Raw genomic sequence first — 906,880 nt, 5'->3', positions numbered from 1 at the left:
TGTGTTGTCACTGAACAAAATTAATGCTAATCTGGGAGTAGTGTACATTCTTTTTAGGGAAATGGTGAGGAAATCAAGGCACCATGTTCTTTGGGGAAAACTGAATCAGATTTGGTATGTTCCCATTGCTCCTTGACAAGACCTCCCGTCTCCCGCTATAGTCTCCAAAGTCTGGTGAAGCCTCAGATACTGAAGCTTGCAAGATCCAAGAAGAAATGGAAGGAAGGAAATGTCTCCTTCTACATGAAGGAATGTTGATACTCAAGGGAGGTGGATGGGAACTGGACTAGGATATTGAAAGAGGATGGTTGAAGAGAGATTGAAAGAGACAGAGGTAGACACCTGAGATAGATACTCTTTTTACAAAGGCCTAAAACTGTCAGAGCCTCCCCATAACTAAATCAGATAAAGTCATAGCTCCTAAACATTCAATAATGTTAAATGCTACCCGATGAAAGAATTGCTTGTACTGTGTGTTTTAATTATATAATCTAGTAGTATGATATGAAAATAGTAGGAATAAAGTTTTATATAGAGAATATAAAATATTAAAAACCCCAACTTTTAAAAAATGAAATGAAGAACTGCATATTTTCAAAGCTGGCAAGCTGAATGAATTATACGTTGAGTAACTGCACTGAGTTGTGTTAGTTTAGTTGGTAAATAAAAATATCTGCAGGCTTTATCAATCCTATGGCATGATGGTTAGTTTTATGTGTCAATTTGGCTATGTTATAAAACCCATTTATTCAATCAAACACTTATCTACATGTTGCTATGAAGGTATTTTGTAGTTGTGATTAGCATTTACAATCAGTTGACTTCAAGTAAAAGTATCCTTTATAATCTGAACAAACTTCACATAAAGGCCCTAAGCAAAGGCCTTAGAAGTAAAACTGAGATTTCCCTGAGAAACAAGAAATTCTTTCTGTGGACTGCATTATCGGCTCCTGCCCAGGAGTTTCCAGCCTGTTGAACTACCCCTACAATTTCAGACCTACCAAGCAATCCCCTATAATAGTGTAAGGCAATTCTTTGTAATATATCTCTTAATAAATATATATATATCAGACTGGTTATGTCACTCCAGTATAACCCTAACTGATATATATGGTAAATGGCTTAATTGTGTGATATTTATAATATATAAGGCCTTACAGAATGTATCTCTTTTATAAAATGAGAATTTCTTATCTCTTTTGTGATCCATGTGTGTTACCATATCCAAGTTATATTTTGAGCACTTACTTGGGATCTTCATGTTCTGATGAGGCACCAGAATTGAGTCATGCCCTAGACCAAGTCAGAACTTCACTCTCACATGGAGTACTAAGTCGCTGGAATTGTGTACATAAAACAGCACAAGTGAATCTAGCACCACCAGTAATTGTATTCTACATATCATGATTAGACTGAAAGAGATGCTGTAGAAAAGTTGAAACTTCAGTACTAGAAGTCTTATTTTGGGGAAGGGGGTTGTTTTGATATTTCAAACAGTCATTCTAAAAAATGTTATGTAAGGTTTACACATTAATTCACTATTTCCTTTAGGAGATAGCAGAGGCTGGTTAACTGTAAGAACAGTGGGTCTCTGGGTATATATATCCCAATTTCAAAACTTATTACAAAGTTACAGCAGTCAAAACAGTGTGGTACTGGTATATGACAGACTTACAGATCAAAAGGAATAGAGTTAAGAGTCCAGAAATAAACCCTCACATTTATCATCAATTGTTTTTTGGCAAAGGTGACAAGACATTTAAAGGGGAAAGAATAGTCTTTCAATTAAAGGTGCTGGAATAACTGGATATGCACATGCAAAAGAGTGAAGGTGGATTCCTATCTCTCATCATAGATAGAGAAAATTAACTTAAAATGGATCATAGACTTAAATGTATGAGCTAAAAGTGTAACACTTGTAGAAGCATAGGTGTAAATCTTCATGACCTTGGATTAAGTAGTGGTTTCTTAGATATGACATCAAAAGCATAATCAGCAAAAGAAAAAATAATAAATTGGACATTGTGAAAACGTAAAACTTTTATACTTCAAAGGATACTATCAAGAAAGTGAAAAGACAGCCTATATAACTGGAGAAAAATTTTTCAAATCACGTATCTGATAAGGGACTTATATCTAAAATATATTAAGAACTATTACAACTCAATAATAAAAAAGACAACCCAATTAAAATTGGGCAAAGGATCCAAATAGACATTTCTTTAAAGAAAATATGCAAACAGCCACATCATTAGCAATCAAGGAAATGCAAATCAAAAGCCTAATAAGATATCACCTTCACCCACAACTATTGGGATGATATACAAGTATACAAGTATTGGTGAGAATGTGAAGAAATTGGAACCCTTATACATTACTGAAAGAAACATCAAATGTTGCAGCAACTTTGGAAACAGTGGACAGTTCTCAAAAGATTAAACAAGAGTCACCATATGAACAAGCAATTTCACTGTCCCCATTTTATGTCCCCATAAAACCTTGTACATGTATGTTCATAGCAGCATAATTCATAATAGAAAAAAGGCTCCAATATCCATCAAATAATAAATGGATAAATAAAACAGTGTATATCCATACAATATATTATTTAGCCATAAAAAGAAACCAAGTACTGATACATGCTACAGCACAGATGAACTTTGAAAATACCAGACTAAGTGAAAGAAGCCAGTAATAAAGAATCACATATTATATGACTTTATTTATATGAAATTTCAAACCTATAGACAAATCCATAAAGATAGGAAATAGAGTAGTAATTACCTATGGGTGAGGTGTTGGAGAGTGAATGTTTAATGGGTACAGGGTTTCTTTTGGAGGTGATGGAATGTCCTAAAATTTAAAGTGATACTTGTAAAATTTTGGGAACATACTAAAAACTATGGGATTGTACACCCTAAATGGGCGAACCCTATGTTATGTGAATTACATTTAATAAGGCCATTATTAAAAAGTGAGAGTACACTGGAAAATATGAAAATGGTACATCAATTATGGTTTCAGAAAATGATTGCATTAATCCTTTTCTTCAAAATTATGTTCAAAGACTTTCAAGGCAAAAAAGAGGGCATAATACCAGTTTGAAAAAGACATATGCACCCCTATGTTTATCGCAGCACTATTTACAATAGCCAAGAAATGGAAGCAACCTAAGTGTCCATCAGTAGATGAATGGATAAAAAAGATGTGGTACATATACACCGTGGAATATTATTCAGCCATAGAAGAAAACAAATTGTACCATTTGCAACAACATGGATAGAGCTAGAGGGTATTATGCTCAGTGAAATAAGTCAGGTGGAGAAAGACAAGTACCAAATGATTTCACTCATATGTGGAGTATAAGAACAAAGAAAAAACTGAAGGAACAAAACAGCAGCAGAATCACAGAACCAAAGAATGGACTAACAGTTACCAAAGGGGAAGGGACTGGAGAGGATGGGTGGGAAAGGAGGGATAAGGAGGGGGCTAGAAAGGGGACATTACGATTAGCATGTATGTGGGGGGGCATGGGGAGGGCTGTGCAACACAGAGAAGACAAGTAGTGATTCTACAGCATCTTACTACGCTGTTGGACAGTGACTGTAATGGGGTTTGTTGGGGGGGACTTGGTGATGGGGGGCGTCTAGTAAACATAATGTTCCTCATGTAAGTGTAGATTAATGATACCAAAATAAAAAAAATTTTTAAAAAGAGGGCATAATAATTGTGTAATAGAAATAATTCCTGAATAATAATAATAACAAAGCCTTAATGTAAAATGACACTGGACCAAAGAAACAGACTAAATAAGATTAAACACACTTTTTCTGACATGCTTTCACAGATATAACATCACCATGTGTTAAAGAATGTTAGTCCTTTCTTGTCCTTAAAAATAATTAAAGAGTTTTTTGTGTGTGCCAAGTAAATGTCTCCAATTGATATTCTGAGACCCAAATATTTCAAAGTATATAAGGCAAAATTTTGTCATTTGGATTGGGGGTGTGGCTATATTGGTAGGCATTAAATGCTGCATTAGCCTAATTTGGACCAAATACTCTGCAGAATAAGGCAACTCATAGTTTCTTGGTTGAGATTACTATCTGAAGGGCCCATTGCGGGAAAAAAAGGAGCCAGCCTGTGGCAAACCACTGGGAGATATTTAAACAAAGAAACAATCTCCTTAAGATTAATTTGGGTGCAGATAGGTAGAGAACCCTTTAACCAACAGTTGGAGATGAATACTTTTGCATATTCTGTATAAGTCATCCAAGCAGCAATTTCTCAGGCTTGAAACTTTATTGTTTTTGCTTTGTTTTCCCCTGTAAGATGACATGATGCTGTTGCACTGCAAATATTGGAATTCTGAGGCAAAATCTCCACCAGATGGGAGTCAAAAAAGACTTGGAAAGCTGACAGCCTCCTTTCACACATGGCTTTGGCCATGTCCTACAAATGCTTATAGATGGCAGAAGAGCTTGCAATTTGGAGTGCAATGGGCCATGTTCCTATAGGATATTCAGGCAGGATGGGATTAAACATCAGTCAACCACACAATCCAGTAAGCACAGGTTCCTAGAGGAGAGCCAGGTCGGGCTCCAGCAGTGTAGGAAGAGTTGGTCACACTCACCCTACTCCATGACAAACAGGATATTTGGACAGAGAGTCTGATGCAAGTCCCCAGTCTGCAGGGCAACAGCATTGGCCCTGGGCATGGGTACCTGCTGAGTATAGTGAACAAGAGGATTCATGCTCATATGTCAGGAACTGTCACCAACCCAGACACAAGAGCTGGAGGAGGGGGGATATGGTCACTCTTTCATAAAATAAAAATGTAATTTAACTCTGCTAATGTTGCACAGAAGCAGCCATAGGTAATACATAAGTAATGTGTGCCAATAAAACTTTATTTATAAAGAAAGAAGGTGGGTCCACTGACTATACTTTGGCTCACTGACTATAGTTTGCTGACCCCTGCCATAGAACAACTAATATCCCAGCATTAGGTGTGAACTCCCACAATCAGTTGATAGGCAAACCTGAGGAGAAAGGTTTAATAGGAATAAATTGTATGAAAATGGAGGTGGAGAGGAAAAGCTGCCTAGGTAGAGTGGGCAGCAGATGAATGGGAGGTGAGGTTGGAGAGATAGGCTTCAGATTAGGCAAAAGCTTGTGCACCAAGGGAAAGAATTTATATAATAATTTGGGGTAGGAAGGCATTAGGGTTTGTAGGCATGTAAAACTTTAAATAAGCTTACATTTCAAAAGATCATTCTAGTTATTGGGTGAAAAAGAAGATGCGCTAGGCTGGAAAAAGGCCCTCAAAGGATATGCACGTCAAATCCTTGGAACCTGTGAACATTACCTTATTTTGAAAAAAGGATCTTGGCAGATGCAACTAAAGTAATTATGTTGAGATGAGGGGATAATTCTGTTATTATCCAGGTGGATCCTAAGTTCTAATGACAAGTGTTCTTGTAAGAGAAAGGCAGAAAGAGATTTGAGACAGAAGAGGAAAAGACAGATGCACAGACAAGGTGATGTGAAGATAGAAGTAGAGACTGGAGTGGTATAGACAAGCCAAGGAACACCCAGGAATACCAGCAACCACCAGAAGGTAGAAGAATCAAGGACTGAATTCATCTTCCAGAGCCTCAAAAGGGAACATTGCTCTGCTGATATCTTGATTTCAGATTTCTGGCCTCCAGAACTCTGAGAGAATACATTTCTGTTGTTTAAAGCCACCTTCTTGTGATAACTTATTAAAGCAGCCTCAGGAAACTAATACAGGGGGTAAGGAAAGAAGTAAGGAGACCCTTTAGGAACCTTCTGCAATAATCCAGATGATAGATGGTAATGGTTTGGTCTAGGATGATGGTAGTGAACAGGGAGATAGGTTGTCAGAATAGAGATCTGTTTCAAATTAGGACTTGGAGTAGATTGGATATGAGTTGATGAGGACTGGGTTTCTGGCTTGAGAAAACTCAATGATGCTAATCCAGTTACTGAGACAGGGAAGAAGCAAGTGTGGAGCACAGTTTTGGGCATATTGTGTTTGAGATGCTAGAGAATCAGAGGAAATGCAGAACAAATGATTAGAGATACAGGAGAAAGGTATGGGCTAGAGATAAAAACTGGATAGTCCTTGGTATTTAAACTGGTGGCATTACCTTGGGGAAAATTGGTGAGATAACCTGGGGGAAAGTATAGAGAAAGAAGAGGGCCCTGGATCTAGCCATGAAGAACACCAATGTTTAAAGCCAGATAGATCCAGCAATTGCACCTGTACCCAAAATAATTAAGAAATAGCCAAATGGTGGGAACATCCAACTGTCCATTGATGGATGAATGGATAAAGAAAATGTGGTATAAATAAATAAATAAATAAATAAATAAATAAATAAATAAATAAATAAATATATACATATATATATATACAACAAAATATTATTCAGCCTCAAAAAGAAAGCAATGCTCTACATCATTAATCATCAGGGGAATGCAAATTAAAACTACAATGAGTTATCACCTCACACCAGTTAGAATGGCCACTATCCAAAAGACAAGAAATAACAGATGCTGGTGACGATGTGGAGAAATAGGAACCCTTCTATACTGTTGGTGGGACTGCAAATTGGTGCAACCGTTGTGAAAAGCAGTATAGAGGTTCCTCAAAAAACTAAAAACAGAAATACTATTTGACCCAGTAATTCCACTCCTAGGAATTTACCCAAAGAAAACAAAATTCCTGATTCAAAAAGATAGATGCATCCCTATTATTTACTGGCACACTGTTTGCAATAGACAAGATATGGAAGCAACTTAAGTGTCCATCAATAGATGAATAGATAAAGATGTCATACATATACACAATGGAATATTATTCATCCATAAAAAGAAAACAAATCTTGCCATTTGCAACAACACGGATGGACATAAAACAACAGCATTATGCTCAGGGAAATAAGCCAGGCAGGGAAAGGCAAATACCATATGATTTCATTTATTTGTGGAATATAAAAACAAAGCAAAACAGAAGGAACAAAACAGCATTAGACTCATAGACACTGAGAAGTGACTAGTGGTTAACAAGGGGGAGGGGAGGGGAACTGTTGAACCACTGTGATGCACATTTGATAAATAAAAAAAAGAGGAAAGAAAGCAATGCTTTTTAAACATTATTTCAACATACTATGTGCTACAACATGAATGAACATTATGCTAAGTGAAGTAAGCCAAACACAAAGGACAAATACTGTATGGCTCCATTCATATGAGATACTTACAGGAGTAAAATTTTTAGAGACAGAAGGTATTTTCCAGGGCCTGGGAATAAGGGAACAATGTGGAGCTGTCACTTGTTTGGTACTGAGTTTCACTTTAGAAAGATGAGAAAAGTTCTGGAGATGGTTGCACAACAATGTGAAAGCCACTGTACTATAAACACTTAAAAATGATTAAAATGGCAAATTTCAAGTTATGTATATTACCACATTCAAAGAAAGTAATACATGCTCACTATGAAGAATTAAATCAACAAAGAAGTATACAAAGTAAAATATAGAAGTCCTTCTCCACAATCATCCTCTGCATGGCCTTCAACACACTTATGTGTATAAGATACCTGGTATCACACTGTCCCTGAACATGCACACTAGGTGATTATTTCCATAGTTCTAGCAGTGGAATTGATGGATCAGCGGTATAAACTTTTCCATCTTGGTCATATGTTGAAATGATAAGTCATTATTTTATTTTAAGCCATGGTATACAATGAAAGGTAAGGATGCAGTGAAAATAGGTCCTTTTATTGTGGTGACAGCTAATTGGTACAACTTAAAGAAATAAATTTTTCAACATATGTCAAGAGACTTAAAAACATTCAAACCTTTTACCTTATAGCAATTCTACTCTAGGAGTCTCTATTCCAAGGAAATAAATAAATTAAAAGTAACATTTAGCATTGTTTACAGTATCCAAAATTTAGGTATGACTTAAATATCCTTCAATAGGGTCATGAAAAAAAATTATGACCATCTTACTGGAATACTGTACTATCATTAAAAATGATGGTTATGAAGACTGTAATAAGATGGAAATATGTATAATTACAATGATATAAAAAGAAACAGCAACAAAATTATTTCAATGGTTATGGTAAAGTACTGGGACTAATGTGGCTTTTCTTTGTCATTACGCAGTATGCTTTGTAGAAAAAATCTTATTTGTGTAAAAATTGGAAAATAGATAGAAATTATCAAAGGAAAAAAAGCCTGGTGAAAGAAGCTTCTTCATGAAAATAGACATGTTGATGCTAAACTTCATATGGAAAAATAAACATGCAAGAATAGCCAGGAAAACACTGGAAAAGCTGAAGGGATGGGTAAGCTCTACAAAGAGTAAACACACTATAAAGCCTTTCTATTGAATACACTGTGTGTACTACTGCATGAACAAATGGACAAGCCAAAGACTAGAAAATCCAGAAATAAACATAAAGAACTTCGGTATATGATAAAAGTGGCATCTCAAATCATGGGGCAAAGATAGACTTTTTCACAAAGGTGCTTGGGAAAACTGGTTACTCATTTTGTGAGGAAAGAGTTAAAATAACAGGTCTGGTTGCTTTTTCCTTCCTGTTTTCAAGGGAACCTAAAAACTTTCAGAATGTTTTTTGGGAATACAGCCCTCAGAATGTATTTTTTAATGTCAGTGAATGATCATTTTGCTTTGTACACCTGGAGCAATGGACCATGCTGCCCCAGCTTGTCAGACTGCTCTGTACAATTATCAAGATTGCACACACCTGGTTTCATTGTTGGGTCCTGAGTTTGGGTTGCCATGGCTGGCTGTGTAGCAGGATATGCCTCCCATATGATCAGTTCCAGCCTCCCCACCCCACCAAAGACTCAGATCCTAAAAATCAAAGAGGATTCCCTGGGCCAAGACATGCCACATATGTATCTCTTGTTTGATGCTAGAGAGAAAGCATGTACTGTGTGGTCCTGGGTGGGAAATATGCAGAAACCTGTGTTTGGCCTCTCTCAACCCTGCCAATGTCCATCTTTTTTCCTGCTGCTTTTGCTCTGTATCATTTGCTGTAACAAACCTTAGCCTTGAGTATAACCTACAAGTGAGTTTTATGGGTACTTTCAGCGAACTGTCAAACTCAAGGAGGTTGTGAAACTTCTGAAACACTTTTGGAAATGATAAAGTTACATCCATTCCTCACACCAACACAAGGTTCAGTCCCAAACTGATTAGAGACTATACAACTAATTGGAAACTATACAGGCTCCAGAGGAAAACATGAGTGAATTCTTCATTAACTTGGGTGAAAGGAAAGGCTTTTTATGATTCAAAATCCAGTATTAAAATAAATATTGGTAAGTTTGACTTCATTAAAAAAATAAACAAATTTCTGCATGGCCCCAAAATTATAAACAGTATCAAAAGATAATGGACAAACTAGAAGAAAACATTTACATATCTCAGATAAAGAACTAGTATGTCAAATAGATTTAAAAAACTGAAAAATTAGAGGAAAATGATAAAACATACCCTCCCAAAGTAATATAGAAACAGCTCTGAAATATGAAAAGATGTTCAAACTCTCTAATGAGAAAATATAAATTGACACTGAGATACTGGGTCTGGTCAAGATAATAAGCATTTCATTCTGTGTTTACCAATAAATACAGGTCAAAACTGACAGAATGCTTGGACAGCTAGCTATATGAAGACTCTAGAATGCAAATGGTAATAGGCAGGCTGAGGAAGAAAACTAGAACTCAAAGTACCACTGAGGCACCACTGCATTTCCTATTTTGTTTTTCTGCTGGTTATCTCCTGTCCTGGACCCAAACATAAGCTGAAACCCAGAACTGTTCACTAGATGTGGACAGACAGAATTCCAAAAGAAATCCTCTATTATCGTCTGAAAGGCAGGAAAGAGAAGGAAATCCAAAATTTCCTTTCTTTGTGTTTTTTACATTCTCTCCCATAACAGTCTGCAGGCAAATCCATAGTGGGAAAGGAGGGGATGACACTGGAGGCCAGGCAGGTACTTAAAACTCTGAAAGGAGAACTCTGATCCAAGAGCAAGGGGGGGTCCCTACTGCTGTTTTCATTGTACATCCTCTTGCTTCTTGGCCCCAAGGCATTTGCAGTTGCAGGGAGTTCATAGCAGAGCAAGGATACTAAAGCCCACTCCTTTTTCTAGCTCAAGGACCAGAAAGGGAAGAGTTGAGGAGATTAAGGAGATCAATAAAATGGTTCAATACAGTTGGGTACGAACTCTGGTCTCATCTTCAATGCGCATATACATGGATCTTAGCCTAACCAATGTCCCACAGGTTTTGAGAACTGTGATGCAAAGTATAGCACTGCCCAGCAATTTGCTTGATTTGATTAAGGGTATTTACAAAAACCCCACAGTAACATCATACTTAATAGAAAAAAATGAAGTGTTTTCTCCCAAGGACAAATCAAACATGTCTACTTTCATCACACCAATCATATTCAATACCATATTGCAAATCCCAGCTGGTGCAATAAGGCAAGAAAAATTTTAAAAAAAACATGTAGATTGGAAAGGATATAATATAATAAAACTGTCTGTGACATAATTGGTCTCTGCTCTCCTCCTCCATTTCCTGGCATACAACTCCTAAAACCCTTGGAATCTCTGATTTAATAAGTGTCTTTTTGAATATCAGTGAAATGACTAGTGGTGGAGGACTCCTGGATAGCCTTAGGATGGGGTCTGGATGCCCAGGGACCCAACCATGTGATTATAGGATTAGAATTTTCAGCCCCATTCCCTATTATGAGTTTAAACTTAGGAACTAAACAAGATGCTAAATTCATAATGGTGGCTGGTTGCCCCATCACATTCAGTGCTAGAGATGGCACCAAAACTGATAATTTGTAGAAACTGTGCAAAACCTGAGGCTATATCTGTATGCATATGTGTGCATGTGTGTTGGCAAGCAGGGAGTGATAGGGCCCAGTGACACTACAGGCTTTCCTTCTTTTGGTGAATCCCTCACCTTTTTCCAATGCTGGGCTTCAGTCTGTCCCTCTAGATATACGTATCAGCCAAGGTCACTGATACCTTCAGGGACATCCAAGTTCATGGAGAAAAGTTATGAAATGTGGAAGGAGGTGCAGCTCCTATTAAAGCAAGAAAATGAATTTAGACTAGAGGACAGATTGAATGTATGAGATAGAAAGATAGTTTAAAGTAAAAAAAAAACATATCCTCAAAGAGGAAAGAGTTCATATTGGTTCAATCAGGGTCTCTCAACTTTGGCACTACTGACATTTTGGGCCAGGTAATTCTTTGCTGTGGCAGAGGTGGGGCTATTCTGTGCATTGTAGGAAGTTTACTAGCATCTCTGGCTTCTACCCACTGGATTTCAGTAGCTCTCCCCTGAGTTGTGACTAACAAAAGTGTCTCCAGACATTGTCAAATGTCCCTGGTAGGTGGAGATGGGGGGGACAGAATCATCTAACTAGGCTGAAGGAATAATAAATCATGAAGAATCAATTCAAAATACAGGCATACCTCAGAGTTATTGCAAGCTAGGTTCCAGACTACCACAAGAAAGTGAATATTACAATAAAGCAAGTCAAATGAATTTTACAGTTTCCCAGTGCATATGAAAAATTAGGATTATACTACACTGTAGTCTATTAAGTATGCAACAGTATTATGTCTAAAAAGGCAAGGTATACACTTTAATTAAAAAACTCGATTGCTAACCATCATCTGAGTTTTCAGCAAACTAGTATTTTTGCTGGTAGAGGGTCTTGCCTCAATGCTGATGGCTGCTGCTGATCACCCTGATTACTGAAGTGGTTACTGAAGGTTGGGGTGGCTGTGGCAGTTTCTTACAATAAGACAACAATGACTTTTTTTCTGCTGCAACAATTGACTTTTCCTTTCACAAATGATTTATCTGTAGCATGTGATGCTGTCTGATAGCATTTTATCCACAGAACTTCTTTCAAAATTGGAGCCAGTCCTCTCAAACCCTGCTACTGCTTAATCATTAAGTTACATAATATTCTAAATCCTTTGTTGTCACTTTAACAATCTTAATAATATCTCCACCAGAAGTAGATTTCATCTCAAGAAACCACCTTCTTTGCTCATCCATTAGCAACAACTTCTTCTCCATTTAAGTTTTATCATGATATTGCAGCAACTGAGTCACATCTTCAGGCTTCACTTCTAATTCTCATTCTCTTGTTATTTCCACCACATTTACAGTTACTTCCTCTATTGATGTGTTGAACACCTCAGAGTCATCCATGAGGGGTGGAATCAAAACTCCAGTTAATGGTGGTATTTTGACCTCTTCCCAGGAATCATGAATGTTCTTAATGATATATGGGGAGTCCTTTCCAGATTTTCAATTAACTTTGCCCAGATCCATCAGAGGAATCACTATCTATGGTACCTGTAGTCTTATGAGATGTATTTCTTAAATAATAGGATTTGAAAATCGAAACAATTTCTTGATCCGTGGGCTGCAGATGGATATTGTGTTAGCAGGCATGAAAACAACATTGATCTCATTGTGTATCTCTACCAGAGCTCTTAGGTGACCAGGTGTGTTGTCAATGAGCAGTAATATTTTGAAAGGCCTCAACAGTGGGCTTAAAATATTCAGTAAACCATATTGTGAAAGATGTGCTGTCATCCAGGCTTTGTTCCATTTACAGAACACAGGGAGAGCAGATGTGGCATAATTCTTAAGGGCCCTAGGATTTTTAGAATAGTAAATGAGCATTGGCTTCACTTTAAAGCCATAGCTGCACTAGCCTCTAGCAAGAGAGCCAGCCTGTCCTTTGAAGCTTTGAAGCCAGGCTGACTTCTCTTCTCTAGCTATCAAAGTCCTAGATAGCATTTTTTTCCCTAATAGAAGGCTACTTCATCTACATTGAAGATTGTTTAGTGTAGCCATTTTTATTAATTCTCTTGGCTAGATCTTTTGAGTAAGTTGCTGCATCACCTTGTACTTTGATGTTACAGGGACAGTTTCTTTCCCTAAAGCTCATGAACCTCCACTAGCTTCAAACTTTTCTTCTGCAGCTTCCTCATCTGTTTCGGCCTTCATAGAAATATAGAGTTACAGTCTTGCTCTGGATTAGGCCTAGCTTAAGGGACTGTTGTGTCCAGTTTGATTTTCTATCCAGACCACTAAAACTTTCTCCATGTCAGCAATAAGGCTATTTTGCTTTCTTATCACCCATATGTTTACTGGAATAGCACTTTTCATTGCCTTCAAGAATTTTTCCTTTGCATTCACTCCTTGGCTGTGTGACACAAAAGCATAGCTTTTGGCCTATCTTGGCTTCCTCAACAAGCTTAATCACTTCTAGCTTTTTATTTAAAGTGGGAGATGTGTGACTATTCCTTTCACTTGAACACTTAGAGGCCACTATAGGATTATTATAGGCCTAATTTCAATATTGTTGTATCTCAGGAAATAGGGAAGTCCAAGGAGAGGGAGAAAGACTGGGAACAGCTTGTTGGTGGACCAGTCAGAACACACACAACATTTATCAATTAAATTTGCCATCTTTCACGGGTGTGGTTTGTGGTGCTCCAAAACAATTACAAGTAACATCAAAGGTCACTGATCACAGATCATGCTAAGAAATATAATAATGAAAAAATTTTAAGTATTTTGAGAATTAACAAAATGTGACACAGAGACATGAAGTGAGAAAATGTTGTTGGAAAACAGCAGTGATAGAGTTTCTCAATGCGGGTTGCCACAAACCTTCAATTTGTAAAAAATGCAATAACTGAAAAGAGCAATAAAGCTAAGTGCAACAAAATGAAGCATGTCTGTACTATGGAAAATGTAATGGTTGAAGTAAATGACTCAATAAATGGTTATGTAGCAATATGGATCTAGGCCAAGAATGAATTACTGCACTGAAAAATCAGGCAGAGGAACTCTTCTAGAAGGTATCAGGGATGGGTAAAACAGGAAAACATGAAAGGCAACATACCTAGAGACAGAAGTATACATATTAATATCTACATCACAAGACTATAAGAAGAGGAGGAACAACAGAGAGGAGGAAGTATTCGTAGGTTTAATGCTTGCTAAATTAACAGAATTCCAGAACACTGAGAAAGAAACATCCAGAGAGAAAGAGCAGCTCTCCTATGAAAGAACAAGACAGATTGATTCTAGACTTCTTAAAGCATCCGGAGAATAAAGTAGGAGGAGAATGGGGGTAAAAATCAGAAAAGGGAAAAGAAGCCAAAATTAAAAGTAGGCCTTGCAGGTTTTCAATAAACTTATCTCTATTGTGGTGTGACAGAAAAACAGCACTACTTGGAGTAAGTAACTAACCTTGGCTGAAGTCCAAAATTAGGTTGAAGTTGGACCTTAAGAGACAAAGCCATGTGAGAGGTAGACCCAGGCAAAAGGAGAGGAGGTGGCTATACTTTTTTGAGTCCCAGTATTGGGGCTCCAGTTGTACAGCTGGATCCAGTTCCAGGATGTGATCTGAGAGACTAATATATGCATCAGAATGTTAATTTACTATTCATAATTAAGTAAAACATCTTTCCTAGGCATAGTAAACACACCTGGGCTTGTTATTCATGGCATCTCTCATTGTAAGTGCTCAATTAATTACCAATTGTCAAATTTTAATTAGCAAATACCAAATCAGAAAACTTAGTCAAATGATCCTAAGAAAAAGAATGAATTTTCCCCATCTTGTAAGTGTGTACCATCAGATTCAGATTCTCTCTCTCTCTCGGCCAATACTGTAAATGCTGATTCTTGTTCTTCTCCATCACTCCCCACCCAACCATGTTCTATAGTTTTATTTTAGATATCCAATTACATTAGTCATATTTCAGTATTCAGATCATCCTGAACATCAAGATTGGACTTTCTTATCAAACATTTACAGAACAGCTTTTAAAGGTGAAATAAAAATAACCAACAGCTATTTATTATATGTTAGGTATCATATATACATTACCTCATTTAATCCTTACACAACTCTATGAAGTAGGTACTATTATTATTCCTATTTTAGAAGTGGGGTAACTGAGGTAAGAGTGAGTTAAGTAACTTGCTCCGGGTCATTCAGTTGGTAAGCAAGGTTTAAGGAAGCCAGGAGGACCTCAAAATCAACAACCTGAGTAACTGCTTGATCTTCCCACTGTCCAAGGCTCACTTTCCTTGTCTGCACTAATCTCACAGAGTTGTGAGATTCAAATGAGATAGAATACGCGGTAGGGTTTTACAATTTATCATGTATATTGCAAAACGGTGCATACTATTTTAAAATATACAATTAAAATGCAGTTTATTTATAATAATACATAACATAGCATGAACATAAAATGTGCAAATTTCACTATCACAAAATTCAAGTACTTAAAAACTTTATTGAAATATAGCATATATGCTGTTAAAGTTCACAAGCTTAAGCGCACAGCTTAATTTTTACAAAACTAAAATTTGCAAAAAAAGAAGGTACCCATCACCCAGATCAAAATATAAAACATTACCAGTATCTCAGAAGACTCCCTGTTGGCAATGGTAAATGCTTTTTAATTAACGACCTGGATTCGAATCTTAACACTTCCACTTTCTTCTTGTATGACTTTGGCAAGTTATTTAACCTCTTTGGATCTCGGCTGAGCCATCTGTAAAGTAAGGATAATAGTATCTTCCTTGTAAGATTGTTGAATTAAAGGAGGTCATGTAATGTAAAACGCCTATCACAGCGCCTGATAGAGCTGGTCTGAAATAAACGGTAATTATTGTCAGGCAAAAGCGAGAGGAGGTCACCGACTGCCACTTCCTGCCTTTCTGTCATTTTCGAAAGTTGCTCTCGCTCGTATTCCCTTTCTCCTTTTTAGCCCCGCCTACTACCGTAAATTGGCTTCCAGAGCTGTCGTAAAACCGTCCTCCCCTCCCTCCATGCGGTGAAAAGGCAGTTACGCTTGACGGCACGAGGTGGCTCAGCCGCAAGATGGCGGCGCTGGCGGAGGAGCAGACGGAGGTGGCGGTCAAGTTAGAGCCTGAGGGACCGCCGACGCTGATACCTCCGCAGGCGGGGGACGGCGCTGGCGAGGGTGGCGGCGGCACTACCAACAACGGCCCCAACGGCAGCGGCGGGAACGTTAAGGCGGCGTCGTCGGCTGGCGGGGATGGTGGGACCCCCAAACCCTCGGTGGCTGTCTCAGCCGTTGCCCCAGCGGGGGCGGCCCCGGTGCCCGCCGCTGCTCCGGAGGCAGGTGCTCCCCACGACCGACAGACTTTGCTGGCCGTGCTGCAATTCCTACGGCAAAGTAACCTTCGCGAAGCCGAAGAGGTGCTGCGCCGTGAGGCCCGGCTACTGGAGGAGGCAGTGGCGGGCTCCGGAGTCCCCGGAGAGGTGGACGGCGCCGGCGCTGAGGCAGCTAGCACGCTGCTTAGCCGGGTCACAGCCTCGGCCCCCGGCCCTGCGGCCCCCGACCCTCCCGGTGCCGGCGCGTCTGGGGCCGCCGCTGTCTCGGGCTTAGCGACAGGTCCTGCGGCTCCAGGGAAAGGTGAGCCGCGGGGTCCTGGGGAGGCAGGGCCGGCTCGAAGGGGAGCAAGCCGGGAAGGCTATGGCTGGCTGGCCTGTACCTCTGCGGGCTTGTTTTGAATTTCCTGGGCCCGCCTCTAGGGCCACATGCCCGCCCCTTTCTCTAGTGCGCCGGCTGCGCAGTCAAACCCTCTCGGAGCTGTCAGTTCCAGTGAGAGGCTGAGGAGAGCTGTTGAGCTGAGGGATGTACGGGGAAGGTGGGCGCGGAGAGGCGGGGACTTTTAAGCTTTTGGCCCCTTTCCTTTTTTGGGGGCTTTGGGCAGGTCTTCCTAACACTAACAATATGTCTACAGTTCTGTAATAGCTTACTCTAAGTACTGTAAATACTTAATGTTATCCTAATTCTCACAGTTCCACTGTGAAGAAGGCATAACCTCTATTTTAGAGATGAGAAAACAAACTGAGAAAGGCCAAGTGACTAGCTTTGGACCACACAGCAAAGGAGTGATGGAACATAATGTAGCCAGCATTTCTCACAATATAGGCTAACAGCCACTACATGTTAAATCTTTAGGGAGTGCACATTCCTGAGCATCACTTCAGACTTAGTGAATCAGACCCTGTAGAGGTGGTGTCTGGGAATTTGCATTTTGAATAAATGCTGCCAAGGGGTATTGGTAAATGACAAAGTTTGAGATCATTCTTTTAGGAATAGGCATTGGACAGACCTGGATTCAGATTCTGCCTCTGTTGCTTTTACTTGTGTGATGCTGATTAAGTTATTCTTCCTAAGGTTGAGTTTTTCTCTCTATTAAATAGGTCATTGAGAGGCTCAGGTATAATATATGTAAAATGCCTGGCACTGATAAATTTATGCCTAGGTATTGATTCCTGCCATCTGAGACCTGCTTCCTACTCCTTTTTCCCAGCAACTGTTGTCACAAAGTTCATGCAATTAAAATCATACAATATGAGGTCTCAACAGTAATCATGAGCTGACAATAAATGTTATTGAATTATGCAGTATAGTATTAACTTATGCAGTGTAGAGATTCTAGCCAAATAAATTTGTTTTTATGAGACCTATTCTTCGCAGCGCTTCCAAAAGTGAAGTATGAATACATAGCATCGTAGCCCACAAGTAGAAATGTGTGGAAGTATGTTCAAGAGGAATATTTTCTGAATGGTGAATTTTGTGAATGAACTAGAAGGTGGATGAATTATGTTGTTGGTCATTTTGCTGTAATCTCTCACCTCTTCAGAAACGTCACCTATTTTTTAGATCGTAACTCAGAAACCAGTGAGGAGGAAAAGAGGCCATCAGAGTGACCAAAGGAACTACTATCATTTGTGCAGTAAAGAGCGTAACAGTATAATTGCAGATTAAAAATTTCCAGTAGTGCAAGTATGGTTAGATTGACAGGTATTATCATTGTTTGGTATTGTGTATTCAAATAACTACTCATGTTTTCTGCCTTGAAATGGTGGTTATGGAAATAATCTTTTGGAAATATAAATAGGATACATGAGTTATCTTTTGGAAATATAAATAAGGCAAGTCTTTCCCACCCTTAAAATGTGTACATTTTATAAGGACTGATAGATGTGCACATATGAGGGTAATACAGGAAAGGATGTATTACAGGAAAGTTATAAAGTACTTAGGTAGCTCAAGAGAGGTGGGAATGTTTCCAGGGCATGGCTTGGGGGTGGCAGATGCCATTTGTACTGAGCCTTGAGAGAAGATTAATATAGTTGTTTGATTTGCATATACTGTGTTTTTTTCTTATTAAAGTATCCTTGATATACAAACTTATGATGGTTTCACATATACAATACAGTGGTTCAACATTCACCCATATTATCAAGACCTCATCTCCTCCATTGTACTCATTATCAACGTAGTAAGATGTTATAGAGTCATTAATAGTACTCTCCGTGCTGTGCTAACATCCCAGTGATCTACCTATATTGTGAATGCGAATTATAGTGCCCTTGATCCTCCTCTCACCCCCATCCACCCTCTCTAGCCCCTCCCCTTTGGTAGCCACTAGTCCCTTCTCGGTGTCTATGAGTCTACTGCTATTTTGTACCTTTTGTTTTGCTTTGTTTTTATATTCCATAAATGAGTGAAATCATTTGGTTGCATGTACCACGTTTTATAAAATTTGTCTTTAAAATAAGGTAGCCCCAGGAAAAATATTGAATCTTTTTGTTATTGATTTGAAAATTTTAAGATATGGATAAGCTGAAGGAGTGATTGAAATCCCATTGAAAGATCATATGATTTGTTGGGGAAAAGAGTTTGAGAGGGAAGGGAGAGACATCTGGAAACAGTTCACCTCTGGACCTTAGCAAAACAGCCTTAGTCACTTGGTGTATGTCAGGTCATTTTCTTGAAAGTTGTTTTTTGTTTTCTAAGCAGTTGGAAATGTAGCTGTGGAAGACCAGCCAGATGTCAGTGCTGTGCTGTCAGCCTACAGCCAACAAGGAGACCCAACAATGTATGAAGAATACTATAGTGGACTGAAACACTTCATTGAATGTTCCTTGGACTGCCATAGGGCAGAATTATCTCAACTCTTTTATCCTCTCTTTGTACACATGTACTTGGAACTAGTCTACAATCAACATGAGAATGAAGCAAAATCATTCTTTGAGAAGTATGTGAATTTTTATATATATTATATATATGGTGTCTGTGTATATGTATATATATATATATATACACATATATATATAATGTGTATTCTCATCTATAACCACACAAATGTAAAATTGCAATTCAAAAAGTACTTTATGAAGGAGACCTATCTGGTGCTATGAGAACCTAAAAAGGGGGTTTGATCTAGTTGGAGAAGTCAGGGAAGGCTTTCAGAGGCAGTGATGCTTGTGGTAAGATTTAAAGATTGGGTAGGAGTTAACTAGAAGAGAAGAGGGAAAAACATGGTACATACAGAAATGAAAAAAAGTCGGTGTGGCTGGAGCAGAGTATGGAGTGGAGTAGGTAAACATGAAGCTGGGCAGTTGGTTGGGCTGGAACAGACAGGTTCTTGAGCCATGTTGAGGGTCTTTGGTTATCCTAAGAGCAGTAAGAAGTTGTACTAAGTAGAATTAGGTTTGGCTTAGATTTGCTGTAAACTCAAATAATAACAGTATAACTAAAAGTTAGGATTAAATTAGACTGGGAGTGACTGAAAACCCAAACAATCAAGGCTTAAATATGATAAAAGTTTATTTCTCTCTCTCATGAAGGTAGGCAGTCCAGGACTGGTATGGAGTCCTTCATGAGCAAGGGCCTAGACTCTCTTGATCTTGTTGCTCTACCATCCCTGTCATGCAACTTCCACCTGTGGTGCAGGATGGCTCTCCAGTTCTAAGCAGGCATATCAGTATTACAGTCATCAGGGAGGGCACATATCCTTCCTGGAAGTTGCATACACCTCTTTTTTTTTTTTAATGTCTTTAGTCAATGGCCCCACCTGCCTATAAGAGAAGTAGGAAATATGGTCTTTACCTAAGTGCTTAGCTAATACTCAAGTGTTCCACTGGAGAAAGAAAGAAAAAATGGATATTTGGGGACAGTGAGCCATCTCTGCTACAGAAGTCATTGACAGAACATGTCATTGTTAGAGTTGTGTTTTGAAAAGACCTTTATGCAGTGGGGAAAACTGGTAGTTGAGGACAAAGAGTGAGTATAAATTGACCAGTTCTATGGTTAAAGTGGTTCTCTACTGAGGATAATAATATTCTTCCTTCCCTTGGGCTATTTGAAAATGTGTGGAGGTGTTTTTGATAGTCATAATTACTAGGGTGGAGGAGCAGGTAGCTTAGGGATACCAAATGTTCTAGTATGTGCAGGTTGTCCCAATTAGCAAAGAATTGTTCTGCCCCAAGTACCAGTAGCATCCCTGTTAAGGAACACTGGACTAGGGTGTGGTAGAGTTGGTGAGGGGAAATAGACATGTTGGTGAGGCATGTGGTGATGGATTGGATATGGAGGTGAGGGAGATGAAGGCATCGTTGGTAACTCCTAGGTTTCTGGCTTCCCTGGTTCAGTGCCCTTCACTGAGATGGATAACCCTGGAAGACAACCTGGTTTGTCAGATTGTGAAACAATCTTGAGTTTAGATTTGAATATGCCTCTGACTCATTTAAGTGATGTCAGGTTGACAGGGAGATATATAAGGCTCTGGAGCTCTTGAAGAGAGGTAGGGACTAAAGCCATAAATTTGAGTTTTGAGCAATACTGATGGATATGGATGAGATTTTCTAGTGGAGGGTGTGAAATAACTCAATGAGAGGGCTGGATCTGAGCCTTGAGGAACTCCAGATTTTTTTAAAATTTTATTTTGGTATCATTAATCTACAATTACATGAAGGACATTATGTTTACTAGGTTCCCCCCTTCACCAAGTCCCCCCCACATACCCATTCACAGTCACTGTCCATCAACATAGTAAGATGCTGTAAAATCACTACTTGTCTTCTCTGTGTTTCACAGCCCTCCCTCCCCGTGCCTCCCCCACACTATACATGTTAATCGTAATGCCCCCTTTCTTTTTCCCCACCCTTATCCCTCCCTTCCCACCCGTCCTCCCCAGTCTCTTTCCCTTTGGTAACTGTTAGTCCATTCTTGGGTTCTGTGCTTCTGCTGCTGTTTTGTTCCTTCAGTTTTCTTTTGTTCTTTTACTCCACATATAAGTGAAATCATTTGGTACTTGTCTTTCTCTGCCTGGCTTATTTCACTGAGCATAATACCCTCTAGCTTCATCCATGTTGTTGCAAATGGTAGGATCTGTTTTTTTATAGCTGAGTAATATTCCATTGTGTATATGTACCACATTTTCTTTATCCATTCATCTACTGATGGACATTTAGGTTGCTTCCATATCTTGGCTATTGTAAATAGTGCAGCGATAAACATAGGGGTGCATTCTTATTATAAATTCCTAGAAGTGAGGAACTCCAGATTTTAAGTAAAAGAGACATAAAAAGAATAGAAGAAATGGCCAAGTAAAGGCATATAAAAGAAGAGCCCAGAGAAAACTGGGAGAGTTTAAAAAGCCAAAGAAAAGGAGTCTTTAAGAAGGAGGCAGTGCTTGGCAGTTGGAATGGGAGCTCTTTAGTACAAGCAATATAGACCTAGAAGTAGGACTTGTCAGATAACACAGGTAGTGTAAAGTGCAGTGATAGAACTTAAGACTCCTGGCTTCTATGCCACTCTATCATTCATTATTCTGTGATGCCTAATAGGAGCTCAGTGTTTTTGAAAAAAAATTAAGAAAGGCTGATGATGAGAGAACTTCTATTCTAAGCTAATTTTTCTTACAGTATTATCATCGAAAAACCTCTTCCTCTTCCAGTCTCATGGTATCGTCTTCTCCTCACAGAGGAGCTGGACTGTCAGAGGAAACTGTCGCTTTGTTACCGACAGTCTCGGTCCTTGCCCAGACCCCATGCTCAGATGAGGTTATAGGCAATGACTGATACAAACACCGGGAGGCTGGGATTTCTAATATCCAAATCTTAGACAGAAACCCTTAGTTCATGTTTTGATGAGTCATAATAGGGTAACACAGGCAACAGTTTAGGAATCTGTTGACTATGTGTCTGTCAGAGCTATAGCCCTAATATCTTTTATTTAGTCATGTTTTCTAAATGCTTTTGATTGTTTGCCGCTCTTAGTAAATGCCAAATGTATGATCTTTAAATTTACTTTATTAGGAAAATTAAGATTTGTAGAAAAAAAGTACATTCAAATTTATTGTCACCAATGCTGAAAATGTTAATTGGTTTTGGTAATTAATGGTGAGCAAATGGAGGTGCTCATTCTTTGATGCCAACTTTTGTTTGTTCTTTAGTAATATTATTAAAATACTTATGTTTAATAAATAGGTCATTAAGAATATAAGAAATCATTAAAAATTTTATGGGAATGCCATGTATTGATTGTTGTTAAGAGGCTGAGTGATAGGTACATTGAGTTCATTATCCTAGTTCCTACATTTGTATATGTTTGAAATTTTCATAAAAAGTTTTTAAAGGTGAGTTTTGAGAGAACATAAAATTTAGTAAAGCAAAAATTCTAACATTTTCAAATGTCTACCAATGGTGGCATTCAAAAGAGGCTCTACCAGTAATGGATATCTTATCTTTCATTCACTTATGGTATTTATTTCAATTTCTCTTAAATATTTATGATACATTTCACTAGAGAATTAAATTATTCATTTTTAGGATGAATTCAGAAACTGATTCGTAATCATTTTGAAATGAGTTATTTCTGATCCTACAGCTTAGTCCAGGATTTTTCAGACTACAACGTTGAAAATATTCTGGGATGTTTTTAAATATATGGGGGAGAGCGGATCCCTTAATGATTACATTGAAAAATGACTTTTTAAAATCACTGAAACAGGTTCCATGGAGATCAGGAATGTTATTACCAGGATGACCTACGAGTATTATCTAGTCTTACCAAAAAGGAACACATGAAAGGGAATGAGACCATGTTGGATTTTCGAACAAGTAAATTTGTTCTGCGTATTTCCCGTGACTCGTACCAACTCTTGAAGAGGCATCTTCAGGAGAAACAGAACAATCAGATATGGAACATAGTTCAGGAGCACCTCTACATTGACATCTTTGATGGGATGCCGCGTAGTAAGCAACAGATAGATGCGATGGTGGGAAGTTTGGCAGGAGAGGCTAAACGAGAGGCAAACAAATCAAAGGTATGGGAATAAACCTAAGAACTATGTAATGCAGATTATGAAAATTGTAGCATTTCCATCTACATAATTTACACATTTTCCTTATAGCTAGTTTGGGAATATTTTTACACTGTATACTAAATTTCATGTTCTAAGGATGATGTATGTATTAGTGAGAATTTGGGAATGGTTGCATTTAACAGAACCCTGACTACAGTGGCTGAAACAAGTGTGGGGTTTTTCTCATACAATGAATTTCAGAGGGAGGCCTTCCTGGGCTGGCATGAAGGCTCCACCATATCATCAAGGAGCCTGGCTCCTTCTAGTTTATGCTCCACCATCGTTAGAATGGAGCTTTCTTTGTGCTCACAGATGCCTGTTGCAGCTCCAGCATTCCTGAAAGGCAAAGGGGGAGGATGAATCCCAGCTGACTCTCCCCTTTTATCAGGAAAACAGCATTTTTTCCTAAAACCCTACCCAGTGGGCCATTCCTAGCTGCAGGGGCGCCTGGGAACAGAAATTATTCAACTGAGCATATTGCTACTCCAACAAAATCAGGGTTCTGTTAGTAAGAAAGGAGGGGAGATTGGCTATTGGGTAGACAAGTGCAGAATCTGCTTCAGGGTATATTACTGTATTGTAATTGTGATTCATCCTATCAAGATATGAAAGGATTTATTAATGAACAAAAAAAAACTTTAAAAATGTTGACTCTTTTGACTTGTAGGTATTTTTTGGTTTATTAAAAGAGCCAGAAATTGAGGTGCCTTTGGATGATGAGGATGAAGAAGGAGAAAATGAAGAAGGAAAACCTAAAAAGAAGAAACCTAAAAAAGATAGTATTGGATCCAAAAGCAAAAAACAAGATCCCAATGCTCCACCTCAAAACAGGTGAGGAAAAAAACCTCAGGACCATGTGTGGATATGTAAGACATTATGTTATATAGAGTTTAGGTTTCTTAACAGAGTAATTTCTGGTCTGTTTCTCTTTCTCAGAATCCCTCTTCCTGAGTTGAAAGATTCAGATAAGTTGGATAAGATAATGAATATGAAAGAAACCACCAAACGAGTGCGCCTTGGGCCAGACTGTTTACCCTCCATTTGTTTCTATACATTCCTCAATGCTTACCAGGTAGGTAAAATAATTGAGCAGTTTCTGCTTGGAGTCATATAAAATGGTGACTTACTATTAAAATAAACTAATGTGTTAACTAAAGTGGAGTTTTCTTATATAAACTCTTGATATAAATGTAGCTTAAAGTCAGTAGTTAGGAAAGGAGAATTGGATGCTGCTCGGAATAGATGGAAGGTAATGTTTAAAAGACCCTTAGTAACCAGAATCTTGTTTATACATGCCCCTCATTTCATTGATCAAATTCTGCTAACCTTTGAAGGGGAGGAGGAAACTATAGTTTATCTCTGTGAAACTTGGTTTAAGTACTTATATAAACTCAATATTTTTTATTGAGAATTCTGCATGTCTTTATAGATTCTCTAATAGGCTGCTGAGGACATTATTTAGTAAAGTGAAAAATGGTTAACGTTTGTGTTATGTTGTGCACTCCAAATCTGAAGGTCAAAAAAGGGGTTAATGATGACATGTTCTCAAAGTAAGTGCTTTCAAATAGTGGGTTTCATGGGAGGATGAAACCTCAAAAGATGTTTTATAAGAGAAAAATAGCTATCATTATGTATTTTTAAAGATGTGATTATAATTTTTTTCCCCCTAAAACAGTATTGTTTAGTACAAAGCTTTTATTTTTTATTCAGGGCCTCACTGCAGTGGATGTCACTGATGATTCTAGTTTGATTGCTGGAGGTTTTGCAGATTCTACTGTCAGAGTGTGGTCTGTAACACCCAAAAAGCTTCGTAGTGTTAAACAAGCAGCAGGTAACTGAGGTGATCTGTTAGGATGTAAACTTGTCATTAGTTTATACCAATCTTGATTCCATGGATTATATACAGGAGATTGTGATCTTGGTGGAATTTCACTTGATTTTTTTCCCCCACATGCTAATTCCCAAAAGTGAAAAGTGCATTGAAATGGCAATCAGGAAACTGGGGAACTAGACTGGCTTAATTTTTCTGGGCCTCAGATTTCTCATCTGCAGAATGAGAGGATTAGGCTAGAAAATTTCTTAATGTTAAAAATCTAGCATTTTATGATTGCTTGTAAATTTTTAAAAACCTTTAAATAATGGGAGAGTGCTTTCTGTTTTAGCCATAAAAATAGCTAAAATAGAACTAATAGGGTCAGGATTTCATTTTAAATAAAGTTTCTTACTAAATGTGTTGTTTAAATAAGACAATACATTTTCAGTAATTTATTATTTCCATAGTTCTCATTTCCATGAAACATTGTGGTACACTGGGTGAATTTGAGTTCTAGCCCTTCTTCCAACATTGAGTAGCTGTGTGCTTTCTGGCAAATTATTAACTGTTTTGAACCTCAGTTTCCTCTCCTGTACTCTGGGATAGTATCACCTGATTTAGAGGCATTAGAACAGTGGTTGGTATGGAGGAGGAACTGTTCAGATGTTAGTTCTTCTGATGTGTGATGTAATTGTCTTAAAATGTTCTAATGAATGTACTTTTAAAAATCAGTATTTCTGGACTATTTTAGATCTTAGCCTTATAGACAAAGAATCAGATGATGTCTTAGAAAGAATCATGGATGAGAAAACAGCAAGTGAGTTGAAGATTTTGTATGGTCACAGTGGGCCTGTCTATGGAGCCAGCTTCAGTCCAGATAGGTAAAATACAGACAATAAAAATTAAACACTGCTGTATTATGTTGAGATTATGTAAAAGTTAACACTGTAAGCATGCAAATGTTAGAATTCTGTTATAAAAATAAAATAGTTTCTTATCATTCAGATCTTTTAGAATCTTGCCATTTGCTAATTCATCTTGGGGTACTGATGTACAAGATAGTAACCTAATGTATACCCAAATTTATAAAATCAAGATGTACAACCTCCAGATTTGCTGGTTTAAAAACTACTTTTAGTAGTAACCCCCCCAAAATGTTGAATTGCTTCTTTGGGTTCTTGCCACGGGTTTTGTGGCTACTGGTGTCTTCCAACTCCAAATTCACAACAGACTCCTGATATTAAAGGCATATTAGCTATCATTTGAAGGTTTTTATATATAATCAAAAGAATGAAGAGGATACTTAAAAAGGGAATTTGAAACCCACAAATCAGTATTTGCCTGTTTTCATGATCTCTAGCATTCTGTAGAAATGGCAGTGGGAGCGAATTTTGTATTCATAATACTATTTGTATCGTATTTGGATTGATAATAGCTTTCAATCCATCAAGGTTTTCATCTTTATGAAACTTGGAGGTTTTTTTATTGTTTGATAGGGTTTAGCCAAATGATGCATTTTTACTTGAGGGAAACTTATTTCAGTGACTCTTAATACTTTCTGAGTAGTTCAGTTTTTGTGTTTATTCCTGAAAAACGTAGAGTATTATTTCTACATCTAAAGTGTTGGTTTTTTTTGTCAGAAAGACTTTTAAAAAATTCTTACATGATTCATACAGGATAGGAAAATAGTATCTCCATTTTAAAGTTAAAAGTTTAGTTTTAAGTGACATGCCACATTTCTTAGCTTTTCTCAATTGTCCTTATTTTTTGTCTATGCATTTTGTCATTACATCTTGTATAATTAAAAAATAATCGATTTTTTTCCCTTACTAGATATATTTTTTAAAATACTTAACCTCCCAGTAGGTGTTGGGTGTCACAGCTAACATTAGTTTGGTTAGTACTTTGAACTTTTGTTATGTACTGTGAATATCATGTATAAATTTAGATGTAGCATGTCATATTAGCTATATTTAATATATTCAAATGTACAGAGAAACTGGACAGTTAACTGTTAAGTTATTCTAGGAATCAAATATATTACCTTCTCTTCTTTCAGGAACTACCTGCTTTCCTCGTCAGAAGATGGAACTGTTAGATTGTGGAGTCTTCAAACATTTACTTGCTTGGTGGGATATAAAGGACACAACTATCCAGTATGGGACACACAGTTTTCTCCATATGGATATTATTTTGTGTCAGGGGGCCATGACCGAGTAGCTCGGTAAGAACATTGTGATCTTACAACTAGATCTATTCAGAAACAGAATGGTTTCTTTTTGGGAATTAAACTCCAGCCAAACTCATTTTTACTTCTTTATTCAGGATCAACTTTTTGAGTGTGTCAGCATTTATAGCTCATTTGAAAATGAATTTGGGACAAGAGTATTACTATGTCTGTATTTATGTCTAATCCAAGATTAAGAGGCTCCCCCAACATTTCCCTTTTACAAGTTAGCTTACTAACATGCTACCCCAACCCCTGCCTGCCAGATGCAAAACCTTGTCTTACATTTCCACTGTACTTTAGTTTTCCTGTCATCTCTTAAAAGTTCAAGATGAGGTAGTTCAGGTTAGAAACTAATTTTATGGTGCCAAAACTAGGGAAAAATACTATTCTACGGGTCAAACCAGGAAATGGGGTAGAAGTTGGGATGGTACGAGACCTAAAGAATTATAAAATTGGGAAATTTTTGTATCAGATCAACTTGGTATTTCTTAAGAATTTTTTTTAGTTTTTCATTCCACCTTCTTTCCCTTAGGTAACTAGTGAAGGGGGACCCATTTGGAACTAACATTTCACATGGACATTTCTATATTTTGGATAGAAATTTGGTATTTCCTAGGAAAGTACTATCATCTTTTGCTTTCAATACATTTTTTCAAAGGCTTTGGGCTACAGACCATTATCAGCCTTTAAGGATATTTGCTGGCCATCTTGCTGATGTGAATTGTACCAAATTCCATCCAAATTCTAATTATGTTGCTACGGGCTCTGCGGATAGAACTGTGAGGCTCTGGGATGTCCTGAATGGCAACTGTGTAAGGATCTTCACTGGACACAAGGTATTTTACACCTTCATTATTCCAGCACACAAGGTTACTTTTGAGATAAAAATGTTAAAAAAATTTACCAGGGATACATTTTGTTCATACCCCTAACCTTTAAAATTCTAGTTTTGTCTTATTTTTAACCCTACTTTTGATTCTTTTTGTGGACTTCTTTTTTAGGGACCAATTCATTCCTTGACATTTTCTCCCAATGGGAGATTCCTGGCTACAGGAGCAACAGATGGCAGAGTACTCCTTTGGGATATTGGACATGGCTTGATGGTTGGAGAATTAAAAGGCCACACTGATACAGTCTGTTCACTTAGGTTTAGTAGGGATGGTGAAATTTTGGCATCAGGTAAATGACAAATGGCTTTGTGGTAAAGGGTAAATGGTATGTTAAAAGGAAATTCTAAGTACTGACAATTGCCAACACTAAGTTGTTTTACATTTTGCTTCTCTTGTTATGACTCCTGAATATCACCCTACATGTGTATTAACTCCTCAGGTTAACCTACTTCTTGAAATGCCCTTTTAGAAAGAATAGTTATTAATCAAATTTAGATTCTTTTTTTCACCAGAAATATAAATACAAAAAGTGTACTTAACAGAATGTCAGAATCTAAATATGGTGGATTCTAGTAAATGGTTTCCTTTTCCTTTCCCTTAGGTTCAATGGACAATACAGTTCGGTTATGGGACGCTGTCAAAGCATTTGAAGATTTAGAGACTGATGACTTTACTACAGCCACTGGGCATATAAATTTACCTGAGAATTCACAGGAGTTATTGTTGGGAACATATATGACCAAATCAACACCAGTTGTACACCTCCATTTTACACGAAGAAATTTGGTTCTAGCTGCAGGAGCTTATAGTCCACAATAAACCATCGGTATTAAAGACCTTTTGGAAGCTACTGTTTGAAAAAGGGAGACTAAAAGCAAATACCTCAGTGATTAATATTTAAGCTACAAAGAATGTTTTGTCTAGATGGATCTGGAGTATGCTGCTTGGAAAATCTGAATAGGACAGTTCCACGTTTCTATAGCAACCACATTTAACTAATTTCCGTTAGTTGAATAAGAGGTTATTATGTTCATGGAGGGGACATTTATGGTGCTTTGGATTGTGTGGAAACTATGCATTTTCTGTTCAAATGCTATTTTAATTTATTATGTTTAGAAAAAGAACTGATTTTGATCATCCTGCTTCAAGATTCAAATTGAGTAATACCATCTTGAATTTTAGCTGAAGAAGTCTATGAGCATGTATATTGTTGCTGTAAAAATGTAGTTACTGTATGGCACTCAAGTGCTATGTTAAATGATCTAACATTGTGGCTTGGCCCATGATTAGTGGAGTGTACCTAATTGGGTAGGGTGAACTACAGTTCCTTTCCAAGAACTAGATGAAGTACAAGCACCCACTGACATTTGAATTTAAAGCTATTGGATTTTGAGTGCATCTAAACACTCTAGGTGAAGAAATTCATCCTCCATGTTCTACTTCAGCTAAAATGACTACCTACAACCTAGTACACTTGAAGTCAAGACAGACATTTCAGTTGCTTACCTCCAGTACTGAGCCTTGCTTTCAGAAACTAATAAGATTTAGACCAAGTCACTGCCAGTTTTTGCCTTTGTTGCATTTTGTACAGTTTTTATATTTTTGATATCTTGTAAATAAAGACAAACAGCTTTTCCAGATTCATAATTTATTGTACAAATTGAGTATCACATTTTATGAGTTGACATTAGCTTCTCTAGGCCTGGGAACTTTAACAGAGGAGGTATAGTTCGGAATCCTATAAACAAAGTAAAAATAGTTTAGACACAAATGTGTTCTACTCAATGAGTAGACACTCAGTAATTACTAGTGCAGGATTATCCATAAACCCCCTGAAACTGAATGCAAATTCAGATTCTCAGAGGTAACCCCCAAATTTAAGGTGTCTTTCAGCTTAATACAATCTAACACCACAACTTTAACAAAAGAGGTGTGAACAATTGTTATGAGCCTAAATGTATACTATTGGAAAAGCCTAGTATATAAAGTAATATTTTAAGCAGCAGAAAATATGTATGTTATTATCTGAGACAATTTCTTCATTTATAATGGGGATACTGCCACCTTCACAAAGTTAGGAGGTACCTAATATGGAAAATTAGGCAGAATACTACCTCTGCTGGGTGTAAGCCACAGACCACTATATTCTGGGATCTGAAGTTCTCTAAGGGCAATAGTTTTGAGATTGGAAAAGCTCTTAAAAGCAGAGGCAAAATTTTCTATGTAGAGAGCTACGTTAAAGACCTGGGTTTTAGGTTTTCTGCACATCATCTACTGGCAATACAGCAAGTGTTTATTCACAGGCATATGGGGCTTGGGGGGGAACAAAATGAAGTCTATGGGGATTTAAGGAAGAGACAGAATTGCTTATTTAAAATTATAAGATATATTTGCAACTGATTTAAAAGGTTGGTTAGTAATTACATAAAGAGCTTATACGAGAAATTAAAGTCTTCACAAAGAGAAAGGCCCAACTGTTAAATGAGAAAAGTACATGAAAGGATTAAGAAAAATACAAACAGTAAACAATTGGAAAAAACGCACAACTTCATCAGTTATTTTTACTCATTAAATTAACAGAAATCAAAAACCGATACTCAACATTGGCTGGGACAAAAGAGACACCCTCTTACAAAGCTGGGTGTTCCACAACGCTTGGGGTAAGCACTTTAGCCTAAAACAATTATAGGTATAGACAACATTTCATGATCAAAAGCATTCATTTTGATGTTATATAAAAAAATTCTAATACACAATCTCCTGTAAAATATATATCTATGAGCACTCATGCATTCATTCAATAATAGGGAATGTAACTTGTTAAAAAGACAAAATTATTGACACTGGAAACCAAACAAAAAAAGCTAAATCAAAATGATAACAAAAATTGCCAGGACAAAGGGATATGGGCAGTATTTTCCTCTTTTTTTTCTTGCATGTAATTTTGCACGATGGCAACAATTTACTCTTGGGGGGAAAACCCCAACATCAAAATGGCCAAGTTGTAAACTTTTAAATGTCAACTCCTTACCATTTATGTTGCTTTCACCGCTGGAGTTTTTTTAGACCTTAACTTGAAGTATAAGACCAACAAGGCAATGCCTCCATATGTGGCCAGTACACACTGAAAATAAAGGAAAAAGTAAACAAGTCTCACTGCCACCTATATTGTTCTAAAATATAACTGGTTAAAGGTCTCATTAATACTTACATTCATTCTACCTGTGAGAGTGTAAGAGTTGAAATATTTTTTGATACCAGTGAATTGGAATTGGGCATCAGCTTCTGGACCTGCCATGATTTCAATCTTAAAAAAGAAGCAACAATAAACAATAAATTGGTTTGGATGCAATTAAAAGAGTTATTTTTAGTTTAAAAACTTGAATTATTGCACATACTGCCAATTTTTATGTGTGTCTTGCTCAACAGCAGTAGCAAAGTTGGGAAAAACCTTGTTGAAAGAAACTTCTGGAAGGACTTTACTTTAGTTGCTATTATACAACACTCTAGAATATGTCAAATTGCATAAAAAGAGAACAGTGGTTTCTAAGTCCACCTTTTGATCCAATGATACTTGATAATTTTCATTACTGGTTCTTTCTATACCATGATATACCATGTATGGATTAATCGGTTTTAAGATTAAAGTTGGAGCTTGGATACTTCTTAAAGTTTCTCAGAGGGTAACCACCAACCAAACAGCACAACGAGCAACCCCTCCTTTCACAACTGTTTACTAAATGGAGTTGATGTAAATTAGCTATTGGTGGTAGTGGGGAAGCTAGAATCCTTAACTAGTTACACCAAAATAGATACATTTATAAATAAGTAATGAAACCAAAAAATCTTGGAAAACATGGGCAAATACTTTAATCATCTTCAAGAATGGAAAATAGGGCCAAAAACAAAAAGATAACCTCGTGATCAAAGAAATTACAACGAGGTCAACATCTCAACATCAGACTAGCAAACATAGCAGCAGTTTAAAAATGTGAGAAAATAAGCATTCCCTCAGTGGTCTGGAGTGTTAACTGGTACAACATTCCTAAAGTTCAATTTTGTTGTATGTATCAAATTATAAAATTAGTGTACCATTTAGTTAGTTCATTTGTTCTACAGAAATTCATCCTTATAGAAATATTACAATGTGGATACATGTTACATAGTTCAAGGATGGTGACTGAAATACTGCTTATAAAAGTAAAAAACTGGGAAAATTCCAAGTCCATTTACAGGAAACATGAGTTTCCATGGGAGGAAATACAGTGTGTGTGGAGCTTTATGGACATGGAAAGAAGTGCCCATGTAGTGGTAAATATATTTTCTAATCCTATTTCTGTACACTAGTTAGCTCATCAACAGTTCTAAAAGTTTGGTCCTCGGACCATCAGCACTGTAAGAAGCTTGTCAGAAATACAAATTCTCAGGCCCTACCTCAGGCCTACTAAATCAGAAACTGGGGCATGGCAATCTTGTTTTAATATGCCCTTAAGGTGTTTCCGATATACATTAAAGTTTGAAAAACACTGCAGTAACAGATACATATTTTTATATAGAAAAAAACTTTGACAAAATACACAAGCAGACTTTTAAGAGGAGTTCTATCTATTGTACCTATATTTTACAAAGGCCATTTCTTTCTTTTACAATAAAGAAAAGGCACATTAAAAGGTCACCAGAAACACCTGAAAATTCGTATGTATGACCGCCTATAAATAAAAAACAGAAAAAGCACATTAAAAGGTCACCAGAAACACTTGAAAATTCGTATGTATGACCGCCTATCTACCACGACCGACGCCACGCCGAGTCGATTGACAACATAGACGAGCCGGTCGAGGTCCGGTCGAGATTGGTAGGCAGTGGAAGTGATTCAGCTGGCTCTTGATGAAATGGAAGAGGGAGAGATCAGTGAGGAAGTTGTTGCTATGGAAACCGGCACTCCCCCATTCACCATTCAAAAGTCTTCAGAGGCATTCATCAGCACAGAATTGGCAATGAAAATTTGGACAAATGACCTTAATTCTGAAGTGGTTCAAAAAGGATCTTGGAACAATGATGGAAATCCAAACTTACTCGGGGCTGTGGCCTGTCCAGTCCATGTAGGAAAATCTCCATTAAAAGAAATCTTTATGATGTAGCTTTTATATTAACTGTCTCATTTTACTAAACTTAAGGGAATACATTTACCCCCATTCATCTCACGATACATATTTGGTTTCTTACAGTATCAAGTAGGTTTCCAGGAGGAACCCTAGAGAAAGCAATGACCCAACTTTTCAAATTATTTACTGATAACTCCACTTGTGTCTGACAAAAATTTTTGGGAAGCTGTGGTATCCAACTGAAACAATATTAAGGTGCTTAAAATTTCGCTCTCCTTTATACAGAACGGAAGGACGGCTAATGTTTGTGTTATTTCAGAGGACTAATTCTGACTGCAGGGAGGGCATAGCATATAGTATAGTAAGTGAAATTTGGTCTGCGTCTTGAAGACTCTTGAGAGGCTGAGATGGAGGGAGAAGAGGGGAGTGGGATGTTGCTGGTGAGACAAACAATGGAGCAAAGCTTGGAAATCCTTGGGACTGCTCCCTTCAGCAAACTACGGATTACTTAGGAGCAAAGATCAGGAACCCTTGTTCTGAAGCACCCTTTAATATTTGAACTAAAACTTTATTTCCTTTTGAGTCATAGTTTGGAAAGATATTAAAGAGAAAATTACCTAAGAGTAACATTTGTACTAATTACTAAATGGTGTAGCCTGTGGAAAGTCTAGGTGAGGGGGTCTTCGCTTTTGTTTTTAACTAAGCAGCGAACTACTATTAAATTAATCCTTTCAAGCCTCTCTTCACTTCTGAAATGGGCATTTCATAAAATGCCCAAAGTGACCAACTGCTCTCGCTTTCTCTGATACTGTTTTCTTGTCTGACTGGACACCTACCTGGAACGGTGAGATCACGAGGTAAAGGAGGCAAAGAAGAGTGCCTCTCAGGGTACCAGAAGCAGCCTCTTGTACTTCAAGGAGTTTACAGCTCTCTGTTCTGGCTATCTCCTCGAAAAGGCCTTCCAGTTGATCCAGCACAGACTGAAATCTAACGCGTTTACCGCGCGGGACTGCCTAAATCATCCTCGCTTTGACAAAGGCTGCAGCGCAGCTCTAAAGGAGACCTGGCTGGCTAGCTTTCTAAGCACAGCACAATGGAAACAAACTGCTATGGGTATACAGAAAAAAAGGGGTTAATTCGGCTAGCGATGGAGTCAGAGCCCGAGTTCTCGCCCAATATTACGTCACTGGGTGACCTTGGGGGACTCCGCCGCGGGCCTCATTTTTCTCCACTGAATTACATAATCCACGGGCGTCCGGGAACTATGGAAGGCTCTGGGAACGCTGCTCCGCTTCGCTCTGAGGCTTCCCAGCCGAGTCCGACCGCTCGCACCAGGCCCTCGTCATTTCTTAATTTCTTTTCCATTCTCCACTGCTATCGCCCCCAAAAGCAAAGATCTCACGGTGTTCCCGTACCAGGAGTGGTCGGATTCCATGCCGGTCAGAGCCTAGCTCCCCTTAACACCTACCTTTAAGAAAGCACGAATTCGGCAGATGGTGTCCTTCAACGTACGCAACCAACCCCTCGGCCCAGCCGGAAGTAGCCACCTCCCCCGCACGCGTTCCACCCTCCAGAGCGTTCAACTTCTGCGTCGATTGGCTGTGGCTCGAAGTCCCGCCCTTTCGCTTCCTTTCCCTGAATCCCCCGCCCTTGCCTAATGAGAAGCGGCTTAGTAACGGAAGTAGGGCATTGAGCCCGCCTACACTTCCGGAAAGGGAGAGTTAGTTTGCAGGCGTGCTGATCTCCGCGTGTGTGGTTACCGTGGCGCGGGCTCCGAGGTAGCGAGGTGGTGGCGTCTTAGGCTGGTGAGTGAGGGCAAAGGCGAGAAGGGAGGAAATCTCGTGGCTTCCAAAACTGCCCCAGAGCGAGGTCCTTCAGGTCGCTGCCGTGCGCCCTCCGTGCTGAGTGAGTGGTTCAGCCATCGCAGCCCGGCCCAGAAGCCGGCTCTGCTTTGAGGAGCCCCCGTTAACCTCAGGCTCTGCCCCAGGAAGTGGCTTCGCCCCTTGCTTTGCCGCTGGTTCACTTTACTCTGTGAACCTTCAGTTTCCCCTCGTCTGAAACGAGATTAAGGATCAAATCCCAGCAAATTTACCCTATTTCTACGAAACGTGCACCCATTCCTGATCGCAAATCCAAGGTTCTCTCGGTTGTCACCTCTTTAACAGTCTCAAGTCTTTCCAGATTTTTACTCCTATCAGAGCCAACTACTTCTGTGTTCCGTTTGCACTTATATCTGGTTCTCTTGTCAGGCAGTTGAATCCTACCCGGTTTAGATTCCTAAAGTTCCCACTCACCTTGTCCAGTTTATAGCCTGTATTGTTTTTCTTGTGTACTGTTCTCTCTTTTCACTTATTTAAGGCTCTGACTTACCACAATGAACATTAAGTTACTCATATGTAATTCAAGATCTTCCGCACAAAAGCCCAATCTGTCTTTTAAAACGTACTTCTAATTATTATGCTTTATTCTCTCTGTAGTCTAGTTTAACAGTTCTTCAAAGAAAGGAAACAACAAGCTTTTGAGCAATTGTTTGATGATAGATTTCTGGTGCTTATTGAAATAATTGGCTTTTCCTGTTTGGATGTCTTTCCTCACAGTCCTTTTTTCACTGCCCATCTATCAAAATTCTACTCATCTTTTAACATTCAACTCAAAAGCATCTTCTTTATGAAACTGGCTTCCTTTACTGAAGCCTCATCACTTCTCTCTCCTTGTAGATAGTTTATAATTTAATTTGTATTTTAAACTATTTGCATAATTGTTCTATCTTTGTAAAAGTGCCCATGTTCTTTGAAGGTAGGAGGATATGTATTTGTGTATCCTGACTTAACTGTAGTGGTTTATGATATTTACTAGATTGAATCCATAACTTCTTTTCCTGGAGGAAAATGTGTTGGCTTGTGGTTTTGAAGTGGAGACCTTTGGAAAGATAAATTATGGATTATCTGGAGCCTGGTGTCAAATCATTTATTTCTTCATCCTGAATGCTGTCTAGTACATCTGTGCTAGAAGGCTCACTGTCTTGCCTATTGATCACAGCCTTTAGGAAATCTGACATGAAGGCTATATCTCACCATTACTCTGCCTTGTTTTTAGGAGTTCCAAATATGGCAACCGTGGAAGAAAGCTTCCCCAGAGGGGGTACAAGAAAGACCCACAAATCAGAGAAAGTATTCCAGCAACCAGTTGAACAAGACAACTTATTTAGCGTAAGTGATGTGCTTGTTTGGCAAGACTCACTGAACACTTTGTCTCTAGTGTTCTTTTGAAGAATGAGCCTTGTTTGAGAATGTGTTATTTTCTAAATTTGTTTCTCTCTGAAGTCCACTTTTGTAAATTGAACTTGATACAGAGCCCATATCACCCTGAGGCTGTATCTTTTGAAGCCTGGCATTTAGTATTTGAGTTTGCTATGCTATTCCTTATTTGGAACTTCGTGCCACATTGATTAAGGTTGGAGAGAAAGCAGTTGAATCATTGCATTTTTGAATGGGGTATAGCAATCAGAATTTGCATTAGAATTACCAGTCTTCACCTGATAATGCTTCAAATGAAACTAACATTTAAATGTATGGCCTTGTGTCTGTTTTATGTAATCTTTACAACTACTATGAAGTAGAGATCACCATTCCATGAGGAACAAAGGCTTAGTGAGGTGCAATTCAGCTGAAACTTCATACATAGCTTGTTATGGTGGAGTTGGGAATTTAACTCTGGTTTCTGTGACTCCATCTTCCATTTTCACACATTGTTCAAAATTGCTTCTCATACTGGGGAACCCTAGAGTCCAGCCCCACTCAAAAGAGGGGAAAACAGGAGAGAGAGGGCATTTGCAAATATGTTGGAGGCTCAGACCTTGAGCAAAGGGAGGATTGGTGGCAGAATGGCAGAGTTGGGATTGAAGCGGGAATTACAGGAACAATTGGGAGTAGGTGGAGTGGAAGAATAAGCAAGGTGACAGATGGCATGAAATTGGAGGGAAAGGGCAGGATTGCTTCTTTTCATTCCTTTGGATCTTTTTTCCCCTCTTTAGATTTCTACTGAGGAGGGAGCCACCAAAAGAAAAAAGAGCCAGAAAGGGCCAGCAAAAACAAAAAAATTGAAAACTGAAAAGAGAGAAAGCTGCAAGTCTGTAAGAGAGAAGTTCGAACTCCTTAGTATTGAGGTTTGTTAAAAGTTTGGTTTTGTTTTAAACAAACGATCTGGGTTGCCTAAGTTCATATGTGTTCTTCCTTCTCTCCTTCCTTTTTCCCTTCATTGCTTTTACATATATGTGTTTGCGTCCATAGAGATTTTTGCTGTTTGTGCTCGGAATTGAGCACTTTTTCCTTCGATTTTTAACCAGTGTCAGGGATAGTGTGTTTTTTTCCCGTGAGTCCATCTGCCTGCTTGTGTCCTCGCGGAACTTATGTTTTAGTAGATTCAGAGGTTAGAACTGGAAATAACTTTAACAGTCATTCTGATTCTGCCCTTTCATTTCATAGCTGTGGAAACTCTCTCAGAAGTTAAGAAGTCTTATTATGTTCCTTACCTTTTTAGATTTTAATTCTGATATACATTAATTGTAAAACAGAAAAAGTCAAATGATTCTGAAGGAAAAGATTCAGATTCATCCTGTAGAAGTATTCTGTGTGTTCTGTATGATACTCAAAAAAAGCAGTGGTTTAGCTTGACAACATTAAAAAACTAAGAAATTTCACATGAAGTGGTGATTTCTGGCCTCTTGTAAAAATCTGAGAGTGCTCACAACACAACTCGTATTCCCTCATGTTTGTGGTCACATGGAGCTGAAGTGGTTGTGCCCCTTTGACTTAGCATGCCCGCTCTAGACTGCCATGGCCCCACTGGTTGCTTCCTGCATTTCGTTGCCTGCCAGGCATTTGAGTTTAGGTTGTTTGGAATCAAATGAAAGGTGAAAGGTGGAATAAAATGAAAAGTGAAAGCCCTCCAGTACCCTAGTGCTCTTCACACTGTTGTTATTATTGAGACCTTTTTTGTGCTCAGCGGGTTGATGTTTGAACAATGTACTGACATCTACAAATATGTATTTCCTGTAGCTTTTATATGCCAGAGTTGGGATTAGAAGCCAGACCCCCTAACCTTCCCCATCACTGAGTCCTTACCCTATTGTACACACTTCACTTTTTCTCTTCTAGTCCCTATGTGAGGGGATGCGGATTTTGGGTTGTGTGAAAGAGGTAAATGAGCTGGAATTGGTGATTAGTCTCCCCAATGGCCTCAAGGGGTTTGTGCAAGTGACTGAAATCTGTGATGCTTATACCAAAAAGCTGAATGAGCAGGTGGCACAAGAAGAACCTTCCAAGGTAAGGGAAACCCGGTGAAATCTATAATTGGAAATAAATGGTACACAAACAGATGTAAAATTTCAATTTCATTAGGTGCAAAGAAGTCAAGGTACAAGTGCCATGAGAGTTTATAAGGAGGATTTTTTTTTTTTAAGTAAGCATCAATATAAGTCAGTCAAAATTGACTTAGCCCAGGGAGCCTGGAAGACTTCCCTGAGGAAGGGATGCTTGAGCTGAGATCTGAAGGATGAGGGTGTTATGGATGAAGGAATGGAGTTGAAGCAGTAGAAACGTAATATGTAGCAGAGAGGTGGCGAGTATGACTAGAGCAGAGAAAGCAAAGGAGAGTAGTGTGGGATGGGGCTGGAGAGTTGGGTGGAGGCCATACCATGTTAAGGATTGGTTTTTAATTCTAGAACCAGTGGAAGCCCTTGAAGCATTCTGCCTGGGGAGTGTGACATGTAGACAGCATAGAGAATAGGTGGAAGAGGAATGTGTAGTTGCCTAGAGACCAGTTAGGGGGCTCCTACAGTAGTCTAGGCTTTGAGATTGATGGCAGTTTGCATTCAAGATTTAGTGAGGACTGAGGAGGGAGAGTCAATGCCTGGGGGTGGTGAGGCAGAGAGAGGTGTTGGGGATGAGTCCTAGGTTTCTCTTGTGTATGACTTGACAGCCATGCCATCTCGAGACAGGAAACCCTGAAAGGGAACCTGGACTGGGAGAGATGATTATGATTTTAATTTTTGTTATGTTGACTTTGAGGTCTGAGGATGAGACTGGGCCCCCGAGCCAGGCCTGGGCAGAGGATTCTTGGTTCAGGGAAAGGGTGTTTATCAGATGTTTTTCATCTGTATGCAGGACCTGGTCTGCTTGCCTGAACTCTTCTCACCTGGGATGCTGGTGAGATGTGTGGTGATCAGTCTGTGCATCACAGAGGGGGGCAAAAAGAGTGTTAAGCTATCTCTGAACCCCAAAAATGTCAATGAAGTGCTGAGTGCTGAGGCCCTGAAGCCTGGCATGGTAAGTATATGGAAAGAGAAGCAGACAACGTGCCTTCTCCCTGCCCTGCCTCCTGGGGAGTGTACAGCCCGCCTTTAAGTTATACACACAGGGATGGGTCTTTTCCCCGGGGAAGGTCTCAAGGGTGCTTTGGGTACTTAAATTGAAGGCTTGAGCCTAATCACGTTACCTTGGAAGGGAGAAAGGGAAAGCAAATCCCTTGATTCATTGATGGCCAAAAAAAATAAAGAGCTTCCAAGGAGTCTTAGCAAGGGTGAGAAGTTCCTCAAGAGCCTTACCTATCAAGACTTCTTCAAGACTAAGTCTTTTTCAAAGGCCACTGGCATCTGTGGAGCATACTTGAGGGCTGCTCTCTGAGATCAAAAGACTGGGTAGGTAGGGCATTAGTTTATCTGCTGCAACAATAGATAGCCCACTATTGAATCTCCCAGTTTGTCTTGCCAATGGGTTTCAGCCCTGGCCAAGTTCACTATGGATTCAATGAGACCAAAGAAATGACAGTAGAACATTCTTGGGGTGAAAGGGTTATACCCAACTTTATTCCCACGGTGGCAGGTCAGTCACTAGAATCCCGTCCATCTAGAGCAAGTCTGCATGCAGCAAGTCTGTCTCTGCCTCTGGGCCTCTCTAACCCCCCAGCCATCCTCGGTGCTGCCACCACTCCAGCCTCTGCTCTGCTCTCCTGCAGCCTTTCAGGTGTGCCACTGTGTTGTGCAGAGCACTGGGCGGAGCTGTTCATATAGAGTCAATAACAACGTATTGCCCCCATGTGTGTAGTGAGCTAGCCGACTAGGGCCAGGTGAGAATCCTGGCCACAGGAACCTTCACTTTATCCACACAGTCCTATGGAGACTCAGGAGAAATTAGTTCTAGCTCAAAGCCTCCAAGTCTGGTAGACAGAAAACACACTCATATAAACTATATTCATCTAAGTGCTCTTGTAATTAAAAGGAGGGAGATTGATATGATATTGTAACGTTTGGTGGGCAGTAGTAGAGTTCAGAACAGGCCCTGAAAATTGGGTGGTATGGGAAATCAAAGTAAGCCAGGTTGCAGGAAATTGACAAGTGTTGAGAGCCTTTTGACAAGTGCTGTTTTAGACATTTTATCTGTAGGAACTGTCACAGTGAGCTCTCCCTCTTGTACATTTGGGAAAATGGACTCAGAAAGGTTTGTGATTTGCCAAAGACCAAATAGCTAGCCAGACTTGGATGCCACACTGTTTGCCATGAAATGTAAAGGAGATTGCCAATTTTTTTTTTTAATGTCTTGGAAGTGCTTTGAAAAGACACAGTGACTGTGAGGGGTAGTTCTGGATTCTCGTTAGTCCTGGTGCTGGGAATAACCTTTCAGGGCCATCTGGTTTATCCCTCTTTATATAATATAAAAGTCTTTGCTATCTTTTGGAAGTTCTCTAGGGGAGAAACTCTTCTCTTATCATTCCACTCTTCAACCGTGTGTAACACTCCTCACTGTCTGGAATCCATAAGATCTTTCAAGCCCTCAGAGAATGGAAGCTGATGTCTTTCCCTTTTCTATCCTCTGGTGGGATTGAGGTTTAAAGTTAAAAGTGGTGTTGGGGGCTGTAGGACTATCATTGTGTCGAGATTGAGAGACTCTCCCAGCAGAGAATGTCCCAGCAGGGACATTCATGTTTGGTAGTGGATGTTGTGTGTCCTAGTACCTTTGACTTTTCAACCCTGGGGGAATGTTTCTCTTCCAGCTGCTCACAGGCACTGTGTCCAGCTTGGAAGACCATGGCTACCTAGTGGACATTGGTGTTGGTGGGGCCAGAGCCTTTCTGCCACTGCAGAAAGCCCAGGAATATATCCAGCAGAAGAACAAAGGTGAGGTGCCAGTACATTGTAGTGAGGTGGTACATGTGGGGATTGTATTTGAATGCCACTTGGGTGAGTAAAATGACAGAATGGTGGTCCCTGATGGCTTTGCTAATATCAGCAGTGTAACCTGATAAAAATATGAAGATGTGTGAAGGGTCAGGTAGTGCCAGGGTCTCGTTAAGATCTGATGAACCAGTTTCACTTTTTCTCACCTAGAAGATTGCACTGAAATTTGGGCCTCCAGGGCCCCTGAACCAGCACTCTCCTGCCTCATTGGGATTTTCAGATTTTTGTGTGGTAGCTGATTGTAGATCAGTTAGGGTGACTTCTTTCTCTTCCTGTAGCTGGTCCCTTAGAGATTTGGAATGTGGGTAGTAGTACATGGTAACTAGTCAGGTAGGCCATGGATTTTTTTCTGGCATAGGCTGAACTCAAGTTAAGGTCCTTCTCACAGAGGTCTTTTTCCTTTTTGGGGCTGGGACTGGGGCTTGCAGGTGCTAAACTGAAGGTGGGGCAATACCTGAACTGCATCATTGAAGAGGTGAAAGGCAGCGGAGGAGTTGTTAGGCTGTCTATTGGTCATTCAGAAGTTTCTACTGCCATTGCTGCTGAGGAGCAAAAGTGGACCCTTAATAACTTGCTGCCAGGGCTGGTGGTCAAAGCCCAAGTTCAGAAGGTAAGCCATTGATTGTTACTACTATTCCTTAAAATAAAGATAATTTTTTTTAAAATAGTGCATGCACACTTGTCTAAAATTGGGCTGTCCAGTAGGTTGCCACTAGTCACACATGGCTGTTACATACTTGAAATGTAGCCAGTGCTACTGCTGAAATAATACTTTGTATGTATTGAGTGAAATAATATTCATTAAACTAAGTTTCACTTGTTTCTTGGTAGTTTTTAAAATGTGACTGCTAGAAAACTTAAAATTATGTATGTGACTTGCATTATATCTCCATTTGATAGTGCAGATCAAAAAGGTCAAATGGTATTAGGAGGCTTACAATAAAGAATTATCTCATCCTTAACCCCCATTTTTAACTCTCTCAGTTTATTTTTTTTAATTTACCTCCATATTTCTAAGTAGTAAACTCCTAATGGTATCTTTGATTTATCAGCTTTAGGGATTGAGTTTTAACTTCTTAATCTAGGTAGATGAAAATTCGGCTCTCTTAATTTTCCTTTTCCTTCCTCCAACCTCCTAACAGAGATACATTAAATTCTCCTGGGAGAGTCTCTCAACTTTAATGTTGCACTCTCTATTGAAATTCTGCTTTGACTGAGTATTATGAGTGGGGTGCAAAAAACTATGTGGTTGGATGGGACTTGGTGACTGTTGACTATCAGTGTCAAGAGCTAGCAGACTTTTCTTTGGGCAACCTCCAAATGTCACTATTACAAGACTTCTCTGGCATGTTAGAATTCTCTAGGAAGGATCTTCTGATCTCCCAGGAGAGTATAAACCTGGCTGCCTGAGAGCTAGGTGACAGAAGGGGACTAGATCACTCCATATCTATGTTTATTTGATATTCAGAATTTTTCTTAGTCCACATTTTGAGGGTTTGCACTCTTCCTGTGTTTTGAGCCTGGTATAGTTTTCCCAAAGAATAACTCTCATTTTCTGTGGAGGTGAGAGAAGGGTAGACACTGTCATTTGAGGAGAAGACCTGGGGATCTTACTTAGTTTCCCTGATGTCAGTCACCAACCTCATTGTGCTTTTTTGAGGTGCTTGTGTCCTATAATTCCTTAGCTTTTGGGGGGCTCTAGGGTGAATTGGCTTGCTCATGCTCAGTATTTATCTTTTGCAAGCATTTGGGTTTTATGTTTTTAGTCTGGGAAGATCACTAAGTTAGCAACAATTTGTTCTAGTTCAGTCTAGCAGTTCCCCCAAGGATCCATGTACACAGTGACCTACATCTGATTGGAAAATCCCGAAGGTAGGAGGATTGATACCCACCCTCTCGGGCCAAAAGGGAGGTGAGCTTACTGAATAAAGACAAAGCCAGTGGTAGGAGTTGTCCTGCGACTTAATCTTATAAGGTGATTGATAAGGATTAGCTGGGAGAGGAGAAACACACAGTTACTATGGAATTGTGGCATTGTGTTAGTATGAACAGTATGTTTCGCGTTAACGGTTCCTTCAGAGAGCTGTTTTTCCTAACTTGTTACTTCTAGGTGACTCCACTTGGCCTTACATTAAACTTCCTCTCATTCTTCACTGGCCTGGTTGACTTTATGCACCTGGATCCCAAGAAAGCTGGAACTTATTTCCCTAATCAAGCGGTAAGAAATATCACACCTGTATTTTCTTGATTTGAACTGTGTCACAGTCAACTGTCTAGTGTTACAGCTAAGCCATGGGCAAGTCCTAGGACTGTGTGTCACAGTGTCAGAGAGCCAGTGGGGAGAGTGAAAGGTGTTTTGAAAGGACCACAAGAATCTACCAGTACTTATTTCTGTGAACTGAGATTAAAAAGAAGCCTGTGGAGAAGAAGGCAACTTACAGATTTTATTTCATACTCTTTCATATAGTTTGACTTTTTTTTGACAGTGAATCTTTTGTTTTTGTAATTTAAAGTGTTTTCCAAGAGTATGTCACATAAGAGAACAAGATACATGCTGAAATAGAAATAATGCAGTTTAAAAAGTACTATGAATAGAATAGGTCCAATTTGGAAAAGAGTTTTAAATAGAGTACACCTGGTTAAAATACTGGACATTTATGTAGCCAGGGGTTGATAGTGATTAACTCAGTGATTTTGAATTTTCTATACAAAGAACATCAGTATTTGGGAAGAAAATCCCAAGATGTTATTCAGAAATTGTTTTAGTCCTAAAATGATATCTTCCTTTTTTTTTTTAAATAGTAATGCACGTTATTGGATGTTATAGAGGCTTTTTTTCTTTTAAGAGTAAAAATAGATTTTCTCACCACCTAGTGATGATATTGTTAACTTTTTGGTGGACCTTTTTTTTGATAATTTTCCTCATCGTTGTATTTGGATACAGTATTTGTGTCATATTTGTGTCATATTATATGCTATAACTAGGATCAGAGCAGGCCTTTTTTGGTGTGTTTCAGATGAGCCTCTGGTACAGAAATGCTAATGAATGGCTTCTGTTGCATAGGAACTGTTAGCCTTGTGGTGTAGAGAGGACCCTGGTATATGGTTTCCTGGCCTTGAATAAGCATTATTTTCTTGGACATAGTTCCTCTGGTACATTTTGTTTGAATATTCCATGTGCTGCTTGATTTCATAAGCTGTTTTACTGCTGATAGTAAACTGACCTGTCAATACACAGTCTGACCTCTGAAAGTCTGATTCCGGGTCCCTTCTCTCCTGTGCACCTCCTCCTGCTCATTATGCCCTTTCCCCATCTAGGTAAGGGCCTGTGTCCTCTGTGTCCATCCTCGGACCAGAGCCGTGCGGCTGAGCCTACACCCCATCTTCCTGCAGCCTGGGCGCCCACTCACCCGGCTGTCTAGCCAGCACCTGGGAGCTGTGCTGGACGATGTTCCTGTTCAGAGCTTTTTCAGCAAGGCTGGGGCCATCTTCAGGCTGAAGGACGGGACTCTAGCCTATGCCCGGGTAAGGAGGCTCTCGGTTTCATCAGCATCTTATCACTAGAAGGACTTTTGGGACACATGGGTCCTTTTCTGCTTCCTTCATCCCTTGGTATTAGTCTTCTATTTTTGAATATCCCTAAGTGTGGTAGATTATATGCAGAGGGAGTAGAACAATGTTTGTTATATTAGAACGCCTTGGAATTAATTTGCCTTATTTGATACCTGGTTGATGGTAGGTGAAAGAATGAGTTAGGATCTGCACCAGGGCTTGGTAATAGTTTATTTAAAGGGCCAGGTAGTAAATATTTAAGGCTTGTGGTCCATACTATTTCTGCCCTAACTACTCATTTCTATTGTTATAGCCTGAAAGAAACCATACACAGTATGTAAATAAAAGGGTATGGCTGTGTTCCAATAAAATTTTTATTTACAAAAGTAGGCACTGACTTGTGAGCTGTAGTTTACTGACCCATGATCTAAGCTATTCTTCTCTGACATTATAGAGATTCTGTGAGAGTAAAGAGCAATTTTTTAGTTAGAGGAATGATTTCATCACGTGCTCAGAGGACTTTTTATGGTGGGTGGTAAACATGTTTAGTCATCTTGGTGTGCTTTAACGTCTCCTTGCCTCAGATCTATTGTTTCTGACTTGTCCTTAATCACTTGGTACTTTGTAGCTCAGCCATCTCTCCAATTCTAAGAATGCCTTCAATCCTGAGACCTTTAAACCAGGGAACACTCACAAGTGTAGGATCATCGACTACAGCCAAATGGATGGACTGGCTTTGCTCTCTCTGCGGGCGTAAGTCTGTTTTAATGTGTGGGAGTGGAGAGGTGTGTGCCTATACAAATGCACACCGCAGTTTTCTCCTGGCCTTGCTTCTGGGGGTGGCCTTCTTGCCAATGTGATTTTGGTAGCTCTGCATTTTAGTTAGCCTTTGACATAGTTTATTGAATCTTGTATTTTCTTTTCTAGGTCTATTATTGAAGCTCAGTACTTTAGATACCATGATATCCAACCTGGGGCATTGGTAAAGGTAAGACCTCAAGCATATAATTGGATCCTCCCCCACCTTCAGACATTCAGCAGTTCACATTGTTAGCTGTCAGCTCGTTCTCATGTGAACACTTTTAAAGTCATGTTCCTTACCTCAGCCTTTTGGCTGGAATTTCTTTTCCTTTCCTTGGATAACTTGTATTTAATTTCAAAATAAAGACTTAGTATTACCACCCAACTACACAGAGGCAGTAGATCATAAATTGTGGGATTTGATGGTGTTTATTAGACCAGGTCAAAAGTTAATTCTATAGTTGCTGAGTACCTGGGATATTAGTAAGAAGTCAGTTGCAGTTGCTTCTCCTGTCCAATTAATAAGCTCCATTTAGCAGATCCCTTTTATATATAGAGTTCACTTCTCAGGAGACATAGTCCTCTCTTTTAGAGAGTGTACTTACAAGGCAGATGGGAAGAACATGCTCACACAAAATAAATAAACCTGACTGCATCCAGATCAATGTGGGGTGTGTTTAGCCATACGAGATCTGGAATAATAGGCACAGTTAGCCCAGAAAGCTGGACTTTGAAAGAGAGATGTGACAAACTTTGTTGTAAGAAGTGGAGGAATCTTGAGGTACCATGGCATCTTTTCTTTTGACTCTTTAGAGCACAGTGCTGACCATAAAGCCATATGGGATGCTGGTGAAGGTGGCTGAGCAGATCAGGGGCCTTGTACCTTCCGTGCACCTGGCTGACATCCTGATGAAGAATCCAGAGAAGAAGTACCATATAGGGGATGAGGTCCAGTGCCGGGTGAGGCTCCTGAAAGGTTTCTGTTGGGGTTTGGGCTAGATGGGAAGAGCAGTGGTTTCTCAGCTGAAGGCCTTTTCCCACAAATGAGCATGTAATGTCTACAGTACTGTGCCTGGCATTGGAAAGAGAAAAGTGGGTCCCTGCCCTTGAGAGTTGTGTAGTATTCTTGAGAGTTACAGTACCTATGTGATCTTTTGCTGCACGGGTTGGTACAGGCTATACGCTAATGTCATATCTCAGAGGGGAGGGGAGGGTGGTCTGGGCAGCAAGAACCATCAATGATATCAGTAGCAACTGCTGTATAACATGTATCCTGTGCCAGTTGCTATGTTAGGCACGTGACATGCATTAATTCTTTCAATCTTTAACAACCCTCCAAGTTAGTACTGTGAGCCTCATTTTGCAGGTGGGGAAATTAAAGCTTGGGAAAGCTAAGCATCTTGCCCAAATACACACAAGTAATAAGTAGTAAAAACAGTTTTCAAATTCAGTTCTGTATGACAATACAGATTCCTGGTAAGAGGTGGGATTTGAACTAGAAAGGATGGATAGGATTTGGGAGGTTGAGGGAGGAGCAGGGGTGCTTCAGGCACAGAAATAGCCCAAACAAAACTGCCAAAACTTGAGCAGTTTATAACAAAGGCTTGAACCCTAAGAGAAACTTCACAAGAGTTATTAAGATTAAATGTGGTAATACACAGTGCTTAGCGTAAGGCCTGGTGTGGCAGGCACAATGTTAGATTTTCTTAGATTCATTTAATTTCATTGTTGAGTCAACTTAAGTATTGATTATCTACTGATGCAAAATTATAAGACGTGGGGTCAGGAGGTTAGAAATAGAGGAATTTCTTGGCCCTCAAGGAGATAACTTGAAGGATGAGAGAGAGAGATTGTTGATTTCTCAGTCTTAGTTTATAGCTAATGCACAACAGTACTGAGGTGGAAAATTGCTTGAGTCATTCATTCTGTTAGACAAGATACAAGTGATCTGGGAGGGAGCTAAGGCTGTGTTGAAGGAGCTGACACAGGACTCTGGAGGTGCACAAAGACCATGAATATGGCTGTAGGTCTAGGAGGGAATGCATGTGAGGAAATACATCTGAAATAGCAATGAAGGCTTCTTGGATTGTCATCCAGCAGGAAACAGGGAGGAACTGTGGGTGAGATTATTCTCAGAGGGAAAAAGATAGGTTCTTAAGGACCAACCGAGGCCTTTGAGTTCAGGGGGTTGCAGAGACCAGTTCAATAGCTCTCTTGATGATGGCCAGTATCCTCCCCTAGGTTTTACTTTGTGACCCTGAGGCCAAGAAGCTGATGATGACCCTAAAGAAAACACTGGTTGAGTCCAAACTACCTGCCATTACCTGCTATGCCGATGCCAAGCCTGGTCTGCAGACACATGGCTTCATCTTCAGGGTCAAGGACTGTGGCTGCATTGTGAAGTTCTACAATGATGTGCAGGGACTGGTGCCCAAGCATGAGCTCAGTGCCGAGTATGTCCCTGACCCGGAGAGGGTCTTTTACACTGGCCAGGTAACCCTTTCTATGGACAGGCTCTACCCTTGGTGGCCCATGAACACAGATTTGAAAGAGTAATAGGGGGCTACTTGTTAAGGGGTAAGGAAGAGAGCATGTGGGACAGTGGGCCTGAGCCAGCCGTGTGGAGATGAGGAACAGAACTGAGAAAAGCCCTGAAGGGGGTTCAGTGGAAGCTGGCAAACTCATGCACCTCATACATCCCCGCTGGCGAACCTGGAGAAATTAGTCTTTACCTGGAATACTCTGGTGTCCCTCATTTTTATCAGAAGTTGTTCTGAGGCCACAGTCACCACAAGGGGTCAGTGCTATAAAACTAGTGAAGTCTGTATCTGTTGAGAAACAAATGAAAAAACATAATTTTTAAAAAACTTGGGGTACCAAAAAATGTATTCATGTCTTCCTTTGACCCAGAAGGCTGACTCGTGGGGTTCTGTGTAGCTTTCAGTACATTCTTTTTACTACCTTCTGATGTGATCCTGGTTTTTGGTGGGTCTCCCAAGGCCTCTGCAGGGCTCATGGAGGGCAGTTCCCTCCAGGGCTGCAGGGAGCAGTTGGCCAAGCTGGTGTGGTTTCTTACCAGGTGGTGAAGGTTGCAGTGCTGAACTGTGAGCCTTCCAAAGAGAGGATGCTCTTGTCCTTCAAGCTGTTGAGTGACCCAAAAAGAGAGCTTATGGGACACAGTCAGAAGAAGAGAAGAGCCATTAACGTTGGGCAGGTACTTGTACTTCTCCAGACAAGTTGTGTTACTGGTGGCAGAGAGCAGGGAGCCCCTGACACGTAGTGCTGCAGGGGAAAGCTGGGGATAGCTAGATGAGAGTCCCCGGATCGAGGGAAATGAGGCTCTTGAGAGAGGACCTTGTGTTCTTCCCTGGGCATCAGAGCCAACACAGGCTCCCCGGGAAAGGACAGTTCTGTCAGGGAGTGGCTCTTCAGCAGTGTGATGCTGCCTGCCTTCCTCCCTGGTCCCTAGGGCCAGCCTGTGAGACTCTTTCCCCTGAGACCCAGCAGGGGAACTGGGAGAGGAGTAATGTGAGCACTGGAGCGGTCCTTGTGTCCGCATGCGGCATGCCTTCCAGGTCTCTGGGGAGGTGGGCTGGGGTGCGGAAGAAGGCTGCTCCTCTCATCTTGACCCCTCAGTGATCTCTGGTGCTGCAATTTGTGCCTCTCATCCCTACCTGACCCAGACAAAGTTGCTCTCTTCTCAACACCAGTGCTCTTCTTTGTCCTTCTCTTGCCTGGGAAGTTGGTGGATGTGAAGGTTTCAGAGAAGACCCGAGATGGGCTGGCGGTGGCCGTGCTGCCCCACAACATCCCTGCTTTCCTCCCTACGCCTCACTTGTCGGACCACGTTGCCCACGGCCCGCTGCTGTACCACTGGCTCCAGGCTGGCGATAGCCTTCACAGAGTCCTGTGTCTGAGCCAGAGCGAGGGGCGTGTTGTATCCTTACTGGTATCTGAAGAGCCATGGGCCCTTGCAGGGGAAACAGTCACGCTCTGCTCTTAGTTGGAAACTCCATGGAAAAAAGTTGGCTATTTGACTTCAGAAATGCTTGACTTCAAAAACCAGACCAGTGACAAGCATGCACTTCCCATTTATTCCCCTGGTGGAAAGTAAGAGTGGAATTGAAGTCCTGCCAACAGATGCAGGTGGTCAGGGCAGAGTGGGAGTGCAGGGTACTGGGGAGGGAGTAGTGTGGCCTGCCAGCCCAGTGGGATATTCCTAGTAGCACATCCAGCCTTCTTGAGGTACATGAGTTGGAATGATTAACATGGTAGCTGCTTCCCCCCTGCCCCGGTCCTTGGAGATATGGAGCTTAGAATATTCCTTTTGGTCTTGGTGTGGATGCTGTGAAGGTGGAAACTGCTGCTTTTCTCACAGAACAAAATCTCCTTTGGGTGAAGATAGGCAGAAGACATGAAATCGGGTTGGTTAGAATGAAAATTGTAGAGGATCGTGTTATGGCTGATCCACCTGTCAATCCATCTGGTAAACCGCAGGGATGAGCTGTTCCCTTTTTGGTCCCCTCCCAGTATCTGGAGGTGAATTAATAAGGAAATGAGTAAAACATTGGTTCTCAAACTTCAGTGCACATCGGAATCACCTGGAAGGCTCGTTCAGGCACAGCCCACTGGGCCCCACCCAAGTTTCTGACTTAGCACGTCTCAGATGGTCCTAGGATTTGCGTTTCTGACAAGTTGCAGGTGACACTCCTGCTGCTGTTCTGTACGCTTAGAGAATCACTAGTAGAGGGTGTGGAATGGAGAAAGAAGGTGGGGAAGTGGACATTCCATCTACCCTTCTGCAACATTCCTTGATGAAGTGCTTCCAGTTCCTTTGCAGGAAGCCAGCTTTGGTCTCCACAGTGGAGGGTGGCCAGGATCCCAAGAGCTTCTCAGAAATCCATCCTGGAATGCTGCTCATTGGCTTTGTGAAGAGTATCAAGGACTATGGTGTGTTTGTGCAGTTCCCCTCAGGTCTTAGTGGACTGGCCCCCAAAGCGGTAAGTTCAGCTCCATGCATGAGGACGTGTGAGGAGAGGCAACAGTCATCGAAGCCAAGGGCGAGAAGGAGCAGGACACTTGGAAGATTTTTAGGGGCCAGATAAAAAGGCAGATGGGTGAGGAGGAGTGGAGCTTGGATTCAGTCCATGCACCTTTTGCCCATCCATGTGTCCTGCCTCAGGGCTGTGTCCCCCTGGAGGAAGGGGTACCTTTTCTACCTCATACCACAGCACTTGACAATACCCTTGAAATTACTCTCACTGCCCCCAGTACCCCCCAGCTCATTGCATCATAAACTTTTCAGACTGGGAAGAATCCTAGCAATCCCACAGTTGAACCCGCCTCATGCCTGCTGTATAAACTGAGACCCAGAGCAGGGAAGAGTTTGACCAAAATCGTAAGACAGTGGTGAGAAAATGGCTCCTAGTGCATTTCTGCTGCACGTAATTCATAAATACTTATTCCATAGGTTTGTTTGGCCTGGACAAGTCTTATTTGCTTCTCCTGCCAGAACAGTTTTAAAAATGGGAACAGAGGAGAGGGCCTTGGAAACATGCATAGTCAGGGGTAGAGTGTTGCCATGTGGTGTTGGACATGGATGGCTCAGTGTCCTTCTGACTTGCCAGTGATGTGCTTCCTGGGCAGCCAGAGTCTCTCCTGTTTTGTGGAAGGGAAGTAGAGCCATGGTGAGGGAGGGCTGAGGGGAACTTGCTGTGTCCCATCTCCTCTCTCCCACACCCCTTTCTGGTGTGTTAAGAGGACTGTCTTAACAGGGGCTTCTTTCCCTCTGTTTTCTGCCCACTCTTCCCTTTAGATCATTAGTGACAAGTTTGTGACCTGCACAAGTGACCACTTTGTCGAGGGGCAGACAGTGGTTGCAAAGGTGACCAGTGTGGACGAGGAGAAGCAGCGCATGCTGCTGTCGTTGCGGCTGTCAGATTGCGCCCTGGGGGACCTGGCCACCACCAGCCTCTTCCTCCTGAGCCAGTGCCTGGAGGAGCGGCAGGGCGTGCGCAGCCTCATGAACAGCCGAGGTGGGGGCGGTGGGGCAGAGGAGGAGGGGCAGGGGTGGGCAGTGTGTGTTGTAAGTTAATGCCTATCTGTTGTCAGGCTTCCCAGATACTAAAAAAAATTGGTAAACTTTTTTAATGGGAATATGACCAACATAAAGTGCCCTAGTCATTTAGGGTGCAGCTCAGTAAATGTTTGTAAAATGGACACCCCTTTTTAACTACCAGCCAGATTCAGATAAAGATCATTACCAACATCCTGGAAGTACCCCCTTGTGCTCCCACCCAGTCCAGAGTCAAAATTTCCTTTAGTTCTAGGGCTTCAGGTTTGCTTTTATTGTGGCACCAGTCACCTCTTCTTTTTTGTTCTTTTATTTAACAAACGTACAGTGTATAATAAAATGGAACAGGGACCTGCTAGGACACTTCATGTGGGGTTAGTATTCTGACCTTCCTAAGCTTTCAGCCATTATGTAGGATTGTTGGAACCCTAATGGGATTTGGGCCTAAGAGCTTGAGAGAGTAGGTTCCCAACATAAAGAATGAAAATTCATAAAACAAAGAAAAGTGTGCATTTCTGGTATTTTGTTGGCTATTTTCTTGAATTACAGCCAGGTGGATTAGCAAGAGGCATAGATTTTTCTACCTCTAGGATACCAGCTATCTCATGGGTATCAGGCATTTTTAGCAAACTTGATTTGCTCTTCACAGTTGTTGCAGCTCACCGCTGCCTGTGTGGCAGTGCATTTCCAAAGGAAAAGAATGGTATTATTTCATCTTGTTAAACCTTGTTTCCTTTGGATCTCTGGCAGACTCTGTGTTGATCCAGACGCTGGCTAAGATGACCCCAGGGATGGTCCTTGACCTGCAGGTGCAGGAGGTGTTGGAAGATGGCTCTGTGGTGTTCAGTGAGGGCCCAGTGCCTGGCCTGGTCCTGAGAGCCAGCAAATACCATCATGCGGGTGAGTGTTTCTGTCTCGCCCATCATCGTTGGTGGGGGTGACCCTTTGCCCCATTGTTTCTTCTGGATAGAGAATTTCCAAATACATAGGGTAGATGAGTTGATTCACACAAGTCTTTGGCATGCCTATCTTGTGTGAATGTAAATCAAGACAACTGGGAGCCTACTAAGAAGATTTAGGTATTAATTATTTTATTACAACTGTTTAAATGGAGATTTTTATGTATCAGGTTGTATAAGTCAAGGCACACTTGAACTTGAATTATGGGGACTAGGCCCTTGGTTTCCCCAGCCCATATATACCCAGGACACATGTCCTCTTGTCTTTTTGTGCCTAATGGCTTGCAAGGGTGCTGTCTCCCTTCCTCATGCTCTCAGATGGTGATCACACCATGTTTGGTTCTGCACTGCAGGACAGGAGGTGCAATCTGGACAGAAAAAGAAGGCTGTAATCTTAAATGTCGATATGTTGAAGTTGGAGGTACATGTTTCCCTCTGCCACGATCTGGTGAACAGAAAAGCTAAAAAGGTAAGCTTGCTGATGACTTCCATTCCCATGGTCTTAAAGGCATTATGTGCACCCTCAACCCCCTCACTTCCCTGGTGGGTTATAATGCAAATGCCAGTAGACAGGGATCATATGCCTGCATTTGTCCGGTTCATTCCCAGTTTATACCCCTCATCCTGGTGTGATAATAATAGCACTGACTTTCATTCTGGTTCATGTGATAGGTTATATGGTCACCCTGTCTTTAGGGCCAGGCAGGTAATGTAAATGATGGAGTGAGCCAGATAGGTTAGGAGTGGTAGCTATAGGGTTCTGATGGATTGCAGAGTGCATGCCCTGCCCACAAATACCCTGTTCCATCTGGTATTTGCCAGCAAGGAACATCACGTCATCTCCATGTGTAGTGGAGAAGCTGGGACGAGGGAGTGAAGGCTTGTTTGTTACAGCTCAGACTAGCCTTGGGTCCTCTGGACTCAGAGGGTTTCTCCAGCCCCCACCCTGCCCAGTGGGCAATGAGAGTGAGTACTTGTGCTCTATAAAAAGCGGACATGATGGGTTTTTCTTTTCCAGCTGAAGAAAGGCAGTGAACACCAGGCTATTGTGCAGTACTTGGAGGAGTCCTTTGCCGTCGCCTCCTTGGTTGAGACTGGCCACCTGGTGGCTTTTTCTCTGACCTCTCACCTTAATGACACCTTCCGCTTTGACTCGGAGAAGTTACAGGTGGGGCAGGGTGTCTTCCTAACCCTCCAGACCACAGAACCAGGAGTGACTGGTCTTCTTTTGGCTGTTGAGGGGCCAGCTGGTAAGAGGACCATGAGAATGAGCCAGAAGGACTCTGAAACAGTTGATGAAGATGAGGAAGTGGATCCAGTTGTGGCTGTAGGGACTGTAAAGAAACACAACCTGTCCATTGGAGACACGGTCACAGGGACTGTCAAGTCCATTAAGCCCACCCATGTCGTTGTGACCCTGGAAGATGGCATCATTGGCTGTATCCATGCCTCCCATATTCTAGATGATGTTCCTGTGGGCACATCTCCTACTGCCAAGCTGAAAGTTGGGAAGACAGTCACTGCCCGAGTGATCGGTGGGCGAGACATGAAGACATTCAAGTATGGAGGTTTGGGGGAGTGGGCTGGCCTTAAGGGGAGATCATTGTAATTGTGGGAGAAGCAGTGGGAACTGAGGCAGGTTCCAAAAAGTTGCACATAAGTCAGCTTTTCATTTAGTTAACAAAAACATTCAGTAAAGAATCCCTTTGTATATCTTTTTTTTTTCTAATGGCTTATAGTATAGTGGTTAAGAGCATTGGTTAGAGTCAGACCTGGGTTTGAATTCCAGATTTGTCACTTAGAATTATGTGGCCATAGGTTGAGCAGTTACTTAACTCTCTGAGTTTTATTTTCCTAATTTATAGAGAGAGTGATGGCAGTAACTAGTAGGGCCATTGTGAAGGTTGAGAGAATATCTAGTATGTCATATGACTTGGCAGGTAGGTTTTCTGACCCATAATTACTGCTCTAGTATACATCACAGTTACTGTAATTGATCCTCCACTGCATGCTTTAAATATAGTCATTTACTTTAAATCTAGTTGCAGTATGTTACTGTATCAGAAATCCTTGCCATAATAAGAAAAGCAAAAAAAGAATTCAAAGTCTGGTTAATAATTTGCATATTAACTTCAGTAACTCTGGGATCTTAGTAAGCCATTTCTTCTGTCTAGACCTCCCCTCCTTATTCAAATGAATGAGTTGGAGTATATAGTCTGTGAGAAAAATAATTTTAAGGGTTTAATACACAATCCTAAAAGATCAGGTGAGCCAGCTCTTTGCCACCTACTCCAGAGGATGAGAGTGAGTGGAAACCCTCAGGCTACCCATCACCCATGGGTGATAGGGCAGTGGAGCAGGTGGTTTGTTTAGTTTGGTTTGGTGGGGAGTAGAGAGAAGTTCTGATCTCCAGATTATGGGTCACAGAGAATAAGAGAAATGATTTGACCTTATTTTTTTCTCCAGGTTTCTCCCAATAAGTCACCCTAGATTTATTCGAACCATTCCGGAGCTGAGTGTTCGGCCGAGGTGAGGGGAACTCCAGTAGCATGGTCCCATGGAGAGAGCACTGGGCTTTGGGGTCAGGACTCAGTTCTCCTCTTGATTCAGCCAGTGTTGTGACTTACTTTGCCTCTCTCTGTGCAGGTTGTCTTTCTCTAGTAGAGATATTTGTCTCGCTCTCTAGGGCTAGTTAGAGGGATTGTATGAAAATGAATGTAAAAACTGTATTCAGGGTTTAAGTATCAATGTAAAGGGGAATTACAGTTGTTGGTGGGTATGTAACAAAAAGAAACATTTTTGTTCCCAACCCAATTTTCTAGAACTCAGTAGTTCCCCAAGTAATTACCTAACATGTAGCCAAGAATTCTTGTTCTTTGAGTGAAGGCTTCTAGTTTGGTGACTGGAATTTGAGGTCATCCTCTAGCAGTTTCCACAGAAGGATGTTCCATGAAGGATTCTGGGTGGAGGCGAACTAGTAGTTACATGTAGTGACGAATCTAATTTGTCTGAGATTGTTTTTTCAGAGGATTTTAAGTGGGCCTGTCTGCTTCCGCTTCCTCCATAAACATCTAGCTTCTTCTCAAAACTGGTAGGCCATAAGTGAGTGAAGCTACGCACACATGACTGAGACTGGCTGTACAGAGTCAGCCCTGGAATCCATCCAGGTTGTAAGTCTTGAGTACCTGAGGGTGCTATGGAAGGGCTTTTTAAATAACTTTTGGAAAGTAAAGTGTGGTCAGTGTCCTGAAGGGGTCAGAATAGAAGTGTAATATTTTGAAGAAGGCTTGTGCTTGAAATAGGGAAATATTCCTGCGACATTGTGTTCCAGATGCTAACAACACATGTGGATCTTCAAAGTAAGCCCTTTCGTTCCAGAATGAACGTCAGATGCATACATTCCCATCTGTTTACTCTGTGGTTTCCTTAGTTTTGTAGATTTTTATTGTGTCCTCCATTAGTCTTTGTTGTGAAAGCAGAGAGACCTCACCTTGTTAGTCATCATAGTCTGCAGTATCTTCACCTTTGAGGTGTGATGTCGTGTCTAATTAAGGGTGAGTTTATTCAAACTAAGGGAAGATATCTTAAATTAGTGAATACTGAAAGGGACGGGTCTGAATTTTGTGAGTAGATCCACTATGATCTGAAATGGTTGTTGACCCTCAGAGTGTTAGACCCTCTAATTAACAGGTACTACTGTTCGTGGTCTACTGTCCTGTCTCAGAACCCTGTGGTCTGAGCCAGAGTTGTGGTACCTGGCTGTAGCAGCATGAGCCATGCCAGGAAAGGAGTGCATGTATTGAGGAGGTGGGGGATGGAGAGTTATAATGACAGACAGATGGACAGATAAACTCCAGCATACCTTCCATCTCCTCTGTACATCTGTGTTGTGTCGTTACTTTCTTTAATCAAAGCCCCTGAGAAGCATAATATGAACATAACAATGGTGGTATTGCCATATTTCTCTAATGCTTATGTTTTAAAATGCATATATTGAAGTCAGGAGGAAAAACATTTATTTAATTGATGTTGCTTATTTATTGAGGAAGTGTAGTCATTTTTATTCCCCACTTATATATGGGGATCTTGTGCACAAAAAGAAGGCCATCTGTACTGGAGCTGAGTTTAGGATTGTAGAGTTCACTCAAGCTGGATGAGAGGCTTCCTTCTAGGTTACTCTTTTGGAAGGGCAGGAGTGAAGAGAGCAGAGCTGGTCAAGTCTTAAAATACAGCTCTGAATTCCTGCTAGTTAGTTAGTTTCTCTTAGTAATTATTCACCTGTGACCATCTTTCTTTTTTTGTGGTTATTCTTGTTAGAGAAGCACTATACATATACATTTCCTTTTTTTATCCATTCATGGACATTTGGGTTGCTTCCATATTTTGGCTTCTGTGACTAATACTGCAGTGAACATGTATCTCTTTGAGATCCTGTTTTCAGTTCTTCTGGATGTGTACCCAGAAGTGACAGTGCTGGATCATATGGTAGTTATACTTTTAATATTTTGAGGAACTTCCACAGTTTTCCATAGCAGTTGTACCATCTTACAGTCCTACCAATAGTTTATGAAGAAGGGTTTCCTTTTTTCCATACCTTACCAATGCCTGTTGTGTGTTTTTTTAGTTGTTGTTTATAATGGCCATCCTTACAGATGTGAGGTGGTATCTCACTGTGGTTTTGGTTTGTATTTCTCTGATGATTAGCTTGTTGGCCATTTGTACATCTTTGGAGAAATATCTTTTCGAGTCCTATTTTTAAATTGGGTTATTTGTTTTTTTGTTACTGAGTTAGCCTAATCTCTCTTTGTAACAGTCATATTGTATTAAGGCCACACTGATGACTTTGTTTTAGGTTACTTAGCTATTTAAATTTCCTATTTCCAAATACAGTCACGTTCTGAGGTACTGAGAGTTAGTCCTTCAGCTTATGAATTTGGTGGGAGAAGGCACAGTTCATTCCATAACAGGCATTCCAGTGTCAGCTATAGAGTGGATATATTTTTTCATCCTAATTATGTGAGCATTATAGATAATGTATATAAATAAATGTTCCATACCTTAATTATACACATAGATAGACACATACACATATACAAACACACACACATAAATATGCATCCATAAAAATTATTTTGTGTAGTTTGCAAATTTTACTTAAATGATGTGCTGTGTGTAATATTTCACTTGTTTTTTTCACTCAAAATTTTGTTTCTGAGATCTGTTTTTGTGCCTTTAGTTAAAATTCTAATCCGTCCTGTGAATGTGCCAAACTATGTATATTTTCAAACTGATGAAGGACATTTAAGATTGTTTCCAATTTTTCTCTATTATAATTAATGTCACAAAGAATATCCTAGAACTTGTTCCATTGCTCATCTGTGCAAGGATGTCTCAAGGGTGGAATTACTGTGTCATAGGATATATGCATTTTCACCTTTACTAGTATATGAAGGTTACTGTTTTTCTATATTTATCAATACTTGCTATATTATATGTTACAATTTTACCAGTATTACTTGTACCATTTTACTGATGTTTTGTTTTTTGTTTTGTTTTGTTTTAGAAATGATTTTAATTGGAGAGCTGGGCTGGGTTGGAAGGGTGGGAGTTCTCTGATTCCTTTTAAGTGATCTGTGGACTGTTAACTTTCAAACTGCATCCCTTGTTGCTTTTCTGAGAAAGAAAAGAGAATCAAGAATGCAATAATGGCAAGGTAGCATAGGGGACAGAATTCTGCATTTTTGAATCAGAGCCCTGACTCTAGCTTCTGGTTCAGTAGCATAAAATGAGTTTAATAATATCTATGCTGCCTAAATCACTTATGAGATGGTTGTCACATTCAGCAAGAGATTGTGAAAACAGTTCTGCAAAATGTAAAGCAATAGCTAAAGTATTATGAAAGAAGAAAAACACTTTTGTTTCCTAAATTTGTAAAAATTATAGTAGGCTACCTACTTAGAGCTTGTTCATATCAAGGTGAGCAAAATGGAAAAGATGAGCTCTCTCATGCAGGTACTGTGAACATTCCCCTTCAAGGAGAGAAATGGGGGGTGTGGGAGGTATGTATGAATTAGGGGGATCCTGTATAATTAGTCTAGAGCCACTCGGGAGAGGGTTTCAAGTGAGAAGCCTTCTCCAGAGGTTGGTTTACTCTTTTCATTGCCTTTCTGTAAACAGTGAGCTGGAAAAGGAGAGCCACACTGCTCTCAACACTCAGTCTGTCAGCCCCTTGGAGAAGATTAAAGAGTACCAGGCTGGCCAGACTGTGACTTGCTTTTTGAAGAAGGTAAGTAGTGCATGTCACCATGTGATGCCAGCCTTCTTTCAGAAGAAAAGGAGAAGCTGGAGACAAAAACCATTAGAACTAGGCATTTGATTCTGTGTTTACCACCATGCTAGTCTGTGGGAGATAAAATATGGCTCCTGGTGTAATTAAGGAGCTAAAATTGTGGCTTATAAAACAATGAGCAAGCAGGTTACAATTCAACATGTTTATAGGTTAATTGTACAAAGTAGAAAAACATAGAGCAAGATTAAAATAAGTGTAGTACTAAAATAAATTCCTTTTCATGAAACTCATGTGCAGTGCAAAACAATATGTAATTCAGTGCCAGGTTATGTGTTCTAACCCCAAGTGAATCAGAACTTCAAAAAAGGGAAGAGATTAGTGAGAACTGTACTGGTTGGAATGTATCAGAGAGAAAGGTGGTATGGGCTTGACCTTGAGGGCTAACTCCTCTTTGCTGCTCCAGATTCGTCTTCTAGGTGTATCTGAACATGTCACAGATGCTTGATCCTTTCAGTTCCCTGTTGTCTATAGGTAGGGTTCATAAACTCCAGATGCTGTAGAGTGGTGCTGAAGGCTCTTCATAATCTGTCCTTATGTTCATGTATAGGTCACTTAGTGTTAGTTCTCCTGTATATTCCCGTAGTGTATTGCACTTCCACTGCTTTAGTTATTTCATACTTGTTTGACTTACTCTTTGTAGAGTGTAAATTCCTTGGAGGCAGGACCTGCCTTTTATTTATTTCTGTGTGCTGTGTGCATAGTGGCTACTTGATAATAAATGTTTTGTTGAAGTGACTTGAAAGTTGGGGTGTTTTCTAGAACAGGACACTGTAAACAATGAAGGCTCAAAGTCCCAATTGATTTAGAAATCATATGTTGGCCACTGGAGATGATTAACCATTACTGGGCATAGCTGAGCTTGGAGGAGGCTACAGAGGTCAATGGGGCGTGTCCTACTGCTTGAGGATGTCTCTCAGTTCATTTTTGCCTCTTAATCAGCTGAGGCACCAGGAGGTGTACATGTTCTGCTAGGCTAAAAAGTCTCTGAGCAGGACTCAGAGTGAAGCCTGTGAGAAGTGGTGGCTGGGCCAGGGGCAGTGGGATGTAGGGGGTAGATTACTGTCCCTTGGAAAAATTTGGATTAGGGCCCTTTCAGCCCTGTGATTTTAGGAGAGTCTGTGTTTTAATATAGAGAAGAGATGCTTATTTTTGCCCCATTCCATTTCTGCTGTCTTTTTCCTCCCCCAGTACAACGTGGTTAAGAAATGGCTTGAGGTGGAGATTGCTCCAGACATCCGAGGGAGAATTCCCTTGTTGCTCACTTCTCTTAGCTTCAAGGTCAGTATGTTAGAGATCCCTGGAGAGGAAACCCAGGCTCCCTAAGCTTGACTCAGCATCTGGTGTGTGCTCACAGTGTGTACAAGGAACTGTGCTTATTCTGGGATTGGCTGGGGAGGTAACTTGCTGTGGAGATTAAATGCTGTGATTTTGGATAAATGACAGACGTTTCTCGAAACAGAGAAATTTTCTTGTTTTCTAGGTTCTGAAACATCCAGATAAGAAGTTCCAGATTGGCCAGGCCCTGAAGGCCACTGTGGTTGGCCCAGATTCTTCCAAGGCCTTCTTGTGTCTCTCACTCATAGGTGTGGTGAAGGGGTGGGGTAGAAAAGAATAGGAAGGGGCCTTCGGTTACATCCCAGGTTGAAGGCTGCCTTCTATATTGGAGTCCTCAGGGACCCTACTGTGGGTGGTGCCTTCTTGGAACAGTTTTTCTCTAGGGGCTTTATTCTTTGTTTGGCCTGTGTCACTCTGTCTAAGTCACCTTTCCATGAATAGTTGGCTTTCCCACGTGTCTTAGAAAGGGTAGTCCATCACATAGCCCTGGGATTCTTGACTGCATGGTGTGATAATCTGGGTCTTTGTCGTCATCTGGCCCACTCAGCCTAGACATCCCGAGTTGGGCAGCCTCTACCTTCTCCAGCCTGTGGTTGGCCAGCATTCCAGGTTCTTCGATCATTTCCTCTGCCAAATCAGGGTCATTCTTTTACCAGGTCCTCACAAGCTGGAGAAAGGGGAAGTAGCCATGGGCCGAGTGGTGAAGGTGACTCCCAAGAAGGGGCTGACTGTCTCCTTCCCATTTGGGAAGATAGGAAGAGTCAGTATATTTCACGTGAGTGACTCTTACTCGGAGACACCCCTGGAAGACTTCACCCCCCAGAAGGTGGTCAGGTAAGCCAAGGTTTTTTCCTTTCTAGCCATCTGTGGGATTGGTAGATTTTTTTTTAAACTAGTACATGATTTTACACCCCAAAAAAAACACCTAGTATAAAATAGTAAATGAAAATGTCTATTGCTTCTCTCTTTCTCTAGCGCTTTTTGTATTAATATATTTTGGTCTCTATCTTTGAAGACTTGCACACATATATAGGCATAATCTGTATAGAATTTTATTTTATATACTGTTCTGCAACTTCCTTTTTTCTCACAGCAGTTTATCATAGGCTTTTTCTATGCTAATATATATAAATCTGCCTTGTTCTTTTACCTTGTTTTTAATACCTTTTTTGTATTCCATTGTGGTTGTTTTTCTTCATAATTTATTTAAACAATTCTCTGTTTATGGATAATGTTGAAGTGGGTATCTTTGCACATATGTGTGGATGCTAGTACAAGTCTATCTGTGAAATGAATTTCTAGCATTAAAATTGATAGATCAAACAATGTTGCACATTCTTGCCAAAGTGCTGTTTAAAAGGACTGTGCTGATTTATATTCCCATTAACAATAAAGATGACTGCATTTCTCACACCCCTACTGACCCTGGATGCTGATTTTTTTTAGTCAGCCATTGAATAGGCAAAAATTGCATTTTAATTTACATTTCTCTAGGGGTCATTATTTCCTTTCTTGACTATTTACAATTTGTTCTGTGCTTATCCAAGTTGCTTGCTCATTTTTATACTGAAGCAGTCTTTTTTCTTTTTTAAATTAAAAAAAAAACCCTGATTTGTAGGTATTTTCTATGAAAATGATAGTAACCTTTTGCAGCTGGGGGATTGCTTTATTTATGAATTATTTCAGATGCACACAAATGAGCCTACCATCAGAGTTTTAAAACCATTTTATATCCTGAGTAAACAAGCATTGAAGACGCAGACTTCAGCTTGGTACAATACAGACTTCTGAGAATCAGAGTTAGCGAGCCATGGAGCAGACACTTTCAGGAGGCAGACACTGGAAGGTGGTAAATGTACTTTCTTGCCTCAAATGTCCCAGCCACCAGCACCTGTCTCAGTTCTCAACCACTTACCAGACTAAATAGCACAAAAATATCCAGGGCCTGGGAGAAGAAAAGGACTGACTCAGAGAGAAATCCAGGTTTATCTCTGCTTTGTCTCTTGAGGCTTACAAAATGTAGGTGTGATTTTTAGGAAAGCATCTTTTTAAAATACATTTTATTATAGCCAAACCTGTGAGTAGCATTCATTGTCTAAAAGTAGACAATCCCTCCGGGTCCTTCCTTATTTTAAGGGCTATGATGCTGGGTTATAAAAGGCAAACACCTGTCCTGGGAAAAATTTGGACTATTGCTGTGATCCTTTCTACTGCTTAGATTCTCTACTTTGAAGCTATAACTTCAGGCTACTAAGTGCTGTTTCAGATGACATAAGTTTGGAAACTTAACCAAAGAGTCAACCCTGCTTTCCCTTCTAAAAGCCTCCCCTGCTCAGGCCTCACTGATCTGCTGCCTCTGAACAGCTGCTGTGAGTCTGCAGGAGCACTTAGGTCATCACTTGGTCACCGTTTCCTGTGGTTTGTTCCCTGACATCACACATTCCTGGGACCCGACACAGGGCTGGTCTCATCTCCCAAGTCAGCCCCTCCCACCCCATGGCTCTTTCTCTGTGTCTTCCAGAGGGCTTCCCTGTCTCCTCCTATTTTCTTCTCCAAGCACCTTTCTTGGGTAAGAAGAATAAATAGTGTTAATTTTACTTGACAGACTAGTAAACTGAGGCCCAGAGAGGTTACTTGTCCAGAGTCTCTCAGCAGGATTTCTGCAGAATGGAGAAGAGAGCCCAGGCCTCATGTCTCCTTGCTCTGTCCTGCTGGTCAGGTCAGCCCTGTGGAGAAGAAGCTGAAAAAGCATAATTTCCTTGTCTTTTGCTCTCTTTCCAGGTGTTATGTTCTGTCCACTGCAGGCCATGCACTGGCTCTGTCGCTGCGGTCATCCAGGTGGGTGTCTGTTTTGTTGGGACAAGAAGAGGGGAGAACCCTCTCAGAGGACTAAGGAGAGGCTACATGGATCTTTGGGAGAGACATAGAACTTAGGGCTTCCTACCGTTTCCGTCTGCTTGTTCACTTTATACCCTGCCCCATTTTTTTATCTAGAAAAGCTGAGGACATACTGATTGCCAGAACTGTCTGCTCAGGCTCTTGTTTCCTTTGGAAAGGTTCAAACATCCAAATGTGGTCAAGATTACCAGATGGTGATTCTGGTGAAGGGAGATGATTTAGCTCCCAGGGTTCCATAGTAGGGATGTGATGAAGTGGACTGGCCTGAGGTCAGCTTGCTCCATGGTTAGAAATGGATGTCTTTAAGGCCAGGACTTTGGGTTTGACCTCCCCCAACTTGGTTAGCCTCTCCCTACTTCTGCATAGCCAACTCACAGACACATGTCCCCAGCTGACCGGACCTCAGGAGAGGGTGGGGCTGGGCTCTGTAGGTTGTAGCCTACTGATGGGTCCAGAGTGGTACTCTTAACAAAGTTTGATAATCGCAGGTGAGTTGGGGGCGAGAGTAGGGAAAGGGGTTTAGAGGTATATGTACATAAGCCTTTTATTTCTTTAGGACAAACCCAAAGACAAAAAGCAAAATTACAGATCCCGAGATTAACTCTGTCCAGGACATTCAGGAAGGGCAGCTCCTGAGAGGCTATGTGACATCGGTCCAGACACATGGTGTTCTTTTCAGGTGAGTGAGATGGACCCTGGGGACTGTGGGTCAAACTCGGGTGCCCTCCTTGGGCCTGTCCTGGTCTGCGGTCGGCCGCATCCCTCAGTCAGCTTCTCTGAAGGAAATATGAATGAAGGAAAGTCAGTGAGTTCTCCCTGGGTTTTTTAATTCCAGTATGTTTTATACTTTAAAAAAGTTTTAAATTATTCTTATTTGGTGTTTTGGACAAAGAATGTAGCAGGTCCAATTTAGGTTTAAACACATTTGGATTTTCTTTGATTTAGTGTTTGATCATGGTTTCTAAATGCTCTGTGAAACCATAGTGTTCACCATCACCAGGTGCTGCAGCCTTGCCTTCGCTGTTATTATGTCTCCACATTTTTGTATTGTCGTAGCAAGTTTGTGATTTATACATTGTGGTGCTCTGTTGTGGAGAGGAAAATACCTTCATCTTCATTATACTGAATAATTCTTCCCAGTTTACAAGGTCCTCTTTATCCTTTTGAATGCTAGGAACTTATATCTAATATCTATCATAAATCCTCATCACAACTTGGGTCCCTGGGAAAGTAGAGGCCTAGGCTTGGGTGGGACTCTGTTGTTTTCATGACCACAGGACCTTTGTCTCTCTCTCTCTCCTCTCAGCCTTGGTCCCTCAGTGGTGGGTTTGGTCCAATACCCGCATGTCTCCCAGTACAGCCCGTCCAAGAAAGCCCTTTATAACAGATATCTCCCTGAAGGGAAGCTGCTCACAGCCAAGGTCCTAAGGTAGGTGCCTTCTCCCACCCACTGCCACACCCCCACCTCTTTCTTTGGGTTGCTTAGGAGGAGGTATGATAAACTTGTAACATAACAGGGTTGGTAGTGGTGGGAGCAGTGTTCAGATGAACAAAGCCCCTTTGTTTGGAGCCTTCTTCCTTGAGTCTCCCAACCTTTGTTCCTAAAAGCAGATGTGGAGACTTTTCTCTTCATAGGCACCTGTTTTGGGGGATGGAGGAGGGAGAGATCTCAGCTGCCTCCTGTATTTTACTACTCAGCACGGTAAAATGTGCGTATCATTGCTAAGAATACCTAGTGGATTCCAAGGCAGGTGCGGCAAAGCCCAGAAAACTGGGCTGATCAGGAGAGGAAGGCCTGGTCTGCTTGTTGTTCCCAGTATGTTCTGTTGTCCTCATTGTTCACCCTCCCTCTCTCCCTGTTGTAGCCTGAACCACCGGAAGAAGCTGGTCAATCTGTCATTCCTCTCTTGTGACACTGGGAAGCCGGATGTGTTTCCTGCCTCCCTAGGGCTGCCGCTTCTAAAGCAAGAGGAGAGGAAAACAGAGGCAGAGGAGAGAGACCACCAAGAAGCAGAGGAGAAGGAGAAGAAGAACCAGAAAAGGAAAGAGAAGAGGAGCCAGAAGGGGCAGGAAGAGACACAGCTGCCCAGCAAGGAGATGCCTAAGCCCCAGAAACTACACCCAAAGAAGCAGGGCAAGCGGCCGCGCCTGGAGTCTGGAAGCGAACAGGTAGGTCACAGGGATGATGGCCTCCCCTCATGTGAAAAGGAAAGTGTTTCAAAACCCAGCCGGGCAGCTCCTCACCTTCTCACCTTCTCTTGGACTGAGAGCAGCATGGGTGTGGAGGCTGGGCCCTGGGTGGTGCTGGGAGGGGCAGAGAGAGGGCCTTGCCCTGGTCCTGCCGACGGCGCCTCAGCGTGAAGGGTGGTGTGGCATTTTTCCCACCTGTTGGTCAGGAAAGAGTGAACAAGAAGAAAAAGAAAGCTGCCCCATCAGAGGAGGATGACAGTGGTGTTGAAGTGTATTATCGGGAAGGAGAAGAGGAGATAGAAGAGATGAGTGTGCCGTCCAAGGTGAGGGGCAGCATCAAAGGTGGGAGAAGAGGCTGCTGGCGGGGGAAGGCCTCGGTCTCCTGCCTGAGGGCTAGGCTGTCTTCGGCGCCACCCTCTTCTCTCTGCTTTCCTGTAAACTGACAAGGTAGGGCTGCTAGTTTCCTCAGTGGATCGTCAGCTCCCTGGGGACAGGGACCCTGCTTTACCCGTAGAGTGGGCTGCATAAAATAAATTCTCCTCAATGGTTATGGGTGGAGCTAAATTAAACTAGTGGGCTGAGCAGATGAAGAGGAGGCTCAGCCTTCCTGAGCCTGCATCCCCTCTGAAAATGAGGCAGCACTGCTTGAACTGAGGACAGGGTATGGAAGGCATTCGCGGACACCCCTGCCGTCCTTAGAACCCTCGTCATATCTCTCTGTTCTAGCTCTGCTATTATTTTATACATGTATGTGTATTAGCTAAATGAATTTACTTGCAAAGAAAGCTTATATGTCACCACTGTACAGTTTCTCCAGTGGCCTGGGGCCTAGTGGGGTCTAGCCTGGCCCTGGGAGGAGAGGAAAGGTCTCTGGGCATGGTTGGAGTTACTTCTCCAGGTGGGATAGGGAAACCAGAGCCAAGTGCTTTCCTGTAATCCTCCAGGAGAAGCGGACCAGGCCAGCAGAAGTGCCCCGGCTGCAGCTGTCTTCTGGCTTCTTTTGGGATGTGGGGCTAGACTCCCTGACCCCAGCCCTGCCACCTCGAGGAGAGAGCTCAGACAGCGAGGAGGACGAGAAGCCACAGCAGTCCACGGTGCCGTATTTTGCAGCATTTTGTCCTTTTTGCAGGGACCCCTTGGTGCCACTCTCCTGTGCCAGGTGTCAGCCCTAGCCCTTGTGGGGGGGGGGGGGGCGGGGGACAGTCTCAGGCCAAGGAGTATTTATAGAGCCTGTGGACTGCCCTGCCAACTTGTGGCTTCCACCAGACCTCCCCAGGGACTGAGGAGCAGATTTCTCACTTATTTCTCTGCCTTCCTGAGTAGAAGAAGAAAAGCAAGAAGGAAAGGGAGTTGGAGAAGCAGAAGGCAGAGAAAGAGCTCTCCCGCATTGAGGAGGCACTGATGGATCCCCATCGACAGCCAGAGTCAGCAGATGATTTTGACCGACTCGTGCTGAGCTCCCCCAACAGCTCCATCCTGTGGCTGCAATACATGGCCTTCCACCTGCAGGCCACAGAGATCGAGAAGGCCCGGGCTGTGGCCGAGAGGGCTCTCAAGACCATTTCCTTCAGGTCTCAGCTTTGCCCACCTGGTTAGCAGGGAGGCCCAGGTCTCTGGGTCACAGGGTTTGCTGCCTGCGGGTCTCTTCCTCTCAGCAGGCTGGCAGCACTTCGGCTCATGGGTTCTCATGCCAGGCGTTCTCTCATAGATGTGCCACCTGTGAAATAGGTCTGCTCATGTATATTTTATAAAGTTGTGTTCACTGAAACAGCTAAGGGTAACATTTATAAGAGTCCCTATAATTAGGTGCCCCACATGGAGCAGAAGTAAAATAGGGAAAATAACTGTCCACATACCTGGGTAGATTTGGTGGGCTTCCTTAGGGAGGGGAGGCAGAAACCAAGGGAGCCCTCTGCCTGGCACTCAGGGGTCAGGGTTCCTGCTTCTCTGTGAACTGCAGTGGGGACAGGGCCTCTCAGTATCTGCACTTGGAGGTGGGAATTGAGGACATAGATGGGTCTTGGGGAGGGAGAATAGTTCCTGTCAGCATCCCTGGGTGGTGGTTGGGGGCTTGGGCTGAGATGATGGAGCTCATGTGCTGACTGCTCTCTCTGCAGAGAGGAGCAGGAGAAGCTCAACGTGTGGGTGGCACTGCTAAACCTAGAAAACATGTATGGCTGTCAGGAGTCACTAGCCAAGGTCTTTGAGCGGGCTGTGCAGTACAATGAGCCTCTCAAGGTCTTTCTCCATCTTGCTGACATCTACACCAAGTCAGAGAAATTCCAGGTAGGAGTCTGGGCCAGCTGGCCCACTACCATGGGGTCCTCAGCTGTATAGAAACTAACTCTTGGGAGTCACAGAGGCAGCAGGGAGGAACCCTGCATTCTGGGTCCAGTCTTGCCCTGGGCTTGCAGTGTGACATCTGAACCCTAACTTGCTCATCTTCCAAGTGCGAGAAGTCATTACCCTGGCCTCTGCTTTAGGAATGTGGGGTGAAGATGAGGGAAGTGACAGGACAGCGGGCCCTGTATATTCCTGGGGATGCTGATGGGCATTGTAGACAGAAGGTGACACCCAGCCCCTTTTGTGTGTCTCCAGTTGCCCCCTGTCATGCCTCATTCTGCCTCCTAGTCTCAGGACCTCCTTATGGGCATAGGATTAGTAACGTTAGGCCTCCGCTTGTGCTCTCCTCTCTGAGCCCCGCCACTCCCCTCAGGTATCTAGAGCTGGGCGTCCTGTAATGACTGAGTCTGAACCCATCTGGGTTCTCGCGCAGCTGCCCGTCTGTTGTTCACCCTGTCCATAGCGTGCCTTGTCTTTCCCACAGGAAGCTGGTGAACTCTACAACCGGATGCTGAAGCGTTTCAGGCAGGAGAAAGCTGTCTGGATAAAATACGGCGCCTTTCTTTTGCGGAGGGGCCAGGCTGGGGCCAGTCACCGTGTGATGCAGCGAGCCCTAGAATGCCTGCCTAATAAAGAGCGTGAGGGCTCCTTCCCACCTACCAACCCAGTTCCCAAACACGTCAGGCTCTCTGACACCTGGGCGTAGGGTGGGGAAATGTCTTTTCATCTGAGGGTGGTATTAGAAAAGCCTGTGGAGGGTAATCGCCAGCTCTCTACTGATTGTGTTCATGAACTTAATTCATTTTGCATTTCAAAGGTTAAACTCCAAAGACAAAGGAACCAAAAAACACTAATTCTGTTGCCCCTGGGCATCCCACCCCCTTTCTGGTCCTAGAGAGTAGGATGCTGCTGTGGGAGTCACAGATCAGTGTCCCTCTGTGTACTTGACCCTAAACCCACCACTGCTTCCCTCTTGTTATCACCTAGGTCTTGGAGCCCAAGGGCGGGGAACCAGGAGTCACTCTGTCACTGTAGCACACTGGATTGGGGTTGGGGGGCGGGGGGGAGTCTGTCTGCTTTCTGTGTGTGAGCTGCCTTCTCCCTGCAGACATGGATGTGATCTCCAAGTTTGCCCAGCTTGAGTTCCAGCTGGGGGATGCGGAACGAGCCAAAGCCATTTTCGAGACCACTCTGAGCATCTACCCAAATCGCACAGATGTCTGGTCGGTCTACATCGACATGACCATCAAGCATGGCAGCCAGAAGGAAGCCCGGTGAGAGGGGAAGGAGACTGCAGCTGAATTTCCCTGTGGGAGGTCAGGGGCATTGGCCAAGTAGAGGAGTTTTAGGCTGCCAGCAGCTCCCAGCATCCCAAGTTCTCCTACTCTGGAAAAACAGCTTTGACATGATGTGCCAGGGCTTGTGACATTCACTTTTTCACTTTATTTTTCTGCCTCAGAGGCCAGCCTCAGGTCTGTCTGGAACCTTGGGTGGGAGGAAGGGTAGCCCTGGCCTGGGCCTGAGGAAACTTAGGTTTTCCTCATAATTAACACTGTGCCTGGCTCTAATCATAGAGAATGTTCCCCACAAGGCAGGGGAGGATCAGCGATGGGTAGACTGAGGTCCAGAAAGAACTAGTGCCACACTCAAGGTTTCCTCACAGATCTAGACCTCGGACCTCTGTGCGTGTCCCCCCTGAGCAGCTTGGTCCTGATTGCCTGTATGACTTTGGGCCAGTAAGCCTTTTAACATCTCTGGGTGTCTGCTCATCTAGAAAGGTGGTCGGTCCCTCTTTCCCCAGGGCCACTGGTGGAAGCTTAAAATGCTAATAGAGATAAGCCGTGGGCTTGCCAGATCACAGGACCCTAGCTCCAGGGCCTGCGAGCAGTGGGTGAGGCTAGCCGGAAATCCCATGGCCGGGGCAGTGCCACTCTGTTTTTCCTCACAGGGACGTCTTCGAGCGGGTCATTCACCTGAGCCTGGCCCCCAAGCGAATGAAATTCTTCTTCAAGCGCTACCTGGACTATGAGAAGCAGCACGGCACCGAGAAGGACGTGCAAGCCGTAAAGAAGAAGGCCCTGGAATACGTGGAAGCTAAGGGCTCTGTGTTGGAAGACTAGTGGTGGGCTGGCTCTGATAGCCGCGCTTAGTGGGCCAGCCTGTGGGGCCTCGGCAACTGCCCGGTGCCTGAGGACTTTTTTAAGTGCTGCTTTTTCTGCAGCTCCCTTGGGGAAATCCTGTCATGATAAGAAAGAGTTTGAGATTTATAATTCCTTTGTGCTTATGTTAGTACCAATTTATTTCAGTTTTTTCCTTTTCTGAGGCTGCTCAGTGCTTGCAGGCTGTTGGACTCCCCAGGAAGCTGAGGGTCTTTCCTTGATGGGAGTTCCTTGGGAAGCAGGAATGGAAGAGCTGCCTCTTAATGGTCAGGGGTCCCTCTTGGCTCTGGCAGGCTCTTGGTCACAGAAAGGGTCCATAGGGTCCAGGGAGTGGTCCCTTTCCCTAGCTGTCAGAGTCTGAGCGTTCCCTCATCTTCAGCTCAGCTGGTAGCTTGTGCCTTTTTGTGGAGGACAGGAGGACAGAGGTAGAGCCCAGGAAGGAAAATCGGGGGAGCTGAGTGCCTGAGAGGAAAGCTGCAGATAATGGCTTAAATCACCTGGTGGGGTCTCCTCCCAGTCAGACACCCAGCCTCTCTGAATGGGATGACTCATTGGTGAAATGGGGTTAGAAAGTCCTTCCTGAAGGCTTGCCATAGATCAAGTGCAAGCGCATATGTTGTGTGCTGACCAGGGCCCGGCAGGGAGGAGCATCTGTGAGAACCTGCTTTGGGGAGAGCCACGCGGCCTCTCTGTGTCTCCTTGTAGCTCTGGGGAGAGATGAGTTTTTGGAGGCCAGCACAGACCCGGCTAGTTGTTGAAGCCTGTTCCTTTTTGGCTTGGGCTTGAGGGAATTAAGAGTTTTCTTTGGCAGAGCTATAAATATCCTGCGAGCTGGCGTCCTTTTGGTGGGAAATGACTGAGTGGTATGCCAGGAAGCAGGATGGGGACAAGGGAGAGCATCACAGGCTTTAGAGGTGGTGGAGGTTATCAGGCAAGGGCAGGCAGATGGGCAGGGAGGCAGAGCTGGGCCTAGCCTGGTTCTAGGTTGTAAAAGCCAGCCTGCCTTGCTCACTGCAAGATTTTCCGACCTGTGAAATTTAAACTGAGCGTCCCTCTGAAAAAGCCCAGGCTCCGTCTGTTCCCAAGATCAAATCAGATAACTGAGTCTAATTGCCAAGAGATCATCAGCCCCCAGAGTCTTCCCGTGTGTGAACACCTGGGCCTCCCTGCCCCGCTGCCTGCCCTTTCATCCATTTTAATCTTGCCAAGAGTGTCTTTGTCCCCTTCCTCTCACAGGGGATGGGATTTGGGCCTGTCCACATGACCACTAGCCTGCTGACAGGGCCCAGTAATCATGCAGACACCAAGCTAGTCTTTTATATTAGTAAAATCTTTATAAAAAATGTAAGTACATAAAATAAAGTTAGAAACATATATTGGAGGGCAGCTTCCCAGCTGAGCACTGCCAAGTGAGGTGTCCACATGCAGTTCACACACAAATTAACTGCACAATATCCTATACTAATGGGTTTTCTTGTCATCTGGCTCTACTGGCCAGGGCTTCCCAGCCTTGGATTCCCACTAGTAAAAGGTCATTCATATTACAGTTAATTAAGGACCAGTTCTGGGAAAGGGTCTTTTCTCTAAAGCTGTTGACCAAGTGGCTGGTGTCAACAGTGGAGGGGTTTCTTCAGGTCTGAGAACTTTCCAGTCAGAGCTGACCACATGTCTACCAGCTTTCTCTTCCACATCCCAGGTTACTTTCTGTTCCTTACTCTTGACCTGTTTCCCTAAAAAGCTATGGGTAAAAGAAAAAATCCCCTTCTGATGCAGATACAAGTAGGAAGAGGGGTTCAGTTTGGGACCAAGGACTGTCATTAGCAAAGAGTGTGGGAACAGGACCCTTAGGAGGTGAGCAGGGCCATCTCCACATTGTCTGGGGCCATGCCGTTGCCCGCCAGACCCTGGGCCCACTTGTGCAGGCGGCTATAGAGTGGAAGGCCCTGGTTCTCGCGGTACAAATAGACGCCAGTGATGGCGTTCCACTGTGGTCTCGGCTGTGTGCCTTCTACTTGGAACTTGGCAGCCAGCTCCTCATCATCCTTGCTGAGCACCACAAAGCCAAAGAAGCGGCGCACGTTGTTGGCAGCCAGCACCCGTGAATGCACCTCGGCCGTGCGCTGGAAGAGCTGGTCCTCGTTGGTGCGGTACTGCGCCCAGTAGGCCTCCTGGCGGTAGCTGAGTGGTGAGCAGTAATGCTTGAGGCACTTGGTCAGGAACACCAGGATGGCTACCACACCAATGAGCAGCCACCCAAAGAGCTGGGCAGAGAAGGGGTAGGGTTGAGGAGGGGCAAGGAGCTATCTGACTGCCCCCTGCCCCAGGAAGAAATGGGAGCTGGTCCGGGGGTGGGTACGTGAGCCTCAGAGCCCCACGGGAGCTGGCCGTCACCTCCTGGGCCACAGACGCTGCTCCTGTAAGTGAAGCAGGCCCTCACGGCTGTGGTTCCACCTTTGTCCTCACTCCCTTGAACTCACACTTCCTCTCATCTTGGACTCTGCCTCCAGCATTTTCTGCCATTCCTTCAGCCCCGAAGTCCCCACTCCACATCTCAGCCCATCAAAATCCAGCTCAAACTGCCAGCCTCAACCCAGATGCCACCTCTGGAAGCCTTAAAAGGCTCCTCTGGGAGCAATCTTGCCTCCCTGTGTGCCCCGTAGCCTGGTTCCTCTTACATGACCACTCCTTGCCTCGTTTTGTAATCTCCCATGTGCTCATCTCATGCTTGCTTGGGTGGGAGCCTACTGAGGGTGAGGATTGTCAGTCACCTCACCTTTGTGTCCCTATTTGATCCTGCCCAGAGATGTGTGGGCATTTGAGCATTGTCAGTAGATTTTATTTTTCTGTCTACCATCTTCCACCTCCTTTGGCGCTGTCTCCAGCCCTGCTTCTCTGCTACTTGTGTTTCTTAGGTATCCGAAAGGAGACTTTTAGAAATTTTTGTGCTGCTTGTCTCACCCCATTTCTGTAAGTTAACACTTCCAGCTCAGTTTTCTGGTTCTGCCCAGGTCTCTGCCTTTCGCCTTTCTCGGCTGAACAGCCTCTGCTTCAGAACTAAGCCAAAGCTGAAGCCAGGATCCAGGCAGCGGCTGCCGTTTCCTGATTTGACACCCCTTGTGGCTCACGGGACTCCCCTATCAGCAGCACTTAAGGCTGACTCTGCTGGGGCCTTTCTCAGGAGGGGAACTGCTCATCCCCAGAGGCAGCCACACTCCACTATCAATTTACAGCTGACAGTAAATGTTTCATAAACTTGAAGGGTTTTGTGCTCAATCAGATAGGAGTAAAGAGCTTAACCTGTGACTGGTATCAAGGCTCAGTGTGGGCCAAAAAGACATTTCTTTAATGTTTAAAATGATCTCTTTGGGGCTGGAATTGACCCTTGCCCCACTAACCCATGGGTTATCTATCTCTGATACCTGACTGATAATCTAGTGCTTTCCTGGAAACCTTAGCCCCTGAGAATCAACTCCCAACTTCATCTCTTAACGCTGGGCCAACCTAACAACCACCAGCCACCACCTGGGAAGAAAGGAGAGGGAGGTTGCTTTTGCATAGCCTTACCTGGGACTCATACTTGAGCCTGCGGCTCACCTCCTCCCGGAAGCCTGACAGGTTGGCAGGGCCCTCTCCACAAGGGAACCTGGCCAGGATTTCTGTGGCATGGGTTGGTGGGAAGCCCTCTTCCCCAGCCGTAAGTGAGGAGGGGTCCACAAACTCACTGAGAGCACAGACATAGGCCTCACCACGGAGTAGGGAGATGACAGACCAGGTGACGGGGGCCACGGCCGCACGGCCCAGGATGGAGCTTAGAAGGAGGAAGTTGGCAGCAGCTGAGCAGTTCTTGGTCCTCCGGTACTGGCACTCAGCGACCAGGTTCCAGGTGTGGTTGTTGAGGATGACACCAATGAGGAAGAGTGCCAGGGCGGGCACGCCGATGGCTGTCAGCCCATATAGGTAGTTACGGGCTGGCGAGCAGGGGCAGTGGAAAGCCACCACAGAGAACAGCTCCTGGCTGCCCACTGTGCCCAGTGCCACCAGCCCATTGAAAATCATTACGTCCTTGCTCTTGAAGAACAGTGAGAGGAAGCGGAAGTTCTCTGCGATCAGGGCTGCCATGATGACAAACCGGCCAGGCCCAACTGCAGGGACGGCGGCAGCAGAGACTGGACTGGATGGATCTTGGTGCAACTAGGAAGGAGTGCAGGCTGGTGGGCACCTGAAGGCAGGGCACGGGCTTGCCATTTTATCTGCTACAGTGGCTGGCTTGGTATTTCCTGTGGAATAGTAGATGACTAATAAATGTTTGCCTCTGAAAGTAGATTGAAGAAATCTTGGATGACCAGGCTACTGAGAAGGAGACTCTGGGAGCCTAGGGTCCTGGGGGGAATGATAGCAGGCACCGCTCCCGAGCTCCTGGATGTGCGAGGCACCGTATGTCCCTCATTGCCCATCATGATTCTCATTGAGCTGTCATATCCCCAGTATATAGAGAGAAGGTGGAGGCTTCCTGAGGGTGAGTGGCTTGTCAGGGTCACGTATAAGTGGCATAGCTGACATTCAGTAAGGTCTGCCTGCCTCAGACAAGTTCTGCTTACTACCACAAGCTTCCCTTGAGGGAGGCACTGGAGTGGCCTTGGGGCCTGGGATGGCTTTCCTTCGGGAGTGCTGCTGTGCTTAGGGACCTAGGACTATTTGGAGGTTGTGTCCTCAAGGCTCTAGCCTTTGGGTGTAAAAACGGGTATCCTGGTGGATAAGGGACTTGGCCTTGGCCCTGTGCTGTGGGGGGAGGTGTGGAGGGAGGGGCCTCCAGTCAGTGGTGAGCCTGGTGCAGCATCCCTGGAGTTCATAAACACCTCACTTCGGAGGCCTCAGGCTCTGGACTGGTTTAGGAGATCCTGGCTCAGCATACTAAATGACTTTTCTCTGGGCCTCAGTGTGCTCATCTGTGAAAAGAGAATGAATATTCTGGGCCTTGCTCTCAGGGATGCTGGAGGGAAGAAAGGATAAACAGTGTCTGATAATTGTCCTCTGTGTGAAGCCCAGCGTCTCTCACCCTGCCAAGTCCAGGGCAGCTCCCAAAGTGGGGCAGGGTTGTGGGGGGAGATGATTCTCCTTCCTGCAAAGATCAGGAAACTGAGGCCTACAGATAATGAAGTGCCTTGCTTGATGCCATTGAAATCTGGAGGTGTCCAGGCAGGACTTTTGAGCATGACCTAAGGAGGCTTGGGAAGCTGACATGGGTGGGTTGGCTAAGTGAATCCTCCATTTTGTTGGTCTGTTGACCCTGCTCTCTCCCCGCCCATGAGAGCCCTGGTGACCTTCTCCACCATTCCCCCCTCCTTATTCAGCAGCCTACCCACAACCCTGTTCCACTCAGGTCCCAGGTCCCAGGGGCTGCCCGACCTGCCAGCGACAGGAAGCCTTGAAGAAGGTTTAAGACTCAGCCGTGCCCACCAACCCCTCCCCAGTCTGCTCTGCCTTGGGCCTCAGCAGCACTGGCAGCCCGTCAAGAAGTGGCCCTAGCCTCAGGCTCCAGCCACGTTCTGCCCCAACTCCCATCACAGGCTCCACCCCCATAAGCCAAGCAGGACAGGCCAGGGTGTGGCCCCACGTCCTCCCCATCTCAGGGATGAAAAACCAAAGTCTGCAGCCCAGAAGAAGCCAGAGAGTAGAGGGATGCAGTGCACAGCAAACAAACATGGGGAGACCTGCCGTATTTCCTTCTGTGCCTCCTCTCTACCCCACCAGCCCTCCGGTCTTGGGCCAGGGTTGCCAATGGGCGCCACACGGCATGCAGGAGGAGGAGGGATCTGACTCTTCCCCCAACTCACAGCCCAGGGCTCTGGTCTCACCCTGGGGAAAAAGAGTTTGTACTATTGCTGGCAATAGGTGTGTTAAAGGCAGCCCCCTCTCCCTCCCCTGCTTGGCTTCAAGGCTCCTAATGAGCTCCCCAAGGGAGCCTGGATCCAAAGTGTGGTATGATAACTAAACACTGGTGTGTGGTGAGCAGAGGAGGGACCAGGCCATCTGAGACTACTGTCCCTGTCCCCCAGGCCAGGGAGGGGTCCCACCCAGGCCTCCGTGGGACCTCCCAAACAACAGGACAAGGGACAGGCAGATGGGGGAGAGGGTGGGGCTGGCAGGGCCCAGAGTGAGGAGCCTCAGTTAGAGGCCCCGCTCCCCAGAACAGTCCCTCTGGGCAGCCTCAGAGCAGCCCTGCCATATGCTGTCACTGGCACACCCAAAGGAGGGGCCCTTCCTTACCTGGGGCCAGCTGCAGGCACCACTGGCCTTGGCCTCTGAGTGGCTGGGGCTGAGTCCCCGGGTGTGGGACTCTAGGGCCGGCTGCCCAGTAGGGCAGCTGCTCTGCCCGAAGTGTTGCAGGTAGCTCTGGGGTCTCCCTCTGCTTTTCTTCTCTGCAGGAGGGACTTGAGACCAGCAGGCGCTGGGGCTGGTTGTGTCTTCAGAAAAGTTTAACTCCAGAAAAGAAAAGGAAACAGTGGGATAAAACGCATGCGCCAGCTAGTGGAAAAACAGCCCTGGGGCCTCAGGCCAAGGAGGGCGGGTGGGAGGGAGGTGCAAGAGGAGAGGAAGTTGGGCGCCAGTTCAGCAGCAGCTTGGCAAGCTCCCGGCCCAGCCTGCCTTCCTGAGCAGAGCTGTCTGCCCATCGGCCTGATGGTGCTCCACACTAGTGGGCCCAGTTCAGGGGCCAGGTGGGGGGGCCTTCCAGGAAGTCTGGCCTGGGGCTGCCCTCCAGGCTAGTTTCTAGAGTACCTCCCATACTTGAACCCCACCAGACAAGAGCTGCTGGAATGAAACCCCAGCAGGGTTAGATTGGTACCATCAAACTGATGCTGACCCCTGGCAGGATACATAAGCCCAGGCTCTGCCACCCTCTGAGCCATCCTGCCCCTGACTGGGCGAACCTTCCTCCTGCCTGCTCTTCTATTCAGCCTTAAGCTAACTCACCAGGTATGCTTCAGATCTCAGGAGGGCTGACAAGTGAATTCTGGAGTGTAGGATTCTCTGAGGCCCCGTGGGCAGAGCTCTGAGTGGTGGCGTAGAAACTACAGTGAGGCAGGGTACTGAGGAAAGCCCTTTGTAACAACCAGAGATGCCCAGGCTATCCCAGAAAGGGATCTCAAGGGAGAAGCAGAGCCCTCATGAATGAGACTCATGCCCTTCTAAAAAAGGCTCCAGAGAGTTCCCTCTCCCCTTCCACATGTGGGAGCACTGCAAGAAGATGGCTGCCTGTGAACCAGGGAGAGGGCCTTCAGAACACAACCATGCGGCACACCACCATCCGGGACTTCCAGCCTCCAGAACTTTGAGAAATGAGTTTCTGTTTTTATAAGTCACCCAGTCTATGGTATTTTGTTATAGCAACTCAAACACACTAAGGCAGGTCTTTTATGTGCAGTGCTAAATAAATGTGCATTCTAGCTTGACAGTTGGTGAGTGACCTCTATGGTGACCACATACCCTGGCTTCTCCTGAGTGGACCTAGTTTCTGCATCTTGTCACTGCAGGTGTGTCACACCAGGTGATGTGTCGTGTTCTTAGGGCCCACCTAAGCCCACTCAGCTTCACTCAGGAGACTGGCTACACTCAGAGAACTCCAGAATTCCCGCCTCTGAGATGGCTGGACACCCTCCCACTCTGAGACTTGAGCATAAGGATATGGGGGTCCTAAAAATCACAGACAAGAATGGATGCTGGGCCAAGGACATCATAGAACCTGAGAGGAGTTAGTGAACCAGGGATGAAGTGGCCTGGGAAGGGGCTGGGCAGTTGGGAGCTTGTCCTCTCCCCAGATAAGTCCTGAACCTTTCTGACTAATCCTGCTCATGGCCCTGCTGCCTCAGGGCCATCCAGCGCAGTGACACAGCTAGAGGAGTGAGGTCCATTTCCAGTGCCAAGGTTTCTGCCTCCTGGTCAGGCGAATATCTGGGCATGCGGGTCTGCTCCAGGAATTGACTGCCCAACTCCTGCAGCCTTCATTTTTCCATCTGGTTTGGGAGGCAAGAGGGGCGGTGGTCTCAGACCTGTTCCTGCCTCCTCACTTGGCGTGGCTCACACTTTGCTGAAGTAGGTGGCCACCTCCTTGCGTGGAGGCCAGGGCTTGCCCCCAGCCCAACCATTGCCCATTAGTGGCTTCTCCTGGCCCAGCCTCAGGGGTGGCTTGCATTTATGCCAGCTTGTGAGCAGCCTATTCATGGCACCTTGATCAGTGATGCCTCGCAGCTTCTCCCGCTCCTCCTCAGCACCACCGGCAGTAGCTGGGGCAGCTAAACCAGCAGGGGCTGTGGCTAGTGCCCCGCGGGTGTGACCCAGCTCCAGGTCATGGTTCATGGCCTCGAAGAACTGCTGGATACAGACCTTGGCGAAAGCCTTAGCATGCTCTGTGCATGTTTCATCAAAGAGCTTGCGCTCGATGTCAATATAGTGGGACCAGTACTTGCTTTTCAGGAAGGCAGCCTGTGTGAAGCACGGCCGCACAGAGCGCACGACGAATGCCAGCAGTGTGGTCAGCAGAATGAAGGACCAGCCCAGGGCCTGCAGGAGAGAGAAGAGAGAGCCCGGCACTGCCCAAACCTCCCAAAGTCCTCTCTATGTCAGGGCCATTAGGGAAGAAAGCTCTTAGTGGGAAAGTGACTTCACCTCTTGTTCTCTATTTCCTCTTCTGTAAAATGGGTGTGAATATACCCATCTGATGGAAATGAGATCATGTGGGTAAGACACCTCACATATAGGCCTGGCACCCAATACACAGGAGTCAACTGGGAAGACCTTGGGATTAGGCTGCCTGGGTTTGAATTCTGTCTCTACTACTTAACTAGTTGACCAGGAACAAGATGTCTGACCTTTGTGTACTTCAGTTTCCCCACCTATAAGATGGGGCTATTGATAGTATATGTCTCATAGGGTTCTTGTGAGGACTAGAAGTAATAATAAATTTAGCACAGCACCTGGTACATAGTTAGGGCTCAGTAACTGTTAGCCACTATTATTGTGACAGTAGGCCCTTGCTAACTATGCCTCTTCCTTCAGGAAACTTCCTTGACCTCCCAGGGCCATAGGACCCCTCCTCCTCAGAGCCGAGCCCTCAGGGATCACAGAGACAAATTGGACAAGCACTCTAACTCCGAGCTGAAGAGCGTTGGACTCTGGGGTGCTAGTTCTGTTCTGCCAACAACTCACTGGGGGAAGGGGGCCAGTTGCTCCCCTGGGCTGTTTGACCAACTCAGGATGGAGTAGGTGGGGCAGACACAAATGCCTACCGAGGGGGTTGGTGAGTAGGGCAGAGCAGACCTCCAGGGCACAGCTGCAGAGCACGTTCTCTGTCAGGGGTTGGGAGCGACATCCCCTATGCTGCCCCAGGAGGGCCAAATGTGAGCCCTGACTGCGTAGATCTCCTGATGTTTCCAGTAAAGCTGGAAATCTGATTTTTTATGAAAATCTCTAGTTTTTAGATGATGCCAACTAATTCTAAAATTGAATTTTGAATTCAACCTCTGAAAAGCATATGAAACATGTCTATAAGCCAGCCAGGCAGCCTGTCCTCTTGGGGGCTTATTTGTTTACAATGCAATGGTTTAAAGGTCAGGTGATTGGACAGCTGCCCCAGACCTTCAGGCCTGGGATGATGGCACAAGTGCCCACAGGAGAGGAGGTGCAGGTGTGGGAGGGAAGCAGACTTTGGATTTTACACTCAGTGTGAGATTCCCGTGGGCATTTGGTGGTGATGCCGGCCCCACAGGACAGAGTCCTGGGCTGGATAGGGAAGCTGGGTTATCTGGACTTGCCAGGGCAGAGTGTACATGTTTCCCTAGCCCTTGCAGGGCGGGCCCAGCTCCCTGCCTCCTCCCTGGCAGCCTCAGCCCACAGGCTATGAGGGTATGCTGCCTGGGCCTTCCTCCCCACACTGCACTGATGGCATGGGAGGCCTGAGAGGCTCAGAGGGGTGAAGGTCCAGAAAGAGAGTGGCACACATGCGAGCAGGCTGGGGAGGACCCAAACTCTGGATTTCCCGGGCAATGGGCCCTCCAACCCTGCCTTCAGGCCATGTCCCAACAGTGCACCCCCCTCCCCCAAGCCCTCCCTTCCAGGAGCACCTAGACCCTCAGCTCCCACTCTCTGAGCACCGAGTGCCAGCTAGGGGCATTTGCCAGGGAAATGCACCCAAATGGCCCAGCCACCCACCAGCCTTAACAGTGCCCTGGTTTGGAAGAGGCCAAGGATGTAAACTGCCCAGGCTTCCAAGCTGGAGCTCGATGGAGGGTGTGGGCCTGGTCGAGACATCGGCTCTGCTCTGGGGACCTCAGGGCAGGGCACAGACCTCTGGACTGAGGTAGCCATAATACTTTCCCCAGGTGGCACTGCTCTGAGAAAAGCCCCTGCCTCAGTTGGGAAAATATGCCCCTTACCCACAGAGCTCTGTGTCAGTGGGGAGACCCAGCCCAGCCAGGGGAACCCCAATCTATTTGGGAAACATGACTGTGCTCTGAGGAAGGCCCATTTTGAAAGGTGGGGGATTGGGCCCTTCCAGAAGGACCCCAGCCTGTGAGGGGAGTCCCAGCCCAAGGCCGTCTGGCCCCCTCACCTGGGAGATGCAGCGCAGGTAACGCACGGCCACCTCACGGGCCAGCAGCCAGTCACCATCATAGATCTCTGGGCAGGGCACCCGGGCCAGCAGGCGGGTGAGCTCGGGCAGAGGTAGACCGGGCACCAGGCTGCCATTGCCCAGCACGGTTACGGGCACAGCGGTGCAGAAGGCACAGAGGAAGCACTTGCCGTCGAGCAGCGTGACGGCCACCCAGACGATAGGTGCGATGAGGGCGCGCTGAGCCATGGAGCAGAACATGTAGCGCAGCACAGCAGGGTCCTTGGCCCGGCGGCCCAGCGGCCGCTTCCACTCTTCTGCCAGCATGGACACGTTGTTGTTCAGGACCAGGCCAAGCAGAAAGAGCACCAGGGGTGGTGCCAGCAGGATGCCAGCACTGTAGGCCGCGTTGTAGCCCGGCAGGCAGGGGCAGTTGAAGTCGAAGGCTGAGTACACCTGGGCGCTGGCCAGCGCCATGATGCCACAGATGCCATTCATGAAGGACTCCTGGTTGGACTGCAGGAACTGGAAGATCATCCGGAACTTGTCCATTGTGCTCTCGCGGGGCCTGGTGGCCTACTCCCACCTCACCACTGTCTTAATGATGGCGCCCCTCTGGCCCATTCTGCCTCCTGGGTGCCCACTTCATGGCTGAGGCAGGCAGAGCTCAGGCTGGTGGCTGAGGTCACTCTCTTTGAGGAACCTTCTAGTCAGGTGCTGGCTGAGAGGCTGCAGGTTGGCCAATACTGTGGGTACAGCCTGGGTGCTGCCCCTCCCTGGCTTCTGTCTCTCCACGGCTGCCTCTGGCGCTGGGAAACCACAAGGGCTGCACCTGGCAGGGACCCATTCTCTGTGGATGTGGGAAGGGGAGGGAAGGGAGGCTCAGAGACAGGCTGGGAAGACAGGACTCTGGCAGGACTGGAGTTTGGGAGAATCCAGGGCTGCTGCAGAGGCCTGAGTTTCTGAACCTTGTTCCCTAGGCTCCTAGAACCATGTCAGCCTCCTCCTGCCCTTCCCACTGGTTCTTTCCTCCATGCTGTATCAGGGTCCAAGAGAACTCCTCTGCCAGCTCAGGGACGGTAGAATGGTCCTGCTGTCCTGAGGTGATCGTGGTAGTGCTGGGACGGTGCTGCTGGGGGTCCAGGTGATGGGTGCTGATGGCAGTGGTAGGGATGGTGCTGATGGCAGTAGTGATAATGGTGGTGGTGACACTGCTCACAGCAGGGATGGCACAGGTGGAGGTAGTGCTAAAGTGGCATGGCAAGAGCAAAAAGCCCTAAATTTGATTTGATCTGAGAGGTTGCAAGGACCCTCCCTGCGGGGCAGGGAGCTGTGGCCTTTGCCCATAATGCAAGTGCTATGTGTCTGGTCTGCTGTGTCTCTCTCGGTGTGTGTGTGTTTGTGGACTTTGGATGACAAATCCTTTCTTGCCTCCAACTCCTACTTCCACTCCCCCAGATCAAAAAAAGAGGGGTGGGGCAGTGGGGTTTCATACCTGGAGCTCAGGTGTCGAGAGAGGAAGCTGGCCGGAGGCCCTCCAACAGCATACCAAAGTGGGGAGGAGGTTTCCTGCCCCCATATCAGCTCTCCCAGAAGAGCAGGTCCGATCAGATGGCTCCCATCAGATGGCTCCTGTCTGGGCCAGAGGGTGGGGCTGGGGCTGCAGCGGAGCAAGAGCCCGTGGGGCCTTCAGATATGTGTGTCCCTGTGTGTGCCCACGTTGAGCTCGTCGTGGTTTGCGGCCTCAATGTCTGTGCATCTGCATGTGTACGTGTAACCATGTGGGTGCTCTTTGTTTCTGGTGTCCCTGTATAATGGACAAGAACCGGCACTGATGGGGCTTCTGTTGGGTCAGGCCCTATGCCAGGGCTCTACATGCATCACCTCATGTAACCCTCATACAACAATGTGGGACAGGTGCTACTGTCTCCATTTTACAGAGGTGGCGGCTGAGGCCCAGAGGGGTTAAGTTACGCAGCTTGCAAGTGGAGGAGTGGGATTTGAACCCAGGCTAGGTGGGGGTTGGTAGGTGGACAAAGGGCAGGGAAGTATTTTTTGGCTTTTCTCCTCCAGCTGAATCAGGTTCTCCTGTTGCACTAGCCTGGGTGGAAATGCTAGTGTGTCACAGGTAGGATACAGGTGGGGAAAGATATTGCTCCCCTTAGTCCTCAGGCTGAGTCTGGGTAGCTGGAGTGTCTAGGCTGGCAGCCCCTGGCAGATCCTTTTTGGGGGTTCCAGAGGGGGGCATCTACAGGTGTAGAGCAGGATGAGGGAGATCAGCCAAGTCTGTCCATCCCTCGGACATCTATGGCAGCACTGATGGGCATGGTTGACAAGGGTTCTGAGCTGCTGGCAGAGCCTGGCACATAGCTCCCAGTGGAGTTGGGGACATGGGGGTGCAGAAGCCCAGGAACTCAGGAGGAGTGTGCTCCAGGAACTGCCCGGGTGGGTCTCTGTCTTCTAGTGGACATGGCTCCCTGTTCGTAGCTGACGTCCCCTTGCAGTGGTACCCGAGCTGGTCGCAGGGTGCATGCTCTAACCACGCATGAACTCTGCAAATTCTAACTTCAACATTATTTAAAAATACTTGATATAAAATAGTTTCCTTGGATGCTAAATCCATTATTCCTATTATCACAAGAATTTTGGTTGCAGTTATTGAAAGCAAACAATGAGTGGTAGAGTCTTTACATACCATTCGAACTGTTGTAAATCTTTGAATGGCTGTAAAATGAGTTTTAAATGTATCCCCTACTTGGGTCAAGACTTTTGTTAACAAATACTGAAGAGGTCACCACTAAAGAATCTTGAGGGGTGGGAGTTGAGCAAAATGGATGAAGGGTCTCAGAAGGTACAAACTTTCAGTTATAAAATAAATAAGTCATGGGGATATAATGTACCGCATGGTGACGCTAGTTAATAATACCATATTCTATATTTAAAAGTTGCTAAGAGAGTAGATCTAAAAGTTCTCATCACAAGAAAAAATTTTAAACTATTTGATGTGATGGACGTTAACTAGATTTATTACAGTGATCATTTCACAATATATGCATATGTTGAGCCATTATGTCGTGCACCTGAAAGTAATGTAATGGTGCACTCAATTATATCTCAATTTTTTGAAAAAAGAGCCCTGAGTAGGAATTGCCTGAGGCGATTTCATGCAAAAACTCTGAGGTTCAAAAGTTGCACTTCTGGAAGCAAGCTCAAAGTTCTCATTTTAAGCAGTCTGGGAGATTTCATTTGTATGTTTTATACCAATTAAGTATTTAATATCTTTCCTAACACTTTGTACAAATCTTTCTTATCATAATTACATAAGACAGAGAAGTAATAGTTGTTCTCCACCAAGCTCTCTACTCTATACTGACATCTCCAGATCTCCTCAGCTTTCCCCAGGGTCATGTACCAATAATATCAATGTCTTGATCCACCAGGATGTGAAGAAGGTTAGCAACTTCTGCCCTTAAAGACTAGGGGTCAGGTTTAGGCGCCTGTGAGGGAGAAGGTCGGGGTGACCTCCTGAGCTCCAGCTGAGACCAGAGCTGTGTCAGTGACCACAAAGGCGCCCGAGGCTGTGTGGGGGAGTCTCTTTAGCCATTGCCCCTTTACTTGAACTGTATCCCTCCTGGAATGTCAACTGCCCATACTCTGTCCCAAGCCCACCTCAAGGCCCTACCCATTCACTTATTGTTTCTTTCACTGAACAGTCAAGCTTTTTTCTTAGCGAGAAACCATGTCACAGAGTGATTGAGAGCAACCTAACTGATGACCTGGGCTCAAGTGTCAACCCTGCCACACACCAGCGAGGGACCCTGGGAAAGCAATTTAACCTCCAAGTGCCACAGTCTTCTCATCTATGAAATGGGCAGCCACCTCTCCCTCTCTGCCTCTGACGCTTCTGCCTCCCTCTTAAAGAACACCTGTGATTACATGGGGCCCACCCCACTAATCCAGGGTAGTCTCCCCATTTTAAGATTTTTAATATGATCACATCAGCAAAGTCCCTCTTGTAGGTAGCACATTCGTGGGTTCCAGAGATTAGGAGGTGGGCCTTGGGAGCCCTTTATTCACTCTAGTACAGTAGGGGTCTTTGGGAGTGCATTAGGAGTGCTTCGTGTCTTCTCCACTTCTCCCCTATAATTTTAGGAGCATGAGTGGGTGTAAATGGCCAGCAGGATGTCACAACCCTGCTCGAACTCTTTCATCATTGGCTGCACACTCGCCAACAGCCACCACTGTGGGAAGTGCACCGGCCTCTTCACGTGCTGCCCTCAGGAGAGTTGTCCTGGCACCCACCCCCATGCTGGTGAGCCCCTTCCAGCTTGGAGCGTCATGGAAAGTAGCATGCAAAGGGGGCCTTTGGGGACCAGGTGCTGTACCTTTAGGAAAATGCCCAATTTGCGTAGGAGAGCATGAGTGTGTGGTGCTTGAGTGGGCACTGTCCTCAACTAGCAGCTGAGGGAGCACCGCAGGAACAGGGCAGTAGAGGCAGGAGCCACCAGTGTGATGTGGCAGCTGTGTTATCACAGTATGAAGATATAGTACCATTCTTTTCTGCACTGGCCAAACTGTAATGGCGGTTGTATATTGTGGCAAACAATGGTAGTGCTCACCAAATATTCCATGCGTTTCCTAGCAATTCCCAGCCCCTGTTCCGGGCCAGGTGGAGACATACTGTTGAGTTCTGGCATAGAACCCTGCCTGCAACCTCTTGCTACTGTCCCTGCTCTTTATCTTCCCTGTCTCTTGGAGCCTTGACACCAGTTTAGCAGTTGCCTCGGTGCCCCCTCCCCATTGTCAGCACTCATTTCCACATTCTGAAGGCTGCTCACAGCACACACGAGGCATTTGGCCAACAGCAAGCTGGTGGTGCTGGGTGACAGTGGTGGACAGGTAGTAAACACTCCACTTGCTCTCCTCCGGGGAGCAACTTCCACATAAACTACCTGTACTCGCTTCCCTGTCTCAGGATCTGGGGAGCACCCGGTATCTGGATGGTGGCCTCCCAAGATGGGGGAGCTTCTGTCAGCTGGGTCCCCAAGTGACCAGACCTCCCCCATCCCCTTCCCCATTTTACCTATCTCAGACTTTGCCTGAGTGAGAAATAGAATTCGTTGTGCTAAGGAATAGACATTTTGGTTTTATTTTGACTGCGTTTATTTTTACATCCCATTCCAACCTGACTAATACAGGTGGTCAGCCCCATGCACAACAATTTTAAGCTGGACACTGACAAACAAGAGCACCCAGAGTCCATTCAACCTCCTAAATGCCTCTAACGCTGCTCTCCATCTCCGCCCTAATCCAGGTTCCACCAGCAACTGCCTGCCTTCTGCAGTCCACACCCACCCCCATCAAGCTACTTCCAGGCGGTGGACCGTGTGATCTTTTAAAAGTGGGCATTTGATTAAATTACTACACACTTAATCTACTTCAGTGGCTGAAGTCCAATATTCTTCACAGGGCCTCTATGGCTGCTGGAGAGCTGGCCCTGGGGCCACAGTCCTCCCAGTGTTTACTCCCCAGCTCACTTGCCTGCTTTCAGCTTCTCAAACAGGCTAACCCCCTTCGCATCCCAGAACCTTTGCACATGCTTTGCACATTCCTAGAATGCTTCTCCCCTTGCCTTCATCTGAGCAAAACCTGTTCATCCTTAAGCTCTTGGCTTAATGGTCCTTCTTTAGAGAAGTTCCTGAGCCCTCAACTTAGAGAGTCCTGCTGACGGAGGCTTTCATGGCCCCTGAGGATCATATTCCCTTCACAGCACTGATTAGAGTTTTATGGCCTGTTTTGGAGGGGCTGTTTATTTACTCTCCGGGGCTCTCCCTGGACCATAAAGGCTGAAGGTCCGCATGTGTTGGGCTCGCACTCTGTTTCCGAGTGCTCAGCACAGTATGCCTGGTTTAGTAGATGCTCGGTGAATAAGTGCAGAATGAATGAATACACCAGTAAGGAAACAAAGGAAAGAAGTAAGCCTTGGGCCAAGAGAAATTTGTAAGGGGGCAGGAATTCAGACACAAGTAGAAGACAGCCCTCGCCACTCTGGCCCTGGGCTTGCTTCCAGGGTTGGCGCTGTGAGCAGGGAGGGGACAGCAGTTCCTCCTTTATGTGAAAGGCTGGGGGTGAGGGAGGCAGGTAGGAAGGGGCACGTTCAAGACTCATTGTTGGCAAACTAATGTCACCTCTGCTCTGCTACCATTTGCCACCCTGACTGTCTCCCATTGCTCTTCTCTAGACCTCAGAGACACTCTGCCCACCGCACAGCCCCCGTACACTCCCCCTGTCAGAGCTGATCAAGCAGCACGGACACTTCATTTCATTTGGTCTCCAAGGGCTGGGCAGAGCTGGGTGTGCAGCAGAGAGATCCCTCACCTTAATATGAGACCCTGGAAGTGGAAGCATGTTAGTGTGGATGTGATTCCTCTACTCCCATCGTACTTTTGGGGTCCTGGTACTCTCCCCCATACAGAGATGCTGAGGGTCCCTCCCATATCAATATCCTAAATCTGGGCAGGCTCCAAACCTCCCACCCTTCCTTTATAACCCTGGTTGGAGCAGTGCCAGGATCCTACAGAAATCCACCCACCTGCTTCACTGGGACCCCCTCCCTGGGCAAGCAGGCTCCTGCCCTGGGCAATTACCAATGACCGATGCTTTTCTCTCAGTCCTCCCCCTCTGGGCTCTCTCTGAGGCTCTGGATTTATTGCTTATCCTTCCCCCATCTTGAAATTCACTCCCCCTGACATTCTTCTGGACTCCTCACCTCTGTGATTGTTCCTCTTTCTCTCATTTGCTGCCCCTTCTTTCTCCTCTAAAACTCTAGTGGTCTTAGTCCTTCCTCTTCTCTCTTAAGCATCTCTCTCTGGCTGCCCTGTCCATTCCTGTAGCTTAGGTATCACTGCCATGTGGGTGAGTCCCAAGTATAGTCCTTCCTTCTGATCTTGCCTGCAAGTGCTGGCCTCAGGTCTCCAGCTACCTGCAGGATAAAGTCAAAGTACTGAACTCAACCCTCCGGGCTCCCACCATCTTCCCCTTCCAGTGCAGAACTGCAGCTGCCGAGGTGGTGTGCAATGGGGGCTTACACAGCCAAAGCCACACTTCCACTTCTGGGCACACTTTCTGCCTTGCCCAGCCGGCCACTGTGTGTCTTAGAAGAGAAGCCCTCTGTTCAGGGTGTGGTCAGAAGTGCTATCACATAGAGTTGCCTGAGGCTTGGGGAGTGAATTTGGGCATCTGCTCTCCTGGGATGGGGGATCTTTTGAAGCAAGTGCAAGCCTCCCAGCTGTGTCCCTCACTCCCAGGTGGGAGGCATGTCCAGACATTTCTCTCTTACTGGATGAGGGCAAATGGTGATGTGGATGGACAATGGCAAATAGGTTTTGGGGTTTGAAACCACATCATCTGGAGACTGAAGAGGGTAGGGATGTTTTCGAGGGCTTTCAGGGGCTGAGGATAAAGAGAATGTGTCACTGTATGTGGGGCTCAGGGAGCGTTTCTTGGTGGGACTCATTAGAAGTGTCCTTAGCTAAGGTCCTTTGCTTGTGTCCAGCTGGACCACACACCCCTCCATTTGGTTGGTTGTTCACTGGCTTATGTCCCGTCTCCCTTCCAAACTGGAAGCTCCCTTAAGATAGGACTCTGTCCTGCTCTCTGGCACACTAGGCATTCCATCAGTGTTTGTTGACTGAATACATGAAACATACGGTACCCCTTTCCCAACTCTTTGCCTTTGTTTTTGCTGTTTCCTCCCTTTGGGTACTCTGTTCCCCTCCCCCAGTCTCTCTCTGCACTAGTAAAACCTGCAACCTGCAAGACCCATTCAAATGAAGCCTTCCGGATCCCCTGGCTTACAGTCATAGTTCTCCATGTTCAGTCTCTGTGCCTCACAGCTTGCCTCTATCATATCACTTATACTTTTCACTTTGGATTGTAATTATTTCTGTCCCCAGCTCTGTCCCTCTATTAACAGTGAGCTCCTTGAGGGCAGGGCTTATAGCTGTGTGTTCTCTCTTCCCTATTCCCTGGCAGCAGGGGCTCAATAAGCACTCAATATAAGAAGGTAGGAGGATTGACTGAAAATCATGGATTGTCAGTGGCTTTTTACTGGTCCAGATGCTCCTTCCTTGCAGCTCAGAGTGGGACCTCTGAGCCTCCTTTCCCTTGGCTGGGGCTCACCTGTGTTGACTGGGCCATTGCCAAGGCTCCCTTCCTCTCTCCCTCCCAGTCCCTGCTAAGACTTTGCTTAAATTTTGCCCCACCCTGGTGCCATCTCAAACATTTGCATGGCCTGACCACAGCAGTGTAGCTCAGCTGCACAGATTGTCTGATTCTACAAGGTCCCTTGGCACAAGCCCAGGAGAGCAGAGATTGCCTGATCTGGAGGGGGCTGGGCTCCAGGGGATGTTCTGGGGCTGCTGCATTGCCCTGCCCTGGGGACCAGGAAAGCATGAGGTGGACCCATACAGACCCAAAGAGCGTGGTCTGCATGTCTGTGGTCACCATCTGTGCTGAATGAGGCACTAGCAGGATGTGTATATATGTGTGAGTGTGTGAGTGTGTGTGCCCACATGTGCAAGTGGTGAGTGAGTCATCAGGGAGGAGCAGAGGCCCAGAGGAGCTCACAGACTAGATCTTCCCTAATCCTTCCTGTATGAGTAACAGTTTCTCCAGCAAAATTTAACCCTGGTGTTTTCAATAGTTTTCACCCTGAGCCAGACCCCATACCCACATGGCCCAGAGGGTTTTTTGTTTTTTTTTTTTTAAATTTTTATTAAGGTATTGTTGATATACACTTTTATGAAAGTTTCACATGAAAAAACAATGTGGTTACTACATCTACCCATATTATCAAGTCCCCACCCATATCCCACTGCAGTCACTGTCTATCAGTGCAGTAAGATGCCACAGATTCACTATTTGCCTTCTCTATGCTACACTGTTTTGCCCTTGATCCCCCACACCATGTGTACTAAACATAATACCCCTCAATCCCCTTCCTCCTCCCTCCCCACCCACCCTCCCACACCCCTCCCCTTTGGTAACTAGTTCCTTCTTGGAGTCTGAGTCTGCTGCTATTTTGTTCCTTCAGTTTTGCTTCATTGTTATACTCAGCCCAGAGGTTTTTAAACCCTGGAGTTTAGTGAATCACTTGGGGTGCTTGTTCAGCCTGGTCTAGGTACCCCCTACACTCATTTGCAGATCTGGTCCACAAAACATACACCTTGGGAAATCCTCACTAGGAAGCCAGCCTCGTCCTGAAGGCAGTGGGCAGACACCCCTGGGAATGCCGGGAAAGGAAGCAGCCTTAGAAAGAGGTCCTGAGCTCAGGGGTCAGGGTGCAGGGGGTGGGGAAGGTGGTGAGTGGAGAGGTGTGGAAGGAAGCACCTGCTAGCTGGAGGTGAGCAGAAAGCTGGGCTGAGAATGGAGATGCATGTCGATGGAGGCTGCTCCAGGCAGGGCTGCTCAGCCTTGACTGGCTAGAAGCAGAACCCTACGACTTGGGAGGATGGAAGCTGGAAGGGTCAGTCCCCTTGCCATTCAAAAACAGAAAAATCCCCTTGACAGGAAAATGAAAAGCCACTCACCGCAGTGAATGACTGCTTCCAAGAGGGACTCAACAAGCAGAGCTTGCCAGAGCTCACTCAGAGAGCCTTGGCCGGAGCTGCGGGAAACCCAACCAGAGTGCAGGAAACAAGTACACAAACTGTTTAGAGGGCAGACTAAGTAGCAGTTTAGAGCAGCCTCTAGAGCCAGACCTCGTGGGATCAAATTCCAGCTCAAATGGGTGATGGCAGGCAACTTATCCTCCCTATGACTCAGTTTTCTCCTCTAAAAAATGGGGCTCATAATCATCCTCCTTCATTAGATTATCATGAGATTATCTTATGAGATTCATCATGACATTAAATTATTAAATCTCATGACAAGATTAAATTACCAGGATTAAATGAATTACACATTAGAATAATGCCTGACACATAGTAAGCACCATATAAACATGTGTTATTATTGTTGCTGTTTTTATTATTTCAAACATTTAGAATCTGGACATCTAGGACCCAGAACCCATGGCAGATCTATTTAGACTCTGCAACTCAAAGTTTAGTCCACTGATCAGATACATCAGGATCACCTGCGGTTTTGTTCCATATACAGTCTCCAACCCCATCCTGAATGCAGGAAATCAGAACCTGTGTTTAACAAGAGCCCAGGTGAGTGCTCAGTACATTAAAGTTTGTAAACTTTTTTTTAGGGCACACAGGAGACCATGCCTAGAAACTAGGTCAGAGACAGGGCTATTTTGGGGAAGGAGGACAACAAGGGTTAGGCTACTCAGCCTTGGGGTCCCCACAGCCTGGAAAGCCCCCAGGCTCTTGTCAGCACGGGCATTTCACATGGGGATGCTGCTGGGGTCTTTATACATCAGTGTGCTGGGAAGGCTTGGTGCCCACAGCCACAGAGGGGGCACGGTAGCTGAGACCACGCCCCCAGAGCCCAGGGGATGCCACGAGGTCAAGTGGTGGTTTGCTGGAGTACCAGGTGCTCAGGAGATGGTCCACCTGTTCCCGGCTGGAGACTGCACGCAGGTGAGCCTTTCCACCTTCTAGGCCCTCGGGGAGCTCAGGCATTTCAGGGCACTCAGAGTTCCTGCTGGCAGTGTCCCCGCGGAGTCCCCAAGCCCGCATCTCGCTCTGCATGCTGGTGAAGAAGTGCAGCACGCAGCGGTGAGCGAAGTCCCGCGCATGTTCACAGCATGTCTCGTCAAAGAGCTTCTGCTCCAGGTCCACATAGTTGCTCCAGTATCTGCGCTGCAGGAAGACTGTCTGGTCGAAGCAGGGCCTCAGGCAGCGGGCCAGGAAGGCCACCACGATGAGCAGCAGGGTGATACTCCAGCCAATGGCCTGCAAGGTGGGGGCAAAAAGTTGAATGTGGGTGGGTGCTGTACAGTGTGGCAAGGGTGTTCCAAAGTCTCTCCCTTTACTTATCCCTCCCAGCCTCCCTCAAATCTACCCTCCCATGTAGTCATCCATCCTCCCACTGCCTCCATCCATTCTCCTGTCCATTCAGTCTCATTTTTGTATCCACTCATCTATCCAACTATTTCCCCATCCATTCAGCCTCTTACCTGACTGTATCTACCATTTCCTATCCAGCCATCCTCTCAACCACCCTTTCTCCCATTTGTCTATCCAACCACCCATACTCTGAACCTTCCTTTGGAAGGAAATCAGAATATGCCACCCCAATATATGCCTCCTTGGGGGACATGGCCCAGGCTGGGGATCTGGGAGTGGTGGCAGTGGAATCTGGAATCTGGGCCGAGGGAGGGCTGAGCCTTGCCCCCAGGATAATGGGGCTGGTACCCAGTGGGGAGCCAGCCATCCAGGAAGACCTGCCTCTTAGGGAGGTGACCAAGAGCTTTTGGAGTAATGACACTTCAGGCCCCTGCCCCACCTCTTACAAGTGGTGTGATGTTAGCCTTGTGAAGTGAACTCTCAGGGCCTTGGTTTCCCCATCTCCAAAATGGGATGATAACAATTACAATCACTTCATAGGGTTGTTCTGAGAATTAAATGAAGTAATGCATATGAAATGCTTAACCCAGTGCTTGACATAAATGCTCAACAAATGGTAATCAGTATTCTTCTTGAGGGGTGGGGATCAGGACAGAGTAGCATATGTCTGGTGTTTCCTGCCACCCAGCCTCCTGGGGATGGGCCTGGCTGACTCCCGGAGGGCGTGGGCCCTGGTGCCTGCTCTGGGGTGAGTCTGTTGATGGGAAAGTGCCCACTTCCTAAGGGCCAACTCTGGCCTAAACATGGATCATGCTCCTGATTCCCCCAGGGACCACCTGCTCCTTGGCTGTGACTCCAGAAGTGGAAAGTGGCCTCAGGAGACCATTTTTACCTCCTCAGCCCATGCCCCTTGGAACCAGTGCAGGTCATTTTCCAGGCCTGGGAGAGGACCACCGGGATTACCTGTGACAGGCACCGCAGGTAGCGAGACACCGCCTTTCGAGCGGGACTGTCCCTGACCAGCTCATCCTCTTTGCAGGGCACCTTGGCCAAGAAGAGCTGCACCTGGCTGGGGGTCATGTTGGCAAAGTACAGAAACTTCTCAGGATCCACGGAGCTGCTGAAGGCACACACGAAGCACTTCCCATCCAGGAGAGCCAGCAGGAGCCAGACAAGGGGGGCAGCCAGTGCTCTCTGCAGCGCAGAAGAGCACATATACCTGGGGCAGAGGAAGGTCGGGGTCACAAAGGGCAGCTGGAGTTCAGCTGCAGCAGGAAGTCTACAGGGCAGATACAAGGCTGGACTTACGGGAGGGGGTGGGGAGAGGAGGCCTGGGGAACTGGGAGTCTTGCTGCTCTAGGCCTTGTAGCAGACTCCGTCGGTGGCCTGCCCAGGCCAGAGGCAGCAATCGTGTGTAGCTCTCATCCACAGGGAGCGCCTCTGAGCTCAGCCATCTGTGTGGCTCTGCCTGAGGACTTTGGAGGAATCTGTGCTTCCAGAGGGGTAGGCTGGAAGCACTGGAGAGTTAACACTCCCAAACCAGCCTCCCACCCCAAAGGGACAGGTCCTGGTGGATAAATGCCCCAGCTTGCTAGACCCTCAGCAGGACAACTCTGAGGCGTGTTATGCCTGCTTTGTCAGAGGGTCCCCAGGACTGAGTGTGGTCGCCCACCCGTTATCACGTTCTTCGCACAGCCTGCTTTTGGAGGGAGCCTCAATGAACACAGCCATGCCCCATTTCCTCCCAGAGGCAGCACCGCACATGTGTGCCCCCACCTCGGGAAGCCCACCCTCTGACTGTCCCCCAAGCGCCTCTCCTGACCTACTCTGTCCCTCTAGTGGCCTGGATTGGGTGTTGGTCACAGGACAGGAGCCTGTGGAGCTGCTCTCTGGACCCCAGAGGCAAAGGCAAAGGGCACATCCAGGGCATGGGACCCTTCCTGCATGGCTGAATCACGGGGAGGATGGGACCCTGTGAAGCACAAAACAGAGGCTGCTTGTGCACAGGATGCAGATGTTGTTTTTAAACTTGGATTTTTGCAAAATGTTAAATGTTGTATGCTGTGTACATGGCCTATCCAGAGATGAATTGTAAATACATTGCAGGCAGGGCTTCAATTTCTATGTGTGAAGGTGCAATGCGGTTAGAGGGTGAAATTGAGGACTTGCTATGAAGTTACATTACATACTCTTGAGAGCACCTCAATTGTCCATATCTAAGAATAGGGAAGGGGAGGAGATCATGAGTAAGCTAAAACCCACCAAATCCCTCCTGTCACTGCTCACAGATCTAGAGTATTTGGATATTTTGTCCAAAACACTAAGGATAGCATTCTAGCTCAGGTTGGAAGTTGGCCTGCGTTAGAATCTGAGACATGCCTCTACCCAGCTGTGGGAGCTCAGCCAAGTCACTTAACCTCTCTGTGCCTCAGGTCCTCATCCTTAAAAATCCTGCTCCAATCCAGGAGCCAATTTAGGGCCAAGGCAAGAGCTCAGTGGGCAGGCACACGGGGCACTTGGCACAGAGCTCAGCACAGAGAGTTGGTGCTCATTGTTGGCTAGGGGGCATTATGAACTTGCCAAATTCTCCCAGCTGATTTTGATATAGGGTACCGACCAGGTATGAGGCCCTAAGGACACAGCAGCCAACAGGTGAGGTTCTCGCCCTCGAGGAGCTTACAGGAGAGGGGATGCCGCCTTTAAGCCAATCTGCCTCCCACTACGCACAAAAACTGGCTCTGCAAGTCAGGGGATGGCCTTCATGCATGTGGTTAGGTATAGTCTATGGCCAGTGTCATAGATGTGACCTGGAGAAATCTTGGTAATCTCGTATCATTCATGTGTCTCCAGCACTGGCTGCGGAAAGGTGACAAATGACAGGATCAGCTGTATCTGTTTCCAGAGTGGAAACTGGCAGACGGGGCCCTGTGAGCTTATGTCGCCTCATTGGGGGAGGACAGGGGCACACCTGGGTAGTGCCTTTGGGGTGGGGAGGAGCCCTGACAGTGCCCATGTGGTCTTTGGGGTTCGGGGTGCGCCTGGCAGTGCCCATGCAGGTGGGGAGCCCCTCAGGGAGCCCACAGGGAGCGGGGTGGTGTGGGGCCCCACCTGATGATGCCTGGGTCTTTCCTCCGGTGCCCTGCAGGCCGGTGCCACTCCTCAACCATCACCACTGACTGCCGGTTGGCAAGGAGGCCACAGAGGAACAGGGCAAGCGGGGGTGTGAGCAGCAGGCCCAGGCCATAGAGGGCATTGTAGTGCGCCAGGCATGGGCAGTTGAAGTCGAAGGAGGAGTACAGCTTGACGGTGACCACGGCCAGCAGCAGGCAGATGCCATTCATCACTGACTCTGAGCTGGACCGGAAGTGCTGGAAGAGCATGTGGAATTTCTCCATGGCCCTGGCCTGAGTGGGTGGGCAGCCAGCTGTAGGGGGTGGAGGGCAGGAGGCTCCCAGGAGGGTCTTCTCTTCCAAGGGCCTGAGAGGACAAGGAAGAGGCAGTGTGCAGCCCCCAGCCTCCTGGGGCCCAGCCACAGCAGTAAGGCAGAGGCAAGCTCTTTCCACAAAGGCTCCCTGTCAGCCCTTGTTGTCCCCCAAGGCCACTCCCCTCCTTTCTTGGGGAATGAGTCACTACTCAGTGACCAGCCAGCCCAAAGCACCTCTAGGCAAATGGGCCCCACCCTGTCACTACATTCTTCCCAGTCATTCCCTCCTCTCTTCAGGGTTTGGATATTGAGGCCTGACAGCTGGTGGGGTGTCGCACTGGGGGACAGGCACATTCTGGGTGTGGTGAGGCAAAAATGCTGATGGAGCCAGTTATGTTTTCTGGTCTTGGTCAAAAACATGACCTGACTCAGCTGAGCCCTGGAGATTTTGTGTTGGCTTTGCTGATGAGAGGAACCAGGAGGGGCCTCCCTGAAGGATTCCTGGAAGAGAAGACCCTTGTGGAGCATTTAAACCTTGCTTCAGTAATTGTGGGTGATGGGGGTTGTGGAAGGGGCGGGCTTTCCAGGCAGGGGCAAAGGCACAGAGTGGAGAGGCAGCCTGGTGTGGGCCAGTTGTTTGGGGTTGCTGGAATGCAGTATCAGACAGGGTGGGGGGACTGGGATTAGGGACCGAGGGGTCAGTGGGTGCCTGCAACCCTGTCCTCTATTTTATTCCACGGCCTCAGGTCTGGCTGCTCGCTAGCCCAGGTCTTCCGACAGCACAGCTCCCGCCACACCACTCCTCTGCTCAGGTGTGACAGGGGCTCCTGCCGCAGCCTTAGAGTGGCATTCAAAGCTCTCCTAACTGTACTCAGCTGTGTCTTTGCACCCACAAGCTTTGCTGACACCATCCTCCCCACTGAAAGCCCTTGCTCCTTCCTCCCACCTGCTCTTCAAGTGGCAGCTCAAATGCGACCCTGTCACCAAGCCACCACTGGTAACCTCAGCTCTGTGGGAGCCTCTGCCTCCCCTTTAGCTCTTGGAAAGCCTGTCTCGGTGTATTAATGTTTCTCAGGTGGGGATGGAGCCACAGCTCTGGCAGGGAACTGGACCTGCCTTTTTGTTCCCTGCAGCATATGGGGTGGGGCTAAGCACACAGCAAATGTTTGACGTTGATGCTCAGACCTCCTTTATCTCATCTCTAGCTCTGTCCTCTCTGTCTACCTCCTGACCTTTCCTGCCTCTCTGTCTGCTGTTAGGAGGCAACTAAGTGGAATGTAGGTGCTGCCCTTAATTTCTCTCTCTCATTCTGTCCCCTTCTCTAACTCTACAGATGTATGTGTGTCATTCTCTGTGCCCTGCAATGTGTGTTTCTGAGTCTTTCTGTGTATCTATCTCTGTCCTTCTCTCTGTGTTGCTGTCTCTTGTTGTCTTTCTATCTTTCCCTCCTCCTCACTGGCTGCCACCCCATACCACCCTGCCTTACAGGCTCCAGCTCAGACACTGGCAGCCTAGGGGAGGGGAGTGCAGGCTACCACAGGAGCCCGCAGGTCTGTGGGGCCCAGGACTAGCAGTCCTTGGGCCTGGCGCAGGTGCTGCGGGTAAGGCACCCAGGCCCCAAGTGCTGGGCTCTTCTGCAGTCTCCACCCCTCTGGCTCCGGAACTCTCAGGGCCGCTGTTGAGATTAGGAAAACTTCCCAGCCTGGTCCCACCACCGCTACTCCATCCAGCTTGGACCAGTGGGCATCCTGGGCTCCAAGTGAGGGCCTTAGTTAAATTCATGTATCATCACTGCTGTCCCTTCCTCAGACCCGGGGTCCTGTGCTCATGAAGGTGGCTGCTCCCCAGCCCACCAGAGCACGTGAGGTAAGAGCCCTTCTCAGCCCTGCCCACGGAGGCGCTGCTCTAGCCTCCCACCCCCAGGGAGCTTGCCTGGACCGGGCAGCTGCTCTGACCCCCTTCATTTCCACATTCTTAAATAACTTTTAGAAAAAGGAATTATCTCCATTTTTTTCTGATTAAACACACCTTTTTGACAAATCTGAAAATAAAGAACATGAAAATGTCCCCATCACGGCAGCCCGCAGAGAGCCTCCCGGGGTGTCTCTATGTGGGTGTGTGTCCTTCCAGGCGTTTTGCAGGGCCCACGCACACAGGCCCAGGCTGGCTGGCCTGGCATCACTTGGCAGAGTCATTACCCACGCTCGGTAACCACTGGGTGCTGCCGCATCCCCGAGAGCAGCAGGGTTGCTTTGAGCATGGCTCAGACAGCCATGGGACTTCCCGTAGGAGACACACGTCTGCTCTTCATGACATGGGTCACTCACTGAGTCACGGTTTTAACTTCTCTGAAGATGACAGCCCAGCCATTTGAGGGACCCCTGGTTCCTGCAGAGTAAATGTGTGTGGGTTACTTAGGTATTTTAAGTCCAACCATTCCAAATATATCCTGTAATTCTCACAATTGCAGTGCGCACCTCTGATGAGGTAACAACAGACAGAAACCTGGGTCTTATTTTTTAAAACTTTACGATAATATTTATAAACATTTACAAAGTAGGTATCATTTGTAAGTTATGCATTAGCTGGGGTCTTAGGAGACAGGAGTGCCTGTGTGAGGGGAGCAGGGAGGGAGCCGGAGAAGGTGGGCGAGCCATCAGAGGCAATGGTGTGTGTGACTGAGTATAAGAGAGCATGGGCCATTTGGGAGAAGCCCTTCAAGCCCTCTCATGCTCCTGGGCTCCTAAGGTAGCAGACAACCACCACCACCATATTCTTCATGTGGGGTGCATGACCTGAGAGGCTGATGTGTGTCTGAGGTCACACAGCCTGGTGGGGACTGAGCCAGGAAGGCAGCTGGGATCCTCCTTCTCTGCCCTCAGCCTTAGTCACCTGCTGGGCTGCAGACCAGAAAGACAACTGTCCTGGCCCCAGGCCATGCTTTTGGACTGAACCCTAGGGTTGCATCAAGAGTAGGGAGGGTAGAAGGCTGGGCTGGGAGGGCCTGAGCACCCCTCTTTCCCCTTCCATTCTCAGGGAGGAGAGAGTGGCTCAAGGGTTCCAGCCCCTTGTAAACTAGGGAGTCTCCAGAAAAGAACAGTGCTCTGGGAGAACACTGTGGGAACCAAGCCAGGGTCTCTCCCAGGCCAACCTGCTCATGGCCTCGGAGAGGTGGGAGGGAGCTCCCAGGGCGGCCTGCAGGCCCTGGCCCATCTAGGTATGTACCGAAAAGAACTCAAGCCAAGCAAAAGGCCGAAGGAAGCCCACACAGCTGACAGGGATATTATCTCTCAGGTCGAGGGGGTGGCTTTTCACATTTAAAATATTCTGTAGTTTCTAAATGGTCTACTTTTATAGTAAAGATTTCAACAATTTTCCAATAAGAATCACAAACTATTTTTACTGGAAAAACTCAAAGGGATTAAGGAACAAGATAAAAAGGGGAAGGGGATCACTTTTGTGGCCTGGAGCTCAGACTTGCTGAATCAGGAAAGGCAGAAATAGATGGAGATATTGGAGGGGAAAAGACTTATTTTACTCACGTGTGTGGAAAGATATTCAGCTGTAGGTCTGCTATATGATAGAGCCTTTGCCAGATTTTCTCAATCCCCTACCTCACCCAGGGGTATGCTCTTCTAGATCTTTTAATTCTGGGAAAAAAAACTTTAAATTCACATTTTCACTTTAATGATGACTTAAATCTTTTCAGCAGTTTTAAATGTGTTAACTTCTAATCGGAGTCTCTTTATAGAATAAGTCTTTGGTTTCTTTTTTTTTTCTTGGATTGGGGCCTTGCTGATAATTCTGGAGGGTCTTTTAGAATTCTTTTCTTTGAAAGGAATCCAGATATTCCTTAATATTGGCTTTATCATTCTTGGGGGTCCTGCCTTTGAGAGGGCTCTTTAGGTCTGGTGCCCGTAGTGGAGAAACTCAATGACCAGATGTGTGTGTGTGTGTGTGTGTGTGTGTGTGTGTGTGTGTGTCTTCAGAAATGCAGGTGTAGTTGTTTCTTCTTTCTGTACAGCGAGTGCACTCTCCCCTGAGGTTTCTCTTTCTCTTCTTTTTCTTTCAAAAGGAAGATGTTGGTTGGATGCATGTCCCCCTTCCCTCTGAGGAGTGGAAGACTGTTGTCCCCTGTGTCCAGCAGAGCAGCAGCACCCTCTCTGTCTCTGAGAGACTGATGTTGCTCTGCTCCGATGACAGAGGTCTCTGAGGGATCCTGGTGATGGCCTTTCTGGTCTGTCTCTGGCAGACCTGGGGGAAAGCACTGTGGCACTTACGTGGGCTTCACTCTGGGGATTAAACAGAGCCATGTGGCCCCTAAGGGACTGGAAATCCCTAAAGGATGAAAATGAAAGGGGGGAGCTCTCTGACAAATGGCATTGCCACAACTGGCTAACCATTTGGGAAAATCTTAAACTGAATCCCATAAAAATTAAATCATAGAATTTTCCAAGAAAATGTAGGTGAAGTTATTCATAATCAGAAGCTAGGGAAGGACTTTAGGAACAGAGCACAGAATTCAGTAGTTATGAAGAAGATGGTTAGAGTAGATCTCAGCTTCTGTGGGCAAATACCAATAACCAAAATAAAAATAACAAACTGAGAAAAGCACTTGCCACACAAAGGCCTGTTTTCCTCAATTAGCAGAAGGAACATATAAATCAATAAAAAAGATGAACAATCCTATGGAAAAAATAAGCAAAGGATGTGAACAAGTGATTCAGAGAAACAGGAAGACAAGTGACAAAAAATCCTGCGAAGACCCTAATCCTCATACATAATTAAATACAATCTAAACAACCATTTTTTAAAAATTAAGGTATCATTCATATATAATCTTATGAAGGTTTCACATGAGCAACATTGTGGTTTCAATATTCACCCATATTATCAAATCCTCCCAGCACCCCGTTGCAGTCACTGTCTATCAGGGTAAACAACCATTTTTAAACTTACCAAGTTGCTGGAAACTAAAATAACACCCAATGTTGATGAGGACTCAGAGAAACGGCCACTCTTATACACTGATGGTTAGAATACAAATTTGTAATAGTGTTTTTCTAAGACAATTTGCCAACATATTTAAAGCAAAAACTGAAATACAAATGCCTTTTGACCTAACAATTACCTAGGTCTGAATTTGTTCTGTCAATAGAGTTATAGAAGTAGCTAAAATAAATGAAAAAGAGTGTTCATTATAGCTTTGTTTTAATGGCAGTAAGATTGGAAATAACCTGAATTTCATCAACAGGGGACTGTTTAAGTCAATTATGGCACAGCCATAAAATGGAATCTATGGAGCCATTAAAATAATGAAGCAAATATACGTGTGTTAATATGAAAAGACCTCTGATAGATTCTGGATTGTGGTAAGTTAAAATAAAAGCACAGTTTAGTATATTGTGCATAGTGTAATCCCTTCTAAGTAAAATGATGTAATATGCAAAAATTTGGTAATGTGTATATACTTTTTGCTGGAAGGATACATAGGAAATGTGGAATGTGGACAGTTACTACCACTGTGTGGTTGGGGAGGGAGGACTTTTATTCTTTCCATTTTCTACCTTTCTGTGTTGTTTGACTCTTCAAACAGTGTGTACATATGAATTTTATTTTCGAAAGATCAACAAGAGGTTATCTGGGCAGTAGGTTTATGGTTTAAATTCCCACATGTAAATAAACATTACTTTTTAAAAATAAGATTAAAATACATTACTGATACAAAATAAAATAAGCAAATTCAAACCTTAACATTCTTCCACACTTACATTTCTGGTCTTCATTCCAATGTAGAACAATTTCCTGGTCTCAAAACATATCTAACTCATTTTCTCAGAAGAATGAACAGGTAAGCCTGGTTTTATAATATTATTTTCACTTTTTTTTAACATGGACAACAAGCTATAAACATGCATTTTTCTGACTAAACTGAAATGAAGTTGTTTCCAGACCCTACTGAGGGGGTGGTTGGTTTTCTAGAGTGGAGACCTTGCCAGGGGTGTCATTGGACACTAACTAGATGTTGAACCAAATGCAAAACCTTGAGGGCAAAAACAAGCGGGTTGCTCTGGGTGGAGGGGGCATCCATTTGCTGGATTTTCTGAGATTCAATTTTGCTCCATAAATAAAAAAGTCAGTGTCACTCCAGGGTTCCCCTTCTCCCTGTTGCCTGTGTACGCAAATTCATGAGCCTCTGAGACTGCCCATTGTGGCCAAGTGGATAGTGGAGTTGTTTGTGGGGGAGGGCTGGGCTGTGAGCCTCAAGGCCCAGCTCTGAGGACATTCAGGTGCTGAGACAGCCAATCTGTTGGTGGCCACCCATCCTCAAGCTCTGGCCATATAGACACAGATGTTCACTAGGCATCTGCCGAGTGCCAGGTGCTGTGCTGGTGACCGGCATCTCCATGTGCCCACCTCAGGTACCAGGTGAGCCAGTGGGGCATCTCAGTGTGAACTGGAACACTCTGAAGTGACCTGGCTTAAGTTTGGGGAGATTCTCCTTCCGTCCTGGAGAGAGTCTCTGTTGGTGTGTTTGATCTTTGGTCTAACCACCGTGATGAGGTTGAAAGATCAGGATGGAAGATGAGAAAGTGGCCCCAGTGAAGCAAATATACCCGGAGGGTTGTATCCCAGTGGCTAAAGAATATAGAGCTAATTTCCTCACTGATACATTTTCTTTACAACAAAGTAGTTAATGGAAGCTGTAAGAATCTATATTACCCCCTCAAAAGCTCTTTTTGTCTTGAAAGGAAAAGAGCAACCTGTAAACATTTTAGCGTTTTAATTGACTTGAAGTATACTCCTTTCCCCCTAAAAGCATGAAACTTGGCCAGTGACAAAGGGGATTCTAATGGAGTTCTAGCTCTACCTAGTGGTAACCAGGGAGAGAAATGGGTGGGAAGGAAGGGAAGGGGAGTGGGGAGCGCCTGTGAGATGCCCAGGGTTGCTCACTCTGCTGAGAGAAAACTTTCCATAAGCTGCTCTCACTGGGAAGAAAGCCCCTCCCCACCCCGCACTGAGGCACCTTTGGGTGAAAGTTAAAACAAGCGAGTGACTCTGGGGCCTCTCAGGAAAGGCGGACAGAAGAGATAAGTTACTCTGCCAGCGTAACTGGGGAAATGTCTGTTTCAATTCTGGTCTAGGGATGAAGGGCGTTTCAGTGATTGAAGGCTATGGGCTTATTGGAGATATACTTCTGGACTCCTATTTTTCTTTCAACTTTTCCACTGAAGGGTTTAAAATTTTCAGGGTTCATGTTTATCATACTTTTCCTTTATGATTCTCTGGTCTTTGTAACATTCATTCTTAGAAAAACTTTCCTGCCCAATAAAGGTGCTTTAAAAAATCTGTGAGAGAATAAGGGTACTGGGTATGGCCACCACTTTGAGCATTTTTCTTTGATTTCAGTTTGGGGATTTTAACTCTATTTGTGTTCATTTGTGGCTTTGTGCTCCCTGGCTAACTTCCGGGGTGCTGAGTCAAGGCCGTGGGATTCCGGAGGGTCTCTCAGGTAGGAGGGTGCTGGTTCGGGAGCTCGCTGAGGACACGTCCCGGACAGTGGGTGCCTTTCTCAGGCTGGGCACTCGAGGATCCCATCGGTAGGGATTTGGGCTCAGGTTATCGGAGGGCTGTACTTCAGTGCCTCACTTGTCAGTTTCTAGGCAAGTGTGTTAGCTTCCCTAACGCTTGGGGGTTTCATTTGTAAAATGTGAACAATGATGATAATAAAATAATAATAATAATAACAACTATATCTACCTCAAAGGGTTGTTACCAGGCTTAAGTGAGTTAATACAGGTGATGTGCTTAGACAAGGCCTGGTACATGTGACTAGGTGTTCCATAAATATCACCTGTCAGTATTACTGAGCAAGTGGCCCTGGAATGGTTCAAGGGATGCTAGACTGTTTTGAAGTGATGACACAAGTTTCCTAGACAGGGATCCTCATGGTCCTCTTTCTGGTGTTGGGCACTTTCCTTTCTTCTTCTCAAGGACTTCTAACCATCTTTTGATTAAATCTTGGGAATGCTTGGCCTCATGCCTGGATTTTATCCATGGGCATTATAGGCCCAGTACTTAGGGCTATGGGTTTCCTAATGGTCTGCTTAAGACTAGACAAAACATTACTGGCTCCAAATTATGATGGGAAAATTTAAAAATCAAAATTAATAAATGTTTACTTGCCTAACAAATGTAATATTGTGTCAACTTCATTAATTGTTATAGACTACTCATAAAGATTTCATTATGTATAAAGACAATTGTAGGTTTTTCTCACTTGGCAAGAAATCCAACACATGCATAACTGATTAGAAATAAAACCACTTGTAAATTCAATGAATTCCTTGTAGTCCAATGATTCCAAAAACCAAATTTATAAAAATCTTTTCAAAATATGTAAGGCAGGAAAATTATGTTTAATGTAGGATGTAGTATACTTTAGTATGTTTAACCTGACAGGGTTGGGCTCCAAAAATAAGAGTTTGGGGATCTATGAATATCTTACAATTGGTCCTAGACCTATGGGCTGCCTCCCAGAGGGCAATTCTGTGCGTGGAGCAGAGGAAGGGGCCAGGGCTCCCCCTCCCTGCCCAGCTACCTCCTGCCCTAGCGTCCAGCATGATTAGCCCTGCTTGGGTGGCAGCCTGCACGGGCCTGGCCCCTTGTGCTGTCCAGCTTTCCTCGGGAAAGCCTGCAGGCATTCTTTAAACAGCATCCCCTCAACTGGAGTGTTTGTCCATATGGAGCAGTTGCCCAAAGTGTGATTAGTTAATGACATGCATCAGTTTCTACTGAACCAGAATCTCTTCAAGTGAGGCCTGAGAATCTGTGCTTTTTAACCACCCTCCCTGTGTCTCCCTGTAGATGATTCTGATGAAGGCTAAGTCTGAGAATCGTTAGTCTAGAGTGTGTGTGCATCCTAGGAGGAGGGAAAGATGATCCTTTTTAAAATACAGACTTTATGTTTTAAAGCAGTTTATGGTAAAACTGTGTGAAAGTTAGATTTCCAATATACCCGCTGCCCCCCCCCACCCATGTATAATGTCCTACATTATTACCATTGCCCACCAGCGTGGTACATTTGTTACAATCGATGAACCTTATCGACACATCCCTATCACCCATGGTCCACAGTTTGCATCAGGGTTTGCCCTTGGTGTTGTACATTCTATGGGTTTGGACAGATGTGTAATGTCATGTATCCACCATTATGATATCATATGGAGTAGTTTCACTGTCCTAAGAATGCTTTGTGCTCTACCTATTCATCCTTCTCTCCCCACAATCTCTGGCAACCACTGATCTTTTTATTGTTTCCGTAGTTCTGCTTTTTCCAGAAAGTCATTTGATGGAAATCATATACTAAGTAGCCTTTTAAGATTGATTTCTTTCACTTAGTAATGGGCCCTTAAGGCTCTTCCATGGCTTTGCATGGCTTGATAGCTCATTTCATTTTAGTGTCAAATAATACTCCATTGACTGGATGCTACTAAAGGACATCTTGGCTGCTTCCAAGTTTTGGCAGTTATGAAAATAGCTGCTACACAGATTCATGTGCAGGTTTTGTATGGGCATAAGTTTTCAACTCCTTTGGGTAAATACCAAGGACCGTGACTGCTGGATCATATGGTAAGAGAATGTTTAGTAGGGTAAGAAACACCAAACTGTCTTCCAAAGTGGCTGTACTCTTTTGTATTTCTACCAGCAGTGAATGAGAGTTCCTATTACTCCTTATCCTCTCCAGCATTTAGTGTTGTCAGTGTTCTGGATTTTGGCCATGCTAATTATTTGTATGGTATCTTATTGTTGCTTTCATTTGTATTTCCCTGATGGCATAACATAAGATATGGAACATTCTTTTGTATGCTTATTTGGTTTCTGTTTATCTTTTTAGCTGAGGTGTGTCTAATAAGGTCTTTGGCTCATTTTAAAAAATCAGGTTTTCTTATTGTTGAGTTTTAAGAGTTCTTTGTACATTTTTGATAACAGTCTTTTATCAGGTAAGTCTTTCGCAAGTATTTTCTCCCAGTCTGTGGTTTGTCTTTCTATTCTCTTGATAGTGTCATTCACAGAGCAGAAAAAGTTAATTTTAATGAAGTGAGTAAAGCTTATCAAAATTTTTTTATGGTTCATGGCCTTTGGTGTTATATCTAAAAAGTCATCACCAAACTGAAGGCCGTCTAGGTTTTCTCTTATATTATCTTCTGAGAATCTTATCGTTTTGCATTTTACATTTAGGTCTATGATACATTTTGAGTTAATTTTTGTGAAGGGTGTAAAGCCCATGTCTAGATTCATTTTTTTGCATGTGAATGTCTAGTTGTTCATGTATGATTTGATGAGAAGACTGTTTGCCCTGTTGTATTGCCTTTGCTCTTTTGTCAAAGATCAGTTGAATATATAAGTTGACTATAAATAAGCCCAGTGGGTTTTTTCTGGGGTCCCTATTCTGTTCCATTGATCTACTTGTCTGTTCTTTCACTGTCTGATTAGTGTAGCTTTATAGTAAATCTTGAAGTTGGGTAGTGTCATTCCTCTAACTTTGTTCTTCCCCTTCAATATTGTGCTGGTTATCCTGGATCTTTTGCGTCCCCCTACACACTTCAGAATTGTTTTGTTGATATTCCCAGAATAACTTGTTGGGATTTTGATTGGGATGCATTAACTCCATAGATCAAGTTGGGAAAAACTGACATCTTGACTATTTGAGACCTGTTGTGTGTCTGGCTCTAAATCTAGCCCTGACAGGTGGGAAACTGGAGGATCCAAAAGCACTGGACCGGCTCACCCATGGTGCTGACAAGGAAGCTGCACTGTGCACGGTGCCAGGAGAACAGGTAGAGTTCAGTACCTGGTCACTTGGGGCAGAGTGATGCTGAATTCCAAAGCACCTGGGGACAAGGCAGTACGGTGCCCACTGCCTGCTAAGATGGGCAGCACAGACTCCTCTCCTTCAGAGGGAAGGCCTGGCCTCAGGGAAGAACTCTGCGGAAAAGGTACTGTGGAAGAGAGAACAGGCCACATGGGCTGGTCTGAGCAAGGCTCTCTGGTTGACTGAGTGGCTGTATTGATAGGTTATATATTGCCTAATTTGTTAATTGATTCACTAAATAAATGTTTATTGAGTATCTACTATATATGAGGCAGTCAGGGATCTTCCTGAATGCTTTAGCATAGTACAGCCATTCCCTGCAGTTCAGGCAGGACAACCCTGTATAAGTTTTCTGATGGTCTGATAACCATAGGCTGGTACTTGGGGATGATGGCGGGGGGTGGCCTATATCCTAGCTAGGGATGGTGTGGCTGTTTCCTATTTTAAGGTTAGATTCTCAATAGGAGGGAGGTGTCATAGTGTTGACAAGGGTGGTATAAAGTTTAGGGGAGTCCAGCTTGGCTTAGCTGAACCCCACTCTTGCCTGCCTGGTAGGAGGCCATCCCTGTGGCTGGTTCTGGGCTCAGCCTCCACGGGCTCAGGGGAAGAAGAAGGGAGACTCTCAGTCAAGTCTTTTATTATTTTGTCACCATGGAGACTCTTCAAGACTTGAACCGATCTGAGAACTGTGGGGAATGAGAAACAAGGGAAACAGAGAGGTGAACCATCAGGAGGAAACAGAGCAAGGAACAAAAAAAAAAGAAGAGAGACGGTTAGGAGAGAAAGTGATGAGGGTGGAGAGGAGAGAAGAAGGGCAGGAAAATGCGAGAATGACAAAAGGAGAGAAGAGGAGAGAGAGAGAAAGAGAGAAGCCAGCCAGTGAGGGAGAGAGAAGGGGAGAGTAGGGGGCCAGAGCTGCTTTTGAAGGAGCCCAGTTCTGCCCAAGGTCCCCCCTGGGACCTTCCCTCTCCTGTGCGCTGGTGCGAGCACTCATAGCACCCACATAAACACACACAAGGGCACACATGTACTCATCAAACATGTATGCACTGACACCCACCCCCCTGGGCACTACCTGCAGAATTTACACTGCTGGGGAGGCAGGGTTGCCATGGTGACAGGTGCTGGAGCACCAACTGAAGGGTATTAATAGCTTCCATTGAAGCCATCAAAACGGTGACTTCATCGAGCCCCAGTTTCCTTAGCAGGTTCCTTCCACCTCCTCCCTTCCAGGAGGGAACTGGGAAGGGCCCTCAGAGCCACACAGGCCACTTTCCTGCCTCCTGGCAGCCACCTTGGTGAAAGATGGCTCAAAAGCCTCAGGGATTCTGTCCATCACCCATAGGGGAGGTGGGTGCTGAAATTCTATGATCTTCTGAGCTGGGTCTAATGATAGCCACTACGACAAGAGGATTTCTGAGGCCTAGGACCCCTCAGAGGGCCACTCGCAGCTTCTCTGAGTCCCTGCTGTCATACCCACCTCCTTTAGGTCCCTGCCTGGCTAGAATCTTGCACCCAGCTGACAGTGGTGGCCCCTCCCACAGTACTGAACTCACTGGGAGGGCTAAAGCCAGCCTAGGGAGGTGGCCAGGGAGCAGAATTTCAGAGACACTCACAGGCTCGAGCAAGTGCAGGGCTGCCACTATGTGACCCCAAGGGCCACTGCCTTCGTAGGTTCTGCACTGGGGGTGCCTTGCTCACCTCATCCTAAGACTGGCTCAGTTGTTATTGCCACTATCTCCTCGACCCTCCTGGGTCAGGGGGAGTTTCTGACCTGCCTTCAGTTCCCTGCCTTGGTCCCTACTGCCTCTTGCCCTCCTGAGGGGCTTCCTGGGATGGGCTGCCCTGAGCTGCAGAGCCTGCTGCCACCTCTGGTCTCCTCAGGTGGCTCTCATCTCTGGCCCTCACTTCCCTCCTTTCCTTTGACCTCCTCCATCTCTCCTGTTTTGACCACAGCCTCAGGTTTAGACCATGTGGAGTCTGTGACATCCCTGCTGTCCTCTCATGAACATGCCCTGACTCATGAACAAGCCCCTCCTCCTTGAGGAAGCGAGTGGTAGGCTCTAGGAAGGGCCCAGGCCGCCCCTTGCCCAGCCACAGTCTGCAAATCCCACCAAGAGCCTTGCACTTTACACATCTCCAGGGGACTTAGTCTCATCTATGCAGAGCCTGCAGATTTGTTTGATGCCGGCAGCAGCGCACAGTGACCAAATTGCTGTAGGCTTCAGCGGGCGGGTGAGTAGGAGTGCATGTGAGACAGTGTGTGCACTTGTGTAGAACTGAGTGTGTGAGCATGTAGAGGTGTGTGTGCAAATGTGTGAGTGTGCTGCCATTCAGAGCCCATGGATTTCTGATGCATGAGTCATTGGTTGGGAGTGAGTCTTGGGAAGATACGCCGATAAATACGACAGCACCCTGACATCCACATCTACTCTGCAGCTGGCTGGGTGTGTGATTCTGGCCATCTAAGAGGTTGGAGGCAGGACTGGGGGCTGTCTTCCCTCCAGACCCCAGGGAGCATCTGTCACAGATATTTCTAGCTCGCCTGGAGTCCCAGACATTTTAGGATGTGATGCCTGCAGTCGGGTGGGGGTGGGCAGCAGGGAAGGGAAACAAGGAGAGTTCAGAGGCTCTGCTCCCAGGGATCTTAGGGGAGTTCTTCTGCTGCTAGGCAGGGAGATTCACCCATTTTTTGAAATATTTTTTCAAGTATTTTTTGATAGTCTGTCACGTGACAGGCACCATTCTGGCACTTGGGGACATCATGGTGAATGGAGTTGACCTGCTCTCTCTTCTCACAATGCTTGCATTCTAGTAGGCCACAAACAATGGGGAAGGCTACTTTTAAACTAACTCCAGAAAATAAAACAGAATAATGATATGGAAGTGGCCAGTTCATTTGGGATGGTTAGGAGGGGTCTGGAGGTGACACGCTGAATCATGCCTGAAAAATGAGGAGCTATCACATGGAGACTTGAGGGAAGAACCCCCATTAGAGGATGGGTGCTATGCCTGTTGCCAGCCCGCATCCTTGCTGGATTCTGGATCAGAACTGCTGAAAGCATTCAGGTAGTTGGAAGTGACACAGAGGAGCTGAAAGACAGATACTCTCTGGGGGACCTCGGCTCATCTTCCACCCATGACACACTGGGAGAAGGAGATGCCCCATGTCCAGGTAGGAGGACATCCCTTCTCTTTCCTGTATGCCTCTTGGTAGCAGTGCTGAGCTGCAAGAGTCATGAGAACAGGCAACTTGCTGAAGGCCCCTTCCTCTAGGAAGCCTTCTTTGACTGATACAGGCCACAGAGGTCCCCTCCCCCCACCTCTTACAGCTGACAGAAGTACTCAGTTCAGAGCTGGTGGTTCTTTGGTGGTTCCTCCCGGAGAACTGTTTCCCCAGCTTGGCCAGAGACCTAATGTCCTAGCCCAGCTGTATTCATCCAATGTTCTGAGCTGTTGCCCCAGCGCCCCTTCAGACATGACTGAGAGCCGAGAGTCAAACATTGGGGTCCTAATCTCACTTCACTTTTTCAATCATCCATTCATTCATTTAGTTGTTGTTACTTTTTTTTAATCTTGAGCTTTTGCTAGGTGACAGGCCCTGTACTCGGTGCTAGGGGAATTGTAGATTAGAGCTACCTCGACAGGCGCTTGGCACCCTGGGAGCTCAACGTTCTTGCTCTACTGTTTTTCTTGTTTTCATATCAAGTTTTACTGTCCGTGAGAGAAATGGCCCAAACCTTGGAGACCCAGTCTCTGTTGGATATTTTACCCTACCTGGGCACGGCACCCCTCGCGGGGCGGCGAACTTGTGGCAGCCGGGGACGCGGCGCGCTCCGGGACCACATCTGGCTGAGCGCGCGCGCGTGTCTCTAAGACGCTCATTCACCAGCGCAGCTGTCACCATAACAACCGGAGCGAGGGAATCCTGGCGACGGCTTGGGGCTGGGGGCCAGGGGCGGCGGTCGCGCGGCGCCGGGAGAGACCAACCACCGCGGGCGCGCCCAGCACTGCCCGCGCTCCCCGGAGCTCCGCTCCATGCAGACCCGCGGGCGGGAGGGTGCCACGCACGTCGCCGCAGCAGCCGTCCCCGCGGGCGGGGACAGAGCCTGCCGCCGAGCCGCGGAGCCTCCGGGCAGGGCGAGCCGCTGAATCCTGACTCTATGGCCCCGGGAGAGCGCGCCGGAGCCACCGTGCCGCCCACCACCAGCCGGAACCCCAGCGCCAGCCGGAGGAAGGAGGGGGCCCCGGGCGCCGCGGGTCCCCGCCCAGGGGCCCAGTCTTGGCCCCCGCGCTCGCCTCGGGGAATGGCAGGCAGGTAGACGGCTCGCGCAAGGACCCCCGCGGCGGACAGGCCCCGCCGAAGACCGCGGAGCCCAGAGAGAGGGAGGAGAGGAGCCGCCCGCCTGCCCCCGGCCGCAGCCCCACCAGGGCCCTCCCCCGGCGGCGCGCGCCCACGCGCGCACACACTTGCACGCTGTACCTCGGCTCCTGCCCAGCGTCGCCTGACCCCCGCGAGTGCCGAAGCCCCTGGGGCCAGATGCCATGGGGAACAACTTCTCCAGTATCCCCTCTCTGCCCCGAGGAAACCCGAGCCGGGCGCCGCGGGGCCACCTGCAAAACGTCAAAGGTAAGGCTCTGCTGGGGCTGGCGCAGCTGGAGTCCTGGGGTGCAGGTGGAGAGGGGCAGGGAGAGGTGGAGAGGTGTGGTTGGGGAGGAAGGGCAGGTGCCACCTGTTGTGCGTATTTGGAGACTGGAGATGCTTATCTGTCCAGGGAGGTGGGCTACGGGTGGGCGGCTGCAGACGGTGATGATGAAAACCTGGAGGATGGCGTTTTGTGGGGTCTGCGCAGTTCTCCCTGCCAGCCCTGGGAACGTCACTGGAGTCCCCTCGGGCCATGATGCTATGTCGGTGTGCAGGGGTGAGCAAGGGCAGTTGTCGAGTGGATAGGGGAGTGTGGCAGATGTTCTGGCCGGCCGGCTGTGCTTCTCAAGGAAGACATCACAGTCTCCTTTTTTATCTGCCCAGGGCTTCAGAGGTCATGCTGGAAGCACTAGTTGCATTTCCAATTGGAGGGTCTTAAAGATCCGGGACTGACTGACAGCAGCCTGGAAGAAGGGGCCAGAGCTGTTGGCTTCTGGAGTCCTCTGCAGCTGTTGACTTCTTGCACCCATTGAATTAGCTCGATTTCTGGTTCTCCCAAAGGCCAGATGTCCAGTCAGAACCCTAGAACGGAAATGCTGGGAGCCTTGAAACATGTGGACATATACCAGGAAGGTCTTTGCCTTCTAAGCCTAGACCCACCCAGCCCCCTCAGGGAGCCCCTAGGCCCAGTTCTCTGCCCTGCAGCTTCCAGTGCTGTCTCTGACCTTTGCAAGATACAGCTGGGTCCTTCCAGGCCCTCAGACTCTACTGATTTTCTTCAGGAAACTGCTGTTTGATCACCCTCAGAACCAGCTAGCACTTGTCCTGGACATTCTGATGACTAAGAGTTAGGAAGAGAAGCCCTTGGTCTTTCACAAAGAGTGACCCACTTCTTCAGCCCCCCAGGTTATGAGAAGCATGATAGTGATGCCCTCTGATAAAGCACTGAAGTTTACAAAGAACTTTCACAAACTGCTCTGGGTAGTCAGAAGAACTAATCATACCCATTTTACAATTGAGGAGGACCAATGCCTGTTTCAGTTTCCTAAAGCCAGTGAGAGGCAGAGTTAGGCTGTGGACCTATATCTTTTGACTTGGAATTCTGTCCTCTCTTTTGCTGGACAGTTAACCTTCGAGACTGGGGGAGAGAGATGGGACCACTGTCCTATGTTCTAACTCCAACCCTTTCAGAACTTCAGCTCTCGCTTGGCTCAGGAAAACCAATGGGTTTGTTGTGTCTTTCTGGAACTTAATATGGTGGTACATGTCAAGACCTTTTAAAATATCATATTCATTGGCCTTGTGATTCCATCAGGAGGAGGTGATCCTAAGGAAACAGAGATGCAGGCAAATACTTATGCGCTAGGCTAGGATGTTCATGGCAGTGCTATTTATACTAGGAAGCAACCTGAATGCCCTGTAATCATGGTGTATCTTCTTGGTAGATTATTATGTGATCTTTGTAATTGTGTTTTTAAAGAATATTTGATGACTTGGGAAAATGCTTACACAGTGACAGTTGAAAAAAGCAGGATACAAAGTTGTATAGACCGTAACATCCCAATTTTGTTAAAAAAAAAAAAATCAGCCCTGGAAAGAAAGTTTCCAGAAGGATAAAAATGGTTTCCTCTGCATAATGGAGTCACATGAGATTTGTTCTTTTCATTTTCATATTTTGCTCTTTTCTAAAATGTCTACAAAAAGCAAGCATTATTTTTTATAATCAGATATAAACTGTATTAGCATGTATAAAAACTGTTTCTGAGTGCTGGAAGCAGATTCCTAATGATGGAGGAACCTGGGGACATCATCCAGCTCAATGTCCTTCCTTACAAGTGAGAAGAATTAGGTAAAGGGATAATGATTTGCCAACTCAGTGGGTCAATCAAGGGAACATGGCAAAGCCAGACTCAGGCCTTGAAAAGCAGGGGTTAGCTGGGGGTCAGTGAGTTGACATAGTAGCTAATGCTCACAAGCTGCCCTGAGGAAATGCTGCTCCGCCCTTGACCCCGAGAAGCCCAGAGAAAGCCTCTGTAATAGAACTTATTTTTACCTAAAGTTTGGGATTGTGGAGATTTGGGGTCTCTGTGACTGGAGTCTTTGGAAGGGTGGAGTGGGCAGGAGAGGGTCTGAGCAGCTCCTACCTCCCTGACCCGACCCTAGCCTCCTCTTCGGCCTGACTCCTCAGCTGTCTGGCCTGGGAAACCCCTCTTATGCTGCCTCCCTGGTTCGTAAAGATCAGTTCTTCTTCTGTGGGAGTAAATGGTGAGAAATTCTACCCCCCAGTAGTCTCCCTCCCCTTGCTCATCTCCCTTCAGGCTTGATTTACCAGAGTCCACTCTCTGCTGCTCCTACCTATACGCCTACTGGAGACGGCCATGAGAATTTTGATTCTGCTCCTCCCAAGCCTGACATGAAGCATCAGAGCATGCTCATGAAGGCCACCTATGGGTGCCTGCTGTCCCTCTTCCAAGGTCCACTGATCCTCATCCTCAACCTGACTTCTCCCCACCCTAAAAAGCCATTAGCTTTATTCTGTGATTGTTTTAGTGTTCACTCCAAATTCCTTCCTAGTCAGCACTGACCTAGGAGTCTTTTCTGATATGTCAGGGGTCATCCAGAATTCCATTCCAATTGTATTGGTGTTGACCTTGATACTGGCCGTGATTCTAACACTGTCTACCCAGAGTTCTGCTGGGATTGCTTTTGTACTCACCTAGAATTCATCTCTAATTCTTATTAGTGTCCATCCATACATTTTCTTGGGGGGAGAACTCTCAATTTTTTTCTCTCTTTCTATAATTGCAGTCTCTATTGATTTCTCACCATTTTAATTAAAACAACTGGCAAAGAGCCTGGCATAATAGGGACTCTGGGACTAATTGGAGATCTAAGATTGGTCTCTCTGTCAGGCTGACATGAAATGAGGCTCTTGTATCACCTACTGGGTGTTAGAATGGTGGTTCTTCCTGGAGACAAACTGACTTTACTTCTGGCTGGTGATTCCTCCTGGGATCTGAACCATGATGGTCTAGGAGTTCCAAGGGAGAGAACCAAGGTACAGCTCTGGTCTTAGGACCAACAGCTATAAGAAGCTACCATGTACCTTGCTCAGAGGTGAGGGCTTCTGACATCTCTGTACATTCACAGGCTAAAGGTTTGCTTGAAAAGGCAAAGCTGAGGGAGGGAATGTCATCAAGAGCTTGGTTGGACCACTGAAATCCCAGATGTATGTGGGCAGAGGTCAGAAGTGGGGGATCAGGGAAGAATTTGAGCTGGACATGAAGGGAACTGCAGACATTGGATAGATGGCAAGGGGTGCAGTGGTAATCATAAGGTTGGGGGCAGGGTGGGAGGGTAAGGGACATATAGCAAAGGCTTGTAGGTGGGAATGAGTAAGTGTGTGCATGTATTCTGAGTGCCAGGCATCTGGTGACTGGGGCAGGGGGTTTATGCTTCATGGAGACAGATACAGAATAATCTTCCTCCTTCCCCAGCTCTTTCTGAGGGCCTGCTTGCTCGGTGCTCAGGGTTGAGGGAAAGGTAATTAGGAAAACCTTTGCGGGGGCCTACTTAACTCCAGAGGTCACCCGTGGATGGGGATTGGATGGGCCACTTCCCTTTTTTTGTTTATTGTAGTAAAATTCACATAACATAAAATTCACCATTTTAGCATTTTAAACTGTACAATTCAGTGGTATATAGTACATTCACAATGTTGTGCAACCACATCTCTGTCTAGTTCCGGAACATTTACATCACCCCAAAAGGACAGTCTGTACCCATTAAGCAGTCATTCCCCATTACACCTCCTCTGAATCCTGGGCCCAGAATGCTAGGAAATGGCAGAACTGGAATTTCTACCCACGACCCCAAAGCCCAGGAGGGAGAAAATTGGTCTTGGGGAACTTCTGCAGATTGGTGCTTTCTTTTCCCTGACCCTTTGGGGTGGCATGTGCCCACCTCCAAGATATGCACTTTGAGGGCCAGGCATTGGCTATAAATCACAGGGCCCAAGATGAAGGCAGGATGGGCACGAGCAGTAACAAGAGGAAGAGAGGGAAGGAAGTGGGGTAGGAGCTGGGCACTGCCTGGGGATGCCAGGGATGCCTCTACCCCAGTTTGCCAGCTGCTGGGGCCTATTTCCTATTGGTCTGTGCCTCTCTCATTCCTGGTCCTGCACACCCAGGGGCCAGAGGCTAAGGGGCTGCTTCTCACTGAGCTGGTTGCTTTGGCAACCCTGGGCAGGATGCAAATAGTCTCCTTGGTAATGCCTGGGAAGGCCGCCTGTAGGGATGGAGGGAAGGGGACTGGCCAGTGGTCAGGCCTGGTGGCACAGGCAGAGCCAGGCGGGCTGCTAGGACTGCAGGCCCATGGGGAGGGTCAGGCTTATGGGACAGCTGGGGCTGCCTGTTGGTCATTCCCCAGCAAGCCAGAGTCCAGAAGCCCTGAGGACCTGGGGGCCTGTCTGGCGTGACCAGAGACACTAATGGGCCAGCCCAGGAAGTAGGAGGAGGTGGGGGTGGGAAGGGGGGAGAATATAGCTTCTGGATGACAGATCCAGCTACAGGGTTTATTAGAAGATTCTTATCAGAGGTTTACCAGGGTCCTGCTGCTTCAGGAAATGAGCAGGTGCTGACGTTTGGGGGCTGGGTGGAGAGAGAGCTCACAGGCAGGTGGAAGCTTTGGCTTTCTCTGTGCTCCACCTGAACTTCTGGGCGTAGGCTGGGCTCTCCCGTGGGCTCAGGAACTGAAGTTCTCCCAGAGTGAGAATTGGGGTTCCAGAGATGCTCTGATGAGGAGGGCTCATTCTGTTGTTTAACAAATACATACTAAGCATCAACGAGGGGCTGGACATTCTCCTAGATGTGAGGATACAGTGGCACAGAAAAGCAAACGAGGGCTGACTGCCATGGAGCTTCCCCCCCAGTGGGGAAGGCAGATGGGAACAAAAATAACAAATGAACAGATGAATGACAAATGAACAAAAATGACTCTCAGTATGATAATAACTGCAAACAGGCTGTGTGCTAGAGCCTGTGCTAAGCTCTTTACGCCTATTATCACATTTAATCTTTAAAACAACTATGTGAAGCAAGTATCACTATTAACCCCATTTCTGGATGGATAAAGTGAGGCTTAGAGAGGTTAAGAAACTTGCCCAAGGTTACACGGCTGGTATGAGGTGGAGGTGGGATCCTAGCCAAGATCCTTCTGATTTTGGATCTACCACTGTCTTTTTAAAAACAAACACACAAGCAAAGAACTTTTCTATTGAGAAGTTTTAAATTAACAGAATTATTGCAAAATACTACAGAGAGTTTCCATGTACTCCATACCTAGTTTCCCACATTATTAACATCTTACCTTAGTATGGAATATTTATGATAATTAATAAAACATATAATACATCATTACTAGCTAATGTCTATACTTTATCCAGATTTCCTCACTTTTCACTAATGCTAATGTTTTTTTCTATAGCAAGATCCCATCTGGGATACCATGTTGTATATTTAGTTACCACATTATATATTTAGTTGTCACTTTTTCTTAGGCTCCTTTTAGTTGTGACAATTTCTTACACTTCCCTTGTGTTTGATGACTTGACAGTTTTGAGGATAACTGGTTAGGTATTTTGTAGACTGTCCCTTTGGTGGGATTTTCTGAGTTTCTCATGATCAGATTGTTGTACAGGTTTTGGAGAGAAAGACCAAAGAGATAAAGTGCCATTTTCATCATATTGGACCAATGGTGCGTGTAATCAACATGACTTAGCACTGTTGGTGTTGACCTTGATCCTTTGCCTGAGGTCATGCTTATCAGGTTTCTTAACTGCAAAGTTAAAGTTAGACTTTTCTCCCCTCTCCATATTGCACTCCTTGGAAGAAAGTCTCTATGAGCAGCCTGCACTTAGGAAGTGAGGTTATTTATTATTATTATTAATTGCTCTGTCAACTATTTCTTTAGTGACTTACCCAAGCAGTTACATTGGGACAAGGGCTATGAAAGAGAAGACTTAGGGAGCTATAAAGGGGAACTTGACCTGGTCTAGGGGATCTGGGAAAGTCTTTCTAGGGAAGTGATCTGTAAGTGAGCAGGGGTTGGCTTCATATTCCTAGAAGGGGTGCTTCTGGCATGTTGGGTATAGAACTGTTCATTTAGCATCCCTGACCCCTGACTATTAAATGCCACTGGCCACCTTAAATGTCATTGTGACAGTACAAAAAATAGCTCTCCCATATTTTTTCAAATCACCACAGAAGGGGCAGTACCACTCCCAGTTGAGAGCACTGAGCTGTGTGTGGAGGGCAGCAGTGAAGGGTGGCCCTGGTAGGGGGCCTAGCCTAAGCTGTGTGGTTGAGGACAAGCTTAGGGTTAACCGTTCTCTGCGGCTGCTGAGTCTGGAGGGGCTGAGTCCAGGCTAATGTCATCCCAGCCCTCCAGGCCAAGGAACTTGCAGCAGAAAATCATTATGTGGCTGCTCCCCTGCCCTTCTGTCCATGGAATTAAATTGCTGGTCACAAAGGCCGGTGTGTGAGGGTGGGGCAAGAGGAGGAGAGAGGACCCTTCTTAGAGTGAAGGGAGAGAGGGAGGGATAGGTCTGCTGGTTTACCCGGATGGCCTCCTTTGCCTCTGTTGCCCCCAGAATGCCATCTGGCTGCTCCAGAGTTGGGGTGGGGACAGAAAGAGAGAACATTGCCAGGGAAGGTGCTCTCTTTGATTAGGGTGGTGGCAGTTCCATACGCTCCTGCTTTCACCTTTATCTTCATCCCTGGGCTTGCCCCAGCCTCTTTCTGGCATTTGATGAAAGGCTGATCTTCTCTGGAGTGTGTGTGTCCAAGTGGGGGTGTCCAGCTGTCCCTGAGAGTGAGGGGAGGAGGCATTTTGCCCTGGTCAGAGTAGAGTGAACTGCAAGGATGCTTCAGCTGATTCATTTCATGTGTTGGTGCTCACCTGCACTGGGCATGGTGCTGGGTATGAAGAACTAAGAGGTGAGCACTGGGCAGCGTGTCTGCTTTTGAGGTGCTCATGGCCCTGCCTCATCCAATTCAGACATTAGTCTGCACAGGCAGAAGTAGCCTGAAGTCCTCCTTCTTGTCTGCTTTCTTTTCCTTTTCTTTCTCTGATCTTCTACCAAATGCTCCTTTGAACACATTCTTGCTGAGGGAGAGGACCAGAGGGGGTTAGGCATGTGCATGGGTCCCACTGGAAGGGCTGGCGGCCACTGATTTCAAACATCAGAACCCAGATACACTATAAAGATCATTTTGTCCTACCTCCTTTCTCAGCCCAGGTCTAGGTTCTGAGACCCAGAGAAGGGAAGTGACTTGGCCAAGATCATACAGCAGGTTGGTCTGGGTGGTAATGAGGTCTCAAGACTCTGACCTTACAGGATAATGATGGTCTTAGGAACTGGCAGGAGTTAACTCCAGAGGGACCTGAGGGGCACAAATGCGTGTCCTAACTGTGATGTATGCTGTCCTGAGGTAAACTATTGAAGGGTTTTAAACAGAGGCGTGACAAGATACTTAGATGTCTTAGAAAGTTCTGGAGTAAGAGAGAGGCAGGGGAGGAGCCAGGCAGGAGGCTGCAGCGGTCCTCCAGGGGAGGAGAGGCATATGGCCGGCCACGGGCAGTAAGGCAAGGGGATTGATCTGAGAGACCCCTTAGAAGGTCAGCTTGTGGGGCTGGTGGGGAAGGAGATGCAGAGGAGTGCCTGTGCTCTCTGAGGATTCTGACTTGTGCGGCAGTGGCCAGTGAGGCACCAAGTGCCTTGGCTTGGAAGAACTTGGATACACTGGGAGGGTGGGCCTCTTGGGGGATTTGGGGTGTGCATGCTCACATGTGGGTGTTCCCTGTGTCCACCCAAGGCCTTGAGGTCTTAGAGTCAGGAGGAGAGACAGGTGAGTGGGAAAGGGCAGGGCTGGCCATGAGCTCTTGGCTCTATCCCTACTCTCAGGACACCATCAATAATTCATGTCCCTTCTACCTGCCACAGGTGGCTCATGTGTGGGCAGAGGCAGGGCCTAGGCACCTGTGGTGTGTTGTGCATCTGGCTTCCACTGGCCCCTGAGCCAGGAGCCTTCTGTCCTGACCTGGCCAGGCTTTCCCAGGGGAATTCTCCCTCCCTGGGGGTGCTATTTCGCCCAGTTTATGCACACACACACACAAACCACATAGGGTGGCCATAAATCAGCCAGGACAGGCCAAGGTTGCTCTGGTTTTCCCAGAGTTGAGATCAAAGCCCCAGAATCTCACCCTGGGGTTCAGTTCTTATTAAATTATTAAGCTGTCAAGGGAAGGAAAAGCAGGAGGGACTGGATGGATGGCCATATAGTAAACAGAATGCGGAAAAATGGGCTGAGAAATGAAGCACAGGCGGGAAAGGGGAAGAGAGGAGAAGAAAAAAGCTGTTAATCCCAGCGCCTGGTCTTGGAGACTTTTCACAGGCTGTATCCCTTGCATTTGAGTAGCACTTAAGCTGTCCCCTCCTGCTTTCTCTTCCAGGATCTCATTTGATTCCCAGGACAAGGTAGCCTCCCTATAAAAAAGGAGAAACTGAGGCCCAGATTGTCATGGGATTATGAGAGTCCTGTTGGAGGCTCTTTCTGGGCCTCTGCAAGGGGCCTCTGAATCAACATTAGGTTGAAGCCCATTCCTGTCCCTCACTCTCAGGATACAGACCAGAATGAGCGGAGCCCCATCCTGTCCCAGCAGGACAGCCAGGACCTCTTCCTGACTTTGATCCCCCTGGACTGTCCTCTAGCTTCCAGGGACAAAGGCAGAGCTTGGGCCCAATGGAGTTCCCATCTCTGCCCGAGCAACAGATTATAACCCTGGCCCCCAACTCCAGTAGTTTCTAGGAAATCCCTTCTCTCCCAGCCCCCAGCTTTATTGTGGTATAATTGACAAACACAAGTGTAATGTATTTATATTGTACAATGTAATGATTTAATATACATATATAATGAAATGATTCCCACAGTCAGGTTAACTGACACATCTCTCACCTCACATAGTTACTTTTTTTGTGTGGGAATGCTTAAGATCTGCTCTCTTAACAAATGTCAGTTATACAACATGGTATAATTCACTATAATCACCATGCTGTATATTAGATCCTCAGAACTTATCTATCTTATAACTGAAACTTTGTACTCTTTGACCAACCTCTCCCTATTTCCCTTACCTTTAGCCCTTGGCAACCACCATTATACTCTCTGTTTTTATGAGTTCAACTTCTTCTTTTTTAAGATTCTATATATACATGATACCATACAATCTTTGTCTTTCTCAGTCTTTTCTCTGACATTCTCTGGTATGCCCTCCAGGTTCATCCATGGTGTCGCAAATGGCAAGATTTCCTTCTTTTTATGGCTGAATAATATTCCATTGATGAATAAAACTCTACTCATCTGTCATCAACAGACAGGTTATTTCTGTTTTAGCTATTGTGAATAATGCTGCAATGAACATGGGGGTGCAGATATCTCTTCAAGACAGTGATTTCATTTCCTTTGGATATATACCCAGACCAGAACTATATTCCCAGGAGTATTTTTTGAGGAACCTCCATACTGTTTTCCATAGTGACTGCACCTTGTATGTTCCCATCAACAGTGTACGAGATTCCCTGTTCACACCTAGTCATGTTATCTCTTGTCTTTTACATAAGACATCCTAACAGGTGTGAAGTGATCTCTCTTGTGGTTTTGATTTGCATTTCCCTAATGCTAAGTGATATTTGACCACCTATTGAGTTGTAAGAGTTCCATATATATTTTAGATGTTAATACCTTATCAGATGTATGGTTTCCATAGGTTTCCTTTGCTGTGTAGAATCTTTTTAGATTGATGCAGTCTCACTTATTTTTTTCTCTTGTTGCCTGTGTTTTGGGGATCATATCCAAAAAGACATTGTCAAGACCAATGTCAAGCTTTTTCCCTATGTTTTCTTCTAGAAGTTTTATAGTTTCAAGTCTTATGTTTAGGTATTTAATCCATTTTGAATTGATGTTTGTATATGGTGTGAGATAAGGGGTCAGTTTATTTCTTTTGTATGTGGATTTCCAGTTTGCCCAACACCATTTATTGAAGAGAGTATGCTTTCCCCACTGTGTACTCTTGGCACCTTTGTTGAATATTAATTGCCCAGAATATGCATGGGTTTATTTACATTGATCTATATGGATTTTTAATGCCAGTGCCATACTGTTTTGATTACTACATCTTTGTAATATAGTTTGAACTCAGGACGTATGATGCCTCCTGCTTTGCTCTTCTTGCTCAATATTACCTTAGTTATTCAGGGTCTGCTGTTATTCCATACAAATTTTGAGATTGTTGTATTTTTCATTTTTGTGAAAAATTCCATTGGAATTTTGATAGGGGTTGCATTGAATCTGTGAATTGCTTTGGGTGGTATGGACACATTAACATTAATTATTAGAATCTATGAACACAAGATATCTTTGTATTTACTTGTATTTTCTTAATTTCCTGTCATCAAAGTTTTATAGTTTTCAGTATACAGATCTTTTACCTCATTGGTTAAATTTATTCCTAAGGATTTTCTTTATTCTTTTTAATGCTATTGTAAATTGGTTTGTTTTCTTCATTTCTTTTTTGGATAGTTTGTTGTTAGCATATAAAAACACAACTGATTTTTGTACCTTAGTTTTGTATCTTACAACTTTATTGAATTCATTTACCAATTCTAATAGTTTTTTGATGGAATCTTTAGAGTTTTCAACATATAAGATCATGTTATCTGCAAACAGAAAATTTTACTTCTTCCTTTCTGGTTTGGATGCCTTTATTTCTCTTTTTTGCCTAAATGCTCTGACTAGGACTTCCAATACTATTTTGAATCAAAGTGACAAGAATGGGAATCCTTATCATTTCTTATCAGGACTTATCAGATGTAGCCTTTCTCATGTTGAGGTACTTCGAATCTATACATACTTTGTTGAGAGTGTTTATCATGAAAGAATGTTGAATTTTGTCAAATGTTTTTATGCATATGATTTTTTATCCTTCATTTTATTCATATAGTATATCACACTTAGTGATTTGCATATGTTGAACCATCCTTGCTTTCCAGGTATAAGTCCCACTCAATCATGTTGTATGAGCCTTATTAATGTGCTGTTTAATTTGGTTTGCTAATATTTTGTTGAGGATTTTTGCATCTATGCTTATCAGGGATAACAGCCTGTAATTTTTTTTCCAGTAGTGTTCTGTCTGACCTTGCTACCAGGGTAATGCTGGCCTCATAAAATGAGTTTGGAATGCATTCTTTTTGTTTTTTGGGATGAGTTTGAGAAGGATTGGTATTAATTCTTCTTTAAATGTTTGATAAAATTCAACAGTGAAGCCATCTGGTCCTGGAGTTTTCTTTGTTGGAAGATTAAGGATACTTTACCCAGGGATGCTGTCCTTGGGTGTGGAAGGAGAGATACAGACATTCTCATAGAAACAAAAGATGAAGGAGTTTATAACCAGTAAACTTGCCTTATAAGAAATGCTAAAGGAGTTCTTCAAGCTGAAAAGAAAAGACGTGAACTAGTAATATAAAAATATTTGAGTGTGTAAAACTCTCTGGTAAATGTAAATATAAGGTCAAATTCAGGATACTTTAACATTGAAATAGTGATATGTAAATCACTTATAACTCTGCTATAAAGGTTAAAAGACAAAATAATTAAAAATGGTTATAACTACAATAATTGATAGTGGATATATAATATGAAATATGTAAATTGTGAGATCAAAAACATAAAATGTTGGGGGTGTGTAAAAGTGTTGGGCTTTTGTATGTGAACAAAATTAAGTTGTTTTCAGCTTAAAACAGACTGTTGTAACTATGTTTTATGTAAACCTCCTGGTAACCAGAAAGCAAAAATAAATAGTAGATACACAAAAGATAAAGAGAAAGGAATCAAAGCATACCACTGTGGAAAATCACCAAATCACACAGGAAGGCAGGAAGAAAGGAAGAAAGGATCTACAAAATACTCAGAAGATAATTATTAAAATGGCAATAATAAGTTCTTACCCATCAATAATTACTTAGAATATAGTCTAAAGTCTCCTGTCAAAGGACACAGAGTGGCTGAATGGATTTAAAAAACCCAACAAACTACCCAACTGTAAAAGACTTCAGTTTTAAGGACACACATAAGCTGAGAGTGAAGGGATGGAAGAAGATGTTCCAGGACACCCAGACCTTGGTGTGGAGCTGAGTGGATGGAAGGATAGGTGGGATGAGGCTGTGAGTGACCCAAATGCTACTCATACAGAACTTTCTGCATCAGAGTACAGCCCTCCTGGAAATGGGGCTCTGGTTGCATGAGATTCTGCTGGTTCATTCACTGAAAAATGTGAAAGAAACTGTTTTAGGGAGTTTGGTTTTCCTTTTCTGTTCTCCATGATTGAGTTGTGTTAAAGAAATAAAATATAAAAAAGGTATGGATCAGCTACTGAGGAGAGAGTTTTCCAGGATTCAAGGCTTGTTCTGAAGGTGGGGTTTTACTGCCTATGGTAAGGTTCAGTTCCAAGGGCACAAGGTTCTGTTTTGTGGTGAAGGTGCCATTTCTACAGGCAAGATTCTAGCTTGGTACTAAGATGCCTGTCTTGGGGGCCTGAGTTCCATGCTGACATGAGGGCTCCATTCCGGGATGGGCATTTTCACTTCAGGGTTCAGGATTCGTGACTGCAGGTGAGCTTTGAGTCTTGGGGCCAAGAATCCATGTTGGGGCTCCATATTCTAGGATTGGGTTGAGGTTTCCTTTTTGGGCTTGGAGTTTGATTATCAGATTGAAGATCTTGTGCACTGGGAGGAAGGAAGACCTAGAACCCCCTTTTACTTCCAGAGAAGATTTTCTGAGACCACCATCAGCGGAATGGGCCAGTAGACTGGAGCTGGTGATCAGGAGAGCCAGGTTCCAACCCTTGCCTGGATGTGAGACTGAGAATAAATCACTTGTAAGTTCTAGGTCTCTGGCTAAAAGCTCAGCTAGGCAGTGGTGTTGACTTGGAAAGCATCATCCAAGCTTGCTTGATCTTCTCAAAATGACAGTAATGGTGGTCTCATAGGCCCCAGCAGCCATTGCTCAGTGAGTCAGATTCATGATGACAGCACTCAAGTTACCCTGGGCACTGCCAGCTCGGCCCAATTAGTGCCAATTGAATCTTAACTTGTGCTGAGGGGCCCCTGGAGGATGGAGCACACGTTGAGTGCAATTTGTTAAATCTGCGTCCCTGGGGCTTGGCGTGTGGCTCTGGTGGTGGGAGCTGGGTTGGGTTGGGCCAACAGCTTGCCTTGCTAGTGGGCCAGCTCTCACACAGCCCAGGTGGTGGGTACAGATGTGCCGTAAACCGTGCTCTGAAGGGGCCTGGCTCTCTCCCTCATGCTCTGTGGAGGGGTGTCTGTGAGCCTGGCCGGCACCCAGCTGGGAAACAGCTGCTTCTATATAGGGCCACTGCCCTACTCTCCTCTCCTGTATCTTTCCTTCATTTCTCCAATGTGCATCTCCTTCTCAGAGAGCCAGAGTTGCTGGGAAGAAAAAGTCCCGTTACATTTATCCTGGGCCTTCAGCTTCATGAGGCCTCATGCCTCTTGCCTTCTGGATCTTGCTTCAGATCTCCTGGAGGTTGCCGAGGCAGGTGGTCTGGCCCTATTTCCTGGGGAAGCAAGATGAGGTCTAGCTGGGTGGACATTTCCAGGGCACCCTCAATGTCGCCTATACCCAGGGTCACACAGCTGGCCAGTGGGCCTTGAATGGGGGCCCTGCCCCCATACACCCCTGGTGTAAATAGGTTTTCCTGTCTGACAGGGCCTCCTCTTTTCTGCCCAAATGGGGGATAGCAGTGAACGGTGCAGAGCTGTCAGGGTGAAGCTGGGTTAGGAGTTGCCAGCTCAGGAGCAATTTCTCTAATGTTCCTGTAGAACTTCTCCTATGAACCCTTTGCCTGGGGCCCGGGAAACTCAGGCATCTGAGAAGACGGAGGAGTTTTCTCCACCACCAAGTCTGTCTCAGGGATGTTGAGGTGGCTCTGTCTGGGTCTGCAGGAACGCCTCACACCCACTCTCTGGGCCTGGCCAAGGTACATCAGAGGCTGAGAGGTGTGTGGGCCCCACTGGGCTTTGGAAACCCAACCCAGACATTGAACTCTGGGGTGGTCCAGTGGCCTCTGAGGCTCCCCAAGGGCACCTGGGGGGACCTGGGCCAGGCAGCTGCGCATGGGGTGTGAGGGGGAGGAGGGAAGGCAGGCAGGGGATGGTGCATAGTGGTTGAGGTACAGGTTCTGGAGTTGGACTTCATGTTTGCTGCCTGTACCCCTTGGGGCAAGAGGCTTACTTTTCCACCCTCTTACTCCTTATTGGAGAGAATGCTTGACTAGTACCAACTGCATAATACATACGGGTGTCATCATGGGCTCAACTTGCCCACCCTGCCTAGGTTAGATGGACCCTGCACCCTCTCCCGCTGCTGTGCTGTGCTCCCTTCAAAGCGCCGATCACCCCGGAGTCAGGGCCTGTCTACTCCCCTCTCAGATGGGGGCTGTGATGTGTCCATGCACGGCGGTGAGAGCGCAGGGGCAAAGCACTCCAAAGGGGAGGGCCCGTGGGGGAGGGCCGGTGGTGGGCCCTTCAGGGCTAGGCTGGAAGGCAGGTCCATCTGGAGGGGGCCTGTGTGGGGAAACAGGAAGGCAGTCCTGCTTCAGGCATCTCCAGTTTTGTAAATAAATAAATTATTATCTCAGGTTTGTGGTGTCCACACTGCAGGAGGCAGGCTGGGCAGCTGGCAGCAAGGTGCTTTATTGCCCAGGGAGCGATGGGGCCCCTTCCCTCCCCTTTTCCCTCCATCCTGGGCTCCTGGTCGTGGCAGGTGGGGTGCATATAAGAAGGAGTCCCTGAGGTCTGGTCGTTTTCACTGGCTGTGTCACTCCTTTCCTGCACCTCTCTCTCCCTGCCCCCCGCCCCCCAGCCTCCCCTTTACATTCTCAGTTCTGTAGACACAATGGATGCCCGCCCCCTCTCCACCCAGGTCTCATGCCCCTTGGTGCCTGTGGAGACCTTTCTCCCTCCCCAGTGACTTTTCTTCCACCTCCCACCTCCGTGAGTCTGGCACAACCCCTCCCCCCACCCCTGCCCCAGGTCTGCTCAGCCTCTTGAGGGGCTTCAGGGGAGCACGCATCTCTCCCTGGCCCCCTCTTTCACCCCATGCTCCAGAGACAGTCATTTTTTTCATCTTTAGTGCTTAATACTGAGAATGTGAAGGTCTGTTTAGTCTTGTCCAGCTAACATAAACTAGCCAGAACTGGCCATGGCGGGGGGACTTTGCTGTAAGTTCCCTTATTTGGAATGAAATTCATTGTTTTTCACTGGGAGGCAGTGGGGGCTTTGGGGAGGTCCCGCTGGGCCCCCTCTCTGAGGTGTGGCCTGAGCAGTCCCTCCAGAGTCACCAAGGTGTCTGTGGAGCAGAGGCTGGCCCTAGAACACCAGTGTATGCAGTGCTGCAGGGAAGGAGAGGGCCTGCGGTTGTGTTGTCCAACGCTGTTCTTTCGCAGGGCAGAAACTGAAGCTTGGAGAGAAGTGACTGGCCCAGGTGCAGGACAAGATGAAGCAGACACATATCTAGAATGCAGGGCTCCTGGCTCCTGGCTTCCAGACCTCTGTCTGTGCCAGGGCACCTGGGGTGTGGATGCAGGTGGGGGTGGGGAGCAGGGTGGGCTGGGGTAGGCCAGTGATGAATTAATTGGCTGGATGTGGCCTGTGGTCTTGGAATCTTCCAAGGCTTCTTAGAAGCCTCTAAACTCAGAGGCCTGGGGCAGTGAGCTGAGGGGAGAGGGTTTGAGAGGGGGAAGCGGGGAAAGGGCTGAGTGGTGCAAGGGAAGGGAGAGGCGGCTGAGGGTTCCAGGAGGTTGGGGTTCTGCTGCTCTGCTGCCTTAGCTGTGACTTTGGGCTCTCAAGGATCCCCTGGCTTCCCCACCTGTCAAAAGGCTCAGGCTTTTTTTGTGCATCTCCTAGGCTGTGGCTTGGATGGACCCAGGTTACAGAGCATCTTACCTGTGACAGGCTGTAGGAACCAGCTCACCAGGCAGGTTACCCTGTGCCCTGCCGCTGTGCCCAGGTTTCCCCCTCCTTGTAAAAAGGAGTGTGGACTCTTTATGAGTTCTCTGCAAAGGATGGGCTTAGAGGCAGAACTTGGATTCTAGTCTTGACTCTGATGCTGATTAGCTGGGCTGCTAATTAGGGGCAGAGTTTTCAAACCTCAGGTTCTAGAGGGAGCAGTGAGTCTTTGCAAAAACGATGGAAACTCATGTATCCAAAATGTCTTACCTGAGTGCCCAGTAAGCAGAGTGGGGAGGGGGCAGGAAACAAGCAGGCTGGCCCCAGCTCACCCAGGCCAGCTTTGGAGCAACCTGCTCCCATTGCTCTCTCCCAGGCCCCTACTCACAAAATAGCAAGTGCGTGTTTAGATATTCTTTCTAGAGGAGGTTCCCCATTTAACATCCTTTAAAAATACCTTCTCATTCATTCCCTTATTCTTTTCACAGAGAACACACAGCTGGGATGTAGGAAGCTGTAACTGACCAGTGTATGAATTTCTGAGACTAGAAAAGGAAGAGAAATGTTAGAAAGTACAAGCCTGAGAAATCCTATCCAGAAGGCCTCTGGTACTGGGGAAATTAGGGCAGAAGACATTGCGTTGTTTGCTATGAACATTCCATTCACTGCTCTTGAGCGGTGATGCTAGTACGGGGATCCAAGGCTGTTTATAAAGGTACATTAAACATCTGCTTCTACACGGTTAGTGAGGCACTCATTTACAAAAGATCATCTCATTGCCAGGAGCGAATCGCCCCCTAGAGAAACATTAAACTCAGAATTAAAAGTGAAAGGAGATGATGTATGGACCAAGGTCCACGTAGGCCCTGCGAAACTGGGCAGTGGGAACCACTGAAGGTTTTAGAGTTGTTTTTTGTGTAGATCTGTCTAGCTGTTAGGAGACGTGCTTGGCAGTACTGGTAAGTGAATGGTGTGGGTGGTAAGGGAGAAGGAAGAATCCAAGACCAGGTTTCCAGGTGGCTGGGAGGATGGTGATTCCATCAGGACCCCAGGCAGGAGAGGAGAAAGGTCAGGGAGGATGGTGAGTTGAGTTTGGGGATGTGTCAGAGGAGCCCTGAGGCCTTCTGGGGGAGACCACTGGGTCAGCAGCTTGAAGCTCAGGGGAGAGGTCGTGACTGCAACCTGTTGTCACTTAAACCTCAAGGAATGAAGGATCCCAGGATGGACAGAATGAAACCATGACGTTGTAGTTGGGGGAGTACACGGAGAACCGAGAAAGGGCAGGGGGCCAGAGAAGCCCAGGCTGGCCATGGGAGTAGAGTTAAGAGTTTGTGATACGGCCTCGTGCAGTGGTTCTCAGACTTTAATGGGCCTATGAATTGCCTGGAAGTTATAAAAGTGCAGGTTCCTGGGGACCATCTCCAGATAATCTGGATTAGTAAATCTGGGCCTAGGTTCCTGGGATCTGCCTTTTTAAACAATCTCAGGTGAGACTGATGTGTGGGATCCACGGACCATCCATCATGAACAGTCAGATCTGGGTTCAAATCTTGATCTTGGGTCTTGACCTTGGTTTCTTTATCAGTATGTAGCCATACTAGTGACCACCCACAGGGCCATTATGTGGATTAAATGAGATCATAGCTGTAGGTCATGTGGCTCAGGACCTGGTCCATAATAATTCAGTAAACAGTAGACTTTTCTTGTTTATTATTAGATGTGTGAAGATGGTGAGCAATGGGACAGGGCAGGCTGAGGAGCACAAAAAGGGTCAGCCCAAGGGCAGTACTCCCTTGCTCAATTCTGGCCCTTGGCTGAGCTGGCCCCAGATTTCAATCCACATCTCATCTGAGGTGGTAGGACTGGGGGCTTCTGACTTATCTAATCAAGTCCACAAAAACTCATAAATCAAATCAAGACTCAACCCACTACTTCTCAGGGAGAAATTTATTGTCAGATGGCCTGGACGGGGGTCTTGGTACCTTCTCCCCTGCAGGAAGCTACTCCAGGGCTGGGTGGGCCTGGCATCCGGCAGGGAGTTAGGGGCACAACCTGAGGATTTATGCCCTCGGGCTCTGAACCCTGCCCAGTCTCTTGGCCAACATGGGAACACCTGCTTCTTGGATCCAACACTTGGGCCAGCCGGGCCGGCCTCATCTCCCTGGCCATGCCTCCGTGGGCCTCACCAGGGTTCATCTTAGTGACGCACCCTTTCCCCTGATTCTTTGGCATCCATTTTCTTTAGATTTGCTGACACATCCAGGCAGGTCTCCTTTAAGACTCCCCCAGGTCTGGGGCTGCTTGGTCTCTTGAGGGTAACTTTGTGTGCTCTGATCTGCGACCAGTAGATTTTATAGACTGAAATTCAGGAAAAGCTTATTGCCCAGTGCCGTAGGGGCACCTCATTACAGCCCCTCCCCACTTACTGCACACATAGGGTTTCAAGAAGAAGGGAGTGGGTTAAGTCAGCGATAGCACCTCCATACACAGGAATACTTTGCAGTTTTTAATACTATGCGGTACTGTAATTAAAAAAAAGTCTACTATATTGTTAAGAGAAAAAAAAGCAAATCACGTGATATGCACAATGTGATAGTATACTATTTGCATTTAGAGTATTACTTTAATAGTTTCTGCCTTCTCCCTCTCTCCTGCCCCTCCCTCCCTTCCAATTAATATTTATTCAGGGCCTACTATGAGCCAGGCACTCTTCTAGACACTAGGATAAAGTAAGGAACAAATTCCATATCTCATGCAGAAATTCTTATGAGGAAACACAGACCAAAAAAAAAAAAAAAAAAGGTGGCATATGGGGCGTCAGATGGTGATAAATGTGCTATGGAGAGAAATCATGGGGTGTGGCAGGAAAAGGGATTATGGGTTGGGAGTCTGGGGTTGTTAACATTTTAAAATAGGTTTGCCAGAGAAAGCCTGAAGGCATTTGAAAATGACCAGAAGGTGAGGGGGTGGGGGATGCAGATATTTAGAACAACTATTCTGTGATCTCATACCTTGGTATCTACCTGTGTATCTGTTAGTCACCCACTCGTACAGATTTTGTTGATGCAAACGCAGACCTGAGTGGATGCTGAGTGGATGTCCCCCGAGCTGTCACCAGTGGCTGCCTCCGGGGAATAAGCTAAGGATGGAGTGGTGTGGGGGGATGGGATGCTTTCATTCTTTATTCCATACTCATTGGTACTGTTTTGTTTATTTTAAAATAATAAGCATGTATAGCTTTTATATTTAAAACTCTAAAAAAACATGAGCTTTTATATCTCTGCCCCTCCCAAAAGAAAGGGTGGTCGGCAGTCAACTCCCTGCCTTGACAAGCTGTAGTGAGGAATGAATGAGATACGTGGTGTGTATGTCATGGCCCGTGGTTGTGTCTGGTGCTTAATAAAAGTTATCCGTTTTCTTCTCTTAATTCTTCCTGTCAGTGCCTTGGGCAGGGCTAGGATGTATCCAAAGGCGGATAATCACAACAGGTGGAATTCAAACAAATCCTGGACTCACTGGCTTCTGGGAGCCCCTGGGAGTCAGTGCCAGGGCTCTATCACTCATGCCTCTGGGGGCTGGTTGGGTCTGATCCCTTCCACAGAGATTAAGGAACCCTCTAAGAAATTATCTAAAAGACCCCCAAATCCTCCTCGAACCTGTGTGTGGTTTTGTACTCCCAGCCTCAGACATCACACTGCATCTTCCTCCTCATTCTTGTCACCAATTTAAACTCTGCCACCATCACCAGTAACAGATGTTTTCAAAGCAGTTTATTGCCTAAGTTATTGCAAGAGTAATATATACTTTGACCAGCATCTCCCTATTTCCCCCACGCTCAGATCCTGGCAACCACCATCCTACTCTCTGCTTTTATGAGTTTGACTTTTCAGAGTTTATATGTAAATCAATCATGCAGGATCTGTCTTTCTCTGTCTGGCTTATTTTACTTAGCATAAGGTCCCCCAGGTTCATCTCTGTTGTCCCAAATGGCAGGCATTCCTTCCTTTTAAAAGCTTTTAAATGTGGTTTTTAAATGTGCTTTTTAAAATGTGATATATATACCACATTTTCTTTATTCATTTGTCTGTAGACAGTCACTTAGGTTATTTCTATATCCTGGCTATTGTGAATAATGCTGCGATAGACATGGGAATGCACATATCTCTTCATGCTAGTGATTTTATTTCCTTTGGATATGCACTTAGCCCTTGAACAAAAAGGGTTTGAACTGTGTGGGTCCACTTATATATGGATTTTTTAAATAAATATTTTGGAAAAAGTTTTGGTGATTGTTGACAATTAAAAAAACATTTTCTTTGCTCTAGCTTACTTTATTATAAGAATAGAGTATATAATACATATAACATACAATCTGTGTTAACCAACCGTTCATGTTATCAAGTGACTTCTACTTGCTATTAGTAGTTAAGTTTTGTGGGAGTCAAAAGTTGTAGGCAGATTTTCTCCTGGGTGGGTGGGTTGGTGCCCCTAGCCCCCTGCACTGTTGAAGAGTCAACTGTATACTCAGAGGTGAGATTACAGGATCATATGGTATTTCTACTTTTAATTTTTTGAGGAACCTCCATACTATTTTCTATAGTGGCTGCACCAATTTATATTCCCACCAACAGTGTACAAGGGTTCCTTTTTCTCCACATCCACACCAACACTTGTTATTTCTTGTCTTTAATAATGGCCATCTCACTGGTGTGAGGTGATACCTCATTGTGGTTTTAATTTGCATTTCCTTGATGATTAGTTATGATTCATGTACCTATTGGCCATCTTTGTCTTCTTTGGAAAATGTCTACTCAGGTCCTTTGTTCATTTAAAAAATTCACGATCTTTGCTTTTGAGTTGTTTGAGTTCCTTATATATTTTGGATATTAACTCCTTATCAGTTGTATGGTTTGCAGATATTTTCTCCCATTTTGTATGTAGGTTGCCCTTCACTCTGATAGCTTGCTTACTTTGCTGTGCAGAAGTCTTTTAGTTTGATGCAATACCACTTGCCTATTTTTCCTTTAGTTCTCTGTGCTTTTGGGATCATATCCAAAAAGTAATCATCAAAACCAATATCAAGGCTTCCCCTTATGTTTTATTTATTGATTTATTTTTTTCTTCTATTAGTAAGGTATCATTGATATACAATCTTATGAAGATTTCACATGAGCAACACTGTGGTCACTACCTTCACCCATATTATCAAGTCCTGCCCCCCCCACCCCACTGCAGTCAGTGTCCATCAGCATAGCAGATGCCGCAGAGTCACTGCTTGTCTTCTCTGTGCTACACTGTCTTCCCTGTGACCCCCCCCCCACACCATGAGTGCCCATCATAATGCCCCTCAATCCCCTTCTCCCTCCCTCCCCACCTCTTCTCCCCTCTTCCCCTCCCCAATGCCTCCCCTTTGGAAACCACTAGTCCATTCTTGGAGTCTGTGAGTCTGCTGCTGTTTTGTTCCTTCTGTTTTTTTTGCTTTGTTGCTATATTCCACAAATGAGGGAAATCATTTGTTACTTGTTTTTCTCTGCCTGGCTTATTTCACTGAGCATAATACCCTCCAGCTCCATCCATGTTGTTGCAAACGGTAGGATTTGTTTTTTCCTTATGGTTGAATAGTATTCCATTGTGTATATGTACCACATCTTCTTTATCCATTCATCTACTGATGGACACTTAGGTTGCTTCCATTTCTTGGCTATTGTAAATAGTGCTGTGATAAACATAGGGGTGCATATGTGCTTTTCAAACTGGGCTCCTGTATTCTTAGGGCAAATTCCTAGGAGTGGAATTCCTGGGTCAAATAGTATTTCTATTTTTAGTTTTTTGGGGAACCTCCATATTGCTTTCCACAATGGTTGAACTAATTTACATTCCCACCAACAGTGTAGGAGGGTTCTTCTTTCTCCACATCCTCACCAGCATTTGTTGTTCCTAGTCTTTTCGATGTTGGCCATCCTAACTGGTGTGAGGTGATATCTTATTGTGGTTTTAATTTGCATTTCCCAGATAATTAGCAATGTGGAGCATCTTTTCATGTGCCTGTTGGCAATCTGAATTTCTTCTTCGAGAAGTGTCTGTTCAGATCCTCTACCCATTTTTAAATAGGTTTATTTGCTTTTGGGTGTTGAGGAGTGTGAGTTCTTTATATATTTTGGATGTTAACCCCTTATTGGATATGTCATTTACAAATATATTCTCCCACACTGTAGGATGCCTTTTTGTTCTACTGATGGTGTCCTTTGCTGTACAGAAGCTTTTTAGTTTGATGTAGTCCCACTTGTTCATTTTTGCTTTGTTTCCCTTGCCCGAGGAGATGTGTTTAGAAAAAAGTTGCTTGTGTTTACATTCAAGAGATTATTGCCTATGTTTTCTTCTAAGAGTTTTATGGTTTCATGACTTACATTCAGGTCTTTGATCCATTTTGGGTTTACTTTTGTGTATGGAGTTAGACAATCCAGTTTCATTCTCTTAAATGTAGCTGTCCAGTTTTGTCTACACCAGTTGTTGAAGAGGCTGTCATTTCCCCATTGTATATCCATGGCTCCTTTTTGTATATTAATTGACCATATATGCTTGGGTTTATATCTGGGCTCTCTTTTCTGTTCCATTGATCTATGGGTCTGTTCTTGTGCCAGTACCAAATTGACTTGATTACTGTGGCTTTGTAGTAGAGCTTGAAGTAGGGGAGTGTAATCCCCCCAGCTTTATTCTTCCTTCTCAGGACTGCTTTGGCTATTCGGGGTCTTTTGTGGTTCCATATGAATTTTAGAAGTATTTGTTCTAGTTCATTGAAGAATGCTGTTGGTATTTTGATTGCACTGAATCTATAGATTGCTTTAGGCAGGATGGGCGTTTTGACAATATTTATTCTTCTATCCACGAGCATGGGATGTGTTTCCATTTATTATATGTTCTTTAATTTCTCTCATGAGTGTCTTGTAGTTTTCACGGTATAGGTATTTTACCTCTTTGGTTAGGTTTATTCCTAGGAATTTTTCTTTTTGATGCCATTGTAAATGGAGTTGTTTTCTTGATTTCTCTTTCTGCTAGTTCATCATTAGTATATAGGAATGCAACAGATTTCTGTGTATTAATTTTGTATCCTGCAATTTTGCTGAATTCAGTTATTAGTTCTAGTAGTTTTGGTGTGGTTTTTTAGGGTTTTCTATGTACACTATCATGTCATGTGCAAATAATGACAGTTTAACTTCTTCCCAACCAGTCTGGATGCCTTTTATTTCTTTGTGTTGTGTGATTGCCATGGCTAGGACCTCCAGAACTATGTTGAATAAAAGTGGGGAGAGTGGGCATCCTTGTCTTGTTCCCAACCTTAGAGGAAAGGCTTTCAGCTTCTTGCTGTTAAGTATAATGTTGGCTGTGGGTTTGTCATATATGGCCTTTATTATGTTGAGGTAATTGCCCTCTGTACCCATTTTGTTGAGAGTTTTTTATCATGAATGGATTTTGAATTTTGTCAAATGCTTTTCAACATCTATGGAGATGATCATGATTTTTGTCTTTTTTGTTGATGTGGTGTATGATGTTGATGGATTTTCAAATGTTGTATCATCCTTGCATCCCTGGAATAAATCCTACTTGATTATGATGATGTTTTTGATGTATTTTTTAATTCAGTTTGCTAATATTTTATTGAGTGTTTTTAAATCTATGTTCATCGGGGATATTTGTCTGTAATTTTCTTTTTTTGTGGTGTCCTTTCCTGGTTTTGGTATTAGAGTGATGCTAGCCTCATAGAATGAGTTTGGAAGTATTCCCTTCTCTTCTACATTTTGGAAAACTTTAAGGAGGATGGGTATTAGGTCTTCACTGGATGTTTGGTAAAATTCAGCAGTGAAGCCATCTGGTTCAGGCATTTTGTTTTTAGACAGTTTTTTGATTACTGATTCAATTTCATTACTGGTAATTGGTCTGTTCAGATTTTCTGTTTCTTTCTGGGCCAGTCTTAGAAGGTTGTATTTTCTTAGAAAGTTGTCCATTTCTTCTAGGTTATCCAATTTGTTAGCATATAATTTTTCATAGTATTCTCTAATAATTCTTTGTATTTCTGTGGTGTCTGTAGTGATTTTTCTTACTCATTTCTGATTCTGTTTATGTGTATAGACTGTCTTGTTTTCTTGATAAGTCTGGCTAGGGGTTTGTTTATTTTTGTTTATTTCTCAAAAAACCAGCACCTAGTTTCATTGATTCTTTCTGTTGTTTTATTCTTCTCAATTTTATTTACTTCTGCTCTAATCTTTATTATGTCCCTCCTTCTACTGACTTTGGGCCTCATTTGTTCTTCTTTTCTAGTTTCATTAGTTATGAGCTTAGACTGCTCACTTGGGATTGTTCTTTCTTTAGGTAAGCCTGTATTGCAATATACTTCCCTCTTAGCATGGCCTTCACGACATCCCACAGATTTTGTGGTTCTGTTACTGTTTTCATTTGTCTCCATTTATTGCTTGATCTCTGTTTTAATTTGGTCATTGATCCATTGATTATTTAGGAGCTTGTTAAGCCTCCATGTGTTTGTGGGCTTTTTTGTTTTCTTTGCATAATTTATCTCTAGTTTCATACCTTTGTGGTCTGAGAAGCTGGTCGGTACAATTTCAATCCTTCTTTATTTACTGAGGCTCTTTTTGTGGCCTAGTATGTGATCTATTCTGGAAAATGTTCCATGTGCACTTGAGAAAAATGTGTATCCTGCTGCTTTTGGCTGGAATGTTCTGTAGATGTCTGTTAAGTCCATCTGTTCTAATGTGTTGTTCAGTGCCTCTGTCTCCTTATTTATTTTCTGTCTGGTTGATCTGTCCTTTGGAGTGAGTGGTGTGTTGAAGTCTCCTAAAATGAATGCATTGCATTCTATTTCCCCCTTCAATTCTGTTAGTATTTGTTTCATGTATATAGGTGCTCCTATGTTGGGTGCATAGATACTTATAATCGTTATATCCTCTTGTTGGACTGACCCCTTTATCGTTATGTCATGTCCTTCTTTCTCTCTTGTTTTTTCTTTGTTTTGAAGTTTATTTTGTCTTAAACAAGTACTGCTGCTCCTGTTTTTTTCTCCCTATTATTTGCATGAAATATCTTTTTCCATCCCTTCACTTTTAGTATGTGTATGTCTTTGGGTTTTACATGAATCTCTTGTAGACAACATATAGACGGGTCTTGTTTTTTTTTTATCTATTCAAAGACTCTATGTGTTTTGATTGGTGCATTCATCCCATTTACATTTAGGGTGATTATTGATAGAGATGTACTTATTGCCATTGCAAGCTTTAGAGTCATGGTTACCAAAGGTCCAAGGATAGCTTCTTTACTATCTAATAGTCTAACTTAACTCACTTAGTATGCTATTTCAAACACAGTCTAAAGGTTGTTTTTTTCCCCTCCCTTTCCTTTCTCCTGCACTCTTTATATATTAGGTGTCATATTCTGTACTCTTTGTATATTCCTTGACTGACTTAGTGGGTAGTTGATTTAATTTTGCATTTGCTTAATAATTAATTGGTCTGCTTCCTTTACTGTGGTTTTGTTTTCTCTGGTGACAGCTATTTAGCCTTAGGAGCACTTCCTTCCATCTATAGCAGTCTCTCCAAAATACACTGTAGAGATGGTTTATGGGAGGTAAATTCCCTCAACTTTTGCTTATCTGGAAATTGTTTAATCCCTGCTTCAAATTTGAATGATAATCTTGTCGGGTATAGTATAATTGGTTCGAGGCCCTTCTGCTTCATTGCATTAAATATACCATGCCACTTCCTTCTGGCATCTAAGGTTTCTGCTGAGAAGTCTGATGATAGCCTGACAGGTTTTCCTTTGTATGTGGTCTATTTTCTCTCTCTGGCTGCTTTTAATATTCTGTCCTTGTTCTTGATCTTTGCCATTTTAATAATTATAAGTCTTGGTGTTGTTCTCCTTGGGTCCCTTTTATTGGGAGATCTGTGTAGTTCCATGGCCTGAGAGACTATTTCCTTCCCCAGATTGGAGTATTTTTCAGTAACTATTTCCTCAAAGACACTTTCTATCCCTCCCTTTCTCTCTCTTCTTCTTCTTCTGGTATCCCTATCATGGAATATTTTTCTGTTTGGATTGGTCACATAGTTTTCTTAATATTCCCTAGAGATCCTTTTTTCCTCTCTGTGCCTCAACTTCTTTGTATTCCTGTTTTCTATTGTCTATTTCTTTTATCATCTCCTCTACCTCATCTAATCTGTTTTTAAATCCCTCCATTGTATGTTTCATTTCAAATACTGTATTTTTCAAAGTTTCTGTCTCTTTCTTGAAGTCCTCCCTGAGGTCTTGAATATTTTTCTGTAGTTCTGTGAGCATCCTTATGATTTTTATTTTGAAATATTTGTCACAAAGATTGGGGTATCAGTTTCACTTAGCCCTCTTTCTGGTGTTTGTGGGATTTTGGTTTGTGCCATTTCTTTTGCCATTTCATATTTGCATTGATTACTCTGGAATAATAACTTTGTGCAGGCAGCACCCTCTCTCAGGCCAGAAGCCCTACTCTATGGAGCTTCCCAGCACCTGGAGTGATGGCCAGGGTCGCATGTGAGCAGCACCAGTGCCTGTTGGAAGGAAAGAGCTCTTTCCTTCTTCCTGGCCACAGTCCCTGCCTCAACTGCTAGGGCCAGTGGATGAAGTGTGCAGGGAGGAGCCTCTTCATTATGCCCCTGTAGCTGCTATAGGTGGAGCCACCCTCTGGCTGGCTTGGTGTAATGGCAGGGGCAGCAGGTTTGTGAACTGGAGCAGGCTAGGTAGAAGTAGCAACAGTCTGCATGTCATGGTGATAGTCCTTGGCATGAGTTGCCAGCCAGGGAGATGGAGTGTCTGAAGCTCCTGAAAATTCCCCATCTCCTGGGTTAGTGTGCTGGGATAGACTTTTCTGCCTGTCCTTTCTCCTGAGCTGCAATCTCTTTGTAATCCTTGCCCCTTTAGCAGTCCTTTCACTGTGTGGGAGTCTTTCAAAGTACCCTCCTTTCTTTTGTCCTGGAGCAGCCGGTTGTGGGTACCTGTTCTCCATAAGCAGCTGGAGTCTCAGTCTCTCTGAGTATTCTGCCTGTCTGCTTCCTAACCCCACTAATCTCCAGAGCACCATGTAATGTGAGTTCATGGTACTGGAGCAGATCTCCAGGGCTGGGTGTTCAGCAGTCCTAGGTTTCTATCCCTCCCCTTCTCTTCCCACCAGTGAGCTGGGTTGGGGAGGGGCAGCTTTCCTGCCAGATTGCTGCTTTTCTACTTTGCCCTTTTCCATGAGGTCTTCTCTTTGCCCCAGATGTAGGCAGTCTGTTGCAGTTTTCTTTCTGGTTGCTCTTTCAGGATTCATTGTTTTTGCTGTATATTCATATTATATGTGGTTTTGGGAGGAAGTTTCTCTCTCACTTCTCACACTGCCATCTTTAAACCTCTCTAGGACAGCTACCTGAGGGCTCAGGGCAGCCTCCCCTTGTGTTTTTATTACTTTTATAGTTTCATGTCTTATATCTAGATCTTTAATCCATTCTGAGTTGATTTTTATATATGAAATGAAATAGGGGTCCAGTTTCATAATTCTCTATATGGATATCCAGTTTTCCCATACCATTTATTGAGGAGACTAACCTTTCCCCATTGTGTTCTTGGAGTCCTTAAATGCTTGGATTTATCTGTGGGCTCTCTATTCTATTTCATTGGTCTACATGTATGTTTTTATGCCGTACCATACTATTTTGATTACTGTAGCTTTGTTCTAGTTTGCAGTCAGGAATTTTGATGCCCCCAGCTTTGCTCTTCTTGCTCAAGATTACTTTGGCTTTTGGGATTTTTTGTGATACCATATAAATTTTAGAATTTTTTTCTGTGAAAAATGCCATAGGGATTGCATTGAATCTGTAGGTTGCTTGGAGTAGTATAGTCATTTTAACAATATTAACTCTTCCAGTCCATGAATATGAAATATCTTTACATTTATTGATGTCATCTTCAATTTCTTTCATAATTTTATAGTTTTCTAAGTACAAATTTTCACCTTCTTGGGTAAATTTATCCCTGGGTATTTAATTCCTTTTGCTGCCATTGTAAATAGGATTGTTTTCTTAATTTCTTTTTTGGATACTATTTTGATGTTGTCTTGCCTACATATAATTTGACAGTGTTTTTGGAGGGACCCAGTCTATAGTGATAAAATACACATAACATAAAGTTTACATCTGAACCATTTTTAGATGTACAGTTTAGTGGCATTAACTAGACTTAGACTTACATTATTTTGCCACCATCATCACCATCCATCTCCAGAAATATTTTCACTTTCTCAAACTGAAATTCTGTATACATTAAACAATAACTCCTCATTCCCCCTGCCTTCAGCCTCTGGCAATCACCATTCCACTTTCTGTCTTTATGGATTTGACTATTCCAGGTAGCTCATATGTGTGGAATCATATAATATTTGTCCTTTTGTGACTGGCTTATTTCTCTGAGTATAATGTCCTCAAGGTTCATCCATGTTGTAGCATGTGTCAGAATTTCCTTCCTTTTAAAAGCTGAATAATATTCCATTGAATATATACACATTTTATTTATCTATTCATCTGTTGATGGACACTAGCATTGTTTCTATCTTTTGGCTATTGTGAATAATGCTGCCATGAACATAGGTGTACAAATGTCTGTTCAGACACTGCTTTCAGTTCAAATTTTGTATATGTACCCAGAAGTGGAATTGTTAGATCATATGGTAGTTCAATTTTTAATTTTTTTGAGAATTGATTCAACTTGGTTTCTACAGGAACAACAATTTGTTTTCTCTACCCCCTCCTCTCACACCCATTTTATTTAATGCATTTAAAAAAGCAGCTTTATTGAAGTATAATTAGTATGCAACATACTGCACATATTTATAATGTACAATTTTATGTGTCTTGACAAACATGTCTATCTGTGAAACCATCAGCACCATCAAGTTAATGAACATCTCCATCACCCTCGGAAGTTGCCTTGTGCCTTCAGTAATCCCTCTCTTCCACTCCTCCCTGCCCCACCAAGTCCCAAATACTAAAGTAACTGCTGATTGCTTTCTGGCACTATAGATTAGTTTGCATTTTTAAGGAGTTCTATATATAAATGGGATCATACAAAATGTACCGTCTTCTGGCTTCTTCTACTCAGTAGACTTATTTTGAAATTCACTCATGTTGTGGTGTGTATTAATAGTTCATTCTGTTTTGTCTCAGTGGTATTCCATGGTATGGATGTACAGTTTGTTAGTTCACCTGTTGATGGATGTTAGGGTTGTTTTCAGTTTTATGCTATTACAAATAAAGTAGCTAAGAATGTTTTTATACAAATCTATGTATAGACATGTATTTCCTTTACTCTTGGATAAATACCTAGAAGTGGAATGGCTGGATCATATAGTAGATGTATGTTTAACTTAAAAGAAACTGCCAAACTGTTTTCTAAAATGGTTGTAACCATTTATATTATCACCATGTATTTCATATGAGAGTTCTAATTTCTCCACATTCTCACCAACACTTGATATGATCAGTCATTCTAATTTTGGCCATTCTAATAGGTGCGTAGTGGTATCTCATCAGGGTTTTGATTTGTACTTCCCTAATAACTATCGAAATGACTAATAACTAATGGCCACTTTTTTCATGTGCTTATTTGCTATCTTATATCTACTTTGGTGAAGTATGTATTGAATTTTTTGCCCATTTCCCCCAGCTTTATTATTGAGATATAATTGACACAACATTGTGTATGTTTAAGGTGCACAATATGTTGATTTGATACATTTATATATTGCAGAATGATTACCACCATAGTATTACCTATCAACTCCACCTTATCACATAATTAGCATTTTTGTGTGTGTGTTGAGAATGTTTAAGATCTACTTAGCAAAGGTCAAATGTATGATACAGTATTATTAGTTATAAACACCATGCTGTACATTAGATCCCCAAACATGTTAATCTTATAACTGGAACTTTGTACCCTTTGACAAATATTTCGTCATTTCCCCCATCTCTCAACCATTGGTAACTATGATTCTAGTCTGTTTATTTGAATCTGACTTCTTTAGATTCCACATATAAGTGATACCATATAGTATTTGTCTTTCTCTTTCTGACTTATTTCACTTGGCGTAATGACCTCAAGGTTCATTCAACTTGTCACAAATGGCAGGATTTCCTTCTTTCTCATTCGTCCATTATATTTTATTTGGCTGTTTGCTTTCTTATTTTTGAATGTTGAGAGTTCTTTACATATTGTGGATTCTTTATTAGATATGTACTTTGCAATGATCTGCAAAGCCCAGTCTGTGTCTTGTCTTTTCATTCTCTTAAAAGAGACTTTTGATACTTTTTATATAATATTTAAATAAATTACATAGTTTTCTGGCCTATCAACCTGTCCACTGGACAACACAACTTCTCATGTTGAGCATACATTTCAGCTGGAGGCAGCAGAAGGGTGTGCAGGTATACCAGGATACCCCCCTAGTTTTGAAGAGTCTACGTGCTGTGAGCATCATTCATAATGTTTCCTAGAGGGGATGGAGCTCATCATTATGGCTGAGGACCTATTTTTATTTGAGTAGGCAATGTGTCTAATGCAAAGACTACATGGTCCAGCTTCCCTTGAAGCTTGGTGTAGCTGGGTAACTGCATTCAATGAAATGTAAATTACATTCCATTAAATGTAAATTACATTCAATGAAATGTAAAGTAGAATTGCCAGGTGGACTTTGAATAAGGTCCCTTTAAAGAGGAGCAGATTGCTGGTATAGTTCCTTTAATTTTGGTTTTCCGTATTTGTCCTGCTTCCTGCCTGGAATGTGCACAAGGTGGCTGGAGCTTCAGCAGCTACCTTGGACCATGAATCAGCCTTGAAGTGTCATGTGAAATGGTGGAGTAGAAAGATTAAAAAAAAAAATACCTGGGTCCCTGATGACTATGGAGCTACCACCCTAGCCTTGGACTGCCTACCCACAGACATCTATGTGAGAGAAAACACCTTGTGTGTTTAAAAATCCATGTTACTTTTGGATTTTGTTCCAAGCAACCAAATACAATTCCTAAAGTAATTTAGTTAATATGGCAATGGGTCAAAGGGAAGTTGGATCTACTGCATATAAGTTTCTGTCCTTGAGATCATACTGTTACAATATTTTTTATGCCTGCTTTTCATACTTAATCACTACTACTCTTTATCACAACCATTGTGACTTTTATTATCCTCCTCTCTATATTGTCATAATTGTGAATAATTATCATTTTCATTATCATAAGAGTCACTGAAAAGATTCACTTCTTGTTAATGGAGGATTGTTTGTGTGTAAAATGTATTTATCTTGTTAAATATTCCATGGGGGAGTAAATAAAGGAAAGGGAGGCTGAGGGAGGCTTTGTCACTGAGGAACATCTGTGGAAATGGGTGGAGCTGGTCCTCAGGTCAAGGGCAGCGTCACTGTTCATTGGGCCATGCCAACCGTTTCTGCCCTGCAAACAGCCAGCATTGCCTCCACATGGGGCAAGCTTCCAGGGATGTATGTGAAACAACAAGGATGGATTTCAGTCTTCGGCCAGGGTAGGCTGGTGGGGCAGGTCAGAGTTGGCAGTACCTGCAAAGAAAGGCAGAGGAAATTAAACATGATGGTATACGAAACAAGAAAGAGTTGAAAGTTCTTGAGGAGGGGAGTAGCATGGTTTGCGCAAGGTTTGGTGATAGGTTGGGAGGTATTCAAAGGTGGGTAGGCCATTCATGAGGTTGTTGTAGTGGTCCAGGCATGAAGTGGTGAAGGTTATGTGTTAGGTCATGTATTAAGCAGTTAAGCAGATATCAAAAGAAGATTTAACATGAATAAAAAAAATCAGAGGAAATGCCTCTGTAAGAAAAAACCGGGGAGAAGCAGGGAGAGGCTGGGTGAGCCATCAGACCCCAGCGCAAGTATTCCCATGAGGGAAGGAGAGGGGGAAGGAAGTTTAGTGGCAGCATTTTGGACTGCAGTGAATTCTAAGGAATGTTCAGCAAGGTCTTAGAGTATACTCAAGCCCAAGCCAGGGCCTTTGGTCAGAGGCGTCCCATGGCCCCTAGGAGTGGGCCTGCCTTAGTGTCCCTGACATCAGCTGGGAGCAACTGTGGGAACCGTGGCTGGAAGCAGACACTGGGGTGGATTCCAGAGCTGGAGCCCTCAGTTTCTGTGGTGGGAGATCTAAGAGGGGATAACCGGGGTGGGAGAATGAGAAAGGTGGCTGCGGCTGGCTCACGGCTGTCACTGCAAGTAGCAATGCTGACCTGCACAGGTGGATTCAGGGTTGGGGGAATCAGGGCTCTATGATGAGGTTCTTTCCGTCCCTTTGCTCTGCTCCATGGGCTGGCTCCTGTGGACTGGCAGCATCACGGCCATGGCAGTCCCAGGAATCATGGGCAGGGACACACTGTCTAGAGGGAGAAGAGCAGCCCCTCTCTAGTGCTTCTTCTTAGGGAACAAGGAAAGCTTTCTCAGAGGGTTTTGCAGATTTCCCACTGTCCCTCATTGACCAGATGTGGGTCACATGGCCATTCTTGACCCAGTCAGTGGCAAGGGGAATGGAACCATTGTGATTGGTTTACACCAGTGGATTGCAGTCCTGGCTGCACATTAGAACCACTGGGGAGCTTTTAGAAACACCTATGCCTGGGCCCCCCTCTGAGTTTCTGTATGAGTTGGCCGGGAGTGGAGGACCAGGCATCAGTGGTTTTATAACTTCCTAACTTAGGTGATGCTAATATAAAGCTAAAGTTGAGAACCACAGTCAGCTTGGAGTAGAGCAGGTGCTGGGGAGTCAGCTGCAATCACTTACTTACTAGTTTGTGTGGTTTGGGTGAGTCAGTTAATCAATTTGAGCTTTAGTTTCCTTATTTGTAAAATGGGGGCTGGCCAGAGTCACTTCGGGCTGTTATTGGGAAGACTGAATAACTCCTAGATGTTGTAGACTTTGCAAACTAATAAGTCATGACACCTGAGGGATGGCTGCTCATCATCCTTCAGTTTGGAGGAAAAATTCCACTCCTGTGCTGCCAGGAGCAGCCAGGGTAGATTTCTCCTGAGCACGGCTTTCTGCCATTAAAATAAAAAGCAAAAAGAGAAGGAAAATGACAGACTGGGAAGCCACAGGCAATTGCAGTGGGCTTTTTTCTTCTTGGAAGGCGTAGGTTTGAATGTGCTGCTATAAATGGTTTTCGCAAACGAGCTGGAGGGGCTCATCACCCTGCTGCCTTAATCCGGGAGAGGCTGGGAGGGAAGCAGGCACAGAGTTTGCAGCATCTCCTCTTTGCAGGTCCGCAGTGGGGGGCTTGGGGCTGGCGGGTAGTGTCCTGCTGCCTTCAGGGAAGATGGGCAGATATGGCTCTGGTTCCTCAGTGTTCCAGGACACACCTGGCTGCTTGGTTCGTGGCTGTTTCTATCTGAGTGAGCACTGGCTGGTGCTGCCAAGAGTACTGAGGGAGGCCCCCGCAGGGAGCGGGAGGTCACAGCCAGGCAGTTTGTTACCTTCCGGTACCACTGGGTCCACAGTGACCTGGGGCATCGTGGCTGGGAGGGTGACCTCGGGGGGCTGCGCTCTGGAGCCTGGAGAAGGGGCAGATGGGGCCAAGTAAAGACCACCCACTACCAGCCCGAGACTTCTTCATCCTTCCTCCTCCTCCTCTTCTCCTTCTTTTCTTGCTTCCTTCATAAAACATATGAACACTACTCAGCGTCCACTATGTTAGGTACTGGGGACTCAGAGCTAAAAAGACATCTATCTGCCCACAGTCGCTCCCAGTATGGGAAGGGGACCCAACAGAGCTGTGGCTGCACAAAGGGCCAGACATGCCTTGGAGAAGGAAGGGCTAGTCTGCCCTGGGACATCGGGGTGACCTCAGGAAAGAGCCCTCTGAGCTGAGAGATGAAGGTGAGGTAGGAGTTTTTCAGTGACTAGTGAGGTGGGGGGCATTCTAGGTAGAGAAACTGTTCACAGAGCCGTGGACATGTGTGGGCAGCCACGTCCTAATGCACACATGGTTTGTGTGCATGGAGTGTAGGTCCTCGGTATGGGGGAAGTCACAGGAAGTAAGGTCAGACACATGGTCTGGGCCCAGGTTACAGAGGACCTGAAATCTCCCAAAGGAGGGTCTATTACCTGCTGTGGGCTTTGAGCTGGGCAGTGGCACAGCCAGATTAGTCAGGCAGAAGGGTCAGCCTGGCAGGCCTGAGGAAGGGGGATGGGAGGCCACAGGCAACTGGAAGAACTGTTCACATTGGGAAGATGCTGGTGGCCTGAACTTTGGGAGTACAGGGGATCGATTATAGGACACGGTAACTGCGCAGATGGGGGAACCCAGGCTGTCACCAGACTTCTGGCCTGGAGAGTAGAACTCGAGGGTGAGCCAGGTAAGCTTCGGTAAAGTACCCATGTTGCGTGGGGTCATGAAGAGGACTGAGAAGCAGTGATACCCAGCTAGGAGCACACTGGCCCATCCTTGGTTTTCCCACAGACATTGGTGGAAAGGCGGGAGAGGCAGGGGCTGCTTCAGACAGTGCAGGAATTGCTGATTGCCTCCCCTGAAATGAGGTCCCTCCCACATGCCCATTCAGGGAACTCCCGGTTCAGAGCTAAAGACATGGGAGCTCAATGTCTCCACTTTACAATTGTGAAAACTGGCCCACAGAGGGGACTGACGTGCCCTAGGTCACAGAGTGAATTACAGAGATGGTATCATGCCTAGTAAAAATAGACCACCAGACAAAGGCTAATGTAGCCCACCTCCCTTAATTGGCTGTGAGAAAAATTGCTCTCCCCTGGGCAGGAGAAGTGGGTTTGGCTGAGCAGGGTTGAAGTTGTGAGGGATGGGGCATTGTTGTAGGGAGGGTAGGGGGCGCCTTGGGAGTAATCCCGGCTCCTGCTTGCCTAGCAGGGTGCCCAACACAGCAGCTGAGTTAACCCACATCCTAGAGCCCTTATTCCCACCAGGAGGGCGGATCATATGCAGACATTAACAGGGGCCACTTGCCTGAGTCTCCCCAGACCCAGGAAGTCTTTGCAAGCCTTCACAAGCCTTGGTCCACTTGAACCATGAGCCACAGGACCTGCCTGAGACCCAGGAGTTCTGACTCCCAGAGGGCAAAGGGGACTCCCTCTCTCCTCTAAACTCCGATGCTGGAGAGTCTACCTTGGGCGTTGCTGGGGTCTCTGCGGGCTTGCCTGAAGCTGGGCTGCAGCAGCTGGAGGGAGGCAGGAAGAAAGTAATCCTGAGGGGCGTGGCGTCTTGGGGGGGAGGAGCCTAGATATGTTCCCGGAGAGAGGAAGGGAAGGTGGGAGCAAGGGAAGAACCTGCGAACTTGGAGAGGGGGCAGTCGCAGGGAGGAAAGTGGGCTTTCTGTCATTGCCTTCAGCCTGGGTTCTGACCTTCTTGGGCTATCCTTTGGCAGGCAGACCACAGTCCCAAGCGCTGCCTTTGGTCAGCCGTATCTGAGCTCTGACTCCAGAGGAAGGGGCTGCCAGCACGGAGCCAGCTGTGTGCTCATGGTCCGCAGGCCTTCAGGGACTAAGAGCCCGTGTTTGTGAGGCTTCCTGATGATGCAATGTGACATTGTCTGGGGTTGGGGTCAGGGACTCAGCCTGGGCCCAGGACTGGAGGTGCAGTGGCAGGGTCTAGAATTCCTTCAGGGGCTCAGTGGGCATGAAAGCCATTGGCCTCCCCTGAGAGGTCCTGAATAGACCCCACCAGTCACAGGTGCCTCTGTGCAGGGCCTTGCCCTTACTCTGCAGCCAGCATGGCCAGTGACCGCTGTGCTGCAGGTCATGGCACCTGGGTGGCAGGCACAGAGCTGGCATAGGTCAGTGGCTGGACCTCAGCTTGGTCACTCTGGCTCTGTGGGAGCAGAGGCTCCTGTGTCAGAGCCAGGCTGAGCCCCCTGCTCCTGAAAAGGATGTGGAGTCCCCCTTTTTGTTTTTCAGAGCATTTTCAAGTTTGTGCCTCAGGGCTCATGAGAGCTGGCACCCATTTGTGTGAATCTCCTCTTCCCCTTTGGACATGAGTATGGGATAAAGCTCTGGCTCCTGGAGCTCAGAGTCCCCTCTGACCCCCCATTAGGGAGGGGGCCCAGACCCTGGCCGGGGTGAGGCCTGTGGGTGGGTGCTTGTATGTATGTCAGGGACCCAGACAGAGCTGGATGATGACTGTGGAGGCCCACAGGCAAAGTCCAGAGCCCACTAATATTGAGATCAGCGATTTTTACATTTGTGCCTGTGCTGAGCTTGGGCTCCTCAGAAGGTGGCCTTCCTCAGGACAGCACTGAGTATAGACAAAGCCCTGGAGCCTGGACTCCTGACTCTGCGATCTGGGTTCTGAACAGGCTCTGGCATCTTCTAGTCTTGGCAATTCATTTCCATTTCCTTGAGACTCTGTTTTTTTCATGTATTAAGAGGGATGAGCATCTGCTCCGTGGTGCCTAATGGGGTGCTTTTGCAAATACAGTAAGATTTTGTTGAAAATGTTCTGTGGTTTTTAAGAGCTGGGTGGTTATTCCGAGAGGCCACCTGGCAGAGAGGCAAACTCCTGGACTCTGATATCTGCTAGAACAGCTGGTAGAGCAGCTCCCGGCAGAGGTCCCTCTCTCGGTTTGGGGATTCTAAGAACTCAGCCCCACTCTCCTCACCCCCTGGGACTCACACCTCAGCCTCTCTGAAAGGCTTCCCACATACCAGCACTACCCCTGCACCATGATCTGGTCTGGGCCCTCTGTGGTCACCAGTCCAGTCTCCACCAAAGGTTATACCCATGACCATTGGCTTGGCCAGTGTCCACTGCCCACCCTCCTGGGAGGTATACCACACAGAGCCTAAGAGCACAGGCTGCCCTGAAGTCAGGTCCCAACTCTGCCATTTCCCACTCCATGTCACAGTTTCTCATCTGTAATGTGGGGCGATGCCAGGGCCTCTGTATACAATTCAGGACTGTAAGTGTCTCACCAGCAGTCTCCCACGGACATGGTACATTCTGTGCGTCCCACCCTGTTCTGAGCACACTGAGTACGCAGACTCATTGCATCCTCAGGTACACCTATGAGGTAGGCACTATAGTCATCAACCCATATGCAGAAGAGAAAATAGACACCCACTAGGGGCTAGAACCAGCATTTGAACCCAGGCCGTCCTACTCCAGAACCTGCCCTTAGCGGCCGCCCACAGAGCACCTAATGTGGATCTGCCCTGAGGAGTGCTTAGTGTTGTTGGATCCTGGGGGTCTGGCTGCCAGTGGCCCTCCGGGAATGCCCAGCCCCAGGGCCTGGCCCGTGGGTTCCGCTGCCAGCTCTCTCACACCTGCTAATGGCCCATGTCTGAGCCTGAGGGTTGGGGTGAGGGGCTCCAGCAATGGGCAGGAGGCAGGGCCAGGGCCAGGACACAGGGGCAGAGGTGAGGACCAAGGCAGGCTGTCCTGGGTTCTGCCACCCCTCGGTAAGCTGGACCTGGGAGGGGCAGCAGCAAGAGAGGGTCCGAGGGGCAGGCTCCTGAGGATGGGGGTGCAGGGGGGCCTCCCAGCCTGCAGGTGGCTTCAGCTGGCAGACTCCTGAGGATGAGGGTACAGGGGGGCCTCCCAGCCTGTAGGTGGCTTCAGCTGGCCACGGGCTGGGTACCACAAGGGGTGACTGTGTGTGTGTGAGAGAGAGAGAGAGAGAGAGAAAGAGAGAGAGAGAGGGAGAGAGAGAGAGGGAGAGGGAGAGATGGAGAGAGAAGAGGGAGAGAGGGAAAGGGTCAAGTGGGGGAGGGTGGTCTCTGCCTGTAGAGGAGGGATTTAACCTTCTGCTGTCAGCTGCCAGCGTTTCTCATAATCCGGGCAGAATCCAGGCAGGCGCAGCAGGATCAGTCCAGTGTGTTTATGCCTCTCAGGTGCACGAGGCTCATGTCTTGCTCCAGCATGTGTCCTGTCCACTGTGTCACCTTGGATCTCCTCCGCTTTCTGGCTCTGCTTCCCCGTAAATGTCTCATTGTCCACCCATCCTCATTCTCCTTGGCAAGGTTATAAGTTAAGGAGCATCTTATGAATTCAGAGCCTGGTAATTTATCACTTGTGGTCACTGGACAAGGCTGGCTTCAAGTTTAAAATTCATTCTGGTTCAATCTGCTGACTTAGAAGAACTTACACACTCTGAAATGGCATTTGCATAAGGCGGGCACTCTGAAATGGCATTTGCATAAGGTGAGCAGGCAGTAATTCAAGTGAAGCTGAGAACAGGGATGGTGCAGGGTAAGTGGTGCTGAGTGAGTGCTACTAGCCTGTCATTTTCCATTAAGGCGGTCCTCCCTCACTTCTGCCTGTCCTAACATTTATACTTAGTGCTGTACCTGGATCAGGGATCTTAAGTCACTCCCCTGAGGTTGGGTCAGGGACCTTAGCCCTTCCCGATTCCACCTAGATTCCTGAGTTCTCTGGGTCTCCGAACAGCAGCCTTTACAGCAGTCGTTCCTATTACCTGGTGGGCCAACCATGGGCCTCAGCGATTCCGTCGCTTGCCCAGTCACATGGCGGTAAAGCTTGCCTGTCTGACCTGAAGACAGGAGCTCCCACCCTCCACCGGGGTGGAGTGGACACATCACCCACCCTTCCTGGCTGGTGACTTAGATCTTATCAGCAGCAAATGTTTGCTTCCCGTCAGGGGCTCTGTGGGTGTGGGGGCCATCTGGAACACTCTGTCCTGGGGTATGAAACCTGGTTTCTTCCTTGTTCTGTTCTTTCTGCCTTGCAGGGACGGTGACCCCTCTGTCTGGTCAGGAGGCCCTGAGGCCCTTACTGGGGAGCAGGAGTAGGTGTGTTTGTGTCTTGGAGGGTCTGAGAAAGGCTGTTGGGTGCTGGGCCTGGAGCCTGGGAGGGGCACCCACTCAGGGCTGTTTTCTCAGATTGCCTTTCAGTTTGGCCCCGCCTCTGCACCTGTTGTGTTCCCATCATCCTGGGCGGCTGGCAGCTGTCACTGTGGGGCACCTGTCCCTGCCCCAGAGGACGCCCTCTGGGTTCCCTGGCTCCAGTTTCTCTGCAGCATGTAGCTCACTCTCTCCATCTCTGTCTGTCTCTGTGTGGCTTTGTCCTCATCTCTGTGTGCACCGTGCTTTCTTCTTCTCTCATCCTGGTTCTGGATGTGGGTGAAAGCTTTAGGGTGGGGTTCCCTGCTTCCCATTCTCCAGTGCCAGGCCTACTCTGATAGCAGAGGGAGAATGGCCCTGGCAGGTCAGTTTAAGCCTCAAATGCCAGATGACTCATCAGCTCAATCAAATTATCCCTTGTTCTTGATGAAAAAGACACTATAGCAACCGGGAGCTGCCTTCCAGCTCCTCCCCAGCAGGGCCTCCTCTGCTCTCTGGCCTCTCTTTGTGAATCTCTCCAGATACCAGTCCCCTCTGCTCACCTCACAAAGAGAAATTATCCCCTCTCCTTGTCCAGTCTTATCTCCATGCCTTCCCGTGTGCTGACCTATGTGTCATGTTAAGATATTAGACCTGAGTTCAAGTCCTCCTTATCATCCACCCACTATGTGGCCATGGGAAAGTCTGCAAATTATGAGACCTCCTTTGCTGTGTCTGTGAAATGGGCACATTACTTCTTGGCCTGCCTAAAGGACCTCAGGCTCTCTTGAGGCTCCTCCCCACTCAGAGATCTTGAATTTTGTAATTCTGAAGGTTTTTACTGTCTGGTGAACTTGTCCCATGTTTTGCTCTGCAGTTGCTGGGTCTGCCCTAGACTTTAAATTCTGAGAGAGCTAGCTCAGCCTAGGGATGCAGGCGCTGGCCTTGGGGGACATGGATGAGAAAGGACTTGGTAAGGGGAGGGCTGAGCTGGGTAGCCCACCATGGAAACCACAAAGGCACCCAAGAGGGAAGAGGAGCGAGTGGAAAGGGGGTTCCCGGGACAGGGCGATGGCAGGGAGACAAGGAGGGCTCTGGTGGTGGGGACGGTTTGGAGAGAAGAGTTTGTTCAGAGAGCCCAGGGGGTAGAGGTTCCCTCAGTGGGGCCAGAAGGCAGATGCAGCTTGGGGGGCAACCAGAATGGGACGGGGTTCTTTCTGAAGCCTGGCAGGATATCTGTTGGGTAGATTGCTCCCCACGTGCACATCCAGCCCTGACTTCTGCCTGTGCTTTGAGGTGGCACAGCCCCCTGCCAGGTCACAGATGCGTCTGTCTACCTTGTACAAGCTTTCCAGGGTGGGCCCTCCTGTTAATGGACAGGACATCTAGTCTTGTCTCTCTGGCCTTCATTTAAGCTCCTCCCCTAGATGTTATCCTCTGTCCTCTGGAAAATTCCTAGCTCTGCTTCCACATAGAACCCTTCTGGTTCCTTAAGGAGAAAGTCTATGATACCCTTGTCTTCTCTTCCTTAAGCAGGTAGAGCCCTGCCCCTGCCCTTTCCTAGATAGAGCATGAGTTTTGATATGGGCAAGTCTGGGTTTGAGTTCTAACTTGTCTTGCCTTTGGTGTAATTTCTTGGAGCCTCGGTTTTATAGCCTGCAAGATGGGGATGATTATAATCCTTTAGGGATGTCGTGGGGATGAGGTGAGATCATGTATGGGAAACACGGCACCCTGCCTAGCACATAGGATGTGGTCAGTAAATGGTAGCATTTATAACCTCTTCTGTAAATTTGCCAATTGAGTCTCCATTCCTCTTTCACATCCCCTTTCCATCCTTTCTGGCTGTAGCATAGAACACTGAAATAAATCAACTATAACCACAGAAACCTCATTCCTTGATCCAGTATGGCCTCTGCTTGGCTTCTGAAGGGCGGGGAGTCGGGCCTTGCTCAGCAGTGGGTTGCTAGTGGTCATGGTGAGTGCTTGATTAGTGAATGGAGGATGGAGGTCAGTGGTTCTCTTGCCCCTTTTAGTAACAGGATCCTTTTAGTAACAGAATCCTGTAATAGGAATGTTATAGGATGCCCCAGGGAACAAAACAGAAGGGGTGTAGCACTGGCGGCTGCATCATCTGTGGAGGCCTGGCCACAGCTCTGAGGAGGTAGTAGAGACACCCTCAGACCCAGGACATCACCACTTCCTATTTAAATAGGGGAAGTAGAATGTAGGAAACAGGACCCAAGGCTGCTGGGCAACCCCTCAAGAGAGTGTTGCTGTGAAGGCCCAGGGGCCGCCCAGCCCACCCCCAACTAATTACCTAATTTTCAAGGGGCTAGAGAGAGGGGCTACAGTGCCCATTTGAGGGACTGTAGGTATGCTGAGCCCTCACACCCCCTGCTTGGTTACTTTCCCTGAGTCCTGTTTCCAGATAATGATGTGAATTCAGTTCTGTTTGTGAGCTATTTCCAAAGTGCCTGCTCTTTGCAGGCATGATGCAGGGCCTGAGGGGGAGTGCAGGTGAGCCAGGTGTGCCCCATGCTGCTGGATGCAGCCACTATCTCCCCTGGTGCCTTTTTGCCCTTTCCCATGCATTCTCCTCACCAGATGGCAGAGTGACCTTTTAGAAATGCAGGTCTGGTCTTGTTGCCTTCCTGCAGAAACTTGTCAGGGTTTCCCTATTGCTCTGAAAAAAAGGCCAGATTATTCACCCTGCTCTTTGAAGCCCCCCTGGTGTGTCCCCAGACCACCATGGATTTCTACTAGAAAACTTCCCCAGGCTCCTCCTGCTGTCCATGCTGCAGCCATACCAACCTTGGTTCTTGAATGTGCAGGGCTCCCTTCAGCCACAGGGCCTTTGCACATGTTGTGCTCACCCTCTGGAGCACTCCCTCCTAACCTACCTCCACAACGTGTGGACGTATCTATTTATACTTCCATTGCTTTTCAGGAAAGCCTGCCCTGAGCCCTCCAGAACCTTGCTCCTTTCTTTCAGAACACTTTTGTAGGATTCTGATTATATGTTCCTTAGTGAGACTACTTGATAAATGTCTATTTCCCTCTGGACTGTAAGCCCACAAGAGCCAGGGCCTGTCTATTGTTGATCACCATTGCACCCCCAGCTTAGTGTCTGGCACCTAGTAAGTAGATACTCAATAAACATTGGTCAAGTTGAATTGTTGAGGTGTACCCAGGAGAAGCCAGAGCAAGCAGATAAGGCCACAGTTAGGCCATGGCTGTCTCTGTGTAGGACAGAGTAAGATGAGGGTCTGGGAGAGGCATAGTCTGGGCTCACAGGAGAGAAGAGCTCCAGAAAGGGGAACTCACTGTGTACCTGGGGCCCTAAGGAGGCTTTCCAGAAGAGGTGTTCCCAGGGCTCGGTGGGTGGGAAGCCCAGGCTGGCCGTGTGGGAGGGGCTGGGAGGGAGAGGCCCAGGCAGGCGCATCAACAAGCAGGCAGGTTAAGGGGTGTTGACTCTGCTGTTGCAGGAACAGCCTCCAGAGCCCCCTCTTTTTTGCCTCGATTTCCTTATTTGTGAAAGGTGCTGGGGTCATCTCTTGAGGATTGGACAAGTTAATGTGTGTAATGTGCTTAGGACTGCCTGGCACACAGTCAGGCCTTGTGTGTGCTGTTATGCTTATTTATCTCACAAAAGCAGTTTGGGTTATTTCCTCTCTGTCAGACTTTGACTCAGCCTCCCTCCCCACTCCAGAGGAACTATGTGTGTGTGCGTGTGTATACATGTGGCTAGACATTATCACCAGCAAAGGGGCAGCCTTGTGTGGAATCAGGTGTTGCAGCTTCTCCAGGGAGAAGTCTCAGGCCTGCCTCTGGTCTGCGAGGAGCATTGGCATGCTGGGCTTATGGGCCTTTCACCCAGGTCCTGCGTAGCCCTCTGACTGATGACCTAGGTCAGCCTGAATGCCCCTCCCCCAGAGCCATGCAAGGTGCTGGCAGCAGTAAGGTCCTGAAGTAAGGTCTCAGGGCTGAACACAGCCCCTCATGGTGCCCAGGCCTCTCAGTTCCATCTGACATGGGGCACCTCTGCCTGTTCCATGGCTCTTCCCTAGCCCCACCTTTCTACCCATTGGCCTTCCCTCCCCACCCAGATCTTTCTCTGGGAACCCAGATCCCTGACCTGAGGACAGCGGCTGAGGGCCAGGCTGGGGCCCAGGAGGAGGGAGCTGTCCTGTTCTCCTGGGAGAGGCCCCTATCTTGCAGAGAGCCTGCAAAGGGTGATGGACTGTGAGGCTGTCCGTAGACCCAGGCTTAAGTCTTGACTTTGCCCGTGACCTGCTGGACAACTGCAGGCAAGTTTCTGAGCCTTTCAGAGCCTCGACTTTCTTTCCTGTGAAATGGACATAACGGTGATCCCTGCCACCTGGAATATAAATCAGAGAGACTGTGCAGTGCCAGTGTGCAATGAGCACTCAATGCACAGCAGCCACTATTTTGGTGATGACTTGAGCTCCTGGCATGCTTGCTGAGCTGGAGGGGCCTGCCTTCTGCCACCTCTGCCTTTTCTGCCTGCATCTTTCCCTCTCCCCTGAGTATGGGGTGCCAGGTTTTGCACCTCAAGATTTCTCCAGGACTGCATGAGTGTGTGGGAATGTGCATGTGTGAAGCATGTACATTGCGAGGTGGTATGGAATGGTGTGAGTGAGTGTGTCTGTGGGCAGAAGGCAGCTAAGTGTGCATGCTTGTGGTAAACGCTCATGAGTATGTATGACACTGTGTTTGTGCATGTACATGTGACTTGGTGTAGTCACATAGTATGGTCTGTATATATTGGTTGTGATTGTATATGCTTGAGAGCAAAGGGACGATTTGTTATGGGGGTAAAAGCATGGACCCTGGTTTGCATCCCAGCCCTGCCACTTCCTAGGTCAGTAACCTTTCTTTGTCTCAGCTTTGTCATCTGTAAGATAATACTAACAATGGCACCTTTTGATAACACAGTAATATGGACCTCTCCATCCAGCCCATGATGACTGAAGGAGTTCATACTCCAAAGCACTTGTGGTAGAGCCTGTGTTAGCTGTTTGTTATTCAGCTCTCCTAGCCAGACTGCCAGCCCCATGAGGGCAGGGCAGACGTCTGTGCTGCTCCCACGGCATACTTATCACCTTGTCCAGTGTCTGCATGTAGAAGGTACATATGGCATGTGAGTGACTGTAGGGGGTTGTGTGTGTGTGTGTACCAGTGAGGAGGTGTGTGATGGAGAATGTGCATATGTGTGTGTATGTGTGTGTGTGTGTGTGTATCTGCTCTGGTTGGGGCATCTCCAGTGCTCTCTGGAGCTCGGCTATTTCAGGAAGCCTCCAGTCTCCTCCTCCTTATGTAAATAAACATGACAGATCCCATTGCCTGTACCAGCGCGGAGGTGGGGGAGGCTCTGAGAGTGGGTGGGAGCCGGAAGGCAGTGGTGAGCAAGGCCAGAGGGGTGTGCATGTGTGTATGTGTGCGGGTGTGTGTATGCGTGTGTGGCTGGCCTCACAGGCAGTCAGCTGTGCTGGGGAGAGAGCCAGGGAGGGGCAGGCTCAGCCCTGCCATGCCGGCTGCTGGCCGCGGGGGAGGAGGAGCGGCAGGAGGAGAGGAGCTGGCGGCCAGGGTGTGACGAGGCCAGCCGGCCAAACGGAGGTGGCCGTGCCGCCTGCTGCCTGAGATGGGGGGACAGATCACCCGGAGCACCTTCCACGGTAAGGCCCCCAGCTGATGCCTGGGGGGCCGCCCAGCCCCAGTCTGGGGACCACCTGGGGGGCTGGGGCCAGGGGCCCTGGGGCTGAGGGCATGGTCATTCCCCTGCCTCTGCACTCCTTGGAGGGCTCTGGGGCTGTGGGGGGGTGGTGCCTTTGGGTGGTGGGCACTGAGGCAGAGGAAAGCAAGGGGGTGCTGGGAAAAGCAGGAAGATGGGGGCTTTCCCTGGCAGCTGGTGGAGGGTAGGCAGCTGAGTCTCCACAAAGTCTCCGTGTCGTCTTACCTCCCCAGGGTGCTGACCAGCCCCCAAGTGGGAGGTGAGGTCCCAGGTGTCTCTACCCCCATCTCCTAGAACTGAGGCAAATGACAGTTAGGCAGCTGGGGGGACCTGTCTGGATCCTGGGATGCAGGCCATGGAGGTCAGCACTGTGTTCCCTGATGGAGCTGTGGGGAGCTGTGTGGGCACATGTGTGTGTGCACTAGTGGGCACCGGAGGTGTCTGTGGATGTGTACCTCTGCTGGCTCGTGCCTAAGCACATGGGTGTGCAAATCACAGCCCCCACATTGCCTGACTTGGGTTCTCAAAGCGTGTGCTCTGCTGGGGATGCCGACAAACTTCTGACCCTGAGGTTCACACCCACGGTCGGACAGACTGATGGGCAGGTAGGTGACAGGGTGGAAGGGAGGACCTCCGGCTGGCTCCCTACTCCCAGGACTCCGGCTTTACCTGACTGCCGTCACCTCATCTGCCTGGGCTGCATGCTGTAGTCTTGGGAGGAACATGACTGATGTGGGAGACCCAGAAGGGGAAGACACAGCCAGTGGGAGCTGGGGGTCTTATACAAATGGGCTAGCACCAGAGCAGCGGGGGCAGACCTTGGGGAGTTCCTGCCACACTCGCCTGGGTGTAGGGCTGCCCCTGCCTCAGACAGGGCATCAGAAGGGGCAGCTTCCATGTGCTGAGGGCAGTGGGCTCTGAGGAGCCTGGGAGAGGCCCAGGGAGGAAAGGTGATGGCAGGAGCAGGTGGGAGGCTGTGGCTGTGACCCGTGACCAGGGGGCTTGCCCCTTCCAGGCTCTGGACTTTGAGACAATAATTTCTAATTAAAAAAGAAAAAGGCAGGGAAGGAGACATGGGAATAGCAAATCATTGGCTCTCTTAAAAGGAAATGAATTTCATCCTGGGCTTGGAGGGCTAAAGTGACAGATGGAAGGCCCTAGAAGACACATAATCCGGAGCATGCCAGGGGCAGTGCCAGTGGCCTGGGCCTTGGCTTGAGACTCGGACTGGGCTGACCTGGGCCTGTCCCTGCCCATCTGTGGGGTGGGGGCTCTTCTCAGGGCTCATTGGCCCCAGCGGGGCCTGTTGGCAGAGGGTCTGGAGCCGACTGGCATTTTCCACTGGAGTCAGACTTGAGCAAGCCCATGGCTTGGGAGGGACAGAGGCCCTCAGGCCAGGCTCAGGACAGCACACTGTTCCCCAGCTTCCTTGGAGCACAGGCTGCAGAGGGGAGTGAGGACCCCGAGAACCCCTGGGAGGGCATCAGCCTTAAAGAACTCATGCTTTGGGGTAGACATGCATTATAGTGAGGGCGGGTGTCTTCCTGAGCCTCGGTTTCTCATCTGTTAATGGGCTAATAATAGTACCTTCCTCATAGGATTGTTGTGAGGATTACATGAGACAATGCGAGTAGGACTCAAGTGGGGAAAACCAAAGCCCTTGGAAAGGTCTTCTGAGGCTAGGGTCGCATTCCCTCCCTCTTCCTCTGGGACAGGCCGATGGTCTGGGGCGTGTTGAGAACTCCAGGAGGCTGGGTGGCCGTAGGCGAGTGCTAATCAAAGGCCTCAACCCCCTGGCCAGGACCACCATCCTCAGGCTGGGCACCCACTGCACTGGCCCCAGCCCCTGCTCAGTCTACCTTCAAACACAGTAGGAGTTGGGGCTGTGGAGAGGGGTGCTTGCCTGTACCGGCTACCCCTGAGCCAGAGCCCACACATGCATGTCCTCACCACGGCCATACCGTTCACCTCCTGGGAGGTGAGGGGGGCAGTGGGGGATGCAGAGGGTTGCTCCTCCCTAGGGATGCCCTCCGCCCTCAGTCTGACTCCTGAAGACAGTTACATAGCTTGATTGTATTTTCACTCTGGGCCTTGGGATTTTGGTTTGGTTCAAGCTGAAGATTTTGGATTGCTGGGTGACAGAGGTAACGGGGAGTTGACAGAGAGGACTGCAGACTGTGTGTGGGGGGGGGTTTATCTAGTCATGCGTCTGTGGATTTGTTTTGGCTGTCTGTGTTTTTGGTATCTGCAGAATGTGCATCTGTGTTTGGGGCCTCTCTGTGTGTGTGCCTATCTGTGTAATACTGAACGGATTCTGTGCTGTGTCTGTGTTCCCATGTGTGAGCAGCCGCATTTGTGGTGCTCTCTACGTATGACGTGTCCTTGTTATCCTGCTGATGTCAGTGTTTGTGCATGAGCCATGTGTGTGTGTGTGTGTGTGTGTGTGTGTTAGGGCTGGTGGTAAGGAGTTGGGCTCCTTTGGGACCAGTCTGGCAGGGGACCCATGGGAGAAATGAATTTCCATTTGGAAATGGTTTCGGCAGTTACATGCTTGATCTCTCTCATCAGGCAGATTTTCAGAGCTGCTCCCAGTCTTGAGGGCAAGATCGGGGGCTGGGGAGAGCACAGAGGGAGGCAGCAGGGATCCTGGGGGGCCTCCTTCAACATTCTCCCCTCCAGGGCAAGGATGGGTCTGTTGCTGCGGGGCTGATGTGCAGACGACACACAAATATGCGCCCAGACATACAAGTCACTTCCAGGTTGGTCTCTGGGTCAGCCAAACCTAGAATGCTGGGATGCAGAGACCTGAGAGACTGGTTGCCTCTCTATCCTTTCCCAGACGGGGGACGCTGTGGCCCAGAAAGGGAACTGGCTAACTGAGGTCACGCAGCTAGCAGCTCAGAGGGGAAGCCAGGCCTTGTTTTTCTTCTGCAGCTGACTTCCACTTCTTCTCTTCAGGTTCCTTAATTCTCAGACAGACAGCAGGGAAAGCTCATCAAGTGGCCCCGTGAGATTAGCCCAGAGGAGCCATCTGTCTCCTGGCGGCAGCTCTGGAGGCTTAGGCTGAGGGGAGCTTGCAGGTGTGGAGTAGTCTCATCATCTCCGTAGTCTCTTAGCCCAGCACCTTAGTGGGCACCCAGTAGGTGCTTGGCCACTGAGTAAGAGGGAGAAGTATGGGGTACGGGCCCAGGGCTGCTGGACACATGGCAGTCGGGGCTGCAGGTGGCCCCGAGGGGCAGGCGGGGTGGAGCTGTCAGAGAGAGCCAGGGCAATGAGGTCAGACGAGGTTGGAGAGGAAGGGCAGTGGGGCAGGGGTTCTTGGTGAGAGTTCAATGCTGCTCCACTCTTACTTGTTGTGTAAATCTAGGCCAGTCCCTTCATTGGAGTCTGGGTCTCAACATCCATGTCTGTACATAGTGAATGGAAAGGTTAACCCACAAGGTTGAAGAATGATTCCATGAGCTAATAGGCGAAAGGGTGGCACATCTGGTGTATAGTACGCACTCTAAACTGATGCGCTCCTGTGCACGTTTCCCTGGGGGCTCCTGCATGCCTGTGTGTGCCTACACACACAAGCACCTGGCTGCCTCCAAGGACTGAGGTTGCATCTTTGGCTTCCTCCAGCCCCTGTGGGCCCCCAGGACAGAATGTACCCTTGGCACTGAGTCCACCAGTAGGCACCCCCACTGGCCGTGAGGGTGGATTTGTGTAAGGGGAACTAAGGGTAGTGGTCTACATGGTGTGTGGATATATGTGACTAAGCCACACTCCCCCTCATTCTCTCAGGCCAGGCCTGGGGGCTTTAGGAAAGCAATGGGAAGGCAGACAGGGAGCTGAACCCAGAACAGTTATCTGGAATCCCCTTCTGGACTCTTAGGGTGGGGTAGGGGTGGTGAGGGGGGATGGCCCCCTCCTGGCAGTGAGGACAGTGGGAGGCACAGCTGTATACACCTCTGCTGCTGGGAAGTCGGAGGTTGGGGTGTCCCAAAGTGACTGAGAACAGGAGGTTCAGTGTGGAGATTAACTGGCTATAAATGTGCCGATCCTTCCCACTCCCTGCCACACATCTTCACCCACCTTGTCACCATGAACTCATTCAGTTGTCCGGAGAGCAGCAGAACTTGCTGTACACATGCATGGCCAGGCTCTCCGGGGAAGATGGAGGGGTGCTAACGTGGCATTTGGGCTTAATTCTTTGGAGGAATCAGAGTCGAGAAAGGGTGCATCAGTGCTGGATACTCTGTTAGGAATATATGAGGTCCCTGGAGGTCCACAGCAGGGCCCCTACTCTGGACTGGGTCAGAGAGACTTCTGGGAGAAACTGGACTTTAAAACCAAGGTCTAAAGAGAATGACAAGTATATAGGAAGGAAGAAGGAAGGAAAGGTTCCCAGCAGAGAAATGGCTTGGGCCAAGACTGGAGGCAAGAGGCAGGTGAAGGAGGTAGCTCCCTTTAAGGAACCCAGAGAAGTTCATAGGTGCCCAGTTTTATCATCATCTCTCTCACTCGAGCCCCACCCCTCCCACCTGCTCTCTCAGCCTGTGGGCTGGCTCCCAGAGTCCCTTTCCCAGAGAGGGTTCTGTTCAATGAATGCATATAAGCTAGTCCAAATCAGGACCACCCTGGCAGTCCAGGATTAGTGTGTTTGGGATAAATTAAAACAGAAGCATCTGGTCTGTCACTGGGCTGCAAGGCCCTGATCATTTCCTATGGTGGTGGTGGTTGCTTTTATAAGAAAAAATAAGACCTTATGTCAGGTACAGGTGTTAAAGTCTGCAAAATTATTTCACATGCATGAGATATTTCGTATCTCTTTGGGGCATCATAAGAACCTGAAGAGGTAGACAGGGCAGCTCTGCTGACCCCGTTTTACAGAGAAAGAAATCAAGGTCCAGAGAGGTAAAGCAACTTGTCCAAAGTCACAGAGCAAGTCTGTGGTGTGGCCAGAGTTTGAACCCCAGGCTTCTTGCTTCCTGCTCATGCTTTCTGTCCCACCCTATAGACCAGAAAGTGGGATAAGTGTCCCTCTTAGGAGATGCAAATGATCAGGCAAGAGCAAAGCAATGGGTTCATAACAAGGCAATCCTGTCCGCAGTGGGATTCAGCTGGGCTTTGAAAGATGGGGGGTTTGGAGAGGAGAAATGAGGGACAAGGGAATGGCTTGAGCAAAGGTGTAGAGAGCACAGATTGACATCAATAGTAGTAATTATTGTTATATAATTTATAATACATTTATATAGTATATAATATAATGTACATATTCTATTACATAATTAACAGTGACACCATATTTTATGACATTACATATAGTGTTATATAATTAATTAGAATTATCATATATAACATTATTATAGCAACCACTCACTGGGTAAGCTTTACATTCACCATCATCTCATTTAATCCTCACAAGAATCCCACGAGGAAGGTCTATGGTAACTCCCATTTTACAGATGAGAAGAGTGAGGCTCCCAGAGGTCTTACAGTTAATGACAGAGCTGCTGGGTTTGGAGGCAGCATGCCTGGGTCCAATCTGGGCCCTTTACTCTGGCTGGGTGGCCTTGACTTCATTTCTGAGGACGTGTGTCATAGTGGCATTGGGGTCCTAATGAAGATGCTGACTGTTAAGTCACATAGAGATGGGTAATTGTGGGGTTTTCTCCCCCCTTTTCTCTCATTGGCAGCCCAGCTCAGTCCAGCCTAGGCATCCGGGGCTCTGCCAGGATGGTTCTGGGCAGAGAGTGGCACACGGTGGGGAGGTCACTCTGTTGGCTACACTGTGTCTGTTACATTGTGCTTCTCCCGGGATCCTGCCAAGAGGCTGGGAGGCAGGAATGTGGTCTGAGCTGGCTGAGGGTCGCCCAGAGGGCTGGCCAGTCTTGTGTCTGGCAGCTCATAAATGCCCGGGAGGAATGGGCTGTGGGGAGGAGTTTCCATTGGGTCAGCAGCAGCCTCCCCTGAGAGGGTTGCCCCACTGTGGTTTCCGAGGAGCTTGTAAACCTGTCACTAAGGGGGCCTCCCTGGGAGCTCTGCTGGGAACCAGATGCTGAGGCTGGGCTCCTTCCAGGGCCACTGGCCACTGGGGAAGCAGTGGTGCAGGGCACAGGTCAGGCATCTTCGAGGCCCTTCGCTGTGGTGGCACCCTCTCCAAGCAGCCCTTCCCCACTACACCTGCCATCTTGGACTCATGGGGAAAATGAACTCTAGGGTTAGACACTGAGTAGGGAGGGTAAAGCACTGGACATGGCATTGCAAGACCAGGGCTCAAGTCTCAGCTCTGCCACTTAATTGCCGTGTGATCTCAAGCAAGTTGGTTAACTAGTCTAAATCGCAACTCACTCATCCACAGAATGGGGACCTTAAGGGTCATAGTGTATGTCAAAGGGCAGGGACGGAGCACTTGTGGATGGTATAGGGAAGAAGATCTGCCCAGCTGCCCCTCTGGCCCTTGGTGTCAGAGCTGTGCTCAGGGTTAATTCTCATTTTGCTTTCTTTCCTTCCTCCCCCAGATAATAAAGCCAGTTGAGATGGAGGAGGGAGATAGCAGAAGCAGGGACAGCAGGGGGTGGGTGGTGGGCATTCTGGTCAGGGCTGCCATGCTGGGCACCTCTGAAGGCACCATTTCTAGCGCAGTCCATGAGAATAGCACCTTCCTGGAGGCATTCAGGGCAGAGCTGACGTGGCTGTATGTAGCTGTGCTCTGGCCCTTGTTCAAAGAGAAGTGGTGAGGCCTGGGCTAGGGCCATGGCAGCAGTGAGGACAGGAGGGGTCAGAGCACAGTGATGTTTATTTCTGAGGTGGGATGGGTGGGTTGGATGTGGGATGCTCAGAGGCTGCTGGGAACATGGTGGGGCTAGTGGGTTAGGGTTAGGAGTTCAGCTGGAGCCTGCCAAGCAGCAAGTGACCACAGTCCATTGGCAAGAGATGCCCAGCAGGCCAGAGAGGGTCTCCGCAGTGTCCCTACCGGGGTGGCTTAGTGGGCATTGATTGCACGATGAGAAGGGCTGAGGACAGTTCCAGGGACAGTCCCTGCACCTGTCTTGACGGCCTCAGGGATGATCCTGTGTGGACGAGGGCAGACATGGGGCTTTGCAGGTGCAGCCATCTGCGAAGGTGCTTGCAGTGGTCGAAGTGCTCTCCACATACCCGTGGGGGCAGGCAACAGCACCCCCACTTCAAAGAGGTGGAAGGAACTGAAGGCTGGGAGGGCAGGCCCAAGCAGGCTGCAGGGGCTCCTGTTCGATGGTCCCAATCCCAGGTGCTGCCTGTAGTGGGGAGGCGGGGGCTGTGGTCAGAGTCCAGCCTCCTTTTCTTCCATCTTAATGAAGCCGTGGCTTATTAGCTATTGTTGCTTTTGAGGTATAATTTATAGATGATAAAATTTATCCTTCATAAGTGTATAGTGTGGTGAATTGTGACAAATGTGTAAGTTGTGTAACCACTGCCACAATTAAGGCACAGAACATTTCTGTCACCATGAAAACTCCCCTTGTTCTCTGGGTCTTCCTCTTCCCCAAACTGTGACGCACACTGATCTCTCTAGCTCTGGGGTCTGGCGTTTTCCAGAGTGTCCTACAAATGGAATCAGACTGCGTATAGCCTCTGTCTGGCTTAGACCATGTAGTGGGCTTTTGAGGTTCCTCCTTGTCGTATCATAGCTCCGTTCACTCTTATCGCGGCATAGAATGTCTTGTGTGGCTGTACCTCGTTCCATCTGTCCATTCACCAGCTGAAGGACATTTGGGTGGTTTCCAGTTTGGGGTTATTATGAGTAAAGCTGTCATGTGTTTGTGTAGAGGTCGTTGTGCGGGTGTGTTTTCATTTCTCTCGGGTGAGTGGGATTGCTGGGTTGTATGGTAGGTATTTATAGGACACTGCCAAGCCGATTTCCACATTGGCTGCACTGTTTGCACCCTGGCAGCCATGTAGGAGGGCAATGTATGAAAACAAGGTTTGCATTTCTGTGTTCTGGCAGTATACACATGTATATGGTCAAAGCAACATAACAGAATGCTGGGAATCCCCCAATGTGCTACAGAAGGTGATTGTACATGGTACATGAACACTTTGCCCTCTGTTTTACTAGTTATGACCATATTTTAATGACTAAAAAATGTATTCAGCATACCAAACCCATGCTTTCTTGGATAATGATGCTGAGTGGCCAAGACACAGACCCTGCAGTCATTTGCCCAAGTCTGGCTCCTAGTGGCTCTTCCTGCTGGCTTTGTGACCTTGGGCAAGCCACTCAGGCTCTTTGAGGCTCACCTTTGGCACCAATAAAATGGGCTAGCAATGTCCCTTCCTACTTCCTGAGTTTGCTATGCAGGTGAAACTGAGAAGTGTATGAAAAACTCCCAGTTCAGAGCCAGGCACATGTTAGTGCTTGATAAATGGCTGCCTTTATTATTAGATGTGCATAGCCCTTGTGTGATGTGTATTTTATGTGTACTCTTTTGTACATCCACGTGTGCATGAATACATGCATATGTGCACAGTACATATGTAAATGTGTGATTCTTGGCCTAAGGGAAAAGGGAAAGGGTAAATCTCTCTATTGTTTGTCTCCTAGAGTCCGGACCACCTTCATGCGCTCACAGGTGTATATGTGTGTTCATGAGCATGTCTGGGTGTACACTGTGTCCCCAGGGACTAGAGTTCCCCTGTCCTGCCTTCTCCATCTGTTCTGCTGTCAGCCAGTGTGGGTGGGCCTATGCTGCCCTTGGTCCCCCAAGAATTTTACCCTCCCTGTAGAAGGGAGGACCTGGGGAGTGGTCCTTTCAGGGCCGGGGTCTCTGGTTTCTGGGTCTGCACCATATTTGCCCAGTGTTTTCTAGTCAGTAGGCTTTTTTTTTTTAACTGGCTTATTGCCCTCAACATTATTATTTTTAAATCTGTCTGTGTTGCTGCTCATATCAATAGTTCATTCTCTTTTTACTGCTCAGTAGTATTCTATGGTTTAGATGTACCACAATTTGGTGTCCATTCATCCAGAGGCATTTTTTCCCTTTATGTTTTACATATGTATTACATTTCTACATATGTATATATCCCTAAACAATGTGTAACTTTACCTTTTGCCAGCAGATATTTTTTGAAAGCAACAGTCAAGCCATGTCTGAGGCTGGCCTGAGCCTAATGGGCACCTGTAGGCAGTGCCATGCTTGTTCTTCACCCCAGTCATCCCTGTCCCTGGAATGATCTTCCCTGCTCTGCACTATCCAGGGGCCTCAGCTTCTTCCAGGTAGACAGTGGGTCCTGCCAACAATCCTCTCTAGCGGGTCTCCACTGAGCAATTCCAGCCCTCCCTGCTTGGTGGGTTTCAAAGCCATTGAGCACTGTCCATTGATTCGTCTTCTCTCCTTAGTGAGAGCAAGGCGAGCTCTCCTTGTGCCACCCCCACCTCTTACACGCAGGGCGTCTGGCTTGTGCTGGACTGTGGATGCTGGTGTCTGGGGCCTTCTGGGCAGGAGGAAGCAAAGATGCAAAGTGATGCAAAGTGATGCAAACCAACGCAAACACGGCCTGGACTGAAGTCGGGGCCTTCCTGGCTCTGGCTGTGGAGGTTCCTCCCTCCCTGTCTTTCTCCCCTTCCTGGAAGCACCCACCACTCCCCTTTAGAGAGCAGGAGGCCTCTGGGAAGCCTGATGCTGATGGAGCTTTCTGCATTATTAAATTCCTGCCTTGGAAGGACCAAAATTTGAAACATCCCAGAAGGCTTCTGTCACATTCTGTGGCTTTCTACTTCCCCTATCCTCCATGTCTCTTCTTTCAAGATGATGGGACGGGCGGGGGCTGTCCTTCCTGATGGATGGGACACAGATCTTGGGGAAGAAGGAATGCCTCCCCTCTCTTGCCTACAGCTGCCACGTCGGCGCATGAATATTGCTGTTACTGCTAATATATATCTTAGAGCCACAGGTTCAGAGGCTGTTGTGCCCGAGAGCGGAGGTGACATCCCCAGGGTCACACTGGCGGTTAGTGACAGACACAAGCCACCAGACACCTCACCCATGTTCTTTTGCTCCCTGCCCTTTCTCCTGGACACCAGACTCTGCTGTTTGTAAAGTGCTTTCTCCTGGACCATGCCCTGCTCCCTACGCCGTAGTCCTCGGAGGTGTGGTAGGGTTGTCTGCAGAAGAAAGTGCTATGGCTCCCTGGCCAGGGGCTCTGGAGGCAGACCTGAGTTCCGTCAGGAAGCGTGGGTGGAGGGGCCCGCACGTCCAAGATGTTGCAGGCACGGGCAGCGTAAAGCAGGAAGGCGGCCTGAGGTGAAGGGAGGTGGCCTGGGGCTGCCGCTGCCGAGGCTGTCCCACCCTCCTCCCTGGCCTCCGGGGCACAGGCCCATGAGCACATGCCACGGCAGCCCAGCTGTGCCAGCCCGGCTCCTCTGCCCTCCTCCAGGAGGCCTGCCTGAGGAGTGACCTGCCTGTACATCCTGCTGGCCCTTGTCACTGCCTGCCATTTGATTTCTGACTGTGTCTTATCTCCCTTCCTAGACTGTTGTCTTCTTGAGGACAGGATCCATGTATGTTTCATGTCTCTATCTACAAGGGCCAGGACAGGGCTTGGTATTCAGCAGATACACAGTGAATATTTGTTGAATAAAATATACGAGGTGATACTGAGTGACAGTGTATGGTGGATGTTGGTAGTAAATGCTGATTTATCACATGGTAGATGGTGGAAGTAGATGGGGTAAATACTAGTGATTAGCAGATGGTCATGTGGTGGTGGTGGGAGGTGACAAGTGAAGCATGATGGTGGATGGTGGTAGATAAATGGTGGTGGTGGTGAAGTGGGAAGTGGCAATAGATGGTAGCAGGAGAAGGATGGTGGCAAACGGTGGCAGTAGTGGCGGGTTGCCGTGAAGGTGGAAATATGGGGCGGTGGGCAACTTCTCTTATGCCCCAGCCCTGCCCTTCCCTAGGGGCCCCTGGTCCAGCTCTCGGACTGGCACATTCTCTGACACTGTGGCTTGTTCCTTTGCAGACTCCATTGGGGGCCCCTTCCCTGTCACCTCTCACCGATGCCACCACAAGCAGAAGCACTGTTCGCAGGGCAGCGCCGGCGGGGGTCTCCCGGCTACGCCGCTGCTCTTCCACCCGCACACCAAGGGCTCCCAGATCCTCATGGACCTCAGCCACAAGGCCGTCAAGAGGCAGGCCAGCTTCTGCAACGCCATCACCTTCAGTAACCGCCCGGTCCTCCTCTATGAGCAAGTCAGGCTGAAGGTGGGGCCTCCCTCCTGCTCCCTTTCGCTGTGCCCCCGCCTCTGGCTTCCTCATTCTGGCCATTACGACACCCTGCCCCTTCTCCTTCCTCTGCCACTCCCGCTCTTCTCGTCCCTCCTCATCCTTGTCCCTCTTCCTTGCTCCTTTCTCAGCCTCCCTGTGTGACAAACGAGGAGTGGGGGAGGGGTGGCCTGGGGGGCCCGGCCCCGGGGAGGGAGAGGACCTGGCTGCCCGTGAGAGCCGGCCTGTGGGTGGTCTGCAGAGAGGGCACACTCCTGTCCCCACGGGCTCTCTGCCAGGGGTGGGGGGGGGCCGGGCTGGGCTGGGGGCTGTCTCTGAGGCCCACCCCCTGCCGCCCAGATCACCACGAAGCAGTGCTGCTGGAGCGGGGCGCTGCGGCTGGGCTTCACGAGCAAGGACCCGTCCCGCATCCACCCCGGCTCGCTGCCCAAGTACGCCTGCCCTGACCTGGTGGCCCAGAGCGGCTTCTGGGCCAAGGCCCTGCCAGAAGAGTTCGCCAATGAGGGCAACGTCATCTCCTTCTGGGTGGACAAGAAGGGGCGCGTGTTCCACCGCATCAACGACTCGGCTGCCATGCTCTTCTTCAATGGGGTCCGCACGGCTGACCCGCTCTGGGCCCTCGTGGACGTCTATGGCCTCACTCGGGGCGTCCAGCTGCTCGGTGAGTGCCCACTCTCTCTGGCCCTTTGGGTGCAGGGTGCGCCTCCAGGTGCTGTTGTCTGACACTGCTCAGTCCCACCAGGTGTGGGGACCGCTCCCCCACCAGTAGCAGCCCCAGGGCCAGGTGGGCCTGGGCACAGCTTGGGGAGCCTCTGTATAGACTGCAGAACGCTTTCTTCCTCTGGGCCCACGGCTGTGGCAGGTGGAGCCTGGCTGAGATTTCTGCCCTCTCTGGCCCCTCCGGTTGTGCCTTTGAGCAGTGCATAGCCTTCATGATCATAAACAGCAGCCTTGAAGACTCCACCCCCAAGAGAGAATGAATATTAATTATCATAACCATAGTTTAGAGAACTCTCACGCTGTGCCAGACACCTCATAACAACCCTGGGAGGCCCACTCCATTACTGCGCCCAGGGAGGCAAGATGCGCGCTCAGGGAAGTTGAGTCACTGGCCCCGTAAGGCACAGCTGGTGGGGGGGCACAGCCAGCACCCAGTCCCAGTGAGCCTGCTCTGCAGCCCCCTGGGAGGTCCAGCCCCACCATAGTGCTGTTTGCAGGGATGTGGGAATGGGGTAAGAGGGGAGAGCAGAGGCATCAGTGGGCCGAGCCTTTCAGGCTGCTCCTGGGTAGCCAGCAAGAGGTAAGGCTGCTTCAGGGGAGTGAGGGGGCAGCCATCCCATGGCAGTGAAGAGGGGCCCCAGAAGGCAGAAAGGAAGCTCAGGAAGCTCCCCCTGGCGCTGTGAAGGTGCCAGGCTTCCTGGCAAGGGCACATATAGATCTAAAATCCCAGAGCTGGAAGGGGCCTCCTAGAGTCTCAGACTTCCTAGGGCGACACAGTGAGTTGGTGGCTGAGCTGGGGCTAGAATCCAGGTCTCCTGACTCCCTGGCCAGGATCCCTCCCACTTTGCTGCCCTTGTAACATGTGCAAGCAAGTGTATGTGAGCATACATATGTAGACTCTGGGTACAAATCAGCCCATTGGCAAATTGGCCATGTCTCCAGGCAAAGCCTGCATGAACCTCAGCTTCCCTACCTGTAAAATGGGTTGCTTGGAAGATTAAATTAAGTTAAGGAGGCTGTGAGTAATGTGCCCAGCACAGTCCTGGGTATCAAATCGATGCTCAAGCAGTGCTTCTTCCCTTCTCCTATCCCTGCCCCCACCTCCCTGAAAGAAAAATGCCTGGAGGTGGTTGAGAAACTCTTTTTCTTTTTTTCTGACTTCAGAAACTAGAAACTAGGAACAATGAAGCTGTTCTTTACAAAACACCTTTTTTTGACAGTGTAAGTGAAAACAAAGAAATGAGTAATGGTCAGAGCCTTTCTGTTTGTTGAGTTCCAAGTATCAGCAGGCTGTTTTTGTTAATTAATAGTTTGGGAACTTTCTGTTTTTCAACTCCATAAAAGTGTTTCTAGGCATTCATGAGGACATGTTAAGGCTCTTCTGGGTGTCAGCAAGCAAAGGAAGGAGCCCAGGCTGCCCGAAGACAATCTGCTTTCCGTTCCCTCTGAAACGGGTGTGCCTGCAGGGCCTCTATCTTCCTGAGGCAGAAAGGGCAGTGGCTTGGCTCCTGGGCTAAAGAGTCAGACGGATCCAGCTGGGCCCCTGGCCTCATATGTGCTAGCTGTGGGATCCGTTTCCTCATCTGTGAAATGGGGATAATAATAGCCGTTCTCAGCATCCTTTTGAAGGCTCAGAGAGCTGATTTATATGAAGCAGCTTACACACAGTAGGTATTCAGTGACAGTTATCTCCACTTATCCTGGAGAGTTGATGCTTAATCCAAGGTTCAAGTGAATACCTCTGGCAGCTCTGATAGCTTCAGGGCCCCACACTTCAAGGCATTAGGGTCCCAAGTTTGAATCTATGCTTCAGCCTGGACACCTTTGTCTGAGCTTCAGTTTCCTCATCTATAATGTGGTTGTGAATACTATGACTTAGCCCAGGGTTTGGCCACATGATGGGAGAGAGAAGAATGTTTCAGCTATTGAGAAAGTCACAGTCTTGTTGGAGGAAAATGGTAAAGGAAGTGGTGGCAACATTTCTGCTTTTCCCTAAGCAAAGCATGCCCTTCCCCACAGTCCCCAAAGATCAGAATCCCACTTAGGCTTCCAGGCCCAGCTCAAAGGCCACCTCCTCCCTGAAGCCTTCTGGGACTGAGCTCTCTCCATCATCCCTTGTGTTCCACCATACACACCTGCTTGTCTCTCAGCATGAAGCATTAGCTGAGCCTTGGTCCGTCCATATATCTGTTTCCACACAAGATGGGGAGGGCTTTGAGGGAAGAGTCCATGCCTTGCCTAGTCAAGTTTCTCTTTGGGGTGGATGTGTGTGGAAGACACTGAGGAATATTTGTGGGGTGGGTAGGGAAGAGTGGTGGGATGGATGGATGACTTTTTAGATGAAGGGATGTGGGTGGGGGACTGAGGTAGACCCAGCCCTGCTCATAGACAGCCCCAGGCTCATGGAGAAACTGGGATGACAAGGCCAACAGTTCAAACACAATCAGGGCATAACCCAAGAGAAGACAGTAAATTGTTTAATACTGTGGTCATAGGATCCCTTCCATCTGCTGAGATGGTTTCCATTCAGTTATCTCATTTAATGCTTCAGGGGCTGGCCCCAGAGGGAGTGTTTTTTATCCCCATTTGGCAGGGAGAAAATTGAGGCCCATGGAAGGCCTGGCTTGCTGTGGAGGGATGCGGCAGAGCTGGAACTTGAACTGGGTGTTCTGATGCCAAAAGCATTATCTTCCCTGTTATCTTCCAGAGCAGGTTTAAGCATGAAGGGAGGCTGAGGTCAGTGAGGAGGATGGAGTCCAGGAAGGCTTCTTGAAGGAGGGGCTTAGTCTGGGCCCACAAATTCCAGGAAGGTGTGGGGGATGGGTGGTGGGGATGAAGAGGACATGTCAGGTGAAATAGGGCTTCTAAACCTGAGGGACGGAGGGAAGGGCCTGGAGAGTAATCTGAAAGGCCCCACCCTAGGGCAGAGCTCAGGCAGCCCAGCCCAGCCCCATTCCCCCTCTTTGACTATAAATGGGTTTTCACACACTATTTTCAGTGTATTTGGATTTCCCAGCAGGCACCTCTCTGTACACCCGATAAGGCTAAGGCCCCAGCTGATTCCTGTCCCAGCTGTAAATCACCATAATCCCTGAGCATTTTCAAACACTGATATGGCCTCTAAATTAAATTAGCAGATTAAAATCTCTCTCTCTATTTTGTTCTTCCTAAATTGATATTTTTTTGTTAAAAAAATAAAGAGGGAGGCATCCTAGGTATCTACGGAGGTAGACATGTTGCTCTAACCCCTCATTCAGAGCCCCTGCCCTCTGGGATATACCCACTGCCCTAGATAGTCTCAGGGTTAAGTTCCTTCTCTCTCCTCTTTTCCTCCCCACTTCCCATCTCCCTCTCCCATGACCCAGATCCCTCCAGTGACTCGGGCTTTCCCTGGTCCCCCTCCTGGGCTGCTATCTTGGATGAATTTCTGAAGAAGTCACTGTCTTGGTGGCTCTGAAGATGGGCTTGTCTTTCCTGGAATGACTGTTCCCCAAACCAGTGTCTCATCTTTAGGGACTTCCTGCCAGGCCTGCCCTTCTCCTAAGTCGGAACCTATGGCCAAAAACCTCCAACCCCATCTGGCTCATATCTGCTCTTCAGATCAGAGACATTCTGGGGTACCTGCACTTAGTAGGTAATGCATGTTAGGCCACCGATGGGTTAACCAACTCCCCACCCCACCCCCCAGTGGCAGCCAGGCTGATGTCTCTCCCTGACTGTTACTTCCAGTCAGGTGCCCCATCCCCACCCACCCCCACTGCCCTAACCATAACTCAGGCCCATGGGTGCCCATATTATGGCTCCAGTGAAAGGAAAAGAGGGGATGCGAGCTCAACAGTCCAAGCACGTTTATTGCTACACCTGAGAGGGACCCCTCTGTTCTGGCCAGCAGAACAAAGGTGTCTCTTACAGGCTAAGTGGCTTTTTATGGCCAGGGTTTTTTGGCAGACTTTTTGAGGGGAGGGGTCAGGGGAAAAAAAGGTGGGCTTGCGGCTTGCTGACGTGTCCTCTGGGGAATGCTTGCTTGTAGCCTAGGTAAGGTGACACCTAGGTGTCTCTGAGATGGTGGGTAGGCTTATTAAAAAAGGCAGTACTCCTGTCCGGATTCTATCATTCCTGGCTCTAAAGGGGTATAGGAAAACGGGTTGCCATTCTTTTCTTGGCTACTTGCTGCTGAGAGGGGGTAATGAAGGAAGTTTTCTGATATTTTGAAGCAGGAAGGCCGTTTGGAGGTGTTGTTGAGTAGTTGCCTGGGAGATGGCCGCCATTTGATCCTATAAAAATCTTTGGAATAGGTTACTTAAGCAGGGGAGGAAAAGGAGGAGGGTAATAAAGGCGAATGGGGCCAGGAGAGGTAGAAGGTAACCGAGGGTTGTAGAAGCTGAGAGGGTAAGACTTGGACTCGGGCTGGGGAGAGAAGGGTTAGAGCCGGTGGCTGAGAAGGTCGGAGAGGTGGTGAGAGGAGTGTACCAATAGGGGCTGGGGGAGGGCAATTTTTTTGAGGGTTGGAGGGGGCTTCAGGGACAAGGAGTGCAGCTGACGCTAGGACCTGTAAGCAGAGAGGCCAGCCTATTATCACAAGGTCTAGTTCTTTAGACAAATAGGCAACAGGCTGGAGGGAGACCCCAACTGACTGTGTGAATAGCCCTAATGCTTGTCCCTTTTTGCTGGTTAAGAAAAGAAAGGTTTCTTAGGATTAGGTAGAGTCAAAGCAGGTGCCTTGAGAAGTGCTTTCTTAAGGGCCCAGAAAGAAGCAGGAATTAAGTCTGTCTCTGTCACCCTTTCTTGGGGATCCCCACGGGAGGCCTCATAAAGGGGTTTGCAATGAGTGAGAAATTTTGGATCCAGAGTCTAAAATAGCTAAGTAACCCTAGGAAGGAAAGAAGATCTTGCTCCGTGGTGGGGAAAGGGAGATTATTAATAGCTTGTTTTCTGAAGGTGGGTATACAGCGAGTGGTAGGGCTGAGGTCAAGACCAAGGTAAGTGACCTTTTGCTGTACCAGTTGAGCTTTGTGTTCTGAGACACGGTATCCCTTTTCCCCAGGAATCTAAGGAGGGAGATGGTGTGGGATAGAGAATCATTTTTTGAGGGACTGCAAAGCAAGAGGTCGTTAACATACTGGAACAGACAGCTAGGGGCAAGGTGGAGAGACTGGAGGTCCTTTTGTAGTGCTTGGCCAGAGAAGTGGGGACATATCAGCTAAGACTGCCCGCCCTGCCTTAAGACAGGCTGTTGGGCTATTGTCTGACTACCAGAGAATATGTTAGGAATCTTCTCAACTCTCTGCTTTTAAAAATGGAATCTTAGCCTTAAAATGGAGTCCCTCCTGTTCTCACTGTACTGTTTATATCTCAACATTTTTCATCCAAGGCAGGAAAAGTTAGTCATGATGCTTGCTTGTCCCATGTCTCTGCCCCACCTCTTTCACCCCTCAAGGAATGTGGACCCTTGAAATCTTTCAAGGAAAAGTGGGTGTCAATCAGTCTTCTGTAACTGCTTCCTGCTGAGGGGGGCATTGTCCCTGCCTGTGGGTCTAGCAGTTCCTTGCTGTTTGTCAGGGAGAGGGAGGGGTTGTGGAACTGTTTTAACAGAGGCAGACATGGGCGAGGGCACATTAAAAGAGGAGGTAACTAAGTTGTAGGGTTGCTGATGTGCATCTTCATCAGCATTAGGGTGGACTGAAATCCTTGTCTGAGCAACATCTGGAATTGGATTTTTTGTTCTGGAGGAAACAAACATGACAAGGAGATTAAGAATGAATGGTTAAAAGAAGGGACTAGCAGTTACCAAAGGAGAGGAGTGGGTGAGGGTGGGTGAAGAGGGAGGGAGAAAGGGATTGAGGGATATTATTAGTACACATGGTGTGGGGAGGATCATGGGGAAGACAGTGTAGCACAGAGAAGACAAGTAGTGACTCTGGCATCTTACTGCACTGATGGACAGTGACTGCAATGGGGTGGGGGTGGGGCTCGATATGGGTGAATGTAGTGACCACATTGTTTTTCATGTGAAACCTTCACAAGAGTGTGTATCAATGAAACCTTAATAATAATGAAATGAATAAATAAAAGACACATTCCCCCCCCACACACACAAAAAAAGAATGAATGGTTGAGTATGAGGACTAGAAATAGTAAAACTCTAATTGAAATGATGGGAGAAAACTGTAACATTCGGAGAGTCATAGCCAGATATTTTGAGGAAACTCGAATCCAGGATCTAGTCTATTTTACAGTGAACAGCATTAGAATCTAATAGTGATAAGGCTGCACTATTGAAAGACAAATCTTCTTTCTCTCTAAAATTACCCTCATTTTTGTTAATATAAAATAAGTTTAGCTTTAAAACAGTTGTCCTGATTATTTACATAAGTGCAGCAAAAACAACCACTGATCGCACAGGCTCTTTTCAATGTGCTTTGCTGGAACTTTTTATAAGGAATTTCAGATTGAGCTTTTAAAGGCCTCTCAAGGCCAGAAAGCCAAGCCAAACTTGCCATCAGGTTTTGCCTGCAGTACCTGTAGATTTGGGTAAATTCCTCACTTCTCGAGGTCCCCAAGGTATCCTGAGGTTCCTGCACCTGTCAGGAAGTGACCTTCTCCTTACTCACCTGTAGGGCTGCTGGGAACCTTTTAAGCAAGGTACCAGGCCAGTTCTTCCAAGGGGCTTTGTTGGCTACATAAAGTCAATCTTAGTTCCTTAAAGCTGTCTGTTCATATCTGAGTTTATGCACGTGTCTCAAATATGACATTCCAGTCAAAGACTTGGTAATATAATCAAATGTTTTCAACTGATTCTGTCACAAGGAGAGCAGATTCTTATTGAATTTATGCAAATAAAAATATTACCACAGAATATGAAAAGAGTCACTGAGAGTTTCTAAATTCTGGAGGGATCAGGTAGAAAGAGAAAAATAAATATTTCAATTCTGCTTTAAAGGTATAATTTACTAAACTGTTGTAAGCTAGTTTAAGAGAAAAAAGGTTAAAACGGACACTTGTTTTTCTGTTTGAGATTAGCGACATTTGCATAAAAATTAAAGTCATCTTCCTCAGTTTACTTACTTTTATGTAACTAATCTTTGCTCTGCTTGAATTTAGTTCAAGAGTCAAACAGTAACTATAAATGACCAAAGACTTAGAAATGGGAATGGTTAAAGATCTGATGAGAGCTTACTATAAGAGTTGATATAAGGATGTTTGGGTATTTCTGTAACATATCAAAACTTAGCTTTTAGCTCTTTTAATATTAAGATCTCATTTTCTTAAGTACTTTGACAACTCTTTGAGACCTTAAGCATGAGAAATCATTTTGATAAAACTATTAGAAAAACCCTTGAAATTGAAAAACAATTTTTCAATATTAAGAGCAGACTAATAGTTCAAGAAAACTTTGTCCTTTTAACAGAAAACAAAATTCTAATTTTGCTGTGTACTTCATATCAAGACTCATTTGTTTTTATCTCACGTAGCATGACCTTATCAAATTCTTCCACTTTCTATAACTCGCTTTTTACATTCAGAGTTCTCTCTCTTTAAATAAACAGCTGTACTTTAGAACAAAGTTACCTTCTTTTGCCCTCAATAAAATGAAATTTCATTCTTTACACCTTCTCTTATCAAAACACACATTTTTTCTGTCATGCAGAGATGTTTATTATTCCAAGTAGTTTAATTGGAACTTAAAACCATTAGGAACTTTTTTAGTGAACACTGAGAAGTAAGCTATTGTAAACCGTTACACTAGCATTTTTTAGATTAGCAAATTTATGAACATATTTCATAATTTCTAGAAACATGCTTTATAGCACAATCCCTCAATAAGCACAAAATATGTCTACTAATAAATCCAAATCTGTTTTTAGCCTTTCCACAACAAGGAAGCCAAAAGTGAATTCAGTAATTAATATTTCATTATTTTATCTTATTTGGGAGTGACTTAATTCATTAATTTGACTTATTACTTAACTTAGCAAAACTTTAAGGTTTCAGGTTACCGCAAGATTCTCAAGCTGTTTTTAGGTATACATAACACACAATTTTATTAAGAAATTTACTTACTACACTTATTTAGTTTACCTGTTCCTAACAACCATGCTAGATTACTCACAAAACCTTCACCAAACATTAGACAAAGTCAAGCCACTCTTTAAGTATTTTTTTTAAAGACTGAACAGATAATGTCAACTTAAATGACTTAAGTAAACCTAGGCAGCTGATAACTGTAAGAACATGTCTGTTTTAATTAAACATAAATTAGCATTAATGTTGAGTATCTTCTATCAGAATTTCTTGAAGTTTGGAATGCCCAATTTTTACAAGTGCTTATCTTTAAAGCAATTAATTTTTAGCAGTACCATCCAGAGGTAGAAAATATCTTTCATTTACACATTTAGACATACAACCATATAGATTGAGAAGTAATGACCAACTATTCTAGGCTGTAACTCCCATGAGCACCTGTTTGGTAGGACCTAGCTTACAAATGGAGGTTTAACTCACATTTCTCTCCAGCTATATTTGGCTGCAAATGGAGTGTAACCCACATTTCTTTGGTCATCGGGTCTCCAGCCTGATGGTTATTAAGGCAAATTCACAGGACACAAAACAAGCTTAGCAATACTATCCATCAGACAGAAAAACTGATACAAAGATTTTCTAGTTACTAATATCCAATTGCAAAATGATGTTGTAATTAAGGGTCTTATTTTGGGGCCAGTTTGCTCAGCAGTTTGTATTGAGGCCAAGTGGCATTACAGAAAGAAATCAGCTTCTTTCTTTTAGCTTATCTGATTAAAAGTATCTCAGTTTTCAAGAATACAACTCTAAGGGTGAGCGGTTTACATAACTGGGTTAAGGTTTAGACGGCCCCGGATGAACCAGGCTGATGAAGGCTCCGAACTGATAGTGACCATGTGTGTCCAGGTGCCTGGAAATGATAATTTGTAAGTACAATTCCAGCACCAGTTGCTTAAAGCCAGGCTGTATTGCAGAAGATCAATTTCTTCTCTCTTAGGGAGTCTAGTTTAAATTTTTTATTCTTGACAAAATTTTTATTCTTGATAAAAAAGTTAAAAATTTTATTCAGTTTTTGAGGATGTGCCCTAATGGGGAGTCAGAATGGAGGAGGTGTCATCCATGACTAAGTCAGGACCTGAAAGGAAAAGGACTGCTATTGCCAAGGGGAACGGGGTGTCTCTGTTCCCCAAGGAGCCCTGGGCTGTCCAGCCATCCCTAGCTCAACTCTGTCCCTGGCCACATCCAGGAATGTGAGTCTGGGAATGTGACAAAGGGCTAGGGATGCAGACTTGTTCATTTTTGATGAGACATTAAGTCTCTTATCAGTTCTCCAGGTAATTCTGCAAAATTAATTTAAGACAAGAAATTTATTGCTCTGATTCCTTCCCAGGATAGCAGCTTCCCTCTGGGAACATATTAATCAAGACCACCTGCTCTGCCCCCCAAGGTGGGCTGAGTTATTGTCTGTTTGCTAAAGAGTATGTTAAGAATTTTACTTCTTAACTTCCTGGGTTCTAAAATGCAATCTTAGCTTTAAGATGGAATCCTTTCTGTTTTTACTATGCTGTTTATAGCTGGGCTTGTTTGCTAAATTAATCATGATGTTTATCCCTTGCCCAGGTTGCAAATTACTTGATTAGGGGCTGGAGGAGGATAAAACAGCATATAGGTTAAGTTAAAGAATAGGCTGGGCCTTTTAGCAGGCTAAAGTGAATTTTACAATGGCATGATCTAATTGATGCAATGAAGACATGGGCTCTGCTGGGATACTTTTTTTTATCTGGGGGATATTCAGACATTCCAGGCCAAGTTGCTCCTGGCCTTTTGAGCTTTAATTAACTAATTAGCTCTGTGAGTCTTTTCTGGCTCTCTAGTTTTAACTGGTTAGCTCTTTGATTCCCTTCTAGTGGGCTTTACTGGCCTTATTCTCTTTCCACCCTGCTCAAATCTATTCTTCTGCCTAACAGAGTGGGTAGGAATGAGGATTTGGGCCTTAAGAAGGAGTTAATGGTTAACTGCGACAGTTCGAGTAGAGTCTTTCAGGGCTATTTTGAGGGGTTGGTTCTGTGAGGCTATAGAAGGGTTTTTTTGTGTCCCAAATGATAGGGTCAACTCGTGATTTAATAAGCTGTACTGCCTGTAAGATTGAAGGCACTGGGGGGAGGGGTGAGCATGTCAGACGCTAATGATGTGCCAAAGTCCCCAGCTGCTGCCCCCTCCCAACCTGAAAAATGTGCCTTAGGCTAGCCAATGCTCGCCACTGTAAATCTAAGCTCTGCCACCCCCTACCTTCTTTAAAAACTTGCTGCCTGCCCTGCTGAGTGCGACTCCCCTGGCCTGTGATAGCCAGACCACAGAACATCACCCGGGAATTTGCATTCGAATAAACTACCTGGCCCTTTGTTGCCTCTCTTCGCCTGCTTATTTCAGCTAGAATTTATCTTACATTTGGTGCCGAAATCCCGTGAAGGAGCGTAAGGGAGGGCCTCTTTAGGGGGTATGACTGGGAGAAGGAGAGAGGGTTCCGAGGCAAGTGAGGGAATGTGTAAGGATGCCCCCATGCGGTGGAGAACATCCCTTCCCAGATGGGGTGTGCGGGGGATTACCAGAAAGGAGTGAGAGAAAGTAATATGGCCCAAGAACAATATAGAGGAGGGGTTTGGGCTGGTCATCGCAACAACTGAGATAGAGGAGGGGAGCAAAGGTCCTGAATATTCAGTAAGTGTAGAGAGGCTGGCCCCTATGTGAACCAGAAAAGAAACCTGACTTCCAGCCACCAGCATTGTTCCTGTGGATCCACTGGTATCGCCGTGGAGGGAGCCTTGGGATCCAGGCCCTGTTAATTGGTTGCTGAAGACAAGGCCACGAGGGCCACCAGGTCCTCTAGACGTGTCTGGTCACCTGGAGGGTAGAGAACTCAAGGGAGGGGCATACTGAGTTGGTATGTCCACTTGGGGATTTGGGGCTCAGCCCTGGGGACCACTCGAGCTGCTGGAGCACGGAGGAGCTGGCGGTGCAACTCAGCCAAAAGGAGGAGGGGAAGGGTGTTCAGGGGAAGCCGATGGTGGGGAGGGATTTGGACTTTACTGAGGCTGCTGGGGAGGAGAAGGACGATAAGGTGGAGGGTCGTCAGCCAGGCCGAGCTCCTCAACGAAGGAGGGAAGAGGGGGGTAAGCGCGCGGTGTTGTCAGGGCAGGTGTAGGGAATTTTTGTTCAGTGAGGAGAACTTTAGAGGGCTTTCAGCTCTTACCTGAGCTCTTAGAGTCATAAAGGGCATAAGGGAGAGTGCTCTGGCCAGGCAAGCCTCCCGGAGATCTGGGAGCCGAGTCAGGGGACAATAGGAAGTTCAGCTTCCTGGGGAGACTGCCAAACTAGTTAGGAACCATCCTCTCTGGCTGTGAGAAGAAACTGCCTGCAGAGGAAGACATTTGGCCTTAGGCTATGTTGCTGGGCAGGCTGCAGGCCCAACCGGAGAGGTGGGTTCTCAGTGGGAGGTCAGAGTAAAGTGGGAACTGCAGATCCCATCAGAGAACAATCCCATCAGAGTAAAACATCTAATTGGAAAATAGAGCAAACAGAGCAGACATGGTGATAGAAGGAATGACAGGTCATCGGGGAGAGGAGAGGGAGGAACAAGGGGAGGCTGCTCGTGGAGGGTGAAGAAAGCTTGAGCTTAGGGAACCTCTAACCATTTGCCAGTCCTCTGGAGGAGGTTATTAAGATCTCGGAGAATTTGGAGAAATTGCCCTTAGCTAGCCAGTGTGACCCATTATCAAGTTTGTCTTGGGCCACACGGAAGTGGAGTAAAAAAATCAATTTTTTCTTTGGTTTAGTGTCTCCTTTTAATCCCAATTGGGAAAGATTATATAGGAGAGAGCTGAGGCGGGTGTCTCCCGATGTTTTTGAGGGAGAATTGCCCATCGTGGGAGGGTGAGAAAGAGTGGTTGAAGTTTGGAAAACAGGCTTCCGGGACGTCTCCCTGTGATCAGCTTCCCAGTCGGAGTCCATAGGCTCCTGGGGCTGGACGAGATTTCCCTGCACACTGAAAGGAAGCGTTCCCCCTACTCAGAGTGCAGGGGTCCCCTAATGGTGTTCTCAACTGGAGAACAGAGAGGAGGGGAAGGGATGAAAGGAAAAAGGAAAAAGGGGACCAGATCAACTTTTGGCACCAAGAGAAAGCCAATGAGGCCAAAATCTTACCCTCCTGGGAATTGCAATGGATTAGTGGCTGGTGGTGGATGTGTACATTGAGGTCCAGCAAGATGGGCCCTGGACTGGAGTTCATGAGGGGGTGTTAGCTGAGGGAGGGAAGGGAAATGGGGTGAGACACAGGAGGCTCTTAGCATCTAGGTGTCAGCCCAGATCAAACTGTCGCTGCCCACTGCTTCCTAGGCTGCAGAAGAGCTCCTACTCTCGGCTCTTGCTCTCGGCTCTTGCTCTCGGGTTTTGGCACCAGATGAAAGGAGGAGAGGGGATGCGAACTCAACAGTCCAAGGAGGTTTACTGCTAAACCTGAGAGGGACCCCTCTGTTCTGGCCAGCAGAACAAAGCTGTCCCTTACAGGCTAAGAGGCTTTTTATGGCCAGAATTTTTGGCAGGCATTTTGAGGGCAGTTGTCAGGGAAAAGGTGGGCTTGTGGTTTGCTGATGTGTCCCCTGGAGAATGCTTGCATGTAGCCTAGGTAAGGTGACACCTAGATCTGAGATGGTGGGTGGGCTTATTAAAAAAGTTGGTACTCCTGTACATATACACAATGGAATATTATTCAGCCATAAGAAGAAAACAAATCCTACCATTTGCAACAACATGAATGGAGCTAGAGAGTATTATGCTCAGTGAAATAAGCCAGGCGGAGAAAGACAAGTATCAAATGATTTCACTCATCTGTGGAGTATAAGAACAAAGAAAAACTGAAGGAACAAAACAGCAGCAGACTCACAGAACTCAAGAATGTACTAACAGTTAGTTACCAAAGGGAAAGGGACTGGGGAGGATGGGTGGGGAGGGAGGGACAAGGGGGGAAAAGGGGGAAAAAGGGGCATTACTATTAACAGACATAATGTGGCAGGGGCACAGGGAGGGCTGTACAACACAGAGAAGACAAGTAGTGGTTCTATAGCATCTACTCCTGTCCGGTTCTGTCACCCAGCAGGCCTGCTTTAATTCTTCCAGGCGCCCCATTATGCTGGAGTTCAGCAGATTGCTCTCCCCTCAGGGTGCTCTGCAAGCCTGGGCTGGCATTCCTGAGAATAACAGCTTCCTACATCCAGGAAGAAAGACCTGCTAGCCACTAAATAAATAGAAGTTTTATGGGGTGATTAATACTTGGAAAAATAATCTCCTATCCCAGTTTTTCAAGGTCTCCATGCTCCTCTCAGAAATGTTGGCTTAGCAAGTACAGCTATGCTGCCTGGCAGAAACTGGAGAGCCAAAGTTTCATTTATAGGGTGCCTCTGTACCCACAAAAGCCCAGGCACTATGCAGGTTGCAGGGAGACACAAAAATTGAAAACCCAGCCCCTCTTCTTGAAGAGGGTTTACACTGGTGGACACACCACACAACTACTCTGAGGTGACCTAAATCCAGTTCTGCAGTTGAGTTTAGCTGAAGAATGAAACTGTTGGGGGTACAGCTGGGGAGCAGTACAGGAGGACTGCCCCTGTGGGAGATGAGCTTCAGGTCAGGAACCAAGGGAGGTGAAAAGAATGGACTCTTTGAGGAGGAACAATTTAGGCCAGACAGGAGGGGTTGCATAGTCACAGAGGAGAGGAATTAGCAGCTAGTCAGAGGGCAGCTCCACCAGGGGCAGGGTGACTCATGGAGGGGTGTGTGTGTGTGCATCACGGGGGAGACAGCCATGAGAGTAGAATGTTTCTGGCAGCTTCTATGCTGTCAAGTTTTTTAAAAGGAGACAACATGGCCCAGAGATGGGGAGCGGCCTGCCCAAAATCTCTTGGCTAATCAGAAGTCAGGCCAACCCTGAAATTCAGATCTCCAAGGCTGATCTAGGCATAAGATCAGTGTGAGAAGACTTATTACCACATCAAAATGGTAGTTCAGGAGGGTATTAGGAGGGCATCGAGTAGGGGCTCCTAAGGCCTCATGCATTTTACCTTCCCAACCTATGCAAAGGTTCCCAGGTCTTGGTGGAAGACCCCACCTGCCTACTGAGGAAAGAGATACACGGAGACTCTCAGGGTAGCTGAGAGCCAGCCTGCCGCTGGGCCCATTTCAGAAGGCAGGCCTAGGTCAGTCCCCTGGCCAGGGCATGCCTCGGGGTGGCAGCTCAGACAGCATGAGTTGCCCCGGCTGGATGAGGGCCACACTGCCTTCCGGGGCTTCCGCTTCCCAGGCTAAACCAGTATTTACCTCCAGCTGTGGCTGCCACGGGCTGAAAGGGAAATATTAGTTTAAGGAGTCTGAGCTGAGCCCTTGGGAAGCAGAAAAGAGCTGAGGATGCTGACCATTATTTCTTCCTCTTTGATAGTTTTCATTTCTCAATTGAAAGAAAATCTTGCTGTTCCTTTGGCCTCAGATACTCTTCCTGGCACTTCCTTTCTGCTAACCCTGAATTCTGCCACTCATATCAGGGCCCAACACCAAACCCTCTGATCCATCAGGAAGCCTTTTGATGACCCTTCCTCCTGCTGACCACCTGAAGCACATGTAGGTCTAAGTGGTATTAGCAGTTGTGCATCATGTATTATCAATGCCTTTAAGAAGACAGCATAAATCCTTTCTGTATACACACACACACACACACACACACACACACACACACACACATATATATTGCTGTTAATGTACAATTAAATGAGCAATATTATGGTTACTACACTCCCATTCTCAAGTCCCCACCACATACCTCATTACTGTCACTGTCCATCGGAGTAGTAAGATGCTATAGAATCACTACTTGTCTTTTCTGTGCTATACTGCCTTCCCCATATCCTCCACCTGTGCTACATTATGTATACTAATCATAATACCCCTTTTCCCCCCTTATCCCTCCCTTCCTACCCAACTTCCCCAGTTCCTTTCCCTTTGGTAACAGTTAGTCTATTCTTGGGTTTTGTGAGTCTGCTGCTGTTCTGTTCCTTCAGTTTTTCTTTGTTCTTATACTCCACAAATGAGTGAAATCATTTGATACTTGTCTTTCTCCACCTGGCTTATTTCACTTAGCCTAATACCCTCTAGCTCTATCCATGTTGTTGCAAACGGTAGGATTTGTTTTCTTCTTATGGCTGAATAATATTCTATTGTGTATATGTACCACATCTTCTTTATCCATTCATCTACTGATGGACACTAGGTTGCTTCCATTTCTTGGCTACTGTAAATAGTGCTGCTATAAACATAGGGGTGCATATGTCTTTCAAACTGGGCTGCTGCATTCTTAGGGTAAATTCCTAGGAGTGGAATTTCTGGGTCAAATGGTATTTCTATTTTGAGTTTTTTGAGGAACCTCCATACTGCTTTCCACAATGGTTGAACTAATTTACATTCCCACCAGCAGTGTAGGAGGGTTCCACTTTCTCCACATCCTCATCAATATTTATTGTTGTTTGTCTTGTGGATGTTGGCCATCCTTACTGGTGTGAGGTGATATCTCATTGTGGTTTTAAATTGCATTTCTCTGATGATTAGTGATGTGGAGTATCTTTTCATGTGCCTGTTGGCCACCTGAATTTCTTCTTTGGAGAAGTGTCTGTTCAGCTCCTCTGCCCATTTTTTAATTGGGTTATTTGCTTTTTTGTTTGTTCAGGTGCATGAGCTCTTTATATAATTTGGATGTCAACCCCATATCGGATATGTCATTTATGAATATATTCTCCCATACTGTAGGATGTCTTTTTGTTCTATTGATGGTGTTCTTTGCTGTACAGAAGCTTTTCAGTTTGATATAGTCCCACTTGTTCATTTTTGCTTTTGTTTCCCTTGCCCAGGGAGATATGTTCATGAAGAAGTTGTTCATGTTTATGTCCAAGACATTTTTGCCTATGTTTTTTTCTAAGAGTTTTATGGTTTCATGACTTACATTCAGGTCTTTGATCCTTTTTGAGTTTACTTTTGTGTATGGGGTTAGACAGTGATCCAGTTTCATTCTCTTACATGTAGCTGTCCAGTTTTGGCAACACCAGCTGTTGAAGAAGCTGTCATTTCCCCATTGTATATCCATGGCTCCTTTATCATATATTAATTGAGCATAAATACTTGGGTTCATATCTAGGCTCTCTAGTCTGTTCCATTGGTCTATGGGTCTGTTCTTGTGTCAATGCCAAATTGTCTTGATTACTGTGGCTTTATAGTAGAGCTTGAAGTCAGGGAGTGTAATTCCCCCAGCTTTATTCTTCCTTCTCAGGATTGCTTTGGCTATTCGGGGTCCTTTGTGGTTCCATATGAATTTTAGAAGTATTTGTTCTAGTTCATTGAAGAGTGCTGTTGGTATTTTGATAGGGATTGCATTGAATCTGTAGATTGCTTTAGGCAGGATGGCCATTTTGATAATATTAATTCTTCCTATACATGAGCACAGGATGTGTTTCCATTTGTTGGTATCTTCTTTAATTTCTCTCATGAGTGTCTTGTAGTTTTCAGAGTCTTTCACTTCCTTGGTTAGGTTTATTCCTAGGTATTTTATTCTTTTGGATGCAATTGTGAATGGAATTGTTTTCCTGATTTCTCTTTCTGTTAGTTCATCATTAGTGTATAGGAAAGCAACAGATTTCTGTGTGTTAATTTTGTATCCTGAAACTTTGCTGTATTCTGATATCAGTTCTAGTAGTTTTGGAGTGGAGTCTTTAGGGATTTTTATGTACAGTATCATGTCATCTGCAAACAGTGACAGTTTAACTTCTTCCTTGCCAATCTGGATGCCTTTTATTTCTTTGTGTTGTCAGATTGCTGTGGCTAGGACCTCCAGTACTATGTTGAATAAAAGTGGGGAAAGTGGGCATCCTTGACTTGTTCCTGATCTTAAAGGAAAAGCTTTCAGCTTCTCGCTATTAAGTATAATCTTGGCTGTGGGTTTGTCATATATGGCTTTTATTATGTTGAGGTACTTGCCCTGTATACCCATTTTGTTGAGAGTTTTTATCATGAATGGATGTTGAATTTTGTCAAAAGCTTTTTCAGCATCTATGGAGACGATCATGTGGTTTTGTCCTCTTTTTGTTGAAGTAATGAATGATGTTGATGGATTTTCGAATGTTGTACCATCCTTGCATTCCTGGGATGAATCGCACTGGATCATGACGGATGATCTTTTTGATGTATTTTTGAATTCGGTTTGCTAATATTTTCTTTAGTATTTTTGCATCTATGTTCATCAGGGATATTGGTCATAATTTTCTTTTTTTGTGGTGTCTTTGCCTGGTTTTGGTATTAGAGTGATTTTGGCCTCATAGAATGACTTTGGGAGTATTCCTTTCTCTTCCACTTTTTGGAAACTTTAAGGAGGATGGGTATTAGGTCTTCACTAAATGTTTGATAAAATTCAACAGTGAAACCATCTGGTAGAGGGGTTTTGTTCTTAGGTAGTTTTTTGATTACCAGTTAGATTTCTTTGCTGGTGATTGGTCTATTCAGATTTTCTGTTTCTTTCTGGGTCAGCCTTGGAAGGTTGTATTTTTCTAGAAAGTTGTCCATTTCTTCTAGGTTATCCAGTTTGTTAGCATATAATTTTTCATAGTATTCTCTCATAATTCTTTATATTTCTGTGGTGTCCGTAGTGATTTTTCCTTTCTCATTTCTGATTCTGTTTATGTGTGTAGACTCTTTTTTTCTTGATAAGTCTCACTAGAGGTTTATCTATTTTGTTTATTTTCTCAAAGAACCAGCTCCTGTTTTCATTGATTCTTTCTATTGTTTTATTCTTCTCTATTTATTTCTGCTTTAATCTTTATTATGTCCCTCCTTCTACTGATTTTGGACCTCATTTGTTCCTTCCTTTTCTAGTTTCATTAATTGTGAGTTTAGACTCTTCAGTTGGGATTGTTCTTCTTTCCTGAGTTAGGTCTGTATTGCAATATATTTCCCTCTTAGCATGGCCTTTGCTGCATTCCACAGATTTTGCAGTGTTGAATTATTGTTGTCATTTGTCTCCATATATTGCCTGATCTCTGTTTTTATTTGGTCATTGATCCATTGATAATTTAGTAGCATGTTATTAAGCCTCCATGTGTTTGTAGGCTTTTTCATTTTCTTTGTGTAATTTATTTCTAGTTTCATACCTTTGGGATCTGAGAAGCTGGTTGGTACAATTTCAATCTTTTTGAATTTACTGAGGTTCTTTTTGTGGCCTAGTATATGATTTATTCTTGAAAATGTCCCATGTGCACTTGAGAAGAGTGTGTATCCTGTTGCTTTTGGATGGAGTGTTTTGTAGATGTCTGTTAGGTCCATCTGTTCTAATATGTTGTTCAGTGCCTCTGTCTGGTTGGTCTGTCCTTTGGAGTGAGTGGTGTGTTGAAGTCTCCTAAAATGAATGTACTGCATTCTATTTCCCCCTTTAATTCTGTTAGTATTTGTTTCACATATGTAGGTGATCCTGTGTTGGGTGCATAGATATTTATAATAGTTATATCCTCTTGTTGGACTGACCCCTTTATCATTATATAATGTCCTTCTTTGTCTCTTGTGACTTTCTTTGTTTTGAAGTCTATTTTGTCTTAAACAAGTACTGCAACTCCTGCTTTTCTCTCCCTATTAGTTGCATGAAATATCTTTTTCCATCCCTTTACTTTCAGTCTGTGTATGTCTTTGGGTTTGAAGTGAGTCTCTTGTAGGCAGCTTGTAGATGGGTCTTGTTTTTTAATCCATTCAGTTACCCTATGTCTTTTGATTGGTGCATTCAGGCCATTTACATTTAGGGTGATTATCAATAGGTATGTACTTTTTGCCGTGGCAGGCTTTAGATGTGTGGCTACCAAAGGTTCAAGGGTAATTCCCTTACTATATAACAGTCTAATTTACCTCACTTCATATGCTATTACAACACAACCTAAAGATTCTTTTTTTTCTTCTCCTTTTTCTTCCTCCTTCATTCTTTGTATGTTATGAATCATATTCTGTACTCTTTGTCCCTTGGGTGACATCTATTTAGTCTTAGGAATAATTCCATCTGTAGGAATCCCTCCAAAAAGCACTGTGGAGGTAGTTTGTGGGAGGCAAATTCTCTCAGCTTTTGCTTATCGGAAAATTGTTTAATCCTCCTTCAAATTTAAATGATAACCTTGCCAGGTATAGTATTCTTGGTTTGAGGCCCTTCTGCTTCATTGCATTAAATATATCATGCCACTCCCTTCTGGTCTGTAAGGTTTCTGTTGAGAAATCTGATGATAGCCTGATGTGTTTTCCTTTATGTGATCTTTTTCTCTCTCTAGCTGCTTTTAAAAGTCTGTCTTTATCCTTTATCTTTGCCATTTTAATTATTATATGTCTTAATGTTGTCTTCCTTGGATCCCTTGTGTTGGGAGATCTGTGCATCTCGATGGCTTGAGAGACTATCTCCTCCAGATTAGGGAAGTTTTCAGCAATTACCTCCTCAATGACACTTTCTATCCCTTTTTCTTTCTCTCTCTTTCTTCTTCTGGTACCCCTATTATGCAAATATTGTTCCATTTGGATTGGTCACACTGTTCTCTCAATATTCTTTCATTCTTAGAAATTCTTTTTCCTCTCTGTGCCTCAGCTTCTTTGTATTCCTCTTCTCTAATTTCTATTCTATTTACCATCTCTTCCACTACATCTAATCTGCTTTTAAATCCCTCCATTGTATGTTTCATTTCAGATATGGAATTTCTTAATGATTGAATTTGTGTCTTAAAATTGTTCCTGAGTTCTTGAATATTTTTCTGTACCTCCATAAGCATGTTTATGATTTTTGTTTTGAACTCTCTTTCAGGAAGATTGGTGGGTTCTGTTTCATTTGGCCCTTTTTCTGGGGTTTGTGAGATTTTGGTCTGAACCGTGTTCTTTTGATGTTTCATATTTCTGTGTGGTGCCTACTAGTGCCTATAAGCTCCAGTCTCTGGAGCTTCTCATTCTCTAAAGTGAGGTTGGGGGTCATAGGGGAGCAGAGCTGGTGCCTGGGGTGAGGAGAGATCTGTTTCCTGATTCCTGTCTGCCCTGCCTGTCTCCTGTGGGCTGAGTACACAGTTGTAAACCTCTGTGCTTTGCATCTCTACCTGTTGTAGGTGGGGCCTCCCCTCTGGCTGGCCTGATGCCAGAGTAATGACTGCTGGTTTGCAAGCTGGTGCTGTCAGGCCAGGAGGAAGGCTCATCAGGCTGCATATCACATGGGGGGCCTCAGAGCTGAGTAGCCAGCCAGGGGGATGGAGCGCCTGAGGCTCCCCAAACAACCTTGTCCCCCTGTCTTTTCTCCCACGCAGCAAGCTCCTTGCAAACCCTGCCCCTTCAGCAGCCCTCTCGCTGCTGGAGAGCCTGTCAGACTGCCTGCCTTTCCCTTATCCCAGAGTGGCCGGGTATGGATCCAGTCCTCCACAAATGGCCAGTATCTGTCTCTCAAGCACTCCGCCTGTCCCAGCTCCCCATCCTCCAGAGCACCACACAATGTAGGTTTCTGCTCACAAAGCAGATCTCCAGGGCCAGGTGTTCAGCAGTCCCAGGCTTCCACTCCCTCCCCCCTCCATTTTTCTTCCTCCCACCAGTTAGTTGGGGTGGGAGGATGGTTCAGGTCCCACTGGATCAAGGCTTTTGTACATTACCCTGTTTTGTGAGGTCTGCTCTGTTCATGAGGTCTGTATGCAGTCTGGTTCAGCCTTCTTTCCTGTTGCTGTTTTAGGGTTAGTTGTATATTTTCACACTATCTGTGGTTTGGGGAGGAGTTCTCTGTCTCACCTCTCACGCAGCCATCTTGAATCCAGAACCCCTTTTTGTATATATTATAAAGAAAGTTATTGTACCTGTTTTGCAGGTAAGGAAACAGGCTCAGAGAGGTCTGATAACTTGCCCAAGGTCGCACAGCTTGGTGGAGCTGGAACTTGAGCCCAGGACCATGGGCTACATTACTTCTCAGCTTCTCTAAATATGAGTCCATCTGGTCTCCCTAGTAAGTCTGGATACCCCTCAAGTTGGAGGGCCATGGCCTTCCTATGTCTTCCAGAATAGAGCTTACCAGAGCTCAGGGCATCAGGGATCAGTCAACACATGTTGGGCACATATAGGCCACCAGGGACCCAGCAGGGTTGGTACCTGGAAGAGGGGCAGTGGGGCACCCAGCATCCTGATTCAGCAGTAAAGAGGCATTTGCCTGCCTTATAGTTTCCTGAAGTCTCCTGAGGGCTTTGTCTGGTTCTGTTGCTCATGGTGTGCTTTAGTTTTCTACCAGAATGAATATAGATATATATATAGTGCAACCCCTTAGAATTGTCAATATTGAGCTGTTTCTAATGTCCAGAAATGGCAGTTTCCTGTTTCTACGTAGTATCTTTTTGGCCCAAGATATAGCTCTGAGGACTTTGGAGAAACCTGGGGAGTCTGGGGTGGGCCAGGGGGAGCTGGGGCTTTGCAGTGTTGGGGGCAAAGCCTTCATTTCAGAAGTAGGAGACCTGACTGAATCAAAACTAAACTGGCCTTCACTAGCTTTGGGCAAGCCTCTCAGCTTCTGTGGGCCTCACACGCATCATCCATTCTTTGGGCATAATTACACACGTGCCAGTTACCTCACAGAGAGTCTGTGGCGCTCATGGGTATGAAAAGTATTTAAACAAATGGCAAGAGCCTATTGTTTTTAGGTTAAAAAGGAAAAACAAATGGAAAAACATGACCAAATAGACAAATCCCCAAGCCGGTCCTCTCACTGGAAGAGGAAACCTTACAACCAAGGCCCTGTATCTGGATGAAGGTCAAACCATGCTGTCTAAATTGTTTGTTGGAGTAAGATCTGTGGTTCTCCAGCTGTGTTCCGTGGAACACTGGGGTTCCAAAGAGGCATCTCTGAGGTGGCCGAGTTGGCAGGGCTCTGTGGCCATCTCTTAGACTTCAGTTTGGTTCTGCTGGACAAAAGGATTCTACTGCTTAAAAAAATGTTTGAGAAACACTATATGACTCTGAGAATCTATGTCTAAGAATCCTGTGGCTTGAAGAGTCTATAAATCTAAGAGTCTGTGACTCCAGATGATTGTGGGACATTTTGCCTTTCCCTCTGGGAGCCTCAGAAAGTGTCGTTTGTTTCTCTTAGCTTTCCCATGGTGGGGTTTGTATGGGGAGGGTAGAGGCTTAGAGCCTAATGCGGGTTTTGGAGTGCTCTACGGAGGGTTGGAGAAACCCCTCGCTTGTCCAAGCCATGCATTTGTCCTCCTGACTCCTTCCCCCACCCCAAGACAGATGTGGGCCAGCAGGAGTATGTTTATGGAGACCGTAAATGAGCTGGCAGTGCCTTCCAAACAGGGTCTGGCAGATACCCGTCAGCTGGCCGGCCGCTGCAGGCTGACCCATGGTTAAAGATTATCCAGCACTCCGGATGTGAGAATCTAAACAAACAAGACTGGCTGATGGCAGGCCCTGCTTCAAAGGAGCCCTCGCTGCTTGGAGGCCTCCTGCTCCGGTGCGCAGGTCCTGTGTTGGTTACCCTGCACTGGTTGGCAATGCGTGGAGGGCCCAGTGGGTCTCTGGGCAGCAGCTGGCCCTGGTGCCCTCAGCCTGGCCCTCTCCTTTTCTCCCCTCGTTTCTTCCCACTAGCCTTGCTCTGACTGTTCTCCAGGCATTTGCTGATGCAGTTTTCCAACCCGAGTGCCTCTCACTTCTGTCAGTCCAGACCCTCTTGTCCTTCAGTGCCCAGGTCAAATCGTGTTTCCCCTAAGATGCCATGTCTGAGTTATTCTGAAACAGGAAGGAGACCTCAGCCTTATTTGGAAAGCATTATCCTAAAAGGGATATTTGTCCTAAAGAAGAGAAGGCTCAGCAGAGCCCCCATGGAGTGGATAAAGGACACATACGGATCCCAGCCAGGAGATAACAGTTATAGTTGTTCACAGATATGGGGTAGAGAGCCTTGGGAGGTGGTGAGCTTCTTGTCCCCAGGGGTATTCTAGCCAAGGCTGGGTGAAAACTTGGCAGAGATAAATGGATTTCTTTTCTCCTCTAAGGTCAGGGTCTAATCTGAAATGCTAAGAATTTTGTAATGAAATTGTATTCAAAGATTTTCATGCCTCCAAGCTTTGATCCTTCCATAGGCAGCTAGCTTCCCAGGGCCCAAGTCCTGGCTTCTCCCTCTCTCCTTAACCCCTCCCTAGGGCTGGGTACACAGTAGATCAGTGAGTGGGCACCCTGAATGCCACTGTGAGCCTGGTTGTTTCTGCCTCAGACCCAGGTATCTGCAGAGCCACCCTCAGGCACCAGATTAGGCAGAAGCTGAAGACTGACAAATTCCATCCTGAAAGAGGGGACATGAGAGAGGAGACAGTTTAGCAGCTTCTCCTGTGGCCCTGCGCCACCCCTTCCCTCATCATAAACACCTCAAATGTGGGCAGCTATGGTGTGTCCCAGACAGAGATTACATAAGTTGTTACTTACAAATGTGGGGGTCGCCCCTGGGCTGGGGTTGATCCCATGGTCTCTTGTGGCTTTGCGGGCCTGGACCCTTCCCTGGCCTCCTACTTGATGTCAGATCACTCAGCTGTGACCTTTGCTGCCCCTTCTGTGGAGGGCGCTCTGACCAGCAGCTCCATCTCAAGTTTCATCTATTTCAGGGCTCCCGTGCAGCTGGGCAAACCGATGGGATGGTTATTTTGGAGCTTGTTGGCAGCCTGTAGCTGCTCCTGACCCTGAGGGGTGGAGGGGATGGGAAAGAAGACATACTTGGGCTGGGCACTGGCCCCAGGGATTCCATTTTTAGTTGTTTCCCAGCATCTCCTGTACCTCCTCTCCCAAATCCTGCAATATTTCAAGCAAGGCCAAAGCGGTCATTTTCCTACCCTGTCTACTCTCTCTTCATCCACCACTGTTTCTCTTTCTCTTCTTTCCTCTCTAATCTCCACTTTGTAAGCTTCTCCTTCTGGGTTTTTAATCAGCGATGTCATTCTATGAATATGTCCTGGGTGCCCATCATGACTGATGGAAAGTCCTAAATTAAGGTTCAAAAAGTCAATTGCCTGAGTGGAGGTGGACATGACTTTGGTGGACAAATTCAACTTGAGCAAGTACTAATATCTGAAGTTATCAAGTATCCAGGTCCCAGGGCTTCCCACTCTACCTCTGATGCCTGTAATAACATTGCAAGGCAGGTGTGGGCACACCTTGGAGATACTGCCGTTTGGTTCCAGACCACTGCAATAAAGCAAATATTGCAATAAAGCATGTCAAATGAATGTTTTGGTTTCCCCATGCCTATAAAGGTTATGTTGATACTATACTGTAGTCTATTAAGTGTGCAATAGCATTATGTCTAAAAAAAGTACACTCCCTAATTAAAAAATAACTTTACTAATAAAAATGTTAACCATCATCTGAGCTCTCAGTGAGCTATGAGCGCTGATCACAGATCACCATAACAAACACAGTGAAAGAAAAATTTGGAAATATGGCACAAATTACCAAAATGTGATACAGAGACATGAATGAGCAAATGCTGTTGGAAAATGGTGTCACTGGGCTTGCTTGATGCAGGGTTGCCACAAACCTTTAATTTGTAAAAGATGCAGAATCTGCCAAGTGCAGTAAAATGAGGCATGCCTGTATTATAACCTGTGTTCTCTGGGTGAGTGATCTGAGGCTGGGAGGAAAGTTGCTTACCTACAGACCATCATCAAAGTGCTGGATGAGACATTTAAACCCAGGCCTCTGTCACCCCAAACTCCACGCACTTCCTGCTAAGCATGTAAATGATAACACAATGGCTCATGTTAACCTAGTGATTATTTTGTGCCAAGTGATCTACATACCTTATCCCAGTTCATCTTCACAGCATTCCTTCCAAAGGGAGTATTAAAATAGAGATTTTATACAAATCAGTAAATGCTGATTTCACTTGTTGAAGAAGAGAGGCCCAGAGAGGTTAAGGTATTTGGCCAAGGTCATACAGCCAGGAAATGGCAGAGCCAGGATTTGCACCCAGGATGATGGCTTCAAAGTCCTTGCACTCAATTATGCTCCTAATATGCCTGCCAATATATTAATTTGGTTACTAAAAAATCTTAAAATACTCTTGAGTCGTATTATCAGAAGCATAGTGTGACTATCAAGGGCCAGTGTGTCTTGAGCTGGTCAGGGTATATCTGAGGTACTGAATTGGGTTCTGTTCATTGTCTAAGTGGTGGGAAGGTATGTGGGAGTCTGAGCATTCCCTGAGGAGAATTGTCTTCAGTATGGGGCTGTGAGGCAGCACCAGGGGCATTGGGTGTAAATACAGGGAGATAGATTTCAGTTTAAGAGCAGGAAACACTTTGAAAGACTGAGCAGCTCAACAATGGCCCCGGTTGCTTGGGAGGCAGTAAGTACCCAGTGGTGGGCATGTTCAGGTAGGAGAAGACTCCTGAGGGTGCAGAGATCAGGGTGTTTCGCATCCAGCCCCATGCAGAAATCTGTTCTGTGCCTCTGCCCAGCTCCGTGGGCTCTGGCCTGGTTGCTCTGAGTGGTGCGGGAGGGGTGGGAGAGGAGTGGGGGGGTGTATGTGCGTGGGCCCTGCAGCAGCCCTGTTGCTGTAGGCTCTGGTGGGGCTTCTCTGAGCCATTTGCTTCTTCTCACCCTGTTGTCCTCTGGAGTCCTCAGGGCCAGTGCCTGGAACCCCTGAGTGGCGGGCGAGCAAGGGCTGTTTCCCGGGCTCTAGGTCAGCCCACAGTCCTCCTCAGGTCCCCACTTTTGTCTCTCATGCCCCGCCCCCATCCCCCTTGCTTGGGCCCTCCTCACCTCTGCCTCTCCACAGCCCTCCCAGCCTCTATGCACCATTGCTGTCACAGAGTCAATTCCCTGGAATAATCGCATTTTCTGGTTGGCTCCCTCCTCCTTGCCATGCGTGATGCTGGGAAATCCCAACCAGCCAGGTCCCAAGAGGCTTCTCTGGAGAGGCAGGGGACTTGCGGGCAGGGCCCAGTACCCTGTCCTTGCCCGGCCCAAACAACACTGTTCCTGGAAGGCAGGGGTCTGAGGTAGAACAAAGCCAGGGAGATTTAGGGACCACTTCTAGTTTAAGTTTGAGCTGAGTTCTGACTTCTGCTGCCCGTACCAGTGTAGTCCCTTGAGCTTTGCTCTCACACTGAGCACCCCAGCCATTCTTACCCAGTTCCAAGGGAGAAAGCACAGATTCCTCCCTGGGGTGGCTCAGAGAAAAGGCTCCTGGGGAGGGATTGGCCCATGATGTGGCCTCCAGACTTGGAGACTTTGACTCCCACAGAAGTTCAATAAATAAGGGGTCCTGAAAGCAAAGACTGTGGCACTGGGAGCTGGGCAGACCTTGCTTCAGTCTTGAGTCTGCCACTTGGTGCCTGTCATGTAACATCTCGGAGCTTTATCTGTACAATAGGAACCAATCCATGGGATGCTTTAAAGATGAAATGCAGGGTTAATTTATTATTAGCCTGATGACTTTTATTATAAATTATAGGACTCCATAAAGCAGGACAAAACATGACATTGAAAAACTATGGTTAGAAACACTGTTACTAGTGTGTAAAGAGGTTTAGGACATAGTGACTGGAAAAGCTAGTTTTGAAAAAGAAATCTGTATAGCGGGGTTCTTAGCCTGGAGTCTATGCCCATGAATGGCTTTATGTGATTCATGGATACCCTGAAATTATCCACAGAATTTAGGGAGAATATGCATTTTTCTGGGAGATAGGTCAAAATTATCACATTTTCAAGGGGATTCATTACACATAAAATGTTGAAAACGACTGGCATTTATTATTCAGCATGATTCCATTTTTGTATTAAAAAAAGTAACTTAAAATATGCTGGAAAAAAAAGGCTACAAGGTCATACATCCAAATATTAATAGTATTTTTCTCTGGATGGTGGGCTGACAGGTCATTATGCTTTCTTTTGTCTGTATTGCTTCTATGATTAAAAAGAGAAAGGGTTTGATTTTCAGTTAAGTCACTTTCAAAAGGATAGCTTGGATAAATTTACTGTCAGCCGCAGTGTCCTTATACGGTAATGACGACCTCAAAAGGTAATTGTTAGGACAAGACGGGACGATTTATGCAGTGTTGTTCTGGGGAGGGGTTTTCTCTGGCCTGCCAGTAGGATGTAAGCATTGCATTCAACAAATATTTACTGCTTGTCTGCGAAGTGCTCAGCGCTGTTCTAGCTGCTGGGGTAAAGAGGGAGAGTCCTAGAAGTTAAATTTAAACAAACAAAACTTTTATAAGCGTACCATTTAGAAGCAATAATGTTTTTAACTTTGGTGTCCTTCCTTCCAGCCAACCAAATAACTAGACGCCCCGCACAATTTGTTTCCCGATTTTGCCCGTTAACGTATGTCCTAAGCATATTACATGCCATTAAAATCCAGTATTTTAATGGTGCATAACTTTAAAGGCCCGTGGGAGGAAGCGCACTGGCGATGGGGCCTGACCCCGGTGGGCCTGACCCCGGTGTGGCCGGGTGAGGGTAGCTCTGTCTCTCTCCCTGGCTGCAGACAGCGAGCTGGTGCTCCCGGACTGCCTGCGGCCACGCTCCTTCACCGCCCTGCGGCGGCCGTCGCTGCGGCGCGAGCCCGACGAGGCGCGCCTCTCCGTCAGCCTGTGTGACCTCAACGTGCCGGGCGCCGACTGCGACGAGACCGCCCCGGCCGCCGGCTGCCCCATCCCGCAGAACTCGCTCAACTCGCAGCACAGCTGCGCGCTGCCCGCGCAGCTCGACGGCGACTTGCGCTTCCACGCGCTGCGCGCCGGCGCGCACGTCCGGATCCTGGACGAGCAGACGGTGGCGCGCCTGGAGCACGGGCGCGACGAGCGCGCGCTCGTCTTCACCAGCCGGCCGGTGCGCGTGGCCGAGACCATCTTCGTCAAGGTCACGCGCTCTAGCGGCGCGCGGCCCGGCGCGCTCTCCTTTGGCGTCACCACGTGCGACCCCGGCACGCTGCGGCCGGCGGACCTGCCCTTCAGTCCCGAGGCACTGGCGGACCGCAAGGAGTTCTGGGCCGTGTGCCGCGTGCCCGGGCCCCTGCACAGCGGTGACATCCTGGGCCTGGTGGTCAACGTCGAGGGCGAGCTACACCTCAGCCACAACGGCGCCGCCGCCGGCATGCAGCTGTGCGTGGACGCCTCTCAGCCGCTCTGGATGCTCTTCGGCCTGCACGGGGCCATCACGCAAATTCGCATCCTTGGTGAGTGCCTCCGACGACGCGCGCCCCAGCTGCCGTTCTCCAGCCCCAGCCCCGTGCCTTTCCCGGAGGGGAGGGCTCATCCAGGTAGTGGGGAAAAGAGGGCAAGCCCCATCCCACCCCAGCCCCTCACGTGGTCTTGCCAAGGCATCGCAGACACTGAAATAAGTTCTGGGCGGGACCGATCGGCCACTCTGCTTCAAAGCTCACCAGACGCACACTGGGGACGGATAACTGTGGGTCATTGAGTGTCATTATCAGAACCTCATTAACCCACATCCCCACAGCCCGGATACACACACCCTGTGGCCACTTACATATAAGAAAAGGATTGTTTCTACCATCAGTTAACATTTTGAAGCTCACTTTCCATTTCTCCAAATGGAAATAAAAACCTCTGCCTCGAAGGACAGTTGTGTGTTTAAGTAAGAAAGGTTGGTATGTCAGTAGCCATACTGTATACCATGTGCAGGGTAGTGCCTGGGTCGGGGGCCTGGGGAGAGTTCCTGAGCAGAGGGCCTTGGAGGAAATGGGGCTGCCAGAGGTCGTGGCCTTCCTTTCCTGGGTTTGAATGGCCAGAGTGAAGGGACTGGGGAATGTGGGCTTGTGTTAAGTCCTGTTTCCCACAGTGTTCTTCAGGATAGCTGTCCATGGAAAAAATGTCCTTGGGTCAAAAAAGTTTAAGAAATAATTGAGTTTAAAGATCCTTTATCGCATAACTTCTCAGAGCCTTTAATATGCAGTATGAATCTTCAAGGAGTGGGTGGTGGTGATTATGTTATACAGCTTTTCCAGACTAATTTGACCAGATGCTTTCTATCACAAAGCATCTCCTGGGACGTCTGTTACCCCAGAGGGAGCAGGGATTCCTGCTTTCCATGTGCTGGCCTGCTAACCAGCTACGGTAGCACGGGTTTTGGTACACTCATTTGGATAACCGAGATTTCATTTCTGTAGACCTTGGATAGGTCCTGGGTATTTGATTTATTTTTTTCTTTCTTTTTAGCAAGTTTGTTTAGACAAGTTTGGAAACCCCTTGACCTTACAGCCCCTAGCCTAGACCTCACCCCAAGGGGTTTCATAGACAAGAGAATGTGTATATGTGAGTTAGCATGAGTTATACTATAAAATTGGCATACTGTTTATAGGCACATGTGAGTGAGTAAATGCATGTGTATTTGTGTATGTAATACTCTTGATGATTGTGAGGGTTTGTGAAATCAGGTAAAATCAGTGGGGACTTCCTACTTTGGAAAGAGACCAAATGAAGATGGAGTGAAAAATAAATTTAAAAAAGGGTGAAAAGAAATGAGGTTGGGATGTTAAGAAGTGGGATTGAGGGAAGATAAATCAGGAAGTAATGAAAATAAACCAAGTTAGATGAAAAGATATCAGGAAGGAAAGAAGTTGGGATGAAAATTCAGGATGGAATAAAAAATCAGATTGAGGTGCAGAAATAAAAATCAGGCTGAGGTAAAAAGATACCTGGCTACACTCACCAGGAGACACTACTCCTAAGACAAAGGGAATCAGAAAAGCATGGTACTCTCTTACCTCAGCACCATCTATTAATAGATAAGTAGCTTTCCAATATGGTTTCTGTTGTCCAAAGAGGCTTACCAGACTAGAGCAAAGGAGAAGCTTAAAAAAGAACAAACAAACAAACAAAAAACACCCCCAGAACTATTGTGCATTGAGTCCCCTATACAGAATTTTATTGTTGTTAACAACCATTTGATCAATAAATATGAGATGCCCTCTCAAAAAAAAAACAAAACCCCAGGACTAAGATGTCCCAAAATACCATGGTAGGTGGGCTGAGGTGGGCCCTGAAGAATCATCATCCAGAATTCAATATATGCTAAACAGTTTGAGTGCTCCTGAGCTGTTTGTTGGGCACCTCAGTGGGCAAATTGGTGTTAGGGTATCCTGACCGCAAAGGAAAGACAAACCCAAACCGGTGACAATGAATGAAGAGTAACTGTTTACCTTATGGTTCTGCATTGTTAAAGGCCTAAGTGCACTAAGAATGGAAGGATATTTCCTTCACTCCCAGACTACAGCTGATATCATACTTAATGGTAAAACACTAGAAGCATTCTCGTTAGTCAGGAATATGATAGGGATGCCTTCCAGTATTGTGCTGAAAATGCTAGCCAGTGCAACAAGGCAAGAAAAGCAAATAGGAGGGGTGCGTTTCTGAAAGGAGATAATAATTAACTTGAAAACTAAGAAAAGAAATCCTGTGGACATCTAATGAATATTCTTAGAAGTAGTGACTATTAAACAAATTAGAACAAATAACATAATGAAAAAGATTTCACTGAGCAGTGTGTGTGTAGGGCATTATGTCAAGGCCTGTGGAAGAGTCACAGGTGAGTAAGAGTTCCTGCTCTTAGGAAGCTCATGGTGTAACTGGGGAAGCAAAGAGCAAAGATATTCCTGGGCAAAGAACAAAATAATATCCCAGGCTGTATGGTGGTTTAGTCATATGTTTGTGGTGTGTGTGGCAGGGTGTAGGGTCAAGGCTGCCCAGAGGAGGGGATTTGAGGACAGCCCCAAGAGGATCCCTGGAGAGTTAGCTCATTGCGGGCAAGGGTCCTGTCCATCTCATTCCTGACATAGCGCATGGTACCTGGTAGACCCTCAGCAAGGGCTGTTGAAGGGAGGAGGAAGGAGAGGAGAAGAGTGGAAGAGGGAGAGGAGTGAGAGAATAAAGGAGGGAAAGAATGCAGGACAGAAAATGGGGAGAGGCATTTCAGAGGTGCCAGTGCAGAGGAAGAGGTGGGTGATACCTGGGGACAGTGACAGCACAGGGCTCTGAACAGGAGAATGAAGCTAGGGCTGGAAGGGCCATGGTAGGCAGTAAGAATGCGAATTTGTTCTCTGGCATGGGAAACAGGGAAAGGGAAGGATATATGGGGAAGGGTAGAAGTGGGATCCTAGGCAGGGGGCTTGTTTGAGAACTGCTAATGTAGTAACACTAGAGTAGGGTGTGGCCCTCCAGTTTGTAGATAGGAACAGAGAGCTGGGGCAGGTAGATGAGCCAGCCTGTGGGATCCTGCCCTGAGCCCAGTGGCTGGGCTGTACAGTCAGGCTGTGCCACCACTGTCTTCTGGGAACCTGCTGGAGGAGTGGAAATGGGGCTTTCTCCCAGTAGGCCTCTGAATGTCTAGTTCATCCCTCCTTCCCCTTCTGCAGGCTCTACCATCCTGGCAGAGCGAGGCATCCCATCACTCCCCTGCTCCCCAGCCTCCACACCAACTTCACCCAGTGCGCTGGGCAGCCGCCTTTCCGACCCCTTGCTCAGCACATGCAGCTCTGGACCTCTGGGCAGCTCTGCTGGCGGTAAGTAGGCTGGTGCCTCCGGTTCCATGATGTCTGTGCCAGACCTACCACTCTAAGCCTCTGTATCAGAGGCTTGCAGCCTCTGTATCAGGGCTCAGACCCTGGAGGACCTGGCATGGGCTCAGTGAACCCTTGCTGGGTGGCAGTTTCTGGGGTGTGTCCCACCCTGCCCCTAGCTGGGTACCTTTTTCCAGCAGACTTAACACAGGGAACACCAAAGGATAACTCAGGAGGGGCCTGCTTTATAAGATCTCAGGCCCCCTTCCTTCTTCCATCCTTCCATGGACACCCTGGCCCTGGGTCTGCATCCCGGGGGTCCAGAAGGATTGCCCAGAGTGTGTGCTCTTCCCTCTTGTGCCCAGGTTGGGTGGTCAGGGTAGACAGGCAGATACCTGTAAATGGGGGTGGAGACAAGAGGCCAGGGGTCTCTCTTCCCATAAACTGAGGCAAGGCCGGGCCCTGCCTTCCCTTGACTGATGTCCCCTTACCCCCAGGGACAGCCCCCAACTCGCCGGTGAGCCTACCTGAGTCGCCAGTGACCCCAGGCACGGGCCAGTGGAGTGATGAGTGCACCATTTGCTATGAGCATGCGGTGGACACGGTCATCTACACATGTGGCCACATGTGTCTCTGCTATGCCTGCGGTCTGCGCCTCAAGAAGGCTGTGCACGCCTGCTGCCCCATCTGCCGCCGCCCCATCAAGGACATCATCAAGACCTACCGTAGCTCCTAGCCCGCCGTGGTGCCCCACCCACACGCCCGCCGCCTCGGACTTCAGCCTAGCTCAGGAGAGGGCCAGGCCCTTCTCTTCTTCCTCATTTTGGAAACTTTAACCTTCTCCATTAAACATGGGAAACCGAGGCCCCTGAAGGTCTGGGGAGAAGGAGGGTATTAGGCATGGAGGTGGGGAAAGCAGCCGATTGCCTGGCAGAGGGGAGGGGAGGAGTCCACACTCTCCCTCTTTTCCATCTCTGCACCAGCTCTTCCCTGCATGCTGAGGGGCTAAACTGGGGTCTCAGCCCATCCTTATCCTTCCTCATCTGGGGCAGATTTCTTGGAGGTCCCTCTAGCCCACTTGGCACCTTTGTGAGAATTAGAAAATGTATCCCTTCCTCTGGGCAGATGCGTTCCTGAGCCAGGGCTTGTAGCCTGGCCAGTGGAGTATATATGGACTGGACTTCAGCTTCCATTTGTTCCCTTAGCCAACTGCTCTTGAGCATTGCACAACCTTCTCAACAGCAGCCCTGGGAAGGCAGCCCTTGAGCTGCTGCCTTACTCTCTGACCTATATACCCACGTTCTTCCTCTCTTACCTGCCCCTTGGGCCTGGCAGCCAAGGGTACAAAGGCCAGTGGGTTCTTCTCACACTAGGCAGGCTGCAGCCTCCATGCCATGTCCCTCTCCCATTCACCAAGGATGGGTGGATGGATAGGTGACAGAAGACTCCAAGTTCTGGGTCCCTGGCCCCATTCCCTGGCAGAGATTTGGAGGGCCCCTTCCTGGCCATAGCCTTTCTGCCCCAAGCATCTCGCTGGATGCTGCCACCCTGGAAGCGGGGTCTCCGTTCTCTCAGAGTCTCTAAGGACAGGTTTGCATCTGTGACCTGTTCTCCTATAGCTCATTGCTATCTTGGACCTGGCTGAGAGGCTGTCATGTCTCCAGGAGAGGCCAGGGCCCTGGGTTAAGGGTGGCAGAGTGGGTGTAGGGGAGTTCCCTACTGTAAGACCAGCCTTCTTCTCTATTTTTATTTATTTATTTATTTGGTTTGTGGGGTTTTTTTGGGGGGGAGGGTTCACATCCCTTGGACTCCTAGAAATGCTGCTATTGTGTGTGGGGTGCCTAGTGAGAGGAGGCACCAAAGGTTGTCATTAATCTCCCCCAGACCAGCTCAGCTTACCATGAATTAGAACTCTATAAAAAGGGGCTGTATTGGGAGGCCTCCTGGCAAATTGTGTCCATTTTATAGAGAGACAAACTGAGCCTCCTTAATGTCCTGGGGGTGGTGGGTCGGCCAGAACCATGGAGTGCCCTCCTCCTTGGGCTGGAGCAGGGCTATCATAGTTGGCTTCAGTATATCCAGAGTCCCAGGAGCTCCCCACCTCACAAGGACATAAAAAGTTGTGGGAAGGTTGAGGGAGTAGAGCTCAGCTTGCCCCAGGGAACAGAGCTGGGGGAGCCTAGTCATAGTAGGGGCAGGAGAGGCTTAGGAGAAGCTGTTCTTAGGCTCTCCACCCCCAGGAAAGGTAGGAAGGGAAGGGGCTGGGTCCCAGCACCTCTGGGCTCTTACTCCTGGTTCTGGGGGCGGGAGTGACCCCCACCTGCTCTTGGACTACAGTCAGCTCAGCCTTGCCTGCCCTGTCCTGATAGGCTGTGGGTGGGGCCAGCTGTCTGAGCTTTGGCCTAGTCAACCCCCAGCCTCCCAGCCCTCTGCCCACTCAGGTGGCTTTTTGCGCCTGTCAGAATGCTTCTCCCAGTAGCTGGCAGAGCATGGGATTCTAGACCTGGCCATTGACCAGCTGTGTGTCCCTGGCCAGGTCATAGCCTCTCTGAGCCTCAGCTGCCACCTCCTGTAAAATGATTGCTTGGGGATGTGTGTGACTTAAGGGTTCTCTGGTGAGGGGCTGCTACAAGGTGGGGTGGTGGGACAGCCCTGGGGGTCAGGACACCAGCTGGGCCTTTGTCTGCTCCTGTCTTTGAGTGGGCCTTTGAGAAGTTGTGGTTCCAATATAGGTCTGTACTCCCCAGTTACCCCAGGGACCCCCTTCTGTGGGAACGGGGTGGGGTAGGGCAGATGGTGGCTCCGTCTAGTCAGGGGTCCCATCTCAGAGGCCAGGCAAGGCCTTAAGTGCCAGGGACTGTCTGGCCTGAGGGCTGGGAGAGGGAGCCATCTGTCCCATTGTCTGTTAGTGGGGGGATAGTTGCTGCCTCCTCTGTGAACTTGGGTCGCTGTGATTGTGAATAAAGGTGATTTCGTACCAGCCGATGGGCTATGGTCTGCAGTGTGGCGGCTGGAGAGGGTGTGTGTGTGTGTGTGTGTGTGGCGGAGGATCAGGTGTCCTGGATATGGAGGGAAGTCAACAATCAGGGGCAACTGCCTGGAGTTGGGGGGCTGGAGCATGACCTGCCTGGAGCTGGGGGGCTGGAGCATGACCTGGGGCTTGGACAGGTAAGGGCCAGAATGCCAGGTGAGCCTTGTAAGTTGAAAGGGAGAAGCCACCGCCCTTTGGTGGCCTCAGGTCTAGGGTCTGTGAGGGGCAGTGTTGGTTGGGGCAGGAGCAGCTGGAATCAATGAGGCCTGCTCAGCTTCCTCTTAAGGTTGAGCTGGGCCCGCACCTGGCCCACCCTTTTTGGGTGGCAGCGCCACCTAGGGGCTGATGGCTGGGTGACAGGCCCTCCACTCTAGTCTGCCAGAGGCTGTGCTGTGCTCTGCGGGACCAGGACCTGCCCCTCCCTGGCCCCAGGCCCACCGGTACTCCCACTGGTGGGTAAGGAGGCCTACACGAAATGGGTGGCACAGCTGGGCAGTAAAGGGAAGCCTCTGGCCAGGGACCTTTAGGGAACTGTCCTGGGTGTGTGGAGTACATCTGTTTGGCTGCAAAAGCTAGAGGCACAATTTGGTAATCATGCTCATTTGGTGGGGCTGCCTCAGAGACACATGGGATGGCCCCCTTCCTGCCCTCTGCCCTGGGGGGGGGATGCTCTGGCTGCCCAGCCTCTGCCTAGCCTTTAATATCTGTGGGCTGCTCCATATATCAGGACTGCCCAGCCCTGTTTACTGGCGTCTAGCAAAAGTAGGGGAGGGTTGGCTCCAAGCCGAGGGTCCTGTTAGGTCCATTGAATGTGGGCCTTTGGTCCTAAGGTCTCTATCTCTTTTGAAGCCTTGGCTACTGCCCTGGAAGCCTCCCAAAGGTGGATAATGGGGGGAAGAGCCTGGACACGATTTTCACCAATAACAGTGGGACTTTACCTGCCTCCCCCAGATCTCCAATATTCACAGAGGGTCCTGGATCCTGCAGGTCATACTGCATTTGGGATAATCTGGCTTTTGCCACTCAGATGCATGGGTTTTCTGGTGGCAGGGAGAATTAAGAAGTGATTCTCTTCAGTTAAAAAGGCCAAAAACTTTATTTAGTTTTCAGGGAAATACAAGATGCATGTAAACATAACCAAAATACAAAACAAAACAACTCAAATCTTATGGTCTAGAAGCATGCCAAGACAGAGTATTTTCTGCAGACCAAAGAGTCCCGTCAAAATGATAAAGGACACCTGGAAAGTGGCAGGCCAAAGGGCTGGGTCCCTTCTCCCAAGGACACTGCATTTTGTGAGGAGAACAATTAAAAAAAAAAGCCACTATTAAGAATATTAGAAACATGGGGATAGTTTAGCACCACCATTGATCTGGGAAATTTTTTAGCACTCAAACTGATTGCACTGAATTCAATGTCCTTTCTCTTCTGACGGGAGAAGAGGGAACTACTTTCTCCTGAGCCCTTGAGGAGCTGGGAGGTGTTAGACACCAAGAGGAAGTCTCCCAAAGTCCTGGAGCCCTAGAGAGACCCGGCAGTTGACACACAACACACAGTCTACAAACTCAAACTTCGGGGACTTGCCGCATCTCCTTCATGCAGAAGTTACCTTCCTGCAGACCTCTCAGTAACTGGCAGTAAAACCCTTTTCCTATCTTGTGTCCTGGATTTAAAGAAAACCTGTTGTAGAAAACAAGTTGCAGATTCAAGAACGGTGGCTCTGTTTACCCTTCTTTCTTTGAAATAAACTTAAGAGCAGTGTGCCTTGGTCATAGGCCATTAAGAATGAAAGGGCACATCCACAGGGGAGTGTGCACTGTGCCCCATGTAAGGCAGCCCAGCGAGGCAGCTCAGCAAATGAATAACCACAGGTATCATCAAAGATACTCAGCAACAACTAGTGACAACAGAACAAATGAGCTTGCCTTCCTCCCATATATACTTGATGCTGTCTGGACCCCAAGGTGCCAGTTTTGGGGTGGGTGGGTCCTTAATTCTTTAGTAATGTGGATGGTTCTCTTTCCACAGAGCTCTACATCGAGATTCTCCAAGACTGGACACATAGATATATAAACTCTGAGATACCCCCACACAAGGACATAGTCCCATTCTGGGCTTGTAGATCCATATTTGTACAGACGTTCAATGGTCACTGGTCTCTGATTCAAGCAATTTGAGAAGCTGGCTCTGGATTGGACAAGGTGGGGTGGTCAAAACCAGCTGGGAACCTGGGAGATGGGTAAGTGTTCTGACGCTAGAGCCTCCCACCTCAAGGATCGGTCTGTTGTTGGTGACCTCTCCTTTCCACTAAGTGCATCAATGACCATTAAGAACTTGCTAGGGACCCAGTTTGTGGCTCAGCAAGTAGCTGTTTCTGCAGGCTAGCTACTTCTATCAGCCCAAATCTTGGGGCTTTCCCAACCTGCTCTGGCTGGTCCCTTGGGTACTGAATCACTAAATTCCCTCCCTACCTGCTCTCTTCTTCCTAAAACACTCAGAATTGACTTCTTTCTTTCTAATAAAGACAAGCCACCTGACTCCAAACCCTTTCTCAGACTCCTCACACTTTTCCCTTTCTGCCTAGAAGACATCATCTCCTGGAAGCCACCATCCCAGACTAGGGGCTATAAGCCCCAGCCACCGCAACATGCACACACTAGCTTGCTGACATGCCTCTCACTCACTTCCAACGTGCTCAACCCATTCTTTTGCTTTAAAACAATTGTTCCTCCCTCTCATCTCCAGCCCATCAGCTAGGATGAACTGGAAGCAAACAATGGACTTCAGCACAGGGACCCATTCTCTAAGGCCACTGAGTTCTAGGACTGGGATGGGAGAGCGCGCTGATTGTCAAGGTCAAGTGCGAACTCAAGATTTAAAATACAGGATTGGGGAAGGGGGATCACATGGTAATCCCAACCTCATAGGCAGGCTGGGATCAGGCCTTGGAAGGGAGATCCCTTTACCCAGTCTGTATGCACCAACATGCTCAACTTCTGGCCTGGGGACCCAGGTGCACAGGACAAAACAAGAGGGAAGCTAAATCAGTGGGGCTGTTTTCCTGAAACGAGGTTATAGGTCATTGACCCCATCAGAGCTTAACCACAGAAGCTGCCCCAGAGATCATGATTTTGGCAAAAAGGTCAGGAAGGTTAGAACATTTCCCATGATGCACATTCATCTTTCCACAGTCAGGTCTGCTGAGCTCACCAGGAGCAAGTTCTCACCCTGAGCAGCCTGAACCACACTCAAAACACAAGGACTGAGGGCAGCAGTGGTGTATTACATGGGGACCTCCACAGTGATGGCATGCAGGACAGTGGGGGAGGCAGCCTGGAGACGACACAGCCTGGCGGTGACCTGCTGCTGCCACCTCAGCACTTCCACATCCAGTGGCCTCACTTTTCCACATCTTCAGTATGGACCCCGGGACGATGGCCTAGGCTGCTTCTGCTAGATCTGTTAATGCCAGTGTGAAATTTCCAACTAAATACTTAATAATTACAAGAAAAAAGAAAAAAGAACAAAACACATTGCACTCTCCAGCCAGAACTATGTGTGTGAACAGCACACACACTTGCTGCCAGAAGCTGTGAGTCCCATGGGGCCTGCCCAATGCCAAGAACTTGTTCGTGGAGACAGCTTGCCCAGTATTTTTTTTCTCTAACCCCGTGTTATTTAGTTCAAGTGGGAAATTACCAACACCCGCGCACGCGTGCGCGCGCACGCGCACACACACACACACACACACACACACACACACAGAAAAGCACTTTCTGAACACATGACCCTCAAAAAAGTGAGGGAATCTTAATTCTTTAGTGATGTGGTTGGTTCTCTTTCCAGAGAGCTCTGCATCGAGATTCTCAGACTGGACACACAGATGTATATACTGAGACACCCCACCAGGGACACAGCCCCCCTCTGGGCTTGTAGATCCATATTTGTACAGAAATTCAAACAGAGGGGTTGGAGCAGCAAGTGTACAGTACTAGAGGTGGAGGGGACAAGCCACCAAGGACGTCCCTGTCGCCCTGAGGGGCAGAGCTCTAAGGGCTTGGACCCTGAGACTTCCCATCCTGCTGCTTTCTCTACCGGCACCAAGTTAGGAGGCCGGCTTGGTACCTGTTGTGGGAAGTCCTGTCAGCAGGGACCTAAGTGGGCCTCAGGTGCTTCTCCGAGACCCTCCGGGGACTGCCGGGATGTTCAGCAGAGGCGGGGCTCACTCCTCAGCTGAAGGCATTGAGATGAATGGGTGGCCCGGGCTCAGCACGAGACCCAGAGCAGGCTTGTGGAAACTCGTGTCTCACTGGGGTGTGTAGGGCTCAAGGCGCCCACATCCCCAAAAAGGATTTGGTTATACCTAGGTTTCCTGCCCATAAACCGAACTGAGGTTATGTAGTTTTAGAAAGACTCAACATACATCAAAAGGATCATGGCCCAAACATCGGGAGACTGGGGTGAGAGAGGGCTGCTGGGTGACTTTTAGGACAGGGCTTTCTGAGCAGCTGGCTGAAAACAACATGAAAACAAGGAATGATTCCTGGATGTCCTTGCTCCTCTCAGAGGGCTGGGGCCCTGGGAGGCCAGCAGCCCCATGCCACTTCCCTGAATCCCTTTTTCTGGGTGGATGACACCCAACAGAAAAGGGGCTGCCCTCTGGTGGTGGGGAACCCCTGCCATCTGCCAGGAAAGAGGGAGAGGGGAGGAGGGGTAAAAATCAATACCCAGGAGGTCAACTGTTCCACTGCTAGGACTCCTCCCAGCAGCCCCTCCTGCCTGCCTCCCTCTACCGACAGACTGGGCCACTGGATCTCCTGCCACTGTCCCAGTAAGCGCTGGCATCCCTCTTGAATATTGCACTTTTCCTGTCTCTCAGATTGTTTTCATTTTCGGTTGAGAATGCAAAGTATTTGGAGGGAGTAGGGGAAGTGAGTAACCTTAAAGAAATAATATATTAGTTAAATACAAAAACAGGAAAAGTAGGGGTTACTTTATCTTTTTTCCCCCTTAAACTACCAAATCGAGTTCTAAACTTAAATAGTTCTACACCTACTCTGCAAATACTAGTAATATGAAAATAATGCTTGACCGAAAATTCCCTTGTCTTTTTCCTTAGATGATAAAAGTAGTAACATGCCTTGCTGAGGAAAGCGATGGATATAAATGCCAGTAAAATATGCTGCTCTAACATCTGAAACTGATTAGAACGATTCTATATAATGCCTTCGTCAAGATGGAGAGCTAAGGAGTAGGAGAAGGGAGGCCTCTGGGGCCAGGCTCGGAAGAGCAGGGAGGGAGGAAATGAAAACAAGGCCGGCAAGACGGCCCAGCCACAGCGAGGCACACAGATGGCACACTTGCTGTTCAGGGCTGCCCCTTCCAGGTCCCTCTTGCTGCCGCCAGGGTCTCTTGGCTTAGTGGGAACAGCATGGTGAAGCCAGGGAGCCCAGCCAGGCCTGCTGTCACAGTGGGAGAGATGAAGACATTTTTTTCCCTTGTAATTAAAAGAAAAAAGTCTTAAAACTGAAAGGAAAAAAGCACCAAATGATGCATCTTCAGGCATTATATAAACCTCAATAATGACCTCAGAAGGGCTCATTATATTAAAGTTGCAGTATACAGCAATACATGTCATTTCACATTTTCAATCGCAACTAATGGAAAACTAGGTTTGGACACTGCTGAGATTTCATTTTTCTTTTTCCTTTTTTAGTCCGATCTGGTTTTCCTCCAGATGGGTCTGAGCCATAGGCCTCTCCCTTCTCCACCCGCTGCAGGCAGTACCCTCCATCGCAAAGCAGCTCAGTAGCTTTAGGGAAGGCTCTCTTGCCCTGGCTAGGGCTAGGAGTCCAGGGGCACAAGGCCTGGCATCCCCTGGCCATGTCTGAGAGGGACTGGCATGCACCCTTCTTGCTTCAAGTATCAATATTCTCTTTGGGTTTGCAGGGTTTGTGCTGTGCTGTACATTAGGGGGTGATGGTGAGGGGTGAGGGGTGGAGACGGGGCCTAGCAATCCCTGGTCCCTGCCCAAATGTACATGCTGTCACCAGGTGGCAACATTTCTCCACTTTTCTTGGATGCCTGAGCAACTCCCCGGCCATCCTTAGGGCTGGATGGCACAGTGTAAACATGATGACCACATGATAAACTATAATGGGGCGGGAAGGAGTGCAAGGATTGCCGCAGGGGGGGCGGTCCCGTCCTAGCTGTGTGATTTTGGGAAAGTCATTTCCTGTCCTTGGGCTGCAGGAACAGGAGGGGATGGGATGGAGTGACTTTCAGGCTCATGACTCTCTCTCTTAGAGCACTGGGGATTGAGGAGATAGGGTCCTTGGGGGTTGGAAGAATGTGGTCCTTGTGAGCAGAGAGTCCCACAGGCAGTGCAGACAGCGAGGAAGGGCAGGGAAAGGCAGGCTCTGGGGAGCACTGTGGTCCAGTCCAACTGAGATGCTGTGCTTGACAGGTGCGTCCTGCACTCCTTTCCTGGCCTGGCTGGCAGGTCATTGATTGAACTGGCTCAGTGCAGATGTTTGAGGAGTGAGGCCGTAGGGCCCTCCCCCTTGGAAGATAGCTACGTGGAAGGTCCTTTAACCCGACAGTCACTCTACTTTTAAATCTTATTTTAAATAATCATAAATTACTTTTTTTTTCTTTCAATAAATATGTGCTGTTTAAAAATGAGAAAAGTATATACTGCATCTTTAAGTAATGCACTTTGCTCTCTGGGTTTCTTTCCATTCCACCTTATTAAAGTGCATTAATTAAAAAATAATGAACCACTTCTTTATCATTATTGTTCAAATAAGTCCAAATAATATTAATATGAAGATACTAAACCACTACCATTAGTACTGCAATCTAGCAGATTAACTCAACATCCTGCTCTATTTAATACTGTCCAGCAGAAAATAACTAATTTCAGTTTTAACAAACTCACAAAAAAGGAAACGAAATCTTACCATGGCCCTTCAACAAAGAACATGAGCAGTTGGCTATAGCTGCCAGACATCAGTGTATGGCGGGGGAGGCGGGCTCAGGGGAATCCCCAGGCAAGGCCCCAGGGATCTGGGGGGCAGGTGGGTATCAACAGCTAGAGACGCTGGGTCCCGTGCTGATCATCAGGCAGCATATCCTGCCTGGGTGGGGAACAGGGGTGGATGGGGGGGGCCTTTCCTCATTCGTAGAAAATAACCCTTAGTCCAGGATTCTGGCAGCTGAATCGGTGGCTGTGAAGCCCGCTCTGTCCAAAAGCAAAGGCACGTGTGGAGATCCACTCCCAGCAAAGAGTGAGTCCTTGGGGAAGCTGCTTCGGCTTCTGGAGGGTCCCCTTTGAAACATCAACGATTGAAAGACACAACCCAACATTGACAGAGACTTTATTCTCTCCCTTCTCTCTTCACAGGGGCACTGCCCCTCAGGAAGACCAGATCGCCTCCCGGCCTGGGGATCCTCCATTTTCTCGGGCAACTGTGGTATTGTTTGCAGGCCGGTGGGGTGGCGGTGGTGTTTGCTCAGCTGGAGTCCCCTCAGCCCTTGGGGGGGGCAATGGCTGCTTCTCCCCAGTTCACGTGTAAGGCTTTGGTCCTGCCCAGTGGGAGAATGTTTGCAGAATGACGCTCACCCAGCAGCCTGCAAACTGCCTTGTTTCCTGAACAGTGCCCTCCTCCCTCCTGGGGAGGGTCCGCCCCACCGAGGTAGGGTAAGAACCAGAAGAGCAGTCTCTCTGCTTTGCCATGCCTGGGACCTGGGGCTTCTCCAGCCTCCAATCCCTCCAGCAAGCGCCATGCTCAGGTACTGTCCACACAGTGGAAACCAAATGAAACGACTTTGACTTGTGGAGGGGAAGCATGTTGGACATAAACAAAACCAACAACCTCCCCAGAGACAGAAGAGCCTTATCCACCACCCACACTGTCCCTCATGAGGCTGACGGCCCTTAGGCTCCCAAACAACCCCTAAAATAAGACCAAAACCCAAAGCCCGACGCAGAAGATCCAAGTCAATAAACCTCTCCCAAAGTATGCAAAGAACTGCCACCGAGAAATATCCCAAATAAAGCCAGTGCAGAATGTGGAGAATGGGGCCTCGCCCACCCGTGCTGTAACCCCTGGGGCTGGTGGTCTCCACAGGTGCCCTGGGCAGGGCAGGCTCGCTCCTCAAGGCCAGGGGCAGTGACAGCTAAGAAAGGTAGTCCTTCCTGGACCCCGGGCATCTGCTCTCTCTCCAGCTCACTGACACTGACAGTGGCCTGGCCCAGGGACAGGCTGAGCTCACAGGAGATGCCTCCAAGCCCCAGAGCCAGCAGTGTCTTCTACCACACCCTTGTGGTGGGCAGTCACAATCCCTGGGAAACCAGCACAGTGCCCAAATACTGGTTAGGGTGATATAAAGGCTACCTTGGTGGCAAGATGCCAGCAACTGAAACCGGTCTACACAAGGGCAGGACATGGGAGGCCCCCACGACCACATCTTTTCCAGATTTGCAGCCAAGGCACAATTGGGACTTCCCACATGGCTTGTCCCAAATGGCACGGAGTCCATCAGTGAAGTCACCAAGGTGCCCTTGTGGGGCTCAGCTCTCTTGCTTTGGTCGCAGGCCCAGGGCTCCCCTGCTCATTCCCCTCCCTGCTCAGGGTGGGTCCCCACCAGACCCTACCCTCCAGCTTGGAGGGCCAGCATGGAGAGGAGCATCTCTGAGGTCACACATTCTGCAGGGTTTAAAGTTGTCCCCCCACCCCTCCCATTTTCCCTTTTCCTTCTGTCTTCATCTCACAGCTCATCCACACTAAGGCTGCCCACCCCTGCCCTGTTAGTTCTTTTTCTCCAGGTAGTTAGAAGGTACCCAGCCTTTGAAGGGCTTCACCCCATCCAGGATCTGGCAGTACCACCAGCCATTGGGGTTCCTCTCCAGGACTTCCATGGAGACTCCCTCCTGGAAGCCTGCTGTCTCCTCATCCCCCTCATAGTCCGCAATTGAGACATACACATCTTTGAGGTTGTTGTGGATGAACTGGGACTTCTCAATGGGCTTGGGGCGCACGGGGGACACGGGGATGCCATTGCGCTGGGTGGGCAGCAGAGGTGTGTCTGAGCCCTGGCTGGGGGCCCTTTCAGCCAGGCGGCCCTTGGGCTCGGCGGCAGCTGAGCGCGCAGTGCTGAAGGAGGAATTCCGGCGGACACCTCGGAGGCCATCGGTGGCCGTGAGCGACTCATTCCTCCTCAGAGCACAGGACAGGTTGCTGTCCTTGGGTGGTGGGGATGCGAACACTGACTGGGGCCTCACTGCCACCTGCCGCACACCGTTCCTCATCTTCACTGCCCCGGCAGCTGAGGTCTTGCTGAAGCCCCCGGGAGGCTTGGAGGGGATGGGGGGTGTGGCCCTCTTGTTCTGGTTGACGGTGTTCAGAGCTTGGACCCGCCTCTCGATCTTCTCCAGGCTGTCTGACTTGCCCTCGTGCTGCTTGCTCTTGCTGGTTATGGCGTCTGGCTCTTGGCCAGAGGGGTCGGGTTGCTCATTCTCGCCAAGCACCAAGTAGTGGGAAGGGGCCCAGCCCTCTAGCTCCCCAAACCTCACGTACCACCAGCCACTTTCCAGCTTCTCTAGCACCTGTACCTCCACGCCTGCGGGGAAGCTGATCTCTGAGTCCTGGACCTTCTGGTAGGCACTGCATGTCCTGTAGTTGGTGGCCTGCCCTTCCAGTCCCTTTTTGGTGGGACAAGGGGATGTGGTAGCTGGGAGGGTGATGAGGTCAGCCGAGCCTCTCCTGGACCCCTCATTGGGACCTTCAAAGGCTGTCTTGGGGGGCAGCTCTGAATCCTCGCTCTTTGAGCCTGTGAGGCCACCCCGGAGCTGGCCTGTGGGTCTCAGCTGGCGCCGTAAAGTGCTAATGTCCATCTTCTCTTGACTTTGGGACTCTGTTCGGTTCAGGAATGGCTTGGGTCGGACTGATGGCTTGGCCCGGGCACAGGAAGTCAGGCCAGCCTTCAGCTCAGCATCCTTCTTTGCCCCCACCTTGGGAGTGCCACGGATGCCTGCGTCCGAGGCAGAACGAGGCTTCAGGTCGCCACTGTTCTTGGACAAGGAGGAGGAGGAGGAGGAGGAGGAGGAGCAGGTGGTGTTGATGGTGATGGATGAGGAAAAGGAGGACGAGGAGTGGTTCTTCCCTAATTCTGCCTGGGCATTCTTCTCTACCTTGAGCTTCAGGAGTGATGACGATTTAGGGGAGCCTGATTTGGGGGAGTTTTTCCTGGCAAGGGACAGTGGGGAGCCCCCTGGGGAGTCACTGTCCCGGGAGGAGCATCTTGCTGACAAAGTGTCCTCTGCACATGGCCGGAAACCCTCGTTCTCGTAGATGGTTTCCTCTTCCAGAGCCACATCCTCCGAAGACCCCCCAACCCTGAAGTGGGCCCGCTGCAGCGAGGAGACAGGCGAGGGCCTGTGGGGCTGCGCGGGCTGCTTATCCCCTGCGCCGCTCTCCTCTGTGGGCTCCTCACTTGGCTCCGGCTCTGAGTCAAAGCCAAAGGCAGGGATGTCGTACTCGGGCTCCTCGTACCTGAGTTTCAGTGGGGAGTCCCGGCTCTCGCTGGCACCGGCTGGGCCCTCCTCGGCCTCCCTGGGCTTGCTGGGGGGCGCTGGCGGGGGGACCTTGGGTCTGGTCAGCGTGCTTGTACGACGGCTCAGGTTAGGCTTCTTGCGCTTATCAATGTATGATGCAGGGGCCCAGCCCTCCTTCTCACCGATCTGCACATACCACCAGCCACCAGAGTTCTTATCGATGACCTGGGGGAACAGGATGGGCAGGCTAGTGAGTTGGGAGGATTGTTGGACCCTAAATTGTGCTGAGCTAACAGCCTCATACTTTGGCTTTAGCAGACATTATTTCCATTTTACAGATGAGCAAATTAAGCCACTGAGTAAGTGGCCCAGGACCCAATATGGTGAAGGATGGCCCAGAATTCAAACCCAGGGCTCTATCATCTCCTGGTTACGGGGGCTTCCCTCTCCAAGACTCTTTCTCCTGGTGTCCCAAGTCTCCATCAACACCGTGATCTAGCTGGCCTCCTCTACAGAACCCTACTTCTCTTCACCCTAAGCTACTGCATTTAGAAGATACTTAGAAGTGTTCCTAGTGCCTACAAACCCCAGCTTGCCAAGGACCCATATGTATAAAAGACAGCTATTCTTTCACTTCTGCTTTCCTCCTACTCCCAGTACTATTAGGTCCTCCCTTGGTGACCCTGGAGAGGGTCAAAAGAGAACGGGAAGATACAGGTGAGTTGAAGTGGGAGGAATAGTCTGAGGCCAGAGCTTCCCTGAGACCACCCCCTGGCATTTCCATGGCCTGATGGTCATTTCACTGCATGTGTAATCCCACTAGCTAAAAAGATTTGGGTTGAATGGTTTCTTGTGGGAAGGATGAGTGGCCTTCAATCATTTCCATGTTAGTATAAACTAATTCAAGAAGTTTCTTTCTTAACTGCTATTTTAGATTGACTAAAGGCCAGGAGAGTGGTAGAGACTGTGCTGCAGTTCATTTGGATTGGGGAACATAAAGGGAAGATAATCTTGGATTGTGGGAAAGTCCTGGAGAAAGAGGTACTGGGTAAGGAAAGAGGAAGCATGAAAAATCTGGCACTAGGGGATGAGGGGCAAGGAAAGAAGAGAGGATAGAGACGGCCAAAGGCAGACTCTGCTGGAGACCAGCCCTCTGTAGCCCCCACTAAAAAATAAAGATTTTTTTCCCCATAGTTTAGTCCTTCCTATATTCCATCATTCACCCTGCCCATCTTGTACCTAAAATTCAAGCTCAGGTAGATCCTAAGTTCTGTTACATTATGAACTTTGGAGAGTCTTCCAGAAACTTAAGCACCATTGAAAGAAGACTTTCTTTGGAAATTTAATTCCAAATTCCAGACATGGGATTTAAAATATTCACATTGAGGGTATCAACTCTTCAACAGCCAGAGACTGCCCAATTACTCCACTGACAGTTTTACAGTATTAATTGGATTTAACTCCACTCTACACAGAACCACGCAGGAGAAACAACCAAGCCACAGATCTTTCCAGCCCCTGGAATCCATGTTCAGTGTCAGCCCCAAAGCAGAATCTCATAAATGCTGGGCCTTAGGGTTGATCACTTCATTTTGCAGAACGAAATAATCAAAGCTTGTGGGGAGAAGTGACTCTCATTAAATGCCAGAGGTGGCTGTGGTGTGCACGTGGACAGAACCTGGGTTCCCGGTGAGCTTTGGCCACCTGAACCACATCCTCCCACCAACAGTACCTCCTACTGTGGGTTCTGCAGAACTCTGGCCTCCAAGGTGCTCCTGGGAGAGGAAGGGGGCCAGGACCAAATGGGTTTGGGCAATGCTTCCTATTCTAGGCCCCTCTTAGAAAGGCACAGTGACATCCCCACACAAAGGCTTCGAAGCTCTGAAATTGAAACAATTGGCTGGATTTTGTTCAACCCACTGTCCTCCACCCTTATTTGGCCACAGAAGCCCTTCATTAAAAATGCCTCTGTTACAAGCTCTCGCAACAGGCTTTGGGGACTGCTGCTGTGAGGAAAGCGCTTGAGCACTGAGCTGGGGGTTCTGGTTCTGGTCCTGATGGTGGTGCTTACTAGCATCAGGCAAGTTCTCATCCTTGTGGGTCGTATCTGCACCTTTCCTGATGCCCACAGGAACGTCGCCAACAAGACACAAATGGGAAATGCGGCAGGTCTTTAACCAGCTTGAGTTAAAACCCTTAGCCTCACCGCCCAAGGCTCACCTCTGCTTTCTGTCCTCCGCGAAAGCTGATTCCATCAGAAATGCATGACTGGAATTCGGCAATGGTGTAGTACTCCACCTCAACGGAAGGGGGCTCTGGCGGCTTCGGCAGCTGGAACCCCTAAGGCCAAGAAGGACTCTATGAGCAAAGCCCTCCCGGTCAGGCTGGTAATAGAGGTGAGTGTGGTGGTACACCAGCTGCACAGCAGCTGACCTGAGGAAGCATCTATCACCTGAGTCTCAAGGTGCCTCCCCAAGAGATGGCTCTCCTGACCAGGCTGCTAATACCTACAATTCACTTGAGACTTGTCTGAGCTATCAAAATAAACATTTAGTAACACAGTAATCTCCTTCCTTACATCTCTGGAGGTCCAGTTTTCAGATGCCTCAATAACTAAGTCCCCAAATGAAAATTAAAAAGCAGAGAAATTGTTTTAACAAAGCTTGTGCATACTGCAGCATGGGAGAGGAGAGCCCTGTTCTGAAGCCTAAGGTGAAGGGCTGCAGGGGTGACATCTGACTGCAGAGGGAGTCAGGAAGCACAGCCATCTTTGGGTGGGGTGGGAGTGTAATGGGCCACTGAGTGAGATGAGAAGAGCCCTTGGTCAGTCATCACAAATGGTCAGTCAAGTGCTAAATAAAACTCAGGATCCTTTGCTCTGTGGGCGGGGTAAAACATGCTGGATAGACTGGTTTTTTTAGACCCTGGTACATCAATATCTAAGCATGACCTTCAAAGACACTTAGAATTTGGCTGCATCTCATGACTTTTGAGCCTCATTATTTATTTTCAAATGTATGTTGTGCACCCACTGGGTGCCAGACACTGGTCTAAGGCACTGGGCCAAACAATAGCAAACCAAAAGGACACCCCCTTGCCCTCATGGAGTGAACATTCTAGCATCACCAGGTCTCCACTCCAACCAAAATGGACTTGGTGCCTGCCTATTACTTCTAGTATGTCCTCGTATCATTTAAAGGGGTTAAAGCAAAACAAACAAAAAAGTGGGCGGGGAAGCAGCTGTGGTGTAATGGGAAGACCTCAAAAGGCCTCTGCCTTGCAGCTGGATACATGTGGGCACCAATCCCAGCTCAGCAACTCAACAGATGTGTGGCCTTGGCAAGGCCTGTGTTCTCCCTGAGCCTCAGTTTCCTCATCCACAAAATGGAATTAATAACAGGGTCATGAAGATTACTGATAATGTGCATAACTTCTAGCCAAGCCAGGGGCACAGGAAGAGCTCCTAAAATAAAAGCTGAAGCTCAACACTCCTCCTGAAACACCATCCTATTCCTCTGAACCTTCTTCATCCTTCAAGAGTTGGCAGGTCCTAATCTTGCCAGTCCCAGCAGTGAGCACAGTGAGCAAAGGCTGGGAGGAAGCTGGTTTGGAGGGACCGGGTATGATTCAGTCAACTTTCCCTGCCCTGGTGTCTGGCCCTGCGGCCGTGCATGTGAGCAGATGTGGCCCAGCCCTGGCCCAGCCCAGTCTGGCCCAGCCCCCTGGTCAGGTGGGATTCAGTTGGTCTGTGCTAGAAATAGCAGCCCTGCCACAGAAAACCCTGCAGTTGGTAAGTGTGGAAGGAATTACCCCATTCTTGCCAAAATCAAGTCTGCCTGAAAATAATCAGCTGGGGCTGAGAGAGATGGGAGGGAAGGAGAACTCCTGGAAAATGCAAGGGGAAAATGAGGCAGAAGCTCCCTTGGGACTGATGGCTGAGGCAAGGGCAGTCTCATCTCCAGGGGCCAAATCGTCAAAAATCCTGCTTATAGAAAGGCCCCTCTTCCAGCGGCTGCTGCTATCCCCCTCTCCGGGGCCGATATCACTGATCACAGTAACCCTTGCTGCGAAGCCCAGATGTGACTTCAGAAATCTTTTTCCACACAGTGCACCAGGGAGTCCTGCCAACAGTCACAGTTGACACAGGAAATGGAGACCCGATTGCCAGCCCTCCACACACATAATCTCATCTCGTCCTTATACTAGCCTGTGGAGATGGCTGGCTCTGACCCCATCTTACAGGTAAGGAGGGCAGTCAGCTGGCCCAGGGTCCCGCTATTCCAAAGTTGTAGAGGTGGATGGAACCTCAATGCACGCCTAGCAGGCTTGGAGCCTCGTTTTTTCCAGCTTCCCTCTGCTCCTGGTAACAGTTCTCTGTTCTCCAGCTCTCGGCCAGCCACTAGCACCACTGCCACCTCAAGCCCTAGCACCCTGAGTGCATATCTGCCTCCTGGATGGTCTGGACACCAGGACACCACACCCACAGAAGCAGGGATCCTGGCAGCACTGAGCCTCTTTCAGCTTTAGAGTAAGCCAGTCCTGGCCATTCACCCGCTCCCTGGAGGATGCTCACTGGGCTGCCCTCTGTGCTCCCAGGCTCTGGCAGCCACCACACCCACGGGGCATTCCCAAGCAAGGAAAGCAAAGCTGTAAAGTTTCCAGGCTCATGTGGACAGCAGCCCCATTTCCAGCCGCTGGCAATGCCGTGGCCGGACACTTTCTCCAGCCAGTCTAAATGTTTACGTCTGCCAGTGCAGTGGCTGGGATGCATTTATTTAGCTTTAGAGTGCCTTGCATTTTTTATTATAAACTATCTAGGTTCCTACAAAGGCTGGGATCCCCATCCCCAGGCTTCCTTCCCTGCCCCAGCCTCACAAAGCTGGGAGCCCCAGCAGGGCCTTAGGAAACCGCTGGACCAACAGGCTCTTCACTGAGACAGCCAGTTAGCTGGGCTGCTACAATGCATCCCTGGAAGAGGAATGAAAAAGCGAGCAGAGATTTAGCATACATACCAGACTGGATTCTCTGCGAGGTGGAGGCCTTGTCCTTAGGTTTGGGGAGCCTAGAAGAAGAAACACGGCTTCAGAAATCCCGGCCAGTGGGCATCAGGGCCTGGATCAGCCCGCACTAGGTGCTGGCTACTCTTGGTCCTGGGAAGTTCCTGGATCTGTCCCACATTTATGAAGGACCTACGCTCTCAGCCACTCTAGGAACTATAGAGTTAGGCTTCTTCACTGGGAAACCAGACCTGTAAGCTTCCTTGGCTGTGTTTTAGGGGATCCATGAACCCTCTAAAATGATGTGCATGTTTCAAGATGTCTGAACATGGAGACATTTTTCAGGGGAAAGGGTGGATAGCTCTACCAGATTAGGAGCAAGGACCATGACTGTTTTTCACTCACTACCAAATTCTTAGAAGCTAACACAATGCCAGACAAGAGTGGGCACCCAAAAAACACCTCCCAACTGAATGCCCAAAATGTCTCAGGCAAAAAAGCTAACTTAAACAAGTTCAAAACTAAACTAAAAAATAGCCTTCCTCCAGATTTTATGGATGGCTGGACACAGACAGAAGCTGGTCTCTCATAATATCAAACAGTTTATCCTTTAACCAGACACTGCTGAGCCAGAGATGGATAGGGATTTGGAGGGGGCCAGACAGCTGGGTTTCTCCTGTGACACTAGATGAAGGATATTCCTGAAAAATGCCCCTTAAAACCATTTGTGGACAGGTAAAGCCACCTCTTCCAAGGCTTTTAGGTTTCCAGTATCTGGTGGAAAGTGATAGGGAGGAGGGGTAAAGCCCAGAAAGACGTTTTGGCTGTTACTCCATAAAGTGGCCTTGCCTAGAGGGTCCACGTTTCACAGCCTGGAGGAATACACTTATCTACAAAGTGACCATTCCTGGCTCTCCACTGGAGGAGGGAATGCTACCAGCATGTATACTCATGTCATTTACCTCCAGTGGAGCATTTGGGAGGAATCACCTTGTCTACTTTTGTGATTATTATGAGACAAGCTGACAGAGTGAGGCTGGGGTCAGAGGCTGGTCTGTATCTCAGAAAGAAAATGGTATGGAGGACCTGCACACCCCTCTGGCTTTCCGTGCACCCATGACCACTCTATAAACAGCTTTGCAGTGAGGACCTAGGGGCCAGCGAGGCTCTTACTGATCTGGGCCCTCTGAGGGGCAATCCTGGCCACAGCTGGAGAACCCTGGGCCAGCTTGGACACGGTCCTCTCGGGGACCCCCAGGGCATTGCCGTTGGAGGCGTTGCAGAGGATGGGCAGGCTGATCTCTTTCTTGGTGATGGGGGCCTCGGGGCCCTCGCCTTCAGCTGGTGGAGTCTCCTTGTCTCCGGATGCCTTCTTGTTCAGCAGGTTACTGATCTCCATGATGTTCCCAATGATCTCCACTGGGCCTGCCAGATTCTTCTTCCGCATTGGCAGGTCATCCTTGGCTTTCTTCAAATAGGATGCTGGCGCCCAGCCCTCTTTGCCCAAGTATCTGTGGGGAGGGTGGGACATGGTGTCACTAGGGGGCTGATGCCTGACCTCACACTGCACTCCCAGGCCCCATCTCTCCTTGTCCAGCTGAGTCTCCTCTACCACGCTCTGCAAGACACCTGGCAATGCCACTGGTGGACAGGACAGCTAGAACACCATTTCTCCGCCTCCGTCTCCTGTTCTTTGCCTGATCCCTCTTGGTGTGGGCTCATTTTGCAAAGTCAGGCAAACATGAGACCATGAGATTAGAAGATTTCTTAAATTTTGAGTTGCCCAAAAGGTAGACTTCACAATGGCCTGCTATCTCATAATAGCAGAGGGCAATTCTAGAGCTAAGAAATGAGAACGTGTGAATGTAGTGTATATAGCTAAATACCCCATCATAAAGGGAAGTACAGTCAGAGAGGCGAAGAGGTAGCACAGGGGAGAGCTAGGAAACCAGCATCCTTGGTCTATGGTGCCTTGGACAAGTCCCCACCCTGGAGCTCAATTTTTTCTTCTTCTTCAAATACAGGAATAGAGTAACTGTAAAAGTTTATCCAGAAGGACAGACACATGGAGACCGACCAGAAAGATGTCTACAAAGAAGACGAGTGACCAGGTGGGGAAAGTATCTGCAGCGGTGGCAGACGGATCCAGTGCACAGAACAAGCCCACAAACAGATGAATGCTGAAGGTGACATTTCAAATTAGTGGGATACGGATGCATAATTTAATGACTGATTTGGGGATGACTGATTATCCAGTTAGAAAAAACAAGTGGAACCCTGGGCCTAAAACACAGAGCAAAATAAAAGAAGCAATTGTTCAGTATCTGCCTAATCTTTGGGAGTTGACAAAAGGCTTTCTAAATGGGACCCCAAAAGCCAAAGCCATAAATGAAGGACTAAAAGCACATGACTGGGTACAATCAGAACCTTTGGTACAGCAGACCAAACACAAAATGGAACAAGATGAAAACAAAACCAAAAACCTATAAACAAGAGCAAAAAGCAAATGACAGGGCTCACTTAATTTTAGGTGATTTGATGACTTCTGAAAACAAGCTTTTCCCTTTTTCCCCATGGCGTTGAGAGCTTCTACCCAAACCCCCTGGGAGTCTACTTCCTGGTCTGGCAGTTGCTGGCCAATACCCCCAAGTCTGTGTTGCAATGTCCCCGACTGCTCCCTGGGGACATATGGGTCTCTGGAATAAGCTCCTCCATTCCAGATGCCTGACAACCCCCCTCCCCTGCCTGCCCAGTATGGCCTTGTTCTTGGGCGCACATTAGGTGGGAGAAAAAAGGAGTATGAAAGCTGAAGTTTCTATCCATACGTCTCAGCTTTGCTGGAAAGCTCAGGTAGAAGGTGCTCACATCACAGGAATGTGCAGGCAGGCTGTCCCAAGCTCACCTGTCTGGCCCCCCATTTGGGACTAAAGGCAGACATCAGTGAACAAACAGATGCAAGTCAGAGGGCTTGCCTGGATTCCCAATGTTCTGGGTGCAGACATGTGCAGACTTTCTGGGGTGGATGGAAGCAATTGGTAAAGAGGCCTAATTGCACATATGAGCCAACAACCAAGGCTCAGAAAACAGAGCCAGTAGCAGAGCGTCGCACAGCTAGCTGTTGGCACCATCTGGCCCAGAATCTGGTGCTTCTCCTTCTTCAAGAAAAGATGAAGATGAACTGGCTGGACACTGCAGAACTTCTCTCATGAGGAGGCCATGGAGAGGTGGGGAGTGTGGTCTCCCGGGCATGACGGTCAGGTCTGCTCATTGCCCAGGGGCTCCTGTCTCAAGCCTTGTTGTGTCCCTTCAACGTTACATGGATAAAATTAGATTCCAGCAGAAAGAGGCAAGGGAATCAGCAGCGGCTGCGTGCGTCTGGGCCCAACTCTGCTCACATCTGCTATCCAGCTCTGGAGCTCAGAATGACTCCAGAGGGAAGGAAACGGGAAGCAGGAAGGAGAGAGAAGGAGGGTGTGTGTGTGTGTGTCTGTGTTGCAGGGGAGTGGGGAGGGGCAGTGGGGGGTGGTGGCAAGAAAGACAGGAAATGAGGATCAACACAGAGCTTGGAACGTTGGGTAATGGCATATTTAAGGGGGTGTCTGGCAGCTTTCTTAAGGTGGAATCTTTTCAGCAGGGTGTTCTCAGTTGAAGCTGCCTCTGGCTGAAGTGCTAGGCCATGGGGACAAGGCCTGACTGGAAGTGCCAGCTCAGAGTGACTTTGTTGGTCACTTTAGAAACTAATAAACCCTAGCAGCCTTGTAGAAAACCTCTAGGCAAGTGGTTTTGGTTACCAGCCTGCCAGAATGTTCACTGGCCTTCCTTTCCACATAGACTCATGGCTGTTGGATTTTGGGGTGGCTCTAGTTTCCACTGCTTAGAGAACATGAAAGTCTAGGGACAGTGGCTTCAGGCAACACATGTCCAGGCGTGCAGTCCTGTCTCACCCAACAGGACAGAAAGGGACACTTCAGCCCTCCTGACCGGTATGCACGGGGCTGGGACAGGGACATCTATGGCCGGTCAGGCTACACTAAGGTTCAATCCCATGGGCCAGTGACCTGCATTCGACCTATCAGCTTTGACTAATCTTAACACCATCACGGTCTGCCATGGTCTGAGCTACTGTCTCACAGTGCCCGCGTCACCTGAGTCAATCCTGTCCCCTCTGTAGGACAGCTCAGAAATGCCTTCGCCCACAGTGGGTCTGGGGTTCCCAGGCAGTCCCCAGAGCCCACAGATACTGGACTATCTCTGTTTCTGGGTTATTGGTAGAGAAGAGAGAAAGTGGGCAAAATTACCACAGCTGAGCTGCTTCCAAAGAACCCCAAAACACGTCCTGTGAGCAAGGCCCCTGGAAGTGCCAGCTGGCCTCAGAGTCACAGGGCAGAAGGGACTGGAGGGTGGGACGTGGTAGGGGAGAGTGAAGCCCACAGGGTTTAGTTTGCTTCCAGGGGCATCAGGAAAGCTCCCCACTCCCAGCTGGGTTTCTCAGCTGGGAAGTGTGCTTAGGCTCTGGGAGGAGGAGGGGCAGAAAGAAGAGGCCTCTGAACTAGGCCTGAGTTGAGGCCTCACTTCTGCGCTGCGAGCCAGCCCTGCACAGCAGAACAGCCCTGGACAAAGCCTGTATCTGGGGCCCCCTGTGCTGAGTGTGGGCAGCAGGGGCTGCCTGCTGGGACCTTAGTAAGGCCCGTGGATGCCAGCGCTCCAGAGCACTCCAGGCAGCCAAGGCCGGACACAGAAAACCAAATTCAGATGTGCTGGATGGACCCTTTTGGCAGATGCATAGGAAGGGACCACACCACTGTGCCTGCAAGCTAGGCCGCTGGGCCCCTCTGGCTGCAGCTCACTCAGGCTCTGCTTTCCTTGTCCCAGGAGAGAATCTGCACCGTGAGTACTCTGAGCTGCTCAGCTGTGCAGAGCTGAAGTAGCCAAGCCAGGACTGTGGGTGCAAAGCTTCAGTCAGTATCTACCTGCCAGCTGGTGCCTACAGCCCCTCTGCAGTCCGCTCTGCTAAGGGCCTGGGCCTTAGGGCATCTCACTCCTCTGCTGGGGCTCCTACCTGATGTACCACCAGCCCTCCAAATTCTTCCGGATCACCTCCACAGTGACTCCCTTCTCAAAGCCAATCTCATCCTTGCTCTGGCTGGTGTAAGGCTGCACAGTGATGTACTTTTCCTCTGTGGATGGTAGGCAAAATAAGAAAGACAATTATTTGAGGTTGGGTGCAGGTCCGCCTTCCTGTCTCCTCCTCCTCCCCTGGCCCTGGGCTTGGCTTCTTGTCCAGGTGCTCTGGGTCAGCCTCTGGCTCTTCCTGGGAAGTAAGGAGAAAAGGACCAGACCTCACTACTGCTCCCAGTATGTGTCAAAGCCAGTCAGGCCCCAGGTGGCTCAGCAAAGTCCTAAGCAGCATAGAGTTGGCTCTCCCAGTCTCCCAGCCCAGTAACAGCAGCCCAGCTGCTGGGATCTGGGGTCCTCAGCACCCCAGAAGCTCCATGGGCTGAGGGCAGGGCTAGGAGGAACCTGCCCCTTGAGGGGCCTGAGTCAAGAAGCTCCCTGAATCTGTGGAGGCCCCATAGCATGCCCTCCCCTTCTCTGAATGTGCTGTGCTTCTATCCATGTTCCAGAAATGCTCTCTGAGCCTTTCTCCCACCTCACCTCCTTAAATCCTCCCTGTCTGACCTTCCAAGAGCTCCAGGGGCACTTCCTCAGTGAAGCCTTTCTTAACTGCTAATCTGACCACCCTATCATGTAATTTCCCCATTCTAGGGGGCTGGTCATATGTGTCTCATTAAGACAAGGGTCCTGTGGTCAAATGAACAGTGGTAACACCAAGTACACCACCATCAGGCGGGACCTCATGGCGCCCCAAGTAGGCCTAGAGTACCTTCTGGAGGACAGTGTGCTGAGCTGAGCCCTCTGGGGAGGGTGACTGCGAGCCTTGTTCAGGGTTTCCCCAGGTGCTGGCAAAGAGGCACCTTGTGGGAGCTCAGAAGATGCTTGGGAGGGCAGGTGTGGCAGGCCAGGCAACGAGCGTCCTCCTGAATCCCTTAGCCTCTCTCTTGGCAGGGAGCCCTGCTGCCTCCACACGGGTCCCCGTTCAGGCTTCCACAGAGGTGCTTCCTCTGTGGCTGCTGGGGCCAGCTCTGCCTGTCCCTGGGAAGCCCCCGACAGCTAGGCCCACAGCTGGCAGGCCACAGACACCCTGACTCCTGGTGGAAGCCTCCCCAGGGGAGCACTCGGGCATCAGGAAGGAGCACAGGTCTCCGCCCTCACCCCCTGGGAGAAGAGGAGAAAGCTGGGGAGAAGAGAAGAGGGTGGAAGCTGGCCACCTAGCCACACCCTTTGGGAGGGCACCCTGAGCCTATACTGTCCCCTCTGGCTTGGGTGCTCCCCAGGCACTGAAACTGCCTGTCACACATAGGAGCTCCAAAGGGACTCATGTCATGGGTGAAGAGAAAAGTGGGACCGAAGGGGAGGCTTTCTGAAAGCTGCAAATAGCAAGATTCTGGTACAGAACGCCAGGCCCTAGGATGCCTGCCTCCCACCTCCCAGCAACCAGCTGTGACAATCACCCCAGCTGGCCCTTGACGGGCAGCTGCCATCCCAAAGCCCTGCGGCAGGAGGGCCATCTGTTCTTCCTTCCGTGGACTATCAAGGGCCCTGCCTCCGGCCCTGTGCTGGTCTGAGATAGCAGCTCCCTTTGGGATGGAGACGGGTACCCTGCCAGGCTGTAAGGACAGAGCTGATGGGTTGCTGGCTGAATCTGAAAGGCTGCCAAAAGGCAAAAGGCAAGTGACAACCCGTGGGAGCCTCCAGGTCTTCAGCACACTCTTCTCAACGGCAAGCCTTTCTCAGATGCAGGCCTTCCTCAGCACCGTCCCGCTCCTGGCACCTTTCAGACTCCAATCCAGCCATGCCAGGGAGACCTGCCAAGACTGCCTGAGAGCCCCGTCCAGCCAGGTCCTGACTTGGGCCTTTGGGGAGTTCAGCATTCTGCAGTGCAACCCTCTGCTCTCCTGCCTGCCCCTGGTCTTGTGGTAAATCTGGGCCCGGGCAGTGGCCAGGGCAGCAATGCCAAGCCCTGGGGATCTAGAATTCTGAGGTTAGGGCAAGGCAAGGCATGGGCTCCACATTTTGCCTTGTCTGGCTGGGCTATTTTTAAAAGCCTGTGGTTCGAGCAGGAAGCCATCATTAAAGTTTTCCTAGGCAAAGCTGCTTTTGCAGAGGGAAATTACAGTCCTTCTCTGGGTTAGATCAGAGGAGCACTGCCCGGTTGGACAGCAGAGAACAGGGCCGAAACCAAGTCCTGTGGGCTCAGGCTCTGGAGTTGCCAGGCCCAGGCGCCAGCCTCCACAGCCCCAGCTGTGCAAGCTGAGGCCAGAGGGCTTTCCCCTGACTCCTCTGGGGTGAGAATCCAGATACCAGTTTTACCCAGTAAAGCTGAGCTGCTCTTGCCGAAAGCCCCGTTTTGGCTGATATGAACACAGATGGCTGGGAATTCACACCCCGGTAAGAGGTCTGGCTGGCTGGGAGGCTTGTCCTGCCCTGTCACGGTGGAGATTCCAGGCAGGCCAACTCTTCCAAATGGTCTGTTTGGGAGGTAACTTTTTTGCCACGGTTGGCTCAGATGGTGGAGGCATGGATTCCATGTGGACTTGTGCCACAGGGGTCTCAGGTCCCCAACTCACAGGTTTCCCCGAGGGAGAGGCAGAGCCAGCCCCTCCACTGAACTGGGGCCCCCACCTGTGGGAGACCAGACAGGAGGAAACCCCAAGGGAAATGGCCTCAGGGGGTAGCTGAAGTCATTCATGTAGGTTGGGGTCTCTAGAGGAGACACCCTTTAGGAATCAGAGTTGATAGAAGGGGGGCTGTGAGCACGGGCGGCAACCCCAAGGCTTCTGGGAAGCACTGAGGCCAGGGTCACTCTGATGTGCCATCAAAGGATGGTGGCAGCCCCACCCCAGGGAGGGCTGGCCTGGCTGCCCCCTGGGTGGGTGGGTGAGTGGCTGTGGGGAGGCGGACAGGCCTGTTTTGCGTTTGGAGGCAGGGGATGGAGAGCCCTGCAGTTTCCAAACCACAGACGCCTCCTCTTTCCAAACACTTTCCCCTCCGTCAGCAGTCCTCCTGGCTCCCCTCCCAGCCTGCACGACTTACCCAACCCCTCTGCAAGAGGCCTTTAGATTCCAAAGGCCTGGTTGGCTGAGGGGACGGGGAGCACAGGCCCTTGGGAAGCACTGCTTTCTCCCATCTGGTTATATACGACCCGCTGCCTGTTTCCCCCCATCAGCTCAGCTGTTTGCAGCTAAGTTTCTCCGGACCAACTTTCTGCAACTTTCCTTGGCCGCCTGATTCAATTTAACCCTGCTTTAACTCAGGGTTGACTGGGAAATAATGTTTAGGTCTCTCATGAGAGAGAGAGAGAGATAGAGAGAGAGAGAGAGAGAGAGAGAGAGAGAGAGAGAGAGAGAAGTTGGGGGCTTGTACTTGCCTATATATCTGCATAGGTATGGATAACCACAGAATTATGCCTTTAGTTGGTTTTTGTGTCTACATGTATCAGTGTATGTTTGTGATTGTGAATATGCTTGCTGCCCGTGCACATGTGGTATGAGGGGTTGTGGATAGGAGACTGCGTATGAAGGTATATGGTACCTGTTGTGTTGCTGCAGGGCTGTATGTGTGATGTGGGCATGAGCAGTTAGCTATGTGCATAATGCATTTGTGGCTGTGTAAATAATGGATACGAGGAACAGTCTATGTGCAGTGGCGATGTTAAGTGGAATTACTTTCGTGTATCTGTGAGTGGCTGCAGGCATGAGACCGTGGCTGTGCTGCAGCCACGCCTGTAGCTGTCAGGGCTGTGCGTGCACTGTAGGCTCTGTTGCTTGCATGTGTCCGTGTGGTTATAGAGACAGAGTTGTGTTTGGGGCTCAGTGAGTAATGGTGTCTAGAGCAGATGTTGGAGGGGACGGGGGGAAAGCCAAACCTTCGTCCCCACTCTTTTTCCAGGCTGGCGTCCTGCTCTCCTTTGCCGTGGGGCTTGAGGCCATGTTGCAGCCTGGCCCCCCCGCCCCCACAGTGCTGACCCACCCCTCCCAGCTCTGGGGAACCTTTGCTTTACATTCAGCCTGTTCTTGCCATTTCCATGACTTGGCCCCTGCTCTGCACCAGCCCCGAGGGTCCAACCCATGTTCCACACTCAGGACAGGCAGGGCTCTTCACAGCCAGTGCCGAGCTGACTCTGAGCCAGCCACAGGCAATGGCCATCCCAGAGACCAGGCTTGCTGCTGCCAGGGGCCTGAGCAGACACCAAAACATGGTCTCAGAGTCGTTCAGGAGCAAGCTTTGAAGGTGGGGGTGCGGGACACAGGCACCGCTGCTGTGCTGGAGAGGCCAGTGCTTATTGCACACCCTTCCAGCTATGTTGCCACGGCCTGAAACATGCAGGCTCTGCCCAACTCGAGACAGGAAAAATGGGACACTGCTGCCCTGGGGGTTCTGGAGAGGTGTAGAAATTTGTTCAGAGGCCAGACCCAATTCCATTACCTCCTAAGTTCCTAGGTGTTGGGAAGGCCCTGAACCTGCAAATGCCTCAGCCTATGTGGCAGGCCAGGGATCCCCTGGAATCCTCTTGATCAGGCCCATCCTGAAGTCCCAGCAGACAGTGTTGGAGATGTGAGAGACTCCGGGTTGGGCCCGACACCCCTGTAGAGCTTGCTGGGCTGTGCCCTGGGGCCAGGCTGGGTGTGGCTTTTGCTTCCTTTCTAGTTTCCTGGGAGCTGGCAGGAGGAGGCTTGTGGGTTAGTCCTTCTTCCTGCTCTGACCCTAGGTAATTGCTAGAACAGCTTTGGCCAAGGAAGCACCTTCTCAGAGGATGGAGGCAATGGAGGGCGAGGCAAGTGGGGCAGCCCGTGCAGACTTAGATACACTCAGTCCTCTGAATCTGTGGCTCCCAGGGCACATGTGGCTCTTCTTACAGTCCAGCTGCCCCACTCTCATGCCCCTAACTCCCATGCCCCCTGCCCCCAGGACGCTCCTATGACCCGCTGATGCTGACAGAGCTCAGAGTTGTCCCCAGCTTCACCCCAACCCCCAAGCAGCCCCTGCACCTGCCTCCCGCCTCCCCCCAGGTGCAGAAGGTGAGAGAAGTTTGGCCAGTGAATCTGGGTTGGGAGGCCACGGGGCAGAGAAGAGCAATGGCCAGTAAGTGGAGGACTGAGAGAGAGAGAGAGAGAGGCAGCAGCTGCGGGCGAGCAGGAGGAGAAGCCAGCCCCACAGTCACCTCGGCTGTGCTGCTTGTTGACCACCCCGCCCAGGGTCCACCGGCGATCCAGGCGCCGCAGATGGGCCTTGCGTCTCTTGGACACTGGTGTGGGAGATGGCGATGGAACATGCGGCCGACAGGAACCGGCGGAGAGAATGGAAATGAGGATGAGATGGGAGGGGCAGGGGAAGGTTCACATTCCAGGTCATTGTCACCTGGACGGAGTCCTGGAGACGTGCGCCTGCAAGATGGGGATCTGACCAATGACACCATTGGCATGTAGGGAAAAACTTGGCCAGGGCCAAACCCCCTGGGTTGTGCCCCTGAACCCGGGAGGGCTAAGAATTTAGAATCCCAGCACCTGAGAGGCAAAGTGGGTTCATTTTGCATCAGATGGATGCAAAGACAGCCCTCCCCTGCAGCCCCTGGGAGAGACTGCTGCTCCTACCACTGCTGGGCAGCGATAGCACCCAGGAGACCAGGGGCCCCACTGCACCAGGGCTTACAGCCATCTGGTTGCCACCTACTCACTCCCAGGCCCTGCATGCGAACCTGCAAGTGGAACAATAAATGTGCCTGGGAGGGACATGGGGTCCCTTCCTCGTGGGGCTGGTAGCTCTTACTCCTCTGAGTGTGTTGAGGTCTCTGCTTTCTCTGTCATCCCCACCAGATGGAGTGTGTGGAGGGCAAAGTCTTTGCACTTCTGCAACCCCAGGGCCTGGCACATGGCTGACCTCTAAGAAATGTTGCTGAACGAAGCACACAGGTAGATGATACAGGCCTTGGCTCGGCTTCCTCTACACAGGCTACCCACTGAACTTCTGACACTGGAGGGCCTGCCTCCCTGGTCTCTCACTGCTCCAGACCCCCTCCGTCAAGACCACCCTCTCTGGGTGGTGTCTTTACTGGTCCTCCGACTGCTGCCGCCCAGCTCCAGATGTCGCCTGATGTCCTATATGGGACACCCAAGTGGAAGAGACACCAGACCAGGGCTCCAGGGTGCCAAGGGGCCCACCACCTGGCACTGCAGAGGGAGGGTACCAGACTGGCAGTTAAGAGTCAAAAGGAAACTGTGCAGACATACCAGACCCACCAAGGCCTGCTGGGAAGTATTTGCTTTCCTAGAAGGAGAGTGGCCTGTTGGACCTGCTTCTTTATAAGCAGGAGGACTGGACAAAGGTTAGGGGTATGGACTCAGTCCAGGCCTCACTGTCAAGTCTCTACGCTGCCTGTGGTAGACCATGTCCTTCTCCAAGCCTCTGTTTCCTTTGTCTGTTCTTGGGGTTGACACCACTTCCCCTGGTGTGAAATGGGACACAGGGCTATGTGGGACGTGGATGAGGCCCTGTGTGAGGCCAGACCAGGAGGAACTCTGACAGCTGACCTCCCAGGTGGAATGTGCACATGGTTTGTGGGCAGAGGAGCTTCAGCAGATACTCAGGCCAGGGGCCACCTAAGCCATAAGAGACATTTACCCCATTTAAACTATGTACAAAGACCATCTCACTGGAGCCTCATGAGTGCCCTGCCATTGGCACTATCCCTGCTTTAGAATGGGAAACCAGAGGCACAGGGATGTCAGGGAGCCCTCTAAGCCACACGCTTAAGTGCCAGGCAGCACGTGTATCCAGGAGGTCTGGCTCTGGAGCCCAGGCCCCAGGCCCTGACCAGAGTTCCTGAGCTCCTTGGCCTGCTGACAGGGAGGGCCCAGACTGGGAGCTGATGCCAGTGCGAGCCCCCGGGAGGGAGGCAGGTCATTGTTGGCGGCTACAGGGCACCGGGGTGCAAGCAAGACCCAGGTTCTGGTCCTAGCTCTGCCACAGACTGACCGGGGGTTTTGTGGGGGTGACACCTCTCTGAACCTCCAGGTTCTCACCACTGAGTGGTGGCGGAGCCGATAGGTCACTGAAGTACCTCACTAGCATCAGACTTGGACGCTCATCATCCTCAGCGGGCGAGAGGGTGTCAACCTCCACCCCAGCCCTCCTACCCGCTACTGCCAACATTTCTGAATTTTGTACCTGGCTCCAGGAGACACACAAATATGTGCCAGAATATCTGATAATAGAAATAAAGCAAAAGAGCCAATTATCTCTTTTCTTTCTAAAGCGATGAAACAGGACTGTTAGGGAAGCTTTGATGGGATGAAGGCTTCCAACTCCCATCGGTAGGGTTCAGGGGACCTATGGTGGGAGGGTGATAGGACTGTGGCAGAGATGGCCAGAACGGGGACCAGGACAGGCTGATCTCTTAGGCACATGGCTGCAGGTGCAGAGAGAGACTGGTGGACACACCACAGCTGCTGGGGCCTGAGACTGGGTACTGAGCCCTGAGCCCTTCTGTAGAGCTGGGCAGAGATGCCCAAAATGGGATGATGAAATTCACAGCTGCTCAAATGTTGCCGGGCACACACATCCTATCAAAAGCATGCAGAGGAACCTATCTTAAGGATGCTCACCCTGGGTGCACGTGTGCTCACACACACACCTCTGAATGCAAAACTTGCACTGGCTGCCTGATTCTTGTTCCATCAAGGTCAAAATTCTCTACAACCTGCTACTACTTCTGTGCAAGGCACCCACCCTCTCTTCAAACCAGATGACATCTGTGCCTACTACCCCTCTGGTTCTTTCCTGCCCTGGACTTTTCTACCCACTTGGTGTTCTGGTCCTCTGCTATCTCCCCGACATCTCTGCTTGTTGTTGGCATAGCCTTTTCAGGCAGGACTCTGATTCCACACACACACCCTCCACCTCCAAGAGTTGCTTAAGAGCAAAATGCTTCATGGAGATGTGCGTGACACAACGCTGAAGAACCACCGGGCAGAGGAGGCCGGCCAGAGCTCAGGCGTCATGAGGACAAGCACATAGCACGAATTGAAGCCTTGATTCCTGCATCTGGAAAATAGGGTTCTTAACAGTGTCCATTCTGGGTAGTGTCTAGGGCATTCAGAGCACCAAGCTGAACACCTAGGAATGAGTAAAACCTCGGGGGGGGGGGAGTTATTTCTGTGAGGGGGGGTTATTTCTGCGAGGCTCTGGGGTGCCCCCTAGAATGTGGAACTGGGTAGGAGGCAACGCCTGGTGACCACAGACAAAAAGAAGACCTGCCCCGGCTCAGGGGCTAAGACTCTCCACTGATACGGAGGTGCAATGGAGCCACAGCTGAGATGGGTGCAGGCTCAGCCTCAGGGCTCATGGAGCAGCCAGGAAAGACCGCACCCCAGCCTGCACATAAGGGCCCTTCCCTGAGAGGCCTAGTCCTTGGAAACCTGTCACAAGATAGATGTACACTGCAGGAGCTGCAGCACTGGTTAAGGGACTAAAATAAAGCGTTCACACTGGAGGAAGGGTGGGGCTCCAACTGCCTGCCAAGCAACTGGCATTTGGGGAAGGATGAATAAGGTGCTGGCGCTTGGTGGCTGCTTACTTTGGCATGGGCATCATGGAATCGGGCAGGGCGGGAAGGCAGGCCTGGAGGTGGCCTGAGCCTTGGGTGGCAGGCCTCCGTCCCCCTGGCTCTCAAACCTGCCCACTTGGTCTATCCCCACTGACCGTTGGGGCAAGCATTCCTGCTGCTGCGACATGGGAGGTTTGGAAGTCGTCAGGAGTAGGCAGCCAGGAACTGGGGGTGGCTCAAATGATTGGGCTTAGGCAGCCTGCCCTGGGGAATACCTGAGTCCACAGACAGGCTGGCAGGGCCAGTGCTGGCCGGGGATGGGGGCAGGGGCGTGGGGTAGACTCCTTGAAATGCAATGAGAAAAAAAACAGAGAAAGCTCACTGAGCCATAGCTAATCAGAGGGGCTGACAGTGCAGGGGCCAGAGCCACCCGTCGGTTCCAGTTGACACTGAGAAATGACTCACAGACCTGCCTTCTGTGTCTGCACCCTTGGCCAGCATAACGGACACCCAGAGCAGGGCCTCTGGCAGAATGCACACAGCAGAAGTTACATGCATATAGCCTTCTAAGGGGCTGTCCCTGATGCAGAGAACACACTGTGGGAGGCAAAGGTGGGTCTCTATGGGGTTCCCCAGAGGAACCCAGGGCTTCTGACGGAAGAGGGAGTTTTGGGGGGTTCTCCCCAGTCTCTGCCCAAAGGTTGCCAAAGCCTGAGATTCACACCCCAGGGGAATTTCCCTTCTAATTTTAGCCCCATGTGGGGCTAGTAGAGACAGACCTAGGATGGGAGGTGAGCTCTGGGTTGGCCTCAGTGAGATGGGATCCCGAGGGAAGGGGCTGGAACATGGTCCAACCCACTTTAGGGGTTCTGATGGTTTCAGGAGAAGAGTGGGAAAGCTGCCTCCAGGAGGAAATGGATTTACTCCATTGGCCAAGGATGGGGTGGGTGTTAATCCCAAAGGCAGCCATCTCCCTGCACCTGCCTCATTACTCCCCCCTCTGCAGGCCCTTACCTTCCCCACTCTTGGAGGTGTTGATGTCCGAGTCATCCCGAGTACCATTCTGGGCCTCCAGGTAGGTGGCAGGGACCCAGCCCTGCTCCTCAGAGGTGCTCACAAACCACCAGCCTGCAGAGGGGACAAGAGAGAAGGCAGCCATAAGAGCCCAGCAGGATGGCAGAGGCAGGGTGGGGGCCAGGGTGAGGAGGGAAGGAGCAGCGTGGAGGACGCAGGGCCAGACAGCCTGGGCACCTGGTGGGCACCTGGCCCGCATCCAGCCTTGAGGCACCTGCAGCTTGCTAAGGAAGAGGAGACCAGCACACCCCCGGAGGAGAGGGCCAAACAGACCGTGATCCGCACTGACACAAATGTTTTATTAAAAATTTAGAAATGAAACTGAAGCAATGGTATGTTCAATGCGTAAGACCCACAGTGTGGAAAGGCCAAGGGGGCTCCAGCCAAACTCAGAGGCCGTTCAGACTTTCCAAACCGGTTAGGACCACTGGTATGGCCTGGACTTTGGCTGCTTTCTCTGCTGTCAAAGGTGCCCAGGGGTAAATGCCTCACAGATACCTTCTAATGGTCACCGTTTCCATTTCCCCATCACGGGTCAGTGGCATTTTCACATCGCAGTTACTCACAGCCGCCCTAAGTGTGCTGACATGTCAATCACAGTAAGTGGGCTCTGCATCCTCACATGGCCCTTGACGGTCACGGCCAAATGGGGAGACTCACTCACTCTCTCTCCTGCTCATTGCCTCATTCATTCATCCTTCAGACAAACGCTGACTGTGAGCAAAGTGCTCTGGGCCCGAGGTCTTGGAACCCCGCTAACTGCCTCAGTCCCTTCCTGGAAGGTCCCCTCCACTCTATCCTGTCGGCCCCATCCCATTCTGATCCTTCTCTGCCTCCAAAGCAATCTGGCACTGATTCTCTTTTCTGTCCACGACAGAGCTCCCCGTTTCCGAATCTGGGTTGTTCCCTGTCAAGAGACCCCAGGGCTTCTCCCTGGGCAGCATGGAGGCTGCTTGAGGAGGTGGCTGGCTGGGGACCACTGTGCTCCCAGCTGTCCTAACAGTGGGAGGTGGAGGACGCTGCCTGGGGGCCGCTGTGACACCAACAGAGAAGGACAGAGGAAAACTGCACAGGACCTCAAAACCCAGGGCCACCTCCCAGGTCTTCCACTAGGCCCCCACCACCCCTAGTGACTGCCTCGGGATAGCAAATAGCCTGTGATCTAATCCGGAAACCACCCTGCTCAGAAAGTACCACAACACTCTGCTTGCAGCTCTGCCAAGCCTGTGAACCTCCACAACATCTGTATGGGACCATAATGATGGATACATGTCATTACATGTTTATCAAAACCCATAGAATGTACGGCATTAAGAGTGACCCCTGATGTGAACTAGACTCTGGGTGAGAAGGATGTGTCGCGTACATTCAACAGTAACAAAGGCACCTCTGTGATGAGGGATGCTGATAATTGGAGTCTATGCATGGCTGGGGGCAGGAGAATTATGGGAAACCTTTGTACCTTCTGCTCAGTTTTGCTGTGAACCTAAAACTGCTCTAAAAAAAAAAAAAGTCTTCTGCAAATATTCTCACTGTTCTGATTTTGTAATCACCAGGGAAGGCTAAATATTAGCTATATTAAGACGACGTATGTGTCCCCAGACCTAGTTCCTTACCTAGGTCTGGTTTTATAAATGCTGGTGACAGACTGAAAACAAACAAACAAAAAACAAAATGAAACAAAATCCCAAACCAAACCAACCAACAAACAAACCAGTCTTAAAACGAAAAAAGGAAAAGAAAAAGCTTTGGACAAGGGGTCGGGACTCTTGAGGCCCGAGCTTATTTGGCTCAGGGGCCTTAGCTGGGTCCCTGGTCCTCTAGAACCCAAGGGGGATGCCTTCCTTCCCCACCTCTGCCAGATTCAGGTCGATTCCCCTGTCTTTCCCCCCCAGGCGGGATGGGTGTGGGCCACCGTCATCACACCCACAGCCACCTGCACATTCTGGGCCTACCACACATGGGGCCACTGAGGGGCTGCCTGGAGCAGTATCGCCATCCTCCTGGAGGCCCAGGCCACAGTGATGTGGCTGCTCAAGAGGCTGTGGCTGCTGGAGGCCCCAGAGAAGCCAGAAGGCATGGACGTGCAGGGAGTCTGCCCCGGATGCCTTCTCCCTTCTCTCAGCCTCTGGGGAGCCCTCTCAGGACTCCCCCGTCTCGGCCAAGGAGCCCCAGCCCCAGGTGTTCTTCCCCTGAGCTCACTGGAGGCCACGGAATGCAGCTTCTCATCTCCTGGGGCTTCCTGCTGGCTCTGCCTCCCTGACTGCAGGAGTGAGTGCATCTGGCCAACTGTATCCTGAGAGTCTGTCAGCTCCCTGGACACTGTGGTGGTTCAGAGGGCTTTTATGAACTGATGTTGGTGCTTCGGTGATCTGAACCCCCCATAAACCAGGAATCACAAGGGAACATGGAAAGAGATGGCCTGACAGTTATGTCAATAAAGCAGTGACAAAGTCAAGAGATGGAGAAAGCCCTGATTGATGTGATCTGAGCTCTGGGTTCCAGGTGTGCTAAACTTAGACCCCTTGTTGAACTTCCTAATTACAATGAGCCAATGACCTTCTTGTGTTGTTTAACTTAGCCACGGTGGGTTTCAATGGCGGGAACTAAGACAGTCCTCATTAAAGCCATCTCTACAAAGCAGTCACCAAGGTTCATGACCATAGGTCCATGACCATAGTCAAGCCTGGAGAGCAAACTTCAAGTCTGCTGGACACCCACTACCACAGGCCTCAGTGAGTGAGGACAGAGCCATCCAAGCCACTCTGGGTAAGCGATCCCCCCTGCCCCAAATTCCCAGGTAACATCCAAGAGCTCCAATCTGCAGTCACTATAATTCCCAACCTGGAGTCATTTTCAGGAGGGTCTTGAAGGCTGTAGCTCTCACACGACTCCCCAGGCCCAGGTCCCAATGCTAAAAGCACACAGTTTTTGGTTCCCACATTCCCATCAGATACTCGCCAGACTGACCAGTGCAGTTCTACTCCTGCCCAGCCAAGTCCCAGTAGGCCAAGGAAGTGCCCTGCAGGACTGGCCTCAAAGGGGAGCCATTCTTCCCAGGAGAGGTCTTCCCCAGGACTGGCCTTGGCCTAGGTCTTACTGCCATCGGACAAAATGGGGATGTGTCCCGAGGACAGCAGAGCTTAGAAGCATGAATCTTGTTGAGGATTTGCCAAGATCCCTCCCCGCGCAGCCCCTCCAGCTCCACCCTCTGAAACAACCTGCCTCCACCGGAGAATATTCCCTCCTTCCCTATTTGAGCCCATGCTTCCCAGGAAAGCAGGCAATCGGGTTGTCTCCCAGATGGCTGGGGTCACTGTCTTCTAAGCCTTCTTTCTACTTCTAAATCTAGGCTCAAATGTCATCCTCTACAGAGGCAAAGGAAGCAAGCCCCTCCATGGGCCCCAGGAGGGCTCATGCATGTGGGGGTCTTCATCAGTTCCACCCAAGCTGTCTGTGTCCTCCTCGGGTGGGAAGAGGGCCTACCAGCCTGCTGGCCTCCTGCTCTCCCCATCTCCCCCTGTGGCCATCAGAGGGCAGCCCATGCACGGACTGCCCAGGACTCAGGTCTCCTCTACTTGCTGTATCATCCCCCTACCCCCTTACTATACCCTTTGTGAACCCTTCCTCGCACATTCTGCTCCCTCCCTTCCCCGCACGGCCAGGGGCAAGGGATGGAGAGATGGATCTGGACTCCTGGGAGCAGGGCAGGACAGGCGACCCTCCTACCTCTGGCATGCAGGGGCAGTGAGGCAGGCAGAGGCTTGCCGAGGGGCCCGATGCGTGCCCAAGGTGTCCACTGCACAGGGTGGCATGATGCTCTGCACCTCACACTGCCTGGTGTCCCATGGATGTGCCAGGGCCATCCATCTCAGTCTTTTCCACCTCAAAAATGTCCCGTGCAACAGAAGTTTCTGGGGAGCCTGGGCCACATTATCTGCTGACTGTGATCACCATCTCACCCTGGGCAGCAATTTAGGATACTGTTCTCCTGCTGTGCTCCCAAGACATAGGGCTGAGACCCTCATCGACTCCCTGACTTGGTGGTCCCTGCCAACCCTGCCTGAGAACATGGGTCTGAGCTTCCACTCCATCCTGTAATGTGCAGAGTTAGGCTGTGTGGCACCCAGCCTCAGGTCCTTTCTGCTTCAGGCTTTGCAGAGAACAGCTTGTCTTTGGCTTGGCTGTGGGCACCTCCACCGAGCAAAGATGACAGGCTCAAACACTACCCAGGTGGGCATGGGTGAGCATGGGCTGAGCCCCATGCGGGCCTCCCAGGAGCCTTGGCCGAGGCCACATGGTCAGGCCCCTGGCATAGGCTCCCTGGGCCTGTGCCCCCACCCACGGCTGCTGACAGGCCTCTCCCAGATGCCAGCAGCTCAGATGTCAGTTCCTGCAACCAGGGCTCCTTACCGAAGTCTCTGCTGCTCCACCAAGGAGCAGTTCGAGCCTGAACCCTGGGTGCAGCCCAGCGGGCCACAAGGGCTCAGGTGTCAGCCAACCCCATGGGCTCCCAGACTCACCTCCAGTGCCCATGGCAGCCTCTTTCCTGCAGGGCTGAGTGAGTACATGACCTATATCTATGTCTGCGGTCAGTGCACACGGAACACAGGTATGCCTGTGTGTTTATTATATGTGATGAAGGTTATGGTCAGACATCAGGAAGAGCACTTGGTGTCACGCACAACTGTACATAGTTTATTTAATCTTCAAGAATCTTGTGAAATAAGCGTGACTGTCATTATCATCTCCTTGTTACAGATGAGGAAACTGAGGCAGAGACAGCTCACAATCAGGAAGAGGCAGAGCTGGACTTCAAACCCAGGCTGTCCAGTTCCAGGACCCGTATTCTTAACCAGCACAGGAGTGGACGAGGCACGTGTGTACTGCACACACAAGGGTAGAGGTGGCCCTTGAGAATGCGTGTCTCCGGATACCGGTACTTTGTATGTGCACCTGCTATTAGCAGTGTGGTGGTGGTTTGGTAGTCTCCTAGAGCGAAAGAGTCAGCACCCATGGGTGGCCAGGTAGTGTCACTGCCCAAAGAGTGTAGCAGGAGACACTCAGTACAGCTCGGCAGACTGGCTGAGATGTATGTGTGCACATGTGTTGATGTGTTTCATCTGTGGAGTTTAGGGGTTGCTTTTAGGAGTTCCAGAAAAATGGAAGGCACTATCTCTTGGGATATGGCTTACTCTTCCCTCAGCTGATGCAATTCGTGATAGCCACCATGGCGGGAGATGGGACCCAAGGAGAGATGTCTCTGGGTTTTCCTCCTTGCCCAACATGTCTCAGGACCATGCTCAGCTGCACTCCTGTCCTTCTGCTCACACAGTTGCCTACAACGGAGATCCTATAGCCTCCTCTCTCCTGTCCTGTCTTCTCCAGGAAGCTCTCCCTGACTGATCTCCAAATTCCAATAGTGTCCAGGATGTCAACCCTGCAATTCACAGCTGTTTATGTACTCTGAAAAGTCGTCTTGTTTTAACTGTAAGCACCCTGTCTACTTTGTCTCTAGGGAAGAACTGAGATCACAGCAAGCCTGGCAGATGAGGAAACTGAGCCTAAGTGCCGGAGCCAGAGATTGACGTCTGAATCTCATCTCTGCCACTTCCACACTGTGGCCTCAGCAAGTGATTTAACCTCTCAGAGCCTTGCTTTCTTCATCTGTGAAATGGTGACACTATTGTCTACCTCACAGGCTCCCCTGAGGACTGGATAAGGTAAAGAACAATGCATGGGGTTTGGTGTACAGGAGGTGCACACTTAACGGAAGCTATGAACTTTACTGAATGAAGGACTACAGCCAAAGGACATGGGAGGTTAGGTGGCCAGCACTCACGGATGCCCAGGGACCAGCCTGAGCCTCCTCTTGCATTTTTTGTGTCCCCAGGAAGATGGGACCAAACACCAAGCTAGTCTCTGCAAGCCTTCCATTACCATCCCAGCCTCTGTTCTTGGGATAGGAAATTTAGCAAGGTTTCACTAAAGGACTTAGCTTTGGACTGATAAAGTAGCCACACCCGTGTACAGACAAGGATGGCTGTTCTCCAACTGGCTGCCAGTCCTGGCAGATGGGGAGCAGGCTTTTTTATAGGGGAGCAGAAAACTTAGTGGAATAGGAGATGGTGGGGAACCCCCAAGAGGCCTGGGCTGGCTGTGAGACCCCTTAGCACACCCCTGCACTCCAGCAGGGCAGCCGGGTTCTACCAGGGCCTGCTAGCCTTTGCTCAGGCAGGCCTCCCAGCTGGAGTGCCTTTATGCTGACCTGCCCGCCTCACATGGGACAGGAGAGGGGCTGCCATTCCGTTCCTTTGAATGGGAAACCGTGAACAGTTGGAGAGGAACTCTGAGATGAGCCCACACACACGGCATGCAGGAGAAACCTTCCTTCGGGGGTCTCTAGGCCTGATCTTAGGGGCTAAGTCCCCACACTGGGAAAGTCTGGGAGAATCTCAAACTGGCCAAACCCTGAAAGCTGCTGCCTCCTGGCCTCTCCTTCTCTGGGTCTCTACTGTGCCAGAAGAATGTAGTTCAGCCAGGTGGGGCCACGGGCCAGGGTGCAGCCCTCTCCAGGAGGCCAAGACCGGGGAAGAACAGAAATGCCACCCGTCACAGCAGTCACCCTGTTGTCCAGTGGGCCTCGGTAAGGACAGCAGCCCAGGGCTGAGCAGAGAGAGGGCATCACTGAGGAGGCCTGGTTAGCTCAAGGCAGGGGAGGGCGACCCCACAGCCCAGGTGGGGAAGGGAGACCTCTAGAGGGAAAGCTCAGACCCAGGAGTCAGACCCTCTCTCCTTTCAGGCCAAGCACAATATGCAGCAGTTTGGCCAATTTCAAAGCCCTCACTAACTGACCCTAATTGAGGCTTCCCAATGCCGGCCCTGGAAGATGGAAGCATGGAGATAGAACCAGAAAGTGAGACACAGACTGAGACACACACACACACTGAGAAAAACAGAATGAGAGGTGGAGACAGAGGGTGGGATGGGAAGACCGGGGAGAGGGGGGCCTTAGCCTCTAGGAGGGGGCTGAGCCTGGCTGAGAGCAGCAGGAAGTGACAGGCACTCCCAGGCCACTGCTGTCCCCAGGGTGACCAGGCCACAATGGCCTCCTTAATGAGAGTGGATAACAAGCTCATTAGGGCCAGAGCAGACCAGCTGCACACAATTAGGATGTTAATAAAAGTCTTCTGAGGTCACAGCTCAGCCTAGGACAAAACAGCTGGTGGGGAGGGAGGACCCTGCTCCTTCTCCCTTTGAAATCCTCCTGCCCTTTGAGATGCCATCCTCCACAAGGCCTTCCCTGACTCTCCCCACCCTCCTGGCCCTGCTTACTGCAAGATTCAGCCCACGGGCACTTCTTGGCCCCTCTTCCAAGAGACTTCCGTTGGATCCTGGCTTCACCACCGACTTGCTGGGGAACCTGAAATAGGTTGCAGGCACCCCTTGAGCCTCACCATTCCAGGATAAGATGATTTGCCTACAGGGTCACCTGGCATCAGGGACATCTGGTGTACTCAATAACCAAGTGTTTGCTGCGCACCTGGTATGTGGTAGGACCTTCCCAGGCACGGGGATGCTCCAGAGAGACATAGTGTCAGGGTCATGCTCTCCATCCCCAGCATTCCCTGCATGGTACACAGGGTGGGCGCAATCACAACGTGTGTCCTGGCACTGAGGCCATCAAGAGGCCAGGCTTCCACCTACCAGCCCCGGGTGTGAACCTGAGGACACTAGGCAGGATGAGACTCAGAGTTTGGAGTTGGGAAGAATGTGGCGGCCTTTGGGTGACTCCCAGGCCTCTCCTTTTCTTTCCCTCCAGGTCCTTCTTATGGTCTGACACCAGCTGATCTGGAGCAGAGCACCTGTGGAGCACTCCCATATGCCCAGGTCTCTGAAGGGCTTCTGTGTCCTGGTAGAAGGGTGGGTGATGGACTAGGGAGAGCAGAGGCATAGCCCCGGGCCTCAGTCATGCCTCCCTTCATGACATATGCCCTGGCTCAGACTTAGGCCCCTTTGGTAATGTCCCGGCACTCCTGTGTTCTTTCCTTGGTGTAGCTTGGAGGAGGGGATGGGGTGAGAATTTGTGAGCACCAAATGGTGGAGTGGGGAGATTCTGAGAGGAGGAAGGGGACTGAAGGGGGCCGGGCCAGGCCCATGTACCCGTGCTGCTCAGCTGGCCACACCATGCCTAGCACAAGGCTGGGCCCTAAAGCGCTGCTTCTGCCTTGGGCCCAGCCTGACCCCTTTCCCATGACCTTGAGGCAGATCTGGGGCTTCTACCTGACAAGGAACAGAGACGATGGAAACTTAGGCCCAGGTTTGTGCTATGCCTTTAAGAACAACGAAAGGCAGCCCGCGCTCAGCCAGGCCTCCCCTGGTCAGAAGGCTCCGTTACGGAGGCCTCCTGCCAAGAAACACTCCAGCTCACAGCACGCGGCCTCCACAGTCCAAAGCAAACAGGAGTAGGTGAGAGGCTCCCCAGTCTCTCCCGATGCACCCCCACAACTGGCCTTTCTGCCTGACCTATTCTTTTGCTCCCATCTCTGGCACCAACCCTGCTCTCTGTTGCCCATCGCCTCCCCTTCCCCCAGATGGGGCTCTCAGGCTACCAGGGCCCCAGAATCTTCCCTGGGCGCCTGAGGCCTGGATTCCAAGACCATTAGCACAGGCTGCTACGCCACGGTTTGGAGGGCTCCAGGGAGTCCACGGCAAGAAGACAGCAAGACCTGGGCTGCCTCCACCCTTCCCCCAACTTGGCTCTGGCCTGCCCACCTCACTGGGTCTGCGCAGGCTGAGGCCAGGGGACAGGCACCCGGGAGGAGGCCTGGCGAACAAGCATTTGCAGCAGAGACGAGACACGTGGTAAGATGACAGGTAGAGGAGAAGCATGGTTTTAAGCAATAGGCTCTAGAACCAGGTGCCTGGATTTCAATCCCAGCTCTGCTACTTACTAGCTAGCTGCATGAATTCAGGCAGTTGCCTCAATTTCCTCATCTATAAAGTGGACCTATAACAGCACCGACATCTCACAGTGTTATAATGGGAAACCTTTCAGAACAGAGCCTGGTTCCTAGCAAGGTCATCAAAGAGCTATTATTGAAGTTTAAGTGCAAACCACAGGGAATTTTAAAGAAGGAATAAAGATCTCAGTGCCCCTCAATGACTGGTGCCAGGGCTGGGCAGCGTGGTGGGAGTATGTGTGGACAACCAAGAGGGCTCACGATGCGCCGTGGTGGGGACTTTTCCAGGTGACAATGAGGGGCACCCACCCTCCCCATCCCTGTCCTCTGTCTACCCCATTATAAAGCAGAGTGTGGAGGTGTGAGCCTGTGACCAGAGGTTCCCAAACAGGAGACGGCACCCGGAGGATAGAAAATGCAAAGGGGGTTTCCTGACATGATTGCAAATGGTGTGAATGGTTGGCAAGAGTCGGCTGCCCAGGTGAAGATGGGTGGGAGGGCAGCACTCGTGAAAGGAGGACAGAGACAAGGGAGGTGGGAGCCTCTAAGAATCATGCCAAGCGGATCCCTGAGAAAATGCTATGGGTAACAAACAGGGTGTTTCTCCTCATGTTCCAGGCAAGAGGAAAGAGTCAGAGAGGCTGTGGCACTGTGAGGCTGACTCGGACAGGTAGAGGTCTGCGGGGCCTGTGGCTCAGCGTTTTCTCTCAGGAGGAAGGGTGCTTAGACTGGTAAGTGCCAATAGGATGGTGGCAGGAAAATGGACTCAAGGCAGAGATGGAGGCAGCACTGAGGGGCCGCCTCTCTTGAGCTCTCATCAGCTGGCCGTGAGAAAAGGTCTGGAGAGCACTTGACAGAGAGCCTGCCAGGCCACCATCAGCAATCCTGGAAGACACGGAGGTGGGAGCAAGGCCAGAAGACACAGAACAGGCAAAGGTCCCAACTTTCAAAGAAGAAAATGAATTCCAGAGTAAAGATGAGCAACGTCAAGGCTGGTGCTCATCAAATGAAATGTGGATTCCTTGCGGGATGGCCAGAGAGCCTGGAACGGGGTTCCGAGGATTACCCAGCAGAGCCAAGCCAGAGACACCACAGGAAGGAAGGGGGCCAGACCACTGTGGGCTCTGATAAGGAGGAAGCTGCTGGCCTGGGGGCTGGGGACGTGTCACAGCTGAGCCGGCCAGTCTGGAGCTCTGAGGGTGCCCCTGGGGCCGCAGGACTGATGGCTGACCGCACGCAAAGAGGGCATGACATTCACTGGTTACAACCCGGAGCAGGGCTTCTACTGGGACCCAGTCCTGCTGGATGTTTTAATTAATTCCAGAATGAGGACAGAGGCATTGTCCTGGTGGTACCATCATATTTACCAAAGCTGTGCCAGAATCAGGAGACAAAAAAGCAAAAAAAAGAGAGGTCTGAGCATAAGGTAATGACAGGTCAAATCTGACACAATGAAGAGTATTAAATGGAGAGACAAAAGGCTTAATACAGTGATCTTATAATTTACTGTCTGAACTTTTTGGCGTGAATGGTGGGTGCAATTCATAATTAGGCCAAAATATTAGGTGACGACTGGGAGTGTCTTGCACAGTTAGGTTGTATGGGTCACCCTGCTTGGCAGAGGATAGAAAAGGTCCTGGAGTTCGGGGGATTGTAATTCACTATGTCACTGTCATCCCCCACCACCCGCCTCTGAAATGTTAGGCTACATTGGGAAATACCTGGACTGGGTACCTTATGCAAGGTACCTGGCTAAGAAGGGACAGTGCTAGGATTAGCACCCAGGTCTGACTCCCAGTATAGCAAGCCCTCATCTCTCCTTAAAGACAATTCTAGCTGTCTGTTTCTTTGCAGGAGACTAACACCACCTGCTCTTTCTGTTAATTCTCCAAATATCCATCTGACAGACAACCCAGGGAAACTAGTCCCTTCATTTGCTACTTTTCTATTCCATCAGCATCTACAAAGCAGATGCAATTCTCAGGAAAGTCCTGGGCATGACTTGTCCCCCACTTGCCCTGCCCTTTCAGAGGAGGGAGCCAACAGGTGGTTTCAGGCCCTGCCTCCAGGTTGCCTCTCCCTCACCCTCTCAGAGCCCACATGGCAGGACAAGGCAGGGGCACCCAGGCTGATAGAATTTTCTGGCACAAGATCTCACCCAAGGGCTCTGCCCAGAGAAAGGGACTTTGGATCAGCATTTCTCAAACCTCAGGTATTTCTACATCATGCATGGCTTTGCCACATCCTTGAACTACGCATACTGCAGTTCACATAGTAAATATATACTTAAAACAATCTGCCTTTTTTTTAACTTCAAGCAAATAATTTGTTTAGGAAACTTCAGATAGCCACCATGAATAATAAACAGGACCACCAGCCCCAAGCATTAAATTACAGAGGACAAAGCATCATAGTCAATTAGAGCTGTGCTGAGATGAAAGGGACTGTGCCTGTAGCCTGCTCCCTCTTTGTTACAAAGGGAGATTTATTCCAGAGGTCAAACACAGTCGACCATCAGAGTGAAATAAATCAGAGGGCTTGGAAGAGAATGGAAAACAGGGCACACTTTTCTCACTGTGTGTTGCAAAAGTATTCGGAGCTTCACTGTGTGTTGCAAAAGTATTCGGAGCTGCCTCCTGGTGCCGTCGGAAATCATCCTGTGTACCATGTGTTGCATGGATGACGTTTTAAGGAAAACAGCTTTGGACCAGAATGATACTTGGTCTTTCAAAATGGCCGAAGAAAGAGGCTGAAGTGTCTTCATTAGTGAGATGAGTATATTAAATATGCTAACCAGGGCTGTGGTGAGAAATCAAAGAGGGAAGAATGGAGAGCACCTAGGCTGTGTCTGGTGCCTTACGGGTATTTCTAGTCTGGAGAGAAGAGAGGAGGGAACCCTTTGCAGCTGTTACCACTCATTTGAAATGTAAGGGGTTATAACCCTTATTCTTTTAACTAGTTTACTCCAGTACCTGAGAAGTATGCATGTATGAGTTTGTATATCTTTTCCTTTTTCTCTCTTTGCTATAAAAATGGAGGCTTCTTGGCCCCAGAATGGAGTTGGTTTCAACCAAAAGCCTTAGGCTGACAACCATCCCCTCCCTTCCAGCTGAGTGCAGCCCCTCTTCAATCGGGGCAAAAATAAAATGGGTGCAATTTCAACTTTAAAGACCATCTCCATAAACAAACAAACCCACTCCACAATTTGTCCAAGGCATTCCTCCCTCCAAACCCTCCTCATTTAATTTCTGGGGAATTTTAAATAGAGGCCTTGCAAAATTCTGTACCGCCTGACGTCAACAGCTCTCTGACAGCGTGGATTCTTCTATGCGGTGTGGGGAGCAGCCACCACGAATGCTGATGCTTTTCCAGGCTCCTTTCCCAGTTGGAATTTGGGAGCCACTGGTGTCATTCTAGGAGACTGCGGTAGAGGGAGGGTACCCAGAATTGTCCCACTTGGGGTCCTGTAACTTACTATAGAGGACCAAACCTCAGGCATTATAGAGTACCAGGCATCCAGTTAAGCTATCCAAGTAGCACCTGTACCAGTGTTTTCTTTAAAAAAAAGCTTAAATACTTTCATACTTCATTTCAAAAAGACATTTTCCTATGCTACATCATTTGGCATAAATAGAAGATAAGTGGAAAAATACATATACTGAAACAGCAATGCTATTCTAGCAAGATGTTAAGGCAATTCTAGAAAGACACTGAGGCTGGGGCAAGATTTCCTCTAGGTCAAACAAAATCAGCTATGTTAACAACGCAGGAGCCCCAGACAGAACCTTTCCCCTTGACCCAAAGTGGAGAGAAAGCGAACCAACAGGAAATAACCCTCTCGTGATGGGATTCAATGCCAATTAATGCTGTGTCCACCACACATTTGTCTGACCTACTCTTTGGGAAACACTGATCTTACAGAAGGATCCTTGGTTAAGAACATGCAACCCCTTGATTCAAATCCAAGGTTAGCCACTAGCAAGCTTTGAGGTCTTGTGCAGACCACTTGCCCTTCTGTAACTCGGTTTCTCCTTCTGAAAAATGTAAACAAAATCACCTGCCCTACTTACCCCTATAGTTACTCTGAGATAACAGATGGGACAATGCTTTGAAAAGTCTCTGGGTTGTCAGTGGATGGGAATCAAGGAGTTATTCTGAATGATTTCAGGAACCTGATGGACTCCTAACTTTCCATGGATACAACTTACTGCTCTGACTGGATGGTGGCCCACCCCTGTCTATTAGAGAAAGGAGAATGAATATGCCACTTGACAGTGTTCTTTTGGTTAGCCTTCCTACTAGCCACATGGGTTTCAAAACATCATCCCAATTTCACAGATATGGAAACAGAGAAGCAAAATGGCCAAATAACAGCTACTTAGCAACAGAGTGGGATTTGAACACAAGCCTTTTATGGGGCCTGGGGGTAAATGTCCTCTATCTTGCTTTTTTGTGCACACCCAGCAGGGCTCAGAAGCCCCCAGACACCTGGGTCTCTTGGATCCATCGCTGTGCCCGGGCCTCATCTTTCAAAGGCACCCCCTTTGCAATGCTCCTGTGACCCCCTGCCGGCTGGGATCTGCCCTCCTGTCCTCATGCTCCCCCGGCACCCTGACCTTAGGTTTGAGTTGGCTGAATCACGCAGCTAGACCAAGAGCTCTGAGAAGACAAGGGCCAACTCTGGCACCCTGTTGAGCCTTTCAAATGAAGGAGGAGCTCAGTAAGCAGCTGTTGAGAGGAAGCACCATGACAAATGGCACAGGTCTCCTCCGTCCCTGGCTCCTCCATCTACTGCACAGTCCCGCCTGCTCCCTTGTCTTCAGTATCTCTAAGTCCAGCTCCTGGGGTCAGTGCAGGGTCAGCGCTGGGCATCTGCCCTTCAGCTCACCTCCCTCTGGCACCAGGCCTTCTGCCCTGCTGGAATCAAGTGCAGCTAAGCAGCCCTTGGGCAGCATTCCCTTCTCTAGTCCCCAAATTCAGAAGGTAGCTTTGACTCAGCTCATCGAGAGGGATTTGCCCACAAGGACCTGCCAGGGTTTTTGTTGCTTGTTTATCTTGCCCAAGATCACCTAATAAGCTAATACTCCCACAAGCGAGCTCCTTCTCGCGGGCTGCTCATATGCCTGATTGGGCTATTTTCCTTTGGGCCTCTCCCCTCACAGGAACGGAAAAGAAAAGCTCAGGGAGGTCCCACACGCCAAGCACCAGGGACAAGCCCACGCCCTGGGTGAGGCTCCTGGAGGAATGCAGAGGGGTGCCAGCAGCAGCCCCTCCCCAAGCCCATTCACAAAGCAGCCCTACTGGCTGCTGCTGGCCTCCACTGGAACTCGGTTTCCCATACAGGGAACACAAACAAAGCCTTCCTCCTTGATGGGGGCAACTTGGGGCTTGGAACAGGTAGCCCCAGAGGCCTGCTGCCCCAATCCCCGGAGGGCGGATGGGGAGACAGCTACTCCAAAACAGCTTCCACCACATGGTGCCTGGGGAACCACAGAGGATTAACCAGAGGGCAGCAGAGTGTATGGGGAAGAAGGTGGCAAACCACCAAAACTCTCTGAGTCTCAGCTTTCTCATCTGTAAAGCGGAAGTCATGATACTTTATAGGGCAATCGTGGTGGTTACAGGAAAGAAGCTGTTAGGATCACTGTTCTATACACAGGTGTATTTTTTGCTTCAATAATCCCTTTCTTGCCTTTTCCATAGTTTCTGATATAATCCAGATAGCAGCAAATGTGTTTAACTTGAGCCTGAATTACCTTGATCCGGGGATAGCCATCCTGGAGCCCCAGCTGAGTCAGGAATAGGTCCTTTCTCCAGACTTTTCCACCTCTTCCCTTCCTGTCTCTCCTGCCTCTGGGCACCATCTAGTCTTCCTAGTTCCGAAGAGCTGGTCTACTACAGATCCTACCCCAAGCCAAGGAGGAGAGCTAACTTGAAACAGATACATCTGGGTACAGATGCCTCAGAGAACAACGGTCCAGGTTTCTCATGCTAGACTTGCCAGTTACACTGATTGTTCAGGTGGTATGACTGACACTCATGGGCACCAATCACTGATGGTGCTCTTCCCACCTCTATCTTGTCAATCTCTCATGCCACCCACCTCAAAACCCAAAGACAGTCACCACCCTGCCTCACCACCCACACAACAGCAACTGCAGTCCCCTTGGCTGGGTCAGAAGCAGGGAGGTGCTTCCCCATTAGACCATCAGCTCCAGGACGTGGGGATCAAGTCTTCTCTGCTCACTCTGTGCCTCAGTGCCTAGCACACAGCTGGAGATAAAAGCTGGGAGTGAATGAAGGCCATCTTCTGACCTCCAGCCTGACTACATGCTTGCTTGTTTGCTTGGTTTGTTTTTTTTTATTCGGAATGATGGACAACCCCACAATAGTCAGAAGGCAGATCCTAGTAGCTGATGATTGACAGAAGGGATGGGAAGTTGACACCCTAACTTGCCCTCCATTTCTCTATCATGTCCCAGCCTGTACTGGGTCATCCTACCACCTCAGGGCTTTTGGAAGATAGACTCTGTTCTAGAAGTGCTTCTAGAGTGGGGAGGCCTGGATGGAGTAAGACAGAAGTCTGGGGTCGGCCATGAAGATTCCCCCCTTTGAATGTCTTGGCAGTGACAGGCCCGTAACAACCCAGTTGAGTCCCAGCCCTCAGCCATGGCAGGCTACAACTTCACTCCCAAGGAAGTAAGCAATACCACCGGCTCTGGCTTCCCAGCGGATGTCTCCATCCCCGCTCTCGGTCCTGTTTAATTGATCAGAGTTCTGCCCAACCAGGCTCTGACTCCATCCAGCCTCCTCAGCCCTGAAATTACTTCTGGAAAGGAGTTTCTCATCACCCAAGACCCCAGGTAGTGGAATCGCCCCCGTGGAGGCTGAGAGAAAGGCAGGCCGGGCTCCTGGGGTCCAGAGACCTCCTTCCAGCTGCCACACCAGTGCCGGCAAGATGTTCTGGCCCCAACACTTGTGGAAGCCCTTTTAGTTCCATGGGGTGAGTTTGTGTCCAGCTCTGCGGTGAGGCCTGGGACCCAGGGCTGGGCTCAGAGGCAGAAGAATGGGGTTAAACACTTGTAAAGGAGGCCCTGAGGCAGGGGCCCTGCGTGCGAAGCCCCGATGGTGAAGCCAACCTCCTTCCTTTCCTCCAAGGAACAGTCAAAATCCTGCTGTGCTGGCAAGGAGGTCTACGCATTCGCAATCGCCAGCCCAGGTGCTGCTCCCATTGCCAATGCCAGGGGCAAGCACACCCCTCACAATGTCAGGACTCTGGGGAGCAGTATTATTTACACCAGAGTGTGAAGGAGTTGATCTGATGCCGGCCTAGGAGGTGCTGGTGGAGGAGGGGGAGGGGAGTGAGACGCAGGCCCCCCAGGGCTGGGTTGGGGCTAGGAGGGGTGAGAGCACTGTTATTTTGTTATCTTCATGGGCTGGTCTGGGTCTGCTCCAGGGTGCTATTTTCCTTGTATCCCCTCCTAACCTCCCCCCACCCCAGCTGGGCCTCACAGCGCTAGGCATATGGCCAACATGCAGAAACTGCCAGCTCGCATATGCAGAAGGGTCAGGACATTTGGTTGGTGGGCAAGATGGAGGTGAGGACACCATAGCTAGACAAGAAAGACTGGCAAAAATGGGCTTCTCCAGTTCACCCCAAGGAGGAATGCAGGCAGCAGATGGGCTGGGCAAACCCCTGCTCCGATACCAGCACAGGTTGACAGAACTCTTCCATGCTGGGCCTTTGAGACCCCTTGCTGGCTTGAATTTTGGCCTCTCTTTAAGTCCCAGAGCTATTGCTTTCACAGATCTTGCTTAACTTGAGAAGGACAGGGGAGGAGGGGCAAGGAAAACGGCATTCTTCCCCATCAAAGCCAAGAATCTAAAGTAATACTTCTGGTTGTAACTGATCCTGGCCTGTTTGTGATTATGGCCCCTTGCTTGCTTTCTGGCAGGGCAGCCCTGGAACTCGGCAGCATGGCTGATGGGGAGGGACACCCTTGCTCACTTGGATAATCCTGTCCCCATCTGACATGACCAAAAACGCCCGTTGGCCTTTCTGCTTTCAGCAGTTCTCCAGGGCAACTCTTCCAAACATTTATTTTAAAGAGGGGGAAAAGCTACCCCTCAGCCCTACCATGAAATTCTGCAACACTAATCATATTCCTTCTGCTACCAGCACCGTCCTGGAAAACAGAACAGTGCAGCAACCCCATTGGCTGATGCTAATTGAAGGAGCAAGGGAGGCTTGGGATTGGACCGTCTTCCTCTTTTGACTACTCCCTCTTTTAATAGGGTAGAATGTACATGCGTGGGCCACACACACACACACACACACACACACATAGTTTTTGCTGCCATCGCACAGAAGTGGCTTAGCAAAGCTCAGACTATTTCTCAGCTGTTCTTTCTCCAGAAATTTAATCTGCAAAGCATCTGGCCTCACAAAGCCATTCCAAAGGTGTCCGGGAGCCCATGGGCCCTGTGATCATCATCACAGCCCCAGGGACGGTTGCAGCCAGGGACTCATTTGGCTGCTGGGGAGAGCTGGCTGAAGGCTTGCCAGCTGACATGGTCAAATTCCCCTCGCTTGCTGCCCCTAAGCTGAAACTGGCTTTTTGTCAGAACCCCAGGGGTTGGAAGGGATCTTAGGAGCTCTGGAACTATGGAGATGAAAGGCCTGCCTCTTGCCCAGCTTGGTAAAGCAAGATGGTCAGGGGAATGGGGGAGCTTGGTATCTGAAAAGCAACTGTGGTCACTGTCTTCTTCACTCTTAATCACACCTCCATTCTACAGGTGAGGAAAGCTGATGCTCAGAGAGGTAAAGTGACTTGCCTGAGGCCACTGGTTAGTGGGTGGCTGAGCGTGGAACTTAGACTGATTGAGATTCTCTTATCCAAATATTCCTTCCACAGAGGCACTCTGCCACTCTGCCCATTGAGATGACCCCCTGAACACCATGCTAAGTGGCAATCCCTTGACTCAATGCCTTGAACTAGTAGGTGGCTGGAACTGGCATAAAGCCCTCTAGGACACAAAGAGGTCACTTGGCTAGGTGAGGCTTGGGAGAAGTCTGTAGTCACTGGTGCAGGTGCTGTGTAAGGCCCGAGTCCACAGGCCTTGCGTTCTGACGGTAGCAGATCAAAATCCTGCCACTATCAAAAGACGGTGAGCACAATGAACACAGAGAAGGCTGGGCCCTGTGAGGGTGCTGGGTACAAGTACAGAAAACAAACAAGAGAAGACAGAGTGCCTAGAAACACAGGACTGGAGGCCTGGCCCATCTCACAGCTACCTTATCACCTTCCCAGGGGAAGGGTGGAAAGAAGGGCCCAGGGAGGCAGAGCCCCTAGTCTCAGGGGACACCCACAGCTAGCTGGTGGTACAAGCTCTGCCTTGGCCCTGGGAAGTGGTGTTGCTCAATGAGGGAGTCTGCATTCTCAAGTTGGGGAGTCTGAAGATGATTTTGCAGGAGAGAGGTCACCACATTTGAAAAATGAGTCTGTTTGAAAGCAGGGGCCTGGAGGGATATGTGGGAAGTGCCTCTGAGTCTGGCGCCCACCCCCTGCTCTGCCTGTCTCTAGGCTGTAGTGTTGGCACCAGGCTGAGGGGCCCAGGGTTGGGGAGCCAAGGAGCCTGCTCACCTCCTCCCCTCCCCTGGAGGTGGGCTGGGCCTCAGTCAGGGACAGGTTGGGGGACACCCAGCCCCAAGTGGGCAGTGAGGCCTTAGTGGTGCACCACACAGTCCACAGCTGTGCGGCAGCCCTGCCCTGAATCGCTGTGTGACACTGGCCAAGTGGCCTCGTTTTCCTAGGCTCCGTTCCTCCTCTGACAAAGATCCGTTTGAGCAGATGGTAAAAACGTCTCCCTCAGCTTGGTGAGGACAACGGTGGAAAGCTCTCCTTCACCTGGAACATTCACACGACTCTTCCGTGGGAAAGAGTCAGTGTGCTTCCCTTCCCTTCCATATTTCCTCTGCCCTACCACTCAGCCAGGCCTTCAGCAGGACAAACCTTTGCTTTCCAGCTCTCTGTAGCTGGAGAACCACACAGCAGAGTACTCTGGGATTTGGCTTTCCAAAGAAGTAAAATCCACAAGGAAGAAAAATGCAAACATCCAGATTTCCAAACACGGGACAGATAGCATGTGTTGGAAGCCCACGGCCCATTTCCCAACTGTGCGACTTGGGGGCAGGCCACGCAACCACGCAGGGCTTCAATTTCTGCCTCATAAAGACACAATGCCAACATCTGCCCTTCCTATTACCAAGATATTTTATAAACTGCAGTGTTTTATATCTTGTAAAACAAAATATTCTGATTCAGAAGGAGGTCACTTGAAAAACGTCCTGAATCTCGTCCTAGCCAGCACGAGCAGGCACTCCCCAGGTGGCCTTACACTCTCCAGTGACCACCTCCCCTGCCTCCCCACCCCAGCAGAGTCCAAGAGAACACACATACAGACTGCAGACCTCTAGGCTTAGAAGGTCCCTGAAAACATAAGGATCAGGGACATGGTAACCCAAGGGTGGCCTGTGGCAATGCAGATGGGCCAGATCTAACAGGAGAGAGGGGTTTGCTATCACAGGACACCAGTCTGAAAGCCACTCGTGGTTCGCTCACTTTACGGCCAGTCCTTGGCAGACTCTTCCTCTGAGTTTGGCTTTCTCTTACCTCCCGTGGTGCCTGGGCCACTTCCCCACAATCCAGTCCAAATAAAGCTTAGGGGAGATAAATATGTTTTAGCATGTGCCCTAGGGGTGCCTGACTGAGAAGGGAAATGTAGAGCTGGGGCTGAGACAGTGAAAGGAAATACAAAACCCCCAGTCATTCCACGCAGAATATTTCAGACGTAGATAGAGCTGAGGCTTGGGGTGACATGAGCCATAAGCTTCCCTCCACGTCATGGGATTCAGCAGCTCAGCTCCCAGGATGGGGAGCCCTAGAGAGCTCTGCCTCCCGCCAGGCTTCCCAGGTCAGCACTGGGACCCAGAGCACGAGGTCATGGAATGTGAAAAGATGCTGAGAGAGAAGAAGGGGGTCACCTTGGGTAAACCCCACGGCCGCCAGAGTGGTTACTGAGAACCCAGCGGCGGAGCCGTGTAGTACCACATGGCCATGGATAATCTGGGGAGAGGACAAGGGGCAATTTCTCAACTCCAATTCTCTGAAGTCCTAACAAATTATATTCCCCAGAAAGTGCCATAATCACGGGGTGGAAAGCTGTTATATAAAACGGGAGGAAATGTTGTGTGGGGAGATCTCTTCCCTTCACTTCAGCCACAGAGGTGTGACCTGTCACTTCTACTGGTGACAAAGGTCATTATGTGTGTGGGTGTTGAGGCAGGTGGAGGGTCTCCAGTGTTGCCTATTCCCTGGGCACCTGGGCCAGGGTATATCTGGGCATCTGGGCCAGGGTATATCTGGGGAGGGGAGTAAGGTCACCTGTTGGCTACACTGCTCCCACTTGGTGTGTGGTGGCCGTTATGCCTAGAACAACATGCCTTGGCCTGGGACCACCTGGCCTCTCCTACTTCTCTGCTCTTACTCACCACCACTCTTTCCCAAACCATCTGGCCTCTGGTTCTTCCTCCATTCACCAAGCCCCATGGGTTCTCAACTTTACCAGCACCTCTTCAGAAAGGCCTCCCCTGGCCATACTCCACCACCTTCTCTCCCTGCTTATTTGCTATCATAATGCCCTGTTTATTTCCTGCATTGCACTTTTCAAAATCTGTAATTATTTCCCTGGTTAACTAGTGACTGTCTCTTCACTACATGTGAGCCCCGTGGAGGTGGGACTTCATTGGCCTCTGTCACCTCTGGGCCCCAGCCTGGCACTTAGTCAACTCATATGGATTTAGTGATGACTGGTCACCAGAAGACTGGCCTTCCAGGATTTGGTTCAACTGGCTCATTGGTGTTCAAAACGAGAAAAGCAGCATTTTGGAGATGCTCATGAACAGACTCAGTGCAAACTTGTTGACCCCCCAAAGGAAAGGCAGCCAGGTATTGCCCTAGGGCAGAGGCTGGGATGGGTAGCCTGGCATTGCTCTGGCACTTCAGCTGGATTTTCACCACTGAACCTCATCTTTTGCTCAGAAATGACTATTCAAAGAAAATGGTCCAGAGTCTGGGACATGATAGGTCCATAGGGCCAATGTGAGGCCAGCCATTCCATCCACCCAACCTGAGCAGGTGGAAGCAAGGTGGGGGGAGCACCCTGGTGCCCACTGCCCCACCCAGCCATCTGGCAGCTGGCTTCCAGACAGGAGGCTGGCGGTGCTCAGCACTGACAAGCACAACAGCCTGTGCAGATCTAGCTCAAGGAAAGAGCTATTTCTAGTACCTGGACACATTTCTAGTTCCCCTGCAACATTCCTCCTAGGAGCCAGGACCACTTGCTTTAAATGCCACGATTCTTAGGTCCCTCACCTTTCCATGATCCCATCCATTGCATCTCAAATCCCGCTTTCTTCATCAGTACACATCTGACTGAGGCAACCATACACCTGGCCTTGCTGTCTCAGTCCCAGCACTCCCCCTGGTAGTTCACTCACATGGAACTGGAACTCCTTCCCCAACCTATCTACCCCCTTCTCCCTCCACGGCTCAGCTCATTGCCTCCAACTCCTCCAGGCAGCTTTCCCCAGTGGTGCCACTCTCCCCTCCCACCCCCAGCACTTCAGCTCCGGGCCATGCATGCAACAGAGCCACTTGAGTTGCAGCCAGCATGAGGGCGTCACGGGTTGGCCTCTCTTCCTAGCTTTGCATGAAGCCCCCTGATCCCGTGAGATTACTGATCCTACAAGTCACCAGTGGGAATCTGACTTCTGTGTCCAACTTTTCTTCCTGTCATAGGCTACAGCAAGCGCAACTGCCCAAGCAAGGGCTCCAGGTGGGGCTGATTCGGGTCCCCAGCAGGGTCTCCAGGCTTCAGTGCCCAGTAGTAAGCTGGGACCCTGCAGGCCCTAGCCACCTCACAAGCCATCAGGGCTGAGAAAATCCTGACATCACCAATGCAATCCATTCTCTGGCCAGGTGGGGAAACTGAGGTCACCCGAGGGAAACCAGCCTGTTTGTGGGCCCCAAGGTCAACTGTGGCAGAACTGCCCCAGTCCAGTCGTCATACTAGCAAGTCACGTAAATGTGCCAGACTTTGCACTATGCACTGAATTCCTTTTGAATTAGCATATACCAAGCCTATACCTGTGGGTACAATTACCCCCATTTTACAGGTAAGGGAACTGATGCTTATAGAACCTAACTTTCCCAGGGTCATACTAGTAAGTATCAGATTGGGATGAAAAGCAGGCTTATCTAAGTCGGGGCCCCTATTTTTAGTTGCTAGGCTATCTTGCAATCTCATTCTCAAAATAATCTCTAGCCCAGGGTGAATAAAGCTGGCCCAAGGGGCCCAAGGCTGGATTAGGAAGCCCATTTTTGCTCCTGGATTTCTGCTCTATGGCCCTTTCCCTTCCAGCCAGCTTCATGAATTGGGTAACAACTACACATCAGAGACAGTCTTGGGCCAGATGGACTTTGGAATTGCTGATTTGGCTGACACAGCAGAAACTTACATGTGCTGTACTTAGGAAGAGAAGAGCTGTCAGAGACCAGGGCTTTCTGATGGCTGGGCAGGACCTCAGGGAGACCAGTCGCCACATGTAAATGTGGACTTGCTCATTGGAACCTAACTCCTAAAAGGCTATTGCAGAGTTAAGAGTGTTGGTTCACTTAGCTGCAAAGCAGATTGCAATAAACCTGTCTTTCTAGAAAAAGCCTATCCTGTCTTTATTGGATCTCTTTTTAAAGGTAGCTTAGCAATCTGAATTAGCAATCAGGTGGTTCCTTAGTAAGCACATAATTTAAGCAAAAGACACAGGAGATAGACAAGTCCATTTAAGACACTGGGAAGGCTGCAGAGCTACCCCAGCCTCACAATACAATCTAACCCTTAAATACCCAGAATGTGCACATCAATTAGTGTCCAAGCTCCACAAAGGCAGGAACCTCATAGGTATATACCCAGTCAGTACAAGGTCTGAGACAAAGGAGATGCTCAAAATTGTGAAATACACGAATGAGTGAATAAATGGATGGATACTATGTACACTGTATTTTCTCCTTGCAAAAAGCCTATTATAACCAGTTGTAATAATGTTCATGAAGAAATATCTAAGTAACAGAACAGATACATCCTCAATGTTAAGAAGATTCCAACTCACAAAGTATGGCTGAAAAATGCATTATCTTTGACAACACAAAGTCATCATTATGTCACATAAAGATATTTGTCAAATAATAAATCATTACATTTCATTTTTTAAAAAGCCCATATAGTATGTATCACTGTCCCCTTATACTGCAAGCAAACAGAAATTGAGTGATTCCTACTTAAATCACATAGTTGGTAGCATCTGATCTTAAACCTACTATTTAGATTCCTGAATCTTTGTTCTCTCCACCATACACAGCTGCTAAACAAGTAAAAGAGTTGCAGCCACCATGTTCTGGGTACCTTACCCCCACTACATCTCCTTTCTTTAAAACCTGCCCTCCAACAGACACTGCTGAAGAGGTTAGCTAGGTAGCCATGTTTATATCCCATGACACTTCTCTTGGACACAGCTGATTGGCCCAGGGCTGGACACCTGCTCTAATGTTGTTGCTCCACTGGCTGACCAGGAACCAATCAGATTCAGATTCAAACTTCAAATTTTGAACTCAGAGAACCAGAGGCCACTGTCAGTTGGTGGTGGTTATCTTGACTGAAAAGTCCTGCAGGGTCTGGTCCTGATAAACCGACAGCAAGTGAATAGGCTGCTGTTACAAGTGAACAGGAAGAGAAGGAAAGCTGGTGTGCAGTTAGCAGAAGATTACAGGTGGGCTTTAAATACACATGGTACCCAAGAGAGAAGCACAGACAAGCACAGCTGCTTCTCTGAGGCTCCCTGAGGCTGGGATTTATTTCTCTCCCTTGGGTTCAGCAAGGTGTTCCTTCATCCTTTCAATCACCTCTTGAGCAAATATGAGTGAATTTCTGTCCTCTGCTCAGGACTCAATTGGGACTAAAGCACTGACTTCAAAGGGGGCTGAAGATTCTCAAACTCCCCTTTTGCTTAGCTTTCTCACCTGCATAATTTCTAGCCTGGATGGACCAGTAGAGCTCAAAATTCCTTGCTGCCACAATTCTTTGATCTTAGTCCTTTAGCTGGCAGTGTACCTCCAAGGAAGTATAAGAACTCCCAGGAAGTACAAATGTTACCGTGCCAGTGCCAGGAAAGAAGCAAAGACTCAGAAGGAAAGCTGAGGAAAAGAATGAGCATCTGGTGACTCACATCCCCACATCCTCCCCTGGCCCCTAGTCCTGAGAGGAAGGAAACAGTTCTGGAAAATTGGAAGCAGTTTTGCTCAACACAGAAACCAGAGCAACTGGAACCCTGCCATCACCACTCTGCCAGAAGTTAGACCAGATCATCCTGCTGAAAGGTACAGCCAATGTGGTCTTTGAGGCATAAGAATATCCTACAAAGGAGGCATCTCAGGAACTGTTGTTTAATGTCCAGGGTGGAGAGGTTTCCAAGGACAAGACAACGGATGCTGCAAGCCCTACAGGTTGGGCAGAGCAAACAAGGCAGTTGAATCTTTCTGTTAGTTTTGTCCCTATTGATCAATAGAGAAACAGTCCTTTTCTGACTGGGCCCAGGTCCAATGCTTGATCAAAACGCTTTCCCTGGAGCCAGTTAGGTCCCACTTTGACTTCTACCTACATTCCCTAGAACAGGCTTGCCCTTGGTGCTAAGTACGTATTACCCACCTTAGATCCTCTCAGCCGTTGCTTGCCCCCAAGTTCAAAAAAACAATTAACTATCAATTTCCCACTACCAATTAACTATCAATTGACTACCATGCTGGAAGGTGGGACACAGAGACATCCTTCCGCAATGACATTCCAGGGAGCACTGCAGCCACCTCAACCAACCCATGTTTCTCTGCAGCATCACCAGCTCAATGATGATCCTACCTGGGATCAGTCCATTCTCACCCTCCTGCCATGTCCTAAATAGCTTAACCTCTTAGCCTGTTACTTCAGCCACAAAATGGTAAAAGTGCCTCCTACTGCTTAGGATTGTTCCCTGATTCCAGTAAAATGTTGCATATGAACTGCATGGCCTGGTACCTGGCATTTACTGACTCTGACTTGCCTTCCAGACACATCTCTCTTTAGACCAATGAAGATTACAGAGCACTGTCCATCCATACCTCCAAATGCTTGGTGGCTATGGTCCCAGCCAGAAGACTCTGATGAGCTGACAGAGCCAGAGGTAGCCGGTCCCTCTATGCACACTCTACTAGAGGGACTTCCAGCCAAGAGATAAGAGGACATAGGCAGAATCTTGGCTTCCAGTAGGCCTGGTTCTAACTGGGACCGCTGCCCCAACAATTCAAGTGGAAATGCCTCAACAAGCCCACCATGTCCCAAGGTCAAAGGCATCACAATTGGGTCTTTGTTTCAGGGTTCAAAAGCCTCACTCATCCCTTTTTCTGAAGCCAAACTGCAGGATGCACAACACGCCTCCCCTACCCCACTGTCAGACATCAGCCCAGCTTCCTTGAACTGGGAAACCACCCTCCCAAGGGCCCAAGGGCCTGTTGTTTGGCCCTCTTCATTTCTCCCCTCCACCCACTCAGTTTCTCTTGTTAAACTGGTCATACACTCCAGGTTTCTGAGGGCAAGATACTGTGGGTTTGCATGGCAGATGTAGCACTCTGAGGGCCCTGTGAAAACATCTGCTGCTGAGCAGCCATCTCCACCAAGGGTAAAGATACAAAGTCGCAGAGAAGTTGAAAAGTTATACTGTGAGAGGCTCTCTCTACCTGATACCCGGAGCCCTGGGGAGTCGGCCAGCCACGGAACTCAGACCTGGGAGAATTCTCAGGAAGGTTATCTGCTCTAGCTCCTACTTCCAAGTAGCCACCAGATTATCTCCATTTTACAGAAGGGATAACTGAGGCCCAGGGGGATTAAGGAACTTAAGTCACCCAGCCAGTAGGTGGGGGGCAGAATCCTGCTTCCAGGGACAACAGAGGGTCTGTGTGCCAGACTGGGCGGCCCTGGGGAGTTGGGCTGCCTGCCCTCCGAAATGGTCATAGGGACTCCTTAGGAGAGGTGGTGTGTCTACATCTTTTCCAGGCCTAACACAGAACCCGCCCCTCTGTCAGGGCTCTTCCTCCCCACTCCTAGGCAGGAGTCCCAGGATTCCTGGGTGTGGGATGGGAAGGCAGAGGACGCACACATCCCTGGGAATCAGGGAGTCTTAGAGCAGGCTCACTTCCACTTGGGTGGGGTCTTCTCTTCAGCCATCCTGGCCAGTGGCTGGTACCCAAAACATGGGGGCTCACTCCTCCTACTGGGTTACATAGATGTGTTGGTGACACAGGCAGGAGGGTCCCTAAGCCAGAACTCTACTTCTGAGCAGCCCTGACCTTATATGGAGAAGCAGACCCATCTCTCCTCAGAACAAGCTCCAAAACGAACACCTCTCTCCTTAGCTGGTCTCTCCCATTCCACTATTAAAGATCCCTTCTTTTGGGTCTTGAGGTATTTAGGGTTTCCACAGCCAGGCCCCTATGACAATGCCAGCTTCCTTTGGGGGAGGGAAGGTGGGGCTGGTACTGTGACAATGGTGAAGGCAAAGCTGTGCAGGTAGCAGACATGTGGGCACCAGGGTGAAGAGCCCAGGCTTTAGGCGAGGGGTGCGGCTCCACCAGGTGAGGACTGTCACTGCTGACCACCTGGGTGGTGCTTCAAGGCACAAGGGCAGAGCCTGCCCTGAGAGGGGAACAGGCTGTGAAGACCCCAGCCCCAGGAGGACCAGGAGCCAGGCCTATGCTGGCATCACAGCCCTGTTCTCCAGGAGCACAGTTCCTGACCCTCCTGCGGCAGGAGCCTGAGCTCACCTCGCTGAGGAGGCCTGCAGGGATTTCCTCAGCATCTCTACATCTACTTGCTGCCCAGAGGCACAGGAATCAAGGGCCCAGGAATGACCCCACTCTGTTCTGCATTTGCCCACAAGTGACTCACTTCACTTCAATCTGCCTCAGTTTACCTGTAGAATAGCGACAGTTGTCCTTTGGTCTGTCTTCTTTTCAGGGCTCAAAATATTGAAAAGGAACAGAGTGGGACAGGAAAAGGCGAGCCGGCCCCTCCCCTCTAGGCATATCCTCCAAATGCAGCCCAGAGAGGATCCTGTGCCCAGGGACCTTCCTCTGCAGTTAACTGAAACTGAAACAAAACACCCCAGGAACTGAGCCAAGTCCCAGCGGGAGGCAGGCAAACTGCAGATGGATGCCCTGGGCTGAGTCTGGCCCCTGGCCCTACACCTGGGGCTGATGGGCTTTGTTGCCCCCCGACCCCCCTGCAGAGACTTCTGCTGCCAAGGGCAACAAGGCACTTGGGTCCACTCAGTGAGAACCCTGGAACCAGCAGCCCCTGGAGAGCCATCCCCAAGGCCCCAGACAAGACAAAGCCTCAGCTCCCAGTGACAGGGCAGCTGCTGCAGGACCCTCCTTGGCCCCAGGACCTGGCTTCATCCCCCAGTCTGGGCCCTCTTCCCAGGTCCTGGCAGCCTTCAGCTCAGCAGGGGGCAGTCAGCTTACCATCCAGACATGAGGCAACCCTCACAGGCCTGGCCTTTCTTCAGACAACCCACCACGGGCCCAAGCACCTGGGACCCCATGGTGACGTCACGGCCTGCCTTCTCCACCAGCTAGCTGGGCTCTCCTGCCCGACGCAGAATACGGCCCCAACAGGGGATGCTGCTGTAAGATGTCCCTGAGCTGCAGCCACCTTCCCCGTGGGCTTCAGAGGGCCTGGGGACTCTGAACAGGGTGGGACAGATACATCCGCAGCTGCCACCCTAGCCTTGCATTTGCACGAGCTGGTTAATTACCCCGAGCTGGGGAGAAATTCTTCCACCACCAGGCAAACTGCTGGCCTCCAGCCCAAACCAACAGGGGGAAACTTCAGCCTCCTCAGCCTTCTCCCCAGCAGATGGAAATACCGTATAGCTGCAGAGGTGGGGGAGGAGGAAGGGAACAAAAACCAGCTGACCAAGAGCCAGGCTGGAACCCCAAGTGGCCGGCCAGCCATGCGGGACACTCACCGCTCTCGTTCTTCTCAATGACGTCCACCACCTCTCCGGCCTGGAGGCTCAGCTCCGAGTTCTCCTGCTTCTTATAGTTGGACACCACCACGTACTGTTCCAGGATCATGGGCTCGGTGTTGGTGTCGGCACCTGGCGAGGGCAGAAAGCACGCGGTGAGCCAGCGGCCAGCCATGGCCCCGCGGCCGGGGCGCCCCCTGTCCATCGGCCTCGGGGGAGGCTGCTCGGTCGCCAGCGCCGCTTCGGGGGGCCGCCCGCAGCCAGGGCTCGCAGCTCGCTGGGCCCCAAGGACAGGCCATATAGCAAGGCCCCACACCGGCCCGCTGCTCGGCGGGGACCGGGGGACATGGGGAGCCGGGGGGCCGAGGGGAGGGCCGGCGGAGGGGGACAGAGGCAGAGGTGGAGGCCGAGGAAACTGAGAGGAAAAGGCCTTCTGCTGCGACGAGCTAGTCACAGCCCGGCATGGGGGAGTCTGAGCAGAGGCCCGGGGTGGATGCGGTCTCTCCAGACCCCCCGGCCCACCGGGGCACTAGGGGAGGGCCGTGAGTGGGCGCGCGGGCGGCCCATGAGGGCGGAGGCCAGAGCGGCGCGGGGAGAGAGGCAGGGCGAGGAGAGCTGCTGCCTCTCCCCGGCCCGGCGAGCCCAGAGGAGGCCAGTCGGCGGTCCTCCCCTCGGGGGAGCGGGAGAAAGCGGGAAGACTCTCCGCAGCCCGGCCGGGCGAGAAGTCAAGAGGGTCCGAGGCCGCCAATCACTGGGGTTTACTCGCAAGCCTTAAATAGAAACACATGAGACCCATCGAATGAGGAGCCGGGGGTGGAGGCAGCGGAGGGGAGGAGGGCTGAGACTGTTTACTTGAAACCCTAGAAGGAAGTCCCAGCGCCAGAGCGCAGGCCAGCCCAGCCTGCCGCCCCCACCCCACCCCAACCAGCCTTCCTCAGGGTCCGCCCCGCGCCTGCCCCTCGGGCTCCCCTGCGCTGCCCCTGAGCCCGGGGGCCTCAGGCCGGCTCTCCCGGCCCTGCTTCCCCAAGTGGCAATCCGTAGGCCCGGCTGCTGCCCTCTGGCCACGTGGAAGCTGACTCAGTCTCCCTCAGTCTTTAAGCATTGGGGCTTGTGTTCAGCCTCCCAGAAGCCTCTGGCCACCTTTTCCTGGCAGTTCATGGAGCTTGAGGGTCAAAAGGTGGGGCTCAGCGGAAGGAGGGCAGGCAGGCTGGAGACTTCTCCAACCTCCTCAGCCGCTGGACCAGTACATCATTCATTAAACAAATACTGGGCTGGAAGGTGGACAGACTTCTTAAGCCTCTCTGTGCCTCACTATTATCGTCATCATCGCTAAGGTGGAGGTGGGAACAAAACACCTAAGATGACATATGCCCTCCTAGGAGCTGAAAGGATCCACATACTAAAGACCCACCAGCCACCTCCTATAGGAAGCCTTCCCAGACCACTCCCAGCCCCAAAGGAATTCCTAGTACACTTAGTGTACCACTCTATTTATCTACCAATCTCCTGGAAGGCTGGGGGTTTCACACAACCAGCTTGGCTAGAGAAATGGCTGAGAGGGTCCCTAGGATCCACACAGCCCCTTTGCTGCTTCAGCCTGCTGCCACATTCCCTACATGACTAGTCTAACTTGGCCAGTGTTCTGTACCAGGCATGTACACTGTCCTATTTTACCCTCACAGCAACCTTCTTACCTTCCCATTTCACAAAAGATAACTTAGAGGCCCTGAGAAGGCACAAGGCTTGCCCCAGCTCACACAGCTATATCAGAGAACAAATTCACCCAGTGTTTTAGGTTCAAGCCCATCTCTCTTTCCATTACAGAATGCCTCTGATTTCTGTTTGAGTCGTCCCATTCTTCTAGTACAATGATCCTCAACTTGGTCCCACAAAATAGCCTGGAGAGCTTCTAAAAAATACTGATGCCTAGGCCCCACCCCCAGACATCCAGATTTAATTGGTCTGCTGAGTTTTTTAGACACCTCCTCCTCCCCTGAGGTTCTCAAGCACAACCAGGACCAAGAAGCACTACTTAGATCTTTGGGTCTTTCTGCGCTGAAGGCTCCAACCAACCTAGGACAGGGAGCAATGGAGGAGAAAGAAACCCACCACCCCAGGCAGGTTTCGCCCAGAAGAGGTGTGGGCCCTGCTGTCCCAGCTCAGCTATTTGGAGACCTAGAAGGGGCCCTGTCCTAGCTCAGGCCTGCCACAGGCATATGCACGTGCACAACCCCAGGCAGCCCCTCCGAAGCCAAGATTGTATTTCAGACAGAAATGCACCCAACAGCTGGGCAGCTGGGCCAGGCTGGCTCTGCACTTAGATGGAGCCAGCTTCTGCACCTGCCCCTGCTAGCTGGACAGGATGGAGGGAAGCATGGGGCCCGTGCTGACAGACCACCTCCCACTGTGCCCCTGGGGGCATATCAGTGGTCTGTGACCAAGAGTACCTCTTAAGTGCACCCAGTACAGAGAGGGCTAGCCCCTGCCCTGTGGAGAGAGGGCCTCCCGTTCCAGTTTATGGGAAAGGAAAACTCAAGACACAAACAAAAGGAGTTCCCCAGCAGATTAGAGAGCTTCCAAACCCTGAGAGCCCAGATTGTTCTGACAAGGAACAGTGACCTCTCAGGGCTCACTCACGGTCAGCACTATGCTCAGCGCCCAACTGCATCATCTTCACAACAAGCCTATGCTGTCAGTCCTACTACAGACCCGTTTTACACAGACAGACCGAGGCTCACGAGGGTAAGTGATTTTCCAAAGGTCACATGGCTGCGATGGAACCCAAGGCCACCCAACACAGTCCCTTGTGTCCTGAGCTTCTGTGCTGTCCTGGGCCTAGAGAGCCACCGACCTGGTTTCCAAGGAGAGGCCCTGTCTCATCAGATCCAGACACACCTGGTACACAGCTGGTGCTTAATAAAGACTGGAGCGCAGGTTCCTTGTTGACTCTTGCTACATCTACTGACTGGGCCACGGTGCCCACTGGGTGGCAGGCACTCCGTAAGTGTGAAATGAACAAAGGAAATGAAAGAATGGGCAGACAGATGAACAGTGTCATTTAATGATGTGTTTGGAGTCAGTACATAGAAACCAGGCAGGGAAAACTAGACAACTCGACTGGGGCAGGGTGAAAGGGGAGAGGGGGAACACACAGAGAAGCAAAGAGGAGGGCAGCGGAGGGAGCAAGGAGGGAGAAGCCAGAGTTGCTAGCGAGGATAAGCAGGGTGCTGGAGAGTGGAGAGGTGTCACATTTAAACCCAAGCCAAGGAAATCCGAGGCAAGATTTCAAAGAGGGGAAAAATCCACATATCCCCCTGCCCAGCCCTTGGAAAACTGGCCTGACCTTTCTGAATACTGACACTCCGGGATATACATAGAAATGTCCTCCAGGCATTCCAGAACATAGAAGACAGGCAGGGGGATGCACTTCTCGGAGGCTACTCCAAAGGCTGTGGGATGGACAGACACTGTGTCCTCCTCCAGCACATGTAGGCTCCCAGATCACTCTCTCTGGCATCTGCTTCCTGGGGTGTTGCCTGCCCAGTGCTGCCTGGGCGGGCATGAGCTGGGAGCAGGTATCCAGATGAGAAACCACTCGGTGGGCAGGCCGGTGGGTGAGGTCATCTACAGAGACTGCTCTGGATCCCTTCCCAGCAAGGTCTGGAAAACTGGGGGCCAGAAGGGTTGGCCTGAGGGGCGGGGAGCGGCAGTGGATGAAGCCTCCTGTCTTCGGCTGGGAAGGGCTTGGCAGAGGCATGGAGAAAGGGTTGGGTGTACCCCTTCTAGACAGGAGAGCCCTTCCCAGGTTGGAAGGGGACTTTGGAAGAGCCTGGTCCAGGGATGGGCCTCTGGGCCTCACTTAGAGCCCCTGGCTGGTATACTGAGCTCTGGCAGTTCCCTGGAGGCCTGTCCCACCCTTGCCTCACACCTGCATTCCTCTGGCTACCACCTGGATGGATCCCTGGTTCCAGCCTGATCCTGGCTGCCAACTTAAACTTCTAAATGAGGCTTTTGCCAACTCAGTCTCCAACTCCAACACCATCAAAAGGTCCCTCTTACATAAAGAATAAAGGCCAAGTTCAACCTCAGTCTTTCTTGACAATCTGAGCTCCCCAAGTTACCTGACATACAACTCCCCCATTTTAGGCAACATTCCTGAGTCAACACATATGTATCGAGCACCCACCATGTGCCAGCCACACTGCTCGGTGCAGGTCTTACTGCCAAATGGTTGCTTTAGCTGTTCCCCTGCCTGGAACACCTTCCATTTTTCTACCAACCCCAGTTCTACCCAACCATCTCTGACCCCTCAGGAGCTACCTGATCACTCCAGCCACGGTGCTTCCTCCTGTGCTCAACTGGATTCTTTGTGGGGCACTGCTCCCCAACCTGACTAGACAAGAGTTTGCTCTAGATGAGAGTTGAGAGTAGATGTCCCAGGACTGGTGCTATAGGTCACAGCAAAGCACACAATAATTGCCTGAGATTCACGATGCAAAAGCATAAAATTCAAGTCTCAGGGTCTGAGGTCTGGTCCTGCTTTGGCCATACTAGCTCCCTGGGAAGGACACATAACCTCTCTGGGCTTTAGCTTCTTTATCTGTAAACAGGAACAACAATAGTACCTACCTCATGGGGTGTTCTGAACATGGAATGAGGTGTGGGGTTAATGCCCTATGTAAACTTTAGACAGTGTTTATAAAGCAAACAGGAAGTGGGAGATTTGGGGAGGAGCAGGAGAGTTTAGGTTCCCCTGCAGACCCAGAACTGGCAGGCAGCTGAGGGCAAGGGCCACAGGCGCCAGGAAAGGCAGCCACGGCTATATCCCTGACACATGCCCCTTGCAAACCCCACCTCCAGTGGGGCAGCAGACACTTGCCATCTGGGGATCCAAGAGCTGAGTCCCTGGGGCCCACTCTGGGGTGATGGCAGGCTAAGTGGCCGCAGGACCCTCATCCACAGGACCCCTTACCTCTGCGTTTCCTGTCTCATCTAACTCTCCAGTGTTCCCAATGGGGAAACCAAGGCCTAGAGAGAGCTGGCGGCTTGCCCAGGACTCTGGCCCTGGACGTCCAGTCTGGCTGGTTTTCCCCAGCCCACACTGCGTCCCCTCAGTGACTCTCTCCAAACAGCTGGGCTCATCTGAGAAGCCAAGCGCTGTAGTGACCCCCACCCAGGCTCCCCACACTCTCAACGACCCCCCCAAACCCTGGGCATCCCACCAAGGTCTCCAGTCCCTCACAACCAGCTCCTCCCATGTTGGACTCAGCCTGCCGGCTTCTCCATAGGCCCTGGGCGGCCAGGCTATACGTTTGGTGAATAAAATGTATAACTGTGAGCCAAGTGGGGTCTGGCTCCCTGGCTCATGCAGAGGGGAAAAAGGGACAGGAGCCCAGCGATTAGTCAGGCCCAGGCCCTCATCACAGGCAACACCAGAAGGATGACTGCAAAAGGCTTGGGAAAGACAGGCAAGGGGTCCTCCCGCGGGTGCCTTTCTCCCCTGGGCTCCCTCCCATTCTCTGGCCACAGCTATGGGTGTTGTACTGAGCCTCAGGTTCTGACCCTTGGGGCTACCCAGGCCCCCACTAACCCCTGACCCCTGACCCTTCTGCTTTGTCCCTCAACCCCTGAGCCTGAACCTATGCTCTCAGCTTTGGGCTAGGGAAAGTGGGGTGGGGAGGCGGGGCAGGTAGCACTCTAGGACCAAAGGCTAAAAGGTGAGCCCCTGACCCCTGGCCCAGCTCTGCTCAGATACAGGGTATAGGCCCAAGTCCCAGAGGACCATCCTGGGCCAAGCAGCCCACAGCCTGGAAAGCCCCCCTGAGGCCAAAGGCATTCCAAGTTCTGACTCCCTGGGGCACGGAGCCTGAGAGCTCAGTCTCAGTCCTCCCCAGCCCCCTGCCCAGCTCTCTGGGTTGGGGGCCAGACTTCAGCTCTCCACCTCAGGTTAACTGCCTGGAGCAAGATTAATAATCTTTGGCTAGCCCATGTCACAGGGATGGCCAGTTGAATTCATGCTGAAATGATGATCACCTCACCATCAGCTGCGCACTTTCTGCGTGCCAGGGTACCCATGAGAAAGCACTGTATCCCCTTAGGGAGGTTGCCCAGCCCAGGTAGCACAACCAGGACTTGGCAGGGCTGGGATTCAAACCCACAGGTCCAGAGTGCGTTTGCTCGCACGCTGTGCCACGTGGTCATCAACCATCATAGGGCTTCAAGGATGGATCTGAGACCTAAAAAAGGTTGAGCAAAGGCAGAGGGTACAGCAAGCGGAAGAGCAAGAGAGGCCCAAGATGCGCTGACAGAGGTCTGCTACACACCACAGGGGAGCATGCGGAAAGCAGCTGGTGGGCACCGGCTCCGGCACATGCGTGTCTGGGACACATATGTTCACACACATGCACAGGGCAGTACCTGTCACGTCCTTCTTGGGAGACTCAGCCCAGCTGGAGAGCCACACTTCCCAATTCCCCGAGAGCAAGTGGCAGCAGGAGAGAAGAATCAGAGGAGGAGAGAGAACCGTTAGGCAGGCAGGAGGTCCACCAGGCAAGTGCCTGCAAGGCGCCGGTTGGACTGGCCGCGGAAGGCGGGGGAGGGGAGGGGAGTGATTTCCTGGCCCCGGGCTGGCTGCTGGGCGTGGGCCTGAGTGATTACAGAGGCCCTGGGACACAGCCCGCTGGGATGGGGATAATGAGGTGTCTGCTGAACGCTGGAATCCTCTGGAGCACAGAAAATCCTACACAGTCCCTGCTTGGAAGGGGGCCCACGGCTTATCACTGCCCTGGAAAAGGCAGCCTGGACCTTTCTCTCTAGCCCTGTGGGTGGCTGACCCCACAGGGCCTGGTGGCTCCATGGATCCTCACCAGGCCAGCAGGCTCAGCAGCCTGGATCAGGCCTCAGGGTTGGAGAGCCCAAGGACAGTCTTCAGTGCTGGGGCACCACCCAGTGGGGCCTGGAGGTCTCGTCCAGCCCTTGCGCCAGCCACACCCACTGAGAAAGACAGACAGACAGGCCCTGGCAGAGTAGAAGGGAGCCTTGTTTTAGAGAGCCTCACAACTCCAACCAGATGGACAGGGACCTTCAGTGATCAGAAGAGATGAAGACTATTTCAGACTCTGACAGTCATGTCTGATCTGGGCCTCAGTTTCCTCATCTGTGAAATGAGGTTAAAAACTGTCTTCCTGCCAAGAGGGAGGAATAAAATCAAAGCACCTAAAAGCACCTATAATTGTGAGATGTGATACAGTAACACTACAATGAGGCAGAATGCTCTTGCCTAATCAGTGGTGTGAACACTTCTAGAATATCAGAGGGTCAACATGTAATAAACACTGACAGTCTACTTTGAGTGTACAGTGACTTATTTACTCCGCATGGCAACCCCTTGAGGTGAGTATGTATTTTTCCCCCCAACAAGGGAGGAACTGAGTTCAGAAAAGGTAAGTAACTGGCCAAGTTCCCACAAGCTCAGATAGTGGGGCTAGAAAGGGCACCAGGTCTGAGAACACTCGGTTAGTGCTTTTTCTGCTGAACTGCTCATCACCTCTAAAGAAGCACAGTGTTGGCTGCGACGGGGACAATGAGAAAGAAAGGTTGAGATGCCAGTCTAAGGAGCTGGCCAGGAGAGCTGCCTGACCCAGTGACAGATGGTGCTGATAATAACAGCACCAAATATTTACACAGCATTACTGGACACCAAGCATCATGCTGAACATTTACATATAGTAACTTATCATTTGTTTTTCACAATAAACCCCCAATGATAGGTACTTCCTTCATTTTGCAGATGAGGAAAATGAACCAGAGAGGTTAAGTAACTTGCCCAAGGTCACATAGCTAGTACAGCGCCCATCTCTTATGGAGACACAGACATCAGGTGATCAGGTAGATGCCACTCACCATTTAAAGCACCTAACTCTCACTCAGCAAGCCACCTTCCAACCACAGGCTGGCCTTCCCTGGAGAACTGGGAAGCCTGCCCTTCCAGGTCCCACTGTAAACCAACAGAGTGGAGCTCCAGTGGAGAGGTTTGTGAGGTCTTTGGAGTTTGACTGTTGGCGTGCAAATCCAGGCTCTTTCCCTTTGAGGGAGCTACTGAACCTTTCTGAATCTGTTCCTCACTGTTGAGCACAGTACTATATAGTCAGTGCTTAATGGCAGTTAGCCACTGACGGCAACATGGCCCATGAGCCAGGTTCAGTCAGCTCTCGGGACACCAGGAAAATCACACTCCTGGAGTCACAAGGACGAGAACCAGACAGTGTTCCGTATTGCGTGCACCAAGGAAACACCGGCACCCAGTCAGATGCCTTCCCATAGATGCTCCCAGTCCCCAGGTCAGCTGGAACTGGGAGAGAAGGATGCTGAGGAACTGCACCCGAAGGCAAATGATCTGTGGCAAGAGCCTCTTGCCCGGACTAGCAGCTGGAAGTGTCCTTGGGCAGCAGGAGCTATGCTTGCCCAGCTTTCACAACCTGATAGGGCTCAGATAAGGTAGATGCTCCTAGGTCCTCCGAGGCTTTTAGCTGGTATGGCTGAGTGGGTCTCAATGGAGGATGTGGGGCTTTGTTGCCTGGTGCCATATTTTGCTGGAGCTGTGACTTCCTGCTGCTGTGTGGCCCAGACATGGCTAAGTGGCCTGCCACCCAGCAAGGGCATCCCCCAGTGCCAGGCCCATCCCAGCCCCCTCTAGTCCCATTGAGCCCTGTGCTGACCCAGCTAAGAGGTCACCCACACCTCTCTCCCTCTCTGCTAGCTTTGTTACTTTACATACCTTCGTTTTGGGGTTCTTTTGGGTTCTTCAGAAAGAAACCTTTTGGGAAATGCTAAGCTCTTTCAGTGAGCCAAGGGAAGTTATTTGGCTTGGGTCTTAGAGAACCCAGAAGACTTGTTCTGCTACAACAGAAGTCAACAAGCTTTTTCTGTAAATAGCCAGAGGGCCAATATTTCAGGCTTTGCGGGCCATGCGGTCTCTGTGGACACTACTTACCTCTGCTATTAAAAGTACAAAAGCAGCCCCTGACAATCTGTAGAAGAATGAGTGGGCTGTGTGCCAATAAAACTTTATTTATAAAACCACATGGTGGGCTGGGCTCGGTCTACTAGAAGATGAGGGCTGTCAGAGAGGGGGAGCTGTTCTCTTCATCACTGGGAAGATGCCAAAACCCTGGGGGAGAGAAGTGGGGACCCTCGGCCCACCTAGACAAAATGCTCTCACATCTATGCTGCTTGGATTTTTCTAGAATCATCTTGAAGAGCTGATGCCCTCCAAACCTTTAGGGTCTGGACATTTGGGCAGAAGGGTGGAAGTGGACAGAAAAAGATCCCTCAACCTTTGAAAACTGAGCCTCCACCACAAGCCTGTGCCCACCGCCTTCGCCCCCCATAAGCAGGCCTTTCCTTCTCTCTCCAAAGGCAAATGCGAAGCAGATCAGGAGTAATCCTACGTTTTTAAAATGTGATAATTTCCCAGTTCCCTGGATCCACAGAATTAACCCAGTTCTGCTGCTCCCACCCTGAACTTCCCCCTTCTGGAGGGCCCTCTCTCTGGCCCACTGGAGCAAGCCTCTCCCAGGGTGGGAGACTGCCCCCCGCCGCCTGGCTCACAAACCTAGGCCCTCCTGCCCAGAGGCCAACAAGGCTGCTGGCTCAGGGCTGGGAAAGCAGAGACAGGGAGGCGGGATGAGCAAGAGGCAGGCACAGCCAAAAGAGCAGCTGTGACCGACACAAACCAGCTGCTTCCTGCCCCCCACCCCCGTCCCTGCCCCCTCTCTTCTGGTGACAGAACCTAAGGCCCTACACAGCAGGGCCATGGGGCCTGGCGTTAAGTGAGGGGCACCAGACTGGGAATTTGCACAACCAGTTTTGCTGAGAATTAGCTATGTGACCTTGGGCAGGTGGCTCAACTTCCCTGGGCCTCAGTGTTCATATCTGTAAAATCAAGCCTTTGGACCTGCTAGTTTGATGTTCTAGACTCTTCCAGCAGAAATCTGCTAGTCTCCAAAACATAAGTGTACAACAGCTGAAATAAAACTTTCTGGAGAAACAGACCACCCCTCTAGGGAAAACCCCTTGAATGCATGCTCAGTATATGGAAACTAAAGCAAAAACAGCAAATAATTCAGGAGGCAATGAGGGCAGAGAACTGGAGCAAGAATTTTTTTAAAATATCATGGTTCTCATAGTTACTGTGCCAATTCGCTCACTGATTGTGGGGCTTTAGCAAATCTCTGAGTCTCTTTCCCTTCTGTAAAATGTGGATAAAAATACTTAACTCATGTTGTAGGGTTGTTTTAAGAGTGAAATAGACTAATGCCTGTACAAGATTTTGGAGGCTAGGAATTAGGCCTTTGGGACACAATGGGGAGTGGATGACAGGCACAGATCTGGTGACTAAAGCAGCGTGTGCTTGGGAGATAGGGGGCATGCAGACAGGATTTCTCCAGTGTCCATGCCAGGTAACTCATATCCCTGCCATAGGTATTCCTCCTGGCTTGCAAGACCAGCAAGAAGAAAACAGGCCCAGAGAAAACCAGAGGCCTGCAGGTCCTGGCTGAATACAGCAACCTGAAGACACACAGATGCTAAGCCTAATTCTTGCCAGGTCCAGGTGACTATGAGAAATCAAAGAACGATACAAGGTGTGCCCTTGATTTTAAGGACACTCTTCCCAAACACATACACATTCAAGTATGACATTAAAAAACACCTGGATGGACCAAACTTAGGAATGGGACTCTTACTGGTTTGTAATAAGGTTCCTTTTAACCTTGAGTAACTCAAGAGCAGTGAGATTTGGGTTCAACTTAACCAAATTCAGTCTCAAACTATGTTTCCAGGAATCCTTCTCTGGAGTAAAGCAAGTCCCACCCATTCAAACTAATAAATTCAGAGTGGGCTGCGAGCCCAGGTGGGAGAGATAGAAGTGAGGACTTCCAACGACAGAAACTCCCTGGAGAATGAAGCAAGCTGAGGGCTCAGGGGACCAGGGCAGGGTCACTGCTCTTATCAGCTTACACAGCCCCCGCCATGGGTTCCTGGGAGGGTAGGAGAAGCAGGGACTCTCTCTGCCAGGGGCCCCGAACGGAATGAACACCCCCCTCTTCTGTCTTCTCCATGTCTTCCATTCTTCAGTATCTCAGCGCACTGGAGGACTCAAGACCTCTCCCTACTTGTTCTTACCTCACTGCAGCCTTGAACTGGTTTCTAAAGATCTGCTGCATTCTAGGCTTTTCTCTCGCATACAACTAAACTTTGCACAGGGCTAGATTTCTTAGGTTTTCTGCAGATTCCACATGTTTCTTTTCCTTTGTGACCAGGCTACAAGGAAACTCAACCACTGCCTTCAGTTCCTCAACTGATCAGGGCCTGATAGCAGCTGGTCTTGTTAACTTAGCAGGAGCTACTTTTCCATGAGTGGAGCATATCCCTTGTTGGAGGCACTGTACTGTCGTGGAAATACAGCAGCTCAAATTTTTACAGCAGCCCTATAAGTCTAACAGTCCTTCACGAAGAAGTACTTCTCTTACAAAGAAGTGGTTTGGCCTACAGGATCTGTATTCATTTTAGGAGGCCAGAAATAGGTCATTATGCTCAGAACAGCAGAAACAGAGGCTTTTACAATGGTGGAGGTGATATAAATACCATCCGGAAAAAGCATGGCATGAATTCAGTTGGCTAAGACAGAGCACAAGCAATGGTTCAAACGTGACTTTTAATCAAAAGCCACAGGGGTGGAAGATTGGAAGTGTGCAGTTTTAATGTGTGACAGGCTGTTCACACGGGCATCTCTATGTGGCTTGCCCCAGGTTGAATAGCAGCCTCTAGTTTGCCATAAATACTTATGGCATGAAAAAATCATGCCCTTGGACTGGAGAGGGGTGAGGGGTTAGTGCTGCTACAGAGCAGCTCAGACCCCTGGCCCTGCCCCCCACATGCACAGCCTCCAAGGGGGGGCTGGTTTCAGGCGAGGTGATCTGAGCAGTCTGCACAGGGCCCCACAGTTGGAAGGGTCCTGTGCCTGGTTTAATGTCCTTCTGTCTCCCATTTGAAATATTTAATAATTTATGAACAAGAGGCCCTGTAAATTATGTAGCTAGTGCTGACCAAGGCTGGAGGTTCTGGGCCACAGAATTCTGAGCTAAATAAACAGAAATACTCATGGAGAAATTCAGTAGGGTTGACTTTCTAATGGGTATCACCTTAAAGACAGAAAACAAATCCTAAATGGGAAGACAGGCCATTGTCTGTCTCCAGTTCCCTTGTCCCCACATCTGTGGCTTCTCAGTGGTACTCCAAAGGCTGGAAGGAATGTAGGGGCACTCAGGACAAGAGACAGGAAGAAATTTATCTGAGATCACACAGCAAACGAGTGGCAGGGCTGGGGCTAGAACTATTCTAACAGTTCCCACTTTTTTAATACTCATGCTAGGCTGAACAGTTAATAAGCATGATCTAATTTAATCCTTACAACAATCTGTATGTAAGAGATGCATAAACTGAGGCTCAGGGAAGTTAAGGTTCTTCCCAAGGCCCCCACAGCAAGGAAGTGATAGGCCAGACTTGAACCTAAGCAGGCTGACTGGGAACTGAAAAGAGAGGGGCCTAAATAGGGGACTTCATTCACTGGATTCTTCCCAGCCATTGTCCAAGACTCATTTATTTCTGCTGGGCTTTTCTTTGAAAATGCAGCCATATTCCTATTCATTCTGCTCGCAGTAAGAAGGGGTCTGCCTCCTTCCCCAGAGGCTGCCTTTCCCAGAATCCAGAGTCCACATGGGGGCAGCCCAACCCGGGGTAGGAATGTACCACTGAGCCTTGGGCTGCTGAGCTATGCAGTCAGAGAACAGTCAGTTTCCTGCTCAGGTGGGGAATGGGGTGGGATGGGGGCTGAGACTGGGCCTGGAGCCATTCCACAACCCCTTAGGGACCAAGTCCAAGGCGCCTGCCTAGGCACGGCTGGGGCAGCAGAATTGGCCCAGACCAAACGGTGTGGGCAGAGAAGCCCGGATGCCCTGCAGAGCATGGCAGCTGCCAGAGGGGCTCCCCAGCAGCGGAGGTGGGTGGGTCTGCCATCCTCCCTCCTCACCGCTGAGAAGGCCCGAAGCTTCCTGGTGAAGGACAGGAGCTGTGGTTATTCAGAGGCACCGTGGGTGGACAGAGCGGTGCTGGTGGAGAGGTCGGCGGGGTCCTGAGCCCCCGCTCCCAGCAGCTGCTTAGCCCCATGGCAGCCACTGGGGGTGCGGCCTCCCCCTCAGTTCTCAGGTTCTCACCTCTCCCCATGCTGGGGCGTTGTGTGCAGAGAAGAGACAAACTCAACACTGTTCAGCGTTCCAGGATCCCAGCCACCCCCGCCCCTCCCTGGGGTGGTCTGCCTTGGTGGTCCTTTCCCACTTACTGGGATATCCCCCCAGCGCCCCCACCCTGCTGGTTCCCCAAGCCAAAGCCTGTATCTGTCAGGACAAGGCGGTAGCAGACACAGGCGGGTGAAGCAGGATGAAGCAGGCAGCTCCAGGGTCTCCCACCCCCGAGACCCCCGGCCGTGCCATCTGTCTCTCGCCTGGTTGTTTCCCCAAGAGCCATGAGGGAGTGACGGAGTCAACAGCAGGGTCCCAAAACTCCCATCTGAGGGCCACAAAAAGTGCAGTGTTTTGTTTTCTCCAGACTGAACTCTGGCTGTCAGATTATCAATGGATCAACAACCAACTGTTCAGTGTGCCTCTACCATGTATGAGCACAGCTGGGGCCCCGGGCTCAGACCGAGGACTCTCCACTCTGTCTCCCAGCTTCAGAGACGGGCACAGATGTTTATGACCACAGACACTGTCTCAGGCATCCCTGTCCACACGAAGAGTCGGGCCGGCTTGGGGAAGGCAGTGTGGCTCCCTCGTCCACTGGCCTGGCACTATCGGGACCACCCCTCAAGGGCATCCTCACTCCTCAAGGCTGCCCAGACCTGGCTGGAGGGCAGGCTGGACCCTGGTGGGGGCTCATGGGGGAAGATGCAGCAGGGCTGAGTCCTGAAGGCCTCATATCTGTAATGAGACCCCACCTTTGGGGCAGGAATCACAACATTTCAGCTGACATCTGGCTGGACACTGCTGTCAGCTGCAGCAGGACTCGGGTGGGGATGAGGGGTCACGGGCCAGTGCCAGAGTTCCCTCCAGAACTGAGGCTGAAGATTGCCCCTCTGCAAGGTCTGCCAGCCTGCACCATGCTGCCTGGGGCAGGATCTCTGCACTGCTGCCGTGTCAACTGACCCCAGAGCCTCTGGCTAGGGCTCTGTTGGCAAGTGCCTTGCACCCAATAGGTGCTTAATCAAAATTTGTTTTAAGTCTCGTCAATCAGATCTTAGGTTCCTTTAGGATCTTTAACATGTCAGCATCCTTGCAGCACTCCAAACACAGTTAGTGGTGCCTGATAAATCCTTAGTGCTGATGGAAGGACGCACACCACCCTGCTCAGTCCCAAGGACTTCATGGGGAAACTGAGGCCTGGCTTACCCCACTGCCTGGCAGCCTTCTTAGCACCCAGAAGTCTGCTCTGTCTCTGATCCAGGTTTCACCTCTTAAGCCACCTACAGAACTCTTCAGGCTGGGAAAGACCTTAGCCTCACTAGTGCTGGGCAGGGAGGATCATGGGCAGGTCCCAAACCCAGCAAGACATCCCTGGAAGGCTGCTGGCTTCCAGCATCTTCTGTAAAGCCCTTCAAAGAGATTTTTAAAAATTTTATCCATAACCAATATGGTCTACGGCAAGACAGATGTTGCAGGAAATGGGAGTACGAGCAAGAACAACTGGCTTATCTACAATGTCTGGTGGGAGCAGGGCTCAGTGGAGCTCAGAGCAGTGCTGCGAGCCTCTGGGCCTCTCCTCACTCCCACCCCACTCCTTCTCTGAGTGGGTCTGGACCAATCCTGAGTCTCAGATGCCACGTAAGCAGAGCAGTGTGAGTGCGCGCGCGCGCACACACACACACACACACACACACACACACACACACACACACACACACACACACACACAGAGAGACAGCTCGGGAAATCCCCACATCTGGCTGTCATGTGACCGAGCTATTCCCAGAAGGCACGGCTGGGAGGGCTGGGAGGGCTGGGGACGGTTGAGAGTGTGTGAGTTCTCTGGAGAGCACCACAGCTCAGGGGCTCTGGCTAAAGCTGAGCTTCTAGTCCAGGGAGAGGCCAGGAACTAGACGATGCTCAGAGTGCCCTGCCCTGGCTCACTGCACAATGTGGGAAGGTAGGGCCACTCTCTGGTCTTCCTATGACATGAAAGGGCTTCCTATGACATGAAAGGGCTTCTTTCTCTGTCCTGTCAATTGTGGTCTATCATCAACTGCTGGAGAGAGCCACCGATGGAGATTCCTTGCCCATCAGGGACCAGTCTGTTAGATATCTAATGAGCACCCCCCAATGCCAAGTACCTCCTAATTCCACATGGCCCTGGAACCGTATGGACTCAGGACTCATGCCCTCCCTTCATGGGCAAGGACATGTGCCCCCCAGCAGACTGCAGAAAGCCGGAGTCCTCCTAATGGTAAGGAAATGGTCAGGGGTGGCCCTTGGGCAAGTTCTCTCCAACTCAGGCACATGTATTAATTTTAGAATTAGAACTTTTTAAGCTTCCATAGCTTTAGTGAATACTGGTCAGCTGCAATAGCATCTCTGAAATAGCACCCCCCCTGGATAATCTGGGTATAGGTACTGCCGGGGTACAGACGACAGGCCTCAGCAAGTTTGGGAGACGTGGCACGCTCGGACAGCCAGGGCTGATACTGGCCAGATGTCCTCTGTGCGGCTGCTCTCTCGCTCTTCTTCAGGCTGAGTCATCCAAGACCTCAGTGACCCAAGGGTGGACAGCCCCATCTGGCACCTCCAGGAAGCTGTGTGTCTCCCGGGGAGGCTCCCTCTCACTCTGCCCCACCTCCACTGTAGCACTTGGACATTGTATCACGACTGCTGTTTACTTTCCTACCTCCCCCCCACCCCAACTATGAGTCCTGAGGACAAGGCCCACATCGCATCCACCGCCTCATACCCCTGGGCTTGCACTGTGGGGGCCTGACCTGAGGAGGTACTCAGATGTTTGTTGGACAAATCATCCATGGTACTGAGCCATGGCAGAACCAGTGAGGATAGCTACGGGCCTGGCAGGAACCACCCAATTCTAGAAGCGAAACCTAGCATCAGCAGCCATTCAGAACCTTGCTTCCTATCAATTCAACCTTCAAGGGTTCTCACCGGCTCCCAAGAGAGCTGGCACCAGTATCAACTGAGCCATGGACTTAGAGCAGAGAGAGCAAACCAGGTCATCAAAGCAGCTGCGGAAAGGGCCCTCTTAGCTAGAGCCCTGTGATGAAATGAAAGTGAGAACTGATGTGGGGCTCTCACAGTTCAGGAGCTGACAGGCCGGAAGAACTTGTCCCACCCTGAAAGACCTGGAACAAGGGGTGTTAAAATCTGCATCTTTGCAAGATTTTGGGGTGGGGGGGCTGTTGCCAGTGCACAAAGATCATCTCTGGCCTCCGGTCACTAGTGTGCCATCACAGTTTTACAAAGACCTCACCTCTCTGTGGGAAGTTATGCACCCAACCCCGTCTGAGCCAACGCTCAGGAGACCGAAGGTGGTCCAGTAGATCTAGAGAGCCCCTAGATAACCCGCGGGGGGCCTTCTCCCACAACACAGACGCAGCATGACAGGGAGATTGCAAAGACGTGGTGATTCTTCCTTCTGAGAGCAAGAAGTGGAGAGACTTAACAACGTGGCCCATATTTCTTGGTACAAGACTCCAGTTCTAACATGAACAAAATACATCCTCATACCAGCTGTTTGGGTCACATGTGGCAGTGACAAGATCCAGGGGGCAGAGCAGAAAGAGTCGGGAAAAACTCTTATCCTCGCAAACTTCTAACTGAAACCTTGGAAAATTTTTGTCTGCCTTCACATTTCAAAACTGATCAATTATAAAAATGCCACAAGCCAACTAAGCTACACATGCCACATTTCTGTTTATAAACAAAGTAACTTTAGATCAAAAAAAGGTGCTCAAACAGTAAGTGGTGCACATTTCTCCCAAGTCTTTGTTTTTCCATTGCTTCCTCATTACTGGAAATGTTGCCTCTTCTGTCATGTGTCTATAATCCAAAACACTGAAGTGAGCAAACCAGTTATTTGTTATTTTTGTAATTGGTTGGTTTTGAAATGTGAAGGCAAAGAGAAATTTTCCACCTTTGCCATGCTGGCCCAGCCCCCTAACTTGGTAGACCAGTGAATGCATCTTCAAGAGTCCATCAGGGGCGCTGAGCCTCCTGCCACCTCACTGCCTGTCTACCCTGCACACTGCCACCAACCCACATGGATGACCCTTTCCAAATTCAACTGTGGCTCCATCTCAGAATCTTGGGAGAACCTGTCAAAACGGCAGATTCCTGGGCGCCACCCCCAGAGATGCTGATTCAGCAGGGCTGGGAACCTGCAGTTTGTCAGGTGAGCAGGCTCCCGATTCGGCAGCACACTTCTAGGCTTTGCATGTGCTGCTCTCTTTCATCATCTTCATTTTTTTTCTAGTAGGAGACGCTGGGTGATAGTTGCAAGGGGGAAGACAGAAGCTAAGCCAGCAGACCTGGGGGAATCAGGGCTACCAGCTAGCTGAGAGGGACACAGGTGATTCCAGGATTCAGGGAGCCTGCCACTTGCTGCCCCTGCCTCTGAGGGGGGACTGGTGGCACACACACACACACACACACACACACGAGCAGCATGTTCACTTTCTCCATCACATCACTACCACATGGGCTGGCTCTGCAGCTGCCAAATCAATCAACCTCCTTTCATTTCCAATTAGTTGGCTTTGAGATCCAAGGGTGACATCAGACCAAGGAGCCAGAGCCATGAAAATAAAAACTGTTTAAAAACACCAGCCTGGGTGAGATGTGCCAGAAGGCGATGCCTTCACGAGACATGTTCACTTTTGGAACAGGCCATTGGAGGGTGCCAGGAATATCTTGGCCATGTTCACTAAGCAGCCTGGGCCTTTCTCAGAGGATGGGTGGCTCAGGCGGACAAGAAAGCCTTGGAAATTGCTTTGAAAAGCCTTGCCAATATAGTCTCCAAAGTTCCTTTTCTAGACTCTTCTCCTTCCCTGGCTTCTCTCCACACCTGCCAGGCTGGACAGCTCTCCCTTCCGTTCCTTCAGATTTCTCAAACTCATTCTCGCCTCTAAGTCCTTGCTCGTGCCCAGGGTTCCCACCAGGGTACCTGCCCACCCCTCTGCTCATCTCAATCGCTTCCATCCTCCAGGTCACATCTCCAGTCTCTCCCATCTTGATTAGGCCTGTCCCCTTTCTATTTGACCCCCACAGCCTGTGGATCACAACTCGCGTCCTGCCTTCTATGTGGCAGTGAGTCTCCGACAATATCCTGCTTTCTCAGTTGAACTGTGTGCTGCGTGGGGCCAGGGAGTTAGAGGAATGAAAACCTCAGGGAACTCCAGAAGAGCCCTCTGCAGGGAAGCAAAGGCTGCTGCCAACTGCTTTCTCTCTGTCCCTCTCTCTCTAGGGCTGGTGAGCAGGGCAGGCCCAGGACCAAGAGAGAGCCTGCTCTGCTCTAGGCCCTACTGGAGCATTCACCTTGGGCAAAGGTGAGGCATCAGAGGCCTGACAGACTCACTTTCTCTTCTCCACAGTGGCCCTCCTCACACCTGTGCCTTGATCCAGGGCTTGGAGGCAGCAAGAGACAGGTCCTGCCCACCCCTCACCTTGGGCAGGCAGCAGCCCCTCTGTGTGCTGCTTCATCTGTAAGAAGAGGAAGGTAGACTAACCTTGAGTAGACCAACATTTTATAGTAGCCAGTACTTACGCGTGGGATTTGATTGAAACCAACCTACTTTATTAAAAACAAAATTCATGCAAAGATAAACTAAGGGGTTAAGAGGCACACCCTGCAAAGGAACCCTTAACACAATTAAGAATCCCTTGTGACCAACAGTTTCCTGCTAGAAACCTCAGGAGGGTTCTCTTGGGGCAGACCCCCTCCCAGTCTATGGAACCTGCTGCTAGAAGCCTTCAGACAAAGTCCTGGTCACCTGGGAACCCCTCGAGCCTCAGCTCAGGATGGAACAGACTTCAGAGGAAAGGGGTTTAGATCAGAAGGACCGATTCAAATCCTGTGTCTACCTTGCTAGGTGATCTTGGGCAAGTTCCTTAATCTACCTTTCTTAGTCTATAAAACGGGGACAAGACCGCCTGCCTGGGTTGCTGTAAGGCTACCGGCAACTGTGAGATGGTACGTTCTCCACCTTCTCATCTGATTGAGAGGAGTCGCTCCTGGAGGACGGCAAACAGCAAACCAGTGGTCTCTCCTGTTTGAGAGCTGGACCTACAGTGCTCCTTCCTACACGTAATAAAAATAGCTTAACCCTTAGTGAGTGTTTACCATGCCAGCCACAGTGCTGGAATCAATACCTCATGTGTATTAACTCGTATTCAAGCCTCAAACAACTTGATGACGTGCTATCATTATTCCTATTTCATAAATGAGGAAACAGAGGCACAGGGAAGTTAAGGACTTGACTAAGACCACACCGCCGGCAGAGCTGGGACATGAAACTAGGCATTCTGCCTCCAGAGTCCGTGTTCTTAACTCTACAGGATACTGAGCAATGGCCAAGCCTAGGTCCCCTTTCCTCTTGGGCCAGGCCTAGGGCTCACAGAATGGAAATGAATGCTTCAAGTGGATCTTCTTACTCACAAATCGAAGATCAAACCAACTTCTCCCCTCTTTTCAGAACCTATCCATAATCAAAACAATTATAACAATGGCAGCAACTATTATCGGGAACTTGTTATGTGCCAGGCCCTTCTGCTACTTAGGTCCTTACATTTAATGAGGCAGGTGCTATTTTTATCCCCATTTTCCATATGGGGCCATGAAGGTCAGAAGTTGAGTAACTTGCCAGTTACAGAGCAAACACATGGCAGAGCCGGGGCTCAAACCCTGTCTGTCTGATGCCAAAACCTAAACTCTTAACTCCAAGCAACGTGCTGCACCGCCATGAAACTACAGTACCACCGACCTCATTAACTGTCCAGTGACGCGGACTTCGTGATCACTAACACAGAAGTCAGGCTGAACTCACCAATTTTCCAAGGAAAAGTACAAAGTAAACAGGATTTCGGGAGGAACATCAACACTTACCCAAAAAGAACAAACTTGGAACACTCTTGAGCAACCTCATTTACATTTAAACGAGCTGCAGCTCATCACAGGACTCCGGGTGGGATGGAGCATCAGACCTACCGCCGCCCAACAATCCCGTGGCCAGGATGATCCCACAGTATCCGTGGCCGCTTGCGCCCCCTCGTGGCGAAGTTCAGAACTCCCAGTCACGGGCCCTGGAGAAATGCTGCTTTCCTATGACTCTGAGAGCACCATTTGGTTTGTTCAGGTCTGAAGAGAACCCCCTGTTCTGGGGCCTGCTCAGCCCCCGCTGAGCTCCTGGAGCACTGCTCAGGATGCCGATCACAGCAACAGGCCCTTTCTGGGCCAGCCATGGCACAAAGCCCTTCACCTCCTTGAACCTTCTGGGTTCACTACCAGGTCACTGCTATGGGGACGTTGTCATCTTCAGATGTGACAGTTTTATACATCAACCTGGATAGGCAACAGTCCCCAGTTATTCAACCGCATGCCACTCCAGCTGTTACTGAGGAAGGTATTTTGCAGATCTGATAAAGTCCATAATTAGTTTACTTTGAGATTATCCCAGATACTCTTGGAGGGTAAGGGTCAATCGGCTGGAAGGGCATAAAGGCAGAGCTCTGGCTTCACTGAAGAAGGGGTTTCACCTGTGGACCAGGCACTGGCCTGCTCTTGGATTTCAGACTTGCCTAGCCAGCCCCCACAACTGCATATACGCCAATTCCTTGCAAGAAATCTCTTACTATATTGCTCCCACTGGTTCTGCTTCTCTAGCTGCACCCTGACCGAAACAACAGAACAGGTGCAGGGAGCTGCCTGAGGTCCCATGACCGGCCCGTTGTGGGGCTGAGAATGGGAGGCCAACCTGACCCTCCCCAGTACCCACACAACTCCCTTACAGCCCACAGCCTATCACCGAATTCCAGCCACAGCCGCACTGCTGCCAGGGTCCTCATCATCTCTTGCCTGTCTCCCCCTCATGTCCCTCTCCACTCACCCCAGTCAGAAACATCCTTCTGGGAGCCAAGTCAGATCAGCCAAGTCTGCTCATAACCTGTCAGGGCCTTTTCACCTCACAGTGAAAGTCAAAATCTTTTAGAGGCCTGCAAGGGCCTACATGTTCTGTGCCACTTCCCCCACCCCCAGCCGCATCTCTGCTCTCACCTCCTGCCACCTTGCCCTCCCCTATTTTCCATGCCAGCATCAGCCTCCCTGCCACGCCTCAGCAGGGGCAGGCCAGCATGCTCCCACCCCGCTGGCTATACCCTGGGCCTGACTGCTCTTCCTCAGGAAACACGTCACTTCCTGGCTTCCCGCTGTCTAACAGTACATTCTCGTATATACACTTCATCACCCTCAGCAGATTGCAAACTCCTCAAGGACAGAAAGGCACATTCCTATAAACTCATAATACCTTACACGGTACCTGGCATAGAGCTGGTGCTCAGTAAGGTCAGCTGAAGTATCTGGAATCCAAACAAGCCATGCTCGGTTCTGCTGTTCCACCTTTGTGCAAGTGTTGTCTCTTGGTTACCAAAGCCTCTTGCCCTCTGTCCCCAGCCAGAGAAATCCCTCCCCTTCCCAGATAACATCCCCTGATTTGAGGCTGCAGCGGCCTCTCTTTCCTGACCTGTGGTTCACTCACACATGCACACATTCTTCCATCCACCTGCCCATTCAACAAGCACAAAGGGATTTGCTACTAGTGTGGGTCTCTGCTCTCAAGATGGTGGGACACAGATAATAAACAAGACCCACAAGACAATTAGAGTGTGGTCAGTGACATACAGGGAAGAAGCAGGGTGACCTGAGGGAGCAGCCAGTGGAGGATGGGATGGCTTCTCTGAGGTGACAGTTAAGCAAAAATCTTAAGGAGCCAGCCCCATGAAAGATCAGGGAGTAGCACTCCGGGCAGAGGAAACAGCAAGTGCAAATGCCACTTGGACAGAACGGGCTTGATGTGCTTAAAGAATCTGGAGGGTAAGGGTCAAGGTGATGGCTTATGGTGCCTGGTGTGGCTGAGCAGAAGTTCCTGGGGATGGAGGGGAATATGTGTGTGTGGCGGGTGGGAAGCAGAAGAGGGGATGAGCCCAGGGCATGACAGCAGGCTGGGCCCAAAGCACAGAGGGCTCTGTAAGCGGGAATAAGGAGTTTACTCTGGGTGGGATGGGAAGTTCTTGGGGGAACGTAAGCAGGAAAACACATTATGATTTGTTTTGAAGAGCTCCCTCTAGCAGTGGTGTGGAGAACAGCAAGGGTGGAAGCCAACAGGCCAAGGAAGAAGACCGGGTCTTCCTGCAGAGGAACAGAGCGATTAAGGCTTTCGACTGACTGGATGAGGCCAACCCATATTACAGAGGATAATCTGCTTTAATCCAAGTCCAGTGATTTAAATGTTAATCTTATCCAAAAGAGACCTTGACAGAAATATCCAGAATAATGCTTCACCAAATATTTGGACACCATGGCCCAGCCAAGTTGGCACATAAAATTAACCATTACAAGGTGGATATGAATATTATCCCCGACTTATAGGAGAGAGAATAGGGCAGAGAGGGTAAGAAAACTGCCCAAGATCTTGGAGGAGAAAGGCCAGACTCAAGCTCCTGCTGTCTGGCTCCAGAGCTTGAACCATGACTCTAAGTGGCCAATATCATAAACACACCAATGTAAGCTAAATTTCTCCCTCCATCCCTTTCTTGGACTGACAGTGGGATGCAGAGGAAATGGGGTTTTTTTTCCCTGGGTGAAGCAGCCTGGGTGGGGCCCCGCCGTGTTTAGGAAGCAGCACAGAACCTGAGACTCAGAGACTGGGGATGGGGGGACCTGAGAGGTTATCTGGTCCAGGCTTTGACCTTATGGGGGGGAAACTGAGGCCCAGAGTGGAGAAGGGACTCGTCCAAGGTCCCAGGGCTTCAGACAGTATGGTGATGATGATGATGGACTATTTCACTTAATTTATTTTATCTTCTACATATGAGGTAGTTGTATCATCTTTGTTTTAAAGAAAATGAGGAAACTGAGGCAGAGGGTTTATGAAACTTACCTAAGGTCACAGAGCCAGAATATGAGCCCAGGTCCACCCCGTACATCTCTGAGGCCCAGGGCAAGTTTCTTGGGTAGGGGCTGTGAAAAAAAATTTCAGCTTTGCCCCTCCCCAGCTCTCCCTCCCGGGGCTCTGACAACAAGTGACAGGTGTGGCAATGCTCAATTCCTCAGGTCCGTAATACAGCCTGTACTCCTGCTCACAGAGGACATACTCTTCTGTACCACTGGGCGGACAGGCCGGAGACAGCTCTCCCCTGCACAACATGTGCACACACACATCTCATCCCACGCTAGACACACCCCAAACAGGTACACACTCACTCACGGACACACAACCCACGACCAGACAATCCCACCACGGCACACATACTCCATAAATACCCATGCACTCAAACAAGAAAACACCCACACAGGGACACACGCGCCACTACATACACACTGCCCTCCAATACATAAACCAGGAAACAACTTTCCTGGTCCCCAAACATAAGCACTTGCACACACAAAACATTCTTCCTCAGAAGCACCACACAATTATACTTATCCCAATTCACATCCTATCCATCACACAGGTGCACACATCTCTGACCCATTGGCCAAGGCACTTGGGCACATATATCTTCCTACAGGTGCCAATAACATGAGACACATCCCCAAGAGCGAGATCCCCAGATGGCTGCCCACCCTCGCAACTCACCACCCCCATAAATACCCGCCACACAGATGCTCCAGCCCGCCCTCTCCCCCACTGCACACCCTGCCCTAACTCCTAGGGACCGTCCTCCCCCAGTTAACTTCAGCCAGTCCACAGCCGGGCGTGTGCAGAGCCCCGCCTCCTCAACCCAGCGAGAAATTTTCTGACCCCAGGCGGCTGCGCCTTGAGCCCGGCGTCCGAGGTGCCCCGCCTCTCTGCCTGTCTCCACCCCCTTCGCAAACTCCGGTGGCCCTGGCACCTGTCAGGCCGATGCCAGGGCGGGTCGGCCCCTCCATCCCGGTCTGGTGCCACCACGCAGAGCCCCCACCCCCGCGGCAAGGGGAATGCGCTCAGAGTTGGGGGAGGAGGGGAAGGTCTGAGCTGCAGGCGTCAGAACCTCACTGCACTCTAGTACGACCCCCTTTGCAGTCCCGCCTCTCACCTTCCACAGAGAACCTTGGGTCTCCATTACCCTTCCATCACGGCCGCACCGCGGAAAGGACCCAGGAGAGGTCACGGCAGTGCTCGGCAATGGGCACCAAAGCCCGGGGGTGAAGGATCCGGCTGCCGACGTCGTCGGGGGGCTTAGGCCCTTCTCAAGACACCCCCGCACTCCGCAATCCCACGGGGGAGGGCCCGCGGGGCTCGGTGCGAGCGGAAGGAGTGAGTACCAGACAGCCCAGCGGGTGTGGACCGGGGAAGGGGGCAACTGCAGGGAGAAGCCCGGCCCCGCAGGACCGCAGGACCGCAGGGCGGGCAGGCAAGCGCAAGCCCCAGAAAGTCCTCCGCAGGACCGGGAATGCGCGAGCGGCGGCGGGAGGGAGGCCGGAGGGGGAGACGCCCGGAGGCGCCCTTACCTGATTTCCTCTTGGAGCTGCCGTAGTCCCTGAAAAAGAAGCAACAACAGACGGACATGGTTAGGGCCGGGCCGGGGCGCGAGGCGCCCACCCGGGGCTGCGCTGGGTCCCCGCCGCCGCTGCTCATGTGATGCCGGCGGCCGACGAGCCGCGCGCTCCGCAGCCGCACGCACTGCGCGCCGCGCCCGCCCGCGGGTCCCGCGCCTGCCGCCTCCGGGCGCGACCCGCCGCGAGCCTCGGGACCCCGCCCCGCCCGGCCCACGGGAGGGGCTCCTGGGCACTCCGTACCCTTTCCCAGGCACCTTCTCCGCCCCCGGCGGATGGGGCGGGCGAGGCAGGTGCTCGGGCACTTCCTGAGTAGGGAAATTGGGGCCCCGGAAGGGTAGGCACTAGAACCCAGGCCCTGCCCCACGCTGGGAGCCCGCTCCCAGCCCTGCAGTGCTTCCCCTCCCAGTCTTTTAAGTCACGACTGAAAGGTCACCTCCTTTACTATCTTCCTGGACATCCTTCCCCTCTCCTGTTCGCCTCCCCGTAATTGCAGATTTGTGTGACCCTTTGATGAGAGCATGCCCCTGCCCCAGACCCAAGGATCCATGAGGTCGCACTGTCACTTCTTTCCTCCCATGACATCCCCGGGGCCTGGTAGGTGATGGATAAATATTGGCTGTAGGATGAATGTACAACAGATAGGCCTTTCTCCTGAAAGGCCCAGGCTGTAACCTGGGGGTTCAGTAGGGGTGTGGGCACAGCACACTACAGGGACAACTGCAAGAACATTGAGCTTCTAAGTGAGCACTGGGTTGAAATCCAGTCACTTGGCAATACCTCAGTACCTCCTGGCCTCCACTTACCTGCCCTGGACTACCCCAGCCTGGAGCCTGCCCTGCCCTCCACTGAGGAACCACCCCAGACTCTGGATCAGGCTGTTTCCCAAACCCTGTCTCCATAATCCTCCTGCCCGTGCCCCTTCCATTCATTCACCAATCCTCAGGGAAGCCTCTCCGGTCTCTAAAATGCTGGAGGTTGTTAAGTGCTCCAAAGGGGCTGGTGCGGTTCTACCTGGAGACTAGAGGAAATGCCTTGTGTTTTCCTGGGGATCAAAAAAATAGCCAATTGCCAGGCTTTGGTTCATGGGGAAGGGAGTGGACTGCATGGAGACCCCCTGAGATTCCTACTCTGGAGGTATGGCCATAGCCTGGGCTTTTGGGGTGCTTGTTAAGCTCCAGGGTGATTTGCCTGCGCAGCCAAGGGCGAAGGGCTCCTCCTCTCCGAGGCTTCTGTGCTTCCTAAGGTTTGGGCTCAGACCCCAGTGAATCAAAATGCTGGGGCTGAGGCCCAGGGACCTGCATTTCTGATACCTTCCTCCTTCTCCCTCTGGCCCTCCTGCTTGAGAACCCCCTTAATATTACATACTTCTTTAATCCTCACATCCCTGCTAAGAGGAAGGTCCTAACATACCTTTACAAAGGAGGAAACAGGTTCAGCCACTGCCCAAGACTGCCCAACCTGGGGAAGGGTGGTGGTTTATAAGCGCACCTGCAAGAATGAAAACTGTAGGATGGATGGGGTGGAGGAGGACCTGCTCAACGAAGTTGCCTCCAAAAGGAGTTAGGAAGCTGCCCCCCTCCCCCTCCCTGGCAGTCCAGGGAGGCCTGAACAAGGGCATGCTCATTTTCCTGGGGCAGAGGGAGGCCAGGGATGGCTTAGCTGTGCCCCTTGAAGCTCAACTGTGGGGTGAAACACCAGTGAGAAAGAGGAGAGCATTACATGGTGGCTATGCCCTGCCCAGCCGACCGGCCACTCCCAAGGCAGGAACTTGTTTCTCAGGCTTTTTTGCAGAGTGAGGCCTGGGGAGGGCAGGGGTGGATGGCAGTGAGGATCTGCCCTCCCTTGCCCCACTATTTCCCCCCTTGGCTCTGCAGGAGAAGCCCTCTGGGCCTGGGACCACAGTGGCCCAACCACCATCCTATGGCTGCCAGTAGTACAGCCAGGGGATGGTTTCCTTGCAGTGATGGCCACCTTCTCCCCATTTGTGCAGCTGCAGCTGTGCAGGGTTCTTTTTGAGCTTGTCAACAGTCCCTGAGGGGAGGCAGGCAGGCCATTATCATGTGACTGGGGGGCACACTGAGGCTCAAGAGTGCGAGAGGAACACAACTCACAGGCACTGAGTGCCTGCCCTGTGACTGCCCAGTGAGGCTCAGCCTAGTCACTTAACAGGATCATCTCTGGAGCTGGTCAAAAATTCTGACATGGGGCCTCACCCCAACCTACTGCCCCGTTTGCATCTCTAACTAGCCAAGGCTGGGCCAGTGTTGGCTGAGAACTTTAGGCTCAGCACAGTAGGTAGGAGTGACAGGTAGGTAAGGAGTGGTGCCCAGGGACACTCCAGTCCTTGTACCATAATCTTCATCAGGACGCCAGCCACCCCTAACAAACATCTAAGCTTATTAGGAAAAATGTGCTTGCAGTGCCAAGGAAGCTTCCAGACAAGTACCTTGGCCTTCCTGTCCTTCAACCAGAGTAGGCCCTTCCCACCAAGGACTTCCAGCCCCACTGCAGGTGGTGTGGTCTCCTGGTTTTGCAGGTGAAAACAAAACTTAGAGAAGCTAGACTTAGTTCAAGGTCACACAGTGAGTAGGCAAGGTTGGAACTGGGCCCTGAAAATCCAAACCTTGCTCTTGTCTCAAGACAAATGCCCAAACACTGCCACGGGTGTAGAGGGTTGCAGGGGTAGAGGAGGGTGATACAAGGCTCTGGGGGCCTGAGAAGCACACAGGGTTAATGGAGTGAAGGCCAAGGTCCTGGCTGTGGGGGCAGCGAGTCTGGGACTGAATGGTGGGAATGGCAGGCATAGGAATCCTTCACACAGCATTTGGCCTCCAGCCGGACAGGCATAGTGCTAACAGGAAACCTCTTGGAGGTCTCCAGTTGGGCACCTTTTAGGAGAGCCATTTTGTATTTTTAGCAGCTGAATATGCTGAGCAGCAGTTTGGGTATCCAGTAGCTGGGACTCCCTCATCCGTCACCTTGCCAGGACATGTGGAGAAAAAGGCAGGGCTCCTCCACCTCTGGCATGCCCCCATCCCACTGCCCTGCCGTCAGTCCTGGCCTGGGCAGGACAGCAGGGCCCTCCATTGCGGTCCAGTTCCCTAACAACTCAGCATTCTCTCCCACCTCCCCTCCTTGCTCCAATTCATGCCCTAAGCTGGGGCTGACAGCCCCCACCCTGCTGGTAATTCCACTCCCCGTAGGTCACAGTCTAGCCTGCTTCCGACTTGCTGCTGAATCATTATCTCCCAGAGAGCCACAGGAAGGAGAAGGGGGGTGGGGGCGCGAGGGCTAGCATCTCCCTCTAGCGCTGCCAGAAGCTAATGTAATTGAAAAGGCCTCCCAGGCTGTGTCCTGACTTAGCTCATCAGGCCACTCAGCCTTCCCAGCTGGTCTGGGGAGACAGACTGAGACCTCAGGTACAGTGACAAACCATCCTACACAACCTGGGACGTGGGACTAGCAGGGCTCAAAGTGGGGAAGTCCTGGACAAACCAGGACAGCTGGTCACATGGTCCACAGATCTGGCCTGGTTGAGGGGGAGGACTGGGGCTCCTTCAACCCAGAACCACATGCCTCCCCCATTTAAACAGGTGCTCCTGAGGCCTCTCCCTCCCGCATGCAGGACAGAGAGGTCCTCTGCTGGCCTTGCCTCTGGGATGCTGCTGTCTGCCTAGTGAGGACGGGTTCTGGAAGCACAGACTCCACTTCAACTCTCCACTAGCTGGGTAGTTATCTTGAGCTACTCCCTCCACCTCTTGAACCTCCATTTCTCTATGAAGGTAGTAACTATTCCAACCCCTTACGATTTGGGGAAGGTGAAATAGTATGCATAAAGGGGCTTGCATAGTGCCGGGCACAGAAAATGCTCTATAAACTGCCTTTGTTATTCTTTCATACTTGGACCTGACCCCACTTGAGTTGCCATGCAAATGGCAAATGCCTGTTAAACTTGGACCCTGAAGAGCCCCTAAAACAAAACGAAGGGGCTGCCTCTCATGGACCTCACCAGGATGCTGGCAGCATAGCACCAAGTAGGGGAGATGCCAGCCCCATTGTCAGAGTTTTGGGCTTTTTCAGAGGAAACAAGCGCTTCTGTCTAGCATGTTCGCCTGGGAAAAGCCTGCTTCTATTACAGCTCATTTGGCACCATCATATTTTCAAGGCCACACCAACCCAATGGAGTTGGCATGCTCTGGGCTCGTTTTGGGGGATGCATTTAACTTCCCAAGGAATGGCCAACTCTCAGAGTCCCAAACCAAGAGATGGAAAAGGCTGTGCATTTTCAGGCTAATACCCCCCAGAAGGGTTAGGTTTTCTACCCCCCACCCCACCCCTTCATTTCTTTTGGTGAGACGCCTGCAGTCCTCCAGACTTCCTAGCGAAGGGGCTGGTGCTGAGATAGCCAAGAGGGAGAGACTGGAGGGAGGCTGTGGCAAAGGCCTTCAAGGATTCTCAGACATGCCTCCCCTCCCTCTTCCCTCTGCTGAAAATTCCCTGCGAGCATTCGTCCTTCAGCACACTGAGGTAGGCAAGGTGCTGGTAACCCATTTTCTGGATAAGGTGACTGAAGCCCTGAGGGCTTACGTGGCTTGCCCAGGCTCGTGAAGCTACACTGCCCTCCTGACACGGGCCCTCCCTACAAGGAGAGGATGCACAGACAGCACCAGCCGGCTCCTGGGGGGGATAAGGAGGCACCATCCTGCAGGCTGCTGTTCCCAGCATGAGAGGCAAAGCCAGAAGAGCTGCTAAGAGAAGGGAGCGAACAGGAAAGCCTGGTGCGCTGGGCCGGCCCTGTGCAAGGATGCCGGGCCCCTGCAGGTGGAATTCTGAATGCTCCGGGGCCATGCCCTCCGCTGTCTGCCATCCCCGCTCCCTCGCATCTTCAGTCCCATCAGAGTGCCCCGGCAGAGGAGGACATGCGCGTGGGCTTGCAGCCAATGTTCTCACCCTCCTGTCTGCTGGTTGACATTGGCTGCTCAGCCCAGGACGCCAGTCAGCAGAGCCTGCTGCTGCTGAGGACTGTTTGAGAGGCCCCCGCATTGCCGGATGGCTGGCTGAGAGTGCCCTTGGTGGCCATGTGGTCCGGGGTACATGGGTGGGTATCTAGAATAGGGGGGCTGGGGCTGAGGCAGCCCTGGCCAGGGAGTGCTGTGGAGCCCTTGAGGTGTGTAATGATGCTTTGGACTGCTATGATCAACCAATAAGCACTTTTCTGGCTCCTGCTGCAGGTCTGTGCAGGCACAGGGGCAATTGTGATATGCTCTCGCCTGCAAGTTTGAGATGAAGTCGGGGGAACAAAGCTACCCATCACAGTGAGAAACCTAACGTTCTGTGACATTCCAAGAGACCCAGGAGTGGTTACACTCCAGTGCAGAGCAGAGAGAGATCCCAGGGATGCACAGCATCCACGGTAGCTTCCTCAGCCTTGAGCTACGCCTTGAAAGATCAGGGCACTTGGATCTGCGGAGAGGGTGGAGAGGGACACGCTCCCGGAGTGCAAACAAGAAGCTCCAAATAGGAGTTAAACTGGGAAGGGTGGGTGAGCAGGTGGAGGGCAGGGCAGGGCCTGGCTGGGGGTAGAGGAATGTGACGTCCTACAAAATCCAGGTGTCACACACAGTCAGGGATTGATGTGGTCAGAGAGCAGCTGGGGGGAGATTTTTGTTAAGAGGTGAGGCAGGCAGCTGGGGGCAGGGCAGGAGAGAGGTTGTGACATGTCTGGCACTGATGTCAGCAGAGCCACGTTCTGTTCTGGGTCCGGCTCTGCCCCTCAGGGGCTGGTGGACCTAGGCAAGCCACTTAAACCAGTGCTTTTCAGATACGGGCTGCCACCCACAACTGAGTTCCGCAATCAGCTCAGAGTGTCCTAATAAGCATTTTAAAAAGACCGAATGATCAGGTCACCCATAGGAAGGGTCAATATTGTTTTGTGGAATTGTTTCAGATGTCTTCCTACCTACCTACCTACCTGTTTGCCTGTACTGAGTTGTGATGTGAAATTTCTTACCATGACAGAAAAGTTTTAAGGATGCTGACCAGTTCTCAGAATGGCAGTGTCCCCATCCCTGACATGCGGCTACTCTGAGCGCCCTCACAAGCTGTTCATTCTCTGAATGGTACAGTGAGAAACAGCATGTTGGATCCAGAAGCCAGCTGAGGGGGCTTCAGGTCAGCTGAGGTCTGGAGAACGTTCGGAGACTTTTCCACCCCACTTTGTCCCTAGCTGGGGTTTTTTTCTGGCTTTCAAGAGAGCCTTTGCATGAATGGTCTCAAGGGGCAGCGACCTCCAGGAAAGACAGACGGAGGGCCATGAATGCTGCTCTTTGCCCCCATTTGTCCCGATCTAAATTGTGGCACTGAGGGCCCTTGTGTCCAAAAAGAATCCGTCCTTTCTCCACAGGGGCTGTGTTTTCCAGGGTTCTGAGAATGGGTCCTATTGTGGCCATGCGGACAGTCCAGAGAGGCCAGAATTCCTGCCCCGGGTGAAAAAGCTGAATTCCTGGGGAGGGACGGGGTCTTAGGCAGCCCGTAGGCCGAGACTCAGAGAGGTGGATGCCAGGGCCACAGACCCCAGAAGCCTCCCAGGCACTGTGCTTGTCTCCTGAGCACACCAGACGGTCTCTGCTGCTGTTCCAGCCACAGCAAAAAGACAAAGTGCTGTCCGTCTATCTCTGGCTGGACTCATCACTCTGGGCAAAGGCCCTGAGTACGGCTCCAACTGGGAGGTGCTCCACTGTGTGCAGACCCCAGATCACAGGTGGGCTTCAGCCTGGTTCAGCCAATTTACAGCTTTGTGACAGGCAAGTTCTTCTCCTTTCTGTGCCTTCAGTTGTCAAAGAGGGATACAAATATCCCCCTTTCCTCCTGTTGTGGGAATTACCTGGGATAATGGGCAAAGCCCCTGGAACAGCCTCTGGCATGTGGAGAGGAGCCCAGCTAACAGCCGGGGCTCACAAGGGGCTCTGGGTTTGGGGTGTGGATGGCAGCCAGTATACAGGAGGGCTGATGGCCCGCCTTTGTGGGTATGGACTTGGTGGGTATGGACTTCCTAAGAATCTGGCTCCATCACCCTGGGTGCCACCTCAGGACCAGGAAAACTAACAGGCCTGGGTTCTTGCTCCTGCATTCCAAGGAGTGCCACCCAGATGGTGCCTGACAAGCAGCCCTGGAGGAAAGGGAGGGTGGGATGGGGACTGGGGACGGGGGAGCACAAAGCTGGTTGCCTATGGGGGGAACAGGCTGCTCTGCCTGCAGCCACTGAGTGCCGTGAGCTTCCCACAGGTTCCCAAGCTCTGCTCTCCACTCCACCATCTGCACCCAGCCACGGGGGCTCCTGAACTTCTGGGGACTGCACGCCCGACCTGGGGAACGATGGAAGGGACGGCAACAAAACGCGGTGGTGGGGTCTGACTGTGACGTCTTCTGAGAGAGGGGCAAGGAGGGGGTTCTGTGTTGGGACGCCTTCCCTGTCTCTTTCGGAGCGCATGTATCTGTCCATCCACCCGTCCGTGTCTTCACTGAGGGGTGCTGTAGACCTTCACCAAGGGGGGCCTTGTGTCTGAGCAGAAGAGGAGAAAACAGTTCTGCCCTCACAAAGCACCCTGTCTAGCTGGAGAGAGACGAAAAACACTCAGGAAGAGAAAACATAGGATTCGCTTTTGGGATCAGGTGCCCCACAGCCTAGTAAAAAGGATATGTTGTATAGAATTCCCAGGAGAGGGAGGTTGGAGGGCTCTGGGAGGCTGGGGTGCGCTGCCCAGAAGAGGTACTTGAGGTGCCCTTGAAGATGACTTTAGAAGGAGCAGGAGCAGGCAGGCCGATTTGGGGCAGGAATGGAGGTGTTAGCATGTGTGTGTGCATGTGTGAGCATGCTAGGAGCACAGGGCAAGGCCTCGGAGGAGCTCTGTGCCTCAGAGGCAGGACATGCCACCGGAGCCGGACTCAAGTGAAGAAAAATGGCTCCGATTTTAGAAGGAAACCCAGCGGTGATGTTTGCAACAGAAGACTTTCCCCTGAAAAGTGGCAGCACAGGCTCTGGGATGAGAATCGGGTTCTCATCTGGTTCTGGTTTTTCCTATTTAGATGACAGGATGGGGACTCGTTTCAGAGGAAACGGAAGACTCCTGCGCTCCCCGAGCTGCAGTGGCCACCTGCAGAGGCGCCTGATCTGTGTGTGCGTGACAGACACGCACCAGGGCCCCACTTCTGCGCAGACCTCCAGGTTGCTCCTGGGCTGTGGTGCCCTCACTCCCCAACCGTGGACACATTTCCAGCTGGGCCTAGAAGCACAACCGTGCTGGTTCCTGCCGTGGCCTCTGTGGGAACAAGCGTGCAGAGGAGGGCGCCAAGCTTCTCCCAGGCACCAGCTCACCTGCACTGCCTGGGCGGGCCTGGGCTCTTGGAGCCAGAGAACGCTGCATCTCCCAGACTTTCCTGAACCCCACATCACAAATGCACAAGCAAGGAGCACCCACACATGACAGGCCCCTTCACATCTGCTTTACATTGCCTGAGATAGGTGCTTTAGGTCCTTGCTTACAGACAAGGCTCTGACAGGTTAAGTGATTTGCCTGGCACCACCCAGCCAGCAGTGGGGTAGCAGGGCTGCCAACTCAGGGCTGTCTGTGCTGCTGGCCACTGCATGCACCCTCCTGCCTTCTCTAGTATTTTACAACCTTCTAAGGCCCAGGGAGGGGCATCTGCTCGAGAAAGACCACTCTGGTTCTGACCCCAATGGCACTGAGGGTCCTAATTTGGTCCCCACACCTAGTAGTGCTCAGAATCCTGCAGGCCTCCATGAAAGCCCCTTCCCCCACCTGCCTGCCCCTACTCAGAAACCACTCTGAGCTCAGGTCCTCTCCTGTCTGTCTCTGAACCCTCCCTCAGCATCCAAGTGCAGGTGGTGGCCCAGCTCCCCCAGGCAGCGTCCCCTGCACACCTCTGGATCCTCTCCAAGGTCCCCCTGCCCTCTGGGTCTGAGTATCTCCACTGGGCCTGCATGACCATCTGGTACTCAACGACTGTGCCTGGTGCACTGGGCAGCCTTGCCCCCCTGGGAACAGGACACCGGGCACCAGCCCTTCACGCAGGCTTTTCTGACAGCTTTAACCAGCACTGACCTCAGGCCTTGAGCATCCTGGCAATCACAGTCCAGTCTCCACACTCTCCTTCAAAGGGCCTCGGCCTGGAGCCACCAGGCTGAGGTAGGTGCTTCCCACTCTTTCCCTGCTGTCAGTCAACACGCATTTGCATTCGCTGAGCACGTGTTGTGCCAGGACCTGGGGTCACAGCACTGAGTACTCTGCCCTGGGGAGGGCAATAAGCAACAAATAGAGCAAACTGATAAACTGGGTCAAGAGCTGTGAAGTAAAAGGGAAAGGTTGCTGAGATGGGGACAGACAGGAGGGCTCTCTGACTCCAGGAAGGGACTAGCAGTTACCAAAGGGGAGGGGTGTGTGAGGGCGGGTGGGGAGGGAGAAGGGGACTGAGGGGTATTGTTTAGTACACATGGTGTGGGGGATCACCGGGGAGAACAGTGTAGCACAGAGAAGGCACACAGTGGACCTGTGGCATCTTGCTGCACTGATGGACAGTGACTGCATTGGGGTATGGGCGGGGACTTGATAATATGGGTAAATGAAGTAACCACATTGTTTTTTCATGTGAAACCTTCATAAGAGCCTGTATCAATCATACCTTAATTAACAAAACAACAACAAAACAAACAAACAAAAAGAAGGGCTCTCTGAGGAGGTGAGGGGCAGATGGAGGCGGGGAGGGGCCCCAGGCCACAGGGAAGCTCTTGGGAGGCCTCCCGCCCACAGGGGGACGCTGGGCCTGTTAGCCCAGGCCTTTTGGGAAGCTCCCTTTGGCTGCTATCGGGAGGTGGGCTGGAGGCGGTGGAAGAGGAGCAGGAGAGCTGGAGGAAGGAACAGCAGCAGGAGCACAGATGCCTCAGCAGCCCTGCGCGGGAGCCCGACGCTCTGGCTGGCTCCCAGCCTTCCCCGTGGGTGAGGCCCCCGCTGGCCGCAGGGCAGCTGGTCCATAAGGCACTGCTTCTGGCTCCTTCCCTCCTCTGCCTTACTTCACTTCCTCACTGGTGTCTTCTGGTATCACTTCCCACCTGGTGTCTCCTGACCTGCCCAACAGGATCCTCACAACCTGTAGGACCCAAAAGAGTGCCCAGTACACAGTGAGGCTTTATGCAGACATGCCAGATGTGGGCCAGAGTGGAGACAACTCCTGTCCTGTCCTCTGTCTCCCAAGGCAGCTGCCTGCAGCACTGCAGGTCCACGGGTTTCTGACCTTCAGGCTCAGAGGTGCCCTCTAGGTAGGGTAGGGGGTGGGGTGCTCCCAGCTACGAGCCTTAAATTCTCTTGGCAGGCTTGGCCTTCTCTAATCAGGAGGCTTCCTCTGAGTGATTAAGTCAGACCTGCCCACAGCCCAGCTCCCACTCCCCAGTCGTTCAGGGCAGCAGCCCCACTCCATGTCCATCAGCCAGGCTCCAATTCAAGTCTCCACAAGGGTTCGGCTCAGGCCCCCAGGTGCCCTTGTCCACACCAGCATTCAGGATGCTCTGGAAATTGTCTGGGAAACTTTCCAAGAGCTGGAAAAAGCACAGGACTCTGAGTCCAAAAACTTGGTGCTAGTCCAGTTTCTTGGGGTAACCTCAGGCAAATCATTCCCCTGCCCCGGGCTGCAGAGCCCATCGGTGCACATGGGGGCTGTGCTAGAGGATGTCTGGGGAGCATTGGGCTGTGAAGGCTGGGATGGGGCAACCTTCTCCTCCACCCTCTCCTCTCTGTGGATGCTGCTGGGAGGGGACAGGGTGCTCTGATAGCAAGTGCCACAAACTACAAACCCATGTAGTGGCCGAACTGAGTGGCCAGGGCTCTGTGGGTACTGGTGAGCCAGGCTTCTGGCTTCTCCTCCAGTAATACCAGCCCCTCACCAATAGCAATAGTAATAATAGGTTCCATTTATTATGAGTACATGAATGTGCAGTGTGCTAAATGCTTGGTGAGCTGTACTGAGGGGGCAGGATAGGTAAGAGCCAGGCTCTGCTGCTGGACTGCCTGGGTTTTAGCCATCTCTGCCACTTACCAGCTTTTCAAGCCATGTGACCTCTCTATACCTCAATGGGTTTATCTGGAACCTGGGGAAAATAACTGTACCCACTTCATGGGTAGATACAAGAACTAAATGAGCTAAACCATGTCAGCTGCTTTCTGCTAAACACCTGGGATGCGTGGAACTTGCCCTGCTGGAAAGTTGGGCATCTGTGGGCTTGGCCCCTAGACCTGTTGCCTGTGCCCACTGGCCTTCTAGGATACTCCGGGGGAAAGAAGCCACTGAATGTGTGGTGAGGCTCACCTGCAGAGCCAAACCGTGTATGTACTTCCTGGGGGAGGGGATGAAGGTCAAGGTGGGCACCCAGGGGGCCACTGGAATCAAAGGGCAAGGAAGGTGCTCACTGATATGGGTACCCCTGCCCCTCGCCCTGGGCTCCCACTCAACAGCCGGTCCACCTCAGAGCCTCAGAAGAAGGCCAAGCAGGCCTGGCTCCTGGGCTATTGAGCAATTTGTGCAAAGGCCAAAGAAGCTGGAACTGCTAGAAGGTCTAAAAATCAGAGCGGCACATGGGTGGGGACAGAACTCAGCCCTGGAGCATACGTTTCCTCTTCCCAGGCAGGAGCAGAGGTAAGGGATGTGAATAAGGCTCCGAAATCCTGGAGTTGGCAAAGAAGTAAAAGACTTCCTTTGGCATCTCTGTAGGGTTATGGAAAAATTCTCAAACTGGATTGCGGTGACGGCCACATGACTCTAAATTCACTAATAATTGGATTGATTATACATTTAAAAAGAGTGAATATTGTATTATGAAAATGACTCCAGATAAGGCCATTTGAAAAAATCTCCCTCCTGCCCTAAGCACTGGGACGGGCCTCACCCAGCCAGTCTGAACGTCAGCCTGTGTCTTGGACCGGGGATGGGGGAGCCACATTGATTCAGGATTCCTCATGTGACAAATGGGCCTTACAAAAGTGGGCAGAGGGCTTAAGATTTGGTGTGGGGTTGGGCCCAAGGCCAAAGTCAGGTCTCAGTCTGGTTCAAGAAGGGAGACCTGCTTTTCTGGATGCTTCCAGAACCATCCTTACTGTGTTTGTCCTGAAAGGGGGCAGGGAAGCACCCCTCCTCAGACCCGGGGAGTCCCTGAGGTTGGGAGAGGGTCTCAGTGATCGCACCCTTGCACTGGGGCTCCTGAACCTTGCACTTTCTCAGGGATGTGGCCTGGTGAGATGTCTGGGTTCCTCTTAAAGAGTTTTCACATTTGAAAAGTGCCCTCAACTGTACCTTTGGTTGCCCCCTACCCCATGACCACATTCTGGGCCAATTTTCCATCCTGTGGTCAGATGAAGGGTCCCATCGTGCAGTTTGGAGCTAGGCCCCCTGGCCATGGCCCCTGTGCTTCTCTCCATCACACCCCTGTGTGGTCAGCTGGGCTGCAGACCTGGAGGTGGAGGAATTTGAACCCAGCCTCTGACACTAACTGAGAGGTAATGGAACCAATCTAACCTTACTTTCCTTATCTACATAAGGGGGCATGAACCGCACGGGATTATACTCGATGGTTCAACAAGATATGCTCAAGGGTCCAGCACAGCTTTCAGCAGTAAGTCCAGTCACTCCGCAGGCACCCACAGGATGCTGGCAGCTGTAATACCCAATGTCGCCACAAGGTGGAGCCAGATACACAGACCCATGAATAGGGCACTTGAAGCGATCCAGTTATAGAGGTGCCCAAATTCCAATCAATCTATCCTAAGACCCAACTAACAGGGCCCGTGGACAGAGGGGCACATGTTCTCCAGAATGCATGTGACTGTTAGAATGTCTTCCATTCCCACAGCCATCAGAGTCCCCACTCCAAACCTTGGTTGTTATACGCTTGGACTACTGTAATAGCCAGCTGGTCCTGATTAGGACCACAGAATGTCAGAGCCAGAAGCGGCCCCAGGCACCCTCACATTCTGCCCCCTCACCTGATGTTGACTGTAGACAGGGTTAACAACTGTCTGACACACCCGCTGGACACTGGATGCCCCAGGCCCGTCTCCTCTGGTCCAGCCCAAGCCAACACTCTCACTCTCCAGGAAGACTGAATTTCTCTCAATTCCTTGAACACCTCTGCAGTCTCAGGGACTCTCTCCGACCAAATGCCCTTCCCTCCCACTGCTCTTCAGCAGCTGGCTGCAGCCCCTCTCTCAGTGGAACGCCAGCTCTTTACGGAAGTCTCCCCGACCTGCTCACCAGGCTGTCCAGTGCTGTGCTGGTCCAGCACCTGTACAATCCATTTCATTTCTGTCTCCATTGGATTGGCAGCTGTTATAAACTCCATTTTACAGGTGAAAAAACTGAGGCCTTGGGAGTTTTAATATTTCCCAGGCCACACCGTTGGAGGGGGAGGAGGCGGTGCCAGCCAGAGCCTGGGCTGCTCCCTCTGGCGCTCTGCTCCTCCCACAGCAGCGATCCCGGCCCTGCCTGTACCTCCTGTCTCTTCCCTCAGATCTGCAAGTTCCCACATGCAGGGCTGAGCCACGTCCACTCCTGTGGCTCTGTGACCAAGGAAGACGATCAAAAGTGTGTGAATGAACAAGTGCCTCCCACCTGGACGCCAACAGAGGAAGCCCTAGTCTAGAAGGCCAAAGATCTGGGTTCAAGGTTCAGCTCTGCCATGGGCTCCCAGTGGAGGAGCAGCTACAAGGGACTGGTTACAGTGGAGGGGTGGTAATGACGAGGCCAGGGAAACTAAGATTCCCCTTGAACATGACGTAAGAGCAAAGCAGGCCTCAGGCTCTGTGGGGGGCTCACCCCTCCAGCTGGAGGCTCCAAAGAGTCCTGTGACCTTGGGAGCAAGGGAGTGGGCACATGGGGGCCTCAGGCACATGCATACCAGGGCCACCCTCCTGGGGCTGCAGGTTCAGGGAAACAGCACAAACCTGAGAAATAATGGCCCTGGGCCCACCCTCCCCATCCCCCTGTATCAGGATACCTTTCCCCACTCTCCTTTCTGCCCCTGCTGGAGAGAGCTGAAAATCCTGTGCCAGACCTGAAGACAGAGTAAAACACTCTCTCCCTAGATGCAGCCCTCACAGGCCCTCGCTGTGAGCTGGGTGGTCCAGAGTCGGCTGCCCTCCAGCCTGCCCACCCAGCACGACAAACCAGCCCTCAGAAGTTCCTGGTCCCCAGAGCCAATGCCCCTTTCAAGTGGGATGACCTAGCTTCCTGCAGGCACCTTCCTCCCACTTGTCCCCCCAGGGGGGCCATGGCAGCAGATGGGAGGGGCCTTCTTACATGAAGTCCTGTGTTTCTCAGGTCCCCAGCCCTCTGAGACCCACAGCCCCTAGCTCCAGCTGGCTCTTGTGCACACCAGCCTAAAGAGGCTATTTGTGCAGCTGCCAATGGCAGAGGGGCAGTGGCAGGGCCTGCTGGACGCAGAAAGCTGTCCTGCTGATGAGGGTCTAACCAGGACTCAGCAAAGCATGGGGTGTGGGGGTAGGGCAGGAATATGATGTCTCAGAGTTCCCAATAGCCAGCAGGGTGTCTGGTTGTGGAGGGGGCAGCTTCATACAATGTCAGCACAACCCTGATGAGAAAGGGCAAAGCCGAGGGCTCAGAAAGACTTGGCCCAGCTCCTGTCATCAACTCAAGGTCACCCTGCCATCAGTGGGAAAGCCTGGATTCTAAGCCAAGACATCAGGAGTCAGACACAAGCAACAAATCAGACCAGACACAAGCAGAGCAGGCCTGACCTGGAATCTAGAATCTGACCAGGCTCAAGGACATGGGGCTCCTGGAGTAGACTCCCCAAATTTTCAGCCATCCTGGCTGCACCGCCACACACTCTCCATTTTCCTACTGGGTCCCCCAGGCAGGGCTAGCAAAGTCCCTTCTGTCCTCCTGGACTCCGCTTTCCCCAGGGGAGGGTACCATAGCCTTGACCCTTTGCAAAATATAAATAGGAAGGAAGGCTGGGGAAGCCTTGCAGAGGGGAACCTTTTCTTGGGTCTGCCCTCGTGCCCACCCCAGCCCAAAGCAGCTGCCTATCTCTTCCCTGGTCCTCGGGCCCTGGAAGCCTGGCTCAGTGGCCTCCAAGTCTGCCCCTCAGCCCCCTTGCCCAGGCCCCAGCCCAAACCCGGTACTCTGCCTGGGTCAGACCTCCTAACAGAACAGCTTCCCTTTCTCGCTGGCCTTCCCAGGCGTCCCACAGATACAGCAGGTGACAGGGGCGTCGTGGGTGGACTCCGGGCCAGCAGGCGGCTGGGCCTCAGTCTAAGGCAGGGATGGTTCTGACCTGGCCATGGGCCCAGGCACCCACCCAGGTCCCTCCAAACATTGGGCCATTGTTCTAGGCTGTAACAGAGGGTGGCTCTGTGGCTCTAGGGCTGGAGAACAAAAACCTGTTTAGCAAGGCTCTGCTCCTCCCATGAAATTTCAAGAATTTAACCAGGATCCTGGCTGGTCTCTGAGGGAAGAAATGAGCTGAGGGGACGGGCCCAGGCTGAGAAGCAAGAGGGGGCGTCAGGGAGCTGGAAACCAGCAGCCTGCTAGGCACCCACTGTGTGCCAGTGCTGTTGGGTCAAAGGCAGCCCTTCTGGCCTTGGGCTCCCAGGCCAGGGGGCGCGTGGCAAGTCCACAAGCAGGATGGTCCCGTGTAATGGGAGGAGGCACACCAGCCCAGCCCAGGCCTCTGTTCTCCCTCTGTGACACGGAGGTCAAAGTGCATGTGTGTATACACATGGGAGCAGATGGTCAACAACGGTCAGGTGGCAAACAGAGACTGTGACCCCTCCTGTGCTGTGACTGCCCCATGTGGGGGGGTGACACATGCCCCCTGCTGCTGGGCCTCTCCCCAGGGCTGCCATGGTGATGACACCACATGCCAGTGTGTCCAGGCACTTTGCGTGCTCAGAGGTGTCACGGTTCCAGCGACCCCGGGGGGCCGGCACTACTGCTGCTCCCACTCTGAGGCACAGAGAAACAAGGGGCAGGCTGGCCTCTGGGCCCAGACCGCCTGACCACAGAGGGTCACAAGTGCTCTTTACTCTGTGTCCATGACAGTGGGCAGTTCCATTCATAAGCTTGCTAAATGGCCCTGACTTTGTTTTGGCTCAACGCTGACCAGGTGCCAGGCCCAGAGGGGACAGAGATATGGGCCGCAGTGCAGGGAGGCCCATGAGCAGGCCTAGGTGAATGCGGTGCTACTTCCACGGCAGCCAAGCCATGGGCTTTCAGGGGGCCTTGCTGGGAAGTCTGAGGGCTTAGTAGGATGCAGTCCCGGGGCAGGTGAAGAGAGGGGCTGGGAGAGGCTCCAGCAGGAGGGAACAGCAGGGCATGGGCTTGGAGGCTGGTGGGCCAGGACGCTGAAGAGATGGAAAGGCAGATCACAGGCCCCTGGGGGCCTTCCAGGGCTGCCCCTGAGAGCCAGACCCTTCCCCAGCAGGAACGGGTATCTTCCTGCGGGCTGTGGACAGGGCCCTCTGAGAGCCTTCAACTGGAGGCAAATTTAAACTTGAATAAAAGAGGCACCCATGGGTCATGCGATTAACTAGGTTGTGAGTCCTGCCAGGCCTGCCTTACTCATGTCTGCCATCACTGATTCCACTTGGGAATGAGAGCAGAGGGACTCCCTGCCTGGGGGTCTCCTGCACCTGTGGAAGCCAGGTCAGTGGGTGCCAGGGGATGCCAGTTGAGCTGGATGATGCCAGGGGATGCAGGCAGATGCTGGATGATGCCAGGGGATGCCGGAGCATGCAGGGGGATGCCAGGGGATGCCGGGGGATGCTGGCTTCCTGCCCTGGCGGGGCTCTGGTTGGGCTCTTCAACACAGCAAAGCTAGGCAGAGTTGAGACAGCATGTGTGGCCCCAGGACATGCACCAGACAGCCACGTGCACAGCTGGTGGTCACCTTGGCAGCTGCAGGGGTGCTTCCCTGGGGCTGGGCCATTCGGTAGCCATTGTTAACACTCAGGACTGCCCTGGGTTGTCCTGCACTGAATTCCCTCAACCTCCAGTGGTGTGTCTTTCTCCGCCTCCTTCAGGATTTGGTGACCAAGGCCCTCTTCCTACCCCAAGCCAGACACTTGGCTGCCCCAGAATCCACAGGACAAGCTAACAAGCCTCATCATCAGCTTCTCTTGCTGCCTCCTGCCCACTGACCCCTCATTACCATGGGGCAATGGGCTGGGCTTGGGGGAGCCATGCTCGGCTTACACAGAAGGCTAGGAAGGCGTGGCCCTCTGTCTGAGGAAGGTGGACCTATTTAAAGCCTGCCTCCCACTTCCTGGCTGTGTGGCCTGGGGCAAGCCATGTATGGCTCAGGCCTTTGTTTCCCCATCTGCTAAAAAGGCATAATGAAACCAACTGCAGGGGTGGCCTAAGCGTGAAACAATAGAGTATAACTATAACTTGGAGTACAAAGCAGCTGCCATCTTCCTTTTCTGCTCCTCTCTCTCCCCATCAAGACACTCACACATGCACACAGATATATATGTACATGTACACATGCACGCACACACACGTGCTCTACTTAAGTGCTCACTTTCCAAGAACACACCATCCTTAGAAGGAAAAAAAAGGTCCAAGAGGCTCAGGTTGGTGTCTCCGCACCCTGGCTGGGTGGGGACAGGAGGGCTGTGGCTGAGGAGGTGGCAAATCTTAGGAGGCATGAACTAAGTGATAGGTTAGGGCCAGTTATACATGTCAGCCTGGAGCCAGCCTGCCTGGGCTTGCATCCTGGCCTTACCACTTGCCAGCAGGGTGACCTTTGGTGACCACTCAGCTGTCTGAGCCTCAATCTTTGTAAAATCATGTCACAGTCTACCTCCAATGAAAGAGAGTAAAGAAGCCTGAATGACATCCGTCATTCACTTCACAAATGTTTCCCGAGTGTCGGCCCTGAGCCAGGCATTGCTCTGGGCACCGAGGATATGGCATGAACAGAACAGGTACAAGTTTCTACTCTCCTGGAGCCAATGTCCTTGGGGGAGGGACTGGCAATCCCAGCAGTGAGCAAACAACTGAGCAGTGCTACGTTCTGTGCAGAGCAGACAGGTGAGGCGGGAGGGGGACAGCAGGTGCTGGAGGGTTTTGAACCGAAGGCCAGGGACAGCCTCACCGAGCAGCTACTTGAGTGAAGACTGGCAGGGGCTGTGGGAACACGTCCCAGGGCTCTCTTGGGGAGGGGTCCAGCGTTCTAGGCAGAGGAAGAGCCAGCACAAGGCCCCCAAGGTGGGAACATGGCTGGGAGGGGCAGGAAGCAGCAAGCAGGCCAGTGGGGCTGAAGCAAGGAGCGGGGGTGGCAGGAGGGGCCCTCTGAGGGCAGGATGGGCAGGCCCACCAGTCCGGGCCTCAGTGACACGGGAGGCGTGGAGGATTTCGAGCAAAGGAGTGACGTGATCTGAAGTGATGCTTTCAAGAGGTCGTTCCTTCCGCTGTGCTGGAAGTGGAGCAGAGAGAGCCAAAGCAGAAGCAGGGAGAGCAGTCCGGGGGCCAGAACCCAGGCAAGGGAAGGTGGTGGCTGGGCCTGGGGTCGCAGCAGGGGAGATGGGGAGGTACGGTCAGAATCGGGCTACATTCTGGAGGTAGTGCCCACAGGATGGACTCTGGGTCTGGATGGAAGAGTGTGAAGGAAAGAGAGGAATCTAGGTTAAAGGCAGGGTTTGGGCCCGAGCCAGGGGTGCCGGCAGAGCTCAGAACTGCCTGCACACAGCAGCAACATAGGCCAGCTGGTGTTAGTAGCTAGATGAGGGGAGGACAGGGCCTGCAAGCAACCTTCCTGGGGTGGCCATGCGAGGAGTTGAAGCCACCACGGCTGCTCTATACCAGGCTCATCAAAGATATCTAGAAAGAGCATCTTTTCTGTGTGGGGCCAGTGGTCTGGAGCAACTGCTAGCAGTCTGGAGGTGGGTGAGCCCTTGCTTTCCACCCACAGAAGCCAGTGAGAGGCCTGCGATCAACACTGAAGGCCTGGACTTGCGGCCCACCTCCCCCATCAAGGCTGGGCTGTGGTAGGTCTTGCCTTTCCTGCACCATGGGAAAGGGACGTGGTCCCCCTCCCTTCCCTCAACTCCCGTGAATGCTCAGTGCTCCAGGGCCCTGCAGAGGCACACTTGAAAGAGGCAGGGGGTTATCTGCAAAATTCCAATTAAAGCTGCAGGCTTTGATAATTTGATAAGCCTCTCCGCAGTTGCCCCAGAGTCACAATATGCTGTTACTGGATCCTGTGTTTATGTTTCAGGATGGAGGGAGGAGGTATAAGGTGACGTGGGAAGGGAAGGTGCAGCCCTGAGAGGGAGGAGTACAGGCACTCAGCTGATAGATGGTCAGCCTGTCAGCCTGGGTCACCTGCAGGTCTGGGCTCTGGGTGCTCACAGCAAGTACACTCTGCAGTGGGACTCCGGTCTCTCCTGGCAGGTTCTGGGGGCTGAGCCGGGCCAGAGCCTGGAGCCAGGGAGGAAAAGCCCTTCAGAACTGTCTGGCTGCAGTTCACCCTACTTCCTCAGGTCTGTCTCATGCTGGAGGGATTCCTGTTTTTAGCCTATCTCTTGCTAGATTAGTTGTGAACCAGCCCAGATGGCTGGTACTATCTTAAGAAAGAGGCAGATAACTCAATGCCATGCTGACTTGGAGGCCAAATGTTTTACAACCCTTCTGTGCAAAAGCCAGGTTGTGAGCTGCAGGGTGGAGCGTGCACTGAGCTGCATTGCATTCCATTCCGTTCTACAACCTTCCACAAGAAACAAAACTCTTGAGCACCTCCTGTGTGTTAATAGCATTGGCCAGTTATCTCCATAAGCCCTTTCAACTACTCCAAGGGTTCCATATTATCTTGTCTTAGGGATGCGAAAACAAACACAGAGAGGTTGAGCAGATGGTCAGAGATCACAGAGCCTTGAGTGGCAGCCCAGACCCCAGAGCCTGACTCCGCAAAACCATGCACAGTCTGGTCTCTATCATTCCTTGAGGGTCTTCTGGAGATGAGTAAAGGGCTCCCATATCGCCTCTCTGTGCAGGTTGACAGGTGATTTAGCTGACTGGCAGAGAGCAGGATTTAGAGGCACAAGTCAAAGGGAGGGTCAGTGGATTTTGTGGCAAAGCACCTACTCCTTCATCCACCACATGGTCACGTGGCACACCAATGATTACCTGCCTGGGGGTGGGCATCTCCTCTCTCTCCATGTAAGGCCATTGCACAGAGGCAGTGGCAGGGCCAGGCGGACCCAGGGATGCTGCTGTTAGTTGAGAGCCTGTCTCTGCCCTTCCTCTGAGGCAGGTTGGGTGGGAAGACAGACAGGATACACTGAGAGGCATCAGGATATAGATCTGGTCCCTTGATTCTTCTCCAAACCAGAGAGGCAGGTGGGAAGAATGGAAAGAGTAAGGGCCTGTGTTTGGAACCAGAAAAATCTGGGTTCAATTCCTGGTTCCAGCTGTGTATCCGTATCTGTAACATGGGAATAAGAATGTATAAACTCCTGGTACTAACCTCTCTCACAAGCCTGACACATAGTAGGTGTGGTGAGAACAATGCTTCTCCCTCTGGTGAGAACACACATTCGTATGCCATTTTGTTGTTTACAGAGTTCTTTCCCAGCCCTCATGTCATCCGAGTTTTGCAGATAACCCTTGGAGTTGACAAGAGCAGAGTTAATCACTATTCCCCTTTTAAAGTTGAGAAAAAAGGCTTGGGGAAGTGATCTGCCTTGAAGTTGTGTGGCTAGTAAGCAGCAGAGCTGGGGTGAGAACTCAAGACTGTGCATCCTATTCCCTGCAGCTTTTAACTATTCCACATCGTGAACCAGGTCACAGATGGGTTTCTAATGCTTTGTAGCATTTGCTTATTTCTTAAGCCTGTGGCAACCAGAAAGGGAGGTGGCCTTTGAGGCATCTTTGGGCCAGGTAAACTTCCTAGCTGGGTAATGCTTTTCCTCCTCAAAGGGCCCAGGACTTTTTAGGCTCTTAGACTGACAGTATGGATGAAAAGAAAAGGGCCCCTTTGGCAGAACTGCCATGTTCAGGTGTGCAGGCTGCACACTTTACAATTACCCTGGGAACCATTCACAGACAGTGCAGTGTGAATTGTGCCCCTGGAACTGTGCAACACAAACCCTTGTCTTCAGACTTTGTCCTCCTCACAACTAGGTAGCCCCCTGCCTTCCCCATCTGTCCCAGACAATTCCTCTGTACCATTCTTTCCCTTCCCTCCACAGTACCCACCCCATCTGTCTCTCTGTCACCCATCCTGGTACTTTAAGATTTTAGGGAAGAGAGAAATGGTGCGAGGTGATCAGTTAGCATCTCCTTTAGTCCTCTCCCGAACCCCCCTACCCAATACTCTTCCCTGCCTGCCTTCTTCTGCTCATCAGCTCCTGGGTAGAAACCAGATTTTTCTCTCTGAGGAACACAGGTGCGGGAACCGTTCTGAGCAAGAGAGGGTGCCATGAGGGTGGAGTTTGGTCATGTATTTGAGGAACAGCATGACTGGGTGGGTGATCTTGACCATCAGGCCCAGAGTATCGTGATTGCCCATTTTTCTCCAAACATGGGAACAGTGGCCAGCACTGGGCCACTAGGAATCAAACTTTGGGCTCAAGTTTCATGCCTGTCACATACCCAACCCACTGTATGACTTGGGGGAAACCACCTAATCTCACTGGCCCCAGTTTCCTCCTCGGTAAACAGGACTGCTAAGGTTTATTATGAAAGGCTACAGGTAAAAGCCAGGTACATTCTGTCACCTTGACGATGATTTGTAAGATCTGCTATAACATTCAACGACTGCTGAGTTATTCAGGGTGTGAGTTTTCGGCCTGGGCTGCACATGTCTGTCAAGGCCTGCATTTCTGCTGGAGGCTCCGTAGCATTAGCAATTCAGATGACTGCTTACCCTGGGCATCTGAATGGCATGACCACTGTGTTTTCTGTTATTTCATCTGCTCCTATGAGCTAAAGAATTTGCAGAAAAACCTGATCCCCAAATGCAGAGACACCCTTATTTGCCAGCTCTTGGGTAAAGGAAATGAGGAGCAGGCTTTGGCCAATAGGAGTCTGGGGAATAGTGGTCCGCATACCTTTGGCCCATCTCTCCTTAGCCTGGTTGGCCTTGCCAGTTCCCCCTTTCCTTGTGCCCCCACATCCTGAGCCTCTCCAGGCTGGTCTCAGTTTTAGCCCACACCTTTCAAGCACACAGCAGAGGCCTGAGCTACCACTTACTCTTTTGGGGGGTTGACATCCTCTGGTCGGGCCTCAAAGAACTGAAAGACTTCATCACACTGTGAAATGTGGGGAGGCAGTCGGACAAGTGCCTGTGGAAAGACAGAAAGACAGGGCATCAGGCCTGGTGAAACTGGGAACACGAGAGCCAGAAGCAAGGCCAGCTTGGGGCCAGCAGCAGTGGGGGGCTTACGGGCTGTGCCATGGAGGATGGTCAACCAGGCACCCACCCACCCACCCACCCACCCAAACAACTGATCAGTGGATTAACTAATCAGCTAACTAATGAAACAATTCTCCATCCATCCCATCAACTAGCCAACCAACCAATTAATCAACTAACCAACAATCTACTAATAAAAATAACGAATTAATCAGTCAACCAATCAACCTTTTAGCCAACTATTCAGCCAACCAGCCATCCAACTAGCCAGTTAACTAACTCAAAAACCAGCCAATCAAGCGAAAAACAATGACTACTGAACCCTAGGACTCAGGCCCTCAGGAACCAGTAATTCTGCATGAACCCTGAAAGAGTTCCCTCCTGCCCACAAAATAAGTCCAAGATCCTTAGCCTGACAATCCAAGGGCTTATCCTACCAGCCTCCTCTCCCACTAGTCACACTCCCGCAGCACCGGATATTCATAGCTCCTAAATACTGACTGCACAATTAATTATTTAATGAGAAGCTGGTGATTCTACCAAGGGCAACAGGTGTTACGACAGAGTCTGATAGGATCTGGGAAGATTATGAAAGGGGGTGTTTAGGAGATGGTTTGAATCTGAGTTCTGAAGGATGGGTGAGAATCAACTGGTCGAGGTGACAGGGGGTGGCATGGTGACTGCAGGGGCTGGATGAGGCCAGTGCGGCCTGAGTGAACTGAGCAGAGGGGGATGTGGGCCTGAGGTAGCAGGGCCCTGTTTAGGCCAAGCTGGGGATGCGTGGAGGAGCAGTGTAAGGCGATGGGCTTGGAAGGGCTTCTCAGAAGAGTGGGCGTGAGCTGGGCTCGAGGGCCTCACAGGATTGGACAGGCAGAAAGCAGGACATGGGCCTCCTGTCGGGAGAGCTGCCCAGGTGGGGTGTGGCCCAGCTGGCCAGCTGTGAGCTTGCCATCCAGGGAGGGCAGAGTCAGCTGCTGGGAAGTGAGGGATTAGGGACAGAAATGGTCAGAGGTCCTGCTGCACTCCAGCTCCTATCCCACACCTTGCAGCCTGGGGCACCTGGGACCCCTGACTTGGCTCAATCCAACACGGAATGCCGGATGAGAAGCCCGCTTCCTGGCCCCTCAATTCAGTATGGAGAGAAGACATTGGGATGATCCTTGAGTACAGATAGGAGAGGTCACTGCCAAAGCAGGGCTGAGAGATGGGGCCAAGGGACTCAGGCTAGAGCCAGAAGCAGGAAGAGCAGACCCCGGGACTGTGGGAGGGCAAGGGGCTGCCAATAAGAAGGCTGCAGGTCAGCAGCCTAGACAGGAGCTGGTTAAGTGCCCATGGCAGAGAGAGACAGAGAGATGGTGAAACAGAGGGGCAGCGAGGGAGAGCCAGAGACAGAGACAGATTTACAGAGAGAAGGAGAGAGACAGAGAGAGAGGAGTGGAAATCCGGCAGTGCAAGGACACAAGCAAGGCCTCCTGGCGGGAGGCAGGATGGCTGCTGGAGAGAGTGCTAATGGGCCAGGACTGGGTGGAGGGCAGAGGGAAACCACAAGCAGGGACCCAGGTGGGGAACAGAGCTGCTGTCAGGATGGCCTCCCCGGCAGGGAGTGGGAGGCACGGCGGGGCAGGTCCGCAGCCAGGCCAGGGCTGGCCCAGCGCCAGCAGCGGACACAGGGGCTCCTCATGCTGGCACAGACCGGCACTCTGGGGCAGAGGGCATGTGGGCTGTGAGCGCCTCAACAAAGAGGCCTTGTGAGCGAACCACTGCTGCGTTTCTATTTAACAGGGAGCCCAGGGGGAGCCACACTGAGCGCGTGTCTTGACTTCGGGCTGACAAGACGCTCTCAGCTCAGAGCAGCTTCTGTCAGAGCTGCCATCAAACCCAGCTCTGGCCAGAATCACTCGGCAGGCCATCTGGGTGCTGAGTGGTCAGTCCCTGAGGCCTGGGCTGGTGACAACTGCCAGAGCCAGTGACCCCTCCAAACTCAGCCCTGTGAGAGGAGCAGGCGGGGCTGACCCCTGAGTCTCTTCAGCGGCACGACCCCTAGCTCGGGCAGAGAAGTCTGCCACTGGACATTTGGGATGTACGCGATGGGGTGATTAAGTCAAGGCCTTGGGGCCAGGCAGGCGTGGGTGTGAGTCCTGGCTCTACCATTCAGGCTGTGTGATGCTGAATGCGCCACTTGCCCTCTCTGAGGCTCAGTACAGCGGATCTGATATGGCAGCTACCTGTTAGGAGGCTGAGTGAGATCATGAATCCGGAGCCCGGCACTAAGTAAACAGTGAAGTTTAGCTGTTACACTGTTGTCCTTGCTGTCACTGTTTCTGGGTGAAAGCAGTGAGGCTACTAGAAAGAACATTGGAACGGGAGTCAGGAGACCTCAATTCTAGTTCCAGTTCTGCTTTATATATGTGCTGTGTGACCTTGGGCAGCTCACTGTCCCTCTCTGGTTACTGTTTCTTCTGGGATAAAACAGACTAGCTCTGAAACCTCAAACTCTACCTCATGGAACATTAGCTTGATGAGATGAAGTGAGTTCTGAGGGCGCGTGTGAACGGCGCCTTGTAGGTCTCCACCATGGCCTTGGAGAGCACCACGCTTGTTAGCACAGTAAAGGCTCTGAGAAGCCCTGCAGGAAGGAAACCTGCAGAGCTCTGTTTAGGTCAGTATTTGTTAGTAATAAAGACATCCTGGGGGATCGATTCATTTAATCATCACATTAACTCTAAGAAAGGGTATGACTATGATTTCAATTTTACAGAAGAACAAACTAAAGCACAGAAAGGTTAAGTAATTTCCCAAGATCACTCAGCTAGTAAATGGCAAGATTTGGAATCCAGGCACCTGATTCTAGAGCCTATGCTCTGACCTGCTCCTCTGCACTGCCTCCAGTACTCCCCACAGGTCTCTGTGGAGCTGGTTTTCCAAATGTTTCCTAATGACAGCCCATGGGACACAGCTGGGACAAATCGAGGTTAGTGAAATTCTGCAGTTTCTTCCAGCTCTAGCAGTTGATGGTGCCAAGACTGTAAACATCACCATCAAGTCATCAGTGAACTCAGGGTCTGATCTATCAGTCAGTCTGACTGGGCCTTTCTAAGAGGCCTCTGACTCGGGTGAGGCCCAGGGCCCCGACTGCCCCAAGGCGGGAGAAGAGCTGGAATGAGCATGACCCCACAGCCCTCAGCATCCAGGGAGCTGCTGGGGCTGCTTAGAATGAAGCCTGAGCTGACTTCGGTCCCCTCCTCACCTGGCTGTTCTGTGGTCCCAGGGGTTGGTGAGCTGGCTGAGAGCTGATCTGGAGAAACAGGGCGAGGGAAGGGGCCGAGGGCAGTGGATGCTGAGGGCGGGAAGGCAAGACTGGTAAAGCGGCACTGAAGAGCTGTCCGGGTTTACAGGTTACATCAGCCAGTCCTTACAGTGCCCCCTCCCCCCATCTTAAGCTGCCCTGAAGCCTCCAGCTCCTGGCCCACCTCAGACCATTTCCAGGGAGCCAGTGACACGGGCCATCACTTGGCACCTTGTCATCATTCCAGACAGCACAGACTTAGATAAGAGTGCAACTGCACGGCCTGTCTCTGAGACCCCCATGCAGAGATGGGGGGCACAAGCCTGATTTTTCAAGTGCAGCTTCCTACGAGGGGCCCCAAGCAGACTGTGCTCAGACCTTCCCCCTTGACGTGATCCCCCCTCCTTGAAGCCCACTACTCTGGGTAATGACTGTCCCAGGACGAGAGAGCGAAATTCTGCATTTGGCAAAACAACCGTGGGTGCCATGCTCTTTGCACAGGATCAAACATTTTCCTCTTTTTAGTATTATCATTTTGTTTTCTAAGCAATGGAAATCTTGTAGGTAAAAAGCCCAGAGACTCTGGGTGGGGGGAGCGGGTAGCATGTGGGGCTGAATCCTGCCCATTTAGTGCCTGACTCTCTGTCCCCACCCCCACCCCTGGTGCTGCCTCTGTGCTGCCTGGACTGTTCCTCATAGATCACTATGGGAGAAGCTGGGGGCTCACTGAACTTCTATACATCAGAGTATTTCAAACACATGAGTTCAAATCCTTTTGAAATGGAAATGGTATCTAATTTGCGATTTCCATTTAAGCCATGTCACAGGGGTCCTGGCACATCAGGACCCTGGGGACATGTCACCTCCTTGGAGATTTCCCCAGCTTGTGTGTAAGCTTTGTTTGCATCTCATCATCAAATGGACACCCACATGGGGCCAGGCATCCTGCTTATTAGCAAAGACACAAAGATAACAGATGTAGCCTTCAAGGAGCTCCTGGTCTAGAGAAGATGGACAAATATAAATTACCCTCCTACAGAGGTTAAATGTGTAGCGTGGAGGCATGTGTGTAGTTTTCTGGGGAAGAGCAGGGGTGGTGCCCCGTTTCTCCAGATTCTGGTTCTCCCAGAATCAGGAGGCTTCTGGGAGGGGCACTGTGGAGGCTGAAAGCATCCCCAGGAAAAGGGCGAGCACAGGCCCAAGGGCGGAGGCCTATGGGAGTCTGGCTCGCTGGGAAGGGTGTACTTGCAGAGGACTGGACTGCAGGGGAAGAGGAAAGGGAGACGCTGCGGCCTGAGCAGCAAGTGGAACCAACCCATGAAGGGCTCGGCTGACTGCGCAGAGGTTCTTATGGGCAATGGGGCTTCTCTGAGGGCCCTTAAAGAGAAAAGGGACACAGTCGGCTTTATCCCATGCTAGAAACTCCTTTCCTGGGTCTATCTGGGCAAGAGGGGATGGACAGACTCTACCCGAGCACAGCCCACTCGGGGGGCCTGACGGACCAGTGCTGGCTCCCTGCCTCAGTCTCCCCTCAGCAGTACTCTGGCCCAGGCCTATCCTCAGAACGAGGGTCACAGGAATAAAGACCTTCTCTTCACATCTAGGACTCAGCATGCCAGGAGGTCTTGGTCTTCTTGGAGTCTGTTTTGGTTGCAACATTAACTTCTCTTTATGAAGGTGACAGCCATGATGGGCTATGGTGGGAAATTCTCAAGGTGGGAGGGGGAGACCAGGGACTAAGGACCACCACCAAGAGATAGCCTCCGTTTTCAAATCTGGGAAGTGGGAATAAAAATGAATGAGTTTCAGAGATGTGGAGGGCAGATGGGGAGATCCTTACCCCCCCAGGGCCAACCGCCTGCTGGGCTGGAGTCCCTTCCCCAGTCTCACTAGAGCCAACCCCTCATCCCTCCCACAAAGAAAGCCACTGATCCTAAAAGCAGTCTATCGATGGCTGCAGAATGACAGGAGCAAGCTGAGATTTTTGGGCAGAAAAATAATCCTAGTCACACTCACCAGGAAATGCAGACTTGTATAAATGTCACTAACATGGTAAAAAGTGGGTTGATAATTCTCAAACACCCCCTCACTGCCCTAGGGAGGTGAGAGCGTATTTCTTTTATCCCCTAGACAAACACTGTAAACACGTATTTCACACATAGGAGTGGGGCAAATGGAGTCACTTATAAAATTGTTAGTCTGAGCCCCTAAAGTATAGCTCACACTTGTTAGTGAGAGGAAAGTCTTCAACTTGTCGAGGTCACAGAACCATTAAATATTAACCGCATAACCATGTTGCCCATTAAGTTAATTTATGGAGTTGAAGAAATGCCTTTGGAGCCCCTCTTGATAGACACCTGGCCCTCAAGTGCCACATAAAACAATCACCCGACTAGCACTTGGTAAATTTTCCGTGACGCTCATCCAATCTGCTCCATATATGTTTAAAATTAACACTGAGATTTGGGCTGTGAAACCACCCCTTGGTGGAGGGACTGGCTGGCCAGCGAGGGCAGGGAGCCTGAAGTCTGGGGAGGTCCAGTGCCTGGTCAGACTTTCCAGGTCTGGGTCCTGGCAGAGTTGCTGGCTGCTCTGAGTGCACAGCCAGCTTCATAATTCTGGGTGGGTTTGAATCCCCAGAAAATCCCAGACTTGGAAGCCCACGTTGTCTAGCCTAGCAGGTAGGTCTGAGGAAGATGCTGGCCAACCAAGCTGAGCTGCATACGCAAGGTACTGGAAATCAAAAGTCCAGTGGTTCTAAGCAGTGGTCCTAGGACAGGCATAGACAACGGAAGGGCCGGCCGTGGACTGGCCTGCACATGGCACTGACTTGGAAGTCACTGGAGGGGGCAGTGACGCTGAGGGACACATGGGCCCCTGAGTGGCCACAGACGAGACTACTCATGGCAGAGCTCTGCAGCGCAACACTAGGTGGGAGTGACCGTGGACGGCTGCTGGCTTATCCCTAATGGCCATTCCAAGGTCATTTGAAGGTCTCAGACAATCAGACTACAGATCCCAGCTTTCTAGTTCAGCATAATTAAAGGTCACTTCTGCACTGCCCAGCCCCCACCTTTCTCAGAGTAAATTCCAGCCTGTGAGAAGGCTGGCTGCTTGATGAACCCTGACATGACTCCTTGCCAGGCTCTGAGCAGGTCTCATCAGCACTAATCAGGTTAGCAGGCCCCTCCTCTTGCAGACCCCACTTAAGTGGCTCCCATAAACACCAGCAGCGCCACTGGGGCCCCAAAGCCCCCCTGAATCTCATCCCATTTCAGAACTCCAGTTCAAAGCCTGATGCCAGGAGATAAGATGTTACTGGTTTCCTCCTCCGGATGATCTGGGAGACAGCATTTCCAGGCATTTCCAGAGCCCAACTGCAGATCCTCTGGCTCCCGCAGCTCGAGGCGGCTGGGGCTGCTGTGGGCCATAAATCCCAGCGGGAAGAGGTCTCCTCCTGCCCTTTGCCCCTGCCTCCATTAGCTTTGCCCATTTATTTAATTTCTTGGGAAAAGAATAAAGAGAAATAAAAGCTCAGGCTGTAGCCATCAATTTGGCTGGAAATGGCAAATGCCCTTTAAAAAGAGAAATTAATATTGATCTGAAGAAGAGCTTCTAGCTTGAGGGAATTCATCACCAGGGCATCCTTTCAGGTTAAAGCAGAAAATGTAACCAAGTATAATCTGCACAGGCATGAAATTCAAACTCGGGTTATAGGAGAGTATCTGGGAGTGGGGAACACCAGCTGATAAATGCAGCAACTTGATTCTTATTTAAACATTTTTATTGCCAAACACAGTGACTTAGAATTATGAAATATTAGCACAGAAAGGGACCTTACAGTTAACAATTCTGTGAAGGGACAGTGTGTCAGAAGTTAGAAACACCATGATACACACTCTCCTGCTCAATCCCTTTTCCAAACCCTGTGAGAGAGTTTTTTTATCCCAGTTTTACAGATGAGGAAATGGGTTCAGAGAGGCAAAGCAACTTGCCCAAAGTCACAGAGCTGGTAGGCAGGCATTGGGGTTTGGCCCCAGCCCTTCTCATTCTAATGCCAGCTCTTGCAACAAAGTAGCACCCCACACTTGCCTCTCCTCAAGATTCCTGAGCCACACTCTTTATTTAAGCAATTCCATCACCATCAAAGCCAGGGGTGCCCAGTGGTTACATTAAATTGTTTATGCCTTGTAATGATAATAACAAAAAGCTAGCATCTACTGACTCCTTCCTCTACACCAGACACTGTGTGCTGTTGCCTTACATGTGTCAGCTCACATCATCCTCATGACCACCTTCGGCGGAGGTATTATTCTCCTCCCTATTGCACAGCTGTGGAAACTGAGGCTCTGGAAAATTAAGTAACTTGCCCAAGTTCACACAGCTGGTGAGGGGTTCGAACCCAGGTGGTCTGGCCATCCACAGGTCATGTGCAAAGGCCACGGAAGTGGGAGCCTCTTATTCTTACTGCAGGGAGGTCCTAGGTTCTAATCAAATTAGAAAGACAAGTGGGCTCTGTTTCACAACATTGCTGTCTCTTTCCCATCGGTTCTTTGGCTGTTTTAGTGTGAGTGAGTGAGTGAGTGAGTGAGTGAGTGAGTGTGTGTGTGTGTGTGTACTTGCATCTATAAAGATGCATACACGAACATCTATAACTATCAAGATTTCTGTCAGTAAGCAAATATGCATTTCAGATGTTACTGAACTCAAAACTGATTCCAGCAATGTCCCAACAGGAACTCAAAGCAACAGTTCTCCTCTATCCAGCAAAATGCCACAGACAGAATCCCTTCAGCAGGAGGCCCCTTCGCTGGGCTCCCAAGCCGGTGAAGTGATTTAAAATGCTGTTTTATAAACATGGACATGTCCCAAAAGAGCCAGAGGCTCAGCCGTGAGCCCAAGGCCCTCACGTCCCAGAGGTGGCCCAGCTGTGGGGCGACCCCTACCAGCCCCTCTGGCCAGGAAGTGCCAGGCCTCAGGCTGCCTCTGCCAAGCCAGAGCACAGGGTTTTGTTCAGACAGCCTTCCCTCTCAGATGGACAGACTCTCAGCAGACAGACCAGCCCCTTGTCCACCCCCAGATGCTTACCCGGCAGTACTCATCGATGGGCTTCAGCCTCCTCACTGCCACGTCCCGGATGTGGCTTCTCCGGAAGAGGATTTTGCCTGGAAGAGAGATGCTCGTGAGCCAGGCGATTCAGAGTAAAGCTGCCATGGGGATCTGGCCTCCCCACCTTGTTCCCCTCTCCTTATGGGCTACCACCTCTGCCGAGGAAACAAGAGAGGGGCAGTCACCTCCCCCAGGGGGCAAGAGGCCCCCAAAGCTGTGGGCCCAGGACCTCTCAGGCAGATGAGGGGCCCTGGAAGCTGCCATCTTGGCCGGATCACCTTGTCTGGGTCTGATAACATCCCTGGGGCAGGATCAATGTCGCCTGTGGGCGCAGCTCCCAAATGACCTCAGGAATAAAGACAAAGGATGGCTCAGCCCACACACTGCGCTTTGTTTTCAGGCCCATCCCGCCTGAAGAAACCAGCATTCATTCCTGCAGGCCAGGCAGGAATTCCTGTTCTTAGCTTAGGTGGGTGGCTATTTCCAGGGCAAGCACAGGCCAACACCAAGGCAATGGCTGCCCCAGCCTGACTGTTCTCCAGCCTCTGTGTGCACAGCCTCCAGCCATAGAGGGGCTTAAACCCTCTCCAGACATGGCAAGACTCTCAAGAAATGCCAGCCCTTAAACCTTCCCAGCAGGCGTCTGAGCTAGCCAGAGTCAATTATAGCAAATAGATCAATGCACAGTCCCTTTCAGGGGGCTAAATCTAGAGTCTTAACTCCTTGGTCTGACATTCTAGGTCTCACACACAGCTGACATTTCTGTTCCCAGTGGCCATCAGTGTCTAGGCCAATGCCCCTCTTTGGAAGGCTTTCCCTGATTGGCCAAGCTGGGAATAATCTCCCTTTTTCCAGAACAGTCACACACTTTGTCCATTTCCAGAGCAGTCACCACATTCTGCTGTGTGTTACAGAGAGCTGTGAGCCCCCTTCCACCAGGGGCCTGTCTGACTCATCTCAGGGCCCATGGAGCTGGCACGTGGTAAAGAGTTCACCCCATCACTCCAACAGGCATCTATTGTCCAAGTCTGCCCGACTTCCCTCTGGAGAGCCTCCCTCCTCCATTCCCAGTCCTGTGGTTCAAATGTAACTAACCACAGGCCCTGGCAACAAGAGTAGTCATGTGACCCAGCCTAGCCAACCGAGTCACAGTAACAGGCTCAGGGGACCCGACCTGAGCCAATGAGGGTCAACCTGAGGCTTCTGCTGACACCTTCTTTCTCCCATAGTTGCTAAGCTGGCAGGATGAAAGCCTGGACCTTCTACTGACCATCTTTATTATTGCCTGAGAAGGAAACCAACTGAGAGAAAGGATCTGTGCTTGGCAGGCACTTGATAAATGGTTCCTGAATAACTGAAAAGCGGAGCCGTGAGATGGTGAAGGGCAGATTCCTTTGACACCATTTGAGCAGCTGGATGTAGCTGTTATTGAACCCAGGGTCTACCTGGTACCTTCCACATGTATAAAACAAGTTGGAGATGGTTTCTCCCCACTTGCTTCGAAGGAGTCCTAATTGAGACAGCTCTCACTGCATGTGAACCAGTAGGCAGACCACACGGTAGTCCACGGACGTCTGTACCAAGGCCCCAGCAGAGTGCCAAGGACTGCCTTGGTTTAGGCCGTCTCCCCAGAAGCAGACCTGCAGACAAGGACTTGAGTGCAAGTCATTTACGTGGGAGGCGGTTCCGGGAAGTAGCACCAGGGGAGTGGGTAAGTAAGGCAGGGAAGGAAGCACTACCAAGCCAGTCAGTGACTGGGTAGCTGCAGACAGTTCTGCTGGGGAACTCGGAGGGATAACACAGAACATACCTCGGAGGGACCCCACCAGGGCGGGGAGCTTGAAGTATTTATCACCAACTCCCTGCTTGTTGCTGGGGGCATTCATTCTGTGGCACTTCTGGCTGAGTGGGCTCCCGTGGCTGGAACAAAGCCTCCAGTTGTCCCCATGAGCAGCCTTTGGCGGGTACAGCTGAATGGTAGGGACCTGGGGGCACTGAAAGCGACTGCTACAGCCATGCTTGACTTCCCTGTCACCTCAGGTCACCAGCCCTGCTCCAGTCAGACAGGGAACATCTAACTCATCACACTGACGGGTTCCATTTGCCTCTCATCTCTCCTCACACAGGGGAACCAGGAGCCACACCCCGCAGCTCCTTCCTCTCCCTGGCACCTACATTCCACTTGGCACAAGGCTTTGCATACAGCAGACACCCAGTGGTACTTGCTGGTCCGTCCATTCACCTCCTCCTAGACTCTCCCTCAAGCTCCCCTTCCTCCTGTTCTCTCTGAAGCCAGGCTGAGGGGCCCCCTCCCAGTCAGGATGACACTGTGCAGACCAGACAGTGTCATCAAGATGAATCAGCTCTGCCACGTGCTCCTTCTGAAAGGAGATAAAACATGATTTACCAAGACATAGGAGACGGCCGCTCTTCCTTGGAAGAAGAGGTCACAGATTTGGTATTCCTAGCCTCTTTGCCTCCTACCCTTTTTTGGTTGCCTGTCACTATCGCCTGCATGCTGCAGGGGCATATGTGTACAGCCATGGGGACGGTGTTTAAAAATAAATGCATGGTGTGAGAAGACCCACTCTCAGGACTGACAAATTGACAGGCGGTCCTGGGGCTACATTCCTGAGCCTTATTCCGAGGCAGTCATCCATAGGAGCTGGGGGTCACCCAGGCCCAGTGACACCAGTGGTCAAACAGTAACTCGCAGAAATGTGAAGGACTCTCTAAGCAGAGGAAACCAAACAAGAGGCTGCCGGAGGGACCAGGGCTCACAGACCTTGCTCTGCCATTCATTCCTTTTGAAAGGAGATAAAATGTGACTTATCCATTCTCCAAAAATAGCACTCCTGCCCTTTCTCAACCTGTTGGAGGACCAAAAGGGAAGGGACAGAGATAAGGAGACAAACTGGTCCCCCTCCCAGGCCCCATCCCACAGCTGGCCAAGCCTGTCACTGAGTCTGGTGCCCCTGAGAGCTAAGGTATAGGTACTGATGCAGAGGTCAGGTAAGACCTGGTCCAAGTGCAGAGACAGAATGAGCACAAAACAAACAGTTACAGAACTGAGGCCTCTATAAGGTGTAGAAGGTTCGGAAAAGAGAGGGATGAGGGTGATGAGGTGGGGAGCTGGTGGGGGGCCCCCTCACCCACACTAGTGCGGGACCCCCACTGAGCCCCTCAAGCCTACCCTCTGCAAGTGAGGCTGCCGTGCCTCTGGGCTGGACACTTTCCATCCCCCTCAGGACCGGCGGGTCTGTTGCTCAGGTGCAAAGTCAGGGAAGAATTCTGTACAAGAATTTCCCAGTTTTCTGGAATCCCAACAGGGCTTCTCTCCTTCCCGCTGAAATCCTGACAGGATCACCATTTTCTTTTCTTGGGGCTTTGGCACAGGCAGCCAGGAGGACGGGGAGAAGGGGAGGGAAGACCTGGAAGGGATTCTGCGGCCTTGGCTTCTCTGTTATGGATCCAAACCGCACTCTGGAAGCCAAGCCGGTGACTGTTTTGAAAGGGAGAGGGAGAAAGAGGAGGAGGAGGAAGATCCCCATCAAGGAAGCCGAGACCACAGGGCGTTCAAGCCCTCCTGTAAATGTAGCCCAGCCTGTGGAAGGCTGGGCGAGGCTGCCAGTCTTCCTAGCCATGCAGATGCTGCCCCAGAAATGCTGTGAGCATCATGAGAGCGGCCCTGGAGCGTGACGCATTCCCGCAAGCAGAAGGAAGCTGTTGAGCCTGACAGGGCCTGAGCACGTAGGAGGCCCCTATTCCTGCTGCTCTGGGCCGGGCTGAGAAGCTGCGCCAGCAGGAGTAGGGCCCTGCAGGGGTCCCGGGTTCAGGTCCTCCCTGGTCCGCAAGCTGGCTGTGTGACCTGGAAGCAGGCTCCTTGTCCCCTGGGCCTTTGCCTTCTCATCTGGAGACAGAACAGCCAGGGCTCCTCCATCCAGAGGCCCTGAGGTTTAGTGGGCTGGTGGAGCTGAGGGGGCGGAGGACTGAGACAAGTGGTAGTAGCAGCTAAGGGCCAGGCACATGCTAAGAGCTCGCCACTGGCTTCTCACTGCCCCACGAAGACTTTGGAGCAAGTACTTTTACTATGCCCACTTCACCTAGGAGGAGTCGGTGGTTTGGCAAGGTCAAAGAATTTGCCCAAAGTCGCATAGCTATTAGGTGTGAGTTGGGTTTTGGAGCTTGGCTAGTGACAGAGACAGAGAAGGCAATCAATCCCGAGAGTTGGGCTCAGTTCACGTAAGGCCTAGAGAGCATGGTGAGGACTTATAATGTTATTCTGTGTGGGACACGAGCGTTATTAACATCTCCCCCATACCAGCTGCTGTGTGAGGGCTGGGAAACAGCTACCTCGGAGGCTGACTGAGAATGCAGCAAGCCGCACCATGGAGGGTGGGGTAAGCCATGGTGCATGACGTGCAGCAGCCCTCCGAAGGCCTACCAGATACAGGTGAATGAGTGACAGTGAGTGGGTGAATGGACCAGCCGAGCAGGGAAGGAGGGGGCACCCACTGCAGTTTGGGGTGAAACAGCAAATTTCCCTGGCCATTAAAGCACCCTTCCTGCCTCCTCCCACTACCCCCATCCTGGCTGCGCAGGTGCTGGCCCAGCATGACCAGAGGGATGCTGACCCTCACAAGTCGGGGGGGCAGCACCTGGGGGAGGCCCATCTCTGCCCCACCCCCTAATCTGGCCTGACCTTCTCCCAGGAGTGCCCACTTTGGGCCAGGACAACCACATGGGGCACTGGCGCAGGAAGGCAGAGGGGTTTCTTCCTCCCAGGATAACAGGCACTTAAAGAGGCAGCTCGGTGGTGCCTGATGGGTTTAGCAGTTGGCATGTGCTTCTGGAGAATGCACTATTTCAGGAGCTGAGAGATGAGGACATAGCTCCTTCTTACCACTAGAGAGAAGTGGATAAAGAAAAGACAGAAACTTCTAAGAGCAGTTAAACCCCTAGGCCAGCCACAGACTGCAGGGTCCCCCCTGTGAAATGTGGTACCCATGGGGGGTGGCGGGGGAGGTCTGTGAGTAGGAGTCAGGGGCCAATGGCCCAGGAAGAGCAGAAATACCACATACAGCACCACTGGCCAACGAGCCCCCACCCCAGCCATAAAGACTCTGTAAAGACCTCCATGAATGAGGCATGTTTCCCTACTAGTTGGCAAGCTCCCTTGTACAGTGGGCTCTGGCTGCAGGGTGACAGGGGAGGGCCAGCTGCAGGACCTCTTACTCTGTCCAGGATTCACAGCATACACGCATGCATGCATCCCTGTATAACTCCCTCTTCCTTGCTTTTTCTGCCACCTGGACACCATCTATCCATCCATCCCTCCACTCCTGTCTTGATGGAGAGTCTGTTCCAGGAGCCGAGAGCCCCCACAGTGAACAGGACAGACGGGCCCTGCTCTCCAGGTGTTTACATTATAATCGGGGAGGGGATGTGCGTGGAAGGGATGCAGGACACAGTTTTCCAATCTAGTAAGCAGCCTGGTCACACATGTATGTCCCCTCCCAGCTCTATAAAGAGAAGAAAACAGAGTAATGGGAAGGGGTGTGCTGAGGGCGGAGGACTGAGTTAGTGGTCAGGGAAGTCTCTCTGATGTCCCTGGAGGCTTTGAGGAGGAGAAGGACCAGCCATGCAAAACTCTGGTTCCAGCGGGCTCAGGCAGAGGCGAGCACAGAGCAGCAAGAGGATGGAAAGGAGGCCACGGAGGAGTCTTGCAGACCCCTGAAAGGAGGCCACAGAGGAGTCTTGCAGACCCCTGAAAGGAGCCTGGTTTTCCTCTAAGTGCCCGCGGGCCTCCCCCTCCAACCTGAGGCTTTCTCCATGAAGCCTTCCTTGAATGCCTGCTCACTCCCCTTTGCCAACTCCCAGACCCCCTGGTGGTCACTCCACTCTCACCCTCCCATCTGTCCCAGAGAATGGGTCAGGCAGCCACCATTCCAGGGCCCCCTCTCACCATCCCAGGGGTCCCTGATGCACAGGCCTGCTCTCCCCAGGAACCCCAGGCAGCCACCATCCCAGGGTCCCCTCTCACCTTCCCAGGGGCCCCTGATGCACAGGCCTGCTCTCCCCAGGAACCCCAGGCAACCACCATTCCAGGGCCTCTCTCACCATCCCAGGGGCCTCAGATGCACAGGCCTGCTCTCCCCAGGAACCTCAGGCAACCACCATTCCAGGGCCCCTCACCATTCCAGGGGCCCCCGATGCACAGGCCTGCTTTCCCCAGACACCCTGGGGGCACAGATGCTCCCTACCCTCTCCCTTCAGTGCAGCCAGAGCACCTGGAGCATCACAGGCACTTGCTTAGAGACAGGTGAGGCCACAGGGGGGCACGGAGGCCCCTGACCGCGTGGCACAGAGGCCTCCATAAAGGACAGTCCTGCCCGTCTAACTGGATCTGAGGGCAAAACGGAAAGTGGGGTGTGTGTTGGTCTCCCAGGGCTGCCACAACAAATCACTATGAACTTGGTAGCTTAAAACAACAGGAATTTATTCTCTCCCAGCTCCGGGGCAGAAGTCTGAAATCAAAGTCTCGGCTGGGCCGTACCCCCCCCATGAAAGCTCTAGGGGACAACCTGTCCTTGACTCTCCCAGCTTCTGGTGCTCGGGATGCTCCCTGGCTGGTGACAGCAGCCTTCACATCTCTGCCCCGGCCCCGCATGGCATCACCTCCCTCTGTGTCTTCGACCTCCCTCTGCCTTCCCCTCATGAGGACGCCTGTCTTTGGGTTCGGTGCCTGCCCTGAACTCAGGAAGATCTCATCTTGAGACCCTTAAGTTATTACACCAGCAGAGACCCCTTTTTCCAAATAAGGTCATACTCACAGGTTCTGGGGGTTAGGATGTACACATGTCTTTTGGGGGCCACTGTTCCATCCACCACAGAGCATCATGGGAGAGTCTGCAGGGCTGGCCAGACACCTGACAAAGTCTTGTATCCCTAACTGGACTGGGATTGCCCTGAGGGCAGGGATGACCCCCTCACTCCCTCTCTCGCAACACCAGGCACTGAGCTGGGCATTGCCTGATGCCTGCAGAGGGGCCAGGGGAGCGTCTGGAGAGAATGGATCAAGGGTCTCTGGAGCCTGAGAGGGGACAGGCAAGCTGTGAGGATCTGAGAGCTGAGTAAGTGGTGGTGGTGAGATGCGGGGTAGGGGGTGTCCTCTCAGGTTCTGCTGGCTGATGTGACACCCAGGAGAGAAGAGACAAATTCCCCAAACCAATTAGAGGAGAGAAGATGTGAGGATTACTACGAGGACCTCCTCACCCTACCCCCACGGAAGAAGACATATGCCCACGGGGTGTGCTGTGGTGTGAATGCCTGTGCCCTCAAAATTCACACAGTAAAATCTTAACGCCTAATGTGATGGATTAGGAGGTGGGGCCCTCGGAAAGTGAGTAGATCATGAGGGTGGTGTCCCCATGAATGGGATTAGCACCCTTATTAAAGAGGCCTCCCAGAGCTCCCGAGCCCCTCCAACATGTGAGGACCCAGTGAGGAGTCTGCAGCCCGCAAGAGGGCCCTCACTGGACCATGCTGGCACCCTGATCATGGACTTGCAGCCTCCAGAACTGTGGGAAATAAATTCCTGTTGTTTATAAGCTACCCAGTCTGTGGTGTTTTGTTACAGAGGACTGAACAAAGACAGGGTGACAAGACCCAGACAATGCCCGTGGGGAGGAAAGAGGAACAATTCATCTTCCTCAGTCTCAAAACCTGGTGTGGGTCCTCGTGTGCAGCAGGCCAGGCCAGCCAGCGAGCCCTGTGTCCAGCTGCCCCATCCAGGTGCCTTCAACCGCTGCGTTTGCCAACAGATGGCTGAAGACAGAAGCTCTTAAATAAAGGGCCTCAGACATGGGAGGACAGAGAACATAATGTGTGAATCTGCTACCAGCTATTCCTTCACCCTGAACAAAACCAAGCAATGCCCCCCTTCATTTTCCATCTGTTAATTTCAGAGGGGCTGGAACCAACCCTCAACTCCAGGAGGAACCTCAGCAGGCAGGCGACCCAGGTTAGTCCCATGAGAATCGGTCTGGGGCTTTCGATGCTTTAAAGCCAGCAGCCTCTGGTAGGGTATGCTATGGGCCCTAAGAATATCCCACTCAAAACCAACCAACCTCTCAACCTACTTCTTCAATGCCTGAGATGACATAATCAGAATTTTGTTTCTTTTATTTAATATTTTTGCTAAGATATATAAACTGCTCCCCAGAAAAGGATAGTGAGCCTTATTAATCATTCACACCTACTATGAATAAGCATCTGCTTTTCACTTGATAACAGGGTCTGCTTAGGGGAGAGAGCACAGGGGCCCTGATGGATGGGAACATACAGGTAGAGGGAAGAATGAGAGACAAACTAAGAGTCAAAGTCAGCTTTTGCTGGCTGCTTCCGCCTTCCTGCAGGCTGGTCCTGCCCTTGATGTTCAGCTGTTTCCTGACTATAGCCTCCCAGCCTTCACCTGAATTAGCCCCGAGTCTGAACAATGCCAGAGTTGCTTGTCTCTCCAGGGCTGCTCGTGAAGCTAACTTGCCACTTCTGATGTGCTGCAGCCTGGGGACAGTAGGCCACCTGCTTGCCTGCTCTAAGTCTCTGGTGTAGCTGAGATGACACCTCCACTACCTATAGCCTTGTGCCTGGTGCAGATTACATCCTGCCACTCAATCCTTCTTCTCACTTGCAACATCTGGCCTTGCCTGCCCTTTATGCAGAGCACTAGAGACGAGGGCAATTTGGGCTGGGGTGAGGCCTAGATGCTGAAGCTTAAGGCAGAGGACACATGCAGGTTCTGAAGGGACATGGTCCCGATGGGGAAGGTCGACAGCCCAGGGGGTCCAGACTCCATGCCCTGAGTTCTGCCACCCATGAATCTCTCTCTTTCAAGACCCCAAGACCCCACCTCTGGCTTTGAGTCTAGCATGGTAGACATATGTTGGTTTTGCTTGGCCGCATTTGTATTACGGTAGCCAAATTTTATTTTGAGAAACAGTCTCTCCTACATTCTCAGTCTGTGTAATTTCAGTGGGACTCATCTCACCCCAAACTCCTGGAGTTACCAATTAGTACAGTCCATGGGCATGTGACCCAAGTTGGTCCAATGAGAATCAGCCTGTGACTTTGGCTAGAATTACCAGAAAGAGAAGTGTTCTTTCTACGGGGGCTGCTAGCTCATAAACTGTAGGCCCAAAGTTGCTGGACAGCATCTTTGCATATTTCTGTTACCATGTGGGGAAAAACTGTCCAAGAATAAAGTCGCCAGAGAAGAAAGCAAAGCTGAGAGCTAGAGACACACAATTTGGTCACCTCGATCTAGCCATGCCTGAAGCTGTAGCCCCAGAAGTTTTCAATTATGTAAGCCAATAAATTTTCCCCTTTTTCTTAAGCCAAGTTGAGATGTGTCTAGTCCTTGTCACCAATCTGCTTCTGCCATTTACTGTTGTATGATATGGGACAAGTCAAAACAAATTTGAATCTCAGTTTCCTCAAACTGCAAAATGGTCATAGTAAGGCCTAATTCAAAGGATTATTGTGAGGAGTCAGTGAACTGTATATAAAGACATTTAACACAGAGCCCAATCTATAGTAAATGTTGAACAAATAAGATTTCTTATAAGCTGACAATTCCAGGTCAGTAGCTGGGATGGGGATACAACCTGGTCCTGCCTATCTCCTCACTGGCCTGGGGAATCCAAGCACCATAGTACCTCCCCAGCACTCTCTATCCACCTGCTTCCCCAGCCAAGACCAAGTACTAACCCCCTTCAGCCTGCAGCAGCCTTTCCTGATTCAAACCCTCACCGCTGAAACACATTCGAGTCTCCCACACAGCTCCCATGTCTCCTCTCTGGGACACCCCTCCCGCTTTGGCCCAATTCAAAGAACAGAGAATGTGATACAGTGGAGAGGCAGTGATTACTCACTCCATCCACCCACCTGGGGCCCTGTGGGCTGACTCACACAGGTGAGCCTCCCTGCTCAGCTCTCTCTGCCCCTTCTCCCACACACTCAGGGAACAGACTTGCAAAAATCCACTGGGGTTTCACCATAGATTGAAACCTTAGCTTTCATGCAGCTGCAACAGGCTTACAGTGAGAATTATCACAGCTAGAAGGGAAAAACTATCTCCCAAATTCTGTTTGGAGGTTCCCATACCCAGCACCCAGCACAGAGTTAGGCTTAGGGGAACAAAGTCTTTCATTCTCCCATGCTCATTAGGGCCAGGTAGGATTTATGGGTGTTGGATAGAAACCAAGCACCCAGTCCCAGAACAGTATGCATGCATATAACTCAATAGACTTCACAAACTGAACCCACCTGTGTAACCAGTGCCCTAGCCAAGAAGCGGAGCACCACCTGTGCCCCAGGAGAACTTCACTGCACCAGAAAGGATCTCAGGTGGTATGTCAGTACTTCTGTACAGGTATGGATGTTAGAACTCTAGATCAGCTGCCAAGGCCTCCCGATTAGGTGATCAGAAGGGTGGAAGGCATTAGCCACGCAGAGGACAGTGGGAAGTGTGCCCAGGAGAGGACAGCGAGCACACAGGCCCCAAAGTGGGAGAGCAGGGTGTGTCTCTGGCTCAGAAGCCCTGTGTGCTCCTATTTCTCCTCTGGGGGAAACTGAGATTCACATTTAAAATCCCTGTGAATGATACTTACTTTTATTTTCCTCAGGCTTATTTAAAAATGCATGCTTTACGATTTGATTCAAGTTGCTGCAAATTTAAGTGCATAGTGAGTCTGGATCCCTGGAGTGAGGTCCCTTTTCTATGAAACATGAACACACTTCTGCTTTATTAATTGCTGTAAACAAAGGGTAAAGGCCTACCGATGGGGTTAGCTTTGGGAGGAATAGTGTAAACAGAAACAAGATCCCTGAATTTGCCAACTTGTTCTCCCTTGCTTTGGAGATTGCCCAGGGTTGGTCTTCAGCCCTGACACAGACTGGAGTTACCGTATTAGCTATATCCTGCTTTGGATTACACGCTGCCAGATAAGAGTGGCCCAGGTCTTACGGATCACTTACCACATAGCTGACATCTAGGGATTCCCAAAAGACATCAAATCAGAAAAGCATGTTGGCCGTGATGGCACTGTGGGTTGGCAGGGAACATGGCCTGGCCCAGTCAGGCTCTGGGAGGCAGGGAGAGCATTGCAGTTGACCTGCGAGGTGGTCCTGAGGCCCAGGGAAGGGAGAGGCTTTATGATTAAATACATTACTTAAAGTGGCCACTGCTGAAGACAAATGCTACTTGGGTTCCTTAGGGCATAGGCTGTGGTCTTATTCAGAGCTGGGCTCGGACAGGGCTCAGCACACCCTGGAAGGTACTTGGTAAACCTATGTAGTATGTACACTAATGGTGGGACAGGTGGCAAAGGCTGAGGGCACTGGCCTTCCCAGCCATGGTCATACTCATCTGATTAGAGCTTCCAGCTATGTTTTTCTGTTCTTGATCCAGTGGGAAGGTTAAAAAAAAATCAAACTCTAGGACTGTTCAGCTGCCCAGGGCAGGATCAGACTGTGGGTTGCAGAGTTGAGGGGCCCCAAGCCTTTAAAATCCCTGTGTCCTGGTACATTAAGCTGCCTGAGCCTCAGTCTTCTCATACGCCCAGTGGGATAATAGGGCTGGAAGATGGATTAGAAACAGCATATGGGACAAGCACAGCACCCCTGCTGGGCACAAGGAGGGGATCCACACAAGATACCTGCAGTTACAGAGAAGGGTGAGGCCAGGTCACTCGATGTTTGGCCAATAGCCCGTACAAACCGCATGGTAACCTTACGTCTGTCTGATTCCCAATCTTTGCCCCCACACCACTCACAGTCCATTTTCCACCCAACAGCCCAAATAATATGCCTAAAATGAAACCTTTGCTTAAAACTCACAGCAACTCCCTAGCACAATGAAAATAAAAACCCTGAGGCCTAATCGGTCTGGCTCCCACCTCCCTCGTGGATCCTGTCTTATCATGCCAGGCACACAGGGCTTCTGAGCCACAGACACACCCTGCTCTCCCACTTTGGGGCCTGTGTGCTCGCTGTCCTCTCCCGGCACACTTCTCACTGCCCTCTGCATGGCTAACGCCTTCCACCCTTCGGCCTAATCGGCGAAGGCCTTGGCAGGGCCACTCCGAGTAAGGGAGGTTTCTCTACCTCTCTGCTAGGCCTTGATTGCTTCCCTCCTCGAATTCACCACAACTTGTAATGATCCTACCTCTTTATATGATGCTTTCTATCTTATATTATGTGTCATTTACTATTGAATCCTCAGGGCCCAGCACAAGGATTGGCACACAGTGGCCCCTGGCTGACATTTGCTGAATGGCTGTGTGTATGTGTGTGTGCGTGTGCGTGTGTGTGTGTGTATGTGTGTACACCCTCTAGACTGTCTCTCTCAATTCACACACACCTATACACGCACACACACTCAAACACACCCAAGGGAACTAGCAAATGTAGCTCATGCCACACACATGCTGGGGGCTGCTAACTCAGACCAGGGCTGCAGCGGGGACGGACTCACCTTCCAGGACCCAGACAGAGCAGGGCCAGAGAGGGTGGCTAACTCTGAGCCCAGCATCAGGGCCAGGCTGTCCCTACTCTGTGGGTGTGGTGGGCATGCTGGGCAGTGGCTCAGCACCCTCCTGTGGGAGCCTGGGAATAAAGGGCCCTATTCAGAATGTGTAGCACTGGCTCCTCCCTGCCAGGGAGGCTGCCTTCAGGAAAGGGATGGTGGGATGCTGGGCAGAGCTTCCCAGCAGCCTCTCCCTTTGCTCTGGTCCACAGTAGGGGCAGCAGGCGGGGTGGAGTAGGTCAGGGGTACCAGGCCTCCAGGGCACAAAGAGACACTCCATAAAGGCCCAGCTGGAGGAGACGGCTGTGGGGGTGGCAGGGGCAGTCCCAGTTCAGAGTGAGGTTGAACAGTGCAGTTTACTCTGGATGTGCCGAAGCAGAGGAAAATCCCCAGGATGCAGAAGCCCACTGGAAAAGGGCCCCAAAACCACAGGCCTGGCTGTGCCAACCAGGGGGGAGTTTGCCTGGTTCTCCTGAGGTAGACACTGTCCCCCAAAGCTTGCTTTCTTAAAGTTTGGCTCTGTTAGCAGAGCTGAGCCCAGACAGTCGACTCTCTTTCAGCAACCTCCCGTCAACATTTTCTGTGGTTCCACCCACTCCTGCAAGGGTGGTGAGGATAATATAAATAATAAGTAACATTCAGCAGGTCCTTGGTGTGTGCTAAGCACTAAGCACTGTGCTATGCCCTTTATATTTATTCTGTTATTTGATCTTCATAGCAGCCTATGACCTGGGTACTGGGTACTGCTGTTATCCCATTTTACAGATGGGTAAACTGAAGGTCAGAAAAGTTAGGTGACTGGCCCAAGGTCACACAGTTAGTAAGTGGCACAGCTGGGATTTGATGTACCACGGTCTCTTTCTTTAGGCAGGCTGGAAGTGCTCAGGCTTTTAATTATTTTGCTATATTCCTTCTTGACCCTGTACCCTTTCTGTGTATCCCCTTGGCTTGCCTTCCCCAGGAGGTACCTCTCAACCCCATGAACATTCACTCACTTACTAATAATTCAGCCCTCCCAAATGCTGGGCACTAAACAAAGGCTGGGATGTGATGGTGAAGAATCCAGATGACAGCTTGTGTGAGCATTGCACCTGCAGTGTTACCAGTTATGATGGGGACACACAGGAGGGAGGTAAATCTGAGAAGTGGTAGGAATGAGCCAGGCCAAAGGAAATGGAAAGAATGTTCCAGAAGGAGGGAAGAGTCTGAGCAAAGATCCAGAGATAAAAGAAGCCAGCTAAAGTAATTTCAGTGTGGCTGGAGAGGTGTGTGTATGTGTGTCTCTCTGTAACTGTGTATGTCTGCATGTATAAGTGTGTTTGGAGGTTACGGGGTGCAGGTTAGGAGTGGTCCACAGAGACTGAACGGGTAACAGGGGTTTGACCACATGGACCACACAGAGCAAAGCAGAGCCATTAAAGTTGTGTATTTCAGAAACACACCTGAGCTCCTGAACCTTCAAGGCCACGACCCACAGTTTTTACCTGGGGGGACACAGGCGCCTTCAGATTCTTCTGAAGCCCTTCTCCCTCAGGTCTCATCCCCAACGGTCAGGGGACAGTGGGGCATACTTGGGCCTGGTCACTGATTCGGTATGTACAGCACAAGCTCAAAGCTATGTTCTTAACAGCATCTACACCACCACAGTCCAAATGGACCATAACCAGTAGATCAGAGGCCATCATGCCAACTTCACAGAGCATGTCAGCCCCAATCTGGGACTCAGCAGGGTGCTGGGGCTGGCATCCTGGTGCTGGGGTGGATTTTGCAGCTTCTACACTTACAGGTTACACTCACCAGAGTCCCCAGCTGCCTTTCCTACCTCTGATTTCTACCCCAGTCCTGACTCAACAAGAGCTGCCACCACTGCCCCCCTTTCACAGAACTGAGGACTCACAGGAGCCTGTGGCAGTCAGCCACCCCTTGGGCCTTCTGTAGTCCCCTCCCTTACTGGAAAGGGCTGCCCTGTGGAGCTAGCAGGATGCTGTGGGCGTGATGATGCCACTTCCTAGACTAGGTCATAAAAGGAATTGGTGCTTCCTTCCTGGCTTTGCTCTTAGACCTCTCACGCTCTGGGCTGCCCATGGCTACCCTGGGAGGACACTCAAGCAGTCTCCTGGGGAGGTCCACGTGGCAAGGACCTGCAGCAGCCTGCCAACAGCCAGCACCAATCTGCCAGCCAGGGGAGCCAGCCATCTTGCCAGTGGACCTCCTTCAGCTGATCTCTTGACTATAACCTCGTGAGAGATCCTGGGTCAAAACCGTGAGGTTAAGCCATCCCTGAACTCTTGGCCCCTAGAAACTTTGTGAGATAGTCAATGTTCGTCGTTGTTTGAAGCTGCCAAACCTTGGGAAGGTAGGTAATTTCTTATATAGCGATAGGTAACCTACACAGGACCCAGTATTGCTCATGAGAGTTGAGTCTCTGGGTTACCTGAGTCAGAGATATTTGGGGTATTGGTTATAAATACAGCTTCCTGGAATTTACCCAGAGTCCCTGAGTAAGAACCAAAGAGAATGGGGAGCAGGGTGAGAGTCTGCACTTTTTTAAAAATTCAAGTTGCTTTTTTGAGAGGAGTGGGCTTTTAAAAAATTTATGTTTAAAATATGCATGTAGCAAAATGCTGCACAATTGTCTGTCTGCTTAAGAATTTCATTTGCTGGGGAAGAACTTTGTCAGCACTACGCAACTTGGGGACCTAATGCTAAGAAGGGTAGCAGGGTACTAGGCTCTGCGGAGAGACTGGCGCTGCTGCGGCACACTGCATCAGAATAGGTGCTTTTTCTACCTACTGATATACCTTAGCCCCAGGCATTGTTCCCAGGCAACAAGATGCAGTGTGTACAAGGCAGAGATGGTGAACAAAGACAATGAGGGAATCTACCCTAAGTCCTGACAAACTATCACCCCAATGGGTAGGAATAATAACCACTTTTAGCATTTTGGGCTTAGAAAGAGCTCATGCACAATCTTACTAAATTACCTTTGCAGATTGCAAGATAAGCAGGCCTGGCACCTACTCAGTCATTCACTCAACACATTTGTTGAGCAGCTGCTATGTGCTAGACAATATTCCTGGCACAGGGATTATATAGATTTGTTTCTTTATTAAGTATTTATATACATTTATTATGTGCCAGGCACTGGTTTAAGCACCTTATAAATATTAACCCCTTTAATCCTTACACTAGCCCAACAAAGTTCTCACTATTCTTCCCATTTAACAAGGAAATAGAAGTACAGAGAAGTTAAGCAGTGTTCTCAAGGCCAAACAGCTAGTAGGGGGCAATACAGAGATTGGAAGCCAAGCAATCTTCTTAACCAAGACAACATAAAGCATGGTTCCTGCTCTTCACCCGAAACTCCAGTTTTTAAAATCGCCATGACCAGAGAGGAAGAAACTGAAGCTCAGAGATAACTTCTCAATTTCCCCAAATCACCACCTGCTGGAACAAAAAGCCAGATCTGATTCCAGGCAGTTAATCTGCTCCTCCACATGTGTCTACTCACAAAGAAGGTTTAGCAGAAGATAGGTGTGAGGGCAGTGAACAAGGTGGGTGTTTCTAGAGCCCAGAAAGAGAGAAAATTTTAGCAGTCCCCACCAGCAAGTCTGAAGTATTCTGAGAGACCCCAGAGCAACTAACAAGGCTCACTTACTGGCCAGGCCGTCATGATTTGTGACTGTCTGCTGCCCTGCCGGTATTCATGCCTCCAGATATTTTGGGGGCAGTGTTATTTATAGACCAAGTTTCTATTTATATTTTCATTGAATTCCTGCTAACCCTAGCTAGATTTCCCCTCTAAAACCTAAAGAGGAGAGGATAAGAACCCCTTTTCAACAAGTAAGTCAGGGGCAAAGGTGAAGGTCAAAGTCTTGGCTGTGTGTGTAGTGTTTCAGCAGGAGCCCTTTGCAGGGAAGCCTTCAAGACAAGGGGGCTTTCTACAGTTTCCAAAGGAAATGGCAAGGCTGGGAGAAGGACACAAAGCTGGCCTTATACAGAGGCAACCATCTTCTGCCAATGCAGTGGGATTTGAGGTGGGCCTAGAAGACCTCTGTTCCCCTAAAATATTTTCCTTTTTGTATATTTCTTCATTAGGCATTTATTCCTTTGGTCTTACTAGCTATTAGGTCACAAAATATTAGGACTATGAGAAAACCTAGACAGTATCAAGTCTAATCCTTGTTTTTCACAGATAGGGAAACTAAGGCTCAGAGAGAGCTATGATGTGTCCTTATGAGGGGATCCAAATGAATAAATGGAAATCTTCTACAATGCAGAGGAGACCATCCCAAAATTGAAAGAACTGTCAGGCACAGCAAAAGAAACTGGGGACAGCAAAGCAAGTTCAAATTTCCTCTCTCACTAACTCTTAGGAATGAACAAGTAAAACCATGTGATGTTTCCTAAGGTTCTATTTGGTGCCCTAAATGAAATTTCCTGGTTTTCAGGTCACATAGAAAAATAAAGGTAAAGTGGGATACGTCACTCTTCCTTATTTTTAGTCCCTTGGTGAACTGTGGTTTAAGAAATGCTATCTCTGATTATTGTTACTACATGGTTCCCTTAGAGGTTTGAATTTACAAAGCCTTCCTTCTGAAAGTAAATTACTTCCTTCAGGCTGCTATGCCTGCAATTCCAGTATTAGCCACTAGGTGGCCGGGTAGGTTAAATCAAAGGTAATAGCAAACAGTGTGATCTAGACAAGGCCTTTACCATAGGGAAGTGACACTTTATTGAAAGGACAACATTGATTAGCCTCTAATTGAAAAATTTTTTTTTTAAAGTGATAACAAAACTTGAAACAAAGTTTAAAGAAATGTAAACACTATGGTTGCAAGTAGCATACCCAAGGTTTTATACCAAATTCAACTGTGATCTCCAGGCAATACATCTTTGGTCAGTCTCACTCTACAGCAAGCACTTTCATGACAGAGAGGATAGTGGTCAAGAGGTTGGGCTTAGGAGTGGAGGGACCTGGGTTTAAATCCCAGCTCTGCCTCTTACTAGCTGAGTGGCCTTGGGCAAGTCACACACCTCTCTAGCCTGTGCATTTTCATTTGTAAAGTGGAATTGCTCTCATTAAATGAGATAATGTAAACACATAAAACCCTCTGTACAATACCTGGAAAAATATGTGTTTAATGAGTAGTAGCTATAATGCATAGGCAGAAATCTTCTTTCACTTACAACTGTTTAATCTGTTAAAAGTTTCAAGCCTCACACACAGTTTCCTCAACAAACTGTTTTGCAACTTTTACCCTATAGTCAATTCAACAAAAAGTTATCACTAGGCTGCTTGCTGTTAAGAAAGAGTGGTTCTGCCAGCCACATGGGTCTTACTTAAGCCATCTTTACCAATTACCAACTATTAAAGTTCTAAGTTTATCTTTTAGAATAGAAACAAGAAGCTGAGACTAAAAAACTTGACAAACAGAGAAAGCACCAAGTTACCAGTCACTAGCCTGCCTCAACCTTCCTCCCCTGGCTCCCTTATTTTGAACCTTAAGTTTACAATAGTTATTTCATACTGAAGAGCAAAAGATACGCCTTTAAAAATCAGGGTGTTCACTTTTTTTTTTCTTAACCATTTTGCCAGAGATTCCTTAAAAGACACCCAAACCTTTTTGCCTCCTAACTGTATATAACTGGACACACAGTCTTTAGACATATTTTTGGTATACTGTCTTCAAAACCACAGAGGATTTGTAAGCTAGTCTCTCCCATCTCTCATCAGAGAAACTTCTAAAATTAAAGCAATTTCTGTGGCCCCAAACTTTACCCCATCTTGAAGGGGAGTGGAGGGAGAATGTTCTGACGTATAGCTGATGAAGGAGTGTGGCTGGGGCCCTGCATCCTGAAGATCAGGCTGATGAGGGGAATAGAAGCTGTGCTGTACCTTACACCCCAACCCCACAGGGTGCCAGAAACAGGTGGGCATCTCAGGTATGTGTAGGGATGTGAGGCCAATGAAGCAGCTCTCACCAAGTTACCTGCATGAAGCGTTTTCTCCCCATGCACCTCTACTTTGAGTCAGAAATTGATTCACCAAATGCAGGTTTGGAGGTTTATATTACATGGATGGACTGAACATAACCAAACACCAAGAAGTCCTGAAGACAAGAGTCAGACAGCCTATGCAAGGGCTTCACTGGACCTTAGGACAGTGCTTCGCAGACTTCCCTGTGCATGCCATTAAACTGCAGGCTGTGACTTGGCGGGCCAAGACTCTGCATTTCTAACACATTCTCAGATGATGCTCATGCTGCTGATTTGTGAACCACATTGTAAGTAGCAGACCTTGAAATGCACAAAGCTGCTTTCAAGATCTCACTCCTGGAAAGGATCCCAGAGAGACAACTCACCCTTTTGTGCGGAACTCTGTACTAATAATCAACAAATCACCACCTCTAACTGAGTGCTTACTGTGTGCTTCACAGATCATTTCATGTGATGTTCTCAACAGCCCTGGGGGTACTTCACAGATGAGTATTGTGATGAAGATGCTGAGTAGGGCTGGCCCAGGGTCATGCAGCTTTTGAGAGGCTGAGTTGGGATTTGACTCCGGTTTGCTCAGGCTCTAAGACCTCCAGTGCTGAAATGCAATGCTTACTACCTCCCCACAGAAAAAGCATGGTTTCAAGTCAGACAACTAGCCCCAAGTAGAAAGCTTGTTGTGAATCCAGATCTGTTTTGAGTTCCAAAGCCAGGTTCTGATCAGTCGGAACCACCACACACTGGGGCTGGCAGAGCTGCGGGGTTACACAGCTTCCTCTGGCAATGCAACTTTGGAAATTCTCCTTGAGATCTACCCCCGTTTGTTCTTGCTAAGGTGAAACGTGGCCCTTGTGCTCTGGCCTGGGGAGATGGGAATTTCCCTCACACCCTGCCCCTGAAGGGTAGAGCAGCGCTGGGGCTACCAGCCAACCCCCACCCACCCCCACTTGCTTCCTCCCCTGCCTTCTAAAGGTGTATTCAGGTGAACAGACTCCACCTCAGGCCAAGCCGGCCTCTCAGGCCCACTGTGGTCTAGAGGCTGGGCGGCCTGGCATCCTGGGGTCTCTCCAGTGGATAACAGTACTTGAACTGTGGAGGTGATAGGGGAGGAGGTGTTTTCAGCGCCCGGGGCAACTCTTCTGTGTGAAGCCAGGTAGCCTGGATGAATGATGCATCAGTTCATATGGGCCTGGGGTGATGCCAGGTCAGCTCAGTTCCTGCCAGGGAAGAGCTCTGGCTTGGGGCTCTGTCCTTGGGCCTGGGTCCAGGTGGGGTGACCTTGGCGAGCAGAGGCGGGGTTGGGCCAGGAACACTGTGGAGTTCTGCCACCAGCGCCCCTCACCTCCTGCGGATGGGGGCCCCGAGTTCCCTCTCAATGGACCTTAGTGTTCTTCCTCCTCACCACCACCCCCCTACCCCCAGCAAAACCTGGAACCAGGGTGCTGGGGGTGCTGGCAATGCTGGGCCTGCTGCCCCGGCCAGGGCTGCCCCAGCAGAGCCGTGGGCACTGCCATTCCATGCCCCTTCCTCAGCCTCAGCTCCAAGCCATCACAGGTCCTTACGTCTCAGACCTGCTCTGCTCCACTCTGCGCCACCGTCCAGCCTAGGCCAAATGACCCTAGTCTCTTGCTGTGCCTTGCCCACCTCTGCCTAGGCTTCCTGCTCCGGGTTTGCTCCTTTGCCCGTCCGGTCCATCTGACACACTTCTGCTCTGGGATCCCTTCTGAACAGAAATCCAATCACGTGGCCCATCAGCCTAAAACCTTTCACAGACTTCTCATGCACACGGGACAAATCCTCACCCCTTAGCATGGCCCATGACAACTGCACAGACTGGCCCTGTGTGGCGGCCACACTGAAAGCTCATCAACCAGGCTTCTCCCAGGGCCCTCAGAGGCTCAGCACTTCCTTCCTTCTCGGCCCCAGCTGCCCTCCTGCTCTCGCTTCTATCATACCTGTCAGTCATCTACACTTCAGTGTGAGTTACCAAGGGTGCCGCTCCCAGGCCACAGCAGAGTGTCCTCTCTAAGCATGGAGTGAAAGGATGTGACCCTTGTAATAGTACATTTGGGCATCAGGTACAGAACTGATTTATTTCCAGGGGGGAGGGGACCAAGGAAGAGATCCATAATGTCACATTTACCTGAAATTGCTGTCATCTGATGACTGCCAACATGCAAGGTGATCCCTGTTACCCTCGTTAACTTACTCAATTTTATGCCACAGTGATTAGCAAGAGTTACACCAGAATCCAGGACTCTGGACCCCCAGGCCAAGGGATGTTTTTCTGCACAGTGTATAAAACGGGCTGACTGAGACCAGAAGAGAGACAGGCCTTTCTGCTTAGATCAGAGGCTTCTTGAGGAAGATGCCCCAGGTACACTCCATTCAGGGTGGAGGGTTTGGGGTGGGTATTTCAGAGGTTGACTCCCCTCTAGAATTGTCTCTGGACAAGGAAGACACATACCAAGTTGCAACAAAGTGACCCGACACTTTCCCCGGTCTTGAAATGTGGGGATGACATGGGGGAAGGATTAGGGGCTCAATTCACATTTTCTTTCAAAGTAAAGAGGGCCTTTGAGTGGCTGCCTTCTACAAAGCTCCCTGTTCTCAGCATGGCAGCTCTGGAGCAGAGAACCTGCAGAGCTCTAAGTGACCCTGCGATGCTGTCATGGCGTCCAGGCCAGGGCTGCTCAGGCTCCTCCCCACCTTTCAGCCTAGATCAGCATCTGGGTCATCAGCTCTTCAGAAACCAGCTCCTGGCTACTTCACACGTTACCACAGACAAGAAGGAGCAGCAGGAAGTACGATGGGGGCTGAATGCGGAGGAGCTGAATCAGCACAGAGAAGGAGGCAGAGGGAAGGCAGAGCAAAGGGAACCCCACATTTGTGTGAAGGAGGGAGGCTTGCAGCACCAGCGGCCTCTCACTCTGCAGTTCACACAGCACTTCCTGTGAATTAACTGCTGGAACTCCATCATCCCAAACCATGATTAACCCATTTGACAGATGAGGGGAGACCAGCTCTGGAGGCCACGTGACTGGGCCAGAGTTGCACAGCCCATGCGAGCGTGCAGAGCCCTCATGTTCCTGGGCTGTTTGGCCATGGGACACATGCTTTGGAGATCTCGGTCTGCGGCTCCCATCTGCCCAGCCCTCCATGGTGACTGCCTCAGTTCCCTCTCATCCTCCACCCGCTCATACTTCTTGTGGTTGGTGAAACTCGCACCCTCAGTCGCGCTCAGGTACTGCCCGTGCCATCCCCTCAGCCCGCCGCTAGGGGCCCTGATCCACCCATGCCCAGCTCAGTTCAGTTGTCACCTCTGCAAAGAGGCCTCTTTTGACCACCTGCTCTCAGATGCCCCAAGTCACATTACCTGGTCATTTTTCTTGCTCGCACTTAACACCACTACTGGAAACTGCTGGTTTGTTTGCTTTCTGACCACTCCCTACCCCCACCACTGGAAGGTGAGCCTCCTGAGCACGGAGACCTGGTCTATCTTGGTCTCAGCCATATCGCTAGTGCCTACAACTGCACCTGGAACATAGTAGGTGTTCAATAAATACCTGTTGCAGGAACGAACACAGTTCTTCCATAGGGTGTGAAAAACGCTGCTGACAGCAGACCTGAGACCAGCGCACCCAGATTACAGAGTGAGAGAATGATGTTTTGGGGTGGGGTAGTAAATAGAGCAAGAGAAGGTGTGAGGGAAGCAGCTTTTAAAAAACAGTACATGGTGCCTCTCAGGCCTGTGATATTCTCGATCTTGTGAAAATCCTGGCATTACCAGCAGACCCAATTTTTCCTTCTCTGTCAAGTAGAATGATTGCCTTTTCCTGTAGTCCCAGGTCATCAGCAAGACTCAGAAACCTCTCCCTTGGGGGCTGTAGTGCCTGCCGGTTCTGTGAGCCACTGCCTCCCTCACAGCTTCCAAGGCCCTCTGGGGAGGCTTTCTCCAGCTGGCACCTGATGGAGACACGCAGAAATGCCCACAGCTCAGAGCAAGGGCTAGCTCTCCCCAACACCATGGACCAGCTCTAGCTAAAGCCATCCCTTCCCCCTGCTTCCTTCTGCACTTGAACAAACACCGGATCTGCTGCACAGGACTCTTGGGGGCAGGGAGAGGGAGGCCCTGGAGACCGTGCTTGCAATTACCCAGCACCCTCCTGCACTGCGGCTCCCAACTGCCTCTTCATTAGGGCCAGTATGTAAGCTGCTGAGCCAGTACAAAAGAAGCAGGCATGCCCGCTGTCTAAAAATACACCCCTCTAAGCTTGTAAAGTCCCGGGGGCAGGCAGCACCTACTCTGACTATGGTTATAGGTCTACTTTTCTTCCTAAGCTATCTAGCTTCTCCATGACTCATCAACCCAGGAATAGGTAGAGCTCAGCTATTAAGGTGAAGGGGCTTCCTAGAAGCTCAGGGGCCCAGGCCTAGCCAGCACAGAGACACAGATGGTCTACGAATGAGAGGAGACCTCACACAGCCTTTGCATGTGAGTTCATCTCTCTGCTCTACTGTCTGGCTTCTGAAGTACCTCGGTCCCTGGTCGCAGTTGTTTGCTTTTTATATCAGCAGCTACACACTCTACTTCACTCTGTAATGACCATTTCCTCCCAGGGAGCCTCCTCAGACTGGCAAACTCAGAATACACAGGAAATCTACTCCACTCCCAGGATGGGCAACAGGAGATGGATTTTCCACAATAGTCTTTTAAAACAAGGCAGAAAGTTCCATGTAAACAGTAGGCTGCCCTGAAAGGCTGCTGACACCTCCACACTTGGCCCAATGTCCTAAGAAACTTTGCTCTGCCCTCCCCTCCAAAAAGCAGGAGACCCCAGAAAGCAGAGGATGCTTGTGAGATGATTCTTGCTCTTGCATTGCAAATCTTAGAAGACAGGCAGTGCCTTGCTCTGGGGTAAACAGCAGGTCTGCATACAGCCTTGGGACATAGAGACAGTGTCTCTCTCTCTCTGCAGCAAAAGGGGTGGGTTGCTTACTGCCTGTTTGTTATAAGAGATGTGAGATCCCTAAGGTCTGGGTTCCTCTCCTATAATGTAACCTATAATGCGTGTGAGGCATTCAGCCGGGCCCATGGGTCATCCCCATAGCACCCGGAGGCCATGGGAACTGATGTCCCACGCTGCTGGTTGTACTGAAATAAACTTTTGTCTCCAACCTGGTATTCTTGGGTTTTCTGCCAGCACCCACAAACCTGGAATAAGCTAACTTCATGGGCCTGCAGACAGGGTAAAACCTCGGGCCTTTCCGAGTTCTTGAATGGAGCAGTTCTGCTCCTACTGGAGTTGATGGCCCTGTCCAGTCCCTGAACTCCAGGCCTGCCCTGTGTCCAGCAAACTTAGAAGAAGCCCCAAATTATCAAAAGAAATGTAAACCAGGAAAGATGAATTACTTCAAAAAAAAAGACGAGTGCTTTGCTTTGCAAAGGGATTTATCACATGCTTCTTTTAAATAGCTAAGTATTTAGGACACTGAAAAGATGATATGATTTGTTCCCAAGAGCTGAATTTGCACAGAGGTTTTCAGGAACACGTCTTAATGTAAATCAAGGTTCGCCCCCTGTGTTTGTTGAAGGTGGGAATGCCAGGAGGTCAGGCCCAGGAATGGAGTTTCTCAGGGACTATTGTCAAACTCCTGCCTCCTTCCCGAAGACCAGCAGGCTTGTTTGCTTACGAGCATTCTCCCTTCCTTACAATAAAATGACGCTTGCTCACTTCTGCAGCCTAGTTAGATGAGTGTGCCAATACCAACTTCCTGGGGTCTGATAATGCACTGTAGTCAGATCTTACCATTGGTGGGAGTTAGGCAATGGGCACACCACTCAGTGGCTATGTGACGGCTAAAAGTGATTTGACCTCTTCTTCAACAGGGGATCGTGCCACCTGCCTTGCAGTAGGGTACTGGGGCTGGAGGGAGGAATGTAGAGTGTAGTTTTGCAACACCTTGCGGTTCTATGGTATTTCAGAATAAACAGTTTTTAAAAAGTGCTGTGACTTAGAAAATGAAATAGCCAATCTTGTTATTCATAATTACAGAAAGGCAGTGCTCTGAAAGCCTTGGGGCTATACTGTTTGTAACCATATTAAAATAATAATGAACTAAATGGTTTAACTCCAAAAAAAAAAAAATCAATTACTCAGTTTCAATGACCTCAGTCACTCAATGGAATGAGAGCCCTTTCAGGTCACCTGAGTCCCCAGCAGGTCCAGGTCACCTCCCCCGACCCCCACAGTATGCTCCTGAAGCATGAGACAGCAGGGGCAACCGGGAGGCCCACCAGGGTGCCGGGTCCTCTGGTAGGAGCTCCTAGGTGCCGAGCCTGGGCTGTGGAGGCAAGAAAGGAGGGCCGAACCTGTAGCCGCACCTGACTGTGGAAGCTACTCCTGGCCAGGGAAAGACCTGGGGCTTGGAGGGAAGGACCCCAGCTCTGCCACTCAGTGGCTAAGCGGTGGGAAATGCCTTCTCACTAAGATGGGATAATGCCACCTTTCTCAGCCCCAGGGCCCAGAAAGCAGGTTCCAGCCCTAGTGAAAACAGTTGCCCTACAGACCTTTACACAGTATTTGACTGATGAAATGTCAGACCACAGTCTGGGAACAGTACCGGCTCCCCCTCACTGCCCTGTAGGTCCTGCTCCCAGCCTCCCACCCACACCCAGCAGCACTGCTGAACACACCATCTCCTCCTGGGATGGAGCCTCTGCCCCTGGCCATAGAAAACCTGGGCCCTCACCACTCTTCAAACCCACAGGCTGACCCTGAACTCAGGCCATGCACCACATATAAGCCTGTTGTATAGGTCCTAAGATTTAAGGCTCATGTGCAGGATTTTTTTTCGCCAGGATTAGACTGACAGATGAGTGAGCCTATAACCACACGAGCCATGGATTCCCTCTCTTCTCCCTATCTCTCTGCTTCCTCTGTCACTTCCATGAGCCAGTCACACTCCCATGAGCCCCCAGCCATGAGCCTGTGGCTAAGTGGGTCAAAGCAAAGCAGCCGGCCAAATGCTCCCAATGCATCCCGCAGTCCCCACACCTGGGCAGCTGAGCTGCACACCACATCCCACATCCCCGAGGCTAAAACTGACAACCTCCTGGGGACAATGGGTGCTCTCCGCTTTCTCCCCTCGGGTGCGCCTTGCTCTCAAATTCCAGGCGGGGAAAGAGGCTGGCAGAGCTGCCCCGGAGGCTGGCTGCTACCTCACCCTGAGGTTGCAAGAGTGAAGGCAGCTGATTACCTTGGTGTATTCAAACTGAGTATCTGCTGGGTTACTGCTGCCAGGCTGGGCCTGGGGGGAAGCGGCAGGGGACTGTCGCTGCCCTCAGCAAAGGCAGGACGTGGAAACAGAGACTCAAGCTGGTGTGGGTAAAGTAACAGATGCTGCAGGTGCCTTGCCCACAGTCCCCTTAGCAGCTGATGCTCCCACCCCTCACCGCTGCTAGGGGCTCATGGTTGCCTTTCTCTGGAGGCATGCCCTCGGCTCTCCTTGCTGCACACCCTCTGGGGGACGGGGAAGCCCACAGACAATGGATGGCTGATACTGGGAGTATAAACGCTGTCCTAAGACAGTGCCGGTGGGCGGGGGCACCCACCTTCAGCTTCCCCTGCCCTCACCAGCTTCCCTCACTGCCTTAGGGCGGCCACCTGGGAGCAGCCCTCGAAAGGCACTGCACCGCAGGCTCTGCTTACAGGGAGCCTGACCCAAAGAGGCTGCGGTCATCACTGCCCCTCCCTGACGCCCTCACCTCCCGCGGCTGCCCTCTGCCTGGGGGCCGTGGGCTGGGTCCGAGCCCCTGTGCCCACCTGGCTCTTCCTAGCTTGGCTCTGATTGTGTTGGGTCGTTGCTCTTCGATCTTTTCCTTTCTTGTCCAAGTTAGGGAGTGGTTTGGGCACGAAAGGGGTTGAGACAGTTTCTGGTGGGCAGGAGGAGGGCCAGACAGGCCCTGGGAGCCCCAGGATGGGGTTCCAAATGGCCAGCAACATCTGATCTGAAGTCCTAGAGAAGCAGTGGAGAGAACCCACTGCGGGGTGGCGGGGGGGCAAGATAGGCAGCAGAGCCGGGGAAAAGGGTGGGGTGGGGCAGGGACCTCACTCCTCTTCACCACGTCACCCTATGCACAGGTCACATTTATATGGAGGCTGGAAGGGGCCCTGTGCTTGCTTTTTCCCAGGAGTTGGGGGGGCATGATGGCAGGTGACTTTCTTTATTAATAGCTGCCATCTATTGAGCACTTGCCATGCGACAGGCACTACGCAAGGCGCTTTCCAGGAATCCCTTTAATCCTTGTCACAATCCTGTAAGAGGAAACTGAAGTTCAGAGAGGCCCTCAGTCCTGCAGCAGCTACTCAGTTATCCTCTCCTGGACAGCAGCCGCTGATGGGGAGGGGAGCCCTGGCCCAGAAGTCAGAGGTTAAGAGTTGGCTAGTGTTGACTATACCTCCTGGCTTTGTGGCCTGTGCAAATCCATTATGCAACCGTGGCCTCAATTTCCTTGTCAGTAAAATGGGCATAATAACCCCACTGAGAGGATTGAATGCAATTTTATATATACATGAGTGTTCTGTGTAAAATGCCAGGCATGTCAGGAATTGGTAATAATAAGAGCTAAGATTTATTTAGGACCTACTAGAAGCCAGCTACAGGTCTAAGCAGCTGAAATGCATTGGCTCATTTTATCCTTACAAGGAAGCAGATACTATTATCATCCCTGTTTTCCAGATGAGGAAACTGAGGCATAAAGAAGTTAATATTTGTGATAACCAACAGAGCCAGGGCTTCTGGGGGGAAGCCAAGCAGCCCGATTCCTCAGACACTAGACTATGGTAACAGTGGAACATAAGCCTTGCATTTTGCCCCACCCTCCAACCCCTCATCCTCTGAGGTCAGCTCAGGGCCCCTCTCTCAGGAGGCCTTCACAGCCTTCCTCGGCCCACAGTGAACTCCACCAGTCCCACAGTGGTAGAGAGGGTCACTTCCTGCCTTAACTGGTCCTCTGATTAGGGAGTAGGTCTTGTCTCTCTCACTAGCTCGAGGGTTCCTCAGATGAAAGGAAAGACTCCAGGTCTCCCCTTGATTCACCAGGCCACCCAGACACTTATTCTTGGGCCTGGCACAGGCTGAGCCTCATAAATGCCCGCCAACTGAATGAAGGTGGGGTGCGCTTTCCCTGGAGCACTGGCCATGAGGAAAAGCCTGCCCTTGAGTAAAGGGCAGCCTTCATGCCACCAGGCCAGGGCCACCCTGGCAGCAGGGCATTGCACTGGCTCAATGTTGGCTCTGAGACACTTGTGTCCCTGGTGTCCCAGCTCACAGGTCCTTGGTGGGCAGAGCACATGAACTGTACTACAGCAACATCTAGGGTCATACAAACCTGGTATTGGACATTTCAGATTCCCTCGAGATTCAGTGCAAAGCTAGTCAGGGCACAAAAGTCCCCCACATTAATTCCTATGCCGGGGATGGAGAAGCAGTCCTCTGCCTCCTAGGAAGGACCCGGGGGTAAGATTCTCTATGCCTCACCAAGCGATTCTGGTCTTGTCCAAACTGTAGGATGGATTTCTTCCTGGTGGCTAAATTAACGCTCTCCAACTTTAACATAAGACTCAGAGGACAGACAGCAATGCATGCTCTGGTCTTGCACTGCCTTTGTGGATGGGGGTATGTGTGGAGCACCTTTCTAAGAGAAACTGCTCTCTGGGGGAGGTGTCCCAAGTATGTTTTGAAGTTAACAAGTAGGACTGACAGACATCATGCCCAGGAGTGATGAGACGCATGCCCTACTTCCTGCAAAGGTACCACTGATGGCCACTGTTCAGGGCCCAGCAGTAACCGGGAGGCAGGAGGAAGCACACAGTGAAGGAAGCTACCCTGGGAATCTGCCCAGCCCACTGGCACTGGGGAATGGCAGAGTATCCGGAAGCCAGGAGGCAGCATAGGCCACAGGGTTCAGAGCAAAGAGCCTGGATTGGAGCAGAATCACACCTCAGCTCTACACCTTTATGAGTAGTTACTTACCATCTCTAAGCCCCAACATTTTCATCCCTCCAGACAGGGGAACAGGATTCAGAAATTAAAATACATATCTCAGCATGGAGATTTTTATTCAATAACAAATATAAAAGCACTTTGTTAAGCTATGAATCCTTACACCAATTACGACATCATTGTAATAGCTGTTCCTAATACACCTGAGAAATTTTCTTCTAAATTACACAACATAATCAATTGCCTTAAACATGTTCCAAAATGTTGTAGTGGTTAATGGCCTTTATAGCCAGATAGAGCCAGGTTCAAGGCTTGGCTCTGCCAACTTACAAGCCATGTTATGCAATGTGTCAGAGCCTCAGCCAGATAATGGTGCCAGGAGGATCCTAGATTGGACATGGGGAGTGTGTTCAAGTTAAGGGTCTCTATGATTACAGTGGGAATCAGAGGAAAGAATTCAGCCTGCTAGTCTTCATCCTTTCATAGGAGAACCAGATCTCTCTGTGCTTTTTGTAAAAAGGAAACCAAAGTCCCAGAGCCTAAGAAACTCCTTAGAGGTTACATGGCCCAGGGAGAGCACAGGTGGCCCTGGAATGGTGGGATAAGCCTCTGTGATGGCAGTGGCCTTCAAAACCAGGGGCTTCCTGTACCCTGGGGAGTTGTTAATATACAGATTCCTAGGCCCACCCTGCCCAGAGTTTGTGGCACAGTAGCCAGCCTTTTCTTGGTCTAAGGAATGGCCCTCCCCAGGTTGCCCCTATGCCCTCAGTGGGGCCATTCAAAGCTTACCTGGGAGGAAGGGGATGATTCTCTGCTTGGGGTCTTTCTGGCCACCTTCAATGGGAAACTTATCCAAAAGCTGCATCTGAGAAGACAGACAGAGGAACAGGATTTAGAAGCCTGGACCGGCTTTCAGAGTCCCTTCTCCGCTCCACTCTCCTGCTCCAAGGCCCCACCGTCCTCACACGGAGGAGCAGTGCCTCAAATCCCTCATTTCACAGACGATTAACAAACCACATGGGGCATGAAGGGAGAGGGTCAGAGCTCTGTGCACATCAAAGGGGGGTGTCTGAACAATCTTAAGGGGGTGTAGGGGAAGGTGTCTGGAGATGCCCTCTAGTGATGCTGGGCTAGGGAACAGCAGGCTTTCAGGCCAGGCTCCAACTGGGGTTTCTAGAGGCTTCTTAGGGCCCAGTTTCTCTCATACATCATCTCTGGGTGAGCCCCTCAGTCATCCACCAGTTCAAACCCTCCTGGGCTAGGACAGGGGAAAGGCCCCACCTGATACTTCAGACAGACCACCCACCTTCCAGAACCACTCTGTGGAAACAAACCCAGATGTTATTTTAATTGCAAAACCAAATCCAGCCCATTGCCCCCACTACTGAAGACCCCCTCCTCTGTTTCCTACCTTCCCACCCTGAGATCGCTGCTGTTTTTCCAGGGACCGACCCACCGGAAGAGTTTCCAGGGTTCTGGAGGAACAACTGTTTTTTTTCTTCTGCTATTCTGGGCTGAAATTCTGTATAAACTGGAAAAACACACAGGAGACAGGATGGACAAGGCCACGGCCCCCGTGTGGTTCATGTCCCTTCCGAGGCTCAGGCGGGAAATGGAGCTGGGTGGAGTAGGCAGGATCGAGCCCTGCTGCCCCAGCTGTGTGACGCTGGGCAAGGCTGGACGCTTTCTCAGTTGGCCTCAGGCACCTCATTGGTAAAATGAGGAAGATCAAACACATGATATCTGAAACCCAATCCTTCCTTCAGATACTTACTGGGCACCTACTTAGAGCACTGGGTACTAAGAAAAGGGCAATAAGGAAAAGAGACACACTTCCTGCCCTCCATTCTGGAGGAGAAAAACAAACAGTAAACAGGTAAAGATGTACTATGTTGGGGAGGTAAGTGCTATGAAGAAAAATGAAGTAGGACAATAAGGTGCTGGAGCAGATTAGGGTTGTATTTTATACAGAGTGGTTGAGGAAGACCTTATGAATCAGCTGGTAATTCCACAGAGGCCACAGGAGGTAAGGCAGCAAGTCACACTGCGAGGGGAGAATGTTCCAGCAGGGAGGTGCAAAGAGACTGAAAGGGCCAGTGCGGCTGGAGTGGAGCAGGTGAGGGCCGAGGTATAGGCAATGAGATCTGAGAGGTGGGCCAGGTCATAGAGAGGACGGCTTACCAACGGGTAGTGAATAGGCCACAGGGTGGAAGGAGGGAGACCAGTTAGGCATCTAGTGCTGGTGGCTCAGACCGAAGTGCTGGTGCTGGAGGTGGAGAGTGGTGGTCCTGTGCTAGATTCTACGTGTGTGTGCACATATGAACATTCCCACCCACCCACCCAGCTCTAACACATGATTTAGGGTTCTCTCTCCCACAGTCATTATCCAACATACACAAGCTATTTAGGTCCTGCATGTGGAGGGAAGGTCACCGTGGGATTCCATTCAAAACAAGACAGAGACTGCACCATTAGTAATTTTCACTTCCCTGAACACAGACTGAAATTTAACAAAAGCTGGCTCATGAGTTTTTAAACCCCTGTGTTGTAAATCTATCTCTCAAACATTTAATAATCGTCTGCTACATGTAAATACAGCCACTGGGCTGCAACACTATCAACTTGTACTTGGATTTTTAAAAATTTTCAAATAAATTCTATGCAGAGCAGAACTCCTTTTTTCTTCTTTTCTCATTTTCCTCATCATATTCTATTTTGTATATGTTATTACTGCATTATATAAGAATGCATGCTCACTGAGAGAAAAAAACAGAAATTACAGAGGCAGTGGTGATCAAAAAGAGAACAAGAGTCACTCATAATCCCTCCCCCTGAAAAAGCAACATTACTATTTTGGGATATAGATCCTTTCCAGACATTCTTCCGTGCATGTAAACAAATTAAGTTCATCAATACTCTTACACTGTATAATGAATATCTTCCCATGTCAATGAATACTTCCACATTGCATTCTTGTGACATAGATTTCAATGTTTGGATGGGTCATAGTTTTTTTACATATTCCCTTACTGTTGGATATTTATGTTGTTTCTGACTTTTCACTATCATATGTAATACTTAGTGAACATCCTTGTCCATATATTTATGTATACTTGATACTTTTTCTATTTTTATTTCATTTTATTGAAATCTATGCATATTTATACCTGCCTTAAATCTTTTCTGGAAGAAATTTGAGAATAAATACCTAGTGTATGTGCCTAGGGACTTGGAGCAATGGCTCCATAGAATTTCTGAGGAAGAGTACAGAGATGTCTGAGGAGTCAGGCAGGCCCAGCAACATGCGCTGGCGTGGAATGATGTGACCTCATCACACCACTTTCCTCCTGAAAGAAGGGGGCCAGCTGTGCCCAACAAGCTGAGATACTTAACCTAAATTGGGGCTCAAAGGATTCAGGATACAGAAACTTTAAATTTTCTATTAGCTCTAAAACATATTTCTTCTTGGACTCCTAAATACTTTTCTGACCTAAGATTCTGAGATCCTACTAACAACCCATTGGGAACATGGTACCAAGGGGAGTGGGTAGGGGCAGGCAGGATTCATATGCGTTCATTCTTTTCCTCCAAAAACCTCTTTTGTGTGCCTTCTAGATGCCAGGCCCTCTGTTAAGTGCTAGAAATAAGTTAAATCACAGTCTTTTATGCCAAGGAGCTCATGACCTAGATCTAGATAGAGCAGGGCTTCACAGCCTTCAACACACATGCAAAGGACCTGCCAGCATGTTAAATGCAGGTTCTGATTCAGCATGTCTGGGCAAGTCCCAAGATCCTGCATTTCTATAGAGCTCACAGGTGATGCTGGAACCACTGGTCCACAGACCACACTTGGGACAAAGCTCTAGAGCTATGCTGCCCTATGTAGCAGTCACAAGTCACATATAGTGGTTGAGCACTTGAAACGTGGCCCATCCATAGTGAGATGTTTCGTAAGTGTAAAATGCACAAGGTTTCAAAGATGGTACCAAAAAAAAAAGAATGTGAAATATCTCATTCAAAATTTTTGTATTGATTGCATGTTGAAATGATAACATTTTGGATATGTCAGGTTAAATAAAAATACTTTCAAAATAATTTAAGCTGTTTTCTTTTATGATTTTAAGGGGCTACTGGAAAAATTTTAATTACATGTGTGCTTCTTATCATATTAAAAGAGGCAAGGCCACCTAATGTTCCTGGGGACCATGAGAGATCAAGGGAAACCTCAGAACTGGTTTGTCCGTTCCTCTGACGGAGGGCTTACCAGTCCTGGGTTAGGTGTTGGGGACACAGCAGGAGAATCACAGAGACAGAGAGGGACAATAATGATAATGATATGTATGGCTTTTCTTAAAGTTCTCATCTTTTGTGGCCTGAAATATACTCCCCACTTCCCCTCCTTCTTGATGGGCTTATCAAGTGGCGTCTACTCTGGGAAGCCTTCTTTGACCATCCAGCCCAAGGTCACACCACCTTTCTTTGAACTCCAGCAGCACTTTGGGTTGGTATTCTATAACTTCAGTAGTGCGCACTCTTGTGACCTTTTTTAAATTAAGGTATCATTGATATACAATCTTCTGAAGGTTTCACAAGTGCAACATTGAGGTTTACTACATACACCCATATTATTGAGTCTTCCCCACCCCATTGCAGTCACTGTCCATCAGTGTAGTAAGAAGCTATAGAGTCACTACGTGTCTTCTCTGTGCCTTCCCCGTGCCCCCCCCATACATTATGTGTGCTGATCATAATGCCCCTTAATCCCCTTTTCCCTCCCCATCCACACCCCTCACCCCCTTTCCCTTTGGTAACCACGAATCCCTTCTTGAGTCTTTAAGTCTGTTGCTGTTTTGTTTCTTTGGTGTTACTTTGTTGTTATACTCCACAAATGAGTGAAATCATTTGGTACTTGTCTTTCTCCACCTGGCTTATTTTACTCAGCATAATACACTCCAGCTCCATCCATGTTGTTGCAAATGGTAGAATGTGTTTTCTTCTTATGGCTGGATAACATTCCATTGTGTATATGTACCACCTCTTCTTTATCCATTCATCTATTGATGGACACGTGGGTTGCTTCTATGTCTTGGCTATTGTAAATAGTGCTGCAATAAACATAGGGGTGCATGTGTATTTGAATCTGGGATCTTGTTTTCTTCAGGTAAATTCCTAGGAGTGGAATTCCTGGGTCAAATGGTATTTCTATTTTTAGTTTTTTGAGGAACCTCCACATTGCTTTCCACAATGGTTGAACTAATTTACATTTCCACCAACAGTGTAAGAGCGTCCCCCTTTCTCTACATCCTCACCAGCATTTGTTGCTGCTTGTCTTTTGGATGTTGGCCATCCTAACTGGCATCAGGTGATATCTCATTGTGGTTTAATTTGCATTTCCTTGATGATTAGCAATGTGGAGCATCTTTTCATGTGCCTGTTGGCCATCTGAATTTCTTCTTTGGAGAAGTGTCTGTTCAGATCCTCCACCCATTTTTTAATCAGGTTATTTGCTTTTTGGGTGTTGAGGAGTGTGAGTTCTTTATATATTTTGGATGTTAACCCTTTGTCAGATATGTCATTTATGAATATATTCTCCCATGCTGTAGGATGTCTTTTTTTTTTTTTTTAGGATGTCTTTTTTTCTATTGATGGTGTCCTTTGTGGTACAGGAACTTTTTAGTTTGATGTAGTCCCATGAGTTCATTTTTGCTTTTGTTTCCCTTGCTGGAGGAGATGTATTCAGGAAAAAGTTACTCATGTTTATTTATATTTAAGAGATTTTTGCCTATATTTTCTTCTAAGAGTTTTATGGTTTCATGACTTACATTCAGGTCTTTGACCCATTTCGAGTTTACTTTTTTTTTTCATTTTTCAACTTTTATTGGAACTGGGGAACTACACTGCATTTCTCATAAAATATTTTTTTTCTTTCTTTTTTTTTTTTGAGAGGGCATCTCTCATATTTATTGGTCAAATGGTTGTTAACAGTTAACAACAATAAAATTCTGTACAGGGGACTCAATGCACAATCATTAATCCACCCCAAGCCTAATTCTCATCAGTCTCCAATCTTCTGAAGCACAACGAACAAGTTCGTACATGGTGAACAAATTCTTACATAGTGAGTAAGTTCTTACATGGTGAACAGTACAAGGGCAGTCATCACAGAAACTTTCAGTTTTGATCATGCATTATGAACTATAAACAATCAGGTCAGATATGAATATTCGTTTGATTTTTATAGTTGATTTATATGTGAATCCCACATTTCTCCCTTATTATTATTATTATTATTATTATTTTTAATAAAATGCTGAAGTGGTAGGTAGATGCAAGATAAAGGTAGAAAACATAGTTTAGTGTTGTAAGAGAGCAAATGTAGATGATCAGGTGTGTGCCTGTAGACTAAGTATTAATCCAGGCTAGACAAGGGCAACAAAACACCCACGGATGCAGAAGATTTCTCTCAAAACAGGGGGGGTGAGGTTCTAAGCCTCATCTCTGTTGATCCCCAATTTCTCACCTGATGGCCCCCCTGCGACTGTGCCTGTCTTAGGTTGTTCCTCCCTTGAGGAATCTTACCCGTCTCTGGCTAACCAGTCATCTTCCGGGGCCATACAGGGAGATGTAAAGTTGGTAAGTGAGAGAGAAGCCATATTATTTGAAAAGGTTAGCTTTTTACTTCTTTGCAGATTTATGCCCTGTGGGTTTTATGCCCAGTATTTATCTTGAGGTATCTTTACCACTTGGAAGAATTATGATACTCAGTAAATTCGATATGAGGCACGAATTCTATTTAAGGGAAGAAGAAAAGCTAAAGAAGTAGCAGACGGAAGAAAACATGGGAAGATTGGTTATTTCTTTGACATATCTTCTTGTAGAGTAACTTAAGCATGTATAGGTTTTAAACTACTAACTAAATTGTGCACACACATTAACATAATAGGAATACAGTTACATAACCAAAGCAGACCTACAATTACCAGCCATCTCCAGTGAAACCAAGAAAACCAGTTAGGCACCCCAAGTATTAGTGAAAACTTATCTATGATATGATGGATATTGTCTAACTGAATTTGAATAGTTTGAGAAAAATCAGACAATTTAAAATAACACATTCCTGGGAACTGTTCACATCCCATATGTTCTTTTAACAGTAGATAGTCTGTAGTCCCAAGATTTTGGAGCGCTGCAACTTGCACTTCTCCTAATTCTTGGTTGAGTTCCAAACGAGTTTACTTTTGTATATGGAATTAGACAATAATCCTGTTTTATTCTCTTGCATGTAGCTGGCCAGTTTTGCCAACCAGTTGTTGAAAAGGCTGTCATTTTCCCATTGCATATCCATGGCTCCTTTATCATATATTAATTGGCCATATATGGGTGGGTTTATATCTGGGCTCTCTATTCCTATTCCATTGATCTATGGGTCTGTTCTTGTGCCAGTACCAAATTGTCTTGATTACTGTGGCTTTGTAAGAGAGCTTGAAATTGGGGAGTGTAATCCAGTCTTGTCTTGTGACTTTTGTACCAGTTCATCTCAATGCCCCAGGCTATTCTAAACCAAGATGGTTCTCAAAGTGTAGTTTGAAGTGTGCACCTACCAGAATCATCTGGGGATGGGGGAAGGTTTGTTACAAATGCAGTTCCCTAGGCCCCATCTGGAAGTTTGGAAAGCTTTGTTCTGTTGCTAGAGACAGATAAGTTCCGGAGTGATGCAGAATCATCCATCATATGTGAGGACATATGAACAGGATCCTGTGCAAGCTGAAGGAAGAGGTCAGGGAAGGCTTCCTGTAGGAGGTGAAGCCAGTTCTGTCTGGTCCCATTCCCTGGCCTTCCCTGGCCTGGAGAAGTCTAAATTCCCTCAATGGGATGACATGCCTAGAAGGCAGGGCCTATCTGCTGGCTCTGCAGATTTGAGTTTTCTCTGCTGAGGCCTGTTGGAGGATGCTTTGCAGCTGGCCTCTCTTCTGCCTCCTTCTCCTTCTGTCATAGATTTTCTTCTTCCAGCTTATTCAGGGTCCCCCTGAGGCCAAGACCCATCCTCTGAGAGTACTGGGTCAACAGGGCCTCTCCAGAGCTGTGAGAACCCAGCTGGCCTGTCCCCCTCCACCCCTAGCCTGCAGGTGCTGAGCCCAGTCATGTCTGTCACCTCACTCACCACCATTGCCAAGCCAGGAGAGCCTTGGTGTCTGCCCTCCCCACCCTCCCCAAGGCCCACCAGTCACAGGAAAAGGAAGCACCGTAACCAGCTGCCAGTGACATTTTCTCTGCCCACAGGTCACCTTTCAAAGAAAGCAAAACCCTTGGCTCAGACTCCAGAGCAAGCCAAATAAAGGAGGCCCAGCTGAGTTTACTCAGTGTGGGGGGGCTTGCAAAGCCGCATGGCTCAGCGTCTGGGCCCATGCATAGTACAGCAGAGAGGTGGGTGGTGGAATAAACATCTGAGGCCGTGTTTGATGGCCAGTATCATCACCCCATCCAGGAGATGGTTCTGGTGGGGGCGGGTGGGGGTGTGCGCAAAGAACCTGGTTGGCGCCCAGTTTTCAGGGCTGAACTCAATAGATAAAACACTCACATGGAAGGCTGAGGGGGCTGGCTCATGAGGAGCCTGCCCTGGCCTTCCGTGAGGGGGAGGGTGCAGGCGGTGAGGAAGAAAGGCTCTGCCCAGCAGAGAGTTCTGCTGTGGCCGCCCTTTCAGGCGGGAGGTGGATTCTGCTGTCGCTCCAGCAAGGGCCTGACTCAGCTGGAAGAAAAGCAGGGCCCACTGCCAGGGTCCATCTTGGAGTAAGAGGCGTTTGGCTAATGGAGCCCTTTGCAGCCACATCAGAACTTTGCAGCGTACGGAGGACGCCAGGCTGTTTATCTAAAGGGTGGATAGTGTGAGAGACACAGGGAGCTCAGCTCCAAGAGCCGGCCGCAGCTAGAGGAGCTGATTCGGCAGCTCTTGCTGAGCAGGGCTGAGCAGCAATAAACACTGGGGAGAGGGAAGGGTGGGCCCCAAGCCCAGCTGGGGCACATCTGTAACCCAAGAGGCTGACTCCTCACCCTTCTGAGAGGGTGGAGTTTCCAGTAACTCCAGTTGTGGGGCCCCGATCCTCAAACCCTAATCTTTGTCACCGTTCCAGCTCAGGAATGTGACAAAAGGAATATTACTGTAAGAGACTGGTGGGTTCCCTGACCTGGAAAAGAGGCAAGGCCACCCAGTACACTTGGGAACCACGAGAGATCAAGGGAAACCTCAGAACTAGTTTGTCCGTTCCTCTGACGGAGGGCTTACCAGTCCCTGGGTTAGATGTTGGGGACACAGTAGGAGAACCACAGAGACAGAGAGGGACAATAATGATACGTGTGGCTTTTCTTAAAGTTCTCATCTTTTGTGGCCTGATATGTACTCCCCACTTCCCTTCCTTCTTGATAGGCTTATCAAGTGGCATCTACTCTGGGAAGCCTTCTTTGACCATCCAGCCCAAGGTCACACCACCTTTCTTTGAACTCCAACAGTACTCCTGTTGGTATTCACAATTTCAGTCCTGCACAGTCTTGAAATTTTTGTACCAGTTCATCTCATTGCCCAAGAGAAGGCACCTCTTGAAATGGTCTTTGTGCCCTTGTAGTAAATCAGTTCACGATAAATGTATGGGTTTATTCTTGGACTCAGTTCTATTCCTTTGACCTTCATGCTATCCTTTTATCTGTACCATACCATCTTGATTACCATAGCTTTGTATTAAGTTTTTTATTTTAACTGAATTTATTTTTAGAGCAGTTTTAGGTTCACAGCAAAATAGGAAAGTACAAAGAGTTCTCATATACCCCTGATCCCACACCCTCTGGATCTCCATCAACATCAAAATCCCAGACCAGAGAGGTACATTTGTTATAACTGATGAGCCTGCATTACTATCACCCAAAGTCCATAGTTCACTCTAAGGTTCCCTCTTGGTGTTGTACAATCTATGGGTTTAGACATTTGTATAATAACATAAATCCATCCTTATCATATCATAAAGAATAGCTTTAATGCCTTAGAGTACCCCATCCATCTATGCATCCCCTCAATCCACCTATGCATCCCCTTTCCTCTAACCCCTGGAAATCACTGATTTTTTTTATGTCTCCATAGTTTCTCTTTTCCAAGACTGTCAGAGTTGGGATCATACAGTATGTAGCCTTTTCAGATTGTCTTCTTTTACTTCTTTCACAATATGCATATAAGGTTCCTCCATGTCCTTTAACAGTTTGATAGCTCTTTTTTTAAAGCACTGAATAATTTCCCATTGTCTGGATTACTACAGTTTATTTATCTACTTGCCTATTGAAGGACATCTTTGTTGTTTCCAAATTTTAGTTTATGAAAAAAGCTGGTATAAACATCTGTGCACAAGTTTTACATGGACATGTGTTTTCAACACATTTGGGCAAATACCAAGGAGGGTGATTCCTGAATTGTATAGTAAGAGTAGGTTTAGTTCTGTAAAAAATTGCCAAACTCTCTTTCAAAGGGGTTATGCCATTTTGTATTCTGATCAGCAACAAATGAGAGCTTCTGTGGCTCCACATCCTTGCAAGTATTTGGTGTTGTCAGTGTTTTGAGTTCCACCATTCTAACAGGCATTTAGTGGCATCTCGTTGTTTTAATTTGTGATTTTTCTAATGACGTATGATGTTGAGCACCTTTGCGATGGCAAAGATGCTTCTTTGTCATCTCTAGATATTCTTTGGTCAGGTGCCTTTTCTATCTTTGCCTATTTACTAATCAGGTTGTTCGTTTTCTTACTGCTGAGTTTTAAGAGTTCTTTGTATATTTTGCATAACAGTTATTTATCAGATACAACTTTTGCAAATATTTTCTCCCTGTCTATGGCTTGTCTTGTCATTCTCTTGATGTAGTAAGTTTGGAAATCAGGAAGTGTGGGTCCTCCAACTTCGTTTTTCTTTTTCAGAATTGTTCTGGCTTGGCAATTTCTGCAAAGCAGCCAGCTGAGATTGGTAGGGATGCATCGAATCTGTAGATGAATTTATGGAGTTGTCATCTTAACAATACTGTCTTCCGACCCACCATCATGGGATGTCTTTCCATTTATTTACTAACACTTCTGTTTTAAAATCTATATTGTCGATATTAGTACAGTCACTGTAGCTCTCTTGTTTCCTAGAACCATATTGTAACTTCTTTAATGAGTTATTTCTTAATGGTTGCTCTAGGGCTTATAGTATAAATCTTACCTTACCAGAAGCTACTTTAGATTTATATTAACTTAATTCCAGTGAGATATAGAAATACTTCTATATAGCTGTATTCTTTTCTTTTTTGCATTTTTAATGTTATACACATTACATTTATATATGTTACGAGCCCAATAATTGTTATAATCACTACAGGAGCCCTAGACTGGGAGGAGAGGAAGCCCGGTGTTCGGGGCTGCACCGGCCTGGAATAGAGCCCCTGTCAAGCTGAGACTGGGGGCTGGAGGTAGGCTCAGTTGTGGCTCAAATGCCACAGACTCTAGCCATTCTTACTAAAACCTAGTAGATTTTTAAAAATAAATGTTTCCTCATTTGCTGTATAACCGTAGGACTATTTTCAGAGACTTAAATTTAAAAAAAATAACATTCACCACTTGTGGGGTCTCACCAGGAGAGTTCGCAGCACTCATCACGCAGCCATCCCAGAAGGGCTCGCCTCTCATGTTTTCTTTGCTCCCGCACCCCAAGTGGCCAGCCCGGTGCTGACCGCCCGACTGGGGCAGGGCTCAGCACACCCTTGGTGTCTAGTGATTCTCAGAATGGTGGCACAACTCTGAAATCTCACATCAAGATATAAAAACAATATATTTGGGAGGAAGAGAAGAGTGCCTCTAAAACTATTATTAGCAAATCCTTTTTTTTTTTTTTTTTTTTGCAGGGGGATGTGTTCAGCAGAATTCTCTGCTCCAATTAAATACCAAAATTCAATATATAATTTTAGGGGTATAGATATCCTATCATTCTAGAACAATTCATTGAAAAGACTATATACTTTTCCCACTGAATTACATTAATTCTGTTGTTAAAAATCAATAAACTATATATGTGAGGCTCTATTTCTGGATTCTATGCTGTTCCACTGATATATATATCCTGACACCACCATCATGTTCCTTGGTTATTAGAGGTTTTTAGTTAAGTCTAAGAAGAAATCAAACCTTTTCTTCTTTTCCAAAACTGTTTTGGTCATTCTAGGTCCTCTGCATTTTCAAACACATACTTTAACAAATGCTAATTTCTACAAAATAAAAGCCTCTTGGGATTTTTTGTTTTAATTGGGATTGCACTGACTCTCTAGGTCAATTAGAAAGAATAGCTGAAAATGTTTGCCTACCCTACCAATCATTAGTGAAGAAACATTGGGATGAAGCAAGGCTGCTGTCTACTATCACTACTTCTATTCCTCTTTGTACTGATGGTCATGGCCAAGGTAATAACAAAAGAAAAATAAATGAGGCATAAAGATTAAGAAGTAAAAAAATAAAACCATTAATATTCACAACCAATATGAATTTACAAACAAAATCAAAGGAACCTTCAAGAGATGCAAACCTTTGGATTTTGAAGGGTTCTGACACCCTTATTAGAGACAAATTAATCCCCAGAAGGTATAAGACACTAGGCCTTCAAGGAAAAAATAAGATGAAAAAGTTCTGGAGAAGTATAGTGGTGAGTGTTGCACACCAATGTAAATGCACTTAATGCCAATGAACTATACACTTAAAAAGGTTAAAATGGTTATGTTTTATGTCATGCATACTTTACTACAATTTTTTTAAAGTTTTATGTTATGCATATTTCACCATAATATAAAAAGATAGGGAGACTCTAAGAGAGAGACAATAGGATCCTAAGACTCTATAGTATGAAGAACCAGCAGAGCATGAACGTGGACTAGAGAGGAATCACTAAAATTCTCTCCTTGTCACCCCAAGGACAGCCCCACAAAGAACACTGAGCAGAGCACTTGAGTCTGGAGCCTGGGCTCCAAATTGCACCAGCTGACCGAGAGACCCTTTGCAAGGCACTTATCCTTGTCTACGCAATGGGGGAAGATGATGCTCATGGCCCCCTTCCTCCGTCTTCAAAGCACTTTTCTCCAATCTCTGCTTCAATCGCCACACCTCATCTGGCTCTCCTGCCTCCCTCTTACAGTGACCCTGGTGACTGCGTGGGGCCCACCTGCATAATCCAGGAGACTCCTTAAGATCCTGATCACATTGGCACAGTCCCTTTCTCCATATAAGGTAACATTCCCAGGTTCTAGGGATTAGGATGTTAACATCTTTGGGGGCTACTATTCAGCCTATCATAAACCACATCCCAAGGAGTAATATCTAGGAAATCGTGTACTGGTGTGCATGTGTGTGTGTGTATTCTAACTGTGCTAGAGCTCGGCACCACTACAGCCAAGTACCACGGACAGAGTGGCTTAACAGATATTTAGTGTTTTGGTTGCAGAGGCTGGAAGTCTGAGATCAAGGTGTCGGCAGGTTGGTTCCTCACGAGGGCCCTGCAGGAGGATCCGTCCAGGCCTCTCTCCTGGTTTCTGATGACTTGCTGGAAGTGTTTGGAGTTCCTTGGCTTGTAGTTCTGCCCTCAGCGTCCCACAATGTTATTGTGTGCATGTCTGCAGCCAAATTTCCGCTTTTTATAAGGATGCCCACCCTAATCCTAAGTACATCTGCAATAACCCTATTTCCAAGTAAAGGAACATTCTGAGTTCCTGGAGATTAGGACTTCAACATACAGACTTTGGGGGACACATAAGACTTCAGCCCCTAATACAACATATGAAAACAACACATAATATTGGAAGATAAAGTATTTCCTCATATATAACCAAAACTCTTTTCCTGAAATCACAGTGGTATGCAACACAACATTTTGGAAAATGTGAATAATAATAGTAAATGGTACACAGCTTGTCAGTTCTGGACTCCAATCAGTTTCATCTGCAAAATGGGGACAGTGAGAGAACCAGGCTGATATGGACAAGAAGATTAAATGCGATATACATGTAAAGTACATGGCACAGAGGCTGGCACAGACTATGTGCCCCAAACACATTAGCAATTATTATCATTTTATCATCATCAACACTCGTTATGACATCAGCCTGTGTCCATAATGCCAGGCAAAGTGCTTAGAAGCTACAGCCCTGAGGTCAGGGAGGCAGCAGGGAACCCATGAGGGGCAGATGGGTCTGGGAGGTGTGTGCAGGGGCCCCAGGAGCTTACCAGATGGTGTGCAAGGGCTGGACTTGGGGAGGAGGCCTCTCGCTTTCCCAGCGGCTTACCAGGTGCACGAGGGCTGGCTGGGGTGTATTTTACATTAGCATGGTGGCCAGGCTATGAGCCCAACACCCACAGCAAGATGCACACAGAGCACAGGAAGCAAAGATGTGCTGGATGGAGCTTTCCCAGGGGAAGCTCAAGCCTAGGAGGCGTTCAGCCTGGTGGCTATACCCCTCTCCCTCTGTAACTACCCAGTGGACCCATTCCAAGCACCCTCACTGTGCTGACCCACAGCCTGCAGAGAAAGCACTGTGTGGGAGTCCAGAGAGGAGGGCTCTAGTACCAGCCTGGAGGCTTGCTGGGTGACTGGAGTGAGGACTTGGCCTCTCAGAGCAGCAGTGGCCTCATCTGTGAAGTACCTGCCCTGTCCCAATGGTATCGTGGAGATCCAAGGAGAACACACATGAGAAAGTGCTGCCAAAGGCCAGATGCAATTATTCCTACTTCTCTGAGCCTCAGTCTACTCATCTGTGAAATGGGGTTAAGCCTATTATCCTCCTCCCTGAGGGCTGATGCAGAGTTGAAAAGGGAAAATATATGTGTAAAGTGCTTTAACCCACGCCAGGTACAGAGGAAACCACCAGAAGCAGTCACCTCTCTTGGCACTGCTTCACCACTATTAGTACTCCAGTTGGTGATATGCTTGAGCTCTTCAGTGTCAGAACTCCAGCTTATTCTTCCTAGCTATGTGACCTTGGCCAAGTCACTTAACCTCTCTGGGACCCAGTTTTCTCATCTGTGATGTGGGGTGAGTAAAAACAGCCACCCCATGGTGGTACGTGGATTGATATAACAGACGAGCACAGTGCTTGGCTTACTCTAAGTGCTTGATAAATGGGGTCATCTTTTTCAAGGTGAAGAGACTCCAGGGGTACCTTTCTCTCTCCTGCAGCCCTTCAGCTTCCAGGCAACTGCTCAGGGCTGTCAACCAGGTCACCCTGTCCTCACTCTCAATGGCTGAAAGGATTTCAAGATCCGTCACCTGTCACTTCACAGCCTTTACCTCTTGAGGCTCTGTGCTTTGTTCCAACGTGAGATGGCTCATGCCCCTCTTGGCCAAGAGGGAAGGGCATGGTGCTAGGGCAGCTGACGGCCTGGAAAGCTGGTGACCTGGTCAGAGATGCTGGATTCCGTTAGCTCTGAGCCTGGCTCTAGGTAGAACGGGTAGCGCTCCCCTGGACTCTGAGCCTGGAACACGATTTCCTACTGCAGAGCTGGGGCTACACCCCGATCCCCTCCAAACACCAAGCGTGTCAGCCTTGGGCTACCTGCTGGTCCCTCTTCCCTCTCATCCCCAGGGAAGTACAGGGCTAGAGGTACTGGGCACCGGGGCAGGGACACGAGTACTGGGCAGTAGGAGGAGTGGGGCTGGAGGGGGTCATCTGAGAGCGAGTGCTTGGACTTCCTCCTCTGGGCAACAGGCAGCTCCTGGGGGTTGCTGAAGAGAAGTAACCCTGTGAAAGTGGAATTCTAGAAAGAAAAGTCTGGCCAGTACATGCGATGGAACAGTGGTTAAAGAGACATCTGTGTGTGGGACAGATTGCCAGAGAGATCCTGGTGCTGGCCATGGCCCATGGTGTCAGCAGTGACACTGCCCCACAGAGGATGAAGCCCCACTAAAAGGAGTCTGCCCATGAGTGTGTGTGTGCGTGTCTTTGTGCACACCTATTTCCCAGCAGGGTCCTGGCTGAGGTGATCCTGTTCCCTCTGCAGGGGGTGGGGAGAATTCTCTACGTATCCTTCTATATCTTAGGCACACCAGAGACCCCTCCCAAGGTTTATAACCCCAACCCCCCACCCTAAAGCTGCCCAGCACCTTCCTCTCCCACATGGACCTCCAAGGACCATGGACAAAGAGTAAGAGGCCCCGAGGAAGGTGAAGGGGGAAAGAAGGAGAATGAACCTCCACCTTCTTTCCCAGGTGGACCGCACCCCTAGCCCCAGTGTTTCTTGATAACTTTCCTCCCGATCATCCCTCCGAGTGGCTCAGAACTGTGGTCCCCAAGATGCCATAGCCACTGTGGGATCAAATGATGCCAACGTTTGGGACAAAGATAGCCTGCTCTTGGCAGGGATGAAGCCAAGGCAAACTGTTGGTGGCCCTGGGCCCAGGCTGCTGTTTGAGCCTGCGTTCTGGAGCTGGCCCCCAAGATGTTCCCTTGACGCTGTTCTCTCTTGGAAAGAAGCCAAGCGACACTTCTAATCAGCAATCCAGCATCCTTGCCTTCCTCCTTCCCCTCTCCAAGCATCTCCTTTCCCTAGTTTTTCTCTATTCCAGAGGAGTCAGGGTACTTCCAGGCCTCACCCTCAACCCTCCCTGCCTCCACCCCCTACAAAGTCTCATGCCAAAGGAAAAACAAGAGAATAAGCTAAAGAAGAAGGTTGGGGTCTCCAGGAAGAATCCAGCAGCTCCCTGTGGTCTTAATATAACAAGATATTTAACACGTGGTGGACATAACATGCTATTCCACATTCATGCTGTTTTGTGCTTTTGCAAATTGTTCCTCTTACACAGAATGCTCTACCCTATGTGCTGTTACCACCCATGAAGCCTTTGCACATATTAATCCCTCATTTATTTCCTCCTCTAAATTGCTTCTGTAGTTTGGTCATACTTCTAGAACTGCAGTCACTACTATGTTATAACTATTTATTTAAACATCTGCCTATTTTGAAAAGCCTATGAGCTTCTTACAAGCAACATCTGTGTCTTGGTATGCCTACTGTCCATCACAGTGTCTGACACATAGCTGGCACACAGCTAGATTACATTTCCCAGCCTACCAAGGAATATGAGCAGGGGTGTTGTGCACTTCCTCCACACAACCCATAAAATCTCCCTGCTTCAAGTAGCATTATTTACAACAGCCAAGGTATGGAAGCAACCTAAGTGTCCATCCACAGATGAATGGATAAAGATGTGGTACATATATACAGTGGAATATTACTGAGTCATAAAAAAGAATGAAACTTCACCATTTGTAACTATATGGATGGACCTAAAGGGTATTATGCTAAGTGAAATAGGTCATATAGAAAGACAAATACCATGTGATTTCATTTATATGTAGAATCTGAAAACCAAACAAACAAAAATAGAAATAGATTCATAAATACAGAGAACAAACTGGTGGCTGTCATAGAGGAAGGGGCAGGGGACTGGGCGGAATGGGTGAAGTGGTTAAATTTCCATTATAAAACAAGTCACAGGGACGAAAACTACAACATAGGGAACAGAGTCAATAATATTGTAATAAGTTTGTATGGTGACAGATGATAAGTACACTTACCATGGTGAGCATTTTGTAATGTATGTAATTGTCAAGTCCCTATGTTACATGCCTGAAACTAATATCATTATATGTCAACTACACTTCAATAAAAATAATAATAATTGGGCCTTACTTTTGATAGAGAATTGTTTTTAAGTCCCTGCAATCCCCCATACTCTCTGTCCTCCCCCTCTGCTGGTGGTATAGAAAGATCCACAGGGCATGGAGTGGACAGACTGGAAAATCCGGGTCCTGAATGACCACCGGGAGCACAGCCCTTCAGTAACTTGTTTTGGTCTATGACAGGAGCAGGAAATAAACCTTTACTATACTGAGTCACTGAAGCGTTTGTCACATGGCAGTTAGCCTGTCCTGACTATTACTAAGGAAGGAGCTCAGTTAGTTTCAATGTGTTGAACCAAACTGAAAGAGGGGAGACTTAATACAAAATGCAGAACCCCCCTAGATCTACTCAAGTCAGGCATTACATTCCCTACATGGTTGAACTATCTCCACAGCTAGGCAACCCCCCACTCCCACCCCCTGGGCCTTGCCCTATCTGCCAAATCACACATGCAGTATTTAGAATGCCAAGCACCACCAGGAAGGACTATGAAGGGTGGGGAACGAGGACTTGCCAGATGGCCTATAGAAGTCACCATACGTGAATGAGGCCTAACTTGAGATCCTGGTTCCACAAGCTTGTAGGCGGCACACAGACACAGAACTGAACTGGAGGGAGGGGCTCCTCCTCCCCACACAGGCATCAGCAGCCCTGACCCAGAACCAAGCTCACAGGAGACTTCCATGACAGCAATCTACCACCTCTCTGAGGGAGCCCGCAACACCCTGGCCGCTTCTGGAGGTGCTGGACAGTGTTCCTCACACAGAGCCCACACCCACCAGGCCAAACTCCCCCTGGTCACAAAGGGCTACCACCAAATAGGAGAGATCACATTTGGACAGAAGGGAAAAAAAGGAGTGGAGAAGGACTTGAAATGTACCTTTCTAAAACTCTAAGCCCTTGCTCCTCGGGGTATGATCCTGAATCTAACCGAATCATCACCTGAAAAGCCACGGGGCAGACCTGCTGAATTAGAATCTGCATAAAGTAGCTATTGTGCATCTTAAAATTTGAAAGCCCTCACTTTCTCTGTCACAAGGATTCCAGCTCATCTTTAGCAAGTGCTTCCAATTGGAAGTCCAGCCTCTAAGCAAAAATGGACACACGGGAGGAGGAATGGGAACTAAACAGTAGAACTTGTCTTTAGAGTGAAGGAGGCCTCAGGCTCATGTGACTCCCTGCATTTTGCACCAGCTTGCCAAACATTCATTTATGTATTTAATGGCGATTTCCTGAGCACCTGCTATGTGTCAGGCACTGTTCTGGGCCCTGGAAAACAAGCTAATGAGCAGAGAAGGTCTACACTCCTAAAGCTCACATTCTAGTGGGAATAAGATAATAAACAAGTAGACAAATAAGGACAGACTGTAATAAGTGTCTCAAAGACAATAGAATATGACAATGTGGCAGGGCTGCGGGACCCCTGGGGAGCGCCCTGTGAGCTGAGGCCTGAGCACTAATCTGGGGGAAGGGAGTCACAGGCACAGGGAATAGCAACAGCAAAGGTCCCGAGGCGGCATTGTGCTTGGCCCCCCAGGAACAAGCAGGTGAGCGGTGAGCTACAGCCAGTGAAGGAGGGTGCAGGAGGCAAGTCTGGAAGGGCAGGGGGCGGCCCACCACACAGGTCAGGCGGCAGGACACGTAGTTAGGAGTTAATCCTGAGAGAGAGGAGGGCTTTTAGAAAGGTTATAAATGTGGGTGTGATGTGATCTAATTGATGTTTTTAAAGGATCACTCTGGTTGGTGGGACAAGAAGAATACAGGTGGGAAGATCTCTAAGGAGGCTGGCTCAGGTGCCCAGGTGAGAGGTGAGGGGGCTGCACCCAGTGGGGACAGAGCAGGCGGACAGGAGGAGGGTGGAGCCAGGCTACATTCTGAGGGGTCTGAGAGCACGGGCAGACTTGCTGTTGGACTGGATATAGGACATGACTGGCCAGATCTGAGGTGGTCCCAACTCGATTTGAATCCCTTTGGCATCTCAGGTGCTCATAATAAGCTGATCCAGGCAGCCCAAGTACCCTGATCTGGCCTGATGGCAGCAAGGGCTTCCCGCCTGGTCAGTGCGGTTGGCCATGTAGCCTACAGGAGTCTTTTCTTGTAACTTCTTTCTGGAGCCCCGTTAGACCAAGGGCTTCCCACTGTCTCTTCACATTGCAGAAGGGAAGGCCAAGGGGGGGACCAGACAGAAAAAGAGAAAAATCTTCAAAATAAAAACTACACCTTGGACAGGGTTGTCACAGGGAGCCCTAGAAAGCAGCCCACAAAGGAGGCACGTCACCCAGGGCCAGTCTTTGGCTTCTAGCTGCACAGCCAGCTCTGTTTAATGAGGCTTTCCTGGGGGCAGAACATGACTCCCCCCAGGGAGCCAGGAAATGCAATAGGAAAAGTCCCCTGCAGAGTGCCGCGTCCTCCCCTGGCGCCCAGCTGCAGGTCACTTGTCCAGGTGGCAGCCCTCCTGCTGCCCCAGGTGATGGCTTCCTCTGGGAGGAAGGCTTCCTCATAAACACGGCAGCTGCCCACCGAGAAGGAGGCAGTGTAAGGAGAGAAAGGGCTGGCCGCTTGAGGACTGTGGGGTGCCTGCCTCTCAGGCTCTATCCTCACCAGAGCAGGGATCTCACCATCCTTTGCCTGTGCCTGAAGTCACCCTGCCTCCCTCCATACCTCTGCCCATACTGGTCTCCCTGCTGGAACACCTCCTCTGCACCATTTGAGTTCCTGCCCCTTTGCCTGTGGCACTACCAAGGGAAACCACACAATTTCATTTTATTGCACAGGGCCAAGGTGTGTTTTGCTTAAAAATAACCACTCTCTGCCCCTCCTTCTCTCTGGAGGCAAGTGGTCCTCCACCTGGGAAATAGGGCCAATGCCTGAGGAGTGCCCAGCATCAGCCGACAGCCCCCCAACACCCACGCAGGCCCCGCACGTGAGCCGCCCCATCTGACTCCTGGAGAGACCTCACTGAACAAACAGCGAGCCTCTCAGGAATACTAAGATAAACGAACTCCCCAAGAAACCGAAACCAGGAGGCAGCAGGAGGCAGCAACACAAGGCAATGTCCACAGCTCCCCTGCCAGTGGGGGCTCCCCAAGAGGAGGAGGGGCTGGCAAGCCCACCCGAGAGGAAGGTCCTCCCCAGATCTCCTGCTTGGTCACCCTGCTCCAGACTCAGACTGGGGCAGTGGGCGCGGGAGAGTCTCCAGCCCGAGATCGGACTGCAGGTCACATAGAAGCTACAGGAACACTCAGCCACACTGCAGGGACACATGGAGTATTCTGAGGGCCACACTGACCCTACCAGAGCTGTTCCCTTTCCTTGGCAAATGCCCACTGCTCAGCCATTTCTAGCGGGGACAGCAGGGGGGCAGGTGTGGCCCTACAGGACTAGTAGCATGGGGTGGGGAGCAATTAGGTGATGGAACAAACAGACGCAACCCAGGGGCCCCTCTGTTCAGCCAGAGAAGGGCAAGAGCCAGCCTGAGGTCCCTGCCCTCTGTGCCCCAGGCCCACCCATGGGAACCCAGAGCCCTGCCCTCTGGGGCAGCCTGGGCAAGCCCCGAGAGCGCTGCCAGCCCCCTGTGCTCATGGGGCCTGGGCACAACACGGACCAGGGAAGGGAGAGTGCAGTCCTGTCACTTCTGGGAGGAGGAAGAGCTAACAGCTGGTCATCGTGGGTGTCCTCTGGAGTAGGGTAGCCTTCCCCCCAGGGTGCCAAGACTGACACCTGATTCTAATGCCCAAATAAGAGCCACTGTCAGGAAAAAGGCAAAGTTGGAAGCCCCACAGTCCCCTGAGGGCAGCGCTCCACTCCACCCACAGGCTTTTGCCTCCAAGGGTGCAGACTTGTCAGACCCCTCACTCACTGCCATCAGCCACCCCTGCACAGGCCAGGGCCAGGTTCCACCCTGCCCCTCTCCCAAGCTCCTGCTTGGGACGCGGCACCAATGTGACCAGGAGAGATACAGACGAGAGAGGCCAGACATACCAGAACAAGAGAAATGGCCTCCAGAAGCCGGGCTGGGTCAAGGCCAAGGAGACAGGCTCAGACTCTAGACACCCCTGGGGAGGCGAGGAGATAAACAGAGAAGCTGGGGCAAGAAAGAGACAGAGAAAACACCACAGGGAGAGTCCAAGACTTAAGAGTGGGGAAAAGGAGACTAACACAGAGACTCACAACCCTCCCCAGCCTGGGCCCACCTGCTCTGTAGCTGAAGCCTTCCAGCAAGGGAGGGAAAGCACCCTTTCAGAGATTCCAGGGCGTCCCAGGACAGCTCTGCAGTGCTCTGGCCCATACAGGGGTCACATCAAAGCTACAAGTGGCAATGGCAGAAGGGGTTTAGCATGAGACTTCCAGAGCCAGACGGCCCGGTCTGCATCCTGGCAACTCCAACGTGTAGAAAGGGTGGATCTGCAGTTCTATACCCCCACCCTACCTTGGTTCTAGCCAGAAACCTAGGGGCTCCGAACCAGCCCAGTGTCCCTACTGCACGAAACAGTTCATAAATGGGTTAAGTCTCACAGTTTTGAGTTCCCTACATTTGGTAGGTTTTTCTGGCCTGTCTCCCCTGTCTTGGTCCTGGCCCCTTTGCACCATGGGATGGAGGTAGGAGCAGGTACAGCCCAGAGCCCTGAGGGGCACACACAGAGGGGTCTCCAACCACCCTTCCAGTGTGGGTTCCTCCTTACAAGGTTCCAAGAGGAGTGGAGCCCTGGGAATCCTGGGATAATAGCAACCCCATGTCCTTGGGGAGTGAGGCTGGCCTCCACCAGAGATGCCCTCAGAGACCAGCTGGGCACTATCTCAGTGGGAAGAACGGCCTTTTGTCACATGCCAGAACCACCCTCTCTGCAAGCATCTCAACTGCAGCCCATACACCAGCATCCCGCTTCCTGTTTGTTTTTTTTCCTAAGGTATATCTGAATGTGGTCCATTTAGTCCCAGGATCACCCCCATGTCTGCCCCATTCCCAGCCTCCCCCAGCCCCCTGCCAGCACCGAGATCAGACTTCCAGCGCAGCTCAACTGCCCACTTTGTTCTGCTGGGCACCAGATAGATGCTCCCTAATTAGCAGACGAAGCCAAACCCTGGCTGGTGTTTGGGCTGTCTCCTAGCCAGCCCCGGAGTGTTCATTTACACAGCCTGGGGGGCGCCCGAGACCCTTTCTTGCTAGGAAAATGTTCCCCTCGTCCAGGCCAGACAGACACCTAAGCCCAGGGGGGCACCTGAAGCAGCACCCTCCTCCTGAGGGGCCAGAGGCAGCACCGGGGTGACTGTCCTAACTCCACAGGTGACTATCCTAGCTCCATAACTGCTCTGGGCACAGTTGGAAAGGCCTTATCTCCTGGAACCATCTCACAACTCTAGGAAGCAGCTTCTGCAGTTAGAGCCACTTAGCAGATGAGAAGGCTGAGACTAATGGCCAGGGTCACACCGGCGGGCCAGGCGCACACCCACGACGAGGCCTGTGCAGTGACAGCCTGCGCTCTCTGTCACTGAGAGAAACGGCCCACTAGGTATCCCGGCACCAGGAATCCCCCAGGCTCTTTTGGACAGCCTGATGTTTCCCACCTGTGGAGGCCTCTGAGGACTCGAACATCTTTTTTCCTTAGCTCCAGCTAAGTTGAGGATATGAAGGGAACAGCATCAATTCTCCAACTCCTATAAGGGCCTGGAGGGAGGGAATGAGATGTAGGAGCTGCAGCCCCTAAGATCGCCTGGGGGCTGAGGCCCAACCAGGGCGGTAAGAGCCAGTGAGGGAGCCACAGCAGCTGGCACCTCTAGGTCACCCAGCTCATGGCAATTCGCCCACCAGAGGGAAAACACACCATCATAACTGGGGCCCCCTCAGCCCACCAGGGCACACCTAGTTCCTAAGAATCAAAAGCAACACCAACTGTTGCTATTGTGAGAGGCGGGGTACAAGGCCAGGACCTCCAGACCCCAGATATGGGGGCTGCCTCAACAAGGCAGCTGGGACACCCACGGCACACAGGCCTGGCGGCAGTGGTCTACACCTCAGGGTGCTTACCCATCCTGTGCCTTCTGCCCTGATCATGCCACGAGCTGGGGGCTCCAGCTCAGACCAAGGCCATCACCTGGGATGTCCCAGGCTTTCAGCCTACAATAACCCCGACTTTTCCCCTCAGGGTCCCTAGTACCAAGCCTGGTGCCAGGCATGAGGCTGGCAATCCTCCAAAGGGGCCAGGACTGACTGAAAACTCCCTCCTACAGGAAAGGAGCACCTTGGGCACAGCTGAAAGGTCCACAGAGTTGCACACGGGCGCGCGCACGCACACACACACACACACACACACACACACACACACACACACACACACACACAGAACACTTACCTGGCCACCACCAAAGATCTTCCTTCCCTTCATTCTCCAGTTTGGAGGGGGACACAGTCCCCCCACCCACTCTCCACTTGGTTATCCAAGGAGGGATGGATGGGGCCCCGTGGGGGCAGAGCTGAGTTTTCTAGGGGGACCTTTGGGCCTGGGACCAGAGGAGGAAAGAGGTGACAGAGGTAGCAGCTGCACTCCAGGGCCTCCCTGACGTAAGACACAGACACACCCGACATGGAGCCTTCTGCCAGGAAAACAAGGTGTGCAGCTCTGAGCAGTCATGCAGGGAGTGTGGCCTGACTCAGTTGCTGCCTCTGGCAGAGCTGGGGTTTATGATCCAATGAGAGAGGCAGGAGGTGGTGGGCAGGACACGTGGGCTGAACTCCAGGAAACAGCTGAATCTCTGAAGGAGCTGCGGCTGACCTTTCTGGGAGCTAGAGAGAAGTCTTCTGTCCCTTGCACAGGCACCTTCCCTCCTGAGAGGGTGAATGTGTCATGTCCCCCCCCACCAAGAGCTCTCTGAGTGGTGCAACAAGGGGCTTCCTGCCCTTCTCAGCCAAAAACAGAAATAGAAACTTCTGGATGGGAGGCTTGAATTCTAGAATGGAATGAACTAGAAGATAGTGGGCCTGAGTTCTAGTCCTGCTGTCCTTGCTGGCACCATAATTTGAATAAGTTACTTACCCTCTCAGAGCTTCATTTCCTGATCTGTCAGTAAAGGAAATGGACTACACCAGTTGGTGGCCAATAGATTTCATCTTACAGGGCCATTGCCAGTTGACAGGTAGTACCTTACTGAAAATACCTGTTTTGGGTTTTAGAAAGCTTCTGAGACCATGTCTGGGCTCATGTTCAATAAACAAGATGAATTTCCCAAGCACACCTGTAGGTGGTGAGTACCCCACAATGCTGGGCTGCTTCAGTATATAGGACAAGCTCCTCATCCCTCTTTGCATCCTTTAGGGCCTGCCCAGGTGGGAAGGTCTCCTGACAGCAGGGCCCTTCATGGGTGGGTTGCAGGGCCTGAGCTTACTCTCTCGGGGGCTTATTTCTCTTTATGCCGGGATGCTCGCAGGCCCTCCCCTACCTACTCTGCCCCAAGGCCATCCCCCTCCCTCATCTCTCTCCATCTATTCTGGACCTGTGAGACTCCTCCTAAACAAGGTTATTCCCAAACGTATCGGGTTGAATAAACTGCCCAAGAATGGGTCATTGGGTAAACTCCATCTGCTTGGAGGGGAAAAAAATAAACCAAATTTCCAGTGGGCTCTGCTTAGAAGGGCACCAAGTAACCCCAGGATTCCAGCTGGGTGGTGAACAGCTTTCCATCCTGAGCTAGCCTCAAGGTATCATTTCACCAGGCCCTCCCCTCCCAACATTCCCTGGATGACAGACACCCAGAGCCCTCCTCCACCCCCACCCCAGCACCCGCAGAACTTGCCAGGGGGGGAATCAGAAAGAGAGGAAGCTGTTCACCATCAAGCCACAAGGACACAATGAAAGGGACCGCTAGAGCAGAAGCCAGTTTCCCAGGGAGGGGAAGCCACCCCTGGAGTTCCCTGGAGCTCCCAGAATCCCCACAGGGCTCCCCTGGAATCCCATCAGGATTCTGAAAAATGCCTTTTTCCAAGAGCATGGAAAACTGTCGATCAATAATTACTTTTAAAAAGTAGTGTCTTCCGGAACAGAATAGAGACTCCAAACATTAACCCAAACATATATGGCCAGTCAATATACAATAAAGGAGCCAATGGGGAAATGACAGTCTCTTCAGCAGATGTTGCTGGCAAAACTGGACAGCTACATGTAAGAGAATGAAACTGGATCACTGTCTAACCCCATACACAAAAGCAAATTCGAAATGGATGAAAGACCTGAATGTAAGTCATGAAACCATAAAACTCTTAGAAAAAAACATAGGCAAAAATCTCTTGGACATAAACATGAGTGACTTCTTCATGAACATATCTCCCTGGGCAAGGGAAACAAAAGCAAAAATGAACAAGTGGGACTATATCAAGCTAAAAAGCTTCTGTACAGCAAAGGACACCATCAATAGAACATAAAAGTATCCTACAGTGTGGGAGAATATATTCATAAATGACAGATCCGATAAAGGATTGACATCCAAAATATATAAAGAGCTCACCCACCTAAACAAACAAAAAGCAAATAATCCACTTAAAAAATGGGCAGAGGAGCTGAATAGACAATTCTCTAAAGAAGAAATTCAGATGGCCAACAGACACATGAAAAGATGCTCCAGATCACTTCTCATCAGAGAAATACAAATTAAAACCACAATGAGATATCACCTCACACAAGTAAGGATCACCATCATCAAAATAACAAACAACAACAAATGTTGGTGAGGTTGTGGAGAAAGGGGAACCCTCCTACACTGCTGGTGGGAATGTAAATTAGTTCAACCATTGTGGAAAGCAGTATGGAGGTTCCTCAGAATGCTCAAAATAGAAATACCATTTGACCCAGGAATTCCACTTTTAGGAATTTACCCTAAGAATGCAGCACTCCAGTTTGAAAAAGACAGATGCACCCCTATGTTTATCGCTGCACTATTTACAATAGCCAAGATATGGAAGCAACCTACATGTCCATCAGTAGATGAATGGATAAAGAAGATGTGGTACATATACACAATAATATTACTCAACCATAGGAAAAAACAAATCCTACCATTTGCAACAACATGGGTGGAGCTGAGCGTATTATGCTCAGTGAAATAAGCCAGGTGGAGAAAGACAAGTACCAAATGATTTCACTCATATGTGGAGTATAAGAACAAAGAAAAACTGAAGGAACAAAACAGCAGCAGAATCACAGAACCCAAGAATGGACTAACAGTTACAAAAGGGAAAGGGACTGGGGAGGATGGGAGGGAAGGGAGGGATAAGGGTGGGAAAAAGAAAGGGGGCATTACAATTAGCATATATAGTGTGGTGGGGGCACGGGGAGGGCTGTGCAACACAGAGAAGACAAGTAGTGATTTTACAGCACCTTACTACACTGATGGACAGTGACTGTGAAGGGGTATATGGGGGGGACTTGATGAATGGGGGAGCCTAGTAAACATAATGTTCTTCATGTAATTGTAGATTAATGATACCAAAATTTTTTTAAAAAGTAGTTTCTTCCTAAACAAAAACAAATGTTGGCGAGGTTGTGGAGAAAGGGAAACCCTCCTACACTGCTGGTGGGAATGCAAATTAGTTCAACCATTGGGGAAAGCAATATTGAGGTCTCTCAAAAAGCTCAAAATAGAAATACCATTTGACCCAGGAATTCCACTGCTAGGAATTTACCAAGAATGCAGCAGCCCAGTTTGAAAAAGACAGATGCACCCCTATGTTTATCGCTGCACTATTTACAATTGCCAAGAAATGGAAGCAACCTAAGTGTCCATCAGTAGATGAATGGATAAAGAAGATGTGGTACATATACACAATGGAATATTATTCAGCCATAAGAAGAAAACAAATCCTACCATTTGCAACAGCATGGATGGAGCTAGAGGGTATTATGCTCAGTGAAATAAGCCAAGCAGAGGAAGACAAATACCAAATGATTTCACTCATATGTGGAGTATAAGAACAAAGAAAAACTGAAGGAACAAAACAGCTGCAGAATCACAGAACCCAAGAATGGACTAACAGTTACCAAAGGGAAAGGGACTGGGGAGGATGGGAGGGAAGGGAGGGATAAGGGCGGGGAAAAAGTAAGGGAGTATTACGATTAGCATGTATAATGTGGGGGGGACATGGGGAGGGCTGTGCAACACAGAGAAGACAAGTAGTGATTCTGCAACATCTTACTACGCTGATGGACAGTGACTGTAATGGGGTTTGTGAGGGGGACTTGATGAAGGGGGGACCCTAGTAAACATAATGTTCTTCATGTAATTGTAGATTAATGATAACAACAACAACAAAAAAAAGTGTCTTCCTAACAGTGTTACTGAGAAAAAAGGTAGGTTGGTAGTAACACTTTGAGGGTGGGAAGCATTTATCCAGGAAACTCTTAAATACTACTCCATGCCTCTCCTGCCTGGTGGCAGACTGAGCAATGTGGTCAAAGTAAAGTCTGAATGAATGGGAAACAGGGAGAAACCTTTGCCTCCATATGGAGTGGAAATCTCTACTTTCTCCTCTGAGTTAAGTTTCTGAGGGCCTAACTGGTAAGGTTTCTGCTTCCCTATCTAGAGTCTCCAGGCCAACCACTATCCTAAAGGTGTTCTTCCCATGGATTGTCTCATTTCATTCTATTACCTCATGAGGCAGTTATTGTTACTATCCCCCTTACGCAGATGAGAAACTGAGGTCAGAGAGGTTAAAGAACTCACCAGAGGTCATATACAGTTAGTAAGTGCTGGAGCTGGTCTTGCAACCCAGCCATTTGGCTTTGTAGTACCTGCCTTAACCACTGTACTCTCCGACCACATGACTCCTAATGGGCTCAGTCACGACACAGGAACCATTGCCCATGTGCTTCCTGCCCCAGTACACAGTTCAGATATTTTGAACAATATTTGAATACAAGATTCCAGTCTGACAGGATGATTTACACAGGTCCCTGGGGTTTGCTGTAATTGGTTCTAGCCAGTTACATTTCGTAGGAATGATCCAGCATGATGGTTTAGGAAATTATTAGATGTGTTGTCGAGATCTATATTATTTCAACCTGTGTTTCTGTTAGGTCATTATACTATAATGATCATGAGAGATATGCTTTATTTTAGACTTCCCACTTTCCCCATCTCTCCCCATAGTTATCTTTTTAATTATTAAATATCAGTGTTGTAAATAATAACGTGAATACGGTCTCCTTTTTTAAAAAAAGTAAAACATTACAAATAAGGCTAGGATTCCTCTTTGACCAAGCCCCTCTTCCCACTGATTCCCTTCTTCTAGAGATAATCCATTACCAATTTGGAGTGTATCCTTCCAGATCTTTTTAAGACATTTATATACTTATGCTGTACATGTATTTACAAAGATACAGCTTGTTGTTTCTGCATAATTGCTGCCATACTGTAAATAATGTTTTGAAACTTTCATTGGTCATTCCTTAACATTTCTTAGAGATCCATCCATGAAATTGAGATTAATCCCATTTGTTTTGACTGTTATACCAAACAGTATGAGAATACCAGAATCACTCACTCTATAGAAGGTCTCAAAATGGGAGGTTGTTTCCCATTTTCCCCATGGTAAGCAACTTCAGGCTCTCTGTGCCTTCCTGGGGCTGGGAACTGACCTCAGCCAAGGCCAGTGTTCTCTATCCACAGTGTGTGAGTGATCACAATGACCCACGCTCACCGCACTACTGGAGCTTAAACTCCCACGTACCAGAACTCTCTAGAATCCTTGGTACAAAATTGTTCTTAGAACTTGGCATGCTACCTCCCTAGGCTTGGCCCCCTTGCTTTTAGTCTGGGGACAATGATCTCAAAAAACACAGAGTTCGCCTTGGTGATTAAAAGAGCCTGCAGGAGAGACGTGCCTGTTCCACCCCCTTTCTGCTCCCAGGCTGACTCCTGGCACACACCAGCATCACCCCCGTTTGACCTCAGCTGAGGCCTGCTCTGGACATCAAACCAAACTAAAGTTCATATAAATTTAATAAACAGAAAAATGAACACAGATGTTTTACCTGCATAGCAAGGGACTGGGAATAGAACTCTCCTAATTGTGAAATGCAGTGATCCAGTAACTCCACAAACGACATCATCTCTCTCTCTCTCTCTCTCTCTCTCTCTCTCTCTCTCTCTCTCTCTCTCTCTCTCTCACACACACACACACACACACACACACACACACACACACACACACACACACACACACGTCTGTTCCAAGGTCAGTTATTAATGATTCGGGGATTCTAATTTTGTTCACCCATTGTTATCTTGGCTATTTGACAGCTGGAAAGTGAATGTGAACCCGGGTGGGGTAAGTGGGTGGGGAGTCTGGAGAGATGAATAAGGAAAAGAGATAAAAGCTCTTCAAAATAGGTTCAGTCCTTTAGAGCAGATGAGCAAACCTGAACAACCTTCTTGACTCTATCTTCCAAGCTGTGCAGGGGAAGCTGAAGGGCCTCTCCCGGCTCTCCTCAAATATTGACCCTGTACACTTAACAGGCTGGAGTTCCGACTAAAAGGCCAGCAGCACCAGGGGCCGATGTTTGCAGAGCAATTACTGCAGCCCAGCACCTTGTAGGTCAGATTGTGAAACAAACTTCGATGGAGCCAGGGCTTCAGAGAGCCTTCCGGTCTCTCCTCAGTGGGGCCAGGGCCTGGGGGAGCTACTTAAAGGTGAGAAATTGTGCAAGGAAACTTACAGAGGCGGAAAGTGTGGGCCAGGGCCGCAGAGAAGGCAACTTAAGAGCATCTGTGGCCCTTTAGCCTCCTCCTTCTCCCCTTGACTGCACCTCCACGTAACTCAAGCCCTTTATAACCAAAGAGACCTCAACATCAGGCCCTGTCATGGCCAGTTGCCTCTGGGACAGGTCCCTTTCCTGGTCACATAGGGCTGAGTGGAGGGTTATTTTCAGGAAAAAACAATTTCCACTTGGAGACCAAGAGCCCCTCCTCTCCCTGTCCCCAGCCTGACATCTGAAATGCCTTTAGAAGCCCTCTCCAGTAACTGACCTGGCTCCCAGGAGAGGTTTTGGAATAGCTGTTGATTGAATTGCTCCACTGCTAGGGCAGATCAGGGTGGAACACAGTCTCCCTCTTCCTGCTGGGGCCCTCAAAGATTTGTACAGGGCGATTTGGGAGGGCTTGGGACAGTGGCAGAGCACTCTGGGATGAGCGTAAAGCCTGCTGGTGCCTCAGGTGGGCAAGCAACACAGCCCAACAGAACTCTGTGTGATGATGGGAATGTTTTGTATCTGCCCAGTACATAGCCGCTCGCCACTGTGGCTACTGAGTACTTGCAATGTAGTAAGTACAACCAAGAGACAACATTTAATTTAACCCTTAAAAATTAAGTGAACTTAATGTAATTTAAAATTTTCAATTAATTTAAATGTAAGTGTAAATAGCTGCATTTTTGGTGGGTGGCTACAGCATTAGGCAGCACAGGTCTAAAGCCCCCACACCTGGTGCCTCCCAGTGGGCAGGAAGAGGAGCTAAGTTCAATGCACAGCCCCTTGTGTGTGGAGGACGCAGAATCACAGGATCTAAAGGCCCAAAGCAGAAGATAGGTGGAGAGAAGGTTTGGGTCTTATCCTAGTGTTGTTTGAGAGATTTCAGCAGGGTGTGAATGACTAAAAAGGTTATTAGAATTGTATGTACATTTACCCATTTATCTGTGAAGAGAATTTTGTTTTCATTAGAATCACAAATGAATTCCTTATCTGAAAAATAAAATTAGGTAAAATAATTTATTGATCTGTCAGATAAAACTTATTTCTTCAGGGACACCTGCCCTAATCCAGATTATAAATTCTCCTTATAATTATCTCTATGGTAATTTTCTTTGTAGCATTTGGAATAGTACAAAACACTTAAAAAAATCTGTCTTACCTCACTAAGATATAAGCTCCATGAATTAAGCAGTAACCAGATCTTCTTTTGCTCGTCAATAAATTCCTAAAGGCTGGTATACTGCCTGGGACATAGAGGGCAGGCACTTAGACTGGACAGATTGAGAATGCGTGGATGGATGGATGCAAGGGACAGATGGTCAGAGAGAAGGAGGTAGGCATGCAGGCATAAATAAATGAAAAAATTAACAAATTAGGAACATACTTAACTCCAATAACTTAATTCTCAAAAAACAACTAAGTCTCCCCAACCTGGAGTGGGAGGGTGTGTCTATATCACTCTAGGCTGCTGCTACCAATAAAAAAAACACAGGGGCATCTTCTCTGTTTCTCCTTCCAAGAAGAATGTTTTTTTCCCTCCTCTTCATCCCATGACACATTGCTTGTCCCTCAATCTAGAATTTATTTCACCTACAGTGGACTTCACTGCTTGGAAGTCTACTTTGCCCACCAGACTCCTGGAAGGAAGGGATCCTGTCCTTCTCAACTTAGTGTCCCTCACAATGTGCTGGAAGCCTTAGCGTAAGTTAGTCCACTGTTACCCCAAGCTAGCCTGGTTTATTCCGCTTTATACCTCCACCCTCACCACTCACAGTCAGGGTAAGGCTGCCAGATTCAGCAAGTGAAGATACAGGACACACAGTAAAATCTGATTTTCAGATAAACAATAAATAACTTCTTTATTATAGTCTATTCCATGCAATCTTTGGAACATACCAAAAAAACACAGTTATTGTTTATTTGAAACTCAAAATGAATCGGTTCAATAAATGGTGATGAGAAAACTGGACAGCTACCTGTAAGAGAATGAAACTGGATTACTGTCTACCATTATACACAAATGTAAACTTGAAATGGAATAAAGACCTAAATGTAAGAAATGAAACCATAAAGCTCTTAGAAGAAAACATAGGCAGGAATTTCTTGAACACCAGTATGAATAATTTTTTTTTCTGGCTATGTTTCCCTAGGCAAGGAAAACAAAAGCAAAAATAAACAAGTGGGACTACATCAAACTAAAAGGTTTTATACAGCAAAGGACACCATTAACAAAATGAAAAGGCAACCTACTGTACGGTAGAATGTATCTGTAAATGACATATCTGATAAGGGGCTAATATCAAAATATATAAAGAACTCATACAATTCAACAACAAAAAAAGAAATAATCCAATTAAAAAATTGAGACAGGACCTTAATAGATATTTTTACAAAGAAAACATACAGATGGCCAACAGGAACATGAAAAAATGCTCAACATCACCAATTAGCAGAGAAATGCAAACCAAAACCACAATGAGATATCACTTCACACCAACTCAGAATGGCTACTATCCAAAAGATAAGAAATAAGGTGTTGGAGAGGATGTGGAGAAATGGGAACACTCCTATATTGTTGGTGGGAATGTAAGTTGGTGCAGCCACAGTGGGAAGAAGTATGGAGGTCCCTCAAAAAACTAAAAATGGAAATACCATATGACTCAGCAATTCTACTTCTGGGAATTTACCCTCCCCCCAACAAAAAAAATCACTGATTCAAAAAGATATATGTACTCCTATGTTTATTGCCACATCTATAAGATATGGAATCAACCAGTGTCCATCAATAGATGAATGAATAAAGGTGTGGTACATATACACAAAGGAATATTATTCAGCTATAAAAAAGAAAGAAATCCTGCCATTTGTGACACCATGGATGGACCTAAAGGGTACTATCCTGAGTGAATAAGCCAGGCAGAGAAAGACAAATACCACATAATTTCATTTATATGTGAAATATAAAAACAAAACAAAAGAAAAGAGAAATAGACTCACTGACACAGAGAAGAGACTGGTGGTTACCATGGGTGAGTGGTTGGGTGAGTGGGTGAAGGGGATAAAAAAAGCACAAATTCTCAATTATAATACAAATTATTCATGGGGATGAAAGTACAGCATAGAGATAATATTGTAATATCTTTCTATGTTGACAGATAGTAACTATACTTTTTGGAGTGAGCATTTAATGATATAGATAAGCTATCGAATTGCTAAGGTATATACTTGAAACCAATATAATGTTGTATATCAACTATACCTCAATACAAAAACAAAAACAAAAGGACTTGGCCATCTCATATTTATCTGGTGATCCTATCCCGGGCTTCAAAAGTAGCAGGTAGCCAATGAGGAGTATGGGAGGTGGGAATAGGGAGGGGCACCAAGATAAATGATCTGCTCTGGGCCATCCTAAGGCTTCAGATAAGGGTAGTTGCTGGGTAAATTACAGTTAAGTGCAGTTACTGGGTTGGCTCTGATTTCTCTCCCCCAGTGCCATGAGTGTAGCTAGCTCCCCAGTGTCCAGCGTAGTTCTAAATGCTCTGTAGAGGACTCATTACCGCCACGGGTCACACCAAAGAGACACTGACCCTCCTCCAAGGGCAGGTCCTCCTGCTCCTGCTTCCCCACCTGCCGGTTGCCTTGGCATGTGCCTGAGATTATTCATTCCCAAGGATCTCCTTGGAGCACCACATACAGAGAGCAGTTGAGTCCTGGGAGAAGCTTTGATGATGACAACAGAGTGGCACCCTCCTTCAAATCTTAGTTTGCACACAGGTTGAGGGTATGAGGAATGTGCTGATTAAGAAGCTGCAGTGGAGAGAAATGGAAAAACCATAATCTATAACAGAGCATCCTTCAGATGCTTCCTGGCCTTGTGGCTGCAGAGTGTGAAGGGCAGAGCACGGCTGCCCACCTCCAGCCTTGCCCCACGAAGGAGAAGGACACCAGAGGCACCTGTGCACTGTCCAAAGGGAAATGAGAGCTGTACATGCCCCATGGCCCCCGGCCCACTGCCAGAGGTGGGTTGGGACCACTTGATATCGCTTTGCATATGATTCCCCAGGTTACATTCGAGAAGTGGGAGCCAAAGTCCTCCCTGTGGTCACCTGATCTCCACCAGGAACAAAAGACATCATTGAAGAGGAAGAAATACGTAAGGGAAAAGTATGAGGAGACCCACACTGGGGACCGGGAAACCAACGTGTGGGAGGGGACGCAAGGGTCCTTCAAAGGGGTGCCCAGGCCACTGCTCTTTCTGAATACTGTGAATAAACTCCAGATGGTGCCTGAGTACTATGACTGATGACCTGAACTGGTTTAGCTCAGCAGTTCTCCATAGGGGTCTGTGAACACCTGACACTGTTAAGTAAAATTGTCCATGCGTATAAGCTCCTTTTCTGGGGAAAGGGCTTCCATCAGATTCACAAAGGGGTCTGTTGCCCCTAAAGGCCCAGACCCATGAGTGGGTAAAGTCAGTTAAGCAGCTTCCTCCAGGCTGGCTTACTTAGCCCAGGACCCCAGGGTTCTGAGGTAGGGCTCAGCCCAGCAGGGAGGGGCAGAGGGTCCTGAGGGCAGCTCGCTGGCACTGCACCTGCTCTCAGCACACTGCGTCCTGCCCTCCTGCCCGTGACAGGATCAGAGAGGGCCTGCGGCTTACAGACCCTAAATACTCTGGAACAGGCCTGGGCACAGAGCAGCTGCTCAGCACCTAGTGAACCCCGGTAAGAGGAGGTACACGCCCTCGGACTTGCTCCGTGGGCAGCCTCACTTCCTTGTCACTGCTAACATGGCATAACTCGTCAGAGAGCTGCCTGTCAGGAAAACTGTGCTTCACCCATTGAATCATCACAACCCTACTGGGTGGGAACTGCTTCAATTTTCATTCCACAGATGAGAAAACAGAGCCTAGAGAAGTTAAGGAACCTGCCCACAGTTACACGGTGACAGAGCCAGCAACCAGTTCCAGGCAATGTGTCCCCAGTGCCTGAGCTCTAAGCCACTCTGCCACACAGCCTCTCAGCAAGCTGAGTTCCCAGGGCCACCAGCGACCAGAGTCGGGGCTAGCAATGCCACTTGGCCCTCCCCTATAGGAGCCGCCATATTAAACAGTCACCCTGATAAAAAAAAAAGGCTTTCCAAAATTTATGCCCCTGAGTCATCCCATCAATGGGTTCTGTGAAATGGGTTCACAAAGATGCCACACTTGGCTCAAAGTTTAAATTCCAAAGAACCATCCTGAACCCTTTCGAAACTGCATCTACAGGGTGGTGATGGCCCACGTGGGCAGGACTGGCTCACAGCTAGTGCCAGCCCATCATGCAAGCTGTTCCGGGCTCTGTCTCCTCCTGGCACACAGGAAATGAGCCCAGAGGCAAGGGAGAAGTGGAGGGACCGGCATTCCTTTCCTGTGAGATTCTGTTAAGCAGGGAGGGGTGGGGGAACAGAACGGAAAGGGGGGGAAGAAAACTTCTGACTTGAGAGTTTCTGCTGGCTCTCGGACCCCCTCTGGCTCATCAAAGAGCCCTTTCAGGGTTCCCACTCCCCAACTAAGTTATCACTTCCTGTCCAGCACACTACACCCATTGATGGGGTATCAGCAAGTCCCACCAGTTTATGTCAGAAAGACCCAAGGAGACTGAACAAGAATGGAAGGGGGGAAGAGGAAGGAGGCAGGAGGGAAAGGCGTGGCTTTCAGTCAAATCCCATATTCAGTGGGATATTCAACCCCTTATTTTTGGATTAAGAGAGGACTTGTAATACAGGACACCTGCTCACCTTTGGCTCATCTCTTAGATAGAGCAATAAGGACAATGGGGTAAAATCAGGGGCCTGGGGACAAGCACGCACGCCTGGCCTCTCCAAGGTGACTCACCACCAGAGGTCTGCTAAGGAAGGAGTGGACCTTGGTTGTGAGGGCTAGGAATGGGTGTCTTCTCTTTGTGTTTTTATTGGCCTAAACCAGGTTTATAGTCCTAAGGAAGACCCTAGAAGCTTTTGGCTTTTCCTTCCTGGTATAAGAAGGGTTGCTGCACAACTCACAGTGATTCTGCCTTGTCTGGAGCCTGCCTCTAATAAAGAGGGGTGGACCTGACAGTCATGTCTGTGCTACACAACCCTCTACCCCAGGCCATACTAATTGGTCCAGAGAGGGCACCTGACTCAAGTCAGGCCAATCCAAGTTTTCCCTGGGGTTTTTCAATTTTGAACTGGGAGAAAATCAGTCTCTCTGCTGTTGGTAATCACAAGATATGAAATTCACAGCCAAGTTCCTCAGGAAGCTGAGGACAGTGCCCAGAGAGAAACTGAGGCAAAACAGGGGGAAGGCAGCCCTGGCCCCTACACATATATATCTGAATTCAGGTGTTCCTGGAACCCCTGCCTCACTTGCCTTTCGCCATCTGGTCAACTGCAGAAGCTTCTCTGGTATCTTCTTCCAACCCAGTCTCCTTTTTGTCTAAGATGGTATGAGTGTGAAACTGAGGGAGGGCAGGGACATGGGACATGCATCATGATTAATTTTTCCTGCCTGTGATGATAAATGCTGAGATATAAATAGTAGAGTAAGAACCAGGAGGGTCTCCATCTCAAGCCAAAGATTCCATTTTTAAAAAGCAGGAAGTTAGGAGGTGAGATTCCTGACGTATTTTATGGTCATCAGCCAATAACCTACCCTATCTTAAGGCAGGGCAAGCAGTCCTAAATGGTTCATCCCCACCACTTAAGTGTAACCACTATATTGGAGAAGAACAGAATAAAGAAATTCCTTGTGTTTTAAGTTTATCTGACAGAATATGTAGAGGACAGACTATGGATGGTGACACAATGTCTCTCCCTGGAGACAGACACCATGAGACCACATGTCAAGCCTATGCCTCCCCCTCACCCCCACCCCCCCATCCCCACCCTTTGCCCCATTCTTGAAAGCCTTAAAAGACAGAATTCTAGGCCCTTAAGCGTACCTCGTCTCTGAGGTTGCCTGCACTCCCCCTTCTTCAACTGTGTACTTTGCCTCAAATAAAGAGTTTCCATTGCTAACTTACTGGGTTTTGTCTCTGCCCTGCCAGCGGTTAAGCATCATTGTTACTTTGCTATGTCATTCAGTTTTCTAGACTTAAGCACAAGTCTTCACTCTTTCTGTCCTACTTCAGACAAGTAGGGAGGCACTACTGAGATTTCTGATTTAGGCTTGCAAGTTTCTGTCGCCTGTGTGACCCAGATGGGACTGCAGCTGTACAATGCTCTTTAGTGGCCTGCCCAAAAATCTCCTTTCTTTGCCTTTGGAAAGTTTGCAGAACATAATCTCACTCCATCCAGTGCTCTGCGGCTCCCCCAAATCCTGGGCTGGTAGGGACTGAGTTCCCACGCTGTGCAGACTCAAGCAGACACTGGGCGGCCAGGTGACCCTGGCTTCAGGAGCAGGCAAGGGATCTGCCCTATGCCGAGCAGTTCAACGAGCTCCCCTGTCCCCCCTCTGCTCTTCCTTGCTTTCTCTGCCTGCATGGCTGCTGCCATCCACTACTACTCTCACTTTAATGGACTCTTTCCTTACTTACACTTGTCTGACCTGTTCAAGAATTCTTTCTTGACCAGAGTCAAGAACCCTCCCCGTTCAGGTTGAGGTTTCAGCTAGTGCACAGGGAGAGACCTCCCAGACGCAGCTGCCCAGCAACAAAACTACCATGTGTGACCTGAAGCCCTGACCAAATGTGCTGGCATCCAGGGAGCCGTGGGACCCCTACTACCATCCTCCTGTGTGAACATCAGAGAGACACACATACCATACACATGTACAGACAGCATGGCAAGAGCCTTATTTGGTTAGACAGACACAGTGGTATGCCCAGTGTGTGTCTGTAGTTCAAGAAATTGTTTATTTTCTGTTTTGGTCTTTTCTGCGTGTTTGCTTTTCTTTGGCTGCAGTGATGTGGTGGCTTGTGTCTCACCCTGGATGTTTCCAGACACATGTCTGCTCATGCACACTGCACCCACAGCCATCCTCCCACCTCTCCACCCTGGTTTCCTACCCCCCAGGCAAAGGAGGGTGACAAAGCATGACTGTTAAGACCATTGGAGGAACCCAACAAAGCCCCAAGGATCTGCCTGCCATACCCAAGACTGGGCCGAGCCCAGCACAGCCATCAAGATTCCCTCATCCATCCCTCTGCTCCACTGCAGCCCCTGACCCTGAGAGCTCTCTGGATGAGTGAGGATGAAAGAAGCCAGCCCAGCAGAGACTCAAGCCACTGCAGGTCCAACTGGGTACCAACTGAGCTCAGAGCAACTCACCTGCAGGTCAAAGAACTTGCTGTATCTCCGGTAAATGGTCTGGGACGTGGAGTCAGACCAGGTCACATTGATGATGTATACCTGTGAGGAAAAGATAAGAGAAGGTCAATGGGTGGCTAAGGCTGGGCTTCAAGCTGTGCCAGGAATCACTTAACATGACTCTGGGTGCTCCCTGGCCAGGACTGTCCTTATCTCTGTCCCTCGGCCTAGCACAGTGGCAGGTCACGGGTGCTAAATATATAGATCTAAATATACACAAACCCCTAACTAGAAAGGTATTCAATAAAATGCGAAGGACGATGAACTTAGGAGCGTAGGATTATAAGTGGTTTTAATTTCCTTCTGTTTGTTTCTATGGATTTTATACAAAGAACATAAAACTGGGGTTAAGAAAATTTAAATAGCTAATTTCCACTGGTTCTGAAACTTTAGAGAGAATGAAAATCTTCAAGGGGCCTTCCCAAACTGTAGAGTCTGGGGACCCACCCTCTGAAATTCTGCATAAGTAGACCTGGGTTTGGGGGGCTTGGGTATCTATATTTTATTTTACTTTTTAAATATTTTATTTTTAGGTTAACTGCAAAACTTAAGAGAAAGCACAGAGTTCGCATGCATGCGCCATCCCTGCAGATGCGCAGCCTCTCCTACTGTCAACACCTCCCACCACGTGACACATTTGTTACAATCGGGCATCTGTGTTTTTGATGAACCACTTGGGGCTGTTCTGCTGCAGCTGATCCTCAGAACTCACCCTGAAGAACACCGCCCAAGACCACAAGCATTTCAGAGGTGTGTGATTCACGGGCCTCCCCATGTCTCACTCAGCACCAGGCACAGAGCACAGGCTCAGAACACTTTTGTTCCGCTGACCAATCAAACTGACCCTCTGGATGAGAGACAGATTTGCTGGAGAGACGTTAGCGTATGAAAGATTTGTAATCCCTACTGAAATGGGCTTTTCAGGATCCCATTCCCAATGCTCAGTCAGGCCTCAGGCCATTCTGGAAGGTCCCTGGCCCAGGAGGTGGGCAGGGCTGCTGGCTGGAGAAGGACAGAGAGTTCTTCACCCACACTATTTGCATACTGTCCCTTTTACCTGAGCCAACACAAATGTGCCCTCGAGGGAGAGTCCTCAGTTAGAGGGAGAGGTCCCCTCACACAACCCCAGGCTTATTCTGCTGAACTTCCTCTCCGGGGGGCTAAGGGGCAGCACTGAGACAAGATCTTTGCCTCGCCTCCTCCCTTGGAAAAGAATGAGTGGCTGTGGCCACAGCAGTGGCCCCTTTCCAGGACCAACCATCAGATGCACTGGAAGAGTTCAATAAGATTCAGATGCCTGGGCATCTGCACTGGGATGCTGAGTCAGTAGGTCTGGGGGGACTCTACCAGGGAGAACAAAATGGCCAGGGGTCTTGGCCACTGTGTGAAAAGGGAACGTTAGCAAAGAGGAGTAGCACTTAGACACTTGGCATCAGTGTGGTTGACTTTGCCAAATGCCCATCTTAGTCTGCTTGGGCTGCTGTAATAAAATACCAGACTGGGTGGCTTGAATAACAAATATTTATTTCTCACAGTTATGGAGGCTGGAAGTCCAAGATCAAGGTTCCTGGTGAACCTGCTCCCTGGCTTACAAGTGGCTACCTTCTTGCTGTATTCTCATGTGGTAGAGAAAGGGGGCTCTGGTTGCTTTTCCTTTTTACTGGGGCACTAATCCCATCACTAGGGCTCTACCACCATGACCTCAGATCAACCTAATCACCTCCCAGAGGTCCCACCTCAAATACTATCACACTGGGGACTAGGGCTTCAACATAGGAATTTGGGAGAACACAAATATTCAGTCTCTAGCGGGGTTTTGCACACAGAAGTGAGAGGCTCTATGTTTCGCTGTTCAGTTAACAGCCAAGGAAACAAGCTCTGACCCCAGTCTCTTCTCCTGGCTGATCCGAGTTGCAGAGTTGGCCACATGCAGTGGGGAGTGTTTGTTCTGCACTGCAACCAAGGAGAGGCCCATAAAGCAAAGTAAATAGGGCTGAATGCTGCCGCTCTGAGAGGGGGTATTTATGACATGTTTTATGTGATCCTGAAAAGGAAGAATATAAAGTAAAAGGCCACCCCTGTCCTCACAAGCCCAAAACAAACTAGTATTGATTATTATAATAAATAGATAGGGCTATGCCTTGTTTTATATCATATATAAACATACATCTCATACAATAAGTTATAGAAACCAATTAAATAATGGTTACTACATGCCAGCACAGTGTAAAGCTTTCATATGCATTAGTTCATTTCATCTTCAGCTCAATAGGGTAGCTACTACTGTCCCTCATTTAGTACAGGAGGAAGCTGAAAAGTTCAGTGAAGCTAAATAATTTGCCCCAAATCACACAGCTAGTAAAATACAGAGCACTGGAAGCGAGGTGCAGCTGAGTTCAATCCCCATGCTCCTAATCATACTGGACTATCTCCCTATATGTAAATTTAGGAGTGTGGATATTGAAATCGAACTACTTGATTAGAACTGAATGACATCTTTAAATAAAGCTTTGGGTGGTAAGAAAAGTCTGTACAGCCTTTGCTTAGTGGAAAAACCTAAAGGAACATGGAGGAGTCATGTCATTTCTGAGAGCCCAAGAACAAGAAGAGACAGAACTTGGGGCCCAGACAGAAGTCAATCGTTAGGAATGCTACAAAACCAGATGAACACAAAGGAAACCCTCATATACAACCGGCTTACTGTGGCAGGATGCTCTGGGATTTTCACAAGGGTTATAACCCACCCCTTCTCCCCCATGCTGACTCCCAGCTCCCTTACCCCCAAATCCTGCAAGCTACATCTCCCTACCACCTGCATTCCTACAGCACCCAGGCAGGGAGCAGATGCTGTGCACCACCAGGCACTGTGTTCCTGAAGTCTGCCCATGCAGATGCACTGTAAGGAGGCCCCAAGTGGCTATGCTCCCTTGGGAGACAGCCTGCATTGGCCTACAGGCCATTAGACAGCAATGTTTCTACCTGGCCATCCAAGCGGGCCTAAGAGGAAGGGCTTAAGTGGGGCTTAACATGACCTATGCTCCATCCTCTAGTAATTAGGGGCTTCCCTTCACCTCCCAGGGAGAATTAATCACAAGCTTACAGCCTCTGGCAGCTGGGAGGCCTCTCCTCTTGCAGAGGAGAACCTAGGACCCAGGATGTGATTGGCCAAGGAAGAAGCCTAGGGTTGGAAGTCGGCCACATGTGGGTTTCACTCTCGGGCCCTCAGGCTCCTCCTCTATTCAACAGGCACAGCCTCACAGCTGTGTTCACCAGTGGCGGAGCCAGGCAGGACCCAATCCCCAGTCCTGGGGCCCAGCACATGACCAGGGCACACCCCTCTTGGAAAAGCCCTTTCCTTTTTGCTCTTCAAAATAGTTGAACAGTCACAAGGAGCCTCTTCTCAAGTTTTCCTTGACCTGAACACCAAAGAGGTTCAGGTCTCTCTTCTGGAGAAAGAGCCAGAGGGCAGAGGTGGCAGAAGTTGTCAGTGTGACCTTTGTCAGCCACAGCCACCAGGCCAGGGCATGGCTGTGCTTCCCCTCCAAATGCATTTCTTTCTTTGTTGGGCAAAGGATTGCTCCTACTAATATATTGCACCCCACTTCCCATGCCCTGAGCAAGCATGAAGTTAACTCAGGTGTGGGAGTGGGAAATGAGCCCCCATTCCCAGGTTCTCCCAAACCTTGATGACCTGCCAGAGGACAGCCTAGCCTACCCTCCTAGACAACCAGTCTAAATACTGAGTTGAGGAAATGGTCAGAGACCTTTCTGGACATAGCCCAGAGGTCCAACCACAGTTCCAGGCCTATCTCATCTGGACAGGAGGCTCATCCACTTTCTTCCAAACCTTAAACATCCTTGATTATCGCTCCAGATGAGCAATGGACACACAAAATTCCAGCCCAATCCACACTTCTCCCAACCCACCACATCAGAGATTCTCAAGCCTCCCTAAGCTGGCCCTGCCGGCACTGGAAACCTTAGCGATAGACTGCAGGGAAGGAGCAGGTGGAGGGGCAGGGGGACAGGGCAGAGGTCATCTGAGAAAGCCAGCTCTGTTTACTGGCCTGCGTCAGGAGCCCAGATAAACTCTCCTTTGGCAGCAAAAGCAGCCAAGATAACATTACCCAGCAGCTGGGTTCAAGAAAGCTTTGGAATTAAACATCCTGCTTCCACACGCTTTCCTTGAGATCATGTTTCCCGGGTGGAGTTTCCCTTCCTTCTGGATTTCTAAAAACCCATGGATTCTATTTCCCCCATCTCTGGTCATTTCAGGCAGATGGTAGGCGTCTAGGAAGCCTCCCTACAGACCAGCAACTGGGTCCAGCTTCCTCCGGAGAGGAAGCCCCAGAGCCCCGTATTTAGCTGCCACACTCACCCTCCAGAGAGGAGGCTCTCCACACAGACACAGCTACGGCGACTCTCACCAGACACCCAGCACCACGTCAGTCCAACCAGCCCCCCCACTCTGAGGCCATCTTGCACAGCCTTCCATCTGCTCAGCTCATCAGGCCCAGAAATGTTGAGGCTTCTGAGCCTCCCACGGCTTCCAAGTTTTGCTCCTTTCGGCAAGAAAATGACCTTGACGCAAATCAGACCTGCAACTCAGCTCCCGAGTTCAGAGAATGAAGCCAGCCCAGCTCCCGTGGAGGGATGTCCATGATTGGACCTGGGCTGTGACTAATGACCCAAAGGTGTGGTCCAACCATTCCTAGAGGGCCTAGGACCTGGCCCATGTTTAATTAGAAAGTGCCAGGAAGTATCTGTTGCTTCCTTTGCTGATGAAAAATACAGTTAGAGGCAAGGAGTTGGGAACTGTAGAAGAAATTGTGCAATTCATGCAAGCCCACTCACTAGCCTATGACTCAGTTTACCAAGGAAGGCCTAATTTTCCCTGGACCCCTGCCAGCTGCCCCTGGACACAGACCAAATGGAAACTCAGTGACAATCTTCCTTCACCTGCTCACCACCATGGGGTGGGGTCAGCTGACTAGGACTAGGGCCATTGCATATCGTTGAAGTAAGTGTTAATGACCAGGTGGTGGAACCTTCTCAGTCCTCAACCACCCTACTCAAAGCTCGGTCTGGACCTCCTGTTTATGGAGTAGTCACAGTAGCAAACCCAGAAAGGTTCTGGGAGGGACAGGGTGTGTGCCAGGAGAACACGCCTCCCAGAACCGCGTGTCCACCAGTGACCTCTGAAACACAGCCGCTGCTGCTGCAGACCTGCACCAACTGGGGGAAAAGTGCTTTTCAAAGGCATCCAGAGGAAGGGATAATCAGCAGGCTCCTAAAGGGTATCAGGAGTCCCACAACACTCAGCGCCTGCTAGTTTGCATGAATCGCAGGCCTCGTTGATTTAATTTGGAGGGCAGTGGGTAGGCAAGAAGGCCTGGAGGGAGCCTTCATATGGCTGGTACCTCATTTATTACTCAGCAAGATGGGTTAAATGGTAGTTAGCTCACTTGGGCTTTGTGAGGACTCAGTGAGCCAACCCTGCGTCTCCCCATTGGAACAGAAGCTCCCTGAAGGCAGATCACATGACACTTTACACCTAAGAGGTGCTCACTTGATGCCCCATGAGGAAGGAACACCCAGCAGACCAACCAGCAACCACTCCTTGTTGAGTGAGCACTTACCCGACTCCTGGTTTTGTGCCACGCTAAAGTGAGGCAAAGACCCTGACCTCTAGGCCTTTACAGCTCAGCGAGGGCAGCCACACTCACACTGACAAAACAGGTAGGGAAGCAGAGCAAGCTGGAGTGATGAGGGGCCCAGAAGTGAGGCTTAGAGAGGACCAAAGGCAGGGTTGGCATCAGAGAGGAGAAGCATGGCATCTGATGGAGTTGAGCTTTAGCCCCAACACTTCTGTGCTGTGTGGGCTGGGGCACGCTTCTTAGCCTTAGCCCATCAGGGTTTCCTTGGCTGCAAAGTGTGGTTTAATGGGAGCTTCCCATTTAAGGTGATGATGTGCATGAGGGTAATCAGCACAGGGCCTGGCACACAGGAAATGCCCAGTGAACATAACTATTTAGACACCCAGGAAGAGAGAGGAGGTAAGCTGACTTCTTTCTCCTTGCCATGAGAGTTGGATCATGACACCAGGAATAGAAGTAGGAGGGGGACAGGAAGTAGGGACAGATGGATGGGGGAATGCGCGCGCGCACACACATACACACACACACACACACACACACACAATGCTATAGCGGTGGAACTACTACTAATAAGCCCAGCCTGGGAAAGTAGAAGAGCAAAATAACTGCTGCTTGGGGCCAGGAAAACAATGGCCATCCTCAGCAGCACCGGCTGGAAGGATGATCGCACTGTGGCTGGCCCCTCCAGGGTTGGAGGCTTTTTCCCCCTTTTTTTTCATGTTTCCTGGAGGGGAAATGTGTGTATAAAATAGGAGCTCCCAGGATTTACAAACCCTATTTTGACCTTAAAAAAAAGTTCAGCTGTCAAAGTTCTGTTCTTACAGTCACCAGAACTAGGAGAGAAACAGCAGGAAGTGTCAGTTTTTATACACCTTTTTCTTACATGCACAAACTATTGATTTCATTAGAAATAACAACTATAGCCATGCCCACTGATTGAGCACTTACTACATTCCAGATGTTGTGAAACACCTTCTTCAGATCATCTCATTTAATCCTGACAATGATTCTGTAAGGAAAGTACTGTTGTCACCTCCAGTCCAAAGGCAGAGACCTAGAGGGGTAACCAAGGTCCTGTCAGTGATATGCGATGGAACTCAGGTTCAAATGTGCTGTTGACTACATAGCCTGGCCATTTCATCCTCTTTAATGACTATACCAGACTGCCTGGAACAAGGCAGAGTCCCTGCTGCAAGGACTTACCCTCGTGCTTCAATCCGCTGCTCTGTCGAATGGTAGGGGTGATGTACTAGTCAGTACTGAGGCCAGGTTGCAAGGCTGGGCCCCTGTGTGAGGACCACTGCTCTATTTTGCATTTGGTTTAGACTCAGTGAGAGCAACTACATGAAAAGTTGTTACTCTCCCTGAGTCTTCCTCCCGGTACATAAAATGAGACTAGTAATACCTGCTTCAGTGTGAAGATCAATGGCAACATAAGTAAAGAACAACCGTGGGACCTGGGATGCAGTAGCTGCCAATAAATGTGACCCCCGCTTCCCCGCATTCCCCTTCAACATGCCTGGCACAGTCTTTTGTACTCTTAGAATTTTAGCCTCCCTAGAAGTTTCTGGAGGTACCGATCAGTCCTGGGTCTAGAAAAGAACCCCCCTTTGGGTTTCCAGAGCTCTGGGCATAGTCCCCATTGCATGCTCTCTCAGAGTACCTGAGGGCACATGGTTGAACCTTTGTACCTCCCTCCGGCCCTGTCCCACCCTCAAGCCAGTTAATTTTGGGGGAGGCGTGTGGACAGGGGGGTTTGTGTATGTACACATATGTACATTTGAAAAATCTGGAAAAAAATGCAACAAACTCATAATAGTTTTCTGGATTATGAGTCCCAAGCCAGCTTATCAGCGCCAAAGGGTCTGACCACCCTGAACCAGCAGGTATTCCAGTGGAGAGGCCCAGCAATGGGCTGTGGATGTCTTGGGTAATGCTAGGAGTCCAGAGACAGTGGTAGAATGCCCAGGCCAGGGGGAGGAGGCTCACCTTGCTACGGAAATAAAGAAAAACTCTCGATGCACTTTGACATTCAGAAGCTAGAGTCCTGGAAATGTATCCTCTCCTTAACCACAAAAAGGATGCCGCTCCTGGGCTTCCATGAGCCTTGGATGCAGCCCAGTGGATCTAGGAAATGGCTGGGAAGGAACAGTCTCACTCCACACACTCCCAAATCAATGACGGACCCAGGCCCACTGACCTGGACACACACATCCTGTAAACGTGCCTCACTCTGCCGTCACACCCTGGAGAGCAAGGCAAAGGTTAACACACACAGCTTGCCTTCCTCTTCCTGGGAAACACTGCAGCCAGGCAAGGCCAGAGGCCAGTGGCCTCCTCCACACATAGCCTGCAGGGGAAATGACCCTACCATTTCCTCCCCACCATATGACACACTCACGCCTTCCTCTCTGCTGCGCTCAGCAAAGCTCAATTTTTGACAGAAGGCAAAGAGCTATCATTAGGAATTCTGTTGCACGGAGCAGATTGAAACAATCTTTTTGGAGAGCATTCTGGCAATCGCCATCCTACACTTGCTTTTCCTTTGACTCAGCAATTTCACCTCTAAGAATTTACCCATCAAGTGTATGTATGTATGTACATATGTGTGTGTGTTGTATGTGTTTATGTATATAAAGACATTCATTGCAGCACTGCTGTTGTTCACTGCTGTTCAAAACAGCAAGACACAAGGAATATTGAATGTCTACTGATTTTTTAAGTGGTCAAATAAATTATGATTCATATACCTATAATGAAAATGTGGATCTTTTTTTGCCATTATGGGAAAATGTCCATAGTATATTGAAAAAAAAACATTGCAAAATGGCATGCGTACAATATGACTAGGTTAATTTTGGGGGAGGCGTGTGGACAGGGGGGTTTGTGTATTGTACACATACGTACATTTGAAAAATCTGGAAAAAAATGCAACAAACTCATAATAGTTTTCTGGATTAAGAGGAGAAACAGAATAGTTTTGCTTTATACTTTACACATTTCTATACTATTTTATTTCTTTTGAACATGTATGCTTTCATGATTTAAAACAAGATTTCCGTCTTATGAAACAAGTGTGTCCTCTTAGCCTGTCCTCTGGCTAATGCCAGCTCCAAAATACTCTGTTGACATCTAACATTTGCTCATTTGGGGGAGGTGCAGGGGATTTCACATGAGCCCTTGAAGCCCAGGTCTGCAACACCGTGCACAGGTACGGTCACCTAGAGTGCTCTACAAACAGTCCCCCAGGCCCCACCCCACACCATTTAAATCAGAATTCTGGAATATGGGTGGACACTGGTAGTTCCCAGAGCCCCCCAGGGGAGTCTACTGGTTGTTAACCACTAAGGTGAGACCAGGTTGAGAACCACTGGTGGACCAATATGAAGAAGACCACTGGACTAGCTGAAAAAGTACTCTTTAAATAGAAAGCAATAGTAGAGTGTAATTTGTGCAATTAAGAGCTCTGTTTTTAAGAGATCTACTTAGGGAGTTTGTATTTGGTGCTCCTTCTCAAAGTTCTGCCTCCAGTTTGGGGGTTCACCATATCAAATGGGGAAAAGAAAACAAGGGGTTTGGGTGTATTCATTCTGAGCCGTGGCCATGCTTTTGCCTTCTTTGGTGACCTGTGGCCGTCCCCACCTCCCTGGATCCTACATCAGTGACTGAGGGGTCAAAGTCCAGCCTTCTCGGCTTCAGGACGAACAGCTGATACTGAGATACTGAGCCCAGAGAAAGCATTTAAGACACACAGCTAGTTTCAAATATTTAAAGGACTGTCAATTTAGGAGGTTCAATGCCAGTTGTACCCAAAGGAAGGCGGTGGACAATGAGTGCAAATTATAGGGGAGAGGGTCTTTGCCCAGTGTCATGAAGACCTCCCCAACCAATTTGCCCACAATGGAAAGTGCTGTCCTGTGAAGTAATGAGATTGTCGGGGCAGGAGATGAGTGACTACCTGGCTGTGACATTGCTGGAGAATGCCTTCCCACTTAGCCCTCCAACTTCCAACTCTGTGAGGCCAGAAACACTTAGAAAGTTCTAGCAAAACCCACTGGGACTGCAGCCCTCTTAACAAAATTTTCCCACTATCAACAAAAATAGCCTGAGCAGCAGGTGAGTGCCAGGCTCGGCACTAGGTGCTGGACATACTGGCAGCGAGCCAGGGTCTGTCCTCATGGAGCTTGCCTGGGGAGGGTCAGGCACACACATCATCATTCCTGATGGTGCAGTAAAATTGGGGGCAGTGACAGAAACTGACTGAAGGGGGGTTGCTATCTAGACAGATGGTCAGGAAAGGCCTCTCCCAGGAGGGGATATCTGAGCTGAGATCTACATGCAAAGTTGCTCGCCAGCTAGGGAAGTGGGTGGGACATCAGTTTGACTCAATCCAAAACTGGAAGGGAACCCTACCTCACATAATATACAAAAACGAACTCAAAATGGATCAGATACCTCAATGTGAATGGTAAAAATATAAAAGTCTTAACAATTCTGACTACATGGGCGCAAATCTTCATGACCTTGGACTGGTTGACGGTTTTTAAGATATGACATCAAAACACCCAGCAATCAAAAAAAGAGAAAGAAATAGATAAACTGGATCTCATCACAATTGAAAACTTTAATGTTTCAAAAGATACCACAAGAAAGTAAAAAGAATCTACAGAATGGGAGAAAATGTTTGCACATCATATACTGATAAGGGACTTATATCTAGAATACATAAACAACTCTTACAACTCAAGAATAAAAAGATGTATAACCCAATTTAAAAATGGGCAGAGGATGTCTAGACTTGTCGTTAGAAGCACTGAAGAGATTCAGTAGAAGCTGTATGTTGTCTGGGAATCTGTTCTTGTGCCCCAGGACAGGGTGCACATAAGAATCAGGATGGCTTCCTGCTTGAAGTCTGGTGAAGGGGAGGGACGCTGGGCTAGTCTGGGTCCTGAGGAAGTCCCTTGTCCTCATCCCAGACTCAGCTGGGCCTTTGAGGCGAGGAAGGGACAGAGCCCCCAACAGGCCTCTCACCACAAGGAGTCAAGAGGCCGTTTCTGCATTCGCATGCCCAAACTTCTGCTTTCATTCAGAAAGAAAGTTGCAACAACAGGGGTTCCAATTGCTCTTGGTCATTTTTCTCCTCTCCTCTCCTCTCCTCTCCTTTCCTCCCATGACTCTGGCCTCTATTTTTAAGTAGCTTTAGTTAAACACCTATGTGAAGATCACTAAGTCAGCCGTAGTAAAAGGGAAGCCTCGGTGGGAATGTAAAACAGTGTTCCCACTTTGAAAAACAGTCTGGCAGTTCCACGAATGGTTAAACTTGGAGTCACCAGTGATCCGATAAATTCTATTTCGAGGTGTCTACTGAAGAGAAATGAGAACTCAGCTCCACACAAAATTTGTACGCAAATATTCACAGCAGCAAATGTATAAAATTTATATATGTTATATAATATAGCAACCAAGAAGTGAAAACAACTTAAATAGCCACCAGCTGATGAAGGGATAAATCAAATCAATTTACAGTCATGTAATGAATACTATTCAGTCATAAAAGGAATGAGGTACTGATACAGGCTACAGCATGGATTGGCCTTGAAGACATGATGCTAAATGAAAGAAGACAGACACAAAGGCCACATTATTACATGATTCCATTTCCATAATTGCTCAGAATAGGCAGATCTATACAGCCAGAAATAGATCATCAGTGGTTGTCTAGGGCTGGGTAGAGGGGTGGCACTGGGGGAAATGGGGAGTAGCTGCTCATGGGGTTACTCTCTTGGTTGATGAAAATGTTCTAAAATTGACTGTGGTGATGGTTGCACATTATCTGTGAAAATGCTATAAACCACTGAATTGTATGCTTTAAATGGGTGAACTGTATGGTATATAAATTATACCTCAATAAAGCTGTTTTTAAATTTTAGAAAAGATGTCATTCTCAGTTCTTGCCAGGAAGGGTTCCGTTTCTCCATCCTTTCAGCCTGTAATTCCTCTAAGGTCCCATCAAGACCCACCACCTTTGAGAATCCTCCCTCGGCCTGGGGCTCCCTCTGCCCCTCCATCTGGTACAGCAAGTTTGTGTAGCTACGGGTTAAGTCACATCCATTAGTGTTGAAGGAAACTAATCTTGGGCCTCTGGGATCCCAGGTGGGAGATCATCAACACAGTAGGTGTACCTGGCTGATTAAGGAGAAAGCCTAGCATAAAATGCACCTGTTTTCCCAGACTCAGCAAGAAGAAACCGGGTTCTCTTCCACTGACAACTAAAAAGAACTGATGCTGGAAGCATCCTGCTCTCTGCCTGGAGCGTCTGCTGGCCCCGGCAGAGCCTGGCATGCAGTAAACTTTCCCAATCAAGCAGCAAAACTGGGAATGCCATCAGCTCCTGTTTGGCTTCCAGGATAGAAAAACTGCCCTTAAAATCTACTAACCCTACTCTGACATTGGAAGTGCCCACAGGAGAGTAACAGCAGAACTAGGTGAAATCTGCTTACCTTCCCTAGAAACATGTTTTCCCGTCTGTTCCTGGTCCTGACCTTGGAGTTTGGCCCAGCCTCCTTTCCTCTGGTCCCTCCCACCCCTTGCGCTCTTTCAGACCTCACATCCTCTCTGCCCACAGTTTTCTCCCCACTAAGGGCCCCATAGCTGCAGCTCCCACTTCAGCACCTAGGACCCAGACTGCCAATTTCGTGTGTGTCCTTTCCCCAAGAACTGTCCCCAACTGGGTCACAAATTCCTTGACAGCAAGGATTTTATTCTGACTTCCCTCTTTTTCCCTATGAAATCTAAGGATATGGGGCATGTGGTAGATCCTCAATGAAGACACGTCACTTCTGTCTGATAAAATTCAGTTCAGTTCAATAAAGAAGTATTGAGTACTTACTGTGTCTGGGCTCCATGCTAGACACTGGTAACCAAAGTCAAATAAAATACAGTACTGGCCGCAGGGGAGCTCCCGGATTGGTGAGAAAAGGGGCACTAATGGATAATCTGCTGTAGAGGCTACACTGAGAGGTGTTCGAGGTCCTTGGGGAACCCAGAGAGGAGGGATGAAGGTGAGATGGTTGCTTGGAGACGATGCTGGGGTTGAGGTGAAGGGCGAAAGATGAGGAAGGTAAACTGGGCAAAGAGGGAAAGGTGGTAGTTGGGAGAGGGTCCTAAGCAGAAAAAAGGGTGTAGACAGAGGCTGGGGGTGGGGAGGGGAGGACAACAGCCTGAGCTGGCAGAGGAGCAGGAGGAGCAGGAGCAGCTGGGGGTGCTGGAGCCTAGAGCCCAAGGCACTGAGTGGCAGGAGGTGAGGGAAGCGTCCCTGGCTCTGAAGCTTGAGGGAACGTCGGGGACAGGAGGAGGAGGAATGCAGAGATGCAGAGGTCAAAGCTGAAGTGTTTCTTGAGTGGGAAACTCAGAATGGTTTGGGATTGGAGAGGAAGGGAGGAACAAGTGTGTGGGCCACCTCAGGACAGAAGGAAGAAAGATGAGGATGAAGGCGGCTGAAAGGAGCAGGCACAGAGGTGAGGTCAGGCTTGGAGAGAGGGAACCAGAGCGGGGAAATGCACGGGCTCCAGCGAAGGTAGACGGGGACACGGGGAGATGGAGCAGCCCCACTCGGAAGGCTTCAGAGACCCCAGACAGACCACAGTCAGGATGCAATGGGATGGCTAAAGAGATCTCAGGGCTGGGAGTGAGGGGTCCCCACTTGTTAGTAATGCACGGGGTGCTCTGCGGCTCACTGTCAGACAATGCAAAGAATGGCTGAGACCTAGACACATTCGCTGCAATGTGTAAGCAACTCTGAGGAAGGAAGGGAGCTGGCACTAGAGATCTGAGGGTTTGTTTTATGCTCAATTCATTCCCAGAGCCTGGGTCTTCCAGCAAACCTGATAAACCTCCCCTCCTCCCCCAAAGCCTGGCTCAGAATGTAGCGCCATTTGTCATGAGGGAAAGGGGCCCGGGGTCCTGCTGTCTGGGCTCCCAAGCCACTTCTCCCTGCTCCTCCCTGCATGGCCAAAGGAGACCCTCTTCTGGGCCACAGTCAACTCCACGATGCCATTGGCTCCTGGGTCCCCTCAGGGAGGAGGAGGAGGAGGGATCTGCCAAGTGGGCTGGAGAAGAGCCATGCACAGCGCCCGGGGAAGCCTGCCAGAGGCTGCATCTGGCCCGGCTTCCCGCATCGATTCCCCATCTGGCCCAGGCGTGGAGGTGAGATGTGAAACACACAGCCAGCCTCATCTTCCAGGGCCCCCCAAAGTCACGTCATCCAGGCTTTCCCTTGGGGGGGTGGTCCCCTCCCTCTGACCTCAGCCTGTTTCACTTGGCCAGAGCCCAGCCCCAGGGAGGAGGCCCCCTCCCCACACCCTCCATCACACCCAGGCCCATGCAGGGAAAGGAATGAGCTATAGATTCCAGCCCTCCCAGGATGCACACCGAAGCAATATGGGCCCGCCCCTCTCAGCCCTGTCTTCTGAGATGCCAGCTGGGCTGCAGAGAGAGCTGGGGAGCTGGGGAGCTGCAGCACTGGCCAGAACACGACAGCCCCGTCTTCCACCCTCTACATGGAACCTCCCCCCAGCTTTAACCAGTGAGTCAGGGCTGGGGAGAAAAGACAGGAAAACCCAAGGTGCGGCATCCAACAGCTTCCAATATTAAATCCTAGCTTTGCCTCTTTTTTGGTGTTAAGATTTTGGACAAATTATCTAGTTTCTCTGAGTCTTGATTTCCTTACCTATAAACGAAGGGTAATAAGAGGATGTGCCTTGCACAGTTTAAGAGGATCACAAGGAAAAATGCATGCAAAGTGCTTAGCACATGCCTGACTCACAGCAAACACTGAATGGTAGTTCATTCCTTTTATGCCCTGGCTGCCCTCAGTGGTTGTGCCAAAGGAGGCTGAGCCCCACCTTATAATCACCATCAGCCCGTTACAAATACAAGTAGTAAATCTGTTATTATTTTCTTATTGGTTTCATTTTTCCTATTTATTTTTATACTCATTAATCCTGGGAAATAGACAACTGCCCTTTTCTGTGCTATACATGCCATAAACAAAAGCAACTTTAGTAAGTGTGTTATTTGGAATGCCCTCTCCAATCAGTTACACATACAACCCCTAGCCACCCAAGCCCACCACAGAAATTCTGGAGCTTCCACACAGCTACACACACCACACACAGGAACTTCCTTGGCATCCCCCCATGCCCCCCATGCCCCTAGTCTCAGAAGCTCGTGAACCCCCTGCCCAGCTGTCTGATCACGAGCTCAGCCCTGACCTGCTGCCCAGCACGGGGAAGGAGGCAGGACAGCACTCTCATGCCTGTGAGCAATGAGAACCCCTGGAAGCTCAGAGCCCGCCCAGCTCAGCCCCTTCCCGTGGGGACAAAGGGGCTCACTTCCAACTCACAGCCCCAGAGGAAACCGATCTAAACACCAAGCCCCTTGGAGACCACCCTCCTTCCCAGGAACAACCTTCTAAATCCAAAGTGCTGAGGTGAGCCATCCAACAGAAAAATTCTAAGATTGTAAATAGGCATTTGGAAAACAAGGAATACAAAGGGCCAATCCATCCATGAAAAGACACTCAACCTCATGTGAAACTGAAAAAAGAAATCCAAACTACAAGATATTATTTTTCCTTAGCTGACTGAAAAAACATTCAAGTTTGGTAAATCCCAGTGCTGATGAAAGTATGAGGAAATACATACATCTCATACTCCGTAGGAGGGCCGTGAATTCTTCTGGGAGGGCCATCTGCCAACATATATATCAAATGAGAACTGCAACTCTTTGACCCCCCCGCCCCCAATTTCCCTGCTAGAAATTTATCCTGGGGATAAACTCATGAAAGTGTGTCAAGTTGTATGTTTAAGGATATTTTGGATGGCATCCATCACATTGTTCTGGGATAGCCTCAGAATGAAATACTTTGCCGCTATCCCTGATCTCCTGAGTTTGCCCACTGGAGCATGATGCCAGGGGAGAAGTTCACCAGCTTGCCAGGAGAAGAGCAAGGTGGAAAAGAATCCATCCTTTCTGCATAAATACTCTTTAAGGCAGTGCTGGCTCTAAGAAGACATCATTCTTTACCCCCACCTTTATTGGTCTGACTTTATCCATTTCCCTTACAGGCCTGGGAGCCTGACCTTGGTCTGCCACGTCACAGAGCATTTCATGACACCTGAGGAAGGGACGGAAGGCACCCTAGCAAGTTCCAAGCAGGCTCTATGCTGGAGGTAGCCATACATACATGAACTTTGAGAATTAACCCACAAACCCTGTGCCCAGGCACAGTTGGTGCCTCCAACTAATAGAAGATGCTGAGGTTCTGAGAGGGTAAGTGACCTGCCCCAGGTCACACAGCCAGGATGCAGTAGGCTTGGATCCCAGCCTGTGCCTTTCCAGAACAGCCTCAGGCCTTAGGCATCACATGACACCTTACCGAACCCTGGACAGTTGAATGGAACTTGAGGAGCTCAGGGTGTTGGGGGCTGCGCAGAGGGAAGGAGGACAAGCAGAGAGGGAGCAGGCCTCAGCCAGGACACCTAAGCCAGGTCAGCCGACTTGCCAAGGCCTCATTCACCAGGACAGTGATGAAGGATGACCTCTCAGCCTGCAGAACGCGGCCTCCTGGCCGGGAGTGCCCCCTCATGCTGTCCTCTGCCAGCTGGTGGCCTTCCCTGGCCCCTACGAGGAAGCTCACTGGCTTGCCAGGCTATCATGAAAGCTGGAAGCCTTGTGGAATGTGCCCCATACGGAATTCTCCTGGGCAACCTCTCACCCACTGATCCTCCAGGCCCAGACACCCTCCTCCTTCTGCAGAAACCTGCAGAGGACAGAGGAGGTGCCCAGTGGGCCCTGAAGGCAGAGAAGGTAGGGGCGGAGTTTGCTTCTGTCTGTGGCTTTAGCCAACTCAGTTCACTCCTTTGGTCCTTAGTTTTCTTGCCTGAAAAATGGGAAGACAAGCAAAAGGGCAGAGTTGGGATATGACTACTGGTGTTTTCCCCAGCTTCTAACATCCTCTGCTTTCTGGGCTTTTCCATGGCTGGGGAGGTTTATTTGGAGGAATGCTGCAGCAGCCCGGAGCTTGGCCTGGCTGCAGGCAACTTCAGCTTCCAGCACAGAGGCTGGGTCAGCAGGGGGGGAAGCGTTGGAGGCAGAGGCTGGGGTCTGTGTCCAGCTCCATCACCACAGGTTCTGTGACCTTGGGCCCAGAAGTGCTCAGGTTCTAAAGGAGGTTTTAGGTATCAAGCAAACATTCAGCAAGGCTGAGAACAGGCTGCTAATATGGGGGACAACCACCCACTCTGTCCCCACCCCCAGGCCCTGACACCACTCCCTGGACAGACACAATTGAGAATCTCAACAAAGAAACCAAGGAAGGAAGACTGATGTCTCCCGTGTTCTGACCGCAGCTGGAAATGGCCAGCACTGGCAAGCTAGAGGACATGAGAATCAGGCTCTCATGACAGAAATAAACCCAAAAAGTCACTGAGCCCTGCTTGCGCTTGCTTATGTCCAGCAGTGATGGGGAGGTCACGAGTAAGGCAGTCCATTCAACCTCTGGGCATCTGTCCATCAGCACATTCTTCCTTATACTGATGTGAATGTACTTGCTGCTAACTGCTGCTCCGACCCACTAGTTCTGCCCCTGGGACCACAGAGAATAGATCCAACTCCTCTCCTGAAGGATGGCATTTCACACACACCCCTCTCCCAGCATCTCCTCTGCTCCAGGCTACCCCTCACCTCCTCCTGTTGCTCATGACAGGCCCTGGGTCTCCCACCTCCTTGTACCCTCCTCTCATACAATGTGCACCAGACTCATCCTTCCGGGTGTGGGCAGACTGAGAGGGCAACACAGAAGCAGGTTCTCACCAACTCCCTCCCTCAAACTTTCTAAATCCTGAACTTCTATGAGTGCATTCTAAGGAATGTGAATTCTGTGAATGTATGCCCACAAATTGGGGAGTCACTGATGCTGCTGAGCTCCCAGGTGATTCACACCTGACACCTCACACTCCAGCTCCTGTGAAAACCAAACCTCCTGCTGCATGCACTTGGGCCACTGATTTCTTGGATAACAACCAATTACATTTATGCCTATTCAATTCCAGTCTTTTTCAAGATAGTTTTTGGAAGCTGGCTTTTTGTCTGAAACACTCTCCTTCCTCCCTGTGTCACCTGTAAATGTGAGCAGGATGACATCAAAATCCCATCAAAGTTGTTTGTAAATTCAGAGACAGAGAACAGAGCCCTGTGGCCCACCACTAGAGACTCCCGTTCAGGTCACCACTGGCACACATGGTTTAGTTCTGTATGAAGTTGAGAACTGGATGATCCTGGATAAATCACAGTTAGATATAACAAATTATTTTTCATAAGAGGAGCTCCCTATACAAAAAAATTGTCAGCAAATTTTTTTCTTAAACAAACAAGAAATCCTCTTGTAAATTAAACAAATCACAAATTGACCTGTTTTGCACACTGAGTTTCATTGCATCTGGCTAAAAAAAAGGCCACATTTGTTCAGGGCTGACCATATGCTGGACTCCCAGCTGAGCATTTCAGGCATGAAGACTATCTGTGGTACTGTCACACCCACTTTGCAAACAAGGGCACCTGGGCTCTGACAAGTTACATGAGTTGGAACTTGGATAAATCACATAGAAGGTCACGTAGACGTAAGCCCGGATGCACAGCCAGGCCTCTGCTCTTTCAACTGTGTAATGCTGCCTCTCGGGTTTCCTTAAAGAAGCCTCCACTGGATTACATAATTTCTCTGGACTAAATCCAGATCCCCAGCCTACAGTCAGACAGATTCAGACCTACTGGGAACACAGCCGACCTTGAAAACAGAGAAAAGCCCAGGACTTTTGTGGAACCAGCTCCGAAGGCAAGGATTTTCCCTAGCGAGCACAAATCCTTCCGGTGCACTTTTTAGAACCTGGCAGCAACTCAGACCCACTTCTGTTCATGGTCTACCAACAAAGCAGGCCCTGCCCCAAGTTCAGGAGTAAGGGGCCTTTCTGGGCCTCACCTTAGCTACCTGCAAAATGGGTATCACAATAATAGCAGGGCACTGCCTTCATGGGGTTGTAGTGAAGATTCTGAAACACTTTGCTCCCTCTTGTCACTGAGGCTTTGCCTAAGGTTGTTCTCTCTGCCCGGAACAATTTCCTCTCTCCTTCGAGCTTTGTAGAGCTGCCTCCTCTGCATGCTTCAGAGCGTCCTGTTCCTCTCAGACTGCTGCTGATCGCACTCTATCGCTGCACATCCACTCTTGAGACTCTGGTTGTCCCAGCCCGTCTGTAAGCTCCCTCCTCTTCTGGCATGTCATTGTTTGGGTCACCCAGGCATCTGCAGCACCTGACATGGTGCCTGGCACACAGCAGGCCCTCAATAAGTGCTTGTTGGCTGAATGAAAGATCAGATGAGGAAATGGACATAGACCTGCTTTTCACAAGGCTGGCACGGCTGAGCCAATACAAGGTGCCTGCAAACCGCATGGTCACCATTAGGTAACCAGGAGATGCTGTTCAGAAGGGGCTGAAGGGGCCACTGCAAGGGTGAGTTTCAGATTGGGCGGGAGGCAGGAGAAGCAGAGAGCACAGAAGTGGTAAAGGGATGAACCTAGTTCCTTCTGAAAGTGGACATCCCAAAGCTAATCTGTCATCCTGACAGGTCCACACCCACTGCAAATGACCACATCTAATGAGTTACCCAGGGAGCTCAGGGTGGAGGAAGGGCAGGAGGGGAGGGGGACGTTGCCTCCCTGAAACCAGGAAAACTTGGCCCTTAGCAGCCACTACATGTCATTAGTTGTAGCAGAGATGATGGATCTCGGGTGGTGATGAAGATGCGGTCACTCACTCACTCATGGGAAAGGCTGATGGCATTCCTGCCAGTCCAGGGCCCTCTTTCTCTTTCACTTGCCCCAACCTGAAATGCTCAGTCCTTCCCATCTCCCTTCTCACCTCTGACTCTTCCTTCAAGGCCTTCCCTCCCTGACAACTCTACTAAAATGAAGTCTCTCAAGGTATCAGGCAAAGAGAATGTGCTTTGGAATTAGACTGTGAGTTTCAGCTCAGCTCCACCACCTGTGACCTGTGTGGTACTGGGCAAGCTACACAACCTCTCTTAGCTTCAGTCTTATATTTGTAAAATGAACCTTATGGGGTTTCTGTGAAGATTAAAAGAGATCATGGATAAAAGGCACGTAGCACAGAGCCTGGCACAAAGCATGTTGCTGGCACCATGAGTTAGTTCCTTCCAGGCCTTCCCTACAAGTCCCATGGAGTTTTTGGTACCCAATTCTGCTGACCTGAGAATTATTTTCCACATAAGGAAGTGTTTTCTCTACACCTAAACTGTGACGTTTTCTAGGGTAGGGCTGTGTCCTGGCCATCTCTGCACAATCCTCAGAGAGGTGGGCAGTGTTGAAGAGCACACGTGTGAATTCCAACTCTGTCACACACTGTCTACATGGCCATGCACAGATATTTCTGTGCCAGCAGAGTCTCTGTTTCTTCATCTGTTAAATGGGGATAACAAGAGTCCTGCCTTGTAGAGGGCTGTGTGAGGCTTAAATGAAGGCCTATGTGCAGCTTTGCACAGTCCCTGCCATAGAATTCAACAAATGCCGGAAACTGTGATCACCACCCTGGCAGGGCTCAGCACAGTGTCAAGGGGCACTGGCACATCTCTGGGGAGGAAGGGAGGGCAGACTTTGTGAGATGGTGCTTTTGTTCTGTTTCTCCATTCTGAGTGAGAGAGGGGCCAGCTGAGCTGTGCATCATCACCTCGGTAGCCACACCAGGTTGGGGGCAGTGGTGAGGGTAGGTTGGTAGGGGAAGCTTGTGCTAAGGAGAGAAAGCTAGTGAGAGTGCCAGGTCCCAAATCAGCCGAAGGAACAAGAGTCCATTCTCCACACCTGGGAGTTCGTCCCGATGATTCACGGACAACAGTCTCAGGTTTAAGAACAACATTCTCATGTTGCAAGTCCAGTGAACTATTTTACTGCCACTCCTCAAATAAACTTCCCCCAGCTCATTAAAGCAGGCAGGCCAGCAGTGCAGAACTTGGTCAGCTTTGAAGCATCACCCTCCCTGGAAGTGGCCCTGAGATAACTCAGCCTGACTTTTTAATAAAAGCAAGATGATTCCTGGTCTCTTTCCAGTTAGTCAGGCTGCCTAGCTTTACAGTTTTCCCCAGCTTCACAAACTCAACCTGGTGAAGGGAGGTGGGATGGAGAAGCCAGAGTGAATCTCATCCCTCACATATCCCACGTCAGGGTCAGGAGGCCCCTCCTGGGCTGAAAGGCTGCCGGAGCCCAAGGGCAGGGCCTCTGGTAGAATCATCAGCCCTGTCTCTGGGTGTCCATCTTCGTTTCAGACCGCGGGCGAGGAGTCTCTTCCTGCAAATCTGCCTTTCAGTTCTGGTGAGAACAAAGAGCATTTCTGTTCTGTGCTTCCTCCCCCTCCTCCTAACTTCGCCCCCAGCCCGAGTCACCGTTGGGCCATTGCTTGGGTGAGCATCGGTGCATTAATTTCTTTCCCAGGTGAAGGGCGCTGTCCCAACTTCTGCAGCCATCTACAGAACATAAGCACATTTCTATTTCCAACGCGAGTCATCCGTTGCAGCTCATGCCATCTTGATAGTTCTTCCCCCTTTTGAAGTCTCCACCACATCTTTTGCCCACTGAGTGAGAAGTTCCATGCTGTCGGGTTCTTATTTTTTTAACAGAGTGGAAATATTTGGCCTTTTCCATAATATTTATCCCTCCTGATACAATACATAGACGGCACTTTTTTTTTATGTTGTTTTTCAAGGGGCTATTTATTTAATGGTGATTTGTAAGATACCACACACTGCCATGGGAGGCAAGCCCTGCAAGCAGGGGTGGGAGGAGAGCAGAAGAACCATCTAGAATGCATGCTCCCAAAGCACTTCTGGGATCTCATCTTCTCTAAAGAGTGTATTTATTTTGTCTCGTTTAAGTTAAAAAGGCTCCCTGACTCATTCTCCCAAGACCCCTCACTCCAAAAAGTAATAAATGAGACTAAAATGTACATTTGTGAGGGTAAAAAAGGTAATGCCACTTTTTAAAAGGATTGTTTGTTTTTTTTAAATAGGTCTGGTTCTAACCTTTGAAGTTACGGATTATCATGTAATTCTGTGTCAACCACCCACGAAGTATTTACTGAGCACCTGCTAAGTGGCAAGCTCTGTGGAGCAAGACTGGGGAAAGGGCAGAGGGGGTAGGTCCTGTGGGGAAGAAGGGCAAGGGAGAGGCTAATCGATGCCCTCCCAGAGCTCACAACATGACTGGAGAAACAAGGTAAATATAGGATATGCACCTAATACAGGACTTAACACCACCTTTATGCCTTGCTGAAACAAGGCAAGGCATGAGACTTCAATAATCGTTAATTCCAACAATACAAGATGTCATAGAACAGTTACAATCATCAATTGAACAGTTCAAGCCAAAAGTTGGATAGGATTATTTTTTCTGCCATTATCCCTAGCAAATAAGCCCAACTTATTTCCGTTTGCAGACAAGGCTGCAGGCCACTATTTAAACAGCTAAATCCCAAACCTGGCTGCGGTACTGGGAGTAACATCCGGGGAAGGTCCGTAGCCCCACCCCCACCTCAGCCAGACAACAGGTGAAGAATACCATTCAGGGGCCATCCCTGGGCTACTACCCAGGAATGGCCGGTGAGGGTCCGAGACACTGAACAAAGGGGGAGAACAAGATAAGAGGGGCTTATTTCAGATTAAGCTGCAAACAAAGGAGGTGTAGTTTTGAAAACCTGGCTGGGTTCTTAAAATAATGGAGAAAGGTTTTAGGTTTCTGGTCCCATTAGTGAGAACTAGGTAGGGAATTATAGAAAAAAGAACTTTCATTACAGGCAAGAGAGGGGGGCCAGGAAGGAATGATACACAGACATTAAAATTCACCATGTCTTTCCAGCGAGGTTGGACTGGTCCTTGGGGAGACAGCTTGGCAGGTCTTCTCTGGAAAGGTAAGAGGAAAATGACCTACTCCTCTGGATGACACCAAATGTTGGTGAGGATGCAGGGAGATGAGAACTCCGGTTCACAGCCGGTAGGTGTAAAAACTGTACAGTGTTTCTGAAAAGTAACACGGTAGTATTTACTTAAACTCAGTCTGGGTTTGCCCTGTGCCCCAGCAATCCCTCTCCTGGGTATATATACTGGGGAAATCTCTGCAGGGTGTGAGGGCTTCAATGTACAGGGATGTTTGCTGCAGCAATGTTTGTAGGAGAGCTTATTGGAGGCAAACTCAGTGTCCCTTAACAGGGGGAGCAAATAAGTAACATGTTGGTGGATGTCAGCCTGGAACACTCTGCAGCAGTCAGAAGCAATAAAGTAGATGCATACAACAATGTAAAGGCATCTTATAAATGCAGCACTGAGTAAAAAGGGAAATTACCAACAAAATCTATAGCACAATATTAAGGTAGATTACAAACCACACACACAAACAGGACAACCTATCTTCTGAGGATACCTGGGTTTATATTAAACAGGTTAGAGTAGATGGAAGAGGAAGAGGGACAGGAGTGGGGATCAGTGATGAAGGGGAAAAATGAAAATAAAGCAGGAGGGCTTTGCCACGGTAATAATGTACAATTAACTGAGAAAAAATGATAACTTGACTTGAACACCTGAGGTCAGAAAAATCCAGCATGTGACCTACGCTTTTGGGCAGAATCAGCAAATACTGATGGAGTGTTAGCACTCCATCAGAGCCCTTGTCCTAAGGAGCTTAGCATCCAGTAAGTATTCTGGAGCCCAGACTCAGCGCCCTATCAGTCCTTTCCACATCCTAGGTGTCTGGGACAGTGCCTCACATTGACTTGTTCAACTAATCTCACAGAGGAAAGAAATATGTACACTAATAATTATTACAAGATAGGAGTGGAGAAAGTCCGTCAGCCTCAGGTCAATCTGGAAGGCCCATTGGAAGACGCATCTGAGATGAGTCTTAAAGGATTTCATCAGGTGAAGAGCATGTTTCAAGCAATGAAAATGGGCAAAGGTACAGAGAGAGATGTGGGGTGGCCAAAAGGTGACTGCTCTAGACTGCTCTAGGCTGGCTACAGCGCCCTGCAGAAGCCCATTTAGACTGCCACGTGGCCTAGAACTGGGGTGATGGGGAAAGGGCTACAAAACAGAGATGAGTGGCTAACACACCTATGAGTCAGGGCAGAAGCAGGCCCTGGGCAGTAATTCTAGCACTTGGCTCATCATCAGGAGTGCCTTGGAGAGCTTTGAAAAAGATGTGAATTTTGGGTCCTACCCCCAGGCCAGGCTTCCTGAGTACAGAATCAGCCTCCAGGCTGGGAGCAGGTAGGCCCTAAGAAAGGACTTCTTCGCCAGCCTCCCAGGCAGATCTGTGAACCACTCATCAGTAGAAAACAGAACCAAATGAATGCAGGGCGAGGAGGAGGCAAAAGTCATTCCCGGATTTGGACTGGAAAAATGGCAGTGCCATGCTTAAATACTGGGAAGTGAAGGAACAGGATAAGATGGGTGGGGAGGGAGAGGCTGCCCTTGATGAGAAGGTGCTGGCTGGCTGGGGACAGGTGAAGGTCCTGCTGGAGACACAGATCTGTCCAGCGGTCATAGATTAGGTGGAAAAGGTCCAGGACCACAGAGTACAGAGGGAAGGAAGTGGAAGAACAAGGAGTAGTTACAGGACAGAACCTGGGGAAATACCCCTGTTCACCTCTGTTCGGGAAGTGGAAGAGGGTTATCAAAGGAGATCAGAGCAAAGATGAGAAGTTGGGGAACCAGTGCAGAAATGCCACGAAGCCAAATTTCCATAGCCGAGGTGGAATCACATCCCTCTGGGCCTATCCTCCTGATGACAAATCCCCTATTGAGCCTGTAGATTATTGGGGCTTAATCCTAAAACAAACAGGGTCAGCCAGGCAGGCAGGCGACAGCCCCGCATCCCATCCTCCCCCATTTCGTTACAGGTAGGCTGGTTTGGACACCTGCCTTGGGCTGACTTACCTTTGTTTCTCTCTTACCCTAGTTCACAGGTTCTCATGCTGCACAGAATGGTACACAAAGAACTCTCGATGCTGAACTGGGTGTGCAATTTATGGGATGTTCAACGGAAATTTTGACCCTCCTTGCTGATGGGATGAAGCTGCGCCACACTGCCATCACTTCCCAACTGCTCTTCCTGTCTCACGGTTCCTCCAGTCTCGGGTCCCATAGATCCCTCACACCACATGCGGGGTTACATCCTTAAGCACATGCTGGGTTGTGTCAAGCAACACCTCCAGGGCCCAGCCTGCTTGCAGGCAAGTCTGAACTCCCAAGCAGGACATGCCTGTCCCATGGCCAGTCTGGCTTTACTCCCACCCGTCTCACCTCTCACCCCAAGTTCCCCACCTGGACCCCTCTCTGCTCCCCATCACCTGTCATGGGCTTTGTCACTGCTTTCCCAGGAAGGACCTGTCTTTTCCTCCTTCGTCCTTTAGTAACCTAAGTATTAAGAACACGAGCTCAGGAGGCCAGGACCCCTGGCTCTGATTCCCAGCCCCACCAACCACTGGCTCTGCACCCTGGCTAAGCCTCCTCCCTCTTCAGTAAGATGGAGATGAGTTAATATCTACCTCACCAGGCTGTTGGGAGGATTAAATGAGATAATGCTCGGAAAGCAGTCAACAGTGCATAATGTAACAGTCCGTTAAAACAGATATACACATACTCATGAGCACACACACACATATGCACGCACTGATGGAGGCATCTCCTTTTGCATCTCCATCATCTGAATACAGTAATCCCCATTCATCCACAGGGGAGATGTTCTAAGACCCCCAGTGGATGCTAGGAACCACAGATAGTAACGCATCCTGTATATACTTTGTTTTTTCCTACGCATACAAACCTATGTTAAAGTTTAACTTATAAATTAGGCACAGGAAGATATAAACAATGATAACTAATAATAAAATAGAAAAATTATAACAATATACTGTAATAAAAGTTATGTGCATGTGGTCTCGCTCTCAAAATATCTTATTGTTCTGTAGCCACCCTTCTTCTGTGATAATGTGACATGGTAAGACGCCTACGTGATGCGATGAAGTGAGGTGAATGACACAGGCATTATGATGTAGTGTTAGGCTACTACTGACCTTCTGATGCTATGTCAGCAGGAGGATCATCTGCCTCTGACTGTGTTGACTCTGGTAGCTGAAACCGTGGAAAAGCAGAACCGTGCAAAAGGAGGACCTACTGTGTTACTTACCCATCTGCCCCTCCTGGGCATCTGTATTATTCCAAGTGGTAGTCTTAGTTCACAGAATATTCCAGTTCTCCTCCTTCCCAGGCACAAGGTAGGACTGTGCTTCCTCAACAAGTCGAAGGTGGGTGTGGCCAGATAACTGGCCAGTAAAATGTGTTGCTTGTGGACAGAAGCATTTTTTGAAAATTGAGGGATATAACTCATATGCCATTAAATTAACAGTTTTAAAGTGTATAATTCAATGTCTGTCAGTATATTCACAGAGTTATGCAACCATTACCACTATCTAATTCCAGAACATCTTCATCACCCCAAAAGGAAAAGTCATGTCAGTTAGCAGTCACTCCCCATTCCCCTCTCCCCTAACCCCTAGGAACTACTAATCTACTTTCTGTTTCTATGGGTTTGCCTATTGGGGCATTTCATATTAATGGAACAATATGTGGTCTCTCATGCCTGATTTCTTTCAATTAGCATAACTGTTTTCAAGTTTCATCCATGGAGAAGTATGAATCAATCGCACCCTTTTATGACTTGACAGTATTCCATGGACAGAGCATTTAATTGCCACTGACAGAGCTGCACTCTCTTCCCTGCCTCAGTGACCCAGGAAGCACTCTGGATCCTTTGTCAGTCTCAGTCTGTGAGTGCCTACAGTGAGCAGAGGACCCTGTTGAGTCTAATGGACATGGAGCGTGAGGAAAAAATAACACTTCAGTGCTGTTTGTTACTGCAGCGTAACCCATCCTATCCTGACTAATATGCCAAATTTTCACTGTTATAAGTATGGATCAATAAAAATCCTTGCACATGTCTTCCTGTGTACATTTGGGAGAGTTTCCCTAGACTCTGAGTCTATAGTATCTACCTAGAAGTGGAACCACTAGGTAATAGCATATGCATACTTTCAACTTTACTAGATATTACCAAATTGTTTCCCAAAGCGGTTGAATCATGTAAATGTCCATCAACAGCATATGAGTGTTCCCACTTCCTCACAGTCTGACCAACACTTAGTATTATTAAAAGTTTTCAAAACTTTTCATCCTGTGCTTTCCAACAGGGAATCACATAATCTCAAACAAAACTGCTAACTAAGGGACTCAAGGGTATAGAATATACCACATATTCTGGTTGATCAGAAATCCCTTTATTTGCCTCTCCTGACTTTAAAGATTACTTTGCCTGATGGCTAGCCATAGATTTGGGGGGGAGGCAAATTATCTTGTTCCTACAAGATAATACAATGTTACTGAATTGATTCCACAAACATCAGGGATTTACAAGGGTCTTTACTGTAAATATCAGTTCTTGTTGAGTGCATTTAGATGCAGACAGAACAGGCGCACTTTGTGGATTTTCATATGTGGACTAACATACCTGACATAAACCCCAGACTCTCTTACCTATCAATATCACTTCAATATTTGTCCTATGAAAATAATAGCCCAAGTTCCCATAGATAGATATGGCATGTTTAGGACAGCACTGTTTACAACAGCAAAAACAAGTTGGAAAAAATCTAAATTTTCTTTAATAGGGGGACAGTTTTTTTTATTATAATTCCTTGCATACTACTTCTGAACTGCCTTGAAAGTGAAAAGATAAGTTTCCATGTGGTTTAGGAAAGTTTGAGCTGGGATTTTGTTACTTGCAGCTGAACGCCTCCTAAGGGATTCGCCAGTTTTGTAGCGCACCAGCTCTAGCTAGAGGAGAAACAAATGCAGTCTGATCCCACATGCATAGAGCTCCACAGTACTTGGCAACATCCTCACCAACTGCCCCCAAGAGAGAAGTCCCATGACCCTGTGCCTCAAGGGAAGAGTCTGACCAGGAACCCAGCAAGTTTCACCAGAGCTCCTGGCTGGGGAGTTAGTCAACATTAAAAACAAATAAAGATGCTTTTTTGTCTCTCCCTCCATCGCCTCCCGGAAAGAGAGCCCCTGGGGGACAGATCAGTAAAGCCTTCGCAGTTTCCACCCTTCCCCCAAGTTGCTGACCAGGCCAGAGGAAGTAACGGGAATAAACTGCAGGGAAGTTCAACATTTTCCTACAGGACCAGGCCTCAGCCAGCTGCGAAGTAGTAACATAAGGGTGAAAATCCACATGCTACACCGGGTAGGCAGAACTGCTCCAGTGGAACCTACCCTCAGGACCACGGGCCAGTGCTGTCAAAGCACAGTGAGGGTTTGTGCCCAGGGCTCCCTGGCCACCACAGGGAATCCATCCAGCTCACCCTACAAGCTGTCAAAAGGACTGATGGTGGATGAACCTTGAAAATGTTGTGCTAGTGAAAGAAGCTAGTCACCAAAGACCATGCTGTTTATGATTCCACTTATACAAAGTGCCCAGAACAAGGATAGATCCATAGGAATAGAAAATAACTTAGTGGTTTCCAACAGCCGAGGACCAACGGGGGTAAGGAGGTTGGAAGTGATGGCTAAAGCATACAGTTGCTTTTCAGAGTCATGAAAATGTTCTAAAACTGACTGTGGTGGTGGTTGTACAACTCAAGACTGAAGATCACTGACTTGTACACTTGAAATGGGTCAACTGTATGGTATGAGAATTATATCTCAACAAAGCTGTTCACATTAAAGGGAGGGGAGCTAACAGCACTATATGAGCTATCTGCTGCCATCACCTGGGTTGCTCAGCTAGAATGCCAAACTCCCACTAACTCCTGTGTTTTCACCACGAATACTGATTCTGTTCCAGCCACCAACTCTTAGGAGTTTGCGTTACCTTTATTACCCCCATTTTACAGATGAGAAAACTGTAAAGGCCCAAAGAGATTAAATAATTTGCCCAAAGTCACCTGGCTTATGGGGGACTCTAACTTGCCTATAACTATATAGCACATCCTAATACAAGTTAACAGAGAGCCAAACATACCCACAAGGATTAACACTGTTGGCTAACACCTAATATTAATTGCAACAGGCTGGGAAGAATGGCTTTTGAAAGTTCATGCTGCTCAGGCTGCCTTGCACGCCCACCTGCTTCCCAGGTTCACCTTGGCTTACACTGGGGGCATGAGGGTGGGGAGAGGTGGCCCTTTAAAGTTCTCAGGGACACTGAAAGGAACTGTATGCTTCTGTGGAGTTGTCTGGAATCACCAGGATGGCAGGGTCCCAGGGTCCCTCCCCCAGCAACTCTGGGAACCAAGGAGTACCTGAGCCGTGAGAGAGTCCCAGATGCCAGATGGAGGCACGTCTGGGACTGTAGCTTCCACGGAGTTTCACAGTCTCTGTCTGAAACGAGCGCTCGCAGGCGGGAGCAGCCAGGTAATTCCAGTGGCTCACTGCCTCTCTCTGCCAAAAACTCGCACTGATGAAACATCCATCCTCCGTTCCTTCCAGGAATCCAGGCTGGGAAGGCCTGTTTCTCTCCCACCCGTTAGAGGTAAGGCACTTAGCAGACAGCCCTGACAGTCCTGCACTGCTGTGTCCCCGTGCACATGACCTGGACATGTAACCTCCTTATGGTGAACAGAGGGAGACATTTGCTCTCAGGGGATTAAAGTGAGGAATAAGTTTCTTTACCCAACTACAATTTTTACAGCACCCCTCCTTGAGGCCCCAGTGTGAGCTCAAGGCCTTCTCTGGCTTTCCCTGGCTTCCTCCAAGCCCCTTCTCAAGTCTTCCCTTGCCTTTCACAATCTCTTCTCCCACTTTGTCCGCCATGGATCACAGCGACTTTTTCTTGGAATCCGGCCCTCCCGCCGCCTATACCAGCCTGGTTCCCGAGGCCTTGACTACCTGCTCCTCCACTTCTTCCTTCGTGGCCTCCACTGAAGCTACAGGTAAGGTTCCAGAGCAAGTGCTCTGGGCGGAGAGGAAGGCCACGGGCAGAATACCGCCTGCTGGCTGATCCTGCACCGGCTGAGGACGCTGGAGAGGGTAGAAGTTAAGAGGCTGACAGACTCCAGTTCTGCATCTTACTAGCTGTGTTGCCTTGAGGGAGTGACATAACTTTTTTGATTCCCAGTTTCTTTACTGATAAAAGGGGAAAGTGAAATGAAGTCTGTGTAAACCACCTGACACAGAAGACACACTGGAGAAAGGAGAAAAGGTAGTTGTTATAGGTGTATATGAGGGTCTGTGAGACCTTTTATACTAAAATCTAAGTATTCTTGGATCCCGTTGCTGACCGTAAGGAGCTCTCAGAGATAAGACAGTCCCAGGAATATGCCTGATGGTTAATGACCCAACGGCTGTACACACGTACACCCCCCATACCACACCCAAACACACATAAACACACCCAGGCACACACATGTGAACACATACCTGCAAACACACATACACGAACACCACACCCCGACCACCCTGAAACCTACACATACACCCAACACATCCCCAAATACCCACACACAAACACATATCCCCAAACACACATCTACAAACACACCACACCCAAACACCCACCAACAAACACACACACACACACACACCATACATCCCCAAATACATGCTTTCCACATCCAAACACACACAAAACATACATGTCCACATACACATACACACTCCTCCTTTCCTTTATTTTCTTAAAGATGCTTTTCCTCAAAGATCTTATTGTGAGGACACCAAGTCTCAGCACAATTTCAAGCACTGTCACAAGAAGCTTTAATGTTCATAATGTCTAATTCCCTGCCAACTAGCCAGATTTCAGCACATACAACTAGCTAGATACAGAAAGGATTTTACAACAAACCACACAGTGTCTTGCTCACGTGTGTACCTTGCACCCGGGCCCAGAGGCCGGCAGCCCCCAAGCTCATTTCCTCAGACACTTACACTGCTACTCCCAGCCCGAGCTGTGACAGATAAAGATATTAGATTTCTGTTTATCTGTAAGTCCCTTGACTGTTTTTTTCTTTCTTGGGACAGGAGGTCTGTTTAAGGTCAGATCCTGCATTTCCTAGGCCGAGCTTCTCAGTCTCATCTGCACAGACTGAACCCCTCGTCTGACGAGCCCTCGAAAGCCGCTGCCCTGGTCCGGTACTCCCCAGACCTGTCCGCTCTGACTCACTCCAGAAACTGCCTTCTTATTAACTAAAAAGACCTGCATCAAACAAAGATCTTTTCTGACTCCTTTAAAATAAGAACCCAGAATCCTCCAGAAACATAACATGGCCTAGGGAACTGAGTCAGACAGGTTTTCCGTCACAGCTCCACCAGTTGCCTGCAGGGGAGGTTTGCTGTCACGGTTTGGGTTCATCCCAAAGCAGACCCTGTAACAAGGCTTTGGATGCAGGCTGTTGATTAGGGAGATGATTCCAGGAAGCCCAAGTCAGGGAGTCTGGAAAGTGAGGCCAGGAAAGGATGAAGGCAGATAAGGGGTGCACTACAGGGCATGTTACTGCTATGGGTATCTGGGACTCAGTCCTGCTGGTTCTGACTGGTCCTAAGGTTCTGGCTGGAACTTGCCTCAGAATCCTCCCAGTGAGCAGGCAGTGAGACATCAACTCCCATCCCCCATGGCTTGAAGGTAGCCCCCTGAGGTGACCCCCACATCCTCCCCACCTTCCTCCTGCACCTGCATGGGCAGAGCCAGAATCCCTGGTGCCAGGGGGCTGGAGAAGCCCTTACATGGAGAGCTGAGGTGGGGAGGAGTGGGGCTGGGAGGCTTGAGGTGGGAGCTGTCAGGGGCTGGAAACCACAGCGACAGCAGCAGGTGACCTCAGTGGGCCCAGGGGATATGGTGAGAGGCATCAACAGTGTCCTGGGCACGTGCAGAAGTCACGTGGCTGCCTGAGCCTCTCCTCTGTGAAATGGCAGGAGCCCCCAGTCTCTTCCTAGAGGGTCTGTCAGCAGCAGAGATAACATCTGTGAGGTGCTCTGTGGTACCTCTGCAGGTCCAGTCCTGCTGCAATAAACGCCCAAAGCCTGCTCACCACAGAAATCATGTGGAAAAGCATGTAAGTTAAGGCTCCCAGGCAGAAAAGTCAGGCTGGAGCCCACAGACCATCCTTCTGGTATCCTTGCCAAACTTCAAGGCTGTTTCAGTGGCCATCATGAAGGACAGTGACACTGGGTGCCTGACGATGCCTCAGGTTCTCATTAGTGACCCTACAGGGAGGGTGTGGGCACAGTTAGCTGAGGAAACTGAGTGGACAGGTGAGGTGGCTCACTCAGAGCTCAGCTGGGAAATGCTGGAGTCCCCTTCGATCACCTGCTGGTCTGAATCTTTACACTCCCTCTTTCTCTAGAACATGCCATAAGCTGCACAGAGATCCTCAGTCACAAACACCACGGGCCTCTCATGCTCTAGTATCCGCAGGCCCCAGAGGCTCCAGACCCCACCTGCTGAGCCAGCTCAGATAACCACAGTATCACTTAGGAACACTAACTCTGCCCCAGGCATGGTTGTAAGTGCTTTTATCACCATCATCTCATGTAATCCTTCTAGCAATCCTATGAGGAAGGTACTGTTTTAGCCCCATTTTACAAACAAGGAAACTCAAGCAGGAAGGTTAAGTGACTTGCCCAAGATCTCAAAGAAATAAATCGCAGAGGTGAAATTTGAACTTAGGCAATGTTTCCAGCACTCCCGCTCTCAACTACTCAGTTACATTCCTCTCTAAGGTACAGGCTCGTCCTCTTCACTGTCTAGCAGAAGGTGACGCCCCCAAATGTTAGGAATGGAACTGCCATCGACCTGTCTCCTCGGACAGAATTCACAGAGGCAGCATGGAGGAGACAAGACAGCAGGCCGGCCACCTCTCTTCAAGGACCGGGCTCCCGGGAGGCAGTGCCAATGCTCCACCCTGAGGGATTGTCTCTTTCCTCAGGGTTGGTATGCCCACCATGGCACCTGGCTCTGTGACCCAATATAACTGGGTTCAAGTGCTTTTCTTTCTTTCTGAGAATAACTTTTCAGTCTGAATGTTCTAACGGGGTTCCCAGTATAATCTTTCCAGAAGGAAGGGTAAATACAAAGAAAAGCCAAAGATAACACGAGTTTCCCAGAGAGTGGAGTCAGGGCAAAGCCAGAGAGAGCTGTCCACAGGGAGGCTGAGGAGATCACACGGAGGAACGTCCTGGGGCGCGCACTCAGCAGAGATGACCCGTGGACCCCACGGGGGATCTGTCCACCAGCGGAAGGCTGTTCTCGCTGCAGACATGGTCTTTTTCCATTTCTTACATCAGCAGGACCACTGCCAAGTAGAACACAAATCCCAGATCTTTCTCATGCCTCCTTCCTGCTGTATAACCAGTTCTACCACCACCCCCAGCCCCGCAAGTGGAAGTTCTGACTGCAGGCTAGAAACAAAGCCAAGCAAACCAGCTCAGCCACGCAGATCCGAAGTCACGTCAGGAGAAGAGCAATTCTGTCAGCTCTGGGACATGTACGTGGGAATGATCCTTGTAGGGGATGTTCCACCTTCTCTGTGAGGGGAGCGCACATCATTCCATTCATGGCGCTCCTTCTCTGTGCCTGGCACTGTTCTGAGGGCTTACATGTATTAACCCGCTCAGTCCTCATGTCCCACCTGGGAGATGCTTTTATTATCCACACTGCACAGATGAGAAAACTGAGGCGTGGAGAACTTCAGCACCTTCCCCAAGGTCATGAAACTCCTGAGTGGTGAAGGTGGGACTTATATCAGGCAGCCTGGCTTCAGTGACTCTGCTGTGGCTGCCTCTATAGCACTGCTCTAACTCCTCACGACACTCTGTGATGTTCATACCATTATCTGATTTTACAGGGAAAGAAACTGAGGCCCAGAGTTAGGCTGTCTGCACAAGGTCACCAGCTAAGTGGCAGAGCCAGGGGCCAAACTGATGTCAGACTGTGGAGTCTGAGTTGGTAACCACCATGAGGATCAAGAGGCCAGGGCTGCCAGAGAGAGGGCACACCAGGGCACGCCAGGTGGCCTGCAAGGCCGATGCCCCAGGGCAAAGCCAATGGGCTCCCATGTCCCATATCACTATGTCTAAAAGGGGCAGGGCCAAGTGAGAGCCAGGGGCTATTGACAGACTGGCAGGAGACAGAGGCACTGTAGCCAACAGCTGCTGTTTATTTTGGGGCTATGGAGAGGGGTGGAGTGATTAGGACACACCTCATTCTAACAATAAACTGAACAGGGCAGGGTGGGTGCCCCCTCCCAGCTACAGCAACAGCCCCGGCCACCTGCTAGGCTTTGCCAGGAGTTGAATGGTCTAGGTGTCAGAAACATCTTCCCAAACACTCTAATCTGGCCTCCACCAACACATACAGCGTTCCCCACCCCCTGCTCCCCAAGTGCTGGGCTTGTAAATGGCCCAGGAAGACAACGGGGCAGACAGCAAACCCACCCCCTGCAGTGTCAGGTTCCAGGAACAAATGGTTTTTCCTGTCTCGGGAACAAAGAGGGGCTGCTCCTGCTTGCCACCTGGGGCTTTGGTTCTCTGACTCTGACACTTGTTAACTCCATTCTTGCTGAGTGGAGGACACCTAATGACAAAGGTCCTGCATGTAAAGTCTACAGATGGCCAAACTGGGCTGTGACAGGCCGGCCGGCAGGATTCCTTGGAAAACATGGCAGTAGGAGGGTTCTCGAAGGACTACGAAGCCCAGGGCCTAGCTCTGAACCCATCTCTGCCTCTTCCCAGTTTATGACCTTTGGTAAATTAAACCTCTCTGTGTCTCTGTTTTCTCATCAAGAAAGTAAGGACTATAACAGTGCTTTTCTGATGGGGTTGTTTGTAAGGATTAAATGAGTAAAACCTAGAAGAGTGGCTGGCACATAATTAATGCTGCCATTGCTATTACTGTCATAACCATCATCATCATTTAGTTTGGATATTTCCTTCTCACTGCGAGCACTGGAAAACAGTTTTCCTGGATATTATACATAGAATTTAGGTTGTCAGGCTCCCCATTATATAAGGGAACTAGAGACATCTAGTTCTTGGTGGACAATTCCATCCACTCCATGGATGAGAAAGGTTTTGGTGGACTGGCCTGAGAATCTTTAAAACCATTTATAATATTATATTGACAGGAATACATATTTTTTAATTTCAAGCAACCAATTTCCACAATTTTAAGTTAAAAGCTGCAATTCTTTAAAAAAATAGGCTTAGGAGGTCAGGGTCAAACCCTAAACGGTCCATAGAGCAACCTCTCTGAAGTGTTTTGGTCAGTTTTAGTCTTCAGCAAGTAAGTTAAGGAGGCCTGCCTGCTGAGCAGTGGACCCTGCTCAGTGCTGGAAGGGATAAAGGCCTAACATGACCCCTTCACCTGTCTGACCTCACTACCCACTGCTTCCCCCTCACTCCACTCGGCTACTCCAGCCCCTTCTTCTTCCCTGAAAAGGCCAGGCCTGGTCCTACCTCAGGCCTTAGCACTTGCTTTTGCCTCACCCTCAACCAGTTTTCCCGGAACACCTGCATCCCTCAGTCCCTCACCTCCCTCAGGTCTCACTCAAAAGTCACTACACCCTGGAGCTGTCCTTGGCCACCCTCTATAAAATGCTATGGTAACTCCACCCACCACCACCATTCTCTGCCTCCTTCACCCAGTTTAGTTTTTCTGTACAGTACAGCATTTATCCCTCATTTAATAAATTATATATTTTACCTAAAATAGGTTTGTTTATTGTTTCCCTTCCCCTACAATTATGCAAGCTTAAAAAGGACAGGGATTTTTGTCCACCCGCTGTGTTCCCAGTGGTTGGCACATGGTAAACACTCAAATGTTGCCTGGATGATTAAATGAATGAATGAATATAAGTATCAGATCAAGGTCTATCCCTCAAGGGGCTTTTCCACCAATCAGGCACCTAGACACAGGCTTGTCAAACTTTGACTAACCCAAGGCCATTTGTGGTAAGGATTTTATGAGTAGTAAAAACAATAAACATAAAATCCACAGACAGCAAATGTAAGAAGAGAATTCAGGGAAGCTTCTGGGAGGTGGCAGAAACTGAGCAAAACCAGGAAGGATGACCATGATACTAATGATAACAATAACTGCCATTAATTGAATAGCTGTCATGTGCCAGGTATCGCATAGAGTGGCAACCATATGAGCTAGTTAGGATTATTAGATTAGAGAACTGAGGCCCATAAGGTAAGGACACTTGACGAAGTCAGACAAGCTAGTAAGAGGCGTCAGAGCCTGAGCCCACGTAGCAGAGGCCCTGGGGGCCTGGTCCCCATCCCCTTGCTCTGCTGGCAACTGACACCCTTCTCTGGGTCTTACTCCAGTTGCCAGAGCCTCAGTTACTGTGACGAAGCAGCAGGCTGAAGGCACCTGAGAATTAAACGCCCCCCTGCTCTCAACCACAACGCTGGTAGCCACCAAGCCAAGGACAGAATGTAGAGCCCACAGCAGCTGGAGCCTCTGAAGGGCTAGGCCTTCACAAGTGGCTCGGGACAAGAGTTCAAGGGGAATAAAAATTTGAATCCTAAAAATAGAGAGCAGACCTTGCCAGGGGTCCATTCTCAGCAGCGAGAGGTTTGTTATCTTATCCCAACCACGAGCTCCAGCCACATCATGTGTTGATTGAGGGCTCAGAGGGAAGGTCAGAGTGAGCTGATGACCTGGGCTTTAATCCTGACCCTTGAAGTTTTATCTGGGACCCCATCTGATGTGCTCCCTAGCCTCCCAGCCCTCAGAAGTTCTCCCGAGACTATGATTATAAGCATCTATAAAGCCCCAGGTCCTTAGCCTCACAGGGGACACTTACTGCCTGCACTTCCTTTCTTAAGCACGGGGCCAGGCTCTCAGTGTTCCATATTCCAAGAGAGCCTCAAATCAGGGCCAAGCCCCCCAGGGGTACAAGCAGCAGAGGGGAAACACAGCCACAGATTGGGCAGAGAAAGACCAAGGGCAGCTACTTTTGTCATGTGTGGGTGCTTCTAGTCAGGGGCAGAGGAAAAAAGAGAACTCCCAACCAGACACCTAACCACTGGCAGCAATCTATCAAACCTCCAGGAAGCACAGTGAAACCATCACAGGTTTGCATTCTTGCTGCAGAGGTCTGGGTTCAAAGCCTAGCTCTCGCCATTTACTGCCATGTGATAGAGGGCAAGATGCTGCACCTCTCTGAGCCTCGGTTTCCTCATCTATAAAACAGGGCCAATGCTCAGGGTTTGCTGTGGGAAGTAAAAGAGACAGTGGACAAGAAATCCCAGCCCGGTGCCCGCACCTATAAAGGCTCTGCTCTCACCTTCTCTGACTCAGTTCTCCCACTTCCCCTGCCTGGGAACTTCCCTGTCCAGAAATCATGGGGAAAATGAGGCTGCCTTTCCAGTTGCCACTGAGTGATAAGTAAGTAAATAATTAATCCTGGCTTGAACCAAAGTTCAGATATTGTTCTATTATAGACCTTAACTGTGTGAGAGAAGGATCAGTTTGTGAATCCACTGGGGCTTAGACCAGCAGAAATCCCTGGGCAGCTGCCTCCGGAGCCCCTGCCCTCACTGACTAGTGACTGTGTCCCTTACCCATGCCACAAACTGTGCTGAGGGCCCAGTGAAGCCCAGAAGGCAGGATTCAGGGAAGAGTTTCACTCTCCGGGAGCCCCACTGCCAGCACCACACCAGGCCAGTGCGGTTGCCTCTTCTGATGTTACAAAGAGAAATTCTCCCACACAGGCAAGTCCCTTAAAATAGCCTTTTGGGTCTGGGCCATCAGGAAACAGAATAAAGCTGGGTCGGAATGGGGCCTACCATGAAAGACTTTACAAAGCAGCCACTTCAAAAGATAGGGACAATCCCGGCACACTCAGAACCCTCAGGGGGGCGAAAGCAGCAGGGCAGGCTTCTCACCAAAGAACACTCTTCTGCAGGAGGAGACAGGCTGTGGGCACTGGCCCGCAGAAGCCCCCGCGACCCCGGGGCAGCCAGGGGAGGGACCAAGTGCGCAGGCCACTGGTGACGGTGTGAAACAAGCTCAGGCTTGGGGGACAGGGTCCAACACACCTAGCTTTGTACTTAACTAACAGTGCAACCTAAACTTTCTGAACCTCAGTTTCCGGATGAGTAAAATGAGGTTAAAAGTGCATACATTCGGGGCTGTCAGAAACCAGAGATTACAAGTAAAAGGTCTGGCAGAATCTGGCACAAAAGAGGAATCCAATATATGGCAGCTGTATGATGATGGTGTCCACGTAAATCAGGCCAAGGTCTCCTTTGTAATCCAGTGAGATAAAAACAGCCAGGACTCTACCAGGGACCTCTAGGGATGAGCCAAAGTACAGACTGACCCACACCCACTCAACCCCTTACCCCACTTGGTACAGCCTGCAAGTTCATTACCAGCATCAGGCAGCATCCCACCCCTACTCTGTGGGGCTGCAGTCAGAGCTGATAAGAGTGATCAATTTCCGACACACCGGGTCTGAAGTTCACGCCCCCGGGATCCCAGAGACAGACTGGAGGGCCCACTGGCCCCACTGCATAATTTACGCTGCATTGACACACAGAGGAAAGGATTCTGCCCCCACCCCACCACAGGCCTCCACCCAGGCTTCCTCACCAGCAAAAGGGAAATGACAGCAAAGGGCCAGAGAAAGCCAAGTGGAAGCACAGAAAACACAGATGTTTCCCCTTTGCTAACTCAGCTGCTGGATGTCGCTTCCTCCCTCAGGTAACAGCAGGGAGAGATGGGACTGGAAGCAGCTCTCTCTACCCATTCACAAAAATGACAGGCTTGGAAAGAAGCAAAGTGTCGTTCTCAGAGGTTGTTCTCTAGAAGAGGCCTTCCGTGGGGGTCCAAGGTGATCCTGAGTCAGCCCTGACTACAGGCCTCTCAGGGGTGGGGTACCATGGGAGTGTGGCAGGAAAACTGTGTTTAAAAAATCCCTGAGGGTCAGAAATTTTTGTAAGGCATCCCCTGCCCTGCATGACTAAGAAATGAGACTGAGGAACTTGGGAACCCTTCACACAGCGATTTTCTCTGGGCTCACATATTTCCAAAGCAACTTTCATACTGACCCTCCCATCTGCAAGGCAGGCCAGAAAGGAAGCAATCCCCCCATTTTCCAGATGAGCAGATGGAGATCTAGATGAAGATGGTATGTGGAAGGTCTCAGGTCTTGAGAAGCCAAACAGCCAGACCTCGAGTGGACTCTCTTCAGGGCCCGGTCTTCCCTGGTACAACACATGTGCAAGGGGCTATGAGGTCTCTGTAGGGACAGGAGAGGCTTTGGAATCAGCAGGCCTGGGTCGGTGCAGGCCCCTCTCCATGCAGCTTATTAGCTGCAGAGTATTTGGCAATTCATTTAAGGCCTGGGGCCTCAGCATCCTGTATGTGGATGGCAGAGGTAATGACATGCTTCGGGGGCTGTTTTGAGAGTTTCCATGTAAAAGTCTTAGATGTAGAAAGCATTCAGAAATGTTAGTTGTTATTTCTATTGCATTTTCTCTAAAGAACCAGGCTTACTGGAATATCTGGCACTGTGGTGAGGGTTCAATAAATGAAGAGGTAGTTTGAAGCATTGTATTTAAAACTGAAACAAGTTCAGGGAGATGGTACAGTAGAAGGCAACACCAGTGTGAATGTTTTGGGTAACAATGAGACATCAAAGATGTGCTGGGCTCCCAGCAGGCTGGTTTAGTATTAGCCCTGGATTCTACAAGGAGAGGGGTTTCCTCTCTCTTGCCACTGGGGTGCTTCAGTGGCAATGTTGGGGAATGTGGATGGAAATCATGCTACCATGACATACTGTTGCAGCCCCAGGCCGTGCCAGCCCCAGCCCTCCACTGAGGCCCCAAACGGCCACTGCCTCCTCACTCCTCACTGCTCCCCCTTCTCCTCTGCCCCCCTTCCCCAAGACCTCTGGGCACAATAAACTTTTATAAGGCAGCCTGACCCCTCAGAGTAAGAGCTATAAACAGAGAGGCTGGGCTCCAGCCTGCCAACTAGAGAGTCCCCAACACTGCACTAGAAAAAGGATTCTGGGCCTTATGTAGCCTGTTCCAGCCAAGGCTGTGAGGACAGCCCTTGCAGCCAGCTCTGGGGCCCACCAGAAGGACCCTGCAGTGACAATCAGCTCCACTTCCCCCACAACCCTTGGGAGAAAAGGAAGGTTCAGCGGTGTCTGCACAATAAACTGAATCCCCTCAGCTGGCATCTGTGGCTCCTGGAAGCTGGCCCAACCATTCTCACTCCTCAACCCCACATGGGTTTTGCCTCTATTTTCCTTGCATGTGCCCCTGCTGGCACCTTTGCTTCTCCCTTTCTTGGACCGCCCTTGCCCTCTTTTACCCACCTAAATCCTGCTCTTTCCCATTCAAATCCTAATTACTTCTCAAGGCCCATCATGAAGTCTGCTTTCCCCAGCTAATTTTCCGGAAAACCCAAGTCCACGAGAGTGCTCCCTCTTCCGAAAAGCTTGAAGATGGAATCGTTATTATAGCAAATACCTATGTTATTATGTGCCAGATACCATCCTAAGCTCTTTATATTTATTAACTCATGTTATCTGCACCATAACCCTGTGAGTAAGTCCTACTGTCCCCACTTTTTGTTTTGCACAGATGAGCAAGCCAAGGAGCAGACATAGAAGTAACTCGCCCCAGGTCCCAGGTAGCCGGTGGCGGAGGCGGGCCCCAGGCTGTCCCCACACGGCCTTCCAGATGTGCAGGAGGCGCTGCCTGGACTCCTGGGTTATTTTCATGCCCCTCTCTCTCTGACCAGCTCTCATGGGGAAGAAGGGGACCAGCTCACAGACTCGGGTGTCAGAGACCAGGGTAAGAACCCCAGCCTTGCCACTGAACTATTCTGAGAGAGAGTCACATAAACTCTCTGAGCTTCCATTTCTACATTTGTAGAGTGGGAATAAAAACACTTACCTACCTCACATGGTTGTTATGAAGCTCAAACAAAATCCCCTCTAAAAGGTACCTTCTGCACTGCCTGGCAGGCAGCAGGTACTTATATATTGGTTCCTGTCCTTCTCTTCTCACTATGCACCTTGATGTCCTTACTGGGCTCTGCTCAGCCCTGTTGCTGAATGTGGTGACTTGCCTGGAGGTGACTCAGGGGCACAAGAGGGCCTTCCTGTGGCTTACCCTCCCACCCTCCTGTCCTCACATCCAGGCCCCAGACCTCTCCATTCCCCTGCCTTCCTGTGCCTCCACTGCAGGTAGCCACAGCCTGGCTGGCCCAGACGAGAAGTCACGTGCAGCTCTGGGACCCACCTCTTGAAATGCTGATCGCCCTACTGGACTCCTCCATTATTTTTGGCAATTGCTGTGGCAGAGAACCTCTAGCCCTGGCTCAGAACTGATTTCCAAAGCCAGAGTCTCCACCTCATTTCCCACACACACACCCCTTGTCCTTCCTGTTCCCTGGATCCCTGTCCTAATCCATTATCCCTTTCCTGGATTCTCAGAACTCAAGAGGAGTAAGTGTTGACTACTGTATGTATAACTCTATTATTTGTTTTATTTTGTTTAATTAAGAGGCAAAAGGGAACAGAGTTGCCTGTTAGACTTTTTGTGGCCAAGAAATAGCCTGGTCAGTGACTCAGGCTGAGGAAATGAGAAGGTAATTTCCAGGGGACTACTATGCAAACCCAAAGTCCCAAGTCCTAATAACACTCCTCTAATTCATAGCCTCCACTGGCCATTAACTCACGCCAGCCCCAGAATATCTCTTTAGAAAATGTGGCAGAGGGCACTTGTATTTCTGGAGCTGGAACCAAACCCCTATGACCTGAAATAGGTTTCTTTTTCTCTTCCCTTCACCTCCCCTCTGCCTGCCACCACACACAGTGATTTCAATACTGATTTTCCCCCAAAACCCTTACTCAATTCTAAAGAGTGTCATGACAAATGGCTGGTTGTGCTCCCTTTTTCAACAGCCTTGAAGGTTGTGGTTGGCTGTTCCCTGAGCAGGAAGCCTTGTCAGACCTGTGAATCACCCCTAGATCACTTCCCTCCTTGAAGAAGGAGAAGAAACTCTGTGTGTGTGTGTGTGTGTGTGTGTGTGTGTGCATGCATGAGTGTGCATGCGTGTGTGTGTGTGTATGTGAAAGAGAGAGAGAGAAAGAGAGAGGGAGAGAGAGAGAGGCAAAGAGACAAAGCAAGCAGGCAAGAGTGCTAACCCACGTCCGGCAGTGACCTTGGGACTAGGATCTATCTGGTGCCCTTACCTGAAGCACCTCTCTACTCCTCTCCCCCAGCCGTGTTTCTTCTCTTCTCCTTCCCAACTTACAGGAAGCCTTCCAGGTCTGGACAGCTGCTCTTTGTTTATCTGTCTCTTGCATGCTGGGTGTTTTCCACAGGGCATGTAGCCCGATTTCCTAGCAGACTAGGAACAGCTGGGCCTTCCTTTTTTGCCTCAGTCTTTCCTTCTCTCTCAGCTTCACATACTAGGTCCTAAATGTTACTCTAGGTGTACTTTTGGTGATGAGGAACCCCAGGTGGAAGCTAGTAATGTTGAGTGCTCCGGACAGGGCCAGGTACTAAGTAGAAACTTCACCCCAAATCATGCCAGATTAATTTCCTAAAAGCCCTGTGAAGTTACAGGTGGGGAAGTGAGACCCAGAGTGGCTGGGCTAAGGTTGCACAGCTAGAAAGAGCCAGAGGTGGGATTCAAACCTGATCTGTCCAACACCATTCATTCCATAATGCACCTGGCCCTGAGCAGACCTGCTCCATGCTACAGCTACTACTCATCCTTCCTCCCATGGGGCCGGACCCACAATCAAAGGGCTCAGAGAAGGGCAGAGACCTAAAAATGTAGCTCCCAGGACCAAGACCAAAATCTGTGATGATCTAACCACACAAGAGAATTTATTATTTCCAGGGTCAATCCTTAATTTATCTACTCAAGCATCAGTGGGGACTCAATATCATCCTGGATTTGCTCCTCTCCTCCAACCCCACAGTGAACCCCCTCCATTAACCATCACAAACCCCTTCCATGGCATAAGGTGAATGTCCCATATACTGAGATAGTTCTCAAGAATCACCCTACATTGTTCTCTTGCTGTCACACAGGACTGAGCCTGGTCTCCCCAACCACACCCCAGTTGAGGAGAAGGGCCACATTTTAGGTTCATCCTCTCCTTTGCAGGTAAACTGACCTGAGTTTCCCCATCTGCCTTGTTCTAACTGGGAGACCCTGAGCAATCTTAACCTCTCCGAGTTTACCCATCTGTACATAGGAATCAAAGAAATTATTGCATGTTAGGGTACATTCAAAGACCTGTAGGAATCACATGAAATCATGCACGGTAAGCATTTGGCACCATTGACGGTAACTACTAACACAGGCTATTTGCATTTCCTAAAAAGTCCTGTAGAGGGATCAGAACATTCATGACTGGTATTTGTCTGAAATAAACAATCAGGAAAGGAAACGAGTGTGAAAGCTCAATGCCTCCCAAAGCCAAACAAATAATCTGTTTGTTTTGGATAAATAAGCTTCTCTCCACCGCCATACGACTTGACGTATACCTACATATGCAAGTGAGTGCAAAAATTATGTGAACCTGAGTTCACATGCTGAGGAAAACTTTCAAACGAAGGTATCTACAGTTTGCATCCAGCATCATCAGGACAATTTGAAAGACAAGTGATCTAAAGCTAAAGCCAATTTATCAAAGTTCTCCTCACAGGCAGCTCAAAAAAGTTAAGAGAGGAGCCCTGCTCCATTCCAGGAAGCCTGGACTGAGCAGTAGCTGCCCACCCTCCCCCAGCCCCACCCCAAGCAGGAGCAGGGGCTTGGCTGAGAGGAAGGAAGCCAAGGGCTGACAGCACCATCCAAACGATGGAGGCCACTTGCCTGCCCTTCATAAACAGACCAAAAGCGCAAGATTAGGCTCTGTGTCTAGGCAGCTCTTCCTTGTCATGGGGACAAACACACCCTTCACTGGATGTCCTGAGAAACACATTTGTCCTGAGTGTGTTCCCAGCATTCTAGAGCCAACAGAGTCCCAGACCTTGGGCCCCAGGCTTCTCATCAGCTAGCTCCAGTTAACATGCACATCCCATAAAACCTCTCTGCTCTGCAGTTTGCCAAATCACAGATTCAAAATTCACCATCAGTGGAGAAGAGGTGGGAAGGATGCATGTTCCTCCAGGGCAGAGAGCTTCTAGAACATACTAGACTGAGGTGCAGAGTATCCTGCCAGCTACCCACACCAGAGTATCTTATCCAGAAAAATCGACCATCTGGTGTATGGTGTCCAATGTATAAGGGCCAAGAGGGGAGGAGATCCCAAACTTCAGAGGCCCAGCCTCTCCCAACCTGTTCCTCCTTCCCGTCAGCCCTACCAACACTTTCTATCGGGCCCTCTCTCCTTTTTTTATGTAGGAACCTCTTGCTGTCACCAGCTATTTGTCTTCCTAGTCAACCCCAACCAGACTTAGGGTACTTTGATGAACAAAATCCACACCATGGGCAAAAGGCCAGTTATATCAAGATGCTGTCACTTAGCTGTGTTTCAAGTGACTTTACCTGACCTGGTCCTCAGTTTCCTCATCTGCAAAGTGAGGGGGTGGAACCGGCTGGGTTCTTGGTTCCCTGCCAGCTCCACAATTCCACAATGTGTAACACTTGCTGTTGTAACTGTTTTTCATAACCTTGTTCAGAGCTCTGTATGGCCCCATCTGTTCAGTGACATCACTCCCTGCCCCAAACATAATGTTGTCAACTCTTATAGGGGAAGCTGAGACGTCCTGGGAAACACTGTGTCCATAAAAAGGGAGGAAGTGATCATTTCAAGGGAACTAGATAGACTTCTTTTGTATTTTTCACATAGAACAAGATATTTTCAATCTTAAAACCCCAAATCTTCCTTTTTTCCAGATCATTAATAGCTGCTTTTCAAAAGTGCTTTCTTAGTCAGAATCTTACTTGTAATAAGCTCCCATTTAATGAGTGCTTGTTATGTGCCAGGAACTACATGAAGTGCTCTGCATGGATGACCTCATTTAATTCTCCAGGCGACCCTATGAAGTAGGTACTATTATTATCCTCGCTTTAAAAATGAGGACGCTGAGGCCCACAGAAGTTGAATAACTTGCCCCAAGTTGCACAGCTAGTTAATGGCTGAGCTGGGCTTTACACAAGGCCCACTAACTCAGAGCCCCGGCGCTAACCACTTCCCAATACTGCCTGCAGTGGGCCTGCGGCTGCTTTAACCACACTCCTGTGGTCTTGGACATTATTGGTCAGAGCTAAGATTTGATGTTTCACATAAAATTCAGAGCCAAGAAAAGCACCAGTCTGGGTCTCAGAGCAGAGAGTGCCATCTGTTGAAAGTAGTGCCAACCTTAACTGAGGACTAGAAAAGAGCTCCTAAAACCTTAGCCTGCAACATCTGAGGAAGGAGGTTTGGAAGGCTGACGTGATCATCAGTGCTGGGATGTGCACACAGACCCCTGGAGCAGGGTGACCACATGATGACCCAAGTCCTCCACAAAGAGCTTGCCTGAAACAGCAGGGGAGGATGCTTGCTGAGCCAGATAACACAAAAGAACAACTCTCCTACCACGGGCACCCAGCTCTCTGGTCTGAAACCCAGTTTACCAAGTTTCCCAACCTGAGCCCAGACCCATTTATTCGACTCTAAAGAAACCCAAAGTTGAGAGCTACTGTTGATAAAGACAGGAAGAATAGTCTGAGGCTGACAGGAGCACAAACCTCAGTCCCCTTCCAAAAGGGAAATAAAAGGCATTTTCAGAGATCACTGCAGAGTCTAGGGCAGCAACCAGCAGCCTGTTCTAATTGTTAAAATTAATGCTTTGAGCATTCTAAACGCTCCTTTAAGTGCCTCATTTGCAAATAAGATGCAGTCCTTCTGTTCTGGATGCCCTGCTGTCTCCTCCATCTCAAACACAGGAGCAGAGCCCCTTAGGCAGGCGTCCCCAGGCGTCAAGGACACTGTTTACTTCCTAAGGTGCGAAGGATAGGAAGGCAGGGCAGGCTGAGATGAAAGAGGGCCACGTCTCACAAACCCGGGAGCTGGGCTCAATCAACCTTAGCTCCTTCTCATTAAGTTTGGGGGAGGAAGGAGGAGGGGCAGCGGCCGTTCCTCGGAGACCACAGCAAACATTTGCCTCCTCGTGTCTGGAGATGGAGCATCACTTAAGAGGAAATGAACGCGGTTAAGGGTCACGTCCAGAGGAGGGATAAAAGGAAAAGCCACAGTTCTCACACCGATGGACTCAATGACTTTAAGAAGGAAATCAAAGCTCAGGGCGAGGGTGGAGGTGGAGCGGGGGGCGCAGCGGCTTCCCTCTGTCCCCAGATCCAGGCCTAGGGAGACAGAGACCAGAGCAAACGTGGGAGGAGAGCGCGAGGCTTCCTTCCCCAGGACAAGCTTCTGAAAGCATCTCGGTCTGGGAGAGCCCCCCGAGAGGGCCCGGAAGATGCTTTCCCAACGGGGCTCCTCGGGGAGGGTTTGCCGACCGCTCCTCCAACCATCCACCAAAGCACAGGCGGACAGACGACTTTGCCGTTGTGACAGACAGGGGCAGCCACTTGCCAATTCCAATGCCAAAAAAAGAAAACCGGGGCGGGGGTTGGGAGGGAGGGAAGGACAGAAAAGGCTTCCCTGGAGATCACAGCCCTGCAGAGAAACTCCACAGCCGAGTGCTGCTCTGTGGGCACTTAGCTCTGGGACTGAGCGGGCGGGGCGAGGGGCCACCCGGGGACCCCCTCGGGGGTCCCTGGCCAGCCTCCTTGCAGGGGTCGCTTGAGACAATACTCACATAGTGCTTAGAGGGGTTCCTCCGCTTCTCCACGTCCACCACGGTGGCATCTTGCACGCAGTAGGCCAGCATCTTCCCCCACAGAGCGAGTGGCGCCCCTCGGCGGCGTCACCTCATCCCGGACGGCTCTGGCTCCTTCCCCCGCCTCCCGGGTCCCCGGGGCCACCCGCCACTTCGGCCCGGCGCGCTGCTGCCCGGGCTCCCGGCGCCCCCACAGGTTCGGCCCCGGGGCGGGGACGGCCCCGGAGGGCACGCGGGCTCCGCGCGCGCGGGACGGCTCCCCGTGGGCCTGCCGCGCGCCCCTTCCCTCCGCGCCGCCGCCGCCGCCGCTCTCCGGCTCGCCCGCCCGCTCTCTCCGCCGCCCCGTGGGGCCGGCGGGAACTGGCGGAGCAGAGGAGGGGCGGGGGTGTGTCCCGCCGGCGAGGGGACGGGGCGGGGGCCCCGGAGCCCGCTGTCAGCGCTCCGGGGAGGGGCCGGCGGTGCCCCTGGCCGCACTCCGGCTCCGGGGGGCTCGGCGCTGGCGGAGGATGGGGGCGCAGAGGCGGAGGCAGGGCCGAGCAGGCAGGGCAGGGAAGGGAGGGGAGAGAGGGGAAGCGCGCGGGGAGGGGCTCCGGACCCGGGGGAGGGGCTGGGGCGACGGCGAGGGGGCTGCAGCCCCGCCGAGGGGCCCGGGCGGGTCGGCGCGCCCCCACCGAGCCGAGGGCGCAGCCAACGGCCTGGCGCGGCTCTGGGTACTTCGGCGGCCGCAGAAACTCAGGGTGGCTCGGAGGGAGGAAGGGCGGGGGAAGGGAGCCCGGCGTACTCCCACCCTGGCTCTCCGTCCGCGAGCGGAGCTGTACCTTTTCGCCCCCAGCTTTACGTCCTCCTCCCCCTCCCATTTCCCCAGATCTCTTTAATGAGAAGTAGTTTATTATCCCGCTGTTGCTGTTCCGGTCCCCCGAGGAGGAGACGGCAGTGGGAAGGGGGCGGCATAAATCCTTCCAGCCGAGCCTCTCCTGACAAACCACCTGCCCCCCTGCGAGTCACAAAGGGTGAATTCTCCCCGGAAATATGATCGATGCGCTGACTGAGCCGTCCATCGATCTGGGCCTGTGACTAATACGTTGACATCGTTTACCAGTGAGGTTACAAGACTGCATAACACTACTGCCTTAAGCCCAGGCTCCCCTGGGACCGTCCGCAGGCCAGGGGAGGGAAGGGAGCATACAATGGTGGGAAAATGCACTGGGTCTGGGGCCAGCGCACCATCGGCCCCAGACTCTGGCTTTCTCACCACCTTCCTCTAGTCTGGAAAACCGACTTCCCTAGTCACTTGTCCACTCGGAGCACAATTACAATTTAATTCAATTTACCTCCCCTCAAACTAGTTCATTTTTTTCCCCCATTCTAGTTTCAAATATTTAAAGAGGTAGTGTTTTCACAACTAATCCCATTGTTTCATAATCACAATAAAGTTTTGTGACTGTGGACCAATGTGAAGCATCTGAAATGGGGATGAAGGGTTTTATGACCTTACTGTATTAATATTTCTTTATCTGCATTGTCAGAACCCATGTATAATCTGAGACTTCCTTCACACATTTGCTTGGCACAGAGCTCCCCACTATTCCTCCAACCTGCTTGGGGAAGGATGCTAGAACACCAAGTGAGGCCACTATCAAAATATTGACCTTGGGCAAATCACTTAACTTAATGGCAAAAGTATTAAACTCGCCTTAATGTTCTCATTTGTAAAATCTTTGTGGTGAACTAGATGGTCTTTTAAGATTCCTTCCTCCATACACTCTGAACTGTTAGCAATAATTACTCCTGTGAAGATATTTTTTAGTTCTCTGTTTTACATAAATGGATTTAAAATCTCTGAAATTCTAGAATTCTAGAAATTACAGGATTGAGCACCTCTTCTATTTACAAGGCATTAAGAGAAGGAAGAGAGTGAAGAAATTCAATTAATATTTGTAGAACTGAAAAATGAATCCAATCAACAAATACTCGTCCCTTCCATCAAGGAGTAGAATTCTGCTGAGAAACAGATATGAAGACAGTCTAATAAAAAGTGCATTAGGACCCCAGCAAGTGGAGGCCTGGGGGTAATCAAGGAGAGCTTCATGGAAGAGGCTGTCCCTGTGGTAGGCCCTGGAGGATAAGCCGAGTTTGAAACACCTTGGAACGCTCTGCCTCCTCTAAACTTCTCCAGGCTAGCTGACTTCCCTGAGCTGCTTTGACATGTGCGTATTTGTCCATAACACACCTCATTGCCTCTGAAAGTGCCTCCTGCTCAGGGACTGGCTATAAATTATCTTACACATCTTTGCACTCTCAGGGAGCCTTATACACAGTAGTAGTGACTGCACGAGAATCTGTTGAAGGAATGGTCAGGGGGAGAAGAAAAGGTGGAGGGAAGAGAAGTAATGTGTGCAATATGAGCCTGACAGCTGGTGACAGGCAGAGGACTGGGAAGACAGTGTCCACTAGTGTGAGGGTTAGGGGAGAGGACAAGGCACAGGAAAAGGAAATAAAGAGAAGGATGGGTGTGGGGGCTCCAGGCTGCAAGGGATCTTGATGCTAGGCACAGGGCTTCTCTATCGTACATGCTGGAAACCACTGTGGATATTGGAGCAGGCATCCAGGGAAGGTGATGTGGCTGTGAGGGGACAAGGAGGAGACAAGGCATCACCTCCTTGAGCAAGGCCCGGTCCCTGTGAGGTGGGAGCAGACCTGGGATAGGCCCTCAGCCCTGAGCTCCCCTGGAGGAAGGGCTGGGCTGTGGGAAACTGGGAGGGCCTCTGATGATGAATCAAGACAGCTTAGGGTTCACAGCAAAAGGATTCATAATGGCATTCAACCTCTCTTCCTCTGTGGACCAGGAGGCATTGTGGAAGTGCTAATTAAGCCCGAGAAGCCCCTGGTGAGGAGAGCTGGGGTTCAGCTGCTGGAGGGAAAGAAGAAGAAGGGAGTTGACTTACCCTGGTGCCCTTGGGAGTCAGAGCAGTTGACTCACCTAAGAGGCACCAGTGGTTTCCCACTCAGACTTCTTCTGGACTAGGATCCATATAGAACGTGACTCTAAGCCCAAGAGCTCTGGAGGAGAGAGTGTATTGGTGCTTACCTATAAGGCACTGGCCTTTTTCCAGCCAAAGAAACCCCAGACAGCCTGGCATCTCTTAAATTCAGGGTCTTGAATCACAACATGGGTGCTTCCCCTGTGTCCCCAAATTGCCTCAGTTGGAGGAAGCAGCTGAACACTGGTCCTCACCCTGACTCCATGGTGCTGAGATCTCTGGGGATTTGTTGGACAGAGTTATTAATACTGGTTGGAGAAAATCTCTTTTCCCTCCTGGGCCGTCTGTACAAGAGGCTTTAAGTATAAAATGGTACACGCTCTCCCTTCTCCCCAGGAACATTTCAGCTTCAGCATATTTCTTTCCCAGCAGCGCTTTAGGCTTTCCTTTCTGTACCATAGCTTTTTACTAAGTGTCTCACATATGCCTGGCACTCCCCAGAAATGACGAGAGCAGCTGAAGTCTCCTTGGAGATAAGACTGTGTCTCATCCATTCAATACACTAGCATGCCTAGCACCTAGGAGGTACACTGGGTGGTCTGTGTTGAAAACATCTGCTCAAGTTGCTAGTAGTGCTGCAGAAGATTTGGTAAACCCCTATTTTGCCCCTTCCATCTATGAACTGGGGATGACTCCAACCCAAGGACATTGTGTGAGTCCAAATAACAAAATATAATCATAAAAATGCCAAATAAAAGTTTAGGTTAAATAAGAGAAAGATGACCCAAAATAAAGATAGAAACTGATACTGGAAAATCTGATTTTTCAAGACCACCTAATTGTAAATGCTTAGAACCAAAGAATTTTCCAATTGGAAAGGACCAGAGAGGTTATTTATTCCTCTGATTTTACAGAGGTGCAAACTGAGACTGAGAGAAGTTGCCCGATACCACATAGCTAAGTAGCGCTAGACCTGCCATCTTTCTCTTCCACCATGACTATGAGCCTTTTTACATGTGGGAAGAGTTCAGTTAAAGAGCACATTTAACACATCAGCGAATACCTGCAGATCTAGAACACTGCTCTCCCTTGAACCTCGAAATCCTTTGTTCCAATTTCCCATTCGCATGAGCATCACACACTGCCTGGACCCTCCATTAAGGCAGATGCTCTTCAAGGGCTGGGACGGACCGTGTGTGTCTCCATGGTCCTCTGTGCACATGAAAATCCTATCAGCGTCTGATACACAGAGTCCACACCACCTCCTCTGACATGGAATCTCTATGACCACTCCAAAGAAGACAACATACAGAAAGCATAGAAAGCTGTTAAATGCTCAAGAGAGGCAGAATATAATTCTCTCTTCCTCTTCAGAAAGTTTCTGGCAATTGCTAATCATTCACTTGGTTACTAATCATACATTGCCCCATGACAGTGCAGCTGCTACTTTATTGAACCTTTATTTCAATCTTTAATTGTTCTTTAGCTTTGCTGTGCTTAGGTTGTGTATTCCAAACCAGTACAAAGCCTTTGGGGGTCTTGAGGACCATGAGTGAACTTCGACTCTGGCACCACCTTTTCCTCTCCACCCCCACCATAGCACCTCTGCCACCTGCCACATACACCCCACCCAGCACAGGGCTTTATACATGCCATCACTCAATAACTGGTTGCCTTTTTTAAATGTCTGGGATCTCAACAAATACTTGTAGATGCTGCAAGAATTGAACAGAGCTCCAGAGCAGGACTTACCCAACTTGGGTTCTAGTCCCACTCAGCCACAACCCAGCCTTGTGACTTTGAAGTCACATCCCTCCTCCTCTGGGTCTCTGGCAATCTTTCTGACCCTTTCCATGCCCTAGGATGATGGATACATATTATATCAAATGAGATCTAACTGGATTATTACCCAGAGAAGTGCATATTTAAGTGAAATTTGGGGCCCCCTCCTGGCCAAAGTGGTTTTAGCACCTTTTACTCCAGCAGCTGGTCTGGGTTTTATCAGTTCTGGCTGACCTCTGGCAGGGACAAGCAGGAGGGCCTGGCATGAATAACCGCCAATTTACAGACTATAAGCAGTTACAGGCATTCATGCTTCTCTCTCCCTCTTTTCTTCCTTCTCCTTCTTTCTCTCTCTCTCTTTCAAATTAGCCCTAATAGACTTATATTTGCGGAGTATCTTGAGGACGGTTCCTTCTGAATTTGGAGTAGACAGCAAGGCCAACCTCCTCTTCTCCAGAGGGGAGTAAATTGCTGGCCAGGCTTGCCCTCTCCTTGGTCGCTGGGGAATGGGACCAGGCTGAGGTGTCAGAGCCCTGTCTGCTCAGCTCCACGGTTCCCTAATTGCAGCCACAATAACAGGTCCCTCTGCTTGCCAAACTGCCAGGTGGTAGAAGCTGCCTGACTCCCAAAATACCAAGTTCATCAGCAAAATCTCAATGGGCTTCTTTACATGGTGCCACTGAAGAGTCTCAGCCTACTGTCTTAGCCTTGATTTCTGCTGAGAGTCCTTCTGTAGCAGAATTTTTTTATAGAATCATTTCAAGTTCCAGCCTTTGCAAATGACTGTGCCCCTGGAATACCAGTGGCAAATCTGGTAACTTGCATGGCCAAGAGGCCAAGGACACAATTAGATTCACAGAGGAAAAAGATATTATTCCATAACTCCATGCTGCATTCCTAACAGTGACCAGACATCTGGTTCCCAAACTACTACATTGTGTTTTAAGACCTTCTGGGATGAGAGTGTCGATGGTTTCATACATCTGTCTCATTACTGAACATGTCTTTAAGTGTGTTCCTGCCTGGTAAGGGGCTACCGGCTTCACCTTGGTCTAAAAGATCAGCCTGGATAGTCCACTTAGCCATTAACCACCACAGATTTTTTTTTCTCCAAAATCCCCTGAACTTTCCAGATGCCAGCAAACCCTGAGTTGGCCACTGAATGACAAAAAGAACAGAAAAAAAAAAAAAATCCCGTGGGGAATTCAAAAGCAGTTTCTTTAAATAGCCTGAAGCCAGAAACAACCAAAAATATGAGTCTGGTTTTGGTTTGACACCCCCCCTTTTTTTTTCAGTTCACTATTGAGAAATATCATAGTAATTACTGTTCTTTGTCCTGTTTGAATCCATATGTCTATTTCAGATGAAAGATTCAAGTCTGGCTCTAGCTCACATCCTGCCCTCTCTGTCTCAAGCAGATATCCCCATAATTGGCCCGTATCTTACCTAATAGGCTAGAGCAGACAGAGGAAGACTCAGTAGGCGGGGTTTTCCCATCTAGGTGAATCTGATTGGGATTCGAGCTGCCATCAACAAGCTATTGCCCTAGGCAGATTATTATGATCATTTTGATTAATCTTACCGCCTAATATATGAATAGCACGTCTTTGACTCTTTGGTTTACAAGTACTAGAAAATGAACTGAGCCAGCTGAAAAAAAAAGGAGAAGGAGCTGTATTTCCAGTACACAGCGGCGTCTCATTATCCACAGGTATCTGGACTTCTGAAGAGTAGACCCAGGAAATAGTAAATCTTTGAGAACTGATCATTTTCTCCATCTCTTATCTCTGCTTAGCACTGTGTGTTTTATTTTTCTTTATCTGCAGACTGTTTCTCTCTGCTTCTTCACTCACGTGGCAGGAATCTACTACTGCCCAAGTGTCTACCAGTGCCTCAATACCAGACACACCTGAGACTCGTTGGCTGCCTCTGGAGTCCAGATCTCGGTTCCCAGGAAAAACAATCTGATTGGCCCAGCTTGTGTCACATGCCCACCCTCACCCAATCAGTTCTGGAGTGGGATCATACGGTGCAAAGGTGACTCACATGAGCCAACTACTGGGTTAAGAAATTAATTCTAGGAAAAAAGGCTGATGGGAGTGGCCCACGTACCCCAAAATACATCTACTAAATTATTTACTTTTTCAAGGATTTTGCCTATTCAGTCAACAAATATTTGTTACTTACCAACATGAGTCACCCACTGTGCTAGGAACTGGGGCTATAGCCGGGGCAAACCAGACAAGGTCCCTAGCCTCAGAGTTTTATCACCTTTAGGGGTGATACACATTAAAAAAAAATCATATGAATAAATGTAAAATTATAATTGTGACAAATATTATCAAGGTGGGGCAAACATACTAAACATGAACAGTGGTAATCTTGGGGGTGGGAATATAGTTCTTAATTTTTTAAATTAATTTACTTAAAAAATTTTAAATTCTATAGTGCACATGTCCTTCTGTAATACTAAAAGGGTGTTTGTTTGTTTTTTTAATTCTGCATCTTGAAAGGGTCACCATGGTCCCCTTCCCCATGAAGGGAGCTGGTAGATGAGGGGGACGGTTACAAATTCTGCAGCAGAATATAAGAGGTGTCAACCTCTTGGACTAAGATGATGGCCTTGGAATGGAGTGAAGGGGACTTAGAAGGTAGCGTGACCTCTGGTGGTGTTTGTCAGGGATAAGGGAAATGGAAGTGCTAAGGACAGCTGTAGATTCTTGACCTGCATAACTGGGGGGATGGTGGTGCTAGGAACTTCTTTTAGTCTGTAATATATGGGGGCTAATCTGGTCAATATCAAAAGTCCCCATTAGCTATAATAATAATCATGATAATAATTGTAACAATTACAACAATATTGGCAATTGTTTATTAAGCTTTTACTGTGTGTTGTGCCATGAATTGTGTTGAGTAAGCACTGTGTAAATGTATTTATTCCACAAACGGGAACTGAGTCACAAACAAGAATATCTTCTTCATAAAGCTCACAGTCTAGGTAGAGGAATCAATGAATTAGGCTAGAGAAAAACCAAGACTTTGGGGCCTCCAAATCTATATTTCTTAAGTATTTGTTCAACATTTAATGAGGGATGGAAGAAATGAATTTTCTATTATATGTGCACTTCTTTCTTTACATTCAAGTAAGGCATTTATTACATGGATTGAAAGCAATGTGTTCTGAAATGTATTTTATTTCATTGTTCTTGATACCTAGACAGTGTCACCCACATCCTTGCTATGAGCAAAAGTAACGTATGTGGATATAGCTTCTAACCCTTAAAGGACATTCTAAGAGTTTTTTATACTTCCATGGAGGTCAGATGTTTCCTATTTTTCTGGAGTTCTTGTTTTTTCTTTAATTTTGGGGGGTGAGGAGGAGGAGGAAGTTTTCTGAATAGCTAACTTCTTGGGAGACATAGTAAAAGGTCTGAACTTACTTAAAACATCATTCCTTCTAAGGAAACAGCACTAGGTCATGCATTACTGCCCAGTGACTTCACAGTGGGGGTAACTACTGCTGACTTGAGGGCTGTCTGCCAGCGGGGTGCAGAGCAGGTGCAGCCTAGCCTGCAAGAGCAAGCGTCCTGCACAGGCACACTGCAAGAATATTCTGTGGGGGTGGCAGGTGCCAGTGGGGAGAGATTTTTAATGTCCATAGTTTACTGCAGGAGGGACTGGACCATCTGTGCCAGGAGATTCTCAGGAAATCCCACGTTTTCAAACCCAAACTCTTGGCCATTTGTCTACCCTGCTTAACACATGAGGAGATACCACTGCTCAGACTTTTGTTTAGAAGCAAAGTAGAAAAATCTCTCAACAATGGATAGCCAAGAAACCATACAGATAATGTCTATTACTTCACGGTATCACTAAACATGAGAATGCCAGCTCTATAAGCACAGGGACGGTGGTCTGTCATCTCACATGACACATAACAAGTTTCCACTAAATGTTAAATGAATGATAGTAAATATTTTCTACTTTTGGGGCCATATGATCTCTGTTGCAACTACTCAGCCCTGTATAGTACGCCTATACTATGACCCTGAAATCTCACTGCTAGGTATAGATCCAATAAAACTTGTGCATTTGCCCACCCAAAAAATGTACAGAACCATTTATAGCAGCATTATTCATATTAACTCCAAACTGAAAGGCACCCAATGGCCACCAATGCTGAGTGGATCAACAAATAATGTCACATCCATACAACAGAAAACTACCAACAATAAAGAACAAACAACTGCTATGTGCAGCAAACTGATGAGGCTCACAGACATAATGTTGGCAAAAAAAAAAAAAGACTCAAAGGGTCCAAACTGTATGATTTATATAACACATTTATATAAAGTTCAAAATAGCCAAAGTTAATTTGTGGGGCTTGAGGTCATATTAGCGGTTGCCTCTGAGAAGCACAGACTGGGAGGGGGCACAAAGGACTGTGGGGCTGGAAACGGTCTCCATTATGATCTGGGTGGTTTTAACCTGTGTACTAAAGTTGAGCACTGAAGTCAGGTTACATGTTACACATTGTTATACTTGCTACAGGCTGAATATGTCTCCCCCAAAATCATATATCAAAACCCTAATCCCCAGTGTGATGGTATTCGGAGAGGAGACTTTGGGAGGTTAATTATGTCATGAGGGCTCCACCCTCATGATGGGATAAGCGCCTTGAGAGACATAAGAAAACTTGCTCTTTTTCTTTGTCTCTTTGACTATGTGTGTGTCTCTCTCCCCATTCTTCCATGAGGAAACCAGGGAGAAAGCCTTCACCAGACCCATCCATGCTGGCACTCTGATCTAGGGCTTCCCAGCCTCCAGATCTGTGAGAAATAAATACCTGTTGTTTAAGCCCCCCAGTCTATGAAATCATGTTAAAGTAGCCACAATTGACTAAGGCGCATCTCAATAAGAATGAAAAAAAAAGAATAAAACTAAACAAATCAGCCCGGATAAATCTCCATATAATTCTGGTGAGAAAAAACAAGTTGCAGAAGGATATGTACAGTATACCATTTATAAAAATGTTAAAAATTAAAAACAATCCTATACATAATATAAATATGTTTAAGGATATATATATCTGTGGTTTAAGTATTAAAATGGACAAAGGATACACACCAACTTCAGAAGAGTAGTTACCTCCGGTGGGAGAGGAGGTAATTCCGTAATTGTAGTAATTCAAGTATTTTAAAAATTCCGTAATTGTAGTAATTCAAGTATTTTAAAAAGGAATTGAATGTGGTAAAATGCTAATGTTTGTTAAATGTTGGTGGCTAGAACTTATTTTTCATATTCTCTGTCTTGTGAAGTATGTTTGAAATATTCATGATTTTAAAATAATTTATTAAAAATGAAAATGTAAAATCAATGTAAGGGGGACAATGAATGTGCCTTGGTAAGCATAGAAATCAGATGTTGGTGGTTATGGATGTCAGTTCCAGTTTTATATTAGTGTCAGCAATCTGTTTCTGCATTTTATTATTGCTGCCCAGCATCAAGTAATTTTTGATTCACACAGAGACAAACAGTTGCAAATAGTTGTCTTTAAGTAACTTGACCTGCAGTCTTCTGAGCCAATTCAATGAAAACTGATCCAGAAGCTTGAAAGAAGACTAGTAAGAATTTTGTTTCCAAGCTACATTATTAATAATATCTAAGAACTGCTCACATTCTTCAACTGACTTCCATTTCAAGGAGTCAATGAAAGGTTCTTTTGGGAGTTTATACCTTCACTGTTTAGCAAAAAATACTTTTCAGATATACTTAGTAAGCTTATAAGATGTCCAGGAATGCCATTTTAAAAATCTGCTTAGTTTTTTTAATTGAAATATTATTGATACACAATCTTTTATTGGTTTCAAATATACAACACAGTGGTTCAGCAGTTACCCCTATTATTAAGTCCTCACCCCTACTAGTGCAGTTACTATCTGTCAGCATAGGAAGTTGTTACAGAATCACTGGCTAATTCTCCAGGCTGTACTACCATCCCCATGACCAATTTATGATTGAGCATTTTTGTGCGCTTTTATCCTCCTCACCGTTCCCACCCACCCACCCTGATCCTTACCCCATGGTAACCACCAGTCACTTCTCAGTGTCTATGTGTTTACTGCTATTTTGTTCTTTTTTTTGTTTTGTTATTATATTCCACAAATAACTGAAATCATATGGTATTTGTCTTTCTCCACCAGGCTTATTTCACTTAGCATAATACTCTCTAGGTCCATCCATGTTGTTGTAAATGGCAAGATTTCATTTTATATGGCTGAGTGTATAACCCATTGCATATATATGTACTCTGTCTTCTTTATTCATCTATTGATGGATACTTAGGTTTCTCCTATATCTTGGCTATTATAAATAATGCATCAATAAACATAGTGGTGCATGTATCTTTTTGAATCAGGGATTTTGTTTTCTTTGGGTAAATTCCTAGAAGTGGAATTACTGGGTTGTATGGTATTTCTACTTTTAGTTTTTTGAGGAACATGCATACTGCTTTCCACACTGGCTGCACCAATACACATTCCCACCAACAGTGTTGATATTCACCACATCCTCGCCAACACTCGTTATTTCTTGTCTTTTGGATAGTGGTCATTCTAACTGGTGTGATATCTCATTGTGGTTTTGATTCACCGAAGAGTTTTAATGTGTCAGATACCTTGTAAAATTTCAAATCAGAATTCTTATTTTTACATATAGCTTAGTTTTGGTTTCATTGTTAACACTTTAAACCATAAGTATAATTAAAATCTCAATACTGCAATGCAGCTTCAGCCTACTCAGGTTGGTAAAAGTATTGAGGTAGGGCAGGAACATGGGACAAGCATCATAATTAATTTTTCCTGCCTTTGATAAAAAATGCCAAGATATAAACTGTATAGTAAGAACAGGAGGAACTCCATCTGAAGGCTGAGATTCCATTTTAAAAACCAGGGAGTTAGGAGGTAAGATTCCTAACATATTTTATGGTAATCAGCCAGCAATCAACCCTATCTTCAGGCAGGGCAAGCAGTCCTAAATGATATGTCCACACTGCTTGAGGTTAACCACTGTCTTGGAGAAGAACAGGATCAATAAATTCCTTGTGCTAAGTTTATCTTATAGAATTATCTAGAGGACTGGTTGTGGATGGTGACATAATGTCTCTCGCCAGGAAGAGACATCATGAGACCACATGGCAAGCCTATGCACCACGCCCCTTTGCCTTTTGCCCTATTCTTGAAAGCCTTAAAAGAGAGAATCCTAAACCCTTAAGTTCACCTCCTCTGAGGTTGCCCACACTCCCCTTTGAGTGTGTACTTTTTGCCTTAAATAAAGACTTCTTACTGCTCAACTTACTGTATTTTGTCTCTCTGTGCTCTTCCAGTAGTAAGCATCTTTGTTACTTTGCTATTTCATTCCATTTTCTAGACTTAGGCACTAGTCTTCTCTCTCTCTGTTCTACTTTGGACAAGTAGGGAAGGGCTACTGAGATCTCTGATTTGGGCTTGCAAGTTCCCATTGCCTGGGTGACCTGGACAGGACTGTAGCAGCCTGTCCAAAAATCTCCTTTGGGACGTCTTCAGAACATAATTTCACTTCATCCAGTGCTCTGCATCTCCCCCAAATCCTGGGGTGGTAGGGGCTTAGTTCCCATGCTGTGCAGATTCAAGCAGACACTGGACACCAGGTGACTCTGGTTTTAGGAGTTGGCAAAGGATCTGCCCTACGCGAAGCAGGAGTGCAATGAGCTTCCCTTTCCTCCCTCCGTTCTTTCTTGTTCTCTGCTGCCTGCAGGGTGGTGGCACTTCACTAGTACTCACTTCCTTCCATACCTACAGTGGTCCAACCTGTTCAAGAATTCTTTCTCGTTCAGAGTCAAGAACCCTCCCTGTTCCAGGCTGAGGTTTCTCCAAGTGCACAGGAAGAGACCTCCCCAGACACAGCTGCCTGAAACAGGACCACCTAGAGAATGTGATTTAATTCACTTATATAAATTAAGTATTTAGCTAATAACAGGTTTTCTTTAACCGGACAGAGATTAATTTCTTGTCAGAATTTCTTTTCTCACTTGAAATGGTCTTGCTCTGGCCTGAAAAATAAAAAGTAAATTCTAGATCTCACTGCCCATATTATTACCATAAGTCAAAAATGTCTGAAAAGTCTTCAGTGTGGAGACTGCACCTCAGCATTGAGACAACACATACAGTGCATTCTAAGATGCTGTTTTCTTCATTTCACAATAGATATGAATCAAACCATCATGCTCTGTCTTAAGCTTACACAGAGATTTATATCAATTATTTCTCAATAAACTGGGAAAGGCTCATGTTTGATTTGCATATCCTATAATGATAGCTGAACCCTGGCACAGGCACAACTTAATAGAAGCCACTACTTCCTCACTTGTCCCCCATCGTTGTTTCTTCACCATTTGAGTATTGCCACTACATTTTTGCCAACATTTCATGCCATGATGGAGAACAAAAAATCTTCCTTGTGATAACTTTTCTGAATGCATGTAAGGCAGAGGAATGTGCTAAGACATAGGTCTGGGTTTGGGTACCTGCTGTACCATTCTTCCTTGTGCATCCTTTGCAAGTTACCTAACCCATGCTTTAGTTTCTTGTCTATAAAATGGAGAAAATAATGCTTACCTTATAGGGTCACTGTCGGGTGAAGAAGAGATTAATTCATGTAAGAATTTTAGTGCAGCGTGGGCACCTGGTGAATCCTCAGTAAATGTTAGCCATTATTATTGTTATTATTTACTAAAATAAGTACCATTTGTTCTCTGGTCCTGCAGTTTTGTAAAGATTATACGAACTTTAATCTTCAAACATCAAGCAAGTTGGATTGTTCATTCATTCAATAACTATCAAGTACTTACTCTGTGAATAACATAGACCTGCCCTTGGGGAACTTGCATTCCTACTGGCGACGTGCATTTGCAAATTTCTCTCTGGGAGAAAAGATCAGGCAGCAGTTATTGTTGCTTTTTCATGGCTGCATGCTTTCTTCAATGCTCCTGTTGCCCGATTAGTAATAGGTCTTATTAATAATGGCTTGAGGTCTCCTAAGCCTTTCCTTAATAGTATGTGCCATGTGTTATTTACGTGACAGTGGAAGCACATTTTCATCACCAGACCCCTTTGCATGTTTTTTACAGAAACATTAAGCTTTTCATTTTCCACGGAAGGAAATGGAAAGCCTTATTTTCATGCTCCACTGTGTTTGGTCTTAAAACGGCATTGCAGTTTAGCAGAGTCTATAAAACTAATTTGCAAATTTTACTATACAAAACATTTAGGACTTGGGTAATTTTTGTCATCATCAAAGGTGACTTCCCAAAACAACTAAATTTCATTCTCTTGTGTCTTTGAGCGGCTTTGTATGAACATTTTTGGTACATTGCTTTCATCAGTTATTGTCAGTGAGGCTGACACTTTGAAGAATTGGTTAAGGTGGGATTTTTGAATTTGTATCCTGATCAAACTCATCACACCCACATTTTCTTCTAAAATGTCCTGTTTTTCACCAGTGAAATCCATTTTTAGTTATAAGGGTAATTGTTTAAGTCTACTTGAAGAACATATTATACTAATATACATAACTATTCAGGCATTCATATCTAACACCTTTAGTAGGAATTGCCTGAATGACAAGTGTAACATATATACTAGTTAGTGCAGGGCTATTGATCTATACTGAATGCATTAGCCCTGTGGTTACCAATGTGTTCTCACTTGGAATTACAACATTCAGATGTGGATATTGTTGAGTTTTAAGTGTAATTAAAACACAATTTTGAAATAATAAGTTTTTATAGAATAATGTGTAACAGAATCCTGTTTATGAAAAGAGAGTTACAGATGTGTATAAGGTACTGTCAATACCCGACCCATTTCCCCCTCTGCTGACCCCAGGGAGCTGCAGTCTCAGTGGACCTTCCTTACACAAGTGTGGCCTTCCCCCTCAGGCACCTGTATCTGTTTGAGAGTTTCCTCTGGCTCTATGCTCCACAAGCTATAGCCCCTAGGGGCAACCTACAACCAATGAGGGACTGGGGTTGTCCTTGTCACTTGGACAGTTCTGAGGTGTGCTCTACAGTCTCTCAAGGCACACAGTGGGACTGAGCCCCAGTTGCCCAATGTGTAACCTGTTCATTAACACACCTTCATTGGCTTTCTCCCTTTCCTGCCTTACCTCCCCACTCCCTCACCATACTTCTTTGCATCATGTTCCTCCAAAATCACTTGCACCCACATCATTGCTGTGGGACTGCTTTGAAGGAAGCCCACATTGAGACACTATGTAATGCATATTAAATGATGTAGAAGGATTCACACCTGATGAGGGTGCAGTAGACACAAATTGAAGTGGCTGTCCAGCTCACAATAGTTCTTCCACTTTTCACATATGTGCTCTCTCTTTCCTTTGAAGAATTGTTTTCCTCCCAAAGGGTACTGCCTCTCTGACCATAGTGATTGTTTGGGGCTGGGCATCTGATCCAAGCCATTAATAATGTCCCACACCCTGATGATGGGACTGGTCCATGGAGAGAATATAACCCACACTAATCAGAGACCTTACCTGGGATTTTTTAAAACTGGTTCTATGGGAAGAGAACCCCTTTTCTCTCAGAGCTATGAAATTGTAAGCCCAGAGCTGACCTCAGCTATCTCTCTCACCACACAGAGAAGCCTGTTCACAGTGAGAGAAGAGAGTATACAGCAAATTCTGAGGCAAGAAATGAGTGACAGGAGAATCTTCATGGCATTTGAATGCCTAGGGCAGTTAATCCTAACCCAGCTCCACTGTCCCTCCCCACAGTTTGGTTATATAGGCTTCCTTACATCTCACCACATTGGCATAAGCTACTTAAAGTTTTTGTCATTTACACATTTACAATTCAATAATCCTACTACAGATGTTTAACTCTGGGGCACAAAGTCAGATTGGAGTAAGAATTGGAGGAGAATTGCTTTCCATAAACTATGTTTTGCAGTTCTGCAGTTTCCATTTGATTTCTTTACAGTTTGCAGCTCTCTCCTGGACTTCTCTTCACCTTACTATATGCATCTTTTACTATAGATTCTGACATATTTATCAGTTAAAGTCCTTGTCTTGCTAATTATGACATCTGAGTTGTGAGTCTGTTTTTTATGACTGATTTATCTCTTTATTATGGGTCACATTTTTCTTTACATATCTAATAATTTTTGCATATGAACATCATGAATATATTCTAGAGCCTGTACTCTGTTGTGTTCTTCCGGGGAGCATTTTCTTGCAAAAGGCAGGGAAATTACTGGTGGATCACATCACTTGAAACTTGCTTTGAGATTTTGCTAGGTTGGGACTATTTCAGTTTTAACCTTAGTGCTAGGGTGAATCCCTTAGTCACAGATGCAGTCTTTACTCTTAGTGTGGCCCATGGTTTCAAATGAAGCCTGAATTGTTTACCAAACCATTATAACCTGGTGACACTTTCAACTCCAAACTGTCTCCCCTGTGATGGGCAACTGCTGAAATCTCTGCTCACTCTCCTTCAGCCATCAGCTATTGTTTTCCCCTTGGAATCCTTGGAGTCTCACCTGGACACACACAGTTCAAGGGTCAGACAAGGATTGGAGGAGAATTTATACGCATATTTCAGGGCTTCCCACTCTGTGATTTTCTCTTTTCCAGAATTTTCTCCTCAATTACCACCACTCCTTCTTAGAAGCATCTGGACAGTAAGCCTGTGGCTTTACTCCTGAATGACACTTACTTGCAAGCTGACTGTGGTTCTCAAGGTGTGGTCCTGGGACCATCAGTATTATTAGCATCATGTGGAAACTGGTTAGAACTACAAAATTCTGGGCCCCACCCCAGACCTAGTGAATCAGAAACGCTGGGAACCAGCAATCTATATTTTAACAAGCACTCCAGAGATTCTAATATATAATAAAGTTGGAGAATGACTGCCTGAGAGGAAAAGTTACATAGATGTGTATCTTGCTCAGTGATTCCCCTCCCTTTACTGTCCGGTTGCTCCCCAGTACCATCAAATAGGTTTCCTTTTTCCTTTGGGCAGGGAGGTGCGGGGGGAGTCTGGAAGTCATAATTATTCTCTAAGGGATTAGCATATTATTAAATGGGGTTAGGACTTTATATTAGCATAGTATATATTTAATATATTAGCATAATATATTAAATAAACTACTCTGTCAGATGGGAATTTGTACATTTGCTTTCTAGTATATATTCTATACTATATACTGTTTGATCCCCTTCAAGAATATATATTCTTTATAATTTAAAAAACAAATGTAAAATACTTTGAGATTTGAATCAAATGTTTGTGAAACCCTGGAAGCACCTTATAGTTTTATGGAACAAAGGTTGAAAATCTCTAGTTTGAACCATATGATTGACAGTATAGGTAGGATTAGCTTCAACCATGCATAGGAATATCTCCATGGCAACTGTCACCATGGCATCAGGCATATGACAGAGGTAGTAAATGAGCTTGTACAGAGTGGGAGGAATGCAGTGTGCTATCTTACTGGTCCCTATTCCAGGAAATCCCAGACATATGCCTTGTACCTTGATAGACGAAATCTGTAGGTAGTGACCAAATGAAAACAACCTCTTTGCTGAGAGCAGCCACATTTCCAACATTCGTTTGCAGAAGGAGGCTCTTCTTAACTCCCATGGGTCAGATTCGGTATCAGTTTTGGTTTGTGATGTGTTCTTTCATAGACAACAATAAAATAGTATTATACATAGCAGTAATAGTAGTATAGCTCCATTTGGGTTCCTGGACCCAATTCCAATGTGTGTGTGTGTGTGGGAGGGGGTCTGACCTTAGTTTCACAGTATTCTCACCCTATCAGACATTTGGAACTGAAAGTTCACCTAAAAAAAATCATTCCAGTCTCTTCTTTTCCTCTCATCCCCCACCTCCAGACAGACCTTCTGGTGTTTTATCTGCTGGACAGCAAGCCCAAGTGGTGCATCTCCAACTTCAGGGTGGACACGAGTCCCCTAGAGATCTTGTTAAGATGTAAATCCTGATTTAGAAGATATTATGGGATGAACTGTGTCCCCTCAAAATTCATATGTTGAAGTCCTAACCCCAGTACCTCAGAATGTGACTATATTTGGAGATAGGGTCTTTAGAGAGGTATTTAAGGCTAAATGAGTCATTGAGGTGGGCCCTAATCCAACATGACTGGTTTCCTAGTAAGAGAACACAGAGACACAGAGCAGAGATCATGTGAAAACGGGGGGTGAAGATGGCATCTACAAGCCAGTGAGAGAGGCTTCAGAAGAAACCAACCTGCTGACACCTTCATTTGGGACTTCAAGCCTCCAGAACTATGAGAAAATACATTTCTGTTGTTTAAGCCACCCGGTCTGTGGTATTTCATTAAGGCAGCCTCAGCAGACACATACAGTAGGTCTGGGGAGCATCTCTCACAAGCTCCCGGATGATGCTGATGCTGTTGGTTCATGACCACATTCTGAGCAGCAAAGGCCTGGAGAATCTATTCTTGTTTTACGGCAGTCAGCAGCTTCACCTAGCAGATAGGTAAGGGCACTTTTTCTAAAACTCTGCTTTCCTTAAGATAGCTAAGACAATTGTTCTCAGCCTTTTTATAATTGCAGCACTTCTGAAATAATATAAATATGGTGGCACCTTTCAGGGGATGAGTCACAGGTTATGTAAATGGATGAACTGCGCTGGGTAGAATAGGACAAGATGGATGCAGTAGGTAAACCGGGAGCTTCTGGTTTAATATATCCTTGGGCAGGTTAGTCTTGGCCTCAATTCCCTCATCAGTAAAGTGGGAATGGTAGTAGAACCTACTTACTTGGGTTATGTGAAGATTTGTTTGCTAAGTGATTGGTTTCATTAACCATTAGCTATTACTAGGTATTTAATATTAGTGTGATTTCACTCTAAATAACTTAGTTAAGAAAATGGTATCTGACCACCAAGTCTCAGAGGGAAGTATTTTCAACTGATTCAAGTAGCAAATGTCATAAAAAATGGCTGTGGATGTTGGTGCAAAGGCAGTAAAAACTCACTTCGTATTTCTATCCTTTGTGAAATGCCCCAAACTGCTAAGTTAAAACTCAAGGCAAAAAAGAATTCTAGAAGTGCCAGGCTGGTTGTTTACGGGCCACCTCCAATCTCAGGGATAAGGCCCCCGCCCCTCCCTTTGGGTGGCAATGTTGCTAGGGAGGCCTGGCTTGTTGACGTGCGGGGTTGCTGTTTGCAGCTTGTTGCTCAAGGTAATCCTCCTTGGAACAGCACCCTGCTGGCAGCTTTGTGACCCAAAAAGGGCTTCAGCTGTGACTAATAAAGCTGTAAAGAATGCACACAGATACAAGAAAATCCATTCCCTAAAGGAATATGGTTTCAACTACCTCTCAGTTGGTGCTTTCTCTGCCTTTTAAGCCACAAGCATTATGTTTCTGTCTGAAATTCTGGTTCTCCCATGATGTGTTCTCCAGAGGCTTTTTTTTCCTGGTAAATCAGGGAGATACTACTGATGCTTGGAGTAGGGGAGCGGAGCTAATTATCCCCAAGAGTGCATTTCTCACATGGGCCTTGCCTTGCATTTCAGGAGATGCACTCCTTCAGCATTTTTGCTGGCTCCAGGTCAGAAGGCCATAGATTTCCTGAATCCCTTGCCCCTTCCATTAGTTTAAAACTCAGTGGTCTGTCTTACAGAACCTGGGAGTTGTCCTGGCCTTTTCCACTTTTTCACCTCTAAATTTGTCACTTACCTCAGTTCTATCTCATCAGTGCCTGAGATCTGTCTCCAGAATATTGTCCCAGTTCAGACCCTTCCTCAGAGTACTGCAGCTGACACGTTTCTCTGGTCTACCTGCCCTTGAGCTTGCCCTCATGAAATGCTCCTCTACTTCTGCCAAAATGTACAACTGGTGCCAGTTCTCAGCCTAAAATCCTTTAATGCTGTCCCTCCCCCCATCCACCCACACTATTTCCAGACTAAAAGTTCCCAGTACTGCCAGAATTCTGAGTTATTAAGAAAAGCCAGAAACTTGGATTTTTATGTGAATTCCCCCATCTCTTTTTTTGTTTATTTTGTTATTACATTTTACACATTTAAAAAATGACAAAACATTGCATCAAGTCTCCCACCCACTCTTGGCCCCCACTTCTGAGGTCACCCATTTACCAGTTTCTTCTGTGGCCTTTCAGACATACATACATACATACACACACACTCACGTACACATACTATTTTTTTTATACAGATGGTAGCCAATCTTTTTTATGTTGGCATAAAATTTTAAAGCTCTGAGGGTCAAACAAGGACACATTTGCATCCACAGCTTACAAATCACGTGGACATGTGCTTATGATCCACTTGACTGACAGTTCTGTGAAGATAGTGGTGCCGCTTTGTCTTGGCATCCCCTTCTACACCAGGCACAACACCTTGCACAGGTGACACTCAGTAAGTACATTGTCCATCCATTGAAACACTTATTAAGAACCGCTCTATGCCTACTGCTGCGCCAATCAGATTCCCAGGTGACCTGTCATGTGGACAACCTCGGGGGAACATGAAGTTACAGTTAGTCAAGTCTAGTTAAGTCTCCAGCCCTGTGGAAACACACCCAGAACTCAGCTGGCTATGGGTTCGGAATGTGCCTACCTCCTACTTATGCTAGTTACCTGGGTCTACCACAAATGGACAGAAACAGCAGATCACTTCCTGTTCCCTGGCTCGCCCTCATGGGGTGCCTGCTTGTGCTGATGGCCAGCCCCCATGGAGTGCTGACATGAGAATTCCAAAGCCAGCTGTCACTCCCAGGAGTGGCATTCCCATTTCTTACCCTCCACCAGGTCAAAGCAAGCCAGGACGGGACAGAAACCACAAGCACAGGCAACTTGCTGACTCTTCCTGAGGCGCTGGGCTGGGCTGGGTTGGGCTGGGCCAGCTGTTGGAATGAGTAAGGCCTTTGCAAGCTTCTTCATGTTGAGAGACTCACTGCTCAAATAGTTTGGGGCTCTTCCCTAAGTTAGGTTCTATTTGCTCACTTGCTTGGGTGGATGTCCAGGTCACCTCTGGTGGTTGCAGGGCAGGGTAAATTTTTTAGTTCATGATAAGGTGGACCCCACTGAGGAAATGTAACAACCTCCAATTACCTCATTTCTCTCCCCTGTCCTCTGAGGAGGTGATTTCTAATTGTCTCTGCATTGACACAGGACAGGTGGTTTCTGCAGGCAGCATGCTTCTGTGGAAGGGTCACAAGCAAGTTCCCTGGAACTGCACTATGATGTTGTCCGTTTCTTTCCCACTCAAGAGACCATTGCAGAGTGTAAGTGGGTGGAAACACGATCTCATTCTAAGAATCACCTTGAATTTATTCTAACTGTGGTATAGTAAGATATGAATCTTACTCCCAAAACTCGGGTGGGCAAAACCTGTCATACTCCTTTTTCTCTTTATTTCAAGTTACCTTGGGCTTACAGACCTCATCCTCTGGGCTATCAGGAAAAGAATACAGGTGGTAGTGGGGTGGGGCAGGCTCTCCCCTTTCCTGAGGATGCATGAGAATCCAGGAGGCTTGTAGGCCGGGATAACGGGAAGGAGTCTATTCTTTCCCTAAGACCAAGCCTGTTAATGTCCCCAAATGTCTTCTGGAGAGACACAAGAAGACTTGTGGCAGCTTGCATTCTAAGCTCAAGAATCTTGGGGAAGCTGGAATCCTAGGCTGAGGCTCTAAGCCTCTGAGAAACACCGCACAGCCTCGCCATGTAAGTTCTGCCAGCGTGCTACCAGCAGCAGGCACTGTAGGGAGCACACTCTGGTCTGCAGAGCCTGGAGTCCACTGATGTCCCATCCTTACCAGGCTGCAGGCTTTCAGAAAATATAAGCCAGGCTGTCTGCACAAACCACCTCAGCGCTTGGCTTTCAAACCAAACCTCCCTGATGCATAGCTGGTTTCCAGCTCAGAAAGAATAAATAAAATGCAGGAAAACAAACCTCCAAGCTAATAGCTCAGTATATTATCCTGCCACTTAATTTATATTGGAATAAACTAATCATTCACGTTTCCATCACAAAAGTCAGTACTTATCACAAGTTAACTATGCCACACATCACAGCCTGTGCAACAAACACCACCACTGCTCTAAAGTAGAGCTAAAAAATGGAAGGATACTATCTTCACCCGTGCTTTATTTCCTTCATTCACTGATTATCCTCAGAACAACAACAGAAAATCCTTCTCCTTGAGGAAGCAATTTCTAGCCAAGATTATCAAAAGGGTTGCTGCCCAGTGCCCCAATTAACTGTACCAAACCCATGCAATGACAAAAATGCAAGTGTCACCTCATTATGACCAGGCTATGCTGATTAAAGTGGAAGTAGCACTACAACCATTTGTATTACTAAAACTATCTTCTCCACTTAATTAGCACTTAAAAACAACCGTAGTTTTTCACATTAATTCAACTGGGGACAAAGTCACTGACCACAGTGAATGGCGTCTGGTCTACGAGAGGTCTAAACAATAATACAGTGATTGGTTTTAAAAAGATCACTGCCTTAGTCTATTATTTATAATATATTATATTTGGGCAGACATGTGCCCAAGCACTTGCAGTAGCCCAGTGGGAACCCTGAGATTTAAGTTCTTAAGGATTTTAATTCTGGCTGTGAATTAACTAGGACCTTAGCAGCTGGCATCTGGACTGATTCTACTGCAGAACATATGACCCAGGCTGTCCTCAGGCACGGCTGGAAGTAATGGGCAATTCCAGGGCAGGACTACATCTGTCTTAAAGATGCTCAATATGATTCACACCTAAAGAAATATAAATGTGAACAAAAACCAGAAATTGTTTTTACCTATCAGATGAACAGCAATTAAAACTATTGATGATACAAACCTGTAGGTGAGTTTGTGAGCAAACTAGTAGACTCATGAATTATTGACAGGTATATAAAAATAGATCTGTCTTTTCAATGGATAACTTGTCCATGTCTATTCAAATTTTTAAATGCTCATGCCCTTTCTTCTGGCAGTTGTACTGCTAAAAACTGACCATAAAAATATACTTGCATATGTATGCCAACAAGAGAAAAATGTACAAGGAAGTTTCCTGAAGACTGGTTACAATAGCAACAGACTGGAAACCAATTCAATGTTTTTCAATAGGGGTCTGGTTAAATACAATAAGGGGCAGCCACACAATGGAATTATGTAACTATTTTTAAAAATGTGGTCAATCTTGTATGCTAAAGTAGAAAAAAACCTCTCCAACATAATAGGATCATATGGATGCATATAAATGCTGACATGTATTTTTTTCTAGAAGCATAGACAAAATATTAACATGTTATTGTTTTAATAACATACATATGATCTAAAAAAATACACAATATCTGGAAGTGGTAGACCATTTCCCCACTTCTTTGTACTTTTTGTCATTAAAATTCTTTTAAAGAATGAGGTTGTATGTACTAAAAGCTGAAAGATGTCTCTGGAGATTCACTTTCCAGTGGCTGCTGCTGTGTTCTCCAGCAAACCTTATCATGGTCTTCTTGCATCTGCCCATATGCTTTATGTAACTCAGTGAGGAAACACTACGATGCTTCTTTGGGACAACTTCTGTAAAGGCCACTTGTAGAGCAGAAACCACACTGGTAAGTCTGGATGTTTCCTCCAGTGGAAAATTACAAGTTTGCTTGGTTTCAATACCTGGCACCCAGTCTGGGGTTCCTCATCCCTGAATAGATTCTTTTCACTTGGCTTTCTCTCGACCAGTGTCTTGGCACATTATCAGAGGGAGAAATAATTACAAAGAAGCGTCTTTCAAGGATGAGAAGCACTGGTAGCTTACCAGATGGGGATGATCAAGTATCTTTAAACAAATCCTTGACCAGACAGAAGCACTATTTGTCTTCTCGCCTTCATACTACATGCAGTGTTCATGCTTCCAGAAACGGGTGCACACCAAGGGAGCTGGAGTGTTGCTCAGTCTCCCTCCACTTCAGGGGAAGTTCTTGGTGGCTCGTCGATATGACCTGTGACCCAAATGTGGTTAGCCCCAAAGAAGTTTCCAAGAACTTCCTTCATCTTCTCAGAGTTCTTATGCTGCTGGGGATATAAGGTCCATCTTATTCTTAGTTCATTCATGATTCAGATTATGTGAGCATGGGGTGGGGAGTGAAAAACAGCTTGATGATTTTTGTAGAAATGACACTTGCTAACTGTAATAACATCCAAGCACAGGGATATAGTTAAAAGCATCTGATCTCTCACCTTTCAGAGGTAACGAGTGTATCACTTTGGTGGTTCCAATAATCTGTTTGATGTATATATTTATATGGCACTTCTCAAATGTATTTGTGAGCATGGTGTTAATGTACGCTTGTCCATAAGCTGTCCCTAGTTTTATCCAGTTAATTTTTCACCATAAATATTTTCCCCAATTATAGAATTTGGAATTACATGGCAGTTGGCATCTGTGTATTCTGTATTCACCCTTTCACACCTGTGTGATCATTTACTTGGTATAAACCCTATAAGCTGGTTTGCTGTGTGAAGGATATGCCCTTTTCATGTTCTGAGTCAAGACTTCTTCCTCGACAGCCCCAATAATCCAAGATCTATTCAAGATGGAAGAACTGCTGACCTCAAGGAAGAACTGCTGGGATGTCATTCCAGGTATACCCAATTCTACAGGGACCCTTCTGAAGACAGGGAGGATACAGGGCAGCCATCTGGGTAATCACTGTCAGATCCAGGGCAGAGGTTTATGTCAAGTCAGAAAAGCCCAAGACAGGAAGCCTGATATATGGAGCTGCAGCTGACTTCTGAGCGTGAAAACCAATCCATTTCCACGCAGAGCAGAACAACTCTCTAGGCCTGTAGGCTTTTAAGAAGAGCCACTGAGAGCTTATTCAATTGTCTGAAAAGTAGCAGATGAAGGCAGATGTGTCTTTTGTGAAATGACTGTAATTAACTCCAAATCTTTCTCCACACTTTATTTTTGCTGGCTGGATTTGTCATTTTGCCGTTAGAACAAGCCTACTACATACCTCAGATTTTTTTCCCCTTACCTTGTGATTCTGAGCAAAAGCATGACTCCATCACCTGTCTGGGCACATACAGAGTCTGTCTGGATGGTGTCAGGATGTCCTGTATATTCAATGGTAACCCTGAAAATAACATCTACAGCCGCCAGGCAACTGGCTGACAGCCTCTGGGAACTCCAGGGCATTAAGGGACAATGTATTTAGTTACATCTGTCTTCAAGTGCAGGGAAATGTACTGAGGCATCTTTTGATTCATAAGGAAAATGACAGATTCATTCCTTGGATCCACTTACTCCCATCTCAGGTAGGTCTGTAAACAGAATTCAATGCAGGACTCAAGACCCACTATTGGTGCTTGACCCTCAGAAATCAGAGGTCAGCAACAACCATCTGGGAGACCTGGTCCCCTACACTGGATTCTTAACCCTTACGAGAGACCCCCAAGAATGCACCTGATCGTCTGAAGTTTTAAAAAGTTTTAGATCTGTGTGATATGGCTGTGTGCTCTTCAGTTCCTGCCATACCTGGGCTTTACCATGTGATGTCCCTTTACCATGACAGAGCCTCAAAACACACATACACGCACTGATTTAGCCACTGATACTGTTTCTTCCCCTTCTGCTCCAACAGCATTATCCACTCCAGTCAGGAAGTCAACAAGGAGAGTTTTCTTGCATGTTGTAGCTGAAAAAAGAATTATTTTATCCCAAGGACACAGCCGGTAGAAGGCAGCCTACAGCACTTCTGCCAAATTCCATTCCTCAAATGGCCATACTGCATAGTTCATGAAGAGCTAACTGCCTCCAAACCTATAAGCTTCCACATGATGCTTAAAATCAGAGCCTGGGAATGACCATCCCCTGGTCTTTCTCCCCCTCGGCCCGGCTCAGCCCTGTGCCATGGGCTGGCCTCTGCTCAGAACGCTATGTAGTAGTGCTCCATGGTGCTGACGATGTCACTCTGGTCCTCCAGGACATCCAGAACCTGCTGCAGCACAGTTTCACTCAGGCTGAGGCTGAGGCTCAGGCGTGCACAGGCCAAGATGTGCAGGAAGTGGCAGCCCTTCTCCACATCTGCAAGAAAAAGGCAGCTGGCTAAGCTTGGACACACCTGTCAGCCTCCTCTGCTCCCTCTAAATGGAAGCCCTTCTCCACACCCCCTGAATCAGAACCTGCATTTTAACAAGATTCCCAGATGATTCCTATGTACATTAAAACTGGAGATGTACCAGTTTGGGTTATCAGCAAAAACAAAACAAAAAAAAACCCATTCTCAGGACCCTTATTTCACCATAGTGACATGGTCCCACAGCTCAGGAACTCAGGCCTTCAACTTTCATGGATTCCCAATAATTTTATATCCATAACCCAATAGATTCTTAGTGCTGGATAATTTTTAGTGCTCTAGTGTAATTACATGTCTAAGTGCATGTATTCAGTGCTGAACTTCCAGGTGGGAGTCCTCAAGATTGACAGCAGTGCCAGTTTACAGCAGCCCCCATATTCTTGCCCAAAGTCCTCACTGATAGGACTGCCATGGTGAAGAAGGGATTCCTACCTTTGGCCTGTTCTCATTTCTCTCTGCCTGGCTTTCCAAAAAGTAACTAGAAATACCCTCTTACCTTTTACCCAAAACTAGACCATTTGGTAAACAGTGAAAAAGTTCAGGGTCAGTACTTCTTCCCTAGTTGGAATTGGTAATTTAGAGTAGTAGTATGCACACTGAAGTTATGACTATTAGTGGACCATGAAATCTATTTAGTGGGTTGTGATTGGCATTCTTTTTCTTACCAAACAGACTAAGACAAACTAGAATAGGAAACTACAGAATGTACTGCATTATAGTTAGGATATTTTGTGAAACTTTACCTATATATATAATTATGCATTATAATTATGTAATTTTGGGGTCATGATGTAAAATGTGTCTTTAACTCTGAATTAAAGTCAACCCTCATCACTAAAAATAAACACTGCCAGTTTTCACTTAAAGTCACGAAGGGCCAGGCTTATACCAGGCACCTGGCTCACAAGCTGGTCCACAGAGTTACTACATGTTTTCACATGATAAAATACATTAGGCTGCAGGAAGGTGCTGAAAGAGGCATTGTGGTGTTGAGAGTCAGTGCACCTTCATGGCCTTGGGCAAGTCATAGCATCTCCAAGCCTGTTTTCTCACCCATGGGGAGGGTTTGGGGAAGGTGTGTGGACACCTCTGGGGTCCTGTCCAATTCTAAGCGTCAAGAACTATCACAGGCAGCATTCCTGGGCTAATGAAAGACTTGGTAAATTCTGACCTCTAGTGGCTCTGTCAACTCATTATTCCTCCTAAGTGTGATTACTGTTGGAAAATTTGTCATTCCTACTAGTCCACACATTCCCAGGATGTTTCTTCAACATTTGTTCTATAAAGATTTCCTGAATGCCTACTACATGTGTCATGCCAAGCAAGGAGGAGCAAGGAGGGAAAGGCAAATGACTCTGGAACCACAAAGACCTCAACTCAAGTCTGGGCTCCAGGACTGAACCAAAGTGGTTCATGTCTCAGTCCGGATCCTCACCTGTAAGATGGGGAGACAATCATCACCTAGTTCACCGGTGATTGTGTGGACGAAAGGAGACCTGTGGAAGGTGCTTCTCGCATGGGTAATCCTTACAGCTCTTATTGTCATACCCATAACAAAATCTAGTTCTTTGAAAGAGCTTCAACTCTTCCCATGAAGGGTTGATGACAGAGGGTAGAGAAAGACTCCAACCAGAGCAGAGGCAGCACCAGGAATTTCAGCACCACTTGGCTTTTCATCTTCATTTCTGTAAGGCCTGGATACTCAGGTTTGGAGCTCAAGAACCCAGAAAGTCACTTCAGTTGTTTCAGAGATGTAGTCACTTTAAATCCCCAGAAAGTCGTTTCCAACAATGGGAGGAGGCTACTTACCTTTGTCTGCATCTCTGTGATCAGCAGTAGCAATCAGTAAGCAGAGCACAAATTCCTGATATTTGAAGGACTGGTTACTTTTTCCCACCCTGACTCCCACAAACTGTGTAAGCTACTCCAGGGACACATGCATTGTTGCCTGCCAAGTGGCTGGAGGTAACTAAGGGATGGGTAGCTGCTACTAAGAGCTGAAAAGTGACTGAAATCAACTCTAACTTACTGTCCAAACCTTCCCCTGGAAATTACAAGCCTCCAGTAGACTTCAGGGTTCCAAAATAGTTACATCACAGAAATGCAATTGTTATCTAAGAGCAGAGACAGATTCCTGGTGCTTCCTACTCCACAATTTTCCAAACAGTTTAATAAAGCACCAATTTATTTAATTTTCATAACAACCCATCATGTAGTTGCATTATAACCTATATGCAACCCACACTTTGCATATAAAGAAACTGTGGCACAACTTTTGCTTGATACAGTACTGGAAGTTCTAGCCACAGCAATCAGACAAGAAAAAGAAAAGATATCCAAACTGGTAAGGAAGAAATTAAATTGTCACTATTTGCAGATGACATGAGATTATACAGAAAACCCTAAAGACTCCCCCCCAAAACTATTAGCACTTATAAATGAATTCAGTAGTTACAGGACACAAAATCAATATACAGGCAACTGCTGTGTTTCTATACACTAATAACAACAACCAGAGAAATTAAGAAAGCAATCTCATTTACCATTGCATCAAAAAGAATAAAATACCTATGATAAATTTAACGAACAAGGTAAAAGACCTGTACTCTGAAAACTGTAGGACACTGATGAAAGAAATGGAAGATGACACAAATAAATGGGAAGATATACCATGCTCATGAATTGAAAAAATTTTGCTAAATGCCCATACTACCCAAAGCAATCTATAGATTCAATGCAATCTCTATCAAAACATCAACAACAGTTTTCACTGAACTAGAAAAAATAGCCCTAAAATTTGTACAGAACCACAGAAGATCCCAAATAGCCAAAGCTATATTGAAAAATAACAAAGCTGAGGTATCACCCCCTCATATATGTAGATTTCAAACTCCATAACAAAGCTACAGTAACCAAAACATGGTACTGGCACAAAAACAAATACATAGATCAATGGAACAGAACAGAGCCTAGAAATAAACCCATGAATAAATGGTTAATTAATCTATGACAAAGGAGGCAAAATATAGGGGAAAAGACAGTTTCTTCAATAAATGATGTTGGGAAAACTGGACAGCTACTGGGAAAAAGAATGAAACTGGACCACCACTTATTTACACCATACACAAAAATAACTTAAAATGGATTAAAGACCTAAATGTAAAAACTGAAACTGTAAAACTCCTAAAAGAAAACACAAGCAGTAAGCGCTTGAACATCAGTCTCAGCAATACTTTTGATTTCGCTTACATATGGAATATAAAAAACAAAACAATTAAACAAAACAAGAAACAGATCCACAAATGCAGAGAACAAACTGGCAGCTGCTAGAGGGGAGAGAGGAAGGAGGATCTGTCTCCTTAGGCAAAGGCAACAAAAGCAAAAACAAATTGGGACTTTATCAAATTTTGCATGGTGAAGGACACCATCAACAAAGAGAAAAGGCAACCACTGAGTGGGAGAATATATATGCAAATGATACATCTGATAAGGAGTTAATAGTCAAAATATACAAAGAACTCATATACCTCAACACCAAAAAAATCAAACAATCAGATTAAGAAATGGGCAGAAGAACAGAACAGGCATTTTTCCAAAGACATATAGATGGCCAACAGACACATTAAAGATGCTCCACGTCACTAATCATTAGGGAAATGTAAATCAAAGACACAATGAGGTATCACCTCACACCTATCTGTATAGCTATTGTCAGAAAGATAAGAAATAACAAGTATTGGTGAAGATGTGGAAAAAAGGGAACCTTCATGCACTGTTGGTTGGAATATAAATTGGTGCAGCTACTATAGGAAACAGTACAGAGGTCATTCAAAAAATTAGAAATAGAAACACCATATGATTCAGCAATTCTACTTCTGGTGGTAATTAACCAAAGAAACAAAAGCACTGGCTTGTAAAGATAGATGTACCCCTGTGTTCACTGCAACATTATTTACAACAACCAAGATATGGAAGCAAACCTAAGTGTCCATCAATAGATAAGTGAATAAAGAAGACATAGTACATACATACACATAGTACACAGACATATATACAATGAAATATACTTGTAAAGTAGTATAAAGAAGAATGAAATCTGGCTGTCTCCAACACTGATGGACCTAGAGGGCAGTGAAACAAGTTAGAGAAAGACAAATACTGGATGATTTCACTTACATATGGAATATAAAAAACAAAACAAGAAACAGATCCATAAATGCAGAGAACAAACTGGCAGCTTCTAGAGGGGAGAGAGGAAGGAGGATGTGTAAAACAGGTGAGAGAGATTAAGAGGTACAAACTTGCAGTTTTAAAAGTAAGTCACATGGATACGAAGAACAGCATAGGCAATACAGTCACTAATACTGTATTTGTTATTAGCTTGTTTGCAAAAGGCAGACTTTGAAAGTCACCTTTAAGTTTGAAAGTCAGTTTACATGGGATTTAAAGACAGGACTGATGCTTTCTTTTTCTAGCTAGTGTGAAAATGGTAGTAACTGTTGTTAGACTAGCTACAGTTTGAGTTTCTAGCCACTAGGGGCTGACCTAACTCCACTCAGACCAAGTATTTTCTAAACCATTTCTTATGCAAATTATCAGGCTCCAACACCATGTGGGGCCACGATGAAAAGAGAAACTAGAATTCCATACTTCTAAAGAGTAACCACTGAATTACACTGCTAATAAATTGTAATGTCTAGAACTGGTCCTCCTAACACCAAAGGGTTTGATGTCAGAAGAGAGAGAAAACATCAGGTTTGGGTTCAAAGACAAGGGGCAAGAGAGGAACAGGAAATAACACAAATAGAACAAGAGAACTAGAAGGACATCAAAAAGTCCTAGTGTGGTGGTTCACCTCACTGTATCAGAATCACCTGAGGAACTCACCTGTCTAGCCCTTGTCCCAGCCCCTGAATGATTCAGATTCCCCAGGGGTGGGACCTGAGCACCATATGTTCAAAAGAGCTCTGAGGTTAAGTTATGTGCAGCCAAGGTCAGAACAACTGTGCCAGCCTAATGCTCACTTCAGAGAAGAGGAGCCCAAGGCCCAGAGACGGCAGGTGTCTTGATCAGTCATGTTTCCAAGTCATTACTGGGGCAAGCCCAGGTCCTCTGACTTGCCGTCCAGTGCTCTCTGAGGGAATGTCCCCTGCCCCCTTCCAGTCACCAGGGCACCATAAGAACACCAGAGCACTTACGATTTGGCTTCTGGCAATCTTCCTGAATGATTCGGTGGACCTTTCTGTGCAGTTCTTTGTCTTCTCTGGTTACCTGAACAGGAAAAGCAGTTTGGCAAGAAAGCTTGGACATGGCCTTAACATAGCAACTGTGTCATCCAGACTCCCAAATTAGTATTTAGGATAGTTTCTAAAGATTTCATAACAATTACCACGCCTATACAAATGTTGTTTTCCATACTTGGCAACTGTCAAACCCGCTCTGTCCCCGAGCAGCTCTCACTTCCCTGTGGCTGGCAGTGGCCCACCCCCTGGAGAGCTGGCTCATGGGGCCACGACGTAAAGAGAAACTGGAATTCCATACTTCTAAAGAGCAACTTCTTAAACATTCAAAACACATTTATAAAATTTCATTTATTTATTGTAGTGTTTTTGAGAGGGGCACCGGTGATCAGCCTCTGTTCTCCACCCCAGGACTTCTTCCTCTGCCCTGTCTTGTGTCTCACTAGGTTTCATCCTTTCAAGCACAAAGAAAAACAAATGACAAAAATACCGTAAGGAAATGCTAGCAAGAGAGTAAATCCAGCCTATGCATGCCTATCCTTTGAAAACGCCTTCTGTTCTCAAAGGCAAACAGAACCTCATTCCTTTCTCAACCACCTCAGGTAAGAGCGAAGCAGCAACCAAATGGGTCTCACCTTCATGTCCAATAGTCAATCTAACATCAAAAAAGAAGAAAGAGAAAAAGAAAGAAAGAGGAGAGAGAGAGAGAAAAGAAGGAGGGAAGAAGGCAGGAAGTAAGGGGAAAAGTACAAGAAAGGAAGGGAAAGAGGAAAAGAGGAAGAAACAGAGAAGCAGCATGCAAACCAACACACGTCTCCAGAATGCCTGTCTGATCAGACCTCCAGGAGGACCAGATTTACAGAAGGGGCACATGGGTGACACCTGCCTGCCCTCCACCACCAAGTTATGGGGAAGATTAAATAAGGCAGGTGGGTGAGGACTGCAGAGGCCAGAAAGCACTCTACAAATATAAGTATTTAGACTGCAATGATAGCGACTTCCCTGAGGTGAGGCCTCAGAAAAACTGAAACCTCCCAGGCCAGACGCTGAGGTGGAAGGAGAGCAGTGAAGTCAGAGAAGGCGAGTGGTTCGCAGAGGAAAGGAGGGCTGTTCTATTTCTGCTTGATCACCCCATTCCAGCTCACACTGATTCACAGGCGGAAGTGCCCCAGCCCTGCCACACCTCGACCCTGGCCTGCTGCCCAGGGCTGCTGCTCCTCAGGAAGAGCTGCCTTCCACATTCACAGGAGGCTGACTCCACAGCCTCCCAGGGGAATGCGAGGGGGGAAGAGCTGTGTTAAGGTGGACCGCCCAGCATGAGCTTCTCCAACACACAAGAGGCAACAAACTCCCACCAGGACTTGCTATGAGTGTGTAGGGGGAGGAGGGGGAGGGCAGATAGACTGCATTCACCTTCACACAGATTAGAATGCCCTTTTCAAAAGTTACTCAAATAGTATTTAAAACATCTCCTACTTAAAAAAAATTCTCCAAAATGGGGAATTACTAGAGTAAATCAACATGAAGAAAATGTCCCCTTAAGGAGAGCTTCCTTTCAGGAATCATGCCTGCAAAGAATGAGGCTTCCGGGATCCTCAGTTTTGCTGCATCTCCAGGAGAATCACTCTTAACTGAAGCCCCATTTACCCTATTGGCATCACTGGCCCTAATGAGGCCCGATTTCAGCTGGCCTCTATATTAAAGACAGGAAGTGAGGGGTGGACCTTTGCTTTTGCAAGTATGCTGCAAGCGAGCACTTGTACTCCTGGTGGGAATGTCAACTGCTACAGCCTGTGGGAGGCCAATCAGACTGTGTCAACCAAAAGCTTAAAGGTACATGCCCTTTGCTCCAGCAGCTCCTCTTTTAAGAGTTAATTTTACAGAAACACTTCAGGTCACAAAGACTGATGTGCAAAAATAGCTATAGTGACACTATTTCTGAGAACAAAAGTTAGCCACAACATTAATGTCCATCAGAAAGAAGTTGTTAAAAAAAAACATACGGCAAGTACCCATAATATGGAACCCCATGCAGACGTCAAAAAGACTTGAGGTAGATTTTTAAGTACCAACATGGAAAGATGCTGGTGATGTGCTATTCTGGTACCCAAAAAAGCTGTGGGCATTATTTAAAAGTGGTTCTCAACTGCCCCAGGGGACACTTGGCAATGTCCTGAGACTCTGGTTGTAACAACTGGGGGGCTGCTACTAGCATCTAGTCAGTGAAGGCCAGGGATGCTGTTAACAGTGCGAAGGACAACCACCCAAACACAGAATCATATAACTGAAATAGTGTTAAGGTTGAGAAATCCTGATTTAAAGGTTGATCACATGTTTTTGGAAAACAAAAAAGCCACGGAAGCTTGTATTTATATATGTTTTTTGTAAATACACAAATAAATGCCTAGAAGGACGGATGCTAAAAAATGGAACCCTGGAGAAGATAAGGGCCAATTGTCCCTCTGATGTACCTCCTTAATGGCTGATTTTTAAACAGTAAATAGGTATTCTTAAGTAATGAATCCATTTGTAATTGAAGTTCTGAAGGGAAAAAATTAAGTTGCAGTTCTCTTACGTAATATAGGTTATCAAAACCACCATCTTTCCGGAAAACAAGTCCTTTATCCTGCAGCAGCTGTATAGCATTCTTAAATATATTATGAATTGCCTTGGAAGTGGTGTCATTCCTAAGATCTGCCTGGGAAGAGGAAAAATAAAAAAATAGAAGAGAAGACATAAGTTCCATTTTACAGCATCTGAGAGAAACAACCTAAACCTATGAAATGAAAAATGAAAAAGATAATCTTTGATTTTTTTAAATATACAACTAAATTATTATCTACACTTCGCTCATATTTTTCATTAAAATTATGATTACATACAACCTCCTCCTAAGGACTTCAAAGAATTTTACACATATTGAAATAAGTTGTGGATTCCAAACGAAGAAAGTATTCAATAGTCTCCTTATTTTAAGTGGTGGAAGCAGCTGTGCAGAGACCTGTCAAAGGTGGACTCATGGGGCTGAAGGTGGTGAGGGGTCCTAGGCCACATGGAAGGAACCTTTGTGGCTGTCAGCTTTCAAGCTCCTCAATTTCAATATTGAATTTCAATTTCCAATATCCTCTTCTCTAAGAGACAAATTTGCCTCAGTACGGTACCAGGTCATCCTATTTTTATTCCCAAGGAAGCCAGGCTTCAGCTATATACCACCATGATTAAGTAGACTGTGTGATTACTAAGTTGAGGACTTTATTTCATCTCAGCTACCTCCTCCCTGGCATATGGTAGGTAACTGATAAAATTATTTGTGTAATGAATGGAAATAAATATCTCATTACAGAGGCTGTTTCTTGATTCCATTGGGGGTTTTCAGTTCATTCCTAAAACAAAGGAAGTAGTGAACAACAACTGTCCTTAAAGGTACAGATCCTTTTTTAATTGACAGAAATTTGTCAATACACTAGAAGGAAAAGCAGAAATTCTCAAGATGGTAGCATAAGTAGGGTGGCAGAAATCTCCTCCCAACACCATAGGTATTTCGAAAATACAGCGAATACAACTACTCCTAAAAGAGTGACTGGTGGATACAGTACATGAGCCAGGCTACACACCTGCAAGAGCCTAACATCTCATGGAAAAGGGTAGGATACAAAGCTGTGACCCCGTGAGACCCGAGCATTCCCCTCACCCCAGCTCACCCCAGCTCACCAGTGGGAGGAAGGGAATCAGAGTGGGGAGGGAGTGGAAGCAAAGGACTGCTAAATAACTAGCCCTGGTGGTCTGCCCCAGGAGCACAGACACACATAGCATGGTGCACTGGATATTGGAGGAGTGGAAAAGCAAGGTCTGAGACTGAGACTGTGAACAGGTTCCCACAGCCAGCTGCCCTGGGACAAAAGAAAAGCAGGTACTTTAAAAGTCTTAAAGGGACAAGGGTTTAACAGGTGGACAAAATCATCCTGGCACACTCAGCTCAGCAGGCTAGGAAATTTTAAGGAAATTTAGATGCCCTAACCTCCTGGGAGGCAAAGCAGCTCCAAAGCCCCTTGCAGCAATAAGCAGCCTACAGTTCCTTCCCCCCTACCCACCAGTACTGAAAGCAAACTGGCTGACCCACCATTGCTGAAAAGCTAGGGAGCAACCCCACCAACAGCAACCACACAGCTTAGCAAAGAGGCTTCTCCCTGCACATCACTAACTGGCGCACACTCAGAGGCCCCTTCCTGCGCGTCGTTGACCAGCACAGACAGCAGAGACCGGCACAGAGTCTGGGAGGCACAAAGGGGCTTTACTCTTGCAGCAGAACACATGCTGCTTGCCTGTGACCCCCGTCATTGCCCTCAGCCATCTCAAAGGCCATCCTGCCCACAGCAGCTTAGGGGATTAACCCAGAGGCTGCTCCCTGTGTGTGATTAACCAGCACAGACAGCGGAGACAGGGAAGGCGACCAGCAAGAAGGAAGGGACTTTGTTCTCCCAGCTGACACACGTGCCACTTGCTGGTGACCACTCTCATTGCCATGAAAAGGCAGAAGAACCTTGTTCAGTCCCAAATCCCTCAAACACCAGAGAGAGGGCTTGGTGAGACTGAAATCACCAATCTTCCTGAAAAAGAATTCAAAATAAAAGTCATAAGCATGCTGATGGAGCTACAGAGAAACATTTAAGAGCTAAGGGATAAATTCAGGAGGGAGATAACATAAATGAAACAAACAATGAAAGGATTTAAGAGCAGACTGGAAGAGGTAGAAGAGACTGTTCATGGAACAGAAATCAGAGAACAGGAATATAGAGTTGAGGGAGAGAGAAATGAAAGGATCTCTAGGAATGAAAGAATATTAAGAAAACTGCGTGACCAATCCAAATGGAACAATATTCCCATGATTGAGGTGCCAGAAGAAGAAGAGAGAGAAAAAGGGATAGAAAGTGTCTTTGAAGAAATAATTGATGCGGAGCCAAGATGGCGGCATGAGTAGAGCAGCAGAAATCTCCTCCCAAAATCACATATATTTTTGAAAATACAACAAATACAACTCTCCCTAAAAGAGACCAGAAGACACAAGACAACAGCCAGACTACATCCACACCTGCGAGAACCCAGTGCGTAGCAAAGGGGGTAAGATACAAGACGTGGCCCTGTGGAACCGGAGCGCCCCTCACCCCAGCTCCCGGCGGGATGAGAGGAGACAGAGCAGGGAGGGAGAGGGAGCCCAGGACTGCTGAACACCCAGCCCTAGCCATCCGCACTGGAGCACAGACACACAGTGCATGCGTAGGGTGATGGAAACTAAGGAAACAGAAGAGTAAGACCTGTGAGCGGGTCACCGCAGCCGGTGCCCCAGGGACAAAGAAAAGCGAGTGCTTTTTGAAAGTCTTAAAGGGACAGAGACCCCAAAGCTGGACAGAAGTGTCCCGGGACACTTAGCACAGCAGCTGGGAATCCTGGGGAACTCTGGGTACCCTAACCCCCTGTGCAGCAGGGCGGCTCAAAGGCCCATCACGGAGATAAACAGCCTTCCGGCCGTTTCCCCTCCAAAGCAGCTCCGCCATATCGGAGCAGCTGCCCGAGGCAGGCCACACCCACAGCAACTGCAGAGCTAAACTCCATGGCAGCCGGGCAAGAATCAGAGGCCCCATCTGCAGGCAGCTGCCTAGCACAAGCCGCTAGAGGTCGCTGTTCTCCAAGGAGAGGAAGGCCACAAACCAACAAGAAGGGACATTCTCCCAGCCGTCACTTGCGCCAACTCCGCAAACTATCTCTATCACGATGAAAAGGCAGAATCTGAGACAGACAAAAATCACAGAGTCAATATCTGAGAAGGAGATAGACCTAACCAATCTTCCTGAAAAAGAATTCAAAATAAAAATCATAAACATGCAGATGGAGATGCAGAGAAATATACAAGAGCTAAGGGATGATGTCTGGAGGGAGATTACAGAAGTGAAACAATCTCTGGAAGCATTTATAAGCAGAATGCATAAGATGCAAGAAGCCATTGATGGAATAGAAACCAGAGAACAGGAACGCATAGAAGCTGATGCAGAGAGAGATAAAGTATCTCCAGGAATGAAACAATATTAAGAGAACTGTGTGACCAATCCAAAAGGAACAATATCCGCATTATAGGGGTATCAGAAGAAGAAGAGAGAGAAAAAGGGATAGAAGGTGGCTTTGCAGAAATAATTGCTGATAACTTCCCCAAACTGGGGGAGGAAATAGTTGCTCAGACTACGGAAGTACACAGAACTCCCAACAGAAAGGACCCAAAGAGGACAACACCAAGACACATCATAATTAAAATGGCAAAGATCAACGACAAGGACAGAGTATTAAAGGCAGCCAGAGAGAGAAAAAAGGTCACCTACAAAGGAAAATCCATCAGGCTACCATCAGACTTCTCAACAGAAACCTTACAGGCCAGAAGAGAATGGCATGATATATTTAATGCAATAAAACAGAAAGGCCTTGAACCAAGGATACTGTATACAGCACAATTATCATTTAAATATGAAGGAGGGATTAAACAATTCCCAGACAAGCAGAAGTTGAGGGAATTGGCCTCCCACAAACCACCTCTACAGGGTCTTTTAGAAGGACAGCTCTAGATGGGAGCACTCCTAAAAAGAGCACAGAACAAAACACCCAACATATGAAGAATGGAGGAGGAGGAATAAAAAGGGAGAGAAATAATCATCAGCTGCATTTATAATAGCTCAATAAGTGAGTTAAATTAGACAGTAAGGTAGTAAAGAAGCTAACCTTGAACCTTTGGTAATCACGAATCTAAAGCCTGCAATGGCAATAAGTACATATCTTTCAATAATCACCCTAAATGTAAATGGACTGAATGCACCAAACAAAAGACACAGAGTAATAGAATGGATAAAAAAGCAAGACCCATCTATAGGCTGCCTACAAGAGACTCACCTCAAACCCAAAGACATGCACAGACTTAAAGTCAAGGGATGGAAAAAGATATCTTACGCAAACAACAGAGAGAAGAAAGCAGGTGTTGCAATACTAGTATCAGACAAAATAGAATTCAAAACAAAGAAAGTTACAAGAGATAAAGAAGGACACTACATAATGAAAAAGGGCTCAGTCCAACAAGAGGATATAACCATTATAAACATCTATGCACCCAATACAGGAGCACCAGCATATGTGAAAGAAATACTAACAGAACTAAAGGAGGAAATAGAATACAATCCATTCATTTTAGGAGACTTCAACACCACTCACTCCAAAGGACAGATTAACCAGACAGAAAATAAGTAAGGACACAGAGGCACTGAACAACACACTACAACAGATGGACCTAACAGACATCTACAGAACTCTACTCCCAAAAGCAGCAGGATACACATTCTTCTCAAGTGCACATGGAACATTTTCCAGAATAGACCACATACTAGGCCACAAAAAGAACCTCAGTAAATTCAAAAACACTGATATTCTACCAACCAACTTCTCAGATCACAATGGTATAAAACTAGAAATAAATTGTACAAAAATAAAAAGGCTCACAAATACATGGAGGCTTAACAACATGCCCCTAAAGAATCAATGGATCAATGACCAAATTAAAACAGAGATCAAGCAATATATGAAGACAAATGAAAACGACAGCACAACACCCTAACTTCTGTGGGACGCAGTGAAGGCAGTTCTAAGAGGAAAGTACATAGCAATCCAGGCCTATTTAAAGAAGGAAGAACAATCCCAAATGAATAGTCTAAAGTCACAATTATTGAAACTGGAAGAAGAACAAATGAGGCCCAAAGTCAGCAAAAAGAGGGACATAATAAAGATCAGAGAAGAAATAAATAAAATTGAGAAGAATAAAACAATAGAAAAAAATCACTGAAATCAAGAGCTGGTTCTTTGAAAAAATAACAAAATACATAAACCCCTAGACAGACTTAATAAGAAAAAATTAGAATCTACACATATAAAGAGAATCAGAAATGAGAAAGAAAAAATCACTACGGACACCACATTTAGGAGCATGTTGTTAAGCCTCCATGTACTTGTGAGCCTTTTTTTCTTTGTACAATTTATTTCTGTACAGAAATACAAAGAATTATTAGAGAATACTATGAAAGTCTATATGCTAACAAACTGGATAACCTAGAAGAAATGGACAATTTTCTAGAAAAATACAACTTTTCAAGACTGACCCAGAAAGAAACAGAAAATCTAAACAGGGCAATTAACAGCAATGAAATGGAATCGGTAATAAAAAAAACTACCCAAGAACAAAATTCCTGGACCAGACTAATTCACCGCTGAATTTTATCAGACATTTAGAGAAGACATAACACCCATTGTCCTTATAAAGTTTTCCAAAAAATAGAAGAGGAGGGAATACTTCCAGACTCATTCTGTGAAGCCAGCATCACTCTAATACCAAAACCAGGCAAAGATACCACAAAAAAAGGAAAACTACAGACCAATATCCCTGATGAACATAGTTGTAAAAATACTCAACAAAATATTAGCAAACCGAATTCAAAAACACATCAAGAGGATCATACACCATGATTAAGTGGGATTCATTCCAGGGGTGCAAGGATGGAAGGATGGTACAACATACGAAAATCCAACATCATCCACCAAATCAACAACAAGAAGGACAAAAACTACATGATCATCTCCATAGATGCTGAAAAAGCATTTGACAAAATTCAATATCCATTCATGATAAAAACTCTCAATGAAATGGGTATAGAGAGCAAGTACCTCAAAATAATAAAGGCCATAAATGACAAACCCACAGCCAACATCATACTTAACAGTGAGAAGCTGAAGGCTTTTCCTTTAAGATCAGAAACAAGACAAGGATGCCCACTTTCCCCACTTCTATTTAACATAGTACTGGAGGTCCTAGCCATGGCAATCAGACAACACAAAGAAATAAAAGGCATCCAGATTAGCAAGGAAGAAGTTAAACTGTCCCTGTTTGCAGATGACATGATATTGTACATAAAAAAACCCTAAAGACTCCACTCCAAAACTACTAGATCTAATATCTGAATTCAGCAAAGTTGTAGGATACAAAATTAACACACAGAAATCTGTTGCTTTCCTATACACTAATGAACAGCTAGCAGAGAGAGAAATCAGGAAAACAATTCCATTCACAATTGCATCAAAAAGAATAAAATACGTAGGAATAAATCTAACCAAGGAAGTGAAAGACCTATACCCTGAAAACTACAAGACACTCTTAAGAGAAATTAAAGAAGATACCAATAAATGGAAACACATCCCGTGCTCATGGATAGGAAGAATTAATATTGTCAAAATGGCCATCCTGCCTAAAGCAATCTACAGATTCAATGCAATGCCTATCAAATTACTGACAGCATTCTTCAGTGAACTGGAACAAATAGTTCTAAAATTCATATGGAACCACAAAAGACCCCGAATAGCCAAAGCAATCCTGAGAAGGAAGAATAAAGCAGGGGGGATCTCACTTCCCAACTTCAAGCTCTACTATAAAGCCATAGTAATCAAGACAATTTGGTACTATCACAAGAACAGACCCATAGAGCAGTGGAACAGAATAGAGTCCAGATATTAACCCAAGCATATATGGTCAATTAATATATGATAAAGGAGCTATGGATATACAATGGGAAATGACAGCTTCTTCAACAGCTGGTTTTGCCAAAACTGGACAGCTACATATAAGAGAATGAAACCAGATTACTGTCTAACTCCATATGCAAAAGTGAACTCGAAATGGATTAAAGACCTATAAGTCATGAAACCATAAAACTCTTAGAAGAAAACATAGGCAAAACTCTCTTTGACATAAACATTAACAACTTCATGAACATATCTCCCTGGGCAAGGGAAACAAAAGCTAAAATGAACAAGTGGGACTATATCAAACTAAAAAGCTTCTGTACAGCAAAGGACACCATCAGTAGAACAAAAAGGCATCCTACAGCATGGGAGAATATATTCATAAATGATATATCCGATAAGGGGGTGACATCCAAAATATACAAACAAAAAGAAAATAATCCAATTAAAAGATGGGCAGAGGAGCTGAACAGACACTTCTCCAAAGAAGAAATTCAGATGGCCAACAGACACATGAAAAGATGCTCCACATCATTAATCATCAGAGAAATGCAAATTAAAACCACAATATCACCTCACACCAGTTAGAATGGCCAACATTCAAAAGACAAACAACAAATGTTGGTGAGGATGTGGAGAAAGGGGAACCCTCCTCCACTGCTGGTGGGAATGTAAATTAGTTCAACCATTGTGGAAAGCAGTATGGAGATTCCTCAAAAAACTCAAAATAGAAATACCATTTGACCCAGGAATTCCACTGCTAGGAATTTACCCTAGGAATGCAGCAGCCCAGTTTGAAGAAGACATATGCACCCCTATGTTTAGCGCAGCACTATGTACAATAGCCAAGAAATGGAAACAACCTAAGTGTCCATCAGTAGATGAATGGATAAAGAAGATGTGGTACATATACACAATGGAATATTATTCAGCCATAAGAAGAAAACAAATCCTACCATTTGCAACAACATGGATGGAGCTAGAGGGTATTATGCTCTGTGAAATAAGCCAGGCAGAGAAAGACACGTATCAAATGATTTCACTCATCTGTGGAGTATAAGAACAAAGGAAAAACTGAAGGAACAAAACAGCAACAGACTCACAGAACCCAAGAATGGACTAATAGTTACCAAAGGGAAAGGGACTGGGGAGGATGGGTGGGAAGAGAGGGAGAAGGGGAAAAAGGGACATTACGATTAGCACATATAATAAGGGGGGGCACAGGGAAGGCAGTATAGCACAGAGAAGACAAGTAGTGATTCTATAGCATCTTACTATACTGATGGACAGTGACTGTAATGGGGTATGTGGTGGGGACTTGATGATGGGGGGAATGTAGTAACCACAATGTTGCTTATGTAAGTGTATATTAATGATACCAAAAAAAAGATACTAAAAGGGATGAGAGCTCCAAGGAAACGTGGCAAAGATTCTAAAGAAGTGTTTGAAAGCAAAGTCCTACCCCTAACGAAGGCACTTCTGAAGGCCATCTGGGGCAGCGTGCTTGAAATTTGCTGAAGACATTTCCCCCCAGTAATAGGGAGAGGAAAGAAACCCCCAAATGGCCTCAAGTGCTGACAATTCCATCACTCAAGAAACCTTTCTTTCTGGAAGAGGTCTCCCAAACAGGCACTGTTTTAATCACATAGATCTGGTGATGTTTAAAAACATGCTCTCTGGGACTGAAGAGGACAGTTTAATAACACTCTTGAATTAATAGTTTAATAAATTTTTCCTTAACAGAGGAGCAAGCTAGGGAATCTGGTCATTAGACCATTAGGGCCTAAAAGTTGACTAACGTTCCAGGTTATGACAACACCCATTCTCTGAAGGGAGAGTAAGGCCCAGAACTACTTGATGGCTCCCACAGGCAGAAAAGATATTTCAGTGTGTTTAGAATAAACATCTCACCTAACAAATCTCAGCTGCAATCTTACTCAGGGGGCTTTAGGCAAAGCTGTTTTTAATGTCATACATGAATGCTCTTATTTAGGGGAAGCATAATCAACCCAGTATAGATGCCACACAAAACTTTTAACTTCTTAATCTTTATAACTCTAAGGAGACTCTTCTTCTTTAGTTGGTTTAACATAAGGATGCAAAGGGTTGAGGGTTGACTTTATTGTTATCTCTTCCCAGTAAGGAAATAAACTGGAATCTAACTAGAAATGATTGTTACATGGTTATTTCAATTATTTCCATCATTAAAAATGACTCTTGGTTACTCCTAGACCATACAAAAAATGCAGCTCCTCCTCCCAGATTTCAGTAAGATTGAGCAGCAGGCAGCAAGAGTAGGCCTGCAGGATTAGAAGCAGTTTCAGCTGTGAACACGTAGGACCCAATAGAAAGAGCTCTCTATAAATATAAACAATATGCAAATCTTCATTTCCAAAAACATTTGCCTCGCCTGACCTCTGGACGTATTTCCCTACTGGTTATAAAAACAGAATCTCAAGGGTAGAGCCTCCAATCACCTCTTCTAGCCAGTAGCTTTTTCTGGCCTGGGATTTGTGTCTATGACAGCTTCATCTGATTTCAGGAAACCAAAATTGTTCAGAGACAAAAACAGTGACTGGCTGAATGTGCTAAGCCCTTCGCAGGCCTCTCCCTGTCACGGGTCAGGAACTGGGTGGATCTCTGAAATATATATAGTCTTCATTCCCAAACACACTCAACATTTATCCAGCTGTCAAAGAACACAATGGTTTGTCAAGGTCTGCTTATCATGTTTCTGGATTTGCTAAGGAGGGCCACTAGGGAAAAAAGAAAGGGGGAAAAATACTCAAATCCACTCTCCCCCTGCTTCTACACTATAACATCATCACAGTGATTTCTGTGGAAGTGCCAAAGGATCTAGAGGCTTTCAGCATCATCGTAAAGCATCCTTAGTCTCCCAGGCTCAATTTAATGACACTGGCCTCCTCAACCAGAGCTTTGTGAGGGAATAATTCACAATTTATGGAAAAACAGTTTCCAAAGACAGAGCAAATGTAGTGCCACCTTCATTCATTTACTTTTAAACCTAGCACACTGGGCAGACACAAGTTTCTGCTCTAAGTATTTTCACCAAGATACGCCCAAGTTCCCCAAGGACTGTTGTGAGTGGAGGCAGCTTTTGGTCCTCAGCGTCCTCAAATCTCTCTAATTAATTATAGCTATCACAGAAGAGCTGGCTCACAGGAAGAATGTAGCCTTTGCTAAGCTTCAAAGTTTCCTTTCAAACATGCCGACAGAGTGGCCAGAAGTCCCAGGAGGCCAGCCTGGCATTAAGTCTCCTCTGAATGATTAAGTGGAAAGGTCAATGTTGCTGTCAGCGGACAGCTAGAGAGCTGCAACTTTTCAGAAACAACGATGGCACAGAACAAAAGGGACAGTCCTGACCCTCTCCACCTGGGTGTTTCCTGAAGCTCTATCTCTCATCTCCATGTATGAAATCACGGGTTACTGGGCACATAGCCGGGTGCCAGAAGAGATAATTAGGCTTGCAAATGAACCTGAGAAGCAGTGGTCATGACTAGGTCAGGATGGAGACCTGGTATCCGTTCCACCAGAATCATGAAGAGTAACTTTTGCTACCTAACAAGGGTATTCACAGCAGCCCTGTTGGTAATGGCAAGACTGGAAAACATCCAAACAGTGCAAGAATGGAGAGACTAGTTAAATTATGGTATGTGGAACAAAAGATTATTACATAGAGGCAGATGAATGTGTACAGGTAGGAAAGGATCTCTAAGACACAATATTCAATGAAAAGCTAGGTATTGTGTTTAGCATGTTGCCATTTGTTTAAAAAAATGGGACACAACTAAATCTAGTTTATATATGCACAGACTATCTCTGGAAGGATATTCATGAGACCAGTAATGATATCTTTGGGGAAAGGCGGTGGGAGGGAGGAAGGGAAAGAAATTTACTTTGAAGTAGGTATTTTCAGGGCCTATTTAAATTGTTCAAAGCCATCATTCCTTCTATCAACAAATAATTATTGAGAACTTACTTTGTACCAATCCTGTTCTACACCCTGGTTCTAGAAAGCAAAGAACAAGACAGACAAGACCTCTGCTCTTATAGAATTTAAATTCTGGCAGAGGAACAGGCCAGCAAACAAATACCAGTGATATCGTGAGATATGAAAATCAGGTGATAACATAATACGGAAACAGAGAAGATGGTCAGGAAGGGAAAGAAGGTGGCATTTAAACAGAGGTCATTCTCTGGCAGGATAAATTAAATAAATATGAGTCATGCTATAATACTAAAAATCCTAAAAGCTGCAATGAAAGGGAAAATCAAAAACTAAAGTCTCAACTGATTCTTAATTCTAAGCAAATTAGTAAACACCAAACAACTTAAGCTCATCTGTAACACTAGGGGTGAATGAATGGGGACAGCTCTTTCCAGGAGGAATAAGAGATTACTTGAGTGTTCCTTGAAATTTTTACTTATCAACCAGACTAAATACAACTTGGTCTCTACTCAAACTCCTAAAGCACAATAGTTTAACCTTATTCAGGAGAAGACGGAACAAGTCATTAAAAAACCTTGGTTCAAGTTCAAGAATCACTCTGCTGGTCAATAAATCATCTTGAAAGGATAGTCACCTCTTCTCATCTATTTCTTTCCTCATCTAGCTCCTGCTGAAGATTAACTACCCACCTCAGTAAGTACTAAGAACTAAGTTACAAACCTTAACTTTTTTTTTCTACCCACAGATAAAGCTTATTGAGGTGAAGTAAAGAGGGAAAAAGGAGAGGTCCATTCTTATTTCAAATTCTTAGTCGTCAGTGACCTTTCCAGAACAGAAACAGCATATGATAGAACTATAGTCTCTATCCCTGGGCCCACCTTCTGAGTCTTAATGCCATGGTCACATTCACCTACACCCTTCAGCTGCAGATTTAGGATAGGAGACTTGAATTCTCATGTGAGCATGTTACACTTACTAGTTCAGAGCAGGTACTGTGAATCATAGGCTGATTGGCAATTGACAGCAGTGACTCCACCATTTCCAATTCCTGCTGGTAAAATGTTTGTACTTTGTTCTCCACAAGGAATTCTTTGGCTTTCTCACTCAGCAAACACGTAAGACTGGCAAGATCCAAGGCACCTGGATGACTGCTGGGGGAAAATTTAAAAAGCCCTGCAGAAAACCATCCCTTTTGTTGCTTTTTGGGGTGCATAAAATTGAAACATAGCAAGGAAATGCAACACTATATTGGTGCTTGTTTTTAACATAAAGGGCAATTTATACTGTGGTTGTTTGAAAGGATGAGGCAGAACTATGGGAACTAAGATATTCAGGACAGCTTTAGAAAAAAAAAAGCCAAGCTAAAAAGAGTAGATTAGATATGGTCCCAGTTTTGTAAAAAAGCAAGTGACAACTCACAAAATATATGGGTGAACATCCATGTTTGTGTATGCATAGAAGAAAAAAGCCTGCTAGGATACACGTCAGTCTATGAACAATGGGAACCTCTGGGAAGTGGTACTCAAATGGCAGGAGATAGGAAAATGGAGGACTTCCACTTTATAGAGGTCTACAGTTTAGTTTTTTTTTTTTAACATAATTTTTAGGAATATGTAACAAATACACATACAAAAATTTAAAGAGTACACAGCAAAATGTTTCCTCTTTATCCTCCTTCCAATTCCCCAGAAGCCACTGATTGTTATCCTGACATCCCACCCCAGAGTTCTTGATGTCATCTACTAGCAAATATGCATATATTCTTAATCCTCCTGTTTCCGCCCCCACACACACACCACAGTAAAATCATTCCTGGTTGGGAACAGCTGGATTCATTTTTTGCAGTTTTTATCACGATGTGTCACAATGTGGTGTTGTGACTGTGATGGGACATGGTGGTTTTCTTTAGTTTCTGGCCTTGGGGCTCACTGGACTTTTTAGAGCTGTGTGTTTAAAGTTTTTATGGAACTTAAAAGCATTTCAGCCATTATTTTATCATACATTTGCTCTCTCCACTCCCTCAGGGACTCCAATTACACATATTTTCCTCACAACCACCTCAGAACATCTCTACTATTATTACCTCCCCACAAGACCTACAGGAGATGAGGGGACTTGTTCACAGCCCCACGGTGAGTAAGTGGGTGGCTCAGGATTTGAACCCAGGCCCACCCCGGCGTCTGGGCTCCTACTGCTTGGCCTTAATGCTGTGGTCACATCTTCAGCAGTGACAGGCTGTAACTTACCTTAGTGCCTCTTTTTTCTCTAGGGCTGGGCTGCTGAAAGGCCGGTCATAAATCTTCCGGTAGATGCTGGGCAGCTCAAGCAGCCTTGCAATCTGAATGCTACACACTGGATCATCAACTTTATCTAACAGGCCACAGAAATTATACGGATATCAGTTATTTCCCAAGTACAAATTACTGCTAGGATGACAGTAAATGAGGCACTCAGTGGGTTTCTTCCCTCATGGGTATCCAGGGATCTTTCATTCTAGATGCAATAAATGGTTCCCAGTCATCCTTCCAGGGGAAATTTGATGTCAGGGGCTTGGTTAGGAGCAGATTGGGACTAGGAAAACATATTAGCTTATTCACTCCTCTGTACAATGGTGGACACAGGGATTTTATTTTATGAGGTTTCCAAAAACCAGCCCAAGCAGTGCAAAGATCGGGGACTGTCGTATTTCTGATAAGCTAATTTTTTTTCAAAGTTAATGGACTCAAAAGAAATCTCTATCATTTTAAAGAATATGGACACTCTGCCCTAAATGGGTTGACACTTAGAACTTTAAAGTACTCTAGAAACTCTATTATGTTGTCCAAATAAATTTGCCAGCTATATATAATAAATCATTTGTTTTCTTTCCTATTTAGTTACCTCTCTTCAAAATAAAATTAGGAAGTGCTGCTTTTCTAAAGAAAGCATGTCATGAAATATAATTTCCTCCATTAAACAGAATTAAATATTTTTGTCTAAACTTTTTAGAAGCTTGATTTTTAGCCAAACAGGAGTTAACTGTACATACACCCAAAATAACAAACAATGTGGCAGAAATATCTTGTGCTTACAATAAGCAGTTGCATGAATTTCTCGCTCTTCTCTGTATGTGCGGATATAACCTCTGATCCGGATAATGTCTCCAATTTCTATCTTTGTTCTCTGCTCAATGGTCTCTTGCAGCTTCGTAAGCTGGGAGGTTAAGCTCAGCTCTCTTGCACTTGGAGCAGCTGTAGGTCCAGAATGAAAGGGAGCGATGCATAACATAATCACTCCCACCATTATTTGTGAGGTCATTTTAGGGTAAAACCAACACAAGACATTTATTGCAGTTCTGATTAGTTGCTCTACTGCAGGAAGTGTTGTTAACCTTTTGAAATCCTGAGGAACTTTCTGAAGTCGGCATAACCTTTTGAAACTATCTGAATAAAAGGCATAAACTATTGCTTACTCAGAAGTAGGGTGAAGGGAACAGAGACTAGGAAGAGGCTTGACAACTCAAGTGGGTGAGTTCTGATGTGGCTCCAAAGTCTTCTTTCCCACCCCTGCATTGCCAGTGCAGTCAAAGGGCTCTAAGTGGTCCTGAGCTGAATTCTACATGAGTTCAGCTAGCTTCGGTGGCAACAACTCTAAACAACCTTTTAAAGTATCCTTGCAGGGAGAGAGGTCTGGCATAAGGGCAGCCCCCAAGTCTCCATTTGCAGTTCTGTTTATGGGGAAGGCAAATTCACCTTTGGCTGATTTACCACCTATGTGCTCAACACCCTAGTCTCTCACCTCTCGTATTTGTTGGGTAAGCAGGCTAATCTCTACAGGCTAATCTGTCTGTCTCTCGATCACACACACACACATGCACACACATACTCACTTAAAAACTATACCACTTAAAACTGTAAGCCTAAGCAACTTGATGGTGAAAAGAACCCAATGCACATTTAATTCTAGATAATTTTTATCATTCAAATTTACTTCCATATTAATAATAATAGCCACCAGTGTTTGGGTAATACAGGTTCCGTTCTAAGGACTTTGGAATGTATTAGCACATCTAATCCTCACAGCCAACTCCTATTTATTATTAGCGCCAATTTATAGATGGGGAAACCAAGTCACAGAGAGGTCAAGCCACTTGCCTAAAGTAAAACTAGTACCCCACAAAGCTGAAGTTTGAACCCAGGCAGTTTCTGATTCAGGAGACTCCTTTTATTCTTTATTTTCTGCTGCCTGCCTGACCCATGAGTATTCTCATATTTTCCACGCTTATAGCCAGCATGTAAACAATTTTGTGTTCTGATTTTCTGCGGAGCATAATTGCAAATACATATATGTATCCACAGAATCTGTACAACTCAGCACTTTAAGTAACATTACAGCATTCTGCCATGTTAATATTCCAGTTTAGCCAGATTATTTAGCTAGTCTCATTAAATATTTCAACCACCTCCCTTTTATACTGTTTTATTTTTATTTTTATCACTAACTCTGTATGGGGCTTAGTGGTCAGCTCTTGGGTAATGCATAATGCAGTCAGGCAGACATGGCTGAAATCTCAGCTGTGTGACCTTGGGCAGGCTGCTTAACCTCACAGTGCCTATTTCCTGATAATAAGAACAGAGTCCATCTCATTCATAAAGATATTGTACATGATCTAAGTTAACTCTTATATCATGAATTTAGCACAATGTTAGATCCATAGGAGATTTTCAATAAATGTCAGCTATTTGTGAAAATGAATAATTAAGCCCTACAGAAAATATGATTTTTTCTTTGGGGTCTTTCATTGGGGATTACTGGATAGAGAAATACAAACAGGTTTATAGTTCACTGCATATTACCAGAATGTTTGCCAGAAAAAAAAACTAATCAAACCGTTCTTCCTTTACAAGATGGCACCAACAAGCATTGTGTGCAGGCCCGCAGCCTTTACACTGTCTTTAGTCATTTGAATTTTTAATACCTTAAAAAATGCATAATGATGCTGTTTTATTTTATTTTGCTTTTAAACTGCCAGAGAGGCTACATATTTTGACACAAGATGAACTACTCTCTGTATTTTTTATGTATAAGCCCTTCATCTTTTTGAATACTTTATATTAGGTTCTGGAAATTTTCTTAGGGAAGCTTTATCAGTTATGCCAATTACACCCACTCTCCCCATTCCACTGCTTTCTCTTTTATGTTTATTCAATTTCATTTTATTACATAAAAGTTTAAAAAAATCTTTTAGCTTACCCTCTTGTTGGTAAAGATAGCTTTCAATGCTTTAGTAATTAGGGACTTATGAGAGTTTAACATATATACCACCATACTTATTGCAGTGAATATACAACTCTATCTTCTTTGGGTTATTTCATATAAGCTTCAAGATAGGGATCACACTTACTCTTTTTTAATTTTATTACCTACCTAAACCAACATTTGTTAAATGCTGATTTATTTCCTATGTTGTATTTCTGGTTTGTCATGTACTAGGGTTCTTATAATGGAATGAATTCTCTTTTAGGTCTATGATCAAATTTTCTGCTTTTTAATATAATACAACTTAGATAACAGTAGCTTTGTAATATGCAGAGTCATCACTTTTCTCTTAACACATTGCCATACCAAGGGAAAAGCAACGTAGGGAGCACAGGGAGCTCTGTGTCTCCAGGAACCAACACCTAGGTATCTAGACACAATCACTTTTAAAGTTACTCAGCTTGCTGGGTTTCTTCCACAAATACCTAAGTACTACTTTTTACGAAGTTATTTCACCAGTGTTCCTGTCCCCAAGTCCTCTTCCACTTAGGCTGACTTTCAAATGTATGATAACAAATGTTTTATACAGTGCTGCTGCAATGATCAGATGGAAGGCTGGTCTGAGGAAGAGGCCCAGCTTTTGTCTAAAGGGCCAGGCAAACTGCTGAAAGAAGGGCTCGACATATGTAATCTAATGACTATGATGGAGGGCTCCAGCCTGACAGCATATCATTTTACGTAGCCTATTCCACCCCTTTAAAATTCTAGTATTAAGGGCCAAGCTTTCTTAACTTTCTCAGAAGCTAAGTCCAAATGGTACATTCAACATGACATTTATAGTAGTTAATATAATATTCATATACATTAATGGGCTAGGAAGTGATTCTGGCTCAGACTAAATTTTCTTTAAAAAAATTAGTCTTGTTGGCCACTTTCCAGTGGGAAGCTTTTAAACTGAGAGCAATTAAATTAAAAGGAGAGAATGAGTTGGGAACCATTTTAAAATGTCTCTTCATATACAACATGATGAGAATGAGTTTCAGGCCTCTTCCTGTACTCTACTAGTCTCAAAGCAATTTCCAATTAAGGCCACCCACTGTGACTATTCATCTGATCATTTACTTACAGATATTTTAAAAATCTCACTCTTGGTATTAATAACCATTTTATCTAAAAAATTATTGAGTATAAAAGTCATATAATAATCCTGATGGTATCATTTTTTTAGAAAAGAAGTTTATTTTGAAAATAAAAACAATATCTAAAACTACAGCCCATGGGTTAAATTCATCTACAACCTCATTTTATAAATAAAGTTTTATTGGAACACAACCATGCCCATTTGTTTATCTGTCTATGGCTGCTTCTGAGTTACATGGCAGTGTTGAATAGTTGAGAGGCAGACCACATGGCCCACAAGGCAGAAAACATTTACTACGGCCCTGTACAGAAAAAGTTTGCTGACCTTCTGTCTGAAAGAAGTATGCATATCTAAATTACACCTTCTGTTTGAAGACTGTGACAATACAATAACCATGGATCTGCAAATGACTTTATACCATAGATATATATGAAAATTCAAATATCTGTGTTAAAGGTTTATTTTTTGCCTGTGAGATGTCTGCATAAAAACCTGTTTTGTCTCTTAATTTTCTTTTTTTATCTACAAAACTTCCTAAGCAAAGCAGTGCCACTGATTTAGATGTCCACAAACTGGGAAATGGGAATACCAAAGTTAAGTAAAACTGATGGCCAAATGCTAAATGTAAATACATCAGAAAATTCAACAAAGGAGCATTCCACTGGTCAGTATAACCAAAATAGGAAGCTGAGATTCTGACAGGTAATGGCAGAAAGGAGAGAAGAAACCACTCTAGGGTTGCACACTCTCACAATGTGTAACGTGAGGAGACAGACACTACATGTTACATATCAGAGCAGGCAGTATTACTGAACAGCCCTGCTGTTTATGCCACCATACTGTGTATGTTGTAAAAAAGAGAAAACAAGGCCCTAAATACTGTACCTTCTCAAGAACCAAAATCATTCCAATATTGCACAGTATTTTTTTAATATTATGAAATTAAGAAATTTAAAAAAATACCGAAGAACTATTAAAAGCTACTCAAGAAATTTCAAATGCTTTTTCCATTATAGTCATGTTCAATATAAAATTTTAAAGTTCTTTTTCAGTTTATACTATTTAATAGCTAATTTCAAAGGAATCCTATCTTACCCTCTCATCTCAGAATTTCTGGTATATCTGTTTGAACATGTAGAAATTTCAGAAAATCTGGCTCATGGCAGCATAGAAGTCAGTGGCAACCTTTTAAGAGTAAAAGTCTTCAAAATAATAAGTCAAGTGATAAGCCCAGGCCAAGAGAATTCTAACCTGAACAGCAATTAGGCTAAAACAACTTAACTTGCATAATAACAGACATGGTAAAAATGAAATGCTGAAATCCTAGTAACCTGCTTCCGTTCCATCCCATCAGCTTAGGAGGAAGGGAGCACTGAAGAAATGGGACAAAGAAAAACAACTGGCTTCCCTATGTCTCAGTTTGCAGAGTAGCCAAAGCTCTGGGTACAGGGCTTCAAGCTGATCAACGTAAATCACCAGTGCATAAATGTGAAAATTTAGCTCTATAGCTGTCTGGTAAGTTATCTTGTGTAAAACCCATTGATTAGTTGAAAAGCAGAGTGGCAAACAAAATTACCTGACGAAGGCTCAGTATTGTCCAACTTTTTCCAACAGATGCAGTTTATAACTCCAGTGCTATCATCCACTGTAAGAGAAGCAGAAAGGGGTAGAAGAGGGATTTGGGCATTGTTGGTGAATGAGCATGATGACATTTTTCAATAGCCTGGTTGGGCAAATCTCTTGGCAAACTCTGTTTCTACCTTTAGAAATAATCTCTTACTAATACACCCGTGGGAAATGCTTATCTGCATATATCAATGTAATACATGAGCCCAGTGGAATGTAGTCAACATTTCATCCACTCTACCTGACAGATACTAACGGTTGTTGTCTACACCTCTCCTAAAAAATGGTGTCCTCAGGAAGTTAAGTGCAAAAACCTCAATAACTGCTAACATACAAAATCTGCTTTGCTCTCCTACCGGGAAACAAGAGAGGATTGCATGGTCTGTGGTTAGAGGCACTTAGAGGGTAACCTTGTCACCATTTGCTCTTTCACCAGCTCACCAACTTACCAAGACAAAAGCATTGAAAGTCTTTTTGGCCTGACCTCTCTTTAAACGAGCTTCTGCCCAGTTCTTATTACTGCTGGGCACGTATGGAAAGCCATGTACATCACTGAAGGTTAACACTTTATTTTCATAATAGAAAATAATTCTATGTTGGTCACACAAACAATACTGGTATGGCTCATTTTACCCCTAGTGCAAAGACCTGAAGAATTCCTGTTGCACTTGGTGCTGGGGAATGTCCTCAAAAAGACACGACTGCCAGTTAATGCAAGAAGTAGACCCCACCAATCAAAGGCTCCTCACCACCTCCTCTTTTATTGGAATGTGGGTTCTGCCTGACTTCTCCTCTCACAGAGGCTGCCTCAAGGACACAGCCTTGAGATAGTGATTGGTTTTGAGACCATCTGGACTGTATACATGACGACCCAATCATGGTGACTTTAAGATTTGACAAGTGATCTACTCACCTTGTGGCCACTCAAGACAAGCCTCATACGTAAGTTCCCTTCTTATTAAACCTGCCTCCTACCAACCTGGAGTGGCCTGCCTCTTTTCTTCAGTCTTTCCCTGCCCTCTAAGTACAGGGGCAGGTTTCAGATTATACGTGGGAAGCTTCTGAAGACCTTGCAGACCAACACTTAGCTTTATAACAGCAGAGGAATTTGGAGATGTTTGCTATGGGATGATAAGTGGTTTTTTTTTTGCGTAGTTTCTGGCAAACTCAGAACAAGGGCTGTTAAGCATGGAGTCGGTGAGCTTAAAGGTTTTAAAAACATCATCAGCTGGACTGTTGTAAAAGCACATGTAATATTGAAAAACATAAGGCAACATTTTTTAATTGCTGGTTTAAGTCTGTGTTGAAAGGAGAAGCCAAGAATACCTATTATACTAAAATTAATTCTAGATGGATTTTATTAAATATAAAACAAGTAAACTTAAGAGGGTAAGAAGAAAATAAAGGTAAATACTTTTTAAGCTTGGACTTATAATTGGTTCTTTAAGACTTCTTTAAGGAGATCTGAAAATCTGAATTCATTTTAAGAAGTCTGATATATTCGACCAACTAAACATTAATACTATACTGCAATTTTCCAAATGTTAGGTTTAGTATCTTAATATATACTGTTCATGGAAATTAATAAGGAAAAGACCAAGACCACTAGAGAAAAAGTGGCAAAGGAAAAGAATATGTAAGTCATGGAAGATATATGAGTGGCCTACACTAAATTCATTAGGTACCTGAGAAAAAAAGAAGCAAATTTAAATAATTTCTCAACTACTAGAATGACAAATATTGAAAATACTGATAGTCTCATACGTTATTAGTGGGAGTGTGGATTCATACGAAAGTTCTAAAAAGCAAGTTTGGAAATGTTTTGAATTTTGAAATATATGTATCTTCTGACTTAGTAATTACTTCTAGAAATTTATTCTGGGGAGAAAAACAGAATAAACAGAGATATATACAACTTGCAAAAGGCTGTTCATTGCAATATTGTTTATAGTAATCGAAGTTAGAAATCACCTAAATGTTTATGACTATAGAATTGAGTAAATAAATTATAATGGCATAACATGAGAATAAAAGTTATGAAGATTTATTCATTGATGTTAAAAGATATTCATGTAAAACAAATCTTATACATAATCTAATTTATGTAAAACATTAAATAGTATATTTTGACAGAAATTATTTTAAGACATTAAAATGTTAACAGGAGTTTCTTTTAGAGTGTAGGGAAGGAACTCCACATTCGATGTTATATGTTGACTATAAGCTCATTTCAGAACTATTTAGAGAGAAATAATGTATAATAGTATGAGGAAATAAGGCATATCTATATTAGGAAGAATGGTCACCCAAACAATGACATTGTTTTTGTCTTAATAGGGTTTCACACAACTTCCATGTACTTCATTAAAATTTTCTGTAATTTTAAATTTTATTTTAAAATGACTATTATTTTAAGAAGCAAAAAAACCAGTAAGAATATTGAGTTAAATAATGCATGACACTTCTAGGCTTACCACTTCTCTGGTCAGTTTAAAATCTTAATTTATAAGGGGGAGTCAAAAAATACCAGTACATGAACATTTATTCTAGAAAATGTGAGGGCATTCTGGCCTTAACTGTACAGCCTGGGAGTCTAGATCTGGGCTTGAGTTGCTGCCAGGCGATCTGTCACCAAACCTTCGGACTGTGTAACCTCTCAAGGCAGATCCTGGGCCCTGGCGCCAAGGCCTGCCTGGCTGCTGGAATGCCCCGGAAGGGGACATCCATGCTGTGCTACACAACGTCCCTCCCAGCTGAGCAGCACCACCTGGCCTTTTGTTTCAGCTATGGGATGAGTCAGTGTGAGCAGGAAGCACCCCCGGCAGACGCCTGTGGTAAGGCAGGTGGAGCAGGACAGAGGACAGCAGGAGTGGCCCCCTGGCAGGCAGCCCAAGAGCCACGAAGCGCCTAAGGACAGCAGGGAAGCTATCCCCGAGTACAGCTCTACCTTGAAGGCCTCACAAGAATTAAAGTCACAAAAGTGTTTCTCTCAATTACTTCCATCTTCAGATGCTTTTCATTTTCCCATAGCCCACAGATGCTTTACTCTCTAATAACAGCCACTCTAAGGAAAAGGATTTATTGGGGAAGAGTCAAACATACTACCTTAATCTTTTTATAATGGAAAAAGGGATTAAGTGAAGGTTATAAGCAGAATATCTGGCCTGGTGCTAGTGCCAAGACTGACATCCTCAAACAGCCTCGTTTGTTTGATCTAAAAACCAGAGAAGTAAAAGACAAATGTAGCTGATTTTTTGGGGTGGGGTAGGGAGGAAGAGGGGGGAGAAAAAAAATCAAACTGAATTATCTGGGACTGTACAGCACATTGGAGCCAGCAAATGGATTGGACCTATAAGCCTCTATCAGTGGAAACTTAGCAAGTGACTAAGCCTTAGTTTTCTCTTCTACAAAATGGAAATGGTATCTGTATCCTGTATTTCAAAAGACTAGGGGGAGAATAACGTAAATTAAGCATGTAAAAATGCTTGGTAAACTGAAACTATTACTTCATCACTGGTATTTGGAGATGAAGTATTTTACTATACTACAGATAATGTACTCGTCCACAGCTGAGTATGCTATAGGAACTTAGTGAGTACTTGTTGAGCTGTCTGGAGAAAAATAGAATACCTTTGGTAAAATAAAACAGAGAAGAAATCCAGTATGGGGATGCCTGACAAGACGATCTATTTCAGAGTTTAAAAAAAATACATGCTGGGAAGAAGCAGAGGGCATGCAAAACCTCATCTCTCACGTTATTTTATAAGCAAAGGACAATCACCTTCAGGAAAATGAATACATGTGGAAGAAATGTAATGATATTGTATCTGTACATTATCACAGACTGCCAATGAAATGTTCTTAATCACCTAGTTCAACTGCCTTTTATCTTTCCCCATGCAGAGCAAGAATATAAATCCAAGGTTAACACAACAGAAAGTGAAAATATCAATTATAGCAAAGGTTTGGAATCCAAGTTAAGCTTCCTACAAAATATCTAGCATGGCTTAACTACAGAGATTTTATAGCTGCACATAGTAATGTATCAAAATGCACTAAACTCAATGAAAACAAATTAAGTCCTATGACATTAAACTTACCAGTTTGCCAGTATCCAAACTACAGAAACCCTTTATCTAATAATCTCTGTCATCAAGAGGGAGGGGAAAATTTCTGATAATGGCTATTTATTCCTTTGAGTACCAAAAGGTATTTTTAAAAAACTGTTCTGGATATAAATCTTAGAAATTTTTTCATACTCCCTTTGTTTCTAAAAAGCCTTTAATTAATATTAATTTGGCTTTTTTATTTTTAACGGTGTCAATATAAATATATATTACTATCCTTTGCTATTTATAGCTATGACCTAGGTATCAGGTGTCTGTCCCTGATTAGCCAGTGATCCTATACTGCTGTATTTTAATTCTTTGACTTCCTAACTCCCCAGAGCTGTCACTTGACTGTATTCATCAGTATCATTCCTACCTGTTGCCTTATTTTACATTTAGTCCATGTCAGCAGCTCCAGGAGGCTCCCAATAGAGGACAAGCACATGGGCTTTGTCAGAGTCCCCGGCTGTACAGAAAGGCTGGGGTTACTTTCAAATTCAGTGCTCTGCTAACTAGTAAAGACACAATTGTTCTTACCTCCATAACTGTAGAAAGCATCTCTTTCTCTCACTCCAATTACAGTTCCCAGGATATCTACCTGTTTTATTGGATGCCCATTGTACAAAAATATACCTGAAATTAAAAAAAAGAAAAAGGTAGAAAGTCCATATAATGTATGACTATGTTTTCTGCTTTGGTAAAATCCCCATCAGTGGGGATAGGGGTGGAACGTAGATGCCAAAATCAGCAGTATGCTGCTTGCTGAAATCCCAAACTGAAGAATCAGCCCTTGACCTGTGGCAAGCTCCAAGAAATTCAGGTACCTTTTCCTCAAGGGTCGCAAGTAAAAAGTTTGGCTTTAAAGAAGCTTATACTAGTACTGAAAGGAGAAAATCAGTGTTGCCAACTAGATTTGATTATCTTCTTTCCATTTGTGAAAATGAAATGTACCTGCGTGTAGAACTCTCACAAGGGGCCTGGAAACAGAGCATTGTACTTTGAGAGACTGGAAAGGGAGAGAGGAAAGCTGCTTTGGCTTTCTTACTAGTGCTTTTCTAAGAAACCAGTCATCATTTCTATGAAGTAGCAAGTAGCACTTCTTTTAAAAAAGATAAATAGGTTGCAAAATGCTACCCTTTGGGGCCTGCAGATCATAACTTAAAATTTTTTAAAAAATGCTATTTTCAAAACCCAGATGAGAGATACCTGCAGGCAGATTTCCACCAGAAGGCAAACCTGAGAGAACAGGCCCACCCACTAATACCCAGAGGCCTTTTCTGGACTTGGGACAGGACACAGGCAGAGGGACTCCTGACATCCATCGGTGAGTCCCTCATTCCAGCCTGAGATCCCCAAACTCTCCTGGCCCTGCAGAGCTCCCCTTCTGTAGCCTCCCAATATCCTTACCTGAACTCCCTACTGTGGCTCAAGCTTCCCGCATTGTGTTCCTGTCATCTGCAGTTAGAATCCAGACTAAACTCCAGTCTCTTTTTTTCTCCCCATGCTGGCCAAATTCTTTACTTTCTGAAAGAGGCTATAAATTTCTAAATGACAACTCCCTTTTGAACTAAATATGTGAATTGTAAACAGAGAAATCGTAATGACTTCAGGCATTTGGCCACCTCCCTTGCTTCTTCCCTAGGCCTGGTCAGAGCCTCTCTTGTCCACACCTGCGCCACAGGGGGTTCTCTGGCCTGAATCCCGATGCCCTCCAGAACCCCCAGGCTGGCCCTCTGCTGACGTTCTCATCTCCCACATGGAGGAAGCGGCTGAGGACCAGTCACTCATGGCAGAGTCCTAGGGGATGGACAAGGAGGCTCTGAGCATGGAAAAGGAATTGAAGAGAACCACTTCTTGCTAGCAAAAAACAAGATTCTCTTCTGTGAGAAAAGAGCTCCAGAGAGTTGGATGGCAGCTCTGCTGACTGATAGCTCCAGGAGCTGAGAAAAGAAAGTAACCACAATTGGCCCTGGCTCAGAGGCTGTAGCCACAGCCTCCCAAGGGGTCCTTCTGCTCCACTGCCTTTTGTTCCACATGCAACTCAGAGAGGCCCAAACATATCAGGGGACCCCTGGATCACAGGTCCCCAGGAAGGAGAAGGGTCACAGACAGGTTTGGTTCAGCTTTCACAGCAGCTGATCACTGAAAAGCCATAACCACAGCAAGACATTTGCCTGTGTTTTCTCTCTTTCAAAAGCTTTTAAACTTTTAAACTCTCTTTTAAACTTCTGATTTCTCTCTTTTCTAACTGCTGTTATTTAATTGATGCTACAACTTCTCTTATTGAAGCATTAAAATGCCCAGGAAAATATTTTTAAAATACAGATTTGCTTAATATAATTCTTATGAATACATTATTTCTAGTTCATTGGACTCTTGAGAGATAATACAGGCTTTGTATTTTGATTTAAATAAAGATTCACTATTTATTTCATCATTAAAGTTTGACATGGATGGAGACATTTAGAATAACAAAGGCCATTTATGTGCATATACATAAAAAGACCCCCAAATCTAAGCACTACCACCACCACAAAATTCATAGTACTTTTTATTAGTTTAACCCTAAATTCACAGGTTAATTTAGTGGGGGGGTTGACATTTTGCAACCATTTTGCAAGGCAAGTCCAATGTCAAATACCCACCCAGAGTAAGGTAAAATTTCACAGGGTAAAGGCACAGTTTCCCACAAGACTGCTCTCACTTCAGTCATCAGCTCCAAGTTTCGAGGTCCTCAGGCCACTCACACTTCTGACCAACTGGCTACAAATTTGGGCGTTCCCATGATTCCTTCAGGTTTGATAATTTGCTAGAACGGTATGCAGAAGTGAGAAGGTGCTATACTTATGACTACAGTTTCATATAAAGGGTATAAATCAGGACTAGCCAAATAAAGTGACGCATAGGACAAGATCTGGCAAAGCCCAAGCACAAGGCTTCCATGTCCTCGGAACACATCACCCTCCTGACACATGATGTAAGATTACCGACCAGGGAGATTCACCTGAGCCTCAGTGTCCAGAGTTTTTACTAGGGTTTTATTACCCAGGCATGACTGACTGAATCACTGGCCACATAGACAACTCAATTTCCAGCCTCCCAAGGGATGGGGCTGATGCAAACCTCTAATCACATGATGGGTCCTGAAGGCTGGGCCAACCCCCATCCAGAAACTCCCTAGGGCATCTCATTAGCAAAAACTCAGGTTATGGTTCAAGGGGCCACCAGGAATAACAAAGACACTCTCATCATTCGGGACACACAAAGATCTTCCAGGAATTAAGGGTAAAGGCCAGTCAAATTCTTTATTATATACTTGTTTATTATTTATCATTTTTTTTTGTGGGTTAACGTTTGTTATTTCAAAATATTCTTTTTTGTTTAGGCATTTCTAAATTGTAGGGAGTCCAATTAGAAGTTTTTACTCCATGGCAAGCCAAACCAAACACAACAAAAACAACACAAAAATAATTACTTAAGTGGAATTTCCCTCCCCTAGAGCACTCTGAAATTATCATGTTTTAAAAAACAAAATTAATCCGAACACTTTTGAAGATCTAATTGGCTTCATTAAGCTATTATTCATCAATTGGGCGGCATCCTCTCTAGCAAGTAGAGATGCTCTAAGGAATTGCACAGAATGGAAGGTTTTTATAGAAAGGGGGGTCAGGGGAAAGTTACTAGTAGAAGAAAAGAAGGGATTGTTTCAGGCCAGGTCATGTTCTCTTAGGGGGAATAGCTGGGGAGTCCTATACTGCAGATGACCCCATCTTCTTTTAGGGAAGGTAGAGAAGGGCACATGATGGGTTATCTTACTGATGACGCTGACCAGAGAATTTCTGACTGACTACATTTCTGGGGGAGGTTGAAACTGTAAAGTTTAGCTACTAAGCCCTGGTTTGGTGACTTGGCCAAGCAGAACTGACACTATGATGGGCCTGTGCCTTTCTTTTTAACACCAAGGATATAGCAAAGATCATAGGGGCAAGTTTTCCTTGATTTGTTGGTAATTCATTGTAAAGTCCTTCACCCACGGGAAGAGTTAAGCCCCTCGCATGCCCCTGATACTTCCTTGAGCAAGAAGATCTTTAAGCAAGGCTGAATGTGGTGTGAATTAATTTCTTCCTGAGGAGATGACCTATGAAGAATACCAGACTGTTCTGGAAAATGGACAACTGTGAGGGAGGATGGCTGCCTTCCAAGGAAAAAAACAGGCCATTTCCAACAATAATTAGGAAATAAAGGTGTGGTGAAAAATATCTGGACAAAAGACTTTAATATAAGGTCATCCAAATGCATCTGTCCACAGAACTGGAAACACATAAAACATCTGCTCATTAAAACTGTGCATACTTGAGATTCTTGACTGCTTCTGACTCACAGCTTGCTATTTCTTCAAAACAGCAAAGAGAGTTTAACCAAACTTCTCATGTAAACACACGAAGATCCAGCCACAGCTGTGTGAATTATTTAAATCTACTCCTTTAACTACCATCACTCCTTAGTTTTTTAAAATTATTTAACTTTACATTCACAATGCTTTATCGCTCCAGTCACTACTTCTTGAAGGCTCACTATATTCCAGGGGCTGTTCTAAGCATGAGATTACGTGGGTGAAACAAAGCAGATGATATCCTTCCTCTCAGGGAATTTATATTACTTTGATTTTGATTAATTCAAAACAAAATATAAACCTCACAAGAAAATCAGGCATGGTTATCTCCCATTTTATAAGGAAGACAGCTATGCTTTAAAGGTGAGTCGCATGCCCAGACCAGGTTAAGAGGCACCTTTAGGAAAGGGAGCTAAAGCCTAGGGATGCTGATCCAGTGAGCTTCCCACTAAGAGCAGGCCCAAAGAAAAGCAAGTGAGCACTTTAAGTCTAAAAGATTTCATATGCAGATGAAAACATTCCTAGGTACAAAGATTACTCTCCCAAGCATCTATTAAAAAGGTAAAAATAAAAAAGATCTAGACTGTTTTTGACTTGTATGTAAATGAATTCATTCAAAAGTCTGGGCCAGGTCATTTTCAAAGCCTGTAGCAGGGAAGGCTCTCCTGAAAGCCGTTAACCCCCAGCTTTCTGCAGCTTTGAGATGGGTATAGATGCAGCACACGGCATCCACCAGGCCCACCAGCCACATACCTGGTACCTGGTAGGACTCCTTCAAGTCCAGGATATCCCTGATGTAGAATTTTGCGAAGGCTAGAAACACAGGATCCAAACCCCACAAGAGGGAAGGGGTCTCCTCTTCACACCGGCTGGGTTCAGGCTGCATCTGAAAGCTGGGCTGTGGCTTTTAGGCACCCTTAAAGGATCTGCATCACTGAATCGAGGATCTAGATGGGAGACAAAAAATCAGGCTGCAACGCGTTTAAAACCAGTGTAATTGGCACAGCCCTGAAGCTGTTCTCAGCGGGCATCCGAAACACCGGGGCTAGTCAAACTCCACGCCCCAGCGCCTGAGGAAAGGGGCGTCCCTCGTGTGAGGACCCGTGAGTTCCTTATGGCTACCCCACCCCTGCCCCCCGGTTAATCTCCTCTGCCCTATGGGAGTGTTTCTCCTTCCCCAAAAGTACCAATTTCGAAACGGCTAAAGGCCAATATTTTACTTTGGAAGATGGGTCCATACAGGCGTACCCTAAAACCGCTTTAAGGGGTGCGGCCCAGGGAGGAATGGGCACCCTTGTGGCCATACTCGTGAGGGACAGAGTGGGTACGTCGGCCCGTCGCTCTGCCCCTACACCTTCCGGCTTTCCGGACGAGACAGAGGAAAACGGAAACTAGACCCGCTCGTAACCCCTCCCGCCGCGCTCGCCGCTGGTCCACGGCTCCCAGGAGCGCACAGGCCCGGCCCTTCCGGTACTCGGAGGCCGCGGCGCCCACGGCCACGTCCGGCGCTGGAGCGCTGGGCCGAGGTCACCTCTGCAGTTCCGGCGGCGCCCCACACGGCTCCCTGCGCCAGACCAACCCCGACTCCGCGCCACGCCCTTCCTCCGCGCTGCCAGCGCCTCGCCAGGGCCCCGCCCACGTGCCAGAGACCCCCGCCCCTCGCGCCTACGGCTCCGCCCACTCCAGCGAGGCCCCGCCCCACCCTGCGCCCGCCGCGGCACCACTGCACCTTCCCAGGTGGCTGCGAAGCTGCCGAAGTCTGTTTGGCTCCGGCACGCTCAGGTCCCCTCAGCCGGCTGGGCCTCCGCGAGCCTCCGCTGGAGCGTGGAGCCCTTAGCTTAGAGGCCTGGGAGCTGGCTCTGAATTTCCTGCTACCCAAGCTCCGCTCACCAAGTCTCCCTTTCACCCCGCCCCCCGCTAGTGGTAGGAACCGGAGCCACGACCTCCAAGAGGTTGGACTGGTTCAGCCTACCTTTTTTTCGGTTCCTGATACAGTAAATGAACAAATAAATAAAGCAATACCAAACCGGTATCTAAATTTAAGCCCTTGAGTGAATGCGAGGTGTTGACTCTACCAAAGACTAGCCCTGCAAGATCATGACAATAAATTTTGTCTCCTTTCCTGTTATTCTATTTTCTGGAATGTTGTACATTTAAGAATTTTGAAAGCTGGCCATTTTGGTAAATCATGGCCACCTTGATGTGCATGTCCCCAGTAGTTGTAATTTAAAGTGAGAAAAGATAGCCACTCTCATAAATAAGCTATGTCCGGACATCACTTCAGATGGCAAGAGTTCTTCCTAATTTACAGGGACTCTGTAAAGTAACAGGTCATTCTGGTAGTCAATTCCCTCCGGAGGCAGGTGGTGGCCAAGGAGATAATTGCTGAACTATTTAGCAGAGGAGAAACTTCAAGCAGCTGGAATGGAAAATATATATCATTAGAACAATGGCATTAATTACATCCCTGGCCACTGATGAAACTGCAAAACAGAGTCCTGGATAAAGTACAGCATCACCCATATTCTACTGAAAAGAACAGTTGGGTTTGTGGAGTTTAAGATTAAATTAAGAGAAGACACCCTTTTAACAAGAGGGAGGCTCTCTTCAAGGAAGCACACCAAGTAAGACGCCCAGTAGGATGGGTGCTTCCAGCGGACCTGTCAGGTAAAGAGAAACAGGTTGGGTGACATTTCCCGGATGGCACACAACTTGTTCCTGGGAGGAACCCAAGAAGAAAATCACCATTGGGTGTAGTCAGAGCCTAAGAAGATTTCAGAAATGACTCTTGTGGCTCATTCAGGGTAGAATGGTAGAGACAAGAGCCCTTGGGGACTCCAAGCTTACTGCCAGCCTTGGGGAGGGTCACAGGTGAGGTGAGCAGAGCAGACTTTGCCTTGGAGTCTAGGGGTGCTTCTTTTGATATGAGCTGAAAAGTTGAAGGAGTAGGTTGCAATTGAATCCTAACGTGAAGCGTGGAACAGAATTTCCAGACTGTAGAAGCATCTAGAGGAGTTTGTGAAGATCTTCTCTGCCATCTCCATCAGAATTGATTCCAGGTTCCCCAAGGCACTGCCTAGAGAGGGGCAGAGGGACTTCTGAAATCATGCATCTTCAGCTTAGGATTCCATAACACAGCAAAGCAGATATTTCAAAATCCAACAGTCCACACTTAATCCTAGAAACCTACCCTTGCATTTCTCAGTGTGAAATAACTTGGTTTTGCAAGCATTTTTCTCAGATTAAACAATCCTTTCTAGAAAGTTAAGATTTTAGCAAATATTCTGGAAAACCAGGGGATTAACTGTGTATCTCCTACCCCAAAGTTCAAACTATCTTCCTTTAACCATTTTTGACATTTTATAGGTAAAAAGGACTTTGTCCACCTGTAAACTGGATTAGGTTATCTGTTTGATGTTTATAATAGACAATTTACAAATATTCTTAGTATATTAATGTTGTAACCCTTAGGGGATATCTTCAGTCACTCAACATACTTTGAATACTGTGTGCTAGGGGGGAACACTAGGAATTTTTATTTCACTGGAGCTAAAAGAGTGATGTATGTAATATATTATATACAAAACAAGAGGCTAACCTGTGAGTAAATATAAAATGTGGCCTGGATCATAACTACTGTACGGGTCACAGGAGGTAAATGGAGGAAGGGGCCCATTAAGTAAAATAACATGTAACCACTGCAACAAGGTAAGCAGTCAGCACATACAAGCTAGTATTGCTATTAACTATGAAGGTGGGATTCAAGCTGGGGTTTGAGACTATGCATAAGCTGTTCATTCATTCATTCATGAAAGCACTTACCAAGAACTGTATAAGACACTGGGGGTAAGAAAGAGACAAGAGAGATCATGTATAGCCTTCATGGAGCCTGCATTCTGTTGGGCGGAAAGGGGTTGGGCAATAAATAAAATGAGCAGAGAGTGTTTCTCAGTGTTTTGAAGGAAACAAAAAGTGTATTATGATCATTCATAGTGGGTTGTGGAATCAACTTTATATAGATCTACTTTCATCAGATGTGACAAAGTGACATTCAAGCTGAGACCTGAAGGATGAGAAGGAGCCAGCCGTGAAAAGCGCAAAGGTTTGAGCATCCCAGGATGCAGAGTTAAGGGTGAATGTCTGGAGGTAGGAAGTACTTACCTGTCAGAAGAACGGAGAGAGGATGAGAGTGGTTGCATATTCAATTGGAAAGAGGCAGAAGGCAGATCCCAAAGGATCTTGTAAGCTGTGATAGGATGGGTTTTACTCCCAGTTTCCCTATAAAGAAGGGGATCATATTGTGCTGGGGTGGGAGCAGGATGAACCAGCCATGTCTGTGGGCAAGCCAGCACAGCAGCCTGGCTGGAAAGGGCAGCTGCAGTGGATGCAGTCTGTGGAACACGATTTTCACTAGATTCCAAAGGGCTTGAGTTAGTTTCTACTTTTACTCCCTGTAAGTAATAGGATGCTGTTGATTATTGACCAGAGGAATGTTTAATGAATTTTAAAAACAGTGGGGATACCAGCTGCATCTCACATAGTATACTGAATCTATCCCCAAATGATGGTGAAGAAATAGTCAGAAAATATTGCCGGGTCCATTGCCGCCTGTAGTGTTGCTCCCCAGCAGTGTTGCTTGATCCCTTGTGATGTCACGCTCTCCCTCTCTTTGGTGTCTCCTTGGCACACAAACATGCTCTCCCCACTCTTTAAGTATCATACAACTTTAAGAAAACAGCCTCTCTGAAGAAAAACCCTCTAACGACTGCCCTTCCTCTCTCCTTTTAAAGTTAAATTACTTGGAAGAATCCTGCATTTTCTATCCACACTTCCTCCTCTCTAATTCAATTTACCATAATTTGGCTCATCTTAATTTAGCTAGCAACAAACTCCACTCCAGCCCACCACTTCCTTGAAATTTCTCTCTTAAAGTTAACAATTACATTCAAATTCTCAAACATAATGGATAGTTTCCTCTTTTTTTTGTCTGATTTTCTAGTATTTGATGATATGATCATGACATTCTTTATGGTTTCCTTCTACCTGTTTCTTCCTGCCCAGTGTCCTCTTCTCCTGTTAATCTTAAATGTTGATGTTCTCCAAGATTCAACCTCCTGCCCAAGTTCCTTTTTACCCTGTATACTCTTTCTGAGAAGCCTCATCCAAACCTATGGCTTTAACCAAACCAATATTCCTCGCCTCTTCATATCTAACCCAGAACTGTCTCCTGAGCTCCAGAACTCAGTTTCCAAATGGATTCTCTTGGGTACCTCAAACTAAACCTCTTCCCCCACAGTTCTTCCTTGACAAATGAATGTCATCACCACCCACGAATTGTGTAAGTCAGAAAACTGGAATGCATCACAGACACCTCCCTCTCTCTTACCCTCGGTTGCTACTAATCACAAAGACCTGTCAATTCTGCTTCTTAAGTGTTTTCTTAATTTAGTCCCTCCTCCCTGCTCCTGTTGCCATAGCCTTATCCAGGCTTTCATCATTGCGTGGAGTATTGTCATCACCTTCCAACCAGCTCTTCCGCCCTAGGCTGGCCTCCCTTCGATTCATGGTCTATGCTACTGCGAGGATATCCTTATAAAATGCAAATTGGACAATGTCACACTTCCTTGTCTAAAACCTTTCAATGGCTTTATGTAGTCTGCAAAATAAAGTTCAAATTTCTTAGCATTTCATACCAGGTTTCTCGTGGTCTGGCTACAACCCAGCTCTCTGGACTCATCTCCCACCAACCTCTCAAAGCGTTCTTCGCTGTTCTGAGGAGTACTTCCTCAAGATATTAATAAAAGTCTGGTCAAATAAGTTTGAGAAAGGATGAAAACAGATTTCAGCACAATAATGGGCATTGAGAATGTCCAAGAAAGGAACAGAGTGCATTAAGTTTGAGCACCAAACTCTATTAAACATATCAAGGAATTTAGTTTGGGAAATGCTACTTAAGGCATTTGGAACAACTTAAGAGTTCCTAAAATATGTCATGCTCTCTTTTGCTTTTCCCCCTCTACCTGGGATGCCATTCACTTATTAATTAATTAACCTAAAAAAAGAACTGTATATACTAAAGAGTGCCATACACTGGGCATACAAAGGACAAAGAGGATCTGAGTGAGCCAGACAGGTAAATATAATTACAACACGTCATGATAAATGCTGCATAAACTGGCAGAATAAGGTAGGGGAGTGGAGTTGGGGGAATCAGGAGACAGTAACCTTGCCTGTTCCTTTTTCACCTGAGTTATCTCTGAGATAGATGTCAGTTTTCACTTCATGTATTTTGAAGCCTAGTTGTTAAGTGCACATGTATTTATAATAGTTATATCTTCCTAATGTAGGGGCTCTTTTATTGTTATGAAATGTCCCTCTTTGTAGTGAAATTTCTTGTCTTAAAGTCTATTTGGTCCACTATTAATATAACTACTCCAATTCTCCTATAGTTTCTGTTTGCATATCTTTTTCTATCTTTTTACTTTCAACCTACTTGTGTGTTTGAATCTAAGGTGTGTCTCTTGTAGACAGTATATAGTTGGATCTTGCCTTCTATCCAGTCTAACAATCTCTGCCTTTTAATCAGGGTGTTTAGACTCTTCACATTTAATGTAAGTATTGCTATGGTTGGACTTAAATTTGTCATTTCTCTATTTGTTTTCTACATGTCAACTCTCTTTTTCATTCTTCTGTTCCTTAACTGGCTTCTTCTATGTTCAATGTTTTCAATGTAACATTTAATTTACTCTGTTAATTTTGAAAAAAAATTAGTTCTTTTTAAGAGATTGTAATCTAAGGATTAAATATACATCTTAATGTATCACAATCTACTTCATATTATTTCTAATTTAATTTCAGAAAAATATAGAAACTTTGCTTCAATATTGCTTCTATTTCTTCCCCACTTTTTGTGCTTTATTGTCATATATATTGCATCTATAAATAAATTCAACTATACAATAATTATTGCTTAATATAATTGTACATCTTTTAATGAAGTTAAGATGAAACAGAAAAAGATAACTATATAGTCTTCATATTAGCCCATATAATTATTGTATTTTTTTCTCCCTGAAATTTTGGGCACTCTGAATTGAATGAGCCCCTTTGACTGTGGCAGAGGTACAGTTGTGCTCTGACGGACCATCTACATTGGCCTGTAAGGGGCTGGAGCTGGGGAGGGGAATGGGAGTAGCCCCAGACCAGAATGCCATAGACTCCTACTGTGCTTACCTGAAGTTTAAGCATAAACACTTCTCAGATTGTTAAATGCCTTTAATCTATATCACTTCTGCCTCCCCAGCAGTGTTGCTTGATCCCCTGTGATGTCACGCTTTCCCTCTCTTTGGTGTCTTTTTGTGTATTCTCAGAGTGTTTTGGTTAATTTTGTCCAGTTTTGTTCATCTCTTTAACCAACTATGTCCCTAATGGTAGGGCTTTTGGTTTATGGTATGTCCATTGGGCCGGTGAGATGAGGTGGCTCAGAAAATAAGGGATAAAGGACTGAAACATAGAACAAGTCAGAAATTACCTTGTTGAAGAAAGCAATTACTCATAGCACATCCTGTCTCATGGACTTTGAAGAAGATTTCTCAGTGAGCAGAAGGCATGGTGTCAACCAGTGTGCAATTCACTGGAGCATTTTCTGGATTAAGAACCAGAAATGACATTGAGTGATGGCTGAGGGTGAGATACTCTTTACATCCTTATACTTAAACCAGGGAACTTGTTTCTGCCCAAATAGTCTGATTCTACCAAAGAGGATCCAGACAAAAGGATGATGACCTTGGCAAAGATGAAAAGCAGGAGGTAATGGGCTGGGATTTCATCCTGGAGAGAAGAGACAGATACTCTCATAAAGAAAAGTTGTGTCCTAAGAGCCTGGATTGAGTGCAAGAGAAAAAGTCTTGATTTTGTATTTTGAAAGTCTGTATCTTGATGAAAGCAGAATGGTGGTTGCCAGGGACTAGGGGGAGGGAACAGGGTGTTATTATTTAATGGGCACAGTTTCAGTTTTGCAAGAGGAATGGAGCTCTGGAGATGGATGGTAGTGATAACTGTACAACAGTATGAATGTACTTAATACCACTGAATTGTATACTTAAAAAAAATGAAGGTGGTTAATTTTATATTGTGTGTATTCAAAATTTTAAAAATTGAAAAAACAAAGTCTGTATCTCAGGCAATGTTGCCCACGGACTGTGTTTTACGATATGTACACTTATGTGACAGTCACTTGGCTGCTATCTTATGCCTGGTCATTTAAGCCACAAATCCACACCCTGCTTGCCAAAGGTGGAGGTTCCTGTCCTTCATGGGTAGTTTATGAGTCAGGTGGACTTTTTTGAATTGGATTCATGCTCAAAATGAGGTAAGTGGAAACAACCAAGCCTTGGTTCTTCACCTCAAATCTTGGATGCACACCCACTCTTCTGGGAAAGTCCCAGAGTGTTGCTCTAACAGATGACAGATGTCCTTATAGGGCACAGCTGCCAACACACACACAACTGCTTACCTAGTGGCTACCAGCTACCTGTGAGACCACCAGCTGGAAAATAAACTGTGTCTTATTCTTGTATCTCTCTCCTTTTTATAAAGATGCTGCAAAGATTACAAGGCACTTAGAGCTGACTAAAGATTAAGTTTTGGAGAAATGGAATTAATAGTCATAATAAAAGGCCAGGATAAAAGGATTAATAAAAATGACAAAAAGAAATACGAACTTTTCTTTTGATGCATTACCTTTAAAAAAGCTTGTAACCTTGATCAGATTAATTATGTACAGACATGCATACAATTTTAAAACTAATTAAAAGGGATGGTGTTTTCCAACTTTTAAATGTTGAATATATATTATTTGATAATAAAAGCCATTTTTAAAGTAGCATCCCTTGAATTTCACACACATAATGTTGGAAGAAAGAAGCTAGATACAAAAGAAATGAATACTGCATGACTATTATATCAATGTACAAAATCAGGCATAACTATTCTATGGTGTTAGCAGTCAGGATAGTGGTTACTCTTTGCTTGGGAGCACTGACTTTCCAGAAGGGGGCATGAAGGGAACTTCTGAGGATACTGCTCATTTAATGTTTCTTGATCTGTACCTATATTTCAATAAGGTATTTTTTCAAGTTTTCACCCTCAGTATTTGAATTCGTGTGTTTAAGGTTGAGCAGAATTAAAAAGTGAAATCTTATTAAATGTATAAGCTCCCACATTTTGTGCTATTGTCATGTGCATAAGAAAATAGAACATTTTAAATGTTAATGTAATTCAAGAGATGAGATGTAACATCATGCTATATTTTTCTTAATTATATGACATGTGCCTATAGGCTCAAGCAGCCATGACATTTCATTAGTATTAGCATAAAGCTGGGTTGATTAGCATAAAGCTGAATAGAATTTTGTTTCTCTTACCAATTTATAATTCTCCCCAGGGCTACTTTCAATCAAGAAAAAATTGAACTCCCCAGTGATGTCAAAGACAGCATATTGCAGAGGTTAATTAACAAGTCATCTGGAGAAGATTGAACAGCCATTGTGCTGACAAGTTCAAGAGCTAATCGGTTCTGATGATGTAATTTGCAGCAGGGCTTGATGTCTATTGGCTCGAAGGGTGACAGCTGCTGTGAGCCCTGATGATTAAAGTGTGAAGCATGGGGGCGGGTGAGTGCTTTTAAATGATGGGAGACTCTTACAGAGCCAAGTGAATACAACCTGGTTATGCTGGTTACCCTGTCCAGCAAGCCTGCCCAACTCATCTTTATACAGATTTTACCAGGTCTGCCACAATCTGAAATCTAGGCTCCCAGCCCTTCAGGCAACACTGATGCTCCTTCCCTGAACTCCTGGGGAATGTAGAGTCGTCATTACACACCTTAGCACTTGTTTCTTTACGAGATATTTTGTGAATGTTCCTCAGGTTCCCGCAACTTGACAATAAGCTACTTAAGGGCATAGTTTTTTCTGCATCTCCCACAGCATGGAATATAATGGTAGGCACAAATATTAAATTTTAAAAATTGGGGCAAAATGTTGATAATTGTCCAAGCAGAGTGATGGTAACATATGAGTTTGTTCTACTGTTTATTCTACTTTTGTGTGCTTGAGAATTCCCTTGATAGCAGGGTTGGCAGATTTAGCAAATAAAAATGCAGGATGCCCAGTTAAATTTGAATTTCAGGTGAACAAGGAAAACTTATTATTAATAATTTTTATTTTGCTATACCACCATAATATTTCATGTAATCTAATTTAATTACATAATTTATAACAATGTTATTCATATATACAATTTATTATACAATTATATTGCTACTATATTTTTACATTATTTTATTGTATGTTCTGTGGCACTGAAAAATTATTGTTTGTCTAAAATTTAAATTTAATTGGGTGTCCTGTATTATATCTGGCAACCTGACTTGCTAAAAACTGCAAAACATTATTGGTGATTAATCAATGGGCTAAAAGAAAGTAGGCTATAGAAACAGTACCGTGTCTCTTACAGTGTGATCTGCTGTTACTTGCACTGGAATTGTCTATGAAGCCAGCTCCCCATGGTTCTCTCCCCTCACCCTAAAGATGCCAAGTCAGTATTTCTGCTGGGGGGCACTCTGCATTCGTGAAAAGATCCCAAGGTAATTCTGGGGCTATTGATAGCAGACATGATTTCTATGATGTTTCTGGTTTTTCTGATTGATGGTTTAATTTTCTTGCAGGGGTCTTATTTGAGCACCTGCTATTCCATTTTTTTATCAGGGACCTGACTTAAGGGATGATAATATTCCTGTTCTAGGACTTACCCACTAAAGATTACAAGTCAAATACTGTCACAAATATTCTAGTAGCCTTTTGTAGTTAAGCTACTCCTTGAATATTCATCCAGTGGCCTAGCATCTTAACTAATGATACATATTTTACCAACAAAAATTCATTGTTATTGAGAAAATTGTAGTTGGCAAATTTGCAGCTCCATTTAGTATTTTAAAGCCAGGGTTTCTAGGGCAACCAAATGTCCTAGTTTGCTTGGGAATGTTCAGTTTTAGCACTGATATTCTCATGTCGTGGACTATCCTTTACTTTCGGTTGTGCCTGGGCATCCCATCTGCAATAGATGTCACAGTACACCACCCAGATCCCCTCTCAGAATCAAGGCACTCTACACCAGCTGCTGGTAGTGTCAGCTCACAGTTGAGACCCTACTCAGGGATTTTCCCTTATTCTAATTTTGCCCTACTCAAAATTTATGCCAGCCCTTCTAAGATTGAGGCCCAGAACTGAAATTATAAGCAGAGCCCCTGTGAAGACAGAATTCTGAATCTTAGCAAGTTGGCTATGTCAAAGTCAAGGCCTTAATTGGGAAGGAATGAGATCTTGAGATATGGTATGAGGACATATGGGTCAATGTTCTTATAAATCTTGACTCCTCAGATTTCCTATGAATCTTCTGGGCTGTAGAAGGGGCCCACTGTCCAGGCTAAAAATTAGCACTTCTCACTTCTGAAGATACAGAGATTTTGCCTTATAAGAAAACACCTCCTTTATCAAAGGATCTTAATGCAGCCTGCAACCCCTGCTTCATACCCCAAAACCAATAACCAGGGTTAACTCACAACATAAGCAATGGGTCTGCTAAGGGAGAAAGCGACTATTGGCAGAAGCTAGGAGAGTATATATAGATCCTGAATATGCCTGGTCAAGGGAGGTGGGGGAAAATGTATGGTTGGATAAGGAAGAATTCACTGATAAGAGAGCATTCTCCTATGACATAGGAGTTCATCCTGACAAGGACCCCAGGAAATGGAGCCATCACACTGCTAGGATGACTCTTGCTTCCAAGAGAGAACATCATCACATCAAATTGGTCTGCTCTATCAATGATATCATATTAATCATACTAGGTAAGAATTGCCAGTAAGTTGGCAAGACGGCCTGGGTAGATACTTGTGCTTCAGAGTGTAGGAGTTAAACCCTACAAAGATCGGGAGCTCTGCTACATCAGTGAAATTTTTAGGGGTGTAGAGGCTGGACTATACTAGGAATCCTCTCCAAAATAAATGACAAATTGTTGCATTTCATGCTTCCTGCTACTAAGAAGGAAGCACAGTAACTTATAGGCTTTTAGGGTTCTGTAGACAGCATTTCCCACACTCAAGAATACTGCCTTGGCCCTTTTGCTGGTAACTGAGAAGATTTCTAGCTTTGGCTGGGGCTTTGCAGCAAGCACAGCACGTGGTGACAGCAGCCCTGCCACTTGGGTCTTTCTAGCCAGCATATCTATGCATTTGAAGTCATTAGCATTGCCTTATAAACTCCCTATCAGTCCCCTAAAGTCTTGGGTGAAGAGGTACCTCCTACTGTGGACATGAGAGGTGGTGGAGTTTCAGGTCAGATTCCTGTGCTACAAAACAGAGACTCTAATATGTAAACCCCAGCAACAGAGAACTCAAGTACCCTGAAAACTGAGCAAAAAATGGGATGGGTAGGGAGGGCCCAGCTGACAATTGGGTTGCATATCTAATTCATCATTATACAAATTAGGAAGAGTGGGGAGGAGTTTTAAAAAATGAGCCAAATGAGTTGTGAAAGGCAACAAAATATTAATGTTTTTCACCATTTTTCTCAGATAGTTTGTGTAGAAAACATAAAGGTGCTGCTGAAGCTTTAACCCATGTCTCCTCACTAGCTCAGAAAAGGGATAAAATTAGGATCCCAGTATAAAATTGTGTTTCTCTGGCTGTTCCCCCAGATACCAGGTGGTGCCACCATGTCCCTCCTCTGGCTCTGCTCCAGCTCCCTGGGATTCTGTCTGGGGCTGATGGAGCCAATGACTGGGTGCAAAGTGCCCAGTTTCTCCTGCAGATGCCCCTGCTGCCCCAAGGCTGCGAGCTTGGCACTGCCACCACAGCTGCTGCCTATCGGGCTCTCAGCACCCCACAGAGAGCCCAGCCAAACTGTCCGGATAGCCTTGACCTCCTGCCATCTGACTTCCCTCAGGTCGGGAGCTGGGCTGGGAGACAATCTGGGTAAGCCACACTCATTTGTGCTCAGCAGGGGTTTATCTAGTGCTGTGAAACCCAGAGGAGATCATTTTTAAACATCCTTTCAAATGATAAAATGATTTTCAGTAATAATCGTGAAGAAAAATGAACAGCAATAATGGCCAGAGGAGAAATGCAACAGTGAGAATTTTCTTTTTTTTGGACTTTGTGCATATAAATTAATAAGAAAGCAGAAAAGAAGAAAGCTTACAGTACAAAAAAAAAAGATTAATAAGATGGCTTTTAAATACATGAACATATTTGCCCCCAGAATTTCATTATGAATTTTTTCAAACGTACAGCAAAATTGATGAAATTTTAGTGAACACGTATATGACCAGCACCTACATCTTACCAGTAATATTCTGTTTCCTTTGTCACACACTCATCTATCCATTCCTCTATACATCCATCAGTCTTACTTTTTATATTTAAATGGACTCTTTATTTTAAAACAGTGTTAGGTTTACAGAAAAGTTGCAAAAATGGTAGTGTTCCCACATAACACTGGACCCAGTTTCCCTACTATCATCTCATATTAGTACAGTACATTTGTCCCAACTAATGAAACAATAGTGACACATTTTTATTAACTAAACGTCATACTGTATTCAGATATCTATCATTTCCCCATAATAATCTCTTTTTGTTCCAGGGTCCTATCCAGGATATCACATTACATTTTGTTCTCTTATGTGCTTGGGTTCCTCTGGGCTATAAAAGTTTCTTAGACTAGCCCTGTTTTTGGTGGCCTTGACAGTTTTGATGAGTGCTAGTTAGGTATTTTGTAGAATATCCCTCAGTTTGGATTTATCTGATGTTGTTTTCATGGTTATCCTAGTGTTACAATTTTTTTGCAAAAAAATAGCACAGAAATCAAGTGCCATCTCAGCACATCATTATGAAGGGTACATGCAATCAATATGATTTATCACTGATGTTGTTAAACTTGATCACCTGGTTAAGGTAGTGTTTGCCAGGCTTCTTCATTGTAAAGCTATTTTTTTCCCTCCTTTCCATGCTGTGCTCTTCAGAAGCAAATTACTAAGTGCAGTCCACTCTTAAGGAGTGGAAATTATATTCCACCTCCTCTTGGGGGTATTATCTACAGAAAGTATTTGAAATTCTTTTGTATGGGGCAATTTGTGTCTTTTCACTCATTTAGTTAATTACTCAATCACTTACTTATATTAGTATATACCCTCAGATATTTATTTTATACGTTGGACTATAATCCCATATATGTATATGTGTATATATATGTATATACATTTTTTGCCCAAATTTTCCAGCTTTGGCCATTGGGATCTCTTTCAATTGGCTCCTTTTATTATTCTGATTAAAAAGTAGTTCTGTATTTTAAGTACTTTTTTACTTTCTGGCACCATTAAGATGCTCTGGGATCATCTTGTGTATTCCCTGATCCAATCCTAGAATCAACCATTTCGCCAAGCAGCCCTGGTTCCTTTTACTGGGGAATGATATTAGAAGCCAAGTTCTGGGCACTGGATGTGCTTATTGATATGGGAATGTTGTTTCCAAGCTGTCTCAGTAGGGCTAAGAAATATATGTCTAGATACTAACACATATATATATATACATATGTCTAGATATGTAGATATAGATTATTATATGGATAGATATAGATTATTTGTATGTCTATCCATCAATATCTATAGTTAGATAAACATGAGTTCATACTAATGTCTCCCATTCTAATCTAGAACCATAGGACTTATCTTAACCCCTTCCCTTTGCTTATCTGTAACCTCTTTCACTGACAGTGAGAAACCTGACTCCCACTATCTACCAGTCATTTGCTTATTTATTTACTCCTAGCACACACATACAGCAGTTTCAGAATTCTTAACTTTTACCCCTTTAGAAACACCTTTACCGACTAGAGTTTAGTGTGATGGGACATACTGTTTCTTCTGCCTTTAGTCATACAGTTTCCAGTCATTTCCAAAATTAGGTCAGCACCTCTGTCTCCCTATTCCTCCAGTGAGATTATAGTATATATCTGCATTATAATTAGTCTTTTGTCACAGGTTGTATTCCATCCTGGGATTCTTCCACCCTCCTAGCTGATTTTTTTAAATTTTGCAAACATTAAAGTCCACTCTTGTTCAGTAAAGTTCTATGGATTTTGACAAATGGATAGTGTCATGTAGCTACTGCTACGGTAGCTTTCATGGCTCTAAAAGTTCCCTGTACTTTGCCTAATCAATCCCTTTCTCTCTCCTCAAGCCCCTAGCAATAACTAGTTGATCTGTTTTCCATCTCTATAAGTTTCCTCTTTTCCAGAATGTAGCCTTTTGTTTTTTGCACTGTTCATTTAAGATTCATACATGTTAGCATAAGGAATATAGTCAAAATATTATAACAACTTTGTATGGTGATAGCTGGTAGCTAGAATTATCATGTATATAAATGTTGAATCACTGTGTTGTATACCTGAAACTAATATAATACTGTGTGTCAACTACCCTTCAATAAAAAATTAAAAAAAAAATTTTTTAAATAAAAAAAATAAAAAAAGATTCATACATGTTACATCTTTCTACATTGATAGATAGTAACTGCACTAGAGGGGATGAGGTTTGGATAATGTGGGTAACTGTTGAACCACTGTGTTTTACATTTGAAACCAACATAATATTGTATATCAATGATACTTCAATTGAAAAAAAAGGTTCATACATGTTGTTGCATGGATGAAAGTTCATTACTTTTGAAAAAAAGAAAGAACATATACCAATTTTAGTTCCAGTTTAGTGATGAATAATAATACTTCAAGACTGAATTTCTGCAAATTGGTTAATAACTTAATGAAAATTGATCTTTGCTTTTTCATATTCAAGGAATAGTACAATCAGATTTGACTACCTACTCTTAGTTGATCAAAAACACTTTTTATTCGTTTTAATTTTGAAAACTTTCCCTCACATAAAGTTACAGATGTGCAATATTCACAGAAAAAGTAAAACTTATGGCTGCTACAGGTATGGGAAAAGATGTTCCATCTTGCTCTCAGAGAAATGCAAATTAGAATTATGCAATAATTGCATTTCTCAGATTGTCAAAGATCAAGGAGTTTGATGGCATAATATGTGTGTGAGAATGTGGGAAAGCAGAAACTCCAATATATTGCAGGTAGTATAAATTGGGGTATCCCTTAAAATTATGGCAAAGCAGTTAGGATCCTGGAGAATTTGAGGCGCCCCAGACTCCTGGGAGGCAACGCAGCCCTAAGACCCCTCACGGTGATAAACAGCCTGCCAGTTGTTCCCCCTCCAGTGCGGCCCTGCCACAGTGGCTGAGTAGCCAGGGAGCAGCTGAGCACACGCACGCAGTGGCAGAGCAGCCGGGGAGGGGCTGTGCCCACAGCAACTGCCCAGAATCTCCTCCTGGTGCACAGCTACCTCGGCCAGACCCCGAGGCCACTGCTGACGCACAGCTGCCTGACACAACCCAAATAAGGGCGCAGCAGCCCAGTTTAAAAAAGACAAGTGCACCCCTATGTTTATTGCAGCACTATTCACAATAGCCAAGAAATGGAAGCAACTTAAGTGTCCATCAGTAGATGAATGGATAAAGAAGATGTGGTACATATACACAATGGAATATTACTCAGCCATAAGAAGAAAACAAATCCTACCATTTGTAACAACATGGATGGAGCTAGAGGGTATTATGCTCAGTGAATAAGCCAGGTGGAGAAAGACACATATCAAATGATTTCACTCATCTGTTTCGTGTAAGAACAAAGGTAAAACTGAAGGAGCAAGACACCAGAAGACTCACAGAACCCAAGAATGGACTAACAGTTACCAAAGGGAAAAGGACTGAGGAGGATAGGTGGGAAGGGAGGGATAAGGAGGGGGTTAAAAAGAAAGGGGGCATTATGATTAGCATGTATAATGTGGAGGAGGGGGCCGGGGGAGGGCTGTACAACACAGAGAAGACAAGTAGTGATTCTACAACATCTTACTACGCTGATGGACAATGACTGCAATGGGGAATGTGGGGGGAACTTGGTGATGGGGGTAGTCTAGTAAACATAATGTCCCTCATGTAATTGTAGAGTAATGATACCAAAAAATATATATATATATATATTTCCCAAAATGTCTTTGGTAGCTTAAACGCTGAGAATTTTGCTAATGATGGAAACTCTTTGAATATCTAGATAACTCCCAAATAAAATAGTAATACTGAATCATCAAAAAAAAAAGTAATCACGAAATTTATAATGGTGATTGATTTTGAGGAAAACAGGTAGACAATTGGGTGCCAGGATGGAAAGAGACCTTCTTTTCATTGTGTACTCATTTGTCCTTATGAACTTTGTGCTGTGTTGCATACATGTGAATGTGATATAATACATTAAATGTCAATTAAAAATCCTTGGAGAGTGTAAAACAACTGCAGAGAGTTGTTGGGGGTTGAGAGCCTTGTATCTCTGGATTTAGCATCATCCTGGCTACAGGAAAAAAAAGATGAGTGGCACTGAGAGCAGCAGGGGCAAAGGTGGCCGATATCCCAGTGACTCATTCCCCTGTCAGGTAAGGGAATATCTGTGTTAAGGATCAAACACGTATGCAAGGAGTGCAATACATGGATAAACATGGGTGTTTTTGTAAAGCTAGATGACAGAAAGCATTCTAACAATTTGAGAGAAATATTTACATTGAAGATTGGGCCTGGGAATCATCCTAGACCTCTGCCTTTTTCCATCTACATATCTAGGAATCACCAAGTCCTATCAATTTAGCCACCGAAAGATGTCACAAATATCTTGACTTCCCTCTTTCACTTTCCTGGTACAAGACACCATCAGTAACTACCCCAGTCTGGCATTCTCTAATATCCATTCTAAATTAAAATTCCTAGGAGCTGCTATATTCTCTTTTATGTTTTTCTTCATAATTCTTATCCACATATGAGAATATGTATTGGTGTGCTTGTTTGATTAATGTCTACTTCCCAATTGGACTTTAAGATCTATGAGATCAGGGACCATGTCTATCTTGCCAACCACTATATCCCAAACACAAACATTTGTGTTGAACAAGTGATAAAACTAGATTATGAAACTCATTGGAGAAACATAACTGTACATATACAATGAGAATATTCTAAAACTACATTGAGGAGAATATAAGGAGATAAGTTATCAGGAGCAATTGTGTACTTGGTCATGGAGGAAAAATGCTAGGTCTTTTATTCTCTGACCTCTACAAGTGTTCTGTGTACTGGAGAGTTGTCAGTCTAGATGCTCCAAGGAGGCACAAGACTTCAAACTAGTAAGTTGAACAACTCTTGTTTCCATTGGGAACTTGTTTCTATTCTGCTTTTGTGTAGACCAAAGAACTTATTTGAAGACACGAGTTCAAAGAAAACTACCTATATTGTTTTAGCAGCACCTCCCTAGCTAGTCTGTGCAGGCTGAATATAAATAGGGTGGAGCATGTGGCGAAGTTTTACTTCAGGAATTTCCTGAAATAACTTTCCATAAAAGTTCAGCTCTCACAATTGAAGATTACATTGACTTCATGCACTGCTAGTGCACATTTTAAAACTTTCTGGGGATCAAGGTCATCATGAAGTTTCCAATGATTGTATTACTAGGTTACAATCGTCTTTTCTTCAAGTTCCATTGTAATAATGATAATGTATTGTAATAATTTGTTTATTATCAATGTCAATTTTTATGTACCCAGAAATCTTGTGCCCTCACATTAATTGTATCTGTAGAATCTTTGCAATTTGCAGACAATCTGTCTCTTCTAACTTTGGACTGTGTCTTTATCAAGGGCAGGAATATAATAGGAACTCAATAAATATTTCTTAAGTAAATAACCTAAATTCAGTATCTGTAGCTGACTCCAGAAGGAAGAGAGTTTATTAGAGACAGTTCTGGTCAATTCACCACTTATTAGCTCTGGACAGATTATTTAATCTCTCTTCATTTTTTTCCCTTTTAAAACATTTTTGAGAAATTTAAATGTATAAATAATAATAAAATTAACATCTACCAACAAATTTTATAAATTTTTAATATTTTGTCAAATATAATGGAGAAAATGCTATGTGTTCATCAAATTCTATTTCATTTTCCCCTTCCCATCTCCCAGCCTCCTTTGCAGTAAGATTAGTACCATGAAGCTAGTTGCACCAATGGGCTGTAAACAGATGTGATGTGTGTTACTTGCAAGGAGGTAAACATAGAGGAATGACTGAATTCTTTGTGCTCTCTTCCCCTTCTTCAGAGGCCATGGAAGCCATGTTTTGAAATGGCAATTCAAATTCGAAGACCCTAGAGTCTCCATCACCCTGTAACTCTCAGCTACTCTATGGATTGGTGTTTGACATCACTCTTGCTCTACATCTTAATCAACACTGAGTTTCATCAGCTTTTAACACTTTTCCACCAGTTTGATAATATGAAATCATTGCTTTAATTTGTATTTAGCTGATTATGAGTGATGCTGAGCATCTTTTCAAATGCTTGTTTATCATTGGGTTCTTCTGTGAGTCCCTGTTCATATCCTTTGTCCCTGGTAGTAGTAGGGTTTGTTACCCTAGTGTTTTGTAGAAGTACTTTATAAATTTGGTAACTAATCCTTTATCGGTTACATTCATGGCAAATGCTTTCTCCAAATCTGCAGCTTATCTTTTTTCTTTGTTTAAAGTATCTTTGTTATACAGGAGTTTAAAAAGAATTCTTTCCTATATTAAAGTCATAAAGATATTTTCCTATTTCCTTTTGATAGTTTTAAAGACTCACTTTGCATTTTTAAGTCTTTAATCCACCTGTAATTTGTGTGTGTGTATGGTGTAATGCAAGAACATTATTTTTCCATAAAAATAGCCAATTTCTCAAGACCACTTATTGACTAGTTTATCTTTTCCATTCAATTGATGGCAATACAAATTTGCTGTATATTAAGTTTCCACTTGAGCAGGGGTCTGTTTAATAGGTTCCTTAATCTGTTTAATTGGCTTATTTTTCTGCCCCTGGGTCACAGCCTTGATGTCTTAATTACTATAATTTTATAAGTCTTGATATTTGGTACTGTTGAGTATCTCTCTATCTTGATCTGAGTATTGTCTTATCTATTGTTGATCATTTGTATTTCAATATGAACTTTAGGCTGAGCTTGTCAAACTCTGCAAATAACTAAGCTGGGATTTTGGTTGAAATTGCATTTGCATTCTGTGTTGTAATTGTGGTTGAGAAAGAGATTTTTTTTTTTGCTACTACAGTTTCTGGTTAGTACTAATGATATATAGAAATGCTGTTGATTTTGTTTATGTACCCAGAAATCTTGTGCCCTCGTATTAATTGTATCTGTAGAATCTTTGCAATTTGCAGACAATCTGTATTCAATAAATAAGAACAATTTTGGGTCCCTTCCCAGTTCTTCTATTGTTCTTGTATAGTATTGAATTGAAGTGGTTAATATTATTCTTGATTTTAATGAAAATATCTTTAAGGATTCACTGTTAAGTATTTTGCTTGCTCTTTCTATTCTGTTTTTTTAAAAAATAGATGTAAGGAAGTACATTTAACCTTTTTGTGCTACAGTCTCCTCATTTGTAATATGTAGATATCACCACCTGTTTTACCTAATTTTCTAGGCTATTGTGAGAATTAAATGAGATACCTTCTAGAATAGATCTTTGAAAATAATAAAGTACTGTATTCAAATGCCAGTGTGTGTATATGTGTGAGTGTGAGCATGTGTGTGTGTGTGTGCATGCATGACTCCACTGCTGTGTCTTCAGAACCTAGAACATTTTCTGAAGCAAAGTTAGTGTTCAATAAATATGCATTGATTGTGAAGAAAGAGTATCAATATTAAATAGATGTTTCATGCAAAATAATGTTTCCTTGCATCTTAGCAGAGATGGCAGCAATGAGACATGCATGCTGTCATTCCCGGTATTGACATCAGTGGCAGAAGTCACTAAATTATCTCAGAACTCTCCCTCTGAGCTTGGACACAACGTCAGAATCCTTTTCAACTCAGTGTTTTAGGTAGGCATTTCAAACCTGTTGTAATCGACATATGAAATAGAACTTACTTATCAATAGTTCTTTAAAATATAACCAAATCAGTACCATTAATCTCTACTTGATTGGGCATATGGTACTGTTATGAAAGAGAAATTCAGGAATTAAAGATTTTTCATTTCCAAAGGTAAATATCCACAGGAAGGCTATATAACCACTAGCACATAGAAAACCCATTTTGTTTGATTGGTTTATTCATCTTGTGTGCTCTTTCAAAAATTGAAAACACAATGATATCTGTTAAATAAAAAGCTACATCAGGCCTACACAAACTCTTCCTCTTTATTAGTAAAAAGCATACACATGAATTTGTCTTTATTGTTATATTGCTAGTTAGAAATGAGAACTATGAGAACTATTTTAATAATTGGATTAAAGGGCTTCATTTAAAAAAAATCTTTCCAGAAAAGCATGCTGAATCTTTTATTTCCAATAGCTAGAACTGAGGTGAATCATAATCAGTCATCCTCTCACAAACAAGAATAAATAAGCACTAAATTTACAAAGTAATTCTAAAGTACATAATTTTGTTATATACATTTATATTGCTTCTCATAATAGATTTTCTATTTCACATCTTTTCATGCTATTAATCTATGATTTCATGTAAAGCGACCTTGCTGAATTTCTCTTCCCAAACGTTTCCATCTGCCACTTCACTCACTTCCCTCCCACTTAATGCAAACCCCTGCCAACTTTTGTCCTAGAATATATAAAACTTAGAAATAAAAGATAGAAATGTATGACACATGTTACTGGAAGAATATGTTCATTTACTAAGAGCTAGATGATCAGTCAGACTGAATATCTTGCATTGAACCACAAACACCTTGAACTTGGGAAGAATTTTGGTCTCACCGTGGCCCTTAATGATGCTCATCATTCATTTCACTTCCTACTCTTTGAGTCCTTAGAGGAATGGATGTGCTCCGACTTTGCACTCCTACTGCTGGGCTTTAAGGAAATGTGTCATAACATTTAAAAAATTCACATGTTATTTCCTCCACCAAACAACTCTGCCAAAATCAAGTCTTGAGGCTTTTACAAAGGATTAAAATTTCAAAGCTAGTATTTTGCAGTGAAGGGCATACATCATTATTTTGATAATTTATATATATTTAATAATGACTCAAAAGGTCAACCATGGCCAGGAACCAGACTCTCAAATATTGTAAAATCATTGTTGCTTTTCAATTTTGATTTAATCCATTCAAATTCTATTAAGTAAGGAAATTCACATGATGTAATATTATATGAAAAAGGGAGTTTACAATAGTATGATATATATATACATATATATATATACACACACACACTCATACATATATATGTACATATATGTGACATTAGGCAAGTTAGCTATTGTCTCTGAGCTTCAATGTCCTCTTCTGTAAAATGGAGATAATAATAGTAACTATGTCATAGGATTATGGTGAGTGTTCAGTGAGATAATCAATGCAAAGTACATGCACAGATCCTGGTAAAAAGTGTAAAATAATATGTAGTTTATGTAGACTATATATTATTAACAATATTTTAGAACAAAGCCTGGGATGGATATCTAAGTCCTAACAATGGTTATTTTGGTGGGGGGTGGGATTATGGGTGATGACTATTTTCTTTGCTTTGACAGGATTTCTAAATTTTCTCCCTTGGGTCGATACATTTTTTTTAAATAAAGAAAACACAGAAGCTATTTTTTGTTTGACTGAAAATACTCAGGTGGTTCTCACTCCCTAGAATAATGGGGGAGAGTATAAATAGGATGAGCAATATTAATGAAGTATATAGAGCTGCCTGTGGTACATCATTATGTTGTGCACCCCCCGTCACCCCAGTGAATCCCACTTTCCGATGTCCATGCCCATTTGCAATGTTGCTTTGTTGCTCTTCCCATTAAAAAATGAAGTCTGATTTTCCACCACTTGAAACTGAACTGGCTTTGTGACTTGCTTTGACTAATAGAATGTGACAGAAGCAATGCTGTATGAATTTCAGGATCTAGACCTTAAAAGACCTTCAGCTTTTGTCGTCTTGACATCCTGAGGTGCTCCATGCTGTGCAGAAGCCCAGGTCAGCCTGCATGAAGGACAGCACTGCCAGACATATGAGTGAGACTGTCTTGGACCCTTCAGCTTCAGGCAGGGGGTCAGATGACTACAGCCACATTGGTGACCCCAGTTGAGCCTGAGAAAGAGGAGCCCAGATTGTAAACACACAGAACAATGAGATATAATACAACATTGATATTTTAATTACCATGTTTTGGGGTGGTTCGTTATGCAGGAAGAGACACACTGTTCTTCATAGATGTCCATGCTGTCCAGATAGCTTCTACTTCATAGGTGCTGCAGAAAGCAAGGATTTCTTTCCAAACATATTAATTTATTGTGTAGTTAGTAGAGAGTTAAAAAAATACTACCTTTTATTTTTGCTTTTCAATCTGAATTTAAGCCTATACTATTGTAAATCTGTATGGTTGTTAATGGGCAGGTATGGAATTGAGGATTTTCTTAACATCCTACCCCAGGAGCAAGAGTTCTCATTTCTAAAATCCAGTGTTCGAAACTTTAGAGAAACAATGTCTTACTCTCACTTTCCTGTTGTATGATCCCAATTTTCTTGGGGTACACTGGCTGGGATATCAAGGGACCACACATTGGTTTATTCATTGGTTAATCCACTCCTCAAATGTTTATTGAGCATATACTGTATATGAGATTGAGCTAAGCAATGAAGGAAAAAAGAAGACTAAGGCATGGTTACTGCTCTTCACAACAGGAAGGTAAGATGCAGATAATATCCATATAAAGTAACCAATGCTAAAGTGCTAAGTGAATGTACAGGCAACTCATACACCTCACGAGTTTAGGGGAGGGAGGTCTTCCAACCAGAAGAGCCAGGATTGGGTTTATATAGCAAACATGCCATTTGATTTTAGTCCTAAAGACTGAATTAAGAACTTGGTGGAGATAAGATGGTGAGGAGCCATTCAGACAAGGGAATCTTTGTGAGTGAAGAGCAGGAAAGGGACATGAGATACATTCGAGAAGTGTCTAAGAGACAAATTTAACTGAAGTGGAGGGTTCATCTGCTGATTCATTTATTGAGCTAACAAATATTTACAGGTGTCAGACACTCGGCTAGTCTCTGAAAACACTGAGATAAATATTGAAGGGCCCATGTCTAAGGAATAAGCAATCTAGTGTGCAGGCAGCAAAGAAGCCATCGTACTGAATAGGTTGATAAGTTTGTGGCAGAGTATCAAGGAAGATAAGTCTGGAAAAGTAGGTTAAGGCCAAATTATGGAAGACCTAGAATGCCAGGATTTCCCTCCTCAATGACTCAAAGAAAGTTTCACTGTAATTTTCTTTCCCATATTAAGTTTCATGTGGAACCACAGTATTAAAGACAGAAGTGGAACTCTTTTGATGGAAGAGGAGGAGCCTGGATGCTGTGCTGGCCTTATCCCTCTTTCAGTCCTCTCCCTGTGCCAGCCCCTGAGTGCTTCTACAGCTCCAAGGAACACAGTTGCAAAAACAGTATTATTGTGCTGGCAATAGACAGTCACTAAAGTTTGGTTAAATCAGGAGTCATATAATGTATATAAGATGCCCAGTCAACATAGCTCACAATTTTTGAGCACTTAATCAGTAGCAAGTGATATATTAAGTGCTTTTCAGATACTGTATCATTTAATCTTTACCACAACTCCACCAGGAATGTGCTATTATTATTATCATACCCATTTTAAAGGTGAGGAGCCTAAGTTTCAGAGAGGTTAAGTAAATTCTCCAAGTTGCACAGTTTGTAAGGGGCAGAGCAGGGGCCAGAACAGAGTCAGTGAGGTCTCAGAATCCATAGGTTAGGCACAGCTAGTGAGGGTGTGAGGCCTCTGAGCTATACTGCCTCCTAATCTGCTCGCTATATACGATTCACTTGATTAATGTTACCTGTTTTCACTTTCATTATTTCTAGTACTCTTAAAAGAGAACAAGTACCTAGGAGTTACTTCATATATTTGGATACACACTTTTAGTTGAGGTAGATGAGCTATTGGCCTAGAATCACTAAATTTAAAGACAACCTATTTTAACACAGTAAATGAAGTACCAAATGATGTTGTCATTCACTATCCATCTATACTGCTGCATATTAGAGATTCATGAAAACATCATTGGGTTTTGAGCTACTCAGAACAGCTCTTCGTAAAGAAAAAATGAAAACCAAATGGCCGATAAAAATACTAAGGGTTGTATAGACTCATAGTTAAAGGAATCCAATTTCAGATGAGTTTCCAGAGCTGCCATGTATAGTTGTTCAGTTTGAGTATTAGTGAGTGGCCGAGGGGGAGTGGGATGAAAATGGAATTATGAATGGCAAATTCCATGTTCTGGCATGGCCTCTGTCTACCTAGGTGGTTTGGTGGAGAGAAAGGAACTTCTAAAAACTCATTCATTCAGAGGGGACACCTTATTGAAATTCACACAAAAGCACCCCATGGGTTTGCAGGGGCTCTGTGAAGTACCATTTCCTACTTACGATTATTGGCAAAGATTGAAATATTTTGTTATGCTCACAGCTGAAAAGGATGCAAGGGAAGAGGCATCCTCTTACACTGATATGGGGAATTTTTCAAATTTAAGTTGGGTCTTCCCTGATTAAGTCCACCATGTAGGAAAGTCTGGCTTGAAAAGTATCGGGTATCTACAGAATGGATAATACGGAGCCACTAAGAAGAAATCTGTATGTACTGATATGAAAAGATACACAGAATATATTTAAATGAAACCAATCAGGTTGCATAGCACTTTATATAATTTACTAACATTTGTGCAAAAAAGTTGCATATATGTGTATGGTTGTAGACTTTTAGGACAATTCTGGAAGGATACATAAGCAATAGTTAATAATGGTTCCTCTGGGAAACTAAGGACATAGGGGTGTGGGATTGTAATCTTTCACTTTATATCCTGTTTTGTTGTTTAACTATTTTCTTAAACAAGATGAAAACCAAGGGTTTTGGGAACCATTTCACAATAGCCAAGATATGGATAAAGAAGATGTTGTATACACACACACACAGACACACACACACACACACACACGAATATTATTCAGCCACGAGAGAGGACATGCTACCAGTTGCAACAGCACAGATGAATCTTGATGGTATTATGCCAAGTGAAGTAAGTTAAGACATAGAAAGCTGTCTGCCCCCATCTGAGGGAATAAGTCCTTCAGTCCTCAAGGGGAAACTGGGTGGTACATTTCCCACTTCTCTAGCAAAGCCCATTTCCTGCAGGCCCAGTGACACTTTTAAATTTGTCAGTAAAGCCCACACGGTCCTCCCAAAGACAGCCACAACAGCCAAGAACAATACTGGCTTTTGGCTCTTGCTCCTCCACTCTGGCTTCTCATATTAAAATATCTACCAACAACATTTAATTGCTGGTCTTCTTGAGCATGTACCTTCTCATGTTAAGCAAATTGCAAAGATGACATGTCTTCTATATCAGAAATGTTACTGTTCTTTTTTTTTTAACTCTGCTTCCACCTACTCATTGTTTGAGGCTTTTAGTGAAGCAATTTTAAATCCTCTGATTAATTTGCTATCTGCCCTTGGGAATTAAGGGAATATGGAACATTTCCTTCTGTGCAGTGCACAAACAAGTAATACTTCCACTACACGGAAACCCTCATTTTTTAACAAACATGATGTTTTATTGAAGCCGAAGAAACACATCACCTTACAGCACTTTAATATTAATAATCAAGCTAGCTTATTTTGCCAGCTCAATAAAAGGGTGAGTGATTTGAAAATAACTTAGTTGGCCTGGTTTATAGGATTGTACCACATTGTAAATGAGTTTATCTAGAGAATCTGGATGCTATCAAAACATAATGGAACATAACCTCTTTTTGGGAAAGTAAATCATGCAGTTTGAGAGAAAGACAAAGGAAAACTCTCTGGAAGAGAGCTGGTGTTTCTGAGCTTGTGGGTTTAGCAAGATTGGTTCTGGGGTTGGATAGCAGTAATACTTGGCTTTAAAGCGGTCTTTATCCTTAAATAATTCCCTAATCCTTGTTGTTATGTGAACCAGCAAACATTTCAAAGGCAAAGCTGTAGAATGGAATTAGTATGGTCTCCTGAGTGCAGCAGAAAGTTTCAATGGGAACAAAGGACTTCCAGGGTTCCTCTTAAAGCCTATGTTTTCAGAAAGCTAGTGAATACTGATTAGAAGCAAAATGTTCTACTATCTCAGTATAATTATTGGTGCTAATCACAGGTATAAAAACCACCAAAGTGGTTTCCATATTATAGGAAAGGTCACAAAAAGGAAGAGGTCTCTTCAGGCAGTGAATCAGAATTGTGTGTGTTGGACAGGGGCGGGGGTGGGGGTGGGGTTATGGCATAGCTTACTGGGTTGGGACTGGAGGCTGGAGGATTTATTTACCTTCAAGCTGTGTTTACATAACATTTTACTTAACATTGAGAAAAATGGTGTCTATGCTATTTGTCCTGTTGGAGAATGGAGGGAGTGGTTGCCAAAGGGGATGATGAGGATATTAAAACCTGTTCAGGTCACCCCCACCATGCTACCATTTTTCTTTCCTATAATGGATTTTCAGTTTTCAATTACCAGTGAAGTATCACTTCTTATTTTTCTTAGGGATCTTGAGTGTCAACTTAAGTTAGCTGCAGAGCAGTAATGTAAACCTGGATTTATTGTTAATATTATTAAGGCAAACCTCTGAGCTGACTTTGAATAAGGTGCAAGTTTACAATAATTGATTATAGTTATTAATTGAGGAGATAATATCATTAAAGTGTACTTTTCAGTTTCATTGAAGTATAACGGACACAATAAATTGCATATGTTTAAAATGTACAATTTGGAAAGTTTTGACATACATATTCATCTGTGCATCCATCACCATAATCAAAATAATGAACGTATTTATTATCCCCCAAAGTTTCCATGTGCCCCTCCATGCCTCAGACAAACATTGGTGTGCTTTTTATCACTATAGTTTAGTTTACATTTTAGTCTCCATTCTGTGTAAATGGAATGTCCTTTTTTTTGTCTGGCTTCTTCCACTCAACACAATTTTATGTATCAATTTGACTGGGTTAAAGGATGCCAAGTTAGCTGGTAAAACTTTTTTTTAATTTAGAAAAAAAGAATTCTGGGTGTGTCTGTGAGGGTATCTCTGGGAGAGATTAGCATTTGAGTGGGTAAACTGAGTAAAGAAGAGTCTCCCTCACGCAGGTGGGGATAAACTATCTTTTGAGGGCCTGACTACGACAGAAAGGCAGAAGCAGGGCTGATTTGCCTCTGAGCTAGGACATCCATCTTCTCTTGCCTTCAACAGGATTATACACCATGGTACAATTATTTTAGATTTTCTCTGAAGAAAATGACTTCAATTAAAAAGTGATCATAGTTTTCAATTATTTTAGAAGTTGTAATAGAGGTTAATAGGATTTACCTTTCAAATGTATCTGGGTATTTGGGAATCTCTGAGAGAGGCTACTGTAAAATGGGACAGTGTCCAGGCAGGTCAGGAAGAACATGAGCTTCTGTACAGCAAGGGACTTACAACAGCCTCTTGGTGGAGGGACAGGGCACTAGGTCCCTAAGAAGAAGGAGATAGCAAGAATGGAATATAGACTCTGAACTAGAGGGCACAGTGGTTTTTAGCAGTCACTCAGTCAAATCTAAAGGACATGTTGAAATGCTGTGGAATAGGACAGAGCTTACAGTAATAGAAAAGGTAACAGAAAGAGAACATCTCAGATATTGAAATAATGTCACTGAGTTCTATATTAGAGGCTAGGGCTACCACTGCTTATAAATCATTTTGGTTAAAACAAGAAAAAGGGGGGGGAAAAAAAGAACAGAAAAAGGTGTCCTTTTGGGCTGACAGACTCAGAGGCACTCAGAGTAGTTACTGAAATGTGGGCTTGATTTCATCTTTTCCCTAGCCCTTTGGTGGTGTGCTTTTGTGTGGACACAAAAGCCAAACAAGTGGTCTTTACAAGCCAAAGAGAAGGGAGTGAGGTGATTATAGTCAGCACAGCTTGAACATGAAAGTTCAAACAAGACAATGCTTCCAGCAATCAGGTCCAGAACAGGGAGGATAAGACTTGGTAGCAAGGTCATGGGAGGGAAATCAAGGCACAGGTGATCCAGGGTGATAGTGGAATAAAGAAGACTGATAGAAGAACTCAGTCTCCAGAGGTTAGGTTCTAGTAGAGGGTCTCCAGGGCTATAGGAGAGTGATGACAACGGGTACTGGGAAACTGGTCAGTATCCTAGCCTGCACAATACTGTGCTTTGATATTATGGTTTGGTTTTTATTTCAAAATTCCCTTGTGCTAAAGTGATACTTTTGAGTCAAGACATAGGGGAACAGTATGTGGGGACTAGGAGGGCGGCAGGGTGGGATTTGGTCTTTGATAAAACAACCAAAACAAAATCTCTATTAGATTTTGGATGATGACAATAAAGAATAAACTTGAGTTAGACTAGACATGAAACATGATATAACTACTCAATTTATCCACTTTTGTTTGTCCAATGCTGTTTTTAAGTCTTAGACAAATAATTAGGCAACTTTGTATCAGTATATTAGAAGTATGTTGTATAGTTCAAGTGAGCATTTCAGGAAACATGGAAAGCACTCTATAACATGCCAATCTACATTGGAGTATACATTCTTACTATTACTTTCTCAGTAAAAACAGAATTTAGGTTGTTTTTTTCTAACTTATGTAACCGTTGATTATGACCTCCAGGGACTATGAAATAACTACTGAGATGTCATCTAAGCTTTTTAACTACCATTAAAAATTTTCAAATAATTAGAACATTTTCATTAGGCAAATTTATGGTGTTTCACTTCATTATCAGGATCAAGAATATTATGTATAAATTTTCTAGTTAAAAATATGCTGCTATTAACTCTGAAATTTTAATTTAGTATTTAATGTGTATTTCAGTTATTTACCGAAAACTTAGCCTGGTTTTCTTAAAGTATTGGCCCACTGAACACCAATCTTGCAAGATGGCACTTCACAGATTCTGGGGTTAAAAATGTTTGAGAAACACTGGATATTCTTGTGCAAAACACAAAACACATTAGCCCATTAAAAACTCTGTAGTAATTTGGGCAGGGCTCAGTGGGAAGAATTGGCTCTTCTCCACTTGATGTCAGCTGGAGCAGTTTGACCAGAGGCTGGAAGATTAACTTCAAGACGGTTCACTCCTATGTCTGGCAAGCTGATTCTAGCTTTCAAGGAGGGAGCTCAACCAGGATTGAAGGCCTGGGTCTCTGTTCCTTTCCACACAGGTCTCTCCACATGGGCCTCTCCATGGGTTGTTTACGCTTCCTCAGAGCATGGTGGCTGTGTTTCTAGAGTGAGTGTCCCAAGTGACAAGAAGTGGAAACTGCTAATCTCTCACATTCTGGACCTGGAAACGGGCATGGTGTCATTTCTACTGTATTATATTGGTTAAGCAGTCACAGATCCAAGATTCAAGGGGAGGGGATATAGACCCCTCACCTCTTGATGGAAGGAATTTCAAGGGATATAGTGGCTATATGTTATATATAGAAAAATGCACAAATCAGAAAGTAGAGTTTGGTGAATTTTTGCATAATAAACTTACCCAAGCAGTCAGCATCTGGAAGATGCCTCTGCTTAAGCCCTCTTCCAGGCATTATCCCCTCAAGAGTAAGCAAATCCTCACTTCTAATACTGAAGATTAGTACAGTGTTTCCCAATCTCAGCTGGAAAATTCTGTATTGGAGGTGGGGAGGAGGACTGTCTTGCGCACAGGAGGGTGTTTAGCAGCATTCCTGGACTCTACCCACCAGATGCCAGTAGCACTCTCATCACCCAGTTGTTCTAACCAAAAATGTCTGTAGAAATTGCCAAATATCCAGGGGTGATGAGGTGGGCAAAATCATCCCTAGTTGAGAGTCACTGGGTTAGAAGATTATATTTCTTCTTTATTATTTGTCTAAATCCCACTTAACCACCTAGAATGTAAGTTCCAAGAGGCTGCAGGTTTTGGGGGGATTTTTTGAGTCTGTTTTGTTTCTGATTCCCCCGTCCCTAGGATATTATTGCCTGGCATAAGGTAGAAAACAGACTATGTTGAATGAAGGACTGAATGAAAGGTAGCAATTCTAAATAGTAATGTAAAGAGTCAACTCAGGAATATATACATTTTTAAAATTCAGCTGAACCCTCAATCACAAATAAATTGTTCATTTTTGTTAGACATGGCTATGTTATGAACTTCACGTGGAGAAAAGCTTGAGAGTACATATGCTTTTAATAGGAATCTATATTGGTTAGTTTCCTCATGCAGAAATGAAACACGAGACTTGGAAACAGAAAAGATTGTGATTTCCCAGACAAATAGGCAGTGTCCTTTGATTGTGTTAATAATTTACTGCAGTAAGCCACATATTATGGTTTGTAATTGCTGAGAGAGTTTTGTGCAACTGAATGCACAGTTATAACCTCTCCATTAAAAACTTGGAGAGGTGCTAGGTTCTGAAGGATTGCAAGAGGAAATGAGAAAGATACAAGATGGTAGTAAGGACTGGGATGTTCCTTCTTTACAAGGAAAACCTGAACGTTTTGTTTGGAACATAGCCAAACTGTCTGACATTACTCTGAAAAAAGCCCTCCTCTTCCCCAATGCATGTGGCAGGCTCTCTCATCTCACCAAGTAAATTTCTTAAGCATTCTCCCAAGAATAGTTTTCAGGGGAAACAGGATCCTCCATGACTTTTGACAGGCATGCCCTTCTTTTTGAAATTCATAACTGCATTTATTTACCACAATTGTACCAGAAAAATGGACACAATTTTTTTGTATATAAGGCAGCTAAGTTAGGGGTACAGTGAAAACAGAATTTTACATTTGCAAGGGCTTAGAGATCCTATGATCATTTTGAAGAAACAAACTCCTACAGAAATCTTACCTCCCTGAAGGCACCTCTGTTAAACGTGAGACTCATGTAAACCTCAAAGTGTAGAGTAGTGACTTGCCTACAGAGCTAGTTAATGACAGGACAAAAAATTTTGAGCCAGTATGCAGAACCATCACATCCAACGTATGTCATAAGAAACAAAGATAGAAGAAATGTAAATACATAAAAGCATGGAGCAGAAGAAGAGCGCAGAGGCTTTCATCAATCCCAAAGGGCTGGTTGCTTGAATGCCACAGCTAGTTAACATCTGAATGAAAGAAATATTGTCTATTCAAGCCCTTAAACTTCAAAAGATCTTATGGTGTCTAGATTTTTAAACTGGAACTTGAACACCACTTGTAAAAGAAGTGTGTCTGTATGCTTTTTAATTTTTAATTTCTTAAGATTTGAATGCGTTAAGGCTTGTCATTACACTGACAAATGCTATGATTCATTACAGCAGAAGTATTAGGATGAGGAGAGAGTGGGAGTCAGTGTAACAAGTCTGCATGACTCAGAAAGAGAGATGAAGTAGGAGGGAGGATTTTTAGATTCCCTCCTTAAAACAAAAGTAGCTTAAATAAGGTAATTTGTTTACTTTTTAAATAGGAAAAAAATGACCAAAATCTGATTTGGAACTTTCTGAATGGCACACAATCCTATTTCAGAAGCAAAATTTTCGTAATGGTCAATTGTCATTGCAGGTTACTTTCCTAAAATACCTGAAAAATTCCATTCTAAAAGTATAACTCTATAAGGACAGGAAATTGTATTTACATCAGAGAGTACTTGAACACCAGAGGAATTTGCTGGTTCCATGTAACCGACCTATGCAGTAGCATTTTAAGAATTTACTAGTAAATTTACTGCCTGAATTAGAAATAAGGAAGGGGAAAGGAATTGACATGTAATTTGCTTTTACTAGGTATAGACTTCTTTCATTCCATTCACCATTAAACAAAAATTTATAGAATAGGAAGACATTGGATTAGATGCAGGATGTAAGGATGAGCATGACACAGTCCATCCTCTCAAAGTGCTCTCAGTCTAGAGGAAGAAACACACACATAGATTTACACATGCTCACACACAAATATACCCACATACATACCTATATATATATATATATATATATATAGGGAACACATATATATTCACACACATACACACACGCTCATCCACAAACACACATTATACACTTTCACACTCTTCCACACACTCACACATATACACATACTCACATACATCTTCATATATAAACATACATACGCACATATACCCACATACACATACTCATACATGTACATACTGGGGAGCTAACAGTGGCAATAGTACTGTTTTTAAGTTAACAAGGGAAGGAGAAAGAAATAGCAGTGTCAACAATCCTATTACAGAAGATCAGTAAGGTTACGGAGACAGTGGTAGTGGAACTGTTAAATGGTAGGGAGTTGGCTTACCAAGATTCAGATTCAAGTTTAAATCTGCCATTATTATCTGAGGCCATGACTGTGCTATTTAACTCTGTCTTAGTTTCCCTTGCTTTTACACAGGGGTTATCATGGTACCTACCTCATGGGGCTCGTATGAGGTTTAAATGAGATGATGTGTGTGAACCACTTAGCACAGTGCCTGGTATGTCATAAGCACTCAATATATACTCAATTTTCAATTTTTAATGATATCCTTATCCATGCAGTTTAGTTACCTGGTAAACTGTGAAGCTAGTTCTTCCCCCACCAAGCTGTTGGTGAGAATGTCTTAAACTATTTTTAAGCTGAGTGGAGCCAAAAGTTGTATATAAAATGAATACATGGCCACTAAACTTCACTTTTAAAGGTTTAAAAATTCAAGGAAGCCAAACTATGATTTACAAATAACATAAGCATCTAGACATCATGGGCATTACTGGGAAAATCTGAATCTGTCTAAATGACATCTCACCTGGTATTACTAAATAATTTCTATGGCTATAACTTCACGGAAAAAGTGTATAAGGTTCTGTACTCCATTATGATTTCACCACAGTATGTTAGACTTGATCACCTCATTTAGACAATACTAACAATAATGCATAACTATTACTTGGAAGTATTCATTGATACAATGAGGCAATTCATAAAATAAGAAATAAAAGTGGCCAATATACATATCAAAATGTATTACATTACTAATAATTAGAGAATTGTAAATGAGAGGTTATTTTAGGCCATCAGCTTGGCAAAGATTAAAAGGATGGCATAATGACTGAGTGCTATTGAGGGTGTGGTACAACTGGCACTCATACATTGTTAGTAGGAGTATAAATTAGTACAACCTTTCTAGAGGCCAATCTGGCAATACAGGTAAAAACTTCTTGAATATAGTCTGACTCAGCAATCCCACATCTTGAACTGTATCTTAAGGAAATATAATCCAACAAATACACAAAGATGCTTGTGTATGCATGCTCACCGCAGTGTTGTTTATGATGACAAAAACTTGGAAACCACCTAAATGTCTACTAATAGAGAAATGTTTAAATAAATTATGGCAGAGCTATATACCTAGAGACTCTATGCACCTATTTAAAAGGATTGGATGGACCTATCTGTGCTAGCATGCAAAGATGTCCAGCATCTACAGTGGATACTATTTTCATATTAAAAAAGTATATGTATAAAAAAATATAATTATATACCTATATGTATATATTTATATCTAACTTTTTTAAAGTAGCTTTATTGTGGTATAATTCACATACTATAAAATTCACCTATTTTAAATATACAATCCAATGATTTTTAGTAAATGTATACAGTTGTGCAATCATTACCACAATCCAATTTTAGAACATTTTTGTACCGCTAAAAGTTCTCTCATGCTCATAAGCTTAACTTTTAGCAGTGGTTAGGTTGGTGGTGAAGTTGAGTAGGGGGTAAGCAGGAGAGAATTACAGACAGCTTCCTAGTTTATCATTCATGTATTATTTGAATTAATTTACAACAAGGTTATACTTTAAGTTTGAGAAAACAGTAAGGTTTTTCTATTTTGAAAAGAACAAAAAAGGAAACAGATTTATACCCTTTGACCCAAATCTACTTCTGGTAATTTATCCTAAGGAAATAATTATATATGTGGAAAACGATTTGTGAACAAAGATACAAAGATACTTATCAATGTTTTATCTGGAGTAGAGAAAAGTTGTAAGCACTCTAAATATCTCATGATGGGAGAAAACAATTAGTAATCATGGCAGAATATGAAAAGTACAGGATACAAGCCTTTATATGCAGTATAATTTTATCCATGTAAAAAAAAATTAACACAGCCAAAAAACCCTGTTTGGAAATATAATAAAATCTTATCATTGGTTATCTCTGGATGGTAGAATTATATATAGTACCTCTAATTTTATTCATTGTGCATTTCTTCATTATCCACAGTGAGAATGGATTATCTTTACAATCTAGTGCCACTTAAACAAATACTTATTAAAGTAGATTAATTATGGTATTGTTCACAGGTATATACATTTGTCAAAATATAAAAGTGTATATTTTAAATATGTACAATATATTGTATATCAATTATACCTCAATAAAGCTATTTTAAAATATAGAGAAAACTTGAGAAATGAAACCATCATAACCCTCTTACTGGCAGAGGGTTTGTTATGCCATTTTGGTGCTGGAGGGAAATGGTTGGGGACTTACATGGGCATCATGTAGACAACAACATGGTCTCTGTTCCAGATAACCTTCACTCATTCTTTCAGGGGATCTGCCTCCCTTTTATATGGCAGGAACGTTGGTAGTCAAGTTCTTGTATACCATGATATGCAACAAGTCGCTGCCCTGAAAGATCTCCCTTCTGGTGGAGGAGAGGAAGGCAGGTCACCATCTGACAGATTCGAGTCAAAGTCCACTTCGCCCCACCAAGCAGTCTTCCATTAGTGCTGTGCAAGGGGGGCTGGAGGCTGGTCAAGAAGAGAAGGCCTTAGGAAGTTGTTTGGATGGACTCAGGAAGGGTGGCACCAGGATTATGGCTGTGAAAATGGCCGGGATGAGGTAGATGACCCCCAAGGAAGAGTCTCGGCCATCACTCTATAAGTGGGCTTACACAATTTTTACGTATCTATGTCTATCTTACCTGCATGGCTGTAACAACGGCTGAGAGAATTAAAATTAAGCCTTTGTCGGTGCAGGAACCGTACAAAGGGCGTACATCCATTGATGCATTTACTCCTGGCCACAATCCCCAAGACAGGGACTGTTAGGATCTTCATTTCACAACGAAGAAACTTGAAGCTTGGAGAGGTTACCCGCCAAAGGTCACGGAGCTGGTAAGCTGTGACTCCAGTGCTTCCAGCCACCATACATACTCCTCTGTCACTGCACTCCGGGACCAGTTTGAGAGCGAAAAAGGCCATTTTCGGGCTCCAACCAGGACAGCTCAACTTTCACTCCTTACAAATTTTCCTAAATCCAGAATGGAGACAACATCTGCCCATGGGGGTAACTCCACCAAAGTCGTGGGCGGGCAAGGATTTGGGACTTGAAGGGCACACGGGTTGCAATCGTCGAGGAGCGACCAACGCTAGCGTTCACGTAACACCAGCGCCAGGCGCCAGCCAGGCGCTCAGGACCCGCCAGCTAGCTGAGCTCAATGCGCGTGCGCGGGGCCAGAGGGGACGCCCCCGCGCGAGCGCGCGGTGAGCAGGGCGCGCCGCCGGGGGAGCGCGTGGGCGCGCTGCGGCTTCGGCGTCCGTGCGCGCTTCGGGCCCAGGCCGTGTGGGTTGGGGAGGTAGCAAGGCAGCGGCGGCGCCCCAGAGCCCAGGGAACGCGCGGGCCTCGCGCCGCGGGAGCGGACGGCTGCGGAGCCGACCCGGGGCTCGCAGCCCGAGGCAGGGGAGCGCGGCCTGCCGACTGCCCGCCCAACAGGCCGCCGGTGCGTCCCTCCCCCGTGGTGGCCGCCGCCCCTGGAGGCTCGTCGTGCCACGGGCCTAAGCCCCGGCTGCTGCGGGCGTCCAGACCGTCAGGACAGCCGGACCCGTCGGGCAGGGCCGGGTGGGGAAGGGCGTCAGGCAGGTGCCGCCCCCTGAGGGCCGGCCTGGGGCGAGGCGCCCACCGCTCAGCCCGAGGGCCGGGCTCGGCGGAGCGGCTGCCCGCGCTGCCCCCCCCACCCCCGCGGCCCGGAGCCCAGGTCGCGCCCCGCCTTCCCCGAGGACGCCGGGCCGGAGCGGCGGGAGCCCGGAGAGCCCGTGCTCGCTGCCGCCCTGCGGGCCCGCGCAGCAGACGAGGGAGGAGAAACTTTGCCTTTTATTGTTGTTTTCAGTCCTTAAGTGCGAGGAACTCTGTTGGGAGGAAAGATGTCCTTCTTCAATTTCCGTAAGATCTTCAAGTTGGGGAGCGAGAAGAAGAAGAAGCAGTATGAACATGTGAAGAGGGACTTGAACCCCGAGGAGTTTTGGGAAATTATAGGAGAATTGGGCGACGGAGCTTTTGGGAAAGTGTACAAGGTAAGAGGGAGAGGGCGGGAAGTTGCACTTGCAAGAAAACGGCCATTGGCCCGAGCGGCACGAGGATTTCTCCCTCCCGTTGTCCCCTTCCTGACTCTGGCCGCTAGTTTTGACTTAGTAAACGTACATTGTAACTTCATTTAGGTTATCATCCAAGAAATACCTTGGACAGTAGGGTTTAAGGTTGAACAAAATGGGGCCTGACTGTAAAGAGTGATTGCTAAGGGTCGGCAAGGTTATACAGCCTACTTCATACTTTAAAGGAAATGAGGGCATTCTTTGGAGGAGTCTGGTGATGATTGTAAAGTATTTTAAATAAAAAACTCATACTTTGAAGTGGACTTATATTTGTCAACTAGCTGTTTGCATTTATATGTATGCTTGTACTAAAACACTTCCCTTTTTAGCGTCCAGGGCATGTATTGGTTTTATCTACAGCTAATGCATAACCAGTCTCCTGGATGAGAGCAAAGTTATTATTACTTGTAGGCTATTCTTGAGGTGGGTGCTTGACAGCATACTATGAAATGGAATGGGATTTCTGATAGAATATTTCCAGAAGAAAACATGCATCTAGTACTAGCTTCTAAATGTAATTATAGTAAGCATTGAGTAGAAGTGAATACCAGCGCTTTAGAAATTTAAAAATCACATGTTTATATACTTACTTAAGTAGATTGAAGTTTGATGTTTTAACCTGAAGGCATTAATGTTAACTGTTTGTTATTTCATGAGAAGTATATGAATGATGTCATTGGAATATTTTCATCCTGAAGGGTGAGGTTTTTATGAGACACAGTTTAGGGGGAAGGACCCACAGAGTTGCCTAGAAGTGAAAACATAAATAACTGATGTTTATACGGGACTCTACCATTTTTAAAGCTCACATAATTTGGCCTCCACGAAAGTCCTGTGAGGTAAGCAGGACCGGAGTATCCACATCTCAAAAAAGAGACACTGAGACTCAGAAATTGTTCAAAGTCACATGAGTCAGGCTAGATTTGACTCACGTCTTTTGACCCCGTATTTACTATTGTTTTTTACTTTAATGTCCATTGGTAGAAAGGATAGCGTTCTTCCTCCTTTTTAAGTACTATCGGATGTCTGCCTTTGCCCTGCCTCAAATGCATCGCACAGCCCCCAGTCCTCATTCTTTACTCAGGCTGAAATAGCCACCCCTCTCTGTGTTCTTTCAAAACACAGTTGTTCACATGGCTGCTGTAGCACTTGTCACATGTTATCGTTAATATGTTTATGTTTTTATGATAAGATTGGGGATCAAAATTACTATTTACATTTGGATTCATGTATTGCCTTAATATATAGTGCATCTCTCTATTTGTTAATTTGAAAGAATGTCTATTACCTACATGTGAGTGCTTTTGAATGCGGTGAAAGTTGGCAAAGTAAATTTTAGTGCTTGTGTGGAGGATTTCAGCAAGAGCTACAGAAGATGTATGGTAGGAAAGGTTTTTCTGCAGTGGGGAGATCATCGCAGGAGTCAAGAATTGTGTTTTAGTGCTAGCTATTACAAACCAGCTTTGTGGTCTTGGAAAGAACATTTAACTTCTCTGGACCTCCGTTGTCTTAGCTGAAAAATTATCATAGATTGCCTTAAATGTTTTTTAGATTCCTTCACCCATTAATGTTCTGTTGAGTATGCAGTTATCTAGGATATGCAAAAATAAATCTTCAAGGCATCTAGAATTTAAAAGATGGTAGGTGCTTATGAGCAGTTTTCATGATATAAATGTTTTATCAGATAGAAACAGTGTAGTATTAAGACATGAGCTTTGGAATTGGATTATATTTTGGCTCCTTCAATAGCAGCCTGTGACCTTGGGTAAGTTCCTTAAACATTCCATGTCTCAATTTCTTCATCAGTAAGACCTGCTCCTCAGTGTGTGAGAATTAAAGGAGCTAATAAATGTTAAGACACGTAAAAATGGTAGAAAGCATTGTTACTACATCTAAAGCTCAGAAGCAAAATATGAGAGAGGATTGGAAAAAGGACCTGTGAAGATAGTAAACCACTTTCTTGGTATCCCATGGCGCAGGCAGATTGTGTGGACACGCCAAGCTCTATGATTTAATTCTTTAATGACTGCAAAGTGTAATGTATCTTCCTTTAGTGAGACATCAATTGAAAATTTTCTGAAAAGTAAGAGACTTACCCTGTGTAATTGAACACTATAAAATTGTGTCAAGCATTATTTTTGTGGGCCTGATGACTATTTTAGTGTGATATTTGAAGAGCATGAATTCGTTAAATCTTTTCCATTTCACTATTCTGTACTTTAAAGAAATAGACGCAGATTTTTTAAAAAGAAAATTTTAAATGTAAACTTATCTGTTTGCCTCTTATTTCTGAAAGTTAGTCTTCCAAGATTCTCTAGAAATTTTAAATTTATAAACTTACTCTGTGTAGGGGAAAAAGCTATCAAATCTTAATATTGTATGTAGTGCTCTGTAGAAAACTTTCTAAAGTTGATTCTAATTATCCTTTGCTGATGGAAATTAGTAACTGTTACAAAGATTAAATTGTAAATAGGCAATCGTCTTGTGTATTTAGTTTATATGAAACATTTTCCATCATATAGTTATATTACATTCAATCCAGTACTACACAACTGTGTAACAGTTACTTCTGCCTGAAAAATCTTACCTATTTTAAGTTCATTTTCTCTTTTTAATGTAGTGTTGTTTGACATATAAATTAAGATATGTAATATTCCTCAAAATGTTTTATGTTTAGATTCCTGTTGCTTTTAACAAGAAAAAAAAAGAATGACATAAAATTATGTATTGAATAGAAGCTGAACTGTCCTGGCTGAAAGTGATTCTTTTTATGGCACTGATGGGTGTGTGCCTTTTAAAAAATAGTGAAATATATAATCTTTGTATTGAAAAGTATAAAGATATATATGTACATTTAGCAAATAATAGTTAAAGTGAACTTGTATTAACAGCCATCAGTCAAGGAATTTTTGTATTAACAGCCATCAGCCAACTTGTATTAACAGCCATCAGCCAACACCCCAGAATCCCTCCAGCCTTCTTTCTGAAAGTTTCCCTCTCTCCCTAAAGAAAATCATGGTCCTATCTTTAAGCTATCAATTTCTTTGCTTTTCCTTATGGTTTGCCAGCTAGGTCTGTATCCCTAAACATTATAAATTTAGTTTTGTTGCACCTGAACTGGAATCATACTGAGGGTTTCTTTTTTCTTTTTCAGTTTTCCTGTTGCAAATTAAGCATTATGTTTGTGAGGTTCATCTTTATTGTCTAGAGCTGTAGTTAGTTCATTTTCATTGTTGCATAGAGGTCCACTTGTGATTCTGTCACCCATTATTTACCGTGTATTAATGGCTATATCGATTGTTTCCAGTTTTTAGCTTTTATACACAATACTGGTGCATATATGCATGACTTTCACCAAGACTTAACTCAAAATTAGAATTGCTAGGTTATAGGAGAGTGTATCTTTAATTTTAATAGATGATGCCAAACTATACTAATTTATAGTCCTATCAGCAGTGTATTTGAATTTCCTTGCTCTGCATCTTTGGCAACTTTTGGTATTATCAGAATTTTTAACAATATGATTGTTGTCAGAACTTTTAATTTTTGACAATCTGATGTTATATTTTTCATTGTGGTTTTAATTCATTTTTCTCTGGTACCTAATAAGTAATTATTTTTGTAGTTTTGTTGGTAAATTGTTTTATGTTCAGGTCTGTGACCTTGGGTAAGTTCCTTAAACATTCCATGTCTCAATTTCTTCATCAGTAAGACCTGCTCCTCAGTGTGTGAGAATTAAAGGAGCTAATAAATGTTAAGACACATAGAAATGGTAGAAAGCATTGTTACTACATCTAAAGCTCAGAAGCAAAATATGAGAGAGGTTTGGAAAAAGGACCTGTGAAGATAGTAAACCACTTTCTTGGTATCCCATGGCGCAGGCATTCCTTTTGGATGTCTTTTTCTTGTTTACAGTGTATTCTGGATTTTAACCATATGCTGGTTATGGTTATTACAAATATTCTCATTCTGTGGCTTCTCTTTTTATTTTCTTAATGACGTCTTTTTATGAACAGGAAGTTCTTATATTTTAATGTGGCCCAATTTATCAATTTTTTCCTTTTTAGTTAATACTTTCTGTATTGTATTTTAAGAAATTCTTTCCTAACCCAAGAACATTATCTTCATGTTCTTGGGTTAGGAAAGAATTTCTTATTTCCTAATTATTTCCTTAAACTCCTTATTTTCTAAGAACTTTGTAATTTTACCTTAATGGGTCTACAATACACCTATAATAGGTTTTTGTAAATGGTGTGAGATAGGGGTCCAATTTAATTTTTTTCCCTGTATGAATACCCAGTTTTCCTAGAACCCATCACCGAGGGGAAACTATTTTCCTATTGTTTTATAGTGTCCTGTCCATCATATTAACATGTGTCTGTTTCTGCAATCTCTCTTCTGTTCATTGATGTTTGTCTATTCCTGTTTCAGTATCCCACAGTCTTATTAGGAAAGCATTAAAATAAATCTCTGCTAGAATATGACTTTCCTTTGATCTTCAGCAGTGTCTAGTAAATTCTTGGCTCTTAGTGCTTCTATATACATTTTAGAAATTAAACTTGAGTTTCACCAAAAAACTTTTTCTGGAGGGATTTCATTGAATTTGTAAGTTGACTTTGAAAAAATTAACATCATGATGATAATTGAGTCTTCCTATTAAAGCATGTTTTATCTCTAGGTCTTTTTTTAGTATCTCTCAATAATGGGTTATAATTTTTCTCCCTAGAAGTCTTGGGAGGTCAAACTTCTTCAAGAGTATTTTGAATTCTTTGTTTTTTCTAATGGGATGTCCTTCCTGCTTTGTACTGAAGGTGTACAACCTTCAGTAAGTCTTCTGAGAAGGGATCCATGGAAGATGCATTTTTTTATTGAAGTATCATTGATACACAATCATATGATGGTTTCACATACACAAAACAGTGGTTCAGCACTAACCCATATTATCAAGACCTCACCCCCTCCATTGCAGTCAATGTCTATCAACGTAGTAAGATGTGAGTCATTAATTGTATTTCCTATGCTGTTCTACCATCCCAGTGACCCACCTATGTTGTGATTGTGAAGTATAGCATCCCTTAATCCCCTTCTCCGTCCCCCCAAGCCTACCCCTTTGGTAACCACTAGTCCTTTCTCTGTGTCTATGAGTCTACCGCTTTTTTTTGTTCCTTCTGTTTTGCTTTGTTTTTATATTCCACAAATGAGTGAAATCATTTGGTATTTGTCTGTCTCTGCTTGGCTTGTTTCACTGAGCATAATACCCTCTAGCTCCATCCATGTTGTTACAAATGGCAGGATATCTTCTTTTTATGGCTGAATAATATTCCAGTATGTATATGTACTACATCTTCTTTATTCATCTATTGATGGACATTTAGGCTGCTCCCATATCTTGGCTATTGTGAATAGTGCAGCAATGAACATAGGGGTGCATATGTCTTTTCAAATCAGGGATCTTGTTTTCTTTGGGTCAATTCCTAGGAGTGGAATTATTGGGTCACCATGGTATTTCTATTTTCAGTTTTTTTGGGCAACCTCCATATTGCTTTCCACAGCAGTAGAACCAATTTACATTCCCACCAACAGTGTAGGAGGGGGAAGGAACATTTTTAAAGACCTTGCTTGTCTGAATATGTCTTTGTTATGTCATACTTGAGTATAGTTTAGTTACAGAATTCTAGTCCAAAATTAAGTTTTTCTTACAATTTTACAGATTTTTTCCATTCATTATCTTTTGGCTTCAGATGTTGCTTTTGAAAGTCTGATGCCATTTTGTTTCCTGTTCCTTTGTGACCTTTTTCTCTTGATAGCTTTTAGGATTTTCTTTTTACCTCTTGTTCATGGTGATGTATTTTGATAAAGGTTTCTTATCCCCTTTCCCCTTTAGTTTTGTCTGGCTCTTGTTTAATCCACTCAATCCAAAGACCCATGTCCCTTGGATCTGTGACATTTTCTTATATTATTTATTTGACCCCTTCCCCCTGTTACACCAAATTAATGGTTCTTGCTTTGGTCTCAGGAGTCTCCATTTCTCCAAATTCACTCGATATTTACTTACCATTGTGCTTGACCTCACAGGGGCATTTAAGATATTTATCATCCTTTCATTAACAAGGCTCTTCTTTTGGCTTTTAAGTCACCACACTCGTGATATTACTCCCACCTGTATGTGTATTCTTCAGACTCTTGCCAGCCCTTCTTCTTTCTCTCTTTTATGTGTTGAGATTTCACAGGGCTTGGGTTTAGGCCCTCTTCTTTTCTTATGAGAGCCCATCTTCTCCCATGACTTCTGTTAACATGTAAATGCAGTTTTATGTCTCTGTCACAACTCCCCTTTGAACTCTATATGCGTGCCTCCAACTATATTAGAGATACCTGGATACTTCACAGATTTCTTAAACAAAAAATCTGAAACGTAAACTGATTGAACTCATAATGTCAGCCCCAAATTTCCTTCTCTTGTGTTTTGCATTCAGTAATTGATATCTCCATCTATGGATTGCATAGGCCAGGGACCTGGAGGTCATTTTTAACACTTCCTGCTTCCTTACCCACCAAATTCAGTCAATCCCTTAGGCCTCTTAAATCTATCCATTAAATATTTCTTGGATCTGTCTCCTTACTTTCTTCACTGTCTCAGTACTACTAATCAAGCTGCCATTATCTCTTATCTAGACTACTGCCATTTATTGGTGTGTTTTGGGGCTTCATATGAGTATAATCATACATGTGTTCTTTTGTATCTGGCTTTTGCTCAACAGTTTCATTTTTTCTATGTAGATTCCCAGTTGTCCCAGTACCATTTCCTGACAAGATCAACCTTTCCTTACTGCTTTGCAGTGGCTCCATCATATATTAAATGTCCATATACACATGGTATATATTTATATGAAGCTTATTTTTTCTTTAGGATAAATTCCTAGGAGAAAAGTTATTAGGGAAAAACAAGTGATCATTTATTAATTTTACTGTGAAATTAGAAAGGTTGTGAAAACTTATTTTTATGTTAATTTTGCAAATATCAAAGAGTTTCTATTTATTGGAAAAATTAACTTGTTAAAGTTGGTCTCCTTTGACTATTACTCCAGTTCCTGTTCCTTCTTTTCTATCCACAGATGCAACTGTTATCATCAGTTTCATGTATATGTTTCCAGATATTTTTCTATGTCCTTACATATATGTACATGGTTATAGCTATTTAAACAATCCAGCAATGGTTTATTTCAATGTCTTTGGTCCTTAACCTTTTTCAGTGTTCTTATCTTTTAAAAAAAATACTTACTTTTTTGATAGGCAAAAGAGTTTTATTTCATTTTCCATTTCTTTGATTTCTAGAGAGATTGGACCTTTAAAGAACATCTCATTATCCATATTCAAATAGTTGTTTGTTTTCTTGTTGATTTGAAGTTAGCACTTTGTCATAGATGCTGCAGTTAGTTTAGTTCTTGTAGTTTATGCTGCTTTTTGATAAAAGACAATGTTATTTATTCTACAAAATCTGTCAATGTGTTACTTTTTTTTTTTTTTGCTTTGCATAGAAAAGCCTTCCCTACCCAGAAATTAGGTAAACATTTGTCTTCAAATTTTTGTTTAGTAGTTTATTTCATAATTAGAAGTTTGTATACCCCTTTATTGTCTTTACTTGTTGCCCCCAATCCCCTCCACCAGACTTTTTAATAGTTAAGTTATAAAGAATTTTACTATTTTTAAAATTGGAGTATAGTTGATATACAACATTACAACATTATATGGGTTTCAAGTATACAACTTAGTGATTTGACAGTTATCTACATTATTAAATGCTCATCCCAAGTAGTGTATTTACTGTCTGTCAACATAGAAAGATGTTACAGAACTATTGACTATATTCTCTATGCTGTACTTTGATTTCCGTGACTACTTTATATTATGATTAAGATTTTGTGCCTCTTCATAGTGGATCTGTGGCATCTTGCTGCACTGATGGACAGTGACTGCATTGGGGTATGGGTGGGGACTTGATAATATGGGTAGATGTAGTAACCACATTGTTTTTTCATGTGAAACCTTCGTAAGAGTATATCAATCATACCTTAATAAAAAATTGAAAAAAAAAAAGATTTTTTGCATCTTTATCCCCTTCACCTATTTTACCTACTCACCCCAACCCCTCCCCCTTTATAACTGCCCCTCACTTCTCAGTGTCTATGAGTTTATTGCTGTTTTGTTCGTTTTATTTTTTGTGTGTTTAGATTTCACATATAAATGAAATCATATGGTATTTGTCTTTATCCACCTGGCTTATTTCACTTAGCATAATACCCTTTAAGTCCACCCATGTTGTTGCAAATGGCAGTTTCTTTTTTATGGCAGAGTAATATTCCATTGTTTGTATGTACCACATCTTCTTTATCTGTTCATCTATTGAAGGACACTTAGGTTGCTTCTGTATCCTGGCTATTGTAAATAATGTAGCAATAAACTTAGGGGTGCATTTATCTTTTCAAATCAAAGATTTAAAAATTTTCTTCAGGTAAACTAGTAGTGGAGCTACTGGGTTATATGGTATTTCTATTTTTAATTCTTTGAGGAACCTCCATACAGCTTTCCACGGTGGCTGCATCAATTTACATCCCCACCAACAGGGAAGGAGGGTTCCCCTTTTTTTAAAATTAAGGTATCATTGATATACACATGAGCAACATTGTGGTTTCAACATACACCTATGTTATCAAGTCCCCCCCCACCCCATGGCAGTCACTGTCCACCAGCATAGTAAGATGCTATAGAGTCACTACTTGTCTTCTCTGTGCTGTACTGCCTTCCCCGTGACCTGCCTATATTGTGAGTACTAATTATAATGCCCCTTAATCCCCTTCTCCCCCACCCCCTCCCCAACCCCTTCCCTCTGGTAACTGCTAGTCCAGGAGGGTTCCCTTTTAAATGATTTTACTTTCAATTCATCTGGAATTGAATTTTTTCCCTAGATTGATATGAGTCTCTGTTCCCCTCCCCCACCCCTAAAAAACCCCTCCAAAGTTTATTTTATCAATTTCTAAAATTTTAAATGTTATTATTTTGAAAATATGGCAAAATATAAAGAAGAATCTATTAAAATAATTCTACCATTCAGATAAATTTTGTTAGCAACATTTTTAATAACTCAAGGGGATACTAATCTGGTTAGAGTTTTGAGCAGTACAAAAAAATGATGAAATTGAAAAATGAAAGCCTTTCTTCCCAGCCCTTTTCCCCAAACTGCAAAGAATTCTTGAACTTTATTAAATAGATTTGTTGTTATCAGTAGGGATAAGATCAGTAGTGATATTAATGTCATAATTCTGAAACTACTTCTGTATATATTACAAGATAGAGCGAATGAATTAATATATTGATGTTTTAGGAACTAGGATTGTGACTCTGGGATAAAGAAAGGCGTTATAAACTTGGAATGGGGGAGAAGTGAGGAAGAACTCTGTGATGTCAAGTTCTGAATTGGAGGTTTCAGTTTGAACTCATGATAATATATGTACACATATGTATGTGTTCCTATTCCTATTCTCTCTGAAAAGGCCTAGAAATAATGCTATATAGTACCCCTGGCTTTTGGTTTCTTAGTATCATTCTCCACTAAAAGGAACTGGGAAATGGATTATCAAGGTCTGGGGTGGTCAAGTACAAAAATGATAAAAGTGAACAGTAAAAGCCTCCTCACTAGTCATTTTTTTCCTAAAGGACCCTGGAATATCATACTCCAGGAAGCAATGACATACTCAAAACTAATGGGAATGTGTCAAAAGCGTTAAACTTTATTTATATCAACAAGCTCAAATATCACCTTCTCATTGAAGTCTAACGTAACTACCTCCCATCTCATCTTTCTTATTACCTTATTTTTTTCCCCCACAGTACTAGTTATTAATATACCCTCCATTTTATTTATTTTATTTGCATATTTACTGCCCACAATTAAAAGTGCCACATAAAGAGAGATTTCTGTGTTCTTTACACTGTCAGCATCTGGAACAGTGGCTAACATATAGAAGGCATTCAATGAGTATTCAGGATAATTTTAACAAAAATATTGACAAAATAACAATTAATAGAATGATAGTTAATATGTAAAGATTGATAAAATTGGAAAAACCACTGTTTTGCAACTACACTGTAGTAATTCAGGTGGAGATTATTGATGGATGCTAAAATTATTGTGTGAAAAGGTTTTGGAGAAACAGGATATATATGCATGGTTTGAAAGTATCACCCAATGAAGCTACCTTTTATAATACAGAGATCCAGTAGATAACTTTTTAATTAAGTAACGAAACCTAAGGTTGCTCACCAGTAATAGGAAAACTGTTGTTATTGTTTTCTGATGTAATTCAACAGGAAATGTAGTATTCTTGTAAAAAATATTTAACCTGAATCTGAAAATGAAGAAATAACCAGACATTCTTGTAAAAAATATTTAACCTGAATCTAGAAATGAAGAAATAATCAGATAAATCCATGTAGTGGGATGTTCTACAAATCAGTGGTTTAGAATTTTAAAATATAAGCAATAAAGGATTTTTTTAGACATTTGAGGAAACAAATATGTATATATATTAGATATTATATAAATGTTTAATTCTTTGGGCATGATAATTATATAGTTATGTAGGAAGATGTCTGTTCTTATTGGACATATGCTGAACTTTTTGGGAGTCAAGTGCAGCTTACTTGCAGATGGTGTAGCAAACAGGAAATGTGTGCGTGTGTGTGTGTGTGTGTGTGTGTGTGTGTGTGTAAGGGATGTTAGAGGGAGGCTGCAAGGAGGAGGAAGAAAGGCCTTGCACCTTTCTCTTTGTTTCCTGTGGGCTGCCTCTGTTTCCCTATTGTGATTATCCTTCTAGTGGAAGTTCTTCACACCAGCAGCAGCAGTTTCCCTGTGTGGCAGCAGTTGAATCCATTCACTCAAAGAGCTAGCTCATCGTAATCCTTCATATCATGAGCTGATTAGGCTGGCCCCTTCTCCTGAGAAGGTACCCCAGCCCTACCAAGTCCAGAGATGTTAGCACCAGCTAAGCCACACTCTCCTCAGGGCTCTGGATTTCAGTGCTGCAGAACCTTTCCTCCAAGCTTCTTAGTTTTAATAATTTCAATCTCTTCCCTTGGCTTCCCTGTTCTAGGGGTAGTAACTTTCCTATAGTTGTTAATCCCCTGATCCTTCATGTTCTTTATCTTTTTAGTATCTTAATCAACAACATAGTTAATAATTGTTTATATTAACTTCTCTTTATTAAAAGAACCAATATGGTTTCTTTTTCTTGCCGGACCCTGACTGATACAAATACTAAATAAGATAATAAATGGAGAATACAGAGAACAGTGCTTGGCACAAGATAATTGCTCAATGAATAATGTCATCTAATAGTATGAATTATTATATAGAATAGCATACTTGAAAGAATTTGAGGTTTTTGTACCCTATTTCTTTAAATACTAAAATTTCCAGTTTAACTACGTAGCTTGAAAAGCATTGAACTTTAATGATAATGCTCAAATACCACCTTCTCAGTGAGGCCTGATAAGTGCTCTTCCCTGTATACCTCCCATCTTCTCATCTTTCTTATTGCCTTATTTTTTTTCCATAGTATTAATCATTAACATACCCTCTGTTTTATTTATTTACCTATTGTCTGCCCTCTCCTCACAATTACAGGTGCCACAGGAACAGATTTTGTGTATTCTTTATACTGTCAGCATCTGGAACAGTGCCTGACATACAGAAGGCATTCAGTGAGTGTTGAAAGAATCAATGGATTTTTAGCAGATCAGTTCTTGAGCACACTTCAGTAGATTTTTATATGGCATTTCTTTCCTATAACAGATTTCTCTGGAGTGTTGGATTTGTGTTTTCTGTAACTCTGCCCTATACCTTGAATGTAATGGATGTTCATGAACTGTATTTGGTTTAATTTTCATATTTTGTTATGGCTGTATGTCCTTATACACTGAGCAGTCATCCTTAAGATTAAGTCATCCAGATCAGTAAATTAAATCTCAGTGATTATGGAAGTAATTGAATTCATCTCTATTCTTTTTCTTTAAGATTCCCATTGTATTTATCCTTTTTTTTTCTTCCCCCACCTTCCCCTTTTGATTGACTAACACCTCTGTGGTACTTAAGTCATCTCTATTTTCTGTGCTGGTCTTTGAATTTCCAGCTGAGAATTTCATTAAAATATATTTCTCATTATGAATGACTTATATAATCTTAGAAAAATGTAGAAATGAAGAAATAAAATGAATGAAGTTTTAAAAATTACTTGCATTCTCACCATGCAGGAAATAACCACTGTTATAACAAAAGTAATATGAGGATATAGTTTTTACTCTATTTCATTTAGAATATGAAACTAGTACAGGAAACTCAGATAAGTTATTTTTCCCTGTAGTTCTCTATTTATTTATGTAAAGTGGCCAAAGTATGATTCATGAAAATAAAAAGTGATTTTTAAGGTATCATGACTATCTTTGAAAACTTTTTATCAGTAGAAGTTATATCGTCTTTAAATTAATCTCTGGATATTTGTTATTCCATTCTTTTTATTAGCATTTGTTTAGTTATTTCATTGTCTTTATGTGAAGAATTTTTATGCTTGTAGGTAGTAGGTAGGTGAGATTGCTTCTTTTTAACACTTTGTATTTCTTTTTAACATTTATAATTTTTTAGTTTCACACTCTTATCAATGTTCGTTTTAGTTTTTATTTTCAGAATTCTTTAGAACCAGATTCTGATGAGTAATCAAGTTATTTTCAAACAATAATGTAAGAGGCACTGTATTTTCTAATGTAACTTCTATTTATTACTTATAGTAAACCAAATGGTACCATTGTTGGTTTAATCAGTATATCCAGGGGAATGGGATAATGGAATTTGTTACTATAAAGAACTTTAGAGATTATCTAGTGTTAGTTATGTTTTCCCCCTTTATGCCATTCCACTCACAAGTAAAAAACATACCTTTAAAATCTCTCAGGAAGTCAGTAGAACCATAGAAGCAGGATGACTTTTAACTCTTCTCACAAATCTTTGTTCTCTTACCAGGGCTCCTATTTTATGGTATTCCTTTTCAAGGACAGTTCCTCTGGTCTTTTTCTTTCCAAAGTATTACATTAAAATGATCAGAGAAGGGCTTATTTTTCCCTGGCTTATGTCCCCCGACTTATGGGAGCGTGAATTCTAATTATTATTGGCTCAACTGTGGTATCTTTCTTAGACAAACTTAAGGTTGTGTTTCACCAGTTACGACAGACTTTTTACTTTTTAACACCTCTAAAATTGGGACATGTCTTTTATTGGTGGATGCGTTATTATTACTGTGTTGGCCAAGTGGTAGTCGTGATATATCTGTCATTTCCTGTGCATTGTGAACTTAGTTGTATCCCTGGTGTTATATAGTTGTAACCCTTTGATATTTCAACTAGTAAACTTAAGGACCTTTGGAAGAAAGAATGAGAGTCCTGGTTGTTATTTAAAAATATTTTAGCACCTGTGGCAAGATCAAGAAAGTAATGGCTTTATAATTGCAGAGTGGGAGTTAGTGGCTTCAAAAAAAATTTTGGGGACAGTAGTAGATGAGGTTGTTTCTTTTTAGCACTTTATATTCATTATATTTGTTTAAAGTATTTTTTCACACACTTATCAAAGTTTATTTCACTTTTGATTTTCAGAGTTCTCTAGAACCAGATTCTGATAATTACTCCTTTAAGTAGTAAAAGGGACACTCTTTTTAAGAAATGCTACATCACCAAAACTTTTATGTCAGAGAATGATTTTGTGTGGAAAAACAGCATTAGATAACTGAGTGAAAAAGTGATTCAGAAGAGAGTCAAACTTAACTATGAAGTATTTAATTTTTTATGTATGCACAAGGATAATATACAATAACAATTTTTGTCCAAATATGTCCAAAAGTAGCTCTTAAAAAAGGGATAACTTAGAAATTCTAATGCTAAAGTATTGTTGTAGTATAATTGGCAGTTTTTCTTTCCTTAGTGAACATAAGATAATGGTACATCTTAAAAGGCATCCTAGATTTGATAAAATATAATAGATTAGAATATTCTAGAGTAGTAGCAAAGACCAGTTTGAAGTTCTTTTTATCTAAAATGTAGTCTCTGAGCCTTAAACACTAGGGTTACTTAATTAGTAATCACTCTCTTTCTTCCTAAGGAACTAAAGCATGTCACTAATCTACTTAAGAAAATTCCCAGGAACAGGTTGATAACTGCTTTGTTCTTTTTTTTTTTCATCATCTTCAAGATTAGGTAATAGATCTCTAAGAAATCACCCATCCATTGATTTTTTTAGCACTTTATTGCTTCTGTAAAAATAAGATGTCCATTTAAAGAAATTCAAACAATGTGAAAAATACAGAAAAAGTCAAAAGCACCTGACCTCTACCATCCTCACTGATGTCTTTCCAGATATTTCTTATGCAGCTATCCATATGTGAAAATGGATCTGTAGTTGTTTGTAAAATTACATATCTCTCATGTTTAATAAATTGCCTTTTTCCCACTTAGTGATATCTTGTGGCTACTGTTCCATCTGAAATATTAATTGATTAGTCAATTAATTTTAATGGCTGTGTAATTTTCCATTGTAGAACTATACTGAATGATTTAAGTGTCCTGCTAATGGGCATTTAGGCTGATTCTGTTTTTCTTGTTGTAAATAGTGCTTTGCTGAAAATTTTGTGTATGCATAATTTTTATTCTGTAAAATTATCTCCTTATAAATCCTTTAAAGTGGGATTTGGACATTATTTATTGAAACATTATTATCGGCTTTTAAAAGTTTGGTACTTTTTTGTTTTTTTTTTTAAGGTAATAAATGCAGTTTTATTGAAGTGATGATAACATAATATGATATTGAAATGTCCAAAACAACCTAATTAGTATTTTAATATCTGATTCCTAATTTTTAGAAAAATGATCTTGGTTTCTACTACATATTTGGAAATCTTTCATTTCTAATAAATGGAGGTGAGAAGTTATTCAACCAAAGAAAGCAAATGGAAAAGCTAAAGCACTAAAAACAAGGAAAAATAACCAAACTGGTGGATATATAGGAAAACTGGAAAGGGTAATGATCAAGATAAAGAAAGAGCTTTGGAAACAGACCTGGATTTGAATCCTTATTCTGCCTTTTACTAGCTATATGACCTTGGGGAAGTCTTTTAACCCCTCCAAGTTTATTTACCCTCCTTTAAAGTAGGGATAATAAGCTATGGGGTTGTGAGGAATAAATAATAATAGTAATAAGTACAGCTAATATTTTTGAATCCTTACTGTCTGTGGCAGGCATTGTGTTAAATGTTTATATGTTTTTTTTTCTTCACTTGGAAAATATAATCTTAATTCTTACAAAGTTGGAGTAAATTGCTCCAAGCAACACAGTTAATAAGTGGCAAAATCAGAATTTGAACTCTTAACAGTCTGACCCAGTAGAGCCTGCAATTTGAAACACTATCCTATGTGCATATAAAGCACTTAGCGTAGCATGTGTTAGTTAATATTTATGTTTAGGCTTTTAAAAGGAAGTATGTTAAGAGAATGAAAAGACAAGCTACAGACTGGGGAAAAATATTTGCAAAAGACATAAGTGATAAAGGGCTGTTACTCAAAATATATAAAAACTCTTAAAACTCAACAGTTAGAAAACCAAAATCTGATTAAAAAATGGACCAAAATCTGAACAGACAGCTCACCCGAGAAGATACACAGATGGCCAATAAGCATATGAAAAGGTACTTAACATTATCTGTCATTAGGGAATTGCAAATTAAAACAAGGAGATACCTTTGCACACCTATTAGAATGACAGAAATCCATAATAACACCACCAAATTCTAGTGAGGATATGGAGCAGCAGGAACTCTGATTCATTGCTGGTGGGCATCCAAGATAGTACAGCCACTTTAGAAAGACAGTTTGGCAGTTTCTTACCAAACTAAAATATTCTTACCATATGTTCCAGTCAATGTACTCTTTGGTATCTACCCTAAGGGGTTGAAAACTTACGTCCACACGAAAACTTCTGCATGAATGTTTACAGCTGATTTATTCATAATTGCTAAAACTTGGAAATAACCAAGATACCTTCAGTAGGTAAATGGATAAATAAAAACTGTGGCACATCTACATAATGGATTATTAGTCAGTGCTAAAATATATGAGCTATCAAACCATGAAAAGATAGGGAAGAAGCTTAAATGCATGTTAGTAAGTGAAAGAAACCAATTTGAAAAGGCTACATACATTCTGTGTGCTTCCAAGTATATGACATTCTATAAAAGCAAAACTATAGAGGCAATAAAAAAATCAGTGGTTGCTAGAGGTTAGGAAGAGTGAATAGGCAGAGCTCAGGGGACTTTTAGGGCAATGAAACTATCCTGTATGATATTTTATTGGTAGATACAAGTTTTATATTTGACAAAACCCACAGACTGTGCATCAAGAGTGAATCCTCATATAAACTATGGTCTTTGGGTGATAATGATGTCAGTGTAGTTCATCAGTTGTAACAAATGTACCATGCAATTGCAGAATGTTGACAGTAGGGGAGGCTGTGCAAGTGTAGGGGTGGGGTGTATATGGGAACTCTACTTCTCAACTTCTCTATGAACCTGAAACTACTCTAGAAAATAAAGTTTATTTAAAAAAGTAACATTTAAAAAACAAGTATGCATTGTGTGACATTTATGATACTTTGATTTGTAGGCCCAGAATAAGGAGACCAATGTTTTAGCTGCTGCAAAGGTGATCGACACAAAATCTGAAGAAGAACTTGAAGATTACATGGTCGAGATTGATATATTAGCATCTTGTGATCACCCAAATATAGTCAAACTTCTGGATGCCTTCTATTATGAGAACAATCTTTGGGTAAGTATTTGTTGTTGATTTAAGAGTGGTCAAAATGTGTCAGTTGTCCTAAAGAAGTTTATGAGTTGTGTACACCTGTTTCATATGTTACCTCTTCTGTTTAGTTACTTATGTTCCTTGAGTGAGAGTCAGTCTGCTGATTAGAGTGTCATTAACAACATAATTACTGTTAGTTTCAACAAATACTCAGATATATATTTCAGATACTACCATACTTCACGATTGTTTGACATTGGACCCAAAGGAGAAACTTGGTTCAGAATATTAAATTTCCTAAATTATGAAATTAGATGGGCTTCTCTTCATTTGTAGTTGAAATTTAAACATTTACTTTAAATTTTTTCTAGATATTTATTTTGTTTTCCTAGAAACTGTTTATAGTTTCTTACCATAAACTTTTGTGTTTTTTTTTATTTTTGTTTTTTCTTTTGGTATCATTAATCTACAATTACATGAGGAACATTATGTTTACTACTCCCCCCATCACCAAGTCCCCCCAACATACCCCATTACAGTCACTGTCCATCAGCGTAGTAAGATGCTATAGAATCACTACTTGTCTTCTCTGTGTTGTACAATCCTTCCTGTGTACCCCCCCTACATTATGTCTGCTAATAGTAATGCCCTTTTTTTTCCCCCTTATCTCTCCCTTCCCACCCATCCTCCCCAATCCCTTTCCCTTTGGTAACTGTTAGTCCATTCTTGGGTTCTGTGAGTCTGCTGCTGTTTTGTTCCTTCAGTTTTTTTCTTTGTTCTTATACTCCACAGATGAGTGAAATCATTTGATTCTTGTCTTTTTCTGCCTTCTTACCGTAAACTTTTTGTAAGTCATGTAATAAATTATAAAATACTTACTGGAAATGTTAAATATTTATCTTTTGTGTTATCAGTCCCAAATTTAGTGTATGATGTAGTGGCTAGGGTTGTATGTATAAATTTAGTTCATGTTTAGAAAATATTAGGCACAAATAAATATAGAAATAAAATATTAATATTTATTATGATAACCAGCCAGTTACTTGCCCTGTACCAGTAGTAATTTAATCAGGTGGGCATTTTGAAATGGAGTTTTTCTCCTTGAAGGAAGAAGCAAATCATTATGGGAGAAGAGTAGGTGGTAAAAATAATGTCTGACTGGAAGTCAAAAGGCATATATCTTTTGACCCTGGTGCTGCTAGGTAGGAGCTTGAATCAATCAGTTTAACCTTTATGAGTTTGTTTACGTGATGAGTAATAATCTACCTTCCACCTTATTTTCAAATGCTATAATGAATTTGAAAATAATTTGTAATTGGCAAGCACCTGTAAAAAATAAAGTTATTACATAAAGGAGAAAAAAAGCAGGAAGCTACACAATTTATTAAGCCATGATGTTAAAAATTCTCTATAGTTATGAGTGTGTTATCTTCTTAGTTCTGCTCGAGGGCTTGGGCAGAATGTTTCCAGAGATTATAATGAAAATTAATTCTTAGTTTAATAAATAGATAAATTCTTTACTTGAGACTACTATAAACTAAAAAGTTGAACAACTGTGAGAGACAGTCAAATGGGAGAGGCAGATATTAGTTAATCAAAGAATTTTAATAAAAAATTACAGCTGTGAGAGGAGTTAAGAAGGAAAGGTACATGGTGGTATCCACTGGGGAGGTCTAGGAGGGCATCCATCAGGAAATGATAATTGAGCCAGGATCTGAAGCTTTTGTGTGTGTGTGTGTGTGTGTGTTTTAACTAAAAGAAGTCTCTAGATTTTCAGGATTTATTCCTGTTAGTAAAGTTAAAAAAAATTTTGATGACTTAAATCACCATAGTATCCTTAAAAATAAGAGTACTAAAATCTTTCATTGGTAATGAAATGAATATGTAATATTGTCCTTAAAAATTCTGGACTTGGTAATTTTAGAGAAGCCAGGTCACTAAACATGGTGATAAGCGAAAATCCATTTATTTCCAGTGTATTCTCTTTAGGCTTTCTCAGATGTGCATCACCAAGACTAAGAATTCTGTGGACAAAGAAAATCTCTATGGCTGCATAACACTGTTTCTGTAACCTAGGTTATTTGATAGTTGTTCCCTCAGTCTTCCTGCTCAGTTGAAGAAAACACTCAGTTTTGTGTGCTTTTTTGTTTCCTGCAGATCCTCATTGAATTCTGTGCTGGCGGAGCTGTGGATGCTGTAATGCTTGGTAAATACCTTTTTGTTCTTTATGTTTATGTTTTAAATTATACTTCATAAAAATCAAAAGAATTGCAAGTATTTATACACACACACACACACACACTCAACACACACAGGAAAAACTCTTGAGTTTTCCTCAGTAAGTTGAGCAGTTAGTTTAATTATATTTTTATATTCTTGGATAATTGTGATAAAATTCTAAAATGAAATGTTGAGCAAAATAATCTTCATAGATATTTAGTTTTTCTAAAATAAACTTACTGTATATGATCCTTGACAGTGATGGTCAAGGAATATATCCCACTGATGTATTTTTACCATATAACAATGCACATTTATTTATTCTTTCCTTACAGAACTAGAGAGACCATTAACTGAGTCCCAAATACAAGTAGTTTGTAAACAGACTTTAGAAGCTTTGAACTACTTACATGATAATAAAATCATCCACAGAGATCTAAAAGCTGGAAACATTCTTTTTACCTTAGATGGAGATATTAAGTTGGGTAAGTTTCTTTCCTTAAAAAAAAATTATGAGTTTTGTGCTCTGAGATTTCATCCCCTGTATGTATGTGACTTAATATTGTTTTGTTATAACTCAGATATATGGAACATGGAGAATTACTCCATGTTAATTTTTTAAATACTTCCTTGGATTAATAATTGTTCATTAATTTAAAAAATTTTTAACTGTGGGCACCTAATATAAAGATACTTTAAAAATAAAGTTAGAAAGAAAGTGTGGGCACAAACTGCAAATTGTAAAATAAGTTAGACATAGGAATGGAAGTGCGACATAGAAAACTTGACCAATAATACTGTAGTGTCTTGGTATGTTAATCGGGTAACCACCTATTGAGGCAAGCATCTAGTAATTTATAGAACTGTTGAGTCACTATGCTGTACATCTGACACCAACACAATATTGTCTGTCAGCTTTATTGCAATTAAAAAAATGCTAAAAAAAGGCAAACGTTTAGAAGACTTTTTTCTGTTAAAGTTTTGTGTGTAGACTTAATACTTGTGAATATAATACATTTAGAATATGATATAGTATGAAAAACTGCTTAGTTTTATCTTCATTTCTAAAACCCATATCTAATGGCTTTGTTTTTTCATGTTTGGTTTTATACTCTATAGATACAGTATCTTGGCTAAACTAACAGATTAACCTTAGGTCTGAAAAGGATGCCTAAATTCAGTATAATGACTAGACTTAAATTTTTTTTTTTTACACTGAGGGAATAAATAACTTCATAAGAAAAGTAGATATATGTTTTAGGTGGGAAATTGGTTAATTTCAGATTTACACATAGAAATGGAAGATACAGTCTTCTTTAAGTATAACCAAGATACTGATTTTAAAATCTGGTGATGAAGTCTAAATTTTGGAAGGATATTAAAAGGATTAAATATACTCAAAGGTCATGTTGATACTGGTGATCGTTGTCATTGCATTTCCCTTTTTTATGACATCTAATCAGTTATAATTTGATATACTAAATTTTAACCTTTTTTTTGTGAGACAAAAACATAAAGGAAATCACAGACAACTTTGTAGCTTAGTGACTCTGTAGCTTTTTAGACAATGGCTTTGTAACCACCACCTAGATCAAGAACTAGAACTTTCTCAGGCACCCAGCAACTCTTCTCTGTGCCCCATCTCAGTTGTTGTCCCTCCCTTCTCCAAGGTAACCTTTATCTTGACTTTTATAGTAACTACTTTCTCCAGTTTCTTTATGGCTTGGTCTCCCAGTGTCCATATCTAGACCCTAGAGTTAAGACTTGCCCATATTTAAAACCTGATTTTTTTTAAGTCTCTTTTAATTAACAAGTACTCCCATCCCTAATCCCTTTCTTTTCTTTAATCTTTTTCTGTCTCATGCATTCTCATGGGGGCCATATCACCCCTGAAGGACCAAAAATTGGTTCTTTGGGGGCAAAAAAACCTTATCTATTTCATGGCTCTGTGGCCCTGCAAAGGCCACCAGTACAAATAGATACACAGTGTATCAATGGCATTAAAATTTCACAGGGGGAGGGAGAATTAGGGAAAAAATGTCGAAACGGCTCGTTAGGACTGTGATGATGAAGAAGAGAATAAGAAATACTGATGATGGGACTTGTGTGTTAGACTTGCAGTTTCCCTCAACTTGGATTTTGCTGATTACACATTCATGATGATTTTAGTAAGTTCCTCTCTGTATTTCTTTAATATTTGCAGATGAATTCAAAGGCCTCCCTCAGTCTTAAATTTGATTTTTTTTGGCAAGAGTATATAGGTGGTTTTGTGTTCTTTGATTGGGAAGCATACAGTTGTTTGCTTTTTGCCTTCATTGATGTTAGCAGCTGTTGATGCTTAATGCCTAGACACATTATTTGGTTGGAGTTGCAAAATGAATTCTATCATTTTGTTTTCATGTATTATTTTTTATAAAAATTGGATATAATTATCAGTTATTTAATTATTTTCATTTATCATCATCATAAAATTAAGTATACTTACATAAGAAGACACTGCTTCAACTATTTTGTTACTGGGGTATAGTTCATATAGATAGGACAGAAAAAAGGCTGATTCTTTTATTTATTTAGCTTTAAAGACAATGAATTCATTCTTTCTTATTCTCAGTGGTGACCACTATTTTTTAAAACATCATTATTATTTTTTAAAATTCATGACTTTTATAGATTTTAAATCTATTACATTTTTATCCTTATTGAAGCTCTCATTGTACTGTCTTTGGTCAATGGGAGCACCTTCAAGTTTCTTGTTAATCTTTTTGGCATGATTCTGGTAATCTTTGTTAACTTCTTTGTTAACTATTAGGTTGACATATTTCAGGCTCATCTTGTATATTTTCTTCCTCAGACCTGTAAATGGCCATTTTTTCAAGAAACCCTGGTTTCTTTTAGTAGCTCACAATCTGAGTGTTAGAGACGCTTGTAGTTTTTAGATTGGCCATATTTCTAGGCCTTTCCGAAGGACAGAGCTAGGCTCTCATGAGTTCCTACTTATTTCCTATTCAGATTGATGGTAAAGGTTTTTTTCACCTAATCTTTTCCGTATTACATCTGTATCTCTTTTCTTCTATCCTGAGTGTCAGTGTTCTCAAGGACATTGATGATAGATTTAGAATATACCATAATTACTCATTTAACCCTTATTTCTATATTTAATTCTCATTACTAATACTTAATGTTGACGTCTCTTTAGTCTTGTTGGTGTTTGAAGTTCATTCTCTGGTAGATTTCTCCGGAAGGGCTCTCTGAGTTCTTACATAATGGTAATAGTTCTACCCTTTATACTTTGAAGGTTAGTTTTGATGTATAGCAAATCCTTGGCTTACAATTTTTTCCTTGAGTATCTGAAATGTGTTACTCTGTTTTCTTCTGTTACAGTGTTGTTGAAAAGTCTGTTAATGGTCTGATTTTCTTTCTCTTACAAGTCATGTGTTCTTTTTGCCTAGATGCCAAGGAATTTTTTTAAGGAGCAGTTATTCGACAAGACTTTTCTAATTATAGGCTCTTATAATAGTCATATCTTCCTCCCCCATTCGCCCTCCCAGGAATTTTTTCTGGAATTACAGTTTTGAGTATTTTTTTCTGTTTCCTTGCATTGACTTTCTTCTTTAGGGACTTTTATTATTTGCTTGTTGGGTTTGTTTATCATCAGTATTTACAACTTTCAAGTTCTTTTTTTATCTTTATTCATTTTTTTATTGTGGTGACATACATTACCCAAATTTACCATTTTAACCATTTTTAAGTGTATAGTTCTGCAGCATTATGTACATTCACATTGTTGCACAACCATTACCACTATCTATCTCTAGAATTTTTTCATCTTCTGCAGTTGAAACTTCATACCCACCAACTCCCTATTCCCTCTTCCCCTCAGCAGCTACCATTTTACTTGCAACTACCATTCAACTTTCTGTCTCTATGAATTTGACTACTCTTTGTCCCTTATATAAGTGGAGTCATATGATATTTATTATTTTATGACTGGCTTATTTTACCTGGCATCATGTCTTCAGGGTTCATCCATGTTGTAGCATGTGTCAATTTCCTTTCTTTTTAAGGCTGATTAATTAATATTCTGCTTTATGTATAGACCACATTTTGTTTATCCATTCACCCATTGATGGACACTTTGGTTGCTTCTGCTTTTTTGCTCTTGCAAATAATGCTGTAAATATGTGTATACAAGTATCTGTTTGAGTCCCTGCTTTCAATTCTTTTGGGTATTCCAGAAGTGGAATTGCTGGATCATATGGTAATTCTGTGTTTAATTTTTTTGAGAAACCACCATTTTCCATAGCAGCTGTACCATTTTACATTCCCACCAGCAATGTACAAGTGTTCAGATTTCTTCACATCCTTGCCAACACTTATATTCTATATTTTTGGTGGTAGCCATGATAGCCATCCTAATGGGTGTGAAGTGGTAATGGGGTGAATTTGCTTTGTTTATTTGCTCTTGTTTTCCCCCTGTTTTAGTCTAAAATGATTAATTTTTAAATTGTTTCTATATGATTTTTTATCTTATTTTTGTTGAATTTAGTTTTGAGAGTTGTAGCATATCAAACATGCCACATTAAAAGTTATATATAAATGGTATGAGTTTATGCAATAGTAGCAATTTATGTTGCTGTTAGTGATTGAGCTCTAAATGGAAAAGGTGGGGTTAACAATTGATAAAGCTATAATGTTGCTGTTCTCTATAATTTAAATCAGAAAACCTGGTTCTTAATTTTTTTCTTTAAGATATAGTGTTATGAGGAAGTTAGCAAGACACATGCTGCCTTGGTATAATTTTTGTTTTTTACACTATAGAAAAAAGTCTCTATTAATTTAACTAATATGTAGTACTAGTTGACATTTGTTTTGAAGTAGATAGACTGGTTTGTTTTTAAGATACTATTTTTTTCCAATTCTGGAAAATTTGGCATCTGAAGATATATATTAAGTGTATTAATGATGTTGTATTTTCTTTGACAGTTTTTTTTTTGTGTGTGTGTGTGTGTGACAATGTTCAAAATGACAATGGTAGGAAAGTTGTTCTCTATTTTGCTTGCCCTTTAATAAGAGTGGTCTAATTAAAGACTTGAAATGCTTTTCTCCTATGTTGAATACAGTGAACTTTACATAAAAACTATCATTAATATTTCTGTATGATTATTTATTTCAAGCGGATTTTGGAGTCTCAGCTAAAAACACAAGGACAATTCAAAGGAGAGATTCCTTTATTGGTACACCATATTGGTATGTAGTCAATTTTATGGATCTATAGTATTAGTTATGTCAGCAGTTATTGTTACTCATTTAATTTTGTCTACATACTTGATTATACTGTCTTTCTGTGGTTTGTAATCAATCACTATTCTCAAGTTAAACATCTTAACTTTCAATTCAATTCTCTGTCTTTATAGGATGGCTCCTGAAGTAGTCATGTGTGAAACATCTAAAGACAGACCCTATGACTACAAAGCTGATGTTTGGTCCCTGGGTATCACTTTAATAGAAATGGCTGAGATAGAACCACCTCATCATGAATTAAATCCAATGCGAGTGCTGCTAAAAATAGCGAAATCTGAGCCCCCTACATTAGCACAACCATCAAAATGGTAAAATATTCTAAAAGCTGTTTAAGAAGCAAAACTTGATTTTTTTCTACCTCCAACTTTCCAAGGGAATTTAAATTTAGGTACATGGTACAAATACCATATGAAGTAGGAAACTGATTTTTTGGTATATTTTCAAGACATAAGGACCATATGAACCCTTATAACTAACTTTTTCCATAAATATAAAATATCAGTGATATGAGTCCTGCATTAAAAAAGGTGTTTTCTATACTATGAGAAAGTGATGTAGATCTGTATTCTTCAAATTTAATATAATAGAAGTTTGTGGGTTTTGACGTACTTGTAAATATGGCTATATCCTAGTGGCTAAAATAATGAACCTACTTACAGAGATATCTAGTTTGTATTTACAGATGAATAACTTAGGAAATCTTAATATTCTTATTAACTAGTTTTCTTATGTTGTATTAATAGTATTATATACATAATGAAACTTATGCATAATTTATGAGTTTTGTTTAGTTTTAATGATAAAGTAAAATAGAATATTAAAAATTTTTTTAAGGTCTTTACATTTTAAGGACTTCCTAAAGAAATGCTTAGAAAAGAATGTGGATTCCAGGTGGAATACATCCCAGCTACTGCAGGTAAGATAGAATAGTATGATAACAGTTAGCCATACAATTGTTAAGAAGAACACAATTTCAGATTGATTCAGTGTGCTCCCTTTCCTCTTGAGTTCCCTGTGGAGACTCAAAAAACACTGTTGTTAACACTTGCTTTACAAATGTGTGCTCTGTTACTGAAAGGTAGGTGGCTTGTAACTCATTCCTCCTGTGCTTTTTTGATTCAGTTTAATTGTTTTGTTAGTCATTTCCACTTTGTTAGTTCACTCTTTTCTTTCTCTCTAGTTACTAGAAAGCAAGTACCTCAGGGTCCATGAACTAATTAGTTTTTAAAAATCTCTTACAGTGAGGGCAAATTTTCAGTAAATATTGTTGACTTTTTAAAAATGGTGTTTTTAAAATGGTTGGAGAATTGTGTCTCATAGCGGGACCTTTTGTAACACTTGCAATTAAAATTTGTCAGGTAATTATTTGCAACAACATGGATAGAGCTAGAGGGTATTATGCTCGGTGAAATAAGCCAGGCAGAGAAAGACAAGTATCAAATGACTTCACTCATATGTGGAGTATAAGAGCAAAGCAAAAACTGAAGGAACAAAACAGCAGCAGACTCATAGAACCCAAGAACGGACTAACAGTTACCAAAGGGAAAGGGACTGAGGAGGATGGGTACGAAGAGAGGGATAAGGGGAAAAAGGGGCATTACGATTAGCACACATAATGTAGGGGGGTGGCATGGGGAAGGAAAGTCGTGATTCTATCGCATCTTACTATGCTGATGGACAGTGACTGTAATGGGGTATGTAGTGGGGACTTGATAATGGAGGGAATCTAGTAACCACAATGTTGCTCATGTAATTGTATATTAGTGATATAAAAAAAAATTTGTCAGGTAATTAATATTACAGGTGAACAAACAGAATGACAAATCTTGAAGCAGTTACTGTTAGGTTGAGTCAGGGTGAGTTTTTGTGTAACTCCTGCATTAGAGTGCTTTGAATCCATCTGTTTATCTGCGGGGGAAAGCAGGAAACATTGCCTTGCTTTGTGCAACAGCTGCATCCCCAGAATGCATTTGCTCTCACATCACTGCTGCCACATTTGAAGGCCTTAGTCTGTGACAGACACTTAAATGCTCAGTTTACAGAGATTAATAAAATGTCTTCCTACTCTTCAGAATATTAGAACCATGTCAGAAAAAACAGGTGTTTGTAGATACTTTTAACAGAACTCTAAGGATTTTGTAATTCTTTTAACAAGGCTTTACACAGGATTTATATGTATTATTGCTACTTTTTAAGAACTAGTAATGTAATGTACTTTCTTGAAACCTTTAAATTTTACATTATGTAATTTTCAAACACACAGTAAGGTATATGAACCTACTACCCAGATATGTTACCATTTTTGACATATTTCCTTCGGATTCTTAAAAATACAGTACAATAGTGTTGTCAGCAACCCCTGCTGCTGCTCAAGTCCTTCCCCTCCTTCATTTTGCAGATGCAATGTTATCTTGTTTGTATTTTTCCTACCCATGTGCTTATATTTTTACAACGTAATTGTGTTTTATGGGTTTGAAACTTACTGTACAAGAAGGCCTTTCAGCTGTTAATCGAGTATATTTTTTTTAATGATCAAACAGCATCCCTTTGTTACTGTTGATACCAACAAACCAATCCGAGAGCTAATTGCTGAGGCAAAGGCTGAAGTAACAGAAGAAGTTGAAGATGGCAAAGAGGAAGATGATGATGAGGAAACAGAAAATTCTCTGGTCAGTATTTCGAAGGAAAATTTCATTTAGGTAATATTTAGAGTTGGGTTTTGAATGTCATTGTTCCTGCAACTAGGGATTAATTGATGGGTAGCAGTAAAAAAACTTTCATTTTAGGAGTGAAGATAATAGCAAGTTTGCTTCTTACTGCCCATTTTTGTCATATTACATGAAGATTTGTCAATTCTTTAAGTTATCTTTAGAACTTCATCAAATTTTGCTGATAAAGATACTAAATCTAAATATATATGAATTAAATCATTACACACACACTTATAATACACATGTTGTTGATCACCATCTTGAAGTTACCTTTTAACACTAATAATGTATAAAATCTTTTTTAGCCAATTCCTGCAAGTAAGCGTGCTTCCTCTGACCTTAGTATTGCCAGCTCTGAAGAAGATAAACTTTCTCAAAATGCTTGCATTTTGGAATCTGTCTCAGAAAAAATAGAACGTAATACTGCTGAAGATAAATTTAATAGCAAAGTTGTTAATGAAAAACCCACCACTGATGAACCTGAAAAGGCTGCAGAGGATATTAATGAACATGATACTGACCTAGAAACTGTGGGTGAGCTCCGTAATAGAATGACAGTAATCAAGGAAAATGGAAGGGAGGAGAAGAGACTCAAGCTTGGAAATCTGCATGACACGGAAGACCAAGAAACAGTGGACATTGATTTAGTAAGTGAAGGAAAAGAGGATAATATAATAACTTTAGAAACAAATATTAAACAAAATCTGAAACCTGATGAAGAAAGGGATCAGGAAAAGCAACAGATATTTGAAAAGGTAATAAAATCTGAAGAAATTAAAGATACTGCTATTCAAACAATGGATTTAGTTTCTCAAGAGACTGGAGAAAAAGAGGCAGATATTCAGGCAATTGAAAATAAAGATGACCTTACAAAGGAAGAGGCACAAGAGAAATTGGAAAAAGATGACAAAGCTCAAAAAGATATGATCAGCGATACGACCAGTGTGATGGGAACAGATGAGGCAGTAGATGTTGCTCAGAAGGTATTTGAAAATGCTCAAAGCAATGATGATAAAGAAGCTGTTGAAGTAGATCAGAAATTAGAAAGTAAGCCTGTGGTGGGTCCTGAGGTTGGTGGAACTGAGAAAGTTCCTGTTAAAGAAATGGTTGAAACCGCTGGCATAGATCAAAAATCTGTAGAAGGTAAAGGTGAGGAACAATTAGTCAACAGTTCAGAGAACATAGTGGAGACCAGTGAGGAACCCCAAACAAATGAAGTTGAGGAACTTACTGAGTCAAGTAGCACTGAAGAAATAGAGGTCAGACGTGCAGTGATTCATACTGACCAAAAGGCTTTGGGAAGTGAAACTCAGGATGCTCAGAAAGCTGGTACTCAGATCGATACAGAGCCAGAAGAAATTCCGGGTGAAGTGCCAATTAAAACAGAACCTCAAGTTACTGCCGCTTCACAGCCCACTGAACCTCAGCCTGTTCCAATACCCAGTATTAATATCAACTCTGAAGATGCAGAAAATAAAGGGGAAATAGGTGCTTTATCAAAAACTGAAACCATGGTGCTTCCAGAATCTCAGAATCAAAAGGAAAATGATGCTGATTCAGGCACTGGCTCCACTGCTGATAATAGCAGCATTGACTTGAATTTATCCATCTCTAGCTTCTTAAGCAAAACTAAAGACAGTGGATCAATATCTTTACAAGTAAGTGTACATGGGTTCTTGTTTGGGTTTTTCTCTTTCATTTTAATGGTTTAGAGTTTATGTGAAACTGATGTCTTGAAAATAAAACAGCACTAAGTCAGTGTAGTACTAACCCATAAAATTCTTGAGGCCTCTGAAGGTAATTGCAAAGAACTAAGGAGAGAGATTCTGGATGTAATCTTTAAATTTTTTGGTAGTAGCTACCTATTTTGTCAACTTGATATAAACAGTATAATACAGTTGCTCAGTATGATTTGGATTCTCTTTTTGCACCTACCACTGTTAGCAAGAATCAGTTTATCAAAGAGTTGAGAAATTGAAAGAATAATCTCTTTTTAAGCTTTTTCATAGTATATACAGCTCTTAGTTTACTACTGGCTCATGCTGATGACCATTCTTGCTTCCTCAGTCGAGTCATTACTGTTGCCGTGAGAACCATCATGGGAGAACAAAGAAACCCAGAACTGAAACTTAGAACACTTGCAGCTTTTAGAGCGTAATTCCCAAATGTTAGTGTGTTTCAGAGTTACCAGGGGGAGCTATGTAGAAGTCTGGGATGGGGCCAAAGAACCACTATTTGTAGCAAAAGATCCCATGGGATTCTGATAGAGATGAACCATGGGCAGTGTATTTTAGGTAAGCTGGGTTGATAGCAGAAGAGAAAACTGAAAAGTGGAAACAACTTAGGAAAATTGACTTTAGGAACAGGACTCTAGAGCACAACTGATCATCCTTCCTAACTGCGCCAAGTTAATATGTGTATTACCTAGATTGTCTTCAGTTTTGAATTTGTTTCATTGACTGAAATTCCATTAATCTAAAGTTTCATTCATTGACTTAATAGCATTTTTAAAAAATGAATATGCTTCTTTGAGAATTCAGGTGATATTAATTGTGGATACTTTAGTAGGGGCTGGAGGAATAGTAAGCTTGGAGGTTATAGGGAGATAGATCTGTTTTTGGGTCATGCCCACTTTAGGTTTTAGAGAAAACTTAGATAGGGTACGATAGTTCAGGACCTAAGGAGAGGAGACTGAGGATACTGGAAGCCTGGAGAATAAAACAATAAGAGGTTGCAGAAAGGTGACTGGGAAGTGCCAAAGACAAACTTTGAAATTACAACGTATTTTGAGTTTGGTATTTTCGCATTCCACTTTTTCTCCCTCTATTTTCAAACCCTTTCTCCAATACCAAAATTAATTAATTACCTGTCCTTGGTACTTAAATGTTTATCAAAATATGTTTTTTTGGAGTGTTTTATTTCTGTTATTTCTTTTTGCATTTTGTAAGCATTTGAATACCAGAAAAGGAATGAAGAGTCTGGTCTTGATAAAGAATTGTAGGTAATATCTAGCAGCTATCTTGTACTTTTAGAGTATAGTAGAGGTCCTGTCTTTCTAGTAATCCTGAATTCACACATCCATCCCTGGCCCCAAGTTGGAGGAGGGCTTTTGATATTACTGTTGCTAATAAGAGGGATTTTTATTCCCAGTTTTGGCGGTGTTTAAAATTTATCAGGAGAGCCTTTTCAAAATATAAGTTCTCAGCTAACCTCAGACCTATTGATTGAGATTCTTTAAGAGATGAGTCCCAGGAATTCATTTTTAAGTGTTCTGTCAGCATTTCTAAAACTGAAAAGCAGAGTTATCTGAGAACCTTAAAAGGTAAAAAGAGGAAGAAGAAAAAATGGTTAATATGTAAAAGTTGCATTGGTAAATTTTTATGTGAATTGCTCATTATCACTTGTGCCTGATTATGATGTATTATCATAAAAATTATACATGGACATCAAAATGCATAATTTCCCTGGAAAAAAATTTTATTTCAACTGTAAAGTTATATGAAAGTCAGATGGGGTTTAAGATGATAAAACTTCCACAGTGCTTTATATTCATACTTTGTATAAGTGGTCTTCATGGCTATTCAGTTTTTTTTGTTTTTAAGAAGAAAGTGTTCTCTTTTCCTAGTATTCCCCACATAAAGCCTAACTAAAATAAATTCTCACTCAGGAAACAAGAAGACAAAAGAAAACATTGAAGAAAACACGCAAATTTGTTGTTGATGGTGTAGAAGTGAGTGTAACAACATCAAAGATAGTTACAGATAGTGATTCCAAAACTGAAGAACTGAGATTTCTTAGGTGAGTAAAAAAAACATCATTAAAACTGGATTTGTGACTTATTTTCAGTCTCTGTGAAGTATGAAGAATTAAGAAACAAAAGCAAAGTTTTGGCTAGTTTTCTATTATTTTATTTTCCATTTGAAAAAATTAAAAAAAAATTTAAAGCATTACTTCAAAGTTGTAAATTTTCTATCTTTATTATTGCTATTACATTTTATCAGACGTCAGGAACTTCGGGAATTAAGATTTCTTCAAAAAGAAGAGCAAAGAGCCCAACAACAGCTTAATAGCAAACTGCAACAACAACGAGAACAAATTTTCCGGCGCTTTGAGCAAGAAATGATGGTAAGTCTTAGATTTTTATACCATTTTGTTGATAATGAAATTTGGTGCTTAAAAAAAACTGTTCTAACTGTATGTAGTTCTTCCACCACTGTGTGAGGTCAGTCTGAACCAAGCTGTTATGTGGTCTTCATAAAATTCCCCATTAAAGAGAATTCTCATTGGAAAAAAAAAAAAGACTGTTCTAGCTGGTTTTAGAACTTGTTCTCTGATTATTAGGTTTCTCTGGCCATGTGATGTCTTCCTGGCCTTTATCTCTTAGGTGGTCTGGATGCCCTTTTTCTCTGGCCCTTTGCCTGAAAGGATCTTCCCATCGCAGTCTTCCTGTCATCACTAACTTACAGTGTGGCGAGAGTCTTCATTTTTCTTTGATTAAAATCTATCTTGAAAACCTGGAATCACATGAAACTTGTAGATGGTTTACAAAGTTTTAGGTATGCCTATTGCTGAATAATGTTTCACTGTTAAAATTTGACCTCTCATTTAGAATCGAAGATTTTAAGCCAGTCTAGAGCAGTTGCCATAAAACCTGGCTGAGTATTAGAACTTCTTGGTGGCTTTTCCACAACACACATCCTTATTTACAGAGGCTAGAGAAATTAATGCTGACTAGTCAAGATAATTGTTACTGAGTCTTTCAATTTTTACTTTGTGTCCAAAGTTGGGAAAGGAATTAATAATGTGATACAAAATTTTAATGACTTATGTTGAACATCTAGCTTAATGTGGGTTAGAAAAAAGATCACTTAAAATGTTACATATTCATGTTTGAGTATAGTTCTTTTGCTGTTCTTGTAACTATAAGTGGTAAGGATCATTTTGTGTTAAGCGTGCTATTACTAATTATATTTGTTGGATCATAACTGAGAATTCCTAAGAAAATAAGGAACTTTTGTTCTTGAATGTTTTTTATAGTACTTATTTTTATAGTACTTATTTCAGGACCTTATAAAAACTGCATTCTTTTCCCCACAAATATTTCCTGAAGTGTTTTGCTTTTTTACTTGTTTTGAAGAAACCACCCTTTTAAAATATTTAAATCTCCTATATATAAGCAGAAATTTTTTGTTGAAAGAGCATATTATACTTTCAGAAGATTGGTTTCAGTGAAAGAGGACATTTAAGAATCTTAGTAAGGAAGGGTAAGTCTGAAAAGTGATAAGTAATGGTATCTCATAAAGTAGTCTTCAGTAAGGCCTTTGTTCTAAAAAATTTTATTGAATATGATATGTTTCCTTAGTATTTCATATCAACTGGATATTCTTCTGGATTGTCTAAAAATTTTGAACATTCTATTTGTATAATAGAAAAAATTATTTTCCGTTGTAGGAAAAAAGTGCTCATCTTTTTGAAAAATTTATTTTAGTGCATTTGACTTGTTCGGTATTATAAAGCTGTATCACATCACTAAATTTAAATGCTAGTTAATGTGCTCTTAGTAAACATCTTTATTATGAGTTAATATCAGTGGTGGAAAAGTTAAATGATCTTGAGCTATGTTATTTTACAGAGCAAAAAGCGACAATATGATCAAGAAATTGAGAATCTAGAAAAACAGCAGAAACAGACTATTGAACGTCTAGAACAAGAACACACAAATCGCTTGCGAGATGAAGCAAAACGCATTAAAGGGGAACAGGAGAAAGAGTTGTCCAAATTTCAGAATATGTTAAAGAATCGAAAGAAGGAGGTAAGTGTAACTACTATTTTTAATTTCTAAAGCTGTTTTTTAAATGTACACTGCAGACCATCTAAAGAATTAGGGACAATGCTTGGTGGTTAAATAACACTCATTCATTCTTTTTTCTGGTCTTCCTAATGGTCATGTAGGGTGATAGTAAGGTCAGGTGTTACCAGTTTTACTGCCAAAAAAACTGGAGTAGAAGAGGTTTTGATGGCCTGTTCAAGTTTACCAACTATCATTAAATGTCCAGCTAAACCTTAACCAACTATTCAAATGAATCAAATCCACTTTCCTTCCAATTGGTCATTCCTTTATTAATGCAATATTTAAGGTCTTATAAATACTTTTTTAAGAAAATTTAACTGTGTTGTGTTTATAGGTGGCAACAATAAATTATGTTATTATTTATTTGAAACATTTAATTCATACTTAAAATTTTTTTCTTGATTAGTTTGATTGCCTTCCTTGGGCATTGTGCCAAAACAAAAGTTGAGTAACCTGAAATTTGAAATAGTATCTCTGAGTTAATCAAATTGTGAGATACTTTGAAGAATTACAGGTGGAAAATACCTATAAAGTCAATTGAACAGAAATTTTCATTTTTCCTAACACTTTCATATTGTTATGTAATCAATTTGTGGTATTATTTATTATGAAAGATTGTTATTTATTTGGAAAGAGGACTTACATATTATATCAGTGGTCTTTTTCTCCCCAAATTAAAATAAAACTAAGAGAGCTTTACATATTAGCTGTTTTCAGAGATAATTTTATGATTTATTTTGTACCTTTAGTGTAGGAGGAGATTTACCTTTTCATGATATATAAGACCTCAGCGACAATAACTGTAATTGGTCCTATTAGGATTGGAACAAAAACATTTCAACCAAAACTTTCACTTTTGTTGCACATCTCAAATACCTAGCTTCATTAACTTTAACACTTAAATTATGCAGAAAGTTGAACATCATATTGTTGAACTTCAGGATCTACTGTAAAAAGGATAGAATTGAACATTAGTAAGTATAATGCATCTATGATTTCTTTAGGTAAAGATAAACAAAATTGTGTATAATTTTATTTGCTGCGGCTACCATTTATAAACATTGTTACTGTTTAATATTTTATATGGAATTGTTCTATGTACCATGATGTATAACTTTATTGAAGCTCTATGTTAATTTTCTTGAAACCATGGGTACTTCTTATTGAGAGGTTATTTTTTAAATATCAGATTAAATTAAAAATTTTTACAGAAATATATGACTTAATCCTAAATATGTAAAAGTACTTCATTACTGTTACTGTTTGGGGGTAGGAGGGTTTTAGACAGTGAACATGTTTGAGGTCATGGTGAGCATATTCTAAATAATTTTATATTTTTTCCCTTGTTGCTAAACCTCTTGCATTTGGGGAGTCTCATTCTTTGAATGGTGATTTGGTTTCATGAGGGATTACTGATGGGAAATTGCAAATACACTGTTCAATCAGAATTCGTCTCTTTCATGGACCATCAATAGCATGTGGTGATTTGGAATCTGGTTGCTTTTGTTGCTGCTTCTTTTAAACACATGATTGCTTTTCATAGTTAGATTACAGATCTAGTGTTAGGTTGAATACATGTCTTGGATTCTGAAATGATTAAAAAAGAAGAAGCTCTAAAATATTTTTAGTTTTAGAACATACTTTACCTGGCATAGTAAATCTCAGCATACTAAACTGTTATTTTATGAGTGCTTATATTACTGATTTTAAAGCTGACAATTAAGTTTGGCTTAAATTGTCGGCAGAGGAGAATATTATTCTAATCCACTACCATTTCTAAAAATTACTGTTTTTTACAAAGTCATCAGATGTATTCATTTTTTCACATCATGTATAAAATGGTGTGTTTTATGAAAAAAATAGTATCCATTTATTTCTCTTTTGTGTCTTCTAAGGCTTACTCTCCCTTTTGTTTTTCTTTTGGTCTCATTAAGTGGATTTCATTCAGAATTATTTCTTTGGTTTTACCAAGCCAATTATGAAATTTAGCACTTTTGTAAATGCCATTAGCTTTCCCTAATGTTCAAAATTTCAAATGCTGTTAATAGGTATGTTTATAATTTTATAATCTTTCAAGAAGGTTAGTTGAGTTTACCACACTTAGTTCAGCATTAGTGCTGCTAGTAATTATTACTAATTGTCTTTGGATCTTTAAAAGAGAATGATATATAAGGATAATTAAGCAACTGATTAACCTTTGTATGGTGTAATGTCCCATTCTGCACTGAGATGAAGCATGTTTTATCCTTTCATTCTTTTTCGCCAAACTAACATCTATGCTAATGCATGTTGAAAGGAACTTTTTAACAGCTTTAATATTTAACTTGTAGCTTGTCTGCTCTCATAAATGCTTGCTGTGGAGAAAGTATTATTTCCCCACCTCCTGCATGCTTATACACTGTAGGTTATAAATGAAGTGGAGAAAGCACCCAAAGAGTTGAGGAAAGAGCTCATGAAACGCAGGAAAGAGGAGCTTGCACAAAGCCAGCATGCTCAGGTAACAGCAGCAGCTTCATGCTACTAAAACCAGGAAGCGGCATTACTCTAAGCCAGTAAGCCGTGGTCCAAAGGGTAAATACCAACTGTGCTTATGTGATATTGACTCTCCTTATACAAAGGTTCCCAGGGCATTTCTTATGTAGTACTAAATTCACAGTAATGGTGACCTTTAAGTTGCAACTATGAAATTAAGAGGAATGTTTGGAAAGGTGACTCCAATTGAAATAAATGTTAATGTATAATCCACTGTATACTTGTTTTAATTATGATGGAACCTTATATTTCTAAGTAGTAGTGTCAATATTTGATAGAAAACTTTTAGGATGGAAAAATGTAGAGGGTGAGTATATAAGTCTTGTATATTAGGAAAAAATGCCAGTTAAGAAGCCATTATTCCTGTGGGGAGGACTTGGTGAAGGAGGGAACCTAGTAAACATAATGCTCCTCATGTAATTGTAGATTAATGATACAAAAAAAAAAAGGCATTATTCCTATTAAGTTCAAAATGAAAAGAAAAATGGTAAATGGTAATGTCAAATGGTAGATAAAACATTCACTCAACAATATAAACAACTTAAAAACAGATTTTAAATATTAAGCATGTTTTCTTTTTGATTCAGAATCCAGCAGCTATAGACTATTTTTACCTAAATAAACTCAATGCTAACTTATGATAAGGCTGAGCCAATTAAGATGGGTAAATTCTTTTACAAAATAAGATAAATTAGTATTCTCAACAGATTTTTCAAGAATTATCACATGATTCTACATGGTCCTTTACACTAGGAATCATCTTTCTTTTAATTAAGTTTGCAGTTAGCCACAAAGAGAGAAGTGAGCTCAATTTGTAGTGTCATATGTCAATGAAAGGAAAAAGAGACATAGACTACATATTAATTATTGTTTTGAATTATTTGAAGATGTGGTTTTATGTGATTTAAAAAGTGGTTCCCAGACTTTTGAATTTTACAGATCAAAGAAAAGGAACAGAAAAAAACAAAAACCATTGGGGACCATGACAAATGGAGTATCACTAAAAATTTTTGTTTTTTCTAAGTAAGGATATTTTATTTATTTATTTATTTATTTATAATTTTATTATTTTTTTTCTAACAAATTTTTAAAGATTTTGGTATCATTGATATACAATTACATGAGCAACATTGTGATTACTAGATTCCCCTCATACTCCATTACAATCACTGTCCATCAGCATAGTAAGATGCTGTAGAGTCACTACTTGTCTTCTCTGTGCTATACGGCCTTCCCTGTACCCTCCCTACGTTATCTATGCTAACTGTAATGCCACTTATTCCCCTTATCCCTTCCTTCCCACCCATCCTCCCCAGGCCCTTTCACTTTGGTAACTATTAGTCCATTTCCAAGTAAGGATATTTTAAAACTGGCATTTACTTGTCCCCATCATTTCAAAGGGGAGAATATTTTAACACCATGAAAAATAAGGAAAATATCTTAGAATTAAAAATTTTTATAAAACTAGCCTATTTGAATAAATTTAGTTGTTTTTGTTGTTGTTTTGCTGTGAGCCAGTGAAAAATTTTGTCTTGGCCTGGTGTGGGGATTACTGTTTAAGGTGATAATAGCAAACAACATTTACCATGTGTCAAGTACTAATAAATGCTTCACTTGCATGACCTCATTTAACCTCACGTAGTTACTGTTACTACCTCCATTCTGTAGGTAGGGGAATAAAGCCCAGGAAGGTTGAGTGATTCTCCCTAGATCACGTAAGTAGTTAGTGGTAGAGCCAGAATTCTCATCCAGGCAAGTTTGGTTCCATAATTCATACATTGAACCACCATACCTGTATTGCCTCCAATGTTTAAGCTACCCTTTCTGTGTCTAATCTAAACTCTTATCAACTTAGTCCAGTAGTTGTTGGCCATGGCTTTTTAATAGATGAAGAGGATTTTTTGGATAATTTGGATTTCATACCATATATTAACAATATGGTTTTGCCTTATAAAGAAATACAGACTTTTTTTATTCCCAAAGGTAATATATCAGACTCTAGAGTCAAAATTGAGAATTTAGTGTTGAATGAATTAAGTGATCTATTGTTTAATAAAACTTTGGGGGCTAGCCTGTAATTTCCAAATAAAACTGATAGTAGTAGTAAGTTTCTTTCTGTGAAGTTAATGAATTTAGTAATCTAAAAAATACACAAATAATTTCTCTTTAGTGACTGCTTTTGAGGAAGGTGCTAAAGTTTGATAACTTTAAAGAGTCTATTTCAAACTTTTTTGGAGAATTTATACATGATAGCTATATAGACATGGAGGAAGAATGTGATCATCTAGTCTAGTGGTTTTCAAACTGTACTCCCAGGAGGTCTTGCATTTGGAACAAGCACGTCAAGAATCCTTCAAAATATGAGGACTCTGGGTCTTCAGGCCCCTGCTTCCACTTCATCTAAAAAGCAGTACTATTTTTCATGTTCTTTCTAAATTTTACAAACTTTTAGGTCAGGTTTTTAAAAGAGGGTTTGACTGGTTTAAAAAACAGCAACTTGAGTTTGGGAATCACTGATCTAGTTTAAATCCTTCATTTTACAGCTGAGAAAGACCCTCTATTAAGTGACTTGTTCCAGGCCTCAAGAAACTCAATATTTGTGTAATTATTCTTTCCATTTACAAAAAGCCATTCAGCTGTATTCTCACCTGGGAGGTGTATTGTATTCTGATCCACAGGGTGTTGCTCAGGTCATGATTCAGTCTTTTCAGTTGTCATCTTGTGCAGTCTTCAACGCCCAAATGCAGGATGTAAGTCCCGTGTCCCGTAGGAGGATGCCTTTTCCTGTTTTATCTGCTTTTTCTTTGACTCACATGTGCCTTTTCATTGTTAGCTTCATTTGTGAAAATCTAGAAGATTGATAGATGATAATGTCAGCAGTGACAATAGTAGTAATAACCTGACATGAACTATATATGGTACATTATTCTTCAGAGTTTTCACATTTGATTTTCAACTGTTGCCACCCTAATAGGGATGGAATGCACCCATTTTACAGATGAAGAAATTGAGGCACAGAAGAATAAGTGATCTGCCTTAAGTCACAAAAGACATTAGTGGTAAACCTGGAACTAGAACACTTTGAATATAGTGTTCTTTTTTCTATCTACCTACCACAAATTTTGAGATTTTCGTCTCTTTCAAAAAATATCTTCCCAATAGTATTTTTTATAAGCTTTGCACATGTGAGAAATTGAATGCTGTGATTAGATTTTTACCTTTGTGTGAAGTGACATTTTGATTGCAAATATGTTTATGTAGATGTTTTAATTATGGGTATGGTCAGAAAAGCTATATTAAAAGTGATTTTAGTGCCATTTAACTCTGATTGTCACTGTTCAAGTTGTTCATAATGAATTGCTATTCTTCTTGCAATAATTTTTAATTAAGTCTAGAACTCTAGGCTGTATTCTTTCTCACAGTTTCTATAGAGAAGTGATACGCTCATTTAACACTATAATTTTTATTTGTAATGTTTGATATACACAACTGGAGTAGATAGAATACAGCTTGAGTCAACCTCTCTGTTCCCCTCTCCTGAAATTAGACTTTTTTATTGGCAGCTGTTGGACTATATAGTTTTCTAAAAGAGTAAAGAAAACATTTTTTTTTAATGAGAGGGTGAAATTATGAAATACAATCTCTTTTCTGATCATTACCATTTTTTAGCTTTTCTTTTGAGTTAACATGATCAAATCCTGTGCAAATAGCCCAATATACCATAACCCTTATAATTTTCTAGAACTCAAAGTTGTTTTAATGTTCACAGTTACCTGAATAATATGATAAAATTTCTTATTGGAATTTAAACTTGGCTCTCATTTGTAGGGCAATGGTTTTACAATTTATGTGACCATTTAAAAACTATTTGTTACTCATAATGATCAAATCCATTGTTTTTTTTTTTAATGAATGTAATTGGGGTAATCTTCTTGGAATGTAAGATCACTTCAAGATCCTAAGAATAATTGCTAATTACACATTCTAATTGTGAATATATTATACTTGGCTTTTGAAGTTAGGAAATTAATGAAAGCTCAATAATATTAAAATTTCATTTCTTTTGAAGTAATATATTAATTAGTAGGTAAGGGACCTTTCAGGTAATTTTTGGCTTTAATATAAAAAATCATTTAGCATTATGAAATCACCCAGATCTACTTAGTTGTTTAAGTCCATAGCTCTGTAAGGCAGCTGATGTCTTTGCTAACCGTGAGTGTTAAGATGCATTTCCATACATTGTCTACCTTGACTCGTCAATCCCAGTTTTATTCTTTGGAGCACCACAGTGCTAGTTCTTCCGGCTTCTATCTAAATCTCAGATCTCTTTTCCCCTTATATATTAGCTGCTTCAGGGCCTGCTTCTGTAGTTCTTTCAGTCACTCATTGTGTGGCATGGTTTCTGGATCCTTTTTATTCCTAGCTTTGAGTTTTCTGTGGTTTACTTTTGAACTTTTGAAAGTGTGATAGTAAGAGGAGGGGTCCACTGGGTTTTTTTTAGGTAAACTGACAGACAAAACCAATTTGGGACCAACTGAGTGAAGAAGCTCACTGAAGGCAATGCTGTCTTTCATTAATTTTAGTAATCGTATAACTACTAACAGTGCCTAGCACTTAGTATGGAGCACTTAGTATGGAGTTTTCTGTAAACTTAACTTTTATCTTGCTTACTCTAGTTATAAATATATAATTGTAATATGACCAAAAATTGCATTGACAGGAAACTGCATTCATATTTTTAGTGGCACTGACTTATATTTACCTTTTTAATTTTCACATATTTTTTCTCCCTATTTTGTACTTTTTTACTTGATTTCTTTGTAAATGAATATTAGTATTTATGTATATATAAATATAATACTTATTTATGCTAGTTAATTTGAACCAATTTTTTCTGTCCACTCAGATATTTAAAAAAATAGTTTATGCAAACTAATGGTAAAAATATTGAACAAAAGAAAACTGTTGGATATATCTGCAGGGTATGTGAAGTTTATTAAACAAGCTTGCATATAGAAATTTTACAATGAAATTACAAAAGCAATTAAATTTTTATTACAAAAGCATTTATTGTAGGAAAAAGAGAACCCTGAACAACTTAATTTTCTTGGTTAAAACTACCTAAAAGATAGGCCTGGAGATTTTGCGTCTCTTTAAATAAAACTTTAAAATAAATAAAGGACTCATTCTAGATAGTTAAATTTAAATGTTCATTGAGAATTTCCTTTTTTTGTGATAAAGTTATATTGGTGACTGTAGTCAAGTTGACAGTTGTACTTAACAGAGGCAATGATTAGGCTTTGTGTTACTGTGTATGTGTACTTATGCTAAAATACAAATTGTGATGCAGATGAGACAGCAGAACCTGTCACTCCAGTACTTTAATAGGACATCGTGAATGGTAAGACCTGTTTCTCACCTCCAGAGACACAGTGGTAAGGCAAGCATCTTGAGGAACACTGCTAGACTCCCTCTGTGCATTTAAGGCCAGGCTGGTAGTGATCCAGGTCTGTCACACTCAGTCTGAGGTCTAAAGAATAGTTCCAAAATGATCTTGGGGTTTTATCTTCTCTTGGACGTGAAAGAGGAGGGATTATAGGTGAAATTCTGCTTCAACCCTGAATCACTAAATCCTCATTCAGATTGATCAGTTACAGCCGTAACTTCCAAGAGAAGGGTGGAGAGCAAACATTTACTGGCGAAGTTTACATTCCTACAGTTTGGATATAATTCCTTCTGTAAATGTATGATCTACCATAAAGATCTAAGTCACTTTAACATTTATTTTCCTTACACAGTAATAAATTTTTTTGGCATCCAGGCAAATAGTATGTACTCAGTAAATACTTATTGAGTGAATGAGTGAATCCCAAACATTGGTAGAATTCTCTGGTTATAAGGCATTTTGTTTATATAAAATATTCCTATTCCTAGTTGATATTTCTCCAACAATTTACTATTTCTCATTAAGTCCTTAGATGATTTTTCTTTTTAGGCATAGGCTACAGATAGTGGAACTGTCTGTCTGTTAGTGTAGCCATGACATTTCTTCCTAACTATTTCTTAGAAAAACAGAGCATTTAAAATTCTGGTATCTGTTTTACTTATTTGCTCTATTGCCTTTCTTCCTGAAAGGCATTTCTTGTTTATTCTTGTTTTATACGCACCATAGTGGAATGAATAATCTGTTTTAGAAATGATAAATTTATTAGTTTCCCAAAGATATCTGTGAGTTAGGCATTTTAATTATGAATGGGTTATAAACTTCTTTTGGGTGTATTATTCTTAATACTTAGTTTAGAATATTACATATTCTAATACTTTTTTTCTGTGCTTGAATTGAGTGACTAATACATTTATATGTACAATATGTTTTTTTGGTGATTTTTAAATCCAGCTAACTTTGCAAACTTGGTTTAGAAATTTTGTTAAGTCACTAATTTGTACAATCATGTAGATGAATGGATGTTTTGATCAGTAGATACTTATTAACTCATGGTTAACTGTGTCTAATAGGAACAAGAGTTTGTTCAGAAGCAGCAACAGGAGTTAGATGGCTCTCTGAAAAAGATCATCCAACAGCAGAAAGCAGAGTTAGCCAATATTGAAAGAGAATGCCTGAATAACAAACAACAGCTCATGAGAGGTATGTGAAGTTATGCAGCATATGTGAAAAGATGGTGTCTCAAAAACATTGCTGAGGCATACCTTGGAAATTATTTGAATGTTTTCCTTTGCTAGAGTGGTAGAGGGAAAGATAAAGTTGAGGTCAGTAGAGGAAGAAAACCCATAAAATTAAATACTGTAAGGTATAGAATTCTTTTATGACAGTGAAATTGAACATCAATATATAATCCTTAAAGCTTTGTTTTGTCCAGATGATGGTAGAAATATACTCATTATGTCTTACAATTGTTGGCTATATAATTTATATATATAATTATCTGTAATTTGTCTATATAATTGTTTAATTGGCTACATGATAGAATGGGATTTTAAGCACTTATTTCCCCTAACAAATAGTTTAAATTTTTTTCTTTCTCATTAAGATGATTAAATGGAATTTTGGTGTTGGGGTGGGGCATTCTCTGTTTATAAGGCATTAGAACAGAGCGGAAAGTGGTAATAGATATTATCTTTACATTGATAATATTTAATTTATAGCTTAGAAGGTCAGTGTGTGTATAGGTTATTGTATTTACAACACTTGTATGTAAATATTAAAATGAACACTAGAGTATATTAGTAGTAAGAACAAAGTGACATTTTGAAAATTGTTTTCTTCTTCTAGCACGAGAAGCTGCAATTTGGGAGCTTGAAGAACGACACTTACAAGAAAAACACCAGCTGCTAAAACAGCAACTTAAAGATCAGTATTTCATGCAAAGACATCAGTTGCTTAAGCGCCATGAGAAGGTTAATGAAAGGAAAATTTCATTTTAAAGTTTTCAGAGCTATTCATTTTTGAAACATATTTCTTAGAGAATGAATTTAGATTTCCATTCTTTCTTTTATGAAGTTTGGAGTAATAAATTGTATCTTGATCATGATTGCAAACTTCTTTTCTGCAAATTCCAAGGAAGGTGACTTAATTATGATGCTTAAAGCCCTCTTGAACATTGTAATCTTCATCTTATCTCAAAGTAGCTATTGTGGCTCCATTTGTAGTTCAGTCTTAAATATGTGAACTCCCTGTACTTAGTAGGAGAGAATTTCAATATGAGAATCTTATTAATCATAGCTTTATTTTTCTTACAAATTATTTTTTGCCTAAAATTTGCTTGTTGGCATGTAAAAAGGGAAAGAGTATAATTTTGGGAATAACAAAGTGAAACCTTTGAGCATGCATGTAGGTACTGAGTATCACATTGTATCTACATCACAAGTTTTTGTTTAAAACTTAGGAAACAGAACAAATGCAGCGGTACAATCAACGACTTATTGAGGAATTGAAAAACAGACAGACTCAAGAAAGAGCAAGACTGCCTAAGATTCAGCGCAGTGAAGCCAAGACTCGAATGGCCATGTTTAAGAAAAGTTTGAGAATTAACTCAACAGCCACACCAGATCAGGATCGTGACAAAATTAAACAGGTAAATAAGCAAATTGCTCTCTTCCCTTTTAGATTTAAAAAATTTGAATAACCTTTAGAAGCGCCACATAATTGTGTTGTAAACAGTTAGAGCCACCTTGAGCTTGTTGATGTTTACTTCGGCTGTATGGGCTGAGGCTGAATAAATGGCATATACCAACTTAGTCTTCTAGGGTGATGGCCACGGAGAGCAAAGTCCACCCTACCATGCCTCCACACCAGATCCTGGGCTAGATTAGGTCCCTAGATCAGCCCTGGGAATAAGGCAACTTGGACAGCTTTTCATGCCAAAACATAATGGCTTCACTATACTTTTATAGTCACATGTCCCACATGCAAATTAACTGAGGCGACTGAGCAGATAGGAGGACTGAGGTTTTAATCAGAAGTCCCCACTCGCCACGGAAACCATGAGTCACAGCATCTTATTACTTGCAGCTTTAGTTTATTGTACTTTAAGTTTTAATAAATTCCTTAATCACACCTTTGGAAGACGCAGAAATTACATTCCTTGTTAGTCATATTTATCATTTGTTTTTCTTAACAGTTTGCAGCTCAAGAAGAAAAGAGGCAGAAAAATGAGAGAATGGCTCAGCATCAAAAACATGAAAATCAAATGCGGGATCTTCAGTTGCAGTGTGAAGCCAATGTCCGAGAACTGCATCAGCTGCAGGTCAGATGGAGAAGCATGAAAACAAAGCTGGTCCTAGATGGGCAAGCCCAGGTGTCTGGTGTTGAGAAAACCATAGCTCATCAAAGTAAACTGCCCTTTACTCGTAACAATGCTGGGATTTAAAAGTTTCATTTCCGGTATAGACACAAAGAAAATCAATTTAATATCATAGACACTAGTTTAGATTTTATATAACCATGATCAATATAAACATGAAGCTAAATTATAACTGAAGAAGTTTCATCTTTCAAAAGTGATATTCAACATTTTTAGTATATTTTGCAAAGAATACAAAGTTTTCAAAATAATGTAGATAGTTTTCTTACCAGATTCTGAATTTGAAATTTCTTTTCATTTAGGGAGAAATAGTTCATTTTATTCTAAGTTTTTGAAACGTGATAAACTGAATATATTTTGTTTTCTCCTAAGAATTTTATCTAAATTCTTCTAAGAATTTTTCTCCTAAGAAATTTACAGAGTATATTGAAGAGGACTGTTTGGGGGCCTTACCAGTAGTATGCAGCCCATCTAGTACATAGCTTAAAATGTTTAAAATTTTAAAGTAGCGTATACATTATGTGTAGTCTACATATTTGCTTGATTTATTAGAGTAGACTAGTTCCTAATGCCACATTCTGGTACCAACGGGTAAAGTGCATACAAGCTGCCCTCTGAAACATAATTTTTGTGAGCAAACCCTCTTACAAAGGAAAAACAAGATCAAACTAATTCTTTGTATTTAAGTTCTTTTCATATGGTAAGTAAACACATATCTAGCTTCTAAACTTACAAAAATGAACCTGTGACTTATTTCCTAATTCTTGGTCCTTGGTTTTTTGAGAAGAATTTGGACATCAGAAATAGCTTGATGTTTGATGAATACTTTAGTATTTTGGAAGATAAGTATTCATGAAAAATTGCATAGTTGATCTAAAATTTTTTAATCTGAACTTTGTTTTCAGAATGAAAAATGCCATCTATTGGTTGAGCATGAGACTCAGAAACTAAAGGAGTTAGATGAGGAACACAGCCAAGAATTAAAGGAATGGAGAGAGAAATTGAGACCTAGGAAAAAGGTAATTTTTAAAACTTTAGTTAAAATATATTTACGTTTATCCATCCACCCATCCACCCAGCTGTTGGCTCTTTTCCGAATATGTAGCAGGTACAGTGTCAGATGCAGGAGATACAGAGACGAAGAGACAAAGTTTCTGCCCCCCCAAGGGGTTTAGAATCAAGATTCAAGGTTTAGAGTCTAGTTAACAGGTCTGTAGGATCATTGCTCTGAAGGAGGCAAGTGCAGGATACAGGGCAGAGAATCACAATGTACAAGCAAAGGAGGAGGATTGCTTAAATTTGCCTGGGGAAGGCAGAGAAGCTTTAGAGGAGATGTAGGCCTTGTAGGCCATGTGAGGCTTGAAGGATAAGTAGAACTTGCTAGGCAGACAGACAGACAGATTGGTAGGAAAGGGCAATGTAAGTACAAAGAGAATGAGTGAAAATGATGTGTACAGGACTCCCGTAGCTCTCTGGAACATTTAGAGGGAGTGTGTGCCTTTGTGTAGACCTTAGAGAGGGAGAGAAGAAGTGTTGACAGTTTAGATTAGAGCCAGATTACAAGGCCCTTGTATTCTGTGTTAAATTGACAGCTAGTAAAATAGGAATGGTTTTCCTACCTGCAGTCAGCCAGCCAGCCAGCTATCTTCCTTTTTTGCACCTGACTCACTGCTAGCCTGGTCCAGTTGGTCAGCCATTGCAACTCTGTTTTTGCTATCACTATGAATCTCTCCCTTCGCTGAATCTCAAACTTACACCTTTATTTTCTCTTGGGCTTTCTGCCTGCCGTATATTTCAACCATTCCTTTCTTCCATTTATCCAATCAATCAATCAAGGATATAATGTATTAGCACCTGCTATGTGCTAAAGGTTTCTAGAGGAAGAGAAATGACCAAGTCAGTTGATAGTGTGGCTTTTTAATTCAAATTTTATTTATTGTTAAATATTTGAATAGGTAATAAATTCATATAATTTAGAAATCAAAAGGTACGGAAGGGTGAACAAAGAGAAGCCCCTTCCTCCAATTTCTTTTAACTCTTTGCAGTCAAGATTTTACCTCAGACTCCCCAGTGAGCGTGTTGACAGTGGCCACAAGTGAATTTAATCAAATCCAATGGTATTATCTAACATTTCTTGTTAAAAATCTTAAAATTCGTTCTCACCTGGCTTTTATGACATAACTCTCTTTTTTCTTTGTGCTTGTTATCACTTTTTTCTTTGTCTTCCAGGCACCTGAGATGTAGACATTTCCCAGTTTTACACCTTTAGCTCTGTTCCCTTTCTTGATGCTTTTTAGCTAGTCATGGCTTCAATTGTTGCATATTTAAGGACAACTCTAAAACTTATGTAGTAAGAGTTGGAGAGAGCACCAATTCTTAAGTCATACAGATCTGGGCTCAAATCTCTGCTGCCACTGATTAGTTTTGTCACTTAACATTTCTAAGCCCAGTTTTCCTCATTTGTAAAATGAAGATATACTACCCACCTAACTGGGGTTGCTAAGAAGTTAAAAGGATTGGTGTGTGTGTATAGTACTTATCCCAGTTCTTGAGCTGTGATCAGATTTCAATGAATCATTGGTATTGCTATTATTGTTTATTATTTTATTATTATAGCTTCATGCTTTAAGCTCCCATTTTCTACCTGGTTGTTCCATTCCTCCTCATTTCATTCAGGCCTCTGTTCCAAATCATCTCATCCAAGTTTCCTTTTTTGGTCACTGTGTATAAAATAGCCTCCATGTCCACTTCAAACACCCTCTATCTCCTCACCTTTGTTTTTCTTCATAACATTCATCACCACAGACACATTTGTTTATTGTTTGTCTTCTCCCACAAGAATGTAAACTCCTTGGAAGTAGGGACATTCTCTTTTTGTTCACTGATACATATCCAGCTTTTAGAACAGTTCCTGGCACATTGTAAATGGCCAGTACATACCTGTTGAATGTTAACTAATGATTGTAAACTCAGTGGAGATAAAACTAAACCCAACATCCTGTTACCTTCATCGCCTCAACTTTTCCCCTCTGTCCAGTCCCATCTATCATCAGATGTTCCAACTTCTCTTAGGAAGAGGCTTCTAGCCTACATGTCAGTATTTCCATCATAGCCCACATTCAGTGAGATGACAAATAAGTTTGACTCTATTTTCATAATATTTATCTTTCCTATTACTTTCATCCTACTACTTAAAATTGTTCAGTAATGTCCTTAATAGGCCTTCTGATCTCTACTTTCCTGTCCTTTCTTCCTATTTGCCTGCCATCACCAGAGTATTTATCCTTAAGGACATCTCTGAGACTGTCATAGTGTTGATAACTCTTCAGTTCCATTAGAATAAAATATAAATGCCTCATTTTGACTTGAAGATTGCATAGGGCCACACATTGGCCATAATCATCCTTCTAGCTTCATCTCCCACTCACCACTTTGTTCCAGTGCGTGTTATGGTGTCAAGTAGAACTGCCATTGCTCACAGCAGTTCTGCAGCTTCCTGCCCTTGTGCATTGTGTCTGGCATGCTTTCCCCATCCCATCTATCAAATTCTTATCTTTCCTTCAATACTAAACTCATGTTGCACCTCGTCAAGGAACCTTCCTGTATCCCTCCATCTTCTCCTGTACTTTGTTAGTACCTCTTCAGCAGCACTTACCTCTGAATCATTTGTCCACAAAGTCATTGATACTTAAGATATTTATCAGGCACTCTCTTTGAACTATATGGTGGGGATGTAATGATAAGTCCGATTTAGGTCTTACCTTCAACAGCTTATAGTCCAGTGTGAAAGAAATGAAATGCACTTCAATAATCAAACTAAAAAATAGGAAATGGAAGAGAGAGAAAATAGTTAGTAGGTGCTATCTATTGAGTGCCTAGGGTGTGGTGAGTACATCATTATCACATTCAGTCCTCTCACAGCAATCAGTGAGGTCGGTGGCAGTATCTCTGTTTTAGAGTAGAACAATGAAATGATTCTGTAATACAGAGAAGTTAAGTAATTGACCCAAGCCATCCATTCATATTCCTCAGTCCAGACTTGAACTTAGGGCTGTGCAGTCTATGGTCCTAACTGTTGAGCAGCCTGGTCTTCTGTAGGATAACATACAAAGAAAGTGTTTGGGCAAATAGCCATATCTTGGCTGTCAGGGTAAATTCTTTTTGTAATACTGGCATGTAATTTCGTTTTCCCTTCCTTTTTAAGACACTGGAAGAAGAGTTTGCCAGGAAACTGCAGGAGCAGGAAGTGTTCTTTAAAATGACCGGGGAGTCTGAATGCCTTAACCCATCAACACAGAGCCGGATTTCCAAATTCTATCCTATTCCTAGCTTGCATTCCACTGGATCATAACAAAGGGGAGCATTCTGGTGTTGGGTTTGACTTTTTAAATATGTCTGTCTGTTCTCTTCATCTGTGTTCTCTTCATCTGCCACAGTCTATATAAGAGAGCTCTCAAAGACAATCACCTGCCTCACCTTCTAGGTGTTCTTTGTCCTATTTGTTTAGCAAAGATGAAGGGAGACAAAGTAAGAGATGCTAGGCTATGTGGACAGAGTAGCATCTTGTAGTAATTCCCTAAGGTGATTTTGTATATTAGTCTTAAGATTGGTGTTCTTTACACACTGTTACCTGAAAAACTGTTAAGAGATAAAATGTTTAAAGTTATTTAAAAGAACACTGTTATGTTACTAAGTGTCAGTAAATATCTTTTTACCTGACCTGATTTCTCAATGATGCGCAAATTCTATAGTGAAACTCTGCTGTGGAGATTTGGAATCAATTCTCATGGAAAAGTTATGAGTTGTGCAAAATATATTGATGCAGTAAATAAATCTGTTTCATCTTTAAATAGTAACAAACTTTTAAAAGAGAAAAATTATTTCAATACCCTTTCTAAAATAATTACCTAAGTATGAAATAAAATAAGGGTGCTAGTATTATTAAAATAGTTCTTAAAAACACTAAATTTCAATTGAGTACAAAATATAGATTTTCTTTTTTGATTCAAGGGACAAAACATCCTTAGCATTAAATATTATTGTTTTTAAATCTTATTCCAATTAGCATTTGGTAGAAATTTTCATCTTAAAATATATAGTTTACAAAGTTGGAGAGATGAAAAAAAAAGGTAGCTTTTTAGATGTCCAAATTGGAAAAGTAAAACTCACCAAATTAAAAGAAATACAGATTTAGCCATCCCAGCCTATTTCCTAAAATAATACCTGAGTTGATTAAATGACTTCTCGCATCTTAGCAAATTCTGTTTAAAACTCTGTCAGAGGGCTACAGGCTCTGCGTTATATATATAAGTGTATTTTCTGAAATTAACCTTAAATGAAGCATTTTTTCACAATATTTTTTTAAAAGGAATCTAAATATTTAGGCAAATGTCAGAAATGACTTTTGTTATTTTGAAATAAAGTCACTCGTATTTTGGTTTTAATTTGTTCCATGTTTAAATTATTTACTTTGATTTGGATGGGAAAAGCCTGAAGCCCTTATCGTGTGGTTGCTGATATGTGTAATTATTAATGAAATGTTCACTTCTAGTCCCTCTCGAGGCTTAGAATTTCAAGCACGTGTCAGGTCAAACAGTATTATGAACTGTACTTTTCTGTGTGAGACAGCACAGTGTAAATGATGCTTGTGTCTGCTGTTTATACCCTATTCTCTTTTGAGAATGCTGGGTACCAAACTGTAGAAGTTTCAGTTTTTAGTTGTATTACATTTGAGGCTAGTGAAAAATTTTAATGCAACTTTGTGGGAACACTGATTCATTTTAAGAAAATGTAAATATCTGTAGCACTTTCTTGTAGTTAATTTGAAAACTTCAGATGCTGAACCTTATTTTGTCAGTGGTTTAGATGATTTAAAAATGCATGAGTGTTTTCAATTTTGTAATTGTTTTGACAAGCATAATTTACTTAGACATCTTTGTAGGTAGCCTTCACTTCCGGCCAGGTTTGTTTTTTATATAAATATATATACATACATACATACATATATATATATATATATATATATAAAAATATAATGTATGGTTGTAAATTCATATACTTATCACATGAATGTGTTACTGTATACAAAACTTCTAATGCTTTATTCTGAAATGCTGGGTTGAAAAATGTTTTGAAAGCCTTTTAAAATATATATATCTTTATAAAGTAATATTCAGGAATGATTGAAATTGTTTATATTGTTATGATAAATATGACAGTGTAATGTTACCCATATATTTAATTACTTATTTGAAGAGGGAGAGGAGAAAGGTTGCATACCACTTTCACCTTAGATTTTCAGTTTATTGGCTTTTTGAAATTAATACTTTGGGCAGTGGACATTTTTTCAGTATCCTTTAAATAATATCTGTATGCTAAATAATTTGTGGCACATAATTGATTTGATCTGAATATTTGGTTCTTTTAATTCCCTTCAGTTTGACATTCAGAGTATTGGATAAAGGGAAGAGGCTCAGAGTAGAACAGTTGACACTTTGGTAAGTTTATTAGCAACTCTCACATCTCCCTTAAAATTGCTCTTTGTATTCAGTGTTAATGCTTGAGTTCTCTTTCAATGACCATAGTCATGAGGGTACAGGACTACAAAATGATACATATGTAGAGGTGAAGCTTTAGTTTTAATACTCACAGTTACATAAATCTTTTAAAAAGTCTCATGTTATAGACTATGCCATTATGTCATAGAACATGCCATCCAGATTATGTTATTGTTCCCATCCCTGCCTACTACTCATTAGGTCCTATATTCAAATAGTAATAGTGCTCTTTCTGTCTTGCATGAAGTGTAAGTAAGAGTAGGGGAGGGGCACAAGCTTCTTTGAAATCAAAGACTACAGTCAAACCCATTCCTGATTTGGTGGTTTTGTTGCTGTGGCAGAATGTGCTGTGAAATGCATAAAAGAAATTCTCCATACGTGCACCCTAATTATTCTGCCTCCCCTCTTCTCCCTGCGTGCTGTGAATACACCAGACTGCCACACTTCTGCAGGTCTAGTTCATAGAACTGGTTGCACCAGGTTGCCTTTCTTAGTCCTGTCAATCCATAGTTGGGTGTGAATTGCTGAATTAGCTGCTATTCTAAATTATAGTCACAATTAAGCTTTTTCTTACCTTCTCAAAGGGGCATCTATAGGGTGGGTAAGGAGGAAATTTAGAGTGCTTATACTTTGCTGAAACTATTAGAACTTACCTATGACAGGATACAGCAAACTGTAATTAAATATAAACTAGAACCAGAGCTACCTCTTAAGTAGTGTTTCCTCAAGCACAAAGCCCTCAGGCATATGAGACCCACCCTAATGGAGGGTCTCTGATTTCTTGAGCATCAGCGAGTTTCAGAAGTGACTGTCTTTTGTACTCTTCTAGTTCCCTTGTAACTACACACTTTCCCCATTCCACACTGTGCTTAAATGACAAAGACTCTTCTGAGAAGCCAAATTCTGTTAAATGATTAGCTAGAGATATTGTTGATTAAAGGAAAGCCTAGAACCAAGGTGGAAGAAGAGAGTTATTTAGTTCCAATTCTAATAGTCTTTGAATTAAATAAATCATTCTTTTCTGGGAAATGGGATATTTTAAATGCTTTTCTTAAGTTGAAGGCACTACAGTTAATGCCTTAATTGTTATTGTTATTCTGTGGCTGACATGGTTTTGATACAGCTTTAAAATTTCTGCTAAGCTTGGGATAGAATATTTTTACCAGTTTTAAATGTTGGCAGCAGCTTTTCGTGATCCTTCTCTTGATTTGCAGCATAATAACTTCACAAACCAAATTTTCAGAAAGAATTTTCTTTTAGATTATGCCTCTTGTCTTTGGGAGCAACATGTCTTTTCAATCATGGGATTGATAAACAAAAAATAAAGTTATTTCTTAATCTACTTTGGGAACAGTGTCTTATTAAGGTTCTTTGAAACTAGATTGTCCTGCATAAGAATATTTTACAGCTATTTTTGGTCCTAGTTACATTTTTTTAACGCTTGTAGTCCTACAGTTCTTCTGATCTGAGCAGCTTGTTAGTGTTCCTAACCATCTGTAGTCACCATACACAGGAATGGAGTTTTCACTGGTAAATTGGAGGGGGTGGGTGTCTGTCAGCATGCAAACCCCTCCTTTGGGTGGGTTTAAAATATTTCCATCAACACATATACATACTTTCCCCCCCCTCGGGGTGGATTATTTTTCTCTTCAAACATTTCACAAACCATATGACTTCATTTATGCTAAAAATAACTTCTTTTTGTCATTGATATATTCATGCAAGATTCAGCAGACACTGGGCAGCATCGTTAGGCAAGTTTTGAACTTGGCCGGAGGGAGGCATAGCATGTCACTATCTAGTCCAGGAGCATTGCACACTACTGAGCTCATTCATGACCTTTTTAAATAATTTTTTGAAATTGAAACAAAGGAGGCTTAGATTCATTGCCACCCAGCTGAGGACATATATCATATCTGCCCATCCTGGATTCTGTCCAGAGAGGATACCAGGGTTGGATTTATACCCTATTTAACTTGGGCATAGAACTTGATAAAGACTTTTGGATAGATTAGAAAGGTAAATTTGATATCTAGGGAAAAACTCAAGTCTGATTTATCAACATAAGAATCATTAAAGGGGATATAATACTTGAGCCCTGAAGCTACTATAAGAAAAATAAACTGATTCAGTCTTTAGGTTAAACTATAATATTAAAAAGGCACAATGCAATCAAGTGCTACATACATTAAGTTTTCATTAGATAGGAAAAACTTGTTTAAAATAAAGGACTTATGAGCTAGTATTTTAGAACTTCAATATTGCTTCCTAGCAGTTAGCTATCAGGATATGACAACAGAGGCAAACAGACCATGTAGAATGTTTGGTGCTTGCAGTTGTTTGATAGAGTGGAACTAAATAGTGTGTTTTTTCCCAGAATAATACCTGAGATACTCAGACCACATGGAAAATAAAGAATCTGATCTTTTAGAAGACTAGAGGTATAGAAGTAGATTTAATTTAACCCTGTTTTGACTATCCACCAGTCAAAGGTCACAGCTTGGGACAACTCACAAGTTGTTCAAGTGTAGCCTCTTCTGAATTTGAGTGTCTGATTTTACTAGCATTTCTTTTGGGCATTTGATATTTGTGTATTTTTCCTTAATAGAAGTTTTCGTGTTCCATGTTATTAACTGCCCTGCAATCATACCTCCTTTGCCCCAGGATAAATCTCTTCATTAATTGTAAATAATTCTGTTGTTCATCTGTTGCATATGTGTTTGTTTCAAGTACTTTATGCTTAGGGGAAGACCTTCAGATGCTCTGTAATATGCCCAGAGTGAGTTGCAGGTAAAGGTCTGCCTTTAAAGACCTCAATGATTAAACAAAATGCAAGAAACTCTGTCCCAAAATATAACCAGTTATGTTTCCTTGAGTTTGTAATAATGTTGGAATCAAATCCAGTTAACCTAAATTATTCTCTCTTTTTTTCATTCTTTCTCTCCCTGTCTTTTCGCCTCTTCCTCTTTTTCTCTCCTCCCTCCCTCCATTCCTTTTCTTTTACTTTACTAGTTAGATGCATCACATTAAACATAATATTAAAAAAGAAAAAAACTTTAATTATAAATTTTGCAATTGAAATGACTTTTCATCTAATAGACCACATAAATGTTTTTAAACATTGAAAAGTGCTTAAAAACCCACTGCACCCAGTCCCCCATGCCATTTCTTAAGTGCAGAGCAGAGGTGACATCTTCTGCCACATCCAGTATGCTCATTTCCCTCTCCTCCTTTCTTCCTTGCCCACTGCCCTCTTTTTCTACTTTTTGCAGTCTAGTTCAGTGTAACAAATCTATAAACTTCAGTATGGACCTATGGAAACATCATAGCTCCAATCAAACAAACTTTCTAAACAAGTGGGAACGTGATATGTAGTGAGAAGTAAGTATTAGAAGCCGTGTCCTGCCTTCAAAGGAAGTGAATTTCTTAATTTTTTCAGTTGCAAGAGTTCCTTCTTAGCCAATCCTTTTCTACGACTAGAAAATGCAGAGTGAACAGTATGGGAAGTTGCTGATAATACAGCCTTGCTGCATGAACCAGAACACCCCCATTGAGGGTTACCCCAGGAAGGCACCTGTCTTCCAGTTTCTGGGCTCATATTTAGGCAAAGCTCAAGGGCCCCTGAGCCAACTTTTTACACGACTGGTTGGGGCTTGAACTAAGTGTTAAAGAAGCCAAGGAGCTCATAGCACAGAAGCATTCTCATTCTACAATACTGCAGCTACTCCAAATGTGTGCCCAATGAAGCTGTTTCAGACTGTATCTGTTTGAAATATATAATGTATAGTTCCAGACTAAAACAAGTGCTCTAGTTAACTGTTTGGCTCTGCTGGCTCAGTAGGACATTGAGACCAGCTTTCACCCTCTGGAAAGAATCTGACAGAAGTGCCTTAAGCAGTTACAAGTGCTGGTAGGGGCTTTTCCACCAAAGAGAGCTCATGGCTTGGTGGCCACACTTCTTCTTCTCCGCCCAGGATAGACTTGGTCACCTGGAAGGTAGAAGACAAGTAGGAAGTTAAAAAAAATCTTGGGGCCTGTGGGGACTTTAGCTTGGGCAATTATGGCAATGGTGACTACTGCAAAACTGGCTTAAGAGATGCTCTTTTGTAAGACTATCAACTTACTTAAATTGTTTACCCAACTTCATTACTGGATTGGCAGCACCTTTTCTCCCGCATTGGCTCCCTTTCCTTCCTTGCTAGCTGGTTGCTTGATTGTTACGTAGATTACGTTGGCAGTGTTTGCCTTTAGTAATTGGCATTTGCTGCCTTCAGGCTTGCGCTGGAAGGAAGCGCCTGCTTCTCTATTGCGCAGCGGCCCCCCAGCACTCCAGAAACTGGCAGCCAAGGTTTACCTTTGTCTCCTTTTTCTCCCTTGTGCCCTCGAGGGCCGGGCGGCCCAGGCCGACCTGGTGGTCCAGCTGGGCCCCTGTCTCCTAGGAGGATAGATGGGGGAAGTGCTAAGTAAAGTGTGTGCTGGGTGGGAGGAGCAAGTGGAGGGGTAGGGCAGATCCCCCGTGTAGCACCCGCAGAAGAGCCGTTTTCAGCACGAGGTTGTTACCCAGAGTCCTGGTAGCTGTTTCCGTGCTATCACTCACCTTTGGGTCCTGGGATGCCCACCTCTCCCTTCTGCCCAGGGGGTCCTGGTATGGCTCCATAAGCTGCAATGGGGAAAAAACTGACCTTAGACCAAAAATCTCTCTGAAGATTAGGAGGTAAAGTGATTTGTTCCAAGTAACACAGTTAGGTAGGTAGTAGAGTGTGGACTTGTAAGAGGGAAATAAAGTTTAGAATTTGTCAGATTTTCAGCATATCAAGTGTTGGTGAGGTTTTTCCAGAGACTGAAAGTGTTGGGAGGCAATCAAGGATGCCCTTACTTCGGAAAAAGTCCATGAGGTCCTCGGTCACATTGCTGTAAGCAGAGAAGACCTTGCTGATGCCAGGGGGCCCCTGGGCCCCAGGCCGGCCTGGTGGGCCCTGGACAGTGTAGGCCAGCCCTTGCAGCAGGCCCTGACCTGTAAAACACCAGAGTGTGGGCACTGGAAGCAGGGCCTGCTCCGTACCCTCTCAGAGGGAGCATAGTGCCTTCTGACTAACTCCCAATGCAGGTAAACTAGATTAAGCAGCAGCAAGGGAAGGGCCTTGCTGGCTTCCTTTGTGGGCCCCCCACCCCCACCATTGACTGACACAGGCCTCTACTGCAGTGAGCCTTCATCAAAGGCTTGTTGACTGTATAACTGCCGATAAGCCACAGGGAGAAAGGACTTCTTAGATGACAGCCTTCCCTCAGCCCCACAAGGAAACCATCATAGTTATAAAGGGTCTTCTGAGACCCACACATAGTTTGTTGGGAAAGCAAAGTCCAAAGATCCCAAGTGCTCTCTTCCACAGCATGTGTTCAAGCTAAGCCTGGGGACCCTGAACTCCAGCTGGCTGAGTACTAGTCTGGGGCCTCTTGTCTTCAGTCCCTGCCCACCTGATTCTAGCTCCCCCAACCCCACTGCCCAGCACTGAGGCCCAAGTGTCACGACTTACGCTGCAAGCTCTCAGACACCCGAACAGCCAACTCGTTGTAATCCAGACCTCTGGCAAAGCCACCCCTGAACGATCCACCATCACCACCATACATGTCACCTTCTGCTGCCCCGTAACCTAGACCCAGGCTCATGTCCTGGCCAAAGGCCCCCTCTTCGCCCAGGGAGCCTTCGTTGGCTCCTCCGATGCCCATAGAAGAGCTGTAGGAGGTGCCCCGACTGACTGACGAGATGTGTGAGGAGGAGCTGCTATCTCGTCTATAGGAGCCGTCCGTGGACACTAGGCGGCTGTCTCCAGGTGGTCCCTGGGGCCCAGGAGGGCCCGGGGGGCCAACAATGAAGCCACGCACATCAGGACCTGCGAGGAGGAAGCTACATTAGTGGGGGCCCAGGTTCTCCAGATTAGTGGAGGAAAGCAGTGGGAATTAAGGGGTCTCTTCCAGGGCCTCAAGGCCCCTGAGCAGCATATGAACATCAAGGGCAGTGCTGGCTGGGCAGACACTGGGCTTCGCCATCCACCGGGGCTCATAGGTTTGGCCTCCTAAGTTCCTTTAAGCACCAGCTACCCCTTATACAGGGAGAAGCAAGGCCTGGGAAGGGCTGCCAGAGGGACAGCAACATCAGAGGCACTTACTTGTGAGATAGCTGATCAGTTCGCTCCGGAAGTTGTCGCTGTTTTCAGAAGCGTAGGTTACCAGAGCTCCTGAGACACCCTGAGGCCCTCGAGGGCCTGGGGGACCAGGAGGGCCTGGAGGGCCTGGGATAGATGACAGGCCAGCAGCTGAGAGGCAAGCAACAGAGAAAGATCAGGGGTGCTGAACTCCCCACCTGGACGCAGGGCTCTCGGGAAAGGGAGGAGAGTGGGGCGAGGGAAGGGCAGGGGCCCAGCACCCCACCTCCCGGCATCACCAGGGATGACTGCTCCCAGCCGTCCGTGCTCCTCCTCCTCCTCCCCATCCCTGCTGTCTCAGTGCTGAGTCCTTCAACCCAGATTCATCCCCTCAGCCCTGCTGCCAGTGAGAGCTGGTGCCCCCGGCTTGGCACCTGATGGCACACTGGCTCGTGAATTCTCTTAAGGGCTACACCTGGGGGCACTGTCTCTGCCCACTTCTCCCCCTGCTATGGCTGAGAGCACAAGAGCAAGTGTGTCCCTTTCCAGGGCCCAGGGTTCAGTCCTACACATGCTCCAGGGGACTTGGTGACTGGCCAATGAGTTTAACTCTCCATGGCTGCCTTTGCTAAAACCCACAGGAGCCTGCACAGGCAGGCTGCAGGCCTTGCCTTCCTCACCCAGCCCCACTCCCCGCCCCGGCGCCTTACTGTGCAAGTAAGCTGAGAGGTCCTCCATGCTGATGCTGGACCATGCATTGCCTGGGATCCCTGGGGGCCCAGGGGGACCTGGGGGCCCAACGATGCCTCTGAATTCAGATCCTGAGACACCAGGGATGAGCAGGAAGTCAGCTGTGGCCTGGGCCAAGGAGCTCTGCCTTCCATCCCAAACCACTTGGACAGATGGCCTCTGCTTAGCCTTACCTCGGAGTAAGGAGAGAAGCTCCTCGTAGGATGTTCCCGGCAAGCCAGGGGGCCCTGGGGGTCCAGGAAGCCCAATGCTGATTCCAGAACCTGAAGAACAAAATCCCAAGTTATTTTGGATTTAGATCAGACAGGAAAAGGCAGATGGAAACACCCTGAGGAAACAGAGTGGAAGCCAGACACAAACACCATGTGGACAGAGGCGGGGCCCGAGGGAGAGAGGGGCAGCAGGAAAAGACAGGCATGGAGGGTAAAGCAGAGATACAATCCTGGGTAAGGACAACAGGAGGAAGGGCCCTCGGTCCTAGGAAGGGTACAGGTCAGAAAGGGCCTGTGTCCTACTGCCTGCTGGGTCTGTGCCTGTACAGAGATTGTGTGGATGTACGCGTGTGTAAAGTGTATAGAGAATATGTGTGTGTGTGCAAGTGGTGTGTAAATTCCATGTGGGCCGGTGCCCAAGACCTGCTCTGGGACCACGGGTTTGAATAGCTCTGAATGCCACCCATTCCCTGGGCTTGGTGCAGCCTGGCAGGAGAGGGTCAGTGGGACCATTTCAAGGCAGTTCAGCACCAAGTCCTCATCCGGGCCCTCCCGACCACCCTGCCTGCAGAGGGCAGGCCAGGAGGGCAGACACTCACTCGACATGTAGCTGAGAATGTGTCTGCTCAGCTCTGCGTAGTCCAAAGACTGGAGGAACCAATCCTCACCAGCTCCTAGTGGCCCTGGGGAACCCTGAGGGCCCACCAGGTACTGACGTAGATACTGACGCACATCATCCCCTGAAAGGAGACAAAGCGCTGGCATGGACCCACCAGGCTACAGGGGTCCCACACCACTGCCCGACCATGCCTGACCTGCCCACGGACTGGCTCCAGGGTGACAAGGTGAACTCGGTTCTCAGGCCCAGGGGAAAATCAGCAAGCTTCCCAGGGCCTAAAGAGGCTTTGGGGACAGAGGGGTGGGATTTCTTGCCCCTTTGCCAGTTAGCTGCTGCCCAGCAGGTGGCTGGGAGCAATGTGGGAGAGGCTCCCGGTGCTGAAGGACTCCACCCCCTTTGCAGCCCTCCCAGGCTCAGACTGGGACCAGCTGTGCCTGGCACTGTGGTCAGGAGAAAGCAGAGGAGCTCCCACCCTCCAGCCCCCAGCTCCCCAGCCCTGCAGCTGACTCACGCTGCAGTGCAGCCAGGATGTCTTCAGAAGAGATGGAGGTGGAGTAGGAGCTGAGGCTGTATCCCGAAGCTGTCCGGAAGGAAACCTCATTACCTGCTGAGCTGTACTGAAGCAACACCCTCATTACCCCAGAGTCACAAAGACCCGGGCAACTAACTGTTTCCATTTGAGGGAAATGAATGGATGGGGTTGGGGGTGGGGGAATGGCCTGAGGAGGCTATTTGAAAGGATGAAAAGGTCAAAGGTGGTTTTTGTTTTGTAGGAAATGCAGTTTGTTTTCAAGAATATGCTCCAGCCTAACTCCTACCAATCCTGTCAACCTGAAGGACCCCTTTTCTGTATTTAGGACACATCCGTCAACCACAGATTGACATGGTTCTGCAGTGTGGCCTCTCTTCTTAATCTGAACAAACCCGTTTTTGGAGCTAGATCCTGGTGGCCCAGTTCCTGTGAGTTCAGAATTGAGCATCACACTCAGAGGGACGGCAAAGCAAGCAGCAAAGCCGGGCAAGGCTCCAGAACAGAAGTCAACCCTGGATGAAAGGTGTCATGACAGGTGGGGAGAGGCTCACTCTGCAAGTGGCTCACGACGAGTCTTGCCAGCTCTGAGTAGTCGAAAATCTCACCCGCGATTGTGGTGACAGGCCCTGGGGGACCAGGTGGACCTGGGGGACCCTGAACTCCAGACAGGTAAGACCTAATACTGTCACCTGCCAACAAAGAAAGAAAGCACAGAAGTGAGCTGAAGCACTTGTGAAATACTTTCCCCACCCCACACATGGCCCAAGGCACGACCAGCAAGGAGCCTAGACTCCCTTTGTTACAAATGGAGAAACTGAGGCAGAAGCCCATGCTGGGTCAGGTGGTACTTGAAGGCTGTGGGCCAACAAAACCCCAGTCAGCCACCCATTTGACAAAGTGCTGGTGACCACATTGTGGAAATCACACACTCCTGTCTCCGGGGAGCACCGGGATGAGGCCAGGGGATGGCACACAAGTGTGAAAGAATGTGTGTGTGGCTGTTTGCATGTGAGCAAGCCCCATGGTGAGGAGGAGGCTATGAGTGTGGGCAGCTATGAGTAGGTGAGTGTCAGGGGAGTGCACGAACCCGCAGCCTTGGCTCTAGGAGTGCAAGACCTGGGCCCGGCTGCCTGCAAGACTGTTGGCTGCCAGCTCCCCCAGCGCAGGCACACCCCCCACCCCAATGCCCTGCTCCGCCCCAGCACTCACTCTGCATGTACTCAGAGATATATTGTTGAATCTCCAAGCCAGTGTTGCTGATGGAGCCTGGTGGCCCAGGGGGCCCTGGTGGGCCTGGTGGGCCTGGCATGAGCATGGCTGTGGATGATGAGCCCCCTGCAGGAAAGAAAGCCTTCTGAGTTGGTTTCTCCACCCCCAGGTCAGACAGAGGGGTCCAGGCCCTGCCTCCACAGTCTGAGGAGGAAGGATCTGTCTCAGAGGGAGAAATAGGACAGTGGTAAAGAGAAGTGTCCCCTCAAAAAGAGGGCGAAAGGAAGGTCTATAGCAGCCACAGTCTGAAAGGGGCACAGAGAGGGGAACTCTCTTGGGCCAAATCCCCACTTTCCTTCAGCAACCTGCTCACTGCCCCCCCAGCGTCTCCCTCGTCTCTGAACACCCCTAGCCCCCAGGACCGTTCTGCTCTCTGTCACTGCACATTAGCACTGTTAGCCATCTTCATCATGCAGGGGTTCCTCCCTCCCACCCCACTAGCTCATAATCCCCTTAAATGCAGCTCAGGGATCCTTGCACACAGAGAGGGTACCTATCAACACTGCATCATGGGCACATGAATGAGTGAAGGAATGAGCAATGTTCTCATTGGAATGACAGGCCTCACTTGAGGAGGGGAAAAGGACTTCTGGTCTTCGTACCTTGAGAGGAACCACCAGAAATGCCAGGGGCCCCTTGGACTCCAGGATCACCTGGAATCCAAAATGAGAAGCCCTGTTTGCATCATCTCATCCAGGAACCCTTCCCTGGTTAAGCCTTACCGCACTTGGAACAACCGGTCCATGTCTCTTCATCTTGTTTCTGTAGTGCCACCACCAGGTCCCTCTGGGCAGGGCCTGCACCCCCACAGCCTCATCCCTTTCTCCCTCCTGCCTCTCCTTCCTTTAGCCTCTTTCTTTCCCCAAGCCTTTAGCACCGGTAAGTACTCAATGCCCCTACCCGGACTCTGGGGGCCAGCCAAGCTCTCAGGCTTCACCACCCTCTTGGCTGATCCCCCACTGACCTTTGTCACCCTTGGGTCCCTGAGGGCCTGGTGGGCCTGGTGGTCCCTGCAGGTTGAGACCGAGAGAACTGGAACCTGGAAGCCAACCACACATGGTGCAGTCAGTCAGGGTGGGAGAAGCTCTGGATGCAGCCAGCAACGGGGCTGGGACCGGGCACTCACCTGCGGCTGAGAAGCCTGGAAGGCCTTGCTCGCCTGAGGAAAACAGCAAGGCGGACAGTTGGTGTCCCCCCCGCTCTCCTCAGGCCCAGCCCCAGACACCACTGCCCCTGCCTGGGCTCCCCAAGAATCATGATTTCTGGGGCTGCACTGCCCTTTGGGTGGTACCAAGAGCTGCCGCGCACACACACATACACACACACACACACACACACACACAGACACACAGACACACACACACACACGAATTCCCAATCATTCAAAGACACACTTTGATCTACTCTTGTTCCTTTGAACTAAACTAATTTCCAAGGAGCTCAAGGCTCTTGGAAGGTCAGATTTTACTGCCCCCATCCCTACCCCACATACTGTTTGATGCCAGCTCTACGTACCTTGGTGTCCTCGGGGGCCAGGGGGGCCTGAGGGAAGGAGACAGAGAGTTGTGAGACACATACCAACTGGGTGTGTGGCTTCACAGGGCCCCTGGAGGAAGGGTCAGGGCTGTAGGGCTGGAGCAGGCATGGAGCCTGGGGCTCTTCATGGCTCTCCTTCCACCAGGCCAATGGAAAGGTTGGGGTTTGCAGAGCTTCTGCCGCTGTTGCTCCCCTGCCCTATGCTCCAGGCTGCTGGGCTCCTCATGGGATGTGGCCGGATGAAGACATGCCCCAGCTCATCCAGCCTCATCCAGACCCTCCCAGCCACCAGCTGGGTACCCGGAGGCACAGGCTCCTGTGTGCCCTGAGACCGTTCTCACCTTGGTCTCCCTTGGGGCCTGGGGGCCCAGGTGGGCCTGGGGGGCCAGAGAAGAATGTCTCTGCAGAGGAAAGAAATTGCTTTGAGTGTGGACATGGTGATACGTGGAAGGGAGCAGCAAGCCAGCATGGTGCCTAGCATACTGTCCCTGCTCAATGAGTATTTGTCAAATGGATGGATGAATGATGGATGGATGGGGTGAATGATTGCATAGAAAAATAAAAGAAATAAATAAGAAAAGAATAAACAGGTAAGTAGACGGATAAATAGATTGGTGGGCTGATTTTCTAATGGGGACAGGTTCTGAGCTGATGTTTATTCTAGTTATTTCCATATGGTTCTATGTTGCACTGTTAGTATTTATCTCCTTTCATGTGCATGTGTCCTGCCTACTTTATCAGATCTGGGGTCCCCTAGGACAGGAGCCAGGTCCCTGCAGCCAGTCCAGAAGCCCCTAAAGGGCAGAATGGACTCCTTCCTTCAGACTAGGCTACCAGGGCTAGCAGGGTGGCAGGGCTAGCATCGTCTACCTGTACCTGCAGCAGGTAGCATGGACTTTATGCAAACTCCTGGTAGAAAGTCAGAAGGAGGAAGCATGGTGAGTGGGGTAGGAAGACCACATGCCTGGGACCACAGCACATACTGGGTTGGGGTTGAAGGGAACAGCTGTGACTTGACTCCACAGCATTACCTGAGTCAGTCCACAAAGATCCTGGTGGACCTGGTGGGCCTGGTGGGCCTGGCAAGCTTTCTCCTAGATAAGAGAACCCCCAAGACTTATTAGTGCCAAGATGTGAGCCAGTAACCTTCTTCCCAAGAGAAGTGGCCTGCGTCTGGGTCCCATTGTCTTGCCCCTCCCACCTGGGAGCTCAGCTCTCACCTGGTGGGCCTTGGGGTCCTGGTGGGCCTGGGGGACCTCGTAAATCAAGACCCTCTATACAGAAGAAAACAGATATGAGCAAAAGCTGTCATGAGGCTGTTCTCTGCCAGTCTCACCCCTTGCCAGGATCATCAGTGCCAGATACCCTGGGCTACACCCACTCCCCAGAGACCAGCTCTGGGCCACGGCACAGGACCCTCCAGGATCCGCTCTGCTGGGAGTGCCCCTCACTCAGAGGTGGGGCAGGGATGCAGTCAAACTCCCTGATAGTTGATATGGGTGTAGGGAGTGACTGGTTAAGAACTTGGCTTTGGTATCAGGTAGCCTGAGTTCAAATGCCTGGTCTGCCACTTACAGCTGGTGGCTTTGGGCAAGTTCTCGACCTCTTTCAGCCTCAGCTTCCTCTGCACACCAGAGGCAGTAAGGCCTGTATCAGAGGGGCGTGGTGAAGATCCAGGGAGATGCCGTGGCACATTGTCTAGCACACAGCAAATGCTGGACCAGAGTTGGCTGGTATCTTTGCAGTTCAGATGTCCAGGTGGAAGACCCAGGGCATCTCTGCCTGGGCTCTTTAAAGGTCCTTAGGGAGAGGAGGGCCCAGCAGTCAGCCCTCCCAGGCCAGGCTGGTGGCTGAGACCCCATGGATCCTTGTCATCGCCTCCAGTGAGTGGGGGACGCAGCATTCATGCCACCCATACTTACAGCGCCCAGCTCACTTGGAGGTCCCGCTTGACCCTGGTGTTCCTGTAATCCTGAGAAGCTGCCTGACAGCTGCCCCAGGCTAGTGACTCACTCCCCACAGCTGACAAAAGCCCTGCTGTTTCTTGCACCAGTGCTGTCTTTCGGAGGAACTGGTCATCTTCACTCACAATGCATCTAGGCTCTCAGTGACTCACTGGTACGCTGCCACAGGCCCCACGAGCGCCACCATCTCTCCCTCTCCTGCCCCCCTCACCTGCCCTGGAGAACACGGGGGCACTCACGGGCTGAGAGGACCGCACTGAAAGAGGTGCTGTCAGTGAACGACTCGCCAGCAAGTCCTTTCTCCCCTCTGGGTCCTATGCACAGGAGACAAAACTTGTGAGCCCTGCCCCCAGCCCTCGTCAGTGCTTGCCTCCTGGGGACTGCTTGGAGGGGTGCTGATGGGGGGCGCCCCTCTCCCAGCCCAGGGCACGGGGGGCTGAGCGGAGTAGCGCAGGCCTGGAGTTAACTGGGAGCATTCCTGCTTGCAGCTGAAACAGCCTTAGGGAGCGGGACCAGCTCTTCTGAGCCTGATTGTGTTTAGAATTTGGATAAATCTCTGCACAGTGGCATGATTATTATGGTCTTTAGGAGGCCTCTTAAAATAGCCACGATTTACCCTGGGACCACAGAGCCTTAATCTCCTTGTCTGGAGGACCCCTACCTTCTCAGAAAAATGGAAGGAGGTGAGAGGAGGTGTCTCCCCTTGCAGTTGAGGTCCTGAAAGGCCCATGGTGAAGAACCACGTCACCCCCTCACCTCCCTTCCCAAACTGCATGTCTTTCACCTCACTTAGAGACCAAGACCTGAGTCCGGCCCGGGGCATGGCCCTCCTGACTGAGCCTAGTCATGCATTCTTCCGGGACTGACATACCTTGCTGTCCTGGGAGGCCAGCTGGTCCTACAGGGCCTGAAAATGGGGTTGGAGAAGAAAAGGCTTTGTCACACCTCTAGGGTCACAGTTCTAGAAGGAACTAAAGAAAGGACAGGTCTTGGTGCACATGTATCTTCCTCACCCATCATAGAACAGTGGCCCAGAAAGGTTAGCTTGCTTATGTTGAGAGCAATAAGCAGTTTGAGACCAACGTTGTGGTTCCCCCACATCCCCTGTGAGAATTCCTTTGCCAAGCCCCAGGGCCCCTGGGGAGGGGGGGACTGCCCTCTTGGACACTGTCCTTCAATGTTTGGGGACTTCTAAGTGCCCCCAGTGTCCCCACCTCACTTATCAGGAGGGAAAGCTGATCCATACTTGCATTGGTTATATTAAATCACATATTTCATTTACACATAAAATTTTTAAGTAATTGAAAACTGGCTACCATGGGGGAGGGGTTGGGTTGGGTGGTAAAGTAGATGAAGAGGATAAAGAGACAAAAACCTCAGTTGTAAATGAATCACAACAGAGAAAGTGCAGCATAGACAATATAGTCAATAATGTAATATCTTTCCGTGTGGACAGATACTAACTACACTTTTTGGAGTGAGCATTTAATAATGTAGACAACTGTTCAAAAGTTACAAAATGAAAAGCAATACAACAAAATAATAAGCATTTTGGAAACATAGAAAAAAAGTATCACTGATAATTCTTTAACTTGTAAGCATTTTATTTCCCTCCAGTGTTTCTTCTTTTTTTTTTTTTTTTTGCATCTTGTAAAAATACAACTGCAAACACAGAGCACACTTTATCAAGTATCCTGCTTTTTAAAACTCCACTATTATCTCCTAACAACTTTAAGTCTTCGTATTTTTGTATCAATTTCTCTGTTTGGGGATATTTTCTTCAAATAGATTCCCGGCGTTTTTGTTGCCCCTGATGTATATCAGAGGGCAGAGCGCTCTGACTGGGCAAACACAGGCTCAGAAGGCAGAATGGCCTGGGTCACATCCGGACTCGGCTACTTCTGAGCCCTATGACCTTGGGCAAACAGTTTACCTCCTGGAGCCTCCAGCAGTGCTGGGGCCTAGTGAGCAATGCCTACAGTGTTTGGGGGGCCTAGTGAGCAGGGCCTCTGCGGTGCTGGGGACGCTTGCTGGTGTGTGATGAAGGCTTGCTAGGCTCTGCGGAGGGGCTCCTGACGCTTCCCTGGTTCCTCCCTGCGTTCCAGGATTTGAGCAAACACTGCTCTAGTCAAATGTAACCAAGGTGCTGCAGATTTGAGGCCAAGCAAGAAAACAGACTAACCTGGGGGGCCTGGGGGTCCCATGGCTCCAGGAGGTCCTGGGGGTCCTGGGGCAGTGATAGCTGATGATCCCTCTGAAAACAAAAGGCACAGGGAACTCACCCCATTTTTCCTCAGAGGTGCTGGGACCCAGGCCAGGCTGTGGGCCAGGTCGGGCCAGTGCCCCTTGCTCTCATTACCTCTGAACTGCCCCCGCCCCTTCTCTGCTGACCCGAGGAGCTCACCGCCACATGCTGCCAAAGCACTGGGCCCTCACACTGGCACTGGCTGGAGGGCGTTAAGGCAGAGCCAGGGCAGATGCCCAGTGAAGAAGAAAGACTCAAGAAGGCCCCTCCCGGGCCTGCCTACCTAAAGTCACGATACTGCCTGGAGTTCCTGGTTCACCTGGGAGGGGAGAAAAAGAAGGGGGTGGTTCCCAGGATCAATTAGTAGCTCAATAAGTCATTTCCAAGGCTTTTGATTACACTAGAGACCATTCCTGGGCCTCTAACCCTCAAGCTAAAAGCTTTTTATGAACTGAAGGGGAGTGTGCAGGGTGCATTAAGCACCAACCTCTCTGCCTGAGGTCCCAGAGGCCAGAGCATCAGTCTCCAGGGCCCACATCAGCTTTTGGAAGAAGCTCTTTAATGGGGCTTCACTTAAGGGTATTGGAGACTGCCTTTCCCTGGGGCTGGAATAAGGCTGACTGAGGTCCTCCACAGCCCACACTCTATCCTCTCCCACCGCAGGTATCTCAGGCCCTTACTGGGAGTAGCTTCAGGTGGGAAAATTACCAAGAGGTCAAAGGACAGAGAGTGAGCTTTTGAGGTAGAGCCTAGTCCACAGTGTCCCTCAGGACCCCAGTTCCCTGGGACAGTAGTAGGGGCTGTGCAGAGGTAGGAGGGGGCTCTGTGGTTGGTAAGTCTGGGAACAAAGTTACACAAAGGCTCACAGATCTCTTTTCTGCCATGTGTTTCAGGGGAGGGAAAATGCAAATATTCGTGGAGGACTTCCAAGAAGGGGATGTTGGAGGCTCTTCCCAAACTTTTGGCCCCGTGATGCTGTCTTGAAGCATCTTTTGGGATTGGAAATCCACAGACTCTGGGGAACCAAGCAAGTGAAGTAAAGGATGGTAAGCCTTCTACTTGGTATTCTTCAGGGGCCTCTGGGCACACCAAGGGACCCTGTTAATTTCTGCCTTAGGGGAAGTAGAGGGATGGTCTCTGCTTGCTACCTGCCAGCCCCTGGGGGCCAAGCCAAGAGGAGAAGCACTTGTGTTTGTTTTGTTGGAACACAATCCAGTAAAAGGTAAAATGTCCACCTCTTGTGACATTGTCTAGGCAGGGTCTGAGATCCCTCCTGGACAGAAAGTCATGGGCTCTTAAGGGCAGTGTGTCTGGCATCCTCAGGAATCCCCAAACCTTCCTGTCCCAGGGAAGTCACGTTACATGGGGACCAAGCCTCAAGAGGAAGATAGTGCAAAACAGGGCCATTTTAGAGGTGAGTCAGTGGGCAGAAAGGCTCTGGGGGCAGCACCTTTATGGATCCTCCTCTACATGCAGCCAGGAGACTTCCAGGTACCAAAGTGAGGCTCAGGACTGTGGGTCAGCAGACATGGGGGCAGCGTGGGGCTTGAGCATCAGGACAAACCCCGGGCCCCTCAGCCCCAAAGCCTTCTGCTGAAGCCAGTAGATGCCACTGTTGGTCCAGGTTCTGGCCAGAGAGAGCCCTCTTTCCTGCCAATCCCTCCCCTCCTGCAAAAAGAGCTAGTGAAAAGAAAAACTATCTAATTTGTAAAATCACTTACCTTTAGTTCCTGGTCGGCCAGGAGTACCAGGAAGTCCTGATGTGATTAAAAACAACCAAGTGAGGATGATTAAGGCCCTGAAATCCCAGTCATCTCTGGGAGTAACTAGTGCTCTGTCACTCAGCACGGCCACAGTTGCTGATTGCAAAGCTGGAGACCAACCTGGCTTTGCCTTCTGCTTTCTCCTAAAGGGCTCTTGGGGAGCCACTTCTCTGAGCCCTTCTCCTGCTCTGGGAAATGGAGCAACAGCAGAGCTGGAGGGAGGCACAGCGAATGGTTCACCTTTGGGGGATCCCAGTCACTCTAGGCTGTGAGTCCCCTCCGGCAGCCACTGTCCCCTCCCTCTCATGCAGCATAGGGCAGTAGGGGCTGGACTTCCTACATCTGGTGGAACCCTCACCTTGCTCTGGGCTGATCGCCAGGGAGCCCTGGAAGGGTGTCCCTGTGTACTCACCTTCACATGATCTCATTTTATGTCTTTGCCTGATTTCTTTTAGGAATTGGGGCTAGATGTGCTGACAATTTCTTAAATCCAAATGGGTGCACACTGGTCCAACTAGAGGATGGACTTTGACACTGAAGCTGTCCCAGGGACACTGGGCCCTTCTGCATGAGGTGAGCTCCCAATCCCCTCCCTGTCAGGGGCCCCTGTGCCCCTGTGGAGGCAATGGAACTCTTGTGCCCAGAGCCTCCCATAGGGTTCCTGCACCAAAGGGGGTCAGGGCTCAGGCAAACAGAGTTGGCACATGACCTAACCTCACTTCTCCCAGAATGGCTTTCTAGGCTCTTCTGTGCCTATTTTTCCTTCCTAAGGTGCTTCTCAAGACTCACAGTAAAAGAACCTGAACTTTATTTTTTGCAGGGGGAGGAGGAAAGGAGAGGAAGCTCTAAGGGGCCTGGAGCAGTGGGTGGTGCTGGGAGGTGGGAGTGGCCTGACGACTCACCTGGTGGGCCTTGGAGTCCTGTGAGACCTATGGAAAATAGAACCCATGAGGGGAAGGAAGGGTCGAGGAAGCACACCCTCAGCTGCAGGAGCAGCAGGAAGGTTTGGGGGCTGCAGCAGGACAAACCCCATGTCTGGGGCAGCTAGACTCCAGGTCCTCTCAGCATTTTGGACTTTGCAGTGCAGTGACTGACACATTGCTTCAGACAATGGTGCTTGGCCTGCTTGGGGTCACAGGCCCGTCGGCACTGAGAGCCGCGTACCCAGAAAGCTCATACACTCACGTACCCCTAATGCTGCGCCAGGCGCCCCCGCGTGGCTCTCTAGGTCTGTGCACAGGCCAGAGGAGCCAGGAGGCCCCGGCTGTTCACGGGCCTCCCCGCTATGAATGCCCCTCCCTCTCCCGGCTCCCCTTGTTTCTGTTTGTTCCTCCTGCAGCCCTGAGGATCTTGCTCCTCCGAGGCCTTTGCTAGAGACCTAACACAGGCTTCTCTCCTCAGACTGGTGGGTAGTAGAGAGAGGGTCCAGGGATGGTCTGAGGGGAAAGGCACAGAGGAGCAAGGTACCGAGGTGGGGTTAGAGTCTGTGGTTTTTAAGAGACTCCTTGCCCCTTTCTAGAACTCCTTGTTTTCACTATTAATTTCTCTCTTCCAAGCTGTCAGAGGTGTAGGACCCACAGCCACTGCACTCAGCACAAGCCAGCTGTGGTGGCAGTTCCCAGCTAAGCTGCTGGAGGAAAATGGGAATAAACATACACACACACACACACACACATACACACACACGCACGCACGCACGCACGCACGCCCTCATTTGCAGCAGGGCATCGGCTCCCTCCTCCTGCTCTCTTACCTGGCTTCCCGGGATCTCCAGAAGGTCCTTGTAGGCCCCGGGTTCCAGGCATTCCTGGAGGACCTTGTTCACCTGGGGAGAGCATGGCCAACATGGAAATGGTTCCCTTTTAGGAAAGCTGAACCAGCCAGCACACTCAAGCAGAGGGTTTCTTAGGGTTTCACTGACTAACTTGGTCAGCAGGTGGAAAGGAGGAGAACAAGACCTGGCCTTGCAGGTTTCCACCTGAAACATGCCTCTCTGGCACTAGGATTAAGTGCTGCGGGCAGGGCAGGGAGTGATTGGTAGGGGGAGCAGTGAGGGTGAGGAGAACAGATCAATGACCAACCTCTTGGGCCTTGGCGTCCGTCAGGGCCCGCGGGTCCTGGGAAAGCAGAACCATGGTTCATCAGTTACACTGGGAGCTACTTCTGGGACTCCCTGCCTCCACTGCCCAACAGCACTGTAGCCAGTGCCTCCCTGGTGGGGAGCCTATGAAGCACTTCCCATAGCATCAGCCACACAAGCAGCCCGTCTTTGGATGCAGCATTCCCCCTGCCCTCTTCTCTAAATCAGTAATTGTCTATTTTCCTGCAGAGAATAGTTCAACTCCCCCTGCATCTCAGTGCCTGCTGAAGGACTTGGCACCCACCAGATGCTCACTAAATGTCTGCCTCATTTCCTCAAGGTCCTGAGGTCAAGGCCCTCCAGGTTCTCGCCTCCTCTGCTCTAGGCATTATCTGAACCTCTGTCCAAACGGTGACCTTCTAGACCATGTCTTGCTTTTTCCTGCTTCTTTGTCTTTCCTCACTCATGTTGTTGCCTCTGCAGGGAATTTTCCAAACTGGCTGTGGTTAAAGTCTTTCTTGCTCCTTAGGACCATCTGAAACACTGCCTCCATCTTTCCGGCTGGAGGAAATCCCTCTCCCTACCATGTCCTCATAGCACTCTGTACCTTCCATGGCACTCATCACCTCAGACGAGCTCTCTCCCCCCTTGGGGGAGGTAAAGCATCTTACTCTCCCAGCACAGTGTCCTGCATGTAGTCGGCGTTCCTAACAGCTTGTTGAATGCATGAGAAACTGAATATACCCCATCCCCATTGGTGGGGCTTAAGCAGCTGGCCCTCTGAACATCCTTAGCCAACTCCCGTGTCCTGGCTGACAGGCATCTCAGTAAAGGCGAGTCTTGAGACCAGCTCTGGGGTATCCAGGCTGTGCCTGGAACACGGGGTTCTGAAGCACCTCAATGCTTGTCCCTCCTCCCCAGGGACCCAGGGGCCTTAGAGGCAGGAACCAGGCTGAATTGGCCATACCCTTCCAACCCCCCGCCCCAGAACAACAAGAAACCCAGTGACAGCTGCTGTTCTCTTGGCCCCCAGAGGGATGCCTATCCCCAGAAACAGCCTGTAAATGGAGCCTCTGCTGGGGCGTGGGCGGACTAGTGAGCAGGGTGGGAAGCTCTAAAGAAGGGTCTCAGGCCATGGTGACAACTAGAAGCAGCAGACCCGCCGCATCTGTCCCTCTGGGACACTTACCCGTGGCTCCTTTAGCTCCAGGCTCGCCCACAGCACCGGGCAAACCCCTAGCGCCAGACTGGCCTGCAAAGGAAATGGGTTAGCTGACTGGAGGCTTTCAGGCTCCACGTGCCTGACACTGACAGAGGGCTCCGCCGTCCTTACCCACCCCAACACTGCCTCTCCTCCACCAGAGGCGTGTAGGGTGCCAGCCACAGGCTGGAGACACAGTCACTTCTACAGTCAGGATGCCCTGAGCAGCAGGCACAGAGCCAAGCCTGTTCTGCAGGGGCATGTGTATGAACCTTACTTCCCTGGCAACAGGGAGCTCGCCAAACTACTCTAACTATAAGTGTCCTTTTTAATGATTCAAGTTGGCAGGCAGTAAGCAGCTGAGACAGTTCTAAGTAGTACAAGCTTTCTGCTACTTTGGTATGAGCTCAATTTTCCCAACGAGATTCTCCAAAAGAATCAGAGACAATCATAAACTCTCTTTTCTGCCCCAAACATTTACCATCTGGAATGTGCATTTTGAAGCTGGCTTATACTCCATTCACTCCTTTATCTCCTCTTATCCTTTTTCTAGATTATAAATTCTCGAGGGTTTTTAGGCAGAGATTCTGTCTCACATTTCTGTATTGTTTTCTACCTCTGTGCCCGAAGGATTTACAAGAACTCTTTAATGGATTGAAGTAGATTGGTGGGCAGGACTGACCTATGAGGCCTCGGGATCCTTTCTCGCCCAGGTCACCTAAAACACACATGGCGGGTGGGGGAAGCAGGAAGCATCAGTGAGGAGTAAGGAGAACCATCTCACCCGCCAGGAGGGCCCCCTGGCTGCAGAACAGTTCTCACTGTACCTGTAAGCTACGGTCAGCAGAAGGTCGGTGGGAAGTGGGTGTTAATTAAGCCAAGGAGCGCGTTTGATCTCCCCCAGGGTCAGGGCCCACCCACAGACAGACCCCAGTGCCTGCTGTGGGCACAAGGAGGACCAGACTTGGCAGGGGTGAGGGGCCTTAATTCTGCACGCTCACCACCCTGAGGACCACCCAACCACAGCTTTGTTTGGGGCTTTGTTTCGCCTCCTTGTGCTCAGTTTCCCTATCTGATAAGTTGAATTAGAATGAGCTCTGAGATCCCTCCTAGCCCAGGGTCCAGGAGCTGGAGTCGTCTGTATCCTCAGACTCTGGTGCAGGGGACACATCTGGGTCCCCAGGAGTCAGGCTGACTACATGATACCTGAGTAAGAGCAGGAGCAACATACCTTTGGGCCCTGGTGGCCCCACAGGTCCTTTGTCACCTGAAAAGGTAATGGTCAACTTCATGTAAGAAGCCTGAGAGGAGACGACCGAGAAGGGGCAGTGTCTGTGTCTGAAGACAGGCTCCCCTGCCATCCTGACCTCCTCTTCTCCTCATGCGCCTGCCACCCTCACGGGCTGTCGGTCACGGCCAGCGGACCCTCCCTGCTCCCCAGACCTTCTTGAGTGAGCGGCATCCATAGCTGAATTCCCCTTCCCTCTGGCCCCTCTCCCAGCTTACCTTTGACACCAGGGAGTCCTACTTCCCCACGGAGTCCTTGGAGACCAATGGCACCTGCAAGCAGAGAAAACCATGCAGGTGGACAAATGTCCCAGCTTTGGGAGAGATGGATATGCACATGGGCACATGCACACAGAGACACACAGGTGTACAGACACACACTCTAGAGTAAAAGTCAAGGGCTGCTCTCTGCAGACTCTTCCCCATGTCCCCGCTACGTATCCTGGTCGAGGTTCCTAGCCCCTGTGATTACCAAGCTCTGGGCTTGAGGACACCTCATGGGACCCTGGCAGAGACACTGGCCTGCATTACGGTGGGACAGCGGAGGCGATAGCCTGAGACTCCTGAGATGGCAAGAGGCGCTGTGGCCCATAGGGATGACGCAGGATGGGAACTGCCTGCTTCCAAAGCTGCTGGAGGGCTGAGTACCCCAAGCCAGGTCAGAGCAGATCTCACAAGACCTTTGGGCACCCACCGCAGCCACAGGGGACACACAGGTGGACATGAGTCTGTGTCTCCGGGAGGCTCTCTTTATAATCGCTTTTGTTTTAAAAACGTATTTCCTTCTAGCATCCCTTCTCTGCCCCAGATACAGCATCTGTTTATAGGAGGAAGCATACTGACCTGGGGGACCCTGTGGGCCAGGAGAGCCGCTGGAACCTGAGAAGAACGACAAGACTATGATCAGAAGGGTCAGCACAGGCCGTGACGAAGGGCAGGTGGAGGGGGCGGGGCTCCCTTCCAGGTGAGGGCTGCGTGTGTGAGCACTGCCCACACAGCTCAGGTTCTTGCCAGGGCCTCAGAGTCGGAGGGTCCAAAGGTGACGCTGGTACAAAATCCTCCTTAGGGAGGAAGCTGTAGCTGGTGGGATCAGGAAACCCATTCCTCCTTCCCAGAGTGAAATATTCGGGCTGGCGCAGAATTAGGGAGGGGTGGTGACTAGGTGGGCATCAAACTGAGAAGGGCCCATCCCGCTGAGTATAGACATGCTCTTTGAACGCGTGCATCTGGGCCCCAGTCAGATGAGCAAGTTGTCCAACTTCTGATTTCCTGATCCATCCACCCACTTAGGGGCCAAATAATAAGGCCATTGAAAGAGATGTAAATGTGGCCCCAAATCCATGGTGGAGCCAAAAAAAGCCCAAATTCTGACTCTCTGGGACTCCTTTGAGGGGGTACATGCTCTGTGCCCATTCCCCTGTGGTGGCTTAGGGCTCTCTGGAATCCCAGCACCTGGACCTCTGTGATCCATCCTGGACATGGCTGTGGGTATCATGGACGCTTGACTTACCTTTGGCACCCACAGAACCTGGGACACCAGGTGGGCCCTGAGTACCTGGTTCACCAGCAGCCCCTGGGGAGAAATAAGCACTCTGAGAGAGTCCCCTGTGTGGATGCCCACCCAGCCAGGTGGGGTCATTTCAGGGGAAAGGAGGAACTTCCCACCCTGCTGGGGGTCTCTGCTCCATCAGGTGAGGCCTCGAGTCACTTCAGTTTCTACCCCCAGAGCTTTCACATTCCATGAAGTCTGACACCTAGTAGGTACTCAATAAATATTTGTTGCCTGGTTGAGCAATGTTTTTAAGACAAAGTGAAGCTCAAAGTAAAGCTTCTTGCTCATGACCTTTTGGCGCTGAGGATTTCTGGTGTCTGTGCTTGGTTTCCCCGGATAAAAGCAGACTCATGATTAATGATCTAATTGCAAAAACCTTCCCAGTCTCCTCCAGGGCTGGGTCTGCGTCTGGGGTTTTTTGTGTCTCTTTTGCTGCCTAGTTCCAGCCATGCGAGGCTGGAGGGCCTGCATCCGACGCTGCCTTCCCTCACGGCTGCTCCGCCCTGAGCTCTTCACCTCAACCCTGACTCCTCACCAACCCCCTTGGGAAGATTCCCTCTGACCATGTTGTCTGTGGATGCTGAGTGCTGCAGGGTTCATAGCCCTCAGTTTGAACCCACTGCCTAGCCCACAACCCCTTGTTAGACCACTGTCTCTACAGGGCCTGGCGCAGAGCCTAGCTCAGCAAATGTTAGTGAAAGAAGGAGGGAGGGTGAAAGATATAAGACAGAAGCATGGATGTAGCTAAACCTTCTGATGAAGGAACCACCTCTTACCTCTGTCTCCTTTCTCTCCAAACCCAGGAGGCCCTGGTTCACCGCGAGGTCCCATGGGGCCTTCTCGCCCTCTCTGGCCCATGGGTCCCTCCATGCCAGGCTCTCCTAAAGACATGGACAGCCACCTTGGAGTTAGGACCCTGTGCCACAGCTAAGGGCTCTATAGGCAGCATCTTTTTGGTGGGATGCCTGGGTGGAGCCTCCTGTCTGGTCTCCCTGCTTCTCCCTCCATCCCTGTATCCCACATTCAACCAGGAAGCCAGAGTGACCCTTTCAAACTGCAGGTGGATCACGTCCCACTTCTGCCCCAAACCTGCAAATGGCTTCTCAACTCACATGGGGTAAAAGCCAAAGTCCTTACGATGGCCTTTAAGGCCCCACATGGTCGGCCTCACCCACCAGGTCCCACTCTGGACTTTCTCCCTCCCTCGTGGTCTCCAGTCAGCGCCTGTACCTCCTCCTCTTGGCTGCTCTTTGCCAGGCACACCCTTGCCCAGGGCCTGGGCTGCTCCCTGTGCCTGGAGTGATTTCCCCCAGATCTCCACATGCCTGTGCCCTCACCCCCTCGAGCCTGTGCCCAAGCAGCGCCTTCTCCGTGAGGCCTTCCCCGATGTCCCTATTTAGAATCACCCCCTCGGCACTCCCAGTGCCCTGCCAGGTTTGTCTTTCCTGATGCACAAAACACCCTGTTGTGTACTTCGCTTAACTATCACGTCTACTGTCTGCTCCCCCACCCAAATGTAAACAGGGATTTCTCTGTTTTGTTCACCAGTGTCTCCCCAGCACCTAAAACCATAGCAGGCACTTAATAAACATTTGTTGAATGAATGAAGGAAGGAATGGGAAAAGCAGTTCTTACCCACACTGCCTTTTTGTCCCTTTGGTCCTTCCTGACCTGGGTGGCCCAAGGGCCCAGGAATACCTGCAGATTCACAAAAATATCTCAGCCCTATTGTCCTTCTGGGACCCAGGAGCCAGGACTGAGCAGCCCACAATACCGGCCGTGCCACCAGCGGTCACACACCTGGAGTCCCAGGGAACCCTCGATCTCCTGCAGGAAGAGATACAAGAGAGAAGTCAGCCAGAGGACTCAGGCCAATTACATAAAGGAGCCATTGGTGAAATTCAGATAGGATTGCCACATTTTGCAAATAAAAATACAGATGCTCAGTTAAGTCTGAATTGCAGATAAACATTGAATAAATTTTTACTATAAGTATGTTCTGTGCAATATGTAGGACATACATATAGTGACAAATGGCTTGTCATTTATCTACAATTCAAATTTAACTGGGCATCCTGTATTTTATGGCTCAGGGGCTCTGGGACCATCAGTCCCCATTCCCACATACCAGGAGGGGGTACATGGCCTGCAAGCTGGAGCCTTGGGGAAGAGGGTGCTTGAGTGGTGACTCAGGGTGTGTATGTGGGGCAAGGAATCTGGAAGAGAAGTGGAGGGCCACCTAGTGGAGGGACCTCAATTCCTGCACTGACATCTCAGGCAGGGAGGTGGAGCTGGGGGGAGGGGCCACCTACCATCCTGAACAGTTAGTGATTCTCAAAACACCCCGGGCACTCTGGCCTCAGGACTACCTGGGGTGACCGAGAATGCAGACTCCTGGCTCCACTCACACCTGCTGAGTCAGAGGCTCTGAGAGTGGGGCTCAGACTCTGTTGGCAATTTTTATTTACATTGAAGTCTGGGAACCCTATTCGGCTAGATCAAGGAGCATGGCTGTGGTCACTGGGATTAGAAACCCCTTCCTCCCACCCACAGTCCTGTCCCATTGATTTTCAAACCAATGAAATATATAAATATGCTGTAGCACATAAGTATGCACCACACAAGTTAGCATGTGCTTGTCCCCCAACTAACACTGTGGATACCGTTTCCTGTGAATATGTCACGCCTCCTAAACTACCTGCTCCTTGATGGCAGGTGGTGCCTTTTACTGGATTTCCCCACAGGAGCTCCATCCTGACTGCTGGGTTTTACCCCAGCCTCCCTCACCCAATCCCTCTGAGAGCAGGCTGCTCGCTTATAATGGTGGTTCCTGACTGACTCATCAGAATTAACCTGGTGGGTCCAGGGCCCAGCCTCAGCATCTGATTCAGGAATGTCTTGATTCCTGGCAGGATGTAGGCATCTGTATTCCTAGAAATCCACCTAGAGGTTGTGTTGTAGCAGGCCCTCACGCTGCCCTTAGGAGCTTGGGGAGACACAGGCCCTGGTTCTGGGAGTCCCTGGAGCCCTGAGGAGGGGCCAGGGGGCAGTGCTACCCCAAAGCCCTGCTCTGTCATGAAACTCCTTGCTCCCCAAAAGCACAAGGGGTCTGGCAGGCTGCTTTGCAGTCCATGGGTCCTACCTCAGAGGGGAGCTGGCCAGGGAGCGTGAGGTGGGTTTCTGACACTTACTGATTGCTTTACACAGTCAACGGTCACTGATATTTAAGGTAAAAATTTCCGCATTCTATTTACCTTTAGGGCCTTGACTTCCCATGTCACCTAAAATCAGAAAGAGATGAAAACTGAGATGGGGGAGGAGCCAAGGGCCATCCCATCCTAGCGTTTTAAGGCCTGCTGGCAGCACATAAGCCTCATTACAAGGGGCACGTGTGCGTTCCTCTCAGGCTTCTACACGATGCCTCTGGTCCCTTCCCTCTCTAAGATATTTTGACTGTAAAGCCAATTCTCAACCCTCCAATAGAGACCATAAGATCTTCCCACTGCTCATCCTTTACTCTGGAAAATTTCCACCCATAAAACCTGGCTCCAAATGCAGGCAACGGGAGCAGGGAAAGGGCTCAGTCCAGCACAATACCTTTAGGGCCAGGGCTTCCTCGGAGATTCCCTACAAGAGAAGGTAATCCCTGCGTAAGCTGCACATCTTGGGTGTGTCACACATGCACACACACAAAGATGCATCACCATGGTAGAGCAGGAAGAAACCAAGGATAGGACCAGCAATCAGATTCTAACATGTGTTAGTTCTGTGCTTTTGGGTAATTCTTTCCAGGTCTCAGTGGTCCCAGTAGAAAAATGGGATCACAGTCATGGTCCTCCCTCCCTCCCAGGACTATCTAGAGCCTGGAATGAGGAGGGTTTGAGATTACCACGAACAATGTGCCCCTGTACACAGAGGCCAAGGAGCTGCTGACTGGAAGCCAGCTGGCCTCTGCCCTGCTACACGCTCACCGTTTTCTTGTTCTGTCATCAGCTTGTTTCTCACAAAAAGCCAGAGTGCCTCCTGACTGCTGCTGTCGAGGCCGGATTTGTCCATGTACAGCAGCTGGTCCTTGCTGCTCCTCTCCATGGCCTCCTTGTGGAATCCTGCACCACTCCTGAGTCTCTCCAACTCGTCCACACGTGCTTTCAGCTTCCTCACCTCCTCCGCTGAGACAGACAGACAGACAGACAGACAAAGGCAGCTTAGCTGGTGGGCCCAGGGCCGGTGCGTCCCCAGCACACACTCAGTCCTCAAAGGGAGCCTGAAACAGAGGCCCTGGGGTCTGTGGGGACTTCTCCATGAGGCTGGGGATATTTTGCTGGAATGCTTATGCAGAGGCAATCTGTTGAGGCCACCGGAGGGATTAGCTACTCGAAATCATAGCTGAGCCCTACAGAAACCTGGCCTGGGAGCCAGTCTTCTCATCTGAGATGGTGGCAGAGCTGGCCTCACTCCCCCTGGGAGCTGGTGTGAGTCAATAGAGAAATTGATATAGTGCATGGAAAAGGTGAAAAGAAAAAGGCTAGAAGGCCTGACCTGATTCTTAAGGGCAGCCAAATGCTGAGAGCTGGCTGCTGCAGGGACGGAGGGCCCTGGTCCGCAACCAGGAGCTGCCACTAAGCTTCCGCTAACTGGAGTCCCAGCTCTGCCACTAAGCAGCCATGGACCTGTGGCCAGGTGTCTCTCAGAGCCTCAGTTTCCTCACCTGCAGTAACAATGGGTCTGCAGTAATCTTGGGCCCCTTAAGCCCCTGACACTTGGGACACTCTCTAGTTCCTGCCCTCTGAGCAGGCAGTGAGGCCTGCTGCCCTACCATGATTGCCACATACCCAGAGCAATGAGGCCGAAGAGCAGCCCCAGGAGCAGCAGCCAGGTGAGTAGCAGGCCTAGCATCCATTTCCACCAGCTGCAGCAGGAGCCGCAGGGGCACCAGGCTGGCACCGCCCCCCATGTGCCCCCGCCCCCGCCTCCATGCCGGTCATAGCCATGGACATCTGTGGAATAGAAGGGAAGGGTAAGGTGAATGCAGGAGGGTCTTGCCCTCTTCCCTCCAAATTCTCTGGCTTTTGGTGACTTCCCAGCAGCCCAAGTGAGTGTGAGCGGGGCTGGCAGCTCTGTGAAACATGAAGCTAGATCCTGCAGGGAACACAGGGCCCTGGCTGGTGAAGAGCAGGTCACTTCATGGGCCTGAACTGTGACCCTGAGAAAGTCACATGACCTGTTTCCTTTTGTATAAAATGGAGTTAAAAGGTTATCTTAGATGACTGAATAAACTAGATAACCATGTGAAGTAATTCACAGAGGATATAGCACATGACACGAGGTTTAAAAACTTGATTATGAGCACTGATGTGCCACCTCCTCCTGCCCTTCATTCACCCAAACCTAAAGCGTTCCCACCTCCACGTCTCAGTTCACATGGCTCCTTCCTTGGAATCCCTGCAGTGCCCAGAATTACAGTCAGTACTTAAGGAGTGGCCAAGAAGATTTTAAGTTTTTTAGTGAAAAGAGTATTTGCTCTATATTAGTATGAAATAGACTGATAACCCTTGACGCGCTTCTCTCATAAGCCTGGGAGCAAGTGGGGAAAGTGTAAAGGACTGGGGATATATTACAGCGAAGGCCTGCAGAGCCTGCTGCAAGACACTGCAGGAGCCCGGGTGCATCGCCCCGGCCATGTTTGGGAGACCCTGGACCTGAGGGTGGGCAGTGGGTGTCCAGCAGGAGTGGCATGGCCCGTGAGCTCCACCCCCAGCCTGACCCCACCAGGCTCCCCTGGAGCCTTCGGGGAAACTGTTTTAGAGTTGGGTGGCTGGTGTGTGCAATAGCGCCAGGCAAGCGGGCCAGGTGCGTTGCATTCAGCAGGAGCAGCCCTTTGTCCCCGGGACCATTGCTCTCACCCACCTGCGGAAGCAGCCTTGCCCTTGAGCACAGTCTTCACGTCTCCTGAAAGACAAACACCGAGAACACACTTTTTGAACTGTGCTTTCAAACTGGAGGAGCCCACAAAACTGTGCGTTGAGGTGGGTCAGGCCCGTTAACTCAGTCCTCACTGATCTGGTATTTGCAGTGACTGCATTGATGAAGGCATGGCCTGGCCAGCAATTGATGGTGGGAAAAAACTGTGTTTTAACCCCCTGTTAGTTTAAACCTGTAAAGTCCAAGGTACTTTGGGAGCTCTATGTTAGGGGTGACGTTTGCATTCAAATAATAAATGTGCTTATGAGAAATAATTCCTTGGTTATGGGGCTTTGACACAGGCTCCTAACGTGGGGTGGAAGGAACTGAGCAGCAAGGCCGGGCATGGAGGACAGCTGTTCAGGAGCCCCTGATGCTCTGTGATCACCGAGTGTGGGATTTTCTGGGGACATTGTTTACAACTTCCATTAGATTTTGAAAAGGGTTTTTTGGCTCCACAGCCCCACTTCCACCCCTAAAATGTAAAGAACTGCTAACGAAGAAAATTTAGAGGCAGATGAGGATGGTAACCGATTTCATTTGCATCTTAAAAAATATGTTCTATGACTTAATTTTTTTCTTCCTTTCCTAATCTCCCTAAAATCAGTGATTTGGAGAGATTCTAGAGAACCCAGAGCATGAGAAGAAATTCAGTTACCCAGGAAAGAATCCAGATATTTGGGAAGAAAAAAATAAAGCTAGCAAGTGCTTTGCAAAGCATTTTTTTCTAATAGTTCAGAAAATTATGGTAGTGTAAGGTGAGAAAAAAACTACCACTGTAGAACCAGAATGGCTGTGGGAAGAGCTGTGCACTGATGATGTGCACACACGAATCACCTGCAGACCTTGTTAAAATGCAGCCTCTGACTCGGCAGGTGTGCTCTAGGGCCTGGGAGCCTGCATTTCTAACATGTTCCTGGGTGTTACCAACGCTGCTAGACCAGGGACCATGCTTTGAGTAGCGAGGTCTCAGAAGACAAATAAATGAAACATGGATTGGCTGAAACCAAGGTGACAGCTACCAGATTTGCTCTTACCATTAGCTTCTGATACTAGGCAGGTGTCAGCCGTGTAGGCAGCTTGCTTTTCTTTCTTTAGAGTGTCCTCTGAAAAAGAAGCTGTGCACACAAGCCATAATAACCCAGGATATTCTCTCCTCACTCCCCCAAAGCTGCCCCATATTCTGTCCTGCTGGTACGCCCTGGTAGGAAGAGGCCCCAGCTTCCCTGGGCTGAATCTCCCACATCTGTGCTTTTGGTTAGAACGTTTACTGTTGTCCAAAGACCTCTCCGGGAGCTCTTTACTGGAGTTTTCCTGGCTTGTCTACATTCAAGGAACACCCTGGGACACCCGGTTCAGGCAGGCACTTTTCACTTGAATGGGATGGCTCGGGTTTCATTTTTAGAACACCTCAAAACCACCTTGCTAGGACATTCAGTCTCTTTACTATCTGCCTTTCTGCTGAACCCCAGTCACGTGGGCTCCCACATACTTGCAGCGATGCTGGCGGGGGAGGCAGTAAAGACCTTCCCACTGTCCTTGGTCATGATCAGCAGCTCCATCTCCTTCTTGGCAGGCGCACTGTCTTTCTCCAGGATCAGGAATTTACAGTCCTTGTGCAAGAGGTCATCATTCTGGACGCTTGTGGTACAGGCTAGAGACGAGAGAGGTGGGTGAGAAGGAAGAAAAAGGTGCCAAGCAAAGGAAGAGGGGAGGAAAGGAGGAAGATGAGCTGGCATGTCTCCTGCTCTTGCTGACAGTGGTAACTGGGGACCAAAGACAGCATCCCCTGCTGGCGGGGCCTGGCCATCAGGAGGTTGGGTCAATGTCAAAGTGCTGGGCAGGTGGCCTATGGGGCTGCCTCTCCACTTGGATATTACAGGATCTTTAGTAAATGGGCAAAAGTCCCTTTTTGGGCAGGCCCTTCTTTAATTAACTTTGTGGGTTCATTTCTATCCTCAGGTCTCAATTATTACCACTTTGGGCAGTACTTTTCCTGACCACCCCATCTACCATACACACACTCCCTTCTCTACTACCTCACCTATTTCTTTCCTTCAAATATGTGTCATTTTCTGTTATTATCTCATACTTTGTCTACTTGTTTACCTGTCTGCACTGGAATTGTTAGCCTGGTGAGAACAGGACTCTGGCATGCTTTGATCATGTCTGTACTTGGGGCACTTAGAACAGTGTGTGTACCCAAAGCAGGTGCTCAGTAAATACTTTTTGAATGAATGAATTGTTAAATGGAAAGAAACGCAGCAGGATCAGAGCAAAGGAGGAAAAAGCCCTCCGTGTGCCACGAGCCCAAGTTGATAAAGATCCTACAGAAAGTAGGGGGGTGATGCAGCCTCTGAGGGGCTCCCTGGCTGCTGTGATGAGTAACGTGATGGGAGCAGGTTAGGGGCTTCCACAGGAAGGTGGGGGCTGGGTGTATGTGCCTGGCCCTATGTAGTGTGCACCGTCGAGCTTCCTGCTTCCCTTGGACAGGAAGGCCAAGGTAAGGTCAGGGACACGCTCTCTCTGCTCAGTCATGGAGACAACCATGAGGTCATTGGGGTGAGTTGCATTTGCAACCTTAGACCACCAGGGGGTTATATCTCCCCCTCCCACGTGCTATGGGTCCCACGTGCAATTCTCCCTCTGCACCCCCCTGACTTCTGCAGCTGGGGACAGCACTCACCCTGAGAGGTGGACACGCCAGTGCTCACAACGGTAGGGCTCTGGGGCATGTTTTTCTTCACACCATATGCTGCAAGAAAGGAACCACTAAGTGAGCAGGGCCAGCATGGAAGGGTGGCTCCATGAAGCTTAGCAGCAGCCTGACCAGCCCTGGTAGACAGGCAGCCTCCTCCAGCAAGAGGAAATTGATAATAATGAATCATCATCATAATGAATAATGAAATCAACTCCAGTCATGTGTGCAGCAATGAGTTTAGATAGAAATTTCTTTGGTATATTCATCATTCTAGAACTCTTGCTAAATTCCACCTCCTCCATGAAGTCCTCCTAGGCCTTCCCACATCTCCTTCCCTTCTGAGGTCGTACAGCCCTAACACCTACTCTGTAAAATTTGATTCATATTGTCTTACAGGGCCCCCCGCTTGTTTCATGGGTATTAGATTTCCTGCTCCAATGGCACAAGGTGAGGGCAAAGGCTGAGGCTCCGGCCCCTTCTGCCCCCCACCGACACCGGCCCCCCAGGTAGGTTTGCAGTGGGGGGGTGCACCATGAAATCAGCCGGATTTGGTTTGCAGTGACAGTGGGCTGTAAGGGATAGCAATGAGACATGGGATACACAGGTCACACTCCGACACACACACACAGCACAGGCTCCCCTGTGAGTTTCCCTCATGTCTGAGCCAGCAAATGCTCAAGGTTGGCATCTCCAGGTTGTAGAGTGGGGAGCTAGTTCTGTGGTGGGAAAGGTCGACTAATTTTTAGGGACATTTTCATTTCTCTAATGTAGGTGCTAAAAAGGGGTACTGTGAGTTATAGCTGCAAAGAGGCGTTACTTCCCGGCTCTGATGCCCTAAACCTCGGCTACAGACCTGTGGAGGCGGTGGCAGTACCATGGGACAGAGCAGATGAGCTGGGGGCCAGATTGTTCTGCATGCCAAACACTGTGAAAGGAATTGAGGACAGGTGAGTACAGGTGCAGAGAGGGGGCCCCTCAGCTTAAGGCAGCCCCCCAGGAGCCACCAAAGCTACTTTCATGATAAATGCCTTTGGATATGACAGAGATTCCCAAACTTTGTCAGTCTTCATTAATTCTGACACAGTAATTTTTTATACCCCATCTACCCTCCCCAAGCTAAAAGTTACTAAGAGTTCCATTTATTGAGTGTATACTTAGGTCTACACAACTTTAATAGCAGTAGTTTACACATGTGGATTACAGATGTCTCTGTATCCCTTGAAATTAAAAAATATGCCAGGGGTTCCCGGAGGACCCCTGGGGTGCCTTGGTGCACAATGTGGGAACTGTAGGCATAGGATACAGACACAACAGGGATGAGAGGCACAGAATTGTTAGTTTTCTCTTGAATTCTTCCTTCTTTTGACTCAAACACATAAAACTCCCCTCACCACCATTATTATTTCAAAGGCTGGTTATTGGTTTGTTTTGTACAATGTTCAGTCTTGTCTAGTTACCAGCTCCTCTTATTCCATCCCTTCAAGATCGTGGATCCAGTATCAGCCCATCTTCCTCATTCAGGAATTTGCAGAGAACAGGAAGTAGCAAGGGCAGAAGAAGCAAAGCATAAACTGAGTTTCTTTGGGGTTTGGTGGGACTTTAGTCAACTGCAGGTGTGAAAAATTAGGGTGCTCATTTGCATTTGCAGGCCAGCGAAGTACATAAAGATGGCCCATATCCTTATATTTATTAGTCACACTGTCAGGGACAAGTCATGTTCCTTTAAAAGAAGGTGTGGGCTGGTAATTTATTTACAGAGAGGCTAATTTGATGTATGCGGAAGTTGAGTGACTAAATGTTTCTTTCAAATGGTCATACGTTTGCATCGGAAGCTAAGTAGTAGCATTATTTGAGTCCTACTACTTACAATGAGATCTGAAATAAGATCCTTCTAATTTAAAGATGCTTTTCACCTGAAAATGTTCTGAGCCCTTTGCTTTCATTTCTCCACCTCGCACAGAAAATGAAGGGACCAGAACAGAATAAGCGCATAAGTGCGATCTCTGGCCCCCTCCCCCTTAGACCTTTCCCTGGGGGCTGAGCTCTGTCTGTACTGAGGGCAGGCCCTGTGCCTTACGTCAATTTGGCTTCTTTGTTACCATGTGCATGGAGGAAAGCCCTTATGCTCTTGGGCAGAAAGGGCATCTGCTGTAGAATCCATTCTGTTTTCCTCCCCAGAAGGGAGCATAACTATATTTGTAAGCAAGCCGCCTGAAAAAGTGATTCAAGCTCGTGAGCACTGACCTGAGGAGCAGGTGCTGAGTCCGGGTTGCAGAGTAGAGGAGCAGGACGCCATGTTATTTGGAACCCCAAAGACTGCAGAGGGGAAGGAAGGGTGGTGGTGGGAGGGCCGTCTAGCCCAGAACAGGGGGCACCAGAGAAGCCCCAGACAAAACGCCAAGGTTGCTTTTTTTTTTAGTTAAATTTCTGTTTTTAGGGGAGTCTTAGGCTCTTACCTAGTGGCAGAGAAACAAATATTAGTCTGTGCTGTGCCTTGGGTCATGACCAAGGGGTGGACATAGGTCGTAGGTTGTTCAGGCCTGGAGTGGACACTGGGTCTAGCCAAAGACCCTCCTGCTGGAGACCATTTTACAAAGAAGGCACTTAAAGCCTGGAGGATAACTGACTTGCTCAAGGTCACACAGTTTGTTCACAGGGAGTCAAACTAGGTTCCTTGCATCCATTTTCATGTTCTTTCCCATTACATTTTTTTGATACACTGTATTAGATAGTCCTTTCTGTAGGGGACCTACTAAAATAAACACCTTAGAGAATTGAACTGAAGTTCCAGTGAGAAGTTTTGGGATGTTTGGACACAGAAAGTCCCTCTAGCAAGTCTTGGGTGGGGATGGCAAACACCAGAAGGGTCATTCTGCTCGAGGTAAAGGTGTGGAGGGTTCAGGGGTGTGAGGGGATGTGCCCCAAGCCACATACCTGATCCTGCAGAATAGGCATTGGTGTTGAGGAGGGCTGAGCTTTGGGTCGTCACGTTGTTGTGATAGGCACCCATGGAGGACCCCGCTGGCAAGGTGGAGGACCACACGTGGGAGGGAAGGTTGGCATCCAGGATGGTGGCGTCGTAGGTGCCGGACACTGGGAATAGACATGCGCACCCACACCCAGCGAGGGACAGATCAGCACTCTGTGCTGCGGGAGCCCAGCTGGACTGGTTTGCTGGGACTTCCTTGGATTTTAGCCTTGGAGAAACTCCCTGCAGTCCAGGGCAAACCGCACAGTCGGTCATCTCACCGCTGTCTGAAATCTTGGGGCTGGGAAAATGTGATCTCTGAGATCACACACTCTTGTTGGCTCTTACAAAATTTAAAGTAGTAAATTTTGCTCTGGGCGTACCCATTCCTCCTTCTAAGCCCCCTCCCCATGTCCTGGTCTGCTGTTACTACCAGTGGCCTCACTCTCTTATCTGTTACTCACTCCACTTTCAGAGATGCTAGGAAGCCGTGAAAGAGGCCCCTGTAGTGAGTCCCTCACAGAAGAATCCCAGGCTTACTGCCAGAGCAGGTAGGGAAGCCCCTGGTTCCAGGCCACACTGCGCAGGCGACAGCCTTCTCCGGCGATACCCTCCTTAAACATTCCTATGTGTGAACCAGACCCAAGGGGCGCTCTGCCCCCAAGAGGGGGTTTTGGGGCTTCTTCAGATCTGAAGCCAGTTCTCCTATTCACTGCATGAGAGGGAGCCCACACAGGTCATCAAGTACCCTGAGGTTTTGGTTTTATATTTAAAAACCTGGCCAACACAGATGTCAGCAGTCTCCTGGGAAAGACTCCCTAGGATCCAGAGCCTGACTATAGCACGCACACGGGACTGGTGGCCAGAGAGAATGAGGAAGGGCCGGCCCACATTCTCACGCCGCATGAAGAGCAAGTGCGCAGTGCCCGCGCCAAGTGGCTGCCAGAGCCTGAAGGCCCCCAGGGTGCAGTTGAATTCCTGGGCAAATCTGTCACTGGCTTCCCTTCCCGCCATGGCACCCTGGGGCCCAGCGGCTTACCTGACTGGGAGCTTGCTGTCACCATTTTGGTCTCCACGGTGCCTTTCTTGGGGATGGGGAGTGTGTTGGAGCAATTCCGTGTGGGGCTCACACTTGCTGATCGGCTCCCCTTGAGCAAACGCTTAACATCATCTAATTCTGTCCCTGTGGAAGAACCCCCAGATCGTCCATTAGGACCAGGTTTCTACCCTGAATCAAACTGCAGTGGGAGGGACATTTATGGCACTCTGACTGCTGGGGAGGATGGCATCTGCTTCACATGCTGGGACATTTTGGGTTAGCCTTGTAATTTTTGCATTTTTTCAATTTATAGCACTTACCAACCTGGAACTTTGTAATATTAATGACCTCATAAATACAGTGCCTCTGCAAGGAGGTCAGAGTCCTTGGTAGATATTTTCTAATTATGCCTCATCAGACACCACAGAGATCATTCTTTTTGGCTAGAAGACCTTGTCATCCTGGATTGGGGGGTGAGGGGATCATCTATACCTGCGTCATATACAGAACCAGACCCCTTAAGACAAATGGTTCAACTGTGGTCTCATCCTCTGCACGTGCCACCTCAGGTGGTATGCTCTGTAGTGTCAAAAGGAACATTGTGATACTTTCTTGTGAGTTAATTTCCAGTCCATCTGGCTGCTGTTATTTGCAGCGAGGTGACCTAGTGGAGCAAGCTGCCTGTGCCTCCCAACGTGGCGAACAGGAGAGGAGGGAGGCAGGGAGCAAGGGCAGTGCACAGGAGGACACCAACAGATTGGCAGGCAACCCATGGCAGAGGACTGCCCAGGCCCCTCCTGCCCCTGAAAGCTCCCTCCCTTGGGTTCACACCTGCTACACCTGGAAGGCCTCAGGTGAGGTGGTGTCAGGCCTCCAGTCAGGCCCGCAGCCCCAGGCCCTGAGCTCTTCGGGTGAGCGCCGGTCTGATTTCTGAGCTGCAGGCCCAACTCTTTCTCCTCCTACCCTTTGTACCTGGCACTTGCCCTAATCATTGGGCTCATTTCAAATTGTCAAATAATGTCTAACAAGAGCATGAATCTAACATAGTCAATGGACAGAGACTGGGGAGTCCCTGGCATTTGAGATAAAGTTCAAACTCTCACAGTCTACTTCTGGCCCGTCGCTAATCTTAACTATCCCATCAGGTCCCCTCTTGACCCTTTTCCTTTAGCCACACTGAGCATTCCTCCACTGTCTCATCACATGTTCCTCCAGTGTCTCCCACCAGCTTCCCGTCTGAGCCTGAGTGACCCACCCTTCAGGTGACACTAACGCAGGAAGGCCTCTCTGGACCCCTGCTCCCCCGGCATCTGCACTGTCATGCTCTGTTGGTTTACTGTCCCCCGTGAGTAGTGAACTACTGAGCAGCAGGGACCGTGACTTTCTCAGCCCCTTGCCCCCAGCACCTAGCCCAGGCTACCTCTCACAGAAGGCCCTTAGGGTCATTTGATGACTGGGTGACTACACATACACGTGCGCACACGCACGCACACACACACACACACACATACATGCACACGCACACACACAGAAGTAGCCCTGGATTCCTGGATCCTTTCTTTTCAGCAAGATAGTGACCACTTACATCGAGTAGATGGGGACGCACTCTGCAGTCGGACTCGGATTTCACTTTCTGTATAAGGGAAGGGATGGAGAAGGCTGTGAATGAAGGAGCTTTGATCATAGTATTTGATTTGAGCTCTGAGCAGCAGATACATCTTTTGGCTGCTCTGAGATCTCTGTGTGCTGGGAACAGGAAATCCTGGTGTGCCCAGAACAAGTGCTCCTTAGAAAGAGATGTTCTTTCCCCATACCCAAATCTGTCCACTGCACCACCTCCCAGCTGCCTGGGGATGTTCTGATAAAATCCCAGGCTGGGCCAGGAGACTCTGTCACCGCCGGCAATGACCAACCCCTTTCCCGCTATCCATTTCCCTTGCCTGAACCATGCTGCTCTCCTGCTTCCGGTGTCTCTGAGGCAGGAGCGAGAGAATTCTAAAACCTACAGTGTTAGCCATTTTTGCCTCTTCAAGGCAGGAAATGGGTGGCTTAACATTATTGGTTAGCTTCAGGAGAGAGCTGGCATCTTTCCACCATCAGCCTAAAGTTGCGGGTGGTTGGTATGCTCCTGACTTTCAAGTCACAGGTGCCTCAGGCCCCTGGGGGTCAGACTGGTCATCAGGATCTCCCAGAGCCTGTGAAGAGTCCTGCCCAGACACGCACGCCCCTTGCCACCCTCAGCAGGGTACTCGAAGGCAGCTTCCCCCAGGACCCATTTCCTTCCCGGAGCCTTATCCACGGTGGATGTGGAGAGTGCAAAACTGTCATGGAGCCCTTTGTCCCCTGGAATAATTTGAAAAAGGGCTTTTGCTCATTTTTTGGATGCATAGGGCAATTACCGCTCATCTTGTCAACCAGAAGCCTAGACATGAAACCAGCATCTTCAGATAATCCACACCAGAGCAAACTATCCCCCAGATCATTACCATCTTTTCATCCTGCTTCTACTTGCATGTTAAATCACTGTCAAAACTATCCTTCCCATCCGGATAGAGCCAGCAAAAGATTTCCAGAATGCTATCAGCTCCTCAAGGGCAGAAACCATGCCTTATTTATTCTTTTGAACTCCTCACATTTCCTGGCTCAAGGCTGGACACACATTAGATGCTCAGAAAATACTTGTTGAATGAACTGAACTGAACCCAGCAACAGAGCTCACCTCGTGTTTGGCTCCTTCCTCTGGTTGAAGAGGACGCTGAGGAACAAAGAAAAGTAATCTTAGGCATATAGAAGAGGTGGTATGCTGAATATTTTTGACATGGAGATAGATCAGTTTGGTGTACCAAGATGGGAGCCTTTCAGCATGGTAGGAGTTCCATAAATGAAGACTGCATAAACCAAAAGGCAAAGAAAGTTTTGCAAGGCCCCTGTTTTGCAAACACCCTTTGCATCTAGGGTGTTACGTTAGCCGAATGAATGTTAAGTTAATTCACCCTTAGAGTGTTAACCAAGGTAATCGTTGGAGTGCATGATCCATTTGGACAGCTGACTACAGTGATCAAATGTATCAAAACACTGCCAGGGCTTCCCTTTAGTTTTTTGCTAGAGACTTCCTTGGTTTTCCAGCTGTAAGCAAATAAATAAAAAAATGTGCCCCTTTGAAGCTGGCTGTTGTGGGGCAGGGGGGCGCTGCTGGGTTCGGTTCTGTGCCCTCTAACCCCTGCTCCTTTTTGCTGGGAGGTCTCTGCGTCCTGTGGAAGGAAAAGCCTACACTTGCTGCTTGGTGTCATGGGCTTATCTGTCCAAGCCTGAGCCTTGCAGGAATAGCTGGCCATCAGTTAATGTGGCTGACAGTCCCCTAAGGTGTTCCAGGATAAAGAGCAAGGGAGAAACAGATCAGTGGAGGTCAAACTAAAGAGGAATCCCTTTAACTCATGAGGTTCCCTCCCCTAGGCGTTTTTCACTGTCTCATTTGACCACTTGTTCAGAAAATAAAGAAAGGACATACCAAACTCCTTCCGAGGATACTCCGGAGAAGAGTTCCCACTGGAGCTCCCTGGAAAGGAGATAAAACAGTACAAATGGCCACTTAAGCCCAAAGCCGGCGCTCAGGAGGATGACAGGTGCTCTTCTGCAGGCTCGTGGTCTACACACAATGCGCCTATTGGACATGGTCAGGGCACTTCATTCTGATCGCTGATCTACTTCAGTGGGGCAGGGTTTGAGCAAAGAAGGCAGGTTTTCATTTCTTTTTTGTTTTCATGTCCTTGACTGCATTTGCTCTATGCCCTCGTTGGTGCAGGGGACCTGCCCGTGTTCAAATAAAGTGCTGTCAGCGCCAGGGGTGTGTGCCTGTGGCCTGGTGAAGCCCATCCCAGACATGGACTATTACAATGGAAGTACCAGCCCCGCCACGCACTGTGGAACACCAGCCACCTCTCCTGGACTGGGGGCTCCCCAATACTCCCTGGCAGCTCTGGGTCTTGAATCATGGGCCGGGGTACCCATCTCTTGATCCTGCTGCTCCATCACTAGCACCTGTCTCCGTTCTCTGTGAGACCCATTTGCCACCTGGCTCCTCTATTTTCCACTGTAACTGCTTTTGCAGATCACCAAGAACACCAATAAATTTGGGAGGGGATCCCAGATGTCTCCCTCCGGCCTCCCCCTTGTTAACCCTGAATACTTTCTTGCCCTGACTTCAAAGTCTATGCCTGTTCCTGGTCTTCCTGCCCCCCTCAAAGGCTCCTCCTCATTTCTGTGTTCTTTGTTCCCCTTCTTCCCCCAACTTCATCTTTCTTTGTTCCCTTGAGCTTTATACACTTTTTCCTTGGCAATTCCTTCAGTTTTCCAACATCTACTAACATCTCTTTGCAAATGACTCCAAACTAGCTATCTTGCCCTGACTTCTTGCTGAGCGCAGGCCTACGCATCCCACTGCCTGCTTGGTACCCCCACCCCAAAACTGTGCCAGCAGCTCTGGTTCAGGAAAACGACGAACTCCTCCACATGGAGGCCTCCACCTGGCTTCCTTGTTTCAGTCTTTGTCACCACCATGGTCCCAACCACGTGTGTTTGAAATCTTAGCGGGGTTACTGACTCCTTTTTCTCCCTTTCCCCTGATATTTATTAATCAATTGTCAAGCTGCAATAGCTTTCACCTCCAGCCCCTCCTTTCCCCTCCCACTGCTGCACCCTTGACGCAGCCAAGCTTTCCCTCCCCTGGACTATCGAGCACCTTCTGACTTGTCACCACGGTCAGCCTCTGTCCCCCCTATTCTTCCTGCGCATGGATGCCTGAGTTCTAGTCCTGGACTTCAAGGATGATCAGTTCTTTTACTCATAAATCCCTGTGGCTTCTCACTTGATTGCAGAATGAAGTCCAAACGCATGGCCCAGCACTGAATGTGAGTTCCTGAAGCCCTCCCCACGTGAGCACCACCGCTGCTTGCTGCCCAAGCCCGACTCCTGCCTGTCTTTGTGGGGCTGCTGCCCCTGCAGATCCTACACCACCTCTCCCTTAGTGTCCCCTGAAGGCTCAGCTGGAAACAAGAATTCCCTTGTACTGTGCATTACAGCTTTTTATCTGTCATCCCAACTTTCTATTGGACTTTAGGCTCCTGGAAGACAAGATCCATGTCTGATTCATTTAAGTGTCCGTCAGGGCACACCCCACGGTGTTGAACACGTGGTAGATATTTGATAAAATATCAGTTGGGAAGTGGCCAAATGGGTGAATGAATGAATGAGGGAGTGGGAAAAATCAGTGAAATCTCCAAGGAACAGGAATCCAAAAGAGAAATGAAGGTAGAGTGGAGAGAAAGGTGCAGGGCAGGGACAGGTTAATGCCGATGCCAATACTTCAGTCTGCGAAGGATGAGGGAAGTTTCTTGGGAACCAGAGTCGTTCTCTTCTGAAAGAGAATCTGTGGGGCTGATACCTTCATATGTTCCATGGCGGGTGATGTGAGTTTTCCTCTCAAAGGTGGAGCCTGGTGAGTTGGGCAGAGTGGAGGCAGGTGAATGAGCCCTCCTGTAACTGGAGGTTGAGGCACTGCCTCGGGTGCTTCCACCTGCAAGTGGGGAAAAGCGTAAACCCTCACAGCACTTCAGCAGATGGACATTCGGGTATACCAACTAACTGCACTCAGGCTGCTCGCAGCACGAGAGGGCCCTAGGAGGGGCAGGGGACTTCAGGGGAGCACTGCCAGAAGGGTCCATTCCCACAGCTGTTCAGAAAGCGAGGTGGAGTGATAGCTCCTGCCTTTCCTACCCTGACTGCTGCAAGGCTGGGAGGTCCTTCATATATGCGGCTGCAGTGCCTGGGAATGGAGAGGCTTCTGCAGGGTTTCTCCGGAGGACCTGGCATTTCACGCAGGTCCCTGCTGGATGGACTAGAATAACTCTGATTTGGATGTGGTCTCCAGGTAAGGCAGACACCTCTCTTACAGCCTGGCTCTCTGTATGTCTTGGGTCTCCTTTTTTAGTGTCACTCCAAGATTTTTTAAATGGTTTCAGTGGTTACGTGTGTGGGGTTTTTTTGTCTGTTTGTTGTTTTTGCCTTGTTTTATTTTGTTTCAGTTTGTAAGTTATCATGAGTGTTTCACTGGGAACAATGGGCCTGTGTTGGATGCTTGCCCAGTGGAAACTCATTGTGGGATCTTTTTGTCATAAAATTTCCTTAGCACAGTAACCCAATCTTTAAGTTTCCTTTGTCGTTGTTAATTTAAGTTGTAAAGCCTCAGACGTGTACACTCTTCCCTAAAAAAGATGGCTTTAAGAGAGTGAGTCAGTGGGAAAGGAGCCACGTCCCCATAAAGCCTCCTTAATTAATTAATTATTGTTATTTATGCTGGGGACTTGAGAATGAAAATTGATCCCATTTTAAGTAGGCTTCGAATGAGATCATTTACAAGTCTCACTGTCGCTGGGATATGTTTCATTTACACAGCTGTCTGGGCATTTGGAATGGGTGACAAACAGTTGGGATGTCCCTCTCCTTGCAGGACTTCCTCTGTCCCCCTGTCCATCTGCTCTCCCCCACCCCCTCCACCAGCAGGCACCCACCTGAGTTTATGTAGCTGCTGCTGCCATGCATCACGCTCTGTTTCTCTAGCCGACTCCCTCCACCAAGAGAGCCCGTTTTAGCATAGCCATTGCTGGTCCCCCCTTCTGCAGAGACAAGAAGCAGGTGACAATTGGAGGGTGGAATCAAGCCAGAGGGTCTTCTCCTCTGCTGCTCCATGGAGGCCTTCCCTAACTTCTCACCCAAGACCCCACATGGTGCAAGCTGCCACGCTCTCGTTTGTTTGTTTGTGATACAAATGTCAACAGCAGATATTCCACCTGATTTAAAAGGAAAGTGTCCTGGTTCAAGCATAGCAAGTTGCTTATTAGGGCAGTTTAAATATTAGAAAAGGCAGCTGAATGATGAGTGGCTCCTTGAGGCCAGCATCTGGGTTGGGCTTGCTTTTTTCCAAATGCCTGGTTCAGTGCCCCAGACCTGGCAGCCACTAGAAGTGTTGGAGGGATGAGTGACGGCTCTGTGTTGCTGGTGTTCCATATGGCAGCCTGTTGTGCTCCAACATATGCTGGCAGTGGGCTCTCCCCACCACCACCCCCAGGCTTCCTGGGAGGTGCAGGGGTAGCATCAGCGCTCAGATTTTGATTATAGAATCTGCTAAACCTAAGGACCTCCTCAGAAAAACGTGGACTCAAATAGAAGCCTTCTCCTACCCTCTGCTCAGATTGGTAAGATTTCTGATATTTTAATGTCCTGATCAGGTAAATCTATAGAGATGAAAAGTAGATTTGTGGTTTTCAGGGGCTGGGAGGGAGAATGGGGTGTCTGCTAATGGTCATAAGGCTTCTTTCTGGGGTGGTGGAAATGTACTAAAATTAGATTGTTGGAAAGGCTGTACAACTCTGTAAATGATACTGACAACCGTTGAATTATACACTCCAAACTGGTGGGGTTGGTGGTATATAAATTAATGTCAATATAGCCATTAAAAAGATTTCAGATATTTTGGATTTGCTCAACTGGAGAGCAAGCAACCAAGAAAAAGGTCCCGTGGAGCCCTTCACACGTGACTTACTGAGGAAAGCTCTTGAGAGAGTCACTTACTTGGTGGTAAGGATGTTAGTCTTGTAGTTACTGTTTCCGTGATAACTAGAAAAAGACAATGAAAAGATGAGGTCTTATGTAATGTACCGAAATCCCTATATTTTGGCAAAGTCTACTATCTGTCATAGGTTCAACGTATTAAATGAGATTCATAGATTTTTGTAGACTTGTGCTTTAAGTTAGGTAATCTGACCCACTGTTCATAAAAATATGTGCAGTAACAATGCACCTAGAAAATAAGTTTACATTTCTTTGGAATCAAATGTAGTTAGTTAACCACTGATTTGAAAGATGATTTGTGTTGGCATCAGTGTCTCTCATTTAACAATTAGGTCTAGTCCAGGCCTGGGTTTGCCTTTGAAGGAGGACCAGGCCCTCAAGTCACACTCAAATGTCTCAAGTCAGTCTCTCTGCATTGCCCTTTGCATATTGTCACCCTGTCCATCTGAGGCCAATGCATCTTCCTGGCTGATTTCACTGTGAAGAGAATAAAGAAGTACTTTGTACTTCCTTTTGAATTTGGGGATGTCTCAAGGACATCATGTTTTTCTAAAATCTTCAGGGCCATCCCTGAGTGTGAGGAGGTGTAGAAAGTAAGCTGGAGTCTCTACGTCACTTTTGGTAAAATCAGGGATAGATGAACATCAAAGACAGACTTGAAGAACCTGTCCTTTTGCCTCCTGAAATTGAATTTCTCTAGACTCCAGGTGATGGTGAGTCTGTGGAGTATATGGAGGTGATAAAAGCTTCTGGTGTTTTTAAACACCTGTTAGAAGAAAGACCTCTTGCCTTCGCGAATCACTCTTTCCCTTGCAGCTGCACAGGGAGGTGGGTAGATTCTTAAAACCATCATGGGGTCAATTTTGTGCTCTGACAGTGACCATTACCTCTATCTCCCTCTGTGTTGGACATACAGAAGCATGTTTCTAGTGAGCTCACTTTCTTTAGAAGTACATGTCTCATGTATGTGTGTGTATGTTCACATGCATGTGCACATGCCCAGGGCTATGTGTATGCATGGTGTGCATGTGCACATTCATGTAGATACAGGTGGTGTCAGATCATTTTGTGCCACTTTAAGCTATGCTCCAGGCCTACTGCCCTCTCCTCAGTGAGCTTGGTTGCCCTAGCAGGAGCAGGGGGTCTGAATGTTCCAGAAATAGCATTCCATGCATAAGAAGAAATGGGTTTTCAGACTAAAATGGCAGCTTGATTTGAATTATAGTCCTTGAGATTTCATGAAACCTTTCATTGTATGGACCTTTGGGATTCCCTGACACACAAAAATACATTATTTCTTAACCTGAAGTTCCAAGTCTGTGGAGCCAGAATATTTTTATTGGAGAGATATGAAAGTCACAGGATAAGTGAAAGAGTTAGAGCTGTTAAGGGGTCAGTTTAAATGTCTCTGAATTTATCATTTGGGGGTTTTCACAAAAAGGATGTGTCTGGTCACGAACTTCAGTGCAGATTACAACTGTGACACCAGTGTTATTCTAACTTTGTCCCTGCAATACCTGGGATATTATTCTTTTGGATTTCTGTTGACCTGTATCCTTGAATAAGGAAATGGTTAAATAAAGGACAGCAAATCCATTTAAGAGAATACTATGCATCCATTAAAAATGCTACTTATGAGATTAATGATACCAAAAAAAATGCTACTTATGGAAACTATACATTAAAATGGCAATGTTCATCACTGAAGAAAAAGCAGAACATATTTTGATTGTAAGTGTGTTAAACAAGAATCAATAAAAGCCATCTTATGGGAAGGAATAAAGTGTGTTTAGGAATATGTTTTAAATGATACAAAGAAAAAAAGGCAAAAAAAAAAAGCCACCAAGAAAAAAACTAAAAAAAAAAAAAAAAATGATGCAGCAGTTGTGGTGGAATTAAGAATGAATTATTTGCTATTTCCAAATTTTTATTACTTTTATAATGAACTATATTATGCTCTTACTTCTTTCAGTGACTTCAGAGCCATCTCGTTTGTTTTTCTTGGTTACATCCATACCATCACCACCTGGGGGAAAAGCAAGATACCATGAACATCCATGCCTCTTACCATCACCTTCAGTAAGTTTTAGGTCCCTCCCATTCAAGCTGAGAACCAAGAAACTGATTCCTAGAATTCAAGGCATAACTCTTTCCTATGCATATTTTTTACAAGAGCCATTCCCACTTCTTATACCAGTTATAATCATATTAATTGTTCCTCTTTGGATTCTGTTACTTTGTACTGCATCTTATTTTTCCAGATCTCATTGATCAGGCTGCCCCCTGCTGAGTGTTAAGGGGATTGCATAGAAGATGTGCGCAGATATTTGACTGTAAAACCTCCATTCTTTGCTAAAGTAACAAACAGCTGAAGGATATCTGTCAAGGCACTTAGTGTTTTCAATTAATTCATTTTGATGTATCCCATAATGTTCAATGTTGTATATGGAACACTATGGATATAAGACATTCACGCTTCATTATTTAGAATTTGGATGTGAGAATGATGTTTGATGGATTTAAGTCAGAATAAAAGTCATTGTATTGGTCATAGTTTATGGCACTTTATACTTTTCACAGTATGAAACTTTCTGGTCATAAGAAACAAGTCCTAACATGCTTACTTATGGATGTAAGTAGGGAAAATACATGAAGAAAATATGTGCAAAATCTATAGAAATATGTCAGAAAATACGTATTTATATGTTATCTATGTTCCCCTTTTACTCTTTCTCTGCTTCTGGAAAGGAAAATCACTGATATCTTGTCCGCTGTGACCTGAAATGTGGATGGAATGAGGCAGGATCATTGATGCCAATAGAGGAACAGGACTGGGGTCGGGGTTCAGGCTTAAACATACAGGAGGCTCAGCAAAGGTTCCCATCCCGATGGGCTGTCTTTACTGTGGTTTCCAGTCTCATGTGAAATCTAGCTTTCTCTTGGTTCTCATCCTGCCCCTAAACTTCTCTTCCTTCTAGTTTATCTTTTGGATGCAATTCAAATTGGATACTAGGATTTTGGGGCAAGCCCAGGGTGTCCCTTTCTTTAATATCTCTCCTTTCATTTTCACCTACCTGGTGATGTTAGGGTCAACTTATCTGTTAGGCACAATGAGTAGAGTACCTAATCCCATCATACATTTAGGGACCCACAGGAGTGTTTTAATTTCTTTTTAAAATCAGAAGAAAAAAATGAACACAATTCAACCTAAATAATATTCTTCCAATGCAGTTATAAAATATAATTTTAAAAATAATTTTAATGGAGGAGGGGGTCCACAAAGTCAAAACTATCTTGGACCCATGAAAGTAATAAAGTGACCCTCAGTGACTTCCTCACTGCAAACCACGACCACAAGGGACCAGTTGGCCAGCTACCCAGTGGAATGAACCCAGATCATCAGTCAGCTTCAGGGCCTGGGTGCATGTGCCAACTTCTTGCTCACCGGAGTTTCTTAAACACAGCTCGAGGCAAAGAATGAGACATCATGGAAAAACTGGCTGGGTCTGAGAAGCCTCAGAAGGTCTCGCAGGTATGTTTCCTAGAGCCAAAGAGGAGTGGCTCCATAAAAAATTTAACAAGGAAGTGCAGCCTGATTAGAAGGCCAAATCTGGCCTGTGACTATGTCTACATTCTAGCTATAACCTGTACGACTTATGTCATGCAAACCTACATATAACAAACACTTCTTTGAAATTCTTTGCTTAAGCATTAATTGTCTTTGGTACCCCTGAAGCTCCTTTCCACCTTTTTTCTTTTTCTTTTTTTTTCTAATTGGTCATTAGTTGTGGGCCAGGAGGCATTTTGGAAATTAAACATTCAAATGTACCTGTCTGCCAGTGGGGAGCTACCTAGGTTGGCTCCTGAATTGATATCAAATATTACCCAAAAGAACTGTTTATAACAATCCATGCAAAGTTTTACTTCCACAAGTTATTGCTTGTTGGAACCTTTCGTGAAAGTTGTTGCTGGCAGTTATAAATTTGGGATTAGCTGGGCTTCTACTTGTAGCCATCAAGGCAGACTGATGGTAGTTCCGTTTGGTGAGAGTCTCAGGGCCCAGGCAGCAAACCTGGCAAGTGTTTTCTTGTTCTTGCTGTACCAGAAAAATAACAGACATTTATAGCCACCACCCCCCACCACCTGCCCCCACCACACACACTTCTTTCTGAAGTCCCAGAGATGGAGGCTTGAGATCTATAGTGAAAAGATTTCTCAACTTCCAGAGGGCACAAAGAGACCACCTGCTAAGAAATAAAATGCCCTCCTCAGGGGCCTGGGGGCCCCTCACTGGAAGGTACTCAGGATAGAATGTGCCCTAGGTGGGGGCAGGCAGAAGGACCCTTGCCTGTCTCTCAGCCTGAAGCCTCTCGAATGGCTGTGGCCCATGGCCATATAGAGTGACTTCTTGGACCTAAAATACACAGGACAGAGCTCTGTTGACTTTGCCAAAGCTGTCTTCCAGACATCATAACCCAAAGCAGCAGGGATGTGTCAGCAGGTGGATTCCTTTAAACCCAGTGCACAAGGAAACTTTCTGTGAGTGAGTCATCAAATGGAAGTGATGGGTTGAGGCACAAACCTGGACTAGGATCATTCCATGGGACCTGCAGTATTCCTACAGGACTTCCTTTTTAAGCATTTTAAGTGCCAAACACTTTAAAAAATGTAATATTGGGGAAAGGAAAGTTACATGCCAAGGCACGTGCCCAAGCCTGCCTCTCCCAGCCATGCTCACAGGGCATTCTCCAAGAGCATTGCTTAGTAGAAGCACTGTCAAGTGGCATAATTTTAACTTCATGGATGTTTGGACCACTTCACAAGAACTAAGGATGAACAGGTCATTCAAGTTCTCAATTCCAAAATCATGCCGCCCAAAGTTCTAAGGGGCTGTTTTATGGTTGCTTCATAGTTAATATTCTTTTGAAGAAGTAAAAATGATCCCATGTCATTTTCTTATGCAAAAAAACCACAATTCAAAACCACAATTCAAAACCATTTTTCTACTTTTGAGTTTTTTTCTTTCCACTTCATTTAAATGATGTCACATCCACCTGAAACTGTTCTGCTGGGGATGTGGTATAACACACACACAAACTGGGACAAACCACTTTTTGTAAACCATCACATTGGCCTCAATGACTCGTGAAACACTAAGTCTTAGATACAAAGAAGGGAATGGAGAAGCTCAGTGTTTTTCTATTTTCTATTTTAAAAATACATGTTTCTATACTCCACTAAGGAATCACAAGTATTTTTATAGTCCCTATTGCTCCACTCTCTGTACACTTTACACTTTGAAACAAACAACATGACCAGCATATGAGAAAACCATCCACTAGCTATGGATCTTCCCACCAGGAAAACCAATGCCCTAGGGTTGATTGTCTCAGGCTTTTGTCTCTACAGCACCTCAGCGATGGGCTCACCTACTTGCTATGTCTGGCATCCTTGGTTTTCCTGACTTGGGGTTGGGAGAGCTTGTGCACCCACTTTGTGATTATATTCTTTGTTTACAGCCATGTTTGGTTAAACCCTACTGCCATTAATGATGGCAAATAGCCAAACCACATAGGCCCAGATTTCCTTCAGTCATGTATAATCGAAGAACATAGTTCTTAGGCAGAGTCAGTTTCACCAAGCTGAGTTCCATCCCTGCTTGAACCAGGACTGTGTGCTTTCACTGCCCCCATGTAAGTGGTGGTCAGATTTGTGTGGATGTTTTGGAGGGGCTGAGAGTAAAGCAGAACCCCTCTGATTCGCAGAAGGGCACCCATCAGGGCCTGGACGTCTGCTTTAGTTTAGTTCTGACTTACATCTGTTTCTTAGTTCTCAGAGAGAGCATAGAGGCGATGAGGAGGAGAAACAATTCTGCTTTTCAAATGAATATCTTTTTAAAATTTCACTACCTTTTATGGACATGACAAATCCAAATACTAGGCTACCAGTTAACTGCTTCTCAAAAGAAGTGATATACTAGTGGCTTTGCCTACAACTTCAAAAAGTGAAGTGGTAATTTGTCAGTTAGTAGTTAGTGTGGTCCAGTGAGATACCTAAACTGGTCATTCCTACCCCAAAATGATTTTTAGGGGGCTCAAATTGCCCAGTAACAGTGTGTACACAGACAACATTTTCTTTCTTTTTTTCTTGTAAGTTTAACTCCAGTTTGAAATCCATGAACTAATTGTATCATTTCAGATATTTCACTTTACTTTAGATCAGGGCGAGTAGTAATTTTAGAGTGTGATAAACAACGTTGCCCAGCCCCTTCAGACCAATCAGAACCTGCCAGGACAGAGGCCAGGGCAGCTTACCAGCATTTAGTGCTCAGGGGTTGCTTCTAGAAGCCCCCACTTATCCACACTTCAACTACTCTGTTAAGGAGAGGAAGGAAAATAGATGGAGGGGAAGAGCAAGAGAGAAAGAGAGAGAAACTGAGATCCAGAGAGAAAGAATTATAAACTCTTATCATATTCCAAATAAAACAAAACACAAGCTATTTTACAATAATGAAAATAAAACCCAAAATTCTTGCCTCTGGAGCCCAGTTTATCTTAGCTGGCCTTCTCCTCCTCTTCCCTGCTGACGAATCTTATTTTTCCTTTAAGACTTACCCTAAGTAGAATTCATAAACCAAGGTAGTCATTTATGACCAATTAATTACTTGAAACTAAGTAACTTCATTTTATTTTCTCCAGTAGACATTTAAGTTTTAAATGGCAGACCTCATATCGAAGTCTCAGAAGAAGGGGGAAAGGTCAAATTCTGTTACTTACCTAGTTTGAGATTTTGAAGGAATTGGAAACAACTCTGAATAAATCCCCTCTCTCTTTCTTCCCCTGATGTTTTCTTCTAGATGTTTGCAGGTCCCACTTTTCTTTATCCAGACCCCACCAAGGTGTGTTAGAGCTGAGTGATCTTTCAAAAATGTTCACTTCTCCTTCTCTCCCCCTTGTTTCTTTCTGTTCTTTGCTTCCAAACAAGTCCTGACAAAGGTGTGTCGTGGTTTACAGTTACTCCACCCTTCCAATTACCTGACACTTGCTGGATTAAAAAAAAAAAATCTGCCTCCAGGAATCAAATTTACAGGAGGCAGAAAGTTTCTTCTACTAGTTTAGGTAGATTAACCATTTATGGGCCCATGGGGCAAAGGGAACAAAGATTCAGTGTAAAAGAAATGCCTTTTCAGAGAACTGTTACAACTTGGTATTCCCCCTTTTCACTGCGGTGGGAAGAGTGAAAACCCTAATATGCATGACTCATGGTGTAGCCAGGCATGTGGGGCCTGTGGTCAAGGTCTCTGAGCCCTAGAGAAACAAGTTGGCAGGATTTATACATATGTGTGCTTTTGCCCTCTTCCCCTCATTCTGACCCAAGCCAGGTCAAGCCCACCTGGAGGAAACAGTGGGTGACCAATTAAGAATAAGATATTAATGACCAAAAATGTGGAGCAATTGGTGGCCTAGGGGCTCATTTTTAAAAGAGGTAAGCAGATACGGTAAGGCTGACTCCAAAGAGTGAAATGTTAGTGACAGGATTGTAGGCAGTCAGCCATCTAAGTAAGGAAGGGAGATACTGTTGAGGAGGGTTAAGGGCCTTTCAACTTCTCAACTCAGGCAGCCACCTAGAATCTGTATACCCAAAGACATGTATGGACTCCCAGGGACCCTATAACTCCAGGTGCATTCCATGGGACTGTCAATTTGCATCAAATTAGATAATTCTCTTGATTACTTGGTTATCAGGTGGCTTCCTGGGACCCCTAAAGACTAGCTTGACACTTTTGGTAATATGGAAAGTCTGAACCTGAAACTCACTCAGGTAGCTCATGGCATCTTCTCAGGACTCAACATCAGGTTTGAATTCCCAGACCAGAGGCATCATTCCAAGATCGTGGAGGGGAGCTGTAGGAACCCCGCAGTACAGTACCAATGCATGCCTGTAGCCTGCTAATGTGGGCACTCATACTGCACGGCAGGGTAGCAGACCACCTGTGGGATTCTCCATCCTAAGCTCCCGTTATTCTGCATTGGAGTCACATTTCAGAACACTTTCAACGGTCTAAAATGTGACACTATTGGGTTCTTGTTTTCTGGGATGTTCCTGCCCACCCCAAATTAATAATTCCTTAACATGTCTGCTGTCAATCTCATAGAAGAGCTCTGAAGAATCTGGAATATGGAGAGCTTTCAGCATAAAATTGATATAACCCTGCATCATTCATTCACTTATTCATTAATTCATGAATTAAATAAAAATATGTTGGCTCCTGCTTGGAGCTAGGCACTGAATCATACGCTGAAAGTTCAGTGGTAAATTTTCTGTCTTGATGGAGTTCACAATCTAGTGAAGGAAGATAGCCTTAAATAATGCATTACTTTGCTAAGGCTGCCATAGCAAAATTCTGGTGGCTTCAACAACAGAAATTAATTCTCTCACAGTTCTGAAGGCCAGAAGTCCAAAATCAAGGCAATGGAAGGTTTGGTTTCTTCTGAGGCCTCTCCCTTGGTTTGCAGATAGCTGTCTTCTTGTATTGCCCTCACATGGCCTTTTCTCTGTGGCCTCCTGGTGTCTATGTGTCCGAATCTCCTCTTCTTATAAAAGGACACTGGTCAGACTGTGTTACCAGCCTTTTTAATTTAATTGCTTCTTTAAAGGCCATATCTCCAAATACTGTCACATTCCAAGGTCCTAGAGTTAGGCTTCACCATCTGAATTTTGGGGAGCACAATTTATAACAAATCATGTAAATAAAACACAATTGTGCAAATATATAGTTAAGAATGTGATGACTGTTATAAAGAAAAGAACTCTGGGTAGTATCAGAGAGCAGAAGAGGAGACGTAAAGTTGAGGAGGGATGGAAGGGAAAGTCCTGCTAAGAAAGTGACATTCAAATTGATAGATGAAAGTTGATTAGAGATTATACAGGTAAAAGGAGGGATTTAGAGTCGTTTGGAATCTAGACAGGGGAAAGAGTATGGGAGAAGGTTCTGAGGTGGAAGAAACGTGAGTTTGAGGAAAAGTGATGCCAATATATTTATTTATATATATATATATATATATATATATATATATTGTATGGGGCAAAGAAAGGGTGACAGTGGGAGAAATGCTGGAGAGACAGGGGCTAGAGCACACATGATCTCCTAAACTATGGGAAGGAGGTGTTTTTTGGCACTTGGCAGATGTTCTTAAATTGACATTAGGGAGCAAGTCTAAATACTACACACCTCTGCGTGTGTGTGTATCTTCATGCTCCCACATGTTCGTATGCACATATGTGAGTACTGTTTACAGAGTTCTGCACTACATACTTTGGAAGAGAAGAAAACTAAAAGAAATCAAGTGCTTTCATTTTAGTTAGTCAAGGTACGTAGTTTATTATGCTTGGCAAAATCATTTATAATAATAACACATTATCTGGGTACATGGATTGAAAGAAACCTCATGTTCATTCAACATTCATATGCTAAGCTCTTACCATATGCCTAGGTTGAAGGGAGTTGTCTTTTAAATATTTAAAATTAACCAGAAAGCAACTAAATTCTTGCTAAAATGGAAGAATAAAGGATCAGATTAAGGAGATAACAGTGACTAATACACCGGAAAGAAAAGGTGTTTCTTGTTTCCTGCTGCCTTTGGAGATGTGTTAATGAGTCACATATGTAATCAATTTTTGATGGATTAGAAAGAAAATTTCCTTAAGAGGCAACCGGAAAAATATTCATCCTCCCAAAATTATCTGCTGACTTTCACATGTCAGTTCACATGTAGCCCAGATTGGTACCTGCCGACCAGACTCTCATCACATGCTGAGCAATGTGAGTGCAGGTGGACCCTGTGTTTTACGTGGCTGCTGAGTTTCTGAAAACTGATGTATAAATTCAGTTTTTGGTGACTGGGTTGAGTGTTTTTGTCAAATGACTATTCATTACCTTATTAATCTTTGTGGACACATATTTTTCTTTATTTGGCTTAAAGGTGTGTGTCTACCTTGCAGATAGATTCTACCTACTCTGTGACCCTTCTCCCATAAAACAGCATGACATGTCCTAGTGATAGGACATTCCTATGATAATTCACCTAGGGGTCCTAAGCTTTGGAACACATTTGCCTTACATTTCTAGGAGACAGTAAGACCTGAATTTCACTGAGAAGGAGGTGAGAGAAAAAAATTTCATAGTTAGTGAGGTAAATCCAGTATTTACAATTGTTGATTCAGCTCTTTGGATTGGTTAATCCAGTGATTTAAAAAAAAAAAGGATTCATATTAAAATGAAAATGATACAATGATTATATGTTGCACTTTGTTTTTACATTTCTAAGACTAGAAGACCGTATTTCTACCTAGCTTTCTTATCATTTAGCAGGTGCCCCAGGATAGCAGGACTTCCTTGTAAGCAATTATGTCAACAGTGTATGTCACAGTTCATGGAGCAGTTTGGTTTTTGGAAGGCTGCAGCTGAGAGGCAAGACCAACTCCTGCCCTTCACATGTGCACTGAAAGTCTCCGTCTACTTTTCTTGTCTACAGTGGTTCTTGAATTGTTCTCAAACTGTGGTCCTTGATGATTTTATTATAATAACAAAGTATGCTGGTTTCCTTTCTTCCATTTCTAATTTCAGATTTGGTCATTTATCTTTTTAAGGCTGATACATATTTGTTGAATGAGTAAACAAATTATTTATTGAGGGTCTACCATGGGCAAGGCATTAATTGTATAGGTACAAATGAGAATGAGTTGTAGAACATGCCTTCAAGGAATTTACAATATAGAAACAAAAAGATGTATGGGTATTTTCACCACGCATACAAATAAATTACAACATAAAGAAGACTGTTAACCATAGAGAATTAAGAACTATGGAATGAAGTGTCATGTGAGCTGGACTTAAAAGGATGGGTGGTATTAAGAAGCCAAGGGTGAAAAAAAAAAAAAAGAAGCCAAGGGTGGAGCTGGAATTTCAAGCACAAAGTCCAGCGTGACAGGCACAGACATAGGGAAGAGTAAGGCTTGGGTGAAGGATGGTAAAACGTTATGAAGAACGAGTCGATGTGGAGAGGTCGGCAGTGTCAGATGTGCCATTCGGGTCAGGGGGAATCTGCAGGGCTAGTCTGAGAGGTGTCCGCTTCACTCTGTGGGTGATGGGAGTTAGGGAAGTCAGAAAAGGAAATGATAAGAGCTGGGCCAAAGACGAACTTGGTGACACGTAGAATGAATACAAAAAGAAGAGAGGGCTGCAGTTTTTAGCAAGGCAAAGATTAAAAAGGAGAGGAAACAACGGGGTCAATATCAGCAAGGCTGGGCAGAGACCAGGCATTTAGTGATTGCTGTTAGGACATGAGAGAGGGCAGGGCCTAGGAGGAGCTGAGACTTTTCCAAGCCAACACTGATCCCAGCGACTTCCCTCCCCTTCCCTGCCAAATTACCTGCCTCAAAAGTCTGTTAGTACTTCCGTTTCAATGGAGGATATGACAGGAAAAAAAAATATCATTCCTTTGGTTTGGGCATTTCCCTACGCCTATTTTGTCCTGTGTTCATTACCTACCACATTACATATGGGAATTTCTAAAAAAGAACGTTTAGATTTCTGTCTTGAAGAATTTAGATATTAAGACAATAGGATAATAGAATAAATATATCACCTGCAGGTAATACATACAATTAGTTTAAAACCACCATCTGTTATTTCTAACACATGCCCCACTAAATTATCTGTAATTTGTTTCTGATAATTAAACATTTATAGATAAGTTTTTATCAAAATAGCAATAAACCAAAGAAAAAATTGTGAAAGGTTCCTTGTGCCTTTGTGAGCAAGAAAGGAATATGTGAAGTGGTAGTCTCTGGAGTTGCTACCTTTCCATAATCAAAGAAAAAATATCCCTTAGATTCCAAAAGATTTCCCCATTTGTGAGAGAAATGAAAATCCTCCTGTCTGGGCTGGAAGTCATTTCTAGTCTTATGTTCGGCAGTGTTTAACTGCCTGCCCTGGCAGTGTTAAGACTTTCTATATACTGTGGCAAGCCAGTTGCACTTCATTTGTTCAGAAAGGGCGTGGGAGGGATGTCAGAAGCATCGAGGAGATGAAAAGTTCAATATTGCTCATAGAAAAAGATGTGCTCTCAAAAATGAATTACTTAATATAAATAGACCAGTTGTTTAAAGTGTGTGTTAGGCTTGATCCCTTTGGGGAAACAAGGAAAAACAGTTGAGCAAAACAGCAGGAAGCCACCTGACCTTGTGATCGATTTATTACTGGATTTTAATGACTTTTAGTCCAAAGATCTGAAAAATGTGGGTCAGATGATAAGCATTCTCTCGCACTGTAGACTGTGATTCAGAAGATGGGCGTGGTTCTCAGAAAACATGTCCCCACAGGAGTATCTTCATTAAGATGAAGACCGAACCCTATTGTCTGGTTTGTGGTTACCCCTATCATCACAGGTATTATCTCTAGTACATAGACTCACAGGTCTCATTGCCTGACATGGTCATTGACTCAACATTCCACGGATCTAAACATTGCACTGATATGTAAGTTTCTGGAACATTCTTACACCAGTGGTTCCTAACTTGTGTTTAGGGGCACCTGATGTTTTAGCCATTTACTAGAATCAGATGTAAATCAGATCATTCAAATTCAGTAAAACCCACTCTTCTTAGTGTCCTGTGAGTTTTGATAAATGCATATAGTTGTGTAACCACCACCACATTCAAGGTATAGAATAGTTCCATCACATCCCCCAATTCACTCTGCTCCCGATAGTCCACCCCCATCTCCAGGCCTGGGCAACTACTTACCTATTTTTTAACCCTATAGTTTTGTCTTTTCCAGAGAGCTATATAATGGAATCATACAGTGGCTCACCTTTTGAGCCTGGCCTCTTTGACTTTGCTTTTGAGATTCATCTGTGTTGTGTACATCAGTTTGTATCTTTATTACTGAGTATTATTCCATTGTTTGGATATGCAATTTTTATACATTCATATGGTAGTGGATATTTGGATTGTGTCCAGTTTTTGTCAATTATGAGTAAGTTGCTATAGACATCATGTACAGATTTTGCATGAACATAAATTTTCATTTCCCTTAGGTAAATGCCTAGGAGGGGAATGCTGGCCTAAGTAAATATATATAAATATATATTTAACTTGATTAGAAACTGGCAAATTATTTTTTAAAAGTTTGTACCATTTTGTATTCCCACAACAACATGTGAGAGTGGTCATTGTTCCACATCCCAGTAGCTCCTGGTATTGTCCAGTTGTTTGATTTTAGCCATTCTAGTAAGTGAGGAATGGTTTTTCATTATGGTTTTAACTTGCATTTCTCTGGTGACTAATAAGGTGGATCATCTTTTCATATATTTATTTACCATTCATGTGTCTTCTTTGGTGAAGTGTCTGTTCAACTCTTTGCCCATTTTCAAATTGGGTTGTTTTCTTATTACTGAATTTTGACAATTCTTTATCAAAAAGTTTTGGGTACAAGTCCTTTATTAGATAAGTGTTTTTCCAAACATTTTATCTTAGTCTGTGGCTAGACCTGCCATTTCCTTAACAGTCTTTTGGAGAGGAAGTCCAATTTATTACAGTGAGGAGATGATAATGAAAACATCCTTCTCTTCAGTGACAACTCTGAGCTCCTAAATAGTCATGGAATCACCCTACCTCTGAATTCCTTCCATATGAGATGATACACTTTCTTATCATTTAAGCCAATCTGAGTTGGTATTTTCAGTTACTAGAGCTGAAAGCATCCTCATTGATACATATTAATAAATAATAGTGTTCTCCAAGTGTAGACACATAATAATAAATAATGATATTCTCTAAATACACATAAATGCTGTTGTGAATAATAAAATACAAATCCATTTTAAATATTAATGGATCAAAGTAGCCCTCTGGCATTGCCTGTTATTTCAATCAATTGATTCCACAAGTACCAGTATCATCATGTGGAACTCTGAAAAATACTTTGACCTTAAGAAGAGAGACTCATATTTACAAAGGTGGAGAGTGATAAACTCAAATGTAAATAAAGGCTTGCTTGTAGCTTCCTTACTGTGAAGACCAAACAGCAGACTTATAAGTACCAATTTTCAGAAGATGCTAGAGTCTTTGAGACTAATTTAAGTGAAAATGAGCATAGTTCTAATGTTAATATCATAAAATCTTAGAACTCAAAGAGGTCTTAGAGATCGCCTAATGATGATGCAAATGAGAAGACTGAGACCCAAATAAACCAAGTAAATTGCAGTTCATTTATGGCAGGGTCAGGGTTAGGGGTATAGGTTTTTTGTTTGCTTGTTTTGCTATGGTATTTGGAAAAATTATTTAATGTTTTTCAAGGCTTTTAACAATCCTAAATACTGAGGAGCTTGAAAAATTACCAAACATTGTGGACCAAATCTATTCCACCCTTGCAGGCTTTAGCAATTCTCAGTGATGAACTTAAACTGAAATAGCTCTGCTCTTGATTTTTACCAGCCCCTCATTTCTCTTGGAAGAAAGAAGCTCAGCCATACTACACACTGACAGGATACTTGGAAGGACAAGATAGTTAGTGGGGCATAAAATCAAGTATGTTTTATAAGGTCAATTTTTGCCACATAACATGTTTGCCACATAACATGTATTTCATCTGTATTAAATAAATCAGCCACAGCAAGAAAAGCACCTGAAATAGGCTGCTGAAATTTTAAAGAAAATATTATCACTTCTGATTATTTCAAATATTCCACCTCTTTGGCTTGTAGCTAGAGGACCTAATTAAAACTTTAAATGGCCTAATAAACAGTCCTTCTCTTTCCCAAAACTAATAAGAAACAACTTTAATTTCAATATATTTTATAGTAATCCCATGAAACTTGCAAATGTATCTTAAATAAGGTTCAAGAAGTGATCAGTTAATAGAATATTACCACAGCTTAAATAAATTTTAATAGGTAACTTTGGTAGGAAGCCAACAATCTAAATTGAGAACCTGGAAAAACAAACCCAGACTGAAAATAAATACCTGAGTTGACTGTAGCCCTATCGACTTGCTATATATGAAACCCTACACCAATGTTCAAAGCTGCCTGTGTTTTCTTAATGGTATCTTGTGGGTAGAGAACAATGTTCTTGGCACAAGAAAAGCACAAAGGGGGACTTTTTCTCCTAAGGAATAAAAATGGAGCAGGTTTGTGATCTTTGGGTTGCCATTTTTGGTTTGTCTGGGTTAACTCAGGCATCAGAGAGAGGACTGGGAGAGTTCAATTGTTTATGTGAACCTGAACCTTCATCTATATCATCAGCCTTTTAGATCAGAGAGGTAGACACAAATGGATGTCTGATGAAAGAAGAGCTTTCTCTGATGTTCAAACAAACAGGAAATCAGGGTAGAGAAGGGTGGGAGGGAATTTCCATTAGTTTCAAGATCTGGTAAATTGAGTCAAAGGGATTTCATCACTGGGGTGAAAATCTGGGAAGGGTTTCTGAAATAGAAAATTAATTTAATCAGATCTCACATCACAGAAAATCTCCACAGCAATGATCTACTTCTGCTCCCAGAAGTTCTTGGAGCCCAACAGACTGACAGCCTAAAGTCGTGCCCTCATCCCAGAACACATGGTTGTAGGGACTGTTGCAGGCCCAGGAGAGCATGGGAAGAAATGCAAGAGATCACTGGCTGTTTTGCAGAATCAGCGTAGTGTTATGCCTGACAATAAAGCTGAGAGGTTGTTCCCTTTAACAACTTGGCAAGGAAGCCTTACAGGTAGCCAAGAATCTCCACTCCTCATATAGAGATGGAGACTGTTCTGCTACTGGGAGATCAGTACCCAGTTAGAGAGAGAACACAAATCAGAAAATCTAATACTCCAAGGGCAAGCCTGGCTGGAACAAGCTTCAACAGCCAACCCCCATTTAATGCCCATGGACCATCCTGGCTGGTCTGCTGAATGAAACGTTACCACATTCCCCTCTCTGAGGTACCCCTGACCACTAGTTCTTTGTATCTCCTCTGCACCTGCCTATACTTTTCTCTCTGCACCTCTAATATTAAATGCACTTATTTGTTTTCTTGAAGTCTTTGGAGAAATGGGCTGGATTTTCTCTTTTCAATGTATTCCCAACACAAACACAGTGCCTGTAGTGTAACAGGCATTCAGTGGAACTTCCTCTCTCCCAAGCTTCTGATTAGTATCCCCAAGTACAACTGTCTACCTTCTTGGATGTCCTGCTGGCGCTTCAAAGTCCATGTGTTAAAAACCAGACCTTTTCCTCTCCCCGCAGTCATACCCCTGGTGTTGTATTCATCTTTGTGTCTGCAAGGCCTGGTACATATCAGGCTCACTTTAAGTCTTCAGGAAATATTCATTCAAATGGAATGAGAAGAGAAGTGAAGAAAAAGAGCAGAAAAGAATATGAGGGGAAAAAAGTAAAATAAAAGGGAATCATGAAGGTAATAAAGAGAAGAGGAAGGAAGAAAGAGGATGGGAGGACAGTAGACAGGGGGGTGAGAAGAGTATTTTAGATTGGTTTCCTCCAAATCAGGAGGGACAGAAAACACCTAGAGTTCTCAACAGAAGAGCTAGAACAATCTTCCAATTTATTTCACTTCCTTTCCAGCCTTTTCTTAACTGTTTCCAATTTGGGTTAGACTCTCAATGTTTTGTGAGCTTGATGAGAGAAGGGACTTAAAGGCATGTTTCTACCTTTTCAGCCATTCCTGCACATGCAGCTAATATCAGCAGCTGGACTGTTTTCCACTCTGCAGCATGATTCTGTTTAACAGTTGGAAAAAATAAAAAGTGTGATAAGACTCCTTGCTCCTAACCTCACAGTTCTTGAGGTGAGGCTCTGAAATGATCTGAGGTTGAGGTGCATGTGTTTTTCCCATGGGGAATGATGCCTTAATCTGCCTTAAGGTAGGTAAAGGGACAAGATCTTGCTTGCTCTTCTGGTCCTGCAGTTTTAACAGTCTTGTAACTTATTGTATGTTTTTTTTTTTTGGTTCTGTTGCCAGCTTATTTTAAGTCTGATGCTCTAATCTCTTTGAGTGATGACATGTCATAACTGCAACCCCAAGACATTTTCAGGTAAAGGCAAGATGCAGGCACTCCTTGATTTTATTTGTGGGAGGTACATGCTAGCCTACAGGGAAATGTGTAAGAAATAGTCCATCATCTTAAGGGACTTGGTAAAATCATGCTGACATCTGGTAGTTTTAAAGGGTGCTTAGATTTAATGAAAAGAGCATTTTCTAGAGAACTTATTTTTTTCGACACTTCTGCCAAAAGAGGCTTAAAGGACTCCTGTGATTTCTTTTTCAAGTGAGTGACAGCACCTGCCTACTACTATTCCTAAAGTGGCTGTTCTCACATGCTGAGTATCGATCTATGCACCCCCAGCTTCCTGGGATCCGTGGGAGAGGTTTTCCTATTAGAATGGAGAATTTTAATGAGAGAGAAATGGGCAAGAGTTTTCTGAAGTAACTCTCTCAGTCAGTACAGTAAGGCAGGATATGAAAACCAACAGGATGTTTCTTCCTGCTGAAATTGCTGGCCCCAGAGACTGGAAGCATTTTCTTTTTTTGTAAACTTTTAAACAAAACAGTGCAAGTACTCAGAAATATAAATTATTTACACAGTATGAATTCTATTAAGAGTTTTCTGTAGGTTTCTTATATAAATGAGTATTGAAAACAATTCAGCTTGTTGCCTTCAGGCATGGTACTCGCAAGGAAATTAGGCAACAGTACAGATTAAGGCTTAGTACAACCCCATACTCAAAGGGGTGTCCTAAAAAGTTGGAATTCAGAGGCAAGGATCATTTTCATATAAAAAGAACAACACGTTCATTCTAACAAAGCAAAAGACATCCACCACACAGCAAACGAAATGAGCACATGGCTCATTTTTAGAGTTTGGCATTCTACAAATCATTAATTCCATGGATGAACCCTGCATTCCATTATCAGTGTTTATATTTGTGTGAGTCTATTTACCTAAATATATCTAAGGACCTTCCACTTCAGAAAGTAGCTTGTGGCATTTGTTGGTGGATAGCCTTGGCCTCAGACTTGGGAAGGCTGTTGGCATCTCAGAGACCTTTTCAGCCACACCCGAACCCATGGATCACGGTCTAACATTGGCTGAGAATGATTTCAAAAAAGAAGGGCAAGTCCATATATTTGCTATTTTAAAACCAGACTTATGACCTGGTGGATGCAAATCTCTGAATAACAATAAAGATGGGTGAGAGAGGAAGAAAATATAATTCAGAGTGTTTTGAGAACTCCCATGAACTTCATGTTAAGGAACATAATACAGGAGAAAACCTGAATTAATGAATGCAGAGCTCCCTTCCTGCTTAGCAGAACTCAGACTTAGGTAACACACTGCTTTGTTGTATCTGTTGAAGGTGCTATTTTATTGAATTGGTAATTATCATCATGTTTGTAGGTATGCAAATAGATATAAAGTGTTTAACATTGGTTTTGTTTTCTTAGAGCTCTAAATAATTCCCTGACCTTATTGTTTTAATATTGTCCATGAAGAAAAAGTTCATAAGCTTAGGGTCAATCTAACCTTTCCCAGTGTTTTAATTCAGTAAAGCAGTATTATAAAAAGACTGCACAGTGGTAATTTTGATAATATCTGGCTAAAAATGTTGGTAAATCCATCCTTCCTCATGAAAACTTTGAGTTGCCTTTGATGTTATTCTTGACTTTGGGTTTCATTAGTTTTATTTATAGATTGTGTATCTGTTACAAGTTTTTTTGGGTGTTGCTGAGCACATTTAATTGTATCTGCTTTCTTTTATTCCGGTATAATCAATATTCAGTCAACAACCAACACTCCCAATATGTTGTTATTTTTCACTAATGAAAAAGTGGATTTATCTCTAATCCAGTTTTCATAATTACACATCCAAAAAGTTCACTGTGAGACCAAATGCAGTCATTAGATTTTCCCTGTTAGTCCTGAATACTTATTAGAAGCCACAGCTACCTCCTTCTTCGTGAACTAAGGCAGATGAGAACAGTCACCTTCCTTTCTTGTAATAATGTTAGTCATTTCTGAGGTGCTGCCCTGGGAATGCAGAGGGAGGAGAGGAGAGGAGAGGAGAGCCGCTGTCTAGACCACCTCCAGGCTAACTACGGCTGACAGTCACTACTGAGGTGTACTAGCCCTTTCGAAATGGCTGCGCCAGGATTAAGCACTTGCACATCTTGTCCTGAGTCTTGCGTTGATTCAGAGCGTGATTCAGCGATCCTCAATGTGGAGGCTGAGGGAGATGGCCCGTGGCAAGTCCTTCCTGAAACATTATAATGGAATCTTTCACCAGAATGTCTATAAATCATCTGAGAGCCAAAACAAATGGAAGATAAGCTATACGTGAAATTTTAGGCCTGGGAAGCAACTTCTTTTGCCTAAGTACTTGGTCCTAAATATTTAACTTGATGTTACTTAGCTTAAACCATTGGCTAGTGGCATAAGAAGAAATTTATATCTTCTTTGGGAAATAGCTGTAGTTATAAAGAAGACATAATCAACCAGCAATAGGAAAGACTACTCATTATGGAAACTGCATGAAGCTAAGAAACCAAATACCAACTTAAACTAAAAAGAAATTTAAAAATCCATTCAACTATAATTGTGGATACATGTCATTATACATTTGTCAAAACCCATAGAATGCACATCACAAAGCAGGAACCCAAAGGTGAACTTAGGACTTTAGTTAATGATAACATGTCAGTACTAGTTCACCGATTGTAACAAATGTACTACATTAAGGATGCGCAATACTAATAATAGAGGAAACTGCGTGGTTGGTGGGGAGAGGAGGTGAGAGGGTATATGGGAGTTCTTTGTACTTTCTGCTCAATTTTTCTGTAAACCTAAAAGTGCTCTAAAAAATAGTCTATTAATAAAAATACTTTTTAAAATTCAATAAATATATTTAATGTAGCTAATATGGAGAAATGCATCTTGCTACCTCAGAACTTCTGAGTTCAAAAAAGGAGTAAACTTGAAACATGTAGAGAAAGTTATTGATACAAGGGCTGCTTGTCTTTTGTTTTTACAGATATTTGCAAAAATATAGCACACTTAAAGAAAGGTACACAAATTATAAATATACAGCTTAACAAATAATCACAAAGTGAAGACACCCATGTAACCACCATTTAGCGCAAGAAAGAGAACATCACCATCATCTTAGAAACTCTACTTTTGGGGAACTCTTAGTACCATAGATTAATCTGTTTTTGAAATGAATGAAAAGGAATGATAATATGTAATCTTTTGTGTCTGGTTTCTTTTGCTGAACATAATGTTTATGAGATTCATCTCTATTGTCATGTATAATTCATTTTTATTGCTGTATCATTTTCCATTGTATGAATATATTACATGTTATTTATATATTGTCTACTGATGGCATTTGAATTTTTTCAGACTTTGACTGTTATGAAAAATGCTGCTACAAACGTTCTTGAAACATGTTTTTGTTGAACACATGCACAAAATTCCTGCTGGACCTACACTTAGGAGTTCACTTGCTGGATAATAGAGTATGTACATGTTTAACTTTAGTGACTTGTGCCAGGTATTCCACAGGAGTTGCACCAATCTACAGCCCCATCAGCACTGTGTAAGAGTTTTGGTTGTTGTATATCCAGTACTAATACTCGGTATACTCAGTCTTTTTCATCTTTACCATTTTCGTGGTTCTCTGGTGGTATCACATTGTGGCTTTATTTTGAATTTCACTGATTACTAATGAGGTTTCCTACCACTTCATGTATTTATTGGCCGTTTGGATATACCCTTTTGTGAAGTGCCTTGTTCAAGTTTCATGATCATTTAAAAACTGGAATTGTCTTTTTCTTATTCGTTTCCTTTATCAGTTATATACATTATATATACCTCCTCCCAGTCTATGGCACCCATTTCAACTTTCTTAAATGATTTTTTTAATAAACAGAACTCTTAATCTTTTTCTTAATGGTCAGTGTATTTTATGTCTTATCTAAGAAATTCCCACTTCCCAAGTTCAGGAAGATATTTTCTCCTATAAGTTTCCTAAATTGTCATTTTTTAAAAGCTCTTAGATTCGGATCTAAACCTTGGAAATGATTTCTGTGGATGGTATGAATTAGGAGGTCAATTTCTTTTTTTCCCACTTAGCTGTGTAATTGATCCAGCACCACTTATTAAAAAGATCATTATTTCCATCATTTCTCTGTGGTGTCATCTTTATCATAAATCAAGTCTCTATCTCTCCCTGGCTAAGTTTTTGGACTCTGTTCCACTGACACTCATCTGTTCTTGCTCCAGTTCCAAACTGCTTAGATATCAAGATATCTAAGAGAGCAAGTTGCGCCTCTTTCTTCTTTTTTTGATACATGTTGGCTGTTCTTGGGCCTTTGCATTTACAGTTAAACTTCAGAATCAGCCCTTTCAAACACACACACACACACACACACACACACACACACACACATCTGCCAAGAATTTTTTAAACTTACACACAATCCATGTATCAATGTGAGGGAAATCAACATCTCATGAGCCCTGTCTATGTCTTCATTTATTTAGGCCTATGATTTCTTGGAATATTTTGTAGTTCCATGTATTTTATTGGTTATAAAATCTTTATAAATATGTAGTTTATAGATATTAATGATTATTAGCATTAAATGCTTATTTATATGCTTCTATGTTTTATAAACACAATTTGTAGTTTCATAATTCTATAGTTTATACATTTCATAGTTTTCTGCATAGAGGTTTTATGCCTTTCATAAGCATTTGATGTTTTTGGTGCTTTTGGATACAATATGTTTTGAAATTTCATTTTCAGTTATAAGTTTAGTAGTTTTTTTACTCTATTGACCTTGGCAATATATAGTAATATAGTAATCTTGCTATATTCACATATTTTTTTCAATGATTTATTTGTAGATTATTTTAGATTTTCTGTACACTCAACCAAATCATATATAGTGAGTTTTGTTTTTTCCTTATACACTTTATTTCTTTTTCCCCTTATTACACTTTGTACTAAGATCTATATCATCAGTCATTACAGCAATGAATAGAAATGGTAACAGCGAGCATCTTTGTTTTTCTGTTTTAAAGGAAAAATTTTCAATATTTCACCATTATATTTATCCATAGTTTTTAAGTTAAATCCTTTATTAGATAGAGAAGTTCTTTTTAATTATGAATTTTCATTTTTAGCACAAATTAATGTTGAACTTTATCAATGCTTTCATCAACCATCTGTTTAGATGGTCATATCGTTTGTTCTGTTACTATGATGAATCATGTTGGTTATCAAGTGCTACATCAGACTTGTACTCCTGTAATAAACCCAGTTTGGTCATTCTTTGTACACATTTCATGATTTGGTTTGTTTGTTTAGCAATAAAAAACATTAAAATTCTTATTTTTCAAGTTCAAAGTTGATCGAGTGTAGAAAAAGATTTTGTGGACTTCAGGATTTTCCTTGTGTGTGCTGTATTTAGCAATATTGGACTCACGTAACTACAGTAATAAGAGTTTTCTATGAAATTTTTCTAAGAGAGTTCTGAATTCTCCTTGTTTAGAAACTAAAGCTAACCATCAAGCTTTTCTTGTAAATCCAACTCTAGTCTGGGTACAGAAGCCTTAGGAAGAGAGACTGCTACTGCTAATTTTTGTTAGCATTTCAGATTCACTTCACGACCATAAAGCCAGCACTTGGATAAGCAATTAATAAAAATACAAAAAATGAAATGTAGGATTATGATAGGTCCTTGAAGGTGAAGCATTACTTACAAAAATGAAACTTGACTCAAATGTAAATGTTCATCCAGGCCTTCAGCAGTATGGGACTATCTGGAGAAGCCTAGACTTAGGTCCCAAAATTCATGCCATGTTCTTTGAGCCATTTTATTTGTGTCTAGATAATGACATTTCCAAATCTTTTTCCGCCATGCCTCTGCATAAACATGGAAGACTTAGTAGAATAAACATGGAAGAAGTAACACTGAGCCACACCATGTGATGAGGGCTGCCCAAGGCTGTACAGCAGATTGGCTTCCTGCGGTCCTCAGAAATTCGTCATGCCAGTCAACACCTAGAAATGGGCTAGACTCACCTACTTATCAAGAACAAGCAATAGATAAGTCAGTCTGAACCTCAGAGGATTTCTGAGAAGAAAATGAGTCAAGATTTAATCATTTGTGTTTTCCAAAGTTTGAGCAGGTACCGTGTTCAATCATTAGCTGTGAACAGCACGGTTCTCTCTTCCTGAGGGTGACTGGTGTAGAGCACAGGCTAAAGCAGGACATGCCTCCTCCACATTTCCCATTTCTTCTTACTCCCACTTTTTGGGGTATCCTATATACAGTGACTCCAGGAGGTACAGATGTGCTCATTCATTCACAGGATATACCGTAAATAACAGAAGTGTGCAGCAACCAAGATTTCAGTTTTTTTAAAAGTTCTGTATTTGTAAGGCAGTGCTCCTCTCATATAGGAGGGGTTAGGAGATGAATGGCTTGGCTTTCCAGGGATGTTTTAGTGACGTCTTAAGGATGCCCTAAAATCCAGGACTCTAAAGCTTCATACAGTGGGATGCTGGCAATAGCAGACCATGTGCTTCTGCAAGTGGTCAGGCATGGGGATGACATGGTCTCTTTGCAGAAGAGTATGAAATAAAACCATATTTAATTTTGTCATATGAACTAGGAGCAATAATACTAGCAAGAAAGTGACCAAACTACATGCTTACAAGTCCTAAAAGAAAAAGAAAAACTTTCCTAAAACAAGTTTTACTTGTGAAACACCTAGGACCAGCTCACCGAATACCATTGTTCTATTGGAGCACAGTTTGAGAAAATCTGGTTAAGTGAAATCTATGTCTTGTAATCAGGTTTATATGTTTGTAGAATATATTTTACAGAATTAGTTGTAAAAAAAATGTTGATTAAAAAGCAAGGAGGAAGATTCTATCAGGATTCTTGTGGAGACAATAAAATATAGTTCAAATACCTTTTGTCCCCATGAAGTCTTCCTTAACTCAACCTTCTGGAAATTCCCTTAGCACTTTCCCTGTACCCTTTGCACTTTATCTCTTGATTGAACCAAATCATCTGCTAAGGTTTTTGTGCATTTGCTGGGAATACAGAGATCAAAGACACAGTCCCTGCTTTCAAGTAGCTTGTGGTAAGATATGTATGGGTGCTATGAAAAAGGAAAGGCATTAAACTGTAGCTACAAGACTTGGGGCAGGGAGCTAAAAGAAGGACGTGAGCCACTGGGATGGAAGGAAAGGGAGTGGGGATTTTGACCCTTGATCCTCGTCTTGAGGTGGGAGTCAGAATTAGGCAGACGGAGAAGGTGTGTATGTATTTGTGCCTCTGTTTTCTAGGCAGAACCAAGCAAGATGATAAGGAAAGGAGCCGGGCCTGTTCTGGAAGCTGTAAATACATTAACTCGATAAGGCTTTTGTGCAGGGAAATGGCACAAGATGAAGCTGGGAAGGTATGTATGAGTGATTTGTGACTGGTTTACTGTCAGTGTATTGCCGAATGTATTGGAATTTCATTCCTTTTTGAGGTTGAACAGTGTGTGTGTATACCACATTTTGTTTATCCATTTGTCTATTTATGGACATTTGGGTTGTTTCCACCTTTTGGTTATTGCTAATAATGGTGCTATGAACATTGATGTATAACATTTGATCAATTCTCTCCTTTCAGTTCTATTGTGTAAAGTCCAAGAAGTGGAATTGCTGGATCATATGTGCACTAGGAAAGACCTAGTCTTTCTTCCTGTGTTTCTCCCCTTTTCTCTCGCACTGCCAGCACACTCACAGCACTTCTGACACTTCTGGTCATCACATATACACCGGTTTTTCTCGCACCAAACAATTCTCTATAACACAAGCTGGATGGCCTATAATTTAACTCAATTCTGACACAAATACCTGTAGACAGCACCAGATTCCACAGGGTGAGGGCTCAGTTCCATAAGACTGCCCCTGCCCCTGCCACTTTAGATGCCAATTGCAAGTAGTAGGTTTCCAAGTTACCCACAACTTCTGTCTGGTTGGCTACTTGGAGGTTCTGTGACCACCTACCCCTTGGATTCCAGTACTGCTAGAGCAATTCACAGAACTCAAGGGAACACTTACTTGTGTTTGCCAGTTTATTAAAGCATACGATAAAGGTACAGATGAAGCACCAGACGAAGAGGTACCTAAGGTAGGTCTGGGAGGGTCTTGAGTACAGAGCTTCTGACCCCATGAAGTTGGTATGTGTCACCCTCCTAGTACATGGGATGTGTTCACCCACCTGGAAGCTCTCCATACCCCCTACTTTTTGGAATTTTTATGGAGGCTTCCTCATGCAGGTACAATCAATTATTAACTCCACTTCTAGCCTCTCTTCCCTCCCTAGAGAAGCTGTAGGGGGAGACTGGACATTCCAAGCTTCTAGTCATGGCTTGGTCTTTCTGGTGGCCAGCCCCCAGGCAGGAGCCCCCAGGAGCCCACCCAGAGTCACCTCATTAGAACAAAAGATATTCCCATCACCCAGAAATGTCTAAGGGATTTAGGAGCCCTGTGGGTCCAGACCCACAGGGTCAAAGACCAAACATTTGAACGGAAGATTCCTTATCACCTAGGAATTTACAAGGGTTTCAGAAGCCTGTGCCAGGAACTGGGGTAGGAAGGGGCAAAGACCAATATATATTTTTTCTGTTATCTCACAATATATTGATTCTATGTTTAATTTTTTTAAGAACCAAAACAGTGTTTTCCACAGTAATAATGCCATTTTACATTCCCACCAGCAGTGCGAGATATTTTTAAAAATAGAATTTTGCTTAGGGGCTTTATAACTGCTTCTACCAAAACTGATTCTTCATTCACCACATCAATAAATCCACTAGCTTTTTTGCTTATACTGATTGCATTTAAAGAAAGATAATTTCAGAATTTATCAGTAATTTGAAGTAATTTATCAGTTAGTTTAATATTAACCTGTTGTTACTATTACCCCTGTCCCTTACTCCCTTAGATTGTTACACTGTCACTCTTTATTTTTATCTTGTTTGAGATTCTCACTCTTTGAGTTACTAATTAAATAACTAATCCATTCATACTTAAACTTACCCATGCAAGACACATTTTTTGAGCACCTATGGTAAGCATAATGCTAGTAAAGGTAAGGACATGAGTTCCAGGAGATGACAGTAACAATAAACAGAGTAACTAGGAGTGTGTCCTGCAATGGCAAGCAGTGGATAAGAGGAGTTAGTCTGGAGCCCTGGGCTTGGGAGACTATGTATGAGCACTAAGAGGAAAAAAAAATCTCACTTGAGAAAAAATCCTCTATATAACAAATTTTCCCAGGGTTGATGCCAATTGAATCTATGTGATAAATACTGATATGTCCAATTTATCTTTGTAAACTCCTAAGTAATATATAAACTTTTTCATCTTCAGCGCCTAGTACATCTTCCATACTATCATCATAATGGTTGTTTTTGTAGGGAATTTTATCTGTAACTGTAACTCTGTGAACTGATGGTGGGAACTGGTAATTTCAGGTGTACCAAAATGTACTGAAACTGCAATTAGAGAAACTCAGAGCTGGAAAAGATTACCTTCCTTTCTACAGTTCATAAATGAGAAATCTGACAGAATTTAATTGAATCTGCCCTTGTCACATAGCTTATTGGTTATTAGTGGCAGTTAGTCCTATCCCAGCTGCTGTAGCCATATCTTCATCAGAATGAATGAATCACAGAAAAAGAGTTTTAAGCATCAATTTATGTCATTTGTAGTCACCAAAACTTGTATTCGGAATGATTTTCCCATTTTCCCCAATTTAAACTGACAACCTATGATTATGTCATGTTTAGTACAGATTTAAGCAACCTCACCTTCACAGTTTGTTGACCACAGCCCATTTCATACCCAATTATCTGCATCCAGCAACAAAAATGAACAAAGAAAAGGTTTGGAATGCTAAATAAAACTCAAAAAAATAGATCTGTGGCTTTACAGCCTTATTTAAAATTTCACCTACTGTAAAATGTGGTTTATCTAATTTACAATATATAATCAGGTTTAACCTGGTTATTATACCATTCCATCAATCCTAAGAAAGTACACATAGATCTATAATCCATAATGCATGTGTACATCTTTGTTAAACATAAAATCTTAAACTTCCATAATTCTGTTTGTTCAATTTATCAAAAGGTGTTAAAAACATGAAGTATGTAATCCTTATTATGGAAAAAATCATATTTTTCTCAAAATTAAGCCACAATTAAATGTGCCAAGTTTTTGTGGTGTTTGATTTGGATTTGGACCTCAAAATCCAGGATAATCTGCAGAATTACTTACAGTATGAAGTAAACAAACCTAGTAAGCAGTAATTTGTTATAAAAAATTGTGTTTTAAAACTTAAGTTTTTTTTTTACTGAAGTTTTGTTTCTTCTTAAGAAGCATGTAGTAGAGACATCTCCTTCCCTCTTTCTCTTTCCTTCTATCTCACTCTTGGTGGTGAATTTTGAGCTGTTAAGGGTGGCTTCAGTTATGAATGTAGTGGTCCAGGAAAGCTTCCTGTAATCTTAGTTTGAGCAGTTATTGATTGAAAGGTGATGGGTTTGTAAGGCTTGCCTTGAGAGCTGCCAATTAATATGCAAACGTTCAATGTCAGCCCTCGTAAATACAGATAGTCCCAGATTTGTAATGGATCAATTTTAGATGGTGCAAAAGCGATACACATCAGCAGAAACCATAGTTTGAATTTCAAATTTGTATGATTTCCTGGGCTAGTGATGTGCTGAACAATACTCTCTCATGATGCTGGGCAGCTGCTACCAGTCAGCCAGCTGATGACCAAGGTAAACAACAGATAAACTTACAACCTTTCTGTACCCACACAACCATACTGTTTTTCACTTTTAGTACAATATTCAATAAATTACCTGAGATATTTGACACTTTACTATAAAATAGGCTTTGTGTTAGATGAGTTTGCCTAACTGAAGGCTAATGTAAGTGTTCTGAAATGTTTAAGACTAAGTTATGATGTTTGGTAGGTTAGGTATATTAAATACATTTTTGACTTACGATGTTTTCAACTCATGCTTCGTTTATTGGGACACAACTCCACCAGGAGCCACCATAATTCTTATCTACAGTCTTTCAAATCTGTGATAACATGCTATTTTCGATTCTCAAGGTCAAGCCACTTTGGGTACTGGCTCCTGCATCCACTGATTGATATCCATGAACTTTTTTTTCTGAAATTAATTATCTTCCTAGAGTTTATTTTGGGGACTTAATCCCATTCTGAGTTCAGAATTCTACTAGGTTGAGGAGAGCAATAAATCTGGTTCTTTCAAACTATAAAAAATTTGTGGGTTATGTTGGATAAAATTGGTTGATTGGTTCATTCTGAAAACTAGTGACTAAAAATAAATTGCTGTCCCTGTAGACAATTATTAAAATGAAAAAAAGCAGCTTTACATACCTTCAAAACTTGAGGAAAACAACTCTGAGTGAAAAGAATATGTATTGGAGAAACCGCTTTTTTAAAAAGAGGAACATTTTGCCTGAGATCCACACTCATTCTTTTTGGGGCAGCTTAATTGCACAAGCTTTATGCTAATTATTGTTATATTAAAGATTTGGCAGCTTTACAAAAATCTGAAACTTGTACATGCAGGTTTAAAATACTCTATTTCAATGGCCCAGAGTTAGGCTACGAAAGCATTTCAGATAATGTCAACCTGTAGTAATGCTTGTTTTTTTTTAAATTTACAGGCATCTTATAATTTATAGTTTCATAGGAATTGGCTTAAATAATGTGGATGGGATTAGTGGCCTGACTTCTGCCTTCCCAAACCTGAGCCTGTGTTTTCTTTGCTATCATGGGATGCTGTCTGCCAAATAACAGGCTTTCAAAAGTCTGAGAAGCTATCTTTGCTGGTGAGTATTATGCCTACACTTGGCATGATTTCCACTCACTGTAGAACTTTAGCAACACAGAAGCTGAGTTTTCAATATGCAGCATTCATAAGAGGGCATAGATTCGCCAGTTATAGTGGATACGAAGGAAGAGAGCAAACAGAACAATGGAGATAGACTAAGCTATCATTCCCATGTACTATGACTACTGGAAAACAATTAAGTAACCTTTTCTTAATTAAAAAAAAGATAAACGAAAGGTTTGTAAGTGGCTATTAGAAAAAGGATGATTTGACAGCAGAGGTAGTCACTTACATCAAGTGGAAAAAAACTGAGGTGATGTATGCACTTAATAACAGCTGTAATAATAACCTGAGTGGTACTGAAGGGGAAATTTTGGGAGGTGGGAAAGTTGGGAAGAGTTTGAGTTAAAAGTGCACATCATTGAAGGAAAAGTATTATCTGTCTTAATCTTATGTTTAATAGAGTCTAAATAGCTGGGTGAGGTCTTGGAGGACCATGTCAGGGTTAATGTAGCTGTATTGTATGCTTCTTTTCCAAGATCCTCTCTGGAAGAAAGATATATTTTCACTATAAAAAATACTGATATAATTTGCCAATTGAGGGTCACCAGCATCATCATGAAAATTCACAAATTATGTTTTGGTAGCCACAGAGGTGTGACAGAGGTGGAGAGTTGGGTAATGTTGGTGTCACTGACAAGTCATGTTCTTTAGAGACATGTAGGGAACATGAGCACAAGGCATAATCTTGGAGGTGGAAGGGAGAGGGTCAAAGAAGAGATGCCTTTGCTCAGGCCACCTTCCCCATTTTTGGTCATGCCTCTCCAGTGGATTCTGGGGATTCAGATTTGGGGGTCTGGGGATTCAGGCCTCTTAGTCAGGAGCTCTGCATTCAGTAGGTTTGGTACTGCTCATCAAAGGTCCATGATGAATATATAAGATGTTTTATGTTGCCTTTGGGAATTGTGGGAAAGGGATGAAGTTTCAGTCTAGTTCTCAGATACTGAACTAGGCCAGAAAATTCCTGGTTATGGGCTAACTCCTAGATTTTTTCTGGACTATATTTATCATCAGTGTTTGTCAAAGGGTAGAAGCGCAGAATCAAAAAGTATCCTGGAACATGGTACAGTGGCTTCTTAACTACTTACATTCCTGGTACCCTTAGACACTCTTGCTCTTCCATTTAAAAAAACATCACCAAAAAGAAACATTTTATATTTTCAGAACTGAAACAATAATGAGAGGCAAGCATAGAAAACTACCGGACTTCCTTTGTCAGCATTTCAGATTTCAATACTGTGAAATTATCCTGGGAGTTGTTATCTTTCAAACTTCAGGTAGTTAAACATAAAACACGTTCTGTTACTTAAGAATTTGCTGACATTTAATGCCCTTTTTCCTCCAAATGAATGCAGGGGTTACATTTCTGAGTTAATAAAGGATCTGGGAAAGATGTATCCTTGAGCATTACTTACCACTATCTTTCCACAATCTAACTTTTTTGCCATAACCCTCCCACCCACACACACCCTAGCCCTTCCTCATCTAACTTGAATCACTCTATTCTTCTCCAAGAGAACACACCCCAGTAATAGCAGTGAATCATAGGCACTTTTGCTTCTCTAGTCTTTAATGGACTTGACAAAATGCCAGATTTGATAGAATAAAAGGACAAGAACTTCAGGATTTCTCTTTTCGGATAGGAACCAAAAGAGAAAATTCTTTAGGTTCTTGTTCAGTATATTACCCTCAGTATTAGTTACCAGATGAGTTTTCTAGTTGTTTGGTGGTGGACAGGTTGTTATCACACGAATGCTATTGACGCTCCCTGTATCTCCCTCCAATGCTCTAAGTAGCCATTCTGTTCAGGAAGGCAACCTCTCAGGCATGCCTAATAGTTAAGTCAAGGGCTCTTTCATCTTGAGGTTGAAAATAATCCTTTCTTTCTTAAGTTGGCTAAAGAATATTAAACAGTTAGCCCACAAAGGTCACTCTTTGATAATAAAGTCTTAACAGTCTTTATAAGTGTGTCAATTATACATTATAGAATTCCATAAGAGATCTTTAGGTAATAGAGAAAAATAAAAGAAATAGTTTGTCAATTACTCAAAGGAAAATTTATGGGATAACAGAGCAATGAAACACATCTTTGCCATGGATAGGTCTATAAGATGAGACTTGAACTCATGGCCACAGAAATCTAGTGGAGCACTTTTTGAAGGCAGTTTTCAACTTACATACAAATTTCATAAGAAATATTGAAAGCCAGGGGAGAGAATTTAGTAGACTTTCTGTGGGTGTCATAAATTTGTATTAAATTCAGTTCATTTAACTTGCCCTAATAGACATTATAAATCAACTTAATCCTGTGGATTTTACACAATTCCTCAGCTAAGTGGATTTTAAACCTAGTTTTAAAAGTGTATATTTATATTTTTGCTTAAAAAATACCTATGGATATATATATATACATATATATATGTGTGTGTATATATATATATATATGTCTACATGATACAAAACTTTTTGTCAATATAGAAAATTCAGTGGAATGGAATATAGGTCATCCTCAGATTACTGTTGAGATTTTAAAAATAAAGCTAAAGCCAAGGATTTAAAAAAATACATCTATTGAAATTAAATTTTAAATTGTGGCTCAGAATTGTATGTGTGTGTGTTTGTGTATATGTGTATTTGTTTGAGATAGAGAGAGACACTATTCACTATTCTCTTCTTGCTATTAAAAAAAATTAAAAACCTCATAAAGAATTTTAGGCCTATGTCATCATCCCACCAACAATAATCACAGACAGGAACAGAAACATTTTACCACTCCCTGATGAATAACAAAGTGGTTAACAGTAGCCTTGGGTATTGAAGAAATTTAAAAACACACAGAGAAAGACTGCCTTAGGTTGATACTAATTACTATTATCACTGAATTCTATTGCTCAAAAAATTGTCTATGGTAGAGTAAGGAGGTCTTGCCTTGTGATTCTCTGGAGCAGTATTTTCCCTGAGAAGTTTCATATGAAATATACAGAGTCCTGTGTCAGAAAAAACAAACTCCTTACATGCCAATAGATTTCAGGCTCCTAAGGACACGGAAATGTTTGCTAGGCTTTATCTAAAGGTACAATGAAAACTGTAAGGGCTGTATTCCAGATCTCTTACATTAATCAAGAGTGGAAGGTATGTTTACATTTGGGGAAGTGATGGAAGTAAGTGAAACATACTTTTATATGGAAATATCATGCAATTCTTACAACACATGGAAGTCAGATATGAAGGTCAACAAATGCACATTTCTGAAATGCATGCTTTTCTAAGTACATTGAAAATCTGGCCAAAACAATCCATTTAATATACTAGTTCACATAATAAACAAGTCAGAACATTTGCAAGGTGAAATGTTGTTTTCCTTTATGCAGCCAGCAAAAACAAGAGCTCTAAGCTTAGGCTGTAATGATAAAAGGATTTTGAAGCAGATGATTTTAGGAAATTATAAAAACAACCCAACCTTATGCCCCAAGGTATAAAGAATATGCAGCGTCTGCATTGTGCGTCTAGTGTCAAGACAAATGATTCTGCTTTTTCAGTGTGAGTAACTGATGCCCATGGATGAGTAAAGGGAGAAATAAATGTATAGGCTGAGACCTATGGCTTGGTGAGGTGAATAACAGCTGCATCACAAAATTGTGAGTTCTCTCTTCCATTCTGGAAATTCCTTGAAGGTTTTGTAATTTTTGAAAAATGTGTAAGTGAAATACATACTATTAATTGTATGTGGAGACTCCAAGTTTTCGGCTACTCATGGCTTAAATTGTGAGGAAGCATACAGATCACATCTTTAAAAAATAAATCTGTGGTCTTTTTTTGGGAGGTAAGTGAAGGGATGAGAGAATTGTGATGTATCCCTTTAAATAAACTAGGGATGGTGAATATAGTTGTATATATAAAATAGTAACTATTAAGTGTTCCCTAGATATCTACTGCTGTTCTGCCTATGAATTCTCATTTAATCCTCCAATTGCTAAGAGGTCAACTTTATGCCCATTTCACAGATGAGAAAACCTAGACACAGATACTACATTACAAAGCACATAAAATAAAGGTGCAGGATTTGAACCAAGGCAATTTGACGCTAACAATTTCAATCACTGTATTCGATTGTCTTCAGGTTCGGTATTTATATCCTGCTGCTTAGGACTCAGTTAATTCCTCCTGCGTCCTGGCTACTTCTAAGCCATTTTTATCCAATTTATTAGTGAAGAGGCAGTGTCATCGTTTAAAGTGGCCATTCACCAAGACTGAGAACACTGGCTCCTAAAATTCCCAACTTTCACGTGACTCAAATTACTCAGAACCGTCTCTTTCACTAAACCCAGTGCTCCACCCAATTTAGTTAACTTTATGGTTGCACAGCAACAGAACGTCGCCCCACAGGAAACGAAGAGAATTATTTTAGACTAAGGATGCCGCTGTCCAGTATTCAGCAAAGGCCGTATTGGCCTCAAACATCTGAATTCTGGGCCAACACAATTTTATTTAGTGATTGTTCTGTTTCCTGTATTGCACCACAAATTTCACTAGACTACATTTTCTCTCAGATTTGACTAAAAGATTGAAGGCCAAGCTAAGCAATCTAACTCTTGAGTTAAATACAGTAGTAAAACTCATGGAACCGCCGACTTTGCGACAGCGAAGGCTAGAAATAAGCTCAACCGCATGCGCCTGGGCTCCTGGGAGATTTCTAACGTGTTCGAGTCCCCGTAGGCCATTTAACCCAGAGCTGATCTTTCGCCTCTGCGTTTAGTTTACAAGCTGTGCATTTCACACACAGACGGCCCTGCGGCTTTTGCCTCCGTCGGGTCTGAGAAGGGACTCCGCTGTGGTGGGCCGAGAGAGCTGACTGACAAGAGCCAGGAGAAAACGGGAGGAGGGGGTTCTCTCAGGCGTACTTCACACACACAAAACCCAAGAAGCAGGACAGGCTGCGATACACAGCAAGAGCAGGGAGGGGAGGCAGAGAAAACAGGCGTGACCCCGCCAGGGGCTCTAGTCATTCGGAAGCTCAGCTCGGCCCAAGAGAAAGCCAGAAGTTCGCGGCCGCGCGCTCTAAATCCCACAGCTCCTCGGCGCTGGGCGGAGCAGAGCCGCGCGCGTCAGTCAATCCGGCCAATCATGCATCTCTGCTGCCTCCCTCGTGCGCTGCCCCGCCCCCGTCCCCTAACGGAGGCTTGAGGCCGCGCATGCGCAGCCTCGCGTGCTTCAGGCGGGGAGCGGCGCGAAGAAGCCTGCGTCAGTCAATCCGGCCAATCCCATGTCTCGTCCGCCCCCAGCGTGGCCCCGCCCCTGAGCAGGCCCCGCTCACGGCTTCGGCTGCGCGCGTTTTCTACGCTGGGAATACCGTAGGGAGGTATCGTGTGGGGAGGCGAGGGGACGGCCTAGAGCTGGCCTCCTCTGGGGGTCGGGTGTGGAGTCAAGTAGAGGCGTCTTTCCGCAGTTGGGGGAACCCTCAGCCCCACTATAGGCCTGCAGTCTGTCGAGGGCTAGTGTGGGTTTTCTGCGTGGATGGGAGGGAAGGGAGAACTCCCTCTGGCGTTTTCCCCGTGAAGTTTATGCCTTTGAGGGAAACAGACTTGAATCAACTCTCCTTTTCTGCTTTTGCTACTTGAACTAAAAATATGCAGACAGGCGTAAATTTATCTACGCTCGAGTTGCTTATTCCTAGGCCTGGAGGGTCCTTGGTTCTAGTCATACAACTTTTAGGGTTTGGGGTAGTGTGACAGGTGTGATTATGTTTTTTGAGTAAACATTTCGGTTATATTTAATTAGAAAACTGGCATAACGAAATTAAAAGAATTCCTGCCTATCCAGAGTTGTTACTCTTCCCCGCCCCACCCACCACGGCAGATTTTGAGTATTTTGATAGACAAAAACAAATGGAGAGGCTTGCTTATTTGAGATGTTAGCTAGTTAATTTACCATGAAAAAACTAGTAGTCACCATGTGGACTACTAAATAAGACCAACACAGTCTTACTTAGGGCGGTAAATGGAAGACTGCAAAAAAAAAGCAAAAATGAACTGCAACTAACTGAGAGGAGTGGCTGCTGGCTTGCGTGTGGATGTTGTGCATAACAATGAAAATTATTTGATAAAAATTGAGCAAGAGAGATGTGGGTTAATTTGATTTCCATTTTGTGATTATTTTTTGTTTTTTAGACGCAAACCAAGATTTCATTTTCAAAATGGAAAGTTCATTTGACTCAACTGTGATTTCACCCAGCACTCCACAGGCCTGTAAAAGTCTACCATCTCCCTGTACAAGTAGTTCAAGAAAACAAGTATGAAAATCTTAGTTATTCCAATGGATCTGTTCTAAATGTGGTGGCAGTGGTGGTTTATAAGTCTACTGAAGAGTGTTAATTAATATAATGTGTACATTGAGAAGTATTTTATTAGCTATTAAATAAGATAAGGTCACAACGTTCTAGACATTAGTGGCAGGGTCTAGGTCTTTTCCTTAATTTGTAACTCTGAAACGCCTAGAGTAGCATTAGGCATGCGCTAGTTGCTGACCAAATGTTTGTGATTACTGGGCTAAGTGTCTCAACACTGTTTTTGAAGAGTGCTGATTTTGCTAAAATAAAATAAAACTAATGAAGCTTTGAAGAATTACATTTTGTGATGGTGTCGTTAGGTACATGGAGACAGCCATCTAGTGGTATGTACTATAAAAGTGTAAGGTCTTTATTTCTAGTAGATACATTTACATGAAGAACTTTTTTTTATTATTAACATTATAAATTTTTTGTGCTTTTTTCAGCCTATGAGTACAACACTTAGAGAACGACTAAGGAAAACTAGATCTTCATTTAATTCCTGTTGCAGTGTGGTAAAACGTCTTAAAGTAGAAAATGAAGAAAATAAGACCTTTTCAGAAAAACCATCTTCAAAAGAAGAAAACTGTTTGGAATTTCGAGAAAGTATTAAACACAGAGACGATGAATATGAAGAAAATACATATTTAAAAAATATCTTCAAGAATATCAATGTATGTGAATCTAAGTCACTTGATAGTGGGTCATGTACTGATCTCCAGGATGACTTTGTGAATGAAAATCTTCCAAAAAAAGAATTAAATGAAGAAAAGGCAAAATTGGTGAAGCAGATTCAGGAGAAAGAAGACCTTCTTCGGAGGCTAAAACTAGTCAAAATGTATAGATCAAAGGTGAGAATAATTTCAGAACCATTGCATAATTATTATTTTATTTTTAGATAAATGATAGGAAAGTAATTTCAAAAAGGGGAATAAAAGTTATTTTAGCATAATAAGCAATGAGCCAAGTACCCAGAAAATGACTTCCAACAACTTTAACTCAAATATAAGTCATAGGTTTAGATTTAAGTAGAAGAAGCCTAAGGCTGCTTTTAGACACCAGATAACGTTTTAAGAGCCCCAACTCATTTAATGTTCAGTTGGAGCTTGGGCCAAGTAAAATAGCCATAGAACTCAAGTGAGAGTTGTAAACATTCTATTTTGAAACATCCTAATTTTCCAAGGTAGAAGTCCCATTCATTACCAAGTGTGTTACCCTTTAAACCTACTCATCAACTTTCATTGCATAAGTTAAAATAGGATGCCTATCTAGTTATTGACATACATTTATGTTTTTTTTCCTGTTTCAGAATGACCTGTCTCAGTTACAATTGTTAATAAAGAAGTGGAGAAACTGTAGCCAGCTGTTGCTTTATGAGTTGCAGTCAGTTATATCTGAGGAGAACAAGAAACTCAGCCTCACTCAGTTGATAGACCAGTATGGATTAGATGATAAACTGCTACACTTTAACAGAAGTGAAGAAGAATTTATAGGTGTTTAATTCATAATTTTTTCAAGAATGTCTTTGAGAATGACAACTTTAAAGATACTTATATATTTTAAATGGAAGGTATAAACTATTAGGGCTTAGAGAAAGGTATCTTGATGAACATCAATTTAGGGCCTCTTATAAAAATATAAAATTTCTAAAATGAAAATTGAGTATTTTGGATAAATTTGCAAAAGAAAACTTTACATTTAAAGTAATGTAGAAAAAAAAGTTTAAATCATGTTTAAAAAAATAATTTGGGCAATTCTGGAAGTCAGTTTTAATACATTGTTTTGTTTATTGTGGTAAAAAAAGTTTTATTTTAAATGTTAAAAAGTAGTCCAGTCTGGTGAATGTCTAAAGCGAAACTGATCTAAAAATGCCTGCCTCGCTCCTAAGTTTATGAACCTTGTTTCCATCTATTTACCACGTTTCCATGGGGATGGTCTAGTGGGTAATTAATTAAACTCCTATGTTCAAAATTACATCCCTGTATCTTCAAAAGTTTTTTGTATTCCTCATTTTATTTAGTGAAATGAACATCTATCTTTTACAAAACCACATATCCTCATCTCCTAATTCAAGGCATCATGGCATATGCAAGGTCTTTCACATTCATCCAACTTTTTAGCTTCATCTGTAAAATAGATTAAGAGTGTGTACTCAGTGCACAGTGACTCCTCAGCCAGAAACCCACCTTCATAGGGTTGTGTTTCTGGCTGCCATATTGTACAATGTTACCTGTCATCCTGGCCATATACAGAAATATGACCCAAGCTGGCCCAATCTGAGAATTTGGAATTTTGCTTGGGAAGGAAAACCCCATTTCTTTTTGTGGCTAAAACTGTAGTATGTAAACTTGGAAGCAGAAAAAGCTGGTGTACTAAGAATAGTGGGTGTCCTTACAAAGAAAGGCAGAGATGATAGAGAACTTTGTAGATCAGTGGTTTTCTGGATCTATTTTCCAGACGTTCCTGAGGGGCTTTCTGGATTTCTGCTTTTGGGTCCTTTTAAGGGCTAAAACACCTTTACTTAGTTTAAAAAAAATCTTAAAAAGAAAAAGTGCTTCCCTACTGATAGGTAAACAGCTTACCTTGAGCACCCTGTCCTCTGAATACACCCACTTTCATCCCAGTCCCTTCCTATGATCTAACAAACTTAATATTTCACATAGCAGGATACCTCAGGACCCTAGTTCTTCATCCATTCTAATTGTTAATGCCCATGCCAGTAACATTCCCCCCACACACATACATGCCAAATTCCCACTTTCTAGACACTGCCATTTTCATGGTTTCTCTGAACCGAGGACTGGCCTAGGCTTCACAAGTGCCTCCCCTGGCCCTAGGATTCTTAGATGGGCATCCCTGAGGAGTTGTGCTGTTTTGTGCCTACCAGCCTCTTTCACTGCTAGCTGCTCAGCCATAGAGCCTACATGTGGCAAGGAAAGTGGTTTTTCTTTGATGGGGCCGGATTTGGCTGCATCTACCCACTGTTGACTAGCACATCCCCTGGAGTCACCATTACACATCCACTTGGGGGAACCAGCATCAGTGGGACTCTGGTTCTGGGAAAGTTGGGGAGAACCCATGTGGGCATGGTAATGTAACGGGTAGTTGAAAGGCATTGGCTGGGTGCTGAGGGCTCCAACAGCACAGTGGACACCCCACAACAGGAAGTGGGTCATGAAATATGGGTGAGACTTACAGGAGCGTTTGGGGCCAAGGAATGATGCTCATGAGGCAGTCCCTTTTTTATCATTTCTGTTGAATTCCTCCCCCCTTTAATGGGATAAATTTATTAAAAAACACTAAATACCACACTTCTATTCATAAAAATAGGAGCTATCAGCTATCACTTAGCACTTACTCGTGCTAGTTTAAAAACATTTTAGTATTACAATGACCAACATTCCAATTTTAAAGATGAGATTTAAGATAAAGTGGTTATTTAAAAATTAAGTAGTTATTTAAAACTGAAGTGGCAGAGCTAGGATTTGAAACCAGGCAACTCTTAAGTCCTATCCTTAAAGGTGTGCTATGTTTGACCTAATTAATTATATTATTACTAAATATAGATAATATTTTAAAGGACTTTAAAAATATGAATATAATTATTGTTCAAAAGCTGAGAGGAATCAGTACCATGGACAGTTATCAAGAGTGGGTTGGGTGCATGATGATGTGCCCTTCCAAAGCCAACCCCCCAAACCAGAAGATACCTCCTGTTGAAAAGTGCTGCACAGGCTGGGGGAAAGAGGGTCCTGTTAACTTCCACTCTATCCATGCCTCAAAGCTGAGGCATTCAAGCAAGGAGCATTGCCAGAGTCACCCAGGATGACCACTAAGAAATAGAAAGTACACAGTTGTTTGGTTTGTTAAGATCTGGGAACCCACTGAGCATTATCCAGTGAAATATGCAGCATTGCTTATGAGCAAATGGAGCCTCTAGGCAGCTAATTTAGGTGAAATAGAATTTGTATAACCAGAGGGAAAAAAAAGCCTAGTATATCCATGATTTAATCAAACCAACAGAACAGAGAACTGACAGTCCCATCATTAAGTACAAAGTGTTTGTACTCTTCACCCTTGGGTCCAGCTTCTCAGCCCCCAACAATCTCCATCTCAGAGATAATTTTGAAAGACCCTAGATGTAAGAAATGTTACTACCGTTGGGGTACTGTCCTGCTGAATCAGCCAAACTATTTCAGGGGTCATTCTAGTACTAAGGAGGGAGTCATCAAAATGATTTTGGTCCGATTATTTCTCTTACCATTCCATCCAGCACCAGTCAATATATGGGTGATCATGGTACCAGTATATATATGGTACTCTCCTGGCAGTTTCTGAATAGAAGATTTTAAATCTCCCAAAGATTTTTTTCTAAACAGAAGCTTTTATAATAGCTCTTTTGCTTTACCTATACCAGTGTACATTGGATATAGTGTTGTAGATTAAATTTAATTCACTAATTGCAGAACAGTGGAACACTGACATCACCCGGAGATTGTAGTCAGTGATCCCTATGGTGTCATCTTGGAATGCAGCAGTCCACAGGCAGCAGAAGGGCAAAGCAGGTTTATGACCAGCTAATACCATCATCATCTACAAGAATATAGTGATAACTCTCATGAAAATGAGAGAACATTTTGCTGTTTGCTAAATAAACCCTGTTGGGTAGGGCACAAAATTGAGTTCTCTTACAATGAATATGAAATGTAGAAGATTGTTATATTTATGTAGAGGAAAATATGTTGTAATTTACAAATGGCTTAGGGCTTGGGAAAAAGAAACAGTTCACCTTGTTCTCATTGTTAGAACAGGGAATCATCTTAAATGTTCTGGTAAATTTTGTTACAATTATTAAGGAAGTGTGTACTGAAGGAAACTTTGGAAATATAAAAAAGTATAAAAATATACATAGGGGCGCAGGCCCCTCCTCCGTCACTTCCTGCCGGGCTGCGGGCGCCGGAGGGGCTGTTCAGCTTACGCGCGGGCGGTTGCCGCTCCAGGCTGGGCTCCTCCCCTTTTTCTTTGACCCCCCCTCCCCCACCCGGCGGCGCCATCCTTCCCCGCGGTGCTACGCCTCTTCCCTTCCGCCTGTGTCTTCTTTCCTCCTTTCCCTCCTCGCCGCCACTGCTCAGACCACCAGCGGGGACGAGCTTGGGGTAGCAGTCAGGGGTTTCCTAGCCACGTTAACCTCTCAGAAGTGAACCAAAACATAGTTCCTCTTCTTAAGGAAGTGTGACCCTACTGTAGAGCTAAGTGCACTGTGCATGAAACTTGGGAAAAAAGCAATGTATAAGCCTGTCGACCCTTACTCCCGGATTCAGTCTACCTATAATTACAACCCGAGAGGAGGTGCTTATTCCCCAAGGTACTTTTACCCATTTCCAGTACCACCTTTACTTCATCAAGTTGAACTTTCTATGGGAGGACAGCAATTTAATGGGACAGGAAAGACGAGACAGGCTGCCAAACACGATGGTGCTGCGAAAGCTTTGAGGATCCTGCACATGAGTCCCTATCTGACAGGCTGGAGGCAAATGGAAGAGAATCGGAAGAAGAAAATCTCAATAAATCTGAAATAAGTCAAGTGTTTGAAATTGCACTTAAAGGGAAGTTGCCTGTGAATTTTGAGGTTGCCCGAGAGAGTGGCCCTCTCGACATGAAGAACTTTGTAACTAAGGTGTCAGCTGGGGAATTTGTGGGGGAAGGCGAAGGGAAGAGCAAGAAGATTGCTATAGCTGTTCTAGAGGAGCTGAAGAAGTTGCCGCCCCTGCCTACAGTCGAGTGAGTGAAGCCCAGAACCAAAAAGAAAAAATCCAGTCAGGAGCAACCCAGAATATGGCGAGGGGATGAACCCGATTAGCAGACTGGTCCAGATCCAGTAGGCAAAGAAGGAGCCAGAATACATGCTCCTCACAGCGAGGCCTCTCGTGCTGCAGGGAGTTTGTGATGCATACCACAGAAGGAGCAGACACCAGTAAGAAGGTGGCCAAACGCAGTGCAGCCGAGAACATGCTGGAGATCCTTGGTTTCAGAGTCCCGCAGACTCAGCCCGCGAAACCCGCCCTCAAATCAGAAGAGAAGACACCAGTAAAGAAACTAAGGGATGGAAGAAAAGTTAACGTTTTTGAACCTGGCTCTGGGGATGAAAATGGGACTGGCAATAAAGAGGATGAGTTTAGGATGCCTTATCTTAGTCATCAGCAGCTGCCTGCTGAAATTCTCCCCATGGTGCCTGAGGTCATGCAGGCTGTTAGAGTCAGTCAAGGACATCACACCAGACTTCATCAGGGCAGCTCCAAATCCTGCCAAGGCCATGGTAACTGCCATGATAGTCCGTGAATTGTTGTATGGGGGCACCTCGCCTACAGCCGAGACCATTTTAAAGAATAACATCTCTTTAGGCCACATACCCCATGGACCTCTAACGAGACCCTCTGAGCAGCTAAACTATCTTTCCAGAGTCCAGAGATTCCAGGTTGAATACAAAGACTTTCCCAAAAACAAGAATGAATTTGTGACTCTTATCATTTGCTTCTCTCAGCCATCTCTGATCAGCCACGGTATTGCAAAGGATGTGGAGTCCTGCCGCGATATGCCTGCACTGAACATTTAAGTTGCTGTCTGAGTTGGACCAACAGAGTACAGAGATGCCAAGAACAGGAAATGGACCAATGTCTGTGTGTGGGAGGTGCTGAACCTTTTCTGGCCGTGAACCATGATAAAATCCCAACATACATACTGAAAATACTGAGACTACTTTGAAAGTTGGGAATTTCTGATACCTCCAGTGGGCTGAGAGGCGTGATGGGTAAAGAACTGGAGATCGCAGTGGGGATGAAGGCGGGAACAGAGGCAGTCGTGGCTGTGTACACATGTGCTGTAGTTTGTCGTTACACAGCTGCAGCTGCTGCCAAGTGGCCCTGGCTCAACTGGGAAACCAGCAGGTCCATGCCCCGGGCACCTCAGTGCTCGGTTGTGGTATCTTGTTTGTTTTACTTTTTGGCCATGTGAAAGAAGAAACGGAAAACAGAAAGCACGACCCCTTCTCAAACTGGCTCACCCAGACACTTTGGGACAAACCCTGGACCCCTGGCCCAGGAGACAGGCCTTAGACTGGCCCTTAAAGGTGAAAGCACCAGAGAAGATCAGACGCGTCCTACTCAGCACAAACTAGCCTTCCCATTGTGCTACTGCCCACCACCTCCTGTGGCACCCACCCACCACTGCTCTCTTTTCCGAAAGAGAGATGTATTCTTAGTTTTATTATTTTCTTTTGATTGAAATAACACAATGTAAATTTTTATTTGAGACTTTCTCAGTTGTATCTAGTTACACAGCACAACTTAGAAATTTGTCTGAGACTGACTTTATCAGTAGTCTAACCGGCAAAGATCACATCCATGTGTGTGTGCTTACACATTTTTGTTGTATTGGACTAACCCAGGACATTGCAGTGATGCATAGGGTGTGAACAGTCCTGGCCTTCTCAGAAACCTTGATGAAGCTTCCCATAGTTGTGTAAATTGGGCAATATAGAAATTTTAAACTTTAAATGCTCAGTTGGTTTCTTTTCTATTTTATTTTTGTTAATGCAACAGGATTTAAATGATCTTTGATCTTTGTTTTAAAGATTAAGAAAAATTGTGTGTATATACATATGTCTGAGGACACAGCTCTCGCTACACTACAGGATATGATCTTCACGTAGTACATATCAAACTGCAGATTGACTTTCCTTGAGTGCTTTATACTGTTGATTACATCTCCATGAATAATGACCTGTTTCTCTCAAATTGTGTTGCTTTTTGTGTTGTGTTACTGTGCACAGAAACATATGCAGTGAGGTCCTGCACATGGTCCCGATGGATGCACAGTAGCCTTGTGAGTTAAGTATTGCTTTGATTCATTGTTTACGCTGGAATTTTTTCTCCTCATGGAACGTAAGTAAAACTTAGTGTCTGTCACCAATAAATGGTAATACTAAATTTCTTTTGTTAATTTATTCTCAAATGCCACTATGGCTAGGTTGGTCCACTCCCAACCGTCTCCTACCTTTTTTTATTTTTAAGAAAAAACAACTTTGTAATGCTTGTGATTCCATTTGGGCAAAATTCTGAAGATCTAAAATAACTGTATCAAACTAGTCATCAATAAACAGCTACTAATGAAAAAAAATCATCTATAATCTCAAAACTTTCCTGGTAATTTTATAAAATGAGAAATGCCAGTAGTAGCTAAGAATAATTTTTTTTGTATTTAAGACTTTCTATACTATTACCATGAAAACAAAAAATTAAGGCTAAATGAATAAAACAGATCTGGAATACTTTCTGAGTTAAAATCTCGTTCAAAATTCATATTTTACACATTCAGGAAGGACAAACATTTTTATAATGATTAAGGCTAAAATTAAATAATTTGCTTTTAAAAATATGCAACTAAGAAAAGGTCCTACTTAAATTTTCCAGATATGAGAGAAAAAGAGGTCATTTTAATCAAGTTATTTTTTAAATGATTGATTTGGCCTTGTGTTTCCCACCAGCGTTTTTACATTTGAGCAAGGGAAGGAAATGTTTTCATCCTTAGTCTTTCCACTTCAGCCTGCAGTATTGAAATCTGTTCAGCTTGTTCTTTTGAAATATTTATTAACTTTCTTTGTTGCATCATGTTTTCATATCGTTCTTTGGCAATCTTTTCACAAGTCAGTTTAGACCCTATTCCGAAAAAGAAGAAGAAAGGAATTATTGGATTATTATCTGTAATTTCAAATCTAGAAACAGTTCTCAGAATCAAACATGAAAGAAATGGTGGTAGCTTTATAACTACTGTACATATTTCAGGAATACTGATTACTTTTAAAGAGGAAGAAAAAAGTGCTTACCCATTGCATTACAGATGTCTTTTCTTTCTGAGACAGCCACCAACTCTTCTTGTAAATTGCAGCTTAGAGAATAATTTGCTACATCTTTTTGATTGCTGGACTTTCCCAGTTTTTTTAGTAGTTTTTTGCAGTTCTCCACATTCTTTTTGTGGGTCTGAAATTTTGTTCCCATAACATCCCACAAAAATAGTTTTGAACAAGTATATTTACAAAGACATTCTTAAAATTTAAGTTCATTATCATCATTAAGATAACATCACCATAACTCTAGTGCCTCGCATAAGCCTGCATATAAATTATTTGTTGAAAGATAGAATGGTATGTTAATACCACATCTTGGGAAAAATCTTGGTATATTCTTAAAAATGAGAGAAGATAAAAAAAAACATAGCTTTGAAATTACTTTGTTTCCATCTTATATATGCTATGCAAAACAACATTAAGTAGTTATGAAGAAACAAAGCCTTCACAATGCCAAGAAAAGACTCTCAACACTTCTGTTACATAAATCATAACCTAATGTTAAATAGAAAATTCATACCCAGGTATCTGAGTATGAAATAGATCTATAAAATCTAAATATCTACTAACTAGATACTTAGGTATCTCCCAAGGGGTTAATTCTAATACTAAAAGAAGTGCTTCAGTCTACCACACTTGTAAGATTGCAAAGATACTATTCAGGGACCTCTAATTAGATCCTGAATATCAGTAAAGGACCAAGATTTTTGTGGATTCTGTTTGAATTCTTGATTTGGAACACTATTCAAATGATTCACAACTGTTAGGGTTATAATGATGAATATCTTTGAGACCTACCTTATCTAAAACATCAATGGTTTGCTCCATTATTCCAATCTGAAGGGCAACTGACTTCTCATAATTTTGTTCATTTAAGTACTTTGAGAGAAAAAAAACCACATACATAAGGTTATTTTCTCTATTTCTCTCAGTAGATAACTTTATAAAGATTATCTTAGTTTTGAAAGTTACTGTTTCCATAAATATTATCTAATTTAAGATTGATTTGACTTTAGTGCCATAATATCAACTTGTATTTAGCCACTGATATGCTCACCTACATACTAATAGCTACAAATGCCTAGAGTTTGTTTTCTCTTTGATTCATTCATTTATTCAACTGACCAAATATTTATTATGTCTCATTTGAATCCCATATTAACAGAGAAATACAAAAATAGATAATGTGACTTAGTCTTTAAGAAAAAAAGAACAGGTAGATATGATTAGTTGCCAGAAATTGTATAAAGTGACATGTGAATTCAAAGGTGGTTTGAAATTTGATATGGACTGTGGAATTGAAAGGCTTTATAGATGAGGTGGCATTTAAACTAGACCTTGAAAAATAAAGATTTGAAATGTGAAAAAATAAAAAATAAAAGATATTTCTGGTAGAAAAACCAGTAATGACCAAAGGCACTATAGTAAAATCCTAGAAAATAATCAGTTTGGTTTGAGTATACTGATGTATGAGGACAGTGGGAATTAGTTTGAAGTTAGATTGAAGGACACTAAACACTCACCTTAGGATTTCATAATTCATTTGCCAGGTAAGAAGGTAACAGTTGAAAATGCTTGAGCAGAGTAATATGTTATTAGAGCTGAATAGGAATGTTAATTGCACAGCAGTATGTAGTACAGGTAAGAGAAAGACCTAGGGTCACAATACCAATTAGGAGGTTGTTATAAAATAGTCTAAATCATTGAAAAGGATCAGAACCAAGCCATTGTAAAGGCAGTGGGGATAGAGGATGAGGGAATAAATAGATGAACTAGACAAAACTTGGAAGTCAAGAGAAAGTGGGGAATGAAAGATGACTACAACTTTAAGCCTGAGTGAGTGGCTGAAAAGAAGAGAAATAAGCAAATTAAGAAGAGCTGCTATTAATGCTATTAAGAGGTGGGAAATACAGAAATAGCGTTTGAGGGAGGTCAGGGCCAGGGAGCTTGAATGCAATTGGAATTGAATTGGAATCCTGAGAGTTTGGGTTATTCTTAGAAGTGATCACTGAAGTTAGAAAAAAGGAGATCGTCAAAGGAGAGGAATGGGAAGAAACAAACAGAGCTAAGGGCAGAATCTTAAAGAATAGATATATTTCAGAGTTAGAAGCAAAAGAAATGAGTAAAGAGGCAGAATGATCTGACGCGTTAGACTAAAACAGGAGAAAACAGGAATGATAAAAGCCAAAGGAATGGCAGTTAAGATGGACAAATGCTACAGAGTTGAGGGATGGTGATGACTGCGAAGGGGACCTCTGGATCTGGCAATCAGGAAATCCCTGATGAACTGTAAGATAGGACTGTAGTACTGAATGGGTCATGAAGTATCAGAGGCAGCAAGTATAAACTACCGGAAGAAAATTCATAGACACGTTATGAAATCCTACTGGCTTAGAACATGCTTGGTGTCACAGAGGCCTCTTATTAAATACTGGCTGGATGAGTAAATACATTAATGAGTGAAATTTAATTATATAACGGGGCAGGGAGAATTTACCTTTTGACGATCTCTTGAAAAAAAGAGCATCTGAATATCCCAAGCCTTCTGATTTAAATCTTCCATTTCCATTTCCATTTTCTTATGTTCCCACTCAATCTGAAATATTCCTTTGTGGACGTCTTTACTTTCCATCATGCTAGCAACTTTCTTTTGTCCTTGAGTCTTAAAAAAAATATATAATATGATTCTGCATACAGAATATAGAATATTTGAAGCTGAATGTTATTCTTAGAGACTTAGATAACAAAGGTAAATTTTTTAGAAATGTGGCAGGTGTTAAAAACTACTTCTTGGGCAAAATCTGGTCATTAAAAAGGCTGATAATCACTAAACAGGGGGGATTGTAAAATACATTTGAATGGCTTAGTCCATTTGCTTTGTATGTCAGTGATTAGACAGGAACTCTGGCCATCACCGTCTAGCAATCTGTATGTGTTTGTACCCCTCCTCTCGGCCCTGCTTCCTGATGCTGTAACAAAGGATTGTAGTTTAATGCACCTAGATACAGCGGTATCTAGTTCGTAGATTGTGGAAAAGCAAGAGAGATTGAATGGGTTAAATATATTTAGACACCTAGATGTTTTGCACTTCACTTCAGCTTGCCTCCATGAAGTTCAGGAATATTTTTATGTTCTCAGGAATATTTTCATGTTCTCCCGGATTGCTAATAGTGAAACTACTATGTCTCTAAAATAAATTCATAGAAGAATTTCATCAGTGAACATTTTTACATTTTCTCTCTATTCTCCTTCAAGAACTTAGCCTTCTGAAGTTCATGCCACTATACTACACTACCTGCTACTCCTTTTTTAAAAGTTATTTTCATTTTATCACTGCGTGGCTTCACAATTCCTTGAATTTTCCACTTTCGGTGATATTTTCTCCATCTCACTCAGCCACCCAACTTCTCTGATCATATGCTTGATCTTGTCATCACTAGCTCTAAAATCTTAAGTTTAAGTTTTTCTGTAGAGCAGTGTTTCCCAAATGGAGGAAATATTGCCTCACTAGGAAAAATTAAATTATGTTTGAAAACACTTATGCCTGACACACGAGGGATGCTATTGGCATCTAACAGGTATCTAAACTTTGTACAAAACACAGGACATCTTTTCACAACAAATAATCATTTGGCCCAAAATGTCAGTAGTGCCAGGGTTGAGAAACACTGCTGTAGAGCTATCACATCTCCTTTTTCCTTTCCTTTCAGTCAACTTTTTGCAAGATTTATTTGTAGTCATGCTCTCTACTTCCTCAACATTATTTCTTGAGGCACACTAATTGAGCTCCTACCAACCCTCACTGAGACTGCTCTTGCCAGGTGATTGACATAGTGCAGGAGTCCCTCCTTCTTGGAACATTTTCTTTCATGGTTTTTCAGTTTCCTTCTATTTGACTGGCAACTCCTTCTCAGTCTCCTTAACTTGCCTCCTTCTCTGCTAGATCTTTCAGAGTTGGGCTTCAGGCTTTGGCCCAAACTCCCTCTTCTTAATATCTCTGCCACTTCCTCTGTGGTCTCAAGCAATCTCATAGCTTAAGTTATCTATATGTAGATACATGTGTATAACAATCCATATGTAGTTATTTATATGTGACCTGTATATAGAGCACTCCTAAATTTGTATCTCACCCCTGAATTCTGACTGACTGCTTAATTTTTCCATTGGCATATTTTATCGGCATCTTAAATTTAACAAAAGCCAAAACCCTTCATTCTATGTTCCCAGCAAAGCTACAGCTCCCCAGTTTTTCTCACGTCAATTAATGACACCATTATCTATTCAGTTGCTCAAAACTAAGGATTTATATTTGATACCTCTCTTCACCCATTACATTCAATCCATCAGCAAATCTGATAATGCTTGTTGGTCCTACCCTAACAACAGAAAAACGAAGGAGAATTTCAGACAGCTGAGATAAACAAAAGTTGAGGGAGTCCACCATTAGCAGACCTACTTTACAAGAAATGCTAAAGGGAGTCCTTCAAGCTGAAATGAAAAAGCACTAGACAGTAACTCAAAGACAAGAAGAAAATTAAAAATGTAACTACATAAATATAAAAGTATTACTGTAGTTTGGTTTGTGCTTTTTTTTCCTATATGATTTAAAGCAAAAATGCATGAAACAATAATTATAAATGTTAATAGACATAATTTATAAAGATGTAATTTGTGACAAAAAGGGGAAGGAACAGAGTTGTATAAGAGCAGTGTTTTATATACTACTGAAACTAAGTTAGTGTTAGTTTGTTATAAAATTAAGATGTCAGTTGTAATCCCCAGGGTAACCACTAAGAAAACAACTAAAATGTATACAGAAAAGGAAGAGAAGGGGATCAAAAGGGTATTCTGCAAAAAATCAACTATATACAAAAAGCAGTAATGAGTGGATGGAGGAACCAAAGAATAGGATGTGCAGAAAACAAATATCAAAATGGTAACGTAAGATCGTTATCAGTAATTACCTTAAATGTCAGTGGATTAAACTATACAATTAAAAGGCAGAGATAGGCACAATAGATTTTTTAAAAAATGAACCAATGATATTCTGTCTAGAGGAAACACTTGTAGGTAGATTCAAGGACACAAGTTAGCATGAAAGTAAAAGGAAAGGAAAATGAAAGGAAAAGATTAAAAATATATAGTAGGCCTCATATCAGAAACTCTGTAAGTCAGCAAAAAATGAACACCTTTAAAGAGAAAAGAATCAAAGAAAGAAACAGGTGGAGATTAGACCTGACAATCCAGGAACCCAGCAAACTATCTTTCAACAATGAAGGTGAATCAAAGATAATTTCAGACAAAGAAAAACAGAGAGTTTATTACAGGCAGACTTTCAATTCAGTGAAGTTAAAAGAAGTTCTTTAAGATGAAGGTACATATGAGGTGGAAACGTCACACAAAAATCTAGTAGAAATGAAATGGAAAACACTTTTTTCTTATTTTTCTTCATTGTAAAAAACAATTGACTATCTAAAGCAAAAATAACAATATATTGTGGGTTTAGAGCATTTGTAAAAGTAAAATGTATGGCAACATTAGCACATAATCCTCAAAAGTGTAGAAGTTAAATAACACCCTTCTAAATATCCATGAGTCAAATAGAAGTTATGAAGGAAATTAGAAAACATGTTAAATGGAAAGAAATTAAAACAAAATATTAAAATTTGCAGAATGCAGCTAAAATAGTGCTTACAACAAAATTTATAAAATTAAGTGTTTATATAAAGAAACAAGATCTAAAATCAATTACCTAAGCTTATCTAAGATTATTATTAGTGAGTAGATTGAACCTAACATAACGATGGCATATTAGAATAAACATTTAACTCTGTGGTCCCAAACTTCTTAGAATTATCTGGGAAGCTTTTAAATTATGACCATGCTTAGGGGTGGGACCTGAACACATTTGTAAAGTTCTTCAGGTGATTCTAATGTACAGAGTTAAGAACCACTAACTTAACCAAATGAAAATGATTTATCATGGAAATGGGAGAATAATGAAAAATATTTGGTACAGCATGTGATACATTGTTTTCTTCTCCATAAAAAATGATAATTACCCGAATCACAGAATTCAAGTCTTCAATTATGTTCCTGTTGATGAGAATTGCATCAGAATACTCTAGCAATAACTGGAAGTTCTCCAGTTCTACTTGTCCTTGTTTAAGGAGAATTTGGATTGTCAAATTCAGCTGGAATTTCCCTTTCTCTTCCTGTAACCTAAATTGAAAAGGTCTTCAAAATAAGTAGTTATAATTTATTTATATTTCAAATGTCACATATTATCTGAGAATATAAAATTCAAACTTAATTTTCCTTAAGGTGAAGGAAAACATGCTGGAGATTAATATGGAAAATATTTGTCCAGATGTGAGCTTTATTAGATATCTCTATGATACCTCTTCTTATTGATATGGAATTATACTTGCACTGCTCAAAGAATGGTATGGACAGAAATACAATCATAAAGTTTTACTTTATGATTAAGAAAAGATTAATATAATTTCAATTATAAGTGGGAGAAAAATAGAGATACTACCAAATAACAAGTCTTTCAAGTTTCTGATTTTATATATTGACTTCTGGTATTATATTTAAAATGTTTCTGTATGCTACTTATCAAATCTATTTCTGGGTAGTTAATATTCCTCCTTATAGCCTAGATCTGAACATCATTTGTAATAATGAATTTGGGAACATCAGGGAAGTATTTATCAATGTGGCTGTAAGTATGGCCAGAAGTGAAGCAAGGACCTAAATCAATATCCCAAACAGCCAAACATGTTAAGATTCCCTAAAGCTAAAGATATTAGCTGGTTAGGTGTCTATGTGGAAATTTCTTGAATATCTGCTTAATTTTCCACACAGTTTGTTTGTGTGGCTTAAGCCCGAAAGTACTCACTAGCAGAAACAAGTTCTTTGTATTTTCATGTGGGAGGAGTAGATTAAAAAGTACTAAGATTGTCCTCAAATTTGCCTATTTCTAATAAGAGCAATGGAACACGTGGGTAAGTTCCATTCTGAAATAAGGTCTTATGTAACAAAATGCATCTTTTCAAAGATTAATCTTTATAAAGCCCAGTCAGATGAGGTTTGTGCCAGACATAAACCAGTGAGTACACATTCTCCCTCTGTGATAACAATCTAACTTAGCGCTAGCTTAAACTTTAAATAATGAACATGAATGAAAGGTTCAAATTACAGGATGAGTTCATGAAACACTTTTTCAATTTCCTGTTGCACCTTCTCATCATCCTCAACTCTCCTCTGGAGGAAAGCTGACATTTCCATTAAGCCGGCTGCTTTCTGCTTTACCTGAGGAAACCAAACCACAAACATCTCAGAACTAGAGAAACTAAAAGCAAAGTAATTTTTAAAGAACTTAAGAAAACATTTAACTTTGTTGTAAAACTTTCACAAGCCCATCTTTCTAAGAGATTAATAAAGATTTAAATCCCTGCCATTAGGTAACATAGGATGCCTAAAACATGGTACATTCCATGAATGATTTGAAAAGTATCATATTTGCTTCTCACTGAAAATCAAGTATGTAGACAACTGGAATTTTTCTTATGTCTTACTTTAAAATTTGTTCTCATCATCTTAAGTAAAATTATAAAATCATATATACTTTAGCAAGAATATGCCAGCCTGATGCACGTGACTCTGAATTTAGGGAATTTGGGGAAGGGGAGGCAGGGTTTGGTCAAGAAGCAAAAAGGAAGGATTCTCTTCCCAATTAAACACACTCTCAAATTGTTATCCTTTGCTATAATAATAAAAAAAATTCTAGCAAAACTATAACGTTGGTTCTGGTGAAAAATAATTCAAATCTATGCAAAAAGAAATGAGGACTACTCCAGACTAGGGCAGAGAGGAGAAGGCAAGTTATATCTAAAACTGTGCTGTCCCAGAGATATAATTTGAGCCATAAATATGAGCCACTTATGTCATTTTAAGTTTAGTAGTAGCCACATTACAAAAAGTGAAATCAAATAGGTGGAATTAATTTTACTAATGTATTTTACTTAACACAGTAGATCCAAAACATTATTTCAATCTGGAATGAATATAAAAATATTGAGACATCTTTCATTTTTTTTCATACTAAGTCTTTTAAATCTGTGTGTAGTTACCACTTAACAGCACGTCTCAGCTAGGACTGGCTACATTCATTTCAAGTAGACAACCACATGTGGCTAGTGCCACCATTTTGGACAGCATAGGTCTACAAGTACAGTCTATAGTTAACCCTCCATAACACTGAGGTTAATATTTTATTTCATTATTATTATTATTAATATTACTAACTCCTACCCTAGCAGGAAAACCTATATAATTAGCTTTTCTCGAAGCACTGGCCACCATAAACTATATATTTCTATATATTTGATATTAGTACACTAAGTGAAATGAAATTGAAATAAAACTTTATTATATACTTTCTGTTCATTTTCCACTTTTGCTCGTCTGGTTGTGCAGAAACGATCCCAGACCAAGGGGTCCAAGCCTTCTGGCATGTTATTAATATTGTCCAAGTCATCCATGGTTTTCATTAACTGGGCAAAGGCATCCTTATTCAATTTCCCAGATCCTGGTCGCTCTCCAAAAGGAATAATACTGGCCGTATCTGAGTGCACTTTCTGTTTGTGAATCCTGGTATTCAATAAAAGCACATCAACCTTTCACATTCTCACACACAAAAAGTAAATGCTAAATATACACCCCTATGACATAGCATGACACTCTCCTTTGGCATTTGGAGGCTTGTGGATTCCAAAGAGCAAAGTATCCACTTTGATTTTGCATACTCTGGATTCCCCAGACATAACCTTGGCTGGATTATAAGATATTCCTGTTGTCAGCACTGGCAGCTTCACCTGCCCTAAAAAACATCTCTCTTTGTGTATTTTAAGCAGACAAATAAATGCCCAAGAGAAATGTGGATGTTCCCTGACTCTGTCCCATACATCCTCTGCTGACATCTTTTTGCAAGTGAGTAGCCTGGAATATGTTCAGATATATGTGCAACTGGAGAAGTACCTCTTTTTATCTATATTAATAGATGAGTTTTGTTTTCTTGGGGTGTGGGGGGAAAGGAAGACAGGTACAAAGGTTTGTGCTAGCAGCTTACTATTCAAGATGCTTTACAGTAAGTTAGTATTGTTTCCTTCTTTCTCTAAATGAGGAAAGTGAGGCTCTGAGAGAAGCTATTGGGACACAGTTCTGATAGATGGTGGAATTAGGACTTAAAGCTAATTCTGTTTGACAATAAAGCTTATGATTTTTCCATTGCTGCCTCCCAATATACAGAAGGTCTCACTTTCTTCACAAGGCTTATTATGACTTGCTCCTTTAAAAGTAGGTAAACCAAGATATGAGGCATGTTCCAGGTTGAATTCCCCACGTCGCATTTAACCCATCAAAAGAGAGAGAAAAGAGTTTGTATCTCAGACACAAAGCCTATACCTTTGTGACAAATTCTATGATTTCAAGATTCTGTCTGATTAAAAATTATGGATATCTGAATTTACAAAAGTTTGGAAATTTGTGAAATATAATTCTAATGCTATTCTCAGTGTAAAAATCAGGTACTTTAGAATGGATAATGGTTATTTTCAGTCATTTATATGAGCATTTTTCAAACTTTGTCTTGAACAGAATCACATGAGATGCTCTTGAGGAAAAGGGATTTGTGGTCAAATGAGTTTGGAAAGCCCTCCTTACTCTATTTCTTATACTTGGAGATCCAAAGGCCAAAAACAAGTTCTGAGAAATTCTTCAGTCAAGAAAACTGTTTAAAGTTTTTTTAACCCAGTATTTTCCCAAACCTATTTTGTCCTGGGAGCCTTTTACATTCATACCACAAGGGACTCATCTTGCTCAAACACATCTTGGGAAAACTGCTTATAAATCTCTATGCCATCTATGACTTAAAAGGAACTACCTTCATGTATAAAATAGAACCTATAATAGCATTATGCTTACCTAGGTAACTATTTTTAAATAATGAAATCTTTATTCTTCATTGCCTATCTTAAGATGTAAGAAGAATCTAAAAAAAGAAACTGAGTTATGATCAAGACACTTGAATATTATCACATAAAAGATGTTACACTGAGTATTCCATCTAACTGGGAGAAAAAGCTGAAATATAATAACATTCCTGTTCATTTACAAACTCTTTTCTCAGAAACATGACAGCAAAGGATAAACAAACCTTGGTCGCCGCTTAAATAGTTTGTAGAGTATATCCACTTGATGACTCGGAATTTCAGAAAATTCCTTCTTAAAGCTGCGATCCAGAACCTAAGGACAAACATATTGCCAGGATTGCAGTGTTGTTCAGAGCCCTTTTACTTTTTGATAATACTCTTCAAAATATAGGGTTGTATCACTTTGATTTTAAAAATCCATAAAAATTTGGTTCATAAAGTAGAGTTGTTAGAAGATGACCACTCAATCTGCAAGGATTTCTCAAAGATTTTTCTTAATAGGAAACACCTCAGTGAATGAAAAGTATCTCACATATAGGAGGTCTCAGAAAGCATTCAAAACTAAAGTTTCACAAAACAGTATTTACCTGAGTGCAGGGTACTCTATTACATTCCATCCCATTCTGTTCTTTATGTTTTTCTATCCTGTTCTTTTCTATTATAAAACTGTTGGCCATGGCCTAGTAAATTGATTTCATGGCCAACTAATGAAGTCTGCAATCTGAAGTTTGAAAAGCCCTAAAGTCTAGATGATCTGTCTCTCAGTTGTACAAGAGAAAGCTTAAACCAGAGAAGTTTACAAACATTTATTTTACACAGTGATTTTTAGAAATATACAATGGCACAGAGTGAAGTTCACCCATAACTGAGAATTATAGTAGGAGAAAAATCTATGAGGAAGTTAAATTATATCCCTTTAAATCTTCCCCAAATCCAGGCAGCAGCAACTCTATTGTATTGGTGGAATGGGTAACACAACAGCTCTCACTTTGTCTTCTGCCAGTAAGTTGTCATAGTGTTCCTTGTATACATCGAGGTCTTCTCTAGACTTCCGGACAGCCTCTGAAGTCCGGCTCTATAATAACATCAGGAATAGCCAGTTGGAAGTGGAGATTTTTCAGGATAAACAATAATATTGGAGATACTAAAAAGGACAAGGTGTTTCCTAGTACAAGATAAATGTGTCAGTGAAGTATCCATTACAAATAACATTTATAGAAGAAAGAAAACAAACTGGAGACTTTGAAAGAAAAAACATCCAATCACCTGTTTCTCAGTATAGCCAGCTCTGTACGTGAATGTGTAAGTGACTGTGGAGCACACTACATTCTTGGCAGGGCACAATGGATGATGAAATTGCACAGGCTTGGAAGTCGCATGGACCTGGTTTCTAAGAGACTGAAAATACAAACTGGGCAATGGCCAGACCACATATAAGAACAGAACTCTGACCAACGACCTCTGCAGCAACCAGCTAGGAAGTTAAACCACAGCGATTGTCCCCAGATTGTCAGACTTGGTCAATAACTTTCAGCTTTCCTAATTTTGTGATTATTTTCAACTTGGGACCAACGAGAAAAAACCAAATATCCTTCCCAAATCAGTTACACAGGTTTCCTGGCTTCTAATTAATGTGACCCTGGCCCCCTCATGCCAGCAGCTTCCAATCAGGGTGCACTCTGAAGACCTCTCTTCTTTTCATTAAAATGCGTTCCTATCACCCTGCCTGCCAAACGCCAGTGATGGTGACTGATTCACTTACTATACCAAGCTCTGAATAAATACTCTGCTTGTTCTCATTTATATGGTCTTCATTTATTTCCACAGTTCCCATTCCTGCTATGTGACATACTAGTGGGTAACTTTGGTATGTTACCAGCCTCCTGGAGATGGTCTCCTCATCTGTGAAAGAAATCCAGTCCCCCGCAGGATTGTTATGAATCGGGTTTAGAAGGCGCTTTGCTTACTTATGCTGTTTAAAAGACTCTTAGCAAGTAAGTCATATACAAGACTTTAAATGATTCATTGATGTCCTTTACTAATATTAGAAATAAAAGCTGACATCTTTTGAAATTTTTATGTGACAGGCATTTTGCACTTACAGTCTCTTTAATATAACATCTATTCGTGCTATGTATTAAATCGAGTTTTTCAGACTATGACAGCTTTTCATTCTATAAGCTAACCTATTATAACTTAGTAAAACTTAGGGTGCCAAATGGTCCAGAGAGAACAATATTCCCTAGAGAAGAGCTTGCAAAACCTTAACGATTGTATGTCTTGTTCAATGTCCCACAACCAGTGGATAAAAGTGGGTCCTTTTAATTATGAAGCTATATGGCCTCATTTTATAAACTGGATATCATATGAAAGTTGCATGGTTCTTTTGACTAAATGATTGCACATGTAGAATCACATAACTTTCTGAACAGACTGGAGTGCATGCTCTCACCTGATCCCAGAGCAAACACCCAGGCATGGAGCCAGGGAACACACAGAGCTGAATAGGAATGTGGAAGGGAAAGGTAGGCGTGCGAGCTCTTGACAAACAAGGAGCAGGGCTGTCAGAAAATGCTTGTACTCAGCTATCGGATAACTGTACTTACTTTCTCCTCCTGCTTTCTCACAAGGTAGTTGTTTAGGAATGCTTCTCTGGAGCTTATTTCTTCATCCAACAGTAAAGAATAAACAAGGTTATTTATTTTCAGTTCCTCCTGTAGAAATATTTAGAAAGGGAGGAAAATGATCAATACACTCCTACCTGGGAAAGGATTTTCTTTCAAGGGTCATAGACTTGGTAGTCATCAGGCAAGTTTATGACATACAAGTAAGGGAAATTGTTTTTAAGTAAAAGGGAATATAAACTGTTGCCATAACTACTCAGTTATTTTGCCTTTTTAATCTTTTCAACGTAAGATAAAAGAGAAAACAGAAAAATACATAAGTGTATAGTTTAATGAGTTATAACAGTAAAACACCTTTGTAATTACCACCCAGTTCAAGAAATAGAACTTTGCCACTGTTCAAAAGCCCTTTCCACATGTCCTCATCACATTCTCAACCCCAATAACAACCACCACCCTGACGATAATAATCACTTCCTTGTGTTTCTTTTACTTTTATTACCCAAGTATGTATCGCTAGGCATTACAGTATAACTTGTCCATTTAAAAAAACTGTTGCATTCTTACTATGCTGATGAACAGTGACTGCAGTGGGGTATCAGAAGGGACTTGATAATATGAGCGAATGTAGTAACCACAATGTTGCTCATTCATGTGAAACCTTCATAAGATTGTATATCAATGACACCTTAATAAAAAAAGTAGTAAAAAAAATCTGCCACATGTTTTATGTCTTGTAATCCACAGGTTCTCTTCTATCCTTGTCTTTTCTTTACATTTATTTGTAGTTTCACCTAGTCTGGGTTTTACTCACTGCATACTTATAGTGAGTTCATTAGGGTCCTTCATCCCATGTACTTCCTGAAAAATGGAGGCTGGATCAGAGGCCTGATCAGACCATGTTTGATCCTTTTTGCAAGACCAAAGGTGATACTGATCTCTTTGATCAGGAGGACCTAATATCAGGTTGTCTTTCTTTTTGTGATGTTAGCAGCTATAGATGCTCAATGCCCAGGTCCATTAATTCATTGAGAGTTGAAAAATAGTTGTGTTCTATTTCTGTCATTCCTTTTTCACTTATTAATTGAAATTCTTTTAGAAAGAGATGCTTCACCTTACTGCTATTTGGTTACCTAGTGGTACAATTCATATAGGATGGCAGAATGAATACCTGCCAAAATGCTTTTTCTTTATCAGTTTTTAAATAATGAATTGTTTGTTATCCTCTGAAGGTGAACGATTGGCATTTTTCTTTTTAAAAATATCACAAATTCATGAATTTAAACAAATTTGATGGGTTTCAGTTAATTACAATATGAATCTTAAATTGTCCCATTTAAGGGAGCTTGTAAAGTTGGCTCCTGACTCCTTTTGATATTACGTAGTAGTCTACAATAGTTTCCTCATCTTGTATGAAAAATGTTCTAAGCATATCTTTTAAAATTGCAGCTTTATTAAGATGTATTTCACAATCCATACAGCTGACTCATTTGAAGTGTGTAATTCAATGGTTTTGGTATATTCAGAGTTGAGCAACCATCGCCATAATCAATTTTTGAATATTGCATCATTCCAAAAAGAAATCCTTTGGCAGTCATCTCTCATTTCCATGCTTCGCAGAGGCCCACCACAAGGCAATCGCTAATTACTTTCTGTCTCTTTAGATATGCTCATTCTGGACATTTCACATAAATAGAATCAGTCAGTATGTGGCCTTTGGTGCCTGGTTTCTTTCACTTAGCATGTTTTCAAGGTTCATACATATTGTAGCATGTATTTGTACCTTTTATTGTTGAATAATATTCCATTATATGGAGAAACCATATTTTGTTTATCCATTCATAGCTGTTGGACATCTGGATTGCTTCTACCTTTTGACCATTACGACTAACACTGCTATTATGGCTAATGCTGGGGCATTCATTCCCAATCTCCCCCAAGCCTGACTGCCATATACATACACTCCCTCCCTGCTGGGCCAGTGATTATGTTTGTCTAATTATGGCCATGACTCCTGAGGAGCAAGAAGTCCCTCTCCCACAGCTACAGGTCTTGCTGGGTCCCTTTCTTTGCCTTATTAGTTCTAAAGATACCGCTTTCCCACTATTTCTAGGGTCTGGGTGTTTCACTATTCCTTGCTGTTTTACCTTAACCCTGTCCATACTTCAGCAGAGTCCCTGCATTAAACTCTCTTAAATGTAACCCTTTCTGTGTACCATTCCTTTTGGGACCTGAGGATACAGACATCCTCCTGGGGGTTCCCTTATCTCCCCTCATCTTTTTGATTGACCTTCTCCTTTTGTGAGACACATCTTCTAATAGCTCCCTGAAAATGGGTGCATATACATTTGTTTAAGACTGCATTTCTCAATATATCATTATTCTCTTCCTACACTCAACTGATAGCTTGGCCAGGTACAGAATCCAATGTTAGGAATAATTTTTCCTAAGAATTTAAAGGCTTCACTCCTTGGTCTTCTTACTTCTAGTTACTGACACTGCATTTACATTTTCACTGCTGAATCAAATTAAGCCAGATTTTTCATCTGGTCTTTTGGGGCATGTAAATTATTCACTGACTCAACATATAGTTTGAGCCCAGCCCTTTGCTAGTTGCTGGAGATACAGGTATGAACAAGACAGATTCAGTCCTTCATGGAGTTTTTATAGTCTTGGGAGCATTAAAAAGTGGTCTCACATAAATTTAAATTCATTTGCAGTAGGTTATAGAAAGTAAAAGAACAGAGCATGTAATAGGAAGATTTGACCTAGTCTGAGGAACTGGCTTTGAAGCTGGGACCTGACAGATGAATAGACATAGGCCAGGGGGTAAAGAAGTTGGCAGAGAGTATTACTGGCAGAGTTGGGAAAAAGGAGGACACTGGTGTGTCTGAGGCACCAGAGGAGGGAGTGTGGCAGGTGAGGGGGAGGGGGGCACAGATGAGGCTGGAGCAGGAGCCAGGCCAGTGCATGCAGGACCTTGGTTTCAGAAAGGGTCTTGGTCTTCATCCTCAGAACAATGAGCAGCCCTGGAGACTCCTTAAAAGAAAAAGTCACATAGGTAAAGCTTTTTATTTACCTGGTTGACAACCATCTCAGCCTTCACTCTCCTTTCAAAGAGTCTTTTTAAGTGTTCATCAAAATTCTGTGTACTTTCGTGAATAGAGTTTTGAAGTTTCTTCATTTCTGCTTCTAATGACTGAAAGAAGTCAATAGCAAAGTTAATATTTAAGAACATCACACATTCCTAGGAAGTGGTGTTTACATTCTGACACACAGGTGAGGAGGGTGGAGGGCAGGCCTTGCTTTAAAAAGATTATACTGGGAAAAAAAAAAGTTAGAAATCACTGATCATGGCTAATGATGCAGGCATTATATTAATATTAAACTTTTTGTGTGTAATAGTTCAATTATGGCTATTGTAGGAGAATGTCTTTGTTCCTAAGAGATTTTATGCTGTAGTATTTGGGAACGTTATAATGTCTCAGTACCAATAACTTAGGAGAAAAAGCTAAAAAACTAATATGGCAAAATTAAAAATTGATGAGTACAGGTATATACGTATATGGTACAGGTATATTAGGTACAGATGAATAGACGTAGGCCAGGGGGTAAAGAAGTTGGCAGAGACAACAATTAGTCAATAATTGTTAAAGCTGGATGATGGGGTCATTATGCTACTCTCTCTTATTTATATATGTTTGATACTTTCCATAATACACAGGTTTTTTAAAAGGAGAAGAGCATAATTGGAGACAGTGAACATAGATTTTTTTAGGATTTTTTTGACATTTAGCAGTGGATTGAGAGAAAAGCGGTCAAGGGAATTTTTTCTTTTGACTTTTTCTTTTGAAATAAGTTCAGACTAACTCAAAAATACAAGAATAGTAGAACTAAAGAATTCAATTCAAAGGAGACTTTTTTTCTTCTTTTGTACAAGGTGAGATATGAATACAGTATATAAGATTACAGCATGTCTGTGCTGGTGGGAAAAATCCAGTAGAGGGAAAAATTCTTGATGCAGGAAAAAGGGCCATATTGCTGGAGTAACAACGTTGAATGGGTAAGATAGGATGGGATCCAGTGCCTAAGTGGAGGATCAGGCATGGATGGATGCAAGACCATTTCCTCCATAAGAATCAGAAAGGCAGGGAGATTGTATAGATTCTGTGCAGGTGGGTGACAGATGTGGTGTAAGAAGAGTAAGGAGAGTCTCTTCTAGTTGCTTCTCTCCTCCCAATGAAATAGAAAATAAGGTGACAGTGAGTTGAGAAGGTAAGGTGTTAGAAGTTTGAGAACAGAGGAGAATTTGTGAGGTGGTCCTCTCAGATCTTTCTAATTAAAGTGTGGTCCACTGACCAGCAGCAGCTGCACCGCCTGGTTGCCTGTTAAAACTCTCAGGATCCCTGTTTCTTCAGAATGACAGACTGCAAGTCTGCATTTTTAACAAGATGGTCTTGATGACATGGACTAAGCTAGGGGGCAAATGGAGTAGTAGAGCAGCTATTAGAGCGGAGCAACTCTAAGGACCCAATAAAGATTAAGGCCATCAGAGTGAAACCAGTTAGTTTTTCATTACCTGCTGCATAGTGCAAGTGTGGAGGAGGACAAGTATGGGTTTAATTGAGGCTGATTTTGACCAGGTGAGTATGAACAAGGAGCAGAGAGGTGAGGGTGCAGGCAGCAGACTAATTTACAACACAAGACCATGGAGTAAATGGCACCACTTTAGGCATCTACAGTCCCTAACTCCCTGAAATCTCTGGAGCATTCAAGACTGCTCATTTTGGCCTTTAGGTAAGTACCACCTTAGGACGAATTAGAAGGGCACTGTTAGAGGACTGCAGTGAAGAAAAACAGAAACCAGCCAAGAACAGGTCCCAAGAAGTTGTTCATGAGATGTAGCCACCATAAAGCTGACAAACTGTCCTGCTTCAAATGATGGTATGATCTTACTTTCTTCACAGAGGAATAATTATTATTTGGTTGAATGCCATTAACTTTTATATCTCTATTTTAATTGAAAGCAATTCTAATGTGGGAATGTTTCTTTGCAATGTAAGGAGATAAAAGTAGAACTGCATGGTAAAAAATCTCATATCAGAACCTTAAGTATATGCTGCATCAGTTGTGTCATTCTTCTCTCAAGTCCTTTTTCCTTGAGATGGAGAACAAACCAAGCAAGAGAATCACTGAACTCAAATAGATGTGGATAATTTAGAGCAGTGCCTTGAACATATTTTAATAGGTGTTCATTAAACATTTGAAGAATGATTGGAGGACCAAATGAATTGTAATGATGTGGGAAATGTTGAGATCAGTGAGAATTTTAAAAAAACCCGCAGTATGTTTTTTGTTTTGAATTGTTCCAACTCTTTAAATTTATCTCCATCTACTTCCCCAAATTCCCTTGAGAATTTAAGCTGAAACATCCTTTAAGCTACTAAAAACACTGAGAAAATAAAGAACACTTAGTTTTAAAAGATATTGAAATAAAATGCTAGATATAGTAAGGTATTTTAATTTTTGCTTTTCTGACCTTTCTATACTTATCTCTTTCTTCATTTAACTCCTTGACTTTTTTCTCATAATCTTTGAATTGTTTCCTTTCCTCTTCAGACCATAAAGTATTGGGTTTGGCCATGAAAGCAGGTTGAGGAATTGCCTGAAGACATAAAGGAAAGCATATATACTGTAGCTCAAATATAAATATAGCTGTGTTAGTAAAAGTTTAAAGTTATTATTACAGTTAAAAAAAAAAAGGGCTTTAAAAGTGTATAGTTCTTCACATTGGCAAGACAAGACAATGACCTGACACTTTGACCAAAGGATGTGAAAAAAATGTTACAACTCTTTTTTTGTGACTTAAGCAAAGTGGGCAGTTTGGGATGTACCCAGGCTCTTAGGTGACAGGTTGGGAGGTGTGTGTTGATATCTTAATAGAACTACACCTGAGCTCCAGGGACACTATGTCAGGTATCAAAGGTAATGTTTCCTGGTATATCTGGAGAATTACAGGTGCAGGTTTATCCCTGATTTCTGTTGAGACCAAAACCATTATGGTTGCTCATTTTTGTTCATTTGCTTTTTGTCAGATTGGAAGGCAATTCTGAGGTTTCAAATTTCTCATTTGCCTGATGTGTTATGTTTATAAGTTATTAGGAGGTTATATATTTGTTGCTGTAGAATTTCTAAAGCTCGGGTGGTCAAATATGATAAAAATGGTCAAACTTAAGTACTCCCCATTCCACCTTCCATAGGAATGTCCAGAAATCTCACCATTTTCAAAATGTCTTCCCTCTTGACTTCTAGAACTCCTCCCATCATGTCCATCAGGGCTCTACGTCTCGTTTCAGAGATCTGGGAAAAAGTCGGGTCAAGAAGGATAGCTGAGACAGAGATCTGACACTCTGGGGGCAACAGGGTCCACCATCTACCCAATGTTAGAATGTCTGCATTTAGGATAGGGGAGGATGGGCAGAGCATGGAGGGAAGAGGTGACCCAGTAACCTCTGATCATTACATATGTCTTGACATATTTCTGTAGAGGAGTACAAGGCTGTTCAACCAAAGTAGGAACAATCATCCCTAAAGGAAAAAGGGTCTTGAGCATTGTTGGAGCAAAACTGCATACCTGTGTCAAAAGCCATTGCTCTATTTTATGCGTCTCAATCAATTCTTCTCTGGCTTTTTGCCATGGATTAACGTGTTTGTGAGCTGTAATCTAAAAGAAGAAATGTAGTTTCCTACTGTTATTCTTACAAAATTCAAACCAAACTTTCTTTGCACATACCAGAAGGAGATTAGAAGATATCAAGAGGGTAAAAGGACTATCCAGATTTTGCAACCAATTCCCTATCTTGGAATAAAGAGGAGGTCTAAAATGAGAGGACTGGAAAAATAATTACTTCTCTATTAGCTCTCAAAGTCTGTTTCCATCATTAAAGAAATTATAACAGAGGACCTGATTTAGATTAGGGTGATGGGAAAGGGGTTCAAAGAAGTGTCATCTAAGCCAAATTCCACAGAATAGGGGTCCTGAGCAGTCAGTAGCTTGGGGCATTCAAGGAATTGAGATAATGCAAGTGTGGCTGAAACAGAGTAAGACAGGGAGAGCAACTGAGAGGAAGGGGCCTGGGGTGGGTGGTCAGAAGGAGCTTGGGTGTGTTACCCTAAGTAAAATGAGCAGCCAGTGCAGGGGTCTAAGCAGAAGAACACAGTAAGTTTGGCTTATAACAAAGTCGCTCTCCTGCCTGTAGAAGAGATAAGAGAAGCAAGCTTGGTGTGGTTAATTTTGCACATACAAATTGGCCGCCAAGAGCAGGACATGGGTGAGAGTGGCAGAGTGAGTTTTTGTTATTACCATGCTCCAGAGTCTTAGGTTATATAGAAGAGTCTGGGTCTTAGAGCTATGACTTCCCTAAATAAGATAGTACAGAGTAGAGGTAAAGAGGATGTATTCTGAAGCATAATGGTTTGGGTTCAAACCCCAACTCTGTTGCTAACAGGCTTTGTAACTGTGGTTAAGCTACTAGCCTCTCTGTGCCTCATTTTACTCATCTGTAAAATGAAGGTAATATTAGTACCTGCTTTATAAGGTCTTATAGTGATAAGTTAGTTTCAGTATCTAAGGTACTTTTAACAAGGACTGTATAACTGTTTGCTATTACTTCTAAGCAATGCTATTGCTTTTTTGTCCCAAAGTAATTAAGTGGTTTCATGTGAGCAAAGGGTATTCTTTGAGTATTCTCTAGCATTTTTTACTTTTGAGGAATGAAATATTGTTTTAATTGTTTTCTTTCCACATTTACTTGTAACCATCTCTGTGACAAACTATCTTTTAAGAAGGCTATATGCCCTTTCAGGCCCATGCTGCTGGGACGACCTAGAGAAATAGTGGAGCTGTCACTTTAACTTCCACAGTGTGACCCAAACTTCCTAGCACTGGACCCAAGCTGGGCCAAGGAGCCCCTTCCCAGGTAAATGTGGAATTGGGACTAAGATATTTCAGTTCAACCAGCTGCTGTTTTGAGTGTAGGACATACAAAATAAAAACTGCTAGAGGAAGCTGAAATGCAGAGAGAAGTGAGCTAAGGGATAAAGAGAAAGGACTTCTGGACTCCCCACAAAGCTCTAGTCTTTGATCTTGCTTCTTTCTAGGCTTGATGTCCAAATCTTCTCTGGACTCCATGGAATTCATAAAAGAAATCCTCATTATCCCTGATGCTCTGTACTGTTTTTATTACTTGTAACCAGGAATGCTACCTAACAATCACTTCTAGTAATGCGACAAGATGAATAAATAAGTGCTTGGGAAATGTCATGAGAAAGAAGGGATTATATAGCTGGCTGGTACCTCACTGTCTTCCACAACAAGGGTTCTCTCTGGCTTTTCACAGTCATCAAATTCTGGTAGCCAGACTGATTCGTTCAAGTCCAGATATAAAATAATTTCTTGAATTCTTCTATTTCTTTCCTTCACATGTGCAATTTCAAACTCTTTTTGTTTATATGCAGCATCAAACTCATTATTAAAAACAGTTTTCACCTTGTAAATGATATCCTGAAATATCAATATGTTACTGAAAACACATCATATATTTTACTATTACTGGTAACATGATCCCACAGTTTTACTTCCCCTCCAAAATAATTTTACAAATTATTGGTAAAATAATCTTTCTAAAATACTGTTTATATTAAGTTGTTTCTTAGCTCAACAATCTACAGTGGCACCCAACACAAGTAGGATTAAGGCAACAGCATTAACTGCTATACCACAACCTTCTTCCCAAAGTATAAGTTGTAACTCAAAATGCAAGTATGTTGATAAAAGCTGAAGTAGGTGATGGATACTTGGACACGCTTTGGGCTAGTCTCTCTATTATGTATGTGTTCTTAAAAAATCCATCATAAAATATTTAAAAAGTAATATGCAATATTTAGATCAGGAAATGTCTTTTCTTTGGAACCAGTTTTGGGGAAATGTGGTGAGGAAGAGGTTGTTTGACTGACAGAGCATCTCCCAGAGAAGCACAATGCACACAATATTCTTCTTCTGTGTAGTCAGGTCATTCTCATCTAAGAATTACTAAAGTGACACTGGGTCCAACTGGATTGCCCCCACCTCTGCTGATGAGTAGAACAATGGGTCACCTCAATATAGCCTTTATTTTACCTTCAGAGTGAAATAAATGACTAAGGGACTTTCAGGAACAGGAATAGCCAACATTAAATTTAAAACCATCCTCATTGGTACAGTCTTGTACCAGTTGAACACTGAATGTTCAAAACCTTCAGCAGGCATGTGAGGATATGGAGACTGGCTTGTTAGGTGGAAAGTAAGGAATAGGAGCTTAGAGCCTAAGGGATGCTGTACCTAATCTCTGGGGCCCAGAATTTACAGGAATCTTGGAGAGGAAACTCTACTTCCCCAGTTTAAGGGAATAGGTAAGCAATCACATCTTGATTGTACAAGGACGTCCTAACCGACATCCGCATTACCTAGAAGACAGCATTCAAGGATTTCTTTCATCGTGGAGCTTACTGAAGATCTAAGTGGAAGAATGGTTTGTTTGTGGTGTTAGCCAGTTTGGGGTGTTCTTTACAAAACCTGTCATCACAGAACACAGTCCGAATGGATGACGTACTCTTGTACACAAGCTCTGTTTAAAGACCTTGGATTCTAGCCCTGTGGATACTTCTCTATGCACTTTAAAGGCATCATTTGGTTGACATTAGATTGCAATTCTAGCCTTTGTAAGATGCCTCATAGGGAGTCATAGAGATTTTCAAGGATAAAGAAAAATTCACCTACTTTCAGTAATATAATTTGGTGGATTTTCTCCTCTCTGGCATGAAGTTCCAACTGACTTGACAACAAAGAGGCATGTATCCCAAAATCAGTACTCAGACTACCAAGCAGGTACTTAGGCAAGTCGGCATCTTTTACTACCACATCTTCCTCTTCCTCTTCCTCTTCTTCCTCTTCTTCATGATGCTTTTTAACCAAGGCAATAGTGGACTGCACCTCTACAATTTCCTTCTGTAGCTGAGTATAGAAAAAGATAGCATGGGAGTTATGCAACACTGAGAATTCTCTAAAGGGCAATTTTGTGACAATTATTCCAACAGTGATTTTAAGATGTTAAATTGTGTTGCCAACAACTGAATTAAAAATGATGGATAGATCCTGAAACTGCTGGAGAAGAGATTAAAGCTTTGGAAACTGATAAACTGTAGATAAATCAAAAGTAAAAATTATTCTAGATAGTATGTAATTTATATTTTTCTGTCAGGATGACAGCTGCCTGTAAATATTTCAAGTCTTTCTTGGTACGTAAGCATTAAAATATAACCACTCTTCATATTTTGCAAAGGAACTTATTCACATAGGACTGGTGGGTGTAGATTAAGAAGAACTAAGTATGCCTTCATTTTAGATTTCAGAAAAAGAATGGATGCAAAGTTCTCACCAAAAAAATCTTACACTAATGGGGCAGTGTTTTTTTTTTTTTTACTAGTTTAATAGAGATTGCTGCTTAGAAAAGCAAAACCTGGAACTGCTCTAGGAAAACCATAATTCCATCAAAAAAGATACCAGTTCATTTTTGGTCAATTATCATAGAAAATAATCCCTAATTGATAAGAAAAGATAAAAAAAAGAATGGGTGGATGAAGACAATTTCTGACCAGGACAAGAACAAAACCTCAAATCTCATTTTTAAAGCGTATCCTCATATTTGATGGCTAGCCAGTGTCATACAGGATATAGGCTTCTTGACTTATTGTGGATTTAGCTCTTATGTCCATTAGAATATATTTTACAAATTAACAAGGATTTAAAGTATAAATACAAACAGTATCTAAACTTAAGTTGTATCCCAGTTCAAATTTGTATGAAGGAGACTCTGAAATAAAGCACATCACTTATGTAAACACACACACACACACACACACACACATAATTGTACTTTACGACACTCTGTTTCAATCTTCTTTTGCTGCAAAACTCTCTTCAATTCTTTCAACTCTTCACCTGTGCGTTCTTTCATTGGGAAGTTCTCAACCACACAGGGGATGTGAAAGCACTTGAAAAAAAAAGCAAGATGAAATAAACCCATTTTTAGGACAATTGTGTATATATGGGGTGAAGTGTGTCAGGGGGTATTTTCCCTGATTAAAATTAATTCATAGGTTATCATACATGAGTGAAATTGACAATGGAAACTTTCTTCAAAATAAAACAATGTTTGCCATTAATATTGGTATAAACCTTGCATGAAATACAGTGCTTTTGTGACAGATTTATTTCTACAGTAGGGATTCTGAACTAGGGTGATTTTGCTAGCTCTGACCCCCTCCTCCCCAACCCTCAGGGACATTTGGTAATGTCTGGAGACATTTTTGATTTTCACTAATGGGGGTATTGGATGCTACTGGGGTCTAGTAGATAGAGGCCAGGAATGTTACAAAGCATACTATAATACACAACAAAGAATTATCCAGCCCAAAATGTGCCACTGTTGAGAAATCCAAGCAATAATCACATAAATGTAGGGTGACCATGTAGTTCATTATCCAGATGCGGGTCATATTTGAAAGTGAAAAGGTACTGTTAATAGTTACTCTAGGACCACAGGCATGAACTGACTTTTGGTCACCCTACACAAAGAAGGAAATTGTGTTGGAAGGAGTCTCAATGAAAAACAACCCTTTGGAGAATGTGAAGGCAGGTACAGGTAGAAATATGAACAATTTTATGTGTAGTTTTCAATCTGAGAAATGGGAGCGAGGTACCTTTTGGAATAGACATTGTAAGACCTGGATGCAGGTAGTGTCTTAGCAGGAAGAGGGGAAGAGGTGCTGAGACAGATCTTAAGAGATGCCGACTTGGAAGCACAGGGGTACTGAGCATAGAGGGAAGAATGAGACAAGAGAAAATAACATAGCAAGGTGAAAGTACAGGAAAGGCACAGCATGATTTGAATGCTTTTCTATATATGAATTTTCTTAAAATTACAAATGTTCTTTGTAAACATTTTCTGCCATGAGACCTTTCAATGAAAATCCTCATTAGCAAAGATGTTATAGCTGGAGTTCTACCCATTACCTTAAGAGCTCTACCCTTCACAGCCATTGAATTCCAGCATTCTTCTTTAATAAGTTGAGCTAAATGTCTCTTGGCTAGGTTATGCATCTCTATATCCTTTCTTATCTTGAAGAACATAGATTAAGGGAAGAAATAAAAGTTAAAATATGGCTTGTGAAAAAAAAAGATCTCAATTGTAAATTTGACAACCAGTTATGGCTACACACTTAGAGTTTGATCTTTTCCCTGCATGGCGAGCTGCCCTGCACTGAGATGCGTCAACCTTTCTTGGAGGGCCTTTCCTGAAGTTTAGAGGCTTTGGATTTCCTTCCTGGGGATGAGGGTATTAACACAAACTCCTCCAAGGGGAGGCAGGTCTACACACCAGCCCATGGAGGTGTGAGGACTGGTGCAGAGCCATGGTGGGCTGGATAGCTAACACACACATTATCACAGATTTGGTGGGTTGGTGCGGGGCAAGGAAGTGAGCTCACTGTGCCAAGTCTTCCTGTTTTATTAGAGAAGTTTGAAATTTGTATTTTTATGAAACTGCAGGGGATCTAAATGTTGTCTTAATTCTTGTCAACGCATATTTGAAATGCTAGTTTGTGACCTCTGTCTTGGAGTCTTTAACTGCACTTAATTCTATTATTTATGCCCACCATAAAATGAATGTTCTACTACTCTTGGGAATCACATGATTTATGTTTTTCCATTTAGGAACATATGTGTTACCTCAATTAGTTTTATCTGCTTAAGTATCTGTACTTAATAGTCACATGATAGTTATTTTACTTTAATATAGTTTGCTGAAAGACCTGATATGAAAGTGAGCCAAACAGTCTTTAGTCCTTAGGATCCTCTTCAAAACCTTTTTTTTTGCATTTCACTTTGTTGGCAGAATTATTAGAAAACTAGCTAAAAATAATGTACTCCAGATTAGAAAATATCCTATTCATTCATTCATTTATGTTTATTATTATGTGATCAAATAGCTTTGTTTAATTTGCATTTTCTTTATCCATCAAGATGCCAATGGATAAAATGTCTAATACAGTCTTAAATGATTTTTCTTAAGTAAACAGCTGTTTTGTCAGAACTGCCTGATTCCCACCCCACCTGACCCCCCCCTCTCCACTGCTTAGGCTATTTGATCAACCCCTCCAGACTTGGTCCCTAATACTGTGTCCAGATTGTCATTTCAGCATTTAGGTCTTTTCCCTATTGTTGAGATCCTGGCTGAGGCTGGCTAGTAGCCTGGTCCCTTTAGGACTAGGATCCTTGACTGGTAGGTGCCACTAACTCTTGCCAGGGGCTAGTATTCTCCCTAATGGGCTGAAGCCAGCTAGGTTTAGGTGTCATTTGCTCATATTGTTCTGTTATGGACCATCCGGTTCCACTTTCACACCCAGTCTGGGGCTGATGTCTTTTCAGAAACCCTGAGCTCAGGAAAAATAAATAATATGGAGGAAACGGGCATGTGAAGAGTCTTTTTCTGCACTGCAACCTGCCTCGGGGGATCAAGGAGGCTTCTTAAGGAGTGCACAGGACTTGGATAAGCAGCAGGGGGCATCTGGGGCAGAGGCACAGGGTAGGGGTGAGGTGAGCTGGGTGGGTTCGTCAGTGGTCAGTAGGTCACAGGCCAGAGGAGTAGGTTTCTGGGGCTGAAAGGTCAGACATGGGCTGGAAGAGACAAGCAACAGTTGGAATTAGTGTGGGGGCAGGCACCCAACACAAACTCACTGCAGAGTGGTCAAGCTGAATGATATGGGAGAGCCTAGCTAGTGTCAGAACAGGAGAGTACATTCAAGGCCTGAATGAAGCCAGGGCCAAGGAAGAAGAGCCTGAACCCTTGGGCAGACAGGGAGCACTTCCTGGCTCTTACATGAATTGTGGGAGCTTCGCCAAGTGACTCTAGCTCTGAAGCCTCAGTTTGCTCAAGTGGGGAGAACAATAACCTATGTTTTTAGATTGTTGTGATGGTCAAAATATATAGCACTCAAAAAGCCTATTTGTTATAATAAGAAAATGGGATTATTTCTAACAGATTTCTATTGCAAATAGAATAACAAAAGCCAAATTCTTAACCGTGATGTATAAGATCTTCAGAGCTGGCCTCTGCCTACCTCCTCCACCTCATTCCAGGGGCTCTCCCCTGCACACTGTGCTACAGCCTCTCTGCCTCTCTGTTCCCAGAATACTCTGAGCCATTTCTGCCTCAGGGCCTTTGCTCTTGCTGCTCCCTTTGCCTGGTATTCTCTTCCCCCAGATCTTTGCTTAGCCAGCTCCTTCTCTTCTCTTAGTTCCCAATGAAATGCCACCCCTTTAAAATAGTCTTTGACCAAGAAGTAGATCCCCCACTTCAATCACAGCATTGAGTTCATTTCCATCTTATAACAGACAGATTTGTTATGGTCTATCTTCTCTGCCAGATTAGCTTGGGATCTATCTGTCTTATTCATGTATCCCCAGCACCCGCAATAGTGCCTGGCACATAATAGGTGTTAAATAAATGTTGTGGAACAGATGAATGGATGGATGGATGATCATCCTTGAGTCAGGAGGATCAAGGAGGCTTTTGGTCCTGATTTTATTATCCAATATATTTCCTTTCATTCTCAGCCTCATGTCATTCGCCATTTGACAAATATGCTTCATTTCTATATCTTCACCCCAGTCATTAATACACATGTCTAACAGGACAGAGTCCTGGGGCACATGATTAGAAATTTCTTTCCTAGAGACATCAAAAATAATCAGCCTTTTTTTGGTGTATTTGTTTAACAAACTATAATCTTGAGTCCAGGTATATATTTCATGCTCTTGTTCAAAGGAAACAATATTTTTATAGTTGCACACTCAAAAAATCAAATGTACTGTGTAGGTTGAGAAATAGGCAGTTTAACAACATCCTGTGTAAAACACAATTAGGGTTTTACCTAAAATAAAATCCATATGAGTAAACAATGTGATATGACTGCCACAAAAGACGAAACCCCACCCCCATTACCCCCAACAAAGATACAGCGGCTGAATCTAGAAAAATGGAGGTTTCAGTTCATGCTTTTCTCTAAACTGGACAGCTGATGACTGGAATGCTTTTGTGGGTGCTATAACCAAATATAATGAAATCAGAGGAAAACTGCATGATGATGATGAAGCTACTGAAACTACACTGTATGATGTTCATAGGAGCTGGGATAGTCAACCCAGACAAGGGAAGATACGTAGGGAATGTGGTAATTGCTAATCTCTAAACATGAGTGACCATAGATGGTGTTCAAAAAACAGAAGAATCAGCAAGTAGAGGGAGAAAAATTTCAACTCTGATTAAGAAAGAGCCTACTAAACGGAAGTATCCAAAGTTGGCATGAGGTCGCTAAGGGAATTTCTAAAGCTGTTCAAACTCAGGGTGGAAGGTGGTTACATGAATGTCACCAAGGAAAGACAAACATCAGCTGTCTGGCTTCCACATCCTTTTCTCCCCAAACCCCCAGATTCAGTCATTTCCTGACTCATTCCATTTATGTGTACTAGGGTTGCTTTGTAAACATTATGCTGGGAAAGTTTTTGTTTTATTCTTATTATCCTGGGAATGTTCTCTTTCCTTTTACTTTGTAGCTTTATGGTGCCATCATTAGATTTTTCCACACCTTTGCCACTTCTTCCTCACTTTCATCGTGGAGCCTTTCTAGTTCTTCAAGATCCAGGCCAAATTCCTGTTGCTCTAGTTTTGCAGTATGATGTACTGTTTCATTTTCTTCAATCATATTCAGAACCTGAATTTTCAAGTAGGAAAGGATGGTGTCAAGTAAAGAAGTAATCTTTAAAGGCATGGTTTTCTGATTGTTTTTAGATAGCAATGAATACAAAATACATTCTGTTTATCTAAATGTAACTATCAAGTAAAGAATTTGGTTATGGGCTTATTGTGGTTATATTTAAGTTTTAAGGCTTAATCCTTAGAATTTCATTTATCTAAAAGTAACAACAAAAATGTGTAAATTCATTACTTCACTGAATGATATTAACAAATTATTGATATTTAGGTGTGTTAATGATATTGTAGTTATCTGTTTTAAGAATTCTTATCTTTTGGAGATACATTCTTAAATAATTAAAGATGAAATGGTATGATATTTGGGATTTACTTCAAAATAATCAGAAGGGATAATGGATAGGGATAGAGGTGAAACACTATTGGCCACTGCATACATTATATTATATTGTCATCCTCTCTCCTCTTATATATATTTGAGCATTTCCATAATAAAAATTATCTTTAAAAGTGTATGACTTAAAAAAACTCAGAGGCAAAGGTTACATATTGCAACAAATAAAAGTTATAAAAATGGAAATGTAATCATCATGTACCATGTGGCTTAGCTTTGAAGAATAGTTACATAACTGTAAAATACTCAGTGTGCATACTGAGTATGGATTTTTGTGTAAGTGTAGTGGGAGGAGGTAGTATAAAAGAACCTACACACTCATCTTCCATACCAAGAAGCCCATAGTTAGTGTCAAAATAAAAATATCAAAAAAATAGCAGTATTAAAAGGACTATTCAGAAAGAAGGAGTAAATATCCCAACAAAAAAGCTGAAAGAATTGAAAACAGTTACCACAGGAATGCAGAAACAAAGCACAACAGTGCTGTGGCTTTAAAAACATTATTTTTAATTGTGTAACTTGTTATTGAATTTGTAAAAATGTAAACATAATACTTTGATAAAAATAAGTACTAAAAAACAACACTCAGTATTTGAGGAAGACAGAGAAAAAAACACCTGTTTTTGAGGAGCGGAGCCAAGACGGTGGCGTGAGTAGAGCAGCAGAAATCTCCTCCCAAAACCACATTTATCTATGAAAATATAACAAAGACAACTCTTCCTAAAATAGAGACCAGAGGACACAGGACAACATCCAGACCACATCCACACCTGCGAGAACCCAGCGCCTCACGAAGGGGGTAAGATACAAGCCCCGGCCTGGCGGGACCCGAGCGCCCCTCCCCTTAGCTCCCGGAGGGAGGAGAGGAGCCAGCAGGGAGGGAGAGGGAGCCCAGGACTGCTGAACACACAGACCCAGCCATCCAGACCAGGGTGCAGAAACAGTGCATGCGTGGGGTCTTGGATACTAGGGAAACAGGGAAGCAAGACCGGTGAGCGGGTGCCTGAGACTGGTGCCTGAGGACAAAGAAAATTGTGCGTTTTTCTTTTTTTTTAAAAATTATTTATGTTAATTTTTAGTTTTTATTTTATTTTATTTTATTTTGTTGTTGCTATTGTTGTTTTGGTTTGGAGAGTGCTTTTTGGGAGTCTTAAAGGGGCAGGGCATGACACTTAGTCCAGAGGCAGGGAATCTGGGGATCTCTGGGCACTCTAACCCCCTGGGCAGCAGGGAGCACAGAGGCCCCTTACGGAGATAAATAGCCTCCCAGCCGCTCCCCCTCCAATGGGGCTCCACCATTTTGGGGCAGCAGCCCGAGCCAGGCCACGCCCACAGCAACAGCAGAGATAAACTCCATAGCAGCCTGGCAGGAAGCAGAAGCCCTGTCTGAGCACAGCTGCCCAGCACAAGCCACTAGAGGTCGCTATTCTCCCAGGAGAGGAAGGTCACAAACCAACAAGAAGGGAAGCTCTTCCAGCGGTCACTCGTACCAGCTCTGCAAACTATCTCTATCACCATGAAAAGGCAAAACTACAGGCAGTCAAAGATCACAGAGACAACACCTGAGGAGGACACAGACCTAACCAGTCTTCCTGAAAAAGAATTCAAAATAAAAATCATGAACATGCTGACGGAGATGCAGAGAAAAATGCAAGAGCAATGGGATGAAGTCCGGAGGAAGATCACAGATGTCAGGAAGGTAATAACAGAAGTGAAACAATCCCTGGAAGGATTTATAAGCAGAATGGATAAGATGCAAGAGGCCATTGAAGGAATAGAAACCAGAGAACAGGAACGTATAGAAGCTGACATAGAGAGAGATAAAAGGATCTCCAGGAACAAAACAATACTAAGAGAACTATGTGACCAATCCAAAAGGAACAATATCTGTATTATAGGGGTACCAGAAGAAGAAGAGAGAGGAAAAGGGACAGAAAGTCTCTTTGGAGAAATAATTGCTGAAAACTTCCCCAAACTGGGGGAGGAAATAATCGAACAGACCACGGAAATACACAGAACCTCCAACAGAAAAAGGATCCAAGGAGGACAACACCAAGACACATAATAATTAAAATGGCAAGGATCAAGGACAAGGAAAGAGTTTTAAAGGCAGCTAGAGAGAAAAAGGTCACCTATAAAGGAAAACCCATCAGGCTAACATCAGACTTCTCGACAGAAACCCTACGGGCCAGAAGAGAATGGCATGATATATTTAATGTAATGAAACAGAAGGGCCTTGAACCAAGGATACTGTATCCAGCATGACTATCATTTAAATATGATGGCGGGATTAAACAATTCCCAAACAAGCAAAAGCTGAGGGAATTTGCTCCCCACAAACCACCTCTACAGGGCATCCTACAGGGACTGCTCTAGATGGGAGCACTCCTAAAAAGAGCACAGAACAAAACACACAACATATGAAGAATAGAGGAGGAGGAATAAGAAGGGAGAGAAGAAAAGAATCTCCAGACAGTGTATATAACAGCTCAATAAGTGAGCTAAGTTAGGCAGTAAGATACTAAAGAGGCTAACCTTGAACCTTTGGTAACCATGAATTTAAAGCCTGCAATGGCAATAAGTACATATCTTTCAATAGTCACCCTAAATGTAAATGGACTGAATGCACCAATCAAAAGACACAGAGTAATAGAATGGATAAAAAAAGCAAGACCCACCTATATGCTGCTTACAAGACACTCACCTCAAACCCAAAGACATGTACAGACTAAAAGTCAAGAGATGGAAAAACATATTTCAGGCAAACAACAGTGAGAAGAAAGAAGGGGTTGCAGTACTAATATCAGACAAAATAGACTTCAAAACAAAGAAAGTAACAAGAGATAAAGAAGGACACTACATAATGATAAAGGGCTCAGTCCAACAAGAGGATATAACCATTCTAAATATATATGCACCCAACACATGAGCACCAGCATATGTGGAACAAATACTAACAGAACTAAAGAGGGAAATAGACTGCAATGCATTCATTTTAGGAGACTTCAACACACCACTCACCCCAAAGGACAGATCCACCGGGCAGAAAATAAGTAAGGACACACAGGCACTGAACAAGACACTAGAACAGATGGACCTAATAGACATCTATAGAACTCTACATCCAAAAGCAACAGGATATGCATTCTTCTCAAGTGCACATGGAACATTCTCCAGAATAGACCACATACTAGCTCACAAAAAGAGCCTCAGTAAATTCCAAAATATTGAAATTCTACCAACCAATTTTTCAGACCACAAAGGTATAAAACTAGAAATAAATTCTACAAAGAAAACAAAAAGACTCTTCCAGCGGTCACTCGTACCAGCTCTGCAAACTATCTCTATCACCATGAAAAGGCAAAACTACAGGCAGTCAAAGATCACAGAGACAACACCTGAGGAGGACACAGACCTAACAACATGGAGGCTTAACAACATGCTTCTAAATAATCAATGGATCAATGAACAAATCAAAATAGAGATCAAGGAACATATAGGAACAAATGACAACAACAACACAAAGCCCCAACTTCTGTGGGACGCAGCGAAAGCAGTCTTAAGAGGAAAGTATATAGCGATCCAGGCACACTTGAAGAAGGAAGAACAATCCCAAATGAATAATCTATCATCACAATTATCGAAACTGGAAAAAGAAGAACAAATGAGGCCTAAAGTCAGCAGAAGGAGGGACATAATAAAGATCAGAGAAGATATAAACAAAATTGAGAAGAATAAAACAATAGCAAAAATCAACAAAACCAAGAGCTGGTTCTTTGAGAAAATAAACAAAATAGATAAGCCTCTAGCCAAACTTATTAAGAGAAAAAGAGAATCAACACAAATCAACAGAATCAGAAATGAGAATGGAAAAATCACGACAGAGTCCACAGAAATACAAAGAATTATTAAAGACTACTATGAAAACCTATATGCCAACAAGCTGGAAAACCTAGAAGAAATGGACAACTTCCTAGAAAAATACAACCTCCCAAGACTGACCAAGGAAGAAACACAAAAGTTAAACAAACCAATTATGAGCAAAGAAATTGAAATGGTAATCTAAAAACTACCCAAGAACAAAACCCCGCGGCCAGAGGGATTTACCTCGGAATTTTATCAGACACACAGAGAAGACATAATACCCATTCTCCTTAAAGTGTTCCAAAATATAGAAGAGGAGGGAATACTCCCAAACTTATTCTATGAAGCCAACATCACCCTAATACCAAAACCAGGCAAAGACCCCACCAAAAAGGAAAATTACAGACCAATATCCCTGATGAATGTAGATGCAAAAATACTCAATAAAATATTAGCAAACAGAATTCAACAGTATATCAAAAGGATCATACACCATGACCAAGTGGGATTCATCCCAGGGATGCAAGGATGGTACAACAATCGAAAATCCATCAACATCATCCACCACATCAACAAAAAGAAAGACAAAAACCACATGATCATCTCCATAGATGCTGAAAAAGCATTTGACAAAATTCAACATCCATTCATGATAAAAACTCTCAGCAAAATGGGAATAGAGGGCAAGTACCTCAACATAATAAAGGCCATATATCATAAACCCACAGCCAACATTATACTGAACAGCGAGAAGCTGAAAGCATTTCCTCTGAGATCAGGAACTAGACAGGGATGCCCACTCTCCCCACTGTTATTTAACATAGTACTGGAGGTCCTAGCCACGGCAATCAGACAAAACAAAGAAATACAAGGAATCCAGATTGGTAAAGAAGTTGTTAAACTGTCACTATTTGCAGATGATATGATACTGTACATAAAAAACCCTAAAGACTCCACTCCAAAACTACTAGAACTGATATCAGAATACAGCAAAGTTGCAGGATACAAAATTAACACACAGAAATCTGTAGCTTTCCTATACACTAACAATGAACCAATAGAAAGAGAAATCAGGAAAACAATTCCATTCACAATTGCACCAAAAAGAATAAAATACCTAGGAATAAACCTAACCAAAGAAGTGAAAGACCTATACCCTGAAAACTACAAGTCACTCTTAAGAGAAATTAAAGGGGACACTAACAAATGGAAACTCATCCCATGCTCATGGCTAGGAAGAATTAATATCGTCAAAATGGCCATCCTGCCCAAAGCAATATACAGATTTAATGCAATCCCTCTCAAATTACCAGCAACATTCTTCAATGAACTGGAGCAAATAATTCAAAAATTCATATGGAAACACCAAAGACCCCGAATAGCCAAAGCAATCCTGAAAAAGAAGAATAAAGTAGGGGGGATCTCACTCCCCAACTTCAAGCTCTACTACAAAGCCATAGTAATCAAGACAATTTGGTACTGGCACAAGAACAGAGCCACAGACCAGTGGAACAGATTAGAGACTCCAGAAATTAACCCAAACATATATGGTCAATTAATATATGATAGAGGAGCCATGGACATACAATGGCGAAATGTCAGTCTCTTCAACAGATGGTGCTGGCAAAACTGGACAGCTACATGTAGGAGAATGAAACTGGACCATTGTCTAACCCCATACACAAAAGTAAATTCAAAATGGATCAAAGACCTGAATGTAAGTCATGAAACCATTAAACTCGTGGAGAAAAACATAGGCAAAAACCTCTTAGACATAAACATGAGTGACCTCTTCTTGAACATATCTCCCCAGGCAAGGAAAACAACAGCAAAAATGAACAAATGGGACTATATTAAGCTCAAAAGCTTCTGTACAGCAAAAGACACCATCAATAGAACAAAAAGGAACCATACAGTATGGGAGAATATATTTGTAAATGACAGATCTGATAAAGTCTTGATGTCCAGAATATATAAAGAGCTCACATGCCTCAACAAAGAAAAAACAAATAATCCAATTAAAAAATGGGCAGAGGAACTGAACAGACAGTTCTCCAAAAAAGAAATACAGATGGCCAACAGACACATGAAAAGATGCTCCACATCGCTAATTATCAGAGAAATGCAAATTAAAACTACAATGAGATATCACCTCACACCAGTAAGGATGGCTGCCATCCAAAAGACAAACAACAACAAATGTTGGCGAGGCTGTGGAGAAAGGGGAACCCTCCTACACTGTTGGTGGGAATGTAAATTAGTTCAACCATTGTGGAAAGCAGTATGGAGGTTCATCAAAATGCTCAAAACAGACCTGCCATTTGACCCAGGAATTCCACTCCTAGGAATTTACCCTAGGAACGCAGCAATCAAGTTTGAGAAAGACAGATGCACCCCTATGTTTATTGCAGCACTATTTACAATAGCCAAGAATTGGAAGCAACCTAAATGTCCATTGGTAGATGAATGGATAAAGAAGATGTGGTACATATACACAATGGAGTACTACTCAGCCATAAGAAGAGGGAAAATACTACATTTGCAGCAACATGGATGGAGCTGGAGGGTATTATGCTCAGTGAAATAAGCCAAGCGGAGAAAGAGAAATACCAAATGATTTCACTCATCTGTGGAGTATAAGAATAAAGGAAAAACTGAAGGAACAAAACAGCAGCGGAATTACAGAACCCAAAAATGGACTCCAATGAGTTCTACACAATGGTATAAAGGGCATATCAAAGTGTGGGCAAAGGGTCTGTTTGTGTTTATACAGAAGATCAAAGCCTAATTTGGCTACCCAGAAAATGAACTAAGATACAATATGAAGAAGAACTTCCAACATCAGCACTCTCTGGAAGACTCATACCAGAAGATGATCATCAAAAAACCTCCACAAAGATCCAGACGATGCTGCAGTTGTAGCTGCATCCATCCCACCATTTCCTGGACTTGCCATTGGAATGAAGAAGGAGATATCTAAGCTGGCCTGTGCATACAGTAAAACAACAAATTTGACTGGATCTATAGTGTTGGAACTCAACCAAGAATTAGGAGAAGTGCAAGCTGTAGCGCTCCAAAATCTTACAACTACAGACTATCTATGGTTAAAAGAACATATGGGATGTGAACAGTTCCCAGGAATGGGTTGTTTTAATTTATCTGATTTCTCTCAGACTGTTCAGGTACAGTTGGACAATATCCATCATATCATAGACAAATTTTCACAAATGCCTAGGGTGCCTAACTGGTTTTTTTGGCTTCACTGGAGATGGCTGGTAATTATAGGTCTGCTTTGGTTATGTAACTGTATTCCTATTATGTTAATGTGTGTGCACAATTTAGTTAGTAGTTTAAAACCTATACATGCTTGTTACTCTACGAGAAGATATGTCAAAGAAATAATCAATCCTCCCATGTTTTCTTCCATCTGCTACCTCTATAGCTTTTCTTCTTCCTTCCTAATTACAACCCTTAAATAGAATTTGTGCCTCATATTGAATTTACCGAGTATCATAATTCCTCCAAGTGGTAAAGATACCTCAAGACAAATGCTGGGCATAGAAGCCACAGGGCATAAATCTGCAAAGAAGTAAAAAGCTAACCTTTTCAAACAATATGGCTTCTCTCTCACTTACCAACTTTACATCTCCCTGTATGGCCCCAGAAGATGACTGGTTAGCCAGAGATGGGTAAGATTCCTCAAGGGAGGAACAACCTAAGACAGGCACAGTCGCAGGGGGGCCATCAGGTGAGAAATCGGGGAACAACAGTGGTGAAGCTTAGAACCTCACCCCCCTGTTTTGAGAGAAATCTTCTGCATCCATGGATGTTTTAATGCCCTTGTCTAGCTTGGATTAACACTTAGTCTACAGGCACACACCTGATCATCTACAATTGCTCTCTTACAACACTAAACTATGTTTTCTACCTTTATCTTGCATCTATCTACCACTTCAGCATTTTATTAAAAATAAAAATAATATCTAGATGTTTAGAAGTGCCCGACGTATGTTAAATGTAGAGGTAGTAAAATATCACTTTGTAAATAATCTTTGCTGGTAAAATTTATAGGAAATATTGCTCTTTGGGAATACTCTGTGAACAGTATTGTTCCCTATATTTGTCCAGTAGTTTGGAAGAAGTAGTGGGAGGGGAAAGAACTGCAAAAGGTAATATGCTCACATGTTCATACTTGGACATTTTCAGACAAAATCATTTTTTTGATGTGCATTTTGTTTTCCTTTGTATATAGTGTATATAATTGGACAAATGAGTCCTTTACTTTTGCAACATCTAGTCTCTAGATGTTAAGAGGTTGCCAGTGTATGAGAAAGTAGTTAGTAAAATTAGCACATTTTGTATACTTTGTGTTGAAATTCATAGCAAAGCTTTTTCATAAATGACTTTTCGATAGGAATTTATTCAACCACCTCTAAGCATTACACATGCCTGTACTTGGATTGGTGGTGGAAGGAAGTGAGGTAGGGAAGGGTCCAGGCCAAAATGGTAATATTTAGAAGATACCTCAGATTATAGCCTTTGTTACACATGTGCAATTTTATTTAACAGTGCTGTGTACATAGTGGACAAGTAAGTTCTTACATGACAATATCTAGTCTTTCTAGATATTTAGAAGTGCTTAATATATGTAAAAGTATTAGTAGAATAACACTTATTGTAAATAGCTTTTAAAAACTGATAGGAAATACTGTCTTTGGAAGTGGAATTGTTAAGCCACCTCTCTGAACTGTATATTCTCTGTACTTGTTCATTGGTTTGAGGGAGATGGGAGGTAAGAAATTGCAAAACATGTTTTGCTAGTGTGTACTAGAAATTTCAGCTTATCCATTGCCCTGTGTGTGATGTGCATTTCATTTAACTTTACTGTATATATTGTGTATATGGGTCCTAATTTTATAATATCTAGTCTCTAGATATTAAAAAGGTTGCCAATGTATGACAAAAGTAGAGTTAGTAAACTAACACATTTTGTATACTTTGTTAAAATTCATTGAAAGGCTGTCTTCTGAAAAGGACTTTTAGAGATGAAATTGTAAAATAATGTCTAAATGATATGTGCCTGTACTCACCCATGTGGTGATGGAGAGGAGGAGTTAGGAGAAGTGAAAGGTTCTAAACTAGAATGTTCCTACATAGAAGACACTTTTCAGATATAACCATTGTTACACATGTGTAGTTTATTCAACACTACTGTGTATATAGTGGACAAAGAAGTCCTTATTTGAAACATCTAGTCATTCTAGATGTTTAGAAGTGCACAAAGTATGTTAAAAGTAGAGGTAGGAAAATAACACATTTTGTAGATACCCTTTTGTTAAAATTCATATGAAATACTGTCTTTTAGAAATGAAACAATAGAAATTATCAAGCCGCCTCTGAGCAGTACACATTGTATCTGGTGGTTTAGGAAGGAAGAAGAATGTGCAAAGGGCTTTAACCAGTATGTTTATAGTTACGCAAGATTAACCCTTGTCCCATATGTCTGCATTTTGTTTTACTAAGTTGTATATATATTGTATATAAAGGACAAAAGTCCTAATTTACAACATCTAGTTTTTCTAGATATTAAAGAGGTTGCCAGTGTATGACAAAAGTAGAGTTAGTAAACAAATATATGTGTACACTTTGTATTAAAATTCATAGGACTGTTCTGAAAACAGCTTGAGGAAATGTAGTTGTTCACATCCCCTCTAAGCATTACAGGTGCTTGTTATACTTGTCTCTCGGGTTGATAGAGATGAGAAGGGGAAGTTTCAGGCCGGAATGTTCTTATTTAGAAGGTACTTACAGATTATATATAGCCTTTGTGTGTAGTTTATTCAAGTTACTACTATGTGTATAGTGGAAAAACTTAAACCTTTATTTGAAACATCTAGTCTTTCTAGATGTTCAGAAGTACACAACATATGTTAAAGTAGGGAATTAAAGTAACACCCTTACAGTATTTTTTTCTGTTAATTCATAAGGAATGGTTGTATTGAGGGAATGGAATTGTTAAAGTAGGAGATTGTTAAAAGTGTTAAACAATGTCTTAGAGAGTGCTGACTCTTCACTGGGTGGTGGGGGAGGGGGCAGAAAAAGAAGTGCAGAGGGGTTCTGTGCCTGGTGAGTCTTTAGACAAATCAGATTGTCTAATCATTGTTCTGTCTGTACATTTTAGTTAATTGCTGTGCATTAACAGATACACAAGGCCTAACTGCAAAGTATAATAAAAGTAGAGGTAGTAAAATAATCCCTTTATAAAAGCCTTTTTGTTAGTTTTTAGGAAGGACTGTCTTCTGTGAGCTACTTGGTTAATCCACCTCTTGAAGCTAGATGTAGTCCTGTACTTGGTGGTTGAAATGGTGGAGGAAGGTGAAGAGGAAGGGTAAAGGGAAGGGCTTTTTGCTAGTATCTCCATGTTTAAAAGATATTTTTAGGTTATAATCATAGGTCTATCTTTACTTCTTATAAAGTACCTGTGTTTATTGTGAACAAGGTACAGTCATTATTTTGCAACATCTAAGCTTTTTAGATATCGTGAGGTGACAGCGTTACGATAAGTAGAACTAGTGAATTAACCAATTTGTAGATATTTTTTTGCTTTAAGTGATAGAAAAGAGGCATCTTAGACATGGAATTTACACCATGAAAAATGTCAAGATTTGTTCATTAGGTTGGCAGCTGAGGGGCAGAGGAAGTATTGAATGTATGCAGATATGTTCATATTTATATTTCAGTGATAACCATTGATGAGTGTGCATCTCTTATGGCTGTGCTGTAGGAATACATTGTTAATTCAGTGAAAACATAACCTCCATGCTAAATATTTTAATAGTATAGATTGGACAATGAATTCTCTTAGAAGCATTATGCTTTGTATACTCTCCTGCTTTATGTCTAATTTTTAATTGAACATTAAGGGAATGTAGCATTTTAATTGTAACTCTGCCAATATCTTTATCTAGAAGCCTGTTGCCATTTTTGTCTTATGAAAAGGCAGGATACGTTTTTTTTTTCTTTCAGTTTGGGTTGGTATAGTGTATTCTTGGTTATCAAAATACATAGTTTGGGGGCTTTAAATGTTAAATATTCATGATGTGTGAAAAAGCATTATACATAACTACAATCTTAATTACATAAAAATGGATGCTTAGTTGTGTAGATTCACACATGGGACCTAGAAGAACACATCAAACTGAAATGCTTGTGATTATGGATGACTTTGTTCTTTGCTTCTTGGGGTTTTCAGTTTCCTATTATCTCACACATTAGCTTTTAAAAAATAAATGAAAAACCTGCACGAAAAAAAAAAATAATAATAATAATAAAGGGAGAAATGTGGGATCCACATATAAATCAAGTATAAAAATCAAACGAATATTCATATTTGACCTGATTGTTTATAGTTCATAATGAGTGATCAAAACCGAAAGTTTCTGTGATGACTGCCCTTGTACTGTTCACCATGTAAGAACTTATTCACTATGTAAGAATTTGTTCACCACGTAAGAACTTGTTCGTTATGCTTCAGAAGATGGGAGACTGACGAGAATTAGGCTTGAGATGGATTAATGATTGTGCATTGAGTGTTGACTCCCCTGTACAGAATTTTATTGTTGTTAACAACCATTTGATCAATCAATATGAGAGATGCCCTCTCAAAAAAAAAAAAAAAAAAGGGAAAACAAAATCAGGGTGACATCCAAAAAAAACCCAAAAAAAACCCCCCAAAAAACACCTGTTTTTATATAGTATGGTATGGCCCAAATTCTACCCTGTTAAGTACCCCAGAACACTGAGCTTACAGGCAGAGGACAAAATAGGTATAGCCCCTCATGCTGTGTTGAACAAAATAAAGTTCAAAAGTAATTGTAGCCTGAGGATGAAATGTATGCATATATGAAATTACAACACTTACAGTTTTAGCAAGGGCTTTGATTCCTTTTTTAATCTCTTTCCTTTTCTCAGAAAACAGTTTGACCTCCTTTTTGAAGGCCTGAAATAGAACAAGCGTTATCACTTAAACAGGCAAGAGATATGATACATTAGGTGATACATAGACAGATACATACATACACACATACATACATAGTTATGTAGACATGTAGACAGCACTTCTCTAGAAGCAGGAAAAGAAAAGAGTAATGATATAAAGTATACATGAAATAACACCACTGCAAAACCTTAAGTCACCTGCTATTATGTAGGTGACTACTGAAGCAACTGGGAACTGATGGCAATTATAAGGCGAATGGAAAGAAAATAGTGAGTGAAAAATTAAATAGAGAACAGTTGACAAAGGAAAACCAGTTTGCTATTTGTTTTATTGGGAACTTGAGTGAGACTAGATAAGGAGCAAAATCCAGGCGTGAGCTACTACCATTGTCACCTTCCTTCACGTCTGCAGCCACAACGAGCCTTCTGTTCCCAGCCCACCCCTGCTCATTAAGTTGGCCTTGCAGCATTCCCCAACACTCACTCCAGCACGAGTACCACAGTTCATTCCTGGCTCTAGCTTGCCTGGACACTTTTGTTGGTTTCATATTACCTTAATTACAGTTCTTAAAGCTCAGGCAACTTACTCTAAAAGATTGGGCTATGTGTAGGGTATTTGTTTGTTTTAGGAAAGTTATGCTTGTAGAATGGAATGCTCTGCCAAGTAGTATCTCATTCTACTTTCTAACTTTTCAATGAGTTTTCATAGAAAATTGCTTGATTCGGTACACTTACAAAACATTATTTTAAACCTCTCCCACATCTTACAAATACCTCTTGGCTTTTTTGTTGTATCCATGGAATTTTCTTTGTATTATCAACTTGAACTAATTCTTCTTGCGATGAGTCAATGCTTGACCTCATATTCTTATTTATCTTAAAAGAAGATAGATGCTTAAGTTTTAAATTCACAAAGTTCTTGTATGCCCACTCTACTTTACATACTTGTGTGAATCCCTTTGCACTTGTTGCATTTTTTGAAATAATACCAAATATTTTGCCTGCCCAAGATGTGATGTTTTGTTGACTTAATTCCCACCAATCTGTCCTTATTTATATAAGCCATACTTTTCACTGAGAAGCAGAAATGATCAGACGGGTCACCCAATCGGTCTCTGTCTTCTTCCTGTGACTGTGGACAGAATGTTCCTGCCTGTCAAGGCCTGCCATGTTATTTGTACTCAGGATCTTAATCTTTTCCTCCTTCTCAAGGCCTTTACACTTTTTATAAAAACCCCATCGCCCTTCTACATCATCCATTTCTCCCTTCTACTGAATCTTTCTCAAACATGCTCTAGTATCTCCTGTACTCTCCATTGTCCACCACATTCCCTTTTAGGCACCACCCCCTTTCTGTGCTCTCCTTTGTAGCAAAATGTCTTCAAAGAGTTTAGGAGGGCACACTCTCCTGGCCCTCCTGTGACCTCACTGGCCTCCAGCCCCCTTCTCAGTTTCCTTTGCCTTCCTGAGCGCTGCTCCTGGAAGAACCTCTCTAGTTCTCTGTCCTGGTCCCCTTCTGTTTCTCACCATCTGTTTTTCCATGATAACCTTACTTAGTTTCATGGCTTTAAATCCCATCCATATGCCCTTGACTCTCAAATCAACATCTCCAGTCCTGCCCTCTCCCCAGATCTCAAGGCTCAGCTATCCAGTGACCTGCTTGGTATCTCTGCTTGGATGTCCAACTGGCTTCTCAAGCTCAGCATAGGTAGCTGATTCCAGATTCCCTTCTTTCTCCCTAAAGTCTTCCCCATCTCTGTGAAAGGTATCACCTTCTATACAGTTGTTCAAGTAAAAATCTTAGGAGTCATCCTTGAGTCCTTTTTCCTCTCTCCCTCTATGTCCAATATATCAGGGAGTTCTCTCAACTCTGCTACTGAAACCTACTTGGAATCTACGACTTCCTTTCCACAGCACTCCCCCACCTCCATCATTGTTACCTGGACCTCTGCCATAGCCTCCTAACTAATGTCCCTGCTTCCACTCTTGCCCCCTACAGGAAATATTCTCTACACAGTGACAAGCAAATATTCAAAAAATGTAAACAAGATCTAAATCCTCTGCTCAGAACACTTTAATAGGTTTTCATCACACACAACATAAAATCCAAACTCTTTACTCAAACCCATATTTACCTGGTCTTCTCCTGCCTTGAAGATCTCATCTCCTACCACTCTCAGCCCTGCTCACTTCAACCGCACAGGCCTCTTTTAGGTCCTCAAACATGCCAAGCTCTTTTCTCCTCTGCCTTGGGCACTCTTGCCCCCTGCCCCCACCTTTGCATGGGGGCACCCTCTTCTTGTTCATTTCTCAGCTTAAATGTTTTCTCCTTATTTATTAAATAAAAGCTATTCCAGCCAAACACTATCATACCAACACATATTTATTCACTAAATAGATCTTGTTACTATCTAATCTTTCCTAATTAATCTGTCTCTTTCTGCTCACCCCCAACCCCCAGTTAGAATGTAAGCTCCATGGAAGTAGAAACTTTTGTATCTTGTTTAGGCCTATATTCCCCACAGCCTGGCTCTTTGTAGGTTTTCTATAAATATGTGTTACATGACTGAATGAATGATTGAATGAATGAATGTTGTTCTTTGGCTAGACACTTCCTAAATAAAGTATGTGATATAAAATATAGAGATATTGGTTTGATCAAGCACCAAAATTGATAGTAAGAATCTAAGGAAAGCCCAGATCTTGTACCATGAGTTAAATAAGATCTAAGATGTAATATTTGGGATGGTTTTGAGAAAGGCTCTTTCAGATGTAGCTTATGCTCTTTTTGAAAATCATGGGACACCTGCATAAAGGGGACTATTACTACTTACCTGCTCAAAGACAACCACAAATTGAAAATGATATTATTTAGAGAGAAAGAATGAGAAAGAGAGAAAGAGAAGGAGGAAGAAGAAACACTATTGAAACTCAACTGTGTGTTCAGATTTTGATCCCAAATCCAAGCCATCTCCTCGGGTTATATTTAAATAATTATTCTCCTCATCCATGGCGTTGTTTAAATAAGTTAAAAGTTGTTGGCAATATTCAGGAATTTCATTGGCTAAGTTTCCTCCAAACTGCCTACATTAATAAAAAGAAAACACACAGGCTACAAAATCGTAATTTTAAAAAGTCACATTTAGCAGTATTATTTCCAGATACCTAACTATTTCTACACAAAGAGATATGTGGGCACCGCTCCACAGTGCCCTGTAGTTATTAGGACTCTACATCTTAGGGGAGAGCCCTTTTATGGGCTCCAGGACATCGATAAGCCTCTTGACCTCTCTGGGCTAATGTCTCCTCACACTGTCCCCATAACCTTACCCTACATGTCCTCTGTACTCACCTGACTTGGTCACTGTACAAAAGGGCCACCACTCTGGTGGAGCCCTTATAATGTAGTAAGTAGGTGTCATGCTGTTTCACATACATAATCACACTATCACATTCAGTCCTCCTAATTCCCACCTTCCAGTGAGGAAGTATTATTACCTCCACTCAGTATATCAGGGCATCTCAAGCTTAGGCACATTAGCATTGCCTGGCAGGTTTGTCAAAAACAGATTCCTGGGCCCCCCACAGAGATTCTGATTCAGAAAGTGCATTTCTAACAAGTTCACAGTTCCTGCAGACCCCACCCTGAATCACATCGTTACTCAATGGTGATTTAGACAGGTTGCCACTTGCGTAAGATCACAAGCTAATTAGTCCTGGACCAAGGTTCAAACTTGACTTTGTTTTGAGTCAGAAATCCACTTGTGATTAACTACGAATGGATAAAAATGTTACTTCCATAAATGAGGTTCCAGCACTTGTTTGCCGTTGCCTGATATGCTATTTGTTCACTTAGCATAAAGGATGTGTTAGGACTTGTATATGAGATACAAATTTGTATTTTATTTTATTCCATGTATAAATGGGCATAACGATGCAGTCTTCAAATGTTTTTGAAATAAATGGCCACAAAATTGCTATGATACAAAATCTCCATTTATATTTATTTATCATTTACAAATATTAAATATTTCACAAAGTCATTGAGAAAGGCCAGGCTTTATGATTGTTTTGATCACAGGAGGCACCATGAGATATTATTTTCGTGGAAATGAATTGCACAATGACTACTGATGTCCGTCAGCATATCAAACAAGGTGACATTTCAACTCTAGGCTGTCATCTTCATGCTCTGTACCCCTTGGTCCTCATCTCCATGACTGGGTAACATTTGTTTATTTTGAATTTTGTTAATCTAAGCAAAGTCTAAATAATTTAATATTGTCTAAAAAAGTCTAATTAGGAAAGTAAATCTGTCTGTGTGTATCAGGCTTTTAATAAATAGGAGTTTTTAAGTTTTAAAGTTTCTACTGTTCAGAATTGTCCTGGTTCATTATGTTCCTCCAACAGGTGTTATAAAAGTTAGGGCTGGTCATCTAACATGTATTAACTTTGTCTTTGTAGTTTTTGTATTTTGAGGCCTTGACATCTGAGACCTTGCTGACCCTGGAAGGACTGCCAGGACCAGCCAATTGCTGGAGATAGTGAACAAGTAACCCTGGAGCCCTCTTTTCAAATGCAAACCCACCAATCCAGCCCGCACCCTCAACTGTCTCCTCTATTGGGCTTTCCTGCTCAGGACCACTACTTCCCTGCCCTAATCACCCCTGGGTCAAGTGCCAGACAACTAGGGCAGCCCCTCTGCCACAGAACACGCTGAAATGATCCCAACTAGCCACCCCGAGGCCTGTCTGCTCCTTCCCTTGCACAGTAGAGGCTCTTGCCCACATTTTCCTGTTTCCTCTGCATCCTTTCTCACCCGGATGCTTCCCCAGATGGCCTCCCCCGCAGCACGGCATACCCCCTCATCTTGGTAGCAGGGGGATAACAGCCTTTTCAATGGCAGTTCTGTCCTGTTATGTTGGCCTTGCTATACCTAAATAACAAAATCTTTATTTTAAAACACCATACCTCATGGGGTTGCTTATTGTATATTGTGCATACCTCCATCTTAGGTAAACAAGGGTGCCATCACCTTTCCCATTCACCAGAATGTTTTGTCCATCCATTGAAATTCTCACTGATTGAATCCCGTGTGCCTGGTGAGAATGGCTCCGACACTGAGCAAATGTTTCCTAAATAGTTTTAGAAACAAAGTGCAGAACTTACACATGCAATTCTACCATGTGGCTTTTCTCAGGGGGTTACATGTACTTTTCCTTGTGGCTAAATCTTTTTCTGTTTGTTAAAAGCATTTTAGTCGGTATGGAAGTAGACTGTAGGTAATACATAACACTGACAATCCCTAGTTCAAAACATGTTACCAATCCTGATTTTTGTAGTATGGAGGGAGAGGGATTATCACTAATTTATAATCAGAAAATCAGACACAGAAGTGTGTAGAGTGGCTGAAGGCTATGAAGTTAGGGGAGGGGTCTTGAGCAAGCACAGATGGCAAATTCAGAGGCCTTCAGAATCAGGCCCCATTTATGAGTGTGATGAGAGGTGATGGGTGCTGTGAAGAATGAGGGTGACATGCCCCACATGGAGGACGCTACTTACACTAGTTTAATTAGAATCCAAATGAAACAGAGCTCTAATTTGGTACATAGGGCAACAGTTTAACCTCTTCAACTAAAAATGGGGATTTCTATGTCACACTGGTTCTCAACCATGATGCCTTTTTAAAATTTTTAACTTTTTGAATAGGTAATGCATTCATATAGTTCAAAATTCAAAACTATAGAAGAGTATGCAGTGGAATTTCCTTCCTCTCTCTATTATTACTCAATTACCTCCTAAAGGCAATAATGTAATTAGTAACTTTAATATCCTTTCAGATTTTTTTTATTCATTTAAACAAGTTTTTATACAAACATATTTTTAACACAAACTATAGCATAATATGTATATTATGCACCTTGCTTTTCCTCCTTAGGACTATGTCTTGGGGTTCTTTCCATATTATTGTTTTAGATTTCCTCATTCTGTATTACAGCTGCCTAATATTCCATATTTTATTTATGCACTGTTTATGTACCAGAATTTATTTATCAAGTCCTCTGTTGATGAACATTAGGTTGCTTTTACAAATAGTGCTGCCATGAAGAACCTCACATATGAGGTGCTTTGCATAGAATCACCCAGAAAAACTTTGATGTCTTGTCATGTCATGCCTCTGTAAGTTGTAACATACATCAAAAATAATTTGAATGAGTACAGTAGAGTTTGCAAATTGTTCAAATAATTTCTAAAAAATTTGAGATTTTCCTGTATAATAATATCACTTTTGCCCTGTTGTATTTCAAATATACTTTCTTGCACAGGTGAGCAAGGAAATCTAGATCTGCACAGAGCCCAGTTCATCTGTGGATCTCAGGAGTGTGTCATATGGGTGATTGTGATGCTACGGGTAGGTGGGGCAGAACTCTGAGTAAGAATTGCTGACAGCACTATCTGATAACCAGTATAACCTGGTCTAAAACCTAGAAAAGTATCCTCCACTTTTTTGGGAGAAGAAACTATTTTCACTTGCTCAGAGGTCTGAAACAATGGAAATCAGAAATGGTGGTGGTAGTGGTGATGTTGAGGTCTGCAAGTGATAGAGCAGGACTCACTAAGGACCACACCTTTCTCCCTTATGCTCTTCCAGCACTGAGAGCTAGGTGGGGGGCAGCAGCCGGCCCAGAGGCCCTCCAGTCCAAGGAGATAGCAGCAGTAATTCCTAGGTTTGCACAGCAATTCACTTCTTCCAGAGCAATGTTACATACTGTCTCTCACAGAATCCCACAGACTGAGAGCGATCAAGGTTTCTTAATATTACAGATGACCATCCAAAGCTCTCAGTGAAGCTCAGTGAGTTTCCAAGACACACAATTAAGTGATGATGGAGCTGGTTTGGAGCTCACCTTCATATCCCTGCCTGTGCTCTTTATTTACAGATAGTCTCCTGGTTGGTGTTTCCTCCTTTAGAGACTCAAACCTTAGCACATAAAAACACCCACAGAATGTTGACATGATAATCAGTGATAAATAAGTTATGGGTCAATTTACCTAAGAAAGAATTCTAATTCCTTTCCTAAGGGCTTTTGTTCCTCGTATGAGATCAAGATATACATCCCAAGATAAAAAAAAATTTTTTTTTACCAAAGTATGAACATCTCGGATACACAGAATGCCACATTTAGCTGTTGTTATGAGCCACAATCCATGTGGAGACAAAGAGAGCATTCCAGGTCCATAATGTCCACTCTGCACTTTTTTGTACAGCTTAAGAATGCAAATACCACTATGTGCCTGCCAATCAAAAAAAAAAAATGACCAAATTGTAGCAACGGTTAGGGGAGAGGCACCTTAGGGTTTACAATTATGCATATATGGTCAGATTCAAATCCACAAATACTTCCAATGGAAATAAACTGATATATGATAAAGTGGGGACCTGCATTTACCCCATATTTTTCATCTTTGTTTACAAATAAAAGTTTGTTTTGGCAACTAAGAAAAGTCTTCTTTATATTTAGCTCCCATTAAAGATCTCAGCCTATACCGACAGTCTGTTTTTTATTAATCCTTTTCACTTATCCCCATGCTCATGTCAAAATACCTCAGTCAATAATCCCCTTTGTTTTTCCACATACAAGCCTCTGCACATTGCATGACTTTTGTCTGGAATGCGCATCCCCACCTCATCTCCACCTATTTTGTCTCTTCCCTATCTCAGCAACCTCCCACCCCCACCTACCAAGATTGTACAGAGTACTTCTCCATGTCTAAATCTGACCTATTCTTCCTTCATTAAACTTTCCTTGAATCTTCCTTTCCATAAACCATTTCTTCCTTCTCTGAATTTCTCCTTCACACTGTGCTGACACTGGCTGCTCTGGGAGAGAAGGGCTTCAATTGAACGGTTTAGAGAGGAAGAGTGGTAGATAATCTGGTCAGTGTATGTAGAAGGAGTGATGCACAATGGGAAATGTTTGAATAGAGTGTGGATAAAAGGATGGCAGAAACATTGTCTAACTGTTTTGTGCAATGTTGTGTTGTGGGTAAAACTGTAACATTTCCAGAATATCTCTCCTGGCTTTTGTATACATCTGCATATCAATAGGCACTCAAGGGTGGAGACAAGTATGGCTTTAGTGCATTTGCATCATTCCTCAGGGGTGGAGAGAAGTTCATCTCCATATCAGTGGGCAATTACCTGGGCGAAGAGGGCTTATCTGTACCTGAGAGGTGAGGGGAGGCACTTTTGCTTCTGCTGGAGCAGGAAAGAAAAGGGCCTGGACTGCAGTTTGTAAACAATAAACGGATTTTAAACTTTATTTGTCCCTTTGACTGATTTCGGTTTTTAGAGGTATTTTGCCCCGGAATTTCCTCTCTCTGGACTTACATGTGTCCAGGTGCAATGTTGCAATGAAAATCACTAATCCCATAATCCCTGACATCTGTGGATTAAATTCCTAATGATAGACTGTTTTCAAAGACAGTAAACTAATATTGTGTCATATGTATCTTTATCTGACAAGTATGATGTGTGTGGCACAAATATGAAGTTGTTCAAATGTATTTTATGATGGGTTAACAAATAATGCTAATATATATCTAATTCAAGGAAATTATGTTACTGTAATAAGGCCATTTGTTAACTGGACTATAATCTTAAAGCATACATCATGTCTAATTAATACAACTTGTCAATCTTTTTGCTAAGATAAATAATAACACCCTTAAGTTTTGGCATACTTTTTCAGGAAGAAGATAGCTGCAGATGTATGGCACTTGATTACAGAAGCCATATATTTGGTTACTTTTAAAGTCCAACACCGCAGAGGACAGAGTATGCTCTATCTCATACAGGATCTTATGAATGAATTCATCATTCAGCCTTCCTCTTTCATCAGAAAAGTTTGCAGAAACTATAAGATTTGGGGTAAAGGAAAGATTACTTGCACCATATATTGATTTTCTTTTTTAAATCATTATGAGCAACTATGAAAAGCAAAATAAAAAATTTGAATGCTCAATAAATAATGCAGAGGCTATTTAGGAGATAAAATGATTTAAAACAACTTTAAATTAGAGCTGTTAGAACCATAAGAACTACTTGAGTATTAAATGACTAATAGTGAGTAACATATCTTTTATAAGGCTTTGGTTAATTTCATCAGTTAAGTAGAGACATCACTAAAAGAAACTTATAAATGGTCTAGAGATTCTTAATTAAAACATAAAAGTTCTTTGAGGTTTTCAGCTCTCTTATTTATACTCTATATATTTGCAAAATAGCTACCCAGGTGTATTTGTTATCTAAACAAACAGTTTATCAGACCTCTTTATCCAGAGAGCTTTCTTTATAGTTTTTTCAGTGAAAATAACCACAAACTAACCTGTCTGAATTTAACTATGTATACTTAAAGCTACAAAACAAAAGACATCAGAAAATGACAAATCAGTTGAACAAAAGTGCCAGTCAATCCTGTTTCTTTCCTCTGATATGACAGACTCATATGAATGAATATCTAGAGGAAACTCCACATTTCACATTGTTTCTCAGCCACAACATATTCACTTTGTGAGATGCATAAAACATGACCATTTTACCTCTTCATATGTTAACAGGAAAAAATTGCTGTCACCAAGGGGAAAAAAAAAACTGTACCAACTATTCATCTGGGCCCAGATTAGAATTGGTTTCTTATTTTTTCTTTACCTTGTGGTAGTATTTTAGGCAGAGTAAATATTTCCAGCCTGCTTCTTCCTGTTTCTGGAAGTGGGGAAAGAACCATCACTTCTACTATGTCTGTTTCCAAAAGAGACACCGTGGATATTTGTAAAATGCCTTTGTTCACCTCTGAAAGCAAACAGAAATCAGCACCACAAATGGTCACTGATAAGTTTAAAGAATCTTTTATCTTCCCAAGTAAGATATCACATAAACCTGCCTTAACTAAATCTTTACATCCAAATTTATTTACATTTAAAGTGACCTTTAAACATAACTGATAGGGCCATTTTTGATGAACCGATGGGGGTTTCTTCTGATTAGATGTCTGGGTTGGCATATTCAACCCAGCTCAGCTGGGCTCAGCTTCTTTCCCAGCAAGGGAGGCCCAGCAAAGGAGGGCTGCCATTCCACCCAACTCAGTAGCACTGCCTGCTTTTGCCCCTTGAATGTCTCCTCAGCCAGTTTGCCCACTCCTAATAACAGGATAAAGTCAGGCATCTGTTCTTTGCATCTGTAGTCACGGTATTGTGGGTGTAGTGGATATACGCATGACTTAACGAGTTTGCTCCTCTAGAATCCAGGTAGTCTGACCTTTGCAAGGTGTCATGCCTGGGGCCCACCTTGATTCTTTCCATAGTCACTACTCCCACTCTCCATGGGGGCTGTTCTGCATGTGTCTACTTTCTCAGGCCCTCAATATCAGCCTCTCCCTTCAGGTGGTCAGTGGATGATCTTTTCTCTGAAGACTTAGGACATCTGACCCAAACTGGACTTCAACTTTCTTATCCCTACTCTTTATATTTTTTCTGTCTCTTCCCATCCTACCTTAGGCAGGACTTGCATCCACTGTGAGGCCAGCCATAGGTCCTACCACACTCCAGGTCATCTAATTTACATAGGTTACCTCTTTGGCATCATTAAGCAATTGGGTTTGCTTCTATTCTGTCTTAAGCCATCTCATCAGCTTGCACGATTTCAAGGTCAGAATTCTGTTAAAGCCTTGAACTCAAATCTCTATTTCCAAACATATGCTATCTATCCTCACATAAGGAACTTACTGGCTTCAAATCTACAGAGCTTGTCAGCTATTATGATTAATATCACCTCTTGCCTGGAATACTATAATGGTTTCCTGACTCATCATGTTTATTCCATTCTCTTGCCTCTCTGCTCCATTCTTCACACTCCCACCAGCGCTGTCCTCTAAAATCCAACTCAAATTATGCCAGTCCCATCTTGAAAACCTCTGATGGTAACTTATTAACCATGAAAAAAATCCAGACTTGGAAAGATATTCACAACCTGCTGTTTTCTTTCAGGCTCCACTGCCATGATCATCTACACCAGACTCCCCACCGTTCCAAGTGCCTTTGTTCAGACTTTCTCTTGAGCTGGAATACTAAGGTGCCCATCAGCGAGCCCTCCCCAGCCCTATACCCCCCTTTGTCTGTGCCCCCTGCCTTTGCCTCCACTCCTTTCCTCACCCCTGGCAGAACCGCTGCTTCCTCTAAGCCTACACAGCATTCTACTTATTCTTCCTTCACTAAGTTGTCTCCTTGACCTTTCCATGCCCCCACGGGGCCTAAGTTCAACATATTATACCTAACAGGCACTCAGTAATTTAAAAAATCAATGAATGGATTTAGAAATATATTTAGGGTAAAAACATATACATGTATTTGGTACTTAAAGCCAGAGAGAAAAGTGTTAGTTCTTACTGTCTATCACACAAGTGCTGCCTCATCTCCCAGACCCGTGGTCTTGCTGGGCATGCAGATGAACCTTACTGAAAAGTCTGGACATCTTTTGGTTTAAAGAGGCAACATTAAAGATAGATGTAATAAAACTTTCTTTAGATATTTAGATATCTTTGTTAAATAGAGATCAAATACTATTTTAAAATACATTTCAAAGAAAATCAACCCAACTTCACTTTGTAATAACATTAGGAATATTTAGCCATTTCATTAATTCATTAAACTGATTCAAGAAAATTTATTTAGCATCAACTATGTACCAACATGTACCAACTGCGGACCACCAGGTGTTTCCCAAAACCTCCTAAAACCTTAGGAATTCTCCCAAGTAACTTTTAACAGTTATTTAAATGTTTCTCTCTTAGAAAATAATTGTTTCACTATAGGCCAATTTTCACAACCTTAAATTCTTTAGAATAAAGTGACCAATATTCTAGATGAATAAACATTCTATGTAGTACCTATGAATCCAAGAATCTGAAATAAGCTTGAGGGGTTGGCATTGATAACAAAGATGTATCCTTCCAGTGTTCCAACTAATAGATACATTCCTCGCTGGTCATAACTGGAAAAGAAAAAATATGATTATCAGATTTTACTTATTTCACTAATAAATGGTAAACCTAGTGACTGACAGCATGGCAATACATTCAAAACCAATCATTTTATCATTTGTGATTTTTTAATACTATCAGACCTTATAAAAGCTAAGCTATTACATGCAAATGTAATCATTACATTCTAGGCTAATGATATTTTCAAATTGTAAGTTATAGTATCCAGTCAAGAAGATTCACTAAAGATGGGCAATTATTTCATTGTAAGTGAATGAAAGATCACAGTAGCGCTATACTGCAAGTGGAAATAAACAATTCTTGAATTAGCGACGGGTATGACATTTCAGTATCCTTCAGTACCACTATCTGGCAGGAGGAGGAAGAATGTAGTGAAAGGTTTCTACACTTCCCCCAAATTAGAAAAAAATGGGAAAATGCACATTAGGATAAGAAAAAAGGATCTAAGAAAGAAGAGGCATCAAAAAATATGTTATGGAGGAACAGGGTGTACATGGAGTGAAGTTACAGATCCTTCCCAACGAGTGGAGGCAGCTGAGCTTTTAGGAACAGCACAGACTGCAGAAACCCAGCCCCTCCAGGCAACTGGGAAAATGCTTTTCTTAAGCTCTCTGGATCTGAATTCTCTCTGTGTGGAAGAGGGACAAACAATACCTGTCTGACACATTCATATTCAATGAGCCACAGTGTGTGACAGCAACTCAAGCTCTAAAGCAGGGCACAAATGTTAGTTCTTATTAATACTTACTATTACCATAAATTAACAAAAGAAAGACTAATAATAACTATTATAAGTCCAATGTCTCTATACTGTCTTCTTTAAAGTATTGCTCAAAAGATTTGAAATCATCTAAATGCCCATCAATTTACTGTCTTTTAAAAATGACGGTATATTTTACAATGGACAAAAGACAGTCTCTCCGTAACTGGTGTTGGGAAAACTGGACAGCTACATGCAAGAGAATGAAACTGGATCACTGTCTAACTCCATACACAAAAGTAAACTTGAAATAGATCAAAGACCTGAATGTAAGACATGAAACCACAAAACTCTTAGAATAAAACAGGCAAAAATCTCTTGAACATAAGCATGAGCAGTTTTCTCCTAGACACATCTCCTTGGGTAAGGGAAACAAAATGAAAGATGAGTAAGTGGGACTACATCAAACTAAAAAGCTTCTGTACAGCAAAGGACACCATCAATAGAACAAAAAGGCAACCTATGGTATGGAAGAATATATTCATAAATGATTTACCCAATAAGGGGTTAACATCCAAAATATATAAAGAACTCATATACCTCAACACACACAAAAAACAAATAACCTGATTAATAAATGGAAGAAGGACCTGAACAGACATTTCTCTAGAGAAAAAATACAGATGACGAACAGGCACATGAAAAGATGCTCCACATCGCTAATCTCAGGGAAATGCAAATCGAACCATAATGAGATATCACCTCACACCAGTTAGAATGGCCACCATCCAAAAGACAAGATATAACAAGTGTTGGCAAAGATGTGGAGAAACGGGAACCCTCCTGCACTGTTGGTGGGAATGTAAATTGGTGCAGCCCCTGTGGAAAGCAGTATGGAGGTTCCTCAAAAAACTAAAAATAGAAATACCATTCAACTCAGTAATTCCACTTCTGGGAATTTACCCAAAGAAAACAAGAGCCCTGATTAGAAAAGATACATGCACCCCTATGTTTAGTAACCTAAGTGTCTATCAGTAGATGAACAGTTAAAGAAGATGTGGTACATATATACAGTGGAATATTTTTCAGCTATTAAAAAAAGAAATCCTGCCATTTGTGACAACATGGATGGACCAAGAGAGGAGTATGCTCAGTGAAATAAGCCAGGTGGAGAAATACAAATACTTCTGTATTTGTGAAATCTAAAAACAAAGCAAAACAGAATGAACAAAACAACAGTAGACTCATAGACACTGAGAAGTGACTAGTGGTTACCATGGAGGAGGGGTTGGGGTGGACAGGTGGGAAGAGAGGGTTTAAGGAGCATAAAAATTCTCAATCATAATACAAGTTGGCCACAGGGACAGCAGTACAGCATGGAGAATATAGCCAATGATTCTGTAACATCTTCCTATGTTGACAGAGACTAACTGCACTAGTGGGGGTGAGGACTTAATACGGGTAACTGTTGAGTCACTGTGTTTTATATTTAAAACCAATAAAAGACTATATATCAGCAATACTTCAATCATAATTTTAAAATGGGTATCAACAATTGTTCTGTCTGTACAAGTGACAGAAAAACCTAATACACCTAATTTTTCCATTAAAGAATGATGGTATATTCATATAATGGAATACTATGTAGCTATAAAAAAGAATGAGAAAGGTCTTTATGTGTAAACAGAAAACATTCTCCAACATATACCATTCAGTGAAAAAAAAAACAACAAAAAATGAGGTGCAGAACATTGTATATGGTTGCTATCCTTTAGGAGCAAAGGCAGTGACTCTGGAGCCCACCTGCCTAGGTTCAAATCCCAACGTTTGCCATTTACTACCTGCGTAATATTAAGCAAGTTATTTACACTCTTTGTGCCTCATCTTTCTCAATTGTAAAATGGAGACAATAAGAGTATCTATCTGGTAAAGTTAATACAACAGAAGTGCCTGGCACACACTAAGCGCTTGAGAATTATTTGTGTAATTAAGAAGAAGTACTCATTTTTTTGCTTGTTTATGGACAAAATATCTCTGGGTAAAAAATCATGGCTTTCCTGAAATTCTCAAGAGACAAGCCTGACAACATTGCTGCCAGAAGCAGGCGGTACTTACAGGAGGTGCTGCACGGACATTTCGGAGAGAAAGGCTTTGTGAACTGCCTGCGGGGACTCAGCATCTCGGACATCGAGGAAATGGACAGAGCCATCCACAGTCCCCACGGCTGCAGAGAGGGAGGAGGGAGAACAAGCCAGAACTGTTGCCTGTTTAAAGCAAACCCCCAGATTCTTAACTTCACTGTGCCAGAAAACAAAGCCAGCTTTCCTACCATAAGAATTCTAGAATTTATTTGAAAAGCGTGCTGAATAAGAAGAGTGGCAAGCGTTATGTGATATTAAAAATTCTATACTCAATATTCATGAGCTAACTGATTGCATAAAAAGTCACAGGAATCTGTACATCTTACTTTCTTAACTTAAAATTAGATAATAAAAATATGTTAAAATTTCTTTAAGCCATGCTTCATTTTCATCCCTAACTGGTCATAAAATGATTATACTACTAACAATGAAAAATAAAATAAGAAATTTAAAAACACATTTCTAGCATCTTTTGGAAAACTTTTTAGAATGTTAGTGAATTTTAGAAGTCATCATTCATCTGCTGGGTAACAGTAGATCCTGGGATGCTGGTATGACTGAGGAAGACTTCAGAAAATAACCATATCACTGGACCATATATTCAGTAACCAAAGAAATACATCACAGATTCCTGCTTATCTCATAATCATTTACAAAATATGGTGTCTAAGAAAAGGAATCAGATTCATTCTTCCATAATTACACTTTGTAGGTTGTTTTGAATAAAATCAGAACATTAAAAATAGAAAAGAGCTAAAGAGATAATTGTTTTTCAGAATATAAAATGGAGGCAAAATAGAAATCATTTTGCAAAACAGAAAAAAGAAAAGTGCAGCATTTTGCCCCAGGATTCTGTACCTGGTGACAAAGCTTAGGTGAGAAATCAGGTGTCCTGCCTCATTAGAATGCACAGCTTCCCAACTGAGCAGATTTTTATTTTATTTTTAAAAGTAAATTTTCCAAGGCTTAAGCAGGTTGAACCTTTATCAATAGCTCAGTGTGAAACTGGAAGTGGAATGGTAAGGTTTTTTTTTTTAAACTGAAATCTTTTATGGGAGCTTTGCATGTGTGTTGTGTGTACATTTGTGTATGTGTATGTATTCTCAAAATAATCAGTTGAAATTATCACCCATTCCAGCGTAATCATGGCCTGAGCTATAAATGTGCAGCGGTGTCTGGAGGGGTCTGATGTGCCTTAGCAGGCGCCATCACACAAAGCTTCAGTGTCCAGGTCTCCTGCCGTCATGGTGCTGGGCTGGGTTCTCTGAGAACCACTGCCTAAGTGTTCATGGGGAACACAGTCTTGGGTATGGCAGGAAGATCTGGCCTCAGCATGGCTGTGTCAGTCCATTTACTGATTCCCCACAGGGGAGCAGTATCCTCCAGCGAGGAAAAACCACCAGTTCTCCCCAACCTGGGCTGAACTACATGAGTGTACCATGCCTGGTTTGGAGCTCAGAAAAGGTTTGTTGAGCTAACTGTGAAAGTTGTCTTAATCTCTCCTCTCTGGTAGGTGATGGGAATATATCTGAAGCAGACAGCAGACCTTCTGATGGTGTCTCTTTCTCTTAGCCAAGAAGAACAAAGTAATAAGTCCTGATTATACAGGCCCCCCAGTGGGTTGTTTAATGTCTGTATGTCTTTCATCTGTAAAGGATATTCGATGAGATGAACTTTAAGATCTCTTCTAGTTCTAGTAATTCTAATAGAAATGAGTACATAAAAGCCTTTTCACACAGGAGTCTACCTGTATTTCACAGTCTTTTAGGTAAGAATTTTTAATCTTTCCCTTTTGGGGTAAGTTTTATTTATCCACTGAATTATATACCTTTTACATCTTGGAATCCTCTTATGTAAGGGATCTTGTTTTGTAACTGAGATTTTAATTTTATAAAAGGCAAGGATTGTAACTTAGCTACTACCAAGATCCATATCTCATCTAGAACTGTGTAATACAGCAAATGATAATTTAAGAGAAAAATAGCATTAACATTGTTTCTTATTACTTTTGTTTTTTAAAAATATTATCTTACATAAAATCCACTATAAACATGGTGGAAATAATGGTATCACTTTGTGGCAAGTGTTGTGAACAACTATGGTTTGCCACCCAGCATCCACACATCCTCCTTCTGGAAAATTTCTTTAATATCCATGGAAACACTGTCTCTCTCCTGTTTCCAGGGTTGAGTGAAATAGATCTGACCCATTTCCAGGCTAAGCTTAAACCAATTAGCATTTCTTATTCCCCTGTTCACAGACATTAGTTCAGGGATGTTACTAAGGCATTAGAAGACATTTACTAAGTCTTCTGGAAAGAAGAAACTTCTTTTTCTCCTCTCACTGTAGAAGGCTTTATGCCCTGATGGCCTGGCAGGAGGTTGGCACCTGTGGCACTTGGTATCACTAAATGAAGCCTAAGATGAAACTGAAGACATGGTATACAGACAGAGAGAAAGACAAGATCCTTGGTAGGATTTGAGTTGCTGGATCAAGTTATACCTGAGGCCAGACAAGTTCTATATTTAATAGTTGATTAAGGCAATAACTCCCATTTCTTATTTTTGGCTCAAGCTGCTTAGCAATTTTCTTTCATTTCTAATGGATCCCTTGATGTTAGATGGGGCCATTTAACTAATTTGGCCAAGGGGATATTTCATTTTTGAGTAAAAGCACTTAATTGCTCATTTAAGGCCCTCCAGCCCTCTCTTCCCATACCAGTGCACTGAGGAGCTCTTGTTTGGTAAAGCCTCCATCAGCCCAGCTTCCTGAAAGACCATGTGGAGCACATACCCTGCCAGACCACAATGAATTTATAGCATGAGTGAGATATAAACCGCTGGGATTTCAGAAATAATCACTACCACAGAAAAATTTGTCCTCTCTGTACACCAATATAACACCTTATGTTCTATCCTCTGGGCTATAGAATATACTTTATACACAAGAATTACTCTTACTATATAAGGTAAAATGCAATCACACATCTATAACAAGTATTTCTGTGGGCTACTGACGTGGATTTGAATGAGTAGACTAGATTAGGATATAGTATTTTTAAAAAATGCCTTTACAAGGCACACTTACTGGGGTATTCAGATAAATCCTGCTAACACAAGCACCATCTTCTATACACCAAACACAAATTTCTCCTGAATGTGTGAGCGTCTATAAAAGAAAGAAAAATATCACATTGAAACAACCATAAGAATAGACATAAATCTTATCAGAGAAGGCCTGGAAGAAAAATCATATAATCAGAACCTCAAGGCTGGGAAATACTTTACATGTTAACTATTCCATAGTCTACATATTTTTGCTGGCTAGAATTCCCAAAATCTTAATGAATTTGTTGATAAATCATATGAAAAATGAAATATGTTTCTTGAGATCAACAACAGGTGAACAGTTGAGCACCAGAAAAACAGTTTATTTTCTAAATGTAGAGGGTCGGTTTCCTTTCTATAGACTGAGTTCATGTTTTATGCTTGGCAACTATTTCATTTTCATCTTCACATGGGACTTCATCACTCTGAAAGATGGTAAATATTAATAGTTTAACGAGTGTTCACAACTCATTAGCAATGACTGTGTTTAAAGACCTGGCTTGGAAAGCTTGGATGGTGAATACAAGCAGGATGAATCCTAAGATTTCAACTGCTTGGGCCATTTTCAGAGACGTAATATTATGAAGTCACAGTATGATGTCATTCTAACCGGGGAATAGATTTGATGATGGAAGTGGCTGGCATTTCTACATCTTCAAGAATACCCTGTGCCTCCTGTTTGCATCAGGTCACACACAAACTTCCAAAATCTCATTTTAAAATCCTGCTGTAAAATGATAAAATATTCCTTACCATGCAGTATTCATTACCAGGTGTGATCAAATCAATTGCCTGAAATTTCCCATCACAAGATTCTAGGACTCTTTCAAATGTTGGCTCCTCACCAAAAGTGTAAATATAAACAGATCCCTGTTAAATATACCCAAAAAGAAAAAAGAAAGAAAAGTAATGCAAAAGTAATGCAACCCTGAGTTCAACAAATATGTATTAAATGCCTGTAAGCAAGGCACTGTGTGGGAATAGGTGATGGAAAATTAGAGAGCAACTCAGTAAGGCTCTGACCTTGAGTAGCTTAAAATCTAGCTGCTGAATTGATTGAGTCATTCATTCATTTAAAATAATCAGTAAATAGGACTTTCTTCTTTTCTCAAATTCCATGCATTTTTAAAGTAACAAAATATAATAAAACACTTTTTCCTGACTTCAAAAATGATGTCTATTTATGTAGAAAATTTATAAAATGTAGAAAACCAGTAAAGTTGTTAAGATGAACTAAATCCTATTACATACTAGACCATGGCGGCACTAATGAAAACTACGTCAGCCTTTGTGGAAATTGTGGAGGTGTGGCTGAAGCTGTTACTTTATGACATATCTATAATTCTCAGCTCCCAAAGTCACCTCTCAAAAAAAAATACCTTGTAAGTTATATATCTCTGCAAAGTAACTGTAATATGGTGTAGCCACTTAACTAGGAATAAGAAGTCTGCCTTCAACTGATACTAAGTGCTTCAATTTATTTGAGCTAAACACAAACATTTTTGCTCTTGTTTAAAATGTACAACTACATAAAATTTACAACTTTTAAGTACTTACTGATTTTACCTTTCATTCATTCCTTCAACATATATTGCCAGGAACTGCTCTGGAGGCTAGGGCTACATCAGAGGACAAAACAGATAAAAATTCCCTGCCCTCTAAACTCACAGACAGTGAGAAGTGACTGGCAGTTACCATGGGGGAAGGGCTGAGATAGTTGGGAAGGATAAAGGGGCACAAAAATTCTCACTCATAAGATTAGTTGGTCACAGGGACGGTAGTGCAGCGTGGAGAATATAGCCAATGATTCTGTAACATCTTCCTGTGTTGACAGACAGTAACTGCCCTGGTGGGGGTGAGGATCTAATAATATGGGTCACTGTTGAACCACTCTGTTGTATACTTGAAACCAGTGTAAGATTGTATATCGATGATACTTCAATAAAAAAAAGATATTCTCTGCTCTTATGGAACTTACAGTCTACTGGGGGATTCAGATAACAAGATATATTGTAAGCTAAAGAGCAATAATTTTAAGGAGAAAAAAATAAAGCAGTTAAAGAGGATATGATGTGGCAAAAAAAAGAGGGTGAAATGTTAAACTGAGTGTCCAAGAAAGGCTTTACAGAGGAGGCGACTTTAGAGAAAAGAGTTGAAGGAAATGAGGAAAGGACTCATGTGGAGTCTGTGGGAATAGTATTCCCGACATAAGGAACTACCACCGCAAAGAGTTGGGGAGGAGCATGACTGATGAGTTCAGGACAACAGCATGATGTCCAGCATGACTGGAGCAGGGTGACACGGAAGCAGAATAACAGGAAACAAGGCCAGGGTGAAGAGTGGAGTCCACATTATGAAGGGTGAGAATTTGTAAAGCATAGTGAGTATTTTGACTTTTACTCAGAATAACAGAGGAAATCTGGAGGACTATGACTAGTAAAAAGAAATGCTTTGCTCACTTAGGCTGCTGTATTGAGGGTACATAATTTATTTTATCATTAAAATTTCCCATGGAGATCATGACTTTGTTTCTCCTTGTCATCTACTATGTTTTGTTTTATGTATTTTGAGACTATTTTATTTAGTACATATACATTTTAAATGTTTATATATTTCTGGTGAATTTAACCTTTTACTATTTAGAAATAAGCCCATTTATCTTTGTTTTCCCTTAAAGTCTATTTTGTCTAATATTACTATACCTCCACTGGCTTTCTTTTGATTAATGTTTGCATGATATATCTTTTTCCATCTTTTTATTTACTGTCAATTTTTACATTTATATTCAATGTTACTATATTTTTTATTTTTGTTTTCTTTCAATCTTTAGATGGGTCACTTGTAAACAGCATAGTTGGGCTTGCCTTTTTTTTTTTTAACTAGTATGGCAATCTCTGCCTTTTAACTAGCTTAGTCTGTTTTATTTTGATTATAATTAGTAATATATTTTAATGTAAACATTGCATTTTAATTATGCTTTTTTCTCTCTTATTTTGTGTTTCTCCTTCTCTCTTTTCTTACCTTGTTTTGGGTGTTTTGTTTTTTTAACATATCACTTTCCCCCCTATAGTGTAGAGATTTCATTTTCTGTTTCAGTTCTTTTAGTGGTTACCTTAGAAATTACAACATGGATACTTGATTTATAAATATCACAAAGTTACTTAAAACCTCTACTCCCCTCCTGGGCTATATAAATAACTTGGAATGCTTTATTCCATTTACTTCTCCCCCTCCAACTTACATTATTATTGTCTTGGATTTTAATTCTATGTTATTTTTAACCCAACTTCCTGTTAGTTTTGCTGTTTTATACAAGTGATACTCACTTACATGTCTCCATACACTCACCACTGCTCTTTATTCTTCTTGCATCCCAGTCTTTCCATCAAGGATAATATTCCTTCTGCCTGAAATACATTCATTAGAATTTTCTCTAGTGATGAACTGCTGCTGACAAAAATCTGTTCTGGAGTGTCTAAAAAATGTCTTTTTTTACTCTTATACTGAAAAAGTGTTTCCACTGGGTATGGAATTTCAGGTGGTAGTTAACTTATTTCACAACAACAGGGTCAGCAAACTTTTTCTATAAATGAGCAGATAGTAACAATATTAGGCTTTGCAGGTCATGTGGTCTCTCACAACTACTTAATTCTACCATGCAGTGTGAAAGCCGCCATAGACAATACATAAATGAATGAGTGTGACTGTGTTCCAATGAAACTTTATTTACAAATAAACTTTATTTACAAATATTACAATAGCAGTAAGTTGGTTTTGGCCCATGGGGCCATAGTTTGCTGACCCTTGCACTACATGGAAGATCATTCTCCTATTTTTTACATTATTGCCACAGCAGCTGTTAGTCTAATTTAAATTCCTTTGAAATAATCTGTTTTCCTCTCCGACTGCTATTAAGATTTTCTCTTTGTCTTTAGTATTCAACAATTTCACTTTGTTAAGTCTAAGAGTGGATATATTTTTGTGTAATCTTTCTGTACGTAACTTTTTGTGGGTATCTTTCTGTTTGGGATTCACTGAGCCTCTTCAATATGTAAATTCATGTCTTTAATCAGTTCTGGAAAATAGCTCTTTAAACATTGCCTCTCCCTGACCCTTTCTCCTCTCTGGGATTGTATGTTAGATCTTTTCACCACATCGTTCATGTCTCTTATCCTGCTTTCTATATTCACTATCTTTTTGCATCTCTGGGCTACATTCTGAATAACTTTTTCTAATCCATCTTCGAGTTTATTAATTCTCTCTTTGGCTGTATCCAATTTCTGTCAGACATATTCATTTAACTTTTACTTTGTTAATATATTTTTCTTCTTTAGAGGTGCTTTCTAGTACTTTTTCCCTTCTGTTATGTTACATTCTTTTATGGTTTCCTGTTCTCTATAGATATCTTAAGTGTCATTTTACTTATCATTTATTAAAACATAGCACAGTTGTTTTGACTATTGATAATTATTAGAAACTGAAGTCTTTCCATATTTACATTAAAATTTCTTTTAGGGAGAAAATCATTTAACTTTATTTGTATCCAAAATCATTGCCTAACGATATAGACTGCTGCAAACCTGACCTTTGAGGGTCATTCCATTAACTAGGGGTCCTCCTAACAGTATAATTGAAGTGGGTATTTGGTTTTATCCTGCATTTATTTCTTCCCCTTCTTCTCTTACAGAACCTGTATTTTCCTTAGAGAACCACCCATGATCCCAATCTCAGTCCATGTTTGGGCTGGTTGATTCTACCCAGAGTCCAAGGATAGGCATGAGACTTAGGCCTGGCCAGTTGGAGCTTAGAATCCTCCTGGACATACTAATGGACCGAGGGGTAGAGAGGTAACCCAAGTAAGTACAATGGGTCTAGATTCCAGGACATCTTTACAAGCTGGTATATTTCTACCAGGACCATCAAGAGGATAGAAATATAAACTAGAGTTGTGGGAGGCTCTCTTGACATCATAGAGGAGTCATTTGCATGGAAAGGGAGGCAGCAGAGAGGAAACAGAGCTAAGTGATGGCAGAAAAGCAAGGCCAGTGGCAACATGTGTGCTCCTGGATTCAGATAAACTCCTTGCCCTTTTAGTTATGTGCATAAAAACAAACAAAAATCTCTTTGTTATTTAGGCCTTTTAAATTGGGTATTTTTCATTTGCAACCTGAAGAGTCCTGAAGAGTAGAATATCATTATGCAGCCCACTCTGTCCTTCATTCCTGTCATGAAATGATGATAATAATAATATTTGAAAATTGTATATCAAGATATCACCATCTAGCTAGCATACCTTGTCTGTCTGAATCAGCAACATTTTGTAACTGGGAGAAAACATCATATGTTCCACAGGCCCTTCAACCTCAAGAAAATCCTCTACTTTGTAACTTGAATCTTTAATAATAACAGAATAAACAAAGCCATCCTAGAGACCAAAAACAATGAGATAAAGGTAGAAAATCAGTCTCAGTCAATGCATAGTGTACTTTCCTTATCAGACAAGCTAAGTCTCATTGATTATCATCTACTCTTAATTTTTGGAATCATCATCCATGTTTACATTATCTTGAGTGTCCTCTCTTATTATCTTATTTAGGTAACTTTTAACCATGTTTCCTGGTTGAGTTTCAGCTTTATCTCTTTTGTGACACATTTTTCAGTCACCTAAAATTTTACTGATTTCTCTTTTTTTTTTCACATCTCTAGCATCTACTTACCACATTCTTCATTATATAGAAGGTAGGGCAAATAAGGCAGTTTATTGTGTGGCTTGTGTATAGCAGTCTCCTTATTTCAAAGGACACTAGCTGTAATGTATGTTGATCATTATTATGTGCATTTCTTACCTCCCTAAATAACCCAAAGGTAAGGAGCATGCTGTTTATTTCCTTTGTATCCTCCTTAATACTAACTTTAATATTAGCAATAACAATATGATCCATGTAACCTAAATGTGCACAAGAAGCTAAACTGATGCTTAGACAAAAGATTCCACTCGTGTCTGATAACCTAATTTATTAAAAGCACAAACAGGCATGGTATTGGTTGTACAGATATTAGATTTTTGTTTTTCCCTTTTTTTGGCAAGGGGGTTAATTCTGTTTTTGCTTGTTTATAATAACATAGTATATCTACATCATTATACTGTTCTCTACTTTTGTAATAATATTTGAAATTCTTCATATAAAAAGTTTACAATACCATCCAGAAAGCAAACAACTTTAATTATAAGGTTATTAGAAAGAAACTGACATCCCAAGTTATGGCTCATAAGAGTAACTGGCAGCAAAGGGAAATTGTATATTTCTTGAAAGCAATTAATTTTTAAGAAAAAAATACATTACAATTCCAGAAGCAAGCACACCTCCCTTCTGATATGCCATGGTGACTGGACTGATGAGATTTCTTCCATCTTTTGGAAAAAAGAAATAATTCTGATTTGCTTTCCTTGGACTATTCATTTCTTTGTAATCCTCTTTCAAAAAACCAACTTCATGTCAGAATTATGTTCTATGATGCCTCCCAAACACTGAATAATAAAAGCTGCCTAGCAATGATTATTGATAAAAATCACATGAAATTTTTAAAGTTCTCTGTCATCAGATCTATGTAACTAATATTGTAGAACTATATAGTAAATATATTTTCCTTTTAAGGAAGGCATTGTCAGAGATTTTAAGAGGCCAGCAACAAACAAACAAAAACAAACCCTTAAACCTATATTATTACCAAGCTGCATATTTAAGATTTGTATATTTTATGATTTGTAAATTCTATACTTTAGTAAATAATGAACAGTGGACAACAAGAAAATAAGAGGAGAAAGTGTTCTGTAAGGACATGTGGTCCTAATAAAAATTGTCTTTGGGGAAAACTAACAAAAGCATCCTACATTTTATGTAAATAAAACATGAGAACTACAAGATCAAAGGCTCAGACAGCATCTATCCAATTGTTTACCGCACACATGGTTGGCATTTTGCCAGATGCTAAGAGGCATTCTGTTCTTCCCTTAAAAGACTGCTCATCTCCCAGCAGCCTCTTTTCTAATCCAACAGCTGCTGGAGTCCAAGTTCTTGTCTGTCTAGTCTAGGTGCCTGCTGCTTATAGCCACCTGCTCTGGGATTGTTCTTTCCTGAGTGATGGCTAAATTAATCTCCCCAAGCACAGTTCCACTTGGGGTACATCCCCATCCAGGAGTTTTTGGTGTCTTCCCACTGTTAGCTCAATTAAGTATAAACATCTTAGCTAGGCAGTCAAGATCACATGGCAGCGATGTCCCTTCATTCCCCACTATCCCTTTGTAATACTTCATGTTCCAAACTGGACCACTTCGTGCATCTCAACCTTTCCTGTGTTTTCTTGTCTATGCAGTTATCATCACCCAAAAAATTCACTTACTTTCATCTCTGCCTGTGAACCTATCCTTCAAGGTCCATTTCAAATGCCACCTTCCAAATGACTTCACTTGGTCTGTTTCCCTCACCTGAAGTCTGTAGCACTTTGTGACATTCTTCTTTAATGATAATATGTTAATCTACCCAGCTGTAATTATTTATCTACTGGTCTTACTCTCTTTAATAAAATATAAATCCCTTAAGGGTGGAGATTATGAGATTCTGTGTTTGTCATCCATGCCAATTCTGAGGCACCTTGTTTAGTGCCTTACACATTGTAGAGGCTAGATAAATATTAATTTGAAAGCATGTATAATATATCACAAAAATGATTAGAAACAGTATACAGGAAGGAAATAGTGAACAATATAAAACTACACATGAGTAAGTCCTAAGTTGTACATAACATTCTATGAGTGGGACAGGAGTTTAGAAATGAGAAATATTGTTTTATAATTCATTTTACAAACACATATAGGTGCTGAGTTACTCTGCAGCAATCTCTGGGATTCAGCTTTGGAGCCAAAGGATGAGTAAAACAGTTCCTGACTTGAAAGAGTTGGTGACAGATGAGAAAGACAGACGTGCACACGGAGCATTGTAATAGCCCAGGGCGAGGCTCTGACAAGGGAACGAGCGTGATAGAACCCCAGACAGAGGCAGCTAATTTTGCCTGAAGGTTGGGGTGAGGACAGGCAAGGCTCCACAGATGACAGTTTCACCAGATAGAGAAGGCGGAGAAAAGCATCTTAGAGCTGCCTAGAGACAGGTAGCTACCTAGACAAAGGGAGCGGCAGATGTAGGCAGGCAGAATTTGGAGTGAGCTCAGGAATGATGAGAACTTCTAAAAGGCCCACATGGGAGGAGCTGAAACTGGAAAGGTAGGCCAGCAACGAGGCTTACTTTCTAGCCAGCTGGGGGATGGCATTGCGGATGGATGCAAGATTGGAGCGAACCAAAGCAGACAGCACAAGTGATGACAAAGGGACAAGAGAGGCTGGGCAGGCCAGTCGAACCTAACAGCCTCAGGTTTATCAGTGAAGTGAGAGTCAGGAAATAGGAGAGGGAGCAAATGAGGGGCACTGCAGCAGGAGCCGGGATTGGAGTAGGGAACCTGAGGATTCAGAGAATAAAGTGAGGGAATGAGCTTGGAGGCATGTCTGAAATGATGGGTAGAAATGACTGGCTGCGCAAACATTCATACTGGAGAATGGTAGGAAATAATACTAATGAAGCAGGTAGGATCAGATTAGAGAGGGCTTGAAATCATGCAGAGCTGTCCTTGAGTTGCAGTCTTCAAGAGGGCAGTTTGGCAGGGATGAGATGCCTGGTTTGGGTCAGCTGTAGCTGAAGGCCAGTGCAATCGGTCCTAAGGTTGCTGTGGAAATCAAAGTGTGAAATAAAAACAGGAAATGGAATTGAGAGTGCATTGCACAGGTTTGGGGAGATTACCCTAGTGAGGTTCCCTTCTCAAAGGATCTCCACCTAGCCCCTGTTGGGTGGACATTGGCTCCTGTGACCCACGCACAACCCTGGCCACAGCAGATGGGACCAGGAATGAACACCAGATCTAAGCAGAATAAATCAGAATTTCTTAAAAATTCTAACCAAGCAATGTAAAGGGTAATTTGATGGCAAATGTAAAAAGATGGTGGATAGTCTTAAAAAAGAAGGTCATTGTGAGAAAAGGAGTTGAAGGGTTGGAGAGCAGGAATAGGCATAATCAGCTTATTAAACAGAACAGGCTTATGTATGGGAAAGGATACAGCATAGTTGCCAAGAACTTGGACTCTGAAGTCTTATTGCTTGGGTCCAGGTGTCAGCTCCACAGTTTACTACTTATGTGACTATAAGCATGTTTCAGAACCTCACAATACTTCCATTCTTCATCTGTATCATGGAGATAAAAACGTGTCTCCTATAAAGTTGTCTTGAGGATTATGCAAATGAAATGTGCAAATAGAATGGTAACAGAATGCCTAGAGCACAGAACACTGAATAAACATCAGATAGCTACAAGGAATACCCACAGAACCTGGTAACTTAATTAGCAGATAAAGGAGAATGAAGAATCAAAGTTGTCTCTAAGAAAGAGAAAAACAGGAAACAAAACATCCATCTTCAAGTGCAAAACCAACACCAGAAGTAGTTGCACTTATGGGGATACAAAGCAAAGCCGTTTCTCACCCATTGGTGGTCCATCTTCTGTTTTACTAAGCATTGTCACCTTCAAGGTATCTCCATTAGTCATTAGAAGGTGACCCTCTTCACAGCCAATGTAAAGGTCACTTGTTGGAGTCCAGCAATGCATAGTCGGGTGGAGCAACGGATATACATCATCTTTAGGCTTCAGGGAAGGATTAGAAACCTTGTGTTAAGACAACAGTCATGGTTTAAGAGCCAGATAAATAATACCCATCAAAACAGTTTCCAAAAAGGAACAAATGCATATGGACCTATATACAGTCACTGGTCCTGTCATTTATCAACAGTTAAGTGAACTTCCTGGCTCCATTTTAAATCACCAGGAAAAAATGAGCATTCTAGAACAAGAGTTCAAGTGTCACAGATTTTTGTGAAAGTTTTGAGTAATAACTTCTGTACTCTTTCTTGGTGGACTTTTTTGGCATCTCTAAGAAAGCCATTGTCTAGGTAAAATCGCCCTTTTGGAGGAAGACCTGCATCCACATCTCCCTCCTGGTTCCTCAGAGGGTGTGGATGCGGTTTTCCTTGAGTGGTTACGGAGAGGCTGGCCTACATCCTCTGCTTAGTTAGCTTTCACTGGGGATGAGAAGAGGATCCCTTGCCTAATTCTGGTGGCCTCCCTAGTGAGGTTCATGAAACATCCTATGTAACTTTAATTCCATGGAAAACTCAAAAAGAAGTGTACAAAATCTATGAGAGGTGCCTAGAATAAAAGTTGGCTCTGGAGTCTAAACATAACATGGACTAAGGACTTAAGGCAAAATTTTCCTGTAGAGGACCAGATAGTGAATATTTTAGGCTTTGTGGACCACATAGGTCTCTGTCACATATCCCCCCTTTTTTTTACAACCCTTTAAAAAGTGTAAAAGCCATTCTTAGCTTGGGACCATACAAAAACAGGTCATAGTTCATTGATCTCTGCCTTATCAAACAGTTATACTTCAGTGTTATGCCCTCTGCAGCCTCATGTCCAGGAAGGGAGAGGCCGTCCCCCTTTCTGTTAGCACAGAACAGGTATGGCTTTGCCAAAGTAATTATTTTACCTATTGAGGGAAGAAATAGTATCAACAAATATCAGAATAGGGAAGCATAGTAAGTTTTAGTAGAAGGGTGTTTAAATATTATGTGAGCACTGATGAGAAAGCAGTTGGTTCTCCGTGGACTACAGGAAGTGTGGAGAAAGAAAATTATCATTTGGGATGGACCTTGAAATATGACTAAGGCAGAAATCCCACAGGAGCATTGCACAGGAGTACTCGTCAGGATAAACTTTTAGGAGGACACATTGACTTGAGGTGTGTGATTGGTCTATTTCAAGCCCTCATTGGTCAGAAAATAAATACATGAGTAACAGTTTCATCACCCAGTGGGTAAAGGGCGAGACCACCCAAGAGGATTAAAGTGCTGTTGATTGATGACATTTGTGTGTCTGAGATTTGACTCTTAGGGAAAAGAGCTACTAACCTCTAAATGCCATTATTTAGTTATATACCATTATTTAAAAGTTTCTTGAGTTGTCTTGATGCCACATCTAATCTTATACTATAAATCACAAAAAGACATACTCTTACCTGGTATGGCAATGGGCTAAAAAAAAATGCTTAAAAAGCACATATATATGGTTCTTACACCACCAGTGAATGTGTGTGTGTGCAACAGGTGAGGATTAAAACTTGGAATTTTCTGGCCTTAGTATGTTAAACTAGTATTGTGTGTGGCTTTTCTTACTTTAAAAGAAACCTGTTCTATTATTTCCCTTCATCAATAAACATGTTCTGTGCAATTTAAAAATGAATGTGATATTATGGATTATATAAACAGAAACTGTTTTTAATTCTGAGAACTTTAAAAGATTTCAATAGTGTTTAAAAATATTTGTTGGTAACACCACCTCCTTGTTCAGTCCTCTGGAATTATAAATCAAACATTTTGATCAGTTGAACACCAAAAATGAAAAATCTAAGTCCAACTTAATATTGCTGTAAAAATTGTAAGCATCTGAATATGTCTCAGAATACCTGAGTTTATAAAAGGAATTCCTATTTAGCAACTGTTTGAAAAAAAAAAAAAGGTAGATAGAAAAAGAAAAGTGAACACTTGAGATTAAATTCATTATCTTGGATCCAGTTGCTGCTCAGATAACATCTGTCTTTGATTCCCCCATGCTATTACTGGATACCATTTCTAATGCCTTAAATTAGTTGTATAATGTGATGCAGGCCTATTTAAAGGCCTATAATGTACCTTTCTAGTATTAGCTACAAGAGAGATAATGGGAGTATTTAATATTTGTAATTTTGTAAAAGTCCACAGCTTGACATTTTTTAAGACTCTTACATAGATCAAGTCATTACTGATTTCTTTGCCATTTTACCCAGGAAATGAGAACTGTCATTTGCAGGAATAGAGTTGAGACATAGAGGTCTGTTTTTGGTTATGATTTCACTCATTGTTCAGACATTAATCAACATTTTAGTCATTTTTCTCACCTTATTTACCCATCCCATGAAAAAGTACTGGGAAAATTAATTTCTAATGTAGATTTAAATTATGTCACTTCATTAATATTCCACATATGATTTAGAGATGTCAAACTTTAACGTTAAATTTTTGTTTTCAGTTTAAAATACACTAAGTGCGAAAGTCCTAGGAAATAAAGATGCCTGTTTATTATGAGCATTTAAAAAAAAAGATAACTTCACTTATTTAAAGCAGGAATTTCATAGCATTTTTCAAATGACAAGGACAAATGCCTGAATTTTAAATATTTTATGCAGAGTTGATCATGTTGGTGCAAAATGTGAAAGACGAGGACTCCTACAGAAATTTACTGCAGGAAAAAAGACCTGCGATAGTTGGAAATGTGGGTTCCTAGGCATCAAATAATAAACATAGAAACTTTTTTTTTCAAGTTGTAAACCTTGATGGCTGATCTATTTTTTACTTTGCTGCCCCTCTGTGGCTGAGTGTGGCTGTATTTCAACGCTAAGACCTGTGCTATTAGAAGGAATTAGGCATATTCTGTAATTTTAAAAGTGAATAGTTGTCATCCTTTAGAGGAAATACTAAGAGCATACCACCTATTCTCTTGCCAGAGATTTTTTAATCAACTAATTACCACACTGATTTATTTTTAGTATCTACAGCTTCCTTCTCTGCAGTGGTCAAAGATATTTGGGAGCCTCTACTTCCATTATTGGTGTTTTAGAGCTCAAACACAAACATTAGTATACTACAGTTTGGGGCTTAGCTAAATCAAACTCCTTAGGTTCATCCCAAAGGCCCTGAATGTGCTATTCTCTGCTCCCGGCCTGCTCTGCCCTTCCCTCATTACTTGGTGCAGCCACATGGGTCTTTTTTTCAGCTTCTCAAACACAGAGTTCTTTTCTTCCCCCAGGGCTCTTGCACACACAATTCCCTCTGCCTGAACGCTCTTTACCCTGCCTGTAGCATAGGTGTCATCTCCCCATTGACCATATATTAACCTCATCCTCACCTCCACCTCCTGCCCTCCCCAGTTATCAGGTTATAACTATCACATTTTGCAATGATTTAATGGATCTTTTTACTCTTGGTGGTGGTGGAAGTGTTGCTCTGTCTCCCTGATAGAGTGAAGCTCCAAGGGGTAGGGATTATGCCTGGCTGGTCACCACGTGACCACACTGCCTAAAACAGTGCCTGCTACATAGGAGGAGCCTGAAAAATATGTTGGATGAATGAATGAATGTTGACAAATTCTCTTGAATTTGGCCTTGAAACTTTCTTCAAGGCCATATTTTCCATGGCCTTTTTCTTCTCTCCGGACCTGCTCCTGCTTCTGTGACTGCTCCTCCTCAGGCTCGTCTTCTTCCTCCCAGCTCTTGGCAGTTAGCTTCCTCTCCGGCTCTCTTCCCTGATGCCCTTTCTCTCCTCTCTGTCGTAACAGGTCCCCTCCCCAGCCCTCTCATCATCCTGTCTGTGGGAATGACTCTGACCTCTGCATCTCCAGCCCTGCCTTCTCCCCAGTGCTAGGTCCACTTGGCCAGTTCCCACCCAGGCCTTCCCAACAAATTCAGTGTGTCCAAAACGGATATCACTCTATTTCTGTTGTCAGCGCCATCATCCTCCCAGGCACCCAAACTCAAATCTCCAGAGCCTTCCTCTCTGTGGTCTCCAGGGCTAAACCAAGATGATCCTGTCTATCCTGCATGTCTCATAGGATGATTATGAGAACTGTAAACAAACTGGAAGAGGTGATGGGTGATTACCCTGAAGGTTTCTGCTTCTTCCCCTACTAGCCCGGCCATGGCTGACAGTGGGAGCACAGGTCCATAGATAAGATCCTTGGGCAATGACTGGGGGAAAATTATATCTGTTTCATTAAAAAATGTCCCGTCTTCCATAGGTAGTTTTACCAACCTGTAGAAATAAGAGACATCAGAATAATCAGATTAACAGAAACTCATCACTGATGTAATTGCTGATTATGGGTGGTAAGCAAGGTGTGAAAGTGTTATGATTTACAAAAAAAGACAGATAAAAGCCAAATAGTAGATTTTAAAATATATATTAGATCACCAAAGGATGAGTAATGCAGTTATACATTAAGTACACAGAGATTTTCAGAAATGTTCAAAGTGAATATCTAAAGCAGGAAATGTAAATTTGAACACTGACAGGTCAGGCAAGTGATGTGTGTGGCCAGGTGAGGACTGTGGCAAACAGGAAAGTGTCCTCCTTCCTAAAGGTGGTAGGTGGCACTCAGTTCGAGCCAAGAGGGTCTATTGACATGAGAATTTTGGTTCCATAATTTCAAGAGAATATCATAATCTGGATATTTATGGGAAATCTTACCAAATATTAAATGTTGACAATTAGTGCAAATTTGAAAACACTGTGAGTAAAATAAACATACAGATATTCCTCAACTTACAATGGGGTTACCTCCTGATAAACCCATCATAAACTGAAAACACTGTAAGTCAAAAATGCATTTAATACACATAACCTACCAAACATCATAGCTTAGCCTGGCCCACCTTAAAGGTGCTCAGAACGTTTACATTAGACTTAGTTGGGCAGACTTACCTCACACAACACCTATTTTACAATTAAGTGTTTAATATTTCATGTAACTTATTGAACTGTACTGAAAGTGAAAAACAGAATGACTATATGGGTATGGAATGGTTGTAATTGTATGGGTCATTTACCTGCAGGGTCACCTGGCTGGTTGGGAGATGCAGCTGGCTGCCTCTACCCAGCATCACAGGAGAGGATCTATCACGTATCTATCACACACGCACACACACACACACACACACATATGGCATCCAGTCACATCACATGAATGCAAATGAAGACCACAACTCTGTTGTGTGTAACAAAGTCTCTTACTTGGATTTGAGATAATGATCCTGGTTGCTTCTTTCAATGGTCCACACAGTAACTGTACTTGGACTTGACAAGCATAGCTGGTGCCAGTTCATGGGGTTAAAAGTCATCTGGCTGATATCTATACCAGGTTGTGACTTCTTGCACAAAATAACACTTGATTCCCAGTTCCTTAGAGGAAAATTGCATTTGGTGAAAAATAATTCATTTGAATTTCATATCTTGAGAACATGTACTTAATTATTTGAAAACAACTTACATAGATTGAGACCTAACTTATGATGCAATTTATTTACTCCATATTAATATCGAATTTATAAATAATTATATATACCCTTCTAAAAAAGCAAAATAACTGAGTGTTTAAAAAATAACACTCTATCATATGCTACTAACACTATTTTATCCTCTTTATTAAATGTGGATTAAATCCATCCACATCTAGAAAGTGGAATGTATCATCGCATTTGCTGAGAAACAAGTATGGGTGTCTAAATCTCTAATTACTATATACTAGTACTCTGTGTGGATCTAGGTGTACTATACACATTGATACCAACTGATCATTTCCTGACTTTAAATCATAGTATTAGTCTTTAAAATGGATTCATTCATTTACCCATCTAAGAGAATATCCTGATCCCCTTCCATGGGCAAGATCTTTTCCTAATGAAATGGGAGGAAAAAATAAATGTGAGCTGCCCCCTCATGCAAGGAACCAGCACTCCATTCAGAGTTGTGACTCGGAACTGGGCACTGCTGCTTACTGAGCTTGCCCTGTCTTTCAGCTCCCTTCTGGCTCTCCTGTCCTTGCATCCCCATCACAAGTGTCCTGTCCATCTTATCAGCCAGCAACCAGCGTTGCTGATTCCTGGAATCTTTTGACTTTCTGCCTCACATGCCTGGCAAAACCCATCAGCCCTGGAGACATACCACTGGGAACCCAGGCTGCTGGAGAGAGAACAAAGATCACAGGACCACGTGTTAGTGACATTATACATTCACAGTTATCACTCCACTGGACCCTCAGTACGACCTCTGGTCCTGCTGCTTCTCTGGTCAGGTCTCTCTACCATTCTCAAAAGCAGCCATTTTCAATATTGCCCATTTTCCCAAAGCCTCTAACTCCTCCACTTCCTTCTTACTCCCAGTAAATGGCCTGGGGTCCCATGAAGAAGATAGAGGCCGTCAGCTGAGAATTCCCCAAATTTCTGCTACCAAGCATAACAACCTGTGAGGCCCTGTATCATTCTTTCCTCGTCCTTTCCTATCACAGTGGAAGGCATGTCCTACCTAAGGCCACTCTCCCCGCCTGTGCTCTGGGCGCTGGGTCTCACCTTCTTAGGAAGGAGCATTAGTTCATCTGTTATTCCTTCACTTGTGCATCTTCAGACTCTTTCCTGACTCCTTCCTGTCAACACTTGAGTGCTCATCTGTACCAACTGTAAAAAAGCCTCCTTCAAATTTACCCTTCCATGTCTTTCTCCCTTTCCCTCGAGCCTAATTTCTTGATGGGGTTGTCCTAAGCTCGCTGCCTTCTCTTCCTTACTCCCCATCTCTTCCTATCCCAGGACCCACCACCATTCCACTGACACAGCCTCTCCAAATCCAGTATCTGGATTCATCCTAATTTCAGCAGGCTCTTCTCAGTCCTTGTCTGACTTCACGTCTGTGGGATCTGATGCAGCTCACCACTACTGCCTTCTGGAATGACTCTTATATGCCTCGCTGGCACACACCTCTTACGGGACATCTCAAACCTCTCAGCTTCCGCAGTTTCTGGAGCCTGTTCTACCTCGCTGACTCAGGGGCTGTCCAACTGGGTAGCTCTGACTGACTTCATGTGGGCACATGTGCCTCCCCTCATGCCTGCTCCATATGCCTGGTGGCATGGCCCCTGGGCATGACACACAGAAGGTCTCACTAAACCTGAAAATGCAGCAGTTACCACCCTGTGCAGTGAACTTCTGACTGGTGGGACAGCAGGAACTGGTAAATTCTTACCTCTTCCTCTGCCCTTCCCAGCCCACTGTCTGTCACTGCCTGAGGACTGTCCCTGTTCACGTAGTTCATACAGCCTCTCAGAAGACCACCTGGGAGACAAAGCTGTCAATTGGTGCTAAGTGGTGGCCCGGCAAAATAATGAGCCCTCATTATGTTGAGCTCTCCTCCTTTCCTCCTTCCTGGGGAACCCCAACTAAAGGTGGGGTTCCTGAGCTGCTGCCTCAGGCTCTGCTTTCACAGAACACAGGCATATTCTGGAATCCTCATGCCTAGGGTCCGTCTTCCATCCACAACTGCTCCTCCTGAATCTCATATTAGGTTCCCTGTCCTCTTTCAGTCCCTTTCATTAGTTTTCCTCTTGGTTCCACCCTTTAGATGTTCTTAACCACTTTTAGCACTTTGATTACCAGTCTGATTTAACAACTCCCAAATGTTTGTCTCCAGCCCTCTCTCCTGAGCTCCAGCCCTGGATATCTGTGGCAGAGGCTAGTGTGGCCCTCAACATTTATCTTCCATTTCTCCCTCCAAGTCACAGAACCCCTGGTTTTTAGCCAGCCACACGGTCACCCATGGTGAGGACCATGTTTCTCAGCCAGCCTTGTAGCTCAACGAGGCTTGCTTCTAAGCTGGCCAGTGGGAACCATGTGGCAGTGATGTGTGCAACTTCCAGGCTATGCATTCCAAGAAAGGTTTGTGCCCTTTCCCTTTTCCTTTTCCCTTCCTGCTGGCTCCCAAAACTACTTGGGCAGTGGCCACTTTAGACTAGAGACGAGGGCAACACAATAAGGGTGGGAGAGCAACAAGATAATGGGTGACTGGTCCCTGACACCAGGGAACACCATACCAGCCATGGGCTGCTCATACCCAGACTTAAGCAAATGAAAGAAACTTTTGTCTTGTTTAAGCCACTTCTGTAGGGTGATCACATCCGTTTATTGTCGCAGGCACCTACAACTCAGCTTGTCTCGACTCATCTTCCCCGTCTGCCTCTCCCAACTTCCCTCTGGGATATCTTTCTGAATAGCACCATAATGTCCCCAGGTTGCCCATCACAACTCTGGGTATGACCCTTGACTGTTCTTCTCCCTCAGCACCACACCCAACATTCAGTCAAGTAATCAAGTGCCATGGTGCTACCTCCTCAACACTCCCTGGACCCCCACTGCCCTCCATCCCTACTCCCACAGCCCTAGTCTGTGCTGCTATCATCTCTCACCTGGACCACCATAGCCTTCTAATTCATGTTCTCATTAAACCCCTCCAATATACCTTCATGGTATGGCTAGGGGTCTTCCTATCCACAGATCTGAGCACGTCACATTCCTACTTAAAACCCTTTAATATCGCCCTTAGGATAAAGGATGTGCTCATTAGCATGGCTCGTAGATAGCGTAAGTATCCTTCTGTATTAATTAATAACAGCCCTTGTCACTTCCACAAGTATCCTGATTTGGATGATAAACTACATGGTTATTCATTTACGAGGCTGCTCATGAGCTGGCCTCAGACTGTCCCTTCAGGCTTGCCTCTCATGGCCAAGCACTTGTTCCATTTATGACCTCTTAATTAAATCTTCAAAATTACCATATTTTCTCTGATCTCATGGCCTTTGCAAATGCCTTTCTCTACTTGGAATCATCTTCCTTCTGCTCTTCAGAGGCTGATTCCTACTCATAAGTACTTCTAAGAGTTGAATTGTGTACTCCCCCCATTTACTTGCCCACAGGCACATTAATATGTTGATGTCCTAATCGTCAACATCTCAAAATGTGACCTTATTTGGAAATAGTCTTTCCTAAATTAAATGAGGTCATTTAGTGTGGCCTTACTCAATATGACTAGTATCCTTATAAAAGGGGGAAATACAGAGACCAATACCCGTGCACGAGAACATCATGTGAACATGAAGACATGTTGATGAACATATGTTTACTGTCTCTAAAAACAATTTACAAGCCAAGGAGCAAGGCCTGGAATAGATTCTCCCTCATAACCCGGAAGGAACCAATCCTGCTGACACCTTGATCTCAGACTTCCGACCTCCAGAACTGAGATAATATATTTCTGTTGTTTAAGGCGCTAAGTTTGTGGTACTTTGTTAACAGCAGTCCTAGCAAACTAATAATATATCTACCAACAGGTGAGTGGATAAACAAGCTGTGGTATATCCATACCAGGGAATGGAATGGGATGAACTTCTGATACACACAGCAACCTAAGAGAATTTCAAAATAATGCTGCCACATGAAAGATAGACAAAAAAAGAGTATATAATGTATGACTCCCTGTATATGAAATTCTAGAAAATGCAAACTAAACTAATGCAGAGGGCATCAGAAAGCACACCAGTGGTTGTCTGGGGGCTGGGGGTGGGGGAGTGGCATCAGCGGGGGAGGGGCATGTGTGGCAAGGGCCAATAAGGAAGGCCAGTGAAGGGCACAGGGAAATTCTTGGGGTGATGGATATATTTATTATTTTGATTATGGTGATGGTTTCAGGGGTGTATACACAAGTCAAAATTTACTAAATTGCATAATTTATATATGAGCAGTTTATTAATATTAGTTGTACCTGAATAAAACTTTTTTAAAAAAGAAACTGCATAAACTAAATGTGGCTCTCTGAATCTAGATTATTACATTTTTGTATGAGAAATGTTGGTATGTAAGGTGTATCCTCAATTATTGTTGGAACATTTTGTACTTCTTAAAAGACATATTTCTGCCTGAAGAAGTTTATATTATGGATGGAAGGGTAAGTGCAGCTTTGAAGTTGGTCACATGAAATGATCCAGCAAAGACACAATACTTGCCCACAGGTATTTCCTATGCAGCTGCCAAATGTGGTAGAATGTTCTACTCTCTGAACATATAATTGTTTCGATGTGTCTAAAAACAATTTCTTCAAACTGAGCTCTATATAGAGACTACCTTAATTTCAACATTAGTGGAAAATATGCAAATAACTCATAGTTACTATTTATTTGAAGATGAAACTTTTATGTATCTATTCATATATTCTTTACCTGACAAAGGAAATACAACATATTAATAAAAAGAGGAGGACAGTAAGCAATTTAAGTCTCATATAGCTTTTGCCCTGCCAAACTTTATGCCTGAAAGTAGCAACTAATTAAACCTTATGATTAGGGCTTTGATTCCTTCCACTTTTCTTTGTTACAGACTTTTCATGTCTTTGTCCTTTAATAAAACCCAGAAGGACAAGGTTAAAATGTTAACTCAGTGAAAGAATATCTGCAGGATGCTGCAACTTACCAGAGGGCCAGTTCAAATTCTGGAAGAGAGGAGTAACTAGCCAGGTAGGTGCCACAGTAACTGAATGAAAGCAAAGTGTAGTCCAGAAGAACATTGCCTGAAATGCAAAATCCATTACAAGGATTTAATTATCATGCTCAGATTAAGTTTAAGCCCAGACTAGAGTTTATTTCCTTTACCTAAAGATTTTCACATAATTCAAAAGCATTTAGCTCTTGGAAAAAGTGATCTCCTGGGGCTGATTTTTAAGACTAGGAATAGAAAACTAGGAGCAAAGTTAAGATCTGCTTTTAAAAAATATTAGAGTAAATTAAGACCATTAGGTCACTGTCTGGAGACTTCCATGCAGGACTGAGCATACTGCAGTGTGTATGTCCCAGTGTGAGCTGAAATGACCTAAGAATCATAAAATATTCCATAAACTTATGAAACTCTGTAATTAGAAAAGTTATTCAAACAACTTTAAATAGTTGGGGAGTTGTAATCATTTTAGCTTACTTCCATATCTCTGTACCTTAGGTGATATCTGGCACTTTACTTAATATCTTCCAGTTCTTGGAAGAACTATACAAAGTTCTACTCTCGTTTGTACCTGTAGTTGAAGAAATGAAACATGACTTTAAGTCTTAGCAACACTGTATTTAAAATGTGCATTATGAGGATGCTAAGACAAGGGGTGTGTGCTTCTGTCTGCCTGTGTGGGGCTCTGGTCTTCCTCTCTGCTGTTCTTCAGTGTGCTTCCACAGACAGGTACGAGCTTTGACTTCTCTACGTCTGTCTTTTTTACATTTGTATCTTTACTGCAAGTTCTGTTTATTTTTAATGGTTCTGGTTTTTTTTTTTTTTACTCTTCTCACTTTAACTGAGCATAATATAACACTAAACTTTGTTATCTGCTGAATTTATTTAGTGTAGTCTGATTAATGAGGAAAACTTAATTCTCCACAAATAAGATGTTATTAATTATAGTGGAATTCCCTGGCTTGACCCAAACACGTATTTGACCTGTAAGGCTACATAACTAGGACCAGCCTCAAGCTCCCTGGAGCTTTCTGCCCTAATGTGTTAAGTGAGAGAATCATTAGATGAAGACTCCAGTAGATATGCAGCTGTCTGGTCTGGGTCAGCTGTTTCTATAAGGATTCAGCAATAATTTAAGCCACAGGTAACAGTGATTGACACATTATATAAATGAAATTGTATGTATATACATATATCCATATAATTTCACTTGTAATCAACACAGACTTAACAGTAGATACTACTATTATCCCATTCACAGATAAGGAAATTGAGGCTAGGAGACTTATCTTTAGAAGTTACATAGTATCAATTCACCAGGATTTTCAATAAATCATCAGGAAAGAAAAAAAATGTTCTGAAAAAGGTTTTCAAACTGCTTTTAGTGCTGTAATAGACTTCTGATCCAGTGCTTCTCAAGTTTAATGTACATATGAATTACCTGGAGAATCTTGTTAAAATGCAGAGTCTGATTCACTGGGTCTGGGATGGGACAGTTTCTGTATGTGTACCATCCTAGGTGATGCCATGTTGAAGGTAAGCAGACCACGCTTTGAGTAGCAAGGCTGTAGCCCATGTGATTAAATCCTCCATGATCAGCCTGATTCCTTCTTTAAAAATGTGTATTACAAAACCCTTCCCCCAAAACCCTTCATTGATAAGAACTAGATCTGGTCACATCTTATAACAAAATCTTTCAGTTACGGCAGAGGAAGGGGCTTGCAGGATACCTTTTAATTTGGTCCTTCTGGTCAAACCAGGGAAGTTGTATATATAGATGATAGGTCTTAGCTTCCGGTCAGAAAAAGCCACAACTTCATAAGGAGGATTAGTTGCCACGACACCCACAACTCCATTCATACACTGAAGGACAGTCTTTTTCTTGGTTTCAATATTAATAAATATTATGAAATTCCCACAAGGATAGCAAATGGTGCTGTCGTTGACAAAATGAACATTCTGCTTAGGGAATCCTTGCACCCATCTTTGGGAAAAGATAGTTCACCATCAATACATTTCAAATACTTTTTCTTTTTTTTAACAAAGCAAACAAAAGGTCATCAAGTTCTCTGAAACACATCTATCTGTTTTTCACCCCCTCTCCGCCCAAAACAATCTCTACGATGAAAAAAAAAAAGACATAAAAGAACACATATTGGCTGTGAGACAGTTTTAGTCCAGGCACTACAGAAATTTAAATGTACATCTAAAGTTCCATAAGTCTCAAGAGCCACCTTCAAAGAACTTTTTCAGTGAAGCAAATCCTCTGAACAAACTTGAGAAAGTCTCAGAAAGCACTGTGGGGTCTTGTATACTTGGAAAAGAAAAAGTGAGAACAACAGAGCAAAAAAAAGAGCTTGATCCTAATAGAAAACAGGGTTATATCCTAGGCTTTTCTTTGATCATTTGTTTTGATTTTAAAAATAACCTTTAAAAAATAACTTTGAATAGGACAGCCCTGCTTCGTGGTTGTGAGTTGGGTAGAAAACTGCATCTTTACAAAGATGAAGCATGTGTAGCTATATTTTAGATCTAAAAATACAGATAAATGCAGAAATAAAAGGAATTAAGTCAACATGAATGGAAAAGTTAGAACACAAGAGGAACATACTTTTAAATAAGGAGTGTGTTGTGGGTGTATTCTACAAGGAAGGAGAATCTGAGATGAAGGGAGATACTACTCTTAAATATTAAAGCTATGCTCAAAAATGGTGGAGAAGGCAAGAGAAGGACACCTGTTTGGTGAGAAACTTCAAGAAACTGAGTGTATACAGCCAGGACAGAAGGACGATAATGTATGGAACAGAGTGCATGTGACAGTCTAGAATGTGTAAGGAAAGAAATACCCCCTTATATTTGTGCTGCACTTTATGCTTTTCAAAGGCCACTATAAATGCAAGTAAATCCAAAATTAGTGGATAGGAGTTAGAAGGCAGGAATTGATGGCCCTGTGGGGGAAAACTGTGGGACAAACATGGGCTGGGGATATGTATGAAAGGTCGGGGGGGAGGGGGGGAGGCAGCAAGTCACTGAAGGGAATACTGAGCCAGAAAGAGGAGGCAGAAATGAAAAGTGGAGGAAAGCACTACTGGGTCAGCGAGCGAGGGGTGGGGTCGGGGAAACAGGGCGGGGGTAGACTGCGGGGCATGTGGTCGTCGGATGAGGGGATGAGCGGGTAGAGGAAAGAGATCACACAGGGAAGGAGCTCGTAGGAAGGCGTCGGGGTTGAAGGAGACGTCGAAGTTTCCGGAAGAGCAGATCTAAAGAATGGTAGGAGGAAGAAGGCAGGAAGGGGATGCAGATCGGAAGAAAGGGTTTCCTCGAGACCACAGTCAGTCGCAGGGCGGTGGACGCCGACCTCACGGACAGGGCTGAGCGGCTGGTTGCGTAGACGGACTCATCTCGCTCCCGGCCTTGCGCCATCGGCCGGGTGTCTCTCAGCCCGACCACGGGCAGCGAACACCGGATCCCGGCTCGGGTCCGCAGCGGTTACTCCGCGGCCCCCCGGCAGCCGAGCCCGCGCTGCCGCTGCTGTTGACACCGTATCCAGGAGAACGCAAGCCCGGCTCCGGTTGGCTCTGCCCTGTCGGCCGCCTCCCGCTCAAGCCAAGCGGGTTGGCGGAAGAGCTGCTGTGTCTCGGCCAATGGGCGAGTGGCAAACGAGGCGAGGGCGGGCCCTCCGGGTGGGGGCCGAGTAGCCCAGCCCAGGGCAAATAATTACAAAATTAATAGACACCAGCGGCAAAGATTAATAATGAGTGCTGACTGTGCCAGACGTTGTTTCAAACGCCATGCAGACACTATTTCATTTAATCTTCCAATCCCTCACCAGCCCCATTTCACAGATGAGGAAAGTGAAGTGAGAATGGGAGACGTAAATTGCCCCAGGCTACAATCTGAGTGGATTTCAAACCAGGTCTAATCCAAATCTAGGGCTCCAAGGCTTTAATTGCTACATTACCCTTTGAAATAGACCCTCCATCACTTCAAGGAGGCAGACCACTTCTGGAAGTAACCTGATCGAAAGGGCTGCGTGTCCTTGTTTCTTCCCTTCCCTCTCAGACGCTCCCTTGCTCTCTCTCTCCTTCTTTCCTCCCTTCCAGTCCTCTTTTCTGCCCTCCTCCTCCCTTCTTTAGGTCTCTTCTGGCTGTTTAGCCACCTGCTTGCCTTCATTCCATTCACAAATATTTACTGAGTACCTCCCAAGCATTGTGCTAGTCACTTAGAACAAATAACGAACAAAACAGATAAAATTCCTTTCTTCTTGGAACTTAGAAACTAGTTTCAGGGAGGAGGATAGACACCCACTTCATTATACAAATATAGGATTTATAGACTGAATTAAGTAGAAAAGGCAATTGATATCATGAGCGCTTATGTTGGGGTCCTCACCTAACTGGATGGGCAGTGACAGAAGGAAGCGTAGTGATTGCTGGAGGCACAGCAAGGGGGAAGGGGGAAATGGGCTGAGAGTTTTTATAAAGGTATTAAGGCAGAACAACAGATCGGATGAACTGGGAAAATCGGTGTGATTGGAGCAGTGGGAGATGATGGGCCTGGAGAAGCAGCCAAGGGCCAGGTAAAGGTTAGGTTGAGAATTCTGGGCTTTATCCTAAAAGCTATGGAAAGACATTACATGGTTTTAAGGGGAAGAATGATATGATCAGATCTATGTTTATAAAAGATCATTCTGGCTGCAAGAGGGTTATCAATTGGGTAGGAGAGTGGGGAGAAGAGAAATAGGAAGATCTTTTAGGAGCCTATTTCATGGTCCTAACAAGGGAAGCAAAGCAAAGCAGGGTTTTCAAGCCCAGCACTACTGGCATTTGGGGTTGGAAGAGGGGTTCGGGGGTGCCAGGAGCACTTCTCCAGATGGGACAACCAAAATGTCTATGTGAGGTAGGGCAGGGAAATGGGACAAGCGTCAGGATTAATTTTTCCTGCCTATGATGAAAATGAAGAAAAGGAGAGACTCCATTTTAAGGCTAAGATTCCATTTTAAAAACCTGGGATTTGACAGGTAAGATTTCTATATGATAATCAACCAATAACTAACCCTGTCTTATGTCAGGGCAAGTAGTCCTAAATGGTATATCCCCACTGCTTGAGGGTAACCAGTGTCTTGGAGAACAACAGGAGCAAGAAATTCCTTGTGTTAACTTTATCTTACAAAATATCTAGAGTACTTACTATGGATGGTGACATAATGTCTCTTATGGGAGATAAACATCATGAGACTACATGTCAAACCTATGCTTCCCCCTGGCCCTTTGCCCCATTCTTGAGAGCCTTAAAAGACAGAACCCTAAGCCCTTAAGTGCGCCTTCTCTCTGAGGTTGCCCACACTGCCCTGTCAAGTCTGTACTTTGCCTTAAATGAAGACTTCTTGCTGCTCAACTTACTGCATTTTGTCTCTTCACTCTTCCAATGGTAAACATTTTTGTTATTTTGCTATTTCATTCAGTTTTCTAGACTTAAGCACAAGTCTTTACTCTTTCTGTTCTATTTCAGACAAGGATGGAAGGGCTGCAGGGATCTCTGATATGGGCTTGCAAGTTCCTGTTGATACTGGGGTTCTTGTTCACAGAGTTGAAGAATGAACTTCATGAATGAGCAAGGTAGGAGATTTACAGAGAAAGTTTTATTCAGGATAAGAGAAAGTTTGGAACTCCCCACAGGTGCAGGGAGGGGCAAGGCTGCCACTTGGGGTCTCAGTGTCTAGGGTTTTATGCTTGTTACAGTGGGAGCTGTTAGTTTTCTATAGGTTTAGCAGAATGCTAGTTATGTTTTAACCTATCTCTGTAAAGGTTACCCAGATGCCCTAATGTAAACTAATGGGCCTACTGTGACTATTGCCAGCAAGCTTTTCCATATCACTGGGTCCCGATGGGGTGTACATTGTTATATTGTTTCAATCTCAAGCACCCTGTTCTTCCTCTACATTTCTGAAGCCTCAGCAAGACTTTGTCTTTTTTCAGGGTCCACACTATACTCTAACTGGGCAGAGTTAGTCCCTGCTGCCTCCCTATCTCACTGTTATGTGGGTGACTCAGATAGGACTGCAGCTGTAAGATCACGCTCTTTAGCAGCCTGACCCCAAATCTACTTTCTTTGCCTTTGGGAAGTTCTCAGAACATAATCTCACCCCATCCAGTGCTCTATGGCTCCCCCAAATCCTTGGGTGGTAGGGGCTTAGTACTCACACCCAGAAGATTCAAGCAGACACCAGATGCCAGGTGACCCTGGCTTCAGAAGTTGGCAAGGGATCTGCCCTATGCTGAACAGGAATGCAATGAGCTTCCTTTTTCTCCCTCTGCTCTTCCTTGTGCTCTGCTGCCTGCACTGCTGCTGCCATTTGCTGCTACCCTAGCTTTAATTAATTTCTTCCTTACCTATACTCCTCTGACCTGTTTGAAAATTCTTTATAATCAGCATCAAGAACCCTCCTCTGTCTAGGCTGAGGTTTCACCTAAGTGTGCAGGGAGAGACCTCCCCAGACACAGCTGCTGGACAACATGTGGATAAAATCACCCCCAGCTGAAACTACTGATGAGTCAATGTATTAAAAAATTATTTTAGAAGGTATAAATATATAGGATTTGATGATGGATTGATAAAAAGGGGTAAGAAGGAAGGAAGAGTCAAGGACACTCCTAGATTTGTGATTACCACAGTCAGAGATGATGGTGTCCTTTGCTGAGATGGGGTGAGGAAGAAATGGAGATGTGTTTCTGTCCTAAACAGTTTCTTTGCTGAGATGTGGGTGTCGAACATATGCAGTGCTAAATGTTAAAGAACTGCACAAAACTGACATGATTCCACATTTCTGAGTCACAGGGAGAAATGGCTTGGAGAAAAGTCAGGCTTTGCGCCTCTTAGTACTTCCTAAGCACTGTGCAGGTTCTGCGGTCTCTCTCTCACTAGTCGGCCTGTGTGTGTTTTGACCAAGCCCTTTCCCCTCCCCCTCCAACATATATTTAACCACAACCAGAGCATTTTAAAGCCAACACCAAAGAAGAATGTGATGGGGCAAGTCCTGCCACTGCTCCTAGTGAATGGTAGGTAGAGGATGTAAGGTGGGCAGGAAAGGGACTCTAGGGAAGAGAGATTGACTGGGGCTGGAATCAGCCTTGACCCGGAAAGCTGAACTTGCCCTGTGCTGGAGCAAGAGAGGAAGTGGACAAAGTCTAATTGAAAAAGCATGTGGATCCCTTACTCCATGTAACCCTGACTTTGGAGTTCAGATGAAAAGGGAGATCTCCATCTAGGTGTCTGGGGATATCTGTGGCTGATATTCAGGACATGCCCTGACCTCTACACCCTGCTGGTTACAGAGATTAGTATGACAAAAATTTTTTTAAAAGGTGCAAAATGCAAACTCTACTTCCTCTCCTCTTCTCAAAACAGAGACTCATGTAAATAAAGTAGGGAAACTATTTCTTTGTTGGCATTCTTTTCCTAGAAGGCTTAAGTTATTATTACCCATGTGAGTGGTCTTTCTTTCTCAGGAGAGGAAGTATAGAGCATCCCAGAGAATGAGCCGGGAGGGATTAATCTGTTGCAGTTCTTGCTCTGAATGATTCACCATTATTAGAAATAAAATTTAAGACCTACAGATGATTTTTATAATCAGTGACCCAAGGAGTTTCCTAAGATGATAACCAGTATGTTCCATCATTTTTAGGAAGTGCCCAACATGCTAAACCTGCCCTAACCCTCTCAACTACTTCTTTCCTTGCATATGTCCACCCTACCACCCCTAGATCAGTCCTGGACACAATAAACCTAATTCTCAATTTTTATGAGATTTTTTTATACCTATGTAGAATTCAGCTTGTCTTAAAGGCCAAAAGAACAGTGGCCAATTCAAGTTCATTGAGCCCTAAAACACAAACCCATACACAACCATAAACAGTCAAAAAAACACTAAGAAATCATTTTATCCTGGCTTCTCCTGGGTTCCAGCCAAACCCCAGGATATCTGAAAGATGAATTTTCACCCATCAACTAGGTTTTCTAAGATCATTTAAATATGAACAGAGGTTATATAGCATACTAGAAATTCTTCCATTATGTAGATGAATAAATGACCTCCTCTGTATTAGCTAATTGTTTTCTTTTTGTTGAATGGTAGCAAAGTTTTTAAGAAAAGTTGGAATAAGAAGGGAGCAGTTTCTCTGGGCAGAAAGAAACATTTTTTAAGGTACAAGAATAACTGTTTGCAATAGGGAACATATACTTATTCTCTGGTGTAACTGACCTCTTTTACAGTAGTGAGGGCAATTCACCACAATTTATTGAGCTCCTAGTATGTGTTAAGAACTATTAAATCTGGATCCTCCTAATGACCATGCTACAGAGGAAACTGGGACTCAGAGACGTGAAGTATGTGACTAAAATTCACACATTCAGTTAGTGGCAGAGTTGGATTCAAACCTGGGTCCACCTTCCTCTGAAGTCTGTATGCTCTGCACAGATTTCCTCTCTGCTCTAATAATAGCTAACTAATATTAAGCTGCTAAGTCTGTGCCTGGCATCTTACACTTATGACACATGAATTATTTTATCCCTCTTGCATGAACAGGAAAATTGAATCTCAGAAAAGTTAAGGTTTTGCCTTGAGTCTTGCAACTTTCAAGTGTATTTCAACTCAGCTAGTTAGTTGTAATTGTCTTAAAGAACCCTTCTTTTCAGGAGATGTGAAAGCTTGGAATTTTAAGTTGAATTGGGCATTTAACTTGAATTGAGCGTTTTTCTGAAAGAGGAAAAATAGGGAGTCATAATTCCCAGGAGTTTTAGAATAAATAATGTGGAAAGAGGTTCCATTTTTATGGAGATTCTGGGCCAGATAGTAAAAATGGATGAATATTATTATTTTGTGCATTTAAGTAACAGATTCAGACTTTATTTTCATATTCCAAATATTTTTATTGTGTATGTGGAGCACTACTTTATGATTACATTTCTTGTCCCAAGTTGCTTACTTGGATCTTGTTGCTGAAATAACTACACTAGATTGAAACAAGGAAAGGGTTTGTAACCAAAATCCCAGCAAATAACACACTAAACATACCAGCTTTAGATACTGCTTTGAAAAAGGACACTGAGAAAGTTAGTTCAAAGTGGGGAGGGAAGATTGTCAAATGAAGCTCACCCCTAATTCCAAGACAAAGATATAAACAGAGACCTATATGCCATTTATCTAACTATTTTAAATGACTTATTAAAATTCAAAAGTCAAAATACAAGAATGAAAATTGAAAATTAAAATTAGAGTTGTTTAAATACAGCTAAAATTTATATTTCATTTTTATTTTAATTAAATCTTCTAAAATATTTTTATATAAAAATTGTAATTTTTAGAGGGAGAAGCCAAGATGGCGGCATGAGTAGAGCAGCAGAAATCTCCTCCCAAAACCATATATATTTTTGAAAATATGACAAATACAACCATTCCTAAAAGAGAGACCAGAAGATACAGGACAACAGCCAGGCTACATCTACACCTGCAAGAACCCAGCGCCTCGCAAAGGGGGTAAGATACAAGCCACAGCCCGGCGGAACCCGAGCGCCCCTCACCCCAGCTCCCTGGAGGGAGGAAAGGAGTTGGAGCAGGGAGGGAGAGGGAGCCCAGGACTGCTAAACAGCCAGCCCTAGCCATCCACACTGGAGCACAGACACACACTGGATGATGTGCTGGATACTAAGGAAACAGGACAGTAAAATCTGTGAGTGGGTCCCCGCAGCCGGTACCCCTGGGACAAAGAAAAGCGAGTGCTCTTTGAAAGTCTTAAAGGGACAGGGACCCCACAGCTGGACAGAAACATCTTGGGACACTTAGCCCAGCAGCTGGGAATCCCAGGGAACTTGGGCGCGCTAACCCCCTGGGCGGCAGCGCAGCTTTGAGGCCCCTCACAGTGATTAAACAGCCTCCCACCTGTTACCCCTCTGGTGCAGTCCCACCATAGCAGAGCAGCAGCCTGAGGCCAGCCATGCCCACAGCAGCCATGGAGCTTACTCCACAGTGGCCGAGCAAGAATCAGAGACCCCATCTGTGCGCAGCTGCCCAGCACAAGTCGCTAGGGGTCACCGTTCTCCCAGGAGAGGAAGGCCACAAACTAGCAAGAAGGGATATTCTCCCAGCTGACACACGTGCCAACTCCCCACAACTACCTCTATCACCATGAAAAGGCAGAAGAATTTGATCCAGACCAGACTAACAGAGACAACCCCTGAGAAGTAGCTTGGGGAGACAGACGTAACCAATCTTCCTGAAAAAGAATTCAAAATAAAGGTCATAACCATGCTAATGGAGCTGCAGAGAAAAATGCAAGAGCTAATGGACAAAGTAGGGAGGGAGACTACAGAAATAAAACAGTCTCTGGAAGGACTTAAAAGCAGAATGGACGAGATGCAAGAGGCAGTTAATGGAATAGAAACCAGAGAACAGGAATGCATTGAAGCTGATGCAGAGAGAGATAAAAGGATCTCCAGGAATGAAACAATATTAAGAGAAATGTGTGACCAATCCAAAAGGAACAATATCCACATTATAGGGGTACCAGAAGAAGAAGAGAAAGAAAAAGGGATAGAAAGTGTATTTGAAGAATTAATTGCTGAAAACTTCCCCAAACTGGGGAAGGAAATAGTCGCTCAACCACGGAAGCACACAGAACACCCATGACAAGGGACCCAAGGAGGGCAACACCAAGACATATTATAATTAAAATGGGAAAGATCAAACACAAGGACAGACTATTAAAGGCACCCAGAGAGAGAAAAAAGGTCACCTACAAAGGAAAACCCATCAGGCTATCATCAGACTTCTCAACAGAAACATTACAGGCCAGAAGAGAATGGCATGATATATTTAATGCAATGAAACAGAAGGGCCTTGAACCAAGAATACTGTATCCAGCATGATTATCATTTAAATATGAAGGATTTAAATGATATCATTTAAATATGAAGGAGGGATTAAACAATTCCCAGACAAGCAAAAGTTGAGGGAATTTGCTTCCCACAAACCACCTCTACAGGGTATTTTAGAGGGACTGCTCTAGATGGGAGCATTCCTAAGGCTAAACAGATTTCAGCAGAGAAAATAAAATCACAGCAAAGAAAGTAGAACAACCAAATACTAACTAAAGGCAAAAAATAAAATCAACTACCAACATAAGCAGGCAAAGGAAACACAAAAGAGCACAGAATAAAACACCCAACATATAAAGAATGGAGGAGAAGGAATAAGAAGAGAGAGAAATAAAGAATCATCAGACAGTGTTTATAATAGCTCAATAAGCGACTTAAGTTAGACAGTAAGATAGTCAAGAAGCTAACCTTGAACCTTTGGTAACCACGAACCTAAAGCATGCAATGGCAATAAGTACCTATCTTTCAATAATTACCCTAAATGTAAATGGGGTGAAAAGACACAGAGTAATAGAATGGATAAAACAGCAAGACCCATCTATATGCTGCTTAAAAGAGACTCACCTCAAACCCAAAGACATACACGGAGTAAAAGCCAAGGGATGGAAAAAGATATTTCATGCAAACAACAGAGAGAAAAAAGCAGGTGTTGCAGTACTAGTATCAGACAAAATAGACTTCAAAACAAAGAAAGTAACAAGAGATAAAGAAGGACATTACACAAAGGTAAAGGCCTCAGTCCAAAAAGAGGATATTACCATTATAAATATATATGCACCCAACACAGGAGCACCAGCATATGTGAAACAAATACTAACAGAACTAAAGAGGGAAATAGACTGCAATGCATTCATTTTAGAAGACGTCGCACACCACTCACTCCAAAGGATAGATCCACCAGACAGAAAATAAGGACGCAGAGGCACTGAACAACACACTAGAACAGATGAACATAATAGACATCTATAGAGCTCTACATCCAAAAGCACCAGGATACACATTCTTCTCAAGTGCACATGGAACATTCTCCAGAATAGACCACATACTAGGCCACAAAAAGAGCCTCAGTAACTTCAAAAAGATTGAAATTCTACCAACCAACTTTTCAGACAACAAAGGTATAAAACTAGAAATAAATTGTATGAAGAAAGCAAAAAGACCCACAAACACATGGAGGCTTAACAACATGCTCCTAAATAATCAATGGATCAATGACCAAATTAAAATAGAGATCAAGCAATATATGGAAACAGATGACAACAACAACACAAAGCCCCAACTTCTGTGGGACGCAGCAAAAGCAGTCTTAAGAGGAAAGAATATAGCAATCCAGGCATATTTAAAGAAGGAGGAACAATCCCAAATGACTAGTCTAATGTCACAACTATCAAAATTGGAAAAAAAAGAATAAAGGAGACCTAAAGTCAGCAGGAGGAGGAACATAATAAAGATCAGAGAAAAATAAACAAAATTGAGAAGAATAAAACAATAGAAAAAAAATCAATGAAACCAAGAGCTGGTTCTTTGAGAAAATAAACAAAATAGATAAGCCTCTAGCCAGACTTATTAAGAGGAAAAGAGAATCAACACACATCAACAGAATCAGAAACAAGAAAGGAAAAATCATGACGGACCCCACAGAAATACAAAGAATTATTAGAGAATACTATGAAAACCTATATGCTAACAAGCTGGAAAACCTAGAAGAAATGGACAACTTTCTAAAAAATACAACCTTCCAAGACTGACCCAGAAAGAAACAGAAAATCTAAACAATTACCAGCAAAGAAACTGAAGCGGTAATCAAAAAATAACCAAAGAATAAAACCCCTCTGCCAGATGGATTCACCTCGGAATTTTATCAGACACACAGAGAAGATATAATACTCATTCTCCTTAAAGTTTTCCAAAAAATAGAAGAGGAGGGAATATTTCCAAACTCATTCTATGAATCTAATATCACCCTAATACCAAAAACAGGAAAAGACTCCACCAAAAAAGAAAATTACAGACCAATATTCCTGAAGAACGTAGATGCAAAAATACTCAATAAAATATTAGCAAACCAAATTCAAAAATAAAACAAAAGGATCATACACCATGACCAAGTGGGATTCATCCCAGGGATGCAAGGATGGTACAACATTCGAAAATCCATCAACATCATCCACCACATCAACAAAAAGAAGGACAGAAACCACATGATCATCTCCATAGATGCTGAAAAAGCATTCAAAAAAATTAACATCCATTCATGATAAAAACTCTCAACAAAATGGGCATAGAGGGCAAGTACCTCAACATAATAAAGGCCGTATATGATAAACCCACAGCAAACATCATACTGAACAGTGAGAGGCTGAAAGCTTTTCCTCTGAGATCGGGAACAAGACAGGGATGCCCACTCTTCCCATTGTTATTCAACATAGTACCAGAGGTCCTAGCCACGGCAATTAGACAAAACAAAGAAATACAAGGAATCCAGATTGGTAAAGAAGAAGTCAAATTGTCATTATTTGCAGATGACATGATATTGTACATAAAAAACCCTAAAAACTTCACTCCAAAACTACTAGAATACCAGAATTCAGTAACATTGCAGGATACAAAATTAACACACAGAAATCTGTGGCTTTCCTATACACCAATAATGAACTAATAGAAAGAGAAATCAGGAAAACAGTTTCATTCACAATAGCATCAAAAAGAATAAAATACCTAGGAATAAACCTAACCAAGGAAGAGAAAGACTTACACCTGAAAACTACAAGACACTCTTAAGAGAAATTAAAGAGGACACCAAAAAATAGAAACTCATCCCATGCTCCTGGCTAGGAAGAATTAATATTGTCAAAATGGCCATCCTGCCCAAAGCAATATACAGATTCGATGTAATCCCTATCAAATTACCAACAGCATTCTTCAATGAACTGGAACAAATAGTTCAAAAATTCATATGGAAACACCAAAGACCCCAAATAGACAAAGCAATCCTGAGAAGGAAGAATAAAGTAGGGGATCTCGCTCCCCAACTTCAAGCTCTACTACAAAGCCACAGTAATCAAGACAATTTGGTACTGGCACAAGAACAGAGCCACAGACCAGTGGAACAGAATAGAGACTCCAGACATTAACCCAAACATATATGGCCAATTAATATACGATAAAGGAGCCATGGACATACAATGGGGAAATGACAGTCTCTTCAACAGATGGTGCTGGCAAAACTGGAGAGCTACATGTAAGAGAATGAAACCGGATCACTGTCTAACTCCAAACATAAAAGTAAATTCGAAATGGATCAAAGACCTGAGTGTAAGTCATGAAACTATAAAACTCTTAGAACGAAACATAGGCAAAAATCTCATGGACATAAACATGAGTGACTTCTTCATGAACATATCTTCCCGGGTAAGGGAAACAAAAGCAAAAATGAACAAGTGGGACTATATCAAGATAAAGAGCTTCTGTACAGCAAAGGACACCATCAATAGAACAAAAAGGTATCCTACATTATGGGAGAATATATTTATAAATGACAGATCCAATAAAGGGTTGACATCCAAAATATATAAAGAGCTCACACACCTCAACAAACAAAAAGCAAATAATCCAATTAAAAAATGAGCAGAGGAGCTGAAAATACAGTTCTCCAAAGGAGAAATTCAGATGGCCAACAGACACATGAAAAGATGCTCCATATCACTTGTCATCAGAGAAATGCAAATTAAAACCACAATGAGATATCACTTCACACCAGTAAGGATCACCATCATCGAACAGACAAACAACAACAAATGTTGGTGAGGTTGTGAAGAAAGTGGAACCCTCCTACACTGCTGGTGGGAATGTAAATTAGTTCAACCATTGTGGAAAGCAGTATGGAGGTTCCTCAGAATGCTCAAAATAGAAATACCATTTGACCCAGGAATTCCACTTCTAGGAATTTACCCCAAGAATGCAGCACTCCAGTTTGAAAAAGAGAGATGCACCCCTATGTTTATCTCTGCACTGTTTACAATAGCCAAGACATGGAAGCAACCTAAATGTCCATCAGTAGATGAATGGATAAAGAAGAAGTGGTACATATACACAATGGAATATTATGCAGCCATAAGAAAAAAACAGATCCTACCATTTGCAACAACATGGATGGAGCTAGAGGGTATTATGCTCAGTGAAATAAGCCAGGCGGAGAAAGACAAGTACCAAATGATTTCACTCATATGTGGAGTATAAGAACAAAGGAAAACTGAAGGAACAAAACAGCAGAATCACAGAACCCAAGTATGGACTAATAGTTACCAAAGGGAAAGGGACTGGGGAGGATGGGTGGGTAGGGAGGAACAAGGGCGGGGAAGAAGAAAGGGTACATTACAAGTAGCATGTATAGTGTGTGGGGGACACGGGGAGGGCTGTACAACACAGAGAAGACAAGTAGTGATTTTACAGCATCTTACTATGATGGACAATGACTGTGAAGGGGTATGTGGGGGGGACTTGCTGAAGGGGACTAGGGGGGAGCCTAGTAAACATAATGTCCTTCATGTAATTGGAGATTAATGAAACCAAAAAAAAGAAAACTAACTTTTTAGGTATGATAACCCCAATTTTTAAATTTAATACCTCCAAAAATGTTGACCTATGCATAGTTTCTGAGCCAATGAGCATATAAAATAGCATGGTTAAGACTGAATCATTGAAGGGTCTTCCAATTCAACTGTCATATCTTTGACTTCAGTTTAAACTAAACACATATAACTTCCCTTTTCTAAGCCCCATAGCCATTGTTTCTTTACTTAAACTATCTTTAGGAGCTCAACCTCTAACACAGTATCAACACAAATCAGTAAGAATTCTTCCCTTACCCTTAAAATATCCACAATTTCTACTAAACTTCATCTTTATTCAAACTGTAAATGTTTAAATGCTGTAAGAATTCTGAAAATGCTTTATAAATAGGTTCTCTTAAAGAATACAGAATGAAGTTTATGGGATCTTGAAGGATAGAAAAAATAAAGAGTATTAAAAGATGGAAAAGAGAAAAAAAAGAAAAGAAAGCTGTCTTCCTATAAACCAGCACAAAGCACTGGCTTGCTTACAGACACATCCCAGGGATGTAGGAGGACTTCCTAGTTAGACCTCCTTAGAGGTTTATCGAAGTCTTCAGGGCCCTCAGTAGGAGAGCTCCCTGCGATGTAGACCTGATACCTTTCAGACCTGTGAACTGACTCATCCCCTTAGAATCCTAGGCCATCAGTACTGGGAGGGTGGCTGGAACTCATCTAGCATGACTGCCCTCCCATTTGCTATTGATTTACACCATGATCACTACACAAAAGGATTACAAGTGCAGTATTAAAAAAAAGTGTACAATAAAATATTAAATATGAAAAACAATTAAGGGCTAAGATTAGGGAAAATAGAAGAACAGAAGGTCAAAACCAGGAAGAAAAATAACATCAAGACATCAAGCCAAGGGTCCTGCAGAATTCCTTAAATACAGCTTTGAATTTGACTTGAGCTTCCTGGCAGCTGAAGTGGAGAGGAAAACATGCTGGGTATCTGGTCCCTGTCTCTCTCACGGAAGCACAAGAGACTCACTTTATGGAGCAGGAAACTCAGTCCCAGGGACATAAAGGGGCTCTGGTCATGCCAGAGCTAAGACAAAAACACCATTCTCCTAATTCCCAGAGTAGTGTCAGCCCTTGTGTCACTCAACTTCAAATACATACGCATGAGGACTTCAATCACGGAAAGCTCTTGTGAATTCTTTGCTTGTTCTTTAAATTTAACTATGAGACAAAAGCTTACAATCAGCAAACTCTGAATGCTTCTGCTGCTCTACAGCCAAGGGTTGGCCCAGCTCTGAGCTTCCCCGTGAGAACTCTGTCTGCTTTTCTCCCTTTCTCTCAATGAGGGGCTCGGCCAGAGCACCTCACAGGGAGGTGAGACACAATAGTGGTAAAAGGGCTTAGCAAATTCTCTGCTTCCTCTTTTACTCCATTGATAGGAAGGTCTTCAGGGAATTTCACTAAAGTAGTTCTCCATGTTCTCAGACTAGGGCCTTTGCTTACAGACTATAGGCTACTTGACAGATTTTAGGACAGTCAGAAGTAAAATAAACTGACAGTCATAATTTCCAATGTCTTATCTTTACCAAGTGTTTTATCATCAAAATGGAATAGGAAGCTGCTGTTATACCTCCACCCACTTGGTGGTTAATACCCAGCATCATTTTTAAACTCAATTTTGAGTTCCTTCTTTCACCCACTAGCCACATGTAATGATGGCCATTCTTAATGTCGAATAGCTGTTCTCACAGTGGAATCCCTCACTTTCAGGACCATCGTCCTTGGTATCAACAAGCAAGGCAAAACAGCTTAGAGAGGAGGCCCCCGACGTCCCCCACACGGCCACACACCGCCAGGGGAGGGGAATGAGGCTCTAGCTTCTAGCCCTGAGGTTTCCTAGAAGTATTAACACAGCTTGCATTCAGGCTTAAGCATTGATATTGTGGGAAAAGCCATTCAATGTCCTGGACTATTAGAAAAATCTATCTTTAAAATGTTCTGTTCTCCAGTTCACTGAAAAATGACTACAGAGCCTACCCCTGCTTTTTTGGATGTGATAAGGTATGAGGAATGAAAATGCAAAAGAAGTGGGAGGGACTATCTGGGATGAGGAGGACACACTATTTCTGTCCCCTGGACATGAAAAGCCTGGGTGAAGGGCCCTTCATCCTCTGGGAGGGTCTCTTGGGCTCCCCCTGCGGGCGGAAAGCAGATGCACGCTAGAGCATCAGCAGAAGGAAGAAGCGCACGGGGCTCCCCCTTGTGGCCAGCTGTGGTGAGGCTCACCAGCCGCGGCTCCCCTAGGAGGCTCTTTGGAGTTCATAAAAGATAAAGGGAGGTTTTCAAGATTTCAAATTTCGGGTCCCTGCTACACCGATCCATAGCTGAGGCTTGAGGTAGCGACGGTGAACCGATTTCCTATAAAACAAACGAAGGATATATAACAAACCATACAAATCCATTTCTTCTCTAGTAAGAAGCCTTAGAAGTAGGGTCTGTGGCACAAGACCTCTCCTGCTGCTCACCAATCACAACCCAGAGTTCCCTATGAATATTCGAACACAGCTTGTTAATATTTGGGGATTAAAGGAGCATCCTGAAAACTCCATGATGAAATCCGTTTAATGGCCATAATTCTCATGTCAAAATGTGCCTATAGGACAGTAGGGGGAAAGCTAGGAGGGCAACGCTTGTAAGGTAAATATCTTTAAACTGATTGGTGAGTGAGTATCAGATCTCCAAAGGGGGAGAGGACTTGCCACGCATAAAAGCTGTGGAAGAAATCACAACAGGAACACTTTATAGGGCAGTATTTTTAAATGTTATATTTCTATACGTACCAAAAAGATACACAGATACACCAAACTTAAAGGAAAAACAGAAGAGAACCCAAAAATGTGCTTTAAAAAACAGGCAAATATCCTTTATATATACGAAGTTCTTCAAAAGGAACTTTTACAAATCAACAAGGAAAAGCAGTTAAGTCCTTGACAGACGGGTGGATAACAGGCCATTTTCATAAACATAGAGAGATGGTATACTTCGAGGAAAATCTTCTATTGCACAGCAACCAAAGGAATATGTATTAAAATCAACAATGAGAAAGTATATTTCTCTCCAAAACAGGCAAATAACTTTTTAATGAAATCTCCCAACAGTGAGATAGTGCAAAGAGCATTTTCATGTACTGCTGGTGGAGGGCAAACAGCCCAAGTCTTTGGGGAAACAATTTAGCAACATACAACTGAAGCCTCCAAAGGGTTCATACCCTCTGGTCTGGTAATTCCATTCCTGGAAGTCTAGCTTATGCACATACTCTAAAATAAAGAAAGTGCTTTTTTAATGCGAAGAAGCTGTTATTCGCTGCCGCACCATTCACAGTGGTAAATGACTATTAATAATATAAGCACCCCTAATGAGTGTGCTGGATAAATAACTATGGGTTTACACACATGGCAAGTTATGTAGAATGATTTTTTTCTGTATTTTTAAAAAATTACAAATATAATACAGAAATTCAGTCTCGTTATTTTAAAAAATTCAAACACAGAAAGCGGCATAAAAGGCAAAGACCCTCCCATCCCACCCCTGCCCTTACCACTTTCCTTTCCTTACCCAAATCTAATCCCTTTCCCAGGAGGATCCACTATTTGAAGTTTGATGTGGATCTCTCTAGACGCTTTTCTAGGCATGTATTTACATGTATATGTGCATATACATAGTCTTGTTTTCTTCTATATAAATGGGCTCACAGCATCTGTATGACTGTGTAATTCACGTAAATATTTCTAGGTCAGTACACATAGGTCTATTGCATTCAGTCTTAACTGCTCTCTGGAATCCCACAGGATGAATATAATTTAACCATTCCCTGTCTGATGTACAGTAAGGTTTATAACTTGTTACCATCACAATAATGTTGCTCTAATAAACACCCTTATATGTATACACATATATATATGTGTGTGTATATATATAAGCATTTATAGAGTTTATAAAAATAAAGGGAAAATCCTTACACCACAATGGTAAGCAAGTTCTACATACAATACAATTTCAACTATACAAAAATACATTTTGTAAAAGAGGACAGAAAACAAACAAAAAGTCTAAAATAACAACAGTAGTTATTTCTGAGTAGTGGGATTATGGATGTTTTTCTGTTAGTTACTAAATTTTTCTGTATTTTCCAAATCCTCTCTAGTGAACAAGTATTACATTATAATGGGAGAAGAGTAAAATTAATTTCTAAATAATAATCATACTTGTTCTGTTACTTACATGATGGTAGATGGTAGAGCTGACGGTTATTGAAAGAAATAGAGTATTAGTTTATTTAGAAAGCAGCTGTCAGAATTGAACAACAAATGAAGTTACCAAACTAGCAACAGCATTTAGACCACTCAACTAGCCATCATGAATAGAGAATAATCAGCTCCCTAATGTGAAAGAATGGTGGTTTCAACTAAACATAGCATGTAGGTAGACAGTTAATGTAGCTAGCAAATCCAAAAGAATTGGCAACATATGTCCAAAAACTTGTATACTAATGTTCACACCAGCATTATTGCTAATAATCAAAAAGTTGGAACCCATGTGTCCATCCACCAATAAATGGATAAACAAAATTGATATATCTATTCAATGGAATATTATTCGGCCATGAAAAGGAATAAAAGATGACCCTTGAAAACACTACGCTAAGTAAAAGAAGCTCATGAAAGGCTAACATTGTATGATTCCATAACATTGTATGATTCCACTTACCAGAACAGGTAAATCCATAGACACAGAAAAGTAAATTAGTGGTTGCCCATGGCTGCAGGATTGGGAAGAAATGGGAGTGACTGCTAAGACTTTCTTTTTAGGATGATGAAATGTTCTGAAATAAGATAGTGATGGTTACACAATTCTATGAACATATTTAAAACCAGTGAATTGGACCCTTTAAAAGGGTAAATTTTATACTATCTGAATTATATCCCAATAAAGCTGGTATAGAAAATAGCTAGTAACAATGAATTTAGTTGAAAAAAATGTAGTTGATAAAAAATTAATTTAACATACATATACACAATGGAATATTATTCAGCAAAAAGAAGAAAACAAATCCCAATATTTGCAACAACATGGATGGAGCTAGAGGGTATTATGCTCAGTGAAATGAGCCAGGCGAAGAAAGACAAGTATCAAATGATTTCACTCATATGTGGAGTATAAGAACAAAGAAAAAACTGAAGGAGCAAAACAGCAGCAGACTCACAGAACCCAAGAATGGACTAACAGTTACCAAAGGGAAAGGGACCGAGGAGGATGGGTGGGAAGGGAGGGATAAGGAGTGGGGGGAGGGAAAAGGGGGCATTATGATTAGCATGCATAATGTGGGGGAGGCACGGGGAGGGCTGTACAGCACGGAGAGGACAGGTAGTGATTCTACAGCATCTTACTACACTGATGGACAGTGACTGCAATGGGGTATCTGGGGGGAACTTGGTGATGGGGGGAGTCTAGTAAACATAATGTTCCTCATGTAATGGTAGATTAATGATACCAAAATAAAATTTTTAAAAAGACCCCAGAGGACTCCCTTACCGCTTCCACCATGTAAGGAAGAAGGTACCAGCTGTGAACTGGGAAGAGGACTCTCACCAGAACATGACCATGCCTACACCCTGATCTTGGACTTCCAGGCCTCTAGAACTGAGAAATAAATTTTTGTCATATATAAAAATAAAAATAAAATTAATTTACCTTGTAAATAGTCTGCTGTACTACTGAAAATTATTTTCTGTGAACACTAAGCCAGATATAAACTTTTTTTCATTCATGTCCTGAAGATATCTAAGGAAAAACAATTAAACAATATATAAGTAATTTTATTATTGAAAGTAATAAAACTTATGAAAGAAAAATAGCAAAACTTAACCAAGACAGTATAATCTATTAGGCAAAAATGCATTCTTTTTGGGGAGGAGAAAGGACAGATTAAAAATTAAGATTATAGGGAAAATTTTGAATCATGAAGATATTTAACTACAGAACCTCCTGGGTGATAATATGCATCATTTATGCAAATTTGATTTCTTGCAAACTGCTACACATAAGGGGCATGTAATCAAATTTGGTGATGTGAGAAACTTTGCATGGAAGTGAAAAGTCAAGTGCCACAGGTGAATTTCGTGAATGCCAAGAATTATAAAGGGTCCTGTGGCCTCTGGAAGCTGAAGGCCTTGGTCACTGAAGGCACACATTCTCATTCCCTCAGTGTTTTTCCAGAGTTATCTTCCCAACTCTGAGTTTACAGACATCACATTGGTAGGTTAGCACCAGCCTTCAGTGGGAGTCTTTACACCATGAAATCAGTGAATGCTATAAATCAGGGCTTCCCCCCTCCCCCTTTTACTCAGTCTGTTGTTAAACATTTATCACCACACCATTGGTTATATTCCTGATATCTCTGGTTAAACAGCAGTCACAAAGGTTAAACACTGAGTCTCAGTTCTTGTTCTTATGACTGATGGATGCATCCTGTGGCCCTGTTCAGTGGTTTTGCCTCCCCCACTTAGCCCCGACTTCAACAAAAAGAGATATTCCCGCTTGCTGCTGCCAAGCTGCATGTGTGAAGAAGGGCGTCGTGGTCTGTAAAGAATCAAGCTCTTAGGCAGTGGGACCTTCCTGAAGGTATGGAACAGCCCCCAGGTTTCCTTCCTCAGTGTATTTCCACATGAATAGCCAATCGGTACCTCACACTGGACAAAATGGATCCTCCCTCCACCTCTCTGAAAAGCATCACATTTCCTGAGCAGAAACTTGGAAACCATCCTCAACAATGCTAACCTCTTGGCAGACCCTGCTCATTTCACTCCCTGTTAATCTTTCCAATCAAATCCCCTCTCCAATTCACTTTGATGTGGTCCCCCAAATCCCCCACCATCCCCCATATTATCCCCTCTCATCCCACCTTTACACAGTAGGTTGCTGGGCTGAACATTTGAAAAAGCAAGAGGGAGCACGCCATTCCCTGCTTAATAATTCCTTGTTACTCTCCATCAAGATTGGTAGAAAGCACAAATTTCCTTGGCACAGTGGAAAAGGCCCTTTAGCACCAGACTCTGGTCCACCTCTACATTTACCTGTTACCAATAACTCCCTGGTCACTAACCTCTCTCTGCTTATTGTTTGCTGGACACACCAGTCTTTCTGCTCTGTGCCTCTGCTTCATCCTGGAGAAGTCAACAGAGGCCTTATTCCCCACCCAGCAAACAGCCAGGTCTCTCTCTTAGCTATGTCTGCAGCACAGTACTTGGTACACCATAGTTTTAAATGGGTGTAACAGTCTGTCTCTCCCTCCTTGGGGCTTTGAGCTCTGTGAATGTCTTTGCATTCTGCAGTCCTAGGACCAGAGTCAAGCTTTTTGTATTCCTAGAGCTTGGCTTACTTTTTGTATCCCTAGGTACCTAGTACCTAGTTCAGGGCCTGCAGAGAGAGGCTACTTCCATCTGTAAAGTAGGCACAGTACCATTTACCTGAGCTGGTTATTGGGAAGATTAAATGAGATGGTGGATGCAAACACGTGCAGCATAGTGCATGGCACAAAAATATGGGTTCGCTTTCCCTGGAAGAGCCCCAACAAAAGAACCATCACATTATACATTTATGCAGCAATCTGCAATTTACAGAGTTCATCCATCATTCAAATGTAGAGAAGGAGAGAGACAGATCAAAATATGTTTTCAATTTTCTTTGAATTCAAAGGGTTTTGTTTCAATTCAAAACTTCTTTCCCTGGCCCAGCATTTATCTGTAAGAAGATTAGCCAGGCATGACGGAATCAACTCAGCTAATCTTTAAAATAAAGACCTTAAAAATTCTCTATGTACAAGAGCTTTCAAATTTCCTTCCCCAGATGCTACCTTATTAGATGTCATGTTAAACAGGATGTTAAAAGCAGGGCTGTTCTGGGTGAAGCAGGATCTGAACCACCCACCAGACCTCCCCTTGCTGGGCCATTCCTTTGCAGAACCTAGAGGCTCAGAAAATACACCTTTCAAAACACTCCTTCACTCTATAAATGTGGAAACCCAAGCAGAGAGAGGTCTAGAAGCTTGCCCAAGGTTCTGGAATCAAGCAAAGCCGGCCGAGAATCTCATACGCTTTCCACCACATCATCCTGCCTCCAGAGTCAAGACCACAGTCTGTGGTCTCAGGACCAAAGGTTCACTACACACGACTGTTTATCATCCATAAATGTCGCAACTGTACAAATCCAAGATAGCTGGAAGTATAAATAATTCAATCTGTTTCCACTTGTCAAAGGTCAAATGGAAGAGTATTAATATCAGCTTTCCCTTAAGGAGATAAGAACAGCATTGTCTGGCTGCCCACAGAGTAACAACCCAACCATAAAAGGAATGTATCAGTTTCCGGAACAAAGATGAAGGAAGTCAAAGACCCACCTTCCAGATTATTCTAGAGGTAAGAGTTAACTAGCCCAATCACTGCCAGGTTAATGGAGGATCTGCTAGCAGAGATTGCTCCATGCTCACCCACAGCTACTTTCTTTTCTGTTCTCCTATCTGCAACCTGAAACTTAGATGTGATGGCTGCAGTTCCAACAGCTGTCCTGTCACTGTGAGGGCGACTAGCCTGGCACTAAAGATGACAGAGCAGAAAGAAAATTACTCAGTTCCTGGTAACTTCATGAAGAAGTCATCAAAATTGCCCTGAACTGTCCTACCATTAGCTCTTTTATGTGAGAGAATAAACCCTTATAAGATGAATTTATAGTAGTTAGGCCTCTTTTCCTAGCAGCCAAACCTTGGCCCCGTTGGCAGAAGCTAAGGAAGCCATACAGACATACTTAGCAGATCTCTGTATGTGGTTAACAGATGCGGTGACTCCAGGAAAGGAAGAAATTCATCACATATCCTTCCCAACTCCTTGCCAGATTTTCAAGAATAATTCCAGAGCCAGTTAGTGGAGAGTAAACATTCACAAGTTAAAATTAGATGATTAGTAGCCAAACTTACCAAAGTTTGGCAGAAAGAATAAGTCCGTGAAAGCAGTGGGTGTCTGGGGGAGCAGACTGGGGACGCTGCATCACTTCTTCCACTATATCTGACCAGGAGAGGGGCCCCTTTTTGTACCTCTTCAAGAGAGCTGAATTCCTGATGCAGGGCTGGCTTCAGATCAGCACACAGTCTCCCACATCTCAATGCTACCAGCCACTGCTTGGTCAAATGTGGGGCCTAATCAAAGGACAGAAGCTCTCAGTGGAGAAGTATGAGGGAACTCCACATTCCTGCTCCACCTAAAAATACAACCCAAATTGTGTCACCCTAACTTAACAGGCTGACACCCATACCCAGGCTCCTCAGCTGTCTCTGAGGGGCATGCCTGTGGTGCCAGGAATTCCCTTAACACAGCACCCTGGTAAAACAAGGTCCTTTAAAAGGGGTTCTCCAGTTTTCTTACTTTATCAGCTACTTCCATGCTGTACAGTCTTAGATGGGGCACTGAATCTATCTAAGCCTCAGTGTCCTCATCTGAACAATGGATACGATCACAGCACTCACCCTAAAGGACAGTAGTGAGGCTCACATGAGTTCACATTTATAAAGTACTGAGGATAGTGCTTGGCACAATGTAAGTGCGCAATATATGTCAGCTATTAATATCACTGAGTTATTTTTATTTCTTTTCAAAGAAAACTATTTTCAAATTTCTCCATCATTTTTTTCCCATTATCAACAGGTGTGGCCTTGTCTTTCTTCTCCACATTTTCCAAGAGCTGACACTCTTGCTCTGTATAAAGGGCAACCCTCTTCTGTGCATTACCTTCTTCACACCCCATTATTTTTTTACCTGAAACCTTAGATATGTCCCTTAGATATATTAAGGCACTACCAGTTTTCAGCCCTTCCAATGTTCCTATCTCAAGCCACACAGTCATAACTACACCATAACCATACCTCTTGAGACTGCTAGTTGAAATGGAAGAGTGTCTATCAGTTAATCCAGGTGATAGACCTACAATGATTCTATGCCACTGATCCTCCTAAGGCACACATAGTATTAAAACAAAACATTTTGACCAATCGTTTAGCTTTAAAAATGGATTGAAATTTGGGAAAGACATCCAAATAGAGTGTAAGTTGTTTTGAACATTGGATATACCTTATAGAATAGCTCCAATAACATCTTTCGGCAAGCTCGCTTATAAGGGTCATAGGGCTACAGCTTCCTCCCGGGCAAGTGTCATCCAGGTACTCACAGCGATGACTGATTCATAGATCGGGTGACATTGGCTGTTTTCCAGGACAGTAATTTGGCCAAAAGGGTGCTTTGTGTAGTACCATTCAGGCTTGTTTCTCAAGTTAATGTTGATAACTTCATGTCTTAGAAAGCAGAGGGAAAATAAGACAGAACAAAAACGAGAGGCTTACCCAGGCAGAAGCAATCGATTTATAAAATTTAAATTTGCAGTAAGTTTTTTAACATCTAGGCTTTTTACAAAGAAAAATGCATAGCCATATCATTGCCTTCCCTCCTACAGTTGTGTGTGTTAAACGTTGCCTGTGCCTTGTCTCCTGTGCTCCTTGTGATTCCTGTCTCTGGGAGGTTGAAACTCCTGCCCCAAATCACCACTAGGAAGTAGCAGAGCCAAGACTGGGGGCCCAGTAGGTCTGACTCAGAGCTCACATGCTTTTAGAACTCAAAAGTACAACTCTGATTTTAACAGGTCACCGCAGCATATCGTTAAGTATTAGCAGTTATGGGCATGAATTGTGGCATCAAACCGCCGGGGGTCTGGACAGTCTAGCTTGTGATCTTGGCTGAATTCCTCAACCTCCCCGAGCTCAGTGTCCTTAACTGTAAAATGGGGGTAATAGTTATATCCACCTCTTGGCATGTTGTGAAGATCAAATAAGTGAATACTTACAAAGTGCTTAGGACAGTGCCTAGTATATCAGCGGGCAATGACTGTTTAATTCTTCTTCTCGATGATTATTAGAGGTTCAAGCCCACAAAGTTTATTGAGGTGCTCACGTATGTTTTAAAAAGGTTAAAGGAAATAAGTGTGTATATCCTTTGCTCAGGTAATTTTCTTAAATTCTAAAGTGGTTCTCAACTAAGAGTGATCTTGTCCCATTCCCCAGGGACACATAACAATGTCTGGAGATATAACGTTTTTGGTTGTGATAACTGGAGGAAGAGGGGATTCAACTACCACCTAATGGGTAGACACCAGGGAAACTGCTAAATATCCAGAAACACTCAGAACAACCTCCCCACCCCCCAACACATAATAAAGCATTATCTGGCCCAAAATGTCAATAGTGAAAGCATTGAAAAACTCTGCCCTAAAGAAATATTTACATTAATTCCTAAGCTGCCAATTTGTCATTCTGGGTAAAACATCAAGCGATTGTTACTTCAAATAGAGAACATTAGGGCCAACTAGAATTGAGCCAGAGGGAGGAATCTGGGCATACATGCTATATACATCACACAACAGAATTACATAATTTTATTTAAAATGTCTCTGTATTTCTCTGACATGAATCTGAAACTCTGAAGTTATCCCCTGATGATGGACTCGCTGAGACAAGAGCCGAAACTCTGGAGTAACCCGTTCTCAACCCACTGGCTTTGAGGCCAGCGGCATTACACAGTCCCCATTCCAGGGAAATTGCTCTACCTTCCAAATCCAGAATGCCCTGCAGGAGCTGGTCTTGCAAAATTCCTTCTGCAAGGATATATACCCATTTCTATGTCAGAACCTTCAAGGCACCTCTTGATAGTGAGGTAGGGCAGAGACATGGAACAAGTATCATGATTAATTTTCCTGCCTATGATGAAAATGCTCAGATATAAGTAGCATAGTAAGAAGAGCAGGGACTCCATCTTAAGACCAAGATTCCATTTTAAAAACCAGGTAGTTAGGAGGTAAGATTCCTAACATATTTTCTGGTAATCAGCCAATAACCTACCCTATCTTAAGGCAGGGCAAGCAGTCCTAAATGATATGTTTACACTGCTTGAGGGTAACCACTATCTTGGAGAACATGATCAAGAAATTCCTTGTGTTAATTTAAGCTGACAGAATATCTAGAGGACAGACGGGATGGTGACATGATGTCTCTCACCAGAGACAGACATCATGAGACAACAAGTAAAGCCTACGCCTCACCCCCACTTCAGCTCTTTGCCCCATTTCTGAAAACCTTAAAAGACAGAATCCTAAGCCTTTAACTGCACCTCCTCTCCGAGGTTGGCCATAATCCCCTTTCTTCAAGTCTGTACTTTGCCCTAAATAAAGACTTCTTGCTGCATTTTGTTTCTGTGGTCTTCCAGTGGTAAATGTCTTTCTTGTATCACTACTTCATTTAATTTTCTAGACTTAAGCACTAGTCTTCTCTCCCTGTCCTACTTCAGACAAGCAGGGAAGGGCTGCTGAGATCTCTGATTTGGGCTCGCAAGTTCCCATCACTGGGTGATCAGGACGGACTGCAGCTGTACAGTCACGCTCTTTAGCAGCCTGCCCCCAGTCTTCTTTCTTTGCCTTTGGGAAGTTCTCAGAAGATAATCTCAGTCCATCCAGTGCTCTGCGGCTCCCCCAAATCCTGGGGTGGTAGGAGCTTAGTTCCCACGCAGTGCAGATTCAAGAGGACCCTGGCTTCAGGAGTGGGCGAGGGATCTGCCCTATGAGAAGCAGGAATGCAATGAGCTTCCCTTCCCTCCCTCTGCTCTTCCTTGCGCTCTGCTGCCAGCACAGCTGCTGTCATTTGCTGCTAACTCTCGCTTTAATTATTCCTTCCTTACCGAGACTCTTCTGGCCTGCTCGAGAAGTCTTTCTTCGTCAGAGCCGAGACCTCTCCCCCACCTGGGTTGAGGTTTCACCTAGTGCACAGGGAGTGACCTCCCCAGACGCAGCTACCTGACAATAGCAGTCCCTTTTATTTCATTGTTTGAAACTATTTGTTCATTAAAAAAATATTTTTAAGCACTTACTATGTGCCAGGCCCTCTTCTAGACCATGAGTAAAAGAGACAAAAGTCCTTAACCTCAAAACCTTACCATTGGGGGTGGGGTGGTGGTGAGGTGGTGATGAGTGTAGAGGTGGGGCTGCGGTGTGAGGAAAGTCATCAACAAATAAGAAAATGCTGGAGGTGGAAAGCGAAATGAAGAGAACAGAGCTGATCTAAAGGTGCCTGAGATGTGGGCGGGGGTACCTGCTATGGAGAAGTCAGAGAAGGCCTGGGGCCTCAGCTGTGTCCCTCCTTCACAAGCTTTAAGGGAGGGATGGGGTGGGGAACCCGAACCCACTCACCAGCACCATCATTCAGTTTATGCTGAGTTGTCCTAAAAGTTTAATGCACAGACACAACTCTAAGAAAAAACTCTCTTATCTCGGGAAGGCCTCTAAAGAACACTTTGCTAACCATTTATTGGCTTTGCCTCAGAAGAAAGCAAAAGAGAGCCCTTTGGAATCTGAGCAGGGTGCCCCTAATTTTACACAGCCCCTGTGGGGCACTTGGCCCCCTGCTTCTCACCTGATGCCTTTGGCCCGGAGGACAAGGTGCGTCCTGTGCAGAACCTCCTGCTGTAGCTGCGGATCAGGCCCTCTGGCACCGGCCCTGCGGGTATGCGTCCTGCGGGGGAGGGGAGAGGAAGGGATGTAGCCCGGTGGCTGGATAGGCTCACCCTCCTCCCGGGACACCAAGCCGGCTGCGCGCGCTTCGCTTCCCGAAGCCCAGAGACGTATGTCACTTTAGTTTTGCCGGTGGCTTTTGGGCGGAGGAGCCCATCAAGTTGCTCCCCGCCGTGCTGGTAAGGGAGCCGAGGCCGGTCCACCCCCTCCAGAGCCAACATCCCCCAGCCTGGCGGCGCCCCCCACCCACAGGCCGCTGTCCGCAGGGCTCACCTTTCCCCAGGGTCCTGCTCGCATCCTCAGCCACGCCTCCTGGGCTCTGCGCAGCGCCCAGCGCTCACAGCCGCCGCGCAGGGCCCAGAGACAGCTGCGCTCCAGCGCGCCCCTCCTGCCCCAAATTCAATTACTGAGCCACTGAGCTCTGGGGGGCACAGCGAACGTGATCTGAGCCGAGAGCTAGGGTACCTTAACCAAGAGAGGCATCACCCTGGTTATTCGTAAACCTAAAGAGTAGGAAGAGTGGGCAAGAAAACCCCGTCTTTAGTAGAGCATTCGGGGGTGGGGGTCACCTCCACATCAATAACCCGTTAAGAATGGGCACTTAGAGTCCAGCACGTATTTCAAGGGGGTTTAACGAGAATTGACCAGGGTAATGCTAATATGTTCTTTCCCATTCTAAGCCCTCCCTCCTGTATTTCTACGACACACGTCTGTAAAATGAGAAAGGTTTAGTTTTGTTTTCGCTTTTCTTAATAAGGCCACACTTCTACATAATATAGCAGTTAAGAAAAACTTGTCCGTGTTGACCTCTTGCCCTGTCCTGAAGTGAGTGCCTCACTTGCCTCACCCTAGTTCTGGCTCTGAAAAACTGGCGATGAAACAAGATACTTAGATGCAAAGACAAATTTGTGAGCTCTCTCCAATCACCAGCATAAATTTCAGAGAAAACCCTTTCAGTTTCTAAGGTCACATTGCCAACGGCCTAGCAATACAGGAGCTGCTTGGGTAGCATTTCCATCTACGTGAGATAAAGGAGATAAAGGAGATTTGCTCTGACCCTGATCAGCTGAGGTCCTGAAATTTACCAGGTGGAAAGATAATTTCAGTTTTTTCAGGATTGAGGTGAAAGAGGAACTGCTTGTAAATATATGGATTTTGTAGGATTTCACAGGTAAAGAAGGAAAGAAAAGTATATGTCTCACTCACACTGACTGATTTCCATGGATTACCTTATTTGATTCCCACACTACTCAGTTAGGCAGCTAGAATGATTACTGGTTTACAAATTAGAAAGCAACCATAGAAAAATGAAATTATTTGCCCAGTGACCAGCTACCAGGGATGAAGAACGTAAAAAGTCCACAGCCTGACTCGTGTTAACTGCGAAAGCTGACAACAATGTGGAGAAGAAAGGATATAAGTCCCAAAAAAGATATATAACACATAATGGCTGCTCAATAGAACTTAGCTGAATCTAAATATCTTCATTAAAATGCCCACTCAGAGAAACTTTACCTCCAGTAATTTCAGGATAGTTTGGACTTGGGCTGCTGAGCCACCTCAACAAGTTCCCAGAAGTGGGTATACAAAACAGAATGCTAGTTTATTAATTTGCAAGGAGACTTTGTGAACACAATGCATACTAGAAGATATATGTTCCCTCTGTCCTGGGCAAGCCACATGGGAACCAAAGATGAGAAGGCAGCGAGGTCCAATACCGGGTGCAGTGTTCATTTCTGTGGTACTCTAACCAGTGGACAGGTACTGCCCAGGTAGATGAGTACTCCAGTCACTCTGGCCTGTACATCTCTTTGGCCAGTGCCTCAGGGGCAGGGTTTCCTTGGTAGCATTTCTCCTTTTCCTCTTTCATAATTTTGTGATTTTTATTTTATTTACTCATTTTGTTTAGTGTTTTATAAGCATTGTCTCCCAGTTACACAGAATTGCATTTGCCTAAGTTGAGTAACTCCTATACAGTTTCAGGATTGGTGGGCCAGGCCACAGGGGTTAATGCTTATGCAAATCAAGAAGATGGTTAGGTGGCCCAGATGGGTCAGCAGGAAGCCAAGCACAGAGCAACGAAACATGGTCCCTATCTGAGCAAATGCTTGGGAAAGTGGAAGGGCCGTGGCTGACCACTTACTGCAGCCCCAGCGTGCGCATGCTGTGAAGCCGTCCTAAGGTCGTGCTTGCTTTGGCTGCCTCAGGCCAGCTGGCAAGGCCAAACGGCCTCTTTGGGCTTTAAGGGCTCCCCTCTTGGGTCATCTCTAGTAAGCCAGTCTCCAGGAGCCCCAGAGCCAAGGAGGTGTGACTCGCATGGGCTTTGGAGTAAGGCATGGGCTTTGGAGCAGGGCTGCATCCTGACTCCCTGCTCAGTAGTTGGATGTTCTCTGTATTTGGGCAAATGTTCTATTCCAAGCCTCAGTTTCATCATTGGCAAAATGGGAATAACCCTTTGTAGGACATGCATAGGTAGTGCTGAGCACCGTGCCTGGCACAGACCCGTAATCCAGGTAGTAGTAGCGTCTCAAGACAACAGTGGTCAATGAAGGATCTATATTCTCTACTGGATTGGGCCCCCAACTTCCCCATCCGTGCCACTGCTCCCTCCTCTAAAGCTTGGGTAAAGGGCAAGGCACTGGGGAGCCAGACTGCCCCAGATGATGAGAAGGAAGGAGTTACCGGTTCTCTTGCGCTTGGTTTGTTCAGAGTGGAGGACAAAGCTGCTTGTCCTGACTTTTTGGCCACCTCTTGGAAAGGGAAAGTCAGGTTTGACGCATGTCCTGCACAGGCAGCCAGAGGGGACAGAGAGGAGGGAAGGTTTTCTAGAAGAGGAAGGAGGGTCATTTTGGAGTGCCCGAGAGGTCTGCAGGATCCTCCTCAGCGGTTTGGGGGTCTGTGAATATTTCCTGTAGAACGTGCATCCCCCCTCCATCTGTGTGGCCTACTCTGTGACATCAGTGGAATGCAAGCACCTCACAAGAGACATCACTGTTGCCAAGGCAACCCCTTCACCTCAACATAGACAGAGAGGAACAAGAAGCACCCTTCACCTCAAGGTAGACAGGGAGGAACCAGAACCACCCTTCACCTCAAGGTAGACAGGGAGGAACAAGAAGCACCCCAACTGTAAGACGCCTCTTGAAGGGAAGGTGCACAGGAGGAGTACCACAGGTGTGTATGGCAGAGAGTGGGCAAGGGAAAGAGGGCAGATGGAGGGTCTTCAGGCCTTGGGGTCGGCCGCAGGGAATACAGTACAGTGCAGTGCAGACAGCTGCAGCCTTGTTTAGTTCTCTGAGCTGCGACCTGGAACAAAGCACAGCTCCTTCCAGGGCCTCTGGCAGCTTCCATGGCTCTGAGCCTCCTTTCTACAGCCTGAATGTGACGGGAGTAGGGGAAGAGCAGTCTGGAGCCGTGACGGGGAGATTAGAAAAGGGGCTTTCCCTTTTTCACCCTCACCCCCAAAGGAAAGTGAGACAAGGATGCTCATGTCCTTACTGGATGGGTGGGGAGGTTCAGGGGGTCAAAGAGAGCCTTCATTCTGTAATGAAGCAAGTATTTATCGTGCACCTATGATGTGCAAGGTGCTGTGCTAGCGATCTGGTGGCCTCATGGAGTTGTGAATGCACACCAAGAGAAGGAATGCCTGGAATCCACTGCCCCAAGAGTAGGCGCCAACTGGAAATGGAAGCAGGGTCTCAGAGCAGCTCTAGCAGGCTCCTAGACATCTAGGTGGGTTAAATGAAACCTGCAGGGTCCCTTCCTCCCAGGTAGTTCATGCAGTAATTCGGAGGTGTTTGACATATGCTCGAGGTCTGGGGAGTGGTGGTAGATAGGACAACCAAGGGTGTCAACTGTGTCCTGGAAAATGGAAAACTTAGCTGGAAGCAGAAAGCAAGGAAAGAAAGAGCAAGTCTGGCTTTGATAGCTGATGGGAGACTGAGACTCAGCATCTAATGTCTTTCCTAATTAATCACTGGGTGGAGTGGGGTGGCAAATCCAGTTCAGGGCCTGGCATGAGGGTGATGAGTAAGTGCCTTCTGGTATGATGTGTGTGGTGGGATGGGGGAAACCACAGCTATGCAGGGCCCCTCACCTAAGCAGAGACTGTCCCCAGGAGTGGAACAAGGTGGAGAGGGTCCAGGCAGCTTCCCACCCCCCAGTCCCTACGTGTGCCCTCTTCCCTTCCCCATCCAGGTCCTGTTCACCCACAAATGTCCTTCCCAAGCTCATTCAGGAAACCTTTCCCAAAACTCCATTTCACAGCTCCATTATGTATGATCACTTACTTTCTACCCTTTATATCTCAGCATTTAATTGGCTGGAACAGAGTAGAGCATATTACTACTACAGTCTATAGGAGGTATTTTAAACAAACTAAGCTTCTCAGCTACTAAGATGTATTGCTGTCCCCTGGGCAGGGCCAGCTGGTGCCCAGCAGATTTCCCACTAAGGGTGGTGTTTACCTGGGTCATGTCTCCTGTCCCAGGGTCTGGCTTTTAGCTGTGCCCACTCAGAGAAACTTTACCTACACTATTTTCCGGATAGTTTGGACTTGGGCTACTGAGCCACCTCAACAAGTTCCCAGAAGTGGGTGTACAAAACAGAACGCTAGTTTATCAATTTGCAAGGAGACTTTGTGAACATCATGCAGACTAGAAGATAAATGTTCCCTGTGTCCTGGGCAAGCCACATGGGAACCAAAGATGAGAAGGCAGCTTATGCTTGGCAAGGCTGGCGCTGGAGCAGAGCAGGAGGAGTCAGGGAGTGAGGTCCAATAGCGGGGGCTGTGCGCATTTCTGTGGTGCTCTCCCCAGTGGACAGGTACCAGCCAGGTAGGCCAGTACCTCAGTCAGTCTGGCTTGTGCATCTCTTTGGCCAGTGTCTCAGGGGCAGGGTTTCCTTGGTAGCATTTCTCCTTTTCCTCTTTCATAATTCTGTAATTTTTATTTTATTTACTCATTTTGTTTAGTGTTTTATAAGCATTATCTCCCAGTTACACAGAATTGCATTTGCCTAAGTTGAGTAACTCCTATACAGTTTCAGGATTGGTGGGCCAGGCCACAGGGGTTAATGCTTATGCAAATCAAGAAGATGGTTAGGTGGCCCAGATGGGTCAGCAGGAAGCCAAGCACAGAGCAACGAAACATGGTCCCTATCTGAGCAAATGCTTGGGAAAGTGGAAGGGCCGTGGCTGACCACTTACTGCAGCCCCAGCGTGCGCATGCTGTGAAGCCGTCCTAAGGTCGTGCTTGCTTTGGCTGCCTCAGGCCAGCTGGCAAGGCCAAACGGCCTCTTTGGGCTTTAAGGGCTCCCCTCTTGGGTCATCTCTAGTAAGCCAGTCTCCAGGAGCCCCAGAGCCAAGGAGGTGTGACTCGCATGGGCTTTGGAGTAAGGCATGGGCTTTGGAGCAGGGCTGCATCCTGACTCCCTGCTCAGTAGTTGGATGTTCTCTGTATTTGGGCAAATGTTCTATTCCAAGCCTCAGTTTCATCATTGGCAAAATGGGAATAACCCTTTGTAGGACATGCATAGGTAGTGCTGAGCACCGTGCCTGGCACAGACCCGTAATCCAGGTAGTAGTAGCGTCTCAAGACAACAGTGGTCAATGAAGGATCTATATTCTCTACTGGATTGGGCCCCCAACTTCCCCATCCGTGCCACTGCTCCCTCCTCTAAAGCTTGGGTAAAGGGCAAGGCACTGGGGAGCCAGACTGCCCCAGATGATGAGAAGGAAGGAGTTACCGGTTCTCTTGCGCTTGGTTTGTTCAGAGTGGAGGACAAAGCTGCTTGTCCTGACTTTTTGGCCACCTCTTGGAAAGGGAAAGTCAGGTTTGACGCATGTCCTGCACAGGCAGCCAGAGGGGACAGAGAGGAGGGAAGGTTTTCTAGAAGAGGAAGGAGGGTCATTTTGGAGTGCCCGAGAGGTCTGCAGGATCCTCCTCAGCGGTTTGGGGGTCTGTGAATATTTCCTGTAGAACGTGCATCCCCCCTCCATCTGTGTGGCCTACTCTGTGACATCAGTGGAATGCAAGCACCTCACAAGGGACATCACTGTTGCCAAGGCAACCCCTTCACCTCAACGTAGACAGAGAGGAACAAGAAGCACCCTTCACCTCAAGGTAGACAGGGAGGAACCAGAACCACCCTTCACCTCAAGGTAGACAGGGAGGAACAAGAAGCACCCCAACTGTAAGACGCCTCTTGAAGGGAAGGTGCACAGGAGGAGTACCACAGGTGTGTCTGGCAGAGAGTGGGCAAGGGAAAGAGGGCAGATGGAGGGTCTTCAGGCCTTGGGGTCGGCCGCAGGGAATACAGTACAGTGCAGTGCAGACAGCTGCAGCCTTGTTTAGTTCTCTGAGCTGCGACCTGGAACAAAGCACAGCTCCTTCCAGGGCCTCTGGCAGCTTCCATGGCTCTGAGCCTCCTTTCTACAGCCTGAATGTGACGGGAGTAGGGGAAGAGCAGTCTGGAGCCGTGACGGGGAGATTAGAAAAGGGGCTTTCCCTTTTTCACCCTCACCCCCAAAGGAAAGTGAGACAAGGATGCTCATGTCCTTACTGGATGGGTGGGGAGGTTCAGGGGGTCAAAGAGAGCCTTCATTCTGTAATGAAGCAAGTATTTATCGTGCACCTATGATGTGCAAGGTGCTGTGCTAGCGATCTGGTGGCCTCATGGAGTTGTGAATGCACACCAAGAGAAGGAATGCCTGGAATCCACTGCCCCAAGAGTAGGCGCCAACTGGAAATGGAAGCAGGGTCTCAGAGCAGCTCTAGCAGGCTCCTAGACATCTAGGTGGGTTAAATGAAACCTGCAGGGTCCCTTCCTCCCAGGTAGTTCATGCAGTAATTCGGAGGTGTTTGACATATGCTCGAGGTCTGGGGAGTGGTGGTAGATAGGACAACCAAGGGTGTCAACTGTGTCCTGGAAAATGGAAAACTTAGCTGGAAGCAGAAAGCAAGGAAAGAAAGAGCAAGTCTGGCTTTGATAGCTGATGGGAGACTGAGACTCAGCATCTAATGTCTTTCCTAATTAATCACTGGGTGGAGTGGGGTGGCAAATCCAGTTCAGGGCCTGGCATGAGGGTGATGAGTAAGTGCCTTCTGGTATGATGTGTGTGGTGGGATGGGGGAAACCACAGCTATGCAGGGCCCCTCACCTAAGCAGAGACTGTCCCCAGGAGTGGAACAAGGTGGAGAGGGTCCAGGCAGCTTCCCACCCCCCAGTCCCTACGTGTGCCCTCTTCCCTTCCCCATCCAGGTCCTGTTCACCCACAAATGTCCTTCCCAAGCTCATTCAGGAAACCTTTCCCAAAACTCCATTTCACAGCTCCATTATGTATGATCACTTACTTTCTACCCTTTATATCTCAGCATTTAATTGGCTGGAACAGAGTAGAGCATATTACTACTACAGTCTATAGGAGGTATTTTAAACAAACTAAGCTTCTCAGCTACTAAGATGTATTGCTGTCCCCTGGGCAGGGCCAGCTGGTGCCCAGCAGATTTCCCACTAAGGGTGGTGTTTACCTGGGTCATGTCTCCTGTCCCAGGGTCTGGCTTTTAGCTGTGCCCACTCAGAGAAACTTTACCTACACTATTTTCCGGATAGTTTGGACTTGGGCTACTGAGCCACCTCAACAAGTTCCCAGAAGTGGGTGTACAAAACAGAACGCTAGTTTATCAATTTGCAAGGAGACTTTGTGAACATCATGCAGACTAGAAGATAAATGTTCCCTGTGTCCTGGGCAAGCCACATGGGAACCAAAGATGAGAAGGCAGCTTATGCTTGGCAAGGCTGGCGCTGGAGCAGAGCAGGAGGAGTCAGGGAGTGAGGTCCAATAGCGGGGGCTGTGCGCATTTCTGTGGTGCTCTCCCCAGTGGACAGGTACCAGCCAGGTAGGCCAGTACCTCAGTCAGTCTGGCTTGTGCATCTCTTTGGCCAGTGTCTCAGGGGCAGGGTTTCCTTGGTAGCATTTCTCCTTTTCCTCTTTCATAATTCTGTAATTTTTATTTTATTTACTCATTTTGTTTAGTGTTTTATAAGCATTGTCTCCCAGTTACACAGAATTGCATTTGCCTAAGTTGAGTAACTCCTATACAGTTTCAGGATTGGTGGGCCAGGCCACAGGGGTTAATGCTTATGCAAATCAAGAAGATGGTTAGGTGGCCCAGATGGGTCAGCAGGAAGCCAAGCACAGAGCAAGGAAACATGGTCCCTATCTGAGCAAATGCTTGGGAAAGTGGAAGGGCCGTGGCTGACCACTTACTGCAGCCCCAGCGTGCGCATGCTGTGAAGCCGTCCTAAGGTCGTGCTTGCTTTGGCTGCCTCAGGCCAGCTGGCAAGGCCAAACGGCCTCTTTGGGCTTTAAGGGCTCCCCTCTTGGGTCATCTCTAGTAAGCCAGTCTCCAGGAGCCCCAGAGCCAAGGAGGTGTGACTCGCATGGGCTTTGGAGTAAGGCATGGGCTTTGGAGCAGGGCTGCATCCTGACTCCCTGCTCAGTAGTTGGATGTTCTCTGTATTTGGGCAAATGTTCTATTCCAAGCCTCAGTTTCATCATTGGCAAAATGGGAATAACCCTTTGTAGGACATGCATAGGTAGTGCTGAGCACCGTGCCTGGCACAGACCCGTAATCCAGGTAGTAGTAGCGTCTCAAGACAACAGTGGTCAATGAAGGATCTATATTCTCTACTGGATTGGGCCCCCAACTTCCCCATCCGTGCCACTGCTCCCTCCTCTAAAGCTTGGGTAAAGGGCAAGGCACTGGGGAGCCAGACTGCCCCAGATGATGAGAAGGAAGGAGTTACCGGTTCTCTTGCGCTTGGTTTGTTCAGAGTGGAGGACAAAGCTGCTTGTCCTGACTTTTTGGCCACCTCTTGGAAAGGGAAAGTCAGGTTTGACGCATGTCCTGCACAGGCAGCCAGAGGGGACAGAGAGGAGGGAAGGTTTTCTAGAAGAGGAAGGAGGGTCATTTTGGAGTGCCCGAGAGGTCTGCAGGATCCTCCTCAGCGGTTTGGGGGTCTGTGAATATTTCCTGTAGAACGTGCATCCCCCCTCCATCTGTGTGGCCTACTCTGTGACATCAGTGGAATGCAAGCACCTCACAAGGGACATCACTGTTGCCAAGGCAACCCCTTCACCTCAACGTAGACAGAGAGGAACAAGAAGCACCCTTCACCTCAAGGTAGACAGGGAGGAACCAGAACCACCCTTCACCTCAAGGTAGACAGGGAGGAACAAGAAGCACCCCAACTGTAAGACGCCTACTGAAGGGAAGGTGCACAGGAGGAGTACCACAGGTGTGTCTGGCAGAGAGTGGGCAAGGGAAAGAGGGCAGATGGAGGGTCTTCAGGCCTTGGGGTCGGCCGCAGGGAATACAGTACAGAGCAGTGCAGACAGCTGCAGCCTTGTTTAGTTCTCTGAGCTGCGACCTGGAACAAAGCACAGCTCCTTCCAGGGCCTCTGGCAGCTTCCATGGCTCTGAGCCTCCTTTCTACAGCCTGAATGTGACGGGAGTAGGGGAAGAGCAGTCTGGAGCCGTGACGGGGAGATTAGAAAAGGGGCTTTCCCTTTTTCACCCTCACCCCCAAAGGAAAGTGAGACAAGGATGCTCATGTCCTTACTGGATGGGTGGGGAGGTTCAGGGGGTCAAAGAGAGCCTTCATTCTGTAATGAAGCAAGTATTTATCGTGCACCTATGATGTGCAAGGTGCTGTGCTAGCGATCTGGTGGCCTCATGGAGTTGTGAATGCACACCAAGAGAAGGAATGCCTGGAATCCACTGCCCCAAGAGTAGGCGCCAACTGGAAATGGAAGCAGGGTCTCAGAGCAGCTCTAGCAGGCTCCTAGACATCTAGGTGGGTTAAATGAAACCTGCAGGGTCCCTTCCTCCCAGGTAGTTCATGCAGTAATTCGGAGGTGTTTGACATATGCTCGAGGTCTGGGGAGTGGTGGTAGATAGGACAACCAAGGGTGTCAACTGTGTCCTGGAAAATGGAAAACTTGGCTGGAAGCAGAAAGCAAGGAAAGAAAGAGCAAGTCTGGCTTTGATAGCTGATGGGAGACTGAGACTCAGCATCTAATGTCTTTCCTAATTAATCACTGGGTGGAGTGGGGTGGCAAATCCAGTTCAGGGCCTGGCATGAGGGTGATGAGTAAGTGCCTTCTGGTATGATGTGTGTGGTGGGATGGGGGAAACCACAGCTATGCAGGGCCCCTCACCTAAGCAGAGACTGTCCCCAGGAGTGGAACAAGGTGGAGAGGGTCCAGGCAGCTTCCCACCCCCCAGTCCCTACGTGTGCCCTCTTCCCTTCCCCATCCAGGTCCTGTTCACCCACAAATGTCCTTCCCAAGCTCATTCAGGAAACCTTTCCCAAAACTCCATTTCACAGCTCCATTATGTATGATCACTTACTTTCTACCCTTTATATCTCAGCATTTAATTGGCTGGAACAGAGTAGAGCATATTACTACTACAGTCTATAGGAGGTATTTTAAACAAACTAAGCTTCTCAGCTACTAAGATGTATTGCTGTCCCCTGGGCAGGGCCAGCTGGTGCCCAGCAGATTTCCCACTAAGGGTGGTGTTTACCTGGGTCATGTCTCCTGTCCCAGGGTCTGGCTTTTAGCTGTGCCCACTCAGAGAAACTTTACCTACACTATTTTCCGGATAGTTTGGACTTGGGCTACTGAGCCACCTCAACAAGTTCCCAGAAGTGGGTGTACAAAACAGAACGCTAGTTTATCAATTTGCAAGGAGACTTTGTGAACATCATGCAGACTAGAAGATAAATGTTCCCTGTGTCCTGGGCAAGCCACATGGGAACCAAAGATGAGAAGGCAGCTTATGCTTGGCAAGGCTGGCGCTGGAGCAGAGCAGGAGGAGTCAGGGAGTGAGGTCCAATAGCGGGGGCTGTGCGCATTTCTGTGGTGCTCTCCCCAGTGGACAGGTACCAGCCAGGTAGGCCAGTACCTCAGTCAGTCTGGCTTGTGCATCTCTTTGGCCAGTGTCTCAGGGGCAGGGTTTCCTTGGTAGCATTTCTCCTTTTCCTCTTTCATAATTTTGTGATTTTTATTTTATTTACTCATTTTGTTTAGTGTTTTATAAGCATTGTCTCCCAGTTACACAGAATTGCATTTGCCTAAGTTGAGTAACTCCTATACAGTTTCAGGATTGGTGGGCCAGGCCACAGGGGTTAATGCTTATGCAAATCAAGAAGATGGTTAGGTGGCCCAGATGGGTCAGCAGGAAGCCAAGCACAGAGCAAGGAAACATGGTCCCTATCTGTGCAAATGCTTGGGAAAGTGGAAGCGCCGTGGCTGACCACTTACTGCAGCCCCAGCGTGCGCATGCTGTGAAGCCGACCTAAGGTCGTGCTTGCTTTGGCTGCCTCAGGCCAGCTGGCAAGGCCAAACGGCCTCTTTGGGCTTTAAGGGCTCCCCTCTTGGGTCATCTCTAGTAAGCCAGTCTCCAGGAGCCCCAGAGCCAAGGAGGTGTGACTCGCATGGGCTTTGGAGTAAGGCTGGGCTTTGGAGCAGGGCTGCATCCTGACTCCCTGCTCAGTAGTTGGATGGTCTCTGTATTTGGGCAAATGTTCTATTCCAAGCCTCAGTTTCATCATTGGCAAAATGGGAATAACCCTTTGTAGGACATGCATAGTTAGTGCTGAGCACCGTGCCTGGCACAGACCCGTAATCCAGGTAGTAGTAGCGTCTCAAGACAACAGTGGTCAATGAAGGATCTATATTCTCTACTGGATTGGGCCCCCAACTTCCCCATCCGTGCCACTGCTCCCTCCTCTAAAGCTTGGGTAAAGGGCAAGGCACTGGGGAGCCAGACTGCCCCAGATGATGAGAAGGAAGGAGTTACCGGTTCTCTTGCGCTTGGTTTGTTCAGAGTGGAGGACAAAGCTGCTTGTCCTGACTTTTTGGCCACCTCTTGGAAAGGGAAAGTCAGGTTTGACGCATGTCCTGCACAGGCAGCCAGAGGGGACAGAGAGGAGGGAAGGTTTTCTAGAAGAGGAAGGAGGGTCATTTTGGAGTGCCCGAGAGGTCTGCAGGATCCTCCTCAGCGGTTTGGGGGTCTGTGAATATTTCCTGTAGAACGTGCATCCCCCCTCCATCTGTGTGGCCTACTCTGTGACATCAGTGGAATGCAAGCACCTCACAAGGGACATCACTGTTGCCAAGGCAACCCCTTCACCTCAACGTAGACAGAGAGGAACAAGAAGCACCCTTCACCTCAAGGTAGACAGGGAGGAACCAGAACCACCCTTCACCTCAAGGTAGACAGGGAGGAACAAGAAGCACCCCAACTGTAAGACGCCTACTGAAGGGAAGGTGCACAGGAGGAGTACCACAGGTGTGTCTGGCAGAGAGTGGGCAAGGGAAAGAGGGCAGATGGAGGGTCTTCAGGCCTTGGGGTCGGCCGCAGGGAATACAGTACAGAGCAGTGCAGACAGCTGCAGCCTTGTTTAGTTCTCTGAGCTGCGACCTGGAACAAAGCACAGCTCCTTCCAGGGCCTCTGGCAGCTTCCATGGCTCTGAGCCTCCTTTCTACAGCCTGAATGTGACGGGAGTAGGGGAAGAGCAGTCTGGAGCCGTGACGGGGAGATTAGAAAAGGGGCTTTCCCTTTTTCACCCTCACCCCCAAAGGAAAGTGAGACAAGGATGCTCATGTCCTTACTGGATGGGTGGGGAGGTTCAGGGGGTCAAAGAGAGCCTTCATTCTGTAATGAAGCAAGTATTTATCGTGCACCTATGATGTGCAAGGTGCTGTGCTAGCGATCTGGTGGCCTCATGGAGTTGTGAATGCACACCAAGAGAAGGAATGCCTGGAATCCACAGCCCCAAGAGTAGGCGCCAACTGGAAATGGAAGCAGGGTCTCAGAGCAGCTCTAGCAGGCTCCTAGACATCTAGGTGGGTTAAATGAAACCTGCAGGGTCCCTTCCTCCCAGGTAGTTCATGCAGTAATTCGGAGGTGTTTGATATATGCTCGAGGTCTGGGGAGTGTTGGTAGAAAGGACAACCAAGGGTGTCAACTGTGTCCTACCAAAGACGAGAATCCCCCAGTGTGAGTGTCAGAGGTGAGCGGACAAGGGCCAGCTGTCTCTCCTGCCAGGTGCCCTGCTGCTGGACTCAGTCTGTGATATCAGGAGGCGGAGCTCAGATTCCCTTCTGTTTACTGGTTTTAGTAACAGCTAGTATCTGATAATATTCAGTCTACTTTCAGACCCTCAGGTGGAAGTCTCTAGAAAAAACACAAAGCCCATAATTCTCAAATGTCTCACTTCCCGGTCAGTAACACAGTGGAAGGAAGGCTCAGCTTTGATACTCTCCTGGGCTGCTCCTGCTTTCTTCCAGGTCATTTCCCTGCACCAGACACAGGACAGTCTCCTACCAGACTGCCTCAAGCCAAAGGGAAGGTGTCATCATTTTGGCCCTGCTTGTTGGTACAAAACCACATGCTCCGAACAAACTGTTCTCCTGGGAACCGGCTTCAGTAGGCTTCTTACTAGCAGTTACTGGACCTGCCTGAAGTTCAAGAAAAGGTCCTTTGCTGAGATTGGTTTCAGGGTCGCCGAGGAGGCAGGACTGCATGTGTGTGCTGGAAAGGGAGAGAGTGGGGATGCCTTGGCCCTGCCAGTGTGTGCCACCCCAGAATGCTCCCAGGGCATCCATACCATATCCTCCCTGATGCTTCACCCCAAAATGCACCAGCCAGGATCAGAAGACCCCTCACTCCCTTTCTCTAATCCACTGCAGAGAAGGCTGCCCCGTGCTGTTGGCTAAAAAGCCATCTCACATATCCCAGGTCATACTCCCAGAACCTCTGGGCAGAAGGAGCCTCAAGTTCAAACCTCATTCCCTGCTTCATGCCCATATTTCTCCTAAATTGTCACCCGCCTTTCCCTAAACAATACCAGGAAAGTCCATAGACACACGACTGATGTTTCACAGATACCAGGTCGCTGAGCGCAGCATCATGGCAAGACCAAAGGCTTGAAAGTTGGACAGTCCTGGGTTCAAATCCTGGCTCTGTGATGTTGCGTAAGTGGCCTCAGCTGCTCTGTGACTCAGTTTCCTTATGTGTAAAATGAGGACAGTGCCTCTTTCAGAGGTTTCCTTTGAGGTTGATACATGTAGCATCTTGCACAATGCTTAAATCTCAATAAATGAGGTGCATTGTTTGTTATTTACTAAACCCTCCCACGGGGTGCTGGGGCCATGCGACTTGTCTGGTTTTCTCCAGAAAGAGAGAATTGCTCATCACTCTACCAATTGCTTCTCTGTTGCTTCTCTTAGTTTGCCCTGTAATCCCCCATTTATCTTCAGATTGTGTAAGACTCTCAAGGAAGAAGGTATGTGTCAAGAGGAGAAGCGGCAGGGGGGTCAGATAAACTTTCTGTCAGGGTTCATTCCCAGGTCATTTAGTTGGTAACATTGCTAGTAAGTCAGCCTGCAGATAGATGAAGGCCCTCCAGACCTAAAGTGGCCAAGGGCTGTGTCTGGGAGGGTTTTTTGCTCACATTTCCCAAGGAACTCAACCACTGTAAGCACTTTGTCTGACTTCCACATGCCTCCCAGGAAAAAAAAAAAAACGCTTAGAAGTTACATAATCTAAGAATTCCATTCCATTTCCATTTCAAATTCCTGCTTCTGGGAGTAAAAGCAATGAGGTGAGGTTTTTTTCCTAGTCCTGACTCCATTCATTCATTCATTCAGGAAGTATTCTTGGAGCGCCTACATCTTTAATGCCAGGCATCAGAGATGAACACTGGTTCCTCCTAGGTGCTCAGAAATTGTGGAGCTGTCAGTGTGGATGCTGCCAGATGGGAGAGAGGGAGCTGTGAACGTCCCAGGTGCCACGTTTCCTGCTTCCCTCTGTGGCAGCCCCTGGAGCCTTTAGGAGGAAATGGGCAGGTGGAGGAGGCAATTTAGCAACAGCCCTGGGCTTCTGCACCTGGGCAGGGATGTTGGTCGCCTCTTCTTCCCAGAGGAGTCCCTGTGATGCTCCCAAACAGGATTTAACAAATCAAAGAGACCTGCCCTTGTCACTAATACCAATGTCAGTCACATCCTGTACAGAGCACGGCCATGCAACTACCATGCCATCAAGTAGGTACTGTTGTCACAAGTGGGACAGTCAGGATTCAGACTCAGGCCTTCTGATTGCAGAGTTTGGCCCATTCCTTCCCTGCTGTATGCTAAGCCTCTGCAAAGTGTTAAGCTCTTCTGAGCGGAAGACCTTTGGGCTCTTTCCTTCTGGGTGGCTTTGGAGCAAGAGTTATATCCTGCAACTTGTAACTTGGTGGCAGGCAGGGCTGCTTGCTGCCCAGCCTCACTCACGTGTACCTGTAGTTTAGGGACACCTCCTGTGTGCCGGGTGCAGCCTCGGCAGAGCAAAGGCATCACTCCACCCCCGTGGCTGGAAAACCTTGTGATCGTAGGTTGTTATTTTGTGCAGTCACAGAAAGTGTGACTGCATTCATGGATGATCCTGGGGGTACTTTTGCTGACTGTTCCTGGCCTTGTGTCTAGGTGCTCTGCTTTCCAAGGAGAAAGAGAACTGGTTTGATCTGACCAATGGGGCCCTGGTGTGGGAGTGCAGGCTGACGCCTGGCTCTGTTGTGTGGCCCAAGCAGCCCAGAGCACAAGCAGAGAAGCCAGCCACAAACCCTGACGTTTTTTACAGCTGGGTTGGCCTCCCTCTTGCCTTTGTGTCTCTTGCTGTCCGCCTTTATTAAGATGAAAGAGTTTTTAGATCTTTGCAGGCATAGAACATGAGTATGTGAGTGTGTGTGAGTGTGCGTGCGTGTGAGGCCTAGAGGGCTTCCCTTCCTCCCCACCCCTCTCCCCCTCTCCCCAGCCCAGCTGGGGCCCAGCCTTTGTGTCAGGTACTGCCCAAGCCTCAGGGGACCACAGTGGGAGAGAGCCTAGGATTGCACTGTTTAGGGGCTAGCATCCCTCTAAGACAGGAAGTAAGAGGCAGGGGGTGGGCAGTGGGGTGGGGAGGGCTGGTGGGGAAACTGGCCTTTTGCTGTGGCTGTGGAAAAGCCCTGGGGGCCGTCCTCCCTGTGCCTGAGAGGCCAGGTTGACTTTCTGAGCTGGTCTCTTTGTTCCCATCTAGGGGTCACAAGGAAGGTGGTGCCAGCAGTCTGTTTAATTCCTTCCATCCCCAGCTCATCTGTGAGAGGGGAAGCGGGTGGCCAAGGGAGGGCTTTGTCTCCACTTTGTTTCCCTTTGTATTTACTCCCTGGTTCCTACTCCACCCCCTCCAGTCCCTCCCCATGAAGCCCCTTATTGCTGTTGTCTGGAGCCTGCTTTCCTCCTGCCCTCCCCTCCCCACAGTGAAAGTGTGGCTGTTCTTGGCATTCGCTACTCTTCGTGGAGGCAGGGGTCAGAGAACAGAGTGGGGGGGAAGAATGGGGGCAAGTTTGGGGAGTCCTGGTACCCCTGCCCTGAGATGGATGTTAATATTTCCTCCTCGTTGGTGCTCTGAGGGTGAGATGGAGCCTCGCGCTGCTGGAAATTACTAGAAATACTAGCTTAAGCCAAGCCAACATCAGAGTGCACATGAGGGCTGCTTCACTGTGAAAAATGGTTAGACTGCATTTGTATCATTAACATGCTCCCGTGATTTCATGTCTAGAAACCCAAGGTGGGAATCTCTCAGGGTCATGGGAGGCCTCCTGGTGCACACTCGCTGCAGGAAACACATCCTTCCTGAGAACGAAGGGCATTTGTAAAGGCCTTCTTTTGAGAACCAGTCTCCGGAGTACAGGATTTAAGCGCTGGTTGGGCCTCAGTGGAATGAGCAGGCAGCCCTGCTTTTGGACTCCTTCAGACACTTTGGGGATGTCCTGACAGACAAGTCCACCCGGGCCCTGGACGAGCTCAGTACCTAGGAAGGCAGTGGGGTGAGAGCAGACCCAGGCAGCTCACTATGATGAAGGGGCAGGACGGGGGCCCGGGGGCCGGTGGGTCTGGAGGGGCATCGAGAAGTGCGTGTGGCTCCTCGGCTCTCTGCCTACTGGTGAGACCTTGAGCTTCTGCTCAGCCTCCACGCCTTGGGCTGCTGCGCAGGTGCAGCAGCTAAGGATGGGGAGGTGGTTAAGCCTTTGTAGGGTGCCTGCTGTGTCTGGACACATATCTGCACAAGGCCCCAGATGCTGTGCTGAGTGGCTTAGTAAATATGCCATCTCCCTCCCTTTGTTCTTCTGCCCCTTACAAGAAAGAAGCATTTGTCTCAGGAGTTGGGGGTTGGGGAAGGGTCGGGAAGGCTCTTGTGCTCCCTGTGAGGACCCCTGGGTGTAGGGTGTTCGCTTCAGAAATGTGAGGTGTGACATGGTGGGGGAGTATATGAGGGGTTCAGGGAACGCTCGATAATCTGAAGTGGCCAGGCAGGTGGGAAGGGAACTGAGGAGACCCCTGTGGCATGCTGGGGCCAGGCCTTGAACATTAGGCTTAAAGCTCTGACCTAAGTCCCTTGGAAACAGAAACCCACTGAAATGGGGAAGGGAGACCTCCAGGGCCAAGGAGGCTACCTGGGGTGGCCGGGAATTATGAGTGCTCAGAGGAGCTGATTCCAAAGGCCCACGCCACTGCCAGTAGGATGGGGAGCGCCGTCAGTATGGAACCCCCAGGCTGCAGAGACTGCCAATGCCAGGTAGAAACGGGACAGTCAGTGGGGAAGCTGGGTGACAGGAGGTTGCATCTCACTCTCAGACTGCATTAGTGCACCAGGGCTGCCAGAACACAACAGAAATGTCTCCCTGCAAAGTTCTGGAGGCCAGAAGCCTGAATTCAAGGTACCCACAGGGCCATACTCGCTCCTAAGACTCTACGGGAGAATACTTCTTTTCCTTGTCCAGCTTCCCAGGGCTCCAGCCATCCCTGGGCTGTGGCAGTATTGCTCCAGCCTCTACTTGCGACTTCTCTCGCCTTCTCCTCTTTGCCATTTTTTTCCTATTCTGTCTCTTTATAAGGATACTTACTTGGATTAAGGGCCCATTGGGTAATGCCAGCTGAGCTCATCTAAAGGTCCTCAATTTATTACATCTGTAAAGATGCTTCCTTCCAAATAAGGTCACATTCAAAGGGCCTGGGTGTTAGCATATGGACTTACCCGTGCAGTGATGGTTGCATTTGAGGTGCCCAGGGAGAATAATGAGAGAAAAGGGGATGTAGGCCTGGACTCAGGGCTTTCAGGGGAGCCCTTCCTTGTCTCTGTGAGCTCAGGCTTCCTTGTCGTCCCTTAGCCTCTGCAGCACCAGGCCTCAGTATGTCTATCTCTCTGTCCCAAGACACTGATTTTCCTCGACGCCCTGCAGGTCAGGGCCTCTGCAGTGTGGAAGTCAGGCATCATGGACAGAAGGACGCTGTGTCCCTCCTGGGATATTGATGGCTTCCCTGCCTTCTCCATCCCTTGCTTGTCAAGGGACATGCATGAGTTGCTTATGGAGGAGCTGGGACAGGAAGGGTGTAGGCTCTCCCACCCCCGCTGGTAGAGTCCTGGCCTCTGTCCTTCCTGCATCTGGGCTGGCCAGCCGCATGACCCAACTCCAGAGGACAGGGTTGGCATTCTGGTGACATTTTGGAAACTCCGTCTTCCAAGAGTGAGCCTGGGGAAATTTAATGCCTTCAGGGGTGTGACCGGAGTGCTCTGTGAATCTGGCCAGTGTGGCCATGTGACAGCAGAGCTGCAGGACCTCACCTTAGTGAGGAGGCCACTCCTCTCACAGTGTGCACTTTCCCACAGGCTCCACCTCAGCCAGGCGTGGGGCAGGGATCTCCTCTCTGCACACGCTCTCTCTCTGCCTTCCTCCCACCCTCACCAGGGCCCAGTCTTGATCCCTGGGTCCTGCTGAGCCCAGGTCTCTGCTCCGTCAGTCTGGGGTCTCCCAGAGGGGCAGTGGGGTCTGGTTCCCCAATCCCTGGGTCCGTAGACGGTAATACCGAGTACTCCCTGGTGCTGTAATACCCATTAGACTACAAGGTCTCTTAGTCCCCAGAGAGGCCGCAGGGAGGGCTTTCATGTAGCCCCTAGCACAGGCCTGGCACACAGGCCTCATAATGCTGGTAATGATCATTCTGAGTGCGGCTACTGGGACCAACTGGGAGACACTGGAGCAGAGTCAGGACTGGGTCTGGGGAGAAGGGTCAGGCCAGAGTGGGGGTGTTTCAGAGGTGGATGCAACGGGAACAGCAAGTAGCGGTATCACTGAGGGGGACCAGTGAGGAGGGTCCAGGGTCAAGGGCAGCCTTGAGGAATGCTTGGAGGGGTGGGGAGCTGCAGGGACTGGAGAGCAGACATGGGGAGGGCGCCGTAGACTGGGCCTGCAGGCACACTGACATATTTTATTTGGCTCACATGATTTTTAAAGAATTTTTGCAATAGCAGTGACATTGTAATATTGGGGGATTTTGATAATCTAGATTTCTGGCTTCTCATAGAAAAAAAGATGCTATTCTTGGTGCACAGAACATGTGATATGGTGGCTCTGCCCCTCTGATAAAGCATGTGTGACCCAGCTGACCCCACCCCTACCAGTTGGATCTCCAGCCCCTGCAGCCTTGCCCGTTTTCTGCAGGGGTGCTCCCCTCCCTGGCATTTGACATTACAACCCCTGCCCCCAGGAGGTGTGACTTGAAAGGAGGTATGGGAGGGAGCCCAGTGGCTTTGAGGACTGTAGTCCTGAGGAAGGTGAGCCTGGCTGGAGGCCACGACAGGTTCTGCCCAGTGAGTGTGGTTTGGAAGGTGACTGGGCAGGGGGAGGGGCGGCTGCAGAGATGCTAAGGGCAGGAGGGGCTGGGGGCCCGGAACCACACCTCCTACCCACTTTCTCAATTTGTTGTTGTTCCTCTTCCTTCCTCTTTCCTCTCTTCCTTTTTTGCCTGCCCCTCCCTCTCCTACCCAGACCTGAGGCCTGCCATAGTCCCCTGACCCCTCCCTGTCCCTGTTTGGGGTCCCTCAGCCAGAGATGCCCAGTGGTAGCACTATGGCCTTGCCCTTGCTGGGGCGTGGGCCGGCTCTGCAGGGCCCTTCTCCATCCCAGAAGGGCGGGAGCCAATCAGGTCGAGTGGTAATGTGTCCAGAGCTGCCCTTACGGAGCCATTTGAGCTGAGTCTGCCTGTCCCCTGGCCCTGAGTTAGGTGAAGAGGAAGGCGTTTGTGGAGACATCACTCCCACAGCTGGCCATCTCCTCCCAAGTGGGTGATAAGTCAACTCCTGCTGATTTAGGGGCTCCTGAGCATGCCAGCCCCAAGCCTGGTGCCCTGGAGGAGGCAGGAAGATGTTCAGCCTCTGTAGCTCCCTGGAACTGGAACTGCGAAGGCAGGGAGGGACTGGTGGGTGACCTGACACAGTAAAGAGCAGGAAGGTGGCCTGAGCTGCAGGAGTTCAGGCAAGGGGGCGGGCTCCCCAGAGGAGGGGCCTTGGCGCCGGCCCTGAATGACGATGGGCGGGAAAGCTGGTCCGACTCCAGGGCGGGCCACGGTCTCCACTACCGAGAAGCGTGGAATCGGGAATGAGGCAAGATAGGCCAGACCGTGGGAGAAGGGCCTCACTGGGGCTTCAGTCAGACTGTTCATGGGGCCCAAACTCCAACACCAAGATTCAGGGTCAGACTCGTACTCTGCATTCTTATAGTCCTGCTTCTTCTCCAAGGCTAGAAAGCTTGGAGGACAGCAGACCTGAATGGTTTTGGTGGACACTCCGGGCAGTGGTGCCCTGATATCCCCTGGCTCACATATCCCCTGGCAGAGCAGAGGGAGGTGAACCCACTCACTGCAGACAGGGAGTTTGAGAAGCCACCCAGTGGACTTCCTCAGCAGTCTCCTTACAAGGTAGGGATATTGTAAATGCCGAACTGATGTTTTGAAAATTAAATGGCAAAACACACAGAGAACTTAGCTTCCTAAATGTAAACGCCACTACTGATGAAAATGGCTTACCTTTCCCCACTCCTCTTCCATCTGGGTGGGAGACCCTGAGGGGGTCCATAGGTCATGTCCAGCCCTCCAGGATCGCTTCCATCCACCCGCCCAGTCAAGCGACTTCTCTTTAGGTCTTCTGTTTAGGCCTGTTTCCTCATCTGTAAAAAACGGGGCTTAGATTAGTACAGCTCTAAACTCCGACTTTCTTAGATGTCTGCTTTTATTTCCCCAAACAACTATACCGCGTTAGCTGGGACTGTGAAACTCCAGCTCCAGGCCAGGTGCACAGTTGGGCTTCAGCCCAAACTTATCAACAGTTTGGTCTCCCTTGGCCCCTTCTTTCTCAGAGGGCCCAGAACCTAAGCAGTGGGAAAGGGACATAGCAACCCCATGGGGCCAGAACTACAAGTGCCACCGACCCACCTCCTTTTTTCCATTTCATAAAGAAACACATCAGCTGCTCCTTTTAGCTCTGAAGATGACGCCAGGGCCCGGGCTGCTTTTTGCTGTTGTCATGAGCAGAGCTAATGGCATCCGACAGGCTGGGTGTGGGACAAACCTTCAGCAAGCTCCAGAATCTGGGCTGCAGCGACACTGTGGGAAACCCACCTCCTCCTCTTTGGAAGCTTCCCTGGCTTGGGCAGGGGTGGATCGCAGACTTCAGTGAGCATTAGAACCACCTGGTGGGCTCATTAAACACACAGGTGTTGGGCTGCAGCCCTGGAGTTTCTGAAGATCAGGTCTGAGATTGCATGTGGAAATTTGCATGCCTAGCAAGTTCCCAAGATGCTGGTACTGTTGAGTTGGGGACCACATTTAAGAACTGCTGTCCCAGGGGGCCTACAGGGCTGCTGAGAAATGGGTCCTGGGTGCCCCTTCTGCGGAGGCCACTGAGCCAGCCCTGGGTGGGGGCAGGTGGATGATAGAGCTGAAGGGGGGTGGATGAACACTTTGTGGTGCTGGACACAGGCTCGCAGTGCTCCCGGTTTGCTGTGGGAATTCTGTCTGGAAGGAGGTAGACATGGAACCAAGGGCTTGCACACCCAGATCTCCCCATCAGGTGGGCACAGGGACAGTCTATAGACGAGGGGTCCCCAAAGAACAGAAAAGAAACTCTTCCTCTGCATTTTCATGGCCTGTTGCCTCCCCACGGGGGCTATGGTGTTTTTCCTGCTGAGAATCCGGCTGCACTCATCTCTGGGCCCTGCAGCACCAGCACAGTGGAAAGAACCTGGGCTTAGCAGGTGGAAGCAGACACAACAGAATGACTCTCAGCCCAGCTGTGCCTTTTCTAGTTGTGTGACTGGAAAATTACTTGGTCTTTTGGGCATCTGTGGAACTGGGATAACACCCACTTCTGAGGTTTCAGGGTCACATACCCAGCACATCCTTGTGAAGGCTTGATAAACAGAAGTGTGCTGCTGTTAGACAACTCTCAGTGACGTTCACTGAATAAGGCTCTGGTGGTAGTGTCGAGGGGCTCTGGGGTCCCCAAGGATGACAGACCCCAAGGACGGGAGATTTAGATGTTTGCTCCGGGACCTGGGACTTCTGGCCAGGCACAGAGTAAGGGTCTGAACAGCCAATGGTCTGGGCTGACCACCTGCACCCCTCTGCCCAGGGCAAACAGAGGCTACCCTCTTACCCAGCGTCTGCTGCCCCAAGACGCTGGCCCTTTGCCAGGCTAAGTTTAGCTGTGGCCTGCATGGACCTCCCCATGCTCTGTGGGCAGGGTGGGGGTGGAGAGTAACTAAGCAGATTTCCTGTGGGCTTCCTGGCAAGCAGACATACAAAAGCCCTGGGAGTGACCCAGGTTTATTTTCAAAGCCAAACCCACTGGACGTCTCAGATCACATGTGTGGAGCAGCCTTGTTAGAGATGAGAGCTTGGACCAAGGCAGAGGTAGACTGGGGAAGAGGGTGTGCATGCGTGTCCACGGTTTTGTGGGAGGCTCCCAGCTACCTGCCCTGTCCCTGTGGTCTCCGTAAGTCAAACCACCCGGATTCTGTTCCCTCGTTCTTCTGCGCTCCCTGGCCCCCAGGACAGTGTCCATGTGACTTAGTCTGGGGAGGGGAAACAGGAGGATTCAAACTCAGCACCATCTGGTAAGCAGTGAGCAGCCACCCGTTCTGCATATGCTAAGGTGCCATGAGCAAGCCAGCCAGTGAGTGCAAAGTTAGAAGGAGCAAAATGGCAGCTGGGATCCCATCTGATCCCAGGGAGGGAGCCGATGATTTAGAAGTTGAGGATGGAGTCAGAGGGAACTGCACCTCCAGGAGTATCCAGAGCTCTGAAGGCTTCCGCAGCTGTGGCGGGCAGGGTTGGTGGAGTGACGTGCCAAGGGGCAGCACCCTGGGAGGGGCACCGTGTGCTTTCAGAAGCACTTCTGAGCGTGTGTTCCTCTGTGCCCCAAGGACTTGGGCAGGGCTGGCATGCTTGGAGCGTGAGAAAACAGAGACCCACGTGGGCTGAAGGTGAGCTGGTTTTGTAGGGTGCCTGCTGGGACTGAGCTCTGAGCTCAGCACCTGACAGGGGTTACCCCCTAAGCCAGCCTTCCTGTGAAGGGCGGCCTGCTGTTAGCTCCCTCTCACAGGTAAAGTGCCGGAGCCCTGGGAAGCTAAGTGACTCACCCACAGCCTAGGCCTCTTCCACTATGTGGCCTCATTTCCCTCAGGCCCCCATTGTCTTGTCTGTAACCCTACTATTGTCAGTGTTTCTGGAGCTTCCTGTGTCTTTCCAGAGTACTTCCTAGGGCCATCTGTGTGGCAGTCACCAACCCCTGAAGGCAACTTCATCTGCATATTCCCATCCCATCACAGCTATCCTTTTATGAGAAAATATACGCAAGGGGCAAGCATTTTGCTAAGGTCTTTATATGCATTACCTCATTCAAGCTTTACCACAGCAGGTATTTTATTCCCATTTTACAGATGAAAAGACTGAGGTGCTGGGCAGTGGAGTGGTTTCTCCAAGGTCACACATCTCATAGGTACACATGCTAGGTTCCAACCCAGTTTCTCTCCCCTCCAGAGTCCTCTTAGCCCCTTGCACACACAGTTGATTGCTGCATGTGGCTTGGAGTCTGAAGTCTTGAGCCTTGCCTGCCCCAGTACAAGGAGGCCTTTACAGCCCTTCATCCACCAGCACAGGTGGCCCTAGGGAGGCTGTCAGAGAGGAGAGGGACTCCCCAGGCATAGGGATTGGAATAGCACCTTACCCCGGTCGGTGTCATCCTACCTGGAGTTAACATGGCAACTGACCTCCTGGCTGGGAGTTCCCAAGGGCTATTATGTGACTTGTCAGGACCTGCTGTGCCTGAAGGTGGCTGCATTTGGTATGGGGGCTCCAAAAGGTCTCAAAATCCACAAGTTATCTCCAAACTGGCTGCTGACTGGTATTCTAGAATGAGTATGCCACACCTGTGTCTTAACGTTCTGGTCCACTTTGATGAGCCAGCCTTGGCAGCTTTGCTGCGGACCACTCTGGCAAAACTTTCCATTGATGTTTCACTAATGTAGAAGCCAGGGCTGACCTGTTTCTGCAATTATCTAGCAAGCTGCTCCTTGTCTCAGGGAAGAAAAGCTGGCTGGCTGCCCCCTGCATGTTTTCCCCACCCCCTCCCTTTCCAGTCTGGTTTCCTCCACTTTCTCCTATCCTCCGTTTCCTCCTCAAGTGGAAGCACAAAAGTGCCTCAGAGTTCACCTCTGAGGCCTGGATATTTCTGAATTCTGCTGTTGCTGGACCTCCCTTCCACCCAGCCCTCTTGGTTCCTGCTGACGCATGCAGCTGTGTACAGGGTGGACTCGCTTCTCGGCTGTAGTCTCTATCCAAGTGTGGCACTCAGGTCGTCTCCATCCTGGCGTTGCCGGGTAGAATCTGCAGAGGTCCTTACCTGGTGGCAAACACCTGCTCCTTGGTGCCATTAGGGTAAAAATCAGAACAGGTAGTTATTAGGGTGCAAATTCAAGGTCAGGGAATGAGGCTCAGTAAAAACACAGCAGCTCCTAACAGCATGTGTTGGCAAGCATCAGTGGTGCAGTGGGAGGAACTCTCCTATGTACTTTATTGTCCAGCCAGGATCTCATGTGGCCATTTGTGCTCTTAGCTGAGGTCCCAGACAGGAAAGAACAAGTGTGGAAAAAGCCAATTGTTGTTTCCCATAGTACCTGCCAGGGAGAGGAGAGGGTGTAATGTCAGGCTTACACTGCAGGATGGTGCCTCTGAGACTGTAATGTATTAAAGATGATATTAAAATGCAGATTCTTGTTCAGTAGGCCTGGAGTGGGGTTGAGATTCTGCATTTCTAGCAAATTCCCAGGAGATATTACAGGTGCACAGTCTGAACAGCAAGGATTATACGAGGTTAGCCCTTCCCCAGAAGTCACCTGAGACCTAAAAATCCTTTTATCCTGAAGGAATGGAGTGTCTCGTTCCACAATTAAATCAGATTTAAAGTTCAGATGACACAAGAGAGGGAAACCAATGACTTGGTCACTCTGGTTGTCTCCAAATTGTCCTGGATGAAGACCCAGGAGGTCAGTGTCTGAATTTGGGGTACAGACTTCCAGATCAGAAGGACAGGTTTACAGTGTGGGAAGATCAGTTCACAAAACTGCTTCACACCGTTGTTATTCACTGAATACATGCTGTCCGCCATTCAGTGTGCTGTGTATGCAGTTTGTGTGGATATCCATCCATTAGTGTGGTGACCCTGTGGGTACTGTGGCTTTCCTCTGGTGCAGTAAGGAAACAGTCTCAGAGAGGTGAGTTAATATGCCCAAGGTCACACAGCTAGTCAATGACAGGACTGACTTTGGAATCCAGCCCTCCTGTTCTCCACTAGGCCTTGAGGAAAATGTGTTCACCACAAGGCATTCACTAGGAGAAGAAGGGAATGGCTTATTCAGGACTGTTTTTGGTTTCAAATGATGGAAAAATAACTCAAACTGACTTAAACAAAAAGGAGAATTTATTGATTTGTATGACTAAAGAGTTCAGAGGTGATGGCTTCAGGCATAGCTGGATCCAGGGGTTGGGAGTCTGCTTTCCTCTATGTTGGCATCTTTCTCAGGCAGACCCCTACTTTAAGGCAGCTACAGAGCCACCACCAGCTGTTGCCTGTTCCCTCAGCAACCCTAGACCACAGTCATATGTTCGTCCCTGGAGCTGGGGCAAGGTTATCCCCACCCAAGCCATAAGGACAGGGAGTAGAAAAAGGCTGATTCCCAGGCAAAATGGGGTACTGCCACCAGAAAGAGGAATGTCTGGGCATACAGAACAGAGATCCACCACAGTGGTGGATCGGAGGTGTAGAACTTCGGGCTCTTGTTCCCAGGACTAGACTGAAGCAGGAGAGGAGATAGTGGGTTGGGTGGGAGCAGAGCTCTAAGACACTCACCTGCTCGGTGAGGCGGAGGTCGGTGTGCAGGACTAGGAAAGACATGGCATTTTTGGGAGCTTGGTGTGACTGTCTGTCTCTCTCTCTCCCCCTAGGAAAGCCCCAGCATGGCACTGGAGCTCTTCCGGGTGTGTCTGGTGGTGGTGACAGCCATCGTCAACCACCCTCTGCTGTTCCCTCGGGAGAACACCACCGTGCCCGAGAATGAGGAGGAGATCATCCACAGCATGCAGGTGTACCAGGAGAAGCTGCAGCTGGAGCAGCTACACCTGGAGGAGGAGATGGCGCGGCTGGCAGCGGAGAAGGAGGCCCTGGAGCAGTTGGCGGAGGAGGGCCGGCAGCAGAATGAGAACCGCATGGCCTGGGACCTGAGGAGCACCTTCTGCACGATCCTCTTCCTGGTGATCGAGTTGTGGTGGCAGGACCACCAGGATGAGTCCTCAACAGACTGCCTGGGCAGCACTGAGGACGAGCTGCCTGGCCTGGAGGGTGCACCCCTCCGGGGCCTCACCCTGCCCAACAAGGCCATGCTTGACCACTTTCATGAGCGTTGCATACGGGGAGCCACAGCTGATGTGGCTCGTACCCGCAAGTTCGTGGAAGGCTTCGTGGATGACTTGCTGGAAGCTCTGAGAAACCTCTGCAACCGGGACACAGACATGGAGGTGGAGGATTTCATTGGCGTGGACAGCATGTATGAGAACTGGCAGGTGGACAGGCCACTGCAGTGCAAACTCTTTGTGCCCTTCACGTCCCCAGAGCCCTACCACTTCCATCCAGAGCTCTGGTGCTCTGGCCACTCCGTGCCCTTGGATCGCCAGGGTTATGGCCAGATTAAGGTGGTCCGGGCTGAGGATATGCTGGGCTGCATCTGTGGCAAGACCAAACTTGGGGAGGACATGCTGTGTCTCCTCCACAGCAAAAACAACTCGGTGCAGCCTGGCTGCAAGGCAGAAGACCCACTGTGTGCCCGAGATTCCCCATATCTAGACTCAGTGCAGGTCATGAAGTGGTTTCAGACAGCCCTCACCAGAGCCTGGCACTGCATTGCCCGCAAATACGAGTTTGACCTGGTGTTTAACCAGCTGGACACCCCAGGGTCCCTCAAGATCAGGTTCCGCTCAGGCAAGTTCATGCCCTTCAACGTGATTCCTGTGATCCACTGTGATGACTCAGACCTGTATTTTGTCTCCCACCTTCCCAGGGAGCCCTCTGGGGGAACCCCAGCGTCCAGCACTGACTGGCTCTTGTCCTTCGCTGTCTATGAGCGACACTTCCTTAGGACAATGTCAAAGAGGCTGCCTGAGGGTGCCTGCCACCTCACCTGCTTGCAGATCACCTCCTTCCTGCTCTCCAAGCAGAGCCGCCTGACCGGCCCCAGTGGACTTGGCAGCTACCACGTGAAGACAGCCCTGTTGCATCTCCTGCTCTCCCGGCAGGCCGCTGACTGGAAGGCTGGGCAGCTGGATGTGCGTCTGCGTGAGCTGCTCTGCTTCCTGGAGAAGAGCCTGCTCGAGAAGAAGCTCCATCACTTCTTTATTGGCAACCGAAAGGTGCCCAAGACCGTGGGACTGCCCGAGGCCATTCTCAGGGCCGAGCCTCTCAACCTCTTCCGGCCGCTCATCCTGCAGCGACGTCTCTACCGCAAGACGGTGGACTCTTTCTATGAGCTGCTCAAGAATGCACCAGCACTCATTAGCGAGTATTCCCTACATATCCCCTCAGACCATGCCAGCCTGCTCCAAAAAGCTACTGTCTTATAGCGCATCCAGGACCCAGGACCCACGTCCACACCTTGGGGGTATCAGCAGGCCCCGTCCTGGGAGAATGGCAGGCTTTGCTGGGAGCCTTGGTTCCCAGAGAAGCCAGGACCTATGGTGCAGGGGAAACAGAATTCCAAGCCAGAAGCTGGATTGCTTTCATGCCATGGGAGTCTGCTGGTGAGGCTTTGTCTGGGTTTGGAGACCAATGCTTACAGCTTGCTTTTGGATCCCCACGAATGGCCACGATGATGACAGAACACTCTGGACACTGAATTAGAGACTATCTCCAAATAGTATAAAAAATAGTAACCACAGTGGGACCCCCATTGTGTGGACTATGAATGAAGGCTGGAAATCCTGATGTGTCTCTATTAGTGCTTTGGTTGCAGATGCCTAGGGCCAAGTGTTATTGGAAATCAGGGTGTGTGGTCTTAACATGGATCCGTCTGCATCCTGTAGATCCTCTATGATATTCAAGTAAAGACTGACCTGAGATGTAAAAAGAATCATACCCAAATGGATGTTTGCATGTCTCTAATTCAGGAAAACACAGTGGTGGTGCAGGTGCTAAAGGTAAAAGCTGAGAGACACAGGGTGACTGGGGCAAAGGAGAGAGCCTGGTACCCGGGGTGCTGAGTTATAGCTCACAGTCTGGCCTCTGATGCCCAGATCAGAGAAAGTGCAGAGCTGAGAGGTGAGAGAGGCCGCAGCACCGAGTTTTCCTCAGGATCCTAATACTAGAGCAGGACATGCCTGGAAACAAGAGCCACTGTGGAAACCCAGCTCCATCTGTAGGCCCCTAGCTGTTCACTCCAGTGGGGCTCCCTCACCACACAGAACCCCCCTTTCTGCATGAGCCTTGCCAGCCACATAGATGACCAGGACCCAAAGAGCCCAACAGAGGGCCAGCTGACTGGGAACACACAGGGCAGCCCTCGGGGCCCAGCCCGCGGGCCTTGGAAAGGCCACCAGAGCCTGCGGTCAGAGCTGGCCTCGTCTCCAGCCTGGGGCAGCGGGGTTGGGAAGCCACTACCTCCATGGGTGGCAACACTAGCCCATGGGGAGTTCCTCTCTCGGCGTTGCCTCAGTAGCCCTTGTGAGGGCCAAGGAGGAAGCAAGAATGAGGGCACCTGCACCAGCACTAGGTTCTCCTGCCAGAGTTCAAGCTGGCCATACCTCCTAGATGGCATGCTCACTTCCAGGGGGTGTCAGGCTCACCAGGGCCTGAAGAAGGATCCTACTCCAGAGGTGCTCTCGACTAGCCTCGGAGTGTTCTAGAAAATGGACAGTCTGCCTGACAGCGCTAACTCACAGCGGGAGGCTGGGCTCTGCTGGCATAGAAGCCTGTAGGAAGCCTTGCATGTGAGCTGGAGTCAGACTGAGCTCCAGAGAACGAGCCTGGCCACATGATTTCCCACTGAAGCCCCAAGCCCCCCATTCTGTCAGGATCATTTCCAGAAGGGGTGAATTGCCTTATTTATTATCGCCTGTGCCTTGCCATCCTCCTCATCCCATTCATCTTCAACTTTCCAACGAGGCAAGTTAGCTTGGAGGAGGCCCCGAAGCCAAGAGCCAGCATCCAGAAGCCAAGACCAAGCTTATGTCTTCATCTGCTTCCCCTTTGCTTCCAGGAGAAAGTGAACTGAAAAATTATCTTCTGGCCTCTTGTTTACTCGGAGAGGACAACTCAGTGGGGAAATGGGAGTGTTTTGAATCAGAAAGCAGTGGGGATCTTGGTGTTTCATGCTGCCTTATTTATATTAAAGGATGAATTAAATTCTTCCAAGGAGTAGAAACTAGTCACAGTGTTTGTTTTTTAACTTCAAGGAGATGGTGTTCTGATAGCTAAGAATCTAAAAGTTCAAACAGAACAAATGCAGTTAATTTACCAACCTGCTGACATATTTATAAGTGCTAAATACAAATATTGAATTAAGCCCAAAGAGGGAGCTAAGGCTTTCAGTCTCCTTCTGATTTGTTAGATGCATGTTTCTTCCCTTTTCCTGAGGTCTCCTCCACCTTTTTGGGGGGTCATCCTCCATGCCACACTCAGCCCCTCTCTCCTTTCCATACTGGATCAGAGAATTTGGAAGAGACTGCAGCCCCTCGCTCTTAGTCTAGAAGAGTTTCCTCCACATGCTAAGCTTTCCATGGAGGAGCTCAGTCCCTACAGGGGGTATGTCCTGCCTCAGGCCAGCACTGCCCATCACTGGGGGGATGGAGGCCACATAAGGAAGGCCACCTGTTGCAATTGTGATACCCCTTCTCCGGGATCCAGTTCCTCTGTAATAAAGGGGATACCACAGTCTCCACATGCTCCCTCTTTTGCCTGAGTTCTCAACTGATTCAAACTAAAGCAGGAAAGAGCAGCGCTATTTAATGGGCTCCCTCAAATTCCAACACTGTCTATCATACTTTCTTTTTTTATTTGAGCTCTTTGAACTTCACACTTGGCGGCCACTCAACGTTATCAACTTTTTGCATTAGAACAAAGTTCTTATTCCCAAACAGGACAAATCAACACCAATAGAAGGAATGTAAAGAAAACAGATACGTTTCTGTACAGCAAAAGACACCATCAACAGAACAAAAAGGCATCCTACAGCATGGGAGAATATATTTGTAAATGACATATCCAACAAGGGGTTTACATCCAAAATATATAAAGAACTTACACGCCTCAACACCCAAAAAGCAAATAACCTGATTAACAAATGGGTAGAGGATATGAAGAGACAGTTCTCCAAAGGAGGAATTCAGATGGCCAACAGACACATGAAAAGATGCTCCACATCACTAATCATCATAGAAATGCAAATTTAAACCACAATGAGATATCACCTTATACCAGTTAGGATGGCCAGCATCGAAAAGACTAAGAACAACAAATGCTGGCAAGGATGTGGAGAAAGGGGTACCCTCCTACACTGCTGGTGGGAATGTAAACTCGTTCAACCATTCTGGAAAGCATATGGAGGTTCCTCAGAACACTAAAAATAGAAATACCATTTGACCCAGGAATTCCACTCCTTGGAATTTACCCAAAGAACACAACTTAGCAGATTCAAAAAGACATATGCACCCCTATGTTTATCGCAGCACTTTTTACAATAGCCAAGATATGGAGGCAACCTAAGTGTCCATCAGTAGATGAATGGATTAAGAAGAGGTGGTACATATACAAAATGGAATACTATTCAGCCATAAGAAAGAAACAAATCCTACCATTTGCAACAACATGGATGGAGCTGGAGGACATTATGCTCAGTGAAATAAGGCTGGCAGAGAAAAGCAAGTGACAAATGATTTTCTTCATTTGTTGAGTGTAACAATGAAGTAAAACTGAAGGAACAAACTAGCAGCAGACTCAGAGACTCCGAGAATGAACTAGTTGTTATCAAAGGGGAAGGGTGTAAGAGGGTGGATGGGGAGGGAGGGAGAAGGGGATTGAGGGGTATTATGTTTAGTACACATGGTGTGGGGGATCACAGGGAGAACAGTGTAGCATAGAGAAGGCACATACTGGATCTGTGGCATCTTGCTGCACTGATGGACAGTGTCTGCATTAGGGTATGGATGGGGTCTTTTTCATGTGAAACCTTCATAAGAGTGTATATCAATCATCCCTTAATAAAAAATTTTTAAAAATAAAAAAATGAAAAATAAATAAAAGGAAAACAGATACATTTATAGATAGCCAAAGACTGAAAATTTTAAAAGAAAAAGTGCTTAGCAGAAGTTATGGTTGGGACAGATCCTCCCAAAGAAAAAAGTATGGTGCCAAGTACTTAGTTAAATCAAGCAAAGGATTCTCTTTATCCCGTATAGCTCATAATCTACTAAGGACTCCCCTATAGCTATAGATCTAGATTCCTACATGACTGGCTGAGATTAGAGCAGCACAAGCCCTTTATCTAGGTTTCTATGTTCCTATCTTTATCACTCAGGCTTGACCAGCTTGTGCACTGTATCATGCAGTGTAGGATTGCAGTTAAGAAGGTGAGCTCTGGAACCCGCAGACCCGGCCCCATGCTGGGCTCCATTCAACATGGAACCGAGGGCAACTTACCCGCTTCCTCCACCAACCCTCAATTTTCTCATCTGTGAAGTGGTGGCAGTGTTAGTGCCAACCTCAGAGGTTATGGTGAGGAGTGGCATAGTCGCGCATGAATGAATGTGAGCTCTCATGAGGAGAAGGCATGGAGACCCGAGAAAGCAAGTCTGCAGAAGCAAATCCATCCCTGACAGAAAGATCAATGGTGTCCCCCACCCACCACCCTTCTCTGAGGAAAAGAAAGCAAATCTTGTTGTCCTAAGGTCTAAGACTTCATTATATCCCAGTATGGCATAGGTGAATTCCCCCCAACAAGTGTCCTGGACGTCTGAAAAAACTACTATGGCATCACTCTGTTTGAAGAAACTAACAGGATGGTACTAAAACAGCAGAATCTGGCTAACGAAAATTCAAACCAAAGGCTATTTTCAGTCATGTATAAATAAAATCTTACCTACAAGGGTAAAGGAATGAATTGTTCAGTTTCTCTGGATTCCAGAAAGCCCCAAACCTTCTTGATGTTCAGGAATAGATAGTAATTACTCAAACTTTTATCACTGGCTTTGAAATATATACTTCCAGCTTATGATTGGCCTTCATGGCACAAATGGTACAATAAAGTCAAGAGTAGCATATGGATGAAATGGATGAAGCATTACTTATCTTCTGCCAGCCTCTTCCCACTTTCAAGATACATGTTCACATTCCCCTGGACTTTCTTAAATCCAAGTATGACATCAAAATTCCTTCAAGTTCTTGATACAGCAGATTAGAGCCCTGCCTAAGACAGACATTTCTCTACCAGATTCCTCACAGGTCAAGTCTAAAACTCCAATAAGAAAGCTGTCTTCCTATAAACCAGCACAAAGCACTGGCTTGTTTACAGACACATCCCAGGGATGTAGGAGGACTTCCTAGTTAGACCTCCTTAGAGGTTTATCGAAGTCTTCAGGGCCCTCAGTAGGAGAGCTCCCTGCGATGTAGACCTGATACCTTTCAGACCTGTGAACTGACTCATCCCCTTAGAATCCTAGGCCATCAGTACTGGGAGGGCGGCTGGAACTCATATAGCATGACTGCCCTCCCATTTGCTATATTGACTTACACCATGATCACTACACAAAAGGATTACAAGTGCAGTATTTAAAAAAATGTACAATAAAATATTAAATATGAAAAGTAATAAAGTACTAAGATTAGGTAAAATAGAAGAACAGAAGGTCAAAACCAGGAAGAAAAATAACATCAAGACATCAAGCCAAGGGTCCTGCAGAATTCCTTAAATACAGCTTTGAATTTGACTTGAGCTTCCTGGCAGCTGAAGTGGAGAGGAAAACATGCTGGGTATCTGGTCCCTGTCTCTCTCACGGAAGCACAAGAGACTCACTTTATGGAGCAGGAAACTCAGTCCCAGGGACATAAAGGGGCTCTGGTCATGCCAGAGCTAAGACAAAAACACCATTCTCCTAATTCCCAGAGTAGTGTCAGCCCTTGTGTCACTCAACTTCAAATACATACGCATGAGGACTTCAATCACGGAAAGCTCTTGTGAATTCTTTGCTTGTTCTTTAAATTTAAGTATCAGACAAAAGCTTGCAATCAGCAAACTCTGAACGCTTCTGCTGCTCTACAGCCAAGGGTTGGCCCAGCTCTGAGCTTCCCCGTGAGAACTCTGTCTGCTTTTCTCCCTTTCTCTCAATGAGGGGCTCGGCCAGAGCACCTCACAGGGAGGTGAGACACAATAGTGGTAAAAGGGCTTAGCAAATTCTCTGCTTCCTCTTTTATTCCATTGATAGGAAGGTCTTCAGGGAATTTCACTAAAGTAGTTCTCCATGTTCTCAGACTAGGGCCTTTGCTTACAGACTATAAGCTTCTTGACAGATTTTAGGACAGTCAGAAGTAAAATAAACTGACAGTCATAATTTCCAATGTCTTATCTTTACCAAGTGTTTTATCATCAAAATGGAATAGGAAGCTGCTGTTATACCTCCACCCACTTAGTGGTTAATACCCAGCATCATTTTTAAACTCAATTTTGAGTTCCTTCTTTCACCCACTAGCCACATGTAATGATGGCCATTCTTAATGTCGAATAGCTGCTCTCACAGTGGAATCTCCCACTTTTAGGAATATCGTCCTTGGTATCAAGAAACAAGGCAAAACAGCTTAGAGAGGAGGCCCCCGACGTCCCCCACACGGCCACACACCGCCAGGGGAGGGGAATGAGGCTCTAGCTTCTAGCCCTGAGGTTTCCTAGAAGTATTAACACAGCTTGCATTCAGGCTTAAGCATTGATATTGTGGGAAAAGCCATTCAATGTCCTGGACTATTAGAAAAATCTATCTTTAAAATGTTCTGTTCTCCAGTTCACTGAAAAATGACTACAGAGCCTACCCCTGCTTTTTTTGGATGTGATAAGGGATAAGGAGTGAGCATGCAAAAGAAGAGGGAGGGACTATCTGGCATGAGGTGGAGACACTATTTCTGTCCCCTGGACATGAAAAGCCCAGGTGAAGGGCCCTTCATCCTCTGGGAGGGTCTCTTGGGCTCCCCCTGCGGGCAGAAAGCAGATGCACGCTAGAGCATCAGCAGAAGGAAGAAGCGCACGGGGCTCCCCCTTGTGGCCAGCTGTGGTGAGGCTCACCGGCCGCGGCTCCCCTAGGAGGCTCTTTGGAGTTCATAAAAGATAAAGGGAGGTTCTCAAGATTTCAAATTACAGGTCCCTGCTACACCGATCCATAGCTGAGGCTTGAGGTAGCGACGGTGAACCGATTCCCTGTAAAACAAACCAAGGATATATAACAAACCATACAAATCCATTTCTTCTCTAGAAAGAAGCCTTAGAAGTAGGGTCTGCGGCACAAGACCTATCCTGCTGCTCACCAATCACAACCCAGAGTTCCCTATGAATATTTGAACGCAACTTGTTAATATTTGGGGATTAAAGGAGCATCCTGAAAACTCCATGCTGAAATTCGTTTAATGGCCTTAACTCTCTTGTCAAAATGTGCCTATAGGACAGTAGGGGGAAAGCTAGGAGGGCAACGCCTGTAAGGTAAATATCTTTAAACTGATTGGTGAGTGAGTATCAGATCTCCCAAGGGGGAGAGGACTTGCCACGCATAAAAGCTGTGGAAGAAATCACAACAGGAACACTTTATAGGGCAGTATTTTTAAGTGTTGTATTTCTATATGTACTAAAAAGATACACAGATATACCAAACTTAAAGGAAAAACAGAAGAGAACCCAAAAATGTGCTTTAAAAAAACAGGCAAATATCCTTTATATATAGGAACTTCTTTAAAAGGAACTTTTAAAAATCAACAAGGAAAAGCAGTTAAGTCCTTGACAGATGGGTGGATAACAGGCCATTTTCATAAACATAGAGAGATGGTATACTTCGAGGAAAATCTTCTATTGCACAGCAACCAAAGGAATATGTATTAAAATCAACAATGAGAAACTATGTTTCTCTCCAAAACAGGCAAATAACTTTTTAATGAAATCTCCCAACAGTGAGCAAAGAGCATTTTCATGTACTGCTGCTGGAGGGCAAACAGCCCAAGTCTTTGGTGAAACAATTTGGCAACATACAGCTGAAGCCTCCAAAGGGTTCATACCCTCTGGTCTGGTAATTCCATTCCTGGAAGTCTAGCTTATGCACATACTCTAAAATAAAGAAAGTGCTTTTTTGATTCGAAGAAGCTGTTATTCTCTGCCGCACCATTCACAGTGGTAAATGACTAGGAATAATATAAGCACCCCTAATGAGTGTGCTGGATAAATAACTATGGTTTATACACATGGCAAGTTATGTAGAATGATTATTTTTCTGTATTTTTAAAAAATTACAAATATAATACAGAAATACAGTCTCGTTATTTTAAAAAATTCAAACACAGAAAGCGGCATAAAAGGCAAAGACCCTCCCATCCCATCCCTGCCCTTACCACTTTCCTTTCCTTTCCCAAATCTAATCCCTTTCCCAGGAGGATCCACTATTTGAAGTTTGATGTGGATCTCTCTAGACGCTTTTCTAGGCATTTATTTACATGTACATGTGCATATACATAGTCTTGTTTTCTTCTATATAAATAGGCTCACACCATCTGCATGACTGTGTAATTCATGTAAATATTTCTAGGTCAGAACACATAGGTCTATCGCATTCATTTTTAACTGCTCTCTGGAATCCCACAGGATGAATATAATTTAACCATTCCCTGTCTGATATACAGTAAGGTTTATAACTTGTCACCATCACAATAATGTTGCTCTAATAAACACCCTTATATGTATACATATATATATGTGTGTATATATATAAGCATTTCTAGAGTTTATAAAAATACAGGAAAAATCCTTACATCCCAATGGTAACCAAGTTCTACATACAGTATATAATTTCAACTATACAAAAATATATTTTGTAAAAAAGGACAGAAAATAAACAAAAAGTCTAAAAAAGCAACAGTAGTTATTTCTGAGTAGTGGGATTATGGATGTTTTTCTGTTAGTTACTAAATTTTTCTGTATTTTCCAAATCCTCTCTAGTGAACAAGTATTACATTATAATGGGAGAAGAGTAAAATTAATTTCTAAATAATAATCATTCTTATTCTGTTACTTACATGATGGTAGATGGTAGAGCTGAAGGTTATTGAAAGAAATAGAGTATTAGTTTATTTAGAAGGCAGCTGTCAGAATTGAACAACAAATGAAGTTACCAAACTAGCAACAGCATTTAGACCACTCAACTAGCCGTCATGAATAGAGAATAATCAGCTCCCTAATGTGAAAGAATGGTGGTTTCAACTAAACATAGCATGTAGGTAGACAGTTAACGTAGTTAGCAAATCTAAAAGAATTGGCAACATATGTCCAAAAACTTGTGTACAAATGTTCACACCAGCATTATTGGTAATAGTCAAAAAGTGGGAACCCATGTGTCCATCCACCAATGAATGGATAAACAAAATTGATATATCTATTCAATGGAATACTATTCGGCCATGAAAAGAAATAAAAGATGACCCTTGAAAACACTACGCTAAGTAAAAGAAGCTCATGAAAGGCTAACATTGTATGATTCCATAACATTGTATGATTCCACTTACCAGAACAGGTAAATCCATAGACACAGAAAAGTAAATTAGTGGTTGCCCATGGCTGCAGGATTGGGAAGAAATGGGAGTGACTGCTAAGACTTTCTTTTTAGGATGATGAAATGTTCTGAAATAAGATAGTGATGGTTAAACAATTCTATGAACATATTTAAAACCAGTGAATTGGACCCTTTAAAGGGTAAATTTCATAGTATGTGAATTATATCCCAATAAAGCTGGTATAGAAAATAGCTAGTAACAATGAATTCAGTTGATAAAAATGTAGTTGATAAAAAATTAATTTAGCATACATATACACAATAGAATATTATTCAGCCATAAGAAGAAAACAAATCCTACCATTTGCAACAACATGGTGGAGCTGAGGGTATTATGCTCAGTGAAATAAGCCAGGGGGAGAAAGACAAGTACCAAATGATTTCACTCATATGTGGAGTATAAGAACAAAGAGAAAACTGAAGGAGCAAAACAGCAGCAGAATCACAGAACCCAAGAATGGACTAATAGTTACCAAAGGGAAAGGGACTGGGGAGGATGGGTGGGAAGGGAGGGATAAGGAGTGGGGGGAGGGAAAAGGGGGCATTACGATTAGCATGCATAATGTGGGGGAGGCACGGGGAGGGCTGTACAGCACGGAGAGGACAGGTAGTGATTCTACAGCATCTTACTACACTGATGGACAGTGACTGCAATGGGGTATCTGGGGGGAACTTGGTGATGGGGGGAGTCTAGTAAACATAATGTTCCTCATGTAATGGTAGATTAATGATACCAAAATAAAATTTTTAAAAAGACCCCAGAGGACTCCCTTACCCCTTCCACCATGTAAGGAAGAAGGTACCAGCTGTGAACTGGGAAGAGGACTCTCACCAGAACATGACCATGCCTACACCCTGATCTTGGACTTCCAGGCCTCTAGAACTGAGAAATAAATTTTTGTCATATATAAAAATAAAAATAAAATTAATTTACCTTGTAAATAGTCTGCTGTACTACTGAAAATTATTTTCTGTGAACACTAAGCCAGATATAAATTTTTTTTCATTCATGTCCTGAAGACATCTAAGGAAAAACAATTAAACAATATATAAGTAATTTTATTATTAAAAGTAATAAAACTTATGAAAGAAAAATAGCAAAACATAACCAAGATAGTATAATCTAATTGGGCAAAAATACATTCTTTCTGGGGAGGAGAAAGGACAGATTAAAAATTAAGATTATAAGAGTCATGAAGATATTTAACTACAGAACCTCCTGGGTGATAATATGCATCATTTATGCAAATTTGATATCTTGCAAACTGCTACACATAAGGGGCATGTAATCAAATTTGGTGATATGAGAAACTTTGCATGGAAATGAAAAGTCAAGTGCCACAGGTGAATTTAGTGAATGCCAAGAATTATAAAGGGTCCTGTGGCCTCTGGAAGCTGAAGGCCTTGGTCACTGAAGGCACACATTCTCATTCCCTCAGTGTTTTTCCAGAGTTATCTTCCCAACTCTGAGTTTACAGACATCACATTGGTAGGTTAGCACCAGCCTTCAGTGGGAGTCTTTACACCATGAAATCAGTGAATGCTATAAATCAGGGCTTCCCCCCTCCCCCTTTTACTCAGTCTGTTGTTAAACATTTATCACCACACCATTGGTTATATTCCTGATATCTCTGGTTAAACAGCAGTCACAAAGGTTAAACACTGAGTCTCAGTTCTTGTTCTTATGACTGATGGATGCATCCTGTGGCCCTGTTCAGTGGTTTTGCCTCCCCCACTTAGCCCTGACTTCAACAAAAAGAGATATTCCCGCTTGCTGCTGCCAAGCTGCATGTGTGAAGAAGGGCATCGTGGTCTGTAAAGAATCAAGCTCTTAGGCAGTGGGACCTTCCTGAAGGTCTGGAACAGCCCCCAGGTTTCCTTCCTCAGTGTATTTCCACATGAATAGCCAATCGGTACCTCACACTGGACAAAATGGATCCTCCCTCCACCTCTGAAAAGCATCACATTTCCTGAGCAGAAACTTGGAAACCATCCTCAACAATGCTAACCTCTTGGCAGACCCTGCTCATTTCACTCCCTGTTAATCTTTCCAAACAAATCCCCTCTCCAATTCACTTTGATGTGGTCCCCCAAATCCCCCACCATCCCCCATATTGCCCCCTCTCATCCCACCTTTACACAGTAGGTTGCTGGGCTGAACATTTGAAAAAGCAAGAGGGAGCACGCCATTCCCTGCTTAATAATTCCTCGTTACTCTCCATCAAGTTTGGTAGAAAGCACAAATTTCCTTGGCACAGTGGAAAAGGCCCTTTAGCACCAGACTCTGGTCCACCTCTACATTTACCTGTTACCAATAACTCCCTGGTCACTAACCTCTCTCTGCTTATTGTTTGCTGGACACACCAGTCTTTCTGCTCTGTGCCTCTGCTTCATCCTGGAGAAGTCAACAGAGGCCTTATTCCCCACCCAGCAAACAGCCAGGTCTCTCTCTTAGCTATGTCTGCAGCATAGTACTTGGTACACCATAGTTTTAAATGGGTGTAACAGTCTGTCTCTCCCTCCTTGGGGCTTTGAGCTCTGTGAATGTCTTTGCATTCTGCAGTCCTAGGACCAGAATCAAGCTTTTTGTATTCTTAGAGCTTGGCTTACTTTTTGTATCCCTAGGTACATAGTACCTAGTTCAAAGCCTGCAGACAGAGGCTACTCCCATCTGTAAAGTAGGCACAGTACCATTTACCTGAGCTGGTTATTGGGAAGATTAAATGAGATGGTGGATGCAAACACGTGCAGCATAGTGCATGGCACAAAAATATGGGTTCGCTTTCCCTGGAAGAGCCCCAACAAAAGAACCATCACATTATACATTTATGCAGCAATCTGCAATTTACAGAGTTCATCCATCATTCAAATGTAGAGAAGGAGAGTGACAGATCAAAATATGTTTTCAATTTTCTTTGGATTCAAAGGGTTTTGTTTTAATTCAAAACTTCTTTCCCTGGCCCAGCATTTATCTGTAAGAAGATTAGCCAGGCAAGATGGAATCAATTCACCTAATCTTTAAAATAAAGACCTTAAAAATTCTCTATGTATAAGAGCTTTCAAATTTCCTTCCCCAGATACTTCCTTATTAGATGTCATGTTAAACAAGATGTTAAAAGCAGGGCTGTTCTGGGTGAAGCAGGATCTGAACCACCCACCAGACCTCCCCTTGCTGGGCCATTCCTTTGCAGAACCTAGAGGCTCAGAAAATACACCTTTCAAAACACTCCTTCACTCTATAAATGTGGAAACCCAAGCAGAGAGAGGTCTAGAAGCTAGCCCAAGGTTCTGGAATCTAGCAAAGCTGGCCGAGGATCTCATACGCTTTCCACCACATCATCCTGCCTCCAGAGTCAAGACCACAGTCTGTGGTCTCAGGACCAAAGGTTCACTACACACGACTGTTTATCATCCATAAATGTCGCAACTGTACAAATCCAAGATAGCTGGAACTATAAATAATTCAATCTGTTTCCACTTGACAAAAGTCAAATGGAAGAGTATTAATATCAGCTTTCCCTTAAGGAGATAAGAACAGCATTGTCTGGCTGCCCACAGAGTAACAACCCAGCCATAAAAGGAATGTATCAGTTTCCGGAACAAAGATGAAGGAAGTCAAAGACCCACCTTCCAGATTATTCTAGAGGTAAGAGTTAACTAGCCCAATTACTGCCAGGTTAATGGAGGATCTGCTAGCAGAGATTGCTCCATGCTCACCCATAGCTACTTTCCCCTTCTTTCTTAATTATAGTACCCTGATTTTATTTAGGGTGTCCCCAGAAGAAAGAGTAATTTCCCCAGGCTCTCCTGCAGATAGTTATGACCCCACAATTAAGTCCTGGCCAATGATATTTAAGTAGTCATTGAGTAGGACTTCTGGCAAAACCCTCTAAAGGGGCAAGGCCTTTGGCCATTTCTTTCTTTTCTGTTCTCCTTTCTGCAACCTGAAACTTAGATGTGATGGCTGCAGTTCCAACAGCTGTCCTGTCACTGTGAGGATGACTAGCCTTGCACTAAAGATGACAGAGCAGAAAGAAAATTACTCAGTTCCTGGTAACTTCATGAAGAAGTCATCAAAATTGCCCTGAACTGTCCTACCTCTAGCTCTTTTATGTGAGAGAATAAACCCTTATAAGATAAATTTATAGTAGTTAGGTCTCTTTTCCTAGCAGCCAAACCTTGGCCCCGTTGGCAGAAGCTAAAGAAGCCATACAGACATACTTAGCAGATCTCTATATGTGGTTAACAGATGTGGTGACTCCAGGAAAGGAAGAAATTCATCACATATCCTTCCCAACTCTTTGCCAGATTTTCAAGAATAATTCCAGAGCCAGTTAGTGGAGAGTAAACATTCACAAGTTAAAATTAGATGATTAGTGGCCAAACTTACCAAAGTTTGGCAGAAAGAATAAGTCCGTGAAAGCAGTGGGTGTCTGGGGGAGCAGACTGGGGACGCTGCATCACTTCTTCCACTATATCTGACCAGGAGAGGGGCCCCTTTTTGTACCTCTTCAAGAGAGCTGAATTCCTGATGCAGGGCTGGCTTCAGATCAGCACACAGTCTCCCACATCTCAATGCTACCAGCCACTGCTTGGTCAAATGTGGGGCCTAATCAAAGGACAGAAGCTCTCAGTGGAGAAGTATGAGGGAACTCCACATTCCTGCTCCACCTAAAAATGCAACCTAAACTGTGTCACCCTAACTTAACAGGCTGACACCCATACCCAGGCTCCTCAGCTGTCTCTGAGGGGCATCCCTGTGTTGCCAGGAATCCCCTTAACACAGCACCCTGGTAAAACAAGGTCCTTTAAAAGGGGTTCTCCAGTTTTCTTACTTTATCAGCTACTTCCATGCTGTACAGTCTTAGATGGGGCACTGAATCTATCTAAGCCTCAGTGTCCTCATCTGAATAATGGATACAATCACAGCACTCACCCTAAAGGACAGTAGTGAGGCTCACATGAGTTCACATTTATAAAGTACTAAGGATAGTGCTTGGCACAACGTAAATGCTCAATATATGTCAGCTATTAATATCACTGAGTTATTTTTATTTCTTTTCAAAGAAAACTATTTTTAAATTTCTCCATCATTTTTTTCCCATTATCAACAGGTGTCGCCTTGTCTTTCTTCTCCACATTTTCCAAGAGCTGACACTCTTGCTCTGTATAAAGGGCAACCCTCTTCTGTGCATTACCTTCTTCACACCCCATTATTTTTTTACCTGAAACCTTAGATATGTCCCTTAGATATATTAAGGCACTACCAGTTTTCAGCCCTTTCAATGTTCCTTTCTCGAGCCACACAGTCATAACTACACCATAACCATACCTCTTGAGACTGCTAGTTGAAATGGAAGTGTGTCTATCAGTTAAGCCAGGTGATAGACCTACTATGATTCTATGCCACTTATCCTCCTAAGGCGCACATAGTATTAAAACAAAACAATTTGACCAATCGTTTAGCTTTAAAAATGGATTGAAATTTAGGAAAGACATCCAAATAGAGTGTAAGTTGTTTTAAACATTGGATATACTTTATAGAATAGCTCCAATAACATCTTTCGGCAAGCTCGCTTATAAGGGTCATAGGGCTACAGCTTCCTCCCGGGTAAGTGTCATCTAGGTACTCACAAGTGATGACTGATTCATAGATCAGGTGACATTGGCTGTTCTCCAGGCCAGTAATTTGGCCAAAAGGGTGCTTTGTGTAGTACCATTCAGGCTTGTTTCTCAAGTTAATGTTGATAACTTCATGTCTTAGAAAGCAGAGGGAAAATAAGACAGAACAAAAACGAGAGGCTTACCCAGGCAGAAGCAATCAATTTATAAAATTTAAATTTGCAGTAAGTTTTTTAACATCTAGGCTTTTTACAAAGAAAAATGCACAGCCATATCATTGCCTTCCCTCCTACAGTTGTGTGTGTTAAACGTTGCCTGTGCCTTGTCTCCTGTGCTCCTTGTGATTCCTGTCTCTGGGAGGTTGAAACTCCTGCCCCAAATCACCACTAGGAAGTAGCAGAGCCAAGACTGGGGGCCCAGTAGGTCTGACTCAGAGCTCACATGCTTTTAGAACTCAAAAGTACAACTCTGATTTTAACAGGTCACCGCAGCATATCGTTAAGTATTAGCAGTTATGGGCATGAATTGTGGCATCAAACCGCCGGGGGTCTGGACAGTCTAGCTTGTGATCTTGGCTGAATTCCTCAACCTCCCCGAGCTCAGTGTCCTTAACTGTAAAATGGGGGTAATAGTTATATCCACCTCTTGGCATGTTGTGAAGATCAAATAAGTGAATACTTACAAAGTGCTTAGGACAGTGCCTAGTATATCAGCGGGCAATGACTGTTTAATTCTTCTTCTCGATGATTATTAGAGGTTCAAGCCCACAAAGTTTATTGAGGTGCTCACGTATGTTTTAAAAAGGTTAAAGGAAATAAGTGTGTATATCCTTTGCTCAGGTAATTTTCTTAAATTCTAAAGTGGTTCTCAACTAAGAGTGATCTTGTCCCATTCCCCAGGGACACATAACAATGTCTGGAGATATAACGTTTTTGGTTGTGATAACTGGAGGAAGAGGGGATTCAACTACCACCTAATGGGTGGACACCAGGGAAACTGCTAAATATCCAGAAACACTCAGAACAACCTCCCCACCCCCCAACACATAATAAAGCATTATCTGGCCCAAAATGTCAATAGTGAAAGCATTGAAAAACTCTGCCCTAAAGAAATATTTACATTAATTTCTCATTCTGGGTAAAACATCAAGCGATTGTTACTTCAAATAGAGAACATTAGGGCCAACTAGAATTGAGCCAGAGGGAAGAATCTGGGCATACATGCTATATACATCACACAACAGAATTACATAATTTTATATAAAAATCTCTGTATTTCTCTGACATGAATCTGAAACTCTGAAGTTATCCCCTGATGATGGACTCGCTGAGACAAGAGCCGAAACTCTGGAGTAACCCGTTCTCAACCCACTGGCTTTGAGGCCAGCGGCATTACACAGTCCCCATTCCAGGGAAGTTGCTCTACCTTCCAAATCCAGAATGCCCTGCAGGAGCTGGTCTTGCAAAATTCCTTCTGCAAGGATATATACCCATTTCTATGTCAGAACCTTCAAGGCACCTCTTGATAGTGAGGTAGGGCAGAGACATGGAACAAGTATCATGATTAATTTTCCTGCCTATGATGAAAATGCTCAGATATAAGTAGCATAGTAAGAAGAGCAGGGACTCCATCTTAAGGCCAAGATTCCATTTTAAAAACCAGGAGTTAGGAGGTAAGATTCCTAACATATTTTCTGGTAATTGGCCAATAACCTACCCTATCTTAAGGCAGGGCAAGCAGTCCTAAATGATATGTTTCCACTGCTTGAGGTGAACCACTATCTTGGAGAACATGATCGAGAAATTCCTTGTGTTAAATTAAGCTGACAGAATATCTAGAGGACAGACGGGATGGTGACATGATGTCTCTCACCAGAGACAGACATCATGAGACAACAAGTAAAGCCTACCCCTCACCCCACTCCAGCTCTTTGCCCCATTTTTGAAAACCTTAAAAGACAGAATCCTAAGCCTTTAACCGCACCTCCTCTCCGAGGTTGGCCATAATCCCCTTTCTTCAAGTGTGTACTTTGCCCTAAATAAAGACTTCTTGCTGCACTTTGTTTCTGTGGTCTTCCAGTGGTAAATGTCTTTCTTGTATCACTACTTCATTTAATTTTCTAGACTTAAGCACTAGTCTTCTCTCCCTGTCCTACTTCAGACAAGCAGGGAAGGGCTGCTGAGATCTCTGATTTGGGCTCGCAAGTTCCCATCACTGGGTGATCAGGACGGACTGCAGCTGTACAGTCACGCTCTTTAGCAGCCTGCCCCCAGTCTTCTTTCTTTGCCTTTGGGAAGTTCTCAGAAGATAATCTCAGTCCATCCAGTGCTCTGCGGCTCCCCCAAATCCTGGGGTGGTAGGAGCTTAGTTCCCACGCAGTGCAGATTCAAGAGGACCCTGGCTTCAGGAGTGGGCGAGGGATCTGCCCTATGAGAAGCAGGAGTGCAATGAGCTTCCCTTCCTTCCCTCTGCTCTTCCTTGCGCTCTGCTGCCAGCACAGCTGCTGTCATTTGCTGCTAACTCTCACTTTAATAATTACTTCTTAACCGACACTCCTCTGGCCTGCTCGAGAAGTCTTTCTTAGTCAGAGCCGAGACCTCTCCCCCACCTGGGTTGAGGTTTCACCTAGTGCACAGGGAGTGACCTCCCCAGACGCAGCTACCTGACAATAGCAGTCCCTTTTATTTCATTGTTTGTAACTATTTGTTCATTAAAAAAATATTTTTAAGCACTTACTATGTGCCAGGCTCTCTTCTAGACCATGAGTAAAAGAGACAAAAGTCCTTAACCTCAAAACCTTACCATTGGGGGTGGGGTGGTGGTGAGGTGGGGGTGAGTGTAGAGGTGGGGCTGGAGTGTGAGGAAAGTCATCAACAAATAAGAAAATGCTGGAGGTGGAAAGCAAAATGAAGAGAACAGAGCTGATCTAAAGGTGCCTGAGATGTGGGCGGGGGTACCTGCTATGGAGAAGTCAGAGAAGGCCTGGGGCCTCAGCTGTGTCCCTCCTTCACAAGCTTTAAGGGAGGGATGGGGTGGGGAACCCGAACCCACTCACCAGCACCATCATTCAGTTTATGCTGAGTTGTCCTAAAAGTTTAATGCACAGACACAACTCTAAGAAAAAGCTCTCTATCTCGGGAAGGCCTCTAAAGAACACTTTGCTAACCATTTATTGGCTTTGCCTCAGAAGAAAGCAAAAGAGAGCCCTTTGGAATCTGAGCAGGGCGCCCCTAATTTTACACGGCCCCTGTGGGGCATTTGGCCCCCTGCTTCTCACCTGTTGCCTTTGGCCCGGAGGACAAGGCGCGTCCTGTGCAGAACCTCCTGCTGTAGCTGCGGATCAGGCCCTCTGGCACCGGCCCTGCGGGTATGCGTCCTGCGGGGGAGGGGAGAGGGAGGGATGTAGCCCGGTGGCTGGATAGGCTCACCCTCCTCCCGGGACCCCAAGCCTGCTGCGCGCGCTTCGCTTCCCGAAGCCCAGAGACGTATGTCACTTTAGTTTTGCCGGTGGCTTTTGGGCGGAGGAGCCCATCAAGTTGCTCCCCGCCGTGCTGGTAAGGGAGCCGAGGCCGGTCCACCCCCTCCAGAGCCAACATCCCCCAGCCTGGCGGCGCCCCCCACCCACAGGCCGCTGTCCGCAGGGCTCACCTTTCCCCAGGGTCCTGCTTGCATCCTCAGCCACGCCTCCTGAGCTCTGCGCAGCGCCCAGCGCTCACAGCCGCCGCGCAGGGCCCGGAGACAGCGGCGCTCCAGCGCGCCCCTCCTGCCCCAAATTCAATTACTGAGCCACTGAGCTCTGGGGGGCACAGGGAACGTGATCTGAGCCGAGAGCTAGGGTACCTTAACCAAGAGAGGCATCACCCTGGTTATTCGTAAACCTAAAGAGTAGGAAGAGTGGGCAAGAAAACCCCGTCTTTAGTAGAGCATTCGGGGGGTGGTCACCTCCACATCAATAACCCGTTAAGAATGGGCACTTAGAGTCCAGCACGTATTTCAAGGGGGTTTAACGAGAATTGACCAGGGTAATGTTAATATGTTCTTTCCCATTCTAAGCCCTCCCTCCTGTATTTCTAAGACGTCTGTAAAATGAGAAAGGTTTAGTTTTGTTTTCGCTTTTCTTAATAAGGCCACACTTCTACATGATATAGCAGTTAAGAAAAACTTGTCCGTGTTGACCTCTTGCCCTGTCCTGAATTGAGTGCCTCACTTGCCTCACCCTAGTTCTGGCTCTGAAAAACTGGTGATGAAACAAGATACTTAGATGCAAAGACAAATTTGTGAGCTCTCTCCAACCCCCAGCATAAATTTCAGAGAAAACCCTTTCAGTTTCTAAGGTCATATTGCCAACGGCCTAGCAATACAGGAGCTGCTTGGGTAGCATTTCCATCTACGTGAGATAAAGGAGATAGCTGGCCTTTGCTCTGACCCTGATCAGCTGAGGTCCTGAAATTTACCAGGTGGAAAGATAATTTCAGTTTTTTCAGGATTGAGGTGAAAGAGGAACTGCTTGTAAATATATGGATTTTGTAGGATTTCACAGGTAAAGAAGGAAAGAAAAGTATATGTCTCACTCACACTGACTGATTTTCATGGATTACCTTATTTGATTCCCACACTACTCAGTTAGGCAGCTAGTATGATTACTGGTTTACAAATTAGAAAGCAACCATAGAAAAATGAAATTATTTGCCCAGTGACCAGCTACCAGGGATGAAGAACGTAAAAAGTCCACAGCCTGACTCGCCTTAACTGCGAAAGCTGACAACAATGTGGAGAAGAAAGGTTATAAGTCCCAAAAAAGATATATAACACATAATGGCTGCTCAATAGAACTTAGCTGAATCTAAATATCTTCATTAAAATGCCCACTCAGAGAAACTTTACCTCCAGTAATTTCAGGATAGTTTGGACTTGGGCTGCTGAGCCACCTCAACAAGTTCCCAGAAGTGGGTATACAAAACAGAATGATAGTTTATTAATTTGCAAGGAGACTTTGTGAACACAATGCATACTAGAAGATATATGTTCCCTCTGTCCTGGGCAAGCCACATGGGAACCAAAGATGAGAAGGAAGCGAGGTCTAATACCGGGTGCAGTGTTCATTTCTGTGGTACTCTAACCAGTGGACAGGTACTGCCCAAGTAGATGAGTACTCCAGTCACTCTGGCCTGTAGATCTCTTTGGCCAGTGCCTCAGGGGCAGGGTTTCCTTGGTAGCATTTCTCCTTTTCCTCTTTCATAATTTTGTGATTTTTATTTTATTTACTCATTTTGTTTAGTGTTTTATAAGCATTGTCTCCCAGTTACACAGAATTGCATTTGCCTAAGTTGAGTAACTCCTATACAGTCTCAGGATTGGTGGGCCAGGCCACAGGGGTTAATGCTTATGCAAATCAAGAAGATGGTTAGGTGGCCCAGATGGGTCAGCAGGAAGCCAAGCACAGAGCAAGGAAACATGGTCCCTATCTGAGCAAATGCTTGGGAAAGTGGAAGGGCCGTGGCTGACCACTTACTGCAGCCCCAGCGTGCGCATGCTGTGAAGCCGACCTAAGGTCGTGCTTGCTTTGGCTGCCTCAGGCCAGCTGGCAAGGCCAAACGGCCTCTTTGGGCTTTAAGGGCTCCCCTCTTGGGTCATCTCTAGTAAGCCAGTCTCCAGGAGCCCCAGAGCCAAGGAGGTGTGACTCGCATGGGCTTTGGAGTAAGGCATGGGCTTTGGAGCAGGGCTGCATCCTGACTCCCTGCTCAGTAGTTGGATGTTCTCTGTATTTGGGCAAATGTTCTATTCCAAGCCTCAGTTTCATCATTGGCAAAATGGGAATAACCCTTTGTAGGACATGCATAGGTAGTGCTGAGCACCGTGCCTGGCACAGACCCGTAATCCAGGTAGTAGTAGCGTCTCAAGACAACAGTGGTCAATGAAGGATCTATATTCTCTACTGGATTGGGCCCCCAACTTCCCCATCCGTGCCACTGCTCCCTCCTCTAAAGCTTGGGTAAAGGGCAAGGCACTGGGGAGCCAGACTGCCCCAGATGATGAGAAGGAAGGAGTTACCGGTTCTCTTGCGCTTGGTTTGTTCAGAGTGGAGGACAAAGCTGCTTGTCCTGACTTTTTGGCCACCTCTTGGAAAGGGAAAGTCAGGTTTGACGCATGTCATGCACAGGCAGCCAGAGGGGACAGAGAGGAGGGAAGGTTTTCTAGAAGAGGAAGGAGGGTCATTTTGGAGTGCCCGAGAGGTCTGCAGGATCCTCCTCAGCGGTTTGGGGGTCTGTGAATATTTCCTGTAGAACGTGCATCCCCCCTCCATCTGTGTGGCCTACTCTGTGACATCAGTGGAATGCAAGCACCTCACAAGGGACATCACTGTTGCCAAGGCAACCCCTTCACCTCAACGTAGACAGAGAGGAACAAGAAGCACCCTTCACCTCAAGGTAGACAGGGAGGAACCAGAACCACCCTTCACCTCAAGGTAGACAGGGAGGAACAAGAAGCACCCAAACTGTAAGACGCCTACTGAAGGGAAGGTGCACAGGAGGAGTACCACAGGTGTGTCTGGCAGAGAGTGGGCAAGGGAAAGAGGGCAGATGGAGGGTCTTCAGGCCTTGGGGTCGGCCGCAGGGAATACAGTACAGAGCAGTGCAGACAGCTGCAGCCTTGTTTAGTTCTCTGAGCTGCGACCTGGAACAAAGCACAGCTCCTTCCAGGGCCTCTGGCAGCTTCCATGGCTCTGAGCCTCCTTTCTACAGCCTGAATGTGACGGGAGTAGGGGAAGAGCAGTCTGGAGCCGTGACGGGAGATTAGAAAAGGGGCTTTCCCTTTTTCACCCTCACCCCCAAAGGAAAGTGAGACAAGGATGCTCATGTCCTTACTGGATGGGTGGGGAGGTTCAGGGGGTCAAAGAGAGCCTTCATTCTGTAATGAAGCAAGTATTTATCGTGCACCTATGATGTGCAAGGTGCTGTGCTAGCGATCTGGTGGCCTCATGGAGTTGTGAATGCACACCAAGAGAAGGAATGCCTGGAATCCACTGCCCCAAGAGTAGGCGCCAACTGGAAATGGAAGCAGGGTCTCAGAGCAGCTCTAGCAGGCTCCTAGACATCTAGGTGGGTTAAATGAAACCTGCAGGGTCCCTTCCTCCCAGGTAGTTCATGCAGTAATTCGGAGGTGTTTGACATATGCTCGAGGTCTGGGGAGTGGTGGTAGATAGGACAACCAAGGGTGTCAACTGTGTCCTGGAAAATGGAAAACTTGGCTGGAAGCAGAAAGCAAGGAAAGAAAGAGCAAGTCTGGCTTTGATAGCTGATGGGAGACTGAGACTCAGCATCTAATGTCTTTCCTAATTAATCACTGGGTGGAGTGGGGTGGCAAATCCAGTTCAGGGCCTGGCATGAGGGTGATGAGTAAGTGCCTTCTGGTATGATGTGTGTGGTGGGATGGGGGAAACCACAGCTATGCAGGGCCCCTCACCTAAGCAGAGACTGTCCCCAGGAGTGGAACAAGGTGGAGAGGGTCCAGGCAGCTTCCCACCCCCCAGTCCCTACGTGTGCCCTCTTCCCTTCCCCATCCAGGTCCTGTTCACCCACAAATGTCCTTCCCAAGCTCATTCAGGAAACCTTTCCCAAAACTCCATTTCACAGCTCCATTGTGTATGATCACTTACTTTCTACCCTTTATATCTCAGCATTTAATTGGCTGGAACAGAGTAGAGCATATTACTACTACAGTCTATAGGAGGTATTTTAAACAAACTAAGCTTCTCAGCTACTAAGATGTATTGCTGTCCCCTGGGCAGGGCCAGCTGGTGCCCAGCAGATTTCCCACTAAGGGTGGTGTTTACCTGGGTCATGTCTCCTGTCCCAGGGTCTGGCTTTTAGCTGTGCCCACTCAGAGAAACTTTACCTACACTATTTTCCGGATAGTTTGGACTTGGGCTACTGAGCCACCTCAACAAGTTCCCAGAAGTGGGTGTACAAAACAGAACGCTAGTTTATCAATTTGCAAGGAGACTTTGTGAACATCATGCAGACTAGAAGATAAATGTTCCCTGTGTCCTGGGCAAGCCACATGGGAACCAAAGATGAGAAGGCAGCTTATGCTTGGCAAGGCTGGCGCTGGAGCAGAGCAGGAGGAGTCAGGGAGTGAGGTCCAATAGCGGGGGCTGTGCGCATTTCTGTGGTGCTCTCCCCAGTGGACAGGTACCAGCCAGGTAGGCCAGTACCTCAGTCAGTCTGGCTTGTGCATCTCTTTGGCCAGTGTCTCAGGGGCAGGGTTTACTTGGTAGCATTTCTCCTTTTCCTCTTTCATAATTTTGTGATTTTTATTTTATTTACTCATTTTGTTTAGTGTTTTATAAGCATTGTCTCCCAGTTACACAGAATTGCATTTGCCTAAGTTGAGTAACTCCTATACAGTTTCAGGATTGGTGGGCCAGGCCACAGGGGTTAATGCTTATGCAAATCAAGAAGATGGTTAGGTGGCCCAGATGGGTCAGCAGGAAGCCAAGCACAGAGCAAGGAAACATGGTCCCTATCTGAGCAAATGCTTGGGAAAGTGGAAGGGCCGTGGCTGACCACTTACTGCAGCCCCAGCGTGCGCATGCTGTGAAGCCGTCCTAAGGTCGTGCTTGCTTTGGCTGCCTCAGGCCAGCTGGCAAGGCCAAACGGCCTCTTTGGGCTTTAAGGGCTCCCCTCTTGGGTCATCTCTAGTAAGCCAGTCTCCAGGAGCCCCAGAGCCAAGGAGGTGTGACTCGCATGGGCTTTGGAGTAAGGCATGGGCTTTGGAGCAGGGCTGCATCCTGACTCCCTGCTCAGTAGTTGGATGTTCTCTGTATTTGGGCAAATGTTCTATTCCAAGCCTCAGTTTCATCATTGGCAAAATGGGAATAACCCTTTGTAGGACATGCATAGGTAGTGCTGAGCACCGTGCCTGGCACAGACCCGTAATCCAGGTAGTAGTAGCGTCTCAAGACAACAGTGGTCAATGAAGGATCTATATTCTCTACTGGATTGGGCCCCCAACTTCCCCATCCGTGCCACTGCTCCCTCCTCTAAAGCTTGGGTAAAGGGCAAGGCACTGGGGAGCCAGACTGCCCCAGATGATGAGAAGGAAGGAGTTACCGGTTCTCTTGCGCTTGGTTTGTTCAGAGTGGAGGACAAAGCTGCTTGTCCTGACTTTTTGGCCACCTCTTGGAAAGGGAAAGTCAGGTTTGACGCATGTCCTGCACAGGCAGCCAGAGGGGACAGAGAGGAGGGAAGGTTTTCTAGAAGAGGAAGGAGGGTCATTTTGGAGTGCCCGAGAGGTCTGCAGGATCCTCCTCAGCGGTTTGGGGGTCTGTGAATATTTCCTGTAGAACGTGCATCCCCCCTCCATCTGTGTGGCCTACTCTGTGACATCAGTGGAATGCAAGCACCTCACAAGGGACATCACTGTTGCCAAGGCAACCCCTTCACCTCAACGTAGACAGAGAGGAACAAGAAGCACCCTTCACCTCAAGGTAGACAGGGAGGAACCAGAACCACCCTTCACCTCAAGGTAGACAGGGAGGAACAAGAAGCACCCCAACTGTAAGACGCCTACTGAAGGGAAGGTGCACAGGAGGAGTACCACAGGTGTGTCTGGCAGAGAGTGGGCAAGGGAAAGAGGGCAGATGGAGGGTCTTCAGGCCTTGGGGTCGGCCGCAGGGAATACAGTACAGAGCAGTGCAGACAGCTGCAGCCTTGTTTAGTTCTCTGAGCTGCGACCTGGAACAAAGCACAGCTCCTTCCAGGGCCTCTGGCAGCTTCCATGGCTCTGAGCCTCCTTTCTACAGCCTGAATGTGACGGGAGTAGGGGAAGAGCAGTCTGGAGCCGTGACGGGGAGATCAGAAAAGGGGCTTTCCCTTTTTCACCCTCACCCCCAAAGGAAAGTGAGACAAGGATGCTCATGTCCTTACTGGATGGGTGGGGAGGTTCAGGGGGTCAAAGAGAGCCTTCATTCTGTAATGAAGCAAGTATTTATCGTGCACCTATGATGTGCAAGGTGCTGTGCTAGCGATCTGGTGGCCTCATGGAGTTGTGAATGCACACCAAGAGAAGGAATGCCTGGAATCCACTGCCCCAAGAGTAGGCGCCAACTGGAAATGGAAGCAGGGTCTCAGAGCAGCTCTAGCAGGCTCCTAGACATCTAGGTGGGTTAAATGAAACCTGCAGGGTCCCTTCCTCCCAGGTAGTTCATGCAGTAATTCGGAGGTGTTTGACATATGCTCGAGGTCTGGGGAGTGGTGGTAGATAGGACAACCAAGGGTGTCAACTGTGTCCTGGAAAATGGAAAACTTGGCTGGAAGCAGAAAGCAAGGAAAGAAAGAGCAAGTCTGGCTTTGATAGCTGATGGGAGACTGAGACTCAGCATCTAATGTCTTTCCTAATTAATCACTGGGTGGAGTGGGGTGGCAAATCCAGTTCAGGGCCTGGCATGAGGGTGATGAGTAAGTGCCTTCTGGTATGATGTGTGTGGTGGGATGGGGGAAACCACAGCTATGCAGGGCCCCTCACCTAAGCAGAGACTGTCCCCAGGAGTGGAACAAGGTGGAGAGGGTCCAGGCAGCTTCCCACCCCCCAGTCCCTACGTGTGCCCTCTTCCCTTCCCCATCCAGGTCCTGTTCACCCACAAATGTCCTTCCCAAGCTCATTCAGGAAACCTTTCCCAAAACTCCATTTCACAGCTCCATTGTGTATGATCACTTACTTTCTACCCTTTATATCTCAGCATTTAATTGGCTGGAACAGAGTAGAGCATATTACTACTACAGTCTATAGGAGGTATTTTAAACAAACTAAGCTTCTCAGCTACTAAGATGTATTGCTGTCCCCTGGGCAGGGCCAGCTGGTGCCCAGCAGATTTCCCACTAAGGGTGGTGTTTACCTGGGTCATGTCTCCTGTCCCAGGGTCTGGCTTTTAGCTGTGCCCACTCAGAGAAACTTTACCTACACTATTTTCCGGATAGTTTGGACTTGGGCTACTGAGCCACCTCAACAAGTTCCCAGAAGTGGGTGTACAAAACAGAACGCTAGTTTATCAATTTGCAAGGAGACTTTGTGAACATCATGCAGACTAGAAGATAAATGTTCCCTGTGTCCTGGGCAAGCCACATGGGAACCAAAGATGAGAAGGCAGCTTATGCTTGGCAAGGCTGGCGCTGGAGCAGAGCAGGAGGAGTCAGGGAGTGAGGTCCAATAGCGGGGGCTGTGCGCATTTCTGTGGTGCTCTCCCCAGTGGACAGGTACCAGCCAGGTAGGCCAGTACCTCAGTCAGTCTGGCTTGTGCATCTCTTTGGCCAGTGTCTCAGGGGCAGGGTTTACTTGGTAGCATTTCTCCTTTTCCTCTTTCATAATTTTGTGATTTTTATTTTATTTACTCATTTTGTTTAGTGTTTTATAAGCATTGTCTCCCAGTTACACAGAATTGCATTTGCCTAAGTTGAGTAACTCCTATACAGTTTCAGGATTGGTGGGCCAGGCCACAGGGGTTAATGCTTATGCAAATCAAGAAGATGGTTAGGTGGCCCAGATGGGTCAGCAGGAAGCCAAGCACAGAGCAAGGAAACATGGTCCCTATCTGAGCAAATGCTTGGGAAAGTGGAAGGGCCGTGGCTGACCACTTACTGCAGCCCCAGCGTGCGCATGCTGTGAAGCCGTCCTAAGGTCGTGCTTGCTTTGGCTGCCTCAGGCCAGCTGGCAAGGCCAAACGGCCTCTTTGGGCTTTAAGGGCTCCCCTCTTGGGTCATCTCTAGTAAGCCAGTCTCCAGGAGCCCCAGAGCCAAGGAGGTGTGACTCGCATGGGCTTTGGAGTAAGGCATGGGCTTTGGAGCAGGGCTGCATCCTGACTCCCTGCTCAGTAGTTGGATGTTCTCTGTATTTGGGCAAATGTTCTATTCCAAGCCTCAGTTTCATCATTGGCAAAATGGGAATAACCCTTTGTAGGACATGCATAGGTAGTGCTGAGCACCGTGCCTGGCACAGACCCGTAATCCAGGTAGTAGTAGCGTCTCAAGACAACAGTGGTCAATGAAGGATCTATATTCTCTACTGGATTGGGCCCCCAACTTCCCCATCCGTGCCACTGCTCCCTCCTCTAAAGCTTGGGTAAAGGGCAAGGCACTGGGGAGCCAGACTGCCCCAGATGATGAGAAGGAAGGAGTTACCGGTTCTCTTGCGCTTGGTTTGTTCAGAGTGGAGGACAAAGCTGCTTGTCCTGACTTTTTGGCCACCTCTTGGAAAGGGAAAGTCAGGTTTGACGCATGTCCTGCACAGGCAGCCAGAGGGGACAGAGAGGAGGGAAGGTTTTCTAGAAGAGGAAGGAGGGTCATTTTGGAGTGCCCGAGAGGTCTGCAGGATCCTCCTCAGCGGTTTGGGGGTCTGTGAATATTTCCTGTAGAACGTGCATCCCCCCTCCATCTGTGTGGCCTACTCTGTGACATCAGTGGAATGCAAGCACCTCACAAGGGACATCACTGTTGCCAAGGCAACCCCTTCACCTCAACGTAGACAGAGAGGAACAAGAAGCACCCTTCACCTCAAGGTAGACAGGGAGGAACCAGAACCACCCTTCACCTCAAGGTAGACAGGGAGGAACAAGAAGCACCCCAACTGTAAGACGCCTACTGAAGGGAAGGTGCACAGGAGGAGTACCACAGGTGTGTCTGGCAGAGAGTGGGCAAGGGAAAGAGGGCAGATGGAGGGTCTTCAGGCCTTGGGGTCGGCCGCAGGGAATACAGTACAGAGCAGTGCAGACAGCTGCAGCCTTGTTTAGTTCTCTGAGCTGCGACCTGGAACAAAGCACAGCTCCTTCCAGGGCCTCTGGCAGCTTCCATGGCTCTGAGCCTCCTTTCTACAGCCTGAATGTGACGGGAGTAGGGGAAGAGCAGTCTGGAGCCGTGACGGGGAGATCAGAAAAGGGGCTTTCCCTTTTTCACCCTCACCCCCAAAGGAAAGTGAGACAAGGATGCTCATGTCCTTACTGGATGGGTGGGGAGGTTCAGGGGGTCAAAGAGAGCCTTCATTCTGTAATGAAGCAAGTATTTATCGTGCACCTATGATGTGCAAGGTGCTGTGCTAGCGATCTGGTGGCCTCATGGAGTTGTGAATGCACACCAAGAGAAGGAATGCCTGGAATCCACTGCCCCAAGAGTAGGCGCCAACTGGAAATGGAAGCAGGGTCTCAGAGCAGCTCTAGCAGGCTCCTAGACATCTAGGTGGGTTAAATGAAACCTGCAGGGTCCCTTCCTCCCAGGTAGTTCATGCAGTAATTCGGAGGTGTTTGACATATGCTCGAGGTCTGGGGAGTGGTGGTAGATAGGACAACCAAGGGTGTCAACTGTGTCCTGGAAAATGGAAAACTTGGCTGGAAGCAGAAAGCAAGGAAAGAAAGAGCAAGTCTGGCTTTGATAGCTGATGGGAGACTGAGACTCAGCATCTAATGTCTTTCCTAATTAATCACTGGGTGGAGTGGGGTGGCAAATCCAGTTCAGGGCCTGGCATGAGGGTGATGAGTAAGTGCCTTCTGGTATGATGTGTGTGGTGGGATGGGGGAAACCACAGCTATGCAGGGCCCCTCACCTAAGCAGAGACTGTCCCCAGGAGTGGAACAAGGTGGAGAGGGTCCAGGCAGCTTCCCACCCCCCAGTCCCTACGTGTGCCCTCTTCCCTTCCCCATCCAGGTCCTGTTCACCCACAAATGTCCTTCCCAAGCTCATTCAGGAAACCTTTCCCAAAACTCCATTTCACAGCTCCATTGTGTATGATCACTTACTTTCTACCCTTTATATCTCAGCATTTAATTGGCTGGAACAGAGTAGAGCATATTACTACTACAGTCTATAGGAGGTATTTTAAACAAACTAAGCTTCTCAGCTACTAAGATGTATTGCTGTCCCCTGGGCAGGGCCAGCTGGTGCCCAGCAGATTTCCCACTAAGGGTGGTGTTTACCTGGGTCATGTCTCCTGTCCCAGGGTCTGGCTTTTAGCTGTGCCCACTCAGAGAAACTTTACCTACACTATTTTCCGGATAGTTTGGACTTGGGCTACTGAGCCACCTCAACAAGTTCCCAGAAGTGGGTGTACAAAACAGAACGCTAGTTTATCAATTTGCAAGGAGACTTTGTGAACATCATGCAGACTAGAAGATAAATGTTCCCTGTGTCCTGGGCAAGCCACATGGGAACCAAAGATGAGAAGGCAGCTTATGCTTGGCAAGGCTGGCGCTGGAGCAGAGCAGGAGGAGTCAGGGAGTGAGGTCCAATAGCGGGGGCTGTGCGCATTTCTGTGGTGCTCTCCCCAGTGGACAGGTACCAGCCAGGTAGGCCAGTACCTCAGTCAGTCTGGCTTGTGCATCTCTTTGGCCAGTGTCTCAGGGGCAGGGTTTACTTGGTAGCATTTCTCCTTTTCCTCTTTCATAATTTTGTGATTTTTATTTTATTTACTCATTTTGTTTAGTGTTTTATAAGCATTGTCTCCCAGTTACACAGAATTGCATTTGCCTAAGTTGAGTAACTCCTATACAGTTTCAGGATTGGTGGGCCAGGCCACAGGGGTTAATGCTTATGCAAATCAAGAAGATGGTTAGGTGGCCCAGATGGGTCAGCAGGAAGCCAAGCACAGAGCAAGGAAACATGGTCCCTATCTGAGCAAATGCTTGGGAAAGTGGAAGGGCCGTGGCTGACCACTTACTGCAGCCCCAGCGTGCGCATGCTGTGAAGCCGTCCTAAGGTCGTGCTTGCTTTGGCTGCCTCAGGCCAGCTGGCAAGGCCAAACGGCCTCTTTGGGCTTTAAGGGCTCCCCTCTTGGGTCATCTCTAGTAAGCCAGTCTCCAGGAGCCCCAGAGCCAAGGAGGTGTGACTCGCATGGGCTTTGGAGTAAGGCATGGGCTTTGGAGCAGGGCTGCATCCTGACTCCCTGCTCAGTAGTTGGATGTTCTCTGTATTTGGGCAAATGTTCTATTCCAAGCCTCAGTTTCATCATTGGCAAAATGGGAATAACCCTTTGTAGGACATGCATAGGTAGTGCTGAGCACCGTGCCTGGCACAGACCCGTAATCCAGGTAGTAGTAGCGTCTCAAGACAACAGTGGTCAATGAAGGATCTATATTCTCTACTGGATTGGGCCCCCAACTTCCCCATCCGTGCCACTGCTCCCTCCTCTAAAGCTTGGGTAAAGGGCAAGGCACTGGGGAGCCAGACTGCCCCAGATGATGAGAAGGAAGGAGTTACCGGTTCTCTTGCGCTTGGTTTGTTCAGAGTGGAGGACAAAGCTGCTTGTCCTGACTTTTTGGCCACCTCTTGGAAAGGGAAAGTCAGGTTTGACGCATGTCCTGCACAGGCAGCCAGAGGGGACAGAGAGGAGGGAAGGTTTTCTAGAAGAGGAAGGAGGGTCATTTTGGAGTGCCCGAGAGGTCTGCAGGATCCTCCTCAGCGGTTTGGGGGTCTGTGAATATTTCCTGTAGAACGTGCATCCCCCCTCCATCTGTGTGGCCTACTCTGTGACATCAGTGGAATGCAAGCACCTCACAAGGGACATCACTGTTGCCAAGGCAACCCCTTCACCTCAACGTAGACAGAGAGGAACAAGAAGCACCCTTCACCTCAAGGTAGACAGGGAGGAACCAGAACCACCCTTCACCTCAAGGTAGACAGGGAGGAACAAGAAGCACCCCAACTGTAAGACGCCTACTGAAGGGAAGGTGCACAGGAGGAGTACCACAGGTGTGTCTGGCAGAGAGTGGGCAAGGGAAAGAGGGCAGATGGAGGGTCTTCAGGCCTTGGGGTCGGCCGCAGGGAATACAGTACAGAGCAGTGCAGACAGCTGCAGCCTTGTTTAGTTCTCTGAGCTGCGACCTGGAACAAAGCACAGCTCCTTCCAGGGCCTCTGGCAGCTTCCATGGCTCTGAGCCTCCTTTCTACAGCCTGAATGTGACGGGAGTAGGGGAAGAGCAGTCTGGAGCCGTGACGGGGAGATCAGAAAAGGGGCTTTCCCTTTTTCACCCTCACCCCCAAAGGAAAGTGAGACAAGGATGCTCATGTCCTTACTGGATGGGTGGGGAGGTTCAGGGGGTCAAAGAGAGCCTTCATTCTGTAATGAAGCAAGTATTTATCGTGCACCTATGATGTGCAAGGTGCTGTGCTAGCGATCTGGTGGCCTCATGGAGTTGTGAATGCACACCAAGAGAAGGAATGCCTGGAATCCACTGCCCCAAGAGTAGGCGCCAACTGGAAATGGAAGCAGGGTCTCAGAGCAGCTCTAGCAGGCTCCTAGACATCTAGGTGGGTTAAATGAAACCTGCAGGGTCCCTTCCTCCCAGGTAGTTCATGCAGTAATTCGGAGGTGTTTGACATATGCTCGAGGTCTGGGGAGTGGTGGTAGATAGGACAACCAAGGGTGTCAACTGTGTCCTGGAAAATGGAAAACTTGGCTGGAAGCAGAAAGCAAGGAAAGAAAGAGCAAGTCTGGCTTTGATAGCTGATGGGAGACTGAGACTCAGCATCTAATGTCTTTCCTAATTAATCACTGGGTGGAGTGGGGTGGCAAATCCAGTTCAGGGCCTGGCATGAGGGTGATGAGTAAGTGCCTTCTGGTATGATGTGTGTGGTGGGATGGGGGAAACCACAGCTATGCAGGGCCCCTCACCTAAGCAGAGACTGTCCCCAGGAGTGGAACAAGGTGGAGAGGGTCCAGGCAGCTTCCCACCCCCCAGTCCCTACGTGTGCCCTCTTCCCTTCCCCATCCAGGTCCTGTTCACCCACAAATGTCCTTCCCAAGCTCATTCAGGAAACCTTTCCCAAAACTCCATTTCACAGCTCCATTGTGTATGATCACTTACTTTCTACCCTTTATATCTCAGCATTTAATTGGCTGGAACAGAGTAGAGCATATTACTACTACAGTCTATAGGAGGTATTTTAAACAAACTAAGCTTCTCAGCTACTAAGATGTATTGCTGTCCCCTGGGCAGGGCCAGCTGGTGCCCAGCAGATTTCCCACTAAGGGTGGTGTTTACCTGGGTCATGTCTCCTGTCCCAGGGTCTGGCTTTTAGCTGTGCCCACTCAGAGAAACTTTACCTACACTATTTTCCGGATAGTTTGGACTTGGGCTACTGAGCCACCTCAACAAGTTCCCAGAAGTGGGTGTACAAAACAGAACGCTAGTTTATCAATTTGCAAGGAGACTTTGTGAACATCATGCAGACTAGAAGATAAATGTTCCCTGTGTCCTGGGCAAGCCACATGGGAACCAAAGATGAGAAGGCAGCTTATGCTTGGCAAGGCTGGCGCTGGAGCAGAGCAGGAGGAGTCAGGGAGTGAGGTCCAATAGCGGGGGCTGTGCGCATTTCTGTGGTGCTCTCCCCAGTGGACAGGTACCAGCCAGGTAGGCCAGTACCTCAGTCAGTCTGGCTTGTGCATCTCTTTGGCCAGTGTCTCAGGGGCAGGGTTTCCTTGGTAGCATTTCTCCTTTTCCTCTTTCATAATTTTGTGATTTTTATTTTATTTACTCATTTTGTTTAGTGTTTTATAAGCATTGTCTCCCAGTTACACAGAATTGCATTTGCCTAAGTTGAGTAACTCCTATACAGTTTCAGGATTGGTGGGCCAGGCCACAGGGGTTAATGCTTATGCAAATCAAGAAGATGGTTAGGTGGCCCAGATGGGTCAGCAGGAAGCCAAGCACAGAGCAAGGAAACATGGTCCCTATCTGAGCAAATGCTTGGGAAAGTGGAAGGGCCGTGGCTGACCACTTACTGCAGCCCCAGCGTGCGCATGCTGTGAAGCCGTCCTAAGGTCGTGCTTGCTTTGGCTGCCTCAGGCCAGCTGGCAAGGCCAAACGGCCTCTTTGGGCTTTAAGGGCTCCCCTCTTGGGTCATCTCTAGTAAGCCAGTCTCCAGGAGCCCCAGAGCCAAGGAGGTGTGACTCGCATGGGCTTTGGAGTAAGGCATGGGCTTTGGAGCAGGGCTGCATCCTGACTCCCTGCTCAGTAGTTGGATGTTCTCTGTATTTGGGCAAATGTTCTATTCCAAGCCTCAGTTTCATCATTGGCAAAATGGGAATAACCCTTTGTAGGACATGCATAGGTAGTGCTGAGCACCGTGCCTGGCACAGACCCGTAATCCAGGTAGTAGTAGCGTCTCAAGACAACAGTGGTCAATGAAGGATCTATATTCTCTACTGGATTGGGCCCCCAACTTCCCCATCCGTGCCACTGCTCCCTCCTCTAAAGCTTGGGTAAAGGGCAAGGCACTGGGGAGCCAGACTGCCCCAGATGATGAGAAGGAAGGAGTTACCGGTTCTCTTGCGCTTGGTTTGTTCAGAGTGGAGGACAAAGCTGCTTGTCCTGACTTTTTGGCCACCTCTTGGAAAGGGAAAGTCAGGTTTGACGCATGTCCTGCACAGGCAGCCAGAGGGGACAGAGAGGAGGGAAGGTTTTCTAGAAGAGGAAGGAGGGTCATTTTGGAGTGCCCGAGAGGTCTGCAGGATCCTCCTCAGCGGTTTGGGGGTCTGTGAATATTTCCTGTAGAACGTGCATCCCCCCTCCATCTGTGTGGCCTACTCTGTGACATCAGTGGAATGCAAGCACCTCACAAGGGACATCACTGTTGCCAAGGCAACCCCTTCACCTCAACGTAGACAGAGAGGAACAAGAAGCACCCTTCACCTCAAGGTAGACAGGGAGGAACCAGAACCACCCTTCACCTCAAGGTAGACAGGGAGGAACAAGAAGCACCCCAACTGTAAGACGCCTACTGAAGGGAAGGTGCACAGGAGGAGTACCACAGGTGTGTCTGGCAGAGAGTGGGCAAGGGAAAGAGGGCAGATGGAGGGTCTTCAGGCCTTGGGGTCGGCCGCAGGGAATACAGTACAGAGCAGTGCAGACAGCTGCAGCCTTGTTTAGTTCTCTGAGCTGCGACCTGGAACAAAGCACAGCTCCTTCCAGGGCCTCTGGCAGCTTCCATGGCTCTGAGCCTCCTTTCTACAGCCTGAATGTGACGGGAGTAGGGGAAGAGCAGTCTGGAGCCGTGACGGGGAGATCAGAAAAGGGGCTTTCCCTTTTTCACCCTCACCCCCAAAGGAAAGTGAGACAAGGATGCTCATGTCCTTACTGGATGGGTGGGGAGGTTCAGGGGGTCAAAGAGAGCCTTCATTCTGTAATGAAGCAAGTATTTATCGTGCACCTATGATGTGCAAGGTGCTGTGCTAGCGATCTGGTGGCCTCATGGAGTTGTGAATGCACACCAAGAGAAGGAATGCCTGGAATCCACTGCCCCAAGAGTAGGCGCCAACTGGAAATGGAAGCAGGGTCTCAGAGCAGCTCTAGCAGGCTCCTAGACATCTAGGTGGGTTAAATGAAACCTGCAGGGTCCCTTCCTCCCAGGTAGTTCATGCAGTAATTCGGAGGTGTTTGACATATGCTCGAGGTCTGGGGAGTGGTGGTAGATAGGACAACCAAGGGTGTCAACTGTGTCCTGGAAAATGGAAAACTTGGCTGGAAGCAGAAAGCAAGGAAAGAAAGAGCAAGTCTGGCTTTGATAGCTGATGGGAGACTGAGACTCAGCATCTAATGTCTTTCCTAATTAATCACTGGGTGGAGTGGGGTGGCAAATCCAGTTCAGGGCCTGGCATGAGGGTGATGAGTAAGTGCCTTCTGGTATGATGTGTGTGGTGGGATGGGGGAAACCACAGCTATGCAGGGCCCCTCACCTAAGCAGAGACTGTCCCCAGGAGTGGAACAAGGTGGAGAGGGTCCAGGCAGCTTCCCACCCCCCAGTCCCTACGTGTGCCCTCTTCCCTTCCCCATCCAGGTCCTGTTCACCCACAAATGTCCTTCCCAAGCTCATTCAGGAAACCTTTCCCAAAACTCCATTTCACAGCTCCATTATGTATGATCACTTACTTTCTACCCTTTATATCTCAGCATTTAATTGGCTGGAACAGAGTAGAGCATATTACTACTACAGTCTATAGGAGGTATTTTAAACAAACTAAGCTTCTCAGCTACTAAGATGTATTGCTGTCCCCTGGGCAGGGCCAGCTGGTGCCCAGCAGATTTCCCACTAAGGGTGGTGTTTACCTGGGTCATGTCTCCTGTCCCAGGGTCTGGCTTTTAGCTGTGCCCACTCAGAGAAACTTTACCTACACTATTTTCCGGATAGTTTGGACTTGGGCTACTGAGCCACCTCAACAAGTTCCCAGAAGTGGGTGTACAAAACAGAACGCTAGTTTATCAATTTGCAAGGAGACTTTGTGAACATCATGCAGACTAGAAGATAAATGTTCCCTGTGTCCTGGGCAAGCCACATGGGAACCAAAGATGAGAAGGCAGCTTATGCTTGGCAAGGCTGGCGCTGGAGCAGAGCAGGAGGAGTCAGGGAGTGAGGTCCAATAGCGGGGGCTGTGCGCATTTCTGTGGTGCTCTCCCCAGTGGACAGGTACCAGCCAGGTAGGCCAGTACCTCAGTCAGTCTGGCTTGTGCATCTCTTTGGCCAGTGTCTCAGGGGCAGGGTTTCCTTGGTAGCATTTCTCCTTTTCCTCTTTCATAATTTTGTGATTTTTATTTTATTTACTCATTTTGTTTAGTGTTTTATAAGCATTGTCTCCCAGTTACACAGAATTGCATTTGCCTAAGTTGAGTAACTCCTATACAGTTTCAGGATTGGTGGGCCAGGCCACAGGGGTTAATGCTTATGCAAATCAAGAAGATGGTTAGGTGGCCCAGATGGGTCAGCAGGAAGCCAAGCACAGAGCAAGGAAACATGGTCCCTATCTGAGCAAATGCTTGGGAAAGTGGAAGGGCCGTGGCTGACCACTTACTGCAGCCCCAGCGTGCGCATGCTGTGAAGCCGTCCTAAGGTCGTGCTTGCTTTGGCTGCCTCAGGCCAGCTGGCAAGGCCAAACGGCCTCTTTGGGCTTTAAGGGCTCCCCTCTTGGGTCATCTCTAGTAAGCCAGTCTCCAGGAGCCCCAGAGCCAAGGAGGTGTGACTCGCATGGGCTTTGGAGTAAGGCATGGGCTTTGGAGCAGGGCTGCATCCTGACTCCCTGCTCAGTAGTTGGATGTTCTCTGTATTTGGGCAAATGTTCTATTCCAAGCCTCAGTTTCATCATTGGCAAAATGGGAATAACCCTTTGTAGGACATGCATAGGTAGTGCTGAGCACCGTGCCTGGCACAGACCCGTAATCCAGGTAGTAGTAGCGTCTCAAGACAACAGTGGTCAATGAAGGATCTATATTCTCTACTGGATTGGGCCCCCAACTTCCCCATCCGTGCCACTGCTCCCTCCTCTAAAGCTTGGGTAAAGGGCAAGGCACTGGGGAGCCAGACTGCCCCAGATGATGAGAAGGAAGGAGTTACCGGTTCTCTTGCGCTTGGTTTGTTCAGAGTGGAGGACAAAGCTGCTTGTCCTGACTTTTTGGCCACCTCTTGGAAAGGGAAAGTCAGGTTTGACGCATGTCCTGCACAGGCAGCCAGAGGGGACAGAGAGGAGGGAAGGTTTTCTAGAAGAGGAAGGAGGGTCATTTTGGAGTGCCCGAGAGGTCTGCAGGATCCTCCTCAGCGGTTTGGGGGTCTGTGAATATTTCCTGTAGAACGTGCATCCCCCCTCCATCTGTGTGGCCTACTCTGTGACATCAGTGGAATGCAAGCACCTCACAAGGGACATCACTGTTGCCAAGGCAACCCCTTCACCTCAACGTAGACAGAGAGGAACAAGAAGCACCCTTCACCTCAAGGTAGACAGGGAGGAACCAGAACCACCCTTCACCTCAAGGTAGACAGGGAGGAACAAGAAGCACCCCAACTGTAAGACGCCTACTGAAGGGAAGGTGCACAGGAGGAGTACCACAGGTGTGTCTGGCAGAGAGTGGGCAAGGGAAAGAGGGCAGATGGAGGGTCTTCAGGCCTTGGGGTCGGCCGCAGGGAATACAGTACAGAGCAGTGCAGACAGCTGCAGCCTTGTTTAGTTCTCTGAGCTGCGACCTGGAACAAAGCACAGCTCCTTCCAGGGCCTCTGGCAGCTTCCATGGCTCTGAGCCTCCTTTCTACAGCCTGAATGTGACGGGAGTAGGGGAAGAGCAGTCTGGAGCCGTGACGGGGAGATTAGAAAAGGGGCTTTCCCTTTTTCACCCTCACCCCCAAAGGAAAGTGAGACAAGGATGCTCATGTCCTTACTGGATGGGTGGGGAGGTTCAGGGGGTCAAAGAGAGCCTTCATTCTGTAATGAAGCAAGTATTTATCGTGCACCTATGATGTGCAAGGTGCTGTGCTAGCGATCTGGTGGCCTCATGGAGTTGTGAATGCACACCAAGAGAAGGAATGCCTGGAATCCACTGCCCCAAGAGTAGGCGCCAACTGGAAATGGAAGCAGGGTCTCAGAGCAGCTCTAGCAGGCTCCTAGACATCTAGGTGGGTTAAATGAAACCTGCAGGGTCCCTTCCTCCCAGGTAGTTCATGCAGTAATTCGGAGGTGTTTGACATATGCTCGAGGTCTGGGGAGTGGTGGTAGATAGGACAACCAAGGGTGTCAACTGTGTCCTGGAAAATGGAAAACTTGGCTGGAAGCAGAAAGCAAGGAAAGAAAGAGCAAGTCTGGCTTTGATAGCTGATGGGAGACTGAGACTCAGCATCTAATGTCTTTCCTAATTAATCACTGGGTGGAGTGGGGTGGCAAATCCAGTTCAGGGCCTGGCATGAGGGTGATGAGTAAGTGCCTTCTGGTATGATGTGTGTGGTGGGATGGGGGAAACCACAGCTATGCAGGGCCCCTCACCTAAGCAGAGACTGTCCCCAGGAGTGGAACAAGGTGGAGAGGGTCCAGGCAGCTTCCCACCCCCCAGTCCCTACGTGTGCCCTCTTCCCTTCCCCATCCAGGTCCTGTTCACCCACAAATGTCCTTCCCAAGCTCATTCAGGAAACCTTTCCCAAAACTCCATTTCACAGCTCCATTATGTATGATCACTTACTTTCTACCCTTTATATCTCAGCATTTAATTGGCTGGAACAGAGTAGAGCATATTACTACTACAGTCTATAGGAGGTATTTTAAACAAACTAAGCTTCTCAGCTACTAAGATGTATTGCTGTCCCCTGGGCAGGGCCAGCTGGTGCCCAGCAGATTTCCCACTAAGGGTGGTGTTTACCTGGGTCATGTCTCCTGTCCCAGGGTCTGGCTTTTAGCTGTGCCCACTCAGAGAAACTTTACCTACACTATTTTCCGGATAGTTTGGACTTGGGCTACTGAGCCACCTCAACAAGTTCCCAGAAGTGGGTGTACAAAACAGAACGCTAGTTTATCAATTTGCAAGGAGACTTTGTGAACATCATGCAGACTAGAAGATAAATGTTCCCTGTGTCCTGGGCAAGCCACATGGGAACCAAAGATGAGAAGGCAGCTTATGCTTGGCAAGGCTGGCGCTGGAGCAGAGCAGGAGGAGTCAGGGAGTGAGGTCCAATAGCGGGGGCTGTGCGCATTTCTGTGGTGCTCTCCCCAGTGGACAGGTACCAGCCAGGTAGGCCAGTACCTCAGTCAGTCTGGCTTGTGCATCTCTTTGGCCAGTGTCTCAGGGGCAGGGTTTACTTGGTAGCATTTCTCCTTTTCCTCTTTCATAATTTTGTGATTTTTATTTTATTTACTCATTTTGTTTAGTGTTTTATAAGCATTGTCTCCCAGTTACACAGAATTGCATTTGCCTAAGTTGAGTAACTCCTATACAGTTTCAGGATTGGTGGGCCAGGCCACAGGGGTTAATGCTTATGCAAATCAAGAAGATGGTTAGGTGGCCCAGATGGGTCAGCAGGAAGCCAAGCACAGAGCAAGGAAACATGGTCCCTATCTGAGCAAATGCTTGGGAAAGTGGAAGGGCCGTGGCTGACCACTTACTGCAGCCCCAGCGTGCGCATGCTGTGAAGCCGTCCTAAGGTCGTGCTTGCTTTGGCTGCCTCAGGCCAGCTGGCAAGGCCAAACGGCCTCTTTGGGCTTTAAGGGCTCCCCTCTTGGGTCATCTCTAGTAAGCCAGTCTCCAGGAGCCCCAGAGCCAAGGAGGTGTGACTCGCATGGGCTTTGGAGTAAGGCATGGGCTTTGGAGCAGGGCTGCATCCTGACTCCCTGCTCAGTAGTTGGATGTTCTCTGTATTTGGGCAAATGTTCTATTCCAAGCCTCAGTTTCATCATTGGCAAAATGGGAATAACCCTTTGTAGGACATGCATAGGTAGTGCTGAGCACCGTGCCTGGCACAGACCCGTAATCCAGGTAGTAGTAGCGTCTCAAGACAACAGTGGTCAATGAAGGATCTATATTCTCTACTGGATTGGGCCCCCAACTTCCCCATCCGTGCCACTGCTCCCTCCTCTAAAGCTTGGGTAAAGGGCAAGGCACTGGGGAGCCAGACTGCCCCAGATGATGAGAAGGAAGGAGTTACCGGTTCTCTTGCGCTTGGTTTGTTCAGAGTGGAGGACAAAGCTGCTTGTCCTGACTTTTTGGCCACCTCTTGGAAAGGGAAAGTCAGGTTTGACGCATGTCCTGCACAGGCAGCCAGAGGGGACAGAGAGGAGGGAAGGTTTTCTAGAAGAGGAAGGAGGGTCATTTTGGAGTGCCCGAGAGGTCTGCAGGATCCTCCTCAGCGGTTTGGGGGTCTGTGAATATTTCCTGTAGAACGTGCATCCCCCCTCCATCTGTGTGGCCTACTCTGTGACATCAGTGGAATGCAAGCACCTCACAAGGGACATCACTGTTGCCAAGGCAACCCCTTCACCTCAACGTAGACAGAGAGGAACAAGAAGCACCCTTCACCTCAAGGTAGACAGGGAGGAACCAGAACCACCCTTCACCTCAAGGTAGACAGGGAGGAACAAGAAGCACCCCAACTGTAAGACGCCTACTGAAGGGAAGGTGCACAGGAGGAGTACCACAGGTGTGTCTGGCAGAGAGTGGGCAAGGGAAAGAGGGCAGATGGAGGGTCTTCAGGCCTTGGGGTCGGCCGCAGGGAATACAGTACAGAGCAGTGCAGACAGCTGCAGCCTTGTTTAGTTCTCTGAGCTGCGACCTGGAACAAAGCACAGCTCCTTCCAGGGCCTCTGGCAGCTTCCATGGCTCTGAGCCTCCTTTCTACAGCCTGAATGTGACGGGAGTAGGGGAAGAGCAGTCTGGAGCCGTGACGGGGAGATCAGAAAAGGGGCTTTCCCTTTTTCACCCTCACCCCCAAAGGAAAGTGAGACAAGGATGCTCATGTCCTTACTGGATGGGTGGGGAGGTTCAGGGGGTCAAAGAGAGCCTTCATTCTGTAATGAAGCAAGTATTTATCGTGCACCTATGATGTGCAAGGTGCTGTGCTAGCGATCTGGTGGCCTCATGGAGTTGTGAATGCACACCAAGAGAAGGAATGCCTGGAATCCACTGCCCCAAGAGTAGGCGCCAACTGGAAATGGAAGCAGGGTCTCAGAGCAGCTCTAGCAGGCTCCTAGACATCTAGGTGGGTTAAATGAAACCTGCAGGGTCCCTTCCTCCCAGGTAGTTCATGCAGTAATTCGGAGGTGTTTGACATATGCTCGAGGTCTGGGGAGTGGTGGTAGATAGGACAACCAAGGGTGTCAACTGTGTCCTGGAAAATGGAAAACTTGGCTGGAAGCAGAAAGCAAGGAAAGAAAGAGCAAGTCTGGCTTTGATAGCTGATGGGAGACTGAGACTCAGCATCTAATGTCTTTCCTAATTAATCACTGGGTGGAGTGGGGTGGCAAATCCAGTTCAGGGCCTGGCATGAGGGTGATGAGTAAGTGCCTTCTGGTATGATGTGTGTGGTGGGATGGGGGAAACCACAGCTATGCAGGGCCCCTCACCTAAGCAGAGACTGTCCCCAGGAGTGGAACAAGGTGGAGAGGGTCCAGGCAGCTTCCCACCCCCCAGTCCCTACGTGTGCCCTCTTCCCTTCCCCATCCAGGTCCTGTTCACCCACAAATGTCCTTCCCAAGCTCATTCAGGAAACCTTTCCCAAAACTCCATTTCACAGCTCCATTGTGTATGATCACTTACTTTCTACCCTTTATATCTCAGCATTTAATTGGCTGGAACAGAGTAGAGCATATTACTACTACAGTCTATAGGAGGTATTTTAAACAAACTAAGCTTCTCAGCTACTAAGATGTATTGCTGTCCCCTGGGCAGGGCCAGCTGGTGCCCAGCAGATTTCCCACTAAGGGTGGTGTTTACCTGGGTCATGTCTCCTGTCCCAGGGTCTGGCTTTTAGCTGTGCCCACTCAGAGAAACTTTACCTACACTATTTTCCGGATAGTTTGGACTTGGGCTACTGAGCCACCTCAACAAGTTCCCAGAAGTGGGTGTACAAAACAGAACGCTAGTTTATCAATTTGCAAGGAGACTTTGTGAACATCATGCAGACTAGAAGATAAATGTTCCCTGTGTCCTGGGCAAGCCACATGGGAACCAAAGATGAGAAGGCAGCTTATGCTTGGCAAGGCTGGCGCTGGAGCAGAGCAGGAGGAGTCAGGGAGTGAGGTCCAATAGCGGGGGCTGTGCGCATTTCTGTGGTGCTCTCCCCAGTGGACAGGTACCAGCCAGGTAGGCCAGTACCTCAGTCAGTCTGGCTTGTGCATCTCTTTGGCCAGTGTCTCAGGGGCAGGGTTTACTTGGTAGCATTTCTCCTTTTCCTCTTTCATAATTTTGTGATTTTTATTTTATTTACTCATTTTGTTTAGTGTTTTATAAGCATTGTCTCCCAGTTACACAGAATTGCATTTGCCTAAGTTGAGTAACTCCTATACAGTTTCAGGATTGGTGGGCCAGGCCACAGGGGTTAATGCTTATGCAAATCAAGAAGATGGTTAGGTGGCCCAGATGGGTCAGCAGGAAGCCAAGCACAGAGCAAGGAAACATGGTCCCTATCTGAGCAAATGCTTGGGAAAGTGGAAGGGCCGTGGCTGACCACTTACTGCAGCCCCAGCGTGCGCATGCTGTGAAGCCGTCCTAAGGTCGTGCTTGCTTTGGCTGCCTCAGGCCAGCTGGCAAGGCCAAACGGCCTCTTTGGGCTTTAAGGGCTCCCCTCTTGGGTCATCTCTAGTAAGCCAGTCTCCAGGAGCCCCAGAGCCAAGGAGGTGTGACTCGCATGGGCTTTGGAGTAAGGCATGGGCTTTGGAGCAGGGCTGCATCCTGACTCCCTGCTCAGTAGTTGGATGTTCTCTGTATTTGGGCAAATGTTCTATTCCAAGCCTCAGTTTCATCATTGGCAAAATGGGAATAACCCTTTGTAGGACATGCATAGGTAGTGCTGAGCACCGTGCCTGGCACAGACCCGTAATCCAGGTAGTAGTAGCGTCTCAAGACAACAGTGGTCAATGAAGGATCTATATTCTCTACTGGATTGGGCCCCCAACTTCCCCATCCGTGCCACTGCTCCCTCCTCTAAAGCTTGGGTAAAGGGCAAGGCACTGGGGAGCCAGACTGCCCCAGATGATGAGAAGGAAGGAGTTACCGGTTCTCTTGCGCTTGGTTTGTTCAGAGTGGAGGACAAAGCTGCTTGTCCTGACTTTTTGGCCACCTCTTGGAAAGGGAAAGTCAGGTTTGACGCATGTCCTGCACAGGCAGCCAGAGGGGACAGAGAGGAGGGAAGGTTTTCTAGAAGAGGAAGGAGGGTCATTTTGGAGTGCCCGAGAGGTCTGCAGGATCCTCCTCAGCGGTTTGGGGGTCTGTGAATATTTCCTGTAGAACGTGCATCCCCCCTCCATCTGTGTGGCCTACTCTGTGACATCAGTGGAATGCAAGCACCTCACAAGGGACATCACTGTTGCCAAGGCAACCCCTTCACCTCAACGTAGACAGAGAGGAACAAGAAGCACCCTTCACCTCAAGGTAGACAGGGAGGAACCAGAACCACCCTTCACCTCAAGGTAGACAGGGAGGAACAAGAAGCACCCCAACTGTAAGACGCCTACTGAAGGGAAGGTGCACAGGAGGAGTACCACAGGTGTGTCTGGCAGAGAGTGGGCAAGGGAAAGAGGGCAGATGGAGGGTCTTCAGGCCTTGGGGTCGGCCGCAGGGAATACAGTACAGAGCAGTGCAGACAGCTGCAGCCTTGTTTAGTTCTCTGAGCTGCGACCTGGAACAAAGCACAGCTCCTTCCAGGGCCTCTGGCAGCTTCCATGGCTCTGAGCCTCCTTTCTACAGCCTGAATGTGACGGGAGTAGGGGAAGAGCAGTCTGGAGCCGTGACGGGGAGATCAGAAAAGGGGCTTTCCCTTTTTCACCCTCACCCCCAAAGGAAAGTGAGACAAGGATGCTCATGTCCTTACTGGATGGGTGGGGAGGTTCAGGGGGTCAAAGAGAGCCTTCATTCTGTAATGAAGCAAGTATTTATCGTGCACCTATGATGTGCAAGGTGCTGTGCTAGCGATCTGGTGGCCTCATGGAGTTGTGAATGCACACCAAGAGAAGGAATGCCTGGAATCCACTGCCCCAAGAGTAGGCGCCAACTGGAAATGGAAGCAGGGTCTCAGAGCAGCTCTAGCAGGCTCCTAGACATCTAGGTGGGTTAAATGAAACCTGCAGGGTCCCTTCCTCCCAGGTAGTTCATGCAGTAATTCGGAGGTGTTTGACATATGCTCGAGGTCTGGGGAGTGGTGGTAGATAGGACAACCAAGGGTGTCAACTGTGTCCTGGAAAATGGAAAACTTGGCTGGAAGCAGAAAGCAAGGAAAGAAAGAGCAAGTCTGGCTTTGATAGCTGATGGGAGACTGAGACTCAGCATCTAATGTCTTTCCTAATTAATCACTGGGTGGAGTGGGGTGGCAAATCCAGTTCAGGGCCTGGCATGAGGGTGATGAGTAAGTGCCTTCTGGTATGATGTGTGTGGTGGGATGGGGGAAACCACAGCTATGCAGGGCCCCTCACCTAAGCAGAGACTGTCCCCAGGAGTGGAACAAGGTGGAGAGGGTCCAGGCAGCTTCCCACCCCCCAGTCCCTACGTGTGCCCTCTTCCCTTCCCCATCCAGGTCCTGTTCACCCACAAATGTCCTTCCCAAGCTCATTCAGGAAACCTTTCCCAAAACTCCATTTCACAGCTCCATTGTGTATGATCACTTACTTTCTACCCTTTATATCTCAGCATTTAATTGGCTGGAACAGAGTAGAGCATATTACTACTACAGTCTATAGGAGGTATTTTAAACAAACTAAGCTTCTCAGCTACTAAGATGTATTGCTGTCCCCTGGGCAGGGCCAGCTGGTGCCCAGCAGATTTCCCACTAAGGGTGGTGTTTACCTGGGTCATGTCTCCTGTCCCAGGGTCTGGCTTTTAGCTGTGCCCACTCAGAGAAACTTTACCTACACTATTTTCCGGATAGTTTGGACTTGGGCTACTGAGCCACCTCAACAAGTTCCCAGAAGTGGGTGTACAAAACAGAACGCTAGTTTATCAATTTGCAAGGAGACTTTGTGAACATCATGCAGACTAGAAGATAAATGTTCCCTGTGTCCTGGGCAAGCCACATGGGAACCAAAGATGAGAAGGCAGCTTATGCTTGGCAAGGCTGGCGCTGGAGCAGAGCAGGAGGAGTCAGGGAGTGAGGTCCAATAGCGGGGGCTGTGCGCATTTCTGTGGTGCTCTCCCCAGTGGACAGGTACCAGCCAGGTAGGCCAGTACCTCAGTCAGTCTGGCTTGTGCATCTCTTTGGCCAGTGTCTCAGGGGCAGGGTTTACTTGGTAGCATTTCTCCTTTTCCTCTTTCATAATTTTGTGATTTTTATTTTATTTACTCATTTTGTTTAGTGTTTTATAAGCATTGTCTCCCAGTTACACAGAATTGCATTTGCCTAAGTTGAGTAACTCCTATACAGTTTCAGGATTGGTGGGCCAGGCCACAGGGGTTAATGCTTATGCAAATCAAGAAGATGGTTAGGTGGCCCAGATGGGTCAGCAGGAAGCCAAGCACAGAGCAAGGAAACATGGTCCCTATCTGAGCAAATGCTTGGGAAAGTGGAAGGGCCGTGGCTGACCACTTACTGCAGCCCCAGCGTGCGCATGCTGTGAAGCCGTCCTAAGGTCGTGCTTGCTTTGGCTGCCTCAGGCCAGCTGGCAAGGCCAAACGGCCTCTTTGGGCTTTAAGGGCTCCCCTCTTGGGTCATCTCTAGTAAGCCAGTCTCCAGGAGCCCCAGAGCCAAGGAGGTGTGACTCGCATGGGCTTTGGAGTAAGGCATGGGCTTTGGAGCAGGGCTGCATCCTGACTCCCTGCTCAGTAGTTGGATGTTCTCTGTATTTGGGCAAATGTTCTATTCCAAGCCTCAGTTTCATCATTGGCAAAATGGGAATAACCCTTTGTAGGACATGCATAGGTAGTGCTGAGCACCGTGCCTGGCACAGACCCGTAATCCAGGTAGTAGTAGCGTCTCAAGACAACAGTGGTCAATGAAGGATCTATATTCTCTACTGGATTGGGCCCCCAACTTCCCCATCCGTGCCACTGCTCCCTCCTCTAAAGCTTGGGTAAAGGGCAAGGCACTGGGGAGCCAGACTGCCCCAGATGATGAGAAGGAAGGAGTTACCGGTTCTCTTGCGCTTGGTTTGTTCAGAGTGGAGGACAAAGCTGCTTGTCCTGACTTTTTGGCCACCTCTTGGAAAGGGAAAGTCAGGTTTGACGCATGTCCTGCACAGGCAGCCAGAGGGGACAGAGAGGAGGGAAGGTTTTCTAGAAGAGGAAGGAGGGTCATTTTGGAGTGCCCGAGAGGTCTGCAGGATCCTCCTCAGCGGTTTGGGGGTCTGTGAATATTTCCTGTAGAACGTGCATCCCCCCTCCATCTGTGTGGCCTACTCTGTGACATCAGTGGAATGCAAGCACCTCACAAGGGACATCACTGTTGCCAAGGCAACCCCTTCACCTCAACGTAGACAGAGAGGAACAAGAAGCACCCTTCACCTCAAGGTAGACAGGGAGGAACCAGAACCACCCTTCACCTCAAGGTAGACAGGGAGGAACAAGAAGCACCCCAACTGTAAGACGCCTACTGAAGGGAAGGTGCACAGGAGGAGTACCACAGGTGTGTCTGGCAGAGAGTGGGCAAGGGAAAGAGGGCAGATGGAGGGTCTTCAGGCCTTGGGGTCGGCCGCAGGGAATACAGTACAGAGCAGTGCAGACAGCTGCAGCCTTGTTTAGTTCTCTGAGCTGCGACCTGGAACAAAGCACAGCTCCTTCCAGGGCCTCTGGCAGCTTCCATGGCTCTGAGCCTCCTTTCTACAGCCTGAATGTGACGGGAGTAGGGGAAGAGCAGTCTGGAGCCGTGACGGGGAGATCAGAAAAGGGGCTTTCCCTTTTTCACCCTCACCCCCAAAGGAAAGTGAGACAAGGATGCTCATGTCCTTACTGGATGGGTGGGGAGGTTCAGGGGGTCAAAGAGAGCCTTCATTCTGTAATGAAGCAAGTATTTATCGTGCACCTATGATGTGCAAGGTGCTGTGCTAGCGATCTGGTGGCCTCATGGAGTTGTGAATGCACACCAAGAGAAGGAATGCCTGGAATCCACTGCCCCAAGAGTAGGCGCCAACTGGAAATGGAAGCAGGGTCTCAGAGCAGCTCTAGCAGGCTCCTAGACATCTAGGTGGGTTAAATGAAACCTGCAGGGTCCCTTCCTCCCAGGTAGTTCATGCAGTAATTCGGAGGTGTTTGACATATGCTCGAGGTCTGGGGAGTGGTGGTAGATAGGACAACCAAGGGTGTCAACTGTGTCCTGGAAAATGGAAAACTTGGCTGGAAGCAGAAAGCAAGGAAAGAAAGAGCAAGTCTGGCTTTGATAGCTGATGGGAGACTGAGACTCAGCATCTAATGTCTTTCCTAATTAATCACTGGGTGGAGTGGGGTGGCAAATCCAGTTCAGGGCCTGGCATGAGGGTGATGAGTAAGTGCCTTCTGGTATGATGTGTGTGGTGGGATGGGGGAAACCACAGCTATGCAGGGCCCCTCACCTAAGCAGAGACTGTCCCCAGGAGTGGAACAAGGTGGAGAGGGTCCAGGCAGCTTCCCACCCCCCAGTCCCTACGTGTGCCCTCTTCCCTTCCCCATCCAGGTCCTGTTCACCCACAAATGTCCTTCCCAAGCTCATTCAGGAAACCTTTCCCAAAACTCCATTTCACAGCTCCATTGTGTATGATCACTTACTTTCTACCCTTTATATCTCAGCATTTAATTGGCTGGAACAGAGTAGAGCATATTACTACTACAGTCTATAGGAGGTATTTTAAACAAACTAAGCTTCTCAGCTACTAAGATGTATTGCTGTCCCCTGGGCAGGGCCAGCTGGTGCCCAGCAGATTTCCCACTAAGGGTGGTGTTTACCTGGGTCATGTCTCCTGTCCCAGGGTCTGGCTTTTAGCTGTGCCCACTCAGAGAAACTTTACCTACACTATTTTCCGGATAGTTTGGACTTGGGCTACTGAGCCACCTCAACAAGTTCCCAGAAGTGGGTGTACAAAACAGAACGCTAGTTTATCAATTTGCAAGGAGACTTTGTGAACATCATGCAGACTAGAAGATAAATGTTCCCTGTGTCCTGGGCAAGCCACATGGGAACCAAAGATGAGAAGGCAGCTTATGCTTGGCAAGGCTGGCGCTGGAGCAGAGCAGGAGGAGTCAGGGAGTGAGGTCCAATAGCGGGGGCTGTGCGCATTTCTGTGGTGCTCTCCCCAGTGGACAGGTACCAGCCAGGTAGGCCAGTACCTCAGTCAGTCTGGCTTGTGCATCTCTTTGGCCAGTGTCTCAGGGGCAGGGTTTACTTGGTAGCATTTCTCCTTTTCCTCTTTCATAATTTTGTGATTTTTATTTTATTTACTCATTTTGTTTAGTGTTTTATAAGCATTGTCTCCCAGTTACACAGAATTGCATTTGCCTAAGTTGAGTAACTCCTATACAGTTTCAGGATTGGTGGGCCAGGCCACAGGGGTTAATGCTTATGCAAATCAAGAAGATGGTTAGGTGGCCCAGATGGGTCAGCAGGAAGCCAAGCACAGAGCAAGGAAACATGGTCCCTATCTGAGCAAATGCTTGGGAAAGTGGAAGGGCCGTGGCTGACCACTTACTGCAGCCCCAGCGTGCGCATGCTGTGAAGCCGTCCTAAGGTCGTGCTTGCTTTGGCTGCCTCAGGCCAGCTGGCAAGGCCAAACGGCCTCTTTGGGCTTTAAGGGCTCCCCTCTTGGGTCATCTCTAGTAAGCCAGTCTCCAGGAGCCCCAGAGCCAAGGAGGTGTGACTCGCATGGGCTTTGGAGTAAGGCATGGGCTTTGGAGCAGGGCTGCATCCTGACTCCCTGCTCAGTAGTTGGATGTTCTCTGTATTTGGGCAAATGTTCTATTCCAAGCCTCAGTTTCATCATTGGCAAAATGGGAATAACCCTTTGTAGGACATGCATAGGTAGTGCTGAGCACCGTGCCTGGCACAGACCCGTAATCCAGGTAGTAGTAGCGTCTCAAGACAACAGTGGTCAATGAAGGATCTATATTCTCTACTGGATTGGGCCCCCAACTTCCCCATCCGTGCCACTGCTCCCTCCTCTAAAGCTTGGGTAAAGGGCAAGGCACTGGGGAGCCAGACTGCCCCAGATGATGAGAAGGAAGGAGTTACCGGTTCTCTTGCGCTTGGTTTGTTCAGAGTGGAGGACAAAGCTGCTTGTCCTGACTTTTTGGCCACCTCTTGGAAAGGGAAAGTCAGGTTTGACGCATGTCCTGCACAGGCAGCCAGAGGGGACAGAGAGGAGGGAAGGTTTTCTAGAAGAGGAAGGAGGGTCATTTTGGAGTGCCCGAGAGGTCTGCAGGATCCTCCTCAGCGGTTTGGGGGTCTGTGAATATTTCCTGTAGAACGTGCATCCCCCCTCCATCTGTGTGGCCTACTCTGTGACATCAGTGGAATGCAAGCACCTCACAAGGGACATCACTGTTGCCAAGGCAACCCCTTCACCTCAACGTAGACAGAGAGGAACAAGAAGCACCCTTCACCTCAAGGTAGACAGGGAGGAACCAGAACCACCCTTCACCTCAAGGTAGACAGGGAGGAACAAGAAGCACCCCAACTGTAAGACGCCTACTGAAGGGAAGGTGCACAGGAGGAGTACCACAGGTGTGTCTGGCAGAGAGTGGGCAAGGGAAAGAGGGCAGATGGAGGGTCTTCAGGCCTTGGGGTCGGCCGCAGGGAATACAGTACAGAGCAGTGCAGACAGCTGCAGCCTTGTTTAGTTCTCTGAGCTGCGACCTGGAACAAAGCACAGCTCCTTCCAGGGCCTCTGGCAGCTTCCATGGCTCTGAGCCTCCTTTCTACAGCCTGAATGTGACGGGAGTAGGGGAAGAGCAGTCTGGAGCCGTGACGGGGAGATCAGAAAAGGGGCTTTCCCTTTTTCACCCTCACCCCCAAAGGAAAGTGAGACAAGGATGCTCATGTCCTTACTGGATGGGTGGGGAGGTTCAGGGGGTCAAAGAGAGCCTTCATTCTGTAATGAAGCAAGTATTTATCGTGCACCTATGATGTGCAAGGTGCTGTGCTAGCGATCTGGTGGCCTCATGGAGTTGTGAATGCACACCAAGAGAAGGAATGCCTGGAATCCACTGCCCCAAGAGTAGGCGCCAACTGGAAATGGAAGCAGGGTCTCAGAGCAGCTCTAGCAGGCTCCTAGACATCTAGGTGGGTTAAATGAAACCTGCAGGGTCCCTTCCTCCCAGGTAGTTCATGCAGTAATTCGGAGGTGTTTGACATATGCTCGAGGTCTGGGGAGTGGTGGTAGATAGGACAACCAAGGGTGTCAACTGTGTCCTGGAAAATGGAAAACTTGGCTGGAAGCAGAAAGCAAGGAAAGAAAGAGCAAGTCTGGCTTTGATAGCTGATGGGAGACTGAGACTCAGCATCTAATGTCTTTCCTAATTAATCACTGGGTGGAGTGGGGTGGCAAATCCAGTTCAGGGCCTGGCATGAGGGTGATGAGTAAGTGCCTTCTGGTATGATGTGTGTGGTGGGATGGGGGAAACCACAGCTATGCAGGGCCCCTCACCTAAGCAGAGACTGTCCCCAGGAGTGGAACAAGGTGGAGAGGGTCCAGGCAGCTTCCCACCCCCCAGTCCCTACGTGTGCCCTCTTCCCTTCCCCATCCAGGTCCTGTTCACCCACAAATGTCCTTCCCAAGCTCATTCAGGAAACCTTTCCCAAAACTCCATTTCACAGCTCCATTGTGTATGATCACTTACTTTCTACCCTTTATATCTCAGCATTTAATTGGCTGGAACAGAGTAGAGCATATTACTACTACAGTCTATAGGAGGTATTTTAAACAAACTAAGCTTCTCAGCTACTAAGATGTATTGCTGTCCCCTGGGCAGGGCCAGCTGGTGCCCAGCAGATTTCCCACTAAGGGTGGTGTTTACCTGGGTCATGTCTCCTGTCCCAGGGTCTGGCTTTTAGCTGTGCCCACTCAGAGAAACTTTACCTACACTATTTTCCGGATAGTTTGGACTTGGGCTACTGAGCCACCTCAACAAGTTCCCAGAAGTGGGTGTACAAAACAGAACGCTAGTTTATCAATTTGCAAGGAGACTTTGTGAACATCATGCAGACTAGAAGATAAATGTTCCCTGTGTCCTGGGCAAGCCACATGGGAACCAAAGATGAGAAGGCAGCTTATGCTTGGCAAGGCTGGCGCTGGAGCAGAGCAGGAGGAGTCAGGGAGTGAGGTCCAATAGCGGGGGCTGTGCGCATTTCTGTGGTGCTCTCCCCAGTGGACAGGTACCAGCCAGGTAGGCCAGTACCTCAGTCAGTCTGGCTTGTGCATCTCTTTGGCCAGTGTCTCAGGGGCAGGGTTTACTTGGTAGCATTTCTCCTTTTCCTCTTTCATAATTTTGTGATTTTTATTTTATTTACTCATTTTGTTTAGTGTTTTATAAGCATTGTCTCCCAGTTACACAGAATTGCATTTGCCTAAGTTGAGTAACTCCTATACAGTTTCAGGATTGGTGGGCCAGGCCACAGGGGTTAATGCTTATGCAAATCAAGAAGATGGTTAGGTGGCCCAGATGGGTCAGCAGGAAGCCAAGCACAGAGCAAGGAAACATGGTCCCTATCTGAGCAAATGCTTGGGAAAGTGGAAGGGCCGTGGCTGACCACTTACTGCAGCCCCAGCGTGCGCATGCTGTGAAGCCGTCCTAAGGTCGTGCTTGCTTTGGCTGCCTCAGGCCAGCTGGCAAGGCCAAACGGCCTCTTTGGGCTTTAAGGGCTCCCCTCTTGGGTCATCTCTAGTAAGCCAGTCTCCAGGAGCCCCAGAGCCAAGGAGGTGTGACTCGCATGGGCTTTGGAGTAAGGCATGGGCTTTGGAGCAGGGCTGCATCCTGACTCCCTGCTCAGTAGTTGGATGTTCTCTGTATTTGGGCAAATGTTCTATTCCAAGCCTCAGTTTCATCATTGGCAAAATGGGAATAACCCTTTGTAGGACATGCATAGGTAGTGCTGAGCACCGTGCCTGGCACAGACCCGTAATCCAGGTAGTAGTAGCGTCTCAAGACAACAGTGGTCAATGAAGGATCTATATTCTCTACTGGATTGGGCCCCCAACTTCCCCATCCGTGCCACTGCTCCCTCCTCTAAAGCTTGGGTAAAGGGCAAGGCACTGGGGAGCCAGACTGCCCCAGATGATGAGAAGGAAGGAGTTACCGGTTCTCTTGCGCTTGGTTTGTTCAGAGTGGAGGACAAAGCTGCTTGTCCTGACTTTTTGGCCACCTCTTGGAAAGGGAAAGTCAGGTTTGACGCATGTCCTGCACAGGCAGCCAGAGGGGACAGAGAGGAGGGAAGGTTTTCTAGAAGAGGAAGGAGGGTCATTTTGGAGTGCCCGAGAGGTCTGCAGGATCCTCCTCAGCGGTTTGGGGGTCTGTGAATATTTCCTGTAGAACGTGCATCCCCCCTCCATCTGTGTGGCCTACTCTGTGACATCAGTGGAATGCAAGCACCTCACAAGGGACATCACTGTTGCCAAGGCAACCCCTTCACCTCAACGTAGACAGAGAGGAACAAGAAGCACCCTTCACCTCAAGGTAGACAGGGAGGAACCAGAACCACCCTTCACCTCAAGGTAGACAGGGAGGAACAAGAAGCACCCCAACTGTAAGACGCCTACTGAAGGGAAGGTGCACAGGAGGAGTACCACAGGTGTGTCTGGCAGAGAGTGGGCAAGGGAAAGAGGGCAGATGGAGGGTCTTCAGGCCTTGGGGTCGGCCGCAGGGAATACAGTACAGAGCAGTGCAGACAGCTGCAGCCTTGTTTAGTTCTCTGAGCTGCGACCTGGAACAAAGCACAGCTCCTTCCAGGGCCTCTGGCAGCTTCCATGGCTCTGAGCCTCCTTTCTACAGCCTGAATGTGACGGGAGTAGGGGAAGAGCAGTCTGGAGCCGTGACGGGGAGATCAGAAAAGGGGCTTTCCCTTTTTCACCCTCACCCCCAAAGGAAAGTGAGACAAGGATGCTCATGTCCTTACTGGATGGGTGGGGAGGTTCAGGGGGTCAAAGAGAGCCTTCATTCTGTAATGAAGCAAGTATTTATCGTGCACCTATGATGTGCAAGGTGCTGTGCTAGCGATCTGGTGGCCTCATGGAGTTGTGAATGCACACCAAGAGAAGGAATGCCTGGAATCCACTGCCCCAAGAGTAGGCGCCAACTGGAAATGGAAGCAGGGTCTCAGAGCAGCTCTAGCAGGCTCCTAGACATCTAGGTGGGTTAAATGAAACCTGCAGGGTCCCTTCCTCCCAGGTAGTTCATGCAGTAATTCGGAGGTGTTTGACATATGCTCGAGGTCTGGGGAGTGGTGGTAGATAGGACAACCAAGGGTGTCAACTGTGTCCTGGAAAATGGAAAACTTGGCTGGAAGCAGAAAGCAAGGAAAGAAAGAGCAAGTCTGGCTTTGATAGCTGATGGGAGACTGAGACTCAGCATCTAATGTCTTTCCTAATTAATCACTGGGTGGAGTGGGGTGGCAAATCCAGTTCAGGGCCTGGCATGAGGGTGATGAGTAAGTGCCTTCTGGTATGATGTGTGTGGTGGGATGGGGGAAACCACAGCTATGCAGGGCCCCTCACCTAAGCAGAGACTGTCCCCAGGAGTGGAACAAGGTGGAGAGGGTCCAGGCAGCTTCCCACCCCCCAGTCCCTACGTGTGCCCTCTTCCCTTCCCCATCCAGGTCCTGTTCACCCACAAATGTCCTTCCCAAGCTCATTCAGGAAACCTTTCCCAAAACTCCATTTCACAGCTCCATTGTGTATGATCACTTACTTTCTACCCTTTATATCTCAGCATTTAATTGGCTGGAACAGAGTAGAGCATATTACTACTACAGTCTATAGGAGGTATTTTAAACAAACTAAGCTTCTCAGCTACTAAGATGTATTGCTGTCCCCTGGGCAGGGCCAGCTGGTGCCCAGCAGATTTCCCACTAAGGGTGGTGTTTACCTGGGTCATGTCTCCTGTCCCAGGGTCTGGCTTTTAGCTGTGCCCACTCAGAGAAACTTTACCTACACTATTTTCCGGATAGTTTGGACTTGGGCTACTGAGCCACCTCAACAAGTTCCCAGAAGTGGGTGTACAAAACAGAACGCTAGTTTATCAATTTGCAAGGAGACTTTGTGAACATCATGCAGACTAGAAGATAAATGTTCCCTGTGTCCTGGGCAAGCCACATGGGAACCAAAGATGAGAAGGCAGCTTATGCTTGGCAAGGCTGGCGCTGGAGCAGAGCAGGAGGAGTCAGGGAGTGAGGTCCAATAGCGGGGGCTGTGCGCATTTCTGTGGTGCTCTCCCCAGTGGACAGGTACCAGCCAGGTAGGCCAGTACCTCAGTCAGTCTGGCTTGTGCATCTCTTTGGCCAGTGTCTCAGGGGCAGGGTTTCCTTGGTAGCATTTCTCCTTTTCCTCTTTCATAATTTTGTGATTTTTATTTTATTTACTCATTTTGTTTAGTGTTTTATAAGCATTGTCTCCCAGTTACACAGAATTGCATTTGCCTAAGTTGAGTAACTCCTATACAGTTTCAGGATTGGTGGGCCAGGCCACAGGGGTTAATGCTTATGCAAATCAAGAAGATGGTTAGGTGGCCCAGATGGGTCAGCAGGAAGCCAAGCACAGAGCAAGGAAACATGGTCCCTATCTGAGCAAATGCTTGGGAAAGTGGAAGGGCCGTGGCTGACCACTTACTGCAGCCCCAGCGTGCGCATGCTGTGAAGCCGTCCTAAGGTCGTGCTTGCTTTGGCTGCCTCAGGCCAGCTGGCAAGGCCAAACGGCCTCTTTGGGCTTTAAGGGCTCCCCTCTTGGGTCATCTCTAGTAAGCCAGTCTCCAGGAGCCCCAGAGCCAAGGAGGTGTGACTCGCATGGGCTTTGGAGTAAGGCATGGGCTTTGGAGCAGGGCTGCATCCTGACTCCCTGCTCAGTAGTTGGATGTTCTCTGTATTTGGGCAAATGTTCTATTCCAAGCCTCAGTTTCATCATTGGCAAAATGGGAATAACCCTTTGTAGGACATGCATAGGTAGTGCTGAGCACCGTGCCTGGCACAGACCCGTAATCCAGGTAGTAGTAGCGTCTCAAGACAACAGTGGTCAATGAAGGATCTATATTCTCTACTGGATTGGGCCCCCAACTTCCCCATCCGTGCCACTGCTCCCTCCTCTAAAGCTTGGGTAAAGGGCAAGGCACTGGGGAGCCAGACTGCCCCAGATGATGAGAAGGAAGGAGTTACCGGTTCTCTTGCGCTTGGTTTGTTCAGAGTGGAGGACAAAGCTGCTTGTCCTGACTTTTTGGCCACCTCTTGGAAAGGGAAAGTCAGGTTTGACGCATGTCCTGCACAGGCAGCCAGAGGGGACAGAGAGGAGGGAAGGTTTTCTAGAAGAGGAAGGAGGGTCATTTTGGAGTGCCCGAGAGGTCTGCAGGATCCTCCTCAGCGGTTTGGGGGTCTGTGAATATTTCCTGTAGAACGTGCATCCCCCCTCCATCTGTGTGGCCTACTCTGTGACATCAGTGGAATGCAAGCACCTCACAAGGGACATCACTGTTGCCAAGGCAACCCCTTCACCTCAACGTAGACAGAGAGGAACAAGAAGCACCCTTCACCTCAAGGTAGACAGGGAGGAACCAGAACCACCCTTCACCTCAAGGTAGACAGGGAGGAACAAGAAGCACCCCAACTGTAAGACGCCTACTGAAGGGAAGGTGCACAGGAGGAGTACCACAGGTGTGTCTGGCAGAGAGTGGGCAAGGGAAAGAGGGCAGATGGAGGGTCTTCAGGCCTTGGGGTCGGCCGCAGGGAATACAGTACAGAGCAGTGCAGACAGCTGCAGCCTTGTTTAGTTCTCTGAGCTGCGACCTGGAACAAAGCACAGCTCCTTCCAGGGCCTCTGGCAGCTTCCATGGCTCTGAGCCTCCTTTCTACAGCCTGAATGTGACGGGAGTAGGGGAAGAGCAGTCTGGAGCCGTGACGGGGAGATTAGAAAAGGGGCTTTCCCTTTTTCACCCTCACCCCCAAAGGAAAGTGAGACAAGGATGCTCATGTCCTTACTGGATGGGTGGGGAGGTTCAGGGGGTCAAAGAGAGCCTTCATTCTGTAATGAAGCAAGTATTTATCGTGCACCTATGATGTGCAAGGTGCTGTGCTAGCGATCTGGTGGCCTCATGGAGTTGTGAATGCACACCAAGAGAAGGAATGCCTGGAATCCACTGCCCCAAGAGTAGGCGCCAACTGGAAATGGAAGCAGGGTCTCAGAGCAGCTCTAGCAGGCTCCTAGACATCTAGGTGGGTTAAATGAAACCTGCAGGGTCCCTTCCTCCCAGGTAGTTCATGCAGTAATTCGGAGGTGTTTGACATATGCTCGAGGTCTGGGGAGTGGTGGTAGATAGGACAACCAAGGGTGTCAACTGTGTCCTGGAAAATGGAAAACTTGGCTGGAAGCAGAAAGCAAGGAAAGAAAGAGCAAGTCTGGCTTTGATAGCTGATGGGAGACTGAGACTCAGCATCTAATGTCTTTCCTAATTAATCACTGGGTGGAGTGGGGTGGCAAATCCAGTTCAGGGCCTGGCATGAGGGTGATGAGTAAGTGCCTTCTGGTATGATGTGTGTGGTGGGATGGGGGAAACCACAGCTATGCAGGGCCCCTCACCTAAGCAGAGACTGTCCCCAGGAGTGGAACAAGGTGGAGAGGGTCCAGGCAGCTTCCCACCCCCCAGTCCCTACGTGTGCCCTCTTCCCTTCCCCATCCAGGTCCTGTTCACCCACAAATGTCCTTCCCAAGCTCATTCAGGAAACCTTTCCCAAAACTCCATTTCACAGCTCCATTATGTATGATCACTTACTTTCTACCCTTTATATCTCAGCATTTAATTGGCTGGAACAGAGTAGAGCATATTACTACTACAGTCTATAGGAGGTATTTTAAACAAACTAAGCTTCTCAGCTACTAAGATGTATTGCTGTCCCCTGGGCAGGGCCAGCTGGTGCCCAGCAGATTTCCCACTAAGGGTGGTGTTTACCTGGGTCATGTCTCCTGTCCCAGGGTCTGGCTTTTAGCTGTGCCCACTCAGAGAAACTTTACCTACACTATTTTCCGGATAGTTTGGACTTGGGCTACTGAGCCACCTCAACAAGTTCCCAGAAGTGGGTGTACAAAACAGAACGCTAGTTTATCAATTTGCAAGGAGACTTTGTGAACATCATGCAGACTAGAAGATAAATGTTCCCTGTGTCCTGGGCAAGCCACATGGGAACCAAAGATGAGAAGGCAGCTTATGCTTGGCAAGGCTGGCGCTGGAGCAGAGCAGGAGGAGTCAGGGAGTGAGGTCCAATAGCGGGGGCTGTGCGCATTTCTGTGGTGCTCTCCCCAGTGGACAGGTACCAGCCAGGTAGGCCAGTACCTCAGTCAGTCTGGCTTGTGCATCTCTTTGGCCAGTGTCTCAGGGGCAGGGTTTCCTTGGTAGCATTTCTCCTTTTCCTCTTTCATAATTTTGTGATTTTTATTTTATTTACTCATTTTGTTTAGTGTTTTATAAGCATTGTCTCCCAGTTACACAGAATTGCATTTGCCTAAGTTGAGTAACTCCTATACAGTTTCAGGATTGGTGGGCCAGGCCACAGGGGTTAATGCTTATGCAAATCAAGAAGATGGTTAGGTGGCCCAGATGGGTCAGCAGGAAGCCAAGCACAGAGCAAGGAAACATGGTCCCTATCTGAGCAAATGCTTGGGAAAGTGGAAGGGCCGTGGCTGACCACTTACTGCAGCCCCAGCGTGCGCATGCTGTGAAGCCGTCCTAAGGTCGTGCTTGCTTTGGCTGCCTCAGGCCAGCTGGCAAGGCCAAACGGCCTCTTTGGGCTTTAAGGGCTCCCCTCTTGGGTCATCTCTAGTAAGCCAGTCTCCAGGAGCCCCAGAGCCAAGGAGGTGTGACTCGCATGGGCTTTGGAGTAAGGCATGGGCTTTGGAGCAGGGCTGCATCCTGACTCCCTGCTCAGTAGTTGGATGTTCTCTGTATTTGGGCAAATGTTCTATTCCAAGCCTCAGTTTCATCATTGGCAAAATGGGAATAACCCTTTGTAGGACATGCATAGGTAGTGCTGAGCACCGTGCCTGGCACAGACCCGTAATCCAGGTAGTAGTAGCGTCTCAAGACAACAGTGGTCAATGAAGGATCTATATTCTCTACTGGATTGGGCCCCCAACTTCCCCATCCGTGCCACTGCTCCCTCCTCTAAAGCTTGGGTAAAGGGCAAGGCACTGGGGAGCCAGACTGCCCCAGATGATGAGAAGGAAGGAGTTACCGGTTCTCTTGCGCTTGGTTTGTTCAGAGTGGAGGACAAAGCTGCTTGTCCTGACTTTTTGGCCACCTCTTGGAAAGGGAAAGTCAGGTTTGACGCATGTCCTGCACAGGCAGCCAGAGGGGACAGAGAGGAGGGAAGGTTTTCTAGAAGAGGAAGGAGGGTCATTTTGGAGTGCCCGAGAGGTCTGCAGGATCCTCCTCAGCGGTTTGGGGGTCTGTGAATATTTCCTGTAGAACGTGCATCCCCCCTCCATCTGTGTGGCCTACTCTGTGACATCAGTGGAATGCAAGCACCTCACAAGGGACATCACTGTTGCCAAGGCAACCCCTTCACCTCAACGTAGACAGAGAGGAACAAGAAGCACCCTTCACCTCAAGGTAGACAGGGAGGAACCAGAACCACCCTTCACCTCAAGGTAGACAGGGAGGAACAAGAAGCACCCCAACTGTAAGACGCCTACTGAAGGGAAGGTGCACAGGAGGAGTACCACAGGTGTGTCTGGCAGAGAGTGGGCAAGGGAAAGAGGGCAGATGGAGGGTCTTCAGGCCTTGGGGTCGGCCGCAGGGAATACAGTACAGAGCAGTGCAGACAGCTGCAGCCTTGTTTAGTTCTCTGAGCTGCGACCTGGAACAAAGCACAGCTCCTTCCAGGGCCTCTGGCAGCTTCCATGGCTCTGAGCCTCCTTTCTACAGCCTGAATGTGACGGGAGTAGGGGAAGAGCAGTCTGGAGCCGTGACGGGGAGATTAGAAAAGGGGCTTTCCCTTTTTCACCCTCACCCCCAAAGGAAAGTGAGACAAGGATGCTCATGTCCTTACTGGATGGGTGGGGAGGTTCAGGGGGTCAAAGAGAGCCTTCATTCTGTAATGAAGCAAGTATTTATCGTGCACCTATGATGTGCAAGGTGCTGTGCTAGCGATCTGGTGGCCTCATGGAGTTGTGAATGCACACCAAGAGAAGGAATGCCTGGAATCCACTGCCCCAAGAGTAGGCGCCAACTGGAAATGGAAGCAGGGTCTCAGAGCAGCTCTAGCAGGCTCCTAGACATCTAGGTGGGTTAAATGAAACCTGCAGGGTCCCTTCCTCCCAGGTAGTTCATGCAGTAATTCGGAGGTGTTTGACATATGCTCGAGGTCTGGGGAGTGGTGGTAGATAGGACAACCAAGGGTGTCAACTGTGTCCTGGAAAATGGAAAACTTGGCTGGAAGCAGAAAGCAAGGAAAGAAAGAGCAAGTCTGGCTTTGATAGCTGATGGGAGACTGAGACTCAGCATCTAATGTCTTTCCTAATTAATCACTGGGTGGAGTGGGGTGGCAAATCCAGTTCAGGGCCTGGCATGAGGGTGATGAGTAAGTGCCTTCTGGTATGATGTGTGTGGTGGGATGGGGGAAACCACAGCTATGCAGGGCCCCTCACCTAAGCAGAGACTGTCCCCAGGAGTGGAACAAGGTGGAGAGGGTCCAGGCAGCTTCCCACCCCCCAGTCCCTACGTGTGCCCTCTTCCCTTCCCCATCCAGGTCCTGTTCACCCACAAATGTCCTTCCCAAGCTCATTCAGGAAACCTTTCCCAAAACTCCATTTCACAGCTCCATTATGTATGATCACTTACTTTCTACCCTTTATATCTCAGCATTTAATTGGCTGGAACAGAGTAGAGCATATTACTACTACAGTCTATAGGAGGTATTTTAAACAAACTAAGCTTCTCAGCTACTAAGATGTATTGCTGTCCCCTGGGCAGGGCCAGCTGGTGCCCAGCAGATTTCCCACTAAGGGTGGTGTTTACCTGGGTCATGTCTCCTGTCCCAGGGTCTGGCTTTTAGCTGTGCCCACTCAGAGAAACTTTACCTACACTATTTTCCGGATAGTTTGGACTTGGGCTACTGAGCCACCTCAACAAGTTCCCAGAAGTGGGTGTACAAAACAGAACGCTAGTTTATCAATTTGCAAGGAGACTTTGTGAACATCATGCAGACTAGAAGATAAATGTTCCCTGTGTCCTGGGCAAGCCACATGGGAACCAAAGATGAGAAGGCAGCTTATGCTTGGCAAGGCTGGCGCTGGAGCAGAGCAGGAGGAGTCAGGGAGTGAGGTCCAATAGCGGGGGCTGTGCGCATTTCTGTGGTGCTCTCCCCAGTGGACAGGTACCAGCCAGGTAGGCCAGTACCTCAGTCAGTCTGGCTTGTGCATCTCTTTGGCCAGTGTCTCAGGGGCAGGGTTTCCTTGGTAGCATTTCTCCTTTTCCTCTTTCATAATTTTGTGATTTTTATTTTATTTACTCATTTTGTTTAGTGTTTTATAAGCATTGTCTCCCAGTTACACAGAATTGCATTTGCCTAAGTTGAGTAACTCCTATACAGTTTCAGGATTGGTGGGCCAGGCCACAGGGGTTAATGCTTATGCAAATCAAGAAGATGGTTAGGTGGCCCAGATGGGTCAGCAGGAAGCCAAGCACAGAGCAAGGAAACATGGTCCCTATCTGAGCAAATGCTTGGGAAAGTGGAAGGGCCGTGGCTGACCACTTACTGCAGCCCCAGCGTGCGCATGCTGTGAAGCCGTCCTAAGGTCGTGCTTGCTTTGGCTGCCTCAGGCCAGCTGGCAAGGCCAAACGGCCTCTTTGGGCTTTAAGGGCTCCCCTCTTGGGTCATCTCTAGTAAGCCAGTCTCCAGGAGCCCCAGAGCCAAGGAGGTGTGACTCGCATGGGCTTTGGAGTAAGGCATGGGCTTTGGAGCAGGGCTGCATCCTGACTCCCTGCTCAGTAGTTGGATGTTCTCTGTATTTGGGCAAATGTTCTATTCCAAGCCTCAGTTTCATCATTGGCAAAATGGGAATAACCCTTTGTAGGACATGCATAGTTAGTGCTGAGCACCGTGCCTGGCACAGACCCGTAATCCAGGTAGTAGTAGCGTCTCAAGACAACAGTGGTCAATGAAGGATCTATATTCTCTACTGGATTGGGCCCCCAACTTCCCCATCCGTGCCACTGCTCCCTCCTCTAAAGCTTGGGTAAAGGGCAAGGCACTGGGGAGCCAGACTGCCCCAGATGATGAGAAGGAAGGAGTTACCGGTTCTCTTGCGCTTGGTTTGTTCAGAGTGGAGGACAAAGCTGCTTGTCCTGACTTTTTGGCCACCTCTTGGAAAGGGAAAGTCAGGTTTGACGCATGTCCTGCACAGGCAGCCAGAGGGGACAGAGAGGAGGGAAGGTTTTCTAGAAGAGGAAGGAGGGTCATTTTGGAGTGCCCGAGAGGTCTGCAGGATCCTCCTCAGCGGTTTGGGGGTCTGTGAATATTTCCTGTAGAACGTGCATCCCCCCTCCATCTGTGTGGCCTACTCTGTGACATCAGTGGAATGCAAGCACCTCACAAGGGACATCACTGTTGCCAAGGCAACCCCTTCACCTCAACGTAGACAGAGAGGAACAAGAAGCACCCTTCACCTCAAGGTAGACAGGGAGGAACCAGAACCACCCTTCACCTCAAGGTAGACAGGGAGGAACAAGAAGCACCCCAACTGTAAGACGCCTACTGAAGGGAAGGTGCACAGGAGGAGTACCACAGGTGTGTCTGGCAGAGAGTGGGCAAGGGAAAGAGGGCAGATGGAGGGTCTTCAGGCCTTGGGGTCGGCCGCAGGGAATACAGTACAGAGCAGTGCAGACAGCTGCAGCCTTGTTTAGTTCTCTGAGCTGCGACCTGGAACAAAGCACAGCTCCTTCCAGGGCCTCTGGCAGCTTCCATGGCTCTGAGCCTCCTTTCTACAGCCTGAATGTGACGGGAGTAGGGGAAGAGCAGTCTGGAGCCGTGACGGGGAGATTAGAAAAGGGGCTTTCCCTTTTTCACCCTCACCCCCAAAGGAAAGTGAGACAAGGATGCTCATGTCCTTACTGGATGGGTGGGGAGGTTCAGGGGGTCAAAGAGAGCCTTCATTCTGTAATGAAGCAAGTATTTATCGTGCACCTATGATGTGCAAGGTGCTGTGCTAGCGATCTGGTGGCCTCATGGAGTTGTGAATGCACACCAAGAGAAGGAATGCCTGGAATCCACTGCCCCAAGAGTAGGCGCCAACTGGAAATGGAAGCAGGGTCTCAGAGCAGCTCTAGCAGGCTCCTAGACATCTAGGTGGGTTAAATGAAACCTGCAGGGTCCCTTCCTCCCAGGTAGTTCATGCAGTAATTCGGAGGTGTTTGACATATGCTCGAGGTCTGGGGAGTGGTGGTAGATAGGACAACCAAGGGTGTCAACTGTGTCCTGGAAAATGGAAAACTTAGCTGGAAGCAGAAAGCAAGGAAAGAAAGAGCAAGTCTGGCTTTGATAGCTGATGGGAGACTGAGACTCAGCATCTAATGTCTTTCCTAATTAATCACTGGGTGGAGTGGGGTGGCAAATCCAGTTCAGGGCCTGGCATGAGGGTGATGAGTAAGTGCCTTCTGGTATGATGTGTGTGGTGGGATGGGGGAAACCACAGCTATGCAGGGCCCCTCACCTAAGCAGAGACTGTCCCCAGGAGTGGAACAAGGTGGAGAGGGTCCAGGCAGCTTCCCACCCCCCAGTCCCTACGTGTGCCCTCTTCCCTTCCCCATCCAGGTCCTGTTCACCCACAAATGTCCTTCCCAAGCTCATTCAGGAAACCTTTCCCAAAACTCCATTTCACAGCTCCATTATGTATGATCACTTACTTTCTACCCTTTATATCTCAGCATTTAATTGGCTGGAACAGAGTAGAGCATATTACTACTACAGTCTATAGGAGGTATTTTAAACAAACTAAGCTTCTCAGCTACTAAGATGTATTGCTGTCCCCTGGGCAGGGCCAGCTGGTGCCCAGCAGATTTCCCACTAAGGGTGGTGTTTACCTGGGTCATGTCTCCTGTCCCAGGGTCTGGCTTTTAGCTGTGCCCACTCAGAGAAACTTTACCTACACTATTTTCCGGATAGTTTGGACTTGGGCTACTGAGCCACCTCAACAAGTTCCCAGAAGTGGGTGTACAAAACAGAACGCTAGTTTATCAATTTGCAAGGAGACTTTGTGAACATCATGCAGACTAGAAGATAAATGTTCCCTGTGTCCTGGGCAAGCCACATGGGAACCAAAGATGAGAAGGCAGCTTATGCTTGGCAAGGCTGGCGCTGGAGCAGAGCAGGAGGAGTCAGGGAGTGAGGTCCAATAGCGGGGGCTGTGCGCATTTCTGTGGTGCTCTCCCCAGTGGACAGGTACCAGCCAGGTAGGCCAGTACCTCAGTCAGTCTGGCTTGTGCATCTCTTTGGCCAGTGTCTCAGGGGCAGGGTTTCCTTGGTAGCATTTCTCCTTTTCCTCTTTCATAATTCTGTAATTTTTATTTTATTTACTCATTTTGTTTAGTGTTTTATAAGCATTATCTCCCAGTTACACAGAATTGCATTTGCCTAAGCTGAGTAACTCCTATACAGTTTCAGGATTGGTGGGCCAGGCCACAGGGGTTAATGCTTATGCAAATCAAGAAGATGGTTAGGTGGCCCAGATGGGTCAGCAGGAAGCCAAGCACAGAGCAAGGAAACATGGTCCCTATCTGAGCAAATGCTTGGGAAAGTGGAAGGGCCGTGGCTGACCACTTACTGCAGCCCCAGCGTGCGCATGCTGTGAAGCCGTCCTAAGGTCGTGCTTGCTTTGGCTGCCTCAGGCCAGCTGGCAAGGCCAAACGGCCTCTTTGGGCTTTAAGGGCTCCCCTCTTGGGTCATCTCTAGTAAGCCAGTCTCCAGGAGCCCCAGAGCCAAGGAGGTGTGACTCGCATGGGCTTTGGAGTAAGGCATGGGCTTTGGAGCAGGGCTGCATCCTGACTCCCTGCTCAGTAGTTGGATGTTCTCTGTATTTGGGCAAATGTTCTATTCCAAGCCTCAGTTTCATCATTGGCAAAATGGGAATAACCCTTTGTAGGACATGCATAGGTAGTGCTGAGCACCGTGCCTGGCACAGACCCGTAATCCAGGTAGTAGTAGCGTCTCAAGACAACAGTGGTCAATGAAGGATCTATATTCTCTACTGGATTGGGCCCCCAACTTCCCCATCCGTGCCACTGCTCCCTCCTCTAAAGCTTGGGTAAAGGGCAAGGCACTGGGGAGCCAGACTGCCCCAGATGATGAGAAGGAAGGAGTTACCGGTTCTCTTGCGCTTGGTTTGTTCAGAGTGGAGGACAAAGCTGCTTGTCCTGACTTTTTGGCCACCTCTTGGAAAGGGAAAGTCAGGTTTGACGCATGTCCTGCACAGGCAGCCAGAGGGGACAGAGAGGAGGGAAGGTTTTCTAGAAGAGGAAGGAGGGTCATTTTGGAGTGCCCGAGAGGTCTGCAGGATCCTCCTCAGCGGTTTGGGGGTCTGTGAATATTTCCTGTAGAACGTGCATCCCCCCTCCACCTGTGTGGCCTACTCTGTGACATCAGTGGAATGCAAGCACCTTACAAGAGACATCACTGTTGCCAAGGCAACCCCTTCACCTCAACGTAGACAGAGAGGAACAAGAAGCACCCTTCACCTCAAGGTAGACAGGGAGGAACCAGAACCACCCTTCACCTCAAGGTAGACAGGGAGGAACAAGAAGCACCCCAACTGTAAGACGCCTCTTGAAGGGAAGGTGCACAGGAGGAGTACCACAGGTGTGTCTGGCAGAGAGTGGGCAAGGGAAAGAGGGCAGATGGAGGGTCTTCAGGCCTTGGGGTCGGCCGCAGGGAATACAGTACAGTGCAGTGCAGACAGCTGCAACCTTGTTTAGTTCTCTGAGCTGCGACCTGGAACAAAGCACAGCTCCTTCCAGGGCCTCTGGCAGCTCCCATGGCTCTGAGCCTCCTTTCTACAGCCTGAATGTGACGGGAGTAGGGGAAGAGCAGTCTGGAGCCGTGACGGGGAGATTAGAAAAGGGGCTTTCCCTTTTTCACCCTCACCCCCAAAGGAAAGTGAGACAAGGATGCTCATGTCCTTACTGGATGGGTGGGGAGGTTCAGGGGGTCAAAGAGAGCCTTCATTCTGTAATGAAGCAAGTATTTATCGTGCACCTATGATGTGCAAGGTGCTGTGCTAGCGATCTGGTGGCCTCATGGAGTTGTGAATACACACCAAGAGAAGGAATGCCTGGAATCCACTGCCCCAAGAGTAGGCGCCAACTGGAAATGGAAGCAGGGTCTCAGAGCAGCTCTAGCAGGCTCCTAGACATCTAGGTGGGTTAAATGAAACCTGCAGGGTGCCTTCCTCCCAGGTATTTCATGCAGTAATTCGGAGGTGTTTGATATATGCTCGAGGTCTGGGGAGTGTTGGTAGAAAGGACAACCAAGGGTGTCAACTGTGTCCTAACAAAGACGAGAATCCCCCAGTGTGAGTGTCAGAGGTGAGTGGACAAGGGCCAGCTGTCTCTCCTGCCAGGTGCCCTGCTGCTGGACTCAGTCTGTGATATCAGGAGGCGGAGCTCAGATTCCCTTCTGTTTACTGGTTTTAGTAACAGCTAGTATCTGATAATATTCAGTCTACTTTCAGACCCTCAGGTGGAAGTCTCTAGAAAAAACACAAAGCCCATAATTCTCAAATGTCTCACTTCCCGGTCAGTAACACAGTGGAAGGAGGGCTCAGCTTTGAAGCTCTCCTGGGCTGCTCCTGCTTTCTTCCAGGTCATTTCCCTGCACCAGACACAGGACAGTCTCCTACCAGACTGCCTCAAGCCAAAGGGAAGGTGTCATCATTTTGGCCCTGCTTGTTGGTACAAAACCACATGCTCCGAACAAACTGTTCTCCTGGGAACCCGCTTCAGTAGGCTTCTTACTAGCAGTTACTGGACCTGCCTGAAGTTCAAGAAAAGGTCCTTTGCTGAGATTGGTTTCAGGGTCGCCGAGGAGGCAGGACTGCATGTGTGTGCTGGAAAGGGAGAGAGTGGGGATGCCTTGGCCCTGCCACTGTGTGCCACCCCAGAATGCTCCCAGGGCATCCATACCATATCCTCCCTGATGCTTCACCACAAAATGCACCAGCCAGGATCAGAAGACCCCTCACTCCCTTTCTCTAATCCACTGCAGAGAAGGCTGCCCCGTGCTGTTGGCTAAAAAGCCATCTCACATATCCCAGGTCATACTCCCAGAACCTCTGGGCAGAAGGAGCCTCAAGTTCAAACCTCATTCCCTGCTTCATGCCCATATTTCTCCTAAATTGTCACCCGCCTTTCCCTAAACAATACCAGGAAAGTCCATAGACACACGACTGATGTTTCACAGATACCAGGTCGCTGAGCGCAGCATCATGGCAAGACCAAAGGCTTGAAAGTTGGACAGTCCTGGGTTCAAATCCTGGCTCTGTGATGTTGCGTAAGTGGCCTCAGCTGCTCTGTGACTCAGTTTCCTTATGTGTAAAATGAGGACAGTGCCTCTTTCAGAGGTTTCCTTTGAGGTTGATACATGTAGCATCTTGCACAATGCTTAAATCTCAATAAATGAGGTGCATTGTTTGTTATTTACTAAACCCTCCCACGGGGTGCTGGGGCCATGTGACTTGTCTGGTTTTCTCCAGAAAGAGAGAATTGCTCATCACTCTACCAATTGCTTCTCTGTTGCTTCTCTTAGTTTGCCCTGTAATCCCCCATTTATCTTCAGATTGTGTAAGACTCTCAAGGAAGAAGGTATGTGTCAAGAGGAGAAGCGGCAGGGGGGTCAGATAAACTTTCTGTCAGGGTTCATTCCCAGGTCATTTAGTTGGTAATATTGCTAGTAAGTCAGCCTGCAGATAGATGAAGGCCCTCCAGACCTAAAGTGGCCAAGGGCTGTGTCTGGGAGGGTTTTTTGCTCACATTTCCCAAGGAACTCAACCACTGTAAGCACTTTGTCTGACTTCCACATGCCTCCCAGGAAAAAAAAAACGCTTAGAAGTTACATAATCTAAGAATTCCATTCCATTTCCATTTCAAATTCCTGCTTCTGGGAGTAAAAGCAATGAGGTGAGGTTTTTTTCCTAGTCCTGACTCCATTCATTCATTCATTCAGCAAGTATTCTTGGAGCGCCTGCATCTTTAATGCCAGGCATCAGAGATGAACACTGGTTCCTCCTAGGTGCTCAGAAATTGTGGAGCTGTCAGTGTGGATGCTGCCAGATGGGAGAGAGGGAGCTGTGAACGTCCCAGGTGCCACGTTTCCTGCTTCCCTCTGTGGCAGCCCCTGGAGCCTTTAGGAGGAAATGGGCAGGTGGAGGAGGCAATTTAGCAACAGCCCTGGGCTTCTGCACCTGGGCAGGGATGTTGGTCGCCTCTTCTTCCCAGAGGAGTCCCTGTGATGCTCCCAAACAGGATTTAACAAATCAAAGAGACCTGCCCTTGTCACTAATACCAATGTCAGTCACATCCTGTACAGAGCACGGCCATGCAACTACCATGCCATCAAGTAGGTACTGTTGTCACAAGTGGGACAGTCAGGATTCAGACTCAGGCCTTCTGATTGCAGAGTTTGGCCCATTCCTTCCCTGCTGTATGCTAAGCCTCTGCAAAGTGTTAAGCTCTTCTGAGCGGAAGACCTTTGGGCTCTTTCCTTCTGGGTGGCTTTGGAGCAGGAGTTATATCCTGCAACTTGTAACTTGGTGGCAGGCAGGGCTGCTTGCTGCCCAGCCTCACTCACGTGTACCTGTAGTTTAGGGACACCTCCTGTGTGCCGGGTGCAGCCTCGGCAGAGCAAAGGCATCACTCCACCCCCGTGGCTGGAAAACCTTGTGATCGTAGGTTGTTATTTTGTGTAGTCACAGAAAGTGTGACTGCATTCATGGATGATCCTGGGGGTACTTTTGCTGACTGTTCCTGGCCTTGTGTCTAGGTGCTCTGCTTTCCAAGGAGAAAGAGAACTGGTTTGATCTGACCAATGGGGCCCTGGTGTGGGAGTGCAGGCTGACGCCTGGCTCTGTTGTGTGGCCCAAGCAGCCCAGAGCACAAGCAGAGAAGCCAGCCACAAACCCTGACGTTTTTTACAGCTGGGTTGGCCTCCCTCTTGCCTTTGTGTCTCTTGCTGTCCGCCTTTATTAAGATGAAAGAGTTTTTAGATCTTTGCAGGCATAGAACATGAGTATGTGAGTGTGTGTGTGTGTGCGTGCGTGTGAGGCCTAGAGGGCTTCCCTTCCTCCCCACCCCTCTCCCTCTCCCCAGCCCAGCTGGGGCCCAGCCTTTGTGTCAGGTACTGCCCAAGCCTCAGGGGACCACAGTGGGAGAGAGCCTAGGATTGCACTGTTTAGGGGCTAGCATCCCTCTAAGACAGGAAGTAAGAGGCAGGGGGTGGGCAGTGGGGTGGGGAGGGCTGGTGGGGAAACTGGCCTTTTGCTGTGGCTGTGGAAAAGCCCTGGGGGCCGTCCTCCCTGTGCCTGAGAGGCCAGGTTGACTTTCTGAGCTGGTCTCTTTGTTCCCATCTAGGGGTCACAAGGAAGGTGGTGCCAGCAGTCTGTTTAATTCCTTCCATCCCCAGCTCATCTGTGAGAGGGGAAGCGGGTGGCCAAGGGAGGGCTTTGTCTCCACTTTGTTTCCCTTTGTATTTACTCCCTGGTTCCTACTCCACCCCCTCCAGTCCCTCCCCATGAAGCCCCTTATTGCTGTTGTCTGGAGCCTGCTTTCCTCCTGCCCTCCCCTCCCCACAGTGAAAGTGTGGCTGTTCTTGGCATTCGCTACTCTTCGTGGAGGCAGGGGTCAGAGAACAGAGTGGGGGGGAAGAATGGGGGCAAGTTTGGGGAGTCCTGGTACCCCTGCCCTGAGATGGATGTTAATATTTCCTCCTCGTTGGTGCTCTGAGGGTGAGATGGAGCCTCGCGCTGCTGGAAATTACTAGAAATACTAGCTTAAGCCAAGCCAACATCAGAGTGCACATGAGGGCTGCTTCGCTGTGAAAAATGGTTAGACTGCATTTGTATCGTTAACATGCTCCCGTGATTTCATGTCTAGAAACCCAAGGTGGGAATCTCTCAGGGTCATGGGAGGCCTCCTGGTGCACACTCGCTGCAGGAAACACATCCTTCCTGAGAACGAAGGGCATTTGTAAAGGCCTTCTTTTGAGAACCAGTCTCCGGAGTACAGGATTTAAGCGCTGGTTGGGCCTCAGTGGAATGAGCAGGCAGCCCTGCTTTTGGACTCCTTCAGACACTTTGGGGATGTCCTGACAGACAAGTCCACCCGGGCCCTGGACGAGCTCAGTACCTAGGAAGGCAGTGGGGTGAGAGCAGACCCAGGCAGCTCACTATGATGAAGGGGCAGGACGGGGGCCCGGGGGCCGGTGGGTCTGGAGGGGCATCGAGAAGTGCGTGTGGCTCCTCGGCTCTCTGCCTACTGGTGAGACCTTGAGCTTCTGCTCAGCCTCCACGCCTTGGGCTGCTGCGCAGGTGCAGCAGCTAAGGATGGGGAGGTGGTTAAGCCTTTGTAGGGTGCCTGCTGTGTCTGGACACATATCTGCACAAGGCCCCAGATGCTGTGCTGAGTGGCTTAGTAAATATGCCATCTCCCTCCCTTTGTTCTTCTGCCCCTTACAAGAAAGAAGCATTTGTCTCAGGAGTTGGGGGTTGGGGAAGGGTCGGGAAGGCTCTTGTGCTCCCTGTGAGGACCCCTGGGTGTAGGGTGTTCGCTTCAGAAATGTGAGGTGTGACATGGTGGGGGAGTATATGAGGGGTTCAGGGAACGCTCGATAATCTGAAGTGGCCAAGCAGGTGGGAAGGGAACTGAGGAGACCCCTGTGGCATGCTGGGGCCAGGCCTTGAACATTAGGCTTAAAGCTCTGACCTAAGTCCCTTGGAAACAGAAACCCACTGAAATGGGGAAGGGAGACCTCCAGGGCCAAGGAGGCTACCTGGGGTGGCCGGGAATTATGAGTGCTCAGAGGAGCTGATTCCAAAGGCCCACGCCACTGCCAGTAGGATGGGGAGCGCCGTCAGTATGGAACCCCCAGGCTGCAGAGACTGCCAATGCCAGGTAGAAACGGGACAGTCAGTGGGGAAGCTGGGTGACAGGAGGTTGCATCTCACTCTCAGACTGCATTAGTGCACCAGGGCTGCCAGAACACAACAGAAATGTCTCCCCGCAAAGTTCTGGAGGCCAGAAGCCTGAATTCAAGGTACCCACAGGGCCATACTCGCTCCTAAGACTCTACGGGAGAATACTTCTTTTCCTTATCCAGCTTCCCAGGGCTCCAGCCATCCCTGGGCTGTGGCAGTATTGCTCCAGCCTCTACTTGCGACTTCTCTCGCCTTCTCCTCTTTGCCATTTTTTCCTATTCTGTCTCTTTATAAGGATACTTACTTGGATTAAGGGCCCATTGGGTAATGCCAGCTGAGCTCATCTAAAGGTCCTCAATTTAATTACATCTGTAAAGATGCTTCCTTCCAAATAAGGTCACATTCAAAGGGCCTGGGTGTTAGCACATGGACTTACCCGTGCAGTGACGGTTGCATTTGAGGTGCCCAGGGAGAATAATGAGAGAAAAGGGGATGTAGGCCTGGACTCAGGGCTTTCAGGGGAGCCCTTCCTTGTCTCTGTGAGCTCAGGCTTCCTTGTCGTCCCTTAGCCTCTGCAGCACCAGGCCTCAGTATGTCTATCTCTCTGTCCCAAGACACTGATTTTCCTCGACGCCCTGCAGGTCAGGGCCTCTGCAGTGGGGAAGTCAGGCATCATGGACAGAAGGACGCTGTGTCCCTCCTGGGATATTGATGGCTTCCCTGCCTTCTCCATCCCTTGCTTGTCAAGGGACATGCATGAGCTGCTTATGGAGGAGCTGGGACAGGAAGGGTGTAGGCTCTCCCACCCCCGCTGGTAGAGTCCTGGCCTCTGTCCTTCCTGCATCTGGGCTGGCCAGCCGCATGACCCAACTCCAGAGGACAGGGTTGGCATTCTGGTGACATTTTGGAAACTCCGTCTTCCAAGAGTGAGCCTGGGGAAATTTAATGCCTTCAGGGGTGTGACCGGAGTGCTCTGTGAATCTGGCCAGTGTGGCCATGTGACAGCAGAGCTGCAGGACCTCACCTTAGTGAGGAGGCCACTCCTCTCACAGTGTGCACTTTCCCACAGGCTCCACCTCGGCCGGGCGTGGGGCAGGGGTCTCCTCTCTGCACACGCTCTCTCTCTGCCTTCCTCCCACCCTCACAAGGGCCCAGTCTTGCTCCCTGGGTCCTGCTGAGCCCAGGTCTCTGCTCCGTCAGTCTGGGGTCTCCCAGAGGGGCAGTGGGGTCTGGTTCCCCAATCCCTGGGTCCGTAGACGGTAGTACCGAGTACTCCCTGGTGCTGTAATACCCATTAGACTACAAGGTCTCTTAGTCCCCAGAGAGGCCGCAGGGAGGGCTTTCATGTAGCCCCTAGCACAGGCCTGGCACACAGGCCTCATAATGCTGGTAATGATCATTCTGAGGGCGGCTACTGGGACCAATTGGGAGACACTGGAGCAGAGTCAGGACTGGGTCTGGGGAGAAGAGTCAGGTCAGAGTGGGGGTGTTTCAGAGGTGGATGCAATGGGAATAGCAAGTAGCAGTATCACTGAGGAGGACCAGTGAGGAGGGTCCAGGGTCAAGGGCAGCCTTGAGGAATGCTTGGAGGGGTGGGGAGCCGCAGGGACTGGAGAGCAGACATGGGGAGGGCGCCGTAGACTGGGCCTGCAGGCTGTAGGTGGCACACTGACATATTTTATTTGGCTCACATGATTTTTAAAGAATTTTTGCAATAGCAGTGACATTGTAATATTGGGGGATTTTGATAATCTAGATTTCTGGCTTCTCATAGAAAAAAAGATGCTATTCTTGGTGCACAGAACATGTGATGTGGTGGCTCTGCCCCTTTGATAAAGCATGTGTGACCCAGCTGACCCCATCCCTACCAGTTGGATCTCCAGCCCCTGCAGCCTTGCCCGTTTTCTGCAGGGGTGCTCCCCTCCCTGGCATTAGACATTACAACCCCTGCCCCCAGGAGGTGTGACTTGAAAGGAGGTATGGGAGGGAGCCCAGTGGCTTTGAGGACTGTAGTCCTGAGGAAGGTGAGCCTGGCTGGAGGCCACGACAGGTTCTGCCCAGTGAGTGTGGTTTGGAAGGTGACTGGGCAGGGGGAGGGGCGGCTGCAGAGATGCTAAGGGCAGGAGGGGCTGGGGGCCCGGAACCACACCTCCTACCCACTTTCTCAATTTGTTGTTGTTCCTCTTCCTTCCTCTTTCCTCTCTTCCTTTTTTGCCTGCCCCTCCCTCTCCTACCCAGACCTGAGGCCTGCCATAGTCCCCTGACCCCTCCCTGTCCCTGTTTGGGGTCCCTCAGCCAGAGATGCCCAGTGGTAGCACTATGGCCTTGCCCTTGCTGGGGCGTGGGCCGGCTCTGCAGGGCCCTTCTCCATCCCAGAAGGGCGGGAGCCAATCATGTCGAGTGGTAATGTGTCCAGAGCTGCCCTTACTGAACCATTTGAGCTGAGTCTGCCTGTCCCCTGGCCCTGAGTTAGGTGAAGAGGAAGGCGTTTGTGGAGACATCACTCCCACAGCTGGCCATCTCCTCCCAAGTGGGTGCTAAGTCAACTCCTGCTGATTTAGGGGCTCCTGAGCATGCCAGCCCCAAGCCTGGTGCCCTGGAGGAGGCAGGAAGATGTTCAGCCTCTGTAGCTCCCTGGAACTGGAACTGCGAAGGCAGGGAGGGACTGGTGGGTGACCTGACACAGTAAAGAGCAGAAAGGTGGCCTGAGCTGCAGGAGTTCAGGCAAGGGGGCGGGCTCCCCAGAGGAGGGGCCTTGGCGCCGGCCCTGAATGACGATGGGCGGGAAAGCTGGTCCGACTCCAGGGCGGGCCACGGTCTCCACTACCGAGAAGCGTGGAATCGGGGATGAGGCAAGATAGGCCAGACCGTGGGAGAAGGGCCTCACCGCGGCTTTAGACAGACTGTTCATGGGGCCCAAACTCCAACACCAAGATTCAGGGTCATACTCGTACTCTGCATTCTTATAGTCCTGCTTCTCCAAGGCTAGAAAGCTTGGAGGACAGCAGACCTGAATGGTTTTGGTGGACACTCCGGGCAGTGGTGCCTGGGAGGTGCCACCAGGCAGGAAGACTTGGCAGGGCTCACATATCCCCTGGCAGAGCAGAGGGAGGGGAACCCACTCACTGCAGACAGGGAGTTTGAGAAGCCACCCAGTGGACTTCCTCAGCAGTCTCCTTACAAGGTAGGGATATTGTAAATGCCGAACTGATGTTCTGAAAATTAAATGGCAAAACACACACAGAGAACTTAGCTTCCTAAATGTAAACGCCACTACTGATGAAAATGGCTTACCTTTCCCCACTCCTCTTCCATCTGGGTGGGAGACCCTGAGGGGGTCCATAGGTCATGTCCAGCCCTCCAGGATCACTTCCACCCACCCTCCCAGTCAAGCATGTCTTCTGTTTAGGCCTGTTTCCTCATCTGTAAAAAACGGGGCTTAGATTAGTACAGCTCTAAACTCCGACTTTCGTAGATGTCTGCTTTTATTTCCCCAAACAACTATACCGCGTTAGCTGGGACTGTGAAACTCCAGCTCCAGGCCAGGTGCACAGTCGGGCTTCAGCCCAAACTTATCAACAGTTTGGTCTCCCTTGGCCCCTTCTTTCTCAGAAGGCCCAGAATCTAAGCAGTGGGAAAGGGACACAGCAACCCCATGGGGCCAGAACTACAAGTGCCACCAACCCACCTCCTTTTTTCCATTTCATAAAGAAACACATCAGCTGCTCCTTTTAGCTCTGAAGATGACGCCAGGGCCAGGGCTGCTTTTTGCTGTTGTCATGAGCAGAGCTAATGGCATCCGACAGGCTGGGTGTGGGACAAACCTTCAGCAAGCTCCAGAATCTGGGCTGCAGCGACACTGTGGGAAACCCACCTCCTCCTCCCTGGAAGGCTGTCTGGCTTGGGCAGGGGTAGATTGCAGACTTCAGTGAGCATTAGAACCACCTGGTGGGCTCATTAAACACACAGATGTTGGGCCGCAGCCCTGGAGTTTCTGAAGGTCAGGTCTGAGATTGCATGTGGAAATTTGCATGCCTAGCAAGTTCCCAAGATGCTGGTACTGTTGAGTTGGGGACCACATTTAAGAACTGCTGTCCCAGGGGGCCTACAGGGCTGCTGAGAAATGGGTCCTGGGTGCCCCTTCTGCGGAGGCCACTGAGCCAGCCCTGGGTGGGGGCAGGTGGATGATAGAGCTGAAGGGGGGTGGATGAACACTTTGTGGTGCTGGACACAGGCTCACAGTGCTCCCGGTTTGCTGTGGGAATTCTGTCTGGAAGGAGGTAGACATGGAACCAAGGGCTTGCACACCCAGATCTCCCCATCAGGTGGACACAGGGACAGTCTATAGACGAGGGGTCCCCAAAGAACAGAAAAGAAACTCTTCCTCTGCATTTTCATGGCCTGTTGCCTCCCCACGGGGGCTATGGTGTTTTTCCTGCTGAGAATCCGGCTGCACTCATCTCTGGGCCCTGCAGCACCAGCACAGTGGAAAGAACCTGGGCTTGGCAGGTGGAAGCAGACACAACAGAATGACTCTCAGCCCAGCTGTGCCTTTTCTAGTTGTGTGACTGGAAAATTACTTGGTCTTTTGGGCATCTGTGGAACTGGGATAACACCCACTGCTGAGGTTACAGGGTCACATACCCAGCACATCCTTGTGAAGGCTTGATAAACAGAAGTGTGCTGCTGTTAGACAACTCTCAGTGACGTTCACTGAATAAGGCTCTGGTGGTAGTGTCGAGGGGCTCTGGGGTCCCCAAGGATGACAGACCCCAAGGACGGGAGATTTAGATGTTTGCTCCGGGACCTGGGACTTCTGGCCAGGCACAGAGTAAGGGTCTGAACAGCCAATGGTCTGGGCTGACCACCTGCACCCCTCTGCCCAGGGCAAACAGAGGCTACCCTCTTACCCAGCGTCTGCTGCCCCAAGACGCTGGCCCTTTGCCAGGCTAAGTTTAGCTGTGGCCTGCATGGACCTCCCCATGCTCTGTGGGCAGGGTGAGGGTGGAGAGTAACTAAGCAGATTTCCTGTGGGCTTCCTGGCAAGCAGACATACAAAAGCCCTGGGAGTGACCCAGGTTTATTTTCAAAGCCAAACCCACTGGACGTCTCAGATCACATGTGTGGAGCAGCCTTGTTAGAGATGAGAGCTTGGACCAAGGCAGAGGTAGACTGGGGAAGAGGGTGTGCATGCGTGTCCACGGTTTTGTGGGAGGCTCCCAGCTACCTGCCCTGTCCCTGTGGTCTCCGTAAGTCAAACCACCCGGATTCTGTTCCCTCGTTCTTCTGCGCTCCCTGGCCCCCAGGACAGTGTCCATGTGACTTAGTCTGGGGAGGGGAAACAGGAGGATTCAAACTCAGCACCATCTGGTAAGCAGTGAGCAGCCACCCGTTCTGCATATGCTAAGGTGCCATGAGCAAGCCAGCCAGTGAGTGCAAAGTTAGAAGGAGCAAAATGGCAGCTGGGATCCCATCTGATCCCAGGGAGGGAGCCGATGATTTAGAAGTTGAGGATGGAGTCAGAGGGAACTGCACCTCCAGGAGTATCCAGAGCTCTGAAGGCTTCCGCAGCTGTGGCGGGCAGGGTTGGTGGAGTGACGTGCCAAGGGGCAGCACCCTGGGAGGGGCACCGTGTGCTTTCAGAAGCACTTCTGAGCGTGTGTTCCTCTGTGCCCCAAGGACTTGGGCAGGGCTGGCATGCTTGGAGCGTGAGAAAACAGAGACCCACGTGGGCTGAAGGTGAGCTGGTTTTGTAGGGTGCCTGCTGGGACTGAGCTCTGAGCTCAGCACCTGACAGGGGTTACCCCCTAAGCCAGCCTTCCTGTGAAGGGGGGCCTGCTGTTAGCTCCCTCTCACAGGTAAAGTGCCGGAGCCCTGGGAAGCTAAGTGACTCACCCACAGCCTAGGCCTCTTCCACTATGTGGCCTCATTTCCCTCAGGCCCCCATTGTCTTGTCTGTAACCCTACTATTGTCAGTGTTTCTGGAGCTTCCTGTGTCTTTCCAGAGTACTTCCTAGGGCCATCTGTGTGGCAGTCACCAACCCCTGAAGGCAACTTCATCTGCATATTCCCATCCCATCACAGCTATCCTTTTATGAGAAAATATACGCAAGGGGCAAGCATTTTGCTAAGGTCTTTATATGCATTACCTCATTCAAGCTTTACCACAGCAGGTGTTTTATTCCCATTTTACAGATGAAAAGACTGAGATGCTGGGCAGTGGAGTGGTTTCTCCAAGGTCACATATCTCATAGGTACACATGCTAGGTTCCAACCCAGTTTCTCTCCCCTCCAGAGTCCTCTTAGCCCCTTGCACACACAGTTGATTGCTGCATGTGGCTTGGAGTCTGAAGTCTTGAGCCTTGCCTGCCCCAGTACAAGGAGGCCTTTACAGCCCTTCATCCACCAGCACCCTAGGGAGTGGCAAGCATCAGTGGCCCTAGGGAGGCTGTCAGAGAGGAGAGGGACTCCCCAGGCATAGGGATTGGAATAGCACCTTACCCCGGTCGGTGTCATCCTACCTGGAGTTAACATGGCAACTGACCTCCTGGCTGGGAGTTCCCAAGGGCTATTATGTGACTTGTCAGGACCTGCTGTGCCTGAAGGTGGCTTCATTTGGTATGGGGGCTCCAAAAGGTCTCAAAATCCACAAGTTATCTCCAAACTGGCTGCTGACTGGTATTCTAGAATGAGTATGCCACACCTGTGTCTTAACGTTCTGCTCCACATTGATGAGCCGGCCTTGGCAGCTTTGCTGCGGACCACTCTGGCAAAACTTTCCATTGATGTTTCACTAATGTAGAAGCCAGGGCTGACCTGTTTCTGCAATTATCTAGCAAGCTGCTCCTTGTCTCAGGGAAGAAAAGCTGGCTGGCTGCCCCCTGCATGTTTTCCCCACCCACTCCCTTTCCAGTCTGGTTTCCTCCACTTTCTCCTGTCCTCCGTTTCCTCCTCAAGTGGAAGCACAAAAGTGCCTCAGAGTTCACCTCTGAGGCCTGGATATTTCTGAATTCTGCTGTTGCTGGACCTCCCTTCCACCCAGCCCTCTTGGTTCCTGCTGACGCATGCAGCTGTGTACAGGGTGGACTCGCTTCTCGGCTGTAGTCTCTATCCAAGTGTGGCACTCAGGTCGTCTCCATCCTGGTGTTGCCGGGTAGAATCTGCAGAGGTCTTTACCTGGTGGCAAATACCTGCTCCTTGGTGCCATTAGGGTAAAAATCAGAACAGGTAGTTATTAGGGTGCAAATTCAAGGTCAGGGAATGAGGCTCAGTAAAAACACAGCAGCTCCTAACAGCATGTGTTGGCAAGCATCAGTGGTGCAGTGGGAGGAACTCTCCTATGTACTTTATTGTCCAGCCAGGATCTCATGTGGCCATTTGCGCTCTTAGCTGAGGTCCCAGACAGGAAAGAACAAGTGTGGAAAAAGCCAATTGTTGTTTCCCATAGTACCTGCCAGGGAGAGGAGAGGGTGTAATGTCAGGCTTACATTGCAGGATGGTGCCTCTGAGACTGTAATGTATTAAAAATGATATTAAAATGCAGATTCTGGTTCAGTAGGCCTGGAGTGGGGTTGAGATTCTGCATTTCTAGCAAATTCCCAGGAGATATTGCAGGTGCACAGTCTGAACAGCAAGGATTATACGAGGTTAGCCCTTCCCCAGAAGTCACCTGAGACCTAAAAATCCTTTTATCCTGGAGGAATGGAGTGTCTCCTTCCACAATTAAATCAGATTTAAAGTTCAGATGACACAAGAGAGGGAAACCAATGACTTGGTCACTCTGGTTGTCTCCAAATTGTCCTGGATGAAGACCCAGGAGGTCAGTGTCTGAATTTGGGGTACAGACTTCCAGATCAGAAGGACAGGTTTACAGTGTGGGAAGATCAGTTCACAAAACTGCTTCACACCGTTGTTATTCACTGAATACATGCTGTCCGCCATTCAGTGTGCTGTGTATGCAGTTTGTGTGGATATCCATCCATTAGTGTGGTGACCCTGTGGGTACTGTGGCTTTCCTCTGGTGCAGTAAGGAAACAGTCTCAGAGAGGTGAGTTAATATGCCCAAGGTCACACAGCTAGTCAATGACAGGACTGACTTTGGAATCCAGCCCTCCTGTTCTCCACTAGGCCTTGAGGAAAATGTGTTCACCACAAGGCATTCACTAGGAGAAGAAGGGAATGGCTTATTCAGGACTGTTTTTGGTTTCAAATGATGGAAAAATAACTCAAACTGACTTAAACAAAAAGGAGAATTTATTGATTTGTATGACTAAAGAGTTCAGAGGTGATGGCTTCAGGCATAGCTGGATCCAGGGGTTGGGAGTCTGCTTTCCTCTATGTTGGCATCTTTCTCAGGCAGACCCCTACTTTAAGGCAGCTACAGAGCCACCACCAGCTGTTGCCTGTTCCCTCAGCAACCCTAGACCACAGTCATACGTTCGTCCCTAGAGCTGGGGCAAGGTTATCCCCACCCAAGCCATAAGGACAGGGAGTAGAAAAAGGCTGATTCCCAGGCAAAATGGGGTACTGCCACCAGAAAGAGGAATGTCTGGGCATACAGAACAGAGATCCACCACAGTGGTGGATCGGAGGTGTAGAACTTCGGGCTCTTGTTCCCAGGACTAGACTGAAGCAGGAGAGGAGATAGTGGGTTGGGTGGGAGCAGAGCTCTAAGACACTCACCTGCTCGGTGAGGCGGAGGTCGGTGTGCAGGGCTAGGAAAGACATGGCATTTTTGGGAGCTTGGTGTGACTGTCTGTCTCTCTCTCTCCCCCTAGGAAAGCCCCAGCATGGCACTGGAGCTCTTCCGGGTGTGTCTGGTGGTGGTGACAGCCATCGTCAACCACCCTCTGCTGTTCCCTCGGGAGAACACCACCGTGCCCGAGAATGAGGAGGAGATCATCCACAACATGCAGGTGTACCAGGAGAAGCTGCAGCTGGAGCAGCTACGCCTGGAGGAGGAGATGGTGCGGCTGGCAGCCGAGAAGGAGGCCCTGGAGCAGTTGGCGGAGGAGGGCCGGCAGCAGAATGAGAACCGCATGGCCTGGGACCTGAGGAGCACCCTCTGCACGATCCTCTTCCTGGTGATCGAGTTGTGGTGGCAGGACCACCAGGATGAGTCCTCAACAGACTGCCTGGGCAGCACTGAGGACGAGCTGCCTGGCCTGGAGGGTGCACCCCTCCGGGGCCTCACCCTGCCCAACAAGGCCATGCTTGACCACTTTCATGAGCGTTGCATACGGGGAGCCACAGCCGATGCGGCTCGTACCCGCGAGTTTGTGGAAGGCTTCGTGGATGACTTGCTGGAAGCTCTGAGAAACCTCTGCAACCGGGACACAAACATGGAGGTGGAGGATTTCATTGGCGTGGACAGCATGTATGAGAACTGGCAGGTGGACAGGCCACTGCAGTGCAAACTCTTTGTGCCCTTCACGTCCCCAGAGCCCTACCACTTCCATCCAGAGCTCTGGTGCTCTGGCCACTCCATGCCCTTGGATCGCCAGGGTTATGGCCAGATTAAGGTGGTCCGGGCCGACGAGGATATGCTGGGCTGCATCTGCGGCAAGACCAAACTTGGGGAGGACATGCTGTGTCTCCTCCACAGCAAAAACAACTCGGTGCAGCCTGGCTGCGAGGCAGAAGACCCACTGTGTGCCCGAGATTCCCCATATCTAGACTCAGTGCAGGTCATGAAGTGGTTTCAGACAGCCCTCACCAGAGCCTGGCACCGCATTGCCCACAAATACGAGTTCGACCTGGCCTTTAACCAGCTGGACACCCCAGGGTCCCTCAAGATCAGGTTCCGCTCAGGCAAGTTCATGCCCTTCAACGTGATTCCTGTGATCCACTGTGATGACTCAGACCTGTATTTTGTCTCCCACCTTCCCAGGGAGCCCTCTGGGGGAACCCCAGCGTCCGGCACTGACTGGCTCTTGTCCTTCGCTGTCTATGAGCGACACTTCCTTAGGACAATGTCAAAGAGGCTGCCTGAGGGTGCCTGCCACCTCACCTGCTTGCAGATCACCTCCTTCCTGCTCTCCAAGCAGAGCCGCCTGACAGGCCCCAGTGGACTTGGCAGCTACCACGTGAAGACAGCCCTGTTGCATCTCCTGCTCTCCCGGCAGGCCGCTGACTGGAAGGCTGGGCAGCTGGATGTGCGTCTGCATGAGCTGCTCTGCTTCCTGGAGAAGAGCCTGCTCGAGAAGAAGCTCCATCACTTCTTTATTGGCAACCGAAAGGTGCCCAAGACCGTGGGACTGCCCGAGGCCATTCTCAGGGCCGAGCCTCTCAACCTCTTCCGGCCGCTCATCCTGCAGCGACGTCTCTACCGCAAGACGGTGGACTCTTTCTATGAGCTGCTCAAGAATGCACCAGCACTCATTAGCGAGTATTCCCTACATATCCCCTCAGACCATGCCAGCCTGCTCCAAAAAGCTACTGTCTTATAGCGCATCCAGGACCCAGGACCCACGTCCACACCTTGGGGGTATCAGCAGGCCCCGTCCTGGGAGAATGGCAGGCTTTGCTGGGAGCCTTGGTTCCCAGAGAAGCCAGGACCTATGGTGCAGGGGAAACAGAATTCCAAGCCAGAAGCTGGATTGCTTTCATGCCATGGGAGTCTGCTGGTGAGGCTTTGTCTGGGTTTGGAGACCAATCCTTACAGCTTGCTTTTGGATCCCCACGAATGGCCACGATGATGACAGAACACTCTGGACACTGAATTAGAGACTATCTCCAAATAGTATAAAAAATAGTAACCACAGTGGGACCCCCATTGTGTGGACTATGAATGAAGGCTGGAAATCCTGATGTGTCTCTATTAGTGCTTTGGTTGCAGATGCCTAGGGCCAAGTGTTATTGGAAATCAGGGTGTGTGGTCTTAACATGGATCCGTCTGCATCCTGTAGATCCTCTATGATATTCAAGTAAAGACTGACCTGAGATGTAAAAAGAATCATACCCAAATGGATGTTTGCATGTCTCTAATTCAGGAAAACACAGTGGTGGTGCAGGTGCTAAAGGTAAAAGCTGAGAGACACAGGGTGACTGGGGCAAAGGAGAGAGCCTGGTACCCGGGGTGCTGAGTTATAGCTCACAGTCTGGCCTCTGATGCCCAGATCAGAGAAAGCGCAGAGCTGAGAGGTGAGAGAGGCCGCAGCACCGAGTTTTCCTCAGGATCCTAATACTAGAGCAGGACATGCCTGGAAACAAGAGCCACTGTGGAAACCCGGCTCCATCTGTAGGCCCCTAGCTGTTCACTCCAGTGGGGCTCCCTCACCACACAGAACCCCCCTTTCTGCATGAGCCTTGCCAGCCACATAGATGACCAGGACCCAAAGAGCCCAACAGAGTGCCAGCTGACTGGGAACACACAGGGCAGCCCTCGGGGCCCAGCCCGCGGGCCTTGGAAAGGCCACCAGAGCCTGCGGTCAGAGCTGGCCTCGTCTCCAGCCTGGGGCAGCGGGGTTGGGAAGCCACTACCTCCATGGGTGGCAACACTAGCCCATGGGGAGTTCCTCTCTCGGCGTTGCCTCAGTAGCCCTTGTGAGGGCCAAGGAGGAAGCAAGAATGAGGGCACCTGCACCAGCACTAGGTTCTCCTGCCAGAGTTCAAGCTGGCCATACCTCCTAGATGGCATGCTCACTTCCAGGGGGTGTCAGGCTCACCAGGGCCTGAAGAAGGATCCTACTCCAGAGGTGCTCTCGACTAGCCTCGGAGTGTTCTAGAAAATGGACAGTCTGCCTGACAGCGCTAACTCACAGCGGGAGGCTGGGCTCTGCTGGCATAGAAGCCTGTAGGAAGCCTTGCATGTGAGCTGGAGTCAGACTGAGCTCCAGAGAACGAGCCTGGCCACATGATTTCCCACTGAAGCCCCAAGCCCCCCATTCTGTCAGGATCATTTCCAGAAGGGGGTGAATTGCCTTATTTATTATCGCCTGTGCCTTGCCATCCTCCTCATCCCATTCATCTTCAACTTTCCAACGAGGCAAGTTAGCTTGGAGGAGGCCCCGAAGCCAAGAGCCAGCATCCAGAAGCCAAGACCAAGCCTATGTCTTCATCTGCTTCCCCTTTGCTTCCAGGAGAAAGTGAACTGAAAAATTATCTTCTGGCCTCTTGTTTACTCGGAGAGGACAACTCAGTGGGGAAATGGGAGTGTTTTGAATCAGAAAGCAGTGGGGATCTTGGTGTTTCATGCTGCCTTATTTATATTAAAGGATGAATTAAATTCTTCCAAGGAGTAGAAACTAGTCACAGTGTTTGTTTTTTAACTTGAAGGAGATGGTGTTCTGATAGCTAAGAATCTAAAAGTTCAAACAGAACAAAAGCAGTTAATTTACCAACCTGCTGACATATTTATAAGTGCTAAATACAAATATTGAATTAAGCCCAAAGAGGGAGCTAAGGCTTTCAGCCTCCTTCTGATTTGTTGGATGCATGTTTCTTCCCTTTTCCTGAGGTCTCCTCCACCTTTTTGGGGGGTCATCCTCCATGCCACACTCAGCCCCTCTCTCCTTTCCATACTGGATCAGAGAATTTGGAAGAGACTGCAGCCCCTCGCTCTTAGTCTAGAAGAGTTTCCTCCACATGCTAAGCTTTCCATGGAGGAGCTCAGTCCCTACAGGGGGTATGTCCTGCCTCAGGCCAGCACTGCCCATCACTGGGGGGATGGAGGCCACATAAGGAAGGCCACCTGTTGCAATTGTGATACCCCTTCTCCGGGATCCAGTTCCTCTGTAATAAAGGGGATACCACAGTCTCCACATGCTCCCTCTTTTGCCTGAGTTCTCAACTGATTCAAACTAAAGCAGGAAAGAGCAGCGCTATTTAATGGGCTCCCTCAAATTCCAACACTGTCTATCATACTTTCTTTTTTTATTTGAGCTCTTTGAACTTCACACTTGGCGGCCACTCAACGTTATCAACTTTTTGCATTAGAACAAAGTTCTTATTCCCAAACAGGACAAATCAACACCAATAGAAGGAATGTAAAGAAAACAGATACGTTTCTGTACAGCAAAAGACACCATCAACAGAACAAAAAGGCATCCTACAGCATGGGAGAATATATTTGTAAATGACATATCCAACAAGGGGTTTACATCCAAAATATATAAAGAACTTACACGCCTCAACACCCAAAAAGCAAATAACCTGATTAACAAATGGGTAGAGGATATGAAGAGACAGTTCTCCAAAGGAGGAATTCAGATGGCCAACAGACACATGAAAAGATGCTCCACATCACTAATCATCATAGAAATGCAAATTTAAACCACAATGAGATATCACCTTATACCAGTTAGGATGGCCAGCATCGAAAAGACTAAGAACAACAAATGCTGGCAAGGATGTGGAGAAAGGGGAACCCTCCTACACTGCTGGTGGGAATGTAAACTCGTTCAACCATTCTGGAAAGCATATGGAGGTTCCTCAGAACACTAAAAATAGAAATACCATTTGACCCAGGAATTCCACTCCTTGGAATTTACCCAAAGAACACAACTTAGCAGATTCAAAAAGACATATGCACCCCTATGTTTATTGCAGCACTTTTTACAATAGCCAAGATATGGAGGCAACCTAAGTGTCCATCAGTAGATGAATGGATTAAGAAGAGGTGGTACATATACAAAATGGAATACTATTCAGCCATAAGAAAGAAACAAATCCTACCATTTGCAACAACATGGATGGAGCTGGAGGACATTATGCTCAGTGAAATAAGGCTGGCAGAGAAAAACAAGTGACAAATGATTTTCTTCATTTGTTGAGTGTAACAATGAAGTAAAACTGAAGGAACAAACTAGCAGCAGACTCAGAGACTCCGAGAATGAACTAGTGGTTATCAAAGGGGAAGGGTGTAAGAGGGTGGATGGGGAGGGAGGGAGAAGGGGATTGAGGGGTATTATGTTTAGTACACATGGTGTGGGGGATCACAGGGAGAACAGTGTAGCATAGAGAAGGCACATACTGGATCTGTGGCATCTTGCTGCACTGATGGACAGTGTCTGCATTAGGGTATGGATGGGGTCTTTTTCATGTGAAACCTTCATAAGAGTGTATATCAATCATCCCTTAATAAAAAATTTTTAAAAATAAAAAAATGAAAAATAAATAAAAGGAAAACAGATACATTTATAGATAGCCAAAGACTGAAAATTTTAAAAGAAAAAGTGCTTAGCAGAAGTTATGGTTGGGACAGATCTTCCCAAAGAAAAAAGTATGGTGCCAAGTACTTAGTTAAATCAAGCAAAGGATTCTCTTTATCCCGTATAGCTCATAATCTACTAAGGACTCCCCTATAGCTATAGATCTAGATTCCTACATGACTGGCTGAGATTAGAGCAGCACAAGCCCTTTATCTAGGTTTCTATGTTCCTATCTTTATTACTCAGGCTTGACCAGCTTGTGCACTGTATCATGCAGTGTAGGATTGCAGTTAAGAAGGTGAGCTCTGGAACCCGCAGACCCAGCCCCATGCTGGGCTCCATTCAACATGAACCCAGGGCAACTTACCCGCTTCCTCCACCAACCCTCAATTTTCTCATCTGTGAAGTGGTGGCAGTGTTAGTGCCAACCTCAGAGGTTATGGTGAGGAGTGGCATAGTCGCGCATGAATGAATGTGAGCTCTCATGAGGAGAAGGCATGGAGACCTAAGAAAGCAAGTCTGCAGAAGCAAATCCATCCCTGACAGAAAGATCAATGGTGTCCCCCACCCACCACCCTTCTCTGAGGAAAAGAAATCAAATCTTGTTGTCCTAAGGTCTAAGACTTCATTATATCCCAGTATGGCACAGGTGAACTCCCCCCAACTAGTGTCCTGGACATCTGAAAAAATTACTATGGCATCACTTTGTTTGAAGAAACTAACAGGATGGTACTAAAACAGCAGAATCTGGCTAACGAAAATTCAAACCAAAGGCTATTTTCAGTCATGTATAAATAAAATCTTACCTACAAGGGTAAAGGAATGAATTGTTCAGTTTCTATGGATTCCAGAAAGCCCCAAACCTTCTTGATGTTCAGGAATAGATAGTAATTACTCAAACTTTTATCACTGGCTTTGAAATATATACTTCCAGCTTATGATTGGCCTTCATGGCACAAATCAGAACCATATCTAATCAACTGATCAACTCTGGAACATCTATATAACTCTTCTACTTCACAGAGCAGAGGTCCTCTTGGGAATCAAAACAAGTCATATATGGGCATTTAAGGAAACTAGGATGGGTCCTTAGGGAAAGTGATGAGGTATTTTGAAAATGAACAGCTGCTTAATAATTGAAGTTTAGTATATATTTTTAAAGCTTTTCATTTACTCATTGTAGGAGAATGTCTTTAAGTTTATGTGATGTTTATGGGTATGAGCAACTTTTATATAAGTACTCATAAAGTAATTCAAGCCCTAACAGGGTCTACTTGGTATAATAAAGTCAAGAGTAGCATATGGATGAAATGAATGAAGCATCACTTATCTTCTGCCAGCCTCTCTCCACGTTCAAGATACATATTCATATTCCCCTGGACTTTCTTAAATCCAAGTATGACATCAAAATTCCTTCAAGTTCTTGATACAGCAGATTAGAGCCCTGCCTAAGACAGACATTTCTCTACCAGATTCCTCACAGGTCAAGTCTAAAACTCCAATAAGAAAGCTGTCTTCCTATAAACCAGCACAAAGCACTGGCTTGTTTACAGACACATCCCAGGGATGTAGGAGGACTTCCTAGTTAGACCTCCTTAGAGGTTTATCAAAGTCTTCAGGGCCCTCAGTAGGAGAGCTCCCTGCGATGTAGACCTGATACCTTTCAGACCTGTGAACTGACTCATCCCCTTAGAATCCTAGGCCATCAGTACTGGGAGGGTGGCTGGAACTCATCTAGCATGACTGCCCTCCCATTTGCTATTGATTTACACCATGATCACTACACAAAAGGATTACAAGTGAAGTATAAAAAAGAAAGTGTACAATAAATTATTAAATATGAAAAACAATAAAGTGCTAAGATTAGGGAAAATAGAAGAACAGAAGGTCAAAACCAGGAAGAAAAATAACATCAAGACATCAAGCCAAGGGTCCTGCAGAATTCCTTAAATACAGCTTTGAATTTGACTTTAGCTTCCTGGCAGCTGAACTGGAGAGGAAAACATGCTGGGTATCTGGTCCCTGTCTCTCTCACGGAAGCACAAGAGACTCACTTTATGGAGCAGGAAACCCAGTCGCAGGGACGTAAAGGGGCTCTGGTCGTGCCAGAGCTAAGACAAAAACACCATTCTCCTAATTCCCAGAGTAGTGTCAGCCCTTGTGTCACTCAACTTCAAATACATACGCATGAGGACTTCAATCACGGAAAGCTCTTGTGAATTCTTTGCTTGTTCTTTAAATTTAAGTATCAGACAAAAGCTTGCAATCAGCAAACTCTGAACGCTTCTGCTGCTCTACAGCCAAGGGTTGGCCCAGCTCTGAGCTTCCCCGTGAGAACTCTGTCTGCTTTTCTCCCTTTCTCTCAATGAGGGGCTCTGCCAGAGCACCTCACAGGGAGGTGAGACACAATAGTGGTAAAAGGGCTTAGCAAATTCTCTGCTTCCTCTTTTACTCCATTGATAGGAAGGTCTTCAGGGAATTTCACTAAAGTAGTTCTCCATGTTCTCAGACTAGGGCCTTTGCTTACAGACTATAAGCTACTTGACAGATTTTAGGACAGTCAGAAGTAAAATAAACTGACAGTCATAATTTCCAATGTCTTATCTTTACCAAGTGTTTTATCATCAAAATGGAATAGGAAGCTGCTGTTATACCTCCACCCACTTGGTGGTTAATACCCAGCATCATTTTTAAACTCAATTTTGAGTTCTTTCTGTCACCCACTAGCCACATATAATGATGGCCATTCTTAATGTCAAATAGCTGTTCTCACAGTGGAATCCCTCACTTTCAGGACCATCGTCCTTGGTATCAACAAGCAAGGCAAAACAGCTTAGAGAGGAGGCCCCCGACGTCCCCCACAAGGCCACACACCTGCAGGGGAGGGGAATGAGGCTCTAGCTTCTAGCCCTGAGGTTTCCTAGAAGTATTAACACAGCTTGCATTCAGGCTTAAGCAGTGATATTGTGGGAAAAGCTATTCGATGTCCTGGACTATTAGAAAAATCTATCTTTAAAATGTTCTGTTCTCCAGTTCACTGAAAAATGACTACAGAGCCTTCCCCTGCCTTTTTTTGGATGTGATAAGGGATAAGGAGTGAGCATGCAAAAGAAGAGGGAGGGACTATCTGGGATGAGGAGGACACACTATTTCTGTCCCCTGGACTTGAAAAGCCTGGGTGAAGGGCCGTTCATCCTCTGGGAGGGTCTCTTGGGCTTCCCCTGGGGGCAGAAAGCAGATGCACGCTAGAGCATCAGCAGAAGGAAGAAGCGCACGGGGCTCCCCCTTGTGGCAAGTTGTGGTGAGGCTCACTAGCCGCGGCTCCCCTAGAAGGCTCTTTGGAATTCATAAAAGATAAAGGGAGGTTCTGAAGATTTCAAATTTCGGGTCCCTGCTACACCGATCCATAGCTGAGGCTTGAGGTAGCGACAGTGAACTGATTCCCTGTAAAACAAACCAAGGATATATAACGAACCATACAAATCCATTTCTTCTCTAGAAAGAAGCCTTAGAAGTAGGGTCTGCGGCACAAGACCTCTCCTACTTCTCACCAATCACAACCCAGAGTTCCCTCTGAATATTCGAACGCAACTTGTTAATATTTGGGGATTAAAGGAGCATCCTGAAAACTCCATGCTGAAATTCGTTTAATGGCCTTAATTCTCTTGTCAAAATGTGCCTATAGGACAGTAGCGGGAAAGCTAGGAAGGCAACGCTTGTTAAGGTAAAAATATCTTTAAAGTGATTGATGAGTGAATATTTATCAGATCTCTGAAGGGGGAGAGGAGTTGCCACGCATAAAAGCTGTGGAAGAAATCACAACAGTAACACTTTATAGGGCAGTATTTTTAAATGGTGTATTTCTATATGTACAAAAAAGCTACAGATACACCAAACTTAGAAGTAAAAACAGAAGAGAACCCAAAAAATGTGCTTTAAAAAACAGGCAAATAGGGGATCACAGGAAGATGGTGGCGTGAGTAGTTCCGAGGAAATCTCCTCCCCAAAACATATATATTTATGAAAATACAATAAATGCAACTATTCCTAAAAGAGACACCAGTGGATGCAGTACAACAGCCAGGATACATCTACATCTGTGAGAACTCAACATCACACAAAAGGGGTAAGATACAAGCCACGGCCAGGTGGCACCTGAACACTTCCCCACCTCAAAACCCGGCAGGAAGAAAAGTCGGAATGGAGAGGGAGTGAAAGCCCAGGACTGCTAAACAACCAGCTCTAGAAATCTGCACCTGGAGCGCAAACACAAGGTACACGGGGGGGCTGGATACAAGAGAAACGGAAAAGCAAAACCTGTGCGAGGTCCCCGCAACCGGCGCCCCTGAGACAAAAGAAAGGTGAGTGCTTTCTGCAAGTCTTAAAGAGACAGGAACTCCATAGCTGGATGAAGTTATCCCGGCACACTTTGCTAGCAGCTGGGAATCCCGGGGAACCTTAGGCGCCCTAAACCCCGGGAAGGCAGCGAAGCTCTGAAGCCCCTCATGGCACTAAGCAGCCTGCCAGTCTTTCTTCCAACCGGTGCAGACCCTGACACACCGGCCCAGTCACGGCAGAGCGTGCCAGGGGCGACGGTGCCTGAAGGGACCAGGAGCAGATCACGTGCACCAACGGCACCAGAGGGGACCAGGAGGGGATTGTGCGAGCCTGCAGCAGCGGCGACCGAACAGCCTGGGCATGGCTCGAGCGCACCAGTGCCAGTGGAGCCAGAGGAGCCCCTTAGAGGCCCACACAGGAGAGCCCTGCGCGCACCTGCTGCGGAGCCAGAGGGAGCAGGCGCGCTATCAGCAGCCGATCGGAATCCCCAGCCCAACGCAGAGCCACCTGGGCCAGATCCAAAGGTCGCTTCCGGCGAAGATGGCAGTGTGAGTAGGACAGTGGGAATCTCCTCCCAAAAACATATATATTTTTGAAAATACAACAACTACAACTATCCCTAAAAGAGAGACCAGAAGACATAGGACAACAGCCAGACTACATCCACACCTGCAAGAACTCAGTGCCTGGTGAAAGGGGTAAGATACAAGCCGCAGCCCGGTGGGACCCGAGGCCCCTCAACCCAGCTCCCAGCTGGAGGAGAGGAGTTGGACCCGGGAGGGAGAGGGAGCCCAGCCCTAGCCATCTGCACTAGAGTGCAGAAACAGTGCATGCATGGGGTGCTGGAAACTAGGGAAGCAGGACAGTAAGACATGTGACCCGGTCTTGCAGCCGGCGCTCCTGGGACAAAGAAAAGTGAGTGCTTTTTGAAAGTCTTAAAGAGACAGGGACCCCACAGCTGGACAGAATCGTCCCGGGTCACAGTCCAGCAGCTGGAAATTCCAGAGAACTCCGGGCGCACTAACCCGCTGGGCAACAGCTCTGAGACCCCTCATGGAGGTAAACAGCCAAACAGCCCCCGTCCATTACCCCTCCAGGGCTCCGCCATAGCAGAGCAGCGGCCTGAGGCTGGCCACGCCCACAGTAAGGAAGCTTCATCCATACCAGCCACGCAAGATACGGAGACGCAGTCTACACGTAACTGCCCAACACAAGCCACTAGGGCTCGCAGTTGTCCCAGTAAAGAAAGGCCAGGAGCATTTGGAAAAAGTCTAGGCTCTCCCAGCTGACAGATGCGTCAATAGCATACCATTGCACCTATCAACATGAAAAGGCAAAAAAATTTGATCCACACAAGACTAACCCAGACAGCTTCAACATCTTCTATACCTTCCCCTGAGAAGGAACCTGGGGAGATAGATTTAACCAGTCTTCCTGAAAAAGAATTCAAAACAAAAGTCATAACCATGCTGATGGATTTGTAGAGAAATATGCAAGAACTAAGGAGGGAAAATACAGAAATAAAACAATCTCTGGAAGGACTTCAAAGCAGAATGGACGAGACGCAAGAGACCATTAATGGACTAGAAAACAGAGAACAGGAATGCAGAGAAGCTGAAGCAGAGAGAGACAAAAGGATCTCCAGAAACAAAAGAATTTTAAGAGAACTGTGTGACCAACTGAAACGGAACAATATCCACATTATAGGTGTACCAGAAGAAGAAGAGAGAAAAAGGGTTAGAAAGTGTCTTTGAAGAAATAATTGCTTAAAACTTCCCCAAACTAGGGGAGGAAATGGCCTCTCAGACCACAGAGGTACACAGAACTCCCATGACAAGGGATTCAAGGAGGGCAACACCAAGACACATAATAATTAAAATGGCAAAGATCAAAGACAATGACAAAGTATTAAAGGCAGCCAGAGAGAAAAAAAAGGTTACCTACAAAGGAAAACCCATCAGGCTATCATCAGACTTCTCAACAGAAATGCTACAGGCCAGAAGAGAATGGCATGATATACTTAATGCAATGAAACAGAAGGGCCTCAAACCAAGGCTACTGTATTCAGCACGATTATCATTTAAATATGAAGGAGGGATTAAACAATTCCCAGACAAGCAAAAGTTGAGGGAATTTGCCTCCCACAAACCACCTCTACAGGGCATCTTCAGGGAATGCTCTAGATGGGAACACTCCTAAAAAGAGCACAGAACAAAACACCCAACATATGAAGAAGGGAGGAGGAGGAATAAGAAGGGAGAGACATGAAGAATCATCAGACCATGTTTATAATAGCTCAATAAGCGAGTTAAGTTAGACAGTAAGATAGTAAAGAAGCTAACCTTGAACCTTTGGTAACCACAAACTTAAAGCCTGCAATGGCAATAAGTACATGCCTTTCAATAATCACCCTAATGTAAATGGACTGAATGCACCAATCAAAAGACACAGAGTAATAGAATGGATAAAAAAGCAAGATCCATCCATATGCTGCTCACAAGAAACCCACCTCAAACCCAAATACATGCACAGACTTAAAGTTAAGGGATGGAAAAAGATATTTCATGCAAACAACAGAAAGAAAAAAGCAGGTGTTGCAATACTAGTACCAGACAAAATAGACTTCAAAATAAAGAAGGTAACAAAAGATAAAGAAGGACATTACATAATGATAAAGGGCTCAGTCCAACAAGAGGACATAACCATTATAAATATATATGCACCCAATACAGAAGCACCAACATATGTGAAACAAATACTAACAGAATTAAAGGAGGAAATAGAATGCAATAAATTCATTTTGGGAGACTTCAACACACCACTCACTCCAAAGGACAGATCCACCAGACAGAAAATAAGTAAGGACACAGAGGCACTGAACAACACACTAGAACATCCAAAAGAAACAGGATACACGTTCTTCTCAAGTGCACATGGAACATTCTCCAGAATAGACCACATACTAGGCCACAAAAAGAGCCTCAGTAAATTCCGAAAGACTGAAATCCTACCAACCAACTTTTCAGACCACAAAGGCATAAAACTAGAAATAACTTGTACAAAGAACGCAAAAAGGCTCACAAACACATGGAGGCTTAACAACATGTTCCTAAATTATCAATGGATCAATGACCAAATTAAAATGGAGATCCAGCAATATATGGAAACAAATGACAACAACAACACAAAGCCCCAACTTCTGCGGGATACAGCAAAAGCAGTCTTAAGAAGAAAGTACATAGCAATCCAGGCATATTTAAAGAAAGAAGAACAATCGCAAATGAATGGTCTAATGTCACAATTATCGAAATTAGAAAAAGAAGAACAAATGAGGCCTAAGATCAGCAGAAGGAGGGACAAAATAAAGATCAGAGAAAAAAATAAATAAAATTGAGAAGAATAAAACAAAGCAAAAATCAATGAAACCAAGAGCTGGTTCTTTGAGAAAATAAACAAAATAGATAAGCCTCTAGCCAGACTTATTAAGAGGAAAAGAGAATCAACACACATCAACAGAATCAGAAACGAGAAAGGAAAAATCATGATGGACCCCACAGAAATACAAAGAATTATTAGAGAATACTATGAAAACTTATATGCTAACAAGCTGGAAAACCTAGAAGAAATGGACAACTTTCTAAAAAATACAACCTTCCAAGACTGACCCAGAAAGAAACAGAAAATCTAAACAGACCAATTACCAGCAACGAAATTGAATCAGTAATCAAAAAACTACCCAAGAAAAAAACCCCTGGTACAGATGGATTAACCTTGGAATTTTATCAGACATGCAGAGAAGATATAATACCCATTCTCCTTAAAGTTTTCCAAAAAATAGAAGAGGGAATACTCCCAAACTCATTCTATGAAGCCAACATCACCCAAATTCCAAAACCAGGCAAAGACCCCACCAAAAAAGAAAATTACAGACTAATCTCCCTGATCAACATAGATGCAAAAATACTCAATAAAATATTAGCAAACTGAATTCAAAAATATATCAAAAGGATCATACACCACAACCAAGTGGGATTCATCCCAGGGATGCAAGGATGGTACAACATTTGAAAATCCATCAAATTCATCTACCACATCAACAAAAAGAAGGACAAAAACCACATGATCATCTCCATAGATGCTGAAAAAACATTCGACAAAATTCAACATTCATTCATGATAAAAACGCTCAGCAAAATGGGTATAGAGGGCAAGTACCACAACATAATAAAGGCCATATATGATAAACCCACAGCCAACATCATACTGAACAGCGAGAAGCTGAAAGCTTTTCCTCTCCGATCGGGAACAAGACAGGGATGCCCACTCTCCCCACTGTTATTTAGCATAGTACTGGAGGTCCTAGCCATGGCAATTAAACAAAACAAAGAGATACAAGGAATCCAGATTGGTAAAGAAGAAGTTAAACTGTCACTATTTGCAGATGACATGATATTGTACATAAAAAAACCCTAAAGACTCCACTCTGAAACTACTAGAGCTAATATTGGAATTCAGCAAAGTTGCAGGATACAAAATCAACACACAGAAATCTGTGGCTTTCCTATACACTAACAATAAACTAATAGAAAAATAAATCAGACAATTCCAGTCACAATAGCATCAAAAAGAATAAAATACCTAGGAATAAACCTAACCAAGGAAGTGAAAGACCTATACCCTGAAAACTATAAGACACTCTTAAGAGAAATTAAAGAGGTCACTAACAAATGGAAACTCATCCCATGCTCTTGGCTAGGAAGAATTAATATCGTCAAAATGGCCATCCTGCCCAAAGCAATATACAGATTCGATGCAATCCCTATCAAATTACCAACAGCTTTCTTCAATGAACTGGAACAAATAGTTCAAAAATTCATATGGAAACACCAAAGACCCCGAATAGTTAACGCAATCCTGAGAAGGAAGAATAAAGTGCGGGGGAACTCACTCCCCAACTTCAAGCTCTACTACAAAGCCACAGTAATCAAGACAATTTGGTACTGGCACAAGAACAGAGCCACAGACCAGTGGAACAGACTAGAGACTCCAGACATTAACCGAAACATATATGGTCAATTAATATATGAGAAAGGAGCCATGGACATACAATGGGGAAATGACAGTCTCTTCAACAGATGGTGCTGCCAAAACTGGACAACTACATGTAAGAGAATGAAACTGGATCACTGTCTAACCCCATACACAAAAGGAAATTCAAAATGGATCAAAGACCTGAATGTAAGTCATGAAACCATAATACTCTTAGAAAAAAACATTGGCAAAAATCTCTTGGACATAAACATTAGCGACTTCTTCATGAATGTATCTCCCCAGGCAAGGAAAACAAAAGCAAAAATGAACAAGTGGGACTATATCAAGCTGAAAAGCTTCTGTACAGCAAACGACACCATCAATAGAACAAAAAGTACCCTACAGATGGGAGAATATATTCATAAATAACAGATCTGATAAAGGCTTGACATCTGAAATATATAAAGAGTTCATGCACCTCAACAAACAAAAAGCAAATAATCCAATGAAAAAATGGGCAGAGGAGCTGAACAGACAGTTCTCCAAAGAAGAAATACAGATGGCCAACAGACACATGAAAAGATGCTCCACATCGCTAGTTATCAGAGAAATGCAAATTAAAACCACAATGAGATACCACCTCACACCAGTGAGGATGGCTACCATCCAGAAGACAAACAACAACAAATGTTGGAGAGGCTGTGGAGAAAGGGGAACCCTCCTACACTGCTGGTGGGAATGTAAATTAGTTCAACCATTGTGGAAAGCAGTATGGAGGTTCCTCAAAATGCTCAAAAGAGACTTACCATTTGACCCAGGAATTCCACTTCTAGGAATTTACCCTAAGGATGCAGCACTCCAGTTTGAAAAAGACAGACACAACCCTATGTTTATCGCAGCACTATTTACAATAGCCAAGAAATGGAAGCAACCTAAGTGTCCATCAGTAGATGAATGGATAAAGAAGAAGTGGTACTTATACACAATGTAATATTATTCAGCCATAAGAAAGAAACAAATCCTACCATTTGCAACAACATGGATGGAGCTAGAGGGTATTGTGCTCACTGAAATAAGCCAAGCGGAGAAAGACAAATACCAAATGATTTCACTCATTTGTGGAGTGTAAGGACAAAAGAAAAACTGAAGGAACAAAACAGCAGCAGAATTACAGAACCCAAGAATGGACTAACAGTTACCAAAGGGTAAGAGACTGGGGAGAATGGGAGAGTAGGGAGGGATAAGGGTGGGGAAGAAGAAAGGGGGTATTATGATTAGCATGTATAATGTGGGGGGTGGGGGAAAGGGCAGGGCTGTGCAACACAGAGAAGAGAAGTAGTGATTCTACAACATCTTACTATGCTGATGGATGGTGACTGTAATGGGGTTTGTGGGAGGGACATGGGGTAGGGGAATGCCTAGTAAACATAATGTTCTTCATGTAATGGTAGATTAATGATAACACAAAAAAATGGATTAAACACCTAAATATAAAACCTGAAACTATAAAACATAGCTTTTATAGAAGAAAATATAGGCAGAAAGCTCTTGAACATTCACATTAGTCATTTTTGAGGGGATGTGTCTCCCCAGGCAAGGGAACCACAGGCAAAAATTAAGAAGTAGGACTACTTGAAACTAAAAAGCTTCTGCACAGCAAAGGAAACCACCAACAAAATGCAAAGGCAGCCTACTGTATGGGAGAATGTATCTGCAAATTATATATCCAATACGGGGTAATAAACAAAATATATTAAAAAACTCATACAACTCAACTCCAGAAAAATAACAAGTAATTCAACTAAAAAGTGTGCACTGTACCCAAATAGACATTTTTCCTAAGAAGGCATATAGATGGCCAACAGACATGAAAAGATACTCAACATCACTAATCATCAAGAAATGCATATCAAAATCACAATGAGATACTTCACACCAGTCAGACTAGCTACTAATATCAAGAACACAAGAAATAAGAATTGGAGGGGATGTGGAGAAAGGGAACTCTTCTAAATCGTTGATGAGAATGTAAGTTAGTGCAGCCACCAAGGGAAGCAGTATGGAGGTTTCTCAAAAAATGAAAAATACCATACAATCTAGTAATTCCACTTGTGGGAATTTAACCTGAAAACAAAAATCACTAATTCAAAAAGATATATGCACGCCTATGTTTCACTGCAGTATCATTTACAACAACCAAAATATGAAAGCAATGTAAGTGTCCATCACCAGACAAATGGATAAGGAATATGAGGTACATATGTACATAATGGAGTATTACTCAGTCAAAAAAATGAATGAAATCTCACCATTTGCACCATAGATAGACATAGAGGATATTAGGCTAAGTGAAATAAGACAAAGACAAATACTGTACGTGGAAACTAAAAACAAAACAAATGAACAAACAAAACAAAAACAGAGTCATAAACACACAGAAGAGACTGAAATAGACAAAAGGGGAAAAATTAATTAGAATGTCTGATATCCTGATCTCAGTGACAGTGACATGAATATATACACATGTCAAAATTCCTCAAGCTGTACACTAAGATTTGTGTATTTTATTGTAGGTATCTCAATTAATAAATTATGTGTATCTATGAAAAGTCATTTAGACTAGGTTTAAGTAAAAAAGGATGGCTACATATTATAAGCAACATAGTAGGGATTTATGACACTTTTTTTTGAAAATTACATCATTCATACAATAATTAATAACAAGTGAGAAATTATGCATTAAAATTTATTAGCAAATGTTTCTAAGTGCTATACCCTGCTGGTACATGAGGTAACTATACAGCATTTGCTAACCACTGTAAAACAAACTTAACTAATAAATCGCAGAGTGGGTCCTCAGTTGCACTGCATTCCAATCACAGGAGAACTAGACTCCAGTTTTAAATTTCCAGTGTAAGGAGTTCTATGGTTGGCAGTACTGCATCAGGGAATTCTTAAAAGCAAAGGGAATGTTTCATGCACTTAGTTTCATGCTGATGCCAAAATATGCTTTCCTAGCCTTTTTTTTTCAGTATGTATACTGACTTCAGTGCTTTTCCTTCAGTATACTGACTTTTACAGTACCAGTGTGTAGGCAGTAAGAAAATTTGAAAAGCTCAATATATTAAAAAACATAAGTATATTCACTTTATGTAAAAATGGAGTTAGTTTTATTTTTCTCCCACCTACTCACCTCAAGCACTTAGTTTCTTCCGAGCATTTACATTTTTGTTCCACTGACAGCTTGCTAGCTACCAATAGCTTTTCAGTTAGGACTTAAAAGGTTGACAATGAATTTGCACCTACTGTGAGGCTGGTTGACAGATAACCCAAAAGCCAACAAACAGGCCTAAAATACCCAATATCATCAGAAGGCCATGTACTGTTTTAAGTCCAATATTTTTCTTTTTTGATTCTTCAACCAAAAGCACACATAACTATCACTGTTAGAAATCTGAAAAAGTATGATTTTGATGGTGGGGGGAGGAAGGAAAGAGAAATAAACTGAGCAGGAGAGAACAGTGGCATAATAATGGAAATCCTATGTGTTGACAGAGAAGAAATAAAATGAAAGAGAAACGAAAGGAAAAAACATGAGGACCGAAACTGAAGGACAAATTTGTAGGTCATCACTAAGACTGACAAGCCCAAGCTGAGCGCCTCCAAACAGCAAAAGGATGCATATAATATAATCTATGAGAGCAGGCGGAGGAGTGAGGACTTGCACACAGGAGCGCACAGCACAGCTGCCGGAAGGGAGGTGCCACCGAGAACCCAGCCGAGCACATGCCCTCAGTTAGCCTGGTGATGTAACCTGCATCACCTCTTCGGTAGGCAATGACACAAAAAGGGAACCACAAAGAGCAAAAGCTGGCAGATACACAACTCAAGGAGATTCCAAGAAGAGATTCCCTGCTCAGAGCCCTAAGAAATCCAGTTTGTACCATAATAACTCAATAATGGGGACAGATGTGTCATAACTAAACACTGAATCATGCAACTAAAACAAAACCCTTTCTGTGGTTCTACCTGCCAAGCAGTTAATGTAGGTCAAAGGAAAGGAAAATAGTGTTTTACAAAGTGAATGCTCCTATCTACGTTACATATAGCTCTTAATAAACTAGCTTTCTCATGCACGTAGAGTTCTATAAGCTATGGTCAATGTGAACTTGCTTTTGAGAGAATGACCTATACTTGTGGGGTGACACTGATAATATGTGTCCGATCTACAAAGCTGAGAGCAAACGTAAAGGTAAACTGTGCTGTGAACCGACCCTCAGTCGGCTGTCTGCCAGCCAACCAACTAGCTAGCCTCCTCTGGTGATGCACTGACTCTGCGATGCATTTTAATTAGCCTGCAACAGAGACCCAGATTTCTTAGGAAACAATGATTCCAAGAGCTACTACTCTCCTAGGGAAGCTTGCAGTACAAAGAAAACTGAGCTACTAAGGATCACAAAAATAATGCCTCAAGTTTCCATTTAACAGATAAGCACTGAGGATATGATCAGTAAGCAAAACTTTACTGACAGGCGGAGGGCCTAAGAAATCTCTCTCACGCGTGCACACACACAGAACAATGACCAGAAGTGCTAAATAAATGGTGCAACAAGAGCTTATAAAGAGGGTAAATGAAAGTCAAGAAAGGTCTCCCTGAAAAAGTGAAAAGTAAAGTAAAAGTATGAAATGTAATAACGAGAGGAAAAAGAGCTTCGGGTAAAAGGAACACCATGTGGGAAGGATCCATAGGGTACTGTGCTGGACAGTGGAGCAAGGCCAGCGCAGCTGAAGCAGAGACTGAGGAGGATGTGGTATATCTGACACAGGGGAGACTGGCCTTATTTAGACTGCTCTTCACCAAAACCAAGGAGCTACCACCTAGGTTTCAAGAAAGGGGTGGGTAGGTCACATGATCAGATTTATGTTTTGAAGACAGCATGCCAGCTGCACTAGAGAGATCAGATTAGAGGTAGTGAAGGGTCAAGGAAAATAGCTGGGATTTGGTGGGAGATACAACCTAGACAAGATGAGAGTGCTGAGTAAACAGTGATGCAGAGGTCTGAAAGATAAGTGAATTTGAACTCTTTTTCAGATACATTTTTTCCCTTGAAGTTAATTCTTTTGCCAATTTTCTATGACACATTCTCTTTAATTTTCATGAGCAATTTTATAGTAATGACATTAGCTATATGTCATATTTGCTGTCTTTCTTTTTTCTAATTGGTTGTCCTACTTTTCTCCTTTGGCATGTTCTTCAGTTTTTCTGTAGATGTATCCATATTTTTTCCCTCTAGTTTTTCTTTCATTTATTTTCAATTTTAGCACCTTCCCTCCTCTCCACTTTTTTCTGTCTTTTTTCCCCCACCTTCATACAAGAACATAAAAAATTTACTTCACAGAATTTTATTGTTGTTAACAACCAATAAATATGACAGATGCCCTCTCAAAAAAAATTAGTTCATTGTAGGATGTGTATAATTCATTCAGACATCCAGCAACGTTTACAGAGCACCTACGTTGTAGGGGAGAGATATACACAAAACAGAGAAACAGGTACAAGTGTTTCCAAAGTAGAAAGCACTCTGGCTGCACACAGAACAGACACCTCGCCCAGACTGAGGAGAATTAGTCAAGACTCCCTGAAGGTCAAATTTTAACTGTTCTGAAGGGGCCTGGAAACTAAGTGCAAGAAGAAAGGGCCTTAAATGAAGAGTGGTAAATGACTATCACTCCTACTCTCGGAGTAACTTCAGAATTGAACAGGAAGCTCACTAGTATTTTCCATGAATTCCCAGGGATGTCATTCCAGGTAAGGTCTCAGACTACCTCAGAGGTAATCTAATGGTAAAAGCCCACCAAATGTTTTCTGGAACTAGCACAAGCTTAATGTATGCTTATGAATATATACTAAATGCCCTCACAGTTTCCCTTTTCCATATATTTAAAATGAAATCTAGGCTTAAAACCTAGCAGCAAAGCAATAACATATTTCAGTTTTATTTCCTACTTCACCCCACAAGTTCCCATCAATGAAGAGTTATCTATCCCTACACCTTCCAAGAGGCTTCCTACTGCCACCTCTTTGCTTATTCCAGTCCCTCTGCCTGGAATGCCCTCTTCCCCTTCCCTCATCACCAACTGCGATTCCCGTGTAAGATCCTTAAAAAACAAGAACAAATATCAATCACCTCATTTTGCTCCGGGCATTATTCTGTATCATAGGTGGGTGTTTCTTACCCTTTCCTATCTGAGTGTGGCTTGCCTGACTACTGAAAGTGTGTCATACACAACTACATAATGTATGAACAGTGACCTACTCACGGGCAGACACCTTCATATCCACTGAATAAAGATAAAAACTTCCTTTGCTGTAGCTGTGAGATCCTCATTTGACCCTTGCTTCCCCAGATTACTTTAGGTCTTCAGATGACTTATGACTCCCTTGAAGAGAAGCGGAAACTGGAAAGACGACAGGCGCAGAAAGGGGAGCCTACTGATATGGACACGTGATGGTGGAGGTGATGAGAGCAAATGCCTGATTCAGGGCTGGATTTACTAGAGCGAAAGAGAACTGGATACAGCACGCAGAAATGGCTTTCTCTTAAAATTTCGGTGTGAATGGAGAGAAGACATGCGGCAACGAACACACACAGTTAAGAACGGTACGGTCTCGTGCCAGAGCAGCCGTGTGTCAGGAATTCCCCACGGGTCTCCATCCGGCGGCCAGGAAAGGCAGGTAAGGCGGAATGGCAGTTTAACTGTTGGCACCGCGCGCCTCACGGACTCCAGTCAACACAGCTCTCACGACCGTGGGAGGAAAGCACCACGAGCTTCGCGTACAGACAAGGGCACCGAACAGAGACACCAAATCACCTTCCCAAGCCCCCCACACAGAAAAGCACGGGGCCTCGGGGCCGGACACACGCCCCTCGCTTCACCGCCGGCCGACCGAGGGGGCGTTCCCGCCGCCGCCCTGCGCGCCCCGGGACACCCGCCCGCAGCCGCGCTCCCCGCCCTCGCTCCGCGCCAGACCGCAAGCCCGCCGGAGGGACGCAGAGGGGCCGTTCCGAGGCCCGAGAAGGCCCCCAGACCGCGGCACTTACCTCGCTGCTGAGGCTCGGAGTCCCCGGCCGGGCCACGACGAGTCCAGGAGGGGCCGCCGACGTCGCCGGGACGAGAACCGCGCCGGACGGACGGCGGCTGCGTGGCCACGCCCCCAGACGGCAGGCCCTTCCGTCCCAAACATACAGAAATAGCTATTTTGGTCGTGTGTATGAAAAAAAACCCTCTGGTTTAAGTATAGAACTTCATCTTTTATCCTCAACTATTTAAGGAAAAGTTACAAATTCTCTCTCTGCAGTTGGAATCTGTGTATCTAAAGGCTGAGGTCTATGTTTAGTCTAAATTGTATTAATAATTTGAATGAAATTAGTTAATAAGTAAGCTCTGAGGTATTTTGCAGCATTAAATTCTTTTCTTCCTATGAACATATATTAATTTCAAAATACTTATTTACTTCCTACTATATGAGGCATTTAGCCCAGAGCTCATTTAATTAAATTGTTTAATCTTCTATTAAATCATATCATAAGGAAACATGTTGGGGTACTGGGACTAGACCAACATAGAGTAAAGTTTATCTAGAGTCTATTGATTGAATTTGGGATTGAGTTTCCAGCTGAATCCTCATCTTCTCTGAGCCAAACGTATGAGGGGACTCTACGTTTGATCTCTGAGTTATCATTCACCGCTAGGGAGATGTAGGATTGAATGCCCTTCATAATGCACATTTTTAAGTACCTACGTTCTGCCTCTTCCTCGCCTTTCTAGACCATAGCTCTCCATCACACTTGGGGCTGCTATTCTGTTTCCTTTTCCTTAGTTGTAACCACTTATCCTGTCTGATACTGCAGCCTCTGCACTTGATCTGGACCATGTCTCCTGTTCCATGGTCTGCTTTTCTGCTGTATTTGTTGTGTCGGATCCATATAGTCCAAATATAAGTTGCTGTCTGAATTCCTTACTGCTAGATAGAGCCCCCTTGGAGATAAAAGAACTTGCATTTGTCACTGACCTCCAGCTCTTGCTCCACCTCTCTGAAGTCATTTTCATTAAACTATTCTTTTTACCGACTGTGCTCCTGTCATCATGTTGGGTCTTGTTCCCTTTCCTGAGCCCCATGTTGCTAACCAATATGATAATGTCCTGGTGAAATCCTTCTAACCACCTGGGTTTTACACTATGCCAGACTGTAACTACAATGGGAAAATATGTTCCCAGCCTGGGGCAAATAACCTTTAAAGCCAAAATCAGCCAAAGGGAGAAATAAAGTGGGAGAAACCCATTTATTGCTTACAAGCAGTTATCTACATCTGCTTACCCGTGTCTCTTGTAACCCAGCTGCATAAGGGGCCCCACCAAACCTCTCCGGTCCAGATCTTCCTTTGCTCCCCCTTGTAATCACTATTGATATGGAGATGGACTACTTCTCTCCACCCCTTGGAAACACCTATTGTTTTGGAGATGTACTAAGGCCAGGCGAGAGAATGTGGAAATATTGCACATGGAGATTCTGGAAATATTGCAATTTTACCCACACAGACTTAAAATACAACTCAGATAAATACATTACATTTCCACATTTCAGTATCTTGTACGTCAGTTTTAAAATCTAACTGTGCCATATAGGGTTATGTATCCCTTTAAGAATCTCATCAGAATTTTGGACACTCTTAAGAAAAAAGTACATGGAGAATTTATTTTGCATTTGGTTCCATGTGTTAGGAAGGAAAGGACTCGGCTCAGTGTTGCAGGGAAGTCAGATACAGTGAGATGAGAGACCAAAGTCAGGAAAGCAGAGTCCCTTTTAATGCAGTCAGCACAAAGCAGCAGAACCGGCCTGCCTAAGACATGACAGGCAGGTGTGGATGCTCATTCTGAGGCTTCTCTTATGCAGTTTTGGCAGGGCAGAGAGATCCTTGATTGACAGCTGTCAGCTCTCTAGGTTTGTTTTGATTGGTGAAATGGGGACAGGGGCTGTGCTGTGCCTGTGCCTCTCATGTTTCTTATCTGGGGGGACCCTGGACATTTCCTGAGTCACTCTTGGACCCTGTGGCTTCATCTGATTAACTCTGAGTCATTTCTGGCTTTCTGTTTCTAGTTGATCAACTCCCTGAGTCATCTTTGGGGGGCCCTTTCTCCTTTTCATCCTTGTCTTTCTGCCAAACACATGGATCCTCTGAAGCCCATTAATACATCCTTAAAAAATCATAAATCAGTTTCATGTCAAATGTCCAGAGACCTCCTTCATTAGAAACACCTGAAATGTGGTTTAAAACTGCAGTTTCTTTAATTCTATCAGAGACCTACAATTTCAATATTTCTAAAGTGGGAAATCTTTATGTTTGACAAGCAATCCTGACACTCTTACATCTATTAGGGTTTACAAATTGCTGTTGTAGGTCTTGAAGTAGTAACCATTTTGGCATGTTGGGCACGGGTGGATCATAGACACAATGTTTGGAAAAATGTAGAAAATA

The 906,880-nt window shown here is 45.6% G+C and overlaps 16 protein-coding genes, 8 long non-coding RNA genes, 1 other non-coding gene and 1 pseudogene across 50 annotated transcripts; 11 read left to right on the top strand and 15 right to left on the bottom strand.

Moving 5' to 3' along the window:
- Positions 1 to 9,645: 9,645 nt before the first annotated feature.
- LOC140850360 (uncharacterized) lies at positions 9,646 to 15,821 on the bottom strand. Its single transcript, XR_012133051.1, has 3 exons — positions 15,563 to 15,821; positions 14,385 to 14,548; positions 9,646 to 11,178 (listed from the first exon to the last, which is right to left on the bottom strand). It is a non-coding gene; the product is annotated as an uncharacterized lncRNA (long non-coding RNA).
- Positions 15,822 to 15,866: 45 nt separating this feature from the next.
- Positions 15,867 to 29,922, top strand: TAF5 (TATA-box binding protein associated factor 5). Of its 2 annotated transcripts, none has more exons than XM_017660100.3 (11): positions 15,867 to 16,588; positions 18,992 to 19,229; positions 22,988 to 23,303; positions 24,010 to 24,173; positions 24,279 to 24,414; positions 25,053 to 25,173; positions 25,907 to 26,036; positions 27,215 to 27,379; positions 28,044 to 28,221; positions 28,387 to 28,564; positions 28,877 to 29,922. In XM_017660100.3, exons 1-11 carry the CDS (start codon positions 16,030 to 16,032, stop codon positions 29,092 to 29,094), a joined length of 2,403 nt encoding a protein of 800 aa, XP_017515589.2. In that variant the 5' UTR covers positions 15,867 to 16,029; the 3' UTR covers positions 29,095 to 29,922. The 2 variants fall into 2 exon arrangements, with proteins under 2 accessions (XP_017515589.2, XP_073096585.1); XM_073240484.1 differs by having other exon boundaries at positions 18,989 to 19,229.
- ATP5MK (ATP synthase membrane subunit k) lies at positions 29,907 to 34,973 on the bottom strand. Of its 2 annotated transcripts, none has more exons than XM_017660104.3 (4): positions 34,849 to 34,973; positions 31,487 to 31,582; positions 31,307 to 31,399; positions 29,907 to 30,013 (listed from the first exon to the last, which is right to left on the bottom strand). In XM_017660104.3, exons 2-3 carry the CDS (start codon positions 31,571 to 31,573, stop codon positions 31,310 to 31,312), a joined length of 177 nt encoding a protein of 58 aa, XP_017515593.2. In that variant the 5' UTR covers positions 31,574 to 31,582; positions 34,849 to 34,973; the 3' UTR covers positions 29,907 to 30,013; positions 31,307 to 31,309. The 2 variants fall into 2 exon arrangements, with proteins under 2 accessions (XP_017515593.2, XP_017515594.2); XM_017660105.3 differs by lacking the exon at positions 34,849 to 34,973 and adding an exon at positions 34,217 to 34,801.
- A 102-nt stretch (positions 34,974 to 35,075) lies between these two features.
- On the top strand, positions 35,076 to 70,383 carry PDCD11 (programmed cell death 11). Its single transcript, XM_037001293.2, has 36 exons — positions 35,076 to 35,185; positions 36,477 to 36,589; positions 37,414 to 37,545; positions 38,537 to 38,704; positions 39,545 to 39,706; positions 41,430 to 41,553; positions 42,042 to 42,223; positions 43,724 to 43,831; positions 44,932 to 45,138; positions 45,794 to 45,918; positions 46,093 to 46,153; positions 46,780 to 46,926; positions 48,208 to 48,459; positions 49,046 to 49,180; positions 49,709 to 49,903; positions 50,796 to 50,966; positions 51,782 to 52,001; positions 52,790 to 52,939; positions 53,352 to 53,467; positions 54,017 to 54,558; positions 55,465 to 55,527; positions 59,176 to 59,284; positions 60,536 to 60,625; positions 60,828 to 60,930; positions 61,339 to 61,516; positions 63,464 to 63,520; positions 64,137 to 64,259; positions 64,887 to 65,009; positions 65,446 to 65,749; positions 65,977 to 66,093; positions 66,715 to 66,864; positions 67,094 to 67,341; positions 67,888 to 68,056; positions 68,598 to 68,751; positions 69,222 to 69,387; positions 70,062 to 70,383. Exons 2-36 carry the CDS (start codon positions 36,488 to 36,490, stop codon positions 70,231 to 70,233), a joined length of 5,625 nt encoding a protein of 1,874 aa, XP_036857188.1. The 5' UTR covers positions 35,076 to 35,185; positions 36,477 to 36,487; the 3' UTR covers positions 70,234 to 70,383.
- LOC140850359 (uncharacterized) lies at positions 64,221 to 67,888 on the bottom strand. The gene is made up of 4 exons (XR_012133050.1): positions 67,627 to 67,888; positions 67,359 to 67,487; positions 65,825 to 65,965; positions 64,221 to 64,356 (listed from the first exon to the last, which is right to left on the bottom strand). It is a non-coding gene; the product is annotated as an uncharacterized lncRNA (long non-coding RNA).
- A 1,198-nt stretch (positions 70,384 to 71,581) lies between the features above and the next one.
- On the bottom strand, positions 71,582 to 76,823 carry CALHM2 (calcium homeostasis modulator family member 2). Its single transcript, XM_017660108.3, has 3 exons — positions 76,540 to 76,823; positions 73,837 to 74,549; positions 71,582 to 72,533 (listed from the first exon to the last, which is right to left on the bottom strand). Exons 2-3 carry the CDS (start codon positions 74,389 to 74,391, stop codon positions 72,117 to 72,119), a joined length of 972 nt encoding a protein of 323 aa, XP_017515597.2. The 5' UTR covers positions 74,392 to 74,549; positions 76,540 to 76,823; the 3' UTR covers positions 71,582 to 72,116.
- A 1,525-nt stretch (positions 76,824 to 78,348) lies between these two features.
- On the bottom strand, positions 78,349 to 81,430 carry CALHM1 (calcium homeostasis modulator 1). Its single transcript, XM_017660120.2, has 2 exons — positions 80,879 to 81,430; positions 78,349 to 78,831 (listed from the first exon to the last, which is right to left on the bottom strand). Exons 1-2 carry the CDS (start codon positions 81,428 to 81,430, stop codon positions 78,349 to 78,351), a joined length of 1,035 nt encoding a protein of 344 aa, XP_017515609.1.
- Positions 81,431 to 90,903: 9,473 nt separating this feature from the next.
- On the bottom strand, positions 90,904 to 110,778 carry CALHM3 (calcium homeostasis modulator 3). Of its 2 annotated transcripts, none has more exons than XM_073240483.1 (5): positions 110,683 to 110,778; positions 97,352 to 97,711; positions 95,008 to 95,376; positions 92,863 to 93,118; positions 90,904 to 91,785 (listed from the first exon to the last, which is right to left on the bottom strand). In XM_073240483.1, the coding sequence occupies exons 2-5, from the start codon at positions 97,516 to 97,518 to the stop codon at positions 91,300 to 91,302; spliced, it is 1,278 nt and encodes a 425-aa protein (XP_073096584.1). In that variant the 5' UTR covers positions 97,519 to 97,711; positions 110,683 to 110,778; the 3' UTR covers positions 90,904 to 91,299. The 2 variants fall into 2 exon arrangements, with proteins under 2 accessions (XP_073096584.1, XP_017515608.3); XM_017660119.3 differs by lacking the exon at positions 110,683 to 110,778 and adding an exon at positions 109,977 to 110,113.
- Positions 110,227 to 202,154, top strand: NEURL1 (neuralized E3 ubiquitin protein ligase 1). 3 transcript variants are annotated; one of them, XM_017660109.3, is made up of 6 exons: positions 110,227 to 110,829; positions 166,541 to 166,782; positions 167,143 to 167,464; positions 195,140 to 195,829; positions 199,028 to 199,174; positions 199,669 to 202,154. In XM_017660109.3, exons 1-6 carry the CDS (start codon positions 110,745 to 110,747, stop codon positions 199,905 to 199,907), a joined length of 1,725 nt encoding a protein of 574 aa, XP_017515598.1. In that variant the 5' UTR covers positions 110,227 to 110,744; the 3' UTR covers positions 199,908 to 202,154. The 3 variants fall into 3 exon arrangements, with proteins under 3 accessions (XP_017515598.1, XP_017515600.1, XP_017515601.1); XM_017660111.3 differs by lacking the exon at positions 110,227 to 110,829 and adding an exon at positions 155,168 to 155,495; XM_017660112.3 differs by lacking the exon at positions 110,227 to 110,829 and adding an exon at positions 164,643 to 164,792.
- A 7,411-nt stretch (positions 202,155 to 209,565) lies between these two features.
- On the bottom strand, positions 209,566 to 430,798 carry SH3PXD2A (SH3 and PX domains 2A). 7 transcript variants are annotated; one of them, XM_037001247.2, is made up of 15 exons: positions 430,318 to 430,783; positions 383,660 to 383,740; positions 345,706 to 345,781; positions 316,305 to 316,381; positions 307,768 to 307,859; positions 285,442 to 285,470; positions 267,043 to 267,087; positions 260,626 to 260,757; positions 232,435 to 232,548; positions 228,040 to 228,123; positions 222,817 to 222,934; positions 218,931 to 219,268; positions 217,773 to 217,822; positions 214,981 to 215,100; positions 209,566 to 212,985 (listed from the first exon to the last, which is right to left on the bottom strand). In XM_037001247.2, the coding sequence occupies exons 1-15, from the start codon at positions 430,387 to 430,389 to the stop codon at positions 211,015 to 211,017; spliced, it is 3,399 nt and encodes a 1,132-aa protein (XP_036857142.2). In that variant the 5' UTR covers positions 430,390 to 430,783; the 3' UTR covers positions 209,566 to 211,014. The 7 variants fall into 7 exon arrangements, with proteins under 7 accessions (XP_036857142.2, XP_036857144.2, XP_036857143.2 ...); XM_037001249.2 differs by lacking the exon at positions 228,040 to 228,123 and having other exon boundaries at positions 430,318 to 430,798; XM_037001248.2 differs by lacking the exon at positions 267,043 to 267,087 and having other exon boundaries at positions 430,318 to 430,771.
- Positions 234,012 to 234,143, top strand: LOC118968906 (small nucleolar RNA SNORA72). The gene has a single exon (XR_005056780.1). It is a non-coding gene; the product is annotated as a small nucleolar RNA SNORA72 (small nucleolar RNA).
- Positions 241,361 to 260,619, bottom strand: LOC140850358 (uncharacterized). Its single transcript, XR_012133048.1, has 2 exons — positions 259,570 to 260,619; positions 241,361 to 242,829 (listed from the first exon to the last, which is right to left on the bottom strand). It is a non-coding gene; the product is annotated as an uncharacterized lncRNA (long non-coding RNA).
- A 22,668-nt stretch (positions 430,799 to 453,466) lies between the features above and the next one.
- STN1 (STN1 subunit of CST complex) lies at positions 453,467 to 493,502 on the bottom strand. 11 transcript variants are annotated; one of them, XM_073240475.1, is made up of 10 exons: positions 493,345 to 493,502; positions 492,369 to 492,562; positions 487,760 to 487,855; positions 483,064 to 483,132; positions 478,180 to 478,338; positions 477,355 to 477,478; positions 476,085 to 476,259; positions 464,117 to 464,239; positions 461,500 to 461,572; positions 453,467 to 456,249 (listed from the first exon to the last, which is right to left on the bottom strand). In XM_073240475.1, the coding sequence occupies exons 2-10, from the start codon at positions 492,499 to 492,501 to the stop codon at positions 456,092 to 456,094; spliced, it is 1,110 nt and encodes a 369-aa protein (XP_073096576.1). In that variant the 5' UTR covers positions 492,502 to 492,562; positions 493,345 to 493,502; the 3' UTR covers positions 453,467 to 456,091. The 11 variants fall into 11 exon arrangements, with proteins under 11 accessions (XP_073096576.1, XP_073096577.1, XP_073096574.1 ...); XM_073240476.1 differs by lacking the exon at positions 493,345 to 493,502 and adding an exon at positions 493,195 to 493,243; XM_073240473.1 differs by lacking the exon at positions 493,345 to 493,502 and adding an exon at positions 492,803 to 493,188.
- A 4,662-nt stretch (positions 493,503 to 498,164) lies between these two features.
- Positions 498,165 to 501,282, top strand: LOC140850566 (uncharacterized). Its single transcript, XR_012133505.1, has 2 exons — positions 498,165 to 498,226; positions 501,061 to 501,282. It is a non-coding gene; the product is annotated as an uncharacterized lncRNA (long non-coding RNA).
- Positions 501,283 to 513,147: 11,865 nt separating this feature from the next.
- Positions 513,148 to 528,310, bottom strand: LOC140850356 (uncharacterized). The gene is made up of 2 exons (XR_012133046.1): positions 527,436 to 528,310; positions 513,148 to 514,936 (listed from the first exon to the last, which is right to left on the bottom strand). It is a non-coding gene; the product is annotated as an uncharacterized lncRNA (long non-coding RNA).
- Positions 528,311 to 528,507: 197 nt separating this feature from the next.
- SLK (STE20 like kinase) lies at positions 528,508 to 581,544 on the top strand. 2 transcript variants are annotated; one of them, XM_037001348.2, is made up of 20 exons: positions 528,508 to 528,669; positions 529,057 to 529,240; positions 546,068 to 546,232; positions 548,366 to 548,414; positions 548,764 to 548,913; positions 553,603 to 553,675; positions 553,843 to 554,037; positions 554,564 to 554,645; positions 556,270 to 556,398; positions 556,746 to 558,098; positions 560,108 to 560,238; positions 560,442 to 560,565; positions 562,073 to 562,252; positions 564,696 to 564,788; positions 571,340 to 571,469; positions 572,115 to 572,239; positions 572,728 to 572,916; positions 573,463 to 573,588; positions 574,551 to 574,664; positions 577,850 to 581,544. In XM_037001348.2, the coding sequence occupies exons 2-20, from the start codon at positions 529,091 to 529,093 to the stop codon at positions 577,994 to 577,996; spliced, it is 3,705 nt and encodes a 1,234-aa protein (XP_036857243.2). In that variant the 5' UTR covers positions 528,508 to 528,669; positions 529,057 to 529,090; the 3' UTR covers positions 577,997 to 581,544. The 2 variants fall into 2 exon arrangements, with proteins under 2 accessions (XP_036857243.2, XP_017527083.2); XM_017671594.3 differs by lacking the exon at positions 564,696 to 564,788 and having other exon boundaries at positions 528,508 to 529,240.
- LOC118968897 (uncharacterized) lies at positions 560,572 to 577,853 on the bottom strand. The gene is made up of 3 exons (XR_005056756.2): positions 577,407 to 577,853; positions 567,472 to 567,672; positions 560,572 to 560,954 (listed from the first exon to the last, which is right to left on the bottom strand). It is a non-coding gene; the product is annotated as an uncharacterized lncRNA (long non-coding RNA).
- Positions 581,545 to 583,240: 1,696 nt separating the features above from the next.
- Positions 583,241 to 630,656, bottom strand: COL17A1 (collagen type XVII alpha 1 chain). Its single transcript, XM_037001349.2, has 56 exons — positions 630,427 to 630,656; positions 625,614 to 625,676; positions 623,651 to 623,695; positions 622,591 to 622,695; positions 621,465 to 621,596; positions 619,533 to 619,580; positions 618,744 to 618,779; positions 617,610 to 617,657; positions 616,025 to 616,168; positions 614,952 to 615,110; positions 614,262 to 614,333; positions 612,871 to 612,942; positions 612,003 to 612,071; positions 610,809 to 610,970; positions 610,354 to 610,434; positions 609,263 to 609,304; positions 608,188 to 608,352; positions 607,327 to 607,524; positions 606,953 to 606,982; positions 606,610 to 606,636; positions 605,156 to 605,182; positions 604,991 to 605,053; positions 604,132 to 604,236; positions 603,314 to 603,376; positions 602,647 to 602,682; positions 602,023 to 602,076; positions 601,748 to 601,783; positions 601,199 to 601,234; positions 600,505 to 600,567; positions 599,317 to 599,352; positions 598,989 to 599,060; positions 598,138 to 598,164; positions 597,194 to 597,229; positions 595,756 to 595,791; positions 595,410 to 595,481; positions 594,099 to 594,134; positions 593,467 to 593,541; positions 592,484 to 592,537; positions 592,295 to 592,357; positions 591,605 to 591,664; positions 591,243 to 591,269; positions 590,854 to 590,886; positions 590,692 to 590,766; positions 590,330 to 590,380; positions 589,668 to 589,793; positions 589,010 to 589,147; positions 588,438 to 588,506; positions 587,907 to 588,047; positions 587,269 to 587,358; positions 587,056 to 587,166; positions 586,370 to 586,516; positions 585,737 to 586,093; positions 585,079 to 585,216; positions 584,800 to 584,862; positions 584,557 to 584,637; positions 583,241 to 584,191 (listed from the first exon to the last, which is right to left on the bottom strand). Exons 2-56 carry the CDS (start codon positions 625,663 to 625,665, stop codon positions 584,139 to 584,141), a joined length of 4,437 nt encoding a protein of 1,478 aa, XP_036857244.2. The 5' UTR covers positions 625,666 to 625,676; positions 630,427 to 630,656; the 3' UTR covers positions 583,241 to 584,138.
- On the top strand, positions 625,650 to 652,728 carry LOC140850357 (uncharacterized). The gene is made up of 3 exons (XR_012133047.1): positions 625,650 to 625,729; positions 648,074 to 648,186; positions 652,490 to 652,728. It is a non-coding gene; the product is annotated as an uncharacterized lncRNA (long non-coding RNA).
- Positions 652,729 to 657,938: 5,210 nt separating this feature from the next.
- SFR1 (SWI5 dependent homologous recombination repair protein 1) lies at positions 657,939 to 661,015 on the top strand. Of its 2 annotated transcripts, XM_037001283.2 has the most exons (4): positions 657,939 to 658,075; positions 658,884 to 659,005; positions 659,488 to 659,892; positions 660,351 to 661,015. In XM_037001283.2, exons 2-4 carry the CDS (start codon positions 658,910 to 658,912, stop codon positions 660,540 to 660,542), a joined length of 693 nt encoding a protein of 230 aa, XP_036857178.2. In that variant the 5' UTR covers positions 657,939 to 658,075; positions 658,884 to 658,909; the 3' UTR covers positions 660,543 to 661,015. The 2 variants fall into 2 exon arrangements, with proteins under 2 accessions (XP_036857178.2, XP_036857179.2); XM_037001284.2 differs by lacking the exon at positions 657,939 to 658,075 and having other exon boundaries at positions 658,098 to 659,005.
- Positions 661,016 to 662,543: 1,528 nt separating this feature from the next.
- On the top strand, positions 662,544 to 666,788 carry LOC108397191 (double-stranded RNA-binding protein Staufen homolog 1 pseudogene; annotated as a pseudogene).
- Positions 666,789 to 667,211: 423 nt separating this feature from the next.
- Positions 667,212 to 750,559, bottom strand: CFAP43 (cilia and flagella associated protein 43). Of its 3 annotated transcripts, none has more exons than XM_073240469.1 (39): positions 750,331 to 750,559; positions 748,703 to 748,956; positions 746,952 to 747,048; positions 741,676 to 741,843; positions 740,547 to 740,697; positions 736,282 to 736,441; positions 733,042 to 733,109; positions 731,991 to 732,122; positions 727,451 to 727,567; positions 726,678 to 726,758; positions 723,565 to 723,713; positions 720,636 to 720,739; positions 718,403 to 718,543; positions 717,436 to 717,608; positions 715,837 to 715,986; positions 713,695 to 713,825; positions 711,627 to 711,774; positions 709,465 to 709,566; positions 708,614 to 708,691; positions 696,310 to 696,435; positions 692,678 to 692,782; positions 691,539 to 691,655; positions 690,383 to 690,616; positions 688,922 to 689,128; positions 687,200 to 687,289; positions 686,845 to 686,925; positions 686,105 to 686,230; positions 683,645 to 683,764; positions 680,548 to 680,655; positions 679,208 to 679,339; positions 678,930 to 679,016; positions 678,166 to 678,254; positions 676,388 to 676,601; positions 675,148 to 675,260; positions 674,006 to 674,165; positions 670,441 to 670,605; positions 668,742 to 668,822; positions 667,923 to 668,076; positions 667,212 to 667,755 (listed from the first exon to the last, which is right to left on the bottom strand). In XM_073240469.1, the coding sequence occupies exons 1-39, from the start codon at positions 750,393 to 750,395 to the stop codon at positions 667,589 to 667,591; spliced, it is 5,145 nt and encodes a 1,714-aa protein (XP_073096570.1). In that variant the 5' UTR covers positions 750,396 to 750,559; the 3' UTR covers positions 667,212 to 667,588. The 3 variants fall into 3 exon arrangements, with proteins under 3 accessions (XP_073096570.1, XP_073096571.1, XP_017515970.3); XM_073240470.1 differs by having other exon boundaries at positions 674,006 to 674,039; XM_017660481.3 differs by lacking the exon at positions 679,208 to 679,339 and having other exon boundaries at positions 667,213 to 667,755.
- A 15,957-nt stretch (positions 750,560 to 766,516) lies between these two features.
- LOC140850354 (uncharacterized) lies at positions 766,517 to 905,622 on the bottom strand. The gene is made up of 6 exons (XR_012133045.1): positions 904,445 to 905,622; positions 797,089 to 797,228; positions 776,034 to 776,132; positions 772,751 to 772,874; positions 768,230 to 768,319; positions 766,517 to 767,360 (listed from the first exon to the last, which is right to left on the bottom strand). It is a non-coding gene; the product is annotated as an uncharacterized lncRNA (long non-coding RNA).
- On the top strand, positions 787,829 to 804,429 carry LOC140850353 (inositol 1,4,5-trisphosphate receptor-interacting protein-like). The gene is made up of 2 exons (XM_073240467.1): positions 787,829 to 788,493; positions 802,564 to 804,429. The coding sequence occupies exon 2, from the start codon at positions 802,576 to 802,578 to the stop codon at positions 804,229 to 804,231; it is 1,656 nt and encodes a 551-aa protein (XP_073096568.1). The 5' UTR covers positions 787,829 to 788,493; positions 802,564 to 802,575; the 3' UTR covers positions 804,232 to 804,429.
- LOC118968886 (glutathione S-transferase omega-2-like) lies at positions 815,594 to 878,787 on the bottom strand. Its single transcript, XM_073240468.1, has 4 exons — positions 877,117 to 878,787; positions 822,350 to 822,448; positions 819,085 to 819,209; positions 815,594 to 818,059 (listed from the first exon to the last, which is right to left on the bottom strand). Exons 1-4 carry the CDS (start codon positions 877,170 to 877,172, stop codon positions 818,001 to 818,003), a joined length of 339 nt encoding a protein of 112 aa, XP_073096569.1. The 5' UTR covers positions 877,173 to 878,787; the 3' UTR covers positions 815,594 to 818,000.
- Positions 882,604 to 884,468, top strand: LOC140850352 (inositol 1,4,5-trisphosphate receptor-interacting protein-like). Its single transcript, XM_073240466.1, has one exon. It carries the CDS (start codon positions 882,612 to 882,614, stop codon positions 884,268 to 884,270), a length of 1,659 nt encoding a protein of 552 aa, XP_073096567.1. The 5' UTR covers positions 882,604 to 882,611; the 3' UTR covers positions 884,271 to 884,468.
- Positions 905,623 to 906,880: the final 1,258 nt, after the last annotated feature.

The sequence above is a fragment of the Manis javanica genome, chromosome 7 (genome assembly GCF_040802235.1).
Source record: "Manis javanica isolate MJ-LG chromosome 7, MJ_LKY, whole genome shotgun sequence".
In the NCBI taxonomy this organism is placed as follows: Eukaryota; Metazoa; Chordata; class Mammalia; order Pholidota; family Manidae; genus Manis; species Manis javanica.
This window is presented reverse-complemented; position numbering and strand designations above follow the sequence as displayed.

Excerpts from the sequence above, each read along its gene's own strand:
- TAF5 (XM_073240484.1), top strand. The coding sequence starts at position 16,030 with ATGGCGGCGCTGGCGGAGGAGCAGACGGAGGTGGCGGTCAAGTTAGAG. Across the intron at positions 24,415-25,052 it reads CATTCCTCAATGCTTACCAG|GGCCTCACTGCAGTGGATGT; the intron begins GTAGGTAAAATA and ends TTTTTTATTCAG. Across the intron at positions 27,380-28,043 it reads GGCCATGACCGAGTAGCTCG|GCTTTGGGCTACAGACCATT; the intron begins GTAAGAACATTG and ends ATTTTTTCAAAG.
- ATP5MK (XM_017660104.3), bottom strand. The coding sequence starts at position 31,573 with ATGGCAGGTCCAGAAGCTGATGCCCAATTCCAATTCACTGGTATCAAA. Across the intron at positions 31,400-31,486 it reads CTCTCACAGGTAGAATGAAT|TGTGTACTGGCCACATATGG; the intron begins GTAAGTATTAAT and ends CTTTATTTTCAG.
- PDCD11 (XM_037001293.2), top strand. The coding sequence starts at position 36,488 with ATGGCAACCGTGGAAGAAAGCTTCCCCAGAGGGGGTACAAGAAAGACC. Across the intron at positions 38,705-39,544 it reads CACAAGAAGAACCTTCCAAG|GACCTGGTCTGCTTGCCTGA; the intron begins GTAAGGGAAACC and ends ATCTGTATGCAG. Across the intron at positions 67,342-67,887 it reads CTCAAGACCATTTCCTTCAG|AGAGGAGCAGGAGAAGCTCA; the intron begins GTCTCAGCTTTG and ends CTCTCTCTGCAG.
- CALHM2 (XM_017660108.3), bottom strand. The coding sequence starts at position 74,391 with ATGGCAGCCCTGATCGCAGAGAACTTCCGCTTCCTCTCACTGTTCTTC. Across the intron at positions 72,534-73,836 it reads GGCTCAAGTATGAGTCCCAG|CTCTTTGGGTGGCTGCTCAT; the intron begins GTAAGGCTATGC and ends TTCTCTGCCCAG.
- CALHM1 (XM_017660120.2), bottom strand. The coding sequence starts at position 81,430 with ATGGACAAGTTCCGGATGATCTTCCAGTTCCTGCAGTCCAACCAGGAG. Across the intron at positions 78,832-80,878 it reads ACCTGCGCTGCATCTCCCAG|GCCCTGGGCTGGTCCTTCAT; the intron begins GTGAGGGGGCCA and ends TCTCTCCTGCAG.
- CALHM3 (XM_073240483.1), bottom strand. The coding sequence starts at position 97,518 with ATGACTCTGCCAAGTGATGCCAGGCCAGCCAGCCTGGGCCTGTGTGCG. Across the intron at positions 95,377-97,351 it reads TTTTCAGATTTGTCAAAAAG|GCCCTTGGAAGAGAAGACCC; the intron begins GTGTGTTTAATC and ends TTGTCCTCTCAG. Across the intron at positions 91,786-92,862 it reads ACCTGCGGTGCCTGTCACAG|GCCATTGGCTGGAGTATCAC; the intron begins GTAATCCCGGTG and ends CCCACCTTGCAG.
- NEURL1 (XM_017660109.3), top strand. The coding sequence starts at position 110,745 with ATGGGGAACAACTTCTCCAGTATCCCCTCTCTGCCCCGAGGAAACCCG. Across the intron at positions 167,465-195,139 it reads TCGGGGCGTCCAGCTGCTCG|ACAGCGAGCTGGTGCTCCCG; the intron begins GTGAGTGCCCAC and ends CCCTGGCTGCAG. Across the intron at positions 199,175-199,668 it reads TCTGGGCAGCTCTGCTGGCG|GGACAGCCCCCAACTCGCCG; the intron begins GTAAGTAGGCTG and ends CCTTACCCCCAG.
- SH3PXD2A (XM_037001247.2), bottom strand. The coding sequence starts at position 430,389 with ATGCTGGCCTACTGCGTGCAAGATGCCACCGTGGTGGACGTGGAGAAG. Across the intron at positions 222,935-228,039 it reads CAACAAGCAGCACAGCCGAG|AGGAAAAGTACATCACTGTG; the intron begins GTGACTGTGGGG and ends TACCATCCACAG. Across the intron at positions 219,269-222,816 it reads GAGGGCTGGTGGTACATCAG|ATACTTGGGCAAAGAGGGCT; the intron begins GTAGGAGCCCCA and ends CCCTCCCCACAG.
- STN1 (XM_073240475.1), bottom strand. The coding sequence starts at position 492,501 with ATGCAGCCTGAACCCAGCCGGTGTGAAGAGGAGACCCCTTCCCTCTTG. Across the intron at positions 477,479-478,179 it reads AATTCATGCAACTGCTTATT|ATAAAGTTGATGATCCAGTG; the intron begins GTAAGCACAAGA and ends GTGGCCTGTTAG. Across the intron at positions 461,573-464,116 it reads GTTTTGATAACCTATATTAC|GTAACCAGAGAAGACAAAGA; the intron begins GTAAGAGAACTG and ends TTTCCTGTTCAG.
- SLK (XM_037001348.2), top strand. The coding sequence starts at position 529,091 with ATGTCCTTCTTCAATTTCCGTAAGATCTTCAAGTTGGGGAGCGAGAAG. Across the intron at positions 554,038-554,563 it reads TTAGCACAACCATCAAAATG|GTCTTTACATTTTAAGGACT; the intron begins GTAAAATATTCT and ends AATTTTTTTAAG. Across the intron at positions 562,253-564,695 it reads TAAAGAATCGAAAGAAGGAG|GTTATAAATGAAGTGGAGAA; the intron begins GTAAGTGTAACT and ends TATACACTGTAG.
- COL17A1 (XM_037001349.2), bottom strand. The coding sequence starts at position 625,665 with ATGGATGTAACCAAGAAAAACAAACGAGATGGCTCTGAAGTCACTGAA. Across the intron at positions 595,482-595,755 it reads AGGCAGTATCGTGACTTTAG|AGGGATCATCAGCTATCACT; the intron begins GTAGGCAGGCCC and ends TTTTGTTTTCAG. Across the intron at positions 587,359-587,906 it reads CATTCTCAGCTACATGTCGA|GTTCTGGAATCAGCATTGGG; the intron begins GTGAGTGTCTGC and ends TTTGTTCTTCAG.
- SFR1 (XM_037001283.2), top strand. The coding sequence starts at position 658,910 with ATGGAAAGTTCATTTGACTCAACTGTGATTTCACCCAGCACTCCACAG. Across the intron at positions 659,006-659,487 it reads CAAGTAGTTCAAGAAAACAA|CCTATGAGTACAACACTTAG; the intron begins GTATGAAAATCT and ends TGCTTTTTTCAG. Across the intron at positions 659,893-660,350 it reads TCAAAATGTATAGATCAAAG|AATGACCTGTCTCAGTTACA; the intron begins GTGAGAATAATT and ends TTCCTGTTTCAG.
- CFAP43 (XM_073240469.1), bottom strand. The coding sequence starts at position 750,395 with ATGGCGCAAGGCCGGGAGCGAGATGAGTCCGTCTACGCAACCAGCCGC. Across the intron at positions 726,759-727,450 it reads CTGGTAATGAATACTGCATG|ACGCTCACACATTCAGGAGA; the intron begins GTAAGGAATATT and ends TTTCTTTTATAG. Across the intron at positions 690,617-691,538 it reads TTGAAACAGAGTGTCGTAAA|CTACAGAAGGAAATTGTAGA; the intron begins GTACAATTATGT and ends TTCTATACTCAG.
- LOC140850353 (XM_073240467.1), top strand. The coding sequence starts at position 802,576 with ATGGCACTGGAGCTCTTCCGGGTGTGTCTGGTGGTGGTGACAGCCATC.
- LOC118968886 (XM_073240468.1), bottom strand. The coding sequence starts at position 877,172 with ATGACCTATGGACCCCCTCAGGGTCTCCCACCCAGATGGAAGAGGAGT. Across the intron at positions 822,449-877,116 it reads TGGAAGAGGAGTGGGGAAAG|GACGCATACCCGCAGGGCCG; the intron begins GTAAGCCATTTT and ends CCTCCCCCGCAG. Across the intron at positions 819,210-822,349 it reads CTCCGGGCCAAAGGCAACAG|ACATGAAGTTATCAACATTA; the intron begins GTGAGAAGCAGG and ends CTGCTTTCTAAG.
- LOC140850352 (XM_073240466.1), top strand. The coding sequence starts at position 882,612 with ATGGCACTGGAGCTCTTCCGGGTGTGTCTGGTGGTGGTGACAGCCATC.